Raw genomic sequence first — 1,109,900 nt, forward strand, 5'->3', positions numbered from 1 at the left:
AATGCTCATTTTGCATCTATGCATCTATTTGATTTACCAAACTCTATTTTATTTCCTACAGTAACATTTGACATGTGTGCTTGGGTTAGCATGGGCATCTAACGTAAGAGACTGACTTCTGAATTTTTGCTTTACTCATTACTGCCTTTTGTGTATGGTAAACTGTGCTCTGAGTACTATCTGCCAGTGTGCAATAGATGAGCGATGCATTTAATGCCTTGCTACCCAGTTTCCCCTCACTTTAAAATGAACGATTCTCTCATCAGACTGGCTCTCTGTGCTCCTTTATGAACCCAAATCCCAGATGATCAAATAACTGAAGAGCTAAATAAAGAAAAAAACATCGTGGTCTTTGGGAGGTAAGAAAAATATACCAATCAGCTTGCTAGTCTACCAGCTGATGATCTACTTGACAGCATAAAGGAAGGAAAACAAGGCACGTGAACATTTCCTTGAAACTCACTTTCAGTTATTTTCCATCTCAGAAATCTGCGTCAAAAAGGAGAATTAGCTGAGAAACAATGAGGTTGGGGAGGAACCCAGGTAACAGACATAAGCTATATGATAAAATTTCCTTTTATAGGAATTTTTCTTCTTGAAGCTAGTGAAGAACCACTATGAAGAAACTGATCTTCTCAGATCGAGTTATGAGGAAGAGGACATTCATAGTTTTTGAGTACAGGAGAATATGTGAAACAGTGTATAAATCTGTCTTAATCACAGCTGAAGACAGTCACCCTTGTGCTCTGCCTTGGGCTCAGCAATTTATTTTACTCAACGTATCAGAGAATTAGAATTCAGGCCCAGCTGAGACCTAAAATTAGCAAAGTAATATGCTCTTTTGGGATTTTCAGAATTAGTGTTTTCACAGGCAAGGGAAAGCTGAGGATGCTAAACACGTGAAAGGAATTGCAGTTATTGATAATTGTTTGGAGTTTTTTTAGTTTGTTTTTAATATATCTCCTTCAGAAATTGTGCAAATTTGCATGTGATGGATACCATCCTCTGTTAATCTTTTCATTTTCAAAAATAGAATGTCTGAATCAGATGCATTTAACTGAAGGGCAGTTTAGTTTAAGCAACTGAGCATGCTGAAGGACTGAGAGGTTTTCGGGTTGCTGTATATGTTGGGAGAAGAACAGAGAGAGAGCATCACTCTGAGATTAGGAAAGTTTTAGCAAAGAGCTGGAAGCGTGTATCTATCTCATGAGAACAGCATGGCTGGACAGACCCATAGCCATGGTATAGAAAGAAATCAGACCACAGGATACTGCTCAGTTTGCTGCAACTTGGCAAGCCACTGTGTAGCCTGGAAGCAGGGACCCAAGTGTCAGGGAGCAGCAAAGGCCAGCTGTTGCTTAAGAAACAGGGAGCCAAGTGTGATAGTAAGGAATAGTAGCCAGGTTCAGCCAAGGGTCTAGATCATCAGGCAAGTTTGTGCTGATGAGGCAGGTCTGTGGTCAAGCCAGGAAGCCAAGGTCAGGGTCTCGATCCATAAGGTCTACAGCTGGGCAGGGGAAGGGCAGGGCTGTGGCAAAGCTGGAGACTGGCGCTCCTAGAGTGTTGCTGAGGTAGGGACTGATGGCCCCAGGCTGATCTGAAAAGGGGTCCTGGGCCCAGAGACAGGTTCCAGGTGAGGCTGGTCAGGGCCATTAAGGCATAGCAATGCCCTTATGGCCCTGACCTGCAGAAGTACAGGAAAAGTTGTTGGGAGGAGAGAAACACTTGTTATGAAGACCTGTTTTTTTCCATACTTTCTTTCCTAGTTCTATTTTCAGCTTTTTTCTATGTAAGATGTGAGGTATTGTGGTTTTGTAGAATAATAAAAGTTGAGATTTTTTCTAGCTTAAGAACCTTACTGGTCTATTTAGGGTGCTTGCTGTGATGAAAATGTCTTGGCAGATGCATCTCAAATGTCTGGCTAGTTTGGGGTGTTGTCCTTAATTATGCACCAATTTAATTGACACCGCTTGTCAGCTTTTCTGCACCACAGGGGGTGAAATGGACTCCAGCAAGCCTCTGTTATCCAAAAACACCTATTCCAGACTGCACTGCACATTCAGCTGGGATCTGGAGATGACCTGTGTGATCTGAACTTCCTCTGCTAGGTTCAAGGATGATTTTCTTTTTTTCCGTCTCTCTTTCTTTCCCTCTCTCCTCCTTTCTTTCTTTTTCTTTTTTTCTGTCTGGACAAAAGGAAAGGAATTTGGACAATTATTTGTTGTGCAACAATAAAAATTGTTCTACAGTTCCTGGAATCCAACCTTGTCTGTTACTGTCAGATCAAAGAGTTTATATGCATTCAAAACTGATTAAAGTGTACAAGCCTGTGCAAATTGGAATTTTGTATCAACCAAAACCTGAGGATGATAGTGTGCAAGATCATTAAGAACTTATCACATAAGATGAGGAGAGGAGGATTAGGCAGTTTGAAATATATAGCTACTGCCCTAACTAATACATTAAAATAGTTTTCATGTGCCTTTTGGATAAACAATGAACACAAACCTTATGTACTTGTCAAAAGCAATTCATAGTATATGAAACATACGTTTGCTTTATAACCATGTATGCATGTCATTAGATGGGAGAGTGTCAGTATTAAAAAAATAATTCTGACTACTAAGCTGCCTGTCTGCAAGAGTTATTTTCTCTCTCTATATATATGCATCAAGTCTGCAGATACAAATATTTTCAAAAAGAATAGCTACAATTTGTCAGCTGAAGTGGTACCAATAGCTAACATTCTGACTTCAGCTCATTGACTATAACGACATCCAAACCTTGAGAGGCATTGTGCAGTATCTTGAAGACTGTAATGCTAAATATGCCTCTGAAAAGCTTTTTCACCCTCTCTCTTTGCTCTGTAACGCTCTCTTTATAAAATTATTTTTGTTGTAGTATACATTATGGACACTACATAAAAACACAATGTATTTTATTATTAGAAGATAAAAAAAACTGGCTGAGAAGTCTGTTCAATGAACTTCACTGAGCAAGGCAAAGAGTAGCGGGAACTGAAATACAAATACATGGATATTTTCAGCTCAGAATTTGAGAACATGAAAAGAAATTCTGATTTGACTCAATATTAACCTGAATAAGTATATTAAACATCCACTGTCAAACATATTATAGAGAGAGATAAGAACATTTGAACAAAATAAGGTGCTTTAAATACAGTGTTAATTTCTCATAGATAAAATAGTTAAGGATTCAATAATCCTGATCCAGACACTCATTTTTGTGGAATTGTATGTAATTTTATATTTGTGTACTGAAAAAAGAATTGGACCCCCGAGAGGGACTGAAGGAGAAAAGATGTATGTCGTCCTCTGACTCAAAAAAAACCCCCTCATATACTATAGAGAGTTTTTTTTTTCTTGCTAATTTCTTCAGCATGTCTATGGATATCTGTTTATAGGCAAAGTTTTAAATTTATAGTGGTAATTCATTTCGCTGTAAAAACAAAACATGATAGTTTGGAAAATTGTTTAGTTTACAACTCTTTCAGAGGTCAATAAATATAGATTTTGGGATTAATGCTTAAAGAATTATTTAAATACTCCATCTGAAAGCATGTTCCTTAGGGAACTATTCTGAGAAGTATGTAAGGATGGATGCTCAAGCCAGAACTGGAATAAGAATGTGAGTTTAAAGGACGAGGTTTCTGGAATGAAAGCATATCCGTCTAGTACCAAGGGAACTGTTTTTAACAGAACCAAAGCACAAAATGCTTAAGGTGTTCTTAAAATGTCCAGATGGAAAAGTATAGGAAGTCTTTAGGCTACGATGGCTGCCTTTTCCAAGAACTCATGACTCCAGTCATGATGCAAATATTTTAGGGTTTATAGATATATATGTCCTCCAGTTAATGAAGATAAAAAGTGTAACTTATAAAATGCCACGAGTCTGTAGGCAACGAGAGGACAGCTATGCCTTGTTTGTCTTGTTTTTGTGCTGAGGCCAAGCTGTTTTGACTACAGCACCTCAGTGTGAGGGAGTCTGCGCAGTATCAGGACTTTCTTTAACGCTATCATTAATTAACTAAGTTATTTTCTCAGTACCAGGCACTTGGACGAAGATATATTAAAATATTAAACAAGTGCAACAGAACACAATATGCACAGAAGAACCTTTAAAATATTTTCATTTGAGTAAGGATGATTAATAGGCATAAATTTGAGGATTAGTAGTATGCCTGGAATAAAGTTATTTTGAATTTAGGGTTTAAAAATTTAGTTTGGTTTGTTTTCTCTTTGTCAACCACTGCCCCCGCCCCAGCCCCAAACACCTAAAATCATATTTCTAAGATTTTTCTTTAATTGTCATAAATCTCTATTTTTCCTAGTGGGGAGTTTTTCATAATTTATTTTGTTGAACCAGCTCTGGCAATCCTGAAGTCAATAACTGAGGTATTATGGAAGATAGATAGTTCTGGGTAGCTGACGGCCAGTTGCCATTCTAGCCAGCTGTGCTACAGTGCCAAAAAGCAGAGACAGGAACTGTGTGTCTGCCCAAGGGATAAAAAATGTAATTCTCTTTATTGCACAAGAACCTCAACAGTGCAGTTTTATGACTTGAGAAGGGTATAGATCTACTGGTGAAGTTTCTTGTTGGTTGCAACATTGATAAAATATCTCCAGAGGCAGACCTTTACATCTGAATGATGCATGAAATATAACATTCTCAAACTACTTTTGGGTATTTTTTCTTGTGCTTTGGTTGAATTATTTCTTTGTGATATTTTTCTTCTTAATTTCCCTGCTAGGTCAATACCTCAGTAGTCTCATTCTGTCAATGACCAGAGTCAGAAAAACATGTATGAATCAGCATCCTGTTCAGAAAAAGCTGTTTTTAATACCAGTTGGTTGATTTAGTGCTTGATTGTTACAATCCTGTCTGAAATGTTATTATTTAAAACAAGATACTAAGTCATGTCTAAACCTGGTTTTTTTTTTTTTTTGGAACTTACTGGTAAATAGGTGACCAGTATATCTCTTCTAATGTAGAATATTTGTGCCTGGAAGTTTCTGAAAAGTGGCTATTTTGAGAGGCGGCTGCTGAAGGAAACTAAAATGGTGTTAATCTGTTTGACTCTATGAATTCATCTTATTCAGCTAGTCTGTTCAGGCTTCTTCTAGATGCAAAAACAGGAAGGTTCTCAGAAGGTCATTTACAGGAGGACCACAACTTCCATTTTTCTGAACTACCTTTTAGAGGAACCCATCTCTCTTCCTGGTTTTAAAAGCAGCTGGCTGGACTGGTAGCAAAAATACACCTTTGAATGGAGTGGTGAGAGTACCTGTGAGAATCACCCACACAGCAGAAGAACTTGGATTTAAATCCAGCCACAGCGAAAAATGACAATAATGGAGACAGGCAGTGTAATAAGATTGCTATTTTGTAGTTTTCAGTTGGAAACCATAGATAAAGAATTAAATTTATGACAGTGAGTAGGTATGTTTGGGAAGCGACTTATAACAGAAGATTGAACCTTTTTTTTTTTTTTTCCAAAAAAATCTTTGACTTTCTGTAACTGAAATCAAAGTGAATTGTTTTGATTTGTGCCAGTTTTGGCCCAAATAAAAATACTTCATTAGACATACATACTTGTGAGCTCTTATTTTAATTGGGAAAATGTGGTTTTAAAACCACAGTCTCCGTAAGAGTTGGTGGAGACTACATTTTGCAATGATATTTGCTGTTTTTCCTGCAGTCTGTACCTCCTTTAAAAGAAGGAAACTGCTTTTCTCAGGGCAACTGTCCTGTTCCTTTTAATACCTACAAGAGAAGTGGCCTGCTGGGTACCAGAGAGGAGATCCATAACTTTCTCCACAAAGCAACAGATTATGGAGAAAGTGATGTTTTGATTTTGGGAGATTCAAATCAAAACATTTCATATATGTTCACTGGGTGAAATATTTGAATATTCCCACAGTCTTGAATCCTCAAAGTTAAAATGAAATATCCTTACTGGGATTTTCCCTCATGTAAAAAATCCTCAAAATTTGTTCTCATTTTGCACTCCAAATCAGAATTAAGAAAAGGTATTTTTTAAATGTTAGGAATTTCAGTGATTCACAAAATCCAAATATTTCTCAGTTATAATCCAAAACCAAGGCCTAAGGTCACCTATGGTGAATGCTTTTGGCCTGAAGGTCGCTGTAATTTCTCAGCTCCTGCTGTTTAAAGGGCAACAGGAATATGTGTAGGCAGGGAAAATAACAGTCCTTCCAGTTTCATGTATCTTAGTCCCTTAAAATGTTTTCCTTAACTTATTTTCCTTGCAGCTGTCTTTTACAGTGCAGCTTAGTTTCTTGATTAGTTTTTAATATTCACAACTTCTCTTTATTTTCCTTTAAATCCTTTTCTTTTCTTGGTGTTTTAAATATTGTCAAAACCTGAGGTATGGCCAAGATGACCAAACAAATCTTTTTGATTTCTAATTTCAGAGAGGCTCCAACTGTTGTGCTCTTTCTTACTCTATGGGTTTTTTTCCTCCTGCCTTTGCTCCTTTGACCATATTTGCTTTTTAAACTCCTCACTTTATTGCTATATGTTATGTATTCCATATCCTTTGGGCACACTTTTATCTCATTATACAAGTTTCAGTTTCTCTCTGCTGTTTTCTCTCTGCTATTTCATTACACTTGATTGCACTCAACCTGTTGAATTTTTTTCCTAAACCCTGTTATTCTGAAACCCAATATCTTCATTTCCCCCGTTTGGCTTTGCTTTAGATGTAACTTGATACTGAACTACATGAAAATTACAGTGCAAAGCAGATTTGGTTACTTTACTCATTCTATAAACTTTATTTCAAATACTATATATAACGAAAAATCAGTACAGTAAGAAAAGCACAGAAAACAAGAACATAAAAATGGTAACATGACGAATGCATTAAACCATTCAAGCAGATCTAGAAGTGAGGGAGGGTGAAATTAAGAAGTGCTTGGAGCAGCTAGAAGTATGCTTAACAGTCTGGAAACTAAAGCACAGGATGACAGTAGTAATGTAAAAATAACACAAAGGATACTGAACACTGCACAGATAAATAATATTAACAGGTAGGTGGTGACTTGAAAAGACAACCCAGAGAGCTATGATGTGAGAATTATGAACAAGAACAGAGAAATAAACAAGCTAGGATTGAATGATCACAAATATAAAAGAAAAATGTCTGTTGGCCCTGTTAACTGTCAATAGTACTCTCTACTTCCTTCTCCCTTGCTTGCCAAAATTCTCATATCTTATAAATAGACTTATCTGCCTGAAAGATGGCCAAATGGAAATTAAAATTTCCGGAGAGTAAAGGTATTTGGAATTGAAATGAACTTTTCCTTCTATGCAATAGTCAGAGGTGGAGAAGATGCCCTCTTCATATGCCACATAAACATGATCTTGAACGTTCAAGTGTGACGTATCTCTGGACCGTTTCTCCTGAGTCTAGTCACATAATCTTTCATGGTACAACGGACATTATGTAGTATGTTGGTTTGCTTGCACACTCAGTAACATTATTACTAATTACACTTACATTGGCTGTCCTGTTTCCATGTATGTGTTTTCCTTCTGTTGTAAAGAAACACTCTTTGACTGGAGCAGAATTAAAATTTAGTAGTATATAGGCTGACCATCACCAAGCTCAATGCAAATGGAGCCATTTGGATCGCTAGAATTTCCAGAGGAAGAAATCATGCTATTTTTTTGAAACATCAGAAAAATTATGAAAGGAATTGCAACTTACAAAAAAAATTGGCTTGATCTTCCACTTGAATATTCTATGAAGATTTTTCTCTGTTAGTACAAGAAATCAGTTACAATAAAAATTATATTGCTTTGCAAAAATATTAACTTGATTTTGATTCTATTTAGAATAGTCCTTCATATTAAAGTTATTCCTCATGGCTATACTGTTGTGTGCTCTTAGCTTTCTAGCTTTCATCTTGCCACTTTGATTCCTACTTTTTCTTTCATTCAGACTCCTTCTAAGAAAAACCCCATTAGATGTCTCTAATATACCATTATCCCTTCATACCAAATTAAGAAATATGCTGACCTGCCTTTTTTATTGGATGACCCCTCAGCTTTTTTGAGAATTACTGACACAGATGTGAGAAAGTGTGAGCAAACGATGATCAAGTTTTTCATTCTCTTGTAACTGTCCAAGGAATGGAGTGACACTGTCTCTGGTGGTGTTTGCTTTTCTGTTAGGAATCTGCCAGTATCTTTTATTTGCAGTCTTGGCTTCTCCTAGCCCCCTTGGGCTAAAACCCAGTCTGTTCATAAGGATCTTCGGGAGGGAATGTTAAATAGGTTTACAGACAATTACTCGTCTACCTCAGGGTTTGGTAAAGGAAACTGTATTTACTTTTCCTGTACATTAGAAAGGTGAGCCTGCCTTCTTTATTTACCACTATGTTATCAATTTTTACTATAACATGCAGCTACATCCTGATTTATATAGAAACAATTTGCTTGAACAATTAGACTTTAAGTTTGCAAGAATTTTCATATTGGTCGGCTTTGAGCATCTTCCCAAACCAATCAGTGTCAATTTTTTGTACTCTATCAATAGAAAAAAAAAAAAATTTAAGTTATGCAAAGAGAAAATTAACACTATTCTGTATACAAAAGCCTTACTCCTATATAATGAAATACTTCCAGAAAAGTCTTAGCTAGTAGTATATCATTCCTATCTGTGCCTAGAAGAATTTCTATAAAGTCTAGAATCAGAAAAGTGTGTAGCTAGAGATCTTTTGTACTCCCAAAATCTCCAGCTGGCAAATTAATTTTTAAGGAGCTCCTCCAGACACTAAGTGCCTCTTGTTAGACTTCACAGATTTAGTGATAGAACTGAAACTTGAGACATAGCTAGGACTTGAGGAAAAAAAAAAGCTCATGTTTTAGGAATAGTTCCCCCCCTCCCCCCCCAACTATTCCTTGCAGGGAAATTCATGTTATATGTTGTTGTTTTGACAAGAATGAGAATTCTGGTTCCAAGTCCTTTTTCAATTTGTTCTTCTTCAGCAAAAACTTGTGCCTAACCCAAGTGGCTGCAGAGCTAGAAGATCCTCAGAAGTGGGAGCTGTCTTTTATTACCCTTGGTCACTATTTGGTGTGATTTGGATTAGGCTCTGAGCGGAATAGTAGAGGTCGTCTTGACCTTCCATGCAAAGCCAAAGAACATTAAATGAAATAGTAGGAAGGACTTCATTCCGATCTGTGAAAGAAAAACAATTTTTTTTTTAAGCACTCAGATATGTCTGTCTTGGAAAATAAATGAGCCCTCAATAAGAGGGTAGTTTTGGCGACTTTGGGGATTTTTAGCACTGCAATGCTCTTTCCTCTAAATATACAGACCAGGTCAAATTATTCAGTTTAATTTCATTGAATGATTTTAGAAACATAATGATTGCTCAGACACTGTACCCTTGCAAACTATGATTTGGATAGGATGTCCTGCTGAGAAAGTCCATTTAAGTTAGAGGGAAATTTTGATGATCAGTTGTCATTAACTTAAAAGCATGAAATCAAGTGCAACGCCCTTCAATGAAGTTTGGTTTGGTTAAGATATAATGGCACTATCATAGGAAATGTAGAAAAAGAACTTTGAAATTGTGTCCCCTCTAAATGCAGTGTAACACAGATTGATATTTAGACTTAACTCTGACTGTCAGATGCCACCATCTGAAAGGATAGCTAAGTTTCAAACATATATGTGGTTATGTGAATCTTACTTCTTGTTTTACTCCCACTGCTGAAATGTCTTCTTCCAGCTACTGATTTAAAAAGACTGAAGAATTTAAGGACATTTAGGAACTTAGGCATAAAATTAGTATCAGGAAAGAAACAGACGCACAGAACTAGAAATGGTATGCTGTTAGGATGAAGAACCAGAGTGGTGTGCTCATATATCATAGTAAACATAACATTGACTTGTTCTTTTTTTCCTACCCTCTTTTCAGGAATCAAAATACTCTTAAATGAATAACATGATAAAAATGTTGATACTCTGAAGGAACTTACTAATTTTTCATGGATCATTCCTCTTGTCAAGTTTCTGGTAATTAAGAAAAAGCAATGATCTAAGAAAACACACTGTGAAATGGGCAATTTTTTTCTTTTCTGCTATAATTTGCTCAATTAGAAAGTACCTGTAAGCCTGCTAGTCAGCAAAGAAAGCAAAGGTATTTGAAATATTGTTTTAGAACAGTAATAACACTTAATTCCATGATGGATTTGCCATGTGTAGTACTACAAAAAGTTGTATCAGATTGTATTTTCCATACATGTACAAATTTAATTAAAAAAGGGACTAAGGGATTTTCTTAGTACAGAAAATATTTGTGGTCATCAGCAGTAAAACACAAACTAATTTAGTGTTCCCTTGATTTTTGTACTTGTTTATTGCTACATTTGCTGCAAGTAATTATTTGAAGAACTTGTTTGTGCTTATACTATTACTGCAGGTTTCTCAGTTTTTTCCTCTCTGAAGCTGCACTGTTCTTTTTTTTCTTGCACTGATGTTGTACTGAATTTTTTGGATGACTGTCCTATGTACAGCAAAGGGGTTTCATGTTTTGCCACTTGACACAAGATGACCTAACAGCAGGAGCATAAAGATATGACAACTGAGAAGCTCAGTAGTAAGTTGTTTTGAGTATCAAATACTATCTATCTAAAGTATAGCCCTGTGTGAATTGTGTATTATGTTAAATGAGATATAATTCATTTAACAATTATACAATGCCATTGTTTACCCCATCGCTGTCCCTGCGAACATTTGGAATGTTTTCAGTAGTTTTCATATACTAGCTCCATAAAATATTAAGAGATAAAACATCAGACCATGAAATCAGATGATAACCTCAGTTTAGGGGATGCTGACATCTGTAGCAGTATGGATAATCACATGTGAAATGCCTATGACCCTTGTTCATCTGAAGATCAGACATACTTAATAGTAGAGAATCCAGTCCAATTCATTAAGTTTACCTCATAACTTCAAAGACTGAACGTCTTCCTCCGAAAGAAAGATGTGGCCGCCCTCTGATCTTTGCCTTGCACAAGTGTGCAGTGTGTCAGAAACTTCTTTTTTCTTTCTGTAGAATAACATAGAAAATCTGAAGGACTTTATGCAGCAAAGGCTGTTGTTGTTTTTTCAACTATTATAAATGAATATATATAATCTAAGCTAGTTTTATGCATGTTTTAGATAGCACTGTGTTCACACTGCAGGGAAACCATTTTTGAGATTCAGAAGTTGTGATGACCATCACTCCCTTATTTTCTGTTGTTCAGAGTCTGTAGTTTTCGACATTAATTGGTACTGTCAGTGCTGACAAATTAGAGGGAAAGATGTTTGGACACTGAATTTTTCCTACTGAAGAATTTTTTTCAGTGGGATCTGTGTGCTTACATGCACATCTATGACTATGCTTTTTGGAGGGAAGGGAAAACCTTTAACATTCTTACCTAGTTTTGCAAAGCTAAGGGGTTTGTAAAGGTTAAGACATTCAGCTTCTGATCTTCTCTCTAGGCAGACTAGGTGAACCTAGGTGAATCACTAATTCCAGTTAAATAATGCTTGGGAGAAGACCAAAGAGCAATAGAAGTCTTAGTCTTAGTTTAACAAAAACATACATAATAATATTCCTGCTATTGGTTATTTGGCTTCTAACATGTAATCAAGTACAGTCACCTTGATTTTTCTTTCGGTACATATTCAGTTAAAAGATCAAAGCAATAAAGAACTTATTTTCTCCAAGGAAGTTGTAGGTTATTGAATCAGGCTGACCTTAATAAAAGACCCATGGAACAGTTCACTTACTGGCAATGAAAATGAAAGCTCTACTTAGGAATTCTGGCAGCTGTCAGCTTGCTGTGTGCTGTAACACACTTGTGATATGTAAGTGACCCAGGTGTGCGTAGAGAGTTGATGAGGGTAAGACAAAAAAGAAAAAAACCCTAAACTTCAGAAGTATATTGAAGTGTATTTACTTCATTGTCAGGCAAAGGCAGGAAATAAGAAAGTGCAGCTCAGCCTGTAAGAAACAGATAAGCTAAAAAATGTATGCAGGAGTACTTCCAGTCTTTAGTCTTATAGTAAGATGCAATCAGAGGACCAAAGTTGGAAGCCAAAGTGAAACTGAAATTCTGTTTCAGTCTCTAATTTACTTCTGGCTGCCCTCTTTTCTCAAGACCCATCAGATGATGGGGCAAAATGGGAACTGCTGTGTAGGAACAATATATTTGGCAATTTGCTATGTTTCCTTTGCATATCCACATGTATTATATTTAAAGACCGAGAAAGGGAAGGTAGGGCTCATTCCCCGCTGGAATCTGTCTCATTATTAGTAGGTCAATGATTGCAACCCTTTCTAGAAGGTATAAAATCTTAATTTAGGTTGGAAGGAACATTCAGGGCTCATCCCCCTGACCACCTTGGTGGTCTTCCGCTGGACTCCCTCTGGTACATCAGTATCTTTTTTGTACTGGGAAGCCCAAAACTGGACATAGTATTCCAGATGCAATCCTACAAGAGATGAATGGAAGGGAAGGATCACTTTTCCTGGGCCCCTGCTGGCTACACTCTCACTAACACAAACCAGGATGTGGTTGGCTTTCTTTCCTGCAAAAGCACACTGCTGACTCACGTTCAACTTGTTGTACACCAGGTGACATGAGGTGTAGCTGACCAGTCTGTAGGACTGTGGATCCTCCTTCTTGCCCTTCATGAAGATGGGTGTGATATCTGCCTTTTTCCAGTCAGCAGGAACTGATGCGATGGAAATGGAAGTGGAACCAGCATCTTTGTATTTCTCCCACATAGCCTGTTCCTGCTTCCATCTTCTGTGTACTTTCTTTCTGTGTTTAAGCTCAATCAGAAGCTCCATATTCATCCATGCTGGCCTTCTTCCATGTTTGCTTAGCTTTCTGCACATCTAAATCTGCTCTTCTGAAGTCCAGTGTTGTAATTCCATTGTTCATCTTGCTCACTCTTCTCAGGATCTTAAACTCCACGGTCTCATGGTCACTGCAGCCAAGGCTGTCCTTGACCTTTACATCATCCAGCAGTTCTTCCTTGTCTGTGAGTAGTAGGTCCAACAGAACATCTCCCCCCGTCAGTTCATTGTTCACCTGCATCAAGAAATTGTCTGCAACATGTTCTTGAACATAGCCAAGTGTTGACTCCCTTCTGCTTGAGTTTTTCCCCTTCACTGGTGGGATTAAAGAGGCACCACTTAGGCTCTGTACCCTTCACCCTCTTTTCCAGAGCTCTGCATTCGCTCTTGATAGACGCCAGGTTACTTCTGGCAGTATCACTGATGCTCATGTGGAATAGCTGCAAGAGGTCCGAGGGCCACAGAAGCGCTGACAGTCCCTCTGCGACATCCCAGATCCTGGCTCCTAGCAAGCAACAGATCTCCTGAGACATCAGGTCCAGTCAGCAGACTGGTACCTCCGTCCCCTGCCGGAAGAATCCCCTGTAATTATCACTCACCTTTTCCCCTTCATGCGGACACCAGACCTGGGCTCAACTGGCCCTGATGAGTCCTGACAGCTCTTGCTTGTCCCCACCAGTGCCCCACCCCTAGGGCACGATATACCTGAACTTGTAGATCTGCTGGTGAGGCAGGATCCTTCATGCTGCTGCCAGCCATCCTAAGCTTCCAGCCTTCCCTACCACGACAGCCTCCCTCCGCTACCTGTTTGAGCGCGGCCTCCAGCTGCCGCTCCTTCCTTGCTTTGCGTGGCTCAGGCTCTCGTCTCTGCAGAGCCCCAGTCTGCCTCCTCCCCGACGCTGAATACCTCCTTCCCCAGCCCACCTCTCGCAGGAGCCGCCCCACTGCCCCAGCCCGGGGCCGGGCCCAGGCCGCTGCGCAGCCGCACCTCCGCAGGTGCCGCCCCCGAGCAGCCCTGGGCAGCGGCAGCGGCCGCCCCTCGAGCGCGGCTCCCTGCGCGCCCGGCCCTCCCCGGCCGGCGGGCGGCCGCCTTCCCCGGCGGCAGCTCCCCTCCCGCGCCGCCAGAAGGACGGGCCGCCGCGCCAACGGCCGCGCCAACGGCCCCGCCGCGCCAACGGCCCGGGCCGCGCCGCCCGCCCGCCCGCACCACCTTGCAGTGAGTGTCGTAACGGGAGGTGGCTCGTGGTAGGGGACCGAAGGCCGCTGGCTCTGGGCTGCCTTCGCGGCTCTCTGACTCGTACCGGTGTCCCTCTGCTGCTCAGGCCTCCCTTTCGGCGCGGTACGGTCTCATGGTTTGGGATGGTCTCCTCAGACGGGGCGGTTGAACAGGTGAGGCTCACGTACGTGTAATTGTTCCGTGATAAATTCATCAGGAAAGGTATTTTAATACCAGGATTGCGGTATCACTTCGGAGTCACCCGTCACCACCACGGGTGGTGGTGTTATTTGATACTGTTATATATTTTGAACAAGGAACTGTAAGATTTTCAGAGGCTTTGTGCTGGGGGCTCGTTCCACCGTCCCCTTACCGGGTTCCCACTCCTAGGCTTACTCGATCTCCCTGGGGAAACTTTTTCTAGCGAGCGTCGCAGTCTGTGGCTTGCTGCTGGCCCCGCTCTCCTACAGTCGTGGAGTTTTTTCCCTGGGCGCAACATTGCCAGACGAGGCTGCACGTGGGGGTGAGGGAAGGGTGCAAGACTTGTGTGGTGGGCAGCAGTCCTGGTGCGTGCCAGTGATGTTTCTTATTTGGTATGATATTTAGAACTGCAGGGTTCTCCTGGTTGGTGGGTCACCAGGGATCTCAGCACAGGCCCCTCATCCTTTTGGGTTAGCTCCCTGAGCTAGTACTCTAATCAGCAGAGCTAGGTGAAGAGTAAATAGCACATGCAGCACCAGCCAGGGCAGTGATTTAAAAGGGACTGACAATGTATTTTGTGCAAGCCTAGCACAGTACCTAATTAATAGATACTGTCTGGCTTAGGATTTTGTTGAGGTTTTCTTTGTATTGTGGTTTTAGATTTAGGCAGATGTAGCATTTAGTACAATGTTACGTTAATGTTTTAGTTGGAATTAGGGATGCACTTTGAAACAATGCTTCTAATTCTCCCCATTTACCAGTCTTTAGCCGGTGCTGCAAAGCAGTCTCACAGTGCACAAGCTAGACTTCTTTGAGACGAAACTAGATGGAAGATAGACTGCAGGAGTTTGCCTACTATGTGCCAGCTGCAAACGGTAATTCAGTCCACAGGCACAGGCTAGAGGTGGTCTGAGGTTAACACTCCTGGAAGGCCTAGAGTGTGGAGGTTGCATTCTCTACACCAGCCCTTCTGCTCAACAGAGCTGCTCCCTGTGGGTTTCACCTAACATAGGCTTGGCCTGAGAAGCTTATGCCTTTGGAGAAAGGGCAATAAGGACATTATTAGATAGAGTCGTCGTGGCGTTGGCCTGTGAACTGTAGCAGAATTTTTGATGCTTGCGCTTTCTCCCTTCAACAGTGGTTGATAGCAGATGTTTGAGGAAAACAATGTGAAGTCCAGCCCCTGGTTGAAGACGGGGATTCCATTGAGCAGAGGATTAATACTCCATAGCCTTTTTTTCTGCTCATAGTATAATTATAGCTTATCTGTATAATGAAATGCTTTTGGCATCCGACTGAGCCCTTGGCTTTAGCAATAAAATTCATGTATTGAAGTTCCATGGATTAATTATGCAGTATATAACAAAGTATTTCCTTTTATCAGTTTCATGTTTTGATTTTTCCTTGGATGTTCTGTTACTCTTCCCTTATGATAATAACTGCTATTGACTAACATCTTTTCTACTATTTATTATTTCTTACACCTCTGTGTGGTCACCTCCTATTCATCTTGTCTTAGAACTAAATAATTACCATCTTTTAAATTTCTCTTCATGTGAAAATTTGCCCATGCTCTAATCACTCACTGACCTTCTTTGAAGCTGTTCTATTTCTGCTTCTACCGTTTAGAGGTTGGGTGACCAAGCTGAACAGAATTTTCAGAGAGTTTCAATTTCATTAATTTATATAATGACTTTTAAATGTGTTTAGTATTATTCTAATCTTTTACACCACCTGACACCTTCTTTGCTTTCTGACTGTTGAGCAGTAAAGTGACCTTTCATGAGCTATCCAGTTACACTTGCATCTAAGTTGCTTCTGTTCATTTTTGAGTCTGTCAATATGTACAGATGTATTAGATGTATAGATGTATTATTTCTCAAAATCCTTCTTAGTTGAGACTGACTTAAGTAAATGTGTCATGTGCAGATTTTATCTCATTTTATCCTCCTTTTCTCAGGTCACTCTAAATGCACTCTATGTAAAAGACATGCTAAAATGTCAAGGATATATATAAATACATGCTGTTGGCAGAAAATTGCACTTCAGCCTCATGGCGTTTTTGTGATAGAGTTTGGAGTATCATGATTGTTTAGAAATGGAAGCAAGCAAAGAAGTGACAGGCAGAAAATAATTTGGTCAACAAAGCATGAATTTTTTGTACCTATGTCAATTTCTGAAAGGCTTTGTTAACATTTTGCTTTATTGGCGAGTGTCCTACTTTGCTATACTCCTGATAGTTTTCTTCTCTTGTGTATGAAAGATGTACTTTTTTAATAGAAACAAAGCTATACAAACCACTGTGCATGCTTTAAAAAACAGGCAACTGAAGAACACGTCAAAAGCAAGGAAGTAACCCAAGGAACTAATGTATGTGAAAAATATATGCCAAATAAGAACTTTCTCCTCTCTTAGTCTCTTCCTCTCCCCTTCCCCTTCGTCATATGCTTAACAATGCCTGGCAGTTTCACATCTTGTGTTCTCTCATTTTGGTGCTGCTTTTCTGTCCCTCTGCTTCCCCTTAGTTTTCTCTCATGCAGACTGCCTTTTTTGCGAGTATTTTTTAGTTAAGTGATGCTACATGTTTTCAAATGCGGCTGTGGTTCTTGTATGGCAGGTACTGTTTCAAATACAGGTTTAGAGATTCTTATTGCCCGAAAAGCTTACTCGCTTTAAAATGGTAAGAGACAGCGTGTGAAGAAAAGTGTCTTGTAATTCCCTTAGCTGACTTGCTGGTTGCCTTCAGAACTCGCACTGTGCATGATATGAACGTGTTCAGCAGGTATTTGCATGAGCTAGTCAGGTTTCTGGTATTTCAAGAAGTTGCGGTTCCAACCATTCCTAAATATACTTGTGTAGGATATGAGGATATTTAGGATATGAGGAGATAATAGATCTTCTTCTGTTTTCTAAAGTCACACCTTAGACAAGGTCTAAAAGACAGCATGTGTTTTTTTTCTTTATAGTGTACAAAATACTGTGTCTGTTTCTCTCTTGAAATCAGTTGTTTAAACATGAAGGTTTTCTTCTGGAAGGGTTGTTACAGGCTCCATACTCACTTAAGCAAAGAGGTAATGGACCAGTTTTCAGATTAATGATCTGTATTTGTAAAGTTAAAAAGGTTTTTTTTTTTTTTTTTCCTTCCGTTTCTGAGAAAAGGGAACACTGCCTTTAAAGCTCTTTAGGTCAGTGGATATTACAGGTTGCTAATGCTGTCTGAATACTTTAAAATGTCTGTCAGCGTCTATGTTAATATTCTACCGAATGATAAAAAAAAAAATTGTCTTCAGTACATGAGCGTACCTTTTTGAAGGAGAAGAATGCAAGTGAAATATATGCAAAGGGGAATATATGTAAAAGGACTATAATGCTAATACCAGTTTCCAAACTTATCCATTGTTTTCATGAACTTTTCCACGTTATCATCTTTTCCTCTGTTATTAAAAAGGTAAAGGAAATATTCACAATGTCTAATCAAGCAATAGCAGGATAGCACCGGGTTTGAGTAAGAAATTCAAATGCTCGAATGTGAAAGAAACTGGATAATATTCTTCACATCACTGAATATTATGAAATTTCATGGTGGTGTTCTGATAAATTCGTGTGCTCAGCGTGTGAGTGTCATGCTGATCTGAAAGATGTACTTGTTTCTATTTAATGGATAACGGTAAAAGTGTCATGGAGAATTAAAAAGTTGTTAAGATAAATCTATGAACCTCAGAAAAGAAACTGAGTAATGTTAAGGAACAATAGTTTAGAACATAAAGTTTACATAGAATGATGTGTCCTTCCCTAGTGAGATAATCAGTTGTGACCTGACTGGTATTGGGCAGTTTCTAAATTCTGTGTTGCCCAGACTGAAATGTCAGTCATCAGTTCAATGGTGATCACTGGAGAATATCTTGGTAATTTATTGTTAGATACTGATCTTCTTCCTCAGAGATAGTTTGCAATAAAAATAATCCAGTGTATGTAAAAGTAATGATGTGCAAATACATAATGTTTGGACACTCACTGAAAAGACTGAGATATATTAAGATAGAGTGATTAATGCGATAGATGGTATTTCCTTGTATTGTATGCAGCCAGACATCTGGCATGAAATTCACTGGTGATATGTTAAAAATCAGTTAATAATGAATTTGGGGGGGGGGGGGAATACATACTAGTACATACAAAAAAGACTAAGAGGGAAAGAAAATTTAAGTGAGCAGGTTGGGGGCAACTCTGACTTACATAGATAATTAATTTCCATTTTTAATAGACCTTGTGAAGTTGGTCTCCAGACTTGGCATAATTCTTTTACAGTGCTTAAGGTTAATTAAAAAAAAAAAAAAGTCAGTGGAGAGTGCAGCATGAAATCTAACCAGTCTAAGTTCAAAATGTCAGCAATAACATCAACACCAAAAAAGCTGAAAAATTTTTACAATATATTCTCTTCTCTATGGTTTTTAATACTCTCTGTTGATATTCTGAGAAACATATTGGAAAGGATTGATATTTTCTTTAGAAAAATAAGAATGAAAAATACAGAGCTTTACAAGAAGAACAATAGTGCTGAGAAGTATAATTTTGTGTGTGACAAAATAATAGAGACCTGGCATTCTAAAGATTCCACCACAGCATAAATGCTAATCAGAGTAGATCCCTATTCAAATAGGGAAAAAAAATTATACCTTCAAAAATACATTTTTAGAAATCTGATTTTTGAGAGAAAAGCAGGTCTTTCAAGTTGAAATCAATGTCATGTATTGTACCTCAGGCAAAATTCTGATTCCATTATATACAGGCACAAGTACAGAATAATTATTAACCGGAAAAATGTAAGAAGTCAGAGTTTGGCCTAATTCTTTTAGGATAACTAGCTTTAAAAACAATGACAGTGAACCTTGATGTTTTTATTACAGTCTTCATTGCATCTAAAGTAAAGGGAGGTGAGTCTACCCATGTGGATAGATCATAAGCACTATATTGATGCCAAATTAAACCTTCCAGCTGACTCTTTTTTTTACTTGCCATTGCAATTAGGGGGGAAAAGGAGGGAGGAGGACATACACAGAGGAGAAATGACTTACTTTCTATTTCTCCCAACAGTCAGCGTTCCTCCTTTATGCCTTTCTTCTTTCATCAGGTGGCAATTGTCTTACAGTCTCATACTGAAGAGCCACATCATTAATGAAGTATTGCATTTTCTGACCTATTGCATAGTTTCTACCTTATACTTATATGTGTACGTGAGCCCTATTACTGTGCTGGTTTTCTAGGGAACCTTTTTTATCCTGGGGAACCTGGTTCCACATTTGAGTTCTCTGTTAGCCTTGATGAGACCAAAAGTGCAGAAACAATGACCTTATGAAGTAATGCTAGATAGCTACTGAGTTAGGGAGGTAGGCTACCTCCTTACATACAGACCTCTTGATAAAAACAGTAGCATTCTACACCTTAAGTGGAATGTGTGAAAAAAAATTTGAAAGAAATGTAAGACAAGCTGTCTGTCATAGCAAACTTTCTGGTAGTTAGCATGTGCTCTTAGGAAAGAGAGCATTCTTCAGGAATTCTTTATCTGAACTGTGCATTAAGTACTCACCGGGCTTAATAGGCAAATTTTCTTTGTCACAGATACGTCAGACCTCTCCTCCTCTCATGTATGTCTGATGAATCAACAGGAAAGATGGCCAGCTTTTTGTAGTCTTTCCTACTTGCTCTGATGTAGATAATCCTCAGGTCTTCCATAGAGATCTGAGCAATGTCAACAGAAAGGACTGAGCGTGTTACTGACTGCAGATAGTAGTAATTAAGTTAACTGTAGTTAAGGAACCTTCCAGGAGTGAGGAGCTGTGGAAATCAGTACAGAGGAAGGAATTAACCCACACTCTGGGTGTTTGAACCCCTGAGTTATAGGACAAGAATGGGAGGATTGGCAGCGTCTCCCCTACCAGGCTTTGAAATGAACACTTTTGAGAAATGAATTAACTTAAACAGGGCAGATCAGTCTTTAGTTTTGGTGATTTTTTTTTTTTTTTTTTAAACCGTAAACTGTTCCCTTGAGGGCAGAAATGGTTGCTCTTCTTTCGTATGCTGAGAGCTGTTGGAAGGTTGAACATGCTCTTGATTTTATGTAAATAAATAGTAATACAAAATTCTGTTGAGCTGAGTGATTTCCTTTGTATGTTCTTCATTTGTATAACCAACTGATAGCAATAATGTAAAATTGTTATATGCTAACCTTGTGGTTGGTAATGTGGGCTGAAAGAGTTAAATTCCTTTAGAACGTTATCATTGTAAAGTACTGTCTTTCTTGCTATTTTGAACCCTTTCAAAACCAAGACAGTGCAGAACACGTGAAGAGTTTTTTGCTAATTGAGCCAAGATACAGAAAGTAATAAAAAAGAGAAGTCATATTGCATATAAACCTGAGGAAAAGAATTTTTAAAAAATTGTTCAGTATTTGAGCCATGAGTCTATGTATAAATTATATTGCTATCAGACAAATATTTGTTGTAAACACAGATCTTTTAAAGCTAGCCAAATCACTGCATAACTTTATCTGCATGCTGACATTTTATATCTCCTTTTTTTGCTGACTGATTCTGTGTGATTCAGAACTTGTCTACGGATGCATCTGATCTAAATCAGGGGACACAGGGAGGACTGAAACATGACTGTCCTCAGTGTTCCATTCCAGAAGATAATCATCCTTGCTATGACAAATATCTGCCTAACTTCCTTTTAGATTTTCCTGACTTTCAACATCCAGCCATGGGTTGCTGTTGTTTACTATGCTTTTTTGTAAGAATTCTTGATTCTTCACTAATTTTTTTCCCTGTGAGGCTTTATAAATAAGGTAACCAAAGTCATCTCTCAGTCATCTTTCTGAGAGTTCAACAAGCTCGTTTAAATACAACAGAAAACAGTTTGTAGCTGTCTTTTGCATACTCAACTTTTTTCATATCATTGTACACAGATGTTGACTGTAATTGTACATTATCTGCTAGTATTCATCCCACCATTGTAGTATGCAGCTACAATATCTATCTTCTCCATACTCCAACTCACTAGTTAGCCATTTTCCCAGATCGCTTCATGAAGTGCTCTTATTGAGCCCTCATCTAGTCATGTTTCACCAATGCTCTGTTTTGAAAAAAGTGTGAGGTTACATTTCTCTAGGTGGAGTTCAGAGAGCAATTGCTATTCCTTTGTGAACTCCCTAGTCTATAGGCTCCATAACTCTTAGCACCAGTTTAGCATTTTCGTCCTTATATATGTTATTATTTCTGTGCATGAATAATTTTCTTCTTGGAAGACCTAGCTGTGCATCAGAAAACAAATTTCTGATAGTGTGCTGGAATGTAGATGAAACGTGGCAACACAGTGCCTTCTTCCCTTCTATTTGTAAGTTCTTTAAGGTAATGTGGAGTCTAGAGATTGCTCCACGCCTGAGCTGCTGTAGCTTTCTTTACCCATAGCATGCATAGGAATGGAAAGACAGACAGCAGTAAGCCCAAACTAGTAAAATATTTCTAAGCTCCGCTTCTTTGGAAATCCATCTTTGCAGTCCGTCTCTTATCTGTTCCGATAAGAAACTCTCATTTAACCAGACTTTTAGCTTTTAAATTCTTTGAAGATAAACATATTGTACAACACACAGTCATCAGTGTATCAGCTCAGCAGATGTATACCAGCCTTGAGAGTAAAAAATAAAAATTCTAAAAATATAATGTGGCAATAGTTTTGTTATAAAGAGTTCAACTGTATCGTGCTGCTCTACTGCATTTTGCCCAGTACCCTTTGGAGAGGCATCTCTTTCTCAGAACTCGAGAGGGCAGCTCAGGTAGATTTGAATATGATGTCAAAATGCTTAGATTTTCTTAAAGTAACATTGACAGAAGCATAATCGCTTATTCAGAGCATAACTGTGGATACTATCTGTTTCATATCAAACCTTACAGTAAGATTGTGGAAACTTGAAAGCAAAATATGCTATGTCACAGCTGTTTTTGCATATTGCACCTGACTGTAGGCATGTTACTACTGAGATACTGCTAAAACTGTGTCTTTGACATTCATTATTGCTTAGAGAAATAACTTTGAAGTCTTTAGAGGCAATTGCTAGGAAACAATGCATTTCAAATGTTGCTCCCTTAAATTCTGAAACTGTTGCCAGCTAACAATAATATTGCAATACCAGATCTGAGGACAACCTATTGCAAGTTGAGCTGGGGCAAGGATGCCTGAGATGGTGTTTTTGGAAGCCAGATAGAGCTACCAGCGTGCTCTGATTTTACATAGCAACACCTACTTTAATTATATAAATACATTTTATGCTAAGGTAGGACTAAGGAATGGCAAATACATGGGGTCAGCCTTGACAGCCCATCTGTTGAGTTGACTTAGGCATTTTCATTTCTGCTATTTCTTTTAGTCTACTTCTGTCATATGGCTGTTGGTTTCAGAGAATCTAATTTGATTCATACAGTGATTAACTGGAACATTTTGAAAGAAGGCCAGTAAGTTGCTGAGTGCATGCTGTTAGGAGCTAAGCAGCACTTCTGTCCTCAGTACAAGCAGAAATTTTAAGAAGGGAAGATGTATATGTTTTTGTGGGTCAGGGTGTAGCGTGCCAGTGCTTAGCTCTCTGCTCAGGCAGGCTTTCTGACCAGGAGAGCTCAGTGTTCTTACTTAACTGCTTTTATTACAATTACTATATCCAGGGATGAAATGTTGGTGGCACAGTATTATGGTAAAGAGGCAGAGTTCTGCAATTATAGGATGTAATAGGGACTGGCAGGACGATGCAGTATTGCTATAGAAGTCAAAACCGATTGTACAAATAAAGCTATATTAAATCTAGCAGTTGTCCTGAGTCTGTCATAGTGATTGCCTCCTACGCTTCAATTTGCTTTTAAAAGATACAGAAACTCTTAGGGTTGGAAAAGAATTTTTAAGAAGGCTTTCTGGACAACATCTTCTGTAGCCATATTTGCACTGAAATTTACTTATGCTTTTCATTTTTAAAAAAGCAAAACACATTCAATAAGTGCAATCCTGAAGTCCATTCTTGAACTTTATTCAGGTAAACTCAAGTGATTTTCAAAAAGCTGGATAAAGAACTGAGTTTGTATTGCCTTAATGCTACAGGCTTTGGCTCATAATTTTGAAGAATAATAAGGAATCCAGAATCAGAAACACCAATTCTAGCGAACTGCTTGTGTTAATAGTAACCTTTGGTGTAAGAAAGCACAGTTCTGGGTTGGTTCTTCATGATTAGAAATCACAGAAGGAATTGGCAGGGAGAATATATATTTTTAACTAACTGGAACTATTTCTTATTTTTTCTTTCCCTTTGGGACTCTTATGCTCCGATTTAAAACATATGTGGCTTCATTGAGTTACGCTTCCATTATGCCAGTTTCATATCAGAGATCTGATCTCTAGAACAACTAGTGTACAGCATAATTGACGCATATGTTCCTTTCCTTGATCCATGAGTTGTACTTACTATATTAGCTTTTGCCCAGATGATTTCACTTGCATGTTGATACCAAACGCCTTTCCAAAGCCACTGTCAAGAGAAATAAATACTTTCAAAGTGATTGACTTGGGGGAGAAAATGTTCAGGTAATAAGCAAGTCAGCAACATGCAATTTAATAGATAAATGGCCTAAAATCTGTGACTTACCCCTTCCCTGGGAGATCAAAGAGGATCATAAGAGTTAGTGAGCTGGAAATTTAGAGTGCTTTTTTGCTTCAAGTGATGTTGGAGCTTCTGGGGTCTTTGGGGTAATAAAGTGGGCACAGTGATCCTTGTATTTGTTCCTCAGCAAGAACTCACAATATCCCATTTCCTGAGACCTGAAACACTTTATTGGAAGCTTCTTATCCAAAATCTAGTCCTGGGGTTTCTGAAAGTTACAGTATTTGAAACATTGACAAAGGCTGATGAGGTTAGTGTAAGATGAGGGCCTAAGAGATCTAGGTTACTAGAAGATCAGAGATTGCAGAAAACTTGTCATGAATTACAATTTACAAAGATTTCTCTTTCATTTCACCTCAGTGAAGCATTAAGAGTAAAGCAATGCTCCAAAGGGCTTTTTTTCACATGAAGTTAAGTGAGCACCTTTAGTCTATACATAATACCCTTTAAAATGTACCACCTGGCAAGCACTTTGAGAGTCCTCTTTCATCTACATTATTGAATTTCATATATAGTGAGTAAAAAGAACTAAACTGATGGCTGTATCTCTAGCCTTTGTGAATAGCTTTACTTCCTTCTGTAGAACAACATAAAGGGAATCTGGTAACTCCTGTAAGTGTAATGAAAAATTACTTTGATTCTGTTGCTCATATATGTTATTGTGAATCGAGCTGTGGTAGTTTTTTGGCAATCTTTTTTTCTGTTTCTGTCTTCCAAAGTATATCTCAGAGGACAATTACTTCTACTTTTTTTGTTTTCACGAGAAGCCTAAGGTGTCTCTAAGTGTTCTTGTTGTAGTAAGAAAGATAACCAAGCAGAGGTTTCCCATATTGTTACGATGTTGCCAAAGTGTCTTTGATGGAGAGCAGCCTCAACCTGCAATGATGGTAGCCCTTAAGTGGGATCTCTGCGTTAGACTGCTGAATATTCAGTGATATGTGTAGTATATTTGTTTGCAAATTGTTGTCGTGTAAGCTAGCCTAAGATAAAAAATACAGTTAGCACTAAACTACAAGGGCCAGATTTTGTCATCTTTACTAAATCATCTTGCATATTTATTATAAAGATGAATAATTGATTTGAGTAGTGGTACATGGTTTGTAGAATCTAGCCTTTAACTTACTCTGGAAACAAATGTGTTTCCTAAATGTTTTATGGAAAAATCTGAATGCCATCATAGTTCTCAAAATACCACTTAGTAAGAATAAATACTTGCTTCAGTAAATAATGAGGAAATGGTTATAAATTTTCTGCTTTCCAAATTCCGTTCTGTGTTTTTCACATCAAATTGGAAAATGCATTCAAATTCATTAAGTTTTTAACTCCACTAGGGTACATAAATCACAGAAACATAGAATAGGTGAGGTTGGAAGGGACCTCTGGCGATCATCTAGTCCAACCTTCCTGCTCAGGCAGGGTCACCTGGAGCACATTACCCAGGATTGTGTCCAGATGGCTTTTGAATATCTCCAGGGAAGGAGACTCCACTACCTCTCTGGGCAACCTGTTCCAATGCTCAGTCACCCTCACAGTAAAGAAGTTTTTCCTCATGTTCAGACAAAACTTCCTGTGGTTCAGTTTGTGCTCGTTGCCTCTCGTCCTATTGCTGGGCACCACGGAGAAGAGCCTGGCCCCATCCTCGCGACGTGCTCCCTTCAGGTACTTATACGCATTGATCAGATCCCCCTTCAGTCTTCTCTTGTCCAGGCTAAACAGGCCCAGCTCTCTCAGTCTTTCCTCATAGGAAAGATGCTCCAGTCCCCTCATCATCTTTGTAGCCGTCTGCTGGACTCTCTGCAGTAGTGCCATGTCTCTCTTGTCCTGGGGAGCCCAGAACTGGACACAGTACTCCAGGTGAGGCCTCCCCAGGGCTGAGTAGAGGGGCAGGATCACCTCCCTCGACCTGCTGGCAACACTCTGCCTAATGCACCCCAGGATTCCATTGGCCTTCTTGGCCACAAGGGCACATGGCTGGCTCATGCTCAACTTGCTGAGGTCAAGTCCACCAACATCCACTGCTCTCCCCTCATCTACCCAGCCACTCATCCCATCATAGAAGGCTATCAGATTGGTCAAGCATGATTTCCCTTTGGTGAATCCATGCTGACTGCTCCTGATCACCTTCTTGTCCTCCACATGCTTAGAGATGGCATCCTGGATGAGCTGTTCCATCACCTTTCCAGGGATGGAGGTGAGGCTGACAGGCCTGTAGTTTCCTGCCTCCTCCTCCTTGCTCTTTTGGAAGAGTGGAGTGACATTGGCTTTCTTCCAGTCCTCAGGCACCTCTCCTGTTCTCTATGACCTTTCAAAGATGATGGAGAGTGGCCTAGCAGTGATGTCCACCAGCTCCCTCAGCACTCGTAGATGCATCCCATCAGGGCCCATGGACTTGTGGGCATCAGGTTTGCCTAAATGATCTCTAACCCACTCCTTCTCGACCAAGGGAAAGTCTTCCTTTCTCCAGACTTTCTCCCTGGTCTCCAGGGTCTGGGATTCCTGAGGGCTGGCCTTAGCGGTGAAGACTGAAGCAAAGAAGGCATTCAGTATCTCTGCCTTCTTTGTCTCCTTCATCAGCGTGGCCCCCGCGCCATTCAGTAGCGGGCCCACGTTTTCCCTAGTCTTCCTTTTGTTACTGATGTATTTGAAGAAGCCTTTCTTGCTGTCCTTGACATCCCTTGCCAGATGTAATTTCAAAGGGGCCTCAGCCTTCCTCGTGGCATCCCTGCATACTCTGACAACCTTCCTATATTCCTCCCAAGCGGTCTGTCCCTGCTTCCACCTCCTGGGTACTTCCTGCTTATGTTTTTCAGGAGGTCCTTGTTCATCCATGCAGGTCTCCTGCCCCCTTTGCTCGACTTCCTGCTCACAGGGATGCACTGTTCTTGAGCCTGGAGAGGTGGTGCTTGAATATTAACCAGCTCTCTTGCACCCCTCTTCCTGTTAGGGCTCGATCCCATGGGATTCTTCCAAGAAGGTCCCTGAAGAGGCCAAAGTTAGCTCTCCTGAAGTCCAGGGTTGCAATCCTACTCGTTGCCCTGCTTCCTCCTCGCAGGATCCTGAACTCCGCGGTCTCGTGGTCACTGCCGCCAAGGCTGCCCCCAACCTTCACATCTCCAACTAGTCCTTCCTTCCTTGTTTGTTAGTACAAGGTCCAGCAGCACACCTCTCCTCGTTGGCTGCTCCATCACCTGTGTCAGAAAGTTATCATCAGTGCTCTCCAGGAACCTCCTGGATTGCTTGTGCCTTGCTGCGTTGCTCCTCCAGCAGATGTCAGCGTGGTTAAAGTCCCCCATGAGAACCAGGGCCTGTGATCATGAGGCTACTTCCAGCTGTGTGTAAAAAGCCTCATCTACTTCCTCCTTCTGATCAGGTGGCCTGTAGCAAACACCCACCACAGTGTCACCCATGGTAGTGTGCCCTTTAATCTTTACCCATAAGCTCTCGACCTGCTCATCCTCCACCCCTCGGCAGACCTCCATACGTTCCAGGTGTTCTCTCACATAAAGGGCAACTCCGTCACCTCACCTTCCGGGCCTGTCATGAATGGCTACGCGCTTTTTAGGAAGGACAACATTCTAGTCGTGCAAGCTATCCCACCATGTCTCTGTAATTGCAATGAAGTCGTAGCCCTGCGACCGCACACAGACCTCTGATTCTTGCTGTTTATTCCCCATGCTGTGTGCGTTGGTGTACGGGCACTGCAGAGAGGTATTTGAACATGCCAGTTTCCCAGGAGGAGAGCAAGAGGATTCCCCATAGTCTTGTCTTGTAGGTACTGCCTTAGCTGCATGCAGTTGCTGGAGGTATCCCCACTGGAGCCTTGTTTTTCTGACTGCGTGGTCTCTATAACTCTCCCCTTCCCCCATCTTTCCCAGTTTAAAGCCCTCCTTACCCGGTTGGCCAGCCTGCTGGTAAAGACATATATGCCCCGCTTAGTGAGGTGGATCCTTACAGAGACCCCATCTCTCCCAATCAGTTGTCGGTCTTCAAACAGGCTCCCACGGTCATAGAAACCAAAACCCTGTTGCCGACACCCGTGGCACAGACAGTTGTTTACTTGGAGCATCCGTCTACTCCTCCTCCCTTCTTTCCCCCTAACTGGCAGGACTGAGGAGAAAACGATGTGGGCTCCCACACCCCTGGCCCCAGAGCTCTGAAATCCCATTTGATGCTTTCCGAGTTGCCCTTGGTATCATTGGTGCCCACGTGGAAGAGCAGCAGGGGGTAACAGTCAGACAGGTGGGCACGCCTCAGCCGTCTTTCCATGACAGTTTGTATTCGAGCCCCCAGCAGGCAACAAACCTCTCTAGACAAGAGGTCAGGTTGGCAGCCGGGTGCCTCTGTCCCCTGCAGCAGGGAGTCACCCACAGCAATCACTCACTGCTTCTTCCAGGTGTCCCTGCGAGGCACGGGGTCCTTCAGCTCAGTTGCTTCACTTGAAGCCACCCGCAGCTCCCCCTCAGTTTGGAGCGCACTAACGCTGTTCGTCAACTGCAAGGCTTCAGGAGGAGCAAGAGTCTTTCTCTTCATACGAGGACTGACCAGTTTCTAGCCTTCATCTTCTACAGTCTTATGACGTCCACATAGCACAGAGCCCGCCTGCATCTCCACTGCTGTGGAGGCTTGAGACTCCTGAAGCTGTAGGGTCTCTGAGAATATCCTATTTATCTCTCCCTCATCTTCTCGGATGCTACCCAGCCTGCTCACTTCCTCCCGTAACTGCTTTATCTGGCAAGACAACTCATCAACCACAGCACATCTTGTGCAGAAAAGCTGACTGTCAGCCTCAGCTTCCGGGAGAGGCCCCAGACACTCTCTGCAGCCTGAGACCTGCAGAGCTGCATCCCCTGTCAGGAGGCCTGTCCGTGTGGAAGCTTTTGACATGGCTGAAGCAGTGACTCCAACAGCTACTGGAGAATGCACTCTGTGGTGGGTCATATCCATATCTGAGGAAGTGTACACTGCTATGACTGGAAATGAAGGGGCCTTCTTGTGCAAACTGCTGTGTCTGTTCACTGCCTTTGTTAGCTGCACTAATAAAGTTGCTTTACAGTTCCAGATGTTGCCTTCCAGCATTTAGGGCCTTTACCATGTATAAGCACCTGCATTTAAAACTCAGCCTGTTGATGGTGAATGAGAATGCAACACAACTGCAGCATAACTAGGAAACTAGTGTTTCAAATACCATAACTTTCAGAAACCCTAGGACTAGATTTCGGATAAATTCATTGCTTACGCTCTTGAAGCTGATATTAGTGGGTGATGCATGCACCCTCCCATCCCTCCCACTCCAGTGCTTGAAGTGCTTAGGTTTAATCTTATTTCAGTTCTTCTTTTACACAGCTTTGGCAGGAACTCAAGATCGAAAATGTCGTAAGTATTCTTTTTGTTCTCTTTGAAAAACTGCATTAAGAAAAGTACAGGCAAGATTGTTTACATCAGAAATCATCAGGAAAAGATGAGGTAAGCTTCAGAAGCAGACACTTGCAGGCAGTAATCATTCAGCAAAACTCTACTGGAATAAACTGGTACCAAGCCATGCACTTTGACTGGAGAAAAAAGCTATTTTATGGCTTCTGAAAATCTCTCTAGTTATCTAAATGTTCTGGCTATGGTAAATAACTGATGACTCTATCAGCTATCCGGCTTTAGATTGATGATCCTTTGCTGGTTAGCAGTGATGTTTCTTTACCATATCTTAAGGATAACTAATTGCGCAATGGTGAGGATGCCTCCAATAGTGTGTTTTGGAACTTAGTTACAGTTGCCACTGTGCTGTGATAATGCAAAGCAATATTTACTTGAAGTACCTTCTTTGTGTGCTGTTTCGTAACATGATGTACAATCTTTCCTTGCACATCCATGCAACCTACGGCAGTATTTAGCCTAAGGTCCATTAATCTCCTGACAAAATTAAGGCACCAAGAAAGGAAATGGATGGTTTCAGCAGTCATAGATTGCTGCAGCCTCACTGCTTCCGTGATAAACTTGAAATTGACTGCATCTCTTTTGGTTACCATTTGCTTCCTTGTTTGCTGACAGTTCTGCATGAATGGGAAAGTACTGAGTGTTATTTCTTCTCTATCACAAATTCTCAGGGGCATGTGATTAGTACTTCCCCAGTCCCAAAATGAATGCCTTCCTTGTCCTTGTGGGCAAAAGGATTTATATGTGATAATCTTCAACAGTTTGGATGATGTAGCAGTTACTTGTAACTCAGAATGATTCATTTACAATTTTGTATGATTTATTGTTTGTAACTTGTCTGTGAGCAATTTTTTATGTGTATCCATTAGTTAAAATCTGACAGATGCATCCTATCATGTATCTTTTTTCTGATTGGCGAAAGATAATATTTTAGAAATAGAAATGGCATTAAGAATACAAGCTTATATAAATTTGAAATTCTCTTTTTCATGTCATCATTTGATAAAGGTGGTGAATTTGCTTTGCATGGCTTCTGCCACAGCTCCATCAGTCTGGTAACCTGGGACAGAGAGAGAATGTACAACTTGTGCCACTGCAGCCTCACCTGTGCCTGGCCACAGCTCAAGGCTGAGGGAAAAGTTGGAGAAACTCCTATTGAGAATATTCTTGGAAGGATATTCTCACCTTCTGCGGTTCTCTCTATAGCTTTCCCTGGGGTGAATGATCTTTGTAGGGGTAGATTTCCTTCTCCATTCTGTTTTAACGGCCTATGTGTATTAATAAAATTTTGAAAAAGCTGACTGGAGATAGTCTATTAAAATAATAATAAAAAGTCCTATAACTTCAAATAGGAATATTTTCCTTTGAGAAATGAGAGGTTTTTACTTAAGTAGATGGCTAGTATATTAAGCTGGAAACAACCCAGATGTAGATTGACTGCTCAAAATAATTGTAGTCCGGTAGAGAATTTTTAATTAAGTTTTTCAGAAGAATTTTGGATTGAGTAAAAGCTTTCGAACTTTATCTCCCTCTCCTTTTATCACTTCCAAGACAACAGTCAGATTTTTCCGAGATGCAGTTACCATGGTTGAAGAAGTTGGTGCTAGTATTATGTTCTGATCATCTAGCACCCTCACCCTCCTCCCTCCTGTCCTAAAACTGCAAACACTCCGATGTAAATTATCAGTGGGTGTACTGATGGATTCGAAATCTAGAAAGAGAAAACATGCTCCTTAAAAGGCATGGATGCAGCTCTTCTGTTGGACTTGATGTTCCATCGCGTTATTGCACTGAACCCCTCCACTACTTACTTTTCCCTTGAGCAGTGCATTTGCAAAGAGAAGATCATTTCTCCCAGCAGTGAAAATCAAGCTGACAGTTTTATGCTAGTTACTTCTCATGAAGACAGCAAGTTTATGCCACTGTATTCCACAGATGTGAGTGGAACCATTCCTGATTTGTAGTAAGGTCGCTTAGGTCAGAATGGATGGTCTTATTTATGAAGAACCAGACAAAGACTCAGTAGGTCTGTGTGCACCGCTGGTGCTTTCCAGGGTAACTAGCTTAATTTTTCCATGTTTCATTTTCAGATTTGCAAAATTATTCTTCAGCCTTCTTATCTGCTGGGAGTCAAGTTGGAGATGACCGTCACAATCTGACCTTAAATTTTTTGCTAGCCCTCTTCCTTTGACTGGGATTTGGGTTTGGGATCCTTTGGTCTTTTACTGTCATCTGATATTTTTTTTCCTTTGCAGTGAGGTTTAAATTCTTTTTCCCTGTTGCAAAGGTATATGATGAGTGATCTTATATGAAAGCAAAACATTTTCCAACCAAGTAGTACTTCAGATAACATGCATAAAATCTAACTATTGTCAATACTACAGTGAGCAAAGATTAAGAATGTTGACTGTTCTTGAATATGTCACAGAGCCGTTGTCTGGTACAGAACATTCCTTTGTGAATGATCTGAATGACTATGTTATTCTGTCTTTGAAGGAAGCAGCCATCTTCTGTACTATTACTTCTTAAGGGAGGGAAAATCAATGAAGGTTGTATAATTAATTTATGAACTATATCTAGTTATATAGTTATATATAGTTTATATAGTTATGTATCTAGTTAGATATTTTTCTTGGGTTAAATTTTACCTTAATGTTGCCTGAGCGTTTAAGATATAGATCATTTGTCATCTGATTGTACTGACTTTTCCAGAGCAACGGACTCTGTGTCATCAAACACAATATTCCTTTTCCTTTTTCAGAGAATGTGCATGTTCATGATAAAGATATTGGAAAAATATTTATTAGAATTGTGATGAACAGAGGCTGTGAGTTTCGGCAAAGGGAGATGGTTTATTTACAAGGCCTGCTGTGGGTCACCTACAGTCTGTGTAGCCAGGCTGTAGAGCTTCACAGAGATTTTATCTCATATAAGGTAGCCCTGGCAATACTGAGAGCAGTTGATCTGGAATTCTTTGCAAATCGCTGCGAGAGACTGGTATGGTCTCCCACACAAGAATACAGTAGAATTCTGAGACTTTCAGTACAGAAGGAAAAATGATATAATGCACAAATTTGGTTGTTGGTAATGTCTTTTATTTTTACTTATTCCTTTTGGTGCATGGTAGCAATTGCACGCAGTAGCTTCTACTTTGAAAATTAGTGAGTCCCCCCAACTGTCTCCCACAGTACATGCATTGAATGTTACAACAGTGGCCCTTTCCTTTGTCAGTCACAGTGTGATTTTAACAAAGAAAATATTTGGATTGTTTTCATATTTGTTCAGGAGGGCATTTTATTCACCTTTGGAAAACATGTAAATTATTAAAGGTACCTCTGAAACTCTGCAATTGAATGGGACTTCTAATCCTTGTTTGAAAATATAAATTATTCATTATAGGATTTAATTTAAAAGTTAGCTGTGTGGTTCCTATGGTTGTTTACATTGCGTTCTGGAGAAATTGAAAGCACAAATGAATTCCACTAGGTTTTGTCAGAGACCTCCTAACTTAGTACATCTGAAGGTTGCCTTTCTATTTCTTTAAATATATAATCTCTTTGTTTTTGCTTTCTGTATCAAAGTAAAATATAGATAAAAAGAAAAAGTTGTTAAATGCCTTCAGCAACAGCACTCTGTGGAATGCTCTCATCCAGTCAGACTGGCCATAGTTGGCACTTGGAAGAGAGCTATCCAAAGGAAAATTGATGTCAGAAGCGGTGGTGTATAGTCCAGTGTATTATGTGTTTCATCCTGAGCAGGAAATTAACTGATGTGTTTAGATACTAGGCTTTTTTGAAACAGGAATAATGGCATTTGTGGCCTAGCTGAATTTTGTTTGCATAATTTTGTCCTGTAAAAATCCCCCCTCCCCACTCCAATTCCCATTCCATTCTGAAGTCTTTGTTAGGAACATTATTATTATAGCTTAATGTTAAATTTACTGAAACAAGAGGGCAGTGTAGCTGCTTTTTCATGCCGAAATGTTAAATGCTCTTGTGTTTAACAGATGGAACTGTAGATCAGTACCTAATGCCCACTCCCCAGTGTGCAACAACTTCCTAGTGACTGATATATCAAAGGAAAGAGGTTTTGAGACTGTCTGGTCAAAGTCTTTATTTCTTTGTCTATATCTTTAAGGAAAAAGCATTAGGGAAGAATGAGCAGAAAAGTCAAGGACAGAGTCAAGATAAATAGTATGAAGGGATGGCCTCTAAAGCTAAGCAGATACCTTTATGCTAACCTCATAGCAAGTGATTGTAAAGGACAAATAAATGAAGGAGAACCGGTTATATGAAATCTGGAGAATGTTTCTCCATTTTTATTCATCATTTTCATGAATTGTTATTGATGTGGATTATTTCTCTCGCTGTAAGAGTATTATAAGTATTCAGGGCTGTATTACACCACTTAAAAAGTTTTTTGTAAATTGTGTTTATCCCCCTCATTGCTATGAAAAATATATTACTCTGTGTAATTTATTCAAAAGCGTTACACACCCATGTGCTATTTTGCGCAGTCAGAATATTTTCATATTGCTTGCTTGTACTCTTTTAAGTCTCAGTAGAAGGCTGAATTCCAAAACATGGAAGTAGGTGGCAGTCATGACTGCTTGGTGTTTTCAATAAAGTATAAATGCTTTAAACTGTAAGATGGTAATAAAAGGTAAAACTTGGAATGGCAGCCATGTACAATTGCATCAGAAAATGCATGTATTCACACCAGTCAAAGATAAATGTACCCTGCAGACCTTTCACACGGCCGGTCAGAATTCTGCGTAAGCATATTCCTTTACATTTTGTTAAAATAAATGATAAAAGGAAGCTTTAATAACATGGAGCAATCTTTTTTTTTTTTTCTTTAGAATTTTAGTCTACTAAGCTGTGCATCATCATAGATTTATAGCATTTAGTTACATAGCTTCTTCATTGGGGAGGAAAAATAAACTTATTGCTTGTCAGGAGTATACCTGGAAATGCTGTTCTGAGGTATGTATTGAAGAACATACTGAAGAACACGTTTTGAGCTATAGATTGAGGTCTTGTTACACCTGTGAAGAGTTGTTTCTTTCCAAGTATAGAGTGGTAGGTAGTTTCATAACTTCATGCCACCCACTAAAATGGCTCTGAGCCTTTTGCTCTGCAGGTTTCCATTCCAGTTCTACATGAGTTGTACTAGTAGCTTACAGCACAGTACCTAAGCAGTACGTAGACATCGTTTTCTATAAGGGGATTCATATTCCTTCACCCCTGAGGTTAAAGTACGTTATGCAGGAATCACTGTAATTCAACTAAAATGTTCATTATCTTGTGTTGTCAATTCCAGAAAAGTTTTTAAAAGTAGCTAACTCAGGCCCTTACAATATCTGACCTTACTGCAGCAGAAGTAAGTTTTAGCCACGCTAGCGTATTATGAGACTCAACAATGTTCTGAGGATTTTTTGAACAATGTGTAGGCCCACTGTGATGGCCTGTGACGAGGGGGAAGAACAGATTAAGTCACGTGACAGGGCCATGAGACAGATGCATTCCTGAATTTGGATTATGTGATGGGAAAGTCGTAACACGTATAAGCTATGTATATCTTAGCACAGGGCTGTTTCAGTGCAGCTCACTACTGAGATTTTGCAGCCCTACACTTTGGAAACAGCTGATCTAGAAAACAGACTGCCTGTGTATGTTAAGCGTGCAGAGTTGTGAAGCAGAGCGAGGCTCCATATACGTAAGGCTACAAGTGAGAATAACACATGGAACGACTGAATGAATGTAATGCAGAGTGACCAAGACGTGATAGTCTTGAGTGTAAATCTAGAAGAAAATTGACCAAAGCAGCAGTTATTCCATATTTAACTTGGTTCAACTGAGATCAGAAATGTGGCACACTGCTGGTTGAGTATGTTTCTTCACAGTTTTCGCTGCTGTTGTGTTCTGCCTCAAACTCACTGCTGTTGTGTTTCTGTCCGAGTTTCAACATGTAACGCTTCTGTAGTGTGGTGTTACGGTACAATTTTGCTGTAAATGTTTGACTTCAAATTGGTGATTCCTTTTAACACTCCGTATTCAAGCACCTTTGTGTTTGTCCAAAAAGTGTAATGTTCCAGCTGGCTGTCATGCTGCTTTTAAACAGATTTACATGCTGCAATCCGATGTAGTGCCTCTGCTACAGGTAAGAGCCGCCCAGTGCTACTGTATAGCAATACTGACTTTTGCTGGACCTGAGCAAGAGTGTCAGTTTTGTGGAAACTGGACTAGAGCAACCACATGCAGCCAGTTGTATGCCTCTGTGGCATTTAAAAATTACATCAGCAAGTTTACCTTTCCCCCTTTTTAAAAAGGAGCACTTCGGAAGAAAGTTTATTCAAAACGCTGGACAAAATGATCAAAATCTGCTGCTGAGGTATTAGTGGAGGGATTGCCATGAAACTGTTAGACATGTCAGGGAATCTGAGTACTAACTGAGCTTGTGGAGTTTCCGTTTTAATGCTTTAGCAGAACAGGACATCAGTGAACGTTTGTCAGAAACTTTCAGGAACTTTGTGCATTTCTTGTCTCCTTTTATTAATAAGCATGACATTCAGTTTCATTTCTCTAAGATATACTTTCACTGTGTGTAGCCTTTTCTTCTACAGTCTTACTAATGATATTTAACTTTTTGCAGTATTCAAGAACTGAGAGAGAATGTCATTTGCTCCCTCATAGGGTTTCTGTCAGTTCTGGTGAAATGCGCTCAAGTAGCTTTGCATGGGGAAAAAAGAAGGAAAAAAAGAATTTTAATGTCCTCAAAAAATAAGTACTGAAAGGAGATGATGGAAAATCATGAAATACAGCATGTTCCTCTGCTCAGTGTCTGAAAATATTAATACAGAGCATTAATCATCAGAGCTTTAATATCAGAACAGGAAGTGAACACCTGGGTTTTTTTGTTTTCTTTTTCTTTTTATTAAAATTGACCCCTTTGGAACTGAGTGCTTGGTTGCATCAGATATCGTGGAAGACTTCTGCGTATGTGGGGAAATGATTCTTTTCCTCTGTTTTATTAGTGGCTTTTTCTGACTGCCTTTACCACACTACCAATATCCCATCATCTCTGGGGACCTGTCATCTTCTGACTATAGAAGGGTATTTACTATAGTCTTTCTAACCTCAAATGAGTAATCCTTTTATATTTTGTTAGGGTTGGGGAGGGGATTTTTTTTTTTTGTTTGCGAGATATAAATGGTGATCCAACTTCTTCCTGACTACCTGTGATTCCAGCGTATGGAACATACATTTACTGAAAACAAAGCCAGATTTTTCTACCATCTCTCTAGACCCTAGTGATTCCTTCAGTATATTCTCCTAGTTGCTCCTTACAGCTGATTTTTCCAAGCTTAGAGGATCTAGCTGGAATCTCTCAAATATGCAGCTTTGTCCTCTCCAAGGAACTGAGAGGAGCCTGGTGATTCATATGACTCCTCTCAAAATTATTTACATAGACCAGAGAATAAGGAATGTTCTCCTTTTCTGTAGCTGTAACCACAAGTGACCTTTCCACTCAGTCACTGAATAATTTGCACATCTTCCAAGCATAGCCACAACTATGGCCTGGGCAGGTATAGCATTTCCAATCTTAAAGCACTGTCTAAAGTTTAGTATTAATACCTATGGGTTCAAAAAGAATTCTATACTGAACACATGCTGTGGAGAGCCATGTAATGGTTTAAATTCTGAAAATGTGGAAATTTATGTGGATTTTCTGGCTTTCAGACTAGACTTTCTGGAATAGTTCCATTCATAGAACATCATACAGAGTGTCTGAGGAGCTGGTTTATGGCTGAGCTTTTAGGAAGCAAACTTCAAGTTTTAGAAAATGAGAACGTAAGATCAACTGTTCCAAGTCAGATCAATCATTCTCCAGCCACTCCTTTGGCTAATAGCAGATGCCTAGGGAAATGTATAAGATCAGAACAAGTAAATGAAGTTACTGGCCTAGAGTACTCTCCCAGCATCTAGTTATTTGTAGCTCAACTGTTGCTTGAACCAAAGGTAGTGTCTTTTTTTTTTTTTTTTTTTTAAGAAATTGTCTTTCATCTGTCTGTCCAATTGATTTTTGAGCCTCTGTAAATTTTTAGCAGTTGTAATATCCTGGGGTTAGGGCTGTAAATATAGAAAGTGAATGTTAGGTGCTAAGCTCAAGCATATGTTGAGTTGTATGAGAAACTTCTTAAGTTTCTTGAAACCTCTGCCTTCTTGCGTGGCAGCACATCCATCTGTCAGTGAAACTCGTTTACGCACGTCTTCTTTCTGATTTACTGTAAATGCAACAACTGTGGTGCTACTAATGATTCTACACTTCCCTGGATAAATATCTTTGAACTTTCTTGCTTAACTGGCAGGAACACTTTGAGCACAACTACACAAACATTTTTGGCAACACCTTTTAGGGAAAAAAAGGGAAAAATTTTATCAAAGCTGAAATAGTAACATTTCAGTTTTGACAAAGTTCCCATCAAAAGGCCTTTTGAGGCCCATGCTGAACTTTTCAAAGAAAGAGAAAGGCTCATTGGGAGATAGTTTTTGATATAAATGTGGATGAACAGTGTGGAATATTTAAATGTGTATATATGTGTGTGTGTGTGTATGGAATATAGTTCCAGTCTGCTATGAAAAAAAGCTGATTTTGAATCTCTCATAGCTGCTGCAAGACTAGTTGTTGTTAGGTAACCACATGGTTCAATACATTTGTCTATGTGGTTATGCTTACTTCACTACATACTGCTTACAAGGCATGTTTTGAAAAGCTTGCTTTGTCCTCAGAATGATGTTTGTTTCCATGCTTTGCAGAACTAGTACACGTGGGAAAGGCCCTATACAATTTTTTTTGTTTCCTCTCTTGATACCAAAATAGCCAAATAAGACTAAAAGACTTAAAGCGCATGAAGAAGGGTCATCCTTCTTTGACTAATGTACACCTGATACATACTATTGGTTTCCTCAATTTATTTTTATTTTTATTTTTATAATACATCTGGTAGGATTTCTCTCGATTTTCTGGAGTTCTTTCAGTGATAATAGGTTTATGGGAACAGAGCAGATTAAACTGACATCTTTTCTCTGAGTCTTTCTCTCTGGGAGCAAGAAGCCATACGACAATAAAGAAATGGTAGATGTTGCCTTTGTGAAACAGGAACCCTGGAGTATAAAAGGGAAGCAAAGGATTAATCAGATCCTGAAAACTGGGGCAAAGGTCAATTTCAGGTGAGCCTGGGTAGCTAGGGAGTGATTATGATTGAGTTACTACTCCAGAGAAAGCCCATATGTTTGTTAGGAACAGCCAAAAAACATAACAAATGAACAAGGAGAGTGCCTTGATTCACGATGCAAACAAGAAGCTACGGTTATCATGAGTCAAAAACAAAGCCAGGAGTCTACTTCTGATCCCGCCAAAATATAAGTAAAAATGAAAAGTAGATTTCTAGAATGCCTCTAAAAGTAGCTAATATTTTTATAGTGGATAGGCATCACGTCATTGTATTTGCACTTTGATTTCAGAGTTACTGTTTAATCCCCGGTGCTCTTCTCACAGACGTCCTCAATATCTGGGAACTAGATCAAGTGTTACTTACTCATACGCTCTGTTGTGAGAGCGTGGGTATATTCATGACTTTTGGATGGTATAACTGCTACCTTTGACATCAAACTCCTGTTAGGGTTTAAGACATTCCCAGATGATACTCTCTCTCAGTGTTGTGTGCGTTAGTACCTTTCCTTTGGTTTAATGGCAGAACTCATGTTGCAGAACTCTTAACTGCTTTGAATCTTGTGTTAAACTGGAGAAGGTGGCATTGATATGACCATTTCAAAATCAATGGCAGCACGTGAGGTTGTGTCCAGTGGATGCAGTACATTCAGGCTTCTGGTATTTATACTTCTTGGTGTGGGAAGGAAGTCTGAGCCAGTGTAAAAGAGGCTTCACCCAAGAGAGATCTCTGAAGTCTGATAATGAAGTCTGAAGGATTTGCATTAACTTGTGCTTTACACGTTAGTATACTTAGTGTATAAAATCTGTGGTATAAGTTTGCTTACATATTAGCAGAGAAATCACATATATGAAATCTAACTCAGTAAAAATAAGCTTCTAAATTAATTTTACTGTTTTTCATGTCAGCTGTGGACTTGTCTTGAATTCTGTGCTTGCTTGCATTAGCATCATTTTCTGATTTTCCTCTGTGAAGAGTTTCTGTTTCAGTGGTGTGTGGGAAAACTGAATAATGCTATTACAATTTTTTTTTCAGATTTCAGATCTGTAGTGTTTTTTCTCACTAATCTTTTTTCTTCAAATTCAGCAAGGCTCTGAGGCTAATGCTGAATCATAATTGCATCTGTCATCGTTGCTGAGGATAAAAGGTTCTGCAATCAGAACTTGCTTGACAATTCTGTTGATGATATGGTAGGGATAAAAGATTCTGCATTGCTAACTGTAGTTATAGCTAATTTTCTGTCAGTAAGAGAAGCGGCTACACCTCCAAATCTCATGGAATACAGACACAGCATATCAAGATACCATTCTATGAACATTTGAAAGTCACTGTAACCCAGCTGACATGTATTTGATAAAATGTTTTACTGTGAAGGTATGATTTTTGGTAAGGTGGAAATGTATCGTGAGCATACGATTTCAATACTTCCCTGCAATAATGTTTCCAAAATCCATTGCGGACACCCTAGTCAGGAAATAAAGAAAAAGAGTATGGTAAGCTCAAATATAAAGTCTTTAATGTAGAGTGGATACTATGACACAGTTGCGTTTCTCAAAGCAGTCTTAAAATTCTGGGCTTTGTCCTGAAGTGAAATGAAAGCAAATTTTGAAATTACGTACATGCAAAATATTTTTTTTTGCTTTAGTATTTAAAAGCATAGAATTTGATGACCCCAATTGTAGATTGCTTTTTAAGTCCAAAAGACTTATTCTGTAATGTATTTTTCATAGTTATGATAAAATGATTTTTTAAGAATTAAGGGCATTTAAAATAAATTTTAGTTTTTCTTTCCCTAACCTTTGTAAATTAAATCTTGAAGATGTTATATTTTTTAAAACTTCTCCTTTTGCATTGATTTTTTTTTTTATTAGATAGCATAAAGTAGAGAAATTCAGTGGTCACAGTGTAAGAATTTGTATGTAATGTTTTGAATATCAGCTCATGACTTTATGGCCAATGACTCTGCATTTGCAGACCTGAAGGTGCAGGCTTATCTGCAGATTTTAAAGCTAATTTTGATTTTTCCCTAGATAATGTAAATTATTACATGTTTTATCCTATGTGGTATATGAGACCCCCTTACACCAAAGAAACTACCGACACTCATACTTAGTGTGTATTCCTTATGTATTGCCTGGTATTTAATATGATCTATGTCAAAGTATGTTACCACATCCGACACTGTGGCTTATTCCAAAAAGATATAATGTTGCATGATTGATTCATGTATTGGGAAAACAAATTCAGAAATATCAGTTTAAATGTGTAAGCAGTCAGCATAAATGAAACAGACCTGATCTCCTGCTATATGCGCTGCACTCTACATACCAGAAAGGAAAATATATTTTATTGTTTCTAAAGTTTAGGAAGCATGGAAAAGATGCAGATATAAGATGCCCTGGAAAATCTTATTTTAAAGCAGTGACAAGTTTGAGCCAAAAAGATTGATTTAGAGTTTACTAAAATCATGAAAAAGCAGATCATGCCACTTTACATACTGAATGAATTTGATTGATTCCAGTTAAGAATTGTTCCATATCTTGAGTAAGAATGAATAGAATTTGGGCTTAATGAGGTGAATATTGATTTCCTAGAAAAAAAAGTGTCAGTGTCATGGATTTATATAGAGGTAAGCAGATAGCATTAGCAATAAAGATATAAAAGGTTGCATGTTTGGAGATTGTGATGAGATTAACTGTCGTTAGAAGATTCCTGGTGCAATATACAGTCTCCTAATTAGATTACTTTCCTGCATCATTATCTAGAAAGTTTATGAGTAGCATCGTTTGTATGATATCACTTTTGTGGTAAACTCATTATTTACAGGAGACATAAGTTGCATGTTTGTAGGGACTACACATGTTTGTTGTGTATTTTATTCCTGTGCACTTTGCACTCATGGATGTAATAGGACATTTCATCCTTTTATGCCATATATTAAATTCTTTGAAATGATAAAAGAGATTCTTCAAATCTCTTCATATAGATATAAGAAAATGTAACTGCTCTGTTGATACATTAACTTCTGTTACATTAATAATATTGATAACTTAAAAGCTTTATTATAGAATTTTTTTGACAAGAGGTTTTTACTGAAAAATATAAAATTATTGAAATGGAGTTTTTCTCTAAGATGTTGACAGGTTTTTTTTTTTTTTGGAAAATGAATCTTAATTTTTCAGGATAAAATGACTCTTCTTTGATTATTTTACATTACAATGATTTGAAATATAGTTTCTTAAATCCACAAGTACTGCTATTGTGTAGAATTGCAACTTATTAACATTTTTAGTGTAGTTTTTTTTTCCCCAATTGCAATGGGAAAAACCCTTAACTGTTAGTCTTCCTTTTTCCTATTCAATGGGAAATTAGTTTCTTAATGATTAAAAGGTCTGGCTGAAGCCCTGCAATTTTTGACTCTGACTGCCTCTTTGATCCTCAAATGTTCTAAATCTAGTTAATGAAGCAACTGTATGAAGATTAGGTTTGGTAAAACTCATTATACAGTCTAACAGATAAAGTTTTTTTTAGGAAATGTAAAAGTTATATTGACACTTGCCAATACAGCATCTGATCATATTTTATTTAAATTATTTTGTAACTTTCATATAACACTATATTCAAGAATGGCTGTTTGAGTAAGCTTCTATAGTGAAGGTAATGTCTTACAGCCTCTTTTACCTGCAATTTTTTTCGGAATTCTTATTTCTAAAAAACACTTTTGCTATGAACAGTGCTGTGTATTTTCCTATATTAAAAAACAGTTATCCTTCCCTATTATTACTGTGTAAAGTAATTGTGTATTTTCCATCTAAACCAATGGCAGTATAGTCAGCTACGCTGCAGTTCTTCGTTGTGAAACAATGCTGTCAAGTATGAAAGACTGCTGTTGTCTCCCATACCATGACAGTTATTTGTCCTTTGGTACTCTGTGAAGCATTTAGAGCATAATATCAACTGTAGAGTGAGGCTTACAGTGTAGGGAATCGGTTAAAGAAGTTCATATTCATGAAAATACAGAGCATCAGTGTAAGGCAATCCAAGATGATGAAAGGACAGCATGAAAGATTTCTCCTTCCTATACTGATTTTTACTGAAAATGTATTTGTGACATTTCTGCCATCAAGTTTGTTTATTTAAGGTATCTCAAGGTATTTGTTTAATTGTTAAACATAGCATCTTGGGAGTTAAATGAGTCGTCTTAGGAGAATGTGGCTCTGATCCAGGGTCTTTAAAATGTAGGCTACGTCAACAAGAGGAAATTAAACCGTGCAAGTGTTCTAGGCACTGGATCTTGATCACTGTCTTGATAAATTGATGGGACAACTTTGCTTCATTTTGACTGACCAACTTTTTCAAATAATTTACAAGTGCCATTTGGTCAGGGACCCCTTCCAAAAAGCAGTTTGGATGCAGTTACTTCCTCTTAGAGGAGTCGCCTCTTGTTAGAGAGTAGGAGAGTTTAGTAGTATGCAGAAAATGTATTAGTATAAAAGTAGCTTTGCAATCTGTCACCTGTACAGCGCAAAAGGGGGGAAGGCAATATATATAAAGCTTCTTGTGTTTACAAGGTATCATGATGCTGCAGGAATTTATTTTCTTCAATTAATCTTTTATTAGGTTAGGTGACTGTTGGTTATTGCTGGAGACCTTCAAATTAATTTTGTTTTCATCAGAAAATGCATTTCTTTCTATCAGTCTTATCTGATTGGGAATCAGCTGTATTAACAGCCATCCCTTAAGGACGAGTCCTGATGATTGCACTTGGTTGAATTTCAACCTAAATCCATCATGGCACAGATGGAAGGAAATAATATCATAAAATGGCAGATGTGCTCCTCTAGCAGCAGAAAGAGGAAGATGGGAGCTTCACAGCAGACTTGCTCTCTTGATAAATGTACTAAAAGCTTATTTCTAACCTCATATGACTGGGTGTGCAAGAGGAATGACAAGCCTGAAGAAAATCAGAGGTGTAGAATGACCATTTTGCAGGATATGCGTTTTCTAGGACCAACGGAATTTATGGTAGATTTGAGAGGAAACTAGTGGTTTTCCTATTTTCTATTGAAGCTATAAATCCTTCTACATTAAGGTGAGCTGGAAAAATTCTGAAGGGGGGTTAGTATAAATAATGTATTGTTGACACTGGTCTGTATCGTATTCTGTTTAAACTAGGCTAAACTAAACAGTTTGTTCTTTGTCTCTGTGTACTCCTATTGCAGCAAACTCCACCTCTCACAAACCTTCTCTGCTTGTCCCATAACATAACTTCTCTGGCTCCTTTCAGGTATCTTAAATATTGTCATAATGCTCTCAGTTCCTTTACATGTCCCTTAAGTACTGTTAAGGTAAATGGCAGTGAGTGCTGTGGCTAGTTTCAAAATATGTATATACTAATTATGTATTTTATGACTGGCTAATGAAAAGGTCAGTGAAATAGATAATGTTGAGCTTACATCATACTCTGTCCTTCTGGGTAACACAAAATTAGGCCTCTACTCTATGATCAAATATGTAAGCTGTTTGTGTGTGTGTTTTTTGTCTTTTTTTTTTTTTTTTTTTTTTAAGTCTCTCTCTCTCTCCACCCCCTTCAGAATTGATTGAAATTGGCCAAAAGTCACAAATTATGAATTGAAGGCTAGGGAATGGATGGACAGACAGAAACAGTCCCATAAACACTTTAAGGGTTTAAATAGTTTTGAGTTTGAAAGCTGGATGCTATTTATTTCATTAAGAAATCGATCTGTAAATACCCACTTGTCATTTTTGTGTTCCAGGTACAGTATACCAAGTAGAGTCAATGTGATTGAAATGTGTCTATCCACTGGTGTGGAGTTAAAAATATGTTATAAAATTATTAATCCTTTCCTCTCCTTTCTTCTCCTCTCCTTTCTCCTTCTCATAAAACCACCTTTAACTTTCAGGCTGGTTAGATTACCAAATTTGCATCAACTATCTACATTCCAATCTAAGATACATACTTGCCTAAAAGACAAAATAAAGCAAGCTGATTAGATTAGAAAATTATGAATAGAATCATGGGCTGTAATTTATTGTTCATTCAGTTTATGATAGACTCAGCAGAGACAGGGGGTTGGTAAGAGACTAGTTAGGGTTCCCCAAGTCTCTGGTCTTCCCTGGCTGCAAGCCTTTTATAAACTGTTTGCTCATTTTGTTCTGTCTGCCACATGATGTAGATTGACGTGGTACTTCCGCTGCCCTTTTCAACTTCCAAAAGTGGAAATTTTTCAGCAGCTCTATCTTCTCCCATTCTGTCCTTCTACTGAAAAAGCAGTAAAATCAGAGTAGAGCTGATATGTGTATAATGAATCAATACCTGCAGCAAACATTGTTTTTTAACTAGCTGCCTGTTGGCCGTTTGATATCATAATCTAGTTATGCCACTGTTTATAATATGATTTTTCTGCTCTGTACCATTTTATTTTGGAAGAACTAGATATGCTGTTCAGTGCTTTGATATACTCATTAAGCCCTTTATTATAAATGACTGAAAAAGACTCCCATTGTGTACATATTGTAACAAGATAATGTTGCAAGTGTTTCTTAGAGCATACTTATGAATCTAAGTCATGCAAGAGGACAGTTATGGATAATCAGTAAACTATAATTAGCCCGAAATGTAATTTTTCCAATTTTGAAGCTAAATTAATCTTAATTAAAAATAATTGCACATGCTTTCTCTTTAAATTAAAATCTCTTCTTTAACCTTTTAAAACCACTTTTAAAAGTGGTTTTAATATCAGCAGGCAGGTTTCCCTGCTTCCAAAATACAGCATTTTAAATAGTAATTCATATTTTTAACATGTTTGACCACAGTTAAAATGGCAGGTTAGCAGCTATGAATCTAGGCCACACTGTCTTCCTCAAGTTCCACTCATTCAGCACCTTCAGTTCCCTGTCTATGGAAAGGAACCTAGTATTCTACTACCTAGAATAGTATTTACAAAAAACTAAAAGCTCGAAGTATAAAAAACTTAAAAACCTGAAGCTTCATGTGCAGAAAGTATTGTTACCAGAGAAACTGAGGGTCGAAAAGTGTAAGTGCTTGTGCTGTAGCTCAATGTGTCATTCTCCATCTCTTTCTTTTTGTAGACCAGTTTGGAAGAAAAAGATCTCTCCAGGTATCCATATCCTCTTGCATCTCTTCCTGTAGATTGACGGACTGTGAAGATTTCAGTCTTCAGGCTTGACTTGGGGAGGGGATATGAGCTGTAACGTTTGGCAGTCAGACTTTTAGCCCTGGTTCTCTTGCTGTTCCACTGGGCTCATCCAAGTAATGGGTTTAATTAGGAGAGCAAGCCAGGCCCATCCTAATGTCCTTCCTGGGGGAAACACAACATTCAGTGAAACAAATAGCTAAAAAAGCAAAATATACTAAAATTGCTCAGTATATATTAGCTTTTTTTAGAGGTCAAAAGTTGATTACCCCACAAAACCCAAACATTCCAGATAATCTGATACAGAAATGTTTTTTCAGATATATTTTAATAACAAGGATTAGCTGGTTCACTGTTCATTTTGGAAGAAAACACATTTAAAGTTTCCCAAAACGTGTACAAAAGCTTAAAAATATTATCATGCGCCTTCATAACACTAAATAATCTTTCTCAAAAAGTGTGACAATAATTGCATTTTTATCATCTGCTGATATTTTATTGCTTCTTTGTTAGTACATTACATTTCACAATAATGTCTGTCGCTCCAATTAGATATTTCCAGGGTCTCTTATTGTAATAATTATTTATATAATAGCTTTCTGCTATGTTTTCAAGATAGATTTTTATATAGTTTTTTTAAACTTTGATTCCAGTTTTTGCGGAATTGCATATCAAATGTACTTCCAGATGCATTCTCCTTATTTTTCATCCTCAGAAGTTCCCAGTTTTCTTTAATCAGAGAAATTGCTGCCTTTTTATGTCTTGATCATTACTGTGAATTATGGGAAGCCCTCAAGCAAGTGGAAGACCCTAAAGAACTCCACTGTAGTGCCCAGATCTTTGTGTCTGGTGAAACTGCCATAGTGCCACTGTGTAGCTGGAGTTCAGTCAGAATTGCTGCACGCCCTATTATATTTCCTGATCTCTGTGCCTAGATCTATTCCCTGTAACAGCCTTGGTCTGCAGTTGCCATGTACCCTCAGGGGATTGTGGTATTGCAGTCATCTCTGAAACACTTCCAAGGTAAAGTTTTGAGAACCTGCATAGATCTGCTTGGGCTAGCAGCGATGCTAGCTAGTGCGAGTCTGGTAAAAATTGGCGATAGTCTTGCTAAAAGTTGCTGTTTTCCAGGTACTGAAATGATTCTGTACAAAAAGCTTAGCATTCAGTTGTATATTAAATGAGCCCTCAGCTGACATGTTGCAGATAAAAGATTAAAAACGTGAAGGAATACTGGACTAAAGGCAGTGAGGACGTTTTTTGGAGTCCAGGAACAGGCTAAGCTGTAGCACAAATAGCTTTCAAAGCTCAAAACCTAGCAGTTAAAAACAAACAAAAAAGACACACGCAAAAACAGCAGTTAATTTATTTTCATCTGTTCGCTTGTTTGATTTTGTAGGAGCGGAGTCATGAGTTTTAGTCCTTGGGACTGACAGTTCCAAGCTGGCTGCACACCACTGAGTATTTCCGTTTTACAGAAAGGTAAGTGCCTGTGAAGCCCCACCAGGGTTTCTGTACAGCACTTTTGAATTGCTTAAACAGAAGCTCAGGCAATGACCTGAGCACAGTTATTTTAAGTTTCAATCACTGGATGCTTCATTATCTTTCCTACACAATAAACAATTGCTCTCAGCACTTACACAGGATGTCTAATTAGGACAGCATTGGAAAGCTGTGAGCGAGCATTGTGGAAAGCATTGTGAGCAACTCCAATGTTACTTTTGATACAAGAACAGTGTGGGGAAGGATTAATGGCTTTGTTGAAGGCTGGTGAATAAGAGGCAGAGCTTGAGACAGGGTTAGAATTTACTGCTCCGTATGGCTCACTTCTGCGTCTTGAAAAATGCAGGAAAAAATACTGAGGTGGAGTTAGGTAAAGGAAATTCAAGAAGGAAATGAAAACGTAAGCTATGGTTTTATTCAGAAAGAACATGATGTGCAAGCCTGATTGCTCTCTCTTTTAACAGGGGATTATAATGTTAGTGGATATTGCACATAATGGTGATGAACTTTAAATTTTGAAATTTCAACAGTGAAAAGCTAGATTTTCACTTCTAGTTTCTGATCACTGTGGAATTTTTGTGATTTTTTTGTGTTTATGTGTTTGCATATGCACAGATGCATAAATAGATACTTACATGGACAGACATGCGTTAAAGGTATTAGGCTACTTTTATTTTCCGTTCAGCAAAGAGATCGGAAAAGCCCCTAGGAGTTGCTAGGGCTCCATGATCTTTCCACTACTCTCCTAATCCAGCAGTTCTGTTTCATCGCCAGCCATAAACATTCTACCTGTCACAAAAAGTAGAGTTGCATCACTGAGAGTGTTTGCGTCATATATTGCCACTTACCAGTCTCTACCTTGTAAAGCAAAGTTTAGGTGTTCTTATTTTAGAGTTGCTTTGTTTTAGCAGAGCACTACAGAGTACTCAGAGACAGGAGAGAAATTTGATTCATTTGTCCAGGTTATTATCTCGGCAGTGTTACTACTGAGGATAATGGACTAGCCAGTAATTCAATGGGTGCAAATTTAGCTGCAGGATAAAGTAAATGTAAAGGAGGTGAGGACTTGAAAATATGTCTGATAAACTTTTGTTTTTAGATATAGTGATTTGAATTGCCATTGGCTGTTACTGCATAATGGTTTGTTTGTTTCACATGAAAATTGCTTAGCTTTTACCTCTTTAGGTTCTTCATCAGCCCCTACCCAGACAATAAACCACATATAAAGATTCCATAATACTGACGAGGTATATCTCATTATAGACTAACATGTGGTCTGTGACGCCTTCAACATTGAAAGATCTAAAATGTGGCTATATTTCAAAATTTATGGAGACCACAGAGTAATTATAAAGCACATAACTTGTAAACTCTTTTAATTACCATTTCCCATAGCAATAGTGGCATTTATCTACTATAGAAGTTAAACTCCTGTCACATAACTGAGCACCAAGTATACCTTTCCCATGACAAATCCAACTTCTGCCATCTTCCTAAAGTCCTAGGAAACTGAGTTATACCTACAGCCTCATTTCCTCAATCTAATGTGATGAGATAAAATTAAACTACTTGACTGGCTTCAAGTAAATATTTTTTTTTTAAATTTAGAGTAGTTGATTTTAATTTACTACTACTGCATTTAGTTAAATTCTGAATGAGGTTTTTCATTTGACACAATAACCTTTAAGAATCATAATAGAAAGCTGGCGATGTGTGTTTTAATACACGAGTCAAATAAGCATGCCAAAAATGGCAATTTATTTAAATACATAATGAAAGGCCCGAAAATGCCTGTGTAGTTTCCTTGGTGCAGTTACTTCAGAAGACTTTTTGAGGACTTTGCCCTGATAGAACTTTTTTAGTTTTGCTGACATGATTTCCATGTTACAACCCATAATTCTGTGAATTTGGGTTTGCCTCATAAATAAGTAACAAAATATGACCTCTTTTCACCACTTTCATTTGACTGATTTTCTTCCAGTTAGTAGCAGTGTAATTTCTGTCAGTACTGAGGATTCTTACGTATATTAAAAAAATACCTCCCCCACCCCTTATGTATAACCACAGAGAAAAAGCCACAAGTAAGTACAATGTAGACCTTTATCCAGGATATGTGTAGTTCTCTGAGTGTTGCTTTTTTCGTTCTGCACTGAATAAAAGGCCCAGGAAATACTAATCCCTGTGTTAATTTTCTAGTCCTATAAAACGATCATTCATATCTCTCTTCCAGCCTTTAAGTAATGGTGGTTGCTGTCTTTTCTTTCTAAAGCTGTCAAATAGCAGCTGCTGCAATGGGAGGTGGTAGTTTCACTACTGTGTCTGCAAAGTCCAAATGAAAGCAAAAAAATTTAAAACGTAAAGGAATGTGATTTAGAAACAGGCCTTTGCTGCTCTCAAATTCATACTCTGCTGGCTTTACAGCAATGTCTGTGCTAGGAGTAATGGGAAATAGTAATGACTGCTACTTCTTGTAATTGCTAAAGTGATCATTACTGTGATTGACTTCTGTTGTCTCTGTTAGCTCAAAACAGAGCTATCATTTCTGGAAATGAGGGGCCAAATTCAAGTACATACTAAGAACTTGTAAATGTAATTCCAGACATGTGCATCACTCAGAGGCACTATTGGAAAGAAAAGAGGCTATCTTAGGGCTGACATAGGTAATTAGGCTTTGCTTCCCATTGTAGCCCCAGGTCAGGAATATACTGCAAATCATAGAGAAAATGGGGAGCTCTAGGCTCTGTTACTGGCACGTTGAGAGAAGGCCAGAGGCCAACATTTAAGACAAGCTTGTGCTTGTTCCAACGTGTGTCGCTCCACAGCTTGATTTTGATCTGTTGTTGAACTCTATATTTCTTTCAGCTTTAGCTCTGCTTTTGTGTTTGCATTTTCGGTAGTGTCTGTGGTACCAAAGCACTGCTTTTATAAGCTTTGCTTAGGCCTAGAGCTTTTCTTTTCTGGTCAGATTCTAAATGCCTTGTCCAGGGTAATTGTGCATCTGCCAGTAGGCTGTCTGTCTACATTTCTTGTTTTGCATGTAATCACAATCTGAGCTGCTACTAATTAGTCTTCCGCAAATCCAAGCCTGTTGCTTTCCTTTTACTTTATTTATTTATGCAACTTATGGGGTTTGTTGTTGTTGTTGTTTTTTCTTTGTTTTTTTTTTGTACTACTTCAATTTTTGTACCTGCACCTTCATGGTGCAGGTTGGTTTCGAGTTCTGAGTTTATTATCAAATGTTAAAACCCATTGAGGGCACCCAAACATTCTGTTAGAAATACAGCTACTTTTTGATTGTCATCGTTCTGTTGATATCTGCTGCTTACAGATAAACAGTGTTGGGCTAATTGTCTCATTTTCCTTTTCATTAAGAGTTTTAACCTTTGTGGAAGTTTACTTGCTTCAGTCTGCCTCTCAGCTTATTTTATTACTAACTCGGGGAATCAGTCAGGCTTTTTGGGGAGCTCTTCGATGGTATGTTACCAGTTACTGCTGTCCCTATAGCAAATGCTTTTCTGACATGCTCCTCCTTATTTCCTGAGTTTGGGATAATAAGCTACTTAAAGGAACAGTACTCCAGAGGATATATTATGTACATGCTGCAGTCGTCACTGAACTGATTTCAACCTCTCTTCGTGTAGTCAGGAAGGGCTTTGTTCCATGCACTGAGTTTGCTAGCTCACTGGGCAGGGTGGATGCACCACAGTATAAACTGGTTTCTGGAATGAAGGCAAAAATATCATTTAATAATTTGAAAAGAAAAGATTAATTTTGCCTTGCCTGTTTAATATGTAACTGATGTTCTGAAAATGTTCATGTATAAAGAAAGCTGTTGTTTGTCATTGTTCTGAAAAAGGATCTATCAACTGATTATCTAAAAACTCTTTTGTCAATACAGGACTCACAGATCCTAAAGTTAGAGACAGGTCATTCATAAATTCAAAATGGAGCAGATGAAAGAGAGAACTGTCTAAAAAGAAATGCAATGTGGTCTCTTCCAATATGACCTCACTTCCTGCTTATTTCAATATAGGGAGCATTGTACTCTAGAGAATGGGCCTATAGGAATGTAGAAGAAATTCACGGAAATGTTCATTTTACCAGAATAGTTCTAGGACGGGTCAAATTCTGATCTTCGTCTTGAAGAATTCGGCTCATTTAAATTAGTAATGCATATTTGGGAAAGGCTGTCAGTTTTAAGGGACTTTGTATGTTACTGAGGACAAAAGTAACTTTGCAATCTATTGTGATTTGTCTTTGAATGGTTTGAGCAAAGGTAAGAAACTGTAGCTACATTTGCTTTCAGTAATAGTTGCTTTGTTTCTTTCCCTTTTTAATAGGACTAAATTGCAGCTATAGATTCATTCTTGATCGATGTTCCCTCTGTGAACTGTGCAGCTATGCTAAGAACCGTGGTTTTAAGTAGCATTATATCTGACAGTCAGTATCTTGATTAAGATAAACTGTAATTAAGATAAATGATGGCTGCTTAGTCATCTGTTTGGCATGGTGAGAGTTGCATTGTCAGACTAATGCTAGAAGCAATGAAAGTTTTTCATTTTTGTAATGAAAGCACAAATTAGATTTGTGCAGGGTTGTTGCCCACCTGTCCTGAACAGTGTACACCTGTTAGAGAGCAACGGTGAGCAGTTTTATTATACAGATTTTTCTCTAGAATGGAGTTCTGCTGTCTTCCCAGTGTCATGTAAGGATGCGAGTCAGCATAACTTATTCCAGGAATAATATTATTTAATCAAGATTAGCCTTAATTGCTACTCATGCAAATAGTCTTCGTTTCTTAATTCATAAAACAGTTCGGGGTGGTGCTTTTAGATTTCTTTGAGGAGATGATTAATTCAGAAATGAAAATAAATTGTTCAGTAGAGAAAACTGCTGAATGTATACATTATTTGGATTTGACATTTCATCTTTATTACCTGTATTGAGCACATCAGCTTGAGTAACAATCCATAAAAATACCATTTTGTCTGTATATTCAGAGATAGGTTTGAATCTTGTGCAGTGAGGAATTGGAAAATAGCCAATTCCTTAACATAAGGTTTAAACTGAATAACCTGTTTTCCTTCTGGGAGTAATTTAAAATACCACTCTGTTATTGATTTTTTTTGTTTTTTTTTGGTGGTTTTTTTTTTTTTTTTGGACCAAAGCATTTTCAAAGTTCTGCTTAAAGAAATCAAGCAAAAGATTTTCTATATATATACATGTATACACACACACATATACACATATATATACATACATATATACATATACATCCACACACACACAAATATATATATAACCCAAATCTGCCATAGCAGAGTTATGCATGTATTAAATTAAATCTTTACCCAAAATGGTAACTCTTACAGTTGCCAGGGTCATGGAGAAAGTCCCACCCTTTTTGTAGTGCCTGGGTTGTTCACTTGAATTCCCTCTTTCCACCTGCTTTCCCTCTTTCCAGCAGACTTTTTCAAGGATTTGTACGTGAAGAATGTAACTTCAAATGAGTAATGGAAAATAAGGTTTACTATCATAATAGAGGAAGTAATATGAAGATGCCACTTTCCTAGCTTTTCTGCACTTTCATAGGAATAGTGTTTGCTTTATGATTTTGGCTGATACCATGAATTTGTGGTTACCCGTATAGATATGAATGGTTGTATCAGAATATAGTAGCATTACTAAATGAACGAATAGCTTTTCTCCTACTACTGGCTTACAATGCCGTCCTTACAAAGGATTTTAATTCCCCCTTTTGTGGGCAATTATCTTACATTCTATAACATGTCTATAACTTAGACACAGCACTTAGACAGTTATCTTAATGAAAATTGTATACAGGCTCCTCAGGATCCTACACTCTTCAAGATTACTGTTAATAAAGCAGATATAGTAGTAAATGCCCTGTAAAAACACAGCATGATCCAGCCTAAACTCGGGTCTGATTTATCATCTGTTCAAAGGTAGGTTATGACAGTTCTGAACTTGTGTGTGCGTGCTTCTTTAATCAGAAAACCAAAACAGACTATCAAGCGTTGAAAATAAAACACCACCTCAAAAAGGTGTATTTCATATTACTGTAAGCACATGGTTCCCTTTTTTCACTGTGCTAGCTTAATTTGGATAATTCAGTGACGTAGGAAGTTTTCATAAATCTAAAAGCTTGTTACTGTACTCATAGTATTAAATTTTAATGGTGGTTTATGCCTCAGGTGACTGCTCATATAAAGAATTTATTAGGAGTGAAGAAATAACACAGTTCTTCTTTTGCTTTGGATTTGATTTAAGAATGGCATATTTCCCTCAACTTTTGTTAATGAGTATTGAAAGGAAAACAAACTCCTATGTTTTATAATTTATCTTATATATAACCTTTGACTAGATAGGATTTTCAAAGGATGCTTTCGTACCACAGGTTTGAGTTAATAGAGCAATTACTAATGATGTTACCAAACTCATGTAGAATACTCTCAATAGTTTTTGAAGCATTTTGTGGAAAAATTAGTCAAACAACAATTTATAATAAAAAATTTTCAGTTCATTGTTGATTTCTGAAAGCATTTTACTGATTTAAACAAAAAGGTAAACAAAGGCCAGAATTTCATTAAGCTGCACATGTTATGAAATTGCACAACTGTATAATTCATGATTGACTTTCATTATTTACGATTTACTACTAGTTATTGTTCTGCTAAAAGTAATTTTGGTATCCAGAGAGAAGGGTAAGGGGAAGAAACCATATAACTTGAAAAATAAGAAACATTACTATTTTGAAGTACTAGTAGCAAAGTAGAAACGATTTACGAAAGTTGAACATAGAAAAAATGTAAATTTGACCTCTTTTTCTTAGAAAATATAAACAATATTTTCCCAGACTGCTGTATTCATTTGGAGTATTTATTAAACATTTACAATCCGTGATTCAGTAGCAAAATGAGATTGTGCTGCAAAAGGCTCACAAAACCAAATAACTTCCCAATATGTATAAATATTTATAGGACTTTGTGATAAATGACAAAGAGCACAGCTTTAGAAATTTGTAGGACTTGGCATATTTTTCTCTAGTTTCAGTGAAAGACAGGAAGACTAGATACAGTTTATGCAGTGTAAGCCAGGTAGGGTGGTACAATGTCCTGTCATTTTTTGTATGATTTCTAGGCCTGCTGTTTATATCTCCTCCGTAAACAACAGAAAGTATTCCATTCTAAAGGCAGAACGTTTTGCGAAGGTGTAGGGCTGTGTGAGATGGAGAATCAGACAGATCTCAGAGGCAAGATATCCTGCACTTCCAAAAATATGTGAAAACCTCTTTCTGCTTCTTGACCTCTAGTAAACATCTGCAACCTTCATCTTTCTTGCAAGGGCTTTCTAATCTTTAGTGCTGAGGAGCGTTTGGTATTTGATTGTAGCCTTAAGCACCAGAGTCACTATTTCAGTGAGGTAAAGTTTAATCTCTTCCTAGCAAAGAATCTATTTCTGGAAGGATATGGTTTGAAAGAAGGTTCAGAACAGCTGCATTTTCTAGTTCTATCAAGGCCTCAGAATAAATGGCTCATTTTCCATCCTGTTTCTCTGACCGCTCGAGCATGCGATATGTTATCAGTTCTTCAATGTTTTCTCTTTTTTTCTACCTAGAAATGTCCTAAAGTACTAAGAGGATTTTAATTTATCTGGGACTTTTGTACAGCTGGTAGCCTTAATAAACTTGATGTCACCGGACATGCAGCTACTTCCTGGGAAAAGCTAAATTATGGCAATGCATAGTAAAGCTGTCTTCAATAAAGTGTATTATTTTAAGAAGCATCAGATGAGCTATTTGTGCATATAGTTAGACAAAACTTGAACCCATGAAGTTCATCCATACGTCCTAGTAGTGTCAGAGTTACCGCATATACTGAGCAACCATCCAGCACATGCGAAACACTGTGTTTCCTTGCAGTACTGCTACTGCATACTCTATACAGACTGTGCGCACATAATTTTCTGATGGAAATTTGGTGGGCGCTAAACTTTGTAGTCCCTGCTCAGTGTACATGATACGTATTGTTGTTTATACGTTATCAGCCAAACATAGGTTACTGTCTACTTAGTATCTTGGACAAATGCATAACGATCTTGTATGGGTATTTCTCTCGTATATCCCAAATTATAAAACTGTATTTATATCATGCCACAGGTATAAATCCAAAGCAGAAAAAAAATATAGTCGTGATCCCCTGACAGTGCTGTAGGTCTCCTGAAACCAGTCATGATTTCTATTGCTGTTCATCTAGAGATGAACTGGTTCTATGAAACACTATCTAAATGCAAGTAAAGATTATATTTTGATGCATAGAACTCATGGTATGTATTCCACCCAAAATTCTTCCTGAATGATTACTGAGTGAAGGTTGAGATTTCTATACATACGTGTCCTTGGAGACACGTTTTAAGAGTAGTAGTGTTAAGACATCCTTTCATAAGGAGTATTAAGGGGATTGACACATAACTGGTTCACCAAGACTACTTCTAACTTTGTATTACACCAGTGCTCTTTCAGAGATGACTGGGAAGAAGGGTCAAGGCTATAGCTCTTTCTTCTTGTTCCCTTTTAGGTGAACTGTTTTGGTGGAGGAATGGGGCAAGACTGAGCGCTTGGGGCTTTCCTAGATTTCTAGGGCTAGGTTTGGTTGCACACGCATAGGTATCTGGTGCCCTTTGGGATGCCCTAGTTATCTGAAACATCTGGATGGGGCTGGAATATATGGTGCTGCAGTTATGAGTGACCCATGACTGTCTTGAGAGGACAGTGAGAAAAAAGGCAGGATACCCTTGGACATCTCAGATGACTCTAGGTTCAGGTGTGAGCACCTGCACTGAGCCTTGGGCTAACAAGACCTCATACAGGCACATGCTGATTCCTGAAATTCTGCTGGAGCTTCCCTTTCTGTTAGCCACAGAACAATATATATCCTCATGCCTGGATACATAATATGTGTTTTGCACACAGTCAGACTGCGCAACACTGACATCCTGCAGTTTTGATTTTTTTTTTATTATAATCTAGTATCTATTAGTTGAGGCATATGAGTAAAAGGAAGTATTTACTGAAAATTGCTTTGTCCTTAAATATTTCATTTTGGAAACGTAATGATGAAAAATCATTTTATACACTTCAAGTATTCTCATGAGATAATGAAAATTTATTGTTCTTACTAAGCAGAACAAAGGATTATACACATATTACTGAAAACAACCTGATTTACTGGCTCAGCTTTAGAAAAAGAAAAGAAATGTAATAGTATAAAAAGTTTTAGGGTTTGAAGCAACAGTTGCACATCTGTAGGTTTCCAAGGCTGGAGCTTATTTCTAGTCATATTTACTCATTTACTGTTTTCATATCCCAGCTGATTAATGCTATCCTCAGATTCTTCTTGGTAATGGGAGGGCATACTGTGCAGAGCATTGGCTGGAAATTTTTACTTTGGTTAAAAGAAAGATATCTTTTTCATCACAAGGTACAGGCTGTGTATTTGCATACAGAAGAAGTGTTACAAAAAGTGTCCTGTTAAGGATGCTAATAAGGAGAACATGGCTGGAGTTTTGCAGTTTACACGGCCAAACAAGATGATTCTAGAGGTCCTTGCTTGCCTGTGCAAAAAGCACTAAATTAAAGAAGTCAAGACACTGCACAGATGCAAGCAAGAAGTATCAGGATTTTCCTAAACAAAAATTTTTTGTGTAAAGTGAAAGGTTTTAAAAATATTTTTCACTACTTAAAGGCAGTTGACTAGAATTAAGACAAAGAGCCTGAAAATCTAATATTTTTCTTGAGGTCCACTAACCTGGGTGATTTGAAGGAGAGGAGAAAGACAGAAAGATCAAAAAAAAAAAAAAAGGGAAAGACAAGGGGAAAGGCTCTAGCAAATATTTGGAAAATGTAATCAAATGCAAAATATTTGAGGAAAATTTTCAAGTACTTCTAGGCCTTTTTTTTTTGTTTTTTAATTGCCAATCACTCCTTTCGTTCCTCTGGCATACATCTAGACATTTGACTTTCCTGTCTGCTACTGTTTCATGGACATGAGGTTTAACAGTCCGGTTTTTCTAAGCTATCAGTAATGAGTTCTTAATACATCCATTCACACAAGAATTTATATACTGCATATGCATAAGCTTTTTCCCAGATCTCTGGGTACAAGTACTTTGGTTTTCAGATCATCTTTTCAGTGGCACATTGTCTGCAGTATGTAACATGCGGAGTTTGCAGAAGGCTTAAAATCAAGTACACTTGAATTTAGGTAGCATAGGAAATACGGAGCTGTAGGCAAAGCCATGCATCCAGGTAGCCTTCTTTGCAGTTTAGGTCAGTTGCTTTAAGAATTTCAAATGTCCACTACTGTTCCTCCTGTGAAAAGGGGAGTTCAGTAGCAGTTCACAGTGAAAAAAAATCTCCAGTAGTCTGTACCCTTGTCATTTTAATCTCTCATGTTTAATATTTGCATCGTCCAGTTTTTCTGTCTGGCTGACTGGTGCTGGAATTTGTTGCTGTTGTGACAGACATTCACATCTGAAATACATGTTTTGTAGTATTTCTAGCCTTGTTCTAAGCTTATGCTCGGAGTAATTTTCACTGTCTACTCCAAATTTGTCTGATTGTCTCAGTAAGTCTAATAGAACAGCAGCTGACATCTGTGGGTGCTCTACAATTGCCTCTGAGAACCAATCAGCTAAAATCAACTCATAAAAGCATCCATCACTGTCACAGCACAGATTTAGTAGGGGAGTTCTGGGTCACAGGTTTGTTTAAATGAGTGAGAAAAGGATGGGAAGAAATAAGTCAAGAAAGCATACTGGGCTCTTTGTTGGGGTAGGGGAATAGCTATGTTATTTAAACCTAATAAAACTGTGAAGTCATTGCTTAACAAATATAAAAATGGAAATTATTTGTCATTCCAAGTAATCCACAGTGTTGTGGCTTTTTGCTTGAATGGGAGGATTGGGAAGGGGGAGGTGATAAATCAGTTGCTTTCTGGATGGGAGCAGTGTTTTAGGGTATTAGTTAGACTCTTAGCCGGAAGAAAATGAGTAGAAAGAAACAATAACAAACACACTAAAAAAATCGTGGAAGGTGCTACCATAGACAAGGAAAGTAAAACTAGCCAGAATGCTGTTATGTTGTTTCTCCTGACCTTCTAAATGGGCATCTCTACCTAATCGTTTCAAAGCAGAATGTGGCTTTCTACATTTATTAGTCAAGTAACATTTATACATTTGATCTTGGATAGTCTTTGTTCTACTAGATAGTTCTGGCTAACACCAGAGGAATTGAAGGTGGCAAATAAATACATCCATAAGCAAGAGAACCCAGTGTCTCTTTTGTCAGATTAGCAAGAAGACAGCGACTCAAATATGTGTGCTTAACGGTTTAGCTCTTTGGGTTTCATATAAAGTTTTCATACAGGTTGAAATAAAATCAGGACAGCATAGTGGTTCTTTAGTCTCTTCCACAATCATATATTGAATTGTCACAATCACAGCATTTGCGCTGGATAAAAAGGTATCTCGTGTCTCCTTTGTAAATACACAGTACGTGTAATTGGGAGCAAATATAAGCTGGATCTGCATAAAGAGTGAACAGTATTGTTATTGTTACAAGTCAAATTCCTATTCTTCAACTAATTTTCTATAAAACTTCGCACAAGACACCAGGGATACACTTTGTTTGTTTGTTTCTTTTTAACTGCTATCTACATTGTAGCTTTTTTTGGGAAAGATGTTGACTTTTATGGCAAATAAGGTTTTGCTTTTCTTGGATGTTCAAACATGCCATAGTGTGGATAAGAGTTATGAGAGGTGGGATAGTAGGGAGTTGCTTATAGCTTTATTTTAGGGGAATGTTGTTTCTGCAGCCAAATTATTAGTCTGTGTTGTCCTCATCTAGGCCTATGAGACAGAATCAATGCAGTAATGCAGCTGTTATTTAAAAGCAGTAAATAGAGCATCTACCATTTTAGAAGTCAAATCAAACCTGTTGGCTTTTGAATAGTACTACTATTGGATCTGCTCAGTGTACACTTGCCCCAGAAGCCTTTGCAGACTCTCCAGGTACAGAGGGACTGTTCATGGGAATCCAATTACAACACTGAGGCCACAATAAGTTAAATCACCAGATTTTATAAATTTATAAGAAATGCATTCTGGACCAGCTAAAACTGAAATACATCCCTTTTGAATAGGTTTAATGTGCTCCCTTTATCTTCTTTGCATCTATGTTGGTGTTTTTATTCTAATCTTTTATGTGAGGTATGTGTGATTAGTAAATAATTCACTCCCTTATTATTCTTGTTGACTGTATAATTGTCCTCTTAAGTTTAGCTGTTACACACTGACTGAGTCAGAAGCAAAATTTTAGGAATGTAAAAAATTTAGCCTTTGGAAATAAATTTCTAAAAGGCACATAGGTTTTACAGCGTTTCAGATCACTTACATAGTGCTTTTTATATGGCCAGTTTCCCATGAGCCAGGACTTCCGTATAAAATTTCTTCCAGCCAACAAAAGGGATTTTTTTTCCCCCTTGGCAATTGGTTGGAACAATAGCTCCAAATATCCTGGATAAAGGAACCTCTGTTTCTGCAACTGAGCTTATGTGTCCATATGTGATAGTTCCTAATGCATCCTGCTTACCTCAGTTCACTGTGTACTTTTGTAACATGCTCAAGAATCTTCAAAGCTTGCACCTGGTTGTTCCCACATTCAGGAAATGTTCTTTCTTCCCTCCTATAATCTCGATTGCTATTTAAAAAGACTCATGTTATTATTTAACTTCTCCTTGCCTTTTCTGGATGTGACAGTTCTCACTTACGCAGTACTTAGCAAGGAATTTAGAATTTGTTTGGCATATATACAGGAGAGATGGACCATGCGGTGTTTTTACTTCTTTCCTTTTCCATTTTTTGAAAACCAACCTGCCTTTCTTAGTCCTTACACTTCCCCACCCAAACAGATCCAAACATTAAAAATGTTTCAGTGGAAGCGCTCTCAATTAATGGTATATTGCCATGGGACCACATTTCTCTCTCTTCCTTCATCCAGCTAAGTGTCTCACCAGAGATGTGTTGAATGGAGGACAAATGAATGCCTGTAGCTAACACAGGTTTCCTCATAAGGCTCCCTTGCTTAATGAGGCTTTCTGGGGTTAATCAAGATTTCTGTGTTCTGATCCTGGGACTTTTGCTTATCTAAACAGCTCTGCTGAGGCAGCTGGACTATTCAGATGAGAAAGGGATAAATGATGGGATCTTACTTCTTCTGTGTTATCTGCCTAATTTGAAATGCATCACAATAGGAGAAAAAACATATACATTTTCAAGACAAATGCTTAAATTGAAGCTAAATAAATGGAAGGTATTATGGAAAATGTAGAGCTAACAAACACTTACTGTGCAGGCCAGGCATAAGAGCTTTTCTGGAACCTAAAGCAGTGGCCATAGTCAGAGGAGTAAAATAGCAGTTTGAGTCAGGTTTGGAAGCAGTTAACACAGGTGAACGGATTCCTGACTCCTTCCACAGGTTAATATGTTCCTTGTTTTATTTCGTAATGTCTGTTTGTAGGGATTTCAATGAATATCTCTCAGAAAACACCAATGTAGTCAGACATCAATATGATTAAAGTATGCAATGATTTATATATTACTCACCATTTGAATTATAGCATGTTGTTTAATTATTCATAGTGTTAGAATTCTGGGCACCTCAGCACTTCCCCCCCCCCCCCCATAAACACACAGCTGAAAATTCTCAATCAGTATCACCAGAAATTCATCTTCTCCATGATGAAAGGCCCTAGGAAGAGTCTAGTGAAGTCGTAATTATAAGCTGTATGTACAGCTAATCTATAAAGGATGCAATTTATGTTACTACTTTCTCACTTACAGTTATCTCTTGAATGGAAGACTTACTTTCAAATTAATATATATAGTGCCTCATACTAAAGTTATTTGACCTCTATGAGATGTCCTGTGAGTGGACTCAGTAGAAGTATTAGAGATTTTGGCTATAAATTTTGATGAACGCAGTGCAACCTTTTCCTGGTTGCTGTGGGTGATAAAGCAGTATAAATACAATGTTCTTTAGTAACAACATAAATGATGCTATAGTATGATAACTCGGTAAATATTGATTTTTAATTAACTCTTGTAAATTAATGTGTGATAATACATGTAGGGAACACTTGAAAATATAATGCTCTGCAAGTTATGGTGTGACATTACGTTTTCATTTCATCACAGAGGTATTTAGGTTTGGGAGAAGATAGCCACGGACAGTTGGTGCATGAAATTTTCAAGGTAGAAAGGGCATAGGTAAATAATGAAATTTGTAGTACAGAATATTTTAACCCTTCCAATTCAGTAGTACCTATCTCCTTCCTTGCAGCAGTGTCTATAGCTGCATTTAGTTTTTCACTAAATTTAGACTGGCAGCAAACATTTATGTGAATTACTGAGTCTGACATCTAATTAACACAGTCTTTACAGGTTTAATGAGCAGTGATAAATTTCTATCCTTTCTTTGGCACATTTTAATTAGTTGTAATTACTAGTGGAGTGACCTGAAAAAATTGTTGCCCCATGAATTCATCATAAATTTGTAGAATTTATATATGTAGAGACAGAATGAATGTTTATGGAATTGAAAAACCAAAGGTTATTTAAACCATTTGCTTCAGTCTTATAATATCCTTCTGTAAAGCTCAGGTAACCAAAACACTGGAAATAAATATTTGACTATCTTGCAGGTGATGCTTCGTAAATTATATGTATTCTGTTTTTTTTGTCTGAAGAATAAGTAAGCATTGCAATCTACTTCATCCGTTGCTCATGACTGAAATATTGACTGCCACCATTCATCTTTACTGGCATTCTGACTTTCAGGAAAAGAGAGGAGGAGTATGTGTTTAAAGTACTGTAATTTGAAAGATTTTTAGCACTGGCTAGTTACTTAAGTGAAATGCAAACAAATGAAAATATAGCTTTAATTAAGATGGCAACGTGATTCTAAAGTCACCATACTAAAGTCACCTTGAAAAAGTAGAGAGGAAGGACTTTCTAGCAGTCATGACTGTTCTTCCTTCACAGGGAGTTCTGTGAAGTCTCTGGGGGAAAAAAAAAAAAAAAAAAAGAGAGAGAGAGAGATGAAGAGGTGTCTGTGAAATTGATGCAAACTTACATTACCTGGCACAGCATATGAAAGCAGTGGAATGATTCAGTCATTAAAATAAATGTATATTTCATAAAAACTATAAAAGTGAGACATGCTAACGTTTTATAAAGCTGTCAGTTATGAACTATGCTTTGATTTAAAGGAGAAGATTTTATGCAATGGTACTCTGTGTAGCATTTTTCTCCTGTAAGGCTGATAATCCCATTTCTCTATGTCTGGTAAGGCTCGTTAATGGGGGATATGCTGAGACGGGATTGAAATCATTTTAGGCCCAAAGCTGTGACATGCTATACTCTCTGGGAGCTGATGGGAGTTGAAGGCATACAGTATCCTCCTAGGGTCACTCTTCTCCATGCTGTGATGCGTAATGTCCTTGTCACAAAGAGGCAGGTCTCCAGGCAGTGCTAGTTTTTTGTCATCCTTTATCCCAACTCTCCAGGTCAGACAGCTACCACAGCATCATGCAAAATGTCTAAAGTTAAGAAAGAGAAGAGAAAGCATGTGGTTATTTGACAAAACTGTGAAAAAGAAAGTAAAAAAACCACCTCAGATGTTACAGTAGTGAGAGGAAAAATTAATGATCGCTATTAACAGTTACTAAAATTTTCATATTCTGAAGTCAAAACAAAGCCTTAGCGTATCTGTTTCCATGATTTGGGGTCAAGTTCCATTTCCTACGATTACCAGACAAGCCACTGAATGGATTCATAGCTTTTGCATTAGCAGGGCATTCCTTTACTGCCTCCTCTTATTTTCGTTTGGGACAGCACAGCTTTGAGCTGCTTCTATTAAAGACCATATTTTATGGTAAGACTCATGAATGAAATCTTCTGTTGAACTCTTCTGAGTCTCCTAGATGGAAGCCTGTGAATGGTAGGGGTAGAAGGGGAAGACTAGAATTTATGATTGCTCTTTCTTCCTGACCTGTATCCCTTTGACTATGGTTCTTGGTGGTTTGAAATTGTTCTGTAGTCTTGTAGCCTTAGTCAGTCCAGAGATTATCGGTGGATTAACTGGAGGCGAAATATATGAGAACACAACTCGAAAAGGAACAGCCACGGTTAACAGAATATAGCACTAGAAGTTGAAAACAGTACATGGATTAGGAAGTTTAACATTCTTTGAAAGCCTGTTCTCCTCAGAAGACAACTTGAAGATAACAGTAATTGGAAGTGTAAACAACTTTTTCTATTTCATGAAAATGTTGCATTAGGTTGTGTGTAACTGCAAGTCTGTTTCCTGGAGAATATTTACTATTGCTGTATTAGGCTAGTTTTAAACAGGAGAATAAAATAAAGTTTCTTCCAGTTTCCTTGGAAGCGTAGGCCTTAACCGATCAGGAATATGTTTTCCTTCTAACAAGCGTCCTAAATTTTCTTTTTGGGGTATGGTTTGTGCATTCTTAGAAAATGAACTGAAACCAACATTTTGGTCCAAAATGCACAGGTAAAATTTCAGGATATCTTATTCTGAAATCAGTTTGTTAATATCAGAATACCTCTTTGCCATGGACCTTTAGAAGTCATGAGAGGTGTGACCTCTTATTATTTTACCAGTTTGTTTCTTTGCAGTCTCATTACATTTTATTTATTTATTTATTTATTTATTTTTACAGGATCTGATCTGTTTTACCATTAATATAATGTCATTCCAAGATTTTTTTGCTCTCCTGTTAAATTTGCTCAGCTGTAACTTAAAATTAGCAGAAAGACAGTATTCAGGTGAAACTTGAGGAACTTATCATTTTTTGTGTTTGGTGTTTCAAAAAATTCAGCTTTTGCTTTATTAATTTAGTTTTACTTTAATTAATTTAATTTAAAGTCAGATTTTCCTTTTCAGCAGCCCCATTCTATAACACGAGCAATTCATGGCGAGTCTGAGCAAAAAAATTTTTTTTGATGTAGCATTTTGAAATTGAAGATGTAAAAGAGACGATGTTCAGCAATTGAACATCAGACGCGAATGCTGTTTCTGAGACTGAACGTTAGGTTCTCTTTGGTAACACTCTTGAATGTAAGGGAATCAGAGTGCAGTGTGTGGGGCTGTTGGGCTGGCTTTACTTTGTTCCTGCTAGATTCATCAGGAGGAAAAAAATGAAATAAAATACGATGAGAATCAAAAGGAAAATGATCCAGCTTATCAGCCTGAGACAGATCCTGGAATAGTTATCTTTTCTTAAGTACTACTGCTCATATCTTTTCCATTACCATTGCTACTATACTATCATCAAGGAGGAAAATAGTTGAGTCCTAAATCTTTTCCATTTTCCGTATGAAAACTCCATGGACTCCATTTGGGGACATAATTTGACCTTTCTTGTAAAGTCTGTCAAAACTGTTCTGTAAATGGGGAAGGAACAATGACAGAAGATACACATCATTGTCCTTACTAAATCTGCAGCGACTGCTTAGGAAAGATAATGATGACATACATTAACTGCGATGGGCATCGCTTCCAAACACTGGAGCTTCCTTTTGGGGAAGAGTCTAGCACATTTCTAGTGCCAGGCATTGTGTGAGGGGCCTCGCCATGCTATTTTGGATTATGTATGCCATCATATATTTACCATGGAAGCAAATACTTTCCCATGCACGTTACCATGCAAAGGGAAGATGTAATTGAAATGGTACACGGATGGAATTAGACTGGGATGTGTAATAAAGAGCTCAAATAAGTTAATCTGCAGCATTTCAAATAAATAAATAGAAACACTATTTAGGCTATACCCCACTCACGCAACCCCACGCCCACCCTTGCACTGTTTTTCTGGTTTTGGTTAGGTTTTTTAAATAAGCCTATGTTGATGAAAGGATGAGTGATTAAAATAAAGCTTGCCACTTAAAACCGGTCAGACCCAGCCGGACCACTAAAGCCAGTGAAAAGGTGAGAGGATGGCAATATATTTTTTATTAGAAGAGGAGCACTGTATATACACCATCTCTACTGCATATTTATTGCTTATTAAAAAGCTGCATAGACTCTTATTCTTAAGGGTATTTATTCACCTCTGCAAAGTTTGACTGACTTAATCTAAATTTTATTGGCAACAGATGAGACTGAAAGCTAGATCTAGTAAAGGATTTAGGTCCTTTAGTTATTCTTGAGGTCTGTTTTAGGCAGACTCTGTTTGAGTCCAAAACTGTTAATCAGAAATCCCAAACTCATAGTTGCCTGGGCTCAGGAGAATTTTAAAGTTTTCAGCTGCCTTGCTGTTTAAAGATCTCTCTCTGGCGGTATTGATAATAGTTCCAGCATTTACTTAGGCTCTAACAGAATCCAGCAACCAGATGAATCTCCTGAATTCTCTGCAGGGCCAACTGTTATACCTCATAAACATAGACAAGATCTGCTCCTCACAAAATATAGCTCTGGCCATTTTGTTTCAGGGTATGCTCTGCGATGAAATGTTTTGTGAAGTAATCTATTGTGTAGACCGTTTGCCCGGAAAATAGGAGAACCAATGATAGTTTGGAAGAGAAATAGACCTGAGCGCACTGGCTGATAGGTAAGTGTCATGCCTTTCTCTTAGGTTTTCTGTGTGTTTTCTCTCATTATTATTAAATTCTTTCTGAGAAGAAATTTACTCAAATAAGAGTTATTCTTTACTATGCTTAAGATCACTACCTGGTCCAAGGAGAATTTGCATCTTCTTTCTTGGCTGTGTGTTTTTAATCTGTCATAACCATGAAAAGGAAGTGGAAGCTTGCCAGGTATGGTGTCAACTTATGTACAACTTGTTTTTGTTATTTGTATTAATGCTTAGAATTGAAAGCAAATTTATTGGTCAAAAAATGGAAATTATGGTTAATAGGACATTTCAGAGAATCGTTACAAAAGAAATTTTGGTTCTTGAGTTTTTCACAAAGCATTTTCCAAATGGAACAAGCAAAATATCAGTTGTGCAATATGTTAAAGGAGCACTGTCCCATGATGCAGGAAAACAATGGAATGATAATCCACTGCTGAACTTCATTGATTTAAAAAAGAAAAAAAAAAGGTCTGTGTAGAACTCCAAAAAAATCTATTAATTATTTCCTACATGAAGGATTATTTTTATTCTGATAAATCAGTTCTTGCTCTTGTGGTGCTCATTGACTTCAGCAGAAGCCATGCTAGTGTAGCTAAATGTGAGAGTATATAATTTTATTGTTTTCTGTTACAGTAAATGAGAGGAAAGAAAGCTTTAAGTACCATTTGATAGAATATTTTATATACTGTGGTAGACCTTTTTTATAACAACAAATTTGAAGATCTTCCTCCTCTCTTCCGTCTGCCTCCAAACGAACAAAACTGAGAGAACTAGATTTTGGTTTAGAAATGCACATAAAGTCTTTGACTGCTTTAATCAGTATTTTTGATTTTGCTTTTGTGTCATATATGCAACAAAGCCCTTGAGAATAATTTAAAAAGCAACCAAGAGCCAAAGAACAAACACTAAATTTGTAGGTGTTTCTACACCTGAGGTTTATAATTCTTTCACCCCTATACCCAGTAGTCACAGTTTTGCTACTCCCAGATTTGATTAGCTTCCTTTTAAAGTTCTTTATGATCCTACCATGGCTTGATGAAGCAGGATGATCTCCAAGATTGACAGATTTTGTAGAAATTGTGATTTATTTATTTTTTTTTTTAGGCAGCTATATTTTTCTTTAGCTTCCAAGTGACTTCAACACGTAGCTGTGGGTAGATTATATTATAGTTGCTGTCAAAAAGACAAAGGTATGGCTGATCGTAACAGGGGCACACTAAAAAAAAAAAAAAAAAAAAAAGTGGCTCCTGTCTCTGTAAGCTGAAATAGAAGGCAGAGAACTCTCTTGGTCACAGTTACCTAAATGTATTGGGCAGCTAACAGCAATGTAATATTATGCATTTATGTAGTGTTTAGGATAGACTAAATAAACATAGCCCCATTCCAAATTACATATTAGTATTTAATTCAAGTAAATAAAGGGAGCTGCTGATTTAAAAAAAAAAAAAAGACAAACAAAAAAAACCCCGAAGGGGCGAGGGGATCTGTATTCTAAGCAGTTTTATTTCTGCAGCAATTGGAAATGATTCTTCTTTACTCTGTCTTCAAATATGTTTTTGTGGGAAATGTATGCTTGTGTTGTATATGCACCACAGAATCTGGCCCTACATTTTTTTTTCCAGTCTTCCCCTTTGCTGGCTCTGTGCACTTATTGTCAAGGTGTAGAGTTAGGATTAGCACAGCTGTGATGGTTGCGGTGTTAGCCTTCCTGCCTGTACAGTGTTGTTCTGTGTCCTCTCCAGTGCTTCTTTGTCCTCTCACAGTTGAGCTTTTCTGCTCCTGCTCTCTCAGTCCTTTACACAGAAAAGAAATAGGCCTGGATTTGGAGGTTTAAAGTAATATGGTGGGACATTTTAGTGTCATGGCAGGTGTGGAGTTGAATCCACTCTGCTAGCATTCTTTTCCTGCAGTAGATAAATAAGTAAAACATCCCTGCAAAAAAATGAAAAGCAATTCCCTTTGTTATTCCATTAAGATAGGTAGCATGTTAGCTGGGTCCAGAAGAGTGGAAAAGGAAGGCTAAAAGAAGGCTAGAGTAGAGAACAGACTCTGTACTGAAGAAGAGAATTGAGGTAGCCTGAGGGGAAATGGCTTGAGCAACCTTTTTGCTGTGTTCGGAAGTGAGCTCACATACTATGCAATACTATTTGAGTAATATTTAAACATTAATAAGGAGACAGATAAAACACCCTCGCGATGACCTGTTGAGAATGTGGTTAGAGCTGTGACTTCCACGTTCCTATCAAACGTCTGTATTCTCCCACAAAAAGTCACTAAATATAAAAACAAAAATGAGTCTTTGTGATGTAAAGTTTTATTCTTCTGAATGTCGCTTAGTGCTCTGCAAATGAGCTAAGATAAAAAGCGTACTGCAGTACATTCAGTACAATGAAAAATATAAAGAGCCTGATTCCAGAATTACTATCAACAAAGTCTTTGAATTACCCATCCACATGGGACAATCTTAATACAGCTTGTAGAAAATTAAGTGTTCAGCTAGATTTGGAACAACCAGAGTGATACAACAATTAATATAACATCTTTTTCCCAAAACAGGTATTCTTTCTTGCATATAAGTATTTCTTATCTTTAATTATGTTTAATTTAGATTTAATTTAGGCTTAAATCAGTACATTGGAGCATTGTTTGAAATCTACTCTGAAATACATTGCAATGGAAGTAATTTTTCTAAAGTTTTTTTTAATACTATATACTAAGGGCACCTAAATGAACCATAGTCATTTAAGATAATTGAGCTATGGACTCTCTATTTTTTTGTTTTGTTTTTTTTTAATCTCCCACTTTAACCATTGGGTCTGGTTCTCTTCCTGCCAAATTTTTGACAGCTAATCAAAGCAGAATGAGTTAATTTAGTGTATTTAGTAACAGAATGCATTATCATTCAGAAGGCTTTGTCATCAAGAAGGTGGAGAAAAGATCATTTGAGAGATCCATGTGCTTTCCAAAATACAGGAAGGTAAAAGAAGACTTATGCAAGGAGAAGAAATGAACAAATATTCTGCTGAGGTAGTAAATGAAGAGGGAATGCAGATGCATGATTTGTCAGTGCCATAGAAAAGGTTTGCTCATACCTGAACGCGGCTGAAAGATGAGCAGCAAACCCAAAGCACAAGGCTCGAACTCATTTGTGTACAGGAGCTGAATGTGGGTAATGCTCGTTTCTTTAGCAGTTTGAGCAGCCTTCTGCTGTTTACTGTGTCAAGCACAGCTAAAAATGAGTGCAGTGAAAGGAAGAGTAATGATGTAGATATCTTAATGCTTAAAGACCATCTAAAGAATGGAAAGAGCCTTCAGTTTTAGAACGTTACTTACTTTGGCTGATTGGATTATGCACTTTATAAGTGTGTGAAAGAGCTGCCTGTTTGAAGTGAGGACTGATGGGTAGGGGAGGAGCTGGGGGAATCTCTAATAGGAGTTGTTCCAGATTTTCTTGCTATAGCTCTCACAGGCAGCAGTGGTATGTAAGGACACTGCAGCAAGAGAACTGTATTCAGCAGAGGCAGGAGGAAACTGTAGGAGATGGGAAAGTGCCATAAGATCTGAGGAGACTTGCATGCGTGATTGGGGAACAGAGGAGTGGCAAGGCCAGGTAAAGGAATTGGGGGCGGGATGTTAAGATGGGACCTCAGGACCTGATGAACAGTAGTTCATTTATGCTTTAGGATCCTGTGGAGAAAATGATATCAGTTAACATCACTAAGGTTTGTACTACCAATTGTATGCGTAAGGAGGGCTACCTGAATTCTGCCTTTTCCTTGGCTCAAATAAGAGAGTGGAGTTTTTTTTTTTTTTAATGCATTGTGATAGCTACTACTGAATTTTAATAAGGTGTGATTTGGAATCATGTAAAAAAATCCACTTTTCTATCAAAATACATTAGATATCTAAGGACATAACCTTTACAGTAAAATTGAAGAAATTCTTTTAAAATCATACCTACCATAATACAGAGTCATAAAATTTTTGAAGTATCAAACTGATGCCATATACTGTACAGGAAGTAATAAAACATGACTGCAGAACGGCACAGTGCAGTAAGTAAAGTGTGAGCCCTTTAAACAGGTGATTTAAAAGAACGCTTTAATGAACTTTGCAATTGATGAGAACTGAGCATCTTTCAGTGATTATTTTTTCAGACATAACTTCTTCAGGTTTCTCAGGGTTGTACCTGCTAAAGAAAAGTAAATTCAAATGATTAATGACAGCATGTACCTTTCTTGTCGTCCCCCCCCCCCCCCCCCCCGCAAAAAAAAAAAAAAATCTAATTAGAAACACTCAAGGATACCTAGGGGAAAGAAATCTTCGTTTATATATGAGTGCAAAATGAAAAATTTGTGTTTAAAAAAAAAAAGTCCCTGCATTCTGAGCATGATGTGCTATGAAGTGATGTTCAATGAATAAATGCCATGCACTGAAATCTTGTCAGTTTTTTTTTATGCAAAAATCAGCATTTCTCAAATAATAATGAGATGTGGGTGGCAGATAAGACTAGCTAAGCATGTTATCAGAGAAAATGGCAATTAGTATACTGGCAATATGTATACTACGTGGTACTTGATTGGAAATCACTAAACACCTAGGGGAAAAGAGCTCTATAAGCACAGCAAACCTGAGGTCTTACCAGTTTTGCAAGATTTTCCACCATTTATATTGTGTAATTAGAGGCTTTTCTCTTTGCAGAAATTGGATTTAGGACGTAGAGTATGACCTAGTAATGAATGAGCTGCCAGACCACACAGCCACAAGGGTGATCTTCCCACACTCATTTTTCTGCGCTATTTAATTTGATTTGAATTCCTGTTCAAGTTACGTAGGTGCCAACAGTGTTAACTACTTTAACAAGTAGTTAACTGCTTGTGCTGTTAACTACTTCCCCTGGATTTTGGTTATATGGGCCTAAACAAAGTATACATTACAAAGTTATTTTCCTAGATGCTGTATAATTAAATGCTTATTTGAGAACGGAAGGAGCCAAAAGGACTAGGTCATACTCAGTTTTAACTCACAGAAAAAGAATCTTTTTCAACTTTTATTATCTAGTCTCTTCTTTTCAATGCAGGATTTATCCCTGTGTATACTTAATTTTTGTGTCTATATGCCTTTCATCTGTCCCAAGTAATGTGATAACTTCTGCAGGATAGTTTTTCAGGCTAATGAATTTTACTAGCTAAAAGCTTCTGAGATACCACAGGTCATCCCTTTTATTTCCTCATATGCCATTCTCCTCTCTAAGTATAAGGTGGAGATAAATTTGCTCTTATATTTTATACCATATATTTTTTTCCTCACAGAAAGCCCTTCTTGATCTGCTACAACAGATTTTATATTCCCAGCATGCTCCCATTTATTTTCTGGCAAGAAGGAGCTGAAAAGAAAAAGCATATTCCTAGTGCAGTTTCACCAGTGTCATATGGTGCAGGCATTATGTGCTTGTTTGATAACACTGTAGATCTGTTCTGATCGTCTGTCTTCGTTTCTGTACCTCCTCTGGCAATCTGCATCTGATTTTCCCTTCATTATCAACATAGCATGTCTGCTATTCTAGTTTCCGCTCTTCTGTAAAAATTGTATTCAGGATGCTTTTATATCTTTATCAGTTTCTGTGTTTCCTCAGCTTAATATTGATTTGTTATGTTTTATCCATATTTCTAATGCATCCAATAATGCCTTTGTAGATTTCTATATTCTGACTTGCTAGTATCACTCATGGATTTCGTTTGTGCGTATGTTAGTCATTAATAGGAAATTTAATTACAGTTACACTATATTCTGTTATCTTGCAATAACATTGAGAAATTTGGCAGAGGATTAATTTGAAAAAAAATCCAGTTGGCTATCTGAAATCTGCTTTGGAAAGTTATGGGATCATCTACACATTTGAGTGTATTTTCCTCTCATTTTTCTTGTCCAGCTTTTTTATTTATAGAAGGTTTGCCTTGATTTGATAGTGGAGAAAATCACTGGTTACAGTTTCATTCCTGGAAATCTGACAGTAGAGAAGAGTGCTTGATCCTGGCCAAGTTCCACAGTAGTGGTAATGCAGACTCTCTGACAGTAGTTTGGAGGTCACTTCTGAAATGTATTGATTGTAAATATCTAGTTGACTTGTGTCAGCATTGCAGATGTCAGCAACATATTTACTGATTAGCACCTTTGTGCCAGTCACACTGTATAAAACAAGAATTTGTGGAATTAGAAATTGAATCTTTCTTTTGTGATTACAGCTTCTGCCCAAGTGCTGTTGAACTGTTTATTCCAAAGGCAATTGTATTGCTTTTTGTTTTTTGTTTTAAAAATCAAAGGGAGAAAAGAAACAGAATAAAAAGAACAGAAGAAGAGACTAAGGTGTATACAGTGCAGAGCAGTTCAGTGTGCTAACATGAACCCAGGAAATGCTTTCCCTTAATGTCATTTACTACATAGTTTTATAGAACTACTTGTGAAGGCTTTCAAGACATTTGAGTTTCAGGTGCTGTCCACCTCAAATCTTTTAGTGTACGTAAATTTTCTAGTAGGATCATGGGACAATTCACATTGGAAGGGACCTCTGGAGGTCTCCAGTCCAACCTTCTGCTAAAAGCAGGATCTGTGAGGTCTGATCAGGTTGCTCAGGGCTTATCCAGTCAGCTCTTCAAGGACAGAGACTGCATGACCTCTCTGGTTGATCTGTTCAGCTACTTGACTGTCCATGTGGTAAAGTTTTCCCTTGTATCCACTCCAAACCTCTCTGGTTTCTACTTATGCCCACTGATGTCATGTCTTTCTGGTACTGGAGGGATCAAAACTGTATGCATATTCGACATGTGGTCTAACAAGCGCTGTGCATTTTTTTAGAATTCTTTTCAACCCCCTTTTCAACCTCGTTGTTAAAGAAGCTCTCAGTGCTTTGGTTGCTTAGACTAACTTTAGGACGCTGCACTTCTTTCTTAACCCTCAGTATCTTTCAGTTCTTCTTTCCTGGAGAAAAGAATCTTACTTCTAATTGCTCCCAAAAGACAGTAGTGTAAGCCATTGGAGGAGAAGGGTAAGGAGCGCTCTTTCGATTAAATTTGCTGCATTTAGCAACAACATACTGTGCATGGGATTCTCCTCCTTTAGAACAGCTCTTTTCCTTGAGGATGTCACCCAGAATCATCTAAAATAATCACTGCACTCATTATTGATTATGGTGCAGCTCTACTTGAGGGAACTCAGACATTAATTTATGAGGCAAAACATCATGCTCACAGAGTCTCAGACCATAACAGAAATCTTCATCTGGCAGATGGCTGAATGTATTAACAGAATGGTTAGTGTTATTACTGAGGAAAAAGAACTGCCTTTTTCAGGGTGGTTTAACCTCAGCCACCATGAAAAGTTATTCTAGGTTTTGGGATGTCCCATAGGACATTTGCATTCTTCCCCCCTTTACACATCCCCTGCCCCCAGCAGCAGCAGTCCCCTTCTCCCTAAGAAAACACCCTCCTTTGCAAGTGCAGATTTTCATTTTGCCTCCCTAAGCAGCAGCCTGCCAGTACCCCACAGGTAACTGTCTCCTCTTAGCATTCTCCATATGCAAGTTACCTCCTTCATCAAAAAGCCACTGGTGTACCCAGATTACTCCTTTTGCCCTTTTCCCCGCAAAACAGTGGCATTAGCACGCCTGTCTCTCCACACTGGGATGTGGTACATATAGCAAGAGCTGCTGGAACAGCCCATTTCAACTGGGAGCAGAAAGGTGATTGCATGGAAACATCCTGTGGGATTCCTGGTGGAAGGCTGATTTCTATCAGCGATGATCATCTTAAAATGTGCAGCTGTTTTATGATGAACAGCTAGCAACGTTAAGGTCTGAATGAACTTCATTCAACCCAAAGGAAGTGTCTCTGTACAACTGATACCGAACAGATGTTGGGTCTGGCAGGGATCTTTTCTACCTAAAATATAAATCACAGCAGCTTCAGGGCTGTTCAGAACTGTACTAGCTGTTAACCTTCTCCACTGGACATAACATATGGGCTGGCTGCGTTGACTCTGTAAAATGAAGATTTTTTTTTTTTCTATCTGAAAAATATCCCAGCTATTACAGCCTTTTCAGCACTGAGTAAATAGGTAAGGACAAGGGAAGAAGAGAGAGAAAGGAGGATGGGGTTCATATGAAGGGAGATAGAGGCTAGTAACATGTCTGTAGCCACAGATAATGAAAATTTCTGCTTTCCATGAAGCATTTCTGTCCTACTGAATTTACTTAGTCAGAAATGATGTTCTTTCACTCAAAAAATTCCAGTTCATTTATTAAATAGTAAAATTATAAAATCAGTTCTAGATATCGTGCCATTCTATTTCATTTTCAGGTTTATGTATTCAACCTGGAGGATATAGCTCTAAAATATGCAGTAAAAATGCACCAAATCTTAGGACAGCTTGTAACACTCAGTGCTTTTAATGCTTTAATATTTTTAGGCATGTCTAGTTTTTCTTAGTGTAACCAATTAAGTGAGAGTATCTCAGAATAGATCTGGAAACCTTGATTCTTACCTCTATCTTATGCTAAGCAACTAAATCTGCAGCATTTGATCAGAAGTCTCCTAAGACCCGGTGCTGAAAGATTATTCAGGATTGTTAAAACAGCATGTCTCTGCCTCTCCCCCCCCCCCCCCCCCGCCTTCTCATTTAACTATGAATAATAAGCTTTGATTTTACCAGGTGGAGTTAACATGGCTTTTATAACTCAAATTTGTCAGTAGTTTTTCCAGTCAATGTTTCTGTCATTTTACTAATAACTGACTTCTTAAACAGTCATAAAGCCCAACAGGTTTTTAAATTTATAGGTAATGTAGTGGAAGGTCAAGCAACGTTCTCTTCCCTCAATCAATTGGCAAGTACAGCGTATAGTAAAGCTTAAATTTCACAAACAGGGGAAATAAGACCCCCAAAACAGGGTGTGCAACATATTAAAAGCTCACTGGAATGATGAAAGGCAAAAATTTCTGAAGTAAAATGAGCAGAATACTATATCCCAAACTCCAGTCAGAATAAGGCCTCCTTGTGCTGCATGCCATTCAAATATCTAAGATAATAACTACTCACATTCAGTATTCAGAAGTACTTTATATTTGTGCTATTTCCTTTTATAAAGAAAAGGAAGGAGAAAGTTGCTTGCAGTTAAAGTTGCCTGCAAGCATAGCTTTGTACTATAGTTGTTTTGAACAGTTTCAACATTTGGAGGTTTTAGACTGATATTCTAGGAAATTCTCTAGGAAGTGTTCAACCGCAAATACCGTAATTTCTTGCAGCAATGAAGTTGTCACATCAGTGGATTCTCTTTTGGTCCTACTGCTTTTCTCTTGCCCAGTTGCCCTAAGGTGCTCCTGCAATGATCTGCTGCTGTTGTGAATTTCAGGAATAGCATATAATTTTTCAGGTGATTCTTAAGAATAATTAGGACAGCTATAGCTGTGTCTACCTTTTGCGTTTTACATTACATCAGGAGTCTCTTCAGAACTGTGCTTTGGTTCACCTCAGAGTTTTATCAGAGTGCTCAAACTCAGTTCCTTTCAGATGAAACTGAACTGATAAGAGCTGCTGTGCTGCAGGAGTACCACTAATGAGCTCTAACCACTAATGGGCATTTAGCTCACAGGACCGAACTGGAGCTAGTCAGCTATAACCTTCCCTCTCATTCATATATATAAAACATGGATATCTCTGCACCGAATGATTCAGTCTACAAATTCACTTCTCTTGTGCCACACTGCTTACTAAAGCAGACACAGTCTATGTTTATCCTTCTTCGATTGTTTTATTTTCTGTTGTTTCAGCAACAATGGAAATCTAGTACTATTTTCCTTAGCTCATATGATTAGGAAAGGCTCTTTAATGAGACACATCTCTCAAAGGAAAAAAAAAAATCAGTTAGATTCAGTGATCTCAGCTGCAATGAGCTTCAGATGTATCAAGGATCACGTAAGACAGAGATAAAAATGGAGTGGATACGTAAGACCTGATGCTGCTATTTTAATACCAATATCTGATAAGAATTCTGTGTCTGAAATGATTTCTATACCTGGTAGTAAAGGCACATCTAGATGATTTCATCAGAGATTGTATGGCTTCATCCAAAAGTCTTTTCTGCTGTGAATTGAAGGTTTCATACCAAGAAAACAAGCATGTTTTAGTTTTTTTCAACCTCCCAGTTTTACAAATTGGAATTTCCAACTAGTACATATTTGTCAACCATGCCAAGGTGTGAGAAATTCGCTAGAGAAGAACAAAAGTGTAATTTATTGACTGCAGTATTTTTCAAATTATTTAAATCTTATCCCTCCCTCTGAACTTAGTACTCTACAGCGTACTGTCTGAGGGCTAAAAATCAAGGTTATAACAAACACCTCTATGTAAATTACTAAGTTTGTTTTATTATTCAGAAGAATGAAAGGCACTAGAAGGTTTTGGTATTCCCAGAAATATACCTGCATGTGGTTTGATGTGAAGTCCTGTATCTCTGATGATGGCTGAGAAAGCACTAAACCAGTTATGCTTGAAAGAGACGCCAGTTTGAGCCCTGTAGGAGAGCTGTCAATGCATTCGATGTCTAATGGCAGAACAGTTTAGCAGGGCTTCCGAAGCTGGTGATATCTGCCTGTTACCCGTGTGCCCTTACAGAGATCCATCTTTTTCATGATTCTTTTTGTACTAACATACTGTGGCACTCCCAACAAATCATGGGAAGTAACAGTTTACCGTTTTGAGTTCCTTGACTCGGTGATCTTCCAGTGCTTTCAAGGCTTTGCATCATACTGCTTGCATTCCTCAGTAACCAGGACATGACCCCTTATTATCTCCCAGTTTATTCCTTCATTTTGAATTCTACTCAGGAGGTTTTGGTTTCACATATGGGAACATTTTTAAGATTCCTTCATCCCTTTGATCTACTGCCCAAGTTCTCTAAATTTTCTGGGGTTCTGTCACACTTATTCCCTAATTGTGGGTTGACCATAACAACTTCTTTCCTCTCCTGTACATTCATTCCATTCGCTTAAGCCTGGTAGCTTTCCTAACAACTTTCCTTCTTTTGACCTCTATTCACAGACCTGCTGCTAGCCTTCAGCCTGACAGTACATTCCTGTTCTCGTTAGCGAATAGTGTTCCTACTGGTTCATCTTGTTTCTCCGCATTCTCCTTATCTCTCTGTCAAGTTGCTTTTTTGCCTTGGGCTCTCCTTTTGTCCACTTCTACGTGATGTATTTTCTTTTCTCTCATCAGAATTGCCAGTACCTGTGGGATGGCTTCTGTAAGACTGGACTACAAATCCAGTAGGATGGTGTGGTCTGACCCAGGCCACAAGCTCTGGCACTCTGTTCACTTCTGTGATACTTACACACCATTGTAGATACTGTCAATCCTTTCTTGTTTATTTATTCTTATCCTTTTATATTTTGATTCCATGGAGTTACTCCACAAACACTAGAGAAAGATGGAAGCAGAGGAAGGTGTGGGATCCAAACAGGGTATTTCAAGAAATATTTACCCATTCCATATCCTAAGCTAAGTTTCATATTAGCTTATTCTAGTGAAAAGTACTCCTCGAAAAAATACTCCTCAAAAAATATCCTTTAAGCACTTTGTGCTGATGTTTGCGGAATTGTTCAGAGATATATGCTCTTCTTTTTTGGCTTGTTTAATATTTCTTTTAGCTGTAACTTGCTTTCAGAGTTGTTACTGCTACGATCAAAAAATATGTTTGGTTTAGAATGTGGAAAATGGCTGCTATTAAGGGAGGGGAAAAAAAAACACTGCTCTTCTGCTGAACAGCTCTGCAGCTAGTGACAGAAAACAATTGGCATTGCTGTCTTTTGCCCCTTTTTATTTTTATTTCTGGGAACCCAGTAAGATGTCATAACCTTATAAAATACCCACTTATACAAGCTTTCAAAGATAACACAAAGAGCATGCTCATCTTCTATGAAGCAAACGTTGAAGGAAACTGGATGACCACCCTGTTCACTGTGTGCTCTGCCAACTGTGTTGCAAATTGATGTGCTGGAGATTGCGGGGTAAAATAGTTTGCAGATTTTCATAGAAGTGTGAACTGTTGCCATAAATACAGGTTTATAGATCGAGCACTTGGCAGGGCTGAGAACATTGAGAATGATGGCAGGTCTCCACAGAAGCAAATGGTACTGTTGTGTGACCTTTTAGGCATCTTCTATGTGGATTAGCACAGATGCAGTCTCTGGATTGATGATAGCAGCCACAAGCTCAGTAAGCAAAGAATGTGTGTTTATTACTAGAGGGTAAAGGGGCATCTTTGCATCTTCACTGTAGGTTGCTCCCTCTCTCCAAAATGCTGTCATTTCCTTTCCTCCATCTCCAATCTTGGAAACCACCCTGGGAAAAACAGACTAGCACAGTAGCCATTGCAGCAGAATAAAAAGGCGTGTGTAAGCAGGCGCAGGAGCTGTGATGTTGATAAGGAAATCACTTTTGAATTTGGGTGTAATTCTTCAGTTTGTTAAGGACATTCAGTTTCATGGATCACTAATAGGATCTGAGGACTCTCAGCATTTTTTGCAGGGATTTCAACACCTTGCAGAATTTAGTCTCTAGCTGAATTCAAATCAAATATACCGAGTAGGTAATGATGATGAACAAGTATTAAAAAAATCTCTGACACTTCAAGTTACAATAGAAGAGGTGTTGTTACGGCTAGTCCCATTTTAAAAATTTACCTTCTGTTTTTTTTTGTTTGTTTTTGATTGTTTTAAATACTGAAGATCACATTTTTGGACTCTTCAACAAGTAATTCCTGTCGATTTCTAAAGTAGACTGGAAATTCTCAGCCCTGATGTTAGATTACAAATTACACTCTCCCCTAAACAGTGCAATTAATTAAAAAAAGCAGAAGCCAAATCTAGAAATTCTTAAACGTTGATCTTGCTGTAGGAGATGAGACTTTAGAGTAAATTGTGATGGAAACATTGGATAAGGTGAAACAGCATCCTTTGTCTCAGAGTGTTCTGTGTGGAATAACAGCCTCCCCCACCCTGTGCTTAGTTGTCAATACATGGGCTGTAGTGACTTTACAAAAGTGCAACAATGATTTGTTTTCAAGGCTGATTAATAAGTCAGATAACACTTCTCTTACTTAAGGCAATATTCAATTTTTTAAAACCATGTTAATGGAAAACTAAATAATTATGTTTTAATTCTTGCAACTAAAATTAGTGCTGTTAAACAAAGCATAGCATTTTACTGCATAATATGCTATAAAAATAAAAATGGATGCCATTTAGAATATTATCTTTTTGCTTTAGAAGATCACTTTTTTGTGGTAGGCAGTTATAGCATTATGGGATTCACAGCAAATGCATGCAGATTCATTTTTATAGCCACTTTCTTTCACACTCAATGTAGGTATGGAGCACTGAAGACTTTATAACCATCAGATACTGCTGGAATTTGTGAAAAAACAGAGTTCTTTGATTCTATTTCATGTTTATTAATGAACCTGAGAACTGCAATGGCAGTATATGGAAGTATATGGAGGGACCATTGTAGCACATAAAACAGAGAGATGAAAAATTTCCAACAATTGTTTGAATTAAAGTCAAATCTGTTCACCTCAGAGATGACTGAAGTAACTTAGTTCGTGATACCTGAAGGACAAATTCTGATATGGTTGCCTTCCATTATTCCAGTCGTAAGTCCTTAGAATTACAGAAGTATTACCAAAGGTTGTGAATGGGTAGTTGATGTACTTAATGATATTAGATGGAGGCAATCATTAAAACTTTTTGCTTTTTTGGAACAAGTTGAATGAATGTCTGACTGCCACATAACAGTTGATGTTTGGAGGTATACAGGAAGAAGAAGCTAAGAAATAATTTTTTACCTCAAAGTCTATGTGAAATTGCAGTTCATTGTTAGCGTTGTTGAGAAAGCGCTAATGAAACACAGTGTATTAGTCTAATAGTAAATCTTGACAAATGGCAGTTATTATTTGTCACCGTGATATTCTGCATTTTTCTCAGGCTCTTTGGGCATGTTTATATAGTGATTTAAGCTCCAGATAGAACCTTAGATTGAAACCTTTTCCTGCCTTTTTTACGTTAGTGAACTCTCTCCTTTAGCCCGGACCCTTGTCACTGCCACTGCACAGAATGAGGCCTAGTCCTACATTGACTCTGTATCCAATGTACTTGAATTGGGCTAGCTCCAGCATCTGTTTTAAATATTCTCGTTTGCAGGTCCTTTCAGGCTGTTTTTCCTGTGAATTTTCTTACTTTCCTCTTGAGTGAGCATGTTTACAAGTTACAAGCTTCATTAGTAGTGACCTACTGTCAGATATAGACTCAAGAACTAATAACATGCACTGTAACATAATTAAGTTAAATTCACTTTGAACTGACGTGTTGAGTGCCAAGATAACTAACTGTTCATAGGGTTGTGAGTCAAAAATGAGAACATCCTCCTACTCGGTAGGAACTCACCTTTTAAACTGTTGAGACATACATTTGGCATGTTGTTTTATTCTTGCTGGTGGACAATTACATATTACAAGAATGATCCAAAAGTAAGCTGAAGAAAATGTTATATAAGTATTTTTAAAAGAATCTAGAAGAAGAATGAATTACATAGAACAGATGTTGGTTTACAGCAATATATGAACCTGAAGAAATTTAGTGTTACCTAATTTTATGTTAAACCACTTAATGTTAAACCACTTAAACAGAATTCATATTCTGACTTTCCTATTTGGATGTTGATGCTTCAGGGTTATTTCTCAGGTCTTTCATGACTGTGGAATAACGCAGGATTGTCTGCTGGTTAATCCAGTCAAGGTATTATGCTCTTCCCATTGCTACTGTAGCATACCTGATTCAGATCTGCATTTCTTCTCTTAAGAGGAGTTAAGTGGTGTTTATACATGAAAGCTTTTAGCATCTGTAATTTATTCATAGCTTTGTATTGAGCTCTTTGTGGATGTGAGTGATTATATGTGAAAAGAAATGTGAGAGGAAATGTTTATTGTTTTTTGTGGGTTTTTTGACTGGAAATGCCATGTGTTTACTTACATGTGCATGGGTTGGAGAGAGGAGGAAACAGTTTAATTACTTGACCTTTTATTCGTTTTGAGCAGTGGAATAGTGGCATAGGTGACATATGGTAATTTATTTTTAAACATAGGTACTTAGAATATGATTATGTTAGCTGATTTTTCTTCTGTGACTGTTCAAAGCTACTCAGGACACCAAATACTTAATTTACTGCCATATGTTGTTCTGTTAACCCAGCTTGCTACATTTTGTGCAGTAGCAAGAAGAGCAGATTCCTCATTTTATAGCAGATGTTCTCTGAAATATGATCATCAAAATGTTTTCATTAATTGTTGTGATTGCATCTTATGCTAGGATGTCACAGATTCTCCTTTAAAGAATAGCAAAAGTTGGTAGGATATTATGTATGATATTAAGCTCCAATAACATTGAAATACCTGTTAACAGAAAAAATATAAAATATAATGAGACAAAGACATATCTCCTTGCCTTTCCTGTTCTATTTGTGTGATTGTATTTTAATGTTTCCAAATACATTTTATTAAAACATACAGTGACTCCAAATGATAGTCTTTATAATAGTACTTTTATTACTATTGTAATAGTAAGTGGTACTATTTATGATAAATTTATGATAAATGAAAATTCTGAATCTTTGTAGTTATTTTGACTTTCTAATATCAAGTGTTTTATGGGTGTGAAGCACAGGATTCCTTAGAAGCAAGAAGCAGTGTGATAGTAGTGATGATGTTATTACCCTTCTATTTCCAGTACACCAATAGAGTAAATACAGAATGCTCACCTATCAGTGACTACAACCAAGAACTCAAATTAATATTTATGAACTAACTTTCCCACAGGGATTAAACTTGTTTCTGGTCATCTTTGGAGGTGCTGACTGTTCTGTGAGGCTAACAATCAAAAGCACACTGCTTCAGTAATGTATTACAAACCGATTACAGTGATGGTTGAGGAACATCCACACAGACCAAAGACTATGCAACTGTCTTCCACCACCATTGCCCAAGGTAGAAGGGAGTAGAGAAAGTCAGATTTTATCAGTCCACTCAGTTTGAGAAGAAGGCCTGTGCAAGGACAGAAACATCCTGGATGTGGTTGACTGCAGGCTGTTGCCAGGAGGCTTTTGGTTTCTTTGGCCAGGGTATTCCAAGAACAAGGACTACTTAGGAGAAAGACAGTCTGTCCCTCAAAGAGAATGAACAACTTTTTGGCACACAGGCTTGGTCACTCACTAACGATAAAATCTTTAAACGAGGATCAAAAGAATCCGATGACAAATGTTCACCGATAGGTATAAACAATAATGACTACAAAAAGGACCTAAAAACTGTTCAGTTTAGGGCTAATTTTAAGAAGGACAAGTAGAATGGTAGTACGTCAATCCACAGAATAATTGTTTCTATACAAATTTGAGAAGTATCGGAAATAAATGGGAAGATGTGAAGTCTTAATTAATGATCACAACAGTTACTCAGTTGGCATATGAGAGACTCAGTGGGATAATTCACATGATTGGAATATTAGTGTGTATAATTTGCTCCAGAAACATCTGTAAAGGGGAAAATGAGAGACTGCATTGCTTTGCATGGCAAGTAAGTCCGAAAGAGAGAAGTTCCAAATTTTCTGGATAAGGATAAAATGGGAAAATCAGTTATAGATCACCAATTAAGATTAGGATTTTTGGGAAAGAAAAGACTTTTTCTGGAAGAGGGGAAAAAAAGCAAAAGTTTCTAGTGTACAGACAGTGATTGTAAAAAATTTATTAGAAAAAAGACACAGCAAGGCTCAGTATATCCTTTATACAGAAAAAGGAGGAGGAAGAAGGCAAACTAGAAAGAGCATTAGATATGTAATTCTAAACATCAGGGAGGAATGCCTGAAAATGTAAAAGTAGGAAAAAGCCTGGTTGAGAGTGATGATGAGAAGAGAAAGTTTTCAATCCTTAGAAAAGAAAAAGATCTGTAAGGTGAAGAAATAGAGCTCAAGAAAGGAGGCTTAAACGAATTCAGAGAATTGGTAGGAAAATGTGATGGGAAGCAAGTGCAAGTATAAAAGGAGTTCATAGCAGTTTCATCTCCTTAAACAGGCTAAGTTAAAGACAGGCATGCAATTATCCTAGAGTAGAGAGAGTCTAGAAACTATAAGTAGGGATGAATTTGATTAAGTAGTGAAATCATCAATGATCTCAAACAGGAGGGAATGTACAGAATGTTGAAAATGTATCAAACTATCAAGGGCATAAAAATAGCTTAAAAACTTAGGCACAAAATCAGAAATGTCAAGGTAGAAAATGAGATACTTCTGGCAAAAGTTTGTGAAGGGGAAGAAAGAATTTTAATGGAGCAGTCACCACAAAAATGTTTAAGTCAGCTACAGCTATAGTTTTTTCAATAAGTTTTGCTGCCTGTTCATTGGTAACTCAAATTTTTCCTTAGTCTTTCTCTCAGTACTAAGAAGAGGAACTCTCAGTACTAAGAAGAGGAATTTCATTTACAGAATATTTTCAGAATTAGTCTTTGGCTCTCAAAGGATTGGCTCAGACAACCTCAGAATCTTGAGTGGTTATTTCTGAGAATATAAAAAATGAGAAGATTTTAGAAAAATGAAAAAGGACTGTCCTTAAAAAGATAAACAAGGATGACATGACAGCCAGTTCACCTTCCTAGAAAACTACTGTAAGAATAATCAACTATCAAACTATCTTCGTATCTGAAAGTCATCTAACATGGATTCATGGAGAGCAAATCCTGTGACACAAACCTATATTTTTTCTGCATTAAGAAGACCTTGTAAATAGGAAAGATACAGTAGAGGTTTTGTGCCTTGACTTCAGTAAGTCTTCACTGCTATCTGATAACATTCCTATATGTGAGCTAATTGAAACGTAGAATGCATTAAACTACTGTTGGGTATCAGGAGAGGAAAAACATGCTCACTATACCAGGATTATTCAGCCCGAAAAAAGAGAATGCTATGTTCGGAGCTAAAATGTGAATAAGAAAAGCAATTAAGAAAATTAATGAATTAAGGAAAGACTTAAATAAAAACAAGTTCAATTTTAGTTTTAACATCAAGAAAAGAAAACCTTCTGTTGCTGTGGACAATGAAGCATTGCATAAATTGTATAGGAAAGCTGGAAGTTTGTAAACCGTGTAGCTGCAAGAAATGAGTTAGCTGTCACTGATTCTGCTCTGGGCAGGGAAGTTAAGTAAATAATCTTCCCAAATCCTCTACAGCCCTATTTTGTATTTATTTTCCATAATATTTACCTCCTTAAATCAACCATGATTGGTTGCTAACTTCCACTGTGTTAAACTTATTAGAACTCCTTGTACATACTTTTCTGGTTAACTTGTAAAGGAGAGGATGATTCTGCTAGCCTTATGCAAGTTCTACTGAAAAATCTTACGTTTTAGATAGTGGTTTGTATTATTTTCTTAATTCTACAGGGAGAAAACTGAAAAATCTGTGTTTAAATTGTTTGCAGTATTAAATCCAACAGGGCCCATACCTATGACTAAGAAGTCAAAAGTTACTAAGTAATACCAATAATAATAAAATAGTATTGTCACAGCTGCTTTTTTTTTCCTATTGGGTGCAACACTTGGAGAACAAAATATTCAAGGAACTTTTGTACCCTCCTTAAAAAAAAAGGTTAAGTGTCCACAAATACACTTTTGTCCTCTTTCCTGAATGTCTAATATTTTATTCAACCAAATTTTTCAGTCTTCTTGTCTTGACACCCTTTTTATTGGGGAAGGGGTGTAGATCTGAGAAGTGTGTGTTATCCTAAGGCCTCCCAAAATGAGTTTGTTCTTCACACGGAGGGCCTGTAAAGCTCCTTGCCTTAATTTGCTGAGGATGCTAAAGGCTCACATGGGCTCAAAGGAAGACTGGATAAGTTGTGGAAGAGTAATCCATGGATGGTTGTTACATACAGTAAAGGATGCATCTGGCTCAGGAAGTCCCTAAATTGTTTGGAGCCTAGGAGGCTATTAAGAGGAAGTATCAGATAGGCATGCCCTCTTCTTTGCCCTTCCATCATGGATACTTACGGCCGCTGTTGAGAACAGGATACTGGACTAGATGGATCATAGGTGCAATCAAATCTAGCCATACCTGTGAATCTGGAGCCCCAACCAGAGGATATTCCCACCCATTGCAGTACAGCATCATAATGTCTCTCCTGCACCATGAAAGAAGCAATGGATCAGGATAACACAGAGCTGGGGAAGCTGTGTTTTGCCTGGAGGGGGGGCATGGCAGCACAAAAGACAAGGGATGATGCTGAATGAAAGAGAATTCTGCCTGTAAAGAGGTTTTAGATGAGAGTCTGCTGTGTGAGTCTTCTTTTTTCTTTTTTTTATTTTTTCCTTCCTCCTAGTGTATGAAACTTGACAGGACACTTTCTTGAAAGATGTCGTAAATGTGTGTCTCTTGCCTACAGTACATGGGGTTATGCATTAGTCTTTTAATCCTATAACAGACGATCCTTTTATTCCTATTCAGTATTTTGAGTTCCTTATGGATAGATTAAAAAAAAAAGATAAGCATTTTTGTATTTAAATTTGTATTGGATTGTATTATGTAAAGTTTAAATGTAGCTGTTTCTTATTCAGTGTGTGGAGATTACTGTTTGTACATAGCTGGTTGTTGACGATTGTGCTGGGAACATTTGGAATAAATAGTTGTTGTGGAGCAAATATCAACAGCATTGACTCATCTCCATTAGCATGTACTTCATGAGCTCTTACCCTTGAGAACTTTCTTTATTTAGTTTTACTATTCTCAGATTATTCTTCGTTATTTAGTCTCCTGGGTAGCTTCTAAATATACAATATTTTTAAAAAATTTACTTCAGTTCCATGTGACAAATTGAAGAGTAGAGCTTTATTTTCATCAGAGTATTACTACCAGTTTTCCTGTCATGTAATAACTTGCTACTGCTCCAACATCAACTCCTCATCCTCAACTCCAGTTGCCTCGAGAAACATTGTCTTGAATATTGCTGATAATCACTGATTCAGAAGGAAAGGAATAGAAGGCACCATGTTTACTGTAGGAATGAACAAAAATCCTAGCTCTAACGCTGCCTTTAAAATCTCAGGTCTATTGTCTTTTTGTGGTCCAACATGTAATGTGACACTCTCATATGCTAAGTATGGGGTTCCTAATTCAAAACGAACAGGAACGATAAGGCATATCCTTTAAGACTTTTGTCTTAAAGTCTGTTATTTCTAGTTTTGGTGAAAACCAAAACTCAATTTCATAACAAAGCTTCACTTTGTCCTTTTAGTCCCGACTTTCCCTTGCTGAGGAATTTGGTTTTGGACTAGTTACCAAAATAGTGGCAGAGATGCCTCTGTTTCTCTGGCTAGCATTTATTCCGTCCTTTGATTTGGAAGGTTATCAAGGAGATGCTTTGAGGTGCTGATGGGGAAGAGTGTCACTAACTACTTGTCAGGAAAGAAGGAAGGAGGAATTGGCCGTTGGCCTAGTCCTTGTAGCAGCTTTTTTTTGAAGGAAGCAGGCTGTCAAAAATGGTGCAAGGAACAGGAATCAGAGAAAAGGGATACAGAAAAGCTTACATGTAGTTTGCAGATAAGGTGCTAGAGATAACATCTAGAAATGTGCAATAACTGTTTATTTGATTTGTAGGGAGTTCATGCATTGTGACTGATTTCTTGGTTGTGTCTGTGTTGCAGGTCTGATGATGGTGACCACGGTCAGACATAGCCCAGGGATTGCAGAGCAGGGCTGTAGCGATAGAGCAAGTGCAGGGTCTGGGTCAGGGAGGTATGTGGCCAGGCACAGGCATAGCTATGGGGTAGCAGAAGCAAGGACCAAGAAAGAGTGAGGCCTGAGCTTAGAAGCAGCTCCTGAACAAAGCAGGAGGCAGGTCTCTGCCAAGTCTTCTTGAGGTTGGACACCTCTTTCCTGAACAGCTCTGCCTTCACAATGGTCAGCTTCACAACAACTGCCAATCAGAGCTGGCCTTGAGCATGGCAGCTAAACTCCTTTGGGGCAGGAGCGCTCTCTGGGCCCTGACAGTATGCAAAACCGGTGCTGGTATGCACAACATTAGTGAAAAGAGGAATTTTAGAGAAATAGTAATAAGCATAATGAATTGTTTAGAAAATTCGTAATTGCAGGAAACAAAGGGTTGCTGCTGTGGACCTTAATGCTTCAAAATAACCTGACTTCTTGTGAAGTAGCATTAATTCATGCAAATTAACACATTGTAATCTGTCTGTATAATTTTTCAGTTTGGAATTAACTGGTAGAAACAAGTGTATGATTCAGCTTTTAGGCATCCTTTTAAAAGTATTTAAACAATACTTGGTTGCTTCACCAGAAACAAGAACACTTTCCCTCACGTGTGGAAATTTTAAATTAAACACGTTTGTTTGCTACTATGTTATCATGCTTAAATAGTTATTATTCTACTGCAAAGCTTGATAGGTCTCACCAGAGCTGGTTGATTTTGTTTTTTCTGGGCCATTTCTCACTGCAGCCCTTGTTTTGTTTCAGTTATTTTGTGAAGAGTGCCATAACATGCAAATTTAGTTTTCCATTTGAAATACTTGTCACAAAAGAGAATGCACTAATGCATTGTGAGGCCTTGTATTAATTTCCAGAACCCTCAGCATTTGTGTTTCTTCTGCTCCTTGGTTTATTCTAGATATTTACCCTACAGTGGATTTTGGCAGAATATTTACCTCCTAATATATGATCTCTTTAACTTCTCATCTCCTGTTCCTTGCTATGTTGCCTTATACTTTCAACCTTGTGACATTTGCTTGCTGTTCCTTCATCATCATCTCACCTTTCTCCATGTCCTTGGGGATGTTTGGGGTGCAGGAGGGGAGATAGCCTTCTGGAATAATCTTTCCACCTTTGCTAAATCACACTGTGAGACTGATTTCTTATATGTTGCTTACAAATAGTTAGTGACCTAATTACAGGTGATTTGTTACATTTACTTACAGAAAAGAACATTAACACTTTTGGAATGCTCCTGCTCATGTCGTACAGGAAATCAGCTTATATTCAAGTAGTGCTGGCACTTTGTAAGTGGGCTATATATTTATTTCTTCTCTTTCCTCGTTATTCTGTACGTTGCTTGTCATATGCTGCTAATAATATTGGTCAGATAATATAACTTAGTATCTTTCTAGGATATATATATCCTTTATAATAATTTATTCATTAATTATTATAATTGGTTTAAGAATACTCTTTTAAATACAGCTCCTGAGAATGAGAGGCTCCCATCTACGAAGTAGTTTCACATTATGATGGGGAAAGCATAGTTGCAAATAAAACCTCTAGGCGATCTTTTGACACTGACTGATGAGTAGCAGCCAAAATGACAGAAAATCACACATAAATATTTCCCAAACCTTTAATGTAAATTAGGAATGATTACAAGGAATACAAGCCACCTCGGTGTTACTGGAAGGGTAGGCTGTACAACTTACTATTACTATTAATTTCCTGTAATAAGGCTGCATTTTTAGTTTCTTGAAAGTTTGCCAAAGGCTAAACATATGGGCTGATATTTTCCATGTCATGTGCCTGCCCTAAGGTTCAATTATTTTAGAAACATTTAGCCCCACATGGTTGACCTATATATGAGAAGAAGACTAGATTGCAAATGTCTGTCTTGTAGTGATAAGGAAAAAAACCCTGAAGCTCTGTTAATTACTTTATATTTCATATACACTGTAAGTTTTTAGTACTACCTCACTTCATATTGTTATATACAGTATAATTTTAGCATCCATATTCTGTAGCAAGAATTTCAAACTTGACAGAGAAGTGATTTCCGTAAGCAAGCACCTTTTGGGTTGTGAGGAATCTACTCAAATGTGTCTAAGCTAGAAAGTTTTGAAAAAGCCTGTGTGTTTAGTTTAGCAGCTAAAAGCTTTGAGGTACTCTATTACTGGTAGGGAGTGACTACTCTTAGTTTTCTTGCAGCTCCTACTGCAGGCAAAACAATGCTCGGTTACTACAGAGTAGCCAGACATAAGCCTGGCTGGAAGGAGGACAGAAGTCTGTTTCTCCTCTGCTAATAACTAAGGCAGCTGAAAATCATAGACCTCACATGACTTTCAGTTAGAGAAAAAGGAGCAGATTGTGGCTTTGTAAGCCTGGGGAGCTTACAAAGCCACAATTTGTGGCTCCCCAGGCTTTTTAAGCCTGGGGAGACTAAAGCTGAATCAGAGGGGAATAAAAACTTGGAGGAGGAAAAAGGGAATGGAGAATGGGAAGATGAAGAAAAAACAGAACTAGCTAGACAAGGGATTGGAAACGAGTGAGTCGGAGGGAGGGGGTGGCAATCTTAATCTCCGATTTGGATACTTGATTTTGCAACATCCATAATGTTTACTTTAAGTTTGTGTATGTGCATCTGTCATTTTCAGTGTTTCTGTTCCAGTCTCTCCCAGATGGCCACGTAGGTGTATAAGTAGATCTGTTGTTTCGTTTCGTTTTGTTTTTTTGTTTTGGTCTGCCTAAAAAAGATTGTATTTTGCTTCTCCAGAAGCATGATATAGCTTGGATAAGATCTCACTGACACTATTATTTATTAATTCCAGGAGGTTTGTGAGAAATTGCTCCTGAGATATGCTGCCATTAGATCCGCATTTAAGCCCAGAAAATATAAACAGTATTTTGTGACTACAAGTATTCAGACGTTTACATTGGAGTGCTAGCCAAGTGGCCGCTTTTAAAGTGTTTAAATAACGATGACATGGTATTCTCAGGATAGGTTACAGCCTTGTGCTGCTATGGGGTTTAAAGTTTTACTGAATATTTTTACTGAATATTTTACTGAAGCTTTATTATACTCTCACCATGTACTCATTTTGTGCTAGCAGGTGTTGAGAATTAGGCCCGTGTACAACAACACTGGGAAATGTTGGAAATGCAAGATGACAGAATCATTTCTGCTTACAATGTTACGTTTAGCTCATACCTCTCACATGTAAACCTGTGGGTGATGGTTAGTGAGTGGATAGTTAACAGTGAGATTAGAGCTGAAATAGATTTACTAGTCCAGCTGAGCTGGGCACTTTGGGAAGGAAGTGAAAATTCATGAGTCCCCTGCTGTTTAGCTGAGTGGCTTAGGGTGCATCATGCTGACTGAACTGGCATGTCTGAGCTGTTCGCACAGTAGTCAGCATGTTTTTTATTCTGCAGACACAAGTCGATTTTGTCAGGCAGCAAAATCTCTTATTGTGATGTTTTCCTCTCTCTCTCTCTCTCGTCTGACCCTAATGCAAATTAAGCCTTTATATTTTTTGTTTGATATATCTTTCCTTAGAGAAGAAGATTGCCTACTAAAAAGTTCAGATGAAGCAAGCAACTTCACCTTTTGCTTTTACTGCGTTTATGCCTGTATATAATCAGGCCAGAGTTTGTGAGGCAGAAGAATAATAAATACATGTTCTTGCTCTAAACAGAATATTCTGCCTTCCGTTCAGTCTCCAATACAACTCTCAGGGGATCCTAATGTTTGTCCCAAATGTTTAATATGGACATCTATTTCCTTAATCAGCTAGAGGTATTTCCTGTGTTAAACCAGGAAAGCAAGTAGCTGGAACCTGGAAACTAGCAGAGTAGAATACTGTGTGTGTTTTTAATTGAAAGGGAACTGAACAGAATCTTTCACTTGGATGAATACGGCTCAGCAACATCTGAAATCATTTGAAGGCAATCTTAATATTCACTACCTTGGGTTCTTGCCTACATCTTTAGTATGTGTGAAAGAAGGTAAAGAGGACTACAAAATCTGCAGTTGGGACACATGGGTAATCATTGCAAATATTATGTGATGTGATACTTTCACCTACACAAGTACTGTCACTAGTCTTTACCAGGAAAGCACATAGAACTGCAGATGGAAAATATTGCCTGCTTCACAGAGAGTTTTTGACAGTCCATTGCTTTCTGAGCCCAAGGCAGGATCATAAGTTGACAGGATACCTTTTTTTGATGTCAGCTGCCACTCAAACAGCAATTTTCATATCTCTTTGTGCAATCAAGATGAAACTTCCTGAAAACGGCCTTATTTTGGATACTATAATTAGTTAGCCTTGAGTTTTCCCGGAGCTGCCATCCCCAAATCGTCTGTTGCTTTATTCCACTTGACAAAAAATGCTTATTAGACCAAAAAACACCTTGTGTATCTTTGAGCAGTCATTTTTTAGAAATCTGCAAATGAGTTACCTGTATGAGTATGATTGACTAGGTGGCAAAATTCCTCTACTTCTTGGGTTCAGAAGGAGGGTAACTGGTTAAAAAGGACATCTGCAATTGTGTTCTACTCATCATTTCCTTAGGTTTAAAACAACAAGTTAGCTAGCACTATTTTTGATGGGCGCGTAAAGTTAGATCTAAAGTGCATATAAATTAAATATATATAAAATGACAATGCAAAAAGCGTTACTTCTGGTCACCCAAGTGCTGCACGGGCAGCTTCCCGATGTCTGTTCATATTTACTGTGCTCATATAGTGTTCAAGTTCCCAAGCTGACATGGAAGAGAGGCTCCTACACCAGTTTAGATGTCACAGAGATTAGTCTAGTGAGATGCCACACAGTAAGTCTATATTGCTGGGCTAGCTCCTTCACTTAGAACAATAGCTGGAGAACTCCCTAAAAGTCTGTTTATAGACCCAATTTTCTGTTTATAGACCCAATTTTAGAGATCTGACAGTTTCTAGAAAAACAAAATTATCTTTGAAGAATGGCTATTCACCAGTTTTTTTCATATTATTATTATTATCATTATTATTTTTTCATATTATTCATATTATTATTTCAAGGCCACATGGCCTTGAAATGAAGATGCATTTTTTCCCCACCTAAAATCTATCTCAGTGTCAGTGCTACCACTTAATTTAACGTATGCCAACACAAATCAAACCTTTTCACAGTTTGAGCTATGGTAGTGCCACAAATGCATATGGCGCTGGTATAGTGTCAAGGCCTTGTGTACACTAGTAGATCTTAACTGCCCTGACCAGCCCCACCTGAGGCATCCATTTACATGCTCCCGAGGAGATGCATTTAAGCTCCTGGTCACATGAGCCTTGTCTTAGCTGTATCAGCTGTCTGGGCTTCCTGACTGGTTTTCCTAGATAGACCATGGACGTCTGTCATAGGTAGTTTTGTCTCCAGTGCTGTTTTTGGCCCTGTCTCCTTCCGTTCCTGACTGAACTCCCTGGATAGACGCTGTATCTGATTCATCGTCTCAGCTTGTCTGGGCCCCTGGAAGGATCCTATTGCTATCACCAACCCATCCCTGTTCAGATACAATAGGGCTGTGGCCTGCTTCGTGAGGTCCCCTTTGGCTCCTGGCTGGTCCCCTCTCTTGGAACCACTGTCTTGCTGCTCCTTGACACACAGCTCAAAACATGAAGCGTCCAGTTACTGCAAAGGGAGGCATAGTTGGATATCAGGAAGATGGAGCAAGGAAAGGTCATGAAGGACACTAAATGCTATCCCTGTAATTACTCGGAGTTGATGCTTTGCAGACAGGCTGAGTATCTTATACTAGTATCAGAACTCTGCTTTTCAGCTTTACTGATGTTTATGTTTAAAAAATACATAATGTGAAATGATAAACATTTTATTGGTTGTCATAGTACATACAACGTATGCAGGCGTCCTATAAATAGTAAGCACAATTTAAAAAGAGAGAGATGGAGAATGTCAGCATCCTCAGAAAGCTAAACATCTTTATTAAACCTTTGTGACACTTTCTGTTTTATCCTCACCAAAACAAAATCACACTGATATAAAGGGGAACGCCTCCTCCCTCCAGACAATTACTGCTACAGTCTGCTATACAATGTTGCTATATCACTACTATTGTATGTGTCATAGTGAAACTTACTTTCTCTTGGTGCTATTCCCAAGATATCTGAAACAAACTTATATGTCATTTCAGTATTCGCAATTAATCAAAAGAAAGCATCCACCAAAAATATTGATGCCATATAGAAAAATGCATATATACATTCTAGTCCTTTCTTTTCCCCTACAGAGAAACATCATTTGTCAGGTAAAGGAGATTTGAGGCTGCAGTTTGGCAGAAAGAAAAGGGATAGCACTATATACAACAAGAAGAAAGCATTTCCTGCTACTTGAAAGTGTGAAAATGTTTTTTCCATGGGAAGAAATTACAAAACAAATAGAACTAATAGACCTCTAACCAAAACCTAATCTGGCAAAAATGATTGTGCTCTTATTTCGTTACTAATTCTGGTTGGTTCAACAATATTGATTTTTATAAGGATATACTTTTTATAAATATTTCCTTTGAGAAATAGAAATCAAGTATTCAATAGAGAGTCTACAGAAGCCATCCACTCACAAACTTAAAATTAGTTGTATTATTTTGCATTAGAATTTTTGCCTGGTTGAATAATGGCTGTCTTTCATAAATACAAATCATGAGGCAAAATGGTGTTACCTCACTCAGACTGGAATTCAATTAGGATAAATTTAGCAATGTTCATTTAATCCAGAGATATATGAGTGAAATTCAGCACAATAAAAGAGCTTGTCAATGGGACTCTATTAATCCAAAGCAAAGGGAGAGAAGCCAAATGATCAAAAACAGGCTGAAGCAAAAGGAAGGAATGAATATATGACAGAAATGAATGATTATTATTAACGTGTGGTAGAAAATACCCTAATTTGGGGAAAATAGGAAATGAAGAAATGATAAAGCAAGTACAATTTTTCATATCTCATCAGTGAAACTCATTTGATGTAACATAAAACTTTAAAAATAAATTCTACAAAAGGAAAAGGAAACCACAGTTTATTTTGAGCTAATATGTGTATCAAAAAGGCTTTTTATGTTTTCAAAGGGCCAGACTTCAGGTTCTCAGGTATCCGTTGCTTCTTGGTGTTTGTGATGTGTTTGCATCTCTTCTTGAACCTCTAGCATAGCTAGACACAGGGAAAGCTATTGTCGCTTAGGCCATCCTGGATTTTGCCACACTGTTTTTATACAATCTTTTTTTTTACCTCCTCCATAACAGTTTTTGTCTCTGCAGCTCCACTAGGCTTTTCACCTGCCTTATGAAGGGTAATGCCTGTAAGTGAAGAGCTCTCAGCCTTGTGCTAGATAGGGGAAACCAAAATACTGTTTCTTTTCAGGGAGAGATGTTTCAAATTAAAGATGTTTTCAAACTCAATTCAGAGGGAATAGCTCTGGGAGGAAAAATATCAGATCAAGTTTTATGCTTCCTTGGTGAGACTTAAAATATGCAAAGTGATTCTTCAAGAATCTGTTAATCTTTCAAACAATTTCAGTTTTGCAAATGTTTTGCTAGAACTATTTTAGGCTCAGAGATGCATTTTGAGATGTGGTGGATGCAGTTCTCTTACTCCTTAACATTCATTATTCCTGCCATATGCTTCAAAAGTTTATTAAGCTTTATTGCTAGCAAGTTGACTGTGGAATAGCATTAATTTTTGGGTCAAGGGCAGAAGAGACACCAGTTATTACTTTAGGGCAAAGCCCTTTAATTACTAAGTCAGAAATTCATCTTACTCTTTCTTCTTACTGGAAATCAGCCACAATGTTTTCTCCCAAGCTGATCTTTTGAGCTTTGAATAGCAGCATTAGATATTTCCTCACATCCTCAGCAAATATCTTAAGTCTTTCTTGTATATTCCTAATTTCTTATTACTAAGAATATAAAAATAGTTAAAATATGAGAGGGATATTACATATTATTTTAGGTGGCTTCATTCAACAAGGTTGTATCAGAGTTTCCTCCTATTGAATGAAACTGTACAATTAAATACCGTCTCTCTACTGTGAACATATGATTTGAGATTTCTTGTGGTATGTTATTTGTTACTTGTTAAGGTTCTTAGAGTTTCTAGCAAAATAAACTATGTCATCTGAAGAGTAATGCCTCTTGGATAATGGGAGATTGAAATAGATGCCTAAAAAAAATTAAATAATTCTGCTCCCTTGGTCTGCTACTGCTAGAGTCAGTTATTTATCTATAATTAGAATTAATGCAGCTCAGTTCTACTACTTTTACTTGTGCTTAAATCAATAAAGCCTTTTCTGTCTAGGAGATTACAAAAGCTGGAGTTACAAACTATGTATAAGTTTTCTTTTATAGCAAGAATCAGTGTAATGTGAAGACAAGTGACAGAGCACGGTCCAAAAAAATGTTATATGAAAACTCCTGGTAAAATAATGATCTTCCAGTATTTAGAATTGCTTCGTGAATATTACTCAGTATATCAGGCTACTGTGAAAAGAGCTGAATTCAGGCAGATAGAATGATCCTAAACGATTTAGGAATGCTTACATGGCATTTAAATATGTGACGTACCCCAAACCTAGCTTTAAAATACTTGGCTTACATACAGTTTATGTGCGTGAGACTCTTTGTAGGCTGCAAAATCTTGCTAGGACATTGATAATAAATACTGAGCTCTAGGCTGCTATGGTAACAATGGTAGCAGTACATGACCTGGCTAATTTTAGACTAGCTTGTGTATGTCTACAAAGATTGCAGTTATAGTATTGCCTATAGTAAAATCATCTTAAATCACTTCAAGGTCTTAAAATATGAAGCAAATCCTTAATACCTAAAAGTGATGTTTAGAAGTATGTGATGTGTAACTGGATGTTCCTGCAACTTTAGCCTTTTTTTTTTTCTTTTTGCTGTGTATTCTAAGATGTATTGCAGTAATCAAATGCGAGGCATAAAAAAGGTTGATCTCCATGACTAGGAACACATACGTGAGATAAAACCAATCTATTTGAGATTTCTTCCACTGTTTAGTAGATTGAAAATCCAATAATCTCATTGACAAGAATGTTAATGTCCATAATTCCCCTTGGAGAATCAATGAAAATGTTAACATTGGTATAATATTCACAGACAATGCTTATGACATGGAGATGGGAACTGAGCTTCTAATTTTTACACCAATGGGGTGTATATAGCATAGTGAAGTGAAGGAGGTCACCTTGAATTACAACAGATACATGCCACACAGTGAGTTCTTAGGGCTGGGCAGAATGACAAAATACCTTTTGCAGGTAAGCCGAAGATAGCTTAAAGCCTTCAGCAGCCAGCTTTGATTTTCCCTGCCTTGCTGATGGCACATTGAAATTATAGTTTGTAGTTCTAAACTAATGTTAATAAAACTATTGTACTGCCAATGAAAGAAATTATCGGGATGCTTGAGAAAATGAATGAGTTGAGCTGAACAGTATGAGCTGCTGCTGAAGACATAGTCTGACCCAGTTAAGAAAAATGGGTTATTGAATTGTATATTAAGGAGTGATTTAACAAAATATACTTGCCAATCTGAGTGATCCTAATGGTTTCAGTGAGCTATTTGTGCTTCCCATTTTGGAAGGTGCTTGAGAAACTTGTAGATTCGAGGGCCTAAGAGAATTATGCTTATTTTATTTACCTAACACTGCTCCCACTATTTTAATTTAAATAGCGATTAGCCTTTATCTCACTGCTGAAAATAATTACAATTCACTTGCCAACAAATTAGCTAAATATCCTCATTTTGCACCCCTTATTAATGTTCCATCCTGGCTCTGCTAAGTAACATTGTCGTTGCCTAAGCTACCTTGTACACAGTGAGGTGCCTTTTAAGGAGGACTTCCTGTTATATTTTCTAACACAGCGCAAGAAATCCAGCACTAACTGACTTTTACAAAGACAAGAAAGACACAACTTGATTTATAAAAGGCTTAAATTAAAGCATTGTGTAAGTACATACATGCATTTCCGCATGAGTTCCAGAGCCTGCACAAGACTGTCCATTTCAGCAGGGATGGATCCTAAATGGCTCAAGTGACAGTTGCCGATAAACAGCACGTGATTAGAGCAGAGAATACAATAGTATCCACACTTAAGGTACAAATACAGGAAGAATTTGTTGAACACTGGAGGTATGATGGAGTTACTCCTCCGTATAGTAACAGCACTGGTATTGCCCGATTATAATTTAGGGGATTTTTTTTTCCTTTTTGGTGTTTTGTATAAGAGAGCTCTTTTAGTGGGTTGGCATGCATTTTATTGCTTCTGGGGTAGATGCTGACTTGATGCTTTCAGAAGTATAACTGTAATGCAGTTCTGGGGAATTTGATCCAATAACACAGGTGCTTTCTTTCAGGATTGCTGTTTGTTCCTGATTTACCTGCAGTGGGGAGATATTAGGAGGAATAGGAAAGCGGTTCTGTAGGTAAGAAACAAGGAAAAGTTTTGTTGCTCAGATAAGAGCAGCAAGTATAATTTCTTTTTCATTTTTTTACAATGTGTTTGTTCTCTGCTAAGAGTGAACCTCACACTTTTGGGTTTTAGCAGCTATTTTGTTTATTGACTTTGTCTGTCGGTAATGTAGTTTTTGCATTAATATTTTCATGAGCATGCTCTTGACGTTTTTATTAAACGATAATGCAGTAAGACAGTGTTTATAGATCTCTGAACTTTATTTTGTATTTTTAGTTTATGAAAAGTGGTTAAATATTTCCAAAAGAGTATCTTAATATACAAATATACATACGTTTGTGAATTGTTAGTAAAATCAGTACATCACGACAACTTTTCTAAGGCCTTCAAAATTTTGATCTGCCTAATAGTCACAGGAATAACATTATTTTACAGGAACATAGCTCCTTTAAGGAGCTATGTCAAGTACAGAAAGAATATATTTTAATTTTTTAAAACAGCAGGAAGCAAGAACAACAGACAGAACCCTAAATTTTTCAAAGCAATATCATTCCATTAGTGACGGGAATATTGTGCAAGGCATGAGGCCAAGCTAAGCCTAGTTTAACTGGTGGTAAGTCTGATGGTGGTAGCAAGATGACTGATGTTCACATTTCCTTTGTCATGTGATGATTTTTTATCCATTTATGTATTTTTGTGATTAGAAGTTTTCCGTTAATACCCTTTTCTTCTGTTGATTTCAGCACAAGTTAATAATGCTCATCTTTTTATTTCAAATATTTTTGAATCAAGATCTTAGAAAAGTGATGTTCATAAAAGTCCACAGACTTTAACAAAAATCCACATCACTCTGCAGAGTGCTATCACAGTAGTTTTTACTTGCAAAAAATTAAAAATTCATTTTTTAAAAAAGTTATGCAACAACTTTTTTTTAATCACTCTCCACCATTTTCTTTACTTATTTACAGGTATACAGCACCAGATGGACATATGCGCATGTGTGCATAAGTAGTTGTTCCCATCCTGCATACCTTCTTCTCTAGTCTACAGATCACTGGTATACATACCACAGACTGCAGTTGAGAAATACTGCATATAGCCTGTAACATGCGTGCTTTCCATATGTTGTTATTATATTTGTACACTACTAGTTTACACTTTGTTTTACTCTTTTGGCTGCAGCAGCAACCTACTGTAATGGTGAAACACTGCTAGGACTAGTTCTGCCTAGAGGCTAATATCTATGCCATAGGCTCATTGCTGCAAGGGCATTGAAGACATAGGTTATGGTGTTACAGTAAGGATAGGTAAATAATTTGTTTAGTAGCCATTGTTTCCTCTCACATTGACTTGTAATACATAGTTTTTCTCAGAGTCTTTTCCAAAACTTTTTATGTTTGAAAAACATAAGTTTATTAATTGAGAATATATTTTTGGAATATCTTCACTGCTGAATAAAAGTGATAACTGGACAGGGAAAGGAAGTGATATTAATACCTTATTTTTCCCTTATACCCTATACCATCTACTTTAGTACTTAAGAATTAACAAAGGTTGTAAGATATCTATGTTCAGATCTTCTCTAATGGAATGTTAACAGTGAGATCGAACATCAGCCTTCCAACTCATAAAATGCTGCCCAGCTGTTCTTAAAGGACTCTGCCAAACTGTCTTCTTGTTGCATTTACATACTCGCTGTGGACAGGAGGCAGCCCTGGCTCTGGTCTAACAGGCTAGCAGTGGTGTCACCTTGCTTTCACTAAGCAGTCTTCTCATGGGTTTGAGGATGAGCCTAAAGTTTTTTCACTGATTATTTTTTGTAACTAAAATATCTCTCAGGTTATGATGAAATTTATTTAGCAATAATATTTTCTACTTATGCCATTTGATATTCTTACCTCTCAGTTGTTCAGAAAGAGGGATAAACATAAAAACATGGAGAGACAGAAGGCAAGGTGGACGAGTGGCACAAAAGATTATGTAATTCTGAGGAGTGTGCCTATTACCTAAATAGTATGACAGAATCACAAAATGATTGAGGTTGGAAGGGACCTCTGGCAATCATCTAGTCCAACCCTCCTGCTCAGGCAGGGTCACCTGGAGCACATTACCCAGGATTGTGTCCAGATGGCTTTTGAATATCTCCAGGGAAGGAGACTCCACTACCTCTCTGGGCAACCTGTTCCAATGCTCAGTCACCCTCACAGTAAGGAAGTTTTTCCTCATGTTCAGACAAAACTTCCTGTGGTTCAGTTTGTGCTCGTTGCCTCTCGTCCTATTGCTGGGCACCACGGAGAAGAGCCTGGCCCCATCCTCGCGACATGCTCCCTTCAGGTACTTATACACATTGATCAGATCCCCCTTCAGTCTTCTCTTGTCCAGGCTAAACAGGCCCAGATGCTCCAGTCCCCTCATCATCTTTGTAGCCGTCTGCTGGACTCTCTGCAGTAGTGCCATGTCTCTCTTGTCCTGGGGAGCCCAGAACTGGACACAGTACTCCAGGTGAGGCCTCCCCAGGGCTGAGTAGAGGGGCAGGATCGCCTCCCTCGACCTGCTGGCAACACTCTGCCTAATGCACCCCAGGATTCCATTGGCCTTCTTGGCCACAAGGGCACATAGCTGGCTCATGCTCAACTTGTCCACCAGCACTCCCAGGTCCTTCTCTGCAGAGCTACTTTCCAGCAGGTCAGCCCCCAGCCTGTACTGCTGCATGGGATTATTCCTGCCTAGGTGCAGGACCCTGCACTTGCCTTTGTTGACCTTCAGGAGGTTCCTCTCTGCCCAGCTCTCCAGCCTGTCCAGGTCCCTCTGAATGGCAGCACAGCCCTCTGCTGTGTCAGCCACTCCTCTCAGTTAGTATCATCAGCAAACTTGCTGAGGGTGCACTCTGTCCCTTCCTCCAGGTCACTGATGAACAAAACTGGACCCAGGACTGACCCCTGGGGGACATGGCTAGCTACAGGCCTCCAACTTGACTCTGCGCCATTCACCACAACCCTCTGAGCTCGGCCATCCAGCCAGTTCTCAGTCCACCTCACCTTCCACTCATCTAGCCCACGCTTCCTGAGTTTACCTACAAGGATGTGATGGGAGACAGTGTCAGAAGCCTTGCAAGTAAGTGCCCAACAGACCGTTACATTAGAAGGGGAAATGTATTCTTGCCTCAAAATTAGCTTAAAAGCTTACGGACATGTTTGTGGAGCTTTCACTTTGGAATTAAAAATCATAACTGAACTTGTGTCAGCAAGATAACATTTTAGGCATATTGGAACAATTCCTGAACTCATTCAGAAAGCAGCCTGCACAAACGGGTTGCATGAGCAAGCAGTTAGCACAGCAAAATCCCTTCTGCATTTAAGGAAAATAGGAGGTTGTACTTTCTGCTAACACACATACTCAGAGGATCTAAAGAAGCTATTAGGAAAAGAGGTATTTACCTCATCGGAGGGATAAGATCCAAATACCAGCTGACCAGCTTTTACTGCGTATACAGTAGTTAGGTCTTTGTGTGCTCCCCCGTGAAGTTTGTAGGAATTTTGAAAATAGGTAAGCACAGGCAGCTATTGAATTTGTAAGAACATAAGCAAGAAATGAAATGATGAAGCTGGACTAGTAGGCTGCACAAGAAAGCCCTGAGCTGTAAACCTGGCTTCTGTTCAGATTTTTTTCTATACAGGCTTGTCCAAGGTCACTTCTCTGTAAGCCATCTTTCTCATTTGCAAAATAAGAATACCTGCATGTCTTGGGTTATTTATGCTGAAGTTTAATTAAAGTTCATAAAGCACTTTTGGAACTTAACATTGTAAAAATGCTAGAGGAAGATTTTTAACATTGATAAGGAAAGAAGAGACCCATGATGCACAGGAAGAGGAACCTTCACATACTAGACAGTTAATGTAGTTAGAAGAATTGACAAACTTTTGGTCAGTCTTTTTGGTGGACTGTTTTCCTGAATCTTGTACATTTTTTCCTGAACAATGAAAGTTTTCAGAATTTTTACACTAAAGTTTTTCTTAAAACACAGCTGTACAACAAAAAATGCACGCTGTGAAGATTTTCACAAGAGGCTTACTGATTTCCCACATTGCATATGTCTAACTATGGCTCTAAATCATGTGTCAGGTTAAACAATCTGAACAAATTACAGTATGGAAAACTGACCATCAATTACAGTGGAAAAGGAGAACCCATTTTTATTAAGTACTCTAACTTAAAAGGATGACTCCTTTGCAGAAGCGTGACTGGCTCTAATCAGGCAATGAGAAGAGGAGATGGACTTCATACGTTTCTTTCCATGTGTCATTCTCTGTCATAGGTGCCAGTCACAGTCTGGGTTTAAATTTTTGCTCACAAAAGGAAAGCATATGTAGTGCCTGGAATAATTCATATTGTTGGCTGGGATTTTTTCCTTGCACTTGCTGCAAATATTATTGTACTGTATGGGTAAGAGTCTCTTCACCTCCTCTGATGCCTTGTGACATGACCTGGTAGAATTACATAGATGCTTGAAATGAGTTCTTTTGAAGTCACTCATAAAACAGTGTCGAGGACTTTTGGTGAAAATGAGAATAAGATTCATTGAATATATCTAGGAATATTCAAACATTATCACTGTCTGCCAGATTCTTGTGGTCACCTCGATATTAAACGCTGCAGACGTAAAGCTCAGTGAGGGAGGTAGTGGCTCTATTCATAAGTGCAGTACATTCAGAAATGAAGTCAGCTGCGATGGTTCTCAGTGCACATCTGTTAAATTCTAGTTTATTTTAAAATAGAATATCTGATGACAATATTGAAAGAATTTTTAAACAGCATTAAAATTTCTTGAAGACAAATCATTTGATTGATTTGATGTTATTGCATAGCACTATGTATATATACTGCCAAAAAAGTCTGGTTTTTTTAAATGAAAGACTGAAGAACCCGGTCAGATTTTACATGTGATCTAGTCTGTAGTGTTTTTATTTATAATGAAATTAATTTTAAAAATTGTATTAGTTCTTCCTTTTGAACAAAATCAGTACTTTATAATAGCGTTTCTGCTTACTGCCTTGCTGCATTTTGTTCTTATTTCTCCATGTAACTGGAGTTTAATGTAGATGTAATATAATGTACTGAAATAAAATTGGACAAGTAAAAAATTCTAGTTGAAAGTCAGGAATATTTTTCAGCAGTAAAAATGTTCTCTTTTGGTTCCGTTCAAAGACCAAGTGATAGCACTACTCTTTCACTTGGGAGGTAAGTTAGTGGAAAGAATGTGTGAGTTCATCATATCTGAAATCCTAAATGTACTATCAATAAATTTTAAATTCCATTAAACTATCAATAGATTTTCAAATTAAATTTAATACTAGTAATCTTTTAATCGAAATGAAGGTTTTGTTCATTTGTTTTGCTACTTATTCTTTTTTTCTTATAGGAGTATCATCATTGCATTCAAACATAATAAAAATATATACATCCAAATAAAGTACTTGGGTCACTGAAATATGAAGAAAAAGCATTTTATTAAGGTTTCTAATGAATAGTCAATAGTTACCATCAGCCACACTTTTAATTTCCGTATTAATCTTAACTTATTTCCTTTTCTTCCAGTGAGGAATAGTCATACCTGTGGGTATTTTTTTTAACATGAGTTCAGCAGTAAAATAAACATTGATTTCCAAAGTCTTCTTTCCTCCTTCACAAGTGATGTTTTTATTTCTTTGCTTTTCATTCCTGTTGGCCTTAAAGTTCTTTGTAACATTTTTGCTTTAGTGCTTTAAAGAAATACTAAATTTTTGAATACATTACTACTTGTTTGGGTAAGCTTGTAAAATAACCTAGCAGTGTAACTGATAATCTGTATTTCACGCTTATTTAAATATGCATCCATCAGTTATTTCTAAGTATACTGCAAGTTCAGAAATAGCTGAAGGGAAAATGTGCATGACGTGGCTGAGCGAGTTTTGGACAGTCTTTCCACTCTCCATAGCATTCATGCTTTGTAGTCATACCACTTACACATGAGAACTGTTAATAGACAGATTTTGTGTTATGGAAGACTGAGACTGACAAACCAAGAGTCTGTCAGATCCAAGAGGAAACGAATTCCAGAAGTCCTTTCTCAAGAAACATCCTGCCGTTCCATATTTTGAAAAAACACCCCAGAGATTACTGCGAGAGGTGTCCTTGCTGATTTCAGATAGATGGATATGCATCATACATATGTGTGCTTGATCTCCAAGATAGTGAATAGCTAGAATCCAAAGGTTCTGTTTTTTTAGATGGAAGTTATTAAGTGAAAGTCAACACTTTGCTTGATCCCAGCAGCTGAAACGGAAAACAGAGCAGTCTTGTGGATCACAGAGTTCGTGTATGCAAAATGCCAAATTTCTTCTGTAAATTATTTATAATTATTTCATTGCAATTATTTAATATGCATTTGCCTGTGTAATTTGACTTAATGACATTAATTATTATTACAGAATAGAACTGACCTCTATATGAACATAGACCAAAAAATGATCCATGTTTTTTTTAATGAATAGTCTTTCATTAAAGCTTGAAATTTCTGTGAAGTCTCCTTTGAATCTATTAATTAGTTTCTGGCTTCCAGGCAATTAATATTGGCCTGAAATAGTTCATATTTGGAGTCTCATGTTGTTTTGGCCTCTGTAATATGAGAGTTAGACCGTACAGAAGGTCAAAAAGTACAAAACAAACATTAGTTAGTCTCTTTGGGTTACATAATTATTTAGTTCCTCACCAAAAGGGGAGGAATGCTCACCAGGAGAGAAACAGATTTACACCAGCTGTGTGGTATAGTAAAAATTCAATCACTGTAATAATAGTAAGAACAGCATATAGGTGATTTTCTTAAGATGGAAAAGGCTCTAGAAATATTTTTAAATGTAAATACTAGTGCATATATTGTATCTGTGCAAATATACTCTAATGTATTTTTGGAATTTACTATGTCTGCAATTTTCCCGTAATACAAGGCATGACATTCATTTTACTGAGCTGATATCAATTTAACATTGGTGTAATCAATTGTATTGATTACAGTACATTAACTGATATATTTGTAGATGAGATGAGATGCAGATTATCTAAATAACAGAATGTGTGGATTTTACTCTGTTCATGTATTATATTCTTAGATACTATCTGTAGTTTATTAACTCCAGACATAAAATTGTGGTTAAGAAAGTAATGTCAGTCCAGTCCATTGGAATCTTTCTAGAAAATTACTCTAGCTGACTGTGGTGAAAACAGCTTTCTAATTGCAATCAGTTTACTGGTTTTGATATCTACCCAGCTTGCCTGCTACTAACACAGAATATATTCAAAAACTCAAGCAAATTCAAAGCTTATTTTTAGAAAGAGTAATACAGTTTGACTCTCTTAGGAAAATCAGGCCTTTACCTGACAATACTGTAACCTCAATGGATAAAGTACCAACCCATCAGTGTCTTAAATAAAAGCTCAGAGCGCAGATGTTTTCCAGAAGTGCTATTATGTAGTGTTCATACTGACAGCAGCACATAAATTAGTTTAAAAGTACTAATTCTAGAAATCACCCTGGTATTTGCTGTGTCTGGGGGCTGTTCAGGAAAGCAGAATCCATCTTCACTCATTGAATTCTGAGCTGTAGTGTGCAAATCAGCTGTGGTATTTCAGACACCTGGATAAATGGAAGGATGTAAAAATCACATTATAATTTATTCAAGGAAAGAGGAAGACAATCTGAAGACAGACAAACAGCTTCTTATTTTATTTTGCTGTTGTTGAACTGTGATTTTACAGCTGAAAATATGAACAAAATCATTGGTAGTTCTTTTGTTGGCCCTGTGCAAATTATAATGAAAACTCACTGATTTGACTTTTTTTGTTATTTTCATTTTTGCTGTATGTCTGTGTTTGAAAGATGTCAGTATTATCATCCAGTATCATTTTTGCCTACTATAATTACTGCTATTATCATTACCATGTTTTTATAAAAAAGTGAATTAGCTGCACAGTACATTTTGCAAATATGATCCTCATCTCACTTTTATTAGTAAAAGCCAGGAAAAACTAAACTGAAGAGAATGTAGTTACTTTGATGAATGGTACCTGGCAGGAAATTCAGCCTGTGAAAGTTTGCCCATTTTTTATTGAATATCACACTTCTACATTCATGTTAGAAAAGGAATAATTTCTCTCTCCACTTCACTCTGTGAATTTCTTGCCTGTAATGCTGAATATGCAATCCAGATCAAAACCGAGGAGTTACAAATCACTCGATCCAAACAAAGCCTTACAATCAAATAATACATTCAAATTTAAAACACTAAAAACATGAGGAGGACTGTAAAAATCAACTTAGTTAACAATATGCAGTGATTAAAAAGAGCTAGTGCTTTTCTAACTGTGGCAAGGAAGATGTTTCGAGGTAGTGTTTTGCCTTCTACCTCTTCTTTTGTTTCTTTGAGGCTTTGGTAGAGCAGTCTTAAGCATACTGAACTCAAACAAAGTGAGTTGTTTCAGGATTTAACGTTATGGTGAATGCCTATACATGAAGTGACTACTTCTCTGTATCATAGAGTGTAGGTTTATTTATGTATTTATTTAAATCCTTCTTCTGCCTAGTTTATGGGCAAGATTAGGATACCAGCTTAGAAACTGCGATAGCTGAAAAGCTGCTGTCTGAGCAGCAGAGCTAATGACTTCTGGTTTCCTACAGTTCTGTGTCCTTTTTCCTTCCATCACCGCTGCAGTACCTCTAGCTCCCCCTCACCCTGCACAGCACCATTCTCTTTCTCCTAGCACCTGCTGGTCTACAGGCAGCATGGGCTGTAATTCATTCCAGGCCAAGTCAGTTCTGACGGCCATCTGTTAGGTTTAGCAGAGCAAGTAAGTCTTGAAGTGTTTAATTGAATGTAATGGGAATTAAAGTCACTACCAGAAATTAATGTGACTTGCAAAACTCAAACACTAGTAGAAGGGAACCTGAAAAAGCTGTTGGTTACAAGATGCAGTGAGGGTCCAGCTCAGAAACGGACTTTTGGATTCAGCCCCATTTTAAAAATAAATTTAGGTCTATGCAACAAAGTCAGGAGACACGCAGCTTGAGAAGTTTGGTTTTGCAGACATATTTCATGAATGCATTTATTAGAAATTGAATATACCTGTACTGTAGTTACTATTCAAATCTCAGCAATGTTAGTTTACTCTTTAATCTTGCTAAAGTTAATAGCTGTGTTTTTCAAATTTCGTTTGAAAAGTTAGCAGATTCTCTGCTCATACGAAACACGTAAAACCCTTCAGCTGCTATTTTCTTTACGTCTTACAAAATACGAAAAGCCAACCAGAGCTGTTTTGATGTTTTGTATATTCTTTTGCTTACAAAACAAGTGTCCCTTATTTTTGGCTTGTCTTTTTTATAAATTAGTTAAAACTGTCTGATGGTAGTATAGCCTGGTAAACTGCTACGAAGAATTACAAATCAAATGTTGTAAGTATTGCAGTTGTCTTTCACATGCTTCTTAGGCAGAGCCTGCAGGCTTATACTTTACATTGTTTTGTTCCTGTTGTGATTATTTAATTTTTTTTGCTCTCCGTTTCACTTGCTGTGCTACAGTGGTTCTTCCACCTGTAGTATTTAAATGCTCTTATCAGAGTGCTAACAATTATTTAGGAAAATATCTTGTCTAAACAAAAGTTAAGTTAATCATATTCATTGTTGATTTTATGTTGATGATTTTTGGTATACTAGGTATTTGGGATAATCTTATGACAATAAAAGAGTACTGAATAAGGATCCTGGCCATGTGGGCCGAATTCTGTAAATTTGTGCATTTAAGTTTAGGATCGGGAGTAAAGAAACTACCGTAAGTAGACTGCTATATTCTCGTCTTTATCTTCTGAGAATAAGTCAGCTATTACATACCTAAGGGAAGCTTAGCTTAGCTGGTAGGACTGCATTACGGTGTTGAGCTTTAGGATCCTTGCAGCAGGTCAGTGGAACCAGGCTGGAAGAGATTTCTTTAGACTGAGGTAGGCTATTCCCCTCTGAAGAGCTGATAAGCACCCATGCTTATTGTAAGGAGCTTTGTTTATCAGATGAGCGCTTATTTCAGCATTGGTTCTCATATGCAAGACTGAGTCTGTCTTTTTTAGTTAGCCCTTAATACTGGGTTTTTTAGGAAAATGAAGAAAATTACTTAGGTTAAAGCACCAGTAACGATTTTAACAAAAAGCTTTGAAATAATGAGAACTGGATTCTGGGGATTTAGGGTAAATGATGCTCACAGGAGCTGGGTGAAACTGAGTAGCTAGTCTAGCAGATTTTTATGTGACTTGAGCATGAGCCATTTACATTTATTTGTTTTGCCAACTTAAAGGCAGAGAGGGACAGTTTGGTTAATAGGCTGAATAGCTGCCTACCATATATAGTTGACAAGAAAATCCTATTACTAGATGCAAAAAAAAATCCTAGCCACATAGTTGAAATATTTGAATAGTCAAGAAAAATGTTTCCCACTCTTTAAAATGGAATTGTATATTTAAACGCATTTTAGATTGTGTCCATTACTACTACATGTGCACTTTTTGGTGTTCTATTGCTGCAATTTAGCGTTCGAATATTGAATTTATATACCATCTAGAGTGGATAGCTTAAGAGATTAATATATTCAGTCGGATACTAAGCTTCTCCATGTTTGGAAGCAATTCTGGAAGCTCACTGTCACTCACATTGTGATAGCCTTACCTTTTGTTATCTCTTAGATACTAAAACTGTGAGGGTTTTATTTCACCAATTCTTTTAAAGCTGTTACTGTAATTGAAGAGAGATTGCTTACGTATTTCACAGAGAGCACACACTCTGGAAGGAAACGGGGAGGCTGAAGTTTAAAAATGAGCAGGCAAAGAAAAAAACTGCAAAGGAGTTATACTGACGATGTTTTTAAATATTGTTAGATTATCCGCATGGCTGGTGTGCGTAGAATTTACTATTTACAATAAAAACATGAAGGCAACTGTCTGTTGCAATTTTACCCTTACTGATTTTATTTAGATGACTTTAGTATTAGGCATTTTTCACTGATGATTTAAATGGGATGTTCTTATTGACTGGGTATGTGTTTTAGTTCTCAGTACTTATTCAGGCTGATCTTCCATGTCAGGAGCTGTGTCAGTACTGAATTACATGATCATGCTATCTCCTGCTAAGTTGGATACTTTCTGGAGTTAACGGAGGACCCTAATGAATTTAGTGGGTTCTAGATTAAGTTTTGTTGAGGGCAAAGCATGGCTTTGTGTACTTTTCCTGCAATTGTAGGCAATTTTTTTACAAATAATTTATATTTTTAAACATTGTGATATAAAATAAGTATTTATAGACAGTATAAATAAATCATGTAAGTTTCTTTCTCAAGAAACTCAATTCAAGATTCTTCATTGATCCATCAAATGAGCAGTATTAGAATCTTTGTGGAATATGTGGTCACAGTGTTTTGTCCCTTTGATCAGAAGGACAAAGTAAGCTCTCTTAAAAAAAAAAAAAAAAAAAGACGGGTTAGGCTCAGATTCATCTAACCACTAATCTAAATGACATCCAAAGAAAAATTAAACTTGGACTAATAAGAAAGGCAGGTAAAAATCTACTGGTTCCACTGTTATCTGTGGCAGTCTAGGTCTTTGATTGATGGAGTCAGGGTTTCATCAAAGGTAAGAGTTCTCTTTTGAGGAGGATGTAAATTTAATATGCTCATAAATTTTGGATAGAAATTGCTGTTGTACAGTTATGTATTTTCAGATACAGAGTAAAAGCAATCAGTTACCTAAAAATGATTCTTCCTGACAAGTTGATATAATTTCTTGTTGATTAGATTTAAGTTTCAAGGAGAACACAGCCCAAGACCTACATAGCTTGTTTTGTATGATAATATGCTGTGATTGTCTAGACTTTAGAACAAAATGCTGAGAGAACGAGAACAGTGAAACTCTTTTTCTGCTGTCCCATTTCTGTCTACCATAGGTCATAATCTACAACAAGGAAGAAAGTCACAGACAAGAAGTAAAAGTGAGTACTGTTTTATCACTTTATTTATTTAGGCTATGAATTACTGTGTAACTGAAGAAAGTGCTGCATATCATACTGTCTCATGATTTTAATAAGGATATCTGGACACCTCATTTTTTATAGTGTTTTCAGGCCATCCAATTTCCCTTTTAGTGGTAATACATAAAATCCATGACAAGAACTTCAGCTGAAATGTAGAACGTAACCGACTTTGTGTCTTTGTCACGTAAGCATTTTCTGTGAACACAGAGGACATTTGAAAGATTGAGGAGAAACATCATTAATGATTTTAAACATGAACCTATCTAGTTAACTTGGGAAATGGAAGCCTGACAATACTGTTTGGTTTCTTGATTTATGGATAGCCAAGATATTTTTAAAAAATTGAACTTGATTTTGACATGAAGATGGCTAACCTTAGCTATGACTTTTTATGAATCTGTACTATTGCATAACACAATTATTAACCATTTCTGCTTGAATTCACTTCTGACTTTAATTTTATCCCTTGCATTTGATGGCTTAGGCCTTTTTCTTTTTTGATAGGTTTGAATATGCAGTATTGAAGATATGGAAATACATAACATTTTTTATTGCTTGTTTTCTGTAATTAAATAGTCTTCCTTTTGTATCCACATTCTGTGCAAGAATTACTCTGATTATTTATTCTAAATAATTATTTGTACCTCAGTTATTGAACAAAACAAACAAGGCTGCCAACAATGTGTTTTACAGGATGTGGACATCGAATTATTTAAAATGCTTTGCAACATAAATTGGAATGCACTGTGCTATGATTTAAGTGTGCTTCTGTGTGGTTACTCAGGAAGCTGTTAATAAAAAAAAGAAAGGAAAAAAAAGTAATTTTACTGATACCTGCGGGAAAATCTAGAATAGTGGTCATTCATATTAAATTTATATCAACTTTATGAGGTTTTTGTCATCTTGACACATTTATGGAGCTGTTAAATTTTAGCTGCCTAGGGGATATAATGTACTTGATGTGACCCCACATATTAAATCGGGACCATACAAGTAACTCTGATGACATGTCATTCAAGAATAAAACAGAGCCAAGTCTTTCTTTCTAGAGGAAGGACATATCTGAAAGAGAAATAGGTAGAAAACCAGATATTATGATCTATATCAGAAAGAGACTTGAAAAGGGAAAGAATGAAAATTATATGGACATGTAATCTGATACCTTAGCAAACTTCTGCTACAATTGCTCATGGGTGATAAAACAGATATATAACTCATTCTACAGTAGCCTAAGATACCTTCCATGTCCCTGACATACAACCTGAGTGGGCAGATACACAGGATTCGTTTCACGTTTCAACATTATGTACTTTATAGAAGCTATGTTTTAGGTATGGATGTGCAAACGAACATAAATAAGCTCTATTGAGGCATTATTATTATCACTGTGTTGCCATTACTTTGCTTCAGAATTCCCATGATCATTAAGTTGGATCAGATCCAGTTTAACAATAATTTGGGTGGACTGAACACAAAACTTTTTTGAAGTTTAATTTATTTACTTTGAAATACTATCCAATAGCCAGAGAGTGTCAGTGTACGTTGTAGCTCACAGAGATCAAATTTAGAATTATTCCATACAGAACAAAATTATTACAGTTCTGTATCACTGATCAGAAAGTTTTCAGGCTCACCAGCAATTAGTTCGTCATCAAGAAAGTAGATATGTTTGTTTCTACATCTCTGAGCTTTGTACTTTATTCTTAACAATCAATGACAGAAAAAAAGTGGAAATTCTGTACCGTTTTCAAAAAAATGACTTTATACTTAACACTATCATATTCTCTAGAACATACGAACTTTTTGCCTAAGATTTTAGATCAAAAGGAAACTCTTCATCTCTAAATATTTCTTTAAAAAGTTGTTTAACACAGAATTCTTATTTAGATTCCAAGTAATATGGACAGTAGTACAAATAATTTTCTTGTCACTTTCAGTTTTTTCTAATGTATTGTAACAACCTAAAATGGCTGTATATGTGAAATATCAGGGTTAATTTACTGGCTTTATTCTTACCAGACCTTTTATTTTCTCTGTGGTAGGGCACATTCCCTCTTGTGTCAGCAAATGCATTCTCTGTGCCACAGCCAAACTCCTCCTGTTCTTCCTAGGTACTGTCCACATGGTCATGCACATAGCATACAAGGTCTCAGTAGGAAACATGGATTATATAGCTTTATTTCATTTACAGAAATGTAAAGCTGAGCATTCACATTTCTAAACATGATACTTGTTCAGTATTTGTTGAATCGAATCATAACCATGCAGTGATTCATAGCTCATGCTTTACAATGTCCAAACTCCCTTTACATGTTGTTTTATGTAAAGCTGCCAACACCCTGATGGTTCTCTGACTGTAAGTGTTCTGAACCTATCTACCTTGCCAAACTGGTATAAAGAAATTTTTTCTGAAGATGTATGCTTGCTCTGGTGAGCGTTCATTGCAAATTGTTTCTGCCCAGGTAAGAAGTACCGTGAGTATAGCCTCTTCTTGAGTATTTTAATACCTTGGTTTTCTAACTGAAGCAATTCAAAGACACGTGAAAACATAAACGAGAGTTAGTCAGTTTCCATACGTTGGGGGTAGAGAATCTAGCTCTTTGAATTCCTACACCTTTTTTCATGATCATTACTGTTCTTAATGAATGGAAATACTCACAAATTATGGAGGCCACTTGAGGGCTTTTTCCAAAAAGGAGTGCTGCATTGTGTAGGAAACAGGAGTTCTTTTATTCGTATAAGTTCTGGAGTGCTTGTGTAGGTCATGGGCTTTAAAAGGTTATTCAAACAGTAGAAAATAAATGCAGTAGACATTTCAGAGCTCAATATGTCTTTGCTATTTCAATTAGTTGTATTTAAAACATTCTAAATGTAGTCCCAACATCCTGTAACATAATATCTTTTCTGTGTCCAGAGAATGCTGCAGATAACAAGCTATGACTAATGGTAAAAGTAGCCACGAGGTTTTCTTATTAGAGTAAATTTCTTATGCTAAACAGGCAAGAGACAGACAAGTTCCACAAATCTAGTTTAGTCCACGAGTCTTCTTGGCAGGTTGTAAATTAAAGCATCCAGAATTTTTCATCTCACTGATGAATGAAATGGGAAACAAAGGTATTAATATTATCATGTCAAAGATATATGTGCACTCTTGTGCCATATATTACATATATAGCACTGAATTTTAAGTAAGCTTCTCTCATTTATGTAGCCATGTTAAAAACTTAGAAGATTACCAGAGAAGAGCAGTGGATATCATTTTTATACTAATAAAAGCCCTTTTTACTATGTCTTCAATGCCTGTGTTATCTATGAACATAATGTCAGCAATTTTATTCAGCTACTTTTATTTTTATTGTGTTAGTGGGGTTTTTTTGGCTGTTCTTTCCAAAGATGCATTGCAAATTCAGTTACAACAAAATTTCCCTATGTAACTTTGTGCTTAGTTTGTGAGGACAAAATAAGAATTTTTAAAGAAAATTGAATAATCTGTGTATTGTTTACAATTAAAAATAGAATATGTGTCAAAACTGAACTTTTCTACAAATGCATCCTTGGATCTAGGAAAAGAACACCTGCATTACAGAGACTTCTCTATTGTTTTTTCCAGTAAATGATAGACTATCCATAATCATTCTGCTCTGGGCCACATCTGTCCCATTCAAGTCAGTAACAAAGCTAAAGCTGGCACAGATCAGTGCAAAATGATTTTGAAAACCATGCCAGAACCATATTCAGATTATGCAGTTATGGTATAATGCATATTATATATGCATTGTATAGAGACAGAGCACTGTTACTTTGCACTTATGACTTGCCCTAATAAAAAATGTAAATAAGTTTACCATATTTTGTATTCTATTTCTGACAAGGTGTCTAGATGTTGGTATCAAATATTTTAGAAAATGAGGTTAAAGATTTCAATTTTTACCTACTTAGTCATAGGTCTTTGGAAAACAAGTCCTCCATGTTTCCGGCTAGTGGTGGAACAATTCAGTCAACAGTCAATTCAGATGACAGTGTTGTCATCGGAACTGGGGCTTGGAATGTGTGTATATGAGATGACTCTGTTACCATGACAAGAAAATCTTAATGAAATATTGAAAAATGACTGTTCTGAGCAAAAGTAAAGCAGAGCAAGTTTATCTATGATCTGATCTTTTGACAATTATATTAATAAGAGCTTCTGGTTCCAAGATTCGTACAGGGTTCAAGCTATGCTGAAATTTATCCATTAGTTATCTTATTTTTTTCCTGTCCATGATCCAGCTGTTTATCAACAGCCAATCTGACAAGATGGGTCTTCTCACTCAAGTAGATGATAGTATTTCATTACAATTTCCATTATCATAGAAATAGAAAAAAAAAATCTGATCTGAAAACTGTGTCAAAATATTTAAATCTAAATTACATGAGTTGAAATATTTAGCTCATGCGTCTGATTTGGGTCTATTTTTAAAGTTGATGCTTTGAAATCATCTTGTGTTTTTTAAAAAAGCTGTTCTGTCAGAGTCTTCTTTATTTGCAGGATGTTTTTTTTCAGCTACTAACCTGTTGTCTTAGCCCTTTTTAATGGCTTCTGGTACTCCGAGTATCTCATAGTCAAGCTTTTTTTGTTGCACAGTATCATTAAAAAACGCTTAGGAGTCTCATATTTATTATGTACAATAAGGAGCATTTTATCTGTAAATGTCATTAAGAATGTAGATAAAATGAAGTTCATGGACAAAAAATGTCAGAGGCAAATATTCTGAGCTATGCAGCTTACCAAAGAAGTGGGAAGATGTAAATACTTTATTTTTTTTTTCCCAGACCAAATTCTGTTTGCCTTTCTTTCCCGCATGAATTGTCCCCAGGAAGAAGGTAGAGTTCCTTTACTGATTCAGTCTTGAACTGCTCTCTGTGCAGTTCTTTCATCCATATTTACAGACAAGAGACTTTCAGAGTGCCAGTGTTTCTCCTGTGACTATAGTACTGATCCAAGAGTAATAAATATAAGCCATAAGATTTCCAAAATAATGCACCTTACAGCTAGTGAAAGCTATACCGAAACAATAGAGAAGATTTTGGAAATGAGATTTCTAACAAGTGTGTTTTGGAAAATGACCAGTGTGGTTTTATTTTTAGAAATTGTCCATTATGCATATTTTCATGTTTTGAGCACTTCTCCTGTTTTATTTCAGAAACTAGCAGGAGAACTACTTAATAAAACCATTTTTGAATAATTGTCATTAAATAATGGACAGTTGTTAAATCTGCCAGCATTAACTCTTTAGAGAATTTCAGTCTGATTTCATACTTACTTCATAATTCACAGATTAAATTATTTAAATTATTAAATTAAAAAATAAATTATTTAAAATTATTTCAAAATGTTGGCTGCATTTCAGTTAACCTGAATTACAGTAAAGTTTACTTTCTAGAAATTGTGGTGGAGGTAGCTGAATTGGAAAAAAACTCATCTTGGAAACTGGTATAAAGAAATGAACAACAAGACTTCCACTCTTTCTTCAGTATACTGTATATTTATACAGATTATGATAAGAAACTTTGGGCTGAAGCCAGTCCCTGGTGAAACTGAAGCGTTTTAACTCACTGTAGAGCGAAGAAAATTTACACAACGTTTGGCATACTCACAACATCACTTGATTATAAGATGCTGTGGAGGTAATGCATTTTGGTAACGCAACTCACTGATTGATTTTATTGGCTCAAGCAATATTATGGTGAAAAAATGATGGTGAACATCCCCCTCTACATTCAAACAATAATTCTGTTATGTCACTATTGGATTCAAGTATAAAGATAATGTTAGGAAAACTTGAGCCTGTTATTGAATATTGAGACTACTCATGTTCATCCACTAATGTTGATAAAGCTACCTAATTGGTTCTTTTGCACATTGAATTAAAACACATTCCCGGTGTGGTATCGGAGACTCAAAATAGAAAGGAATGAACTATTAGTAACTACCCTACCACCTTTGCTGATGGTCTGGGCTGAGATAATTAACTTCAGTATTTCCAGTGTGAAAAGTATGTTGGATAACATGATGGAGGTAGATGTGTATTGTGATTTTGGTTTGTTTTTTAACTCTGTTGGTGTCCAGAAGGAAGAAAATTTGTTACAAAGGAAAAGGTCTTGATTTATCTGGGGCGGGGCGGGGAAGAGAATGACCCCTTCAGGAAAAAGAAGGAAAGCTACAAATACTTCAGCTTTTACAACGGCGTCTTGATATCAGTGACAAATACCATGATAAATGAGTTATTGTAGTGGACTTTCCAACTGCTAAGCAAAGGAGGGTCACTAGTATGTTGCAGAATTAACAATAAAGATTAACAGAAAAGAAGAGACCGTATGATGGTTTGCTGTATGAATGTCACCCTGAGAATACAGATCAGTTTAAGAAAACTCAGAAAATATCTGCCTCTGAGTTGCTCTCTGCATTATTTTAAACTATTCCTGATTAGAAAACAAATTTGTGTTTGTTTTTTAATGGTAATGTGGAGTGGTAATTTGTGAGAGTTAATATCCTGTCATAACTAACTTTTAGTGGAGGGTGTGAGTCAACAGCTGACAGAATTTTGTGAAATGCAGGAGCTCATCATGAGTCTTAATTTTGTTAATTTGAAGGTGTGTTTGAGGACTGTGCCAAAAAAAAATCACTACAGCAAATCATTTTATTTTCAACATTCCTCTCAACAATATAGCAAAACCTTGTTTTTATCTGCAAACAGTCAAACGCTTTTGTCTACAAACTGCTCAAAACATGCTTAAGGAGCAGTGTCAAAATAGAGCCAGTATTTGACACCCTAAGCAGGAAAAGTGCTGTACTGATTTGAGGTTGAAGTGTATGCAGTCATTTTCCTTCCCTTATACTTGGTTTTAAGAAAAAAGCACGTATTTTAGAATGGCATTGACCTCCTGGTAAATGAAGGAAAAGTACAGTCACAAAATTCAATTTCAGAATTGCTACAGTCCATTACAGGTCATTCACTCTGGTGAATAAACCACAAAAACTAAAGTTCCATAACTGGTGTTTTTTCACTTTTGCAGAATTAATGCTAAGGAAGGTAATTTTACTGGGTGCTTGCTGTACCCAGTAACTAGTTGCAAGCCTTTGAACCTTCACTGTCAGTTTTGGATGCTCAGCACCTTGGTGAATGTCTTTGCGGTTTAATTCTCTCTCTAATTCTGGAACTTTGTCATTATCTTGTTTTTAAATTAGATTGGTACGATTCTGGAGCACCTGGGCAAATCAATGTACTGAGCATACATCAGGTGTAGGTCTTAATCTGGTTCTCAAGCAAGTAAAAGGGGAACTGCCATGGAACTCGATCATCCAAGATTAGACTCAGTGTCTCAGTGGAGAATGAAATTCAATCCCAGAGGTGTTCTTTGTCATCTAGTCAGAATACCTTCATACTTTTAGTTGGAGAAATGTTGGTAAACAGGTTAGTCCATAATGTGTCTGTGAATCTGTAGACAGATGAATTCTTTTACCATTTTATTTTTGAAAACAGAAGAAAAAAGATCACCAGTAGGGACTTGTATTTTTTCCCAGGCAATGGTAATATTTTGCAAGAAATGACGTTAGTTTCAGACTGTTTTATCACATTTGAAATACTTCCAATTTCCCTTCGTCCAGGTCTTTGATGAACAAGACTGGACCTAGGACTGACCCCTGGGGGACACGGCTAGCTACAGGCCTCCAACTTGACTCTGTGCCACTCACCACAACCCTCTGAGCTCGGCCATCCAGCCAGTTCTCAATCCACCTCACTCTCCACTCATCCAGCCTGCACTTTTTCAGCTTGCCTAGGAGGATGTGATGGGAGACAGCATCGAAAGCCTTGCTGAAGTCCAGGCAGACAACATCCACTGCTCTCCCCTCATCTACCCCGCCACTCATCCCATCATAGAAGGCTATCAGATTGGTCAAGCATGATTTCCCTTTGGTGAATCCATGCCGACTGCTCCTGATCACCTTCTTGTCCTCCACATGCTTAGAGGTGGCATCCTGGATGAGCTGTTCCATCACCTTTCCAGGGATGGAGGTGAGGCTGACAGGCCTGTAGTTTCCTGCCTCCTCCTCCTTGCTCTTTTGGAAGAGTGGAGTGACATTGGCTTTCTTCCAGTCCTCAGGCACCTCTCCTGTTCTCTATGACCTTTCAAAGATGATGGAGAGTGGCCTAGCAGTGATGTCCACCAGCTCCCTCAGCACTCGTAGATGCATCCCATCAGGGCCCATGGACTTGTGGGCATCAGGTTTGCCTAAATGATCTCTAACCCACTCCTTCTCGACCAAGGGAAAGTCTTCCTTTCTCCAGACTTTCTCCCTGGTCTCCAGGGTCTGGGATTCCTGAGGGCTGGCCTTAGCGGTGAAGACTGAAGCAAAGAAGGCATTCAGTATCTCTGCCTTCTTTGTCTCCTTCATCAGCGTGGCCCCCGCGCCATTCAGTAGCGGGCCCACGTTTTCCCTAGTCTTCCTTTTGTTACTGATGTATTTGAAGAAGCCTTTCTTGCTGTCCTTGACATCCCTTGCCAGATGTAATTTCAAAGGGGCCTCAGCCTTCCTTGTGGCATCCCTGCATACTCTGACAACCTTCCTATATTCCTCCTAAAATCTAGACTTGGAGGATGCAGAATGAGGAGCTTTGAGACATGACAGCTTTTCTCCTGCTCGGTAATGTCATGAAAAAACTTATTTTGAAGGAACACTGGCAAAAAAAAAAAAAAAAAAACACCCTCATCGCATTTTAACATGCTTTTCCCTCACAAAAAATTGTAACTGCAGTCTGAATCGATAAAGATTAATGACATATGTAAATGGGAATTCCCTTTTCCAGGACATTTTCTAGTTAATGTTTTAGTTGAGTGAGTTTCAAATAACAAGTCTATCAGATACAAAACTTTTTAAGAATTGATTTTCTACACTTCTGAAGTTAAGCTGAAGTTTTCTAATTGTTAAAAAGTTGTTTGTTGTATTGTAATAAATAGTTAACCAATGGCGTATGCTATCCCTAACATTGAACAATTACTGATTCTTTTTCCTGAAAGAAGGAAAGAGCTATCTGTTACCTTCATCCAGGATGGAAGGAAGATACATTATAGACTGAGAATTGGCTTTGGGTGAATATGAACTTGGGGCTTGTTTCTGTCATGCCAACTGAATTATTACTCTGCTTCCAATTAGTGAGGCAGAACCTGAATTTTATGTCTCCCATGCAATCCCAGGCCCCAGTTTACAGGCATGATGCTGCCTACAGCCTCCTCTGGGACTACAGTATGGGAAGCACAAATACCTGCTGTTTGGTTTTGTTTGCTGTTCGGTTCGGTTTTGGCTTGGCATTGTACCTTAGGAGACCATGGAGGCTGGTGGCCACTGGCCCTTGTGAATTCTGAATGCATGAGCTTGGTACAAGAGCACTGTAGAGGGGAAGATTCCTGTCAAAAGCCTGGATCTGGGAAATCTGTGGGATTGACAGTATTTAGAAGTTTCATAGCAGCCTGCAGAGACATCCAATGACATATGGGAAAATGTTAGATCCTCTCGGATCATTTCCTAGCCTCATTGACTGCTGGCAGTCAAATGTTTTATAGAAGCCATGGCTCATTATATGAGATTTCACTGTGGCTATAACCAGTGAGTTTTGTGCTTTGTGAAACAGTGCATTCAGTCCCTCCACAGAGCACACTCTGCTTTTTCCCTTCCTTCACCTGAATTGTCTAGTGTGGCTGGTTAAACAATGGTACAATTATTTAAATCCCGGCAGCAACAATACAGAATATGTTGAAAAGAAAACAAATGAGCAAGCAAATGAATATCCTGATTGTATATATCTCAAAATATTTAATTACTGGTTACAGATCTAGATCATAGTGTGCTGAGGTAGGAGGCTTGAGTATGACTTACTCTGCTTGTGCAGGTAACATTGTCTGGCCAGGTTTGGGCTTTCTGTACTCTCAAAAATGCGCAGAACACTGGCACTCCGTCTGCTGTGGCAGAAGATGACTAATGCATGCTTGATGGAGCAGACAAATTGTTAAGAACCGAGGAGTGGCTGTATGAGGTCAGCCCAATATAGACTCTCTAGCCAAGCATCGCACCTCTGGCAGATATAAGAAAGGGATGCCTGGGCAAAGGGACTCTGCTGACCTCCCAACCATGCATATTCCAGCCTGCAACAATTTATGCCTCGGTAAGTCCTTAAGTCAGTCTGTTTTCTCAGTTTTTTTTAAAGTTCTTACATTGTTCGGTTGTTTTTTGAACTCACCTAAAATCTTAGTATCCACTGCATGCTACAGCAAGAAGTTCAGCAGCTTAATTAAACTTGTGAAGATTCAGTTAAACGGTAGAAAAAATCCTTTTTGCTTCTTATCTGTATCCTTGTTCAATGTGATCCTCCATACTTCTTGGAAAAGACTGAATTATTGTTCCTGTTTTTTTTAATGTACATATAATTTATGGACATTCATCTTTCTTTCCTCTCAGCTGCCTCTTTTCTGAACTGAAGAATCCCAGTGTTCTTAAGTCATGCCTATTGCCTTTCTCTGTAATTTTCTCAGTTCTTTTGTATACTTTCTAGGATGCAGTCGGAGTGCATGCAATATTCAAGACACTTGTGTATCATACATTTCCATAACAGCATAACAATGTTTTTTGTTTTGTTCTTTTCCTGATTTTTCCTTACATTTGACTAGCTTTTTTCACTGCTTCTCCGTTTCGAGCTGATGTAGTGTAAACCCCAAAATACCATTCCTGAGAAAGCAGAGTCAAACATGGCGTTTATTGTTTTATACATAAAATTCATTCTTTTTTTATTTGCATCGCCTTGTGTCTGTCTCTCTACATGTAATTTCACCTGCCATTTTACTGCACAATCACTCAGCCTTTTAAATTCTTTCTGAAATTATATGCAGTTTGTCCTGTCATTACTATCCTGAATAACTTTATATTTTCAGTAAACTTTCTTGCTTGCCTTTTTCAGACAGTTTGTGAATATATTAAACAGTGTACTAGTATACATCGTGAAGAATTCACTGGTGAATTTTTTCTGTTGATCATTTAGTCCTCCTTGAAGAACCTTCCATCTTAATCTAGGGCCTGGAGAGGAACCTTTTTAAATACCTCTCAGATAGACAGTAGGGTCTTCCTTTTCCTTATACTACTTCATAATCAGGAGACCTGGAAGCACTGTTTTCCTAACTAACCCCAAGTAAAGCCTGATCTGTAGCCTGTGTTGGAACCAATAAAGGAGAAAACTGTCTTCTTCTGTGATCATGACTGCTGCCAATGAAAAGTGACTAGTTGTAGTAAAATTAATGTAGATTTATTTGCTCTTAAAATAACATAATGTATTTCTGAGATATTCAGTTATTTGCAAAACATATGGTTGTAGAGTTGTTTGCACAATCCTCCTCCTTTACTTAGGATTCCATCTAGGAAGTAGCAGCTGGAAGACATTTGTCCCTGGACATTATATATCGTGAGATATGCCAGAATGCTGACCAAAATGATACACACTCTACTTAATGCATTACTTCTGTGCTTAAAAGCAAAAAGATTGATTGATCAAATGAAGTGACCTTGCCAGTTTTTAAAGTTGAACTGCTTGTCATTTATTCATTCATTCTGCTCTTTGTGGAGTGTTACTATCTGCAACTCAAAAGATGGGCCCAAATTCTACCCTCTGCAGTGGAGTCAACAAGTATTGGACTGAATCCAGCATGAGAAAGACAAGAATAATATTATATTAAAAAAAATGATTACCTGTGATAAATACTACTCTGCTTATGAGTGGCTGGGGAAATATAATCTAAACAATAGTAACCAAATAAGATACTTTTTCTTCATCAAATTTGAAGAGGGACAACTTTTTTGCAAGGCTGATTTACCATATTTTGAAGACCATTATCTTTATCCCACTGGTAATTACTTTTAGCTACTATGTGTATGCATGTTTTAATAAGAGTTATGTTTTGAAATCAGCTCCTCCTTAGACCTAATCTAGGCATAAAGCACTAATGCCAAGTTTATGATATCTTACTGTGTTGCTATGGAAGTGATATTAGCAATATTAGAAATTCAGCACAGTGGGCTGAGCAACATTAGAGTGTGATAGAAACTGAAAGTGGGGATGTGATAGAGGAAGCTTTAATTTCAGCACAAATATCTTTGGTTCTTTGTTGGAAAAGCATTGGAGAAATGAGGACAGTATGTCAAAGGAAAGTAAGTATATTCAGTTGTTACAGTTTGTCTTGATGAGGACGTGTAGCATGTAAAAGTATAACGTTCTTAATTGTCAGTATTTTTAAAAAATACATTTAAAGGTTAAAATCACTGCACATTAATCTTATCAGAAAAAACGAAGGTGTTACTGTTTGCTGTACTGATCATATTTTTCTTTTTCTTTTCATATTTTCTTAAGTTTTCCTTTTCTGTCTTTTAATTTGGGTTCTGCAATGGGAAACAGAACGTACAGAAAGTATGAGCCTGGTTTTACTCCTTTTTAGCTGTGATTATTTCCAGCAACAGTTAAAGATGACTGGTTCTGTCCTGGGCCTTCATATAGTAAGTCTGTTGATACCGAGTGATCATTGAATAGCTCGACAGTATATATTTATGTGGAATTTAAGGTATAAACTGATCAGCTGAAATTTGTTACAATAGGCTTAGATGCATGAAAAGATGAAAGACTGAAGAATGGATCAATAAACTCATTACTAGATTGAAAATGCAATGAAGACATATTGGTGATGTACGATTAAACTAAAGAACAAAAATTATATACAATCGCTAGTTCCAGCTTGTGGCAGGAAACATGAGCCTTTAGGCATAAATGACTGTGAAAGGCAAAATGCAGCTGCTGTCTTCATTTGAATAGCCTAAGGAAGACAGGAGAGCAATCAAAACGTGCCCTAGCAATAAGCAATCATTTCAGTGCTTTAGCTGACTTAAAAAGCAATAACAAGTTAGACCCTGAAGAGTGCTAGACAGGATCCTGTGATGTGGCACTGCCAACCCCTTTGGAGGAGATACAGTGAATAAAAGAATATTCATGAGAAAAAGAAAGTTTCGTAGGGAATTCAGCAGCTGCAGAACCTGCAGTCTCTGCAAAAACTATCATATACATTCCAGTTTCTGCAGCTGCCCTTCAGCCTCTTTCCAGCTGCTGAAACACCCATCTTTGCCTACCTCTTTCTAATCCTAATGAATGCTCCACAAAAGCAGCTAAGAACTGTTTGAATGTTCTGCAGCAATCTTATGCAGTGCTAATAAAATCCATTCTCAAGTGCACAACATTTTACATTTACTGCAGCTTTTTTTCTTTTTTGGCCAAGGACTTAAAAAGCGAGAACATACTGATTTCCCTAAAAATATGCTGGCCAGCTGTATAGCTCTGCATAGTAAATAACACAAATAAATTTCTGTTCTGAGTATAGCTTGAGTCATTTCAGGAGGAGAGAGATTCCTGAGTAGGTGTGAACTGGAGGTGGCATATCATCACAGCCTAGTGCAGTACCATTTTTTGAAGAGCTCTGGAGGTAGTAACAGTACAGGCCTAGAAACAATATGAGCACCACACTGTCCCAGCTAAAAGTCTTTTTTTCAAGTTCTAGTTTCAACACAGACTTGATCAGCGAGAGGTTGAAGGTCTGCACTGTGCTGCCCAGTGTATTTTGCAGGCATTCCTGCAGCTATCATTAATCTTACTGACTTTGAATGAAGCATTTTGGGGAAAGGTAAGAAGACAGAGTAAAACATAAAAAAAAAAAAAATCTACATCATCAGAGGAGCATTATTTAATTGACCTGTCTCCAGCTTTTCCTGCTTTACATAGCTCCATTTCTCTTCATTCACCATTCTCTTTATTGCATTCCGTAACTGCCAGAAACAAAATAAAATCCAAAAATTCTGTAGGGAAAAACAAGTTAAGCACCCCCAGCTGTTCCCAGCAACATGAGCTGCTGCTCCATTAATTCCAATATGTATGTGCACAGGCCTCAAGCACAGCTTTGCCCAGCAACTGCTAGGAATGCAGAATTATTGCTTATCATAAATCATTATGAGCCAATCAGAGCTCTGGATACCCTGGTGCTTTGACACATGCTTTGTTTGTGAAAATGGCATTTCCAAACGTTGGAAAACTACGGGGTAACTTCACTTTGTTATTGTCTTTCTTAAACTTACTTTTGACTGCTATGATTTTAAAATAGTTCTTAAATGCTCCTAAGAAAGACCCCAAAATTTTGGTTAATATACAGAAAAAGAGTTGAAAACTTGAAAGAGCTCTACTAACTTGTGAAAGTGTAAAACATGCCGGTGTCACCATTCAGAAGTGTGACTGGTTTTGTTATTGCCTGCCTTTCTACTAAGGTGAAACAAGAAATAGCTGCATGTAGCAAAAACTGCTAGACTACCACCAAAGATATTGCAAGTATTTGTGTTATCCAACCAGAATAAATAAAAAAGTACTTTCAAGTCCTCTTGAAAGTCATCAGTCATAGGGCACCATTTTTTTTCCTTAAGAGGTCATTTCTTCAAGATCAATGGAGTGCTCCGCTTAACAGCTCTTGAGACAATATGGCCAATCGTTTTTGCGGTAGTGTGTCACACACAGAGGTCATTATGGAGTTTTTCAGAACCTCAAGGAATACCTTAAGAGCATCTAGGACCTTATATAAATATAGGAAAGGCACCAATTTAAATTATTATTAATTGACCTAAGGTGAATGAAGTCTGGTTAATGAAATAAGCCTGATTTTTAGTTAAATAAATGTCCTTGCAATCTTTTGTGCTCTTTATCTATGTCAATTTAAAATGACACCTTAAATTAATCAATTTTTTGAATGCAAGTTAGGACATGAAGGTGTGAAAAAGTTGTTTTATTTGCTTTTAAAAGAAAGACAAAAACATACTTCTGTTCATTGATCTTGCTCTGCTCTTTGCCATCTGTCAGTATCTTAAGTTAGAACAGCTTCTATTTTTTAGCTGTAGTGAGAAAAATTCAGCAAGTGTTTGGGAGTGGTTTTGAAATTAATATTTGTACTTAGTGGCATGTTTTCACTGCAGTTGACTGGGCTCTTTCCTTGAGTTATAACTCACCGCCAACCCTATCATCCCCCCAAAGGAGCCAGGTTTTAGTTGACTCAATTGTTTAACGAGGAGTACAGGAGAGTGCCCAAGCACTCCCTTCAGGGTGACACCCACCAGTGAGGATTCAGACGATGTCATTAAGCAATGGATAGTCATCTGATACTAGTACAGGTGCTCAGACTTGGCTGTCAGTCACATGGATTAACTCTACGGTGAAGACCTAATGATGTGAATCACACAAGTAGACATTTCTGTGTAACAAAATATTGGAGCGTATTCATCCACTTGGTCTACTAATAAAGTGAGGCTGAGAGATAATGAAAATAGAAGTGTTTTAGGACTAAATAAGCCTGCCCATGTGGGGTTATCACTAAGTAGCTTTCACAGCTGTGAAAGAGCCTTATAAAACTTCCTTACAAACTTAAAACCTTACAAAGCTTCCATATAAAATCTAATTCTGAGTTTTACTCAGTGCAGGAACAGTTTCTGTGCAGTTGAGGAGTCTGCATTGTTAATATGTGCTTGGAGATACAAGCCTTAGTAAATGTACCCTGCTAAATAAACAGATAACATATATAGCTTGGGAAGAAATGGAAAATAATATCTGAGAACTGGGATTGCTAGTATCTCCTAATAAAAACAATTTTTGAGTAAAATATCTAAACTAGTTAAGTGACTTGAAGTCAATGATAGAAATGCCTTCAGAATTTGAACGTACATAAAAAAAAATACGTATACACTTTCCAGGTGAAGATAGAACGCATCTCGGCTTAGATAATGTCTTCCTTTATGAACGGTGTATCTTAGAATGTAAACATAATGTCTAAAAAAAAGAACTAACAAAACTGAAACCACAGAATAGCAGCAGTAAGATCAGGAAGCAGTAAATATGCAGTTTATTTGACAGTTGACTGTGTTGTAGAGAAAGTCAAGACAAGGTATCTACTAATAAACCACCAGCTTTGGGAAAAATTGGTCTGAGTAAGAAAGAAAACTTGAAAAAAAATATAGCATTTATCTGCATCGCTTCCATTAAGTGTATGCATGGTGGTAAACTTCTGGAAAAGATATTGAAGAGGAGATAACCTATGGGTGCTTAGAGAGAATCTTTATCAGAATACATATATTAGAATAATTAGAATAATTTTCACTGTATATCCATCTGGATATTCATAGAGGAAAAAAATACGTATAGATTTACAATGCCTATTTTAAGCACAAGGAAAATTTAAAGCCCTCCCCCCCGCCTTTCCATCCTGACTTGATCTTTCTTTCTTTACTCGTTGTAGACTAGCTAATATAAGGGCAAATGAGGGAGATATTTACAGAGTGCATGCGTAATAGAAGTGTGCAAATCAGTGAATTTCTTAGTTGGATGAAAAAGACTTATAAAAGACCTAATTTAATGAGCTCAGATATATTTAAAACATTTGTTTCATTCAGACTAGTCCTTTGAGCCTCGAATAGAAAAAAATAATACGAGTGAAAGTTCTCTGCCTTACATAGTCTTATTCTAACTAGTTTACACAGTGGAAAAAACACAGAATAAGTCTAGGTGTGAGGCAGATGAAATATAGTGAAATAAATCTCCAAACTGCAATGGATGCAGTTGTCAGAGCAACCACAGTGCGGAATTCCTCTGATTGGAATCAGAGCAGTTTAGTTTAACCTCTGTGATGCTAATTTTCTCTCTTAATTCCTGTACAGTTGCTGGTTTATTTCTCAAGCTGAGCAGTGAAAATATTTTATAAAGTTAGTTGTCAGCCAACAGTCCATGTGAAAAACACAGCATTTAGTTGAAAAACATTGTAGCTAGAATTTAATGCCCAGCATTGTGTCTGAAGAATGTGACACTGAATCTGGAGACTGAAGCAAAATTTGGCTCGTGTCAGTGTGAAGTGAGTTTTATTGTTGCTGAAGATTCATCTTGAATTCAATTGCAGTTCTACAGCTGACTTCCTGTATGACCTGATACGACTCATCAAGTTCTCTGTCTATACACTAGATGTGATATTTCAGCTTAAAATCGATGCTGTGAGACTTAATTCGTTGGTATTTTATCATTATATGGAGCATGGTGGTCTTGTAACAACAAGGCCTGTGAAAGCAGATGATAACATCTTCTTTAGTATTGCAAGGGAGACATCATAGGCCAGATTCTCTAGTTAAATTTTGGATGTGCTCTAAATTGCAAATCGTGCCTTACCAGATTTATTCTGACACTCTTAAAAGAATTTCTTCTTGAAGAGTAATAGTGAAAATATAGGGAATCATTGTCTGTGTCTGTTTTGGAAAGCTTTCTTCTTCTTGATAAGGTTTTCTGTTAGTGTTATAAGGGGGCAGGAGAGGATAATAAATTCCTCCTGAGGACTATTCAATGCTGATACTGCCCAATTATAGGATACTAATTTAGTCTTGTTGTTATCTTCAGTTTAGCTCTGATGCTTTTCATAATCCCTTTTTGATCTTTTTTTAATAAGTGAGAGAACCTTACATTTTATTTACTCAGTTTATATAGTTGTGACCACAGTTTTTATAATTACAATTTTTTTAGCTATTTGGTAGTTGCTTGTAAAGATAAATTATTGATTGCCTGTGCAATGTGCAGAACATTTTTCCTGATATAACTGAACAGGTCAGATTTATTCTGTCATATCCTAGGTGAGCAGATACTGAGTGTGAGTTAGCACATCATATTTGCATCAAAATGTAGGTGTTAATTTTACATGCTCTTTTAAAACTTTAAAGACAAAAGGATCTGCTATTGAATTTTCTTATGTGAATTGGATTTTTTCTGCATCATGTTCCTGTTCTGACAGATTAAAATCTCCACTACATTCATGGATTTTAAAAGTTAAGGTGCAGTGTTAACTCTAGAGGTTGTCACAGGACAAAGCAAAAAAAGTACCTTGTACTTTTTAATGAAATTTCCTCTTGAAAGAAAGCATAGATTTCTACAGTGTTTTGAAAATATTTCAACATAAGCACATCAACCCATAATGCAACACCACTTCAAGTTTCCATATATATGTTCTATAATGCATTCAGCCTATAAGGGCACAACCTTTTATAATAGTTGTACTGAAAGAGAGCTGGATTTTAGCCTCAGTATTGGCTAAATAAATATGATCTCAAAATACTGATCTACATTGACTTTTGTCCCACTTAGGAGCAAAGCTTCCTCTTCCGCTGGCCTTCCTCTGAAATTCCTTTTTGTTACTCTCCTGTCTTCTAGCAGTACTGATAAAGTCTGTACAACACTTAGTTCGCCAGGATACTTGTATTTGAGATGCACATCAAATAGCAAGCAAGATATTGTAGGCTATACATTGCATCATACATCTCCTGTTAACTGCATGTCCAGCATACATCCTCCAATTATTACGCTAGTCAGGCTCTCTGGCACCCCACAGTTGACCATATCTTCAGTCCACTCAGAAACTACCTCCTTTCTTCAGCTCTCTCTGTTTTTCTGACATGCCACTTCATGTTAGCCTTGACTGATGTTACTCAGACAATGATTGCTTGTCATCATCCTGCTGGGGAAGGAGGGTTGTTTCCTGTGCTGAAACATTGTGCTCAGGTACATGATGCATCTGTGCGAAAATAATATCTTGGCATATTTCTTCTCCCTCTCTTTGATTCCCAAACTACAACACGTTTATGAGCTCCCCTGTGATAGCTGTTGTGATCTTCAGGATCCCAGAAGCCAATATGGGAATAATTCTATAGTTTTTAGCCTTTTTATAAAGTATTCTGTGTTTTTAAGAAGTTAAATAATGCATATTCTCCAGTTCCCAGATGATCTTTCTTTGTCTGGATGACATTTAAAAAAAAAGAAAAAGCCTTCGGAGAGAATCTTGGTAGCTGTTGGTAGGTTTTCCGTGGGTTTCTGTTCTTTTGAAGTCACTGAGATGGCTGACTGTATTCAGGGTTGAATCCCTGAATTCTCCCATTCTTGGTGGACCTGCTCTGGAATCCTGCTGGCCTTCAGTCTTTTGCAGATAAGACTGAGTTTAAGTTCTGACATTCCGCTTTTTGGGAGCTTTGACTAACATACAAATAGCAAGACACAAAAGTATGCAAGAATTTTTTAGCATAATGAAGAGTTTCCCTGTTCAGTTTAAGGAAATCTGTTCAAAGACTTTGTATATCTTCACTGTGGACTGACTGCTTGGAATTTTTTTCAACTTTTTTCTGGTTTTCAGGCTGATTTTTTTTTTTCCGTTTTCCAACTACATGATCTCTCTGTTTAAGGTTACAGTCTAAGATGCTTCCCCACAGGAAGAATTGAGATCTCCCTGTATGACCATTTGATCTCAGAGAGTTCAAGATAAACTTCAGCTTGCCTATTTGCCGAATATATCAAACAGCGTAGTAGCAATCAAAAACTACATGAACCACACAAAATCTAAAAATGCTGATACATTTTTGTGAGATAATCAAGAAAGGAGGCTCCTGTCTTTAAATCAGGAACATCTCCAGGTCATGGCTGAAGTTGTTCCTGAGTCAGAAATAAGCTGGCCTATTTGTCAGCTGGTGTAATTCAACATAAATTTATGGATTTTAATAGAGAAGGAGCAATTTATAGCAGCAAGACTTGCTTTTTTCCAACAACTTCTCCAAGCTTCAAGGCTATATTTCATGAATAGTTCAAAACCTAGAGCTGTGCATTCTGTAATGCTTCATCTTTATTACATGTTCATAAAATTGCAGAACACTTGAGGTTGAAATGGACCTCTAGAGATCATCTAGTCCAACCTGTCTCTTCAAAGCAGAGTCAGCTAGATCAAGGGTGGAGACTACACAACCTCTTTGGGCAGCCTGTTGGAGTGTTTGATCTCCCATACAATGAAGAAGTTTTTTCACATGTTTAAACGCAATTTCCTCTGTTTCAATTTGTGCCTATTGCCTCCTGGCCTTTCAGTTGGGCACCACTGAGAAGGGTCTGATACAGTCTTCTTTACACCCTCTCCCCCAATCAGGTATTTATACACATTGATCAGATCCCCCTGAGCCTTTTCTTCTCCAGGCTGGCCAGTCCCACCTCTCACAGCCTCTCACCTTGTGTGAGAGATGCTCAGAACTCTTAATCATATTCGTGGCCCTTCGCTGGACTCACTCCAGTATCGCCATGTCTCTCTTGTACTGGGAGGCACAGAACTGGACACAGCACTCCAGATGTGGCCTCACCAGTGCTGAGGAAAGGGGAAGGATCACCCTTGACCAGCTGGTGACTCTCTCTCTTAGTAGGATGTAGTAGTAAGATACACTCTGATACAGTAATTAAGCTATTCTGCCTAAAATAGTTACAGCCATAAAAACATTTGAATGTAAAATTCATGAGTTAAGAGAAAGTTTATCCAGGTAACAAGGTAAGGATTTTGATATGCAATATATCAACATCAGAGAAGCAAAAGTCCGCATAATGTAAGGTACATGTTATCTTGGTATGAGATGCAGGAATTGCAACTGAACATGAAGTACTTATTTTACTGGTGTTTTAATGAGAAGGGTTACATTGTTCCTATTAGTAATAATATTTGAAAGTTACACCTATTTATTACATTGTAATTAGGTTAATAATGCCCAACTTAGGACTGGATAACAGAGAGAAATAGTGGTGGAGTGTTAGTCTTTTCCTGTAGTGAAGAACAAATTCTTTCCTATCCAGCCAATGTTTTTAAATAGAAATGCTATACAAAGGTAGTAGCAACTTCATATTGTTAAAACTTCTCTTGCTTTGTTAGGTTAAACATGGCCAAAAAAGTTACTAGGTGGAAATAGGCAGAAGGATGTACACTATAATTACATTTGAAAATCTTGTTAAATTTGCCATTTCTCTTTTTCCCAGTGATTTTGCCATTTCTGCATATGTCACATACTCAAAAGGCTACGGTTCCTGCAGAACTGTAAAAATATAACTAGAAGTAGAAAAAATATCACTTTTTGCTGGCTAACGGAAATTCCCTCCTAATCCTAGTGATTATAACACTCACCAGGGATATTAGGGAGACTTGAAACCATTGTCTTTGATCCCTGATTGATAGCAGTTTAGAAGGAGAGGTTTCCAGCATGACTGGGAAGTTATCTGAGAACACAGTCTGCTCATTGTATGAAATTCTTAAATACTTCAAAAAAATGACTTCACTACTTCTGGTGTTGTCCTTAGTACTGGTCCATATAATATTTTACTTATAGTCTTACTTTTTCTCAGTATTTTTTTCTCAGAGTATTTTATGTGAAAGATTTATTCTTCGTCATGTTCCTAACAGTAAGTTTCCTTCACAAAAATGTCTGTTTTGAAGTAGATGACAGTACAGCAGTACAGGTAAAACAAAGTCTTGTGTTTAACATGCTCTTTAAAAAGAAGAACTGTGTAACTCAAAGGCATATTATGAAGAAAAAAAATGTTATGCCATAGTGTTAATTTAGTATAACTACATAGAAGTAAAAAAAAAAAATGTCAGCTTATGTGTGTGTCAACTCTTCACTTTCAGAAGTGAATAATCACTCTAAGCACTTCTTGGAGAGCAAACACGGAATGCATGACATTCAGAGTGTTATTTTTGTTATGTACGCATACTATAAGGAAAATCAGTATTTTCTTAAGGTATCTTTTTATGGTAGCGCTTGGTGAGTAGTGTCCTTTTTTCAGTGATTGTCGTATATATTTTATGAATGCCTTTACTTTTCATAGCATAACTTTTAGAAATAGTGTTGTATGTCCAAAAATATGTGTTGTTTACTCTTTACTGTTTTCCTGTAGCCATGCTTAAAAAAACAATAGTGTAGCAGGGCTTAAGGTGAAAAAACAATCTCTGTTTAAAACAGGCATATGTGATCTTTTGTTTTTCTATCAGATAGTCATCTACATTGAGACCAATATCGAATACTGTTTATTTAACTTATTCCTAGGGAAAAATGTATTGGTTCTGAAAACCGTTATTGTAAGAAGTTCATTAGACAGTGACGCATTGAGAGTAACAGATTGCTGTATGCTTAAACGCTATTATAACAAAGCAACATCAAGGTCAACGTTAGTTAAGGCTAACATTTTTATATTAATTTAAGGCAGTCAATATAGAAGTTATACAGGAGGTTCTGTTTGAAAACGTGCTTCTCTCTTTTCTTCCACCAAGAATATCAGTTAGTAAACTTATGATATGACCCCCTAACTTGAGTACCCTTCAGTTCAAGTTGTATTTATATTATTTATTTCTGATTGCATAGGACTCTCTTCATTTTTATAGAAATGTTGGCAGTTAATTGATGATTAAACATCAATTTAATCAATTAAAATCAACATAAAATTGATTTTTCCTGTTTGATTGGTTGTCGTTTCTTCTCTGCTGCCTACAATACTGCTATGAACAGTCTAATTTATTGTATTAACTTAAGTGAAGTTTTAATAGGGTTTTAAAGTTGATTGATATTTTCTTGTCGTAGTAATCTCTAAGTGAGCTGCTAAATGCTATACTGTTACTATGGGTTCACTTAGAAAGGTGTAGTAGTTGAAAGTAGTTGAATGTTGTAGATTCTAACCATTTCTGTCAGTATTTCCAATTCTCTCTATATATCTTTCAAATTTGTAACTTTTTCAAATCAAGCAGAAGTGGTTTATGTCATGAACAGATGTCTTTTTATCAATCTGGAGGAAAATATGAAACTAGTTAGGCTAATTTGTGGGGTTTTGACCTTGGCCTTAAATGGGAAATTCATATTCATTATATTTAGGAAAGGCAGCAAATTGATCTCAGGGCTTAGACTCTATCATATATCTTACATCATGACTTTAACAGTTAGGCTGTGATTCTCATCAAAAAATGTCACTTTGGATTTTAAATCTATTTTTATCACTCAGAAGATCTCGTCTGTCAATATTTGATTAGGGGTCCTTGCTGCTTGAGACAGCTTTTCTCAGTCTGATAGATAATCTGAAGCTCTGAGACTATCAATTGAAGGTTCATCTCAGGGAGGAAAAAAAAGCTAGGAGATAATTTTTGATTACATTTCAACCTGTGACTTCTGCCTTGAGCCCAATAGAAAGACTGAATCTTCCTGTCTTATCACTGCAAAGGCAGAGTACTCCTGTATTGATTTAGACAGAGAAGTTCAAGTAAGTTCCAACTTGATGATTAATTTAACATCTCATCTAAGGTTAAGGCAAACTATCCTGTTTTTTTCTTTTCAACCTTACTTTTTCTTTTGGTTTTCCATGCAGTGGAATATAAGTCACAGTTCTAAAACATGTATTTGGTGTGCTTATCCATGGTACTATACACACTCTAAGATGCGTTCTAAGGTATATGTAAAATCAGAAACAGAAAAATTAATTATTTCTAGAGACCCTGAAAGGTCCTTTAGGCCTACCTGCCATAGTGGTAAAATGGAAGGCAGAGGCTTATTTATTCCTAATAAGCAGATGCTTATTTATTCCTAAATATTTCTTTTGTGAAGGAGATTGAAGGTTATTTCTGCATACCTGTAGGAAAAAAAAAGTGTGGTGAATGTGTTCAAACATTCAGTTTAGTTCGCAAATCTGTATGCGATACAAGTGTATGTGATGGTGGGTTGCACCAGCATATTCTCCCCACCTAGCAATTCTGAGTCCATTTCCTACTGAAAATCTGCCACTTATTTAGATATGTATCATAAATACAGGTGTAGATTGCTACCTACCATGTAGATTTTTTACCTGAATACCTGCTTACATATATTGCTTACTCTTCCTAGAAGACTTATGGGTTCTTCTTTCTTCTGAGATACTTGGATTCTGGAAAGCGTAAACTCAGAGCCTAGCAAGGGGAAATATATTCGTTGATTTTACAGAAGCTATTGTGTATCTTTTATATTTTTGTAATTTTTATATTTTTATATTCATTTCATATTCATTCAATTTGGTACATGCCATATTGAAATTTGACAGTATTTTTCTAAGTTTGAAGTTAGATTTTATATCAGACAGATAAGTGTTAGTGAAAAGCTAAATGGAGAGTGAAATTTCACCGTACCTGGGGAGAAAATGTATAGACACAGAAAAAGATTCAAGCTTTTGGTCTTCTGCCGGAATGAAAAGGCAATGATATTGGCCAAAGTAATCAGGCACAGGAGTGAGCACCTGAGAACAGGACATCTAAAGGCATAGGGTCAAACTGTTCAACTCAAATGTATTGTAAGACACGAATTGCAACTCCTGTAAGTTGGCCAGCTAATGTTGACAAAGAACATAGCTCTGCAGGCATTCACGTTAACAGCTAAGCGTTCAAATGTAGTCTGAGAATGGCTGGAACCCAACATGGAACTCAAATGGGATGTATTTTTTTGTGTTCCTGAAGTTAGCTGTAAGATTAGAACAATGATAAGGACTCGTAGTAATGGATGTCTAAACAAATGTACATCAGAGATACTAGTAATTAGTAGATAATTCATATCTAATTAAGCTCTCCTTTGGGTTTCTGAACTAATGACCCGATTAGTTTTGACTTGTGGATCTGTCAGCTCTGTATTTTAGTGTTATATATCAGTTTTTGAAGCAAGTTCACAGTATGAGTAGTGTTGTGGTTGGCACACATCACAGAAATGCTATGATCTGTCTTGATGGAATGCTTCTTAATCTTTCCTGTGAAATGCAAAATTGTATCTACTTCAAGCAATTTGTGGTTTCCTTGATGATTTATATTTATTTTCATCTTCTCTCTCAAAAGTTCTGGAAAATAGTTGATGACTTAGATTTACTAACAAGAATGGGCAAACATGGGCAGCGCTGAGAAAACTTTGTGTTGAATCTGAAGATTCTTTAACTTGAAGCTCAAAGCAGTGAACAAGAGGGATGAGTCCAGGGAAATCTACTCATATTACTGCAGTTCCAAAAGTGGCCAGCTAAAGGGTAGCAGGTAACTTTACTGCTATCTCAATAATATTGAATCATGCAATAATGTTTAATGTCAGTCTGCATTTCCCACCTCCTTTGAGAAAGGGATCTTTGGGTATCAGGATGGCAATTATGAGCAACATGAGAAATAAACCTAAGACAACCTGTCTTCCTTTTGAAGACAAGCAAAGCTGTTTGTAGTGACAGGTGTACAAACTTTCTTTGAGCTGAGATTTAAATGATAAGCAGTATTACTACAAAGAAACAAATATATTTAGTTCACTTTCATTACTGCAGGAATGAAAATGTCATTTTAAGGGACATATTGCATCTGTTGAATATTTAACTTCTAACAACCATAACCATAAGCAATATTAGCTTAACAAACAGACAAATTTCCCATATTTAGTTAATGCATCAGTCATTTATGCTATGTTAAAATATGGATGACTAAGCAGCATTTGAAGTCACGAGAAGTCAAAGGTCTTTCAGCTGTTACGCTCTGGAGAGCAGCTAGAAGAATGAAATTAAGTTCTCCTGTGTTCTAGGAAATGCTGTTCTGGAAGAGATGCTTGGACTGGGCGGCTTGCTTCTTTTCTTTTGTTCATTTATGTGTCAAGTATATCAGTTATGAACTTTGTGCTAAATGCAAAGAAATGATATCCAGATTATTAACAATTCAAGCCAGCTTCACATTATCAAAAGTTTTTTTTTAGCTTTTTCTTAAGAAGTGCAAAAATTTATAATAGGGTTGAATCCAACAGGTGAGCTTGTGAATGCCTTTTTGCTTTTCTCTAGTTTTCCATGTACATGTCTGTTGTGAATGTTAATATGTAGTATTGTCTGCATATCAGGGTTATAGGTATGACTAACGATCACTAATTGTGTGTTCTTACTTAAGTCATCCATGAAAAGTCGATTTTAAATGTCTTGCCCATTGGCACAGAGAAATTGAATAGCTAAAGAGGAAATATGATTTAGTTCTTTGGGCTGTCATTCAGCTGCTCTAATTATGAGACTGTTTTTTTGTTGTGGCTGTAATCCCCAGCTTCCTTCTAGGGAAGCTGGGGTTGGGGGAGGAAGGAAGAAGGAAGAACGGAAACTGAGAAGGAGACAGGCTCCTGTTATCAGTGTCAGTGAGCAGACTGGGATCTTGCATGGTCCTCAGATGCTGCCAAAAAAATCCTTGCTGGCCCCAGTCTGGAGCATGGTCAGCACAAATGAAATTTGTTATTTATTGTAAAGTTGTCTTTTCTAAGCATAGGATGACTGTATTTTTAAATGCAGATAATTTGGGCAGACTTCCACAGGCAGGACTGTAGCACGTGCTTCCTGGAAGAACATCCCTTGCTATATTTCAGTTGCCTGCTTGAAAGCACAGAATTTCTATAGTTTTTCAGTTAATAGTTGGTAAGAATTTCTTTTAATATTAAAGAACAACACACTTTCTCTAAGCTATTTTTGCTAAAATCAAGACAAAATAAATCAAGATCATCTAACATGGAAAATTTCAGCCTGAGTGTTTCTGTTTTGTCAAAATTATAGATAATGAAAAACGTTTCCTTAAAATAAATAAATATTAGGAAACACCGAAGGTGCCACTCACATTCTCACTTCTAATATTTAATGACAGTTAGGCTTTTGTATCTGTCCCCTTTCAGCAAATGCATTGTGCTCTGAATTGAACTGAAATCCTATCACTGGTTGTAAATGAGCTTCGAGCAGAGCCTGTAATGAAGCCACAAAGTACATTTTACAAAATTTCTCATCAGAACAGATATCTTTCATTCTCTATAGGACAGAGTCAGAAAGAGCTCTGCTGAAATGATATTTTGTAATTGTTTCTTTATATTCCAGACCGTCTTGTCCCTCAGTTCAGTTCTTTGATGCCATTTCTGTAATACTGTTAGGGCAGTTGGCCAATCAAGCTTTCCTTAAACCTGTCTCACCAGATGGTTGTTGGGGGCCCCACCTGGCAAATGCTGAACTCTTTTATGTATTTATTTGGAACTTTGATTTGTTCGGTTAAGTTCTCTACTGGTCCTTTGAGTGAAGATGTGTGTGCGCATGTGTGTTTGTACATGTATATAGGTATGTATGTATATATACATACATCAGTGCATGCATGCATGCACTTCTATATATGGATATACACCAAAATGAACACAAATGTTTCTGATTTTGATTTCAGACTTCAGGAAGACAACTCTCACTAGTAGCTGCCTGTAGCTAACCAGACAGGAAAATTCTTCATTTCATTATTCTTGCATGCAAAGACATGGTGAAAAAAGTTAGGAGGCTTTCATAGCACCAAATACAGCTGTTTTAATTTAAAGCTAAAGAGGTATATTACAGACTGATAGGCCACACTGTTACGGAAATACCTAGTAAATGATCAGGTATGCTTATAAGTTTAGCTTCCAGGAAGAAGATGCAGCTAGGAATATACATAAAACTTTGATGACAATTTTAAGGCAGTCTTTAAGAATTGGTATTTTGAAGGTTTAAAACCTGCTTTTGGAAGACTCTTTCATAATCTGATGCTATTTTTTCATATCCTGATAGATAAATCTCTTAGCACTTAATAATTAAGAAGGGTAGATTTTCCTTTTTATTTAGTCTCCGAAATTTAATAAGTATTTAAATTCTTTTATAAAATGTTCAGAATAGTCCAAGGAGAGTTTATTATTCATTATTAAGTTGTACTTAATACTGTACTTAATAATGTATCATTATCTATTTAACACATATTTTCTTTTGCACAGTAAATAGCCATGGAGACTAGTCAGGCTCCTGTAGTTTGGAGTCTGGCATTGCTCATAATACTGTCTTCCTTTGCTGTTTGTAGGAAAATGCCAAGCAAACTCACCGGCTTCCTTTCTTACTTGCTTAAAGCTAAATGATAGAAATTTACCTGATATCCTATCATCTGCATATGAGAACAGACTGTTTTGGAAAACTGGGAAACTTAGATCTTTTGAGAAAGATCCTGCTATGCTTATTTAAAGCAGTGCTCTAAAGTGCTATAGGAGTCCTCAGGACTTTCCTTGGACAACCAAAAACTAGAAAATGTGAAATGATATTAAACAGTGAAGAACTGAAACATGAATACAGAAGCAAAGAGAATACTTATAGCACTTCACTTCTACCTCTTCATGTTCATTTAGAATGAGAATTATCTCCTCATTTTTTAAAACTGGTGAAATCACAAATGCTGCGTGATATACTGATGGAAACTGTGGTCTCTCAAGAAAGCATGTTCATTCTCTTTTTTGTTTGCATGCTTGAAGATGTGACAGAATGTGAGTAAATAGTAAAGAAGGTAAAACAGGCTAGCCGGGTTTTGGTCGTTCTCTACTCGGTGGTGTGTATACACTGTATTTTGCATGGGTTCACGGTCAGTTTCCACACGTGCGAATGAGAGAATCCCATTTCAGACACCTTATAAAGAAGTGATCTTAACATATTAGTTCAGAAGGGGAAACTTGGGCTGAAATTGATTACCGTATGCAGTACACTGTAGGAGTATATCTGTCGCTTCAATCTTGTCTCAGTGTTCAAAGTTAATTGTATTTGTTTTCTGCTGAATCTTGTACAGAACTTAATGTCATGAGTAGTCATGCATCTCTTCAGAGAACTGGGATGCTTCAATGGAAATGGAAATGAAAGCTGTTTGGAAAATGCAGTGTTAATATATTTATCTTACTTGAAGGAAAAGCACAATTTAGTGACAAATTAATCCAGCCAAATTCCACTAATTGGATGTTAGGAATTCTCTCTACTTTTATGTCTTTCTTAATGATTAGTTACTAAAGGAAGTACATGAATTTCATAATTTAACAACAAAAAAATGGAAAAGTATACAGTGAAAACTACTCGGGGAAAAAAGCAGGCTTTTAGTCAGAAACACTCCTAAATCTCCAAAATGTGTCAATGATTTTACCAAGTAAATGGGCTAATAGTTATAATACAAAAGAAATTTGGTAATTATTTTAATGAAATCATTTCTCCTTTTTTTGATATCTACTAAAGCTACTTCTACATTTGACTGAATTTTCATTACAGTGTGTAGCAGCCAGCTATAAACAAATAAGATTTTATTGTCTGTTTGTTTTAATCACTATCTCGAACAATCTCCCTTTGAGTTTAGATATTTGACCTTGAGGAAGGGATGGCATTTTCCTGCCATTCTGTATTAGGTTTAAGATGGGGTAACAGTTACCAAGCAAAATCAGTGCATCACAGGGAGAGATATGAGACAAGACTGCTGAAGAAATATTTATGTATGGCTCTGAGGTTTGTAGATACATATTCCATAAGTCTGGAGAAATAAATATATCTCTATTTAGTAACTTTTTTGTGCTAGTGAAATGGAGATCATTCCATTGCAGACATCAGTCCTTCGTTGCTATTATTGAAAATGTTACGTTTGTTTTCTAAACTGCTTTAGCGGCACTGTGAGGAGTACTTTTTTCAATACATGTTGGTGCAAATGCAAGAAATCAAAGGTAGCGTTTTTGCTGAGTTTGTAAGTAACACAACTGCAGTTCTGATTTCGTGTATGAAAGGTGACAAAAGGCGTAGAGTAGGAATATAGCAATGACTAGCATTTTTTATGCATGTGCTTCTGCGTTTTCCTCTCTGGCTAATCTACTCGGCGTCTTTCTTGACTTCTCTCTTTCTTTTCTTTTATGCAGCTAATCACTCAGTAAGCCCTCTTTCCATTTGATCCTAAAAATTCATCCTTTCCTTCTCTCTATTTATATCCTTGTGGATATTGTGTCCCTTCTTCCTTTTTAGCTAAAATTTGAACACATGAAACGCCTTCTTCTCCTACGCTTTATCCTATGTAATTGTTTTCTTTGCCTTCATATCTCATGCTGCAGCAAGTTCAAGCCCTTTGCCACATTTTCAAATAAAGGATCTTGCCTCACACGTCTAAACTATCTACTGCTTGTGCTTTTTCTCCTTTCTTTCCATTACTAGTTTGTTTTCCATAGCTACCCTTACTGTTCCCTGTGACCTGAGTAGTGACTCTATTATGTCTTCTTCCTACAAAGTCATCCTAAAAATACTTACTTCAAGACAATACCTTACTCCTCCTATTCACAAAACTTCCAGTTCTTACATTTCTTCAGCCAAAAGTCTCTGAAAGCATGTAGAGGATGATGTTATATTTTATTAGCAGTGTACTGATGAAATAGCACACCAAACCGAAGAGTAAGTGAAGTGACACAAGACTGCCTAAACTGGTGACACAGGTTCAGATTGTCTGACCCTGTTTTGGTTGTTTTCCCTGACCTGCTACATTAGTTTTATAGCTTCAGCTATTTCAGATGTAATGATTTACAAAACATAAGCACATCAGCTGCCAAAAAAATGACAAAGAAATTAATAATATCCTTTTTTAGTAGTGAGGTTTTCTTTTTCTTTGTTTTACTTCTACTTCAATCTTTCAGGCATCAGTTACTCTATAGTATATTAAATGAATATGGTGTTGGCCCTTAGATTTTCATCAGTAGTGAAGACTTAAGGGCAAAAAGCCCTGATCTGAAAGAAACCATAAATGATGCTTCCTACCAAAACAGGTATTAAAGGAAAGAGGAGTGATCTAATAAATTAACTCTCTCCCATCTTCTTTGGACCTACTAATCTTAGATGTGGTGTGCTCTCCACAGCTTCAATATTCAGGCCAGGGTAAACCGAATTGTGTTGAGATATGAATCATTCCATTTTCATAGCATGGGTTTTGTTTTCTTCTACAGCGGTCTATTTAAAAGAGAAAATGAAAAGTCAAGAACTTTCTGCTATAAATTATTTTCTTCTTTACAGTATTTAACTTTAGTAGGCAGTCACTGTGCATATGGATTCATCCCTGATGGATAAAATGTACTTGCAGCAGCTGTACAACAATGTAATTAAACATGCTTCCTAATTTTGGTGGGTAAATTACTGAAAACCTTTATGTGGTAGAACAATTGAATTAGCCATCAGTTCTTTGTCTGGTATACTGCACTAGAGAGCCTCACTGCTCTGTAATAGTTTATGCATACTGTAAGGTAGAATTGTGTGGAGGGAAATTACAATCAGAATGAAATAGCTGATACAAGTCTTTTTAGTTTTACCAGTGGAGGTTTCAGTGATCTTGGAGAGTGGTGCTAAAAAGTTTAGAAAGTGGAAAGTCTTTTTTTTGCAATGTGATAGAAAGGAAGTTAATCCATTAACTGTTAAATTTGCAGAAGTGTATCAAAATTTGAAGTTTTTCTTTCTCAGGAAGTTCTAAATACTGCTGTTAGATTTAATCTTGAAAATTCAGTTATCCAAATCAATTGTTATATAAACACCTGCTAGAACTTCCAGTTAAAACATTTGTAGGGTTTGCCTCACGGTCAATCTGTTACTCTGCATTATTTAGAAATTTTACTTCATCCCTTTCAATAGGATCACTCAGTCCCAGCTAGGCTGTGTCTTTCTTCATGCTCCATGATGATGTGACTTATATGAGGCACAGCAATAGTTCAATCAGTGAGGAGACTGAGGTACAGGATCAGACTTCTTACTTTCCAAAACCTTAGAGACAAAGAGGGAGCATCGGCACTCAGGTCACATTTCCCAAGAGGTACCTCACCAGCTCAAGGGAACGCACATATTAATATCCCGTGGCTAGTGTATCCAGGACAGAGCCTGAGCTTATGAATTTCTTGCATTTACACTAGTTTTATATGTATGCTTTGTTTACATTTCACTTCTTTTCTCCCTTGGATGTCAAATTCCTCTTATGAGCCGAACCACTTTTTGATCACTTTCTGTTAGGGATACCGCTGTGCAGGTGGGTAGGAAGAGGAGTGCAAGACCCTCCTGCTAGCTTTGTGCATCAGCGTTACCTGGTACCTCTGCTACAATGCACAGCTGTGGAAGATTCCTACTTCTGTATTACTCTGTATTTAGCTATTAGTAGTTAGAACTGCTGTGCTGTGCTACAGATCAGACACCGAGACAGTATGGCATTGCACAATTAACACAGAATATTTCAGTTAGGAATTCAGCATTTACTGTAAAGAGGAAACAAAACGGCAGTAACAGCCTCTTGGAAAAGGGGTGATCTGAGTGCTATTCATAAAAGCTTGAGTGAGGAAAGGATTTCTCTTCCAGCTCCATAGATATTCAGTATTGCCACTTCAGCTGCTTGCTCATTTAAATTAGGAGAAGTCGTTCGTGTTTTTTGCTGTTCTCATTTCCTTCTCTTTTTGGGTGATAGTTCTAAACATAAGGCTGCCTGAGTCCTGTCCTGAAACTCCTTCAGCTTTCCAGATACAGAAACATTAACCACAAGGACAGGTAAGTCCTGTGAAAACTGGCACCAGTGTGATTTTAGGCAGAAAAAATGTTACCTTTTTTCATTTATATAGGACAAATCCTGCATGTCCCACTCCTGTCTGTGTTCCACAAAACAGTCAGGTTTCAAGATCCAGAAATATTTACTTCATCTAACACTAGAAACCCCTTTTGAAGGAAACATCTTCTCCACTGAGACTGCTTTTCTAAGCTGAGCATCCAAAGTATATGCAGGTGTTTCCATAGTCTTCAAAGAACTGAACGCTTGAACAGAGCACTTGAACCAACTGGGAGATTTTTATTGCTATTTTGAGTTTTTATGATATTGAAAAATCCTTCTTACGGGTTGGTTAGCAGTGGCAAAAATGCATCTTACTGGAGTCTCAGTTTGGAACTCTGCGTTTATAGGAGACAAACAACAAGAACTGTAAGAGAAAAGGAAAGGAAATGGCAGAAGGGAATACGAGGGAAATGAATGGGAGAGTCTTATGATATCAGTTCCTGCATTAATAACAACTGAAGCATCCGCACTGGAACCCAGTAAAGTCCACAGCAGAGTTGCTGTTGTTTTCAGTGAGTTTCAAGTATTATTTTGATTTCTTCTGTAGGTTATACAAATCTGCTTTTACTGGCTCAAACAAATATTCCTAAAAAAAAAAAGAAATTTGAGATGTTCAGAACTCATTCATGATGTTTAATCATAGTAAATATGACTAAGACTGTTCTGCAGTAGTAGTAATATCTGTGTCCTAATATCAGTATGTTCCCGCAAATGAAGAGATGCTGTCTTCCTTGGGAATTTCTCAGAAGAGGGAGGAACATACACCCTGAAGTGTTAGAGCAGGCTTGCCTCCAAGTGAGCAGCCCCATCGGCTAGTCTGTGCAGTGGCTGTGCTCTTCCATCCAGATATCTTGCACTGAACAACCTGAAGTGCATTTCTGAGGCTTCATTCAGTATATGACTGACAACTGTGTTTCATTGTTCCCATCTCCGCCTCAATATTCTCAATATCTAGAAAAAGTAGTATGGCTGTAGATACTCATAAAGTTGCTATACTAAAACTAGAGACAGAAAGCTGTGTGTAAAGGAGATTATCTACATACCATCATGGCATATGTAAAGTGGGACTAACACTGAGCAAATATGCAACTGAACTGTGAATAAATAGGCTTGGAAAATTCACAATTTGGAGACCGAGTGCATCAGAAAGAGTGAGATGCCTGCAGGTGGATGTGTCTGTATACTCCACTGCTATCTTCCAAAACACTGTTAATATAAATTTCATAAATTAAGGAATTTTAGTCAGTTTGTGGTGTAACCTTGAGTCAAACAGTAACTGTGTTTTGAGCCAAAGTATGACCCCTGTGAACAGAAGTGTACATGCAGAATAACAGTTGAATGTAAGTTTGACCTCAGCAAATTTAGTTTCCATTCAAATATCCATATTTTCACTTGACTGTGGTAGAGTGGGGAGCACCAACAGGTGCAAATAAGAAAACCAAGTATTTGTACGTTGTTGGAGAGTTATATTGCATATTATTTTTCATGAACAATAGTGAAATTGAAATACTGTTCATGGAACTGGTAATTAAGAATTGATGCTATAAGTGAGAAAATTTGGCCATAAGTTATGGGAAGGTACTAGTACAGATTACTTCATTCTGCACTGTGTCTTCAAACATACATTTTTACAGCCCTCTATATCTGCAGATACTCTTATTCTCTCTTTGCCTCAAAAGAAGATTGATCGTTTGTATTGTTTGGCGGTGTATCTAAATGGTTAAACGAAAACGCTTTACCAAATCTTTGGCCTGTATAAAGAGTTTGAGTAATATTCCGATTACTTTGTTTATCCTGTGTATAAAGACAACCAAAACTGACAAGAGTGAAAAAGTTACATCTTAGCTGCAAGTGCCTGAATATGTTTGAACCAGAAATATTGTCCAACAATTAAAGTATTTTGATTTAGTGATGAACATCTCTCTAACTACTTTCACTTCACTGATTATGCTCTTAAAATTTTTGAGGATACTTTTAAGAAATGCAGGTGTTTTTACTTTTGCATGTCCCTTTTTCAAAAGCTGATTCTGTTTTTTTTTTTGTGTGTGTAAAAATGTTAGTCCAAGAGAAAAAAATTTTGGAAGGTTATGAGTGATATCAAGGATTGAATGGAAAAAATTACACTACGTCTACTCTAGCTGTCAGTATCGTGCAAGGCATCCGTATAAAGAAGAAAGGTATTTTGATCATTGGTTCTTGGATTTATAAATGGTGAACTTCCTTTACATTTCTGAGAGCTTGATTTATATAGGATTGCCACGTAAAATTTTATGTTAAGTAGGACACTAGGACTTATACCTTTGTCAGCTTGTCATTTTAAGGTTCACCTTATAATTTAGTCTTTATTTGAAAACTGTATAAATATACACCGTATAGAATGACCACTGTAAGACATTTTCTTTTTATTAAAAATGCAGTTCAGCAGCTTTATGATAAATGATGACATTATGTATATGCCAATCCCTTCTGGAAAATTGGAGTGATTCTAGGCTTAGCCAAGAATTTGACATGCCACCCTAAATGTTTAATCAGGGATGCTGTGACATTCAATACTCCTTGTATAAATGTATCAGTGTAATTTTTATTAAACTTCAAAATGAAACAGAATCTGCTCCTGGAAAAAAAAATCACATTACTGAACCAAGCTGGTGCTATTTCTCAATGGATATGATATAAATAATCTAAAATTAACTATGATCCTCACTTCACTGAGCCTAAACTTCCCTAGTAAAAGTTTTGAATTGGAATAGAACTCAGAGGAGTGCTGTGTAAAATTAACGATCCTGAAGCAAGGCTCACAGAGCATTAGTAGTCAGCTTCTGCCTCGGGTGAGACCAGGGAATAGATGCCATTCAGTCATCTGAACAGAATTTCTGTGATAAAATCCGTCCTTCCAAAAAATGTAAGAACCTAAGGGGACTTTCCAGTGACTTCTTCATCAATTGATTCTGTTCTGGCCATCAAAATACTTGCTGGATTTTAGATGAGGGCCAGAGAAGCCAACTAGAAATCACGGTTATTCATCTGTTGGTGCTGATGCTGCAGATTAAAGGGGCTATACGGTTCAACAAAGTTAGTAGTTCCAATCCTAAAAAGCTTTATTTATATATTTTATATTTTTATTTATCCCTTTATGTATAGTCTCACTTAGTTTAGTGAGACTAGCTACATAATTTAGGATTAAGTATATGAGTTAAACTTCACAGCATTGCAAGTAACATTTGTACAAATATTTCTAGTTCATAATGATGCTCTCACTGATGTTTCTTCAGATTCTTTTTTATATACAGAACATTTTATCTGCTCTTTATTCATCCTCCAGTGTTAAAAGAAGGAAGTAATTAAGTTCCCTGCTGTCATCAACAAGAAGCAAATGTTCTACTAATGCCAGCTCACTCAAGATATTATCCTCAGTGCTGTGAAAAAGTCTGTGGGCCCCCCTGTAGTTTCCATATTCTTGTTTATTTGTACTGGCATAGCATATTGGAACACGTCTGGGTACAGTATAAACACTGAATAGAAACACATTCCAGAGAACTGACGACGTAAGAGAAGATGTATGCTCAGAGGAGAGGGAAGATGGAGACAATACTTGGTCAATATGATTTGCAGTGGTTTCTTGTTACAGTCCAACTCTTCTGAAGTTTTACAGAAAGTTTGAAGCTGGATAACAAGGTAGTTTGATGCATGCTTAAGGTGTTAAAGGAAGAAAGGAAGATGGGCTGTTTTTTACAGCCAAAGCTTTCATCCAAGGTGAAAGTTTTTCTTACAGCTGTTCTGCTCCTGACTTTTTAAATAAAAAATATTCATTTTTTGACCACTGTATATGTTGGTGGTCAGTTTTTTCCATCAGATTCATTTATAAGTTACTACACTGAGCCTTCTGTGAGTTTACGTAATAACCTGTGTATCTGAAGTGAAAATAGGGGTTTAGCTTAAAGGGAAAAGGAAGGCTTTTAAAGATATTTGAAAGCAGAAAGTCTGATATTTCCATTTTTATTTAAAAACAATGCTGAAAGTTGTTCAAAGCCCAGTATTTAAACCTGGCCTGCTTGGAGACTCTTCAGGAGAAGTTAGTGAATATTGCTAACAGCTGGATCCGAATTATGAAAAGGTCAGAGAAAATGATCAAGAGGAAAAGATATCTCCAGACAGAACAATCAAATTGTTGACAAAATTATAAAATAAGGCTGTAGTTCCTCCACCATCTCTAAATTGTAAAGCTTTGGAAATGACATGTTCTTACTTAAATCAACCCAAATTTACTTAATTGCTGTATTTGCCAGCATTCTTTCCTAATAGGGGTTAGCGTGTATAGTCACTACCCCCAGGAGCCTTTCTAGTTACTGATTGACTATAGGTATCTAGTGGCAGCAAACTGTGTGGTTCTATATTCTCTTTTGGTGTAATGTTCTGCCCACTGTTTTGTACTGCCGCACTTCAACCTAGACATGGTATCCATCTGTGCTCTTGTGGGGTGAATGGGGTAAGACCCCAGAATTATCTTCAGAAGTGTATGTTATTCTTCAAAAGAGACATCATGTGCTCTGGAGCCTTTATAAGAGTCGTATATATCCAAGGTTCTTTTGAGAAGTTGTGCTCTTACTCCAGAGACCCTACAGTTTAAGGTTAAAAAAAAGTCTATTTATTTCATTCACTGTATTCCTCGTTCAGCAAGAATTATGTGACAGGCATATATCTGCTCAGGATTTTTTTTGTAAATATAATCAATATAAATAGTATAATTTTGTAATATATTTGTAAAATAAAATATAATGGAATGACTGGAAAATTAGAAACACAAAGTATTTCCATTGTTACAGCGAGCAAGTTATTCTACAGAAAGGAAGATTTGGGCTTTCCAAAAGAAAGAAAACTGAACTGCTCATAGCTTACCCTGGATAAGGTCTCATGTGTTACTAACTTTCTTGTCATTGAGCACTGGGAACTTTAATCTTCTGTACCCAGTCATCATTCTGGGAATGATGCATCCTCGGGAAGTAGATGATACATCCAGCAATCATCTGCTGAAATGTTGGATTAACGCAAAGAGGGAGCAATTCAAAATGGAAAAAAAAAATTATCTTAAAGTTTTATCCTTAAGGCTCTACTTTTGTCATGAGACTGAAGCCCTAAAATTAAGCAGAAGTGTGTTCATTTTCTCTTCACTGGAAGAAAGATTTCCAGAAATTTTACTATGTTGATTCTAGAAAAAAGCAGCCTGCCTGTTTGTTCATTCTTTTTTTGTCTGAAGTTTTCTACCTTCCTTTCTTCTGTGACTGCCTTTTTGCCAACATGTTATCATATAAATTACCCTGTATATAGTTAAACCCTGTATAATATAGTTAAACAATGGCCTTTCATTCATGATACAAATTACTGGTATTTAATGAAAGCCCCAACTAGATGAAGGATGAGAAAGCCTTCAGTGTAGAGGGCATTATGCTCTTAAGGGTTTCTGAGACCTTTTGGAAGAAGGTATTGTTCATGGACATAGTGTTTTTTCCCTTCAGCACTTCTAATTTTCTGTTTTTCTCTGTATATCTGCAAATGTCAGGTTCTGGAGGTTGTAAGTATTTCCAGTCAAAACTGAAGAGGCAGTCATGCGGGCAGCACAGTTCTTGATATAGTCTCTCTTGGGATCCGTGGAGAAGCTTGACTTTGTAAAGGGGCAAAACAGTATTGGCTTAGCATGCAAATCTGTCTTGTTTACTCCACTTGAAATATTTAGGTTGCATTAACAGTAATATTCCGTTAGGGCATTGTTTGGTCTTTGATGACCAGTCAGGAGGAAGGGGGGAAATATGTAGGTTAGGATGAAACCATCTGCTCACTAGCTGAAAGCAGCTAACTCCCGGGCCTTTTAGCACAGGAAGAAAAGGATTCTGTATAGAAAAATCTTCCCACTAAAAATGTGAGGAATAAGAGCTGTACAAAGGGGTTTCTGGAAAAACAGCAGTGAGAGACTAGATAGAAATATACAGAGAAATGTGTTTGATTGTAAAACTCCCAGTCCTTTGATCAGTATGTTTAGCAACTCGGAAAAAGTAGCACTTACGTTTTATATACTATGCAACAGAAGGAACAACAGGAGCATAAAAATACAGAAATGAGTGGGAAAAATGGTCTATCTAGGATGAGATAGCAAACAATTGGATAGCCCTGTTAATCATACTAAAGACTGCATGGTGATGTACCAAGCGACAGTGTTCCCCAGTTACTGCAGCAGCGTGGTATTCGTTTCCCAGCAGTAAAAGCAAGGACTTGGTTTTTGCAATGGCAAGTCTTCCATAGCCTCACTGTGTGGAAAGGAAGACTAGATAACAAAAGCTGTGGAGTCTTCTGAGATGGCTAAGGTACTCTTTAGGCTAATGTTCTCTAGCCTCAAAGTAAAATAATTATTACGTGATTCATGTATCACAGAGTACTTTATTGTGTGATTTTATTGAGCCTTCTTTAGTTCATAATTTGGTTTTGAAATGTTTTATTCTACAGCATAACCATAAGAGTAACTTTCATAACTTTAATGATGTCTTAATATCATGTGATCTCATTATAACAGTCAGCTCTTCAGTTTTTGCTGATTAGTGAAAGTAAGAATGCCAGCTGTTCCGGTGGAATGTCTGGGTCCATGGATTAGTAAAAAGAAGATTAATATAGATGTTATTCCTTTTTTTGTACTTTGTAACATTTAGAGGCTCCAGTCAGGATTAGCACCTGATTACAGTAGGCACTGTATAAATACTAAATAAATATGGCCTTACGTGGTAAATACAGTATGCTGTTGTTTTACTTTAATATTGAAACAAATTGAGTTTTGCTTAAAGTTTCAGGAAGAGAGGTCATGTTTAAATAATATTGTTAATATTTAACTGGTACAATTAATTTAGTCATCCACATTACCAAAAAGTTTATCTGTAAATTTGAGATTACACTGGAAACAACCTAAAACATACTTCCCTGATTTTGGACTGACAAGCTGAATATTGTATTGCATACTGATCTGGGAGTAGAGAAATAGAAGTAAAAGGAGTTGTTTTCTTGCACAAAACAACAATGAATATAGTAGCACTATTTTATTTACAGCATACATGCTGATTTAATCAATTTATTGGTAGCAACTTGGAGAAAATTGAACTAAGTTGAAATAGTATAGCATTTCATCACATGCTGGAAAAAAAGAATGCATACAGATATGTTGCAATTTATTGAAATTTACTGCACTTTGAAATGTATTGTACACTGCAGGAAAGATAATTTATCTTTATATCTTATGTTATTATCATATTTGTCAAATAGAGTTTTAGTTTGCCATATGTCTAAAAAATATAGGCTCATTTCAGGAAAGCATTCATCACTATGGGTATTTGTTTGTCACATTTATTTTAAAGTCTTAACCATCGCCACACCTTGATTTCCTTGGAGTACTGGAAATAAATGAGCATCTTTTTCACTGTTTAAAAGAGCAAACTCCTCAGTAAACGGGAAAAAACTGCAAAGCTGATTGTAGCAGTAGTTGATGTGGGCCGTGAAGTAAAGTAAAACGGATGCAGAGCCTTTTAGTCACAATGTGCTAGTCAACACTTGGAATGAGTCTGTGCTTGGAATCAGAAACCTTCTCAGGTTAAGGAGCTGTGACAAAAGTGTTGCCAATAATTAATAGATGGCCTTTTGACTTCCTGCTATGACTGTGTTAGCAAGTTTCACATTGGGCAGCAAGCACTGTTTGTCTGTAGCCTCTGTCTGATGCTGCTGGCAGGTTTCTAAAAAGATAAAAGAAGAAAAAAAAACCCATCAACCGCTGCATAGCCTGGAAGTAATAATACACAGACAGTGTTGTGTCACGCTGACATCATAATGTTACGTCCTCTAATAGGTGAGATATGAACGGTATGTATTCCATACATGAAAAGGCAGTGGTGTTTTTGAATTTTGTAGTAACCAAGCACATAGTTCAGCACATAACAGGTTACCTTAATTGGATGAAGTAGTAGGTACAAGTATAAAATACTGCTATCCATTGGAGGTTCATAGTAGCAGTTTGTAATGTCAGTAGAGGTTAGTAGATAAGATACAGACTGTGTGGAAAATTAATGTGTATTAGATGCACAATCTGCTGACTTCAGTTTTCAGTGGACTGGCAGCCCTTCAGTTCACAGATGTTCGTCTCCCTGTCTGTGGAGCGGGCGAAAGAGGAACCACGTTATCTGTCTATATCTGGATCCACATGTATATGTAGTCAAGACATGTTCCGCTTATTAATATCTGCTGGCAACATGCACACTGAATGTTGCAAGTGTTACAACAAGGCCTATGTAATCTTTTCACTTTATGAGAGATGATTATTTTTTTCTAACAGGCAGATCGGTGAAACTAATACTGGATATCTGTAAGAAACCTCGAATACCATGAAGGCTTTTAAAATATTGTTGAGGCTAGAAAGGAGCAATAAGAATTATCTGTGGATATTTTTGACATATAATTTTTAAACTTAAACTCTGTGACAAATATAAATGATTCTTCTGTTGTTCCAATGACAAGAGAGAGAAGTGAGGAGTGTTCATTAAAAAAACTGACTATAGTCAGTCAGAAATTTACAAGGGAAACTTTCTGCCAATAAAAAAAAGTTGCTTTCCAGAATACGATTTTTAAATCAAAAACCTTATGTATTTGCTTTTCCTATTGCCATGTCTGTATACATATTTCTGATTGTTACAAAAAGTTACATTATGTGTCATCATTTTCTTTATGATTTTTGTATAGCAAAACAAACTTCTCAATCACCAAATGAAATATTGAAATAATATTGAAATATTTAAAAACATTTTAGTTCGTTTTTTAAACGATCCTTTCCAAATCAGTAATCATGCAAATGTTGGTAAACGTGTATAGATTCAGAATTCTTTGGGAAGAGGAAGCTTCAGAATTTTGCCTGAATTTCACTTCTTATGAACAAATGCAGTACTATTCATGCAATATCATTCAAGTGTAACAATGACAACCTTAAAGAGCAAATAACTCACTTGGATAATAAATACAAAAAACAAGCAGCTCCTTTCTTTTTCATTTACTGGCCACAAGGAGAGAAACTTCAGATTTGTTGGGCTGGGGTTGGAAAGGTCTTTGAGGATCTAGTAACAAGTCACATAAGTGGATAATTTTCGGCAGGGGTTAAGAAACCTTGCATTTGCAAGAAAAAGTACTGTTCGAGATTATGTTATCTTATTACATTCTTTAATGAACAAAATGTTTAAAAAGGAAGAGAAGATGAGAAAAAAATTGTACTTTTTTTCATTTTGCGTTCAATTGCATATTTTCACATAACTATGTTTTTTGCAAAAGCTATAACCTTTGAAATGATATTAGTGCAAACACAGAGCATTGTATCATACAGGAGCAGCAGCAAGCAATGATCCATTGGACAAAAATGCCAGTTATTTATATGAAGCCCAGAGGAACCCAAGAACCGTGTAAAATAGCCTAACATTGCAGAAGATCAACTCAGCTTCTGCAGAAGCCACTTCCGGAGCTTAATTAGAAGTGGTTATTTTTGAGAGGAATCTTGTGATTTGAATTAACGAACATAATAAAATATTCAGACTAAGATTAAAGATAGATTCTCCTTTATCCTTTGGGACAGGATTTAAATGAAAATGGAATACCTACATGGATTTATTTTTAATTTATATTCAGCATTATGTTAATAAAATGTTGTAGTCAAAACAGAATCTCTGGTGTACCAATCTTTTCATATTGCCATAATGTCATTTATGGTTTTATGTTATATTTACAACACAAATACCTAGCATGTTTGTTTACTGTAACATTTCCCAGCCCCACTTCATCACAGTACATACTCAATATTAGTTTTAGCAAAAAGTCTGTGATTACTACAGCCACATGTGGCCAGTATGGACCGCAACAAATATTTTCTCTTTTCAGTTTTTTTTTGACGTTATGACATTTAAAAAAAAAAATCTTATCAGCAAAACACTCCAGTTATTATTGTTATATAACCTATGAGAAATAAAAATAGTTCAGTGACAGATTATTTTTTCATATCCAAACAAATTAGAGATTTAATTTAGTAATGTCAAAAACTGTAGTTCAGCATAGCAGGGAAAATCTAAGAAAGTATATTTGCCATTGGACATGTCAATCAATCTTACTAGTTTTTGTTACATTTCGCTCTTCTTCGTTTTGCTGAAGGATATACATGCCAGAATGTTTGTGTGTGTACCTTGCAGCCTTCATATTTGTGACACAAACAGTGAAAACCTGTCTTACATGTCTGAACACTGGTAACTCTTAGCAATAGTGCACTGTGACATTGGGAGTTTTGGGGGTTTTGCAGAGATTAATTTTATGCAAAGCAGAGTTCAAGCTGTGAATGAAGTAAACCCATGTTGCACCTTTTAGTTCAATGTGACTGCTGAGCTAACACAAGGTGACTTCAGCAAGAAGATAAAAGCCGCCGTACTCAGCCACCATATTTCTGTAAATACTTTATTTTCCCCCCTTATTTACTTACAGTTGATCTGCTTACTCTTTACCTCTGCCATGATTCCTAATCACAGGGATTGTCTGGTACTTGGCACTTCCAATAGTGAGTTTTCCAGATACCTGATCTTGACCTTACCCAGCCAAACAGTTTCTAGCTCTTCCTTCCTAGTATTGCATGACTGTGAGCTTTAGTTGTTTCTTTTTTTTTTTGAGGGAATAAGAATAGGAGGAAGAAAGGGGAACAGAATCAGTTGGACTACTAACTATTTTTGTGTTGATTCATATATCTAAATTCCATCCAGGTCTTTCTAGTTTTGTTAATATACCTGGTCCTTCTAGGTCACCTAAATGATCAGAAATACTAAGTTAAAAAAATAAGATGAAATTTACAGTATTGATATCTGGACCCTAAGGTATTCATTTTCTGCATTGCTCAGCTGATTCAAACTCCAACTGATGGTTGTATTATAAAAAGTTATGTCACATTAACTATATCATATTTCAACAGGCAAACTCAAGACACTGTGTAATAGCTTCAGCTGCTCACTGGTGTAGTGATGATATCCTCTGTCTTATTGTGGCTGCTTCAATGCTCAGAAGAAAAATTACTTTAAAGCTTTCTAAAACCATGTCTTTTATAGCAGACAGGTAAAGGGAAGTGCAAATCAAAGGGCTGCTGTCATTTCTGGCTGAAGGCCAAAGATCTCGGAACAATTCAGCAGAGAATTTGAGTTGCTCGGTCTATCATGTATAGTGGAATAAGACTAATAGTCAAGAGTTTTTTTTAACTGATCAGAAATTTACACTATGTCAGGCTCAAAGTGTTAGAGATGCATCTAATATATTAAGAGTTAAAATACCAGATTTGGGTACTTCTGGCAAAGTCTTTGTCTGATGTTGCTGTAATTTCGGGAGCACCTAACAGCTGTAATAGAGATCAGTGAGTTATTGTAAGCAAATCACTTATCCTCTAGCTTTGCAGTAGAAGAATATTTCGTGAAGTTACTGTCAGTGTTAGAGACAGTAATACCCTCTAGCAAATAAAAAAATTAAGTAAAAAATGTGTGCATCTCACTCTCCTTGTCCCTGTAATATATAAACCTGAGGACTCTCATATCTCGTAAGGGTAAATTTCCCATCTAATCTACAATAAATTTTTAACAATTAATAGCAGGCGCGCTAATATCTATTTTGAAAACCTGATAGCACGAGTTACCATTTTCAGGTAAAACTTAGATGCATGTAGCTTTTACCAGTGTTTATTTCCTGTTGTTTCTAAATGGCTTACCATTACACAATGCAAAGTCAAAAATGTCTTCCATGTTTATTAAAGTTGATCTGTCTGCATTTCCTTCAGAAGTTAAAGAATGGTTTTGCTCTATGTGAAGAAAATTACTGCCTCTGTTGGTTGCAGTTGGAGGGGTCCTGGCCGAGGAAAGGAAGACTAGAAATTTTGAGAGGTACGTGCCAAAAGAAGGGATGAGGGGGGAAAGGGCTGACTTACTGAACTCACACTACACAAGTAGAGGGATAGTCTACACTAGATTGCACTCACCAGGAGGTTGCTGCTGTCTTTGCCTCCTTCTTCCATAGTAAATCTGTGCCTAACGTGTGTGCTATCTGCTTGGCACATCAGCATGCAGAGGAATGAACTGTCTGATAAACTTCGAGGATTTTCCTGCTCTCAGCTCGTGGCAAGAATTGTATAATTCCCTGTCCATTGCATTATAGCATCCTCCATTGCTTGCCCAGGCAAGGGAAAGAAAATTCCTTTTACTTGTGCTTTTGCACATATCTGTCCACTGTTCTGTCTGATTTGTATCACATCAGGACAAATTTAGACTCTAAATTACTGTAAAATTTAGTATCAAGTTTTTGGATTTTTTTTTATTTTTAATGTATTACAAAGTGACTTAAATAAAGCTTGATTATACTGATGTCAGACATACGTACACTATCCAACCTCCTCGTTTTCAGAATATCTTGAATACTGATAAAAATAACATTCTAGCAAAAGTTTAGTAGATTATAAATCCTGTGTGGCTTCTTCTGTATTTGAAACCTAAACGTTACAAGCAATTGCCTTTTAGCGTTCATATTCATTCTGTGTTTATTTATAATCTGCTGAGAACAAATAAACAAAAAAAATCTCAGTGTGATTTGCCTTATCTTAAATAATGGACAAAAGAGCCAACATGTTAAACTATATATTAGCACGTCAGTCAAAGTGTTTTTGTACTGCCTCAAAATAGCAGATCTACTTTGAAAAGACTGTGATTTACTACACCAGTAAAGAAGACATCTGGGAGAGAAGAGCTAAGCCTATTCAAAGCTCAGAGAGTTTACAATTTATAAATTTAAATTATCTGCTTTCAGCATTAAAATGATGTTTCAGAATGACAAAAGGAAGTGATCACTGGTGTACATCAGGCTGACTTAACCACAGGCTTCACTGGCAGCGTGCAAAAGAGGTTTTGTAAATGTAACGTTAAGAATAAATGGCGGTTATTCTCCATTCATCTGTTTGCTGCGAGCAAGACAGGTAAATAAATCCAGGTAAATATAAATCATAGTTCTCAGCTGCAGTTGCATATACATTTATGTCTAATACTAATAAGTACATTTCTGAGAAAATTAAGGAACCGCCGTAAAGGCTATTGATTTCAGATTTTAGATAAAGCTCTAAGAACCTTGTTTTTTGTCACATGCAGAATAAGCAAAAGCAACAGAAGGATCACCAGACGCCGAAAGCCGATGTGGTTGAAACTGAACCTGCAGAAGCCAGAGCAGAAATGCAGATCACAACTGTCTAGTGTTCATGAAGTCATCAGATTCTGGTATGAAATCAAGTCTCATTCAGTTAGCTTTGTAGATAATTTGCTTACTGAATCCAACTGCTTACACAACAGTGCTAGGAAGCTTCAAACATGACCTCCTCTGCGGGAGGAGAAAAAGTGCCACACAGAAATTGCTAGTTCTGCACTCACTGAAATCTACTAGTGGCTTCAATAAAGGCAGGATTTTTCTCATGAACAGGCATTTCCAATAGTGACAAATGATGTAAAGGATTTGTTATGTGAGCAAATGGACACTTAGTGTACATAATTGTATTTCCTTAGTATCATTTATCTAAGTTCAAGATGTGTAATACATTTAGTGTTTTATAAATAGTTATTTTGAGGTTGTGCCAGAAATTAGAACAAAAATTGAAATGACCATGGGATTATTTTTTAATATAGGGTGCGCATATAAATGGAAGAACAAAATCAAGATATAATTCAAACTTATAAATAGCAGTTTCGCACTGAAATGTGCTGATGTGAACAAAAATCAGTAAATGATTAATCATACAGAAAAATACATTGAACACATGCAATAAAGTAATTAAATGCAAACTAGTTCAGAGAAGAAGTTTGTTTACTCTATCTGGAGACAGAGTTAAGTTCTATTGATGATCAGAAAATCCTACTAATAGTAATACAGAGCATTAAGATTCCTATAAAATATTTTATCAAATGATAGGATTTGAAATACAGGAAACTGCGTGTACTTTTCCTTCCTTCTATGTGCTTCAGCAGTTTTTAGACAGACTGCCTTCTAGAAAGCTGTAGCTTCTGAGTGGCACTGACCTTGTAGGATTTGTCTCTACTCTAGTTCTCCTGTATTTGCTGTTGAAACTCTTCCGGGTTATTTGGAGAATTTAAACCTCTTGCAACAAACAAATTAACTTGATAGATTATCAAAATTCACCAGAATAACAAATAACGTATTTACGCCCTTATTTTCCATCTTTGAAGACTTTCGCTGTATGGTTTATGGGAAGTACTACCTTTAACTGAGTAAGAAGAAATCTAGGGTTAAACCAGTGGTTGCATGTTAAGTAGGGCACATCCAGTAAGACGGCTTGTTATTGGACTAGCAGAGAAAATACCCTAAGGTCAATGAAGTGTTTAGAATATAACTTTTGAAAAGGCAGGTGGGTGTAGCCTTTCCTCTTAGACTTGGGTTTGTTTTAGCTCACTATTGTAATTTGTTGCAACCTGGGGGTGCTCTGATCACTTCAGCTGTGTGTGCAATGCATTTGGATGACACATCTCTTTTTTCCTGTTTGATGCATTCAGTACGTCAGGACACCTGTGAGAAGTGGTCAATCATTTTGTGTGTCTCTACCAACATGCAGAAAGGTTTCCAGACTAGTTTAGCTAACTTTTTTGTTGCTCTTTATATTTTCAATTTTCAATAACATTTATTGCATACTGTAGGTAGAGCTTGGCCATTAGAATTGTCAAAAAGCATATATTTTTAAAGCTGATTTTAATTAAAATTATGTTCATCTTTAATATATATATTTATGCAAATTGGTGGCTAAAATAGAGACAGCCCTGAACTGAAATGTTGATTCTAAATGCTCTTAAGCTTTTCACAAGGTTAAAGTATTGATTCAAATTTTATGTTTCTAATTTAAAATGAGATTCAAATTAAAAGGTCATTATCTCTGTAGTAATTACTGTGCACCCCACACTTCTACGTATGATTCACTCCTGAAGTCTCCTCAACGTAAAGATGTGCTGTCATACTGAAGTTAGTATTCATGAAAGTAGTGGTTCAGAAGCAATAAAAAAACTTTATTAGCCAAACTTACCACTCCAGACACTTCTTGCCAACATTGCCCAAGCACTGATCTAATTCTCAGCCTAACATTCACCATAAAGGACACAGTAGTTTGTGCCAGCTAGGCACCGCTCTAAGTTGGAACGCTCAGGTACTACAAAGCATTAAATAGGGGATGAATGAGGGCCATGGCCATCTCTCTAATCTCCTGTTTGAGCAGAACTTCCTGAACTTCTTTGTTTCAAAGAATGATGGATACAATTTTTGTAATTTTGTTTATCTGTGTACTCTGTATACCCAGACAATCAGTGTACCTTTAAGATATCTTTTCTTTCTCAGGAAAATATGAAAACTTTGTGAAATGAAACAAGTTCTTTTTTTTTCTTCCTTGTTATATTTTATACCTAAGACCTCTTTTCTTTTTGCTTATTATGCCTTTCTTGCTTTTTACATGGTATTTCCTAAGTTCAGACCTAAGCCGAAACCCACTGATTAACAGGGGTGTTTTTGCTGGTTTCAGAGAAACTCAAGTTTTTTAACTCCTTCAGACAGTACCACTTACAGAAGGTGTTCTGGGCTCTTTATGATATTACATTATGGTGAATTTTATAATTGTTTACTACCACATAGGGTGCAAATAAATGCCTCTGTAATAGATGAATACTTTTATTCCTAAAATGTCAATTACTTTAAGTGATTTAGAAATATTAATGAATAGTTATGTCTAAGGAAGTAGTTTTAAAGATGAATGTTTGGTGTGTGAAAACACAAAGAAAAGCAGCTTAATTAGGAGGTGCTGACAAGAGCAAACAAGTCCAGCTGAAAGTGCAGCTCTTGGACTTGACAGGAATAAATCTGTTAAGTATGAGCAGATGTGACTCTCGAAAAGAGTAAGCATCCAAATAAGAGGCATTTAATCTTACAATAAAACAGGACTTGGAGCATTTGCAAACATTCATCTAATTATTTCAGTATGGACTAGGAGTATTTTAGGCTAGTTTGTGACTGTCCTTTGTGTCAGAATGCAAGTTATGCATACGAATGGCTTCCAACTGGACGGCTAATAGTAGCAGGTTAGAGCATGCCCTAAGATCAGTACTGAGGCTGTATGTCTTTGCATCTACACCTGGCTTGTGGAGTGTTTCTATATATGATAAACCTCATGACACTGGTTAAATTAATCAGTTTGGCTGATAGAATTTCCTGGTTGATATACCACAGCTCAGCTCCTCATTCTTATTCATTTCTTCCCTGGGTTCATTTCTTGTCTGAGCTCAGTCCTAAAATATCCTTTTCCTCTCAAACTTTCAGTAAGCCTCCTATTTCACTTATCCTTTAAATAAAAACTTCCTTCAATATTTCAGGAGTCCTACAGTGTTTCCACTGTCCTGTTAAACTTCAGGTGCTGAAGATGATTCTTTTTTTAGGGAAAATGTAAGCCTTTTCTCTCTGTCAGATTTTTTGAAGTTTTCCCCAGAGTGTCTAAGAAAAGTCTTCCAAATAGCTTCTGGCTTCTTACTCTTCTTTTTCAGCTCTGTACTCGGGGCACACAGAAGTTTCCTTCTCAAAGCTCAGATCTTTTTTTCCTCTCAGTATCAAGAAAACCTTCAGACAAATAGGGCTTCCTTTCCCTTGGCTCGCTATTTATTTGTCTGAAACACTCTTATTTGAAATATTCAAGTAGTGCACAGTGAAATGTATTTACTTGTTCATGTACTTCCAGGTAAAACTGGATTATCTCATGCCTTGCATTAACATTTGAGCTCTAAATGGTGATGCTCCCTATGTGCTCAGCTCCCTCTGTGGAGCTGCCTAATGTGCAGCCCCTTCTGAGAGTGCAGACCCTTCTGAGATCCTCCTTCACATATAGCATACCCTCTTCTGTCCTCAATTCAGACAGTATCCTAGGAAGCTGCATGTAGTGTGAATGTCAGCAATTCCACAGCATTTTGTTCAGACTGTGGGTCACGTATTGGTAAAAGTAATCTTTTAATTGCTGATCTGAACCCAGAGATTAGCACAGAGAAGAATTATACCAAGTGGTTAAACTTGGTATAACGACAGGAGCACTGGAACTGCCAGTTTCTAAAATACATAAGATTCACTATTATGTCAGTAGGTTTACTGAAAAGGGCATGCAATGACTTTTCACAGTAACACTTCAGTGCTGACTGCTGGGTGCATATGCATTGACTTACCCTTGTTTCAAATATCAGCAAGGTGGATGAGAATCAATGCATATGCTCAGATTATATATCTTCCACTGAAGAACAGATTCTTGCAGATGGGTACAGCTAAAAATGCTTGGTGGTAAATATTTAGTTTGTGAAAGACAATTTGTTCCATGAAGTTTAACTAGTCAACATTAGTCTTTTTATTTGTTAATCTTAAAGGATGCTCTTTAACAGGCTGGCACATAGAAAATCAAGGAGATGTAACTGGCATTACTTGAAAACCAAGTTGTTGCTTAGTTATCAGCCACCAAAGATTAAATTGAGGAACTTCAGGAACTTAAAAGGCATTAGTTTTGATGGAGTAGACCTTGTGCTTTTTTCTTTTATTTAGGATCAAAAAAACCAATGGCTACAGTGCACAGTCTCAGGAATTGTTTCTGAGAGTCCAGTAACCATTATCCGTGGTAAACACAGTGAGGGTGTGTGTTCTTATGGAAGTGCCTGCAGGAGAATCCAAGGTCAGGCAGCTCCTGAGGAAGAAGGAACTCCAGAGCTTGACCAGTTCACTAACTGCGCAGGGACTTGGAAGTTGTTTTTATGTACGCTTTTACCCCTGGGTGACCTGCCTCTGTGCTCTGAGAACTAATAACTTGAGTAGTATTTAACCTTCCTTCTCTGATTCTTCCTAACCTGCATTTGCTTCTACTTTTGTTCCTGGGTCTTTACTATCACATATTCTGTCACATATTACACCACACTTTTCACAGTGATTTTAAGGCATCCAAATTCATGGTACCTGGGTAGGCACAGCTTCACCTCACCGCTACAGTACCTCAGTATTGTACTGTGATCCCTATCATTGGTAAAGCCTCATATGCATTTTGTGTTCTGAAAATGGTGAAGAAAAAGTAATGATTTTGGTACTGAGGAAGGAGGATGAGGTTTCCGGAAGGAGAGGAAGACCCCAGAGTTTTCATACAACTATTCAGCATATTTTAGATTCTAAATTATAGCTGATAGTCAAATTACTTATTTGTATTCAATTTTGGTAAAATTGATCAGATACGGTAATATTTCTAAAATAATAAGCTAGTAAAGAATAGTCTTCAGGCATCAGATTTTATTTTTTGAGAAAGGAAAAGAAATTATTCAGTGCAGATACATCATGTAATATGGTAAAAAAAAAAAAACTAAATCACATTAACAGTGGAAGAGGAAAGCAAACCCAAAAAGAACATTTAATCTTTAAAACAAGGAAAGAACCCGTATTACTTTAATCCAGGGTTGTATTGCTTTCAGTTTGCTCTAGTGATGGATAAGGATGTGGTTATTTGTGACAAATATGTATTTCTTTTAATATAGAAACACAGAGAAGTGACAAGAAACCAAACAGGCATTCAGTCCACTGGGGAAGTTTCTTCTGGCTTTGAACCATGTTTAGTTCAGTACTGTACTCATTCCTGAATGAGATTTTGTTATTTGGTGCACAGATTATGATATCACCACAATAGGCATGACAAACGCTCCAATTTGAGCAGGAATCAGATCTGAATGTTAAGGATTCTTTCGCATGCATTGCCTCTGAATTTCTAATATCCTTACCCTGCTTATTATGAAAAATATATGAGACATAGGCATGTGCTTATTTTAATAAAGAGATGAAAGGAAAGAAGCAAAAGCATCCAGTTAAAATTCCACTGGGAAAAGACTCCTTCCTCGCACACATCCCCCCCCCCACACACACACCTACCCCTTTTCACCAGTGCAGAGTTCTTAATCGTTTTGGGGCTCTCCCTGGTACAAACTCTTCCTGGGGAATCTGACCAATATTATGTTTTATCAGGTGCTCCTGAAAAGTGTTTAGAGTGCAGTCTCTGTAGGTTGGCTCAAGCAGGTGCAGTCAGAAAACCCTGAGCTCAGTGTGGGAAAGTTGAAAATGAAATATTGCTGGCAACAAAAATTTTCTCATGGGGAACCACAGGTGAAAAACGAAAAGTTGTTAATCTGCTCTCAAGTGCATCTAGCCCAGTCTTTTCTTCCACCAAAAGAATGGTGATCAGCTGTAAAGCTTAAAGCTTTCCAGAGAAATGAGAAGAGGAGGTAATGTAAAAAGAATGAAATTACCTTTCAAGCTTTGATTAAGATACTTGTGAGGGGTAATTTATGACATTAACAGGTTAAAAATTTCAAATTTGGTAAGGCATTCCTAAGCCTTATGATTAGTGATTGATGCCTTAAAATGTCCTTGGATTGGAAAATGTCCTTGGAACACACATCTGCTGTTTGTTCGAATATGTGTGTAAGATTTGGGCATACCCACCTTACTGAGACTTTCCATTAGAATTTTTGTTGTTTTTACATTAGTATATTTTGCAAAACTATCCATTGGCCTTAGTTAGAAGTAGAGCTCCTATTTTGAACCTCTGTTGTTTGTTCACTGTAATTTTAATTTATTTTTGACTTCTTCCATGTATATGATAGGTTGTCTTGAAACAATAGCTGTCTGTAACCAGTAGGTTCTACTGAACTTGGAAAATTTGAATGAGAATTTGAACAGTGAAACACAGAGTGGCTGGTGGTTTGGAGTGTCAGGCTATGGTTGTTATCACATGGGTTATAAGAACAAATTTTTGTTAACAAATTGCCATTAAAAATTTTTCAAAATTTCTTTAGGAGTAGTTTCATAAGCCTGCTTGTCCAGGGTAAAATTCAGCCCAGTCATCCAAACTCCTGTTTATCTTTTTGGGTAAATTCATATAGTATACACAAAATAATGCCTTTATATACCCACCTTGTAACTTCTATTTCCACATTTTAGTGAGAGATGCTGCTACTTGAATGCAAGATAATGCTAATAGTTAGAAAATTTTAACTGTAGTGTGTATTCAGTAATAAAGGTAAACTTATTTATTAACAAAAATAAGACTTTTATAATTTGAAGTAATCCATGTACTTCATGTAATCTGGCAGTAAATGATTGTGCACCCACAGGGCTACTTAAGTTCAAAATCAATTTGGTAATCTTCCAACTGGAAATTACAATAAATTAAGGTCATTTCTCCAAGGAATGACGTAAACACTTAAGTAATGGAGCTCCTCTCTTTATATTGAATCACGTAAGTAAAATTAGAGCCCGCTTAATTACATCTATTGTTGAATGTTTCGATTGGGCATTTAAATACCTGCAGTGAAGCTCACAATCACGTTTCTCCTTGCTAAGCTGGAAACGTTAAACCCCCCAAGCAATCATTGCAGGCATATCTGTTCTGTACAAAAGGTAGTAGCAGAAAGCAGGCTAAGAAAGCTTTAAGGAAAAAAAAAAAAACAGGGCCTCACAGATTGTTTTTTTTTCCTTTTCATAATAACATATGTATTGCTTTCTTTTACATTTTTATACCAACCCATTCAAAAACCAATTATCAGTAGTTCATAGCGGCATGTAGTTTCAGCATTACTATTTCTGATGTTGTATTTTTTTAAAGCTGTAGGGCAAGCAGGCATTTTCCCTCCTTGTTCCTTCACATCCCCATGTAATTTTGGAAAATACACCATATCTTTCAAAGGAGAGACAGATAAGTATACAGTACTCTGTGGGACTGCAAAGCTAGATTGTCTTTAGGCCCTGTGAACTCCTAAAATGTTCGTATGTAAGCGCTGTCATTTTATACTGTGACTACATGGAAAAATTCCTTTGGTTACTTAGAATATGTTTCTTGGCACTTTTTATTAATTTCTTTTTTAATTAAACAGTGCACTTATATAATGATATAAACACAGGTTTTTGGAGGTAAATGTTTAAGCAGGTAGAGTGCGTTAATGCCCCTTCTATGCTCCAGTCCTGGCAGCCTGGCTCCCCCTTCTGGGACTCGCACTAGCTCTCTGATAAAGGTACTGCACTGAGAAAGGTGATCCAGCTTGAAGTCACTAGGTGTCTTCTAAGAGAATGAGACATGCGACTTTTGGACTTTGCTGATTAGTTTACCCCATTAGCCCAGGCAGTCGCCACTCCACCATCTCTCATTGTCTTTCCTTATTTAAGACAGTAAGACCAGAAAATGCTGGAGGGGGCTGGAGAGGCAGAGAGAAAAGAAAGGGCTGCAGTGAGCAGATCGGAATATGCAGATACAAAGGGAATTAATTCAGGCCATTAGATCTATAAGCAACAGACACCAAATTTTCAAACACCTGTGAATTTCAGGTTTATCATATTTAAACTTCTTGGCCTATTCAGATAAACTGATATGCAGTAAGTTGACTCAAGAAATGCAAAAGACTTCCTTCAGGTGAATTAGCTGAAGAAGCCTGTGCAAACCGTACTTGATGCTGACAAGCGAACCGTGGAGTCTGTGTTTTATCGAATTTTATTTAGTTCAAAAATGTATGGAAATGACAGGAGGAAATATATCAGACTTATACATATGGATGTGACAGTCATGCATGAACATTCTGGACATAAAAAAATACTTAATCATCTTACTCAGACAGTAGTGTCTTATGTTGTTCTCAAAGTACTTTAAATATAAGCAGACAGTATGAAAAAAGTAATAGCATCTAATTCTAATGGCTTTTAATTTAAGTTCATGAATATGCATCCAGGTGTCTTCTGCTTCTGGACAGAATATCAGTGATTTCTACTGTATGACCATATTCCTAGGTAATCAATTCAAGAAGCTATTATTCATAACATATGACTAAGCCAAGAACTCCTACATGGCTACATGGCTATTTTGTTATATGTAACATCTGATTTGATGTAGAAAAAAACCCTGAGGTTTCTGAACGGTCATTATGCTTTTGTAATACATTATAATTGGATGAATAACGTTGAAACTGTTCTCCTTTTTTATTTTGTGGAACAGTGGTGTTTGAGAGCTATTAAAAACAGATGAAGCTAGTTTTTCTTGCTTATTTTCACATGGCATTTTGTGTTTCATTATATATTTATAATTAGAGTTTGTGAGTATGTAAATGATACTAACAATGTGTGACAAAAGGTTCCTTTTTTTAAGTGACTTTCTCACTATAGTAAGTTTTAATACTGAGTTAATATAATTGTTTATACATTATTTTGCTCTGTACAATAATGAAAAAAAATGAGAAAAGATGCATCTTGACTTTGCTCGGCAGGTAAGACTTTAAAAAATATTTATGCTTCTACTCTGTGTCATTGCAGTGCATGAGGCGTGAGGTTTTCAGAAAATGGAGGAAAAAAGGTTAAATCCGTCCATTGTGCAAAGGTGATAAACACTTTTAAATTTACTTTATCCTTGCTTAAAGGCTTTGTGAAGCCAATCTTTATTTTATCTCAGTGGTGAGATATTTGCTTTGTTGAAATAAAAAATGATGTGCCATTAGCTTCACCAGAAGCCAAAATTTCACCCTTGTAATGCAGAGTTATGTAGGGGTTTCGTTTATTTGCTTAATAGGGAGATCTTATTGGAGAGAATGTATTAGAGAAGTTTTTCCAGGTCTTTACTCAAATAAATTTCACCTAGTCAGTATTAAACATTGTGATGTCATTCTTGGTTTTAGTAACTAAATTCTGCTTTTACAAGGTTTCAATGAAAATATTCAAATAACAGGAATTTAAAATTGCCGTGACTGTGTGTCAGAGTCCATTTTAAGTAAGGATGGACTCGCTGCTCTTTCCAGCTCCAGCCTAACTTTCCTTACCAGGCAGTCAACCTGCCCAGGCAATGTTATTGTTCTCTGTCAAGATCTTCTAGATTGTCGTTGGTAGATCTTTCTGTGAAACAGTCTAGAGACTGCAACCCTTTTTTTTTAAGGTCGCGTGCAAATAAATTACTAACTGAGGTTGTTTGTACAAAATACCTTCACAGCCTTCTTGCTTTCTTCTACTGTTCTCTCTAGAATATTTCCACCTTCTCATGGATCCCTGCCTTTTCTCTTATCACGTGATTTTTATGTCAGAGGTGCTGGTTGGCATGAGTCTCAGCAGTATCCCTGGCCTGGCACTTGAGTAAAAATGCAAACAAACCCCAAAATGGATATGTAAAATAAAGTTTGGTTTTAGGTTCACATAAGTTAGTAACACCTTTTAATTGAAAACTGTATGTTCTTCTTCTTTAAAATTAAAGAAGAAGAGGTTATGGTTTTGGTTCACATGCAGCCAAACCAAGCAACAGTCTCTTCTGTTAGGCTAATTTGGTTAGCCTGAAGGCAAATAGGGTTAGACCGTTGGCTTCTTAATAGTGACTAATGCTTTACTGTGAGAGGAGTCCCTTTGCTAGCCAGAGATTAAGACATTCATGAACATAAGGAGATGCTTTATAACATGGCCAGTAATTAAGGCCTGATTCATCTCACTTTGATCTTAGTGAGGGTTGGAAAGGCGTCTCTACTGATTATATGGATTTTGTGCAAGTGCTGGAGTATAAACAAATTATTGAAAAGAGTATTTGCTTATTACGTATGGGTTGGCTGGGATCCAGTAGCACCTGCCTAAATTGTAGGTTTAACTTCAAAATTGCAGATCTATCAGATCATTTAAAAATTCTACCCATAAACTAAAGGAAAGGTTAGAATGTTTATTCTGCTTTTTCAATACACTATGAGATTGTTCCTGCCAGAAGCAGCTTGTCCCGTAGGCTCCAGTGGATAGTTCCCCTTTAGAGGGACAGATTTTTCAATTTGAAGAGTATACGAGGAAAAGCAGGTGACGGAAACCCTAGGGGAAGATCTCCGAAAGGTTTTTATACTCCCACGTACGTTGGATGTCATAGAGTGTAAAATGGACGCCTCACTTTAAATATCTGTTAGTATTTCTACTACAACAGCACTTATAGAGCTCATTCTGACGGGCCTTCCTGGTAGGCAATTCACCCTGTAGTACAATACAGTCCTACTGCCAAGAACTTATGATCTTAAGTCCCATTCTTGCAACAGATCCCAGTGGCCGTATGGAGCCCAGAAAAGCCTAAAGAAAAGGCCCTAATATCCACATTTATGGATGTTTGAGTGTAAGATTGTGACCTGATTTAAAGTAGATGCAACAAGCAGCTGTAGCAGCAGTAAGGAAGAAAACTTTCAAGCTCCTTTTGTTGGTTTATAACAAGGATCCATTCAGCAGTGTCTAGCGTGCCAGCTAGCACACTACAGTTGGAGTACTTTAAGCAATTCCATTATAAACGCTGCTATTGAGAAATTTATAAGTCTGCTATAAAACTTCACTGAAGGCTGATCAGTGCCAAAGAACATTTCTTTTCCACTTAAAAATAACATGTCGCTGCCGTTTATAAATGATAGGGTTGTGAAAGTGGAGAGAGAGAGATTTTCAATGGCATAAATTGGGACTGGACAGCCATTCTCTGCGTCTTGGAATATCTGTCATTAACAGCTAAACAGGAAAGGTGAGGAAGAAGACTTTTACACAAGGTATGTATAGCAAAGCCTAAATTTAATGAGTAGGAGGAAGAAAGAATGAAAATTTGCCCGTTTTAGATTGTTTTCCCCCAAGAGGCTGTTTTTTCCAACTCTGTCTTTTAAAATTGTAATTAACTTTTGGCTTATGTTCTTTTGGTGGTAGAAACTTTAAGAGGACAAGTTGCTAGTGTTTGAAAATTATCTTCTATAACTACTTCTTCAGAGAATTGTATACCTGCCCATATTGTCATTTTAACAGCTTCCCGCTGTGAAAAATTGTAATGACCATCTGCCCATGATCACCTGTCAGCTATAAGATATTGCAGTATACATTTTGAAATTGGACAAATTAATCTTTGTATTATACACTTTGCCACTGTCTTTTTTTAACATACCTCTGTAATATTTCTTCTTCTAAATTCAGCTTCCTTCTAATTAATGAAATTGAATAAGAAAACTAAGACAAAGGAAATTAAATTCCAGGTTGCCAAAGGACAAAGTATCTGAATAATATACAGAAAAGGTATGACAAATCAGGGCTCCAATTGCACTGCTGTACTTTAAGGATTTACAAATGTTACAAGATATAACATCCCTAATTTTTCTCAAAGGAACACCCTTTTTGTAGCAGATTTTGTTCTTTTGAGGTGCACTGTTTATTTTCTAACATGGATAAATGAATCTAAATAGAGAATTAGATGTACACTAATATATCTGTTCTTTGAAATAAAAAAAGAGAGAGACCGTCAAAGTGATCAAGCTCAATCACAGCGCTTTCCAATGTACACTGGAGAGAAAGGGGTTGTTCATGTGATGTACTGCAAAAAGTATATGGTACTTGCCACTCTGTCCCACAGAACAAAAGCTTTCCAGGAGGAGATAGCAGAGTGGTGTTGCAAAAAGCCATTGTATTTATCTCAATGCTGAGAGAGATACTGTGTTTCTGAAACGTAGCATCATTCCTAGAGTTATCCCTAAGAAATGTAGTGTAGACAAGACCAGAAGTTATACAGCCTGTCGCAACGTGAGATCATCTCTTTTATGGAAAGGAAAAAAATTTATGAATGTTCTTATTATATATTTAGCATTTGTTCTGAGTGAGAAGAGTCCCATTTATGTCGGTGTACATTTACATAGCACTGGCTAAGTGAAATAGTAAAAAAGAGTGAGCTAGAATAACATCTCTTCTTTCCCTGATAGTCCTAGAATCTACATGAAAGGCAAAACAGCAGCAGTTCAGGTGTGTATAGAAATAACCCCCTTTTCATCTTTTCTATGTCTGTTTTGCTAACAGCCAAAAAGCAAGCAAGACTAACATAGCTCTTGGGATCTTTATGTTGATGTAACCTTCAGTTTAATAGAAGTTATAAATATTGCACAGGGAGCAAATTACTTTGGATTTATCTCAAAGTAGCTAAGATCAGAATCTGACCTACTGTTCTTAGCAGTGGGAACTGCAGCCATGTTACTGAGCAAAACTGAGCCATGGATGAGACCAGGCCCCTGTAGGATATTATCAGTCTTAGATGTGAAAGAAAGACGGAGGTGAATCAGTGAGGTGGAGTAGTCCTCTGTGCCACAAAAAGGTGTATATTTTTTAAGAACACTCGTCTTCACCTGTTAGGTGTTACTGCATTACTCTTCCTTCTGTGTGAAAGGACGCTGAAGAGGTAAAATATCTTATTAGGATCAGAAATAATGAGGTGGAGGTAACTGAAATTTTAGCCTTTTTCTTTTTTGAAAAAAGAAAAAAAAGTTTTTAATGGCTGGATGCAGGAATTCTTTTTCATTTGATTTCATATTGCTATCTTTCCTCATCACCCAAAATAATTTCATAAGCATGCTTAAGTAAAACAACAAGGAGAGGTTTTTATTAAAAATTAGTTCATCAGGGAACTAATCAAAGCACTAATGACTGTGCTTTCTGTCTTCCTTTAGCATCTGTGACACTTCACCCCGTACTTTGTCCTGAGATTCGTGTTGGATATTGGAAAGTGTTTCACAGCCTGCAGTATGTAACAGTATATGGAAGAGCTGTTCTGTGGATTCTTCTTGATTAGACATCCAGGATGGCTGCCGGTGACTGCAAGGAACTACATGCAGTGATCTATATGCTCCATTTCAGTGCTTATTTCTATAAGTATGTGTATACTTTTTTCTTTTAGTATGTAAAGCAAGTCATTATTAATGCTATATATTTGCTGGGTGAAGTTTCTCCTTTCAGTCAATAAGACTCTTTAATTTCTAGTAAGGTGCAATTGGTTCTCATCGAGCTACATAACAAAAATCTCCCTTACGAATACCTCTCCTCCTCTCAGAACAAATTTGCCGTGTGCTTTTGTAGCACGTTCTCAACATAAACACAAAAAGGGAATGTTAGCTCCATACGTCAGCAAAAGGAAAAGTTAATTTTCAGAGAAATGGGATTCTGACCATTACTCTAAAACAAACAAGTTAAAAATAATGCTTCTAAAGACTATACAGTTTCTAACTCCGTGATCTTTTCTCTGGTGCTTCCTGCCGTGCATGGCAGAGTTTCAAAAGAGTGCCTGTGATGGAAGATCAGCTAGGAAGAAGAAATAAATGCAGCCACATTGCTAGTAAAGTGAGGACAGTAATCCAAGTCCCAGTGATACAACTGTAGCACAGAATTGTTCTGCAAATTACCTCCAGTGTCCTAGGTCCATAGAATTTGTAGGAACAGACTAATCTCTGCTCAGTGGGTACAGAGCATCTATCTTCTCCCTCTAAAAGTCTTCTCAGACAATGAAAGGGAAAATCCCATAGAGCCATCTCTTCAGAGAAGATACAAATTATGTCTGGATGAGTAAAATTTCTCAAAACATCTTTTAGTTCTAGTTAAACCATTAGCCAAATCAAACTCAGAATTAAAGACAGCCTTGTGCCTCAAGTTGCTGTTATTCCATCTCTTGGCCTTTGACTCAGAAATCCTGAGCAGTTTTAGAAAGGAGGAAAGGACACATTGCAAATGTGAGGTAAGGTAATAGTTTTACCTGATCTATCATTGTGTCATTATTTCCCTATATCCAGATAGATATTGCTATGCTCACGTAAGGAATAAAAGAGAAATTATATCGTTGGATTTTATTATAGAGGTGGCTTATTATTTTATATGCATACATATATAAATATATGTACATATGTATGCATTTATATATATATATATATACACACACACACACACCTGTATACATATATGTATACTTTTATATTATGTGTAATGTTGTTTTGTTGTGACATGGAAAACCTACTTTTCGTGTTAGTGCAAGATGGCTGGATATTTTTCCCCATATATGACATGACACTGAAATATGAGGTGTATGGTTTTGCAGGAGAATAACAGTTTTAACTATATTACATGTTTAAAATCCCAACTGAACATAATATAACTTTACTAGCTCATTTCTCCTGAGGCATCAACACCATTTATCACTACTGCTGCCATCTGGCATTTCTGAACTATCATGATCAGCATTTTATGTGGAAATGAAAGCATTCAATATGGTCTCTCTTCTCTAATGCTCTGAGGTCAGATACAGTATTGCTAGAGGCAGTGAAGATGCTTTTTTATCACACACTTGAGAGACATCCATTTGACATATTTTATAGTTTTCTAGGTTAAGACCAGCCAAGCTTTTCCTTATTTGCACTGACCTGACTTGGGGTCATTTGCTGTAATAACAATCTAAGATTCATACAGATGAGTTTTGTTATACTGTAGTGTTCAAAAGGCCACATACAGCCAAATACTTTGGGGCTGAAAACCACTTTCTAGTACCTTTTTTTTTGCTGCATAGCATTAGAGCTTAGAACGGCTATGGAATCATTCGCACAAGTGGTTTCTCCCCCCAAAAAATCAGAATATGGTTTGCCTTGCTTAGGTCTTTGTGAAGAGGTGTTAGTTGCTCTCGTTTTTTCACAGAGGGGTTCATGGAATGTGGTCTGATGACTTAGTTAAGAGTATCTTGTAGTTTAGGTTTAAAACTTAAATTCCAGTGTGTAAAAATGTATGGCCATTCCTTTTTACACCACAAATTCATGAGTCACTGTCAGTTTCCAAGCCTCAGTAATCCATCATGTGCGAAGCAGTAGTACCACTAGTGTCTTTTAACATCAGCTCCTTCACGGCCGTTTGCAATTGCTCTAAGATAGAGGAGGCCTATATTTATTTAATATATTCCTCTATATATTTTAAAATATATTTATTCTATAATAAAATATTGAGTTGGTAACTCCCTGTAGATCACTCCATGCTGTTTAATTGCTTTAGAATTCATGCTGGTATATGCTCATATAATTTCAAACCTCAATTTTCAGTGTGATACTAAAATAAACATATTGTTTTACTGAGGATATACGGGTCTTGAAAAGTATAAGTAAGTTTAGTATAGCCAGGATGCTGTGGGTACATGGGAGGTTTCGGGACATGTCTGAAAATTTGTTCTGAACAATGCCTCTTATTGGCCAATAGCGGCTGAGTGACATTGCTCTTTTTGTATGGCTGGGTAATACTATTTTCAGGCAAAGTATCTTTCAAAAATTAAGTCATTCACTAAGATAGAGAACCGGCACTTTGTTGAAAACCCTGCAAGTCAGTCATGGGAGAACAAGTTCTCTCTGTAGAGTATTAGAGTAGTGCTTTTTTGCCATACGCAATACTCATTATCACTCACAGTGGTTACAAACACACAAAAAATGATTCTCCATGTGTGCTGATTATCAGTAATTCTACTGCCTACTAAGGGGCAGACAGAGGGTCAAATTCTTGTACAGTAGCTAATGTTTTACTCTGCCATTGATCCCATTGATTAGTGCAAAAAAGCTGCAGAGTGTGATAATAGACTACGCCAGTAAGACTAAAATCTTCCTCCGCATGATCTATTCTAAAACCATAATCTAGCAATAGATTCAGAAGGCTAAGAATTACTTGATAGAAAATGTAACTTAAAAAAATACATGCACCCTATTATTTGTTATTACATTTGTAAATTCCATGTGCTAGATAGATAGATTTTGTCGTTTTGAACAACAGCCGTTCGGTTTTTGTGGCAAGATGTTTGTTCAGATGTTTCCCAAATGAGAACCATCCGCAGTTCTCCGCAATTGATAGCGTAATTACAACTCAACAGTGTCTACCATTTGTACTTTTACAATGAGCATTTAAAAATAAACTTACTAAAAATAAAATGAAAAGCCATGCTTAAAACGTTGGAGATAAATAGAAACTGAATGTTCATTCTGTCTTGTCTACCATACTTAGAAGACATGGAATTAATACTAGCCCCTTCTTAAAATATAGTGATGTGACACTACCCAAGAGTTCTCATAGTGCTAGTGCTTTTTTATAGCCATATTTCAGGGTAGACCTTCAATTTGGAAACCAGTGAACATTCCAGCAGATATTTCATTATGACAAGAGCCTACATATAATAAAAACTAGGAAGAATTCCTAAGTAACTTTCCTAAATTCAAAACATAATTTCTAATTCTCAAATGCATTGAAAGCCTTGGGGAGAAGACTACATAGAAAACTGGTGTTTTCCTTTGATATCAAATACAGCAAGAGGAAGGCTCAAAAGATAAAAGAAAACCAATGTAAGCAATCTAGTGCAATTAACAAAGGTAGTACCTCAGTTTTCAAATATCTGAGCTTGATATCTTTCCAATGGTGTCTGGGTGAATTGAATGATGTCTCTAATGTACAGAAAATAGCTCTGCACAGCAGTGGCAATATATTATTTTTTCTTATTATTAGTTTGTACCCAACTTTCTGCAGTCCTAATCCTGAAAATGCAAACTATTTCTTTTCCCCTTTCTTTGCTTCTCTGGTGTTGTGAATATTGTGAATACATTTTTTAAGCTTTAAACTGCCAAAATCCCTTATTTGGACTTGTAGTTGTCTATCTGCTTCCATACGACAGCTCAAAAATTTGAAATTCACTGTCCACTAAAATAATCAGGATTGAACAGCCCAGAATTGAATGAAAGAATCATATGTAAGATGTCACAGATATCATTAGGGTGCTGGGAGATGGAAATCCTCGGGGAGAAAACGTGAATAACTCATGTGGTCACCCTAATCGCTCAGATTTCTCTTTTTCCCTCATTTGTACGGTGTCACGTAGCCTTGATCTCAAGCAGATAAACTGAGGAAGACCTACTGAAAGTGATTAGCACCAGTGCCAAAACCAACTTCTGCTTTGCTGGAGTAATAGGTCAGGTAAACTGTAAACTTAATATTCAGGCATAAGGCAAGTTATGTGAATTTATCCATGCTGTAATGATAGTAGAAGGGCTCTATCTATCTTCAGCAGTTTTGGCTCATTCAGAAACTCAATAAACATCTACAAAATGAGAGTCTACTTACACATCATTTATAAAAGACTTCCAAAAACTGAAATACAGTGAATACATTATTTCTGATTTCTCACTAAGCTGATTCTGATGATTACATAGTTATTGTTGGTCCTTTTGCTGTCTTTCTAGTTATAGTCCTTGGTATGAACGTTGTAGGTTAATAACGCTTCCAAGTCATTAATTTTGCTTTTAAAATGGTGACTTTTTCTATATTTTAAGATTAATTTTAAATAAATGTTATTTTAAAAGAATAAGGAAAGATATTCAAAGAAAATAGATCAAGTATTCATTTAAAATTAGGTCAGTATAATTAGCATTCTTTGATAGCTGAGGACTAAATTTGGGTAATCATTGACTGGGTCATGAAGACAAAGTACTAATATTGTTCACTTGACTCAATAGTCCTCACTGAGAATGAGACTGTTCTGCTAGTGCTGTCTTAATATTGTCTCTGTCTTGGGATTTCATTTAGAAACATACACATCCATGTAGTTCTGTTATATAATATAGCGTTGGATGAAAGCTAATGTCTGCTTTGAGGAAGCATCTTGTGCTTATACTATAAAATAAATAGCTGAAAAAATCATCAAATTCTCTCTAGAATTTGGAGCATTTTTTCTCAAATAATTACATTTTGCTCTCAAATGATGTTTTCCTGACAAATCCTCCCTCATTCATAGAGTAAGCGAAGCATATAACTGGCCTCATGAAATAAAAATCAAACTTTCTTTATATTCTTCATTCATTTCTGTTTGTGATTTTCAGAGATAATACAGATATCTTGCCAAGCAATTCTTTGTTAGTAGATATCAGCTAATGAGGGAAGAAACATCTAAGGGGGACATACTACAATAACTGTTTTGCCACTCTCTAATTCCGGTAAGTAAAAAATCATGTTCAGGTTCCTGATATAATGTAATAAATAATTTCTGGGAAAGCACTTATTTTTATAATGGTCTTCATACTGGTTATTTGTGTCTTTAAATCAGATTGTGAGGTCTCTTGCTTTTATGTTTTGCCTGAATTGCTCTAGAAAAGTCATTTTTATTACTGTTCTAGCAGATTTTACTGTAGCTGAAGAGCATAAAACCTGCATTCCCTTCTCTCACTTGTGCTTTTAATATACCACTCTATTCTATTTATTGAATCAAATTATGGGGTATGTCCTATACAGGGATTTTCAAAATGTTGTCTATAGACTTCTTCTATGAATGCTGTGAAAAAATAATTTAGGCAAGCCAGCCCATTGTCATTAGGTCGATAGGCATTATTCAGGAGTCTGCAACTTCACGGAATATAACAGAGATCTTCTGTTTGAAAAATCACAACTTTTCTATGAAGTATTAATTGTGTAAAAATGAAGTGTCCACTACAAACTAGAACTAAGGCAAACAATTCTGTGGGAGACCTAAGACCAGTTTTCTGAGTAAGATGTACATCTTAGTAGATACATTTGTGTCTACTTCAGACAGAAAGAGGAAATGGAATAAAATGTCATTTAGATAAAAAAACAGGTTTCCCAGTTAGATTTTAACAACTGTCCCAGACAGTAACACAAGTAGCACTTTGGAAAGTAACACTGAAGGGTGCAACATCACAGTAAGTGAAAAGTTAGATGATCAGTTCCGCTATGGAAATCACAGCTGACCAGAACCTAGGCAGAGTTCAAAGAGATCATAAGAATACTTCTGTTGAAATTACTAGCTTCAAGAGCAATTCCCAAATCATCTACCCTATCTAGAATAAAGCAATCAGCAGAAAAGAAGATGAATTCCCTGCTATTGAAACCTTTGCAACAAGCAGTCTGATTCCCTACCAAACAGTCTCTTAGCAGCTGACAGACTACCTGTTCCGCAGAGCTCATGTCACCACAAACTGCAGAACCATTAGAAACACAGAAGGCTGCAGATGTCAGTAACTGCTTCAAGGCAAAGACAACATTAAGTTTAAGCAAGGATACAGAAGACTTTTAATGCTTTTCTGGAAGAAATTGAGGAGCAGCCACTGAGAGTACTGAAAACTGAACTACTTTCCATCTACCTACTTTTGTCATCTGCTGTAATATTACTAGTCAGTATGTCTTGTAAAGGATTGTGTCTTTATTTCTTTTACATACATAGATGCATTAGAAAGATTTCACTTAAAGACAACCCTTTTGTTAGCCTGTAGCGAATGCCAGTTTAGGGCCTGAGCTGAACAAGCCCCAGCCCCAGATTTCCATGCTGATCTGCCAGCAAAGTTTGCTCCCTTTCATGGGCATACCAAATATATGTGTTTCTGTGTGTGTGTGTGTGTGTGTGTGTATTTATATGTCTTCACCATCCTGGAATATCTTTTTAGTGAGACCACTCTCAGAATGAGAAAGCTGTAAGCTTCATTCATAAAGGCTCTTGGTTTTTGGCATGTGAGTGATTTTCTAAGTTTCTAAGCTAACACTGAAATCTGACTTGAGCATCTTCAGGATTTTGAGCAGAAGAGGAACCTATCTCTGCACAAGTTAGCCGCTGGCTACCTATAAGCAGGAGGATGGAAACCATCCCATCCCCAAGCTATGAGCTCTTTGGCGCAGGTGCATGCTGCAGCTGTGTCCCGCTCCTCCTTGTGGTGGCACATGAGCAACTCCATCTCTGCCTAATCGTATTCTGCTTGCTGTGAGAAAGCGGTCTAAAAGTGTGACCCATTATCCATGGGGAAACCTACAGGACTAGTAGCGCGGAACAAGCCACTGCACGTACTGCGTATACAGTCTAGATAGTCCTGATGGTGCCTAAGGTTGATCCTTTCCTCTGTATTCAACTTCCAGGTAGTTTAGGTACCAAATCACTAAGGCTGAAATTCTCCACGTATGTTTTAAGGGGGGCTGCTCACTTAGGCTAGGATCAAAAGCTCTATTAGGAAGACTTCAATCTGCCAGTTAAAGGTTAGAGATGCCTTTGAAAAATCTTATATGTTAACCTGGAGCTTAGTGTTGTGCTCAGTCATACACAGGTACCTTGTATAACGATGAGGGGAATTAGAAGGTAAAAGTCATGATGCATTGAAATCTGTTATGAAACACAAATTCAGCTACCTTAGTTGTCTAAGATGGACATTTAGTTTACTATTGTAAAGTGGATAATTTCAGAACTGGGGACAAGCTAAAAAGACCTTTAGTGTTGTTAAAATTCCTGTTAATAGAAATTACTTCTGATATGTCAGAATAATAATACTAAATACAAAGATATTTATATTACGACAACTATCTTAATACTGAATAGCTGAATTGTTTTTAAGATTTCTTTCTTAATTCATTACCTAGCCACTAATACTTCCAGATAGCTTTTCTTATTCTCTGAAAACATATATTTCAATATTCATTGAAGGAATTAAAATTAGCACAAATTTGGAGAATTAAACATGACTGACTGTAGGATAGCAAGGAGTCCTGGGGAATGATTCTTCTCAGTTTTGCAAAACACTGTTGGAAGCCTGTGGGAAATAACTAATCACCCAGGTTTTTTTTTTTCTAGCTTCAAATATCCTTTCATCCTCTTCCCAGAGAGAAATGTACTTTATATGTTCTCTAAAGGGATGAAGAAATAACTTGATTTGTTTATGTTTGTTTTTTGAAATCTCAGACTTTGAATCCTTTGAGCAATCAAAACGAAAATGGAAACTCCAAAATTCAGAACTCATGAATTATTACTGTCCCAAACAAAAACGGGGATCTGTGTGATAGCCAGTGCACTGACAAGGTCCTGAAAGGCTCTATATAGCCAGATCAAGTGCAGCCATTCATTGTACTGGAAAGAAAAAAAAAAAACACAGTTCATCACCAAAATTTGGTTTGATTTTTTAGATATCAGGATTCAGGTAATACTATGTACCAAGCTATTTCTCATCAAAAGAATTGTTAGAGTTTATGCATTGATTTGTAATTTTTTTAAGATGGTTTCAGAGTGATATAGATGCAAGATTTTTGTAGCTGGGAATGATGGTTTGATGCTTTAATCTCCCTGGTGACTTTGAAAGTTTTACTTGGTCTGTCTTCAAACATACTTATTAAATACTCTTTTTGTGTGTGTGTGTGTGTGTGTGTGTGTGTGTGTAAAGTTACAAATAAGTAATATCATGGAGAAAACTACGAAAACTACCTTGAAAGAACACATATATCTGAGCGAAAAGTAAGTGTCAGTATCTTAGAATGTTTATGTTTAAGTTGAGTCTAGTATGCTACCTTCCTAACACTCAAGATGTTAGACAGTTTGATTTATGACCATTTCTATAATTCCCCTGCAGTTTTATCATGACAAAATTAAATACCTAGGTAGAACTAAAATGTCAGATGATGACTAGTGTGTTATTACACCTTCTCATTATGTGGTAATGGCAAGAGTGTATAAAATCTACCATTTAAGGAGTCAGTACAAATTACACCAGGAGTTGACTTGGGTCCTTGTTATTCTTGGATTTATGATTACACATGTCATGTTAAAGATTTTTTATTAAGTCAAATTTTAAATACCTGTCAAAAGGGATGCTTTTCTGCAAAGCAGCCACAAAAGCTTATTTTTCATTACTTTATGGTGGTCCAGCTGACACCAGTTTATTGCAGAAACCTTACATCACAAGTGGGCTGAGACAAGCTGAACAAACCCCTCAAAATTCAAGATGTGACATTCACTTTCCGTGTGTGCATGATCATTTGTAAAACCCTGAATGAATCCATTATGTCATCTATGTTCAATGAGCCTAGAGAAAACAGAAACGTTAGCTTCACTGAACTGTCAAAAAGCAGACATATTTGCAAGTGTAGAGTTGGAAGCACAGAAGGGAATGTTCGGCACAGAATCATCAGCTCTGCCTAACTGAGCCACGCTTGAAATGTAGGCCAAACAGGTCTCAGGCATCACAGGACATATGTCACAGCATGTTAACAACTCAACTTTTTCTGGGTTTTTATCAAGTTTCAGATCACTGTACGGAGGAGAGGTGTTATGGGAGAAGAACTGTCTGAATTCAGCGGAAGTGGATCTGGGCCTGTTGTATCACTTTGAAAAGCATTTGTCTCAATTACTGGCAGTGTCTTGAAAAGAAAATACAATTTTTTATTCCAATTTTTGAAAAGATACTGCAGCGTCCAATACACAGTATTATCAAAGTTTCAGGAGCCAGTCATTGCGTACTTACATCCCAAGATCTTTTCCCTGGGCTTCTGCTCACTGACTATGAAGCTAATAGCTTATGAAAAGAGTGAGATGGCCAATTCACTTTTAAAAGAAGTTTTGAAATGGCTGTGCAGCTGAAGCATGACATACTCTGAACAATTCCTTTGTAATTGTCTGTTTTTTCTATCAGACTATGCTACATCTGCTTCATAATGCTTGGTCCCTCTTTATTTGGAAAAACAGACAGAAACACAAAAAGGACAAGTAGAGATGAAAGGTTCTTTTTAATTAATGCACTGGGACCAATATGTGGTCTGTTCTCATACCAAGGTACTAAAACTCTCCCACTTACTTAAAATATCATGATATCATGAAATATCATTTATTGGGAAAGGCTTTGACCTAATACAGGATAAATATTTGGGGGACTTGAACGTAGATTGTACTTCAGTGGTCTTCCCCGCAAAATGGGGTTATTACTTCTTTCTTTCTTCCATTCTTTGTTTGCCTTGTGTAGAAATACAAATACAAATTGTATATAGATACAGACAGAGATTATATGTTTGAAGCTTTTGAGTTTAGACACCTGAACTGGAACTTACTCACACAAATGACCTCATTTTAAGAAATGTGAAATCCTTTGTTTTCAGAGGGGAATTGGGGTCTGCAGCACAGAAAACGTTGCAAAAGAAACCTCCAAAAGAACGTGAGTCTCTGTGTGAATATAGAAAATGTGAGCGAACCATTATGACGTTCAGAATTTATTTAGATCTCATGATGTTCACGTTGCTTTAGTGAACAGTGAGTAAGAAATTGGCTCGATAATATGTTAATTGCTATCTTTCTTTCTTCCTGCCAACTATAAACACAATTTTAAAGACCATTGTAAAAGGCATTGAAAAACTGATTTGAAAGACCATTGTAAGATTTTCAGTCTAATTTTTCCGCTCAGCTGAACAGCGGTGATATCAGTTTTCCCTAGCTTTTCTTCACCTGCTCTCTTTTCTTGCAAAGTGCTCCGCTTCAGATAAATTTATCCTATTTTCTTTAGTTAATATGTGTCTCCTGAGGTTGAATGTAGATTCAGCTACCCCCCTTGACTTCATAAAGTCTACAATTAAGGCTATATCTCATTTTTAAAACTCTTCTATTCTTTGGAAGAATTCTGAGCCTCTACTAATCAGTAAATGTACTAAAAAAATTGGTACAGCAGTTATTATAGAGAAGAGAATGTCAGCTAGATACAACAGCTTGGACCAATTTTCTTTCACCTGGGATCTTTTACAAAATGCCATTCCGTGATTGCTTCCACTTATTTCTGCTCTCATATGACCTCTTCTCTGTCCTTCATAGTCTTTCCTTTCTGCCGCTGCTTCTCACCTCATTTCACCTTTCTTCTGCTGCTTTTTTGCTGGGTTTCTTTTGAAATATTTGGATAATCATTTGGATTAATAAATGATACACTGTCTCTTGCTGTATGAGTAGTTATCATGCATATGGCGTAATTAACATTTGTCAATATTAATGGATCAGAATGCAGTCACAATGCTGGCTTTTTTGGGGCATAGTATACATAAAACAATTGTTCTTTATGTAGTGTAATTAACTGAGTGTTACTCAATTGATAGAACTTGGAGGCTTTACTTCCAAATCCATATATTGTCTATATCATCAACAATGAAGATACTGAAAACTCAAAATTAAGCTAACAAGCAATATCATGTAGTTAGATAGGCAAATCTAAAAACTGTGTAAAGGAAAACATTAAGTAGTGACTTACTATTTATTTGAACGCGGTTACTCATATAACAATGGGTCTGTGAGTAATCTGTGAATAATCAGTGGATTTAATTTTTACTGGAGATGCTAAACTAACAGTCCCAAAGGCGAATTCTTTGTTTTTTATTCTGGAGAAATTATGAGCATGGGCTGGAAAGTGAGACATAAAATTTAAACAGTTAATTGAAGTTAAAACTCATCAAGTTCAAAATGGAAGGATAATTCAGTCCTTAATCCTACTGCTGAGTTTACCAGTTAATACATTTGTGTAGGGAAGTTACAGTACGAACAATTTTTTTTAAAATCAAGAATGCAAATTTACACCACATCAGTCTAGTAACAAAAATGACTTTATTCTAGTTGTCCTATGCAGATGTAGAACAATGACTTTAGGGTTACTCATGGTCATAGCAAACTGAATCTGTGATAGGCTTAGCTTCAAAGATATGATATCTGAACGGAGCTCTGTGTAAATCCACGTTAAGTTTTAACAGAGGCATTGGAGCGACGTCACTGACTAAAGAAGATAAAACAGTGATTCCTGAGCATGACACAGAAGTAGAAGTATGGAGAATCTAAAGAAAACCACATCAGAGAAGGAAAATATTAGAAGACAACTCCACCAGAGCTAAAATTCAGGAAATACAGAAGAAAAAACCCCCCTAAACTACAGCATATCTTCAAAAATTGTGCACCAATGAAGAGTATGATACTTAACTCAAAAAAAACCTATTTTTTGGTTCACAAGGTGTACTTAACACTTGTCTTCAAGTCAAACGGAAGATACCAACTATAAAACTATGCTACGAAAGTTTGAGAAGTATGGCCTTTCACATAAAATGAAACATTTTAGAAATTTGTTTTACAGGTGAGGCCTCATTCTGACAGATTCAGACTTGTGCTGAGACTACCCAGTTCTGCCCTAGTTTTAGGTTCATAAGTGAAGTTTAGGGTGGAGTAATAAACTGATAATGTAGTTTAGTGGGCATGCATTTAAGTGGTTTGCAGATAAGCATGAAGTTAATCATCTAATTCTACTATCACAACGCAACAGTGAAAAAAGGATTCAGGGTAACAAAGCAGTGATTAGACAAAGCTGTAGAATCAAACTGAGATGAAGTGAATTTTGTTAAATTATAGGGTAACGGCAGGGAAACGTGTTTTGATGCTTACAGAGATTTTTATGGGAAGCTAGGAACCTGAATGTCTGTGATAGACGCTGATGTCAGAGGAACCAAGAAATTATAGAAGTATAGAGTCAAAGTTACATTGGAGGAGAAAAAAATCCCCAAACTGCTACTGCGTTATCATAATGACACAATGCATATCTATGATGCAATACTTGGGCAAAATTTTCTGTAGGGATGTGACACAAAGTTGGCACTTTCAGATTGATAACCCAAGTCACTTCTATAATAGGAGAAAACAGTGTGGTGGATCTCAAATCACTCACAGGGGAGACTGGCAAGAAAAGGAACAGCAAACTGGGATGAATTATCAGAAATGAAAACCAAGCATAGTATGATGTTAGAGAAAGGATTTTAATATGCAACTTCAGTTTCCCCTCTCTATTTCAGAAGAGGTCAGTGATTCTGACGAGAGGTATAAGATACTGTTTAAAACAGCTAGTACCCTTATAACACTGCTGAAAGTGACCGTGTATCTCTTGACAGCAGTAAATATGAGTGACAGTGCAATGCATTTCAGAGATTAGGTGGTGTTAATAAAATCAGGCAGTGAATGGATTGCAAGTATTTGAAATAGCGTGTTACATAGTGGAATTCTGCAAATTGTTGTTGCCTTTCTTGCCTGGAAAAGAAAGATGTGAATTTAAAAATTATGGGCGCACCAAAGCCCTAAAAACCTTAATTCCATGTAAGTCTCACTTTTGGTGTTGGTTGTATCTGTACTTGTATATTGCTTGGTTTAGGGAATACAGCTGTGAGACTGCAGAAGCTCATGGATAAAGGCAGATGTAGGTCAAACTGATCATTGGTAAAAGGTGCTTTTCTTAAAAGTACTTTGGGTACAAACTGATTTTGTACACAGAGGGGAACGTCACGATAGATGAGCTATGGTATGTCCTTACTAAAAAATAATAAAAGTAGCAGTAACATAAGGTAGAGCTCTGTGATACCAGCAATAGCAGCCATCTCTGTGGGTGTAACTAATTTCATTTCTTTAAGAATAATAACTTTCCTACATTTCTGTCCACTATAAGAGGCAGTCCAGGAGGGCTTCAAGTAGCATTTTGTTCTACGTGAACCGTTGAGGTCTTTTGCTCCGTACAGGTCAGGAAAGGACCAGACTCACTCAGGTTTGTAGAAACCTAGGCAAACTCCTCACTAATTTGGCATGGCTTGTATTCACAGGAAGGAGATGAATGGCTGAGCTAATTCATTCAGTTTACTAGAGATTTAGCTGTTGACAGGGTGCATTGCACACAGCTGTAGTGTCTCATCAAAGCTAGTCCCTCACTCTCTCTGCTACATAAACCAATCTCTACTATACCTCACTCAATTCCCCAGTCGTCTTCCTCCTCCTTTCTACCTGCTACAGAGAAGCGTGATGTGTTAATTACATAATTAACACATCTTCTTTGTAATTAACCCAGCTTTCTCTTTATGCCAACTATCCACACTAGGAAGAAGGATGTTAGGTGGATCAATTTACAGCAATCTGAAACTGTTTACAAGCATATAGACAGTTTAAAACAAATAGTATGTTAAAAAGGTCTCAACAGGGAAACAAGTTTTATTATCAGCTACTGAGGTAATAAAAATGACATTTTCATTAGAATAATATCTATGCTCTATTCTCTAATGCCCAGTTTGGGAGAAGATGAAGAGAGTTTGCTGGAAAAAAATTGGAAAGCATGCCCCACTGGGCAGAAAAGGAAAGAGAAAGATTAGTCAGAAACAATCACCTGCTGGAAGGAGTACAGCATCTGAGAGAATGGTTCCTGACAGCAGCCTTCGGATGAAGAATTGGTTATTTTCTCTTGCTTGGAGTATGCTGCTTTGCATAGGTTGCTTTCCTAAGGAAAACCCTGGTAAAGGAGCAAGGAGTTTTCAGGGATAGAGTACGGCTGTGTTCAATTTGGTTTAGGAGGATATTATAGAGGGATTTCATTTTTAGTTGAGAACGTGACCAAACATTTTTAAACACCTAAGGCTAATTCAAAAAAGAGTCTTAGGAGCCACAGTCTGCAATATTGGCAGTGTTTTGCTTTTAAGTGATGATCTCCAGAGTAGAATCCAAAACCTGATAGAAACTGCTCAATATAGCAATATGTTTTAAGCTTCTTCCCTCTCCAGAGCATAGGTAACCTGCCAGAGGCTGTAAGTATTAATTTTGCCTACTCAGGAAATCTCAAGTGAAAAAATTTGTTGGCAGCTGTTCTTCCAAAAGAAAAAGAAGAAGAAAGACAGGAGCTGCACTCTTGTAATGTCAATGGTAGCTGATTATTGAAGTTGTGAGTTCTAGTCTGTAGCGTTTTGTATGTTTTACTCAGTTAATGGATTATGAAAATATGTAATTAGCCTTGGAAACTGGTGCTTCCCTTTGCAGATAAGTTACGCGTTTTTCTTTTTAAATGAGCCACAGTCTCCTATATGTGAGGAGACATAATAATCTGTATTACAACTGAGTTATTACATAAAAAGAGTTGATATTTTCCCATACAATGCTTAAAAGAGTTAAGAGGCTGCTAGTGTGATTTGTGCATAGCTTCATTCCTGAAGTGTTCTGTGAAAACTTGCAAGTGTAAGACTCACAGAAGAATAGGAAAAGGAGTATCAGTTTCTTATATGATCTTAGGTTAAGGAAACAGACAGTATGATCTGTCCGCTCCACTCTGGCGTTACTGAGGTGTTTGTGGAAATACACTGAAGCAAAACTTCAAACTTCCTGCACCTGAGAAACTATTAAGCTAAAGAAATGGAGCAGTGATGCTTTGAAGTGTTTTGAGATGTCCTAAGGAAGCTGAGCAGAATTTTCCAGAACTATAAATTTGGACTTAAGTGGCGTTCTTTTGTCTAACTCCTGATTCCAGTGTCTAAAGCATACATAGTAATTAGGCTGCTAACGCTTAGCTAGGAGTGGTATAAACCCAAAAGAGTAATGATGCAGAGACCAGCGGAACCGCACTGTTTTCATTCACTGTTCTTACACAGTCTCACAGTCTTACTCAGTCCTTGCCTTAAGGAAAGGTGAGAGTTGGGTTTGAAAGCTTCCAGAAAGCCTTTGCAGCTTGTCTCTGCAATTTGGCCAGTGTTAAAATTTACTGTAGTAATTAATGCATCCCCAAATAAGGTGATTTTTCAAATTTTTCTGAAACCAAAATTCTTCATGTTGTAAGTGGAAATTGAGGACTGCCCTCCTGAGTGCAGTGCAAGTTGTTCAGTAATGCGTGGCATGAAGAGTGCAGTCCCCATGCCACTGCCAGGATCACAAGGGAGAATGAATGTCCTCAGTGCAAGGGGATGCTGTCAGCTCATCCTGCTCTTTAATTTGAGTTTAGTTTACTTGCTGGAGGGTCTTCCTGGAAACATGATCAATTTAAAAAAGTAGCGCGCCAGACACCTGTAACAGATTTGCTACTTAGCTGAAAGAAAACAAAGCCGTATGTCATTTTTCTCTTTGCTCTGATGCAGTCATTTGTCAAAACCAGAGTTGAAGACTGGATTTAGCGTATTGCCTTATTAGTATGGGAAGTTAGAATGGGAGTGCAGTCTGGCAGAATTTAGTTCACATTATTCCAGATATTTCCTAGTTTAACTCCGGAACAAATTTGAAACACCTTTTGCACGATATCTCAAGGAACTGGTAATGAGTCCAGACACTCAGTGTTCTGCAGGACCTACCTACCACTTGATATAACCGTAGGGAATGAGCTTGTCCCCATTCTGTGTGTGATCTTTGTAAATGTATCTGTATGATTGCGAACTGCAGTGTTTGGAGATGCTGGAGACGTTCAGCAGCTTTTGATATCAACTTCTCTCTTTGTTGGGAAGGATCTGTTATGCTGAATTCTAGCTAAAAGTTGGCTGCCTCCAGACAGGAAGATGCTGGTTTCCCCATGTACCTCTAGGGATGCTGCTTGCCTTACAGCTCTTCTTGCATGACCTTCAATCCACTTCAGAGCAGTATTAGGAATTTTCATTCATACTAGCACAAACATATGCCCGTTGATGCCAGTGGGTGCTCTGCACCTGTGCTACTACATCCTGCTGCCTTTAAAGTCAGCATCACAAAGTAACCACGCAACAGTCAAGAATGAGGTTCTGTGGAAATCTTAAATTTATTCTTTATCAAGCACGTTACCGTTCCAAAAGAACTGGGAGAGATGATGAGAGTGGACAGTAGTATATTTCTAAATTAGAAAATCTGATGAATAAAGAGTGAAACAAACTACACGTTATAACTTGAGCAACAGCCAGCTAAATCACCCCTGATTATTCCTGACATCAGCCTCTGGGATTCCCTCTTTCCTAGTGAACTGTGTGCTATAAGAAGAATTTACAGTAAATAAAAAAAATTGCCAACTGCTATTCAAATGATAAGTGGTGCATGCTAATTACATTTTGTATGGTGATTAATTAAAAATAACCATGCAAATGTCTAATTTAAGAGTCACTCAATCCACTAAGTCTTCAGACACTGCCTAGCTGCCCTAGGCATTTGGTGGTTAGGCAATTTATTCAAGCTTTCAAAATATTCTCAAAATGTCTAAGATAATGAAGGTTCTTGAAAAAGTTCCAGTTAGCTTGGAATATATAAACAGAGGTTTCAGAACAGAAAAATAGCACTGCATATATTTGCATTTTTGAACTGAAGTACTCTGTGTATACATAAAAATAGACCAGTAAGTGAATAATAGTCTAAATAATCTGAATATTTAGCTATTTAGCAGGCTGCAGAGCATAGCAGACTCCTTCACGGATTATTGCATTGGCTGAAGAAAACTAAATATATTCTTTCTTAGATCCAACTTTTTTTTTTTCTTGAAATAGGAAGCTTTTGATCCACATATGGACATGGGGTTTACCTTATCCACAAGTAAATATAATTGTATCTGTAGAACTATGCCATAACTGTAACCTAATTCAAATATAGTGAATTTTAATCAGTGGAAGATGCAACGAACAGAACAGATTACTGTGGTCCAATGGATGAGAAATTAAAATATATGAAAACCATCCTCAAAAAGTAATAAAGAAAAACTTAGAGAATTAGAATTTTTCCTTTTTACTACTAGGAAAAGAATGTCATTATTTTACTTGCTATTTTGTCATGTCATTCCGTATGCCTTTTTTTGGTAGAATTTTTACTTAATTTGGTGAATATTTAACCAAAAAAGAATGAATATGAGTCCAAGGAAACTCTTGTGTTTTATTTTCATGTTTCTGTTTATGTAGGAAACAGTTCTATAATGACTATTGCCACAGTTTTTCCTAGTAGAAATACATATGTTGTCTCTATATCATACAAGAGAATATATGCTATTCCTCAGCAACGTAGCATCTCATAACTTAACTATTTTTTTTAAGTCTCTTTACCAGATATCCCAAAGTTTCCCAAAGCCCAGTGAGGTTTGGGTGGATAATGACAAATGGTCTTAAGAGCATCTTTTGCACTTAGGTGAGCTTCACCCCAGGAAAGGAATAAGCAATATAGCCATCTGGGAAAGAGAACGATATTGTAAGGGCATTAACCATGCCATTCTGAGCCACTTGAGATTTGTTTCATCTCTGAAACTGTTACAGTGTATACTACATATACAGAGAATTTCTCAGAAGGAATATTAGAGAAAATTTAGATCAATACATGTAGAATGCAGTTATTTTTTAATTTATCTATGATGCTTTTACTGTTCTCCAAATATTCTACACATTTTTTTCAGAAATTAATTCAGTTATATCAGATATTTGTTTTCTGGGACTATTCTAGTTTATGCAAGTTTATTTATAGAGTACAAAGCTTCTATGTCTGCAGACATTCCTACCTGCAAACACTTTACAAGCACAGAAGTAAGATTGATTAGTTGTAGTATTAATTATGAATTACTTGTCCAGCTTTTATGAATAGCAGTATTTTTGCCATGTGCAGCGAAAACAGAGTTTTTGAGATTATATGATGCTTTCCCCTGTTCTCTAGAATTCATTTAACACACAGAATAATTATTTTACTGTTTAATGTTTAAATACAGTTTAATATTTAAACAGTTACGTTGGCAGCTGCATGAAATCATGAATAGTAGAGATGGAAAAGAAATACAATGGTAGCTGTTCATGCAAAATGAAAATGTCCGTACAAAATTTGTACTTCATTTTTAAAAAAATGTGCAATATGCTATCTATTATTTTACTCAGTATACTATCTATGATTTTACTCAGTTCTTAATGATTCAAATAAGTGTTTCAAGTGATAGAGTTTAGATTACTTTCTGCTAGCAACATGAGTTTTAGGCGCATCAACACTGAAATGTCCTGTCTGCTAAGAAACCTCTCTTTATGTGCCCAGATGTTGTTTGGTGTCCACTATTCTGATATTTTCCCCAAATTACAAGAGCTTTTTCTGTTTAGTAATGACCTGCCAGTGGGGCTGTCTAATGTAGTTTGAGGCACATTTGGTAGACTTTTACTAGGTGATAAATCCACTTTGAAAAATGTACTCATTACAGAGAAATATCTAATAAGCTCTGTCAGCTCACAGTATTTGCTCAGAAAGACACGTGCGAGTAGAAAGTTCCTCCGTTTTCCAGCACTTAATGAGAGTTTGCTTTTGTAGCCCCAGGTTTACCTGCAACAGCTATCCACACTGAACACTGGGTTCTGAGGGTGATGAATGATTGTGCAGCTACCAAGAAATCCTCCCCCTCCCACCTTTAATCAACCTGTTAACTAATCCTTGCTTAGCTAAAGGCTAATTAACTCCAAATGGAGCTGTTTTCCTCATTGAGCTAAGGTACTGGGTTTTCATAAGGAGTGCATTTAATCCGTAATTGCTTTATTTTTTGATAAGATGACAGGATATATGTCTATAACTGCCTCCAAATTTGCAAATACAGCTCAGCACCACTTTTTGGACTCTTAATTATCAAGAATTCTGTTTTCAGAAGTAGTTGTGTACTCCATAAAAATAGTCATATAAAAATATCGTAGATTGCCTATAGCCTAACAATTAAAAGTACTTCTTTATTTCTCCAGGGAATTTGAATTAGAAATGGTATTATAAAACTAAAATTTTAAAAAACATCACTAGAAAGGGAAAATAAGAGAGAAAGGTATGATAGATGTTTTACTTTAGCAAAATATTCCATTCTGCTTTCATCTTTTGATTAACTTCTCCTCTGAAAATCCTCTAAATTGGTTTCATCATCATATTAGTCAGATTTAGATATGATCTGTGGTCCGAATTAGTGTCCATCAGTTGAATACCTCCGGTATGTAAAACAGGAGTATACTCTTTTAGGTATTTCTACTATTTTTTCCTTTTCTCATGTTTGTTGGACCCTGGCAGCATTTTCTATTGCTGCAGTTTTGTAAGCATGTTTTATTACTGCCTGATACTTTGCAAGTTGGCTCTCAGCATGGAAATCATTTCCCGGGAAGCTTCAAAAATCAACCCAGTCATTGCTGAGAACCAACAGAGAAAGGAGTAAAGTTGCTGTTTTTGTTAGAGCCATTTTTACATTGGGTGTCACCTCAAAGTGGAGATCTGACTAGTATCAGGAAGCAAACAGTGACTCAGAAATACCTTCCAGCCACACACTCTTGGTTAAGAGAATGCCGAAGGACACGGCTGCTTGGGAAGATGTATTACTACTCTATGCTTCCTTGATGGGCATGAAGTTGGCAACCTGCCGCTCTCATGCTTCAAGAACCCGCAAGCACCAAATTCCGCAGCTGAGCGTACCCTGTGACAGGGTGTGTATGGCTCCACCACCAGCCACTATACAGGCGAACACAGGCAGCTAGTCCCTGAAACAACAGTTGCCTTAGGGAGACTTTGACTCCGTTGTCCAAGACATCGACATTTTTCTGCTGTGTGTATGGAACAGTTATGTTTAGCTTGTAGAATAGTATGATTCAACGAAGTTGCTAATTCTGAAGAACTCTAAATAACTTGATTAATCAAATCGCTGTTCGTCTTTCCTGAATGTATGTGATTGATCAATTTGTTTTGGCAAGTTTTAACATTTGAATGATATGGAAAAGCGGCTGATATGGTGTCTCACTGACTTTGTTCTCTCTTTTCTTCAGAGTATATGTTACATATCCAATAACATATAAAGGATACAAAAATCCTACTTGTTTATATTTCAGAACAACACCGATAACTCTGTCTAAATCTTTTTAGTTCTTTTGTTCCATGCTTTATCCTCTGAGTTATTTCTAAAGAATTTTAATAGAAAGTCTTCATATAAAAAGTCTACAGGGAAAAGTACCTAAGCACTTTCTAAATTCATTTAGTCTTTTAAAGATCCAGTTACCATAACAACTTGAATTGTCACTGTAGTAATATTCTTTTATTGCAAAACACAGTGTTTTTTTATACAGCTATTATTTTCATAAAGATATTGACCTTCAACATTAAAGATCTTTAAAAATATTTTCTAGAATGTATTTTGCAGTTTCACAGGAAAAAATTTACAAAGGATAATTAAAACAATAAAATGTACCTTGCTTTTAATAAAAATAAAAAATCCTTCCTTCAGTAATAATTGAAATTTTACATACTTATATTAGGAGGCTCTTTAATATCCCCATCCAAGGTCTTTTGTTTTTAAAGCTAATTGATTGGGTAAGGAAAAGTAGGAAAGGTAAAAAAAATTTTTAAAAGCATATTTGCATTAATTACTTGAAGACTGATCATTTCTATTTATGCATAAATAAGAACCTGAGGAGCCAGAAAAGACATAAATCCAGATTTTACAAAACCCTACACAAAAATCAGAGAAAAAATAAATTTAGCCTTTCTTATACAGCCTGGTATCTTTTACGATAGGAATGCCTACAGTGTTTCTGAAAAATGAGTCTTTTCTTCTATCCCTGCCCACTGTATTGTCAAGGTATTGTGTTATGTTAGCACTATGTACAGTATTTCTAAAAAATGAATCTTTTTTTCTGCTTCCACCCACTGTATTATAAGGATATTATGTTTTTCTACAAGCTTCTGTTGATTCCTGCCTTTGGAAAAAAGTTTCCTTTTTTTTCTGCTTTGTGAAGTTTTGTCTTACTTTTGGTGCATAATGCAAAACTCTTGTTACTGTTGTTCTGTTTCAAAAAAAAAAAAAAAAAACAGAACTGAAGTTTTCAGAAAGATGCTGTTCCAGAACAAGATATTTTTTAAAACCCTATATGTAACGTTGGTGTCTGATCAGAATTGTAATGTTTGTTGAAAGGAAAATTGGATTTGGCAATTAATAATGCAAGTTAGCTTTTTTCATTTCACCAGGATGGCTTGTACTTCTGAGGCCTATTGTTAGAACCAGCTTTCTGCTGCCAGTGTGTCCTGCTTGAGAGCCACCTGCTTTTGGAGCACTGTCCTGGGAGCTGAGAGATGTGCAGCAGAGAACTGAACCTTTTCCCGCTTTTGTGAGTGGTGCTTTAGCAGGTAGGCTCTGTGCAAGAGGATTTAGCAATAGCATCACTACTGTTCTGAACACAAGTGATGGCTACCAATACTTTTTGTTGTTAGCCTAATAAGCACATACAAGGCAAACTTTGAGAACATCAGATTGAGACCTTCTAGGAACTTAGTGGGAGAATGAGTTTTTTGTGGATCTTAAGCAGGCTTAAGTATTACTTAGGTGCTGGACTGTCAAATCAGATTTTTCAGAAATACAGCTATTTTTCCAATACGACAAGATATCTAGGAAACTTTAAGATCAGAACCTTCTGCAGAAGCTAGTTTAATTAAACGGCATTGTAAGGTGGAATTTGGGTGGATTTTCATGCTTGCCATTTTGGACTTGAATTGTTGGAAAATCTCATCAGAGTCCTGGTAGAGATGTCTTCCTTTTGTTGAATATAGTCTTGAATTTCAGTACCATCAGTAGATTCTTCAGGTATCTGTTGCCCTCAGTCTAATTCCTACTGAATAAACTTTATATCCTCAAATCTGCTAGTTGCAGGAATCATCAAGCAGTAAATATTTCTCAAGCTACAGATAAGAGTACAGTGCCTGTGCAATGTTTTTGGAACTCCACAGTGTGTACTATATTTGTTGTATGTATTAAAAGATGAACTCCATCTCCAGAGCAATCGATATTATTTTCCACAAGTTTATACATGAGTAATCCAGAGTATACAGTTTTTGTGCTTTTCTTTTTATAAAGACTTAGGTAACAAAATATCTGAGTGTGTTCCTTGTTGCATTTTCAATACCTGGTCCATCTCAAGAACTTTGTCCAGTAGTTTCAATATGTTAGTATATTTTCTGAAGTATTACTAGTTATTACATTTGTAATTTATATTTTAAAATACTAAGGACTTTTATTATAACTACAGAAATGGTATCACTAATACTAACTGTTAGTAAAGAGTTTCTCTGAAACATCTCATACAGACTGCAGAGTATCTTTGTCCTGATAAACAAATGTTTAACAAGTTCATTATCTCAGTATTGAAGTTTTCTAGTAACAAACATTTACTTGGATCACAGCTGCTACTTGAGAGTAGCCAAAGCTGGTCTTCATAGTCAAGCCACTAAGTTAGTTCACTTATCTCTTGTTTATGCAACTTTTTTTGTATTGCATTTTGTATAGAAGGCTATAATCACTAATCAGACTGTCTTCTTTCCAACAATTTTAAACTTCTATAATTATGAATATATTGACCTATGCACGCGTAAAAGTTCTAAGAATGCTGGAGGTCATCTTTGAATGCATTTGAATGTCATAAATGGAAGAAAAATTGCCAAATAGTGTTTACATCTAGAAAGAAGGCCCACAAGGTATATATTTTATAAAGAGTTTTCAAATGATATTTCATTCATTTATGTTCTGTTCACACATTTGGCATTTTGTGGGTTTGTTTTGTACAGCTTGTTACAAATATTCACACTTTAAGCAATTAAATTGAAGTTACACTGAAAAAACACCAAAATGGCTTTTTAGTGCAATCGTTAACTATTTTCATTTTCATCTTATTTCTCAGATTGTATTTACTGTGTAGTGTAGGAGATCTTCAGGAGAAAGGCTGATGGTTTTCAAACAGATATGAGACCATTTTTATTTCTAATATTTTATTTATATATGTATAAGAGTATAGTGTGTGGAGACTGATAGTACGTGTGCATAACAAGTTATTTTATCTATCTATCTATATATATCTCTCTAACAATTCACAGTGTGCACATACTATCGATGTGTATGCAGTGTTGATATGCCATAGATAAACTGCAGGAGCAGCACTGTAGCTGCAAATTTATGATCATAACACAGAGGCTTTGAAGTGATTACACTGGTGGGCCTTTGTTTTAATAATGTGGAAACTTATCTTCTATGGACTGAGAGTAAAAGTTCAATAGTAGTTATTTCTATATGAAAGATGTCTTTGGTTTAACGTTTCTGTTAGAGGGTACGCTAAATTCAGCAGCGGTCTAAATAGTGTATATCAGCGAAATATTTTGTGCCTTGAAAGTGCCAAGGTCATATGGAGTGACAGTCACTCTTCTCTGGAAATATTTTATTTTTGTTATTAGAACTAATGAGGAAGTTCTTACAAAACAAAAATTAATTTGGATTTAACCCTGATCTCCTTTTATCCTAGTATGTAACATATTCCAGGAAAAATCAAATAAAAACGTACCAGCTCTGTGAGATCAAAATCTGATACAAAGAATAAGTCTATATAGAACTGTGCTTTGCTCCCAGTCATGTCTTGTGCTCAAGCCGTTGGAATACCAGCTTGTGCTTACAGTGCTGTAGGAGAAAATATGGGTGCTGGAGCCAAATGGCACTCCTATTTGCAGAAGCTAGGCAGAACGTACCCAGTCCAAGTCTGCCACTGTCTTTCTTCTCTTTTTGAAGCAACATCAAATGAACAATGTCAAGCAGAAAATTTGAGACCCTGGAAGGATTCCAGTATTGTATTTACAGAGGCTGGTAAGATCCATAAAGCAGCTGGTACTCACGTTAGAGCAGTGGGGTGCACTGCATTGAACTATATGTCATTCAGCTTCTGACACAGGTACCAAGAGCATGAGTTAGGGGGAATGGTCTGTTGTAACCCACTCCCACTCCTTAACAGACATTCCTAAATTTTAATGTTAAAGGGTTTCAGGGAACGTGAGCACTGAGGATTCAATAGATGAAGAGAACATGCATGACAGAAGGTAGATTGACTTGATTTTCTTGTATTGTCTTCTGTTTCTTTTCTTAGCAGTACTATAAGATGCTAATTACTGAGCTTTCCTTCCAGCCCCCCCGCCCCACACACACTCTTTCCATCTGTGGGCATTCTGTGAGCCTGACAGAATAACTGTATAGTGTTTGAAAAATAGGTATATTAAGAATGAGCTTGTATTTTCACAGCCAGTTTTGGGGGATTTTTTTTGTTTACGTTACTCACTTTCTAAATCCAGTCAGGGAATTTTCTGGGGCCTGTTTTGCTCTCTTATCATGCACATTCACAAGGCTTTAATGAAAAACCTACTTATCAGGGAGGCTGCATGATTAACTGTTGACTATGTTCTTCTAACTGTGAAGGGAAAGACATAGAGCCCTGTGGGGCTTTATAGTTAATTATGGAATTTTTCAAAATTATGAGTATCCCTAAATAAAAGCAAGTGGTTACACCTAAATGAGTTCTAAATTATCAAGTTACAAAAAGGATATTCTGCCTTTCAGTGATACTGGAACTAAGCAGAGACTCTGGGCACTGAATTTAGACCCATAAAGCTTTACCAAGACTTCTGAATTTAAAAACATGGACCATTACTATTTGAACCTCAGCATCAGCATCGGTAGCTTGAAGGCAATAGATGATTCCAAACGCTATACAAAGACCCACTACTGGTCTAAGTGATCTGTAGAAGAGCACGAAATGCCCTTTCACATTACGAGTCGGTTGCAAAGCTACGTACAATTAAGTCACATTAATATTGTGTTAACTTCTCCTCCAGGTCTTAGTGTTTTCTGTTGTAGGGTACTGATATCTCTGCTTTTAACAGCATGGAAAACAATGTTTTACGTGCTGAAGCTGTAATAGTACAATTCTGTTCAACTGAAATCTAGTTAAGCAGAGTATATGCTATTTTTCATGAAAAACTTAACAATTCCTAGGACTGTCTTTTTCAGGATTTTCTTTAATGTTAGCCCAGGTAAGGCTAACTGGAAATTCAGAACATTGTATGTCTGCTCTCCCCGTGGGTATTTTGCTGCCAGGTGACAGAACTGTACTTTTACTGCCTTTCTTTTTTACCAGTTAGCAATAAGCCACATGGAGCTATAATAACAGCATATATAGCTTTTGTCGCCCAGAAGGTCAGATGGTAAAATATCTACCAGTGCCTTCCCCAGTAAGAGATGCTCCTGCAGTTTAGGTAAATTAACAAGTTTTACAAATTTAGCCAGCATGGATTTTTTAATAGGCTCCAAAATAACTGGAAGTATTTACAGAAGTCTGCGCACATTCTGCTGTAGTCCTTTCAAAAGCTGATTTCTCATGTTAAACTATTTTTCATAGTTTAAGTACTTGCACATTGAAATGTTCCCATCACCGAGGGCAAGTGAGAGGTAGTAGGTAGACCATAGTTAACATTAATGATGTTTTACAAATAAAAACATAACTTAATCCTTTTATTACAGGACTGAGGAGTTATACAATTTCTGTACAGTTACAATGTGTGATACCTGTCCTTTGACTCTCTTTACAATGTTTTCCATATTTTACAGCATTTTTGGTTGTGATAATGGTTTCCTGCATTTTCTTCCTAATACATGTCCACTTTTAATAAAGAAAGGAGGAAATGTGGGCGTCACTCAGAAGTACCGAATGTGGAGTTGGGATAAACTGCATAATTGATTGTAGAGATACTCTCTCTAGGTACCTTTCCTTGGTAGAGTGTATTTAGTCAGACTGAGATATAATTTCTAATGTAATGGATATTATATGACAAGATAGCCTATTAATTCCTATTTCAGTAGGCTTAACATCTGAGAAAAATGAAATAATCAAAGTCACAACTTTTCAGTGCACTGGTCCCAACTTTTACTGTAAGGTGAAGATATACTGTATAGCTTGTATATAGTACGTAGTGAAGAAATTCTATAGCTAAGAATTGGGACAGCTGTTTTAAATATAAAACAAATAAAATGAAATATTTTTCATGTTATTAATGGGAATTCTGGGACTTAACATAGAATTTATTAACTGCTTGTTAGAAATGTTATTACAATGACTCAATCAAAATATCAATCTTCAATGCTAGATTAAATTAAACTGTAATCTTGCTTTCTTATATATATCCCCATAAATCCAAATAACTTTAGTAAGTCAGTGAAGTTAAATCTTTACTTACACTAATATTAATTAGTGTACATGTGGTCAAGTTGATTCTTTTGCACAATAAAACAGAGTATCTACAAATCTACATTATGTGATATTTTGTTAACTTACTAAAGAAATTACTGTTTGTAGTCAAAGATGCCTTTCCAGGCTTAGACACCTTCAAACTTTGTTGCTAACACTGTAAAATAAACATTTCAAGAATCACTTTGCTGACTTTAATATATTCTTTTTTCCGTGTGACAGTGTCTGTTTTAGGTGATTAAATAAAGATTATCTGGGGCCATAATTAGGGAGGAAAACTACTGAATCCTGAATGGGTGTATAAGAGATCTTTAGTCATCCAAAGTGGCCCCTTAAAGGGCCAATCTGAAATAACCTGAAGTTGCCGTTCATTTCTCAAGCTGGAGGATATTGAGGAAAAGGTGGGTTGTCCTAAAATGCATGTTAAGTACCAGAGATAAATTAGTTGGTTGTTTTTAAGGGATGCCTTAGAAGTGAGATCATTATGGGGAGGAGATAGGATGGGAATTATCTTTGTGGTGTCAGCACATCAGGAGGATTTCATAATAATGAAACATTCTTGGGCAAATTTGGAAGAAATTAGAACAGTCCCAAATTGGAAAGAGAAGCATAATAGTAAGAAACTGATACAAATAGAACTCCCCATTTCTCATGACTCTCAGATCCTGGTTTCCTAACACAATATAATGAGTAAGTAATAACAGCTCAATTTCATGGTCTTCACTAGTAGCAGTTGAGTCTTGCTCACAAAGGAGAAAGTTTGAAACCCAAATCATTCCCCCACAACAATGGCTGTGCGTTAGCGTTTTACTACTCATGTTTACTGTTTAAATTATAGCAGAGCCAACAGTCAGTGCTGTCTGAAGCACTATGCTATTTTTAAGAGATGAATGGTTCTGCAAGGCAGTAACATACCTAATTAAGGAACCTATACTCCTACATTTAACTCGATTCAGTAGCCCCCACGCTTAAAATCTAAACTTTGGCGTTCTGGTTGAGTTCTGTCACAATATGAACCAAAAGCATTTTAGTCATAGGTCCTATGAAGGAGGGTAGTGAAAGCACACCTGAAATTAGCTTGATCTAGTTAGAATCAAAGGGACCTTTTCATCAAGTAGGGTGGAGGGAAAATTATGGAGAACAATGATATAATTGCAGGATCTGAAAGAATTGGGAATAGTATCAGAGAAGGAAGCCTATGGCTAAGTGGCAGCATTAATGATGAGTACTTAAAAGGTAATGGAGCCTGCAGTGATTTGCGTGGCAATAAGCTAGAGCTAAACCATTACATTCAAAATACTATGTTAACTGTAACTGTCAGATAGCCATAAATTCTAAGAATATTGCACAAGATATTCAGAGCTAGCTGCTTCTCATTAAGTTGTAACCAATACAACACAACACACCAAAGAACATCAGGGAAAACCGTAACTTTGCCTTAACTTTGTGTTTTGTTTGGCTGGTGAGGGAGATGGGTTTTATTTCCCCATTAATGATTTATTACTTCCCATGAGCACTAGGAATAGATGTAAATTTGTAAATTGGCCTTTATTATTTCTGAAGCCAGAAAGTGTTAACAGATGCACAATTATGGTATATTACCATACACAGACGTTTAGCATGTCTCATCAAAGGAAAGTTGTTGCAATGTTGGTTATAACAACTAGTTATAAAACTTGCATTAATCTTTGGTTTTGTTACTCATTTCTGTGACAATTTTAGTGATTAACTAAGTGCTAATTATAAATTGTCGAAAATATTTGTTTTATAAAATAGATTTCAGAGTAGCATGCGTGTGGAAGAAAGGAGGAGGGAAGTGTCACATGCAAAAACAGGATGCAACAAGTGAAGCACACAGATAGCATGGGAGAGAAAGTAAGCAAATTGTGAAGTGACTAGAAATTTGGGATTGGTATACATGCAGAGAGAATTTTTAACTAGTTTCAGAAATTCAAAGGGAAACTAACCTCTTTGTAAGTAATTGTTCTCTAATAATGTACTTTGAGTAAACTACCAGAAAATACAAAATGGTATGTTATGCACTGATATAAAGATATCAGAAAGAGGAACAAAATTAACTTTCTTTTTAAAAAGGTTTTTTACTTTTTATGGGTAAAATGATCATCTCAAAAACATAAGGGAGACATTTTTTCCCCTCTGCTCAGTACTGATGAGGCCAAATCTGGAAAGTTGAGTCTAGTTCTGGGCTTCTAAGTAGAAGAGAGACATGGCCATGCTGAAGTGAGTCCAGCAAAGGGCCGCAAAGAAAATTAAGGGTTTGGAGCATCTGTCGTGCAAGGAGAGGCAAGAGAGGTGGGACTGGTTAGCCTGGAGAAGAGAAGGCCCAGGGCGATCTGAGCAATGTGTATAAATATCTGATGGGGGGAGTAAAGGAGACAGAGCCAGACTCTTCTCAGTGGTTCCCCGTGACAGGCCAAGAGGCAATGAGCACAAACTGAAATACAGGAAATTCCAAGTAAACATCAGAAAAAAACTTTTTGTACTATAGAACAGGCCACTCAGGCAGGTTGTGGAGACTCCATCCTTGGAGATTATTCAGAACCTGAGCGGACAGTGTCCTGGGCAACGTGCTCCAGGTGACCCTGCTTTGAGCAGAGGGGTTGGATTAGAAAATCTCCAGAAGTCCCTTCCAACCTTTAAACTTTCTCTCCTCCCTCTCTACCCTGATATTTTTCATCCTGGCAATATCAATGATGTGTTTATACTTCCTCAGTGTCTCATCTCCTTCCTTCAGCTAACATTATTATCAGTTTAATTCAATTTCCGAAGACTTGTGTTTTCAGCTGAACAATACAGAGACTAGACTTTGTTGCAGTACAGGACATAGCAATTGGTGTTTATTATTGCTCTGTGTTTATGAGCGCCCCTAACTGATGCCACGAAAATAAAGGAGGTATTTTGGTAACCACAAGTAGCTCCAGTTAAATAACCACTAGAGTAAAGACTATTAGCTCTGATTAGACTAAGAATAAGAGAAAATACTACTATGGCTGGCTTAATCAAAGTGAAAAGGCAGAGTTCTTCTGCAGAATTCTTCTTCGTAGGAAATGTGCCATGATAAAGGAGTGCGTTTTGAAAGTTCTCTTCTGCTCCTGAAATGACAGATTAGAGTGGACATAGGCAAGTTTCATGAACTGAATTCTTGTTGATACCCAGCATCTCCAAGGAAAACACTCCGGTAAGGCACAGGAGGTGGAAAGGAGGAAAGCTGACAAGTAGTAATAATATTTGTGAAAACTTCATAAGGACTTCCTAATGATAAGTTTGGTATTAATGCCTACAGAAGCTGAAATCTCTGCAGACCTCTTATAATAAATATAATTAGTAAGGATTCCAGAAGAAGTGTTGCATGGTAGTTACTCCCTGGGGAATGTATATTCTATCTGTGACTCACTGCCTGATTATAGTTTCTCTCTGGAAACAGGAGACCATTTTTAATGGACATTGACTGTCATCTGTGACTTACAAGGCTTTATTGGTTTCTTTCTTTTTTTAAAAAACAACTATGTTTCCCACTTGTACTTTTCGCATGAGTAACTCACAGATGTCAGGTTTGGGGTATTTCCGGAATTCAAAGTGTAGCTTCTTGACCTAGCAACTACAACAATTTGATTGCATTATATTACACAGCACAAGGCTTTATTGTGTTACCACTTGTTATGTGACATTAATTTCAGTTATCAGCAAGCTATAATATTAGAAAAGTAAGCCTCTCCCTATTTTTCAGTATGAAACAGCACCCCATAGTAAATTGTGTTGTTGTTTTCTTTAAACTCTAGATGTGAAAAGCAATTCCTGATTTGTGGAACCGATTTGCAGCTGAAATGAACCGTCCTAAGGAGGAATGGCGTAGGGATGCTTTTGTATTTCCAGGTATCTGACTAGGATAGTGCTATTATTATTAGTCTTTGCTGACAGAAGGGTGACAGTTTTTATCAGTTTAGAAGTTTAAAAGAAAGAACTGCAGCAAAGCAATTCTGAAGCAGATTCACGTAACATTGTCTCAGTTATAGAAGCTTTTCTACTAAGTGATGGTCTTCCTTAAAGATATGATAACCTCCCGGTACCTTTAGGGGAATATAGAAGTAATGAATCTTTGGAGGTCCATGAAAATATCTGTAGGATGAGATAAAAATCTTTCAGTTTACTAGTTGAGGAGAATCATACATTAAGGTTAACTTGGTGACGTGCTGACAAGTTGAAAGACTAGACTGGAATGGTGCTGCAGTCTCTAAGAATCTGATTTACAGCAGGATTAGAATTTCATAATTTGTACTATGATATTTAGTGATTGCTATACCTTTCAATATTTACTTATCACGTAACACAGAACTTCTTTTACCATACCCAAAGGGAAAATATTTGAATGTGACTTGCTAAAATTGACCTTTGCCTACACATTGTGACTTTTACATGGCAGTATTATGATAAACTGACTCCGGCTTCAGATTTATTACTCAACCCTGACCTTTGGTTATATTAGAATATTGCTTTCAACCAGACTAAATAATAATGTCACTGTGAATGTTAGGAACTGGCAGATCCGAGATGTCAATTGCCAGCTCAATTTTCCTTTCACCTGGGAGTACAACGTGTCACAGTGCTTTATTGATCTAAGAGCCATTACAGTCCAGTGTTATAACTCTTCAGATTTCCACACAGTGCTGCATAGTGCACTGTAAAAGAAATGAAGGTGAGCGTGACTTCAGTTAAGATTGGTGAAAATTTCATTAGAATTGTACTTAGTTTAAAATTATTTTTCTTCCTAACTTGGAATATGCAGTCAAAATTTCCTGGAAAAGAAAGCTATTAAAAAGACCTTTCCAAAAGTGGTATTGTTTATTATTTTTAGTATAGTCTGGAAACAAACTGTTTTTGAGATTGAAGTGCTTCATTTTGATGTGATTGAAAAGCTTCACAGAATTGCATTGTTGCAGCTACATTACATTATTGTTAAGTACAGTATATTAAAATATTTTGATTTCATGAAAGAATGTGATAGTTTAAATGAAGGACTACACCTTCCTGGGAAGAATCATCTTGAGATTTTTTTTCTAAGTATCAGTGACTTTGATCCACTTTGGTGATATGTTTTGATTTAATCAAATCAGTGTGCTCTGATAGAAACTGTCTAAGCAGTTGGAAAATTTTCCTTCTGCTGTAAATTACAGAGTAATATTGAATAAAATATCTCCTTGTCACTTCTGCTCATCACACTTCAGAAGAATGACTGTATTTCTGTGTAAGAATGTCTTTGAAGGGTTACAGTAGCTTCATGTGCATTTTCTTCTCAGATAGTGACTGAAGTCAGTGGAATTTTTACTTCAGAAAGGACTAAGATTATAATCCTGCAAAAACTTAAATTCCTAAATTAATAATTCATTTATTTAGCATCTACATAAAGATTAAACAGTTTGGCTTTACTGTTTTTACACAATTGGTAGCAGGATTCATCTGAATATTTAAGTTCATGTGTACTAGCTTTTAGTCTGTGGCATGTTCATAAGCATGTTAGTTGCTATAAGTCTTAAACTAAGTAAATATGCCATATGCTTCAGTCTACTTTGCTTCTGAGCAGAGCAGAGCAGAGCAGCTTATTTTTCCTTTTTATGAGACTCTAAATTTTCTGTTAATGTTTTAATATTTAATGTGAAGATTAAGCTATGTTGTCTCCTTCCAAATTATTTTTTAATGTGTTTTAATGTCGACTGAAACTATAGTTAATAGGTAGGTAGGTAGCCATAATACAGAGGTGTTTTAACAAGGTATTTTTTGGAAAACACATTGTTGATTTCTTTTATTCTTACCATGACATTGAATTAGCAGTGGAAGAAAAAAGACTAATTACTCAATGGATTACCTCTGTATAGTTTTGTGATTTAATATTTCATTCAACCAAAATATATATTAGTGTTTATTTTTTTAGCATGTTTAGGCAGCTTTGCATGCTGATTTTGAGTGCACGTTTTTCCTTTCTTACTAATGATGAATAGGAACACTCTTCAGAACCTATAAGAGCAATTTAATAATGGAGGTGATAAGTGACACAAAAATCATTGAGATTGTCTTAAAAATAGCAATGACTGTAAAATTCCCATTTGTACAAACTAGCTTTGTGATTGTTATACTTAAGTACTGTAAGTAGTGTTTTATGCTTGTAAACATCATCTTTAAACTCACTAGTAATCTTTCCAACATCACTAAGAGGTCACTTTAGTTGTCTGTCTTTAAAATCAGGCCCGTTTACAACAGGTACAGGATTTCATTCGTTTGTTGGAGGGAACAAGTTAGCTATAAAATGTTCATGTTAAAGCAGAGGTGCTTTCTGGGAAAAAAATTCAATATGTGATGCCATGAAAGCAGCCATCAATCAGCAAAAATGGTTGTAGAAAAAGATTCCATCAGCTATTGCTTATTTCCTTCTACTGATTGATCTGATGAAGCCAGTGCAGCAGAAACATTTTGTTACTCCAAGCACTCAAAACTTAATCTCATTAAAAAAAAAAAAAAGGATGGGGGCAATCAACTGTCATTTTCAGCTTTTTAGAAGACTCTGCCTCTTATTTTACAAAACAAATACTTGTTCATATTATGATAGGAGGAAATAAAAATGCAACTTCTGTCTAGAAATTACTGCTTAGCTTATTGCTGCTTTATGAGCATTTCTTCCCCCTGACTGAGAACATAGTTTAATTGCTCAATAAACTCTTAAGGATTTAAGACAAAAAAATCTACAATAAAATTAAATGAGATTTAAAAAAAAGTAGGCTAAACAGTGTGTCAGTTCATTACACTAGTTTTGGCTTTTTGGAAACTGAGAACTATAGGGACAGATTCATTAAAACTATATTGATGTTGAATGAAGTTGAGGCAGCGTTTTGTCCTAAGTTTACCTGGTATTCAAACTGAGCCAAGCTCTGCAAAAAATGCTGTGGAACTGATCACTCCTGGGGATATGAGTTCTGTAGTCAGGAATAACCCCGTCTTCCCAAAGAAAGGAAGAGAGGCAGAGGTTATAACACCCACTTGTTTGGGAGGCGGTGGGGGGTGACTGTGAAACTTTCTCTGTCAGCTTCTTTTACTGGGCGATGACAAGGTGGACAAACAGATTTCTCTGTCCCTGCTCAGATATTCAAAAATTAATGAAAAAAGACAGTAAAGCTGAGATCTTAAAGCTCCTGAGAAGGAGGTGTTGGAGACGCACCACAGGGAAAGAATCTTTGCCTATGGCATTCTTGCAGATTCACAGGATTCATGAATAAAGCCTGTGCCTAACAGTTTGAGGTGATGGCACTCCATGAAAACTCCCAGCAGCCATTTCTTTCCTCTGCAGGATATGCATTTTATTTCTGTCCCAGAAGAATGCTCCAGTTTCTTTAACCTTCGGACCAGGGCATGTTTTCAGACCAACTTTAGCATCCTGTCAAAACAAAACGTAGTTTTTTCAGGGCCTGATGCCAGAGGAAGACCAGAGGGGTGGGCCTGGGGCTGGCGTTTAGCCGGGGTCTTCCCCCTTGTCCTCCTCACATGGGAAATGGGCACTTCTGCTTCTGAGTAGGACGTAAGTGGGGCAGCAGGAGCTGTTCCCCTGGGCTGGAGGACAGTAAGTAGCAGGCAGCAATGGTGCAGAGAAGAGACTGCTAGAAACAGTGGTATTATTAGTCAGCCTGATATCAGACTGACAGCTTCAAGCTCCATCATGTAGCATTTCGGTACAAAATAAAATCAGAATGATATTTTGCCTCTTTTTTTTTTTTTTTTAAGAATGACATATTCAAAGCAAAGCGTAGGTGCTTTATTAGAAAGTGTGATGCTAAATTTAAATCATGATTCCTTTTTTGGGATCCTGGCTGAGGTTAAAACATATTGACAAGAGAAATATGACCATTTTTACATATGCTTTCAGTTTTTAATAAATTTCACTTTATTCATTCTAGAAGTTGGAGAAGAAAGAATTCCATAATAATAAGCCTAACCTGAGTAACCAAGATAAGCTCACTGTTCCTACCATCATCTTCAAACATGATTAAATCAAGGTTTGGATCTGGATCAGAACTCCAGAGTGAGGAAGTAGAATTTTTTCTTGAAGGTTGAACTAGAGTGCCAGGATATACCACTGAGTCTTAGACATACTTTATGTTAGGGAAGTTTAAATCTTCATTTGAATATGCAAGACAAAATTGTTGAATTTATTGCAATTCTAATGATTATTAAATTTAGATTCCATTTTGTAATTTTTTTTATAATTATATTTAATGCTCTTGTACATTTCCTCCTTGGTGAGTGGTTGCATCATAACAAAACAGAAAATGGTTTACGACTGTTAAGCAAAAGGTGGGGCAGATTTTGAGTCACTGACCATGTTAGGGTGACCTAACCTACCAACAGGCAACACTGTTCTGGCCTTTGGCTACTCCTTTTGACACCTATAGCTTTCTGAAATGTATCATCGGATGTCCTCTGAATATTTATATTAATTTAAATACATGAATGAAGTATATGGAAAAAATATCTTTTATAGAAATTGAAAATGAAAGAAAGACCCAACTGAGAAAAGCACTGGAAAAATGACATATATTACTGTTTCTCCCCAGAAGAGAAATATTAAATAATATTTTACCTATGGCAATCCTATAGTATGCAGTTAGGGGTAAGTAAGTTGACGTTGCAATCAGTGTTCGTGGTTGTAATTCCACTAACACACCTTTTGTACTTGAGAGAAAGGAAAGAATATCTATTTTAATTTACACTTTGTAGAAGCAGTGGCTTCAAAACCATCCATTAGCATAGGGCAGGCTCAAGGCTTAGAAGAAAATGAAGAAAGTAATGGAAATTAATGGCCTAATGTTGCAGCTGCCAGATTGCAGAAATCCTGTTGACTTGAATGGGAGTTCTCAGATTACAGCTGAAAAATAAAGATTTTATTTGTGGATTGGTCTCTGATGCCGTTTCTCCTTGTAAATATTTTATGTTATGTGTAAAGAAGTTGGTGATATTCATTTGTCTAGCTACTTGAGGGGCCTTCAGAAAAAAATACCGTCTTCCTTATTTTGTTCTAGAATGTGGTACCTTTCATTAAAAAAGGAAGTCCTTATATATGTACACTGAACATTATCAAGAACATTATGTGAAATTTTTAAAAAAATATATCAAGATGTTGTTGTCTCTTAGATCCAAGGTAAGTTATTAATGTACGAACACAAACAGATCCTCAACAATACTGAGTCCAGGCTGGACTATCATACACTTTAGAGAGACCCCATAGAGGAGTTGTTGCTGTCAACAGTTTGTATGGTCTGTCATGCATTGTTGAATATGCCTTTCTCACCCTACCTTTCAAACAAGATGTTTATTATTAACTCTTTACTGATTTTCTGGGACTCCAACCCTTTACTGCTGTCCTCTCCTACTCTTTATATCTGTCAGGCAAGTTCTCTCCAACTAGCTTTCCAATGAAATTTGGTTAGGCCAAGGTAAAGCAATTCCCAAGCCAGGCACACTGAAAACTTTCTTCTCTCCTCTTTCTCCTCAAGACTGTCAGTGGTAATTGATTGACTTCCTGCAGACAGCATGAGATGTTATGAAATGTCATTGCCTTCTTTTCATAAAATTAGTAAAATTGAATTAGTGTGAAAAGTTTTAATTTGCAATTTGCTGAAATTTGGAGGTATGATCAGGCAATGTAGATCACGCCTAGAGGGATCTGGTATGAAAAGGTGACCAGATGTCTTTAAAAGGCAAAGATCTTGTGGCAGACTTGTAAACCATGAGTCATGGCTAAAGGCCTGTCTGACAGTGATGGAGGGCTGGAGAGTTTTTTGTTTTGAAGAAATGGAAGAGACCTTCGGATACATGTGTACAAAATCGCTTCCCTCTCTATCCAACGCAGTCCGTAGTTGGACCATAGGATTTTAATAGTTCCTAATCATTGGTTATACAAGAAGACACAGTTTATGACTGACACTAAGATGGCAGCCAGCTGTTTATTCTCTCTTCATTTCCTGTGTTATTTTGACTTGTTTGTGAGGCAAATGGATCAAGTATCTGTTAATGCAATAGATACAGATGTGCTTGTAATACTTGTGTGTTTGTACAGTAGGTGCGTGAGTAGAGATATGCCTTCCTGCATAGAACTTGTTTTAACAAATGCTCTATGACTTTCTGAATACATTTGTATTATATTTCATTAATGGGAATTTGTATTTCAAGTATTTTCTAAATAATGTCTGAGCAATATAATGTTCTGATAAAGACACTCTCTCATGCACTTCTGTATTTCCAAGCCTTTTAATTGCTGAACACACCTGGAAAGCTTCACCTCCAATGGCCAAGTTGTGAGTGAGAATTAACATTTTCCATTCCAATAGTATTATGCAATCAACAATGCACTCATTCATTTTGAACGAGCGTTACAAATTTTGAAATTAACTAACTTTGATTCTCCTACTTAGTCATTTTCTGGAGCAGCCTCAGGGCTCAGTCTGAAGAATTTTTTCGTGTTTTTTAATATGTAACTTCTAATATGAGGTAGTACTTTTATATTGCGTTGCATTTTAGGAAACCAGGGCTACCAAACTGGCAGAGACTCTACTGTTCTTCAAGAGATATTGGACTTAGACAGAAGCGAAAGGACCTTTTTCTTTTCCTCTGACAGGACAACTGGATCGGTGAATGAAGGTGGCAAAGTACTGAAGAACAGGTACCTATATAATTCATTGTTCATGGTTGTTCTGATTTCTGTAATTGGAATATATTTTTCAATTTATTTACATTCAAGGTGTAAGTGGCTCAGGATACGTACAGCAAATTATCATATAGGTGGTTTATATTGGAAGCTTTATGAGCTGTTATATATCTTGATTTGTTAAAGGAAAATAAAAGAGCTTAAAAGTTGGGCTGAAAGGTGCAAAAAGCAATGCTGCTTCATTTCTCTTATTTGTGAAGCACTGAACTGTAGGGTACCCTAATGATAGCTTGTATTAATTTTAACAAACTTGAAAATCTTGCTGACTAGCGTAATATTTAGGTGCTTTTTCATTCTCAATTTCTTATCAGCCTTTAGCTTTCTGCTGGAAGCACCACATTTGTTCTGTTAGTGTAAACAACTGATTACAAGCAGTGCTGAAATGAAATACTACCACTAATAAAGCTAAGAGGCTTTTGAAAGCTTCATCCCACTCAGTAGAAAAAAATAACAATTAATTCAAATTAAAGTATATGGATTGTGAACATACTGGGTTTATTAATACAAAACGCATTTTTGTGCTGCTTGCTAAATAGCTCCAATTTTGTTAGATACTACTCTACTTCCTAAAACTGGCATTTTCTGGTTCTTGCCTTCTGCTTACACACGAACAGTGGATTTTGTCTTCAGAATCTACCCAAGGGATTTGAAAAAAAATAATGCCTCTTCTCACAGATTGGTCTTTAACTAAAGGTTAACCTGCATAGCAGCTGAAACACTGGTGATCCTGAGTTGTCTCTTGGAAGTGATCTTTAGCCTTTTGTAAGCTGAGCTTTATTTTGCAAAGGCACAGGGGACATATTGTAGAGGAGATGCAGTATAATGCCTGACGTCTTGTATTGGAGAGCTGAAGAACAGAATACAAAAGAGGGAATAATAAGCATTGGGAGAATAGCATGGGGCACAGCAAGTCTCTCCTCTTCACTTAAGCTTAGGAAATAGAAAACCACTGGTGGCTCATTTGAATCCTTAACCCATAGCCAGCATCAGTTGATGTTGCTCCAACATTTGTTTGTTACTCAAGCAGAATATATGCTTCATACATGTGCTGTGAACACTACAGATCTTAACGCTTCCTTTGGCCGTTGTTTTATATTCTGTTATCTTGGATGAAATTCATCCTGGGAGCAGATGGTGGGTACAGGATGGCATGAAAGCCAATGAAGTTGTCAAAGTAAAACCTAAATGGGACATGAACTGTATTCTGGCCCTCTTTCAAGAGTGAATGTTACCTTTTTCTGCATGAATTTCTGACTCTCTTATTTCTTTGTGAGAGAGCTTCTATTTCCATTAAAAAGTCCTTGAGCTTTGTAGAAATGGATATATATTTTAGTCCTTTATTAGAGAATGTGACAAGAATGCTGACACAGATGTAACGTCTTTCCCTTTTTAGTCTTACATCTTAGTGAGATTGCTTAGGGAAAAAGAAGAAAAAGGAACTACAAAGAGACTAGCACTTCATAATACCTATTTGTAAATAATATCCTTAAAATGGTTTTCCCTTTTTTTGCTGTCCTGTTTCAATATCAGCATATTCCCTAGAGGGACATTCCTCTATCTATATATAATTACCATTTTTTCATTTCCATCCTATGCAAAAGAGTAATCAATATTAACTCTCCATAACTTTTTATTAAAAATAAAGAGTGCATATTACATCCACAGTTATTTGCTACTAACATTGTCTTCATGTGATTTGATCAAAATATAGATAATATCCTGTCTCAAATTTGCAGAAGTTAATATATTCAGCAATAATGATTTTATAAACCTCAAGTTATATAGCTTTTTAAAAAAATATTTAGCACTGAACAATCAATACTTATGTTTTATAATAAAATTCATTTGCTTTTCATTAACTAATGTGGTAGTTTTTACAGAATTTTACTTTTGCACAGCAGATTTTAACACATATGGCAATTCAGTTTTCTGTATACTTCATGAGGGCCACTTTTTCTAAGGGAGCGTAGAGAGTTCAGGAACAAAATTCCGACATACGTATACACAGGCATACACACAAGCACACAGCCTATCTTTATCACATGGTTTGTTTTGACAAAAGCAGAAAGCAAGTATATTGGAGATGAGGGAAACTGCTAGGCTAAACTAAAAATAGTTCTTGTCACTGTGTGAAGAGAGAAACAGGAACCATAGTCACTTTTCCAGGGACATTAAAATGGTCAAGTATTAGAACTGTGTAAGCAAATGTGTACTGCAAGATGGGAATTATTAGAGGCATCTAGCAAAGCTATTGAATATCTTATTGTAAGAGTTTTATACTGATTTCAATTTAGGTCAGTTGCTGAAATTCCCCAGAACTCAAACCAAAACATTATCCTCAACAGTCCTTCTTCAGCAATATTCTGTTATAGGCCCAATGTAACGTTTTAAAAAAATATTTTTAAAATGAAAGAATGGTCTTGCATTTTTTAAAGTACCTTTTAGAGGCACAAATTCAAAGGAAGTGCTTTGTACCAGGATAAATAACTGAAAAGAGAACAGAGTTATTTTGTAACATCCTTTTTATGCTACAGCTTCGATGTGTGATTAGGTATACAGTACACTGTATTATAAATATGCTTCAGCTGAAGGGATGTTCAGTTGGCTGGTAGCACTTTAAATTAGTCACTGTGAACCTCACAGTCAGATAAAACTCATTTTTGTGACTGTAAAGTGCCACCTTCATCTTCTTCTAGCACAACATATATACATGATTTTCTCCACAATATCTTTATGATGGCTCTAAAGTGATCTCCAGGGAGTACACTTGTCCTGAGATAATTACTGGCCTGTACTATATGCAACTCTTGGCTGCTCTTCATGCTTTAGGATATCCCAAGAGAATAATCACCATATTATAATATCGTTTCTATTGTGATTTAATATCTTCTTACACTGATTGACAAGGCAGTCAAAATTAAAGTAATTTATCTGGTACCCATAGTTTTCTAGCACAGTTTAAAGAGAGGAGTAATTGGGTAATACTGCTCAGAATAGTAGTTACCCTTCTTTCTGACAGACTGTCTTAGCGATCTACATTTAAAAAGCTATGATGAAGTATATGACATCTGGCAAACTCATTTTTCTCAAACTCTTCTTATAATCAGCGGTAAGGTCTCATAGAGTGTTCTCTACCTAAAGATACACAAAGCATTTCTACTCTTACAGTCTTCAGATCTTAACACAGAGAGTGTCTGGCACTTGAGCAGTTCAGACAGGGGTCTTGTTAAGGTTAGATCTCCACTGCCAGGATGGGGCTTTTGTGCAAAGCTAATCCCTGTCCCCAAATGTAGGAGTAAGTCAACTAGGAGGAATTGCACAAGCTGACATCACTGACCGGTGAAGGGAGTAGGTAATTGCTGAGGAAGCCTGTGTGGTTATATCTTTCCTGGGAGATTCACCCAACTATCCTCCTAGACTTACCAAGGAATGCGATGTACATCTTGGTCATACAAAAATGTGGGTGTGCAGCTTCTGGGGCTACAGGCGTTGGCTGTTCCTGACCACGTGGGACCTTCACTGAGCTTCAGGGTTGTATACCAAAGTTACATGGTAACTTCTCTCCTTACTCTGCTCCTAACCTCCATGGCACTTACCTGCTAGAACAGCCCCATTTGCTCAGGGGCACAGCCTACATAATTTTTGAAGATGATGTGATTTATGTCAGAAAGAAGACCATTTCATGGACAGTTGTATTTTGAAAGAAAAAGTGGAAACAGGTCAGAGACAACTTGGAAAACTTAGAAATAAACAAGGTATTTGCAAATTCAAATGGTACACGTCTAATTGTCAAACATAGGATGACTGCCTCTTAAAGACAGGAGTCTGCTTTTGTGAATTTAGTGATTGCACATGGTTTTGAAATATATGCACCTGCTTTCACAGAAAGAAAAGCCTTAATTTCACAGTGCATATGGAAAGCAGCAAGGAAGCATATGGAAAGAAGTCTACAAACTGTTTAAATAATTACATGATTTATTCTGCGAGGTAAAGTAAAGGTATATGAGATTTTCTGATTCTCTTGCTCCAAAAGAAAGGATAGGGAGGAGGAACAATATGTTCATGATTCTTGATGCAAATTATGATTTGTTCTTTAGATATTTATGAAACTATTATCTTTATTTCCTCTCATATAAATTGATTTGCAGGAAAATTAATAAAAGAAATTACATACACAAAAACTTTGCCCATAACTGCTGCATACTCAAATTGATAAATGTGAACCATACTCAGTGTGATATTTAACAGAAATGAAAATATGATGGTGCTAAAGTTAAATCTCTTTTTTTCTCTTCATTGCTTCTGCTATTAAATGAAAGGAAATCTGAATATTATGCATCATGACAATGGACCCTTACATAGTGAAATAGCATTTAGCGTTATTAAAATGTGAGTTATTCTTGTAATTGCAACTTTTTTCAACAATAAAACAGTGATTGATATACATAATATTTCGCTTATAAGTCACAGAAAATACAGTCGCAGTAAATTTCTTGAAGCAATTAAGTTGTCTTTTGTTAACATCGAAATTACAGCCAAAGAATATTTATTAGCTTAATAAGTGTATTTGTTGCATATATAATTGAGATTAAAGTGGAAACTAATCCAAACTGAATCAAAATGCGTTTTTACACATAATATGCTTCTAATAATATGTCTGTTTGCTTGGACGGATAGATAACCACAAACTTAATCAATGTTACCTTGAAGCAAAAGTGGAAAAATACTGCCAGAAAACTCAACACAGGATGGAAGCTTTAAAAACAGTGAAAAGCCAGTCCAGTGCTAGTTAAGGATGGAGAACCAATGACTGGAGTCCATGCTCTACAACACTTTTTTCTTTCGTGCTGTAGTAGTGGGATTTCTCTGTTTTCTATGTAGAAAATAAGAATGAGAGCTTTCCCCTACTTCGTGGGTATGTTCATCACCTCATAGGTACGTTTGTCTCCACATGTTGTAAGATCATAAAGAAAGGTCTCAGATGCTGTGGTAACAGTTGCTTATGGGCCTGAGAGAGACTGAATCATTCAAAATTTAAATAAATCAAACACTTCCTTCAGAAGTGTTCTCTAATCCTTAGCTAAAAGCATAGTTTCCTGTTCCAGTAATAGTTCTCATAACACCAGCTGCAGCCTTTTCAGGTCTATATGGTCCGATATGTGACCAATATAGATTTATATGACCAATATGGACAAAAAGACAGTGCCTTACAGATAAGTATGGTGCCCATACACAAAAACAAAAAATGTAGATATTATCAGGAGCTTACCCTGCCTGTAAAATTATCTCCACTGAATAAAATTTACCCATGTGCAGAAGGACAATGTGATTGCTGCCCATAATGCAGACGCATTTCCCAAAATATAGAAGAGGAATTCGTTTTGGTCAACATTGCTATCAGCCCCAGGTTGATAGAATAATTTTATATTTTTAGTTTAGGTCCAGAAGCCATGTTGAGAAATGTTAATTTATGTCTGTCAAATATTTTTCTCACTGTCGGCATTATGTCAGAAAAACATTATAGTGAAATCAGAAAAAAAGAAAGTTAGTCAACTGGTTTCATTATGTCCTTGCCATGAGTGACGCCGTTTTGTGTGTGCATTGCAGACCATTATGCACAGTTATCACCTCAGAGTCATGTGGGCTCCCATCCGAACTGTGGAGCTGCATCTCTGAACAAAACCTCGTAGACTCTACAAGGGCACTGAGGCTGCCAAATACCAATCCAAACGCTAGTTCCTAGGAGGACTCCAGGAAGACATTTTCTACCTTTTGTTCTTTTAGACTTGCGGAAGTTCAGGGCAGAGTAAAAGTGGATGAAATTAGGCTACTTATTCCTTTTTTTTTTGTTTTTTATCTAATCACATGAAAGAAACATACTAGGGAGAAATGAAAAAGACATTTGTTTGTAAAGCCTAAGAAAATCAAAAGAACAAAGAAAAGCCTGTAAGAACAATTCATGTAAAATAAAATACAGCATGCAGGCAAAATAATGCCATGGTAACATGCAATAAAAGCTTTCATAGCTCAAACAAGGGTGATTTCCAAAGTCACTTTTGAAACAGGCTATTATATAGATTGTACAGGTTCTTCCTATTGGGGTCAACAACCCATTTGCTATACTTTGCCAATGTATTTTCTATAGTTGTTACATTTTTTAAAAAAAAACAATGTTTGGAAGAGATTTTCTTTTTAATTATTTTTGCTACCACATTTGTTTGTGACCATTAAGACAGACTCTTTTTGCATGAAGACTGAGTACTCACTATGTAGGCAAAATACCTATTTTAGAAATTTACAAAAATTTTTTATCTAAAAAAGCTTCCTTAATAAGTGTTACTGTCATAATGCAAAGTTTCAGTATCTTTTTATCAGTTATAAAATAGAGGCCTATTGTGCTTTTGGGAAGTCACACTTCTTGGATTCCTATCTTTGAAGGTTAAGTGAAGTATCACGTGCTAAATATTTCTCTAATTCAAAGTTAAATGTTGCTGTTTCAGGACCAAACCTTGGAAGAAAAATTCCATGTGAAAAATTCCACAAGGAAAAGCATATTGTTTTCTTTTAAATACTGTAGCTGTTTGAAGCTAAATTCAGAGATTTGGCTGAAGTGTTGTAAACTTTCTATTTCTAAGCAAAGGATGAGTCTATTTTGTGCATATGCACATGTTTGTTCTAGGTATATAGTAAGAGTGGCACTGAAGTCCTGCCATGATTTCTTCTGGGTCTCCAAATAACGTATCTGAAGTAGTGTTTAGTCTTTGTATTGACTTTTGGCATCAGGAGAAACAGAAATAAAGGGAAGGAAAGGCTCTGTTCCTCTGGGTTTCTAGATCTCGATGATTTATTCTAGAAAGCTCCAAATGAATTGCCCTGGATGAAGTGAAGCAACTCCTGGCAACAGGAGTTTTGCCATTGTTCAATGGGATCAAGACCTCACGCCAAACTGCTGCATGTAATTCCACTGCATGGTGTCAGAAGTAGAAAAACAGCCTTTTCCTCACAAATTATTTGCCTGCATCTTTGCTTTCCGGTGGTTTGTAAAATAAGTGAAATATGCACGCCTGAGCATCCAGCTGTTACTTTTGGCAGCCCTCCAGCATTGTAGGTTATAGCATCCCAGGGTTACAAATTAACACCATCATGCTGGGGAAGTGTTCTTTCATTCCAAGCTTCTGTTAAGTAGAGCACAGCATAAAGTTATACGTATTTGTTCTCCTCTGGATGACAGGATTGACCTTCAACCAAATATTTAAGAATATATGCAGACCGTGATGTGCTCCAAGCTGCATGATTCAATGGGAAGGAAGCACACCACTATAGGAGGTCATCAAGAAAGTAAGATAAAACAGCACTCTGAAAGGAACAGCAGCAGGACATCACTGAAAATATTATCAAAGAAAGAAAACGGTTTTCTTAAAGGGCAGCACTCTCCATGGCAGAGGTAATATATTTGTATTGCAACACTTCTAGGACATACATGATTTTCGATAGAATATCATGGCATTCAGATAAAATACCACGCACAAAAGGAATTTCTGCAAGCTACTGTCTGTTTCCAGAAATTGTCTGAATTCTGTGTCTGCCACAATAGAAGACTTGTGCAGTCTAAAATGAAAAAATTCTCCAGCATCCTCACCTAATAAAAATATTTCTGGAAACATCTCTGTGAAATGGACACAGATTAAGTATTGGGAAAAGTTGTATACTTTTATACCACACAGTTTTATAATTTAGGTAGGTGGAAACATGTTAAAACTTACGTGATTGTTACAAACATTTTTTTGTAACATTAACTGTAGATGTGATATAGAGCAGATGTGGTAAGAGCGCATTATAGAAAATATGTCTTTGCAGTCTCAATTTTTTTCTTCATAATGTATTTCTTAAGGGAGAATTTGTGATCTTACATATATAGGTCAAAAACAATATTTTTAAAGAAAGATACGAGACCAATATTCTTCTGGGTGTTCTGTTAGCTCCAGCTAACAGCTGACAAGTTCCAGCTGATCTCCCTAGACTCCACAAGTCCCACTTGAGCGGTTAAATAGTGTTTCTCTTAGCAAACCTCTAATATTCAGTCGTCTTCCTTTTGTGCTTTTTAATGCAATTATACACAATCTGAGACACCTGCAGTCTCTCCATGCTGTGTTGGACTGTCTCATATGCGCACATACTGTAATATAATAATGCATTATGTTTTAAATAAGGTTTGAATGTACGATGATTATAATGCTCAAATATGTAACATTAAAGACTATCTGGAGGCAAAGGAATGTCAGAACAAATATAGGATGAGAATAACAGTTACATAAAACTAGACTTCTAAGTAAGTAAGTAACAGTCAGGCATGGCACCTGCAGATGTCAACACAAATAATGATTATGAAGTGTAAATTCGTATCTGAATAATAGTGTAGTGTAACCATGCCATGAACCCTGTACTTTGGCTGAACGTTATAGAATCTCTCCTTCCATAAAACTTGCCCAATTTTTTTGCACTACTGTAGTTTTTAATGTTTAATATGCTAAAATAAATTCAAACAAACACCTACATTCAAATGGTATGCATAGTAGTTGGCTTGTTTTAAAAAAAAGCTTCCCACCTTTTAAAAATCATAGCTACGGCTATGTTTATTAAAAATGCTAATTGATTTAATTTCAGGCATTGGACAAACACCTCACAACTTCAAAATGTGTTTAAAATTGTATGATATGAACAGTTAATCGTACTGGTTTATCTGGACATAATTTGATTACCTTAATTCTGTCAGAGCTCTACAGCATTAGAAATGTAACAATAGTGGTTTACATTAGAACGATCCTACGGATCAGAATAATAATCCAACTGGTACCATATCCTATCTCTGACAGTGGCCAGTTAGAGATGTATATACCAAGTAAAGCAAAAATAGATAATCCTTGAATATTTCCTCCAAGTTTTAAAAATCAATAGTTTATGGATTATTATGTTAGATTGTCCCTCATTGTGTGCACTAGCTTTTGATGGATCTTCTTCGACTGATTTATTTAATTATTTTTAACCTATTTTGGCTACTGCTAAATCCTATGGCAAAGTTATATAATTTTATAATTGCTATTTCCGTTCATTTCGTTTAAACCAGCTGCTTTTAAGTGTGTGCCACCTAGTTAAGATGTTTTTGTAGGAAAAAGTGAAGAGATTTTATGAGCCATCCCTTTTTCAAGCTGAGTAATATCTTCGTATGTGGAAGCCACTCTGGTTAGCTTCAGCATGCTTTTCTATATCTCTTCTAGCGCTTTTGGAAAGTATTATCTCTATTTTCTATTACAGTATTTATTAATTTTCTTTGTACATGTTCCAGGACCACCTAGATTTCTCTAGGAAGCTGGAATTGCACAAGCAATTTTCCTTTCCTCTGGCAATAAAGCTGATCTAAAAGATAACTAATATACTTACTGTACTGGCAATTTCGTATTGAATTATTGAGAAAATATCTCTTGATCTGTGTAATTTATTAATATTCATTTTACTGATCTATTTTTGAAAATGATCTATTAGCCTGTCTAACTGAAACAATTCTTCAGACTTACCTCCTGCAGAGAAAGGCTGCAGTATGAGCTTTCCTTAAGTTTCTCTACTATGAAGTTCAAAGCATGGAGTTGTTCAGATTTTCTGCTGCAGCTTTCTCTTCTTGGCATATACTTTTTGTACCTAGAGTATCTATTGAATGTAAAATTGTTGATCTTTAGCACAGGACTGTAAGGCCATTCAGCTATGAGGCAGGTGTCATGCTTCTGAAAAGTTTGTGAAATTACTAATAGTTGTGGTGTCTTTACTAAGATATTCTTCAAAAATCTTGTGTTTTCTCTAGCATTATTGATGGTTTCATATTTATATTGTGAGAACTAATGCTTTTCCTCTTCTGATTTACTCCTAAGTATCATATCTTCAATGTATTTTTGCTGTAAGAGCTTCCTTTTTCATTTTCATAATAAGGCCAATTTTTCAGAGAGGTTGCCTTTTAGACCTACTATTGGTATGATGTTATTTTTATTCTGATTGGCTAGTGTGATATCTTTAGATGATTTACATACTGTATTTTACCCTTTCAGCTGCTCCTTTTCATTTGCTTTTTTACAAGCTTCACATATCTGTGTACCTCTGGTAATTGAAGGTAAGCAGTAGTATTATGGATAATTAATGCTGTTGTTCTTTTCTTCTATAAGGATATAGGTCACTGTTACAAAGCCACTATGTGACTGAGGTATTTTGAACCAAATCCTGCCCTTCTTCAGAACTAAATCAGTGTCTTTTTTCTGTTTTTGTGGATTCTGCTTCAAGAAGCAGTATGATTGCAGAAATCTGTGTTATATACCATCTAGCATTTATCCACTGTGGATTCTGTTTTTGTAATGGGTTTACTGACCACTCTTGGAGGAAAATATCCATGATTCAGTTTAATTGAACCTTTCTTCTGACTTGAAAATAAATCAAACAAACTGCTAATCTTACTTACTCATACACAGTGGATTGTATTTGCTATTAAAAAGGGTCCCAGAATTATTTCAGGAACCTTAATTTCAAAAGGATCCTGGGAAATGTAGTTCACATAGCAAGAAATGGAAGAAAAGCGATATTTGAACAGAGAAGGAAGCAAAGTCTTCCAAAAGCTGAAGAAGGTGATATGAAGAGAAGTTTAAAGATAAAAGCAAATTTCTCCAGAGGCTGGCTGTAGGGGTAGCCTATAGAGAAACTGTGGAATTTTACAAGAGCGAAATAAAAGAGCCTACAGAGAAGAATGGAGACTAACTCCTCTGTTGAACTTAATGTTTACTAAAGTACACAGCACTCAAACAGTAACTCTCAAAAAAACCCCAAAACCCCATAAGAGTAAATTGCGTCTACATGGAGAAAGAAAAACTGGAAAATGTGCTTTAATGTAGACTTTTGTTGTTTGGATCAGGTGGATTTTGGGTTCTGATGAGACAACAATGAAGGTTCCAAGAGAAAATAAAGAAATAACTGTTTTCCCATATTAATAAGATGTGTTTTTATTGTACTGAGTCTTTAAACTCACTACGTACTAGTTTTGTACTTTGTACTAGTACTCTGTCTCTGACATAGCAAACATACTAATGGCACTTCATATAAATGCCATTATAAATGAAATGCTGAATTGGAAGTCTAGCTACAAATTGCCAATCTGCATAACCCATAAATGACTTTTAATAATCCATAAAAGGAAAAAGGCTGTATTATTTTAAAGATAATGTGTTGTTGGGTGTATTGTTGCTGTATCCCTCAAGGAGTTCACTTCTGCAGAAGTCAGCTGAGTTCTACAGTTGTATTCTTTCACTTAGGGAAATCTCCTAATACCTCAGGTGGAGTAAGGTCTGCAGAATCTAATCCTTGCAGCCCAACTCTCCAAGGATATGTAAGATGTTATATCTGTAGATATAGGTAAGATGTTTTTGTAGCTGTTCAGATAATGTATCCTTCCTTTCTGGCCTGCTATCCTAGAATGAATAGCTGAAATTTGGGAATTAGAGCTAAAACTAAACAGGCAAGAAATGTGAATTGCATCATGTCATTGTACTATGCAGTGTAAGTATGTGCTTTATGTGAAAAATTTAACATTGGCTCTGTGAAAACTCTACAGAAGTACAGCGATTACTTTGAGGGTTTTTTTTATGTTAATGTGCTTCTACCTTAGAACACTATTGAGGCCTCACTAAAGGGCATCGTTACCTAACGTATGCATGCTGTAATCCTGTCTAGAGCATATAACCAGACTGGGTCCATTTAGTGAAATGATGTCTTATAAAGCTAGGATCAGCTCTTAGAGTTCCTGTATTTACTAGTCAGCCTTAGTCACTGATGACTACTCAAGTGTTGATGGTGAATTACAAAGAATCACTGCTTTATGGTGAATTACAAAGAATCACTGCGAGAGAGAAAAACAGTTTTTCTTTTTGGAAAAGCTGATTATCTGGTAATGTAGAAATGCCAGTGTAGGTGCTTTATAATCCATGCCAAAGAAAGATTCCTGTGTTGCTGATATTTTAGTACATTACACAAAATAGTCAGAAGGATAAAACTGCGTGGCTGAGATTCAAACATGCTGGTAAAGCACAGTGTTTGGATGCTTGATGATCTTTGTAGCCCCTATAGCTCCCATTTGTGTTACAGCAGAACCCTTAGGCTCTTTGTCCTGGGACGGCATCTTGTTAGCAAGCAGCAGACCCCCCAGCAGCAGCAAAAGCTTAGGGCATTGCTGCGTAACTGCCCGCGAAGGGTAGTTTCCTTAGAATTCTGCCTAAGAGACGTGATTGCTAATTTGATTTGTGGAAGAGCAAAACCTTGGCAAATTAAAAGCAGGAAATACTCCCAAGTGATTTGCTGCAAAGCAGAATAAATGAATTACTGTTTTTAATGAATGATATTCCATTAATTTCCTGTAATAGCAGAAGTAGGGTATTTTTTCTATTTTAAGAGTGACATTATCTTCTTTGAAAACACCCATTATTGGAATCAAAAAGAGAAAATTTGGTTCATAGACAAAATTTGATTATATCAGTTCTTGAATCAAAAGTTGTCATTTAAACAGTGCTGTAGATTTCAGGAGACAGTCAAGTCATTATTGACTTACTCAAAAATTGCTTCAGAGTTCACAGGTGAAATGAATGCAGAAAACAATAGTAAGATGGTAGTTTTCTATGCTTATTTTAACATCTTTGCCACACAGTTATGAGAAATTGAGGAGAAATATTTATCAAATGTCATGGTGTGCTTTGCTGTCTGGTGAAATAATTTCCCAATCACATAGGTTCAAGACCACGCAAGCTGGACATACTCAAAGTATATGTATATGATTTTATTTCCGCTAAACGTGCTACAGGAAATTGTTGTAGCAAGACCTGACTGCAGTAGAATTTGAACAGGTGAAAAACTGGGGCAGATGGGTCTATTCTGGGTTTTGACATAGCAAAGGATTAGAGAATCCAAAATGTCTTGACCTACTTTCTAGGATCAGAGTAAGGCGAAGATGCTCAGTAATTCTAGAAATAGCAACCTTCCCTACAAATATAAAAATATAGAAGAAATGAGTACTTCTAGCTATAATGCGAGGTAGAAAGAAACTTTTCTGTTAGCATCAGCATACTGTGCTCTTACTCATTCACCATGCATTCATTCTCCAGCGTTTTACCATTTTTATCCATGATTTCTGTCACTCTTCTATGGGCAAAATAAAACAGATGCATCAATTTTCACATAGAAATCTCTGCTTCTGGTACCCAGTATCATTCATTGTTTTCTTTCCTCTTTTACAAAACATTCCTTTAAAACTAAGCTAAAGCTTATGTTGTAGATATGATTCCTTTCCTGATTTTAGAAACAGTTTGTGTTTTAATCTTTACTCATCGTAGCAGTGCTGCTGAATATATAAGCATATTTAAGTATGTCTGATGAGCCCATTCGGTATTCAGTCCTGCAGAAGGAACGAGATGAAGGTACTGGGACTATTAATATAAGTTAAACATGTATATGTTTTCTGGACTAATGGAGAATTGCACTTAACTATAGCTCACAGTGGAGATAAGAATTGTGATTATTACATAATTTCTAACAATCAAGGAAGCAAAACACAAGTTTTCAACAATTTACAGAGATATGTGCTGTGAGTAATACTTTAAAAGTATAACTTGCTGATAGTTGCATGAAAAATCTGGAGAAATATAATGAATTTCCCTTGTCACGGAGGACATTTAACTGCTGTAAACACTGAAGTTATTTCTGTGTTCTTAATTATTAAAATATGCTTCTACTAGCTAGAAACAAATGGTGGGTTTTCTGTGGAAGGAGGTCAACAGTGGAGTCCCACAGGAATCTCTGTCTGAGCCTGTGCTGTTTAACATAGTCTTAAATAACCTGGAAAGGAGGTTGAATAAGTGAGAGGATGAAGTTTGCTGATAAACCAAAATCACTGAGGGTAGTAAAGAGAAAGACTAAACGTGAATAATTATAGAGGACAAAAAACAGAGTGATGGGTGATAAAAACGACTGATGAAATTAGTGGTAGATAATGCAAAACAACAGAAGGAAAATATATGCAATGATGAGCTCTGACCTAACTGTTATTATTCAGATATGAGATTATGAGATTGTAGTTGATAAAGCTATCTAGATACAATAAATGAGTTCTAAGAAAGCAGTAGTTCAATGATGTATGATGTTCTGAAAAAGCAAACTGAATGTTAAGAAAAGTGGAGGACCAACCAAAAAAAAAAAAATTCGGCCACTCTCCAAAATTATGATATACCCTTCTTTGGAAAACACAGTGCTCTGGTCCATCTTCTCAAGAAGAAATAGAGTAGGTCTGCCTGGCTAAGGGTGACAAGGATGCAGCAGGATTTGGGACTTAATTGGGTCTTTGATCTACCATATTACGGCTGCTCTGATGCACTAGCAAGCTTCTATCAGCAAAGTGAATGTCTGGGAGAGAGGGTCTTCAGTGTGACCAAAATGTGCAATCCACTTGTAAGGGACAGAGAAGCTACTGTGTAAGGAAAAAACGACCCTCTGTTACTCCAGTCCCTCAGTTGAGACATCAGAATGCAAATGAGTTCTGGTGCTTATTTTTCATTTTCTCTCTCAGTTCTACTATGACTCTTCAAGGACAATTCAGTTTGTTGGTGAAAATTTTCTGATGCCCTGGAGATAGGCAATCGCAACATGAAAAAGGAAAACAGTCCTTATGAATGACATAGATTTCGCAGTGTTAAGTCAGTGATGCATCTTTAATCTATCTTTTTCCAGATATATTTTCTGTGCTTGCAAGTGCTACCCTGGATGACAGTGGAACTAGTCTGACAATTGCTCAGCAGCAGTTAACAACAGGCTTAAAACACTTTTATAACAATGTTTATATCTAGCTGCAACAGCATTCAAGTTTTTCATGTAAATTGGAATTCTTTTTCCTTCTTCTGAAACTTGTATTCGCATAGTTAAGCAGAATAATATTTCATTCGTGATGTAGAAATAATTTTGAGGTCTGGAAGGGTCAAACAGCTCATGGTCTGTACTACTTTTACAGATTAATTGGCACAAAAAATAATCATAAAGCTTGGAAATTCACAACAGGAAAATCCTCAGACCATGAAGAACCTGCCTGTGGGAAGAAGCTAGGCAGGGGACAAAGGAGAAATACATTTCCTGTCCTCAGCCTTTTGTGCCTCTCCTAAACAAGAAAGGGGGACAGAAAGTATTTCTCAGAATTTAGAAGCTGTGTGTAATCTAGACTGTTGGAGCAATAAAAAACCACAGTGAAAATCCTTAGGGCAAGAGTAGACAATCAAAGAAACTAAGTTACTAAGGCCCAGCAAGGTATCAGCTAGTAACTGACAGTGAAGGTCCCTTTGCCGCCTTCTGTGGTGAAATGCGCTGGTTTAATCAAACATGCTTTAGTTTTTAAAATTCTAGATTTTGATCATCTTCTCAGTCGGAAGTTGATAGGAGAATTATATTGTTACTTGCAAACAAAGAAGCATTACTCTAAGCTATCATGAAATGCGTTGCACTCTGTCAATTTGGGAGAGGAAGAGCATGGGCATGCAGTTAAGGCCTTCGAGTAGTAGCACCTGTAAGACTCTAGGCATTACTATTACAGGGCTGAATAGCTATGGGGTTGGGAGCAGTCACCTGCTTGCCAGATTTTCAGATGTGAATAATCCTGATTACTGTGATCATGGAAGTACAAGAGCAGAGCAGTAACAGTTGATGGAATCCGATCCTTGACATAGACTTCCTGACAATCATCAGCAAACCTTATTGATTGTCCACCAGAGGGAGCTGCTCTAGGGATAATAGAAAACTTTTTATTGTGAATTTTGGCTTCAAGATCTACGCTGTTCCTTCACCTTCGGCCTAAAGGAATAAGGATGGGAAGCCTATGTTTTAGAAGCATGTGTACTGAAGTAAAAGACCAATCTTAATGCATGCAGTATGCCTTTTTATAACTGTGTGTCATGCTTTTGCCCTTTTTATAAACAACTTTAAATCGTAGGGTTCATGAGAAAAGCTAATGTGCAAGGCTCTGTGCCAGTCTGAGAGCATAGTTATTAAGATACAATATTAATGGAAGTGACCTCTGTCGGTAAGATGGACTAAGCTTGCTGCTGCAGCCAATCTGGTCTTTATCAGTTTTATATTTTGGATGCTCCCTTAGGCACATCAGTCCACTGGCACATGAAGTTACAGAATTAAAGTAATGTAAATTCCAGCACTAAAAGTATCCCTATAAATAACGTAAGTAAAAAGTTCAAATGTCTTCAAAATTTGTTGAACAAGTGACTTTGGAATACTAAGTATTTTCTTTTCCAAATGCTAGCATGATTGGAGTGTGTAAAAGTGGTTTAATCTTCTAGTACTGGACTAATTTGATCTCTTGTTGTACTGGTATGGTATCTTTCTTTCTTTTATTTTTCTTTGTTTCCCAACACTCAAAAAGAAACAGTCTAGGTTATAGATAAATTTTATCATAATCAGTTATAATTACAACTTGCATATAGAGATAATCCTGTCAGTCCTGAATATTAGGTATGTGCATAATTGTACATTGTAGCTGTTCACATCTTCACCAAATATTCCCCAAATCAATATTCTTAACAGCAAATTCTATAGCAATTTAGGACAAGTCTGCAGTTTATAAATTCCAATTATTTGTCTTTCAAATCCTTGGGTGTATTTTTCCAAAAATATATAAACAAATACCTGGTTTTAAGAATTAGTGGAAGAGAGTGTTTGTTTTTGCTTATTGTTCATTAAGAATAAACACAACTGTGGTTAAGGTAGTTTAAGAGAAATTTTCATTCATAATTGCAGTGGACTGAGTACAGGGCAAACAGGAATGTCCTTCAGAAAATATGCCTGTGCCTGTGTTTTAAATGTTCACATATGTAAAACAAAAAGAGAATAACTGGATGCGTTAGAGAGTATCTAGTTTAGCCCTTTAAAACAACACCCTCACAAATAGTTACCCATCTTTATAGCACACTGAGAAAGGACAAAAATCAAAACACTTGGAGAGAAACACCGTAACAGCCAGATATTACATGGATTTCTTTGCTAGAATGTGGAAACAGTAGTAACCTTATTGTTTTCTAAGGTTATATAAAATGGTAAAATACCTTAAGTGATTAGATACTTCCTTATTTAGAGAAAATAAGTATTTTTTGCAAGCAGCTGCTGAGTCTGATCAGTCATTCTTCCATATTCTCCTCCAAAGTCTGGGGATGTATTTTTAACAAAGCTCTTTTGTATCATCTGGACAGTAGCCAGATTAAATGCAATTTGTTGCGACTAAGTTTTAGCCAGATTTTTGGATTGACTTACCAGTTGCATCTTTTTGAAAAGCTACAGGTAGCTGCAGCGTGAGATGCATTTACAACTTTCAGTAAGTTTAAATCTAAATGATCAGCAGCATGCCTGAGGCTGCGGTGAAAACTAGGGCAGATTCACTGCCTTAGAAGCCAATAAAGGCAAGTTTGCTACATGCTGAAGCTATTGGCAAGAGAGAACATGCATTCAGCACCTGCTGTATTTCAAGCTCTGTTGATCTTCTGGGCAGTTCACCTGATAGCCCTGAAGGAGAGTTTAAATTCGAGTGAAGACCTGCGAAAAAATCAAACAAATGTTTTCAGCCTCTAAGCATTACAAAGAAAGGAATTTTATATGTTGCATAAAGCAGTAACTAACGCACGTTTGTGTATGTATGTCGTACATAATTTTATAGACTAGTCTTTTGTTTAGCTTCTGAAAGGAACGCCAGTAAGCCTGGGATCACAACTTTTTTTTACAATTCTTAAAGTAGGAATCAGCACTTTGGATACATTTTCATGCGATGTTTTCTGTGAGTGTCCTTCAGTTTCCCAGCTCCCAGAAGCCCCAGTCAGTTCTGGATGCCATTGCTAATAACATGTTCATAATATGGTGAGGGGTAAGGAAGGGTTATTAATATTTGTAATATTGTTGTAATTTCCACTTTAATTTCACTACCCCTTAATTCATTTGTATAAATTCTTAGTACAGGCCAGCTTCCACATTTAGAAGGAGCATCAAAGCATGTGCCTTGAAGTTCAAAATATATTGGAGTACTTTAATACAGGCAACCCATTAGATGGAGGGCATCATCATGCCTTTCTTAAATTGGGACTGATTGTCACAGTTTCACACCAGATTATCAGCAAAGTTGTTCATTCAGGCTTTTTAACAAGAATTTTCCTTTAATTTAGTTTTGGTGCTATCAGCTCATGAAACTGTACTTTTACAGACAGAAATTTCGTATTTTAAGCACTAACTGTGATGTTTTCATATTATTTGGTTTCCTGCCTTTTTCTGTATTCAACAGCATAGTCAAAACTTCATAAAAATGAATAAAAACATTTTTTCACTGTGCCTGAACAAACTAGAGTGACAGCTGAGGTACTTAGTGTGAGAAGATCTGTAAGGAAAAGGAAACTTCATTTTTCAATAATTTATTTTTCATACAGATAACTTTTTCTGAAATGTGATTAGTGCTGAAGACACAAAAAGAGTCGCAAGAAACTAAAAATTTCTGCAAAGAAGCTTCCCAAATGCTATGTAGGACAGAATATAAAAGCCTTCCACAAGTTTGGAGTTCCTCTCCTGATCCTTGTGCCAGTTCAGGTTTAAGAAGATGAAGAGACCCCATGAATCCTGACATATTAAAAGAAGTAAAATTATTTTTTTTTAGCACAGAAAAAGCCGTAGGTGCTTAGCAGAGGTATAAAGGCTTGAAGAAAAAGGAACATTCTGACACTGAAACTATTCAGTCGATATATTTTCTAAGCGAAATTGCAAATAGATTAACAACGTGAAGCAGACCCAGGGATTTATCTCTTTGAGTAAGCAGAACAGGAGAAGAGGCTATTGCAATAGTATTCGAAGTTTCACTGAATGTAGGTATTATTGGCTCATTTAGCCTGACATGTATAGTTACAGGTCATTATGTTTTGCCAAGATACCCTGTACTGAATCCAGTAATATTCTCAGATAAAGCATGTCTTCCAGAGAAGCATCTGGTGAGTCCACCTGTCCTGTTAATAGTATATTGCAACAGCCGATCATATTCATTGTTGAAAACGTATGCATTTTCTCATTAGAGTTTGTGACTTTTAACTTTCAGTGCCTGTTTCTTAATCCTTTCTTTTCTAGGTAACATACATGGTGTTTTCTCCCTGTGAAAGTACTTAGAAACTACTTGAATGACCACTACTGGTGACTGTGGTAGGGAAAAAAAGCAGCTTGGCCTCTCACCATCAGGAGTTATTTTGCTGTATTCACCACAAAACGGACCTAATTGCCACCAATGTATTTGATCTGGTAATGTTTAAATCTTCTAGCTTTCTCTAAGCCCATTCAGCCAAGCATTTCCCCTGAGGTCTTTAACTTCCTTTATCCAATGTCTATATCCTGTAAATTTGACCTTGATAGTGATTTATCACCTATTTCCTTCTTGCTATTATTTTATTATTATTAAGTACTGGTCTTTGCTTTGTCTTGAATCAGGATGCTCTGTCAGCTGTAGTTCTCGTCTTGATAACGGAATTGTTATCTGATGGTTCTTACTCTTTAACAACTGTATTATTTTTAAAGAATGTCAGATTTGGGGGAGCATCTTTCTCTTTAAACTTTATGTTCTAACATATTTTGCTTGTGATTGTCTTCAGTTTGGGGAAATTCAGTCTTTTGGAAATTTATGTGCTAATACACTTAGTGGTTGGGACGGGGTTTTATTTGTTTGTTTGTTTGTTTGTTTGTTTTTACCCTTGGAGAAATACCCTTGGAGCTGCATCATTGCTATTGGTTTCCAGGTTCTGAAAAAATGTTCAATTCCATTACTGATTAACCTTTATTCAAAATAATGAGGTTGAAAGTAAATTGGACCTGAAATTAAATGCAGTATCCTTTGAGGCAGGTAGTTATCTGCTTCATTTAGAATTGCTACTGTTTTGCTATTTGGTATCCTATATACATTGATGAGACTGTTTTTCCCAAAATACAGTTTTTCTTTATGCATGCTAGAAAGATACTTAAAAATTATCTTGTCCTGTTAATACTTTTTTAAAACAAGTCTTTTATGAGCTTCCTTAATTACCACAGTTTCTTAGACATGGACTTTTTTATTTATTACAGTGATCCATATACCTTACGGTTCTGAATTATGAGTACTTGATTCAGTTACAGATTTGTCTAGTGTAGACTGCCTGCCTGACATTTTTTTAACCTTTTCTATCTTTGTTAACAGCTTTTCAGTGACTTTTAACATTACAATAATCTGACTTGTTCTGCCAGGTTTCAGGCAATGCCTATGTTCTTCTCATGAGTCATAACAGTTCTTGTCCTTAATGAAATAACTGTCCTGGGTTATATAAGCAGTACAGTGGAACTGTTCTGCCTTCCTTGTCAGCTCAGTTGAACTTGTTTGCAGTATGCTGAGAAGGAGTTTGTGTGACAGTTGTCATCCCAGCACCCTTTCTCCCTGTTGCTAACGTAACAACCTTCTTGATGTCCAGCCGGTCTCTGAGATCCTTGGCTCGTTATCATCATCATTGGAGACGCAGCCTGCCTCCATGGCTAGCCTCCTCTGTTAGGGGAATGTCGTGCGCTATTTTGCAAAAACAAGTCTTTTACTTTGCATCGGCTATTCAAATAGCTGTACGTCTGCAGCGCTCTCACCGTAACAGAGCGCTGCGAGAAGAACTGCAGAGCGTTGTTCCGATATCCTGAAATCTTCTGTAATTGAAGTAGGTCTCTGTGACCTTTATCACTAATGGCAATGTATGTAATTAAAGGCAGCTTGCAATTTTATAATTCTATTCAATTTACAGTTGCATCTTTACTTTTCTCCAGGCGGTTGGCATAGTATCTTGTACTTAGTGCTGAGAGCCTTCACTCTCACCTTAGTTGTAGTATACTTCCAGCTCTTTCTCTCCAGTCTATGAATAACTGTGTAAGCAGATACATCTCTTAACCGAAGAGCTTACAAATTAGAATGTATATTTTAGTTCAAACAGTACTCCTCAGGACTGACTCTTATTTCAGAGCTTACTTAACCTCTAACACTAAGACAAGTGGAAATTTGCTGCTAGCTCTCAATGTACATTTCAATAGCTAGTTTTCCTTCATGTTTAAATGAATGGAGGTGGATTTAGTATTAGAGACCAACAGCTATGTATGAAAATTTACTCTGTTAATATTATATATCCACCTCTGAACAGGGAGTAGTCCTTCAAAAGTGAGTACAGCATGTGCATGCCAGTTGCAAATACAATCTAAAATTTGTTAAACTCCTAATTGCTAACATAGTGAATGACTCTCATACATAAAAATGAACATTTAACACATTTTTGTAGCTCATTTGCCTTTATAAGTATCTTTTCAGGGCACAGCCCAGAAAATTATACTTCCAGAATTTTGCAGAAGTGACATCCTGCTGCTGCTTTTAAATGAGGAAGAAATTTGTTACTAGTTTGTGTTCCTCGTTCCTATCAGTGAAGACACTTTGGAACCTGGGAGGAAGCTGTTAGTTCTTTGCATCAGCCATGCAAAACTCGAGCAACATCCAAAGAATCTTCTCCAGCTGTAATTAGGAATTGAAACCTGGACTCTTCACCTCCAAGTGCTCTTTGCTTCCCCTAGGAAAAAAAAAACCCGACAACAAACGAAAGAAAGAAAAAAGAAAAAAACCCACCTTAATTAGGCATAAGCAAGTTCTTTTGACAGTATGATTTTTAGAAGATTTCAAAGTTAAGGTTCACAAACTCATAAAATTGCACAGTCAGAAGCTGAACATGCAATAAAACAAGCCCTGTCCCTCGAGCACTTATCTGTTAGTTGGTTTAAGCAATTGTCATCCTAAACCTGTATTGAGCGGGCTGGTGTCAGCTGTCTGTAACAGTCTTGCGGTGTTTCGCGTAGAGTAGTAACTTGGCATCTGAACTCTTGTTTCCTTGAATTCATAACCAAAGCAGTGAACTGGTATTGGGTAGTTCCTTCATGACAAGAAGAGATGCTTTAGGAAGTACTCATTCTCCTTCTGAGACTAACCTAGCTTGACAGGACACGAAGAGTGGCATTGAGCTTCACACATGACCTCAGTTTTATACTTTTTTTTCTTAATGGAAGAGCAATACATAGCTACTACACAATATCCTAGAATTGTTCTTATTCTGCATCATTATTTTTAGTCATATTATTTTCATGTGTGTCTGAGCATTAGTATTTATAATCCTTATACTAAATATAATTTTAAAGAGGAGAATAGCTTTAGATTATGGAAATGAATGTAAGCCTTCACTAAAACCTGATATATGTAGTGCTTTGTATATTAAAATATATCTGTGAACAGGGAATAGTAGTCCTTGCTTTATGAAGCTAATTTTTGGTGATCCTTTAAAAAGAGATTGATTTGTACACTTAATCTAAATCATTATATATCACTTCAGTATTAAAAAAAAAATCCATATGCCATTACTTTTTCCCTAAGACCTTAGTTAAGATGCTTTATATTGAATCATATTTTTCATTGCTATCTAAAAGTATTTTTCTAAAATCAGAGATGCTGCTGTACCCAGCACACTTGATTGCAGTCTAAAATCTGTATGGAAAGGATTTGTTTGTATGATTTCCTTTCTGAAAAAGGAGTTTTTCACTTGCTGCAGTATACCTGAGATATAATCTGCATTCAGCAGCAATGAGATTGGCATTCTGCATAAGCAATAAACTACTTCAGTTAATGAAACAGATTTTTTGAAACACGTCTTCAATTGCAGATTGGGCTAAGAAATCACTGCTACATAGGGTATGGCAGAACAAACTGGTCCTGTAGGAAGCTGGATCCTCTCACAGTGGCATAAAAGTTTCTGATCATCTCGCAGCAGCAAATGTAAAGCTCATGCTTTTGGCTCCACCATGGAGCTACCAAGTGTAACTGCAAGTGCACAGTTGCCACTTACCATGTAACATGAATCCTATTTAGAACTTAAACCTCTTCATATTACTCTTTGCAGTACGACTATGGATACTCATAAGACATTTTCAAAGCATAATGTTTTGTCAAGAGACAGATAGGAACAGTATGAAGATTACAAGCTATTATAAGTAATAATTGTAATGTGAAAGTTAATGCACTTTGAAGACTTTATTTGGAAATACAGACAGGCTGAAAAATTTTCTTTTAAATTCTCAGTTAAGGAGCTAGTTTGTTAACAAATGCTTACTCTTTAACTTTCTGAAATTCTTTAATGTCTTCATTTTTTTTTCTTTTTGTGAACTTTGCATCGTCATTAAAATGTGCTTTCTTATTGGAACTATCTTGATACATATCTCAAAACTGCCGAGCTTTGGTCTGCTTTGGTCAAGCAGCTTTGGTCTGCTTTGGTCTGCCAAGCAGCTTTGGTCTGCTTTGGTTGTCGTTCCCATCTTGAAAACTATTAGGTAGCGTATATTTCATGTTTAATCCCCTGCTGTTTCCACATTAACCTCTGTTTTTACATTGTCTTGCTCTTTTCCACAAAGAGGATAACTTCTTTTCTTCGTCACATGCTTGCAAGAAAAAAATCTTTAAAAAAAATAAGCTCAGTGCAGTTTGAAATATAACAAAATAATCACACATACAGGCATGTCTACATAATACTCATCACTCTTCCATCACATAAGGACATAGCACAGTTCACATTGTTAGATTTATTGTGTTTTAGACACAAGCAGTTGAAATGATTATTTATCTAGTTTTAGGGCATACTGTGTGTGTGTTGGAAAAATTAATCAGTCCTTCTATCTGATATAGCTCTCTGCATGTGAAATAATCAGGGAGAACATCTGACCAAACCTGCCCAGGATCACCACATTTTGATGTGGATTCTTATGTTCCAAAATATTGGCAGCTTATTTCTGAGTCAGTTTATGAGTTTTCAGTTTTCAAAATTTAAAACATTCTGTGACTATAGCTCCCATATTAATAAATAATATAGTTGTGTGTGGAGTCTGATTCCACCTTACTTCAGGCATCCTCTTTATATAACAGGATCTCTGATGCATAATTTTCTGAAACTTACTGGCATGTAAGATTCTAGTAGTCTTGTTTGGAAGCTGTGCAAAATGCCTGGTATTCCAGGCAGAAGGACAGCACCTGAGAGCTTATTAGGTCTGGGAGTTTCTGAAGTGGATTCACCCCCAAGAGTAGAATTTTCGTGTATTTGAATTTATCATGATATATACTGAGGAGCTGTGACGTTTTTCAGCCTACCATCAATGTCCTTATAGGGTCACGCTGACCAAAACTGTTCAGGCATGTAAATAATATTGGAAATTGTCTTCTGGGGTTACACAGCTTACTCCCTACAAACACAAAAGCAAACAAAGAAAATCTTTAGCTCTCTCGTGTCTTCCTTTTTTGGACCTTTGCTCTGAGTCAGCTAAAGAAGAAATAGTAGTCTTGAGTGATTTGATACATAGTGTATGACCCAATACATAGAAGCAGCGGTATTGTTTCCCTTAAAAGGAACCCTGATCCAATTCCAGCTTGGTTTCAATAAGGTTTCAATCAGGCAGAAAGACTATTTCTCTTTCTGTATTTTGCCTGCTTCATTTTCTGTTCTTTTCCTGTAGGAGCTGACTTGTCAAACAGACTAAGCCATCAGCAGTTTGAATTGTAAGTATTTTCAGAAGGATCCAGTTTTGAATTAGTAATTCTTGACAGCACTAGACAATTGAAAAACTAGGTAACACAATGCTTCTGGCCATTGAGTAGGAAGGGAATACACAATTTAGAGAATTTCAGACTAGTTCTAGCACTCATAAAGTGAGGAGGGAGGAGCAGCATTAATCAACAGCATTAATCAAATCAATCAAACCACTCAGGCTTGAAAGGACCCCTGGATCTCTCAAGTCAAGGCCTCTGCTACTGCAGATAACAACAATGCATTTTCCTAATCATAAACTTATCAAAATGCTTTTGAAACTAATTAAGTAGCTTTCTCCCAATACTTCAGGTGATTTTAGTCTATTATTTCAAATTTCCCTCCCAATTTTCAGGATTGATTTTTTTTCTGGACATTTTTTATATGATCTTGTTCTGAACTGTACTAAACTCAGTTTCACTTCTATTATTCTAGCCTTCAAGGTCATCTAGCTCTTCCTATATAACTTTCTAATCTTATTTATTGCTGATAACTCTCAAAATGTCATTAGCCTGCACTTACTTTTGCCAGGATCACTAACATAATATTCAATAACATTTTTCCCAAGACTAGTCCCTGACCAGTTCAGCCTCTACAAGAGATCAGTCTTTGTACGGTAAGGATAGACTTACAAGATTTATTTTAGAACGTATATCTAGATAATAACCTGGAATACTGCATATCCCCTAAAACATAAAGTATATTTCTCAGTCAATTTTATTGAGTACAGTCAAAAGTTCAAGAATGTAGCTGAAGGAAAACGAGTAAAAAAATAAATAAATAACTCATATCAATAATGGAATGTGCTCCCAATACAGGTCTACATGCAAATCTCATCTCTTTTCTTTCATAATATTTAATAACAGGATATGGGTTGACTTTTTTTCTCTTTACATAGGACCTCAAGAGACGAGAGAAACTTTTGCAGATTGAAGTTTGAATTAGCTTGTACTAGGCATAACACTTTGAGTGACACGAGGCTGGCCAAAGACTAAGGTAGGTCTGTGTTATTAATCACTGAGACACAGTAAGCTTGGATGAGGCCCTTTCTTTTCTTGAGAATTTATTCCCATTCTCTTTTCCACTGAAAAAATAAACTCTTTACCAAACAGGTTGCTCTAGTCTTTCTGGAAAGCAGGTAGTAGAGATTAGCCTCTATAACTATACCTATGCAATTATGTTTGCTAAACCTTCCATGAAAAGCATGCGCAGCAGTAAAAGCAGTTTTTCTGTAAGCTGCTTGTGGGCATGTCCTGCAAAACATACTTCCATGCTATGATTTATAGGATAGTTTTCCAGAAAGTGTTCCAACAAATATGCTTAAGAAGCTTTGCAAGTGCAGATGCATAAACATGGTCAGTAATTTTGTACTAAAAGCTGTTGGAACCCCAACTAAACAAGGGCTCATGTAAAATACAAAAGCATCTTTCTTGTAAAAGAATCAATTGGTAACAAAATAATCTTATCTTTTGTTGGTATCAAAAGAGATTTGTGTTCGTAGAGAAGACAGGACCTTACTTACAGTGACCTAAGTCAGCAATTACATTATAACTAAGTAAGCAGGCTGGTTGACTCATGCACAATGGCAGTTCCGTCTTTGCTCAAACCCAGACATAAGCAGTGCTCAGAAAACTACTTAAACTCTGTGGGTTTTTTCCCTTTTTGATCAATAAAATTTGCACCTTTTTGTGAGATACAAGAGTATGTGTCATTGTTATTCATGGAAACTGTGAGGCTTTTTAGCTCCTTTAAGAAACATGAAGGGTGAATGACGGATGGGTACTGTTATCTTGGCAAGGAAGTTCTCTGCTAGCAGAAAGTCATGATATGAGACCTGAAAGAAAGAAGAGGTGATATTTTAACTTGTTCTTATACCTAAAAGGTATCTAAAAGAATGCACTTCATTGCAGAGTAGCCTGAGATGCCATGATATTTTAAGTCCTTCATATCTTGTATCTGCAGCCTTACCCTTAGGTGCCAGTCTTGAAAAGCTTAAAATATATATCACCAGTTCCTACTACTCTGGTGAGTTACCAAAGGCTTGAAATCATTTAACTCAGGTGTGATAATTTGGTAACATGAATTTTAAGATTTTATAAGAAACTTCTAACTTTGTATGACATGCTTTCACGTGTCCGTTGTATGGTCTTTGGATCAGGGGCCTGTATCAGTTTTGTACAGTATTTAGTTAGTGCCAAAGTAGATAAACATTATTGATGGTGCTGAGGATAATAGGGTTAACCTTTTTCCTACAGATTTTTGAAGAGCAGATGAAACAGATGATGTTGCAGTGAGACATTCCCTAGTCTTCTGAATGATTGTAGTCTTCCTACAGTTGTCACTGAGAGCAGGATTAGGTTAGTTTAGCTCTAATATTATCTATGTAAATTCATGTCGGTGCCGTTCATTTAAAACACAGGAAGTGTTTTTACTTCAGTGCTGAAAATTTTTGGAAAACCCATCTGGCTCTATTCTTAGTTATTTATATCCTTGAATATGGAATGTTCCTTCTGATATTGTACTAATTGATTAAAATTTTCTCCTTGAAGTGTGGAGGGTCCTCTATATCCTAGTTATAAAAAATATTTCCTCTAAATAATGAGGGGGAAAACGTCTAAACTACATTTCCTAAGATTAGACATTACCATGGTAGAACAGATCTACTGCAGAATGCTGTTTTTTCAAAAAGTTTGTCAAGCCGCACAGAAGAATTCTCTTCTAATACCTGTAGCCTGATTCACCTCTCATTTATACCAGTTTGCTATAGCTAAAATGAAGCTGTTCTTGTTCTCACTTTAAGGGAAAACTTCAAGCCAGATATATGTGTTCAAGAGCTCTAACTCTGCAGTGAAAGAAGAGGACAGAGTGCTTATTGATTCGTGTTACAGAAGCGCAGGATGTTATTGGCTTACCCCATGTTCAGTGTTATCTAAGGACAATCAACTCTCAAGTTAAGTTACAGCAGCCTCCAGTGCCTGATGCTGTTTCTAACCATTGGAGGCAAAACAAGGTATAGAATATGCAGTAATCTGCGTATTTCAAAAAGTTGGATTTGTGGATATTTTAATACCAGAAGTTGCCAGCTCTCATGAAGATTCATGAAAGGGATGAGCACGTGCTCATGAAAACACTGGCATATTTGTTGAAATATGCCTGCGTCCAGTTTCTTGATAGTTACTGTTTTGTCTCTTATTCAGGGTAGAAGGGGAAAAAAATCTTGGGCTGCTTTACGCTTAGTGCCATTCAGATCGATGTAGTGTTTTTTTACAGTCTAATAGCCATTAATCCCCTAGTTGCTCACCTTAGTCCATATGTAAAAGTAATTGAAATCAGTGGTTTTAATTCAAAAACTTCAATAAGCTTTTAATCAAGCTCTTTGGTTAGTTCTTTCATAATGGTCAATGATGTGTGTATTTTTTTATATTTGACCCTTTAATGTCTTCTGACTTCTACTATTGTTGAAGCTTCTGTGAGCCTGAATGAAGTCTGAGACTGAAAAGACAGTCGGCGGTATCTGAATTGTAATAGTCAAAAAAAATCTTCCAGATCTCTTAATAGCTCTTTTGAAATGTGGAGAACAACTCCCATGGAAGATTCTACACATCTGGTTAGTAAGATCAATCTGACAGTAACTACTAGTTATGAAAACGCTAGTAAGCATTTCTATGAGTACCATTCTAGTCCTTTCTGTTTTATCTTCGATTGGCTTGTCTCTGCTCTTTCACATTTGTATGTAAAATGTCAAGCATGGTATCATTAAAAAGTAGAAAAAACTCTCACAAATACCTCTTAGAAAAATACTTTCTGATATAAACTATCTTGATCTTGATTTCTTTCAGCGTTTATTTCCTAACTTGAATATAGTGGAGTAAGTATTGCAAATTCGATTCACACAGTTCATCGAAAATCACTGGATTTGGTGAGGATAATATTAAATCCAATGACATTCTTCTCCTTAATGATAGAGCAATACATAGTCATTAAAATCCAGGTTATGTAATTGTTGGGTTGCAGCCAGAACGTATGAAGCCATCACCTTGCCATCTATGGCATCTGTGATGCTTTGCTACTGTTCATGATGGAATTCAGTGTATTGCTGTCTTCTAGTAATGTGGTATAAATACACTCCTCACTTGCGCTGTGGTTTTGAATAGGTATATACTAGAAAGTTGCATTGATGGAACCAGAGCCATCTGTATTATAATCTTCATTTGACAGTTTCTTCATCTTCTAGTTGGAGGAAGTATTATATAGCATTTGTTGTCCTAGGTATCCTTCACAGAAATGAATAGTTAAACTATGAGTTAAGGAAATATTACACCTTATTAGCATTGTACTGTTAGTAGTGAACCAACATTTTAGTTTGTTCCCTTGTTTAAGCTGACTTCTTGATCTCTTGACACAACTGGGAGGGGAAAAGGTACAGGCCACTAAAGAACATTTCATAAACTCAACACCCACAAAACACAACTGGCATATATCAGTATTATTTCCATGCTTTAAGACTTACAGCAAGCTGGGCAGGGAGGACAGTGGAAGCAAGTGGTTTAGCTGACTGACCACAGTAGGAAATTTCAGAGGGCCATAGCGATCCCAGAACGGTACCTGTTCTTCAGAAACACAGCAAATGCTCACAGAATGCTCACTGCAAATTAAAGTAGAACATCTTTGGCCCAAGGTGTCTTGACTGATTTAATTTCTGTATCTTTTATAGCTTACATTATAATACGTTAATTTTATAATATTTATAATATAATAAAGGTTAATTTCATATCTTTTCACTAGGTTAGAGGGCTGCCAGGAATTCTGTAAAGCTTCATTCCACCATTCAGATAGATTTTTCTTGTGAAAAGGAGAATCCCAATCATATTTCTACTTGTGCCAGTTGCAGCCAGCATAGATTGCTATTATCATTATTAGCTTGCAAGACTCCTGAGCACAGGGCATGGAGGTGCCCATTAAATGCATGACAGAATCAAAGAACTGGCCTTGACCTTACAAAACTGAGGCGATTGAGAAACTTAGTCTAATACAAAACTCACTCAATTGCCCAGTTTCCTAACAAATCAAACTCTGTAAGTGCTTGTATAGCTTTAAAGTGTTGGGAAATGGGAAAAACATATTTTGGGTGGCCCCTTTCCCTCAGCCTTAATTGACTCAGCTTCTGAAGTCCTTTCTGTACAAAGAAATAGCATAGTGTTCTTCTGTCCACACAACTTGGAGCCAATCCACCCTAGAGTATATGGGCCGTGTCCTCACTAAAGCGTATGCAGACCTATGTCTCCTCTGATCACCATGTGATGCACCGGCAGCTCTAAAACATAATCGCAATGGTTTATACTTTTTCTGTTCAAAGTATTTGAAATAATGTGAGGGCCCTGTACGAATCATCAGAGTGACATTTTTATAGCAGGAAACTGTGAGGGTATGTAGTGTATCCTCGAGAACGGCAGGAAGCATGGGGAGGCATTTTGGACATTGAGAGAGCACTGAAAGATGATGGAGAAGCTAAGACCTGGTGCAGTCTCATCCATTCTGTCTTGTTCTGTCCTTTAATATAGGTAACTGAAACGAATGATTCCCAGTGCCAGACCTGGGCCTTGTCTTGCAGAGAAATGTTTGGAGCAGTTCAAAACAGCCCTGGGAGCAGGTGGACAACTAAGCAGTGTGAAGCCCCCTCTTGCCCATTCCCTTCTCTTAAGTTTATTGGCAATGTCTTGAGGCAGAAATCAGAACTAAAGGTGACAGCTGCTACTCTTTGAAGTAGCCTGCGCATTTAACAAATTTAGTGAGACTTTCAGTCTTGTTAGGGAAGCTTTGCAGAATGTATTGCTTTATTTCCAATAATAAAAGGCTATTTTAGATCTAACCTGGATCAGGTCGTGTGATGAGAGTGCAAAAGCCCTGCATATTATCAGACAAAGGAAACTCTTTTGGGTATAAAAAGAGTAATGTTGATCTGAGGCCTTACTAGATTTTTGGAAAGTGTATAGCAGGCTCTCTGAAATCAGCCAGAGAGAAGACCTAAAAGAGGGTTTAATTTTCGAAAAAGATGAATGCTTTTCCTAGCTAACACAGAGCTGAGTTTATTCTGTTCTTGTACAGCTAATATATTGCTTTTGTTTGTTGAAAAAGATGATCTAAAAGAAGCTAACTTTTTTTCATCCAGCTTCCTGCAATGCCATTTTCCTGCACCATATTTAGGTCCAGATTACTGTGGATTTTTGTGAAAGGAAGAATGAGGAACCGTTTTTCCTGACACCAGTATTTTATGATTACTGAACTGAGCTATTTAAACATATTTGACATCGTACAAATATTCTCTCTCAAAATAAACTTTTCTGATTACCCTTACATTTTAGTGATTTCTTTTGTGCAGTAGGGAATCTGCAGCTTGTGAGGTAACTGGCAAGAAGTCTGACCTATCAGCATTTTTGTTTGCTTTCTTGAGTTTATAGTGGCGCAGCAACAATGAAACGGCAACCATCAATCATCCTGCTAGTCAAACAGAATAAAGATTTGAAAGTGGAAATAATTCATGGCTTTAGCATTACTCATTTGAGTTCTATAGGACTTCTACTGGAGCAATAGTTTTTCTTTGGGATTTACACCAAACTTTAGAATTCTGGAATAGGAGTGACATTGTTTTCTAAATGCCAAAGGTTTTGGGGAGGAATCATCTCCTCTTTACCCCTCCCCCAAAACCCTTTGATATAATTTAGTTGTTTTCACTGCTATTAAACTTCTGATTTAAGGTGATGGACCTTTAACTGTACTATAACTGGAAAATCTCTTCAGGCTGAAAAAAAAGCTCTTCGAATTTATAATAACTAGATTTTAATAAATGTTTGGAGTGTACTTCCCAAGAAAATGTTATTGGCTCCATGCAATATTGCCAAACCCAATAACTGAAGAAATAGAAGTAAATATTCAAAAATCTTGCTAAAAGAAACTTCTCTAGAATTTTTTTTTCTCTGAGGCTTGTATTTCTGTATTTCGTATGTGAGTAGGAGGGCTCTTAGCTTTCCTTTTTAGCTGAAATTTTCATTTAATTCTGAGAGCAAGAGTTTGATTGTAAGAAAAAAACAACTAAGTATTTCCACAGTTAGCAACAGTACAAATATGTGATGATGATTTTGAAACTTGGTGACAAAACTGGAGACAGAGGAGGCCAAAATGACTTAGAAACAGAAGGTCAAAAAAAAAAAAGTTGCTATATGTATTGTTATTTATAGCCAGAGTCTATATATAAATGAGCATTTCAGTTTTTGAGGTAAAGGGGTTGACACTTTTCTGTGCAGGATACACTGAAAATACATTATTTGTAGGAGCCTGGAGGATCCTCGATTTTGAACTTTTGTAAAAGAGTTCTTTACTATCATATTGAAATCTCATTTTTAGCAATATGATAGCAATATCATGTATTGGAACGTTCAGTAATATAATGGAATATTTCGCAATATCTCTTTTTTATTTCTAGCATGCCACCAGCGTCACGCGTTTCCCTTGAGGTGTTGGTCTATTTTAAGACAAGTGATGCAGAGAGAGGGTGTGATACTCAGTGAGGGACACAAGGAGGTCTAAGGATGAAAAACAACCATGATAAAAACATGTCCCTCCCCTAAATATCAAAAACACTGACTGTTAGCAACTCTCTTTCAGATCTGGGTTATACTAGTAGAAGAACTCCTTCTCCTCCTCCCCCCCTTCCCCCCCCCCCCGAAAGTGTTTTTTAAAAGTGTACTACATTTTGTCTCTAGCTAAGCAGATTGAAACAAAACATGGGAACAGACCTGGTCATTTCACATCCTAACTTACCTGGACCTACATACGGTAATCAAAGAAAATTCCCATTCCATTACCTTTATTCACTCTTTTATATATCAAAATTACAGACTATTAATCATCATTTCACTAGATTCATTCTTTGTTTGGAGCACTTCAACCTCTGCTGCTTGTAACAGCAAACATGAAGTTGGATACTTTATCTTTCATGTGACTGCAAAATTCGGCCCCTGTAATAGCTTATGCACTGGAGAGTGGCTTTTTGTATAAAGAGTATTGACTAGCCGTGAGCAGGGGTATCTTTTGAGTAATTCCATATGTAGAGCTTTGATCTTTAAAAATTTACCATGCAAGCTGTCTTGAGTTCAGCTTCTAGGTTTCAAATGCACAGTTGAACAGCTTCTTGTACTGGTCTCGCTAGATAGGTCTCATCCCTACTAGGATGTTTTACACACAGGTCTGATTTTTTGTCCTAAGCTGTCTCAGAAGTCTTTGCGGAATTTGTAACTCAGAAAAAGGGGAGGTGAAAATATGTCCCCAATACGTTTAATTATGATGCCAAAGTGTGCATAGTTTCGTAAGACACCTCTTTCATTCTTTTTCATATGTGGCTTGAGATTTCAAATAGCAAATACTTCAAGGGTTGAAGTTATTCCCACTGAAGAAACTGGATATTCTGCAGCTTTCCTACTGGTTCCTCTAGGGCAAGCAAACGTTGCTGCTTGCCTTGATATTGGGTTCAAGCTTTTAATGCACAGAACAGTGAGGCTTTTTTTTTATTTCTTCTTTCCTTTAAGCAAGCTTAGCTTCTTAAAATTCAGCAATTCTTATTAGGGCTGGGTGGCTTATGATTGTATGAAAAATGTACTTGACTTTACAGACCAGTCCTGAATTTGCCAGTGTGGACTATGGCCCTTACTACAGAATCACTGTCAGGATTCAGGAAACTAAACTGAATTTCATCTCCTGAGACTGAATGCAAACTTCTACCTCCAGAGAGGGACTTAAATCAGCACACTGTGGAATTCCAAAATGCAACGTCTCCTAAATCTTTCCTGCCAGCAGTGCTACTCTTTCCATACAGTTATTATTATATGACCTCATAACAGTCAGTTCTGTACTTAGTCTGGTTCAAGCTATCACTGAGTGGAAGAACTTCCAGGTTGAATCGCTTCAGACAAAAAGGCAACTGACTCAACATCTTTACATACAAGGTAAGTTTCCTTACCTTGGATGACTAGCTAAAAAAAGTAAATGAAATTTCTGGCAAAAAGAACAATGCCCTTTGAGTTAGTAAATACTTCTAATCCTTTGGCGGATTCACCTCATGAATACCAAACCATAATTTTTAGTTGTGGTTGAAGTGAATACCTTCTTGGTTAGCTGCTACACTCAAAAAGTATCAGTGCTTGCTCAGGCCTCCTGTTGGTTCCTATGGCCTGGTAGGGGTGAAAAGAAAATAACGAAACATCTCCTTTGTCACTAAGACAACAGATAGAGCAAAGCCTTGCACATGATATTCTTCTAAGCAAGATTAGGTTGTGTAGGTCTTAAAACTATTGGGGGTGAGTGCAAAATTGCTTGGAAACCTACACAGAGAATAAAGTCTCAATGGCTCACTGTCAAATGTGGGAGGATACATTCTGCAGAGCTCGCAAGGATCTGTCCTGGATCTGAATCTGCCAAAGTTCTTGCTAACAATCTGGATTACAGAATAGAAAGTGTGTTTATTCAATTTGAGTATGGTAGTGGAAGATAGATAGGTTTAAATTCAAAGTGATTTTGACAAACTGGAGAAATATTCTGGAAAAGAATATGACATTCAATACAGACAAAGTGCAGCAGAGATATAATCAGCTATAGGAATACAGATAAGAACAATGAATGAGGTGGTACTTTGTTCAAAGAAAACAAAAAACAACTCAGAGTTTGAAGTGTATCACAATCTACTCTTTAATTTAATAACATAATGCTGTTACAACCAAAGGATACATTACAGGTGGAAACATAAACAAGGGGATACACTATGAAACATACACAGTTATCCTTTTCTTTCTTACAAACGTTTATCAAGGTTCCAGGTGGCGTACTACATCCAGCTTTGGACATCACACTTGGAGAAAGACACGAATCAGAGACAGTCCTGATGTAAAAAGAAGTAAGAACCATTAGCTGTTGAGCTGTCTGGGAGTTGTTATGGAACAGTGTATGAAAGCAGGCCTTTGGTATGTAAAGACTGAGGGGAATACTCGCTTTTCTGTGTCTTTGGTGGATAATGTAATTGCCTGAAATCGCAGCAAAGAAGCTTCAGGTTAAACATTACGAAAAAGTTTCTAACTGCAAGTCAGAACAGATTGCTTGAGGAGGCTGTAGAGCTGCTGTCGCTGGAGGACTTCCGAGCAGGTCAGACAAACACTTGTCAAGAATGACATAGGTACTGCTGACACAGGTCCCGCCGATGGTGCCTGGGGGCAGGGCCACCGAGGAGCTGGCCTTTGGAGCCCCTGGCAGTCCTACCTTTCCCTGAGGAAAGGTTGCCTCCCACCCCACCTGCAGCATTAAGGATTCTTCTGTTCCTCCCACAAGCTTTCCTTTATCTCTAGCTAGTTTCCTAAAAATAACCCTAAACTGCCTATTTTACGATTTTATGCATGTGTAGGAAATGCTTTCTCTACAAGACCATTATCACCCATGAGAAGGAAAGCACTACTTTCTCACCATTTGTAGAGATGCACTTTGATTACAGAAAGAGGGTTCTCACTGCAGGATTTAGACCTTGACATTCAGGAATATTTTAGCCATTAATAGAAATAAGAACTGTACCTCAGTTTTTGGTTTTTCCCATACACAACCATTAAAAAAAAAAAAGGAAGTGAGGTATATCTTTATTTTGCAGTATGCATTCTAGACACATTCACACTAGAAGCGTGAAGTGCCTTTTCCCACAGCTTGATGTGATGAAGTTGAAAGGGCACTAGTTCCTCCTAAACTTAACCTAAGTATCCTCCGTTTATGCTTAGAGGAGTTGGAGAAGATTGCACTACGGACCAGGGAGTCCAAGTGAGCAGCTCAGCTCCGACCAGACCCACAACGCGTCTGACCCAGCAAGCAGGACAGGGCAGAAAACCGGAGGGTAAAGCGACATCGCAAGTGCCGTCTCCGTCCCTCGGCGCCTCTCCCGAAGCAGAGGGCGGCTTCGCCGCGCCGGGTGGGCTGAGGGCTCCGGCGGGGGCTGCTGGCCAGCAGCGCCTGGACACGGCGCACCGGAGCCGGCGGCCGCGGGGGCAGGCAGGGACCCGGCGGGCCGGAGGGGGGGCTGGGGGGGGCCGCCGGCCGGGCCGCGGCGGAAGGCGCCGCCCGCGGGTGTCGGCGCGGTTCCGCCGCCTTTCGCGGCGCGCCGAGGCGGACGGGCCGGAGCGGGCAGCGCCAGCCGCGTCCCCCGCCGCCGCCCGGAGCCGCGGGCGCGGAGCCGGCGATGAGCGAGCACCGGGAGGCGCGGAGCGGGCGCGGGCGCGCACGTGCCGGGCCCGGGGGCCGGCGAGGGGGCGGCGCCGCCCCCCCGCGCGCGCTCCTGCCCGCGGCGTCCCCCTTTCCCCTTTTTCACTCTTATTTAGCAAACTGCGCGTGATGAGCTCATTATGCCGCGCCCCCGCCCGGGCAGCATGGTGACATGAGGCGGGCGCGGGCGGGCTCCGCGCAGCGCTAGCGCTCCGCGGCCGCTCGGCGGGGGCGGCGGGGGGTGCGCGCCGCCCCTGGAGCCTCGGGGCGGGCGGGGGAAGAAGGGGGGGGGGCTCTGTGCAGCCGGTCCTGTTTACTGGGCGCTTTTTTTTTCTCTTTCCTCCTTTTTTTTTTTTTTTTTTTGGTTGTCTTTTCGCCCCCCCGGTTCGTCGCCCTGTGCGCAGGTGGGTCGATGAGCGGAGCCGCCGCCGCGCAGCGCAGCGCAGCGCCGGGGCGGGCGGGGTGGAGGGGGGGACGGGCAGCAGCAGCTCCGCCGCGGCGGTGAGGGGCGGCCCCGCCCGGGCGCGGGGCGGGCGAAGTTTGTGCGCGGCGCCGGGCCCCCGCCGGGCACAGCGGGGAGGCGAGCAGCCGGCCGCGGCGCGCCGGGGGAGCTGCCCGCCGCCGCCAGGGCACAGGGGCAGCCCGCCTTTGGCCATGAAGAGGAAACAGAAGAGGTTTCTGCAAATGACGCTGCTCTTCACCGCGGCGCTGATATTCCTGCCCGACATCGGCCTCTGGTCCCTGTACAAGGATAAGCACCTGGAGAAGTCCGCGGAGCTCGGCGAGCAGCAGGTACGCGCGGCCCGGCCCGGCTCGGCTCGGCTCGGCTCGGGGCTGGCGCGGGCCGCGGCGCAGGTGCGGCTCGTCCGCGCCGGAGGGAGGGAGCCGGGGGCGGCCGCGGTCACCCGCCGGGCTGCCCGGGGCGGGCTGCTGGTGCCTGGTCAGGGCGGCGGGCTCTGAAATTAGGGAGATGCGGGGTGCCGCGTGCCTCGGTGGCTCGCCAAGGGTGCTGCTGCTCTCGGGAGCCCGCAGTCCCCCCCCAGGAGAAGTGGAGTTATTGCTGCAACTTTTATCTGTCTGCCTATCTGTCTGTTGTACAAGCTGCAGTACTTCAGGAAATGATGCGTGACTGTATATCCACTAAAATTGCTCGTAATCCATCCAGTTAACTAACTGCCTTCATTTTTTTTTTCGCTGCCTGTCTGTTGAAAACTCAAGAGAAGTGACTGACAGTCTTTTTTTTTTTTTTTCTTCTGAATGTTACTAATGTGACCTGATACAGCTACGCTGTGTGTAACTGCTTGTCAGGTTGATGTCACAAGGAACTTTTCAATGTTTCCAGTTTACAGTCTCCTCAATCACTGTTACTAATAATAGCAGTTGACATAAGCTGTTTTTTTCTTAAGTTATTCTTCAACTCCCTGGGTTTGCATGTGGCTCATAAATCACAATAAGAACTACATTACATGAAGTTTAGTTTTAGGGAGTTGTTATAATGCAGTGGTTTAAAACTCTGCCTATAATTTTCAAAAGCTTTTTATTTTTGTTCAACGGTGCTATGCTCCTACACTGTAATTGTCAGTGCAATTTAAATATAACATAAATATTTTACAGGTATTAGTAATAAATTATGAGATTGCTTGATTTTTTTTTTGTTTTTGTTTAAGCGTGTTTGCTAATTGCACAGCCTTGATGTGGGAGTTTGAGACAGCATCATGTGTCATTTTAGTAGCCTTAACTTTAAGGGTCATCACCTATATATGTAATGTGCCTTCCGTATACTGAAAGAATTCATGTCAGCCACTTCAATGAAACACTGACATATTTGATTCTTTACTAATATAGCTTTTCCATTACAAAAGTTAGTTCTTAATTATTGTAAGTTTCATTTATGAAATATGCTGAAATGTGCTATGATATGAACATTTATGAATGTGCTGGTATGGAAGATACCTTGTTACTGTAGGAGGAAGTTAAGGGCAGCGTCTTAACTTGAAGCTTGCTCTGTCTCTCCAAGGGTTTTAAAATGCAGTGGGTGTTAGGCGTTAGATTTTTAGTTGGAAGTAATTTCTACCTAAAGAAAATTAAATGTGATCATAAATGTCTGTCATTAGTTTACAAGATGCACACGTTAGTCTTTGAGCTTCTAATTTCCTTCATGATTTAGGAAAGCTAAGGTGTTCAGTGCAAATAATGATTTCCATGTTTGCTGCATGAGAACAGTTTCTAGCTTTTAAAAAGACATATGGCTCAAGATAAGATAGGGTGCAGTCTTGAACACAAAAAGTTTTAAGTAGAGCATGAGTGGTTAGCAATCAAAGGGAAATAAAGTGAAACAAATGCTCTGGAGAAAATGATGAGAGAAAAGACTCTCAGCCTCAGAGATCAGCAGCTGAACATACGTGAAGGGCTAGTGAGACTTGCGAGTGAGAGGTCAGCAAATTTTAAATTCAGAAGTTTTCTGAAAGAGGCTTTTTGCTAGTTTCCTTTTTTTTTCTCTCTCCTGAGCACTAATTGAAAAGTAATGCAACTGTTTAATGGAGAAACAATAAAATTGGGCAAGAAACTTTGAACCTTACAGCTGACTCTAATGTAATTCCGGCATCACTCTCAGACTTGAAGTCCTGATGGAAATGTCATACTCAATGAGGATAACCAGTTGGAGTAGGAGTGAGTAATATAATTACAAGACCTGTATCTTTTGTTGTGTGCAGTATAGCCCGAAGGGCATACAAGGAATAGGAGTTGAAATGCAAGTTTTTAGTCTCATAGGTCAACTGTTTTAAATAAATTAAAAAAAAAAAAGTAAGATATGGTCAATATATTCCTTTAAGATTACACTAGAAATGAGGCAATATTTTCATTAGAAATAATAAAATAACTGTTTTTTCCCCATTCAGTTAGGAGGAGACGAATGACTGCATTTAGTGTTGAAATTCTTGCTTTATCTTTGAGGTGTTAAATTAGCCAATAATTAGTGTGACTTAATGCAAATTTAAAGGTGAAGCCTACTTAAGAATACATGACAAAAGTCTATTGGAATTTAAGTTGCGTTACGGTACGGAAGTGTGTACGTGAAGCTACAACATGACAGTGACATGCAGTCAAGGTTGTTATGATATGCTGTGATCATGGCGGCACGATAGAGCTGTCTTGACTTGAATATGATAGCCATAGGCTGAATTGGTTTTGCTCTCATGGGTAAAAAGTGTCCAGTGGCATTCTAACATTGGCACTAATACTTATTAACACGCTGTCTCCTTTTAATAACACTTAAACTAGCATTTTTAATTGCTGGCCGCGTTTTGAGGAGGCGACATCGTGACATTCTGATATTTTTGACTAGTAGAAAAAGTTAACTTTCAAATGCATTGCTAAAGCAGACATCCCCGAACTTGCCTGCTGAATAAGGGTTTGTCAGCCCCTCGGGCCGCCTGAGCGGCTGGCTAGGGCGCAGGAGGGGAGGGAGCGACAGCAAGCTGACGGAGGCTTTGATATCCTGACAGCAATAAGCAGAGCAGCGATTTAAAAGCAGTCCGCGTGGCCAAAGCGGTCTGTTTGTATCAGTGTGTAGAGCAGTGTCCCCTGGGTATCGTGCGGTTCCCAGAGCCTAGAAGAAGGCAGTTGTGCTCTTTAACATTATCTAGAAATTCTAATATAGCAAAATAAGTTGACATTTTTTCTTTGAAATAAGCGCTGCAATAAGTTACATAAGGGTATTTTTTGTTATCGCGCAAGTTCTGCTTGTTGGTTTCAGAGCGCAGAAGCTCTTCCTTTCTTCCTTGGGAAAGATTAAAAGATAGGAAAATGGTTTTAGCAATACTGATTTCAGACAGCATTGATGATTTTGGTCATTGTACATTAAATCTCTCTGCGCTGTTAGGTTACCTCTGTTTTGTGTGAACTTACTTTTCTTAGCTGCCATATTTTTCTAAGGTAGCCACCTTACTTACTCACTTCATAACAGCTTGATGTTTATATTTTGCAGATTGTTATTTGCTTCTGGTTTATCACAGCATTTAAACTGGGCTTTCAAAGGTGAAGTTAGAGATTCAGATTTTGAGTTGCATGTAGCAACAAACTCCCTTTAAAATACAGTTTGACAGTAAAGCAGTAGGTGTGAAATACTGTGAGCTGTGGCGGGGTGGGGAAGCCAATTTCTGTTCTCTCTAAATCAGTCTTCCTTGCTATAGTATTGAATAAGATAAATTGAATAGGGCATTTTTTTTTTACTTTGTCTTTTTTCATCATTGGTAATCTATATTATTACGGAAATATTTATGTATATGACCTTAAGCATCATGTCTGATCTCTTCTTTTGATACCATCCCAAGGCAGGGAGTTTGGGTATTAAGTTAACACTGATACAACTGTTAATTTTGGTTCTATTTGCTGTAGGAACAAGCAACAATGCACTGCGACCAGTAGGATGTAGCCCTAGCTCCTAGCCTGAAGCTGGTTACTCTGACGCTATCGAATGCTATCAGATAGCCCTACTTGGCTATAGTAAGGTTTGTCTGTTGTCCTTGTCTCTTTATACGGTTTTAATATATGAAAAATGATTCCTTGTAATGGAATCAAATTTCCTGCTACGGCTTTCCTATTCGGTGTGAATAGGGGGAAAAAAAAAAAAAGAGTGAAAAGTATTTTGAGACATTTCTTCCTGCTTTTGTGGGATGCCAGCGTCACTGGCTGAAAGAGGAGGGCAGTCTAGTGAAGTAACCCCGATATGTTTCTATTTCATTAGGTACTTTTTTCGTTCAGTTTTTGATGTCAAAACTCCTCACTTAGTGTTAGATTGGAACAGCAACATCTCTTAGTTGCAGATGCTCTTTATCTTTTCTGTAATATTTACTCATAGGTGCATTAGTGAAGTGATTTTTTCATGAGTAAATTAAGGAGAGAAGGTAGATTTCTTATTTCTTTTTGCTTATGCTTTGGTGTAAGTAAAAATAATTCCTTTCTTGGAAGGAATAATCCAAGATAATCCATGCTACTTTAACATGGTGATTTAGGCACTCCTCAGGGAGGAGCTCTGAGCTGCCGTTCCCTCTCTCAATGGTGTTTGCACTTTTTATTCCACTGCCATGCGTGGTGCCTGAAGCAAAGACCAAAGTGCAGGCATCCTGCCAGGGGAAAGCTTTCTTCAGTGGAGTAGAGAGTCAGTCGCGTTCTCTTTCCCTCATCCTGTGAATCCTGTATTTCTGTCTGGTTAGTGTGTTAATTATGTCTTTCTCTTGGGGTATGAGAGAGAGGGATGTAAATAAACTCCTCGGTATATAGAAGTAGTAGAACTTGCTTCTTGCAGATCCTGGGCATGTGTTGCAATCAACAAACTGGCAGAAAATGCATCTTCCAAGTCTGGTAGTTGTAAAACTGCTAACTTTGGCTTCTGTGTCATGGAAGCAGTTGCAGACTGAAATCCCTCTTGCATAGGCTCATTAGTTTCTCACATCCATGAAAAGGGGTAAAATTTCAAACTGACAATGAAGTTCAGCGTTTCCTATTTTTTATCATACAGGTTCTGATAACCAAAACTATTGCAGGATGGTGAAATCCAGTTATTTATTGAAGAAGTTATGCATGTAGCTTGGATCTGTGATTTCTGTTTGTGAAGCTGCGTGTATAAAACCTGCATTTTAAGAATGAGCTTTTTCTAGATCTCTTAGCTCCTGCTTTTTTATTCAGTTAGTTAGCTGTGTTTTCCTTGTTACACCAGTTGATTTCAACAGCTGCGAAAAGTTGTACTGCATAGGGTTTGGTTAGGACACAAATAGATGCATACCTCCTATGAGTACACTGCTTGAGCATGGTCAGCTACTCATGTACTTATTTACACTTTCTCAGTTACTTATATATTTATTTTCACAGCAAACGTACGAGATAGGAAAGTTTTATTTCCTTTTGTTAACAGGGGAGTAAGTAAATAAAGTATAGTGATAAATAGCCTCAAGTCTACAAAGGTAGCTGCCTGACTTTTGCTGACTTTAATTTTTCCTATTCTGGGAGAGAGCCACAAAACACACTGATAAAGTGAAACCTGTAGGCTCAGGCTTCTATGCATATGTGCTGTTCGGAGCAAGTGCTTGTCTCTTTGCCTCGAGTGGTAGCTAGGTCCTGGGGTGTGTTCAGTCCTGTTTTATCCTGCAGCCCTCCTAACTGCTGTGCCGGTGTGTGTGAGCGCCTGCGGCTCCGGCGACCCCTGCGCACGGCGTCGCGCCTGGGAACGCAGCGCGTTGGCCCTCGGTGTTTGCCATGTGAAGTAGTTAACAGTCATATAGTTAACGCTTAACGTAATTCACTTCTTTGTCTGAGATGTTCGTGTATAATTTTCTTCCCCTGTATATATTGAAGCCTACTGAGGAAAATATCATTTGAAGTCTGAAACCTTTGTGGCTTTTAAGATACGATATTATTTTGGGCAATTAACAGTATGTTTCTGTTGTATTCAGTATACCAGAGGGAGCCCTCCTGTGGTTAATTTAATACCTATCAATTTTCATGAATTTTACAGAACAGTATATCTTGCAGGATAAAATGGACTGTTTTCTATATTTGGTTTTTTCATCTAACTCTGGGTTTGTTATGCATTTCTGCTAATATTGTTGTATGCAGTTACTTTTTTTTTTTTTTAAAGCAGTCATTTCAGATTAATCCAATTCAAAACACAAGACCCAAAGATCCAAAGCATCTCCAGTCAAACACCTGAAGCCGTAGAAAAAACACTGACATCAGTGGGACTCTGAGACCTTAGCTAAACAGGGGGATGCCGGAGTGCTCTCTGATTAGACCTAAGCCTTATTTCATGCCTTCCCTGGGACATGATGTAAGCATATTCCCCCCGCTCTCCCTTATATCCTAAAGTTCCTCATCTCCCTGCCATGGGAGCGAAGCTCTTGCGTTTGGGTGGGACCGCAGCGTGCCCCGGGCTCGTTCCTGCTGGGGGGTGGCCTGCGCTGTGCTGCTGTGCGTGCCGTTCAGCGCGTATGTGGCCTGTGTGTTTAGGTAGGGGGCTGTTCACATAAAGAAAAAAGAATAGTTTCTCTCTCTCTCTCTCTCTCTCTCTCTTTTTATTGTTATTGTTTTTGGAAGGCTCAAACAGGTAACTTATGGCCTTCATCTAGCAAAATATTGATGCGTGCATTTATAGCAATTGACTTCAGCAAAATTGAATGTATACTGTTTTAGTGGATCAGGGCCAGGAGCAGATAATGTTCAGTTGCTTTAAATAAGGCAGAGTTTCGGGGGGGGGGGGGGGATTACTTTGGAGGTTGACAAGTTAAACGCAGTGCAGCTCAGGAATTCCCAAATCCCCAGCTGAAAATCCTGCCTCTGTCATAGATGTTCCTCACACTCAAGAGATCAAATTAGGCTGAGTGAAAGAAATGGCAATTCCAACTTTGTCATGTCTCTTCAAAACGTGGAGAGGCCTCCCATGAGGAGATGTAAACCTGCTGTACCAAATGCTCTCTGCGAATTTCAGTGTTGAGTGATTAGTAAAGCTAAAACCTATTGTGATTCATTGCTTTCAAACTGTTTTGGTTCCAGGGTTGCCACGTTTGGAGGAGGTTTAGTGGGTGATGGGCTGGGCTGGGCTGGGGAATCTTCCTCCAGGTACGCCTCTGGTAGAGAAATCCCTTCCCTCTGCTGTACAAAAAACCCTACAGAAGAGAGCTCTCTGCGGAGGTTTGCTCACAAAGTGAAGCTTGTATCGTGGAAGAAAGAGAGGAATAAAAACTGCTACAGGAATTTAATGGGATTTCCTGCTTCTCTCTTTCAAATTCATTTCCATACACTTCAAATAAAATCTTACGTGGCTTTCTCTGTAGGGGAGAAGGCATATGCCTTAAGATCTATGCAAACAGCTGATGATTCAAGTCACCTATTTAATCAGTAAACCAATAGCGATATATCAAGAGAACTACAAGAAAACACATGCCGAGGTGTGTATGCCGCTAACTGGGAACTATAGCGGCCACCATGTCCCGCTCTTCTCTGGAGGTGTTTGTACCTTCCTGCGTCAGAGCTGCTGTGTTCCTGGTTAATGTACAATGGGGTCTTAGGCTGCCATTTTATGATTTCTTAGCAGGTCTCCTTGAGGGAATTTCCTGTCTCCTCTTTTTCCTGGTCAGAGCCTATGTACAGAACCCCTCTGCCCTCGCTTTGGGGGAGCAGTGGTTAGCTGAAGCCTGAGGGCTTTCATCCAGCCACCCATGGATTTAACAGATAACCACAGCATCCCTCGTCCCCCCTCACCTCCAGCTGTTGATCACCATCCAGTGTCTGAAATTTTCAGCCAAATTTCTGATGATTGGGACAGAACAGCATTTGACAGATGCTTCATCGGATCATCTGAAACCACCTCCACAACAGTTGAGGCTTATCTGTGAGATTTCTCCCTGAAGTAGCTGAGGAATATTCACAAGTCTTTTTCAGAGACTTCAGAGACAGTGTGAACAGTAACCCCTGTGAGAGCTGGAGCAACAAGCCCTTTGGAGAGGGCGGTAGCGTCTGGAACTGTAGCAAGCGTGTAGCGCCCTGAAACTTCTGTCAGATTTATGCCACCTAAGAGCTGTTACACACACTGCATTTTCCTACACTTGCCAGTTGCTTTTATTTTATTTTTAAATGCCAAATTTACAGTGCAAGTTCTATGTAGTAGACCAGAAAATCTGACCTATATAGCTTAAGCATTTCGTTGATCACGGACAAGCACTGATTCCATGCTAAAATACAATGGCAGTTTAACCACTTACTTCTGTACTATACAGCAGTTTAGGACAGGATGTGATATTGCTAAGAGACTTAGCTAGGCAGAGTAATTATTTGAACTAGAATTTGGTCAGGACAGCAGTGTTAATATAGGATGCTTTAGAAATTGGATTGCTCACTGAAGTGTGTAAGTGTAGATTTATCAGACTAACTTAAGATGCTCATTTGCTTAAAGAAGCATAATTTTTCACACTTGTAGTTAAAATAGAAGTAGAATAACAAATGAGTTTGTTTAGAAAATTTTAACCTGTTTACTTCTCATTTCTCTCAGAAAACAGAGTTCTATAAATTAAGTACTAGGAACATGTAAACAAATGTTTAGAGCAAGCCAGAGCATATTATAGCCAAACTAGGACTAACTCTCGTATATCGATGAAGAGGGGAGAAGAGCAAGGGCTCCCTGTGTCTCTGTTCAGAGCCTAATGGGTATGTCTGCGAAATATGAGCATTGCCAAATTTGTATCCTTACCATAGTGTGAGATGAGTATTTTATTCCGTATGTTTTTGCCTCGTTGTGATAAAGCTTCCCGGTTTTGCATTAGATAACATAATTGTCTGTCACAGGCAGTTTGTCTTTCTGTTCTGTCATCCCATCCCTGCGCTAAAAGCTGTATGTGTAATGTGATATTTGGTTAATGCAGCTGTAGCTTTATGTGGCTGTATCAGAGAAGGTAAGGTCAAAGAAGTGCGTATGTATTTGAAAGGCTTATGATGTTCCTTCCTACAAGGATTAGTTCCAACAGATATTGGCAATGGAAATCTCTCTTCTGCACAGATTAACTGTGCCCTTGGCAAAATTTTGCCAGTCCCTGGCAAGGCCTGCACAGATGCTGCGGTAATTAGCCAGAGCTAGAAAACTTGAGAAGAAACTGTAAGTTGTACCTAATTTTGTGCTGAACCAGTATTCTTCCGTGGCTCACCTGCTCGGAATCGTCTGTTCGACACAGACTGTAACCGGTGGTTTAACGCAATAGTTTACTTTCAGAATCTCTCTATATGAGAGAGGCAAAATGCCTCCTGTGGCCCTTTAATGGGGAAAGGCCTCTTATTTCGAACGTAGTGGCACACCTCTGTCTCTTGCTTTCTCCTTTCTTTTTGTTTGTGGGGAAGAAACACATTTCAATTTTTTGTAATGTTTTTGATATCTCATTTGATTGCTGGGTAAATTATTATACTGGATTCCTTGAATCTTGGAATAGACTTAGATTGCTTTTCTACAGAGTGGTAGTTTCACATTAGCATGGAGAATTCATGAACAAGACACATTAATGCCATCCTACAAGAAATATATTGCTATTTTTCAGGCTCTGATAAATGACTACACTTTAAGTTGCCTTTGATATGGATACAAAATGAATGACAGGCTTGAACGGATGTTGTTTTTCCAGAATGACTCAATATAAACTAAAGTGACAGTCAAATTGCCGATCAAATTTTGCAATTATAACACCAATGTAAAAATGTAAAATCCAGAACTTTTATGACATTAAGAATGCTACACTAAAATTAAAAAATGGTTTGAGATGCAGAGTAAATGGACATAAAAGGTACTAGGAATGGCTGCAATAATGATCCGAAACTTCAAAAAATGGTATGCAAAAGCCTCATAGCAAAATATTTCAGCAGCATTTCTTTAATCTGTTTCACATCAGATTAAATATCTTTCATATGGATATCCTTGATGTAATTGCTGGTGATAGTGAAGTGGTGAGGATTTCTCCAAGTATATAGATACGCTCTGACTGATGGACAGATTTTATGTTGAACTATATTGCTTCTTGATCCATACAGCAGTATAAGAGAAGAGTGGTTTTTATCTCCCCCCGTTCCCTCTAGTAATCCATTTAAGAGATAGAAGCCCAATAAAATTACAGCCCAAACACACACGTTAGCCTTTGCTTTGCTAGCATGAAAGTGTACTTGTGATCATCTCCGCCAACTGCCTATACTAAAGAAATTTAAAAACAAAAATAAAATTGAAAGCTGGAATATGATATACTGCAAACAAACATGCCATGTGTGCAGCAATGGCTGCAGAGACGAACAGGGAGCTTCTGGAGCTACTCCAGGCAAAGCTGCAGAGGGTTGGGAAATGAATCTGAATGAAAGCTGCCTCCACTCACGTGTATGAGCTTTCCGCATCCTGGATGCACCTAAACACTTCATGAGGAAAGGAAGCAGTTGAAATCAAGAGCTTTAAAAAATGCCAAGCTAATGTCTAAACCATCAATACAGAAAGCGTGAAGAGAGAAACTGGTTTACAAGGAGTTGTTATTAATGTGAGACTAAGTCCTTTAAAGAGCCGAGGTGGTATCTCAGCGAACTAGTACTTAGAAGTTCAAGCCGCCACAATGCGTATTCTGACCCCACACGGACTAACAGTGCAGTCACTAAAGACAAGAGTGATTTTATTGAAACAGGCTTCAAGAAATGAGATAGACATTTTTCTTCAAACGCTCAAGACACACAACAGATGTCTCTTTCAAAAGCAATAAGGAAAAACTGTGTTTGGTATTGGGAGAAGAGAAATGGAGATGGCATCATGCTAAGCAGCAGCCTGGTTCAGCATCTGTAATGGATGCATATGACAAATTAACACAGGAAATCAAGCTCATGATGTGTACTTGCCGTCTGTGTATGTTGTAACCCTGTCAGACAGAGGAGATCTTAAACTTTTTTTTCTTGTGCTTTAGTAATACTTGTTTGGTGATCTTACTGAATGTAGTTTCAAATCTAACCAACTAACACTGAGCTGAGGTTCTTCCTGAATGTATTTTATGGGAATTACTAGTAGAATAGACTGTACAGAAAGGATTGTTAATATGGGCTTTGGTGACTTTATATATATAAAATATAAAAAGTGTTTGTATATATGGATGTATGTTTGCTTATGGGCAGAAGGAGGTGAGAATACTATCTTTGTTTAGTAGAGGGAGAGGGAGTTTATTTTTCCTAATGTAGCATAGCCTAACGATCTTAAGAGGAATTGAACGATTTTGTGAAAGACTGTGCAAATACATAGGAAAGTGTATATTTATTATTTTAGTACAGTCTACAGTGCCTTTGGGTTTCTTTTTTTAATAAATGTAGATTTTTAGTTTGTCTCCCCTCCCTTCTTATGCACAGATTGTATGTGGGCTGCCTTTATATATGGTTTTTGAACAGTGATTAGAGGTTCTACCGAACTTTTTTCCCCCCTCTGCTTCTAAGTCTTGTAGTATGCAGGCAATAAAAATGTTGGCTCATTTCATTTATACTCTTGATTTGATTCTTTCTAGTCTTCCCTACTAGTTTTTTTTTCCTCCTTAGACAATGGACTCTCATATACTTTATGGTAGGAGACCATACACAAGCTTGATCACAAATCACTTGCCCCAAACTGCTGTCTTGGTAAGACGCTTTGACCTACTTTTCTCGTGATGTATGGGATTTTAAAAAAAAATCAAATGACTGACCTTCTCTTCCAGTTAGTAACTTTTTTCATATTACAGATAAACCTCCAATTTACTGAACTGGTCATTAGAGAGACCAGCTACTCTCTACTGGAGAAAGAGAAGCTACCAGAGTTTTAGGATGGAAGTGAAAGGAAGAAAACGTGGAAGAAAGGAAAATATACAGTCATGTGAATAATAAGGGAAACGTATCCCATAGAATATATTTGTGGTGCTTTTAAGTCATGTTGCTATAAGGTTTTCAAAGACTTCTCTTTCATGTTCTCTAATTTGTATCTCCAATGTATCTTGTTATCATATTATGACTTTTTAAAAAATGCACGCTAACTGCAATCTTGCTTCTCTCTTGTAATTTATTACAGCACATTAGTAAAGTTGCTTTGGAATAACCTGGATTAATGATGCATTTAAACGGTCTTGAAATGACCCCAGGCTAGGTCAATTATTGAAGTAGTGCCAGTGAGGAATATTTTATTTTGATTGCACTAAGCTCTTAGTTTTATGTTAACTGCATCATACAAACATGACCTGTGGGCTTTTAATGTTGTAGCGAATTGAAAATGTGAGAATAAAGCATATTTCATATTTTTATGTAACAAACCAAAGCCTCTGCTCAAGAGAGGACTCTACAACTTTGTTTTCCTCTGTTTTATGCGTGGTCATCCTTTTGTACTAATGCTCTGAGAAGGCAGGCTTACTTTTCTGAAATAAAGGGAAAACTTACTGAGATGCAGCTTACGGTGTGATAGGTATCATTGCACTCTCCCCTTCTGTATCCTGCCCAGCTCAATGGATTCGTGCTGCTACAGCCATACTTAGAAATAACAGTCTTTCTCTTCCTTTGCAGCCTGGTGGTTTGAAGGTTTGAGTAGTTCAAGATGTTTTGGTGTAAAAACTGTAGCTTCATGCTCCTTGAGCCCCTAGACAAAACCAAGCAGAGATTCTGAGTGGGATGTCCTTATTTCACTTCTTGACCTTTCTTGACGATTTTAATGTGAGTAGCTAGGCATAGGTTTTGCAGAGGATGTCAAAGGGGAAGGAGTTGCAGTGGATGTAGGGATGCAGTTTTTCGCATCCCAATTGTGTCTGCATGTTTCAATTTAGTTGGATTTTCAATACTGTAGTTCTTGTACCAGATTCTAACGTTATTCGGCAGCTTATGCTGGAAAAACAAAATCGGTTCAATAAGAAAACATACTCATGTAATCTTGTCTGAGTAATACGGGTATTGCCTGTGCTTTAGAGACATTGGACTTCACAAGTGCGACAGTGCTTTGAAAGCTCGAATAACTCATTAAGTTCCACCAGTCACTGCAGGTTATGGTTGTGTCTTTTGTTAAATTCCTCTTCAGGAAGAGGGGCTTGCTCCTGTCACGGCTGCAGAAATGCTCCTATACTGAACTAGCAGAGCTTTGCTTAACAAACAGAATATGCACCTCACTAGAACAGTATTTAGAGGTGCCTTAGCTGTGAAAGAGGGATGAAACAGGTGGTTAAAAGTAAAACTCCTTCCTTTTGTAGGAGGACAGTAATTTGACAGTGATCGAGATGCACAAGAGATCAGCAGAGATCTTGGGCGTCCAGACACTTAACAGGGGAAACAATGCAAAATAAAACTGGAAACCATTCATCATAATCGCTTTAGAAGAGCGATAGGAAGGAAAATAGTTATGTTTTATGTTTGGGGTTGTTATTAGTCTGAGGTACATCCAAGGTGCTTGGAAACTAAAATGGTGTGTGCTGTGGAAACAGGTGGATAAACAAATGATAAGTGGGATCAATAGCCAGTGTTTGGAAGATTCGTTATAGTGGATGTAACTTATATAATGTGGAAGAGAGAGAAAATAAAACTGGAAATTTTGAGTAGGATACAGACATAATTTTACTACTGTAGCTAACCATCTCTCCACGTAATCTGTCTGTCTTCATCTAGCACTCTGAAGTAAAATGTAGATAAAGTAATGTATATGGGGAAGTAAATAATCCTAGCTTTGCAGACACTGTGATAACTTTTGAGATAGTAATTGCTACTCCTGAAGGAGCTCTTTATGCTTATATTATTTTTATGAAAGTGTTAGTTTTCATTTCAAAGAGGATAACATTGTTATGACTACTGTGTAAATTCATTTCACACTCTCAAATACTGTATGCAATTCTGGTGCAATCATAATCATCAAAGATGGAGTGGGAAAGATACCTACCAAGGGTGACTAAATTATGTAAAAGCTTCATTGTTAAGACTGACTGATGAGAAGAGAGGACTGAGAAGAAATAGCATAGAGGTATCTTGAAACGGAGTGGCACGCAGAAGATATGCAGGGATCCCTTTATTCACTCTCAGTAGCTATAATGGCATCAAATTAAATGCTGTGCCAGGTTCAAAACAAACAACAGGTACTGGTCTTCATACAACAGGTTATTAAGCTGCGGAGCTTTTTTAAACCAGGGACTATAGATGTTAAAAGCTTATATGGCTTCAGGAAGTGATTGAATACATTCATGGAAGAAATATTCATTAGGGCTAAAGCCACCGCCCCTGGCTTGCAAGGTCTTTGGACCGCAACATGCTGGAGGCTGGAAGGGTAATGTAAGAAGGGATGTGTTTTGTTTGCAGTGTGTTTATCTTTCCTTAGGATTTTCTGTTGATCACTGTCAGGAGCAGATAGTTGGCTTGATGAACCTTTCTGTGTGACTCTGTAAAAGCCATTCTTAAACTAGCAAACATGTAGGTTAGTCATCCATAGCTACTGATAGAAAATCAAGTTGTGGGACATGAGGAGATTTTAAATGAATTACCGAATGCTTGAGAATAATCTGGGAAGCCAGAAAGTATGACAAATGTCAGACAGATCCAGTGTTGCAGCCCCACAGTGAATCTGAGGTGTGGCATACCCAAAAAAAGCATGTGCATTAGACTGAGTGCAACTGTAACAGTGTTCATTGTCCTATTATAAATGCATGTCTTGGTGCATGAATTGATATTTGAGGGAGATTTGGAAAGACACATTTTAAAGCTTCACAACTTTAATCAGCCCTTTAAAGAGCACTGATCCCCCTCATCCCCTTCCTTTGAGTGCTAATAGTAGCTTCCCAGAATTTTCTGCATACTTAGTTTGCTTTTACTTTTCCTGCCACTTTTTCTCTTTCCTAAATGGTGTTAAACTTTTCTGCTCCAGAACAAAGCAGAGACATATTGAATAAGGTGGATTGCCGAAAGGATCATCATAAATCAGAGACTGTGTTGTTGTGCTGTATCAGAAAAGTACATTTGAAACAGATGGGGAGGGTTGGGCTTTGTTCTGTGTGAACGTGTGAGTGTGTGTGTGTGTGCACGCATGTGTGCTTTACTGCAGGGAAGTGCTTGTCTACATCAACAGATGGCATTTAAAGGTGAGATTATAGTATGAATATGTTTAAATTATTCTGTAGGATATCTGTGGAACTGTACATTTATTTCTCTATAATATGGACTCTTGAGTGAGTACAGATAAGAATGAATATGGTGTTTTGCTATTTCCACATTGTTCACGTTTTCCTGGTATTGAACTCTGTTTGATACCAAGGTTATGTTTTGAATTTCATTATGAACAGAGCCTACCACTGGAACGTGTAGATTACCTGGCTAAGAATAAAGAAAAAAGTCTTTCCTTTTTTTCCTTAAGTAGCAGTTACTTACAGGAAACCTCATTCATTAGAATTCTATTGGTTTTTCTACTCCGGGGTTTGCCAGGTGCTTACCAGAATACCACTTAAGAGTTTGCTGACAGTAACTGGTGAAGATAAAAGCTGATTTTTTTTTTTTAAATTATTTTTTGTGAATAGCATAATATGAAGTTGCTAATGCAAAGCAGTACATCTAAGATGGAAAAGGTGTTTTCAAAGAACTCTCTTGGAGTTTAGTTTTGAATGCTCATTTGCTAATAATCTGGTCCCGCATTTGAACAGTGCAGCTTTACATATGATGTAAAAATTGTTGCATTTCTCCTTTCTAAATACCTATACGCTCATAGTACTTGCTCATATATATGAGTTGCAACGTGATATTGTCAACTATACTGTAGACCAAGTGTCAGGGCTTGACTTTTACAATTGCACAAGTGCTTTTAAGTATTTCTTAGCAAGAAAAGACAATAGGATTTTAAAAATAGTCTTCAATGCCATCATTCTTTTTACTGGAGTAAAGCTCCTGTTGCCCTCAATGGGAACTGAGTTTTGTAATCAGCACTGTCAGTCACCATCTGGATCGACTTTCTCTTTCATATCTGAGTCTTACCGTGGAGTTTTTCCTTTCTGGGATACCATCTGTCAGGCACTTTCTTTTGACTTGTTTCCAGCGTTAACCTTTGTACCTCCTTTCACGTCGTCTTTTGTGCTCCAAGCAACCTCTCAAATCTTCATTCTCCCTGCTGTTTTCCAAATACATTTTGATAACTGATGTACACAGTGAAGTACCGTAGCAATAATAGCTATTACCAAACCCCAGGCACCATCACAGTCATCTGAAGAAAATCTGTCAGGAGGCCAAGGCTTGGAAAGGGTCAACCTAAACCCTTTTCTTATCCCTGCAAGTGATATTTCAAAGCAGTGGCTGAGGGAGAAGTTTGAACCACTGTTGATTTTGTATCTTTTCCTGTGGCTTAAAAAATATCGGTTAGCATGGCAGTTAACCTAAGAGCTTACTAATGTGTTAACTCTTACAGGTTTAAAAATAAGATCAAGTAGCAGTAATCTAACAGAGTACAACTATTTTTAAAAGCTTGTTACCCAGTAAAGATATATTTATGAAGACTTAAAAGAAAAAAAAGGCAATTTTCAGCTGATAATAGTTCTACATATGCCATTTTCCCCGATATAGTTAATGTTAAATGCCAGCAATTTATTTAGCACTTCATAAGCAAATATAATGGAAAGTGTGAACCTAGAACCTTGGAGTTTCACAGAGAAAATAAACCGTAATAATTTATTAGAAATAATATATATGTAGCTTTGAAATGGAGAAAAAAATAAAAATGCATTTGATTGTAAATCTAAGTTAGTTTTAAAAATGTAATTTTTTGATTAAATAAAGATCTATAGTTAACGTGTGGTTTACCTCATGAGTTGTATTCCTAAATTTAATTCAGATATGATATTTAGTATAACTCACATGTGGAGAAAATTTGTATGTATCAAAAGTGGAGACTTTCTTCTAAGTGGTTACAAGGATGGGATTTTTTTTAAAGAAAATTTCAATGAACTCTTGCTGGTTTATGAATTTGATTTGAACTCTTAACAAGGATGTTTTGGAGTTTCAAATAGATAGAAAAACTAATTTTTATAGCATTACAATTTTTTTTAGTTTTAAAAAAGAAAAAAAAAACCCTCCCTCATAATGTGACAAGATGGCCTATAGGTAGAAAAAACACTACTACTGTGTTCGTGTTGTATTCATTCTTAAAGAAAAATATTACGTACTATGAAAAGCCCTGCTTATTTCGAAGGTTAGAAAATGTGGCAACCACCAACTGCGCAACAGAACATTGAAACAGAGATTGTATGGGATCAAGACTTCCCAATGCATCCTAGCATGCTATATTTCCTCATAGTTATTTTGCCTAAAAGTTAACAATAGATGCATAGATGGTGTGTTGGAAAAGTATAACTTCACTGCTAAATGACTGAAAACAGACACACAATAACTCTAAATCCTTTACTTTGTTTAAATGTGTTGAAATGAAAATAAGAAATATTCTTTCTAAGAAGCTAAGTCAGCACGGGACACAGGCATTTTCCTGAATATCTGATTTGTGTCGTGCTACTTGGTTTGGTGAGTGGTCAGGCAGTGGCTTGTTCCTTGGTGCCGGGGGCTGTATTCACGCAGTGGTTCTGTTTGTGGTGGCTGGTGTATTGCTTCATCTCTCTCTGATTAGCTTCCCTTATTTGTAAGATGTGGCTAGGAAAACTTCCTTCATAAAGTAATTTTCAGTTGCAGAAGAAAAGAATGATATGTATGAACCAGATTACTATTATTTATTTTGTGACTGATGCTACTACTGTGCTTTGTCTTATAATGGCTTCTTGCAGATTTCCTGCTTTCTGGTAGATGCTGCAGGGAACTGGCTACTTGTTAGTCCATTTTCCTAGAATAAGGTAGTTGTGATTATCTTACACCAACTGTATGTTTTCATTTTTATGCTCTTCCTCCCTCCTCGAGAAGCAAATGAAAAAATTTGTCTGCCAGAACGGTCCAAGAGATATTTTCCACCCAAATTAGTGACATAGCAAAATATTTTGCACTCTTACATTAAATCTTCCAGGTTCCCCAGGCAAACAATCTCGGCTATTTCTATTATGGAAAACTGTTCCTTTCCCCCATTTTCCTCGTCCTTCTAAAGCAACCAAATACATGTGAAATGAAGATATCATATTTGAGCTTCACAACCAAATTTGCTGTGGAGTCTTCCTGCAGAGTAATAGTTTCTCGTTTACCAGATTTGTATTTTTCAAGGCCAAGGTTTCGCAGTTCCTAATTTGCCTGCTTTTCTGTTTATCTCGGAATAATTTCCCTCATTCAATGGAGGGGAAAAAAAAAAAAAGTCTGGGAAATGACTAATATTGACCTAAATGCCTCCTTTGTGCCCACATTCTGTAGGATTATGTCATTCTTCGAACCAGTGGCCGGTGAGCTTGTGATATCATAGCCCATAAAGAAAGATCTATCCATGATTTGTTTTTTCTTTCCAGACAGTGAATTGTAAACAACTAAGATGTTGCTTAAAACCATGATAGAGTAACGTATGTGAGAATGGAAGACTGGAAACTCTGGTTTTCCAGTTTTTCACATGCACCAGAAGAACTTGGTGTCACTACATACTTAGATGGATGTATCTGCAGTAGGTCATCTATGCAAGTGTATCTTGTCAGTGTTGGGGCTTTTGCTTTTACTTATCCTGCGGCACAGTTCCATCGTTTTATAACTTTTTTTAGTCTGGGACCTAGTCTGTTATAAGCTGTGAGTCATTCTTATTTCAGCAAAAGCAACTGATTTAAAACACTTTTTAGGACGTTGTAGTAAATTATACATGCAGTCAGCAGGGAGTTGTCATAAGAAGACAAGGCTGTTATTAAATAGTGGGGAATAGGATCTAGAGTAAATGAATTTGGCAGTTAAAAAGGTTCTTTATTGGGTCTGCTGTACCTCTATTTGTTATCTGAGTCCTCTGATAGTACCTCATCTGATTAAGCTTCTTCAGATAGCTTCATTATGTTCCTGTGTCCTAGAATTCTTCTGAAGCAACAGCTTCCCAAGCAAGTTTTTATTAAAAAAAAAAAAAAAAAAGTCATTTTAATAATCTGGGCATTATTCAGAGTAAGGCAAAAATCATTATTACCTAGTATTACCACTTAATCTTTTTTTAACATTGTTTACCTTTTGTTTTTAAAATTGTAACTATTTATGATTTTCACTTTATCCACAAGAAATAATCACTGCGCTAAAATACGAGGTTGGCTGAATCCAGTTTCATCTTCTCTCCCATACTGGCTAATAAGAGGTGCTCTATAGGTGTTTGGGGAAGGAAAAAAAAAGAATTTTTTTTTAACAGTTCCTGTGATGAATGATTATGGAATAACATGCCCATGGGGAAAATTATTTCTTCCAAATCCTTGTCAGTTAGTGGTTGGCTTATGTCCTGTAGTCTGAAGACTTATATCCCATATACTTTACAGCTAGGTTCATACGGTACTTCATTTTAGCTGACTTCAAACTTTGTTCATTACTGACTCCCAGCTTGAGAATATTATTATTCCTTATTGTTCTGCACTTCGACAAAATCAGTCAAGAGGCCATCATTCTAACAGAAAGCTGTGACCAATTGCTTTAAAAATAAATGATACTTGCACTGACACAAGAGAGAAAAAAGGTTCATTAAAACTCATATTGGAGAACTCTCATCACTCTTTTTCCATTGCATTTGACATTGCCTGAGAGACTGTTATGTATTATGTTTATTTTTAGAGACTATTGTTCTCTTTAAACCTGCTCGGAAACTAGAAGAAAGCAGTAATGCTTTCAAATAGAACTTAAATTTACAGCAGCAAGACATTGCATATTTCTGTTATAATTAGGGGTTATCTCATGAAAGATCTCTTAAAAAGTCAGTTTGACTTTGGCAGGGAGGAAAATACATAATGAGAATCACAGGCTGCTTTAGGGCAGGTGGGTTGAAAACCTGTGCATCTTTTATTAAGCGTGTAGTGACATTTATGAGCCAGACCTACTGCCCTACTCAATCTGATTTTAATAATTTCTTTTGTAGTGCTGAAGAAGCAAGCTAGTTCCATTTAGTTTACTTTTTTCCCCAAGATTCACCTGTTCTGATCATGTACAGAGCACTGAGGAAACTAACGTGTTGCCTAATTGTAAGCATGAAAAGGCAAAAGTATCCTTTCAGAGCTAAATGCTTGGAATACACTAACGAGTATGTTTCAATTCCTTTTTTAATAAAAGGAACAGAAACCAATAAGAAAGTGACACTTTTTTGTTGTTTTTAACATAGATCACAGCTAAAATATAACCAGTTTCAATTAGCACTTATTTAAACACACAGGAAGGAGTGGATGATGTATCCAGACAAATCAGAAAACAAAACCGATGATATGTTCTTATATTTTCCTGTATTTTGGAAATCGGTAAGCAGATTCAGGAAAAGACACATTTTCTGTTTGCATGTCTTGTTTTCTTTGTCCTCCTCCACGTTTCAATCACTTTACAGAGGTAAAACACCAATTTAAAAGAATTATGCTCATATTGCAGGGGCCTTTTTTTTTTTTTCCTTGCAGGTATCTTGTGGGTTTATGTTACGTATATAGTTAACATTAAATGAATACAGAATCGAGTGCAATCTAGTTCCCTTACAGATTGTGTGTATTTGGTATCTTTTATATGCTAGCAATCTTATTTACTTGCAAAACTTGAATGGCCGTTTGGTTCTGGAATTCATGCTTCTGCAACCATATTTTGTCACTATTTATATTGGTAGCATTTGATTATGTGCTGTGGAAGATCTCTCCAGTATAGCTGGCAGAGAAAGTAAAGCCAATCTATATAGACATGTATTAGTAGAAATAGAAAAAAGATGAGGTGCAAAAAGCTGCACGAACCCTGTTTCTGCAAGGGTATAATTTTGAAATATGTAAGCAAAACAAAGTCCTAAATTCTAGTCTAAAGCTGTTGATATTAAGCATCACGAGTTATGAATAAGGTCTGTGTTGGCAATTCAGTGTCATCCCTCCCTATCTTGGTCAGGTGTTGAGGAAGTATAGGAAGGGATCAAAAAGTTAATACCTACCCCAGCATTTACTAGGTTCCTGGGATCCATAAGTAAGTGCTTATAATGTAGAATATCCCAAATAACGTTCTAAATGTTGTTGAGTGTCTGGAGTAACCGGACTGATCATCCTGGGTTCCAGGGGCTGTGATTCCAAACCACCTGTGCAAACTGTGCATTTCAACCTGACGGCTGACTTCTGGTCAGAAGACCCTGACTACATCATCCTGTTTACTTATAAAACATGCCATGCTTCTCTTCTTTCCCATTAATACAGAGAGTTGATTTCATGACTTGATTTCACCTGAATTGAATGTTTGTAAGGAGAAAAGAGATCCGTGACTAAATAAAAATTCAGAAAGTAAAGCTGTCATTGTATATTCTACATTGCTGAAGCAGCTAACACATTATAACAACTGCCAAATTACCTGTAATCAGCATCCACACAATAGAAAGCACTCCGCATACTGATGAGGTTGTGATTAACACCTATTAACAACATGGAATTTATCAATGGAAAAGTAAAGATGATTTAGTGCAATATTCAAAAAATTGCTGGCTGTGAAGTTTCCTGACTCTGGACATAGTAATTTTAGATTGTTGTCAGAAATTTGCTAACAATTTTAAAAACATGCTTTGAAAAAGCATGTTTAATAACTACTGAGAAAAGGAAACAGGTTTGTGAAATGAAGGTTTAATGGAAAAAGTAGTGGGTCTGTTCCTCTGGCTTTTTATGTTTTTGTAATTCTGGCTATATTAAACCATCAATTTTTTAGGCATGTCAGGTTGCTTGTTTCCTTGGAATTGTTTTGTGTGGTGGTTTTTTTTTTTTTTTTTTTTTTGCATGCTTTCTCTCTCTCTCTCTCAGCTTATTTTATTCTGCATGTAAGCTTTATAAAACTTGCTGTAGTAACCTGTGAGGAAGACAGTAATTACTGTAATACTACCCTTGTTAATTCCCCCCCCCCCCCCCGAAATAGTATATGTGACAAAATGGACTTCTCTGCAGAAAAGTTCTTAGAAGAAGGATGTCAGGACAACCTGGTTTTACATAGGACCTTCTTTTCTAAACTCCTAAAGAATCCCAGCATGATAGTAGGGACACTGAACAGGTGAATAAAGTATCCTAACTCTCAAGATTTGAAATTCCGGATTTGGAATTCCAGAAATGCGAGGACTTATCTTGGACTTCATGGTATGAAAGTCGGCTTAGAGACCTGTTTATCGGTTCTGGCCAGTTTGGAGCCCTAGGCTCTGGTTAACTCACAGAAATGCACCTTCAGAAGTTGTGAATTCCTGCTGTGACTTGATTGCTTAAGGCTAGATCCGAAAAGTGGTGTGTTAGATATTGAAGTGCTCAGCATTTCTAATACTTAGGGTAACTGAAGAATAATCTAGAAGCCTGTTTGATATTGCGAATTCAGTGTCTCGATCATATGCTTGCTAGGGACCTGCTTAAGATAAGAACAGAGAGAGTGGACTTGCATGGACGTAGCCAGAAAAAATATGCTGGTGAAAAGTGTGCTTTTTTCAGTGCATCCTTCTTAGGAAGCCATGCTGAAGGCAGATGTAGACAGCTTTTGTTGATAATGACCTTCGGGGTGTATTTTATTTTAACATGCTTTCTGTAAAGGAGATGTGGTGGTAATAGTAATTTCTCTCAGACGTTAACATAGTGATTAAAGGATGTGTAGACTTGGGTTCAGTGCTATTCTTTGCCTGAAGGGTAAGTGTAAGTGTAAGGGTAAGTTAAAAAGTAGCAGTTTTCATCTCTCTGAAGAATGAAACTGCACTCTTTTTTAGGCTAGTCTAAGGCAGGAATACTCTACACCCACAAAGAATGCAGTGTGGATTGGTTACTATCTAGGGATAATAATGTTATTTAAGTGTTTCTTCCCCCAGGTAGCCTAACTTCCAGATAGGCTCTGTATCCACAACACCTAATTGACTGAAGAAAAGAGGGTTGCCCAGCAATTTCCCTAGTGTGCCTTGAGTAAAAGGTTTAATGCAACTGGATTAGCTGCCGAGCAGTCAAGTGGTAGGTGTTATTTCTGAACTGGGTAAGCCTACAGGTGAGGTCAGCCTTTGAGACACAGCTTACTATTGATCATGAGTTCTGAAAAAATGGTATAAAATCTTTAGCTTCCTTTGGCAACAAAACAATCACCTTCTCTGCGGGGGTTTGTGAAAGAGTATGTATCAACAAAGTCTGTGCCGTAAATAACCTTACTGCATTCTACTGAAAAATCTCATTGTGTCAACGTTCTTGGCTTGTTTTCTTCCTACAGCGTATTTTGTCAGATTTTTTTACACAGTGCACCTTTAACAAAGTGCATCATGGTTTAGAAAAGAAATACATTTAGTAATTGTTAAATTATTTGAAGATTAGTCAATGTCTGTGGCAGTTTAGCATGTTCTGCCAACAAAGTACCGTCTTCAGCCAAACTTAGGGTCCGCGTTTGCATCTGTGCAATTCCCACTAATGCTAAGGGAGGGACACAGCTGTAGCTAAGAATACCCTAAGCAAGCCAGAATATATAAAGAAACAAATTCTTATATAGAGAATTCTCATGGTAATTGTTTCCTGTCATTAAAGAATATGCTGATTTTTTTAAGTAGTTGTGGGGTTTTCAGTTGGTTTAAGGACTGGACAGTTGAGATGGAAAATCTGCAATGCTGTGCCTTTTTGCTGCTGATGTGACAACTGTCAGAACTCATATGCTGCTCTGATAAGTCTTACTGGGGATAATTAACTTAGCTTTTGGATTTTTTTTTTTGGTATATACATCTGTCACTCATTTTGAAGCTCAGGAACTGGAAAAGGGTTTATTAGGTTATAAATAAAGGTGATTATAAGGGATGAAAAAGAGCTGAATTCTGGTGTCAAATTATTTGTTAGACACATTTGAACAAATATAGGACTTCTATTTTTTTAATAGACAGTCATTTCAAAGGTGTAAAGAAAAAATATTCCCTAAAGCCAATAGGTACCCATGTTAAAGGAAAACAAGCTGAACTATTTGTCCAGAGTCATTCTGCAAGAATGAAAGCTGATACTACCGGGACTAGAAGTGCTCTCTAAAACTTGGAGGTCTGCACTTTATGTGTATTAAACCTCTTAAAAAGGAAAAGAGCATGACGCTGTAAGGCACTTAATGAGTGTCTAGCCCTGTAACTCAGCTATTTTCAGTGCTGTTGGGGAATGACGCTAGATTCTCTAGGATGAGATATTGTCGGAAGTATGCGCCGTTTACTGCCTCATGTTTGTGTGGGTTTGCCCCACCTTGGAGCTGGTGTGAGGTCCTCTCACTTGCCCTTGAAGGCCTGGAGTGACTCGAACCCCAGTAAGATCTGCTGAGGCAGCAGCGAGGCTGGAAGCGCGCAGGAGCGAGAGCGAGGCCAGCTGGGCTCTGCAGTGTGAGCGGTCCTGTGCCGCCACGCGTGAAGTGCCAGCTGCTCCCAGCTCTAAGAAAATCTTTAAAGAAATTCTCTAAAGAAAATCGAGGCAAACCCAGGCCTGTGACAGAGGGGAAAACGCTATATAAAAGGCTGAAATTTCAACTGTAGTTTTGCCCGGCAGGTCAAAGAGTCATCAGTCAAGTATCACATCCGTGAAGTACCAAGAATCATCCATAGCCATAAGAACACTGGTCTTGAACATCTCTGGCTGTGTCGGGGGGTGGGGGGGAATGAGTCACTTTATCTACTTATTATTAATGGACTCACCATGATGCTTCCTGTTTTCTGAGGTTTCTTAAAAGTAGGAGGAAGAGCAATAATAAGAGTTCATAAATTTTTTTTGTAAAGAGAAACTCAAACCCTAGATTGTTAAATAATTAATTTGCCATGCATATTTTGATTCAAGAAATATAACTGGTTCTGAAACATAGGGTCCTTTTCCCTAAGAAGCTTGGAAATGCAGCGATTGGGAAAATTTGCCATCAAAATCCCGAGTGTATGTCGCTTCCATTCCTAGGTGAGGAAATGAGCAGGAAAGGCTCCTTCATGGGCTTGGTGACCACCCGCCAAGTTACAAGGCTTGACTGTAGCCAAGGCTGGCTGCTCCTATCGGAAGCAGAGTAATTTCTAGGAAGCGCTTTGTGCTTCAATCGCTATGCTTCCACCATTAACTTACAACGTGAATATTTTAGGGACTGGAATAGTATGATCCCTATCTCTTACATAATTATTGTGGTAGTTACAGTACTTGAAAGAGCAACCTTACAATGTCATAATTTCTACAAATATATAAACTGACGTGTAGTAAAGTTTCAGACCTAGCTTTGAAAAACTGTCTCCTCAAGGTTACTGTTTAAGTATATATTTTTCTGGTTAGCATCAGAATAACATGCAATAAAGCAATGCAGTTATTTGGAAAATAATGCAAAATAATGAAATATGAGATTCATCCAGCAAATGGAGGTAAGTATATTGGAGAGAGATTTCATGTTTTTAATGCTTCCAAGCTCTGTTTTCAAGGTGATCTTATATTATTGAAAGTTCTCTACTTATTTCTCAAGGACTTCAGTGTTGTGTTTTGGGATACCTTTTTTCTTTCTGTTTTTACTTGCCCTTTTAAACATCGGGGACGAATTTTCCCATGTATGCAGTTTGGGTTTTGTTTTAGTTTGTTTTTTAAACGTTGTGTTATCATCTGTGTGTGTTTTTAAAGTGGAAATAAAATGCTGTCAGAGCAGAACAGCAGTATTTCGTGTCTGCTTTGCACTGGTTTCAAAAGGTATAAATGCTAACAAAAAATGAAAATCAGGCTCATATTCTTCATATTTGGACCAGATTTTTTTTCTTTATGGAAAACAAAGCAGCTTAATATTTCTGGTTTTTGTTGCTCTTGGGGGAGGTCATCAGATATATCTATACTTGTTTATAGCTACAGGGATAAACCTTTTTAAGATAGGTCTTTGTTAGTATGAGAGTTTATACATTTAAAGTAAATAACATCCAGTGTCATCTAACTGTAGTTTTTTTTCCTCATATTGGTTTTTGTAACAAAATGAACATGACACTGAAGTACACACAATCTTAAATTGTGCTATATGCTGTATTCTGTAACCTAAGAATGACAGAATGATTGCACAGTACGCTAACAAAACTAGAGCTAATAAAGATAAGTACTTCTTTCATAGAAATCATACGAATGTTTAGACTGAACACCCCTGAATACTATCCAAGATGGTAATTTGTACAGTTTTAGTTTGGATTCAGATTGCAGTAGCGTTACTTTCATTAATGCATTTTGCCCTCTTGTAAGGGTAATATGAGAGGATCGTAATCGTAATTTTTTTTTTATAGTATCCTGACCATCTAGATAGACTAATCCTGAAATGTTACTCACAACATTGCCTTTTAGAAGATAGCAGCTGGTATTTTCTTCTCTCCTACAGGCTATGACAGTCTCTTGCCAGATTGGGGTATTGTGTCTCTTGCTTTCCGTCAGATTTGGCTAGTTCATGAATCTTCAGTTTTGGTGTCTGTCACCCTTTCGTGGCTGTAATCCATCTACACCCATCTGTGCAGAAGTAAGAGGTGATTCAGGTATTGAAGTGGAAAGGAAACAAAATAGCAAGTTAGATTAAATGGAATCTGCACACTAATGTTAAATAAAAAAACCTATCTGATACAGAAGCCTTTCTAGGGGGTGGGAGGAAGGTACCATCTCTGTTTCTACAGTCAGGTATATTCTTTGCTGAGGGGTGGGAGGAAATATAATCTGATAGACCTTCTGGTCTTAAACGCATAGAACTATACCAAAATAAATATTCCATTTTGTGCTGGAGGGCAGCTGTGGAACCATGTGGAAGTCCATGTCTTGTAGGGACAGCAAACAAAATCTGCATATTTCAGCAAACCTAAATAAGTTCACCATGTAGTTATTGTTGATTGACTGGAAGTAGTACGAAGGATAGAGAAACCTCATTATTTTAGGCTTTTCATATCACCATGCAATGCAAGATAATAAATTAATCAAAATAATCTGGAGGAAAGTCCAAGACCTACATTTACTTTTTTGGAATGCATTTTCTCAAGTAATTCAGCATTTCCAAAGCAGCTTATTACTCTGGATTGTCATATAAAATAAGTCAGTGTTTGTTGAGATGGATGTGACGTTAAATAAAAAAGAATACCTCAATTTCACTTATGTTTAACTACATGTTTGGATTTAAAGATGCAATTCACACAACTAGAGTTGGTAACCACTGTTCTGCTCATTGTTACTGATATTTTCTACTTACTTATTTCCACTTCGAATTTTTTTGTGAACTATGTTGTGGTACCTTGAAAGAAAGATATACTATTATTTAGCATTCAAGACTCAAATGCTTTTTGTATCTTTTAAAAGAAATTCCTGTAACCTATTAGCGTTGTTGTTACTGTGTAGTACTGAAGAATTTAGTGTCCTGTATCTAGGCAACTGTAGGTTAATTGAGAGACTAAAAATATTTTGTCTTGTATATCTTCTGTTGATTTAAAAGATTAGTTTCGACTTTTGAGAGTGTTTCAGTGTATTCCATATCTTCCTCTCACGGAATTACAAAGAGAGTTCACAAATAAAATTTTTTTTTAATACAGTGATATATTACAGTATGAGAAAGAGTGGTCAGCATCATAGCTTAGTCTTCTTGTCCTTTGAGTTTGCTCTAAGAAATATATGCATCAGTTCCTATTGAAAATGAGAATTCAGTGAGTTTAGTGAGCTCTGTACAAACATGTAAATAACTTTCCTTATGTTTAATCTCAGAAGCCGTTTTATGCTGTGATTTGTGGGTGGGTGGGGGGGAGTATGAATTTCAGCAGTACTAAAGACATGTAGACTCCTAAGTCTCACCGAAAGTCAATTCCATCACAGCTCTTCAGAGCCGTTTTGTTTCACGTTTCCACAGTTTGTTTGTTTGATTTTTTTTTTTAAAAAGACAATTTAAAAAATGATGTTTCTCTCTTCCTTGATCTAGCTGAAATTTCTCAACTCGAGGTCTGTTTGCTGAGCTCAGTTTACTGTCATTAAAGCTCCGTGAAACATGGAAAACATTTAGGAAAGGTCTCAGTAGAGCAATCTGAAATCAACCTAGTACAGTTTGCCTATCCTGTATTGTACATTTTGGGATTTTTTTTTTACTGATAATATTTGTGAAGTTGCATACTTCTTGTTACGTTTACGTTTATTATTAATGTTTATTAATTTATTATTAATTTATTATTAATTTATTAATGTTACGTTTACAGTTATATTACGTTTTGGGGTAATATCTAGTTTGGAAAATAACTGGAGTTAAAATAAGGTGGTGACATAATATGCCATTGGTATAAATTTATCATTGCTTTAGCATTGATTTTTTTTTTCTTTCTTTGTTGCTCATATTTTAATATGTTCAGCTTCTGTTGAAGTAAATAAAGATCACTTCCTGTTGCATGCATATTGGGAGAGGGAAAACTTTCTTTTTAGTTGTTCAGAGTACTTCTCAATCGCTGTTAGGAATAAATCTCCTAAAATACTCTAATTTCCACTGATGGTGTTCTGCTGAGTTTGTGAGAACAGAAATGACTTTTGTATAATCCGCAGAAGTGGTTCCCTGCACTGTTTTGACAAAGTGGCTCACCAACTATGAGTGCCAGCTCTAATAGACTGGGCTTGCAGTGTTAAGATTGGAATGAATTAATCTGATTGGTATCTGACAACTCTTGTAATCGCTGAGATTTTTGATAATTGGGCATCTTTTTTTTTCTTCTTATTTAAACTTTATACTCCAAAAGAGAAACAATTTGAGATGTATATGGTTTTATAAAGGAGTGCTAGTTAACGAGATTTTGGCTTAGTTCACAAGTGAAAACAGTAATGTTCACAAGCTGTGGAAAACTAGGGGTTGTCTGCACAACAGCGCTCTTGCTGCTGTAGCCGTGCCGCTCAGGCACGGTGACAGCCCTTCGGTGGAAACGCAGCATATGCCGACACACTTTCTTTTGGCAGGTTTCAGTTCTCCTGAATAACTTCAGCCAAATCCACCAAAGCTCCCTTTGGTCAGTCTGCACGAGGGAGTGTGCTGGCACACCAATATTAGCTTCAAGGGCGTGGGAAAGGGATGGTATATTTATGTGTATATATATATTTTTTCCTATACTGTCCTGGTTGAAATAATTGTGCTGACAATGTTTTAATGGAAGCCCAAGTCAGCCCTATTATTATGGGCTGCACTGAAGATGGAAAGAGTGTTTCACAAGTGGAAAGTCTGCTGGCAACAGCACTGCTTTAGTTAGAAGATGCTGTCGGAGGCCACTGAGCAGCTCCTGGAGGAGCGTGCAGGAGCACGTGTTTTGTGCCCGTTGTGTGACACTGCGTTGACAGTTTGAGAGTGACATGGAAGAGAGGTGTTAAGCGGTACTAGTCAGCAGTGTGCCACCATACCTACAAAATAGGTAGAAAGCAGCATCTGTACGTGATGTTACCCGTGAAGCTGTTTGTCTGTGTGCGATGGTGTGCCAGGAAAGGGACGCTTCTGAGGTTACACACGCACATACTGGCTAAGGTCATTTAAATCAACTTTGAATAGCCCGAACAACTCGAATAATCCGTGAGTTATGGATTGCTTTTCTGCAGCTATTTGGCAATACATAAAACCTATTTCAAATAATGCAGACTGTCTTTCTAAAAGGCAAGAGCTTGAGATGGTCCGTAAGTGCACTTCTGTTGAAAGGCAGTAATTATTTGTATAGAAGTATTTCATTAAATGTACACTGTATTGAGTAGGTTAAATTTGCAGTCATTCTTCATACTATTTACAGGTCTCTCCTATTTTAAGTATGACAGCAAGGAGTGTATTTCGTATAGCTATTGATGCTGCCACTGCACACATACATTTTAAACATTTACATTTTACATTTACATTTTTCTCTGAAATTATGCACATTGCGGAGTAAGTCTTTAGCTCTGCTCTATTGCTTGAAATCATCCTGGCACCGCAAAGTAATTTTTAAATTGTCCTAACTGCACCCTTGAGACTTGCCTTGCTTTGAGTCTGCCTCACTGTTCCGTCACTGATGCGGCCCTTACCTGCTGGAGAGAGGGAATTTGATCACTGACAATAGAATAATCCACTTTAATTTGGAGATGGAAATGCAGTTAGGGTAGAATAATGAGTCAGTTCCTCGGTCGTGTAGATGGTAGCAGCACCATTGACTTCAACAGACCTGTGCTAATATACGTCGAGTGAGAATTTGACTCAAAGCCTGACTGATGAACTCATTTAACTCCTGTGACTCAGAAATATGACTTTTTTCTTACTGTAGAGGACAGGGTGAGATGTATTAAACAGAGTTTAATTAACCTGTCTAAATTCGGTCATCTGACTAATAAGTGCTCCTGTTCATTTAGAGAAGAAGCAGAATCATTGTGTTTTCCAATTAAGAACTAAACTTAAAGCTGTGTGTGTGCATATATGAATCATGTAATGTTTGGACTGGAAGGGGAGATCTGGAAAGAAAAGGAAAGCCAGCTGAACATTTATTAGAAAGTAATTTGGCTAGGAATGAAATGTACACGTTGCTGGTTGTTACTCCAAGATGATAACAAATAGATTAGAGACTATGTTTTTATTTAATATGTTCTGCAGTGATCCTGTGAGAGGATTTGCACACTTCTGTGTTTTACTTCTCCTTCAAATTTACTTCTTTTGCTATTCTCCCCACCCCGAGTTTTCATTGTGAGAACGGAAGCTGCAAGAAGGCTGTGTTTTAAGGTTATTTCTTCCAAGAGAGCTCTGATTCATCCACCTCCCCCCCCCCCCCCCCCCCGGCCACCTCTAGCTTAAATAAAACATTTACAGTATAATTGTGACTTCTCCCCTCCTGCCCCCCAGTCCTCCGTACCTGTCAGCTCGGGGTCTGCTTGTCTCTTTATTGAGCTTACACCTGCTTCTGTGCCCTTGCCATGCGCTCGTACCCATTTCAGTGCTTCCATGGCATTTTTCTGAATCCCTGGGAAATTCTCTGTCTGCTTCCCTTGGGCTACTTTGTTTTTTTCCCCTCTGGCTCCATCCGAACTGCTGAGGTTCCTCTTGTCCCCAGACCATCATCTCCTTCCCTGTGAGCTGAAATGACATTGCAGATGCTGTCTCGGTGTCGTTCATGGTTCTTCTGGGGTAATTTCTTTGCTTCTCGTTCCCTCTGTGCACTTTGGCCTTTCTACAGCTACTGTTTTTCTTTCTGTTATGTCGCCTTCTCGCCAGGACACTTTCTGGAACAGATTTGCAGTCGTTTGAACTGGTGTAAGGTGGGACCCGTGTATTTAGGGGAGCACGAAGCTGGCACGTTAGCAGATCTTGATGATACTGTTCCACTCTAAGCTGACTGTGACCGTCCTGATCAGAAAAACGCACTTTCTCTGGTGACTTCTGCCATTGTGCCTTGTGCCCATGCCTTTTGTTGCACAAGACTAATCTTAATTTGTGCTTTTTAGAGTCACTTTTGTTTTGAATCCTTATTTGCCATCCAAGAGTGAGGTGACTCTTTGGTTCCCTTTGTCTCTCTGTTGGTGAGATTTATCTTACTTAACTGATGTTTGCTGTATTGAAGGCTTTGTGGAGAATGGATTTTTTTCTCAGTTTTCTATTAACTGAAAAACTAGGAATTGAAATGAGCTGTAAAAAATACAGTAATCACTCAGTATTCCCTTTCTCCACATTATTAATGATTTTTAGAGATTGTCAGACATCAGTCCTGTTTTCTTCCCAGTCATCGCTTTCCCAAGCTGGAGAATCCCAGTGTATTTAATCTTACCTTGTAAGAAAAGAAGGATGAGCACAAGTACAGAACTGCTGTCTTTGTACATTCCCAGTGCTGCTGAAGCTTTTTAAATCGGAAAGACCAAAACTTTATGCAGCCCTCAAAATGCAGCTACATCTTGATTTATACAGCAACACAGGTTTAAGCACTGGTTTAAGTACTTAGCTTTCTAAAGATTCTTAGCACTCTGACTGTTTTTTTTGGCTATCAGCTGAGCACTGTCCCTAGTATTTTACTAGCACGTAATTTAGGCCAGTAAGTGAACAGAACATGTCAATGCGCTGACAATTTTAGGCAGGCAAAATGCAAACCGTGGAATTTGGGTAAAATAGCATGGTTAATAGACTGCTGTAACTGAGTGTATATAAGTGTATATATAACAGGGAGTCAGAGGTCCCTGTAATGGGTGTGTTTAGAAGACTGATGAATCAGGCCGGTTCTAAACTTTAAACTTTACTACACTAGAAAATAATTAACAATGCACTTCCTGCTAATAGTTAGTTTTTATGCATTATTAATCAGTGTCACTGTGTATTCCAAGCAGTCAGTCCTTAACTCTTAGATCCTATGTTATTTGTGAGCATATAATATACCACAGAGCTGATGCCGTAGGAGAGGGCAAATACAGTAACACTCGCCGTTCGCATGCGTCAGTGCAGCTTGAGGTTTCCCACCTTTCCATTCAACTCGTAGACTTTTCACAGTGGGTCTGGAGGAGTTTTCCTTTTCTTGCTGTGAATCATAACCAGGTGCTTGTCAGAGGAAAATGCGAAGAGGAGCTGGATGGCTCAGGGAGGTGCTCAGGAATTCGGATGTAGATAACCCTTGGATTCCCGCAACCTGACCCTACTCTCAGCAGCAAGGAGAAAAGGACTCCCCTCTCTTCAGGTGGGTCCTGACAGAGCTTGCCTGTCCTTAGGAGCCCTTCCAGTTTATGGTATTTAACAATGTAAATCGGGGGGATGGGAGGGGAAGTTGAACTACCACTGTGTCACTAATGTCACGCATTTTGGCTGCGGTTCAGAAACACAATGCAAAGAAGGTACACCTGGCAGATCTTCAGCTACTGTAACTTGCTGTAGTTTCATAATTTCAAGCCAATGGAGCTATAAAAATTGATGTGGGCTGAGAGACCCCTTATTTTTAAAAGTAGGTCAATACAATTAGGTTCTGTAAATACGGCATTTCAGCAGCAAGCAGTAAGAACAGCATAAGTAGATTTCTCTGTACTAATCACAGATCAAAACAAGTGAAGCATTTTTTGATGGTAACTCTGGATATGATGAGCACTTCAGGAAAAAAAAAAAAGCCATATGTTTAGGTACTTCGCTTTAGGCATCAAATTCAACTACTTCGACCGTGTTTCTTAATTAAATCTACCATTTCTGTTTTGAATCCCTTCTTCCTTAGGAAGCAGAAATAGATGTCTCCAAGTAAAGAAGGAAAGTTCTGTAAGAAATTCTTACTAGAACTAGAATTACTGTACTCGCAGATTTACACACACCCCTGGGAAATGAAGCTCTTTACAGACAGAAAAAGAATTGTGGGGGGTGGGGGGGGGTGTGGAAGAATGGCAGCAGCTTGTCAACAATACATAACAAAATACTTAACAAAACTTTCAGTTTTTTTGTAGCAAAGAATGATACTTTTTTTAGATCCAAAAAATGGGAAGAATTCAAAAAAGTGAGTTTAAAGGATTACCTAATGGAATATGGCATCTGTTCATTCTGCCTGACTGACAAGGAAGAGATTAAAGTTGCTGTGGCTTCAGATGAAGTGTTTCAAGTTGTTTGGTGTTGCAAAATACTTGGGTTCAAATCAAAGCAACTCTAAGAAAAAAAATTTTATTTTAAATTTTCTGCTGTCCACAGCATCTACCTGGAATTTTCCCTGAGGGGGAAAAAAAATCAGTTACTTGGAAGTAGATTTTTCCATTAAAAGAAAAATCACATTTTTGGAGAGTTCCTGATCCAATTCAAATACTGTACTTTTAAAATTAAATCTTATCTTTCTTTTTGCCATTATAAAGGGCTGTGATGGGTTATGCAGCCATTTTCCCAACTCCTTCATACCGTTAGGATGGTATTAAGAGGTCCAAATTAGATTTAGAAGCCATGCTATATCATATTCAGATTATACTTTGAAATCTGTTGCTTGGCCTCAGGATTTGTGTGTGTGGTTTGTTTTTTTGTTTTTCCTGTAGTCACGTAGCACAAGCTCCATAGGTTTGTAGCATTTGTACCTTACAGGTCATAAATATTCACAAAGTCAGTCATGTAGAAATGCATACAAAAATTACATGGCTAAATATGTTACACATAATGCTGATAAGCCACTAAAGCTGAGCCATGCTAATAAAAATTGCACTGCAAAATTGGGACAATTTGTCAGGATGAAGAACTGAATTTTCTGGAGAAGCAAGGAGCTAAGAATTGAAATGAAATGGTATGATACAAAAGCATGTAAGATGTTGTATCCAGAGCTTAATAGGAATTTTTTCTTTAAAAAGGGAGCTCATCAGCTGGAACTGACAGATGAATAAAAGCATCTAGTCACACCAGATCATTAAATAATTGCAATCTATTAATCTGATTCAGTAAGAAAAAGACAAGTATGACTGTAATTTTTAGAGGAAAGAGAAAAGCAAGTGCTAACACAGCTATACTAGGAGTGCTGTGTCCTGGTTCCTGAATGGTGAGTTCAAACGAATGTGCGGAGGGGGCTCCTGTGTAACTCTAGGAAGGGAGGTCTAGCATGCAGAAGAAGATTAAAAGAACCTCTTTTGTTATGCCAAACAGAAGAAGAAGGAAAAGACCGCTATCCTTAAGCATCTAGCACAAATACAGGAAAGGAAAAAAGCCAAAAAAATTATGAACGGGTCAGGACTAATATGAACTTTTAAATGTGAAGGAGGTCCGTGGAAAAAAAACTCTCAGAGGAGTAGAGAAGGGACAAAAAAACTTCTGAAAATAGTGTTTGACCAGTTTATGAAGTAGCTTAAACAGGTTTTGTAATAGTGGGGAACTGGAATTGGTAATTTGAGGGGTTCCCTAGCAGTCTCTGCCCTATGAAATTGTAAATACTGTTGAAGGCACACTCAACACGCTCCAAAAAATAGAGAGGTCATAGAAATGCTCATTAGCTAATGTAATTTGTAATTCAATAGACAAGGTTTTATCTGAACAACCTAATTTTAGAAATACCAGCAAGAGTTGTGTATTTAAAAGCAAAACTATTTAAATTTTTGGAGCTTGATACAAGATACCTGTTTTTAAAAGTACAACTGTTCAGATCAGTATTTTGGAGCTTCGTGTTGTAACATGCCAGATGCTTCTAACCACAATTTCATGAAAGTTTAGGGTGTCAGCCTCTCGCACCGTTGTACTTTCTTTCATTTTTGATTTGCTTGATTTAATTATGTTAGGCTTATTTGAAACTGCCAAGTTACTCTGTGATAATACAGGTCTCTTATGCACAGGGGATTGTAAACTTTCCATAAATATTCACAAAGGGAATTTTAATAAGCAGAGTTACTGTGCCAGGCACAATAATTTACAACCTAATACCAACCAACTGTGTATCAGGGAACAAATAGAGAATTAGGTGCTCAGCACTTACATACTTCAGTGATGGTTAAGATGAAAAAAATCTTCTAAGCACCTATGTGTGTATTTAGGCACCTTATTCCTTTAGGAAATCTGCCTTGTGATTTTTTTCATATCTGTTCAATAACTTTTAAAAAATTAGAAGAGAAAAGGAGGGCAGCTTGCTAACAGTATAAATCACAGAAATTAATTTATAAGGAATAGTCTAATTTGCCTTTACAATAAAAGATTTAGCACAAGATCTTTGTATATTTTCTGAAGCTTGTGATGCCATTCTGACAGGAACTTCTCATTAAAATATTCCCATCTGTATTATGAAAGGAAACGTATTACAAGTTTTAGGTCTTTTATATAGTGCCAGAAAGTCTCCAAAACAGAATGTGTCAAGAGAGGGACCAATTACAACTGCTGTGTGATCGCTTCAGTAGAAGCCACTAAAACGCCATTATTGCATACTCTACCAGTACATTATCATTTGGATGAGATTCAGCCTCTTCAGGAGCGTTAAATAAATTCCAAGATACTTCTTGCAATAGCAACATATACAGCTCAGTAACTAAAACAGTGGCCTGTAGTACCCATAAAAGTAGAAGCACGCTAGGTGTAGTTTGATACCGGCTTGCTCTGATCCTAAACGTAAGTATACTATTTTAATTGTATAAGCATTTTTGTACCCAGTGGCCCAGTAAAAATAATATTGCCATATCTTATGCTGTCTTATGTGAGCTGGCCTAACTGTGCAGTCCTGGCCTGTGTGGCTTGTTGTCAACGAATTATGAGAAACTTGCTGTGTAAACCAGATCTTGATATCAAGTGCTGTTGTTATGCAGTATGGTTTAAGCATGGGATAACTGCAGAAGCCTTGGAAACAGAGGCACATGATGCAAGCACAGGCCCCAGACCTGAAATAACTCACAAATGGGTGATTACTGGTCATTGAAAAAGTGCAACCTTTGTTAGCTGGGGAAAGTCGTTTTCTTGGGTTTTTTTTTGTTTTTTCTTTTTTTTAGAAGAAAAGAAAAAAGCAAAGCAATAGGCTAAGGCAGCTACTGTGGCCAAGGGCTCCGATTTATATGCAAGCTCGAATGTCTTGCAGGATGACAAGATCTGAAATGGGAGAAGGATAGGGAAGAACCCCATCTTATTTCTGGCTCCTCTCTTTGAAGAGCTCTTCTTTGAGTCTGGTCACCTCAGCCTTGACAATTAAGCCCCTCAAGATTGAGGTGGCTGTCTGCTAAATGGAATCAGAAGTTCAAAAGCCAAAAAAAGAAAAAAAAGCATGATGTTTTCTTCTGTAATGTTAAAATAGACATACATTTTCATATCTGATTATTGATAGTACAGCCTTTGCATATCCCCTGTAATCCATTCATATTGTGCCTCAATGAAAGAATATCTTTAGCTCATATTTTGTGAGTTGTGGCTGGCAGATTCCTGTGTTTGCGTCGAGCCCCTGGATTGCAGAGCAGTAGATTATATGGGGCATAGCTCCATCTGCTACAGCAACCCGTTCTAGTAGTGTGGTGAGCTATGTGAAATGAATAAGGAGTCGTATTTATGAAATGCAATATGCATATGAGCCGTAGGATTGACTTCTGAATTCTGCGAAGTAGTTTGTTCTGGTCTTGTATTAATAATTGCGATATGGAGCCTTTCACTTGCAGGGCCCGAGCTCGGATCAGGAACGGGTCGCTGCTTGCTGGTTACTAAACAACAGCTACAGGAGCTGCTGGTTTGAGTACGGCTTCCAAAAGATAGACGTGTTTGTGGAGAGAGAATTGTAATCCCAGAGGTGCGGACATTCAAAATGACTAAAAATTACTTAATGTTTTTTCCTTTTTTTTTTTTCTTTAAACATAGTTTTTCTACCTTAAATCACTTTCCCATCGCAGATTATAGAAGAGAGTGAGGTTTATTTTTCAGCATGACTGAGAACCACTTCATGTTACGTTAGGGAGTCTGACTAATAATTCGCGAGTGAGAAGCTGGAGTGATCTGAAAGGCTCAAGAAAAGAGGGTACTTTTTCTTTATGAGTTACTGAATATAAAAGACTGATTATGTCTTTTGTTTTTGTGGGGGATAGAACTCATCATCACAACACCAGCACTACCATCAATCTGGTCAAAGAGACAATTTAAAAATATTCTGTCATAGCTTGCGGCAGTGGTTGTTCAGCTTCTTTCTCCAGAGTGAAATAATCTGATATAGTATTGAAACTGCCACTAAGAATTGTTAATGTATAATTTATCCGTGCAATTAAAAAGCATTTTTAACCAAGTGTCACAACACAGTGACAAGTAAATTAGACTGTGATTTACATTACAGTGCTTTGCAACTTGATTTAGTGTCACTTTGGAGGAACTGACAAACAGCCCCAGTGGAGTTAGACAGTGCTTTCAGTAAAGAATAAATTCATTTCCCATGCGTTAGCGGGATTGAAAGATAGTTGCTGCATGGTACTGAAACAATGATTCATATTTTTTGTTTGTTTTCTAAAATGTAGAGCAATAAAATAGCAAAACTTTCTAGACATAGAAAGAATACTCAAGTCAGACACAGTGATTGATAACTCAGTGTTTTTTATAAGATAAAAGTTAGTTTAGTACCTGAGATTTTTTTGTTGTTGCGTTAAGAAAGGAAGATGAACTCAGTTGTTTGGTATTTTCGGTGGTTGTTGTTTAAAATTGAGAGTTTAGGAATATCAGAATATGGAAAAACAAGGTGATATCCAGTTAATTGTTGCTAAATGAAATTCACCAAAGAGGAGTTAGATGAACCACCATTATCCATTGGAGTTAGAAGGAAATGCAGTTCCTTAATGCCATGAGTGATAGCAAATATTCACGACATTAGTATTTTGGGATAACATTCACCATTGTTTTTAGAATGTTTTCAATTTTTCTTGTATTCTGTTCCTTTTAATAAGGACAATAACATTATAGAAAATAAAAGTATAATGCGGGGGAAACTTTCCTTATAAGAAAAATTTTCCTCCTTTTCTCCTACAATGACCTAAATGAGTCATTTATTCTCCTCTTTAGTTGTAGTTAGTTGTTTCTAGAGGAACTATTACTAACAGCTCTGTGGTAAGATTTACCAATTTGTTCTGTTTTTTTTTCTTGCTCCAATAAAGTAACTGAATAAACTTCTAAGTGACCTAATGATTTGAAAATATTCTTTCTGTCCATTCATCAGACTTGATAGTTGCAATCACTACAGGCGATTAAGCAAAGACCATTCTAGGACTGGGAAGGAACAGCTGTTCTCACAGGATGTTCATAACAAGACATCCTTTCACCCGAAATTCTGCCTTCTCCTCATGTAAATGATTTGCTGATAGACAAAGAAGGGGTTAAATAGGACTCTTTGATACAGTCGTTGACTATCCATATTTTGTGGATGTATTGTTCATCAGTTGCTGGTGATGAGAGATGTTTGTGAAAACATCTGTGCAAGTGGATGGGATTCTGTAGTTCACTGACTATCAAACAGCTCACTTTGCTGCTGCTCTTGTTCAGCTGCCTGTAGCCAAGGGACGAAGCAAGGAGGAAAAATACCTTAAAAATTTAGAGCCCTGCTGTAATTGTTTTATTAAAGCACAAGTTTTTATGGTCCTGAAAATCAGGAAAACATTTATTTTACAAGTTAAACAAGTTTTTTTTTTTTTTTTTTTTTAACTTACATTGCAGGAAAATTTTGAGTTGAAAAGAGCTGGTTTTATAGGGAGGAAGAATTGCTTATCTCATGTATATAGGTAGCATGTCGTGTATATTGAGGGCCTTGAAGTACGTTTAACAGTGCACAGAGTCACAGAACGGTTGAGGTGGGAAGGGACCTCTGGAGATCATCTAGTCCAACCCCCCTGCTCAAGCAGGGTCCTCGAGAGCACATTGCGTAGGATCGCGTCCAGGCGGGTTGTCTACACAAACGAGTATATCTTGGTGTAGAAAATAATAGCATAATTATGATTACATATAAACAGTGTTTAAGTAAGCTGTTATGGCCCGTGCATGTTTTATGGTTTGCCAGCTAATAGAACAACCATAGACTTCATAAAACGTATATAGTGTTAGAGAATTGGCAGTTTGTTTTCTTAGTGTAACCAAAATGTTGCATAACAAAATTTAAAACAGTTTGTAAGGCCACAATTCCTGATTGGCACTACTGGCCTAGCTTGCCCTTCTGAAAACCCTGTGGGCAGAAACTCCCTTAAGATGGAAGAAAACAAAGTTCAGGCCGTTGTTTTAATTTGGCTTATGTCTGCTACATCAGTTAGTTTCTGCCATATTCAGGTGAGTTTCCAGAAAATGAGGCAGATAGATAGGTATTTTCATCACTTGCTCACTTTTCTGCAGGCGATTTTTGGTTCCATGTCATGAAAAGTGGGAGAATATTTGGAATCTCGGAAAGATTTTTGTGAGATAGGAAAATTTTCACAAAAGAGTTTTGTGAGATAGGAAAATTTTTTTCACCTCTGCTCCCTTTAGTACTTCTTCAAGAAAGACAGTGAAAAACTGACAACAAGCAAATCTAATATTAATGATAGTAAACAAGTTAAAGAAGATAACGCTAATTCCTTGTTCTAAGCATATTAACTTACTTTCACAGTAAAATATCACAACGGGTATTTATAAACAAATACACAACATCATCTGTAAAGCAGTTGATAAGAGCTCTGCAGGACATGCTGTGACCTGCTTACTGTAAGGTCCCAATCTTTCAAGAGCCTCTAAGAAAAGATGTGAGTTTAGTAAAGCTGATTCAGGGCAAGAGGCAATGGGCAGAAACTGAACCACAGGAAGTTCCACCTGAACCTGAGAAAAAACTTCTTCACTGTGAGGGTGACAGAGCATTGGAACAGGTTGCCCAGAGAGGTAGTGGAGTCTCCTTCCCTGGAGATATTCAAAACCCGTCTGGATGTGATCCTGGGAAATATGCTCTAGAGGTCCCTGCTTGAGCAGGGAGGTTGGACTAGATGATCTCCAGAGGTCCCTTCCAACCTAAACGATTCTGTGATTCTGTGATTTTCCCACCATTTTCCAGATCAGAGTTTGAGCAATCACTGATGTCACTGTTGGCAATAAAAGTAATCCTTTATGTCATACAGTGATTTGGCATCTCCAAGACTTGGTTTCAAGTGGCAGCTAATGTTCTACAGGTTATAGATAATAAACAGCCAGGTCTAGTGCCTAATGGCATCTGCAAGAACTTTTTCTTTATGAGGGGTTCCTCCTGTTGTTTTCATTCATCCACTGTACTGAATTAATTTAATAAAATGCCCTCCAAGAGCTTGATACAAATTGACTAAAGTTGGAAGAAATTGGATGGCTTTTCTTCCAGGGAATATTAGCTCAGCATTACATACTAATACTTGGCTGGGACTTAATATACGAGATCTTGGTAGACAAATGTCTTATACACCAGAAAAGTAAGGCAACAGGGATGCAAGATGATTCAAAATCACAGTAATGCTGGCTTTTGGAGCTCTTTGCTGCAAACCCTTAGGTACTAGAATGGTCCTGATATAATTACTAGCATTATTTACATAATGATACAGTACAGGGCTTTGCAGTTACTCTCTTCTCTCTTCATTTTTTTTTTTCTTTTCACGTTTGTGCAGAATGATCTATTCTTATATATCCATGTAGTTTATTTTTCTGAAAGAGTTATGCTGAATGTTCTCTGCTGGTATGTTTCTGCTAGCTAAAAATCTATACTGCTAGAGTAGGTTGCAAAGATAACGAGGGCTGAGGAGAGCGAGGATTTCCCTTCCAGCTTCTGAATTCCCTTGCAGCTGCTTCCTTCTGAATCCTGAGCTTTGCTCAGTCAGAGCAGGGAATTTAGCACAGTGAGAGTTGTTCAGAAATTCAGAAATGTAGAAAACCAGAAATGTGTTTTTAAAAAAAAAAAAAAAAAAAAGTGAGAGATTTGGGGTAAAGAATGTGATAATTACAGGAATTCTTCTCCTCCCGCCCCCCCATCCATACGGTGTTTTAGTAAGCTGTTTGTCTATATTTTTCTTCATATTTAATTTCGGTGTAATGGGAGATGGTGAAGGAAGAAAATCATAATGGCATATGGGAGGTCAGATCAAATGGACTGTCACAAACACCAGGAGGCAAAGAGCATCCCTGCCTTTATGCAGGGCCTGGGAATATCAGTGAATGGTGAGGTGGTAGCAGTTTAGTGAGCATGCTGGAAGAAAAGAAGAGCTAGGACACAGACCTTTTCATCTCTAGATGGATCCACTGAGGAAGTGCTTTCAGTTTGTTCTAATGTCGTTAACCTTCAGCCCTGAGGGAATATTTGTATGTAATGAAGTGGAAACAATTACATTATCATCTTAGTAAATGTATTCCTTCAAATGAAAGAGAAGTTATAACAGGATACAAAATCAGTTGTAATGTAATTGTTAATTATGTAAATTTGCTCCATTTTTTGTAGGTTGCTTGTGTAGAATAAATTCTTCTTAATAATATTGGATTCTTGATTATTTAAGTGCCCTCTATCCCCTCACTCCAAAATATTCAGCTCCCTTCATAAAGCTCAAGCGTAGTAGCAAGGTTTCATGAATTCTCACGCTGTTGGCTTGGATATTTTTTATTCATAAGGTACAGCGTGCCTCACGGTAGTCTGTTTCAGCAGACTGTAAGCCACAAATGAAAACATAGTCAAGGGACTTTGCGCCAGTTTTCCTTCTTGTGATGATCTTACTTCTGTTCCCAGTGAAGTCAGTAACAGGACTGACTTCAGAGTTATAAGTTCAGGCTGCTTTTGATCCTGTCTTTGCAAAAGTCGGGGAGCCAAGCAGTGGTAAGACTGGAGCAAGAGGTGGTTCTTATATACCAATGTGTCTTTATCTGGCCCTATTAAGAAAGCAAAGCTCTCAGTAGTCACAGTTAAGCAGGAAAACACATCTGTGACCCGCTCAAGAATAATTTTCTGCACACTTTTTAACTCTTGGGTCGTAGATCCTAAGGGACATAACCTGAATGTATATCCTTTTCTCAGGATACCTGATGATATCTTTATGATGCTAATAGTAGAACATGTGAAAAAGCAGGCTATGGATAGCAGCAAACAGAGAAAAAAGGAAAATCTTGTAGTGCATCTTCATCTTAGGTGTTTAATAAAGAAGTTGCTGGCAAACTATGCTGAGAAGAGGGACTGGTTTGTTTCTCTTTTCTATGTGTGACACATACTGGTGGACCTTGCGTTTAATACTGTACTTACCAAAAAAAAAAAAAAAAGTTATAAGAGAATCAAGTTTTATCCAGCTAGTTAGTGGTGGAAGCTGACATTTTCATCCCTTTATTCCTGCTTTTTCTCTAAACATCTGAGAAGACTGTGTGGTATTTAGTAAGAACTAACTGCTTGAACTTGGACTTCATATTTTCCATTAAGACTGTCTGTGGCTTACACATTTAGATACAAAATGACCTATTTACCTACTGTGATTTCTTTTTTGTGTTTAAATCCGTTTTCTAGTGCAGTAAGGTTGCCACTAGTAGGGTAGATTAGAAACAGAACAGAGGCAGTGGGAAGGGATGAAAAGTGAAAGTCAGATGGCAGAAGACTTCCTGCTATTTACCACATCACCTTCCTGCTGAAGTAATAGTTCCTAAGCAAAGAAATATGTTTCTTTCCAGTGTAAAATGCAAGGTGCCTGGAGCTGATAAAGGATGCAAAAAAACTAAAATCATAGTTGCATTGAATATTCTGGTACAAAGGAGGTTACAGGACCTTCATCACCAGACATGAATAAATGGAGGAAGAAGCAAAAGGAAGGTGAAGCTCAGGATTGCTTGGCTTGTTTTTATTTAGGGTATGTTTAAAAATATTTATTTATGAATTTGTGCATTGTTACCAATGGCACCTCATACTGTTATAAACAACAGAAATCAAGAGAAAAGTTTTTTTTCTTGTATGCCAACAAATTGGCAAGTCAGTAGATGAAACAGAAGCATTTCAGAGTAAACAAACATAATTTTTTACCTACTTCAGTATATTTTGTATAATCCCCAAAGCTGGTTTAACTCTATTTTTAATTGCATTTATTGCATGTTGATAACTTTTGTTTAACCTTAGCTCACGCAAACCAGTGTGCACATTCTTTTCTAAATAACCTTGTTAGGTTATTTTTAAGTTATAGGAACATGTACAAATGAGCAGTTTGCTTAATGTTTATGCATTATCAGAACTTTACTTACAGAAGGCATACTGTGAATACCTTGTTACTTTACATAATTACTTATCCTTAAAGCTCTTTCATGGGTGGTTAATGATAGGGAGAGGGAAGGCATTTAAGGTGATCAGTACGATGCAAAGACAGACAAAAGGCAAAAAGGGTTCACATTATTAATATTTATTTTTTGGTAGATCTTGGAAGCAGGAGAATAGTGGAGGGAATAAAAACTTGATAAATGCCGGTATAAATTCTTTAACTAAGAAATGGATATTAAGTGGGGTGAAACAGTGCGAGCGCTTCTGCGCTCTCAGATGCGTTAACTTACCTGCATGTTCTGCGTCCTGATCTTCCAAACTTACCCAGCTATGCCACTTTTCCCTCAGACGCCTCCATATACCTTATGGCATGCAGCAGAAATTGTCAGCATCGTGACATAAATACATTGACAAGTGGTACCACAGCCTTCACGTTTTTTTCAAGCGCATCAAATTGGAAATACGCAAAATTGGGCTGAAGAGGGTCTCTAGTTAAGGTGGAGAATTGCTCTCACAGGCAACAGATGATCTTCATTGTTGAGGTGGAAGCTCACAGCCCAGCACAGAGCCAGTGAAGGGTCTGCTGCCTCTCAGCTGGTATCAGTGCCCGACTGGATGGGCATTTTTCATCTGCTTCCTTCCAGCTCCAAAAAGCCCTGCAGATAGGGCAAGTTAAGGCAATTTGACGTTTTGCAGAGCAGAAGAGAAGCACTCAAACAGTCAGACACTGGTCTCTGCTGGGTGGCCACGTGCCAGCAGCACGGCCTGGCTCGGCTGCTTGTCGCCAGCGTTTCTCCACAGCTCACCTCCGCGCCTCACGCAGGAGGTTACGTGCTCGGTCCAAAGTTAGGGGAGCATCGGAGGAAGCTTCCTCGTCCACAAAACAGGGATCAGGCTGGGTATGACTGGGGGCCTGAATAACCGTTGAAAACGTGACCTGTGCCCTTGATATTCTACCACAAGGAGGTAACTCCTAGGTTTATGTAGAGGGGGGAAAAACTCACTTTCACAGCAAAATAGAAACGTATACAAACATGCTTTCAGGGCGCCCTCATACTGAGAAAGTAACTCCAAGTAATAATATATACAAAAACGTTGTTTGTGTGTGGGAAGAAGCAGTATTGTTTATTTTCAAGATTTAAGCATGTAATTACATTTGTTACACAATTAAAATCCTGCTTTCCTACTGGCATTTTTTTCTAAATTATAGAAAATTTATTTTTCTGTTAGATTCTAATATTGTATCTAAAATGTCAGAATCGTATTCTAAGCATTTACCAGTGCAGGTTAAGAGCAGTAACTGCAATCTTTCCTGTGTAGCTCATTCCCCTTTTCTCCATTTGTCTTTCCAGGGGATAATCCTGATAACTTTTATATTTCTGTGCTGTCTAGTATTATTCAGCACTGAACGTAGCTTCCCACCAAGAGCCAGAAATGTTTAGTGCCAGAGATGGGGAGTGAGTCACGACGGATGGATCTAGTTGCTGTGGAACTGAAAACCAAAGGACAGAAACATTAAATGTATGGGAGGTCTATGAGAGATACAAATGTTTGGTATCTCAGAGACTAGAAACTGTTTCATTTGTAAATGTATTTCATGTTAGCTGAGAAAGAGAAAAAAGTGGTATAGAAAACATACCATAAATTATCTGATCTTGAATTCTTAGTTTTTTGAACTTAGTCTCGTTGCAATTTTGTTAAAAGTTCCCAGCATGTATTTAAAAAAAAAAAAAAAAGGATGGCTTTACAATTTAATGTGATTCACTCTCAGTTAAAAAAAATTATGAAAAGTATATTCCAAAGACACACAATATTGCAGGTAAACACTTTAAACATCTATACCAGCTCTTAAGTGGTAAAAAGTGCTGTAATTTTACTGACTTTAGAAATAATTCTAATGTGTTGAGAAATTGTCTCTTGACTTTGAATCTTCAGTAATTTATCACAGTAGCTTAGCTCAGGGCAGATCACTGTTAAATTCACCAAACCTTGGGGAGAATGCAAAAGCTGTTGGAACAAAAAGCAAAACAATACAAAAAACCCACAAAACTTTCAAATAACAGCCTAATATAATTTGATTGACACCCTATTTGTGAACAAAATTTATTAGCACTGTTTATACAATGGGAAGAACATCTCTTTGAAAACTTAGTGCTGGAGAAACTGCTTAAGGAAATGATAACGTTGCTCATAGTGAATCTTCTCATGAAAAGAACCACTAAATTCTTCAATATTTGGTCTTTTGGTAACAGCTGCTTCAAGGATTTATCTGTTGTTGCAATATACGTTTTTAATACAGCCATACCTTTTTTGTAGGGGATAAGTCCTATCTATAGATGAAGCAAATAATTTACCATGAACAGCAATATAAAACTTATCTTTTCTTTTGTGTTCTCTGAAGTCTACGTGAGTGAAATGTGTGATGCTGATTACTGCATGACAAATGCTGTAGAGTCACTAGATGTAGAGCGCGCGTATTTTCGGTGCTGGAATTTTTTGTTTGAACGATGAACTTATATACCCCAAATTATTCAAAACATGCTTAGAAGGAATTGTGTTTTGCTTTTTCAGGAGAGATGGATGAATAGATACATTCAGAAGTCTGTTGGCTGCGCTTAAAGAAACTGAAAGTCTTAAACAACAGCTCGCTTTTCTCCTACTGTAAGGATTTTGCTCACAAAACACCTAGCAGAGATTCTCACACAAACAGCTGTCATAGATCATCTTATTAAAGCCTTTTGCTTTTTCACTCTCCTTTTCTTTCCTCCTTCCAAACTTCCAAATAAGGAGAGAAAGGGAAAAAAAAACGTTACCAGTAAAACCAAGTGGAGACAAGATGAGACTGTGACCCTGTATATTCTGTAACGGTACTTGCACTTTCATGTGATTTCACTGAGCTGAATTAATGTTTGTTTGTTTGTTTTTTTGTTTTCCAAGTAAGGTTTGTAGGACAAAGGACTCAGGGATTACCTTTCCCAAGTTATTGTTTTCTGGAAGAGCTAAGAGACTAGAAGTCATATACTTTTACCAATGTAAAAAAGTGGGCATCCATGTGTATGCTAAAGGTATATACATCTGTAGTCACTGGAGAGCATAGGCTATGTTGTTTTGTGTTTCAAAATATTGTGGAAAAGGACAGCTGAAGAAGAGGAACTCTAGTGGCCTTGCAGTTGATCTTGCAACTGATTGTATTTGAAAAATATTAATTTCCTTGAAAATAAAATATGGCTGAGATTGGAGGTTAATTAAGGTTAATTAGAGAAAAAAAAAAAGAGATCAACTGGGGAGAACAGAGGCAGGGATCAGAAACTGCAGTTTCTTCTACTTCTGTTTGACAAGGCAGGATGAATCCTGAGTAAGCTGTTGCCTGAACATAGCATTGAAACTACCTGGGATCTGTGTGTATCCTTCTACACTGAAAGTGGAGCCAAAAGGATATTTTCTCACATTCACCAGCAATGCTATACAGTAGAAGGTGCTGTGTGTAGAAGACGCAATGAAGTCATATAAAGGACAGTAAGATATGCAGAGCTTTCAGGTTGGAGAGAGGACAACTTCAAGAAGAACAGAAAAAGAAAAACCTAGATGAACTTAGAGGGGAGAGGAAGGCATGAGGACACTCTAGTAGAGGGTGGGATTCAGATCCAGCCTAAGCACCTAATTTTACGTGTCTACAGGAACAGCGTTCTGTGGAGTTTTGTCATTTTTGTAGCCAGTGGCTAAACAATGTAGTCATTGAAACCTGTAGAGTGATTTTTATCATAGCCTAAAGAGGATTAGGTCTCACTGGTCAACAAAGGGAGCTGGGGGGAAGAAACAGGCAGATCAATGGATTGGTAATTTCTAATCTGGACTATGTAGAAACTCCAGAGAGTGCGTAGATGTTCTTTATAGAAACTTAAAATGGAATAGTGTAGATTTACCTCTAATAGTAAAATATTGTACTCTGTAGGAATATGTCCAAAATTGTCAAAAAGGAAAAAAAAGACTGCAGGTAGGGCAGTTATTTTGGATGCTGCGATAATAAAAGATCTGCAGGAGAGGAGCAATGGCAGTGCTTTAATGAGAAATCTGAAGGGGAGAGAATGGCAAAAAGAAGTGTCACCTTAAGATTGTCATAGGTGTAGGACTTCTAATTAGGGCTACAATTCACTGCTCTTAAGGACAATGAGTATGGGTTTAGTTCTGGGTTTTATTCAGACATCAACTGGGATACTTCAACAGTTTTTTTTTTTCTGTAGTGAAATTTTTAACTTTATGTTTTTCTCTCTTGATCTTTCCCGTGATCATGTCACTTCTTTCAGAGAGGGGAAGAAAGCCTGAGGGAGATTATCATTATAATGATGCAAACATTAAAATACTATAGGCAGACATTTACATAATATTTAGGCATTTTTGCCATGGCATCTCAAAATGCCTGTAGTGGAAGTATTTAACTGAAGCCTATTCGGTAAGTAAAATTTGCCTCACTTTTTTAAGTGAAAATAAATTTTTCAGTGTTCATTCACACATGCGTACGCACACATATGCAGGCATGCGTATACACACACGTTTTCTTCTGCCTACTAGCATTTATGCATGGGAGAATATAAACTCTACATAGTTTGAATAAGAGATACCTTTAATGCTGTTTTTTTTTTTTTAATTGCATGAATTGCAAAAAATCTGGCTATAGTCTAAATAATTATAGGGATAGAATTCTGAAACTGTAAACCACATATTTGACCAATTTATTGCAAAAATGCCCTGAAATTTCCAACTGCTTAGACTTGAGGGTCAGTGAGGGTTCTGGCTTTGGGTTCAATGACAAATTTTTATTTCCAGTGGCTAATATTTTATGGTTTTTTAGAGAGAACCAACAGAAAGAATTCCACAGTGTGTTCAGTAAAATAAGAGATATAACTTTCATGTTTGTGGAGGGGGGAAAAAATAAAATCTCTGTAAACTGTAATCTGTATCCCAGAGGAGTATATGGGCTTTGCATGCTGTGAATACATTAACTATGTGCATTAATGCAGTGCTGTCAGTATAGAGATCTTCAACAGTATTGAAGTACATTCCACATTTTAAGCTTATCTAAATTTGTTAATTAAATACTGCATTTTATATTTGAAAAAGTACGTTTTCTATGCATTATGGACTAAGTGTGACACACTAAATATCTTCTAGTCATGAGCAATTTTTCTTCAACTAAATTGTAATGGAAGCCTCTGTTCTTTCCTGAATAGTTCAAAGGGAGGCTGAAAAAAAAAAAAAAAAGCTATAGCTAAAGCAGTAGTTACATGCAATGATGCAATGAGGAACACCTGAAGAAGAATCAAATTTTATTAAATGTAGTGTTTTAAAGCAGTTCATATTTGTAGGCATAATTATGAATGCTAGATCTTTATCTTAATATTAATAACTGTAGGCACTTGGACTAGTAACAGTACATTTTTCTTCCATAATAGTCTTCTGTAGATGGACCTGATGCATACTTTTTTACTTGAACAAAATCCCAGTAAACATGCGTTAATTAAAACTGGTACCTATGCATGTCATTTGGAAGCTGTAGCTCTTTGAGATTCTTGTCTAAGCATTAAAAAACTACTTAATGTTGAACATAGGACTGTGACCAGGTGACTTCAATGTTAGCCTGTGTATTAGGGTTTTGAGAAAATGAGGCCGGAGAAATTTTAAGTTAAAAGAAAAAAACCAAAAAACAGTTTATTGTGTTCAAACTTAACTGGCAGTGGTTTAAATTAGATCTGAGATTTGGCTGTATAAATGGCAAAATCTTTGCTGGACAGACGAAGCCATGAAGGGTATTCTGTTCAGATGTGTGTGTCTCTTGTGAAGTTTTCTTGATTTTCAGTCATAATAATTTTTGCATGAGAAAAAGTTATTTGTATGTAATGTAGATATACTTCAATAGTTGTGTATAAAATATGTGATATGATTATGTGTGTTTGGTGTAGCTATAACATATATTCATATATGCAGGTTTAAATTCTTTGCTTCTTGATCTCTGTCACCCCTCTGTGTGACCCACACAGAGGATGGTTGAGAGTTTGTTTTCTTAAAAAGATAATCACATATATCAGATATACCACAAAAAGTCTGGTGATCACAGCAATATAGTTTTGGCTCCTGAAATAATCTAAATGCTGATCTGGCACTGGCAATAAGTTGCTCCTTGCTGTTGGCTGTTACACCTACGGTTGTTACCTGACCTATTTCATGGTAGGGAGAAGAACAAATAAAAATAATGGGAACAAAAGAGTCTCAGGCCCAGTTTTGCGTGTTTAAACTGTAGTTCCAGTGAAGTCAAAGAGAATAACATTGCTGTTTGACAGCCTAATAGTAACATGGATATAGCTTAGCGGATACTACAGAAACAAAGGAATCCAACGATTTGAAGTGCTAGATTACCTCGCAGATGGTGTAGCAAAGGGTCAGAAACCTTTTGCTTAAAGCTATCTGTGACTGATGAGTTTGAGTGTCAGTGTAGGAGAAAGTGTGATACTTCTCATTATTTGAGCTGAATACAACGAGGTATGGTGAATGTTTTCTGTTAACGGGACTACAGTATTGGATACTGTCAGTTTTCAAGCGAGGATACCATTATAAGGGGTTGTAACTAGTGAATGGACTCAGGATTTCTATGTAAAGAATTCGTGTTTTTTACTGTTTTGAGGTATATTTATATAGCTTTTGGTTTTCAGAAGGGATATATTGTCTCTCATCATAGACTGTCTGACTAAATGCCTTCTAGTAATTTCTGTGGTCTGTGAGAGTGTACGAGATTATATTTTTAAGAATGCATATAAATTTGGGGAGTCCTGATAAAGAGTCTTCATATTGTCTCGCTGATTTCCATAGGGCAATTGCCAGTCAGTCTTCTGGGTTAAAAGTGGATCCTGCAGATATTTATACTTTGTGCTCAATGTAAGACTGTTCAAAAACATGAGATACAGACAAAATACTGTGACATGAAAATTGGGGAGCAAGCAGGCATGGAGCGTGTACAGTTGTTGAACTGTTTGAAAGCAGGGTGAGAATTTTCTCTAGCAAACTGTGAGACTGTTTAATCCATACTGTGTGCCATTGGCTTTTATGTCTTTATTGATATGCAGTAGGATTCTCAGATTTCCATTTGGTGCAGGACATGCACAGTCAATCTTATGATTCTGGTTTATTTGTGAGCGGTGGCACATAGGCATTAATTCTGGGTGTTCTGGGTTTGCAAGTTGAGTCTAGCAAGTCTAGCGAGGTCTGATGGCGCTGAATTCAGTACGCAGGTGTAGGTTTGCTGTGCAGTAAAGTCACCTGGAATATTTTGGACTCACTAAGAGTACACAGCTGATCTCTACTTATGCTTCTGTAAGTTGGGGTTTCCTCTTTTTTTCATCTGGACAAACCTGTGAGAGGAAAAAAAGAGGACTACGTATGGTGGTTCTAAATTCAAACCTTTTAATAGCTGCCTATGTTTTTGTATTGTGAGCAAAACAATCCTTTGTTGCAGAAATGAGCTAGAGACTGAGATTATCAAAGGAAAGTTGAGATGACTTATTTCTAAAGTTTCCCTTCAAAACAAAACATTGCACTTTTTCAGTCTCTACTCCTGCATCAAAACATAGTTGAGTGGGTGGCTTTGTGACTCCAAGGATTAGTTGGAAATCAATGCATCTGAGTATTTCTAGTAAGTAAAATTATACTTTGCCCATAAGAGGAAAATTAGTTTGTGATGCTGTCCCTAAATTTGCAAGTTACTTTATTTCCAGGTGGATTACAAATTATTACAAAACACCCTTTTGTAAGATTTATGCTTTTTTTTTTTCTTTCTGCTAAGCATTAAGGCATCAAGAGTTGCTAGGCAAAAATATCTGAATTTTCTAGAACCAGTAATACTTTGAAAAGAAATGATCATTAGAGTGATAGAGCTTAGTGGCATCAGCATAACAGTAAGTGTGGAGGAAATAACTAAGCATAATCTTGCCTGAGGGCTGACATGTAAAAAGGAAGGGAGAAAAAAAGGACCTAATTTAATTCTTTGGGACAATCCAGATGACAAAGAAAAGAAAAAGAAACAGATAGGCAATAATTTTTTTTCCTTTTTTTAAATCTCCTCTTAGTAAGTTCAATGGGACTGATTGCAGAACTGATAAATCTGGATAGGAATTTCTTGTATTACTTAATAGATTGGGTTTTTAAATCATTTTAGGCTCTTTAGTTAATTTTACTTAAATTGTGCATATGACATACTTTCATTCATCTGATAACTCTGATAAGCATCAATCTACTATACAGGAAAACATATTTCCGTAGAAAAAAAAGATGTCCTAGTCAGTTGACAGTTACTGGAAGGTTTTTTGAATTATACAGGCTTTTAAATTTAAATTTCGTCTGGGATGGGTACTGAGCAGTGGAATAGCTTGTGCTTAATTTCACATATTTGTGATTGTGCTGTGTCTCCTCAGATGATATTCCCTGGAGCTGAACAGCTATATCGCTCTGTTCCTGGAAAGGGTAGACATTGTGGCCGTTTCTGGCTTCAGAAGTAGTTCTTCCTCTTAGTTTTAAAGCTCATCTTTCTAATTCTCAGATAGAAAATACAAGGGAACTTAGGGTCAAAACATAAAGATCTCTTCCTGGCTCTGATAATGCCTTGCTGAACAGAACTCTAACTTGATCAAGTTACGCTGCTACGTCTGTGGAAAAATGTGACCAAAAAAAAAAAAAAACCAGAATTTTAGGTATTTCAGGATTACTTTAGATAGTTTCTTCCATTTGATGGGGAGGGGCCAAATAGGAATTAAAGACCTCCCTTCTAGCTTTTCAAGTGCCTGGGGGGGGATTCAGAGGAATGTCATGCTGACCCAGTTCTGTTAAGGTGATTTGTAGCTTCAAAGGAGATGTGCCTCATCACTTTTCCTTTTGAAGCACAGCTCAGCCGAGGTCACCTCTCATCTCTTTTGAAGCCTCACAGTTACCAAAAGAACCCAAATTGGTGTCTTTCTTGTCTAGCCTTTTCTGACCACTGTCAGGCTTTCTTGCAGATCTATATGGATATGCATCTGCGAGTCGTCCTTGTCTGTGTCTGTGCTGATTAAATTCAGGCAATGTATTGCACTGTCAGGTAATAAATTCATTTTTCTTTGGCCTCCTTCCTTAGCTTGTGTTTGAAGAATTATTTCCATCAGGACCATACTAGTATCCTGACCAATGAAATCAATGGGAGAATTGCCATCATGGTCGTGATTTCATTCATATTTGAGAAATGCTGGATAGCTACTCTGATCAAAAATAAATCTATAACTGACTCTCCCAAGGAATGTTTTCTTTCTTAAATAGGAATTTATTTCCCTAAAAATACGTTTTGATTTAGAATTAGAAGTCTTTGTTCCAGGATTAGTAATTGCTTTAGATAGTATGTTGAAAAAGAGAGATTTGCCATTGAGATAAGAGGCGTATGAAATTCACGGGGGGAAAAGGATTGATTTTAATTCTACAGACTTGTATTTTTTCATAGGTCATTTAAATGGAATGAGTTTATGTTCATAGAATTTTTTAGCTATGAAATATTCTGGGAGTTAATCTCCCTCCCCCCCACTCCCCCCCCAGCTTTTGAAACATGTTTTAGTATAGGAAAAATATTATGGGGTAAATCTTAGATATTTTAAATTTTCGTCATAGTTTTTAATAATTTGACTTGTATTGTGCAATAAAAAAGGAATCCAATAAGGTCTATGAAGCATTGCGGTACAGTCCCTGCCCTGAAAAGCATATTGTATAAATTATAATCAAATTGGAAATTTTAAAAAATTGTTTTCTTTCAGAACGGTATATAATAGCATGGCAGGGTTATTTTTTGTTTTTTGTTTTTAGATACTGTATGACCATGCTATTGAGTAATTTTAAAGAGTAATTAGCAGTGAAGATAGACCAGTAGTGTGTTGGAAGTACCTTTTACTACTCATTCAAGTGTTTCTCTCTACAGCGAATAATGTGAAATATTTCATTAGGGAAAATTTAATTGCTGTGGTGGTTCACTAGTCTATATATTGCTGAAAAGGCCATGTAATCCCATTCAGTCAGAGCTCTCAAAGTCATTATGGTGGCTTGCAGCAGTCTGCAAAGCTGGGATTTTAAGTTTAAATTAAGATGAACTAAATTCCACCCAAGCTCTCACTTAGTCTGTTTTTCTTTATTGACTGCCTGTAAGCCTCCAAAACCTAAGATATTAGGACATAAGTAGAATTTAGGCTATCTGGATCTGAACTTTCATTTTCAAGATAATATGAGATTCATAGCATGTATAAATTGGTGTCTATATATATTTTATAAAATATATATATTTATGAAATATACATGTATATTTTTTAACTGACGTTCCATGTGAAAAGGAATTTCACCCTTAAAAATACATTAGTGTCTAAGGTTCTATTAAGAGAGATTTTCATGGTAATGTTTTGGGTTTTCTTAATATAGCTTAATGCTCAACTTCAACTAAGTAGAGAGAATTCTGCTTTTATCAAGTCTCATGTGACTTTTTTTGGTAAATAAGCTGACAGCACTAAGAGAATAAAGAAGCTGTGCCCAAAACAGATGGAAACATTTAATAGGGAAACTTGGGATCCCATCTAGTCAATCTACATATGACTTTCATAAATTCCTTTACGTAACTTTTGAATACAAGTTTGTCTGTGATGGCCTGTGTGAGAAGTGTATTCATTTTGAGTTGTTGTGCCTGTGAATTCCCTCCTGAAAATAATGGGAAAGAAGGATTGTTATTCTTTTTTTTTTTTTTCCTTTTTTTAACTTCTAAGGATCTTTTGAAAGGAGTTGTGTAGTCTTTCACTTTTCTGCCAGGAGAAAACTACTTAGGGGGGAAAAACACTTTCAAAAACTATTCTGTAGAAAACAATTCTGTCATCTCTCATCAGACGATTGAAAAAAGACTTCAGCCTTGATGGATAAAGTAATGAAGAATAAAGTCTGATACAATACTAGTTGCAAATTTCTTTAAAATTTAATATTTAATTGCAATTGGGTCCTTTTTTTCTTGTGAGAATTTTTATGATAAAAAATGAAAAGTATAGAATGGATGCACTTCTGTCCATCTCTTTTACATAGTCAAGTACACCAATTTCATTTAAATTAGTAATGCTTTTTAATAGCTTTATGTACTAGGCTATTTGTCATGAAAATGGCTTAGTATTTAACTATCTAGTCTAGGTGTTTTTTTCCCTTAAGATACTAAAATAGCTACTGCTTTTGTTATCTTGCTAACTTTCATAAAATGCTTTGGAAAAGTCCAGACTGTTTCCAGTCTCACTTTACCTTGTTCCTGCTGTGTAAAGTGAGATTAGTTTAGCTGCAAAAGTAGCATCTTTCTTCCCTTTCTTTGTCTGAAAACCAAGAGGCCACTGCTTGGGTTCCAAATTGTGCACCAGATAAGTTTAGAGACTGAATTGACTAGAAAGAAGAAATGATTGGGCCAACTCAGCTGAAGGTCTAGAGCTCTAAAGTTTAGAGTTCTAAAAGCAGTAGTAATAAAATTAGAAAACCATTGTATTCCTCCTTCCATCTCATAGACTTAAGAACATTTCTTAAGAATTTTGCTAAGGTAGGAAAATAAAAAATGATTTACTCTATTTCACATAGGCAAGAGTGTGTAGTGGATATTACAGAGAGGCTACACAGAGGTTCAGAGAGGGCTAGCAGGGAAACATGCCTCACCATCCAAGGATGTGTGAGAGTCTTCTCCTGAAAATCCCGGTAAAGGTCTGTGTCCCTAAAATAGAAATAAAAGGGAGTTTTCTGGGTGATCTGTGCTATAAGATCAGAGAAGGACAAGAGTACAGAAATTATAGGATGGCTAATAACCAAAGAGAAGCAGAATGATTTGACCTCAAGGAACCAAAGATACATAATGTGAATAAACCTGGATTGTTTTAAAACATATCCTCAAAACTCTCTATTACTCAGAAAATGTTTACTGTCTCTTTTTTGGACCTAACTTCTTCAAACTGAGAATCCCATTCTGCTTACACTCTAAAACTAATGATGTACATACGTGGAAGTTTAAAATTTGTGTATACAGTTGGATGGTTAATTACAAATGAAAACTGAATGATGATAGCTGTACGTCATTAATTTCCAGTTGCCTTTTCTACTATTATAATGTATTGTCTTTGCCTTGCGGTATGCCTAGTGATAATGGAACATTAATATATCCTCAATGAATAGAATTAAAAAAAAATCAATCATATACTTTTATTGTGCTATTGAGTATTTGTTTCCAAACTAATCTGCTGTAGAGAGACAGTCTCTATGAATCAGCAGCTGCTTTTATTACTAAATAGTCAGTTGCTCTGAAAGTGGAGTTTTCTAGTCTTAAAAAGACTTACATGAGTGCTTTTCTGAACAGAATAAATAGTTTTAATCTACACATTTACTATTTTTCATTTGGATCTCCCAGTTGCTTTCTGTTCTGCTAGAGCTATCATAATGCCAAGCACTTGGAAATACATGCATGTAGTCAAATCGGAATAAGTTTTTGTTATCCAGTGTTTTGCATATTAGATCTCATATTTCTAGCATCAAGTCACTGACTAATTTTAAAGTAAAAAAACAAAAACAAATTTTAAGTTCATGTCTTTTTTTTTTTTTAAATGAGTTATACTTCACAATAAGATGCATGCCCCGTACTCTCAGCTTGTGACAGCATTCATAAAGCCGCTCTGGATAGGAATCACATAATTGGAATTTTTACAAGAGGATTTGCATTTCTCTCTGTGCGGCAACCCCACAATAACTAGTAGCAGGTTCAGAGAGCGCTGGGAAGGTTCATTATCAATGGTGAGCAGCTGAACAAGGCAGCCCAAAGCCAGCAGGCTTGCTAGCACCTTTCAAAGATGAAATCTGTCCTGGATGGGAAACAGCTGGTAGATGAGATGTCTTGTTTGTGTGAAGATCTCCTGCTGTACTGCTCTTCAAAGAAAGGAAAATGCTTTGGAGACAGAACAGCCTTGGAGAAGTCTTCGGCACTCTCTGTAAGTTGATACTCATGAAAGTCAGGCTATGGAAAAGGCGATGATTGTTAAAAAGAAGAAAGACTTAAGAAATATTTAAAATAATTTAAATATTAAAAGGTAACATGCAATATGGCTTAACATTTCTTAAGTAAAGTCTAAACTGTAATAAAATATAGATATTTTAAAATAATGATATTCATCATGTACAGTAATACTTAAGTATTAGTGGAGTACGTGGCTCTATAGTCCTGATCCCCCCCATAATTATAATCACAATAATATATACAGGGAGAGACAGGAATATAGGGTATATAATGCACAATAAATTTGATGGTTGCACATTTCAGGATTAAGAGCTCCCCAGGGAGACCAGAAAAGCTCATTATAAAATGTCACATAGAGATTTTTAGGATAAGAGGCTGTGATCCACTGGTGATGGGGAAGCAAAATAACTATTCTCCTGTCTTCAAAGTACTCCCATGACAGATGCCAGCAATAGAGATGATTAATACATCATTTCAAAGGGAAAATAGAGTACTAAATAAATGATGGTACAACTCAATCTATATTATGATTGTATTTTGAATAAAATTCTTTGATATTTTCAATATTATTCTCAATTTTAGCTTGTCCTCTGTTGGTCAGCCAAGTCATGATACTAATTTTGTTCCTTGAAAAAATGTGTTCATGAGCAGTTCAGGAAGGATTAATGACATTCACGTTATCATTTGCTCTCTGGGAAATTTGGGCTGCTACATTTTGATTGTCTAGTCACCGAGACCTAAAGATATCCTTTTGAAATGGGAAATTAATACATATATAAATTATTTTCCCCGAAATCCTTGAATGTCCAGCTGCAGTGTTTTCTCTGCTTACTTCACTGATGTTTTTGCAGAGCTGAGCCTATGGTTCTGGTAAACGCTAGTATAAACTAAGGCATAGCTGGTTTTGTTTTTTGTTTTTTTTTTGTTAATGTGGAAGTGCTGCAGAAAAAAAATGACTGGTAGGGTTTTTTTTCTTTCTTCTCTGCCATATATTTTTTTCTTTCTCCTTTTCCTTTTGCCAACCACATCATTCTCTGCCTGTTACTTGCAGAATCAAGGGTTGAGTTAGTAGTTAGTTGACTGGAAATAGTCTATTTCCTCAGAAAATAAGAACAAATTATTTTTTGCCTTTTTTTTCCATTCAGACTTTCAGTAGTATTCAGATAAGTCAACACTTCATACAGTCATGATGTTCCTAAACTCAGAGGAAGTTATTTCAGCAAGCCTGTTTTCACAAAAGCAATGAAATAAAAATATAAAATATATACAGCATTATCTGGCATTTCCTGACTTTTGAGTACATGACTTTACAAGTTTTATCTTTTCGGACGTTGTTTCTTTTTTATGTGCATGCACATATAATTGCAAATGTGATGCATATAAGCACTGCATACATACTGTGAAAAAATATAGTATTATGGATGTAGGAATTTAAATCTTTATTCTGAGAAAAACAGGGAAAAATTAGTTATCTCAGTTTAGCTTAATGTTCCCAGACTTTCTATCACTATTCTATGTAACCAAACATTTAACCAAACACTTGTGACAAGCTGAAATAGATGGTGCTCTTCCAGTACCTCAAAACTTTTACCTAACCAGGTGAGAAACTTCAGTCATTTTCAAGTGATTATCACTGTGATTTCTCCATAGGATAAACTTTCTGTATAGTTGGTGAGAATTGGAACAAAGAACAGCCGTAGGACCCACCTCTCTATGTAGCAGGATTTTGCATCATTGGCACCAGATAACCCAGGGGCGTGGTGCATAGCGATTTAGAGATTCTTGTTTTATCACCAGTAGACTGCTTAATGTAAAATGAATGTGCCGAATTTAGTAATAATAAAACATTACCAGCATGGACTCTAACAGAATAGAGACTGTGCAAAACACTTCAGTCTAAGAACCTTTTTATTCTTTTTAGCTGCATATGCAAGTATATTTCTTCTCAATATGTTTCTCTTCCTGCAGCTGCCTGTTTTTGTTTGTTTGTTTGTTTGTTTTTAAATCTACAGTCATTCTCCAAGCAAATATCAAACTCCTGGGAAGGAAGGCTTGTGTGGAGGGAAAACAACAACAAAAAACCTGTGTATTATAAGCATGTCTATTAATTTGGCTCATATATCTTAACTGGGGGAAATTTTCTTCAGATTTTTGTAGAAATAGCTTTCAAGCAATCTTATTTACTTACAGCAGTAAATCAATAAATGTATTACATCTATGAATAGACTTTGAGGTATCCTCCTGAACATACCAAAAAACCCATTGGTATTAAAAGCCACTATGTTCTTAAACTGTAGCATGCCTGGAGCTTCTTACATAGAAAGTTCTTAATATAATCAGAAGTGTTCATAAATGCTAAAAATATTCTTGATATCAAGGTGGGACTTGAATTTTGTTCATGGAATATCTAATAGATGATTGAGGTTGCATCTGTAATTGTATAAAGTTATTGGAAGGAAGTTTATTATTTCTGTAACTTTGGCCGAGTTTTGTGCGTGTTTAAGTGTACTCTTTAAAACATCAAGTTATGCTCTGTATTTTATGAATAGTTAATACTCTTTTTGCTTTTTCTTTCCACTTGTATTTGTTTCTGTGCTGTTCATTGCTGATTACAAATGAAATACGACACGTATTGCAGTGTAACCAGTATAAAGAGGGAAGCCAGTGTTAAGTAAGAGCTGCCGTAACTCCGTAGTCAGCCGTGCCATCAAATAATTACTGGTAATATTCTTCAAATCTATTACTGAAGACTAATGATGACAGATATGGGGGAAAAAAGTATCTCTTCTTCCATTTAAGAATGAAAAAATTAACTTTTAAAATGGAACAAAGCTAGAACTCCCTCTTAATTCTCTATGATTCTCTCTTAATACTCTATGAATTAAGACATCCTGTTTCTGATTAGTTGTGATTGGTCAGTTTGGCTTCCCAGTAGGCAAGGGCTGTGGAGGAGACAGCTTTCTGGTGGAGGTTTTGCGTGCACTCTCACACACGCACACACATCTGTGCACATATGCATGCTTCAGTGCACTAATTCAGCTTTCTTACTTTGGGAATAATTTGTCTAGATTACTGTACTCAATGCATTGCTCGAATATGGTATCTTACTTCATTCTCAGACTATTTCCAAGAACGCCTCAGAGGTGGATATGGGGTTACTTATCAGCCAGCTCTGTGAAACTGGACTTCCATTCTCTTAGATATAGTCTGACTTTAAGCATTGAACCTGCATAGCAAGTTGTCTTATTTGTGTTGAATATCTGTAACTAACTGGTAGTATTTTTATATGGTAGGTTGGAAAAATATTTTAATTTACAGTTCATTAACAAACAATGGTTGTAAGAGGGAAAAAAACATCTCATCTATTGTTATTTCTGGTGAAATGAGTAAGGATTGTTGATAAGGTATCTTAGATTTTTGTGAGGCATTTAAATCATTATCAGTGTGATTTAACCCAGCTTTCATTCTGATTTAAAAAACAGCTTAGCACTGTTCAAAATCTAGAATGATCTGGGTTACAAGGCAAGGTAGCTTTTTCAAATAGGTATTTTAACACAGCCAAGCAAAACTTTATGCCTTTAACAAAGAGCATAATATTAGAGGAGCCAGCTTATTCTTCTCTTCTCTTTTCCATAAGATCTTGTAGTGTTCTGTTTCCAAATCACAGACGATGCTGTCTTTTCACCAGTAGTGTTAGTTCTCTTTTGTAAAGCAGGTTTCACGAGCTGAAGCAGAGCCATATTGGAAATTCGAAGTCCCGCTGTAGTAACAGTATCTACTTTTATCTGGGTTATGGTCTAATCTGACAGGCACAATAGAGTAAGGACTACAAGCCCTGTGGGATGACAACTTGTATTAACAAATCCCAGCTTGGAGTTAAAACAAAGGATAAGTGTACTTATTCATAAATCACTTACGTATACTTCTGACAGTGATTTAGGAACAAGTAACCCCCAAAATATAATGCCATCTGCACGTTTCCACAAACTAATATTAAAGTGAAGAATCTGGTAAGCCTTTTATAAATCACATCATGCAAGATTTCAACTGGTATTTAAGCTGCACTTACAGATTTGCCAATTAAAAAAGCCCCTGCACAACTTCAAAAAGTAGCAAGCTGGTCACTAATCCTTCTACTCCAGTTAGCGAACTCAAAAAATGCAACGTTTTGTTTTAAATGTTTTTTTTTCTTGTGTAGTCTGGCAATTTTCCACAAGAACAATTTTCTAGTGTCACATGAATATAAGTAGGTGGGTGTATTTTACCTTCTCTTTAATCATTCTGTAAAGAGTCTGCGCTCTGAAGCGTTGTGCAGAACGCTGGGTAAAAACATTGGGGAACTGATTACAAAAATATCCATAACAGGAAAAAATACCATTCTGGTAATTTTGTATTGACTGCATAAACATTAGTGACTGTTGCACACCTGCTTTCATGAAATCCCTGGATGTGAAGTATGAATACTCTTTAAAAATTTCATTGATTTCAATCTGACAGTTTTATTCTCAGACATTAGTAAATTGTCTCAAGAGTGCTGCCTTTTTAATGTGGCACGTCTAGAAACTCAGTTATAATTAACAGAACAAAGGCTACGTTGCAGGCGTAATCTTCAGATCATCTAAGAAAAAGTTAACTCTTGAGCTCCTAAAATTGAGGAGGGCTCCTTGTACCTGGCTTCTCAATAACCAAAAATGCTTTCCCCTTAATCCTTTTTAGTGTTCTAATGAATGTGAATTTTTGACTTATAAAGCTAGTGATGTTATGGCAGGAATTAGAGGATAAAGAACCTTTAAGGTCATATTCTCCGTTCTATTGCACTGATTTAACATAGATAGGCCCATATTGACTTTAAGAGCATGATTGATTGCTTTTTCTTCTCCTTGTTTACAAGGGTAGGTGAAATCCAGGTCCCCTTATTTCTTTTGCCTATGATCCTGTGATTTCTGCTTTCCAAATCATAAATGAGTATGTTTTTCGTTGTTAGCATTAGTTTGCTATGGCAAAACAGGTTCCTTCACGAAGGATGGGCCGTGTGAACCCACTTATGGGGGGGAAGAAAGACCATGGAAAGGTCTCCTTCCAACATACTACTCGTGTTTTTTCCCTTCTCTCCCCTTTTTGTGGGTGCCGCTCTCTCCTCCTAGCTGAAGGTAGAACACCACCCACGCTGTTGCTATTGGAGAAGGCAGAGCTTTAACCACACGGCTTCCTGCTGTTTCCCAAAAGCTTTGTGTTTCACTGTGGAGATGAGACTTAACTCCTTTGTAGAGCAGAGAAAGGACCAAGTGAAATTTATGTTTTGTTTTTTTTTTTTAATTGGCAGTGGCTGTTGTTATAACATTGCTCAACAGGATTGTAATGCAATTCCTTTTATACTAAATCAAAAACTACAATCCAGCTGTTCTTGATGTTTGCAGCAGTTTTGAACAAACCATTGCCATTACACACGCAGAAACTAGTGAACTGAAAGAATTAAAAACCAACATCTCTGAAATGTGAAACTACAGAGCCAGATTTGAACTTTGTCTTTTGGATCAATTTTTAAGCAGTATTGTTTATTTTGGTTTTGTGTATGCTTTTGGGGGGGAGAGCTGGAGGGAAGGGTTTTTTTTTGTTTATTTATTTATTGAATAGCTTGAGAGAAATTTCTCTACAGGCAAGAAATAATACAAGAGTATTTCCTTTCTCTATTCTTGTTTGTTAAGACATTACAATGAATGTAAGGTTAAGAATAAAATATAATATCCTGTGGAAGTGACAGTGAAAGGACAGATCTGTTGCTTATTTCTTTTGAACCACTAGGAGAGACAAAGAAAAAATATAAATGCTGCTTTGAGTTAGCCCATGGTACTTGTCTTGTAAAATAAAAAGACTTTTTAGAAAAGTTTTATTTGCTCTGACATTACAGAATCCTTCAATTTGAAACTCTAATGAGTAGCATATATAGTAATTTGTGTATGCCAGTGGCTTCAGTGTTGAAAGAAAATTTATGACTGAGATCAGAAAAAGTATGGTATATTTGACATATGCTCGGGGTTTTTGAAACATATCCGGTTTCTACATGTACTCACCTCAGTGTAATAGTGGCAAGTGTTCTAAAACATGCAGAAGACAGAGAGGGATGTGTGTGCGTGTGTGTGTGTGCACACGCTCCTTTGCATCTGGGGATCAGTTATCCAATTTGTGGGAACAGCCAGTTTCAAAATGTGTCCCTAGAGCAGGCACAGTCATCTTCCTTTGCACTTGTAGAAGGAACTTGTTTGACCTCTCTGTAAACTGGAGCTCTACTTTTCACTGAAAAGAGATTGTTTGTTTTTAAAACTGAGCTTCTGGGTTGCCTCTACTGCCAGGACTCCTGTGCAGAAGCAATGATCCTTCTTCAAGTGCCTGAATTCTTCCAAATGTTTGCTTTTCAAGGGAAATCTTCCACTTCAGTGGCACATAATACGGTCTCAGGTTCAGCGGGGTTTAGAACGCATGTTTTTATATGAAAACAAGGCACATGCTTTATTTTCAAATACAGATTTAGGAATGATTCTGTGCTTAAATAAAATTAAGGGGTTGCTTACATCCTTTGCGAAACTGGTCACTGTGGTAGGTGACAAAAGGAAGCAAGAATCAGGGCCTGCAGTGCACAGTTAGTTCGTAGGAGTTAGGGGTCCTTAGTGCCTCTGGAAACCTTTGAGTGTTATACATGATTAATCCTTGGAGTTCTCTGCTCACTGTAGCTGTGAGAGGACAAAGAGTTTCATGAAATTAAGATTTGCTCAGAAGATTTATTTTGTCAGTGATTTTTATTTCTTGCTGTGGACTGTAATTCCCCCGTGGATACTTTAAAGTTGTATCTGTTTCCTACAGAAATGTGTTTTGTTCGAAGATAAGAACGCTCTTCCTTAATATCACAGGCATGTTGTAGAGAGAAGTCATCTTTTTAAAAATTTTAGTTTACCATTATTTATATTACATGGAAAGCCATTCTGTATATAAAAAGTCATAATTTTTTAAATCCATATAATGAAAAGAACGCAGATGAAACAAATTTTTGATCACTGCCCTTTCAAGAATAGATTTGCTTGTGATCTCTGAATCAAGTCTTTAAGGCTTACTCATATTACCTTAAAGTATTTTTCTTTCTTACTGGCATTCATAAATCCTATAACTGCATGCCATATATCATATCCTAAATTGTAGAACTAGTGTACTATGACTTGGTATTGCAAAATGAAGGATACTCTGCCAATTTGAGGGTATTTTAACTCTCTCGTTTTTATCTGATAGAATAGATATCATTAAGAATGGACCGATTTCCTGGACGTATTTGTGAGAGTCTTTACAGAGAATTAATCATTTTCCTTCTTGTTTTGTAAAGACAGCAGCCCTAAAGCTTTTGTCACTACTGTGTTTTCGCTGGCAGAGGGACAGCACAGCAGATGTCTCTACAACAATGTCAAGTCCTGCTGTAGTGACCATACTGCAGATTTATTTTGCTAATGGAAGTATGCAAGGCTGTGCGTCAAAATTTTCTTCTTCAGTGTCAGCGTATTTAATGCTATCGTTGTAGTTAAAATCTACCATTACTTCAAATTATTGTCAACAGTAGTAGTCACTCGCTAGCTTGAATTAATCCTTCTTCAAAGCAATGTTCAGATCAGAGATGGAAATTTTAAAGTTTTTCAGTAACTTCTTCATCCTTGCCCATGTCCTTGTTTTGTAATTTTCTCAAGCTCTGAACTGCTGCAGAGGAAGAATTTCAGTTATTGTCCTAACTAAAGTATGCAATACAATATGCCATTGCTGTTGTGCAGTTGGCCCCTTGTTTACAAAATGCAGATTTTTCCTGCCCTAAAAGTGAGGAATTACTAACATGAAGGGATAAATTCACTTCCTTTATAGGACTTTTACTGTTTTTTTGTAAAGAATCTTTTTATTGCCAAATTAAGGTTATGGTTTCTCAGAATTCACTTCTGCACACTTTACTGCTTTATGTGGATCTTTCCTTAAAACACTAAGGTGTCCTTAATAAAAATAGGTAAAATTTTTATGGGAACTCAAAATTTTTACTATGAGATAAGCTATTCTTAAATCGTTAACAAAATTATTGTTCTTCATTGAAAAAATTCGGTAGAAAACCCTTGGATGTAGAAGGTATAGCCTAATTTCTTGATTAGGAATGTTACATTTAGAGGGAATTGGTAGCCCTAGAGTTACCTTGTATAACCTGAGAGCTTTCCTTTGTTCCTTAGAATGTGTAGAGAAACAGAAACTTCAAAATATGCAATATCTTCTTTCTGATCTATTTATGGGACTTTCTTGTTTTTGACAGGGAGTGTTTAATAATGTAAAGGTAGAACAAAAAATTCCCACTATTGTATACCTTCTATTTTCCAATAGTCAATAGGTTTGAGAGTGCATTCTGACTACTGTGTTTAATAATCACTGCAGCACTATCTCCTTATATCTCTTTTGGAACCCATTAATACCTCTAGCTTCCATGGCATCTTACGTTGGCTGTTTGGAATGTAAACTCCTTTTGATTTATGGCACATCTTGGAAGAATGTATTTTTGGGAATCCTTCCCCCCAAATAAACTTTTTAAGAACAGGTACAGTCCTGTTCGTTAGCTCAGGGAACAAAATTAAATTATATTCACCTTTTATACTAAGAAGTCCCTTGACTGTAATGTTTGTTGATTAATGTGTGTTTGGTCCTTCGGCTGAGACTTCCAGAAACACTTTGAATCTACAAAGTATAATGGATTTCACAGTTCATGGGCTGTGTAAGGAAGTGTTTGTTTTGTTTACTCTAAAGCTGACATGCAGTAATTCGTTTGGTGTCCCATCCTGCTTGCATTATGAGAAACAGTAAATAATCCTTCCTTATTCAACTTCTTTATACCGTTCATGATTTTTATAGCCCACTAAGCTGAAGAATCCTGAAGCTGCTCTTGAAAGCTACTTGCGCCTTTGATCATCTTTGTTGCCTTTCTTTGTACGATATATCTAGTTTAGTTTTAGTTTAATTGTTATATATTTCTGAGACAGTGTGAACATAGTGTAATACTCAAGATGTTCAACTACCAGAGAGTTATATGGTGGGTAGCCTAATAACTTGTTCTCTCTTCCTTTCCAGCAATTCTAAAAATTCTATTTTCCTTTCAGCTGCTACTGAGTAGGGATTCCATTTTTTTTTTTTCCTGATGAGATGGTAACAATTTAGAAGTTGTCATAACGAGTGACTGTTATCAACATTTAGCTTTATTTCTCATTTTATCAAGCTGCACAGCTTTTACATTTAGCTTTACTTTTCACTATCCCGAATAACTTTATATCATCGTTAAACTTTAATGCATCGTTAATCATTGCCTCTTCTGTATAGTTTCATGACCATGTTGAACAATATAGGGCTCAACACCAGATACTGTAAAACGTTTAAACACTGCTCATTGTAAAAATGGCCATATGTTCTTCTTTTTGGTTTCCTGTCTTTTAATACATAATCTTCCGCAAGAGTGCTTTCCATTTTGTTCTGTGATCCTCCTGAAACGAGAAAGTATTTTCTATGCCTCTACTTTATTAGTAAACAGTGATACAGTCACTTCCTAAAATCTGTTAAACGCTCACCACTTAGTGCTCAGCGTAGTTCTCTTCTGTCTCTGTACTATATTTTTACTTCAATGGATAAATAGAAGCTGTACACTGATGTCGCTAGGGCCATAACTCTAAGCTTACAATTTCTGTATCTCATTATTATTCTTTAGCAGCAAGCATATGCATATAATGTAAACCAGGTGTATTTCCTGTTGCATTGCCTCTTTGCTTTATCTGGTGCTCTACTACTAAGGACAGCTTCATAGAAAAGACCACTTAGGGGCTATATTTGGAAATACATCTTTCAAATTATTATTTTAGATAACATGAATATGTAAATCAGAAGATAATTTTTCTGTATGACGTGTTTGTGAGAATATTTTACATACAGATGGTCTGATATCTTAATCACTTTAGGGCCACGTTCAGCCAAAAACAGACTCTGTGCCGTAAGCTGGAAAGCAGATTAAGGCAGGCTTGTCTAAGTCATTCAGGTGGTTATTGCAATAGAGAGAATAAAGCATTGTAACTCGCATAGAAAACAAAGCAAAGAAGTTTTCTGTTTGCCAGAATTTCTGAGAACCTTCTTATTTTATCTTTTGATTTATCTTTATCTACTAACGTTATTAGTAATTGCATGTAGAGCCATTGTACATAGAACTGTTACAGGTTAGTTTGCGGAAATGTCATACACACACTGAATTTTCAACTTTCTGTAGTTAAAGTCATGTAGTGCTATTGAAATCACAAGCTCTTTTTAGTGATATTGTCACACTTGATTGTTTCAGTTCAGCATTTCCACTGCTTAGAGAATTTGCTCTTTCCATAACTTTGTCTTTTTGGCTTGCTTGAACAAGCAGCCTATCAGTCTCAGCAAACTCCATAGCAAATGCATAAATCATTACTGGCTGGAAATCCTCTAACTTAATTAACTTCCGTGCATCGTACGCCAGGCTTCACATAGAGCTTTCCACTTTTTGTTACTTAGCATAGGAGACAGCATGCACTGGGTCAGCTGATACCAGGTAATGGTGCACAGAGGGATACAGTAAAGTTTTAACCCAGAAGGAGCTTCGAGCCCACACTGTATGCATGCCTTACCTATTGCCTGGCCATGAGGTGATCGCCTTTGGTGATCCTGGAGATCTCCAGGTACGCATCACTAGGACCACAGAAGTTCAGGCACTGCAGCAGAAAACTTGAGGTCTTGGATGTTCACCCTGTTCTCATACTTCCTAGATTACAGCTAAAATCTTGAGGGAAGCAAGGAAAACTTTTTTTTTTTTTGTGTATCTGGATAACATGTGATATCATATGAGAAATGAAGTTCTGCACTACGGATATCTTGGCATTACAGGATGTCAGGACATACTAAATACATGTGCTTTAAATGCTAATGTAGAAGTAGTAGATGTTCTTTTTTTTTCTTTTTTTTTTCTGTTCAAAAGAAACTACAGTAGTATTCATTGTACTTACTATTTGAAGAGGCTTCAAAGAAGGGCTGAAGGGAAATCAGTAGTGTTGCTACTAATAATTAGCAATAAATAAAATAATGTAAAAGAATAAAATATGTGAAGGAAGTAAGACAAGAGGGTTAGCATGGGATACAGTGTACTTGCAGTTCATGTCAGCACTCACTGTACAAAACCGAAATCCTGATGCTCACCATTGCTGAGTGAGCTAGGTCTTCCATATGTAAAGGAGGCAGAGAACCAACAATCATCTAAAATAATCCTCTATCTTGCTAAAAATGTAATGATTCTTGAAATAGTAACCCAGAAAAAAGGCAGTGAAGTGAACACTGAGGGAACAGATGTTATAGCAATAATCTGTTGGGAGTTCAGAAACTCTACGACTATGAGCAAGAATCCTTTGGTAGCTGTTCAGAAAACATCTAAAAGTATTACAGCAGTTACCATGTAACTACTCATTGATTTTTTTCCACTCTTTCAAGTGTTATTAAAATCTAGTTGTATGGTACCTTTTGATGTAAGATGTTTTTCAGTTTGATAATTAGCTACTAGTTTATCTAAAACATACCTGAGGAGAGAAAGCTGTGCTGAATGTCGGTAGGTGCACCAGTTTCACAATTTGGCATAGCAATGTGTGCTATGCTAGATCACAGCTGTAAATAAGAAAAAAACCATACAGATAGTGTGTGTGTATGTATGCTTTTATTCATATATTTTATTTTGAAGTTTATTTTATTTTGAAGTTACAGTTTTTCAGTTGAATCTTTGAGCTTTTGGTCTTAGGTAACTACCGATTAACCTCAGGGAGAGCTACGTTGCCTCGAGTATTGCCTTTCTGCAGAAATGTCTCATTCTTTTCAAAACTGTCCCACAAAGAGCAATATAACGAGCTAAATGTTGTCATCTGTCATGTATGGCATCCTTTAACTTCTGATTTTTAAATATCTTTTCTGTGGTTTTGTGCCTTATTTTGTTGGAAACCTTTAAGAAGCCCTAAGAGAACACTTACTACGTTCAACTTGATTCATACTCAGTATTTTGCTTTTCACAACCACCAACCAAAACAAAAGACTCTTGAAATTTGTAATATTAAACATGTTAAAGCACAGGGATAGTTATTCTTTATTTTTTCTTTCCTTAAAAAACAAACATTTTCAATCTTTTTTTTTTTAAAAAGCATTAGTAAAAGCTAATTAGCTATATGAAAAATATATCCCAAGAGTAGTAAAGATATGGACATGATCACACAAGCACTGCTCTGGAAAGATACAAAAGCCAAATATAGCTTTTAGAAAAAGTAAAATCTTATTTCTGTGTTATCCACTGATGCACTGGAATCAAAACTGAATAGTTTTCTCAGTAGTGATTACTAAAAGATGTCTAACTTACTTATTTTTACCTTAGTTTTCAAGAACTGCTTATAGCAACATCTTAAAGGAATTTTGAAAACATTTGGTATTTTTATTTTTTTCATTGTAAGCTTTATGTAATTCTTTCTAGGATATTTATTTATATTATTTTACTTTCTAATTAGCTGATTCAATAACTTTTGAAGTCACACAAAATGCATATATCTATCTATCTTCGCATGGCCTATAGCACAGAACTAATTATATTTAAAATATATAAACATACACATATGGTATAAAGAAGAGAATTTCGTGCAAAACTAGGAAGTGAAGTTCTTAGGTTCAGTTATGTAGTTTAATTTATGCAGTTCTTTCATCTCTAAAAAGGGTTAAATTTAGCCATGCTCTTGGTATTTTTTGAAACTAAACTTTTTTTACACTAGAAGTGCAGAGAGCTCTGATTCTAAAATTATCTTTGTATACCTTAGCAATGACAATAACAACTGTATTTTTTTTGTGATACATATTTAAGGTTTTTGTTTTAGTCCTCATCTCAAATTGTTCTCAAGAAAATATAAAATTAGCTTGACTTCATAATCTTTCAGGAGTTAGGCACTGGAGATTTAAAGCATCAAACAATACCACATTGATAAGTAGTGCAGTAGAATGCAAGAGGAATATCAAAATAGGGATCTGCAGGAAACTTGATCCTCTAAAACAAAGCTGCTAGCATTGCTGCAATTGCTGCATACCAAGTGGCAAAATGGCATTATTCAGCAGTTTCATTTCACAAAGGTTCATGATAATTATTTTGTTAACTATATGTGCCTAATCCACTCTGCTTTACATTAATACTGTTGATTACTTTTATTTGATTTAAAGCTGTTTTGAAAATCTAACCACATGCAAATTATATTTTAGGTTATACAGTCTACTGTCTCTGTGTTTTGGCCAAAGTACATTTAATTTCAGGGCAAGGGTGATGGATTAAGTTAAGATAGAGATCAGGTAGCAAGAAATCCAGAGTGTTAAACAACGTTAGAAAATCTTAAATTTTTGCTTTGAAATTATTCCATTAGTCTATCGGGACCAGACCTTGACTTCAAGGTGATCAGGTTGCTGACCCTAAAACTGAACCCAAGTTTGCTTTCATCTGCTTCTGCTGAACTACTGTTTAGCAGTAATAATAACTAAAAAGATCTTTCTTCATGAGATGGCATAATCCAAAATAATTGTTGCTCAGTTATTCATGAATTCTGATCAGTTACTCAATGCAAGTGTGTGGGTTTTTTTTGTTTTGTTTTGTTTTTATGATGTGCATTAATTACTCAGAGCCAAGAACAGAAGCCCAGTGTCTGCAGCAGATGAACTGACCTGCACTATGTGGAACAAGCCTCTGTGTTCTTGGCAGAAACAGTCCTCCATGTCTTCTTTTCCCAGATAGATAGAGTTATGATTAATAATGATCCGTATTTGTATGTCACATAGTTTTCAAACACTTACAAGGCTAAGTAGTAACGTCCAATTAGGTTGCGCAGCGCCTGCAACACTGCCTAAGCTTTCAGGTCTCCTGAGGTGAGGACCACATGTCTGTGGCACCTGTGCCATTTACAGCCATGGTAATTGATGGGGACAGAGCCATTTTTTAGTACTTGGTAGCAAGTGCTGGCCCCTTAATTCATATTTGAGGGTAGGTGGAGGGGCCCTTGTATATACTTTTTTGTTAATTTCCAAGCTTACAGGAAAAAAGCTTCTAATTCTCCCTCTGCTGTGGTCAGCACCTCGATAAGATGACAGAAATAACATGGGTATGAATCCAGTAAAGGCAGTTACTTTTCCTTTCTTTTAAAAACTTGCCTTTTTCCATTTTTATAAATGTGTCTTTTGTTTGAAGTCAATGCTACATTAAGATTAAATCACTATTACCAGCTCTTAACAGCTCACCTTGCCCATTCACTCACTGCTAATACTGCTGTTGCTGGCACCACATAGGATTTTGTGTCACTGTCAAACGTGAAACAAATAAACACCTCATATACATTCACACCCATAATCTGTTTATTTTCTGTTGCAGTATTTATCCAGTCTTCCTATGAAAAACTTCTTTGAACTAATGTTACTTTTCTTATCCTTTTTGACAGTGATGCTCTTGCTTTACTGTCTTTTCACATTTACTTTTTGATCCTTGCAAAAACTTGCAAAGTGGTGTAGTGTAACTGTTTTTGCAACTTCTTCCAAGTTTTGGTGCTGCCTAGACTCATATTGCTTGCTAAGCTGGGTTTCTTGGGGTTTGTTCATTTGTTTGTTTTTTTGTCGAGCCGGATTTTATTCCCACTTGCTTTTCTTTCTCGGGAGTGTTTCTCATAGACCTTTGCATTATCTGTCCTATTGACAGTATCATTGCATTGGCCCTAATGCAGTGGTGGTACTGTTAACATCTTCATGCACCGTATGCAAGCACTAGCGGTCGTAAACTGTTACAGACCAATGTATAATATGGATTGCAGTTTTGTGTCGTTTTCCAGACACAATTTTAGCTTTTGCCTGCTTCGAAAAATACTGCTTCAGCACAATTTTTTCAGCTGTCTCAATAATGTCTTTGTCTATAGTCCCTTTTCTTGAAGGATGTTAGGTTGCTTATAAAAGTTGAAAGAGTCAGCGCAGCCTGCTTGCACGTTCTGGCGCCTTTTCCAAGATTTATTTTGAGAAACAATTCCAGCAGTATCTCTCTGAGTGTTCCGGAAGAATCCCATCACATTTCAGGTAATAAATTGTTTATCCAGCCTGGAAGCCTTGTATGTATATTGCAGTATTTCTCAAATTCCTCACATTTTTAACTGCCTAAGAATCAGCCATCTTTCAATGAGAAAAAGCGATACTCAATAAGTTGACGCACTGCTTTTTTTTTTTTTGGTCCTACAAATTTCGCAGATGTTTTATTTCTTCTTAAGATTTTATTTCCTATTCTTCCTCTCACTGAACGTTATTTCAGCTTGCTTCCTATTTTCAGAAATCACACAAGAATCATGCAGCTCTACTTAACAGTGCCTGTAATCTAATCTGCATAATTTAATTTCTGTATGAGACAGGAACAAGTTCCAACAACTAGTTTAAATGGCCCACATCTTTTAATGGAGCACTTCTTGACAGGTATTTTGAATATGAATGATCACAGGGTCAAAAGAGAAATAAATCTATTATCTGTTTGGAGAGAGCTTGATGCTTAGACACATGCCAGTTTTTACGTGGTAATAACATATTTTGTTATTATATGTTAATTTGTTATTTTTTGATTTTAAAAGTATAACTGAAAATATATTTACATACTGTGGTTCAGGTTCATGGATCTTCTCTGACTTTTTGTGTTTGCATCAAGATATAAAAGTATTCTAATTGAAAGAGGTTTTTAATTCTATAGTGCAAACTTTGTGCAATATGGCATTAGAAGAATGTGACTGTGAAATATGTCATGAGAAACGGAACTGGAAGAGAAAAAGTTAGTGTTTTCTCTGAAAGAGATTTCCAAAAAAAGCTTTCTTATCAGATACATGATACTTATACTACTTGCATGATTTATTCTTTGACTCAATGCACACTCTATTGAAGTACCCTTGGGAAAAAGATCAGAAAGGGAGAAACCTATTGGGTAGAAGTTTTATTCGTTTATGATGCAAGAGAGGGAAGGTGTGTACACTACTTTAGTCAATAAGACAAAGAGAGTTTTGCTGGCTTATAAGTAAATAAATAAGTAAAAGGGTCTAGGCATAGTTCTGAGCGGCAGCACACAATTCTCCATACTGCACTACCGTCAGCATGCGAAAAGCACAGTATTGCCTCGTGCCAGCTACCCCTCTTTCAGACAAAGGCATCACCGTAATTCAGGGCTTAGGATGACCGGTCATCACTCACAGAGTGCCCCACTGTTTTGAGGGCTTAGAGAGTTTGGCACATGCTGCAGCAGTTAATTTCAGGGGCAGAGACTGATGTCTGACCCATTTTATTTACCAGTGTAGATGCAGGCTAAATGAGTGACTGCAAATAGAGTAATCAACTAGTTTTTGTTTATCTTTGTTAGCTAATAATGAATTTCTGTACTGCTTATTCTAATTTCGTACACAATTTGTAAATACTGATTTCTTTGAACTGAACTTAGGACTTGGACCTGTTTGTGAATTTAGCTCTTAATTTCTGAAAGTTGTTGCACATAGCATGGAATACTTATACAGCCAATTGTAACAGATGTAATAAGGAAACCTCTGTCCTAGCTGGTACAGGCTGCAACGAATGTGAACTTTCATCTGAGTTCTTTTTACGGAAATGTTGTGAGCACTCGTGACATGAACTCATGCGCTCATGCATGGGCACATGCCTACCTGTAAAGATTTGCTTGCATCTGGCATGCACTCAAGCTAGCAGATTGTATGAAGATGACACAGACTGTAGTTCCCATTAACTGTCCAAGCTGCTGAGCATACAAATGTCGTTAGACTGTGATTATAAAAGTAGCCAATGTTCTTTCCTCCAAAATGGTGTTTCTCGTTTGTGTTGAGATCTGTTGAAGCTTTCTCAGCGCTGGGGAACAGCCAGGAGTTGCAGGAGTTAAAAGTTCCCGTTCTGAGTTTCACAGTACCTTAATAATTTGTTGCTTCTCCTTTTCCCTATCGTTTCTTACAGGGCATAATTTCATTGAATTGCTCTCTTGGATTTCAGCTTCATCTACGCTTTCCCTTACTTTCTGCCTAAGGCCTGTACTTGGGGAATCCTTTAAGGGATGGCAGGTTGGTTGGTTGGTTTGCTCTAAGAATCTCTTCTTAAAGCCACATCACAGAAGTATGCCCCAAAACTTGTTTGGTCAACAAGATGAAGCTTTAATCTGTTTTTATACTGTGTTTCAGTCAAAAAAAAAATCAAAAAAGTCAGGGATTTACATTGTTTTTCAAAGCAATTCCATGACCCTGTGAAGAAAAAGAATCTGCTGGTTAAGTGACAAGAGCATGCAATTGCCTAAAAGTGTAAAAATATCTTTTATTCAGCTTTAGTTTAATGAGATGCAGCACATGAATATTCACTCAGGTAAAATGTAAAACTGTATTGTGTGAAAAAGAAAAACAATCAAGGCCAGTCTTTTTAAGTCTCAGCAGATCCTCTGAAGAGGAAGTCATAATGTGAGATGCAAAGCCATGGAGAAAGAGGCCTACTTGCCTTACCCTTGAAAGTTTATACTGAAGCATTTTATCTAGCTCTATGTATATCTATATTAGCTAGATAAGCACATATCCTTTATATACTTAAAACTAGACAAGGAATTCAGATATTAGAATGTAAGAAATTACAGGCAAAGCAGTTCCACCCGGTGCAAGGTAAGTTAAATCAATTCCATTAAGGAATTCAATTTAGGACTCTTAGATGTGTTTGTATGTGTGTATATGTGTAGGCACGTACGCATATTTTGATGGTTAGACGACTGGCTATAAACTGTCTTGAATTTCAGTGACATTATAAAACCGGAAATATAGCCTACAGACCTTCTAGAAATGCTGTACTCCAGCTAAACATAGACGGCAGTATTCCCATTGTACATATTACTGTGTTACTTAGTGTCAGTTATCCTCTATTAATTATAATAGTATGTTTTATTTCTCAGGTGAAATGAACTCAGTGCAGGGCACATTGCTATTGTTGTGCTTATGGGGAAAGCTGCCTAATGGAACCGCTTTATTCCATTTAAAATTTCAAGCTTGGACTTGTTCTCTTTTCTCAGGGGTACGGAGGCAAGGATGGATATCTGAGGTTGTAGCTACCTGTTTTCCTTCATATGAACACAACAAGACCATATTTGTTTTGCACATTCACTTCTGACAACAGCTACTTAAAGGATTTTCAAAAAATAACCTTATTTATTCACTCAAAAGTACATAGCAAGCATAGCAGTAGATTAAAATGCAAGCACTTAAGCTCATCCGGTGAAAGACTGGGAGTGTCCCTGCAAGTTTTTTTTTTGTTTGTTTGTTAACAGAATCACAGGTTGCCCAGAAGAGATTTTAAATGTTACTTGAAAACTTTGTATTGAATACCTAGGCTAGCTTAATTTTACTTCACATCTTTACATTTAAATAGCAACCACAGGCATACAGAGTGAACGTACTCTGCGTTTAAGTAGGTACATGCTCCTCTGAACGTGTATTAAAACTCATGTATGGCTGTGATGATGAAAGAAATTTGTGCTTGTATTACATGAAAAATGACCATGCTAAAGGTATGGAATATTTCTAAAATGATGATCATTAGCACAAAAAAAAATCTGTTATAAAAGAATTATGTGATTATAAAACATGAATCAAATCCTTAATTTCATAAATCCTGATAAAACAGTAATTTCTTTTAAGAATAGATAGTCTGAAAGATAACATCATATATAACTACTGAATAGTAGCAGGAAACTTGAGTTACTGGACAATTTTCCAGAAGCTCTCCTGAACAAAGAACTGCTGAAGCTGTACTATCTTCTCCTCGCAATGTTGCCTGGCTCGCCAGCACAGCTAAAAGAGTACATTTATCTCCCTACACCTCATTTGAGTCTCATATTAATGCTGACATCTGTTCAAACCTTAATTACCACATTACCACAAATAGTCCCTTGTCAAATCTAACCTAATTTAAAAATAGCTCAAAAACAGAAGTGCAAAATGCATGTCTGTGTAATACAATGATGTTTTATTAATAAAGTAAATGGATAAATCATTTGCATAATACAAATAACATCAAGGGTATAAGGCTTTTTACTCAGCTTTTGGATATTTTTGACATTAGAATCTGGATTGTTGATTAGATTTATATACATAAAAACTGACTTGAATGTACCATGTTTGGAAGGATGATCTAGTATCTTACAAAAAAAACATTCTTGATGTGATATGCAGTAGTCTCCTATTTATAAATCCCTTAGTGGTACCTTTTACAGAAGAATTGCAAGCTGTACTATTTTTAAAAAAAAAAAAAAAAGACTGAAACATTTTTGTCCCACTCTTTTGTTACCTAAATATTGAGCACAGTGTCAAGTGTTTGGAACGAGTTATTTGAGTAACAGAACCAGAATGTTAGAATACTTCCTATCTTCCAAAAAAAATCAAAAGTCAGTTAATAGTCATTCTCCTATCAAGTTGAATGAAACTGTCTCAGAGCAGAAAATAAAGTTTGGGGTTTTTTTGTTTCTGAAATCATGGGAGAGTTTTGTGGTATTAAAGGAACACAGAAGGTCATGTCTGAAACGCGGTATCATCAAGCAATTCTGGTCAGTGCACTGAGAGAGTACTTAATAAGGGACACATGTTGAAACAGTCCTAAAATTGTCTGACCCAGCCAGAAGCTGATTTGTTGTTCATAAGCCGCCAGATTTAGAGAGACGAAGATGTTGTAAAGCATTTCCTGCTTCCCTGTCCAGAAGATCTCTATAATACAGAATACTAATGGTCATATATAAAACTGGTATTATTACTACTACTATTTATCATCTTGTCATTTTGTGCTTCTCTTGTTTATCTAGGTGGTAGATTTTTGTGATGATTTAGAGGGGATTCTCCAGTCTCATCTAGATGGTAGATTTCTGTGATGATCCAGATCAGCTGAGATTCAGAGCCTCAGAATGACTAACGTGCAGATCTAAATGTTTGGAAGGTGGGAGATTTCACTCTCTTGTCCTTGTTCTTTGATTTCCTTTTAATCTCTAAATGTAATTAGCATTTATAGGCTTTCTGTTATGGTTTTTGATGAATTATTTGATTTTGGGTAGTTAAGAGCAATGGAGTTGAAAGTATGGTAGCAATATCAGTCATATAGATTCTGTAATCTGTGAGAATTGTTCGCTTAATGGCTGTGGTGTTTTAAGGCCTTAAGACCTCAGCCCACCAAACTCTTTAAACATAGGTTTAATTTTAAGTTCATAAGCATTCTTATTGACTCTTCTGATGATTTAATCTTTCCTGACAAATGTAAATACATTCAATTTCTCTATCTTGCTATTGAATAGATTTCTTAAAGCATACTTACATGATACAGTTACCTTGGTTGTTCTTTTTGTGAAAATGGTGTATGTAAATAACATGGGGCTAAGAGACTACAGATAGGTAGTCCTACAAATATAACATGCTGTACCGATCATGACCTGTGATTGTATAAACTTCAAGAATCTACTTTTCTTAATCTCCGTTGTGGACAGGAATTCTTAAAAAACACAAGCTTTAATCATTATGCCTTAATTTAAGTGAAAAGCACAAATAGTGTGTTATATTGCTTTCCATGTTTATGCATATACTTCTACTTACTTTGCAAGATGAAAATTCTTATATGTTCACATGAAGGTTTAAGAGAGAAGTATTTTCCGGCAACCTTGTGAAGAAAAGGAAAATATAAACTTAGGTCTTATGTTTTGCAATTCTCTAATACCATTCAGCTTCATCAACTACCTGCATTTTAGAAGACTCAGGTGATGTTATTTTCTTTGAAGTTTTTTAAATATGAGATCATGCATTTCAGGAGGTCTGATAAATGTTGGTACTTGGATATTCTACTGTGTGTTCATAATGAGTTTGTCTGCTGGCTTGTCATACATCGAGAGAACTGAATTGTTTTGGATCACATCTTTTGCAAATAAAAAACTGTAACAATCTTTAGAAATTTTGAATGAGAAAAATGATTAGCTGAAAATCAAATAATGCATTTCCCCTAAGAATTACATTCTTTTGAGGTGTTAGGAATATGAAATTATGACTGAAGCACGCAGCTGAACTTACTCTTTTCTCATCTCTGTACCGCTCGAAAGAAAGAGCATGTGCTATTCATTTTCCCAAATTCTGAGTGCATTGGGCGTCAATGTTTAAAGAGCTTAAGCAGTGGGAATCTGCTGAGCATAAAGTGGTATGTCTCAAATAGCTATTCCATGCAAAAAGAACAACATACAGTTGTTTGCCTTTATATTTGTGTGTATTTTTGTTATGCCAAAACTAACTTATGGCCAGATCTGATACTTGCTAGGTTCCTCCCTCCAAAAGCAATAAAAGCCTGCTCCCAAGGGTTGTTATTACCCTTGTGTAGCTTGATCCAAGCTCAATTAAAAGACAGTGTTCTTTGAATCAAAATCACTCTCTTCTATTTGTGTAAAAATGGCACCAGAATGTTGAGCAATTTCTAGTTTTGCCCAGGTGATGATTTCTACTTTATTGTTTGTTTATTCTCGGGCAAGTTAACACCATAATAGAGCATCAGCTGAGTTAGCTGAATCCTCTTCCAGTGCAGACTGGCTTACCAACAAATAATGAGTTGCATCTGTGAAGCCCCAAATGAAAGCACCTGGTGCTGAGAGTCCATTTTGGATTACTGAACCTGTATTACGTATAGTAGCATGATAGAAAAAAAATCCACTGACCTCTCTAGCCCACAGCTGGCTGCTGGGAGAAATAATCTGTTTTCACATTTAAACTCAGTGGATTTTTGATAGCCTGTGGAAACTGAGTGTTCAGTGATGCATGGTTTAAGAGTTCAAGTTTTCAGATGCATATCTAGGTAATTGCATGCTTTTGTCTGTTAGGAGCCAGTGAATAAGGCAAGAATCAGGGAATGTTGTTCAAAATTGCTTTCTAATTATTGAGCTGACTACCTCAAAATATACAGACAACTCTCAATCCCTTCTAATTTCTGTCACCTTGCATCTGCTTTCTTGGTACCCTCAAGAACATTTAAGAACAAGGCTTTTTATCAGTCACAGTTTGCTGCCTCTATCAGGGCTGCTAAGATCAATAGCATGTACTCCACCTCCAGAGGAGATCAGTGCATTTGGTGCTTAAAACTTAGTGTGTCATCAGTACTTCTGTTTAGAAATGGTAATATAAGCCTGCAGCACTAAGGGCCTTGCTGAAGGCTTACACACTTGAAAACAGCAGCAAGTCTGTCGCTGTAATTGTAGTGTGCTATTGCTGATTGTTATGCCGGTTGGATGAGTTGCTTTAAATGTGTGCTTCCTTTCCATCTTTGCATGTGTCAGTCTCTCAGAAGTTTGGAGGGGCTTTAAAAACGGTGAGATTCACTACAGGCGTAGGTGACATTCAATGACTTTAAAAAGGAAGTGAAGTTCTGAAATAGAAAATGGAGCATTAACTTTTCTTCCCCAGCAGTGAAATATTTCAGTCTTGAATACCATATAAATACCATTAAATACCATATCATTATACCATGAAATATAGTCTGTATCTCTCAACAATTAATTGATTAATTATCTTTTCATCTGTGATGATTCAAATGCCTAAATTGAGGACGCGTCAAGTCAGGTCCTGGACTTCTCTCTTTTTCAGGATTGGCTGCTCGAATATTTATCCAAATGGATAGACCTGATCTTGGCAATTCCTTGTACAAGGAGCAGGCTTACAGTGACTGTGCTTTCCTGAGGGGCAAACGCTTTCTCAGGAGCTTGTCTTGCATTCATCTCATTTCTTCCTAGTTCTTAAGAATTCGAGTGCCTGTGTGGTAAATAGTAAAATTTGTTATTCTGCTAACAAAGCAGCAGAGTAGTTGTATGGTCTGCACGCATTGCAGTGAGATAAATTCATTGTATTTGCAAATATAATGGGTCTGGTTGGTCATAACTATCCTATAGAGGCATCCTTATTCGGTAGAAGTGCCTATGTGACTCAGTTTATTGATTTCTGAGACACTTTCAGTTCTGTGGCATCAAATGGATCTTGCTCCTTCTCCTCTGGTGATGTTAACCTCTATACAGCATATTGAAAAGGCTCTCTGATGTTAGTCCTGGCAATGCCCTTTTTCCTGTAACTTTATGTTCCACGTTGCTATCTCACGTAATGTGGCAGCACCTACATTCCCATCTCGGTCTTCAGCCCTGGAACTTGTGCTACCGGAATTACATTTCCGGAAGGGCTGCTCACTCAGTATTGTGTACTGCAAAAAGAATAATTCACTTTAATTCTTTTCTGTTGTTTAACTGTTATTTTGATTTGCAGTCACCTGCCCCTATTAATCATTCCTCTATGCAGGGCGTTTTTTCTAGACAACATTTGTCACCCTTCCTTCCAGTTCAGAGCTTAGGTAGCACCAGTGAAGTCAGGTATCCAGTCCCTTCATTCTGCTCTAACTTGTGTCCCTTGTTGAAGGCAAACACTGCACGTATGACATGTGTGTACACGCGTAATCTGGTAGCGTGCGTTTCATCACAGAAACGCGGTCCTCTTTGGCCTCTCCAGTGAGTGTTCCTTTCCTTTCAGTACATAGACGTGTACATTCTTAATTATTGCCCACTGATGGGATCATATTTTCTGTTTGAATATGTTGATTTGACCCCAACTGCCGTGTTTCAGATTTTTCTGAGCAGCTACCTACCATCTGTGTGCATGCATAATTGTAGTTTATATATGTACATATACAAATATACAGCTATGCACGTTTTTTTCCCTATGGAAAGCCATGTCCCAAGAATCATATCTTTGCTCTGTCACTGTGTTTTCTTTAACTGTCTCTGATCTTGCCACTCTTTTGCACTTCTTTTTAGCCTGTAATCATCTTTGCTGCCCGCCCATAAGTAAGGACAAAGATCTTCCGTGAATTCAGATTGTATTTGTCTAATGGAACACCTGTTTATTACTGCTGTTCTCGAGTTCTTTGTCTGCCCTTAAAAGCAGGACTGTCTTTTCTCCTGCCTCTGAAAGATGCACATCTTTGACATTACAATGAACAAATAACCTAATCTTCGAAACCAGCATGAGATTCATATTCCAAGAAAAAACCTCGTACCCTGTTAACCATCGGATTCCTGTTAGCTATTCCTATTCATGCAGTTGTGAAAACTTCAAGCATATGTATTTCTTGAAATAGAAGAAAAGTTTGTATTTTCTTCAATATTCTTAGTAATATAATGGTAATGTCATTCGACCTGTTCGGCAATTAAATGAATTTTTACTGTCTTTTGGAGCTGAGAAAGATAAAATTATCAAAGGAAAAAGAAAGGATACCTGATTTTCAGTTTTGATTGAATGCATCTTCTTTTTCTTTTCTTCCACCTTTAAGAAAAAAAATCTTACATTACATAACCAAGATGTAAAGTGATCTAGCTCTTTATTCTGTTTCAATAGGTAGAACAACAATTTTAAGTCATTATTATTAACACTAATCACCAAATGTTTAAGTATTACTGTTTTTAAATAAGTGTAAAAGCATTAAACAAAACTTGAGACAAGTAGCTTAGATAAATATAGGCATATGGAAGCATTTTTATATGCAGGTTTTTTTACCTCTCATCCATCAAATATAGGTATCATTTTTTATTTCATTCCACATGACGCACAGTGGAATTATTGCTAAGGAAACACTTGTTAGCTCATTCTGACTACTGCTTAAAAATCTATAGTTTTCAATATGTATGCCAGCCAACCAATGTTCTTTTCATTTCATTAGGAAAATCAGGAAACATTGTTTACATCAAAATGAATAATAATTTGATAAAACAGCATTGCTATACGAATAGAATAAGCTTCTTAATTATCTGCAATCATTTTTGATTTTCAGGCTTTTTTGACTGCTAGGAAGTCTTACAGTTTTGTATTTTTTCACATATCCAAGTGGTAGAGCTTTTATTCTGTGTCTCTATTCAGTTTGCCCATTATCAAGCAGTCCTGCATCCTGTGTAGCTGCTACTGATCATTTATGTGCTAAAAGCCGTGCCTGGTACTACTCCTTGGTGATTATATTGATCCATGATGCTTGGTACTACACCTGCTGAAGGTGGCAAGAAAGTTTCTATAGTCTTCTCCATTGCATAAGCAAGTTCAAATTGTGCATCTTCCTCCTCCTGTGTCCGAAGTGTTCCATCTCTTGGGAAGTCAAAAAATAATGTTCAGCAGTTTAAAATGGATGAAGAGAGGTTTTCTTTCCAGCCTCCAGGTGATATTTTCTCCTTTCAGGATAACTGTGATGTTTATCTGTGCCCCTGAGCATGTGGCCACTCTTACCTCCGCTTCATTTCAAAAACTGTCCATCATAGCAAAAATTTCTCTCTCCTGAGAGTGACTCTGCTAGGCATACTCCTCAGAGCTTAGATATAATAAACAAACCACAAACAAGCATTAGAAGCCTTTTGTTCTGATCTTTGACTTCCCCTAATCTGTTTTCCTGGTGCACAGAACACTCTTTCTTCACAGTGGTTTATCCTTCACTGGTAGAAATTCTCAGTTCGGGATGAGAACTCATGTTTATGAGTTCAGGATATTGAAACTCCTAATTTCTGTAGAAATTTGTATTTATGGAAAATTTAGTTGTCCATGACACAGTCAAGTGTAGGGCCCATCTCAGTATATGGTCACAGCTGTGTGACAGTTGTGGTACAGCTTCCCTTTTAGATTTGCATTGCATCTCTGCTTTACCGTAAGCACATTTAATTCAGGTGAACTCTATCATCTCGTAGTTCTAAGTGCTGAAATAATACTCAAGATAAATTTTCTCAGGAAGGACTGTAGTATTTTAGTTTTTAAGCAAAATTCTCTCTTCTGTATTTGTCTGGTTTTGGTTTTTATCATACTTCAAAAATGAAAAAACTTTTTTGTATACTTAAATGCATTGAATGCTTCTTTTAGAGTATTCAGATTGCATCCTTACTACATCTTAGTCAGTTAACTGAGGCATTCCACAGAAATAATATCTTAAGGGTTGGGCAAAAAAGCCTATGATAATACTAACCAGTTCAGCGGCCTTCAGGGTGCGTGTGTGTGCACGCACGCACACACGCGCACACACACACACACACACATTTCTTTTTCCTTAGAGCCTTGAATTGAAGGTACCCTACAAAGAAGTTTTAATGTCTCTTAAAAGAACATCCTCCTTTAAGAAGTATATTTTTGAGCTTTCGGGGAGTCTGATTACCTGCCAATTGAATTCATGCCTCGATACAATCCCTAGTTTGCTTTCCTACAAAGGGTTTTGGCAGCTCTTGTTGGGTTTTTCTTTTTAAGTCTTTGAGATTTATGAATGGGCACAACAGTCATACTGTAAGTGTATAAGTGTATATAGAAGGAAATGGCAGAAGGAAGGAAAACTAGGATTCTTTTCTTACTTTGATAAATAACCACTTCATTGGCATTGGAGAGAAAAAAACGTCAATAAAAAATCCATTAACCTATTTGACTATAAGTGCACCTCTTAAGTAGTTGAAAATTGTGACTAACCAAAGAATATGACAAAGTATTCCTCTCCTGAAATAAGGCATTTTGTGCGTAACTTTTCTTGTTACAGCTTTTTGCATAGGATACTCTTAATCTGAAAGCAAATCTTTATTACAATTCATGTTGCAGATAGCTATCTAATAGAAGGCCATTAGCTGGCTGCCAAGTAAGGGCGTACGATTTTGGTTCATAAGCTAGCTCTTAGAATAATTCTAATAAGCCTCAGTTTTAGGTAAGCTGATAATTTGCCGAAGAAAAATGATTTCTAGTGGTTTCTTCTCCTTGTATTGATATAACAGTTTTGCTATGCCATCCTTGGCCAGCTTTTTCATGGAGGTGTTATCCCAAGGAATCTTCCCCATGTCAATCATCCCAGATTTTAAAATCTGCAGTTGTTGATTAAGGCCATCTTCAGTATTAACAAATATGTCTGTCCCAGTTCTGATCATCTCAAATTGTGGATTTCTAATATCTCAATTGATATAAGTAGATTTAGATCTGTGACAAGCATAGAAGATGGCTGTGGAATTGGAAATTCTTGACTGCCTGTACTAAAAAAAAAGGGGAGAGGGGTGTATGCTTCAGTATTCTCTCCTTTTTATGACAGCCACTGATTTTGACATTATTATTGGTTTGCCTAAAGAAAAAAGAACCATTTCTGTTATGCTTTGCTTTTATTATTTGAGATTTTTTTAAAGGATAAAGGATAATAAATGCAAATTGTGGTTCTGATGTTGAAGAGTGCCACAGTTGACAGTGCTTAATTCTGTTCTCCTGGTTTTTCTCAGCATAAGCAGTACCTGAATTGTTTTGTTGACGTTTTCTTTATATCACGTTTGTTTAAAATCAATAATGAAGCCGTATTAAATAAATATTTTTAAAACTGTTTGCTCTATTGTTTCCTTAACTTTGTCTATGTTAACATCTTTCCTAGAAAAACAAACAATGCAAAAGTGCTGTAAGTCTGTTGTTACTTTGCAGTAACGTTGGCTAGGGAGTTTATTCAGGAGTTTGCTAGGAAGGCTTTTACATAGATTATAGAATTGCTTATGCAATAGAAGTCAGTTAACACTAAAGTCTTGCAACTTGGAAGAACAACTCATTTTGAACCTTTACTTAAGCTATGCTCACAACTGTCCTCTAGTACCCTTCTGGAACTATATTGGGAAGCTGTGAGTTATTTGTTTTTAAGCTCTGAAACCTGATTACAATCTGTAGCTAGCCACAGTATACTGTCAAAAGAAGATTGTTCTTTTCGTAACAGTGCCCTTATAATATATGTTTTACTTACACTTTTTCCTAAGGTAATTTTCTTTTACAGAATGGCATTAAAATATAAGGACAAATTCTGTTTTCACTTGCACCATTTGGATTCCATTAGCTGGCAACAGAATGTGGTCGCTGAGATTTCAAAAACATATATCACAATTAAATACTTTCTTAGGGCAATGTGCTTCCAGGAAATTGATTTTTGAGTTAAACACTGAATATGGTAAATCTGGGAAGTCTTTATATGCTGCTAACACTATTTTTTATCTGTCAGATGGAGAATACACTTCCGTGTTTTGGAAGGAAGTCATCCTTTGCTCCCTGACTTGCAGAAACCTGGGCACAGTGATACAAAAGAGGAGTAGTGGTAACACTTGGTTAAATCTTTCAAACTGATGGTAATGCTAGTATATGACTGAGAAACTGCAGATGAAAATTGCTTTTTAGCCCTTCTTGATCAATAACAATGGCCAAAAGAAGGACCACTAAACCATCATTTCCATTATATGTAGGAAACAGCACAGAACAGTACTATATGTTTGAGCAGCAGTTTTCTGTCTTTATGTTTACAAGGGCTACAAATACCTACTTAATCCCCCCCCTCACTTCCCCCCAAAAAATTCTAAAGAATTTTATGCCATCTTGGAATTGGCATTTTCCTGGGCTCATTTTACTCTGTTTATTCTACCTGATGTGTCACACCAAATTAATAAATGAGGATAGAAAGAAGATAAAGTGTGCTTCGGTTGAATTAACTGCACAGTGTTATTTGGTTACACCTTTAACTACCAGGAACAGAACTGAAATCTTCCAATTTGAAAATATTTTTAGTTTAGTGGACAGACAGTCTAGTGAGCACAATCTAGGCCCCCACAGAGCACGACATCAGTGTGCTTTAACTATCTTATTTTAAGCAAGGCTGTGGGAAGGAAGGGTAACATGGTAACTGGGATTCTCAAACAGGAATTTTGGGTGTTAGTCTGGACGTGACCAGGTGGAGGAAGGACCCTGAAGATGCAGAGATAGCCTAGTGAGTGAGCAGGGTCAGCATGCACTGAAGCCTGTGTCCTGAGCTGATTTCTCAGTAGGTGGTATCCAGAATGTTAAAGCTCTGTATATTAATTGTCTTACATTATTTCCCTTTAAATACTGATACAGCGAAGAATACCAGCAGAGAAACTAACCTAGATGAAGCTCAACTGCAGTTTGAAAGAGTTTAAATCTTGCCACTTTTCTGGTTTAAAGTTATTGATTGCTTTTTGTCTGTTCATACGTCTTGTTCCTAATTACAGCCTGTTATTAAGATTAATGCTTACCTTGGGCGAGCAGTGTTTGCCAGGTTTACCTTTTGTTTTGTCTGCCTGATGGATGCGCTGAAAGGAGAAGGTTTACAGGAGTCCCCTCAGAAACAGGGAAAATTGATCCACTCTAACGATAAGAACAACAGCATCACTTCGGCTTTACCATGGGGTAAAAGCATATCAAAATGATATAGTCTAACGAAAGTGAAAATCAATTAGTCAGTGACTGTTGTTTTCCTGTAGGGATTTTGTTAATCTTTTATCACCTGATTAACTTTCTATTTAATACAGCTAGAGAAAATGGAAAAATATGTACTCATTTTTTTGCTTGGCTTAACTAAAAAAGGTACTATTTTCTTTTAGCGTTAACTTTTTAGTTTATGCCATTAACAGACTGCCAATTCTATTCCTAAAGCTACATCATTAACCCTATCGCCTATAAATTTTGTCTAAGGTAGGTGCTGTTGTTGTGCTGGTGCATGTGGATAGCGCTCCAACGACAACGGTAGATTAGGGTTTGGGTGTCCGCGTTGCTCTTTGGGAGTATGAGGAGGGAGGATGTTGCGTTCCCTGTCTGATGGAGGTGAGCAGCCCCCTCGGACATGGGCATGCTGATACCGCTGTGTAGAGATGGTCGTACTGGAAAATCAGAGGATTGGGGCTGATGCCTCTGCTGTGGGGTTGCGAAGAGGATTGCTGTCTGTAGGAGTGTAATCGCGATGGTGTGCTGCATGTCAGCCTGGAAGGAGCTCAAGATGCTCCAGGCAAAGATATGTCATAAGGTGGCCCTTGTAGGAAGCAGTAAAGGTCAGTTGCTTTCAGTGCTTCATATTATATCTGCTCGCATCTCAGTTCAGCAGCTTTTAGCTCTCAAAAAGAAATACTGGTTCATGTTGTCCGCAGTGTAGCGTGAGAGGTAACCCCCTGCTGCCAAGGTAATCCTTCACCCATCTTGGTTTTTGACCAGTGGATTCTCTCAAAGTCTTACACCAGTCCTTGCAGATCTAAAATCCCATCTAAATTATTTCCTTGATTTGTTAAAAACATTTGGTATCCTCATGTTGGATCCCAAAGTGTTTGTTCCCCTAAAAGCTGACACTGCCTGCAAATTTAGCGAATCTTAAATGAAAGTATTAAGTAACATTGCGTCCTACTTGATAGGGAACCAAGGAGCTTTCAGGTATATTTCCCACAGTTCACATGTGGAAAAGTTTATTAATTGTTTCTCCACCTTTCTTTTTTTAAAAACAGTCCCCAAGATATCTCAAGACCTTGTTAGACCACTGTTTTCAGCTGTCTCTCTTATCAAATTTGTATCTGTGTAACTGAAGTTTCCCATTCATACTAAATCTAGTATTTTGGATGCTTCTGTTTACTCATTTCAGAAGCAACTCTCACCCATCCTATCCCATTTGGTGATTCATAATATATTTTATTATGAATTTTGCATACATACTTGTATATCATTAAGTAAATAGCCTTAATAGGAAGAACAAACATGTAGCATATCTGTAGAACAAGCAAACAATAAGAAATAAGTCTTATACTGTAAATTATTCCTGAATAGTACTTTTATCTAACCTGAACACTTATATTTTTCCTTGCAATACTTCATATGAAAAGTTTTATCTTTGTATTTTACTAAGGGTGCTCAAGTAACACAGTTTGATTCTCAGAAGAATTGCAAGTCCTCTCTTAGTATAAACTGTTAAATGGACAGCTATATGATTGTTGATTATCCAAGCCCATAAGCCCATGTTTCATGAGTTAATTCCCCATCTATAAATATTATAATATATAGGTATATACATATGTTAAAATTGTAAATGCAGAGACAACAAGTTATGTAAAATACTACTAAAATACAGACTTCAGAACAGAATCATGCTTTTGAGAATTTATTGCAGCTACTGTCCTTTCAACAAATGTTATTAATAAAAACCTAATTTGCATTGTTCCTTTTGCTCTCCCAAAGACAAATGTGCCGGACATCGTAAGGAGTTCATTACACATAGATGTCAGAACTGGCTGTGGCTTTTCACATTTGCTAATAGGTAATGAACTAGAACAATTGACAGTGTATGCGGATTTCTTACTGTGAAGGCAGTTTCTTTAATTTGAACAGATGACCTGAGTACAGGGTACATTAGCACAACCATAGATGGTATGCGAGGGGTTATTTAGCAAGGGGAATTTCTTAATATTTTTCCTTTTTCTTCTTTTGACAGAAATAGACGGCATTTGATTTTGTAGTTACTTTGACCCACGAATACTTTTGTCAAGGACAGAGTTTCACTTAACAGAAACACCTGAATGTTCTTGATGCCAGACCCCAGAAGTATGAATATTTCATGTGGAATATCTTAACTGGTATGTTCCATAATGATCATGCCACAGAATAATCCAAATAAATTGTGCACTGAATGAAAACAGCAAAGAGAAGTTAGAGAGCATAGGAATCGGATCCTGGAGCACGACACTGGCACTGCCTTTCGGATTTAGTTCCATAGGCAAATTAGACTAATTTATTTGTATCCTTCTCAAGCATTACTTCCCTCAACTTTCACCTCCAGTAATCTTCAGAATTTTCTATTTCCTTTTGACTGTTATGAAAGCATCACAATTTTTTATCTCATAATTCTATCTTCTGCATTTTCATTTGAGCCTATTGAGATTGAATACAGTTTTATAAATAGCAGTTAAAATGTCTGGAACCATATTCTGCACTTTGAGGGCGTGAAATGATGTGTGTCTAAATTGCAAACTTCAGTGTTGAGGCACGTGGCTATTACAATTATTTGTTGAGTGCTGACAACATGGTTCAAAACAGGAAGACGTGGCCCATGCTGTAAAGCAGCTTGTAAGGGTTAATTATTGCCTGAAGACATCTCGATAAAGCCTACCTTTTTCCGGCCTCATTTTCCCTAAGGCAAAGCTAGAGAAGATCCAAAAAAGCCTGACATCTTGGCTACTTATCCAACCCTTTCCTTTCACCAGTAGATAATCTATGCAGTCACTTATATACAGAGTGCCTCTGCAAAGGAATAATGATCGTCCGCTTCATCTGCAGACATATTTGAAGATGGATGAAATATGTGTTGAACTAGAAGTGAAAAAATTCTATAAAGTCACAAATTTAAATCTAGTGAACGGCCAGCCAAACTAAATCTCCTTTACCTATTGAACTACTTATCATATTTCTTTAACCTGTAATCATGAGGCTTTTTTTTTTTTTCCTCAGATAAAATTTCAAATGGTATACACTCTCCCTGCTGGCTCCTGAAGGTTTATTTTTTACCCAGCAACTAATTCACAAGTTTCTAATTCTTTCCCTTTCTTACTCATATGAAGTAATAAAGCTTTATATCCTTGTTCACGTCAAATTTCAAAAGGAAGAAACATTGTGATTCTGTCACAAGAAAATTTTACTGCCCCAAATTTCCTCATCTTGTTGCTCTTCGTAACTTTTTCTTCATCTTTTTTTTTTCCTGATTTCCAAATTTCTTGGCTAATCTGAACAAGAAGAAGCATTTCTATTAAATTCTATTTCTTTATTAAAGTTCTGTTCCTTTATTAAAAGAAACCTAAAATTACCTGTGCTCCAGGGAACACCTGGTTTATTCAGGCAGTTTGGTTCAGCAGGCTGTAATACACAAAAGTCCAAACGAAGTAGAGAAGAGTTCTCACTATCAGTCTGCTGAAACACTGGAGACGAACTGAGAAAATGTACTAGGTTATAATGGTGTGTTTTTCTGTTCTTTACTCTGCCTTCTGCTGCTGAACAAATTGGGACTTAAGTAAAATACTGGACTTCATCAGAGTGTTAATAATCAGTAGGAGAGAGAACTGAAATTTTTTTGCATGTCAGTAAAAAACACCAAAGAAATCACTAAGAAAGTAAATGTGGTCAAAATTAAGTCTCCAGAAAACAAGCTTCTTAGGCATTTGTCTATTTTTAAAGCTATGTCTCCATAGTATTTTTTCAGATCTAAATTTATCTCAATTTTATTTTTTTGGAAATTGTAGCATAACAGACACATTTCTTCTGACAGCATAGTGTTTCCTGCAGTATGGAGAGATGGAAAGATTCATCCCTGGCATATTAACTGCAAAATAATAAAAGGGATCCTGTCATTTTTATTAGGCTCTTGAATATACAATTTATTACTAATACATTCCAGTAAATTACTAACATATTACAATATCATATTGTGAATAAACTGGTAGTTTAGATGTACTGTTCTCCATACATCCTTAACAAATATCGTATTACTACTGTTCGAAAATACTGCATGGAATGCTCTGTGTTCTCTAATGGTGATGAGATGGTAAAACAATGTTCTTTTTACTGAGATCTGCTGAGTCTGCTGCTTCATTTTCAAATCTAAACCTTAGACTAGTCATTTGTTTTTGCAGTAATTTACTTTTAATAATGCAAAAAAGATGAGTGCTGATAAGTTGTTTGATATGCATGTAGAAGGGCTTCATAGAAGGTCAGCTCTTGCTAGCAATATCCTCAGGAATGTAGAATCCATGGGGAAAAAAAAAAGCCTTGAAGGGATCTTGAATTTTTTTGTCCTTTAAAAAAAAAAAAAAAAAGCACATTAAGAACTGTAATAATTGCTTATCTTAACCCAGAGTAAAAATTTTAAATGTAGAGCTTATGTTCACAGATGAAGCAGTTACACTGCTTTTGCACTGCTGGTGTTATAGGAATTATGCTGTCAATAAACTAAGGACAGATAGCAGTAGTTAAGCGTGAAACCAGGCTGTCATTTCTCCAGGTCTTTATTCTGTGCATAATCACAGAAGGTCTGTTGTCAGGAGATTACACAACTCTGTAAATGAAGCTAGAGAACATGCCAAAAAAATTGCCATCTCTGTACCAACTGTTAAAGCAAGTTTAAAGTAGCTTGTCTTGCATATTTTTCAAAAATGAAATGAACATTCCTTCTGACAATCATAAGAAAAAGATATTAAACCAACTGGAGCAAGATTTTTCTAAAAGTATGTTTGCGTTTACTGATTTTTTAGCAGATTAATTTGTAAACTACATCCAATGGAAAAGATTGATCTACCTTAACAAATTTTAAAAAGTGAACTATATCATGAAGCACGCAAAAGAAATGCTAAGCAGTGTAGCAAAACTATGAAAATTTTTGTTTTTTTAATAATGAGATACTGGAGCAGCCATACTCTGGTCCACTGCATGGAACTGACTCATGATAGCAATGAACGAATTCAGCAGCTAAGTATGCTGCCATCAGTCATTCTAAAGAATTAAAGAAAATCAATTAACAATTTAATTAAAAGTCATTTGATGACCTCAGTTATTCTGTTTAAATAAGATCATCATTTCTGTTCCCGGTTTAAAATTTAGACCAATTATTTAATAAAAATGCCAATGAAACATTGACCTAATGAAACCCTTATTCAGGTATTTTAAATATAGATTATCAGATTATCTTGATGACTACATATCCCATGAGATAAGAAGAGCAGTGTTCCTTTAATTTTATGAAAGACATTTTTCCTGCTGCTGTTATCCTTATGCTTTAATATAGAGGTGTTTTCTGGGAGACGAGCATTCAAGCTATTTTTATCTGCTCCTTCTCAATTTTTTACTGTTATCTGATGGATATTTTTTCTTTTACTCACCTACAATCCTTGTTGCCCCTTTTGTTTCACTTTCCTCTGATAAGAAAGCATACAGCAAGCTGGTTCTCAGATTTTCTTAATTCTTTTCCAAATGGCTTTGCTATTCTAGTTTGTCACGTCTGACTGTCTTTATATATGAGAGCTGTCTTAGTCCTTGACTGAGTTCTGCCTCTTGTATGTGGGAACTACTGTTCCTACGGAAGAATATTCTGGCTTTGCAAGATACTGCTAACGCTCAGTTCAGTCATCTTGATTTTACTTTTTTTTTTAATTAAAATTAATAAAAGTTAGAAAATTGTACTCTTTAAGTAACATACGTTTGTCAGTTGCTGTGTTTTGTTTAATTGGTTTTTAATTTTAAATAAGATATATTTAAAAAAAATTTCACATATATTGGTAAAGCTTCCTTTTGCACTTCTATGTGCCTGTATTTCTGCCAGCAAAGGTAAAATCTAATTGAATGTAAAAGGAAACAGTGAGACTTAATATTGCTTAAATGCTTTCATGACAACAGTAAAAGAAGGAAAGGAGATAAATACAGAATACAGAATAGAAAATCTTAGACAGTATATCCACAGTGCTGTCTTGCTGCAGATGTAGCTATTATAGTGGGGCACCTAATAAGAAAATAGTAATGCCACTACTTTTTAAACAAAAGATCTACGCTAATAAAAATATATTTTGCCATTTGTACTTTTGCTGAAGTACAAGAAGAACAGGCTAATAGCAGGTAGGTAGTGTGGATATTCGCCATAATGAAATTACAGAATTTTGAGCAATTCGTATGCATCTTCCTTGAGTAAATTTTAAGAAATCTTCCTTCATTTGAGCATGTGAGTGTCCCTAGGAACCTGCTGCTCAATGTTCATGTGGGAAGAGAGAAGCGTTCAGTAAACTAAAGATCATGTTTTTTTTTTATACCAATGAAACTTGCATGAAGTTTCTGCTTTGATCAGCGATAGGACTGTGCTAGATGAACACAGCATAACAGTTCTTAAATTATTTGGAAACATCATTAAATCAGTAATACAAGTAAACAATCTGAAGTTTGGCACTTCATCTTTCTCTCTATACGTAGAAGGTAACAAAAGTGTGCACTTTTCTTATACAGCTCCTGGAGGCAAGGATGCCCTTCCCATCACTCCACATATAGCATATTTTATTAAGTAGGAAGAATGCAGTTTACGCAGTGTCAGTTTTACAGCTCCCTTTGCAGACCAACGTAGCACTAGGATCTTTCAGATATTCATTACAACACCAGCCCAGCCCATGCTATTTTACAAAGCACCAAAAGTACCAACTGCTATCTGTGAGTACTTGTGCTAGAAAATGCATAATTTGAAGTTAGTTTTTTTCTTTTTATTTGAAAGTTATTCCTTAAACTGACTTTTTAGTTTATACTGTTAATACTGTGAAAGATACATATGTGAGATCTTAGTAACTAAAGATTTGAAGGTCACATAAAATATTTATTCTGAACAACTTGAAATATTATTGAATGAGTCTTTTGAGGCTAGGGGCCTCCATCTTTCAATACGTAAAAGCAAGCTTAACGTTTAAAGCTCTCCTCTTTTATGTTGCGTTGTCCTATACAGTAGAGTAGACGTCAGAGTATACAACCATAGAGCTAATGTTTGGTTTTTTTTTTCAAAAATCAACAGAAGTGTGAAATTTATTTAAAGAGCTGAATTATAAACAGTCAAAGTCTGTACATGTACTTCTGGAGTATGTAATGTAATTCTGCCATGGTAGATTTGGTACTTTAGTTCACTTGATATTAAAATTTGATCTCCTGACTTAATCTTGCCCATAGTATATGTACTTCATAATATGCTAAAATACACTTTAAATGTGATTAAATTAATTATCTTGTGATTTGAAACATTTCACATCCTCTTGTCTATCAGTATGTCTTCTGGATATATTCACCCTCTAACACTTTTAAACATCTTGTTTCTCTTTACTTCTTTAAGCAATGATAATCAACTGTTATATGGCCATCTTCATTTCATGTGAAGAGCTTTATATTGCACCCTGTCATTATATGTCACTTCACAATTTATGTTGTAGTGCTCAACTATAAGGCAAGGACTGTATCTTGCAGTTTTCTGCCTTAATCCAGAATGATGCATGGTTTTATAGACCAGGTCGTGAGCCAAACTTGGTTCTACTAACTGGAGTTTATATTGCTTTAAAATGAGCATTTATTCCCCCTCCCCCCTTTTTTCTCCTGCCTCCTAAGTGGAAGGATTTTATGTTTTCACATTTTATCTTGAATGAAATCTTAACTTAAAATCGAATCTTATTGTTAGAGTACAGAATCAGTCTTTCTTTTAATACCTTTAACTTTAAACCTGTTCTAATTTTGGATGATGGAAATACAAATGTTATTTCTGTCTAAACCTTATATCTCTAAATTTCTCAGACAAAAATCTAACTATGTTAAGCTGCTAAAAATGTATTCTTACAGTGTCGCATGTGATTTTATAATAGTGTTGTGTGGATTTTTTTTTTGGTCCTAAATATCTTTGTGTCAGGTCGTCTCTTTTTATATGCACCACTTCAGATGGGTTTTACTTGCTGTTTTTGTTAGTTTTGTATTAAATGTTGTACACTGAATTTCCGCAAAAATGGAAATCAGGCTAGGTTCTCCTGGTGAAGACATCAATAGCACTAAAGCCTCTGCAGTTTACTTAGCAGTTCTGTCAAGGATGTATGATCTTGACTAGCTTTTCTCTCATCTAGACCCATAAGGGTATTGCAATCAAAATACAGCAATAATTTATTTTTATCTTTGAAGGTAAGAAATTGGATTATGATACACATAAAACACACACATCTATTGACAAGAATATTGCTGATGTCATAATATTTTTTCCAAGCAGAGCTTTATGTAGCTTTCTTTAGTTACCATAAATTAAAGAAACAAAGATTTATTTGGGTAAACTAGCCTAATGCAGTCCCTCCATAAGTACCAGCTAGTGCAGTATTTACACTATGGTGACATGCAGGCTTGTCTCACTCCATTTCCTACCCCACCTACTCCTACTCTGAGGCAGTTTGTAGGTACATACGCCCACTCTAAAAGTCATTTGTAAATCCTCTCTTTGCCTGAACTTCCTTAAATTTCCATAGTTTGTTGCTGTAGGTAAATTTGTTGTTATTTCTGCCTCTGAGCGTTCTTTCCAGAGCTTCTGAAAGCAATGCATTGTCCTTAAAGTGTCCAAATACACAGTTGGTTTTAAAAACTTCATATTTCCGCACGTCACAGTTTTGTTCTTCTTTGTGTTTCTTAAGAACCTATAGGTCTACAGAGTTAAGTGAAAGCTGAGGTTTTGGTTAAATTAGATGGTTCTAGGAGCCACAGATTTCTGAAGAACATATCAGAGTGGTGTTGTTTATAAGACTTGTTAAGGCTTTAGCAATTTTCTATTCATTTCCTAAGTCATTAAAATTTTTCATCGCTTCTAAAGGAGTCTGCATGAAGCCCCTATTATTCTGAACAGCTTTCATTCCATTTAAAGCTTAAATTTTTAGCTATCTATGCATATTCATATTTTTCTCCATCATCTTCTTATAGGACAGAAGGCTTTAATGTATTTGCTGCATGTTGTTCAACTGTATTTTATATTCCTTTTACTAGTGCTATAATCCTTGATTTTGTAGCATATACCTTCTGTGAATGATATAACGTTGTATGAAATACTATTGTCCACTTTAATACTATGAAAACCTCCTGATAAATGTAGTAAAGTGTTTTAATGTATAATAATGACTATTACAATACTATAGGAACATAAAGCAACAGGAACATACATTTATAGAGGAAAGTTTGGTGATAATTATCTTTCACACTGGATGATGAATGTTTTTCACTGTGTAAGTGGTGGCAATTTCTCAGTGATAAATCTCCCAGGTATTATAAAGGCTAAGAGCAAAAATTTTGCATCAGAAGTTGTCAGTCTCTTCTGTTAAAGCTATTTGTAAAGCCAGCCTAGAAAATAAGGCATTCTTTATAATGACTGCTGGAGTTTCACAGTATAATTTTTATCAGTATTTCATTCTTTTAACAGACCATGGGAAAGCTAGTTTAATACAGCTTCTGCGTTATATGGATGTCGTTAGTGTAGTGAAACAATGACAACGTGGCGAAGGCTTTTCTTAAAATTTCTGACTTGTGGTTTATACTTCCAACATATGAGAGAGGAGAGACAAAAGCTTTACCTTCTGACTGCACTTTTCTTTGAAGTGCATTTGAATTGTATTAATCTGGAGCTTCATGGTATGCTTTTTTATATCATGCTTTATGCAAGTTGCTAAACACATTACTTAACATAAAAATCTGATCATATTTAATGAATATTTAACATAAAGTAGAACTTTTTGGGAAGAAATAGTGACCTTGAAAACTTATAGAATCAGTACAGCATTGTTACACAAAGGCCATTGTTTCAGTCATCAATCATAATAGACTGTGCCTACAGCTATTGTTGGGTTTTCAAAGTGAATTATTAAAGATAAAAGAACATGAGAAGTATTTATTGCAGATCATTTTGTCAAGTCAAAACGCAGGAGTTATTTTGTACAGACTACAGAAAAAGGGTTGTTTTTCCCGTCTGCATTTACAGTAGAACCGTAACTTACTACCCGTAGAATATGTCAGCTTAAAATGAAAGTACTGTTTAAGAAATAAGGATTTTATAAACCAACTGCAAAATATTAGTGTGTTTATTCACAAAGATATCTTTCTTTGGCCTCTTTTATTCCAGTGCATGAAAGGGGTAAGGCCATCTGAAAATCTGAAATCTCTCTGCCTATCTAAGCAGCTTTCTAGTCTTGTATTTCTAGATATTTTTGGAAACATGCAGGATGACATCACAGTCTCCTAAGGGCTATTTATTAGATAAAGAAACAAATACTTAACTGCCTGTTTAATCTTAATTAAATCCTCATTGATTAGATGATGTATTGATTTATATCTCACAGATATGCCAGAAGTGTGAAGTTTCAGCCTCAAAGGAAAATACTAAAAATAATTTTTTAAAAGAAAGTGAAAAATGAATAGTAGTATTGCTTTCAAAAGAAAGCAAAACCCAAAACATCATTCTGTTTCTTTCTATTTCTGTTGGGTTTAATTAGTTGAACCAAGGCCAAAAAAAGTATAATTGACAGTCATAAGGAACATATCCTTTAAGTGACAGATAAATATAGGTGGCCAAGACCTGAGACAATTTAGTATCTCCTCTTAAAGAGAAAGGGAATGAATAGCAGGCACAGGTTGCTCAAGAGGTGGATATGAGTTGCCCATATAACACAGGCATGTGAAAGTCAGGTGCTGTACTGGGATGATGTACCAGGATAGGGATTTCCAGTAAAGACAGGGAAGTACTGGGCGTCACTAAGTTCCTAAGACCTTCTTTTTTAGTACTGGCCATCCAGACTCAGGACACGATGAGCTCAAATTCTAGCAGAAGGGGGTTTGCTGAAGAACATGTAAGTAGAAACTACAGCTATGTAGCTTGTTTAGTCTAGTAAAGTAAAAAGGATGAATGGAATATGATCTCTAAACACAGTAGAAAGAACAGTGAGAGAAGAGCTATTTAAATGAATGGACATTGTTGACGTAAGAATGAATCAGTATTAACTGTTCATGAATAAATTTATGATGGAAATTGGGTAGTTTCTAACAATTAGTGCAGTGAACAGCTTATGTGCAGGAATGATAAAAGGTGAAAATTAACCTGTTTGAAGCAAAACTTTGATCAGGTTATGAAGGCGATGATATAATGTAGGAACATACTCTTATGATGGTGATCATGCTCTTACGGTAAACTGCTCATAGGAAAGTTGCACGGTAATGTGCAGCCATGCAGAAAGGAGCACTGCTATACAGGATTGGCTAGCATGGTTTCCCATGAAATGATGGCTTGTCTTATATAGGATTGGAGATGCGTATTTACTTATTAAGTGTCATGTACTTCAGAGTTGGGTTCAGTGCAAGCGCTTAGCTGGGCAAAGAGAAAGCAGGTTCCTCCGGCAGGCTCCTGAATGGAGTGGTGCTATAGATACGAGCTGGTTCCCACTAATGAGAAATGAGAAATGCTGAAAGCTACCCTGATGGTGTTGCAAATGATCATCTGTTTATTTTTTGTTCAAAGAGAACAGAGGTAAGTGAGTGCACGTGTTAGCTGCATCAGTCCTTTGTGCATTCATTGAGTATGCTTGGATGGCCTGTGGCTGACTCTGGTATTATATTCTATTTCCCCCCAAATCATTTTCTTTCTTTCTTTTTAAATCAGATTTTAATATCTAATCCTTACTCTATGTTGATTAGATGCCATCGGCTCCATATTGGTATTTTTATCAGTCAGTGCTTATTATCAAGGTGCAAATATTCCCCAAAGCATATTTACAATGCGTTTTTTTTTTTGCAAACGTCAAATCAGAAAAGTTTTAAACTCATCCTGTGTGCTAAATACAAGCAGTTGCATACCTACTCACAGGTGGTGTGCATACAACGATATGAAATGACCAAGGTGGACTCTCACAGCATTACAAATTAAGTTTAGAGAATTTTTGTTTCGTAATGATCAACCTTATTCAGTTATCTGAATTTGGTCACTACTCAGCCCTGCACTCAGACTTCCAGTGATAATGTGTTCTCTTATGTTTGTGTTTTTGAAAGAGAGCATTACAGTACTGAGTGGTACAAAAGCTAATGATGCACCGTTTCATGCTGTTTTCTTTGCAACAGAACAGAACTCTGATTTCCGGAATTTGTTGTATGCATTACTTATACAAGTTTAGTTGCCTTTACTTATGGATATCCTCACTGTCAAATATTTGGCTAGCTTATGAAGTTTCCTTTCACTCAGTCAGTATGAAACTGAATCTCATTTCTTTGGAATACAGTTACTAAGGAATTTCAAGGATATGAGGGTTTTTTTGTGTGAGTTGAAATCTTAATTTCCTTTTTTTTCATAACTTATACATAAGGTGGTATAATATATTTAGGTTGGACATAATAACTAGTGGGCTTTTCTTTACTTGAAAACCCGATTAAGGATTGGTCAGATAAGCTGCTAAACCCTCTTATGGATAAACATGATTTAAATTATTCCATTATTCCTTCCTCTGAGACAGAAAAATCAGGAACGTTTATTTGCACCTAGAAAGAGAACTAAAACTAGGCAGTACAGCCCCTGAAAGGAGATAGTGATGCTTCTAAAGATGTATGGCACTTTAAAATGGATTTTAGGAATTGTTCGATATTTTAAGTTTTACTGTTGTTACAGGCTTCCTGGGAATCCTGTTATTTAATGAGGACAGTACACAGTGTTGGATGAAAACTGAAAATGCTAGTTTTCTGAGGGGAAAAGACAAAGGAACATTAGAGAACCTTAATTTCTCATAGAGCCCCTGTTCCTAGGGAGTTTAAACACACTAAGTTTCACTGCTTAATTACTGAGCGTACGACAGTCTGTAGTCTATTCCAGAGCTTCCTTTCGAGTATTTTTCTCACTATCTAACCATGCGTCTTGCTGCAGTTTAAGGCCATTACTTCTTGACCTGTTCATCAAAGATGGGTCTCCGCTTCCCATGTTTTAAGGTTGCTATCAAATCCGCAGCTCACATTTAATTTGTGTATGAGAACAGTAGTTTAGAGGAGAGATGAGAACTTCATCAGTGATGAAGTTATCCAAAATAATGAATAGTAGTACAAAGATTGTGATGATGATTAGAGACTTGGTATTTTGAAGCCTGCTGTCAGATGCTCAGTGGGCAAAGCCTTAGATCTCTTTGAAGGATCAGTGTTTTCCAGGGCACTTTCAGGCCTATGTCAAACTTTAGGTTTAAGCAGGTAAATCAGAATGTGTAAGCTGAATTTGATGCGCCGCTTTCCTTGGCATCACTGTGCAAAATTTGTTGAAAGGTTCCTTCATTAGGGAATTTTTGATTTCTGCTTCTAATGATTCTTGATGATCCTATCTGGACTGTGAGGAAAGAATTATCTTTCTGCAGCGTTGCCTTCCTGAAGGCCAGGTATCCCTTGTAAGTTCAGTGAAAGTTTAATAAGAAGGTACCAACTTAGATTATAGACACTGGGATATTATTATTATTATTCACTACGTATAATGATAATCACAATCAAATAGACTTAACCATAGTTTTTTGTTCCGTGGGGGTAGGTATCAAACACTACAGTGAAAGGTGTTTAAAAACCCATTTAAGAGTCCTGCTGGGGCCAGGGCACAGCAGGGAAAGGGCTGTGGCTGCACCCCTGCTGGGGGGGTCTCACGCATGTACCACAGAGGAAACCTTGTGAAGCAGATGAAGGCAGCCTAGTTCTACACAGATAGAAGAGCCATACCTATGTATCCCCTTTCATTTCAATGCTTTTTTAATTGGAACTCTTCACTTCATTAACGGTATCCGTTGATAAATGATTTTCATCTATATGGGGTATGAATTCCGCAGCATACTAAACCCTTAAAATGTTTGTAGATGGTTACAAATCTGAACAGATTAAATAGGTTTTTAAACACCTTTCACAATCTATTATTATTCTATTAAAAGTGTGAGTGATAAAACAGACATCTAGATTGTTAGTAAACTGCTTGTTAGTAAACAGTGTAAGATCAGATAGCTGTATTAAAGGTCCTATTACTATGCTTAACTCATATTATAAATTGAGTGGCAGATTGAGTTACATATCCCAGGCAAACTCAATTCTTAACAGTATGCTTAAAATTGGAGAGAAAAGTATTTCTGAAAGACTTTGCCAGATGAAGGACAGCAAGTATATTGTGTTATGATTATTTAAATTTCCTGAGAATCTTGCCCATCACGAATGGGGGAACAGAAACATAGCAAAATTAATGCTGAAATTTAATATGTTAACTAAGAAAGTCCCCTCTTATCCTTGTATTCTCCAATGGATTTTAATCATAAAAGCTGCAGTGTTTTTTAGAACTAACTTAATGACTTTGTGTAGCTGTTAGTAAATATGAAAAGAGCAGCATTAGAACACTCTAAGCAAAGAATTTCATTATTCTCTAAGTAAAATTATGCACTTGTTTTAGATAAGTATATATATCAATATTAACACATATTTAAAATTTTGACTATAATGTGTTTCATAAAGATCTTTCAGCCAAATATAGTAGTACGTCAGCCAGTAGTAATGCTTTTGAAGCAAAGTAATACAGAAAATATAGTATAGCACTCCCAGAAGATGAAGGTGTGAATTTTCCCATACATCATCTTAATGGCAATATTTTCTACAAAATGACATGGGGCGCTCCTTTCATATTTCATGAGTTCTTTTTGCCCAGCTTCAAAATGCCAAATGTGCCAGTGAACAGCACTTTAATATTCATGGGTTTCTGAGATGGCTTTGACAGTTGTCAGCCAGAAAAATGACTTAATCAGAAGGAATCTGACTTGAGATTTTTTTCATACTCAGCCACATACACAAACATGCAACATATATCTCCACATTTGTCTTTTGCAGAAATATAATTCATGAGTGAGAGTATTCTTTGCCATTACATTTGACTGTGTTGATTTTAAATGCATTTTCATTTATTCAAATTACTGAAGTCCTACTTTAAGTTTTTTGGTAGAAAGCAGACAGGAAAAAATGCGGGAAAAAATATTCTGATAGCACTGGAACTAATGTTTTCATATCGTAAATGTGATTAAAATAGTATGAATATTAATGCTGTCACAGAGAGAAAGATAAAACTAAACTACAGGCAACAATTTTCCAGACAGCTGAGCTATTTGTGTAGAGAATGGATTTTGAAGAGATTCAGGAGGAAGTCAGATTGTTTTGAAACCACAAAGATTCAGGTGGAGATCACGTTCATACTGAATAATTGTCAACAGGAAGGGATAAAGCTAGCACAAAGACTTCAGAAATTGATTGGATCAGTCTGTAAGGAAATCCAAGGCAGTGTCAGAATGTGCTTTTTAGCCAATTTTGAGAGAAGGAGAACAGAATGGAATATAAGAGCTCTCCTCATATATGCAGGTGTGTAGGTAGAGTGACAGAGTGTAGGGCCTCACACGGAGCTCCACTAAAGGCAAATGTGAAACAATGCAGTCTCATTATTTAGTTATCTTTCTGTGAAGGGAAAACTCCATATTTGAATTCTATATAGATTTTTATTGCAATTCAAATTCTGGTTCTATCAATACATAACGCAAATAGAAAAAGCAATTCTTGATCTAAGATTCAAACATGAACAGGGTTTAGAATTATATTACTAGGCGTTCATGAATTCCACTGTACTTCCAATTTAAAGCAATAACTAGCTACTTTAAACTGTTGCAGTCTCTGGAATTTCTTCTCTGTATCTGAAACATAACTGAAAAGGGGCTTTTTACAGAGTTAGGTCTGAACGAGAGAAACAACCGCAAGGCCGAGTGCAGATTTCATGATCCAAATCCCTTATTTTAAAAATAAATAAATAAATAAAAAATAAAATTTTAAGTTGATTGGAATCCAGGTTATGAGTCTGTTTCACCAGTAGCTCTGATCGTGTATTGTGTCTGTGCAGAGGCTTTTCTTTGTGTTTTATTCAGTGTTTGATTTGGTCCTCCTATCAGTTGTGGTGTAATTCATAGGGAATTCTGTGAAATCATATTATCTGTAAAATGCAGGTGTACTCTACACTGCAGGCACATTGCAAAATGAGACATTCTTATCACTTCTTGACCAAAATTATTTTGCCTACTGAATGCATAACGCAAGTCCAATTGCCAGATATCAGTTATTATATCATCATAACAGTCTAGTAGTAGCAGAGCGGTATCGTTTTAGGTTCTGAAATCTGAAGGTAATATATTATAGCGTTCTTCATCATTTCTTGTCCTTTCCTGTTGTGTGCAAGTATTGCTATATGATGTTAGCTTCTGAGCAGTGGAGATACTGATGTTGTTAAAGATGAGGAAATGCTTTGCTGCGCTGAGTAATCACAAAACCGGGAGAGTAGCTCTGTAGTGCAAACTTCATGCAAGATCCATTTCAGAAAATGCATAAGCATTTTTTTCAATCCATCTCCAATCTGGGAAGACTTGGACGCTTGCTTGAAACATGCACCTACTTTCCTTGGAATTCAATGGAGAAGAATGGATTCTGAATCAAGGTCATCTGAATTAAGTCTTGAACTTTGTGAACACGAGGTCTAGACCTGATATGAAGAAGGATCAGTCCTAAACTTTCTCTTGCAAAATCTTCAAAAGGGTCTAATCTCTGACTATATCTGCTGTGAAACCTGTAGCACTGGTCTTCATCTGCCCTTACAGTAATTCCAGCTTGTCTGAGTTATTTCACAGCAATTTATTTGGATTTTAGTTTCTTAAAGATTCTAATACCTGCTTTTATACTTTTTATAAATGTTTGCTTTTTAAAAACATGTTTATTCCACTTAACAATTATTTTAAAGAAGGAATAAATTTGACTTGTTTTAGGCAGATGTTTTACCAAGAGAGGTTACTACTACTGAATATATTCATGATGGTCAAACTCGCAGATAGTTAAGCCTTGAGAGAGAAAGATGGCACAGAATTAATTGTTTTTATTAAGAAATGAACATGAAGATTCATAAATAACAATGAAAGTAGCCACAAAATATTACTATACTGGCTTATTGTTTCTATTCATCAATAATTATTGTTACTTCTGGAATTAGATAGTGATCCTCTGAACACTTACGTGCATGTGTATATAAATTCAAATGAACTTTCATTAACTACAAGAAGAGTTCTCATAAAATCATATATGCATAAGCTTTGCAGAAGTGGCATTTCAGGTTATTAATATTCTAGGTAGAAACCACAGGATTAACTTCCACCTGGCATTAACTGAAATAAAGCCATATAGCTTCCACTGAAGCAGAAGTGATTTATACCAGCTGATTTTTTCCTGAAAAGTTTTTAGATTTGATGATTATTGAAATTTGCATTTAGTCAATCAGTATTAGCTGTAGCCAAGAACACATATGGGTAGTCAAGCGGATACGAAAGACATTGAAGTAACCATACTTATCTTGGGATCTCTTGCAGATGAGTGTTTCCCTGTCTTTCAGAGGTCACACGGTATTATGTTACACAAGTAATGTATTATATTCCAGAGTTACGCTTCCAAAAACAAAACAAAACAAAACACACCCAGAAGTTTGGAGTCCTGTAGTTGCTGTTATGTGATGTAAAACGATCAAGATATTTTTTCAGTGCTATGGCACTTTAAATAAGGAATACTAATCAGACTCTTTCATCCTTTGGATGAGGAATAGGTCACTAGAGAATATAACATTCTCTGGTGACATGCCATTATACAGCGGGGACATCTCTGAGAAATTTTTTGACATAGCAGAATTCTTAACATGATTTGCCCAGAGCTGAAGTTAGATTTATTGTACATCTGCAGAGCTAGTAAATCTGCCATCAACCTGTCAGTTACATCAGTAAAACTACCTTTCCCTAGATGTCAGTCAGTAAATCCTTTATTGTGTTTACGGATTGAGCCACAGTTTATTTCACCTCTGGCCTTCAGTTTCTGATAAAAGAACCTGAAGAGTTTGTCTCTTCCTCAGCAGAAGGATGTTAAATTTAAATTATTGATAAAGTAGGACAAAAAATCGGCATATTGTTAACATGAATTGTCCTTGATATAACTCATCTACAGACTTCCTATATGTGTACAGTTTAGTAAAACCTAGGTGTTCATCATCAATTTACAAATGATTTTGTTGAAATATATAGCAGACTTCTGTTGGAAGTGTTGACATTTAAAGTATAATGCAACATGTTCCATTTAGAGCATGTAGTACTTACTGACTGTTCAGGAAACAGCACGAAAGTGAGAGGAGGAAAGATTGCACTTGCTCTTGTGATGTGACATACACGCTAAAAAGAAATGAAAGTTAAATTGAAATATACTGGCCTTTTGCTCATTTTCGATTAACTGTAAGCTAACTTCATTGTGTCTAGAATCAGTTATGGCAATCATGAATAGGGTAAAATAATCTACAACAGGTAGCTATGAAACAAAAATATAGAAAAACTACTTTCAGAGCACTTACAACAGTAAAATTTTCTGAGTAATGTACATTTCCCAAGTCACTATGTTATTTCCAATCAAACTTCTGTAGCTCTTCATACAGTACTTCATTATAGACATGCTAAAGATTGATATTCTTGCATTTTTAACAGATCCTAAATTTTAGCTTATTTTCCAGCGAAGAAGCTCATGAAAAGAGGCAATTTAATTTTTTTCAATGACAGGCAGTTAAATTAGTTGGAAGATATTTTGGGGTCATTCTGATGTTGTTTTGTACGGGCAAGGATATGATATTATCCTAATTTTAGGAGGAATAATATAATAAAACATTTCAGGTAACGTAAAAAGATTAGGAAGAAGTTCTATATGACAGGTCCTTTTAATCTGTTAGGTGGTTTTCCACATTAAGAAGAAAAAGGCATTTGTTTAAATGTATTGCGTTTGAATATTAATAAGCAATGATAGATAATTAGTCATGCTAGTTAATGAAGTACTAAGTTTAAAATAAGATAAGTCAGCAGGTGGAGTTCACTCTTTGCCATTGGCAGTTTTTGACCTTTGGTGTAATGCTGAAGATGTTAAAACCGGATGGACGTGAGAATGTGAACTGAGAAGAGACTATTGCGTTTTGCAGGTCCTTACTCCATGTGCCTTGGCAGCAGTAGGAAAAGTTCTTAGAAAGTACCTAAAATGTTGGGAGCTCAGAAGTTGATGAGAATGAGAAGACAGATTTGGCAAATGGTGAAGGTGTAAATCTAAGCCAACCTCTTTTAACCTGGAATTTTTTAAGTCAGCAGAATAGTATGAAAATAATGATAGTCTAATGTTTGAGAAGGCTGGGCTGAACACACAGCAGAGAATTCTGGTTTCTGAATTTGTTTTTTTAAATAATAGTGTTTGTTCCATGTACGATATATTTTACTTACGTGATTTCCCCGCTTCTAAAATACATGCTTATCCCTTTCGGAAAGATACAGCTGTGTGTTGTGAGTCAGGAAGGTAAATGACACTATACAGTTTTTATCTTATATGATTATAATAAGGTCCTCAAACTTGATGGGCTCCTCAAAGTCACATTTCATGGCACTTACCGCGCCAACCCTATAGTCGTTCTCTCCAGTTCACCTTTCTCGGGTCCCCATTGCCAGTCCCCTGTGTCCCCTCTCCATTGTGGACCTCCCAGGCTCGCCTGAACCTTCTTTACCTCAGGCCTTTCAGAAGTGTGCTGACCCCTGCTTATTTCTGGCACCACCATCCAAACCAGCGTACCAACTCTTCCCTCTTTTCCCCTCTCCTACCCGTGACCACAGCACTATTGTCCTTGTGGCAAGGACATTCAATATTGCCTACATGCTGCTCTGTTTTGAGGTGGCTGTGACCAAATTAAACTCTCAGCCATCCGCAAGTAGGGAATAAATAACGCTTAGAAAAAAATCTAATATGCTGTTATCTCTTCTTTCTTGTCAGACTGGCATGACCTATCTAATGAATTCCTTCAGTATGTAAAGATTTCTAGCACGTTCTTCATTTCCTTTCTGTCTTTCAAGTTGTACCCTAACACTGTAGATAGTTTTGTAATAATGATACAAGATAATCCCTGAGAACAACTGTACTTAAAAATAACTTTATGCATCTCAGTACTTCCAATGAATTCAGCTAGTCTATTCATGAATATTAAGTGGCTGTACTTGTTAGCAGGGGAGACTTTAGCCATTAAGTAATAAACAAAGAGATATGCAAAGACGAAATTGGGTGTAGAAGTGTAATTTAGAAATTTATCATAAAGGCCAGATACTGTCTTTATGCTGAAGATTTAAAGGAAAGGTCAAGCCTTTAAGATTCTCTTTGGCTAATCAGAAATGCTGTTAAATGTCAGGGCTTTACTAAGGTGCATACTAAATTTGACTCCCAAGATTTTGGTGTCTTAATCTGTCTGATCCTGTTGTTTTTCCCAAAGTTACAGAAGACAGGCCATCATTTTTAGGCTTCCAATAGTATATTCTGGGAGTTTTGGAGGGGAGATGAGTCATAGGAAAGTTGATGAAGTAGTCTTACCCATCTGCTCAATGTATCAGGTGTCTCTGATGTCTATATGAATGTGAAAATTATCTATTTTGGTAGAACAAGCCAGTAATGATTTGCCATACATTTTATGCAAAAGTGAGTAGAAATTTATTTAAACTATTTACCTCAGTTTATGTACATTAATACAGATTTATTGGTTCTTAGTAGTTTAGTTCCATGCAGATTATTACAATTTGTAAAATTCATGCAGAGGTATCTGCACCTTTAGAGGAAAGCAAAAAGATCAGGAGTAGGCATCCTTGATCTGCTAATGCCACATAAACCTTATATTTGTAGGAAAAACCATATTTAAAATCTGCTCCCATTCATATTAACCCCTTGTATAGGTTATATCTCCTGGTTATTTGCCTAGTCTCTGTTTCCATAAGCTCAGTTGTTAAATTTGACTTTTCATCAATATTGACACAGATAAATGTTTAAAATCTTGAATTAATTAAGGAAGAAGGAGTACATGGCAGGGTCAGGGATGTACAGCGAGGAGTATGTTGAAGAGTATAATTGGAGCTGAGTGTAGATGGAAACAGTCCTTTAAAATAAAAGGTTTAGCAGCAACTGAGACTGTGATATGGGAGAGGAGCTTAGCAAGGGAGTGTAGCAGAGACTGCAGTTATGTGAGCGCTAGAAGTTTCCTGTGCAGGCGAAACACAACAGAGGAAAAAATATGTCTAACCATACAAATAACTTATCCAGTGATCTCTATATTTCTCAAACCTGAAAAGTACTCTCAGCAAAAAAGTGTTGGATGATAAAATTCCTTATAGGTTAAAAAAAGAAAAAAAACCCTACCAGTAAAATTGTTTTGAAAAATTAGAAGATCCCACAAAATATGTAATCTTTCTTTCCTTTTATTTTTACTTTTATTGTCATTATTTTTGTCTTATTTTTATGTTGCTGGGATTTGTATGTGTAACATGCAAGCTTATTGTCAGGCTAAAATAATCTGTGTGGAACATTATAGGAGACCGCTAATTGTTTCCTGTACCTGCACAGAGCATACTTAGCTCTGGTTTGTATCTCCGTGTAACATTGGCACAGTGCAAGACAGAGCACCCACGCAGGAATGGGGTGAGTCATTCTTCGCCTATAGACCCCATTGGCTTTGGAGGAAGCTAAAGCAACTAAAAACAGTCTACTTCTGGAGGTCATGCGAGATGAACCCCATCATGAATTTTCTGTTTGCTTATTTTTTGTTCTAACCAGTTCTGAATAAAATGTTTATGGATTTTTTTTCCTTAGTAGGTGAAGTGGAAAGTCATCTTAGAGCAACACCTAAAACAAATTACATTTCCATTATGTTTAACATCAGTAAAACAGTTTTGGTCTGATTGTAGAATCCTTACTAGAGCCAGGGCTTCTCAGCGACGTCACACTGAGCTTAGCTCAGGAAAAGGGTGCCTGCCTTCTTTTCTCTCTGTCACTGCTTAATTGACTGACCCATCAACTGCTATTCTTCCATTTCTGCATCCCCTGCAGCTCTCTATTGATTTTCTGGTAAAAAAGTTCACTGAGACAGCTGCACTTGGAGCTAGTTTTTTCTGTTGCACTTGGCTTTCTATTAGTTTAAACAGACTAGTCTGTGGTGTTCTTTCACAATGGATATATGGTGTAGAGGTATATTAAGCAATTATGGTAGCCTAGAGCACTGATTAAACTTGAAATACAGTAAACATTTATTATCAGCAATAGGGAACTGCACACCACTGGCTAAATAACAAGTGCGTCAGAAAGATGCATTAGTGGGATATTATATAACTTTTTTTCTTATCCTTTTACCCTGGGGGGAAAAAAAAAAAAAGAGGTTAGGCAAGTAGATGAAATGGAGACTGAATTGCTGAATGAATTATGTGGAAAGCTCAATTCAGTTTCCTTAAAAATAAATTGTTAGAGACCTTTGTTTTTTCATCAATAAATTTGTTTTAATTGATAGGTTTTATAACCAAAAATGAAACTATATTTTTGTATAGAGAGTGAGGTAATAAATTTTAAGGGAAGTTTTTACTCTGTGACTTCAGAAGCAGATTTTCATTAATTTCCAAATTCCTTGGTAGAGGAAGTTCTACACAGTATTTCTTTTCATTTCATTAGAATGAATAATACATTTTCAGAAATTAATAAAAAAAATTAAACAGTTATTTTTTTAGTTTTATTAACGAAATGATTCCGTGCCCTTCAGCTCTGTGAGGAGGGGAAACGCATAGGTGTCTACCTCTGCAAGTATTTCCCTCTTGCACATGCCTAGCACCACTGCCTCTCTAAATCAAGAAGGCGTTCGGATTTCGACACATCCAGCTTTGCACAAGTGAAAGGCTTTTTTCTTCACCGAGCCAGGTGTCCAGTTTTTCCAAATTCTTAGCCTTCATCTGACTCTCTCCAGGGCCACAGAAAACCTCCCTCTACCGTCTCATGAACGCTTTAATCGGGACAGGAGCACGTCATCTCCCCGGTCGAGTGCTGCAGCTCAGCTCCCAGCGTAACATCGCCGGTAGCTCCAGGCCTTTAGATCAGTGCGAGCAGGGGCTGGAAAGTTACTGACAGGGGGCAACTCGGTTTAAATTAAGTCAAGACACGTTCAGTTAGGTTTAGCTGAGAGAGTAGAGGGAACACAGCATGAACTTAACTCGAACTATCTGGCGTGGAGAATAATTACAACGTTGCTGAGCATCAGCGTCAGAAGACGCAAATGCCGCGGCCGGTTTTAAGCCCCGTAATGCCCAGAGCTGTAGCAGCCCCCTCAGGGAGGGGTGGTCAGCTCGTTCTCCCTGACCGTACAGCAGGTGGGTTCCCGTCATGCTCTTCTACACCTTCGCTGCTTCCCAGGTTGTGTAGTAAAGAGACCTCGCTGCCCGTGCCACACTCCAGGACGTCTGCTGGTCATGGCTTAGGATAATGATGCTGCAATTAATGTTTTAAAGTTCAGTATTGATGAATTTCAGCCTCATCTGTTTTTCCTCGAGAGTGTATTACTGAGTATGTTGCAGGTAAGAATGAAAATCCCAAAGTACGAGGATCACAGAAAGTAATCTTCTTTCATCCTCTGTGCTGCTGGAGGAGGTAGTTCTAATCCTTCCCTCCAGCTGGTGCATAGCCTACTGCTATCAGCTGGGAACTCAGATAAAATCTATATTTTATATAGTAGCATGGTATATGTAACTGTCAACTCTTGGACTGTTGCTAAGACTCTCCTGAGCCTCTTGTTTCTCTGTCAGGATTACATGTGCTTGTCTTTTAAGCAACCTCTTGGAAAACAATTAATACAGAGCAGCATTAAACTACTTCTGTAAACTGTACAGGCAGTAAGAGCAGGAACTTTAATGGATCTAGTACTTTGGCTCTTGTTTTTGGAATTTATCTTCTGCAAATAATTGTCCTTTTCAAAGTTCTTGGTTTGGTTTTCTTTTGTACAGGGTAATTTTTAGGCAATTCTTAAGAGATTGAACTTTTCAGGGTAAGCATTCATAAGATTCTTCTTCACCTACTGAATTTTTTAATGCCAGAAACACCAGTTTGTTTAATGTCTGAATTGTTATGCAATGTGGAAAATGTAGCAAGATTGGCTAGACATTTTTTAAGTTACTGGTTCAACAAAGGAAAAAAAGCATTTTCAGATGTCTCAAGTGTATACTGCTCACGGGTAGAAAGCAATTCAGTGTGATAAGTGATTTTAAGTGTGAAGTGAATGTAAAAAAAGTGAGGAAAATAATGGAAAAGTTTTGGAGCAGGTTGACTTTAAAGTTGTTCTGGGTGCAAGAAGTGTAGTTGTAAATATTATACTGTTTTGCTGTAATTCTGCCCTTAAAAAAAGAGGATAATTAGAGCTGAGGAGGATTCCCTTATTTTCATTTCTTACTACATACTTTTTACGTTATTCTCAAGTGATATGACTTAGGGAAATAGTGCTTCTAAAACATGTTAATCCTTCATACTCTAACCCCAATATTTTTCTTGAACTGAAAACGAGGCAGGACATTCTTCCCACCTTTAAAGCCTCAAATGGTGAAAGTATCCAAGTTCATCATGATCTCATGGCGCTTGGACTATGTGTTATCTCTTGAACATCAACTTCTTTTTGAGTCTGAGTATGCGATTCTGTGTTGGCTTCAAGGTAAGGAATTGTAGAAGCTCTGAGATGCAGTCAGGGCCCCTTGAGTCCTGCTCACTTAGCACATTTCCTACAAGGAAAGCAGCAGCAAAGTTCATTCAAAGTTCATTCTTCATTGAACTTCAAAACTGAAAGCGTCTTACTGTCTAGCCATAGCCTGAAATAGAAAACTTCCCCATAGGCCAATTCTAAACGAGTAGGTTATTAATCATAACTGAGTTTTCTTCTGAAGACATAGGGTATTTAGACCCAGATCCCCCAAAGCACTCGAAGCTTAATTGCTAATGACATCAGGGGCAACTTCTTTTGAAAATGTTCCAGACTGGATGTTATGACATTAAATACTTTAAAGTGTTTTTATACGGATTTAGACCTCCTAACTTTTAAATTGCACAGTCAAATTACTTAATGCATGAGTTTGAATTAGTTTGTATTGTATTAATATAATGTAATTAGTACAAAGGAGTTAATAAAGATGACATGTCTTTTTATAGAAGAGAAAAGGTAAGCAGGCTGATTTAAACATCAAGCAGGGCCATGTCTCTTGAGGAAAAAATGTGTTGTGTTTGTCACTGATCAGAACAAATCCACCTAGTGGAAGAATACCATCTCTGAATTCAGAGACTAATATGCTTAATTTACTTTCTATCCTGCATGATGGTTTAGAAATTTATGTACCTATAACATTTGTCAGTACAATTGTAAATAATTCCCTTTATGGCTGTCATCCTTCCTGCCCCCCTTCCCCTCCTTTTTTTTAAGTTAGAACACAGCTTGAATTTATGCTCTGCTCTTTCACTATTTCCTGCGCATCTCTGGCAGCTGAGCTATTTGCTTGACCGCAAGATTTAGAAGTCTGAGGAATAAAGAAGACAGTTCAACTCTCCACCCCAAATTAAAGTCTTTCCCACATTTTGATCTATTACTCTACCCCACACTAAGTGAGTGTTGAGTGGAGGCACTGACATCTGACACTACAGAAACTAAAACATTTACGCATATTATAAATACAGAACTTAAGAAATAGTGCACTCTATCCACGTTCATTGCTAGGAGTTAATGCCAATGCGAATATATTAATCATGTCCTTGATCTTCCTCTCCATACCTTCATTCACATTCCTAGAACCAAAGATAAGACTTGCAGCTTTTGAGCAAGTTTTGGTCTTTCATTGTTTTGAATGCTGGTTGGTTGTGTTGTGGCAATAAGAGGGCAGAAAATCTCCAGTTAAAATTTGCAGAATTCATCAGACATAAAGCCCTCTTCAAAATAATATTTTAAAAGAAGGAAAGGAAATTCAAAATCAAGTATATGTGCTTTATTTTAATAAAGTAATTATTACAATTGCTTTTCCTTCTTACTCTATATACCTCAGCAAATCAGAAACTGTTGTTTCTTGTTTAAATGTCTCTAAATAATCTAAAATCTCACATTCTGGAATGATTAGATAGAGCTATTCAGCTTGTCATGGGCTTATCTACTACTCAAAAAAGGAATAAAAAGACAAATTTTGTCAGTCTGTGGAAGGCCTAATTTCTTCCAAAAGTTGGCTGTCATACACAGGAAAAAGTATTCTTTCTGTTCTGTTCAATTCTATTCTAATATTTCTCTGCACCTTTCCATCTTTGGAAGTAAGGAGCCAGAATTTGTTGTGTTTTGGTTTTTTTCTTTACTTTTGAACAGGCATCGGGGCAAGCAAGCCGATGTACAGTACAAACTATGCTGGAGCTATGATTTTTGCTAACCACTGTCCCACGGTTCCAATATAAATCTGCTTTTGTCAGTATTTCCCCAGTGTGATAACACTTGTTGTTCTGGCAGCTCTTGTAATGCTGTCAAAATGTTTTACTATTTTGTGTGCTTGGAGAAAGGAACTCGGGTAAAGTGGAAGGGAAGGAAAGACGTTTTCTTATACTCGCTTGTTTTTTGCCAGGAAAGTATGTTTTTAGCTTAATGGTGGAGAGGAACAGGCAAAGCTTATGATCCACAAAACCTACAAAATAGTTTTAAATGCAAAAATACTCCATATGTAATGTTTTTGTGTTTAAGAAGTTATGTTTCTTGATCAAACCTATGATGGAAAAGAGAGGGGGAGATAATTACGTTCTGATTTGTAGGGTCAGCAATAGTGCTTTTGATAAGACTGATACGTTGTCATTTCTGATTTGTGAACTCAGTTATCTGATGGGTTTGTGCAGATGTCAGGTTTCAGAATGAATTATATGTGAGTGACTCTCACCGAAGAAATGCATGACTTCAGCTGTATTCAGCGTTTCTCACCTGCTGCTTAAACTCAATCACTGCCATAAGCTAAAATTTTATCAAAAAAGTTTTCCTTTATAAACATACACTGTACAATATCATTCTTTATCATAATATATACATTTAAACCATATAAAAAAGGAAACAGAAGAATATAAACTCAGTTTGGAGAAGTGTATTTTCCACTTATAACTGACTCGCAGCAGATTTAAGGAGATACTCCTTTTTACTGGGGTCTGTGCAGAATCAGAGATGCTGAGCTCATCAACATGATAAATCTATTGCTACCCTTACTTTGAAGAGTCTTTGAAAGCTGGGGGGAAAATGTAGTGTTGTTGATATTAAGTTAGACTTAATCTCAATTAAATGAGATAGGTTAATTGTTTATAATTTTGAAAATGGAGAGAACGTTTACAGGGAACTGAACTCTGAAGAGCTAAATACAAACCTTATGTGAACGTTAACTCCTTATACATAAGATCCTATTTTTGTTAGAAAACTATAACATTCATTCATGTGATAATAGTAATAGAGCTCATTGGAGCTCTAACTACATGACCCTAATTATCAAAAGAACCTGACAGATATTCAGTGGGTTCAAAAATAAGTGTCAATCAATAAGCATCCAAAAGGATAATATTTAATAGCGCTCAAGGTATGCACTAAGGTGGTAAGATGGTAAGATCAGTGTACTCAAATACAGGCTGGACGACAGCTGGGCAAGCAGTTCTGCACAGAGATATTTTGGGTATTCTAACAAATCACAGGCTGGACGTGAGTAGTATATCACACTGGCGCAGAAAAAGGAAGACCTTGTAGGTGGAGAATATCCTCCAAGGCACCCTCTGGACGCTTTCCTCTCTCAATACCATTTCTAACGATTCAGCTAGAGTACTCTGTCCAGTGCATTGCACTTCAAGAAAGAAACAGGGAAAAAAAATCTCCACGATCTTTAAGGCAAAAGTCATTAGCTGGAATTTTTTGGCCTAAATAAAGGAAGGAGGAGCTAGAGGCATGGTTTTGATCTTTGCATATATAAAAGGATGTTTCAAGGAGGAAATCATTCTGCAAACAGAACAATCCTAGTCATACATAGTAGATAAAGCAAGAAAGAATAGGCTTAAATTGTAATATGAGCCTCAGGTTAAACATCAGCTACAATTATTAATAACAAGGATAGTGAAGTGCTAGCATTGGTACAGGCCCATGGGGAATGGGAATGGCAAGAGGTGTCATTGTTCTAGCACAAATAAATTTTAAAAAAATATTTAATTGCCAGTTTTTTCAGTGAGAATGTCAATAGAATTATACAAGTATAGAAACTGACTTGTAAGATACCAGAGCATCCGTTAATATTCTCATGTATTTTCTAGGACTTTAGCCCGGATGCACGAGGAAACAATAGAACATCATCAGGAACATTTTCTTCTAAATTCTTCATGAATTTGTGGGATTTTCCTTTCCTATTCCAAATGTTTCTTTTTTACTGTTCTGTAATGTTCTAATTATCCATTTATAACTAATTCTCCTAGATTAAGCTTTTTGTAACTACATTCCACTTCAACTTGAATTAGATTTTGATTCAGAATTATGTATCAGAATATTAGTAAAAAATGAAGAAGCTCATACAGTTATTTCAAATTCCATCTCTTCTTCAGCTTTGCAAAGACTAAAGCCCAGAAATATGCTTATCAGCGTTAGAGTTAGATTTTTTTTTGGCGCTGTTTGTTGTTTTTGCATTGGATTTCTATCCCATAGCATACAAAGATTTTTTTTAAATCTTAAGGAATTTCTGATATTTAGTGACTACCAAAGAAGTTTTAGAAGGGGACTAGGAATGGTGGCCAAACCTAAATTACTGTAAGGCAATATTTATAAATGTGAGACCTGTAAGGCAATGTAAATGGGACATTTTTCAAAATGCATTCTAAAGATACCACCTGACATTACGAAGACTGTTGAAAAATAACACTTTTCAACCTCTGATACTTAAGGATGGTAAAATATTTACTTTTAGTATACATGATTTTTGCCCAGGAATTCTGTAGTGTTCTTATCCTATTGCAAATTGGCTTGCCCAAGGAAGGGTGAATTTTAGTTTGTATGGCTCTCCGTTTAAAAGTTAAATCAATACTTGAGAATTAAAAGACAATTACTACTAAGAACCTTACCTTTATAATTAAGTAGTTATATTTCCACCGGTGCTTGAGATGTCTTCAGAATGTAATTACAATCTCTCTATTTGTTGTATTGTTCCATACTGTCTCTTATTAAAATGGGCTGAAGTTCTAGAGGCTGGGTGTGATACAAACTTAATAATCATAGCTACCATACTTCACCACAAAGTGATTACCTCTCTGAAATCTGACTTAGTATTATATAAAATACTTTTACTGTACATGGATAATGAAAGTATTTTTTGTAAAACCCGATTGTCTTACTTCCACCAGTGTGGCAGTTATTAAAAACTATAAATTTGCTAAGCTAGAGAAATACTCAAAAAGCAGCTCAAAAGAGAATATTCTGTAATAACTTTTCTAAGAGTGGGATATGCGGTGTCGTTGTGATTCCAGCATTATCAGTATAATCATTTCATGTTCTTTTTCCTCTCCAAAAACACTTGTCTTGATTGGCAAACTGATTTGTTATTGCTGATTCAAGATGCAGCTTTGTGACCGTTGTTAACTATAACCAGAAGAAAAGCACTAAATATTACCTACCTAGAACATTGCTTTGAAGGCCGTGGCAGCTTTTCAACATTAGTAAATTTGTAGAGGTTTTGTTTTGTTAGTTGTTTAAACTCTGGGGAGTCATTTTTTGTTGTTGCTGTTTCATTGCTTGTCTTGGCCAGCAAAAGAAAACATTTTCACATTTTATGAGTGGTTTTCTGGTTCTTTTTATCATTCTTCAACCTCGTGTTCTTGACAGAGTTCATAATTTGATCATCGGTTTCTTGTTTTAATGAAATCAAGCGTTACGTCAGAGGATATATGAAACATCTCATATGATGTCAATTCATTGACAAGAATTGACATCAGTATTTACATTCATTCATAAATAGAACTCGTTAGCTTATTTCCTGATAGCAAGAGCAGTTCCACAATTACTGTTGCTATACTCTTCTCCATGTGCTGTCTATTGTTTTGCCATATTGCTGTACTCAATAGAACCAGGAGTGATTTTCTCTCCATTTCTGACAACTTCATGCATCTTTGGAGAGCCCTTTCTTCTTAATTGTAGCATCCTTTATAATTCCTGTATTTGTGAATGAGGAGATTGGATAGAGAGTCTGGTTCAAAGACTCCATGCCAAAGGCTTCAGAGTTATTTATGATATTCTGGAAAAAAATCATTAGACTCCCTCCCTGCCTCTGTCTAGTTCTTTTATGAACACTTTCCAAGGTGGTGATCCTCTTGCCTTTTTTAGCAAAAGTCACTGTCAGTTAGCCTCACTAAAAATGCTTGCTTTCATTGAGACTTATTTTTCTTTTCATACTTCTAAGGGCATTTCTTCATATTTCTATGGTAACCACCTTATATATGCCTTTCCATCATTTTCATTAACACTCCATATGGATTTATAAAGAGTTATTATACTCTTTCAACAGTATTCTTTTTCTCTAGTGTATACTAGTGTACTCATTTTTCCTACCTTTTTCTTATATGGCATTCCTTCAATTTTTTTTTTTTTATTACTTTTATTGCTCTTGCAATATAGAAGAGCTCTGTATTCTTGCTCTGACTATTCTGACTGTACAGATTAGCAGCATAATTTTTACAGTATCTGCGTTTAGCTCTATCAGTACCTCAGAAAGACATAATTGCCCCACTGGTGCTGTCTGTACAACCTTTCTTTGTACAGTCTCTAGCATACAGTGATTATTTTGTAATTCTGTTCATGTTCAGTATGCTGTATTCTAGTCCTCATTTCTCTTCCTGCAGTATCGTTCCCTATTCAGTACTTTATACAGTTCATATTTGTCCCTTACAGCTTTTCCTCTCCAAATGTACCTTGATAAAATCTCTCCCAAATGATTTTCACAAATTTATGCAGTAATATTAAATCTTTAATCAACATATTAGCACTTTTATCTTTGAGTACAAATAAATGTTTAGAGTATGTTTTCTGCTTCTAATTTTTGAAAATATTATGGTTTCACCTTGTCCTTGCTTATCCCACCTCTTTCCTATTTGACAGAGCACTGGTTCAAAAATAATCTTGCTTTATCACCTAGTTAATGCTGATGCATCTTTCAGGCATTCCTTTGTATTGTTTTTGAAAATCAGGGAATATCTCCTATGCTTGCCTGACGTTTCTTGCATTCTGGGCTACAGTGTATCACTGTAAACGCGGCAATGGTTGTTAATCTCCATGCCTGTTTCTGATTAGATGAGCAGCTTAGTAAGACATACGGTACGGGTTGTGGATTTGCGGATGTTATAGACATCTGATACTAGCAAAAGGATTCTTATGGCCCGCAGGTGGACATAGCATCTAGATAGATATCCTGCCTCTTCACTGGAGAGGTGATGCTAGTTTTCCTTTACTAGACACTGATGATTTCCCCTCCCTTTTCAGGAGAGTACATATTCAGCATGCTGCAATGCATTAAGTCGACATCAGCTGTATTTAGGCTAGTGCTTACGGTTAAGCTTAATGCTATAGCGTGCTTCTTAGTAAAGGGTTACCTACTGAGGTCAAGTTATGTACTGAAATGAAATACGCACTGAAGTGTTTTTTCTCAGGTGAGGCCATAAAGAACAACGCCAGGGAGTTAGCGCTGTGACATTTTCCGTATTCCCAATAATGGAATATTTCAGTAAGTTAAATAGTTAAAACATATTTACCTCTTTCTCTCACATCCTCAGCTTTTTGCAGGAGGTATTCATAGAGTGCTTCTTGCACTGTAGACAGTCTGGTAAAGATTCTCAGGTAGCATAAATCTATCTTTAGCCTTGCAGATGACAGTTAAGCTTCACCAGTTTTATATGAGATGTTTACCTCTCTTTTTCTACGGCAATGCCTTTCAATATCTTTCTATTAATAGAAGTGCTTGTATAGAAGGGGAAGGAAATAACACAGATACCGACGTAGTGAAGCAGGGAGTCAGGCTAGGGTAAGTGTGTCAGTAGCCCACAGAGGTAGAGACGTTCCAGGCAGCAGTAATTTTGTAGGCTGAACATTTAAATTAGAGCTCCTGCTCCTACTCTCCTTTGACACTTGATACTGAATCAGCATTACCTTCTGTGTGTTCTTCCCTTCAGCTGCACTGTGAATTTGGGCCGGATTTAGATGCATAGAGGTGTTGCCACCTGTTTCACATTACTCAATTTGTTCTTTAGCAACTCTTCAGTTGTGTGTAAGAGAGCTCTTGAATGTGTTGAAGAGTATCATTGGGGCTCTCTTACTAGTAATCAGTGGCTTATTTCAATTGTAAATAGAGTAGAAACAGAAACAGTTTTTTAACTTCTTATAGAAGAAATGGCAGACTATTAATATAACCAGGAGGTTATTTAACATCTGCAGCTATAGTATCCTCACTAAACATGACTCACGGGGGAAAGTACTAGGCAAGTACATGTGTTCAGCTCATGATCTTTTTTTCAGCGTTGTCAAGACATGCACTGGGAGTATTACAACAGCTGGTTAAGTAACTAGGAAGAGCCCAGTATTTCCAATCTGAAATCAGCTGCACAGAAAACTAGTGCATGAGGCACAGAAAACTGAATATGGCATAAGATTATGCTTGGAGAGTTCTGTTGCAAAACCCCATGAAGAGGTATGTAGAGGGCACAGCTGCCATCTCCTGTATGTTTTGATATATTGGATATTTTTTCTTGTACTATTAATTTATGGTTGTGATATTGCAAAATGAAGTATGATCTTGAAGAAGAAATGGTACTTTAGAATACTTTAGAATGTTTAGTTTATTTTCTGAATGAAAATAAACAGTATATTGTTATATTGCATTATCAGTGCATAATCACTTTCTATTTGACCATTTTATTGACTAGGACCTTTCCTCTTGATGTAATTTTTTTCCTTTTTCGAAAGTAAGTTCCCCACAGAAGGGACTCCTTTAATGCTTATATAGTATCTCACATGTTATATGAGAGAGAAGGTAAATATCATAAAAGTACATCTTTGCCTATGTCTTCATGCTACTTATCTTCATTGGCTTCCAATTGCATTTTAATTCTGTAGTTCGCTACATATAAAGAATATAGATTAGGAATCCCAATATTCACATTTCACACGGAGCTGATGTTTAGGATTCAGTTATGCCTGTTATTTTCAGTGGAATAATATAAGAAAGAGTATTTAGTCTTCAGAAAGTAATGAATTATATTACTACTGTAACTACTTAATTTAATGTGACTTGTATTACGGTAGGGTAGTAAATCACATGCATCCTTGGATTGGCTTTGAAACATTTTTATGGCCAAGATCAGGTTGTAAATTGAAAAACTGACATTCCATTTTACAAATAATGATACCGCTGCAGCGGGGATGGAGGTGGCCAAGGATAAAGAGGCTATCTCATTTTCTGAGGGAATTGCACCTGTGCTCCCCCCATGATTTTTGACATTACAGGAGTAAGGCCTTAGGAAGTGACTTCAGTTGATTGCCAATAGCGGTGTTTTATCCAGGGCAATGAAAACGTAGTCCTGTGATCACTATTTTTGTGAAGTAAATTTTATATCACTTGCTCTCTCTTTTACCCTACCGCTTTGAGGTTAGGTAAACACAAATGACGTTAGGGTTATTGTTGTTATATGCCATATACGATTCTGAACCAGAGCGACCAAAGTTTGTGCTTTAAGAAAAACTTGTAACTTGTATATTTTCACTACTGGAGAATAGCCTTACCTCTCCTTAATTCTGTAGCTGTAATATCCTCACTAGCCATGAATCTGTGAAATAAGTATCAAATAAGAACATTTATTCAGTTCTTGATCTTTTTTTTAGTTCTAAGAAAACTTGAATCACTGAGCATGTCACCAAACATGACACATGAGAATTTTACGGAGCTACAAGACATTTAAAAAGTCCCTGTATTGCCGATATCTTGTAAGAGATATTAATGTTAATCATTATTATGTGTAACAAGGTGTCCATGTACAAGTTATGTGTGTAAAATTTTATTTGCCTTGGAGAATAGTTTAAACGCAGATGAGCAAAACAATAAACTTGCACTTGCAATATGCAAGTGAAATTGCACTATATTCAAACTTCAGAGGCGATATTAATACCACCCAACTGTTAGTATCTAATTTAGCAAGCTAAATTACCTGACTAATCTCCCTAGGATCTCTTTGAAGTAAATGAGAGAACATGGTTTCTCCAGAGAGTAATTCAGAGCAGAAGCCTAATTTAAGGCTCTGAACTGTCCTCTGGAAAAGCTTATTGCTCTGCTTTGAATAAGCCTCCTGACCTGATTTAGATCTCTTAATAATTATTAATTTTTTATCATCATGCTAAGGTAGGTATCTGAAAAGGAAATCCAAATGTCTATGAAATGTGACCTAGTTATGGTAATTTGGAAGATTTTGTAATTTTAGGCTACCTTGCCCATTTTGGTCCCTTATTTCTATAGTTCCAGACTTTTTGTTGAGGAACAGCAGAAAAAGGCTTTCCCAATGTTAAAAGGCCACTTACCAAAATTAAAGATATTAAAACAGACGTTACATCAGGAAATTAGAACCGAAGTTCACATAGACTGGAAGGAAGATCAGAAATAGATTGAAAGAACTTGTCAATCCACAAATTCCCTGCTTGTGCTAAGATCAGGTATCTATAAAGCATTATAGCTATTCCATCCTGAAATGTCTTTCAAAGACAGTCTCTGCAAGAGATCCAGAGGTAGCAACACAGCTATAAATATTACTTTCCTGAACTATAAATGGAGTATCTTTCCTGAGACCCCATCAATAGCAACTGTCAAGTTACAGCAGCAAAAGTCTGCTCAGGGGTTTCACAGCTACTGCCTTGTAACCAGGGGAAGCTGCAGTGTTGGTTTGGAGATTCTGGTGCTTTATTTTGAAATCGCATGATGATTAAATTAATTGAAATTAAATATTTGCCAGAAAGTGTTTAAACTGATGTCATAACTAAAGGCCATTTTCTGCTTGGCAGGTGTTTGTGTGTTGAACATACATGAATGTGTGGATGAGAATATATGGCCTAGCTGTGGATGATAAAACATGAAAAGATAGAATTCCATTAGAGGAAGGAAAAATAATGATTTTTTTAATATTAGATCTTTTAGAAATGTTGCTAATATCATCCAGTTGAACTTCTTTATAACCATCCTCCAGAGATTTGGGAAAATTATAGGTGAAAACCCTTCACAGAAAGAAGCTGATGAAGCTTTGGATACCTGCAAAGTGAGCTCAGTTTTCAGGCTATGAAAAGCTTTTGAGCAGTACTGAGCTTCCAACCTGGAATAGGTGTTTTGAGATTGAGCAGGTTTACAGCCTTGTAGGACCCCCCTAAGGCAGAGTCAGATTGAGCTAGCTCAAACTTCTGCTTGGACTGTTTCCTAAATTGGAGTAATTGCATTAGAACTGCAAAGAGATTTATTATCTCTTTAATTCTTGTATCTAATGAATTCTGGCCTAATGGTATCCACCTAACTAAAAAAAAAAAATTGTCAGGAGAAAATAAATGGAATAGAAATAATACACTAGAAAAAGTCTATTTTTTGTGTGTGTGTTTTTGTTTGTTTATTTTCTTGTCAGTTGTCATAGCTTTATGAAAAATTGAAAATATCACGTAGGCTTTCCTGACTGCTCTGTCTGTACTGCAATCAGAATATATGCTCGGCAGACTGGTAGGCATACCTATTCTACTTTTAATCTAGGTGACCTGGGTAGCATTTTCAGTGAGTCATGGTGACACAGATTCCTGCATGGATTATAGTATTTTTACTAGACCTTGCATATTAATTTGTGGGAGTTTACTGCTCATATGATATCACAGTCGTGTATCAGTGAAGTAATTAGATAAAACTCTCGCTGATAAAATATTGGTATGCCAATTTAATGTAGAGATTTCTAACAGATGTCTAATGTGTTGAAAATATGACCTGAGAAATGAGAAACTCTTTGAATAACCTTTGTTTAGGCCTGCATAACACAACAGGGAAGAGATACTCAAGCTAGCTCAACCTGGTAGGGCAGTATTTTCAGATGGCAAAGGTGATTGCATACAGCTGCATGTTAGCAGCTAGCACACTACTCCACCTGGATTTATATTGCTCTGCTTCTCAGTCTAGGTAATTAAACAAAGCAGAAAAGATTAAGTAAAATTTCTTTATTTTATATCTATAGGCTAACATAAGCTCTTAATGTCCTGTTAACTAAATGAGTTTAAAGTTTAAGTGTTAAGAGCAATGAAACAAGAAACTGTTTAATAATAATATGTCTGTATTGCTATCCTTCATGGTTTTATGATGAGAAAGTGCTCCTGATGCAGATGGATCATTTTGACACATCTTGTCACAAGTAGTCAGCTATTTTCTGTAATACAGAAGATTTTATTTTCTTAATTAATCAAATATCATAAGCTTCCTTGTCTCTAACAGTTATAACTTAACTTACTAAGCTCCCATCCCAATAAAGATCCTATAATTTACAGGGCTAACATGACCAATGCCAGTAAAATGTTCTAGTATATCATCTGGCAGTAAATAAAAGCTGTCAAAAAAAAATCAATAAAAAGAACAGTGCTCAACAAAAGACATATGCCTCATAAATAATATGTCATGACAACTAGCAGCCATAGTAACATACTTGAATGAAAAGACTGAAAAAAGTAACGAACCAGAAGGGGCTAATGGGTTATTTTTGCTAGAGATCTGCCGCAGTCTTTTTCTGTCAGAATATCATTGCAGTTGAGGAGAAACAAAAGGACTTATGTTGTGATTTTTCCAGCAAACCGTAGGATTTTTGGGTAGCAAAGATTAGCATAGATCAATTTCTACAAAGAGCAAGTGTGTCAGCCTACCACTGATCCCTTTATAGGAGTATTTACTCCCTTGTCTTAAATGATTCAGGTCTGGGGTTTGTGAACATACCTGATGCACATACGCAAAAGGGACATTTCATTACTTATGAGTCATTTATTCAAATGATAAAACAAACATTTTGGAAGAATTCTGGAAGAATTCCTAGTAGTTTGGAAATGACAAAATGGTTTGGAAATGACAAATAGGTTGAAGTTTTTGAGTTAAATCCATATGTGTCGCTTAAATTGGCAAGCTAAGTAACTTTCAGATCTCTCGAGCTAATGTAGTGTTTGTGTTTGTTGTTTTTTTCTTAACTAGTCCAAATGAGTGCGCTGAAAATATTTGTGGTGGAAAGGGATATTTGTTTTAAGGAAGTATACGATGGTGAAGAGTAAACTGACTGTGATATCTATAACGATTAGCATGTAAGGACCATTTCCCTTCCTTCCCTCCCCAAAAGCCTATCTCCCCAAAAGAAAGTGTTAAGGTGTCTTGAAAAAGTAAGCTTTTGGGGAGATTTTGCGTCAAGTGTGCATCAAGGACTTTAAGGAGGCCAGGTTTGATGTCATATAAAAACTTTGAATGTGAAGGCCAAAATGTTTTTATACAAAAGATGGTGGAGACATGGTGAAGGCAGATGAGGTATAATGAAGTAGTAAATTAGAGTAAAATAGTAATAAAATAGCATAATAAAGGAGTTGGCATCTTGAATTGACCAGAAATTATAAGTCCAATTAGGAAGGCCAGGAGGAGGAAACAAAACAGGAGAAAGACATGGCATATAGCTTTAGCAGCAGAGAAAAATGAATGGATTATGGCAGTAGAGATTTAAAAGAATTTTTGAACCTAAGTTTTCATTTTTATTTTTCTATCAGCTTTACATTTAGCTGGTAAATTAAAATTTAAGTCTTTCATATGTTCTCTAATGCAAAGAAGGAAAGCTGTAACTATGCATGGTAGTTTTTTGAGTAGTTTTATGGGCTGGTTGGTAAGAAGTTCAGTATTTGTCCAGTTTGTCTGCGTTTACTCTGTGGGTGGCAGACCAGTTATTGTGATTGTTTTCAAGTATGAACATTTTTAGATGACATTTAAGTTAAATATGAGGCTTCACTAATCTTAATACGTTCATAGCTTTCCTTTGTTTCAGTTGTGATTTTTACTGTACAAAGAATTCCGTGCGCTTCTTGCCATTACTGAATTGAAAGTACCTTATTGTCGTATCAGTGTTAAAAAATTTGGGATGTGAAATGGTGGCAGGAGCATAACATCACTACCCTCCTGATGTGTGAAGTGCAGAAGTCATGGTATTTGCTAATTATGTAGCTTATGTTGTGTGAACAGAGATATTGAATAAGAGCAGAAGTGATGAAGCAGCTTTGACTGCCTGTGGTATGTTTTCTGGAGAGCAGTGAGTCATAAGTCAAGCAACAAGAGAGATCTCTTCTTGGAATTTTTAAATAAAAATTTCTCCTTTTGGAACAAGAAACATTCTTTGTCAGCTCAGAGGGGAAGCAAAATGAATCAGTAGTTTCGTAAGTCATTCTGGATGCTTTTCAAAGATATCTGCTCAAAAGCATTGTTTAAAAAAAATTAAATTCATTTTTTGATGTATACTTCCCTTGCTTCTGTTTCTCAGGATAATTTTTCGTTGTTTGTCTAGAGTTTTTTAGTAACTAAACACTGTGTGGTGGTAGATACGCTGGTACTGAATATGATTCCAGTGTTTGTATATATAAATTTATATACATATATAAAGACTTGAAATAAGAAAATATTTATTTTGGAAGCATCTCGAGGAGAAATACAAATTGGGAGAATATTTTTGGTCACATAAATACTATAAATAGGATCTACTCAGCACTCAAGAAATCTGGCCCTCTGTGCTGGTTTGGAACAACACCACGTAGACAGCAGCTTGGAAGGTTTTTAATATATTTCTGCTTTAGCTCCACAATGATGAAGAAAAATTAAATGGCAAGAAAAATGTTAAATGGCAAAATACTTTTCTGTGTAATGTTACAAAGTTTTTTTTTTTTTTTTTTCCTAGGGTTAGTAGATCTGTAGATGAATGGCATGGTTCTCCTCAGGATTTTCAGATGTTATGGTCAGAGTACAGAAATCTGTCCCACTCAAAACCCTACTGCTCATAGATCAGATGGAGGTGTTCATTACTCCCTATTAAAAAAAAAAAAGTCCCTTTTGGAATGGGATAGAGATTATTATCTTCATTTTGACTTGTGCTAGCCCTGGATGTGTCTGATGTAACATCTCTTATTGGCACCTTCCGCTACTGTGAAGGCAGGCAGCTTTGCCCACTTCTGCATGCCAGTATTTGAAATTTAGATTCCGATATGCTCTCAGAAAGTAACGCTGTAAAAGGTCAATATGAGGAAGCATATTCTGTCTGTTATTTAGGCAGCATATATGGTAGCCGAAGAAACCAGCTGTTCTTTGGCAAAGAAAATACAAGCAAATATTAAAAATTACAAAACAATGTTTTAAAACTTAAAGCCACAGAATGGAACCCCAGAAAGGAACTGATGATTCATCATTTTTAATTGTAATTTGCGGTCTGTTATCGTGATATGATCTGTGGTTCTCTTTGGAAAACAGCAAACAGCCTCTGGTGGCCCTTTGGATTCCCTCCAAACTGCTTTGAAAAGGTTGAGAATATAGTAAAGTCATTTGAAGGATAGGCAGCTGGTGAGCATATCAGAATGACGAGAAATTCTTATTTTACAAGATATTCTGTGCTTCTTTACATTCCAGTAAAGTTTATTGTTGTGAATGCTAAGTTTAAAATAAAACTAAGAGTAAGCTTTTTATTTAGAGTGCTATAGCATTGCTTTACAGTGTGAATATTTTCACAGCCTTCATTGCAGATATCTGTTTGTAGCACAACAGAGATGCACAAACTAGCAAAGCTTCTCAGTCAGTCTTGAGCACTGCACTGAAGTGACTGAACTGCTTTGAGGCTGTGTTTGCTTTAGGTCCCCTGTCTCTGTGAAGCACCATGTCATTCCATAGCATCACACCTGGAGAAGTTTGCCCTGAGGTAAAGCAGCAACACTGGGAAGGACTGCTGCTGTGACTGACCAACTTCTGCAGCTCCAGCAGCCTTTAAACTCCACAACTGCTCAAACCCGACTGACAGCAAATCCACATAACCTTTTGCAGATTGATGTGAAGTGACTCTGTCAGTAGTTTAGGCTGATGCAAGTGCATTTTCTCTTGGAAGTAAATGGAAACTATTTGGCTATGTTAGCACAGCACAGTATGCCATTTTTTAGTTTTGTCTTTGACGGGAAGCCATCTGTGGCTACGTTTACGTAAAGAAGAGTGGATTTGTAGAGTAAAATAGTTGGTGCTGAGGACCCGATGTTTATTTTATGGGTGTTTCAAAAGGGTTTACTTCAGGCTAGCTCTAGTCTCATCCCAGGGACTGAATGTTGCCAAGCTGAGAAGCACAGGTGTGCTCCTGCAGCACAGCCTCCTGTTTCGTTTCATCTGAAAGGGATCTGATTTGTGCAGTCTGAGACCTCTCCGTGATGCGAACCAGAGCACAGTAAGTGGGGACAACCACACTTTTTTTTTTTTTTTTGGAGGTTTACTCTTGACAACACTAATAAAATTACAACGCTATTAAAGGCACATCATAAACAGCTTCCCATCTACTACTAGATGTGGAAAACCTCCCTTCTATCAGCCTAGGCAGAGCAGGGTTCCTGTCTTTCCACAGAAGACTATGTCAGTGTAGCCCAGAAATCCAAGCAGAGGAAGACTACTATGTAGATACACACATGTATCACATTTTTCTTCCTTTCCTCCTTTATAGTTTATTGAAATATATCGCATAACTGTAATACTTTTTGATGCATCTTTTTAAGGAATTCAAACAAAACTGCATTCAGTAATGAATGAAGCAGACTTAGTGAATTATTTGCATGAGCATAGCTATGGATGGTCTGGAGGCAGGTGCATGGTGAATGGCTAGCCAAACCAGCAAAGTCATGGGCCATGTGCTGGGCAGGTCTTACCTTTCTCCTTGGGATTTAAAGCAAGGTCTACCTGTGCAGCTGACACTTGCATGCTAAAATGTTGCTACGTGTGCAAACAGCTTACTGGGCAAGGAGAAACAGAAACTGTGACTTGTTTTACTTGCAAATTCGTATCAAACAATAGAAAGAAAGACCAAAGGTAAATTTCAAATCCTCCTCCAGGCCTGTACAATTTATTTCATCATAGGCATGATATATTCTTCTGATTCTGAATGCAATTTCATATCTTGTCCAAACAACTATCATTTATAAAGCCTATCATTTCCTTAATGCAAACTTTTTTGAGCCTTCACTCTAATAATTCTGATGATAAGATGCCTATCACTTCCTTTGGAAAACTATGTTATGAGTTAATTAACCTCACTGTTACAAAATGCCTGTCAGTGTCCAGTCCAATTTTCTTTAAATTGTATCACATTATAAATTATTTTGTGTAATAATCCTCATACAAATTATCTGCTTCCCTTAAGGTGATTGTACTTAAACACACATATATACATATAGATTTATTTTCTGCCCCACATGTCATTATTTTTCCCTTTATAATTATTTACTTTTAAAATTTTAATAGTGAATAACTGACAAACATATGTAAGAAAAGTAATTATATGGGATATATAGGTAAATTGAGTGAAGACAAAATTCCTCCCTATACACTTCACAAATAGATTATTATATTTTGTAATAAAGAAAATCTTGTCTCATGCTTACAGAAATTTTTCTTTTTAATAATTTATTAATTATAAGCATACTAGTATTGGCTAAGCTATTATATGCATAAGTTATAAAATCTTACGTACAAGAAATGTAACTTAGAGAGGTGATTATTTAATTATATAAACTGTTAAATAATTTAAATACTGAAAGATGTCAAGAAAAATCTTTATTCTTAATGCTGCAGTCAGTTGTCTCACAAATTTATAAAGAATTTCCCCATCAGTAGCATTGTTTGATTAGTTTTTTGTAACAAGCTGGAATTTGAAAGTATGGAGGATTTTGTGAAGTTGGGCTTTCTTTGTAATGCAAGTAATAGTAACATAATTAACATTGCAAAACACAGGGTTTTTTATTCCTCATCAGACTCTTAAGATATTCTTAAACTAGGAAAGATTTTCTATTTTTATGATACAATTTGCTTACTCAGAAATAAATCTTTTATTCTTTTTACTTTCTATTCCAGGACAATTCATCTATTAAATGTAAAGTCAAACCATTAAGAATAGCAGTTTGTTAGCCTTTGTGATTTGGACTATAGTGAACAAGATAATTGCTTCATTATTTCTAAAAGTAAAAAAGCATGCAATAATTGAGAATGTTTACCTGTTTTTCTTCATAATATAAAGTCTAAAATGCAACAAAACAAAGCATAGATTTCTATTTATTTGAAGCGAAGGGATACATGTCAGGGCCGGGATGCATGAGAATGTGTATGTAGCACTCCCTACACAGAGGAAAAGAGAGTAAGCTCTTGAATATTTTAAACATCTACATATATTAGGAAAAATCCTACTAAACCGTTAGCAAGGTCAAAAGGTTGGACCTCATGAAGTAGAAAGAGTGCTATTTGTTGCCTCTTATTAGGGAAAGCAATACATAAAAATGACTGAATCGCAGCTTGTGGTTACCGCAGTGCTGTTGTAGGAGCTAGAAGTTTTTAGTTACATTATCACTCTTAAAACCCACCCACCCATATCAGGCGGAAAAGCAGATTACTTCACTTTACTGTAGTGGGAGCTTATTTGTTCCTAAAAATCTATGAAGTATATAATGGAGGTCATTAGTAAAGCAATTCCATTACAACTCGGCATGCAAAGCTTTAGTAGTAAGCATTAGAAACTGCTGGATCAGTACCTTTGCAGCTCGCCCACTGACTGCAGCAGAAATTGTCCGGAACTGTGTCAGAACACCTCAGGTGCTATTTTGTTGTGTTCTTTTTCTTCTTTGAAGCTTTTTAATTTTTCCATAGATAAATCATACCTGCTTACGGTGTGCTATTACATTAAAAATTATGTAATAGCAAGTCAAAAATGAAAGCTACTAGATCTTGTGTGTGACATAATAAACAATTATCAATGCTTTGTACAATTGTGTTTGTGTATTGTACATCAGCAGTATAAGATGTGATGACTGTGGCTACATATTTTTTCTTTCAAGTACTGCATTTTTCTGAATGCAGGAACGGTCATGTCTCTTAGCAATCTTTACCAGATTTTTAAATGAAATTTTTTTTCGATGCTGGTAATTGAAAATCCTCCATCTTTGAGAGTTAGTAGCAAAGTTTTAATTCAGGTTAGCAGAAGGAATTCAGATAACTTAAACAGATTACTTGATGACATTATTATTAAACTTTCCAAATTCATTATTACAAGTATTGTTTGGCTATAAATCTCAAAGTGTTTAAAAGGCAAGTTTACAAAAGGGATGCTGGTCCATAAATGTCCCTGCTGGCATCTAAATCAAGCATTTAAATGTCAGTGTATTCATACCTCGCCTGTCAAGTCCCGAGAAGAAAACTCCCTTGGATTGTTAGTTTCAAATTCCGTAGCTGTATAAGCTCATAACTTTCTGCTTCTCGGCACTGGAGCAGCTTACTAAAATAGACCAGTGAGCTGAACTGCAAAGAACCTACTTGAATCATTGAAAACAATGTATATGCCACATAGATGCCATATCCCCTATTACGAGGCAGTATGCAGTGGATGTCCTTCAGTGAGCTGATGAGAAAAGAGCTGCCGGAGGAGATGGTGTAAAATACTTTCGCTTAAAATTTTTTGCTAAAATATTAGAGACTAGGGTCAAAACTTCTTCCTTTCCAGAGGATTTACATTCAGTTTTCTATGCTAACCACTTGGCTAGTCCTTTCTGAGACCTTCATGATGGAGCTGCACTGTTTAGAATTAAGTACTTACATGTCTTTTAAGCCAGAGAGGAAAAACTCTATAACCTAGTAATTAAGGCAGTCCTTTGGGATGGGGAATCTGGCTTTCAGATTCCACGACGATGAACACTTAAGTATTCCAAATTAAGCATTCATTAGAGTAGGAACTTGAACTTGGTTCTCCTGCCTCCCAAGTGAATACTGTAATCGTGGCGCTCTGGTAATTCTTGCACATTCTCTATGATCCAGGGAATATCTAAGCGTTTCCATGTAATGTTGGAGAGATTCATTAGAAGGGTATAAGGGGTGAGCACAGAATACGTTATCACTAGCTGGTTGTCACAGTCTCCCGAAAGTGGAATGCTGGTATTCAGAGGTCCTTTAGCTGAAGGAGTTTTAAAGCTGTGATTTCTGTATCTTGTATGTATGTTGCAACCAGTGAGCTACCAGGTAAAACAGCAACCTTGTCAAATATGTTTTGAAGGAATCGATGTAGCTTTGTTTTCAGAAGAGAAAAGCTCAAGCCCCTTTTCTGGGAAGTTTCAGGGTTACAGATTTGGGGTAAATGCCTTCCACAGACAGATGTGAGCGGCCTGAGCTTGTGCGAGGGAAAGGACCATGCGTTTTTGTCAGCATTTCTTAATGACTAGTATCCGTGGCCCTCTGCTCAGTATGCTGACTGTAGCAAACGCTTTCCGGAGACATCTGGTTCTCCTTATACATTTTGAAAGGGAGTTCAGGCCCCCTTTTTTGATGAGTGAACTCTGATTGCTGCGTGTCTACGTGTTATGCTGAAGAATACACAAAGGGGTCGTTGAGCCCTGGCCTGAATTTCCTGGCACTACTAGTAAATTTGCATTAACAAACTCTTAGATTGAACATGGAACAAACTAGGACTCTATGATTTATTGTTTGAGAGGCCAAGTGTTATGATCATTCATATATATATATATATGTGTGTGTGTGTACGTAAATTTGTAGCCTTACCTAAAACTATGGGTACCTTCTGCTATAGCTTTGATTTAAAGAAAAATAATTCGTTATTTTATATAAACTTCAAGTTTTGAAATACTACATAACAAAAGATATATATATATGTATATTATCTTCCCTATCATTAGAACTGGCAAACCAGTTAAGTGCGAAAATGTATAACTGTACGTGATTTGAATGGCATAAGTGTGTGCTGCTTTGTAAAACAATGCAGTTCTAGTGCCAAATAATTTTAAATCTCTAATTGATTTTTAATATTTTTGACAAGAGGCTCCTTTTGTGAGCTTTAACAATTAATATTGTAATAGAGCAGTCTAGGGATTTCTGTGATTTAGCTCAGTTTATGCTCTAATATTTCGGCAATACATTGTGGAATTTTGCACTCAATTACTGTAAGTAGAACTGATGAGATATCTATTAAGTTTGTTCAATATTTCTCAATATAATTTTCAATTGTAAGTGGTTTATGGCATTATTAAACATAAAGCATGAGGGCTGTCATTTTTAATGTCAGATATCTGCATCAGGTTGAACCTTTGGAGGGAAATTTTCAGGCAAAGTGATTTCATATTTCAGAAATCTGAAGCAAGGAAAGTAGTGTTCTGCTCATTTGTAAGTATTATTTTACTTTAAATAGTCTCAGTGTGTTCCTGCTTTGAAGCAAAGGAGGGTAAAATCATGCAGAGAATGGAGTTTTATCCAGCTTATGCTTACTGTCATTTTCACTGGCCCAAATTTAGACTAGTCTTAAGACTTTTAATAATAGCACATTTTACATTGCCAGTGGAAATGTCTTCCTTAGTAGTTAACTCTTCAAAGATTTTTGTTCTCTAGTATAGTTAGTGCTGACAGTCCCATTGAACAGTAGAGCAGTCTCCTATGAACTTGGAGGTGAGAAAGGTGCAAAGCTGTAATTGTGTCTGCTGGGGGAAGCTTACAACTGACAACACATGAGTCTGTGTTGTAAGCGATGTGGGCAAAGAAAGGAATAAAAATGAGCATAAAACCTGGTAAGACTAAGATAGGGATATGAGGGGAAGAAGCTAGGACTGGATTTGCAAAGCAAGGACACCAGGAAAAAAGAGAAGTTAAGAGTGGGAAAAATGGACAACTAAAAATGTGACTCCATCCCATATTATTGCGTGACGGTAGCAGTGGGTGAGGTATTTTGGAAACAGTGGAAGTGGGGTAAAGACAGACAAGAACAGAGGCAGTTGACTTTCAGGGGAGTCTTGATTTCACCTGCATTGCAGAGGATTAGATCGGGGAGGTGTTTTGAATGAATCTCCTTTTCTCTATGCTACAAGATCCAATTGAAAAAAGTCATTAAGCACTGAAGATCATTTACATTCTGGACAGTACCAAAGAACGTGTTTAAGTTTCACAATAAAGTTGCTCCCTAAGCAGGGCCACAGTGGACATGGAAAGAAAAAGATAGAAGAGAAATTATTTTAACTTGATGAAATTTATCATCAGTTCCACTGGTCCTGCCCTTGTCTCTGGAGCTGTTAGGAACCATTAATATCAGATATATATTCAAATGCATGGATGGTGCCTTATCTAGCTGGTGGCTTATTTGATTGCAGACTAGGCTGTAAATTTATTTGTATGACAGAGATACGGCTACAAGGTGTAGCTCTTCCCGCATGAATTTTAATTTGGTACAGATGAGATGTCTGTTTTCTCATTTGACTTAGGAGAAGAGAGATACACTTGAAATTGATTATTTTGAATGTTAATGTTGTGTGTCTGTATTTGTGATTTCCCACCTGATGAGACAACTGTCTCGTTCTCTTGCCTAATTTCAAGGATAAATAAATATACAGTTCTAGCAAATTTCAATGTCCATCAGATAATAATTACTCATTGTGTTAAAATTTATTGAGTGCTTTGACTACCATCCAACTAGTCCACAGATGTCAAACTCAATAAATGCAGGTGCCTTAAGATTTCCTTACAATATATGATGCAGAGGGTACGTTGACAATTGCTGTAGTGTGAACTGTCCTGCGGCGTGAAACGGGTTAATGACTGTGGATGACTTCATTTTCTTCTTCATTTGGAACTGCTCACTCCCATGAGTTTTATCTGGAAGAATATAAGCAATAGCTTCATAAATCCATACTGCCACCATCTGGGATCAAACTACATGTTTCTTTGCTATCCAGAGGGTTGTGGGATTTTGGGCACTTACCTCCTCTATCCTGCCCCTCTCCCCCCCATTTTTAGGGATGAAATTGTTAATCTTGATTCATTTTGTATCTAAATCTATACTTAATAAGATGTGTACATTTCAAATGTTTATTTTTCTGAAGTCATAGAGCCCTTTTTTATAAAAAGAAAGATATACTTACTTTTTTTCCTAAAAGCTTAATAGCTAATGAGGAGGCTTTAACCACGTACATGGTAATGGCTAATATTATTATTTGCTTCAATACCCTGAATTACTCTTTACTGCCTACACATGGCAATCACAAAGGTTATCTTCTTCTTCAAAGGTATAGTATATGGGCTTGTTTCTTAGTTGAGAAATGTTGAAACGTATATCAGTCGGCATGAACTCAGAAACTGGAAGGCAATTTAAGGAAAATTATAATAAGGAAGAAAAAAGAATACAAAAACCAAACTATACCACTGTTCCAAAATAACCAGATGTTAAGCCTATGTTGCTTATAGGCTAGATATTGTGCTGGATAATAACCTTGGTAATCAAGAAGATACTTGAAAATACATATATTAAAAGAAACACGTTTGAATTTTTTAATAATCCAGCTTAACTAGTGTTCATGGCTTTTATTTTCCTTTGCAAGAATTCAGAACACAGGCGAATCTAATTCAGTGCAAGAAATTCATCTTTCTAGTCTGATTAGTCTTGGTTTTCTCAGTGGCTTCAAAAAGAGGAGAATATAACTGAACTTAGCTCTTGACATAGTTTAGAAAAAGATTCAGTTTACTTTAAAATTTATTTATTTGAGGAAATTGTGCAGCTGAAGAGAATGATAATGGGATATATACTCTATCACTTTGAAAAGCCAATTTCAACATGGCTAGCGATCAAAGCTTTTTTGATTTTCCAATGGATCACTGAATACCTAAGTGAAATGAGATTGCTCTCAGTCCAGTTCACAGACCTTAATGGCTTTTTTACCTCAGGAAACACCAGCTTTTTCTGGCAGCTTCCACAGACAGATGAAGAACTTAATGATCGACTTTTGCGATCAGTCTGTTTGAGAGAAGAGCCACAGCTGTATTTAGGTATATTTCGACACTGCCCAATGCTAGATCTATATAAAGCAAGCTGTTTCATCTTCAGGGTTATCAAGATAGATAATGACTCTGATTTTTGTTTGTTAAAGGTGTGAAAGTTATTTTTACTGACATCTCATCTTAAAATTTTTCTATTAAACCAATTCATTTTGAATCAATTAAAACTTTATTGTTAACACTATTTGATTGCATACACAAAACTGATTTGGAGTCTTAAGTTTCTCTCCTCCTTTTTCTTCTCTTTTTCTAAAGACTTTTACTGATTTGTTTTAATAGTTAGATCCTGTCAAAAATCTAGATAACGCTTGAGTTAGTACGAATGGCAAAACGGGTATCCTCATTAGAGAGTGTGAATATGCATGATTTGCCTGGGAATCTTATCTGGAGATTTGTAGGGAAAAAAAATCCCCCTCCAAGTATGCTACAAGGCTGATAAAGAAACACACATGAGGCATAACTGTGGCAACCTTTTCTCCTCGAACCAGCCTCTAACTTGTCCAGCGCATCCATTGATTCTTCTTACGTCTCCCATCAATACAAAAGGTACAAGGTTAATTTCTGCATGCCAGGGCCAGAGGTACCAATTCATACTGCCTTCCTGCCGCCAACCATTTCACACAATTAAATGATGGCGTTTTAAACATGTTTACAGCAATAAAACGGTCTTATTGACAAGTCATGTAAAAATAATTTTTATTTTAGATAGTAACATAAGCATTTGAAGAATTTTTTTTTTTAACTAAATATTCATGAAAAATTAAACTTGTCTTGCATTCAGTTTGTTCATTCTAGGTAAGAGATTAAAAAACTAGGAGTCTATTAACTTGAAAAATGAGCTTTAAAACCTGATGCAAAAATACTGAATAATTCCCTCGCTCCACTCCCCCCACTCCGTAGTATGTATAGCTTTGTCTTTCTGTGTAATTTTATACACAAACATACTCACTGTTACCTATCACTTCATTAATTTTAACTAATTCAGTGGTCTGGTACTTCTCTCTATTCAGAAAAGTATGTTTTGAGGTTTTTACCTCTGGAGTAATTAATCCTTTATCCTCCTTGATCATTTATGCTTTTCCTCATTCTTTCATTGGGAGGGATATGGATTATACATCTGCTATTTTTACGGTGCAGATCTGTTTGTTGTGATTAAATTTGGCTTTCCCTCTTCCTGCCTCCCTTCCGCCCCCTACCAGCGCTTGAAGACAGGTAAAAATCATTTGAAAACCAAGAAACCAGCCCACAAGAAGAGCCCTTGTCTATGTTCCTCAGCTTCTTCTCAAGCCTTGGCATGCTCTTCTGTTCCTTGGACAGGAAATTTGATTGTCCTGTTGAGGGCCATTTATTTGCTTTTACATTTAGCTTTAATGAAGAGTAGCTCGAATTCCCATAAGAATGAAGGTGGTCTGTGGTTTCCCGTAAATCTAAAACATATATCTGCAGTAGCACATATCTTTTATTGCAATAATAGGGAGGAGATGAGAGTAACTTTCAAGTAAGGAAATCCTCTGTCTGACTTCCCACTGAAGAGAGCCCTAAGTACAACAGGTCTCAAAGAGAGCTCAGAAAACCAGGGTCTGAAGCATCCTATTTTGGAGTAGCTACTTTTATAAATGTGAGAAGAGGAGGGAGAAGATAGCAGAAGGAATAACATCCTTGAAACAATTGCATACTGCAGCAAAGGCAGTCAAATCCGCCATGATACAGCTGTCATTTATTAAATAATGCAAATACGCAAAATAGCAGTGCAAAAAGATTTTTGCTAATATTATGCCATTCCAGTATACGTATCAGTACATGACAGTATGTGTAAGTAATTGATATCCAATTCATTATAAATGCTGATACACAAAGTGATACTAGTGGAAATATGTGCAACAATGTATAATTAATAAATAATAATGATTCAAAAAATTCACTACTTCTTTGATGAATATTATTATTCATGGTTAAAATGATAAGAAAGCAAAGGAAAAAGATATTTAAAATAAAATGTTTGAAGCTTTTTTCTAATTCCTACCATGGATAACTTAAAAGTGCTTTAAGTGCTTTCAGGAAAATCCTCACTTTGAATTTCAGAATCCGTATTTATTCCCTGTTTACAACAACATTATTCTTTCCTCCAAAGATAATGGCTGTAAAGTTTTATAAGTAGTACCCATTGTGGAAATATATTTAGATACGTTGCATAGATGTTTTGGAAGGATCATGACTTTGATGTATTTCCTTATTTGTGTGTTTCGCACTAGAAATTGCTATTGGGGTAAGTAATTTCAAATATATGTAAATACATATATAAAAATATATATGCACTAATATGTATTAAGTGGCCATGCTGTATCACTGTAATTTTGAGTAGGCTCAGATAAGAAATTATTTGGACTGTTATGAGTGATATGAAGTGCTGGTTTGATAATACTCTAAGGAGAACTTTTAAAAAGAAAATAAGTTTCCTAAACTGGACATTCACAACCTGTGTCTGTTAAAACGCTTCAAAACACTGCATGAAAACAACTTACATTTGTTATTTGTAAGCTAATTTCTTAGACCTCAGAATCTGAAAGCAAATCTTTTTAAATTCAATACAATGTGACTGCTTTTTAATTGGTACAAACCTTTCACAACAAACACTCAGGTTCATTCCATAATGTGAACTACTGAATCTCTCCAGGAAAAAATGGATACCCCTCCCCAAGACACACCACAGCTGGAAAGAAGGTCTTTCAAACAGCCATTCCATTCCAGGCTACTTATATACTAAGTGAGTGGCTGCAAAGGGGTATTGCTTTCTGAGCTATTCTAGTGTTCACAGTAGCTAATGCTGTGCTAAAATTGCTTTGTATGACATTGTTTCTTAAACCTATTTCTTTGTTCAGATACAGAAACAATCAGCACATCACAGAGAAGTTTTTGTAGCTAGCAGTGAGGAGATGGCACCTAAATGGTGCCCTTGCAAAATTCTGCAAAAATTGTGTTACTTTGATTTTGTGTCATTTCAGCCAAACGATTTCAATTATCTGAGTGCTCTTAGGCTCTTATTCCCTGGGGAGTACTCTTTTGGATCTTGAGTTATGGGAAAGGACAAGCGTGTAGCAAAAAATAACAAAAAGGATGTTCTATATCTGGAGTATATATTTGTACAATGGTTTGTATGTAGAATATATATTTATATAAATAACCTCCAAACCTGCTATATAATGCCATTTCAATAGTTATGTTTTCCTGATACCAGAATGTTGCAGTCGATAGCTTTTGCAAATCTGTGGTGTTTTATTGATGTGCCTTCAGAACTGTGTGGCTAAATGGTACATCAATATCAATATCACCTTAATGCAGATGAGCTAGCTTCGCTGCATTCAATCTAGGGCCTACTCACAATGTAACTGGATACCAGCAGCAAAGCCATGTACACACTAAATTCATAACATGACAAATTCCTACCAAAATCAGGTCAGCAGTGCAAATTGAATAGGTTTCAATAATTAATTTATTTATCAACTATAACATAAGTGAAGTTTACATTGCAACTAGATGCAATAGAATTGAGAAATAATATTAGCTCTTAACCAATTTTTTTTTTAATTAAGTGCCTTTGAAATGTCACGTCATCCTCCCATTTTGTATGGGGAGATAAACATTTTCTTGAAAATGGGCAAAAAAGTGTTACCTTAAACTATCTATTGTTTTTTCCAAAAACACATCTGAAAATACTTAATTACTTCATTTGCGAAGTAGCACTGTTCTCATAGGAAGGAGCTTGTTAATAGAAGGAAGTTATTAGGAAGGTAGTTATTCATAGAAACATATTACCTACAGTGAACACCAGACAAACTCAAAAAAATCTGTAGTATCAGGCATTGGCAGGAAGATGACACCTGTCATAGCAATGCATTGTAAAGTTTGTTTTTGCTTTGAGCATAACTGAGTCAATAATGAACTAATATAGGCGTTATATTCTCATGGTAAGAATGGCTGAAATTCCAACCTTTAGGTCAGTCATCTCAGCTGCACTTGATTATGTTTCTTCCAAAAAGTGAAAGTAAAGATTATAAACACTGCAAAATTATGAAGCTATAACTGCAGCCAAAACAAAATCCCCCTTTCCCCTAATTAACCTCCTTTTCTTGGAGATGAAAGAAGAAAAGGACAGAAAATACATTGTGAGTGTCAGTTTGTTTTATAGCCCTCCAAACTGAGAAACTGCTTTTGACCTTTTCCTTTTTCACTGAAAATAATAATGCAGATATATAATATAATCATGGTAATACAAATGTTTATTTATCACAATCTATATTTGTAGCACCTAAGCTTCTGCGTCAGCTTAAGCTCGGCTGATGATTAATTTTGGTGCTGCTTTTCTTATTGTTCCCCTCCCTCCCAGTGACACAAGCCAAGATTTGTTGCAGTGTTTGACAAGGAAAAAAAGAGAAATGATTGGCAAACAGTTTCTTTTTAATACATGAAACTTTCTCCATGGAAATCTAGGGCGTGAATCATCAATGGCTCCTTAATTCCTAGAAGACAGTTTCCTGTTGAGGGCTTTTAAGACATAAGACTTCTTAATATAGTTTTAAAATAATTGAAGGTGCCTGCATAGGGTGTTGGTGGGAAAGCGAATAAGCAGAAGATAAGCTATTTTTTCTCAATATGAATGGCTAATTTAAATATAAATTGCACTACATCACAGCAATGTTCCGATATTAAAACAGCAATAATCAGAGACTGATTTGCCACTGAAGTCATTTTAGTTTTGGCATTAAAAATGAAGACATGAACTAGGAACAGTTGCTCAGATTTGTAACACGGACACGTAGAAAAGAGAGCAACGGGAAGCATAAACTCTATGATAAAACAGTGGAGTATTTTTGTTATAAATAGTTTTTAAAATATATTTTGAAAATCATACTACACAAGTCATTTTGTACGTACTGTGTTTATGATCTGAAGGGTATCTCATGTGGCAGCAGATTTATCTCAGGCAATGGTTCACTTATCACTAATAAACAGCTATAGTTGTTTGTGTGAATCTGAAGAAATACGTTTTTTTCCATTGAAGTTGTAGGCTGTATACCCATATTTTTAAGACTATTGAGATAATGGACACTGAAAGCCTACTATTCTTCAGGAGTTAAGGTAACTTTACACTCTTCAGTGATCATCTAGAAGCTTCTAAGTACTAATAGGATCATATAGCTCTGTGGGGTTTGCAAAGCCATCTGATTTTTTTCCCCTCATTTGAAGTGTTTCATGCACAACTGCATTCAGTTGACTTGCCCATTTTCCATGATGAACTTTATAAAATAAATTTTATAGTATTTAAAAGAAAAAAGAGTCAGGAACAAAAGTACAATTCTTTGGTTCTTTACAGGGTAATGCAAAGAACATCTGACAAGAATGGAGAGACCATAACATTTACTGATGAAGAATAATACATTTATTCACTTAAAATAACCAATAATACAGTAGTAAAATACTTGAATTTCACAATTTGCCATTTGAGATTTCAGGATTTAAATTTTTGTCACCATTTCGTCTTTGTCTCTTTTCCCTAATGCAACACAACATAAAATTTGATTACCTATTAAAATCTATTTGCTCAGTGGCAGGGATAACATTTTATGAGATTAGAGCTAGTAGAAATAAATGCTGCTCATCTTTGCTGGTGCAGAGCCTATTTTACGTGGCCGCGTGATGGTAAGAAGTTTATCGATGTAGTTAAAAAAGCATAACCTGTTTATGTTTGGTTTTACAAATCACATTTGAATCTTGCAGAGACATCAAAATGGTATATTTATCATCTCTTTGTCGCTAAAAATATATTATTTCTTGAAGCCTAAGAGAAAAAATCTGTTTCTATAATTTAAGTCCAATGGGCTGTTGCTTTCTGAGTCATATAAATGTCCTCGTAATCTTAATATATGTACAAAGATACCTCTTAACACCTGTAAAATAGAAGTCAAGAATCCACCTGAACTTATTTATTTGTGCTTAAACTGCCAATAACTTCCTATTCAGCATTTCTGTACGTTTTTGGAAACATAATGAACAACACTTATGTAGTTCTTTGGTGAAAGTTGTAAGAACTCTGTGATCTTGCCATATGCATTCCTGCTGCTAATCTCTCTGTGAACAGTGCTCTGCATTAGTACTGTACCAGTAAACTTGGACATTGCACACTTGATCTGGCTGACCCGTAGTATGAAGAACTGAGAAAGAGCTTCTTGTATAGGGAGCTTAGTTCCTGGCGTTTCATCCCTTCACTGCTTGCCTGTCCTTAGGCTATGTCAAAGGGGTAAACAAAATGCAGCTAAGAAAAGCAAGTTGTTGTATGCTGTTTATTGTTGTTATAAGCTGGTTATGTCTGTGCAATTTCTGAGAAGGTTTACACTTTTTTTTAGGGATTTACTAGTGGAAAAGGTTGTCACTCTTGGCAGTTTCAGCTGACACTTGGATTACTACCTCTGCAATACAAATGAACTTAAAGGATCCTCTCTCCTCTTGCCACATTTCAAGCCTTTGTTATGTTCTTTAGATAGTCCATTCATCCTAGTTTAGACAATTGTTTCGTTTACTGTGGCATTTATGTGTCTTGTCTTTATATCTTAAGAAACAATTATACAAACTCTTCATTAGCAGTTATCGGCTTCTTCCAGCATTTTGCAGAGACCGCTTCCAGCATTTTATAGAGACCAAACAATACATGCAGACATAGTAAATACTTGATTTGATGGAGGGGACTCCATTATAAAGTATTATACATCAAAGCCGTTGCTAATTACAAGTTACCCTGAGAGTTTTCAGAATATTGTTGAGTAACAGAAAAACAAGCAAGGTCATTCTCCCCGAAAATGCACCAGATATCTTTAAACTGTATACTGCTGATTCCACAAACATGTGCTGTCCAAACAAGATAACTGTTAGCATTGTTTTGGACTGTGCGAAAGGAGAGTTTGGGGTCAGTGGAAGCTCCTCCATTAAATCATTCTCCTAATCCTCAGTGTCAACAAATGTGCCTCACACACTGGTCTATGCCTTCTGTTTTCCCATTCTTGACCCTCAAATGTCTCAGATAGACCTTAATTATCCCCACTAAAAAGTTCTAAAATGATTGAAAGAAAATATCTGATAACAAGATTAGACAGAATGTGTGCTTTGAATGTTACTTGTTTTCTTTGGCTTAGTTTGTATTAGAAACTTATATTAAGATTTTTCTGACGTTTCCATCTTATAAGTGTGCTCAAAGAGAAAAAACAAATAATAGAGTTTCTATAATTTTTCTGCAGTGATTTTTATGATGTAAAGTTGAATGTTCGACTCCCTATGCTTTTCTTTCCTGTGTGATATCTATAGTCCTATACTGAAAGCAGTCTTGCAGTGCTCATCAGTTGCACTTCTTTGCTTCTTTCCTGTTTTTCATTCACCTTCTGTAGACTAGTGTGGTAACAGATATCAGCTGTGAACCTATAAACTTTCTCCCTCAGGTAGATTCAGATCTATGTAAAAACAGTTAAAAAAACACTGCTTTGGCCACTCCTTTTAAAAATAAAATTGTCATTAAATTATATATGTATAATTACATATATACATATGTATATATGTATATGCAGGGCTAATTATTTTACATGAACTACCATATAACATCCAGGGCAGTGATTTGATTTTCCAAAGCCGTCATGCCATTCCAGTTTGTGCCAATACAAAATTACTCACAAACCTATAACAAATTTGCTAACTATGATGTGTAAAAGGGGTTGGCAGTGAAGGGGGAAATTATACACACCTGCCAAAATATATAAGCCTTTGTCTGCAGAGTTCAAATAAATTACTGCATTCAGTGTCTGTAATAACAAGTAGGAAAAATTAAACCACTTCTCCATGTAGTAGTCTGTCTCCTAGCTGCTGTTATCCACCTATGTGTTTATGCAGATTTCCAACATAGTGTGTAGGAGTGAAATAAGGAGATCTTATGTCTTATAACTGTGTAAGGATAAGGAATGAATTAAGAATTAACATTACGTAGACCAACAAGACACACTACCCAGAAAGGTCAGATCTTTATTTTGAGTTATGTTGTAGCTCGTGCTTGTGATGCTACAGAACAGAATTCGTTCAGTGTGTGTGGATCTAAAAGAAGATTTCTCCCTTTTCCTCAAGAGGTTGTTGCATGGCTGTTCAGTTTGTTGCAAAGATAAGGCTTTTCTTTCAGGCCCTTAATGTGTGGCAGACATGCAATTGTTGAGCTTTGGCGGGAACTTGAGAGTCAAATCCATCCTGAATGAAAAGCCAAAAGGTCCTTGAGAAGAACTGTTGTGCTTTGGCCTCTTATGGCTAACTAGTAAGACATCATTGCTTTTTGACATGTTCCTTCTTTTTTAATGTGTATAATTTTAAGCAATTCCTCTGTTGCAGCAGTAACTAGGAGTACGTAATTAAGATAAAAGTGGTTACCATACTTTAGACATGTAACTCACACTTCAGTAAGCCTACACATTCAGACAGCCTTCTCATAATCAGTGTTAGAAGTGGGGATAGGGGATGAAAAGCAAGAGATGTTTTGTCGTAGTGGAAATAGGGTGAGGGTAAAGATGACTATTGAGAGAGGATAGAATATGCTATGGGGGATCAGGCTGTGGGAGACAGAAGAAGCCCTGAAGCAAACGTCTCCATATTAATCTCATGAATATGCAACCACACTGCTGTTGATTCACAGGTTTTCTGTGTATAACCCCCATGCTGTAAATGTCAAAACAGTGCAATGTGAAAAGCAAATCTGAATAGTAAAATTACCTTTTACATAAGTTTTAGTCTAGTTGTATATAGCTCCTTCATCAATACAATGGTTTAATTATCTAATTTAAAATGGATACTAGAATAAAGCAGTAAAACATCTGTATCAAAATTATGACGACTGCTTCTGCTCTTAAACAGTTACCGGACTAACGTGAATTCAGTTCAGCTACCAAGTGCTTTGTGTCTTTTTTGTGCTTTCCTCCTAACTATTTCTCGTCTTTCAAGCTGACCCCTTTGTGGAGTCACGTATTTGATGGACTTCTTGGGCAGTGGGATTTCACAGCTGAATTGCTTTGCCACTGGAATCAGTGCTACTGTTCTCTTGATATCTGTATTTTTATCCTGTATCTTCATGGCTCTGAACTGCTTACATTCTCCAAAGTCACCATGTTAATAAAGGAAAGCACATAGACTTAGCAATGAAGTTTTCTGCTAATGTGCACTTTGTGGTGTTGGGAACTATATTTTTATATTGAAAGAGAAATGCTAAACAGAAGCTGCAGTTCTGCTTCTTAGAGGTGCTTGGGACTGTCATTGTCCACAGCTGTTGTCTTTCAAGCACCTTGAAATCCAGTTTGCGTATTGGACATCATGGACTTTGCCATTACAGAAAGCTGATCTCACTACACCTCAGAGTTTTCGTTTGCACTCAGTCAATTGGCCAAGACTCTTCTGGTTTTCTTGGTCTAGTTTTGCTTTTGGTGGTGGAATGACTCCATTCTGTAGAGAAACACATCATTTAAAAAACAAAATGGGATCTGTCCCTGTTGTTGCTCTGCTGATGAATTTCTTTAGTTCTCTGTCATCAGCTCCTGAGTAAATGGACCTTCAGAATTAATGGCCATGCTGGTAGAAAATGTGCTATTCCAGTACAGAAGAGTTGTTAAATGCTGAAAGCCTTCAATTCTTCTGTCATAGTTTCCCAGACACAGTATGTCCATTGCCTGTCAAGCTTCTGATACAAGATGGATACTGTAATTCATAGAGAGGGTTATGAACATATATAGCATTCATGGATCAAAATCAAATTCATAACCTGAGATGTGTTATCTTGAAAATTCTCATAAAAATAATGTTTCTTTCTTTTGATACAGGAAATTAAGATTCTGATACTCAATTAAATTATTGCTATGCCAAACTATTCCTGTCATATTCCTTGTTTTTAGTTTTTTATTTTAGGATGACCATAGAGCCCCGAGGAGTCCCAGTCTTGAAGCATTTTCCTCTGTCTTAGGGAGAATAATAAAGGTAACCCTGAAAACAGAAATATTATTCTTAATTTGCCTGAATGAATGAAACCAATAGCGCTGTATTAGTTTCAAGAACTTATTGTTATGCAGGAACTGGATTTATGAAAAGATCAGTTGAATCTCATCATGCTGATAGACTGAATACATAGAAAGCTAATAATGTATAGTAATATATAACATATAGAAAGGACTAGTAATATTTCCCATAGCAGAATGCCAAAACAAAAACTATAAAGATTATCTTTAGACCTCCATTAGACCTTTGCTGGTCTTCTGCTGGCTTTCTGCACTGTGCAAATTTCACATTTCCTGAAACAAGTGAAGATGATTTCATGAGATTGTTTTATGTTGTTACTTTTTGAAACAATAATTAACTATTTAACTGAAAAGGCTAAAAACTTATAAAAAGGACTAGCGCAATGGTAACCAGCCTATATCATATTAATTGTGCTTGCTTTGTTTATTTCATTACCCTGAAAGCTGTAAAAATGTAGTTCCAAAATAGTTGGAAAACCTATTATTAAATAATTAATTTTTTTCTTTTATATCTTGTTCTGTGAACAAATATCCTCTTGTTTATGATTTGCTAAGTAGCATCTTGGTGATTTTTAGTTTATATATGTTTGCAAGGTAACTATCTGAAACAGTCTGTATTGATTTCTATACAAAATATTAACAGCTGCAAGTGAAGAAAGAATAATGTTTTGTTAAGACTGCATATTCAGTTTAGACTCCAAGAACAGCTTACTTCTTTTTGTATCATCTTCACTAAAAGCACTTCAACCTTTGTAACATCAATGGTATCCTATTGTCTTCACACTGTCTGCAGTGGTGAAATGTTTATAGCTGTTCTCAATTGTTGATCAAGCCATTAATAACTGATTTTAAGTAATTTTGTTACTAGTATAGAAAAAGTAGTATAATTTAATGTACTTCCTTACCTGTAAGACCCTGCAAATAGTATTCTTAATAAAACCTGGTAATTATAATTATCATCATTGAAGTAAATGAGCACAGCTCTAATTATGATTCAAAAGCTATAATTTGTTGTAAAAAGCTGTCATTTTAACACAGAAAATTTCTAGAGTTGAGCCTCGCTCTGAAAGATCTAAATGTAATTGCAACAGTAGTCCCTATCATAGGTTTCTGATTAAGAAAATGTTTGAAACCTGTGCCCCACAGAAGATCCAGTCAAACATCCATTTTCAGTAGTTTTATGGTACCACATTCTTGCGTTTTAAACCACAGAAAATCCCATAAGATTATTGATACTGGTTTGATATTGGTTTTTGAATGGTCAAAATGGTGGTTCATTTTGCTATCTCTGACCTCAAATGTTTTTATTTTATGATTTTTTTCATTTCAGGCAATCTGAAACTTGTGTTGTTTTGGGGAATAGGAAAAAAAAAAAGGATAATTATTCACACATCTGTAATCACCATGTCTGCATTCACAGTCGTCTGCTGTTTCACACCAGATGAATCTGAATATTCCTAGCAGTGGTGGCAGGAGCAAAGAAAACAGTTTCTAGGTCAATGATAGAAAAATCACGACTGGAAATTGCATTTCTATGTGTTCTCTTTTTGTCGGTGCTTTCAGCATGGGGCAGATAGGGTGTGTTCTTTGCTCTTCTTTTTTCCCCCTTGCTTGGCCAGGGCATCTGCTGCCCTCGGACTCTGCTCTGGAACCTCATCAGCTCACTCCTCTTCCTGCTGCGCTGCAGGTGTGAATAATGCTTGTGAGCCACTGGGGCATTGCCAAAGGTGTCCCCTCACTGTCTGTCCCACCATTAGTTGGTAGATCCTGGCAAGGCTAAGAGCTAGACCGAGCGTCAGTTCTGAGCTTGTCCAGCTAATTGCATGCTTCTGCCTGGGTTTCTTTCACCTTTTGTACAACATACAGGAAGTGTCTGTGAGTAGTCTTATTTTTACCATGCTCTTAATAATCATTCACTGTGCCTTGTTTACACTGTATCAAGTTAAACTTACAAATCTAAGATATAGTAATGAAGGAATATATTATTTAGTCTGTATGTTTAAACAAAAGCATACACAGAAATGAAATATGGGTATGTAATGCAAACGATTTAACTGGTAGTGGATTTAATATGAATTACATTCAAATGAGTATTTTTATGCTTACTTGCTATCACAGTACTCTGCATTATTATCATCATCAACGTTCATACTTCATTATTTTAAAGAGGTCACGTGCATCAGGTCAAAATGCGTGAGAAGACTTTTAATAATCAACACAAGACAACGCTTCCTGGAAAGTGTTGTAGCTGAATGCAGTTGGAACTTCTCAATTACAATTTTATAAATACAGTGGTGCATGAGCTATTCTAGCAGAACTACAGTGTGCATTTTGCAGTTGCAGCTGTGAACATTGGTCATGCATAGGTTTTTATTAGTTTACAATATAAAAGATACCCTTTGAACAAAATCTACCAAGATTTGACAAATTATTCTATGACAACAGATAAAAAGAAGCCAGGCATAATTCCAAATATAATATGTATTGCATATACGTATTACATCTGTGTGATATAGATATATATAAAAAAATAGGAAAAAAAATTATTACATCAGGGTCATGCAGGTCTATTATATAGTTAATACAATTTTTTCAAATACCAGATGTTAGAAGAAAAAAATAAAGTGGTCATGTCAAATCCTGTTTTGGACCATAACCATCATGCTTCAGTGTACGTCCTCTGAAATCTGTCATTGGTCTTTGTGTAGTGCCTCATCCTGTGCAAGTGAGAGCAAAGTTTCAGTTGCTCTGTTATCTCCACGGGGAATTGGTGCTGCTATAAGCCTTAGGCACTCACTAGTGTTCAAGAGAAAATTTGGAGGAAGAGTGGATGGAAAGGATTAGGTCTGTTAATGCTTCACAGCCCAAAGTGGTGTAACAGCAGCTAAGCTGTGCTGTTTACACTGCTCCTGTTTGAAAGCTCCAAACCCTCTCTATTCCTTACTTTCTTGCCTAACACGTCTAAAAGGTAAATATAAACAAACTCTTTCAACTCTACTTTAGCACAAGGAGAAAGAGCAGATTTTGAAATACGATTTGAGGTAGTGTTGCACAATTCTAACTGGAAGAGAAATTTACTTTTGTAACCAGAAGTTAACCTATCTTGAGGAGGAAAAAGAAGTGATAAAAATCAGACTGTCTTTGACCAAAGCTCCAAAGGCTATGTGGGGGAAGCAGTACTAACGTCTTTGGCAATTAGAAACCTGTCTGTGAACACACACAGCTTCAGTCCCTCCCTGCTGTTGCTTGGGCTACAACCATTCCTGGTGATCACAGGGTCTGAAGTGCTCTACAACCTCAGTCCAAAGAGACAAACTTTAGTTGTTTCTGTTCTGGCTTTCTGGCCGCTTGTGTCATCTTGGGACTCAGGTCCAGCATCGTTCCGTGAAACTCTCCAGTCAGCTTGTTCAAACTCAAACATGGGTGTCTCGGGTCTCCCAAGCACCTACCCAAGGCTCACTCAGGCGTGCATTCCTTCAGCAGCTGATGATACTTGGGTATCAAGTTTAACCCATGTGTAGATAACCTAGCTAGGAAGCAATATAGCTGTAGCAGAGGAATTTTATGTAGCCATAGCCATTTGTAAAAGCACTAAAAAGAAGACTTTAAAAATACTTTGTAATTCAAATGGCAGCGTTTTGATTAGGCAGAGAGATTGTCTTTCCCTTTGTTCTCCAACATATGACGTATGGTGTCAGTAAAAACCCTCCTCTTCCCTTAAAAATACTCTCTCTCTTTATTTCCACAAATTCAGCTGGGAAGTTCAACTCTCTTTCCTTAGTCCCACTCATCCCATCTGTGCCAAGAAAAGCTATTGCTTCAGGGAACAGATGGAGTCAGTGGCTGTACTTTGTTTTACAGTGGTCTCCCGTCTTGGAATAAGCATGTTTCTGTATCACGGTACTTTGCTGTAGTGTAATATAGTAAGCATTGTTGTGTGAGTTTAGTTTGTTTTCAACGTGTAATAAAAAACAGAGTTCAGAGTGTTCAACTCTATTTTGCCCCACCAGAATTTCTATTTCAGGATGGATTTGAATTTTAATAATATCTGCATAACACTGTAATAGGTGCTGTTAGTTTTGTTTAGTTTTGCCTTTTAATCATATATCCACTGTGGAAAATATAATACCTCTTCTTCTAAAAAGAAATTGAGTCCTGTAATTTGCCTTTAGAAATGTTTGCAGTTTCTCAGAAAGTACAGTATTCACCATGCACAAATTAGTTTCAGTGGAAAGTTATGATCAAAAGAATTCTCTTCAGCTTGTTAAACTAGGATAGATTAAAAAAATGTAAATATAAATATATCAGGATATTATATGGAAGGTATCAGAGATATAACATTCATCCCTTGGGTAATGTCAGAGTTTTTGTGAGAGTTTGCTATGAGGCTTGACTGAGGTTTGCTATATGTAGAGCAGCCACAAAGGAAGCATGAAAATATCTTTCAAGAGTGTATGAGCCATCACTAGCTATGTTCCAGTATTACACCTGTCTTGAGAGGGCTACAGGTTTCCTATTACAACTGTGAAGTTATTTTAAGATAAACGTCTACGTCTTCTGGCTTTAGGTTAAGTATTATATTAATCTTTCTCTCTCTCTCTCTCTTTTTTCTTTTTTTTTAGATCAAATGCATTTATCTTAGCAGTGGTTCAGGGTATAAAGTGTCTTTCTTTTTTCTTTTGGTTCAGGTGGTTATAATTTTCTTCTGAAGGAGAACAGTGACAATAACGTATTGCATGTGTTTGTGAAACTGAAATCTGTGATAATGAATTTTCAAATAGCAAATTTGCAACAGTAAATTCAGAATATATAAATATAATGCAATGTAAATAAAATAGGCCATTATATTCATTATTCCAAAGTTTAAGCTGTTTAATTTTCCTATGATGGGAATGAGCTAAAGGACAAAACAACAGGTAGAACACAGATGTTTTTCTGTCATATACAGATAAGATACACAGGATGACCTTGTGTAGAAGCGATATGCCTTTGCATACAACTCTGCCAGAAAATATTCAGTCTAGCAAATGGCAATACAGAAAGGTTTCTGCATTATCCTCAGGGAAGCTGAGACTTAGGGCCTTACAAAACCTGTACCAACTGATGCATCTTTACTCTGTCATCCGCATAACTTGCAAGCTGGAAAGGTTAGAAGTTTTGGATGAGACATACTTTTGCATAATTATGACCAGCTTCTTTTTTTTTTTTCCTTTAAAAATGCATACTTGTTATTCTCTTGAATCACTGTCTTTTGATACCTGAAGGTTTTGATACCTTTTTTTAATGGTACTTATCTTCCATAATAGCTGGAGAAACAGAGATTTCTACAGTATGCCAGCATTTCTTGAGAATAGCACGTTGTTACCCATGAACTGTATGTAGGTGAGGAACTCAAAAGAGCTGATGAAAATTCTAGGTGGAAGCTTTGTAGGAAAGCTGACACAAGAGAAGAATAATTGTAAAGATAATACTGCTTTCAGTCTATCCGATTAAATTTAATGATTTTGTTCAGTGTAAAGCAGGAGATACTTTCTATGCTGCTTTATAAAGTTGTATGAGAACATTTTTCTTCTTTGATGACACTGTTGGAATTAAGCTCCAGGGCACCCTCCATGGTTAATTGTCTCTAGAAACCACGTTTAAGGATGATATGCTCTGGTCCTATAGTCTGGGCTATATTTGCAATTTTCACTTTGCAAGAATGGATGTTCTGCCTGTATGGGCCTCTCCTGGGCCTCCTCCATACACAGATCCTGTGCCATAGAGGCGTTATTTCATTCCATTTCCTAAGGGGATACTCACTGTAGTACTCTAGCTCTTCTCACGTGTTCTAGCTCTTCTCTGCAAAACAGGATCCACTTTTTAATGTTCATGACTGAAAAAGTCAAACTAAGTGGTATCATTTCAGGCATCCGAACTGTTAGAGAAATAGATTAGGAGAGTACTGATAGAGAAAGTAGAAAAATCTTTTCTTGACTACCTATTACAGATATATTTAGTATACTGAAGATACATCTTCCTTTGCAGAAGTTTCTCACACCTGTGAGTTCCTTCATGGCATTCCTGCTAAAATACTGACTTTTTATTCATGTTTGATCAATTAGGCCATAGTAAACCTTTTACCAAAGTTCCAGTTAGATAATGTACATTACATAAAGAATTAGTAAATATCTGCAGAGAGACAGTGGTTTCTTATACAGTCTTTTCAGCTCAAATATAGATAATAATTTACAGTAAGCTGTTTAATTATGAAAAAGACCTTTATCTAAGTGAAATGCAAGTTGTTTTTGCCGAACCATTTGCAGAGTCCATTTAAGCCCCCTACATTCTTGATTGTTTTTTCTTGAACTGTAGTTTAATTTCCTTCCAGTTGTGCTAATGCAGATGTTTGTGCTATTGGATGTATTGTGATATTGAGACTATCCAGGTTGAAAAAATAGAGCTTTCAAAAATGTTTGTTTCTTTAGCGTGAATTACTTCAGTGCTGTGATTTATACCACAGCCCCAGAAAAGACTGCATAAGCACTGCTGGTGGGGTAGTGAATAAGGACAAGAACTCAGCAGTGAAGGGTAGGTATGTTTTAAGGTAACTTAGCTGAAGAAGAAAATATTCATGGAACTATGCATTCTGCCACTGGTGATGGAGCTATTCCTTCCTGCCTTTTAGCTCTTAATTACTGCAACCCAGCAGACTTAGAACAACTTCAACCAGTTGGATGTTTTTTGGTAACAACTCCTGCCTGTTCCTCTTAGGTGTGCTGTTTTACGGCGTATAGCTCCAACCGTGGTGCACCCTAGAGTGATGTGTTCTTGCAAGGTATTGCAGGTCACTAGTGCAGGCTCAGTATTCAGTTAAGCTGTTTGCATAGACATAAGTTGTTCTCAAAAGCAGATAAACTTAATTTACAGGGAAAATAGTGGTTAGATATGTCCAATATCACATTAATAATTGAGCTAATATAGCTACGTGTAAAATATCTGTTAATACCATGATTGCCTCTTCTCCGGTTTCTGATTGGATTGCCTCTTCTCCGGTTTCTGATTGTTTATTATACACTTAAGGCCAAATTATGTCCATATAGTGTTGTACAGATTTAGTTGCAGTAATTAATATCCTCACAATGAGTCATAGATGTAGAATATGTATTACCAATCTGGCAGAGTCTCCCTAATGAACAATGCTATAATTCCTGCCAACTTTTAGATTCCATATGCATCTAAGTCAGCTAATTATGGACAGTATATGGATTATGTTCCCAGCTATGGGCTGACGAAATCCCTTTCTGGCCCAGTACTTCGGGATGCTACAGCACATAGGTTCTTAAACAAACGTCGCCCTCGTCAGTTTGATATGCACGAGCAGAACACAATGCCCATGAGCAGTTCTTCTGCAGTGTAATTAATCCCTTATGGACACATGAAGTGAACTAAGGAACGCAGGTTTTGCACAGGATTTTCTTGGTTATGGTAACTTTCATCCTGAAAGCATATAAAAGATTTAGATCTTCAGAAAAAGCAACAAAACACAGCAAGCTCTCCTGTCTGTATCTATCCTGACTCCTTAGTCCAGCTATTCTTTCAGGCAGGCCCCTACAGGCTCCCTATCTGGTAAGAGTTGTTAACTGAGAGGAAGAGAAAATAAAGGAGAACTTCTGTTAAGTAAAGTTTCTCTCTGTTCTTCTGTTACCCACTGCTCAGCTTCCCTTCAGCTGTGCTCTCTAGCAAAAGCCTTATATTGAGAAGAGAGGTGCAGGTAAGGACATTTGTTTACAAATAAATGACAGGCATTTCAGTAACTTGTCAGCAGCTTGCCATTGACATCTTTTCACTCTAGAAATACATACTTAAAACAGAGGTTACACTTTTCCAGAGGCAGATGTGTACAGACACATGGTTTATACTAAACCACGAGGAGTAAGTAGAAAACAACTTGCTGGCATTCTGACCATGAAGATTTTCTTCTTTCTGTGTATATTTTTGAATATATTAGTAGCTGTAATAATTTTGTGTTTGTGATTAAATTATTGTCATTCACCATTTGGAAGCCATTAGTCTATCATTGCAGTGCTTATATTTTATATGATATGTATTAGGAACATATAGGAAACACCTTTAGTATTTTAATAATTCTATTTCAATGAGTAAATATGAGAATTATAACAGTTATCATTACATGGTAATAATATAAATGCCAATTTTATTTCTATGTCTGTAAAGATTATTTTATAGATTGTGATTTTTTTAATAATCTTAAATAATATTAGCTGTGTTTCTCATATGTATTTACCATACTTGAATTTTGAGATGTAGCAAATGATGATGAAAATCTTGTGAATTAACTGAAGTAATCACATTGTGTATATGTGCTGCTGAGTGTACTATACCCTCCCAGTAGTGTCTATAGTCTTTTCAGCAGGCATTTTGAGGAATAGATATTACTGAGCTTAAAAATGAGTTTTAGGAGTATAATAGGTCATATGTTTATAATTTTTTTGTCTTGGAGCTAGTTAATTGTATTTTGCAGGTATCAGAGAGTTTGCTAATGTTTTTCGTGTTTGTAAAATCTGAATGTTAGAACAGAAAAAATGGGTTATATTAATTACTATTGCTTAAATCAATTAAAAACAGCGTAAAGGTGTATATCTGTTCATCCATTTCTTTACAATGTTTTATATCTCGGGACAGAAAACTTTGGTCTAAGAACAAAGACCAAGATCACTAACTAAGATCAACCTGTTTTGGCGCATGAACTACTTTTAACATGCAACTGTAATTCCTTGTAGACTGATTTGTGTGCCTCAGCTATTCACATGAATTGTTAACACGAATTACCCAGTATTTGTAGCTGTTGTCAACATTTGTGAATTACTGCATTAAAAGCATCGCATGGTTGCAAGTTGGTCGTGAAAAGGTTGCTGTCAAGAGCACAGAAAAATCTCTAGGTGATGTGCATATTATATATTTCATATAAATGTGTGTCTGAATAAGCACACATGCAAAAAAGCTGCTCTGTGAGCCACGCTCTCTCAGAAAACCAAGGGATAAAGGGCCAAGTCACTGACAACTGGAACTCACCACTTGCCCTTACTTGCTCGTGGGCGAGACCAGATTGCTTTTGTTCTGGCAGCCTTCCCTAAAACACTCAGTCTCAGCAGTTTCTCTCACCTACAGGCAACCTTTGGCATTTTCCATTATAAAACGGTCTTACAACCATATATACACCATGTGGAAGCTAGTATTTGACTGAAAAGCCAGTGCTTTGTCAAAGTAACTTTTCTTGTTCGTAATAGCCCAAATTTTTAACTTTCCTAGGAATGGAGGTCAGCTGTTACAAAGTGGCACAGCTCCTAGCCTCCAAAGCAGGATATCTTGATGAAAAACACTTGATGGGGAATGCTCCTTAGAATATCATCGTTGCTGAGATGTACCTAGGTCAGTTAACAAGGGATAAAAGCATGACAGATCACAGTTGTAAAGAGCCTTTCTCCATTGCCCAGGATTACTCCCAGGCACTTTTAAATGTATTAGTATAGATACAGCTTGTTGCCCTTAATAGGGTGCATTCCACCTTGTCAGAATGTTATTTTAAAGCTATTGCATCCGTTGTCTTAGCTTTCATGTAGTGCCTTGTTTAGTAATATCTCTATTATCTAGACATTTTTGATAGCTAACATTTATTTCAATAGTGATTTGACTTACCAAGAGTGCAAATGATTTTTCTTCATGATTTTTCCTACCCTTGTTAGTTTGATTTTAACTTATATTCACTTTCTTATTACTGAGATGTGTTGTGGAAAGTATATTTTGCAATGTGTGATCTTCCTTTTTCTTTTTAATAAATAGTACTGCAGGGCAGTAGCATTGTATTTTCTGCAAAGATAGGATGATGTTTATAGCATTTGTTTTCAGGTACGTTAATTTAATTGAGTGCGTTATGGCCTTAGCAGTATGATGGGGTTTTTTTGTAAATGATTTGTATTGAGTCCAGAAGTCAATTCATTGTGCAGCTTCACCAGAGGCAGTCTGAAGAAGGCTCCAGGCCGCTCACAGTAAGCTCAGGTTCACCAGGAAGAGTTTGGAGATCACAGAAAATTGACCTCCATCTGCTGTTCCCCAGATTTAATTCACCCTAGGCTTACCGTATTTCTTAGATAATGTTTAACAAATAACTTGAGCAGATGGACGTATATGGATATTTTTTTAGGTATTCCAAATCATCCTTTGGATGACTCTCAGGCCTCAAGAACGCTCTCCGGAGAAAACAGTGTGATTAAATCACAGTCTTCCTTAGTTTCCTGTTCACAAGGCTGAATTCTAGATAAATGATTGTGTGAAAGTTGTTGACTTGCTAGTTGTCTTTATATAATTCTTACTTCACATTATATAATGATTATTTAGATTATTATTATATGAAGTATTAATTAACATCATATAATAATTTTGTCCTTATTCTATCCACTTATTAATTCATATTTTTGTAGATAATGTATCTCCAGTTTTCTTCTAAGTTATATATTTTTCAAGAATACTTAAACCTAGCTTGCAAACCTTTTGAACTAGGAGAACCTTAGCATATTTTCAGTATAGGATTTGTGAGGGAGCATCAAGGGCTGAGCAGGGGGTCAGGCTGTCCCTGGGGATCCTAGTGAGGGGCTGGCCTGTGGCCTGCCTGAGCCATCGGTTGGTGGATTGGGGCCCAGCACAGTGGACCCAAGCACAGCAGGGGCAGTGCCTTGGGCCAGTGCTATGGTGCGAGGACATCTTTGAGGCCCTGACTGTATTATTATTATATGATAATAATAATGTATAATGTATTTTTTTACTATACAGATTCATTCTAAAAACAGCCAACCATTAAAAGAATGACCAAAAAGTGATTATTTGCCATCAAATTACACTTTAATGAGACATGATATTTGTGAGAAATACTTTAGTATAGCAGTCCTAGCAATTATATTGTGGCAATCTAAATTCTCTTTTGAGAATTACAACTTTTTCAGCTAATTTATTGACTAAAAGGAAAATATTATGCTCTATTAATTCAAATAAAACTCTTTTAAAAGTTTTTTCTGCAACGAGCTTTCCCTTTCAACACGTGTGTTAGCCACAGAAACCTGGTGATTAATCAAGCACACAGTCTTTTCTATGCGGATGATCCCATCCTTTAAAGAGATGTAGAAAATGTTAATGGATGAAAAATAAGTTACAGACAGTTGCCACAGAAATTGGATGAAACTTGAGTTGAATGAATTAAGTTGAAATACTTATTGAATGGATTCCTTAAGTTTCCCTTGCTACAGATATTGATATTAGGTATAGATTAGTTATAAAATGGTGATACTCTTCATCTCAGAAGAGTCTATTAACAATAACTGAAGTTTTTTTTCCCCCTCTGTTGTGAGATGGACTCCTGTGTTCTAGATTGCAACTTCTTTTGAAGTTATTTCCTTTTTAGTTCAGCTTGAAGCTAAGCTATTCCAACTCATAGTGAGAACTGTACATTGGAATAAAACTGCGTGGCAGACACATTAGAAGAAACCATCTGCTTATAGCATGGTGCTGAATACAGACTGACAGCTGAATACCTGAACATAGATGAATGATAGGTACTTAATACAGACTTAAGTTGGTGCTGACTCTGTAATGAGTGAAGGCATGAGAGTCCTGCTAAATGTACAAAGGAATATATGAAGAAAATTATATCTTACAATGTTTGCAGACCAGTTATTAAAAAAACATATTGAGAAGCAGAGCAGCAAGGGTCAAGCAGGGATGCCAGCCTCTACTGAGGAGCCTGCTGATGGGGCTGGCCTGAGGCCCAGCCAGGCAGTCACTGGTTACTTTTGGTTTCAGGTTATTGTGCAATATCTTGTTTGAAGATAAATGGAAAGTCAGGATTTTTTCTCCTTATTTTCAGAGAGAGGCAGCCTTTCCTATTCACAGAGCTGAATATTTACTTGGGCTTGAACACCTCAATTAGTGTTGTGTCTCTCTCCCTGGACTTGACAACAGAAAAGGAGAAGCCTACTGCTTCAAGGCTACTGCTTTGATAATGCCACCCTGTTGTGATGGCCCACTAGTTACTTTATGTAATGAAAGACATCAGACATTCCCTGCTTGAGTTTAATTCTGAAGTGGTCACAGATTACCACTTTCATTTGGTCTTGAAACACTGACTCCTATCAGCCAGTGTAAGTCAGTCTAAACTCCAGTCTCACTTTTGTGTAGGTGCTTGTGAAGAGCACAAGGTAAACTGGTAAACTAATAATGCAATTATTCTTTAATTAAAAAAATAATTCATTTGCTGTGATGACTGTATCTTAAACATAGTAGTAGTTAGGCTGCTATATTTTTCATGCTGAATGATACTGTTCATTGTTTGTTTGTATTTCTCTGCTCATCTATTTAGATTTAGATTGTAAACACATTTGGGCAAAGGCTAGGTTTTGCTGCTGAGCACAGTGGGCTTATGATTCTTAGCTAGGGCTCTTAGACACTCTCTTAATGAAAAATCTGTGATGAATATATAATTACAACTGTTCCAGATATTGTTGCTGAAAATATGTCCATGGGAAAAGCTTAATAAAATTTGTTTGTACTGTGAAAGTTTCTCTGCAAAAATCAAAATCTTCCTATTCAATAGATTTGCACTTTTGTGAGAATGCAGAGGTGCGGATCTTCAATGCAGTAAAAAAAAAAATGCTGCTTTTTTTTTTCTTGCTTCTATTAACATTCACACCGAGCATAGCTAGAAGTATAACTTCAGTTTATTCCTTCTCTTTCACCTTGACTGGATTTGCTTATTAAGCTGCAATCAGAGGATTAACAGGCTTCACCTGTGTAAACTCAGAGAGCCACATGAATATGCACAGGTGCTTCTGGGGGCTCTGACTGCACTGCTTAGAAAAGACTGGGCATAAAAGTTTGGTAGAGGTATGCTTTATTTAGAGTTTGTGGAGATCTGATCAGCTTTACCTAAGTGAAGGGCTTCTTCAGATGGCCTTATGCAGGATCTAAAGGTACAGATATTAACATTTTTCCTTTGAATTTGTATTGGGCTTGGTTACTGTTGATATTTATTGACTGTTAATGTTGCTATGGTGATAAATGTATTAGAATATTTATATATGCTACATATGTTTATAGAATGGATAAATCTAATAAAAGAAGCTTATTGTATTTCTGTCTTTAAATGTTTTTGGAAATATTGTAGAAATTATTATTTGGATGTTAATACATCATTGTATAGCATGTGTGCTATACTATTGACCAGTGTGATAGTATAAAATTTTTCTGTTGAATTGATAATATGCAATATGAATATGTTGTGCTAGCCATCCTATGCTGATAACTCTGATTTTGTAGAATTTCATATTTAAAAAATACTCTGGATACATAGTTCCACCTATTGCATAAAATTAGGGAGGCCTTTGACTTTGAGTTTTGTTTTCTATCTGTGTGGTGGATTGTATTGGATTGGATTTTGCCTCACTATATTTCTGTCCAGTGCTTTAGATTGCACTTCCAAATGCTGCCTGTCTCTCAGGTTGGTTTTCATTTTGCCACTATGAATCCTCATCTTGGGAGGGAGGGAGGTGAGGGGAAGAAACCTCTATTTCTATAGCTGGGGGAAAGGCTGGTGTATATGAATAAAATGGTGGAGCAAGAAACATAAATCATAGATGGTTGAAAGATCAGCTGTCACTTGCTTGACCTGCCTTTTTTTTTTTTTTTTTTCCTTTTCCTATTCATCCTTAGATATTTTTCCCCCCCTTATATTTTGGGCATGATGAGATGCAAATAGTGCATATTACCTTATTAACTCATTTACACATTCACATAATCACTATTTTGTCTTTTAATTATGTTCATAGCTATAGGTATTGGAGAACCGGGAGGGAAAAGGGACACCAAAATATAGCTATTATCATGTTTTAGTTTGCATTTACAAATCCTTCCTTTAAGGATTGTCATCTTTCTTTACAAGTTCTTCTCAAGTCATCCAATGCAAGAGATGTTTATGGGCTCTCAGTCCATATATAAGTATGTTAGGAATACATACATGAATAGGACTACATACTGTGATGTAATTGCTTTTCATTTCTTTGTATTTTATATGAAAATTTTTCTTGTGGAAGTGTGTATACAGAGACTTTTTAAAATCTGTTATTGCAATTACTTGTAGCCTTCTTAAAATAAGGTTTTCTCTCATCTCTCTCTTCCATCTATTGTATGTTTTGGTTTTATGGTAGTTCTGTGGTTGTGACCTTTATTAGCTTCCCTAGACAACTTTCTTTCTCTGTGTATGAGCTAAGTCATAGCTCTCTGATGTTTCACTTTAAAGTCTTTGTACGTGAGAGTTCATTAGTGTTTAATATTCATAGAATGAAAAGTGAAATTTAATGAGTCCGTGTATTCTAATATATATTGTACTGACAATTTAATGTGTTTCCCTTTTGACTCCTCCCCAGACCCGAGACATTTTAAAGTTCAGTTTTGTTGAGTATTGAAATATCTAGCTAGGAGAAAAAAGGGACTAATAATATTAATCCCTTGTAATTGTAACGGTCATCAGTAAAAAGTCAGTTTTCAAAGAACAGCTAATTCATAGTGCTAGCAGAGATAATATCATTTTCCTCTGTGTCTACATGGTAGTAATTGTCCTGGTTCTGGAGAGAATAGGCTGTTAAGGGAGCCCTGGAGTTTGCCTTAGAGCCACTGAAGCATAGCTGTTGGGGAACATAAGGATATTAAGTTCAACCAAGGTAGTGAGAAGGGAATAGGAGCGTTGCATGTTTATGCATAGAGGCTTTGCAGAGGCAGAGCAGAGAGTCTCCTGAGCTCTCAGCCAGAAGGGCTGGTGAGCACCAGCCTGACGGAAGAGGCAAGCCCACTGGGAAGAAAGCCTCTGCGAGGACCAGGGCTAACTGGCCCTGCAGCTGTGGCCCAGCAGGAGGCTGGCAGCAAGCTCTGCTGTCTGGAGTTTGTAATAAAACCTGCCCTTGGAGGAGAGGGTTATGGAAACGCTCCGCAGGACCACTGCTCTGTCTGCTGTGTTTTTTGCAGAATTTATGCGGCTCTTGAGCACAGTCAAAATCTTTGCGTGACTTCATCAGTGCAACACTGCAAGAATAACTCAAGTCCAAGACACTTAGGTATGGTAACGAAGACTAGCGTTGTCAGACTTAAGCGCTGACGTCAGTAGGAGCTGTGGGTGCCTGCAAAAATTAGACTATATAAATAAGTAAACATGAAATTAAATACTTAGCTTTAGATATGGAGTGAGGGGAAGCTTTGCTCAAATTTGTCAAAGCAGTTTATAGCAAAGGTGGATATAGCTTCTTCTGTCACAAAAACCGTGATTATTATTTGTAATGTCACTCCTGTCTTTCAAATAAGGATTTTATGTTTAAAAACGGCTCACATAAGGCGTAGTTCCAGACATAGTTCCATCAACTTAGTATTTATATATAAGAGGGGAAAAATGTCAGGAAAGAAAACTGAAGGTCAAATCTTTAAAGCTATCTTTGAGTTACAGTGGCTTACTCTGTTCAATGATGTGTAACCTTCAATTCCCACAAAAAGAGTGGGAGACAAGAAATGAGAAATTAAAACTCAGTGTATCAATCAAAGCTGTTCTTTCACCCTATTTTAATATGCTATTCACATTCTGGCTGTTGATAAAATTAGATTTAATTAATCACCAGGCTCCATTTAGTGAAATATACTGTGATTGGTTCTGTAATTGAAAACTATTGGCATAAAATGGAAAGGTCAGCTTAAATGGCATTAGACAGAGAAGGTAATCTGTTTGTCCAATTTCAAAGTTTTTGGTTCAGAGGGAAAAAAATGAGGTCATTGTTTGAATTTGAAATAGTTCATTAAAACCTCTCATAAGTCTTCCCTCCTTCCACTCTCGTTCCCAGTCTACCATCGTGGGAAGAGTTTCTGTGCATGTCTGAATTATTTAAATATGCTTTCACCACTAGAGGAAAAATCTCAGAGTTCATTCAAGCAAAACCAGGAGAAGAACAAGACCTATTAGTTCATAAATTCATCATTCCTAATAGTTTGTCTGGTCGTTTTAACTATACCAATCACATTGAACTTTAATATTTTTTAGGTTTATGACTTAAGTTTATCTTGATTGACTTAGTTATTTCAGTTATTTGTCCACTTATAATTAAAGTGAGTCATTGCTGCTTCATTAAAATACTGTATGTAAGATTGTTGAAAGTATAATACATGAATGTGTAACATAAGTATTTTGGGTTATTTTGTTGTTAGTCAGAGAAGGGGAAAGCTATTTCATCTTCCTTATTTTGAGGAAATGATTGCCTCCAGATATGTGTTTTAGTTCTTTGTCCAGTTACTGTTAATGTGTGGGTTTTTTTTCTTTTTTAATAAGCACTTTATACTTCCCATCCTTAGTCTTCTCCAATTACTACCAAAGTAATTGCTGTTCTAGTTACAGGCTCATATACTGCAAGGGTTGGCAACAAAAGCAGAGAAGAAGTTGAAGGAATGAGAGCATTTGTTCTGGAGAAGAGAGAATAATTCTCATGTCCGTGAAATGTAGCTACTGGAAAGCAAATAAGTTCTTCCTGTCCATGGTAGAAAGAACAAAGAAATTGGAGGCTTAAATTACAGTAAGTAAAGTAGGTTAGATGTGGGAGGAAGTTTTTTAATTACAAAAATAATGGAGTGTTAAAGTGAATGGCCTTGAGAGACTCTGTAATCTCTGCTATTGGAGGTTTATAAGGGCAGATTAAATAGATACCTCAAGGAAGGGATGTAGGCATACCCAGTCCTGCACTGGGACAGGCCAAGATTAAATTGCAAAGGACCTTCCAGATCTATTTTTATGATTCTGTGACTGATGGTTAAATTTCACATTTTAAAACATGACTTGAAATTTGCTGTAGTAGTAATTTTATTTTTGGTGCTTCAGCAAAAGTAAGCATGACAATTCAACACAACAGCCAATCTCCTCTTCCTTTAGCTTTTGGGAGAACCCAATTTTGGTAGAGTATGGAGGAGTTCCATAGTGACAGGATTATGTTTTGATATTAGTTTGTTTTATCATGATTTTGTTTGAGCCTATATAAAATCATACGGCAAGTGGCTGTATAGTCCAGTAGTTTCTTCAAAATTTGAAATATAAATTTTCCTTTCCTGCTAATTTTAGTGTAGAACTAAGTGCAAGTTACTCTCCCCGTTTTTATCTCTTCACAGTTGTGGGACGAGTCATCTTTAGATCTTGCTTTTTCAAAAATATTCAGTTTTATCATTAATACAGCAAATTGCAGAGAGAAGTTTCACCTAAAAACTGCTGAGAGCCATCTTCTGTTCAGAAAGTAGTATCACATCAAAAAATTGTATCCGTTACTGCTCTATTATATATATGGGATGTCAGTTAAAAAGAAAAGAGTTTGTAAGACACAGAGTAAAAAGAACTATATTAAGAGCTATTAATAATAAGAAGCGAGTTAGTAGCTTACCAGGGGAGTTGCTAAAACACTTTTGCTTTCTATTCCTCTGTGAAAAATACAGTATTAACAAATTCTAACCATATAAAATAGCTTGAATCTAGTAGCTGTATAAAATTCCTTTGCTTCATATCTCTTCCTTGGACTCATCAGTTTCTGAGCTCACAACAGATGTCTTCAGCTGGACTGTGTGAGGATTCAGCTTTTCAAGAAAAGATGCATCATCACTTACTGCTACAGGTATCAGAAGTTAGTTGAATAATTTGGTGAAGTTTTGTATGACATACAGGCGTATACTTTTTAAAAATTCTTGCTTAGCTTAAAAAAAGCAGTAGCAGCTGCCCTAGTATCTTTAGTATTAAGATTCCTCAAACCTCCAGTGCTAATGACCCTGGTCTTGAAATTAACATGACTCAGTAAAAAGAGCAAAATCTACTCTCTCATGGTATGTTTGGATATTCATTATTATCTAGTGTTGTTCAGTTAGTAGAAGGCAAGAGATTAATAACCTTTTTCTTATGTGAACGAAGTATGCTAAACAATGTTAATCTGCCACATCTCTCAATTTACATTTTTAGAGTTACCTGTAACAGTAAGTATCTGCATGGAAATATCATGACATAAAAGCTCTTCGAAGAAAGGAAAGGGAATGAATGTGACAGTGAGAATGGAGTAAGGGCAGAGTTCAGTCAGATTCAAAAAGCACAGTGAGAAGAAAATGAATGAAAACCATTCTACTAACTCAAGGAAGAAGGGTCATAATTCAGGCTGGATGACTTTGCCTGGGGAAATAGTTGAAATGGAGGCTGTAGCTCCTAGCTTAGGATTTTTATCTTTTAAAAAAGTTAATATACTGCTAGACTTTTTCCACGATCATCCATGAACATATACAACCACCTAAAATTGCTTTAGTTCCAAGCTTTATCATGCTGAGTTCAGCAGCAAGACTGCTGTTGGCCTCAGTAAACCAGGATCAAGTTCACACAAAATGCAGAAATTGTTATACTTCCAAAAGTCTTGGAAAAGGTCTGCTTATTGGCATTATATTCTGCCTTAAGAAGGCTGAACAAGAATGTAGACCTTTGTTATGTTTAATTAGCTTTCTTTTTGCAGTAGTCTATGGCATTTGAATGAAAATCTATTATACAATGGAAATTATTGCCTGATGCCAACATAAGGAAGAATTCCTTGAGAGATCTAGTAATGACATATGAACTGGAGCATGAGCAGCCTACTGATAAGAGTAGACGTTTGCATTTGAGCAGATTAGTTTGAATCAAGGTCTGCTTTAAAAAACAGGATAATATTAATTTTTTTCCAGTGTGGGATTTTAACTTTAGTTTATTAAACAATGCTGTTGTGTTTTTTTTTCTTTAGTATAGTGTAACCTAAACTACAAAATCCAAAATCAGATATTAATGACACATTTATTTGGTATTTTTAAATGCATTCTTGGCCTGATGGTTGTTCTTGCAGGAATAAAGACATTCCTGACAGAACAGTGTGTGTTCTTTTTCATACAAATTTACTTTTTATAAAGTAAATTTGTATATGTATTTTATAAATTACATTATATAAAAACAGAAAGCACTATTTGACACTCAGCATGACATTAAAATATTTTCCTCCTCTATGAAAATAACAGATTCTGTATGGGCATTGCAAAAAGCTTGAGTACTCTGCAAATCAACATCCATGGAATATGAAATCTTTTGTGGCATGGGTCAGCAAACAGCTTAAAATATTGATTTCTTTGAAAAGTATTTTGATTTTGCTCGCTTTTTGTAACATGTTCAGGCAATATGTAAAAACAAAAAAACAAAAAAAAAACCCACCATACTATGAAATGGCGTCTGCATACAGGTGAAATACAGTAACCTTATCTCTAAAGATAAGAATTTAAAACTCAAGAAAACTCTCATTTAAAAAACTGTTACTTTTTTATTGTAACAATTGAAAACTGTATGCACAGAAGGCTATTAGCTTTATAAATACTCTGAGAGGCCAAATTAAGTTTAAGCATATTCCATATTTTTAACTGCAGTATAGGTATCTCTGTTGCTGCAGAAACCCATTTTGTGTAGCATCATTTCTTTTTAATGGCAAAACATGCAAGGTAGCAAGTTTGGCTAAAATATATTTCCGCATCTGACCTTTCTATTAGACCAGAACAGAATATGCCAAAAAAATTCCGTCCTATTGGAAAATATTGATGAGTTTGGGGTTATTTAAAAGAAATAGTATTCATAAGTGGTAGCTTCCTCCTCTGCCCCCCAGTATTGCTGGTTAGACTTCTGCAAAACCGTTAAGAGGCTGCACCAAAGACATTTGAAGAATGTTACGCTTATGAAGGAAACTAAACTTTTGAAGAGTACAAGATTCACCAGGGGAAAAAAAAAAATTAGGAAATGCTTCTGAAATAATTGAAATAATTGTTGTATGGGACAACAATAAAATTGAAGTTTTTTTCTTCTTTTTCCCCATTGATGATTACCTCACAAGGCTTAGAGTGCTATTCTGTACAGTTTCTAGAATGCTTTCAGTACTGTGTGAAAAGCAGTATGATTCTGTCCATTGTGAAAACCTGAAGAAGATATTCCGGACAAAGGAAGAATCTTTTCTTTGAAAAGTCTAAATACGCAATACCTTATCTCTATTATTCCTCCTTGTAGTACTGTAAACTTCAAGAAGTCAAAAAATGAATTAGTGCCAAAATGGAATTTTTTTTAACTGAAATTAAAAAAAAAATTAGCAAAATTACTAACAACCTGATTCTTTGCCATGGATGGGGATGGGTGTGGGGGTGTTTTTGTTTGTTTGTGTGTTTTTCTTTTCTTTTTTTTTTTTGGAGAAGGAAAATGGTGTGGCATGTGTGTAATGCCTATCAAATAATTCTTTTGAGAGTTGCTCAAAATTATCAATACATTTTTATGTTGTTTATCAGCAATCTAAATAAAAAATAGCTTCCTTCTCTAAAAAGGACTTTATTTCCCAAAATTTTAAATGGAGACTTTGTTTCAAAAACTAACCATCAGCCATGCTGGCAGAAATCCTGCTGAGTGTCTTAAAACCCTTTTCATGATTTCTGATGTAAAAATAATTTCTGAAAGAGGCACTCATTAAAAATATGTAGTATTAACATAGCATTGGGTTCTTGATTTTTAAAAATTTCAAAAATGAGTAATTAAGTATGGATATAGATTTTTCTGTAAGCTTATCCTGTTTTGTTGGCATAGATTGAAGGAAAAGCATTGAGGCAGCAGTATGAAAACCATCAACATGTGATCTAGTTCTTTTGGATCTGTCATAGAAGCTTAGGTTATTTGAGTTTGGTTTCTTTCACCAAGTTGGAAATTGAGAAAAGTGGAATTAGAACAGTAAGAAAAGATTTAGGTTTAGGTGTTGCTTTATGTACTGAGCAAGCAGTTACCCGCTCTGATGTATTTTTCTTCATTATCCCCTTAGTGTAGCTTCTACCTCGTATCCTACAGATAGGTTGAAATTGTCATTCAGGAATCCAAGGTTTGCTACCAGGCCTCTTAAGTTACCTTTGTCAATGCATGGTGGTTCGGGTTTACAGATACGAAGGAGAATTCCAAACTCATACAGCGTTTTTATCCTTTACCTGTGGAACTGATATTACCCTGTCCTAAGGGACTGGAGCCTCTGTCATTTGAGGAGAGGCTGAGGGAGCTGAGATTGTTTAGCTAGGGGAGGAGAAGGCTGTCATCAATATGTATAAATAGCTGATGGCAGGGAGTAAAGAATACAGAGCCAGACTCTTCTCAGTGGTGCCCCATGACAGGCCGAGAGGCAAAGGGCGCAAACTGAAATAGAGGAAATTTTCCTTAAATATAAGAAAAACCTTTTAGTCCAACACTGGAATAGGTTGCCCAGAAAGGTTGTGGAGACTCTGTCCTTGGAGATTCTCAAAACCTGACTGAACACCGCCGTGAGCAACTTGCTCTAGATGACCCTACTTTGAGCAGGGGGATTGGACTGGACAATCTCCACAGGTCCTTTCTAGTCTCAATGGTTCTGTGATCTAATGAGACTATTCTGGGTATGCATTTGTTAAGCTTGAGGTGTTGACAATCAGTGTCCAAATAACTGTCAGATATTGGTCCATCATGATGTTTTCCTTCTCATTCACTCCATTTTTCCTTGATATTTCTTAGGCTTGCCACTGCCTGTCTGTCACACCTGCCTCTCCCAAAGCTGTAGGAATGTTTCCTTCATCCATTCCTGTGTTCTCCCAGCAAAAGTGGCTCTGGCAAGGAGTTCAAGTTAGTAAGTCCAGCTGATTTCATTAGCTTGTGTTCTACTTTGTTCCACATATCAGCTTTTCCGTTTTAATTCTCACCTGTTGAGAACGAATGACTTAGCTGTATCTTAATGCTTACGGTGCATTGCTCGTTTTGAGTACTACTCTGACGTGCTCAGGATGACTACCTGACGCTGGTCTGTCCTACTCGACCTTATTCTTCCGGAGATTTAAAACACTTTTGCCTGCCTTACCAAATAATTCTCAGCAGTCAGGAAATACAAATTTCAACTTGCTGGTTGCTTTTCTCTTAGCCTAATAAGAGATGCCAGCATGTAACTCATTATTCACACGACGTAACTGAAACTGTCGTGGTCCTTTCACTAAGGTGATAATGGATGTTTCGGAAGTATTAGATGTTACCAGGAATGAGAAACACTGAGAATAATCTCAATGTTTATCGGAGCGGTGAAACTCAACACTTTTATTTATATCACTTGATGTATTCAACATGGAGTGAAAGCTGGAATCTGTGAACCCGTTTTCTGATAACTTGTAAAATATATATTTGTTTAAAATTTTACATCCTGAATGTCACTGCATACTGCAAGCTCTTAATGCATGAATGATGTATGCAAGACAGTATCTGTGCTAAAAAAGCTGCTAGTCTTATATCAGTGCACATTATAATACACTTCTGTAGTTTGACATGATAAATCGTAACTTTCTGGCAGGCAAATGCCTCTTTACTGAATTCTCATTCACCCGTTGCTCAAGCATTCATCCACTGGGTTAACAGGAAGTAGTAATGTTTTTAAAACTCAGCCAGTACATGCATGCTCTCCTTACACATTTTAATGCTTTTTCAGAACAAACGAAGAAGGGAATTGGAGTTCTTGTATTCTTCCTGTGCTGTTCCTTCATCTGTGAAATGGAGAACACTTTTTTCATAGAAGTACATAGACAAATATTTTTACAAATAAGTGTTTTTATTTTCTCCCTCTCTCTCTGCTATTTCTTTTCCTGGGTCAAATCCTACAATGAGTGGACTAAATGTTGAAAACGGATAACAAAATTTCATGTTTTGCCTTAATTAGCATTCTGTGGTAGTTTCTTTCCCTGAAGCAAAATGAGAAGCGGATTGAATATCTTCACTGCAGCACCGGAAACTGTTTACTCGTGAAAGAACCAGTAGACTCTAGTAACTTATGTTCTTTCCTTCTACAAACCAAACCTCAAGACTACTTCCAAACTGAGCTTTCAGTGCTTTGGGAAGACTTGGATAGCTATGAAAAATATGTTATCTGGCATCATAATGCCTTATCGCAGAGCGGCCAGTATTCCAAGTGGTAAGGAAAAAACTGAGAGAGTGTTTAAGGAAACTTCATAGCCTGGAATTTCAAGAAGAGACAGAGGCCACTACTTTGAAAGGCAAGAACTGTATGGGTTGCCTTAAGGCATCCTATCACGGTGGGGCTGTTTGGTATTACACAGGAGATGCACACTATTTTGGAATTGGAGCTGGAGGCTAAGCAGGACATCCAATGGCATCTCAAATTGTAGTGAAAGTCTGGACAACTGAATGGACCCCTGCGTTTCTAAAATGTAGCAGTCTAAATTTGCTCTAGTTGTCTACGCTCCTGTTGCACTTGATGAAGATCTAGCCAGTGAAGTTTGCAGTACAGTTCTGAGCAAATGTAGACTTGTAGAATGAGATGAATTATGCTGCAAGTTACATTGATTACATCTCCCCTGAGTGTATATAGACGCTAAACTGTCTTGCACAGATGTAGAAGTTTCTCTGTAAGGATTCAGAAAAGGAAGAAAAAAGTCTCTTAATGCATGGTTAAGTTATGGAGTTGACTGCAGAAGGGTAGTAGAAGCACCAAGAATTCTGGAAAATTCAAATACACCCACAGACTTGGCTTATAAAACTAGGGGAAGGTTATGGTTCAGTTCATGGTTCAAAATTAATTGATAACAGTTAAGAATCAAGCTGGTCATATAGGTGAATCTTTCTATCCCCTATCTATTTCAGGCTTTAAGTATATGACTTTGACTAATGGGTGGTAGTCCTGGACTAGAGGACCTCTTGTTCTGACCTAGGACTTCTGATCCATTCCCTATGTACAGCAATTAAAGAGGCAGGCTAAGGCTCTGCTAAAGCTGCAGACATCTTCCTCTTATGGAACTTTGATTTCTTGGGTTACTAAGCTATAATGTGAAGGTTACTATTTCTGATACTGGAAGTATTTTCAAAAATTTTCAGAATCCTACAACAACCAGGATCCCAACCTGTTCGTCATCCTGTTCTTTTATGGCCCTTTGCCTTATTCCAGAGACATAAAGGGAAAGGGAGAAGCAGAATGTGGATGGAGGGGGAATTGGTTTTTCAGTCCTTTGGACCTTCAAGCTCTAATAGAGGTATCCTGTGATGTTTTCAAACTCAACTTTTGGAAACTTTATTTTGTGCCTTCAGCTAGTGCTGAGGGTGGGGGTGGCAGGGGGAATATAACTTAGTTTCCTGGTGGGATATTTCAGACAAAATTAAAATCTCTGCCATGTTCAAGACTGTAGTGCTTAGTTGTTCTCAACAGATAACTGAAAACTCTTCTTTCGTTAAGTTTATTAAAGGTACGGGCCCCAGACAGTAAAAGAGATTCAGAAGAGGGTGCAGAGTGAAGTTTAAAGAGCCAAGAGAGAAGGTGAGGAAGATGGGGAAGATGTCTGAGGGGATGAAATAGGGATAGAAATAGCCTTAAGTCCTTAAGTTTCTGTTCCCTCAGTGGCCAGCCTGCCTGCCAGATGTTGGAGATGAATAATCAAAATAGCTTCTTTAAGTATTTAAAAAAAAAAAAAAACACTAGAGAATGCATTTTAAGCTGTCAATTTGGGCTATTTTCAGTAGACTTCATTAATACTGCCTTTGAACATGATCAATATTATTGACGTGGCAGTGATTACAACGCTTGTTTAAACACTACAGTTAAGGTTACAAAGCAATTCCTGTGGCAGCTCTTTGTCTGTACCATCGTGAGTTGGAAATGGAACAAGTTAAGGTTCCCTCAGCATCGCTGGCTTAACTTGACCAATGTGGCATAAATTCCTGTGCCCTATTCCAGGCCTTTCATTGTTAACTGTGTAAGTCCATACATGACTGGGATAAGAAAATATCCTCATTATGAAAAATAGAGAATGTACAGCATGGACAAGTGAACATGGTATTTGCATCAAAACTTTTGGGTTCTTTTTCTGCCCTTTAGTGCCTTTAACGGTGTAACCATAGTGCAGCAGTAATGGCTTTAATATCCATCTATAAAAATTTTTCAGTAACAAAATGTGTGGGGAGTTTGCCATTTTCTAAATAACATTATTGACAGCTTTGATTGGAATTGATGGTATGATATTGCTGGATTGTCCATGATATTCTAGAACTAAAACCCTGCAAAGCCTGAATCAAATATTTCAAAAATGACATAAAGGGCCTTGAGTCATTCAGATGTCACAGGGTAAATCAAGTGTCGCCTTTTTTTTTTTTTTTTAATGTGCTGGGCTAATTATTTCTAGTAAGGTAAATGTCACTGCAATGAACATTTATTTACCATGGCATAATAAGTAAATGGCTCAGGAAATCTGAGAATATGGAGAAATTCATCATGTCCTCAACTCTGTGTTACACTGTCTTTAAAAAGTCAGCCAGCTGTAGGGGTTTAGGCAGCAATTCAGACTTATAATTTAAAAAATGTAAGACTTAAATGAAGTTTAAAAAAAAAATAAAAAATACATGCATATAACTACTGCCTTTTTTCTGTGGGGATTTTTTGGTAAGAGTCTGAAGCCTCTGCCCAGCCAGTGTCCCGCAGCCCCCTCGGAGCGGCTGCCCTCGCGCCGGGTGGGTGCCGTGGTGTTCGCCTGGGTGTCGCAGCCGGCCGGGACCAGCTGGGACCGGCTCGGGGCGGTTGGTGCAGGCGGTTGGGCCTCCTCCGCAGCCCCGGCCCTGCTGGTGCAGCCTGGTCCAACGACCGCTCCCCTCCGCGATGGAAAGCATCCACGCAGAGGAGTGGCCCCAAAACTGAGATCTCACAAACGGATAATACCTTGTACACGGATTTCTGTTATCTTCGACAGTTGATGTTTTTAGACTTTCCATTCGTTAGTCCAACATGGAGGATGGATAGGAAAGGAGAGCCGTGCAGGCAGCAGTCCGACGTTAGGTGTAAAGGCGCGGAGACTGAAGCAGCGTGATAGTTTGGGATTTTAAACCTTTTCTATAGACCAGGCTGTCTTATGTCACACAATTTCTCGAGAGGAAAAGACATTTTGGTTTTTCTTCCCTAATTCCCTCAGCCAGTCGCTCTGCACCACAAAGCACGCTGCTTGCGTTTGGGACTGGAACAGCCCTTGGCTTCAAATCTGGATGTTGTAGCGCTAATATTTCACTTCATTGCGCTAAATTTTTAACGTGAGACCAGATAGCAAAAAGAGAAATCTTCTGAAATTAATAACTTCCATGACCATTCCACCTTCCTGAGAAAGACTGTCTTCATAGGAACAGAAATTTGGGAAGTAGACCCTGTGAGTTCAGAGCAGGCTTAAAATAAATGTATGGCAGGATATCCAGCCATCCAGAATTTTAAAAAGTGATTCTTAACTTTATTCTGATCATGAATGAATCAAATTGCTCTGTGGATTCAGCCTATATGTATATATACACACGCATACATATGTGTATGTGTGTATATATATTTATATATGTAAAAAATGTAGTTTTTTTTTTTTTTTAAGTCTTGTTGGTGGCAGCTTAGAGTCCTGAGTGTTATTTGTGTTAGGAGCTGGGGTGGAGGAAGTGAATTATCTTTTTGACAGAACACTGTTTACAAACAGTATATAGAGTCTTTATTTTAAGAACAAAGAGAAATCAAACTGGTTGTTTCTATGCTTCTCTTGAAATATCCCTGAAAGTGTCTAATCTCAGTACTTTATGCTGCAACAATCCTTTCCCATGTGTATCTTCTCCAGGGCAAGAACAAGTGCCTATGTTCTAGGTAAGATTTGTTATTTCCTAAAACTAATTAAACAGTTGGAAATGATTATGCTGATCAACTTTAATGATGTTTTGTTAATGTGTTGGTATTCAGTAAAACAATTCTAGAATTTGACAGTAAATTCTCAGGCTTAAAGTAAATCTATAATTACCTCTTCTTTTTCATAAATTCTCTTTTTTTCCATTGACATGTCATCATCTTTTGCCTCAGTCCCTCTAAGTATCTATGTCCACAGAGTGAAATTAAAAATAAATGAGTCATTCAGTGAAGGCACTTGTTCCTGATTTTTGAGCTCTCAAATGTCACAGTAGAGAAGCTTCCTCCCCCTACCTCCTCGAGGAATCTAATAGTCTGAGAGTGATGTTTTTTGATAATTGTGCTGCTTTATGTGCTCATCATATTCTCTGTAGTTGAACCAGATGTTGAATCTTCTCTAGAGGAGTAGGATCTTCTGAGTCTATGTCGTACTCTATCAGTCTTGCATCCCAAAAGGTTTGAGGTTAATGTAAAAATCAAATAGTACAGCAGATGCTGTGTGTAATGTTGCTGTAGGTGGGTAATCCCTCTTGGACTGAAACACTTGAAAATGTGCAACTCACAGCTGCACACTAGGTGTAACAAATGGTTGGATATTAAATTATTGTAGGATTTTTTTGACAGCCAGTCAAAATCCAGCTCTTCATAGGCAGAGTTACACTTGCTATTAACAGTGCTGCATTGATTTAAAAAGTAGTTCTAAAGTTCAACAGGCTAAGGGTTATAGACACAGACTGCTCTGTTTGTGAGTAAATTTTAGAAACGTTTTGGAGGGGAAATAACCTGACCATGTTTCAGCTAATTGGCTGTACTGATCTTTCATTCCTATATAATGACATATGACTAAAGAATATGTATAGAATTAAAACTTTACTTAGATGAGAAATGTTTCATTAGCTGGTAAATAACTAGCCACTAATCTGAAGAAGGCAATAGTGATAAACAAAATGACTAAGTTAGTATGTGTTAAAATGATTTTAAATTATATTAAACTTTCAGTTTCCCAAAATCAAAATATGGGATGCACACTAATGGAAACCAGTGAAAATCAAGCCTGTTTTGCTCTTCTGTACTACTATGAACTTATGGCCTGACTTTTCAGGTGGAGGAACTTCCGGTTGATTTCATCGAATATGGTCTCAAAAGTCTCTTAAATGTGCAGGAACACAGTCAGCATTGATCAATTGCCCTTAAATGCAGTTGCGTTTGCATTACTGCCCCTAAATACAATTGCAAATGCATTGTCCCTAAAATGAATTCCTTTTGTTGCCGCTCTTTAGCGTTTTCACTTATACTGTGTGATTTAATCTTATTTCAATTTAGCCCGTCAGCTTATGGTTAAATATGTGTTCAGCCAAAAAATCAGACTCAAAATCATTTAGCAGATTCTGTATTGTGAAGTGACTTCATATTCAAGTGCTCAGAACTGATCTGTCTGAGATGGACCATGGAGGTTGGGATTTGGTTCCTGTGTTGCCTTGTGCATACCCGAAAGTAGCAACGGTACCTAGATACTGTAATCAGGCCGTTACACCAGGTGGCTGTAGCCTGTGTGTAACAAAGGCAGAGTTCATTCTAGTTTGACGCAAGATAGCATAGAAGATCAAATTTTCCAGGAAGATGGAGCAATGGAAGAGGAAAGGAGAGAATACATAGGAGGAAGACAAGGCCAGAATGATGATACTATTAAATATTAGAATTATGTCCTCCTTCCCACCCAAGCTTTGTTTATTTGCTTATTTGCCAGCTAGAGGTGCTTTAGAAACAGGGGCTTTTCCAGTCATCATTATCTGGAACAAGCAGATATGTGAGCATACTTCCATCTCAGTATAAGTAGTCTTTTTAGTAATTTTAAAACATGCTCCAGTAATTGTGTTTAAAGGTCTTTTAAAATGTAATTTGTTTACCCATAGGCATAAGTAAAGGGAACAGTTTTCTCAAGTGCTTTTGTGTCTTTTTAGGCAATAAAACAACATCAAAAAAGAAAAAAAATTCTTTAGTTCCTGACAAGGGAGATATTTAGTTGAGAGACTAAGGGTGGCTGTGACTTCTTCAGAACCGCAGAATTTTCACTACAGAACTCTTACTCTTTGTTTCACAGAGTTTGGCTGTAAAGTGCTGCACCCCCTCTTGTTTCATGCTCACTGCAGGAGTAGAAGTCTACTGTGTACCCAGAGTAAATGTCATCAAGTCTAATCCTTCTGAGGGCCACAATGTTCAGTCCCCTCAGTTCTCCTTGGGGGAATTATGCTGTCTGAATGCCACTCTTAGGAAGCAATCTGCAAGGTCATTGTACCTAATTCTTGCTCCCCAGTGAAAGGGTGTTAGACTTGAGAAATCACTATGGTATTGATTTATCTTAACAGTATATATTTTGATGGAAGAGAGTTGAGGGATTTACTTTAAAAAATAAAAAAAAAAACCCAAAATCCCAGCCCTTTAGGAGGGACTTACAATGCCATCAATACTATATTTAAGTATTTGTTTCCTTTTTTGCTCTTAGGGCAATGTAACTCTTCCAAAATGAGAACTGCAGCAAGACTTCAGTTTACTTTTTGTATATTGCATAATACTTGGATTTACGTTTATCCTTTTGCTAGATTAATTTCAATTTTTTAGTGATTTTTATTTTTTTAACTTTAGTGAATGTGTTTAATAAACTACTTACAAGAAGGCCTCTGGTATATTAGACTTGTAAATGTTGTCAGGTAGAGTAACTACAAGTAATTAATATATGTTTTTAAGAGTATTGGCATCAAAATGCAAATAGTTGATAGTAAACCAGCTGTGAACTATACTGCTCAGCCCTATCTCAGTGTGCTGCAACTTGCCATTTAAATCCCTGTTTTTAGGGACAGAATTTTAGCATGCTGTAAGTCAGCAGAGGAATAAATAGTCACAAAATCAAGTTTATCCTGCTTTTGATAGTTTCAAAGGTTCACACCTGCTGCACACAAGTTGGTAAGGGGTAGAAGCTTAGTTGAAGCCAGCCTCTTTGTGCCTGACTTTTGAGAGAGTAGGTTGGCTTGTTTCAGAGTGGATGATTAGGAATTTAGGCTCAGGAATAACATTTAATTCTGTTGCAGCCTATGTTGTAGATAATGCTTCTGAGTTTAAGAAAGAAGATGTTTAACATTTTTAGAATATTAACATTATTGGAACACAAAAATTATTAAAATTAATGTTAGAGTTCATCTCAAGACCATGAGAAGTTAAATATTTTGATAACATTTTTTGTCTCATCTTCAATTCCAGTTGTTAACTTATGACATATATTAAATACAAACTAAACACTTTACTTGAAATATCTCTGCAAAAGTTGTGAAAATAGGTTTTTAGAGCTCTTTCGGCTAGCTCTTGGTTTCTTCAAGAAACATCAGATGTGATGGAGCAAATGACTTCTATGAAAGAGAAATACTTATTTACAACTCATACTTTCCATACATCTGTTCTCACTTTCTTTAAGAATAGTTATGAAAATCAGTATGTCATTTTCCTTTTACGCTTACTAAGTTTACATGCTACCTGTAGCTCCTTAAAATTTCTAAGGATACATAAATAAATTAGTGAAATATGATAAAGAGGAATTAATACGGACTGGATTGTTTTTCAGTGATATGTAACAAGTTACTCACCCTTAATATTAAAACTAAGATATCAGTCAGGCTAGCAGAGTGAGTTGGTTATTTTTCAGTAACCCAGAGATTAAATGGGCATCACTGAGCACACAGTATCTTGGCCTGAACATCTGAGGTCCACAGAAATATCAGTGGACCCAAGGCAGAGTTTTTCTGCTTGTATTGTTATGAGCTAGAATTTGTGGCTTCCTTTGCTCTAAGGCAGCCAGCCATGCCAGGCATTCCTGACTCACTACCCGCAGCTCTGAAAGCCTCAGGATCCCAGCTCTGAAGACAGCTTGGCTACCAGATCCGTATCCCCTAGCTTGGCAAACACCTGTCTGTCCTAAACGTCCAGATTCCATCTGAAAATGCTTGGACAACCTCACTGGGACCACTGAGCATCATCCAGTTTTGTGCTGCCAGTAGTGTAAAATCAGGAAGAGAACATGGACAAGTCCAATATTTGTATGGATCACATACTTCAAATGTGAAGTTCAGAGAACCACTTTCACATGCATAAGATTTTTGTAGCACTTTCAATACTTTGCAGAAGGGCGATCAAATATTGCTTCCCCAGAACTGCTTTTGAAGTACGTTTTCACACACCCTTTGAACACACTTAATGATACTTATAATGTATGTTATACGTAATCTTTGTTTTGCACAGCTTCTGTTAATTGTAGCTTTAAAACAGTAACTAGAGTTTTCATGCTACTCCTAAGTGGCAATGAATCACTTCTTCACTTTCTTTGTGGTATGGCACAGTCAATCATCTTGTTTGCTAATCAACGTTTTCTCTGCCCCCCCCCCTTTTTTTTTGATTAGGCATTTGGAAAAAAGACTAATGTTATTTGAAACAATTACTTCTGCAGTCTAGTACTATTTCTTTCAGCTCTAGCTCTTGTTTACTTTTAATGTTTTGGTACTTTATTTTTGAGGAAATACTAGGGTTCAGCAGAAAAAAACAGGAACAAGAAAAAGTTTGCATGCTCTAGAAACATGAATTTGTTGTAGTAACCAATGCAAGGATGTAACTCTGATGCTAACACTGTTTACCAAAACTGCTTCCCTCTTGTGACAGAGATTTTGCAAAAGGACTTGAGAGACTTGCTTGAAGTGGCTTTTGTTTGTGATCTACTCTGATGTTAAGGGATGTTGGGGTGTTCTCTGGTCTAGCATATAGTTGGAGAGCATAAAAAATGTTAGTCATTGTGCAAAAGATGGAGTTCTGGATAAGCACATAGGGATATAGGAGTAGCCAAGTTTTCGTGGGAGCAGGAAAAATGGATCTCACTGAACTTTAGCTCCAGCCTATTAGAAAGAGCACTTCGCAGTTCAGAATGTGTGATATAGCATAATGGCAGTGGCTTAAATAAAAATATTAAATAAAGTAGTGATCCCATATGAAATTTTAAAATAGGCATAATGGGATTTGGGGAGAGCGCACTGTTTATTCTCAGCTGGTCTGTCAATGTGCCTTTCACAAATTGGACTTTGGTAGAAATACTTGCATCTTTTTTCAAAAAATTTTGAAGCATTTCTTGTCACTTGTCACGTTTGCTCATCATGATTCATCTGATGTTGCTCTTAATGCTTTGCAAGCATTTGATATGGTACTGGGAGCAAAGTAGGCTTTCTGTCATGCTTCTTGCTGCACTGCTCTGGAGTTTGCCAGCTAAACCTCAAAATAAACTGGAGATAGTTCCAGAATACTTTAGTTTCCTGCTTCCAGAAGTCCTCTGATGGAAACTTCAATATTTTAGCTGTTCTTAGCTTTCTCCAAGAAATTGGAGTCTGGAATGGGGAAATCAACTTACCAGCTGCGTGTTGGCCCTCTCCCTGGCCCTCTCCCCTTACCTCAAAGACAAATCTACAGGATTTGAAAGTGCTTTGAGGGACTCCTACAATGTATTTGCTCTTTCCCTCTGATGCAAAGAGCCAGGCCTTATGTGAGTACCAATAATTTATCACTGGCTATTACAAAAATACAAAACAAAAAAGAAACAAACAAAATCCTGAAGGAGATCATTCAAACACCCTAAATAACTGGAACTCTAATTTTGCACAAATGACGGTTTAAAAAAAAATTTGAGTTACTTCATGAGTTGAAGGATGAGATATTTTTGATAACCTGTTCTGTTTTAGTGGTCCATTTAACTTCCATAAGCTCTTTGCCAAGCAGTCATAGCAAGACATTACTGTAAAGAGAAGCGTTAAGCATGAGGTATTTGACATATTTGTATTATTTGGTCAAGAAACAAATGCATGGTTTTCTCACAGTGTTTGGAACAATAGCTTCACTTACCACAAACTAGTTTCAATATTTGCATTGGAGTTTTGATTGCTTGTGCCATATTATAAATGTTCTTCTGTAATAATACAAACTATACATACATTTTTATTATATATGTGTGTGTTTTTTGTTTTTGTTTTTTCCCTCCACAGACACTTCCATTGGGGATGGGAGATGGACAACTCTTCACCTGGACAGATGGCTTGAAAAGGAAGGACTGGCATGATTATGAAAGCATTCAAAAAGATGCTATGCGTTCAGGTATAGTTCACTTACCTTTGGAGCAAATTTACCTATTTTATTCACTCTTTTTCCACGTGGATCTTTTTTTTCTTTGAAGTCAGCTAAAAAGCATTTGTGACAATCTCTCTCTCTCTCTCTCTCTCTCTCTCTTTTTTTTTTTTTATTGCAGTGGTTCTGAACTGAGGGGGGGTCAGACTGAACACAAATACCTTATCTTTGAAAATAGCCGCTTGAGAATAAAAATATGTTTAATAATAATAGCTATATATTGATTGTACCAGGAAATGGGCAAAAATACTTAAGAAAATATTTTTCATTTTGAAATCAGTTCTTGTAACCAAATATAAACAGAAGTGCTGGCTTTCAAACAAAGGGATGTATGTTAATGCTGAAGTTGTGCTGTCCTTAAATTAATGGATAAAATCCAATTCTAGTACCTGTAAGTTTTAAAAACATCCAAGGTTATACGAGGGACACATTTTGACCCTATTACCATTTGTCTAACTCCTGTCCTTTAATCTTGCTTACCCTAAAGCTACTTTACTTCATTCTGACAGTCCAAAATGATTTGGAAATGGAAGCAAACTGTATTTACAGATATATTGAAGGATGCTTTGCTGAAGTGAGTAATGGAATTTTCATTTGCCTGAGGGTTAGTTACTTAAATCATGCAGATACCTAACAGCAAAAAAGTTTTCTTTGTGAGCTATGTGTCATATGTGGAAAGAAATGTTTGTGGTCTTCCCTTTGTTATGGAGCACGTTCAGATTTGAGTCTTTCCCTTCTAATTTACAACGTAAGAATTCAATATAAGAATTAAATTTAAAGGAAGGGAAACAGCAGTCAAATTGCACCTTAATCAGTGTCTGAAAGTCATTATTTTACAAAGGCCAATCTACTGTTATAAAATAAATTATGCTGTCTCGATTCAAATGTCAGAAGATGGTCAATACCTCCCCCCAAGTACTTCTGTAGCTGAATTCAGTTGACAGATTCATAATACTTGGTAAGTACTTAATTTTGCAAGGTTCTGAATCAGTAAAATGTATCAAGTGCAGGTTAATTTTATAAATCTCTTTCTCTTCTGAATTTATCCCTTTCTCTTCTGATCAGTGATCAAAAGGTTTCAGAGAAGCCTTTCCTTCCCTTGTATGTGTTCTTAGGGGGAAGCAAAAAGGGTGATGGTAAATGAAATTATTCTAAGAGGTTTAGGATTTCCCAGGTCAATGTTAATTTTGTTCCAAATTGCTGAGTGTAGAATGCCAGATGTGTAAGAAAGAATGCACAAAGCAGAAGTGGCGTATGTAGAAACATGCACATGTGTAGGGAATATCACAGGCTTTCTGGTTAGAATGGCCCTTTTAGGGGGATGTACAGTGATATATTAGCAGTGCACTTGTAATTGCTTAATATGTAATATAGACCACCTAGGTTTTGGGAAATAAACAGTAATACCTAATATTATCTCATGGATTGCTATAGCTATGTAATAGTACTGCATTCTGAACTATGGAGTGCCCTGAGAAGTTAGCAAGCAAAACTATGTGGCTGTATATTTCCTAGGCCTACTATTGATATTATAACTGCAGTGGTATGCCCTAGTATGTATACAATTTTTTCAGTGTACTTCCTTTCTTATAAATAATAATAAATTAAAGCATACCGACTTATTTATATTTTTATTAGTTTACTTGTGATAGTGCCTGCTGAATTTGACTAAGAAATCTTTTTAATGATTTCTGTCTAAGTAGTAGTCGTTATTATTCATTAGCCTAAATTAACTTTTAATGATTCCCCTCCCCCCCTGTGAAAATCACAATACAGTAATGCAAAGCTACAATGGGCTCAGTTTCTCAGTGCACTCTTTTGGGATATACGATATTATTTCTGTCCCTAATAATAGAGCAAAATTTAGCTGAAATCAGCTTTTGGTTAAACATTACCTAGAGAGTAAGCTCTACCATCCAAAGGCATGGAAATAATGGGAATGAAAGGGCTTTACGAGAGATCACAGAAAAGGCAGAATTCAGTTTGCCTGTATATCAGTAGATCTTAAAATTTCCTGAGTACTGGGAATGTGAATTTTATAAACCTATGAGGGGGAGGTGCTTGTTTCTCTATAGCTAGTTTTCTTTAACAAGGCCAAATTTTTTGACCCTCATTTAGCTTCACCAAACCAAAACCAACGTTCCCGAGTTTGAGTATGAGTGGTCTTTCCTCCAGGAAAACATTTGATCCTCTAGTGCTAATCAGACAAGCAATTTGCAAGAAATAGTAGAAAGATGTTATTACTATTTCTGTTTATTTCAAGTATTCTAGATCATCTGCATCTTAGCTCTGAACTTTCAAGTGGTCTGACATAAAAATGCTGACATGAGCTCATGTTATTTTGTCAATAGACTGCTTTGTTGGGCTCAGAATCAAATGTGTGTTTATGCTGTTTCTGCTGTTAATTCACATTCTGTGTATAAGCTCCTGATGTAGCAGAAAACATAATTAATATTCAAGGACTCTTGCTGAGGCTGTCTTCAATAACTAATGCTAGTTTTTCAAATTCTCAACTGTATGGAATTTGGTGGTAGCACACACCTTTCAAAGGTTAGTTTCTTTTAGCTGGAATTATTTGCTGAAGCTTTGTTTGGGTTGAAAACATCCATGTCTGCTTTCCACCTGAGAAAACAGAGGGGACATCTCTAATATGACACCATGACATAGATTCACGATGGATTTTTCTTGGGATGAGATGTTTCCTTTTGGAAAATACATATATTTTGTGCTAAGAATAAGAGAGGCACAGCTGAAGGTGTTTCATGTAGCAAAATCAAGGCAAGCCTCTTCAGATATGCATAACCTGGACATTAGATAATCTTTTTTTTTTTGGTCCATGCCCTTGTGAATTGTTACTCCATTCCCAATCCAAGAGTGATATACTCCTACTGGTTGTGTATGTATTCTACTCCACTGCCAGTGACATTACAGGAAGAAAGGTATGCTAATCTAAGATATTGTAGGTAGTGATAATAGTACTTTTTATCTGTTCACCTCCCAATATTTTCCCCATTTTATATATGAAGAAATGGAGATCTTAGTCACATGTCATAGTCCTTAGGAAAAATCTTCGATGCAGATGGAATTGACTCTTGGTCAAAGGCCCTCCCTAAATGATCCTACTTTTCCAGCTGTGTCTGAATAATTTGCAAGGTACTAGAAGAAAGTGGCACGACCTGTAATTATGGCAGAGGTCTGAGAGTCTAAAGCTAAGTTTGGTTTCTCTTCTTCTCACAGGTATTTTATTTTTCTCTGTGACTCAATTTCTTGTCTTGAAAAGAGATAATACTCTGTGGTGCAATTAATGTTGTAGGATATTGTATCTTACTGCTGAGGAAAACGCAAAGCAGTCTTTAGAATCCTAACTGGTTAAAAGCTAATCTGTCCAGCAAACATTTTTTTTCTGTTCCCTAGTAAAAATTTGTAAATCAGCACGTGACATGGGACTGCACTGCCCTCGATTTTGTCCATCACAACAAAGTGCAGTGGGTTACACACAGGTTTCTCTGAGATATTGCCGTGATCTTACTGAAACTGTTGCACAGAATCACAAAACAGTGATCAGCTCTTAAGGCCGATGCCCAGCTCTGTTGTATATTGCAGAAAGCTCACTGCAGAGCCTCAGCTGAAGAGAAATTATTATCCAATCTGCTCGGATTTCCTATCTGACTTCAAGCCATGTGACATTTTGATTATTACCCCCTGCCCTGCCCAGAATCAACAATTTACATTTTCTGAAATCAACTGGATATACAGCTTGGGTTAAAAATTCCCCACTGACAGATCTTCAAATAAAGTTACTATATGAGTGATTACTTCATCCCTGGAAGTGATGATGCAATATGGCTGCAAATGGTCACAATAAATAATTTCTTGGTAGTCAAATGCAAGGTCAGTGAAACTGAAAATTCAGGCCATCCCAGATCGATCATTTTCTTACAAAAATGAAATGTCTTGTGGGACCGCAGGTGGCTTAGCTTTTTTATTCATGGCAGAAAATAGACGCTTAATGTGATCTTGGACTGAAAGGAAAAGAAGTTAATTTACACTATATTGGTAAAAGTATTATTAAATAAGTTGATGTAGTTCATATGTCTATGCGTTTTAAAAAACATGAGTCTTTGTTAAACTTGTTCTTTTTAATGTAAGACGTTTTTCCATTATGTTGAAAGCATCACAATGTTTAGTGTTGCTGTTTTCCAAATGACGTCTCAATTTTTTTTGTTTCAAAATGGTACTTTATTTTAGAACTTGCTTATATTACATTCATAAAGTTAAAAATCCCCAAAATGAAATTTTTTTTAATCTCCTTTTACAAGCAAACAGAAAATCAATTATTAACATGTGCCTGTTGCTGACCTTGCACGTACAGAGCTGTTGAAACTCACAAGACAGCCAAGCAACACAGGAATGATGTTGGTCCAGTTGACTGAGAGATGAGTCTGCTGTGCTGGAGAAGTTTTCCTCCTAGTTTTCTTTATTGCTGAAGATTGTAAAAGGGGGGAAAAAAATAACCTCAGATCTGAGACACAAGATTTAAAAATAATGGTGCTGGATTGGGTGTCTTGGTTTAAGTTCTTTTTAAAAAAGTAACCAAGGACCACCTCTATTCTAACTGCATGCATAAACCAACTGACTAGTGGCTGTTCCCTCTCTTTCTGGAAGAAAAGGCGACACCTGGATGCACTATCCATATAGGAAATTCATTTCTTGCGTGTTTTTTTTTTTTCAGGTAGTCAGATAAATAACCTTTCTTATAGATAGATTCTCATCTTGTGCCCATTGTCATTGTAGGTATTCTGTATTTTAAAACTTCTAATTCTGTCTGGCAGCTTGATAATTTTTTTACCACTGATTTCCTGCAGAATGATTTTGACAGTTAATTGTCTGTATTGTGTATGTTACAATGTTTCATGTTTAGCCTTGCTTTTGTATGATGTGGTAGTAAAAGCATTTGAATTTCTTCTCTAACACCAATTATTTTGTTGTTTTGCTTGCACCTTATTTCTCTTCTCTTTCTTCTTATGCAGTTTCAATATTTTCAATTTCTTTAATGAAAATAAAACTTCCAGAGCAATTCTAAGAATTTTAGCTGGTTAATTTTCATATATGAATGCAAGGAGCCAAAGAGGGAATGTGCTGGTGCATTGCAGAGGTAGATAATTACTGTGCTGTTGGTAGAGTGTGAAAGGTAGCCAATTATTTACCAGTTATCCAAGCCTTAATCTACTCAAATTTGGAAAGGAACATTTAATGATTTGTATTAAATAGTACAGAATAGACCTAGCGATATCGAAATTATTACATTCAGGCATCCCAATCACTTGAATTTTTCTCTGAATATTATTTTTTCATTGTATGAAAACCAGTGATTGAAATATAAGAGAGAGGAATGTGAAAGATGACCTTTTTTTAAAAAAAAAAAAAAAAAAAAAGTTATTCCTGACTAAACAGTTTTGATAGACACTTTAGGAGGGGGAAAAATAGAAATGTAATTGTTTCCATTTTCTGAAATAATTCAGTAAGTCAATCGGATATCACAACAGAGGGAGAGTGAACAGAATAAGTTAATCGGAAAAACTGACTTTATTGCAGCTGATATGTCCTGGCATCTTTTTGACAAGAAATCAGCATTTAAACTAAGAGCAGTTCCTATTAATTTGTTTTCCTGTGAGGATCCAACTGAGAAGCAGATGACATGTCTTGATGAAGAATATGTGTAATTTACATTTTTAAAAAAATATGCAAACTGTATACAAATGCAAATCTTACATCTATCAGCATTTTGTTTAGGCAAGTAGTGAACATTCTTATGTATATTTTAAGGGAGCATTATTGCCCTGCGGTTTAGAAGAGTGCACCCTATATAAACACAGCTTATATATTAATAACCTAGCTAGCTACGGGTATGTGTACAGTCTGCTACAATACTGAGTATGTGAGGGTGGTGTAAATGTGCCTATTTCTCTGGATAGAGATCCTGGAAAGATCATCTGCCCAGATGTTGAAGCTCTGATATTGTCATTTATCAGTTACTGACTTGACAAGTTTCCTCACTTCATCAGAGTGAAGCTTTCCGAGTTCCCTTTCTTCCTTCTCGAAAGGATTTTGAGCCGAAAAGCCTAGCAAGATCTTTGCTTCAGGAGCATGATAGTTGCTATGGTGCCAATGACCACTGAATTTCCAGGCTTTCAGTACAGAACTGGGAATCTGAGATCCCTGAATTTTCTCATGAGATATAAGATTTACAGGAGAGAGCCAAGAAGGCCCTACTTCAAAAGCATCTGTGAGAAGACATTCTATTGATTCTTTAAATCCTGAGTAGTGAGATTAAGAGCCCTAGAGAGTCAAACAATTCCATTGTTACTCTGCTTCTGAAAGTTATTATATCTCTTTCCATCAAAAAATCTCAACCATGTGTGTTCATCAATTACAAGTAATAATATTAATGATGAATTACAGTCCCTCTCAAATAGGAGGACTTATATGGGCTTGTAAAGAAGCACAGATTGAACATTTATACTTGAATGTGGTGCTATTTCTGATCATGAAAAGCTATTTCTAACTACAAGTGATAGGTTTTTCCATTGTAAAATACTGCTAAGGGGGAACTGGAGAAACAGAAAAATGGAAACTTTCCATCTGAGCAGAACTAATGGGGAAAACAAAAAAAAAAAAGATGTAATTTAAGAATAGTTTTGGACCAGTTCTGCCCATAAAATTAAAAGTCTATGAAATTATGTAGAAAGATCCCATGCTACAAGTTCCATAGTTGTGTTTTGTTGTTTTTAATTTGGGTTTCATGTTGTTATGGAAAGGGAACATTTCAAAGGACTGTTCTTTAAACAAGGTCTTTTTTCCTCTATAATGTTTTGGAGATGTTTAGTAGTGCTTTTGACTGCTTGCCTCTGTGCCAAATGATTATGTTCTATGAGAGTCACAGAAAATTCATTCGAATTGAAAGCTAATTTCTGAGAGAATGATGACTGCTAAACAGCTGTGTTTATAGCACTAAACATAAATTAAAAAAAAATCTTTGTTTTCAAATGAAATTGGTCAAGTATTGGTCAAGTCTAGTATTGTTTAACTTATCAACGACTTGGATGAAGGGATAGAGTATCTCCTCAGCAAGTTTGCTGATGATACAAAACTGGGAGGAGTGGCTGATACCCCAGAGAGCTGTGCTATCATTCAGAAGAACATCAACAGGCTAGAGAGACCGGCGGAGAGGAACCTCATGAAGTTCAACAAAGGCAAGTGCAAGGTCCTGCACCTTCGCAGGAATAAGCTCATGCACCAGTACAAGCTGGTGGCTGACCTGCTGGAAAGTAGTTCTGCAGAGAAGGACCTGGGGGGGTCCTAGTGGACAACAAGTTAACCATGAGCCAGCAGTGTGCCCTTGTGGCCAAGAAGGCCAATGGTATTCTGAGTTGCTTTAGGCAGAGTGTTGCCAGCAGGTCGAGGGAGGTAATCCTCCCTCTCTACTCAGCCCTGGTGATGCCTTCCCTGGACTTCTGGGCTCCTCAGTACAAGAGAAACATGGAGCTATTGGAGTGAGTCCAGCGAAGGGCTACTAAGATAATTAAGGGACTGGAGCATCTCTCCTCTGAGGAAAGGTTGAGAGAGCTGGAACTGTTTAGCCTGGAGAAGAGAAGGCTCGGGGGGATCTGATCAATGTGTGTAAGTACCTGAAGGGAGGGTATCAAGAGGGTGGGGCCAGTCTCTTCTCCGTGGTGCCCAGCAACAGGATGGGAGGCAACGGGCACAAACTGCAACACAGGAAGTTCTGTCTGAACCTGAGGAAAAACTTATTTACTGAGAGGGTAACAGAGCCACTGGTCACTTATTTACTGAGAGGGTAACAGAGCCACTGGTCACTGGACCAGGTTGCACAGAGAGTTTGTGGAGTTTCCTTCCCTGAAGATGTTCAAAAGCTGTCTGGACACCATCCTGGGCAATGTGCTCTAGAGGACCCTGCTTGAGCAGGAGGGTTGGACTGGATGATCTCCAGAGGTCCCTTCCAACCTCAACCATTCTGTGATTCTGTGAAGTGACTTTTAAAAAGTGCATGTCAATATTTTTATGTTTTGTTCCAGTCTGCAAATAAGAATCCATAGGAAAAACCTCTTAGAATAAACTTTATCACCTGGTTAGCCTTACAGTTATTGTGCCATTTGCACAGTCTTTGCTCCTTTTTATTTATTTAAATAGCATATAGAAAGCTTATGTGGAGGGAAACTGTTAAAGTTATAATTCTTTGCTATATACTCTTTACCTTTCTGCTCCTTCAAAGTGTTACTCTTGACCAGGAGAAAGGCAGTTTAACTATATTAGACCTTTACTTGCCACAGTGCACTCATTTCATGCAGATTAGTTTTATCAGAGATGAATCATTAAAACAGTCTAATAAGATGTTGCTCATCCAGAACCAGAGAGGCAACACAGGCAGATAGCATCTGTTCTTACATGCATATATGCACCTCTGAGTCTTCGTAGACCCACAGATCTCAGGCTGAAGGTTCTTGGGTATTTGCATATATTCAGAAGTTGGAGCTAAAAAACAAATTAAACAAAGACACTGAAAATGAAATGAACTGTATATGTTTGTGATAAATATGGTAGCAGTATGAAACTCCATATTCTTCAGGTTGCATGTTAGGCTGCATGAGTCGAAAGTGTTTTTGTATAGCCATGTGTTGGAGTCCAGTACTCTCCGACCAGGCTCTTTTAGATGCTCCTTTCATGGAGGTTGTAATGTTTAATATCCGATTTACTTATTTGAAGATATGTGATGTTACACAGGTGTTTTGATTTAGCACACTAATACAGTAATATACTGAAATCACAATACAAGTGTAAGTTACACTTAACGAAACAGAGCAATTGCAATGTACAATTCAATTGCAATAGCAACGCAATTCCCATTACCAGTCTCTATAATGTGCTCCCTGTCAGGATGCTGGGTGTCCCCAGTCGCCAGGGGTAGGTGGGTTCAAACCAACTCAAGCCTATTGCTCTCTTCGAAATTCTTTTGTTAGTTGTTCAGTTTTTACACTCTGTATTAGGCTGAACCACATATATAACCCCCATGCTGATCTGGCTGACTCAAGGTGATGCTCACACTCTTTGGAACTCCAGGAGAAACGTTTACACCACCAGCTGATCTGCTCAACTGGGATGTATTCAGTTGATCCACTCAACTGACATAGCTGTTTATCTAAAACAAAGATATTTATTCCACCATCCATTTGTGACCACCCTCTGGTTCCCTTTGTATTGAGAGAAAGTCAACTTTGTGTGCCACAGCTGTGCTCAGTCACACTCTACAGTATTCCTTGAGCTTCCTGGGCACGTGGCCCTTGCCTGTCTCCTCTGAGCCTTCTTCCAAAGCAACGTGCCAGGGTGCCTCTAGGGCTGACTGCTGGGCAGCAACATACAGCTAGCAGCACTAAATGTAATTCTGTATTGATTATGAAAAAATAGTTCTATCTTATATGGATAAATATAATTTAAATTGTGGGAAAAAATTGTACACTAAAATATGGCTTACTTGAACCATGTGTCAGATTGGACTGTACACTGTTAATTCTGTCAACATCATGTATTAAACAAATTGAAGTTAACTTAGGCATCTGAAATTACAGTTCCTTTAGAAAGAATTTGAAAACTTGGCATATAGTTTGAACTCTATTGGTAGCTACACAGGAAATTAAAGGGGAAAAAAAAGGAAAGGGACTGTCACCCTCTCTTTTTTCGTATCACTTATTATGGCAATCATAACATAAGGTGAGGTTGAAATGTGGACAGAGACTTGCCTGCAAGTTGAATGGAAAAACAAAGTAACAACTCTGATTATCAGATGTAAATTAGAAAAAAAAAATCAAGGCATGTTTTTAAATTACATTGTCAGTATTTTTAAAACTATACTGGCAGTCTTGCATCAGATATTTGTCACCTCATTTCCTGTTAGAATATATTTATATTTTTAGATGATAGCTGAAGTAATTTCAGTTTACCTATTCTCTTGCTTCTATTTTATGTGCTGATTATTTGCATTGCTTGTATGAGTTTTGGGAATTTTGGTCAATGTATACAAAGCTACTAATACTTCCAGTTGCTCTTTGCACTGCTGTTGGGGAGCAGCCTGCCAAAGGTGAGATTGATCCTGAAGCACCGTTTGTACTGGTGTGTAAGTCGGGGAAGCAGTCTCCAGGGGACAAGTTATCACACAGTGAAAGGGTGTCGGTTCCATCATCCTACTGGATCTGATTTCACACTCTGTCAAAATTTCATCAAAGGTAAAAGTGTATTCTGGATATTCTGAGCTTCTGAGTTGCTCTCTAAGAATTCTTTAGTTGAGGAACTAATTTAATTTTAATATTGTCACACAAAAATTAATCCTCCAAACAGATAGTATCTTACTTCATTGATTTTTCTTTATTTTGTTCTAGCTTTTACTAAAGCAGTTATACTGGGCAAAAATCCAAACTTCAGATGCTTCAGAAAGAAGAGTGAAAGCTGTGAGCTGTTAAGGTTCCAGAGGGCAGGCATTTTAATTAGCTGTCATTAGCCAATAACTTAAACTAGCTACTAACATACTGCCACTTCGGTTTGGCATTTAAATGACTTTTTCCCCTCTCTTTGTACAATCATAAACTTTTCTAATGTTTATGGTAAAGTGTGATAGAGAGAAATTTTTCATCTTCTATTTTCTGAGTATTCTGAAGTTTTACATGGAAGTCAGGAAGCCCTGACAGGTTTTTGCCAATGTCATATACTCAAATAACATTTTTTGGTTTTATATATATTTTTTTATTTAGTGGATAATAATTACACATCTGAAAAATGCTAATGCGGATACAGAAAAAAAAGGATGCAATTTTAGTCCACTGGAATAGTTCACTTTAGACCTATCATTTGAGGGAAGCTTAGTCCTGTAGTTGTAAGAACAGAATTCATGAGCTTAAACTTAACCCTGTTTTGAGAAGGTCCTTTAATGGGAATCCTTGAGGGTAGCTGTCTCACTAATGCCTTCATGAAAAAACAGTTCATGTTTAAAAACTTTTTTTTGTTGGTCAACTGACACAAAGAAAAGGGAGAAGGGGAAGGAAAGAGCCAGATTGGAAGATTTCTCAGCACTTACGCAAAACTTGAATGTAACAAGTAGAAATTTATTTATCCATTTACTTGTTTTAGTAAAAACTCTTAAAGACATGTTGAAGGATAGATAAGCTGAAATAAGCTGAAGTGTATTTCATGCAGTTTCACACACCATCAAGCTGATGAATCTATTGTAAAGGAAGTGAGCTCATTACTAGTGATTTCTGTCAGCGTCAAGTCTGATTTTAGGGAAAGCATCATGAATTTTGGAAAATATATTCTGAGCATATGACTCAAACAGAAGACTCAAGAGTCAGTAATTAGAATGAATTTATCTAGATATATCAAAACTTGTAAATATTTCAAAATGCCAAAATTAATTTTATACAGAAAGTCTTCCTTGATTTGGAGCATCAAGTCTTATTCCAGTTCAAATCCTCTATCACAATTTCAACTGTAGCTATAGTTTCTCAGTATAGCTGATTTTCTTTTTAAATGCAGATGCTTTCCTTTCTGCAACTGCTAGTTGCAAAGCAGCCAGTGTATGGATTTTTTTTCATTTATAGGAAAGTTGTTAACACTGACAAATGTTATTGCTATTTGGTATGCTGTGGTAGCACATAGTCATTTTTCTAAAGCATGTCCTGTGGTACAGATAATAGTCTGTTATTGGTTCAGCTTATTTTGTTCATCCAGTATTTTTTCCCCTTTTAGTTTTAGTATATTAAAAAAAGAGCTCATGGATCAAAATTGTGTATAGGGATATATAAACGTTTTTGCTAACTCTTCTCAGATACAAAATCATTGCCTTTTATGTCGTTCAAAACTCTTTCAAAAGGAGAAGTGAAGCATTTGTAATACAACTGAAGTAGCCTGCTGATGACAAAAATTCTATTTGGCCAGTTATGAAATCAAGGGGCAGATCTAAGATAATTTGACATTTGTTACTGTTACCCTATCCAGAATTAACATTCAAAGAATGGTTCATTGCAGGAGTCTGAGTTCAGGGTGGTTTAGTGTTTTTAACTCGGAAATTTTCTAGTCACCTAATGCTCTGGACAGTCCAAGAACTGATTCACCTGAGCGACTAAGAATCTGTCTTATGTGAGGCCTGATAGTGAGCCAGAAATTTTATGCTGCTGCACAGTAATTCCCGTGAGAGATCTCGGAATTGCCTGAACAATGTTAATACTTGAAGCATTACAATTTTTGTAATTTTATTCTTAGATTACAGATGTTGGAGGAAGGAGATGGCAGCTGTCGCATTGTTATTATTTATTGTTTAATTGATTTAGTAAAGCAGTTGCCAAACTATTAAGTGTACATGTGTGGTAGAAAAGGTGCTTATTGGTGAGGAAGAAACTGTATCATATAGAACTAGAAATGATATTGCTGCACATGTTGAACTGTATGATACAATAGGTTGCACATTATAATTCTTTTGATAGGGTACTTGAGTTAAAATGTGCACTTCCCCAGGAAGCAGGAAAGCCAGATTCAATTCCTTCCTCAGCTGGATGGCGTTTCAACCCACCATGTTCACCAAGAAACTGAAGTTATGAAAAGGAGACTGCGAGGAGGAGCTTCAAGAGGAAGTATGGATGCTTGTCCTAGGAGGTTTCCGTCCCCCCCCCCCCCCCCCACACCTCCCTGCCCCGAGGTTCATGGGGCAGTAGTGAGAATGCAGGAGGGATCGTGAATTTACAGCTCCTTATGCCATCCTACTCATCACTCTCAGTGGCGACCTGAGCTCTCTTCTTTCATTAAGAGGATTCGTTAAAGGAGTACTCCTTTAAAATAATTTCCGATGATAGTTTAACATAAATAAATAATCTATTAATCCTCCTTCCAGTAGAATGATATTATTACCAGGAAGAAATACTATTAATTTTTGTCTTTTTGCTCAGAAGACTCTCCTATTCCATTCTGTGTTACATGTGTCATCTGCTAAATGTCTGATTGCATATCCAATGTGGATATGGAATTTTGGAATATTGGATAACGACTGTTAGTACCTAGATGTTGAAAATAAACTTGGGACTTGAAGACTTGAATTGGTTTTAAGTAGTGAATATATTCATTGTTATTAATCAAAGATAGGATGTCAAACATTAATCAAGAATAATTTTCTGTTTAATTATCTGCTAAGCTTTAACAGACTAGAAGACACAATAGCAGCAAGTGTCAGAAATTGTGAATTGTGTTAGTTTAATATTTTTGTGCTTAGTAGCGGTGAAGCTGTCAGATGTGGACTTTAGTATACACTAGCAATGAAAATCTGTATCTAGCATCTTTGAAATCTGCATTTGGGAGCAAGCTTGCTGGGGAATAAAATGTCTTTATGTCTAGAAATTAAATCTTAAATTATAGGGCATGTAACTATTATCTAGCATACAAAAGCAAACTTGTTTATTCACTGTTTTAATGTTTTAAACTTGTTGAGCGATGGCATTGCTTTTCGTCTTCCTCTGTGCTCATAAGGAAAAAATATGTGATTGACCATGGCAATGAGTAAAATCAATCTGATTGTATTTGTCATTGGTAGTTAAATTCTAAATAGGTACATTGCCTTATAAGCTATAATAGAATAGTGCCAAGTGCTATGTGTAAGTCCATTTTTTCCAAATGAATGGAATGTTCCTAAAAGTGCATTTTCTTTTCGCTTATAATTCTGTTTGCTCAGAAAAGTTCTCGGAGTTTCTTGATTTCCTCGGTATACTGATCCGCTTCTGGGATCAGGACAGCCAGGGCTATAGAGAGTTATAATAAAGTCTGTAAAGGGTTATAATAAACTCTAATTTTTAATTCACATGATGAATTACGGGTTTAAGTTTTGTTAGTTTGCTTCTGCACCCTCTTAGCATTACTCTGGAACTGCTTCACAGACTTACAAGATCTATGGAAGTAGATTGTTAAATGTCCAAAACCATTCAGAGACCCCTTTAATTTATTAAGTGGTTCTGATCTGCCAGTTAATGACCTTCCAAACCAGGGCTGGCAATTGTTTAAGCAAATGTATCACAAAATTCATTTCTACATAGCACTGACACATTTTCAAAACATTAAATTCACATTTCTCTTAGAGCTCTGAATAAGATTATTAATCCTTTCCCTTTTCATTGAAACTGAAGTCTGAACACTTCAGTGCTCCGATAGGAGTCTTGAAAATAAGCTGGTGGTGGAATACAGACATAGTTCCAAAGCTGCAGTAGGAAACAAACTATGTTAAGTGCGTAATCTAAGCCATTTGTTTAGTTCTCCTTACCGCAGGGCATCTTACATTGTTGAATTAGTAAATTTACTGCCTACCAGTCATAAGGATCTTTTCAAATAAAGAATGTGTTTTGTCTTGTTCATTTTGTGATTTATTGTTAATGATTGCTGTGTTAGTAGTAAGAAGAGGGAAAGGGGGTTATGGAGGAGTCAGATGTTGCTGATTATATGCAGCAATAATAGTATGGATATAGTTTTTAGAAGAGGAATGTGATTGATTTGCCAAAATAAAACTGAAGAGGAGAAAAGCGCACTGGATCTGGCAGGGGAAAAATTAGTGTATTTTAAGGGAAGGATAAAGACTTGGGTAGACCTGTCCCATAACTTGCGTTTCAGTTGTTTATCTGCCTTTACTGTATCTTGCTATGCTGTAACAGGTTAACTCAGTGTCCTGGGCTTATATTGCTTTGTTTTGAGGATAATTATAGTATCTCTGAATTGTTGGAGGGTTTGTCTATTTATTTAACTAGATACTTAAGTGGATACTCAGCTTCAATTTCATAGGTTCATATTAAACTAATTACTATCTGGGAACTATAGTACTGTATTTTATAATGCTATGGATCCCCATGGTCCTGAATAAGCAGTAAAATACATATGTACTACCTGAGGAATTTCTTGAATTTAGAAACTCTGCTGGCTTATGAATACTCTCCTTGACTTTACAAAAGCAAGAAGGAAGGCCTTGTTATTGAGTCACTGTATTAGGAATAAGCTGTTCCTGGATCTGCCTCGAACTGTGAACTTTTAGCATTTCCATATATAAGAATGGATATAGATTTTTTTTCCCCCCCTCATGGTTGAGATCTTGAAGGCTAAATCTGAATTTGCTGTAAGCTATGAGAGCTCATGCATTGTTTCTCTATAGCATACACACCATAGAGTAGCGCTCTTAGTGCAACAGTGACTGCACTGTTGCACGCTGTGGAGTCAGGGAGAGCTAAATTGCTTTGTAAAGACTTCAGTCTTTTTCGTGCAGCAGCCGCTAAACCAGCTTCTAGAGCTAGTTTGGGCTGAATTCATTAAAAACAGAAAATACAAAAGCCAAAGATCTTATAGTAATAGATTTGTTCCACTGCAGACGCTGATTAATTTCCTGTGATAGTATGTATTAAATAACACACACTGAGAACACATCTTAGAAGAAAAAGTGGGGGAGGGAAGGTGTCATGTTAATTACAGCTGTTAGAAGCCTATCATTTCATATTTCTGGGCTTCTTAAAACTGTTCCTATGCAACTGTAATTTTGCATTAAGTTAGTGGAGCTGTTTGGTTCCTGTGTGTACCATGTCATTAACAGTTCGGTTCGAACTTTTGCAAGAGATCAACTTAGACGTATATATTAACCATAGTAGACCCACTGGTACTAGGGTCTTTTAGAAAGCTATTCTTGAGACAGTTTGTGAGAATTCATTTATTTAAACACTGAAACAAATGCCTTATCACTGTTAGAATTTCTTGAGATTATCTGGTTACGTGGTGGATCCTTTTCTTTTCCTTGCAGGTCATTCAGTTACTAAACCAGATTGTGAAGCCTTTTTTATGGTTGAGACGAGTTCTGTTTCCCACATGCTTGCTCATTCAGTGTTTACAGAGGCTGGCTCTGATTAATGGTCCACTGCCAATCTGTTCTAATGTTAAATGAAAAAAACATTCCAGTGGCTGTGGCATTTGCTGATAAGTAGTTAGACTAAATAGGAGATGTACTGTGCATCCCTTGGCTACCGTTATGATTAGATTCAGGTCAGCCTGTGGAGTGCTACTGAGGATATTGCTGCTCTGCTGTAGTGATAGAGCAACTCATATCAAAACAGCATGTTTTGCTGCTTATCTTGCTTTGTACACTGCGGCGTTCTAAATACACTGTATATACCAAATAGCACTTTTTTTTAAATCTAGAGTTATTAAAGTGGGAAAATGGCTAGAATTGGTCTTTTACCTTTTCAAGTCATTGTAGTACTAGCAGGAAGCATTCCAAGCCAGAGATTAAAAAAATATGTTCTTATTATTTTTGTGAAGTTTGTTCAAGCCTTCAGACAGCATACTTTTCACCGTTCATATGCTGTCATCCTTGTGCTGAACTACAACAGTGGAACTGCTTTAGAATACATCATGAGGTTAACCATTCTCTACACACACACGCACACACTACTTTTACACTACAGTGCCTACTCTGGAAATTCAGAAGCTACATTTTTAATGCTTCAAATGAACAAGTATGCTTGTTGGCAACTGAGCTATAATGAAAGTTTCTTTCAGCTCAACTGTTTGTTCTAAATAATCATCTTGAAGCCAACAAGAACAACCTGGTTCCAAAGGGATGAGAATCTTTAATTGTTGCCTGCATACTGGATGTACTCGAGTACATCCTATGTACATCAATTGATTGATAGATTAAAAAGGCAAAACTCTGATCTGACCTTCTAAAAGCATAAGCTGTAAGACTTGGGAATTAATTATTGATTGAGGAAGTGTACATGTTCAAGATAAAGTACACTGTCTTGATTTGAAAGAATAATAAAATGAGTGATACAAAAACTATCATAAACGGAGATGGATTATTCCAGTTGTTAGCTGTACCGTATACCTTTATGGCTAGACACAACTGCCAGCAACAAGGGCCAGGCTGAAATTTAAAGTGGTTGCTAGTAAAATGCAGAGATACCTGGGAGAATTAAGCTTACGAGCATTGAGCTAATTTTTTCTTCTTGCAAAATAATTCACTCAGCAAACAATGAACTAGCTGTTACTGGTGACTTTGTTTAACAAAATGTTAAGTATAACAATAATTATTTTGCAGTCCTCTTCGGCAAGGCAACAGCTAGGCCAGCTGATTGTTCTCCATTCTTGCAGTAAAACCTCACTTACTGTTTGGAGTTGTTGAATCTTGCTATGTAGTAAGACCCAATACAAGTAACCAGTGCTTTTGTGTTGTGAGCTGGAGCTTCTCCTACTCTGCTGGTCATTGCTGTTGCTGGCTCCACTACCTACTCAGCCTCATTGTTCTGTGTGCCAGCATTACCGCTTTCCTCATCTGGTAGCTCCCTACCTAACCACTGTAGTTTTTGGTAGCAGTTTCTGTTATTTCAGCTCTTAGAAAGCGTACTTGAAGCATTAAGCACTAACATGTCCTCAGTGTATAGAGGAGACTTTTAATCAGATATTCCCATTTCATGGACTCTTTACAATCTCATGCCTTTCTCGTGTTTTGAGGCAGAAATTACGATCTTAGATTAGCATGACCACTTACCCCAGGCCTATTTAGCATATGGAAATCTGGAAGTTTTGTCCAATACAATTATAAAGCTGTGGTTTTTTATTTTATTTTCCACCTGAATTTGCATTTCTTTGAACAGAAATGCTTCTCAAACATACCGTATATGCAAACTAAGCTCATTTCAGAAGTTCCCATTTATTCCTCTCATAAATCTCCTCTTCTCCCCCTAAAATACTTCCTTTTTCTAGTTCCTATTCAATATGGTATTTACATTTAGGAATGTATCACTACCAGAAGTATATTTATCTCATTTCTGTGTTATCAAAATGTTCCTTTCATTCTTTATCTCAAGGGAATGACAATCAGACAGTAATGCTCTGAAGATGCAAGTATAGTGGGGTGTGAATGAACCCTTTTGAAATTAAGAAGCTTATTCATCTCTCTGCTTTTATGTTGTTTGTTTTGAGGATTTTTTGTTGTTGTTGTTCTGGATGTGAGAGGGCAATCTAATAAAGAAATTTAAGCATGATATCTTTTACTCCCTCCTTCTCCCAAACTATGCCGTTTGTAGAAGGCCGTTCCTGAAGAGAGAGGCAATTTAGTTCATATTTCTCCTGCTGACCATCAGGTACTGTAGCAGCAACCCGGAAAGGACAGAGCCTCACATTTTGACTCCCAATAGCTTTTTTATATCACTATCAAAAGCACTTGTGTGATCCCTACTGAGGACTCTACGCAGTACTTGAAAAGAAATTTTGTGTACGCTACTGGTATCTGAAGAACAATCAAATAGTGGGAATTTGAATGCTTTTTCCAGAAAACTGGAGAGAATTTTATATTGCTTGCGTTTTCTGCAGTGGTTTGATACTGAAATAGTAATAATTTTTTATTGTGTATTTATGAACTATTCTCATTTAACAATGTATTGTTCAGGGTTTACTTGACAGGGTTTTTATTTTTCTCAGTTACCTAAGTAAGATTTGATTCCAGCTGTGTCTACGATGCTAAGGGAGAACTGTTTATATTCCCCCAGACCTTGACAATTATGTAATAGATAATTAAAAAATATTGTAAATCTTCCTGCTATGGCTTTCCAAGCTATTTCTAGATAGAGTAGCAAAAAGTAAAAACAATAGGCCTTTTTGATCTCCGTTTCATTTATCTAAAATCAGTGAAACTGCTTGCCTGTAAATCAGGCTCATGAGATTGTGTAACTAGTAGGATACTCTCAGAACTGTGGGAAAAGTAGAAGAGAATTGTCATAAATATATTTCAGTTTCTACTGAAGTCAATGTATTTGAGTTTCTGTTGAGTCTTGCTGATTTTGAGGAAAACATAATTCTAGCAGTTTATCCCCAATCCTCCTCCTGTTTGTCTTAGAGATCATAGAAATTTAAGACTAGTCAACCTCACTAGATAAGCAAAGTTGCATAGATCATAGCTGTGTAGACACATTATGGTAGGAGGCCACGTGTGTCCCTGTCTTCACTGTTCGTGGCTTCCACAGCTCCCTGGATAACCTCTTCCATTGTTTCACTACTTTTAGAGCTAGAAAAATTTTCTTATTTTCTAATGGAAAAGCCATAACATACATACACATATATGTATGTATGCATGTGTGTATACATTTATACATGCACACACACACACACACATATATATGCCTGTGGGGGGGGGGGGGGTTCCTCCTGGGTAGTCCTATCTGAGATAAAGGCAATTCTATGTGCAGGTTTAAGTTTGTCACTATATAGCAAGTCAGTAAAGTACCCTCCATTATGCATTTCTTGACCTAAAATCTACACACTCTTTTTAGTGAAAATGAATATAAATACGCAAAACCACAAACGGCATTTGTTCAAAGCAACCAGTACCTTCCCTAGCATGAAAAGACAAAGTGATTTGAAAAAAATAACTTGCTTCCTCCCACGTCTGTAGTAGTCCATGTCTTGACTCTTGAACTAATTTTATGTAGATAAAAAATATTCATTCCCATGTCTTCTAAAGGTTTCAAAATGTATCAGGGTTCTGTTTGTTTTCCTAATTGCTATTTTGTGCAAAATAAGTGAGTACTAGGTATTTTACAAATAAAATCTATGGAATGCATACATACAAATGTCAGTTAAATTAAATAAGAGTACTATTAACCCCATATCCTGAAGAGCTGTATAGGGAGACGAGAGCCCATAAATCTTATTCATCTTAATTTCTTTCCTGATATCTATATTTTAAAGTATTTTGCTGAGTTTTTTTTTTTTTTGGGGGGGGTGGTGAGGGGAGAGAGACATACCACTGTTTAGCATTTTCAACCTTTCTCAAGAAGCAGAGTGTGCCATTTCTCTTAGTAGAAAACTTGACTTTTAACTGTGTATGTTGCCTCTTCTGGAAACTACCCATTAAGATACGATTTGAATTTGAGATGCTGAGAAGCAATTTGATTCTGTAAGTGCAGCAACAGACTAGAACAATTATTTTCTGGACTCTTTCTTTCCTAGCTGTAACCGGAAAGCTTCTTTCTCCTGATATTTTTAGTGTAGAGGAATAAAGCAAAGAAGGTGCTGCACGTTTTCATGGCGTAATGCAGAATATGGTTGAAATCTTAGTGAATTGCATGAAGTAGCTGTGGATGACTAGGACCTGAATCTGCTTGAGAAGCTTGGAACAAGGGCCCATTACCAGTTATGAACACTGAAGAAGTGGTAAACTAAAATAAATGATTCTGCCTGGATAGTTGTTAGTAGTATATATCCAGGGAGTTTATATCCTTCCATGCTTTCTGAGGCTGTAGTAGTACTCCTAGCGATCTCTAGTTTGGAGAAGTAGTAGAATAAAACTTAAGAGGGTTAAGCTTTTGGTGATTTCTCCCCTCCCGAACCTCTCCATTTTCACAGTTCTCCTTTGATTCCTCTATCATTTTATTTTTCCCAAGTTCCATGTCAGCAATATTCAGGCAATTCACTCTTTGTGTTATACAGTCCATTCAGTCTCTTTTCCTGGAGAATATCCTTTAGCTAGTTAGAATACTCATTCTTTAGTTTACCTTCTGTAGAGACAAATCTGTTAGTCCCAGCTTCTGAACAGAACTGATTATGTGACACGTAGTGGAAAGATGCTATTGTGGAAGCATAGTTCTTTTTGAAGAAGTTACTGTAGCAGTTTTGTAAAATCTGAGGTCTCTCATTGCCTTAATTCTCTGATTTGAAATAATCTCTCACTTGACTGATTGATACAGTTGGAAAAAGTCACACTGCACACAAACTTTTCTTCAAGTCTAAAACATCAAGTTAGGCTCTAAAGTGAGTCAGGCTTTGGTATGGAATTACCCATTGAGAACACTTTGAATTAGGATCCTGAAGAAATAGATTACCTGAATTGAGATTTTTGAACATCCTCATTCAAGATATGCTGTCTAGTATGTAGAAGTTATGCTTAGAAAATAGTAGATTTTATATGTCCCCTTCCATGCTGTACAATGAATGTCCAGTGCCCCTAAATTGGTCAGGAAGGCGCAAAGAATAATCATTTACTCTCATTCAGCTTTTTCCTGATTGTTTTTCACAATATTCTACTGTTGCAAACTCCTGTCCCCAGGCAGGATTAGAACTCTGTTGGGTAGGGATACTCCAGGGAGAGCTGATCCCTTTACCATCAGTAAAGAAGAAAACAAAACCTCGTTGAATTCACATTATTGAGTATTCTCAGCGTTCTTTGACTCTGTGACAGTACAAAAATTCATTCTGTAGTTAATCATATAGGGCTCCTCAATTTCAAATTACGCAGGCATGATGTAGGTTGTGCCATCACATCATTTTAAAAGGCAACAACAATCACATTTGTAGCTACAGACATTCTGTGTAGGTTATCCTTTCATGGTTTTCAGCTTGCTTCCTCCATTCTGTCTTAGACTTATTTAGCTTTCTCTTTAGAACACAGCTGTCAGCAGTAGTGTATCCCCTATTGTTGTATGTGTGGCACAATTTAAGTACAGAGGGTAATCCAAATGTATCTCACTGATGAGATCTTACTTGCCTTATGATAGCCCAAATTATTTCCTTCATTCTTATATCCCAGATAGTAATGTTTATTTTCACTGGATATGTTTTACTCAGATTAATTATAAATAATTTCAGTTAACAGTGCTATGTAATTTATTTAATTTTTATGTTTGTGTATAGCATTATAAATTTGCCAGGTCCCTCATGTCTGAGACAGTTATGAAATCTACTGTCTACTTAAGGCAACAGTAAAAAATGTCATGTTCCTTTCAGAATTTTTGTAGTAATTCCATGTGCCCTATTTACTGTATGATCTTCTTATTTTTAACTAAAACCAGTTGAAGGCAGAGGTCAAAAAAAACCAAACCAAACCAAACCAAAACGTTTTACCCTTACACTTATTGTATTATGGTTTATTCATTAATATTCTCACCCTGGTACAGTGATTGTACATGATTAATATATCTTTGTAAGCCTCACATTGCATAGATTTCCATGTCACTGACATAATAACCAGATACAATGGACTCAAATGCAGGGATTAAAAAAGTGGAAAGGACAGAACAGAGCTTGGTTTTCAAGGGGAAGCTAACAAGGAACAAGTATGATTTGGAGACAGAAGGCCATGTGAACTGAACAAGGCTAGTAGGTATTTGCCCTAACAGCCTGAGACTTAATTTGTGAACAGGATGAGAACACCACTAAGTGGAGATACTGTAGGAGAAGCTGAGACATTTATTGTCAATAAAAAAAATCCTACTTTGTGCATTTATCAAATCACTTCTCTATTCAAACTAATCTAACCACTCTATTAGCAGATGTTCCCCTGCCCCTGAAGATGGTGAGAATGAATAATATAGAAAAGCCTTTGAATTAAGGAAGAAAGTTATTTTGTTAGCCCTCAAATAGGACTCTGCTTTTCAAAAAGGAAGAATATGGTGGCAGTCTGAACTGATAACGGACAATCTGTTATACTCATTAATCAAAATAATATGAAATACATCTCCATAGCACAAAATGGCAAACTTGTGTACAGCTGTACTGTTGAAGTGCATACTTAAATGGAATGTTCACTTTTTTTTAATGCAGATTCCTTTTTAAAGTCAAAATAAAGAAGATGCATTAGGGAAGTTCAGAAAATATACTTTGAACACAAAGATTGCTTTGAAAACAGTTTTTGCACTCCGATTTCCCTAGGCCAGTCGCACACTGATTTCTATATCAGGGAGCATAAAAGACGACTGTGTAGAACTTTATCTGTTAAGAAGTTGGAGGATTATGTCTAATTCAGAGGGTGTCTTTATTCGACCTATGATCTTTATTTCCCTTTTTACTCCCTACTTTTGAGGGCCTAGGGGAAGTTACTTGAAATCTTGTATGTGGCTGCATTCATTTTGGATTTGTGTTCCTTGGTCTACACTTGCTAAGAAATACAATCACTGTCCCCCACAGGACTTCAGCTTTATATTGAAATACTGCTTTAGTATAAAATTACTGAGTTGTTCTCCCCATGAGAACAACTTTCGTAGGACAAAATGGGATCCTGAGTTTGTGTGATGTGTGTAAACAGCATTGTACTAGACTCTGAATAAAATCTTTTGGGAGTACTGAACACATGCAATGCTAGACAGATTTTTAAAAATGGAAGAATTATCTCATCCTAAATAGTAGGATACTCTGTAAGTAAGAGTAAAATAGGGTAAAATAAAACCACTTTATTTAGTAAAGCATTTAGCACATGGAGAATTCCTATTCCCTATTACCATTATGTTAGGTCATGCTTAAATTAAGTAGTGTGCTGAAATATTTTCACAGAGTATAGCCTTGGCTTGGTGTGACTGTGAAGTCTTACCTGAGTGAACAACTGACAACAGTCAGTATAAACGGTAAAGTCGTCGGAGTTGTACACAGTTCTTCCCTATAGAAAGTGACTGCGTTATGTTCGTTAGCCATTTAGTTTCCACTACCCTAGGCGTAGAGAAGTCAAGCAATTGCTTAGCTTCTGTTAAAGCCAACGTTTTCTACCAGGTTTGAAATATAAATTATGTCCAGGGAGGGAGAGGGAAAAAGCTGTAGTAATGTGTTTTTTGTTCTTTATAATTTTATCAAGCAGAGTCCCCTATCCATTACGTGCAGAAGTAGCACAGAACTCTTCTATTGCATATTCAATTTGATTTACAGCTGATATATTCTGCCAACACTAGCCCTATTCTCTTTATAATTGTCATACCTGGCAACTGTACCAACCTGGCTGATCCAGAACTGTTTTTCTGCTGTTATGTATTTGTCCTGAGTGTACAGAATCTTTTTTCCCTTGTCTCACCCTAATCCTCTTCCTTTCATGTCACTGCTGAACAAGAATGCCTGTTCTCCTCCTGCTGTATCTGTAGTCATTGTAAGCAGAAGATGCTTTAATTCAGGTGTTCCTCATCTATCGGTATCACAAGCTATCATGCATAAGAGTTAAATCCTTTAGCATATGTATGGTTTCCTAGAGGACAGTAACGCCCTTGAATGGGGCTAAAAAAGCCTTGTAAAGTGCTTGATATTCTGGTCAAACCAGTACTTTCTCTGATTTTCTGTAATATGTCTGTCTTTGCCATTTTTTTTTAATCTTAAAGCCTGTTGAGAAACACTTTGAGATGGTATCTTAAAGTGCTTGAAATAACATAATACTAGCTACGGCAGAGATGTCAATTCCAAAACTAGCATTTTAAGGGGGGGAAAAAATAGCATTTTCAAAATGTTGCTTACAAAGGGTACTGAGTTAAAAATCAAAATGTAAGTGTAATAACTCTATGGTCACAAAGGTTAAACAGCACTGTATGAATTAAATGGTGCTGTTAGAGGGATTTTATTTTATTTTATTTTATTTTATTTTATATCCCACGCAATGGAGCATTCTGATGAGGTTGGGGGAGGAGCGGTTTGAATATATATGTTGTTCTGTTCCGGGGGCATTCTCCGCTCCTCCGCCACCCTGCCCTAAAATATCAGATTCCATATAACCGAATGAAAAGTTCTGACTGCCCTTAGTTTCTGGGGTTATTTATGTCACAGTTGTAAAACAGCTTCAGAGAAAGTTAGTATCAAGTCTTAGTGCTGGGTTGGTCTTACCTGTTGCATTTGGGTCAATCCCTGCTTTTAAACCCACCCAGGCAAAAAGTCCCCGTCAGGCTTTTTTTACCCTGTCAGTTGCCCACAATGCAAACGGTAGTTTTGCCTCCAGACAGACCAACCAGCATAGAAGGGCTTATACCTCTCTGCTAACAGGGTTAAAGTAAGCCTTTTGTAGTTGGTATAGGGCCAGTAAACCTCTTTGTGCTCTTTTTCAGCAGCGTGTTGCTCTTGCAGAGAGATCTGTTGGGGAGTTTCTATTTGTCACTCTGGGGCTGCAGGAAGACTTTTGAATATTCCAGCTTCAAAGCAGTGTGCACTGAAGGCAATTTTCGTTAATAATCTAGGAAGGCAAGTCAGTGATAGGAGGAGAGACTTAATGTGCTCGTGATAATTTATAAAGCTGAGGAGACTCAAACATGGCAATTTTCTGTACAAAAAGAACCCTTCAGGCCTACAGATTCTCAAAAAGCTGTACTTCACTTTCTTAATACTCAGTTTCTAAGCTCTCTACTTCTCTCCCTCTGAGGCTGCTCACAAAAAAATGCCTGTTTTTACTGGAGCTCTTGTAGAGAAGTCAGCCAACTCCTTTCCAGCTGGATCTGACAGGTGAGGACCTCATCCCTAGCTAATCAGGAGCAGCTACAGGGCGAGAGAGTAAGCAAGCAACAGGGGAGAAAGACCTAGTGGATTCTTAGAAGCCCACAAGCATATGTTAAAGTTGTAAGCGTGTATTTTACTACACTGCCAGGAGATGAGCTTCATAACTTCTAGCGCACCTCATGAACCAAGTTACTGTATATGTGCAAAAGCAATTTACATATTGCAATTTGTCAAACACTTCTGGGCATTGATACGAGAAAGTTCTGCCTGTTCCTGAGTTGCTCTAGGAAAAAACAGTGATATCCAAATCATTCTTTTGGGTTATGTACAGTAATAGTGTTCCATATTAATAAGGAAGAGTGGATTCTAACTCTGCAAGTGTTTATTCTACTCTGAAGTGTTTATTCTGTACTTGTCTTCAACTTTTTTTAGTAGGGGAGAACATGAAGAAAGTGATGTACTCTGAAAAATATTCATCTCCTGAACAGAATAATAGACTCCTTCAGTAAAAACAACAAAAAAGCCCTTTTCTGAAACAGGGTGAAAGGCAGGAATATACAGAGAATTATTATCATAAAAAGCTTGTATGAGCAATAGCCTGACTTACCATACAGGTCATTTATTCTGTAATTTCCATTATACTAGTAACTACCTGGATAAATCTCTTATTATAAGCAAATTAAGGTGGTTACTTTTGGTCTACTTGGCTAGAAGATGTGCTGAAAGAGAGGGGCTGAAACTTCTGTAAGGTCTTGGGGGCTGAGTTTATTAGCTTATAGTGAATGCAGTTTTGTATTTTGAATAGTACTCTGAATCATTAGCTGCATTATCTTTTATGATTTTAGTTCCTCTCCATATTTAGTACAAAATTCATAAAGATTCATATAGAATCGGAGAATCAGATTTCATATTATGTTAGCTTTAGAATCTGGTCAATGCATTTCAGGCATATTTTAAAACAAAATGACAGGATACTTGTTAGTAATGGAATAGTGTAAGTAAATAATATTTCATAATACAAATAATTTATTCCCATGTAAGTAGCATTAAATATTTTCATTAAGAATTAAAACAAAGTTGTAATTATATGTACAAAATTTTGGCTTAAAAATGAATGTTTTATCTGATAAAGCTTCTAAAGCTGAGTGACTACAGCATCTTAAATTGCATAGTCTATGTTTTGACTGTATTTATGTGCGCAACGTGACCTACTTAGAACATTAACAGAGGCTTGTGGGCTTTTGTGAGTACCACTGAATTTCTCTCCCAGCTTTCTTCCTCCTTCCCTCTTGCAGCTGCTCCTGATTAGCTGGGGATCAGGTGGCTGTTGTTACTTGTTAGATCTAGGTGGGAAGTTGTCTTTTTCTAAAAGAGCTTACGTAAAAGGAGGCATTTTCTTATGACTGGTCCTAGACTGAGAGGAACAGAGTTTAAAAGTTGATCATGTAGCTGTAGAGGAAGGTGTAACCTCTTGAGAACTTGAGTAGGCATAGAGGGCTTAGAAACTCTCGAAAGTTCATCTCCTGCAAGAACAAGGAGGAGAAATATAATTGAGCAGAAGTGGAGATTTTTATGCTTTGACTTTCTTTGGAGTGTTCTCGTTTGTTCTCTGCTCCCTGACTGGAAGAGATAGAGGTACAGTTGCTGGAGGTAGGTATTAAGCAAGTGAAGTGACTGATGATGAGAACTAGCTCAGGACTGGAAAGCTGGAATGAAAAGACTGTGCTTTGCCAGGGAACAAAACAGGTGATTTCTTTAGGGAACTGGAGTGACTGGTTTCTGAAACCAAATCAGCAGTCAGAAGTGCCAAGTGCATCAGGCTAGGCCCCTGGAGCGTGAGAGTATTTAAGGAGCCCAGAGCAAAACATTTGGTTTCATTATGATTCGTTCTGGAAAGCTGGGCGCCCTAAACTTCAACACTGCAGTTGCTTTCAGAAATAGTGCATGTTGGAGAGTGCTCTGCCTGCTAAAATGCAGAGTAACTGAGTAATCAGGTCCCTTATATCAGCCAAAAGAGGTATTGCTGAGACTAATTCTTTAGTTTGTGATTTTGCTACTAAAGTTTGATTCTGACACAAAAGGTCTTTTTAGCTTAATTTACAGTTTGAAATGTTAATGTATAACAAGGCTTTGAGCTGGATGTGTCTCTGGAAAGAATGAAAGCTAGGTGAGTTGGGTCAATTCAGAGGGACTTCTGTGGCCTGTTTTTTTTTTTTTTTTTTTAAATCTGCTTCCTATTTTTGCCTTGGAAGCAATAGGAACGCTGCTTTGCTGATGAGATACTTCACTGTAGACTTATTGACGAGGTAGAACACAAACAACAGCAGACAGTGTTTTTGTTCTCCCCTTCCATGCCTAATAGTAATTTATTTAAAGCAATATAATAATAGAGTAGCACTGTACTGCGCATACAAAAAACTGCTCATAATTAATGGTTGAAGTCTTTATCCTGAAATGTTGAGATGTGTGCCTAAGTACAAGGGGATTAGGGTTCAAGCCTAGTATTCCTTGAAATTGCTTTTGAAGAGTTATTAAAGAGAAGTTTAATGTCATTGTTGTCGCTATATTTAAGAGTCCAGAAACGTAACCTCAGTATTGTTAGTAAATCTAGCTCTTTCATATCAAAGCTTTATTTTCTTGTAGAATTGTGGGTATGGAATTGAAAATTCCATAAAACTAATAGAGGAATTCATATATTGACAGGACTTTGAGGCTTTTGAAATAAAAATATCTTGTTTTTCTTTTTTTAATCCTTCTATTATTTAAACAAGTATCCTTTGTTATATTTCTGAAAGAAACAAATGGAAAAAAAAAAGGTTAGTGGCACAACTGTGAAAAAGGAGTTTATAATGAAGAATCTGAAACCGATCAAAAGCTGTTTTGCGTTATTTGCAGGAGATAATTTTACCTACCTGCCAAGTCTTACCTGAGGAAATATGACCAAAGAAAATAACTTTTTTCTGGTTGTTCCCAAAGCAGAGATGGCATTAAGTTTTGTTCTCCCCTCAATCTGGGATAAGGAGTCTACCACATTGTGCCACTCCTGCATACTGGAGAAAGAATGCACCCTCCCATGAAAGACTTTCAAGAGAAGCACTATGCTCCTTTTACTGATATTTTTGCAGCCCCTTTTCTAAAGTGATAATGTATCCTAAGAACATCTGAGCAGATCTTATTCTTTCTGTCATGCATTCCTGGCTAAAAACAATGCAAGAAACTTCCTAAGGGTATTGCAGATCCAGTATACCAATTCAAGTTCAGACTGACTTTGTCATTTTTGACTCTGTTTTCTATTCTATACTGTCAATTTGAGACTGACTTTGTTATTTTTGTCTCTGTTTTCTGTTCTATACTGTTAATTTGAGGCAAAGAATTGTTTTGTTTCACAGGGAAAGGTGAACATGGAAAGCCATACCCACTTACAGAGGAAGACCATGATGACTCTGCTTACAGGGAAAATGGCTTCAACATATTTGTTAGCAACAATATAGCACTGGAGCGCTCCCTGCCAGATATCCGACATCCAAAGTACGTAAGTTGTCTCATGGACATGTTTCATTGCAAGTGTTTATTTTTGTGTATCTCTAAATAACCTATTTTTCTAGAAAGTCAAGCAGGAACCCTCAGCCAACGAGAAGTGACCGTATCATTAAATGAGAAAAAACAAATTTGTCACCACTGTTAAATCACTTGGCTGGTCTTTTAACATGTGTTATTGATAAGATGAGAGTCCAGTTTAAGACCACAGAATGCCTTTTTTAATTACAGAAGGATTTTCATTACACTTCTGGATGGAGATTTGTTAGGCAGGGATTAACGTGTCGCGCAGGCTCTCATTTGATAGTAGCTGCAGACCTTTAGACCGAAAGGCAGAATGGCAAGTTACATAATGCCATTGGCTAAACTTTTGGACCGGTATCTCTGAAGTGTTTCTTGATTTTTATTACAGAAACAGTAAATCTAATCTAATAACTGATAACAAATGGTAGTTTAGTGTTTATATGAAACAGAAAGAGTGGTCATGAGATGCACGTGCTGAAGAGAAATTAGAAATAGTTGAATGCGCTATAAATTGCTAAGAAAGTCCTGTTCCTTAACAGTAGTAGTATTCTAAAGGAAACGGGGCAAAGAAAGATTGTCTCAGGAAATAACCAGTGAATTAAATACGATCATGCGGTTTTTATTAAGCGTAAAACTTCCTTTCATGTTGTGTAATTTTTTGGCTCAGTCATACAAAGAGTAAACCTTTCTATCTGAAACAAGAAAGGGCATGTATGCCTTCCAGCTTTCAAGGTTGTTATTCATCTTCTGAGCTCTAAAGAGAGGGATGATTCTGTTTCTCTTCCTATATGATGTCTTTCCCTCTTTTGTGGAGACCTACAGACCCCACTTTCTCATTATACTGTATTCGCGGTAAAATGCAAGCTTACAATCTCTGTGTTTAACCTTCTCCTAAGTCCATTTATTTGCATGAGATCACTGATATGCCTCATGAGGAAGTAAATTTAAATAAAAATCTTCCTAGCATTTCCTGTGCTGCTCTCATGCAATAAGCTTTTGGGGGAACCTCTAAGGAGAAAAGGGAATTCACTTCAGGTTAGTGACAAAACTAATTGTCTCCATAACTAGCTTTGAATTTTCCTTGGAGCACAATTCCCCTTCTTAAATTGAAGCAGCATATAATAAATCTACTCATTCCTTCACCTGTATAACTTTGTCACGTGAATTAACCATTTGCTTGAAAAGACTTCAGGGAACTGAACAGAACTTGAGAGCCTGATAAAAGTTATTGATTGGGGTGAGGGGGGAGGAGAAGTAACATGGAAACTAACCCTTTTTGTTCCATCATATGTGAGACTTATGAAATGGTGGTCTTTTCAAGGAATGAACAGTATATAAGTGTTAGGATAATCAGGTTTTTCAAAAAAAATTCCACAGAGGAGTAATTAATCCAAAAAGGTTTTTAAAAAATAATTCTTTTGTTGGAGTTATTTCCTATTTGATCTAAATACCATATTGCATTTTTTGGAGAAAATAGTTTATATATTTATTTGCATATCTTAGTACATATCTTATTTTGCATAGGATTAATTCAAAAGAACTATATATTTTTTTTCACCTGAACCATATCTTTTTGGTTTGCCTTTTGATTGGCCAAGTTTTACCTAGATTGCCTGAAACTATTTATAGTAATTTACACTGGCCAAGAGTGCTTCCAGGAAGTTTGAGTTCTAATATGTGTTCAGTTATTTATTATGCCAACCACAGAATTTAACATATGCTTATCAAGCATTCTTCTCTATTGGTAAGAGCGCCAAAAACAATCGCTAAATACAAAAGGAAGCTGATGTGTCTATCTTCCCTTGGTGTTTTTGCCAGTATATCTGGCAATTTGTTTCTCGCTTGTTGTTGTCTGCAGAATCCGTGATGTTTCCCTGCACGTCCCCAGAAACAGTCGGTTGTCTAAGTGACATATTGGGAACAAATCAGTACTGCAGCAGCTCCTGCCCCTCCTGCCCCCACCTTTAGTGACTTGCACCTAAGCTCTTGTTTGGAAAACTAGAATCCTTGGGTATCTGCATCGCTCTCACGTTCTGATTCAGCTAGATTGCTGTTGATGTTCAGTGAAGTCTTGTACGACTGATGTTTCACTGAAGTCCTGCGTGAATTGATTTGTGTCAGGTTCTTTTAGCCTTACTTGTGTTAAACGGAGTACTTTCTTGTGCAAGCAGTTAGCTGACTGCTCACATTCTTAATGTAAAGGTAAAACATGTTCCCGTATAATTAATTTGCATAATAAGAAATGTACTGATTAAAGTAACAAAAATCAGGCTTTATACTTCTAATGGTTATACTTTGAAACAACTCCTTATACTTGATGTCTTGAATTTTAAAGATGCACAGGGGTCTGAAAATACTTTTTGACCTGTTGTCAGAAATAAACCCGTCTCTCAGCTGCGGTATCTTTAATGTGATCTAGGGTAGTTCTGACTCAGAAATTTTAACTGCATTTCATCTTTAGGAATGTGTCCTCTTCTCTGCTTCATATTCCGCACGTGTGTCTCATGCATCATAAGGTTATTTTCGAAGAAAGTTGTTGAAAAATTACTTAATTTCTATGCCAGAAAAAGAATATTCCCATTACTAAATGATAAAATTAGAGTAGGTAATTCAAGTGAGATATTGCAGACAAGATCTAGTTTGGTCAGCTTTTGAATAGTAGCAGAGGACTTTTACTTTGTAAAACTACAGATTATAGCTGCCCTTCAGCATGTATGTGAGGATACTATTGTTTTTAAACGAAGACTTTGCTTTTGTTCTACCTCCGTTTAGTGTATGTCACTTGAATAGGAGCCTGTGTGTGCTATGGTGCTGAAGACTAATTTCCTGAAAACGTTGTCTAACGTTTGGGTTAAAGAATCAAGTAGAATAATTATCTTGCCTTTGGTAGAGAAACTTCACAAAATAAACCTTCAAACTCAGTAAGAACTGAGTGGTGAACCCTGTAATTCAGGTCAAAAGATACCAAAGCTGAAAGAGGAGCTGTAATAGCTCCTACGTTTCTCTAGCAAAAATATTTTATTCCTGTGTCTTGGACCAATGGGATTTATCTATCACCTCTAAGTGGCTGGCTTTCTGGGAAGTATGCAAAGATAGCAGATAACCATAATTTATTCTTTTTTAATCCAATGAATGTTCTCCTTCTTAGTCTCCTTAGAATTTGGGCTCAGGACTTGCAAAATACATGGCGGGCGTGGGGGGGGGGGGGGGGAAGGCAAGGAGAGGAAAACCGAGCAAATGCTTTGATGTTTGAGTTCTGCGAAGCTCAGGTTTCTAATTTTTTGTAATATTTTTGCCACTTTCCTTTAAGTGTAATATATTGAAAATTCTTTAGAAAGATGTAATCAGACTAGTACTACTTTCCTTTTCGAGACTCTAGAATGTGCAGTAAAAATCCCTAGAGGAATGAAGCAGTTAACTTCCATTTTAAGACTGACTAAGCAGTTTCCTGGTGTCTTTAATATGTTTCTCTTGCATCCATCTAATATCTCCAGTGTTTTTTTTGTCTCCCACAGCTACTCTTGATGAAAATTTTTCCATTTGTGTGTGCTCTTTGGTGTATTGCTTCTGTACCAGTTTCATGCAAAAGTCTTCTCGCAGTGGATATTCCCTCCAAGTTATATTAGACTGTTCACCCTTCTGCCTCCCTACTCCCTCCTCCCAGCTTTAAGTAGAGAGAGTTTACTGGACATGCAAAAATAAGGTCAATGCAAAGTGTATTTAGATAAGGACTGGTTTCAGTTGGTTCTCCTAAATGGCCTTTGGTTTTGAATTGAAATTCTAACACAGCAGACTTATTTGACAGGTTGTGTCGATTTTCTACCCTCGTTTACAGCAGTAGATTAGGGAGATTTTTTTAGACTTTGATGCTAAAGGAGCAATTTAGCAAAGGCATCTCTAATAAGAAATATTCCTCTTGCCTCAGAATGCCTGATGACTTACAGGAGATGATTAGTGTCTTTATCCTGCCATAGCGTTTAGAACAATAGTTCTAGGGCCGTTGTTGAGAGTGCAAGCAAATGGGACAGTTCTCTTTATCCAGATGAAAATCTGGAACAGAAATATCATCTCAGTTCATTGGAATTTCAGGACTGAATTTGCAAAAAGTAAGAGATATGATCACCTAAAGTTGTAAGCAACATTGACTTGTGGGTAATATTTAGAGTTGGCAATGGAATTACTATCTAAAAGTTAAAACTTCTATGCAAATATTAAAAATACTTTAGAACCCATTAGAATGAGGGTGGGGATTTTTTTGTTTTGTTTTTTTTGTTCTTTTTTCTCCTTTTCCCACCAAAGGCTATTTTCTCCAGTTTGGAGAGCAAATAACCTCCTAGAGCTAGGAAGTAGCATGGAACACCAGCCTTGTTTCCTATACGGAAGGAAGAAATGTTATTTACTCGGTTATAAGCATTTAATGTAACAGTTACCATTAATTCTTAACTTCTCAATGTTCTTAAATGTTCTACCATTTAATACGAATTTTATTCAAATAAACAAAAGCTGAATCTCATTCACATACTGAATAATGTTCAAAATGTGGTTTTTCTAAGGCTCAGGAGAGCAATTGCAATCATCCAGTCTGAACTGTTAATATACATTTTGTGGCATTTCCCATTTCAAATCCCTAATCCCTTGTAAACTAGAACATTCAATTTTTTTAGCTATTCATCCAGAAATCAAAGGATTCGAGCTAATTTTTGACAGTATACAAGTGTTATTCAAAACCTTCCCTTTTTTTGGTTTATCTGTGTAGCTTGATTTCCAGGACAGGCCTCCTTCTATGTACGGTTTGCTTATTTTTGAGGTTATCTGTTAGCACAGATGCCCAAATCTTTTATTACTAGAAATCCTATCCCTTTTTAGGTTCCCACAGATATAGCATCTTGTACTGAGAATCTTAATGTTTGTACATTAAGGATGCTCAACTCGATTTTTGTGACAACTGTTTTTAGTGCATATGGTCTGATGTCAATGTTTCTGAATGTTGACTGCTGGTCTTGCTTTTGCTGTATGAAGTGGTGGTACTTCACTATGATTCCCAGCAGTGTTCCTTTTCAGAAGTCTGAGCTATTCATTTTTCATAATGTTAAGTATTTCACAGGGCTATGAAGAAATGTGTTTTTGTATTCAAAGAAATACAGGTGTTTAGCTGAAGAGTCTGAAGTCTTCTATGTACTAAACACAAATGAGATTTTAAGACAGAAAGGCAGATTTCATTCTACCTGTTCTGCATAACTGAAACTTCCCGTCCTTATCTGTAGTAGAAATTAAGAGAATGCCTAAAGAGTTCTCTTCCAAAATATTAGAATGTGGTGTGGGTTGCTGTCCCTTGTGTTTTTAATAGATATCCTAAATAGCTGCTATATTTGCTGTTTGCAGGCCTTCACTGGAAGGTAGGAGGTAGTAGTGAATTTAAGAGGAATCGAAACCTGTATTCTTTCACAGCTAACAGTAGGAAATAGCTGCCATTTTACAAAAACAGTTATAGGAAGAAGACATAACGTTCTGACCTCTGCTGATAGGCTGTCTTTTTATTATATCAAAAACTATATCTCTTGTAGAATAACGGAAGGAGGGAGGAAAAGTTTTGTGGGACGAACATATGGATGGAGAATGGTATTAGAGGAAGAAGAAATAAGCATCCTTGAGAAAAGGGGAAAATGTAAGTGGGAGGAGAAAGCTGGAGCACAAGATGAAGAACAGTAAAATGTGTGTATATATGTATACTAGCTATTTTCTGCTTTCTTGAAAAACTTAAATAACTGTGATCAGAGTTTAAATAAGCTGGCATACAATGACTCTGTCCAAAGTAGCGAAAATACAAAAAATTTTTCGTATTTTTTTTGTTATTGAAAATGTTGCCACTTACAAAGTGGCATACATAAGTATGCCACTGGCCTTTGTAAAGGTTTGCGTTACTCTTGGGAGCTCTCTGCTAGGATGTGCTCTGTCAAAAGAAGGCATGGCTTTACTGGGGGGCGTGGGGGCAAAATTACAGATGCCGTTCTTCCCCAAATAGTGTTGGCCCAAATGGTGCACATTGGCTCTCTGTCATAGTCTCCGCCCTAGTAGGTGAAGGTGTCTAACTATGGATGTACAAGTAGTTTGATAGCCTAAAGCAAACATTGAGAGTCCAAGAATTATGACTTTTAACTCCCTAAACCTGGAAGATAAGTAGGAAGAAGGGCTAAAGAACTGGTCAGATGTTCCCTAGACTGAGAAAATAATTCCTTTTGGTTTTGCTTTTTGTTTTCTAGTCCCCATCAAGAAGGGGTACTGACCGTATATGCAGTTTTCTGTGAAACTGTTTCTCTCTAATACTTCTAGTATTTATGTGAAATAATCAGATTCACTAACTTCAGGGATCGGCTTTCCAGCATGGTTTCTGAAGTTACTGAATCGCTAAGAGAGCGAGGAAGGACCAGTCTTCAAGTTCTGCAACTTGATGCTGTGCTTTTTTTACTCTACAGAAGGGTATTTATCTGAGAGAGGACTGAAGCTGAATACTTCATAGGATCAATCCAATAATAGAGAACAAATGCCATTCTGCGTGTATGTTGTACGTGAGAAGGACAAAGGGCCTTGCTGAAGTGAATGCTGATGTCTGGTGGGTTTGGTTTTAAAAAAAAAAAAAAAGTGGCAAAACAAGATAGTAAGATGTAAACAGGAAACCCCCCAATTAGATGACAGATATAGGGCAGATTATTCTGTGAGCTGTTGATTCAAAGTTGACATTCCTGTGTGTCTTTGGAAGTGTGGTTTCAAGTGTTGTAGTTCATGAAATGGCAAGTGTGTGTTTGTTTTATAGTTTTAATGATTAATTTCTAGTTGAGCAGAAGGGAGGGGGGATTCCCCCCTCCCCCCCATAAAATTCTGTGACAGGGTAAAGAGGAAAAGAATAGATTACTTTAGGTTTTCTTAGTGGGTATTTGTTTCAGATAAACTAGGCTAAGAGCTGGCTGAGTGATTAGTGAATAATCCACTTGATGAACTTGGGCTTTCTTTTCTTAACTGTTCTGCCTACCAATATGTCATGCTTTTTCTACAAAGTAATTTGAATACTCGGTAGCTGATCTTGCTGCCAAATATTTGCTGTTCCTGATTTTTTTAGTTTGATGTGTGCCATGTACAGTAAAGTCAATTAATTGAAGCTGGTAACATCCAGTCAGGGGACCATTTTACTAAACTAGCAAAATTAAAAAGAAAGAGAGAGAGGAAAACCCACCACTTTGAAAAATGGCCACCAGCAGTACTACATAAGCATTTATTTTCACTGTTTATTTAAGTTTACACTGTTATATGTTTCACTATTTATCGCCCCCTCCCCAATACTTCCAGGTTTTATATGGAAAAAAAATCTGATGATAAGTTTCATCCCTTTGTCGTTACATGTTTTGCAAAATAAAAGTTGGCTCACCTTTATTTAAAAAAATATTTGGGAGCAACTTAACTGTGTGTTCAGCCAGCTCTACTTAAACATACGATGCTCTAGTATCATCTGCATAGGTTTAATCTTGGGGCATGGAAATAAAAAATGACTTTTACTTTTTGTAAAACATGTGGTGATAAATGTTGCTTTAATGATGTGATGGCTGGAAATCCTCTCTGTGGTGTTGAAGCTCCTGCCGCATCTGAAAGGATTTCCTCCTCCTTTAAAGGGAAGGAACTCATTAACTTTTTTGCCCTGAGGTGAGGTTGCGCTTTAAAGAGCTTTTATATGTGGGTCTGAAAAAAGTAAGTTTAATCATAACACTTGTGTGAGTGACTTCAGTAACTAAGCAGTAAGGCAAGGCTGTTAGCTGGCTTCCGTGCTCCAGCCTCAGAATTATCCTTTTGCAGCTTCTTTCCTTCCAGATGAGAAGCTTCGTTGTTTTCTATTCTTTCTCTTTGCCTAATGATGGAAAGCTCCCTGAAAAGCTCTGAATGTTAGCTCAAAGGCAGGGAAGTAGCCTCTACCCTTGTCAGAGGGCAGTTAACTCCAGTACCATCTCGTTATTCAGAGGGCTGATGTCACTGATACCAAGGGATGCTAAAGAAGCACCCTGTGCTTGTTTACTTGGCCTAGCACAATTATTAGCTAGCTGGTGTAACTTATTTTTAACTTGTTGCTGCACTTTATCTGACTCTGATATCGCAAGCCATAAAGCCAGCTAGCTAGTCCATCTCCAGTACTTCCAGCAAGTGTTGGCTCAGGTTTCTCTAGAGTTGCCTTGCTTCATACCCATGTTATACTAGTATTACCTTAACTTCATCCAGGGGCAGAGCAAGTGATTAAACTCGAATTGTCCTTTTAGTGAAGCAGTGAGAAAGCTGGAGGTTATTACTCTGCCTGCTCTTCTGAGTTCTATGCGGTTACTGAGTAACGTAGTGAAGGTGGAGTGTTGCACATTCCAAAATATTATAGGCGATGTCCTCATTTCCAAGCCTCACCAGATTGTTCGCTGACATTGCTTCAGGGCATCTGCATTCGAAGTGCAGCCCCTCAAAAACGGGATCAGGAATATTCTATATTCAAAAGAAAACTTGTGACCTTCTGTCTCTGTCACGCCTGCCGTCAGTTCTTTCTCTGCAGGATCTGTATTAATAGTAACAAATAAAGTGAGACAAAAAGCACCTAGAAATGATTTCATTTTATGCCAACAACAGCTAAAATGTTACTGAAAATAGATTTCCTGTTTGGTGAAGAAACAGGCTGCAGTGTTCTAATAGGCCAGTGAGGAGAGTCCATGCCTCTTGTTACTGTCATAGTTTTGGGTTTATTTACTGAAAAGAATTTGCTAGAACAAATAAGACTATTTATAGAAGTGGAAAAAAATAGTTTTTGTGGCTTTCAATGCGTTATGTATTACCTAGATTGCAGTAATGCCTCCCACACTGCTGAGAAAATAGCAAGCTGCAATAAATGTAACTGTGAAATCTAAATATAATGAGGAAAGGAATGTTTAAGGATATTTATCCCTCAGCCAGTTCTCTGCATATGGGGCAGACCAGGCTATTAGCATCTGGTTGTGGTTAAAGCCAGAAATTTTAACTCTCAAATACAATATTGCATTCAGAAAGCACTGATGAGACCTCACTAAGGTGGATGAGAAGTATGGAACGTCCTGGGGATCCGTACCCTTGCACTTCATAGGTGAACGTGATGATGTTTGCATGCTGTTAATTTGATGTGAGCAAAAGATAATTGAATAGCTTTATGAAAAGCATTGGTATTCTTAATAGCCATTCTTGTTTTCTTTCCAAGCATTTTTGTCATGCCATAGTACTAGTACAGTCAGATGTGTAGCTGATGTGAACTTTCATGAAACTGCACGCTTCTAAGCATTTGAAATTTCAGGACTAACAATACACAGCGAATGCCAGCAGTATGCTCTTGCTGGTAACAGAATTAGATGTTACACGTCATGTAATAAGGACTGCAACTGCACAGCAAGGCTACAAATGAAAAAGCAACACCTTTCTATTTTGCCTGGTTAGATTATGAATAACCTTATCAAGCACTGATTTTCTAAAGGCTGCACTGGCCACAGGAGCAGATAGCAGGCATAAGGACTTACTGGTAACTCTGGCAGCTGTGATCCAGAAGGTTTGTCTGCAACACTTCTGTACCTTTTCCTCCCACATCTTCTGGCTATATTTTGGTGTTATCCTATTACAACATAAGAAATATGCTATTGGGTCTGACTGTTTAGCTGTTATTTTATTCTGGGAGATGCTGAGAGAGATGCGTGAGCCTGGCACTTCCTCTGGTTTGTTCCCTTTGTGCTTTTTCAGTGTCCATAGTAATTAGATTTCGGATGATATTTCCCTGCCTATATCTATTAGTATCCACATAAAGACCTGTTGTGCATATTCTTGTTTAGTTTCTTACAGAAACTATCCGCCCTGTCATTCCTTGCAGCCTCCTGCATCTGAAGATAACCTGTTGTGTAACAACAGTATTTTTTAAAATTTCATTGAACGCCCCCTAGTTGTGGTATTGATGGGTTTGGTAAACAACAATTTTTTTCATTCAGCCTATCCACCAGCTTTTGGAGGCCCTTTGGTAAACTTTAGTCATGTTCCTCAGGGCAGGAAAAGCTTCCAAGTGCTCAGAAAATGTAATGTGAGCATGGCAACTGCAAAAGCCACTACTTAACAGTAGTGGACCTCAGATACTGCAGAGAAACTGCATTTAATTCAAACATTCAAAATTAGGGGTAGCAAGAGCAGGGGCAATCAGATTGTGATTGTTTTCCAAGATTGTGATTGTTTTCCAAGAGTGCTTCTGACATTCTGTGAATTCAAAGAAGCTTTATATATGAATTTAACTCATAGGTAGAGCAATAGATAACATTGGGAGGGGTTGGGGGGAGAAGTAGGAGGGGGTTTTCAGTGGTAGAGCTAAATAAAGGACAACCTATATAAATGGTGGAATTTCATCTTCCTGAACCCCAGGCATTTATGTGATACCGGCAAATTGGTTTCACTTTTCATTCCACCAGAATGAAAGCTTAAAGAGAAGCATTTTTAGGGAATGATACATATCGTTCAAAAGTGGATGCTTGAAATATATCAGGCAAAATGTCCTTAGAAGTGTGTCTATCTCTCTACTAATTGATCTAAAGTCTCCTTTCAGATGCTTCATGTGGTGAATAGTGAGCAGCGTGTCAAAGAATGATTGTAATTTGCAAATTTGGTTCCAGGAGGTTGGTCCCAGCCAGAAATCTTACCAGTAACATTGTCCTCGTTACAGCAAACTCTCAAATAAAAGTAGCAGGGAGTGGTGAGCATCTGTGGGCATACAGAATGATGACGCACAGGCTTGCCAGTAGCAGAACTGGCATGTTCTTTCTGTGATGTGTGCCAGGGATCAAAAATGATAGATATTCATATTAATGAAGACTGCAAGGCCAACTGCAAAGCCTGAGCTTAGACTATAATTTGCTGAATGTTCAGTGTAGCTAATGTTAGCACAACCATATCAAAATGTCCAGTACATTGAATGTTTGGTAAACTTGTGGCATATATAATTTTAACACTAAATCTTGAATTTTCTATTGGCTTGCTTATCAAGAAAGAAGAGATAAGAGCTTGAAATGCTCAGTAAACCACAAAAATGTTAATAAAAATGAATGCTGTTCTCACCAGGTATCTAGGAAATTTCCTGTCCTGATGTTTGGAGGGACAAGGAAGAAATAAGAAAAGCTTTAGACAAAAAGATTTAGCATTTACTTCATGTTGTAATTGAAGGTTTGCTCTTAGAGTTGTTCAATGAATTCTCAAGAAGAAAGAAATATAATAATTAAAGTATGTTAAATTTCCTGCCATTTGAAAAGGGAGTAGTCAGTAAAAGAAGGGATCAAGTACAATTTATGTATTGAGATAGTGCTGAAAAGGACCAGCAAGAGTTTGAAATAAAGTGAGTCTGAAGACACTTCCTGTGCCCTGGCTATCTTGCCTTGTTGAAGCGTTCCAAATTTAAGATGGTTTGTATTATTGGATGGTTTGTATTATCAGTTGATTAAAATACGGATAATGGAGTCACCACTATATTCTTTCTATAGTCAGGGACTATAGAAAAGTCTGTTACTTAGCAATGGCTTGTTTTAGCCTAAATGTCACAGGAGACTTGTAAGCTGCCTGGAATGATATCCTCATCCTCACAACTTTATCACTCTTAGCAGCCTGCTGGGATTCCAAAGAGGGACTTCTGTCCAACGTTCATTCAGGTTTGCCAGTTATTCTAACTAATCTACTAAGAGATCTTACTGTCCTTTGCTTATAAGATCTTGAGTCTGAAAGCTATCCAATTGCATGTAAAAATATGTATACAACAATAACTTCATATTCAATAACTTTTTCCATTTATGCTGCAATTTCCTCCTCACTGTATTAACAAAGGATAAATCTATGGGCCCACGACTAATGGGTCTCTAGCACTACTGTTACGGCTCGCATGCCTCAGGACTCTTTGCACTTTAAGAGGTAGCAGTGCAATAGGAGCAGACCTGTAGAGATGGATAGCTGATGCTGAGAAGTCAGTGTCCAGACTAGATGTCCTTCAGGGATTTAATTGCAAACCCATTCTAGTCCAATACTGTGGACTGAATGCCCATTAGATCTGTATGAACACATCTGGTTTAGTTTTGTTCAGAGGGAATCCAGTTCTTTTGCTCTGAAACTGTGCACTGAATAGGAACCACTGAGAAACTTGCCTCAGAAGTGAGCTCTTGGTCCCACTTAAAATGCTAAGGCATGCGTACTCTTTAGTGAAAAGCAACATGTTCAGAGTTGTTGAGAGGAATTGATATTAAGTGTCTTCTAACCAAGCAGCAACTCCCAAACATGTGAGCACTTTCCTGTTATCTTCAGACATTTACGTCAGAGCAACTTATTCCACTGGGGTAGGGAAAACTTGAACTTTTTGCAAAAACACAGCAGTGAGTGAGGTTTTTACACTCAGGAAGCATTTCCCTTGTCTTTCTATGATTTGGTGTTCTAACTAATGCTCAGAATTTTACCCTGTAACATTGTAGGTAATTCTGTGCCTCCTGCCTAAACAGATGCTGCTCCTGTAGTTCTCTGCTCTAATACAGTTGCAGCTGAGGAGGGAATTATTGGATAAAATGTGTTCCAGGATTTATTTTGTACCTTCAATTCTACATATGCTAGATAAATTGTGTTCTATCACCTGTCATCTTTAATTGGTTTAATGGAATTTTTAGATGATTGACGGTATTCTATTCTATTCCCAAGGGTGTGGGTTGGTTGGTTGGTTTGTTTCTCTTTTGGTAAGAGCTTTCCATGAGTGATGGTGATTTTTGCACCTTGCTATCAGCTTAAAGAGAGCTCTGCAAGCATAATCATGCTTTGTGTGGTAAAGCTTGTCTGCCTCTTGATGTTCTTCCCCTCATTAGAGAAACCATTTTGATTTAAATCACTCTTTTCGAGCTCTCTGAAGACATGCAGTGCTTTTGGAGTGACTGTCCACCACAGGCCGAAGTGACACATTAGGCATAAAATAATAAGTGCCTAATACGGCTCCATCAGATCTGATGCAGTTAGCACTGAGAGTAAACCTAGATAAAGAGCACAGGACATTCCCTGTTTGGTTTCCAATGCCTGGTGCTGGTTGATAGTGCTTTAACAGCAATAATGTAAACTATTTCTACTGTACAACTTGATATTTTTTCTGAAAATGATAATAAAGCCTTGGAGCAGGTTTAAATGTTCTAGTAGGGAGGAGGAAGTGTTCTGAAATTTATTGGGGTCCATATGCAGTAGTGCAGGTTTGCTTCCTTTCATCAGCTCACACCCAAGCTAATTCTACAAAGATTGGTCAAATGGCAATAGGCGTTACTAGTTATCAGTGCTTTATCAGCTCCGGCTGACAAGGCTAGATTAGAAGGGAAACTGTGACTGAAGCTTGTTGCTGTGAATTGAATACTTTGACATGCTAAGACGATTACTATGCAAGTCTTCCCTAGAAAATGCTTTCTACTGATAGCTTTACAGCAGGTTTGTGCGTAGATGTGTGCCAGAACTTACTTCCCCATGAAAAAGGGAAATAAAGTCCTGTCTGAAAAGTAGCTCAAATGAGAAAGTGTGTCCTGACAAAACCAGTGAAAAAAGTTGAAAATCTCTGTTTCTATTTTGCCCTGACTTTCTCTGGCACTTTGTATAAGAAGAAAAAATTAGAGTAGGTCTACTTTTATGATCCAGTAACGGCTGTAGTAGGCAATCTTGCTTCCTAAATGCAGCAAAGGGATATCTGCAAGACATTCAGCTTCTCATGTGCTATTATGCATCAGCAAGGGCAGTTTACGAGGCTGCTGACGTGTCTGGAAGGCACAGGACCTGGTAGCTGGCCAAGGCAGTGCCACTGGTGTCCCTTAATGTGCGTAAAGTACTGTTGGTGTTATAAGCACAGGGTCAAACAAAGCGCTCCTTTTATGAATTGGCTTTTGCTGTAAAGTGGCTGAAATGGTGCCAGCATTGCTCTCCTTTCTCACTTTTTAGCAGCTCATTTTCTTTCTGTTGCTCTTGTAGGGAGCTTGTTGATTTCTGTAGCCTGATGTTTTTCTGTTTACAGATATGCTGTAAAGGTCAGAGTTTTGCAGTCTGATTTCTCCCCCCCCCCCCCCCCCCCACCTTATCGAGATGTTTTAGGAATTACTTTTCTAACTGTGTTCCACATCAGGGAATTGAACAGAATCATCACTATACCTTGAAGTAAAAAGACACTATTTGTTTATTTCTGCCCAATGGACAAAAGGCATAAATGACCCCCCTTTTCTGAGACAAAAATGAAATCATGATAGCCCTACAGTTCTCAGTACTGAAAAACAACTAGAATTTTAAGTCCTTTTCGGTGTATCTCCTCTTACAGAGTGGTCCTTGTTTAAGTTGTATTATATTGGTGTCTGCTGCAAATAGATTTTAGATGTTTTTTGTAATAGATCTACTTGTTTTTTCTTCCTCTGACAGGTTATTTCAGAAGTAGTGCAACCTCACACTGTTCTTCTAACCTTCTAAAAAGTCTCCCTGAAGCATCATAATTGACTCTGAAAGGTTGTTTTGTTTTGTTTTCTGTGGAAACTCTCAGTTTTGGTCCTTGATTCCACCTAAGATAACCCTGTATCTCAAAGGACTAGTTAAATTGCTGTTAGATATTTTAGAGTGAGGATGACTCTATATCCTTTGTGTAAATTAGCCTTGAATTCCTGGCACCAAATGCTCAGCCACAATAACAAAGCATAGGAACAGCTTTCCAGAAGAATAGCTAGTAAGAAGTTCCACATTCAATTGTGTATTTTTAACATTTTTCACTATATAAATTATTTACAAATTAATTCTACCTTGCCTTTTGTGTAAAGAACTTTGCTTTCATAGTAGCTGTTTTCTTGTGACTCTGTGATAGCTGTGTATAATAGAGTAGCGTGCAGCTTTCCAAATTCAGTTTCTCAACGTGCTAATAAACTGCAGTAGTCTTGGGGTTACTGAAATGCAGCCATATTTGAAATGGCACATGATTAGTGCACAGTAAGGGGTCTAATAACAGAAGAGAGAGAGGAAGAGGATGTTTTGGCCAGGGGTAGCAGAGAGGTACTTACTGCTTTAAAAACTAACTTAGAAACAACTCATGCTCCTGTATCGAGGCCCTCAGTTTTTAAAATCTCCTCTGACAGTCTCTAGTGGAACCATTAATGATATAGTACTGTTTTCTGGTAAGAAATTTCAGATATCAAATTCCCAAATAGCTTATCATGGAAAGAAAGCGAAATTAATCAATTATGACAATAAATGAAAGCTTAATTCAATCATGAAAATGCCATTGCAACTAATTCATAAGTAAGTCATGGAACTGTTCTGCTTCAGTGAAACTCTACTGCTTTATGCCAGGTTATTTTTGTTCTGTACTTACATATGTGTTTGTGGATGTGCAGTATTTTTTTTCTGAAAAAGTTAAATTGCTAATGGTACTTCATAATTCTGAGGATCTGTGCAAGGGAAATGCGTAATACCCCCTCCACAGTTCCGTTTTTCTAAACTCCCTTTTTCCTAAATGCTAACTTAATACCTTCAGTAAGAAAATACAAGTAGGAACAATTTAACGGGGAGGATGACTTACTTATGATTTTCTTTTTAGATATTTCTGCTAAGGCATTTTAGATCCCAGTTTCAGAATTAACACAGCTTTATTAAATACACTTGTTAGTCTCAAAATAAGTAAAAAGTTTGCAGAAACTAATTGGCATTTATGCTAAGAAATTGTCTTTCTCTTTACCTTAGCTGCTGAACCTATTTTTCAGCGTTATTCAACAGACAAGTGGTGGTGTGCTGCACTGAGATATGTAATATGTTTAAATACAAGACAGGGCACTTCTGCAGTACTACAGATGCCTTTCTAAAGATACTAATGTTAAATAGAAGATGCTCCTGTTGAGTAGGACTAGTACTGTCCTAGATTCAGATGTCAGGTTCTTCTCACCCTCAGAATTGTATTCATGCCATGAGTTCTGGGTATGTATGTTCCTCCCTGCTACCCCTAAACCTGTTAATTCAGAGATTTGATTACTATACTTTTTAAAGACACTTCCTTGCTTTTCAAGGCCTTAAAATAATCTCTTTTGATGGCAACCATGTTTAAGTGCAAACAGAAGACTACTTGTTATTTCACTGAACGCAATCTGAAAAAATTCTGCAGTTTAAAATGTATAGGGTAGGTGCGTAGTTTATATAGTTCAATTTTTTTATATATTTTCTCTCCTCCCCCTACCCCGAACCAACCTAGAGAACACGATAGTTTTTCGTTTCTCAGTTTACCTTATAGTAGTACCAGAATGCCCTAGGATCATACTGTTGAAGGCAAATGATACTGGTTTAATGGCTAACATACCAAATGGACTAATAGTAAGCTAGGGCTCCACTTGTTGTGTGTGAGCTGTTTTGGCTGTGTACAAGCTGTTACTGTGCATCCCAGTCTTTTCTGTGTCTGGCTTGTGGGGGGATCCTAAAGAGTAACTCAGGTGTTAGCTATAATACATCTTCAGACTTCTTAGGAGTAAAGAAAATACCAGGGCAAGATGCATACTTTATATAAATACTCCTACTTCAATTACATAGTACCTGGAAACCACAGCCAAGATCAAAACAATGTTCTTCCTGTCACTGTGGAAGCTCATAGTAAGATAGAGTCCCAGTCTCCAAGAAGGGAAGTGATAGGAAGAGGTTTCATGAGATTAACTGAAGAACAGCAATAGTAGAGGCAGAATAGTCCCAATGACTGAATACCACTCTTTAAAAGCTCTTAAAAGGAGAGTCTCCAATAGTACCTGCGTATAATGAGACTATATGCTATGAAAGAGAACATTCCATAGTCAGGACTGAAACTCAGCAATATATGAGAATGGGCAAGTTGGTTGAATTCACCTCCTTAGTTCTGCAAACCAGCTGGAATGTGCCACAGGATGGGCAGATGCCGACTCTTCCACTGCAATGTGCTGGTGTTGGCAGCATAGCATACATCTGTAGATAGGAGCATGCATGGGAGCTAAGAAGGCTAATAAGGATGGTTCAAAATGCTTTTGGGGAAGCTGCATCAAACATTAAAAAAAATTAAGCTTCTAGTTCTAGAAGCGGTTGCTTAGCAACCATTGATGATGAGGAGGTTGCGTAAGTTAAGTAACTGAGTAAGGGAAATCCAGGAAGAGGTAGCCTGAGATTTCTAACTCCAGCAATTTCATTTGTAGGCATCTGTACTTCAAGTACATCTTGGTGGTTTTTCCAGTCAACATGAATAAATACTACCCCAAAATGATATTGAGGGTTAGCGGAGTGTCAGTTATGAATCACTAAGGGGAAGTCTGATTAACAAATAATCATAAAATATGAGGACCAATGAGAGTTATTAAAGATATGTGTGGATTAAACATGAAGAAGTCAATAAACTTAATTATATGAGGAAACAAAAATATTGAGGTAAGGGTGAAAGTAATGAAAAGTGTAATGAAAATGATGGAAGAACAATCAAAGAACATACCCTTAACATCCTTGAATATTTATCCTTCCTTTATGAGTAAGGGCAATGATGTTGAGTGTACGTGCATAGCCAAGACTGATTACTGGGAACACTTTCACAGAAATTATTGCAATCAAAAGCTGAAGCAAAAATCAGTTTGGTGTACTAATTTCAGGCAGATTGATTTAGTTCTCTTTAGTTCTCTAGAACTTTTATCTCATAGGTAAAATTATCAAATTTCATGGGAGCTTTTCCTTCCAGGACTTTGTGTATGTTTATACTAAAATACTTTTCTTTCAAATGAGTCGTTTTGCAACACATGCAGAACTGAGTTAGAATTAGAGTTGAATCTAAGTCAAATGGCCTGTCTTCATCATCGTTTACCATTCAAATGAATCTTCTCATGACAAATTTCCCTAGATGAAAATAGCAGTAGGCCAAAAACTGATCCTCGTGAAGACAAACTAAAAATAACAAATACCACCTTCCTATTAAAATTATTTTGAAATATGTAGCAGATGAACAGTTGCAAGCTGGTGTTTTTTTTTTTCAATTCCCCCTGATTTTGTCATTTTAATTCCTTAATTGGAGTATTGTATGATACTAAAGCTCTACATTGATACAGTTGCCTTTATCAGAAAACTGTGTTTCCTTCATGAAAAGGATAGCTATAAAGTAATGTTGATTGACATCAATTATATTACCATCTTTTCTACGTTCCTTTAAGTCCTGGAGAAAACTCTTCTTTTATTTGACTGAGACTGAAGTCAGACTGAACTGCCTGTTTTTTCTGGTTTTAAGCCTACTAACCTTTCTTAAATACTGATCTTACAATTTATTTCCAGTCCTTCAGAGATTTTTCTAGTATTCCGAGACTTAATAAAAGTCAACATGTTGGTTCTTTCAACACTTTCTCTTAGACATAATGGAAGCTCTTAATATCCTTATGGTTTAAAAAAAAATTTCTTTTATTCCATATTTAACATTTGTTAATTTATAAGATGTTGTTTTCATTTAATGTCTTGCTCCCAAAACAGTGTTACTAAACACTTTTATGCTTTCTAAATAGACTTTCAAATGCATTCTAGCTACCCAAATGTCATAAAAATACCAGAATAAAAAAGATCATTTGACTAAAATATGAAACCACATGTAGTAAATTATCTTAAAGTAACCTTTTGGATGTCATATTATTAAGGCTGGAGGTACAATAAACAGCACAAGCAATAAAATCAATATTGGCTTTGAAAGTACAATTACATTTTGTATGCACATGTTAAAATCACTTTTCAATAACCCAATCAAATATATTTTTCTTATTTCTTAATTTCAAAATGTGTTTTTTCCAGTGAAACATGAAGCAAATGCTGTAGGAAATTTGGAGAGAGAGGCTAATAGGGAAGAAGCTGTTTCAGAAGTTGGTTGCTACTTCTGATGATGTTGAATCTGCATTAGAATGATGATGTATTAGAATCTGCATGAAAATAAAGAGAGCTTCAAGATTTACCTTCTCTCAAATACTTAATTCTAAACGCAGTTTTAATAATAACTTGAATAATGAATGATTAGGAAAGATTTTTTTATCACTGTTACCATTGAGTTCTCTATCTTAGTATATTTAAAATATACCACAGTATGAATTTTTTCTTATTATTAATGAGGAATGGGGCTTTGTGACTGGCATTGAATTTACCCCCCCCCTTTTTTTCTTTCCCTAGTTAGAAATCTAGATAGTGAAAATCTAGACAATGAATCTAGACAGTGTTCAGAAACACTGCTTGGTAACAACTTTGTGCCACTTTTAATGGAAGGTCTTGAGGAAACAAAAAAAAAAAAATTCATATGTGTTTAAGGACACTATCTCACTGTTAGCAAAGTCAGGCTTCCTTTCTCTCCCCCCTAACCTGCCCATCCTAGTATAATTTGAATATTGTAGTCCTATCATAATATATAGCATTTATTTTTAATGGCGGGAAATCTTTAATTTTATTGAATTTTTTTTCAAATTTAGATTAATATGATCAACGGGTTTGAAGTGTTGCAAAAAGAATTAAAGGTGTGGCACTGTCTTGATTCAAACCACATTTCTCAGGATCTTGTTTCTATGTAGAGCTTCAGCAAAAGCAAGCCAAAATATCACCTGGCTTACATATGGCAGTGTTTCACAGACCTTATGTTTATAAACTCAATGCACATGTATGAATTCAGTTTATACTGAATTATATTGAGTTTATATTCCGGTTTTTATTTTGTAGCCTGTGTTTGTAAATCAAGGATTTTATAATACATAACAGACTGAGGCACAACTGGGATGCCAAATTTTATTCTTCAGTAGGTCCAGATGCAGGATTCTGTTTTCACTAATGTGCTGAAACTCTACTAACTACTGCTCTAGTACCGTTTACTTGGTGTAATAGCACTACCTTGATATGACAGCCCTATTCAGAAAATTTTTTAACAATACATCTAACATAAATGGATTTCAGACAATCCTTCAAGTGTTAGCTTAAAAGAAGCCAAGTATGCAGACATTAAATCAGAATAGTAGTATTTGTATTGCTTGTATTGGGATTTCAGCAAGTAAGCAAGTTCAGCTATTGTGTTTGCTCTTAAATTTTGATTGTCCCTTTTATTGTGTTTGTCTGTGTCTCTTTTGTTTTTCTTTTCTTTTCCCCAGTTGTGCCTTTGGAGGCTACAATTTACATATAGCAATATATAATACAAATAAATGGCTGTAACCTGTTATTATGTAGTATTTTGATGCACTGTATTTCTTATTTTGATATGTTTTTGATATGTTACTTTTTGTATGTGTATTTACAAGATTTCCATGGATGATCCTGATGTTACCTACAGAGAATTTCTGATCTATTTTTTATTTTTTTTTTGCAAAGCAGAAGCTGAGAGGAAAAAGCAAGTTATAGTCTGAGTTCTATGGGCTCATGACACCAAATAAAACTTGGGTTTATTTCATCTCAGTTTTGATTTTCTATGTTTTAAAAATACATAAGAAAAATAACTCCACTGATATTAAAAAGGTGGATAACAGTTGATTTTACAGGAAATCAGTAAAATAAGGCATGCTTTCCTCCCATTTCTCTCTAGTTCAATTTTTCATGCAACGCTGTTTCTTAAGGGTTTCAGAAATTTATTACTCGCATTAAGTTCTTTGCGGGAAATGGTAGAATATAAAGAACTGAATTGAGCAAACCTTTTCATCTAATGTATTTCCCTCCAAAATATTCTGCCTTTTGGTGATAATCTGTTTGAATGGCATACACTGTCTGCACAGTGCCAGCCTTAATTATTTAAAGTGTGTGAATAAGTTGCAGTGTGCTCAGGTTGAGGCTGACAAGTTGTCACATCAGAGTTCACATGTGCAAATGCTATCATTTTCTAAATAGATATGGAAATTTGACAAAAACTTTTGCACCGAAATTGTCAATCTTTAGGAAATCAAGAGTAGTGTTTGAAATATCTCTGTGGAAATTCAGTTAAATTTCATAGAGCAAATATACCATAATTTGGCAACTTTTAACTGATAAATATTAGTGTTCATTAAAACACTGTTAAAATGGGATAGTAAGAGATGAAAGCTATCTTCTACAGGGTAGTTAAGCTATACCTGACTTTAAGGAAGTAAGCAATCCTGCTGATTTTTGTGGAGCAGACACATTTAAATCAGAGTCTGTAGTCTGCTTGGTGAATGCTTGAAATACCTTAATCATGACAGTATTGTTTTGATGGGAGGAAAACATATACATTTGAAAGCATGACATTGTTGACTGAAAAATAGAACAGTTACTTATGAAGAAGTATGCCAGAACTTTTGAGACCACTCTAAATAATAGAGCAGGGTTAGTTTGAAGTTATGATAAAACTTTATGACAGTACCTCTTCCCATTGTGCCCTGTAGAAATCTTGATAATGAGCTAGAGTTGAAATACCATTTCTAAAAATCTTTACTGAGAAAAAAATTGGTACAGTTGAAAGTAAATTTGCATTTCTAGTAGCTTATCTAATAATTTTGCTAGCGCTTCTTGGTTTTAAGCATAGTTCCCATGAGTTAGATGCAGATACCATGAAATAATAGCAAAACTAAATCTGTGCATTTCAAGACCTGTGGATTTAAGTCAACATTAGTGTTGCGTATAAAAGCTGTTATCCTTTCTGGTGTTTTTGACATGTGAATCATACATCTACCTAGACTGTTTATTCCATGTCCTTAGCACCATTAATAAATTGTAATATAAATTCTGCAGATCAGGCTGCATAAGCTTACTCTGATCTAGTGATAAGTAATACTTTGTAGGCGGAAAGACCTGATTATTATTTGAAAAACTAGCAAGGACTGAAAAGAAGCAATGGGAGTGCTTGTAAGCAGTCTTGTTCCAGGGTAATCAACATAGACCTTAAACAAAGGTGTGGTGAAAATTTTTCAAAGGAGTTCTAGCTAATGGGCACATTTTAAAGATTTATCAAAATAAGTATCAACAGATTTAGAAAAACAAATACAAAAAGAAAACATTATTTTACTTCTGCTCCTTGCTATGCTTAGTAGGAGCAGTATTTTGAAAAAGAAAAACATTGTGATGTGTTTAGGCTTTGTGTGTTGTATTTTCTCTTACCCTGCAAAAGATGTACTTTGACATATATGTATTTTTTTAAATGGGATGAAGAACTTGATAATTTTAAAATTATATTGATGGGAGTTAAATTCTGAAGAAACTTTTGCTTTTGAGAGTAGCACAAGAATTACATGTCGATGTAGCAGTTGTGTGCGTTCTAGTGCAGGACACATCATTGTAGGCAAACAGTCAACAGCAGTAGGCGGTACCTGATTTTCTTCATTTGCCAGTGGAAACAGCCACATGTTAATAGTGGCCTTCCTTTGTTGTACTTCTTCCTATAGATAAGCACAAGTGAAAATTTTTATTTAATTCTCTTGCCACAGTGGATTTTTTCCTCCCAGAATGTTAGAATGTATAGTTATGCCTCTTTCTTTTTTTAATGCTGGCAACTGCATAACAGTTAATATTTTCCTAATATGCAAGTGTAGTAGCTAGCGTAAGTTTCTTATTTCTTTAGAACATTACATCAATATGATAGCTATGCATAAATTGGTAAATATTGATTTCTATATGGCATTTATAAATGGAAATGTAAACTAAGCTGCAAATATATGTAAATCAACACTATAACCTACAGCAGTATTTGATATGCATAGTTATTCTTTCTGTAAGTAAGAACTGACACTTCAGAAAAGATGTAAGCAGCAAACATCTATAGTTTCTGTAGGTTTTTTCCATGCTTAGAAAATGCAAGTCTCTTGCCTTCCCCCCCTCCCCCCCGCTTTAAACTTTATCTCAAAGCAGTCATGGCATTCTGCTTGTACATATACCTTTATCAGGGTGCAAATTTCTCTTGGGGAAAGAGAATTCGTATAACGCCTTTGTCCACAGAGCTGAAAATGCCATGTTAACAATGGAGAAAACTCTCTCTTCTCTTTTGGTCAAAAAGTGGAAAAGATGAGATCCTACTGGTTTCAATAAACCAATTTATTCATTTATTTATTCATGAAATGTTCTCAGCTATTAGGAGAGACTGAATTACAAGACCATTACTTATTTTTAAAGGGTATGTTTACTGAACAGATATATAAATAAGTCAGTATTAAAAATGGTGAGTTTCAGCACTCGCCTTACAGAGATGCAGTTTAATTAAGGTGCTGAAGTGCACTGCTTTCATTTAGGAAATAAAATGTTGTTTACATTTGCTTGCTTATCTGCATCTTCAGAGTCATATGTTGTAGTATCTCTATTTAATAGTGGCAATTATTTTTGTTATTTATATGTGGAGTTGGGGTTGTACTTGTGAATGTTATTTGCGTACTATGGATGTATGTCAGCCAGGATAACGCTCACTTATTTTGTACAGTTTGTCTCTTGGTGTAGTAAACGGTTTTCTTTCCTTTGGATCAAAAGAAGGATAACTTCAGATTCTCTCTTTTTTTTTTCGTATGGTGTTCCGAAAATGTTCCTAATGAAAGGATTTGTCTTCTGGAAATAATGTAAAAAATTGTCATTACTCAAGAAAAAAGACCCTACTGAATGAAAGAGTCTAATTCCAGTCTGTTCAATTTTTTTGTTCTTGTTGTTTAGTTCTTGCTATTGCTTACCATATGCAATAATTCTACAAATATTTAAAATGAGCTAGTTATTACTGATGAGTTTGTTCCTGGTCGCAGGAAAGTCCTGCCTGATTGTACTGTTGGATTTGATGCCAGAAAACAACACTTGGGCAAGATGGCCCAAGTGGATGGCAGTTTATGCTAGTTCGGGCTCCTCTGTATTCTTATACGCATGTTTTCCTCTCTTTTCAGCTGTAAGCACAAGGTCTACTTGGAAAAGCTACCAAATACTAGCATAATTATCCCATTTCATAATGAAGGCTGGACTTCACTCTTACGAACAATACACAGTATTATCAACCGCACTCCAGACAGCCTGATAGCAGAAATCATTCTTGTGGATGACTTCAGTGACAGAGGTAAGGCCTGACAGTTTTTGTTTTAACTTGAAATGTACAATGCAACGTGGTCTCCGTAAATTAAACAGTGGCAAAAGGTGAGGAGCCCTCAGCTGTTGGATTGCTTTCCTTGAGAAGTATGGCCTGATTGTTAACTGAATTTAACTTGTATGAATAAGTGATTGGCTTTTGTGTTACTTTGCACGAATACTGGAATTCATGTCAAAGGGAAGAAAAGATGAACAGTTTGTTGGCCTTTTATTAATATAGTATTTTGAATATATTCTTTCTGAAATACTGCAACTTCTTAGTTTCAACATCTCTTCCTTAGGCTTCACTTTTCCTCAGGAAACCTATGTATTTTGACCTTTTGGGATGCAACTCATAGGATTTTAATACTGGGATTTTATTGAATTAGGCAGCTTCATATACTGGTACAAAATAACAATATAGAGAAATGAGACTATTTTACTTGTTTAGGTACTAATCTTTTGAATGGAAAGTGAAAAACTGCTTCAGAATAGTTGATTAAAGTTTACAGCATCTACATATAGTAAAATTAAGAAAACTGAAATCAGGAATTGAAGTTTCTTGGGTAAGAATCAATGATACAGATCTTGGCAATACTTGATTGCTTTCGAGCTTCTGTTCGTGTTTTAGGACTTTTTTTTTTTTTTGGCTGAGGCATCAGTTGTTGGTATTTATGAGTGTATTCTGGGTAGACTGATAGACAGCAAAAGAGAGAATTGTGCTGTTTGCTAGTCTTTTTAGGTATTGCCTTTGTCTCAGCTAAGAACTTCCTGGAGTGAATTTCTAACTTACTGGGAGGCAGGACAGGAATATCAGTGTGTGTGCATGTGTACGAGATTTTAATTTGATTTTGCGGAAGTTAGAAAGATTAATGGTACATGTATATATCTTACCCCTTCATCTCTACCATTTTAGTTGCAGTATGTCCTTTGGACTGTCCATCTGTAATGTAATTTATGTGAGATCATAAAACATGTACAATTCTGGCTATTCTGTGGATAGAGTCTAGTGCATAGATGACAGTTTTCAAAACAAGAAGTGAAAAGGAGACAACATCCCTCCCCCTTGCAGGCTAACCATTTCCTCATAGTAAACAACCTGCAGGGAAGCCTATAAGTTGGTTTTATGAGATATCTGACAAACAAAAAAGCATCTCATTCTGAGATAGCAGTTACTGAGGCTGTTTGCTCAATGCTAATCGTGCTTTTCTGTATATGGTGATACTGTAGGGTGGTGGTGTTCTATTGCTGACAATATCTTGCTGACTATTGTTGATGCACTGTTAAATGTCTTACTGTTCTAGAAGGCTTGTCTACTCATCCCAGTTATTTGGAAAAAGGATTATTGCTATTAAACAGGAAATAGTGTAATTGTTGATACTATTGATGCTACTTCTTGCCTGGTGGTCCCCCAGCTTAGGTTCTGCTGCTTGCTGAAAGTATTTTAGGAGTAAATATTAATGCCTCTTTTTCTTCTGATATCTCTCAAATCTTTCTCATTTCCTACTATAGACACCTATATGACTTTTCAGTGGAACAGTTTTCAACTGGAAAAGATGGTTTATATAGCATGAAAATGCTTAGCATAAAATATTTGTTTTGAAAATCTGGAAGAAACCTGTCATCTTATTAAGAAGACTTGAGCTGAGCTGGGACTAGAAGCGTTGCATCCGTTAGAGAGTCGTGCTTACCTGCTTTTTAATATCAATAAACTGAAAAGTAGAAGTGCATTTTTGAATGGTTCTCAGTTTTGAACTTGTGCATGTTTGGTACCGTATGTTTTGAGAAGAGCTATTCTAACATATAAGAAAAATATGCAAGCATCTGTACTCTGGATTAAATAATATTGAGTTTCAAGTCAGGTAAATCATTTTGGTAGATCTGAAGTGTCTTTAATTATTGTATTGGTGATGCTTTAAACTGTGTTTACCTGAGGCCACGTCTTGTTTTCTTGTGGATGTGGTGGTGCTGCTGTTGTGTGTGTTTGTGGTTGGGTTTTTATTTTTATTTTTTTCTTTTTTCATGGAGCGAGCCACATGTAGTACAGATAAGTTATTTTATGTTGAAAAACGTTGACTGATTTATCAACCCCCAGTTCATAAAATAATCTAAAAAGAGTTACTGAAGTAGTGCCTTAGTTTAGTGCTATTAATTCTTCATCCTATACTTGCTGTTTTCTAGACCTATGAGGGCAGGAGACTTACCGAAGACAGTTTAAGCCAAATATTGAATATAATTGGGTAGGACCATTGTCAAATCTAATAGAATCTTTGCAAGCAAAGTTTACTACAATGCTGAAGATGTTATCACATAGTAGTGATAAATTCGTTGCTGTTTTTTCATTGTATATCTTCTCCATGTCCATGAAGTTTTATGTGACACATAGCTGACAAATGGCTATTACTTTCTCTTGTGAAATCAGTTATATAGTATTCAAGCAATATTGTGTATGTTATACAGATTCTTAGGATACATATTGAAAGAGAGAACTCTCTACGAGGAACCTAAACGGCATTTGTAGATAACTGAAAGTGAGAATATAGCATTTAAACAGCACTGAATTTATTTTAAAACTAGTCATTAAATGCCTAGTGTTTCCCTATTGGGTGTTCTGATCATTACCCCCTGGCCAAAGTCTAAGAAGCAGTTGTTACTGAGAGATAGTACTTGTTACAAATAAAGTATGTTAGGGAAAGGAGAAACCTGAAAGGGCTGTAGAAGACGGGTTAAAATGTTGGAGCTTTTTCTGTTTTGTTTTCTTCGCTGAGGCAAGTAGAAATACTGAAATGCACATAAAGAGCTTCTGATAACAAATGACGATAAAAATATTTCAGTGCATAGCAAATTGTTGGGTGCTTGGCTAGTTTGTCTGCAGAACTATTTGTGTGACTTCATCTTGTTCACATTCACTCCTTCAGCTTTGTGACCAGAACCAAAACTTTTGATAGTTTATATATAACATCTAAATGTCATAATTTATGGTTAATATTAAAAAGATTGAAAGGATGGATGTATTAAGAGGAGGAGGTAAACAAGTGTTTATGAAATATAGGTATGCAATGCTTGGTCATGAAAAAATTCAATGTCAAAAACTGCATGGATTAAATTTAAAAAAAACAAACAAAACTCTGACAATCAGAAAGGGGAAACCTACATTTCAATATAGGGTACCCAAGGCTGGAAAATCTCTGTATGTGTATCATGTATATAGAATTTGTATACTTAAAGATGATGAAGGAATACGAGCAAAAATATTGATGGAATTAGTTGAATTATTTCCAATGTTTGTTTCAACAAAAGCAAACTTTGATTTACATAGCTATAAACTGAAACGCCAAATGCTAATGTATTGGCAAGATGAAAGGGAACTGAATCTATAGTTCACAGAAGCTGTTCAACACATAAAACGAGAAATACATTGTCACTTAACAAGCCCTATAAGAGGCAGGTGTTTGACTTCTGCTTGGTTTACCCTGGAGGGTTATTGTCGAGCTATTCTGTGTTCTGCTGAGGTCTAGAATTAAGAAGGTTTCACGCTCTCTTGCAGCTGATTTCGAAGTGTGGTTTTTTGGGTTTTTTTTGGTTGGTTAGTTTTTTTTTTTTCCCCCAGCTTTCACTGACATCTATAGCTCAGGTTTAAGTACCACAGTCTTCCCACAAAAGGTCAATAATATACATAACTTTGCATACTAAAGTGTACAAAATATTTTTGATCCTTTTTTGGAAGAAGTTTGATTAATTTGGGGGTGGAAATTACTCTGATACCTGGTTCATGAAAGCCCTATATTCAAAAGTACTTGTACATTAAAGAGCTTCAAGAAGTTTAGGAGGTGTTGCCTGATACGGAAAAAGAGACATCTCACACAGAATACACTCAAAAATAAAGATGTGTCGTGATAGTTTTTTTGTGCACCTCTGGTGTTAGCCTAGTTTCTGGGGAAATGAGACTGGTGGAATGTGTGTGTGGTTTTTGTTTTTTTGTTTTTTTCCCTGAGAGTTTTAGAGTTTTGCTTCAATATTTATTTATTTATTTTTGGAAGTAATAGGTCAGTTTCGACCAAAGCTGAAGAAGGCAAGTGTTTCAGATAACTTTTCCTAGAAAAATCTGTGGAAACAAGAGTTTGTAGGACAGAATTATGAAAACTAAGGTCACGAGTGCAATCATTCTACAATGTTATTCAGGCACCCTGACCAGCCAATGTAGCGCAACGTTGTGGTTAAAGTTGTAGGGTCTGTTGGCAAATAGATAGGTCTCTGAAAACATGGCAAGAGGCAGAGTGTGGGTAACTAACAGCATCAGAGCAAAGGATACAGAACTAAATAGGAAGCCAAATGTCATAGGTTCCGTTACAGAACAGCTTGTTTTTAAAAACTCTAATTTATATTTAAAAAATTTGGGGCAATGTAGGTTTGCTTAATGAGTTCAACAAATAGGTTGCAAACACCTTTGCTGATAGGTTTGCAATCAACCTTTATTTCTTTTGTGTTTTAATGACTTTGTTTGCATAGTCAGTCCTGTGAACTGTCGGTAACCCAGCTTCTGTCCATGCATGTGAAACTTAAAAATAAATACCAAAAAAAGGGGGGCGGGAGTCGAGAATGACTTAACAGTCAACAGATTCTTGCAGGGTGAAACCAATTTCTGTCTGTGACAATGAACTGGTGTTTTCCGGTGGAAAAAATTGTCTCCTGGGAAACTTTCATTCATGCTGATCAGCTAGTCCCTTCTTATTCTGTTTCCTCTAATGTTCTCCTATCTCTGTCCTCTTGCTTAGCTCTATTTTCTGCACCACTACTCATTTTGTGCTCCGAGTATTGCACTGTCCCGTATCAGATACCATGTGCTTTGCACCAGACTGCCATTCTGTCAATAGCCCGAATTAATAACATGCAGGTCAGTTTGCAAAGGCAACCTGTGATTGATCAGGGCTTGGTTTAGCTGGTCAGGACACTTCAATGCCAATGATGCTCTTTATTTTGTATGAATGTGGAGAGACCTGATCTACAGGCCAAGAGAATTGCAATTACCTTAAAAAAAAAAAAAAAAAAAAAAACACCTGCTGAAGCCTCTTTGGCCTTTTACTGGATATCTGATTTTATCTGTGCTCCTGCAAATGGTATTAGTGACTTCATACAATGGTGGTAAGGGATGGTAAGTGATTTGGCTGTAAAAGCAAAGTAGGTCTCTCTGAGTATCAGATAGCATGCATTCCTTGAGCAGGAAGCTGTTCAATTTGTTGCAAGGAAGATGAGATTCCATTTATTTTACTTGCAGACAGCTAGTTTATGTAACGTGTCACTTGTGATTCTGATTTATGGATGCTTGGCTTCAGATCACAGGTGAATATAAGTTTTTTTGATGAAATGGAAGTGAAGGTTATAGTCATTACTACAATATCTTGTCATGGGAAAACTCTGCTACAGAAGATTCTCTGATATGGTGAATGCTTACTACTCCAAGAATGACCATTGGTGACAAAATATGCAACATTTTGAAAAAGAAAACTGGGAAAGGGTGTTGTAATAATATTGTGAAAGTCAACCTGTACCTAAAAGTCTATTCCTTTCCTCAATTTTGGGAACCCTTTTTTCTAAGTGGTATGTAATTCTCAAAGACTTTTCTTTAAGCTGGTGCTGTTTAAGGTTGCACAAGAGATTTATATATACATGCAGGAACTGTGACACCAAGCAGAGCATTTCCAACGTCAACACTGAAGGTATCCAAAGGAGTAGATGTGCACAGTTTGTTATTGCTCTTCTTGGCAACATAGTAAGACAAAGAATGGGAAATTATTAACGGGAAGGTGTCTGGGATCTCCTCTTGTTGCTGTATATGGTCAAAGTGGCTACAGGCAAGTAAATGTCTATAATCTGCCCCCCTTTCGGATAGGGAGGGTGTAACTAAAAAGAGGTTTCAGAGGAACTGAAGCCAGAACCTGGGCAAGTCATACTGGAAGAGGGACTGCGGCTCAGTGCAGTCAGTGTGTGCACGTGGCAGGATCTCATCCCTGATATGGACTAGGGAGTCTTGCCAAATGTGCGGGTGTGAATCGGAGATCCCACAAGCATGCTCTCCATGCCATGCAACATTTTCATATGTATGTTGAAATTAGGTCAGAGCGTAAGCTGCCCTGCTGGGATTCCTTTTGTTCTGCATGTGTTAAGAGAGCCCACTATTTTATGCCTGGTCTGAACACTTGGGTAAGCAATGGAGCAAGTGGAGGACTAGCGCATTGAGGTGTTTTGGGACGAGGCTGAGCGTTTCACTGCAGTGCTGGGAAGGTTTGTGGGTCGAAGGATCCAAAGAGAAGCCTGTGAGCTCAGGAATAATGGTTGGCTGGGGAAACCCTTCCTGCTAGGCTTGCTTGAGATAGGAGAGAATTGTAGGATTTAAAGTTAACCTGCAACCCCATGAGCAATTTCTCCACCACCTAGTGACCTCTGATTCCAGGAAGATTGCCATCTTTTGGGTACATGCTGGAGGCCTGCACCACAGCTGAGGGACACTATCTCTACCAATACCTGCATATTTATTTTGACATGGGACAAACTAGCAACCAAGACACAGCGGATGCCACACTTCCCAGTCAGGTTGGGAGGGGGATCCCAGCTATGTATAGAGGCAGCAGTGGCGGCAAATAGAGGGGCTGAGGACAAAAGCTGATCCTGATTTCAAGTTCAGAGCGGCTTGGCAGCACATTCTGGGAATGGTAGCTGGAAGGGCTGGCGTGTATGCACCAGCAGCCAGAGAGGTCATTCTGCTGCCATTTGCACACCCTTCCCATGCAGCCAGAGAAAGCAGGTGTGATTTGTTCCCCCTGCCTCCATCCACTATTGGAAATGGACATGGAGGATTTGATCCACATGTTCCTTTTTATGACGTGTCTAGTGGGTAAATCCACTAGAGATCCATGCAGGGTCTTTCTTGACCTTTTAAGGTATTTGAGCATCTTCTTTAAAACAAAGAAACCTGCTTGAAACTGATCAGTGCTTGATGCAGTTTTTGGTTTTTCCAGGTAGCTGAGAAACAAACTTTTTTATATTAAAAAAACTGTGTAACTAACTTTCTGGCAATATTTGGTGGCAACTTACTCTTTTTGTATTTGGTTAGGTGTCGTTCCCCCCCCCCCCCCATGCTGTAATGGTATGGGATATTGAGTCAACGAGCATTATTTTTGTGATGAGCATACATACCCCCTGGAGGCAAGAAAAGGGCAAGGAGCAGTGGGAGGAAAGAGGAGAAGCAGGAAATTCTGTGTTGCTACAATGTTACTCTGCTACAAATGGAGGTTCCAGGTCAAGTTATTGGATACAGGACAAACACCTGACTGCTGCTGAATAAGGTTAATGAGCTGGGGAGAAATACCATGCTAATGAGACTAGGCTGCTTTTGGAACTGATCCTAGTTTAACTGAGGATGCTTGGAAAGGACAAAGAAATATGTCACATCTTGATGTCCTAGATCAAGTATGTTAATGAAGTCACTAGTTCATCTTACAATGACCATTACTGCTGAGTACATCTCATTCCTGTAGAAACTGCTTTAAACAGTATGGGAGGCATAGGGAGCAATTACAGTAACTCCAAAACAATGTAGTGTTAGCTAATATAGAACTTGTAGTGCTGATGCAACCTTCTGCTACCTAAATGAAGTCTGTGGTTGGAAGCTTATATGGTAGGAAAAAACTTCAGAAATTGTCTGCTGTACGGTAGGATAGACTTGTGACAGTTGTTGAGAACGAGAAAGGAACGAGACGAATGAGTGCTGAATTCTGTCACCTTGACTAGCTGAATAATCAAGTGAAATAATTCAATTGAACAGTTTAATTCTTTTTTTATGATTACAGATGAAAATAATTTTAGTCCTGCACATCATTTGTTAGTAGATGTACAGCAGTACTTATAAACCGTGCACTTAATAGTCAAGCCTGTTTCAATATATAATAGTCTTCTGGAGAACACTGGTTGTTTGATACGGACCAAAGACATCTGCTTCATTTAGAATAGTTGAAGAAGAAAGGGCTAAACATTGAACGCTGAATTGTTATGATAGAAGACTGGAGTCATATTGTCTTTTTCAGTAGTTCATTTTGTATCTCTAATTTGCAAGAAAATTGAGATATGGCCAATATTACTTCTATACAAACACCAAAATCCAAGTGCATGTTGTAACTCTTTCCTGAAGCAAGCTGCGGGGTGTTGTCAATGCAAAGAAAAGCCAGGTAATAAGAAAATAAATGCTAATACAAGTTAGTGGATAAAGGTTTCTGCTTGATTTAATTCTGAAATATTTGAAATGGCTATTTTCTTTTTACTGAGGTACAAACAGTAAGGGTCTGTGTGGAACTGTAATGAAAACTAGCAGTTAAGCAAGTGTATGCTTTTTAAGATGGAATTCAATTCCTTTCTCCTCCTTCCTCCCCATACCCAAGTTTATCCAAAATACAGCTGTGCTGGTACGGTTGCAGTTTGAAAGGCGTATTATCAATAAGGAGCAGTTTACTGAAGTAAATTTCCAATCAGCACAAAGTGCTAGGCCAGAACCTGCCATCTTTAAAGTAACCGGCGACTGAAGAACCTGCAAGTGACTTGCACACAGCAACCTCTGCCTGCAGTGTAAAATGGGCCTTCTGCCAAGTATTAAGTTTGCAGACGCATCTTGCCACAGAAGGGTACTCTGTGTTTATCACCTTTGTCACCTTGAAATATCCCTGGGGTATGTTGTGGGCAGAAGGGAGATTGCTGAGGAGAGGCAGTACAGCTTCTGGTAGACCAACATAATATTTGCCTCTAAACCTGGGAAGGATTAATGAGCGGTTACTAGTAAGGCTGCTGGGTGACCCAATCAATTAAAGTATGATTCGTGCAGGAGGCTTCATATCTGTAAAGGGGATATGCAGATGAATCTGTATAGTACAAAAGTCATCCAAAGATAGATGCTAACACCTTAGATATTTGAAAGCAATACATTTAAGTGCACTAACATTGGTAACTGGTATCTTGCAAACTTCTGTCAAGTTAAGTATTCTCATTAACCATAGTGTTGATGGATATTTGCAATACTAGACCTAAGTCATGTAGAGATTATGTGCAAGAAAGTAGGTGTGAATCCAAATGCCTATTAGTTGAATAGCTATGCCTGAAAAGCTTAGCATTACCAGCTGGGAAACCTATTATGCAAGTCATGTAACTGTATAAAGGCAAAGATACTATGGTTTCTACTTCCTAAGGAATTTGCAGTGGTCTCACCTCTGCTTAATGTCACACAATAGTCTCGGGAAACAAGAGTGATTCCAGCAATTTCAGTTGGAATGCTCATATCGCTGAGAGGGTAAGCAAGCCCTTTTGCAGATTAATGCTGCAAAATTTTGAAGTAACGTTAATCTCAACATGGGCATTTTACTGCTTTGTGTGCACTACGTCAGAAGTATTATTGATTGCTGTATAGAATTTATAATTATAGGTTATCCTAATTCATTTTTGTTATTCTGCTGTTGAGATCTAGAAGAAGCATATTGTTCCATTAGACGTTTGTGTTTTGGGACCTTAGATCATAAGGATGGCAAGAAACACTACCTGTAAGAAATGAGAAATGCTTCTGGGAAAAGGAGAGCCTGATACCATTTTCTGGCAGGGGGACCTATCCAAGAGTTGATGTTGACTGACCCTTGTATAAGCTAAATGCTCTTTGCTAAATGCTCTTTTTATCCAAAGCTGATAAACCAATGTTTCATCACTATAGTTTTAAAAAAAAAAAAAAAAAGTAAAAGGACAAATAGACGATGAGACAAACTCAATTTAAAGATTTCTAAGTTGACCAGATTTCTAACTAAACCAAGGATTCACATCTCTGTACTTGGGGTAGTGAACTATAGAGTGCCTCTGTCATTTCCTAATATACTCGTACAGATGTTACTTGGATTTTTGTTAGATGTGACTGCCACTTGGACTTCCTTCTAGTCAAAATACCGTGGGCTTGCATGTTGAGTGTAACAAGTACTACATAAAGGGTATCTGAGCATGAGCTGAAATAAACTGATTTTTCTTCATAATACTAAACTTTCTGTTCTTCACTGTCCTTCCTCAATTTTGATTATTTAATTTTATGAATTCTGTTATGTTTTGTTTTTTTCTGGAACAAAGGCTACAGGCTCTTATCTTCAGCTATTGGATGAACTTTGCAATAGCAATTTCATAACCCAGAAGGCATTGTGACTTGACATATTGTCTTTACCTATGGGAAAAGAAACCCTTGGCCTGAGGATGAGAGTTTAACTCAGAAAAGTAATGGTCATCTTGAAAGCACCTATGGCCTATCTCAAAATGCTTTTCATTTGCTGTAGTGAAAGAACGTTGTCATATTGTGAAAAAGGGGAAAGTGGGAACAGTTTCAAATAGTTGAAATTGCATACTTCACCTGCACTAAATCGGTCACAACTGTGGCTGCTGTGGGAGAAATTCAGGAGTAATGCCCCTGCCAATGTTGCCTTCACTCAGGCAACTGAAATACAACTGGATTGTAAAATGAAGACTCCAGTCATGCAATATTAATATGAAAATGAGTTTTCAGTCTTAGTACAGTTCGTCAAATTGGTCTCAGTAGATAAGTGGTTTCACTTGTGCAGTCGGAATATTGGAGGCTGTGTTTCAACAAGGTCTGTAGTGCTGAGTCTTTCTTGACTTGCTGCTCCAGTCTGAAATGTTTACTGAATGTAGCTCATGCTGCTGACTGCAGGCTACATTCATTTCAAGTCTGAACATACAAAAGATTTTTAAGATGTGAACCATATGGTACTAATGAGCGGCCTCCTTTTAGCAATTATATCCTCTTTGTATTGACTTCTAAAAATGTTTATGCCATACTTGTGGAGTGTTGTTCATCAGATATCTGCTAAAGACTTGGAAGGGGATTCTGAAAGAAATCAGTATATTCACTTTGGGTCATCCTGAAATACTGGAAGCATAATTTTCATGTAATAAACTACCTTTTAGTTATTTTTAATTATTCTATTATGCAACTTGGCTTTGAATTACACTTCTGTATGGCTAAAATAAATTATGGCTGAAATTATTTTTAAATTCCTCATATGAAATACTGTAGATTCTATCTTACAAATAGCAAAGCAAATTTCTAAACCTGAGTGAACATTGGTTTCTACATCAGCTTCTTTCTGAAGCATCAGCTGTTTGCTTTCCACTCCAAAAAGCATGACTATATTACAGTGATACATTAAGCAACTTGAAGGTTGAGCAATTTGCTCATGGTTACTTTCTTCAACTATCATAATTAATGAACTATGGAGAAGATGCACATTAGTTGCTGAAAAATTGGAAAATTTATGATCCTGTGGCATTTTTCTACATTCCTTCCTTTAACAGTTATAAGCATGAAGAAAATGCTCGTTTAATTATAAAAATAATGTAGAGGTTGAGGTTATGAATAGGTAATCTTGGGAACTTTAGTGGCATTTAGAAATACTTGCTTAAGACTCCAAATTTATTAGCTTAAACAGCTTTGAGGAGTGGTATAATAGACATGTCAAGTAACTTTTACATCTCTGGCTGATATTGTTCCCCAGAATAAAGCGGCATTGAGCACGAAAACTTTTAGTCAGGTGATGTGGAGTAGTAATTCAGATCCTTTGTTTTGGAGCAGTTAGATACATTTTGTCGTAACTTTTACTCAAATTTTACTTCTAGGGTGGTTCTTGGTTATTAGATGTCTGGAATACAGGTCTGAGATCTGGACTTTTGCAATTATATAGTACTATTTTCATAAACTATGAAAACAGGTTTTACCCTACTATCTACCTAAAAGTTTATTTCAGAATATCAGTCCTCTAGTAGTTAGAAGCTTTCTTTTGATTTAAATATAAATTTATTCATGATTATTTCATATCCTAATTGTTGTTGTTATGTGTTGTTCTTGGTTTAAGTAACCCATTTATCTTACCGCATTCAGAAAGGGCTAGCAGCTTTCAGTTTGCAAAATAAAATGCAGTCTGGTGTGATGTAACAGACTTTTGAATTAACATCTTATCAGTCTTTCCAAAGATGGTAGTTTATTATAGTCTTAGTTATCTTAATTGTGACATTTGAGTTCACCTAAGTAGACTTTCTAAATTTCTTTTCCCTTTCCTGAATGCAGACTTTCAAGCAGACTTATAATCACCAGGTAAAATAGTAACTCCTTTAAAGAACAGCCATAATCTTGCATGTTATGCGTTACATTTTATACATCTTAAAGGAAATCACTTTAGAAAACATATTACGTTATTTTACCTTATTATGGTTTTTTTGTTTGAAAATAATGTTGGATCTTGGATTCTACTAACATTCCAAATATATTAGCGATAGTATAAATGAGCAGTTATCTTTCCAGCAGCACACTGAGAGTATAAAAGTGGGCAGTTATGTTTATTCACTGGTACCAAATTTGATGCACAAGAAAGAAATAAAAAGCAAAAGGAAAGTAAAAGAAAAACTATGAGATGAGACCAAAGCATGAAATTATGATTGTCACTTGTTAAGAGGAGTTTCGATAACAAAACACTGTATATTAGCCTTGTCCTGCAAAAGCATTAGCCTTATCTTGTAAAAGCAGTTAAGGTCAGACACTGAGTGTAGATAATAACTTTTCTGGGAGACACCTGGGAGAAAGTTGAGTTAGTTGCTAACTATATGCAGTTTTCAGAACTAAATCTTGAAGTCTTTTGAAGACTGCTTCTCGTTATGTATGACTGCTAGGAAGTGTTTAATTTCAAATATAACACAACCTAAAAAAGGAGAAGGGGAAAAAAAGAAACCAATTAGTGAGTGTAGCAAATGCATGCCTTCAAAGCTGTATGAGGAATAAAGGCTTGTCCTGTCCTATTAACTTGGTAACCCTGACAATCAGAAATTTTTAGAGCTTTAATAGCTATCCTATCGTTGCTTCGGACATAAAATAAAACAGAAAATATTTTCAGTTCCATTAATGAACTGATGTTAGTTCTGTCAAAAAAAAAAAAAAAATCCTACTTGCAGAATATTCTCTATCTGAATACTAAAAGAGCTGTAATTTATTTGTTTTCATTTAATTTCGATGCTTTTTTGTTGGTATAACACAGTACATAATATAACAGCATTTTGTTTTCTGATGATTCTTTACTGGCTAATGGCAAGCAGTTCCACCATCATCTATACTTAAATTATTTATCTTGTGTAAATGAAAGCCCTATTGCCAAAAGCATCTATTTTGTTTAGTATCATATGTGTTTATGTAGATTTTTATTTTATGCAGTCAAAAATCAAAAGTGTACTTATGCATGCTTGTTTATTGCTCTGTGCGTCTTGGATATATCACAGGAGACATTAATGATGTATGGAATTGTCTAGTTACAAATCTTCCTGTACAACAATGCTATTATCATTTTGATTAGCTAGAAAAGGAATAGTTTGTTGCTCTTGGAAATCTCTATCCAGACATTTCAGTCAACTCTGGGGGCTTTTCTGTGTATGCTCTTTTCCTGAATTTAGCTCATGCATCTTTGAGGCAGATGGGCAATTTTATGAAATTTATAAATGGCTGAATGCTTTAATAGATCTGTCATGCACAGTTTGGTTTTTTTAATATTGCTGATTTGTGAACAAAACATAAATAACTTGTATCTAGCATTTATAAATCTTCTATTTTAAGAGAACTGAATCAAATTTGGCTCTCCAAATTAGAGCAAGTTCCACAAATACTGTGGAAGGTTTTGATGGAGAGTGGAGGATCAGAAGGAAGATGATCATTTGTGTATACGCTGGAAGTCTTGTAACACCTCCCCCCCCACCACAGTTGCAGAGTATTTTTACCTGGGATAGTGATTCTTCCCACCCCCCCCTTTTTTTATCCTATTGTAGGCTTGTGCCTTCTTAGATTACATGTTTCAGCTTCACAGTGCTGCTGCATAATTTCACAGAGACAGGACACAGAGACAGGACAGCATTCAGAGGCATGCAAATCCGTTAATTTCATTTATGGTCAATGAATTATCAACCTTTGTTCCCTTGCTGTGAGAATCCCTATCTCCTCCTTCCCCCCTCCCCCACAAATTCAGTAATCAAGAAATAACCATTGTATGTACATTGTAACATTGTATGTAGGGAAGGCAACCTGTACACTGCCTGGGTGAGAAGGATTTATTTTAATGAGGGTGGAGAACTTTTTCAGATATCATCCATATCCAGTAATCTTTTGCCAAAATGCAGTTAAAATTTTCTTTCTGAAGAAAGAAATGACATTGAAATTATATGTATTTCCCTATTTTAAAAGTTTTACATAAGGCATTATCCTTCCCTGCAAAAAGGGAGACTAGTAGGAAAATAAACCAAAAGTATAGTTCTGATGCCATTGTTTTGAGACTTCGAAATATGTTTAAGGTTGCATTTTAAGGGTGAATTGCATGAGGCTGCATTTTAAGATGAATCGCCAATGTTTTTTCCTTAATTTCTCAGCAAAGAGTACTAATTGGATATCTAAAGGGTGTTAATCATATGTATAAAAGCTGGTTCCCATTTCATATAGAGGTCAAAGCAGGTTTGCTGATGATGTTTATATACGAATACAACACGTAGCTGCAATTCTTCCTGTGTGTTTTAGGTATTTGGACAGATCCTTGGAGTGTTCAGTTGCGCTCATGTTTCTGATTAGCATGTGGTATGGAAATCTCTGTGGTACAATGTCTGTCTTTAACAGATTTGAGAGTGTAAATGGAAGCATTAGATATAAATTTAGTGTTCCTGATCAGAGGAATATTTCAAATAGCCAAGTCAATTATTAGCAATTTTGGATGTTTGCCAGTGGCGTTCTCATTTATGTAACTGACTTTTATTCAAAACCATATTGTAAAGCCTATTATATGACACTTTAAGTCATTTAAAGAGTATTTATCTTTTATAGGATTCTCATCGAGTGGTCAAATGCAACTTTTTTGCACTTGAAAATAATAGCTTTATAGAAATTCTGTTCTTCAATTATTCTTTTACTCTTTATCCATGTATAAAATAAGAAAGATGTTTAGGATATATATTTTTATGAAAGAATAAGCTGTTCTAAATTTCCAAAAAATGATCATGCCTTCTCTTTGGTGTCCCAGTTTTCACCTTTAATTTGGTTACAGAGATGCACGGTGTGAAGAGTTATATTAAGGCCTTTGCAAACAACAAACTTGCTTTTCACTCAGCTTTATAAGGAATATTGCTGAAATGGACATTTTGTAATTTCTTTCATTTTTAAATAAAACGAAGTTGTTTCAGGACTGAGGTCAATTCCTCTTAACAGGAGCCAACAGCTCTTTCACCATTTCTCATGAAAGCAATAATCTGCTGGCTAGTATGCAAAACTGGCCAAACACAGGGAATCTAATACTTTCATGACTATTGCAAATGTTCAAATATATAGAAGGAAATGAATTAACATGACTAATAATAATGATGACCTGCAAATCTGATTTTCATTCTTTGTAAAACTCAAAGTGCAGGGGCTAATTAAAATACTTAGATTAAGCCATGGCAAATCAGAGAGATGCAGAATGGTTCGTTTTTAGGTCTCTGATGAAGTAGTTTGGGAAGATATCAAAAGACATTCATTGCTTTTTTCTGGCATGGCTTTAGGGGACTAGTAGTTGTCAAGGAGACTTGAAGTGCTGATTAATGTGTTAAGGTAAAAAGTCAGTGACATAACCTTTGTCCCAGAAGGCGTGTTGTTCCATGGTATATTGGCTGCTTTACAAAGAAGGGCTTAGAAAAGAGTAATTATGTATAAGGAAGGGTAACCTAGAAGAATTAACCAAGAGAATATAGTAGTCATTTAGACAGATTCCCTTTATAAACTGAACCAAAAAATCTGTACAAGTTATAATAAATAGCAAACAAGCTTAGGGTAAAGCATAAGTAAAAAATGTATTATGTGTAAGTGATGAGAAATAAGCTATCTTTGTGTTTGTTTATTGCAACAGAAATATGGGTTTCCAACTGTACGTGGATCTATGTTAATGCTTGTCACTTAGTGTTGTAGTCTTTGTAGCGCACGTGATTGGATTTGATGGTGCATATAGAGCAGGTCGTCAAAAAGCCATAAAATTTCATGCTATTTATCTACTTCTAACAAAAATTATCATGTTGATTCTAATTTCACAATTCCCCCTCTACTTAGCCCTAGTGAGGCTGCCTCTGGAGTGCTGGGTCCAGTTCTGGGCTCCCCAGTACAAGAGAAACATGGAGCTCCTGGAGCGAGTCCAGTGACGGGCTACAAAGATAATTAAGGGACTGGAGCATCTCTCCTGTGAGCAAAGGCCGAGGGAGCTGGGACTCTTCAGCCTGGAGAAGAGAAGGCTCAGGGGGGATCTGATCAATATGTATAGGTACCTGAAGGGAGGGTGTCAAGAGGATGGGGCCAGACTCTTCTCAGTGTCAGCAGGCAAGAGCAATGCGCGCAAACTGAAACAAGGGCAGCTCTGTCTGAACATGAGGAAAAACCGCTTTACTGTGAGGGTAACAGAGCACTGGACCAGGTTGCACAGAGAGTTTGTGGAGTTTCCTTCCCTGAAGATGTTCAAAAGCTGTCTGGACACCATCCTGGGCAATGTGCTCTAGAGGACCCTGCTTGAGCAGGAGGGTTGGACTGGATGATCTCCAGAGGTCCCTTCCAACCTCAACCGTTCTGTGATTCAAGTGAACTATATTCTGTGGATATGCGAAGTTAGGTAATGCAGCTGCACCTCTTTCGCTCTACACTGTTTGAGGTTTTTAGAACTATGTGGCTCTCTTGGGAGAGTATTTGAAAAAACTTTATTTTTTATTTAGAGAAAAAATAGGGACTAATACATTTTATTAACTCTTTTTTTAATACTTACATGATTTCTTTCTGCTCGCATTAGTGGGAGCTATGTTTTTTAAAGCTGTCTAATTTTATTCTGCAAGCTGGAGAGGTATAGGTGCTTTCAATAAATTGTTATTCCTATCTGAAGAATACAACTAGGCACTTCGACCTTTGCTGATTTAGGAAAGGTAAGCAGAATTTGAGTCTGTGCATAGCCTTCTGTACTGAGCAAAATGTAAAGGAAAATACAAAGTTAAGTGTAATTAACTTCTGGGAAACAGCTATTCAGAATTTTTCAGATGTTTCAAGTTATCTCTTTTCAGGTGAGTAGTCTGGTACAAGAACTTTTAATTGAAGCGTGTCTTAACCATAGTTTTGTTTCATTTTTATAAGCTGTCTTTAAGGTCTGTTTTAATTTTTGTTTTCCCTTTTTTTTACTATTGAATATCTGCAAGCCTATTAAACTCTGAAGTTTTTTCTTGCCTGCCTCATATTTTGATATTTTGCAGTAAACTTCCTTTGCCAGAGTCATCTATTTTATTTTGTCTTTTTTCCAATGATTTTTTGACAGGGAAACAAATATCATTTTATCTAATTGAGCAGGATGAAATTAGCTTCCTTAACATTCCTGTTGTTTATTGTAATGTTTTTATACTAGGGAAAGCATATCATTTACTACTTTGCCCCGAAGTATCTCTAGCCAGCTGGAATGCTAAACTAGCAGATAAGATTATGCATTTGGGCAACTTCATGCTGAATGGAAATTGCTGTTGGTATCCAGTGATACTCCACAGGCACAGAACATCTTCTGTTAACATCTTATTGTTAGCATAATATGAGCAGAAACGCAAAGATTTGCTGTGAGAACGTTCTCAGGTGGGCTTCAAGATTTGCATTTTCTCAACATTTATATTTGTTCCAAGTTTTAAACGTATGCACTATTTCCTAACGCTCTGATCAGATCTCTTGCCTTGCCAGCAGATTATAACTCAGCAGTTGACAATAGTTTGTGGTGCCTCAAAGCACATGTTAATGACTGCAACGTTTGAAGAGTAAGACAAATGTCTGTTGGCTGTGAGATGCAGTGAAAACAAGATGTGTGCAAAGTGCAGTGTACTCTAGTGATGCTGAACAAATAATGAATAAAAAGCAAAGCTTATAATGTTTTGCACAATTTTTTGGAAAAGTTTTTTTTTTTTTTCTGTTAAGTATATCTGTCTACCCACTGCCTTGGGAATTGCCTGTTACTTCTGTATATTTCTCTATTCCTTGTGTTTTAGTGGCCACTACATTTGTAACTTCTGTTAAAGTAATCTGAGTTCTGTAGATGTCTACAGCATTTAAGAAAGGTGTTTTGAGTAGGCAGGCCTCAAGTAGGTCACTACAGCAATAAGGTAGGGCATGTATTTTTCTAAAGCCTGCATTCAGCATTTAAGTTTATAATACCTTGAGTACAGTTGTACGTTATGAAAGAATCATATATTGGAAAAAAAGTTACCAATAGAAATACTTTTATATTGCTCTCAATGAAGTAGTAAATTGTTTCTAAAGGGATTTGCTTAAATGTTTATTGCAGCATAAGCACTGAGCCAAGTCATGTTAGGCTAGTGAACCTTACAGTTTACCAACTAGGTCTGGTTAACCCACTAAAGTGGGAGGTGAGTAAATTTGGAAGCAAGTTTCTTCTATAATTTGGCAGACTTAAGTGGTATTATATCCCCAGTTTGCAATTTTAGATCATGTCTAGCCTCAGCTTATAAAATCAGACTTGGAAAGTATCTGATAATTCATTAAAGTTGTGGATTATGAACAAAGGGTTAAAATGGTAAAAATTAATTTGATCCTAGAACTGTAGTGGAGCACTACAATTTGTTTTAATGGAATAAGTTATTAAAATACCAGTTTATTTTGTCCATAAAGTAAATGTTATGAAAGAGACACTTCACCATGTTTGTGAATACACCAGTATAGCAGAACAGCAAGCTATATTATAAAGTAAATAAACGAGAGTTGATGCAGATAGTCCTTAAAAACACTATTAATGTTTCCTCACTCATTATGGAAGTTTAACTCTGCTGAGGTTATTCTGAAGAATTGTGTCTTACAGACAGAATGTAAAAGGGGGATGGTGGAGCTGGACAAGAGTGGAATAAATTGTTTGCGTTAGAGAGAAGAGAAAGAGGGACCGATTACTTTGAATATTCCCCTTTCTCCTAATGTCTCAACATGTGCCTCTGCAGTCTCAGCTGAATTCCCCTCACCCCCAGCACTTTCTTGGTCTTTCTTTTTTGATGTTGAAAGACTGCTTGGTCTGGGACTGTCTTGTGATTATGGACTCTCACATTTTTTAGTAACAGACACAGATTGCTCCCAGGGCGACCATAAATTATTAGGGTGTTTTCAGTGTTCCAATTTGCTGCTTTTATAGCTTTTCTGCCGGGTTGTCAGGTGTGATTTAAACTGACTGTAGGTCGTGACTGGAACAAGAAAAGCCGATGAAAAACTAAAGGACAAAAAGGCATGACAAATTATTGATATTTTCAGTGGTTGACTTTCCTGTCAAAACATTACAGTTACTTAAAATACCTTTTTAACCTTTAAAAGTCATACTTTCATAGTAATTATATTTAGAATATAGTGCTGTATGAAATATACTTGGATGTATAATTTATTGCTATTTAAAACATTGAACAAGAAGCTATACGTACACTGCTTATCCATCAGGCAACTACTGGATTTGTGGATTGCAAATCAAGTGTTAATTTCTTCATTAAATGTGGTCCCGTGTCTGGTGTGTGCTGCTAGATAGATCGTCAGTGAACAATCCATTTGCCTTGTGAGGCCAGTGTTGATTTGAGCTGTTCAGACACAGGAATCTTTTGCTGTTAAACTTTTGAGAAAAGAAGTGGAAATAGGTGTTACTACTTTTGCAGTTTCTAAAGTTTTGCCCTTTTATCCAAGGTTCTCTTCATGTTGCTTTTAAAAAAAAAAAAAAAAAAAAAGTAATGATACTAGGACGTTGCAAGCTGTGAAAATGAAATTCTAGGGGCTTCTGACCTGCCCAAATTGTGTAGGAGAAGAAAGTAGACTTTGGAATAAAACACAAATTCTGTTCCTTTCCTCTCGTATCTGTTCCTTACCACTTTTGCAATAACGTTACCACCTATTGCAATAATCTCTATTTAAGAGAGAGCCTTCAGTTCCTATGTATTTGCATAGATGTTGTGATAGCTAAGCAGAGGATATAGGAGAAATTAAAGCAGACAATCTACTTCAGATTCTGAATTCAGGAAGTATATGGGCACGCTTGTCTCAACTGCCTTCTGACTTAGCTGAGCTTAATTGCGCTCACCTTTCAGAAGTGATTATTATTCTAGGCATTACCTCAGACTTGGCTTTTAATGTTTCTTAAGACAGTATGTACTTGGTAAAACCGAAAGCACAGCATCTACATTCACTTCATACTTAGAAGCATTCTTTGCCATAGATGATTCCTAATTGACCGTTAATAACAACAGCAAAATTCTTTCAATCAAGCCAGAAATTCTGGCATAATCCAAATTTCAAATTTTTTAGAAACAAATATCTCTTAGAGACAACATTTTTAAATACCTTCCAAAAAGTCATCTTAGATACCTACTAGTGTCTTGCAAGTAAACAGAGAGAAGTACTGCAACAGTAAGATATTAGTAGTAAAGGAAATAAATGCCAATAGCTCCTGTAGGATACTGTTTCTTAAGTTATCTTTTTATTCTGTTGCATCTAACTGCAGGATCTTACAAGCTCTCTGAAGCAAGAACTTTTTTTCATTGCATGTATCTACAGTGACAAGCATGGCATGATCCTGATCTCAACTGATACCTGTAGGAATTACTATAACGCACATAAAAATACAGAGAAATGGGTTCCTTCACATACAGTTAACACTGTGTCTTTTAAAGATAACCAGTAGAGATAGTCTGAACATTAAAAAATACTTTGGTCTGAATCAGGCTTGTCCTTATATGAGGCAGTTACTGATTATCTGTTCATGACTCCCCCCCCCCCCCCCCCCCCCCACAATTTATGTGAGAAGTGGTACCTTCTTGGAAGTGCATATAGTTTTCCACAGAACTAGCTTGCAAAATTTTCTAACACTGTATATTCTGAAAATTATGGTATTCTAAGCACTAAAATGGTTAACAGTTCCTGTTTTATGCTAGTGTGCACTATTAACCCTGTGTTATTAGCTCTCTTCATAAAACTTTCCATGGAGAGTCTGAATGTCAATGAGTACAGCGTTCAGTCTTAGTATTTCTTAAAGCACTTTTTCAGATCATGATTTCGAAACACCATTTAATTTCAATTAATTCCCCCTTTACCTTTCTAAAACTTCAAATTTTGGACTCTTTAGAACAGTGAACGTTGCTCATTTTATCTTGTCTCTTTGTAGAATAATCACACAATGTAAGCAACCAAAGTTATTCCAGTTATGAAACAAGAGTCAAACTTAATTTTTGGAGGTGAAAGCCAGTAGTGTATGTTAAACTTAGCTCCCTAATTAATGGTTTTGTTGGCACTGTTAAGGTGACAGACAAAGGGTTAATGTGAATAGTTTTGTTTATGACAAGACACTGGGAGAGATAGAAATATAGTAGCAAATGGGTGACATTTTGCCAAAATACTCAGAGGTGTTCCTGTATGTTTGAAAAATAAAACCAACTTCTTTTACCTGTTGGCAAACTTAATAACATATAATAAACAGAAAAAAGCAGGCAGTATTACCCTGCAAAACAGAAAAGCAGCTACATAAAGAAAAAAGGGTGCTGTGAAATTCAATTATAACTCATTATCCCTGTTATTTGACAAAGAATATAGTGGAATGTGAAAGCAGAATTTATTTTAAGGCTTTGTGTGTGTGCATGCACACTCATCACTGTATATATTTTTGTCTGGTGTTTCTACAGCTAGTTATAAACTTGCATAGATAACAATGACAGAGAACGTAAGATGCATGAATGAAACTGTAGCTGGCAACTAAAATAACATTTAGGCTCCTGTTTTTTCTAATACATAACTCCTATTTTTGTTATCTGGATGAATCAAGGGGAAATAAGCTCTAACGTTTGTCTCTAACGTTTTCCCTTGATCAGGTCCACTTTGCAGCATTGTTCAGGCTTTGTGCTGCAAGGCCCTGTACTGCAAGTGTATTTCTTTCATGTGAGCCTGCGTTATTTAGTTTGTCTAGCAGTTTGCTGTGTGGAATTCTTTCACAGTATTTGGATTTTTTGAATGCTTATTTAAAATATAATCTTAAATTCATGCAATCCTACAGTGTGGCTGCTTCTGGCGGCCTGTGGTTATTGGGGGGAAAAAAATGCTGAACGAATATAGATCAGAAAGATAATATTATGTGGTTTCGGTGTGTCTATCATAAGATTAAAACTTAATATGCAACATCAGGATGACCTAATGCAACAAATTTTACAATATTCAGGATGTAACTACAGAAAATGGTGGGTATCCTGGACCGCATTAAGAAGTGAATACATAAATTATATTGTTGTTCTTGTAAAGTAGACTTTCAAATCAGTTTGCCCTATTTCTATTTGCTTTCATATTTATTGAGGCACAAACAAACAAAATGAGAAGCAAAGGAGGTGATATGTTTCTGAAATATTGATATTTCTGTGGGCAGCAAACTATAGTCTGTAACTATGTGAGGATTGCATCCCTGCAAATCTATATTCTATTTTAAAAAGGTAGTGTTTTGGTAGTGAAAGTAATGTCTTTATTGACTTTTAAAATTATTTATTCATGTAAGTATATGTATCTATACATATATTAAACAAGCCTAACAGCTCAGTTAATTTAATGTAATCATTTCATCATTGCAGTTAACGTGGGTACTTGCTTTGATTCTAGGTTAAAGTAAAATAGTAATAATAATTAAAAAACCCCTAGGTTAAAATCTGCTGTATGTTTAGTCAGACTGGAATACACAAATTCAGCACATACCAGGTTTGGCTGCGTCATCTAATTACAGCTGAATGTTTCCCACTGCTAATATTCTTCTGGAGTATTACTAAACAACTTTCTAAAGTTTGCTTGCTAAAGGCTTCTGCATAACTTCCTTATTAGCCTACTGCTTATATGAAACATTTGAGAAATTTTTAAGGCCTGTTTCTTTTGGGGGAATCAATATTATTACAGTTAGACTTTAAAGAAGCATATTCTCAAAGAACTATTAGGTTGATTCTTTTTCAGATTGAGTTTTTAAGACTTTTCTAAAATATTTGCTCTCTGTGTGGGGAATGCAATGGCAACTTCATTGTGATGAAATGGCTTTATCAAAAGCTTCGTATGTCTTATAAAGTTAGAAAAAGAGCAAATACAAATACTGATTTTTTTTAAACGGTGTAAAAATTCCAGTGGTTTAATATGAATATCCTTAAAACTAGTTTAAAATAAAATGTCTAAATGCTAAATAGATCAAAGGAATAGCACAATTCTCGATCACCACTGCATAATAATAATCATGAGCCAGTGTAATATAAAAATATAAGCTCATGTAATCATAATAGTATGCTTCTCAACTGTTGCAAATTAATTTTGTCTCAAAATATTGCTTTCTTAGCAAGCTGTCAAGGTCATTTCAGATGTTTTACACCAAGCTGGAGAGTATACTAGGAACTTGAGTTTTTCACAAAGCAGAAGTCAGAAATCTGAGACCTTAATTTAACACTGTAAAACAATTGCTAATTTCCTACTTGTTGGCATTCTTCACTGTGAAAAAAATCCCCAAACTGCTACTACGAATGAAGCTCTCTCCAGTGCTGTTCCCATTGATTTTATTGTGATAATCTAATGTTGATAAAGGCAGATGTAAAGTTTGCTACCAGCCAATTCTGTAGTTAGCCAAAAGTAGTGTTACTCATTCCTTCAGGTGTTCTGAAGGATCTGAAAACCCAAGAAGAGCTCTGTTTTGTCCTGGTAATGATCCACAGAAAATCAGCAGGCTTCATACAATTTCTTGTTCTGTTTTCCATATTGAGTTAACTGAGTGCCATTAACGAAAAATGATAGTTATCTACCATTAAAGTTATCTACCATTTAATCTACAATTCAATTCTTAATTCCAGTAGAATATAAGAACTGATGTACAGAGTTGGAGAAATACCCTATCATATACCCTGTGCCATATGGCTGATGTCATATACTTATACGAAGGAGTAGAGGAATAGGTCAAAAAATGGTGCTTACATGAAATACCTTTTCAACAGTCTTGGCGCAGGGACTTTTTGGGGCAGAAGTAGTAACTTTTAATTTTTTTTAATAACCTTGATGGCTTGTTCTTCCATGAATTTGTTTAACCTTTTAAAATCCATATATGATGATTTGTGGCAATGAGTTCCATCTTTGCATGTAGTGTAGAGCGAGTACTTGTTTAGTTCATTTTGATAGTTTACTTTGATACTAGTCCATTCTCATATTAAAAGAATCATTAAAGGAGTGGGGCATCAGCTCTCTAACCTCTCCTCTCTCATTCACGACTTCACACAGATGGTTTGTATCACTCTTCAGTTACCTCTTTTCTAGACTAAAAACTCTTGGTCTATATGCCATTCCCATCATCCCTTGTTCAGAAATGGTGGGGGGGGGGGGTTGCCATCACTCTTGTTCTTTCTTTCACAATTTCTAGCTATCCTGTATCTTAGGTTATGGGAGAGAGAGCTTAAGATAGTACTTAAGATAGAGGTATGCAATGGATTTATACAGTGGCATAAGGAGATTTTCCATTTTCTTTACCTTCTAGTCCCTGTTTTGATTACTAGTCAACACTGAGCTGTCAGTTGATGTCTAGTATCAATATTTTTTTCCTTACTAGTAGAAGATGTCAGCTTGAAGTCCATTGTGTATTTGAAGTTAACCTTTTCTTTCCCCTGTGAATTACTTTACGTTTACCTATGTTGAATTTTATCTGCCGTCCAGTTATTGATCGATTGATGGAACTATTTGCAGAGTCTTTTTTACTAGCTCAAAAAGTGTATATTGTCAGCAAAAAAGTTGTCCTTTCACTATTCACTTTGTACTGAGTCATATGCGCGTATATTGAAAAGCACAGGCGTTATACAGGACTTCAGGGAATTCCAACATTGCCTTTCCTCTGATGTGAAACCTAATAATTTTCCCACCCTTAATCTTGTGATTAGAGATGTTAATTCATACATGAAGGTAATTTCCCCTTCCTACCATTCTATTTTTTTATTATATTTGGTAAAAACAATGCAAAGATTTGGTAGCGTGTCATATGTGCATAAATGTTTCTGTTTCTTACAGATTCGATCAGTTTTATTGATGATTGATCGGTGTCAGTTTTAAGAAGCACTAGCTTCACAGATCCTTCTGTGAGCTTCACCTTCTGTTTCTCTATCAAAATGCTAAATGATGGTTTATATGCTGCAGTTGCAATTTGGTCACTTCACGGTAGGGCTCTTCAAAGGGAAGAGCCCCTGGTTCTGGCCTTTTATAGTGGTCGTTTTATAAACTTACTGTACAACTTCTTCTAGTAATGATTCATTTTTAAGACAGAGCCTTTCACCTTATGTGTGATAAGGAAAAGTCACCTTATGTGTGATAAGGAAAAGTTCCACTGAGAAAACCTCCACAAACTTCTTTGCAGTGAATACTTGCAAGTTGGTTGGCTTTCTGCTAGTGTCTCCTCTGATTTATACATGAATCTTACTCTTTAGCAAGTGTCCCTTCTTCTGTGTTTGGAAAAGAGTTTATTATTAATTTGTATACATTTAATGGGCGGGTCCTCAACATCTCTTTTGTCCTACCTTCTTGAGGTATTTTTACCCTCAGTTTTCCAGCCCTAGGGTTTTTTTAGTCTTTTAGATTGGACTTCTAGAGAATAGCCTTATTTTTAGCACACTTTGACTTGCTTTTTGACCAGGCTTCATTCTCCCTGCCTCTCCCTGCCTCTTTGGATGGGTTGTATATTCATTCCTCTCAGCCTCAGTGTAGTTTGTTTCAAATAAAACACAGAGACTACCCAAACAAAACTCTCGGCGCTTCTGGTGCGCCTTTTACCCTTTCAGATGCTTCTCTTAACGTTCCTCTACTGAGCTTTCTTATTTTGATGTACCTCCCCTTTGACTATCTTCCTTCTTTTCTTCTGCAGAAGTGTAGAATATAGGTAATTTTAAATTTCTGTGAAAGTTACATTAAATTATTCAAATCTTATCTTGAGTACTGCTCAGGAGCAAGTAAAAAGATGCTTCTCTTCTTGTAAGGTTCCTCACTGTGTACTTCCCAAAAGAACTTATGATATCAAAAAAGAGAAGCTTTGAAATTGTGTCCTGACATGAAATTTACATAAATTACACGAGTAATGAAGTCATTGTCATTGTTGCTGGGTTTGTTTCGCTTCCTACCCCCAAACCTTTAATGTTTCTTAGCATGTCGCAGTCGTTGATACAAGCCTGGTAATCATTTAATTTGTAGTGCAATACTATTTTGCCCCAATTAAACCTAAAGTATTAGTCCATTTTATTCTGTGTACCATGTGATGCAATTATCTGATTGAACTGTCTTTTCTTTAACATATAGAACTTCCTTCATCAGGAACTATGGTTTGGAGACTTTCTTCCACCAGCCAGGATATTCCTAATATGTCTGTATCTCTCTCTAAAGCCAACAATATCAGTTACTTTTCATCAACTTTGTTTAGTATTTCTGTAGAAGCACCGAAATGTTTAATCCCATTTTTGTGTCCAGAAAACAAGAACTTCTGTCAGCCATCACTACCAAAAAGCACAAGTGCCTTCCCCGCTTAAAAAAGGGATAATCTAGTATTGTACCTATGGACCTCACTTCTTTATTCTTGGCAAAAAAAAAAAAAAAAAGTATAACGAAGTTTCTCTGCATTGTTTAACAGTAGATTGCCAAATATTGAAAAATTGGAGATGTCCAAATTCATTGATAGTTTTGTTCCTGTGGTCTTTTCTTTAATCTTAACTAAAAAAGAATGTTTCAGTGCTGCTCAGCAACTCAAACGACTATCAGTCTTTACAGATTTGTTCTGGGATTTTTTTTCCAAGTAGAATCTGTATGCGCAGGGTCTTTAAACTTTTAGCCTCTTGACATCTCTTTTGACAACCCAAAAGACTCCCAAACCTACAGAGTTTAGAACCCTGTTATGCACAGGACGCTAACTAGCAAAATCTTGCCTAAACAGAGTGGAACAGTTGATTATCACACATAGCTGTTGTGAACTTGCCAGGCTCACTCATAAAAGCAAATATTGGACTTGCTACTATGTGTTTGCCTCTTCAGTGTCAGCCGACATAATATCTTCAAGATATTCAGTTTTCGATCTAATGCATTAAAGTAACATTATGTAAAGAATTACACGTGAGTGGCCCTCCTAGGTAGATTATAATAGTGTCTTATGCTGAATATATGCAAGTTTTTTCATATATGCTCATCTATTTCTTCTTCCTGTCATTTGTTGTATATTTTTCCCCTCTTGATACTATTGTTTTTATAATCAGAAGTTTATTAACACCACAGCACTGAATTTTATTGTTTTCTGTTGCAGCCTTGCCCAAGTGATCATGTAAGCGAGGAATGTTCAATTGCTGTTGATTAACCACTTCCACTTAAACTACTTTGCAATACTCAAACAGTTGAACTAGTCCTCTTTGGTCTTGAGGCTGACATAAAACTGTTTACCTGGAAAAGGGAAATATTTCAGATTTTTTTTTCATAAAATGTTAGTAGTAGTGTGTCACACTAACTTTGAGGACATGTGGAAACAAAAGCAGAGATAATAGCTTCCTACTCTACTCCTCTTGATCTAAATCTGCTCGAGGCTTTAGTACTAGCAGCAAAATAAATTGTCACTGCAAATAATTTCCCTTTTGACTGTTTCCTCACTGTTGCTTGTGGTTTTGTTTTGTTTTGTTTTTTTTTTTTTAGCTGATTCCTATATGTATCATTTGGTGTTACCATCACTGAGACAAAAACTTATGGAGAATTTGCAGAGCGTAAATCCTGGCTTCTTTTCTAATTGCAAAAAGCTGTGAATATTATGTAGCTGATCTTGCAAATTCAAAAATATTCAGCACTTTAATTATGCTCACTTTATTTAAGTGCTAAAGGCCGCAACAGGCCTGCAATTGCTGGAATGCTAGAGCACATAATATGGCCAATTGCAAACAGCAGTCTAATTTGTTGATTTCAAGTGAGGTGTAATTATATTGCTTCATTTGCTGAGCAAATCATATGAGAGCTTCTCTAAATCAGCCTGATTGTGTAATGAAGAGCTAATTACAAACAGCAGCGTTCTTGCAGTAAATTTATGGTAACTGCTAATGCCAGGTTGGCACCGGTATGACAATGGCTCATTAGTACATTTATAAAAGCAACAATGGAACTCTGCCCAAAGCACAGTAACTATTCTCTATTTTAGTTCTCTCTTTCAGGAGACCAGAGTGACTACCTCTCTTCCTCCATTGTAATACTTTAAATAAATAAATACATACATCTCTTGTCACTATTTCTTGGAAGGACTTAAATGGTACTTTTAGAAGAGCCTGCAGTAAGACTGCGTGATTTGAGAAGCATTCTTGGCAGCCTTTAAGGCAGGTGAACCTTGAGAATGTTGTTTAACCAGAAGCTTTAGCCATTAGTAACAGCTTTGGTAATTCTCTTTCTCTTTCCTTGCATGGGATCTCAGAAATCTCAAGGTTAGCAGTGAATTTCTGACGGTACCATGTTTGAGTCAGCCCGGTGCTAATTAAAAGATTTTAGGCTTTTACATGTTAATATTTTCTTCTTTTTTAAGTTGGAAGTGGTGGTGACCTTCCTACAGCTTCCATTATTTAATTCTAAATTATGTTTATTCTATCTGATCAGCTAACCCCGTTGGAAGGATGATCATTGTATGAATTCACAGCACAAGATATACTCTCTAGTTTTTCTGAAGTTTCCATTAATCTCTTGGTTTTTATTAATTTCTTTAAGTTCCATGAGGCATACTTTCTTATAGGTACTCTCAAGCAATCAGAATAATTTATTTCCGAATGGATGTGTGTAATTGCCTGTTCGATTTTAAGCCTGACACCGACAGTAGATTGAATGCTATTTTACACAAAGGCTTCTAATTTATTAAATGGTGCACTGGGACTGATTTCCAAAGAAATTGCCTGATACTTTTTCTCTCTTGGCACAATAGCTCAGAATAAATTTCTTCCTGTGTATCTCAATCCTGCTTTCTTTTTTCTGTAACACAGAATAATGAATCTGTGACCCCTTATTATTTCCTCCCTAATCTTGCTTAGTGACAGGTGGCCCTTGATGAATGGTCTGATTTGGACAACCATCCCAAATACAGAAATGCATACGTATTCATTAGGTCTACAGTGATGGACTTGAACTCATATGAAGCAGACTTCTTTGAAAGATGTTTGACATTTAACTCAAACAAAGAGGGTCCCCCGCCCAAGCTTCAAGGTGGCTCCTTGCTCTATCTTTGGGTTTTGACCATTTTCTAAACTTGTATGTTGCGTGAAAACCAGACCAAATTTCTAGATCAGCATCTTGTGGTCAGTAATGAGTTCTTGCAGAAAGAGTATTAAGAAGTTAGTAGGAAGGATATGGTAGTCAATGACAAGAGACTTCTTAGCTGCATGTGGGCTGTCATTTTAAATAGCCACCAACAAATGATATGCATGTGCAATGTTACTTTGAAATTCCAGAGATGCACACATGCAATTTTCATCTAATTATGCGTTTGTTAGGGTGAGGCAGCGCTATTTTTGAAAAGTTGCTATATACAAAGGGTTCAGCCTCAATCTTCTAACAACAGGGACTGTAGATGCTTTTGACTTTAGCACCCTATTCTAACATAAGTTCTGTTTAGCAAGAGCCACTATTTAGATCCTCTGCTCCAAGACTCATGTGTTAATAGATGCTAGTAACCTTATCAAGGGAACCAAAGTTTTACATTTTATTGAGTACAACCGGAAGATTACAATAGAGATCTTCATAGTTATTTTTATATTTCTTTAACTTGTTTCTTCGCTCTCCAGAGCATGGGGAAAGGAGGGCTTGCAAAGGCAGAGTAAGATTTCTCTACCAAAGTTATTCTCCCAACTTCACGTAGACATCAGACAGAAGGGGAAGATACTATGGTTGTATATTAATCCAACATGCATATTAGCTGTCCTGCTCTAGCGAGAATCCGTGGACAACTGCATGTTCTTCTCCTCTCCCTTTCCACAGAAAAATAGCATGCTAAATGGTTATTGTACTATGCTAAAGTATTTCCTTCTAGTTAGAGGTCATATTTCAGTTAATCTGTAGAGTTCATTAATTTCAGTTGACTCCAAAAGAATTTAATAGACCATGTCATATTCAGATAAGTTAGTTCTTTGGAGGAAGACTCACTCCTGACTTAAAGGAGGCTCTCGGCTTTCTGTTCTGATCTTGAATTAGTAGACTAGTCCCCCTATCCGCACTTTCAAGGGTCACATGTTCATCTACTTCCTCCCTTGATCTACCCACTGAATATTTGTATTAGGGATAGACCTTTTACAATTTATTCTCTCACTTTGATTCCTCCTTATTCTGATATTTAAAGCTGTGTTTAAAACAAATTATTCTTTTGCATGGGATGGGAGAATGCGATAGAGGAACCAAACCATCCCAAAATGGGCTGATGTTTGAGGTACCTGCAAGATTTTTTGTCTTGTTTCTCATGTGCGCAAGCACCTCCACTTTATTCCTTTTTGATATTGGCATGTATATTACCTTCTGTTATTGTTCTCTATGAGATTTAGACAATGATTTCTCTGAGGAAATGACCTAATTTTTTGGTGGCTCTGGATAATTAAATATACAATCTCTTATATTAAAAAAAAAATGTACAAATTAAAGTTTAGGATGCCCTATAAAGTTAGTGCAGTACTGTTTTTAGCTAGAGCAAATGTAAAACAAATTCATACATAAGCCTTAGCTGTATAAGCTGTGTGAAAATCAATGCATAGGATGAGATGGCATTATATGGAGGGGGGGAAAAAAAAAACTTTTTCTGTGAAATCTTCATGAGAGCAGCCCAGGTCATCTTGAGCTGGCAGAATTTTGCATGAAAATACTATTCAAAGTCGTAAAGTATCGTAGTACGTAGTTTCCATAGGCTACATCTCTACCATATCTTCTTTTGCTATTGTAAATTGCTTACCTTTTGCAAATCTCTTAATTTCTCTGCTGTGATCACGTCTGATGTGAGCTTTACAGAGTCATTGTCTTAGGGTTTGGTTTGCTGAAGAGGAAATAAGGGAATGGCATGGCAAGATTGATCAATGATTTGGCCTACAAGGTAGGCTTCATTTATTTCAAAGTCGTAGTGACTTGGTTGGAGGTGATAAAACAGATGTGGGAAGTTGTAGGATTTTTCATGTTCTGCAACAACAGTACAATAGAAAGGTGTTAGTGTAAATTATGTGTAAATGTGTCATTTTTTTTATTAACATGACTACTATTTTTTATGCTGCAGCCCTTCACTACTTTGTTTGCTGTCCACTGTGAGAGAATTTTTTTTTTTCTCTGTTGGACAGAACTATGTGAGAAATAGTTTCAAAAGTGAGATTGAAGTGAAGATGTGGCATAAGCGGAAGAGATACGACTTTCCACATTGAATGCAAAGTTTTACATGTGGGACTAAGGTTTGTGTGAGTACCATGTGCATATGCATACACGGTACTCAGGTATGTGTACTTCACAAACACTGTATTATATGATACTACTAATTCAAAACTAACTTTATAAAGTAGATATATAGCTTAGTACTTCCACTTGGACATCAGTTTTTACTGGTAGGAAGTTGTGTCCTTTTGATTAACAGATTGCTGATCATTTTGACTGAAACCTCCTCACTTTCTTGATCTGTGGAACTGTTTGGTTTGAGGCCTCTTGAAGCCAGCTGTACTTCAGTAATACCTCCTTGTGTTCAAGTATATGTCTATCCTTTAAATGTGCATTTGACAACTTGTATTTTAAAAGGATAAGGGCTAGCAATTGATTTCTATTTATCACTTCATTAAACACCACTTAACGTTATCTAAAATCATCCCACTTGCACTGATTTCGTGCTAATAGTGTCCTGTTTCACTAACACTTACTGCTATTCTGTATCATTAACTAAATCTGTTTCCTGGGAGTTCTTAATAAAATGCCAGTCCCAGTTCAGCATATCCCCATTAAGTGAAGTATTTTGTAGCAGTATTTTATACTTACACAGTCGTTCTCCTCATGAAGCACTTTACAACTACATATATGGACCCGTTAGACTACAGCTGCCTAAGTGGTAGAGGGCAGTGGTTAACAGCTGTTTAAGACATTGCAGATTAATGACAAGAGGAAAAAGTTCAAACGATTAAGGCAAACGTGTGTTGTTACAACATGCAGTGCAAGCTCTTTAGTGTAACTCAATTCAGTCAGTGCTGAAGTTTTAAGAACTTACCTGAAAACCCTTAGAATAAATAATATATCATTTTGTCCGTTTGAAAAAAAAAACAACAAAAAAAACAAAAAAAACCAAAAACAACCTGCTCATCTTCCTATTCTGTTCTCCACACACTGTCCTGGTCTCCTTTGAAGAAGAGTAAATCTCAGTTTATGGAAGAGGTTGCTTTGCTTTGAGACTTTTTTGTAATATTGCAAATATACCATTAGCACATGTTCTGTGGCTACTGAAGTACTGAAAATGCCACTGAAATACTAAAAGCTTGTTGTTCTGTTGAAGTGGCCGTCTTCACAAGGAGCACTGATTGGACTCTCTCCTTTCCCTGTTTTTACAAATACTAACATCAGCCTGACAAATGGTGTTATTTCTTTCACAAGAGGGCTCACACGTTTCATCTTATGATCATCTAGAATAAACTATAGGTTTAATAATAATTGTGAATAAGAATACTAATTGTAATTGTGGTACTAAGAACTGTAAATGGAAATATGATCATACAGCTTCTTGGAAAATAAAATGTTTTACTTTCATGCCAATTTCTAGCTGAACACGGTAAAAACTTAAATCACCAAGGCTTTTCTGCTGCCTGAAGTCTATATAAAAATATATATATATATTTTTTCCTTAAGGTGGAAAAAGAAGTTTATGAGATGATTTAAGGATAAAGATCTTTACTTGCTGTAAAGAGCTAGCCTTTTGCAGAAGCTTTGGTATCCTGATCATCATTTGGTGTTATTTTTCCTGGGTAGTGAATATCACTAGCTGTATTAAAGCTTTGTTGCTGTTCCAGAAATGGTAATTGATCACTCTCAGGAGAATGTCACAGCTGAAAACCATCACTGAAGGAAGAATTTGAGATGAGCAATCTGCAAGTGTCCAATCTGCCTAGTTTAAGAATCTAGGATTTTCAGTTGTGATGTTAGTATTGGGAAAATTATGCTAGCAGCAGTGTTATGGTTACAGGTAAGGAGATGCTAGCTGCAAAAAAAAAAAAAAAAAAAAAAAAACCACTTGCAGCAGCAGGGAAAGGGATTGCACTGAAGAAGAGTATCTTTTCCTTGGAAAGAGAGGATAGATGAGACAAGAGGAGGAAATTAGATTTTTCAGTATCACTTTGCATTGCAGCTGCAATTAGAGGAAATCCTCCAAGGAAATCAAATAACAGGAAGCAGCATGCAAGAACCAGGATGCAAAGAGGAGATACAGACTCCTTCCCCTCTTCTGTAGTGTCACCCCCAATTTTTGTGGTATTATGAAAAGCTATCATGTTATCAATATCATGACGGGGCAAGAGGGACCAAAACTTTTTGGTCCGACTGTCAGTTTTTCCCTTCAGGAAGGAAAGCTGAAAATCATGTGCTAGCGAAATAAAGCAGATAAGAGTACAAAAAATTCTGAAGTCACTAAGCAGGCAGTTCTGTACATGAATTTCAGGTAAACCTTAAAAAATCTAGTTAGAGCAGTGACATATATGTTATTTTTCTGAAATGAGAATAAATAAATGTAGTCAAGTCCACATCTGATGTGTATCAGATTCTCCTCTTAATATCTGAGGAAGAGAAGACAAAAGTTTTTGTCAAATTATCACTTTCTCTAAGGATATAAAAATTATAACATAATTTATGGTAACTTGTAGGAAAATATTAAGCAGAAAGTGGTGGTGTGTGCTTTCCTAAATTGAATGGCAATTTAATAATGGATTTGGATCAAAGTTCTGTACTTGATGTGACAAACAATACAGTGAGTTTCAAGTGGTGAAGAGATTATACTCACTTAAGCACATAGAAATAGCAACTTCTGTGAAGCGTTTTTTGTCATTATGATATTTTCACTGCTAACTCTGGAGTAATATTAAAACAGGAAAACTTATATAAGAACTTGTCTGAATTCCATTCATATATATTTTGAGCATGCTTTTCATGAATTTTCTAGTAAATGAGTTCACTGGAGAGCATAGCTATAAAAATGGTGAGTCTTCAAAAACATTGATTATTTTGTTGCTGCTGTTCTTAAAAGCTAGCACCTTATACTGGAAGTCTGAGGAATCTGAAAGGCGTGATCATATCATTACAGCTCTGAAGTTGTTATTTCTGTGTAGCTTAAGGTTTGACCTTGAATATTTCAATCAAGACATTACAAACCAGGAATTACTTGCATGAGTTATTTGCACTGTTCACAAATGTTGTATGAACAGGCTGGGAAGATGACAGTCAGTCAGTTATGACCTTACTCTGATTTTATCTTAAACTTTATTAACATTTGTAAAAATGGGAAGTGATATCTGTTGCCATACGTAGTATCCCACCCCTTAACTTTGGGAAACCAGTGTCCAATGTTGCAAAATCAAACATGATTGATATTTTTGAATCATATTAGTCCTCTTCTAGTATCTTCCAGTCCTCCAATATAGCACTGAAATCTGACTTCATAGTGTCCCAGGGAAGTATTTAATTTTTAATCAAACATCATGAGAATCAAAGTTGTTAATCTGTTGTAACTTTCCATTTTAAGTGTATGAATCAGACCATGGGCAAAGTCCTTTTTCCTGAGCGAGACGTCTTCTAAATTGACAAACATGAATTCTGTTTGCCAGGAATTCAGCGCAGTGCTATATAAATGTTTATTTTAAAGACGCTAGGATGGCACAGGCTGCTGGAATGGAAACCGATTTTTCTGTTGTTCTCTTATTTGACAGCAGTGTTGGTCAAAGAGGTTTCCAGTAGTGTTTTACATGTCCATACCCATTTGTTGTAATATGTTTGTAATACTTGACAGTGCATTTCAAACTACTGATGCGCAGTATTTCATTGGGGAGGTCAACATCCCTGTAGCAATTGTGCAGAGAGGGGCAGGGAGGCAAAAAAACAGTAGTAGTTTCTCAAAGATCACCAAACAAAAAGGAATAGAATTTTGGTCTCTCCCATTTGTTTTTGCTTTTTGTTTTTTTTAAGACAATTCTTGAAACAAAAAATGCTCTTTGCTATTTAGGAAATTGTGTTATATGTAATCACCTTATGCCAAATAATTGGATCAAAAGCTTTTATACCCAATTTTAAAACCTCTACCTACAAATAATACATCTTGATTTATTAGAGGAAATAAAAGGATTATATAAAATAAACTTTAAAAATCTCTGATTTCATATTTTGTCATTAAATTAGACCTTAGATGTTTATAAATACAATTTCTGAAATAATTTTGTAGTCTTAGGAATTAAATTAGCTTTTATATATGGATAAACTCAAATGCTACATTCTGTTAATATAACTAAACTAGGTACATGATTTTTCTTTGTTTTGTCATTCCTACAATTCCTGGCAGTGCCTGTCAGCCTGCAGCTCTGCCCTCAGGAGGCTTAGGCAAATCACACTGAAAAAGTCTCAGGTATAACAGTAATGCATATTGTTTTCTGTAAGTGAGCTTGATTTGGCAATCAGCTGTTGGTAACATGAAAAGTCCACATTTTTTGCATCATCCAACTCATATGCCAGTCCTCTGGAGACTCAGATAAATCTTTTCCTGTAGAATGGGAGGAAAACATTTAGTATAGTGTATCAATGTCTTGAATTCTGGCTGCAAGGTTCTCCTTGGATTGCATTACCTGTTTTGAAATATCATTTCACTTCACAGAATCGCAGAATGGTTTAGGTTGGAAGGGACCTCTGGAGATCGTCTAGTCCAACCTTGTTTTCTTCATCTGTAGAATAGGAGAGTTTTTACCTTTGGAGGGCAAATATATGCAGAAGATGCTCAAGGCAGTTGAATTCTTGTTCTTTCCTCCTATGTCACTCTAACTCTGATATGTTAAGTATTCCTTTACCTGTTTGCAAAATTTACAGTTCACACTTTGAAGATTAATTTAGCTCACAGCAGAATTTACGATGGCAGATGACTTTAAATGTGACAACATGTGAATGTGAATGTTCTGACATGAGAAATCTTGCCCTTGATTCTCACATTTCTTGACTTACACTATAGTTTAGTGGTGAGCACTTATAACCATCTGTGAAGATGGCATGTAGCCCATCTCTAATAGGTGCCAAACAAACATGTTTTTTGATGGGGATCTTGTGCAAAACTGCAGATGTAATGTCTGCTACAAAAAAGGTCATGCATTGTGACAGCTTTGCCAAGCATCTCTTTACACTTCATGATACTTGTTGACATTAACATGCCAGAAAAAGAGGATTTTTCGGAGCGGTGAAAGCAGGCACCTGTGTCTGCCCACAAGGCAAAGAGAAATTGTACAAGTGACCTTGCATAACAGAATTTGTCAGGTAAATTAACATCCGGAAGTGCTGTAGCAATCCCCCTATTATTAATCTAATTCCAAAGTGCTTTAGCAAATTGAAGAACAGAGCACAGATTTCAAACTTTTCAAAGAAGTTTGGTAACCGGTTATGAAAACTTTAGTGTGCCCTCAAACTGTCATCTTCGAGTTTTGACATTGTTTTTAGATGAAAAGGGATACTGTTACAGATTTGTCACAAAGGTTAGTCATCCTTATTGCAAACAATTTAATTAGACTCTATAATTTTTCTGAGCTGAATTAAAACTTTGAAAAATATCTCCCTGATAAAGTTGGTCAACTTTCTGAATTGCATTTTGTTATCACTTTTTTTTCTTTAAGTTTGTGCCTGCCTTTCTTTTAGTATTTCTCTTATTTACCTATAAACTGCTATCTGCTGTAATCATCAGTATAGTTCAGTATACCAGCTGGGTAATAGGGAATATTTAAAAATAGTATTGTGTCACATAAAGCCTCTGAAAAAAATCTATATCTCAAAAAAACCAAAAAAAATTTGCTTCAGAGAAGACTGGTGACCAGCATCAGAGGTCAGAATGCTTCCATTTGAAGCTGGAAGCATTAAAAAAAGTATAAACCCTGAAGTTGGTGTGGAAAATCTCTTCTAGCAGAATTCAGCGTCTGAGGAGGGTAGTTCATGCAAGTGGCACTGAACTTCAGTTCAGGAATCTTTGGGCAGTTCTGGCCTTTGCCTCTGGCTAGCTATGTATAGTTTGGTAAATTAATTTAGTAGCCAATGTATAAGAGTATATTCTCTCGCATGTATTTATCCATCTTGTTTGATGAAAGCATAGTTTAGCAGGGACTGTTTACTATTCTGTTCAGTGTCTGGTTTGACATAGTCGCAAAATTGATAAGCTCCATTTTATGTGCTACCATAATAAAACTTAAAAAAAAAAAAAAAAAAAACTAAAAAAAAAGTTTTGCAAGTCTAATTGATTTTTGTCTTAGTCGGCTTTGATTACTCTCCACTTGTCATACCACATCATTCAAGGATTTACATTTTACTAAATTTTTAGTACAGCCTCAACTCACATACTGGTCATTCTTTACATCTTTCTGTTGTTAATGTTGTTGTTTCTAATAAATTTTCCCTTCACCTTAGCACGGACCTTGATAAATACTTTTAAAGGTATCAGGAGTAATCTTCTGTTTAGATCAACTCTAGAGTTGTATCCTTTTCAGACTTCCTCTTAATCTAGTTTGTGGCAAGACCTGCCTTTTTGCGTCTCTATAGTGTCAGTACCATTAAGTTTGAGGTCTGTGTGGAGACTGAGTACCTAGATGCTACTAGAAATGTAATAAGTGAAATGTGATAGCAACTGTCGTTGTAACTAGATTTTTTTTTTTAGTAGTTATTATTTGATGTATTTTTTCACTACTGTGATTATTCTTTAATTATGAGCCTGTGATGTAATCCGTATGCTATTTAGCAAAGCCTTCAATATAGGACTTTGAAGAAAAAGAGGAAAGTTTGTCCTTCCAAAAGAGGACTAGTCATTCATCAGATGGAGGCTTAGACTTCGAGAGTCTCTTATGTATGTGCATGATCAGAATTAAAGCCAAATTTCACTTAATGTTGCTGCTGTTTGTCTTCACTTTAATTAATTTCACCACCATTCCATCATGGTCAGGAGCTCTGGATCATAATTTTCTTCAATCTCTAACACATTTTTTTTTCCCAAGGAGATGCTACATTTAGAAGTTAATTAGTTTCTTCACAAATGAATAAGTCAATAAAATTGAATTATGATTATTAAAATCATAAAAATGACATCAGTCACAGATCTGGAATATTTCTGTTCATGTATTCATCACATGCAAATTTGACGGGGATACAGATCATCAGCACTTCATATTCTGACAGGACAATATGCTTAGCTAGGGATGAGCTCACAAAAAAAAAAGACAAGGTCATGTTTTTTAAAAATAAAAAAAAAAAAAAAAAAGAAATGCTGACTGACGCCAGCCTGCAGAGCTCTTTTGCTGTCTGACCTCCCTCCCTCCCTCTCTCTCTCTCTCTCTCTAATGCTTATATATTTCATTTGAATAATTTTAGAACAGCGATTAAGTTGCTAGCCTGTACAAATGTGCTGGTAAGAACAGGAAGCTAACGGTTTGAACTGACAAGTTAGTAGCTTAGCTACAAGTAGAATAGCTGAAGGACGAAAAACAACAGCAGGAAGCAAATATCAAGCTACTGAAAAGTTGTGTGCCGAATACATCGCAGCTTTATTGCTATTAGTGTCCCAAAAGCAGAGGGAGCCCAGGGGTGCCGCGGAAGAACGTCACTCAGTGTAGAAGGGCCCTAGGACGTTAATAGCCAGAGTTAGTTACGTGCCAGGTTGCAGAGTTATTGTTCTTTGCTCTGGATGTCAATACTTGGGTCTAACAAATGAGTTTAGACATGGGAAGATAATGCACTTTTTTCTTATTTTAAATGAGATGAATGTTGAGAGTTTTTTCTGTTTGCTACTTTCCTTTCCATGGAATTAAGCTATTTACTCCTGGTCTAAATATTTCTGAATCTGTCGCTGCTATGGTTTGTATTTGTATTATTATAGTTTTATAGAGGTCTAGTCGTGGATCATATCTGCTGGGCTTTGTGCTAAACAAACATGAAACCAAAGTGAATTTTTGTTGCCATAACTATATGGCTAAGATACAGAATTCATCACAGTGTGAAAGTGGTGGCCATAATAAGCTCTAATATGATTAAAGCTATTTGTTGCAATTAAAAGACACTTTCAGAAACCTCCCAACTTTGTAATTGTGGACTCATTTGGAAGAGGCAGTATGTTGCTGTGTATGTGTGTCAAAGTAACCTAGGCCTCAAGAACATTGAATTCTATTTCAGTTTTTTCATTAACTTGCTGCATAACCTTAGGTAAACTGATTCTCTCTGAAGCTCGCTCTTAATTAGTTTCTGGAGGAATTGTTTTTCATTATCTGAGTGTTCAGTGATTCATTAAGTTCAATCTCAACTGCAGACCAAGACCGCGAAAGGTAAGATGGTGGTGCTTAAGTCCCCTTGCGTCTTCTCAATTCTGGGCAGTTTGTCAGTTGTTGAACAGTTACGATGTCCCTCAACAGAAGGTGTCTGCAACTTTGTAGCTTTGTTATAGCCCACCAGACTTGTTTCTGTGACGTTGACAGGTACAGTGATTAGAGGAGAAATGGAAATTTTTGAGATAGGATTTTGAATTTAAAGCTCACACATGATATTCTCATAAGTGAGTCACTCATGGTATAGGTGAAACTGCAATGGAACGCGCAGCTGTGCTCACAGTGATGATTAGTGGTTCATAGCCTAAATAACAAGGGGTGTGTGGGTGTGAATATTGATAGGGTTGTACTCTGGGTCTGATATTACTACATGATTTTTACTGTTAGAAGATTGAATAGAGTGTGTACTTATTAAATTAACCAAAAAAAATGATGATAAGCTGGTTAAAAGCTCAGGTGGACCCTAAGCAGCTTTAATCTCCCAATTGTAGTTTTAAAAGAGTTTGTTAATTTGGAGTAATGGCCTGGAAAAGAATAATTCCTTTTTTTACAAAGAGGCAATTAACGAGGATGAACATGGTGTTGTACCTTTAAAGAAAAATATTCAACTTTTTAAGTACAGAGTGAGGAAAACATGGCTATAAGCTGGCTTGAGAAAATGTATCTTCTAAATATGTATATAACTATCATCCATCTATATGAATTTATAAAAGTGAGTTATAGTGGAATTAAAGCTGACAATGAGTCGAAAACCCCATGGCTCAACAAAAACCACAAAACTTATAGAGCACTGTATAAACAAAAGTACAGCCTGGGAGATGATGAAAAATACTGTTTTTCCTGTACTCAGTTGTAGTCTTCACAGACCTTCATAGAAAGAGGGAGCCTAGTTTTATGCTATTTTTTTTCTTTCTCAACTGAATGTAAAATGCCTCCATTTCACAACTGTAGCCCTTTCCTTTATCATGAAAGCATAAGACTGAAAGGGTCTGTAGTGGTCTGCAAGTACAAGATACGTTACATTTTCCCTAATGTACTTATAGTGCAGACTTTAAAAAAGTTAACATTAAGAATGTGCCAACTCTCCTTCTGTAATTTTAAGATGAAATATTTCAATATAATTACTGCACATATTCTGTTCTGAACTAGGTAGTCACTTATACCTATGCAAAGCTCACTTCCCTCCCTTTATTTTCTTTTGTTGAAATTATGATCTTCTCTTTCTATGCAAGCAGTTGAAATGATTCTGAGAAAATAGTTTTGTAAGAAAACAGATAAAAAAAAAGTTTGTAATAGTTCAAGTTTTCTGAAGAAACAGGCTTTGTTTTCATGAAAGAGCTTTATTTTTCCCAAAAATGCAGTTTATTGTATGTTATAATAGTACTCAAAAACCTCTCTGAGATACTAGCATCTGTACTAAAAGTGATAAAGGTCAAAGAAGAGACAGGAACAAAATCTGTTGAGTCAGCATAGTTTCCACATGCTTTTCAGGCTTTCCCAAGAAACAGTCTTGTAACTAGTGACAATGAGTCCTGATAGGATTTTTGTGAGTTATTACTTAATGTCATTTTCCCTTAAAATACAGTGTGTAATTTTGACTTCAGTTTGAAAGGGATTTTTCATAATGGAAATCTTTTTCTTTCAAATAAATTGCATTTTATGAACTTTCCATCAGAATGGATCTTAAGAAATTATATGCTCGGCAGTAGAAGTCATCAGCAATAGGACGTTTCATATACCTTGTTTTAAAAAAAAAAAAAAGTCAATTTCCTTTCAAAGAACAAAATGCAGTACATCCTCCAGAAGTTGATAGCATCCCCTGGACTTTCAGTTCTAAGTTGTCGCAGTCTAGGTATAATGAAAGCGTATTTCTCTCGGCACAACAGATCAGTATACCTGAAAGTGTTATAAAATCTGCCAGTCACGTTTTAGTGTACTTATGTATTGCAGCACTAGCATTTTCCAAAAGGAAAATGATATAGAGGATATATATATATATATTTTTTTTTAATCTCACTGATTTTTTGGCATAAGGGAAACTTTTTTTGCAAATATTAAAATTGTATGTATAATTTATGAAATGACTTGCATTTTTTTTTTAAACTGCAGCTGCCAAATACCTATAGTATAGAGTTTAAAGAGTGCAGTTAGGCAGTAGGTTATGTTGTTGCTCTTTATTTTTAAAGAGAGGGTAACTGCATGTTACAATGTTTTTCCCAGTACTTTTGCTGAAGATGCTGAAGTCCTTTATTTCTGCCTCCATTTCCTCTGATGACAAACTTCACACCAAGTTCAGTATCTTCTCTCTTTTGGATGGTGGAACTGGCCAGATTTCCTTTTTTAATGGCAAACTAATTGGTGACGCTGCTGTGTGCATTTCACACTTTTCAGCTGTAGTGTCGCTAATCCTGAAGCAAGTAGCGGTCAGGCCACTGGTAGTACTAAGGTTTATTTCCTAGACAGCAATTCTCCCTCAGCAATTAATGCAAATGAGAAATTAAACTCTCCAAGTATTTAAATAGCCTGTTTACCAAGCTTTTTAAAAAATCAGCGTTACATACTTAAATTAGGCCATGTGGTCTCCCGTTTCTGGGAGGGAGGTGTTTCTGAATACAAAAATAGGAGGAAAAATAGAGGAAAAAACCTTGCAAAGTTGCACCCAGCTGGAGGTGCAGCATGCTGTCTGTGGGCACTCAAAAACCTCTCTGTCAAAACAACGACGTGTTGCCGAAGGAATTTGGTTTCTAGTTTCTCCAAACTAGTTTAGAATGTGTGTGCTTTGATTGCAAGTAACTAAATCTAAATTTAAAACTGAGGTAGGACTACCTCAAAAGTTATGGTGAGTAAGAACATGAAATGACAGATTTTTTTGGCAAGGAGTTTGCACTTGTCTGGTCTGTAAGCGTTCCATTGGCAAGAACATTTGTCAGCAGCCTCACGTTCTTTTGTTACTAATGCAGCTTGCTTTTCTGCAGGACTCCTGTGTAAGAATAGAAAATATTTCAGAAGAGGGGAACTGAATAAAATTACTATTAAATTTACTCTTCTTGTTGCGGTTACTGAATCAATACTGTCACTGAAATAAATTCTGAACAAAGAAAATTGGGGAGAGGGGAGGGAACAACAATCTATCCCTTTCTGCTCTTCTTTTTACATTAAACTGTGCTGGATAGCCTATGGAGGATACAACTGTATAAATGCAAAGTGGTGATTTAGCACGCAGATACCCATTTTTAAAATATAATTTAATATCCATTGCAAGCAAGATAAACATATGTTGTTGCCCCTATGCACATTCTTTTAAATGCTTTAAGAGTGTCTGTTCACATTATCAATGTCAGCATATATATTTCTGGATGTTGGAAACATTTTAGGAAATGTCTGCACAAGGAATGGATAGACACCCACCCTGGTTCTGCTACACACTAGCCTAGAGAATCAAGATCAGAAGGTAGCAGCAAGTAAGGAGTAAGTCCAGAGATGCTTAAAAGCAATTAACAGTAGTCAAGCAGGGATTTTAAACTTTTAGATTTTAGTGAAGCCTATGCTCAAGTGGGCTCTTTTTTAGTTGCTTTTCCATTGCTCGTCTTATTCTCAATACTAAAAACTGCCAGAAGTCTTAAAAGTACCTACAGTGAAGCCTGTAAAAGAAGGGGATCAGATGCAAGCTGACAGTATTCCAGGTGTGAAGAAGCAGCAATGGTCTTAGCCTACTTCCTCAATATTATATGAGGTTATTTTGATTATTTATAACTTGCCTCATTTTCCATTTTGTTTTACAAAATGCTACATAAACTTTTAAAAAGTGTTAAAAAGGAAAAATGAGAATAAGGATATAGTGTGGTTATTCTTCATATGTGGTAGTGTTGTGTAATTATTTAATCTAAGAAATCTAATTGTGTGTTTCTTAGCAATAAGCTAGATAATTCCGTAACAATTGTGGGTGCTGAGAGAAACTAGAGGCAAATTATACCTGCATGTTATGGAAATAGATCATGTAATGGTATCAACTCACAGCTGTGCAAGTTAAATTAATGTGAAAGGGAAATCAAACCCAGTACTTCTAGTATGAGCTTATTATTTATAGTTATATAAACTTAAACACACTTTAGTATAAAATGAATTACTGAGATTCATTCTTTACATTTCCTCTTGCTCTGTAAAGTTTTAATCCTCAGATTTCAAGTTTATTGATCAAATAAGCAGCATATGCAACAGGATAACCAGCTGATGTGCTAAATCTATAATCACAGGTTTATGATACTGAGTAACCTCATAGAATTGTCTTCCTGCAACTCTTTTTACAGAAACAATGAGATATTTTTCAACACCAACAAAAGTTTTTAATTTTATGTTAATAATATGTTCAGTATCATATCAATTAGTCTTACTATTTATCTTAACTATTCAAATCACTTTAAATTTCTCAGTATATGCTGCATTTCAAGATGACCTGTTTGCATAGATTCCTAAAGATCTTTCGATCATATTGCAAGCAAATGCTTTTTCAGGTATTTCTTCTATAACTCAGTTAATATATTATCCTTTATTCTAACTAAATTTCTTTAATTTCTTATGAGTTATTTTCACGATATACTACAATCTTGGCAGTCTTGTTTTTCAAATATATTTTTACAAATGTATCTTGATGGTAAATAGAGATCACAGAGTTCAATTTTTTTCTGCTGTTAATTAAGCATACTTGCACATCCTCAGATAAACATGATAGGAACATTGTTAACATCAGATACTTAATAAATATTTATATTGTGCAACAGCTAGAGACTATCAGCCACGTCTGGTAGGAATCAGGTTCAAAGCAAACAAAAGGAAGGGCACTTCTTCATGAGTCACAGGTATGATTCTGTATCACAGAATCACAGAATCGATGAGGTTGGAAGGGACCTCTGGAGATCGTCTAGTCCAACCCCCCTGCTGAAGCAGGGTCACTGAGAGCAGGTTGCTGAGGGCATTGTCCAGTCGAGTTTTGAATATCTCCAAGGATGGAGACTCAGCAACCGCTCTGTGCAACCTGATTTATTGCTCAGTCACCCTCACAGTAAAGAATGGTTTTCTTCTGCTCAAATAGAATTTTCTGTGTTTTGGTTTGTGCCCGTTGCCTCTTGTCCTGTACTTGGGCACCACTGAGAAGAGTCTGGCCCTGTCCTCTTGACACCCTCCCGTGAGGTATTTATACACATTGATAAGATCCTCCCCTGGCCTTCTCTTCAGCTGATCAGTCTCAGCTATTGCAGCTCTCCTCGCATGAGAAATGCTCCTGTTCCTTAATCATCTTAATCATGTGGCTGTAGAACTGCTCACGCAATTCTGTGTGTGCTAATAGTTTGCACAGGTTCTCAAGGTGAGACGGGAAAAATTCACAAGAGAAATCCAGTGAGGGTTCAGAAGTACATAGAGATAATGTGGCTCAGAAAGCGCCTTTAATGAAAATGATTAGTGTCTAGAAGAGCACGAGAAGTATTGTGCGTATTTGTCCTATTTTTTTACTTCTACATGGGCATCCTATTCGGCTTTTGGAGACAGGCTAGATGGATGCAGTTTTTGCTTAGTCTAATCCTGTATACTTGTTCTTATGTGGCACCAAGAGCCATAGTTGCATTTGTTTCCTGAAGAAAAAACCGCTGTTGCCTTCCTTCTGCTTCTCAGGCTTATTCATAGTCTAAAGTATTTACATAAGGATCGTGGTGCCAAAAACACTTTCGAATGTTCAATATTTGATTTTGATCTGAGTGGAATTGTATTAAAAGGAAATTGATTAGAAGATCAAAGTTCTTGTTATGCCTGTTGAGGAAACAACAATAAATTTACGATTTAAATTTATAATTTATATATACAGTATACTCCAGTCCTACTGCGTATTGCATATCTTCATGCCTAATTTTATCCAGCTAAACTTTCACTTAAGTCCATAAGGTTATCCCTGAGTTTCTACTGAAGCATCATGTCATGATGTGAGATCAGATACTATAAAGAGAACAATTAAAAGCAATTGAAGTTAAATTTGTTTAGGTAGAGGAGGAGAGAAAATAGCAGTTCATTTCAGTCCATCAAAAGAATAATAAGTTTTCTTTGCCTTTTGGAACTCATCTGAAAAAGTGGAAAATGAGGTTTTTATGCACCTATATTTTGCTTTTTCTTGTCCATGAGTTTCCAAAGTCATGCATCTTCACCTTTCCATTGTGATTGTAGTCTTAAAGCATGTAGGCTCAATCAGTCCAGTAAGTCATATGGAAGTATTAATGTAGCTAGCTATACGAAAAGAAAGCACCCTTCTAAGTAATACAACTTTGAATTAATTTAAAGAAAATTTTTAATCCTGCTTGAATGCTTGCTGGGAGAATGAGACATTCTTCTTGAAGCTATGGTGAAAGGAATTATTTAGTCATTTTGTGCCCTTTTGAAAGCTATGGTAATAGTTTCTTGGAGGATAAAACAGATAATGAATACATACAATTAAGTGCTGTATTTGTCATTTTAAAGGAGATTCAACATCAAAATCAAGTGCATTAGGTTTCAATGAGGAAGACTTTTATCTTGTAGTATCTGGTTGTTGCCTTATTGAGTCCTGACAATATCCTGCTGCAAGATTTTAGAGAAGTGCTTCAGGCAAATGTTCCATGGTACATTACTTAAACGTATATCATTTAGGATCTGATGGCCTCCGTTACTGGAGAACCACTGGATTCAAAGTCAGTAATATTGCCAATTTATCAAAAGACAAAAGGCCTTTTTACTATTTGTTTTTTAAACAAGTCGTGGAATTATTTTAGACTGCTGAATAATTGAGTCACGGTAAAAAGGAAACCTTCTGTAGCAGTTGCTGGTGCTTTCAGTCATGCATATGCATATATTTGCATGCAGCACTGGCTAAACATAGACTTGAACCCAAAGACAACTCGCTTATAGCTAAATCCAATTTCTAGGAGGGACAACAATTTCTGTGTGACTGTTACTAACTAGTCACTTTATTTAATTTGTTTTTTATTTAAGTCTTACAATTTCAGTTCTATTGAAAGTATTCTTATAGTGAGTAAAGCTGAAAAGTTGAATTTGATAACTGATTTCTGACTAAATCATGGAATGGGAAAGCCAACCTGCAACCATTTCTGCTTTCTTGATAACATGAGTAAAACATGAAGTAAAATTCATGCCTTTAAGTAAAATACTTAATTTGGTTGTAAGGACAATATGAATTTTTAATCTTAAAATAACGAGAGGAAACCTCATATCTAGGTAATTGTTACAGATGAAACATTTCAAATGCAAATTATGACTTTAATTTTTTTATGATCAGAACAATTTACTAGATTTAACATGCACTTACAGACAGCTAGTTGTCCCCAAAACAGTGGTTCGGCAAATAAACTATTTTGAAAATCTCGTCCAGATCTAATGTTGAGTCTGATTCGTTGCGAGTGCTGAAGTGTTAGCAGCTACCATCTGCTATATATAAACGGAAAAAGGGAAATGCAAAATGAATTATATATGGCAAATCATGTTTGCTTGTCATACACCAGGCTATGCCTTTATTCTTCTAGTCCACAGTTTTGGTTAAGTTGAAGTTTCCCCAAAAATGAAAGTTACAGTTCAGACAAACAAAAATCGTCCATGTTTCTCACATCCCAAGTTAAGCATACCATAAGCCATTACTGTCTCCTGAGTCACGGTAAATAATTGAGTCACGTCAGTTGCTATACTGATAAGACTCGCTTCTCAGAGAATGTTTTTAGCTTTATATCTGTAGTTATAGTAGCAAATTGAGGATTTACCTGCTTAGCTAATTAATTCTTTTTAGATTCTATTATTTGTACCTTCAATTGATTGTGATGCAAATAAAGTTAGGGGCAAAGACTGTCCCTGATGAATTAGAAATCGGGATAAAAAAACTCTTTAAAAAAGTATTGACTGTATCCCTCCCATGTGAAGAGTTGCTGTTCATATTATGCCATTTAAGTTAATAATGGACTACACTTAAAAATAAGACTATAAGGATGTGCAGGCTGTGGAGATGACAAACAGCTGCTCGTGTCTGGTAGATGTGAATCTGTATGTGTCAGACCTGCACATGCTCTGCAACTCATTTGTGTGTGGATTTACTGAGCACATAAGAGTATAAATCAAAAGTGCAGAAACTAATGTGCTTGGGATTTTGTATCCTATTTTTCAGCATATATACTTAAATCTAATATATTAGACTGGCAGATTATATGTACATGCAGACTTCTGGCCTTCCACCTTCTAGAGGTGGTCCTGGCAATAAACTGTTCTGTTACGATGTGAGTGACATAACTGGAATTGCTAGATGTTGCTAATTCCCTCTGCTCTCTGTTTACACATATACTGCATCTTATTAGCTATTTCCTCTGCTGACACATCATCACAAGACTCTGCAAAGGAAAGAACTTGCCACTGATCCTAGAAGCAAGGTACACAGTGTGGACTGGGATCTGAGGCCCTGTGGAAACCCCTTTCAAAATCAGGACCTTTGCTTATCACTTTCCAAAGACCAAACATAATTTCACAGTTGTGGAGTGAATTGTAATACAAAATACATTTCAAGCAAGAAAAGATATATAGAGATTAAATTGTGTTAATATGCAGGTCGTGTGATGTTTTTATAGCTTGCCATGGCTATTTAATCATTTTTCAGCAGGAGGTTCAAAACATTTTCTTTATATTGTCCTGACTGAGTCTGAACTTCAGTATAGACTAATAACCATTTTTTCTGGTTTTGTTTTTTAAAGTTAATCAATTAGCTATAGCAAAAAAGCTGTGCAGCATCTGTTCTCACTGTAAGTAGTATAGCAAGATTGTCCTAAGCAAGATTGTTCTAAGATTGTCCTATAGCAAGGTTGTTCTAAGTAGTATAGCAAGATTGTCTCCAAACCTAGGTGCTTATTTTTATCACTTCTCAGCTAATCAAATTCTGTCGTGTTAGCTCATAGTAGTTGTTATATATAGCTATTTTACTGAGGCTTTTTTCTTCCTTCCTATGCTTGCCTGTAACTTTTATGTTTTGTGACAAACTTTCTTTGTTGAACCCAGTGGAACTATTCAGATAGATGCTGGAAGAAAGCTGGTTTTCAGGTTTCTATAGTGCTTTTGGTTGCTATAAACAAATTCATATACAATTATGCTTCTATAGACATTTCTTCCCCACTCTTAAACATGAACTGAAAACATTACATGGAAAACAGAGCTGCAGATCATACTATGCAAGCCTTTTCTTTGTAGTTGTATTAAATGCTCTCAGACTCACACCACAGGTTTAAGCTTTGCTAAAATAACACTACTCAAATCTCACTTGAACAATTATGTGAGTTATAATTATATCAGTGACTAATGAACAGCCATTATTTATAAAGCATTCCAATCAGAAATGTTGCTAATGCTAAATGAAAAGTAATGAAAGGGTTTCTAGATTTTCAAATTGAAGCCACTTAGTACTTGAATTAGTCAAAATAATTGTCTCATTTGAACAATGGGTTCTTATTTTTGATGACAGTACTGCTGATAAGTATCTTCACTGGTAGACAGAGGATAGAGATTTCTACTTATTACTTGTTATAAATGTTATTTTGACACGTCTATTGAATATCAGTGGATTAAAGCTAATTAAATTTTGATTGCCTAGCATATTTGTAATAGATTCCATAGCAGGATTCATTGGCTTATATTTACAGCTATTAATATACTTCTTTAAATCTGGCCTCCTCATAAACAATTGAATTTAATGATTCTGTTTGTCATATTAGTCTTGCAATGAATTACATACTTTTATAGTACAAGGAAAAAATATTTTTCTGTAGTGGGGAGAACAAAAATATCTAATTTACTTATGATAAGACTTCTTTCCTGCAGTTAAATAAGAAATGTCATATTGGGAAAAAATGACAAGACCAGAGGAGCAAGAATTTAATTTGTCTTTTCATGACATTACGCTGCGTGATAAACTCCGTGAAGTGCTCTCCCCTTGATTTAGATTAACTTTTGATCTACATTATAGTAGTCTGTTTCCAACAAAAACCTATTGGCAGCCTTTCAGTTAGCACAAAATTTCATAGCCTTATTGACCTTAGACCAAATATACAGTGCAAGCGTTGCTAGTAAATCTTGCAGTGATCATTCTCCAGTGGCTAAAGACACATCAGAAGAGTTTATTCTAGGGACTTCTAAGAGCATTTGTGTTTGTGCAGGAGAGGTAGGACAACTATGGCATCACAGAAAAGGAGAGGAGTCTTTCTGCAGCATCAGACCTAAAGTGAGACGACCATATCTAACACCAATCCAGGGAGGAGAGAGAGAGCGAGAAAGCGCATAACCTCATGTCTTGGTAGCCAGAATGCCCTGTTACAGATCTGCCTTTGTTCTTATTTATATATAGGTATTGCTAATCTCCCCTGGGGTTTTTTGTTAGAGTTGATACTGAAAAGTGAAAGCATCATGTCATGATTCCAAGCATCATGTCATGATTCCAGGGTCACTGTTATCAAGCTTTGATATAAAATGTCATTGTCAAGAGCTGTTACTTTTAACAGGAAATAGTCAACATGGTATTTTGATGGAGTTCTAGTTCGTATGCCACCTTTCTGCGGTCCAGTTTGAAGAAGGAATTTTGCAGCACAGTTCTCTCTCAGGAATACCAAATTCTTTTGTTGTTGATACATGTATTATGATTTTTCAACTGCAAAGTAAGTAGCTACAGCAGGATATCCGTTAACCTTGAAAGCCAAACTCCTAATTTTTGCTATATCTGGATATGTTCTTTAGAAAAAAACTCATGTTCTGTAGGAGGAGCTTGAATAATTAATTTCTATGAGTATTCAAGGATGCTGAGGAATACTGTTGAATATAGAAGGTCCATGTTAGAAGGCAAACGTTGGATCTGCCTAGTTATCTCTCAGAAAAGACTTTATATTCTCAGGAAAAAAAAATTACTTAGTTTAACGTTTTGACAAGTGTTTTTATCATTAGCGTTGGGTTGATACTTTTTTTTTATATAACCTACTTCAAACCGTCTCTTATCACTCATGTTTCTATTGCATCTTATAATGTCCCTAGTGCTTATGCTGAGCTTGAGTTTTTTGTTAAGGACATTATTCTGTTACAGATGTTTGGGCTTAGAAAGAAACAAATAACCACGGGTCATCTGAAAATACTTCCTGGGAGCCAGGAGGAAGGAGGCTATAGCTTCATCTCTTGGTCATTTGCTGTGGCCCTGGCATTTCTTTCCAGTGGGCTGTGGCAGCTTCTCAGTGAGTCCACGCACCTCAAGTGAATGGCTTGTGAAGAAGGGGAGGGTGTTATTCCTCTTCTCAAGACTGTGATGGACTTAGGGCTGTCTCTGCTAACTACTTCAGCTCACTGCCTGAGTGAACTTTTGCTTGCCTTGTACTGTTATGGTAGAAAAAGGTTTGAGCTTTGGGAATGTTGGCCTCTCTAGATCTGGACTAGAGAATAAGACAAAGAGCAGGGCAAAAATAGAGTTAAAATCTAAGTCTTTTTCTGCCTTAGGGATTTTGCTGGATCTAGCATGTCTGGGAAGAGAAAGCAACAAAAGTTGCTGGAGTGTGACAATTTTGGGGGGAGGCAAAGGAACATTCCATAGAGAAAACAGTATAATCGTTATTCCTTGTAGTCAATTTGTGAAGGTGAGTGTTTGCTTGACCCTTTATTATGTCAGTCAACTGTATAATGATTTTCAGAAAAGGTCTAGTGGTTAGGAGGCCTCTGCTATTACTGCTGTTCCACTGTTGGAGAAAAATTGCAACCAGAAGCTGTTAAGTTGCCTCTCCAAATGTGTAAATATGAGATCTACATGACAGCCTCTCGGTGATTCATCTAAAGAGAGTTGTCAGCCTTGGAAAGCTTAAAAGTTTGGCAGGAAGTGCTTCCTACAATTAATATGTCTTAATTTTAAAAAAAATTGCATTTCTTTTTTATCTTGAATTGCTTCGTTTTTCTCCTTTGCCAGGCTTTGCGACCCAAACAACTGGTGCAGCACAGCATGTGATATCTCCATATGCCTGCTTGTATTGGTTGATTCTTTATATGAATTGATATTATAAGAAGGTTTCATTCTGCATACTGGTAATTTTGCAGTCCATGATCAAATGGAGAAAGGATTACAGGAAGCCTCACTCTATGACCCTAAGAGTACATTTGCACTGAAGAAGCAGCAGGACAAATAGCATAACAGTTAAAACATCAAAATTCTTTCAGGAATCTCTGTTTTTTGCTATATAGATGAATCTCTATATATTAGGTTTAAAGTTCTAATGGATATCTGAAAATATAGAATGACTACATTTGTGCACGTGGTAGGCATTACAGTTAATGATAACCAAAAATGCAATTTGGAGATGTGGTTTGAAAACTGACCCTTACCTGATTTATATTGATATTTTTCTAAACTTGATTCCAAAAGCAATCAGAATGTCCAGACTACTTGACTAGAGAATAGTAGTCATCGTCTTCAGAAACAGTGGGGATTTCTTTTTTTTTTTTTTTATAAGAATTTGTACAGCAGGAGTAATTCTTAATTAAAACACAAATAGTATGTACTGGTGTTTTTTTTCTTCCATGCTGGTAGGTTCTTTAATGGAGCAGAAAGCAGTACTAATTAGAGTGATTTAATTAATACTATATTGGATATGCTGTGGTTTTTTTGCTACTTATTAATCAGCCATTTAGATAGAGTATAGGTTTACAGCACTGTCTTCATGTGCTAGCTGAGCGCTGTATTTACTAAATCGTCTTTAATCGGTTCGGCAGCAGGGGACCAGATTCTGAACTGAAAATGTGATGCATCTTAGTTACAACGTGTTGACCTCTGTGCCCTTGTTTTTGAATATGCTTATTTGTGAACAATTAAGTGATCCGCTTTAATCAAATTTCCTGAGTGCTAAATTCTGACAGTTCTTTCCAGGTTTCATTTACTTCCCTGGGGAACAAAGAAGACCACGTAGTTGTTCTACTGGATCTTTCCCTCTCAGTTTCTTTTGAATAGCATTCCAGTAAATACAACTCTGTTAAATACACTTATTCCCCCCTAAAACTTCTGTGACAGTGATTTGTGTCAAACAGAACTAGAAATGTACCAAACTCTTAATTTGAGGTCTAGGGGTAGCACGAGAATTATCCTTTCACATGTGTAATAGAAGGTTCCCTGCTGGCCTAACGGAGTCATTAGCTCAAGAGCTGAGCGCTTGGCCACAATGCTCAAGCTGGGAGTATCTTCCTAGCAATAATTCCTCCCCATGCCTGTTCATCTGAGCACATATGACAGAGGCAGCCCGTGGTGGGCCTAGTGCAAATGTGCACGCAATTCTTCAGACATGTACACAAAAAGCTACAGTTTAAAATTCAACAGGATCTTTTCCCTTTACAGTGAATATTTATGCTCAGAGGTCTGAAGCATTTACAAAAATCTGTTTGAGAAAGATGCAACAATGAGCAAAAAAGACTAATTAGTGTTGTTATTTGTGAGTATCATAAAATTCTTGAGTTGTCAACAGTAACGACAGCTGAGAGCTGGTATGCGGAAAAATGTTTTGTGTTAAGTGCATTAGTAACATCAACGTGAAAGAGCAATAGGTACGTTGCTCAATACTGCAATTATATATTTAATGAATCAAGAAAGATTCTATTTTTTTACAGTAATGGAATTACATCAGAATAACAGATTTTCCAGTGTGCCTGTTTCCTCTGTGAAACTTTAGGTGATAAGTTGCCAACACTTCTCAGTTCAATCGGTTTTCTTTCCATATATGATCTAAATCAGAAAACTCGCATACAGCTGGGAAGGCTAACCTCTCACAAAGAAAACACTTTGCCAGCCCAGATATTACTACAGCAAAGAAATACTTTCAAAGCATTGTGCAGAAAATGATTTTTCCTCATATTCTGGTACTTTCACTGACATTTTCATGGATTGTTATAGACACTGATATTCTGTTTGGAACAATTTAGTACATATCTATTTTATTTTTAGATGGAAGTGTTCTGTGCTCCCACCGTCTTATTTCTTCCTGCCCCAGATTTTGTAGCTGCCCAGCTAGACAGTAGAATGATGTCTGGCAGCACTGCATCCAGACAAAATAAGCTTCAGCTACATACACTGAATTTCTACCCTATCACAAACGCTATAAAAACCCAAAACATTTTTATGTAAACAAAATCACGACACTTATTTTCAATTCAGTCTTTCCCAGTATCTTAAGCTTGAAGCATGATCCAAATGTCATTTAAAAGAAAATCTGATTTTTAAAATCAGAATGATAAAAAAATACTAATATGGAGAAGAGTTCAAGGCCTGGAAACAAGCATACAAGAATGGTATTATAAGAGATCTCATAACCTTTCAAGGCTTCGTAGATAAAGTTAGTATAATTTGCTTGGCCTAAAATTGCATGAGAATCTAATGCAAATTGCAATTCATTAATTGTACAGCACCAGTTGTGACAGTGTTTTTGTCAGAGCATTTCTGAAAATGGCATCTTGTGCAGAATAAATTCTGTGCTTCTGAACCAAAGTAGATAAGTTTAAAGTTTTTTTGTGGGATTTCTAATTTTTTTTGGAAATTGAAAATCCATCGAATAAGGTAGATGAAAAATATATAACGCTATTTTCTGATAGTCACAACTCAGTGTTTCAGGAAGATCATTACAAGGTATTTTTCCATTAAATTTTAATTTCATGTTTTTATATTTTGAAAACATCTGCTGATATTTACTAAAATGATGCAATAGGCTGTAGCAAGTAATGTTTCCCAGAATGAAAGTAACATAAATATACTGTACCCCAAGAACATTTTCTGAACTTTTAGGAACAGTGGCACTTGGCTGGACATTGTAATTTTCATTTAGACATCCCATGTTTAGAAAAAAGCCATTCTGCTGCAGATAACTTGGCAGATGTAGAAGTAAATGTAGAAGGACATAGAAATGTAGTATACTCATTGCCCCGTATGAAGATGCGTAGTATTGTAAATTTTAACTTGCAACAACCAAGAAAAAAATTACTCTAAAAAACACCATGAAGAATATTTTATTTTTATAGATATTATATAAAATATGTATGTTGAATATCATATAATATTACATAATATTGTGTTACATTTATATTATTTTATTACATTAAAAATTCCCTCCTTTGGTGGATTTTTGGTCCTCTATAAATTGTACCTTTTTTATAGGTTGGGAAGTTCACTTTCTTTCTGTCCTCTGTCTCTTACTGCACACTGAAATGGAAGTGAAATCATTTTCTTCTGTACTCACACTAATACTATCCCTCTTCCTCCAGTGTTTAATCTAAGATATGTGGTTTAGGCTATTTAAAATTCTATGATTTTGACTTGTAGCTGGTGACATTTGTTTTTTCAACAGTGACTTTTGTGCCGTTCCTTTGAAGTACGTCGTTCTGTTTGCCGCAAAGTCAAAGTAGAAACAAAGACTACAGTATTTGTTTACATTCAGATTTTCTGCATTCAAATAATAGTTAAAAAGGCTTTAAGAAAATATAAGCTACTATTTTATACAGTAACTTGCAATGCTTTGTAGCTGGAAGAGTATCTCTTTTTCTAAAAATTCTATCACTGTAAAAGACGTTCGTGTCTTTCATGCAAATAGCTAAAGTAGCACAACACAATTGGATCAAAGATAAGGTTTTGATAAGTTTTAACTAAAGTTATGGCTTATTATTTGTTTGGCATTATTAAATAAAATCTAAGAGTATGTTCACATGCTGTGAACATAATATTTTTATGGCCAAAATATTCTGTACAGCACAGTTCTGCTAAGTGTGAGGAATTCATTAATTAGAGAATTGGCCTAAGAGTAAAGAATCAGGGTCTGATTCAAGTTTTAATGACTGTCTAAAGAAACAGGTGGCTCTGTGTAATTGTTAAAATGCGTTAAAAGGTTTTTATTTTATTTTTTCCAAGAGGAAGATATTAAAAGAGGGTCAAAACATAAGAATTAACTTTGCCATCATCCTTCTTCTTTAAGAGATTAACAGTATAATGAGCATACAGGCTACAATCGAAACTATTGTTGTGATTTAAATATATTAGAGCTGATATACCAGTAATTATGATGATTATATTCTATTAAAGCTAATAAATGTAAATGATGGTCTTGTGAAGTCATTGGAAGTATACAAAACGCTTTTAAAATTAACAGATTACAAGAATAAAGATTCTATGCAGGGCAAGTTCGTGAGTCCAGGAGGTTGTACTGTAAGTAACTATTTAAATTTTTCATAATTAAAAGTAAAGAAAGTATACATTGCTTAATGTGAGTCAGTGCATACTCACCATATGAACTAGCTTTCAATTTAACATTTAATGACCAGAATTTGAAGAATTATTAGAGTCCATTAACGTTTCAAAGCATTTATTCATTGCTCTAATGTTGTTTTATTGGGACAACAGTGAATGGTGAATTAATTTTAAAATACAGGTGAGTTCTCAAGATGTGTAACAGAATTTGAAAAATGGAATGTTTCATTTTACTTAATGCAGCAATTTTCTATCTTAAACTTTATTACTTAAAATATATTAGAGCCTAAAATCTCTCTTGGCCTGTCTTCATGTATATGCTGTTGTAAGCCATGTTAACCATTCCTTGGAAGATTTGCACTGAATGAAGGACTTAAGTCAAATAGACTTTGCCATACTATACCCAATGGGTAGGAGGGAAGTAAAAGGGAGGTTGGTCAGAGGTTGATCACCTTGTATATATGTCCAGTCAGCTTTTTCATTTTCAAAGCAAGTTATAAACACTAACGCCAGTAACCTAACAGCTTTATGACCGTTAGTTCCACTCCAAATAAGCAAAAAGTTTTAGGTTTTTTTCTTTATTTTTTTAACTGAATTTAGTCTTAGACCACACACAAATTGATGTCTTATTTACTTACACCCAATTGGATGTTTAAATCCCCAGCTGGTATAAAGCTTTGTGGCATTAAGCATTTTAAGTCAGACTCTCCAGTTCTCAGTGAAAGTTAAGAGCTCCAGAATTCCTCAACACTAAGCTTTCATTAACCAGAAACATATTTATGTTCATTAAAATAGTGTACGAGAAAGAAATGAGGACTTCTTTATACTAATAGTTGTATAAAGTGCGAAATCTGTACTTACTATCTACTTAGTTCTTCGAATTTTTGGTCTTTATACAGGAAAAAGCCCTTACACTCTTACACTTACAAGAGTAATTTCCATTGGAGTCATTAGTGCTATTCGTGTGCCTGAAATTAAACCTGTGCTTAAAGGATTTCTGGGTCAAGGAAATAATCAAAGGTATGAACAGTTGGCTCTTTGTTATTTTGTTTTATCCTTTTCCCCTCTGTTCACCAGAACTTTGTGTAAATCATTTTTCTGAAACTAATTATGGAGCCGTTAGTGTTCAGATCATGAAAAGTTGTATATTCCTGCTTTGACAAGAAGCTTAGAGTGTAATTAGAAATACTTGTCTGTGTCCGTCAAGTTCTGCTTCTAAAAAAAACCTTCAACTTCACTGAAGTTTTAATAACTTCAACTTTGAAAAACTTCTTTCTGAAAATTCCAGATTACTGATTGCACAAGAGTTAGCAAAAATGACTTGAACTTACCCATTCATTAATTCTGAAATATGAATTTTAAATTGTCTAAAATGCAAGTGACCTGAACGTTCATAGTATCTATTCTAGTATTTTTGTTAAGTTGCTGCACTATACAAACATATTGTTTGAGGGGGGAAGGAGAGGAGATCTTAATGTTCTGTTACATATGCATATTATGAAAGAGGAGTTGCTATTGAGGATCATTGTTTTATAAGAAGATAACAGAAGCTATTTTCTGGCTAGTTGCTCTGGATTTCAGTAGCAAATATTCCTTTAAAGAATGAGAGAAGCTGGTCTTCTCTAGTCCTTCTGCCGTTCACTGGAGGAGTGACAGCTCTGTTAGCATCTCCATTACCAGCTCCGGTTGAGGATTACTCTGGGAAGGTCCATACGCAGGGCTCAGCCTGGATCTGGAGAGAAACGTCAGGCCCAGAGGCAGTCCAGTTCAGTAGACGAATAGCAGCTTGTGCCCAGTGGTACCTGGGGTCTCCCACTGGGGAAGGGAGATCTGCAGGATTGGGTAAATGGTTGGGATTTATGTCTGTGTGCACCCGTGATCATTTCTGTGCGTTGACATTATTGTGCTTTTATTCTTTCCCTTCTCCATGATGGAAGAATGGGTAGATCAGTGCTTCTGTGGGACTACAGTGTGAGTTTCATTGTTAAAAAAAACTTGGAAATGTACAATATCTGAATGGGAGTTTGAGCTGTTTTTGAAATGAGCAATAATCTCTCAGATAGCTTTTGCTTTCCTTTGAAACCTGAGTATGACTCCTTTCTACTCTGAAGTACACATAATCATTCTATATTTGAATATAGTTACCAAAACACCATTTAAAACTTCAATGTCAACAGCTTTATACATGTATGTAAATATCCTAGGCTGCGCTTAAAATATGCATGTGTGTACGGATGCAGGTTCCTTTTCTATATTTGCCTAAATTCTAAAGTTTTGGTGTGTGTTAGATAAACACCATTGTTCTCTTACGGCGTAGGGTTGTAATGGAAAAGAGTGAAACACTAATGTTGAAAACAATGTTGAAAAAGTTGGTAACGTTGAAAAAAGTTTTCTTTTAGAAAGTCTGTCAGCTCCCTTTGTTGTAAATATGGATATAGGATCTTGAACCATAATCAGTACTTTTATCAGCTTTTTTGGTTTCTTCACAAGAGACTAATAAGACAGAGGGATGTTTGAAGTGAGGAGAAATGTTCGTTTATTACTTCTCTATGGGTTTTATGTTGTCTTTTCATTGCTCAGTTGAATAGTCTTAACAACGAAATTTGTAACAATAGGCTAGAATGACTGAATGGTTAGCTGGCCAGCCTGTAGACTCTAAATTTCTGTTATTCAGAGCGAGCAGAATTTTCCAAATCTGTTTGTCTTTGCTTGCGGTGCTTATATAAAGACACCCTTTCCATTAACACAATGATGGTTTCATAAAGGTAATTTGGAAACTAAATTTTTTAGAAAAGCATACTTAAAATGCAATATTTCTATCTTCACTGTCTTTTGAATTTCCTTTTCATTTTAGTAATTTATTTCTGCATCTTAAATGTGCATTTGGGAGTTTCGCAGGGTTTTTTGTTTGTTTTTTGTTGTTCTTCAAGACTGCAGTTTCACGTCGAAGAGTCTGGCAGACATCCACAGGCCTTTTTGAGTAATTTAGTCTTCCAGTTAAGTGCAGCCCTTTTTCTTCTCCTTGGGAAGCATATTTTCTTCCTTAAAGCACCAAAATGGTTAAACTGTGCTGCACGGGAGAATACGAGACCATTGCACAGGGAAGCATTCAGCAATTCAACATCTTGAAAGATTTCTTCTTTTTCCTCCTAAAGTTCTAAACTGAAGCTCTTGTGCATCCTGAATAATTGGAGCTATTTTCACCTGATAGTAAGAATGGTTCACTGGTCACAAGTGTGACAGTTTTGTACTCTGAACATTAATCTATTGTTAACTGAATTTGTAATATGCAGACTTCACAGTGACCAAAACAACAATTCCATTCTTCTCAGTGTAACAATGCAGAAAGAAACAGGATCATGTCGTTCCTAGTCATGGCAATACTTCTGTGGCTGTTAGAAATATTACTTCATTAAGCTAACATCCAGGAGTGACAAAAACTTCATTTAGTAAGGTCCTCTACCTTGCAAGTAAAGGTGAGGAAAGGCAGCTCACTGTTCAAACAGTTGTTCCTAGTGTGAAAATGCTAAAAGAATAACAGATGAACTGCCTTGTGCAAACCTGCTACATAGTTCTTAACAAAGGTATCAGAATAGGTAATTCCACTGGTAAACACTTTCAGCTTAGACTTAATTGTGTGGGGGGAAAAAACTTCTCCTTCCAAAGGCAGTGTTTTTCATTTGCTTCCTGTCTTTCACTATTCATTCTTCCTTAACAGCTGGGATTTCATTTCACTCTTTTTTTTTTTTTTTTTTAACTAGAGTAACAGTGCTGCCTGTGTATCACAGAAAACCAGACCAGTATCAATGGCCTTTTAGCTTCTAATGTAATTAATAATACAATTAACGTAATTAATATAAATCCAAATAATTTGAGTGAGTTCTTAGATTTTAACACAAAAAAGTTTCCAATTAAATGAGGAATATACTAAATTAATAAAAGCAACAACCCTTTCTTTGTTTATGTTTGACATCTATAATTTCATAGCGCTTAAACAACAAAGTGATGATTATCCTAGTAGCCTTGACAATGTGAAGAGTAGTCCCCTTTAAATCTCTTCTTTCTTAACACTTTGGCTTATTTACCACTTGTAAGTGTCAGTCCATGGTTAGCGCTGGGGTGCAGCCAGCCAGGATGTGGCCTGGTCGTCCAGTCTAGTGATTTGAATCCTCTAGGGGAGGTATAGTCGCTTGGCAATACTCGGCAAGTTTTTCAGAGACTTTATCATGATAAGTCTGTTTGGTACCTTTTTGCATCAGGCTTCTGGGAGCAATGTTGAGTCTGAGGTGTGAATCAAAAAGAACACATAGGAAGAACTTTTTAGCACAGTAGTGACTAAATTCTTGATTTTTCAGCTTTCCTTTGCTTCAGGCCCCACTGAAGGACCTGTAAATGTAACAGGCAAAACTACTAGGTCCGTATCATGGATCAAATGATGTATGCTAACAATATTGTCAAACAGAAGATAACCTCAGTGAAGTATTTTTATTCCTAGTGAACAGCTGTATAAGTGCCAATTAAATTTGGTGTAGAGACTACACAGATAGAGAGAAGGTAACTTGTGATCGAGGAACCTGACTGGTTCTTCTGTGTCTTATCAGACAAACTGGAATTGTTACCTGACGCATCTTGCACTAAACTAGGGTTGTTCTGCTTCTATGAGAGAATGATCCTTTAGCATGTTCATAATATCAGAGAGTTTATCTGCCCAGACTGCAGTGCAGTATTCATCCCTGACTTTATGCTGAATAAGCTAGATATGGCGCCAATAGTTAAGTACGTGGAAGGAAAGGATTGAAAGGATTAAAATGATGAAATTTCAACAGGGAAATGGGCCGTAGTAAATGCCTTTTGACAATTTCAGATATTTTGTCCGTGTGATCTTCTACATAGTAAAGGCAGAAGATGGGAATTACTTTCAAATATACTCTGTCATTTAACTCGATTTATACTGAAGTATTTGGACATTGCCCGTGCATATTTGCAGCAAACTTGAGACCTCCTCAGTGCAGTTTGAGCATGACAATTTAGAGAAAGGGATGGAAGTAGAAATACTTGTTAAGGGGGTAGTACTGGAAGGCACTCTGATTTCTTCTCCTGTATTAATTGATTAGATTATTTAATTCTGAACTCTCTGCTGAGAAGTCTAGTGACACTCTGGAGAAGAGGTAGAAGCTGCCTGGAAGGGTAAGACAGGATAAGAAAGTAATGCAGAGAAAATGTTTTTCTGCTTGCACTCTCAATTACGTTGCTTGCAGAAGGCTCAGTACTTGTATGTCTGTGTGGGCTAAGGTGGGGATAAAGAAGGGAAAGATAGTGGAAGGGGACAAATAAATGTTTCTGCAAATTCCCTGCTTTTGACTTGTTCCTCCTCTGTTGGTGCTACTGCTGATATGCAGAATTTGAGGAAAGTAGGTACAGTTCAGATAAGCTTAGGCAGTAAAATCAGGAGTAATAGAATGCGAGGGGAAAAAAAATGCAGCCTCCACTGAGCAGGGAGAGCAGAGTGGTGCAAGACAGACTGTATTTCCAGCTGTTCAAGAAGGCAATCTAACCTTAATTAAGATATTAGCGTGCAGAAATCCATATGCAATTCATGTTGCCTAACAGAATGTAGGATGCAGAGTCCTTTCTCCTGTTGTATTTCAATACAAATTGTAAATGATAATGAACCTAATGAATACATGTTTTGGCTTTGAATGTAAGAATATAAAATACATTCTTATACAGCAAAAAGACAAGAAAATAAAAAAGTCTCAAACATCAAGAATGATCCATGTTTTTAGGTTGTATTTTAAGATGAACTTTCCTCAAACAATGAAATGAGTATGAAATGTCACACTTGCAAAAAAACCCAGAAGAAACTATAACTAACTTCTGACCATATCTTGTCCATGCATTATTGGAAGATAATTAGGCAAGTAATCAGGCTTTGTATTTCTGTAAATGATATGCCTGTATTCCAAGATTGTGAAATGTTTTGTGAACATTAAATAATTTTTCCATATTGATACTTTGTTCTCATGTCATTGTGCTGTTGCTTAAAAGAAATTGTTTAGCGTTGTCTGAGATTTGGGGCATGAAGAACACTCCTGAGAAGAGTAAGGAAGCTTTCTGTAGTTGGACTGTGGTCAAAATAACTCAAATTTGTCTAGCATTTTGCCATTTATTTCCCTACTTTTCTGAAGAGTTTCCAAGAGCCCCCATTGGCCACCAGTCATTAGCTTTGTATCTGAGCTAACTGACAGTGCTTCGGGAAGAATTAGCTAAAAGTCTCATCAAAGTCTTCCAAACACTAGCGTCTCCAGTTACTGTTACTCAATTTTTTGCAATTGCAATGTATCTTAAGTGCTATATAGGGCAGATTCATTCTATAGTGACTCAAAGGAAATAGGGTAAGATGAAATATCTGCAAGTGTTGGATAGCCCTTACTGTTCCTGAAATACAGTAAGGATTACTTTTGTTGATCAGGAAGGTTAAATTTACTAATTTTTCATTATTTCAGCATCCTTTATGAACCACTGGCTTCTTAGGCTTTTGAAACATTTCTAATGTATTTCTCTTGCATGTTTGTACAGTTAGAAAATGCTTAAAAATGTATAAAAGGGAAGTCAGTAAAAGAGGCAGAGACTCTTGAATACATATTATATTTAATTTGTTCGTACAGAAGTAAACTACTTTAGAAAGACACATTATTCATTGCATTGCCTCTGTATTTGCCTTAGTATTTGTAGAGAGAGAGAGAGAGAGAGAGAGAGATAGGTCCAAAAATGCCATTTGTGGGGAGAGTAGATGGAAACAAATCAGGCTTACGCTCCATAAAGGTGAATTATTAACACTTATGACAAATGTGCTTTTTTCCCCCCAAGTTCTGGAAATGACAGTCTTTGCTGTCCTGTGTCTGTGCTGTGCTTGCCTTGCTGCCTGTCCTGGCGGGCTGCTCCCCAGCTGGAGTTGCACAGAGACTTCGCACAGAAAGCCCCAGCACAGCAGCCCGGCATGGAAAGTAACCACTGCTAATGCTTATCGCAGGAAAAATTGCAAGTTATGTATTTTTCCCTCTATGCGTATGTTCTCCCTCTGTAAGTAAGTGCAAAAAAGACGCTGTACTACTGATAATCTACACAAGAAAATCCCATGACAGCAGAATCCACCTGCTGCTTTTTGGGATAGGAAGTTTGGAAATGATTAATCTAGAGACCCGCCCCTGCTGTGGAAGGATGTTTTTCAAAGGAACTAGAAAAAATTCCTAGTTCCAAAAAAACAGTAGCAACAAATCTTATTTAAAATATTCCAAATAAGCATAGAAGCTTAAAAAATCCAAACTGGCATGTTGCTGTGCTTGTACCAAGCAAAATCATAAACAGTAATGAAAAACACTAGTAGCTACTTACAGATGAAAATAAAAACTAGAAAAACTAAAATTTTCTGTCTAAAATAAGAATATGTGTTTGCTCCTACCTTTCACTCAAAAGATTCGCTGTTATGCATGCTGCTACACTGCACTGTCCCAGGTCCGAGGCCTTTTGCTGCTTACCTTTCACTGAAAGCAAGGCTTGCACATCTAAAGAAATACAGAGAGAAACTAGAAAGCCGCCAATAAACATACATGTCATATTGCATATAGTTTGCATTTTCCCCAAGGCTTTCAAGGGTAGGCTATTTTCAGCTTCTGTTGCAGAAAACGAGAAGGTACTATACGTTCTCTGAAGCAAAATATCCTTCTGTGACCCACTGTAGTCGCAGCTGACAGCCCGTCCTGCTGTTTGCCTGTGTTGCCGCCTCTCGAGAGCGAGCGTGCGTGTCCTTCTAAAGTGGAACAGACACGTGGCTCTCCCGCCGGGAGTCTATTACCATATTGCCCTATATTGTCTTTGTTTCAGCTGATGTTCTCTCAAGACGCACACTGCCTCCTGTGAAAGCAGGTGCTCTCTTCTCAGCAGCACCTTTCCCAAGGGATTCCCATCTTCACAAGCAGAATGCCCTAGGAGGTGACGTGCCACTGTTTTAGTTAAGGGGATGTGGGTCTCGTTTCTGGGTGCCTGTAGCTCATTATTGCTTCATCTTGTGCGCGTGAGACTGAGAGACTGATCAGATCAGAGAACAGCCTTACCTCTTTTTTGTTTTTCCACCAAACTTCAAGCTGTTCTTTATTGAAACGGTATGTAAATCCTGCTAAGTTAGTCACGAGAGCAGGAAAGCCCTTTGCTTTATTTAATACCCCCTTGTAGTACCTTCACTATTTTTCTCAGAGGATAGGTTTATACATGTCCTACTAGACTTGTGGTAAAATCTGGGGGGACAGGGACCAGCACTTTTCTTCTCCCTTCCTTCTGTGCCGTTTTTTTTTTGATCTTTTATCTGACTTCATGGATTCTTCTTCCATCTGCTCTGATAACCTAAGCTGCTTCTATAATCAAGGACTTACGTTCATTAGAAGTAGGAGCATATACTAGTTTTTTTTTTCTCTATATATTGAGTATTCCAGCCTTCACCATAACTGTTTTGTTTCATGAAACTGAAGGAGAAATGAAATAGTTTTCAGTGTCTAGCAGAGTTTGCATGCCATTTGCTCTTGTGAGTTCTAACATTTATGAAAACAAAAGCCAGTAATATATCTACTACAAGATCCATAAGCATCAATATGAGTAAGGAATGTGTTCTTTTTTTTTTTTCCATTTTTTCCTACATCTGCTTGCAAATATGTAGCAGTCATTTTGGTAGGTATCACATCATAATTACCAAGGCTGTGTTCAGAAGTGTGACCTCTGATCCAGATTGTGTACATCTATTTAGAAGGGCCTGTGAAATCGCTTAGAAATCCTGACATATGAAATGGGGTACTGACGTATGAAATGGGCACGCAGTGTGTTTTTCATGCAGTTATGTCTTTATTTCATATTTTTGTTTCTTCCTTTTCTCATTCCAAACACAAGCCTCGCTCTAGGCTGTTTCCTCTGTTTTCGCATTCAGAATTTATTCTGTCTAGTTCCTTATTGCAGAATCTCCGTACCTTTCAGGCTGACCTGGGATCTCCAGCTTTGTCTTTCAGGGCTGTCATGGGATCTTTCCTTGATAACTGTGAATCTTATGGTGCCTCCCCTGTGCAGCTGTAGACTAAATGCCCTGTCTTCCTTGGTTGTGAATGAATCCCGATCCCTAAATTCTGAATCTTGGTAAATCTGTGCATTTGATTTTGAGTTTAAAAATTTTATCTGTCTGTATCTCCTTATATACAGCAAAACTTAAGTGATTTGCACATCATGAGGCTCTAATGTTCTGAAATACTTGTGGGCAAATTTGTGAAGATAGATTAAAAAAATAATAATAATAGAAACTGAATAGGGTTAGAGGCAAAAATGGAGTTTGAAAATTTAACAGAAGGAAATGCCTGAAAAAATATTCCTATGGAAGCTCTGTGGCTGGACTTAGTGATTTTTCTATCAGGATTTAAAATTGCTGGCTCATGTGCTTCCAGTTGCCTCAGGAACAGAAAGGAAAGCTTTCAGTCCTACAGATGTAGTATCTAAAATGTGCAGCTGCTGTTGCTTAAGGAAATGTGGCAACAGGGTGAAGGTGTAGGAAGAACTGGATAAATAGGCATTAGAACTCCAACTGCTGGTATAGAAAAGTACTTTTTTGTAATGAGAACTGTCCTAAAAAAAATTGAGACAATTGCAAGCAAGCTGTCATGGAACTAACGCATATATATATATTTTTTTTTTATCAGAAAGCACGTATCAACATACCTTTATTGACCATTAATATGTTTGTCTGTATATATCCATATAAATATATATAATAGTTTAAGTAATGAGATCATCCTCTAGAACAGCATTTTCTCTGTGATTCTGATTTGCATGGGGATTGGAGTATTAATAATTGATGAATTTACAGGAGTGTAAGTATGTCATATAATTATTCCAGCTTTCTCATATACTATTTGAAAATAGCACTCAGGGTGGGGTCTAAGTTTTGAAAATGGATATTTAAGTAGACACACAAATCCATAGTTAGAGACTTTGAATGGTTCAATACTTGTAAACATCATTGGCTCCAACAATGCATGTTTTTCACTTCATACTTCATCTCTGGTAACTGTGAATGGCAAAATCAAATCTCCTCAGTGGAAGAACAGGTAAATATTTGTCATTTCCAAGTCTATTCCATTCTGTTTCCAAGAATGTGGTCAAAATTTAGTCTGCATAGTGTAATTCTTCACAATGAAGTTTTAGCTCTGAAAATTATTCAGTGTCAGTCACTGTTTCCTGTTTGACAGAGTGGATTTGATGTGTTTCCATTAAAGCAAAAAAGTCCGCAGGGAGAAATACTGCAGTTTGATAAACTTTACATGATTCCCTACTCTTTTTGCCTCCTCTTTTATCTTTCTGAGATTCACCTGTTTTGTGCTGATGTGCAGTCTTCAGCAGTTCAGCTAGTAACAAGGGCACTCTGAAGTGTGCAAAGATAGATGCTTTGTATCTCATACCTAAGATAAATTTTGATTAAACCATAAGGCTCAAAATCTCCAGATGGCAGCAGTACCTGCCAACCCTGTTATAGCAGGCACCTGGCTGAAAAGCGGAGCCTCACCTTGGAAATTTTGCTAGCGTAGCTACACTAAGAGTGTAGAAGAATTCACTCGCCGGCCAATGAATGCTCAAGGTAGCTGAAGTAAAGCCAGTAAGAGCTATATATGTGATAATATGCAAGCATGATATATGCAAGCATGTGTATGTGGTGTGGCTAAGTATAAAATATGTTAGCAAATAAATACACAACTTGGAACATTCCATATAAATTATTCCAGTGTTCTCTTATTTACCTGCTGCAGATAAGAACCATATATAGAATTAATCTGCACTCTTGATTCATGGGAATAAAGGCCATCTGAATACTTTCGCGATTAAGGAGGAAAATGACATTCTGTCAGCGAAAGTTTGTTGTGAGTCTGAAAGTATGACATTCTGTGAAACTATAAAGGCAGGAAAGTATCAGCTAGCCAGGTTTTCTGCGTTGCAGTAGGATCAAGAATAAATGGAGCTTCCCAAAGAAGACTCATCCTGAGTCAGTCGCATTTTCTGTATCTAAGATAATTCTCATTTCTCTCATTCAGGTTATCTTCAGTTTTCTATAACTTTCTCCAAATGTGCTACCCAAAACTGAAAACTGTTCTTCAGCATAGGCATTTATAAAGTGGAGAGTACAGCAGAAAATTTCCTTTCCACAGTTTCATCTTTTTGTAGAATCATATTCTTCACTAATAGTCTTCATCAGGATTGTTTGATTTCTGTTATCCAAAGTACATGCCAAATTTCAAAGATTGGTATCGTGCACATTTTTCATTTACTACGTGTTCTATAATGCTCTGTTTCCTGTTGATAAAACTTTGAAAAACTGGACAGGTCAATGAATAACAACGTTCAGTTTCTTTAAAGTGAACTTTTGATAAGTCTGTCCTAGGACATGATGTCAAAAAGCCTTGCTAAAAGCCAAGGCCAAGATACGCTACATCTACAGCGTCCTCCTCGCTGAGGTAGGCAGTTAACCTGTTTAAGAAGTAAACTGAATTTGTCTGTGATACTTTATTACTGGCAAACTTGTGGTTTCTCATCTTGTTCTTTTGTAAGTGAATTTTATTATTTCTGCTCTAATATTTTTATGAGGATTGAACTATACTGACTAGTCTATAACTTTGCAGATCCTCCCTTTTTCTTCCCTTCTATAAGATTAGGTACCATGTTGACCCTTTTCGGATCCTCTGGGAGAGTCATCCTCCATGAGGTCATGAAGGTGGTTTAGAGATTGCTTCAGATGGTTCCTTAATTATTCTGGGGTGAATTTCATCAAACCCTACAGATTTGGACATATCTAATCTAAATGTCCTTTAACCTCATAGTTCTGTGTTCTGGGCTGTGCTTCTATCCTTTAGTTAAAACTAATGTTGAGTAGCCATACCTAAGTTACTGTTCTTATGAATACGCGAGCAAAACAGGCATTGAATACTTCGGGCTTCCCCCCTGCCCCCCCCTTTTTTTTCCTTAATGGATACAGGACCCATACTGCCCTTCACATTTTTCGTTCTTAAGGAATTTATTTGTTCTTTGTGCCTTGCAGTTTGCTTTGAATCTTAGTCTTGCTACTTTTATTCTATATTATTTCAGCATTCCCTGTTACCGCTCTCACAGCACATGCATCAGGGATACTTTTTTTGTTTTCTTTTCTGATTCAAGTCTCCTTGAGTCATGATCTCCTTGATGCAGTCATATATGTGCCTTATGTCCTTATGTCACTGTGTCTTTCCACCCCATCAGGCTAATATGCAGAAATGCATTTAATGTAGTCCTTTTGGTAACTTCAAGCCTCACTCAGAGCCCTTCTCACTGGATGGATGATCTTTCTTCTGTTAATCAAATGGTGTTTGTCTCATGCTCTTTTCCCCACAACCCTATTTTGTGAAACACTGGGCCATGATTTAAAGAGTTAAAATCTCCCTTGATGCTGTCTCGAATGCTATGCATTTGCCTCTAGTGATGTTTGAATCAAATGCATGCACCACATGGAGATGGGACCTGAGTCGGTAGGAAGTAGCGCAGGGAAGCAGAGCATGTTTTGGCGAGGGAAACAGTAGGTGCTGAGGAGCCAATATCTGCACTAGAGTTACTAAATGGCTTTATTACTTTGGACTAGCTCTGCTGTCATCCCGCTGCCTGGACATCCATTAGCAATAGAAGGATATTAGATGTGCTTTTGGATTGCATCTTCTGGTTTAATATTGAATGAGAGTAATCCAGTTTGTATGCCCTGAGTCTGGGCCACACAGTATACCAAAATATAATAAATGGAGACTATTGGGAGAATAATTTCAGAAATGCACTCCTGCCTTTGACTACTTCTACAGTAAAATTTATTTAATGTCTTACAGTTTGGCTTCTACCAAATAACTCATTTCTACAGATAATGGATCTGAGCAACAGATGAATGCCTTTGTTCCAGTCCTCCTACCAATAACATGTTTATAATCAGCTATTTTAGGGAGTAGAATGGTCATCCAAAGTGTCATAGGTTTCCTCTTTGTGACAGTGATGTGATCTGCAGCTTTTACTTAATTAGAAGGCTTTACTAATCATCAAACTATGGACTATCCGAAGTTCTGTCCTCTGCCGTTCCTTTCCCGATGCCGTTCATTTCCTGTACGATGTTTTCAAAAAGTAAATCAGTGAGGCAGAGTATGACTGTGATCTACTGCTGGTGGGTTTCATTCTACTGCTAGTTTCTGAAAAAGGCCTTTCTTATTCATTACACTTCTTTATATACCTTGATAAAGCATTTCATGCGTTTTGGACTTTATCTGGGAGGGAAACTTAAAAATGTCAAATGCGAACCAAAATATTTTGTTTCATTCCTTGGTTTCCGCCCCCCCCCCCAAATCAGTTATTTGCAGAGCCCAAAATCATACATTGGCATCACTGAAATCTGATCAGTGGAATGCTATTTGATTAAGGGATGCTATTTTGGACTTTGAACAGAAGAGAAATTTGCACCTTTTCATAAAATCAAAACCAACAACAAAAAACGTTACAGGCAAAGTTCGCTAATAAGATAGATACTTGTTCTGAGTTTTCCTACTTTTGATTATATAGTTTTATCTGGTTTCTGAAACACAAACTGTTTTATCTGTCAATTTATGAAACAAAATTACTCTAAGATTTTTTTTAACAATGAATTAAACAGTAGAAGTGATATATTAAGTGTTAGATGTTTTTAAATTATGAGTCTATGTTGATTTTCCTTCATTGTAGCATGTGTAAACTTTAGTTTTAGTTTTTGTATTATTTAAAGTAAAACAATGAGCTCTAGCTGCAATAATTTTGTTTTGTCAAAAAAACAGGGAATACAGTCTCATATTTCAGTGTTATGGCTAGGCATAGAACGATAGGGCAAAGAAAAATGACAGTAAATACTAAGTGTAGTTCAGTAGATTAAATAACTTTACGATACTGGACATAGTGAAAGATTCACTGTAGTGAAAATACCTAACTAGTCCTGATCTGCACAGCTATGTGGAGAAAAAAAGATGCTAAGGAAAATTTTGATGTTATGCCCTACTGTCTAAAAGTAACAAGAGGGGATATTTAAGATGAAATTATTAGATTGAAAAATGTAAAACCAAAAGAAATGTTTGTTCTTTATCCTATGAAGCATAGTTATAGTGTAGAACTCGTTCTTACAAGATACTGTGGATGCTGAAAGTATAAATTGGGGTAAGAAAGTATCAGGTGAAGTCATATAGACCAGATTTCATAACTAATGATATAAATGATGCTCCAGATGTAGCCTGTTACTCTGTATTTCCCCAAATTGCCTGCTAGAGAAGTACTACTGCGGGACGATCACTCCATACCTAGCCTGTTAGTGGCAGATTCTCTGCCACTGTAAGAAGCCGGGCAGTGCAACACTGTGCTTTCGTCAGGTCCACCTGTGTAGTCGATTTTTGAATTCCAGAACAGGATGGACGTGGCCCTGGGCAGGCAGCCCCATCCCTCTGAGTTTATAAGAGCAGCCTTTCAGCACTGCTGTGAAGGCCCTGTTTGGCTTTTGGGCCAGAGTGGCTTGGAATCACCCAAGTATAAAGTCAATTTTGTAATCTCTGTTCCTGCCCAAGTAGATGCATTTACTGTAGAAGAGAAACAACTCCAGTTTTATTAACAGGACCCTTTTTTATGATAGGTTTCTGTCTGCTGTGATAGCACCAGGCTTATCTTATGTGACCTATGGGAATTCTAAGTTGAGTAGAGATGAGAATTCCTGGTACAAGAATTACATTTTAGTAATACATTTGGTGCTTAGGGAGGGTGAGCATGTAGGTGAATATATATTTTTGTCATTAAATGATTCCATACTGCTTTTAAGTGCTATTGTATGGATATTAAGGTAATAATTTCCAGCTTATGCTTTGTTTATGTCTCCAGTGAATCTTTGCAAAAGCAGCTTTGATGTGCGTGTGGTGGAAACATAAAATACATTATTTTCTCGATCCTTTTTATCTATAGGACAGAAATGCTCTTACAAGCTCTAAATGTGTCCTAATAGGGCTTTTGAATGTTTTTACTGCCTTTCTCCCACTAAATGCATCTACAGGTGTTTTTGGTGAAATTATATATATTTTGGTATATACTGCAACGTAGAAAACTGTCTGCTCATAGTAGGAGAAAAAACATAATCTGTTTCTGGTTTAAATGAAACAGGAGGGCCCCAAACAGAGGACAAAAGCGTGTTGACGCCTATGTTATACTACCTTCAAGACATTAGCGTCATCTTCATAAGTTAAAGGAATGAACTCCTTAGCTCTAAAAGTAATTCCTACAAATCATAAATAAGGCACTTTAGTGCAGTCTTGCTACTACTTTTCTTTGGCTCTCTTTTTAGGAAGAGCTTCAATTCCCATTGTAATTCTACTAGCATCTTTCATAGGTACTTTCCCCAATTGGGGGTGGTGGTGGAGGGGGGGGGGGGGAGAGGGGCATAAATATTGTATAACTATAGTTACCTTCCATGATCAATAGTATCATTAAACTATATAAACTTATTTTCTATTACCTATAATACTATTACAGTGATTTCTTGCAGTCTTTTATATCAGGCAAAGCAACAATAAACTGCAAAATACATTCTTGAATCTGAATTCAAAGTAATGTAGCAACTAATAGTTAATTTTTACCCTTTAAATAACTCAGAAAAGCTGTGAAGAGTTACAAATGTTATCCTATGTTATTTAACAGATTAATGCAGTTATTGTTATTTTAGTGTGTTGTTGCTTTCCAGATATATTTTTGCTTCTGGAAAGGTATGTTGTAGTGTTGCCTTCCAAATGCATATTAAGTCTGTATTAAAATCTAACACAGATTACTATGATATTTAACCAACTTTATGTAAAAAATGCAATATGCTATATATTTATTTCGTATACTCTGATGTTGTTTGTTTGGCTTTATCTTTCCCCCGGCAAATATATTCAGAAATGGAGCTTGTTCACAGGGATTTGGGACATAACTACTGTAAAACAAATCCATAATGTTGCCTTTTACAGTAATTGTTTCATGTTCCCCATCCTCCCAGGATTCTTTTGCTTGTACATTTCTCTTAGTCATAAATCTGATTATTGCACTACAGTGATTTACTCTAAGAAAATTAATATAATTTCTTCAAAATCAGTTGCTGTGAGCCATAATTCTCTAAACAGTGGTTTAACTTTCCAAGTGTTACAGGGGAAACGCATCTCTATAGCTGCTCCATGTAGAAGTCACATCATAGCTGTGTCATTTTCCCTGTGGACTAATAGCATGCAGTAAGAGTAAATGCTTATTATTTTAAGACTTTCAGTACAATGATCACAGAATGCTGCTCCATTTAAGAAACATTCAAATAGCAACTTCCATGTTTTAAACTTAAAATGCTATCCTGAATTTGATATGTGATATTTCAAACTACTTTGTAGCTGCATAGCCTGCTGATGTAACCTAAATCTCATGAATATAGTTTGGAGAGCCCAGAAACGTTGTGGATAATTTTGAGGACCATAAAAAAACATGCAGGAAAAGTTACATACAAAAGAGATCTGAAACATCAAAGAATATTCAGGGGAAAAAATCTAATGAATAATAAAGTATAATGCTGTGTTGCAGACCTTTAAGTGTACAAGATAAAATCAGTGAGCAGACAAAAAGATATAAAAGTTCTGCCATATATATAGATCATCAGCTACTCAACGGAATTCCATTAAAATGCTGAAAATACTAGTTGCTTCAAATATTAATTTCTAATTTATTCAAATACTGCATTTCTGAGCATTATACTGCTTATCTCAATTGTTCCATTGCAGTATTTACAATTTATATATAGTTGGTGGTTTTTTTGTTTTTTTTACCATGCTGATGGGGAAGATTCTCTGCTTAACTCTCAATAAAAGCTCCAAATCATGTTTCCCAGAATGGCAAAAACTATGTGAAGGAAGGGAGTGCAGAAGTGTCAACAAATAGCAAATGCATGTGCACATACATGCTTTTCGTGTATAAAATCCACCTGTTTTTTCTGAATACTTATTCTATGGGAAATTGTATCATTTTTACTCGTCTTGGATGGAGTTTAAGCATCTTTAAATGAATTTAATCTCCATTACTAAGAAAAAGAGGAGAATTAGCATGTGTCGATTTCCCATTAGAGATTTCTTGTTCTGTCTTCCCTGTGACCATACACATTTTGAAGATGGTTAAAGTAATGAATCTATATGGGATTGCATGGTGCCAAATCCTGCAAAAGAAACCTTCACTTTTCCCCTCAGAGTGAAAGTGAATTCACTATACAAATGTGTTAAAATTCGTGTTTGGTCCTACAATCTTGCTATATAAAGCCAGTCAACATTATAAAAAGTTGCTATTGTGTCGACATGGGTTATGTTGCATCAATATTATTGCAACTATAAGTATCAATAGTCAATAAAAGATTATCATCGTTTCTATATGATAGGCAAATCTGTAACTAGAATAATAGAAGCTATTAAAATCTAAATATGACTGGAGCTTTTTAAATAAAAGCGTCTCTTACTCTCTGAAAAATAAGACTGCAAACTGGGCAATGGTAATCACTGATCTTGAAGTAAGAAAGAGCACAGCCATCTGTTGTTTAGCAGCAGTATGCTCGCCTCTCTGGGAATCAACAGTCAATGTTTCTCTGTTGGTTTCCATCAGGAATGACCAGCAAAAGCTTGGTGCAGGCAACAGAATGAGATTCTTATCGCTGAATATGAGTGGACAAAAAATGTACATCTTAGCTAGAATAGCAATGTATTTGTTTTCTCCAGATCTGAAATGGACAGTTTCACAGGAGTGTGTGCTGTCTTGGAAGGGTTCTTTCCTTTTTTTGTATTCTGTAAAAAATAAGTATCAATTACAGTTGAAGATTTTAATGGCTGTAGAGAGGCTATGTTCCTGGATCTCACGTCAGGACTGTGTGTGACAGCAAGGACTGTGGCCCACAATGTTCCTTTCAAATCAATGATGTTAAGAACAAGGAATGGTTTGCATGTATGTTGATCTAAGAAAACTTTTGAGAAGAAGCGAGATTCACAAGTGTTCTGCAACGCTTTGCAAGGTGGGTTTGTTTCTCCCCATTGTATATGAGAGGTTGTCGGAGTCCAGTAGTCTCTGACCAGGTTCTTTTTTCCTTCTATATGTGGAAGGTTTAATGTTTAATGCCAGATTTACTTAGTTATTTGACATTGCACAAGATTTTTATTCAGCGGAGTGATACAACAATATACTTAAATCACCCTGCAGATAAAATTACACTTAGCAGAGTACAGCAATTGCAAAATATAGTTGAATCACAATACAAATATGAGTTTCATTACCCATCTCTGTAATAGGCTCACCATCACAAGGCTGTGCATCCCCAGTTGCCAGGAAGGCATATGTGGGTTTAAAGCAGATCAAGCCCATTGATTTCTCAAAGTTCTTTTTGTTGATTTGTTTTCTATACTCTGTGTTGGGTTGAGCCACGCGTACACATCCTCCATGCTGGTCTGCCTAACTCTGGAGTACATTTCCACTTTTTGATCGACTTAAACCCTTTGATGAACTCAAGGACAAACATTTACAAAACTAGTTGAACCACTCAGCTGATATAGCTGTTTTATCTAAAACAAGGGCCACCCTTTGGTCCCCTTTGTCTTAAGGTCAACTTTCTTTGCAACAACTATTGTTGGTCACTCCCTGCAGTCTTCCCTGGGCTTATTGAGCACATCACCCTTGCCCATCGCCTCTGAGCCTTCTACCATTGTAGGGATTTATTGCTCGGTCACAGTGGTTCTGCTAGGAAAGGGATGCAGGTTGGCGGGAGGAATTATAAAAAAAGCAATACAGGTATTTCTTCTTGCATGTTCTCACTTGCATTGTCTCCATCTCTCTCTTTCTCCTTCTTCCTCCCCACTGCATTTCATTTACTTGCTTGAAAGGTAGGGAGCGGTGGCTCAAGGAACCTGTCGTTCTCCTTTGTTCCTGCATGGCTGGTATAAGCTGGTGGGAATCTGCCATTCATTAGGGCTCTGTAATGTTTTATAGTCTCTCCTAGTCTGTTCTTCACTTCGTGGTAGTGATTCTTGTGTGCAGTTACAGTAGAAGTACAATCAAAGAAAGCATAATGAGAAACTATTGATTGTAGAAGCTAATTGAATATGTATTTTTCTTTTTGTAGTTCTTTATTAAGAAATTATTTTGCTAAATCACTGAACAACTGATGCTGTTGAGAGACTAGACTGCTGAATTACGATGCATTGCATTTCATGGAAAGTCCACCTTGCTGTGCCTCTTTTATGGCACTAGGGTACAAATGCATCAGTTGTTTCTAACTGACCTTGCTAGCAAACAGCAGTGCTAGGCTAACTGAACTTCATTAGTTTGTCGGCCTTGAACTCCTGCCTTTCAAGTCTCCCTACAATGTGGGAGTTGAGGGAAAGAAGAGGCATTGAGGGAGGCATAGAAACAAGAATGGTGATATTGTACAAACTGTAGCTGGAAACCCTGGAGATAGGTCGAAATGAGACAGAAAGGAGAAAGAGATGATTCATTTGTTGTCCTCCTTTGCTGATCTAGATTGATTTATTATTAACAACTTTCATGTTTAGCATTTAAACAACGCTTAGGAAAACATAAATATATTTTATATTGTTCTTTCATATGGGACAAACATGCATAAGATACTCATGGAAACATCTTGGAAAAGGAAATATTAAAATGCTTATTTTTACAGATTTGTTTTTGTGAAATACGGAGACTGATCATCCAAGTGTGGGACAAACTAGTTTTAGTCTTGCTTGAAGGCCCAGTTTCACTGAATTGCATAAATGCCCATATTGAAGTCATAGTGAAATAAGATTTAAAAATTCTTATTGTTTTACTGTTTCGGGGTATAAATACAAATTTCAGATTAACCTTAACTCTAGTGCTGTGTAGAGCTGCATCTTGTCAGGATGCCTTAGTATGCTCAGCTTTTCACTTAGCCTCCTGCTGATGTGTATTCTGGAAACATTAAAGCAGTCGATTTGTAGCAATTTTTCTACAAATATATACTGCTTTTGTGGATGAATTGTGCAGCTATGCCACACCTTTATTAAATAATACAGTAATTATATAGTTTGTAATTTCTTAGGCTGTTGTGATAGCCACATAAATTGCAGCTCTATGCATATTATTTCCTGAATAATTAGATACTGTAGGAGCTATGTGAAAATGTGGATGAGCAGTCTGTGTTGTTCCTTTAAACATAAGCAGCTTGAAAAGCAGATGGAATTGTGTTCTCATGATGTTTAAGGACTTTTAGAGCACTGCATATCACCAGCATCTGGAGACCAATTACTGAAGAGGCTCCATAGGGGTTCTGCCTCAGGGTTTTTAGTTGGATGAATAATATATAAACTCTAGTGTTTCCCACTGAGCAGCATCAGAAGGAAATAAGCCTTTTAGGACTTGATCTGAAAATGAAATAAGCACAGGATTCAAAATGAACCGGTTTGGGTTTACTTGCATATTGAATGCGCCATATTAGTTACATGAATTCAGATTTTTTTGTCTTTATCATTTCAGAAATCTTGCTTTTCCTAATGTTGGAACACATCTATTTGAAAGCCTTAGCAAAAATAAGGCTTATTCAATTACTCCAGGAACCTCCATACTAAATTCCCCTTTACAGAGGTGAATTTTGTGACTAATACATAGGAATGACCTTTAATATGTTCACCATTCATTTTATAGTACAAGTTCAGTATTATAGTACAGAAACAATAATCATTTTTCATCTCACCTTGTCATTGTGTCTGGCTCAGAGTTTACTCAATGCACTTGAAACAGATTGCAAAATGACAAATCCTATACTATTCAAAGCCCTGTTTCAAGTCATGATATCCCTTCAAATTTCTAATCGTTGTCTTCTGCTTCAGTTTACTTGAAAGCAAAATACATTCTAAAAAGGAAATGAAATACCTGAATGGACATATTTGGATCTGAAAAGAAAGTTATGTCTTTTATTCAATTAAAGCAGAAATTCTTCTCTAATGGTTCATTGCAATACAGATGTAAATGGAAATTCACTGAATGGGCACTTTGGACCTGAAGAATACATTAACTGAAGAATGCTGTCAAGATGCATAAAGCAGAAACCGTATGGGAATGTAGCTTTTATAAAATGAACTGTGTAATGAGGGTTCACAAGGGGCCAAAAAAAAATTCATTTAAAAAATGCAAAATAGAAATGATAAAGATATGAGCGTTGAGGGAGGGGTGTTTTTCTTTTTTCTTTTTTTTTTCCCTAGTGTTGTCAGTGGTGCTATGCTTGTTTTAATTTTCATCATCTTGCCAAATATTTCAGGTAAATCTGAAAACTGAATCTCTTGAATTTTTAATTGGGGTAGTAATCATGATGAGGCTAGTATTCCTACTAGCGTCATTGCAGCTACTCATCTGAATATGTTGCTGAAGCGTTATGGATTATATCAGGACACTAAAATCACCTAAAATGATTTCAAAATTGAAGGTAAAAAATAGCACAGGAGTGGCCTTCCTGGGAGAAACAGATCAGTGTAGGTAGAAGCTATGTAATAGTGTAACAAATTTTATTAATTTAGTATTCAGTGCTTTGGTGAAACAAATGCAGCTTATCCTCCAAGAGGACAGAGGAAAGTGCTATATTGTTATTAATTACCTATCGGCATACAGTGAAACATTAAAGCCACACAGAAAGTCAGTCTAGTTGTACTGGATCACACACCCAGCTGAAGATGTGTAAAATTTCCTGCTTTCTGGCATGAGAAACTACCTAGGAAGGAAGGGGAAAGAAAATTAACTACCGAGACTAGTTATCAGGCTAAATTGAACCTGGCTAACAGTACAGCAGAGTTCAAGTTGCCCTTGAATGAAATTCAAGTAGTCCCTTGTTTTTGAATACTCACTGTTCCAAAATCTGTATCCTTGTTTGAATTGTCTTGAATTGTTTGTGTGCATCACTGCTGTCTAGGGCTGGTAGTCTGTTTCTGATGTTGTTTGAAAAAGGGATTCCCAATGATTCTTCATTTCCCCTTCCTCCCTCGTGTGTGTGGGTTGGTTTGTTTTTTTTTCCCCCCCCTCAGCCTCTGTTCATACAGAAATACTGTATCTAGCGTGAGTGACCGGTACCTAATCATCCCTCATCTGGTCTCAGCCAGTGTGTTGTGCCACTGCTTCTTTGTGAAAACAGTATCAGGGTTGTTACTGACCTTGAAGTTTACTGGTGGCTCATGGTAAACTCTGCGCCTCCAAGTTTACCAAGGAAATTTAAAAGGCAAGTAAAACCTTTGGTTGGACAAAGTAGTAGGAATGATAAAGGATTCGGAGTGCATATAGAGAGTTAAAGTAGCAAGGAAAAACAGTGAGTGCTGGAGCAATACACTGCAAAATGCTTAAAAAATGAAGAAGTCTTCTGGTTGTCTCCTCACAAATCTCTTAATTTATGCCTTTTGTTACGAAAATATGCTAATGGATCAGTGTCTGAATTTTGGCTGTATGTGGTCCCCAGCCCTAAGTCCTGAGTGTGCTGAGCTAAGGAGAAGATTGTGAACTGGCCAAGATGTCTGAGATGATTCAGGAAAAATGAAAGGACCAAGAAAGTCATTGCAAAGTTGATTATGATAACCGTTACCATGAGAAAAAACAATGGGAGGAGGAAGTTTGGGATGTATACATGTTATATTGTGTTTGGGTTTTTTTAATGAATAAAGGCTTCAGTCAACATTTATTTTATATGGAATTAAAATCTCTTGGTAACTCCTAGTACCCTCCCAAAACATGTAGGTGAGCGAAGTCTAAACATCTGAAAGCACAGAAATTCACAATTGTCAATCATTGCGCTGTTGCTATAACACAACTTTTTTAACTGCAGTCTGAAGTGATGCTCTTACGTAGCCCTAATGCAGCTTAAAAGCATTTCTGCTTTTACTGTACTGCTAGAAAAGAAGGTAGAAACAGTCCACCAGATCCCTAAAAGCCAAACCTTACCTCTTTTCTGTGCAGAACTCTGGCTTGTGTCAGGCAGGGAGGAGGGGAACTGCTTGTATCTGTCTACCTGCACACAGGTGATCCTGGACTTAGCTGTTATCGTCCACAGAGGTTTTTTCTCTAACTCATTTCCTTTCCTTATCCACTGGTAGCCCTCTGAGGTTGTAGTCAAATATGCCACCTTTCTTCTGAGTATCTTCATGGCAAGATGAAAGCTCTGTGGGCTCAGCATAGTAAGTCCATAAAATAAGAAGTCTGTAAAAACAGAGTCAGTAATAAGGTATACTTGATCCCTCCAGGCACAAAGACACGTCTCATCCTATCACAGTCACAACCCTCCTAAGCTGCTTGAATGAAGCCTTCCACTCTTTCATATAATACAGCTACATCTCTTGCAAGAAGGACTGTTGGACTGTATTCAGCTATATTTGGGAACAGAAATACATGCACTGAAATGAACATAAAAAGATAATAGCACATTCATTTAAAATGCCTTATGACAGACCTTTTACTATACCATTACAATTTCTGGGGATGGGAGACAAAATAACATCCACTTTAGCATGACATATTAGTAGATGTTTCTGCTATGTCCCCTTCTATCTATGAGAGTTATTTAACTTTATACTACTGCTGAATATAAAAGATACAAGCTTTGCCTTCATCCAATTTTAATCCAGTTTTTATCCATCTAGCAGCTTCAAGCACCATTTTAAATTAGATAGACTTGAGAATTTAATAATTAATTAAACATGATCAATTCTTATCATAATTTAGTCTAATATGGTTCTTCTGTTGTCTCTCTGCACAGTCAAAACACATTTTGCAGAAAATCATAGGTTATAAACTCTCTTTTGTGTAAAGTGATGCTTGACTCTCAGCTAACAATGCTGCTAGTTGAGTTACAACAGCAGAACGTTTTCTAGCAATGCTTTAAAAAAAAGAACAAATATAAATTGATTTCAGATCTGGACTTTATAGCATTGCAAATGAAAAAAGGCACTACTTCATTTGTAAATTGAACAGCTTTTGTATTGGAGGCAATTGGGGAGAGTACGTATCGATCCAGTAAGAATTCATCTTTAGGAATTGTTTTTTGGGGGGAGATGCCTTTCAGTGCATCCCAGTAAGTTGACAGGTAAGGGATGCTTGCAAGGTGTCCTAGGCCTCCGCCTCTGGACAGCTGTGTTTCTCAGTAGCCTGTAGTGATAAGCGCGCTGTCAAGACTCTTGATTTTATCTCCTTACCACTTCAGTGCTGGACACTTCCTTTTAAAGTTTCATGAAATATTAACAAATTGTTTCCTGTGGTATTTCTCAGTTAATTCAGCACATCTGTGTGCGTTACGAACAGATCATTTTTTCAAGGCGCTCTCTGAACTTATTGGGTCCTTTAGGAGCAATTTTGAGCAATCTCATATCATAAAAGTCTAAAACCCAAAGGCAATCTGTAAGTACTAATCAAAATATTACTGCTTTTTTCCTTTCTTTTTTACAAATAAATGGCATTTTCCAAATAAATGGTTAATATACATACTGGAAGAATTTTTGTGTAAAGATAATGCATATGCGTGTGTATACGTATATATTTCAGTCTTTTTATAATAGGTATATGATAGCATTTAGAAAGTTATTATTCTTTACTTGTCATAGCATTATCGGCTACTTTAAATGAAGAGTTGCTTGAAAAATATGTTCAGCACCTTGTTAAAGAAAAATGAATTATTGTTATTCCAAAACATGCTGCAGTTTTATATTTTTAAGGGTTGTTTAATCATTTTAAGCTGGTTTAACTTTTGTCCTAGAGAAGAAACAACTGTTTCAGCTTCTTGGCTAGTATACATATCGTTGTACTCCATACTCTTGCAGTGTTTACAAAATTTTATTTAAATATCTATTAAATTACCATATTCCCTTTTTATTGTTACTGATTTTTCTACCAAGAAGTGTATAGTCAGAAACTGTTTTCTCTCCAACAGCTAGCTCCTTTGTCCGATTCATCCCTCTCTTGTATCAACCTGGCATTGTGGCTGCTTAGCCATTTCCAAGGTGGTGAATTGTGAGGTTGCAAACAGTAGCAAATTTGCTCTCAGTTACTTTGCCATTACATTACAGCACACTAGTCACTAAGAAAAAGTTTATTCTTTAACGAAAAATTTCCCTCAGGCTACTTTTATGCGGACAGGAATTATCTTTTTTACAGTTTACCACAGTGTGGCAGTAGTTCTTTTTGACTCCAGTGAGCTGATCCTGGCTTGTGTTGGAAAGCTTAGGCATTTGCCACTTAGCATCCCTCTGTCGCCTTTCAACAACTTCCAGCTCTTGTCCTACTGATAGCAGCTGGGTTCTGATAGCATGAACTATTTGAGCTATAGTATGACTTTTCGGCATCTAGGGTCTTTTTCTCCTTCATCTTTTCATGGGCATTCAAAGCTGACTTTTCTTATTTTATTAGAGGAGTGACTGGTGTATCTATGTCAGGATTTACCTACATCACGCATCCCTCCATTTCTACTGGAAGGCACTGCTTTCAGTTTTGAGCTGCCCCCCTCTAAATACTTTCTTCAAACTGTTTACTGCTGCTTCTTCCTTTTCATCTTTCCTGTGCTAAAAGGAAGATCATCTTCCTAGGTGGCAGTGGCAGTGGTCACGCTATACCTCCCTGTGCACAAACTTGCAGCTTTCATTTCTGGTTTGCTTGTTATTCTGTCATTTTACAGGTATGAATTCTAGATATAGCATTACTGTATTAAGGCATGCATTTGTGACTGAGTTCTATATAGTGCAATATCAGTCTGGCCTAAGTCTATAGACTAGAAAGAAAACTGAGTGTATGAGGTAGCTATGTGTGTATGGACTGTGGTTACAGCTATAATTGAAGAATTTAAATCACTGTAGTGTGCCACCTTCCTTTCAATAAACTGAATCAGTAGAAATTTGCTTATTCGTAGACCTTTTAAAAATGAATTCCATCTGCTTATGAGATGCAATAACACCAGATACTATGCTCTCTTAAAAAGGCCAATGTGGAGATAGCATGAAAAACAGTCTGGTAGCAGCTTCCTGCAAGTAGCTGAACATATGTGACCGCTCAGCTTTTGTTGCATGGGGCATATGCAAGAGATATGTTTTATGCTGGATGTTACTAGGAGTTTTCTTTTGCATTCAGAACAACCAGACAAAGGCCAACCAGTCTGTTTTATAGTTCAAAATGAACAGAGTGTTATGAACTAGACCTTTAGAACAAATGCTGAGCATTTAAAAAAAAAAAAAAAAGTATTTTCTTTTGAGTGAAATTTCAGACTCCTGTGTAAATACTCACCTACCTACAAGATTAGCCTTAAGGAAATTCATGGCCTGTTGATGGGAAGTGAGAGTATCTTAACTTGTATTGTAACTTGTTTGCAAGCTTTAAAATATAGAATTTGAAATTATTGTTATTTTTTTAATTCCAGCTATGGTGAATTTTTTAGGCATGATGCACAACTATAAGAAAATATTGCTGCTACATGAAAGTAATTAGACTGTTTTGCAAGCGGTCTTACAGAGAATGATACTGCTTTGTCTTTAGAGTAGCCACAGAGTATGTTACCTGCAATATGAAAAGATGTTTTTTCCTGTCATGTTTTAATTTGGAGGACTGATATATGTATGCACCTGATGAATGAGCTTGTCCCTGTATTATTGTTTAAAAAGGAGAGCTTATCGAGAGGAGGCAGGGTTTTCTTTGTTTTGTTTTTTGTTTTTTTACAATAAGTGCCTTAAGCATCTGAATCCTGGGAGTTGATACAGGTTCATGTGCAAAATTCATTAACAGAAAAAGCAGCTGGAGATCAGTATATCCTGGAGTTTTATGATACTTTCTCAAGCTGCGTGGTAGCTTAACCACTGGAGAATGAAAGGATGAGACAATTGCTGATGGTGTTAATGGTGCTGCAGTATGGCACCTCAAGCTGTATCAGCAGTGATCAAGGGAAATAATTTCAACGACAGCCATTGTCTGAGATCTGCTGACAATTCCAGAAATCCAAGGCTTTGTTAAGGGAGAGTAAGAGTAAGTTGGCTCACATTTCTACACAGCTTTGAAAAGTTTCATAACCGTTTTTCAAAGGGGGGAGGGAGAGAAGGAGGGGCTGAGAATTGGTATCTGAAAAAACAGCACTGTACAATAGTCTAAGGTATGATGTGCCCTCTTTGTCATCTCTCATATTGGTAACTTCTTCAGAGAACGGGAGAGAATGGTTATTTGTTAAATATTAAAAAGGAACTGGAAGCAGAAAATAGGTAGCAATTTAAAAATGCCCTCTGATGTTTTGTTGACTAGAAGTTGATGCTGTGCTGTCTAAAACGAATTCTGCGCACAGTGCCTTGCAGTTTTGGGGCATATATAAAATTTTGATCTAGCCCTTCATCTCACATAGTATTTATCGTACAGATTGTGTTTCCTGTGATTCAAACTTGTATTTTATTCCTTAAGTTTTATATCCTTGTAGTTTTGGGAGTTTTAAGAATTTTCTTTCTTCTCAATGTGGTTTAAACTCACTGATACCAGCTTAAAGGTATATTTAAAAAAAAAAAAAAGCAGATAATGTTTTCTGAAATATGGACAGCTGGTATCACTGGGGGTTCTGTTTCCACTCTTTCATGTAAGGTCATCACTCTTTTATCTGGCTAATTAGTTAGAAATGTCTGCTGGCTTTTTATTGGCCTACTTTGAAACTATGGTTACTTACTATAATAATTAGAGCTAAACAGTGACTCTGAAGCAGTGGCCGAAAAAGCAAATTAGGAAAGAAGTTGAGGGAAGAACACAGAAACTTTGTTACGCCACTAAGCGTACCCTTGATCCACCCACATGTTAAATCCTGTGTGCAGCTCCAGTCCTCTCATCTAGAAAATGGTGCAGATGAACTGAGAAAGATTCATAGAGGAGTAACATGAACACTCAAAGGTATGAAATGTCCTGCTACAGGTGTTATGGGTGCTAAATATCTATATGGAGTGTGAGAGAGAGAGACAGGAAACATTTAAGTGAAATCCACTGAGGGTTAATACATAGGTAGGCATGCCCTTTACCTCATGACATTTCTGAGATGCAAATTTTTAGAAAGAGAGGTATGCGAAGGTATAAAGGTGAACTCATTCTGTTCTCATATGCTTTCAAAATTACCAGCTATTGATCAGTGAAACAGAGGATGCTAGACTAACTGAACCCACAAAAAGCGTCTTCTACTCCAAACTTACTCAAAGTAAAAGTGAAAGTGAGGAATGATATATGTTAAAAATTCCTTTAAAAATAAAAACTGAAAGGAAAATCGGAACAATATACCCTAAAATCCCACTTTCGAAACAACTCTTTCAGACAGGTGTGTTTAAACTGGGAATGTAACCCTGTGTTAGAGCACTTCCATGCGTGTAAATCTCTCTAAAGTGAATGAAATTTTCCCTGCTTTATAACTACAGATTTTACTCTTATTTTCCCACAGAAAATCATTTCTGAATGTATAGTCTGAATGCAGGAAATATGGATCGCTGAGTAATTATTTAATGGAAGAGGAATATTTATGGGAAGAGAGATGCTATTGTTTTAAGAAAATGAAAGGGACTGAGTTTAATCGAAAACCATTTTCTGGTTTTCCTACTGTTATTGAGGTATCATGATGAAAATTTACTGTTAAATGACCAGCGTGTTAATTATTATGAAAACTCTTAAATTTAGTGATTTAAGGCTGCATTGTGCTGTTCACAAGTAGAAATCTGGAGACCTGTCTTGAATTTATTGTAGGCTAATCAAGGTCCAGTTCTGAACTTCTTCTTGTCACATCCTTTGTGACAAGAGATGAATTAAATAATCCAAAATAGCATTTCTTTACAAGCATTAGCAAAAGTAGCAAAATATGGTGTATTTTTGCAGTCTATCACTGCCTTCTTCTCCTCTTCTTTGTCATAGTAAGTAAGAATCATACACAACTTAATCTTCAAAATTCTGATCCCTTTCCATTTCCATGAAATGTGGGATGTTTTTTCACTTCTGTGAAACAAAGGTGTTGTTTTTTCCTGTTATTTTTCCGTTTGGTCTGGGACCTACTGTAAAGGAATAACATTTGACAACGCTGCTGCTGGAGATGTAGGCTTAAGCAATATTCAGCAAATACAAACCAGAATGATCTGCAAGGGAGTAGAGTTAAACTAGACATAAAAGGATGCCAAGTTCATGGTCTGTTAAAAACACAGGAAGGATTAGTAGAAAAATTAGGAGGAAACATTAGATAAAACTTCATAATCACTTTCTAAGTATTGACTATAAATTGTTACATCAAGGTTTTCTCTGATTTTGTTCTCCCTTTACGGTCTTAATTTGTACGTGTGATAGTATGTATGGGAGGAAATTACTGTGAAGAATTTTGAACTTCAAATTAAAGAACCTCACATTATTTACAAAATGCCAAGGTTAAATGTCAAAGAATTAATCTCCTATTAGAAAATATGTATTCTGAGATCAAATTATCATTTATTTATTGCTATTTTTCATTCATACTGCAGTTGTATACAGAACATGTTAATCACTATAATAAACACAGGAAGAAACATTGTACTTGCTTCAAAAGTTTACTGGCTTTTCCTATCATATTCTTGACTGCCGTTTACAGGTTCTATAGCAAAGCTGTTAATTTTGACTTTTGTCAGCCAAAGGAGCAAAATGATTTCTACTGTGAAAATAATGTAGAAAGCTTTTCATAGTTTTTTTTATCTCAATGTTTCCCCTTTGGAGAATAGGCTTTCCTGAAAATCAGTTGCTCTTTTCTGCTGTGGAGAACGAGCAGTTTCACCGAAGCACTTCAACAGTGTGTTGACATGCAATGGAGAGGAGAAGTGATTTAAGAAAACATTCATCTTACCTTGCATCATAGTTTGCTCTTGGAAGTGAAAACAATTCTGACCCATTTTCAGATTTTAGGATCACATATCTGTTTTAACTTTTTAGCTTTGCTAAACAGTTTTGAAGCTGTTCAAAGAAGTCAGTGTGTAATTATCCCTACATCTTCCTTTTATTTTTTGTTGTTGTTGTTTTTGCTTAGCCTTGCTGAACAGGCAAATAAAAATAAGAAACAGCAATAAATTTGAAGCATCTGAATACAAACTCATACACAACACAATGCCTCAAAAGCTTTGTAACAAAGAAATATTAAAGAGTAGCTCCATTGTTCTATTTTAAGAATTTAAATATCTGTTTTTCAAACAATATATTAGTGGTAACAAGATTTCCAGCTGTTTACTGAAGACTAGTTTTGATAATGAATGTAGGAAAATGTAATAATAGGCCGTTTTGTCCCAGTTTTCCTTCTTGTTATATGCTATGTCCATACTGTGACAGTACATGCTATTGTGAATTAGTTGGCAGAACATGGGCTTTTATATTTTATACCTACAGCTTTCAAAAAGCTTTCTTTTGATTTTGCCAGTTCTGCATATCTTTAAAAAACATGAGCATTGCAATCTAGTGCCCAGGCTAAAAAATTACTCTCCCCTCAGCTGCAATTCCTTGTTTCCTTTGTACTTTCAATGTGCTGTTTGTAGCACCTTCTATCTGTATATGCATTTTTGCTTCAGCTGTTACTTTCTAATTGTTCGTTTTATACAATTAACAGATATAAAAATGTTGTGTGATTAATAATACAAATAGTACTTGATGAAGAATGCGGTAGTTGTCCTAAGAGTGCCTCCTGGAAAGACTGAAGAGCATCAAGGTCTAGAAGGTCCCTGTGGGTTGGATTGCAGCTAGCCTCCCTGGTATCCAGCCCAGCTTATCCAAGCCCTTACTTATTACAGCTTGCACAAACAGGATGAAGTCTGGATTTTATCCAGAGAATTTATAGTTTATAAGTGTATCAGGCTGTCAGGTATAAACTGACTTGTCTTTTTCAATTTAAAACTTCCTATTGGGGATTGAACAGCCTTTGTAATGTAGGAATTTTATTTTTAAACTGCTCTGAGACATTGCACGTTCTTATGACTATGGGTTAACCTGGTAGAAGTACTGACTGGAGCAGGCACCACGATAAACTTTGCAAGATTTATATACACATGTATGCCCATATGTGTATATGCATAATATTTTGTATATTTGTGCATATTTATGTACTTCCTCTTCTAATTTTTTTTTGACTCCTTCTTTTGGAATAGGACAAATAAATTTAGAAAACTGTACTAATGATAAACAATTACTTTTTATATAGATTCTTGCTGATACTTTTCAGGTAGTTCAATTAGGTGTCATTCAAAAAAATTTGATAAAATTCCTTGAAACCAAATTACTTCCATGTAAAACCATAGTACGTAGAACCAAAACATTCTAGAGGAAGAAAGGGAATCGCTGTTTTATTATATTTACACATGTTGTAGGTATTACGTAGAGTTCAAAAAGTGTATCACATTTAATGAAATGCATTGTTAGCGAAGATATTTAGCTATGAAATGCGTCAGCTTTGTGTTTTATTTCATACATAACCTGAACAAAAAGTAGAAGTTTAAAAAATTTCTGAGAATCTTTTTCTTTTCAATGACACTTGCCTTCTCATAAATTATACTTTTTCCTGTTGTGCCTTCCTTTGCAAATGCTCTTTCTAAGCTTTTGGAGGATTGGAGAACTCTCTAAATTTAGAATTTGGAATAAAACCTTTTAGCACAAACAGACCTTTGGCAGGTTTAACGCATCTGTAACAGCTGTTATAATTTGCCATAATTTTTTACGCGACATCATAAAGAAAAGGCCATAACTCCCTTCTCTAAACGCAACTGGCATATTTCTTACTGCTTCTCCCGCTGTGGACTGCCAATTATAAAGAGTGAGTAATGAAAGAGTGAACCCTTTGGAGCAGCCAATTCTCAGACCCATTAGTTTTCTTTTATACTCCAGCCTAATTCTAGGAATGTGCTAGATGAGAAATAAGACATATCATGTCATTTCAGGATAATATCATGTAATTTGGGGGTAATAAAGAATTCATTTCTGGAGAGGAGTGATCTGATATGGAAAAGTTCAATTTCTTTCTCTCCAGAGAGCTTTATCTCTTCAGATGTGACCTTGTATAATTAAATATATTTCAAATATCAAGAGAAATGGCAGCAGAGCAGACAATAGAATTCTCTATTTTACGTAGAAATGAAATGAAATTAGATGAAGCAGTCAGTGTAGTATAAGATGAAATAGATTGCTACTATTCATTGTTTCCACTGGAATTCTCTGTTTGATTTTATTCATTACAGTTTCATAAGGAGGGCAATTGTATTGGGTCTCTGTGACTAGATTTTTAGACTGACGCTTAATTGCATTAATTCAGAAAGCACAAGTGGCAAGAATCAGTACTTAATTGCTGTTATTACTTGAACAGAAAAGAGGAAAAGGATGTTGTTCGCTATCCAAAGTTAGGAATTTCACACATGAAATATCAGGTACTTGGAAGCTACAGTTCTTATTCTTAAAGGAGGATGTGTTTAATAAAAGAGGGTCTAAATCCCTTTTTACACCAACAATAAACAAAATTAAAAACATTTACAAAATCATTTTCTCTAAAAAAAAAAAAAAAAAAACCAAACTTTTTCCTAAAAAAACAAAACAAAAAACTAATCTAAGTCACACAGTCCTGTCTGTTGGTTTGTTTTATGATTCACACAGATTCACACAGAAGAAAAACTCCTTTGATTCTGTCATTTGAATCCTACTCTGTTACGTAGCTAATAATATGATGACGAGCTGGATTATTTCAGTGCGGTTTTAAATCCAGTTTCGTAAGAGTCCATCCTTATTACAGTCCTTACACTGAAGGAAGTGACAAAAAATGATGCTTGGTTACATGTTAACTGCTAGAAAATAATGGCAATGGCTAAAAATATTCTTTTCCTGAAACCAGTATGCATCCTCCGTTGCATTTTCACAGTCAGTCTTTTTGAGTCAGTACTTAATTGTATCGGTCAGCAGTGCTGAGCAGCTAATAGTAGGTCTTTATTGTACCGTGTTAGTCGTCGGGTTACTTCCCGAGTAGGAGCCCACCTCATTCTCAGGCTCGAACTCGCCTCTAAATTGGATGAACCCTAGAGCGCCTCAAGGGCGGGAGCACGCGTTGCCAGCTGACGTCGCCCCGTCATTCCCCTGCGTGCAGGGCAGCTGGGCTGGCGGCGGCACGTCCTGCCCGGGTCCGCCGGAGAGCCCTCTGCAGAGCCGCCCAGCGCCTGAGCCCTGTCGGCGTGCTGCTGCTGACTTATACGTGGCTGCGCGTGCACGTGGAATTGCACAGCGCGGCTGCCCGGCGCCTGAGCCCAGAAAGCCCTGCCCTTGAGTCTGCGCCCTGCCATGCTCTCCGTAAGGCACTGCAAGCATAACCTTTGCGAGCATTTTCTTTGGTCTTGGTATTACAGCTTGGGCACCGAGTGATACGGTAATGTCAGGTATTATCTAGAAAATACATAATAGCCCAGACACTCACAGTGGATTGTTCCTAGACCTTTTCTTTATGAACGGTGTCACTTTTAAAGCAATAATGTAACTTAATGTAACATGGTAAATTTTATTCAATAAATGGAGTCTGCTAGAAAATTAGATTTAGATTTCCATTCACTTAGGGTACTTGATGCTTAATGTCATTTCAGTACCAACTGAAAAGGCAGTTTCATGAACTTGTGGTCTGAGGTAGATTAGTAATACACCAAGGGGACTCTTGGTATTGAGACCGTGACTTTTTGTTTCCTTCATGTCATATAAAATGTTAAAGAGTGTAGGAGCATAAGCATTTGTTACTACTTTCCTATATGCTTTGCCAGAAAGAGAAGTGTGCCGAGTTCAGCATGAAGTGTGGGGTGGGGGTGTTGTTGTTGTTGTTTTCCACAATATAGATTATATATCCATTTCAGGTTGGGGGACATTATATTGAAGCAAGTTTTTCTCAGAAAAGTAATTTACATTTTGGCATAAAAACCAGGCGATGTGAGTTAGACCTTATGGAACTACAAGAAGCTGCATTCCCTAACAATAAGGAGGTTGACCATTAAAATTTCTCTCCACAGAAGTGCTTTTGCTAGTTCTTGACCCTTGTAGCCTATTCTTCTGCAAAGAATATTGAATTTTCCATGATATTCTTTCTTTTGAGGAAGATGAATGGTGGTTAGAATGGGATGCAAGAGAGAGGCATTTAGAGCTGATTTACATTGTTAGCATCCCAGCTCTGGGGTTTGGCTGATGCATCTGCATTCAAAAGAAAGTTTCTCCTGTCTTCTTTTACATCTCTCCTTCTGTGGGCATGACCTAACCAAGAGTTAGAATAGGAAAGCATTTCATTGTACGGATCCAAATATATGCCAGCTAGCTGAATTCTCTATTATAATTTGAGTATCATAGTGTCTTACAAAGTTAGCATGAGGTAGGATTTTGAAATAAATAAAAGTTTTCAGTGTGACCTCTAGATTAATGTCGCATTCGTTTCTTTTTGAATCCACATGCAATGTTCTTTGTGGAAATTGTGCTTTGCTGAGAGTTTAAATCTCTTCAAATGTATAATGTTGCCGGGCTTTTGTAACCCTACTGTGCAGCTCAATAACTATTCAGTTCATAAAGGTTTGCTTTCTTTTTAAATTTAGTCAAAACAAATTTTACTGAAGTTGCCAATGCAATATTTTTGTATTGCTAGGATATTCACTTTTATTCTGCAAACTGCAGTTTTACATTTCAGTTGATTCTAAAATGCTATGATTAATTTACTGTTTAGTATTTTTTCAAAGTGCAAATTGCAAGAGCATCTGAACGTGAATTATGCAAATTCACATTCAGCATCATATAAAGAGTCCTACTTTGAGCTTATTAATTTCACTAATTTAATTTGGTATCAGCTGCACATATGAATTCATTTGAAAACTTAGGAGTTACTCGTATTAAAAAGGTCCTAGGCATTTAAATAGTATTTTCTGTACCCCTAAAGTATTATATGTAGAATAAAAATATGTGTAAGGAGTCCATGAAATCAGCATTATTATGGTGTTTGTAGTCAAATAGCCAGGACCTGGAGACCAAGAGTTAGTTTCATACAGATGCGAACCTAATTTCTGATTGTATATTCTTTCTCGCAAAGAAAATGCTGTTGATGATGCAACCCCAGGCTTCTGCAGAAGATAAATGCCAACTAGAATGATTTTTCAATGATGGCTTAAACGGGTGCCTGCCGCCAGCAGAATAGAGATCTGATAATGTCTATCATATGTTTTCCCATCTGTTCTTGTCTGTTGCCACAAACTGACATGATGACAACAAAGAATTTGACAAGAGGATGACTCATATATTGTTTATTCTTTACATAATAACAGTGCAACTATTTACATGAAATTATATTAGTCTTTAGCAGGACAATCGCAGTAACTGACCTTCTCTAGCTGTCCACCCTTACCACTGTGTGAGCCTAGTTTGCTCTCAGTTATGATGGCATCTAGAAAAATTGCAATAATTAGGAAGGATTTACACTTTTCCACTGGTAGTGCTCAGAATCTACTCCTGCACTGTACTTGCATGGTATGTTAGGTACATGTGATAAAATAGAAAGAAAGGAAAGTATTTCTTCAGAAGAGTTTTAAATTTAATTTTAAGTTTAATTTAAGTGCTATTATTTTTAGAGGAATGTTGGGGGGGAAGAAAAAAACCCTAAGTCTAATGTTAATTTCTACATTGCCAGTGTCTGAAGTAAAGGTAGATGCAGATCTTCAATTCAAGTGTTAGTCAGCTGTACTTCAAGCTTAGTTATTTTAATCAAAATTATTTTTCAACTACTTACAATTATAAAGGCCATATTATTTAGTTTTATTCCCCCTTTTCCTTCTGCTCATTGCATGTTCTTTATGTAATATGTGTTTATTTAGAAAACGTGGTTGTTTGCAGTTGGACAATTAATCTGTAGGCACGTATGTGTAGCTCTTCCTAACTTCCTTTTGAAGTGACAGTCTGCGAATGAAAGGCCGTGTATACTTTTATGCATGTCAGCCAAGTGCAGCATTTTCTGCGTGACCTCCTGAAAACTCCCTGATCCAGCTGTGTCCTACTATTTTGTCTTTTCACTTTGGAAGTTCTCAAGGGAGTCAGAACAACTGACACTGGCAGTGCCTTTTTGTGACACTCTATTTAAGTTAATACAAATATTATTTGTTGTTTTAGTAACTACATAATGACACAGTGTAGCTCAGATAAAGACTGAATTTGTAAAATGCTTGTTTTGGGAAAGGTTTTCCTGAATCTTCATGAGAGCCACAATTGCAAGGGACACCCAGGAACAGGTGTGAGTGGAAGCCCCAAAGCGTTTAGCTGCTAAAAGTTCCATCTCTGGAGAACATATGCAAAGGCCCTTGAGAAGACTCTCATAGGAACGGCAAAAAGAAACCTCCGAGACAAGCCTCACCCACATCTGTCACGTTTCGGTTCTGTGTTCTGAAGCAAAGGTTCTCAAGAAGGTTTTTTCCTTTTTCTTTTTTCCAAAGGAAAGATTCCAAGAATTGTTTTTCCTTAAAGAAATAATGTATTTTTTCTCGTTAGTCATAGACTGTCAAACCATCTGTGCTGAAATCATTCTGCTGATAAGAAAACTAAAAATAAATCTTCATTAAACCCATGCCACAGAAAATTTCAGTCACTGATCATTAAAATTCAGAACAGTTGACATACTGAAAACAGAGTCTATGTTGTTTTAATAAAATAATTAGCAAACATTTTCAGTATATACTAACCACTTCATAGCAGTAAAGTATTAGGCCCACAAAGGAGTAGTACGATACCATTTTCTTCAAGTTAGATAACCTGTGAAAAACAGAATTTGATGAATTACCAACAGAGGGATTTTGCAAAACAGCCACGAGCAGGATCCAAATTTTTTGATTCCCTGTCCTCCAAACTATTTGTACACTCATGATGATACAATGGGCAAAGAATAAAGTTTCACGAACATTCCAGTTTTCTGTGGCACTACATATATTGGCACTTATTGCTTTACAAATATTATATCCTATTATTTAATATTCTAATTAGAAAGCTAGTAGTCAGCACTAATGTCATGGGGGGGTAAAAAAAAGAGTTGAGGATAAGTGAATGAAGTCACGAGCTAGCTTAACCTTCAAGAAAAATACCTAACAAACTGAAGCCCTAGACTCAGGTAGCCCTGGATCATGCTACTTATAGGAGAGCAGAAAAATCTTTTCATATTTTCCTTTAATCTTCCTTCTGTGAAAGGCAAATGAAATTTTAGTGAAGATATTATTGTTCCTTTTACCCAAAGTTCTTCTCTAGTGACTCTTTTCTCTTGGGCTCCTGAAAGAAAGGCTTTGGTATGGATCTCATAGGTTTGCAGATTAGCAGAGTAAAAATTAGTAAAGTTCTAATCATTCTGTGAAATACTGTGTTTTGAAGTGCCTTTTGTTTGGTCTTTATCTTACAATGTTAAACCTGTATGGAGTTCCAGTTAGAATATGTTTCAGAATTTAACAGTAATGAGACTCCTCCACATATGCAGTGCTGAATCACACCATATTAAAGTTTTTACTCAATTATTTTCCAGCATTTACTTAATGAGTAGAATAGGTAATAGAGAAGAACACTGTAATCATAAATAATGCACAAAATAAGCCAAGTGTGCCAAAACTATTTTATTTTCATACTAAACACTTAAATACCATCTCCAGAAGTCTAGGTATGACATGTTCCTGAAAATACGATTGTAAGGATCAACAAGATTAATGAATGTCAAGGTCTTACAAGTCCCCGACCCAATATAAGCAAAGATTCTTTTACCTCTGTGCACTGCACGTGTCCCCCATATCCAATGTTTGAATAGATATAAGAAGGTAGAGCTGACCATATTGATTTTTTCAACAAAGAGAAGCAAACCAATCAGAGAAAGATTTTGGACAGCAATAAAGCTGATGCTTTCACAGAGCTTATTATTTGCTTTTTACAGTGTTTTTATGTAATTCTTTAAAAAAAGGGGGGGGGGAAGGAGATAAATCTCTGACTGTTTACTCTGATCAAGAAAGTTAATGTCTAACACAAATGTACCCCGCTCGCTCTGAAGATTTAAGCATGAAAGGGCCTTTTCCAGTTTGTAGCGCAAGCTGAACTGGACTATATTCAGGTGTCAGTAGTAGCACTCAAAGTTATCAGTCCTCTAGAGATTTGACAAGCTGCAAGATCTTGATAGGTTTTTAGAAAGCCTATTATATTTCAGTCAGAGTTTTAAATTTTTCATAGCAAAGCTACTTATTGTTATCATCTGTGTCTAACGCATTCTTCATACTAGCAAAGAGTTACAGGACTTGGTGAAAGTGGTCATGCCAGGTTAAAGTCAATCTATATGGGCTCTCTCAAAAAAAACCTGAGAGAAACCTGCTAGAAATTCTAAACTTGTGCTCACTTCTGGCTTTCATTAATTGTATTTAGACCAAAACATCACATTACCTCTTTATTTAGATGACTGTGGGATCAGGAGATATTACCAAGTTCTCCGTTTAGTTCAAACGGTCACCAGATACTTACTTTCTCCAGAGGATATTTGAAAAAGTTAGAGCCAAGCCGCCTCTTTTTTTCTGTTGGCATGATCAGTGATTTATTCAGCTCAAGGTGGCTTTATGCATATTCCAGAAGACAGCAGGATAGGGATAGTCACAACTTGTGCTGGATGAAATCAACATTGCAAACTTTTGTTCATAAATGTTTTTGGTGAGGAAAGCAATAACGATGACAGTTCCATCCTAAATATTTACACCTACTTGGAATTTTAGAGAGTTCACCAGTACTAGGTTTTGGGGGTTTTTTAAATACAATTTTGTTTCTTGCCATGTGAGATTTCACAGCCATAGGGATAGCTATGCTTTTGTCCCCTTCTACATGTCTCTGAACCCATCTGTTGGGGTTTTTCAACATAAAACTTAATCTGTCGTATAATATTTACTGCTGTAGACCATATAATGATCTGGCAACTCTTCTTATTTAGGAGGTCCAACTGACTTGAGAACCTGTATCTCTTTCTATGGCTGTGGCCACTGACATATGTAGAAATCAGACAAGCCTGTTGAAAGAGTGGTGTTCTTTATATTAACAATAGAAGTAAAGCTTTTTGATCCCAGAACATTTTAAAATTCTCTATGCATTTATTTTTCTAAAGGCCCGACTGCTCTGCAGTTGTAAGCTGAACAGGCTTGCCTTCTTCAGTTAACCACAGCAAAGTATATGTCTTTAGTTTCCCTAAATAGTTCCCTACTCTGTTTAGAGGGGATTACTTTTTAAACCTTTCACAGTTCTTTTGATATTTATCATCCTTCAAATGTCACCTAAAAGCAGTTTCTTCGTTATAGAATTATCTCTTAAAACTCCTTGAGCATCTGTAGAGAGCTGACTTATCTTGAACAGTTCTTCATTGTTATTTTTCTCTTTAGTTTCTTAAGTGAAACTAAAATATGTATTTAGTAACCTTCGCAGCAATATAACATCACCTGGTCTATGTAAGCCTTTTTATAGTTTTTAATTATTGTTAAATATTTTCAGATAAAAATTAATTTATCAACTGCCATCTCTGAAATTTTGAGCTCATTCTGCCTCTTGCAGGGTAATTTGGGTTAAAATTGTTTCAGTTTCTAAGGTGAGCTGAAGTACTAGTATGCAGGACCTGCCAAGATATAAACAATTTTCTTTTGTGTACTGATATCACAGAATCACAGAATCACAGAACAGTTGAGGTTGGAAAGGACCTCTGAAGATCATCTAGTCCAACCTCCCTGTTCAAGCAGGGTCACCTAGAGCATATTGCCCAGGATCACATCCAGACGGGTTTTGAATATCTCCAGCGAAGGAGACTCCACCACCTCTCTGGGCAACCTGTTCCAATGCTCTGTCACCCTCACAGTGAAGAAGTTTTTTCTCAGGTTCAGATGGAACTTCCTGTGGTTCAGTTTCTGCCCATTGCCTCTTGTCCTGTTGCTGGGCACCACGGAGAAGAGACTGGCCTCATCCTCTTGACACTCCCCCTTCAGATACTTGTACACGTTGATGAGATCCCCTCTCAATCTTCTCTTCTCCAGGCTGAACAGGCCCAGCTCTCGCAGCCTTTCTTCATAGGAGAGGTGCTCCAGCCCTCTAATCATCTTGGTAGCCCTCCGCTGGACTCTCTCCAGGAGTGCCATGTCTCTCTTGTCCTGGGGAGCCCAGAACTGGACACAGTACTCCAGGTGAGGCCTCACCAGGGCTGAATAGAGGGGCAGGATCACCTCCCTAGCCTGCATTAAATCATAGATTGAATTCTCGCTTGATACAAGTAAGTATTATTCTGTTTAAACCAATGTAGCCATACTGATTAACTCCAGTTGTGGTTCTGGTTCAGTAAATTCCTTTTCAGGATACAAGCTTTGACCACTGTATATACACAGTGGCTGTATGTTGTTCCAGACAAATAGACTCTTTAGAGTGATGAAAGAGGAAGTTAAGTTTGCTGTTTTCTGAATATTCCAGAAAAACAGGTACTTTGGTAAATGCAAAGCATTGCAGTATCCGGGATTTACAAATTGCCACTGCTACGGAACGTCCTGATGTTAGCCAATATCCCTGAAATTATTCTTAAATAAAGGTAGGACAACAGATCTCTATTCATGTACAAAATCCAAAATAAACTATTACATTATTTAATGAAAAAGGAGGAAGGAAAGGAAAACATGCTGAATTCACTTATTCCTAAACCGGAAGCAAAAGACCTGCTTTCCCCTTGCTCCTTGCTTCATGCAGCTGACAACCAGTGTGATGAGGAAGTCAATCCTAGTATATTTTTGTTGCAGAAGATTATTAACTCTCAGTTTTTTGTAGAGAACATTCAAATTCGAATTTTCCTCCTCAAAAGGCTGTTGATCCTTCAACTCTCTCCTCAAGTGAAAATGTTGCCTAAAATCTAGTGGCAAATTAAACTAGAATTCCCAATTTTCCATGGTAATAATTTACTGCCAAGAATTGATTTAGCTGAGTTGGAAGAAATAACCAGAATGCTTTTTATGATTTTCCTCTCTTATACCACTCTCTGATCTTTTGGTTAGATATATGGGATCAAGTGAGCAAAAGCAATCCTACCTTCTACCTTCACTTGCATCCCTTTAGTTATACTTGGCGGTATGTTCCCTGTTGGAAATCCTTAGGCTCTGTGAGGATCAGTCAGCTCTCTCTTCCCTTCCACACTGCCTGACATCTAGCACCTGCCAATTAAAACAAAGGCTTTAAAGCCACGAGTTTAAAATTATTTTGGGTTCTCCTCTTCATCAGAAGATACTTTTAGAAATTGCTAATTGGCAAGCATTTCAAAGGCTCTTAGGATTTCTTCAGATAGGAGCCAAGGGCAATCACACAAGTCTGTTCAGGCTTCTACTATTACATGGGATCTATTATTTGCCTCCCTGCTGGATTTCAGATCTCTTGCCTACAAATGCTGTTATCGCCATAGATGGGGAATATTCCATCAATGTAGTCTATAGATTATGGTTATTACCAGCAAATTCTCAGGAATGCATGCATTTGAGAATTCTAAAGGTTGGGAATGTGATGTTTTGTTTTTGTCTAAGGAAAAATATTGTAATATGCGCACTGTAAATGAAAAGATTTTGAAAACAGTCTAATATCCAGACCTTCTTGCATGCAATGCATATATCAGACTAGTATAATTTAACATCTTGGTTTTAAGTGTATCTCGCCAATGAAAAGATGTCACTAATCTTTTCAGACAAAAGCATCTATTGTTATGAAGACAGGGTATCATATATCAAAATAAAAATCATTTTAATGAGCCAAACTTGAAAGCAGATGTGAAATAAACTATTTTTTGTAGTTTTGTTATTCTAAAATTGATACTAAATGACTGCTGTAGCACACGTACAGGAAAAAAATGAAAACTAAACACATTCTTTGCCCTAATTATTCCTACATTTTCATCTTCATTATTGTCAGAAACAAAGAACTGCAGGTTTCCAGTATTTTAATTGCTGCTTATTAACTAGTAGTTATAGCAGGAAGATTATAGGATGATGGAAGATCATAACTATAAATCTACAGTTGTGAAGTCAAATGGTGTAGCCATTCTTGCTAATAATCCCAAGGGACCTTTCAGTGACCAGCTTTAACATTTAATGGCAAGGTGGCAATGGCATTGCAAGAAAGGTTCTAAAAACTAATTCTGTAATACTTGATACTATAAAACTTTAACAGCTGCAAAAGATTTCATTCAGATCATCTTTTTTGCAGGTCACTTATTTTCCTTATTCCCTATTTTTGTTTTAAGGGTCAGAATATCATAATATTACAATATGTTGCTCTCTGTCTCATGTAAAAGGTTCCTTGATAAAACAAGGAATTTAAAGATATTGATAAAGGTCTTTAACATTATTCCTTTTTACCTTATATAGGGATTTTGTGGGTTTGACACATTTTTATTAGCTATTGTTTAAAATGCTGAAACAGCTGTTTACTTATTAGGCTGAAATACTCCTTAGTCTACAAATACATTATACAGGTGCTTTAAAAGTGTTTAAAAACCTACTTACCAGATAAACTAGTCTGACTCATTAATAAGTATTGCAATAATCTCAAGACAGAAATAAAATCTGAATGAAATAGCAAGATAACAAGAAGCAAAGGATGTTTTTATGGAGGGAGAATAGCATACAACAGAAAAAGGATGTCTTGTAGTCCTTCCTATGCAAAATTGTAGCATTTGTCCATGTGTGTGGCATATTTCCTTGTATCTAAGCTCACACCAAACAGTCACGTTTTTGGTGCCATAATTTTCATATGACAGAATAAAGATGTTAAAACTGAGAATACAGAAAAATGAGAGAAATAGTTGTTAGGGGAGCTAATTTTTAGGGGAGCCTCTAGTGATCTGCATACAGCACTAAGAGAAAATAATCTTATTTGCAAGGGAGGCTTTGGAAATATCAGCAAGTTTCTCATCTTCTGTTTCACCACATGGGGCAAATTGTATTTATCTTTCCCAGAGGAAGATTGTGAATATTAAATTGTTAATAGATTTAATGAGCTTTGAAGGTGAATAGTGATTTAGCAGTACTGTGTTTTAATAACATCTTTTAAGATACTTAATAAAGTTACTTGGTGTCTAACAATATTCTGTAAAATAAGGAAAAGCATAGTACATGGTTGGAGTATCTCAGTATTATCTGTTTATTAGTAATGCTTAACTCCTGTTGATCCTGGAAATTTGTACTTGCTTCAGTAATACTGGGCCTATGTTTATACTCTTTGGGTAATACTATTGATCTGAACGTGATATTTGAAGAACGTGGGCAAGTAACCCCTTCAATAAACTATCTTCAGAGATCCACGTAAGTGGTTCTGCATTCCTTAAAAATAGTATTTCTAATGGTATCTGAACAATGTACAAGATGTATTTTATTTAGATTAGTATATAGCTACCCCCATTTTATATATTGTTCGAGTAAAACTGGCCTTTTCTGTAACTTCAGTCCCTATTTCATTTGTTCTGTTGTGTGTCTATAGATTTTTTTGGATTATTTCCCAGAGGGCTAGCTAGAACTTGCATTTATTTCATAAAATTTGGTACAATGTGATATTACTACCACAGTGAACTCAAAGCAGAGGGAAACAACTGCTTTAGAACAACAGGCTATCAGAAATGCCGGCTGATTGAAGAAAAGGTCAGAGCATGTGAGGGTGTTAGACTTATCTCATCATGCAGTTTGCAGGATAAAGGGTACCTGTTATGGAAGTATGAGCAAAGCCGGCTGTCTAAGCTCTCTCTCCAGCCCTCTTCTATTCCTCTGCGCCGTTTTTATCAGTGAGAAATGTCTACGCCTTATCCCTGTGACAGAAAATTATTTTTGCATGTTGAAATGAGAGGCCTTGAACTAGTTCTGCTAGCTACTATGAGGGTCATGTAAGGATCCAGATTTCAGGTTACTTTGTGGCACTCAGAATGAAAGCTAGTATAAGAAATGTACCAACTGCATCCGGTTGGCTAGCACTGTGCTATGTTTTTTTTTTTTCTTTTAAATACTTGAGGCCCACTAGTGTAGTGTTTTTGAAGTCTTTGATTTGAAACATGGATTAGTCGTTTTGGTAATAAATGTGTTTAAAAAGCAAGCAAGCAAAGTATGCTGCGCTTGGAGGAGGGAGGAAAGTGAGCTTGTGACTTGTTTACCTGAAATATTTTTATTTTCTTCTAAACTGGAAGAATATGTCTATTATGATATGTCATTTAGGACTAAATGGCTTGATCAGTCAAAGTTTCTTGTGGACTGTAGAAATGAAAGCTATAAAAAAGCTAATAATCAAATTATTAACTCCTCGTGTTATCCAGATTGCTGTGAAGTCCCTCATTACAATAGTTTTCTTCTGTCTTTTCTTCCAAAGTTTTCTAATCTTCATGGCAAACCTTTGACGTTTGCTAAAAAGAATCCATTCTGAAGTGGGAAATCTGTGCTCTTGGTTGCTATTGAGCAGCTAATGAGAGAATTAATAACATGTCTAAAGAATGTCTACTTTTCATGTGATATTGGACAGACATGTTTAGGTACTTTTTTTTTTTTTGGTAATATACAGTCTACTTATGAGTCTTAGCAGCATCTTCTTTTCAAAAAGCTCTCTGTGAGGTTATGTTTGTCACTGGAAAAATGGTATCTCTGTTTTTCAGGACATTTTTATCAGGACCTATTTGGCTACAATACTAGCAGTTTGTGGTCACTGCTGGTTGACGCAGTCTTTTCATACGTAAGGCTTATTTTCATATAAAAGTACATTTTTCCTGCTGATGCAGTAAGGTCAAAGCCAAAGATTCTATTTGAGTATGATGAATATGATACAAGCAAAAATCATTTAAGGTGTATTACTCTCTAAGACGTACAAACCCTGCATTTTTCTGTACAATTTTAGAATATTTTTGCCAGGTATCTGTGATAACTTCCATTTGGGTACAGACTACCACAGAAGCTTTAATTCTTCCTATTTCCTAAAAATATTTACCCCTTTTCAGTGGGTTTTCTTTGTTTATTAGACAGTTCTCAGGTTGCTTGTACAGAAAGCTAAATTAAAGACAAATTTCTATATCTGCAAGGAAGCTGGATCCCATCATCATTTTGGGGTGCAGACCATATTGTATCAAGTTTATTGATGTGTACTGGCACTGCTTCATGTTTGATGAATTCTTTTGAATAGAAATAATATATTTAGGAGAGACATTACAATTTTTCCCTATTCCGGTTTAGTTAAGTATTTCTGACGCTTCCTAGAATCATTCAGCATCTGTAATCATGTTCTTCTACAGATCATAATCTCCTGAATATCTTACAGCATATTGAAGGCAATCATGTGAAACACTCCAGGCACTGAACACCATCCGATGACATTACTGACTCTTACAGTGAAAAATGAACTCTTTAATTTGGTTATAGCACCTGAAAGAATCTTGCTGACATCTGAGATCTTTAACATTCATCAACTTTCCCATAATTTCTCCTCATGGATGTGTTGATGGTGCAAAATGTTCCATCCTTACTCTTTAATTTTAAATGCAGAAGCCCATCTACTCTCTTATTGTGGTGGATTAGTCCTTTAACTCAGCCACTCAGCAAAAGCCACCTGCATATATCATTGTTACTCCCACCAATTATCTCTACTGGTTTTAGCCTTAGTTAGCAAAGTTTAAAAATGGTATTTGATGCAATGTTACCTCACTTGGCTCCTAAGATACTTAGTTATAAACGAGGTGTAGGCACCTCGAAAGGCTAGAGAAGTCATAAATACTAAAAAAAAAGTTGTCTTCTCTTTGTCTTTCTGGATTTGTAGCACCGGGTTTGTGTTAATATTTTGCACATTTTAAAATGCACAAGTCAGGCTTTAGGCAGCAAATTACGATGAATGTATCTGATTTTCAGACAAATACGGAAGAAATCTATTTTTTAAATGGCACCTCGGGAATAATATCTTGATTTGAAAACTGATGCATCAGCACCAAGGTATTTCCCGGCAAACAATAAAGCAAAACATTTTCCGGAGAGGGTCAGAGTGAAAGACAATTGTTCTCATGGTTAGGTCTTTGAATGAACTGTATGTTGCAGCAGTGGGTGGGGAGAGGGAAGCTATCATGGATTTAGTAAATAGGTCAAATGTAATGAAATTGTAAGAAATAAAATGCAGTGATGAATAAGGACTGGAGCTCTTTATCCCTCAAAATAAAAGCAACATAATTAAATCTAGTTATTTATATTACAAGGGGGGGAGCTAGGATTAAATTTCTGATCAGTATTAAAAATGCAAAAGCATAGTAATTAGACTCATGTTCTTACTGTTACAGTCTGTTTGTTATTCTCTGATAATATTAGCATTCTCTTATGCTTAACTGTGCTTCATTAAGCTTTATTTTCCACCATTAGACTACCCTATGCATCAATTCTCCAAGGTTTTAAGAGATTAATTATATTTTACTTGTGCAGTAGTCCACACTTGTATGGGCTAATTAAACACATCTTCACTGCTAATCCAGACAGGTAATTAATAATAATATTGACATATAAAATAAACTGTTCTCTGAGCTGTACATACCGAAGGGGTGCGGCTGAGTGCTGAGGGTGATGGTGGCAACCACCTGTTTTACAAGCAGCTCCTGATGATTTACCAGGGGCAGTGCTGGTGCCTCTCTCGGGGGAAGCTTAAGGTCCATGAAGCGAGGGCAAATCTGCCTCCCTCCAGGTTTTGGAATACGAAACTCCAGGTTCAGCAATATGAAGGAAAATGGAAAGAAGGGGTCCCCAGAGTGCATACAAAAGCAACTGATTTGTCAGCTGCTTGACACTAAATATTAAGAGTCTTTTAGTTCATGGAGAGTTAGTGGTGTGTTTGTAGAGCAGTATATATGATGATGAGTCTTGGCTGGAGCTGAAAAATTACTTTCTGTGGGGATCTTTGCAGATAGATTGTATCTGACTCTTGAGCTGATCTTCCTGTAAATCTCTTCCGAAATAATAACCTCTGGTGGGATGCTTGCAAAATACCTGTCTTTGCTCTCCTGGCGATGCCCATCGTTTAAGTAGTCAGATGAGTTGCACTGTTACCTCGATTATTCTCTTGTTGCCGTTTTGTCTTATTCCTAAACTGCAGAGCTTTATATTATGTGTGATTAGATGGTATTTGATAGGGTGAGGACTAAGACACTTGACGGTGCATCTCACCCTCTGCCGTTCTGAGCCTGGGACAGGCCCTGCTTGTAGTTTCCCTTTTCTTTCACATACATTTCACTTCTTTTCTGTACCTTGTCAATATATTTAAGGACAGAGCTGTGGTGGGGTTTGTTACCTAAAAAAGTAAATGTAACCTCTGCTTCACTTAGTACAGCTCTTGAATGTGGTGCAGTTTCGTGGACTAAATGGTCCAGTTCTGTTCTTCACTAACTAGGGATAGAGGGCTACGTACCCTGATAAACGTTCTTTCTTTGCAGTGCCGCATAACTGGCAGTGTTATGTATGGGGCTATAAGCTATGCAAAATAAAGGAAGCAAAGTGTTTTTGTTTTAAGAATTAATTGAATTATTAAGGTTTGATTTGCTAGGTAGGATTTACAGTCCTCCATGCCTACTAGGTCTCTGAATCATCTTAATGGTCAGATAATGAAAATATTTCTCTTTTCTCTGCGTTTTCTCGGTATGAGTTTCAGAAGAACAAAAAGCTGGAGGACAAGAATCTTGTAAATTAATGTGCCTTCTCATCAATGACTCATTCTCCAGGGTATTAATATTTTCTTTCGTGGTCACAAAGGTACTTTTTCTGTTACTGTTCATTTGTTAAAGCAATTATTTTTGTTTCTGAACTCATAGGTTATTAGTCTCCTTGCAAGATTCATTTTATGGTTTTATTTTCTACATTTTTCTTTGTGTGCTTTCTGCATTGTACTTAAAGCTTCTGAAGTAAATAGTTACCATTTTGTCGTCTTTCTAAATATTTTCAAAGCTTTCTCTTCTGAGGTGGAATTCAGTGGCAGGACTTCCTTCAGGACTTTATACTTTGCATAGTCAGTGCATGACAGTACTCCCGGTGGCCCCTCTTAGAGTTGGTGTGATATGAGAGACTGTGTCAAGTAGTACTCTGTTGGGACAGAGCTATTACACTTTGGATGCTGGATGATTAATGAGTTTTACATTTAGAAAGAAATATTGCCATAATTTAATCTGACCTCTCTTGGATACTGTATACATTCCAGCTAATTTTCCTGAATAGTTTATAAAGGAATTACAGTATGTCTTTTAGTCTCTAGTCTCAACATCATTTTCCCAGAAAAGGCAAATGAATGAGATGAGTCCATTCTGCCTTGGCTGAGGACATGCTGTTTGTGCCGGTATCGGCCTCGGGATGTGGGAGGGGGTTCTTTATGGCTGCGGCTGACCCAGCTGCCTGAGTTGCCAAAGCTGGTACCTGTGGTTTTCGGAGGACGTATTCCCAGCAGTGCCAGCGGAGATAGAATGAATTTCCTCTCTCCCTGCCCACAAATGTCAATTGTTTCAGAATTAAAGACACTCAGTGTAACAGACCTCTATGGAAGATGACAAAATTCATCTGAAGAGTTAATGTCTGGCTGCTGGTGTGTCCTTATTTTCATCCTGAGCAATGATTGATTTTCTAACAGAGCCTGAAGGAAGGATAATGCCTGTATGATTTCCAGCAGTTGTATAAATAAGAGGCTTGCATATAATATTTTGTGACTGCACAACCTGGTATGCTCTAGTTTAAAGTTTTTATGTGGGTGGCACTTTACCTACATGTTTAATTAATTTGAATCTATTGATTTCCCTAAGTAAGGAAAGTTTTTTCTTTTTGAAACGCAGGAAAGGGACCGTGTTTATCTTCCTGTGCTAAACCTAGGTTGCATAGATTTTGATATCTGGCTTCCCTGGCTTTCATGACGCTGTGATCTCTATGGGGTTTCTAAAGTTCATCTCTTCTCCCTTTTTTCCTCCCCTTTTTAAAGCTACAAAGAGATGGAAACAGAGGATAATTGCTGCCATAATTACTGAAATTGTTTACACAGCGATGTTATTTGTCAAATTTCATTCTGCTTAAAAATGGTTCTTTATAGATCCAATTCACCAAGCATCAATAAAGAATAAGGACAATTAAAAATTGAATTTCAATGCAAATGTGGCCTTTTCCCTCTTCTGCTTCAATGCACGTTCATCAGCCTCACAAATCCTGCTGTTGACAGCATGCCATTGAAGCAACCAAGAAACAGCCATACTGTTATTGTTTCATGAGTCTTTGATATCAAGATTCATTTCCCTCCAGAAAAACATTGCAAAAAAGGTCAGTAGTATGTCATAGAAATTTGTACAAAAATGGCTAAGAAATATATTTGCCTAAACTAGCAAAGAGTCTGTAACACTGATGGACCTGGTCGCTGCACAGTGCCTTTTTTGAACAAGCGCTTGATTTGACCTTTCATTCATATTTTCCGTTATTATTGACAAGTACTGATCTTTAGCAATATCCTACCTCATGAAGAATGTCAAGTATGGAGTTTTTTGGAGAAATATATGGATGGACTTCCTTGGATATAATGCAGAAGTATTAGGATTATGTTGACAATGCAGCTTTTAATGCGCCATAATAGGTACATAGTCTTCATGCCTGGAGCAGATGAATGAATATGCTGATGGCTCAGTGCCGTCCAGTCCCTCATTATATTTTAGGTGGGTTTCACCGTTTACTTGGATATGATTCTATATACCTTATTCACTGCGCTTAGTTACGATTTTAACAGGCAGTCATTTCACTGATGCACAGGTAATATATATGAAAAAATCCACAGTTAATCCACAACTAAGAGAAGCCTTTCATATACATAGATAAGTAATTGTATTCAGAATATGTTTTTCTGTGTTGTTTGAGAAATGGGACTATGGAGGAATCTTCAGAATATTTACAGCACATGATGCTTAAAGAATTAAATGAACACAAAATTCTACTTTTGAAATGTTGTACTACCAAGATCGGAAAATTAAGAAAGATGGGACAAATGGTGGAAAATCCATAATTCAGATATGTGTAGGATAAAAGCAATTAGCAGAAAGTATTTTTGGATGGGAAATTTAGAACATCCTTTCTGTTAATTTCTTAGTGTGAATTTACTCAACATCCAAAATTATTCGAGGAATATGTTATACCAGCATATTTTGTCAGTGCAGTTATTCACAGCATCTCACTATATGTATTTAAGCACTGAATATTCAAAATTTGAATTAAAGTTGTATAGCATGGAGCATCTATTATTTGATCTCTTTTGTATTCTCTGATTAATGGAGACATAACTTTTAAGATCCCAATATTGTGTGCGGAAGGATAAGATTTGAATGTGAACTTTGTTTTCCATAATATGTTACAGAAATTGATAAAATTTCACTACTTTGGCAGAATTTATATCAGCGAATTTGCTAAAATATTTACTGAAAAGGAATGCATAAAGAAAAGCAAACATAATCAAAGAAAAGACCTTTTAAAAATTGAGAGAAATTATGACCATGAAGATATGCATTAACTCAAAAAGAAAATTTATTGCAACCTAAATTTAAGATATAAAATCATATTTTTATGCTGTCATTCATAAAATAATATCTGTAATCTCTAGGGCGTTGTTTATATATCACAGTCTTCAACATAGAGTGTTCTAACTTTATCAAATATATCTGTGAGATAGAGTCCTAATAGAATGGATCCCACTTGTCATATTGGTTTATATTCAGAATTTACTTCCAAGTGAAGTAAATCTGGTTCTTAGCACTATGTAAATATAGAAGAAGAGGTGATAGAGTCCTTTAGGGTGGATCTGTCCCGGTATAAAAACCTGGCAAAGTTCCAGATCAGCAAATACTGCTGCTTTTTTTCTTCTTTAATTTTTGTATTATTTTTTAATTAATGAAATACATACTTCACTTCTGGGCTTCCCTATACCAGAGAGACATGGATATACCAGAGCAAATCCAGCGAAGGGCTGCGAAGATTTTATTAAGGGACTGGAACATCTCTCATTCAAGAAGAGGCTGAGGGCGCTGGGACTGCTGAGCCTGGAGAAGAGAAGGCTTAGGGGGATCTGAACAAGGTGTATAAAGACTTGACAGGCCGAGAGGCAATGGGCACAAGCTGAACTACAGGAAAATGCAGTTAAACATTAGAAAAAAACTTCTTCCCTGTGAGAGTGATCAAGCACTGGAACAGGTTGCCTAGAGAGGTTGTGGAGTCCTTCCTTGGAGATATTCAAAACCCATTTGGACGCGGTCCTGGGCAGCCTGCTGTAGATGACCCTGCTTGAGCAAGGGTGTTGGCCTAGACCATCTCCAGAGGTCCCTTCCAGGCTCAGCCGCTCTGTGATTCTGTAATATCAATCATTCAAACAATGATAGGCAGTGGAAATTTAGTTTTCTGTTTCTTTGTAGGACTATGCTTTTAAATAAGATTCTTTGCAATCTAAGACAATGTTGGATAAACTTCATTGACTGAGATATTAAAATTTACTTTTCAATTTCACAGTCAAAGATTCTGTAATGGGGAAATGTAGACATTTAAGTTTTGAGCCACACTAAATGGACTTTTTATATTTAAAATCTATCTGTTTACTTATGTACAGTTGATGCCCTGAAATGAGGCTTCTGAAATGCAAATGAAGAGTTACAAGACTCATTTCTGCTTGGGAAAATTCAGTAGTATTCTCACAACGAGAAGTAGTAATAGCTTGTGTAGGATCTAGTAAAATCATAAATGATGTTTAATACATTGGTGCATGGTATACATAGTGAAAAGTATACAGTATCTGTCTTGTTGAGACTGCACGATCAAGCAATTCATTAATCTACAGGGAGGCTGGAGATCAGAATGAGCACAACAGCTTGTGACTAACCAGCTATTGAATTCTCAGAATAAGTGTACTGCTGTAAATCAGATATATATTCTCTGTAAGTTAGACAGAACTGATATGAAATTGAGTGGTGCTTTCACCTTCTAAAGTATGGATTTTTTTTTATTTTATTTCTTAATAGAAGACATGAAAATGCTCTTGCTCTTTATCCCTCTCTTTTCTCCATTATCAGGTAGGGGCCAGCTGTGATTGCTAGTATTTCTTATTATTCTAGCACCCTCACACTCTTGAGCCCAGTATTAAAAACACAACAACATAGAACTGATTTCAGAGATTTCATGGTCAGGAGCCTGGATTGTTTTTCAGCCAGCAGCCAAATTTGGAATAGAACTCCATGTTCCATACTCACTGCTAAATCTGCCCACATAAAACAATTTGGGGTTTGGACTTTAAAAATTGTTGTTAAACTTTGTGACAAAAAAAAGCATGGCATTAAAAGCATTTTATTACACTTAAAGATGAGTTTTATATTGTACTATTTTTATACAGCTAAGTGTAGGCATGTTTGTGTTAGCAGAGCACAATCTGAGAGTGCCATGTATAGACACGATGTGTGATCCTTCTAGTAATAATAAAGAAAAAAATGCCAGTCTTGTTCTGGTAATTAAACTGTATTTAATATATTTCCATGGCAGAGGTATTTACCTTGCTAATTGCCTAGGAAAGGAACAGTAGAGCATTTTTCCATGGTCCTCCCAGCTGTTTAGAAAGAATGTAGAAACACCATAAAAATGTGAGGTACCAACTTTGGCCCTGATACAGAATGAAAAGTGCTCCTGCAGTTTGAACGATCAGAAGGCATGCAGCCATGCAAAGTAAAGTGTGTTAACTAAGAGTCAACAGCTACAAGTGGCTGCCTGGCTTCCTGTTACTTCCCCAGAATGCAAGCTGTGCTCAGGTATGTCTGATAACGTGACACAAAATAACACAAAAGAAAGGAAAGAACAGTGTTAAAATGGTGATCTTCCTATTGTGGATGTTGTTATCTGAAAGTGCTGTTATCAGGAGTTCCATTTAAAAATCAAAATTCCTCCCCACTTTTCTGAAAGATAAAGTTCGGAAATATGAATCATTATTATCATAATATTATTGTTATAGAAAATAGTGGACCATTGTCACAGTACCCTAGGCTTGCCCACAAGAGCTGGGTGCTCAGCAGTGATGGCAGCTGTGTAGTTGATTTTTGCCAGGGCAGAGGGCGTTCAATCCTGCTCGCATAGTGGCACCAGACTTTGCTGAGCACACAGCATAGCGTGGCTCAGCACATGTGGGAAGTCCAGCCTATGTGAATTGCTTGGCATGCAGAGGAGTGTGTTCAAAAGCAACATGTCCTAAAGCCTGCAAGTAAAACCTCTCTGTGTTGACTGAAACCAGAGGTAGATCAAGCAAGTCTGTTCGAACGAAAACTTATGATCTTTTGCAGCATGTTATTCTTCATTGTTTGAGAGTAATATTCAACAATGTGCTTGCTATCAGCTACATGCTGAAAGCTTTCATATGGAATCTAACAGAACAGGCAGAAATTCCATAAGCTGGATGATCTAGAAAATTTTCGATAGTTTATTAAAAGGTACGAGTATGCAGCAATATCTTCAGTGGCTATCATTGAGGCTGTACTAAACAAAACCTTTTCAAGGAGTTTGAATAGAGAGAACCTGTTTCATCTGGGTACAGTATCGAGGTGGGGATTATTATAGTCTTTTGTGTTCATGATAATCTACAGCATGAAAGATATCTACGTGGCCTAATGTGAGGTACCCCTGAAAGGCAGAGTATTTCAGTTAATATGCTGTGTAATATTTATATAACTTTACCTCTTCTAGCTACCCATGTATTATTTCCACGAGGCGTTTCACTGTGCTGTATAGGTATTCCCTTAGTGGAAGCTGCAAGCAGTATTTCTCAGGAGAGTGGATCTCCCAGCAAGGAGAGTATAGCCTATTCTCTGATCATTTCAGAAAAAAATATTTCTAATATGATGATACTTTCTTTCTCCTCTCCCATAGACACATTCACTTGATTCTGTTCCCAGTAATACTTTAATTAGGTCTAACAATTCACATGTGGAGCCTTTTTTAAAATAAGCAAAGATTTCTTCCCTATGGAAGGTGTTATGCTTAAATATACCTTCAAATCCTCTCACTGTCATCCCTTACTTCTGTAAATAGGGAGAAGTCTATGGGCAGATCCATGCTGCTCCTGTCATTTCTCTGACACTTTGTTGTAGAAACTTATTTTATGAGGATTAACTTTGGAAATTCTCTAAGATAAACCTGAACTGACTGTTTTCTGTCATGTTTCTCTTTTTATACAAACTCAGTACCTTAGCTGTATGGGGAAAATGGCTACCAGTATGGAAGAGAAAGTCTGAATGTGAATCCATTTCCTTGGATGGTTTTCTTGGGGTCAATGTGCTTGTCTAGGCAGGAAGCCCAAACTACTGCTCATTTCAACATAAGGATTCTAAATAAATTGCAAATTTTTGCAGTTCCCACACAAAGGAGAAGGGAGCCCTTGTTGTGTTTGTAAGATATATAAAAACAGGTAGAGTACTTTGGATGCATTCAATGTCTCACTTGAGAAAGGCTGAAATCTAACAATTTATAGAAAAGGAATGCTTGGGTGTATTTGATTTTTAGTTATATTCAGAGTGCTTTTGAAAATGGTTCTAGTAAAGAAAACATTTCGTATCATCCCTTCCAGCATCGCTCATATATAAAATGCTATCTTGATATAGTTAATGCAAAAGGTGGTCTTCTAAACTGCTTACAGGCTTCTAATTATATCTCATGGCATTGCAGTAGATTTATCATTCAGATATAATATAGATGTCAGTAGATATATCCTAAGATTTCTCATAGTTAATATTAAAACAGGCTGTTTACATAGAATAGCCCTCTGAATTGGTAGGCCATACACATTGTTTTTAATGTTAGTGTTTCTTTATATCATTAACTGACATGAACTGTTATCATTCCCCAACATTTGTTCTCATTTACAGTTTGCCATCAGCATGCCACAGTACGTCTCTTTGGAAGGAGGGAAAGCAGGTGTCTATGTGACCCATGGGATGAAGCTCTTTTCAAAATCCTGAGTAATATCAGTTAATAAAGAGCGAGGGATTCTCTTTAGAGCTTGGATAGGGTATTTATATACACTGGAACTGTAGAAGGAAAAAAGAAAACTGTGTGTCCCCTTAATTTTACCTATTAAAATAAAAGCACCTTTTTTCAGTTATATCACAAAGATTGACGGGTTTTTGCTGGAGGATAATGAGAATGCATTTGGGAAATAACCACAGTCACAAGACCATTTAATTTTTTCTATACGTAAAAACAAAAAAACTAAACGAATTCATCTCCCTACTTTTAGAGGAAATGTGACAGTTTCCATTCACATTTGACAGTTGTTCCATTTCTAATGGTAGTTTCTTAGATCTGCTTCCTATTTTCTCTTCTTTTGCTTTGTAAAACCTTTGCAGAAACAACATACAGTTCTCCTGAAAAGTAAACATGATAGACGATTTCCCCTTACAGGATAAAATGCATTCATGGCTCTAATTTTATTGAATGTTTGGAATATCAAAATACCTACTTCACAAAGCTCTATTTTTGCTTTGTAAAGAGAGACAAGATTTGAAATTGTTCTTTCAGGACATATAAATTAGCCTAATGGGAAGAAAAATCTATAATTTTATTACATAACTGTTGGAGCAGCTGCTGTTTTTGGATAGATACCTTTCCATGTGAAGATTGATTGAAATCCAAAGTGATAATTATTAAACTCTTAGTAGTCTTGATGATCACTTATGCAACCAGTTCCTGTGAATTTCAATGGGATTATTGTGAATAATTGCTCGTCAGCATGAGTGATGGTTACAGAATAGAGCCCTTAGGCTTCATGTCAGACAGATTTTACTGTTTGCATATACAACCCAACACCTCTTTCCCTTCTCACTCCACCTGCCCAAGAAAAACCGCACGCAACCCAAAAACATAAGGATACAAAAGCAAAGTGATATAGGAAGAATTTTTTTTGTCATCAGCAGTGATACAGAAAATGCAAATATGTGAGACTGTTTAAAACCAACTTCCTTCTAAAGAAGAGCATCCACACAAATGATCCCTTTCAATTAACTTGTGTGGAGAAGTTCAGAATTTGAGCTGGTGCCGGTAATACAGCTGGTGCTGTATTTGCTACTTTAGTCGAGATAAGGTCGTCATTACCAGGAGATTACAAGAAATCCCAAAGGCAGCCTGTGGTGTTGAGGACAAGTAAGCTCTTTGTGTTATTTTCATGATATTTGAAATGAGCGTGTGAGTAATATAAATATTGTCACATGTAATTAATGTCCCCAGTGCCCTATTTGTATGCATCCTTCTGGGACCTAGTCACAAAACTAATAGATTTGCTACCAGGGGCATTAATTGGGTGTGACACTGCTTTAGTTCTGTGCACGTTCCTATTCAATTGTTTTTATTGTAGCTTGATTACTTTTCATTCGATTCTAAAAATTGCATTATATCAAATTACTATAGCACAGCTTCTGATATGATTTTCTTACTAATTAGAATTCTTGTTACTGCTATACTTGGGTTAATTTAAATTGTTAATCATACTGTATTCTGTTCCCTGGAGGGAATGTTTTGGGAATCACCAACAGCCCAGTACTACTTTAGTATCATTAAATACTAGTTATTTATGCTGTGAGTAATATATAAAAGACTATGTTATCTTGTTTGAGAAACTGGATCTCGGTACTTAAAAAACTGGAAAATATATTTCAATGCACAATTTTTTTTAGGTAGCAAGTTTTCACTTCCCAGGTTACATGACACTGAGATATCAATAATTCCAGTTTTGATGAATCATATGCCTTAATTAGATCAACTCTGAATTTGCTGCAGGACTGATTTATTTTACTGATAACAGAGGTATATGCATGTAGCACTTTCTATTCAAGGTGCTCAGTATCTCTTACAGTCATGAAGCCTTAGAAGACCTTTAGTAGATAGTATTCTACCTGGGGCCCAGTGACTGTTACTTCAACACTAACACATGCTTTACAGACCAGCCCAGAGTACACACTGCTTCAGCAGCTCTACTTATTTAGCTCTCCCTGTGCTATTACACCACATCAGCAAATGGGACCTTGTTGGACTCCCCATTTCATTTTGTGAGGTCTCTCTCTCTGCCAGTTGGGTAGTTGCGGTGCCCAAGCAGCTCAGCAATTGCTGTGACCTTGCAAGGCAGCGGCTGTTGTGTGCGCCAAGCTCTGCTCGCCAGGCCAAGGTCGGAGCATGTGACAGCTGGAGATAAAGCGTTCTTGGTTGAGGTGTATTGGCGGTAGAAAAAGCCTTCTATGGAGACTGATCTGTCTTTTCTAAATTCTGATCACACATAGGATGTTTTGCGGAGCCTTTCTTTGATAAAGCTTTTGCACTGTAACAAGAATAATGTGCTTTCATACTGGTGGAGGGAGAAGAGGACACTCTTCAACCAAGTCCAATTAGAACACTTGGAAGTGAATTTGAAATATGGTGTTTGGTTCTACACATAGATTATCCTATAAATAACTTGATAGCTAGGTCATTTTCTGTAAGGATTTGAAATATATTCCCATCTATTTGAGGTGTTTATTTGGCTCATAATCTAAATCATCTTTGATGTGTTCTTCTTCACTGTGCCCGTGAGACAGGCAAGTACCCTAGCCCTTGACAAACGTGGTGAACTTAGTTATAAAAGACGGTGAACGCGAGCATAGCTCCAGTATTAGATTTACAGATTACAATGTTTAATTTTACCTGCTCTGGCTCTCAAAATCTAATCCTATATAGGCTACAAGGTTCTCTGTTCAGTGCAGGAAGAGAAATAGGTGGTCCACAGAGTAATACAAAATGCCATATCCTTCAGGAGTTCACTCAAGAAAGATGAGCCTTGACTGACAGGGGTGGCTCTGGACCTCTGCCTGGTTTCTGTATCTTAGACACTGTGGGTGCCACTACAATATTGTTTAAGTCAGGAGTGTGCTTTTAAAACAAAGTGCCCTGTCATCCTACTTGACTGTGCTTTGGCTCACATCATGAAGTGTTCTTGGACTAAATCAGCTTAACTTCCTTTGCAGCCTGGTTGTGCTGCAAGCTAATCTAATTAGCTGATCTTTGTGGGAAAAGCTGGAGAACAAAGGCAATGAAATAAATGTATATGAAGCAAAAAGTATCAATAAAATAACCTAATTCTATGGCAAAAATAGTATCCTATATATGAAATAAAAATATATCCTAAAAATATATCTGTGGGTTTGAAGCCCTTGTGCAACACTAGACTTTACCTGCTAATACTAACATTCTTTCAGTCTTATTTTCTGAATGTCAAAATCAACAATTTTTAGTTTCTTGGAGGTGTGGGAGCAAGTGGCAAAGTAGTCTGTCCCTCCAAAAAACCTGTCTCTCTCCTTGTTCTTCCATCATACAGATAGAACAGAATAAAATGGGTAATCTTCAGGATGAGCAGGATGCTCCTTCAAATCATAGTCATTTATATCAGATAATTTGATAAACTGTTATCTATTATTTCAACAAGTTTTTCTGCCACTGTAGTTTTCAAATGTTTTCTTAGTGCTGTTATAATTAGAGGAATTGTGGGGTTTTTTCTTTCAGCAACATCATGACTAATTCATATCCATCATCTCCCGCTGCTGTGAATTCTGGTAACTTCAATGGGCTTGATCTATTTTGTTCAAACTTTCTTGTCATGTAGCACTTCTGTGCTTAAAAACTAAACCAGTTGGTGGGGGAGCAGTTCAGTGGTTTTAAAGTGAGCATTTCTAATTGACAAATGCATCTGTGAGGCAGCCATTAAAGAAGACAAAGTGAAATATGGGTAGGAATATCCTCTAATACTCCAGTTCCAGTTCCAAGTTAGGGAGAAGGATGAGAGAAAGTACAACTGTAACTCTACCTGTTAAGCATTTAGCAAAACAGCTTTTCATCTCAAATATAGAAGTATGCACTATACTAGAGATATACTTAGGGGATTAAATCCCTTCCCTAGAGCAAGGGAACTAAGAAGATTCTGACCATGTCATCAGAAGCTTTTCATTTAATGAGGCTCTTAATCAAGCTCCTGTCTTGTATATGTTTCTTTACTTTTCTCTATATCTGGATACATACAACATCAGTTTTTGTTAAAAAATGTTTCTAAGGATGCATGGCAGTTCATTTTCAACTTAATAACAGCAATGCTATAGAAAGAATGCTGCAAAAATGGGTATAGTGTGATTGAATGAGAGCCGACGTTATTGAAAAACAAAGGGAAATATATGAAAAATATCGTGAAAATTATGTCAAGGTTGACACTGATAAAAAGTCATGTAAATGGAGAACCATGTGTCTTGTGTAATATAAATAAATGATCAATAAATGATATCGCAGATTGCTATTGGCCTTTCTGGGATGGATATTTATGTGCAAGCTAAGGAACAATGGAATGACTTGAGCTGCTTTGTCATTTTAATTCATTATTTCCTTGTTTAAATTAAGCTTTGTTCCAGTCATAATCTTCTCAAGGATTTCTTTCATATTTCTTTTTATATCTCCATTTTAAATAAAGTCATCATTTCAATGCAATTTTTTTAAAGTAATATTATTTTCACTCCTTTTTCATGTTTTCCTCTTTGTACGTTTCTGTGCTCTGTTAATCATTTCTTTCCACATAACCGTTAATGTAAAGAATGGAGTAAATCTCTAGCTGTCCTGTTATCTGTTTCTCTTCCTTCCTTACAAACTGTTAATATTTTCTGGTTTATTGTCTTTCTCTTCTTTTTACTATTTAATACATGAACAACGGATTTTTCACTACATTAGTTTTTCAGCACCTGTTGACTTGAATCCTTCATTTTTCTATGTTCATGCCATCCTCTTTCTATCTGGCCCCAAGCATGACACAGTTCATAACAGAAGATATGTACATAGGTTTCTGAATCAGAAAATTTTGTTTTATATATCAGCAATGTGTTGTTCAGTATAAAAACAAATTTAATCTCTATATATTCTAATAGCAGATCATCTCCTATTTCTCCTCTGAATGCTAGCTAACTTTTCCTCCAATATATGTTTGTGTTCAGGGGAAAAAAGTAGTCTGCGGTGACTAATAATGCAGTTAATCTCTCACTCATTAATTAATCTCTATGATAACATAGGTGTTCATCCCTTGACAGTGAAAGGCGATATTTCTCTTCTTTCTGTAAGTTTCTGCTGTGGGAGAGCAGTATATTCTTTAAAGGTCAAAAGCAGCAATGCCTCGAGCTGAAACTTCCATCTCCCTTCCCAGTTTGTGTCAGGTAGGAACTGAGATTGTGAGTTCCAGTTTTTGCTCATCTGTTGCAATGAAAGATGTCCCAATCCTCTTAATTACAGAAATGGGAAAAGTGGAATAAAACTCATCCTTTCTCTCATATGAATAACTGTTGTTGCAATGGATATCAGATATAGTTGTGGCTGAGATTTTGTGTGTAAAGGCAGCAGTGGGTGTATTTTTTCTGATATTTGTCTTTGGAAAAAAACTTGCATCAGGAGGCTCTTTTGTAAGGTCTGTGAATGACAAAAGGCCTGTGTGCAGCTGTGTCTTGTTTTGTATTTTTTAGCGTGTTCTCAACAGGTTAGTTATATGAGCACAAAATTCTGCTAGACATTTGAAGAATGCAAATTCATTTAATGATGATAATGATATCATTTAATAATTAAGTTCTAATGGCACCAAAACTTTATATGGAAATGTTGATAAACACTTTATAAAAAAGCGATTTCCATAAAATATGTTCAGATATCAAAATTACAGTCAGCAACAGCCATTTGATGTGACGGTGGCTACGTGTTTTAGGGAGGTTTATAAGAGAGACTTTGGCTGCCCCATTAACTTTATATCTGAAGGAAAAAAACCTACAACATAGATTTTAAGGGACATATTGTACTGGGATGAAATCTGTTACCTAGTCCTTTGGGAGTTAGTATGTCAAACTGTTTTTAATTCTTAAACAGTAGTCTTACAATAACCAGATGGGCTGCAAATCTGAGTAAAACTAGGGAAGCATTGTCAGATTGGAAACTTAATAAGGTAGGTGATGTGCCTCAGTTTGTGCTGTCCTTGACTTTCTGCTGCTATTAGAATTCTGAAAGATCATTAGCCACCTCTGGGATACATTTGATTAATAGGCTTGGTTAAAAAAAAAAAAAAAAAAAGGTGAGGTCAAGCGTGATCTGAAATTATGAAAAATGTGTATTCCAAGGGGAATTTCCTCTTTCTAAATTTCAAGTGAGTGCTAAGTTCATTCTCTTTTGGTTCTAATTAATTTGACTGTGTTTTATCTTAGTGATGACCTGTAAGAACTTTGTTTTGCCAATAAAGAAAGCTTAATGCTGAAAGCCAAAGTATGTTCTACTCAAATAAGTCTTGTATGCATGTTAAGGAATAGTGCATTTAAAAGAAAGTTTTATGGAACTGGCGTATTAACCAAGTTTGTCAGTGGACAGTACACATTCTTCTACTTTAAACTTAGACAGGGAAGTGCACATCTTTATGATTATATCACTTTTTTTCTCTGAAGATGATGGTAGAGACTGTTTATGTTAGTGTCTGCTTAATTTCATACAGAAGACCACTCGGCATCACATTCTGTGCACACATACTTAACTGTGCCAGAGACTGGGCTATTGGTTGATTGTTACAGACGATGATGTTACGGTGATGTAAAAGGAGTGAAAATGAAAATATATTTTAGCCATCAGCAATCTCCATAGTTTTATACCACCCTTCTTCCTCAGTCCCTACGTCTTCCAAAAGTTATCAAACAGATCCTTTTTTTCAGACAATAAAGAAAAGCTGAAATTACATAGACGCATGAGTAAAACTATGGTTTGCTTACCAGAGACTGTTTTTTTCTGTTGCTCTCATTTTCTTCCTGAAATCCATTGCTTTGTGCAGATTAAGCATGCTCTATAGCCTAAAGATGCTATTTTTGTCTGCTTAGTTCCTCATGAGATGAAAGCAGTAAGTTTCATTGTATTTATTTCTGTGCTATTCACAATTAGTTTTATGATCTATAGCAAGAACTTCTGTGTCGTATAAATCCAATCTATAACTCTCCTTTCTCTGATGATGGCGTCGAGTCCCTTGAGATACATTATGACTTAATTTTCTTGTTACAACATGCTATTCAGTTTCTAAATTACTACTATCCTAAAAAACACTGTCAAGAAAGGTAGCAGGCTTGCACTTCCTGGATCTTAATGTGGATCCTTGGTATCACTCTCTTAATTAATCATATGAGTCATTTTTGGTTTATTAGCCCCCATGGGCACAGATTTGTTTTTCCTGAATAGGTAGTTTTGCCATTCATTTGCAATTTTTATTTACACAGTTTTGATATTTATGTCAACTGGTTTACCGACAGAGTAGAACTCACTGGGTCTTCAGCTTTTCAAAGCCAGTCAACACGTGCTTGCTCATAGCTTCTGAAGATCTGCAGCTGTTTCTTTAGTAAGAAGAATTTGCCACTGATATACCATCTTCCTATAACTGTGTTGATTACTCTCTTAACAAATGAGTTCTATTTTCACTAGGTAAGAATGAAATTCTGTATAATTGTATGTATTTATCACAACTGTTTCATTTATTGACAGACTTCACAAAATCTTCTATTTTTAATTTCATCCACTATTTCTGCCATAAAAAACAGCAAAATAATCTCTCTTAAACACAGTCAAATCTGTAAAGGAATATATGCCAGAAACTATATGAAGCCTAATAGGGATTTTTTTCAACTGATACTGGCTTTCAAACTAAGTTGCTCAGCTATTATGGTCGTATGTTACATTATAAAATTATAATCTGATTAGCTACTGGGTGATCATTCTACAAACAGATTTACAAAATCAGAATATAGATTCTGAGTGCCACCACAGGAAAAAAAGCACTGAATGTAATTAGTGGCCATAAGGCCTTAGTCTGATACATGTTGAAAGATTTCCCTTTGTATTTCAGCCGCGAGTTGTATAACTGGCTTGCATTTTGCATAATGCCTAAGTTGTTATGAAGTTAAGTGACCGTTAATTTTATTTTTTCCCACCTTTATACCTGGAGAATCACATGGAATGAAATTCTAATGAAGGAAAATTTCCCATTACCATTTACTAAAGCCAAAAGGACTATTTTCCAACTGACACCTCAATGAAAATAGCATTTAAATTTAGTTAAGTGAAAGTAGTGCTACATAAGAAAAAAAATGGCACCTTTCATATGCAAGCTCTTTAAGAATAAAAGCAGTCTGCTTCAAATGCATTATGTAACAGTAGTTTTCAGGCTTCTACTGCAGCAGAAAGGTGCTGGATCAGTATGGCCGAGTATTGCCCGGTCTCCCCCTGTATGTTCTTCTGTGATTCTCTACAGCTGGCCTTATTGCATAGAAAAACTTCATATCATCAGTAGACCTACGGTTAACCGCCTTTTTCCAGGTAATTTTTGAATATCGTGAATGGTATAGGCCATAGTGTAGGCTACAGCAAAACTCCACTGGTGATCTCCTGTGAGAACTAGCCAGTTATTTTTACCCTCGACACCTTATCCTTCAGTCACGTATTTATCCGAGTCAGGTTTTTCATCGAATGCTCTGGCTTGCTAAAAAACTCATGAAAATCCAATTGGGCTGTAGAGGCTGGGCCACCTTTATCTCTGTGCAAAAAACTCTGAAAGGTTTGTGGGGCAGGATTCCCTTTTTACAGGAGCTGTGCTGGCTTTTTCTCTATTTACCCAGGTGTCCTTCAGTTACACCTTCTCATGATTTGTTACTGAAACCTGTAATTTGCAAGATATTTTTTGAAACGTTTGATAAAGATAGGCACCTGAGTAAGAGAGTGTGCAGCCTGGCAAAATTTTAAAGCGTTTCTGTTCCACTTACATATAAAGCATGCAGCTTTCGTAATCTTTATTACAAGCAGAAGTAAGTAGTGTTGTAGCTATGCTGGTGTGAGGGTACTAGTGGAGCAAGGTGTATAGAACAGGTCTTTTCAGTAGACCAGCTGCACAGCTGAAAAAATAAACAAGCTTTTGTATCCATCACTCCTGGAACTGGACCAAGTCTAACCAGTAGCACCTTTTTGTCAGTAACTGCTTTGCGCATCCACCCAGTTTTTTGAGGATAGTTCAACCATTGTTCGAGCAATCAAAATGTCAAGATATATGACTTTTACTAGTACCTTTCAGCTAAGAAGAGTCCCTGTCATGTTAGAGAAGGAATCACATTGGTTTGATAGGATTTGTTCTGAGTGGATCTATGCTGCCTGTTACTTGCCACCTTCTTATTTTCTCTGTGATTACAAGTAAATTTAATCTTTGATCCAGTATATGCGTTAGGCTGATTGAACTATAAATCCTTTAGCCCTTCTTTTTATGGTTATGAACATATAAACATTTACTAGTCATACTGCAGACTTCATGTGTAATTATATATATATATATTTTAAAAGGTTGTATTTGTGGCTATGCATCTACATTTTGGTGTGCCTTTTTATTTAAACTTCCATCTGAGTTGTTCTAACATGGAGGAAGATGTTGCTATCTGTGTTTTTATACATGCACAGATAGGGCCAGTTTTTATTGTGCTGGGTTCTGGCATGCTGACTCATGCAAAATATACAGGCTAAATCCGAGAGCCTTTAAGAGTCTGCAAATTATATGCCACAGTAAAAACATCTGCTACACCAGAGAGAGCCAAGTTCAGTTTAGGGTCTTGTTCATGCTTTTCCTGCTGCTGCATCTTTTTCTCTTACTGCTCAAGTGGAATGTGTGCTTCTAAATGTTAATATTTTGTCATTACTTTAGCTGCAAATGAAGGTCAAGTCACAGCCAGAGGGTTACAATAATACCTCTTCATTGTGCCTAATTATGAAGCACATCACTCCTGTTAACCACCGATTTATCATCTGCTCCATGCAAACTCCTTAATAGTATTCTTTATCACATTTTTGGTTGTTATATGATAATAATGTCATGCTAAGGTTGTAAAAATATGCAAACACTGTCTATAATGTGTATTACTTCTAAAGTCTGTAAACGCACCTTAAATATGACAGTATTGCAGCTTCTATTTTGTTTGCCTGAATCCTTATCTACTAATTACAGGAAGATTTTTATGAATTATAAAGCACACTTACTTATTTATTTATTTATTTTTAAGGGCATGATAGAGAGTAACTGCTTTTGCAAGTTCTATTGAAATTAAGCTAATAAAATATGAATGAAACTGTTTAAAAATAAATTGGGAAAAACATAGTCATTGTCTAATGATTCTTTTTCTTTTTCACTGAGGCAATGATAATAGGTTTAGCGAGTATTAAAATGTATTTTCCACATTACTAGAGCTGCTGACCTCATGTTTCAGACAAGTTGTATTCTCTAAAAATGAAGATCTTTCATAATGTCGGCAATTGAAAAGAAAATAGGGAAGCTCCCTATAAGACTTTTGTCCACATCATTTCTCTTTTCCAGAAAGCACTGGTATATCTGTTTGAAATGCCAGTGTGATGCATTCTATATTAGACAGTTTCATTTGCATATTGCAGGTAAAATATTTGAAGTGCTATTTCTGTTCATCTATACTTTTATGAATTTTTTTTTAGTGTTTTTTTTTTTAATATGAGATGTCTCTTCGTAATATTCTTTGCTCCTTGGTTGGAAAGAAGCATGTTATAATACCTGCTTACTCGGGAGACCTGCTTCTTGTATTTTTGCAGACAGCAGCAAGCTCGGAGGGCTTGCAAACACATTGCATGGCAAGATTAGTATTAAAAATTATTTTGACAAGTAAATGAAACTAAAAAGGAGATCTGTTCAGTAATGGCAGGTGCAATGTTTTTGCACTTGAGTAGAAATAATTAGCAAGCTAGAGGATGGAGAAGCTTGCACACAGCAGTTCTTTAGACCAGGAACTGAAGGCTGTGGTGCCTCACAAGCTGAGATGGACTTAACAGTGTTTCCTTTTGCCAAAGAAAAGGTTAGAATGTCTTGCAGAAAATATTCCTATAGATGCATCCCCCTTTTCACAGCATTGGCAATGCCTCTGTTGGAGTCCTCTTGTTCAGGTTTTGGGGACTGCATTTCAAAAAGCTGTGGAGTTAACATTTCAGAAAAGACGTGGTACAGCTGGGAAAATGCGATCTATAAGCCGACACCGTGCTCATTTGTTCCTTTTATTAACAACACTATCTCTTATCATCTGGTAACACTGCAAAAACATGAGGCAAATATATTAATATGGTTTCCATGCACAAGATTTGAAGTAACAGGCTTAATCAAAAGGCACTGTAAGGCTACATGGTTACTCTTTGTGGAGGATTTTTGATGGTGTTTTCTTTATCGACAAAAACCATGGCAGAGAGGCAGCATGAATCAGGTGCTGCACATTGTGCAGGAAACTGCAAGAGGTATCTTTTATGGCACCCTCTCCCTATACTTTTACTTGTTCCTGCCATTTCTTAGATTTCCCTCTACTTGATGCTTCGATATTTCAGCTGAAGAGGTAGCTGGCAGCATATTGCTTTGAACCATGCACACCTCCCATGTTCCTAGAAGCTTTCCTGGCAGCCCCTCTTTTGGTTCCTTCACTCTTGTGCACTGTCTAGACCCTTCTTTGACACATGTAGTGAGAACTACAACATTCAGAGAAGTTTGTTGTGAAGAATCCATATCTATTTAGTTATGTATACATTCACACCCACCCCCACGCTGAAATAAACCACTATAAACCATACGTTTCATACGTTTTGTTTCAGACTTCATCAGGCTGATTAGGCAAGGCTGCGTCAAACCTTTCTGGAAAAGTAGTGTGCAAGGTAACGCTAACTAGTCAGTAGCATTGATAGGTTCCATGTTTGTGCATTTTCTCTTATTCTTATTTTTTTAATGGAAATTATTTCTTGGGTGATTTTCTTTTCTCTGTTATCTGGAGACTCCAAGTGTCCTACATCATTATTTTGCTGGCATAACAATCTGAGGGTCTGTGGCAGAAAATTGGAACTTGTTCTCAGCTGCCTTACCATGGCAGTATTTATTATTTCCTTGTGTTTGCCAACCTGCTTCTCCACTAATAGCAATGGCAGAGGAATCTGGAACCCACTGTCCTGATTTCTGCTGTTCCTTTGTCTGTGAAAAAGGATAATGAGCAAAATTAATGGATGGCTGGAACTATTGAAAGAGAAAAGAAAGGATCTGTAATCAGCTGTAACCTCATTACAGCTTATAATGACTCTGGCAAAAAGATTTCAGAATGTTTTTGGTGCCAGGATGCCGGGGGAAAAGGAGAAGCAACAAATGGTTCATGGTGGTTCTGTAAGAAGTTGCAGCCTCTTGGATATGCTTTCCAGATGGGCTTTGGAAGGTTGCTCCATGTGATTTAAAATACAGAATATGAATAAATGTAACCATATTAAAATCGGCCCCTGTCCTTGTGTGCTTTCCGTCTTGTAATAGAAGACCAAGGGCTGTTACACAGCAGCTTCATGATTTTGCCAATCAGGTGAAAATTTTAGCAGCACAGCAGAGGCCAGCAGAGAGCGTACAGCACCAGTTTTTTCTTTCATTTCTCCTTCCGGTGAGAAAGAAATTATGGCATGCACTATATATACAAGAAGTCCTTGGAAGGTGAAGGCTTTAGATGTGGCTTTCTTTATCTGACAGTGCTAAAAATACAAGATGGCAACGTAGTGTAGATACTCTACAACTCTGAGGAAAGTGCGCTCTCTCTCCCACAGAAGTAATGCATGCTCTGAGACCATGAGAAAACTTAGCACTCAAGAAATAAAAAGAGCTGCTCCGATAACCAGTAGTTCAAAACAAATTCTCTTTTCAGTTTAAAGTTGTAAGTGATGTCTCATATGATCTTGCTGCGCTAGTATCAAAATACCTTCCCCTCTTCTCCCCCCTCTTCCACACCGTCCAGTGCTCTTTTACTGATTGCTTCATCCAGCTTTTGGGGATTGCACTTATGTGGAGCAATATCTTTGGTGGTAATTTATAGTGCTATTACTTTGCTCGTATTTGGCAATGATGCATTGTCCTTGTTCCTATTCAATCAGTTTCCAGTAATTTTATCTGCTAGCATCCCTCCCTCTCTTTTGATTAGAGGGTCCTGGGTATTCTTCTCTGAAGTGTTCCAGCTTGGAGGTGGGATAAGCTGGAACTCTGCTGCTGACAGATAGTGATCATTAGACGAATCTAACGTAATAAAAATGCAAAACAGGATTTATTTTTTCTTCTTGATGAGAATTCTTTAGCTTTTGCAGTTGAGAGTGGTTTGCTTTGATTTCTTAGGTTTTTTAATTTTCATTTAGAATATTGCTTGCCACCATTTCAATGTACTAAGGACAGGGATGGATAAAGTTAGGAGATATTGTGTATGATTGTAACTGTGTTATGTTTCTACTTATATCAGTGTTTTAATTGGGGGAAGGGGGAAAGAGAGGACCCTTGCAATTACCGCCAACAATTGCCTTTGAAGAATCTTTTTTAGTTACTAGGAAAATAATTTGTATTTTATAAATTCTTCTAATACTTGAAAGATGATGCTGCCTTCTGAACTATAAAGTTGTTGTTCTGGCATGGGTAAGGTTGACTGTTTTGTGGACAGAGGAATCTTTATTCTCGGTGACTCCTGTCAATCTAATATCTCCACACAAAGACATTTATTTCAGATGTTATAATCCGCAGAGTGATTTTGGAGAAGAAAAATCGAATAAGCAAAATTAAAAGAAAAAAAAAGCTTAGCACAAATTGCCTGTGTACTTCAGAAATATCTGATACTTCTAGTTTTAAGATGTTAATCAGAAAACTCTCTGCGATACCAAACTAGTAATTAGTTGGACTAAATTCAGACATCTTATAGTGTGCAGCTCTAACATATAAGCTAAAAGAGTTGGCAAACTAAGCCACAGATTTTCATCCCTAGCTATGCTGCAAATGCAGACTCGTAGGATTTACTATTCTGAGCAAATCTACATTATCTAACATATTTTAAACAAACAATTAACCATTAAAAAAAAGTAGACATTGTGAAATGATAGAGAAGAAATACTCCAACCTGAGCCCTACAGCGCTTCCCTTTACTGTACAACTACAAATGTCATCAGCAGATATGACTGAGAGGGGAATTATTTCTGACCATCAGGTAATCATTTTACATGCCGAAGTACAAGATTTGATTACTGTTGTTATCGTAGTTTGCACAGCTAAAAGCGTGGTTGGAAGCTGTAAAACTAGCTGACTTTTCCAATGCGAATGTTAGGATTGTCCCTGCTCTTTGAGCACAGGCGTGCCCAGCCTCCTGCGGCGTTCTCCTCTGGCCTCCTTCTTCCCGTCGTCAACTGGCCGCTGCCTTAAAAACTTGTTTAGTCTGGGCTGTCCATCTTGAGGTGCTTTGTTCCTCATTCAGCTCTTGCCTAGGCTTACACGGAAAAGTGTTTCCAGGTGTTTGCAGGGATAGATGCTTTCCTTAATAACATATAAGAGAAATGGAGCTAATGGGTTGCATGTTTCTCTTTTGAACTTGTCTGAAGGCAATATGGAAACTGACCAAAGCTGCTTTTTGGTAACCTACCTGTCAACTTTGCATTCAATGCGGGGGAAGGAGATGGTCAGCAACCATGCTTTCTGTCTATGAACCATGCTGTTTGTAAAATAAGGCACTAAATCTGATTTTGCTCAAAGCCTCAGCATGTTTGCTGTATTGGTTTGCTTAAAGAAGAATTCATTTGTGGATTGTCATGGAATGAAAAAAAGAGTTATGACTAACTGCAATTAAATACTTTAAAACAAAATTTTGCTAACATCAGAAATTCCCTTGTCAGAGGCAATAGGAACTCTGAGGCCACAGCAGGCGGCGGCACCTCCTGTCCCTCCAAGAGCAGTAAGGAAAATGTCACTGCTGTGCAGTTCTACGAGAGCGGGCCTTGCTTTCCCATCCCCTCTCTCTCTACAAAAGGTCACCTATTCTGTCTGGAAGTGATAGAGAAAAAAGTTATTTCTTGCATAGCTAAACAGAAAAATGGAATTAATCCTAACTCTTGGTGAAGCCTAGCTGCCCACATTAGTTATGAGGAGACTTTCGAGGAGAAAAGAAAGGCCTCTTTTCAGCCTTTCCAACTTACTGCCTTGCTAACAAACTGTATTTCTTGTGCACTGCAGACATCTAAATTCTAGAAATAAATTTGAACTTGAAGATGAGAAATTCTTGAGGAGCTTTATCAAATACTGAGATTCTAGGACAACTGTGGATCTGAATTTTCCTTAGAGACAATTACACTTTGTTTGTTTGAAGTTCTTTGTTTTTTGATTGCTGCAGTCCATGTAGCTATAAAGAAATGTTATGGCACAAGCAGTGCTTGTAATGTAAGAGTAATGCTATTACTTGGTTTGTGAGCTAAAAATTTATCTTAAAATTGTGCGACTCAGTACTGTATGCGTATACTTTCTTTGTAGAAAGTCATAATACTTCAGGCAAAGGCTCTAGATTATAGCCACTCAATATGTAATTTCAAACTGATAATGTAGGCACTATAGTTTAGAATTTATAATTTACACAATGATTGCCAAAAAATTAAATATTGCACTTCAAGTGGATTAAGGCATAATTTTAGTAAGAATAGATTTTAAAATAAGGTAATTTTACATTTCTGCTCCCTACAATGATGTGATCATATAAGTGATAAAAGAACTGATTTGGGACTTCTCCCAGAATATTTTTTTCTTTAATTTGGGCCAAAGTCTGAGAGTTTTTAACAATAAGTAGGCACACCTCTTAAGCAAAGGAGTTATCTCTGAGTGGTTTTCTCCTGGTATTTTTTTCTTTTTCTAGAAATATCATTCAGAAGTTTTTCTCTCATAGTGCTAGGTACAGAATTAATGGGAAATTATATGTGTGGATTTCTTTGTTTTGTGTTACATGACCATTTTGTTAAGAGATTTATAGAATATTTCGCACACGCAGAAAAGATGCATAATAATTTTACCCATTTCCAAAAAAAGACTTGAAACTTGAAAACAAAAGGCCATCAACATAAGTATATAGTCTTCCTCTGTATGTCATTGTTAAATATAAGAATGAGAACCTTTGGTATTCCTGTTCATCTGTATAGTTAGAAGTTTTGTACTACAGAATACCACAAATAATAATAACTCTTCTTAACCTCCAGAAAGATCTGCAGTTTGACATCACCCGACAATTTCCCTTCAAAGTCATGGTTGTTTTCTAAAATATCTGGCCATATCAGGTTCATAAATGTTATTAAAGTAGTAACTCAAACAACTGTAATTGAAATATTTCAGCATTTGAATGTGATGATTCTTCGTGAATTTGTTACCCTGAGATGTTTCTAAGCTTTAAAAAAAAAAGTCTCCCCCCGCCCCGAAAATTATGGCCATGTTTTATAAAAGCTAAATTACTTCCTTTCTAAAATACACTGGCATTGTGTGACGTATTTTAGCAATAATAAATAACAAAGTATGCCGTATTTCTGGTACTGTTATATCTTGGATGCACATTGTATAGCATGCCAAACACCTGTAGCCATACAATGCCAGGATTTTATTAACAGCATATACACAATGTTGACTATAGAAGAGTGATAAGTGGAATAACACGCCCTTGTCTCATGCTCATGAAGGATTTTTCCAATATGAAAGAAGAATATGGGCAGGATATCTATCTGAGAATATGTTTCTAGGATATCTCAATCTGCAGGGCTGTGGATTGCTTGAATTTCTGTTAAAACACACACACACAACCTACTCCCTTCTCCAACACGTTTTCATATTTCCCTGGGACTTGTCCTCCAATGCCTGACAAAAACATTGAACTCGAACCCATTATTTTGGAGCAGAAAAGGTACATAGGTCTCAGTCCCTCTCCAGACATTAAAGGTCCCCGTAGTAAAAACCATGTACAATTACATATGCAAGAGGAATTTTAACAAAAAAGTATTAAAAACACAGAGAAATTTCAAATCAGAGAAGAAAGGTTTATTTAATTATTGAGATTTGCCATTTCTTATAAGGTAAACTGTGATTCGTATTTAGAGACCTTGTTCCACAGGTTCCTTGTTCCACAGAAATACTAGTGTGTTTCTTGTCAGAGCATAGGCGTCTTAAAACATGCACAAGATATTACTGCTCTAAAATATGTTTTATATGCATATATGGAAGTCACAATGCTTCCTAACACAAAGAGGTTCAATAAAAATACCATAGTGGAATAAGGGAATATGTATTCCCTTATACAGTGGCATGAGTATGGAAGGTGTTCCCATACATAATTGTATATTTGTTGGCTAATCCTGGCCAATATTTAATAAACATGTGATATTTGAGATAATCATAGATTTCTCATTTTCGTATATAGTCTAAGATTTCATGCATAAACTTTACCTAAAGTTTGGGCTCTTTTCTATGGGCTGGTTCCTGTCACGTTGTGTTACAGTGTTTGACAAGTCTTAACCCTAGATTGTTGGTCCCTTCTATAATGAGGTAGACAATAAATAAATCATCTAATGTGTTAATACAGAAATTCCATTTCATTTTTTCCTGGCTGACTACATGCCTTCTGTATAGGTATTGATGAACGTATGATAGGGATTTCTTAGTAAAATTCCTTAATATTGTCTTATTAAAATTGAATCAGATGTATGCTTTTTGCAGTTCAGTACTTGGAACAAAATGGGCAATTGCAAACTGCTAGTGTCTTCATGCTGCAGCCTTACCATGCTGATTAACCAACCATGGCAGATAGTGCTGTCATTTATTTTATAAAAATGGAAAACCTTTCTCTAATACAGCCCTAGTTTTAAAAATAGCAGCAGCAATAGAAAACCTCTTTTTGTTTACTATTTACCTGATTAATTCGCAAATAAATCACTTAGCAGAGATTGTGCAAATTCTTGTATCTGTAATCTCATTTTGTAATTGTGCATCTGCAGTTTTTAGTGAAAAATGGCAAGAATATATTATAGCTACTAAAGATATTGCTGGTGATGTGCTAAGTAGGCAGCTCTTACAGTTCTTAATCCTGATTGACCCGGTTGTGAGAGCAGTTGAATGGCAGGTCCACTTTGCAACCAAGTGCAAGTCAATCTTCATGCTACAAGAAAAGTACCTGAAGGTGTTCCACTTTTATTTCCTTAACATCTTTCTCATTTTAGCCTGCCACTCACATGCAGTTACGTTTCAAGGTAGGATTCTGTGGCAAACAGCCAATATATGTTTGACATGGCCTATCATCATATTTCACAAAATAACATGCATACACAGCTTTCCCTGCAGCGGGATTTATTTTTGTTCTCTATTCCCACCATTCTTTTTTCACCCTAATTAAGAGCTCCACTCAAAAGTTACATGTCTGTGTAAAAATTTCACACCAAGATGACAGCAGAATAAAAGGCTACACTTTGGAGGGCCAGTTCATTAGAAGAAAAAGAATATACCTATCTTTGTTTTCTGGTGGTAGTTGATTTTAAATGAGTTGCTTTTACTCATGTTCCTGTCCCTTGTGGGTTCATTTTCTGAACAGCCAAATGTTTTTTTCTTGAAATGCCTTTTGCCTCCACCTACTATTCTTGACATAGGAAGGACTGTAAAGGAAGAAGTAGGCCCAGAAGACAACAAAATCTCCTCAGTTTCTTAGAAGAGGCCATTAAAGGCAAGTAAAAAGGGCAGACACAAGTCTGACTATAGCCTTTACAGGTGGGACTTGTGAGCAGCCCACCTCATGTGAAGAATTTACCAGATTGTAGACTCTTGAAGATAAGGGAGAAATAATAGGTAGTGTCTAACCCCATCAAATAAGAGTCTTTCTGTTGACCCACTGATGTGAGTTTAAACATCTAGGAATGAAGCTTCAACTGAAATATTTAGTAAAGCTCAGAAGCTTTTCAGTTTATCAGAGTTCACAATCCAATTTATTTTCCTTGTCTTCTTAAAAAGAAATCCATGATCACTCTAAAAGCTTCAAAGCCCTGTCGGTTTTTCAAGTCTTTTTTGACTATAATCATGGTTCATCCAGTCAAGGATCAGAAACTGTAATGTGGCTTTTATAAGCAGTTAAGCAACACACTCACATTCTAAGTGTTGGTTCTATAGCCTCCAGGGGAAAAACTCTTCCAAAAATATCTGGTATATCGATAGCTAACAACAGTTGCAGAAACCATAGCTTTATCATGTGGCATTCTGTGATCTGAAAAAGAGGTTGCAATTCCTAAATGATTTGCTGTGCATTATTCTTGTTGCTGTCAGCTGTTTGTTGATCCCAGTAGCTAAGGGGCTGTGATAACTGCTGTGGTAGGTCTTGCTTTTTCTAATTGGCGCTCTTTACCCTGTCATCATATGAAGTATTTTCTTTCACCACTCCATCCTGCTGGTTGGTTGCTGCAGTAACAAGGACTGTCAATGACTATAGCTAGTAATTATGCTGATGCCTGTAGACAATCCATCATGCTGGATTTTGGATGTGGTGGCTGATAATTAATCATGGGATCATGGTGCAGAAACTACACAGCAGAGAGGAAATTTGTCTTCTAAAGGCCAGTGCAGGGTTGCAGCATAAAGAATAATGAGCCCATAGCTGGTCGCCCTTGTTTACTAATCAATCTTCCTATCTTGCCATTTAACCTGTTCTGTAGAGTTTGATGAAGTCATCCATGGAAGTAATGATAACAGCTCAGTGGTAAAATAAATAAATAAATAAATAAATAAAGTGCACATTTGAAGATTTCACTTTGATACTGTTGATTTATTTTATATGTTTGCATCTGGTACATAGTAAGAGGAATTAGATAGTGGAAAAATTGGACAAATTAGAAACTGGATATATTAGTCCATTTTGGCATGGTGGGGGCAGTCTGTGCAAGAGCTGAACATCTTGTTGCTATACTCATGAGGTACCTAAAGTATCCCCATAAGATCAATATAAGATGCCTGAAAGCAACGTAGATACTTGCTATCATGCTTTGCAGTATAACCAGAAGTAGCTGATGCTCCACCAAGTCATCTCCACTGAGATGCATTAAAAATACTCTTCTTTCTAAGGATTCGGTATCCTTGGAGTGGCTGTATTTTGTGGGAAATCTATTAGAAAGCATGAAGTTCTTCATAGTTCTGTCAGTGAACTCGCCCAGCATTGTCTATTCCCACAGGCACTGTGGTCCTGTGCGTCTACAATGAGGGGGTCCACCTGCCCCACTGGGTGGAGTCAGAGAAGAACAGGCCACGCTTAGCTATCATAAGAGAGGTTTATGGTGATTCAGAGGAAAAAAGAACGGAATAAACCACGATTCATTTTTGTCATTTGAAAGTAGCCTCTCACAGGTACTGTTTGAAAGCCCTTATTTGTCAGATAATCTTACAAGAAGTGATTTCTCACCAATAACTGCCAGTTTCAAAGGTACTCAGTTTTATCTATTGAGTCCAGGATCCATGCGAGCGCATCATTGCATCTGAGTTCTATAACATAGGATACAGAGATGTCAAGCATGTGCAGAGCAATTGCTAACTTAGCAGACACATCAGAGGGAAATTTAGCTTGGTAACAAATAAAGAAAAGCAGGTAACAATAATTTCAATATTACAGCCTGTGGTTGTTTCTACTAGAACAATTTTTTTCACAGGATGAAGATGAGAGAGGATTCTACTACTTTTTCCTTCTTAATGAACTCTCACTTGAAGCTAGTCTGGCAGAAAGCCAGCCCCAAAGATCAATCTTTATGTTTTATATTTCTTTCTTTCTTTCTTTCTTTCTTTCTTTTTTCTTTTTTTAAAAAGGTCTATAAAAATCAGTACTTCAGAAGGTCATTAAACTGAGTGTAGTTTTCGTGGTGTTTTAAAAGGCAGTCTGACTGCCTGACAGCAATAGGATATTGAACAAGATGTATCTTTAGTCTGACTCAGTACAGCATCTTATCGATAAGAACATGGTCCAAGCTCCTTTGAAAGCCCCATTGCAACTTATGTTCTTTAGATCGAAAGTTAGAGTGCATCCAGTATCTCCAGTGAACCTTGAACTAGCCCTCAAACATTCCTCAGTTCCTTGTGCGGCCGTAAATTGCTCTTGAAGCAAAAGTTTGTGCCAAATCCTTGATTACTGCTGGAAATGAAAATAAGGCCTTGTGTCTTTCATTTATTACACCCCAGTAATTGGCCAATATTTGGGGGAATTGTTGCTTTAAGACAGTATTGCTCTATTTCTTTTGCTTTTTTTTTTTTTTTTTTGCTTACGTTCAACCTCTCTCTCAACAACGCAGCTAAGTGAATTCTTTGCTTCTGTATATACAGTCACAGCCCAGGAAGTCTGGGCTTAATGAGCGTTGCCTTATAGCACATTGGCTTGAGCAGGGGACTTCTCAGTGTGTCATGTACAATAGCTATTTAATGACTCCATCCTTTTTTCCTGAAATGACAGGTGATTATTTCATCCAGTGACAGATTAGATTATTTTCCCATCCCTACACATAAAAATGACACAGATAAGTAAGAAAATAAAACTGTTATATGTATTGCCTTTACTCTTATTTATATCATGAAAATAGGGTTAAATAGAATATATTCAAATTATAAAAATTAAAATGCAAAAGTAAAAAGATCACTGGAAAGCACTCAATGAAATCACAAGCAGTTATGCTATAAGGATAGTTTGAAAAGTTGCAAGAGCAAGATGCATTTTAATTTAATGCAAAACTATCTGTAAAAAGGTAGAATTGCAAAGAAACCTGAAATAGGCTGTACAAATATTATGTGAAACATTAACATCTTACAGGACTTGCAGCTACTGCAGCCTGTGTTCACTCCTTCATTTTGCACTTCTATTTCCTTCACTTCTAGCACCCATTCACCTCCCTACCCAGTCAGTCTCTTCCATTGTATTTTTTCACAAACCTGTAGCTATCTAAAAAGGACCCATCTCCTTTTTACTCGTCTGTGCTTCACATTTGCTTATTTGCTTATTGAGGTCAGGAGGCCCACCATGAGACAAAGAATATTGCTTTTTAATTATTTTTAAAAAATGAAAGAAAAATTTTTTAAATCCCATTTGTCTTATTTTTTAATAAGAAGACAGTAAGAGCTGGGTGCATATCACAACATGAAGTGCAGGAAATACATTTAGAAACAGCAGAACTTGTCACAAATGTCAGAAGTTGGCTGGTTTATGTTGGAGTCTTACAGAGAAAGTCAAAGGACGTTTCAATAATGTGTGTGCCATTTCCATGCTCTAAACCTACCTGCAGTCAACTCTATCTCCTAGTAAGGAGTTAGATTTTTCATTCTGTTCCTAATTAGTACTGCTACAAACTACCTTTGAAATCTCTTATTCACCATTATACCATGAAAGCCCTTCTTGCCCTTTTCCATTGTGTCCTTGCTTGTTGGACAAAAAAGTTGCAACACTTGCCAGAGCTGGAGGAGTAAAAAGAGCTACTTCTTGAAGATTATTTCCTGACCCTTCGACTGATGATCACATTCTTAAGTTATCATCACGTACTTCAGTACTTGAATAGATGTCAAGAGGTGACTCTATTAAAAGCACCAGTGTAGCAGCAGAATTCAAAATGCATAAGACTGACCTGTATAAAGCTGCATTAACTGAAGTTGGTACACTATAAAGTGGCAAGCAGAGTGGCACTTATGAAATGTTGAAGTTAAAAATGTGTGAATCGGCATAGCAGTATCATTAAACTGTAGTAGAAAAAGAAGCTTCAAAATGTTTTGAGATTACAAAACCCCTGATTTGACTATGCTGACCACACAAATAAGATTTGTGAAGTAAATTAATGGAGTATGACTTGTTGAAGACTAAGATCCAGCAAAATTCCACAGTGTTAAGTTTTTTAGGAGTTAAAATTTGTATGGTGGCACCAAGCATAAAAATTATAGATTAGGTTAGTAATGCCTCATAATACCAGGCTAAATGTTTATTGCCTACTGATATATATCCTATTTGAAACATGACAAAATTGGTTTTCTTATTTGTATTACTAAAAAAAACCTTATTATTATTTCTTTTAAGTCACTCAAGTGCTGCCTAGCACTGCCCTAAAAGGTACTGGAGAATATGTTCTGCACAAGTGAGAAATCAGTCCAAAACAATAAATAAGAACAAAACTCTCAACTGCATTAAGACTGTTTGCTGTAGCAAAGTGTTTGCTGCAAGAAAGTGTTTGCCATTTGGGTGTAGGGGAAAGGTCTAAAACCTGTTGCCCCCTCCTGCTTAACATTTATCACTAATTATGTACTTAGTGTCATCTTTAAAAGGTACGCTGTATTACTTATCTGTTTTTTTTTTTTCTGACTGTATACACTGTAAATCAGCACTATCCTATCCGTGATCCACAGGCCTCTTAACTATGGCAACTCTGTTTACAGTATGGTTTCTATTAATAGATTTTTCCATGTTTTTTCCCCTGGTGAAAGGTGTGATATTGGGATTATAGATGTATAAAAAGAGGATGAGGTAATAAGAGAGAAGGGGCTTGGAACCAGGGAGTTGTCACAAGAAGGAGGGCAGAAGGGGACTAGCAAGCTGATGCAGCAATGAGAGCTCAAGAAACTTTGGTTACATGTATCCAGTAAAAGAGGCAATACTGTCAACATGTAGTTTGAAGGGTGAGGTTCGATTCCTAAGAATTTAGGATGAGGGAGGTAGAAAGCAAAGGGCAGAAATGGCCATTTTAACTGCTTCCTGCCTCCTGTGTATGCCAATGTACTTCTTCCAGACGGAATATACTGCACGTTGTTTCTGAAGAGTTTAAGTAGTAACAGCACTGCAAAACTATTCAGCGCAGTCCAACTCAGGAGATAAATTGGGAGGATGTTCATTTTCATTGTTTTTGTAAAGGACAGGGCAACAAATATTTTTGCAAGAAACTTGGAAAGGATATTGCCTGGATAATGAAAATGAAGTACTTTAGGGAAGAAGGAACTGCTGTAATTTTCCACTCCCTCTATTACTACATCTCCATTTTTGGACTGTTTCTGACAGAGGTATTCACATTTATACAAGATTTGGTTCACATTTATTGAATTTTTACATAAATTTACAATCTTCTGTTGTTGCTCTGGGAACAATGGATGTATATTCCTTATCCACTTGGGTGTGTGCTAGTTTCTTAGGAAATAATTTGGAGAAGGCGCCATGGATGTGTGTGATGGCCACAGCTGGAGAACTCAAGGGAAGATTACTGGCTTTGTGCGTGCTCTGTGGTAGACATGGTAAAATGTACGTCTGTAGTTGGAAGAGTACTTTTTGCTTAGGCAGAAAATGCTTTTCTAAAAGATGCCAATAAACAAAACCACAGTGCCAAATATAATTTCAGATGTAGCTTTGTTCCTACACTTCCCACTAAAATTTATGAAAGAAAGCAAACAAACTGCAGAGAAAATCAAAAGAGATATAAAGTAATACTGCAAGAAATTTCCTTTGTAATATCTATAAAATAGGAAAAAAAAGGAAAATGTATCCATTCTTCAAATTGTATTGGGACAAAATTCCAGTTATATAACCCTAAACAGATTTCTCCATAAATACATTTATCTCCACCTTTCCATATCAGCAATGTTTGGCCGCAGAAAAAAAGGCATAGAAGATCCTTTTGAAACTTTAGCAACTATTTTGGAAGCATCAGACCTGATTGCTCTATAGCATTTCTCCAAGTATTCAAGTATAGCATTTTCTTCAAATTTATTATTATATTGAAATTTGCTGTTTTGCATTTAATTAAACATTTTAATCAAAATGAGACATTTTGATTATGAAATTTTGTTTAAATATTTTTTCAGACTTTCTTCTTGTGAAATTGTGGTGTGAAATTGAAATGAATAATTAAATCAACAAGTTAAAATGTTTCATTTTAAAAATGGCTTAACTATATGTTTGGGTGTGGGAGCGTGCTTGTTTTTTCTCCATTTGACGGGAATGGCCTGATGACTAAAAATAAAAGTTTGCTGTTGCTAATTCTGCATTTTTATAGGAAAAATATTTGAGCTAGCTTTAGTTTTTCAGAATTGTTTGTTACCATATATTTTTAATCTACTGTGGAGACTTTGTTTCCTTTGTTTGTGGGGGTAGAAGGGAAGAAGAGGAAGTATGAGGAGATGCTTCAATTCTGAAAGGGATCTGTTGAAACCAGCAGGAGAACAATGAAAATGGAGATAGCATGTTCAAATCTGCATGTTCCTGGGCCTTGTTTCATCCTTTATACCTTTGCAAAATCAATCTGAAACATAAGAATGCTAATTTTTGCAGCATGCCAACTTTTCACTCACTTTTCACAGAGTGAATGAGAATGAAGCGTCAGGCCAGTTATTTTTGACCTTTTACTCTGAGGAAAAAGAAGGACCCTCCTTTGGCAACCAGAGCACAGAACACTTTAAGTCTCTCCTGATAAATAGTATTCCTGTGCATGTAATTTCTTCCACAGCCTATAAGAACATGTGTTAGACTGTTTGCCATTTGAAGTCGTTTTTAAGTGGTAATGTGTATGTTGTGACCCAGAAGTTAGTTTAATTAGCCTTAGTGCAGAAGGTTCATTTTAAACTAAGATTATGGCATGGTCCAATGCACTTAAATTAAACTATGTAAGTCTGTAGAAATGGCTTTATAATCAGATAATTAATTAAAGACTCAAAGGGGCATTTATTAAGTGGGTAGGTGCACAAAGAGCACAAGGAAATGCCAATGAGGAAACTGTAATCAGTGCTCCAAATGTGTTTCTCTGAGCTTTCCATCAACTCAAAGTAAACTTGATGATTATCTGGGGAAGCATTTATTTCTAAGTCATACACTGCTGGAGGAAAGCCCACCAAATGAACTGGGCTTGCATTCGTCTATAGAAGCAACCAGCAAAAAGCTTTCGAGAGTTCATAACGATGCAAAGATCTGTAACTGCTGTCCTCAGTGTACAGAAACATGTTTTTTATATGAACATATCTGCAGTCACATATGTAAATCATTTGGAGGTACTAGGTCTAATTGTGATTTTTGCTACCAAGGATGAACTAAGTATTGAATATAAGGCTGCACAGTGATGAAGACACTGTGGAAGTCTTTAATTTTTTTTTTTCCACTGTAAAAAGTCTGGAAGCTTAGCTCATGACTACACTCTCTAGATTCAAGTCACTAGGCAGAGAAAAACTTAATAGATTATGGTATCCCAACCATCAAATATAGGGATTCAGTCTTCATGTTACAGATACTGTGTTTATATGTTTCTTGGGGCACTTTTAATTGTAGATTGCATAGAAATTAGTTTTATGCGGAAGGCAAAAATAGGTGAAACCTGCAAAAGTCTTCTCAAATGCTGTAGAACTCTAAGAAAAAAAATTTTTTTTCAAAAGAAAGTAGTGAAGATGGTGAAAGTGTTGTCTGTGCTCACTGAAAACAGTATACATCACGGATCTATTTACTATATATAATCAGTTTCTTACCACTGTCAGGTAGGCTTTACTGCATCCAGTTTAAAATATCAACCTAGATCAATCTTATTATGCATTGCCTCTCAGGCTTGACTCAATATTTGCAAAGAGAGAGAGAAAAAAAACCCTGACCTGTGCTTGAAGAAAAAAATTGCATTCATTTTTAATTATTGAGACAGAATAAAGCAATTAATTTTTGTTTGGAGGTATTAATATTTAATACACGCTTCTGGAAATTGTTCAGTACAATTTAATAAAATATAATACTCCTTAAGAAGAAAACCTTGCAGGTTATGTAAATAAAGTAATTACATTGATGGGTAACTGAATTAATTACATTCAATTGTAAAGAAAATACTGCTAAAAAAAAAAGAAATTTTCAACATCTTAGTTGAATTCTTGACTCTCTAACAAATGTCTTCTGGAGTTTTGGCACTTTCCTTATTCTCTGTACATTCACTTCCCTCATCAAAAAAATAGTACACTTCTCTACTCTTCAAGGATACTGTCAGGAGTAATTCACTAATGCTTATAAAAGCAAAATAGCCTAAAATAAATAAACAAACAAAATAGTTTTGACCTGGATTGATTCCCTGCTCTGACTTACTACACAGCTGTGTAAATGCTTACGCAAACATAAGAGGAACAAGAGCAAGTGGCAGAGTCAAGGGGTGGGCAAATTGCTTCTTTTAGAAGTGCCCCCTCATTACATCAGCTTAAAATATACATGAGCCAATATCTTTAATGAAGATGAGGGTTTTGGAGTGCACAAAGCAGAGGTCTAGCGTGTTTTGATCATACGGGATCATGCAGTTCATGCTGAAATCGTGAGAAAAGCTTACCATGACTTCAAAACAAGCAAGGTTTTAACTTACTGGGAAGAATATTACCTAAGTCGTTCTCCATCAGGACTATATACCTCAAACTTAAAAATGCTTAAGAGTATGCAAACTCTGTAGAAGTACCAATTACTTTCCACATATGCAGGCTTTTCTTTTCTTTTGATAGAATCAAAAACATCGTAGAATCAAGAAATAATTGACTTCTGGAAGTCAACTGGTTCAACTCTAAGCTTGAAGCAAGGCCAACTTAATCCAATTTAAGAGTTAAAGCAGGTTGCTCAGGACCTTGTCCAGTTCAATTTTGAATATTTCCAATAATGGAGATTCTGCAAGTTATCTGGTCCAGTGTTTGACCCATGAAAAAAAGTTATTATTTTTCCTAGAATTCTTCCTTTTCTTTTCCTCTTCTACTCTGCCTCTCTTTGCTGTATGAGGACCCCTGAACCTGGCACTCTGCAGTTAACAGTCCCAAGGAACAAGTCAGACAACTAGGAATAACAACTGTGCTTTTGGACTGTTGTGGCTCACAGACCAATCAGCGGTCCTGGGGAAAGCTGACAGTATCCCACCTGCACAGCTGTTTTCTGTAGGAGCCAGCTCTGAACCAGTTGAAGATTTCCAGCTTGCCTAGGGAATTCCTCAGAAGCCCTTTAAACAAACAGTTTCATTGCCTCTTCATTGCAACTCTTAAATAAAAAGGCTGAAAGTGAATTAAGCACTCCGCTTCTATTCTTATAATGTTAGCTAATTGCCCTGTTTTTCCCATACAACAAGCCTGGTTCTCAAAGTAATAAACAGTGATGCTGTTGCAAAGGACTGTTTTCTGCAGAATCTCTGTCTTTCCAATAAATGGAAAGGTCTTCTCAGGTCTCCTTTTTCCTGACTTTTACTGCTTCTGCTTATTAATATGTCTAACTAGTGCCAGCTTCTGCACCAGTGCTCAATCTGAAAATAATTGTTGAATAACATAGCACCTCGTAATTCAACAGAATCGAGGATAACAAAACAAAACTGAGTTGATAGAATGGTTCTTTGAAATAAATTAACAGATATCCTGTGTTCCAAAATTACAACACATGACTACTAATCATTTCTTTAAAAAAAAAAAAAAACAGTAACATAACAGAGTAAGCGCTTGTTACTTGCTTTTTCATGACAGGTAGATACTCATGTTCCTGCTTCAACTCACTGGGGTTCCCATAATGGTTGAAGAAACCCTGTGGTGGCCTTTTCCCAATCCTTATAAACAGACTTAAAGCTCACTGCTGATGTTTTTGGAACCAATTCTACAGAAACAATACTAGTAGTGAAGCCTAACTAATGAGATGCATATATCTGATAAATAATAGGATAAATCTTTCCTGTTTTATCATATCATTAATGTCAGAGGAGAAGTGCTGATACTTAAAATCATTTATTGAAAATATGCTTTTCTGTTTTTCAAATCCTTTGACTTGTTCACATTCCTCTTTCTTTTTGCATGTAACACTGTTTCCAGAATTGTTAGCTTTGCCTGCAGGTTGTCAGCTATGGGGATATAGTTCAGTAGTTCTTGTTCAGAAGAGCTAGGGTTAGTTTCATGCCATTCATTCTGTAACTGTGTTGCTTAACTGATAGCATATGATACCTTTAAAAACACTAGTGTAACAACAATCCATTCACTAGAAAAAACACCTAACTATTCACTACAGCAAAGTTATTGTAGTAGAACATGCAGGAATTTAAAAGAGGCAAACAGTATAGCAGGCATTTAGTTAAAACCAAATTTAAAGTTTAAGGTAACCCATGATTTTGCATCATGGATTGCTTCTGTTAACATGCAGATTCGTCTATCTCTTTCGGCTGTATCAAAATGAAATGGAGGTCTACCTTTGCTTCTCAGATATTCCAGGTTAAATCCCACTAGTACAGTATCTGGTTTTCAAAAGTATCTGGATATGAAGAGCTGTCTTTTAACTTAAGTGCCACTCTCCTATGCCTTAAGATGTGGTAAGATGAGTGTTTCCAAAAGTTTGTTCCAGGAGCTGCAGTTGTTGTTGCTATTGAAGACAGCTAGAGTGTGTTGTTCATGCTGTAGTTAAGGGTTAAGGAAACGTGTTGGACTGGGATCTACTTGTCCAAGCTTAACAGCTGCATTGGAAGGCTGGATATAAGCTCAGGCCCTTTCCCCTTATCTCCCTTTGGATTCTGCAGCGGACGTGAATATGGTGCGACTAAGGCATTAGTACTTAGCATTGTAATATTTGCACACTGTCATGTGTGACCAAAGCACTCTTAAATATTCTCTACTTCTACGGGCTGAAATGGAAGTTATGAAGATGCATAGTAGCTGTTGGCTCTGCTTCCAAACTATATTAAGATATATTACCTTTTCTATACAATTTTATATAGAATATATGCAGTACTGTCTTTTATATGAAGGATAAAGACTAATCTCAATTTTATGACAGTCTTGGAAGGAGTGTTTGTGTCTGTTTTTGTAGGTAGTTCTTGAAAAAGTAATTATACTCTTCCTTAATAGAAAAAGTATCAATTAATTGTTTTCCCATTTGTCATAGCTAAAGAAGCTGTAACTAGTCTCAACCTAAGATACCAGGATTTTGAAAGTGAAAGGAAATAAATGTAACAGATTATGTTTCCTATTTTTGTTGATGTGTACGTATATTCAGAAGATGTCAAGAAGGAATGTGGGTCATTATGCACGATCATGTGTAGCCAATAATGTTTTGCATTGACTAATTCTAAGTTTGAGTACATGTAGGAAATCTGATTTTTCACTTATAAAGTGTGGATGTGACACAACTTTGTAGTGAGCAGGGAAAGTCCACTCTCATTGGGAAGAATGGCAGAAGTTTTACTGGTGTAGAAGGCTATTTTTATTAATCTTACAAATAGTCCTTGAAGTATTTTTGGCTGTGTATACAGTAGTAAGCTAAGCAGTACCAGGCACAGGTTTGAATACTTGAACTCAGTAATTTAGATGGATAACCATTTAAAATTTTTAGAAGGCTCCCTTGCAGTTTTAGCCCAAGCCTACTGACCTTTCCAAACAGTCCCCAGGAATGGTTTGGGAGTCAGCATAGACCAGGACTATTCCTATTATGCAGTTTGAGTTTTGGTTATTTTGGATGTTCAAAGCTTAGCATAGTTTGGACGCCTAGCATAGGTGTAACTAAACCACTAGCTGGCCTAGGGCCAACCTTGGCATTGCTGGCATGGATTCAGCTCGTGAGCTGTATGTCACCTTGACCCACATTTGACAGGCCCCTGGTTATGCTTACCTGCTGATTAAGCTCCTGTAGACTACAGCAGTGGTGTACTAAACCAACAGACATCCTCAGATATCTGAAGTTCTACCTAAGGCCACGCTTTCAACTTTGAAATGAGAGTAGATGTGATTCTGTTCTATGCAATTCTGTGGGGCCAGCTTTACCTTCCACATTTCTACAGTGTGAGACTCTGAATTACTCTGGTACTAGCAAATGTGCAGACAAGATCAAGGGAGAAACCTTCACAGGAGCTATGCCACTCGTAGTCTGTGTGTTAGTGGGGAAATACGAATAAACTTGCATGGCTGCAAGTTTACTCCACCTTGTGGAGCTCATTTTTGTGAGCCCTGACAGTCCATCACAGTGGACTCAAATACTCTGCTGAATAAAAAACATAGCGTAATAGTGAAAGCCAAAGAAATCAGTAAGATTGCCTACGTTCTACATCCTGATATCCAAGTTTAGTTTGTCCTGGAAGTGGGATATTCCTAGCGTTTTTAGATGTCAGAGAGGAAATTGCCAAAAAATGCTGTGGTTTATAACAAGAGGTCTTGTTAAATGATAGGAAACATCTCCTCTCTCCTAAAGTTTTATGTAGCTGGATGGGAGCTTTATTATTTCAGGTTTCAAGAGCAGAAATTAAGAAGCAGAGATCACGTGATTTACTACAAGAGAAAGAGCCTGCTGCAAAGCCAAAAGCAGAGCCCAGCACACACTACTGTGAGATGCAGTAAACAGATATAAACAGATATAAACTGATGCACACATACTATAAACCAAGTTTCTAGTCCAGCAGAATTGCTAATAATCACTCCTGGATTGCTGCCGTTACACTGTTAGCTGAAGGGTGTTAACTGAACTCTTTGTAGCAGTAGCAAATACGTATCTTTGTTCCTTCGTGTTATATATGTAGCGTGAGGTAATTTGCAGTCAAATAAAGTGGCGTATCTGTGCCCTCAGAAACTCAAAGGTATAAGCCCATAGCCAGTCATGGATAGCAGGTCTGGAAGAAGCCTCATGAGACCATCTTGTCCATCTGCTAGTGCAAGACAGGATCTCTATGCGCTTGTCCCTGCTGACAGATATTTGTCTAACTCCCTGCTGTGGTGCTCCTACAGTCATCTAGGCTTCCTGCGCTTAACTTCCCTTTTCTTTAATAATTGTTCTAGACTGAATCTCCATTACTTCTTTTCTTGCATGCTATGGGTAAAAGGAAAGATTATTCCCTTCTAATTTCAGTTCCAATTTCTTCAATCTTTCCTCAAATTTTGTAGGCCTCTGATCATGCTCACTGATCTCATCTGGATCCACTCTAGTTAACCGAAATATGTCTTGATGATTAGTACCCAAAACTGGACACAGCATTTCCCCTCAGGCTGTGTTAATGCTGAAGAGAGATGATGGATTTCTTTTGACTGTTTTGGAGGGCTGTACTCATGTTTATACTCATTTTTCCCAGTATCATGATTGCCTTTTCCATAACAACTTGATCTTACTGACTCATACTCAGCTTCAGATCTGCCATATACGAGAGATCCTTTTTCTGAAGAGCTACTAGATCAGGGAAATATTTTCCCATCCTGTATTTGTACCATTGATTATATCTCCCTGAATGCTGAATGTTTTGCTTTACTGAATGAAATCTATTTTCTTCAATTCGTCTCTCCAATTTGACCAGAACATTTTGAATTTTAATCCCATAACCCTAGAGCTTTTGGCACTTTTCAGCTTCCTGTTATTTGGAAATGTAACAGATAAGCTATTTTTTAACTGAGATACTCTTTTCCAGGTCATTAATGGAAAAAATAGGGCATATTCAGGACAGATTGCCTGCAACTCACACATGATACATCCTTCTGTTTTGAAAATTGATATTTGACAATCAAGGAAGGTAATTGAAACTATACTACATTTAATTTTCAGTGGATGAGAAAAAGAAGATAGTATGCATAATGAGACACATATCAGTGAAAGCTACATGTTTTGTGTCATTTAACCTCCTTTAATTTAAAGAAAATGTTCTGTTTTGGTTTGAAAGGTGTGATAGGAATGACAGACACTCATCTCTAAAATTCAGGTATTGTTAGTTAAATGTTCATGCATGTTCCAAACTTGCCAGCCTTCCCTGATAGAAGGACAATTTCACTTGTTAACTCTTCATCCTGTTACCTTTCTGAGGCCCAGTTTTAGGTTCTCAAAGGAGTATATTGAAAGCTAGGAGAAAATAGGGAGGTAATACGACATCTTCCCGAACTCTAGTATCAAGAACCACATACAGATCACTAAGTTGTCTGAAAATGTTAAAGCTAGGCAGAGAAACTTGAATAAGATAATAGTACAGTTCTGTTAATCAGCCTAAGTCACAATCTGTTGTCTTAGTTAATCTGTTTTTCTCTTGCTACCTTTACTATATTCCAATATTGTCCTGGAATCATTTATGGTAGAAGCCTTTCATGAATTTCTCCTATTAGATACAAGCAACTACCAGTTGGGACAAGAGAAAAATAACCTCCTTGCAGGTTTTAACATGACAAGGAAGCAAATAAACTCCCAAGTTATCTTTTCCTTTTGTCCAAGACACTCTTAACACTGAAGGTTGATTATGTGCTATGCTATGTGTTAGAGCTGTGACAGGCACAGAACAGTTCAGTCAGACCTCTGATAGACTTGTTGAGTTTGTAGTTCTGTGGTTCCTCCTTCAGGCTATACAAACTGCTTGAGAGGGTAGGGGTGCAAAGATAGCAGGTTTTCTTTTGCTCAGTAGTTGCCAGATACCATGGGATATCAGATTCATTCCTTTCCTTAGGCTGTGTGGAAGCACTTGAGGACAACAAACTCTGTCATATATTCACAGCCTCATAAATATTGAGATCCCTGATTTTCTCTGTAAAGACAGCAACTGAATATTTTCAAATCCATAAATAGAGCTGTGAGTACACTCAGCAGGAACTTTGTCTGTTTGTCTTCTTTAGCATAGATCTGCAAAAAAAGCACCATGAGGATCCAGCATCAAAAGGTAGTAGTTATTTGCCTTCTGATATTTATACTTCGGGAGGATTATGAAATGCTGCTCTTAGGAACAGAATATCCTGCTACTATTTTCTGTACATCTAATATTTTCACTTTCATTCTGTTGGATGTAGAGAGTTCCCATTTAAATTTTGAGCCGTGATAGGAAAACAAGCATGCCAGAGGAAGTCTGTGTGCGTTCCCTAGCTGCAGAGCAGCCAGGAGTGCCGCAGTTGGAACTCATGTGTGTCCCAGTGTCAGGACATGCCATACAGGAGATCTCTGTTCTGTTCTCCATCTTTCAAATTAGAGTTTTCTAACTCAGAAACTTGCCCAATGACAAGTCTGCTGGAAAGATCAGGTGATTACAGCCGAAGGTGTTTATTCCACCCTACTGCGCACTTAAGAAAGGAGCATAGAGCAGTTCCTGAATCACCGTTTGCCGCCTGCTTTATTTTACTACTGTAACCTGAAAGCAGCCACAGCTGGTTTTTCTCCACTGATTTAGAAAGGTTAGCATTTTGTGTTCAGCCAGATCAGATTAAAGCAATTGTGAAATCTCTCATTCAATCTTCTGGGAAGATAAGCAGCTTTAAATCTTAAATCTGTAAATCTTTACATATTTTTTGAGCTGACTGAACACAAAGAAAACCACTGATGTGTGAGATGCTGTCCATTGGTTACCAACAACAAGCTGCTGAAAGCAAGATTAGAAATCCCTCCAGAATTTGGCACAGCTGCAGACATGTGAGGAAAACCATGAGATGTCTTGTACATGTGCACTGAAGGAAGACATGATAATTCATCATGTACATAAAAAGCTGCTTCCTAGAGGAAAAGACTATCTCACATTCATAGTGGATAGGATATGACAAAGTGGGCCTAACTGCCTGCAGCAAGGTAGATTAACATTAGAGACTCCATGAAAAACTTTCTCATTGTAAGGTGTTGATGCCTGGGGAAAGTGAGGACATCTTTATTACTGGTGGTTTGTAAAACCAGATTAGACAAATATATCAGGAATCATGTCCATATAGGGATCCTGCCTGGGATGTGAGGACTGGAGAGAGAGACTTGGTGAACTTCTAGCGGTATGATTGTCTCAAGTGATATAAACAAGGGTAATCTTGAAAATAATATTATATTACTTAAATATTTGGCACTAGGCACAGCTGCTGAAGTAAAGTGTCTGGTTCTGGAGTTTGTAATTCACAAAAGATAATAAAAATGGAAGGTATTTAGAGGAAAACCGTAAAAACATGCCATATGCAGAAGCACAACCTATATAAATTAACAATGAGAATTTTAGTTATCTATATCTGTTCACACAAATCTAAAACTGATACTAGATCCTAGAACAAAGATATAACGAATCCAATATCTGGAAACTGAACATACCAAGAACTGTGTAAGAATCACCTTATAGGCAATATTTAAATCAAGATTGGATATTCTTCTTTAAAACAAAAAAAAAAAATCCCCCATAGGAATTAACTGGTGTTGTACAGTTTATTAGCAGATTATACCAGATGATAGCTCTGGATTTGTGCTGGAAGATCTGGCACGTAAGCATTGAGAATCCTGCCTTTTATAGGTTTAAAAAAAAAAAGGAGAGACAGATGACATTTGAGGCTCTCGTGAGGCCTTACCTGGAGTACTGTGTCCAGTTCTGGGCTCCTCAGTACAAGAGAGACATGGAGCTATTGGAGCGAGTCCAGCGAAGGGCTACAAAGATGATTATGAAGGGAGGGTATCCAGAGGATGGGGCCAGACTCTTCTCAGTGGTGCCCAATGATAGGATGAGAGGCAACGGGCACCACCTGAACCACGGGAAGTTCCATCTGAACATGAGGAAAAGCTTCTTTACTGTGAGGGTAACAGAGCACTGGACCAGGTTGCCCAATGAGGTTGTGGAGTCTCCTTCGCTGGAGATATTCAAAAGCTATTTGGACAGGTTCCTGGGCAAACATGCTCTAGAGGACCCTGCTTGAGCAGGGGGGTTGGACTAGACGATCTCCAGAGGTCCCTTCCAACCTCAACCATTCTGTGATTGGGCAAAAAGTTTCTTTGCAGGGATGCTTTGGAACAGTTGCTGAGGAAGAAAGTTATTTTCTTTTTCTTTTTAAATCTAGCATCTGTTCTAATACACACAGTATAACCTAACTGGTTCTAACAAAACAAATGATTATAAAACAGAGAAAACTCTGAAGAGACAGAGACAAAAGAGAGAGGCTTCCCCCCGCCCCCACCAAAATGCAGAAAGGTTCAAGGGCAACTGAGCCATAAAATTTTATGAAACTTTTTATAAAGGAAGCCAGTTCACCAATTCCTTCTCCATTGAGTGGGACTTTCTCTTTTATGAGCCTAGGAACGCAAGGTGTGGAAAATAATACATACATACAATCATTATATAATATATATAATTGATATAATGTATATTATTATATATAAATATCAGTTTAAGTGGTAAATGATTTCATAATATAATAGAGATAGTTTTTAATATTATGTCTTGATCTTTTTTTTTTCTTTAAAGTATCCTATAGTGTAAGAACACAGCATAGGGTGAAGTTAAAAATCATTGTCTTTCTAGACTTCAAACTGGCAATTTTTCCACATTCTTTCTAAGCCTATTCTTTTACGTCAGTTTCTTCTGGAGAAGTATTTCATAAATTTATTGTTTATTTGGGAGAGGAGGGAGTCTATCTGGTATTTCTGCTGAAAACTTTATAACATCAAGCTGCAATTCTCAAAAGCTCAGCAGATGGCTTGTTCTTCAGAATGTAACAGTTGTGTATATTGAGCAACAAATTAAATAGAATATTTGCTCTGGATGACAGCAGTTGGTTTACCAACTTTCTAGGGTCTTTTGTTTGCTTTTCTAATGCAACAGTTTATTTAAAATCTTATAATACGCAAGTTTTGGACAGAGCTTAAAAAATGGAAAAATTATTTATAAATACAGAATTTATTAAAGTGACTTGATAAGGTTTGCTATTTGTCTTTATAAAGTAGATTATATTTTATGTGTTAAAGGAAATTACTTTGGATGTGATATACTAACATAATGACTTCACAGAGTTGAGGATATCCATGTCTAAGCTAGCTATTTAGAAAGATATAGTGGCCAAATAAGTTTTGGTCCACTTAGAGTAATGTTTCTGCATAAGTTTAGTAGCTCTGCAGTGTAATAAAAATTTAAAATCTAAGCGTTCTCTCACTGATTGCAACTGGGAGCTCTAAGAACTAATCCATAAATATCTGGAGATCAGAAGCATACTGTATATGTTGTTGTAGAAGGGTACCCACCATAAAATGAATTGTTTGTTATAAACGCTAAAGCAGTTGGGGTAGGCTAATGTACTAGCCATTATGTCAAGCTTGGAGTGCATATGTATTTGAAAAATACGTAATCTCCTGCCAAGACAGAATACAGATCTTGAACAAACAAATATCATGTATTTTTTTTGTAAGCGATTGTAAGCTATGCAAGGTCAATTTTCAGGCTTACAGAGCTGCTACAGTTTTATACATATTTATCATACCTGAAGTTGCTTATTTGTATTGCTGAGTTTTAGGCACAAACTGTACACGCTATAAGAATGATCATGAAATCATCTGGAAAGTCTTCCACTTTACACTAGAATTTAAACTTCTGAACTATGACTGGCTGTAAATAGGGGTCAACTAAGTAACACTGTGTGATATGGGTTCAGTTTCCTTGGCTGGCTGAGCCCCCAGAGTCCAGAACTGTCAAAAGAGGCCATGCAGACTGTTTGAAAATTGGCGTGTTTGTACTGCTCAGAATTGGAGTGGGACTGCTGATGTTCAACTATGCCTGGAAATTGTAGTTCCCTCTGTCAGCTCCTTGCAGTGATTCAAGGTAACTCTCCTTACCCAAGATCTGGCTTCTCTGATACGTACGACACTATGATACTGATAATATCCTGAATTAAAGTGTATGTTTTGAGAGCATGCAAATTAATATCCAACAATATATTAGCTATACAGATATGTAATCCAATAGACAGTCCCTTTAAAGCACACTGCTCTGCTTTAGAAGCCCCTTTTTTTCCTTGGCTAAACAACACTATCAAGAAGCAGATAGTTTTTCTCTCACTTGTAATGTACAAAGAGAGACGACCGATAGGCCTACTATTTAAAAGAATCACAAACTGTAGATTTTCCTCGGGTTTTTTTTTTTTTGAAATTTCCTTGTCAAGCTGTTTTGAAGCGAACAGACAGTATAGTAACAATTAGACATATTGACTGACATGATTTTTATGATTGGTGTGGCCTCTTGCCAGTGCTTCACTTTGCCCACACACTACCGGGAGGTACCTACAGGTGATAAAACCTCTCCATTCAGATAGCCTTTGCATTGCTTCTTTTATGATCTATCTATTGGGTTATAAAAGGACTCACACATATTAGGTGCTGAGTCTTGATATTTTCTAGGAGCAAGGATGCTCTTCTATCCCAGCCCAATATGTTCCCAATATGTTTTGGGAAGGTGATTTTCAATTTTAGCATCTATGGAGTTACCAACCCTTCTCCTAAAAGAATTCATCTGGGAAAATGGGGGTGTGAAGTATTAAATTTTAAGGAGGATAAAATATTTTAAAACACTGTCAATGGAAAATTTCCTAGATCAGTATATTTCTTTCCCAGCTAGAGGTACAGTTCATTTCTCTTCTGATGTATGAGGTTTAACAAGATCGCTCTTGATTTTCATCCAATAGTGCTGAAGTTCTGAATGATAAATCCAGCTTATTGGAGTACTGAAGGACTTTCGGTGTTAAATTACTCTGAAGAGTCCTTGCCTATATTTGAACCTCTCCTCATGATCTAATGAGCAGAAAGAACTAAAAACAAGTGTGCTGCAGAGACCGTGGCGGTAATTTCTTTGTTTCATTTGAGCACATATCAGAACAAATATGCCTTTATGTTCTGTGAAAATAGAAAATGCTGCAAAACATTTCCCCCTTAATATTGCACTGCAGTTAAGGCTTTCTTTATGTGTTTTTGCAAGACTGCAAAAATACAGGTGCAAACCTTCAGTTCACTGCAGCAACAATGAAAAGTCCTTGCTCTTTTAGGAACAAGGAATTGTTATGAGAGGCTCCAGAAACTAAAGAAAAATAGCTGTACAAATGGTAGAACTAGCAGGGATGGAGCTGACAGTGGCCTTTGAGCCAACGCTTTCATCCTCACGCAACCACAACTTGTAAGCTAAAGATAATAAAGATGCTAAAAAAAAAAAAAGAGAGAAAGAGAAAGAAATGGGGAGAGAAAAGAAAAATGGATTGAAAAATAGCCTGTGGATCACACAGCAATGCTGGCACGCTGAACGCTTCCCCTTCCCTGTTGGCTTAACGAGCGTGTCTTTGGAGACTTTCTCTGGGTCAGGCTGCTGGAAAATTGGCTAGACTGCTTTGCATTCATTTTTTGCTTTGATTTTGAGAAATGCTTGTGTTGTCATATGCCTTAGGGGAAAGTGAGCGGTATTAAAATGACATTAAATTTGTAATTTGTACCAGCAAAAAGAACAAAATTCAAAGTGCTGCCAGTCCACCGTGGCTTCAGCTAGTCTGCCTAGGGATCAGGTACCTATGGGAGAGGATACTTCCAAAGACTTTGGTTGCACTTACTGGGGGTATGGTGGCATCCAAGAAGCAGTTTCCAGGGTCACCTTAGTATGAAATATTGTTTATGCTTTGCAGATGGAAAAAAAATCACTGAACTGTGATTTTGGACAGATTTTAGCATCCACTTTCTACTTTGATGCTACCATTTGATACAAAGTCTACTTGGAAAACAGAGAATTCTTGGAAACAAGTCCTACAAAAAAAGACACACAAAAAGAAATAGAAGTAAAGCCAGCAGTATTCTGAATCTAATAATGGTGCAGTGTGTGTTATGGTACTTAGTGCTGGCATTTTTCAATAATTTTTCTCACTACGGATCCCCTGGAACATCCCTTTTGTCCCCACTCCTACCTACCACGCACTGGTATAATTTGGAAGTTAACTAAATCTTGATTCAATTCTGTTTCAGTAATTACTTACGTAAGTATGACAATTAGTTTCAACTGCTTGCGTCTCTGGGAGCTTTTTGGTGCTTTCTATGTTCCGTTGCTATGATATGTTGTTTGTTTTACTACTCATGTCATAAAAAAGTTTTGTTTATCAACGAGATGATAGATTTTGAAATGAGATTAGAGATTAGTCAACTTAAAATGCTATCTATTTGCTCAGTGATACTTAAAAGCTCATTGGCAAAACTGCACGGAGAAGAAACAAGAGATGGCTTCTTAAACATGACTGGAATATTTTAAAAAAGAGGGTATCAATTTTGCTACAAAATTTTGCTTACAAAAATATAAGGGAAAATGCAACTTCAGGGACTAAAAAAAGAGAAGAAAATAAGGTGAAACCTGCACAGACAAAAAGGGAAAAGAAAAAAATAAAGGTCCTATTACATACTGAATTTATTTTGGGTTTAATTAGGCCTACGAGAAAGGTACTCTGCGAATATGAAACAATATGTCATTATAAAGTTTATAAAAACATTCATATCCAAATAATTATGCGTAGGGCATATTTAAGTAAAAGGTCATCTACTGCCACTCATGCTAAAGGTGGTACACCTATTGCAGCAAGACATTTCTAATACAACTGTATATAGACAAATATCTTGTAACATGTCAAGTTCAACCTTCAGCAGTATCACATTGGAAGGTCCTCTGTATCTAAATCGTAATGTCAACATACCTCTTTTTGTAGGTTGTGTTAACGACACTATGATATGGGTCATCAGTTTTTGAAATCAAAAAGAATTGTTTTCATAGTGTAAATCTTGTGGCATGTAAAAGTTCTACAAAAAGCCATAAAATTTAAAGTATTTGCTATTTCTTGGGCAATCAAGTAACCTGAGCCTGGTATATACTAATATATTAGAAGAAAATTGTAGAGTAAATAATCAGTCTTTCTAGTTTAAATATATATTTGGATTATTACAATCTTGAGAGGGATGTAAAGCACTTTGGATAAAAGTTAAGTCTGATATTGTTCCCAACCCAACCACCAACATTGGATAAAACCTTATTTGCGGGCAACAGCTGCCTTTGGAGCAGGTCTCAAATCTTTTAGGGGGACAGCAGACAGGTTGAAACACTTTCATACCTTCAAACTCTCCTGTGACTGCAGTGTGGATGGACTGTTGGCAGAACCAGCATAAACTGGGTTGAGAGTGTGTGGCGTAAGGAACAGCATCTAAAACTCCCCTTCCCCCCATCTAAAACTGCCCCTCACCTGTAACTGGTGCCTCTCTCATTCCTCTTGGCTGTGCAGTCAGTACATTATCTTCACCCATGCAGTGTAAATTAATCTTTCTGACTTCATGACACAGTGGAAGTGCTTAGAGGAGGAGCACTGGTGCAGTTAGGTATCAGTTTCACCTGAGAGACATGGTTAACAGCTAGGATGTAATTTAAGAAGGTATTCTTCGCCACTGGCCACTGTGGCGCTCTCGTCTCTGAGATGTACGCCTGAATCTGTACCCCTCTGATAATTTGCTGATAAAATTAAAGACCATAGCTGAAGGAACAGTTTGAACCACTTGCCTCTTTTGTGGGTGCTAAATTAACTTAACCCATTAAGAGGATCTAAACTCTTAGCCATCCTTGCAAATCCAGGGTGGATGTGCCAAATGCAGGATGCAGGCAGAATAGCTGAATGATGTGGCGAGGAATGGCTAGAGAGTGTTATTTGTACTCCATACTGACAACTGTTGTGAAAGTCATGACTAAATATGAGGTCAAGACAAAGAGCTTAACAGAACACAAAATAAGATTAAAGTCATGTAAAGGTTAAATAAATATGGGATGAAAAATATCAGTCTCCTAAGCTAAGAGATCATTCTTGCTCAGAGAAATCATCTAGATGCTATCAACTCTTTGAGACTATTAACTAATTAATAATATGTGAAATTAGTAAGTAAATTCCTTCTATGGTAATGCTTTTCCTTCATGCTTAGGTTCTTATGCATTATTCTAAATCATCTATACTGGGTGGTCAGAGACTAGGATAACAGAGTAGATGAGCCAGTGGTCTGAGCCCATTAGAGCTGAAGGGGAGGATCTTCAATTTTTTAAAAATGTTGATTGTGTCAAATTCTTTGGGCAATGAAGATTTGCTATAAACAGTAGGAATCTACTTTTTTCATTGCTGCATTTTCTAAGTAAAACATGACATTTTAAATTTCAGAAATTTGCAATGTACTTCAGATAAGTGAAAAAAGCTTTTAAAAAACTAAACATGCAATATTTTGCTTCCAGCAGGATTACTTTCACTTTTTCTGACACAAAATTTTAGCTTTTTTTTCTGACAAGCTGGAAAATCAGTATGCCCCTATTACAGTAAGTCTAAGTGATGTTTGAAGTGTTATATTTGCAAGTTAGAAATGCAGATATGGCTCTGGATTAATTGTAGGAGCTTCCCTGTACTAAGATTGCAGTTTGTAAGATTGATTTAAGAATGAGGTTAGACTATTTTAATTGCTACTTTTTAATATTTTGAATAGCTATTTTTGATATTTAGTTCAATTTCCTCATGCAGGCAACTAACTACATATATGTAGTGACAGCTATAAATGTTAACTCCAAATATTGCAGGGCCAGTTTCTCAGCTCAGAGTGAATAATTTTTTATCCACACTTTTCTTGCCGCAAGCCTTTGGATCTGGTTCCTATGGCTGTGTTTGAATAGGAGGGGTATTAGGAACGCTTTTCTAGGTTGCACATCTGCTTTTAACCTTTAGCCACATTGCAGCTCCATCCTGCGACAAAAATGAAGGCCCGCCATCCCTGTTGTCTCTGCTCATATCCCTGAGAAATAAATGTCCCTGTGTGGGAAAAGCCCCCCACATGCTTGGACTGGACCATCAGGGTACAAGGACAGCAGGGCGTATCCCAAATATAGGCTGTATGAACTGAAAGTCAAATCTGAATGGGGGGGAAGAAGTCTATATGTTGCTTATCCTTCCCCCAGATAGGAACATATTTTTAAGTGCATATGTAATTCTCATGTGGAACATGAAATCCCCTTCAGGCTTCCCCCTGCTTAGAACCCCCATCATGTTTTTAAGTCAGTTAGTTTTATACATTTATTCAGATTCACGGTGCCTTCCACAAACCTCATGCCCCGAACAGAAAAACCTCAGAAAACATTTTTTCATATTTGTATGAGTTCCTTTAACAAACTGTGACTTCTTTTCTTCTTACAGTACTATATAGAGTGCTGCTTTTTCCTTTAATGAGGTGCACAACAAAGCATGTAGAAGATGAAAATGGACAGGGCATAGCCCAATTGTGGCAAAGTGAACAGCTCAGAAGTGAAAGTCGCGTGAGCTGAGCTTTGATGTATCAGTTTTCCCTGGATTTGTGATGTCAGCTGACAGTACTCACAGATCACAGCCCCAGAGGCAGTAGTTAAAACAGCCAGCTCTTGAGAAAGTGAAAGATTGTATGAAGCTCATGGTAAATATACCTGACAGTCCTCTTCTAAATCAAAATAACTTGTAATGTCTATTGTCCTACCAATACAGAAATTTGTCAGATATAGCCTTGAAGAGCAACTGAAGGTAAAAATATCTGATATTTGGATGACTTGAGGAAATAATTAGGGTTTGTGTATTATATTGTGCCATCACCTATCTCATCACCTGTGTGTCCTTTACCTCAGAATTTCAGATTATTACAGGCAGCACAAGCAAATATTTATGTTTTAGCAAAGTGACTTTTCATTTAGCGATTTCAGATATCTCTAGCTGAAATTGAATATCTGCTTTTCATTAAGTTAAAGTAGTGCTGTGTTGTAGTCTGAAAAGAGGAATTTATTCTTCTTGTAGTTATGGGAAACTTTCTCATAGATTATTTTTCATTTTAGTCTTTCAGGCCCTATGGATATAAGTTTTTGAGGCTACAGGGAGAGGATGAACAATCAAACTGAAAGATACCAAGTTTCATGTATTTGTCATGTTTATATGAGCCATATTGATCCATTAGTGGGCTTCAGTAAACTTTGTTTAGAGATTTAAAATAACAGTTATAACTCAAAGCAGATGACTTTCACTTACGTTTGCACTTATTTCTATACACTTCACAGTTTCAGGTCATGGTGTCTGTGCTACTAGTTTTTGTAGGAACTTCCATAACCAGTTGCTTTAGTAGGAACTTCAAGATGGTTCCAAGTCCGTACGTGATGCAAAGGAAGATAAAAATCAGCAAGACTATTTTAATCGAACGATATCCAGGAAATGGGTTTGCTTTAGCTTCATAAAGTAGCATGTAACTGTCTATCCTTTCTTTTGTTATTTCTTTTTGTTCTAAATGACTAGCCTTGGGGCAAGGGCACAGACTACTTTCTTGTTTTCAGGGTGCTCTATTATAAATAAAAAGGATGAGCCAAAGTGAATGTCAAACGATAAAAAGCATTATATAAACCCTGAGCTGACTCAGTACTCACTACTGTTTTTATGCTGAACTCCTGGGCTGCTGCCATTCAGTAGTCTCCTTAGCGTTTATCTTGCCTTGCAAAGTTATGAGGAGAGCACCAACTTTACTGTTACAGAAAAGCAAAAAGTTGAGAGGGCAGCTATACAATAAGCAGTAGAACAGGAAGAAGATGTAAAACGAAATACATTTTTCGTGGGAGGGGCCCCCAAGACTTCTAATTGTGTGGGGGGGGTGGCATTTTTTGATTTTATTTAAGCTTTTTAAAGACACTAAATGGCTGAATTATCTCTCCTGAAGGGAAAGCCCTGGAAGAGAGTTGGAGACACGGAAATGCTGTCAGCATCTGTGTTAGATGCCTAGAGAGTGCTTCCTCTTCCCTGACTGAGGCATTTAATGCGTGTAATATAGATGCATATAACATGTATATAGATGCATATATGAGTATACATAGATATGTATAGCATGTAAAGCACTGTTAGGGATCACTGGTGCTAAGTGGAATTCAAAAGAACCAGCATACTGCTTGTTGCCTCTGGTAGGAAACTTTGATTTGAGGGATTTGTGTAACATCCATTCCTTATCTTGAGCTGTAACCTTGGCTACAAGTACTTTTTTACATGCCTTTGGCAAGAACTGCTCTGATCTGTCTCCTGGAGATAGATACCTTTCTTCCAAATAATGGGGAAGGCTGAGACCGTTCTTTTAAAGTATGGTGAGTGTGGGAGTGAAAAGAGGTGACGTCATATTTTCCTATATAGTTTAGCGATCAAAGCACATCACCCGAGATGCCTGGGTTCCAGGTTCAATTCCCTCTTTTTTTTAACACAGCATATGTTTCTATATGTACATTTGAGTGAGGCACAGAAAGCTACATCAGAAGCTGAGACCCATCTTCTTTTAAACTATATATATATTTGCTAAAGGAAGGGAAAGTTAGTGAATTATCAATATGTAGCGTAGTGATCAGGGTGTCCCCCTCAAAAAGGGAAAGCTTTTATTCCAGAGACCATTTATGTATTTTATCCAAAGGATATCTTATGTAAAATAGGCAGCAAGGTGTGAAATAGCTGTCCCGTTTCGGACAAACTGGATATTTCAGCACGTCTGGATATAAAGCATGTGCATACATACACAGAAGTGTGCACATACAGACACACAATATTTGGGGTCGAGAAAAAAGTATTATTAACTACTTAGGTGCCTCAAAGATTAGCTGGGTTATTCTGAGGTTTGCAGACTGACACCTGTATTTTACAGAGGTTTTTTTGTGGCTTTCTCCTTACCATTTGTAAATGTCCATTTGTAGAATGGAGATTTTCTATATGTCTGTTGCTTAACAGTGATAGTAATTCATTTGATGAGCCATATATATGTTATTTACGGGAATATTTGAGTAGCACGTGTATCTTCAGTGTTTCTGAACTCCATAGTGATTTGAGAGGTATGCTTAAGACATTTGTGCTGTGAAACATTTCTTCAGCTTGAAGATTGAGAAAGCGCCAGTTCTTAGTCCTGAAGAGCAATTCTTCCGCAGTTTGAGAGCAAAATGCAACGCCCTGTTACACTAGCATAAATCCAGGTTAACTCCACTAGTGTAATTTGCCTGTGTTTGCAGTGGCATAATTGAAACAAAATTTCACCTTATATACAAATTTATTTTGAAAGTCAATTTTTAACCTTTCTCAGAACACTTCTATATATACAGTTGTGGTGCATAAATCAATAATAATACAAAATTCGGAGTGGGACTTCTCAGGTTTTCCCTAGCTTGCACCTCATGTTATTTCCCAGTATTGTAACATATACGTGATTCGTACTGCGAAACATCTTGAGAACCCCTGCATCCCACAGAAGGGTGTATGTGTTGGAAGGGCGCCTTGCCTCATTTTCTCCTTTCCATCCCACCTCAAACAATAGAACTAAATTAAAGCTGCTCTGATAGTTTTGTTTCACCCTTCACACATTTTCCACATTGCTTAATTGCATTTAATAACCATGAATGGTACACAGTGTCATAAAGGCTGAACATCATGTGCTCAGCCAGAACCCAAAACACACTTAACAATGGCTTAGATTGAACTCATGTCAATTCAAATGTTTAGGAGCTACGCGTATTAAATGGCTGTTAGTAGAATCATCAAAATCAATACTTTGTTTGTTTTTCAGGATGTGACTGCACTGCAGTTGCATTCATTCCTTGTCTAATTATCCCTAATCTGCAACTCCACATGCTCAATAGGTAGAGCAACTGAGATAATAAAGTTGTGTTAAGCATTAATACAAGGCTACCCTGCCAATAATAGAAGAATTTTGTTGCTTAGAAACAAAAATGTTGCAAATACCTTGTGTAGAAAATATATTTAATTTTTAGTGAGAGATACGCTCTGCATACTTATAGGCTATGATTAATGTTACTGCACAATTTTGACAACATACTGTGTTTAGGTTTTGAATCTGCAGTAAATCAGTGAATGGAAAAGCCTACTGTTGCATCACCTGCCTTGAAATGGTATTTATGTATTCATTCATTAAGTCCCACAGAAAGTGGCAAATATTAATTTGTTTCCCTGGAGGGCAAAATCATTTTTTTACCTGCATCCACATGTGACTTTATATATATATATACATGTATGTGTACACACACACACACACACACACATATTTGGAATTATTTTCTTCCCTGTAGAGAACACCAAATAAGGTTTTAGAAAATTTAACAGATATTTTGTTAGGCTCGGTAGAAGACTGTCTAATTGGCGTGAATAATGACAACAGCAAAAAACAGAGCCTGATATAGCAAGTATGTATGCACATACTTAGCTTTCTGTATCATGAGAACATCTAAATTAATCATTGGGTCCCTCACACTGTGTATAAAATAGGCAGATGAGTTTGTAGCTTTAGATCAGTGGATTCTACTGCTTCTTTGTTTATATGATGGGATAATTTTGTTAATGTAGGCCCAGTGAGAAACCCAGAAATATACCACTGGATCTCAGCAGCAGTTTCAGTGAGAAGAGCCCACCCAGCACAGTGTATGGCTGCATGTGTTTCAGTAACAGAGTAAAGCTGATGGTAGTAATTTCTTAATGATAAAAACAGTTGTATACATAAGCATAATGTTTCTTGGCTTAGTATACTAGTATCCTATTTTGCATATAAGCTCATGCATGTATTTTTCTTGGCCTAAAGAGGTAAAATCTGTCTCTGAACTGCGGGTTTGTAGAAGTGCATTGTGCCTGTTAGGGAGCTCTGCGCATAGTGGGATGGCTATGAGCACCACAGAACATAGATCGCCTTATCCCTTACAAATCAGTGCAGGGTGTTACTACCTTTTGTGCATCCATGTCAGAGATCTTAACTGTAAGTACTGAGATTAAAATCTTGGTCTTGATGCACTAGGAGTTTTGCTTTTGACTTTGGTGAGGTGACTTCACCTGAGACGTTGAGAGTTCCAAGAGATTCCCACACAAACAGAGTCGTGAGGCATTTGTAGTGGCTGTTTGGGTAAGAAGAAAGCAAAGTGACTCCCCAAAGCCTTGTGATTATTTGGTTTTCAAATGTATTTGCATTTCAAGTGCATTTGATAGAAATCCAATTACTATAGGCTCTGAGGCAAACTTTTTAAATGATCGTTTAAAATTATGCTATTTAGTACTGTTTTGTCTTGTTATTTTGAAATATGCTATGAGGACTGGATTGCAGTGGTGATTTCAGTAACTTACAGAAGGTGTGTAAATGTTCACATGTCACATGTGGATTGTGTTGCTTTGCAAGAGGCTGAATTTTTTTGTTTCAGTTAGTTGGGAGATGAAGTAACCAAAAATGCTGTTATAATGGCAAATACAAAGGAAGCTAAAATGTGCTGTTTCAAAGATGTGGAGGAACTTGGTAAAACTTGCTTTTAGCTCCTTGGGAGTGCTCTACTCTTATTATATTAGAAATTAAATCCTATCTCTGCTCTTTTGGAGTAGCATTACTAGTTCATGGCATTGTGTGTATGCTACATATTTTAAATTACCAGTCTTGTATAGACGTACTGGAGGAGCTTCTCAGAATTGATTTCTCATGATGTTCAATCGATATCCGACTCAACTGCCTGTCACCCAATTCTCTAATCACTGGCCTGAGCAGTAGAGTATGAAATTCTATAGCTAACCTGAGTAAAGATATTTTAAGGACATCTCTGAAGGCTTTACATTGGAAGTTTGATTTGCCTACCTGTTTTCTTGCTCTTAGCACTGATTGCACAACCTCATTAAAAACATTTTAACTTTAAATATGCAAGTCCCATTTACCTGAATGAAAGTATCCAGGTTCTTAAAGTGAAAATTGTACATAAATATCTTCAGCATTAAGGCATTGTCTCTTCATTGTTGTCTCAAAATAGATGAGCCTACAAGAGTAGACTTGTATCTATAAACTTACTCAAGCTATAAGGAGACCTATGCCAAACATTTCAAATCCTTGTTTTGACTAACATTTTCTCTAATGTTTCCAGATCCTGTATTTTGATGCAGGTCCATACTTTGACTCCTGCAAGATCAAGTCACATTTTCCAAGTATTGTGTTTATGAAAAATGTTTAATGAAACCTTATTTTTTTCCAGAAATTAACATGTTTTTCGTCCCTGATTTTGAGTAAGTCATTGTTGCATGTGGCTTGACGTCATTTGTAGTATTTTAGCACAAATATGAGTGTGTATATACAGATACAAAGATATCTATAGTATTTAAAACTTACAGTGCAGAATGCAAGTATGATGATATGGTAAAGTGTAAAGGTTTTACTTAGCAAGACAAAACAGACTTTCTGCAAGTCCTGTGTTAATGTATTATTAAAGCCTCTATTTCACACCATCACGTATTTTGGATATGCCACAAAAATCACGGGCAAAGTACTTAAGAAATTTTTCAGATTTTGAAGAATGTATGTTTTAAACCTCTTGGCTTATAATACAAAGATTGCTACTAGGATAAAAATAAAATCCTCCAAGATGATTAATATCTTTTACTGTAATTGTTGAGAATGTAAGGGCTTTAGTTCATAATTCTCATCATTTTCATTGTCATCTTTATCATCCTACAAATTCTTCATTAGCATCATTTTCTTTTCCTAAATATTCATTTCAAACATCATGGATCTCTCTTCTCTAGTGTCTACATCTTCCGTTTCCCGTCTCACACTATGACTTAAGTGATCAACTCCACTCAATCTGTGCAGAAGTCAGGCTAATTTTGCAGGTGTGGAAAAGGAAACATTTCTCTGTGGAGCTAAGTTTACACACACACAAAAAAAAGTAGTGGGTCTCTGTAGCCGTGGTGCTAGTATGCTGGAATAAGCTCCAAGTCATTTCCCAAATGAAGTGCCTTAGCAAAGAAAACATTGCACAATCAAATGTGTAGCTAAATCAATCTTTCAGCTCACCACAAGTACATACAACCATATCAATATTTAAGTAACTATATCATAATTGCGTTTTTGATGCCTCTATTAACAGTTTTAAGTCTTCCTATTACATATGTTCATACTGCAAAAATCATTCTTATTGCACAGTCTTTCTCCTTTTCTGACCTCTGGGTAATGGATTTTCTAATATGGAAGGTGTAATTAATTAGATGATTGAGTTTGTGCCAAAAATCCTAAAATAGACTAACAAGATTTCTTCAATGCACATCTTTTAATTTGGGAATGGATCTAAACTGCAAAACAGGGATCCAGGTTCAGGCACTACATTTCTTAAGCTTAGGCTGATTCAGATCCAGAATGCTAATTTGGTTGTTTGCTTGTTTTTCTAAGTAGAATCAAGAATGCAAAATGTAAATAGATATTGATATTTGGAATCCTTCATGGGCCAAAGTTCAGAGTTAATGACAGGCCAGAATTTGTGTTTCTGGGCTGTATTTATAGCTGTTCCCTTTTTTCCATAGTCCAAATTATCTCAGGCTCGTCCCTTACAAAAAGGCAGAGTCAGCTAACCTGTGAGCAGACTGCAGAGTCCCAAGGCATCCCTGGACTTGGAGGTATGAGCGCATGACTGGCTGCATCTTGGACATGTACCTGCCGCTCCCTGGACTCTAGTTTCCACTGGAAAGGGACCTACCCAGATAGGGACCACTGTAGGCTGGCTGAAATGAGGAGGGGAGTAGGAGGGACCAGAAATATAAGCATCCTCTGAACGATCTGACCTTCAGTAATCTAAACACCAGTGAGCTTCAAGGGTCTGAATATCATGGGAATTAACAAAGCCTAAATTTGCCAAAAGACCTTTAGGTTTCTGCAAGTCTTATAATGTCTAGTCACCAAAAGTGATTTTGCTACTTAAATTGCCTTGCACTACATTAGGTACATCAATAGGAATTTTGTCAGAGTTAAAACTGTTGAATCAAAATGGTAATTTGTGCAGTTTACTATTGAGCCATCTTTGCTTACAGTGCACTAACCTGTAACTAAAGAGCTTCTTCAATATGTACATTTAATTTTGGTGTAATAATAGAATGGGTCAAAGTAAAAAGTGTAGTCCTGCACTTTAAATATCAGAGACTATAGAAACATCCTTTCTGTAGCTTTATCCCATTTTCATGGGCTCATTTGTTTCAAAGCACTGCTGAATAGTTTTTGATCATCACAACTTGGTTATGTTAAGTTAGAGAAACAGGAAATACTTCTGCTCCCTTTCCACCTTTCCCCTCTGTTTTTAATGCTAACTAAATGCCACAAAATGTATTTGAATGGTATCTTAATAATTTGTAAACATTTCTGGAGAAGCATTACTGCTGCTAAAACAGACCGATAATAACCAAGCTAATACATGCAGTTAGCTTTAAGCTGATGATAAATTCTGAATGTCATGAGTCATGGAGCGGTAATTATTCCTTCTAATGTTGAGCATCTTCTAAGAACTTGTTTTAGATGTATAGATTAACATTCTCCTTTTTGAGGAGATTGGTCAAGATCATGGAAATTAGTCTTGTTCTGTATTGTATGTCAGTGACGGAAATGCTTGCGTTTCATTAGTATTTACTGGATTCCATTAAACAGTAACATTTGCAATTTTGAAAAATTGCAGAAACCTTTCTGAAAGTGCTGAAGTACGTAGCAACGATGCTTCCTCATTGTCTTAATCTGCGTGAAGTCATCAGCGTATAAGCTTTATTTCTACTTGCTATCTACTATTCTGTCAATCTGCATTGTCTGGCCTCTGTGTCCTGGTGAGTATTGTCACCTGCACTAGTAAAGGCACTTCATTTTTTCCCGCATTTAGGCCATTTAAAACCAGCTAAATCTTAATGCCTGCCAATCCTACCAGCATTGCGAACATATATTCCAACAGGCAGGAGTCTGGATGGCTGTTCTTCAGCGTGGGCTTCCCACTTCAGTTTGGTACCTCCCGCTGCTAGACTTTGCTTCACTCTCTTTTTGATCCTGTGTTGATCCTCAACACCACTGCCTATAGCAAAACAGATGGACTGTGGAAGGAACAAGATATTTTTAGTAACTACTGATGACCAAAGCTTTTTTTCATAAGGAAGATAGTTTTAAAGCATAGATAATGGGTAATGTATCAGTTATCTTAATAGCAGTACTCAGTTCTATTTTTGCTCATGATTCTCATCCTCATCTGAATTATGGTGCTTGGATTAGTAAGTGCTCGTGCACTGCTTTTAAGTCATTGTACCATGACAAATATTGCTTATTAGCTTTTAAATTTCCTTTTTCAGGTAGCTTTCATAAATAAACTTGCTAAAGAAAAATAACAGAATGTGAGGGCAGAATGTTTAAAGTATTTAAATATGAAGGGTTTTTTTGTTATTAATGAGAGTTTTAAAAGTCTTTAAATATTCACTTCTCATTAATATCAAAGGACATTCAGCACTTAAAGACCTTTAGCGTTCTGGCTATTTCTTAGTGATTAGCTTATCCGGCATGGCGGTTGCTTGCCTGTTAAAGGATATGCAGTTCTTTTCTCTGCTTATTTTAGCCAGATCTTGTAATGAGAACTTACAATTAAGGCAAGGTGACATTTTTAAAAACACCTAACTGACGGACATTAATTCCTGTCACTTCAGATGAAACAGCAAAGGGAAGTGATCTTGAGAAATAAAGAAAAGGTGTATCTTTTTCTAATGCTCTGCTACGTGTGGCTGAACTGTGAAAGAAAATTCTGTATTATGCTGAAAAACCTTTCTGCCTAGTGTGCAATTCATAATTGTCTGAAGTTGTTAATATGAGGAATTACTGCTAAACCATACATTCATAAGTTATCTTTGCAGGGATGAATTGTTCAAAGTAAAAAGAACATGAATCTTTCAGGAAGGTCTTTTTGAAAATAGTCCTTGCCGTTTCATTTCAATGAGAACATTTATAGGATCTAGATTCACTTGGGGAGAAATTTTCTGTTCTTTAAGACAGTAATTTAATTGCTGCCACAGGATGTATTGTTCCATACTTCCCTTAAGCAATGATCTGTGATGACAGCAGTTGGAGTTTTCAACTCTCTATTATCCAGTGGACAGTTCTGTTTCAAGAGCAGGTGTTAATGTGGCTATTTAAGGGAAAATGCAGCAACCTGGTAAAAGGCAAGTCATTTAGATGACATGAAAAATAAGAAAATACAGAATGCAGTGATTTAGAAAAAATAAAATTCAGCAAAGCCTGGATCCAAGGATTTCTGATGGTTCAAATGCTGCCCAGTTTGAAACTATGAAAAGTATAATAGAGAAGGAAAATAAAGAAACCAAGAAACAAATTGCTCTTTATATATGGCTTTCATGAGTGATGACAGAAAAATCTGGGTGAAATGATACCCTGCATCAGATGACTATATGCAACTATTTCCGCTTTGCTATATTAGCCAAAATTTTCAAGGAGCAATTTAGTCCAAGGTCACCTTTTTAAAAGCATGTGAGTACATCTTGGTTTTGCTTTCAGAAAAATTCAAAACACAGGTAAAAGCTTATTGGGTTTTTCAAAAGTGCATGTGTGAGCACCATAATTTTTTAAAAATTTGACACTGCAAATTTAGTGAGACTTTTGCAAATCTTGCACAATCTCAAATACATGATGAAATTCCATAGATATCAAAGATACCAGTAGTAACCATTCTGCATTTTTACTTAGGCCATCACCTTTTCTTTTTCACTTAGAAGTATAAAAAGGGGATTAAGAATAGCCTTTAATAATGAAAAATCACATGTAATGTCTTTCTTTTTTTCCTAAAACACTGCCCAAACTCTAGTCTCAATTAAATACTCTTCTAATGGCAATAACGTAGCGTATGTGAAAATTCATGAATGCATAATTGACTGACTTTTGAAAGTTCTCTTCATTCTTTTTTACAAATATCTACTGTTGTCCAGACAGAATTTAAGTTTTGACAGAGACTATGTAGAAATGTGCAGGGAGAGGACATGAACCTATGGAAAATTAAAATGAAATGAATTGCAAGCAGTAGAACAATAGATTCAAAGTTGTAGCTATTCTAGATATGTATGTTTAGAACATAGATGAAGTTTAATAAAAGAAAACGAAACAGGCTTTATTGAAAGAAAGAAATGAAATTTTCTGCACCTTCCAATTAACTTAATGAAAACACCAATGTCTCGCAGAACTAGGACATAGAAAAGTTCAGTCACAGCATTGGCTCCTGCTATTTCATCAGATCTTACTTATATTAACGTCTGATTTAGTCTTAGAAAAATTAACTGATGTTTTCAGTGATTGTGACTATTCAGAAGAGTCACAAAACTGATAGCAAATTATTTTCTCAGGGAATGTAATTTCTTTTTCAGTGTTTAATGTCCTGAAGAGTTTGTTGTTTTTATGTATCTGTTTCTTCTGTAATATTACCTACTAGACTACTTTTGTGAAAACATTTTGGTGCATATGTGGTTTCTCCCTGTCTGTATGGGTAAATTCCTGGCAAATAGCCAGCGTTGGATAAGCTACCTAATTTACTTCAGCAGGTGGTATGGTTTACATTCAGTGATTCCAGGGATGTGGCTTGGAACATGGGCCTCTCCTGCATACGTTTTGCTGTTATTGATTTCTGCCGATAACTTTAGTTAGAAGACTTTTTGTGAAATGAATAGCCCTAATTTTGACTGGAATTATTCCTCTTCAGCTTTAGCCAGCTGACTGAGATAGTAATTTGTTCCCCTTTGTTTCCTAAGCATTCACTGGAGTGAGACAGGAGCTTCACAGGGAGCAAGTTTCCCATCTGCTCTCATTTCCCATCCTTGTGTGTACATACAGATAAAGCGTTTTAGCTGATTATTAGGGGGCATTGTATTACATACTTGGTGCTATCTTCTGCAGTCCATAGACCTCACTGGCTCATTGGAGACAGAAATCTCCTGTGTTCCTCAACAGATGTTAAAGCTTTTCTGAGCAGTGGCACTTGAGCCCTTCACATTCCCCTGAAATGGGTCCCCGAGAAAAGATGAAGTGAGACAGGAGCTGAATTAGGGTCCTGCAGCACCTTAGCAGCTCTGGTGAATAGCAGCTCTAGGATAGAGTGTACCTCACTGAGGTTTAGTGAAGTTAATGCCTGTCTGAGCAAAGTCAAATACTAAGGCAGCATTAAAAATTCCACCTTCTGTTCCTCTCTATATGCTTAGGTCTTCCCAACATAGCGTGCAAATTATCTGCATTGTATGAAATTCCTTTTAGAAGATCTTAGTTTAAATCAAAGTACATTTTCATAAACTCACTGGATATATAAAGCCATTGCTTGTGTTTGTCAAGGTACCTCAATCTTATGGCAGATACTGGGTTGTTACACTAATAAGCCCTGAGTCCTGTGGAGAACCACAGTGTGATGAAACAGGTAGCTCTGGTGGTCTGAGGCCACAGAGGTCCTTACAAATAAAAACAATATTGGCACTGGTGGAAGAGATGAAATACTGCCTTGCTTTGTTGCTTTCATAGTGTTCTGCAGAGTTTTGCTACAATAGTCCATACTTTAAAGAAAAACACACGGTAGGACTATTAGAATAAGAAATTATGAAAAATCGCTACACAGGTTCAAAGAAAACTGAAATATCTCTGATTTTTTCACATTTGGTGAGCTCCTTCCAAAAAGATCATATAAGTATATTGTTACATATACAATTTAGTTATAGGAAACCAAAGAATGTATGTTGATCCAAAAATTAGAATTTATTGTTAGTCTAATGTTTTAATTGCCTAATCAAAATACCACAATCAGTTAATACACTGCAATTAAAATGATATTTACACTCATGCAAATTATCTAATTAGTGCTAGTTGTTATTAGTAATACAATTAAAATAGTTATAAAGCAGCTTCCAAGTACATGCCCTCTTCTGTGGTGTTACGTTCACCCTCCCTGTGTGTTGTTGCGGTGAGTCATGTGCTGAGTTCCTGGTGGGTAGGAGTATGATGTTGAGGGTGGGGGTTTACTCCTTTTCAGGGTTAGTTATGTAGATTTGTTAATCCTACTCCATATATGGTATGATTTCTTTTTAGGGGGAGAAACATAGTTACATAAAGCTAAGCAAAATGCAAGGTAGAACAATTTAGATACTACAACAAATGCTCAGAAACATGGATATGCAGCAGACAATTTACCAGTGGTAATGGTGGTGTTACGACTGGAATCAGCTAGACAATAATCATCAGATATTTGAGCAAGTTGCAGGCACGATCAAAATGCCTTATATAAATTTTACAGACACTGCAAAGCAACCTCCGATAAGTTCAAGACGTGCCTAACAAGTCCTAAGGCCTAATGTATTTAATTTTTTTATAAAATTTGAGGTCTATTGCTAGCAATTGGCAATGCCAGATTGAATGGGCCACAAAGCTACAATATAAATGAGTAATTGAATCCTTAATTCCCTTGAAGGTGAAATTTACACTTGTGCGAAGCTTTTGCCCTAAAGAGTTTTCTAGTAATCTTAATACATGGAGCGGAAATTCCCCGCTAAGGGAATCCTAAGCGTCCTTTGGGAAAAGTGAAGTGTGTATCAGTGAAAGAAACCAGATAACATGTTACGTCATTGTTCGAACATCTCCAGCATTTTTTTTGAAAACACATTCATTTTTGTGTATGTTTTAACTGTTTTCCCTTTCACTTCCAGCCCCAAAGCAAACCAAATCAAGAGATGTTAAAGAGAGCCTAAAATGCAATCTGCTGTTTGCAGCAGAACTGAAAGCCCAGCGTTTTCCTTAGCAGAATGATAGTCTGGCATGAATAGAAGTAATATTCATTTCACAATATCATAGTGATTTTTATTTCACTTTTCATGTAGGTACTATCAACTCCTTTTTTAGTTTTGCTGTAATCAGCTTTAACTAACTTTCATTTATTCATCTGTTATTATTCTGTTGCTCTTACTCGCTTTCAGCTGCTTCCAAGAAAATACAAACACAAAAACATAACTCTAAAAAGCATTTAGAGCTCCTGTTCTTAGGTAGCTTTAAAATTAAGCTAAGTATGTTCCTTGGTCTATAAGCATGCTCAGGGTTTCCTTTCCAGAACTGCTGAGCACTTTACCACTCCAACTAATAATAACTGAATCTAGGAATGACTCAGCAAATAAGAAAATTGAGTCAAATTTCAGTTTTTTGGCAATTTTTTGTCTGCTTCTGAAAGTAAATCTATCAAATCAAAGCAGTTATGAAACTGTAGTATGTGGGTCATTGGTGGCTCTGTTCCTCTATTTGATTGTACCTGCTTTTATCTATAGCTGTTCTATGTGCCTTCTGCCTGTTTTACCTAGGCCTAAGCAATGCCCTTACAAGAGAAGGACACACAACGTTGGGGAATAAGGTATGCAAAAGCACAAAACCTAGGAGAAGTGATTAACTTTTCCCCAAGAGACAACACTTGTCAAAATGCAAAAGGCGAGGTAAACACCACAATACTTGCATTTTTTCCTGCCGTGGAGATTAGTGAGTCGGCTGTTGGAAAGGGAAGGCTGCCCATGTGATTCTGAACAGTAAGGGGAGGACGGCTGTAAGCCAGTACACCCTGTCACATGCGACTCATGCTGTGAAAAGTCTTCACAGGGAGAATATTTTCTGCTTTACTTTTTTTGAATTGCAGTTATGTGCTTACCACAATAGATACTTACTTTTACTCTCATGAACAGTAGGTATTCAGTTCAGAGCGCAGAAGAGAACATCGTTTTACTGCTTTTGCTCATTGATGAAAAGCGTTAAATATTTGCAGTGAACTGCAAGTCTTTCCTACCCCTTTTATTAAATCTTTTTTAAAAGTGTTTCTCTGTTGCATGGTCCCTGTGACAGGCGAGAAACCTCACATCAGCACAAAGCTGGGAAGAAGTGTAAGAGATGATATACTATAAATGGACCACAGTGCTTATATTCTGGAAAGCCTCGAGTTCAGAGAGAACGTGGTGAGGGAAACCTGTAGGCAGATGTATAATCCTGGTCAGGACCGGTGGGGTTTCCTGGATCAGCCAAGGCATTGACAGTCTACTGAATACTTTAAATAAAATGTATTTTAAAATGGAAGTGAAAAAATCTTTGGTTTTTATGCTCAAGTTCCTATATTTCCCTTATAGCTCCTTTAAGTGCAGTTTTGGCCAAGGATATTTTTCATATGTTAAGAATATCTAAAATACAAATGTTACTTACTAGTCCTTAATTTAATCAATTTAATCTACCATCTGTAGTCTTAACAGTAGTAGAGGTGTAAGAATTGTGTTCAGAATCAAAGTACTTTATCTATTTCTGAGGATCAGTAAGATGCTGTAAAGCAGATATAACCGGTCCAGTTTTGAAGTGTCTTTCCACCCTCCAAGAGCAGTAAGACATTTTTGTGGCAATGCTTTATTTTTCACTTGATATCTGCTAATCCATTAAACCGTTACTTAGGGAAGATTTGAAAAGGTCACTAAGAGGCAGCTACATTTATTTAAGTGAAGGTCAGATCTGGCAAATACTTTTGGCGTTTGGATTTGGCCTCACATGGCCTTCCATAGGGAGATGGAGCAAACCCGGGCTCCTAAGGGTCACCTCTCTAAAGCTGAAGAAGAGCAGTCCGTGCCAGTCTTATTCTTGGCATCTCAAGCTGGCCATTTCAGTGTAAACCTTTGTGACATATTAAATAAAAGCTACTGGATTATTTCTATGTCACATCCTCTTTCTTTTGACGTTTCGAGACAGACAGCAGTTTAGATGGCGCAAGTGGTAGAGGAGTGTTAAAAATAAGCTGCACAGAAATGTGTGAGGGCAGCCTAAGCCTAATCCCATCGTTATCATCTGAAAGTTGCTAGGAGGAAAATTAGATCTGCTAGTTAATATTCAATATGTAATTTATTATTTTTTCATTTTGTATCTTAGCTATTCAGCTAATATTCAATATGTCTTTCTGTTTCTTGAATTCACATCCTTAATGAGGAAACCTGCCAGATTAAAGGGGATTTGGAGAACATCAGTGATACTGCAGAACAGTTGTGACAGCTGAGAGATAGGAAAGGACATTTTGATTCAGTGTGTAAAACAAAGCGGGAAAAGAGATAACAGAGAAGAAAGACAGAAAGAACTTGATGTCTCCTTTTCCAAAGCTTGATTTATCCAGCAGCTCATTTATTTGCTCTTTTTCTTGTAGTAAATAAAAAGTGAAAAGCCAATCATCTATCCATGAAAAAAAACCCATGGAATTATTATTTGATTAATAGCTCGTACTGATGTTAGCAGATGCCCAATTATGCATCAGTGTTTGCCTCATTATGTAGAGAAGTATCATCATAGCAGATTAGTCTGTGAACAGAGAATGGTTTCCTTTTTTGATAATTAATTTTCATGCTTCAAAACATGTAACCCAAACAGCAGTCTAGTTCTTTCACTATAAGATTTCTGTACACCTACTTTTGGAAGCAAACTGTTTGCTGCAAATGATTAAAAAACAAAAAAAGAAGATTGCCTGACCTAATCGCAAAAACATTGCTCAAGCAGGCTGATTTCTTTGCTGGTAGGTTGTCAGAGAATTCCCAGGAACTGCAGCTTTCTGAAAACCTCTTTTCTGCAATTTTAAGTCTATCATTCTTTCACCGTACATGGGAATGACCCAAAAGTTTATGCTAAACATGTAGGTAACTTCTGCAAATGAACAAGTGAGTGAAGCACACTCAGTTCTGAGAACCACAGTGCTACGTTAGTAAAGTCAGAGTCTTATTAGTATCACGTCAAAGTATCAGAAGAAGGGATGTGTTTCTACAGTAGACAATATTAAAGGAGAAAAAACTCTTGGAATAGTAACTAAGAAAAAAAAATGTTTGGGTGATGGAATGCAGCAATCAAGAGAAGTAACTAGGTACCTGGTTCAACAAATAGAAGAAAGAAGTTTAACTTCTTGAACTTATAATTGCCTACACTGCAGCCATTAAGATATTTCCTCTAGTGGTGGGTGCTATGTTGTAGGAAATAAAGTTAAGGAGATACAAAGGGTATTTAAAAGTTTATAGCACCTAAAGATTTGACCTTTAGTGATTATTACGTAGTCTGGACAAGAATAACAGAAGCATAGCACTGTCAGGGGCGATGCTTACCAGAAGAGGATTAGGAGCAGCAACGAAGTATTTTCTCAGTGCCAGAAGCCCTGGGAAAGTGCGCATAATATGAAGACTTGTGTCAGCGCCAAGACGGGCAGGTGCCCGTGAGCTATCCGAGTGCAGATATTGAAACTAGGGCAAGGACGTGAGAGAGGGAAGATGATCTTAATGCAGAACGCGGCTTGTAGTAACGTAGCAAAGCAACTTTAATCTGTAAACACAGCTGTATTCTCACATAATAAGGGTCCGGTATATAAGAGAGGACGAAATGTGAAATAAATAATCTTGCTTCACTACACGCAAGGTTTGTGCTTCAATCCCCACATAGCACCTTAAGTTAGGCTGAAGGTTGTTGAAATATTCTGTTAGGAGAGAGCCATATTCCAATATTCTTAGGTAAGTAGAACCTTATTTCGTGACTAGTTGTAATATTCGGTAGAATTACTCTGGGAAGTAAAACAGTGTTCAGTGTAGGAAACTGTACCAGAATCTGATGGTATTTTAAAAGGAAATTACATGTGCTGTGTGACTTCTAGTGACCCCTTCCCAAGGGCTAGTATTACTGTGCTTTACAAATATAAGGTCAATGCAATAGTGTTTCACGGGTTCTGCACTGTGGTCTGTCCTTGGCATTTGAGAGGTTAAAAAGCACAGTGCAAGAGAAAACAATTCTCTGAGGGCAGCACCTACTGTAGAAGTCAGTGATATATTTTGGAGGAAGAACTAAAAATATGTCAAAGACAGTTTCAGGCAAAGCAGAGAAAATGTCAGTCTAATGACAGGTCTCAAAATCTGCAAGTCTGTTTGCAGAGTTATAAATATGTTAAAAAAAAATAGTCTTACGTGATAGGTTATTGTCAAGTATCACTTACAATTTTTTGCAATTAGTGTTGCCAGGATGCAGTAGTGTTACCCTGAAAACAAGAGGTTGGCATTTCTGAGTAATTTATTGATCTTGAGGAAAATTATACTTTCCTGGATTGACTTCAAAAATAACATTCTTCTAATTGGCCTTGCAACCTGGAGGAATCCTTGCAATGTGCTTTCCTTGGGGACAAGTTATTGTATAAATACCTATGTAATAAACAGACCTGTTAAAAATAATCAAAGTTTAATGCAACAAGGTCATCCTCTTGACAGGTTTGTACTGCATAATTGTGCCCAGAGAATGATCCGTATGGCAGCTATACATTTCTTTGCTATCTTATGATACACTTATCGTAGTTTCTCTAATAACTTACACTACTTCGCCTTATTCTTTTCTGAGCTGTAGCCGAAGTTATGCTTGTTGCATACAGTGGTATAAGAAAGCCTTAAAGCAAGGGCAGCCATTCCGGGGGAAAATCCTTCTTAAAAAAAAAACAGTTGTCTGCAAAAAAAGCTTATGTAACCTCTTCAGCCTTCCTCCACCTGGCCAGAGAGGGAAGAGCATCTCTGAGCAAAGGAAAAAGGCCACGTTTTAGCCCAAGAAACATAGTGTTATTTTAAGCCCTTCACAGGTGATGTGAATCACATTAGATTTCAGACAAGCTAAACATGTGCTCAGACTGAACTGGGATCAAATTATTCCAGGTTCAGTTGAACTTTACTGCCTGAGCAGCGCTGCTGACACCAGTGAAGTTATTCCAGGGAGTAAAATGTTCTGCAATGTGCCATTCAATGTGGAGAATTATAACAGCCTGTAGCAACATGAGTTGTATGATTTCTTTTCACCCTTAATTTTGGGTGAAAGTCCATATAGTTAAAAGGAGGCGAAGCAGAGAGGAATTTAGCTCTCATTTCCTCTTCTCTCCTTTTCAATCCTGTGTATTGTTAATTAGACTCAGTTTCTTGCTCAGCAAAAATAATTTTCTCCTAATTTATTTTTCACTTCCCATTTAAGATCATTTTGCTATGTATTTTTAACCAACTTCCTTATCCAGCTTATCGTGGTTGCATTTTATATGTAATTCTTCTAGTGACCAAAATTATTCCTCTGCATACTGTAACTAGCAAACCATTTTGGATACAGCCAGAGGAACATACCTATACAAATAATGTATTTCCTCACTCTCTTTTTTTTTTCCTGAAGTTTTTTTTACATAGGAGTACAGTATTGGGGAAACATTCAGAAATAGGTACATGCACATGTATAAAGAAGGTCATAGGCTTTCCTCAGGCAGTTTGAAGACCCTTTGCTGAACAAGGACACTAAAGGGATGTGAACAGCCATAATATGTGAAAGACAATTGCTTTAAAAGGAGATACAAAGAAATAGTAATATTCTAGATGTCTCAGTTAAAAAAGGTCTTTCTTTTGAGGGATATATTTAACTGTCAGTCACGGCTACAAAAGACATAATACTGCCAATCAGGCTAAGAAGCAGAAGTGGATACAAATTTTTAAAAAATATTTATTTGTTATATTAAGCAGATAACATTAATTAATAAGGTGTAAGTGCTTAAGTAGTTTCAGGGTATAAAGGACTTTGGGCATTGATTAATTCCTAGAAGTGTTTAACTGGATATGCAGAATACGATTTTGATAATTTTAGCATTTTGAAGGCTTTCAGGCCATAAACAACCATTTGATTATTTAGTCTTTGGGTGGAAGGTAGCAGTACTTTGCCCTGGTGCTGAAGGGGGTAACGAATGCTCTTATGACCCCAGGTCTTGCCAGCCAGCTTGGTGGCAAACAATGAAAACCCCTTTCTCAGGGCTAGGCTGATGGCAAATGCAGTAAATGAAGGAGTTTATTCTCAGCTGTGGAAAAGATGTGAGTTGTCATACTAGTACATCACTGAAGGTATCTTAATTAACAGAACACTGTATTGGCAAAGAGGTCCTAGAAACTTGTGTTCTTGCTGCAGAACCATTTTGATAACAGTCACAAATATATGAACTGAGGAAAGTGGAACAGAAATACCAGAATCTCTATGTTTCTCTACTGATTTAACTAAGACATTTGGAATTCTTACTTGTCTGCGAACATCTCAGCAAATCTGGCTAGTCTCACGGATTCTGCAGTCTCAGTCACTGCTTTCATGACTTTTGAAAGTCCATACACTACAAAACAGATCTGCTCAGAGAAGTTTATCTTAAGTCTATCATGAATGAAATCAAGCTAGGCTATGTATTCATCTACTCTGTTCAGCCTCCTGCTCTCAGTAATGCTGACCTTTTGAGGCTGTGACAAAGGAATACATATCTACCGTGGAGTTCAACAGACTGAGGCTCTTTAACAGACTATAGCTGAAATTCAACATCAAAATGAAGGTGCTGTCTGGAAGTGTATATTCATATTCATTGATGTGCAGCTGATGAATAGAACTATTGTGCATTCAGGATCTTCTCAACAGGGTATATCATCCAATGACTTTGGCTCATTATTAATATCAAAAAAGAGGCTGCAGTTTAGCTTGCCCCGAGCCAGCTAACCCAAACATCACCACTAACAGGACAAGTTTCCAAGTGATTAGCACTAGTGTCTGTCTAAATAGCACTACTTCTAGATCAGCAGTAACTACATAGCATTTCCCAAGTGACCTTATTCTTAGGTCATCTGAAAAACTGTATTTGGAAAGAATGGATTATTCAGTGCTGAAATGAGACTGCCAAATGCCAAGCAGTTGTAATTTTGCAGTCATTTGTCAGTCTAAGTCAGATTTACTGTATCCAACAGTTTTCACAATATCTGACTGCTTCCTGTCACTTGTTTCATAGTCTCGCATGGCTGTGGATCAGAAGCTGAAGTCAGTCTGGCAGAAACCTTCCCATTCTCCCTCAAGGGTTATTCAGTTAGGACTAATTAGGAGTAAAAACTTTGGATCTGGATATCTAAAGAAAGGATGCTATCATAGTCTTCTAGGTGAAAAGTAAAGCTTTGGAAGATAACCAAAACACTGGGCAACTAAAGACTGGGAAACCATAGGAAATGTCAGCCAGCTAGAATAGGTAGCTAACTAGAAGAAGGTGCTACTTCCGTCTTTGAGAAAGAGAATAGGATGATCCAGTAACTGTAGACTGGCCAGCCTCAGCTTACTGTCTGAAAGGACCATGAAGCACATCCTCTTGTTGGATGAGGCTTGGCTATTTCCAAGTATATGAAGGTTAAGAACATAATATGAAATGGTCAACACACATTTATGAACTGCAAATCATGTTTGTACAGCCTGATTGCCTTTTATGATGAAATGACCAACTATATGGTCAAGGGAAAAGCAATGGGTGAAATTTGCCTTGACTGTATTAAGATGCAATCCCTACAGCATTCACATTTGTAGCTTGAGGAAATACAGGCTGCACAAAGAGACTTATAGATGGATCAGACTGATGGACTCAAAGGGCAGTAAATCAATGGCTTGATGTCTGTTTGGCAGATGATAACAAGCAGAGTATTTCAGGCAAATACTGGAGCCAATGTTGGTCGATATCTTCATCAGTGACCTGGATGATCAGACAGTGCACCGTCAGCAAATCTGTGGATGATACCAAAATAAAGTGGCTGATGCACCAAATAGCAGAGCTTCAGTTCATTTGGACCTTTAAGAAGCTCTAGGATTGGGCAAAATGAACCTCATGAATTCAACAAGGAGAAACGCTAATTCTGCATCTGAGTGAATAACCCCATGTACCAGTAAGGTTGGGAACTGGTTGGCAAGTGTGTTGCAAAGCACCTGCAAATGTCATAGTGGACTCCAGGTGAACAGGAGTGAGCGGTGAAAAAATGACTTTTTATCACTGGTAAGGCAGACAGTGTACTGGGTACATTAAAGGTGACGTAGTGAGCATTTTAAGTGAAATTACTATCCCTTTAATGATGTTGGTGCTACGTGCACCTGGAATTCTGCATCCAGTTTTTGGCTCCACAGTTCAAGGATGACAAAAAACAGGAGTCAGTCTGGCAGAGGGTTAGCAAAATTGTCGGAAACCTAAAGCATGTGACTTTTGAGAAGCAGCTGAGAGACGTGGGCTTGCTTAGTCTGGCAAAGAAGCTAAGTGGTGATCTAATAGCTTCTTAGAGCAACTTGAATTGGAATTATGTAGATGGCAGAAACAAACTCTTCTTGGTACTGACATGGTAAAATAAGAGGCAGCAGCCCCAAGATACAGCTTGGGAGATTCAGTTTGGAGTTTAGGAAATAGTTGTTCATTGGAAGCATAGTGTAGCAATGGAGCAGGTCACCCAGAGAGGTAGCCAGCGAAATCTCCATTCCTGGAGTTCTGAAACTTGGCTAGAAAAAGCGGCAGCTGACTTGATACAGTGTTGGCAATGATTCTGCATCCAACCAGCACTTCCGAGCAGTGTTCTGCAAATAAGAAACTCAAGGGGAAACTGGGAAAATGAAAGACTGGGCACCCAAATTCATACGCTCCCCTCATAATCTTACTCTGTCCTCAGACTGATTTGTTATTATGCCAGCTTATAAATGGACAGAGAAAGTAAAAATAGTAACAACGCATTGGAGAAGGCTGTATTGTCCATTGCAGCAGAAAACAAATAACAGTAAAATAATCATGGGCCAGTAAGTTTCCTTTATATATTTTCTGTCAAGCTCAAGTCTTACACCAGACAAAAGCATTAGCGCCATCAAAAAATTCAGCTGAGGTGTTCCGTAGGCAATGAATAAGAAAACTGTGTCTTCAAGGCCTCAGGAAAAGAGTGGAGGGTATCCTTTCTAATTTCATCTGGGAAGATACTCCCATCCGGCAGAAAGACACAAAGTGATGCAGGTCCTTCTCACAGTGGGAGCTAGGTATATTACATAAATGTCCTTGCAGGTCTTCTGCTCATATTGGGCACAAAACTCTGAGCCTATACTCTCTGCAGTGGCTGGAGGGAAAAAAGATTGAGAAAAAACTTCTGGAGCTCACTGGAGCTATACTCATTATCATTGTGTATCAAACTCGGCCATTAGACTACCTGAATTTTCACCAACAGAAATAGTCACCTGGAGATTATTCTGATGACCTAAGATCAGAGACCACTATATTTTTATGTAATAAATTGGCCTCCTTCTATATTCCTGTGCTCAGGTAACAGGAGAGGCCAGCACAGGTTTTTTACCACTGTAGGTTTCTCTTAAAGTATACTTATATGGCCCGTGTTGGGAATGGCAGGACAGATCAAATTGTGTACTCTTCAGTAAATTAATGTTTAACAAGAAAAAGATTTATTTAAGATTATATATCAGAGCAATTAGCAGTTCTCTAGGCTCTGTTGCAGTCCTTAGTGGAGCAACACAATTACTTGATAACTTGCTCATCAATGATACTGTAGCAGAAACCAATTGTACTTTTGGGCAGAAACTGGAGGTGCTGCAGAAGTGAGGAGGGTAAGCTCAGTCACAGGCTCAGGAGAGATGCTTAATAAAAGGCTTTTTTTCTTTCAAATTTGCCTTCCTCTTTCATGGTCCACACTGCTGTCAAGCAAGTCATGAAGATCAGCAATAGCTTTCACATAATCTTTTAAATCTTTCTTAATACCTCCTCAATAACCTAGGAACACTGCTTGTCATATAGCCCATAGCACCTGTGGTGCCAGGGGGTACCAGTATGATGAAGCATTCTCTGTATGCACCCAAGCAGGAGAGAATTACAATTCTATTTTTTATTACTGCTGTTTTTCCTGTCAAAGGCAGAGCCTTGCTTTCAAATTTACTTCCGGGCACCCAATTAAATAATGGGGTAATCTGCTTGAGCAGCTCTTTAATTACTAACACCAGGCAATTGTGTCTCTACTTTCTTTAATAAGAACTTCTCCAGACTTTATACAGGGAGACCCACAAAAAGGAATTACAATGGAAATTTGTTTATAGACTATCACTAGAGGAGACATAATGCTGCTCTTTATTATCACTTGTCATACCAGTGACAGCCTATAAACTTCCTGCCCCTGCATGACTCTTTATTTGTCACCACCTGTGCCAACACTTGCCCTGGCAGATGCCTGGCATGTATCCAACATATGATTTATAAGTTAATTTGATCAACACTGTGAAGAAAATAGTGATATATTTTCTTTTTAAATTACAAATTAGACATCTACTCCCCACAACTAGTGACAAGAGCTTTGGCTTCTTTACATCCAAAGTGCACCATTTATAGGTCACTGTAGAATTTAAATACGGGCTTCTCTCTCATGCCTAACTCTGAAAGTGAAATTTATGTAATATTACAGCATATAAATGAAACCATCCTACCTTCTTGTTTTATTGTCATGGCAGGATTGCTTGAACTGATTCCTTTGGTAATAAATGGACTGAATGTATTGTCTCCCTGAGATTTAAAGGCCGTTTTACTTCACTTTGCTTTCTATTTTGCACAGCACGTTATAATTTCTTTTAGAGAATTTCTTCAGAATTATAGTTTGCTCTAACATTGATTGATGCATGTTTACTTAATACTTGAGTTTACTTGCTTCTAAATGTGTATGTATAATATACAGGTTATCTTTGTGAGATGCTTCCTCTGGAGATAATATTAGCAACATAATAATTAGGAACTGTAATAAAATATAATTGTACTCTAGGAAGCAAAAAGTAGATTTGTTTTTTTTTCTATGAAGGATATTTATGGAGTTCTAGGTAAAGCAGCAGTTCATTTTGGTATTTTGGAAAAAGGCAAGGTTAAAAAGTCAAAATTTGTTATTAATGACAAACACCTTCTAGATCTTGTGTTAACCAAAATTATTCCCACACTGACAGTTCTCAGTTCTTGTCCAGTCTGTTTTAAGCAGTACTTGATCTGTGAAACTTCTAGGTATCATCTTTGTCAGACTATCCATACCTTTATGACCACTGGCTCTAGCATCTACAAAGTAGCTAGTCTTTAAAGCTGACCACTGACTGCAGCTCCTGTAGGAATGCTGTTATTAGATGTTACTATTTCCTTTAAAGAGTCTCACCCACGGTAATGCCAGTATATTCAGTACTGTGAGTGGCTTTAATGAGCAGCTCAACATGAAGGATGTTTTTAATACTTTTATAAATAGTAAAAAATACTACAGTTTTCTTTTATAGCTACTACTGTTCTGCTCCCTCTGGCTGTTGCTCTGTGTTTCTTTATGCTATTAGAGATTGGTAAGAGTAGAACCAGACAGTGTCCCAAGACATTGGAAGAGAAAATGCAGTATCAGAACATTTTTATATTGATTTAAGTTAACAAAAGATTATTATTTATGAATCCAAAAGTTTTTTTCTTCAATTTTAAGATATTTTCAGTCTCAAAACCACATTGTAGTTTGCTGTTGAGGTTAACTACTATATGATGCTTTTATAATTACTGAGAATTTTTCCCAAATAATTTTCCAATCTTTCTTCTTGGCCAAATCCCAAAACTAAAGACGTGATAGATATTGTGTGACTACGTGATAACTTGTTATTAGACTATTACTAACATGTGACTGTCTTAACAAATCTAGATAGTTTACGTATCTCTAGTAATCCATATACTTCCGTTGTATATAGATCTGTTGTTTTTATGCTAGCTGTCTAACTAAGCTCTATAAAAGTTAACTCTTATTACTTTTGTTTTCTTCCTAATTACTTCCAGATACAAATCTAAATGAAGGTGTACTTAAAATTCAGCGTGAACAAGACACATGTAATTTTTTTGCGCATACTTCTGCTTTTCTGTGAGTTGTTCTTTGAACCACAAGGAGTTGAAATGATTCAGTAATGGGACTAATTGAGTAGGTGAAAATGATTTTGGGAGATGTGATTTTGGCATCAAAAGATATGCTGGAAGTTTTAATGTAGTTCTTCATGAATCAAACAACATGCAGTCTGAAATGTGTAAAGAGCTATCTGAGAGGGAAGACAACAGCAGTAGAGAGCTGTTGTTTGTTCTACGGAATCGCAGCTATTACTCAGAGCAAAAAATTAAAAATATCTAAAATTTGAGATAGCCTGGGTTTGCAAGGAACCTGAAGCAATGGAGGAACAGAAGGAACTATCATTCTTTTCATGGAATTCAAGCTCATATACAACTGGTGACAATCAAATGATGTTATTCAGGTCTTTTGTTATTTAACAGTTGATATAAGTACAGAAGGGAACATACTGTAATATGGCAGCATGCATTGTTTCTCTCTAAAGTGTTTTCATGAAGAGATGAGCACTCAGCTTTCAGAATTTGAGTGGATGTTATCTTGTTGATACATGTGAAAGGAATGAAATGAAGTCCTTTGTATGAGGCTAAATTTCACTGAATTTTTTTAGTCCAAGACCAGTGATAACAGGCAGACTGCATGAAATGGCATTTGCATTTGTTCTATTAAACATCAGTGGCCATATTCAAACTGTATACTACAAGTGCCTTTACCTGGCCATTGTGACACCTAAGTAATAAAAGCCTGGTTCAGCCATGTCTTGAGTTTCTGCAGAGGCAGCAGAGAGCCTGCCCTCACGATGAACAACTTAGAAGGTCTCAGTGAGGCTCCCATCGGAGAGATTAGGAATTTCCTTGGTAGCTGTCTTCTCTCACATTAAAGAGGGAAACTGCATAAAGCCAACTAACAGGGAATTGTAAAGCAATCGTATCAGTAGGTTTCCCAAATTCAGAGCTGCATCATAGGGTCCTCTGATCAGCCACAGAGTCTCACCGGTGAAGTCGTGTCTGAGGGTAGGCAAGTGTCTGAGTTCACTGCTCCTGCTGTCCCATAGGAAGGGAATATCTTTTTATTAGTTGTCTGTACAGGATGCATCAGTGTGGTCTTGGCTCTTAACTAGGGATTTATGTACTGTACCAGTGCAAACAAACTTAAGGCTTGTGGGTGGAAGAGATCAGATGGGAAAGGGTTAGATGACCTCAGAGTGCTGCAGGAAATTTCCACGGAGTATCAAGACTACAGAAGCCATTACAGCAACCAAATTTGATATGATTTACTTTGGAAATGTGTAAATAACCCATCACTTTGAAACTGCTTCATTTTTCATAGTCATAAGATGATACAGTTTAGAGCATGGGAAAAAAAAAAAAACCAGACTGACAGTGCTAACAGACTTTTTTATATTGGCTGCAAGGCACATTTATATCTTTGTTTTTAAGGTCTAATTCCCTTCTCCTATGTTCCTGTGCTGTGGGAATAGCCTCAATAGAGCTCATGAAAACAGAAAAGCAGTTCAATAAATATATATTTTAGACAGTCTTGCATGTGGGTACAAAGTGATCTAAGACTTGATTTAGCCTCAATTCAGTCATGATACTGAATTGTAGCCCTACCTAAAATGAGTCAGGGTGGCACACAGCCCTTTTCCTATAAGTATGGTTGATCATACAAAAATCATTGTTGAAAGACACAGTACACCTACTGTCATTGTGACTGTTGGGGGATTGTATTTTTTTTTATTGGGTATAGAGCAGACAAAGTGGCAAATGGATGAAAAAAGGGATACCTCTTTTTCTTTATTTCCGAATGAAAATCTGGGTGTTCTACCGTGTCAGCATACGTCAGGATTCTTTAGTTCTGAGAAGTACCCCACGCAGTAGTCTCCCAATAAGTCCACGCAATTTGTTCCTACCCAGGTATGTTTGCCAACAACATGCCAACAATTCAGTGTTTCTTCTACTTCCTAATCCACAGATAGATTTGGAAAGTATTATGTATTGATCAGTTAGGAAGGAAAGGAGCAGAGACAAGAGAGAGCATGTGCAGGAAGCTCTATTTCAGTGGAGCTTCATTTTATTTTAACATGAAATCCTGTATCTTCTTTTCTTGCCAAATAAAGGTACCAAATTTTTCGATCTGACAAGCTGATGTGTTATATCCGGGGCAAAAGATTAGTATTTCTGTTGTAGACATATTCAGGAAGAGGTGAAACTGTAGGGGATTTTATTTGCATTCTTATTGTTTGTTTTTAGTTAGAGAAAAGTGGTTCCCAAATGTGCTCTTTTTTGATACAAACAGAGCCAGGTAATGCAGATAAGAGAATCTATCAACTGCTCTACGTTTGCAGCTTAATTTTATTAGGAAGTGAGCTGTCCATTTGCTTCAAGCTGGAATCAACTGTTAAGATCTCGTTTCATGTCTATTTCCCTTTCCTTACCTAAAAACAATCTAATCATGTTAATGTAATGGTTACTTTTTAAGAATTGTTTTCCCTGCATTTTTTTTCGTAATTAGTTGATAAAGGAAGCCCACTTGGAAAGGACACTGTTTATAAAACCATATGCCAGAATGTTCATCTGGCCTTGGGCTATGAGAAGCAGAGGATGGATGAGTATCCTGCAGTTGTTTTGGCCATGATTATATCATGGATGGCTGATTGCCAGTAGTAACTGCAGTGAAAGATCTAGAGTGTCAGTGTCTTCCTCTATATGTTAAAACAGAACATTCACACTTTATGAACCATCTCAGACAGGGTTTATGGCAGATATTGGAGGACCTGAATTGACAAGAGATAAAAGTGGGTTAGGTGCTTGCAGGTTATGCAGCAACCTGTCCTGATGTTGGCTCCTCCAGGCTTGGCACCACTGACACTTTTTTCCCCTTCTTTCTAGAACATTTAAAAGAGAAGCTGGAGGAATACATGCTCCGTTTTGCCAAAGTGAGGATTGTGCGTACCAAGAAACGAGAAGGTCTCATTCGGACCAGACTGCTAGGAGCCTCGCTGGCTAGAGGAGAAGTCTTGACATTTCTGGATTCCCATTGCGAAGTCAACGTGAATTGGCTGCCTCCCTTGCTTAGTAAGTGTATGAGCATTTATCAGCCATTCAAATTAAAGCATACGGCATAGCTTCAGCCATCAAAGCCATGTGCTGCGACAAGCAGGACACACGCTGCACACAGTGGGGCTGGGATAACTTTGTGATCCCAAGCACAGGGATGTGCAGACCTTCATAGACACTGCTGAATATCACTGACATAATTTCGCTCTTATATATGCTGGTTTCTTAGTAACTGAAGAGTCAGTATGGAGAGAACACAGAGGAACCTGAGCGTCTTAATTTTGTGGTCTTGTGACTAAAGTACTAGTAAAATTTTGAAGTATCACTTTGGCCTATCTTAGGTTTTGGAGTTCAGTTTATTTTATTACAACATGCCACTAAATCTAGGATTATGTAATGACCATACTAAACACCCGAAAGCTGTTGTTATGCAGATATTGTACTCCTTCCTACTCTTCTGCATTCCATTAAATCAGCTTTTGCTGTAAATGTATCCAAGACCTCTGAGTCAAATCCAATAACAACTGCATTCACAATAGGAAGCTCAGAAAGAATGATTTGCTATTGACTGCTTTGCTGGATTCCAGCTACAGCCGGCAAAGTTCCATTAGTCAACAGAATGGAAAGAATCAATTGTTGTAGTCTAAGATTTCAGTCAAGAAACAGTATCTCCTTTTCTACGCACCTGACTACATGGAAAGTGTATGTGCTTTGTAAAGCGAGTGCTTTTTTGGTAGCAAAAACAACATTTCAGAAGTAGCTATTAAAGAAATTTGTATTAATTAAAAGAATACTTTGTAAGTACGTGACAGGGTAGAGTCCCCCTTGTTAACAGTCATCATTTCTTGAATTTTGTTGCTAGGACATTTTCAGCAGCACAATATGCTGATAGGTCATCTGCAGCCAAGAAAAAGTGCTGTTCTTCTGAACCGTGCACCTTGAGATAGAAGAACAGTAACTGTTCTTCATTCAGATCAGTAACAAGATGGTTCCAAAATTCCAAACTTGCATCCTTCCTACCTTCCAAATAAATTACACGTACAGTTTATTCCCTTGTTACCATTTTCCCCTTAACCACAACATTAGAATTTTTAAAAATAACCTCACTGTCTTTACGTAAAGCCCAAATGGCAGATGGCATAACGGGACAGAGGGAAATGGGAGTTTCAGCAAGACTTTCACGAGCAGCTCTGACAAGTAGCAGTTGAACACTCTGGATGTACTCTGTCTATACAGCCCCCTTTTCCTGTGCCCTCTGATTTTGTCCTAAGGTACCAAATACATCTCTCACTATATACACCACTAGTGTAAAAAATTTAAGAAGGTTCTCGGTCTTGGCCTCTGATATCTTCCGCTAAGTTACTGCAGATGAGAGATGTAACCCTTCTATTTTGCTGATTTACACACGATAGGAAAATTACAAGCTTTTTTCTTTTTCTTCCCTTCTCTTTCTGAAGCAAAGATGCATCTAACTGGGTTTGACCCTATAAAGACTAAGAAATACATAGAATAGGCAGATAAGAATTTGTAATTGCACTTAGGTTGCAGTTGGGTATTAAACTGATGATCACAGCCCTCAGCCTCAGGCCACACAATTGTCGAGATTAGACATGCTTAATGAGGGAACAAGACCCAGTTCTCCCCGGTTCTCAAGTGCAATGTAATCTTTCTCATTCCATATGTAGTAGAAATACCCTTAGCTAACCAGCCAGAGGATCTAGAAGTTAATCATGAGGAACACTGGAGCCTGAGATCAATAGGCTTTATTTTGAAAGAAAAAATAAAGCATGACATGAAGAAGGACAAATAGAGGATGAACACGCAACTAATATATTTCAGAATGCCTTATGCCTTGTTTTCGTAAAGGGAAGAGAGAACATTTTCAGAACCATTAAATGGAAAATATTTGTTATATTGAAATCTAGCTACTAATAATAGTGAAGTTAATATGTTTTTATCTTTTAGTGTTTATCTCACGATCTATCTTGTGATTCATTCAAGCCTCTGTTTAACTGAATGACATTAGCAGAAACAAAAACAGAAGCTATATTGGATATTTATTGCTGTGAAGATGCCCTACTTTATCTCTAATGTATCATCCACACGTAGTGAAAAGTCCTCAGCAAGAGCCCAGTTGAGCTCTGCTCTAGACTGAAGACTTGATCTTCACTGAGCAGGGAGGTGTTTTTCACTGTTTCAAAATTCATTTTCAGAAATGAGACCTCACAAGTTTGAGGATGTAAAAAAAAGCAGAATGACTTAGAGCCAATTCTCAGTCACTTAGGAATCTAACTCGTATTTTCAGAATTTACTATCATTTTTAGACCAAAAAAAGTCTCTGTGAGTTCAGTACTCATTAGGTATGCAAATAGCTTTGAGGAGCTGAGCCATAGGTGTTTTCTGTGGAAAAAAATATACTCATTTCTATTAAAGTCCTTTGTTTTGTTTTATTAAAAACAGGTACAAAATAGCTTTTCTGTATTTTCTTTAAGCTTTCTATATTTGCTTTGTTTAGCTTAAGTGGATTTCTAAACTGAGATAAGCCACTCTTAAACTGAGATCTTGGAGAACTTTGCCTAAAGTTCACTGAGCAGGCAGCAGTAGTCATGTAGAAATGTTGGCAAACACAGGTGTTTCTTATCACTTCTCAGTAATATAATGTCAGCAAAAGGAACAATGTGGCATGAGTGCTAGATGGTGTAGTTGGGAACCCAGCACAGTACCAATTCGCAATCATCGTAAGTTTAAGGTAAGAAAATGAAAAGTGAATGAGCTGAAAGATCCAGGCACATCTTTCCCTCTGCTGATGGTGCTGCAGGAGCATTAAGACAGGAGAGATGGACCATAGGTCAGTAGTGCCTTCGGGTTACCAGAGGTAGGTGTACCAAAACAGTTTTTTTTCCCCTGACCCAGACTTAAAAGTTACATCATGGTTAGATTATACTAATCTAATCAAATTATCAGCTACCTGCTAGCTATAGCTGTCCATTTCCACAAGCATTATATGAGTACATTACTTGCCAGTAGGGAAGGCTGAGGGCACAAGCACAAATACTGATGACAAATTGGATAACAAAAGATAACATGCTGAGTGACTCAGACGTTGTCATCATCTTTGATCAAGTTTTATGTGTAGGGAAATAAGAATATTTGCAAGGTGGCATCGTTGCTTTAACCAGGCCAATTTGAAACAAGCAACTGAAATTAAAAGGATGCAACTTTCTCAGGAAAACAAAGCCCACATTCTTGAGGTAGTGGCTCAAGAGGCAATATTGAGAACTTGTGTTTATTGCCACATATATGCACATGGCTTAATCTTAAAAGTGCTGAATTCAAAAAAAGAATATATTTTGCTAGACACTTCTGAAAGAGCGGTTGTTAGGGCTAGTTGTTGGCTTCCCCCAACTCTGCAAGTTTTGTGCATATATGATAATGCCTGTCTGTTCTTCCTTGTATCCACAGGATATATACATGAAAATAACGTATGGAAATTTTCAGAGCAGTAGGAATTTGTGTGAGGATGATGAGAAAAGCTAATGGAAAAGATATTGTAAAGCGTTTCAGCTGTGGCTTGCAGTCTCTTCCATTAAGAGCAGGTGGGATAAAGATTGGTGGGTGGCAAAGGCAGCAGTATTTCTGTGTCTGCTAAGCTAGGATGTCAGTGCTCTTGTGAAATGCAAGTTGGCCCTACAGCCCTTTTATCTGTTTCCTAAGTTCATACTGAGGTGATACTTAAACCAAAAAAAGTATGTATGCAAAATTCATTATTTCAAGCATACTGAAAGAAGCACCAAGGATCAGAGTTTGATTACTTTGTCTTTTGGTGTGTACGAGTATGTAAAGTAATACCCTGGTTCCTTCAAAAGTTGAGATCTTCTTATGGTTCCCCATCAACTGCAAAATATCTTTGGGGCTTGAGAAATAAGTTCTGCAGATGCATGGAAGAACAGACAGGTAAACCCCATCTTACATGTAAAAATCTTGTAGTATTGTGGGAAGGGTGCCTGGCATGGAGTTTGAGCATTGCTCTAACACAGTAGTCTCCCTAACTGTCTCTGCGTGTGACTCAGATTTCCAGTCCTGCAGGCTATTTAAAGACAGGGCTTTTGAAAGATCAAGAGAAGGATGCTAATGTGCAATCTACTTTGACCTACTCCAGCCAAATCAATCCCATTTAGCTTCTCTCCTCCAATCAATTTAGAGTGAAGTATCAGAGCCAGCTTGTTATAAGCTCTATAACTATTAGGAGGACCATCACAGGAAAGAGATTATGTAAAAATGACTTTATGTAAAGATTACAGATAACACTACATAGTGTACCAGTGAATGTAATTATATCGGGTAATGCTAACACTAATGCAGCTATTAGGTCTTAGATGAGGTTCCTAGAATTCTGTGAGAGCCTGTGCTTTAAATTTATTTCACTACTAAAGGATTAGAATATAAAAAAACTGCTGAACTTCCAGGTAGAGTAATTTCTCACTAGTCATCTTTGTTCCCCCATTTGGACAGTCTCTGAAGAGCAACTAAAAATAAACATGAAAACTAGATGTTTTGTTTAAAATCATTTTTAAATTGTATTCCTTCAGAAGCAAGGGAGCAGAATGTGTTATTAATAATCACATTGCTGCCTAACTAAGTTTTATTCTACACTCAACCCTCTGATTTTTAGGCTATTGTCAGGCACCAGTGAAATCAAATCCTTAAAAAAACTGATGTTCTCCACGTAGGCCCTAAAATGTGTTAAATTTTGTGAAGAACTGAGACTACAGTTTGAGGAAAAGTTTTATTTTACTTGGAATTTTGAGAATTCTAAATATAAACAGTTTTTAATAGTGTCCTTTCATGCTACTTTTGCCAAAGCAGCTACAAAGTTTTCTTCTACCTCCTCATTTCAAAACATTATTCTTCTACTTAATTCTTGCAGTTGGAATATCTTCTTTACTGTTATTTCCTCTCTGAGGAACTCTGCAGGTTTGACCAATAGGATTTACCAAAGGCAGTTACAGGGTCACCCTGCTCTTACACCAGGGATGGGGATTTCTAATTTTTTTAAAAAAGTTCTTTTGAAAAGCAAGAGTAAAAATAATACGGTAGGAACTTCTTTATACCTTAAAGCAAGAAACAAAAAAGGTCACAAAGCCTATTTTGCTCCCAGTGTTGGAGTTCGTCTTCAATTTGTAGCATTTGACCCCAAAGCTGGTACACCGTGGTGCTAAAAGAACACAAATCTCTCTTGCAGAATCTTGCCATATACACTCCACACTGCTGAAGGAGTATTTTTATATTTTACTTGCTGACTTGTTCCGTAGCTGACAGATTGGGGACATCTCAGAGTAGCAAAGTGACAGATATAGATGACTGGACTCCTGTGGGTCTCACAGGTTTATGCCTCCCCTTTAAAGAACTATAATTGCTTCTAATCGTTGCCCAGCTGCATTAAGTCCACTTTAGATAAAGGTTTGATACAGATTTGAAAAATGAAATGATTTGGGGACCACAGGAATGAAGCAAACAATCTTCAAACGTCAAAAAACCTGTGGGATTCGCTTTGCAGTAATGTGATAGATGGTTTGACTAGACATGCTATGACTAGACATCCTATTTTCTACTTTCATTTTTCAGACCAGATTGCACTAAACCACAAAACCATCGTGTGTCCTATGATCGATGTCATTGACCACAATCACTTTGGCTACGAGGCACAGGCGGGGGATGCCATGCGAGGAGCTTTTGACTGGGAGATGTACTACAAAAGAATACCGATTCCACCAGAGCTCCAGAGAGCTGATCCCAGCGACCCCTTCGAGTAAGTTGCAATAAAGGAGAGAGTGAGAATAGGAAGCAGAACATGCAAACGTAGCAGAACGCAAGCCCAAGAATTTCCTTGTAGGCCAATTAGTACTAATTAAAGGTAATAGAAGCAAACAGCTATAAACCTCAAAACCAGGAAAAAGATCAGGGCAGCAAGTTGCAGAATTCACAAGCTATGCTTGGAAATGCAAAAATCCTGATCTCTTCTGCCCAAGTGGTTGTGCATAAAAGAAACGGACACATACTTGTAGTTCAGAGGAAGTGTTAGCATTGGACAAGGTATAAATATGACTACAGTTATTCTCTTTGTTCCACAGAGCATTTTCTGAACAGACTTTAGTTTTGGGGAATTTTTTACTGGAGATATATGTAATACATGTGTCAACAGCTGAGTCCACATACTGCTAGCAAAAGCAGTATATTATTTATAACTGGTAATATTGCTACTGTATATGTATTGCAATAATTTAAACACAGGGGTATCAAGCCCAAAGAGTAGCAAGCTGATTTGTAAATAATAATTTACATGCCAGCCTCTGATTATATAGATCAGCTCCTTCACAGAAATGATCTTCAGGTCTTCACAAAGTTAGATCATTTTTGGTTCATTTCCTTTTTTCTTTTTTATTTTTTTTATTCTTCTTGTCATGTAAGCGCCAGGTGGGTTTAATCCTTAACAGCAGAGAGAGGGGGGAGAGAGACATGTTTCAGTGTGGTAAAGTCTCCAGATCTTTCATGCAGATGCATCCCAGCAGGGCTGGCAGTGACACTTGCTTTGATGCTGTCATTATCACTGGCTGAAACGGCACACTGAAGATATTTGCGGTTTAAAAACTCAACAATCTTCCCCTCACAAAACAAGACCTGGAAACAATAGCAAAGGAAAAACGGTGTCTCTGGCCCAGACTCTGCAGTAGTTTGAAGTAGTGGGTCTGATTCATGCAGGATGCTTCCCTTGTATGCAAGGAACAAGCTGTATACTTGGAGGAAAAAGTTGGTAGTTGGCATTCTGTGGGTTTATCTTCGTTATTCTGCTTATTCTTCTTTACTTATCCCCATCTAGACACATCAAGTTTCATCTTACATAGGTATTACTGCTGATGAAATACTTTTCATCAGCTGCAAATGCGACCACTCCACAGTGTGGATGCAGTTAATGTAATTGAATAACTCTCCAGAGCTGCTAGACCCTCCATTGCTCTTCCACACATCTCCCTGGTCCTCTGAGCAGCTGCATACTTGCACCTACTGAAAGTCACCTCGTGCATCAGATACTTTGGTTCAGCATTCATTACCTAGAATGAGAAGGGTAGAAGTGTTTTTAAAAATCACTTATTTTTTAAATAAGTTTTAAAAATTGCTTAGGTGAGGACTTATTTTCTCATTCAAATACAGCATTATTTTTCTTCTAGGGCCGCCTTCTCTCTTGACTACTTCCAGCTTAAAAATATCTCAAGCTTTCAATACCTTGATCATGACAAATATGGTAAAAATTGCAAACATCGTGTTTAGATATCAGTAAGTTAATTGACCAAGACAGCTTCTATAGCAGTAAAGAGACAGAACAATTTTCCTTTAGGTGCATATGTACTAAAACTAGAAATGGCTTCTGCCAAAACCATAATTATTATTACTGTAAGCAGTACAGTACAATAATTATTATTATTGTAAGCAGTAGGGATTTTTTTAGTTAAGTTAAATATTTTGCTATTGGTATTCTAATAGCTTATTTCTTGCCAGCAGCATCAGATCTGAGCTAATCCTTAATGAACTGGAAAATTGCCAGTATTTTTAGTAAGACACCACCAAATAATGGGGTATGTGATCCAAAAATAGTGCTGATGAGGTTCCCCCCCACCCCCATTTAAAATGCCAGCACAGTACGTGTGTTAAGCAGAAAAGGTCACATCAGCCTAAGAAGTAATGTACATTAAAAAAAATAGATCAAACTACAGAAGACCTTAGAGCAGTCATTACATTATCTGAATGATGTATTTGCTTTCCATATGCGCATGATCAAAATACTGCTGCAGCGGACGTTGGCAGAGAAAATTGTAAAGTGTTATCAGGTGGGTTTTTGGTGTGACAGTAGCATGCAGCTTACGGAACTCCAATGCCAGCAGAGTTACTATCTCTTAAATGACTTTTCTACTTTATTTATTTAGCTGTACTCCACCACCATAGTTGTTGACAGGCATTCTGTTACTGGACACAGTCTTTCAGTATAAGGCTCACTTATTTGTGAAGAATCTGAATGTTCTGATCCATCAGCAATAGGAGCAAGGACATGTCTTATTGCTCATATACCTACAGTGCTACACAGACAGTGTGGAGCTTCACTGCATACATCTTATCCCAGGTTTTCCTGATGTACATCCACACCCATTTTCAATCCCTTTGCAATTGTTCACAACAAGTAACTTTACCCCAAGATATGAATTGATGTTTATAACTTTAGGAAAGTATAACTGTCACAGAAGGTTCTGGCTCTGCCCACTGTTCAAATTAGGTACAGATGGTGCACTAGCACCAACTGGTGGGTCACATGGTGGACCTGTAACTGCCTTTGAATCAGGCTGCATTCATCTCTGATATTTATTATTTTGGTTCACGTACAGTTTGTCATTGGCAATGCCAAACTTCCTAGAGGCTTCACTGAACCAAAGTATAGCTATGTAAAATATCGAAAGTATAACTATGTAAAATATATTTTTCAGTCAAAGCTCCTATGTGAATTCTCGGAGATTTGCCCTTATACCATCCTAGGAGAAATGGATCTCGTTTAGTCTTTAAAGTTAGCTATGTTTCTGAAAGATGTGTGTTGCTGCTATTCAAGGTATGCTAAATCCACCTCCATGTGTCTATGGCAAGTGTGCAAGACAGATCTCCCTTTGTGAGTAGGATCACCTTGGCTGTATCTCTCTTGACTTGTTTCCCTGCCATGGCAGAGGTCTGGGGCATTGCTAGCATGCTCTCATGTTACTGTTTCTCTTTCTGTGGTGCTAAACACTCTAGTCTCTGGAAGAGTTAGCCTAACCCAAGCAATTGCCACTTAAACTAATAGGGTAACCTCGTTACTATAATGGGCTGTGATATATAGCATGTCAGATTATATGATTTAATAGCCTGTCTGTGCTAAAAGCTCTGTGGAAGTTTAAAGCAGAAGTTTGATATGCCCAAGCCTGCTGGGGATGACTTTCTATTTCCTGGCAGCCCTTACATAACATCAATTCATGTTATCAAATGTCTTATCAGAAAAGAGGCATCAGTGTCCATTGTGTCCACAGCAACATTTTTTCAACCAGACAGGAAAACATCCAACAGGTCACCTCAAAAAATTATTTGGAAAGTGCATACTAGTAGGATTAATACAACACAGATTGATTAGCAGAGGGAAGGACTGCACAGTCCTCAGAACAGCTTTGTATGTGTAAGTATAACATTACGATAAGAGGAAGTGAAAGATGGGGGAAGGCCTAACAACACTGAGTTGCAACACTGAATAGCAGCTCAAGCTTGAAACCTGAATCAAGGAGGAGTGTTCCGCTACTTGCTAGACACCAAAATTTCCAACAGCTCTCTGGGAAAGTTAGTAGTTTTCTAGTTTCTTGTTCTCTGAGTGTTCTTTCCTGTAATGGTCTGTTTGCCTTCTGAGGTAGGTGCGTCATCTTCAGACCTCCTTAAAGGGAAAGGAAGCTAGAGAACCATATAGGAGAGGGCCAGAATGATAATTTGGCAAATACTGCATTAGCTTAGAAATGAGAGGCATCCCTGTAACCTTCCTCTGTAACCTTTGAGGAGATATTTTCATTTTCTGTACTCAATTTCTCATTTATAAAGTAGGAAATAGATTCACTTCACCATCACAAGGCTACTTTGGATGTGAGTATGACAAAGGTTGTAGGGCTGAGGCCTCACAGTGAGAGGGGCCATTCGTGTGTTATGGATGTACATTTACAAATATTTTGCATGTTCTCAAGGAAGAAAATTAGGTGGTCAGTATGTTATTCTGTTCCCTTGCACTGCAGATTCTCAAGCCTGGTATGGCGTATGACCTTAATGCGGTCAGTCACATGTTAGCCTGGAAGATTGCCTGGCACTTGGAGTTGATTTGCATATCTAAAAATCATATTATTGTTACGCAAGCTGTTGTCAGGTTGCTATTTTATTTGAATTTGACATAATTTGGTTTAGAAATACACTTTTTTCCGCAGTGCCTTACTTTCACTATTCATACATCCTTTTAACAGCATGTTGATGCAAATAAACTCTTTGCTGAGATTGTATTTCAAATCTGACAAGTACTTTTACAATTTTGTGATCATTTTCTGAAGTTTAGAAAGTGCTTTGGACAATGATTTCTGTTCTATAGCTCCCAGTGTTTTATAGTCTGTGTCTTTTATGGCTGATTTCTGCCTATAAACATATTCATAAAACTTCTCACAACCAGAAACAATTGTCTATATATATTTTTTAAAGCTTGAGTATAATATACTGTTTTTATCTGTGCTACAGAAATGTTTGATGCAAAAGCATTATTCCGCAGAAATCAGTCTCCAACCAGTGTGAGTTTGTGTAATTTAAGGGCTTTATTTATTGTTTTGCTGAGGTATGGTCTGTAGAAGACTGTTAGTGGAGGTGACAACAGTTTTTACAAACCTCAGTCCATCTATGGCCCCATTAAAATCTCTGGATTTTTCCAGGGAAAAATGTTAACACTGACACGCTATTTATGAGTGCCAATACAAATTCTAGTACTTTCTCCTGCCTTTAGTGGGTGCTCAGTGTAGAGGTTCTGTACATCTGGTAGATTTTCTATAAAGGCCAGCTCAGAGGAGATAACTGTATATTGAGTTTAACATATCAGAATAAAATAAGTAAAACATCAAAGATTAAACCTACTGCTGGCATATTTTTCATGACCTCACAAGAATCAACACCAATTGAGTCCTAGACACCAGATAAATTAGGTAGATTCAGGTTTTGATACAGAACTCTTCCCTTGTGTGTTACTAGTGGCTCATGCCTTCCAGAAGAGACCAAACTTTGCTCGTCATGACTCGAGGCTGCACTGCCCAGGTAGGCTTTTTGTGACTCTGTGGAAGCTCATATTTCCAATTTGCTTTTACACTTGTAGCTTCATGTTTAGCATACAAACTTATATCCATATGCTGGAACAGAAGTACAAAGTAGGTCACCAAAATTATCAGTAGTTAGAGAACTAAGTAAGTAATTTCTGGACATGACTTTAATATTTCTTTACTTAAAAACACTGGGGTGGGGGCCAAAAAGAAGACAGAGATATGTTACTTAATGCATCCAGGTGAACTTACTGTAAGCTATCAATGTGGTATTGGTATTAGTGATTGGGCTTTCAAAATTATAAGATGTCTGAACAATTTCCGGTGAGGAAAAAACTTCATATTTTTAAAATAAATTATTTCTAATTTTAATTTTTTAATTGCGTATTTTGAGGCTATTTTCTCTAGAACTTTTATCTAGAATTTGACATCACCTATACGTACTAAGAGCCAGAAAACAAACTCCCATCTTTTGCATTTCATCATGTTTACCAGCATAACGTTGAGAATGGCTTTGCATCAGTCCATGCAATTTCTGCTGGTAATGGGTCATTCTTTAAAGAGCAGCAATCTAAAGACTCAATTTAATCCATATCTGTGGTACAGGTGCTTCCAAAAGAAGAGGAAACAATAATTAAAACCAATGATTAATTCTGTCAGAACCCACACTGTGCCAAACAGCATCCAAACCTGTACATGAATGCAAGTTCCATATGTATTCATTGGCCCAAGTTTAGTAACACTCCTTACAGTCTGTCCAGTATGTGCAGTGAAGGAGGGTCCATTTTCCTGTTACTCTACAGCATTGTGATCCTTCTCTTCCTCTTCCTTCTCCTTGCCTGCAATGCCCATCATTCTTTTTTCACAGCCAGGGACTGACCAGCTATAGCACAGCAGCATCTTCACTTGCCCATGTATGCCTTCTGAGCTTCTGATGTCTTGTCTATCCAGAATAATTCTGACTGTCCAGCTGTCTTGGCATAAGCACCTCTTAGCACCTCTTAGCCCTGGGAAGGAAGAATTTTTTTCTGGCTTCCACTCTAAAGAAATTGAGCTGCCAGCGTACTACATGCTGGAAGGGGAAAATGGGCTAGGAAGAAATGTCAGGGAGTCTTCTGCTTTGTCCTCTTAACCTTTATAGCATTCCTAATAGACTAGCCTAGTTCTAAAAACCTGCAGTGATGCAGAGTCTATAAGCTCCCCAGAGGATTTATTCCACTGTTTCAGGACTCTCCTTTTTCACAGTATCTAACCTGAAACTTTCTTGTCATAGTTTTAACCCCTTTCCATTTTGTACCGAATACCATACACTGGAAGAACAGATAAATGCTTTTAAATACCTCAGGACTATTGTCAGATCAGTTCAGTGTTCAGTTTCAAGTACATTATATTTCAGTATATCTTTATAAGTCATGTTTTCTAGATCTCTGGTTATTATCTTTCCAATTAATGCATAGTAGTGAGAGAGAGATACTACACCAACCAAAGCCTTATCATTGCTTAGTAGAATAGGTGGGTGACTTAACCTGTCTCAGAGGGTGTGTTCCTATTTATACATCCCAATACAGCATGTGTTTCTTTCAAAGTAACTTGAAGTTGTTGATTCACACCAGGCTTGGTGTTCTGGTATAATCTCCAGATTCTCCTCTGTAGAGCTGGTATCTAGCCAAGGGTTCATCATCCTCTTCTTGTAATTCAGATTCTACCTATTTGAAGGCAAGGCATTTGTCTTCATATCTATTTTAAGTGCCATGCACAATCAGGTGATGTATCTTCATTATGCCTACTTTAGTGCAATACTTTGTACTTGAACTTTTTGAATTTTATGGGTTTTGCTTTTTTTCTTTGTCTCTCCAATTTGCCAAGATTTTGAAATCTGATTAAACCTTCAATTAATTTGCAGCCCTTTCCAATGTTGTTATATGCACACTGAATAGGCACTCTCTATCTGAGGTTTGTGCAACTCTACTCTAAAGCCTCAGTATGAGAACGTCTGGCCCATGCCAGGCTTCAAGATGTGCGATGTCTCCCATTTTCCAGAACTACCTCCAGTGTTTCCTCTATTTTCTGTCAGCATATACCACTTCTGTGATCCTGAAAATTTTGTCTGATACAGGAACTCTGCTTCCTGCAGAGCAAACCTAGATAAAATTACTTCAAGATCTCAGTAAAAATTAGCCAGCCTTGTGAAACTATCTTAAAACTCTGAGAGGCCCCAAACACCAGATGTTTCAAGCAGAGCAAGCTCTGGGCGCAAGGCTTCCTCCTTGTGCTCTAGAAGGCATCAGGTATACAGCACAAGGGTAGCTGGCTGTTGAAGTCCCTTTTCAGACTCAAGACCAGGATCTAGGACCTCGTGGGCACATGTTCTAAACAGGCATAGTTATACAAAAACCCCACTAAATACTGAGTACACTTGCTATATTGCATACTGCAGGTTATTAATGAAACACCGAGCTGAATCAGGTGCAGGACAATCTCTGCAGATCCCCTCTCAACAATTTCATTTTGATGTTGGATCATAGCTTATCACTTTTTGGTTACGGTTGTCCAGCAGGACAGTCGTTATGTCTAGTCCATGTTTTTGTAGTTTTTAACCCTGGCAGTTATCTCTGATTTAGTTCTTTTATCTGAGACTTGAATAAGAAAATTAATGCAAATTTTGTTTAAAATACCAGAAAAAATCAATATAGATATTGACTTGATGAAGAATTTAGAAATAAGACCAGCAGGATCACATTCTGAATTATCCCTAGACATTACAGCATCTGTTTCCTATAAGGATAAGTAGCAAAAATATGGTTATTTTTGCTACAAGATAAGTTTTGCAAGAGGCAAAGGCAAATGCCTCTAGTGACCTGTGAAGTGATAATTATGATAAGTACCCCAGATTTTGCTGTGTTAGTTTATTTATAAAATGCTATAATTGTCTTTTGACAGACCAGGAAAATATGAGGCTCAAAAGAGTTGACATTTGTTGTTTTGTAAGCTGCCAAGGCAGTGCCCTTTATCAGGCAATAAGATTTCTGTTTCAGCTCTGTTCATTTCTGAAAATACCTATGTTCATTGTAGGAAAATAGCATACAACTATCTCTTCAAGTGAATAATTTTGAAAATCAGCAACTTTGATGTTTTCTGTTGTCAAATTGGTGTCAGTGATATTTTCAGTGTTAGAAAGGAACTGTAGGTATTAAATTGTACAAGTCAATTTACCCCCTACAGAGAATAAGGTCTCTGCAAGAAAAGAGGAGACCCAGCTCCCTCCTCTTCCCTGGTTCTACAGCAGAAAGTTTAGCTGATTCTGCAGAATTTTCCTGGCTTTTTTGTGCTAGGGCAAATAACTGCTCTGTTTTCCCCTGAGTACAAACGATCTGTGGACGTGCAGTGAATTAGGAGTTGAAGAGATGGTGATAAGCCAGCATCACAGTGGGAGAACAGTAACAACATTTTTCCCCTTTGGATCATTATGAGCATGCAAAGGAAAAGGTAAACAGCAGGGAAGAAGGTGGTTTGGAGCAGTATTTTCAACTCATTGTCTGGGGATCTCAGAGTAGGGCTTTCTAAGAGACTCAGGCAAGGCACCAAAGGGAAGCAAATTAAGCCCTTACCCACAGGAAGTGCTCGAGGCCCCAAATTGCCTCTTTGGAATAATGTTTTAATGCTTAGTCCATTTTGTAATGATTGTTTTCCACAGAATGACAGAGTTTAAATATCAGAAGTGCTCAAAGAGGAACTTTTGTTTGCTTCTGACTTGGTAAAAGGGCATTCAGGGAAGAACAGTCATTTGTCATAAGTTTCCTGTCTACACAGTTACATTTACAGTACCTATAATTAATTACAGAATTATAATTAAGTTGATACACTTGAACGAGATGGGCCCTATCATTCCAGTGTTGTTCTCACTTGACCTTAAATCAAGCAGCGTAAGCAAAACAAATGGTTATAAAAGTTGAATTATATAGGCTTAAATTTACACTTTATCTCATAGGACTGTTGTACGATAGTAGTAGTACGTTAGTAGTTCCATTTCTGCTAAATAGGGATATTATTATCATTCTACAGCAGAGGGATGTTAGGAGACATGATTCAATTTTTTTTAAAACACAGTGTATCCTCCCTATTGCAACTGATTTCAGTATTATTTTCTTCAATAGTAATTTACTCGATTCATAGATTTTTAATGCCAAAACAGAGTATTATGACTGTCTTGACGGAACTGGCAATGCTTTAAGAACATTCATGTATCTCTACTGGAAGGTAATAAACAGACTTAACATTTCTGTAGGTATAATAGGAGTCAGACCTTGTCAAAATATGGATATCGGGATGACTAAGACTATACACTTTTTATGCTGTTATGTTTATTTTATGTTGTATAATAGACTACAGATCAAGCTTTTAAGATATTTGATAACACATGATCTAGTTTTAGAAAATATGTGCTTTTGATCATCTATTTAGCTTTCTACCTTTTTGCTCTTGTTAGTGTTTTGCTGAATAGGAAAATTTCCTAAGCACAGTGGGCATGTTTGACCATAAACTGTAAGAATGTCTGCTGCAAGGAAGGCTGATAGATGGGCCTTAACTGCAGACAGATTTTATCTGTCTCATCTAATGCTTATTAAGAAATCTAACCTCAGTTAAATTGTATTATACAAACCTTGGATTATGTCAAGGACCACCAAAGAGCTGGTTTCTGGAGTAATTATTGGACTTATATCTCCACCTACTGGCTGACGGGGCAAAGTCCCATTCAAATATTAGTTTAACTGAAATCCAAGCAGTGTTTTTTTAACACTATGAAAAGCTTTTTCAGGCAATCGTTTACAACCACAATTTTCGAGGGACGTTTGTTCAGAGTGATGTGGCTACTGATTAATGATTAAGCCGCTTACTGAAAACGCATTGTCATATACAAACGCATTAGCCTCGATCTTAATAAAGAAGATGTGACAAGATTTTAATTCAGAAATGTGACAAATATACTTAACCCCATCTCAGGTCCATTTCCTGGGAATGCACTACGTCCAAGAGCCAAGCACAGCGTCGACCTCTAGAATGTTCTTTCTATATAACTTAATGAGGCTTAATAGCATAATAAGGATGATAAAACTAGTATCTAAGAGAAATGATAACAAAAATAAATAAACTTGCTATAAGAAAGGACTTGGCCAGCTTCACCCACAGAGTGACTATCAGTGTTGGTATCTGACAGAAAAAAAAATACAGAAAACATCTTAATTGCAGTGTAGGTATTAGCAAAGAGAGGAGGCTGAAATTTAGTAATAAAAAATGCAAAGTCAAAATGGACAGATAATGCGAATTTCTTTCCGAATAGATTCCATTCATTGGAAACAGCAGAGGAAGAGAAATACTGTTTGTAGAAGCTGACCATAAACAACGGTGACCTTCCAGTGTGATAACAGCTGTGAAAAGGGCAAATGCGATCCTAGCCAGAGCTTGTTTTGTCATAGCCCTTGGCTCTCTGTGGTTACAGAATATTTCAAAATCTCAACGAGCACCGACTTCTTTTTCTCACAAGTTAGGCTATCATCTACTCTCAGCCTCAAATAGCATCCATCTTGCTTCTGTGTTGTCTTTTAGTGACTGCCACTGTCTTTTAGTGACTGCCACCTCTTCCTCATTCCCCAGAGAGAAGGGAAGAATATAGAATAGATAGGCACAAAATGACAGCCTAGGGTGTTCTTTTATACCTTAAGTTTTCTCCGAAGATTTTGCTTTCTCTTTCTTTGTGATGGGTTGTTCATATGTGAGACCTAATGTCACTTCCTCCCTCAAAATCCTTTGACTAGCGTTTCTACTGAATCCTTAATAAGCACGTTCCTGGCCTCAGGATGCTTCCTACTAAAGATACGTTGATAAAATCTTAACTCTCATGAGGAAAATTATGTACCCAATCTCCGTAGTAGTTCTAGAGTAAATTTGGTACAACACATAGTGCAATTGGAAATGTGATATTTGGACTAACACTTCCACACAGACAGACAGTTTTGCAGACTTCCTTTTTGGGGACCACACCACATGCATCTACCAAAAAAAGAAAAAAAGTTCTATAAGCCATTTAGAAGTAAGCATTCAGTTCTACAGAAGCTCAAGTTAAACAGTGCTAAACATGGAGAATTGAGATGCTAAATGGAATATGTTTCCTTTAGGTTGTCTTGCTCTGGACAATTTTTTCACAATAGTTATAGAAATAAAACAAAGTAGGACCATGCAGTGAATGGAAAACCAGAGCTGCTCCGCAGAGCTGGAGAACAAGTTTTCCAGAAATGTGGAAGATAATTGAAAGAACCTTAAAAGGCATTTTGCTCTGTATCTGTGAATAAATAATAGGCATCAGCAGAAATATTAAGTACCTAGTAAGAAGACAGCTGATTTTTGAATGGTTTTCATTTGACCCAGATAGAAAAAAGTTAATTTTGAAACTTGGTTAAATGCATTTGCAGATTTCTGCATTTTGTGACATTGTGGGCAGAAGAGAGAATACAAGATACCTCAAGAGTAGAACTGAAGCAGAAAGATGTGGAGTTCAACCCAGAATCTATGCAACACATGAGGTGATTTAGCACAAAGGCACAAAGCCAGCAGGACTAATGGGCTTCTTGCAACTTGACAACAGCAGAGCTGATGCCTCATAAACCTCTGAAAATGCAAGTCTTTCTGGAAATGAATTGTACACGCTTAAGCAGCCAGGTTGTTTAAACATATTTGATCTGTCAGATACCTCCTGGTCTGCTTCTAAAGGGAAATCACATCCTATTTCAGCCTTCATTTTGATGGGCTTCTTCAACTTCTTCTCATAAAATCCCAGGCTCATCATTCCTCTCGTTATGAGGAGCTGGTACAGCTCTGTGTTCAGTTTCATTTCTCCCGTTTTAAAAATAACAGGCTAGATTTTTACCTGGTATCGTGCTACATGTAATTTTTAGCAATGCTATTGATCTAAATCTGCTGGAAAGATCTCCAGTGATCTATATCTGCTGGAAAGATCTCCACTGATGCATCTTAAAGTTGCATTTACGCCTTCTAAAGCCTTAATACTTACCTGTTTCTTATTTCATCTGTTTCTAAGCCACCTAGCTTTGCTTTTCCCAGCAGTTTGGAAGAGCCGTTCTTGCAAAATTTCAGATAGTCCGGTTTTGGTTCTGATGAGGTAAGTGGTATAAAGCACACAGCGGAGCATCAAGAGAAAATGCATTTGAAATATTCCCTCAGAACTTTGATATTTCTTTTCCAATAATTGAGTCCATTTTCATTCAATAGGCATTGATGTTTTTTTCACTTCTACTTCTAATGAAGCTTGAAATTAACATAGCTTTTTGTTTACTTTCTTATTTGCAACAACCTCATTGATAGTGATAGCATGGCATTGCGAATAGTTCTTGTAAAGCTGGAGAAGAGAAGTAATAAGGCCATGTATGTTGGGAGGAGGAGCATTCTGAGTTATTTGTACCTTTCTGATATACCAAATATTTAGTATCCCTACATATAAAAAATATTTATTTGGGGAGAGACGTGTCCATATGAACTTAAGAGAAAACCTATTTTGAATCTAAACTGGTAGCCTCACTTTTAACTTAACAAAGATGCTGTTCTATAAAAAGCTCAAGTATATATAAATCTTTAATTGTTTATTGTAATTTGTTTATGTAGTAACATGGAAAAACAATACTTTTTATTGGAAAAATTATAGCAGCTTATCATTCTGAATCTTCTGAAGACCATAGATGAGCATATAGTGGCGGGGGGGGCAAGATTTTAGTGAGTAAATTTTGCCAGCTGGAAGAGATGACCAGGATTTTGTTATTGAAAATACACCCCGAGACTTTAGTGCCTTTGTGTATTAGGTATGTGTTGAAATAAACTTGGTGTTAGCCAGAAGTTCAGAGTCTGTTACTATTTACTTTGAAGAATTCTATTTTCCTGAACTTATTATGTATTTTTGTTTCTCTCTTTTTTCCCCTGTAAAAGTGATGCTAAGAGTATATACATACTAACAGAGGTATGATAGTAATGGAAAAAGTGGGCTTGTAGGTGTCCTTAATCCATTTTTCAAAGTTAGATGTTTCAATCCTAAAATATACTGTTCTAGAGATTCTCTTGTTGTGACTTTAAAAAGAGACCAAACATCTGTAGATGAAAACAGTAGCTAGAGCAGTGGTAGCCCATCACTATGTCAGAGGCAGGACTGGTAACTGAAGTGCTGTTAGATTTGTTGTCTAGAATAGACTACTAGGGATTTTCATGACAGCTTTCCTTTCTGCTCATTTGATATTCCATATTTTTGAATTATTCAGCGTTGCTGCTGCTGAGTCAGATAGTGTCTTGAGAGCATAATTAGCTAAGCAACAGTTCAAAACAGGAAAAAAAGAAATGTCCCAATTGTATATTCATTGTTTTGTGAATACTTGGAACTAAAATACTAACTGTAGTGAATTCATAGAGACCTTCAGAGCAGGTCTGGTAAGTTCTGGTAAAGATATTCTGGACTCAATGAAATTAATAACAAAACTCCCATTGTCTAAAATGGTGCAAAAATGAAACCTCCCAAGATATGTAAAATCAAATAGACCTAAACTAATGCTGAAATGTGATCTATTCTGCATCTCATACTTAAGAGAAACATAAATACAATCCCTTTCTCCATGTGCTAAATGTATTGGTTGTTATTTGCATACATTACCTTTTTTGAAAACTAAATTAATTCAGTTCTCAACAAGAAAAAAAAATGAGAATATCGAACTAGTCTTTGATCTGTTCTTTTATTGCTGGAGCTATATTTGGATAAAAAAAAGGACTGACAATTCAGGACTGGGAACTTAGCAAGCATTTGAGTATTTATTAAGTATCTAGGTGCTTTAGTATTCGTCTCATGGTAAGTCAGAGTATTCCCAGTTGCTTTCCTTTCAATTCCAGTAGGTTAGTTTAGGGAAAAAAGCATTGTTCTTGGCAATCATAGTGCATTTCTAATCTTTGACAAAATGTACTGTCAGGTTTGTAGGCTATATAAACTGTATCTTTGCCACAGCTGGGACATGTATGGAAGAAATAAGCTTTGCTGCTGGTACCTTGAACTGGTGCAAGTAAACCCACTTTATTTTTTCCTTTTTGTCAGATGGTTACAATGAACATTTGAGTCTGTCTCTGAAGGACCATAGACACACTTCAGTAACTTTTTGTCTCTGAATTTAAACAAAGTTTTAAGAAAAGAAATGAGAATTTTTTTTAATTCCATGAACACTTGATGAAAAATAATTACTTTTTGTTTGTTTGAGCTTTCACTTTTAAGGAATATATTCCTTCTTGAAAGCTTTTCTTTATATCACCAGCTTTGGTGAATGTATTGTCAAAGCATCCCTCTGAAGCAGGAAGATATTAATATTGAATTTAACAGATGAAGCACAGAACAAGTGACTTAGCAGAGAACCATGTGGTGAAGCTAGGAACAAAGCAAAGTTCAGCTTAATTATCACAGATGTCTCCTCCCTGTCTAGACAAAAGACTTGGACATTTTGGATTTAAGTCATTTTGATGCTTTGAACCACTATGATACCTAGAGTCTGGAGTGAAGAAAGAGTGCTTTCCCTCTGCCTTATGGGACTTAAAGGGCTGTGCTCCTTATTCTTGGATTATCTTGTGTCCCTGGTAGTGCATACACTTTTTGCAGCTGTCTGCATTTGAATTTGTCATGCTACCATCCAATTCTCTATAAGCTATCTCAGGCTAAGCTTAATACTATGTGGTGCTCGAGTGTTAAATTGAAACAGAAGCGTCGATAGAGAGAGACCAAATTTCACTCCTACATCTTAGGCTTCTTTTCCCCATTTTCTCCAGCTGTTATGTTTCTTTTTAAATTAACTAATTTAAATTAACCCTGTTAGTTAGCTCTTTGGCATGAAAATACTGAGCATTTTCTAAAACATTTTTCGTCATCTAGTTGTCTTGTATATAGATTTAAGTAAATAATACAAAAATAAATTCCACCAATGTTTAATGTCAGCCATGCCACTCCTCCTTTGTATTTGTTTTCAGTTGATGTGTACACAGCTTTATTATCTCAAAATGTATGGAAGTTATATTTCAGTTTTCTGTGCACGGGCCTTATTAGAAAGCAGGTAAGCAGCTGTATATTCACCCTGAGGCAAGGAGAGCCAGCAGTGTTGTTGTGACTGGTCAACTGAGTCACAAGGTACAAATACTGCTCAGAATTTGGAACTTCTCATTCCATGAAGATAAATTCCAAAATAATATTAACTAATTAATTTCAGTTTACAGAGATACTCAGAAAATATGCTTGCAGGTACTCTATAAGTCTAAAAGAAAAAAAGCTAATTTCAACAAACAAAATGTTTTGAGTTTGATATTTCTGAATACAAATGCCAATATTATGGAAAATAAATGAGAAGTATCAGAAATTTTTTATACTAATAGTTTTACAGTAATGAAACCTAGTTTTACTAGAATTGTTGTATCTTATAACTGGTATCAGAAGTAAGTTTGATTACTGAGGAGAGCATCCTGGAGGAGAGGCTTCAAGCCAAATTAGCCATCTGTCTATATGAGATACCTGCAGGAGTGATGTCAGAGTTGGCTCCGGGACACTGCAGCTGGTATTCTCAGAGGGAAATATTGGATGTCATCAGTGCTGAGAGCACTTTTCTTCCCTGAAGATGGGGTCAACACTCTGATGATAACAACAAGGAGAGGCAAGAGTAAGACAAGCCAGGAAACAGATCTTTGGGAGGGAGGCTGGACCTCCCAGCTCACACCTGGAGGTCCCTTCCGAAACCTGAGCGATGCTCCGATTCCCATTCCAGGCACGCACAACCCTGCAGAGCTGGAGCATTGCTTACTGCAGGTGCAAATGATATTCCTAGGTGCAGCAAAGAACTAACTAGAAAGGGTGGGCATACTGTTCTGGGTCTTGGAAGCGACCTAAAATTCAGAATGCTCCCAGGAGCGCTCTAGCAGGTATGGCAGTCGTGGTGATATGCCAGGTGATCTGCAGATGGTCCAGAGAGCAAGAAAGAGAAGGATTTGCATGATGTATACTTGCTAGGAAATTTAGAGGCAGGTTTATTAAATGACTCTGGATGAGGGGGAAAAGGGGAAAGGGGATGATGGCGGATATTATAGAACACCTGACTGGCGTTTGGTGGATATCATATAACACCCAACTAATCAAAAAGAAAAGGTGAATGAGGTTTTCTCTGAGCATGGATCCAGAATTATAGAAGAAATACTAAATAATCCATTTGCAGGTATCTAAAAGATAATAAAAGTATAAATATGGCCTTATCAAGAGCTGATCCTGTCTTAGAAGTTTAATTTCCTTCTTTGACAGAAGGGTGTGGTGCCATGAAACGCAGAGAGACGAGTCCCTGCCACCAGGCTGGGGAGGCGAGAGCACGTCACACTGCTGACTTAGTGCTACCTCTGCACTTTACAGCATCCCCCTCCAGGAGCCGGATAAACTCACTGGCATGGCAAAAAGCAAACTCAGGAAAAGCTGACTAGTTTTCTAGCGTGTTGGTGAATTAAACAGCTTGAGGAGGGCCAGAGCTATTGCGTGAGGAGGAGAGACACACGCCTACAAGCTACGGGGGGCAGGCGGGGAGTGAGTCTCCCCCTTCAGTAGCAGCAAGTCATCAGATTAGTTAAGCAGGATTAGGAGCTTTCTTAGCTACTTAGTGAAGAGGAGGGAAACAGTAGATGTGATCTTCCTTCACTTTATTAAGACTTTTGGCAATGCCAGTGTTACTTTCTGATAAACCAGATAAAGAGTGTGGATACATCTTTAATTTTCATCAGATGATTATGCAACAGTCTGGGAAGAAAATCACCGTCAAGGAGTAGCTGTTGATGGTTTGATATTAAACTGTGAGATCATTTCAAATGCTCTCAGAGATGCAGGTCCCTGAGGCAACCCGTCTCTGCAGTACCCAACAGCCTAATTCTATTCAGTGTCTTCATTAATTAACTAACCATTAAATAGCTAATACATTATTTTAAAACTTATGGACTAGGACAGTTTTTCAAATAGTTATACTGTGTTTAGCCTAAGACAAAGGCATTGCAGAAGTGGTTAAGGAGAGGGCAATCCAGTTCTAAGCTGCTGGTTGTAACATTAATTGCATCAGCCCTTAATATTTTAAGGTATGGTATATAATATTTCGGTTGTGCTAGTTTAAGGGATAGGAATTACTTGAATAATATTTGATATGTTTATTTATACATTAATATCTATTACAACCTTGCCTGTAGAATTTTTAAATATTACCCAGAGACACTGATTTATTCAACATTGAGAAATGTTCTTGTGCCCAACTATTTGTTTTGCTAAGAAAGCTGTATTTCCACTTAGTACTACTAAGAGCAGTACCTAGTGATTTGCTAAACTCTAGCTCAATCAGGAAGCTTAATTTAGTAAACGAGACATGGGGAGGAGCGTTCTTAATTCACTAAAGTTCTTCATTTGTTTGTTTCCTATGAAGAAAAAGGTAACATCATAATTAGACCTTTTGTGTTACAGTTGAAGTCAGTTTGCAAAGCTTTTAATAACAGGAAATGTTATTAAAAAGCATTGTTTTAAAACTTAAGCATTATTTTAAAGCTTAAGAATTACATGTAATTGTAATGTAATTGTAGCAAAAATTCAAACAAAATATTCAAAGCCAACAGTAATGGCATGTGTGAAATCATATTTCAGAGGATTTTTTGAATGTGGTTTCCTGCAGAGTAGCCCTGAAAAAAATTTGTTTGGTATTCTAGGCCAGTATTTTAATTCTTAGTACTAAAAATAATACTTCTTAAAATAAAACGTTTGCAGCAACGAACTTGTCTGGCCAGAACCAGTCCAAGATGTCTAATTGCACTGATGCTGTAGGAGACAGGCCCATCTAGGACAGTTTAGTGATTGAGGAAAGCCCTATTCATGTCTCAATTTCTAAACAAATACCTTTTCACCAAGAACCGTTATTTCAAAGGATTATTTACACTAACAGATGAGCCATGTACTTTCTGAAAAGGTATTGTTTTTCTGTTTCGTTGCTGCTGCAATAGATTGCATGATAACTTTCTATTAGAAAATGCATTTAAAAGATCTTACATTAATCTCCATCTAGAGAACAAATTAGTTATGCTTCACCAATCAAACTCTAATTAGAAAACTAAACTCAAAATCTTTCATGCAGAAAGGAAAATGTTCTTGACTATATTCCTTTCTGTGAAACAGAAGCTTTTTTTTTACTTATACTATTTGTCAAACATATGATACATATTTGTTGCTGAGTACTTGGCTACTGTCTTTTGTCTTGGTAATGAAATACATACGCACATGCTGTGAACGTATCTTGACAGTGCAGTGAACTTCATTATTCCACAGAGTTCTGAAGATCTATGGTGGGAATATTGGCTCAGTTACGTAGCGTTCATCATGTGGACACCATTGCTCATGGCAACAGGAGTTTGTGGATGATAATATTATTTATTTGGAGTTTTGCCTAGCACCAATCTTTATTATTATTGCACTGCAAACAATACACTGATCTTGTACACTAAGCTACCAGGATTGCATATATGGGTCTTTTGCTGGCACTTACTGTATACTTTCAGTGTTCCTCAAGTTACAGAAGCAAAAATAGAGTGACATTTTTTGCTGCTTCTTAACTTTATTCTTAGTCATTACTTCAGATAGCACCTGTGCTATTGGTAATGAGATTCTGTGTGCTACAGCAGTCTTCTCACAAGAACTGAACCCAGGCAGAAGGTGCATCCTGTGCTTCACTGTTTTCTGATGTGATAAATCTGATAGGAAGTGAAATCAAGTCTCAAGATGAATTTCTCCACCTTGATATGGGGAGAGTAACGTTACTTCATATGTTGCTTCTACACAGAGAGTTGGACTATGTTGAGCTGTCTCCTTGGGAAATGCAGTTATGAACCACCCTCAGATTAATAGAAGGGTATCTAAAGGGCATCAGCACAGACAAGGTGATGTATGAGGGAAGAAAGCCACTAATACAGAGCATGCGGTGTCAGATTTGCTTGAAGCTGCTGTCTCTGTTCTGGAAAGAGAAGTAACAGAGACAGAATGCTGACCTCTGTGAAGCTCATTCCTTTTCTAAGAAAATGTACTCAGTCTTTCTTTCTTGCTATTACTCATTGTTGAGAAATTGTATCTTCCAGCTAGAACAGGTTTTGCTCCCAGGAATAGTTGCATCCACGAGTGACTGAAAGATAGTGTCAGGAATCCAGTTCACCTGACCCCGAAACACAGCTGAGTTTTGGCTTGTTTGCTTTTCCACCTACATTGAGAGATTAAGCCTCATCACTAAGACAGCAAACGTAATTATGAATGAGGTTCATTTAACAATACCTGAGAGCAAATTTTTTCCCTTTGGCTTGTTTGCTTTCCTGCCTCCTCCTAACATTAGTTTTTAATGGAATAGCATCTTCTGTAATTACAGTGGAACGTGAATGCTGGCAGTGTTCTGTTTCGGTTTTGTCTTATTTATTGAATAGCATCCCATGTATAAGTTCACAAGAAAGCTACGAGAGAGATTTTGTCAGTGCTAATAATTTCAATGACTGACCTGCAATTCCATGTTTTATAATGTATTTAACTCTTGGTGTTTTGCAGTTTCTATTTAGCTGTGTATCTGGGAAGGTTGTGTATAACATTTTCCCTTTAAATCTTTCATCAGGTTTATTTTCTTGTCAGCGGAATATGGCTGAATGCTATGGCAACTGCTTTGCAGCTGTAGCTGTTCTCTCTTATTAGCGATAATGACAGCCAACAATTTATCATGCATATTATGTTTGGTTAGGTGTTGTTGTATAACTGAAGTTTTCAGAAAAATATTTTCACAAAAGTGGGACAATAAATGTCAGACCAACCCAATTGTTCTTTCCTATAGTTTTTATGGGCTCTCTTTTCTTCTGCTAGCTGCAGATGAATTGTTTGAAAGGTATTAATTAGCAAAGTCCTGTTCTTTATGGGATCATACTTCCCATTTCTGTTTAGTTACTCAGTTAATGTTTTACTAATGAAAGTACTATCTGTCTTTTTTTTGAAAGAACTGCCCTGAGTTTGGGGAATCAAGCCTAATATTCAGATCCTTGCTGACTGAAGAGAGAAGCATTGCTTTTTAGGGAGGAACTCTCCCCTTTTAGAGGAGCTTATTGTGGGCAGTTCCAGTGCAGTTTCCCAGAAGGGAGTTTGGGAACAAGCTAGCATGAGTTTGGAGCAGGTGGTTAGAGGACTTGGGTCGAGAGCTCAGGAAGAAAGTAAGTTGCAGTAACAGGGTAGGCACAAGCAATCTTCTCATCGGAGGACTTCTGTCCTTCAGCAACACACAGCTTTTGTTCAGTTAACATAAACCTGATCCTGATGCTGTATTGACCCTGGCCATTATCACTAAATAACTAAGTCTAGTTTTCAAAGGTTAGAGATAGATTACTGAGAGGTGCAAACAGAGGTGATATATGTATCTGCAGGGCTAAACTGATGTTCCATGACAATAGGTTTTGGGCAGCTTGAGCAGTTTGTCTCCCTAGGGAAAACATGATTTGAGGTATGAAGCCCATCTATATATCAATACTGAGTGTGAGTTTCAGTAGCGTCTTGGTCTCTTACTAAGGTTCAGGTTCAGCCTCAATGTTAGAGGCCCAGAAGCTGGGGGAACATGGAAGCAGCCCAGAAGGTGCACTCAGGGTCTTAAAGCAGCCATTAACAATCTCTTTGAATTTACGCTTGAAAGACTTCCATGCAGTGCCATGAAACCTGTTGGGTCAGGAGCACAGAGCACTCTTTGTATAGTCTGTCCGATAGTAATAGGATTGCCAACTGCTTCCCATGAATATCTTTGATTTACTGAGACTATCTGTCAGTAACCACCTAGACAACAGAGACCCCATTTGTTTGTGGTAATGAGTGTGACCATGATAAAGGAGATCAGATGAAGCTACAGTTTCATTGGTGCTGCTAACCGCCATTTCTAACAATAGGTACTTCTGATTGTTTTGCTAAAGATTTGCTTTTAAAGGGTGTAGGGTTTTCTGTTTTTTAGGTTTTTTTGGTAAACTCTTGATGAAAGAGCCTGTACAGATCAGCTGCAAGTGTCCTTATTACTGTCCAGCTCATGAAATCCTGAAATGGCAGGAAGATATGCCTTTCTAGTTTCTAATTTAATTCTGAAATGACAGGGTTTTCACTAGTAGATTTGACTAGACTGAGTCAGCATGAGCACTCACAATTTTTCCAGCTCTTCAGACATTTCTTAAAATAACTGTATTATTTACCTATATACTTTAGTCTAAATACAGAAGAGTAATATTTCCTGGAAGTGGTGTTAAATACGTATTTCTTTCTGTTGGACTTGCAGTGTATTACTGTCGACTGGAGTACTGGGATATGAGTTAATGGTGTAGCAGTGCTTACAGGCTGTTGTTTTCAGTTCTCAAGTTTTCCTTGCAGTGTTTTCATTATAGATACATGTAGGTTAGGGTGAGCCGTCCTGATCCTTGCGCTGCCACAGGACAGGCATTGGGACCATGCTGGCACGAGGGCAGCTGGATACTGTGAACCTGCTGGAGGTATCCTTCTACGTGTGGGCAGTTCCAGTGCAGCACAGACGAATTCTCCTTTCCAGTTCTGAGAGCAGTATGCTTTATTCAGAGTAGTTTGCACTACAGCCTGTACAAATTAAGAGACCTCTATGGCAAAGTTATTATCCTTATTTGTCTTCAAGGTCAGGTCCAGAGTTCACGTACAACAGCATAATTCCACTGGCCCTGTATTCTGCATGCGCTTAAACCATCTAAAGACGCAGCTGCAAGAGTACAAGACATATTGCTTGGAAGCAGAACCATATTTTCAGTAAAAGTGGTTCACCTCTAGATGTGAACATTTGTTAGTAAATAGTGTAATTAGTTTACTTGTGACACTTACGTAAGTATACATTTATATTTAGATTAAAAGAAAAATATGGTATTTCATTTGGGATAGACCATTTTCCTTTCAGCTGCATATCAAAATATTCACCTGGCTGAAAAAGTTTCCAACAGAAGTGAGCATTTATAACAGCAATGAGCAGCTCTTGCCTCAGAACATTTTACTAATAGGTAATGAAAACTGTCCACACTCTAACATTATTTTTGAGAACGTTCACATCCAAATTCTGAGAGCAGAACGTTAGATATCACTCTTTATGAAGAAATAAAATAAGCTGTTGGATATCTTCTACAATTCCTGACAGCCTTGCTGTTGAAAATCTCAAAGATATTAATCTACCATAGATCACAGTGTAGATTCTCTCTCTCTAGCTCGTTATTGCTAAGGCACGTTTCCCTGCACTTTTAGTACAGAGTGAATGAGCTTATGCAAATGTGGAGAGCTATCCCTAGACCAGGGTTTCATTTTGTTTTTATTATCAAATGGAGATTTTTTTTTCATGTGATTTACAATGATGATAAAAGAGGAAGGTTCATTTCCCTTGGTTTCCACAGCCCTGCCTGCCCATCTTTACAACATCAGATTAAAAGCAGACACTGTTGGGGGACAATGAAGCGCTCAACCTCATCAGCTTTCAGCTACTTCATCCTTTACTGTGAAGTGGATTCCAGTGTTTTTCTGTCAGTTCCATTTTTGAAAAACTGCTTTCACTGCTTTTACAAGAAAACGTTGTTGTGCTTCTAGTGCAGGCAAGGAGAAATCTAATTTCATTATAGTTAAGTGTCTGCCTCCCCATTACCCTCCATAACAGTGTAACCTAGTAAATTATAGAGCTTTAATAAATAGCAAGAATGGTTCTAGGAGCACATTTCCGGGATCCCAAAATACCTTTAGCTACATATTCTGCCTCTTCAGCCATCATTTTTTGTTGCCTTCGCATAACCTGATGATAATGTTCTTTAAATTATTGACCAGTGGCAAATGGTGACCTGCTTTTTGTAGCAATGTCATGAAGCTACACAGGATCCAGTCTTCCTGCTTATCAGTATGTAATCGTTTCAGGCTTCTGCATTAATCCCCAGAGACAGAAATAAATGAAATATTAAAAGTACCTTTTGTCCGTATTTCCTTGCTGCTCGGGTTTGGAGCACTGTGCGTATATAAGGGTAGAGTGGGGGCTGTTGCTGGCAGTCCTACTCAAGGACTGATCAAAGAGATGATATTCATCCACATCCTCTGCTCCAAGGCAGATCACAGGCCATATCATTAACTGCGTGTCTCTGCGTGTCTCAGCCACTTAGCAAAGTGTGAGGGCTCTGTCTGCTTGAATCAGAATCACTGTGTGTGTGTTCACGGGAGCCTGAAGAAAAGGCTGATCCCATTGCTAGGTAGCAGCATTGTAAAAAAATTGTGCTGAAGAAGCAGGAGCAGGTTATTGTAACTGTGCCTCCACTTATTTAAATCTTTGCAACAGAAATGTTCTGGAAATGGCCTTCGCTAATCATTCAGACTGATTTGACATGGGCATAGTGGGGCGAACAAGGAGTAAGACCCATCAAAACTCCTGTTACTGTTTACTTGCAGTGCTTTAGTATTAGCTTTTCACATTTGCCAACCTAAATTATTTAGTGTCACGCAAATAAAGATTTGGCCTGAAATACCACAGGACAGCCAGAAAGGGAAGCTTCTGTTTTGTTTGGAATTTATGATGGTGATGGTAATTCAGCTGCCTTTTGTGTCTTTTTCAAAGTTTTCCAGTTGTCACAAATATGCATACGGTGCTATGTAGGGATATGTAGTATAGTTAATAGGATAACCTCATTTTCTCACTGGCAACCATAAAAAGCGGCTGTTTTATGAGCCCCTATAGAGTGCATATGGCACAGGAGACAACGTAGGCCTGACAGGCACAGACCTGCTGGTCCTGCCTGTGGAGAGGACGCTGTGGTGAGCCGTGCTGCCAGAGCACTAAATGTTCCCGCTGTTTTGGTCTGCTTGTGAAGTTCACTGGAAGATGTGAGCAGTGAAAACAAAGAAACAAGGAAACAAACAGAACGCTGTTTCTGGAGCAGTTTGTAATCTCCAGGTGTGAAGTCATTTATACACACAGCACAAAGCTAGTTTTTTGGGCTGTGGTGCCTTTAAGTCTATTTTTATTTGGAATAAGTTCGTGATGTTTTAGAGTTATAGTAGTCAGAATAACTTGTGAGTATATGACCATTTAACAGCTGAGTGCTAACCAAATTGATGTTCTTATAGTTTATTTAGGAATCTCTATTGGGAAGAAAAGATCTGAATTTGAGGAATGTTTTGGAAATTAAAAAAATCTGTGGTTGGAGCAATAGCTCTGTCTTAAGCTGCATCATATAATATCTTTAATAATGTTGAAAATTTTTTCATTAAGTCTAAACTTAGCTTATGATGCTATACTGGGCATATGTAAATAGCTAAATTAAAAGTAAGTCCTGGAAGAGGCAGTTGGTTCTCTACTGTATACATCTACATCTAAAGGGGGGAAGATAGCATTGTAATTGCATAGTAGCTCTGTTGAACTACTGCCCTGGTATATCCTGAGAGAACATCCTTGAGAGCAGCGATGGAATTTAGTGAATTATTGTTACTCCCTAACGCTTGGGAGACAGTGACAGAGTTATTGTGCAATCAGGAGAGATAGCCTATAGGTATACTGCTGGTCACGTTTTTATTTGAAAATAGAAGTTTAATCTTAAATGAGATGTCAATTTAGCAAAGTCTTGCTTGTGATAGACGTAGATTTTCTTGTTATCTTGAACAGATTTTTCCTGTTTAAAAATAAGATGTGCACTGAGTGTAGAATATTGACGTAGCCTTAAAATTCCAGCCTCATGTTTCATAATATACTGGGGAAAAGAGAAGATAGCCGGAGGTGCGTTGTGCCTCCAGCCAAATAGTCCAGTCCTTCTTCATAATCAAAATAATGGGATTTTCGCAAGAACCAGAAACAACGGTTACTTCTAAGACTTCCGAAATTATTTGTCTATGCAAAACACTGCTTATCTGTTTGAATTTTGACCTTACGTTAATTTAAAATGCAGAATCTAACCTAATTTTTTATCCTAACAAGTTGAGAAAGGTTGTATCTTTTCTTTAAAGGAAATGCATTTTCTTTTCTGTGTAGTTTCAGACATGCTTCATACTGAATCTTTCCAAAAACTGAGAGGGCTAATGTAAGTTCCTGTTTTAGGGACAGCTGGTAATATTTTGCCTCAGATGGCTTTTTATTCTTACACTAAATTTTCAAAGATGGTATTTTCACAAGGGACAACCCTGAATACAAATGATAACCATTGCTATAAAAAGGTACTGTAAATTGGCAAAGTCATGTCAAATTTTACTTAGAGGAATTTTTTTTTTCTTGTGGTTTTTACTCACTTCTTGCTAATAGGCTGAAGATTTTCTTTTTCAGTCAAACTGTACATCTCTAAGATCCCTGCCTCTTGTGACATGAACATGGCTCAGTAGATGTAGCGCTCTTAGTTTCCCGTTTTTGCCATTACAGCACTGAATCTTCTAAGACTGCTTATGTATTGGACTCATCTCTTTAGTAAGACTTGCAGCATGATATTCTAGCTTTTCTTTTGCACCTCAACTTTATCCTTTTGAACATCTGTGCCTGTAGGACACTTCCAGTAGCTTGCAATTTCTTTTTGGTTCAGGATGATCATTTCAATCAGTCTACTTCCTTAGTTTGAGTCTTATAGATCTCCTCTAACAATAATTCAGATAGATTTCCCTTGGATTATGAAAGGTCATGGAAAGGGAAGCCTTCTCTTTTGAGTCTTCCAGCTCTTCCCAGCTGACCCACCCCTCACAGTTTCATTAATTTTCTGAATATGGGAGGGAAGGCTGAATGGCAGCATCATTACTCATTTAAAGGCTCATCACTCTTTGACAGTGTGATTCTTCAATGAAGTTTAAGCCTCCAAATGAGTGGCAGTAGGCAATATGCTAAGAAAAATAGGCAGAGAAACCATGTAATGAAATCACAGTGAAAATTTTTACAAATTGAACCTCAAGCCCTTTTAGATCTTTCTTTATGGTTGACTCTGGTTGTGCATTGAAGAATGGAGTTTTATTTCCCCCCAGAATGTTAGAATAAAATGTAAAATGTGATTATATAGGGTCTTGTGTGTTATCTCTAAGTAATGCAACTTGGCTGCTGCACATTGCAGCACAATGATCTATTTGAATAGAATTTGAAGTGATGGGTTATGTAAAAATAAGGTTGATGCCTGTTTTTTCTTTTTCATACTTCTAAAAACATTTGCTTAAATGCCAGAACAACATTTATATTTATAAGCTTAAAGAAAGTGAGATGAATGTAATGCCACCTTGTAAAGGTTTCATGAAATTAAGCTAACTGATGATTCTGTGGTGCTTTCATAATCTCCAGTAAAAGTCACTACATGAGAACACAAATTTTTATCAAATTTTTTTCAGTTCTGTTGGTCATGGGAAAACTTTTGCCACACCTGGCATCAGTGAGACCTTGTTGCAATCTTAGTAGAGAGACTGTTGATTATGAGGGGGATGCAGGCTATGAAAGTATGAGTCAAAGTAATTTAGCCGTGATCTCCATCCTGTATAATGTGCTGTCTAGGGTAAAAAGTGGCAGAGAGTCAGGGAAAGCTTATGCAACTGTGGTCTGTCACAACTACTAGCACTAGTGGATTCTGTTCTTCAGGGCTGTCACATTGGCGTCTTCTACAAGTTTGAGTTGCCCAAGTAGGATGCTATTTTAAGCAAAGACATAATGAACTCTGCTAATTTTCATTGTAACTCTACTATGGAAAATTTCATCATCCACAGTGAAAAGGAAGACTGAATTTTAATAGAACTGCTAAAAAAGCAAGATATTTATCATTGCAAAGTTAGTCATTTTGTGCTAGCCTGTGGAGAAGTGCTCTTTTAGACTGAACATTTCAGAGATTCTTTTGAAAGAACTCAAGAGAGTGTTTCACACAGAAATAAATGTGAGGTGAAATTTTAGTGCTATGCCTCTTAAAGGACAAATATTTCACAAATAAGTTATCATCTATAAAACACTATTTGAGATGCCAGTGAGTAGAAATGTATAAACAATGCATACATGTATGCATGTATATTTTGTAGGCAAGATAGAGACAGCATGCACCTATATTAAAATATAATGGATATTTCAAACAACTCATCAGAAAGGTATAGGGGAGGGAAAATTAGCATGAAAATATCCCAGCTGCTTAATAGTGATGGTAAGATTACTTAACAGTTTAATTAGCGAATGCAGATTACTGAAACCAACTAGAAAATTCAGAAGGAGTCTGTGCAGTAGAATACAGCTATACAGATTGGAATTTGCCTGGGAATAGCTTCAGTTTGCTTTGTGCAAGTTGTTTGGTATCTTATCATAAATGAGCAGGACTTCAGGGTTACACACATAAGAGGAGAAAAATGAGTTGGTAATTTACAATGAACTGTGACGACCACTTTGAATGTACATTGAATGAACTGGCAAGATGATGTGCAAGGGGAGGGATCTCCTGGCAAATCAACTTTAGGATAGACCCTTATCTTGCACAGTTGATCTGCCACGTGACAGCCCATTGATTTGTACAGGTTTTAGGATACTGTTTCTAGACGTTCTAGGGAGATACTATATGGACATCATGGATACAGTTGTTTTCAAAACATATTTGATTATTTGTTACAATCAGAGCCTAAAATTCATGAGATAAGGGGAAAAGTTCTTCAAAGGTCTATATTTTTGTTATAGGGAGAAAAGATTAAATCTCATAATTTAATGTCACAGATAAAAGTTTAACTTTTTAAATTTTGATAATTTCATAAACAGGGCAATTACTCTTGTTATGATAACAGAGATTAAAATGATAAGAGTAAATGATGTATTACAGAAATATCTAATGTAAAAAATCACATTTAAAAATAGAATTTTTAAATTTCTCTGGTTAAAAAATTCAGTATATAAGAGGTTTCTGTTTAATTTACTTCTTCAAAAATTCATTAAGGGATGTCACAGTCTGATCCACATTCACTCAGATTTTGACTACATCAGCATCTTTTTTCCCTTTGCAATGCATTACTCTTCTGCTTGATGATCTTTCTCCAGCTGTCTTTGCAAGACCCACATGACCAATATGATTCACAGATCTTTGCAAAATGACAATGCTAATTTAGCCTACTGTCCATCACTTTATCTTCAGTTGAAGCAACCTATGATAAATTCATATTTTTGTCAGTTATTTTAATCTCAATCACTTTCTAGCTATTTCATCAATTCTTCATCTTCATTTCTTTCATTTCCACACCCACTTCATTGCATGTGAGTAACCAAGTCTTTATCTCTTACATTACACATACATAGATTTTAATTTTCAATTTTGTTAGAACCTTTTATTATATAGGATTAGCATCAGCTCCTGCCATTTACATTAAGCAGCTTTAGAGCAGTATCTGGAATCACTGCAGAAGGCACCAGCAGCAGTTACGCTGAAACAAGGAACTTGATTTTTTGCTCTTCTAAGCTGCCTTCCTATGGTGTCGCTAGGGTAGAAGGGGCACTTTCCTTGCTTAGCAGGACGTTGCTATTCAACTCTGAAAGGAGCACAAGAATATAGCCCACTTCAAAGCTGAGCTCAGTAGGTCGCCAGTTGTTTCTGTGCACATCACTGCCAGCAGCAAAGTGGCCCCCCTCCTTCCCTTCTGTCACATCCATGACTCCACTAGGTCAACAGGACCCAATACTGACTCCTGATGCAGGCTAATATTTACCCCAGTTTTTGTACTGTATCCCCGTTGGTTGTGCAATGTGTCTTTAACATATTCTGCATAAGATGGAGGGATCTTTCTGGCGCTTTTGTTCAGTAGTTCAGCATAAAGTCTTTAATAGGTCTGGCTTATTCAAAGCAATGTGTAGTGAAATATGTCATTGACTGGAAGCTCATTTCAGATTTGCAATTACAGTGGGGAAATTTCAAGAGTTCTGTTCAGGCAGTTTTCATCAGTCCTTTCCCAGAGTGTCCTAGTACACAATATCGTCTCTATTCAATGATGATCAATGCACGGTGTAGTATCTGCACAGTGCAAACCTACGTTCATCTAGTGACCATAAATAAATGTGTCATGTTGGGCAACAACTCAGTAACTGCAGTGTACTTACTGCGTCCTTCGTCTGACACAGTTGTTTTCCCCTTTTCACTTCCTAAAGTGTCTTTCTATAAGTTGTCAATGCTCCTCTTTCCTTTTCACGTGTTCATAAGTAATTTAGGTCTACTGCATATAAATACATATATCTTACTCTTGCACTGTAATGATTACAAACCCTGTTAAGCAGTTCACCAACATGTTACATTTGTTTCTAATGCAAGTAACTTCATATTCTTTTTAATATGCTGTCATTCTTTCTCTTACCTTGAAAATGTGTAAGTGATCTCTTCTCTTCCTCAGCCTGTACACTGGGAGCAGTTCTAAAATTCTTCACTGGCTGCATTTAAGCTATTGCCACAGTTCTTTTAGTACTCCATATAAATTTCTTTGTAAGCTATCTTTTCACATTAAGCATTTGCCTGCCATTTCCTCAGTCTATCTTTTTTCACAAAAAAATAATTTTGTTTTTTAGCTCCCTAACTAAATCAAATTCCTTTTCCATCTCAGCACAGGAATCTGTGACCTCTTGCGCTATTTTTGTATCAGCTGACTTTAACTTATTATTCCAAGTGTACTCAGTGAGTCTGTATAGTACTTCTCAAGTGGAAGTTTTTTATACGTACTTTTAAGTTTAGTAACCTTAGCCTTTCCAGGCTGGTGTTTTGGGAGACTTTTTCCTTTGAAGTCTATGTCTAGAAGTCTTTTACAGCTTTCTACCGTAGTTACTCACCTAATATTATGCTACAGTAACTCAAGTCTGATTATTTAAGTGTTTGAGTAGGATATTTCATGAACAATGACTCCTACAGACATAGCTTTGTACTTGACATTTCTATATGGAAGCCATGAAACAAGAGATTAATTCTCCTCCTTTGGGCTCAGTGCAGTTCTTACCTGTGTGAGTGATCCTATTGACTACAAAAGAACTTTTCATATCAGTAATGATTGTGGAGTTAGACTCTTGCCTTCATGTTTTGGAGACAATCTCAGGCCTGTTCTGTAGTAACTGCTTGTGGAATGGAATGGAATACATATTCTGTGCCAAATGGTCAGGTTCATGCAACATATTGCTCTTCCCACTCCAATAAAAACCAGAAAGCCATTCTTTTTTGTGCCCTCCATCTCTCTTCCTGCAGAGCACCAAGTGTGAGAGAGAATGTGTTGTGGAGTAGGAATGAACAGAGCAAGATTACATGAAAAATCAATTTTTTAAAAAAGTAGATGTGAAAAATTTGTATCTGCTGCTGTTCCAGTCAATTGTTTAGTAGTTTTGCTAATTGTAATACATATTCTGAACTCTCGTGAACTAGCATCTAAATAACAAGGAGTGTCATTACTCAGTGTTATAACTGGAGAAATCTATAGATTAATTATCATTTGTAAGTATCTGCCAATTATTTCTCAATGTGAAGTCTCTGTTTTTTTTCATCTTGCCTCTGACTCACCTGCTGAGGGGACTGCCTTTTTCATAGTCTGTTCACTGTGGCAAGAGGAATGCGTATGAAATACATGAACCGAATAGAATTAGCAAAAACCTGCGTTTCTCCAGTGATTTCTGGGGCTTCATTTCTTCATTTCTCCATTCAAAAATTTAGTTATAAGCATTCTTCATGCAAGTCTGTCTTTATAAATGGAAATTGTGTTTTGATTATTTAGAACCTGAAGTCACAAGGGACATGCTGTAATTAGATTTACTTTGGTAGGAACTGAAAATATATTGTAGTAGTCAGAATCCTAAGGGGAAGCTTTCTAATAAAAACTCCATTTAATTTATTCATATGTGGAGAGAACAGTCAATATCTAAGGTATGAAATGTCAATAAAAGTAAAAATATATTAGCATTCAGTGTATGTTATACAGCATAGCCTTGCCAGTTAAGAGTACTGCAGCTTTGTTTCACAAAGCCACTACGTGCTTTTAAAAATGTAAGCTCTAAAAGAAAATAGAATCACAGAATCACAGAATGGTTGAAGTTGGAAGGAACCTCTGGAGATCATCTAGTCCAACCTCCCTGCTCAAGCAGGGTCCTCTAGAGCATATTTCCCAGGATTGCGTCCAGGCGGGTTTTGAATATCTCCAGGGAAGGAGATTCCACAACTTCTCTGGGCAACCTGTTCCAGTGCTCAGTTACCCTCTTGGTAAAGTTTTTCCTCATGTTCAGATGGAACTTCCTATGTTTCAGTTTCTGCCCATTGCCTCTTGTCCTGAGAGGACATTAATTAGTCTGTTAGAGCTTCCTAGTTGAGAAAATGGATAGTTTAATATAAGATGTAATATAAACTTAAAAAATTAAATACGTACAAAGCAAACTTGTCTAATAGAGGTGAAAGGAAAAATATCTATAATATTTTTCATTATCATGAATATGGATGAGAGAATCATTTTCTAACATTCCTGTGTAACATTCAAATGGTGGCAGAGGCCACCATTGGCTTGCTATGTTATTTTCTCCCCTGTCATGACGGAAAGATAACTTTATCAAAACTGGCAACACAGCGAAAATAGGGCAGGATATTGTTCCATTAACTTGATATCCTGCTTAATAAACTTCTAACTTACGTGTGGATTCCTGCGATATCAGTCCTCAGTTCACTACCAAATCCTCAATCAGTGGCAAAGGATGAAGTTTTTATTTGCCAGCGAGTTCTTCACGAATGGTAGCATCTGCTTCCATAGCCGCAAACAAATCATCAATAGTAATTCAAATAAAAAATGCCCCTAGGTCAGATAATTTTCCCTCAGGGGTTGCGATGTTACAAAGCACGTCACATAGGACCTCGTTTCATGTTTATTCTCCCGCAAGGAAGTACTGACAGAAAGACAACCAGATCTCTTTTATCTAGTGAAAATTGCTTATCTTTCCTATTGCTGATCAGCCATCAACAGAAATGTCTCTTAGCCCCTTGCTCCAAAACTCACAGGGCAAATGTTGAGCTGAATTGAGTGGACTGGACTTTCTTCAGCCTAAATCCTCCCTCCTGTTCAATGTTAGTCCCATCATATCTCTCTTCCACTGCAACTTCAAGGAATCAGTGAGCAGCATTTAAATCTTGAGAGCTGCCAATGTACTTACAGCATTAGAGACATGATCTTCCTGGTAGTGAACATAACTCGTACTTTCTACTACAAAAATTACTCTTTATACATTTAAAATGCACTTTTTGGGAACGTTCTCCAATATTAATTTTAAATATTAAATTTGTTTGCTATATTGTCTATGAAAAGAGGTGAGTTAAAGCAATTCAAGTAAATTCCATATGTTTTTATGTGATTTTTTTACCAAGGAGCATAGTGAACTATTTGCCTGTGAGGTAAATTATCAGTATGAGACAAAGTTTAAGAGTAATGCCACTGTAGAAGAGCAGATGTTTAACTCTCAACAACTGTCACTTCTCTGTAGCCATCCACTGTCACCTTTCTGCCCTCCTCTAACCAGCACCTATGGGACTGAAATGAATTGACAAGTTTTGCTCACTTTCAAAATTCATTTTCAAAAGTGGGTTACTTTATGTAGAATACAGGAATTGCATTCAGTACTTCTGCATGTTTCCAGAGTCCTTTTCTTTTGCCTCCCACAGCCAATTCTTCTTCAGTCAGAGTCCATCTGGGGTGAATAAGGGTAGATATTGCTTGTTTGCAACACTTTGTCTGCTCCTTCCATAGTTTTGGGATTGTGGGAGCCAGACAGCTACGTTCACACACACACACATGCAGACACATGCATGCACATGCTCTTGGTAGCATCTTCATTGCTGTTAGTCCATGAGCATTGTCAATCTTTTCACTTTTTCAAGCGTGGCATGAGGGTGCCTGTCATTCATAGTTTGCTTTATGCCTTCTTCAGGTCTCCTGTTATGGCTGGAGGACTATTTGCTGTTAACCGAAAATGGTTTTGGGAGCTGGGAGGCTATGATCCAGGATTAGAAATATGGGGAGGAGAGCAGTATGAAATCTCCTTTAAGGTAAGTCACTTTATGCAATAATTCCTTACTTGTGTGCTACAAGATTCTGCTTTACCTCTCTGGATTTTCACTTCTAATACGTTTTGTGATCATGAGGCTTTTATTCACGTTTAAATAAAACTAATTCAGTACAACACTATTTTGCTTCTTAAATGAATTTCTGCTAGTTTCTGAGAGCATTTACATATGCTCCAGAGGCCATAGAAAAATCACTCTGAGTCAATTTTCTCTGACAATCTGGTAGCTTGCTGCCATCAAGAGAATGGAGTTTTACCTCGTTCCTTGCTTCAAGCCTTGTCCTCTTCCTCAACTTACCTTGTATTAGCCTTTGCATTTATTTATTATTATATTTTACGCTACATTTATGGAGCAGATTCAACTCAGTAAACCAACAAAAAAACTAATACGGGGGGAAAAAAAGTAATTTTTTACTCAGGTCAACACATTTAATCATCTCTGGGAAGAGGATCTCCTAGAGCTGGTTCGGGGAAATAGGTGGGAATGAAAGGGGAAAGTTATTGAAAGGAGTCCTTCTTCCAATAGTGGTGAATCACTAGATCTGCTCAGTTGCTATGAGCTATATTCTACAGGCCAGATTTTCAAAATGAGATGATTTTTTAATGGCATTTGGATAATTGCAATGACAAAATATGTGTTTTTTAAGTGCTCAGGTTATGTACAACCAGCCATGGTATACACGGTCTATATATTCTGTGTGTGGGTGTGTGTATCCAAATCAGTTATTTGGCTTTTACATGCTGAGGTGACAGTCTTGTTGCTTTCCACATATATAACAGGTATGTATATTAGTTTGATAAGGACTAATATGCCTAACTTTGAAAATTCAGTTTATTATTATGTTCTAGTATACCCAAAGAATTAAGAACTTTATCTGATGGTCTCTACATGCAAAAACTTTCAATTAGTTGATAGAATTTCAGGAAATAGATGCATTGAGTCAAACATGTTTTGATAAAACTGGATATGAAATTAGAAATCACATTTAGCTTCAGGATCTTTTCAACCTACTTCTAAGTTCCTGCAGTGTAAACCTCAGTAAATAAATTTAATATGTCAGACATGAATAATATTATACATCTGGCTGCATCCGAGTTTCAACACTGATTAATCAACAGAGTTGAGGCCATACTGTTGAATGAAATGTACAACATGATCCTGCACTGGACTGCCAGGCTGTCTTTATGAGAGTTATCAAGAATAGCAACGTGATTTGTATTAACTGTGCAACTCATGTTTCTTTGAATCATTTCTATACCACCACAAAATAAAGGCAGGGGAAACCCAATAGACAGACAGCAAGTTTCGAATATATCGATTTACATTCTATAAATTTAAGTAGTTTCTATCACTTGTAACTGTCACAGCTGTTTCTGACAGGTCACCTAAGATGTTATTATCCTAGTTCCTGTGTTCCTTTATTTGTCATCACAAAGAGTGTAATGGGAATGCAGTCCAGTTCTCTTTTGTAGAGAAACCATGGTAACAGCACTGGAAGTTGAGATACTAGATTGCCCCAGCCTGCTTTGCTCAAGCGATAGATTTTTTCGGAGGCAGCTGGGTCACCCTGACTCTCATTTCAGTCATAGATCCTGATTCATCTCATTAGTATATATTGACCTTGGAGTCCCTGACTTTTTTTATTAGTATTAAAGGAAAAAAAAATTTTTAAAAAGATATTCTATCATTTGCCCAATAGGAATAACAACTTTCTTTTGGAAGAACTTCAACATCTGTAAGTTTTATAAAGAAGGCTGCTGTTTTCTTTGGAATGATGAACAAATAGGGGAAAAAATGGTAGCAGAGAGAGAGGGTAACAGAAAGGGCATTTTATTATATCGGAATCACTAATTCCGCTATAAAAGGTTCAGGAAAGGTTTCTGGTTCAACGGTTTCTGCTTCAAGAGATATAGTTTCAGTCATCTTAAAACTTCTGTCAGATGAACCAAACAGGTTAATTTACAGGCTTTATTCAAAAAGCTTGGGAAGATGTTGGACTTGCCATCTCTCTGTTATTCACCAAGTCTATGAAAAAGCCAGATGATCAACTTGTGTGAGACCCAAGTTCAGTTTGCTCTTCGGCTTGAGTGAGTTTGAAACTATGTCTTACTGTCTTACTTTTCCTTAGAGCGTCCACATCTATAGCCTGTGGGAATGTCGTAGGATGGGTGCCCTATGTTGATGCCATATCTCTCATAAATGTTTTTTTTTTTTGGCAAATAATTATGTATTGTTTGGAGTGTCATGCATCAAGAACATTTCTAACCAGCAGCCAGCTACTTAGCCATTTTCACTTGTTTCTTCTTTGACTCAATTAATTCTTAAATATTTTGTAAAAGCATGACTGGTTTTTATTAAGAAGGTGCAAAAGGAAGCTGATTTGAAATGTCCAATCCTTGTGGCAAGTTCATATTTAGAGGACTGTTTTAGGCTGACCTTTAAATTTAGGGACAGATACAGTGTTCCTTCTATGTTCTTCATATATCATTTTGTTTTTAACTTTAGGATCTGTTTGTGTGAAAGCAGCTGTATAAATGTAAGTAAGTAAATGATCTAGCTGCTATAAGTGGAGATCATGCTGATGACATGACCTTCCCAGTGTTGGACGTGTGATTCTTGTGGTTAATTCAAATATAGTGATGCAATTACGAGGAAACATATGCCAGAGTGAGAGCTGTCATGTACCCACTGAAATGAGGTAGTGTCTGGTTCATCTTGAACCGACTGCCCTGCTCTGTGAGCTGGAGTGAGGAGTGTTCACATATCATTTTTGGGCCTCTTCACTCAGTGGTGAGTTTTAAGCGCCACTTCCTGGATCGCTGAGCTACTGTTCCCTGTACTGATCCCTCTGCTTAACATGATAACAGTAGGCCCAGGTTCCTTAGAATAGACAAGCTGTGACATATGTCTTTAATTATTGCTGCTGTTTGCTTGACCCTAAAGTTTTGAGTGCAAAGATAACCTTGCAGATACATTAAAGAACAACTTTGACAAATGTATATGTCAAATATTTTGGCTGTATATTCCAATTCACTCGTGGCAAACATGAAACCATGCTAAAGAAACAGTGTAGGTCATGTTTGGTGTTCTCTGGCCTAATTTTATTTGGAGGAGGATTTTCTTGATTTTGGAATGAAACTTTGCTCCACAGAAATGCTTACACACCGAAAGGAAAAGATCACTTGCCAGTCAAGATCCTATTAAGAAAAAGCATCTTCTCAAGCCAAAGTCTTTGCACTATTGTATGAGGGATATCCACAGTCATCCCCACAACTCAAGATTTGCTACAAAGCAGGTGGAATGCCGTGAGTGCAGTGTGGGTTTAGAGAAAGAGGGAAATAGGATCTTTTTTAAAAAATAGTCTTGATATTGATAAAATAGCCTGCCTGAAGTCCTCTGATCATCAGCTGCTTCATCATGAACTTGGTATCAACCTCTCTGCTCTGCTCACTCTAGTCCTTGACTGCACTTTGCATACCCCAGAAACACAACACAGAGGTTGGTGCTTACTCATGAAGTCACCACGCATGCTCAAAGGAGTGACTAGCAATAACAAAGCAATGCTGCTTTATGAGTTCAAGATGATATGACAGAGTTCAAGGACTGATTAAAAAAGTAAGATCAGTGATTGAGAGAAAGAAAAAAAGTGTAGGAAGGATGTGCCTGAATTTTTAGAATGATATGGTGGGAACAGAAAACCTCATGCAGGCACAGAGGTGCCATGCTGGACATGCTGGTTCATTAGGTGCCTGGGCGCTTAACTGGGGCAGGTACAGATGTGCGAGGTGGTTGATCCAAACCACAGGGCAAGTGGTTGCCTGGGGAGTCAGGCAACAGTTGCTGACAGGAAGAGGTTGAACCAGATTTAGCCTAGGAAGCTTGGAGGGGAAAGTGTCAATCTCTCTTTCTCACTAGGAGCAACAGAAGCCAGGCCTGAACGTAGAGCACTGTCCTAACCCAACGTCTTTTTCCATGATAGGAGTTGCATTATCTTATTACAGAGGGCCAGAAGGCGGATGGTGTGAGAAAAAGCATATTTGGAGGAGGTGGAGAAGAGGCAATTATAGGGGGGGAAAAAAAAAAAAGATACTGCAGGGAGTGAATCTGCAGTGAAACTGCAGCGTAATTCAGTAAGCTTCCCTAAAATCCAGTAGGCTTTTCTGTGAAAATTCTGTTTGGAATTGTGTCAATGCATGACGGGAAGATTCAGTATGACCTAGTTATTCATGAAAGCACTCCTCAAACTTGTATTCCAGGTGCTGACTTGTTAGGAACACAGAGGGTTAAAAAAAAAAGACACATTTTTAAAATTTGCTTGACCTTTATTTCCTCAGCTGCAAAACATAACGCTTGTTGTTGTTGTTCATTTTGTGCTTGGTAACATTGCTGCAAAGGATGGCAGCGAGCACAGCGCTGGGTGCCATGTTGATTAACTGCTGTTTCCAAGTCAGAGCGCTTGCATGCACGTTCTTTGGATGGCAAGGCAGCCGCAGTCTGCGACTCCAAACATGAACTCTTCATAAAATAGTTTCTTAGATTCATTTTTACATGAGAAATAATATACAGTATTTTATTTTTCTGGCAGCATAAACCTCAGGATCAATTTTTTAATTAAAAAGATATATGATATCTTGCTGATACTGTTCAGCATGCACTAAACTTGTGAAAGCGAGCAAAATGCTAGAAGTGACCTGATGAATAGCTTCTCTTCTCAATAACCGGGGAAGCCACTATTTAGGAAGTCCTAAATTTATACCTGCTAGAAAGACACTGTTAATGTAGTAAACTCCAAAAGATAGAGAGGTGAAAGGTAAGAAATGCATTTCCTGTGTTTGCTGAACACTCTTTACACTGGACATTCTTTAGGAATGGACATCTTAAACCATACCTTGATGAAAATACTAGAGGTGATATCCTAGCCTCTTTGAAGTTACTCTCCTATATCTAGGACTGTTTTATCCTTACACACATTGACACATCTTCCAGATTCTCCTCATCCCTGCCTTCCAGTGCACACCTCCGAGTCCCTTTCTTTACCACCATAGTCATCATTATTATTAATTCCCACCACTGTTGGCAATCTTGGTGGGAGATAGAGAGTAGGGCAACATGAGGGAGTTGTTAGTGCAGTTTTAATCTACACCAAAGTATTGACAAGCAGGGAATATTACCACCTTCCGCAGTGTTTTAGAGGTGCCAGTCAGTGTTGCTGAAATATCCACAGTCATCAGTTTTCATCAGTTTATGTGGTTCTTTTATAATATCACTCTCATGAAATCCCACTGCATCACAAGTAAATGTTTTACTGGTTGTGACCGCACTGACTACAGATTTTGCAGTAATTGTTTCTTTGTTTAATTTTTTTTTTTTGCATTTAGCTGAACTTTATCACTACATGGAAAAGTTCACAGTGAAGTATTCTTCCTTCTCCTTTTCTACAACTGCCAAGTCTGGTCTTTTGGCTTATATTTTAGGAAGTGTGACTGAAAAACCCCATAATAATTTTAAATTCTTATTTTCTGCGGGTTTTTTAGCCCCATTGTGGTAATGCATCTCTCTTGTGGGTAGTCTTCTGGCAGAATGCTCAGTGCACCATGTTGACAACTTTACATGACGTACCTTATAATCCTCTGCCGGCAGTTTACTCTTTGTCTTTTTCTATTCATTTTAGTGTCTCTTGCTGTTGTCTATCTTGTTACTGACTCTCAGCAGTAGTATATTTTTCAATTAGTTTTGAAGCCTGATTCAAGATCCATTCAGTTCCTCCTCAATCTTTTATGTAATTTGCTATAAGTTCCTGTTCCTGTTCCACAGCAACATATCCTCCACTGCTCAGAAATTGGGTCTCTTACTGCAGCAATTAGGATTACGATGTAGCATATGGATTGCAGTCTCACTCTAGCATGCACTGTATTTACATTTTACAGACAGTCCCAGGGCTGGATTACTCACAAACTAAATAGATGAAGCAGAAAAAAAAAAAAACAGGAGAAAGTAGCATTCAATTTTAAAGACAACATGAAGCGCAAAGAAGGTGATTTGCCAAAAACCACACAAGAGCTGTAGAGCAGAGCCAGAAAATGCATCTGTGACATCAAAGCTCCAGTCGAGAACAAAATCTACTTAACTCTTTTAAAAGTTTGCCTTAGTGCTTGCCATTTGCTCTCAACCGTCTCTATAAAGTGTTTTGCAACATTCTGTTGGAAGGAGCTATATGAGAATAAATTGTGGTACAGTACGTAGTCAACACAGAAACTACTACTCTTCTGATAATTGCAAACTGAAGTTTTGTTGTTTTGGTTTTGGTTTTGTTTTTTATACCCTGGCTACAGAGCAAATTCCTTGCTTTTGTAAGAGGGAGGCATTAGCAATCTTGAGTTTTATTGCTTGCTCGTTAGATTAACAGAGGTATCAGTGTTGTGATATCAGTTCACCACATGTCCCACACCACCTAAATTCCTTTCATTGTACATTGGAGATCTGTAATATTTAACACAGAAGTCATTCTCCAGTTTCTTGCATTTAGCGCAGGTGAAATGAAAATGCACAGGGTTGCCAGAATTGATCTTCCCAGGAAAATGTAAAAATGCCTTTAAAATCATTCTGAAGCTGAAAGATAAACAGGAACAGCTGCTAAACGTCCTTCAAGGCAGCCCAGGACTCATTTCAGTTACCCTACACGGCGCACCTCAGGTGCAGCACAGCATTTTCAAGTTTTATATCTATCAAATATAAGCCCAACACAAAGTGGTGTTTCCTCCCGCTTGTTATTGCCTCAGCGTGTCTGAGAGTTTTTTTTTCCTAATTCCTTTTCTCCTTTTATTTTTTTTATTCACATCCTACTGCATTAGAGGAAATGCAATATATGTCTACTTCAGCACCCGTTGTCTGGGTTAAAGTAATACTGCGCTATGTATATGTTTCTGCTTTCTTGTCTTTTAAGCGTGTTCTGTAGCTGACCTTCCTCTGAGTCAAACTGCTGTGCTGTCCACTCTTCAAGGGCTGAGAAACCTTGCGTAATCACTTCAATATCTTCTGTAGCCTTTGAAATAACACCTTCATTTAAAAAATAGTAATGAATACTAAATATATATCTGCACTTTCATCGGTGCCCTGGGCTATTTGCAGACAGCAACACAGAAGAGATTTCCACTAAAAAGAGGTACAAAATGATGCAACACACAAAGCATTGGCAGAAAGGGGAATGAATTTCTTTTTTAAATGACGGCTTTCCTTGCCTTATATTAACATTATCATTTTCATAAATTTTAATATGTTTATGAGTGTGTTTTCCAGTGAATCAATTGACGTGAGATTAAACAGATGAGGATTTCAAGGTTTTCTTTAAGAAGTAAATTTTACAAATGTTTTTGGAAAGAAAAATCATGTCTACATGTTACAGCAAGACTGCTCTAGGCTGTAATGAGCTGTTTTGGCGTGGAGGCAGAGCATTCACTTGGGCCTCCATTTCAAACCCACTGGTAAATTTGTTCCTGAGAAGGACTGTGTTCACTAAGATAGCAGATAGGATATCCTCACAACGGAAACATTTATTAAAATACTCTTGATTCTCTCCACACATATGCTTCCATTTGGCAGAGTGATGCCCAGGACAGGTACCTTTTGCCCCTGGGCTGCTGAAATGCAAAATTTGTCTCCTCATCTGACATGTTAGCATGCACCAAAAGCATCCAGATAGAGGTCCTAAGCCTTAGTCAGGAGATAACTAACCCTGCGTTGGGAGGTAATAAGTAGCAGGTTTCCAGAGCAGCACCCGACCCAGCTGCACCTGACTGTGCAAGTGTTTCTGTGAAACTGCAGGACAAGGTCAAACACATGAATTTACTAAATCTTCCATGGTTTCAAACCTTCTTGGAAAGTTTACACTACTATACTTAGTTTTGCCCTGTAGTGCAGTATAGATTCTCAGTCAATTACCAGCTCTCACTTGGATGCTATGGCTAACAACTATAAGGACTTGCACCTAAAGGACTTGTAAGAAGCAACTTCCTAAATTGCTTTCCAGTTCAAAACTTCACTCTGAAAACCCCTGTTTTCTCAATTCATAGTATGAATAGTGCAGTAAGTCTCAGGGGCTTATGTGTTGTCTTCAGCAACTGCTTTGAGTCACGCACTGAGGTATCCCATTATACAATATTCAGTATCTGCATATTCTGATTACTGAAGTTTACTCATCAGCTCACAGCCGTACTGCCATGACCAGGCAGAAATACCCTGTATCACAAACAAGAAAGCTCATATTGGCACAATGAAAGTGTCTTGTCCATTTTCACTATTGCTTAATCATACCCTACCATAAGAATTGCATTCTTTTGTGGTTTCGGAAATCAGCAGCTATAGCTAGCTGGCAGGCAGGACAAAAGAGAATGAGAAGTGTCTTGGAGATGGACACTGTTCTCCAGAGGCTTCACAGAGAATGTCAAGTATTTATGATCATATTTTCTGATACCTTTTGCTGAGGATCTGGTTTCTGTTGTTTTTACTGGGAGCATTTCAATTTTTAGGTGAATTAGCTTCTGTAAATTGTTGGTACAACTTTCAGTTTCCTATAAACTGTTCTGCTGTAGCCTCAGTCCCAAACTTATTTCACCATCACTCATATATATGAAATGAAAATCCCTTTGTATAAGAAATAGGTATACCTAAGTTCTCTTCCAAATTCATGAAGATGTTTCATGTATGCCTCTTTACCTCTGATGCAATATGTATTTAAATGCATCTTTTACTCTTTATTTGTACGTTTGTTATTATCTCAAGAACAATCACAGATGATGTTTGAGGTATGCTACTGAAACATCTATTCAGTATCACAATATTTGGGGTGGGGTCATGACATTGATGACTTGAGAGGGCTCTTAGATACATATTCTTTCCTATTAGAGATTGCAAACACTGCTCACTACAACTGGGCAATAAAAGAACCCTTCAGTGCTTCTGTTATCCTGTCTTTTCCACAGAAAGATTATCACCAGATCACTCTCCAGTTGCCTTAACAAAAATTGCGCATGATACAGTGTGGCTTTCTAGTGTAGGTAGTAATACAAATATTTCAACCACAGTTTTTTGCGAGATTTGGAAGAATCAATAATGCAACTCTTAGCTATGGGTAAACAATCTTTTCTCTGTTGCTAATCTTGTCCTCTCTTTTTCTCAGCTTGGGTGTGATTTTGTTTTTGCTGACTTCACAGCCTGAAGGCTGAAAGTACTGCAATGTCCCTTATATAGAATAACAGCCGTTCTGTTCTAATACTTGCAAAGAACAAAAAAAAAAATTGTTTTCCCAGGATTAGGAAATAACCTTTGTAATACCTGTATTTTCACTCTAAGCAAATTTGAAACTCTTGATGTGTGACTAGTTTTAGAGTACGTAGAAAGTTCTGCTTGGGGTTTTCTTTGTTGCTGTTGTTGTTGTTGTTTTCCATTTCCATGATGCTTTCAGTGGTATGTTATTGCAAAGTTGAATCTCTCTGTTTGAAATCAGGAAGTTTTGCATATTATTAGTACACTACATAAGCATCTAATTTCCATGTTAGGCTTCAGCGGCTTTGTATTGCCAAAACATGCAAAATGAAGCCTGTGGTGTTACTGGCATGATTTCTGTAGTTCCCTTGATGTAACATGCAATCTTGCTCTCACATATACTTGTTAAGACTAGTCACACTAAAAGGTGTGAAGAATTCCTTACTTGCTCCCCGTCATCGTACAGCCTAATTTTTAGAGCTGCCAAGTCCTTGCAGCTCCCATAAATTTTGGGTAGAGTTTTGGTTGTTCAGACCTCAAGCATCAAACAAAAATACTCCTGATGATTCCATTTGTTTAAATATGAAAAGTATTAATGATGAAACCTAGTGGCCTGCCCTTCTTTTTCTGTCTGCATGAAGCTGATCAACAGGAAATTGATTTCTTTTATTCCTTTTTTCTTTAGAAAAATGAAGAACATCTTAATATTTGAGCTCTGTATTCACTATTCAGTACAATTTATAAGCCAGGTGGTTTAGAATATCTCAGTTTTTACTTCTGATTTACTCCTCTGTGTTTAGAACACTCTTTCCATATATTTTGTGCAGCTTTTTGTCTGTGACATAAATATAGCTTGCTTGTGATGCAGGAGGGCTGTTGGTTAACCTACTAAATAGGTTTTATGTTTTTATTTTGAATGTCCACTGCTTCTGCGAAATGAGGTCCCAGGTAACAAAGAACAGTCTGCCGCATTACCTAATCCTAGCTATTGAACATGCACAGAAAGCCACCACTATGGCTATGAGGAGGCAATACACTAGGTGCGTGTATTGAGGGTGCGTGGTTTTCACATATCCCATTATTTAGAATGCCTTTTTGCCCCATCTCTTTCCATGAATCATTCTTTTATTTGTTTTCTGTTTCCTTTTCAGGTGTGGATGTGTGGAGGTGGCATGTTTGATGTTCCATGTTCTAGAGTTGGGCATATCTACAGGAAGTATGTCCCTTATAAAGTTCCCTCTGGAACCAGCCTAGCACGAGTGAGTAATTGGGCCTTCCTAGTTTGCATTTTCATTCATCCTCAGTCCGTTCATTCCCTGTGAACTAGTTTCTGCATCTAACAGTAAAACATTAATAAGTAAAATGAATGTTTCCGTGTTTTTCAGAAACAAGATGTGCAATTGCTGCAGTTACGCTGCCTTCCAGAGATAACATTTCTAAGAATAAAATGACAGCTTAAAAATACAGGGTTAGAGATTTCAGCACAGAAGTGTACTGATTCAGAAGAACATACGAATAACCTTAGGCTTATGGTTCTTGAACTGCAGTGTTGTCAGTCATAGTTTTTACAAGCAAGACCAATCTGAATGCTCATTTTCTGATCAGTCAGCAAAATAGGCAGAATCTTGCAAAAATAATGTTTTTTGAGACAAAAGAACTAAGTAACAGTGCTCTGAGTGACTGTCTAATTACTATATAAGACCTGGTTATGAAATACAGCCAACTTGGTACTGTGACTGAGAAACTGTGAGACCTCCGTCTAGACATTTCTCAAAGCCTGCTGAACGCATTCATATCCATGAGGGCTTTTTGCTCAAAAGAGAATGTACTGTGCCTTTCTGGAGATGTTCATGGGATGGGAAAAGATAGGAAACAAAGGGCACAGATGTAGCTTCCAGGCACCTACTAGTATTTTTCATTCTTGATTCTAATCCTTTCTATTCTAGATGATTTTTTTTAAATAAAATGACATTAATATTAAAGTCTGCATACTGCCATAGGGTAATATTTTATGAATCATATTTTTCTTAATAATGAAAATGTGGTATCAATAAAAGAATAAATTTCTTGCTTTAAGGGATAGATATTCTTAGTTTCATCACTGTGGGACAAGGCTTGCTGTAATAATTCTACAGCACAAGAAAGAGGAAAGAGGTGTTCTGTGCTGCCTGCCTGACAACGGGCTAGAGAGAGAAAAAGTTTTGCCTTAAAAGAAAGTCCATACAGACAGTGAGACAGAAGATACAGTAATGGGATTCGTGTTGTTGTATGATAGTGACAGGAAGTGTTTTGACTAAACTGTGAAATCAAAATCTTCACCTAATATAGTTATATATAGTCTCTTAAAATTCCCCATCCGGCCTCCTGTGTTGGTTGAAATAACCTGCTTCACTCATGGAACTCCCCCAGCAGAAAGCACATTTAACTTGAAATAAGAAATCCAAACCTCAGTCTCTGTTTTTCCCCATTACAGAACAAAGTATCTTATTAGAGAATGTGCTGTCTTGTGTATTAGCAGTGGGAGCAAAATACAATCATTTTTATTCAGACTATTAGCATCTCGTACAGTTCAACACTGAACTAGCTTTCACGGAAGCACTATGAGAACCTACAGCCATCAGTTACCTCCCAGCCTCCACGTACTTTATTTATTTTAGCTTGCTTTCAAAAAAATCACTTGTGAAGTATTACAATAAAAATTTTCCCTTTTCCCTTTCCTTTTTCAAAAGGAAAAGCAAGGACATATTCATCTTCAATTAATAGACAACCCCTTTGATAGAGACCACTTCTGGTTCTGAATAAACTGACCTAAATGGAGCTGTTAGCCAAAGCAATACTATGGCGGTATACACATAAGTGGCCTGGATTTTGCAGCTGTCTTTGGGTTATCCTCGAAATATTGTGTTGTATCCTCCAAAAATTATATTCTAGCCCTTATGTGAACTTTATCTAAAACCTTCTTACAGCTCAGCAATATAATGAATAACATACTTGAGAATATCTGAGAGTAGTATTCGTGTTTGTTGAAAGCAATAATTCCCATACAATTTCAGTTCCACAAAACTTTTTCCTAAATCTTTTTGCATCTTCTGCTATACGAAGGAGGATGCTGGAGATGCGGTGTGCAAAGGAATGGGCCCCAGGAAGCCCAGCTGTGGCTGTAGGATTGCAGTAGCCTCTTTTTTAGTCAAGGGAGAATTTCCCCTAGTACATCAGATACTGCATTAGAGAGTCACAGATTTCCTCATCCTGTCCCTCAGAACATAAGCGCGAGGGGTGTGGAGACTGGAGCTAGGAAGAAGAAGGAGCTTCTAGACAATCTGAGGTGTAGCCCAGTTGAGATAGTGGCATGGATGTCTTTCAAACTGTTTCAACCACTGAAATGGTTTAGGCAATTCGTGGGATTGCCTGTAACAAATACTGCTTACAGCGATCATTTTACCTTCCCTTCCCTTGGGATTTCACCTATTTACATCTTACATTGGCAAGGTGCAGCACACAATTTCAGCTAGCTACGTAATACTTGACCAATCTAGATAACTTTTTGAAGAGCTGTGGCCTGGCACAAGGATTGCATAGGCTTTATAAAGCAAGAGACTTCAAGCCTGCTTAGCCTCCCGTATCACGAAACAAAAATTGCTGTACCACACACATTAACATGTATCATGACTTCGATTTTCTATGTCCTTATTATCATATTTCTTACCTTCTCATCTGCCACTCATGATCTGCAAGGCCCAGACATATTTTTTGCTTACACACATCCCATAAATTGAATAACATCCAGGTATGAAGTGCTCTGCCAATAAAACTGTTCAGTCGTACAGAATAAAAGGAAAGCAAACTGAAAAATGCTGAAGTAGATTTATAAAACAGACCATGAAAAACAGAAGAAGATAGAACTGAAAAATTTTCTGGAGAAGTCTCAGGATGTTGCTGCTTGCCAAATGCAGTCAATGCCCAATTTACAGGTAATTGCACATAAAGCAAGATTAATGGGCATAGAGATGTCAGCAGTCATTCTACATGGTAATATGGAAGCACCACATAATTATCACTCATTCCCAACCTGTCAACCTCTGCACAGAACTGCAGCTACTAATAACTATTTTTATCTGTTTGCTTTTGGTAGAACATACATATAAAGAGTGAGTCCCCAAATCTTAACATCCTGTGCAAGATGCTGCCCCATTAAGGGGTTCTGAATTGTTTTACTGGGTTATTTTAGTAGCTTTGGTATTCTCGAAAGATGCTTCGTTGTTTAGAATTCTAGCTATGCCATTTTGTCTTAGTTATCTAATAAAATAGACTTTAAAATATGACTAGCAATTTTTGCAGGTATATCCCAGTTTATTATTTAGTTAGTTCCCTATTTTTTTTTTTGGGGGGGGGGGGGGTTCTATTCATGATTCCGTAAACACCCTAAGAAGTCTAACAATAAAAGCCCACTGTTCCATAGGTTATGCAGAGATAAAGTCAGAATTTCAATATATGTCTACAAAAATTTCTTTCATTTACAGGTATTTTGCACAGATTTTTAGCATTCACTACAGAACATTTGAGTGTTAGCCCTTCCTGAAGACAGGGAAGGGCAAACCCAGTGAAGTTCAAGTTTGGATGCTAACCCAGCAGCATGGTAAATCCTAATCTTAACTTGAATTCCTCCCTGCACTCCAGGACTTGGGATCCCAGAGCACAGTGATCCTCTGACCCAGCAGGCACAAGCATGATGACACTTGCCTCATTTCACTGTGTCGCTGAATTGGAACTTGCAAGAATTTGGGTTCAGGAATTCAGCTGATAAAGGTGGGTTCAGATTCCCACCTGAACCATATTCTCAGCCTTTTCCTGTGGCTTCAAAAGGGATCTTTAAAGGAAATTACTGGAGCTGCAGCATCTGGTGCTGTGACCATTTTTGCATTTTTGACAGAGTGTCCTTCAACATTAAGAGTGCTTTTTTTTTTTCTCCCAGCTGCAAATGGTGTTTGGGTTTTCTTAAAACAGCACTTGAACATTTCGCTTTTCAGTTTCCAGCCATGTTACAGAACCAAGGATAATCAGTTAGGTAAAGTAAGTTCCTAAGACTCTCTTTTCTAGTGACCGCAATGCAAACTGATTGACATGGCATGCTGTTAAAGGGGCAGTGCTACTACTTTTGCAATCTCCCTTTTAGCACAAAAGACTGTAGCACAGATTGAGTTATGATTCAGCAGTCAACTGAATGATGAGCAACTGAAACATCACCTTGGGATAAGCAAATTATTTATGAATCAAGCAAGAATTACCTTCTTGCAACAGCATAGTTATAATGTATTATAATGGTAGTTATACAATGCAATTTTAAATTTACATTTCACATATTTTTAATTGAGTAGATTTATTAATTCATCATTAAATTAAGGTCTCAAATGGAGCACTTGCAAAAAAAAGCTTTGAGTAATATCTACTAATCCTCCAACACAAGAAGGTAAAGTAACTTAAAAAAATGCTAGTTTATTGTTTTCTTCAATTTGGATAAATATTTTGCTTTTAAGAAAATAAATGCAATAGGACAAGCAGCTTAACTGTTAGCTATCTGAAAGGAATACAAAGAAGACAGAGAATTCGATGTTCCTGGATAACAACAGCATCAAAATGATGTTAAGTACTTTCCAGGATTCATTCAACAGACTAGATCTGGAACCCAAGTTAAGTAGCTTAATAAATACATTTGAAGTCAGATCCCTGAAATCTCTTTGAGAGAGAGTGGGTGTCTAAAGGCACCCACAGTATATGAGTCCGTAAAGTGAGCATCACGCTGTTCAACAAATTTGCAGAGATGTTGTTACACTGTCACTCTGCTTTCTGCTGAAGAGTAGTGGGTAGTAAATAAATTCTTTTCCTACCTGGATCTATTGGGTGGACTGTAAAATGCAAATATGCTTCTTATTTGCAAGAGGAGTGAATAATGTTAGGCACGTGTAAGTAAATACAAATCTTAACCAATAATTGGCAGTTCCATATACAAATAATAAAGCTATGAGATAAAGCGATTTTCCTTTACAAGGAACTTCTGTGGCTATATATATCCCCCTCTAAAACAGTAATCTCCGGAGCGGCCATGAGCACAGCATGCTGTACTCCTTCCTCTCTCCCTGTGGCTACCCTACAAGCAGCCTGCAGGAGCCTGCAGCCATGTAGTCAGCTTGGGGCAGGAAGCATCCTCACAGTGCACCGTGCCAATCCCTGCATCTGCACTGGGAATTCAAAGCCCCAGAGCCTGGCCTCAAGTCATGGCCTTAGTCCTATCCCCAGTGAGCACTGCAGGTGTATCCTGTAATGAGCAGTTTTTTAACTTTTTTGCAATTTGTAGATCTTTAAAACTTTGCAGTGGAGATACGAGCCCCTATATAGAAAGTTGAAGTCTTGGCTGTTTTTAGATAACATCTGTGGAATTTCAGTTCTAGGTATTTGCAGATTACAGGCTGAAAACAAACAGACTCTTTCTTCTCTGCCAGCTGTTCTATGCTAACTTTCACAAGAGCTATTTATATACACCACCCGCCTTGTCACCTAGTTAGCATACTGTGAGAAGCATGTCTTTTATACCTGCAGGCATCTCTTTATTTAGTTGCCTTTTCACACAAATACAACCATTGCTGGAATGAAATCTGAGAAGGTTTAATCCCTGTTAAGTGAAAAGAACCAAGACAAGAAACCCAAGGAGGGGGGAAGATTGGCAAACAGCAGCGCTGCCTAATCCCAAAGATAAAAGGAAGTTAGGCAAGAAGGGAAAAGGAGGAGAATCCCCATTTAGACTTACCTGATGTGAACAGTTTAAATATTCAGACCTGCCTGTCACAAATCTATAATTAGCATCCAGGAGAAGACTCCAGTGCTTTCACTTTCATAGAGACGTACATGGAAATGAGAAATGGTTGTGTTTTGACACCAAAGGAAGGACGTTTGCATGGAATCTAAGGTATTTTCTTTCTCCCTGTTGTGGAGTTTTGTATATTGCTGCCTCTGACATAGTAATCCATACTCGTTGGATGGGCTCCTCCAGTCATACTCTGCTCCCCTCCTCTGTGATGATTTATTGTGACATTATACTACCTGTTTTCCAGGGGAGCATAAAGTGTAGTTGTCTTGGCTGGATGGATCCCAATGCACTTCTTAAGTACTTTTTACGCAGGGCTGTATATTATTCATTCCAGCCAAATGAAATACAGCTGCTTCCAGAAGGAAACAGGGCACCCATTTTGTAGCAGCAACAATTCTGTGCTCAGTCAGACCCTCTCTTTTATTTCAGAACTGAAATACCTTTGCAAAGACCTGCAAAGAATCGCTTAGACGTGCTATGGTGACCCATATTTGGTTGGTGTGATTGAATGTAATTTTAGATATCTTGGCCAATGGAAGAAAAAACTATTGTGACAAATAAGATTACACCGGCTAGGTGTGTGTCTGCTGATGGCATCCAGCTTCCTGGAGAATATTCAGATTGAATATCTGGCAACAGGAACTTGTTGCAGGATCCAAATGTTCCTCTAGTAGTTTAATGTTGACCAAATCTGTGAATTTGGGTTAGGGTTTTCTTGATGCAAAGAGTGAGATAGGTACAAAAGGGGAAAGAACAGGTCATGCAGATTAAGTGAAACAAATAATAAAGCTGTTGAACCGCTTTAGTGCCACTGGGTTAAAAAAAATTATAGCATTTGGAGAAACTGAAAATAGACATTACATTTTTATGGTAATTTAACTACTGCATCTGGAATAACAGTTGGAAATGATGGAAGGGATGGAATTATGCAAGTTTACAATGTGCAATAGTATATAGCTAGGTATCTCTCCTATACATGTTATCATTCCTAGCTAGTGCACCAGCTACATTTCTAAAACAGGGAACTACTCTCTTCCTGTTAGGGACCAGTCTAGTTAAACCTTGCGTAGAGGGAATATTTATGAATCTGTCCTTTTACATGTCGCTGTCTTAGTCCATTTTTCCATTCCCGTGGCCTTCCTCTCAATGGGCTTGTTTGAATAATAGCATGTCTCCCGAAAATGGCAGATGATCTCACTAAACACACTTTAAAAAGAGGGACAGTTACTTGATCAAAGAGATGAATCTTCCCTACTCACTGAAGAAAGTGAAAGGGACAAAATGGTCTGTGAAAAAATAGCAAGTGAAGAAGTCCTCATTTATCTCTCTTTTTCTCCAGCTGAGAAAAAGTTGAGTGGATTTTAACTCTTTTATTGAAGTCCAGATATTTCTAGGGAAGATGTTTGTGGCATTTTAATTGCATGTCTTGCTAGGAATGTTGCTGAATGAAGCACAAAACAAAATGATAGTCTTAACTGTGTGAGTTCAAACAAACTTAAAGCAAACTCATCCAAAAGGATTTCCAGAGATCCTCTTAAAGTTGTAACAGTGTCACAAAACTTAATTAAATTGAGAATGCATACACAAGGCAGTTGATACAGCTGGTGAGTCAATCTTACTCGGGTTGCCATCACTTTTGCATGCATCTCACAGCTTCTTGATGACAGCAGTCACAGCCTTACATACAAAAATATGAATATACTGAAACATCATTGGATTTTGTTCTTCCTCATCCAGAAATTGTCATTGAATATGGCAAGAAGAGAGAACGAGTTATCATTGGTCTGTCATGGATAGGTCCTGAGAAACTCCTCGGATGTCCTTCTAATATCCCTATGACTTACTTGCATTGTATGTCAATTCATGTATATGAGTTCATTCAACTCATTAATATTGAATTGTTCTTCATTTAATATCTCCTATTTAGTTTTTCTTTCTATTTTTCCTTTTTCTAGTAAAAGTCTAGCTTTATGTTGTGGATATCTGTAACTTTGCAATGAGGATTAGTCTGACAACTGAGCCAAGTTACAGCAGCTTTTCACCTACAGTGCAAAGACATGTATTTCATTTTGACTTTTTGTATGCATTTAGATGAGGCGCTCAGACTGAAGTAAAAGAGTTTGAGCCAGTGTGATCTACCCTAAAGGCACCCCAAAACTGATTTATTCTCATTGATAAGGATATTTGGTGCCATTTGAGAAACTGGCACTTAAAGGAGTCTACTTTGGAAGATTATACAGAGAGCAATAGAGACAGAAATCCAAAAAATTGAAATACGACTCTTATTTTGTTTATTCTAAATTCTTTGTAGATTAGCTTCAGTGGGAGACTGGAGTGCTTAAATGAGGCTGCAAGACATTCACAAAATGCCACATAATCTCATAAACTCCTTTGATCTCTGAGTGTCTGCAGCAGTATATGCACATACATGGCAAAGTCCTAACAGAGTCAGACTTCTTAGAACCTATTTTACCATTTGACCCTGCTGGTAGATGTTCATTCTCATGCGTATCTCACTTACGGGGCTTAACAAGTTGACCTGCTCAGATTTTATCTAACCTCGGGTAAGGCTCAGGCAGAGAGGAAATGGCAGTCCTCCGTTCTCCACAACATAGAACATTCACCCAGACTGTGGGAAGGGCAGTTCCAGGAGACCTGTAAAGGGCTTGCAATTACATTTCTTACATTACCGTAAGTGACCCAGTTAGTAGGCCTTAAAGTGTTCAGAGATGAGTTCTTTCATTTACATTGTGTCCCTCTTATTGCTGGTGATAAGGTGAGTAAAAGACCAGAATCTCACTGACATAGATGGCAGAGAAGAGTTACATTTCTAGGAGGTTCTTCACATAATGCCAAGCTACTTTTCATGATAAACAGCCACAGAACTGAGATCTGCAACTTACTGGAGCTCATTGCTCTTGGAAAGCATGCACTTTTGCTCCAGGAACATGCTAAGTAAGCATATTCTAAATAGTAATGTATGAGATGTTTGCAGTTTTTTTACTGTGCAAGGTTGCAACTGATTAGCTTTCCGGAAAGCAACTCTATCTGACTGTAGTCAATTCAAGTGTAAGGATTAATTGCAATTTGAAGTTTTTCGCTATTGGTCTGAACATGATTATGCTAAAAGGAAGTGTGCTAATTATTAAGGCAATGTATCAGCCTGTGTAGCGATAATAAGGATAATAAAACCACAATAACTTAGGTCAACAAACCTCATTTAGATTAAAATGCGTGGAAGCTGAGTGCTCACTTGTAACAGACAACTTCAGAAGGAGCTTCCTGCTAATCTGTGATAGAGTTTCTTACGGTCACGTTCATAAACAGGTTGGAGGTTTAGAGCTAGCCAGTCAAGAGTCTGTATTTTTAAAAGGGAAACTGTTAAAATCCAAAGGGCTGCATCACATAGGTTTGGCTTACGGTGGCAATATAAACATATACTAAACATATATAGGCTCTTTAAGAGATGTAACAAGGCTTTGGAAGATTTTTAGCATATGATGGAGAGAATGGTTTTGAAAGAACTGGGGAACAAAGTTTTAAATAAATTTGGTTAACGCTTTTTGGCTGGTACTTGGGGAATGGTGGGGGAGGATTGTACTTTTTTTTGTAAATGCAATGTTTTGAAGGGTTTCCACAGGAAAACGGTGATAGAGGACTCATTGGAAAACAAAGAGCTTTTGACTGACGAATGAGAATTTTGAACTAATGACCACATGGAACAATATGAAGTATTTATATTGGATTTCTATTTTATTCAGTTGTAATAATCTAAGGAGGAATGCATTTTTTTTTAGATAGCCAGATAACTAAAGGGAAAACTCTAGCAGAGTCTAATCTTAATATTGATGAGGGAAGTCTTTGCTGGAGTTACTTATAATTTTTTTTCCTGAGGAAATTATTTTAATCTGCTTCTACTGTGCGATTTCTTTTTACTGTGTGATTTCTTAGTGTGAAAATAGCAGTGTTAGATAAAGTGATTACTATTAGATAAACTGTATTTTCATTATAATAGATGAGATGTACAATATATATGAGTGGAAAATATGCCAGAAAGATTACACCTGTGTTCATGATTTTGGCTTCCTGATTTAATGCACTTAAATCATATTTTGGCCTCACATACAAAGTCTCATCACATAATATTTTCACTTGTCAGGGTATTTTTGCATTAAAGGGTAAGGAGAGATTACCATGTGGATGTTGTTCCTGAATCTGGTCTGGTTTTCTTTGTCCTACCCTGTTCCCTTTTTCTTGAATTCAAATTTCAAATGAGGTAAAGTAATTTAGGTTTTCATGGAATTACAACAAAGGTCAACCTTATGTGAGGCGTAAGTCATTTTGGAATGGAGACATAAGTGTTGTGTTTTTATTGTGCTTGCTTTGTCCTTGCAGATTTTAATGTATTTGCTTCACAGAGACAAAGTGCGTAGTAATATATCTTGCAGTGTCGGCTGAATGTATTTCATTTGTTCTGTATCTTGCTGTCTTTGTTTTCAGATAAGCCTTATTAGTTCAGAGACATTTAGTTTGTGCAGATTAATAAAAGTCAGGAAAGGAATTTTCAAATGAATCTTGAAAGCAAATCAGAGTAAGAATCATGCTTACTTATATGCAGAGAATGTTTTAAGAAGAAACATTACCTTATGTTGCTGATAATCAGATGGATATTGTCCTCTAGCTTATTACAGAGCAAATCTCAACGTTTTGCAGTTAGTGTTCTATAAAAAGAATATTACAAAACTTGATGACCTTGTTTTTACAAACCAAACAATAAGAATCCTCTAGTGTCTCAATGTCATCCACTGAGATGTTGCCTTTTTGGTGGGATAAGAGGTTATTGGGCAGCTGGAGAAGTGCATAATAGACTAAGCCTGAACTCAACTACAACATCTGCATATAAATTTGTGTGAATCAAGTTGCAGGAGGAATTTTAAAAGCAAAGAAAAATACAGAAAAGCTTGCCTTCTATTTATTTAGACTGCACGACTATAAACAACAATAAAATACATCTCTTGGCTCTCATCCATCTAGGATTCTTACTTAAACATCTTTTTACTTTATAATTTTGTAAATTAAGTTAATTAATTGTAATTTGAGTAAATTCTTACATAGGCAAATTAATAATTCTGTTTCTCATTAAATGACAACAAAATAAATTTTATGTGAGATATAAGCCAGAACGGGGATTCATGGATCAGAAATAGTCTTAGATATGTGTTTAGGATGAATGCAGAAAGCAACAAGTTGCCATGCCTGTCCTATGAATTGCTCTGCCTCAGGTCAGCTCCACTTCAGAATTGTATAGCCATACTATGCTTTGGTTAGCACAGACTTGCTACCACACTAAGCTTCCAGTCCAAACCTAGTGCAAAACCAGCCATGGAATGGGGCAGAGCAAGCTCATGACTGCTTGCCCCCTTACATGTATTTATAATCTCTTACCCAAAACTTTGGGTGTGAATTGTCTGATGTTATCATGTGAGAGGGCTAGCCTCAAGAAAACCAGACCTCTCTTCTAGCACAGGTGTCTAAGATATTCCTAGAGAAAACTGAGAAGGGAACAAGGAATGAACTTGAAGAAGGCAGGATAGCCAGGACTGGAGAAGGTTCAGAAATGTAAAAAGCTAGGTGAATGAGCAGTGTGATGGCAGCTGAAATTCAGATGCCTTTCAAATGCAAAATGAAACACATCAGAAGGAATAATTTGAACTGCTCTTGCACGTTAGTAAGTTCTGAAATAGCAGGAAAGGACATAGGTATCACTGTGAGCAGCTGAAAGAAAATTTCTATTCAACATCCAGCGTTAGTCAAAAAGTCATGTAAAGATGCATAAAGAACAGGAAGGAAAATAAGATGTTCAGCAGACAGAAGACTGTCTTACAGTATCTGCAGGAAAGCAGATTACTTAATATGCTGTAGTGTTTATTCAGCACTGTAACGGTGGTAGTGTATACTTACCAGTGTTTTTCTATAGTTTACAATTGAAAAACTACAGCATAGGCATCGACAGCATTTAGTCATAATAGTCTTTTATTTTAGATGCAATAAACTATAATACAACAGTACAATCTATTATTATCTAAAGGTATCTAGATCTAACGATCTCTTGAATTTATAGAAAGAAGAGTAATAATAAGGTCAATCTTCTTCTTGTTGTTATAAATCAATAAAAATATTAAAAGTTTCAAATAAATCCATACAAGTTTGGGAAAGAGAGCAAGACTATAGCACAGAATCATTTCTGAGGAACTCTAAGTAGTGATTTTGAATGCTGCAAGTCTATGAACACTCAAGGTCCTTACTCTAAATTCTTGATTTTGAGAGTTTATAAAGAAATAGTTTTATAGTTCTTTTTGTGCAACGTAGAAGAAAGCTCACCCAGAAAGACAATGAGATTCTAGCTTTAGAAATGTATGCATAAATCTCTAGTATCCCATGGACAGTTCTTGCTAAACTCTCTGTCTGCTGTATTAGCATAGCTGGAGAGGCTGAACTGGGTATAGCAAACCTAGAAAAGAGAGGCTGGGGCCAAGGGAGAATGAAATGTGAAAGCGTCTAGAAAAGGTCACAAGACTTTGATTTTAGTAATTTTTATTTTAGCAGAATTCTCATATGGTCAAGTTTTCATCACTGGAGAACAAGAGACAAGTTCACCCTCTTCTGACCACCTTTATATTTTCTGATTTGACAGCCTTGGGAAGAAACATAATGGCTTGGTTGCGCAGTTTATAAGCTTTAGTTTATCATGCTGTGCAAGTTTTTCACAGTATTATTAGTTGCCGGCATCTGCAGTGCGTATACATGGTGATATGTCAGAATTCCTCTCGTGTGCTGAATATGTTAATAATGTCTGGTTAGTTGTGGTTAGCTACAGGGGAAAAATCAAAAACTTCTACCAAGACAGTCTTTGTGGATGTGGCTGCTGAAAGATCAAGGACATCTTGGGAGCCCCAAAAAAGTACATGTTAAGAAAGTGAGGTTGTGTACAGCGTTTGAAGGTTAAAAGCCAAACCCAAACCTCCAACCTCAAAATTCAAATGAATCAAAAACATGTGGAAAATACTAGTCTAACAACTAATTAAAAACAAGCCAACAAAGAAACCTGGTAACATCACAGTAATATTTTAGCTGAAATAATTATCCAAAACTGTATTGTATCTGATTAATTAAACGTCCACTTACCAAATGCATCAAAGTACTAAAACCTAAGCTAAAACTAAAAACACCACAAACTGCACAAAATCATTGGTCTAATTCTGTCATGCTCCTGACTCGACAGCAAAAGGGTTTACGTTTAATTCAAGTACCAGAGTCCCCAGTCAGCTAAGCTGACAAGTTGTGTGGACTACTGAGATTTTTTTTGGTTCCCCATATTAGAAATATCATTCAGTCAAAGCATGAAAAAATTAATGATTGCTTTTTTCTGCTGCACAGAACCTGAAGCGCGTGGCAGAGACGTGGATGGATGAGTTTGCAGAATACATTTACCAGCGACGGCCCGAGTACAGGCATCTCTCAACTGGTGATATCTCTGCCCAGAAGGAACTTCGCAAGCACCTTAAATGCAAAGATTTCAAGTGGTTCATGGCTGCAGTGGCTTGGGATGTCCCCAAATATTACCCTCCTGTGGAGCCTCCACCTGCTGCCTGGGGGGAGGTGAGGAATATACAAATTTGATCAAGTGTAAATGGGTCTAACATTTTACATTACAGGAAATTAAAATTACGAAATTAGATTTGGATCCTCTGGCAAATAGTGTTATTAAGGGAGTTCATAGTGATTGGAACAATCCCAGGAACAGCCATTAAAATAAGAAACTGCCTTGTCTTAGGATTAATGCTGTCCCTCTTATAATTCATTACAATTTTGTGTGTACAGGCCATACGATGCAGGCACAAATGAGGATAAGAACACAGAGAAGAGTATATATCAGCAATTTTTGCATGTTACAAGATGATTTTAAATACTGAGACTCTCATTAACAAAAAGGAGACCTAAAGTCAACACATCTTTTTTGGATATCAAATTATATAATCTCCTTCTGTTCTTACAAGTACAATTCAGGAATGCTACTAGCTAGCGCATGGGTAAGTGGTGTTAGGTTGGGTCAGTTTTGCTCAGACATGCAAGTATGGCAAGCAGAATCTGGCTACTTTTCTTTAAAAAAGTGTTTGGTAGTCTGTGTTTGGTAGGTGCTGTCATGGCTGAGTACCATCAGCAGTCGAATGTAATTTCTCTTTTGGGGGACAGGGGAGAGAAGGGCAGGGAAAGGGAAGCATATCTTGGAGTCTAATTTAAGAGCTTGGGGTCAGCACATAGCCTGCTGGAAAACTCCTCAGGTGGTGGAGGGCTTTTTCCTCTATATTCATTAAGATGTATAAAGAAATCTTTACTTTATCGGTGTATTATGCTGCTTTTAAAAAAACCCTAGGAATAGCTGTACTGCCAGTTCTGCCCTTCTCTAATTTTGTGGAAGACGTTCTTGGAGCTCTCAGACAATTAGCTTTCATGTCTGAAAACAAAGAATGAAGTTGAAACTTTAACCAAAACTTTTGGTAAGACCCCTCAGACCTCTGCATATCCCTAGTAGTTATGGATGGTCCATGCAGGGGATCTCTAGACACTGTGTGATACCTTTACTGTTCTCCAGAACTTCTTAGAAAAAGCAAATTACCTCTTTGCCAGATTTTAAAAGTAACCTCCTGGTGTAGCAGTCCTTGATTTCTCTTTGCAAGCTACCAGCTATAGAAGTTCAAAGGAACTTCAACATATATGTGCCTTGCTGTACGCTACTCCTTGGCAATGGTGAATTTCCTTTGCTGTTAATGTTTCTTATACCTTTAATGCTGCTGCCTATGCTTTATGGGAATTAATTTATGCTAGCAGGTAACACAAATTTATCAGCAGAAGTCAGGCTGGGTCAGGGCTGTGTGACTGCTGCTGTGATCCTCCTTTCATCATCTCCTGCACACATTCATGTCCATCCTTGCAGGGCTCTGATCATGAGATACGTAACTTCTCTGGCCAACTGGACAATCCTTACCAAGGTTTAAGTGAATAAGATTGAGATTCAGATATTAATTATTTTCATAATTTTTATTTTCATAAAAATGTTAATACACTCTCTGCATAAAAGTAAGACTTTTTAAAAGTAAATCATAGGTCATAGTAGCGGCATCTAATTTGTACATTAAAAGGACCTATTGAGTCCTTAGGAAGGAAGCGAATACCACTGGCTTTCCGTTTCCTTTAAAATTTATTCTCTCTGAAATAATGAGACATTTCAGTCTTCCTGCTCTATTTTTTCCTGAGACTCTCACATTCCTGTGAAGCTTTAATTAATTTGTTGGCACTTGCAAAGAACTTGATCAAACTTGAAGGTCAATGGCTGTCATAATTAGAAGCTGAAAGAGGAAAACAGACTGTGTGTTATTGCTTTATAAGAATCGAGCAGCCCTAGAAACCTTGCTGACTATACCCATCAAGTCTGTGCCAAAACTGGGTGTCATTTAGTACCTTCTCTGCTTACACTTGGAAAGCCTTTGCGTCTGCTTGCCCATGCCAGTCTGAGAAAGAATAAACAATGAGGGTGCTCAGAAAATCTTTGGCTGCAGTATCTTGATACCTAGAGCTAGGAAAAGTGTGTGGTGTAAGAGCAGGCATCTCATAAACAGTCTATTCAAAACTCCTTTCTTTTTGCAAACACATTTACTTGAAAACTGTCTTTTAAATTTCCTGACAAAGTCTATTCCTGGTGGAGAGGAAGCAAATCTGAAAAACAAAACCCAATCTTCTTCAGTATAGTAGACATGGCCTTATCTCCTGTGCTTGTTTGTGCCTTTTGTCCTTTGTAGCTGGCAAGCAGTACATTTCCTTAGTATTCTGCTCTGCCTTTTAACGTCTGAAATAGGTGCAGTGAGACAATGTAATGCTGAATGCAGACAGATAAAGGTTAGTGAAGCTGTAATTTCTGTGTCTGAGTGAGATTGCTGTACAGTTTCCTCTCCCAACATGGGAAACATGGAAAATTTCAGTTAGTTTTTGTTCTTATCCCCCCACATATGTTGGAAAGTATGTTACCAGTTGAAAAAGAATAACAACTATCTCTTTTAAAGACACAGTAATGTATTTGTAATACGTATTTGAAATCCTGTTGAAGGAAGTTAAAACGGCTGGATTAGGTGAGATTTGGACAGAGGATGTTTTCTTAGGAAGTACTTGTGAATCTGCAAGTTGCGGTCCAATGTGTTTAGGTAGCACTGATATCACAGCCTCCAGCAATATCTGTGAAAACACATTTTACAAGAAATCAGTCATATCATGCCAGCTATTGTAATTTATTTTAGGCTTCATCAGTCCTATAGTCAAGGTCATATGAAAAAATAATTTATTTTCCTGAGTCAAAAGGGAAATATTTAGAGTTTAGCTTACTTTCTTGTTACAGGAACTTTTTCTTTGATTAGTTACTGTTCAGCAAGCCTCTCTGTCACTGCAGCCATGCTAAGTGATTGGACCTGAAAATACTCCTTCCTCAGTCCAGAACCCAGAACTCATGGATTGTATTGAAGCGTTTTAGAGCAGTGACATGCAAATGTCACACATGAAATATTCTGAAGTTAAATCAAATGGCACGTTTGAAAAAGGATCAAAACATAAGAACTCACTAACTTCTCTTTTGATTACTTTCTTAAGTGTCACCCTCATACCCTTAATGAATCAATCTGAGCACACCAAATGTTGCATGTATATTGTACAAAAGCGATATAACCAGCTATTCCCCAGCCTGTGCAAACTGAGTGCTGCCCTACTTCTGTGCTATCCCAATTCTTTCATCAGCATCAATATGATGCTTAATAGCAGTCCCTTGTTTCTTCAGTGTCTGGTATCTGGCAGCGCTTGACTTAACTTCCACTTTTTATGGTTCACACAAAGAATGAATGCTTTAAAAATTAGTATGTAGCAGTTGATAGGAAAGGTGGCTCATTTTTCCATATTTGATCCATAGACTTTGATGGCTTGATGGTTATCTAAGAATATATTGTTTTACGAAGCAGCATAGTAAAACTCGCTTTAACTGCTGCTCAAATAACAGAAGAAAACATAAGCAAATGTTGCTAATGTCCTCTAAAAGCTACAGCCACCTTCTTATTTGGGGCGCTAAATCACAGTGTGTGGAGAGCATTATATAAATTGGTAGACCTCAGGTGCCTCTCAGGTTGCTGTCTTGCGCTGGGCACCATAAGGAGAGTCACGGCACCATCTTTGCGTGCATCATTGGAACAGACAACTATATTGAACATAAGGTTATCTTTAGATTGCCACACTTCCCTATTTTTAATTTTGGCCCAGATGATTTTGTGCAGAGATATGCATGCAGTACAGCTCCCAGGACCCCAGGAGTCCTCTCCCTCTCCAGCTCACCAGGACAGCGTAAGTTAGTGTGGCTGAGTGACCTCACAGCTCCCCTGCAGGCAGGGCAGGGCAGGGCAGGCGCTGCTGGAGTCAGGACACCACCTGTTCATCTTGTGAATATTGCAAGAACTAGAAGCAGAGCCTCATTTCCGCAGAGCCTGTGAGGGATGTTAGTTTAGGAATAGAATTATTGAAGACCCAAATTGTTCAGTATAGCCACTGGAGCCAGGGAAGTTTTGATTTCCCTCCATCATTTCTTTTTCAGGCTAAAATAGATTCCCTTAAAAGATGGGAGAAAATTCACTTGGCTTTTAAGAGAGTGGAGTTGGGGGGTTATTTTATTTATCTTTTCCTTCCAATATGGAGCATATATGTGTGTCATTACACAGTTCTGTCAAAATGGTCCTAAAATTCATCCTGGCAGGTTGTATCAGTGGCCACTAACCCTTTTTTATTCAAAAGACTTTTGTTTTTTCTGACAAGAAGATTACAGTGGTAATCAATATATCCATTGCTTTCCAATTTGCCTAGGTACTAATGACAAATACTGAGTTTTTAAGGGAATAAGGAGCAAACTGTTCATACCTGTGTCTCCCACGGGGAGCAGATTCAATCATGTTACTGGTAGCTTTTTACAAAACTCCAGCATTAATTTAGCCTAAGGTCAAGTTATCTGGAAGACAATCTATTCTGCAGTGTGTAAACACTGGTTGGGAACCGCTGTTTGTTTGTTTCTTTGTTTGTTTGTTTTTAGTAGATTAGTCTGTAAGTACAGCTCCACTTTCCTATTTTACTTCCTTCTGGCAATACGTACATCAACAGGCTTGGTTGATGCTTAGAATGTACTGCAAGGTTTATCTTCAGATTTCCTCTGAAGCTATGGAGACTATGGAACTCGTTGAGTTATGCCTCAGCTGGGTTGCTGATGAATGCAGTATGTCTATTTAGCTCTAGAAGGCTTTTAACATCAACCTAGTGTGGAAGGACAAGCCAAAAAAATGGATACTGGAACCAAAGTGTATGCCTGAGGGCTGTGGAAGTTGGGGAGAAGCTCAGACATAAGTGAAAGAGGAAGGAAGTGGTGAATGAGGAGAGGAGCTGGCAGAGGTACCTTGATGTAGTGAAGAGAAATATCCATATCAGGATGGGGTGGAAAGGTGGGAGATAGCAGAAGGAAGAAAGAGAGAGGAGTTAAGAAACCCCTAATACGTCATAATGTCTAAAGCTCTGGTATGTTTCCTTGCAAAACAAAACTCAACAAGTACGACCCCCCCCAAATATCAACAGATATAAATATTTTTCTATCTGTATTGTGTTTTTCTGGAGCAGTGGTTGAAAATGATGCTGTCCTCCACTAGGTGTTGCATTCCTCATTTGCAGAGTCAGCCAGCTCCACTCAGTAGTGTTAGCGGTAGTTTAAGGAGAGCGCTTGCATGGCAGAGCACTTACATGAACTGAGCTCCCTCTTTCCTAAGGCCTCACCTACTCTACCAAAAAGTCTTTTTAACACTGGCTGACTAAAATTAGAGAAAGTAATTTGTAGTTTTAACATGTGTTAACTGGTTTTGGTAAAACCCAAAGATTACTGTATTTAAGCTTGCTCAATGATTTTTTTCTTATGGTTTGCTGCCTTGTTTAAAGCACAGAAGTCGGATATTACAACAGCAGAAATCTCACTGAGTTAACTTTCCTTTTTCCTAGGTTTAGGTGCAGCACTGAAAAGAGCCTAAATGTCCTTGCTCTAACATCTCCAGTATAGAAGAGCAAGAAAATAAACCTTGCATCTATATTCTCTGTGCTTTTACACCTCATCAGCTCTCTATAGGGATTATAGGGCCCATAGTCTTAGTATCTGCGTCCCAGGTGCATTAGGTTGGCATTTTAGGAACTGAATGTGCATAATGACATGCATATAGAGTGTCCCATGCTTTTCTCAGGGTATGTTTACTTCTAAAACAGCCTTTCAGATCACCTTTAATCATCCCTGTTAGTCCACACAAACTCCTTAAATACATGCTTTTCCCACACACTTATCTGTGTGTACACATGATAACATTTCAGTATGAATAAACAAGCTCTGTGTTTAGCAGCTCTATGCCCTACCTGCATATATGATAAAATCTTTCTCCTGCTTGTCTCCAATCTCCACAATTGCACAAATACAAATGTTGGAAATGTGGGTGTATTAGAAGTTCTAGCTTTTTCTTTGCTAGCTGTAACTCATAACCTAAAAATTAGAAATCCATTGTGCCATTTGATTGGAGACAAAGAAGTTCAAATGCGTGTTGATGGAAGACAAAATAAACCCTCTCCTTGCTGTGCTCCTGCTTTCCTTCCTTCTTGCATGAAAGGATCTTAGGGAATTTAGAGGCAATGTGGTGCTGGTGTTCAGCAGAACATTCCCTGTGGTTCTGGCAACAGCTTGATGGCTCAGTTCAATTTCTAGTGACTGCCAAGGCCACACAGAAATGCCAGAGAACAAAAGCACAAACTTGACTGAAATGCCTGTATGACAAAAAAGAAAAAAAAAAAAAAAAGAGAAAGCGAAAAACCACAACCCTTCTGCAGCTGAAATGAAGAATGAAGACAAAAAAAGGATGAGCTAACACCTAAGCTGCAACAAACCAGAGAAAAAATGAACTTGAGGAAACCTTTCAGGAGCAGAGAGAAGAGCAGAGGAAATAAAGAATACAGGAGACAGATTTCAGCAATGAAGAAACTAAGCATAACTTCAGTTAAAATCTTTTCCAGCTGTGCATAGGATAAATATACTGCATAGCCCAAAAGAGTAAGAACAGGATACAGCAATGCCATCTAGACAAAATTTTGAAAGCCCCTTAATGTCATAAAGCATTCAGTGGAAGTGTATTCATGGTCACTTTACAATTATAGGTCATATAAATATACCCCAAATATTAATGGTAATTATTAGCATCTCTGTTTTAGTTCATACGCTCTGAGAACAGAACTAAAGAGACTGATAATGAAGTAGCATTTAATTTTGCATTAGGTCAGTAATCTTCGTACATGAAAATTTAAGTGCACTGAGAAGTGATTGAACACTCTTTAAACGAATGCTACTTGGAGTAGATTTTTAACATAAGACTTCAAAAATATAAAATTAAAATCTATTCCCCTCATTTTTTCCTGTCTTTTTGCTGGATGATATAAAAACGAAGGCAGGGTTGTTGAGAACTGATTACCTGTTATCCCTTTTTCAGTTAACATGACTCCTTGTCCTCAGTGCTGGGTTTCTGCATCTGGTTATGCATATGAAATACTATGTTTTAGTAGATGTTTTAGAAGAACACTCCTCTGAGCCGTAATGAAGGCTCAAAGGTTCTTGGAGCCAATTGCTCAAATTCGTAATCACACCATTTGCCCAATCTGCTCTTTTGCAGGCTAAAAAAATACACTTCCTAACACCTTTCCTGGAGGTGATTTTTTTTTTAATTTTATCCAGTTCCTGTTGCTCTCCCATCTGTCTCTTTCTTAGAGCATGATGTATAGACTTGATTCCTATCCTCCAGCTTCAAAAAAGAGCACAGTAGCTCTCCCAAGTGCTTTACAAACATGAGGATTGCCCCCTTTTTGCATGTTTTGTGCTATACTGAGAAGTCTTTCATCCTTTTTTTTTTTTGGTGAGGTATACAGTGTTTAAGTGTGGCAGTGTTTACATTTGTCTAATCTGGCAACCATGGTGACTTCTAGAAAATTTTCCATGGAGAATTACAAATGCCACTTTGACTGTAGCTCCATTCAGCATTTGGCCTTTATTTTTTGTTTAAATAAAGATCAAAATAGTTGCCAGAACGTCAAAATGTCTCCCCGTTTTGTATATATTTCACATATAGAATTTGTGCACGTCTCCATGCAGGTACCTGTGCTTTGATTGCTCAGTTTGTGTGTATCTTGCTGACAGAAAATTTTAAGGAATCCTCTTCATTCTACAGGCGTCTAAAGGATTTGTAAACAGCTCAATTAAGGTATTCAAGGAGACGCATAGAATAGCAAAATAAATTTGGCATTTTCCTCTTTTTACCAGCACTTGCCACACCACTCCTTTTCAGTCCATTCTTCCAAAAATATATAGAGAGCAGCGTATGCAGTGGTGGTACATAAATGGTATGACTGATAGTCACAGATTAATTATGACTCAGTTGCTTCAGTCTCAAACATGAGACTTCCCTTTTGAGAAGGGGCTCCAGTGCAGGTTGCTCAGAAGGCATACAGACAGCATACAGAACCTCCGTGGGTGAGCACAGTTTCAGTACTAACGTGTTAAGAACTTTTTAAATTTTTTTCCATGCATGAAACACTGGTCTGTGACCTTATCTGCAACAGTATTTTCATGTTGAATTAGAAACAAGTATTAGAAGAGGGTGTGCCTGCCTTTTGATAAATATTGCTCTCAGGTCTGAGAGGAACTCAAACAGAAATCATTTCCTCGTAATACACTTGATCTCACGTTTTCTGATAGGAGAAAATAAGCAATCAAACTAAAATGTGAACTTTTCAGATTTTCTTCTCTTAGTTTCTTTGCATGAAAGTATTTCTTATGGAGCTACACTCCATTTGTTAAGCAGAATATTTCAAACTTTGCTGCTTCTATAGCTGGTTCAAAAAAAAAAAGCTCACTCCGGGACATGGCTGTCTGCCATGTAAAAAGTCCCACCAGTTTTAAAAAACTTATGGTGAGTCTCAAGACCTTCAGTTTCTGTCTAAAATAAGAGAGAGCAAAATTCCTAACTCCTTAATGTCAGAAGCTGTATTCTGCAGCCTGGTTTAATGTGAAATGTTGCTGCTTGGTTTTGCAGATTCGAAACGTGGCAGCCAATCTCTGTGTGGACAGTAAACATGGAGCCACAGGGACTGAGCTGAGGCTAGACATTTGTGTGAAGGATGGCTCAGAACGGACATGGTCACATGAACAGGTATTTTAACAATGAAAAGAGAAAAGCAGTGTAAAATTGTTGCTTCTCTTTTCAAATTTCTAAACCCTTCCCTGAGGTTTCCTCCTTTTCTTAAGGCTAAGCAAGAAGTTGTATTTGAACTGTTGCTGACCTTAAGAGCTTTTACCAAGTGATCTGCAACATAACCTCAGAAATTCCAGCTATTGCCTGTGCTGTATGTTCTTTTTAATTTCCAAAAGGAATTGCAAAACTGGAAGAGGTTTTGGGTGTCCCATTTTCCCCTACTTTGTTAATAAAAACGTATTGATTTCAGTCCTGTTATTCTCAAAAGTATTTTAAATATACTACCTATGCATGTAAAGCTCTAGTGGTTGCCTCCTTTTATCCTTTCATCTCAATAAGCTCAATGAGTGAAGATGAGCAGGGAGGGCTCAAAAATAGAGGCCTGATAAAGGGCTGAAACCAATAGGTGAGAAGGATGATCTGAGTGGTTGTATTTTAAATGAGTATGCAAGATAAATAGGGTGAAAGCCAGAAAGAGAGGATTTCACAAAGACAAGGGATGATAAAGGCTCAAACAGAGCTTTTATCTAAGTTAGTTTGTTAGACGAATATTCCATACTCTCAGGAATATGGAAGAAAAGAGCTCTGATTTGTACTCAGTGTGGTTGTGAGTGCCATAGGAAAGAGATTGTGATTCACAGGCCAACATGTGGCAAAGAGAATCAGGGAGAAAAAGCACCACCTCATCGTTTATTAGCAATCTTAGTGAACGTGCCTTCCACAGGACAAGGCCCCAGATCAGAAGAAATCCACAACGTTGAGGAGAAAAATTCACCTGGCGGTCATACGTGGCACATAAAGAGCTTAAAAGCTGAGGAAAGAGGAGTGCTGAGGGATATTTGAAGTGTTGAGGTCAAGAAGCCATTCTCTGAGGATACTGGGAAATGCAAGGGGAAGTATGCAAGTGAAGTTCTCTAAGAAGCAGAAGGGCAGTCACAGTTTACTTTAGTGCCTACACACGGAAAAGTTGCTGGAAGAAGGCTTCTTCTTCGCCTAGCTAAGATACAACACAGTGGCAGGATGCTGAGATTAGATCAACATAATCAAGTTTTGTTTGTTAAAGATACCAATGATTCAAGCAATTCATTCAAGGAAGTCCTATGGTGCAGACTCAGTCATCACAGTAGTCTCTGGCTTTAAAATCTACAAACCCTAAACAGGAAAGGAGGGAATCCTGAGACTGAGAGAGATGAGGAAAGAGAAAGGAGTGAAGAAAATAGGATAAAAAGGTGAGAGAAGAAAAATTTTGGGAGGGAAAACAGAAAAAAATGAGGCCTGAAATATCCTTTGAAGAAAGAAGTTCTTGTGAGGAAGGGGAAGGGATAAAAAAGGAGAAGAATTTTAGGAAGGGGTCTGTGGTTTAGCGTATTCCAGTACATTAATATGTTTGGAATCAAATTCAGTGCAAAGGTGACGTTCTGCACTAATGACAAAAAGGGTTAAAACTAATACAAAAGGAGTTTAACCAACTAGCTCCTCAGGAGGAGAATCAGAGCTATGATGCTTTCTAAACTGCTCGATTTGGGCTTCACAGGCAACATGAATTATTTCTGCGTAGCTAGTGTGGAACAGCATGTACGTTCGCACTACAGAAGATTATTCAAAACACTGAAAGGGAACATTTCTCGGAACAGAGTGGTACAGTTGCCCTGGGAAAGGACTGCCGAGACCCAAGCCAAGCCACTTAATTCAATTTACTGAACAGACCGGTGCCTTCTCTGGGCTGCTGCAGAGGGGCGGGGTACAAACCCTCCGCAGGATCACACAGCTGATGGTCCACTTCCATACACATTTCTCTCCTTTTCAATAGAGTTGCTTTTTTAAATGTGTAGTTCAGAAAATAATCAGCAGAGGGCAGCTCCGGACAAGCGGAAGACAAATAGGCAGCAAAGGAAGGTGAATGACTTATTGACTCCGGGAGCTTTTCTGTCGCGAGAACTAGAAAGAAACGGAGCTTTACAGATATGACAGAGGTGGGAGAAAATCAGTCGTTTTTAAAATGCCTTCCCCCCCCCCCCCGCCCCCGACTACATTCCACTATTTAACCTCAAAACTGCTTGCTTTTGCCAAAATGAAATGGAGTTTGATTCTGTTCAGTTTATTGTGACAGGTGCTTACGCTGCTTTCAAAAGTTGTTCTTTCCACTGATAGGAGCAGAGTTATTAGTTTATCCCCCTGTCAATGTAAATCTTCGAAATCATGTGAGATATATTGAAGAATCTTGAGAAGAAATCTAGGGTAACATAATGTAATTTCATTTTCTCAAAAAAAAAAAAGAACTTTGTTTTCCAAACCTACAGCATATAAGTTTTAGAGGAACGATGACTTTGTTTAAGGATCTGGTATAATGTCCATCACTGCACTGCTGAGCAACTTTTTATTTGCATAGTCCTAGTAGTTTTAATATCCTCTTGGTTTTTGGATTGGTTTAGAAACAAAATGTACCTTAATTTACTCAAGTATTCAGACCCCGATATGAGACACATTCATCTGGCTGATAGATTTGAAGGGTGCGTTTGTGCAAGGTTCAGGTTTTAAAGACGCCAGGTGAGATGGCATAAGTTCCAACCTGGCAAGCAAAATCTGCCTGTATGTTGGTGACAGTTGATCAAAGTGTCAAGAGGTGGTTTAGGCTGGCATATTTTGATAGAAATTTCACTAGCTCTCCTTACTTGATTCCCAGGGCTGCCAGGTCAGGAGCATTACCTGCAGTGCACTGTAGAATTGCAGTCAAATGAAATAGCTCCCAAAGAAAAAGTATGTGATCTACTTGCACCACAGTCAGCCATGAAAATTAGCTTTGTTAGGGAGTGTTTGAGAAGAACTGCAAAACACCTGACCCTCAGGTAGCTCCTCTTTATCGCTTATATCTTCTTGAATTTGATGTTTGTTTCTATATATGCTGGGAGAAACTGGCACTGTTAATGAAAATGTTGGGCATTTTAGTATCATTTTTTAAATTGTGTGGATTGTCATTGAGCTGGTCTTGTGACTTCTGGTATAAATTTACAGGAATTGTGTGGAATAATATAGTGGCTGGATATAAACCACGTAGCAAGTGTTAGTGCTGATCCTAGCACTAGACAGAGATACAACCCTTTGTTCCACTTTATTGCGTCAAGTTACCAGGGTAGAAAATAAATGCAGACTGAAGATGACCTTCCACCCAAGGGTTTTAAAAGCAGGTGCTTTTAAAGCAGACAAAAGGTTACTGCACCAGTTTTGCAATTTCTGATGAATGGAGGGAGGATCAGAACTGAGGATGAATGTTGCTGTAGCTTCTGGAAACTTCCCCACAATTAAAAACGAGAAAAAAAAGGGGTCAGGAAGGCAGCACAGCCCAGTCTTCTTTCCATATCTGTCTTTCAAGAGCTAAATTCTGACTTTAGAGAAAACTAAGGCTCCACTGGGCTGTTCAGACAGCAGCAGAGTAAAATGACAGGCATGAACTTTGTCCTCTCCAGTCCCTCAACTTGATCGGGGGGTAAGTGGACATGTGTCATCTCTAACGTGGCCCAGCAATAACCAAGCAACCTGCCCAGCTTTCTTCTTTGCTTGGAAATATAATTCAAGCCAGAGTCTAGTTTTGAAATGTGTTGTTTCCTCTTAGTACAGGGCATATTTTGTCTGCTTAAATCTAATGCTGTAGTCCAAGCACAACAGCAGCTGACAGACCCCAGCCGGAAAGCTAGTAACTGAATAACGTTGTCAAGCTGGAAAGTATTAATGGTATCAAAAAGGTCTTTGTCCTATCGACAGTTCCAAACCAATAGCTATTTCAAGTAATCATTTTTCAGACCCAGTGCCAATTACAGATTAAGCTCTTTTTAAAAAATGAGGCAACTGGAAAGCTGTATTTTTCCAAGTTTCTTTGTGACAGGGCTAGGCCTCATCAAAAGCTAACACATGAAGGTTGAGGGGTTACTTGGTTGCAAATGCAGAGGATGGGGCCTTAGGGCCATGCGATGTGATATGAGAGAAGATGGAGGTGGAGAAGCGAGTGCCTCTTGAGCAAGAAGGATGGAGAGTGTTACTTGGACTCAGCGCCAAGTAGAGTGAATAGCAGCCCTGGAGATTACAAGTGAAAGAAATAGCCTGCTATTTGTTGCTAACGTGTTTGGAAACTTATGTGCAGGCTTGTTTCAAATCAACAAACAGACAGTTGTGAATGAAGGAGTGCACAGGGGTTTTCATCCATTTCTCAGTCTCATAAAATCAGACTCAGGTGGCTCCTAACAGCTTCAGCTAAAGGAGCAAAAACATCCAAAGTGAAAGGCAGGTGAGAAAGTGGAGCATTATGTACTTAGGACTACAACTAATAACATGTAGTATTGTAACAAGTTATGCAGAGGAAAGATGATTGTTTTATTGGTCAGATTTAGTGGTAAACTTGGCAGAATTTACTGTATAACGGACAATGGCACAGAATGATGAGATTGGAAGGACCATAAGGCCTTAGAATTTTATCTATAAGATTTTAATATTAGTTGGGGTGTAGAGAAGTATCACCCTTTTCCCAGTCTTGTATTTTCTCTTCTCCTTAGTCTTAAAACTGAGTTTCTGCCCCAGCAGTAGTAGTATCACCAGGGAGAAGATGGACTTGTTACTTTAAAAACAAGATACCACTTTACAAAACAGCAGGCTAAGAAGGAGGAGAAAAAAATCTCTGCTAGTCTAAGAGTTGAGATCTGGTGTTAGACAGACTCCTTCTCTTCTCTGTTTTCCCATGGAAGGGAATATAAAAATCTTACCGTTACCAAGTCAAGATTCTTGACTTTCACAGAACATAGCCCTAGCGGTCGACAGAAACCATACAGGAGTGGAAACGGGAAGGACACACTGGATCGGTATGGTCTGCTTTAAAAGTTGGCTTGACCTCTTTTAGGTGTACTGATGTGGTGCGGTCAGTGCAGTGGTAATCCTCAAGCCAAGGTCTAGTGAACGACAAGAATGGCCTCTCAGATCACCGATCATGCACAGAGTGAAGAATTTGGAGAGACTCACACTGGGAAAGACTAGAAAGTGTCCTGCAAGAGGATCTCTCTCTTGCAAAGTAGGCATGAGAGTGAGAACATCATAGAACCACACCACTGGAAAGTTTGGATACCTAAATTTCTCTTGATATTTGTTATTCACTGTTTTGAGCCCTAAGTTTATTACTTGTTCTGTAGAATAGTAAAGGGTAAGAGAAAGGCAGTGTCTTTTCCTGTTCCTTCCCTTAAAGGAAAATCATCTCAGGATTCTCTTTTTTTCTAAAGAAGCAGCATTGTTGCTTTTTGCCGTATCAAATCTTGTTTCTCACTTTGCTTGTGACATGATAAAGTATCTTTGCATAGAGTCCATGACGCTGCTTCTGCAAAGCACAAAGAAAAGTGGAGAAAGACTTAGCCTGTTAAAAAGCAGGAATTGATTTGAAAATGAAGTTAAAATCATCCACTGCATTTTACTGCAGATGAGTGTAAAATGCCTTCTGGAGGAAAGAGGAAATAAGCAGGACATAGGGGCAGACCAGAAAAATACAGGCTAGAAAACCTATAATATAAAAGTAAATAGGGAATGACAGCAGCTAACAGAGTACAAGAGCTTTCAATGAGGCACACAACACAAAAGACAAATGTTTGGATATATGCTTATATTATGTGCCTGCAGGCAAAGAGAAACAATAGTGCTTCTCAAATGCAGCATTTGGAGGGTGCTACAGCGTTGAGGATGCGTCATTTTTAAAAGGTGTATATTTTAGGAAGACCACAAAAAGAAGACAGGTATCAGAATGAAAGGATTAAAGTCTGGGAACCATAACAGAAGTACTCAGGATCAGAGCCACATCACATTGAGCTCAACAGTTAGTTTAGTTTGGATTTGTATATATTGGCTCTATCAGGAAATATATACATTACTGGGCGCAGAGTGGTATATAAACACTGAAGCTACCTTTAAGTGAGATAGCTGAGGTGCTGGATGCAATTGAAACGCAGTATGTGGGGCTTCTTTTCAGGATAATAAGCCTGCATGGAGTTCCACCTGACCTGTCATGGCTAAACAATCTCCACTAGCAAAGTTTGCTCATTTAACAGGGCTTGACTCCCTCGATGTTATGCTTCAGTTTGTACTGTGGGAAATCAAAAGTCACTCAGAAAGAAAGACTGAGCACAGAAGAGCACTGACGCAAAAGAGAAAAAGGGAAAAACCCTCCCAGCTCTCAGCAGAGCTTCTAGGTAGCAATTTATAATCTGCAGCCTGTTTTCTGCACTGATTGGTCCATAGGAAAGGAAAATGCATGCTGCATCTTTAAATTTGATGCTGTCAGACCTGTCACCTTCATCTTATGATTGAAAGACTGCAATGTCATGGCATAATTTCAGACAGCTGGTGCCTGATTGAGAAGGATTCTTCTATTAACTGTAAGCCTCCAGGAAAAAAAAGAAGGGCTTTAACAAGCTGCATGTAGATCACAGGCTTCACAATAGAAAGATGAAGATCATTTAGTGTGTGTCATTTTGGAAGAGAGAGAGCAGAGAGAAGGCATGCTAAAAGTGTCCCATAGAAACAGAGGAAACTGTTGATTAAACATGGAAAAAATACTGTAATGGAGAGCTCTCTCCAGGTAACTTCTTGAGACCCAAATGAGAGTTAGGGGAATGTCACTAGCATGAGGCCAAGACAGAGACTTTCTGAATGCGAAGTAGTCATAGTTCTAGTATATGTGAATGCTTCTTTAATTGTGGTAACTTAAAGTTTTAATTCTACAGCATATTCCCTCTCCTCTTCCTAGAACTGTGTCACCAGAGATTTTTTTCTTCCCTGCCATAAACTGGTGAATGTGTCTTCTAGGGGTATATTCCACATTACTGTTGATGCACTTCTTTAATTCAGGCAGTTGGAATCACTGAATCATATGCATGTGTGTGATTAAATGCGTATCTCATTTAATCAACAGCTGTGATGTATGGAGTAGGAAAACATGAATCAAGCTATGTGTATGTTTCTAAATGTCTTTCATTACTAATATATTGTTATCTTGCCTGATCATTCTCCTAGCTCTTCACCTTTGGTTGGAGAGAGGACATCCGCCCCGGGGAACCACTTCACACCAGGAAGTTCTGCTTTGATGCCATTTCGCACAGTAGTCCTGTCACACTGTATGACTGTCACGGGATGAAGGGAAACCAGCACTGGAGCTATAGGAAGGTTGGAGCCACTCTAGGTCGTTCCCAGAAATTCAGTCTATCTTAAGCCTGTATTCAACTCAGCATAGGCTTGTGTTTTCCCCGTTAGAGAAGTTTTGTTTTAAAATCCACTCTATCCTACTCCAGTTTAGTTTTGTTTTAATCTCTAATGTTCCTTTTGAACATTCAACTATGTAGGTCAAAGTTAGATGAATATGGATCTGATGCAGCACAGAGGGTGTCTGTGCTGGATCTATTCCCTGAAAGACATTTTACCATTCTGGCACTTCAAGACACGTGTCATTTTAACAGAAGCACTATTGGAAATATTTTCATCCAATGTGACAGCAGCAAGAAATGCTGCTCATGAGTTAAATATTATTATTTTACTACGTTTTAAAGATTACAAGTGATACAAAAATATGTCCAAAAAAACCCCAAACCAACATTAAAAGCACTGCTGTAAGCCCACAGAAGGAGGGAGTTTATAAATTAAAGATAAGCACTACTTTGCTAAGACGCTAAAGTAAGACACTACATTACTTTGATCTGCTAAGTTTCAGCCCTTTTTATAAATCACTGAAAACATGAGGTTAAGCTAAAAACTGTCAGCACCTCGTTTAGGCAAACAAGTCCTGGTAATGCTAGCCAGATTGGGGAGAAAAAAAAAAAGGCTAACCAGCGAGTTGTTTTGATTAACTATTCCACTAATAAGCCCTGTATTGCATAAATACTGTAAAAAGGCACAGGCTAGTAACTGGGCCCTCAAGAAAAGTGTCAGGCAAAACTATTTTTAATGATTATAAATTGGTTCGCTACTATGTATCATTTAAAACTGTGACTTTGCCATATAAACCTCAACAGTGTTTTCTAGTTTTGTATGGTAAACTTTTTTGGAGTGCCCAGTTACTAGCCTGTGCCTTTTCACAGGATTTATGTTGCAACTGGAGATGCACAACAAGATTTTCCAGAAATGTAATCCCTTTGAAGCTGAAGTATTACCTGTAATACAACTAGAACGTATGGGACAGATATTTATAGGACATAAACTGTCATGGCTCTGTTGCCACATATCTGGCTTTATAATGCCATAATAATGCTTTCTTGCTTCAGAACCTTTCCGATTTATCTTTGTGCCTACCCGAGCTGCAAGAAAGGAGCTTTCATACCTTTAGCACTTCATTGGTGCCTAATGTAGCAGGTTCATATGACAAAATGCAGGTCTTGCACTGCCCTCTGTTTGGCTCATCACCTCTGATGTGGACAGAACGCAGACAGCCAAAGAAATAATGACATTTGAAAAAAATACGCAGTGTGAGTTCTGTTAAATCCTCTGCACAGCTTCAGTTTTCATTACCCAGAAGGCTTAGAGGGCTCATATAAAGATTCTCAGTGCAAGGCAGGTGTTTACATCTCAGCAAGAAAGCCCTCAACGTTTTTTTTTGAGATGGAAGTACTGACAGTCTTAACTGTAATATAAACCTGACAGCAACCTGATTAGTTTGCATAAGCACTTACTGTTTGGCTATAAAATGTCAAACTAAGAAACAGTATTGGAATGATAAAATTATGGATACTTTTTTTAGGCATAGTTTTAGTTTGGCTACACATTAAGTAGTTTTTGAGTGTTTAACACAGTTGACTTGCTCTGATATAAGGCAGGTTTGTATTAGAGATATTTGGTGGTACAGCTATACCAACAATCCTTATCTAATTTTGAGAGCATCTTGCCAATAGGATTTATACTGTTTCCCAAATCGAAGTAAACTATGTAAGCAAAAGGTTTAACTGCATCTGTACTAGAGCCCTTTCTAGCATGGTATGCCACTAAAACTGCACCCTAAATAAATAAGAGTAACAGCCTGTTTAGTAAAAAAAAAAGAGCAGGTCAGCAAGTCTGTTCTCTTCTCTGCACTACTTACAGAAGCCATACCTTCCTAATCGCATATCCATCTCACCAATAATTTTCTCCGTGTTTTATGAAGAATGATTTTGTTTGTCAGTAATCTTATAAGATGCTTAATATAAAGCAATTTTTACTATGCTGTCATACCATTCCTATAAAACTAGAAGATAAGAGCATTTGATCTTACGGATCAGTCTCTTTTCATGAACATTTGCATTCTTAAGCTACTAGTAAAAAGAAATTAGGCCTATGTGCCTATTTATTACACAGTAAAAGAAATTAGGCCTATTACAAAGTGTTGCAAATACAGTTTTAAGTCAGACACTGCTTTAAAGTTCCATATTTTTATAGTATATGAACATTAGTATTTGGATACTGGCAAATAAAAATATTTAAAATATTTTCCTAGCAAGTAAAATACGTTAATGTTTTACTCTGGGTGAGAAGTGCTCCTCTGAAAAACGTTTCCAGCTCATCCCCACTTCCTGTACTTTATTTCTCATTGAAGTGCAGTCTCAAAGCATGTAAATGGGATTCTTTTCAAATGAACTAATCCAAAACAATTTCTCCCACTGCTAATAAACATGCAGACTCGGCACTAGACTTTTAGTCCAAAGCTGTGGACGTCAGGTTGCCAGTACTTGCTGTTTCACTCAACACATGCACTTTTATTGTGCCACACTACTTGCTGATGTACATACGGCAAGTGTGTCAAAAAAACACTTATCCTTATTACCATACTGCTAATCAAATATATGGCTGAGTCTTAAACTACATCTGAGTAACTATTTAACTATTTGAAAGTCTAGTAAGTTTGTGACATTAAGAAACCAACCTAAAGAAATCCCTGGAAGAACTGAGGAAGTAGAATGAATCCAAGTGATATCATAAGTACTACTGGGGGTAGGAAAGAGAAGAAAGTGAGTTTAATACTGAGGAAAAAAATGTTGACACCGTAATGGTCCTCTGACATAAGCAGTCTGGGAGATTAGATAGATAAATGTAAATAAATTGAAATTATTAGAGATTTTGGAGAATAATGGCTTCCCAAACTAAAGGCATTTCCTTAACTGTATATGATTCCTAAGCACGCCAGAGCCAAAGATCAACAGTGTCTGCAGTTTTCCATTCCTCCCAGGGCAGGAATATGCCTCCAGTTTTCAATTTAGCATCACTCTCAGTTGATAGGTAATACACAGATTCTGATAAAGTATGATTCAATTTATGTGCCCTAGTCCCTTTAGTGCTATTTGTAGGGCCTCTACAAGTATCCAAGAGAGAGCTGATTTAGTAGGTCTTAAAAAAAAATTGTGCAAAATCGATTTCATTATACTATAATTCTACCCTGCGCGTAGCGATTATGATGGATGCTAGACTGACAACGTCAAAAACTAAAGTTCCCTGTGCACAGAACAGCGTGGTTTGTTCATAGTCTCCTGACAGCTTCAGGGACAAACTGTAAGAATAAGTTCACTCTTCACACGGTAGGTTCGTAGATTTTTTCCTCAGACGACCAAAGACACGTCATTGTGATAGTGGCTTTTTTCATATGGACATCTGTCCTGCAGAAACTGTGCTGGGGCTACCAGCTAATTTCAGATAAACTACTGCAGCCACCAGCTGATAATGACTTCCAGTTGCTGTTGACCTTGGCCGTAGTTATAGCAGTGACCTAACGTAAATGAAAGGCTCAGTGCCTCATTACCAACCCCTGAACTGTCGAGGCCCATTATCTTATGGAGAAGTTTCTCCTTCTACAAATAATATTCAGACTTGCCTTCATGTAGAATAAAAAAAAAAAATCACTCTGCTGTTTTTAGATGTTACAAAAGTCTCTGAAAGACTTCTTGTGGCTTTTTAATATTGATATAAAGAGGAATTTATATATTTCTCTTGGAAAGTTCTTCTCTGAGATGCGTACAACTGAGCAAGTCCTGGGCCTGTTTCCCTTGAACTCTGTGAGAACAGCAGGCTTTGACCTTAGGTCAGTGCAAGCTTGAGATGATAAATTAATACGCCTTTATATATAGCTAAGTCATCCAGAAGTTTTTTCCGGAGTAGTAACTCCGTCCCTCTTCTTAAAAGACGCTTGTGTCTCCTAATGGCTGTGCTTTCTGAAAGAAAGCTCCAACAGTGCTTCATTCAAAAATCACATCCCCTGGATATTTCTGGGAGTACAAAGAACGCCAGCTTTCTTTGGAAAGGCTGGAGTGTTTTTCATAACACTCCTTTTGAACTGAAGCAGTTTCCTTTCCTCTTGTACCAACCACCATACTAAAGCTTCTAGTGTTCCAACTTCAGCTTCTTAATAGCAAAAATACTTAAGCCTAGCCAAGCCTTATCCCCATCTGTGATAGAAAGAAATGCAGTAGATGTTTTCTTCCAAGGCCTCACAGCAGAGGGGTCAGCTGTGGCGCGATCACTGCAAGCTCCTGATTTTGGCCAGTGCCCCTCAGTTTCTCACAGAGTGACAGGGAGAGGTGGCTCGCTGCAAAAATGGCTGCATATCCTTTTTTCATACCACCCACTAGATGGTATGCAGTTCTTGCTGGACCACAAAAGCCTTTTGTGCAAGGTACAGTTAGCCCATCCTGCAAGTTTAAACCTCCTGTCTGCTCACATCATAGAACAGAGAGGCAAAACTCGGAGCATGAAGCAAAAGTCTATACCCTCCTGATCCAAACAAAGCCCATAGGTTTGGTTTAGTCCTATCATCCTTGACGGTCCCTCAGACTTACTGTCTTGTGTGTGTCTTGAGCTGCTGACTTGGGGAAGAGCAGATGTTGGAGGTGAGAGCGAGTGTTTTCGAAAGGCAGAGGTAACGCTATCACCCGTGGCCAGAGCACAATGATATGCTTTTGATTTTGCTCACTGTTGCATATGCTAAAAATAAAAAAGGATATGATAAATTACCAATATTTTGCACTCCCCAAATCATTTAATTTCATCTTTCGCAATATAAAGAAAGAAAAAAAATCCAAGCTTTCTTTTTCAAAGGTGTTTTTAAATTGCTACTATTTGTTGTTAGCTTATTCTGTTATATTCAGGTTTGTCCTCATACTTCTTTTCTGAATGTGGATGTTTTTAGCTAAGGAGGAGTTTCTGTATAATTGTTGCTCAGAGTTTTTAATTAATCATGATTTGACACGTAGCATTCTTTCTTCACTCACAAACTCTGATTAGGCAAGCAGGCATATCCTGGATTAGTATTAAAATACTAGCAGGGCATGCTTGGCACAGAGGAGAAAAGCCTGGATGTGCTTACTGAAGGTAATCTGAAATGTTATTTCAACAGATACAGTAAATGCATTGCATAGTCCCTGGAAACTTTCAAACCACCTAATCACTCCCACATCTGTCTCTCTCAGCCACTTGCCCACATGAACTAAATACATTGAAACTATCAGATCCACAAATACCAGTTGTCCATCTGGGTAGTTTCTGCTGCACCAAAAATTCACAGTGAGACTATTTACAATGCACTCCAATTTTGTGATATACAATTAATAAAACGAATCATAATAAATATCCTTTCATAAAGCAACTTAATAAATACTGATCTTGCAGAATCTCCATAAGGAGATAAAAGTGTTACGATTTACTTCTTATGAGTGGTGATAGAGCATTTCAGTGGCTTGTCTTATCAAGGTCATAGACAAAGTCTACGTCTTATGAGGTGGGAACAGAGATCACCAGTGCTGTGTCTGACCACCCATCACAGCACTTCAGTTAATATCCATTTTTAACATCTTCATCAAGTTGTAGTGTATCCCTCTTCCAAACAAAGTATTGCAGATCCTCCTGCACAGAAACACAGTAGAAAATGTCAAAAAACAAATCCAAACGACATTCTGACATTTAAATGGGAGAGTTAGCATGATATACAAAGATTTTCCTCACTTTCTTGTATCCCCAGTTTTCTGAGGGATAATAATCCAAGAACAATCATTCCATTCTCTGCAGCTCCCTAATATCTGTTTGTTACAGAAGGTTAGCACACAGAGAATACAAAATCATTTCAGCTAGTGCTGTGTTAATCCATGTTCCGTAAAATGAGAACACTTCCAATTACTTGGTATTTACTATCTAATTCTATTTTTTTCTCATTCCTGTAGGACAAAACTTTGTTCCATCCGGTAAGCAACAGCTGCATAGATTGCAACCCAGCTGAGAAGAAGATTTTCATGAACAGATGTGATCCTTTATCTGAAACTCAACAGTGGATGTTTGAACATATTAATATGACTGTTTTAGAAAAATTTAACAGCAAGGCCAGTTCCTAGGAAAAAAACAAACAAAACAAAAAAAGCCAATTACGTACAGACTGCAGACTACTTTTTTGCCAGCATCTGGGTCAAAGGAGTCAGGAATTACATTTCCTAGATCCAGGAAATCTATTCTGAGGCTTAAGAAAATGCCACAGCAAAAGCCAACAGGCTGTCCTTGTGGATGTACAGTATCTGAAGAACTTGGTTGGGAGCCTCACCGGATGCTGCTGAGAACTTCAGGCTGAAAATTCCCTTGCTGGTCGAGGGGAAACTTTGTTTAAAAATTATTTAAAAGTACTCCAAGTTAATAAAGTAAAACAAAACTCTAGAGTTTCTCAGGTCAAATCCTGCTGTAGTGAGTAGCTCAGAACAGATACTATAATTTGGGATGGGTATATGGTGTGCATGACCGCTGCAGGAACCTGAAGAAATCCCAGGTTTTAGAATTAAACATGCTGGTGGAAGAATAATGATGTCCCAGCACTCCCCAGACAAAATATATGCTCTGCTGACATTCTCTTAATAAAAGGTTGGGTTAAGCGGGTTTAACCCTCAGAACTGCTGCAATTAATTTTAAATACCTCCCTTTTACATTCCATTCATTACCTAAATAGGAATGGTAGAAATCTTAGGGTCTAGAATTACACTGTAGTGAAGCATGACATAAACTGTAAAGTTTTGACCTCCCATTTCTCCTCTTCAGTCAGGAAAAAAAGTAAAGCAATCAAGCTGCTGTACATGATGCGTTTATCAAAAGTGATTCAAATCCCACCGTCACACAAGCTGAGATTTTTTCAGTGACAAATATAACGTCAGCAACTTCAGCATAATGAAAGGTTTGTGGACTAGCTATCTTCTCTAAATGTAGGATTGTTACCAAAATTTAAATTGACTTGAACATAGTCTGGAAAAAAAAAACCATAAGACTAAAAAAATAATTCTATACTGCATGTTGAATTAAGTTAGTCAAATTAACATTGGTACACTGCCATCAGCTAAAAAAGTGTTGACTCCCTGCAGTGCAGTTTAAAAGATCTTGCAGAGATCATATGGCGTTTTTGACACCCATGAGGGAAAATTTACGTGAAACTAGTTGGGGCTTCTCAGAGCTCTTGATGAAATCTGTGGTAGAAATCACATGAACTTCCAGAGTTATCAAGTTAATGGCATTATAAATTCCATGCTACAGGAAAAGAGAAGTGCAAACAAGTTAAATGTTACAGTATTTTGGCCCTTTAGGCACATTGACAATGCAGGGTAAGACAGAACTCGGTCACACAGAAGGTTGTTATAGCACATGGAGTCCCTCAGATCCATCATGTTGCTGGCATGAGAGGAAGGAAGTTAATGTGTGGTCAAAAACTTGTTTGAGAGGCCTGTGGTTCTGTCTCATCAGAACTTATTTAATACTGATGTGTGGAACATAATTGGCAGGTTTGAGATTTTTCAAGCTGAGAGTACATACAAATTTTTATGTGGCCTGCTTTTGCTTGAAACATGAACTTACAGATGAAAGTACCATAAATGCAGATAGATCACATCCTGTAAGAGATGGCTGTAACAATGCTTTCAGGTTGTAAAAATATTGTAGGTAATTAACTCGTTTATTCTGATCACTGTGGAGGTGGCTGACTAATCAAAACACCCATGTGTAAACTACCCTGTTTTGAGAGAGTAGGGTGACTGTTTTGTTTATTGCTCCTTAGGCTGCATTTATGTGCAAAGAGCATCTATTGCCTCCAGAGGATGGTTCTAGTAGCAATAACCATGTGCTGTTTTATGGCAGCACCTTGTAGTTGCAGATTAAGACCCTAAATTGTACGTCATAGGAACTTTTTAGGAGGGGAATGATATCTTGAAGGATTCAGGATGCATGCAGTTGGAAAACTGTGAAACGCATCCATACATTGAGCAGTTGCTGCAAGTTAGTGAAGAGATATTTCAAATAATCAAAAAGAAATATGTCTATAGAGTTAGACTGCTTATTTTTTGTTTTTAAAAGAAACCAATTTGTTTAGGTATTGTTTGAATTTAAATGAAGATATGATGCACTGAAGAATGGAAGTAGTACGGCAGTAGCCTGTATAGGGATATTTCAGATTTATTTAGCTATCAGTATACAGAACCAGACTGGGTACTGCAGACAGTCAGCCTTCCCAGGTGCGGTGCTTGTAGCATCATTTATGTGCAGCCTGAATATGAGGAAAGAGGATTTGGAAAAATGGGTGCCTGAAATGTAAATGAAATCCTCAAGCTGCAAATTGAAACTGGCCCCAAACTGTCAAAGTCCTGGAAGCAGCCTTGTATGTCTGAAATTTGCTGAGAGGCAAGAACTGCTAAACCAGCTAAGTAATTTATATTATGCACAGATTGGTAGGGTTGTATCATCCAGTGTCTGACTGCATCTCAATGATTTGATTTTGCATTGTCTAACGGGAATTAGATGCTGTTGGGGCAAAGATATTCTAAGCCTTTTACAACCCTTTTTGAGTAATATTGCACAAAATCTTGCACTGCCAAAGGAAACCTTCCCATTACTCATAGTTGGATGCTAATTGTAAGCTCTAGCAGCCTTTGTAAATTCTGTAATTTATCACAAAACAGTCCACATTACTGATATTCAGGTCTTTTGAAAACATGTGTTCTGAATAATGTTGTTTTCCGTTTTTACAGCCAAAATATAGGGAAAATATATTAAAGCCTGTTGTGTGTCAACAGTGAGCAACTTTTGATCAGTAGGGAAATATAAAGCTCGAGTCAAGGGCCAGATCTTGAGAAAAATTTAATGAGAACTTGCCATAGTAGAAACACACACACATATACACACACACACGTGCGCACGCATGCGCGTGTGTGTGTGTGTGTGTGTGTATGTATATGTAACCAGTGGAAGAAGATAGATGTGGAAGAGAGGCTTGTTTTCACTTCATGGGCTGATATTCCAAGTATTTAGTATCACCACAACTGCACAGAAAAAATAGCATTCTCCAGATAGGACTCAGCCTGAAAATGAGCACCATTATCTTACTATTTTCAGCTTAAATAAATTTATCTTTTTTAAAACATGAGACAGAAATTCTAGCATGGAGCTTCACCACGGACAATTATAATCATCCTACTGTAGGTAGAATGTAACCTAGGGACAAAGATCTCAAAATGGTTATGACTTACTAAGCCCAGGACTCCTTCAACAGAAAGTTTTATTAAGAATATATGATCATCCCTACCTCTAAATTAAATTCTGTCTTGGGTATTCTCCAAAGCTTCCCACTGATATCAGCATTTCATGACTAATTTAACATTCAGAATTTCTATAAGGCTTCCTTCAACCACAACTTTCTCACCCAGAAAACATCTGCACAACTCAAAAGGTAGGATAGACCGATAAATTTTCCTCTCATATTTAACGAGGAGGATTTAGCTTCAACATGCATTTTTCTAAAATGGCAGACTATATATTCACAGACAATGTTTCAAAATACCAGATAGTTCTGAATATACGTTGAATCTAGTCCTCAGGTAGCATAAACTGATGAAGGGCTGTAATTTCAGTGGAGCTATAACAATCTGTCCCAGCTGATGACTTGCCTCAGTCTTTCATTACATTATTTTATGGCTAAGAGGGCTTTAATCTATGTACCTGTAAACAAGATCTTTATATCTTAATTAAGAGTTCATCAGCATCTACCCGTAACTTTTTTTGATGTAAGGTTATCTGACTCTTTTTGTGGTCTGCGAATACTATGGGATATAACAACTGCAAAACCCGAAATAAACACCAAGTACAACTAAAACTGTAAAGTCAAATATATTTCCCTGCAAATATTGCAAAAACTAGAAGCCTTAGGGCTGGGGGTTTGTAGGAGAGAGGACGAGTTGGGAAAAAAGGCATTTCACAGAGACAGGTTGGAGAGCAGTTGTGTTGCAGCCTTGACAAGAATTCACTTTTCATTAACCATGATCTTATTTCAGAAAAATGAGATTGTTTTAGAGCAAATGTTTCAGCAACGTCATGGATATTCTAATGATATAATGCATACTTCTTATCTGAGTATTATCAGTTTATGGATAAATGGTCTGTAGCTGCTGAACTAGGTCTTCTTCATGATAGAGATAGACTAAGCTTGCAAGGAAGCTGACAAGCACTTAAAAACCTTTGATTACTGGCAATTTACCAGTCATCAGTCTCAAGTGACCTCAGTGAAATTGGATGCCACAGAGGACCATAAAAGAAAGATATATAAATAGCTTAACCAAATTTATTTGATAGGTTGAACCTCTTTAAGAGTAGCCAGCTGTCACCTTTATAAAAAAGAAAAAACAAATCATTGTAATCAGGATTACGTTGCGTTTTTACTGATAACTTTTGCAAGGGACTGACAGAGTGATGCCCTTTCAATCTGTCCAAACAAATCTCGAATGAAGCACTTTAGGAAGGCAATGCAGGGAGGCTTTCAGCGTGGCTGCTGCAAAGACCATATCCATTTTCTATGTGAAGAACATCAATCTTTGATGCTATGAGCCTGGCATTTTTCAAGAGAACAGAGGACACACATTGAAAACAAATATGAAGATGGAAATATTTTCTGACTCCCTCAAGGTGATTAGACAAACTGTTTCAAACCTTGAAAACAAAAGGCTGATCACAAGTAACCCCAAACCTCCTCTGCTGTTAGGCATATAAAGTTCATAAATTTGTTTAATTCCCTTCCAAATCTGTTCCATATATCCTCTTACAAAGAGCACAAGGATCCCAAAATGCTTTTTCATAACATTTTGAGGATCTTACCCTATCTGAAAGGAAATTTTGAAAGAACTTTTAAAGATTATATGAGGTGTAAGCAAAAAGATATCAGGAGACATACCTGGTTATTATGTTCTGTGTGCTAACAGACTTTCCTAAACTTCTTGTTCAAAAATAGTAGCCATTGCCTGGAAAAATTTAGATACTTAAGTAATATAGCTTAGACAATCTATAGCCTGTAATGCTTTCTATTTCTAGTCTAAAACAAATTCAGTTTTTAGTGACTCTGTAGTTAGTTGCTGACAGATTTTTTTTAACCATGTATAATACATAAATATGCCATGAGGTCTACTGTAATCTGACATTTCCGTGTTATAATTCTCAGTGCACTGGACTGAAGACAATCTAAGCAGAGAAAAAGCTCATAAAACAGTCTAACAAGTGCATAAAAAAACAAGCAAACAGTGACAAAGTTTAGCTAGAGGTGAACTGAAAAATATTTCACATTTCCAAAACTTCTTAAGTATCATTGAGAAGATTATATGTGTCCTGTGTTTATAAGGTTCCCATCCTCTCAGCATTTTTACCCATTTCACAGGACCTGATAGTATGAGAAGTGCTTCATTGGCCTTTGTGAAAACAATGCAGACAATAGGGGAATAAAGATGACATGGCTTAAAACAATAAGAATATGTGGTTACCTACTGATGCCATGTCCACAGCATGGTCAAACAGGTTAAGAATACATGAAGATCTGTTTCTTGTGTGTGGCTATTGTGGCATAAGCACAGCCAGAAGTGGTGTGTGGAAAAAAAAGGAGCCTCATGGACTGGCCGAGCAGGAAAGGCCTTATCTCAGAGAAGAGCCAGAAAAAGTCACAATGACCCTTTCTTGAGAGGCAGATGAACAGGGTATTGAGACTGACATCGTGAACAGCGTAGGTGATGTGAAGGGAGCTGCAACAAGACAAGTCTCGTAACTCCTACTATCTAAAAGACATTAGTAATGGGAAAGAAAAACTTGGTCCTCATTCATTAACCTTCATCCTCCTTAACCTCAGCACAATTCCTAACCCTTTGCCAAAGCATTAGTTGATTTAATTAAGTTAATCCTTCACCTCTCCCAATAATTGACTTCAAGCTTGAAGGAGTCACAGCCCAAGCAAATTTCTGCTCCTCAGCTTGGAGCATCTAGCTGGCTCTACTAGGCAGAGTTTAGCCAAAAACCCCAAATGGCACCAAAGCTAGAACAATATTATCGACCTGAAAGATCTGTAGGTGCCTTACTATCCATCTGTGAAAAAAGGTCTCACTAGCCTAAAGGAGTGGTTGATAGTAATGATCCTAGATTAAGAGGATCAGGAGTCATGAGCCTGCAGTAAGGTGAAAGGCCAAATGGCAAGATTATGACATGGAAGCTTAGTTGCGAAAGGAAGGAGGAAATAGGTGATAAGCAGGAAGAAGCAGGAGTCAGGCTTTTTACTGGATATGAAGGAAGCATGACCTACAAAGGCCGGTCACTGATAATTTTGGATACCTCTCCACATCAGTGCTTCCATGTTCATTCCCTCACAAACGTGCAGGAGTTGAGAAGCAATCACCCCCCCCTCCCACCCACCCACATACCAAGGACTTAAATTTAGAGTAAAGAGAAATACATGATCTGAAATGTACTGCTGGTGAGATATGGGAGAGCAGCTAGAGCAAAACTTTGTTGGACACTAAGCCAGAGCTGAGTTCCCCACCTTAGGTAGGTATGTTACTGAAGGTACTCTGCATAGAAGCCTTTCATCAGATAAGCCTGGTGTTTCTGCTGTTGCAGATCCCTTCCCCAAGATAACAGTGACTAAAGCTACTTTAGTCTGGAGCTGGCAGACCCAGGAGTCCTTCTGCCTCAGGGGCTCGTCTTGCTGCAGCTGGCACTGCACTGCTCTAGCACAGGGAGTGGTGGAGGAGAATGGCGTGTAAGGAGAAGGGAGAGGGCCCATCCACAGAGGTCAGTCTCACTGCAGATTTTGCCCGTGGTAGAGATACAGTTCGTAGCACAGACAGACAGACATTCAATGACTTCCTTCCAGGAGAAAAATTCCATTGTTCATCTAATTTGCCACCCAGCTTCAAAATTCTGTTCTACCCAGAAAGGGGATTATGTAAGAACAGAAGCTTCTTATTCTGTAGATATACTTCTTATGTATGTTTAGAAGCAGCTGAACTTAAGCTTGATAAACAGGTTTTAACTGCTTTTATTCTTATCAAATTAACGTAGATACAAGAACCTGAGTTAGAATAATGTTAAATTAAAATGTAGTTGTATAAGCCACCAAAAGGTTATAACATTTCTGATTGAAGGCTTTATTTCAAATCTAAATTTGATATGTATTCTCTAATGAATGCATGATATAGGTTCCCCTCTGGTCAAGCTGCAGAGAGTATGAGGGGCTATTTGTTAACAGAATCCCCAAAAGAGAGTTATCATTGAACATGCAGCAGCTTTTGCTTTTAGCTGTAGAGGTCCTCAGTTTACTCCCAGGTGTATCAGCAAAGATAATATATATAAAAAGAACTCCCCGAGATTCTTGTTATCAAAGCTGCATTTGCAGAGACAGCGGTAAAACATGATCTTTTTTTCCTTATGAGACCAGAATACTTTCATTTGTTTCCTATTTGTTTTTATGCATCTCCAGTAACATTTATTTCTAACTGGAACCCATGAATAGAAACTGTACCTTGTCCCTCCACTAAACAAGAAGTCAGAGTTGCTAAGAAGTTAGGGTACCAGTATGAAGTCTATATAAACGCATTGTTAAAAGAACTGTCAGCCAAGGAAGGAGGATTCCTTATAGGAGCAAAAGAAGCCGCTCTAAAATTCAGTTTCCTTTATTCCTGTTATATCAGCCTCCAAATCACAGCCACTGCTCTACAACTAAATATATCATGGTAGTTTTTACACCTGGAAGGATAATGATGTTTAGTTAGGGCTCTGCTGGCATTTTTCTGTATGATTCTCTGCATATTGTCTATATAAAACATTCTTTGTTTCAGGGAGTCTTCATCCACGGTTGCTGTCCCTGCAAGGGGACATTTTCCTTTCAACTTTGGCCTCGCTTGTTGTTCTCCATCTGACCCTCTATAGGCCAAAGCAGCTCGATACTGACCAACTGTCCAGATGATCTGGTCCACTGTACAACTTTCTCTCAACTCACTCTTCACAGCAGTCCAGCCCACAAAAACTCACGCAGAGTTACCAGGCGTTAGGTAACCAAACAGAAATGTGCAGTCCGTTCTGAGCCTCTGAGATGTTTCTATTTACCAAGTAGCCTTTCTGATGGTCAGAGTGATTTCCAGGCATCTCTGTGAACAAACACCTTTTCCTGCAGGTATCCTGCAAAATATCCATTCCTCTCATTTTTCTGAGAGTCTGGAATACAGCCTTCACTTGCTGTTAAACAACATTCAGGACAAAACAGTCTCTGGAGATTCAACCAGTGTTTTTTAAAGGGCCAAGAAGGATGGCTGGGGACAACTTTGTGTAATCCCAAACAAGTATGCTTGGTAGGCAGTGCAGCCAGTGATGATCTGGGCTGTTAGGTGGGTGATAGAGTTCAATCAACAGGTAAGACAGAGTTGTCTAATTTTCTGGGAATTAGGATAAAATTCTTTGGTTAGATGTTATTTAGGAACTATAGCTCTCTGAAAAAATGGGAAAATATTTTCAGGTGTGTGCATTTGAAGTATTATACAATAGGCTATAATTAGTAACATATACATTGTAATAAGTAAAACAAAAACATACACTTTTGTGCTAACTGGTCTAAGATAGTTGGCTTAGGTGTTAATAAACAACAGCTGTAGAAGTCTTGACCAACTTACTGATGCATTAAAGTAATGTTTTAGTGACATGCTTAAAGGATTTACAGAGAGCACATGCCTGTAAATTACTAGACTGTAATTAAGGACCTGAATTATGGAATAAACATTGTACACCTGTCCTATTTTATATTTGGATGTATTAAGTTATGGAATACAAAGTAAAAGATTGTTAAAGTACAGTTTCAAAAATTACAGTGATCTGAATGAATAAATACCTCTCAGAAGTTACAATATTAATGTTTGCAATTTGTTGTGCCTCTGTTGAAGCCAAAAGAGCCTGCTGGGTCGAGTGGGTGAAGAACCCAACAGCCTTGGGCTGAGTACACTACTGTGTGGCTGCTCCACAGCTCCGGCTCAAGCAGCTGAGTTGTATCGATAGGAGAGAACCCCAAATCTTCTCCTCCAACAAATGCCTGCCTCACCAGCGCCAGGTGAAAGAGCCATTGTTAGCTCTGACAATATCAGAACTATATCTTGAATGGTTACTTAAACAAGAGCCAAAAACAGAAATGAGTACATACACACCCTTACTTAGTACGCAATTGTACGGACATATAATAGTGGTCAAATGACAAGCAAAGAAACATTGAAAGTGTCAATGAGGACTTGATTCTATTAAAAAGTTATGTAAGTAGAGACTTATTTGTCCCCATCCCGTACCAAAAAAACCCCACAAACACACAGAAATTCCCAATACAACCGACTCTTGCTTTTGTGTACAACTGATAAGATATAAAATACATTATCTTCCTAGTTATTACCTTCCTTGCTTGCTTATTGAAAGTGAGCACCTGCACTGCAGAAATTTTAAAGCTATATCCAGGAAGAGTGAGAGTCAGTCATCTACAAAGACTACACAGGGAGGGGTTTCTCATTACCTGTTATTTATCCTTCAGGGAACGCTGCTTCTTTTTTATTTGCATTTGTTTGCACTCTGTAACTTAATTTTATGCATACCCATACACTTCACTTCTTCAGTGCTATACTTCTATCCTAAAATTTTGTGAATGACATTGGTTGGTTAAATTCATTCCTTACTGCCGCTATGTTTGGCAGAGTTATGGTAGGATTTAACTGGACACAATCTATTGTTTTTATTTCTTCAAGCAGCTTTCTGAGGCTGCCGTTAAGGCTAACATCATTGGTTTTGAAGACCTCTGAATGTCATAAGTAGCAAAAATAGGACAACTGTAAGCATGCATTATAAATAAGTGACTGTTCTTTGTCTAGCTAGCTTAAAAGGGTGCTGTAGTCCAACGCAAAGCTGAAAACCTCCCCAGCTGCAGAAGAGAGACAGCAGTATTCCACTTTCCACGTAAGTTATGTGAGACGAGTTCCACTGAGTAAACCTTAGGAAATATCCCCCAGGAACTACCATAAACTCAAATAACAGCAAAAACAACATCAACAACAACAAAATATGAGTGAGGGGGATTTTCTGACTAACAAAACAGCTACAAAAAAACTCATACCAGATCCCAAGGAGACTGAAGTCGTTAACGTTATAGGCACTACCCTTTGGCAAAGGAACAACTACGAACAAAGAAAAAATATTATTAAAAGAACAATAAAGTGCTTTAGATACATAAAAAACAATTAGCCATCAGTTTTAACATAGCCTAAAGTTAAGCACAGTAAAACAACAGATGATTCTCCCGTTTATATAATTTAAAGTTCACAGCCTGGGGAAGGTACTATGTTTAAAAGACTAGAGAGCCTTGTGTGAATTTTGTATCAATTATCTAATTAACTTTGATAACATCAGATGCAAACCTTCAAGGGAAAAGAGCTTTAAAGGATTTTTTTGCAGGTCAGGACATTTCAAGAAAGTAACAAGACTTGAAGCAGGGAGAAGTGGAAAGAGGAAGGACTGTATTTCATTCTGAAACGAGTGGCTTGTCCCTCATCGCGGTGTTCGTGGTTTTAGGAGGAAGAAAGTTCAGTAAAAGTTCCTGCTGCAAATTTATCAGCACAAACCTAACTGCAGGTTATGTGGTGATCCAAGCCAAGGCCAGGTGAAATCAGTGAGAACCTTTCCATTTATTTCAATCAAACTAAGCCTTTAACTTAATAGAACTCTTCTCTTTTGAAAGCTTTAACTCAGTAAAACTCAGCCTGTTCTCTGCGTAGCTATTCTGACTGGTTATAGAGCTAGATGGCTCGTAACCTGCAGTGTGTTAAAAGTAATATATAGGAAATACAGAAGATTAAACTGTTAGCCAAGAAACATGCACATAAATGGTACAAATTTAAAATAAAGGCTTAATCTGGGGCAAAAATTTTAAGGGTAACCTCTATGTAAGCATCATCAGTGAGTACTAAGTACATTAATACAACCAAGTGGAGCTGACAGTTTTGTCTCACATATTTCTTTACTTATTTTAAAAAGGAGAGTTTTGTACTACTTCCATACTTTCTGTTCTTCTTCTTTTTCAAGCGACCTGAATGTTAATTGAAAGGTATATATTCTCCAAGGGAAATTCTGACTTTATAAAGCAAAGACATTATCAGTTCCTCCACTGTGCCCAAGATGAGATTGGTGTGATTGTTATTGCCCCCCTCCTCCTCATTTTTTAGTATGAAGTGCTCGTTCTCTAAGATCACTCAGGAGCCTTTCCTATTCTTTAGTTCTGATATCCTATTTGCTGCCCTTCTCCTTCCTATCACTTCAAAATGCAAAATTTCAGTGCAGGAAGAGCACATTAAGGAGGCTTCTACTTCAGCTCTTCTTTTAATTCAGGGTGGCAGTCAATGCTGTGCATTTGACCGCTGGTCTGGAAACGGGAGTAATCCAAGCCAGGCTTCACCACCAGTTCATGCACCAGCTCTGTACACGAGCTGCTCATTAGCTCAACGGTAGCATTTACACGGTTGCTTTGCTGACCTGTAATTCCCTACGGAGGTCTGTGAAATCTCACCCATGCGCACCATTGCTATTGCTATAGCTGTGGTCAACAAACATCCAGCTGGGCGTGGAGTCGTCTTGCACACTTGGTCCACGGCAGCCTCTTCTCCTCAACCTGAAAAGGGAATCGCTGTGACTTTTTAGGCTGAAAGCTTTGGGGAGCTGGAACAGAAGAGAGCATCTGCTCAGATGGTTGTGTTTCTGTGGTTGTACAATTTGCAGGCTTAATGAGGAAAAAAAGTCTTTTTTTTTTTTTTAACCACAGTCTTTTATGAGACTTTCGCTACTATGCTTTTTGAGCATGTTTCCCAGTTGGGAACAAGTAAGCTTACACTTTAAGGACTTGCAGGGTAAACTTTTATTCTAGTTGGGATGGGCGACAAAACTGACATGCAGAAGGAAAGTGACAGACAGACCGACAGACAGACAAGCAGGAAGAACAGAGAAAGCGCAGCCAACGGCACTACCCCAGGAGTGGTACCTACAAGCGAACGGCTCGTTGCCCTCTGTGGCAGGAACGGGCTTAGCAGCTGCTGCCAGACCTAGACCAGGAGACCAACACTGTATCCCAACTCCTGGGTTATCCCAACCTCCTTGGAACTTGCCAGAGCCTGCATTGAGCCTGGCTGATGCATTGTAGGTGCATCTCTTCCCTGACACCCTTGCTTCGGCTCACCGGCACCCCAGCTCGTGTGGGTGTCCCTGCCAGCACCAGCAGGACCACGGGGACGGCAGCACAGGAGCCGGGAGGGGATGGCTGCCACCTGTCTACTCCAGAGCAACCCCAGTGCTAGCTCCTCACCTGTCCTGCGCAGCCACTGCCTGTCCCACGGGGCACACGTGCACCTCACAGGCTTGCGCGCAATTTCTTGAGCCGCTCTGATTCAGGGGCTCCTGTTTGCACTGCCGAACTAGGGACCAGCTGCGGCTCCACCTCTTCGATGCCAAGAAACCTGCGTTGACAGCCCTCTGGGAGGACGCGTCGCTGACTCTCCATGCACTGGGACATGCAACCAAAGGGAAGCTGTGCCAACCCAAAACCAGACTGCCGGACTGTAATGCTACAGGTCAGTGACTAAACTATTTGACGGTGGCCAGTTGTAAGGGAGCTTCTGATGTCATTTGCTTCGGCCTGAGAGCAAGAACCATGCATTTAACTGTTCCCGAAATAACTGCTAAGTTGGGGAAGGAAAGGTGGGGAGATAGGGGAGGGTGGGAAGACAAAATTGCCATGTGATTCACTGAGGAGTCAAATGTTTCAGCTTCCAAGAGCTCGTGAATGTATCACCAACAAGGGACACCAGCTGACTGCTATGCAGGTCTTGATCAGCCATCGAGAGAGGACTATAAAAATGCATGGCAAGCTGCATGACCTTTTGCTGCTGCATTTACTGGCTACAATTTATTTCCTCCAGATTGCGTGCTACTAAATAAAGGTCGGTGCCCCTGCCATACTAGGAGAATCTGACCTGCTTTCCAGGTTTCCAGGTCAGATTTCTTGAGCTCAAGAATCACCAGCCCGCCATATCTGCATGCTGACCACTTGGTAAAGAGAGAGGTGTGATGTGTGCTTTGCTGAGTAGAAGCAAAATGGCACGGCTTCCACTTCCACCTGCATATCAGCGTACGCAATGCTGCTATTTGTGTCGCTGCTATGTCCTTTGCGATGTCTGCCAAGGTAAGAAGACACTTTCCTTGCAGTATAGGCAGTACCAGTAGTCTCTTAGGCTGATGGGCAACAAGGGTGAGCCACAGGAGAAAAAAAAATTAGTAGCTCCATGTGTGTTGGCTGATAGCATGTCTGGAAAAATATGATGTTGCATGGTGGTTTGGCATATATTTCTCACAAAACATTTTTGGTGTAATTGCAAGAGAGTTTAGTACTTTGTTATAAGCTTTGAGCACAACTTCTTGCCTCTTCTATCTTTCTGACATACCTTTTACATTAAGAAATACAAAGCACTAGAAGAGCAAATATTGTATTAGGAGCTACCACGTTTTGGTAATCTTCCACTAAGTGCAGAGCGAAAAATAGAAATTTCAAGTCATTCATGTTTTTTACATAGAGGAATCATACTGCTTGGTTGTTACCTCTGATAATTTTGTATGCAAATTGGAGATTTACAGGGTACACTTTCTCCTTGCTTCGTGCTAGAGTGGCTCTGCTCTGGTTAAGCCCTAACCAGTAGCAGCTGAAGGAGAGATTCCCCCTTCCCCCTGCCCCAGGCTTTCTGCTATTGGTAAGAGTGAGTGGTGCTGAGCCTTTGTTCCCTGCAAGAACTCTTCCTTCTTCATCAGCTTTTCATCTAACCATTTATTGAGATGCTCTGCAGTTAGATTAGCCTTAAAAGATTGATGCTGCATTGGTTCTCAGGACAGAATTGTTGAAAAGTGTGTGAAGAAATTAAAGAAAGTCTGGCTGTGACTGAGGCGTATGATGTTTGCAGTTCCCTTGAGAGAGCTTCCGTCAAGATACACCTAGAGTAACGTTTTTCTCTTAAAAGCGTATGTTGACACAATGTGAACTAAACATTTTCTCTTATTTGTCTTCCATAATATTCTTGGTATTTGAGCACAGTGCTTGGTATATGCAAATATAGTAGCCCACTGGAAAAAAATGCATAGAAAAGAGTTTGCATTTCAAAAGAAGAGGAAACAATATATTACAAAATACGTGTTTTCCCAAAAGAGCAGCAATTTATAGACAGCTTAACAGCAATTTAAGGTGACTTTTGGCTGCATATGAATATATTTAAAGTTTATAGCTTGATTTTTAGCTAAAGTTTTCATATATGTGTTAAGTTTTCAGAGGTTTTGGTAAAATGACTAGTTTTTGGCCATGTCATATCTTCAAACTTATATTCTTCCAGAAGCAGATGTACAGTTGAGTTTTTATAGCGTATGTCATGTAAGATGTGCAGAGTTTTTTTGTGTTTTTTTGGCGGAGGAATTTTTTTTAAACCGATCAGAGGCTTTATTCACTTCTCTGGTGAGGGCTAACAGCAGAGGTCCATAAGCATTCTGTTTGTAAGCAAGGTAGAAAACTGCACCTCTTTCTGTTTGTTATTATTAGTGGTCTTTGACCATTTACCAAACAAGAATATTTTCACTGAGAGTACACCTTATCCCTTTACTTCTCTCTATCTCTCCCCCTCTCCCTCCAGAAAAATTCATCAGCTCCTTAATCAATCAGTCAAGGAAAAAACTCCCAACGCCTTTCACTGACTGCGTTTTTCCAAAGAGCTGATGATCACATGCAGGTAGTGAGAGCGTGAGGGGAGAATGCAACAGGATGTAAGAAAGGCTAGGAAAAGTCTGATTAAGAAACAGCCTTTGGGCAAAGCAGGCATGCAGTCACTTGATCTGTCTATGTTGCATGAGCAGAGTGAATTTTCATAAGGGAGTTTTGTACGGCCAATGTTAGAGTGCATTGAGTACCAGAGCTATATTGCAATGAACCCTGCAGACCTTTCTTAAAGCTTTATTAATTGTGGAAGCAACAGCTGTGTGCAAGGACTAACTGTTAGCTTACTTGCATGGAGACTTTCCCATAAGTGAAGCCAAGCCCCAGGGAAGGCTCTTGGGCTCTGCTGTGCGTGGACAGTTTGTGAATCTGGCTGTGAGCTGCAGCTGCTCGTGTGGTGGGGACAAGGAATCAGCTATTTCTTAATAAAATATAATTTAACGGGAGAATACCTGTTCAGGCTTGGCTTCTATCCAAGAAGATGGAGCTTGCAGAGAAAGAGAATAGGAAATTGTTGCGCTATTTAATGTTATACACGCAAAAATGTGACAGTAATGTTTACTTTGCATAAACAACAGAACGCGCTTTTGTCTAAACAGCTGAGGAACTGCGGGGTCTCACTACTTACACAGTCAATTTTTCTATTATAAAAAGGAGGCTTAAGTAATTAGGTGTTTTTGCCCTATCTATAATGAAGCAAAAGATACTGAATTCACAGGTACCCTATTAATAATCTCTTGCTATGCACAAATGTTTGGTTTACTGGCACAGAGAGGTATTTGAAGAGCACTCTTTAAACAAGCACGCCAAAGCACATACTTTAACATTACAGTGAAGTTAATTGAATATAGAAGAGCTCCTAAGATGGACCTTAGCAGGTGAGCTTTCAATGGAGGGCTGGCAATAGTTTAGGTTCCTATATCTAGGCAGGAGACAGCAGTATGACTGGAGCCAAAAAGTGTGCTGCTTGGAGGTGCAGGCTTTGAAAAATCTCTTTCTCTACCCACTTTTTTCCAACTGAATTTGTCTTGTTAGATATTAATTTTGCTAAAGCCAACAGACCCTGTCTTGTAACTGACTTTATTTCATGCAGAGATAACAATGCTTTGGCTAGTTATTTTCTAACTTGAAATTCATACTCCAAGGCAGAACATGAACCCTAGGGAAAATATTCATATTCATGTTTTTTAATGTAAAAAATGAAAATATATGAAAAAAATTATAAAAGCTTAACTTTCCTTTTGAGCTGTGGGATATTTTTTGCATAATAGGCAAAACAGCCTTAAATTGCATTTGAGCTCTTCAGAAGAGTGATATTAGTTTTTTTGTGGGCAAAATTTGCTCCTACTTTCTTGAGAGCAAAGCAAAGGGTATACATTATGCAAGTGGTATCTGATACCCTGAACAAGAACTAATATGACCTGAGGAATTCAGTGAGAAAATGTCACAAGCAGCAGCACGTCCAATGCAGTGCAGCTTGGTGGTCACCATCGCCGAGACTGAGCCGCGCCACTGTTTGGAGCGGGGCTGCCACGGCTCCTGGTGGCCCCCACCTCCCTCTTTTTCCTTTTTTTTTTGCTTCTCCCTGTTAGAGATCTAGGATTCAGCATCTTTACCCAGAAAATGTATGCGATGACATAATGAGCTGTGAAATTTAAGCAGAAGCATTTGTTGTTTTAATCTCTGTGTCCTCCTGATGCACTTGCATAGATAAATTGCGATACAACCTCTCCCTTTCTGGCCACCTGCACAGGTCCCGCTCACCTGCGCTACCTCCCGAGCGGGCCGGGGCAGAGCTTGTCGCGCATCTCGGGCCCAAGCATGGACAAGCTCCGGCGGGCTGTGACTCAGCAATGCAGTAAATCCTGCCGCTGAGCGCCTAATGCTGCACGAGAAACACCGCGGCCTCACGAGGCAGAGCGCTGATCTGCAGCACAATCTGCAGATTTAAAAAAAAAAAAAAAAAAAAAGGCTGTCTGTATGCAATTATGAGGAAGCAGGTATAATCCTTTTCCCAAAAGGTATATAAATATAAGGCCTGAATAACCGTCACATTGTGCATGCTGCTTAACTGAACAGAAGTACAATGATATGCCCACATCTGACCCAGATCAAATTATACTACTGAGTAGTTGGGCAGGGCACATAACCAGTATTAACCACCATGTAGTGACCTGCCTCTCCACCATGGTCTCTTTGGGTTTTTAGATTTTTTTATCTGTGGCAGAGGAGAGGGGACTGGAGGAAGAAAAGTGTTTGCTTTTCTGTATTTTGAAAGAAACCGGACCCTTTTAAACAGGGTAGCTGGATAAATGAGAGATCAAAAATGAAGTGTTCCTCAACCAGGCAAAAGGTAGCACCTTGCAGTCCCTGTCAAACCCCTGCTGGGACACAGAGTTAATTCAGCTGCCCTATCTCTTCTCAGTCTATAAGCAGGGACCTGGATTAGGAGTTAAACCGTCTGGATCTCTCCAGTCAAAACGGCCAAACAGTACAGATATCTGCAGATAAATTACATGATACTCAGCAACAACAACGGAAATATTTTCTCCCCATTAGACAAACCAAACCTTGCACCAACAAAATCCTTGAAAACAAATGAACTCCTACAGTATTGGTACATCACTATTGGCAGCATGAGATTTTGAGCAGCAACCAAATAATACTCTAGTCTGGGAATAGACAAATAACTGTGCCTGAGCTGCGCATTTAAGTCCTCCTTATTTAACTGTTGCTGTTTCTGTTTATTGCCACGTTAAGGTCTGAAGAAACCAAATACATACCTGATTTATCAATACAAAAGCTCCAGGACGAGTTAATACAAGACTAACCAAATAGGTCAAGCAGCATTTGGATGATGACAGCAAGGACACCTCTGAAACCGAATGCAAAAGCCAAGTTCGTACACGGAAGAAACTAGCAGTGAAGCTCAAGTGAATGTACAGATATCTTTTAAAGTCTGAAGCTGCAAGATCTCGTATTAGGATGGGAAAGCAAGCCATTCAGTGTAGTTACCCCTTTTGGCATGTGGCTAGCTAAAACTTCAGGACCCCATAAGTTCTTGCATGTAGAAGTGCTGGAACAAGATGTTTCTCGAACACAAACAAAAGGGAGGACAAAGGCTATCAAGAATGGTTTCACTGCATACAGTAGGAACCTAATGAGTCCTTTGTTCTCAACTGGAGCTCTTTTATCCAAGGCCCAGTCTGATATTCGCTCCAGGCTTCTTTCAGGGTCCCAACGTCAGAGCTCCTGCTCTGGTGCTCGCTTTGCTGTTTCTTTGATCTCTTCCTATACTGCTTTGCTTCTCAAATACATCCAGCAGCGCTCCCTCACTTCAGATTTCTGAGTGACTTCACCTGGGTTTGTTTTGGAGCCCACCACGGTTCAAGGAAGTAGACAGAATAACTTCCTTGGTAAATATGAAGTTTTGCTCAGACATTTGACTAAGGAACATCTGCTAGAGATGATCACAGCTGTGGCCTGGATATGGTGCAAAATATAATTTTATGCAGCACCTTGGCAATAAAAAAGCAATCAAAGAACAAAGATATAGGTACTGAGAGGAAAGTAATAGCACCAAGAAGGCTGCACGAAGCTGTCAATATTCTGAAGTCTATTTTGAGCTCTGAAGACTCCCTCCACAAGCATTCTTTATTACCATCGAGCAGAGGCAAAGTGAGCAAACTGTAAAACTTTATTGCTAGTGAACAAATTACTTATTTGACTTTCCATATCAAAGGAAATTAAAGTGCAAATGAATACCATCATAGCACACATTGATTTTTCTTTTAAAATATGTTGCTTTATTGGCAAACAGGAGACAGAGATCGGTTTTTCCAACTACATCAAAAACATGAAGACGTAAAGTAGAAAAAAGCCTAGTCCCCTAAGATTGAAAGGTATAAAAACATTCTCCTTCACTGATGATCTTTTCCCTCTCTCAGTTCTTGGGTGCAAATAATCGATACCAGTCTGTTGGAGCTGCCAAGACAGATCAAGTGCAGCCCCCCCCTCCTTTTTCTTCTCCATTAGTTAAACGGAGATTTCCTGTTTACTCCTTTCCATCTATAACGTGTGTACTGGATGGGCGCGCTGCCATGGCGAGGTACACTAGCCATGTAGGATGAGAAACACCCCTAGGAAGGACCAGGTGGCAGAAGCACTGTAGAGGGAGAATAAAGGAAGAGAGAACTACATTTGGCTGCTAGTTGAGTCACCACGCTAACAAACGAGTAACTTGCTCCATAAACTATTTACATGTCTATCATCTGCAACAGGGGATGCTGCCTCAGATAACCCAGGCAGAACATATGTCCTTGTGAGACCTGGAGGCTTCGTGCAATTGCAGTCATGACTTTGATAGTGATGCCCGAGAAGAAATCCCCCCCACCCCGACCTGGGCAGACTGGAAGAGTGGCTTTGGGTCTCACTGCCATGGCAAAGTGCTCCCTGCTGACAAAGCCAGCCACGTCCAGCAAAGCTCACCAGATACCTTTCGAAAGGGTCAGGAGCTTCATTCTCTCCAAGGGGAGGAAGAAATAAAGAGGAAGAGGCATAATTCTAAAGCTGGAAAGAAAAAAAGGTTTGCCAGTGGCAAGCATCCAAAATTCACAAGTTTGCCTCATGAAGTGTAGTCTTAACGTTTTTTATGCTGGTTTTATGGCTATTTGAACTCCCAGCAGGTTTGGGGGAGTGGAGATAGGGTTTTGGGAGTGAGGATGGGAGGATTTTGTTTTTCTTCGCTTGTCATGGCTAGAAGTTATTATTTAGGTAGCTGCGAGAACCTCAGCCTTAAGGAAAAGGCCCCAAAGTTGCAAGAGCTGGCAGCAAAAAGAAAAACGGCTTTCCTTCAGGTTGTTTTCCGCATGCTCCCGTTCTAGCGGTTAACAGAGTGGCTCTAAAACACAGGAAGCTGCCTGCAGGGACTCTGCTTAAAATGCCAGATCTGAGATGGTGAAAGCCAACCTAGCCCTCCGACTACCTCTTACGACAGGCGGCACGAGTTTGCCTCCGACTGAGGGGTCGAACTGGAGGGGAGCGTTTCAAAGAGCTCCGGAGTCACTTATTTACTCAGAGCCTGAATGTTGCCAGAGGATTGGGCACCCCTTCGCGCCCTCGCCATCTGCTCCAGCTCTGCGGTCCGTCCCCTTCCCCTGGTTTAGGGCACAACCTGTGCAAGAAAGGCGACCGCCGCACGGCAGACATGGAGATTGAACCCAGCATAGCCCGTTTTCAGCAGTTTTCATTTGCATGGCTTTAACCCCTCCTGGCTAATTTGACTGAAGCCGTTTACAGTATGCCTGAGCATTGAGCCAGCTTCTGGTTTTTTGGGGGGAAAAAGGGGTATTTTTTTTCTTTGCCTCCTCATTCTTCACGATGGAAAACTTTCCCCTAACAGTTCCCACTGTGAAACTTGAACAGACGAGGAGCTGGGACTACGCGTGGCAGGGCAGCCAGTGTTTGCTGCTGCAGATACCATATCATAAACTGGCTTAACGCGGTGGAAGCTCTGTTTTTTTTTTTTCAGTTTGAGTTAAATACAATTTTTTATTAATTCAGCTGGTTTTTAAGAGTGAGGTGGCACCGTGCCAGAGGTCAGTTAAGGAACGATTCAGAATGGCGAAGACATTCAGTGGTGCTGGCTTTCAAACAGAGCGGAAATAAGAGCATTTTAAAAACAAATTCAATTTTTTTTCTCATTTGGGTCCGTTTGCCCGATCTGGGCAGGATCATCCTGTGGTTGGATGGCTTTTCAAAGCAAAATTTTTGACGCGCCCTGCCATGCTTACGGTCAGATATGATTACAGGAGCTCGTTCTTGTGTTTAAAGCATTTGTGTAATTCTTTCCTAATCCCGTATAAACTACAGCTGAACCTGATGATACCTGTTTTCCCCGAGCGTGTATATGGGGTTAAGACAAGGCAGAGGCTGAACGCGCAGTGAGTACACACGCCCTGGCTTACTGAGCCGTAACGTTTTGCTGTCCAAAGGACAAAAGCCTGGTTCTAGGTCTCCCGTCCTTCGTTGCTCTTAAAGAGGCTACGCCAAGCAGCACCGCTGCGCTGGGAGATGAAGCGCAGCCCGCCTGCCGTATTGCACAGAAGGTGCTGGATGGGGACGCGTGCTGCTCAGGATGCAGCCACAGCCTCAGCACCATGCGGAGTCGTCCACTCTTGGAGCGCGCCAAGGAAGTATCCAGAACCATTCAGATGGGTCTGAATACAGGAAACTTCAACTTTCAAATGCCTACAAAGTAAGTATGGGAGTTAAAGTCATCCTACCGATAGCTTAAGGATTTTAAAATAATTAGAAAAGCATAGTTGTTACAAGGAAGAAACTGAACATGGTTGAAAATAACGATGTTTAAGCACCTTAAAATGCAGACACACTCAACAATCTTATTTTTTCTTTATGCTTTATCTTTCTATCTCTCTGTCTTTCAGCTTTTCTTATCTATCTGTAATACATGTTATTCTTGCAACCATAGTATTTCCAGAGGCTTTAAGAAGTCTGCAGCTAAAAGGCTGATATTTTTTCTTCAGGGACCAGTTACAGCCAATCAGCAGTTATTGCCCTCTTAATTATGGAGAAGCGAATACATTTATACAGCTTCAGGCAATGTGAAAACATGTGAAGCACAGACCAAGCACAAGCCTTAGTACTGTGGTTCTCAAATGATGGCTTAGGCTTGTGTATAACTTTATGATGACAGGGTAGTTCCTGGGAGAGAGGGGGAGCGATTGAGGCCAAGCAGGAAAACCTACACATATGCTGTATATCCTTTTCCTGCATTTCATGTCCTCTTTCTACCTTCCTTCCACATGGGGGGGGGGGGGGGGAAAGACTTACTTAGAATTCCTCTTCTCCAATTATTTGTAATGATGTTTCATGTAGTTATTGCGCTAGTGAACATAAGAGCTGCCCCTGGGGCAGAAGCTTGGACTGCTGACTACAGCGTGGTGTATGCAGGGAGCAGCGGGATAATATGCTTTATGTGGGTGCAGAAGGCTTCAGCACGTGCTTTGACTAGCTCTGAAGAAAATACCAGAAAGAGCTAAAAAGGTGCTTTAGTTGCGCTGTGAGGAATGAAAGTAAAGGAGAAACAAAGCAACAATAAAGGAATAATTTCTGATTGATATCAGGGAGCTGCCAACTTTGGACTGAAGACTAATGGGCGGCCTACAGTAACCGGCAAGAGCACATGGCAGCTGCGGGCGCGGGCGAAGGAGTGCCGGAGTTATTTAAGACAATGCAAATACTCCTGAACCAACTAGCGCAATAAACAAAACCGACGCACCTTGTTTGGCACAGTCAATCAGCCACGTGTCACAGGTAAATAGCTGTGCCAAAGCATAAATGGAAAAGTGAACCAAGTTACCCAAGCACGGGCTCAGCAAACTAAACCCAAATTACTACATCAAGCATGCTGCATGCAGTAATTAGTTTCCAGGTAGATTTACTTGTCACGAGATTTGAAATAGTTGATATGCACTAATGGAACAAGATATAACAAACTATAAAATGCCAGGAACATTGTGACAACCAAGCCAGCCTGCACAAATGAGGCATTTTAGACGAATGCTTTTAGGCTTTGCTAACTTAGAAAACTATGCAGTGCATGCGTACACCATTTCGGATAGGACTGACCCTTTATGTAAGAAGTCTACAAGTTACCGCCACTTATCAGTGGGAAATGCTGGTCACGTAGAGAAACAGAATAAGACTTTTGTTAAATGAATGTGCAGTGCAAATATTCCACGTGTACAAATGCTAAGTGCCAACTGGAGGCAAACTGGAGAAAAACTGCAGAGTACATCAGCTACTGTTAAGGATGGCACGCCCTTAAGTTAAAAAATTACATGGTAAGGGTATAGAGTCACAAGCTCTTCGGCACAACAAATACCTTGGAGGGGAAAAGACTGACTGTACCGTAAAGGATGCATACTCTGAGGAGAGTGTTTACAAGTGAATACCACAAAGAAACTGATTTTTGAAAAATCTTTTAACTCTGAAGAGTAAATCTTCAAAGCAGTGCAAGGGAGTCATGCACACAAATCTCATTATTCTGAAAGCTGCTTAGAAACTTTAGCTCTTGGAGTCAACATACCACAATACATTCAGAAGAACAATTTCAAAGAGCTACAAATGCTTCTAACAATTAGCTAATTTAAAAAAAAATGAAGAAGAAAAAATAAGATTTAAAAGGATTTAAAAGGAAAGAATTACTGAGGGGTTATATGTTAAGAAGGAGGTAATTGAAAGGGATTGAGAGGGGTACAGTAGGAAGTGGATGTGGTTAAGGCATTTGCAGGATTAGTTGAAGAAAAGTCTGGTAAAACTGGAAGTAAAAAGCCAAATCCTGGGACAAATGAATACAGTTTCTTTGATGTATTCGGAGCTGCATAATTTATACATATTCAGCATCTGGCCTGCGGTTCTTAAGAACGATTGGATAAAAATTGTGATGAAAGCCAATTAAAATGTAGCTAGAAAAAAGTACCGTATATAATGTTTGATGCACAAAAGGTACTTATTTTCAGAGATGAACTACCAAATCAACGGTACTGAACAGCTGCAGGTATTTCAGCCTAAGGGGTCTTAGAATTAACCAGCTTAACAGTAATAGGAGCTGTAAGTGATTTGCAATGAAAGCTGGCTCATTGAAAACAAAAATTGTCACAGGATTTATTAGCCCTTTAGAGATGGATAGCAAGTTTCAAACTCATTTTCCAATGTGCTTTCAAAGAAACAGGATGATGTCAATGCTAAAACTGGGAGGGGGGGGATTGTAGGTAATGAGGAAAGCTCTGGAATATCAAAAGATACTGGCTCTAATTAGTGCAGAGACGCCTTTTGAAGTTGCTGCTGGGTTTTTGTATCTATAGAAAGTGTTTTTGAACTCCTGGGTAAGCAACGTGTGCATCCACCTGCATGTGCGTGTCCCCGACATCTCGATTACTTCCAAGATAAGCCCTCCTGAGTAAGCATGCAGGGTCCCGTAGGAGCTCTAGTGACAGCCTAGCCTAGCGTGTGCTAGGCAAAGACACACAACAGGCAGTGTAGGAGGCAAAAAAGAAAGCAAGGAAAGACAAATAATGGGCTGAAACAGGTCATCTTGATAGCATCCAGACTTTGTACCCCCTTGCCATGCTGCAGGGTTCCTCAGATCTTTTTGCATTTTGCACAACGGAATTTCAAAACGGGAAGGCGAGGGCATCTAGGTCCTGACATTAAGCAGACTAATTTCTAAGATTACTCGTACTTTGTTTTCCTTGCTTTGGTGCGCCCGTGCCATGTTCAGCGCACAGTCAGCGTAGAGGAAGAGCGGACAAGCCCTGAGAGTTTCATGGTCACTGACAGCAGGATACATAAAGTAATGCATTGAATTTGAAACATGATACCACAGGAGAATGAAGAAAACCGGATGTTTCTGCCGTGTTTGTTTGGACAGATTCATTTAAGTAATGCTATTCTTTAGCTATGTAACTCTTATTTACCGGCAGGATAGGACAGTGTTGCAGGCCTGAGATAACGAGCAGTAGACAGCCAGTAGACAGATCTTTGTTATGTCAAAACAAACAAAAAAGCACCATCTCCCACCTCAGCACAAAGCTCAACAGGGTGATCATCAGCAGATTGAACCCTCAGGTTCAATTCTGTCGTGAGATGAGTGGGTTCATATAATCGTTTGAAAACTTGCCAGCTTGATATCTGCCACTTATTTAGAGTACGGGTGTTGGTACCTTTAATATCAGGACTGTTGTAATGAAGATACGTGCTGTTGTCCAGAGGTAAGCTACCCCCAGATCATGAGCTCTGGTAGTGGGCAGGTACTTGTTAGGGATTTAGCCTACCAGGAGTTATTGAGAGCCACTTATTGAATGTATATGCCTATTATTTGGCTTTTGTACCAGGCCTCAGGATTCATTGTCAACAGGACAGTATCATTATACAGAGCTAGAAAGCTCATTTGATCAGCAGAGAAAGTTCTCCAGCACCTCTAAGTAGCATGGAGACGGCCACGATGCCAAAATAAATCTTTAAAAAGGTCTGGATTTTTCTCTGCAAACAACTTAGTTTACATAGGCAGTATAGACATTACTGTTATTGCTATAGCTATTCCTCTTCATGGCACTGTGGAGGAAAGAAACCATTTGCCTTCATAATGAAGACTATTGTGGATAGTTGAAAAGAAAGAATTGTTTAATTGTATCCAAATAATTGACCAGGAAACTGAAAGGGAGATGGAAAATCCTGATATTAAGTTTGGAACCTGAGGAGGAACTTAAATTGTATAAAACAATTAGTTTTTGAGAGAGCAAAAGGAATAACGGACTAAAAAAGAGAAGGAGTAGGAGAGGAGGCTTTCGGTGGAAGCTCTGAGTGATCACAGAGGACATCATTACCGGATGAAGCAATTTCTGGGAGGCACACAATGAAGTATTTTAATATTTCAAGTTGAACAGCAGCTCATAAGAAAAATGTAAAAGTTTATATAAAGGTAATTGTGTACATTTTGTGTACTATAAAGACTTAATCTTTCAGAGAATACAAGTTACTGATCACTCTTGTGCCCAAATTAATTGCACATCTCTGTGTGGATTGTAAAGCACTAATTACATATTTAATTAACTTCTGTATGTACTACAATGAAAATCACGCCTAAGAGAGGCCAAATTCCAGATTTTTTTCAGCTACCTCTGACTAGTATACTTTTTGAGAATCAAATTTGTGCTGTTTTGCTGTATACAGAGCAATAACACTCTGCCCTCGGAGCTTGTATAAGCCACACAGATAACTCCTCTCCCTAGTGTCGATCTACCTCTGCCTCATCAAGCCGACATCATGAAGACCACAGTTTACTCCAATAACAGTAACTTTCACTAACAGTCGTCTGCCTGCTCAGCTACTGGATGCTGCTGAATTGAGAGGCTGATCAGACAAAGTGGGGAAAAATTAAGAGGCATCCTGGTAGGTACCGTACGTGATGGGGAATGGCAAGGTTATAGTTTTTTCATACTGCTCGTACATCCGTGTTTTCCCTATTGCTCAGCCCCACTGATCAAACCAGAGCTTGTGCAGTGCTCAAACAGCGCAGTGAAACACAAGAAAAGGTAAAAGCCCTACAGCAAAAAGACGAACACGCTGTATTTTTTCGGTAACTGTACTCAGTCCCACACCATGAAGCTTATTTCAGTACCTTCCTCAGCGCACAAGGTCGGAGAGCCCATCAGGCTGCCCATCTGCCTTGGGGGACAGCGGTGCGACACGCGCCGGTACGGCTCTGACTTACAGCTCGGCAGGCAGGACGCGATGAAAAAGATTAGCTGTCATCTCCCAGGGTGAGGTCCAGTATCCCAGTAGGGGACCTCAGAGGAGCAATGTGAATTTTAACTTGTAACACTCACTTGGAATAATATTACTATCACATCACCGGCCTGTGTGCATTTTTACCTGTCAAAACCACATTACTTTGTGGCCTGTCTGTCTATGGGGTCATTCTAAAACAGTAAGTTCAGGACATCAGGGCTTGGCATTTCCACAGCCTTTGCTGTGATCTGTGATACGTCCATTTGTACTTTGCTGCAGGTAAATTCGCCCCACATCTAAGAAAATCTACTTTCGTGGTTTTCATGTGAGCTAAAACATAAGAGGACTTGTAAATACAGTAGGTAGTTGTGGGGCATGTTAATGCAGGTATCATCTGACCTACCAGTCCGCGTTTGAAGGGCAGACAAATATTAACTCGGGCAAAAAATCGTGATTGGCACTGATTTGACTATTTCGAAAAAAAGGAAAAAGGTTTCAGTATGGATTATTTTCATATGTATATTCTCTCCACATGGGAGAGAAAAACAAGTATGTGAAAATCTGCATCGTATTTACGTCTATAATATTATGTCATTCATCAGTAGAAGTATCTAAAGGAGGATTTTGACAACAGAATGTTGCATAAAATGCAATAAAAAACTTTTTGCTGCTTAAACAAGGAAGATTGTGCAGACATAAGTCAAAAAACTGAGGATGGGGTTAAAAAACATACCTCACCCATCACAAAAATGTCTGTGCTGTTGTTCTTGGCCTATATTTTAAGGGTGTATTAATTGATACTCAAGAACAGGTAACAAGTAATAAGGTATCTTGTCTTTCAGCAATTCCTCGTCAGATATAAAAAAAAGCATCTGACTGTATACATACTAGATGAATACATGCTTATAGAGCATTGATTTAAAAAATCACAATTTTTTGCGATGTCCTCAGGATGCGATCTAAATATAGATATGCTGGGTGGAGATGTGGTATCGCTTAAGACAGCACCTCGCATAATTGCTTATAAATTATGCATTGCTAATTAAAGCCTATTTTTAGCACTATGATTTTTATGGACAGATACACAGAATGTGGAAATGACGTGTTCTTAGTTCAATCAATGTGCTGGGTTATTTTTCACTTACCAGCATTTGTGCATCCACCACTTCACAGCGACAGCCCGTCTCGATTTAAGTACCTGGCTAAGCTGACTAGCATATTTCCAGACTGCTTACATAATTCTAGCAATGACCAGAGAGGACTCTGGAGTACAGTTAAAGTGCACAAATTGAGCTCGGCCCCTTAATTTCTCCTGATCCGCAGTAGGTTTTTGGTGACATTTTGACTTTTTCCTTATTTTACTTTGCAAATCTCACGTATTTTCTGGCCTTTGTACACACATTTGACTTAGAAATATAAAAAATAAGAGCATCAAATTTAGAACTGAGAAGGCCACAATTTGTAGATTTTTATCCTAAACATAACTGGGGTGAAATCTCAGCTCTCCTACAATCAGTGGCAATATCCCACTAATTTCAGCTGAAGATATTCACCCCTACTAAATACTTCCTATCCTAAGGGCTCTGTAAATTGTTGCATAAACATTACATAGTTAGACTACAAAAGCTCTTCCATTTGCCTTTAGAAAAGGGGAAATTCCTCCCCTAAGGTAAAAAACCTTTGCTGCCAGGTTTCTGTAGGTGACGTTGCCAGAGGTAATCCAGCAGCGATGTAATATTCTGGGACGAGTTAGACGTGGCCTAGATACACACGGCGGAGAGTACCAGCGCTGACCTAAATGCTGCAAGGAGCAGCGCCTCTATCTCTTCCCTCGTGCTAATCAGCTCTGACACCAAAGGCTTAGCAGGGCAAGTCTGAAGGGAGCTTTTGGATACAAGCCTGAAGGAGAGGCAACTTGTTAATTTTTATTTATATTATAATCCTGCTTGTTTAAATCTAAAGTGTATTGGAAGTATGTTTCATCTTCCTGTGTCTTGTTAGCTAATAGGAAGTCAGACAGGTTTTTCCCTGGGCTTGGTAATGAGTTAACCAATGGTTTACCAAAGCCCTGCTGTGGATGACCATGCTTTAACCAGATATGCCATTTTCCTATAGCTTCTACTTTGTCCCAAGGCATCATCTCAGAAAAGGGTCAATTAATTACACAGTTGTTGTGTTCATTTTTATATATATTCCAATAAATCAAAGTTGTTGATAGAAAATGAAAAACGGGATCAACTTTAGCCTAAGTTTTATAAGAGCAGGTTCCATTACTCACAGGGTCAGTGAACGGGAGTAAAAATAAATCATTAATTGCTACAATCTAATGTGAAATAACGCTAACTGGAATAACCGTCCTCTACACAAGCATTCTTCTCAAGTCACAACTGAATGTGTTTTAAGAGCAAATCTCTTATGGAATAAGTGGGAAAAGATTCATTAAGCTCCAGTTAACTTCTAAATGCCCTTGTTCTAAAGGATGTCCCTGTGTTGGTCAAACTACTCAAAGCAAAGCCAATGATAAAATGTAAGTACAAACTACAAATCTGCCTCTAGCTATCTGCAGGCACCTGGGAATTTTAGAAAATTTTTTGCTTTGTTGGACTACTCGCATAAATAGTTTTTAAGTCCTTGCAGTTATACATTAGAAAAAGGGGTTGCATAGCAGCAGATCAAAAGATCTGGAAAACTTGAAGATGGATGAGATCCTGCTGTTGTCACTGTTACTAATCATAGGCGACTAAGGAGCAATGGAGTTAAGCTTGCCCGGAGGATGACTTTATTACAGTTCTCCACCTTTGTTTCAAAGTCTTTTAGAAAAGTCTAGGAATTATTCCTCTAAAGGTTTTTAGTTTTAGTCCTGAATTCTGGGAAAAGGTCTGAAAACATACTTGAAATAAAAATGAGCTGAAACAAGTATGCATGTGTGCATGTAGCTATACTGATCCCTTAGCTAAAACTGTACAAGTTAGAAATTGTTTAATTCGTATCTGCTAAGAATATCTTTAAGTAACTTTGGAACTGATAAAAGGCAGAAACTTCCACAAAATTATGCATCTCCATGCTCTACCAAAAATCTCATAAAACCTATTTCATTATGATTATATTTAGCAGAAGTCTTGAATATGTACAGTGTGATGATCCAACAGCTGTTACTGCCTGCATTCCACAAAATATACCTTTTATAACTGAATAATTTCATTGAATTAATAATCAATACAGTTCAGTGTCAGATTATACATAACAGAAAAAAAACTTTCCCTTAAGACTTCTCTCCAAATAGCAACTCAGTAAGAATAGAGGCTACTCAGCCCCCTAGCATTGGTTCTCGACCACTTGTAATATCAAATTTAGTTTATAAAATCTGCAAAGAAGTAATAAAGCTTGGAGCTGTCTAGTAACATTTTTATGATTTATTGCTACTAAGACTCTCAATGTCCAAGAACAGATTTGTGATGGAGGCACAGGGCTCTGTACTGCAACCCTTAAAGCTTACCGGCCACAGGCTTTATTTCCCTTGTGTCTCGCAGGCACTTTACAACAGGCCACACACCTCCTTTGTTCCCAAGGCATTCGAGGACCCCCATCTGGAAATCACAGTCTAACCTCTGTGCTGTTATGCAGCTTTGCTACTTTCGTGAACATTTATAAACCTGTTTACTGGGCTGGATTTTTACAGTAATGCTTTACAATAGAATGTTTTATTCAACGGTTATGCTTTGTTTAATTTCAAAAAACATAACAGAATGTATTTTAAAGAAAAAGCCTGTCAAACTGTCATTGGAGGTCTAGAGCCAATATAGCAGGTATGATACTGAATTGATAATGCTTAAGCTGACAGATACTTGTTAGACTATCAATAGTCTGATAATACTTAAATACTAACATCTGCCTCAAAATACAAATGAGAGTTTCTAAAAAGCTGTCATTTAAAATATATATTTTGCTTTTGCTTTTAAAATGGCTAAACCACGCTTAGAATCATTCCAATTCTCTCCTAACTTAAATGAAACGCCCACGTAACAGACCGTTTGATCTACTAGCTTGATGAGATCTACGTCTTTCAAGGCCTGTCAGCAAGCCTCATAACGTGGATTTTTTGGAGGACTTGAAAAGCTGAAAAAGGTGAAATTTCTTTCGACAAAAGCAGTAGTAATAATACGATATCATTCACATACCCTGTGTCATTAGTGGTACTCAGCAGCAGACAGTGCATCTGAAAGAAGTGTACAGATTTCATACAATCCGGTCTTCAGGACCCAGGCAGAATACAGACCAGTGCAAAATAATGATCTCACTCTTGCAGTGCGGTAAAACATAGGATGAGCTAGTGGTGATGCTGCAGGAGGAGAACTAAGTAGACACAACAGGAGTATAGGGGCTAAATTTAATGACAGGAATGTCATAACATGTTCTTCGTAAAAGTGACAGACAGAAAAGCAAAGGAGGCACACTACACTATGCCAAAAGTATTCATTCAAATACGAAACACTGAAGAATGATTTTTGGTAGGACATGCGCTGCTAAACGTCTGCCTTGAAAAAAGACAAATAAGAATAAATAGCAAGAACCTTACTAAAGACTACAAATCATGAACACAAAACAGTAAAGATGAAGCCTGAGTCCAACTGGCAAAAGCAGGTATTAGGTATTACTGATAGCCATTTATTTGAATAAAGTACATTTAAAACAAATACACTAATTAAGAATTTTAAAAGCTAGAATTCAGTTCCTTTTTACCAACCCTGAAGTTAAATATACATAAATCTTAAATATTTAAAGATACATATCTTCATCTCCATCAGAGTGTATGCCAAATTCTGTCCTCCTGAATACTCCAGTCTGTGAATGCCTCATTAATCCAGAGTCTCTCTGCAAAGCTCTCAGTGCCAGTGACGGTGTCACACGGGAGTACGAGCCTGTTTAACAGACAGTCACGTAGATCTGGCCAGACTTCTCCAACCACACTTTCCGTTTCTGCGTTCTCAAACCTAAGCAGCTGAAAAACCTCAGATTGCCCAGAAAAGCCCTTGGGTTTCAGTACTAGCAGCACTAATAATCTGCTCTAGCACTAATGCTCTGTGCAAGTATTCCGTAACTTTCAATAGCGAGTTTGCCTTCAATCCAAAATAGCAATATGTAAATTTGAAGCTTTGCTTGCAGATGACAATTTAAACGCAAATAGCCTTAACGACCTGAGGGGAGTTGGAAGAATGGAAGGGATGGTGAAAGGGATTGAAAGGGGCTGAAAATTTTCACCGGAGCAGAGGTAGGAGGAGACACAAAAATATAGTTTGAGGACTAGTTGTCTTGCTGACAGAGCATGTCTCATGCATGACCATGGGCAGTACTACAGACTCACTGCTGCTGCTTTTGCTTTTGTTGCTGCTTTTGTTTCCTAACAACACACGACATAAGGATAGCTAGAACGGCAGCAGGCTGACCAGAACGCAGGGCCTGTCATCAAACTGTGCAAATCGTCTGCCCGATTACCAGATTTCTCCTCCCACGCAACATTTCTTTCCGTCTATTCTTTTTGACCTGTAATGAGGCTACGAAAGCTCCCTTCCACATCTGAGCTTGGGATCCTGTGTTGGAACCCACTTTAAGGTATATATCATAACGCCAACAAATGTATTATGGTAATTTATAATATACAATTCGTAAGAATAACATACCAGTACCCTTTAAAAGGTGTGTTAAAATGAAACCAGATAAACTGCCCACTTGTACGCAGGGTACACAGTTTAGGAAAGCAAACTATTGTTTATTAGCTCACATGTTCCAGCATTTTATTATTATTATTATTATTATTATTAAAGCATGACTAAGTTTGCTGTTACATACAAAACCTAGAGTATTCTATGTAATGAAATATTGCACTAAATGAAATTTTTGGCAATTAATTCCAGAAAACTCTAAGAAAGGTGAAATTGTTTGAGGTCTGCCATCCATTGCTAATTTCAAAGAATGTGTTTTAAAAGTTCATGAAGAAACTTGTGTTTTGTGCTCTCAGCACTCAGAAGGGGAACTTGGTCTCATAGTGGCAGATTTTACAAAGGAGAACTGAGTTGTCTGGAAAAAAAAGTGCATACTGGCAAAATGGGCTTTTTTTACGTACAGTGAAGCCTTTACAGGAGCTTGTGGTAGTGCAACTTCGTAATAGACAATTTTTGTTTTGATAGGCATTAAAGTTTATGGGAATTTGGCTTTAAACAATGCATTAATGTGCTGCTGGAATGCTTTATCATGGGCAAACATTCAGGACTATAGTTAGGAGGCCTGTCCAAATATTGATGCTTCTCCAATGCAAGCAACTGTGCAAGATTTTGGCATTTGCCAGCAACCCTGCTCCAGATACCATCCCCCAAATCCTTAGCAATAAGGCAGTTGAATGGCTTAGGGGATTGGTAATCGGATACTTCACCTCCAGGTCATAATAGGTCACTAGTTCAAGAGCAGCAATGGTTTGTAATGACTTAAATACCATCTGAAATTTATTTAGAGACATATGTGGAAGTGAACATATGATTTCAATGCAGCAAGCAGTAGATATGTCCACATATGGATACAAACATTTTGACAGTTGCCCGTCTGTTAGAGACATTGGAATGACAGAATATCAGCCTAACAGAAGTTGATTAATTCCCTAATAACATTCAGAATTGTTTCTTGTTTTAGTGATGGTTGGGGAGTTAAAGCGTTTTGGCTTATATAGTATTTTTCAATTGAGAGACTCAAAATTTCCAGTTTAATTCTTTCTCTCCAGGCTGCAAAAGACTTTAGAAAGTGTTTTTGGATGTCATTGGCGCCAACCCAAAGCCCACTTCATTTGAATTTTTTTTCTTAGCCAGTATGAATTCAGCAAGAGCCAAAATATGTTCTACACATATTTTTAGACACTTTACTGTGTAGGAGAAACCAAGAGTTCAGAATCTGAAACCTCAGTTAGTCCTTAATGAGGATAAATACCTTCAACAGAACAGAACTGTAAGCAAGTAAAAAAAATTACTGCCAAGGTCTCTTACTTCTAGACTAAGACTATACTGCCTGTATACAGGAAAAAAGTGGGTGATGTGCCCTGTCTTGGAGGGCTTGGAGTAGAGGACAAGCACGTTTAATAGTAAAACTGAAACACGATTTCTTGTGCAGTCTTCAATGGCACCTCCAGAAAAGGCAGGTTGGCTGCTGTTACCATCTTCTCTGTTGGCCCGCACTGCCTCCCAGTGGGCATCAGCTTTCCAGCCAACTACTTTTCTTTGGGGGAGGGGGGGGGGAGGCAGTTTTTTTAAGCTGCCAGGTGCAGACACTACTGTCTTAGCACAGTTAATAGGGGAATTCATTGATGGGGAGATTTTTGGTTTCCAAAAGCAAAACACAGCAAAACTTGTGCTCACTGTCAAGTGCGAAGCTTTCTGCGGTAAGTGTGGATGAACCATCCAGCAATTTCCGCAAAAGGTAAGTCTCTATTAAAATAAAAAAAAAAATGAAAATTTGCATCCTTTTCGGTTGTGGAGCGTCTCAGTTTGTGACTCCAACCTGCCTTCTTCTCCTGGGTTCAGCGAGCCAAGAGCTCCAGTCAGGCCTGGGCACCTCGGCAGTATTGCCTCTCCTGGCTAAAACCAAGCAAGCCCTCAATCCTGTGCAGATAGCGCTACCGGACTGCAAAGGGGCACGTAAAACTTTCTAATGAGAAGCTTCTGCCGTTACTGCAATCGCAAGCAGGGAGGGGGCTCTGGGGAACGCACCGCTCCTTCGGGCCTGGAGAAGTCACAGGGTTGGGCAAGCGCCTGCAAGGTTCACGGCTTTTGCCTGCACTTGAAACGCTGCATTTGCCCATGTCTTGTACCGTGATCTTGGAGAATGGGGAAAAATCACATGGTGCTACAGGACTTGTACAAGTTATATGAATAAACAAAGACCTCTGTGTCTAGGTGTGTCAACTGCAAAGGTCACAGTTTTTTTCTTTCTTTTTTTTTTCCCAAAGCGATCCTGCTCATGCTGTAATATCCTGTTCTGTTTCTATAGGGTTTATCATTGAATGTTCATGCTCAGGATTGTTGGATCTGATAGTCTCAGAGCGCATAAAGGAAAAGGAACTGAAAAATGTCAGAGCAAGTGGATATTGCTGCTCAGAAAAGGAAGAACTATTACACTGGAAGTATTATTTCTACATTGTTGCTTTGTGGGGTGTTCAAATAATCAGTTTTTTTTCAAAAACCTGTCCACATTCAGATGAAGAAGTAGGATGCCTGGCTTTTAGTGCAGAAAACTAGTAACAAAGCACATGCAAAGCTAAGGGCTGATAACATCTCTCTAGTCTCCTACTTAATCTGCTCTCCTCAAGAAAAACCCACTGACTTCATGGGCTCTTTTGGATATGCGCCAGCGCTGCTGTGCCCAGGTTGCATGCAATACCTGTCCATAGGCTGGCAGTGTCATCGGTGTATCACAACCATAAATATTTTGCACCGAAATCGTTCCCGGCCGGTGAGCTCCAGGTGTGTTGCACAGCCAGGTGAGCAAAGCGCCAAGCTCTCCGAGCTGTCCCTTCCTTGCCCCTTAGCTCCCCAGGGAGCGAGGGGCGCTCAGCTAACACCCGCCCAATCTTGGCCCACAACAGGTGCACAGGGAATCCAAAAATCAAGCGTTTTAGGGGTGGGACAGGCAGAACACCCCTCCACCCCCCCCCCTCCGGCCTGCGGGGCCAGGCACGCGCCAAGGGGCTTGGCCACGGGAGCGCGCGCGGCCGGACCCACGCGGGACCGGACCCGCGCCCGTGTCTCCCCCCCCCCTCCGCTATAAGGCGGCCACGTGGAAGCGCGGCTCCCGCGGCGGCTACTTCCTGCTCCGCATCGCCCCGGCGCGCAGCCGGGAAGCGGGGGGCCAGCGAGCCCGGGCGGCGGCGGCGGGGGAGTTTGGCAAGGCGGGGAGGGCAGGGCGGGAGGAGGGACAGAGCGGAGGGGGAGGGAGGGGGAAAAAGAAAGAGGGAAAAAAAAAAAAGTTTGTACGTGCAGCGGGGGACGGGGCGCGGCGGGCGGGCGGGCAGCGGCGGCGGAAGCCCCGGCGGAGCGCGGGGCCGGGCGCTGCGTGCGCGGCCGGGGCCGGGGTTGGGGCCGGGGCGGGAGGATGCGGCTGAAACTGGGCTTCCTGCTGCGCGCCGTGCTGCTGGCGGGCAGCTTCTTGGGGCTGCTGCTGCTCTGGTCCTCGCTGTCGCCCCGCGCCGAGGAGCCGGCTGCCCTGGGCAGGGTGCGGGTGAGTGCGCGGCGCCGCGGCCGGACCCGGAGGGGCGGAGGGAGCCGCTGCCCGGCGCAGAGGGCGGCTGCTGCCGGGGGGGGGGGGGGGTGGCGGCCGGCCGGGCTGCGGCCTGCGGCGCCTGCAGGCCCGAGAGGGGAGCGGCGGGGCCCCGGCGCCCTCTGCGGAGCGGACGGGTCGGGCCGGGCCGGGTGGCGGCGGGGCCCCGGGCGCGCCCCGCTCGGCCGCGCCGCTCGGTGCCGGTGCCGCCGCAGGCCCTGGGCCCGGCGGGCCCGCAGGTGCCGCAGCCGGTGCCCCGGAGGCGGCGGCGGGCGCGCCCGGTGTCGGTGGAGGCGACCCGCCGAGCCCCGGTGCCCCCCGGCTCTCGCCGCTCCGGCCGCCGCCGGCCGAGCCCCGGGGCGACGGGTTAGTTCAGGTCTGTGTTTTGTTTGGCTTTTTTTTTTTTTTTTAAATCCTCCCCCCCCCCCCCCCCCCCCCCGCCGCTAAGATGATCACAGCGATGTCAGCTTTGCAAGTATCCTGCCAAGCGATTGCTTTCTGTGTACCCAAACGGGTCCAAATACTCTTCCCCCTCCTCCCACTCACCTCGCAGCAGCAGGTCGGCTTCGTGCCATTTTGCTAACCAAATAGCAGCTCTCTCTAAGGAGAGGCAGCAGCAGCTCGGGTAGTTTAAGAATAGCACATGGGAAGGCAAAAGGCATCGGGCTGGTTGCGCTAGTGCCGTGAAGGGGCGACAGATTTCCCGTGCTGAAGTGGTGGGATGATCCGTGGGATGCAGCATCACCGAGTCTTTGGCTGAGATGTTTTGTAGACGTAGGTTGAGAATAGTAACTTCTAAAATTGCTTCGAGGGGTTGGGGAAACAAAATTGCAGAGTGAGGGGTACAGTGGCCTTGTGTCACATCCAGCAAGAATCATCTGGCCTTTTGACACCAGAGTCTAGGAAGGAGTGGACGCGCGTTCCTGTTTAGACCAGGCATTTTAGAGCTACTCATGAAAACTGAGGTTAAGGAGATCTTCTTAAAATAAGATTTGCTCAAGATTGAAAGTTCATGACGTTTCCTGAGATTAAAACATAGTAATTATTGAAAAACTGGTCTTTTATGATGTGTTCAGTAATGATGTTGGTAGCGGGCTGCTTTGAATGATTGTCAAGGCAAATTAGCTGACGTGTTTCTGAGTTCTGGAAACTGAAAATGACTTCGGACTCCTTCAGGACGTGCTCTGTCTTCTGAAGCTGTTACAGTTTGCAGTATCTTGGCAGTTCCTGCTGAGATAATAGGCCACGGTGGATCTTTTGGAGATCTACGGTTTACTCTCTTCTGGACACAACGTGGGCTCTTGTGTGTGCAGAAAATTCTTTAGGAATTTTATTTGCATATCTCCTGAGAAAATGTCCAAAAATAAACATTTCAAGTCCAAAACAGTTGAATTATTTTTCATGCTTAGGAAGAATAACAGGCCTGGAAGCTGACATCCTCTGAAGAAAAAATAGGTAAAGTGGCATTGCTCAGTAGAGCAATAACCATCGTTAGATGGTTACTCTGGGGTCACAATCGAAATGAGAAATATTGCAGACTTGCAGTGTGCATATGCTGTAACAGTTTAATTTATGTAAGTGCCATAATGAATCCTTCCTCAGAAGCCCTGAGGTTATTACTTCTGAGCTCAAACCTTATATTGACATCCGTTCATGTATGAGTTCTAGTTGGGAAATCATTTCTAGCTGATGTGTGTGGCTATAAACAAGTAGGAAGACTTTTAAAGGTGATAAAGAAGCATTCTGTCTTTATTACCTTTGTCTTGCCTGGAAGTGGAAATCTCCATGATAGTCATTTAAACAAATAACTCGGCCTTGATTAGGAACAAATATAATGTAAGTATAGAAGTATATACTTATACGCAGGTAAACACTGTCAGAGATTAGATCTAAGCAGAGTAACCTGTCACTAACCAGATCAGCTGTTCACACATCATTGTGAACTACACCAGAGTAACAAATGCTGCTTTTTTTTTTTCTTCTTGAAAGGTATTATTAATTCTAAAATCACATTTTGATTCAGGATACTTAACTCGGTAGAAGCTTTTCAAATGATGAATATGAATTAAACAGCTGTATATAACCAGTGAGCGTGCTCCCTACTGGCAGTATTCAGACACGTTCCTGGAGAGCTGGTGACATCCAGGATACAGGAGAGCGCGTATTTAGGGCTGCGTGTGCTACTAAGTAAAAACCCACTGACCACCTAATGCAGGCTTGTATCTCAGGGTATGCTCCAGGTAACACCTGGAAACAGATGGTGTGTTAATAGACTATCTGTTGATACAGTTTGTGATTATTGTAACTAAGAGTTTAGTAATGATTGCTTCTCTGAAATGCACTCCCATATATATGCTGGCTGCTAAAAGGTTATTTAAACTAAGGATACAGAATAATTCTGCTTCCTGTACAACACCCTTCCTCCTTCACTGAAAGATCTAGTCAACAAATGTAAATTTTTTTTCTCGGATAGCGCCAGTTTAAAATAGAATTTAACTTTTTATAGCCAACCTTAAGCAGTACACTTGCCCACTTTGCACTGCAGCCCTGGGCACAGTTGAGAGTAGAATTTTAATAACACTCAAGTGTTTAAAAAAAAATTCACTTTTTTTCATCTTTAGAAGCTTGAATCTTTCCTTACTTACAGCCGCAGACAAGAGTGGGATAGAGATAATGGTACGGAAGAGATGTTGTTATATATAACTGCTTTTAAAAGAAGGTACATTCTTTCTTCAAATAGTGTATTAAATTCTTTCTGCTGAAATCTTTTAAGATGCAGAGATCTTTTGGAGAAGCAAGATGATTAAGGTGCAGAGAGTTTCCAAAGAAAAAGTGCAAGTGGAGGAGTGCTTGTTTAGGAAGGAACAAAGAGAACATAAAGGTAATAAATAGAACAGTAATAAAGAAGGATGGAGATAAGCCACTTCTTGTTCCTTTCTGATAAAAAGATGCATTCATTGTTACTGAAAGTACGGTCAGAACTTGGGAGACAATACATTTTTCCAGGTAACTAGCCTTGCAGAACTTTGTTTCTGCAAGATACTGTTTGAGGTAAAAAATACTAGCGGGATTCAGCAGAGGTTAGTATTTATTTCATTGCAGGAGCAGAAATATCCAAAAAGAATAAGATAATCCATATCCTGTAAAGCTCTTGGTTAGGCTCTTGATGTATTTTTATTTCTATTTGTTTTAGGTTGGAAACCAAGTCCTCTGAGTCTTTAAAAAAACATATTTGCTTTTGTGTAAGTAAGGACCTCTGCTGTCTGATAGTAAAGGTTTAGGTGGGGTATACAACCACACTTGTGTCTCTAAGAAAAGATTAGAAATAATGTTTGGTTAGATTATTTTTATGAGTATATTGCAGGGTCTTTTGCATGCTTACTGAAAGCTCATGTTCTTGTTCAATGGATCATAGTTTTGGAGGAAATGGTTGCGGCTGTTCATTGTAAGATGATTGCTGTGGGCATCCTAGCTATAGTACTTGTGGGAGTGAGACAGCTCAAGTAAGCGTTGTCATTAATGCTCAGCTTAAAAACCGATATTGTCAAGGAGTGGATAAAAATGAGAGTACACCGGGCAGAACCAATGGATTGAAAAGGTAAAGGATGCGGAGATTTGCTGCTGAAAAGGTGAAAACGGCAAAACAGCAGCATGTCTGGAAGGAGTTCCTTATAAATGTAGTATAGGTCAACTTTAAATCTGCAATTCTGACCTGTTACAGAGTTAGTGTTTACGTTAGTGTTCAGAAGCTTTTAATTAAGTTATGTGTAGTGGAGGTATGGGGGGTTGTTTTTTCCAATCTATTTAGCCTGCTCGAGGCAAAGCTTGAAGTACAAAGCTGCATGCTCACAGAGCAATGTGACAGTAGTATAACCGGTGCTCTTGTACTTTCTCTGTTTTTTTGACTAGAGCACTACAAGAAGCTAGGAGAAACGACCCTGTTCATTTTTCCGTATGAAGGAAAGTAAGAAAGAATGTCGAGCACGTTATATATCATCTCCTGCTGATCAGGAAGCTAGTAAAGATTTGATGGAAGTTTGTGGCTAACTTTGTGTAAGTCAGAAATGTGATGAGACTGCCAAAACCTGGGAATGAATTCCACATTCTCAACTTTTGTCATGTGCAGTCGGGGAAAACCTCCTGAAATCTCAGCATGTGCTATATTTGGGAAACTAACGTTATAGATTTAAAGTATTACAATACTTCTGATATTTCTCAACTTGTGCTAGCCCATAGCTACCCCATCCGAGCCTCTGATGGGCTACTGTTTTACTCATAAAAATACCTTGGCGTGTATTTAAAGCTTTCAGTTTCCTATGATTATAAGCCATGTCTTCTTACCGGGCTCTTGTTTAGGGAATTATCTGTTTCTCAGCAGGTCTCAAATTTTTATTTGTTATTCATTTATTTAGTTTTTAGCCTGGGTTTGCAACTGTGAGGTGGGGGTGAGGGGTTGAGGTTTTGCATGTGTGAATAATTTGACTAGTATCCCCTTCTCACTACCTCTAAAAGTGCACACCTCTCCTACACGTACCACATGTGCTCCCCGTGCCTTGTAACCTACAGGAGCTTTTGAGCTTGTACCTGTCCACCTGTGTTCATCTATACCTCCGACACCCAGCAGGACGGTTGCCTCTCCTTGCTGCCTGATTTGACAGTAAACGAAGCCTCGTGCCCCTAAGGAGAGGAGGGGAAGCCCTGCTGGGGTCCCGGTGCAGGTGGCAATTTGGGCACATCCCTCTGGTTCAGGAAACGGCCATAGCCCGCTGTGCTCCTGGTGGAGGCTGCAGGCCATCACCAACAGCTAAGCCTAAATGTTACAGTTCTCCTGTGGCCACTAGAAAGCAGAGAATTTATGATGTGGAGAAGGAGGAGGGAGAAAAGTTAGGAAAAGAGAAACAAAAGCTGAATGAGATTTTTCTGACTTTTCTCATGACACCCCTTTCCCCCCCCAGTCTGAGGACTGCTAATATCCTGTATGCCTTGGCTGGATTGTCACTGGGAACTTAACGACGAGTTGCAGACTGAACTTGAAGTGTTATTGTGGCTTAAATTAGATTCTTTGCAATGGAAGTCCCAGCAGAAATTCTCCACTTCCCCTTGAGGAGTAACAGCAAATGTGCTTGTGAGAGCAATTGAGAATCAGGAGCTTAAAGCTGATAGTGTATTTGGGGGAAAGGCAGGGACTGGCCCTGGAATAAGACAGTAGAAGGGATTTAAGCACAAGGATAATAAGTCTGAGTTTGGTGTGAGAGGGGAGAATCGAGAAAACATGACATATCGGGTGAGTGGGTAGCAAAATAGTCTCTCTCTTCAATTGCTTAATATACTTACCTGTATTGCGGTTGCTTTCTTGTGTAGTGGTTTGCCTGTCTGCAGTTGGGTGGGAGCAGGTGCAACGAGCAGCAAACCAGCTCCGTCACTATTCTGCTCGCCGAAAGCTCGGCGCAGTTGCTCCGTTTCTGGGCGTGATGAGCTCTGTGCGTGCACAGGGCTAGGCTTTGGCACACCTTGCTTTATTACTTGTTGCGTGACACTCGGCAGAAATGAGAAACCCCAACAAATTTTTAGAAGTGTTCACTGAGTTCTGTTTGAAACTTGTGCACGGGGAGGCAGCGAGCTTGGTATAGCCAAAGTATTGCTGTCATAGGAAGTAAACATTGCTTTTTTTCCCCCTTCCGTTTACCGCAGTAATCTTTAGTGTTGCTAGTGACAGTAATACGTGAAATTTTTTGAATCATTAAGTGTTAATTTTTTAATGTTTACTTTCATCTAAATTGACTTTGAAAAAGCTTGTACATACCTGTCACCCTTTGGAGAATATAGAAGACTTATCTTTTTAATATGTCAAGATTTTTTGACAGATGCTTCCAGTTATGCTACAGAGTAAATGACCACCAAGTGGTTTTCTTAAAAAGTGTGAAGAAGTGAAAATATCTGCATAATTCTAAAATTTATGTATATAGACATATATATATATATGTTTACAGTTTATGTATATACATATAAATGTTAGTAAAAATTTCTGGAACTTCTGTTTTACGGATCTATGAGAAGCTAGGTAAATAACTCATTTAATAGTATCTCAAAGCTATTAATTACATACATTTCTACTGTTGCCTTTTCTGCAGAGAGGTTTCACACTGTTTTATATGCATATAAAAGATTATATTTATCCTGTTCTAGTCCTTGGAATTGCCGTTTGTGAGTAATGTGGAAGAACTGAACAGCTGAAAAACTGAAGGTCTTTAAGGCTGGTGTTTGCTTTTTAAGATTTCCATTGCTGGAGATCATCCTGGATCATGCAAGGAACCTTTAGTATGATCTGCAGCATAGGGTAAAAGATGTCTCTGTTCTTAGTTAAGTTTATGCAACAAAAAACTTAGTTATTTTGTGGGGAAACATAAATCCGCACAAGTAATACTAGTGTGCTATTGAAACACCAAATAAAGAAACTATGGATAAGAGGACAGAAATCAGAAGGAATCTACATGACAGGTTTGTTGGGTAATCCTTTGCTTAAAAAAAATAACAGAAATGGTTTGTGCTGCGTGGTGGGCAAACAGTGGGTGTTAAAAGGAGCATCCAATTAAAGTCAGTATTTAAAAAAAAAAAAAAAGTGAAAATCTAATAGTTGCCTCATTTTTAAAGATTATAAATTATGGTATGTTGGCTCTGCTGGAGTAGTAGAAATTCTGATGCTAGTAAATTTTATCATCTGAAAAGGCCAAGCAGGTCAATATCACGATGGCAGCCTTGGGAGAGGTGCGGTGCTCTTCCACAGGAGGTTTCACCGCATGGCCAAGCAGCATGTGCCCTCCCTAACGGGAACTCTGTTGTTAAAATTGCTTGTGTTGAGCTGACGTTCCCTAACAAAAAATGACAGTACCTCTGTCCTATTTTTGTCAGATATTAAATCAGCATTACAGGAGACGGCCAAGTGGAAATAGGGCAGGAGAAGCTGTTACGTTAATAGGTTTGACTTCTACTTTGCAAGGGGGGAAAAAGATGCTTTTTTCAGAACGTGGGCCATATAATTGGAAAGAAGGATTCCTATAATTGGAAAGAAGGATTCCAAGTCTGGTAACAGTTGCATTTAATTACTAGACTTCCTCCGTAAGTATGGAAAACAAACGTCTAGTGTGAACGATTAGTTTAAAAATAGAAACATGCTGCTTAAAAGGCTGCCTCCTCCACTAGTTTTCTTTAATCTTTTCATGAATTAAAGAGAATTTGTCTTGCTTGAATCTGCCTTTAGAACACTGTGGAGAGAAGGTGGGCTGGAGGTAGGTGCTGTTTCGGTGAGTGAATTTTTTAATATTTTTTTCCTCCCTGTGACTAGTAGGAATGCCAAGGTAGTGTATTCAGAAAGTAAGATGTTGCCAAAATGGTCAGACAAATGAGAGCGACAAGCAGCCAGCAGTGTGCATGTCTCTGCAACCTGTGGTTTTGTTTAGGCTTCAGTTTTTCGGTTGTTGTTTTTCTAATTTTTTTTGACTGATGTTAGTTTGAGGAAAGAGTCGTGATAAAGATTTACGTAAACTTAAACCAAAAGTTAAGCTTGTGCTTTATAGCAGGTTTCTTGATTGGGATTTATCAGTAAATTGTAGTCTCCTTCTCTTTGAAGGAGCTTGCTGAGAAAGTATGTGCTTTTGTGGAACAGGGTTATTTTTTGTTGTTAATAATTGGACAAAGTGTAAAAGAAAAGCAGTGTGTGTTCTACCATTGTTTTTAAGTAGACTTGCATATTGTCTTCCTTCTGTTTGGGTTTAAGCAGTTCTAAAATGTTTGCTAATTCATTACGTATTTCATTAGATTTGGCAAGTTGGAAATTTGGAAAAACCAAATTCCTTGTTTAATGTGAGCTGTTCTTGAAACAGGTTCATGCTTTTCTACGGGTGCGTTTTATAGCATACAATTCCTATTTCCAGAAAATCCATTCATTTCCCATATGGGAATGAAAATACTGTTCCCACCTGGCTATGTATATACTTTATATGTATAAAACAAAAAAGGCTACTTTTTGCAGTGACGCGATTATGTCTGAAAAAGGATCCTGTAAAGCAGGAATACCTGAGGAAGAAGCTGAGGTTTTTTGCTTCTGCTGCTGAGATAGGGAAGGTGTTAGAATCCCTCTCCAGCTGCTGTTTTCATTTCTTTCATTTTCCAACCTCTGCTGCCTCTGGCTGGAAGGCTTCTCTTACCGTTTTGAAGGCATCCTCCTTCTCCGTGCGTGAGTATGCTTTCCTGCAACTTGCAGCGCAAACGGTTCCTTTTTCATTATAATGTACTAATTGTGGAGGCTGCAAGATGGTCTGTATTTCATCTTTCTCTCACACTACCTCTTCTTGAATCTCCCGTGCTAGTCACTGATTCCGAAGTTTAGCGTTGCCTTTTCTTTCCTAAGCTGCAACTTATTTTCCTTTGATTTAGTTGTACAACAGTGTTGCAGGTCCCAGCAGTCAGCGCTGACACTCGAGCGCCAGGAGAAACGTAAGAGTTGTAAGGAGGTAAAAATAAAGGTAAAAGCAGTATGCCAGTTTACATCCTGTTTACATTTGGAAAACTTTCTTTACAGTTGAAGGTCTCGAAGTATAACTGTTGATGAAAGTAAAGCATAAGCAGATGGTACTCTGCCCACAAAGTTTCGTTCCTATTTTGCTAAGCTGTTTTCATTGCCAATTTTTTTTTTTTAAGGCAACAAGAACTGTTCTGATCTGAATTAATATAGTTGATTTTTACTAAAGCAGGAAGTATTATGTTAAATAATATGCTTTAGAATAAATGCAACATTTCAAATGAAATTTTATGCACTTTCTTGTATTTGAGCATTTTGTTGAAATTTAGGGGTTAAATCCATTTTGGCTTTAACTTATAACAAAAGGTATTCCAGATTTTCACTTTTTAGGAAGCCTAAAAAGGTGAATAGCATTTCAGTAGGGGGTGAAGTGTAGAAGGATTCCACTTTACTTCTCAATTCCTGCTTTTATGTATTTCAGATATTTAAATAATTTTTTTAAATTTTAAGGTAGTTAATAAAGACTCTGCTTAAGTCAAAAAAAAAATCAGGCTATTCATTTTGTTTTATTATGTCAATTGACTGTAGAAAATGCACTGACCGTAATAACATTTTAAAATAAAAGAAGTGAACAACCAAACATAAGTGTCTCGGATGATAATGTCATGAGTTTTTCTATTCATCCTGTTGGTGAAGTAATTGCAAGAAAGACAGTACCGAGATGAGATTTTCTTCAGAGAAAATAAATGCAGCTCTGTATGCTTTAGTCTGGAAACGCGATTTGCTGGACTTTTGCTTAAATGAGGCCTTGAAGTCAGCTTTTCAGGGCAGCGTATGTGTGTCTATTATATAAGCCATGCATGCGTCAGTGGTACATTTATCACATACTTTAGACTGCTTCACTTCCCCAGTTTCTGCTAATCCATCTCCCACAGTATTGCTCTAACACTCCATATCTCTGAGAAGACTTAAGCAGGAACTGTGAAGTGCCTTTTTTCTTCCTCCCCTCTTCTACGCTTCCCCTTCTTTTCTTCCTCTCCCCCCCCCCCTCCGCCCGCCATTGTGGGATGCTATGAAGCATCTTCCTGTTGAACAGGACTGAGAGCTTCACTTGTGATTAGCTTGAAAATAACAATATCTCATTAATCTGCACAGGTGGAAAAGGGTAGGAGGGTTTTTTGTTGGCTTCTTTTATGAAGTAGCTCCTTTAGTGATTGTCTGTCAGTGTATTCCAGGCTTGGGTATGGAGGTAGTCACCTGCTTGTGATTGGAGAGGTTTTAGTCAGAAGTCCTGAGGTCCAGAAGGACGATCCGTGGATTTCCTGCGCCTCAGCTCCTTTTGATGAGGGAGAATCTCCTACTGCATCTTTTATCATTTCTTGGAGATTATGACAGAAACAGTAGCATTTAGGGTCCAATGTGTGGCCTGAGATTTACTCAAGGTATAAAGTGATCTTGAGTACTCTCTGTGGAAGTATTCTAGCCCTGGGCCTCTGAAGTAAGACTGCAGATTAATTTCTGGAATACATATGTGTGATATAAGTATCTAAGAGCAGAAGACACCCTCTCTGTTTTCCAAACCGATATTTGTATTGAGGACTTGTTTAGTTTTTAGTTAGATAAGTATCACAGGAAAGATTGGGCTAAGGAAGGCTGAGAAGTGTTCACTTGACACGGAGGCCATAAAGGTCTTTGAGCGGCTCCAGCCATGAGCTCCTCCTTCAGCCTTCACCTCATAAAACATCCTCAGGAAGCGTAGGTATCCATGTCCCTGTCAAAATTGGGTCAAAAAGTTTAGTGCAGTCTGGCTTTGGGACATCTCAGGTGCACAGCAGGCACATTTCCCGTAGGAGGATTTGAAGTGTATATTCAACCTGCTCTGACAACTGAAAGTTTTTCTGTCCATTGTGGTGAAGACCTGTTTATCTGTACTCAGTTGCATGGCTTACATACTTGTATGGCTTTGAGCAGCAGCTTACCAAGCATGGCGTGCATCTCGCTTCTGCACAAGTTCTAGGCATTTGCAAGGAAGTTGCTGTTAACCTGCTCAAACCTCACAAATTTATCTTGAGGGATACCTTGTTGTCTGGAGAGTGTGCATAGGGGACCTTTGCATTCAAGGCATCTATGTGAGGGGAAAACCCCACAAAACCGTATTGGCATTTTGGATGTCAAGGTAATTCATGAGACCCTTGAGTCCTTACATAATGTATCTTGGAGCAGTAGGTGGGAATGTGAACTACTGCCACAGTCATTCTTTTATGTAGAGGAACAAAGGGGAGAAATTTCTGTAAGAGATGGAGTCACTGTGTTAGAGAGCAGACTTGCCTTTTCCATGAATAGTCATTCAGACCTCTCAGGTAATTTCCAAATTTTGCTCCCATTATTATCTTCCACCAAGACTTGTGATGACAGGGGAGTTGTCAAGCTGTTTTGATAAAAGGGAGCAGACTGCCAGAATAGTTCATGTAGCTTTTAATCTTTGTGTATGCCTGAGGGGTCTTGGGAAAAGAGGATGGCAGGGAGCAGACTGGATTAATTTTTCTGGATGAAATGGATATGTCCTGGGGGTTGGCCTACTTTATAATAATTAGAATTCTTTGAAATTTGCTGTCCTTGAGCACGTTTTATCTGTCCTACGTCCCTTCTCTCCGATTCCCTTATGCCTCGATCTTGTGGTTGAGATGCAAGAGATATGCATAGTGCCTCCTTGGGAGGTGGTTGTTTTGGCAGTATTTCCCAGTACTGCACAGCGTCTAAACCCAAGCTGAATTGAATGTGTGTGGTGAAATGTGCATAGCGACTGTTTATATCAAAGGTACTTAATTACTGTAAGTTAAGCAGTTTCTCTGTTCTCAGCTTAACTGTAAAACATGCAAGTCACAGATTTTTTTCAGATTTTTAACATAATGTTATATTTACAGAAAGCTATAATTTTTTAAAAAAAAAGCTATTTTATCAGCCCGGTATGTTCATATCAGTGGCAACTAAGGTATGATCGGATCCTCACTGGAAAGCTTGATATTGATCACTGACTGCAGCCAACACAAGTCTGTGTTTGCGTAGTGGAGAATATTGATCTTTACCATTCTGTGTTCTTATTCCAGTCTCATCCTCAGCTGAAAGATGAATACCTTATTTAGGCTCCCCCCCCCCGCCCCCGCTCCTTAGTGAATTTTTTCTTGTTGTTGATTTCTTTGTGGGAATTTGGGGAGTTAACTAGGCTTATTCTCATAGCCTGCTGTTCAACAACTGAAGGGTTTTCTTGCATTGCGGTAAGATAAGATATTAGGCAATATGAATCTCAAAGTAAGGAAGAAAGACAAATGATCGGACTACTTGTCTTGAGTTTATTTTCTGTAATAGCTTGGGCAATCTATCTGTCAGTACTCTGACAAACCTGTTAAGGTTTTTATGGTATTTAGGAAAAAGAACCATTTCTTTTTCAACTCTACAGTTCAAGTTTAAGGTTAAGGAAGTCTTTACAGCTTCAAATGCCAAGCACCAAGCTCTCACTGATAGACTTAGCCAGTTAGCTTGGCTGCGAAGGAGAGGTGACTTTTCAGGTTTTTTGGATGCTCGGGATATTGGCAAGAATTTAGTCTGTACTGATAGTTTCTCAAAATACAATTTGCAGTTCAATCCTAGAAATACTAATCTTAAAGTATGGCTCACAGCTGCCAATTTCAAAGAAGCTGACAGAATTGTTTTATCTGTTAATTTGGTTTATCTAACAACCTTAACGTACTTTTTATATTACCAAAGGCATAACGTTACAAGCAGAATTTATTATGCTTATTAGATCTATGCTTTCAAAACATGAAAAAAATCATGTATTAACTGACTCTACAGCTCTAAAATGCTTATGAGTAAGAGTACTTTAAAGTCTTTGAAGGAATTGTATTTTATCTTTCTTTCTTTTCCTAACCTGAGATTTGCTAACTCTGGAGAAAGACTTTTATATATTTACTAAAAAGTATGGGTATTTTTAAACCTCAATTTTCCTAATGAGAAAGCTAAAGTTTCAGTTACAGAATCGATGTCTTACAGCCAAACTGGTTAAATATTTATATGCATAGTTGACTTTCTGTAAGTCACTTTGCTTTTACAATTGGCAGTCTTTATAGATAGATCTCTTACAGTATATACAGTTTAATACCAACCCCCCAACAACTTTCTTATAGGAAGTCCATTTTCCCCCCTCCCCTCCACATTCACTTGTTAATTTTGCCATAAGTTCATTTTGCTTAACTGTTTTTGTACTATATTGACCACAGAACCCAAAGAAACTTTAAGGTGTTATGAAAAATGACCAACTATGGTAACCTGAATGGTGCAAAACAACACAGGTTAAAACAATGTATGTTACTCTCTATGGCCCTTTCACTTCATACGTTTCACAAACCAACTTCAGCCATGTGCTAGTTGATGGAGTGTATGAAGACAGTGGGAAATTTTATGTCAAAATGACCATAACACTTTGTTCATCCCAGGTAATGTTTATATTGTTAAAATCAATGTATGCAATATTGCCAAAGATTCTTCTTTTTTGAAGTGTGGGGTATTTTAAGTGAAAGATGGTTTTTGTAATATTTATATCTTTGCTTTTAAAGTTTTAGCTTGTTTATTTTGATTTTGTTTGTAGGCTGAGGAAATGTGGTCAGCACTAGATTGGCATATTTCTCAATACCCTTTCTTATCTAGGGATAATGGCGTAAAAGATGTCTAGAGACAAGAGCAATAAAATACCTGCTAATTTTGCTTCAATTCTTTATCCTAGGTGGAAGGGAGTTCTAAGGGTGTCCTTTGGGTGCATTTGGGAAAGAAAGCATAGTATGGGAGATTTGGAAATAAGTATTCAAATCAAGTGTTGTGAAAAGAGTTTTTAAATTCTTTTAATGAGCTCCATTGACACCTGGAGCTCTCCTGAAAAGAGAGAAACGCCTTCGCATAGCGTAGGGTAACTGCAGATTATACGCGTCTTCCTTTCCTGCCAGAACTTAAGAACACTCAGCAATCTCATTAAATCTGTACTAAGACAAAAATAATCACTTTTTTATAGTACTGTTTTATTACAGAAGTACAACAATAGAATGAAGATTCGTACTGCTAAGAATACTTAGAGAAGTGTCCTTTTGTTTAGAGTGTGATGGTATTCCTGGGTTACCATTGACTTTTACCATAACAAACACTTGAACAGTCCTGGATGTCTTGGAAAGTTAAATGCAAGGACTACCCAAAACAAAATCTTTCTTTTATGGGTTTACCACCCATTAAGTAATCCAAGCATTTTGCTTCTATGACTTAGATATGATCTGGATGTGGGGACTCAGGAAACCACACAACTGGGCAGGCCTGCATTTTTTTCTAACGTCCTTAGTGTGCCATGGGCATCTGGCTCTAAATTCAGCGGGGACATAAATGTGCTGCCTTTATGCTTCTGGTTGCTAAGCACAGTATGCGAGCCTCCTCCAGGAGAGAAGAAAAGTTCAGAGGAGGCAAGCACTCCTGTGCCTAAAAACCTCTCTGTAGAGCCAAGCGGCTGCTGTCAGGCCGGGCTGGGGCCATTTGTTCTCCTTGGTCCCCTCAGAGATCCTGAGGAGGACTCTGATGGCCAGAAGTAGCTCAGGTGGGCAGGCCTGCAGGGCCCTTTTTTCCTCGTGTGTATGACGTGCCTGAGAAGCGAGCTGTGCTCTGTGTTTTGCTGACAGGGGCACTCATCTGTTTTTCAGCTGCCCCTTGTTTCCAGCAGCTTTTTTATCTTGCTCCTTTTTCAAGCTAGCTCAGTACAGATGTTCCCCCTGCTTATGGGTGCCAAATTCCTTTGGCTTCCCTGCACGGCTTGTGCTGGGAAGTCCTTGGTGCAGCTCAGCGTGCAGGTGTAAAGGTGCTAGTGTTGGCACACCAAAAGGACAAGAATGGGTAGTGAGAGAGTAAACTGACTGTGGAAATATAGCCATCTTAGTCTGGAATAGGGGCTGGAAAAATTACCAGGCTTCTAGTGTCTATCAGACAGGGGCTTAAATCCACAAGTGAGAGGAAAATCGATGCAGAGACAGCTCATCTGCATCAGCTAATAAAGCTTTCTTTAACTCATTCGTCTACAGCTGGGTATATCTTATTCTTGGTACAGCTAGGTATAGCTTGCTGTTCGTACCTCTATTACTCCATAGCTCACCTTACAGAAGAGTTGAAAAATATCACCTTCAGGTTTTACTGCATCTGTATATCTGCAATCTTGGGAAGATAAATGTCAATGTAATGCATCACTGCATTGACATTCAGAAATCGTCCAAACTTTACTTTTCAGATAAAGCAGGGAAGTCAAGTTTGAGTACCTTTACTCAGTAGGAAAGGTAGACAAGTGATTTTTTTTCCATTTTATATAAATCTGACTTCTTTTACAAAACTATAACTGTGTTATACTGTGAAGAATTATAGCACTGGAAGTGCTACCCTAAACAAAAGGAAACCATCCTGTTTCCAGGCAAAATCTTATGTCTGAAATGACTTTTACTGCTTGTGGCTTTTACCTGCTCTTTACTAAAGAAATAGTTTCTGCTCTTCATGTTCTGTTGAAGTTATTAAGAATGGAAAGCTTAGCAGTAGAAGTAAGAGCTTAAAAAATAAGCTAAACTAGACTGAATTTTAAAAGTGAAAAAAATCTAGCCTTAATAAAGTCAGGTTATTCCAGTTTTGTCATAGGATCACAGGATAATTCAAACTGGAGGATACCTCAGAAGGTCCAACCCCCTGCTTAAAGCAGGGTCGGCTCTGAGGTCAGACCAGGCTGCTCGGAGTTTGCTCCAGTCAGATCTTGCATACCTACCCTTGTAGGTAGGATAGAAACTATACAACCTCTCTGAGCTACTTGTTCTGCTGGTTGACTGTTCTCTTGGTGAAAGCTTTTCCTTATATCCAATCTGATGTTTCCTCACCAGGGCGTATGCATGTAGAAGAAACCGAGTCGTATCTACGCTACAGAGTTGTAGTTCCAAGAGTTGTAGAGAAGACAGAGCCAAACTCTTCTCAGAGGTGCAAAGCTAAAGTGCAGCGGTCCTGGAGGCCACGATCTTGCAAGCTGTAGCAAGAGAAATAAAGTTGGGATACAAGGAAAAGATCTTTACCATGAGAACAGTAAAGAACAGGAAAAGCTTGTCCAGGAACACTGTAGGCTCTCCACCCATTGAGATATTCGGAGGACAACTGGGCAAGGCCTGGAGCAACCTGCTGTAATCACGAAGTTGCCCCTACTTTGAGCAGGAGGTTGAATAGAATGAAGCAACTTAGATTATCTCAGATTCACACAGTAATTTAATAGCTATTACTGGTCTCATTTCACCACAGAATGCATTGAAACCTCTTCATCTGTGTTTCTGACACTTTTCATTTGGCTTCAGACTTAAAGCTGTACAATTCTTTAATTGCAATTTAAGGAAGAGGTATGATTTTTTTTTTTTTTTTGTTTTTTAATCTAGAGAAACTGTTTAGTGGGTTAGTTGCTTAATCTCTTTATTTTTATCTTAATTACTTTAGACAATTTGTCCAAATCTACATTGGTATGATCAAGAAATGTACTGGGAAACTGTTGATTCCGGGAGCTAGCATAAGACACTTTTAGGTAAAAGATTTTATTTAAAAATAAATTCTATACTGTGCTGTTGTCAGTTGTGTGCAAGAACTTTTTAAAAGAGAACACCCTTTTCCCAAAGGGTGGTTAATTAATGACAGCAGTAATACTGATTTGGTTGATGACTGTATGAATATAGTGTCTTTTACAGAAAAAGCTGTCATTCTATATTGTTTTTCCTTACCATCTTCAATATATAGTTTTGCAAGTAATAGCAGTATTAGAAAAACTCTGTGGATTGTATTTCCTTTTTTTCTTGTGTTTTGGAGTTGGAATATTTTCCTTGAGTTGTTTTTGGTTTTGTTTTGCTGATTCTATTCTGAAGCACAGTAAACAAGTATATATTGTTTACTGTCTTGTTGAGGTACTCCTTTCAGTTTCTCCTCTGGTATTTGATGCCTTACGTATCTAGTTTGCCTTTCACGCTAAAGATCCCAATAATGACGTCTGTCGTCTTTTGCAATTCTTCCCCTTGGGAGGCACTGTCTGTTCCAGGCCAGGCATGGGTATGAAAGGTCTTACTGACTCTTCTGTTTCTAGTTGCTGGCCAGATTTTGCTCCATTAGGGAGGACAGGATGCATCGTAAGGACTGCAAATAGCTTATGAAATGAGTTTTCTGACAGCTTTTAACAAAATAGTCTTTGTTAGAAACTTAAGTGCAAGACTGGCTTGTAAACATTTTGATTAAGGTCAAATTGTGCTCTCCTATAAACACCTATTTAATGAGCTGGATGTATCATACCGTGCTTCACTAACCTCTTTTGTATATTAGAGGTAATAGGTGAAGGCCACAGTTTTCGTAAATGCAACTGCTAGTATCTCCATTTGAGGCTTGTTTGGAGCCTGCGTGCCTAGTTGTCACAGCTTTATTGAGGTGAGATCTGAGGAAAGGTTCACTGTCATTTGGAGGACTGTATTTTGACCAAAATTTCATTTTAGTTACTTGCATGGAGAGTTTAAGGGGCAAAGACTTCTGAGGTCGTAACAAAAATGTTTCCCTGGAGTAAACTTTCAAAAGATTACTGTACTTAGTACAAATATCTCTTGCTACTGTTGCAAAATGGTTGCGTGTCATCAGGCAGTTAGACCACCTGTTGAGAGCACTGGCCTCTGTTCACGGCGATCCTCTGCTATATGCAAAATGATTTAACCACTAGGATGTTACTGTAATCCATTTATTGATTTGAACACAAGAGATTCTAACATGCAGTATTAACAGTTACTTTTATATTAAATTCCTCTTAAAAAAAAAAAAAAAAGGAAAAGCTTATCTCACTGGTTTAAATTCTCACCACTTAACAAAACAGTATACTTTTAACTACTAAATGTCTGTCACTTTATACTAATGTCTTTTAAATGAGGAGCAGCTCGTTTGGGAGCAGCTGTTGGAGTGCGACACTTCCCCCCTCCTTGTGTGGTTGTTCCCTTGCAAGGGAGGCCAGAGCACGCAGGGTGATGATGGTCATTCGCTGGCAGAGGCCGACAGACTTAACATGGCTCATTTGGAAGATGTTCCCTTTTGGGGGCTGATCCTTGGTGCTACATAAAAAGAAAGCTAGAAGGATGCCAGTTTCAGAAGTCTGCTTCAACAAGAGTGGTGTTTTGAATAGTGATCTCGGGCAGCCTCAAGTTCAGGTTGCTTGCACCATCGTGGGTCATTAGTACTCATGAAGTAAATATCAAGGCAGTCAGTTTCTTCCAGTTCAGCTGCAGCATGTATGGATCTCCATTAGAGCTTGTCTAAAAAGGAACATGGTGACTTCTCTAGTCAAAAGAAAAATATTGCATGCAGTGCACGGAGGTGCATGCAAGGCCATAAGGACAGAGAGCAGTGGAGAACACAGTTGGACTCAAGGGCATAACTTCTAAATTAACATGGTCTTTGAAGAAGTGTGTGGATTGGATTGTAGTATTCTTGTTGGCTGTCCAAAAGATGCAATGAGTCAGATTGTGCCCACACATGATAGCAGTCTGGTAGCTGCTAAAGCAAAGATAGCAAATGGGTTTTAACATTCTTGTACTTCACAGCAAAAGAAATAATGTCACTGGTTGTGTTTATCGCGGGAGGAGGAGTCAAGTCGCTAAGATCTGTTTCTCTGTTTACTAAATTTGTAAGAACCAATTTACTGTTGTTGCAGATCCCATTTTTTCCCTTCTTATGCTTGAAATGCATGTGGTGTTGGTTTTTTTTGAAAACTAGTAAGGACAGATAAAAACTTACTTCATCAACTCAATAGAATATATCTGTAATTTATTGACAAATATAATGCAGATTTTCTTTAATATCCTATGCAGAAAAGATGCAAGAATTAAGGGTCAGGGAAAGATGAGACAGAGCACAACTGAACATAACAAGCAACTTCCCCTCACTTTCATAGTCAATCAGTATACAAGGTAATTATGTAAATACTCCCGTGAATTTCTCATATCTGTTAGGAGTTCAGAATTAAATTTTCAGAAGTGGTTTTTAGGCTGTATGTATGATTGTCATGCAAAGAAGCAGATTTTGGTTTTGGCTGGTTATCTCTTTGAAAAAGCTTTCAAAATGGTAAGGTTTATCAAATTGTGAAATGCAGTTTTAGAAATGCAGTTTAAAAAGAAAAATGCACAGGAATAGGCTGAGCCTGAGAATGGTGGTAATATTTCAAGATAAATGAAAATCTAATCATGCCATTTGTTTCTTAATAGCAAGAAGTATGAAACAAAATTGACATACGTGGTTTAAAGAAATTGAAGCAGAAGATACAGCAGAAACCTACATCCCTTGATCAACCATGTCCATCAGCAGTGGTTTTATTATACTGTAAATGCCATTTACTTGCTGAGGTATATAAAACGGATGCATGATTTTTAAATATCCATCTGTCTCAGATGGTTGAGAAATAAGGAGGAAGTTCCACAGTTGTTTTTTCTACTGGCTTTAAGTAGTGCAATGCTCGTAACTGATGCCTGGAGGGCCAGAAAAGCTGTCTGCAGCGGCTTAGATTGTTAGGATTGATAGCAGTTTTTGTTTCTTTCTGAGGCTTTTTTCCTCTGGATGGAAAAATAATAAAGTTGGGTATCTTCAATAGCAAAGTTACAGGTTATAAACTGTAACTCTCTTTGGTCTCCTATTTTTAAATTCAAAGCATCTCCTTGTTTTTACTTGTTTATCAGTCAAGCTTAAAATTTAATAATTTAAATTTTGGTTAGTAAAGCCTAAAAGAAATAGGTGCATCTATTTCTTCAGTCTACAGAGAGCATCCCTGGGAGGGGCTTGGCCTTAGGGAAATGAAAAACCTTACCCCCTCATAGAGCACTATGTAACACTGCTACATAGGAGAAGGATGAGAGCGACCCCTGTGAAACTGAGGAAGTAAATGAAGCTGGGCGAAGGACATCTTAGAAGTCCTCAAAAATCTTAATGTCCATGTGAATAAATGAGTTCTATTTTTAAAATCGTGCTCAAACGCAGGCATATAATGAAGGAGTTTCCTCAAGGCAGAATGTGGAAGGAGCAATGACTCTAGTGGAAAGGTCACAAGCTTCATTTAATGTTGAAATATAGTGGCAAGAACAAATCTTATACCGAATGTCTTCAATAATGTTATGTTGCAAGTCTCTTAACTTGGAGGGCAGACTTTCCAGAAGAAAGATGAAACCCCTTTTTGGGATGGGAAGGGGACAGCTAGGTATTGCTGAACAGTTAAGAACCGTGAAAGAAAGTTCTTACCAGTTGCGGTAATGCCATGAGCGTAGGTGTAGGACTGGACTAGGCCAGGTGCTGTGTGAGAGGGCACAAACAAGGTTACAAAGCTGAAGATCAGAGTGCAGCAGTATAATGAGAAAATATCCAAGAAATGGTATTAGTAGTAGAAATGGTGATGTTATAAATTTTGGCAATATTGCACAGTGAAAGAAAAAATTCATCCTCGTGGTTGTTTCCTATTTTTATTGTCCATCAGACAGCAAAAATAACTAGCTTTCTTTACCAAGCACTGAAAGCATATCTGTGTGAATGTGTGCGGCAGTAGTGGAATACTACCACAGAAACAGATAAACTGCGTGGATCAGCATATACTAAATTTGCAAAACATCAAGGTGACATCACTGTTTTGGGTTTTGCAGGATCACTTTCACAAAATCACAGAATGGTTTAGGTTGAAAGGGACCTGAGGAGATCATCTAGTCCAACCCCCTCCCCCCAAACTCAAGCAGGGTCACCTAGAGCAGTTACTCAGGACCGTGTCCAGATTGTGGAGCCTCTATTCTTGGAGGCAGAGGCAACCTCTGTGGGCAAGCTGTTCCAGTGCTCAGTCACCCTCACAGTAAAAAAAATGTTTTTCTTATGTTCAGTGAGAACTGCCTGTGTTGCAGTTTGTGCCCATTGCCTCCCATCCTGTCACTGGGCACCCCTGAGAGGAGTCTGGTTCCATCATCTCTACGCACTCCCTTCGCATATTTATACACACTGATAAGATCCCCCTGAGCCGCCTTTTCTTTAGGTTCTTTATCTTAATTTTTGGTAGTTGTTAAAGCTGAATAGTCTTAGATCTGCAAAGGAAGGAGGTGGTTCTAGCTAGGCAATAGGACCAGCTTTACTGTGTGAATACTATTTTACCTTGCTAAAAGGATATCTGCTATTCTGATATCATTTAATTAGCAGTACAGAGGAATTTAATAAAGCTCAGATGAAAACAGGTGCAGTTTTTCTGAATAAAGCAGAACATGAAGCCATGGTCCAAGCGTCATAGATGAAGGCCTGGTATATGGAGGTCCTTTTGCATCTTACAAACCATTCTGATGGAGATATTGTCTTAAGCAAATGTCTGTCTTGTTATTAATATTAAAATTTTTTTTCCACTCAAGCATTTATAAAATCCTTAGAGAAGATTGTGGACAGTTGTTTAATTATGGTATAGGAATGATGGCTGGCTCAGAACAGTGCGGACATTGCAACATGAGGGATATGGATTCCTGACTTCAGCTTATTTTTCTCTAGTCAAGTATGTCCTCTTTTCCCTTATATCCTGGAAAAAACTTCTTGTAGGTCAGCAAGGGGTTCGTTATTCAGCCTATGATGAAAAAATTTATTATAGCACAAGTATGCTTCTGGTTAGTTGTATTGCAAGGATGGGATGATAAATGCCTTAATCTTCACTCTGATTTTGTGGCCTTGACTTCACAGTCCATTTTCCTATTAACAAAAATGGATTTTGGTTTATCAGGCTGCATTGGGAAAACTATTATGGTTGTGAGATGCCCTATATTACAGAACAAACTCCATGTCCTGTAGGAAAAGTCTATGGGAAGATTGCAAAAAGCATCTAATTCTTGACTCTGAAACCCTTGTACGCAAGTTGTTGAAGGGTGGAGTTGACATTTTCTGTCGTAGAAAATTTTATTGTTTTCTAGACGTGTGATGTGAGCTACTCAGCACTGTTTTAAAAATGGGATCAAATATTTAGGCCTGCTCCAAACTAGATAGCTGTGTGCAAATGTAGAACTCCTGATTTCTTGGAGGAAGGAGAGAGGGGGGGAAAAAAAACTTGCACCTGCTGCAATAAGCATAATCCTTTTTTAAAATGGGATTTGCTAGCATTCAGCTTTTATCTAGAAAAATGAATTGGAAAAAGATTTTCCCCCCACCTTCTACTCTTTAAAAATATGAATAAGCAATGGCACCATCTTAATCAAAATATTGTTAATAAAACTGGAAATGTTACCTACATTTTAAGAGTGATTAAAAGAAGAACAGAAGGTTGCACTTGAACAAAATACATAACATATTTTACAAAAATAAACAATGATAATATTGATTAGAACTAGCCAGAATTCTGAGCACTTGATGACTTCCCACAGCTTTCATCTGCTCAAACAATTTTCTAGGGTTGGCTATGTCCACAGAAGCCAGTTTTGTTTCACTTTGCTGTTTAGAAATGCATCCCTTTACTGCTTTGCTGCCCTTGCGATACCTGCTACACTGATTTACCATCAGCTGGCACATTGGATTAAGGAGCTAAAGTAACCTTGTTGAACCTCTTGCTCAGCAAGATAACCCATGCGTTGCCTCCAGGCTGATAACTTGAAAAAAAAAATTCTCATAAAAGTTTCTTCACAGCAAACAAGGTTTAACCTAACTTTAACCTTTAATTAAGCAATAAATATTGTCCTTTACTGGGGGTAGATGCAACTTAACTTCTCCTAAGACTTCAAATAGAGAGTTGTTTCAGGAATAGAAGGAAAATTGAAAGAGATTGGGTCCTTGGGAGTCTTGAGATTAGACAAGAAAGTGCGTTTTGTTCTGGAAGAATGGGTTCAGTTTCTGGTGGACTTTACTTGCATAGGACAGTCTTTCTCCCTGCTGCTGTGATAGAATGAAGACGGTGCCCCAGAGGTAGGTTGCCTTTCTTGCTCACTGGGCTTTTCATGGGACTTGGCTGTTATGTTACAGTGCTTCTGTCCTGAACAACTGAATAACAATAAAATCTTAAAAATAGCTGAATTTAAAGAGTGAGTCAGCTGACTTAAATTTTTTTTTTGATTTATATATGGAGTCTCATCTGTGGTATAGCAACCCGCATGGTGCATTCAAGGATAAATATTGAACAGGTGCTTCTTTGCTAGCTTTGAGATCTGAGTCACTGCAATCTCTGTTTGAGAATGAATTACTGTGCTTGATGCTCTACAGAAGAGTTTGCAGTTTAAATCCCGTGCTAAATGCATGCTAATAGGAATAAAATGTAGGCTGCAGGATTTAGAAATCCTTCTGTCATGCAGGAAAGGAAGGAAGGTTATGGGCATTTAAAATAGCATGGTTCCTGGGTCAGCTGGTGGCTGATTAGACCGGAGTCTTAAGTACTTAACCTAAAATGACTTATGTCGTGTGATGCAGAGTATTTGTCTCTTCTCAATCTGTGTCACGTTCCATTAGTAAGAGTGGGCCAGTATCAGGGGAGATGGGCTGCCTTCAAGAAAAGAAGTTTTTAGACTGCAAGTGTGTGGTGAGCTTAGAGCACAGCAGACAGCTGAGAAGAGGAGGGAGCAGATCCACAGCTAAGCCACCATGCTGGTGGTAAGAGATGTCCTGGAGACCAGGGAAATGGTTTGCTGCAACACAGAAAGTCACTGAACTAACAGGGATGCAGTTCAGAAGCAAAACACGCCTGATGCAGTGGATAGGAAGATATTTGTTTATACACTTTTATTTATGTTCTGCCCCAATTGGGTCACTTTGTTTCCTCTATTAAAAATGTTAATTATTCTAGTTGTAATAAAATTGTAATAAAATCTCACTTTTCTGAGTTTAAGAGCCCTCCTGTCATCTTTGAGGAGCTATCTACAAGGAGAAGATGTAGGAAGCTCCAGATCATCCTTCTTCCTGGCCCAAGGTTCTGTGACAACTTGTATCTTCTACAGCAAGCAGTTGCAAATATTTTTTTTTTTATTGTACACACTACAAGGAGATGTGCACAAAGCTCTTGGGAATCTCTTAAATTGAGGCATCTAGTGAAGCAGATCTCTGACAAGACTTCTCACTGCGGAATGATTATTAAACTACAGATAGTACAAGGGATAGCATAAACTATGAAAATACCAGAAATTGAAGGGTGGGATATGTGAAAGCACAGTAAAATCGTGTAACAAAGAAGACAGTTGGAGAATTTAACAGTTTCTTCAATATGCTCAAACAATGAGTACCAGTAAAAATGAAGACAATCAAAAGGTTGCTGTTTTTGACAGTAATTCTTCCTAAAGCATTTAATGTTTTTATTTTTAGTTGTTTTCAGTCAGGCAGAGGAGTTTAATTATGATGCTGACTACATCACAGGAATTTGACAAGTACTGTCGTTCTCATAAAAACGTAGATAACGTAAGATAGCTCAGTTGCAGGCTATGTTTTCAGTGTCCTTTGTGTACTCAGTAAACTCACAGAAGGTGAGAAAGTTGGCAAGTTTTGGATGTTCAGTGGTGTCCCTGATAAAAGACTGGACTATAATTGGGGTCTAGTGGAAAACACTCAAATTCCAGGTGTCCTAATAGTCTCCCTATTTGAAGTAATTGAGTGTAACTAAATAAAAGAAGTTGCTTAATCCAGATCAGAAGCATATGAGTGTAATTGCTGCTGTGACTCTGGAGATGTTTATAGAAAATTCAGAATCCTCCAGGAAGAGAAGCATGGAGCTCAGCAGCAGGAGTTCATGAAGGAGGAGGGACATCAGAGGAGGCAGTGTGGGATCAAGGCAGGGGGTGAAGTAGTACAAGCCAAAACAGCGCTCAGTGTTTGAGGCAGGATTGCATTGCTCTGCAGGAGTTTGTGGTGTGTGTGCACAGCAAGGCCAAAGCAGATGACAGCAGCATCATTAGCTCAGAAGAATTCCCTTTATGAGTGGAAGGATAATTTTGCAGCAGAACCATTTAATTCAGATGGAATGCTTACATGGGTGTCTCACTGACGTATCAAAATTTGGATACATATATTTAAACAGTATCCTCTCTACTAGTTAAATATCGAGTTTCAGCCTTCAGGTCAAGAAGCATTTCATAAAAGTTTGTATTTTAAAGGAGTAACCAATTGATTGAGAGGAATTCCAAAGCTGGATATTGTTAACTGACTATAACATTGAGCTCTGTGATATCTCAAGCTATATAAAGTCATAGAAGGTAGGGAGGGTAGAAGAGTCTGAAAGTAAGTCATATTCATGGATTCCACAGGTATTCTGCAGGTAGATGGGCAAAACTTAGGATTTATGTTGATCTGATCCTCTCTGCTAGGCAAATAGCTGAGCAATCAAGTTGCTTCTACTGAAAATAAGGATTCTTTCATTGTTAGAAGTTCATAGCAGAATCCTTTATGTTTGCAGATATACTACAAGAAAGGGAAGGGTAAGAAGTGATCTCCATACAGTTTGGTTTCTGAGGGCTCCCATAGCTTAATACAACCTTGTGTTCAGCACCACTGTGAAATGGTGGCTGAAAACCGTGGCAGTATGCAAGCAGTGGCCCGTAGTCTTTGTCCTAGATGAATCTCTCTACCGTAAAGAAGTAGAGAATACCTTTACAAAAAACTGAGAAGAGAGGAAGAGCTAGTTGATCTTTTTGCCCAGGAAGCTCTTGGAGCAACTACAACAGTAAGAAAGTTGAGAAAATGAGCCTTACTCTCCTCAAGGGCTTGCTGCCGCTCTCAGCTTCTAACAACAGCACAGATGACCTCGAATGCTAATGGAATATTGCTAGCTTTTAGATTCATTGCTAGGTAACAAGAAGCTGTTTTTGCAATTTTCTTAGAATGAGTGATGCAAAGATTCTCAAACTAATGCGAGTCACTTAAAGTTTGGACACTAAATTCTGACAAACTCTTTGATAATTATGGAACATCGAGCTCTTGCCAAATTAGCATTTTGACAAGTGCTTCCTCTTCCCTATTGTGTGACCACTATTTGGGGATACTGCTTTCTTTTCCTTGAGTAATGCTCTCAAACCTCAGGAATATCAACCCTAGGACTGAAGAAAACTGTTAGTCTTACTTCCAATGTTGTCTTACCTCAACTAGTTCTGGTAATCTAGGGATTCAAAGTTATTACTACTTTATTTTTTAATGTGCTGAACAGATACTAATGACTGCAGTCCACTGGCATCTGTTGAAAACTTAAGTAACTTCTCTCTGAATGCTGAGCGGAAGTGTAAATACTAGTGATTCTCCTGCACTGCCTTATTGGATAGAACATAAAGAATGAATGGAAAAATTCTCCTGAATTCTCCTAAATGTTATTGTTTAACAATGTTATTACAGGTCTCTGTCACTGGCAAAACAGTTCCTTCTTGAGGACCTCCTTGGGAATGGAGGGGAAAGGGGCAGGGGAAGGCAGGCTAAATGTAGGACACTGCAGAGTAAGAGAAATGCATCAGGTATCTATCAGTTTGATAGACACTGTGAGAGGTAAGAAGCAGGAGGTGGGGTAGATGATCTACTTTAAGAAAAATAATTTTGTCATTTCATTTTTCATTCCTTGGATGTAGCTGGGATCAAAACTATGGCGGAACACGAGATTTTACAAGGCTGCTTGTCATCCTTGCACCTCAGTTACACTTCAGAGTCGTATAACGTTTTTAGTGAACAGAATATTTGTGTGTGTGTGTATATATATGTACATATGTATATATTTAATATTTTCCTGGTTATATCCTTAAACCAGGAAGGTAAGCTTAAGGTTCTTCTTAAATTTTTTGGATTTCTTAATGTGACTTATAAGTGGCTTCTGTACAACTCCTGTGTGGAACTCTGCAAAAAGTAAACTAATGGGGTTGCTGCCTTGTAGGGACAAGTTGCTCTTTGGAGGCTCCATTGCAATAATGTGTTTGTGCTAAAAAAAACTGTGGTCAAATTAGTTCTGTCTGCCAAAACTTATTCCAGGTCACACAACTAATGCAGCTTTAGCACTAAGATGTGTGATTTAGGGCATGTTGTAAGTACCTCTTGTTTTCCCGTAGAAAATTTAACAGGACAAAAATCTACTGTGAATGGACAGCATTAGTTTTATAAGGGCTTGCATGTTGTCAATATATCCATCAAAATTGAAGGTAATGGGATATAAGAACATAACTTATGGACCTGTTTTCCTGGGAGTGTTGGTGACAAGCACCTTTAACAATAAGTTTTTTTTTTGGCTTGGATAATTGCAAAGCATGAAAATGCAGTGTTTTAGCTATCTGTTATTTTTATATGTAGTTTTAAACTTCAAAAATTACCTATAATATAGTAAGTAGAAACTTGTAAAATTGTATTTCTCTCACTTAAGTTTATACATTTTTCATAATTGTTCAATTCTAAGGCTTTGCAAGTTTTAAAATTTACTGTAGAAGCCACCGAGCACATGTGTGCACTCCGTGGTTCTGAAATATCCTAAGTGGAGAAGACAAAGCAAAAGAGACAGATATTGTGACAGCACATTCCCCTGTCCAGTCAGATAGCTTGAATGTCACTACTCGTAGCCAGAAAAGAATTCTCATGGTCCAAATTCTGCCCTGCTTTGAGTCGACATGGTTGCATTGTAATGAAATTGTTTGATGGAAGGTTTTGCAAAGTTTGGCTTGTAGGCAGTGCTGCTTAAGGAGCTGAAAATAGACCTTTTTGTTCTGGAACACTGGCTATGTTGGTAATTACTGCAAATTCTTGTACAAAGGACTTTGATTTTTCTGAAGTGATGGCAGTTGTGCCATAAGTCTATGTCTTTGTTTGAGAAGCTGTGTTTTTCAATTTGTGTGTGTTTTTGTTCTCTCCTCTGCACACTGTCCTGCAGTAGCTGGACCTTTTATTTACTAAGATAGAGGCTACCGTGAGTGTTGTAACTAGAAGAAATGCAATCTAGTAGTGTCTTTGGGAATCAGCCAGCTGTGTTGTGGGAACTGGTGCTTACTTTATTTATTCCAAAGTCAGTGGGTATCTACAGTGAAATCCGTTCCCAAATATAGTTAGATATGTTGATTCTCAGCTTTGTATTTGATCCTATATCTTGAGCAATTTCCCATTTCTTTGGTCATAAGAGCGTTAGAATTTGGGTTTTTTTCATCATGTGGCACAAAAATAGTTGCAGGATTTAGTAGCTGGGTGTAATTCCCCCCTCCCTTCTCCCATCTATGCCCTGAACTGTAGAACACTGAATAAGACCCACACATAATGAAAGTATACTACATGACTTTTTAATTTCTCCTTTATTAGCTGGTAGAGCAGTATCCTACTAGAAGCATGTTTAAGAACTGGCACTCTTTTAATATCTTTCAGTACAATTCTAGTCATCCAGGAGATATCTTCCTCGTGGATCCAGCACATGGTCTTTCTCTTTTTCTTTTTGCAACAGGGTAACTGAATAAATTAAATTGATGTAAAACTCTTCACATTTACTCAAATAATTGAATATGTTAGGCTCTGGTATGTTTTATCATGATGTCTCTCAAGTGGCCTTTTCCTTTTCCAATAAATAGAATGCACCTGCATTAAGCTGGGGCAAGCAAAACCAAATACTACTTTAAATATGCTGAAATCTTTTCAGATGTACCAAACAATAAATTGATAACCTGTGGTCTCTGTCCCAATACCTGTGACAGTCTCTGTTCACAATTCTTGATATTTTTTTTCTTTGTTTACCTTGAAAACCAATCACATAGAAGAGAGCTAGACCTGGGGAACTTTGAGAACTATTGATTCATCCTCAGTTAAAAAGTCCTTGAACTTTTTCTCATGGTGTAAGAATATGCACTGTCTGTATTTGCCTTTCGTGGTAAGAGGAGTGGTGTAGATACAGCCAAGAGTTAATAAAGGCAGCAGCTGGACTGAAGAAAATGGAACTACATCAGGGTTAGCTTCCTCAGTTACTAAAATATTAAATGCATCAGGTTTTTCCAGTTTTCCACCAGGAATATATAGTGGATGTAGTGCTTGGCATCTGTCTTTAATCAGCTGTACATGAATACTTATATTCTAAGAGTGGAAGATTTTTTTAATAAAATTTTCATTTTGCATCCTTGGATAATGAATGTACTACTGGATACTGTTTAATTATTCCTCTTTCAATTTTTTATGCATCACTGATTTTTGTCTAGATAAGCAACTTGCTTTTATAGGCATCCCTTTGAATTAGCAAACTTCTTTTCAGTATGATAATCTATCTTATAAATTAAACAAACGCCCATTTTTTAACATCAATTTGTGCTTCAGACATTATTTCATAGGTTTTTAGGGAGTTGCCGGTCTTGAACTAGTTTACTTGAGAAAAGCAGATTACGTAACCTTAAAATGTTCAGTTCTATTGCCAGCTACAATTCAAGCCCTCATGTTAGTTTACCAATGTTGCAGCCTTTTGAAGGCAACTCCCTTTTTCTTTTCTTTCACTTTGTATAATTTAGAAATATTTTTCCAAAGGGAAACAGGTTCCTAATCCCATAAACCCATATCCCAATTCCATCCCTTCCTTTCTTTGCAAGAAGAACCTAATCTGCAAAAAATGACACCAAATAGCCCCTTTTTACAAAAGTGAGGGGTTGACGGAATTTACGTCATCTCCATTTCTGAAACACTCATTGCGATGACTCATATATAATCCTTCTAAGGAGAAAAAGAATATCTAAAAGGTAATGAAACGTACCCTGAGCTGGCACTAGAAAACGTGGCAGGAAATCCTAGATTTGGCCCTCTAGAAACCAAACCATGTGAATAACTAGTGTTCTGTGAAAAAAACATCTTTCTGTGTTGCTGTATGTAAACAGCTTATCGCTGTTGTGTCTGTTGCAAAGATTTAATGAGATTTTGTTCTTGTCAAACTTCTAAACAGGGAGGCGCACTGATTAAAAATTATTTCAATTTTTTTTTGATATATCATTAAATCTCTGTTTTTAATTATGAATAGTCATCATTCAAAAAAGAGAAGAAGTTCCAGAAGTTTCTAACTAAGGCACTGTGATTTATGTAATGGCCAGAGTTGTTACTTGCGTGTGGCTTGCCCCTGCATTTTCTCTGGCCGGTCTTGGGGAATCCTGTGCCTCAGTTAGCTCAGGACAAAGGCGTGACTTCCAGGATATGGGGACTGCCTTATGCCCTTGAGCACTGTTAGTTCATTTCTTGTAAAATGTCCATAAAAATGCTTTCGGTCATATTTTTCATAGATACATAGAAATTGGAGGGAAGAGGTGACCGTGTGTGTATGTTTGGGTGTGTGTATAATTTTTTTGTGTTCTGCACAGCACTTTCCCAGGTCTACAAAAATGAAATATGTTTGGTGTCTTGGAGGGAACAGTAAGTAAAGGTATTGCAATGCAAATTGTACCTAACAGTTACAATGAGGCTAGATGTAATACAAGATAAGTCATAGTTCTGATGAGAGCAAAGCAAACAGGAAATTACTTTGAGCAGCGTTATGTTTCAGCCAGAGAACTGGCCAAGTGGAAGCCCATAACTACTGTTTTACAGGTGATGGAAGTGGAACGAAAGGACGTTTAATCTTATACAGGCTAAGGGCGTAAGAAATTCCTGCCCGAGTCAGACCACTGACCCACATAGCCCTCTGGCAGAGGCACTAAGTTGCAGATGCAAGTCTGCTGCTGTCTGTGGCCCCTTCCTTTTGTACTCTTCCAGCATCCACAGCTGTTGAATAGGAGTTGTTAAGAACGTACATCCTTGCCCAGTCATTTTACAGCCCACCTATGAACCTGTCACCCGTGACTTGAGTCTCATCCCTTGTTCAGCTGTTGGTGCTATCTCTCTCTTTGGCCTCCTGTGCAGCACGTTCCAGGAGATCGCTGCCCGTGCAAAGGAGTTTTTGTGGTATTTCTTTCTTCTGTTTTGAAACAATCTGCTATCCGTTTTATTAAGTGCCTCTAGATCTTGTGTTTAGGGTAAACAGTGGTTTTGCGTTTGATTTGTCCACCTCCTTCATGGTTTGGTGAACTTCAGTCATTGGCCCCCTCAGCTTTCACCTCTCCAAATTGGAGTCCTAGCTTTTCTGGTCTTTTGTCCATCATTTGGCACCTGTCCATCTCCTCCTTCATTCTGGTTGCCCTTCTCCGTACCTTCCCTAACCTCAGTGCATCCTCTTGAGATGTGGAGAGCAGAGCTGAACCACTACCAAAGATGCGAATGCATCAAAGTTTTATGCAGTCAAAATGACACTCTGCTTTCAGCATCCTTCCTGATGATGCCCAACATTTTGTTGGCTTTTTTAGCTGCCCCGGCACTTTGAGCTAGGAATTATATGGGAGTGTGTAAGCAGCTCAGTGTTCAGTAATATAAGCAATGTTCAGACCCTTGAGCGCTGAAGCCTTCCTTTTGATTTCTCGTGGCAAATGTGAGATGGTACTCCTTTTAGAAGTCCTCTTGGGGCTTTGTTCAGATACTTGGCATCCTCTTACCTCCCTGAAAAGTGTGCCATTTTTTGTGCTCAGGTCTGTCCCTTTCTTGTGTTGGCTTTTCAGAGTTCCTTAAAAAATAGTGATGGAAGAACAGCAGAATAATTTAATAGCTTTGCATTTTGTATATCTGTCCTGTTTGAACTGCAACAAGCAGAGAGGTCAGAATGTTTCTTGAATAAAGTGTATTATCTTTGCATTGAAGCCACTCTGACTCCAGTTGTTTTCATGTTGATCTAGGTATATTTTATAATGGATTTTTTTTCAGAAATTTATTATATGGAATATAATATGTTATATTATTATATGTTATATTATATTATATGTAATATGTTATATTATATATGTATGTGGGCAAAATCCTGTGATGTAGTAGTGTCATGTGATGTATTTGAACATGGACCTAAGTCAGCAACGTGCCTCTGCGGCAGTAAAGGGAAACTGTGTAATGGTCTACATTAGCAAGAGCTTATCCTTCAAGTCAAGGGAAGTGATCTGGTTCCCTCTATGTAACATTAATGAGCCCACATCCAGAGTATTGTGTCCTGTTTCTTCTCCTGCTCTGCCCAGTACAAGAGAGATGTTAACAAATGGAGAGGGTCTAGCAAAGACCTGCTCAAATGTTTTGGGGCTGGAGCACATGGCATTCCTGGAAAGGCCAGGGAAGCGAGGCTTATTTTGCTTGGAGAAGAAGAGTTTAATGGAGCATCCAATTACAGTTTTCCACTATCAAAGGGAAGTTACAGAGAAAATGGAATGAACTCTTCTCAGAGGTGCACAGTGAAAGGACAGGAGGCAGTCATCGCAAGACGTGACAGGGAAACTTCTGATTGGGTATAAGGAAAAATATTTTCACTGTGAGACTGGTAAAACATTGGAACAGGTTATCCAGAGAACTTGGGAGACTTCCAGAATTTGGCTGGACAAGACTCTGCAACCTGATCTAACTTTGAAGCTAGCCCTGCTTTAAGCAGGTTGGAATAGATGACTTCGTCCTATCTAATTTATTTTTTTCTTTGATTCTATATTTGAAAATGGATGGTGAGGCATTGCTAAAATGTCTGCATTGTTAGATCACTGGAATCTGTAGAGAACATCTATCCTATTTACAAATGGATAATTTTAGCTGGAAATCTGAACTTTCAGCAATGTTTCCCAGGTGTCCTAGGATCTTGGCGTTCTTCGTGACAAATATTAGCCTAATAAGCTACATTTCAAAACAGTGAGCAAGAGACAGTTATAATTCAGTAATAACTACCTGGTGATCTAGGTAGTTCTTTCATAACTTCGCAAGCTTTACAATATCCAAACATAAAATATCTTTCTAGTTTCTTCGCAAGAAGTAAATCAGGCTTACATGTGCTCATACGTACCAGGGAAAAAAATTACATTATTTTTTCCTAAATATTCGTGGGTGTGGGAGTTGTATTCTGAAGACGTTTATGCTCAGACTTCAGAGCCTCTAGATCAAATTTTTTCAAAATCACCCAGCCTTATTGAAGTCCTAGTAACTTCATTGATCATTGAGGTGAGACCAAGAAGTTTTGCAAATACTACGCTTTGTTCTCAAGGTGAACTTCAAATGTCTTTGAGAAGATAGTGTCAAATTTTAAAAATCTTTTAAACGAGGGTGCAGTAGGTATCGGCGACGGTGCCGTTCTAATGTCTGTGGTTGCTTGTTTCTGCCTAGTGCTGCTTCTGCTGTCCTGCCAGCTGCTCTGTTTACGTGGCCGTGCGGGAAAACAGATCAGGACTGCGTCTCATCTTCTGGCTGTCCTTGGTGCCTTGCAGCTCTAAAAACAGCTGTGGTCATGCAACAGAGGAATAACACTTGGTGGGAACAAGTGGGAGGGATGAAGGGGGGGGATTTAGCAGCTCAGGCTGCTACTAAAGACATGCATTTCAGATTACACTCTGTCCTGACACGCTTTCCTAGTGCAGGGGATTGTGAAGGCCATATCTGCCAACCACTAAAATGTTGTGGGGGTCAGCATGGAGCGTACCAGCTGGTACACGTAGTCTCAGGAAAGTCCTGTGTCGTGGTATGGTCTCTAGGGCACAGTGTGGTCAGGCCATGGTGCTCCATGCGGCACTGCTGGCCTCCATATCATCCTCTCCTTCCTAAAAAGCCCTGTCAGTGCTTCCTGCCAGGACAGATTGGTTTGGTGTGCAGCCTGAACTGTGTTTAAGTTAGCATATCCTAAGTGGATATTTGGCCTTTGGGAATGCTATGGGCTTTAGGCCGTTTCCAGGACCCACCCACTCAGGTAAGTGTAGATACTAGCAGTGATGCTCTCAGGCAAGTGGTAGCTGGTTTTAGTAAAAAGTTTGGCACTTTGGCAGGGATGACTTCTTCTTGATTAACATGTACTTAGCACTGATTGACTGCCTAAGATACTGGATTTATAAAATAAAGGGTCATAAATTTATGTGATCTCCTGCTGTTTCTCTGTGTGTGTATATATAGGATGACAAAGAAGCCAACAAACCTTTGCCAAACAAGGGAGACCACGGACTAGGAAACGAGAAGTTCAAACCTGTGGTACCTTGGCCTCATGTTGAAGGTGTGGAAGTGGACTTGGAATCCATTCGAAGAAAAAATAAGGCCAAAAATGAACTAGAACATCATGCTGGTGGTGATAACAATCAGCAAAACATCATCCAGAGGCAGTATCTCACATTTAAGCCTCAGACATTTGTATACCGAGATCCTGTTTTACGACCTGGAGTCCTTGGTAATTTTGAACCCAAAGAGCCTGAGCCTCATGGAGTTGTTGGTGGCCCTGGAGAGGAAGCAAAGCCATATGTTTTAGGACCAGATTACAAAGAATCCATTCAAGCCAGCATTAAAGAGTTTGGGTTTAATATGGTGGCAAGTGATATGATCTCACTAGATCGGAGCGTTAATGACTTGCGTCAAGAAGAGTAAGCAGACATCTTGTTTTATTTTAGTTCTATTTTTATGGGATTTGATTATTTTCTTTCCATAGATCTTAACTGATGCTTAAAATAATATTATTAACTAGACCAAAATACTTACGGCCTCTTGTCTTGGCAGGCAAGAGTGCTGTACTATACCAAATGTTTCCATATATTATTCTTACTGCTGTTCCAGCTAATCCTTTCATAAATACTTAATCTATATTGATTTACCTCTGAAGTCATCCATTTTAGTGTCTAACTGCACATATTCAGATGTTCCATGTCCAGCCACAGTCTTCATTGTCTTATCTTCTTTTTAATCTATAACTTCTTCAGTTTTGTTTTTAAGTAAGAATGCCTTTTCTTTGCTATTTCATGCAGAAGTTCATATACTACAGCTAATTTGTTAAGTTTTACTCAGCACTTAAAAAAGAAAACAACAGCAAAAAAAATCCTAAAACGCCAAAATCCTCAGAAAAGAAAAAAGAGAGAACTGAAATGAAAGAATATTATTCCCTCCGAGTAGCTCTGCCTAACTGCCTACATTAACAGAAGAATAGATCTGCCATAGTGGCAGAATGTGGAGCTGATGGCAGAGTGGGCTCCTAGTGGTTTCACGCTGTATTTGTCATAAACAAGAAAGCGATCTTAGAAAATTAATTCTTTTACTTGACTTTGGAGGAGGGATCTACTTTTGAGTGTGGGACTTCTGGGAAGATATCTGTATTTACTCCGTGAGTATGATTACTAAGAAGTTTACACAGTCTTTATTAGTCTTTAAGTTACATGCTAGAGTCAAATTTGCTCTCAGGCTAGTCTGCATTTGATAGAATTGTCCGTGTTGAATCTCAAGGAAAGGTCTCTGAGCAAACTGTTTGATTGGTTTTGGTGTTGGTATTGTTTTGCGTTGTGTGTGGGGAGGGGGAGGACGATATGAATTTAAATATGAAATGAGGTACTTGCCTGCTTTCACTCCTCTCCCCCCTAGCTATGGAGCTGTGCCAATCCCAGGATTTGGTGCCAAGCTCTGGATTGCACGTTTCCAGCTGTGCAGTTGATCTGTTTGGTTGGCCAGTGGTTGGTTACTGTGGCTCCGCGGTGACCTTCTCTAACGAATGTTTTTCCATTTCATGAGGTAGGGCAGGACTGGCCAGCTGTTAGCCTGACTCGTGCTTCTGTGTGTACTGTTGTTGGTATTTACTACCTGTTGTGTACTTGTTGAAATTGAGTGAAATGCAGAGTACAGCATTTCCCTTTCTTCATGCCATGTTCCTCAGGTGATTTACGAAAGGTGTTTCCGTCTGCTTGCAGTTTGAGGACAGAACCAAGTCAATCAGCCACGAGTAGCCAGGAGGTGTTCTGTGTCCTGAAATTCAGTTTTTTTCTTCGGTGAGGCCAGCAGTTGGAGCTCTGTGCTGGAGAGGTTTTCTGAAGAGGAAAAAATAATCTCAGTAATCTGCCCTGGATTTCCTTTAGGAGGTTATTCCCTAGATACTGCTTCCTCTACTGCGGTATTTGCAGCCACTGCAGCCCCTTTTTAAGAGATAACTGGACTAAGAAAATTCACAGAGGAAAGCTATTTCCTTTTGAGGTGCTATGATTTACTGAGCAGGGTGAAGCTGACATCAGAGTTAAGGTTAGCAGAGTTCATTTTGGGCCTGCCTTCCCTAGAGAGAAGAGGAGGGAAGTGGAAGCACGGTCCCTTCCTAGTTGTCCTCTCTGCAAGGACAGCCAGCCTGAAATGGAAACATGGTTTATGAAGATGGAACCAGACTGCCTCTGTCTCAGCTATTAACTGTCTCTTTGGCAGCAAAACTCAACCATTTCCTCCCTTCCCTTTTTTCCCAAGGTGCAGATGGAGGGGATCAGAGAGCTGCCAGATAGTTCCAGACCCATAATTTCCTGAAATATTTTTGGCATAATCTCTGAGTTTATCTTTACTTCTGATCTAAAGGAGAGTTATAGAGAGAAATTCCCCCAAAAGAGCTGAGGAATAGGAGGGACAGCTATGTGACTAAGCAGAGTGGAAAAATGAGCGGGAAGAATCCCTCTTTCCTCCCAAAGAACATTTGCAGATGGGTCTTCCATGGGGATTAAAGCCAGTAGCTCAAATAAAATTTAGGCTTTATTATTTAATACTCTTCTTTAAACAAGCAAACAAAACAACACCAGAAACAGCATTAACAAAACAATCTCTCAGGCAACATTATATCAAATGTTTTGTGTGTTGACTATGTGGGATGTTTGCAATTGCCCTAAATAGGTTAAAGCTTTATGGCTTTCACAGGCCTCCTGGGAAAGGCAGAAGAGGAAAAGCAAACTATAATTGGCTGATATTGCTATAGGCTTCCAGGCACCAGCATATTCACTGTCTTGCTCCTCTGCTTGATACTGGGGAGAAACGCAGCAGGCTGTGTTTGACAGAACCAGAAGATAGCAGATTGGACCCACCGTTCATTTTTCCCCTCCCTTTTCCTCCCCTTGATTTCTGTTTAGTAAGTCCAGAAGCCTTTTACTTGGTAAGACTGGTCAGCATTCAGTTTAATCCTACCAAAGAAAAGTATAATCATCTTTTTTGGTTGCCGGAATCTTGGCGTTGCTAATTGAGGGAGATCTTTCAGGCAGAGGCTGGGTTACTCGTTCGGAGGCATTCAAAGCCGGGTATACATCACCTCAGCCTTCTCCCTCAGGCATAAAAATTCTTAAACATCATCGGTCTCGGCAATCAGATTTGTTCAGTGAAGTATGCCAAATGCTTTCCCAGGCGGTATAGTATGAGTGAAATAGCACTGCAAGAGTGCTCTCTCTCAGCTTAAAAGTCATGTAGCCGTAGGGCTTGTCCCTGCTGGAAGGGGAAGAAGGAAGAAATACCAATAAAGGGGGGACTCAATCCTGTTACGTTTAGATTTGTATCTTTGAATCAGACACGTTGCCAAGATGAATTGCCAACTGCATTTATTGATTCAGTAGGAACATTACCGGTGGTTCTGAGCAGACTCAGCTGCCATAAAAAGCCTTAACTCTTACTGTGCCCTGTAGAGGGGAGCTGTTGGGTGGCGTGTTGAAGCAGTTTTTCAGGTACATCAGAATACATTGCTTTTGCCAGTACTGCATACTCTTGCCTTAGAGCTATCTACATGTATTTTAACCAGTCTGTTTTGAAATAGAAGCCAAGCACTTCCATTGGCATACAATGAATTTGATTTGGTTAAATAAAGTTAAGAACACACGGAGACACTTAAAAGTCTGTATACAAAATTTCGGAGATGCCATCATCTCATTTCAGCCTTTCAGCACTCTGCAGGGGGGACAAGGGAACCTTAAACTAGTTCAGATCAGAGCGTTACTGGTTTCCCACTTTATTTCTAGTTGCAGAGAAGTTGGAGCAAGTTTATCAGGCCCTATCCAAAACCTCTGGACAGTTTCTGAAAGAAAACTTTTTCTTAATACATGGTAATTTTGTCCAGTTTTGGACTTTTTTTTTTTTTAATATGCAGGTAGATGGCAGCCTTTTACTTGCAAGAGCAGTCATATGAATTGCATTTTACCTAGTGTCCCATGTTTTTTTGTGATCAGGGTCTGTGTAGAGATGTAGCTGATGTAAAAACAGAGTGGTAAAGTTTCTGGATGATCTTAAATTCAAGATAAACGCCCCATGCTAGGGAAACAAAAAATAGACCTGGGCTGGCCATGAATGCTGCCAGGTGCAAGGTGTGTCCTCTTGGAAAAATCTTAACTGAATAGAATTGCTTCTAGAGAGAACAAAAACTGGGTTTTGGTTTCAGGCCCTCTGAGCCTCTTCTCTGTAGTTTAAGTATAAAGCTGTACTGAGTCTGACCAGAGATCCATTTTCTCCAAAACCCTATCTCTAGCTGTGGCCAGCAAATGCTTGGAAGAAAACATATAGGAATGGAGTAAGTATTCCTCCCTGGCAACCAGTGGACTTGGGTTTCTTGAGCCAGAAATTGCAACAGGATCGTCATGCTTCGTAGACCTTTCCCTGTGCACTGACTTGTCTTTTAAGTGCATAGATCCTTTTGGAATTAATGGCATCCTGAGTCAATGACTTCTCTTTTTCCAGGCTGGAGAATGTGGTGTTTGTTTAATCTCTCCTCCTGTATATTGTCATGTAGCTCTGTTACTTTGCCACCTTCCCTCATAGTTTTGCTATTTCTACTGAAATCTCTGAGGAGGAGTGACTGGATGCAGTATTCCAGCTGAGAGAATATCATAGATATCTACACAAAGCCATTGTATAAATGTTCTGTATTCCTCTCCTCATTATTCCTACCATTCTATTTACCCTTTGATCAGATCAAAGCTAAAATGTTCAAAGAACTGTTCACTTAAGACTCCAAGATTTTTTGAGTGATAACAACATATTTAGGTTCTATCCCTGAATGTATACAGTAAGTTTGTTCTAACACTTCTTATACATTAAATTTGCACTCGTGATAACTCTCCTGCCAGTTGATTGCCTGGTTAGTATCCTTGAATTCTTCTGCAGCTTTTTACAGTCGTTTTAAGCACAGCTACCAAGAATATTTTTGTATTGTTCAGGACTGACCTGGAAGAGGGGGTGGACAGCTTGAATCCCAGCACAGATACTTATGCTGCTACAGTCACACACTCCCTTCAGTGTAAAAATTGTGTTCTTATTCCTATTTCTTAAGTGGTTATTAATATAAGAGAAGGTCTTCCATCTTATCCTATCATACTTTGATTTCTTCACAAAGTTCTTTGGGAAAGAACCTTGTCAAAGGCTTTTCAGAAATTCAGTTACTCTATTAATACGCTCCATATCCTTTTTGATTCCTTCAAAAGATTGTAATAGGTTTCTGTGGCATGGCTTTCTTCCACAATGGCTATTTCTGTGGTTTACTAATTCTGTTCTTTGTTATAGCTTCTATTCAGCACAGACATCAGACTTAGTAGTCTGCAATTTTTTGGGTCCCCAGGGCCCTTTTATAAAAATTGATGTCATATTTTTCCTCCTTACATTCTTTCGATAACAAGGCTGGTGTCAGCAGTAGTTATATGCCACAACAGTTTGTCAATTTGTGTTGCATTCTTCTAGAAATAAGAAAAGAAAAAAGCAATTAGACTGTTCATGGCAGAAAAATCCAATAAAAGCTATCATACAGATATCGTCTGCTGTCTCTGTATTACAAAGTCCCTAAGCTTTAGATAGCTGTAGATAGAAGCATATACTGGGGAAGTATTGCTGTATGCTTGCCCTGTTCTTATACTCTTCCCTAGGTACGTGGTATTGGTCATTGTTAAGAGTTCAATGGAAATAACTAATTTAAGTTTCTTACTGTAACTTTACCTTCTGAAGTGGTCTTTTTTCATTTGGATCATCTGTCAGCCCAGCAGACTTTCTGGCAGGTGTCCTACTTCTGATGTTTGAAAAATATTTCAATAGCAGCTTTTATACTTCAGTACGTTATTTCTCAAGTTCTCTTTTTATCTACCTTATTATTTATGTTCAGTTTGCCTGAATTAGTGCTCATTTCTATTTTCCTTTTTTGGACATCACTCAGCGTTTTTGAAGAATGTCTTTCTTGCTGCTAACAGCATCTGGTTTTTGATCATGCTGGCTTTCCTAGTTCCTTTTCAGTTTTTTTTTATTATTATTATTAATGGTAAACACTTACTCTCAGTTTCTAATATGATGTCTTTGAAAAAGCTCTGTGCTACGCGAAAGCATTTTATCCTTACTTTTTATTTGTAATAAGCCTGCTCACTTCTATATAGTTGGCCTTTTCAAAAGGAGGTGTTACTAGGACACCTTTTTGGTGTTAGAACTTGATTAAATAGTTACATCTTTAACTGAGTTCCACATAGTGCTGGAGGACTAAAAACTTATTTCTTCTCTTGTGGGTTCTCTGGCTTGCTGCTCCCTGGAAACACTAACTAAAGGTGCCTAAAACATTTGTCTCTGGAGTACAGTTCATATTTACTATGTCTCCCGAGATAACAGAAGTTTCTTGATTATATTTCTATGCTCTCCGGTGCTTTGATTCCTCCGTACATATCATGGCTGCTGTCACAGCCCTGGCTGGATGGTCGATGCTTCTGCTTAGTTGTATCGGTGGCTCCTCCTTGTCTGCAGGCTAAAGGGTCCCAGTAGGATTTTAGCTCCAGTAATCTGATTCTGATTTATTTTAGAGAAGACAATCCTTCCCAAATACAGTTAGTTAATTCCAAAAATTTCCCCAGGTACTAATGAATTTAAAGCACGCTGTTCTACACCATTTTCTCAATCAGGTGCTGAAGCTCTTCTTTTTTCACCATTGCCTAATAATTTGGTAAATCCAGATATTCTCTCTCTCTTTCCATCTGGAAACAATAAATAAGTTGTCCATGCTCTCGCAGTCTCATGACTCAGGATGTGAGATGCTGAGCAAGTCCTTGGGCCAGGCCCTCTGTTTTTCTTCCATTCTGTTTTATTACTTTCCATGATAAATCTAAAGAAAGGAATGACAAAACAGGCACAATACTGGCCAAAGAGGCTAAGACATTTGGAGCTGGGTGCAAAAGCACAACTGAAGAGTCCAGTTGTTGTGAGATCAGCCCTTCCGTTCAACAGGTTTAAAATACATACTTATGTGAAGTGATTATTGTTCTTAGAAGCCCAGTTTCTGCTTGCTTGCATGAAGACTGTAGTTAACTGTCATGTCAAATCAGTGAAATGTATTCTTTCTTAAGTACTCATGGAAAGCATTAGTTCTGCTATATGATTAGCTAAGCAGAAACCACTGTATAATATTCTCACTATATTTGAAAGAATTTAGTACAAATCCTGGTGTTAAATGCTCTCATTGTGTGTCAGCCTCATTCTGACTAGGATGAGTCAAACCGCATTTTCCCTGTTACATCGTTACCTTAAATGAATCCTTGCAGGAGGTAGCCTTATGCTTTTTATTCCCAGGGGCTATCGTTAGTAGCTGGATTGCTGGGGGAGAAGGTCCTCTTTGGAGTTAGAAGCTTCATCATGGTCAGGCATGATGTGCTCTTCATAAAACCACACAGGCTATTCCCTCTCACCTTCTTATCCTTCATGTGCTTGGGAATGGCTTCCAGCAGGATATGTTCCATGATCTTTCCAGGGACTGAGGTTAGGCTGGCTGTCCTCTGTTTCCCTGGATCCTTCCTCTTGGCCTTCCTGAAGGATGGCATGGTATTTGCTTTTCCCAGTCCTCAGGAACCTCCCTCAAGCACCAGAACCTTTCAAAAATGATAGTGACTTCACAGTGACATCAGCAAGCTCCCTCAGCACCCTTCTGTGCAGCCCATCTCATCCCCATGGACTTGTACATATCCAGCTTGCTGTGTATGTCCAGTTAGAGTGGTCCCTAACACAGTCTTCCTCTACAGTGGATATTGCTTTGCTTCTGCAGACTTTGTCACTGGACACAGGACTTCTGAGGTGTGACAGCAGACCATGCCGATAAAGACCAAGGGCAGTAAGCTGTTGAGTGTTATTAGTCGCTTCTGCATCCTTTGACAATAGGTCCCACCTCATTCAGAAGCGAAGTCGTATTTTCATTGTTTTTCCTTTTGTCTGTGAACTTTCTTGTTGCTCTTTGTCTCTCACCAATGTCAGCTCTACCTGAGCTTTACCTTCCTGAGTTCTATCTGCATTTGCTCAAGCAATATTTCTGTATTGCTTCTAGGTAGCCTATCCCCGCTTCTCCCTTTCCTATTCTTCCTTTTTGCATTTGAACTTAGTCAGGAGTTCCCCTTTCAGCCAGCCTGGCTGTCTGCCATGCCTGTGTGACTTCCTGCACATGGCAATGGGCTGCTCCTGTGTTTGGAGGAGGTTATTTTAGAAGATCCAGCCTTTCCTTGGGCTCATTTGGCAAAGGTGTAGCACCTGAAATCATGAGCTAGTCATGACAGGTGTTGGGAAACATTTTAATAATGGGTTTCTCTATTTAAAAAAAAAAGGGGGATGATCAAAAAGGGAGATAAAACTGCCTGATGGACTGGTGAATACTTTATATGTACTCTGAGAAGAGGCAGTGTGGTATGTGGTCCATTTCAAGAGCTGCACCTGGTTACAGAAGACCAAAGCAATGTGACTTGCTCCAGAGCATCTGTATTTCTTTAAAAAAAAAAAAAATACAGTGCATTAGTTGCAATAGTTTCTTTGCACTTTTTTTTTTTTTTTAAATCTCCAAACCATTAGGAGAAAGTACATGCTTTCTTTTTGAAATTTTGTTGCTTTAGAACAGCCCCCCTCCACATCTACTCTTTCCATGTGTATGTTTTGCTGGGCTTAGATCATTCGTTTGTTTCACATTGCACTTAGGGCTGAAATTTAAGTCAAGAAGCATTCTCTTAAAATATATTGTAAGTGATGTTCTGTGAAACTCCCTGTCTGTCCTGTTAACTAATTTACATTATTTTAGAGCCCTTAAGCCAGGGATGTTCATACCGTTGATCAAATTTTATTCCGGGATAATTAACTGTGTTGGCTGTAAGAAAGGATCAGCACTCAGCATGTTTTGCTAAAACTTGATATGCTGTTGTTATTCAACCAATAGAAGACTTGCTTACAAGTTACTTTTATTGACCTGGAGGGTTTTAGTATTATGATTCTGTTTGTGCTAGATTTTTTGACAGCCTCTTTTGACGAACGTCGCAAGAATTTTATCCTGACTAGTTTGACTGGGAGAGGAAACATCCTGACTCTTTATGAATGTTTATGACATGAGACAAGTTAATCTGTAACTGAATTTTTTTCAATGTCTGTATTGTTGGCTGTATTGTGCATAAACCAAGTACCTCAGGCTGCAGGCAGATTAGAAGGTTCTGCAGCAGTCTGACCGCAGCATTTCTAGCGTGGTTTACTGACAAGGGCTACATTTCATAAGCTACTATTTAAAAGCTGTGAATTGAGACCAGCTATTTTGCTGCTCTTCTGTAGCATAACCTACTAGCTGCTTTCTTGTCATGGCAAGACGTGGTGTGCATTTTCTGGCAGTGATTTGTGGTGTTCTGGTGGAAGTACACTGGAGAGTAATTTTATATTAGATAACTGCTGTCTTTACACCAGCGTGTTCCAGAATTTTAACTGCATCACCCACACACATCTGTCAGTCTGATCATGGCAAAACAAATATTTTTAAATGTTTTTTTCCTTTTGTGGATTGTCCTCTTCCAGCTTTCCCTTTTAATGGCATTGTTGCTGTTACAGGGCATGTCCTCTGGACCGTACACATTCGTACTTGAATTATTGGATCTGTTATCATAGATCACCTTTTCATTTTAAACAGAACAACTGGTGATAAGCTTTTTTTGAAAAGCCTGAAGAAATAACTCTTCCTTGCTTGAGTACAATGTTCCTTGTATACAGAAATGTATTTTTGGACAACTGTTCTTTTAATCTTGTTTACATTTTACAGGTTTTGCTTTTCAAGTGTTAGTTGCTTATCATAGTAAAATTGTATGACTCTCTAAAAATAAGGCAGCATTTTATTTTTAAATACCAGGCTGCACCTAATCCTACTGTTGCTGGAGAAATTATAGATACGTTTTTTACACCTAGTCTGAATCAGAAGCAATAATTCATTACAGGGCTTCTGAAAGCCTTGTAATCGCTCCCAAGGTTTTTATAGAGCAGTATTTTGGATAGTCAAATCGGCAGTCAGTCAGAATGGGCTTGTTCTTAAAATTATAAATGTAGTTTTGAAGGGTGATTTCCCCCCCTCCTCTTTACTACAAGCAGAGGAGGGAATTCTTGCCAAAAATAAAGAATTCTGAGTTTACTTAAATATAGACACACATACAGACCTATGTGTTAGTATAAGTTTTTTTTTTCTGTTGTAGTTTGGTGAAGACCTGCCCTTTCGTTGGTGCAAGTACTATTAAAGATGTCAAACTGCTGTATCAAATTTTTAGTGCTGGGCTTGAAGAGGGAGACAAAAAGTCTTTAGTTATAAACAGTTACTCAAGATACTAAATAAGGCAGATTAATCTTGGCTGCTTATTAGAAAGGGATGATCTTTTTACGCTAGGTGAATAACATGAATTTAATATGTTCCCTACAGCAGTTAGTAGTCCAGTCAATCACGTCATCACTAAGGAGATTCCATAGAAAAGCTCTGGAGTGGAGCGTGCTTTCTCTAGGAATGTGATTAATTGCTTAATTATAGCACTGTGCAAATTACATATTTGATACTGTTACATGAAATAAGCTTTCAGTAATTACTGTTGGTATCTGTGTCCTTGGAAATAGAGCATTAGGGACTTGGTTTCATTTCACAGGGTTCCTTGGGGAAAATATTTTATTCAGGTGTTACAGTACCCTGTAACAGTTCTGTAACTAACACAACTAATTTTTGTAGTAATAAATCTTGGTGTGCTTTACTGAGACCTAGGACTGAGACCAGATGAATTATGGTGGTCAAACTAAATCAAGAAGGCTAGGATTTTGACTGGAAGTTATCAGCTGCCTTACTGTTGGCAAGATTCCTGGAGGAAAAATATGCATTTAAAATGCAATTAGCAATTTATTTGTCAGCGCATCTCCTACTGGTCAGGAAGGCGTAGAAATCCTGGCATTGTCCTTAGAGGGAAAACAAGCATTTTCTGTTAACTCTTCAGCTCCCAGTAGTGAAAACTGTCGTGAAGATAGATCCCATGTGTGTTTAACGTTGGCTGCTAGCATTTTGAGTTTTAAATTTCAACAGATAAATAATTTGCCCTGAGAGTAGAAAGCAGTTGACGCAGGCACTGGATTAAGGTATCTGTAATTGGATTTACTTACCTGTATGTGTGCTTTCTGAAAGGAGAGCACTGAGCTCTGAACAGAACTCTCTGTTCAAAAACATGTGTAGCGCAGCACGCGGAGTTCTCCAGGTGGAGTATATTCGAGCCCTACCTTAAACCTTGACTTTGCAGGAAGGGTGAGGGGGAAGAAGTACGAGGCGTTTCCTGTAGCTGCTAATGTGACCTTTCAAATGCAGTCCTCCTTTGTATAAATTGTGGGGCAAGTGGAGGAAGCAGTCTGTCAAATGCATTGTAATCTGAACGCGTTCAAAACCAAAAAATTAAAATAACTTATGCTCGGTCATGTTTCTGTTACCAAAACTTACTGTGTTAAAGCATTTAAATGAACTTACATGGTATAAATTGTAATTCAGTACTGAGCATGGACAGGAACTTCAGGGTTTAATATCTGATGAGTGAGGCATGGTAGAAATATTAGATATTTCCTGGGGACTGAACCCACTGCCCCAAGAGGTTCTCTCCAGCCTTTTGTTTCTTGTATTAGGGAAAACCTGTCAGTGTTTGATAAATCCCCATCTTGGATTCTTTTGAGCGGTATGTAGGCAAATGCATTGAGTAGTAACTTCCTAAACAGTGCATACCTAGTAGGAGAAATGGCAAGAACTGCCATATGCATCGAGTTTTTAGCATCTCATCAGTATTTTCCAACAATTTTTTAAGCTCTGTTAGTGTTAGAGCAGCTCAAAGTGTGAGGAAAAATACAAGCACTGAAAAACAGTTATCAGCAGGTGACATATAATCTCAAACCACTATAAACATGAAATGCAACTTAAAATACAATTTAAAATTGTGGTAAGCTCTCCTTTGCATTAATATAAAACTGTTTGTTTTAATGTCTTAATTACACATTCAGGAAGCCTTGATAATATAAATGCTAAATAGAGACCTTCAGCTTTTTACTGATTCAGGGCTCGGCTTGAAACGGAACTGATTAGCGCTTCTTAGGATTTGTCTCCTGGAGCACTTACAGGAATTCAATGGCAATGACGGCAACCTGCTGCCTCAGAGAAATCTCTGCTGCTGCATTTTGGTCTGAGCATGCAAGTGTAGTGCTTTAATATTAGGGATAAAATCCAGAGAGGGACCTGATGCAGCTTTGGTAAATGCAATGCTAGTTTTGTGTCTGACCCAAGGAAGATAGTCTCAAGAAGGAAGGTTGGTTGTGGCTGCATGCTGTTACTCTTCTCTAGTATTTAGGTGCTTGTATACGAGGGAATTTATAAATTCAAGATTATATGATAAACACTTCAGCTCAAGATCTCAATTTGCCCTCTGAGTACAAGTATCTATCTGATTAGGGCTCACTTATTTGAATGGCTGTCATTGGTGCTGTCAGTACTTACATTTTTGCTTGATGGCTGGAGTACTCTTGTAGGAGCAGCAGCCCATAGGTTGGGCTTTTTTTAGCCTGAGGAAATTTGAGCCTGCATCTGCTGCAGAGGTGATCGCTAACAGGGAGGCTGTGCAATCATGCAGTCCTTGGACCGTGCACCCGTGATCAGATGTGTGGGGCCAGAAGGAGGTCAGCAGGAGCAAGCCAAAGTTGAGGGCCTTGTGCCTGGGGTACATAGCTGGAAGAGCAGAAATTTACTTGGGCAAGGAGAGCGCCAATCCAGATCTTTGGCTTCTTGTGCAGAGGCTTAAGGGGTCTCTCCCGCAGTGACCGGTGCACAATTTCAGCTGTGATCCAGGGAAAGGGACCCTAGTGTGGCACAGTCCCTGCGAGTCCCGCTCTCTTGCAGGCTGGAGAGGGAGTAGGAGTAACTTACATGCAAACTGAGAGTCCAAAGTAGTGTCACTTAGTTTATCTACTGCATTGCTACTGTTCCCTTGAAAGGTCTCTTCTCATTCCAGTGATGTGTCGATCTGTGTTTTTGCTCAGTAATGCCAGGGTTTTTTTGAGGATTGATCTGAAACTATTGATTCATTTAACTTAGGATCCCTCCCCTAGAGGGAGGAAGGCTAACAGAGCTCTGTGCTTCCCTGCAATGTTGCTTAGGGCGAATGCTGCTGTTCTTTCACAGATGCATACGCTTCAGCTTCTTCTTGTCCCATACCTTAAGTGGTTACAGGGTCGGGAAATGTGATAGAAAGTGTCTAGCGGCAGCAGCAGCTTAAGAATGCTGCTCTTTCCTGTGTCTCTCTTGCAACATGCTGTCCTCTCAGTTACACTGATAATAATTATATATATATATATATATATATATATATATATATATATATATATATATATATATATATGTGTGTGTGTGTGTGTGTATGTATGTATTTGTTTTGGTTTTGGGGGTTTTTTTAAAGCTTATTTTCACTAATTTGTTTCTCATGTCATCACAATTGTCGTCCTGCAGGCTACGTTTGAAATGGTGCCGCAATACAGTGTGTGGGCAGGACAGGGCATCCAGAGGATGAAGGCAGAGGTTGAAAAGTCATTAAATCCTCTTTGTCACAGTCTCCTTTGTACTTTGAAGCTATTGCCCCGTGCCAGATTTCAGTAGCTGCAGCTTATGGCAGTGCAGTGACTGTCCAGGCAAATCTGCTTGATCCTATCTTTCAGAAATCGAAACGCGAGAGGCTGCAAGCTTAGGCTTTTTATGTTCCTTTCAGGACTCTCAAATTTGTAGGTAAACTAGTAGTGTAAAATTCGGCTTCAAATACAAGGAAAACGTACTCGTGGTTACCTGGTGTTTATTTTACCAACCACTGGATGTCACTGCTGCTCCACAGAAAGGTTCTTCCCAACCTCCTCTCTGTGGATTTGAAGGAAGAGTGGAGGCTCTTGATTTTGGCACCCAAATAATTGAATAAAGTTGACATTTATTGGAAAAATTGCCACAGCGCTTAAAATATGTGTTAACTGTGTATATTTACAACTACCACTATGTTTAAAACCTCTAATCCTCAATGCAAGCTAAGAGATGAGACTGTATGTACAAGTTACTGCAGTCTGTTACAGCTTATGGGCTTGATGATGAGGCACCGTGTTGACTGTCCAAGAAGTGAAGTCAAGTTTCTGGAAAAGGCTAAAATTATGATCTTACTAGCAGTATAAATGTAGTGTTTTTATGGCTTGCAAGTGGCACATTTAGCCAGATATGATTTTTCAAGTTTAAAAAGTAAAATGTGCTGACAAGTCTGCAGGGATTAAGTTGGATGTGTAGCAAGAAACCCATCTAGACCTCTATTTTTATGTTTTAAACAGTATATTAAATACAGAGCAAAAATGCTTTCAGATTGCTTTTAAATTGCAAACAGATGTTTTGTACTATTCAAGCTTTTGTAATCAGTTGGAGTTTTTTTAATTATGTTAAGCTACTTAGTATCTTTTTGCTCTTATGCTGTTAACCGTTTTATTCCTAAATATTATTTACCTGTAGTAAGAGGAAAAAATAAGCCAGCAAAATGCTTTGGTTTTTTTGTAATGTTGCTTTGTTTCTTTTGTCTGTTGAAATGAAAAAAAAGTTGGCAATTTGAAATGTAATCATTATCTTTTTAGTTGGAGAGCAAAAAAAAATCTTATGTAACCTTCTCGTGATGGAGGTGAGCAGCACAATGGAACCTATGTCAGATACTGCCTTCTCCCATGAGGCAAATGTACTGTTACTTTCTGCTGTCTTTCCATGGAGTTTTTGTCTGGCCTTCAGCTGGCCTTCCAGTTGGGCATACGAAACACCCCTTTATGTCATGCGCTCTCATATAAGTAAATCACAAAACTTAACTCACAAGAATATTGATGTAAAACAGAACACAGTTCTGTTTTTAATCTGTTACTAAACACACAATGCAAAAAATTTCCTCCAGCACCTGGCTTGATGTGCACCTAGATGGCCTACCCATTTTATCTCTGCAAAGAGCTGATAGTTGTCAACTGCTTAAATGCTTGTGCGACGAACCAAAGTATTACAATTTGAAATCTGTTGAAATCTTTTGAGAAGGATTTGTAAAAGGAATGCATTAGAGGCCTGAATCATGCAGTTTAAAAAGTCAGTCTAGCACTTGTATGTTCACAGTTTATAAGTATGATTAGCTGCAGCGAGTTCAGGCATAAAAACAGTTGAGATGTAGGATCCTGGAGTCAATAAACCGTGCTTTTAGAGAGCATGCTGTTTCAGAGGTTGCTCACATCAAGCCTGATTAAGAAAGAAAAGGCCTTATCATTAGTTAGGTCTTAACTGTAGTGCTTTTTGATTCTGTCGTTTTCATTTCCTACAGGAACAAAATTAATAGTATATATCTACCGATTTTAATTTCTTTTTCCTGGTAGGTGGAGAATTGTTGCTATTTCCTTATAAGTGAAATTCGTCCTTCTTGACCAAAGAGGTGCTGTTTAAATACCTATAGCTGTGTTGCATCACTGTGTTTTTTGTTTGCTTGTTTGTTTTGAGGTTTGAGTTTATTTACTTTAAGAACATCCTTTCAAACACAGGAATGATTCTTTGCACTTCAGCTCTTTGTTGTACAGAGAGAAATATAAGTGTGGAAGCTTGAGCATCTGTAAACTTCAATGTCTGCATTTGTCAAGAATAATACGCCAAGATAGATATATCTGAAAAGCTGGATTCTGTCTAGTGGAGACTTTACTTGCTGGAAGATGAAGGAAAGGAATAAACTCCTTAATCTTTTGCCCATTGAAATTAAAAGCAGTATGTCCCTCTGCTCTGTAATAGGAATTGTATTGTTATATTTGGAAAAGGGGGCTGGTGATCAGATAAAAAAAAATTTCCAGATAGCAGACTACCTGGACTGGTTGTAATTGGGGGAGACTGTCTGCAGTCTTATTTAGGTACACAGGTGGGTAAATGGGCATTACAACTGCAAATGAAATGTGTTGTTGATAAACATGATTTAATGAATATTGGAAAGCATGGATTACACATTCATGTTGCTTGTTTCTAAATCATCTGTAATTGTTCAGGAAAAAAAGATCTGGGTCTTTCTGGACATTTTATGCGAAAAACTCTTGTAGTATGCATCAGTGGATGAAAAAACAAGCCAAATACGAGGGTATGTAAGGAGTGAAAAACAAAAGAAGGAAATGATTATGCCGTTATGTGCATTTAATGACATGTCCTTGTGTAGAGTATTTGGCTCTTGCAATATAGAGCGCTGTCTGCATAACATCTTGTTTAGAGAACACACAGAGAAAGGGAAGGACAAGGTGGATTCTATATTCCCTTAATGAAAAAAAGAGAGCACAGTGGAACTGAAAAGCAAAATGTGTTAAATGGATATGAAAGTGCTTTTCCATGGCATGCAAAGTTAGAACTTACCAGTACAGCTGTTTAAATTGAAAGCTCGATAGGAATGAACAGAGGAAATAGTCACATTTGCAGTGTCTCTGTCTTTCCGATGCTAGTCAGTATGGTACAGCTGGTTGATGGCAACTGTGATATGTCATACTAGCTAAGAAATAAGATAGAAGATTTATATTATAACCGACACATGCTTGACTCAGCCTATTACTTGGATGTCCATTCTATGCTTTTGTAAGGGAAAAGGAACTTTATTTTGATTGAATGCGTTATTACTGTGATAGCATTTATTAGCAAATTTTAAATAGGCATTAGAATTTCAAATGAGCTCTAAATTCTTAGCCTTTTCTTAAAATTACGTGTCCTTTCAGTGTGAAATTTGTGACTTACCTTTTATCCTTTTGAGTTTTCTGCACCATTTTTGTTCGAGGTCTCTCTCTGCCTTCCCTTTCCCCTCCCCCCCCCCAAAGAAGATACCCTTTGATATTGGGCCGGGGTTGAAACTGGTCCATTTTTTAATGTTAATTTAAAAAATGCATATAGTTGCACTAATTTGGCCAAAGCTGTTACCTTGTTAGATCTGGTGAAACATGTGACCCTGCATTTTTAGTAGGAGAATGGAAGACTGGATGAGTTTGCTGATGTTTTTTTCATCTGTCATTGGTTATACCTGAAAGCTTAAACTTGAATAGTAACTTTTAAAGATCATTTCTGGGCTGCCACAAGATTACGTTTTCTCCCTAAGCAGCTATGATTTGCTGTCAGATTTTACAAATGCAGATGGTTTTATGCAGTGCAGCTGAAGAGCATTTCACTTGCTGCTGCCGCCCTTCGAGCAAAACTACTACGTTTGAGTATGTTTTGTTGCGAGAGGGCAGAAATTAACCACATTTGATTGTCTCACCACAACTGTGTTTGTAATGTTGCTAATTATGCACATCCAGCATGTGGACGGTATAAAACAAATAGAAACCTTTTACAGACAGTCCTTCTACTGGGTTCTTTCAATCCTACTACCTTACTAAAAGGGGCTTTAAAAACCCCAGCTCTATCCTATTGTGTGTTACGTAGTAGGTGAGACAGCTTACTGTGTCAGTCCATCCTAACTGTGAAATCTCATATTTCGAAGGGGAACCGCGTCTTGAAAGCCACCATTTTGGAGTTTTCTCCCACTTTTCTCTACCAGCTGCCAAAGCAGCAGGGTGGTGGTGGTAGCACTGTCTCTCGGGGTCTGTGCGATGCCATATGAGTACACAGGAGGAAGCAGGTAGCGGTTTGGGCAGCATTCATTGCTCACCAGCTACATCCTGCACCTCTTTTGGGAGGAAAAAAGGTTCACTAGCTGGAAGCAGGCTGCTATTTGGGCCTTGTACATCTGTGATGCACATAAGGTATATTAAGGTGTATACATTTCATATCCTGTTTCATCTGAAGTGAAGGTTTCACTTGTGCAAACGTGTTATTGAACAGTTCCATGAATCCTTTTGTCAAAACTAATCTAATAAAATCTTTTTACAGATGCAAATACTGGCATTATGATGATAACCTGCTCACCTCCAGTGTTGTCATTGTCTTCCATAATGAAGGATGGTCCACGCTCATGAGGACAGTTCACAGTGTCATTAAGAGAACACCAAGGAAATACTTGGCAGAAATTGTGCTGATTGATGATTTTAGCAACAAAGGTATATTTGGAATATTAACACACTATTTGTAGAAAAGCAAATATCAGTTAAAAAAAATAGTTTTCTTTCAATTTATTACCTGCCATGGATTAGAAAAGTAAGTTGATTCTTCATAGCCATTTCAGTTGTCAGTGAAGTGAAAGCTCTTTTCCAATGAATTGCTTACACAAAGGATTGCCACCTTTATGAATTCAACTATTTGAAATACAGAATTTGTGGTGGGTTCTCTTCGACAATTAGAGTGTTATATAGTAGAAAGCTGGGTTAGTTTCACTCTTAACTCTTGTCAAAATGCACATTTTGAAGGAGTTTGTCCTAAGCCTGTTAGGAATAATTTCTTTCATTTTATTCCACAGAGAAATCCTCATTTCAGTTTTTTACTATAATACAAGTGTATCTAAGGCTGTTTAATTATTCCCATTCATTTTCACTATCTCTTATTTTTAACATCCTCTTTTAAACATCAGGTTGAAGTTGTTATTGTTTCTTACTGGGAAAAGGGGACACTTTTAATAATTTAAGCACCTTTTAATTTCTTCCTTTCTTTGAGTCTTATGTATTCCAATCAAAGTTTTCAGAAGTCCAAAGATTTTCCTCTTTGCTTATAATATACATCCTGGTTTTGGCTTTTATTTACAATGTATGTACTTATGATTCTTTTAAATACAAACATACACTGACTTTAATAGTGGTGGTATCTGCAGAATTAACGCACATTGAGGATGATCACGGAGAAGAATAGAAAGTGGTATGTTAGAGACGCCAGTTTAAGGTGATTGATACAGTGGATATTGGCCTGATACGTGTTTTTAAAACTTTAAACAAATTTCAAAATAGTGTATCAACAAGCACAGGGTCAATTTTTTACAAGGTTTTATTGCTGCATAGTTCTTTAGTAGATATCAGCAGAGAAAAGGAGTAGATGCATAAATAAAAACCTTTGTAGGCACATGAAGTGCATTCTTGTCACTGAGACACCATTCAGACATCAGTTACTACTTCTGACTTTTTCTCTCACTCATATTATCTAATTTCTTTGTCCCTTGCCTTGTATGGCAATAACAGTATTTCTGCTTCATCCACAGGTTTGTGGGAATAAATCCATAAAACTTGGGAGGCATTCAGGTATCAAGAAATAGTGATCTAAAAAAGTACTTAGAAAGGCTTTTGATAGGATAAAGATTTGTAGGAAATGCGAATCGGAGAATGAAATGTCTTCAGTAGCTCTATTGCTCTGTAAATTGTAGTTTCAAATCTTTGCCCTTTGCATGTCATTTGATGCTGTAAGACTGAAATTGCAGGGTAGTTCCTCTGCAGAGCTAATGTTCTGTTTTGACATAACGACATACGTACTGACAGTCTTTCAGTTGATGTTGACGATCAAGGGTAGGTTTTTAGGAGCCCCAGCAAGTCTGAGCTGGTCAAGGAGCGTAGGATATATACACTCCCTTTACCCTCCTCTTTGTTTTTTTAATAGCTGAGTTGGGTAGTGGCACAGAAAGCAGATGAGTCTATTCTGAAACTCTCAATTTTATCAAGTGATCTGAGCTTCTCCCAGTTCCAGCCTCCCAGGAGGAGTAGTTTTCAGTTGGTATAACCAGCTATCAGTTTGAAAATTGAACTCATCCCACAGTCAGGATTGTCTTTTTTTTTTTTTTTTATGTAAATCACTATTAAAAATACTTAATATATGTGATAATTTTTATGTCATACCGTAGGTAGGTAGGTAGGTATCATTTTCTGTTTGTTTTTACAGGAGAGGAAAAGTTACCTGTATTATACACTTCACTACATCTGGTTTAGTGTAATAAAGACACTGGATACTGCATAATGGTCTCCTGTATCCTTTTACAGCCTTTGAGAATTTGGCTTGGATATACGCACACGCTATAAAACAAAAATATCTTCTCTCCTAAGGGATATAATTTTAATAATTCAGTCAGCAGACTTGTACTGTATTTTTCCTTTTCGGCTGGGATCACAGCTTTTCTTCAGGGCTGTTCAAGGACTGACTGAGTTAGCAATATAAAATAACTATGACACTGACGGCCTCTAGAAATATAACTAGATTTTTACTAATGATTAGACTGAGTTTTACATGAGTAAATACATATGTGTGACTCATGGGATGAGTCTGCCTGGCATAACAGTCGGTATTTGTATTTTCCAAAATACAAATATTGTTACAAAAGCATACTATTTTTCAAGAAATTTGTTTTGAGCTACAGAACTTTATTTATGCTCTCTGCTCATATATGAATAGTTAGCAGATACAACTGGCCTGGAACTAACATCCGGCAAACCTTTATGTTTATTTTTCCCACACTTAGTTTTCCCAAATAACTTTCCTAAGTCACAAAATTTAGTGAAGCAAGCACAGGATGAAACTTTCTCCTATGTATGAGCAGCTGGCAAACAGGCATGGACTGGAACGGCTCTGAACACCTTGCTGCAACTGTTCTCTTTCACTTAGAGTAATTCTGTAAAATGCTTTAGGCTGTTACTTGGTAAACATAATTAAGTTAATTTCTATAGTTCCAGTTGCATTCTAGACCAAAAACAAATGTGAGAGTAGAATCATGCACCGCTTCTTTCTCCCTCGAGAAAAGACAGAACGAGTAAGGTCTGAGAAGTGTGCCAAGCTGCCTGAAGAGATCTCCAGTCGTTAAGAGGGAGCTGCAAAACACACGCTCTTAATCATAGCACAGCTGCTGGTGGCTTTTTGCTTTTTCAGACAGAATAACAGCAGTACTGATAGAACAGATTCAGACTTCAGATTTTTCTCCTTCCCCGCCTGCTTTTGGACTGCGTGCTTCATATCTGACTTCAAAGTCATCAAAGGCTTATCTCAGGGAAGCTTTCCCTGGAGCTCATGAAATGCAGCAGCGAAGCAAAGCTGGCAAAGCAATGCCAGTGCAGCCAGGGCCTGAACGTGCCAGCTCTGCAGTGAGGAGCGGACCTCTGATATCGGTGATGAAGACGCATACAGGGGCTTCCCAGAGAGCACTGGCTCACGAGCTCCTGCCGTCGCTGTTTTGGTGATGGCAGAGGAGGGTATATGAGGAGGAAGAGTACCTGTAGCTGCTGTGGCTGTTGCGCTGTGAGACCGATGCTTAGGGAGACGGGTGCTGAGCCAGACAGACGCTTGGTCTCCCTTAGCGTGGCAGTTCTTGTTTCTTAGTCTCCCACTTCTCTAGTGACCTGAAATTAAAAATGAAGCGTAGCTGTTGCAAATGCTCCTAAATGCTGGATTAAAAATAAAAGGTCATAGAGAGCATTGTGTGTCCTTCTTTATGAGAATTCCTGTTTTGTTGGAAGGGAGTTACAGCTATATATAACTGCATATATCAAGGCTGTGTGTTGTAACTTATGGGGAGAAACAGTTAAAATGTAGTGTTTGGGAAATGTTATTTTCATTGTAATTCTTTGTATAAAGTCTGGGAGCAGGTTTTTTTGCACCATGGCACTCTTCTCCCTTCCTTCCTTCATCTCAGCGGTGCATTTTTAGTGTAGACAACTATGTAGAGAGATGTGCTGAATTCTCCTGAGGCCTTTTTTTTTTGTGACAAAACACAGAGAATGGTAACAAGGTGATGATGCCAAGCTAATTGAATTTGACGGTTCTGATATCTGAGAGCAAAATTCTGTATTAATGTATGTTAGAATCCAAAAAGCAGAAGCTTCTGCCGCAGTATCTGTGGCCACACTAATGCATATGGACTTTCTTTTTCTACTTTGCCATGAGTGTTAGCTGTCTGGAGGTTACAGCTGGAACAGTAATAAGGATTCTTAACGCTGTCTTTTCTGAAGCTCTCTAGCTACTTGTTACCTATATAAGTATCACCTTTATTGCTTTCTGAAGATTCAGGGTCAAAATCTCAAGTGGTGCAGCTCACTTTTGTAGCCCAAGCACCTGCAAAAAGTGGGGTAAATGCTCTTTATCAGTGTTTGTAGTAGCTTTCAAAGATTTTGTCTACCTTTTGTATTAACTTATTTTTGAATTATCACTACCTATATTCCCACTGATGCAGTATCCCATTAGATAGCAGAATGAGAAGAAATTAGCACAGACTGATGACAGTACTTTTATTAACTTGTTTAATAGCATTTGCTGTGAGGAAACAGTAGCATTAACCGGTACTTGCATTACAACTAAGAGCTCGACATTAGTAGTGCTGCGGTACTGGGAACTCAGACGCAGCTGCTTTAGGGAGGACTTGGGATTCCGTCTATATAGTTCTCAAACTGACATCAGTAAAGAGTCAAGGAAGAAAATCAGCTGTGTGCCCTCATCCCCCAGTTGTAATCTTCCATGCCTAAGATGTTTTGGAGAAAGGAAATGTCTTTTTAAAAAATACTGATTCATACTTGAATTCATGCACTAAGGCATGAGCGAAGAGCCAAAATAAGGGAAGATCAGATTGGTGGTTGTAATATTTTGAAGGGTAGTAGATGCAGTTTTAAACAGAAAATAAAATACTTGGAGGCTGCTGGCAGATATCATAAAGTACCCAAATACACATTTTAGGCGGACAAAACTTATTACTGGCCAAACAGTATTTCTAACCATAGAAATATTGGGCTTTTATACACTACTGTCACACAACCTTGCAAAGCCAAGTCTTTATTATATGGGAAAGGGGTAAATTCACAGTTTTCCTGTGGGAAATAGCACTTGCTCCTAGCCCTGGCAGGGTTTCAGATAATGGACTGCAAAGTCCTGAGACTTGTACTGTAGAAAAGCTTTGCACAATCAGTATTACAGGATTTTACAGCTCCCTGTGAGCCTTGCGTTGTTTAACGTTTGATAACTAAAACATTTGGCTTCGTAGGCAGGAGGGCTGGAAATAACTTTAGGATTTAAAAATTCTAAAACTTTCCTGACAGTCTTTCAGTAACACTTGGAATTTACAGAATAAATAATGGGGTGGTGTAAGGATTCTATTAGCACTTCTTTGGGATGACCTCATAACTCTCTTGAATTTATTCTTTAAAAATTATATCACTGCTATCATATCATATATTCTATATAAATTGTGTGGTGTGTTATTTTATGTAGCGTATGTGATAAAAATTTTTCTTTCTCTACTCTGATATTTGAATACCCATGAAATTTTTCTAATGCACGAGGATTTACAAAAAGCTACAAATGTGCATAAGGGGGAAGGAGAAGAGGCTACATAAAACTTCTGCTTGAGAAAACTGTTGTTTTAGTAGAGTTGAAGAGAAGGGATAACAGTATTAAAAGGTAGCGTTTTCAAAAGATTGTCTGTTCTTCATCAGAATTGCTGAACTCAAGTTTGGAAACTTAAAAAATCAGTTTCTATTTCAATTATTTATATGTAGCCTTTGTTTAAACTAGCATTTTTTTGAATACTTTCATCAATAATATAAAATATAGCAATTGCACTAAAATATAAGGCCACAGCAAACTCCAGGCTTATATCATTTTAATTTCGGCTGCAGAAAGTGTTATAGCTGAATTAACTTGATGGCTTATTGCTGCCGAAAGGGACGGACAGCCTTCTCCTCCCACCTCTACCTGTCCTCTCTCCTGGCCATGCTGCCTTGTCTCTCCTCTGACGTGGTCTCTGGTGTTTGTTTGACCAAACAGAAAACAGAGTCAACTCCCCCAGTGTAAAACCACTTACTTCCCTTGTCAGGTAGATTTCTGCTAAATTAGTGAATTGTGTAGTCTGGCCACGCGATAAGACAAATTTCGGAACTGATGTGAGGTGTAGGGCAGGATCACAGACCCAGGAGCAAAGCAGTAGGAGCCCCAGTTCTTGTTGTCAGCATGTTGTTAAATCGGCTCATAGAGGTCATCTTACTGCTCCTCAAAGTTGGTGCAAACCAGTGCACAGACGCCTTAGTTTTGGCTTAGGTGGCTTATTTTGGTTCCTGACTGAGAGAAACTGAAGCTGTAAGCAGTTCTTTCAAACCTCTCAGTACAAAAACAGATTTTTAAATGAACACCAGCAGTTAAATCAGTATAGCCTCATAGTGCAAGTGCCTGACTGCCAGCTCTTCTGCCTTTTTGAATCTTTTCAACTGAGTCATCTGTGCAAAAATATTATGCAAGACTAAGATATTTTTTTTTTAATTGTGTGGTAGGAATGCGGTTTCCAGATTAGTTTGGCAAAGATCAATGTACAAATACAAATCTGAAACTATTTAAGCGTAGCTCATTCTGACTCAGTGCACTAGCTCATCTTTTTACTGACTGAGTCCCTTCAGCTGAAGGTTTCCTAACTTTTTCTGTTATGCAAGACTTTCATATGATCATCAGTGTGATGAACTGCAGCTCAGCCATTGCAATCCTTGCCCTCCAACTTCTTTTTATTAATTTCATAAGAAGATTCAGCTACCAAGGATCCCCCTCTCCCCAGGTAAGGACAGGTCTAGATGAGGGAAGCGAAGAGTCCAAGTATGGTTGTTTTTTGTCTCAGGTTTCCAGATCTAAGAGACTTGGCGCACAGCTTGGTAAGGCAAAATGAAAAATAAAGTTAGTAAAGAGTAAGTCTTTAACCGAAAAGTGATTCAGAGTTCACTGCACAGCTCTGCCTTCAACAGTCCATGTGACGTTAACTGATGAGGAAAGATCATATGCTAAGGTAAAGAAAGGTTTCTCCTCGTTACTTCTCTGGTAGTCTGGTTGGCTGAAATACAGGTCAAGCCCTGAAAGTCACTATGTGGTATACTGAAGTGACTGGGAATTTTTCACTTAACTTCAACTACTTCAGCTGGCTTTTTCTTTAAACGTGCTAAAGAAGAACTTGCGCCATGCAGATAGAGAACCCCAAGTCTCCCTGTCTTTACATTTAGCAAACGCTTGTGAGCAGTAGTACAAGCAGTTGAATTAAAAACTTTCTTAATCCTGAATGTCCATAGACAGATATTTTTAAGTAGAGTTGAATGTGAGTATGTATAAAACTGATTATTGTTAAACTTTACCAAAATACTTTTTTTTTTTCATTATTTGATAGCACACTTAAAAGAGAGACTAGATGAGTATATTAAGCAGTGGAACGGCCTTGTAAAGGTATTTCGAAATGAGAGAAGAGAAGGTTTAATTCAAGCTAGAAGCATTGGAGCCCAGAAGGCTAAACTTGGAAAGGTAGGAACCTGTTTACACACAAAACTATTATTTTGGGTTTTTTTTTTCCCTGTGTTTAAATAGATGTGTAAAAATTCTTAGTATTGTATTATGTTGTTTAAAAAAAGAGATTAACTTTGCTCATTTAAGCTTCACTATTTGTTTTTAATGTAAAAACATGTCAATGTAGAAAAAGCTAAATTAAATCATAGTGATACTGTGTTCAGAGATAGTAATGTTTTTACATCTTTTTCCCTGTTTTTTTGAAGGTTTTGATTTACCTTGATGCCCATTGTGAGGTGGGAATTAATTGGTATGCACCACTTGTAGCTCCTATATCTAAGGACAGGTAATGTTCCCCTGTTGTTTGCAGCACTTGGCCTCTTTGGAAGAAAAAGTCACAGTAAAAATTTTCACTTTTTGAACTATAATCAATATGTTATTTGTTTTACAATGACTTTTTTAATCTCCTAGAATAAAAGCTATTTAAGGAAAAAGCAAAATAGGCAAATGAATGTCCAGCTAGTATGCTTTAATGGCCATACTGAATATTTTGCTTACTATAGGTTAAAACATACAAGAAGACTCTTGTCTTTTGCAATGGTCTGAGGGATTGTTCCACTCGAGGTGAATAAGGAGTCTGATTAAACAATTTTTTTTTTGGCTACTGTACAAAAACATGATTTTTGATAGAGGAGAAGTAGCAGCAAGAGAGAAAGGTTTTGATTTAATGGGGTTTAAAAACTCCTGTGATCTGAAGAGTTTTATAACTTCAACGTTTGGACTTATAATACAGTCTTATTTGTTTCATCTGAAGTGCTCTGCAGTATTGACTGTAACAAACCGAGGCCTGGGGTTGAGCCTATCTGGGCTTCTGCAAGCCCAGATATTTGCTAGGAGTTGAGTGGTGGAGCTGCCTTTGCTGTGGGCACAGGATCCACGTGAGGTGATAAAGGAGACAGATCCCAGGGGGCTTCATTTCTTCCGGCTGTCCAGATGCTGCCGTTGCTCTGGGCTTCTGTGCTCTAAGTTTGTGCAGTCTAGGGTATATGTGTTTCGGAAATCATGTATTTGCTTAAACTGTTGAAAACTCCTTGAAAAGTTTTTTTGTGTTCTTTTTAAAGGCAGTAACTTAGCTTCAAGACCGTTTTGGGGCCAGGATGCTAGATGGAAGGTAGAAACGTTCTGTGTGCTTCTGTTGAGTTCGTTACCCTTTTACACGAGGAAGGAGGAGAGAAAAAGGCAGCTGTAGACTCCTCCCTGAACGCTCCTTGCAAAGGCAGACCTGTGGGAGGTTTTGGTGCTGAGGAGCGCGGTGCCCAGAAGGTAACCTTCTGGCCACCTTGTTCCAAACCCCGTTCCACTGGGTGCAACGTGCAGATTTTTCTGCCTCAACACAGTGGTATCATTTCTTCCCTCTCATTTGGCTTTCTGTCTCATATAACATTCGTCTGAAAAAGGTGGAAGTGGCCTAAGACCAAAAAAAAAAAAAAAAAAAAGATTGTGGTTTGGCCAGTTTACTGGGAAACTTATTTTGAAAATTTTGAGAGAATAACCAGATAATGTCTTTTCTTTGAATGTTGTATATGAACGATCACAACAATGAGTGTATTGCAAATCAGGAAAGAAAAATTCTGTGAAGCCTGCTGCTAAGAGAGCACCAGTAACAGTTTTTTCTGAGAGATTGGATTTGCAAGGCAGTTGAATAGGCTAGAATAGTGAAAATCTTTATTTGCAATAGTAAAAGCTAGGACTTTTTCTTACTTATTGACAGCTAAGATCTAATATAAATAGAAATTATGGGAAATAATAATGCTGTGAGAAAGCCTAGCCTCTGAAGGCTATTTTGTTGCCTCTAGCAATGCTTTATTAGAAGACCAATGTCAAGAGCATGCATAAAAGAAAAAGTATAAATGTGTTAATGTATTAGCATTTCGGACCAAACCTTTCTGCTTTTAGTGTGTGTATTAAACTCTTTGAACCTCTTAGAACAACATATAGAAAGGCCTTTCTATTTTTTCTAGTGAGGTTTTGTTTTTAAACAATAATACATTTACAAATGACTTTGCATGTAAATTGCTCTATAAGAATGATTAAAAATTAATGGTGTAAGTTTTAGACTAAACAGATGACTCTTCTTAAATTGTATTTTGCTCTTTCTTTCCCTTCTATAAATGTTTCAGAACTACATGTACTGTACCTCTAATAGATTACGTAGATGGGAATGATTATTCCATTGAGCCTCAACAAGGTGGGGATGAAGATGGTTTTGCCAGAGGGGCCTGGGACTGGAGTTTGCTATGGAAACGAATTCCATTAAGCCACAAGGAAAAGTCCAAAAGAAAACATAAAACTGAGCCTTATCGGTAAAGAGTGCTGGTTACATACTGTGAATTGTCATGAATAACTACTTACACCCTTTCGTTTTTCCCTCCCCGCTCTTTTCCCCATGAACTACGGTTGGTGTAAATGTACCACGCGGGTCCTTGTGCATAATCGCATCTTCCCTGTCACCGTCCACAACCCTGCAGAACCACATGCACTGTGCCGCTTATAGATGTCATAGATGGCAACACTTATAAGATTATACCGCAAGGGGGTGGTGACGAAGATGGGTTTGCTAGAGGAGCGTGGGATTGGAGTATGCTATGGAAGAGGGTTCCTTTGACCAAGCGAGAGAAGGAAATCAGAGAGACAAAAACTGAACCGTATCGGTAATCACTAAATCACTTACCCGTTTCTTTTTTCTTAAGTTGATATTGATCCGCTAAAACCTGCATGTACTTTCAGCTTGAAAATCGTATATTCCTAACCACACCAGCTGCTTTGTTTAATCAGACATTTCACTACAGCTGATTGTTTGCTCAAAAAAGCTTCACTGTCTTTCTTCTCCTGCCTCTCCATTCCTGCTCTTATGTGGTTAATAAGGTGTACATTAGAATAATGGCTTTTTATTTGGCAATGTAAAATACTGTATGACTTTTTTCCAGGGAAAGCTCTGTTCAGCTCCTTAAAAATGTATAGGATTTTTTAAAAATAATGTTGGGAACAAAAGTGCTTAGTTAACCATTTGATTTGAAATAATGAGCATGCTGTGAGGATTCATAATGGCTGGTAATGCATAAAATCTATAGGCTGCTGTAATGACTTGATGCATGCATAGAGCTCATGGATTATGCATGTACATCCAAAAAAATCCTTTTTGTCTTATGTCTCCCACTTGCTTCACATCTGACAAAGAAGCATGCTATTTAAAATAACAGCTAGAACATTTCTAAGTTCTAGATATGTTTGGAGGTTTTTGTTTAATGTATATAACTTAAACAAGTTATTTTGTGGGAGAACTCTAATAATTTTCATACCAGTCCAGCCTTTTTCTTTTACTTTGTAGGGGAGGTATGTTTTCTTTTACAACACATACGTGTTTGAAGTTTTGCTCAGAAACTAGGGTTTCTGGATTGCTTTTCAAGACTGGGAGGCTGTGGTTCTGCTCTGTTTTTTATTGCTATCCTCTTCACACTTAACTAATCGTGTTACTACATTTGAAAGCAATCTTTACGTCTTCAGAACCTGATGTCTTCTATTTCTTGTATACATGATTTAAGCATTGTAAGAACTTACGTTGGTAATTCTCTGTCCTCACCTATGATTGTTCTTTGCTAAAATGGCAACACATGCAAGAAAGTTATGAAGCTTTGATCTATTCAGTTTTGTATACAATATAAATAATACCGTTTTCTGACAAGGCTGTCCACGTTGGAACTGTAGTACTCGCTTAGAGGGGGATAAACTGTTTTAAATGTTGCTGTTGCATTCCATGTTCACCGTCCAAACAGGTCTTAAAATCCTTTAGACTGTTCCCAGAAACACAGAACACATGTTCTCAGAACAGTTTAAAAGATGACCTTATGTTTAATAATACTTTGATAGTTACAATGCTTTGTCTAAAAAGAGACATTCCTTACATCTGTTATGCACAGGCCGTATGCGTTTTGTTGCAGCAATACCAAGGCAAGTAAGACCGATTAATGGTTTTGCTGAAATCGTAGCCAGGATTACCTAGTCTAGAAACAAAACAGAAAACTCCACAGCTTGAAGCACAGAAACAAACTTTTTGTAGCATGAGAATTGCCTCAGGGCTGAGTTCTTCTTCCAAAAATAAAACATACCTCTTCATATCTTGTAAAATAAACTACTGAGCTCATGTGGGTTTTACTGTGTTCTTTAGCACGCTTAACAGCGTATTAGGGGCCAAGACTGAAACTTCGGCATTTGAGGCCAATGCACTTGCCCGGCCTTTATGGCGTGCAGGAAAAGCAAAAATACAGAAAAGCCACAGGGCAGCATGCTGTGCAGCATGCTTCTCCCTGCTGCGTTCACTGGCTTCCTAATCTTTGAAGCCCTCTGATGCAGCAGCAGTGTCAGAAGAAAATACAGTAAGCAGACAAGTAGAAAAAGGCATTTAGAAAAAGCTCTTAGCGTCTGATCAGGGATTTAGAGAGCAGCTAAACAGATACCAGTTGCACTTAACTGGGTTGGTAGATGCATCAGCTTTATTACTTTTGTTATTCTTCTACGCCAGCCATGCTGATTTCACAGGGAATACATGCTAACCCTGCAGGTTACTTTTTATTTGAAACAATTCTCCTCAATACATTTATGTTCAGAAGGAAAACGCATGATCCTTACTATTAAAAGGAGCACCACTAAGTTAAAAGTCTAATGAACTCAAAAGAATAAGTAGTATTAGAAGCGACCTGTCTCTCGGTAATCTGGCCATGAGTTAATGTTTCACTTGTGTTTTACTTAGAGTGATCTGGACACTTGGATCCTCTTCCTTTCAGTGCTGCAGATCATCTCAAGGGCCAAAGAGAATTCACTTTTTCCTTACAAACTTTTTAAAATTGACCACTCAGTGGGGAATCCAGTTTTTATCCATTAGGGGTTTTTATATACTTGTTGCTCCTCAGGTGGAAAATGCTTGCTACATGCGCTGAAAATGGCTCAATGTATTCTGTGCTCTGTTTCAGCATAAGCAAACTGCCCAAGAAGTCTGGTCAGAACCATTCCAGAAGAAATGTTCTAATCCAAACCGCAGCTTTTTTTTGACACGTTAAAACTTGTTCGTTGAACCTTGGCATACATAGGAGGGCTTCACAGAGCCATTTTTTTAAAAAAACTGAACTAAATTTAAACTGTGTGCAACTTGATCCAGGCCCTCTTAAAAATTTCACTGAGGATAATACAAAGCATCTCATATGACAGTGGTAGAGAAGGAGCCAGAAGGGAAAGACAGAAGGGTATCTTTTAGCTGGGAACGCTCCACTGGCATAATAGGCAATGAGTGTCAATGTGGCAGCTGTTCAGAACCCAAACTTAATTCTGCTCTGCACTCTCGTCTCTTACCTCGGCAACTTGAATGTGCGTCAAGTGACAAAAGTCTTGCCACACCGATTCTTACATTTTTTTTTTTTTTAAATAGAAGTGTAGTTATAGATGCAGGTTGGGTGGCTGACTGGCTGAATGGATAATTCAGACCAAGATTTTGTATAATTTAAAATAAATATAATAAAAATTTGATTCCCCCTAAAATAATACAAATGTGATCTCAGAAAATCACTGGAAGCTTATGACAAAGCTTTATGATTTTTAAATGTATTGCTATTCTTCTAATCTTTATTATATGTTAACAGTGAGCTGCTCCCTTAATGCTTTTTTTCTGAGTGTTGTTATATCCTTTTGGCAAGAGGTATTACATTGTGTTCTTCTTTCAGGTCCCCTGCAATGGCTGGTGGCTTGTTTGCCATTGAACGCGATTTCTTCTTTGAACTGGGTCTCTATGACCCAGGTCTTCAGATTTGGGGTGGTGAAAATTTTGAAATTTCTTACAAGGTAACACAGAAAATTAAAAGCTTATTGGGTTTAGTAGATCTTCTGTAAATATTTCTGTTTGGAATCCAGGTGGACTTATCTCTGATTTGCACTACCTTTGCCTCAAGAAGCCCAATGGGTTTGGTTGCGTGGAGTGTGGCAGACATATTTCCTAAGTGTTTCCTTGTGGATTTTTTGCCAGAAGTATTCGGAGAGCTAGCCTAGGGCTGTGGGAGCTGAATGCTGAGAAGCCTAGATTTTTTACCATTTAGGGTTACACTCGCACCTAAATATCTCATCTGAAACTGTACTGAAAATTTTACAGAAAATCTGTTTTATTTACTGAAAAAAAAACCCCAAGTTCTCTTATGGTGTTGATAGGAAAATGTTGTTTCTAATGAAAGTGATTCTAGAGAAAAACAAGCACGCAGTTCGTGCACAGATACATGTAAAGTATATAGAAATGCAATGATGTATCTAATTTCTTCCTCCTCAGCATTTTAGGGGTGAAAAATGATCTCATAGACTCTTCCAAATTGAGAATTTCTTTACAAAAATTAAGATCTTCAAAATTGAAACATTGTAACTGCATGATCCATAATCACTGTAGAAGGTTATATTTTCAATCCTAGACATGGTCTTCAGTTAGCAGGAAATACAAGATAATAAGCATCAGCCTCTTGCAACTCAGCAGTGCAACTGCATCCTCAGCAGTGATCTATGAAATCATAGCTGAATTTTACCGAAAGTACATTCGGAGCTCCCCAGCCAACCTTGCTGTTAATGATTTTGAGGAAAGATCTGAGGGTACTTCCTCAGCTGTAAATTCACATATAGAAGGCAGTTATTGAGGATGTTGTACATACAGGGTCCTTATTCCCCTAATTCTCCATCTTGCTTCAATTTAAACCATGACTAAAGTTGCACAGGGTAGTTCATAACTCAAGTAGGCTTTAGTTGTTGATTGTATAGAGACTCCAGATTGGTTTAACATAGATCAAAATGAGTCTTCAAAACTAAATAACGCTTCTATCGGTGTTGCGTGCTGGCTCCTGGATAGCTAGTAAAATGGCTTTGTATATTAGAATTTCTTAGTGGTTTATTTTGATGAAACTGTGTAAGAAAAGTAATACGATAATAAAACACATGACATGAAGGAAGTAAAATATTCTAGCTATCTTTCCCAATAATGATAAATCATATACTTCTAATTTGGAATTCAGTCTAATATGGAATATCCCCGAAGCGATCTTGAATTTGGATTTGATACCATGTTCAAACTCATCAAAACTATGAACAACTAAATTACAAATTATTTAAGATACCTTTTCCCCATTAATAGATGGATTATCCAAAGACGTGTGGAGAGTGGGCCTTTCAGGATGGCAATTTACCTGTTCTTTGTTTTCAGTTTCGCAGATAATGTTGATGAGTAAATGGATTTTGTGTTATTAACCAAATCCCCAGTTAAGGCAGCCAAAGCGTTTGGGGCAGCTTTTGATTCTCTGGCCCAAAATAGCATTTGAAACTGTTTTTCCGTAGGCTTCTTCCTTAACTAATATCATTAATCTATTTGTACTTAGGTGGAGCGCTGAGTTACCAAAGATATCATTGTCCCCTCCTAGTCTTTATTAGGAAAAACTTAGCATGTGGTAGGCATCTAACTAAAACCCACCTTTATGATGGTATATGAATAGCTTAATAAAATTAAATATTAATAAAATAAAAATATTATTAATCTTGTAGTTATCAAATGAGCCAATTCTGGATTTTGTGCACTCATTTGTTACTGTCATGTTAAAATGGCAATGGAAGGAGATTGCAAACTTGTTTTAAAAGTAATACTTTAGTTAAGTAATCTCATGGTAGATTTGAAGATGTAGTGAATGCAGCCTTTCATTTCAGGCCCGTATTATGTTCATGTTCACACCAAAGGAAAAATACTTCAGTGTATCACACAGTGTAATAAGAAAGGTAGTTCACACCACTTTCATAGTTTATTAGGTATTTGTCCTTAAATTCCTATGCATGCCTATTAATATCTGCATCTTTGTTTGAACATGTAGATCTGGCAGTGTGGAGGGAAACTGTTGTTTGTTCCTTGTTCTCGTGTTGGACACATCTATCGTCTCCAAGGTTGGCAAGGAAATCCACCCCCTGTGTACGTTGGCTCCTCTCCTACGTTAAAGGTACTGCTTTGCTGCAACCTTGAAAGTGTTTTGATTTTAAACAACAGGTTTAATTTTAACTAATTAAATTGTCAGTAGCATTTTAAAAAAACATTTCATCTAAGGCTAATTAGTGTAAAAAGCTAAGATGCTCATCCACATGGCAGGGATTTCTTGGTGCTGATCCCACCATTAATAAGAGCAGAGACTCCTGGAACCCTTCTTCCTTCTCCAGCCCTCCCCACCTTTGAGGTACAAATCATATTTCCTCTTACTTATTCTCTCATCCCCCCAGTCTTTCCTGCACTGTGCCCATCTGAAGTGCCTAACTACAACACGCTCCTGGAAGATGGTGACCAGGGGGTTTAAAAGCTGCCTTTGACTAAGTAGAACATGATCCCAAGATCTCCCTGACCGAGTGAATGCAGTAAGCTAGTGTCTCTCAGACCTTTACTGCTGCATTTGTTTCAGTTAATTAAGAAGCAGTGAAGGGCACTTTGGAAAATAGGGTACTCTGCATTTTGTTGTAAAGGTTTGTAACCCCTCAGGCACCTTGCAAGTTGAGAAATATTGCTCAAGCTATGAGACTAAAAGTAGACATCGTCACCTTGAGTGAGCCGGCTGTCCATATCTGAAGAGATAAATTGAATTGAGGAAACCCACTGCAGCTTGTGAACCCCATTCTCGTATAGGTTTCCACCCAGAGGCAGGGAGACAACCGTCCTTTTGAGGTTGCCTATTGTCTAGTTTAAGTCTCCTCTAGTGCAGTGTTTTGGCAATCACAAATCTCATTTCTACAGACCTAGTTCTATATAAATTCCAGTCCCAGAGCTGTCTTCCTAAAAGTTACCTGTGATGATGACTACTGGTACAGTTACAGATAACGGCTTAAGCCAAGCTAACAGCTCAGTTTTGTTGAAAGGGGAATGCCCCAGCCAAGCTCACTACAATGGCAGAAAACTAACCTGGCACAAAAAAAAAAAAGCAGAAAAAAACCCAACAAACAACACAAAACATTTGTCCTAAATTAGTGAGGTGAATTGATTTACGTTTTGAGCAAACAAGCACTAGGACCAGTGTAAGAGAGGGGAAGAGATGCATAGGTGGGAACAGAGACAGAGAAAAGAGCAATGGGAGGCAAGATAAATAAATGTTAGCTTCAATTTTTTGCTGCTGGCAAGCAACAGCCGTTTATCTTATGTGAAACTGTAAAACCATTTCACTAATCTGAAAAATCTAATCAAAGGTATTTGCTGCATATCCAAACGCCTTACATGAGTCTGCTCATCTCCTTGTTGCATAGAACAAACCCTGCTGATCATTCCTAAATTTTAAGGAGCTTCTCTGTACAAGGCAGTACCCAGGGATAGCTTTCACCCTATTTGATCGCACTCCTATTCACATTGTAGATGTGCTTTTCTTATAGCTTTGTTCAATTTGTGCTGGGAGTGGTTTAAAGTAAATCACATAATAATTTGTGCCATTAGTCAGATCTGTTAAAGCTTTGTTTTAACGCCACGTCATTAATGCTGGAAGAACTGTATGAAACACAATATGCATCTGGCATGTGTACAGGTAATGTAGAGATAAGGGCCATCAAAGAATCTGAGTGGAAAGATATGATGGAGAGGCTTGTTCACCAAATGAGCGATTCCGTTTTTTCCTTCCTTCAAGCAGCAATAAAGTACTTCAAGATATATAAGGAGATAAAATCTCCTTGATGTTTCATTAGCTGACCGGTTTAAGACTTAAATCTTTCACTCTTTGTGGACTAATGTGTGTCATTCTCTGTGTTAGTATTACAGATGAATACAAACTCTCAATTACACCTCTGCTATATAGCCAATGACTGCACCCATAACTGAAGAATCTTTTTTTTTTTCCTTTTCCAGAGATTCTCTAAGCTTAGAAAAATGCTTCATACTCTCATTAAGACAATTTATTTTGCTGGCTTCAACTCCAGACTGTCATCTGAGAATAGTATTTCTGTGTCTTGCATACTCAGCTGACGATGGCAAATTATTATTGCTATGAAATAATTTCACGCTAGCATTTTTAGAAGAAAAATCCTTATATTTGTAGAATTAACGTGCTGTTATTATCTAACCTGTTGTGTGAGCTTTGAGGTAGCAACAATGTTGTTGTTCTTCACAGAACTATGTCAGAGTTGTAGAAGTGTGGTGGGATGAATATAAAGATTATTTTTATGCCAGTCGGCCGGAGACAAAAGCACTTCCGTACGGAGATATCTCTGAGCTGAAAAAATTCCGTGAGGATCACAACTGCAAAAGTTTTAAGTGGTTCATGGAAGAAATAGCGTATGATATAACATCACATTATCCCTTACCGCCTAAAAATGTGGAATGGGGAGAGGTATGTAAAGCATATAACCTATATTTATTTTAGGAGTGTTTATTTTAAAGTTGGGAATTCAAAAAGAAGCAATTGTTATTTGATTGGAATCTGCAAACAGGCTCTTTGACTAATGCTATATGAACGTGAGTGATACGAGGCAGAGAGATGTAGAGCTGTAACCAGTATTCATACAGAACAAAAAATGGTATTTTAAGGTGATTTTTTTTTTTAAAATTAGCTACATATTTCCTTGAAGTTTTTTTATCTGTGTACCCATCTTCAGTGATGTCTAGAGCTCTTTTTTCAAAATTATTTTTGGGGTTTTTTTGTTTGTTTGTTTGTTTTGAAAAGTGAGAATCCTAGGTGGATAGGAATGCTAGCAGAGATTAATAGGTGATAATCTTTTTCTTTGAAAACTTAAGAGAATAGATCATCGAAAACAGATGGAGTTTTTGTATCTTCAAAGGAGCACTAGAAAGTACAGACCCTTGCATATTTATGTATATTCCTATAACTCTGAATGCCATTTTTAACTTCTCTGAGGAGTCAGTGATATAGAGTAGGTGCCTGGTGGAAGGGGATACAAATAGTCTTGTATCTGAGGGACCAGGTGAACAATGCCACCTTTATTTCTTATCTAAAAGCTAGCACAAAGCATCAGGTTAGTACATTAACCTTAGACCTGCTGTTAAATCCACGTAAGGGTTAGAAAGGTGTATTACATATTTCTCTTCCGTAAGCTGATAGTTTCTGAAGAGAAGAAAATAATAGCGGACACCTTATGGGAAATCATTCCTGAGAAAAGTGAACAGCTCTGGGGGCTCTGGTGAAGCAACGTGAAGAATGAAGTTCAGGGACTTCTCTAAAGTTTTCTTCAGCTCCTCCTGGGCTGCCAGTTATTGTACTCTGAAAATGATTATTTTTTCCATATATTGGTAACACTGCACTAATTGCATTTCTAAACTGCCAGGCATGAAAGTGTGCAGTTCATCTCCCCTAACCCTCTGTCTGAAAGTCAGGTCTCTAATCTAAGCGTGGTCCTCTAGATTTCCTTCTATAGTCAGGAAGGAGAAAGAAGCTCCTGCAAGGAAAATAGGTTTGGCAAGAATATTATATGTATCATAAAGTCTTTTTATAGCTTTTTGTTGATCATTATAAGGGGAGAGTGGGCTAATCAGCAGTTAAGGCATTCCTTCTGGCAGGATTTTTATTCTTTATCCTTAGAAGAATGTATTTCTGAGCAACTGGTCAGTGGATTGTGACTTGTTGCAGTTTCATCAGTAACTGCTGTTTGTAACAGCTTCATATTGATGATAAATGCTGGGGAAGTGGGTTTTCAGTGACATAAGGTTGAAGTTTCCATATTATATATAATATAGACTTTTAGATCTAGTTCTATATCAGGTTTATCTCCTCACATCTTCCACAAGACAAGAACAACCTAACAGAGCTCCTACTTCATCTCATTTATGAAGGTCTGGGAGACTTGAACACACTTCAGTAGGAGATTGAATAAATTAAAATACTTGAAAGTGCTGCTCTTTGACGTCATTAGTTTGGAACTGAGCTTTTAAACTGCAGCTCTATCAGTGTGCTTATTAACTTATAAGAGCCCTCAAATTAGTACGGGTAGCTCTGTCTCCCAGAAAAGTGAGCATCTTTATTTAAATTTCTTATACAGTCTTGCCTCAGATATCCATCTGGCAGATGCATGTTTCTGGTTTGGATAAGTGGAAATTTCTAAATTTCTTTGCCCTTGTTTTTCCTAGAGACCAACTTAAAATGAAAACCCTTTTTTTCCAGATTAGAGGCTTTGAAACATCTTACTGTATCGATAGCATGGGGCACACCAATGGCGGCTTTGTTGAACTTGGGCCATGTCACAGAATGGGAGGAAATCAGGTAAGTAGCTCTGAGGAAAGTTTGAAAGAGAGTTGTTTACAGTGAAAGGCAATGAAGGCATTTCTCTGTTAAAGTTGTGCATAAAATAAATTATGTGCCACCTGCAAAAGTGTCAGGATTTAAGGATTTTCCTTAAGCATACTGGCGTTCCTAAAATACAGGAATCTGAAAGTATCGTTTCAAACACAAACTGTACAAACTTGAAGAAATAAATTCCTAATCTTTTTTTCAGAGAGGTGAGTATGTGAGGAAGCAAGAACTGTTTTTTAAATCAACCATATCACTGCTTTAGTGTAACTGCAGCTCTTACCATCACTGATGATTCATCATTTATCCTCACTTAATAATTAATCCTTCAGGAAATAGCCCACTTACTGTGGCTCAGTTATTTCCCAGAGTTATTTTGCTGTAATGGAAGTGTAAAATACTGTTGTCCAGTAACTCACCTTCTACCAGAGGAGATGAGAAATGGAATATAAATTTGTCTTTGCTTCATTTACAAATTAATTGGCAAAACTTAATTACTAGTAGATAGTTGCAATCTACTATTTGCTGTCCTGTTTGTCCTAAATCTTCACAACCCTGTCCACACTACCATGTGTGTAGGCAAACAGGCTCTTCTGTATTTATGTCTCCTTTTTGAGTTGGATAACTCTTCAGCATTTAAAGTCCTTACTCATGCTGATGTAGACTTGAACCAAAATAAAAATTGCTTAATAAGGAAATTGTCCTCATGCAGGCAGATCTCGCCATGACAGTCCTGAAACCACATACAGGGTGATGCTGTGGAAAAAATCCTGTTTAGTTAATTCTTAGTTGGATAGCCTCTGGAAATGCCTCTTTGATTTTAAGCAAACATCCACTAAAATATATTTTCTGTGTATGTTACCTCAAAAAAAACTGTGACAATTATTTCATAAGAAGTAGCTAAATAATCTGTTTGTATTTGCATGTATTAGTTTGAATTCCTCCATGTATAAAGCATCAAAGTTTTACTGTCTTCAGATGAAAATACTGGCCAGGGCAAAAGACTTGTTGCTACCAGAGCTTTAGAAAGGCAGTGGGTTATTTAGCTGTCAAATCATACAAAGACTTTTCATCAAACGCTTCTGGAAGTCTCCCAAATAGGGATCTCTCTAACTTTACCATTTTTGTCTTGCTTGGTAAGTTGTTTAGCTTTCTAAATCCAAATGGAAAGTCATCCATAAAATTGAGAGTCTGATGGTAAGAATATAATGCCTTGTATTATCTAAAATAAGGAGTCTCCCTTAAAGCTAGATGTAATAGCACCAGAGGATATTCTGAATGATGGAATTTCTCTGATATTTTCAGTGTTTCTAAAATCTGTTACTGTATGAAGTCAACTGTTAAAAAGATGTCGTCATCTCTCTGTTAGCTTTTCCGAATCAACGAAGCTAATCAACTCATGCAGTATGATCAGTGCTTAACTAAAGGACCAGATGGATCCAAAATTATGATTACTCACTGTAACCTGAATGAATACAAGGATTGGCAATACTTCAAGGTATGTAACAGATACATAGGGAAAAAAAATTTCTATTTGCATCCTGTTTTGTTGCACTTTTTTTAGTATTATTGTTCTACACGCATCTGACAATAGAGATCTATGACAAGGGTATGTCAGTAGGACTGAACTAAATAGAGTAGACTGTTAATGGCACGTTCTTGGAAATCCCTGCTTGCTGGAAAAGCTTCCACTAGGGAAGGATGCTTTTATTGGTGCTTCTGATATTCTGTAGCAAAAATTTTCAAAGAAAATTTTGTGAGGCTACACGTGCAGCCACAGGTATGACAGGAGTTGCCACTTGTCTCAGAGGAAGCAAAGAGGATGTCCACTTCCAGTGACGGAGTTTGTAAAAGCTTTTTGTGCCATTAACCTCTCTGCTGGTACGCTTGCTATCGAGAAAGTTCTCTGTAAAATGGGTGCTGTGAGAAGATAACTTAAAAGCTAATGTGCTTTTAGCAGTTAGGAACAGCATTACGTCTAATTTTGGGATGTCTAGATTGAAGTGCTACTCTTTTTTTAAAGATGGAAGATAAAGTTTTAAGTCTTACATAGGAATAGGAAAGCAGAGCGTTACTTTTCGTTTGCCTTTCTGTGTTGTCTTTGCCTTATTTGATTTTTTTTTTTCCTGTTCATTAGCCATTCGCTAAGAAAATATGCTCTGTTGTGAATTATGGGTGTGGGGCCATTATAATGCTATTGCAAGATCTATGAATTTGTAATAAGGACTTGGAGTGTTGGCTGATATACGTGTAAGGTTGTTACAGTCTGTTTAGTAAGAACTAGACTTAATGTCTCTATTTTTGATTCTCCCTAAAAAGTAGGATAGTCTAAGGATGATGTTATGCTTGGATACATCCACCTATAACTTGGTCTTGTGTCTAAGAAGATCTCTTCTCTGTTGGGGATTTTTTCCTTCATTCTCTCTAGGATATGTTATTAGTTCATTAGCTGGTTACCTGAGCTGTCTTTCTCTAAAGGACGCAGGCATTGTTGAGTGCAGGGAAACCCATTTGTTTCCCCCCCACCTTTTGTGATACTTGCATACAGCTGTGATATTTCGACCAGCAGGATGTTGTTTCCACTCAGCTTTCTTGTGCTGCTCAGACAGACAAAAATCTTTAAATACAAAATTTAAAAGTCAGTAAGCAGTGTTTCAGTGTCTGCTGACTCCTCCTTTAATATCAGAATAATATATAGCACTTGTTTTTTCTGCAGCCATTCTAGTTTGTCACAGCATGTTACTTGGCTCTTCTCTGAGCATTTCTTTTGTGCAAGAAGATCCGTTTCCTCTGCAGTGGTACCATGTTGTGTAATTGTTTGCTTATTGCCACAAGTTATAAGGAAACCCAGTAGGCACAGCCTAGGCTGTAGAATAAAGCAGTGATTGGTTTCCAAAAAGAAAAAAAAGGAGGAGAGTGAGAGCAAAAGGACCACCGAGGGTGTGTTGTAACCAAGCAGATAGAAATTTGGCACTCTGTACAGCGCAGTGCAGAGGGTACGACCGTTTCTTTTAATGAAAGGGTGTAAGGAATGAAAATGCTTATGAACTGCTGAAAAATGTTGTGGCCTAGCGTAAACGAAAGCTGCCAGGAGATTTTATCGGGATGGTTAGTTGTTTATGGAGCAAGCATTCGTAAGCCGATCTGGTGAGCGTTAACATCTGAGCTCCTGCCGTGGCGTGTAGTAGTAGGGCTTCAGTGACAGCACACAAACAGCCGGAGCGCGGCCGGTCTTGCCAGGTTATTGCCTTTGGCCAGACATCTGTTTACCTCTCCAAAACATGCCCGGCCACGTGGTGGGGGTGTGTTTCGAGCCGAACCAGAGTTTGGACGTGCACGTGCATGTGGGGGCAATGGGGAGGCCGCACGGCGCTCAGCGGTGATCTGGGGAGCGCCCGTCTTCTACGGGAGCACGGGGCCACGGGACCATGCTGCAGCCTTGCCTCTGCCCTGCTGCTCTCCCGCGAGACGCCGCTGGGCAGCCAACTTGGGCTGCGTCCGCGCGTGGGATCACCAGGCAGAGGAGAAGTCACAGGCTGCTCTGCAAACGTGGGAGATGCCGGCGCTGCAGCGAGGGGTGTGTGGCAGGAGCCAAATCTGCGAGTCCCAGCCTGAATGTGCTAGACACAATAGGTCTGCAAGTTCTCAGGCGGTCTCCTCCTGTTCTGCAGGCCAGGCTTGCTCTCCTACCCTTTTTTTTTTTTAGCTTCTTCTTCCTGCTACCAGTGAAACAAAGCGAAATTACTGCTTTTTCCAGTGCAGCTAATGTTGTTGCTGATACTTTATGTGAGGGCTAACCAAAGGAGGACCTGCGCAATAAAGGCAGTTCTCACAGAGCTGTCCTCCAGAGTAAATTTTCTTTTTTTGTTACAGGATGGATGACACTGCTGGAAGCATTTCAGACAGTTTGGCTTATTTTCTTAGCAGTGTGTTTTCCGTAGAGAAATGTGAGACATTTCAAGTGAATAAATATATCAAACATTTTGTAATATGAAGGATGTGAAAATCTAGGTTTAACAAGTAATATAATGAGTACAGAACTGACCTTTCCACAGGGACCCTGAAAACTGTTTCTGTAACAGTAAATAGGTATATTAAAGTTGTGAAGAAGATATATATATATATATGTATGTTCCTGGTGGTTTTGTTTTCCAGAATCTGCACAGATTTACTCATGTTCCATCAGGGAAGTGCTTGGATCGTTCAGAGGTCCTACATCAAGTCTTTATTTCAGAGTGTGACTCCAGTAAAGCAACGCAAAAATGGGAAATGAACAACATTCTTAGTGTGTAGACAAACAAAAACCTACCTACTGACACATTAATTTGTACAGGACTGAAAATAGCCTGAAAACTGCTGCAACTATTAACTTTGTAAAGCTGCGAGCCTCCTGACTTGGATGAAGGACATAGATGAACTGTGATTATTACAATAACATTATCATCTGCAGTTAATGTTTACAAAACTGCTTTACCTTAAACTCTGTAGATGTTTACATCTTTTTGTTTTAAGACGTTGGTAAATTAATGTGCTGTTAGCTATGTTTCATAGGAACATAGTTAAAAGCATTGCCGTCTTCTTTGGGATTACACTCAGGGGTCTGAAGGCAGTTTTTTTACACACACTTGAAAAGGTTGGAGTAACCAGACTTTCATAGAACTTGGTGATTATCAACCTATTGTATACTTTTATTTAATTTTACATCTTTCTAAGCACTGCCACAGGTTATTAGCCAGGGTGGCCTTCTCTCACAGTCATGCTGCTTTTCTGGAAGGTGAATTTCAACATATTTAGTGCCTCTTTCATTTCTCTATTTTACAAGAATGGCATTTGTTGGAAATTAGACAGTGGATTTTTCTGAGCTATGACCATGGTAGGGATCAGCTGTACAATAGTTACCGAAGAGCAATTTCTGTTGGCAGATTGGCTACGGTACTTACTGCATATTGGTGAGTCAAAGTGCAGACTACAGAAAAATGTGCTGTGAGATCTCCCAGAAATTCTCGATGTGCCCCTTGGCTGCAGATGCTCCAACTTCATTAGAAACCAAAATTAGGGATGTTGTCCCACAATCTGTTCCTTGTATTTGGTATATTTAACAATGCTGAAGCAATTACATGCTTTCTATAGAGTGCAAGGAAGAGCCTAGTGTAAAGTGTAGCACAATGTGATACATTTTGATGAAATTAAGCACCCTCACAATTCCAGTTAAAAATTTACAAGCACTAACTTACTTGTTTATATCATGCCTTACATATTTAAAAAAAAAAAAAAGCTGCAGAATTATATGAAACTTAGAAAGAATCCAATTCTTCATTTATGGAGTTGTTTTAAATGGAATTCACTTAGAGGTGAACTGAAACTTTTAATTGGAAAAAAAAGAAAACACAGCTCATTAACACATGTGCATACTTCTTTAAAAGGTCATCTGTAAATTAGTTTGGATTCCAGATTTAGACTTGATATGAGGGAATCCTGAAACCACATCTGTTCGTGTTTTTTTTTTTTTTCACTGAAAACTTTTCCTGAAGGATTATAAACACAAAATACAACCTCTTGGTGCTATAGTGTGCAAAGCAGAATGTGAAGCAGTTGCTAAAAATGTTTTGAATGGGAGTTTGTAGTGGGAACTCCTGTAAGGGTATAAATATTTACTCTGAATGAACAGAGGTGGAGGAGAAATGACGTATCCTCACTTTCTTATTCAAGATTTTGTGACTGTTAAATATTGATGACATCAGAGTGTACTGATTTAATGAGTTATGTCTATAACATGTCACACTATTAAATATGACTGAATATTCCCCTGAAATCTAGAATAGCATTGCATGCAGCTTTCATTGACTTTAACAAAGGGTTATGTATCATATCTGGTGACAGAGTTTGATCTCTATAGGGCTGTCTGCACTGATATATTGATTTGGGATCTTTCCTAGTTTCTTTAAACTTCTCATCTATCCTTTACGAGGTATGGAAAATAGAAAATAAAGGAGGAAGAAACTGGAAAAAGGAAAATAAGGGTGTGTGTTGGTACTTGTTCCTTGTGTGTATGAAAACTGACTCCATTTTTGTGTTGGGTAGATTAATTTAATCATATTACTATGCATAAGAGAAAGGTGGCACATAAATTGTGCGGGTGTGCATTTTAAATGGGTATTTTGTGCAATTCATTAAAAGCTGATGCTGTATGTGAATATGAATCTGTATGTGTGACTGAAAACCTTACAAGACATGAGATCATAAGAAGCTGTTGCTATGACTTTTTCCTACTATAGCCTGCTTGGAAAAAATAATTCCCATATTCTTGCTTTGTAAGTTGATGATAATATCACTATGCATTTCTACATATTTTATAAATTTGATTTATGCAGATTTTGATACACTGTATGTTTCTGTAGAAATTGTATAAATCTTTAAAAAAATTTATTAGGGACAAATCTGAGAAGCCTATGTATATCTTACTTATGGGTTGCTTGTTTTTTAGGTGAAGTAAATAAAATATTTGAATTTTTGGGTTTACTATGCTTTTACAGAATAAACATGGATCTTTATAGGCCCCCCTTATCTCTAAACTTAGACAACTTCAATGTTATATACTTACAAACATTAAAAATGTTTTATTTTACTTTTTATTTAGGTACACTTGATCATATCTGTAGGGGTTGAGGGTTTTTTCAGTGATAGCACAAACAGAATTCCCACTGAGAGGTGCCATGTGGACGCATTTGGTTTCTGTATTACCTGCCCTGATCTAATTGGATAAACTTCAGTATGTTCAAAGGAAATGAACCTGACAATGATTTCTAAAGTAGAACCAAAGGACAGTTGGTAGTGTTTTAACTTATAGTTTACCTTAGTCAATATGTGTGCATAAACAAATTCATGTTTCCCCAAACATATTTTGCCTGGGCTGGTTTCTTAGCAAAAGATTATGCAATTCAACTGAACTATGGAAGACGCAAGTTCTGACCTAGGAGCAAAGGTAAATCTGAAACTTACAACACTTAACGCTTTAGGAATGAAATGCTTGTTTTCCAGCCATGTCTATCAGTGCACTTGTGTGTGTTTTGATTTCAAAAGGCTCTTTTGCCAAATCAGTGGGATTATAGCACCAGCCAGTTTATGTATGGAATACCCTTTTATGTACTGAGACAGTGGCTGATGGGAAGGAGGGAGGAGGAGACCTCTACACTAACCTGTCTGAAGACAGGTTTCTTCATTAGCCAAGCTCCTGGCACCAGGAGTGCAAACAGTGCACTTCTGATGGTACCAAAACCCCTGTAAACGTTGATGACATCCTAGAATCAATTCCTTTTCTTTCCCTTCTGTCCAAGTCCTTTACTGCTCTTCGCTTCTTGCATATCATCTTCCTCCCAATGGCAGTCCCTAAAGCCAAAAATCAGGATCAATTTATTGCTCTTGAAACTAGACTAAAGAGGCCTAATACCCATATTACAACATGGCAGGGATGCAAGAATTTTGTACTCATCTGTGATCTACAAGAGACGTTTTACAAAGGGAGGGAAAAAAAAAAAAAGCTGTCTATAAAAACATGGAGGATGTTCTCGGTTAGATTTTGCAATATATGAAGCACAGTTCTCCCTTTAGGTTAAAGAAGGTTGAATTGTGCAAGACCCACAGAGGCATAATAAGAAGGGGAACTTCTGGACGTGCAGAAAAGTTATTTACACCATTAAACACAGACTTTTTTTTTTTGTAAAAGTACTTACTGTTTGTTCCTTGCTTGTGAACTTCCACTGATTGTAATAGGTGAAGAGAAACAGATTAGGAAAAACAAATTAGCAGTATTTCTGTTTCTGGTAGTTTCTCTCCTTGCTATGAAAAGATAGGGAATATTAGTTCTTGCTCTGTTCTGAAAAGTTAGCTAATACTACATTTATGAGAGTAATCCCTGAGCAGTGTCAGTGGTTATCTTCCAGGCTAATAGTTACTGAACTGGTTGCCAGTTTTCAGTCCCTTGGCTGTTGACTTTACTTACCTTACAGGTCTCCTCTGAAGTCCTATAGTCTGGGAATGGTAAGTTCTGTAGCTTGGCTTTGTATGGAATGACTCCTTAAAGTCTAGATAAAGTGATAAACTATCAAGAACTTGAGGTGAGTTTGCTTCGCTTAGGTTAAAAAAAAGTACGTAAACTGTAAGTGACCCCCCCCCCCCCCGAGCCTGGAGCCACTTTGTCCCCACGTTCTCGGGGGGAGCCTCTGGTTTGAGTGCCCCCATGCACGGCTGCTGCAGCTGCGTGCATCAGAGCATGCTGCCTCGTGCTTGGTTCCCGTGGCCCGTGGGCTCGTTAACTGAAGTACAGGGCACAGCGAAAGCGGGAAGAGCTGTTTGTGTGGATTACACATCTCATTAACCCAGTTAATGGTTAGTAACCTTTTGGTTTTTAATCTTCAAAATGTAGTCCATGGCCTTGTGACAAGAAACAAATTAAGTATTCTCAATTGCAATACAGCATGGGTCCTGTGTTTGAAAAAAAAAAAAAAAAGCTGTCTGCATAGCCTTCTTCAGGTTTTTCACAATGTCACACATTTCTGTGGCCTTTCTGAATAATACTGTGGATGGAGACAGTCTTTGGCAAGGCAGTGACATAGCTCATGGTCTGATGGATCTTAACGGACTGATGAAAAATGTAAATTCCTTCAGTTAACAGGTACACCAAGATGACAAGGATCAAAGCCTGCAAGAGGGAGTTAGAGCTATCCAAACACCCAAGATGAAAAGGTATGCATGCTTATTAGATCCCTTCTGTTGCTTACCAAGAAGGTACTTCACTGAACAGAAATATGATTTCTTTAGTGACAAGAACCATGCCACTTCTGAACTGGAGCGCAGGTAAGGCACGGTTAAGGCTAGGTAGGTCCTGCAGGTGTCATGAATACAATCATTCAGTCTGAAAGCAGAGCTTCCTCATGTGGGCTCCCAAGTGAAATGACTTAGTGTGGAATTAGCCCTGTTATTTGTACAACAGAAATCGTATCTCTAGAGAAAGAGGCTGAAAGGAGCAGAAAGGTGGGAGAGGCAGCATAGCGCTAACCTATATTAAGTAGCCCCGACCTGTATTAAATAGCTCCAAACTCTAGCGCCCAAGATGCATGTGGTGGCAACAGCAGCCCTCCTGCTGAGACTCTGAGAGGTCCTGGATGGGGAAGGGAGAAATACATGGAGAAATGACATTTCACATTCCTTGAAAGGGCTGCTGGGAACAGTGTGTGTTAATCAAGGAGGCAGCATGCCCCGGCAGTTGTTAAAATAGTCTTTGGATGAAAATGAAAATGAAAATGTCCTGTTTGGAGTAGGCCTTCTATATCTGGAGTGGAAATAGTCTAAATACAGCCTTCTCTCTTGAAATCTATGGAGAGATTTCCCCAAGAGAATACAGTTGTAGACCAGTGTCTTTGAACAAGTCCTAACATTAAACAGTGATAGATCTTTGAACATAAAGTCCTCTGGATCTTCTGTGTGTAGCTGCATATTCTGGGTTAGGCCTGTGACAGAGATACAGCAATAGCACTTCGGGATAAAAGCTGTGGCCAGAGCCATGAAGACTAGTATCTGCATTTTCAAGGGCCCTTGGGGGAAATGTGCCCCTTGCAAGCTCTACTTCCAGAAAATTGGCAATCTTATCCCTAAGCCCACTGGGGAGGAGCCACATCCTTCTGTGGTACATTCAGGAGACTTGGAGATGTACCTGGCAATGAGCGTCCTTAAGGCAATCATCAGGCTTATCCTATGGAGAGCTACAATTACAGTTTTCATATTTTCATTTCTGAGGCAGCAGAAACAATGAGTGAAAGTAGAACTGAAAGGAGGTGGAGGCCTTCTAGAAGGATGCTGGTAGGTTGATAAAAAGGGAGATTTGGGAAGAGCTGACCAGGGTAAAAAATACACAAAGCTGTGGAAGTGCTTCTGCTTATATTGCTCTTTTAATTACACTGAGAAATGCCCTGAAGTCCTAAGTGTCCTGAAGGCGGAGAGGAATCTCTGAAGACAGAGAATTGACCTGACAATGGAAGGGGAAGCTGTCTGTCGTGTGGTCTGGGGAAAAAAAGGTAAGATAGTATGCGATGTTGTTGCGGAAAACAATTCTGTAACCCAGTTGCAGAATGTGATCTGGTTGCTACTGATAGTAAAGAATTTGGGGTAAGATTGTATTGAATGGAGCCATTCCTCATTAGAGGTAGAAACAACCCCTTGTGCTTTTTTTGCCTGTAACTACCATAATTTTTTTTTAATGATGTTTATGAGAGATGACGTCTGCCCTCCTGAACTGTTGGGACCCTTAGTCTCTACTGGACAAAGCAGAAGAGTATTCTTACTTTGGATACTGAGCTTAAGATAAGATTTTTAAAGTATACAAAGATCAGACCAAAGGTCCAGCTAGCACAGTATCCTGTCTCCCTCAGTGGTCAATAGGATCAATAGGGTCAAGGAGCACAGGACAGAGTAAAAGGACAGGGCAAGGATGTAACACTACTTCTCTAACACTATACCTGATTTTGGCAATTAACAATTGAAGGACTTTCTGAGCTAGAGATGGTATTTTCTGTTTAGTAGTGCAGAATTTGTCTAAGCACTTTCTGAATCTAGGCAGAATTTGGGCATTCCTAACATCTGGGTGTGCAAAAAGTTTTTCATGCTTCCTGAAGCGGCACACTGGCTCCACAGTTTGTTCCTCTACTGAGACAGAGCAGTGAGATCTAGGAAATCCACAAAGGCTTGTTAAAGACTTAACACCCAAAGGTGCAGTTAGTGCTAGGTTAGTGTCGGGTCCAGATACTGCACAGGAGCTAGTTTCAGGTGGCAGCACTGGAAATACTATCATTACAACGCATTTTTAGAAGGACCTTTCAGAAGTACGTGGTCCTTTTCTATGAGAAGTCACTTGACTCTCTCTTTAAGCTTGTCCACACAGATGTCATCCCTTCAGCTCTACTGAAGGACGGACATTACAGGCACGAACTTTACCAATAGATACTTGAGCCAGGAAATACTGAGGACAGCCATACAACATTTAGATAAGGCATCACATGTGCTGGCTAAAAGATTTTTTTGTGAGGGCTGACTCCATATTCAGTCCTGGAAGAACATCAAGAGCCTCGCCAACACTGAGGCTAGGGCTGGTTATGTTGGGATATTATCTTGCAGTTGGAGCAGTGTACAGGTCTGTGCACTAATTGGTGTTGGCATTTGACAACTCCTCGATTGCTTTTAGGAAAATAAATTTGTGTAGGCAAATAAATCAACTTTTTTACTGGGGAGGTTTGAATCTCCTGCACATCCCACAGTTAGCAAGGTTATGAGCCCTCTAGGGCTGTGTGCACTGGAGAATGCAGAGATGTTCTACATCTGGGCTCTGTTATGGGATTCTTCACTCCAGATTCAAGAGGAATCGTGAAAAAGCAGACTGGGCTATGATGCAGCTCATACTAAAGCTCCAACAATTCCAGAAATGCAGGGACTGCAGGCAAAACATTTACTTATTTCAAGATGTGGAAAGAAATACAAGCCAGAATGAGAGATGAACAGAAGAGTAAATGTAGGGTAAGGCAAGTGAAGCTGGATCAGTGACAGACACCACTACAGCACATGCTCCATCACTGAGTGAGCGAGAGTAGGTTTATAGGCCAATATGATATACAAAATGCTTGCGATACAGCTATCAAACAGTTGAACAGACCTTTAGGTAATCAAAGATAAAATTCACATTCCATTTTTTTCTGATGTTCTATTTAGATGCATTTGTAGTTTCTTTTTTGTTATTTGAGTTTCAAAGCCCGTGTATACTGGGTTCAGTTCATAGGTCTGTAGCTGTTCTGATCAAGGTTTTCCTTTTGAAAACACATGAAAAAGGAAGAGATCTATTGACTGTTCTCCAGACTTTAGATTTCTTTTGAGAAAAATAAGACCAACTTTGTAAATAGATTTTTTTCAGCAAGTTGATCTAAGAAAAAGTAGACCTTTTACATATCTTTAGGAAGAAGGTAATAAAGTCATAAATTTTGCTTTTATTCTTAATTCTTTACCTGGAACATGCCTTATGTTCTATTTGCTTTGCTAACTAGTAAACATCTATTACATCTTTGTGGAAATATCTATTATAATTCCAGCATTTCCTCCTGACCAATATAAAGTAGCTTATTGTCCATCCTCCTCACTGACAAAAAATGTTAGGGCTGTTCTTTCCCCTTCACATGTGTTGCTTTGAATTAACACCAAATTTTGTCTGCTATTTTTATTATCCAGTCATGTCAGGCTGTAAGCTGGCTTTGCAGTTCTTTGCTGTTAGCCTTCGTCTTCATTGCAGCACTGTTCACCACTTTCTTCCGGATCGCTTATGAATATATTCAATAGTCTAACTAGCCCTAAATCCTCTAAATCCTATGTCTTTTTAGTAGGTGGTTTTCCTCCACTGCTAAAACTGATGACTAATTCTTATTTTATTCCTTTATTTTTAACCAGCTACTTACCTATATAAGGCCTTCCCTCTTATTCCATGATAGTTTTGTTTCTTTTACAAAGAGCATTTCAGAAATTAAAACAGACCAGATCAACCTCATCGCCCATATCTTCATGTTCACCGATTTTTTTCAAAGAATTCTTACAGGTCTGTGGGACAGAACTGCCTCTTAGGAAATAGAAGGACCAATTTAGTCATTTGTCCAGAAAGTCTCATCTGTATTATGGTTTCTACCAACTTGCTATATGGACTTTGCTGGTCTGAAGTTCCCTGTATCTCCAAGGAATGCTGTCTGAAAGCTGATGTCATATTTACCGCCTTTCGTTCCTCTAGTACTAGGACAGTTTTAAGTGAAAAATTATAAACTACAGTTAATAGTTCAGCCATTTCATCCTTGAGTTTCTTTAGAACTCTGGGATGAATACCATCTGTCCTGTCAGTTTGTTTCAAAGCATTTCATACTTGGATTTGAGACAGATGCTCCACCATTCATTCCCCCCTTCTTCCCCCCCGCAAAAGTTCTGTCAGAACTTCCTGAAGTTCCTCAACAAAGTTTAAAAAGAAACACACGCACACATACGCATATACACACATACACACACACCTTCCCCCCCTCCCCCTCGGTATCCTCTCGGAGCATTGTTTTACATGTTGATCATATATTGTCCCAAGGGGCTGTTTGGCAGGCTTCCTGGTCTTGATGTGTTTGAACTTAGTTATTAATCTGTTCTCACAAGATGCTCCGATCCTACTTTTCCCTGCCACACATTTCTGCATCTAGCCTGTCACAGTGTTGATTTACTGGTTTAGAAATAACTCCAATGTTTTAAGGAATGCTTTCCTACATTTGTTACTCTCTGATACCTGCTTTTTATCCTTATCAACCTAATTTTGGTTGTCGTCTTAGTCTGCTGTACTGGGTGGCACGCATTTATGCTGAACCTCCAATGCAAGGTTTGTGAGCAGAGCCCCCGATGCCTTTAACTGTTTTTGATGCCTCTTTCAGATCTTTGAGACCAGCCTCCCAATTCATCTCCAGTAAAAGGCTTCCAGTGGCTGCAGTTTCCTCAGATCCTCCATGTTGAACACGGATGTGAAAAGCTAATTTAGCTTTTCTGCTATGGCCTTATCTTTTCTGCACATTCCTTTTATACTTCAATTACTTACTAGTGCTTTCTAGTGCTAGTTCTTTCAGTAGTCACAGATGGACAGTATCTGAACCTCCTGATCTGAGCGTACCATGCTTTTTAAAGCTTAATTTGAAAGTAGTAATTTCCACTTCCTCATTTCCATTTGTCTTTAATCTGTATTCAATATTCTTTTTGAGAGAGTAAATTACTATTAAAAAAAAAAAACACTAATTATCTTTAGTCACTACATCACTTTCAGTTGTTAGATCAATTCGATGCAGAAGTTTGCTGTGGATTGCTGCAGCTCATGTTGATATTGTGTGCTGTTGCACACAAAATGATCTGTGTAACTATGTGGGTCAGGCAAGTAGAGCAGTACAATAGGCTATTTTTTGCAATAAAGATCTGCAGCAGTCAGGAAATATTTATAAATGAGCTCATAAATAAGAGCAAACCACAGAGGGCTTTTCATAGAGTATCTTTAGGACAAGGGACAACAGTGGCAATATTAAGCAGTTCTGCTCTGGTTTGTGCAGAAGTTGTGTTGTAGCTAAATTAGCCAATTAATGCTACATGAAATTGGACCCAGAAGTCATTTTTAATCTCACCAAGGAAAATATTAGAGGAGCTCCTTGATTTATTCTGAATTACCTCAAGGTAAGCTCTTATTCTGGCACAATATTTAAAATAATCTTGTAACTTAGGGGGCTTTTTAGGACACCTGAAGGATTGTATTTTGTTTCAAAGCACTAGAGCAGAAGGATAAAAGCATTTCAGATAATGAGACTAGTTCAGTTACGCCGATGACCCTGCTCCATTGCAAAAGATGATTATTTAAATGAAATCAGAAAGACTTCTTGAAGCATCACTATTCTACTCAGGGTGTCTGAGAAGTCAATGGAAGTGATGGTAACTTTCTACAGAAAAATCTGAACAGACTGTGGTGTTGAAAATAAGCGAGACCAACATAATCTCAGTTGCATGTTATGAAAAGTAATTGTCTCTACGCAGAAGAATTTTTGAGGTAAGCATAAAGTAGTCTCTAGGACTGCGAAGTCTCTGCCGGAGGAATGCTCTCAGGCACTCGATGTTCTGCACACAGAGCTGCCTCTTATTTCCACTTTATGTCTGAAGCGTCCCCAGATCTGAGCCTGTGCAAATGGAGATGTTTATCCTGCATACACTTGAGCATCTCTGGTAGGTCCAATATGTTTAACAGCAATAATCCCAATCCTTCTGATACTGAAAGTATCTCATGGCCGGGAGGGGGGGCGGAGGGGGGAACAACTTTGGGCTTTGTAAGGCCTTCAAGGATTAATTTTATGACTAGAAGAACTGGTATCCTACTTCAGTAGAAAAAATTTTGTTACAGTTACCTTACTTTCATACTTTTAGGAAAACACAAAATGTTTTAGTCAAGACTCATTTCTTTCAAAAAAGTATTACATTATTAGATCTAGCTTGCAGTTACCTCTACTAACATTACACTTGCAGTGCTGAAATTATATTTTCTCTTAGGTGTATATATAGTGACTGCACTCAAACTTTTTTAAGAACTTAACAGACAATACAGAGACTTTTAAGTTGGAAGCTTGACATTTATAGCACTTAACCTTAAGGATTAATGTTTTTCAGCATTGTGTTTTCAAGGGCTATTAAAAGCTGCTACCTAGCATTTACCTCAATTAAAAACTGAAGCTATGACTTAAGCATTTACCTCAATTAAAAACTGAAGCTATGACTTAAGCTGTAGAAGCTACAATTTCCCGCTTGCCAGTACTGTATCTAGATTTATACTCTCAAATATGCATACTAATGTTGAACAAAACCAAAAAGCTTCTAAAGACCAGGAAATAATCGTGACCAGTGATACTCTGCACCAACAGTAATGTATCAGCAGCACGTTCTTCAAAAATCCCTGCAAAAAACAGATGAGGTATCTAACTGTTGGTATGTAAGGAGATAACATTCCAGCACTTTTTACACTGTTCTTCTCAAGCTGTGTGTTTTAAAAGAAATCACTAACACTGGGGGCCAGGGGAGAAGGAAGGAGAGCAGGGAACATCTGGAAAGACATGCTTCTAACCATGTCTGTCTTATTGCCAACTTTCCTATCCTGATATGGATAACAGAAAGGCCAGTGAACCTGAGCTCCATTGTCAACTAATACATTTTTTATATAAGGCAGAACATTTGAGACCTTTGTTTTCCTTCAAAACTACTGAAGCAGTCAAGAAGTAGCACAATCTAGAAATAAGTATCAACAACCTACTTCACTCAAAAGGTGAGGTAAGCAAATGCTAGTGTAAGAAAAACCTCAACTGCAACTAAATGTAATTATATATATGTAGCAGCTCAAATCATGGCCATGTATCAATTCCAGGATTTAAGATGTTAAAAGATTTACCAATTTTGTCATAATTGCAATAGCCCAGTTCAGGGCACCATATACCTGTTAAGGATAGAAACTGTACAGGTTCAGACTTCTAAGAATACAAAGCCCCTTAGAAACATTAAGAATACAACAAGAATCATGTACATCATTTTATTACAAAATTGTTAAAAAAGTAATACAATGCAAATATACTACAAAATATAAGATCAGCTATTAAGCTACCTCCTTTGTTTTACTTTGCTAAAAAGAAACACCTGGCTATCAGTCACTGAATTTCAACAAAACCATTAAATATGCAGAAACATTCCACAACTTTTTCTTCTTTTTTTTTTTTTTTTTTTAAACAGAACTGTAGCAGCCCTCGGCCACTACTTACATTAAAAATATAGGTCTCCCTACAAAGAACCACATTACCTATACACAATTCTGTACAGATTTTTATACTGAAGCTAACAATGAGCTGCACTTGAGTTCACATTCTTAGCAAAATATTGGATTTTGAGCATAAATCTTTACAGTAGGACATTCATTTATTCCTCATCCTCATCTTCCTCCTCTTCTTCATCATCATCTTCCTCTTCTTCCTCCTCTTCTGGTTCTGCTTTCTTCTTGGATCCTGCAGGCCTACCTGGGCCCTTTTTTCCTGCGTCACTCTTGCTCTTGGCACGATATGCTGCAATATCCTGCAAAACAGAGGCTGTTTAGTGGCTGGTAATATCACTCTGAAGAAAAACTTGTACAATTCCAGTAATTAATATTTTGTGTGTATTCTAAGTGGAGGAGGGGGAGATGAGAGGGGCTTTTGGCAATATAAGACCTAGACAGTTTTAAGAAATTTGTAACCACAATGCTTTGGAGCACGGCTGTATATTTTTCCAACTAGGTAACCCGTTTTCTGGAAATGAAGTCCCTCACCGGTGAAATCTCTAGACATGTAAAAATTACAACCAGGTAAGGGTTCCAAGTACCTTTTGTGCGACATCTTCTCAGGATTCCAATGCCTGACATAAAGTCTACTTAGAATTATGAACCATATACAGCTTAGATGCAAAACAAAATCAGCACGTTAACAGTAAGCTCTGCAAGGTTAAGCAGTATTTTATTACTTTCACTGTACCTTTTCATATTTCTCCTTTAGTTTTGCAGCCTTCTGTTCATATGGCTGTTTATCTTTGGCTGACTGTTCAGACCACATTTCACCTAGTTTCTTAGCTGTATCTCCAATAGACAAGCCAGGATGATCGCTTTTGATCTTCGGACGGTGTTCAGAACAGAAAAGGAAGAATGCAGATCTAAAATGGGAATAAGGGATTAAGTAAGCAAGTGCCAGGCTATTAGAGCAAAGTTGTGCGTTTGTTTGTTTGTTTGTTTTTTGTAATAACACTCACGGTGGTCGTTTAGGAGCATTAGGGTCCTTTTTCTTTCCTTTCTTCTCGCCTTTTGGAGGAACATAATTTTTCATTTCTCGGTCATAACGAGCTTTATCTCCTTTTGCCATTTCTTCAAACTTTCCTTTTTCCTTGCTCGACATTGTCTGCAGACACACGGAGGGGAAAGGAGGAGAAGGAGTCTGGATCAGATAAAGCGCTTGGTGACCCATTAACGTCTCAGCAGCAGCAGCTGCTGCCGCCGCTACCAAGGCCGTTCTCCCAGCAGCCCGCGGCGGGGGTGGGGGCAGGAGCTAGAGCTGGGCCCGGGCCCGGGCCCAGGCCCGGCGGCAGCGGCCCAGGGGGCTCCGCGGCAGCAGGTGGCCCCAGTCGGGCCGGGCCGGGCCCGGCCCGGCCCGCGCTCACCTTCCACCGCTCCGAGCATTTCCGCGAGAACTCGGCGAAGTTGACGGACGAGTCCGGGTGCTTCTTCTTGTGCTCCTCGCGGCAGGTCTGCACGAAGTAGGCGTACGAGGACATCTTGCCCCGCGGCTTGTTAGGGTCGCCCTTGCCCATAGCGCGGTCGGCGGCGGGTCCCTGCGGAGGGGCGGGAGAGAGGGAGGGAGGGAGGCGGCGTGAGGGCGGCGCCGCGCCTCAGGCCGTTCCCGCCTCTCGCCCACCGGCGGCGGCCGCTTCCCGCCCAAACACACCCTCCCGCCCGCCCGCCAGCCCCTCCCCCCGCCGCCGCCTCGGCCTTCCCCTCCCCGCCTGCCCCGCCGCGCCGCGGCCGCGCACGCCCAACACCTCCCGCCGCCCGGGAAGCGCCTCCGCCCGCCCCCCGCTCGGCCGGCGGCGACCCGCCCGCGGCGCTCTCTGCCTCCCCGCGCAGGGCAGCTCGCCGCCCGCCGCGGCCTGGTGCCCGCCCGCCGCGGCAGCGCCGCCAGCCCCAACTCGCGGCTCTGCCCGGCCAGCACGACGAGCCCGGCCGCCCCTCCGCGCCCCGCAGCCGGCGGCGTCCCCTCCCCCGCGCTGGCCGCTGCCCTCCCGCTCCCTTCGGAGGCGCGGGGCGCGTGGGGCCCTTGCCTGGCTCGGTGGGAAGCGGCAGCGGCGGTGCGGGCTCGGGCTCTGCTCCCTCCGCTGCTCCCGCTAAATGGTTTCTCTCCGGCGCACTTACAGCCTCTTGTTTTCCACAGTCCTACTCGCCACAGCAACTTGACCCGCGGCGCCTTCGGGCCCGCCCCCCGTGGCAGCGGATTGGCTGCCGCGCCGGTTCAAACTGCTTGCGGCCCCGCCCCCCCGGGTCGGGACCGCCGCGGATTCGCTCCTCCTGCCTCTGACGTCAGCGCCGGAGCAGCTCTTTAGTTAGGTCGAGCGTGAGGGGGTCGTTGGTTCTCATACTCGTTGGAACCGGTTGGGGTGAGGATAGTGGAGGGGGCGGAACTAAAAGCGCCAGCAGCAATTGGAGGAGAGCGACGGTTTAAAAAACCGCGGGGACGCCCACCATTGGCTGCCGAGGACTGTGAGCGTTTTCATTGGGCGGAGCGGGATGCAGTAGCGTGGTTTAAAAATACAAAGGGAGTGGGAGGGCGGCGGAGTGCGCAAACAAGAGGAGACTCGGAAGGGGACGGGTGGGTGGGCAGGAGCCCGGCGCTGAGCGCCGCGAGTGAGCGAGCTCCTCGGGCTGGGACAAGCTTCTGGCTGCAGCCTCGGCCCTTCTCCCCTCCCCCCCCGCCTCCCTTTCAGGGCAGCTGCGGCCCTCGCCCAGCGGGAAGCGGGACGGCGGCCAGCTGCCCCGGCCGCGGCCGGGAGGCTGCGGGGGTCGCGCCGCTCCGCCCGGCATGCCGGGAGTTGTAGGCGGGGTGCGCGGCCTCCCCCCATCCCACCCCCGGGGAGCGCCCCTCGTCCTCCCGCGGGGCCTCCGCCCGCCCCTTTGATGCTCCCCTCGCTGTCTTTTGTCTTTTGTCCCCGAGCAGCGCGGCGTGAGAGAGACCTCTCTCAGCGGGCCGCCCCTCCTGCCGCGCCGCTCCCGGCGTTTCGCGCAGGGGGAATGAGGGACGGGTTGTTTGTGGTGAACGTGCTCGTTCCTCCCTCGTGGGGTGGGGGAATCTCGGAGGGTCGCTCGGCAGGGCTGGAGCGGGCAGGCGGAAAGCCCACGCTCCGTGGGTTTGCCGGGACCTCGAGGCTGGCCGACTGGACTCGGGGAAAACTTCCAGCAATGCGTCCGCCTCGTTGAGACGCAGGCGGCGGGCGTGCCCGCCCCGCCGCCAGGCCGCTGTAAACAGCGCCTTAAAAAGCGTTTCGGGAGCAGCCGTCGGCTCTCCCCGGGTGCGCGTGAGAACTGGCAGCCGGGCCGCGGGCCTGCTGACGTTTCGCCGACCCGTTTAACGACGATTAGCGGTAAACGGTCAAACCGGGCTTTAAACTCTCGTTTCTCTACCTGCTTCCCCCGAGCCGTGGAAGCCAGCCCGCTCCCCCTCTCTCGGGGTCTTTGTCGTCCCGCGGAGGGGCGAGCGCCGCGGCGGGCCGTGCCCTAACGGCCCTCTGCCCCCGGCGTGACCCGCCGCGCCCGCCGTAACTGCGGCGCTCGCGCCGCAACGGCCGCGCCGTAACGGCCTCCCCCTCCCGCCCCTCGGCTGCCCCGGCGCCCCGGGCTCCTTGGCGTTAAACCGACAGGGCCGGGGAAGAGTTCGCGTGGGGTGTTTAGGGATTTCTGAGCTACCGGATCACTTTCCTCGGGAGCGAGGCTCCTCTGCTTGGAAGGCAGCGCTTCATTTTCCTCAGGTTGGATAGACAGGCTTGGGGCTATTAATAGCGTGTGTCGCAGAAGTGTCGCTTCTGAGGGAAGCTGCTAAGGGAAGGCGTTACCTGCTTTTGTATTTTCTCCCTCCTTCCTGAAAAGGAGTTAAAAGCAGGAGTTAAAAGCCTGGAAGCAAAATTCAGATGAAACTAGATGTTCCACTGCTACGAATTGCAGTTGATGCTTTTAAGAGAAATACTAAAGGTAAATCTAGTCCTTGCAGTTTGGGGATAAAGCCTAAATTTCGATATGGTGAGTTAGGCTATTTCGTTGTCACTTTGTCCTACTCTGCACAAAGTGGATCTTGTTGATGTTGGGTTTTTTCTGTTTATTTTCATCAAATTGTCCAGTTAATGTTGACAGTTTAGATAAATATTACTACTAATCTAAGTAGTTTCTAACACTATTAACTCACTTTTTCAAGTCTAATTGTACTAGCAAAAGAGAGACTATAACCTTGCTTGAAGATACCATGTTTAATCACATTAATGGCAAAAAATAATGGCTTTTAAAAGCCAGCAGCAATAAGGCCTAAGCTATCTGAGAGTACTGACTGGTCACAGGTTTGAGATTGGTCAACATATCTCAGTTCTTGATGTCCCCTTGTGTTTTTCCCCTTCCAGACCTATTCAGACCTATTGAATAAGAAGCATTTATCAGGCCAGGCCTTCAAGTTCATTTTTTTCCTTATGACAACAACTTGCTCACACAAAACAGTTCACTAATATGGTAATAAATGCCTCCTTCACCCCTCTTTCATATTAAGCTTTATGTGTTCACTTAAACTGCAGCACTGAAGGAATTAATAAAAACTGAAAAAAGTTACTCAAAGTCCTCTTCAAAGAGGATGTAATTGGAAGTTATACTGGCAGAGCTGTACAGAAGTATGCGTTTCCTCTGCAGATGAGACAAAAAGCCTACCAGAATCAGTTATCAGAACTCTTGTATCACCCAACTTCTGTGGCTGTTCCTGTTGATGGTGTTTAACCTACAAACAAAGCGTACGTTTATCTTTCAAAATAAACATTTACACGGGGGATATTCTGTGTTCTATCTAGTATTGCCTTTTTATTACTGTGAACTGTCAGTAGTACCTGTCAGTAGAAAATCAATGCTCTAAACTTGTAGCAGTGAATTCTGCAGAGTGAATTCTAGCCGCTTGTGGACAGTGTTTTTGGTTCGTTTTTAAAATGTCCTTTATTTATTACTTTGAAAGCACCCTTGTTTTGTTTGGTGGGTTGAGCTGCCAGATGGGTTACTCATTCCCTTTCTTTGTGCTAAAGCACGTGCATATGCCTGTTTCTTCACAGTGTTTTCTAGCTAATAAAGTAGGATTGTAAGTGATCATAGAATCCTAGAATACTAATAGCCTACTGAATGACTCGTAATATGGCTATTGGTATGTCTGGTGTAAAATCACTGACCACCAAACTTATCCAGAGCTTTGCATATCACAATACTCAAACTAGAACAAATTCATGCTTTTACCTTCTGCATTGTTTATAACTGTACAAATGTAGGTTAAATCTATCCTGTTCAGTTTTACTCTGGAATCCTCACTGATGCAGTTGAAAGTACAATGACACTTAAGTGATATACCAGTTTTCAGGAAATACAGTTCTCTGTGTCATTCCTTCTAAAATAGCAAGTCATGACCTGTGGGAGTTCATGCCACTGAAGAGTAATCAGGATGGTTATAGGCACCAGAAATGATTTTTTAACAGTTGAAAGCAGAGAAGAACTTGGCTCTGTCCATGCTGATACCTTTACCCGTCTGAGTCACTTATTCTCTGTCACTTCTTAAACAAAAGACATTATATAAGTTGATTGTTAATATATTTTTACTTGTGCTTTTGAAATTAATATAGGCAGTTCGTGGAAAGAATTGCTTTGGATCAGTCTAGGGGAATGATGGGGTGTAACTACAGGGAGACTGTGCATCTTTTTTCATATCTCCTGTAAGAATATAAAGAAAACGTTCCTGGAAAAGCAGGTAAGGTGGGAAAGTGTAATTACTGTTATGGGAAGAATGAGCCCTGCCTTTCAAATAGTTCAGTTAAATGGTTTAAGAAAGTTATCCAAAATTAGGTTCTTCATTCTTTTAAAAGTATTCTTTTCCTAGAATCTCTTCTCTGAAAAAGAAAGGTTGTACGATGAATGTAGGTAGATGATTATATCATACTCTGTCATGCAACATAGGACAGCATAAGAAAGCAAACAGCTGTAGTCTCTAACATCTGTCTATCTTCCAACAAGGAAGGCAGTATTAAAAATTTTCCATGGTTGAATATGACACTGGAAGCTTTCCACAGCAGTGCTGATGCTGAAAGTTCCATGCAAGAATGCTGATTTTTAGAAGCTTCCCTGTTCCAAAACTGTAAGCATCTTCCTACCAGAATCTTCATTCATGGACATGTTTTTCTCTGTGTGCCTAGTTCCACAATAAGCTGTCACTGTTTTTTCATTATACTATGCTGTTCTTTTTCAGACAAAACCACACATTCTGTCTCAAGAGATTCAATCACTGTTACTCTTTTAAAGCAGTGATCTACACAGTATTGACTTCGGTCAGTCCATGTGGTTAATTTATAAACCACATGGGGATGACAGTTGTGGGGGAAGAAGCGTAAACTCTAGGACTTTAAGCTTACTTCTACCTGAAAAATATAGCTCATAAAATGACTGTTAAATTGTATACCTCCCTAGTTTCAAGCCCTTTTGTGTTTCTAATCTGCTACACAATTAAAATTTGGAGCACTATTGTCAACTTCACCTAATCATTGGTAAATGAAGAAAGATGAGCAATGCAGCGACTAGAAACACTGGACACAAGGAAGAGAAAAGAGCAAGAGGCAAGAGCGGGTTATAGAGCTGGGAAACTAATTTTAAAAGTTGGTTGTGGGCTACAAAAACAAGTGGCTAAGTGATTAAAAAAAATCCTTCTAAAGCATACTGTATCTGTTCACTTCTGTGGCCAATTTCTCAATTTTTGTCCTAGATAGTATTATTTATTAATAGTATTTAGACACAGCAAGCAGATTAGCGGATATAGCAAGGGAAGAAATTAAGCAAGACCTTCCATTTGAACCTAAATTAACATTTCAGTCAACAGATTCGCTGCATTTGCTACAGATAACACTGCAGGTGAGGAAATTACAAACTGAGGTTGCATGACCTTAACTCTGGTATAAGTTCTAGTGTAAGTACATTAAATGGTGACAGCGTTAGTTTTAATTCATTCAGTTGGATGAAGAGGTTCTATCTCTCCCCAGAGACTCTACTATTACCTGCATGTCTGTATGGAGTACATCATGGTGTGGGAATAATGGCAGTAAAATTCTGCTTTGAAAAGTAATTGTTTTTGATTGACTGCAGTCTGCAGCTGAAAGGTTATGAACCTGAGAAATTGGTGTTTATCTATCTGATTGATAATGAAGGTGAATTACAACTGTTCTAGATTTTAATGTCACCTAACTTCACTAATAATAACTTGGTTGAAAGAGAAAGCAGATGTAGCTCTAGATTATTAACATTTTTGTTACAGAAAAAGATTAAGATCTAGGTTACAGAAAGCATTTAAAGAGGTCACTGCTTTAAACCCCCTTTTTTAATGTGACTTACAAAGTCTACGCATAGGAGACAACTATATACGACAAGATTTCCTATCAGCAACTCTTAATATGTGGCAGGAGCTTCAGGATTAAAAGAAAAAAACAGATCTCAATTAGCTAAATTAAAACAAAACTTAGTTTACCATACTGTTCAAGTTATAACAGTGGAACTGACCAAAATTTCTCAAAATCCCTACTTCTGTCAACCTCCTAAAGACTAATGTTATAAATAATAACTTCCCCGTTCTTCATTGGAAATAATACATATTTTGTAAAAATGGCATACGTTTACCCTCTAAACCCATCGTGGTTTTATGTGTGCTATTGCAAAGCTTGCATAACCAGTTAAGCAGCTCCTAGGCAAACAGAAGCCTTGTTACAGTAGGCTGTTTTAGTCTGAAAGTACAGTAACTTGTTTTGACTTTGTGCTGTATACTAAATATCTAAAACAAAGGCAGCCTACATTAGACAGTACTAGGGACAGCTGCAGAGCTGAGAGTGAAACTGAAGTGGTCATATGATAGGAAATAAATACAACAAATCTCTCCTGGTACTAATGCAGATAATGTGAGGAACACCAGCTGTTCCTGGTCACAATAATTGCTATCCTTAACCAAACTTTTTTGACCTTAATCTGACAAGAACTTTTTTGCCACTTGCATTGTGGGGTGTGTCCCCTCCCCCTGCCCTCTCCTGTTCCTGGACCTCACTTTCTCATTTACATTCAAAGTAACTCTGAACTCATCTTCATGTGTAGGTCTTAACAGACCTCCTTTTCACGTTGGTTTGTTGCTAATCTCCTTTTGCAGGTATGAGAAGAGGGCAGTAATTTGCCCTTGTTTGTCCACTAGATAATTTTACAGGTAGTGTAGAGGGGCTTTAAAATGTGGGTAGTTGTAATGTACACTTCTAGATTGGTTTACATGGGGGGAAAAAATGTACATCTCTTCTTCTGGCCTGTCTCCCCCACTCCTTATCTCCTCCAGCCTTGGTAAACATCAGTGCTTTTACACAAGACTTACTCTCAGTAAATAAAATGTTGCAATTATTAGTACAAATGTTGCACGTATGGGAGCTGGAAAGCATAGTTCCAGGGGATTTTTTTCTTACTAAACAGTACAAAAAAGGGGCTGGATTGTGTCTGGCACTGGAGGTGTGACATCCAGGAAACAGATTCAAAGAGGCTGTAATGACAGTCTAGCTCCTGAATAGTCTCCACACCTGTGTGAGGCTAGCCACTGGGGCTCATTGCTGCCACAATGACACATGTGTCAACTGATGAGGATTTACAAAGGTTGAGCCTTCTATAAAGCAAATCAGAACATTTTGCTTGCACCTCTTTCATTTTGAAGGACTATTTCCCTCTGCAGTTGTGAGGGCTAGAAATTTTAAAACAAAACCTGACAGCAAAAGCTTTTGTAAAAGTTCTAAGATCTTTTAGAAAAGAAAAATAGTATAGAGCTGTGTGCTGCAGGAGGAAGGAGGAATCTATACCCTTCTATCTCGCACAGCCAAAAGAGAGAAGCAGATTTGGTTGGTAGCATCCTGATTCCTTCCAAGTAGTGCAGTACTATATGTGTTGACCTTGTGTCCAGGTAGTGAAAAAACCTTAAACAAATGGGTTTCATCCCTCCAAGTTTTGGTCACCTGGTATGAAAATTATGTCGGGGATCATTTTTGACCAAGGATGTATGACTCAGTATTCACATTGATGCGTTAATTAGTTCAGGTCAGGAGTGCACTTTTAAAGGGAATCTCCTGGTTGGATGTACTTAACTGTACTTTGGTCCATGCTGCTGGGCAGTCTCAGCACACAGAAATGTGGTATGTTTTGAGTGAAACCAAACTGAAAAATGCATTACAGGAGCACACATAATGGGAATCCTGTCTATGGGAACAGACAGTGCTAGTCTGAAGTAAAGCCTCCAAAATGTATTTAGTGTGACAGTTTCACTCCTTAGATCTGATGTTATTACGGTATTTGCTAATGCTATTGAATGAATGAAAACAGTAGGCCCTGTACAAATTTAGGAAGAAAAAAATACCCTGTGGATTTTACAGTGAAAATAATACGTTCTGCCTATTGGTCAACTTTTGTGAAATTTTTCTTAAAGCATTTTATCAGATCCTTTTCCCATAAGCCTTTCTCAGTTATTGTCACGTTTAATGATACTTTTGAACTGAAACTGTCTTTGCTGGTGTTACTCATACATTAGAATGCTACAAATAATACTTTCTAAAAATTTTTTTTTAATTTCCTTTTGGCTGTGAAAATAATGTTGGCGTTTAAACCTATATATTTCACCACAGAATGAGCTCTGCAACAAATCAGGAAAACATTTAAACTTCAAACCCACACATGATTCTACTTATTTTTATAAAAATATTTATATTAGCACCAGACTCTAGTTTTTACTGACAGTAAAAACAGTGCAAATAATCACCTCATAAAGAATTTGTAAACTATACCCCCTAGATTTAGGTAGACAAAGTGCTCACCTGTTCCCAAGGGGCCCTTAGTAGCTACTTCTAACTTCAACAAGCAAAGTCAGACCTAGGGATGCTAGGTCTGCATGTAGGTAACTATGCTGCCAAGACAAGGATGCTGAAAAAGACTTGCAGGCTATACAAGTTCCCTGTTTTCCTTTCTGTAAAAAGAATCCATGTCAGAAGAAGACATGATGTTATAAAGGAGCAGTGTATTTTCTAGGACCTTATGATAAAATTGCAAAGACGGTGTAATACATTATTCTAAGAAAAAAAGTGATTAAAGACAGTGTCAAATCTGAATTTCGATAACCAGTGTTTCACAGAAAGTAAGATTGTAGGAAACAGTGTACAGTAGGTTTTTGGTATTAAGGATGCATCTGAGACCAGCTAAATTTGCTGAAAAGTTGTAGCAGTGTTTCTGTTATGGGTATATTTCTTTTATATATAAATATATATAATTATATATATATATTTATATTTCTTTTCAAGGGATTAAAAATAACTCTTAAGCAGTATACTACAAGCATTGGTCTATTATTCATAGCTAAATTTACATCGCAGTACAAAACAAAACCTCTGGGAGTTTTGTTAAATGTTTCGCTCTACATTCCAAATTGAAACAGTGACTCTGAACCCTTCACTGTTAAAAACAGTGGATGTGCACTGTTAACTTGGGTGAATGGGAGCTTGTAAGGAAAAAGATAACTGAAATCTAGTGCAGAGCTCATGGTAGGCTGCTATGGTTGCTTGTGTGCAGCTGAATTTGAAAACATCCTTTAAGCTGCATTTACTATTGCTTAATGAAGCAAAAGTATTTGTCACAGTTCATTGTTGAAGTCCCCCAACAAATAGTTGCTGGCATGTACATTCAATAAAGAACATTAATATTTCTGTATCAACATTTCTGTATTTTTTCCACACAAAAGTGAAGCCTTTTGTTAGAACACCGTTGAAGGCTGTTGTAACTAATGTAACGGCTTATTGCAGAACTGAATTGGAACAGTGAAGGGGCATGTATTACAAATCTTCCAAGGTTTTAACAGTACACGGGCTTATCAGTTTTAATCCTGTAACACCTAGATTACTCTTAAAATACGATGTTTATTTTTGGACCCTGTTTACTGCTTTAAATCTTTTAATAAAAGCATGTGTTACATAAACTCTTTCATACTGTCTTAATTTCCATACTGCAGGGTAGAACACTAAAAAGGAATAGCAGATTCAACTGCATTATACAGAAGGACCAGGAAATACCAGTTGTGCACCAATTTAACCATTTTGGTTAATGGCATGATTTTCTCTCTTACTGTATTACCTGAATCATATACATCCAACACAGGATGTGTTGGAATGTGCAGAATTGTTAAACCATTTTAAGGATTTTATTTTAAAACATTTGCCAACAGGATAATTTGAGGTGCAGCACAACACTCAGTAAAGTATACCTGGACTCCTAGTGAATGGTCCCTAAAGGGTACCTAAAGGGAAGAGTCACCTCTAATTGAACCCTTATCGTATTAAGATATATATATAGCTACAAAACACATTTCCTTTCCACGATTACTCATAATACATTTACAGCGTGCCAGCAATCTATCCAAAGTGATGTGTCTGCTTATCATTTTTTGTTCTCAAATTACAAGTTAAGCACAAAAGCTAACAGGAGCTGGGACAGACGGCAGTCAAAGAGGCATAAGCTGCTCACTTTCCCACCGGTGCCTGGCTCCCCTCTGTGCCAGCAAGGGCCACTGAGTCCTGCTGCATGCACTTGGAGCCTGGGAGCTGCTGCTTTGAACAGATGCCCTTTTCAAGATACTGTAGCTCCTGTTCCTTCTGCATGCCACTTAAGTTATCTATAATGCATTTTTGGCATCTATGACATAGATTATTACTGCCTTAATTTTCAACTCTGCGTGTGAATATGGCACATAAATGCTAGTGAAGTCTTACACAAAAATTTACTAGTTTGGAGCTGCCATTTCCATGCGATCAGCTTAGTTTTTCAAACTTTTGCTCTAAATACATATTGTTCCAATAATGCATACTTTGATAGGGATATTTGTTTACAATCTCCCAGTACATATATATATAATATAGTTATATCTAAATACTTCTATTAAACACTGCCAGAGCTTAATTTTATAAAATCATACTTTTGCACAAAATGCAATCTAGCAGAATCCATCTATGACATTGTTTTATTCCAAAGGGCCTAACTATGCAATTTGGAAAATCTATCCTGTAGATGGAATTTTTACTCTGCCTGATAAGCCCACCTATCTGCAGCTCTTTGTTAACCTTGTACAGTATGTGGGATAAAAAAATGCAATGACGTGATTTCTGAATTATTTTAAGCTGGCATTGATACCAAAGAAGGTGGCCCTTCCCTGTTCTGGTGCTAGTCAGGCAGTCCTGCCCTTCTGTTGGATCGTCCTTTGTGCTAAGACATCACGCAATTGAGCAGTAAAGGAGATCAGGCTTAAACTTAACTGATTTTCTTTCTGCTGGGCTAGTTTTAACCCAATCCAGTTTGCTCTGCAGCTGTATAAATGCTTTTACAGGCACAAGGAAGGGCATGGAGGGCTTGGGTGTGAAAATGAGCGGCTTATGGCAGAAGGAGGACTGTCTTTCTCAGCCCTACTACTGCCTTATCATGATAATGAAACTATGACACTACTCATTTTGAAATTCAGCTTATAATTTAACATACTGGCCAGCATAGCTGATTAATGTAATAAGGTCTTTAACTGTTCACAGATGATACCAAGATAATTGGGAATACAGATTTAAAATGCGCTACTGATCGTTCCATCTTATGAAACTGCACCAACCAAACCTACTATGCCAAATCTCAACCACTCTTTACCTAGCCTGGTGTGCTTTGTGCTCACAGTAAGGTGAAAACAATCTAAAGAAAGATGGGTCTCAAAAGACATAGTGTAAAATTGCAGGTTTTGCTATTCATGACACAGATTTCCACTGAAGAATTCCTGGAACTCACCCTTGCTCCAGCTTTCCTAGCCTGTACTTTCCTTAGGTAAGCCCTGCTACCATTCTTTTAATATTTTATTATTGCAACTGTTAAAAGGGTCAAATCATAGGAAACTTAAAAAGTGAATTAGATGTCTGTTGTCTGAGATTATACAGATTATACCCAGATACTTCATTTAGACTTCTGTTCAGTTGATAACAAAACAGAGCTTTGGATTTTTTTTGAACTCTAATCTCTCTGAATCTTTGAAATGTGCCTTCTCTATTGTCTGTGACTCTATGCTCAATTTTTTACTTACTGTATCATTCATTCAATTACACTGTTCGAAGTGTAAGTGGGAACCTACCCACATTCTATAATACCAGGTTATGTAATCAGATTAAAAAGCCATCTGCAGCACAAACTGAAGCTGCGTTCTAATCGTGTTCCCCGGCTCACTTAGAACTTTGGCTTACACGGGATCTGTGTCTTGTCAAATCATTCACTGACTTCTCCATTACTCTTCTGATTCTGCAAACTGAAAATGCATGGTAACTGATATGGTTGAATATTTGAGTGATTAAATCATCATGCTTTGAGTACAGTCAGTTCAGATACCATTTCTTAGATTTAAGGGAATATTCATGGCAGTTTGAAAGGAAAGCAAAACGAAACTCAATATTCATTCAGTGCCTATACTTTGAAAGCACATGAAGAAAAATGCATCAAAAGTTTGCATCTTCTGTCACTCCGCAGCCAACAGCAGCACTAGCAATTGGTTTAATGCTAATGCATCTCTCATGTGGTTTTGCAAATTCCTGAAACTAAAAATACTTGCTTTTAACAAGTATTTTCACAATATCTATTTTAGCTGGTCTTATACACAGCAAAGTCCCAGTTCATCACTAGCAAAAGATAACGCAGTGTTAGTTTGTTGTTGCTAAAGTCATCTTTATTCACCAAAAGCCCGTTTAAATAGTAAAATTGGAAGCTTGCGCTGTACATTGGCTTAAGAGATCTTTATGAAGTTATCGCAAGGCTAGGCTCCCCTTGCAGCCGTTTTAAAAACGGCTTTAACATAAAGGACTACTGTCAGTTATTCTCAGTCAACAGACTCAAAGCCACAGGCTGTACAGAGGCTCTCAAAGAGCTCCCAGTTGCAAGGCAACACCGCACATGACAGAAAGCACTCTGCATTCAGTCCAGGGCAACGGGATCTGTTCTCCGACCGTTACTGGAAAAAGGCTGAAAAAGAAAAGAGGCAACGAGATATGCACAGACGTACGGCAGAAAGAAAACAAAACAAACTAGAAAAACCAAGCAAGAAAACCATCCAAGGAAATGCGAGTTAGGCTGAAATGTTACAGCCAGAGAAAGTAAAAGAAAGGCGAGGCACCGCTGAAGAGAGCGAAGAAGTAAGGCGCTGCAGAAACACAGACGTTAGCGAATAGGAAGCAAGGGTGTCTTAACCTTTTGAGGTTGAAGTACGTTTACGCACTCGGCTCAGCAAGTGAAAGTGGCGATCTCTGCCCCTCAGAGAGAAACGCCACCCTCCTCCGCCCCAGCCGGGGAAACGCCGCAGCGGCCGGCCCGGCCGCCCGCTCCCGCCGCCGCACCGCCCCGCACATTTCAAATCTCAACGGCCGCACGCGGCCTCGGCGGAGGAAAGGAGGGAGGCGAACAAGGGCCTTTTAAAAGCAGATCTGGGCCGCTGCCGCCGGGCCGGGCCGGGCCGGGCCGGGCGCGGCCACCTGGCGGCGGGGGAAAAGGAGCGCAGCGGCGAGCGGGCGCCCACCGCCAGCGCGGAGAACAGCCAACAACCACCCCCAACCCCCCTCTCCCGCGTCCGCAGCGCCGTAAAATGGCACTCCGGCTCCCCCGCGGGGCATGTCGGGAACTGTAGTTTTCCCTCGCCGCCGGCCGCGGAGGGGGAGGCGGCGAGCGAGACTACAGTTCCCGCCGCGCCCCACCCACCACCACACAAACATACACATACACCGGCGGGGGAGCGCGCATGCGCAGGGGAGGGGGCGGAGCCGCGGGCAGGTTGCTGTTGTTACATAGGAAACAGCTGAAAAGTCTCCACATGACAGAGGGGGAAGGAGGAAGCGGCGCGACCCGCGGGGCGCCGGGGCCGCGGTAGCTCGGCGGAGAGCGGCAGGCGGGGGCTGCCGGCGGCGAGGTGCGTGCCCGCAGCGCGCGGGCTCGCCGCCCGTGAAGGGGGGGGCCGGAGGGGTCGCGCCCCGGTGCCGCGGCCGAGGGCGGCAGCGCTCCCGCTCCCGCCGCGGCAGTTTGGTGCGGGCCGGGGTCCCCCCGCCGCGGAGTTGGCGCCGGGCATGAACGGGTTCGCCCCGGAGGAGGCGGCGCAGCGAGGGGCAGACCCCGCCGCCCTGGTCGCCGCCGTCGTGGGCAATGCGGGCGCCGCCGTGGAGGTGCCGCCGCCGCCGCTGCCGCCGCCGGGGCTGGGTCCGGCCGCCGCGGGTGCCGGTGCCGGTGCCGGGGCGGGTGGCGGCGGCGGGGCGGGCGGCCCCGGGGCCGGGCAGCTGTGCTGCCTGCGCGAGGAGGGGGAGCGGTGCGGCCGGGCCGCCGGCAACGCCAGCTTCAGCAAGCGGATCCAGAAGAGCATCTCGCAGAAGAAAGTGAAGATCGAGCTGGACAAGAGCGTAAGTCGGGCGGCGGGGGAGGGGGGAGCGGGCCCCTGCCCCGGGCCAGCGCAGCCCTTCTGCCGCCCGGCCCGGCTGGAGGGGCGCGGGGCTCGCCCGTCCTTTCCACGGCTCCGTTTCTTTTTGTTTTCTCCCTTTTTGTTTTTTTTCCCCCCTTTTTTCCGGAGCGGTGCGGTCCGTCCCTCTCCTTCCTCGGCACGCCGTGGAGTTTGGCTGGCGCCGCACGAGTTCAGCCTTCAAGCGCCCTTGGCGGGCTGCGCGGCGGGGCGGGGGGGGGGGGGTTGCGCGCCCTGCCCCGCTCCCTCCGCGCTTCCCGCGGTGTCCGTCCGCGCCTGCTTCTGGCGAGGGCAGCGCTTGGCTGCTCCGCCTCGTGCCGTCGCGTTGCACGTCTGCCCTCTCGCCGCTGCGTCTTCCGCTCGGCAGCCATCAGGCGCCGCCGCGCAGCGCTGCGCGGGGCAGCGCGGGGCTGGGGGCGCCCGGCCCGGCCCGGGGTAGGGGCGGCCGAGGTGTTTCCCGGCGCCCCGAGGCAAAACGGCTGAAAACGCACCGCCGCGTGTTTTGCTGCCGGCGAGGCTGCGCAGCGGCGCGGAGCGCTGCGCCCGCGGCCCCCCCCCCCCTCCTCACGGCCGCGCTGCGCTGTCACCCTGTAAACCTAGCCCCGCTCAGGTCCTTAATTCCGGTTAAAGTCGGCGCTCACCGCTCTGGAAAAAAACGGTTTTTGCACATAAGTAAGAACTCTGCTTTCGAAATGAACGGGTCCTTCCAGAAGGAAACTTTATCCAAAAAAAAAAAAAGAAAAAAAGAAAGCGTATGTGCCGCTTGACCTTGCGTAGGCAGTGGAAGTGAAACAAAGGAGTACAGATGGGAAACGAGAGCTGAAGTCCTCCCGCTTTGGGGCGTTCAGAAGAACGACTGAATCACTCTTGTTGCCTGATGCCTGAGCGCTGACGAGCGGCCGTGGAGATTCATGTGCCTCTGCAGTCCGGTACTACTGAATCAGTCTGCTGCGGCACTTCCCCGCTCTCTAGGCTAAGCGGGTGGCAGTCGTCCGTAGCGTAACACATACCTTATTTAGTGAAATCGAGCAGAAAAGCTTCCTGAACTCAGTTAACGTGACTGTGATTGCTGAAGGGTTGGTTCTGTATGTGCATTTATATCTTAAGTTGAGCAGATACGTGTGTGTATTTGATTGAAAGATGCAGCATTACTCTTTCAGGCAAGACATCTTTATATTTGTGACTTCCACAAAAACTTAATTCAGAGTGTGAGAAATAGAAGGAAGAGGAAAGGCAGTGATGATGATGGTGACTCACCGGTGCAAGACATCGACACTCCAGAGGTAGCTAAATAGCTGTTTTCTAATTGTTATGTTAAGCTTTTTCTTAATGACTACCAGGTCTGCACTAATGCTGCTTTTCCACTGTTACAGCTTTCCTTATTTTGGGGGATGGGGAAAACAGAAGACTCCTGACTCATTAAGTCCTTAGTATAACAGGAGCTGACTGAGTTTTATGAAGTATCTTCTGTATTAATCATGTAGATTAGAATGAACAAAACTCTTGGCTTATTTCTCATTATCTGCTAGTTTTCTCAAAAAAACTGTTTTCAACTTTTTCTTTCCGATGCTTCCTCTCCAGACTTCTACTAGAAGTGATGCTTTGCCACATAGTAGCAAAATCTATCTTCTGCAGGAGCTGACAATTTTAAGGGAATTGCACGTAGGACTTGGGATATAAATGCTTCACTACTCCTGTCCCTCCAATCATTTCTTTCTGGGTGTGAAAACGTGTTGCAGAATAGTTCTTGCAGCTACTCTGTTGCTCTAGTCTAACTCTAATGAGGATAGCTCTATGGTTTTTGTCCCCTGTTCAGGGAGGAGACACTCAGAGTCAGGCAGGAAAGGAGAGGAGGAGGATAGCCCTCTCCCTGTTTGTGTTCTCCACTGGAGGTTTGTGAAACATTGTCACTTATTTTGAAAGTGAACTGCAGCTTTTGAACCTTTTTCGTAGTGTTGGGGGAAGAAAGCACTAGGTTTGTAAGAAGCATGCCATGACCTAAAGCCCTCTTCCTACGTGTGTACTGGATTATTTCTGCTGGAGCCTGGTTTAGCGGGTGCTCTTCAGTGTGATGATTCTGAGCAGAGGCTGTGATTCCAACCTAGTTCCTCTAAGGGATTTTCAAGATGTTTTGGATGTTGCTCATTGAATGTAACTTTGATGGCATCCTCATAGCCCAAATCTGCATACATCAGCCACATAAGTAATACAACTTTGCAAGAGTCGCTGCCTGAAGACATGCAGCTCCAGCTTGAAGGCTCTGACTGGGAGGATCTTGGGGGATTGGGAATGATTTGATGCTAGCCTGTGTTTTTGGCTGTTAAATACGTTGGATCACTTTTCTGAAAGTTCTGTCTAAACTTAATGTGCCATGTGACTTAAGGTAGCTGCCTGGCACAGTGGAAACTGCCACTCTTCAGCAAGCCTGTTTTGCTTTTCAGTACAAGAATTCTAAAACATGTCACAACTTATGAGCATTTCTGGAACAAAAAAAGCAAACTTTTTTAGTGGTACTGCTGCAGACAAGAAAACTGGCTGGGAAGTGCATTTGAGGAGTTTCAGCTGGCTGTTTGGGTGATAGTAATATGTCCTCCCCGTTGATCACTGTATGCCTTAGATCACAGAATCGCAGAGTAGCTGGGATTCAAAGGGACCTCTGAAGATCATCTGATCCGAGCGCCCTGCTCAAGCAGGTTCAAGTAGAGCAGGTTACTCGAGGCCCTGTCCAGTTGGGTTTTGATTGTCTCCAAGGACGGAGACTGAACAGCCTCTCTTATAACCTGTTTCAGTGTTCAACCACCCTCACAGGTGTTGTTTTTTTTTTTTTTTTTTTAAAAAAGAGGGGGATTCCTTATGTTCAGACAGGACTTCCTGTGTTTCAGTTTGTGCCCATTACCTCTTGTAGCACTGTTCTTAACCTATAGCTGAGGTTACTAAATGAATTTAGAGTGAAAGTGAATTCCTTAATCTTCAGTGCTGTGATTTTTGGAGAATACTACTGTAATTGCAAGTGATCTAGCAGAAGTTTTCATTCAGCCTACTTTCTTAGCCTTTTTTTTCTTTTTCTTTTTTTTTTTTTTGTTTTCCTCTCCCCCTACTTGGCCTTTTGATTAAGCTCTCTGTCAAGGAAGGTGGGAGGGTAAGGTGTTGCTGGGAGAAGTGACTGTTGGTCAGAGTTTATGGGATTCAGAAGTGAGGGAGTACTGGGTTAGGGTTATGTATTTATATCCTTAAGAGGAGCTTGTGCAATTCTCTCAACTGTCAACTCGTGCTGAAAAATAGTTCTGGGCAACTATGCCTATGCACATAACTCCTACGCTGTGCTTATGTAGCAGCAATATGTTTGCAGACCAAGAGCAGCTGTTTTCTTCTCTCACCTCAAGCCAAAAAAACTTTGTACTCTAGACTTTTTCTTGGTTCTAATGCATGCCGTCTTATGCTGTATTTGTGTGCTACGTCCATAAAATTTAATGGCTGAAATCACAATATAGGGGCTTCCTGTGAACTAGCTCTTCATAGACATAATATGAAAGTAATAATGGGGTTTTGTTGTTCATGTTCAAAATGAGGAACAAACAAAAACCCAGAACTGAGTAAAGTACAGTAACTAGTTCCAAATATTATCACTGTAAAAGGGAGGAAAGGCCGTGACTGGTAAAATAGTCTTAAACTGAACTGGGTTTTTTTGCTTTCTTCCTGGAGGTGTGGGGTAGAGGTTGTTTTTCTCAAAATGATATCTACTGAGCTGACAGTTCACATTTGTGCATCTACTTTGTGATATTCCCAGGTGTTCTTCAGAGGCAAACTATGAATTCTGGTCAGTCATGTTAGATGACTTTCTTCTTTTCCCCCATCTTTTCTAGGTCGATTTATATCAGTTACAAGTAAACACACTTCGAAGGTACAAAAGACACTTCAAACTACAGACCAGACCAGGACTTAACAAAGCACAGCTTGTTGAAGTACGTATGAGTGTTTGTTCCGTAATAGAAAATGCAACTTGCTATGGCATGTGGTTTTCTGTATAATGTGATTTTTGCATGAAGAGCATGTGTAATCTGGGTTTTATGAGAACAAAAGGGAGCTGCTTATCTAGTTTCCTTCATTCGTCACCACTTCTCAGCCAAATAAATCAAAAATAAAAGTTTTTTCCAGGGAAGGGACTCTTAACTTCTAGAAGGAGTGTGTACTGCTTAAAAACAAGAAGTGTGGAGTTGAAACAGTAAGATGATCTGTTGCGTGACTCTGAATATCACAGAAATGTGGATGTGTCTGTACATCAGTCACATTTTCACCCTAGGTGTTCTACTGAAAATAATTAGAATCTGTGAGGTAGCAGTGAAATTCTAGTAGGACAGAGACTTGGCTTGGCTTTAAAAGCTCATTAATACAGACATAGATCTTTCTGTATAGAAAGCATGGAAAACTAAAACAGATTTCTGTATTACACTAGTATTTAATTGATAAAAGTGAAATCTCTCATCAGAAAGTGGAACTTCATTAAATGAGGTCTTATCAATATATTTTTTTGAAGTAACAAAGCACTTTCTTTACTATGTGTGAGTGTAATCTTTAAAGGATCCTGTCACACAGTGCAGATGCAGTTTACAGAATGCTGATGCAAATACATGGAAGAACTGGTGGTCCTCCATTAAAGTAATAGCCGTTCTCAGTTTTGGGTAGTGATACACTCACTAGTTTTCCCCATTCTCAGTTTTGGGTAGTGATACACTCAGCTGTACTTCTATGCAGACATTCTGTTGGTCTCTCCACTAATCAGTGTGGACTAAAGCCAAGGTTCTTAAATGTGTGAGCGATCTCAAGGCCGAGCTGTAAAAAAGCAGTGTACTGCCCGTGCTTCTGCTGCTACAAGGAAGAATTTAAAATCAGTCTTCTGAGAGTTGCAGTGTGGCTGGTTCTTAAGTTAACAGAACTGATTTGAAAGAGTACAAGCAGCTTATGTTTTCTAAAATGGACACTCCCAAGGGTCTGCTTCAGGTACATCTTATACAATGCGTGCACTGGTTTATACTCCTTATGCTTTTTGATGTAAGTAGGTTAACAGGCAAAGCTTCTTTTGTCATGTGCTTTGACTAATCTACAGGTTTTTGTGAGCTATAGCAGCAGAGCTTTCTTAGTTTAGACAGTGCATATGGTTCCTCGTAACTGGTCCTAATGCACAGCATACACTCCTCTACTGTTAGTACGCTAGCTTTGAGTGAATATGCTAACTGAGAGAAGGACTGTTTTTTAGGTGGGTGTGAATTTTTCTAGTTGCTGGGTTTAAAAAGCCCTCTAACTCCCTAATTATGCTAAATGCTTATACCGTATGCCAGTTAAATGAACAGCCCCATTTCCTTACTTCTTCCTGCTAATAATCTTAATCTACCAAAGAATTCTGCTGCTTTCCTAAAGCTGGCAGTCCATTCTGATGAAGGCAAAAACTTCCAGAATCACAGAAACGACTCAAGAACTGTTTAGAGACTGTCATGTTTTAGTTGTTCCATCACACAGAATTATCATTGACAGCTCTGATCTGAAGAGCTGAATGTTTGATGATCATTTTTGAAAATTCTTGCATTGGGTCATACTGGTTTCTAAGCACAACTTCACACAGATCCCCTCAACCTGAGTAATGAGGTCCCCTTTCTATACTGTAGTTCTGCTTGTATTCTGTAGTGGCTACTTGTTTTATATTTGAGCTTTACCTACACATGTGTAATGATACTCCTACATTTGCTTTGAAATCTAAACTTCTATGAAAATGTCCAGGGCTTTTTAGTTGGGAAATTTGAGTACAATTGGGTATATTTGGTCCTAGGGGTCAAAATGGTTTCTGTCCTAGCTTATGTATGACAATTAAAAATTATTGGAAGGAGACAGTATTTTTTTTTCACTGCCTGATCAACCTTTTAAACTTCCTTTAATGTAGCTGATTTAAATCTGAAGCTTCAGTTTCAGCATATAAAAGTGGTTATTTAATTTCCTTGCATTCTTCCTTTATAGATAATTGGCTGCCATTTTAGGACAATTCCAGTGAATGAAAAGGACACCTTAACGTATTTCATCTACTCGGTGAAGAATGACAAGAACAAACCAGATCTAAAGATGGATAGTGGGGTTCATTAGACAGAGAAGGTTGGGACTGAGACTCAGGCTCCAGATCAAAAGACTGAGGGTTTTTGTTGATATACAAAAGCTTTCTTTGTAACTTTTCTCCCAGAGAACTTGTTGCTTTTATTTTTCATAATCTTGATGATTTATTTGAAAACCACCTCTCTGAAACAAATTTCCTCAGCAAAAGTATTTTAAATAAATATCACTGATATTGTTGCTCAACTGGGTGTGTCTGTAACTTATTTGGTGAGTTACTTGTAAATAATACTTAAGCTTTGACTACTTATGTAATAATATTAAAATATTTTTCAATTGAAGTGTGCCAAGGACATATTTATGAATGTACTTAGAAGTCTTGTGATGCAATACTGTTTTAAAAAGAAAACAAAAGAAGCTGTAGCAGGATTAGCAATAGATTTGCCCCTCCCCAAGGTAAAAGGCTGTAAATGACAGTTCCACTGGTTGGCTGAGGAGAAATGGCTGAATAATGTTTTGTTTTTAACTCTTTGGAAGCAAGAGTTGATGGGATCTCTTCTGATTTGTTTGTTCATCTTGTTGGTGTGATCTGTGCTTCCAAGCCTTAAGGCCCTCCCGCTCCTGTATTAGAAAGAAAATATTGCAGCTCTTGAATTTCAAAGATATAAGTACAGATTGAAAGACTGCTGTAGTATACTTACTGCACAGATTCTTGCACTTGGGAAGAAATACTCTAACTGCTGACTCTCCTTCCTCCATCTACATAGGCTGTTGCCAAGAACGTAATTGGAGAATGAAAGATGGAGCTGATGCTGGTCTGATATGGTTTCCTGTAGTATTTTTTCTTCCTATTGAAGATGTTACCATATGTTATCTGTTTTTTTTTTTTAAGGAGTTAAGCACTCTTGCTTCTAGTTGAATATCTTAGTGAAATCTGCAATGTTGAAGAATATACATGATTTCTTGTATTTTTACTGATAACTATTGTTCCTATCTAAATCTGTGATGTATGAAATTTAATTCTTGGCTTTTTTCTGCTTTGTTTTAAGCTGTGCATATAGGTTGATGGGGGAAAAAGAGTTATCTCAAAAGAGAGAAAGACCACAGCTTCAGCTTGTTCAGTTAGCATATGTTACAGCTCCAAGTCTTATCAGAAGATGTTTAAGAAGTTTTTTCTTAATGTGGGAAAACCATGAAAGCAGTAGTCTTATAATCTAATCTGCTGGATGCTAATCTTGTAACTTTTTTGAAAATTGCTTTGAAGTCACTAAGACTGAGATGCTGTCCTATTTTGCTTTTTTGACCCATTGCACTCTTGCTCAGGACTGAATAATGATAAACCCTAAATTCAAACTGGCTGTCTTCCCAGTAGCTATCACTGGCCTAATTTCTCTCACTTGCAGTGTCTCACATATTTCCAGATTAAAGTTCTGCACTGTTGGCCTAAGTTCAAGCTAGTTAATGATACCTAGCTAGTGGTAGCTAAAATTGATATTCCTTTGGTGAGGAAATGTTTTAATATACATTTCACTGTAGTGATTGTAAAGTTGTCTGAAGATGACAAACTGAATTTGTGCAAAGGATGTATAGCAAAGTACTAATTAGAGAAAAACAGTGAGGGAACCTGGCAGTGAATATGATGTCTAAAAGGTAAAGGTGTTTTTCTCTAGCACAGAATGCATGATGGGGATGAACGCGCTCATGTGGGCCTGGCAGGACCTGTATAAGCCTTCTTGGGAGGGAAGGAGTGTTGGGGGGAAGAAACAAAGGCAAAAGCTTCTACAGGAAGTAAGTCTTAAAATAGCAGCCTAAGTGATCCTATCCTGCACATGAAAAACTGGCAAAACTTTTCTGCTGTGGATTATGGATTTCCCCTAGTCAGTAGCGATAGAAGGGAAGTAATTGAAAACTGCCTTCTAACTTTGCTACCCAGTTGTGCCTCTGCCTTAGAATTTTTGCTACTGCCACTCTGGAAAGCCGTGAATGACAGAGGCATACAGTGTGATTCATGTAGAAACCAGATAGCAGGACCCACAAATGCTACATGCCCTTATTACTGCTAGAAGCTTAGAGGAGACTTTCCACAAGAGTGGCTACTGTATGTTTTCTTAGAGTGCTGGCTTTGGATATTTTGACTGTTGGTTGCTACATTTCCACCCTCCAGCCTGCCAGCTAATTATTTGGTAGGAAGCCTGAATGACTCAGGAATAATTACGCAAACCAGGCTTAAAAAGCCTAGAGACAGCAACTGTTTGTTTAACAGACAGTAGCCTAAAAATTGCTTGATTAAAAATAGTATGCACAGATTCACTTGAAGCATTTATTATTAGTTATGTATAATGATAATAAAAGAAAACTACCATCAAACTCTCTTTTACCAAAAGATGAAGAACACAGTCATTGTGATGTTTCATACTCTTTGTGAAGTAAAACTCTGGTAAACTGGTAGTAGCAGTTTTCATGGGGTAAGGTTATAAGATTTAGATGCATGGTACTTTGTTTTGAGGGAGAAAGACTAAAGATAGTCACATCAGTGTTACATGTTTTCCATGTGACTGACTTGACAGCTAAAGAGTTTTTGTATATTAGGCAATAAGGTACCTTGCTACCTGTAAGTCTAGCTTGTTCAAGTAGCTTTTGTTAAACTTGCGTACATTAAACTATTGGCTATTTTTTTCTTGTATTGTAATCAGCATTAGCAAATGTTGAGAGAGAACTGTACATCTGCAGGCTAGACCATGATAATTCTTAAACTTTAAGATGATTCTTTAATATTTCTAGTTACCTCTTTGTCTTCTCATTGCTACCTACTTCCCTACAAGGCTACCCTAAATACAAAGTCAACGTTTAATTTAATTTTGAGGTACTATATTTCAAACAAGGCTTGATCCAAAAGCTGCTTAAGTGAGGATTTTTAATGTTACCTTAACGGACCTTGCATCAGTCCTATCCTCTTTAGATGCCTTTCTGAGTGTACATGCTCTAGCAGCTCTTCTGATAGAAGTGCAATGTTAAATTTAAACAACTTGACTAATGTTTTACACATTTTATTGTTATGCAGGTGACCAGTTAGACATAATTATGACCTGAGTATGCTTTAGTTGCTAATGTGAGCTTTGACAATTTTTCCAGTGGAATTTTCAAATACAAATGGTGCAAATTTGCTTTTTTCCCCTCTCCCCTCTTCCTTAAAGCTGCTTAAATAGAACATGGTAACCTATCTACACAAGTGCCAGGTATCCAGTAGCTTCAGGGTAAAACAACATTAACCGTGTAACAACAATAAAGCAATAGGAAGCTGTACTGTGGAAGAGTGCTACAAGGAGTCACATTCTTAACCACCTTATGCAGTAGGTTGCTACAAGGGTCACCTTCTTAACCACGTTTAATGTTAAGCTTGAAGTTCCTATATCAACTCCTTTGGGAATGTTGTCCTCCTTTAAAAAGAGAGAGATTTTTTGCTAGGAGAAGCATATTAGGACAATGATTAGCCTTCTATCAAGTTTCAAAGTGTTACGAAAATTCAGGCAGCTAACAAGTTTGAAGGGAAAACCTTATGGTTTTAAGATTCCAAAAAGATATAGAAATTTTCCTACAGTGTAAGGAGAGGCACTCTAATGTGGTTAGAAAGGAAGGGTTTGTTGTTTCTTTTTTTTTTCTTCTCTTAAAGCACTGTTACGTAATTGTAGGTGCTGTGCCTGTAGTCCTCGCTGGTAGACTTGATGTTGGTCACTGACTGCTGCAGGGAATCACAAAAGAGATCTTTGGTCCAAAGAAAGTATCTCTGAAAAACATTACCAGATATTTAAGTAGTTGGTTATTGCTTCATCAGAGCTTTAACAAAATAAGCATTTCCAATTGTGTGGGGTTTTTTGTTTTTGGTTGTTTGTTGTTTTTTGGTGGGGTGTATGTGGGATTATTATGTTTGTAGATGTTCTTCTGGTAGTGCAAATGCAACTCCTGGTCTATTTGAAGATAGTATATTTCTACCTCCGCTTTGGAAGTGATAGCGGAACTCTCATTGACTGTGTGTGCCTGAACCTTACTGCTGGTATTTTTGCTTTGAGAAAGTAAACTTACCATATATATGATATTAAAAAAAATAAAGAACTTGGGCATGTGCACACATACTGTTTACTGCAATTTGTCCTGAGAGCAGACCTGCAAAGTAAGTCTTCTGTGTCTGGAGATAGATGAAGGTAGGCTTCTTGTGTATTTGTGTCAAAACAAGAGCCTTTCATGGATGGTTTAAAGCTCAGAGATTGAAGCTGTAAGCCAAAGTGTGCTGCAAGGTGAAGACACCATATGTAGCTTGGAGGAGAATGAAATAGGAAAAATGTATTTTAAACCTTATTCTCTGTTTAAATGTGGTCTGCCAGAAGGGTAATCAAAGAGAATTTTTAACTTTAGAATTCATTCCTGTTTGGTTCAAGATCTCGTGTCCTGACCTATTAATCCTGTGCGAGTACTGAAAAGTTACCCTTTATTGTATTCTGGGGGACTTGAGAAGCTTTGGTGGTAAGAAGAGCATTAATGTTTCCTGGCCGCTATCACTTAGTGGCATTATATAAGTAAGCAAAAATGACTACTTCTACTTTTGAGGTGTTGATGTTTTAATTTAAATTTCCTGAATAAAATATTTAGCTGTTAAGCTGAATGAGATAATACCTCTTAACGCATTTAATTCTTTCAGGCCAATAAATCGCAGGCTGGTGGTGTTCATTAACTCAACATTAGATTTGTTGAAATGTACATTCTTTTTCTAAAACAATAACATTCACATCCCATCAGAATTTCTCTGTTTAGCTCTGTCAGCACAATGTCAGCAAGCCAGGCAAGTGTCAGTGTTTCCTGGGCTAAATCTTCCCTCCCTTGCGGGCATTTGTGGACTTACTTCTGCCCCCGCCCCCCCCTTAACTCTCCTACCTAAAGCAGCTACCTTCACAGAATCACTTATTCAGCTGACATACCTGCATATGCCTTGCAATAGCCACATAGCTCTTTACTGTGTATCAGGAATCTAAAGGCTTTGATGGTCCTGAAAACAACTTCATTGCAAAGTGCTGTTGATAAGGAATTATCATAGTGCTAACAGCTGGTGTAGATCAAACAGTTGCTGGCAAAAGAGTCAAAAGCTGGGTGATCTGAATGCTTGATTTTCCTATAATAGGATGTGTAGGTTTAAAGTGTGCTAAGCAAATCGCAGGTGAGCACTGAAAAACAAATTTAAAAACTGGCTGTATCTTGATATAATTTCAAACCACCTGAAGTTGTTATGCATTTCTTTACAATGGTAGCTTATTCCTCAGGTGGTAACTGTGAAGTAATGGAAATATAATAAATGGTTACATAGAACTTATTTCGTATAAACATGTAAAAGAAAACAGTCTTACTTTGGGCAGCAGAGTAATTCAGTAAAGTTGCAGTAACAGATGATCTCACAGCCCCTCCCTTCCCAAAAGTGATCTTGCAGACTCTGATCGATTTGTCGCAGATTAGCCAGACCTTCAGGGATGCTGTGACAGTTGTGGTCTCTTAGGGCCCTCTTGTAACAAGAGAGCCGAGGGGAAGGCACTGTGTGGGTACCCAGGAGCATGCTCAGCAGCAACAGAGCTGAGACCGTCTTCATTTTTGCGAAGCTTCCTGTTGTAGTAGTGCTAAAGAGAAATGAGGTATGTGAAACAGATATACCTGTTGAACAGATCAGTTTTCCCAATTTACTTTCAAGCTTGCATTTCTTCTTTCCCGTGAACTTTTGGAGGTTTGTGTTTCCTCCTCGGAGGTGAACAGTGCCATGGAGCTGACATTCATTGCTCTCTATACAGCCTGTTTCTTTTCTTGGGAATTGAGGCTTCTGTTGCTGGCAATTTTGTGGTTTCTTTGGCCTCTCACCTTGAGAAAATTGCTTTGAGCTGGACATGTTCTCCCAATGGTGTAAATGAATGTATTAAATGCTACTAAAGCAGGGAAAAGGTTCAGATGTATTTCATTGTTTTCCTGGTGATCTTGGCTCTTTGAGGGCTGTTGGAACAAGAGTGGCTCACATAATTAGTAATATGTTTCCCCTTAAAACTTGTGAAAAACTGTCTGCTGATTGAACCTGTCGTGACTGACTGACTGGTCAAGAAACCAACACAGCAAAGGAAGCTGAAGCTCTTAGCGGTGCTTTGAGAAGTTGCTGTCCTGGACTGTGGTCTTGGTGATTTTTACACTGCAGGCTGCAATATGCTAGAGTTACTGACAAATTATCATCTTTTTTTTGGTGCTGAAAACTACTTAGCTGAGTCATGCTACAGGAGGTCATTGTGGTTTAATGGACACCACTTTTTAAAAGACAGCATAAATTATTCCTTGCAACTATATTTTCCATCATCTGAGTGAGCTTCTTTAACACTAGCTGGACTATTTTGTGCTGCTTTTGCACAGAGGCTGACTATGCCACAAAGCTTTGGGTAAGACCGTTGAACTTGCATTCACTTTCAAATTAGTCCTGCATTTTGAACAATGCTTCAACCTAGATCTTACTGGTATTAGGAGGAGGGAGACTGGTTTGTTTGTTTTTTTGTTTTTTGCCTTTCCTCATGCTTGAACAGAGAGGGCTCTATCTGTCTGAGTTTAAATAGCAGTTCTACTCTGAAAACCAGTCCAGAGCAATGGTCAACTCCGTTCAACAGCTCCATGTATATTCCGAAGAGTCTGTTTTACTGCCAAGAAAAGAGAAGAGCAAAAATGTGGTTCTTCATCCTGTCGGCACTATGGAGTTGATCCAGCTGGTTCCTGCCTGGTCTTTCCTGTGAGGCTGCAGAATGGACTATTCTAGACTAACCTGAAAATAATCAGGAATAAAGCAGTGTTTGATCAAAGACTGTCAGATGCCAAGTTAAGATGGTAGGGCTGCTATCTAGAACAAAAAAACTTAAGCATCCTCGATCTAGAAATCACTATGACGGTATACAGAGTCTCACTTGTCTTATTTTGTAAAACTCCCGAGGTAACCCATGAAAAACAAACAAGAAGCTATTAGATGTATGACTTTACCTAGGAAAAAATTACTGTAGATTATAGTAATTATATCACCAGCATACTTATCTTGCTGATCTTCCACTTCTTCAGCCAATGAATGAAAAAACAAAGCTTAAAACTAAGGAAGCCTGGACATTTGGATTCATATAATGGATAAAATACTACACCTGGATGCATTTTGATTATATTTTCATAAGTTTTTGCAGACTTATGTTTTTGAACACTGATAGCCAAGTATAATATTAAAGTATCTAATGTATTAAGGAATATGATTAAAATGAAAATAAGCTCTTGTGTCTTTTCTAGCTTCTGTCATAGAAGCAAAATTCACTGAATGATTTCTTTTAGTTCCCGTGAACTTGTGTATGAACTTTTGAGTAGGAGAGTCCTATAAGCTACTACTAATGGGGCCTTGGGGATCTATTTTTTAATTACCTTAGAGTGCAATATTAAATAACATACTGTCTTTATTAGTTTTAGACCTCAAAACTACTTCTTGAATAAAGTAAACATTGTTCTAACTTGGCCCGATGTTGTTTTTTAGACTCAAGTAAAGGATCTGTATCTGTATTATAATAATGGTTTTATTTTGTAGGATTATAAACACTGCACAGTTATGAGAGTTCTGCTCCAGAAAGTCTAATGTCCAAAGAGAGCAGATTTGTATATGCTATGCCTTGATGAATGCCAATGCCAAGCATATTTTTCTGTTCAGATAATTGAATTTAATTATTTAATATTTCATGGAAGAAGAGTTCCATGAAACTGAAATCTATGGTGTGAGCTTCTTGTGCCTTTGTAGGATGGGGTATTCATAATATCTTGCTCTTCTGTGTGTTTCATATTCCTAATAATTTGGATGAGCTTTCCCTAGCTTGAGTGAGTTAGGTAGATGGCAACAGATTCAAATTAGCATCCCATCTTCTTAAAGTGATCCTAGGAACACGTCCTATCATGAGAAGGGTCAGATTTTGTGTGTAGGCTGTCAAATTTGCAGGATAAAAAAATTCATGATCGACATAATTCTGAAAGTAATTCACTGTTTGCCTTGGAATGTAACAGGATATTACTGCAGCGCATCATCAAGAGGTTTGATGTGAATAATAGACAACATCAGCATTAATAAAGCAAGGTCCTGTGCGGGTGAGCTATGGGACAGATAGCTGTACTAACAGGTCAGTTATGCGTCTTGTTTAGTGTTGCTGTAATTCAGAAAATTGTGTATTGTTTTGTTTCTACTTAAATATTTCTTCTGTGTTTTTTTTTTTTGCAGATACTAACTTAAAAGAAACTCAGTCAACGATCTTTTTGAAATGTTCTCTTTAGTGTAAGAAAATGAAGCCTATTCGCAGATGAAAGATTCCCAAGGAACTGAAGTGTTTTATGAACTGCCTGCACAGGATCAATGGTGATAAACTCAGCAGACCTTCCGGACATGGCATACTACTTCTGACAAAATACTATGACTTCTTTTCCTGAATAAGGCTTCACAGATGATGGACCGTTACCGAATGCATGGGTAAATAACAGACCTAGTAAGTACATGTTTGTTTAAAAATGTATGTAGAAGATATTATCTGCTTTCACATAACACAGAAAAACCCTTTTCTTGCGGAGCAAGCCAGATAAATATGATGAGCAAATTGCCAAGGTGACTCAAAGAAGCATTGCCAGCAAATACAGTCTGACGTTTGTGTTTTAAACTTTCTGAAGAGGTTACAATCCAGTTACGCTAGGCCTAACCAGGCGACTTTACTCCTGTTAGAATTTGAAACAGCATAGTCTTCATAAAGCGATCTTAAAAATATTTAAAACGAGCTTCCAGCATTTTCATAAGTCCTTTTTTATGAATTGCTTCATTGGTTACTTTGAAGTGGTGTGAGTGAAGTTCAGCTAGGAGAACAAGTGCTTTGAAACCAGTCAGAGTTTCATCTAAAGGAAAATAGGTAGTTTTGGAATATGCACTGCTGTGTCAGGGATCATTGCCATCCCTGTTCATTCAGCTGAGAGTTTTTGAATTGTCCTGCCAGGCAATTTGGCACCATATAGTCTGGATCTGCTAGCTGCAAAGGGAGTCTGAAAAGGACCAAAAAGAAAGCAGGAAAAAAAAACAAGTTTCGGCCTCCATGGCCAAGAATAACAGGGCAATGTTTGCTGAGTGTGGTAACACACTTTAGAGGTCAAATGATATCACTAGGAGTTCAGGTGTTAGAAGCTGGATACAGAAATGGGGAAATGTGTGAGAAATGGCAGTGTGTATTTCAGCATCTCTAGAGATTCTGCTTGTTTAGGGGGGAAAAGATAAAGTTTACAATTCAGTTTATCAATCATTAAACGTGCAGTCTAGTATTATCAAGCAGTCTGTGTATTTCCAGTTGCCTGAGGTTGAAAACAGAATACTTTGCTCTAATTGATATCTTTTTGGTGTGTGGTCTTTTCCAATCAGTCCAGTGGAAAGTGCTGGCTAAACAAGCTGGCTAATTGCACTTAGCGAAGTGAAGCAAACTTTATATAAACTTGTTTTCTAAATGTGCATTGAGCTAAAAATGCCTGTTCAACATAAAATGCTTTTTATCATTCATTATGCATTTGTTAAGCTTCCATTTCAGGAACACCTGTAAAAAGCTGAGCTAAACACTTAAATATTTAGGTGTAGTAGTGCATTATAACACATTTAGGTTTATTAATGTATTCATAAGAAATGATTACACAAGAGCTGCATAACTGTGATATTGTGAAGAAGGTTTTTTCCATTAAAAAAAAAATCCTTCAGATCTGTTTTGCCTGAACAGTTGGTGCATTGTAAGGACAGCAGCTATTCCACCGAGGATGAATTTAGTGAATTACTGCTTTGTAATTACCATCAATACTATGATTCTTTCCAGGATTTGGGTTCTCATCAAAACCCATTTAATTTTTTTAAAGACAGCAATTAATTGTGAACACACTTCTCCCCACGTTCACCAATTCTGCAGTAACGTTGAGTACAGGAAAGTAATATAGTATGTTTAATAACTTCATAGTAACAACTGTAACATCCAACTTTGTGAAGAAGAGTGAGACAGCGAAAGACTTTAGCCGGATTGTATCCATGCGTCTATCTTGTATAACATCTTTTGCCTACAATGCATCTGCTTCTCCCAAATATTTTCCTACATATGTTCCCATATGTATTTCTAATTCTATATCCTGTAACTATCATCAGAAGAACAAGTGCACAAGGATAATTTCAGGAGCAAGACATACCTTTCTCTTCTGCTTCTCTCCCTTTCACTTTCTTGGCAGCTGTATCTTTTTAGAGGTACCCAGAGAGAGCTAGGGCTAGAGGAGATGAGAAGAGGGAGGGCTCAGGGGGAGATGCTGCACAAACACCCCTTTGTTTGCTCTGACTTCTGCCTGTGACTGACACACTCCCTCCTCCAGCGAGGGGCCAGAGGATGGGTTTCAAGAACTACCTCTTTCAGTCACTGCCAACCTAGAGGAGAAAAAAATATGAACTGATCCTTTCTAGCAGGAAATGATGAGTCCATCCAGGACTCACGAGAAGGTGTCTCCTTGGAGTAAAGCATAAAACCCAGAAAGGGGGGAAAAGAAAACACCCCGTGGAATAACTTCTTGCTGTGGACTGGAGAACGGATTTAGGGGGAGAGCGAGCTGGTGGGGTGGCAGCAAGGAGTCAGGCTACCAGAAGGATGTAGTTGTTGGACGGATGCGTTATTTTGCGTTGAGCAAGAGGAACAGACCCAACGAGCAACCTCATGCAATAGTTTAATCCTTGACTTTGGGCTTCTATTTCTTTTTTTCTTTTTTTTTTTTCTTTGAACCCGAAATAATCAAGAAAAATAACTATTTAAGCAGACTTCTGGTACAGCATACTATGCTAAGCCATGTATTGAGTTCATTACTGACAAAAGAGTTAAAAGGTAAAATAGTATGTTGAATAGTATTTCAAAGTTGTTTTTTTAGATTAGTATAGCGAATCAAATACTTTGTATCCAAAAAATACCTGATTGGATGTGCTTAAATGGAACTGAAGTACTATGTAGTAATGAGGAAAATAGTCTTGGAGGTAACGTGTGGGACTTGGTCAACGTCATTATGTTACTGTTCCAACTTGGCTCTGGCTCTATTATGGCCATTCTGGATCTATTTTGTTTCTTCATCAGATCCAGACAATGGTTTTTGCTCTCATCTCTCTCGTAATCGATAAGTAATAATTTTCAAGGTGGTTAGATGGAAATATGGATAGGGAAGTATGATTGCACCTTAGCTAGTGAGCTATAATCTTTACATTTTCTAGTCTGCATCATTTTGACTCTGCTGCTTTGTAAGTGTTACAGTTTCTCTCCATCTATTGGGCCGCTCCCTAGTACAGAGTTTTGTTAGGAGCACAAAAAGCTACCTCTGCTCAGCTGCCTCAGTTCACAATTGGATGTCTTTGTGCTTACCTGCTTTGATTATTGTTTAGGCCAATATACCGGATGTGAACTAAGGCCTCTGCGAGGTACATATCTCATATTCTGCTGCCTCAGCTAGGGAAGTAGAGAAGTGGCACAAATGCTTAGGAGTAAGCCTCTTTAAAACTGGATGCACCTATTCATGGTGATCACATGCAGCAGACTTTTCCACCTCTCGGCCAGAGGTGGGTGGCTGGGACAGCAGAGCAGTATATATGACTGCAGCTCAGCCTCTAGCTCAGCTCTGCGGTGCGTTCTTCGCTGCTGCTGTTATAGGGATGGCAGCTTAAAGGAAAGGGAAAAGGTAGCAGTGGGCAGTTACTGTCAGAAGAAGACATTTTTGCCTTTTCAGGATGACAAAATACCTTGCACCAGCTCTGCTTTTCTACAGAATTTTTTTTCTGATGTGGATCCTAGCCATGATGATCCAGGCTTTAAACAAGATTAGTATAATGCTTTGGTGAGTACAGAATGTCCCAGGGCAGCACGCTGTAATGCCGTAAGGAGTTATGAGCCTGGTACTGATGTAAATCAGCAGGACACTGGATATTTGTGGGGATAAAACTCCAGTGAGGGAATAAGAGCATATTGTGCTGATGCTCTGAATTTGAATGCCTTTTCACTTGTCTGCAAATAAGTTTTGGTATGAGTACTTTGAAGCTGGTTTGAAAATAGATTGTTGCAGGATATAATAAAAATGTGTTAAGTAATTTTTCCTGAGATTCTCCCTCCACTACCCAATTTCAGTTCTCTTGTGTCTTCCAGGGAGGATCTGTGCTTCTAGAACAGATTTTGTCGGCTGGGAGAGACCCATGGGGACAGGAGAGCAGCGGTTTGAGAGGCTGGGATAGCTTCGTCTGTACAGTGGGGGGGTGGGAGGAGGTGTTTTTCTTAAGAAAATATCCTGCTCCGTTTTGAGAGAAGATCAGTTCTAACAAAGCTATTATTTTGTTAGTGTGTTTGGTTTGTTTTTGTTTATTTTGTTTTCCCTAGCTCCATATATGAAGTTTCCAGTCAATGAAAACACTCCAGGGGCAGGAAATTCTCCTTGAAATAGAGACTGGAAGGCAAATTAGCCTTTGGAGAAGGCAAAGGTTTTAGGAAATCTTGGGGGCAGAACGCAACCAAGCAGGGATGGGGGGGAAAAGGCTATTACAGAAACAGATTTTTCAAGTGTGGCAAAGTGAGGTAGTTTATAGGAAAATAAGTTGAAGGGTAGGAGAGCCTGCAATGCTGATGGCTTGGGAGTGAGCAAAGCGCAGAGCAGTGTTTCGAGATCTTTCCTCCTTTCCCCACGTTATCACTAGTCCATTGCACCTGAATATCTGTTTCTGTATTAACTTTACCAGCTTCTTCAGATCCAGTCCTGGTAGCCTTTTCTTTGTTTTTATTTCCTTCTGTTTTTTATTCCACCTACTGAGTCACTAGTGGAATTGGCAGCAGTTTTTTTGTGCGGTCTGGCTGGGTGCCAGCAGGGCCAGAGAAGTATTGAAAATTGGAGAGGCTTTTTGTTCTCTGTGATGGCATCTGGTAGCGGCAGGATAACTGTAAGGCAATCCTGCTTTTTCACCCTGCTTGATCTATGTGCCTACACACAATGGAAGAGGTAATTATGAACTGTATGTAACCCATGATATTTGCGGACCCCTCTTTCAGATGTGTACGTAGACCCCTGTACCCGTATAAAGAGGTATGTCAGTATTAGAGGTAAGGTGCAAAGTAGAATACTTTTTTCAGACTGGTGCTGTTGGAGCCAGGAAGAATAGGAAGTGGTAACGCACGAGGAGGCAGTGGCAGATGGACACAGGAGGGAGTAGTGACAAGGTAGTCACAGTAATCCATAGAAGAGTAGTTTTTCAGAGCAGAAGGGCTCCTGGTAGGGTGAGGAGGGAAGAAAGAAAAGGCAGAACAGAAATTCAGCTGCAGAAGAGTGGCTGCCTCTGACATATAACATCACTCTAGAACCAATTTTTGCAACATGCCCTGGGAAAGTAATCTTAGATTTTGATGATTATTATTTTTATTTTTTAGGTACTCAGCATTCTAGATGGGTTTTGCATTTTTAACATAAGCCATACAGGCTTAGCTTCTTCTGAAAACAACTCTATTTGCATCTTATTGTATCCTCATGTCAATGTTCAGCTCTTTGCAGGCTGACAGTGAGAAATACTGATGTTTCTGCGCTCTGATTAAATCTCCTTGAAAGATACCATTAAACCTCTACCTATGACTCAGGCTCATTCGTATGTAGAGTTTATATAAGGAATTCTATAAGAAAATCTCAGAACCTGATTTTGGCAGATGATACACTCTAAAACCTATTACTTGAAATTTCTATAGAAATGTAAATATTATAGTGATGCATAAACACCTTTGAGACATAATGCTAGTGGTAATAAGAGTGCCAACTTAGCAAAGATATTAACTTCTGTCATTTATTAAAGGATGGCAGTAGGTAGGATGCCTTCAAGTCAACTTGCAGCACTTTTGTGTCTTATGGATTTTTAAGCACAGATCATCTTATGTGCTCATTTTGCAAATACTCACACATGTGACAAATGCTATAACTTGCATTATTCCTGTCCCATCACCCCTCTCACCACTCAAGATCTGTAATATTACTCAAAGCATTTGAAAACACACTTGTGCTTTTATTTAATGTTACATTGTGTTCTTTGTTCTGCTGGTGACTGTTTTTTGGAAAATTTCTGAGCTAGTGTATATTGTAGTATTGTCTTTACAATTCCTGCATCCAGTAATTTGCTTTATATCTTATACATGTGTTAGCATGGGAGATTCATTTGAATCTTCTGGACAAATGTCCATTACTTGCTCTTAAGAAATCAGGTGGTACAGTAGTTCTTATCCATGCAATATTACTTCTGTCTCTTGCCTGTATTTTTAGGTGTTTACTTCTAGGGGCTATTGTTTTTGGAGTCCCCGAATCCCTCTGCTTCCTCTCAGGAATTTCTGACTTCCTGTTGTTGCTGTTAGTTTTCTCACCTTCTTCTAAAGGCTGCAGTCATGTTGGGCAGAATATGAAACACAAAGTTTTTGGGCTAATTAAAGGCATCTTTTAGTATATATCCTCAGATCGATTGTACTACCGTGGATCCAATATTTAAGAGTCTATTGGCATTCTTCACAGCTGCTGCTGCTTTTCCATTAATGCAGGGAGAATGTGATATATTCGGAACCTGCTGATGCTATGAAATGTCAATTCTAGACAGGCCAAATGAGCTGATGTTGTATGTGAATAGATATGAAGTCTGATTTTTCACACTGGCAAAAAGAAACTGAATATACTATGAAAATGCTACCGTAATTTGGGAAACTATTTCCCAGTTACCAATGTCACAGGTGTTTGCAGTCTGATATACAGAAGTCCATGCTTGGTTGGTTGTTTCCCTTAAATCAGAATATTATGTATTTTTTTACTTGCCAGGGGCTGAGGATTGGGATGCTGCAGTGAGACTACCAAGACTTGTCTGGCCCTTGAACTATTACCCCCTGCTGCTCTTCCACGTGGGCGCCGATAATACTGCAGGGGAAACCTGTAGCATATCAACAGTGACTAGGTGGCTCTGGGGTGAGGATGAAGGGCATGGTGGTGTCTCCTTGATCCTGCTGGTGAGGGGGAAGGGCTAGAGGAGGAGTGGAGGGATCCTGTGGGTCAACAGCTGGTTGTGCAGCATGTTGATGATGGGGAATTGGCTTTTATGACCATGGGATCCTCTCTGAGGATCAAGAACTGCTTAGAAGAGACAGGATCCACCTGACCAAGTAGGGCAAAAGCATCCCTGCCAGCAGGCTGGCCTTACGTGGCAAGAAAGTCTTGAAAGTAGGTATGCCAGAGAAGGGAGATGGCCACCCACAATCAAATAGAGTGGTGGACCAGGATGGCAAGTAGGATGGTAGGGTGATGTGGGAAGGAGAGACCTCAAAAACAAAACATGGCAGAAGAGGGCCCACTCGAAGGCTAAGCATGCAAATAAGGAGGTGTTGAGAAGGTAGCATTATGAGGAAGCTCTCATAACTTTTCTGGGAAATCGGCACAACTGGGTGCCTCTCCGAAGTGCCTGTACACAGCACAGGGAAGAAATAGGAGAAGTTAGAAGTTTGCATGCAATGCAAGGCTACAATCTCATGGGGGTCACACAGCTGTGGTGGGATTGCTCACACAACTGGAACGCTGCTACAGATACAGGCTCTTGTGGAAGGACAGGCTGGGAAGGTGAGGAGAGGAAGTCACCCTGTATGCGAGCAAGATAGGTGTGGGGCTCTGCCTGGGGATAGATGGTGAGCCAGCTGAGAGCTTATGGGTCAGGACTAGAGGCCAGACCAAGGTAGGTGGTGATGTGGTAGGTGTCTGCTACCAACAGGCTGATCAGGAGGAGGATTGTCTTTTTCAGATAGCTGGAAGAAGTCTCATGTTAGCAGGCCATGGTCTTCATGGGGGACTTTAACCATCCTGCTACCTGCTGGGAGGGACAACACAACAGGACACAAGCAATCTAGGAGGTTTCTGGGTTGCATTGACAATGACTTCCTGACACAGGTGATCAAAGAGCTGATGAGGAGAGATGGTCTGCTGGGCCTGACAGTTACAAACAAGAGAGAACTGGTTGGGGATATAGACTGAGGGGCAGCGCTGGCTGCAGTGACCATGATGAGGTGGAGGAGTTCTGGATTCTGAGAGAAGGGAACAAAGGAAATAGCAGGGTTTGTTTGTTTTTTTCAGATCTCCTCCTCCAGGCTCAAGAATGGTCCATCCTGATGAGCAGGAAATAATTGAACAAAGGTGGCAGGAGGCCTGCATGGATGAACAAAGAGCTCTTGACTAAATTCAAAAACATAAAAGACAGGAGGAACAGAAAAGGAGGTGGAAGCAGGGACAGAGGACTCAACCTGGGAGGACTATAGAGACACTGTCCAAGCATGCAGTGATAGGATTAGGAAAGCCAAAGGCTCCTGGAGTTGAATCTGGCAAGGGGTATGAAGGGCAACAAGAAAGGTTTCTACAGATATATCAGCAACTAAAGGAAGAATAGGGAGAGTGCAGGCCTGCTGCTGAATAGGGACCATGGTGACTGTTTTCTGCTGTTTTCAGCACTTGATTTGGATTGTGGAAGTGCTCTTTGGAGAAAAACAAGGTGACATTTACAGCAATTTGGTTGGTCAGTTTTCTTTGTAGGATTTCAGTGTTTGTCTGCTGACAAGAGCATTCCACAGATCAAATCACAGTGGTTTTCTTCCTCATGCTTTACCTGCTAGAAATAGTTTCTGGCATATGAAAACTGAAAGGTCTTTTGCAATCAAATCTTACCAGAACATCTTCATTTCTTGGTAGATAATGAGGTTATTTTAGATATGTATGGAGAGGGAAGGGATTCATTTTTCTACTAACATAGACTAACAGTTACAGTTCTTGTATCCTGTTTTCCCAAAATTGTCCATCCAGGTTCTGTGATTAAAGGAACTGTCACCCTCAGCATCTATTACACAGCCCTTTGATAACTTCAGGTTAATTTAAAAATAAACCTGTAAAGGTTTTACATCTGTAAGAAATTGTAGCTCTTGTGTAGAGCTGCTACAGTAGTAGTCTACACAGGGTCTTTATAATTGCTACTTTTGTTGAAAGCAGATGGTACCAGCTTTGGGAACGATAGGAAATGGCTAGCTAATTCACTAGTGTTAATGGAGCTATGGAGTTGTTCATAGTTGTGCGCTTACAATGTCTCAAATAGTGTGAAATACAGACTTTGGAGGCTTGTTAGCTGCACTCATTTATCTACCCCACTGACGCCCCATGCAGTGCATAATTGTAGTAGATGTTTACCCAAACATTACTGCCAGCAGCAGATACAGTATTCTGCAGATGGGAGAGAGAAGTAACACGGAGAATCCCTCTGAAATAACCTTAAGATCCATGGCTGTAAGGGTGAGCATGGCTCTAATCAGAGCATGGCAATGGGGAGAGGAAGAACTCCCCAGTCCCATTGGGGCCACATGAAGAAAAATGTGGTGCTTTGCTGCTGGAAGGGCTGTCTTAATTATCCTGAATGTTCACTGGGCTTCTCTACTACACTGAATAAAGAGGAATTTTAGTAAAATCATTTTTGAATCCAAAATCTCATTTAAAGTCAAAAAATCAGGGTCTTACATGAATATGATATAGGCTGTGGTCATATAGCTGACACACTTAGAAAGATTGCTTCCCAGACTTTTGGGTAACAAAAATGCAAGTCACAGCTGAACATTTTCACTCTTGGTTTCCTCGGACAGTTCCAATAACTTCTTCAAAGGTACTTAGACGAGTACTTCAGTGTTGCACATGTTTATTGTCATTCCTGTAAACAGCTTCCAGAGCTTTTAACTTTGCATTTAAATTGAAGAGGTCAAGTCTCACATTATAACTCTAATTTCAAAGATTTACTGAAGATAAAGCAATATAACTTTCCTCCACTTCTTCCTGTGCCATCTTCCTAGGTTTAGTATGGATGACTGAGAACTTCATCCAAGGAATAGTCAAAAATACTTTTCAGACTCTCCGTGTTTTAACTGAATCTAAAAGCTTCATGTCCAGAATATCCAGAGCTAATTTATCACTTTATAAGCTTTGCATAGACCCTTAATGGTGTCAGCAAGACCTAACACTTGAATATCAGTTAAATATTTTGCAGCTTTTTGATTTTGACCTAGCAAAGAATTCAACATGTTCTGACAATATGCAGACAAAAAAAAAGTATAATTTTGCACAGGGCAAAAAATATGAAGCAATTTACTGCAGTGTTCAGCAGACTCGTCATTCATTAAGCTTGAGGTACGCCCAACATGAAAAACGCACAACGTGCTCATGTCAAATTATTTTTGCATGTTTATCTAAATGTTTTTGTAAAATTTAATAGTTTTAATGTATTGTCCTAGGATTGTCACCACCAAACTAATTAGGATGCATCTTTCTCCTTCTTATCACCATATTTGCAAGACAACCAGCTCTACAGGAAAAAACTGTAGAAACATTTCCATCTGGGCTTTTTGTTTATATGTCACAGCAAAAAATGTGATTGTCTGTATGGCATACGTTTGGAGCGGAATTCCCACCAAATGATTAATATTTTGTGGGTTTTGGTTTGTATTTTTTATAGTTCACAAACAATTGCAGGCCAGACTTCCTCTCTGGTAGGATGACAACAGAATACTAGCAGATATATGTGAGTGTTTTTCACATTTTGGAGGGGGGGCCAGAGGTGCTCTTTAAGGAAAGAGCTGGTTAATCAGTTCAAAAGGTTAACCAGTTCCCTATTCCCAATATATTTTTCTCTGTTCTGTTATCCTGTAATGGAATTGTCTCCCTGGGATTCACAGCTGAGGTGATAACTGCAGTAATTACTATTAACCCCTCTTGCCGGTACTGTTCTTCACTGTTCAACTGCTATGTTGGTTCTGAGTCAATTTGCCCAGCTTCCTTTTGTCAATACTAGTACATTAACGTACACAATCCAGGGACCCCTTTTATGCTCTGAAATGTGATTAGCTGTCTGAGCCCACTCACTAAAACCAATTGTACAGCTTAAAAAAAAAATCTGTGCATGAAAATAACTGGCATGCAAAGCAGTAAATTGACTTTTGGATGGTGCATATTCACCATTTGCAAACTCATCATGATGACTTCATGCTGGAAAGCTGTTTGCATTAAATATCTTGGGTTTATTTTTTCACCAACTGAATAAATATGGGAAGGCTTACTTAAATCCTAGTCCTCATTCTGCTGGTTTTTAAGGGCTTTTAGCTATCCAATAGGAATGTAATTCATTGTTAATCATATACTATAAAGCTGTATTTGCTGAAAAGCATGAAGATTGTTTAGAATACTCCTACAGTGTTTATTGTAATGTCATTTTCTTTGCTTGCCTTCTCCGTTGTACATCTTACATAATTAATGACTTGGTAAGCTCTCCTTTTTGGATGAGGATTCATTTGTGCTCTGGTTTTACTTGATTTCTGTGTCTGATGTGGCTTATTTTAATGTTAACAGATAGAAACGTAGGTGATTTGCTCCCTTTTCTTAGACACTTTTTTCACTATTCCGTTTCCCTCACTGTGGCTTATCATGTGTAAAGCTCAAACTGTTAAAAAAGAAAAAAACATTAAAATAGTACGGTGTAAAAATATATCTGCTGTTGACAACATGCAATGTCAGCGTACTGAGGGTGGATTTTGAAGTGAAATAAATCAGCTTTGCAATGACCACAATTGATCCCTAACCAGTCGCATTCAATCACCAGGTAGATACTGTTATAAAAGAGTCCCTGTGATAGCTGTCGCATATTGTTTCAGGCATTGATTCTCCCAGTTTGTGCCTTGAAGAAGGCAGATGCCACTCATAGATTATTTTGGCACTGGCTGACTGGTAGCTGGGAGTCCCTTTAAACTTCATACCCTCAGACTTAGTCCCACTCTGGGTGGCTAATGGATGAAGGCAAAGTCTTCCAGTCCCAGCTCCCTGGTAAATCTACCCTTGATCTATTATCATTGTTAAAAAATATGCAAGATATGTGGGAGGAAGAGGGTAGGAATGTTGAGGAGCTTCTTTGCTTGAGGACTTCAAGAAAAAAGATTTTTAACACAAAGGTTTCTACCCAGAAAGATAAACTTGTAAAGAATAAAATTGTTGCCAGCTGGATGCAGAAGACTCCCCGGTACAAGATAAGGAGGTAGACAAAGAAGATGAGCTGATGAGGACAGCACAATTCAGGCAAATGTCCTCAAGTCTGTGTCTATACCTATCATGGGAGGCCTTAGAGGTTAAAGGTACAAAGGGTTTTGGGAGCCAAAGCAATTTGTGTTACTGCTTCCAGCTCAAAGTTTCCCAATCCTGGTGGAGATCCCACTCCTTGTACAAAGCTTGGGAAGAGCTAAATACTGGGAGCAGCTAGGAGCCAGGTGCGTGTAAAAGAGCATGGGCCTTCCCATACATCTCTGGTAGCATGGAGCTGGGGACTGGGACTCGGGCCCTTGTCTCCACTTGCGATTCATAGTCCAGCATTTTCTGGAGGCAGATGGAGGGGGAAAAAAAAAAAAGCCAGAATCTGCTCTTTTTCCTGAACTAGAAAGGAACCATGCAGTAGTTCAGTGGTTAGCCAGCTTTACCAAGATAACAGAAGCGATTCCTTTCTCTGCAATTTAAGACAGTGCTCTAAGCAGTAGGCTATCATTTGCCTGGGATAATTAGCAGCTGTTGTGTTTTGTGTAATTACTTTTATGTTTATGGAAGAGCATATAACTTGTCCCCTTTATAGGTAAGACTAGCTGGCAATTACGTGTTGGACATCTCACTCCTGGACAGCTATACAACAACAATGTTAATTCCACGCAAGTTGATCTTTGTGGTCATTGTGGGTGAACTGTTGCATGAAATGGAGCATTTCCATTGCTACTGCCAGCGTTTTGTTTGGAGCTCTGGGGGGTGCCTTATAGGTGGGATCCTCAGGGTGTATGTTCAGAGGAGCCTTCACTTGTCCTGAAGGAAACAGGGCAGAGGGCTGCCCGTACGCAGGCAGTGCTGAGCTCTCACTGAAACAGTGCTTCAGGCGCCTGGGAGACTTCAATGCTGAAAACTGAAGTGTCTCTGGGGATAGGCTTCAGGTAAGTAAAGTTCTGGGTCATGGTTTTAGATTAAAGTAATCTAGCCCTTTGGTAAAAATGGCCAGTTATTACTCAAATTTGTAACTTGTATTCTAATGATATAATGATGGCACAAAAGCATTGACTTTTTAAGGTGTGTGGCAATCTGCCTTTTTAATGCATATAATCATGCAATTGTTAGCTCTTTTGGAAAGTAGGTTGGATTCTGAGTTTTAAGAAAATTGATAGTTATAGTAGAATTCTGCAGAATGTAAAGTAATCTTTTAAAAATAATTCTTAACCCTAGCAGGTAAAAACTGTATCGTTGTTATAGTTTTCCTATAACTTTGAAAATATCAACATTTATCTAATATGCAAGAATCTGATCTTGTCACTCACTGATGTGAGTAGCTCTTTGAGAAAAGTTCTTTCTCAGACTTGTTTGAATGTAAAATGTTTTGTAGGAATATGCCTTTGGCCTTTTATCGATCCCCATTTGCTTGTGTTGTGTGGTTGGGTTCAATCCTTCAACTTTTCACTCATAAGTAAAATTTGTTTACTTGAATTTGTCTTTATGGCACTGTGTGGAAGTAAGAAGAGCAGAATTTGACTGTTGGTGAGATAGGCTATTTTAGAGCAGATAAGAGAGAGATTTGGCTAACAAGGAATTCTTAAAAAGGGATCTTAATGTTTTGGTTTTTTAACTCTATCAAAAACAAAACAATAACCTAAATCATGATTTGCTTTAGGTATGAGTGGCCAATGGCGGACAACACATCTACTACAGGAGAAATCGATCTCCCAGCATGGCCTGCGCTCTGGATTGTGCCCTAGGAGTGTAAGTTGGATGGGAAAGAGGCAGCGCCACAAGAAACACATTGCATGGAAATTCTGCCTTGGGACTGTATCGGAAAGCAGTGAGATCTGCCTAATTAACCCGGACTGTGGACAATTGCAGCTGCAGAATGCAGTGGTGAGTATTAAAGCACAGAACTGGCTTCCGTTAGTGGTGTTTCTTGAACAGATTTTTTTTTTTTCCAGAGTGAATTCTCCCTTAGTAATTACTTTTATTAGTTAAGGCCTGGCTTGTGCACAGCTTTTCTCACTGATCAAGTGGGTGGGGTAGGTTTGCGGTTGTGAGCTCGTTTGTTTGCTTGTTCTGACTATACTAACCATGCTTCCAAACATGCCTTTGCCTGAAGAAACTACATCATTGTAATTGTGAACCTGTCCTTACAGTTAGTTTTCTAGTATAACGATCATATAGCATGTATCTATGATTTTTTTCATGATATATTATGGGAAAGGAGCAGAGCTACCATTGTAGAGGATAATTAAAGCAAGAACAGAGTTGGTGTTAGCATATGACTCTTCATTCTTTGTACATTATGATGTCTTTAACCTTTCTGTGAAAGCCTACCTGATGAGAAGAGTGGTTCTACTTTAATTTTACAGTATTAAACAGTCATGATTATGGATACAAGCATGGGCAAATATGTTATAGTCTGCATGCCATTGTGCAACCAGGAAGAACATCTAGCTAGACCTTTTTGTCCTGTTATTTTAAAGCTATGCTTTGGGGAACACAGGGAAACACAGGCAGTTCTCATACGGCATGAGAGCAGGGAAACGGCCACATCACTTTTTTTTCCTCCTAGGAAAATGTAGTTTTCCTCATTCTGTCATTCACTGGGATATCCATGCTCCCTCTGGTGGACAATTTATAATAATGGCTTGAACTTTTTACAGTTAAAAACTGAAGAAGCATCAGGGATCAGTTTCTACATGTGCATTTAAGAAAAATTTCTCTGTGTTGGCAAGATGTGAGTATATGCATTCTGATCACTCTCCTACACTTCCCACAAAGGAAATAAAGCTAAATAATTGGCATTTGGTTGAACATCTGTGGCATGTAAAAGAGAATTATTTAAATAGCTAAATTAACTAGGCTAAATTAACTAAGTGCTATCAGGATTCCCTTTCCCTGAATTCAGAAACTCACCTACAGCACTACTGTGGCTTTGCAACCACTTACATGGTGGTCTTCAAGAGTGCTCTTTAAAAAAAAAAAAAAAAAAAAAAAAACAACGAAGAACTTTGTAGGTTGTATTAGTGAAAATTTGAAGTAACTTCACTGTAATCAGTTGACAGGTTTAAGTCTACCAAAGAGGTAACAGTTTCTGTATCTGTCTTGGTGTCCAATTCTTTCTGATTTTGTCAAGCACGAAAGATTTTTTTTGAGGGCACTGTCAGTCTAGTGGAGGGCTGAGCTGCTGTTCAGAGGACCTGGGCTATCAGCCCCCTTGCAAAGTTTGTTGAAGACTAATACGCAGGCCTGGGGAGGGAGTGACCAGCTCCATGTGGGTGGCAGAGGCTGGGGCTGGCCAGCGGTTGGCGGTTTAGTAGCAAAGACATGGGGCGCTAGTTGAACATGTTGAACGCTAGCCAGCAGTGTGCCCCAGCCCTGGTGAAGGCCAGACGCCTCCAGAGCTGTGGGAGCAGGAGCAGAGCTGGCAGCTTGGAGAAGGGCTGATTCCCTTGTGCTGGCACTTGTGGAAGCTATGTCCAGTTTGGAGCTCCCCAGTCCAAGAGGGATGCAGTAAACTGGGGACAGTCTAGTGGAGAGCAGCAAGGTTGGTTTGGAAACTGGAGCATGCGATGCATGAGGAGAGGCAGGGTTTGCTCAGCCTTGGGGGGAGAAAGCTTCGGAGGGACCTAATGACCATCTTCCAGCGCCCACACGTGGCAAGAAGCGTTGGGTGGGTAGAGCCAGGTTTTTCCCAGGGTGCTTGGTAAAAGGTGCACGGCAAGTTGCCACAGGGGAAACTCTCCTTACATATAAGGAAAACATGCTTCTTTATGGGAGTGGTTGAGTGTTGGAACAGAGAGGCTATGGGATCCCCACCTTAGAGGTGTCTAAAACGTCCCTGAGTTACCTCGTCTTGCTTAAAGGTTCGCTGTGCCTTGAGCCAGAGGACTGCAGCCTGTGACCTCCACAAATCCTTTCCAATAATTTTGCGATTCTGTGGAACGCTACAGTGGCTAGCTAATATGGCTAACAGGTACAGCAATAAGGTTTCTAAAGTTTCTATTCTTAATTACAATTTTACAACAGCAGCCATGATAGAAGTAAACTAGCCAGTTATTATTCCTTTGTATTGGTACGTTATTTGATCTTATGCTATTCATTTTCTGAGCCAACTCAATATTTTGCAGGGACACCCCTCCCACCTTCCCCATGTTTACCGCATCTCAGCACAGTAACACAAGACCTAATTTTATATTTTATTGAGCATACAAAATTTGGCAATTAGATCATTGTGAAGAGCGACTGTCAAGGTGACCTCGTGTCATGCTAGAAATCATGTCTATCGGTTGCTCAGCATGTCTGATCTGTGCTCACATATTCTAAAAGCATGATTTTTTTCCCCTCCAAAGCATACCCTTGCTTTTGTTGAAATGTTACTAATAGATCGATAGGAATGGCATTAGCTGATATTTGTGACCCACTCAGAAACCTGATGACCTTGTATCCGTTAATTGAAAGGGCCAGTGATTGATTTATTGTAGCTGCACAAATCTGTGCTTTTTGCATATGCGTTTGTTACAAGCTGCTAAGAGTTATGACTTTTAGGTCTTGGCTGAGTAGCAACCCATGCAGGTGCAACCTGGAGTGTAATGTTATCCTTCTCTCTCTCTCTCTCTCTCTCTCTCTCTATACGTGTGCATGTGTAAACAGAGACTTTGCATTTGGTGAACTCTTCACAAACTCATTTGGAGTTTTTATACTGTAATTAAGCATTTCTTTGAGACCTTCTTGCCACCTTAAAAAAAAAAAAAAAAAATAGCTCTATTGAAACTTGTTATTTGGTGCCACCTGGTGTTTAAATGATCAGCCTAAGGAGGTGAATGTGCCTGCAGAGGGATGGTCTCGTATTTATGGGTTCAGGCAGTAATCATTGTGCGATGTAGTAAACTTGTCCAGCAGCTTTGCTGCGTCTTGCAGGTGGGAAAGTGCACAAAAAGCAAAGAACTCTTAATAATGCAAGACGGCTTCTGAGCTAGTGCTCCTGGTAGGAAAGAGTGTAGCATTCACTGAAATTCACCAAGACAGACAGCAGAGGGCATTAATGATTTCCTTAATCAGATTTTTGTTTGGAAGCAAAACCCAGTGAATTTCAGTGATAGTATAAAAGTACCATTTTCTTTCAAATGATTTCTTAAGCTACATGATGGCTATGTTTCTCTTTAAATCATGCATACTTTGCTTTCCATTCAGCATTTTTCCTACATATTTCTGGTATACAAATAAAGGAAAGTATTGCTTAACAAGTCTGGCTGAAGTGATGGGGAATGCGTTGAGCAGAAAAATACTAAGATGTTGGGCATATTAATGAACAAGCCTAAGCTTCATGAAGAGTCATGAAACAGCTCAAAGCAGTTTTTTCCCTCTTTACCATTCAGTTATGGCATAAAAAGCCAGCGGAGACATCCTTTTGATGGGAGTTTTGCTTATTTTACCAGACCCAGTGGACTACCTTTTTAAAGCTATAAGACTGATCAAAAGACATTGCTCAGCTACTCTAATACTTTATAGGCATGTTTCACTCTTGTACTATTTAATTTCTGATAGGCAAGTCAGGACTGGACTAATTTACTCCTGGCATGAAGCCTGCGATGTAACATGTCAAAGTGCAATATATAGTAACTACAATTGGACAGAGGAGTGTAGGTCAGCACGCATTTCACACCCTTCTTTTTACTACTGGAGTCATGGGGTAAAATCTATGCTTTTGCCAACTTTGGTGAAGGTGTAAATGCATATGCACAGTGTAATGGCTTTAAATCTTGGATTCCTGCTTGTATGTGCCAGATGGATCTTGTATAAATGTTCCACTTTACAGCATGTTAGCATTTGCTAGTAGTTAGCTGAAAGTTATAGCTGCCAGACTCTTCTGTGGCAGTTTCCAGGCAAAAAACAACAACAACAACAAATGAAAACATGAAACAATCCCCCACACAAGATGGAACATCATGATAATAGACAAAACTAATTTTAAGAATTGTGCATACCTTTATTTGTTCTTGAACCATATTTGATTTATCTGGTCTTGATTTGTACTACATCAGGTATATGAATTTAAGAATTATTGAGGAAAACTATCTCTATTTATCAGTAATGATTTTAAAAGTCTTATAAATGGTAGTGTATTGTACACAGGATTATGGTTATCTTAGGAAATGTATACACAGCTGTATATGTGTGTGTATTTTTGTTTAAAATAAGCCTGGAACCCATATAGATTAACAGAACTTCTAATTCAACAACATAGGGCAAAAGCATTTTTCAGCATAGGTACTACCATATATGAACTGTATATGCTAAATGGTTTCTGTCTTTACTTACTAGAAGTAAAATTGTTACAGACTATAACTTTAAGACAGAACAATATGCATTTTAGTAGGCCATTAATTCTTGTCTCAAGGTCAACTTTGCTCCTTTATATACCTGAGGTGTATATTAATGGCCTAGTAAGATACATTTTGGAATGCCTACATTTCATGTTTCTTCTTTCTTTTTTTTTTTGCCAAAAGAAAAAATTGTAACTGGTGAAAAAAGACAAAAGGAGGTTCCAAAAATGCAGAGGAAAAAACTGCATCAGTTTTATGACTCACGTATTGAAAGCCTATAATATTGGCTGGGCAAATTTTTAAAAATGAGGAGAAGCAAGCCTTTTTTTAGCTCTCTTCTTTCTCTTGCTTTCCTTCTACTGCCTCTTTGCTTCTCCATCTCACACCTGCCTCCTACCCCAACCAACCAGCACGTTTTGTCATTATAAAAAGTATAGCAACACTTAATTCAAGTGTAGGTTGTAGGCGTATAATAAGAGGCATGTGAGGCCACTCCAGTGGCTCACAGGAAGATTTGAACATGATTATACAGAAAAGTGAAGTGTCTGTGGCCCTTCCCTGAGCCCCACCTAGAGCAAGGGCAGGTGTATTCCTGCTTAGGTGACGTGGTAGCGTCTGCACCATCCCCACTGTCTCACTGAGATCCTTTCTGAGCCCTCTTCTGAGAATACTGACCGCAAAAAGGCTTGATGGACTTGGAGAGCGATGCTGACCAACCCACATCTCTAGAAACGCTGAGAGGAATATTCAGGTTTATTTGATGCTACCTAACACCGCACCCATGAAAGTCAGTGGCTGCAAAATTCCTCCTGACTTGAGTCAGAGCAGCTTTCGATAGCGCATAACATTATGGAAATCCCACTCTTGGAGTGCAAGTCAGCAAAGGACTGCACACATGCCCAATTTTATGTACTGTGAATAGTCCCACTGAAACCACTTGTCTGAAATTAAGCAGGTACTTATATACTTTGCTGGATTAGGCTGGCAAAATCTATTTCTACCCTCTGATAAACTTGGGCAGTACCACTGAAGGCAATGGACCCTCAAGAGATGATACTAGTCCATAGCGTTGTGGGTTTTTTTCTCTGCAAAGGCAAGCTCAAAGTCTTTTGTTTCAAGATGAAATTTACAGTATTTCTTTCTTTAAGTTCCTCCTGTATGTCAAGAAGAAAACACTCATGGTTGAGACACTTGGCTACAGTCACAATTTCCTCTACTGCCTTTTCTTTTTCAAGATTTTGCCACTGCTACTGGATTTAACATCAAATATGGATTTGTGCAGTACTTACAGTTGATAGTGCTTCATTTTTTAAAACGTACTGAAAAACGTCTGGAAGTTTAACAGTTGTGCTTCCCACTATGAAAAGCACATTTCCAGAAAAATGAATTGTTACCAATAGCTCTAATTGCCAGTTTGATCATTAAGCTTTGCCTTGGGTCAGCCTTTCACTCTGCCAAAAGATTATTAAGTACAGATTAAGAAGTTGTTGCTAGCATTAACTTTGGATTCATAAGGCATTGCTGTTCACAAATACTGTGTGTTTTGTTTGAGCTAGATTCAACAGCAGGGCATTTTCTAAAAACATTAATTAGCAACTGACTTTCAAAGACATTTGAACTATAATTGGATTATCCACTTCCCATTGAATTTAGAGGATACAGGCTTCTGCTTGTCTCACATTTCCATTGGATCTCTTCCTACTTCCTTTAATAGAGAGTTATTGTTGGACTACTGTAGTCCAAGGGCCATGTCCTTTTGTGCTGCGAGGTCTCGCATTCTCTCATACTCCCGGACTTAGTCTCATTATTGGAATGCTTAGTGGAACATTTTAATAGTTGGAAGTATTCACTTCTGAGCTCACCGTGTATTTTATTTCTGCACTATTGTCCAAGATTGATATATACCAAGAAGAGAGCTTTAAAAGGCCTTTGGATATGGTCTGCTAAAAGCTTATTTACCATGTAAATGGTAAAACTAAAATGTGTGCATCATGCTGTGCTGTGCACAGCTTCTAGGCATATTTACTGATTTTAAAAAAAGCATCTTCCCTGCCTGTTGAATTTATGGCTGAGATAGCCAGATTACTAGAATATGTAAATGTGTTTAATCTTTTCATAGTCTTTTCATATTTTGAACTAGAAATGGTAGGGCAAGAGTGTTGCCCAAGTAAAATGCAATCAAATTGCTTTTTATTCTGTGGACATTGTAAATTCTGTCATAGAAAATGTAATAAAGAAGAAGCTTAAACAAAAAGAGTGGCTGTGTGAAATTGCAAAATTTCCTTTGGGTGAAAAACAAATCCTAACTTTATGTACATTTCCCTGGAGAGATGTAATGTGAATGCTTACAGCTGTTTTTAGTTTCTTATTCCCTGATTAGGTTTAAATTAAAGGAAGGATGTCATATTGAATTATGAAGAAATACTTATTTTACATATTTTGGTTTATACATACCTTCTATCACAATCTCTCTGTGGCACTTGCAAGGACATATTTAACATGTTCTCACAAAACATTAAAAGTAGATTGACTGATGGTTCTGGCAGAAGAATCCATATGACTCCTGTATCTCCCTCCCTAGTACCTTGATCTTCCCCAAGCGAAGGAGAAACTAACCCACTGCACTTAAACTTTCTCTTCAAGATGGGTCATTTGCAGTGTCAGGAAGATGGACTATTGTTGGCTGTGTCTCTGGGAAATCTGCCCTCCAAGACCTTCTGCTCCAAGTGCCCTTGTTTAGGGACTGATAACTCAAGGGACTCCACTGATTTCCATTATAAGGGCCAAGGTCCTCAAGAAAGACAAGGTTTCTTGGTTTGAGGGAAACCTGGAGCTAATGGCAGTGGAGGAAATTCCATGGCTGCTCATGACATCTTTAAATGTAGGCTCTTTAGTTATGAATTCTTTCACCAAACATCCAGGCGATCCAGCAGCCCTGAGTTTTGAAATTCACTGTCCAAGGAGATCTATGTTAGTATTCCAAAGAGAAGTGCTTTCTTGCTAGGAAAAACGATATTGTATGGCTTATTCAAGTAATCGTGGCAATGCAGCATGGCTCAGACTGGATATATGTTTGGTCCTGCTACAGATTAAAAGATTAGAAAATATCCACTTGAGCAACTGGCACACTCAAATTTACGAATCAATTTTTAAATATTCCATGGGATGCTTTGACTGAGTACTTTTTTTGTGAATTATCAGCTCTACAGAGTCACAAGGCCTAAAGGGTTCATTGACGGAAATTACTCTGGTAAATACATACTTTTACAAAATATAGTAGGAAAAAAACAGAATAAAATTAATGATTTCAGCAGGAAAAGTGTTAATTTGAGTAAGGGGCTTATAGAGCTGTGCAATCTAATGCAGCATACTATTTGGGCCTGGGAGCAAAGGCAAAGAGCTCTTCCAGGAGATCCATGCCTAGCGATGGTCTAAGTTTTGCAGGTGAATGGCCTTCTAGTGCTGCCTCAGTAGTGTCTATTGCAGTAATATAATCTAGAGATGCAAAGAACATACTGTCATGTTGCAGCTGGGAATCATGTTTCTCTTAAGCGTGCAGAGTTACTCCCATGCACATAGGCAATCCCATACGTATCTTTGTGCTTTTGCAATCATTTCTCCTCTTTTCCCTTCTCCGTAAGAGGTTGATTGCAACCTACAATGTGTTTGAGTGGTGGACAAGAAGTTTGCTGCTGCTCTGCAGTGTAATCACCTTGGAAGGGAAGGATGACTATGAAAAACATTGATTCACAAAGCTGGCAGGCTAGGAAAAAGCTCAGAAATGTGGGTAGGTGGGAAGTGGCCTTTATAGTGAGCCTCTGGGCATCCTGGTGAGCAGCACCTCTTACATGTGCTTGCCTCAGTCTTCACCACGGTTTCCCCAAATGCTCAGCTCCCCTGTCCCAAACAGCAACAGGTCCCTGTCATAGAGGCAGCGTCCATCATTTTTGGAAACAGGGTGACCTAGCAGCTCAAACACTAGCTCAGATACTCAGAGATGTAGGTTCCTCTTACTCTGTCATTGCACATATCCCGTCTGCTGTCGGGGACATCTTTGAATTCTTCCACACCCGTTTTCCTACTGTAGAAGCAAGGCAAAAGGATGGTGGCTTCTCAAAGGTATGCTGAAAGATTAGATAACTTACTATTTTGAAGTACTTGTATACAATAGGCACAAGTCTCATAAAAGTATGCTAGACTGAGATGGAGTATCTTTTATAGCTTAGGTAGTGTAGAGGTTTTGGAAAAAAGCCTCTGCAGAAGAAGCAATAGATAATTCATCAATTTCTTTGCCTTCCTCTTTAAATCAGGTTTTTAAACTTGTAGCTGGAATTCATTGATGCTTTCTTCCCTTTTCTTTCATTCTATATGCATATTTATGGCTTGTTGCAGCTTCCGTGTCTTCTTTCAGCCAGAATATTTTTTCATATCTGTGGTGTTCTTCTGAGCAAATAAGATATCCTTGAACAATACTGCTTTTTAAGTCAGTCTTCCCACTGATTTATTTTGGCTCTGGAAAATTGGCCCTTTTCAAGTTCCGAATATACATATTAAAACTGGTTGTCATGTTTTGTCTGTGCAGCGCAAATGTAACCAGATCATGGTCACTGGTACCAAAGCAACTCCTATTTGTGTAGGTTAGTAAGTAGGTCTCCTGCCTTTCTCATTCATAGGCTTTATGGAAAATAGGTCAATAGACAAGAGTCATTAATCGGTGTACAGATAATTACCCTACGCAAAAAATGCTCCTCCGCTTTGGAGAGCTGAGATTTTTCCCTGCATGTCCCTGCATGAGATAGTGAGCAAGAAGGACTTTTCTCCTGTCCATAGGTCCCTGCAATCCCTGGTCACAAAAAAGAGAAAACAGAAACAAATTTTCCAACCAACCACTCAGTCCTACCCTTAGCGGTCAGGCTAGGTGTTCAATGAAATGGGCTGGTGCATTTCAGACACGCTAATGAGCGATGCATTTAACCAAGAACACTTCACAGTCATGATACTTTTCCCTTTCCTTTCCTTTTTTTCCTCTTTTTCCTTCCCTTCCTGACCCTACCCTACCCTATTCTCTTCTTTCTTCTATTTCTTGACTTTTTCTTTCTTTCTCCCCCCCACAATTCTTTACGTAACCGCTAAATCTATTGACAAGTAACACCCCCCGCAACACTTCAGTTACTCTAATGCACTTTCATACCACGTTTGCTCTACTTTATTTCTCAGCTTTGTTATTTCCACTCCCTAGTAAAATCTATCACCTTTGAGTGAGTTATTTGCTTTTCTGGACTGCAGCAAATACCACCCACTCTGTTAAGGTCAGGCTCCAGTTTCTTGACTTAGCTATTGTTCGATCCCTTCCTTACCCACTCTGTCATTGCAGCACGACAGCTCCAGCTGGGAGGGCAGGGAAATCACTCCCTCAAGAGCAGTTTATCATGGCAATAAATGTTATGTGTTTTACTAGGATACCATCAAAGTTCACCATCATGCTGAAGTGAAACAATTGTTCCTTTTATTCATCTATTATACATACTGTACTTTGTAGGTGTCTGTATCCAGCAGACATCAGTATCCTGAAGGTGCAAGAAGTTACTTCTAAGTTCTGCTGTGGTACACAAAATTACAGATTTTGCAGAGAGAAACATCATAATTTTTTTAAATTAATTACTGCTTCTCAGTCTCCCTACCGCCTAGGTTTTAATTACTTTGCTCGCATAGGCATCTACAAAGCTGTGTTAGTTAAACAGTATACACAGCTTTTACATTTTTTTTCTGATTGTTTTCTTCTTTTTATGGCATTGTGCATGCACAGCTTTGTTGACTGCAAAGCATTAGAGGCCTGAAATTTTTGTCACTGCAACCGGTACCCGGCAGAATCAGGCCAGTCAGTTAAATGGGCCTGTCATTAATGAAATTAGGTTTCTTTGTCGGAGACTAGAGGTACAAGAGAAATCTTCTTTGTGCTAGCATTTTTCCTCCCCCATGTTCTTATGGAATATTGATCTTTCATCAACCTAGAGAGCATAATACAAACTGAAAATATACCTTACGGCATTAATTTCATCCAGCAGAACTGCATGTAGCAAAATTAAAATAAGTTGCTGAATGTGTCACAGGGTAATTCACTGAGCACTAAAGGAAATTGCTTAAAACAAAAAGAAATTTGTTATCCTCTAAGCTCTCAGTGACATATGAGAGCTCCCAGTGTTCTGGGGGGAAAAATGGTCAGCAGTCTTGCACTGAGCACATATACTAGGTATCTCATTTGCCTAAAGTGCAGGTTTGGATTGACTAAGACTATCTGGAAATTTAGGTCAAATCCTCCGGAACAGGTTCAGCTAACAACTCGGAGGGAAAGTTTGAAAAGTCAGATTATTTCATTTCAACATTTTTCTACGGAAAATACTTTCATTCTTTTTTTCAGAGCAGTATGTTTCTAAATCTGGCTCAGCTTAGTAGAGGAAAGAGAAAGCAGCACTCAAAGCCAGCATTTGTAGCATCCCCTCTTATCTCCCCCTTTCTCCTCAGGAAGAGAGGACTGGAGAGAAGCACTTTGCTTCTACTGTTCCTGCTGGCATCCTGTGGCTCCCATTGCTCCGGACCACCTCTCTGTTTTGCTACAAAATAAAGGTTGACCTCAAAGCAAACCAAACAAAACCAGAGCTGCCATTCTTTAAATCACCTCAGAGGTCAATTGAGGACATTCGAGCTAAAGACAAATGATCAGTGCTTCATGGGTATCCAAAGACAGACTAGGTACGCTCGAGAAAACTGTGTTCACTGCTGGGATCTTAGTTTTGGGACTGCTGTATGATTTATTTCATTTTGTGTTAGGCAGGAATGCCAATTGCACACAAATGGCTCCACAATGGGAGAAGGCTTTGCTTTGACCATTGGAAAATTATAATATAAATTGCACCTGAAAGAGGAAGAAAGGAAGATACCTGATACAACTATTGGATGGGACTTGACTTTAGGGAGGTAAGAATCAAGTGCAAAAATCAAGGGTCATTAAATGAGCTACAGCAGGACTGTTGCTATTGGCGTCAACAGCAGCTTTCTTTCTCCTGATATGATTTGTGACCATTGCTGGCGCTCAGCTGAACTGGATTTAAATATTTTGATCAAAAGGCAAAGAAGGACATATTTTTCTGATGGAGATGGATATTTGACCACAAATACTGTAAAAAGGTCATGTTCTTGTGTCTACTAGCTTTCACAAAAGAACACTAACTATGGGTTTTTTGCAAGGTTACGTAAAGCAAGTGCAAACCTATGGGTCTACAGGTAGTATCTTCTAACTGCTTCCCTATTCAGATGTAGTCTGCCTTTTGACTGTCTCAGCTGTCTTGCACTGACATTTAATTCAGAAACCATGTCAGGTTTTGAGGTTGTTTTCGGACTGGCAGTTTAGGGGCCTGAGGTTAGAGCAATAACATGAGATGAATGAGGGCTTTCAAAAGGGGTTAATTCAACATTTGTGTAATACTGAGTTAGGTGATTTCATGGTTTCCTTGGACTTAGTCAGCTGTTAGCACAGATTTTGTCTTGCACTGGACTCTTGAAACGGTGTTTTGAGTTAGAGCTAGAAATAGGAGATCTGGAAAGCCCGACCCCCTTCTGACCTCCTTAGTTTTAAGCCCAGTCATTGCCTTCATGTTGGGATATGCGTTTTTCTCAGATGCCCCCTTATAGCTTCTGGAGCCACGCTACTGCCAGCCAAGGGAGAACGAGATTCTTATGTTTTTCTGTGGTTTTATGTAAAGTTGAGATGCTTCTGGTCATTATTAAAGTGCTTTCCTTCATTTTTATCTCTTGGCTCATCTTCGGTTCTAACCTACCAGAAAAGCAAAAGTTAGTAACATATACTAATTCTGATGGTGAAAGAATGATTGTTTTTAAATATCACTAAAGGTTTCTTAGGGCTTTGAGCAACTACACAGTTAGTGAAGTTTTGTATAAATCAAAAAAATAAGTAAAAGGATGAATATATATTTTTTTGGCCAGACTGAGGCTGAAGTTGAAAAGATGGCCTGTTACCCATCTCAGTCAGCTACAAAATGGGAGATTATTTAAATTCAGCATATCAGCAAAGCTTTTCAATAAAGGCATAAATGGTTGGGGGATAGCTCTAACGCTTTCCAAAGTAGTCAAGAATTATTTGACTTATGTTTTGGATCAGATGATCAAGTCCCAGGGACCAATAGCCAAACAATCTTGGGAATATGCAGGTGCTCTTCTAGTCACCTGACTTCTGTTTAATTTGGTTTAAAGTGTTGCCTCTGGTCAAGGGAGTGAGTATGGCTTCCTGTGTTGAAAAGGCTTTTCACATCCCTTCCCTGTGTAACCTGAGCTGTTCAATAAAATTGTGGTCTTTTTGCTATTACCTCTTAGAACTGTGCTGCATCACAGCCAAGATAGCCTAGTATTTTGTCCCTCAAAATTAAAAACAAAAAGTAACAAAGTAAAACCTTACCAAGTCATTAGTCGTTTTACGTGGATATGCCATCTGTAACCCAAACCTGTGACAATACAGTATGAACATGTTTGGTTAAAATAGTGGGATCCAAATGACAGATGGAATGGCTGCATCATATCTTGAGAAAACATTTAAAAAGGGTGTTTTGTTTCTGTGAGCACGCTTGGGATTTGATATAATAGTGCTTGCAAGAGTTGATACAGAGGAAATTATTGCTTCCCAATAAAATTCTCCATTTTTATTGGCTCCTATACAGAGAATGGCAGCCAGCTGATAAAATACTCAGTGGAATTTTCCTTCCATTTAGCCATGTACTCTACAGCTATGAAGTACATATACATGTATATTTCTGAGTAGGCAAACCATGATTGTTTGAAAGCATTTTATGTTTATTGTACTACTCTTTAGGTGGGAGTCTTTAGATACTCCATTGCTTTATCTGAAAGTTCAGCTTTTAAGCCTGCTGGATGTGATAGTAAAGAATATTTTGTATATCATAAAAATCTCTTACCTCTGTCAGATATTTACAATTAGAGTAAGATGCATATTCTGTAAAGGCATTTTTAATTTTTCATGTTGTTTGGATTCCTCTTAGACTGTCTTAGACTGTCTTATTAAGAATAGTTTGTGTGTGTGTGCGTGCGCACATATATATCATATGGCTTTGTAAGAGTGAAACTGTAAACAACATTTGCAAAATATTACTTAATCAGAGGCATGAAAATCTAGAAAACAGATCAGCCCTACTATCTTCCCTAAAATAAACACAGACTTCCTCAGAAATTTAAACTCTGCAGCATTACTTTCATTTATTTTTAACAATTCATTAACTTTCCAGAATGGAAAATCTTCGATTTCCTGCTAATTTAGTTACTGGAAAGCATAAAACATTTCGTCACACTAAACTCGATTTTCTTTGTTCACAAGGAGGAATTTGATTCCTACGTGTTAGGGCCAGAAGAGGACTTAGCTAGTGCATTTTTAGGTGCCTGTTCTCGGGAACAGACTCCAAGATCTCAGCGAGGCATTTAGACTTCCCAGATAGCGCGTAGAGAAAGCCAGGTTGCCCCACGAGGGTAACCCGTGCAAACAAAACTGCACAGAGCTAACCTATTCAAAACGTGGCGTACAGGCCCTGGGTATCTTAAATCTGTTCCGCTACTCAGGGCTACAAGGAGACAACTTGTCTGGACAATCTGTTCAGTCCTTTCTTCATGCGAGCCACAGATGGTATGAGGCACATCTTCAACAAGGAGGCTAAAGAGTGTCTTTTCCACCCAAACTGACACCTAAGAGTGCTCTCCTAGCAGGTAGCTGTGAAACCCTTGGGCGTGAACAAATTGAAAATGGGTCTGCCTAGATGAGTTAGCGTAGAAAAAGTCTTTATGGCTGTTTCCCCCCCAAAACGCATGATCTTGCTGTTAGCAAGGAATTGAAGCCTAGTGGTGTGTGGGAGGTGTTTTTTGGGGCATGTCTCCTCCAGCACCTCCTCTGGGCACAGAGGTGAGGGATGTCGCTCTCTGTGTTTGGCCAGGTTAATAGCTAAGCTGAGCACTTCTACAATTCTGGCAGCTACAGCTGCTAGGGAAGCATTAAAATAAAAAAGCAAGGAGCCAGTTGAGCTCGGTGCCTGCAGATCATCTGAAAAAGGATTGCAGGACCACAGTTTTGGACTTAGACAGGAAAGTATTACTTAAATCCCACTTTACGAGACATTTTCAGATCTGGCCTCCTTTCTTCAGAAATATGGGCAGAACTCAGCAGGGCTGAGGTGAGCTTTGCAGTAACCTGCTTATTCCTGTCAAAGCCAAGCAGTTCAGTGCATGCCCAGACCTGGCCTAGTAAATTCTAGAGGAACAAGTGGACGTGCCAATGTATTATACCTGCCTTCCTGGCAAGTAGAGACTGACAAGGGTATCCAACAGCGGGGACTGAGGTGTCTAAGTCTATTTTTTGCCTAACCCACTCCGGTATTTCTGCACTAGTAAGATGCTCAATTAACCTGCTATTCTGCCACTAGGAATACATGAACCGTTTTAGTTTTCTCCTCACTAGCCAGTTTTGTCTGTTGGACACAGGAGGCAACCTCATGTGCATGCTCCCTGCGGAAAACAGCTCACATCTGCTAATTAACTCCAGAGCAGGGGAAAAAACACAAGCAAAGTTGATGGCAATGATTTTCTTATCGGTTATCGGGTCTGATATAGCTGTGGAAGAGTGAGGTCCCTTGGCTGCTCCAGCAGAGGCTAGCAAAGAGGACAGCAATGGGTAAAAAAGATATTCATACAATACTTTTTCCTTTAATGTGCAGCATCCTCAAAACAGAAGGTCTCCAGGACATGCATTAGTCCATAGCTAGAGTCTGTTTCAGCAGGCCAGTGTGATTCAGCTGACCAGCTCCATGCTGCGTGTCCACATAGAGCCTGCTTACCAGCACATTGTATACCTAAATCAGCTTTCACCTTTCATCTCTATTGTAAAATGAGTGTGAGCTGTGAAGAACCCGTAAAGTGCATTAGAGCATTGCAGAATCTCTGACAGCCCTCCAGAAGGGTTACGCTGCTGGTTAGAAATGTTTCCTTGTTCAATTTCTGGAGTTCCCCAGGCCTAAACTGTCCCTGTTTGAGCTGTTAAACAGATCATTGTCACCAGAGATGGCTGGCATGGGAAATGAACCCATTCAAGAACCAAGTGATTTGTCACTTTTTGAAAACATTTTACAGATCTGCGTTAAAGCCAGACTTTTATTTCTAATGAAAATCACATCACAGCATGCTGAAACCTTTATGCACTAGTGAAAAGTTATAGCTAAATGATGTTATGAACTTGTTATGTCACAAAGCAGCAGCACTGACCCAGACTGTTTCCCAGTCCCCCAACTCTTATCCATTCCACGCTTGGTTTACCACAGAAATGGCCTGGATTACTATAAGCTTAAAACAAGAGGGCATGCTTTAACACAGCTTCACTGAAGCTGTAACACAGCTTCACTGATTCAGTGACTGTCTAACTAACAAGAAGCAGATTCACGCATGCTATAGACACTCTGGTAATTATGCATGTATCAGTCCTCCGTTCTGTCAGAGCACAGACTGAAAGGAGATGTCCTTCCTCTGGAGCGTGCATGACCAGTGCTGGATTTTAGGATGGATCTAAATGGAAGTAGCAGGTTTTGAGTAAATGAATGATAATAATGAAATTCCTTTCTTTGCTGCCCAGTCCTGGGAATCACCACCTCATGGGAAAGTGTAGAGAAGACAGAGCCACCTTCTCACATGTGCGTAGCAGGAGGACGAGAGGCAACTGACACGTGTTGGGGAACAGGAAATTCCAGCTCGATATCAGGAAAAAGTTTTTCACTTTGTGGGTCACCAGACCCTGGAACAGATTGTCCAGACAGGCTGTGTAATCCCATCTTTGGAGATATTCAAAACTAAACCAAACAAGGTCTTGTCTACCTGCTGTAATGACCTATTTTGAGCAGGAAGAGGCATAAGGTGATGTCCTGAGGTCTCTCCAACCTACCTGTTTCTGTGATTTTTACATATGCAAGCACTGTGCGTCCTGTGGCCGCAGAGAGGTGGGAAGCTAATTGCTGGCACCATTCAGTGAAGGTATTGGAGGGGAGCAGAGCTGCACTGGATGGACCTTTCCCTGGGCATGCTTGAGAAATCTGTTGGCAAGCGAAGGGCTCTGACTGGATCACATAGGTGTTGTTTCATGTTACAAAATTGTTGGTTTTATTTTATATATATACATATATACATATACATACATACATACATACATATATATATATATATATATATATATATAACATTTTTAAATATTTTTAATGCCCTTGTCCTTCCTTCTGCCTCCCTCAGTAAGATCTAAAATGAGAAAAATATGTGTTTTTATTCATGTATTCATGGGGGACAAACAGACTGCATCAAATGTGTTTGGGATGAGGACCCGCCTACAGCAAGAAAGTAGCCCTACTTTGAAAAGGTGGAGGAAACTTGAGCTTGGTTAGAAGGGAAGAAATAGCAGGAGAGAAGATGCACAAACAGAAGGGGATGGCAGTAGTTGATAACGATTTCTGTGGTAAAGACACAGAGTGACTCCTGTATCCCTTTCCCTGTATTTCCTGCAGTGTGTGCTACAGCAGAGCGTAATAGCCAACGGCACATGATCATTAGCAGTGATGTGGTGCTTTTATTGCTAGTGAATTGGCAGAAAGGTTTTAATAGTGGAAATACACAATGTGGTTCTTGAAAGCAGTAGTCAGTATAGTGATTCCTTTCAGACTAAGTTCTAAAAGATGATCTGTGACTGTCCATACAAAATATACATCTCACTTTACCGTTAGTGGAGAGAGCCATATTTCAGAGACTTGGTAAGTTACCTTTTTTATTTTGGTTGATGAGTCTCTCTCATTTCTTCGGTAGATTTGGATTAACTGGCTGGTCTCAGGCAAGTCTGTTTATAACAATACTTTGGACAATATGTGAAACATTTAAAACGTGGGCATTTTAAAATGACTGTAATCCTAATAGTATAAGGAGCATCGCTTTACTTTTTTTTTTAATTTACATTCACAAGAGTATAGAGATGTCATTTATGTCCTAGACAGGTTAATTTCTGATTTTTTTCCCTTTAACTCTCTTAATTGGAAGAAAGTATGTTACTGCTGATTTATGAACTCTTCAGAAGTGCCAGGGATCATTTTAAATGTACACAGCTGCTCTGCAGTAGTTTAACTTGGCAGATAGTATTAAACCATTGAATTGTGTCATTTATTTGTGTATGCACACAATAAGTTCCTTGTGCAGGTTCTTCAGAAATAGTCTCAATGTTGATTCGGAAATGTGGCCTAAAAATAACCTAGCCACATGATTTATTGTTTTGGTGCTTGTCTCCAAACAGTACATCGAAAATGAAGAATGGGATACCATGGTATACCCCAGATAAGGCAAAGGAATGGAAACCATCCATAAGAGGAGCTGTAGACCAAGGTCTAAAATGGAAAAGTTCCCAGGGTGAGAGTAAGACACATAATGGGAATCGACCTGTGTTGCTGGTATTTGAGAACTCTGCAGCTTATTTCATTGCTAGGCAAGGGAGTATATGATGTTGAATACTGAGAAAGAGCAGCAGTCGTGGCGGCAGTATCACTGGTTCTAATGGAGTATAAATCAGGGTAATTTACTCTGTCATTCCATTCAGGGCATCATAAAAATAACGCCTGTCGTCTGGAAAAAATCTGAACTCAGAGAATAACATAATGTATTTCGCACACACCCTATTGAATGTATGAAATCTCTACAGCACCAGAGCATAAAACACTTAGAAATCAAGTCTCTTCATACTGAGGAGTGACATCTGCAAATGTGACTTGATTTATGTCTTGAACAATTCCATGAAAAAAAAGTAGTATAGGTTCTACAATAGCTCTGAAAAATAACTTTTTAGGGCCATGATAGTAATCCCTTTGATCCATGCCACTTAGTGTATTGGAAAGCAAAAGAACTTCCTTACTTCTCCTTTGGCTGCAAAAAAGAATAAAAATAGCCTTCAGGGAATTGTAGTTTCAGTTACATCCTCAAAAAGATATCCTAACGGGCGATGTTTAAAGACTGATTGATAGGCATCATCTCTTGATGATCATAGCAGAACTTTCTATGCTGCTGATTGCAAGCACAGACATTCTGGAAAGCCAAATTTATTCCTGACAGGCTTTCTGCAGTACTTTATCTCCTCTTTTTTTCCCTTCCTGTCAAACCAGATTTCAGCAGTCTGACATGGAAATCAAGAACAATGGCCAAACGAACCTGAGCCAAAGACTAATATCAGACCCATAAGTTTCAAATATTTTTCTTTGGTAAATGATATAAAAGAGAGAAATTAAAAACTAAATTGAGGGTAAGTTTGCTGTAATCCTCTAGAAAATTACTGGAAATTTACAGCTTTAGCAGCTAAGTGTAGCATCATGTGTTCTCAATGATTCACTTCTTTCATTCCTCACTGTCACAAAATTTCCATATGCTCTGGGCAGGTACAACATGGAGAATGAGTTGCTTTCTGGAAATCATGAAATTTCTGTTACCTTATTACAAAAGACAGTGAAGCATGGATTGACTTCTTATCTAGGACCAGTGCTGGCAATAGCTGATGAAACTGAAGTATCAGTGGGATTTCCCTTTCTTCTCCTTGGCTATTCTGATGGTGGTTTGGTGCTCTCTCTGATGCAGTGCTGGAAGCACTCAGCTCTCTTACCCAAAGTGGCTGTCCAAACAAGTTCAGACCAAGGTGCGAAACCTGGAGCTCCTTAAATCTTGTGCTTTAAATAAACTGAGCTAGCACGCTCACACTCAGAGAGTTTAAGCAGGAAGTAGTACTGTCAATGATCTGAGTGAGGAACCCGTTGGACAGCGTTGCTTTCTTGTCTTACACAACCTTGGCCCTTGATGCAGAAAAATAAAGTGGCCCAGATTCCAGTGCTGGTATGCACTGCATGTGTTGCAGCTGTTGGTTTGGGTATTTATTGAGATGTGGGCAATATGCAGAAGGAGTCTCTTGGGCCCCCTGATTTAACTGTACTTTTATACAGGGCTTCTTGATCCTGTTCATCATTTCCAGTACAGTGGTACAAATTGCAAATCCAGTCTGTTCTGTTGTTCTAACTTCTACTCCTCCATTACAGTAACAGGGGTTTTTATGAGGCACACAATGTACTTCGGAGAGTAGAATGGGCTTTTGCTCAAGTCTATAGAGAGGGAAATAAATATTAATGTAAATAACAGAAGATTCAACAATTGCCGTCGTAGATTGTTCTTCTATTGTCAAATCCTATGTTTCTGTTTGGGCAATCATTGCATATGAGATTTTATTCAACACTTTTTTTTTTGCTTGTATAATGAATACCTTTCTGTATTGACACTGTTCTCAATGATGTAATTTCAACTTTAAGCTACAGAGGGAATTATTGGAAGTGGGCGTCCTCATACATCACATCCCTGTTACGTAGACTGAGTACAATGGACAGAACAATAATCAGTTTACTGGGGCTGCAGCTATAGCCCTATTTCTTCCTCTAGCTGATGAAATCTTTATGACTAATCCAGAACATAATGTTTTTAAGCAGACTTATTACTAGGCCAACAGTGCAGATGCTCCATAGATGACATCTTTCTTTTCATGAGTAAAAGTCATGTACAGCAGACTCTGGAACTAGTCAACAAACAAGTCACAGAAATCACCTTTAGAACTGAACAAAGCTAAAGTTTCTGTTTCTGGGATGCCAGGTTTACCGCATCCCATTATGGATGGATAACTCATTGGTAGCGAAATAATGCTGTTATTCATAACTAAATTGTCCATAACCTAGGAAGAAAAAACACAAGTAGAATGAGTTTAGTATTTCAGCCTTTTAATGGCGGGACACTGTAATTTATGGTACCTGTGATACAAAGAGCAGGAGGAAATAAAAGTGTTTTAAGCAGAGCCTGCGGAGCTTTAGCAGGTATCTATCTGACACTGCATTCTGTGGGTCATTGTGACATATGTATGTATATATATAGGAGTCAGCTAAGGCACTTCTATATTCAAATCACTAAGTCAGCATTAAAAAGTGTTTGGAAGCTTGGACTCATTAGGAAAGGAGCAAATGTGAGGACAAGCATTTAGCATAATGGAGCTGTTTCAAGGATGGGATGCTTGTTTAGGATTTTTTCAGGACAACCTTAAACAATAAATGATAAATATGGAAATATATGTGCAGAAAGGCTAGTGATTTTCTCTCCTTCTCTCTTACAAAGTAAATGCCAGTGTTGCTTCCTTGGCCAAAGATACATTCCTTTTTTGTAGCAGCACTAGGGCACACTCACAGGCATAAGATGGATTGAGAACTCCGTTTTTCATCTCCTTTATGGAGGACTGTATGAGGGCACATGGTAATAAGGTGCAAGATGCAGCCTTAGTCTTTATAGGTGGCGCTGTTTCTTCAGTGGTTTGGTACAAACATCTTTTGATGTATTTGAAACCCATAGCCAAATTTTGCTACTCTATCTTACTTCTAACTGTAAATGGAAAAAAAACTATCTTTAGACTGTGATTCCAAAACTCATCAGATAATTGACTTTGGTTTCAACACCTTTCCCTAATCTAAATGAATTAGATTAATTGTATAAAATGTGTGTCTTAACCTCCTAAAATAATGGAAAAATCTCCTTCTTTGGCCTTTCCAAGAAAAGACAATATGATTTGAACACAAATCAGCACAATAGAAATGTTAATTCTTGTGCAAAAGTGAGAAAAATCAAACTATCATGACTCAGAAGGGTGTTAACATTCTAATTTGTGCTGGAGTAGATTTCTGGCGATTTTCATTGAGAAAAATCTGAGGGCACTGAAGGCAAATGGCAACATCCTGACTCTGAGAGAATTTGAGAAATGCAGTGATTGCTACAGAGACATTGTCATGCCCAGCCAGAGGTGCCAAATATAGGTCTGTGAAGACAGGCACTCAAACATCCTGCCTATCAACTGGATATGTGATCTAGAAAGTGAAGGAGAAAACCTGTAGGCAAAGTATCAACTTAGAAGAGGCCACATCATCCAATGCTAGGGCCAGAAAAAGCTAAATGTTTAAGAATTATTATTACTTGTCTTAAATTTTTTAAGATAAAATAATTTCAGGAAGGAAATAAAATAGTGCACTCATAATTTTCTGCTGAGCAGTACCGCACTTCCTCAACCACTAGAAAAAGTCTTACCCTCTAATGGCTGGTTCACCAAGTACTTCTGAGTAAAGGTGTGCAAAGCTTTTATAATGAAACGTAAAACCAGGCAAAAACTCACCTGGTCTCAGCTCTTTTTAATGATCCTGAAATTCAGATTCAGGCTGATGAAGGATTGTAGATTATGAGAGAGAAATTTGCGGTTCAAGTTTGAAACGTATTTCTCTGCTCACCAAAGTTCAAATGCATGATAGATATAAAATAAGAGTCATAAAAAAACCTGCCACGCCTGCTTTGGGATTTGTTCTAGGAGAAATACCTCCATAACCTCCATTTCACAATTCTTTATTTTCTATATACATATATGTGAGGACACCAAATTTCTATGGAATGCTGGTAACTAGGTAATTTATTTATATGCCTTTCCTCTGCAAGCCCTCTGCCAGGTACGTTTGAAAGGTTGGGGTAGAAGCTTCCTAGCTTTGCATACCCTAAATTAGTCCTCAATAGGAACCCTACATTAATCACAACAAATTAAAATTTTCCTTCAGCTCCAGTGGCAGAAGCCTGTGGTTTGGGAGCAGAAAGTTGTGATTACTGTTCCTCCCACTATGTCCAGATCAAATTCTGCTCTGTTACGCTGATGTAAATCAGCAATTGTCAGTTAACTATTGGGATTTATAACAACATATTGGAAAACTGGAAAATAAAAATTGGAAAGCGGAAGCTGATCGCCCTGCAAATCACCCTTGTATAGTAATTCTTTTCGAATTTGGATGCCTATTTTGTAGGTGCCCTGGACAAACATTCATTGATACATATAGGGCACTGGAGGGCAGAGGGCTTATGCTAACTCTTAAATGCCATGTCTGGACCGCTTTAGGCATGCTCCAAGCTCCAGAAGAGCGACCTCTAATGATAGTCCCGCTGCTCCTTCTCCTACTGCAGCCCATTTTTCCGTGCCTATAAAGTTAGTTCTTCTAGACCTGCTTTCCAGAATGGTGAGGTGACTCACATACGAAGGCTGTGGCAGAAAAACATCAATTGATACCTAAGATGCAGCTCCAGGCTCCAGCACTGCATCCCCAAAGCCACAGAAAACTTGATGGATAGGGTAATGGTAACTGGTAGTGTGTTATGACCCTAATCAGTTGGGTAGCAGTCAAATGTTGCATTAACAGAATAATTTTATTTATCTGCACTGTGTTAAAGATGACCAATAAGTATTTTGAAAATTAAGGCTCACCTTACCATCTGACCTGGTTATGTTAGATGTACATGCTTGATCACTGGCAGGGCACAGCTGAAAGCGGTCTTGTATTACACTTTGGAAAAAAAAGACCGTCTTTGGAGAGGTGCTATGTTAGGATCAGTTCTGCAGTAGGTGCCACAGAGATGCGGTAGGTTCCCTCCAGCAGGCTCCTCGAAAGCACAGACCTTCAGCCACATGGAGTTTGTCACAACTCTCCAAAGCCTGAGACCTGTTATCACCAGAAAAGTTTGCATTTACTCATTTCAGGGTAAATGTCAGAACCTCCTTCCCTGTCTTGAACCCTCACTTTTTTCCCCGAATACTTGGATTCCTCAGTGGAGGGAATTGCCCCAGGTCTTCCTCCCCCTTCAGGGGTGCTGTTGTTCAGAGAGGGCTAGCTCCCACCTCTGTAGGAACGAGGGAAAACACACATCGAGAGCACGCGCGCGGCTGGGGGTCTCAAACTACTCTGTCACTCTGCTGGAGCTGCTATTGAAGATTAGCAGTAGCTACACCAGAGAAAGCAAAATCAAATTAAGACAAATTTTGTTTTTTGTTAGTTCATTGTGTCTTGAGGACAATACATGTGAGCCAGGGAAGCAGAATACGTTTTACAGGAAGACGTTCATGTGAGATTGGCATAGTTATTGAACATGGCCTTTAGTAACAATTAATAAATCATATATAAGAAGGATGTTTAAGGAATATAACATAATTCTTTTCTTAAATGTCACTATAAAATATTTTGACATTGCTATAGACAAACTATACATATTATATAGATATAGATATAAACAAACAGAATGTTGCCATTCAACAAAATCTACCTTTTGAACTTTCCTTCTTCTGTGTATTTGACATTGTTAGAAGCCAAGAGCCCTGACATTCCTTTCCATTTATTTCTGTGAAAGCTTGTAAAAATTGAGATCAGTAATCCAGCAATAGCTTTTAACTTCCTGCTTAAGCAGATAGCTTTTTTAATCTTATAATAAAAAATAGCTAAGATAAAAGAATTGCAAATAGCAGCAATATTATTCAAGTGTTGCCACTTGTTATTCTCTCTTATGATACCAGATGCTTTTCAAAAGGACTCCAGTATCCTGCTCATGTGTTTAGGGTTCATCTCAGCCTTAGATTTGGAGTTCCTTTTTTCCCAAGTTAGATTGGCAGGGATCACTGACGTTAGTGTGGGTTATGGATCACTTCCTAGGTTGCTCTTCGAGGGTTTACCTGCTGGTGAACAGATTAACAGTATAAAGAGTACTCTTTCTGTAGTACCTGATAGTTGTGGGTATTGGTCTTTTACTGCAGGTGTTATGGCTGTTATAGAGGGAAGGGAAAGAGTTTTGCAAAAGTATGAGAAGTAAATGTTTATGACTCCTGTACAAGTGTGTGGTTGGACACAATAACCCAGTTGCCTCCCTGCCGCACCCCAGTATGATGTTGCTCTGACTATGGAGCTTCTTTTGTCTTCTGGGTAGCTGGTTTCCTTCTCCCACTATCCAGTAATCTTTTTTCTCATGGATAGCTCTAAACTTTGCTCTACGTTCCACAAAATAATCTCCATCTTCCGGACACGTCAACAACTTTCCATTCTCCATCCTTCTTGCTTCATTGTGGCCAAGTGCCTTGCAATAGATGAATAATGGGTTTATTCTTCCTTTGAATATGTACCTTTATGTTATCTCTTGGAATACTTTCGCTTCGCAGGCTGGCACCCAAGCAAAATGAAAAACATTAATGGAACTTCAAAATAAGCCACCTACTCTTGGAAACCTTACTAGTAACTTTGTCTGCTTTATTTTGATCACAATGTATTTTAAGATGTTTATCTTGGAAATGCGGATGGTGGCTGATTCCAGCTTTCATGCCTTTCATTAGTTTATTGCATCTAAAAATGACTGCGGAAACTCAAATGCATTTCTAAGTACAATATTATGGTTCTAAATATCTGTTTTGAATGAGGTCAGAGGCATGACTTCCAAATGCGCTGACTCTTTGATTTGGTCCTTACACAGTCATTTACACCAGTGGAAATGATGCATACTACAAAACTCTGGCTGGGGTTTTGCACCCACTCTGCTCGGGTCTGAGGGAACACTCAGAGGAGGTGGTGCAGGGAGGGCACAGTGGTCAACTTCAGTTGACCAGGCTCTGACTTTAAAGTCACACTTTCCTGATACATTCCTGCAGGTTACCTACTGCACTGCTCAGGTGGTTGTTGTGGTGTAACTTTGGGCAGAATATGGCCCTTACCTGTATCTCTGAATGGGGTCAAGTTTACATGCTATTTGAAAGAGAAGAGGAAACGCTGCAGATATGATCAGAGCTGGCTTTGGGGTAAGAGCTGGCCCAGCCACACTCAGGAATACAAAAGGTGGGAGGGTAAGTCCCTCAGGACGACCTCCTTTCTACAAAAGCAACTGCTAAGCAGCTTACCCCTCCACAAAAGCAGCATTTGAGGGAGTCAGCAGATATTACTGGTGCCTTACAGTAATGGCACCGAACTTGCCATTACTCGTCTCCGAAAGGAGACGAACTTGCAATCCTGTCTCCAGCGACAGGAATGAGCTGGGCATGAGCTCCCGGCCTGTGCTGCCACAGGGGCTGGCTGCCTAGGCAGCGCAGCCTCGGCCAGGACAAGGTGGGTTTGTTTTGCACTAGCAAAATATCCTCCCGGAAAAATTTTCTGTCATTGGCATCTGGGTCCTGAGTCCTAAAGAAAAGGAAGCTGGATCTTGTCCATGAGGTTTTATGTTGTCCCCACTGTTACTATGATAGTTTTCATATTTTGAATACATTCCAAGAACATTTTGCATCTTCCTTTTTACTACAGATACTAACAGCTGTTTTAAAAGAAACTGATAAATAGATGAAATCTTGTGCATTTTCCAAGTATTCGCTTAACTAGAATTACTGCATTGGGAAAAAGCATTTTCTGGACTCAGGCTTGATTTGTAAATAGCCAAATTATGCAAACATTTGATTTATGATCCAGTGGGTTGCAATTTATTCAGTATCATGGGACCAGACTGCTAGTCTCTAATTCTCATATTCATTAGTGATAGGCATAGTTATGTGCAAATTAAGAGAATTCTCTTAAGAAAATTCTGTGCTCAAAGCGAAACTTGAGACTTTATACCACTAATAATTTAGAATTCCCTCTGGAAAATGTAATTTTACCATGAATAAATTCCGAGCCCTTTGACAACGGCAGATGAAATCCCCATTGATCTCTGCAGGGACAAAATTACGTCCATGTAATTATATTATTGTTGATATACTATATATACTATAATCATATACATATTAATATAACAGGCATATTATATAATATGATCATCTGGTTATAGCTGGATTTGAGACCATAGGTATAGAAGAAATCTATTTCACTCCTTACTGAGAACTGAGAGTTCTTTTCTGTTTGTTGCCAGAAAGGTTGTTTCTCCTTTGCTTTGTACAACAGCTTGTCCAGAATGATGTATTCTTTAAATAAAGATTCCAGGAGAGGCATTCATGTCTGGAGTTATTTGTCCAATTAATCTCGGTACTTGTTTGTAAGTAAAAACAACTGGAAAACTTCATGTTACATGCTAGATGGAAAATAAGCTAAATAATTCTTGAGCAAATGTTCAGATGTCAGGCAGGAAATCCTGTTCGTATGGGACCGAATCATTTTGCTCACCTTTTTGGGGGCATCTTTATTGAGAAAGAATTTCTATTTCCTTTAAAACTGAGTTATAGTAGAGAGGTGAAAAGTGCTTTCAAATGCTGAGAAAGAGCGAGTGTCCACTGGGAGCAAATTCAGGTAAGGCTCAAATTCCCTAGCACAGCAGGATCTGGAAAGTGATAGCAATAGGTGGATTTTGGGAAGCGGTTTGTCACCACTGAAAGCGAACCATCAACCAAGGCCACCTCCGGAGCGAGCAGGGGAGGGGATGCCCAAGGCAGGAATTCGGCAGACTGTCTGTAAGCACTGCCAGGAGATTGGAGATTTTACTCAGGGCCGGTAGATTTTCAGTACCTATGGGACAAGATGGCAGAGGAGAAAGGGTGTGATGCATAAAAGCACCTGTGCACGTGCCAGGCGGCGGGCTGGATGGGGTGGGTGCATGGGGGTTGGCAAGAACTGCCCGGGGGGCTTCTGCGGCCCAGGGTCAGCTGAAGAGCAGCTTGCGGCCGTCGGCTCTGCGCTACCTCTGCAGAGTTCAAAGGCTGCAGGGGTGTCTGGCTTTGAGCACAAGAAAGTTCATTGTGTATGAAAATACACATCACAGGGATTGTTTTTGTTTGTTTGTTTTTTGCTTAGATACCGGCCCAGGCTGGGGCTCTGGAGTATCCTACTGCTGTAGAAACTACCGTGAAGCAAGGATTCAGCATCTGAAGCCGCTCACTTTAGTGACGGGCTTAGCACGTGCTGGGGCTCAGGGCAAGGGAAGAGGGAGCTGTCCCAGACAGCTGTCGATCGGTGTCCGAAACCGCATCCTGCCTTTAGGCGAGCAGCTTGAGGCACAGGGAGGTGGTGCAGCCAGGCATGTCAAATGCATTGGATGAGGGGAGAAAAGACAAATTTGAGCTCAATGTTGTAGCCCAGCTGTGGGTTGAGGAAGCTTGGGAACCTATCCCTTCCCCCTGTGACAGTGTATATGATTTTCTTTTTACATTAGCTAGGCATCTGACTAAAAAAGCAGGACTCCTCCATCCCCCCTTTTTTTACCACTAGACCACTAGGGCCGGCCGGCTCTCTCTTGGGAGCTCCCCTTTTGGCACACGATTTTTATGTTCCTAACAGCAGAAAAGCCCAGTCTGAGCTGAAAGCCTGGTGGCTGTTCTCCTCTTGACCCAATGGCCTGGATATCCCTGTGAGAGGGCCGATCCTCTTTGGGCTGCAGGCCCACCACCCTCTGCATCGCCCATTTCCAAAGCAAGTGCACTCACTGTGATGTTGTTATAAAAGCAAACCATCTTTTGGTGGTGTTTTGGAGCAGAACTCACTGCTGGCGGTGGGTGACAAGCATGCTAGGGGTAAGCTCAGGCAGCCAGGACCTTTAAGCCTCTAACATTTCCTCAACTTACTCAAGAAAGAGTATTAACAGCACAACTGTTGTTACTGGTGTTAGGGTTGGGATTCAGCTGTAGACATCTATGATGAAAATTTCTAAATCTGATTTTTCATTTTGAGTATCTTTATAGGTAAATAGGATATAGGAAAGAAGTAAGCACTTTCAGAGAGTGATTGATTTCATCTGAAAGCAGCCATATGAAATGGGTCACATGAACTGTACCGAAAGAGGTTCAGTAAGTTTACAGGGACCCTGAACTGAATAGCCTCTATAGATACCTACAGTACAGATAAGTGACAGCAGTCTTGTTCCAGCATAGGCGCCTGTGGTAAGTCAAGTGTTTGCATAGAGCCCCTGCTGTGATTTTTTTTTCCTGGCTCACTGTGCTGAACATAAATGCGTACGCTAGCACTGAGCGGCACAGATTCCTTGGGGGAATTTAAGCCTGAACTGGCTGCTCAGACTGGACAGGCATGCCTTAACTGAAGACTTCTCCTAATGTAGTAAAACTCCATATGAACATCTGTGATCATCTATAAAGCAACACGGTTATTCAATGGAAAACTGAATATGGACTAAAAATACAAGACTAAACACCTTTCAAAGGTACGTATCCTATAAATCCTTTTTCTCAGCCTTTTCATTTCAAGTGTAGCCTCCTTAGAACCCATTTACATAGACATATGCAGCTTGTTGCACACCTGCTCAGCCCAAGCTTTGAGCTGCCAGACAAGGGTCATTTCTGGAAGCCATTTAGCTCAGTGGCAAACACACATTCCTTAGGTGTCTTTAGATCTCCGCTGCAGTGCCTAAAAACCCAGTCCTTTGATCAGGCTTAGGGGGCTAACCTTTGACTATTCCCTCCTTCTCTCCTTCCCTTCCTTCTTCCCTCCCTCTTTCCTTCCTTCCTTCCTCCCTCCCTCCCTTCCTGCCTGCCTGCCTCTACGCAGCCCCAGTAATTTAAACAATATCTCTGTCTTTCATTGCCAATAAATAGAGAGTGGTTCTGGTTCTTTTTGCTTTGCTCCTATGCAGTATCTATGATGTCCTTCATCCCTTCTGTGCAACTCCTGGCTTTTTCTCAGCCAAGCAGGATGTCTACGCTCTGTGTTTATGCAGCAACGTTGAGTGCAATCTAATCTTTATAGGCACTTTTTAGTGAAATAAAACAAGTGTTAGTATAGTAGTTAATGAAACTACCTTAGAACAACAGTATGTTAAGCAGAGGAACACGTGAATAGAATATTCTCACTTTTAAACACTGGTACCATGAAAGAAAACAGAGAAAAGGCATACCTAATCTCCGAGAGGATATTTAGATGATCAATATACCAGTAGGGATGTGGCCACAAATACAGTGTAGAAGGGAATGGAGGCAAAGGAAGAATAAATACAATATTTTGATTGAATCACATTCAGTATTATTACAGTGCCATTTTTCTCTTTTGAAGAAGTCCATATTGGGCTGTTATTTCTTCCCCATTGCAGAGGATGTGTTGGCTAAAATAATGTACTGAATTTCCGAAGTCTCTCCCTGCCCTGCCATTCGTCCAGTGTGTGACCACTTGACTCTGTGCTGCATTTTCCCCACCTGCAGAGTGAGGATAATGAATTTGCCTTGTTTTTAAAAACCTGATAAGAAGCACTATAAAAGCATTATACAGCCTTTCAGATCATAACACCTAATAGAGGTGTATTGTTTCTAGAAGCAAAATGCATAGCATCTTAGTGAGATTGAGCAATAAACATTTATAGCTTTTTTGAAAGCGGCAAGTTAGCACGTGGATGGTGCTTGAGCTTTGCCTTTTCACTATAAAACACGCTAGCTTCATTCAATAATTCAGGAAGTGAAACAAGTACAAAGGTGTTAGAGCATAAATTTCATAGAGTAAGTGAAACTAAGGTCATCGTTACCCATATTAAAAATAATAAGCCAAAATCCTTGAGACCAAGATTTTTTCCTATATAGAAGTACAGACAAGATAATGTACAAGGAAAGATTCTTTACTCACAGTTTTTTTCTCTTCCCAGAAGTTGCACTGACTCAATGAAAATGAAAAGCTGAGTCTTAATTTCGAGCTGATGTCATGCAGATAAATACGGAAATAGGCTGATATGTTCTTACAGCTCCATTATGGAGCGTCAAAAGCAGTCCGACCTACAGCCACAAAACAGAGGTTTCACCTGTTCTGAAAATATATCCGAGGATAGTTAACATAACAGTGGTTAGCAATTACTTCACTCTTCTTCAAAGCACTTCTCAAACCTCCACTTTTAGTTCACTTACTTTTGTGGATTTTTTTCTTTAGGCAAAATCAGTGCCCTTCAGTTAATTTGTGTCACTCCTGTAGCGCAAAGCAACCACAAGCCTCATTTAACTGGCCTCTGCGAGTTGGGTTTACAGCTAGTTTGTGCTGCCAGAAAAATATAAAGCATCCAGTGCACATTGGCAAACCTAGACGTTGAAGGGCCTACTCTGTAGCTTAGGGAGCTTTCATTTATTCAAACGAACCCTGTGCAAGACTCACCTGAATTTAAATCTCTGCGTAAATGTACAGAGTAAAAGTGCCGCTCTGTAAATTGCCACAAATTATTTGTTCAGCAGGGTGCATAACTTTGTAGCCTCTGCTGACTGGAGACCACTGCCAGGGCTGAAAGTACTTAAGCAATTGTACTCTTAGTTTAATGTTTATGCTGTGTATTGAATGCATCTGTCTGGCTCCCACCTGCCCTCAGCACGAAGGAGCTGCATGTGTCCGGGTTATTGGGCCCGGCCAAGCGAAGGAAGCAGCTTGAACTGGAAGTTGGTGGGGTGGAGTACGCTGCAAGCTGCTTAAAGAGAAAATGGTTTTTAATGGGGAAAGTGTAATTTTTCCAAGTAATTTGACCCGAGTGGAAACAAAGCTTGTCAGAGACTGTATTACGTGAAAATGTTTGTAGAATGATGTCAGTGTGTTAGCACTATTAGTAGACAGTTGAGGCTTTATTCACAAAAAGGGCACATTTTCACTGCGTACAGTAGATTCATAAATGAGACTCTCTGTGTGCAAGTGAGATCTGTGAAAATATAGCCCCTCTGTTTTTAGGAAAAATACATTTTTGTGCGGTTGGGCCAAACGGGTTCAGTGAATTTTGCAGCTCTCTGAACACAGGTTACCAAAGGGCCTGCAATTTTTGTAAGCGGGTGTGAGTCCGTGCAAGGAAAGGGTGGCGGGGGAAGGAGGCTCTGGGGCATGAAGGAGCTTCCCAGGAATCTGCTTTGGCCTCCTGCTCTCTCAGAAGCAGAAAACCTGCCGCTGCGGTTCAGGTCAAAGATCCACCTATCTCTGCATCCCCTCTCCGCTGGCGGGTGTTTAGGGAAGCGGGTAAGAAACGAGGAATGTATAAAGTGATCCATTCTCAGATATACTGCCTCGCTTGTGACAGTCTCCATGGCAACCACATCACACAATCCTCTCCGGAAGACAATGGGAAAAATATGGTTTGTTTGGGTGTTAACAGGCCTTCCAGTTCAGTGACATTTTCTGCTGGAGATAAACTAGCAGATAGTGCAGACGAGCAGTAAACGCGGGCCGGGGGAATTTGAGGGATGTTTTGCAGGACCTGGGAAGCCTGGAGTCAGCCTCGAGGTCGGAGGCAGGCAGCCAATTTTCAGCTGTATTTTGGTGGTGCTCAGCCACCCGTTTCCATGTGAGTGGGACCGTGTGAGCGCTAACCGCAGGACTGGACTCACGGCGCGGGGCAAGGGGAGGCACAGGCTACTCGGTCAGCTACTGTATGGGTCATTTTCGTCCGTGCTCCTTCTGGCTTTTACCTGGAAATGAGCACGAAAGCATCCGTGAAGGGGTTTGGCCAAGAAAGCCTTCAGCGCAGCCTGCTAAATTTCTGTACCTGGCCCTTGCTTCTCTCTTTGGGAGCGAGGGATGTATATTGCCTGTATCATTTACAGCTTGCTGCTATCACTTTCTGTGGAATAAAACAAACCCCCTTTCCCCTCTGCTCCGGCCTTTCTGAAATGAAATGATATATAACCTGCAGGTGGTCTGTGGGATGGTCCCTCGCCAGTGACTTCATTTTCACTGTGTTGTGATATTTTGGTGTTGTTGTTTGCACATCTTCAATAGTAACGTGTTGGGGAAATACACTTTTATTAGACCAGTCTGAAGCATCTTAGCTTTTGGGAATGATTTGGCTTTACAGTACTTACTGTGCTGAGGGGTCATTGTACACTTGTTCAAGAGCATCCATAAAAGAAAGTAAAACTTACGTCTTCAACGTCATTTTCTAGACCTTCCCCTGTGGGTTCCTACACTGTACTTCTCACTAGCACCCAAACCCTAGTGCAGAAGTACATTAAGTGATGTGACTAACATCTGTCATGTGCTGTGCTCTGAAGGAAAGTGTGCACAGCAGATTTAAATCCCTCTTTAGGCCTAATGCACATGTATTTCATTTAAAAGTCTGACAAAAGAAGAGAAATAAATCAACGTGTTCTTACCCTCACTGTTTAATTAGTTCTTATTGTATTCATAGCCCATTTTCACTTCATCATTCATAACTGTCAGTTCACTTTTTTCCCCCCCTTGTTTAATTAAAATTATTTAAGACAAATCAGATCTAGGCGAGGGAGCCTGACTTCCAGGCTTGGGGACCAAATGCTTTCTTTTTCCATAGGTCGAGTACAGTAGAGGCAGCTGCAATGAAAGCTGATCTCTGCAAATCTGCCACCAGACTTGATTAAGGGAAAAGACAAGGTAAAGCCATCTCCTCATTTATTTATTGCTTCATTTCTCCCTTCCTTAGTCTCCCTGTGTCTTGTTGATACCTAATTTGAATGCAGCAGGGATACAAAGGTGAGCCTCGAGCCTTCAGCTCTCTGTTATCCTCAGTTCTCCCTGAAAGAGGATGCAAGGTGAGGCTGAAGTCAGAGACCTTTACAGCAACTTCTGGGCAGAAACAATAAGCCTATTGGAGGCCACTAACAAAAGCCAAATTGCTATGTTTGTTTCTCTGGGAATACTGACCCCGCGGCTCAGCGGTCATGAAGGCTGGAGGTTTTCCCAAGAGACCCGCGCTTCCCTGGAAGGAGGACCCTGAAGATGGTAGTGATGATTGCTCCTTAGCCCCAGGAGCCAGCATGACTTTGCTTGTTTGCTTTGCACGTCAGGCATTTTGGGAGACGATGTCAACAATACCCAGATGAGACTTCTGCCTCTTTCATTAAAAGCAGCTGGCGCAGACGCCTGGCTCGCGCTGTGCCATGGGGAGCTCGTGCCTAGGAGCTTAGGGTGGCAACGGGGCCCCAATGGGGCAGCTGGTGACAAGCTAGCAGTAACGCTGGCAGCCGCTCCTTGTGCTGGGGCAGCTCACCTGCCTTCTGCTCACCCTGGGGCACTAGCAAATGCATCCAGGTAGAGCAGCCCTGCAGAGGGTTTTTAGGTACTGATGACGAGAGGAGAAGCCGTGACCGCACGCAGCTGCGGACGGGGAGGGCAGCCTGGCTGGCGTGGGTGCGCAGCTCGCTGTCCCCTTCCCTTCCCCCTGCTCTCCCTCTCTGCAGGGGCACGACACAGGACTTGCTGCACGTAGGGTAAGGGCAAGGGGAGGGCAAGGCCTTGTGTGGGCACCGGGAGGAGGAGAGGGTGAGGAAACAAAACACAAAACCCAACATGTGAGATACAAAGCCGTTCCAAAGGCAACACTGGCATTGCGTGCAGCTCACTTGCTTCTCGCAGGGAGCAGCTTACTCTGCTGGTTTCCAGACACAGCTGACTGATCAGCAAAACTGCCTATGTTATACCACATTTCTCTGTGGTATTGCAGCAGCTGAGGAAAACATTTAATCTCAGCCTCTGGTGGAAACCATTCTTAGTGAGGAATCCTTAACTGCTTCAATTTTCTCCTTGCTAAAATCTAAATGTGACTGGGCAGGTAAATCTAAAATCTAAATGTGACTGTCAGCATTTGTCCTGGGGGATAAGGGCTTTAGGGATATATTGACAGAGGAAGAGTTTGGAGGATGCTGGGGCCACCAAAACTTAGTTATTTGCTATTAATTTTAACTGCACTGATCTTAAAGACAGGTTAGCGTAAGCACGTTTCTTTGACTTTAAAAATCAATGAAACTGTGATCACTCTAAAGAGCTAGACTTGGGCATAAGTTGCCATGTGCATTTTACAGCGAACCTTTTTGTGCCTCCTGCACTGGCATTAATTGGGCCGCTGTTCAGGTGCATATTCCTCTTCAGGAAGGACACATAAGCATGTGTTTAAGACCTATGAAATCACCAGCCTTTTTTGCCTTCCCTAAATCAACAGGACTTAAGCATGTGCTTAAAGTGCTTTTTCCGAACCAGGGCCTTAAAGAGCTGAGTTAGCTTATCCACCTTCCTCTTTAAAAGATGGATGTGGAAAATTTCCCAGCTTATACATCTGCTCTTCCAATTTGCATTGCGGAGGGTAAGACTGAGTACAGAGGGAGCAAAAAAGGGGGAAAGAAAAGTAAAAACAATCCTCTGAGCTGGCAGCCTGGCAAAAAGAAAGCGGAACAGCTGCGTGCCAGATTCGGAGGGCTGCTCTCTGTGTGCACCACTGCGGGGCCATCTGCACGCCAGGCTTGCACCAGGTGCTTTCTTCAGAATAGAAGGAGACAGTGAGCCTGTAGAGAGAGAGAAAACCCACTTACAGTCAAGAAGCATCTGATTTTTCAGTCTCCTCTTGCCATTTTGTTTCCATCTGAAAGCGCTCCTTGCTTCTTTTCTGCAGATCGTGCCAGTGGGGAAAGAAATGATGGTTTTAAGGAGTCTTCTGGCTTGATTTTGGCTTTTTTTATCCAGCATGGCCTGTTACCAGAGCAGGAAAACACAAAGGAGAGGTGCCAGTTCCAGCAAATGGAAGATGTGGCACTTCGAGTGCCCCACAGGCCAGGGCAAAAAAAAAAAAAAAAAAAAAAAGAATTATTCTGCTGCAAAAACAGTGTTTTTGGAAGAGTGACACTACAGACAGCACCTGTCTGAGTTTCCCGGTGTGTGGTAGCGCAGTTTGGTCATCAGGAGGATTAGCTACAGGCAGTTCAGTCCCTGTGGTTGCACATGGACTGCCCATGGGCTGCACTTCAGGCCCCCAGGCCAAGAGGTTTCAGCCAGTGGCACCCGTGCCACCGCCACGGGCAGGCGAACCAGTCTCTGCAGCAGGAGGGAAAGTTACTTTGCTCCAGCTGGGACCAGCATCCAAACCAATGCATGGCTCACCAGCAAGCTTGGCTCCAGCTTCTGCAGAACAAGGTAGCTTAAAGACAGCATTTGATCCTCCGGCTTTTATCCCGATATGCTTCTTCTCCTAGACAGTTTTAGCTTTTCTGTTTTACTTTCTCTCTATGGCCCAGCTCCATTCCTGAAGTGATTTCTGTCATTGCAATGAGCACTTGGTTACTCCTTCCCTGAGGGTCTGATATAATAAAGCAGTGGGCAAGATCTCTCTGAAATACCAGTTATATTGTGGTCAGTCTGGGTTCACTGCAGGCCTCCTGGGGTGAAATTCAGTGGTATGTGCAGTTTTGACAGTCTATGACTCCTCTGGCCTTAAACCTGAAGCGGGTTTAGGAGCCTTATCTTGGCTGTTAGACCATCCTTCTCTTCTTTTGCTTGTTCTTTACTTCCTGTCTTACAGTTTTAAAACTTTATCTGAACCTAGGCTGTTCTTCATATCACATACTCTCTCTTTGATTTCAAATATGGAAGGGAAGTTATTTAAAAATAGACTCCGTTATAGACAGTGTTCTGGTAATTAGGCACGGAGCTAGACCTCGTAAGTACATCTGTGGCTCTGAGGGAGGTCAGTATGGTTTAGTTTTTGAGGAAGAGAAGAAAATCAAACTGCTTCACCGTTTGACTGGTGAGAGCCAGATATCTTTTATATGAATTTCTTTATATTGTCGTGTTGCTCTGTTATTGTATTCAGCTTTTCGTTCACTTTGAGAACATCATAGGTAAAAAATGAACTCGGCGTAGCAGCACTGGGTGCCAATGGGGTTCGTGGCAGGCCGGCGTGCTCTGACGGCCATGTGCGGCACCCGAAGAGTGACAGGAGCATCACTCTGAAGAGAGTTGTTGATCTGAAGCTGGGCTCAAACTACCAAACTGACCTCTTGTTAAATACCAGTTAGATGATAACCTCTCGTTGCCATTTTTACTCAAGCTGATGATGTTCTGGGGCTGACTTCTCAGTGAGGTATAAATCACTGAAATCAACAGACATGTTCCCTGATCTTTGCGTCAGCGGTAGCAATGGGCTGCAAAGGAGGCAGCAATTTCAGATTATAGCCTTTTACACCTAGCACAGGTCACCTGGGAGGATACTGGTCTGCGACAAGCTTTGCCACTAATCTGCATTGTGACTGGGCTAAATCAACTCATCTCCTATGCCTCCGTTTGCATCCGTAACATAAACCTCAGTGCTTTGCAATCCAGGACTAAAAAGCTCCATAAGAGACATAGCTTAGTATGACTTTGCACATGGCACAAACAGTGAAGAATCAGTCCCAGGGAAAACAACAGAGGTGAGAGGAACATATGGCTATCTGTATGTCATTAGCAATCCCCAGAGCCTTTTGTCCTCCCAAAGCTCATAAACAGTGATATGAAAGTTTTAAAAGTGACTTTAAAAAAAATGTAAAAGGCTACTTTAATTAAACGAACATATCTTTTCTCTTAGATCATAGTGTTGGATCCCAATAGCTATGCTGTGAATTCAGAAGCATTCAAATAATTAAAAAGAAAAAAAAAAGTGATATTCTTTTATAGTTGGCAATTTTCCAGGCTTCACATATTCTTCTAGCTTCTGCTTTTTTAAAAAAAGCAAACTGAAAAGCTTTTGTAATAAGATATTAAAAACTGTTTGGCATCCTGGATCATTAACGGAAATGCTTGACTGGAGACCTTAAGACTTAAAAAGGGCAATGCAAATCTATATATATAATCCACTCACTTATTTTTTTTTTTAGTTTGTTCTACTGAATAGAATCTTAAAAAAAAAAAAAGTATTATGTGCTAAAGTGTGAGTAATAAACAGCACAAATAATCTTACGTTTTCATTGTTTAATCTACGGCCATCGCCAGTGTAAAGAAAACGAGAGCCTGGGGTTATGGTCTGGACTCGGTCTGAGGCAAGACAGTAGCTTGTGGGAAGTGAGGGAGAGTGAAAGGGTTGTGCAGAGCCATGGCCCAGCGCAAAGGGGTTTGCAGGCGGCTGGGGAACGGCATCGACCAGGACCCAGCAGTGGCATTCTCCTAGGGGTGACTGCTGTGACCAGGGTGCCAGAGTGACCTCCTGGCACAGGGCAGAACCTGCTGGTGGCCTTGCTTGGGTATGGCATTCAGCATGGAAAATTACCTTGGGAATCAGAGAAATCCCCCCACCCCCCCTTTGCTGTGTTTGAACCATGGTAGCCTATGTCTTTGTGTTTCATATGCAAAAGAGCTGGTGGGGCAGTTTACAGGATCTACAGACGGCCAAGGGTCCTCACGCTGTCCCAGGGCACAGGATTTACGCGAAGCTGTGGAACAAAAAGAGCAATACAGGCAAGGTCTTCCTGCAGCACAGAGGTTCCCAAGAAAAGGGCCAATGCCCCTGGCTCCTCTTAGCCTACAAAGTGCCAGGACCAGCCGGGCAGAACTGCAGGGCAGAGATACAGAAGGAGGGCCACACACTGAAATCATTTGAACTACTTCCACATGAGATCTCTCCAATTTTGCTTTAAGGCAGGAAAAGATGGGTCAGAACTGGGAAGCTCAAAGCCCCGCAGCTCACCCTTCCCTTTAACATTCTCAGCAGCTGCTCTCCCAGCTCCACGTTTCTCGTAAATGAACTAAAGCATTCAAGGTGATAGCTGTTCCTAATACAAGAGAGTTTGGGGGCATCTCAGACATGGTTGAAAAATCTCACCAAAAGCCATTGTGAAGCTCACAAGCCTAGCTCATACAGCTAGTGAGAGAGCTAATCAGATAACGTAGTGACAAATATCTAACACACTTGTTCACAGATTCTCTGTATTTATGGCAGTCAGTTTCTGTTTTGTTCAATGGTCCTGAAGGTATTTGTTTTCCTTTCTCCCCTTGGGCACATTTCTTTCCTTCAGGAGCGTTGAATAATGACATGAGAGACAGATTCCCGTATTCCAGGCAGTAAGACAGAGGACTGTCATTTGCATAATCATCCCTGTTTTTGATTTTTTAGTTTAAATTTGTCAAAACATAGCATCTGCTGTGGGGACCTGCGAAATGTGTGCGGATGCTGGATACCTAATTTCTATGTGCTTCCTCAACCCGTCAGAGCCTTCTGTCTTGATTTTGCAACATATGGTCAGGAAAATGACATGCAAATATTTTGTTAATATTTCTCGAATGACTAGTAAAAGTAAGAGGAAGAGTCTCATTTCTAGGTTAATTTTGGTGTAGCGCTCTTCCGGTGTATTCATGTTGTTCTTATTTGTGTGTGAAAGTCCGGTAACTTCTTTTGCATTGTTTTAATGCCTGTCTTGGCCTGGCAAGGATTTTTAAGTTATGCTACCTAGTTTTTAATGGCTTTATTTAATAACGATTTGTCTAAGAGGGCCAGAGATCACTGATCAAAGACACTAAGAAATTAAAAATGCATGCCTTTCTGTAGTGTGCTGCAATGAACTGGAGTCTGAGGCGTGGATTTGTTCATTCCCGGCCGCTTACTTTAAAGGAGACGCTAAGGAACGAAATGACAGTGTCTGGATCCCTAGAGTAGCTAATAACCAGTGTATCCCTCTATCCCAGTGTAAATTGGAAGGGCATAGTAACTGCATTACGCGCAGTATCCGTGCTGAACTGTCCTGCAGGCCTGCGGTCTCCCGGGCCGCAGAAGGCACCACCGAGGTACCTTCCTCATCTGGTATGTCTCCTCCTTAATGAAGAAAGGCTTACTAAAAGCGTGACGCTCGGGGCCTGTTTGAAGCTCGGAGAGCAGCTTGCATGGGGGTTTGTACCTCTCCGTAGTTGGAAATCTGCCGGTCAGAGGGCAGACCTGTAACCCTCATCGCTCACTGCCCGTCTCGCAGCCACTGTGGCCGCTCAGTTTAACAGCACAGTGACACTGCCTGGACGGAAATACATCTGCGTTATGTGTCTGCTGAACAGCTCTGAAGGAACTCATTTATAAAAATCAGTGTGCTGGTAAATGGTAGCTACTTCACAAACAATAACAACAAAAAGTCGGATCTACAAGTCACTACCAGTTATTTACTATGTCCAGATTTATTTGCAACAATAGGCTTAGGTGCAAGAAAATCTTGGACTTCAGCCAGAAATCCCTTCTCGTATTGTTAGCAGTTACATCTGCTGCTTCTTTCTTCTAGAGCTACGCAAATCTCTCTAATCCCGAGAATGTGTTCCCAATTTGATTGTATTTACATACATGTCTGTAGCCTCACTGAAAATACAAGTCATACTCTTCATCACATTTCCATGCCTTCTTAAGGTTTGGTTTGGATAATGTCACTTTTTTTGTCACTGGAGAATCTGGCTTCCTGTGAGCTTTTGGAATTTGACTTCTTCCTTTATATATCCAAAGGTTTTTTTTCTTTCTTTCTCTCCCTTTTTTTTCTTTGTAGTTCTCTTTTCAGTCTACTAAGGGAACCAAGGATGTGTACTGCATGCCCTCCAGCCTGCCACATTTAATTTAGATGAGCATTCAGTAAGAAAAATATAAATGAGCCTTTGCATTACATTTGAAGTGGGTGCAAGCCATGTTGTGTAGCTGATGCTCTTGAAGGAACTATTGTGGAGGTTCAGGAAGCGGAAATGAGTCATGTCTGAAGCAAATCCAATTGAACCGAACAAAATGAAAACAAAAGAAACTGAAAAGCGTTATGGCTGCCTTAATAGATTTTAGAGCTTGACTTCTGTAATCAGAGCTAATGTCGCTTCATGCGGACTTCTGGCCAATACAACCCCTAAAATAAGTGCTGCTGGTTGCGATCTAGTGCTTGAGAAATGTGATGATTCAGTGTCCCCCAAGGACAGCCTGTGCCTCATTAAGAGATAGCGTCCAGAAGCCCAGCGTTCATGTTAAATCCTGAGCTGTGAGCTGAGATCTGACACGGTTGGAGCAGAGCAGTCTTTGCCCCAGCTTCGGGGCTGCGGCGGCCTCCGCCAGCAACCCCCCGCGTGTCCGAGACCCCGGGGGGGCAGCTCCCCGCGTCCCCCTCCTGGGCAGCCCGTCAGCGCTCTGCTCCTAGTTTCTCCAGGAAGAAGGATGCTGAGGGTGCTGTTATGTTCTAGACCAAACATTTATGTCACTGCAAGCCTTTTTTTTTACATCATGCGCTGTGCATTTGTACTGCTGGGAGTGGGATTTTGAAAAGTCTGAAGTCTCCAAGAAGACCAATGCATGCAGCTTTTTTAAAGTTGGAGCTAGGTACTCAGGTTTATAAGACTGGAATATATCTTAATGTGTATTTTTCCTATTTGTACAAAAACGGAAAATATTTTTGTCCTTATATTCTTAAAATAAAGCACTTAAAAGAACTTTGTTTCCAGAACAGACACCCTGCTCATCACTACAGTAAAAGCTTGGCTAGTCGTGTCTGGTGGGGAAAAAGAATAATACGAAGTTAACTTTATGAAAAACTATTAACACAACAGTTATGGTGCAGATATATGTAACTGTATCTAATTGATAGAATTTTCCCCATGTTTTATTACTGAGCTCATGACAAAAAGGTAGGATAATAAAAAATATATTAACCGTCTTTGACATTAAAAATTAACATATTAAACTGCATCCCTGTTTCGTGAGGTTTAAGCAGAAATTCAGTTTTCCCAGCTCAGACGAAGCCATCCTACTTCTCTGGTTGAACAGTTCTGTTGCATTAATTTACCAAGAACCTCCACTTGCTTTAGTTGAAATAACACTTATAAAGCAATAAATGTTTAGTTTAAAAGGAGGTTAATGAGCAAAGTTTATTACTGGAAAAATCATTGAAATTCAAAGCCACATATATTTACATAAAGTATGTGGCATCTGAAATAAATCCAAAGAATTTTGTTATTAATTTCCTGTGTTGTTTACATGTGTTAGAGCTATGTTTATTCCAGAAGAATCACTCACCAGGAATGATAAAAATCAAAGTGCAAAATGGTTTATTTTTCTCAGTAAATTATTAATAACAGCATCTTTTTTTAGTGTTAGATAGATGATATACAACAGGCATTTTTCTTCAAGTATATACACAATAAGAGAGAAAATAAAGCAAAGGAGTAGGCAGTGCAGTAAAATTTTTGATTAAATAAAACAAAGTAAAAAGTAATGCTATTTTTTCAATCTTGTAATTTTTTCTATTAATTCCAAAAGATATTGAGTAAGTTGCAACAGATTGCACAGTGCAATATTTATTGAATGTTTCATTAACCAAATACTTATAGAATGAAGTGATAATTGAGATCATAAAAATATCAAAGGTTCCAGTATGTTTTCTCACAAACTTCTGAATTAAAAAAACAAATTAAAAGTTGCCTTAACAAATCAAAGACCACTGAGTTTATAAAGACGCCTTTTAAAGTTGAAAGGGAATATGCATCACGTTTTTATGGCAAGTTACTATATGTTAAAGCAATTTCTCATTTTTCACATTTGGTATGAAAATTATGCCTCATGTTTCTTAACCTCAGACCATCTCCTCTTAGTTTTGGCAAGACCACAGAAAACAGTTGGCTTTTTCTAAACCAGCTATGAAGTGAATTATTAATGTTCTTTCCTTCACTCCTAGGCCTGACTCTAAACTCCTTACGCAGGCAAAATTCTTCTTGAAGCCAACAGGAGTTTTACTATTGAGTAAATGCAACAGCGTACGACTCATTACCTCCAACCGTACCCACAGCACTGTTTTATTAACAGGTTTGTTTAGGAACGCTGCTCGTAGGTACAGGGGGCTCACGCAAGAAGGCGCCTGGGAAGCGCTCAGCACATAAAGCCGGGCGATCAGGAGGGTGCGCAGCCCACGCGGCAGCAGCCGGGGCGTCCCTCAGCCCCGGGCCCTTTTACTGTTGATTCGTAGCTGTTCAGTCGACTTGTGGGCTCAGAAAAAGAAAGAGGGTAAGGAGTGTGCGGCCTCCTCAGGAGGGCATAACAGAGCCCTAGGAACAGCCCCCATTTATTTCAGCAAAGACAGAGACAGGCCAGTATCGAGCCCCTTGAGAACCTTCTCCCAGCGCCAAATCAGCAGGTTATGTTTGTGTTTTACTGTGAGATGCGTGGAAACAGCCCGCCTTCGTTTTCTGCCAGTTGTATCTTTCTGCTTTTGAAGTTTGTCTTGCAACAGCCAAGAGGCCGTAACAAGTCCTTAAACTATTAGTGCATGAGCTTACTTTCAAAGGCAGGTAACCCTGCAGCTCTCAGGGGACTGGCCAAATGCTTCAGCTTCTGCATGTGCCAGTGAGAGAGCGGGCGGCTAAGACTCACTGCAGAGGGCTTGTGAACACAGTGCTTTGCTTCCAGTGACTTCAGCCACTCCAGTGTAAAATGGGGATTTTGATTCCTCTGGAAGAGCGTATGTCAGAGCAACCTTAGCACGGGAGGCGCGAGGGCTCCAGATTCCCACCGAGGAGCGCCTGCTCGCAGCAGCCTCTGCGGTACCCGTCTGTGAGGGGAGCACAGCTCCAGTTTCCAGCCCGCCTGCCTTCTGAGCCTAACTCTACTGTGGGAGGTTTAACACTTACTTAATGAGGACTATGTGTGTGCATACATATGGATGTGTGTATATCTGTCTACACATACACACAGTATAAATTAACTAAACACGTTACTAGGATACATCAGGAAAACCACATCCAAACAAAGAGTCCAATATGGAAAAAGCTATTAAAAGATCTCAGCATTTGAGCTTATTATGCATAGGAATAAATACGATTATGGGACACCCATCTTATATTTTGGTCTTTTCCTGCTGGTATTTATGACAGGTTCTGTCCTTCTAGGGGTAAAGAAATGATTTCAAACAGGAAAGCAAATCAGATCATCACAAATGATGCTCATAGTTTAGTTGTGCACCACAAGAAAACTTGGGAACAGACTTCACAGCCAAAACAGAATTTAGGACCCTCTCCCACTATTGTTTAAAGTTACAGAAGGTTCAAGATGCCTGACCAGGCCCTGAGCTCTGCCACTAGAGCTTCTAAAAGAAATGCAATCCCAAAAGTCTTTCCTGTTTTGGACAGCAAGAAGAATAGAGATCTGGGCAAATAAAATAAATAAATATATGTCTCAAAAGTAGACTCTCAGGGGGATATAATTCAGGCCTGTAGCTCCCCTAGGAGTGGCACGTGGTCCGTCTCACATGCATCAAATGATACGAGGGTGTAGGAGGTGCACAGCTGCCTCCTTGCTTCTCCGCCATGCTCAAACTAATAGTGCACAACTTCTCTGGGCAAAATCAAATGTCCCAGACCCAGATGCTTTCTGAAGTATCAGGTTGTGAAAGGACGTGATAATTTACATGGCACTAGTCATGTGACTAAATCTTTTTTTATCTAGCAATGATTTTCCAAACTGGAACTTTTCTTGATTTGCTTTGAAGTCAGGGACAAACCTCCCATCGGGTTTAATGTGAATAGAATCAGCCCTTACTGAAGATTTTAGTGAAGCAGAGAAAAACATTTTTCCTTTTAAGAGATTTTCCTATTAGTACAGACACATAAAAGCCTTTTCAAAGCTATAATGTTAAATATTTTAATGCCCTGCCAAACCTCATCAATTCTCATTGTTTAACAAAAATGGTACAGTCATTATGAGTTGCTAGCTATGGTATTTTCTGCGTATTAAGATCAATAATATGCTTTACAAGAAAAAAAGGGTTGTTTAATGAGAAAAGTCTTTTAAAAGTCAAGACAATTCCAACTGCTATGAATGATTACAAATTATGTGGTTAATTTTATGGGGGATGGGGCTGGGGGGAGATTAAGGCCTTGGGCACTAAATGCATTAACCATACTTCCACGTTTCCTCTTCTTTTCTTTACCAGAAATTACACCTCCCAAAAAACCTCCTCTGTTGATCAGCTATATGAATGCTAGGAAACACCAGCGTGACTGCCAGCATAAGGAACTAGGATTTCTATTTCAGCATCCTCTTTGGACTTTTAAAATATTTATTAGAATACATTTCTTTGATAAGTTATACTGAAATGTACAGAAGGAAGTTTTGGTTCAAATCGCTTTAAAGTTATGCTTTTTGAGCCGTATGCACTACTCCTTATTTGAACAGAAGTCCTAACATCCTCAGAGATTCATGGGCATACAAAGTTGAGATTTTTTTACATTAGGCAATGCAGATATGTGTTCAGAAGCCTCTCAGCCTGTAATCAGTTTGGACTAGCTCAACTAAGGCTGTATCTGAGGTCAGGCTGGGCTTCAAGTACTTAATTTTTCAGGTGCAGTGTGAGCACTAAATGAGGAACCTCAGGAGGTCCAGCAGCACCAGCGAGGGAATTGCCACGGTTGGTGGCCAAGGAGGAGGAGGCTGAAGGCGACCTGCAGGACTTGCCCTCAAGAGCGGCGTGCTCCCTGCATGCTGGGGCCTTCAGCAGGGTTTGGCTCATGCCATTGATGCCCCACACAGGCACCATCACGTGCCGGTGTCTTTAAGGAAACGTGTCTCTCTCTCACTTTCCAGCTATGCAGGCACAGCTGCTCACCGTCGTTACCTGGTTTCTAAAGGTCCTTCTCAACAAATGCCACCTCGTTCAACTGTACCGGGGCAATCCAGTCTGGACCTTTCCCAAAGCCTCTTCTCTGGCTGCTGGAGAACAGACCTACATGTTGGAGACTCAGAATTCTTCCCCTCCCTTTTCCCCAAGGGAATAAAAACTCTAGTCGCTTCCCTGTAAGAAAATCAGTGCTATCCAGGTCGGTCACCCAGGTGGCTGACTTCTAGACTATGCCTGCATTGTGGCAGTAGAGAATAAACCTTTTCTATGAAAAGCTGAGGAAAATTGTTCTATTTGTTTATTTATTTATTTGTTTGTTTGTTTATTAAGGCCTAATAGCTAATAGGAAGTTTCTGGGGGGTCAGGAGACCTCATTTCAGTTCCTTGGGGATAAGGGGTAAATTACTGCTTCCAACCCTCTGCAAGAGTACCTTGATGTCTAGACAGAAGCTGGCACAGAAGGGGGAAAGGATGAGGCACCAAATCATTAATTATGCCATAGATTAAAGTGACTCCAAAGAAAAGACATGAGATCATTGTCTTCTTCCTGTCCTTTGGGCCCCCTAGATTCATTCTGGCTACTACAGTCCCTGGTGATGGGAGATGTGGTTGTGAATTCCCTAAAGCAGACGAAGGAGTTGGACCTATCTAGCTCCCCTGTGTCCTGGATAACTACCAGGCTCCTCCATAAAATGGGGCTGACAGCAATATCACTGCTGGCATTTCCCTGCCGTGCTGTGGTGCCACCAAGTTTTCTGCAGGCCTCACTTCTAAGAGCATATATTACATGTGCACTGCCAGAGCAGGGTCCTCCAGGGAGGAGGAATGCTTTGTCTGTGGATCCGGATGGGATTAGGTGCGAGATATGCACTTAGCTCTGTCAAGACCAGAAGGTTTCAGTGCATGTGCAGAACAGAGCTGCAGGCGTCTCAGAGGCTTCCCTGGTGCCTGGCGGGTTACTTGGTAGAAACATGACAGTATGAAATGATAGTTTGCCTTTAAACACCAGATTTCCACCTAATCCCCTGCATTGGTATGTTTGTGAGCTGGACTTCTGTCCCAGATACGGAACAGGGGTTTTCTAGGCATGGGTCAGAGGCTTATACCAAAGATGGTATGAGGTACTGCAGTGACTCATTCTAAAAGCTGTGTCTTGGAAGCATAGTGAAATGTAGCTTTTTCACTAGATTCACCGTAACAATAGAAAAGGAGTACACACATATAAATACGTAGCATATACTGCATGTAAAATATGTTTATATAGAGACAGCACTACTATCAATGCTTTTTAAATAAAAACTACAGAGTGCATTATTATATGCTTATTAATAGGTGCACACATACCTCTTGCTATACTTTTATAATCTCCCAGAACAGCACGGTGTGAATGAATGAAAAAATGTGTATGGATATGTAAGAGCAAATTTTCATTCCTAGTTCCATCCTTAGCTGGAATTTTCTGCAATTTGTGACCTATGTTTATAAGACTCCGTTCTTGAGCACTCATTCAGAACTGAAGTAGGTCTTAATTTCATTTCTTTGTTCCCACTTCCCCACCTCGCATCATTTGCCCAGAGCCTTAAAATCTTCATTTTCCCATTACAACTCATTTCAATCCTCCTGGGCCTTTAGACTCTGGCAAATCATGGGGGGCCACATACAGTTGCTAAGCAGGGGAGCCCGCTGGAGAGTAGTTAAGGAATCGATACCAGTCGAGTACCTGGACTTGAGGTGGCAAGGGCCGCTGGATGTGGCTGAGCTACAAGTTGTCCAGCGGGCTGTATGTGGGCAGGTGAGATCCTGCTTGCAAGGGCAGAGTGTGTGAGTGGAGGCTGGACTGGTGCCCGGCTTGTACAGCAAAGTGGCAGAAGACGAGTTAAATCTGAAGAGGCCCAAGAAGGTAATTGAAAACACCCCTGGATGACAATAACTACTAAGTTGCAGCAAGTCGCTGCATCCCACGGAGGAAGAAGGGAACCGAGCAGCTGCCCGGGCTGCCTCTGGGGAGCTGTGTGTGTGTGTGCGCGCAGCGCTCCGGAGGGGCCCAGGCGTCCCGGCCGCTCCCGCACCGTCCCGCCGGGGTCCCGGGGGCAGGTCTGACGGGGCGGGGCGGCAGGGCAGCAAAACACCAGGAAACACGTTTTGACAGGAAAGGCTTCCCATGTGCGCTCCACATTGCCTGTGGCGTGCCCTTTGATGTCGGCTTTGCTCTTGGGGAGGCGCGGGCCGCATCCTCACCCCGGCCGCCCCGCGGCCAGCACCGCGCACCGCGCACCGCGGCCCCGCCACACCGCCCGCCCGCCCGCCCGCTGCCGGCAGCGGCCGCGCAGCCGGCGCCCGCGCCGCTTCTTTCCTGTCTTTCTCTTTTTTCTCACCCTTCTCCTCCCCCGCTTTATTTTCCTTTTTGTCCTTTTTTTTTTCCTGCCCCGGTGTGAATTAAGGAAGAGCTTTCCGTCTTCACTGCTGCGAGCTCGGCTGTTTTCTCCCTGGCTGAAACGCCTTCCGAAATTCGGGCTCACGGCTCCGCGGCCTGTCCCGGGGGCTGCCCGGGGGGGAGCTCGCCTGGCTGCCGGCTCCGCCGCCTACCTGCCCCGAAATGCAATCCCCACCTCTCCCCCCCCCCCGAAAGGGCTCTTTAAACCTCTCGGACCCCTTGCAGCTCCCCGGCTTCTGGCGCTCGGCAGCTCCCTCTGCCTTGCTTTGTGCCCGCTTTCGGCGACTCATTTAAGAAATTGTTGGGAAAACGATAAAAAACAAGCAAATCCTATTGCTTCCCCCCGCCCCCGTTAACTAAGTGGCCGATTGAGGGCTGGAACCGCAGATCTGGGATGTTACACGGGGATGTTAGAGGAGGTTTTTAAAAGAGGGATGGATGTATACATTTATACATACATACGTATGCGGTCTTTTGCCCGCAGCCGGCAGTTATAGAGGCAAAAAGAAGCTGAGGAAATGCCTGTTCTTTCTTACTTCTTACGGCGTTTGAAAGACGTGGTCTGTGCCACGTGCTACTGATCTTTCTGCAAACGGCAAAAACTGGGATCAGGCGACTGGAAGCACGGGAAAGCTTTGCAAAAAGAAGTGCGAATAGCAACCAGCTTTCGCATCCAGGCCGTGCACCGAGAAGGGACTTCATTCCGGGGATCGTTTGCTTATGTCCAGCTGCGGTTTATCTTTTTTTTTCTTTTCTTCTTCTTCTTTTTCTTTTGGGTCAAACTCTGCTAATAATCCCTCCCCCTCCCCCTTGCTGCATCTAATAAACAGGGTTTATTTCTGCCGGGGGGGTTGGGGGGGTGGAGCAGGTTTAGCACTCCTGTCAGTCAAGGCAAGGGGCTCAGTCTGTGCCCAGCAAAACTCCCCGTCCTCCTGGCGTGCAGAAACTCCGCAGGCTCGGAGGAAGCATCTGGGTTTCTAAGTCACCCCTTTCGTAGCTCCCCACCTCGCCCGAGCACGGGGCAGCAGCGCTGCCCACCCCGCCGCAGCGGCGGCCAAATCACGTCCCCTCCCTCGCGGGTGGGATCCGGCCGGGACCGGGACCAGGTCGGCGGCGAGCCCGGCCCGCGCGAATCGGGGCGAAGCTCCTAGCCGCCAGCCCTGGGGAGGGGCGCTGGGCAGACCAGACCCGACCTCAGCTGCAAATGCAAAGGCACATTGTGTCATACCATATTATACATATCATACCATATCATATCATATCTATCATATGATCAGAGTATTTAATAGAATCCGTATGTGCACTCATGCATAAATGTTGATATGCGTTTGCATACATATAATGTATGTGTGTGTGACTGTTTATATATATGTAAAATATATATGTGTGTGTGTATTCCCTATTCGTGTTTGTTACAGAAGTTCAAGCGCACGAAGCAAATGAAGAGAAAACGCAGGACTGACTAATTCACTATTATTTAATAAGTAATAATTATTTAATGAGGCAACTCTCTCTATATATGACTGCATTAAATTAGCTTATATTAATCGTATATGTACATATTTCTTCACACATCTGCATACATGTATATATATTTATATAGAGAGGCACGCACACTCACAGATACAGGCACACAGACACACACACACACACGCACGCACACGTGTGAATTTTACCATGCCGACCCTCGCCGGCGGCTCTGTAGCCCGGCTCGGGGCCACCCGCCGCGGCGCTGTGCGCTGCGCTCCCGCGGGACCTGCCGCGCCGCTCCGCCGCCCGCGGAAGCACCTAGGGGAAAGGGGCGGGGGGGAGGGGGCGCTGCCTTTTGCCGCTCGCAGAGCTGTGAGTAGCGCACGGTTTTCGGGTTTCATACCGGACAGCATCCTCGGGCATCGCCGTTCAAACCCTGCATACCACCGCCTGCACTGAAGAATTATCAAATCCATGAGTTAATGTCCGAGGGGAAAAAAAAGAATCCAAAACCCAAACAAAAAACCTCCCAAAGACAAAAAAAAACCCAAAACTTGTACACGCCATCAGTTTAGTATGTTTCTCCCTGTGAGTTTTGCGGAGCTCGCAGGGCAGACAGCTCCGCTCCGCTCCGCTCGGCCGCTGCGGGAAGAGCAGAGCGGCGTCGGGCTGCCGGGGGGGGAGCGGAGGGGGGCGGCTGGAGGGGCCTGCGCGGCTGCGGAGCGGCTGCCGCCGCCGCGGGCCGGGGGCAGTGCGCGGCCGAGCGCGGCTCCTCGGAGGATCGGGCGGGTCGGCACCGGCCGCTCCCCGGTGCCGCCTTTTACCTGTCCCCGCGGGAAGCGGCGCGGCTGTGACTTTGGGCAAAAAGCGGCGAAATCTCCGCGCGGCTTGCATCTGTCCGGGGGTCCGCCCGCGCGTCCAGCTGCGGTAGCCGCTGCAGCGGTTGCTTCCCATGTCCGGCTCGCTGTTTCCACATGCTCGCTTACCATGTGATGAGAGCATCCTTTTTATTAAGATCCTCCTAGCTCTTGACTTTACAGTGCTTCAACCAGCTGAGGAGCCTGCACTCTACTTGAACAGAGGATACCGTGGAGTTGAAATGCGCTCAGTGTTGGGCAGGGTACGTCTTACACCTATTCTCAGGGCTCAAGCCTGCGGCGGAGTGAGAGCGGTGGCCCGCAGTAGTTACACCTGAGCAGTGAGGAGCCTGCTCTTTTTCCTCCCGCTAAACCGCGGGTCCGTCACGTGGACCGCGGTTAGGGTTAGGGTTGGGGTCCTGCTGGGGCCTGAGCAGGGTGCGGGAGGAGGTGACCCTCTCCTCACGGACATCAATCCTCCAGGTGGGGCGGGAGCCCTGAGCGTGGGCTTGCCAGCAGGGTTTTTTTTTGGGGGGAGGGGGGGATGAAGAGAAGGGGGGGCCAGGGAAGGAGCTAGTGAGGCTTGTGGCTGCTGCAGCCCGGGGGGCCGGCAGCGAGCAAAGGGGGAGCCTTGCGGGTAGCGAGCGCTGTTTTGCTGCGGGCGCCGCGGTGCAGGCGGGACTGTCCCGGCAGGTGGGGCGGGTGCCCGCCGCTCGGTCCGGGAGGGAAAGCGAGGGGGGGAAGTGTTCGGCCACTATGGGACCGGACCCCTAGGGCGAAACCCTCTGCTGCGGTGGGTTTTTCCCAGCCGGTGGGTAGGGAGAGCACCTTCTTTTCTATTTGGTTTGATGCTCCGGCTTTATAAAAGTAACTTGAGGGCTTGCAAATTAAATGAAAAGCTATCGATGTGGGTATGTTCCTTCTTTTGCACCTGGACGCAGCTGAAGTGTCCTCCTCCCCGGTCACGCAGAGAAGGACCCAGGCCCGGGGCTGTCGCACTACGAGACGGCAGCACAAGCCCCTGGGACCTACCCCGAGCCGGGCCGGGTGGGCGCCGTGCGGCTTTGCCCAGCTGGGCCCGCCGCCGGGGCTGGCTGCGTCCCGGGGCATCTCTGCGCTGCCTGGGTGCCCGCCTGGAAATGAGCCTCTCTCGGAGGTATCTGCAACCTAATCCTCGGAGAGCTGCCTATGCTTGTGCTGGCACCGTATCCACGGCTTGTCTGCGTTCAGAAAACACCATAGCGAGGCCGCGGTTTATTTCCTGAAGGAGATGGGAAAAGCCAAAGCCAAATCACGGCAATAAAGTGTTTCGCCAAGTGCCTATTACTGACGAATTTCCTTTCCCGGCCGCAAGGTTTTAAAGGGTTTTGAACAGAGAGCAAACGCGGAGCTAAGGGATATTTTAACTTTTTGAATGCCCATTAGCCTGCTCCTGGCTCAGCCTGCTCTGAGCAGAGCTAGGAGTGCTGGTCTCCCTCCTCCTGGGGGCCTGTCGCCCCCCCCCGCCCCGCGCACACTGCCACTCTGCTGCAGATCCCCGGGGGCTGAGGGGGTCAGCGCTTGTCACGGAGTCGCTGAAATGTGAGCATATAGGTACATCCCGCTTAGTGCCTAAAGATCTGATATTTCGGCCCTCCTCGGGCCCGCAAAGTTACTGGCAAGCGGAAGAGCTCTTCCGAGGAGTTAAAAGGCAGGAAACACTCCTGCGTCTTAACTCAAGTGCACGGCTGAGGGGACTGTGATCGCACCACGGCAGAGCTGGGCAGACAGGGGTCTTTCTAAAAAAACTTAGTTTCTAGGTTTGAACTCGCATTTGAAGACTAGCTATCCCAGGAAACTGTTTAGAGCAGTGCCCGCAGTCCCGGGCGCTCGCTTTGCCGTGGGACAAGTCACGCAGCGCTCAAGCCCGTTGCCTGGCTTGAGGTCCGGAGCTCAGCCAGGGATGAAAGGAGGCCAGCAGTCCCCACTCATGCCCGGCTTTCCGGTGGTCGGTGCAGATCACCTCTCCCGCAGCTTGGCCGTCCACCTTTGACTTTCGGAGTGACACGGGAAGGTGGCTCAGATCTGGCACTTCTGTGCACCCCTGTCCCCTGCAGACCCCGCTGTGCGCAGTCTGCCACACATGACGTGGCCGGACCCGTCGAGTAAAAGTCTCAAGGCTCTGAATGGCAACCTACAAATCCCACTTACTTCAAGGTACAGCCTGACCTGTAGACACCGCAGGATCAGGCCTTCTGGCTGATTTTTGTGCTTTTCCCAAGGAGTGCTATTGCTGGGAATTAGAGGAGGTTTTCCCTGGAGGGAGGAGGGAGTGCAGCCCCCGACCGGAGTGGCTCAGAAACCAGGTGAATCAGAGCAGCCCCAGAAATCTGTTGGTTTTACTGGAGACGGTGTTGGTAGGCTTGGAAAGAACCGGCAAGAAGTATTATCCGGAATTTCATACCACCAGCTGCAGTAGGAAAATGGACAGCAAATGCTCCGATCGGCTCTTTCCTGTGGCGAGGGTTCATTTATTTCATCGCTGACCCTTTTTGTTACTCTGAGATTAGGGTAAGAACTTTTTTCTCCCTGTCAATACACCCCAAAAGGTGGCTTCTGAAACGGGAATCCACCAGCTACAGGCAGGATCTAGTCTGCTTTTTGTTCAGCTTAATGGCAAATTCCACATTGACCTCACCGGAACAGTGCCAGGTTCCTGGAACAGCTTCGCACCCACGGATGAGAGAAAATCCTAATAAACCCGAGGCGTGAGAAAGCAGAGCCTGCCCTGGTTTCCAGCGCGGCTCTGCCACCGCCCCGGCTGCTTTGCGCTGGAGGGGGTCTCCGGGCCCCCCTTGCCAGCACCCCCGGGACCCCCGCCCTTGCTGCTGGCACTGAGGGGTGACTGCACAGCCTGTACCGTGTAGCTGACCCCGACCCACCTCTTCACATCGAGGGACTGGCACCTGAAATATTACCCAGGGAACTGGCGCGGCTCTGGCAGCACCCCCCTCAACTCTTCCCGAAAAGGTATCCCGGGAATCCTTCCCCTCCCTTGCCCCACAAAGCCCTTGTAACAAAAGCAGGCCCGATGTGTTAGCCTATGCACCAAGCATGCGAGGAATTTCCACCCTTTCCCGGGGCTGGCCGCCCTTCCCAGCGCTCAGCGCTCAGCGCTCAGCGCCCAGCGCCGGCTGCGCCGGGAGCTGGGGCCCGGGCCGAGCGGCGCAGCCCCGGGCGGGAGGTACCTTTCGGCATGGAAGCGGTTAGCGGTTTCGGCGGCATTAATTCCTAACAGGGTGTGAAAAGTACTGGGGATTGAAAAGCTGTGGGAAAGTGGAGGCTTTCCAAGGCAGGCAGGCTGCAGCTTTCCTCCCCCCTCGCAGGCGGACCCCTTGCGCTGCTCCTGCCGCCGGGCCGGTGATGGGGAGGGGTGGAGGAGCCCGCAGCGCGTCCCCAAAAACGAGCAGCACCTCCCAGGAGCCTAGCAAATGCGATGCCCGCTGCTTGCTGCACCCTTTTATATCTGGAAAACATGCCATCACGTTTTGCCGCCAGCCTGTTCCTCCTTGTCGCCGTGGCAGGGACAGGCCACCAGGCGGGGGCGGCGGCCGCACAGGGCAGTAACCTGCAGAGGGAGCGGTGCCGGTCCAGAGGGATCCCGACCCCTTTCCTGCCGGCTCTGTCCCGCTCCGCGGCCGCCCCAGCCGCCCGTGGCAGCCCACGGGTGTCCATCATCCTGGGGCCCCCCCCGGCCCCGCCACCCGCAGCCGGCCCGGCGGCGCAGGAGGGCCGCTGCTGCCAGGGACGCCCAGCCAAAGGCGGGTCCCTGGGATCTCTTCTCCTCTTCTCCTAGCATCATCTTACTCCCCCTCCCCTTTTTTTGGGTCCCAGAACACCAGTTATTTTTTTAAAGTGTGAACGGTCTGAAAGATAAATATGAGATAAATATTTCAGATCTGATCAAATTTAATTAGCCATTAACACTTGTTCTAAGTAAAGCAGAGGTTCACACCACTGATACGGCCTCCCCGAGTGGTTATTATAATCCGTAACTTGTAGTAACATCCAAACTTTCTCTTCTCCCAGGGCCCCGGGGGCGATCAACGAGATTTGCAGAGCCCTCTAGGGTGTAGTCTCAAAATCCGTTGCCACGAAAAGAAAAGAAAGGAAAAGAAAGGAAAAGAAAGGAAAAGAAAAGAAAGGAAAGGAAAGGAAAGGAAAGGAAAGGAAAGGAAAGGAAAGGAAAGGAAAGGAAAGGAAAGGAAAGGAAAGGAAAGGAAAGGAAAGGAAAGGAAAGGAAAAGAAAAGAAAAGAAAAGAAAAGAAAAGAAAAGAAAAGAAAAGAAAAGGGAAAAGAAAAGAGAAGAAAAGAGAAGAAAAGGAAAAGGGAAAGGAAAGGGAAAGGGAAAGGGAAAGGGAAAGGGAAAGGGAAAGGGAAAGGGAAAGGGAAAGGGAAAGGGAAAGGGAAGGGAAGGGAAGGGAAGGGAAGGGAAGGGAAGGGAAGGGAAGGGAAGGGAAGGGAAGGGGAAGAGAAAGAAAAGAAATAAAGGAAAAAAGTTTAGTTGTGTTTCTGTCTGCCGGAGAAGACAGCGGATGGCGCAAGAGAGAGCTCCCGTCACCCTGCAGCCCCCAGCCCGGGTCCTGGCACAGAGCGGCTCGCAGAGCGGCCTCCCCCGCCCTCGCAGCCCGCAGAGCTCCCCAAAAGACTGCGGGGGCCACAAGGGTGCTCGGCTTAGTGGGTCATTCCGGGGCTAAGATGCAAGGTGGGGGGGGGGGGGCACCGATGCCCAGCAGCACGTGAAAATGACCCCCCCCCCCCGTCTCCCCCAAGGGCTTTCTGGGGCGCACCGGCGAAAGGCGGGGCGGTGCAAGCAGTTAGAGAGGGGATCAAGCATTGCTTACCTGTCTTGAGTAAAGAGAATAGGGAGAGAAATGCACTGCGCTGGGAAAATAAGTCCTCCCGAAATCCGCCCCAAGGGCTCAGGGAGCCTTCCCGAGGGCGCCCGCGGAGCGCGGAGGAGCCTCTCCGTTTGGCTCGCTCAGCAGCTCCGAGGACCCCAGAGATAAAAAGACAGGCTCCTCCTGTAAATAAACCCATTTCTGTGCATCCGAGACTGATTTTAAACAGAAAAAGAAGCTGCCACCACCGCCCCCCGCGACCTGTGATTGAGGGACAGTTAAAAATAATTGCCCGTGTTAAGAGGCAGAAGACCATGTTGCAAGGAAAACTACCTTCTTTCAAAACCCGCTAATGGCCATACGATTCATTAGGTTACTTAATCCTAATAACCTCGCTAGCATCAGTCCTAGTGACCCAGGCCATTAAGCACCACCAGTGAAACCCTATAAAACAGGCAAGGGGAATGTCCAACATATGAGCACATTTATTAGCATTATGTTCCTGAGATAACATGCCTCTGGCTCCCCTGCGCACCGCTGCAGGCAGGCTGGGGAAGGAGGGAGCTCTGTTTTGGGAAGGGCTGAGCGCAGAATCGGGCTCTGCGAGAGGGAGGGCTGGTCCCACAGTCACTGTCACCCCAGCCGGTAGCTCTGCTCTCCAGTCCTCTCTGCTTTTCTCCTAGGGACCCTGCTTCTCCAGCCAAACAATAGCTACATTTGTGGATAGCATTTCCCCCCCCCCCCCCACTGATTAAACCCAGGCCAACCAATGGCTGCCAAAACCAAACAAAATGCACAGAGTAACATTTCGATCATAAACGGGAGTTAACAGCTTAAAAAGAAAAAGGAGGGGAAAGAAAAAAGAAAAAAAAAGCAAGGTAAAAAAGCTCCCTTCCACCGAAACGTGTTAATGAGTCATTGCAAAATTAGCCTCCGTGGAAGAAGCGGCTGAGGGAGAGAAAGGGAAAAGGAAGAACCGAGAAGCAGCAAGCCCGGTTTCTCTCGTGCCTTCAGCCGCAGACAAACCAGACGCCTCCGCGGTATCTCGCTGCCAGGCCCAGGTGGCCGCCCCCCAGCGCGGACCGGCGGGGCCAGGCCCCGGTCCCGACCCCTACCCTTCCCCGGGGCCGTGTCGCCCTCCTCCGGCCGAGCATCGCCCCCCCAGGGCCGGAGCTAAACGTGCCGCAGTCTGCAGATCCCTTCCAGGAGCTGCAAGCACGGCCGTCCTCAACCTTTGACAGGCGACAATTCCCCCCCCCCCCACACACACACTGCCCCCCCTCTTTTTTTTTTTTGCCTATATTTCTGGAGAAAAATCCGCCTAGGGAGAGGAGGTCTGCTGCCAACCTAAAATCCCTAGGAAGTGGCTGAAGGAGCTGCCCACGACCAGTGCGGCTTGGTGCAACCGCCTTTGTTTTGCCTTTGTTTTGCTCCGGGGCGATGCTGCAAATTTTCGTTTCTCAGAGCGGTGCCCACCTCCCGGAGCTGAGCACGGCCGTTTCCTCGGGGGGGGGGGAGGAGAGGGGGGGGCCGGGGCACGCACGGTCAGCCCGGCGCAGCCCCGGCACTGCTCGGCAGGGAAACCCGGACCGGTCAAGCCCCGTAATCCGGCAGCTCAGCCGCGCTGGGGCTTGGGGAGAGGTGGTGCGGCCGCGGTGGGAAACGCCTGCCCTGTGCCGGTCCTACACACCTAAGAAACTGACAGCGTTTCTGTTATTAAATCCTTTTTTCTCTTTTCCCTCAAGGGCTTTTTTAACTCGTAAAATGTTGCTCTGGCTTGGAACTTGTCATAACAGGAGCCTGCTTTATTTATTGGGTTATTTATTTCTTTTACGTACGACAACAATATCCCGAATTTAGTGCATCTGAAAGAAGGGTTTTCCAGGGCGAGAGAAAGAGAAAGAGAAACAGAGAGAAGCGAAGTAAAGAGAAGGAACGAAAGAAAGAAAGAACCCACCCATGCCAACCCTTGCAAATTAAAACAAGAAGCCTTGAAGTATTCTTTTTGGTATTAATATTATTTAACATTTAAAAATCCAGGAACTTCAAACAAATTTTTTGCAGGGAAAATAAAGAGAAAAAAAAAGAGCTATTCTCTGGAAACCATTTGTTCACAACTCAAACCGTGCCATTTTGGCTTAGAAACAAAACGCGAGGCTCCCAACCCTGTCCCCCCTCCCCCTCGGCATATATCTTTTCAGCACACATTTTAAAATAAATATTCTTACGAGTCTTTCCAGAATGCCTCCTCGTTATGAATTGATAGGATACAACATACCCCAGCTGTGCCTGGAAGTTGGGATTTAGTCCTTTAAATACCAGGACAACATCTGCAGGGAAAACAATTAAGGCGGCTTCGGCCCCCTCCATCGCGCTCGCCTCACTAATGGCTCGGGAGGGCCAGTCGTGATCCCTGCGCTTGGGAAAACGTGTAAGGGCTCATAGAGACACTGGATATTAACGACCTGGATCCATTCCTTGCTGTCAGGTCAGCCCTGCTGCAAAGCAGACAGTCACTTTGCGAGGTGAATTCAGATAGCCTTTACCTCGGGGGGGGGGGGGGAGGGAGGGGAGCGCGAAGGCACCAAATACTCTACAATTGCGCGAAATATTGAAACGGTTTTTTTCTCACTCTCCGTACACGCTCCTTTAATTCTATTGCACTTTTTTTCCAGGTCTTTCCGTTCTGCTACTCAGTAAGTAAAAATAAACTCAAGCACACTGACTTAACAAACCTCTACAGGATTTAAGAAAAGACAGAAAAAATGAGAGATATGTTCAAACATATCCCACTTGGGAACACGGGGCGAATCATACTTTTTTTTCCTTTTGTCCCAGCAGAAGATGAATTCATCTTCAGTGATATTTTCGTAGCAAAATGTCACTTTTACTATGTAAATCTTTCCTGCAGCTATTTTGTTTGGGAACAGTGTTTACCGTTAACATGCAGAAAGCATTCACATTGCGATCTCCTCTGTTGGAGCTTACAACAGGTGTCAGAGCTCTCTTCGGAGGAAACTATATATATGTCTGTACATATACATACAATTAAATAAAATAACCACTTTGTCTATTTTAAACCATATGAGTGCAAAAGAAATAACAGAGAAATGTGTAGGTTTTAAACACCTCCTGTGCTTATACAGCTTAAACTCCACTCGAATATATTATATGACCTTATCATGTTTCAGTCTGTAAATTCTTGTTCTTTTTAATTAGATGCTGCAGTGGGAACTATCGCTACCCTGCTTAAATAGGCTGTACTCATTTAATTTCAGGCTAGTGTGTCTTCTTAGGTTGGACAAGACAAAAATACCTTTGTTTCCAAAAACTAGTAGGAGGCGCGAGTAACATCACTGTAATTGATGTAATAAATATAACAATATTGACAACTATTACCTTAGTTTGCCATCAAAAATAAAAAGTATGATTAAGCACATGCCTGAGGTGATTTACCTCTAGAAAATTAGCTACAGGCAGCTTAAGCGTCTTCCCACTCGTATATGTCCAGCGTGATATTCCCTTCTCCAGCGCAGGAAGAAAAAAAAAGAAAAAAGGAAAAAAAAGTCCCAGCTCATTTTACGAAGGAGAATTATGTATTTCTAACAGTTGCTACCCCGGATGGGAGCAAGCACCCTAAAAGAGCTGAAGATTGAGCCTTTTAACCCAAGGGGATGCAGGTCTTACATTTGCCCCTCTGTACTCCTGCATTTGTCCAACGTATTCCCAGGGCTAGCGCCTAACCCTCCAGCAGCGTGTCACTCTGGGTCAAGGGGTGGGGGGAGGTGTTACAAACCTTCCTACTCTAGGGGTTCCGCTGTTTCTATGAAAGCTCCAGAAACAAATTTACCTCCCTTTGTTTTTTCTGTTTTAGTACCCTTCCGCCTGCGGTGCGCACTCCTCCCGCGGGCAGGCACCGAGTGGGCAGAGTTAAGGTGAGCGGGAGGCGGCAGGGGCAGCACTGAGGCTTCCCAGCGCCTCCGCACCCTGTGTTTTGGCGGAAGGCACGGCAACCGCGCCTCCGACCTGCCCGGGGAGGCTGCCCCCGGGTGTGAGGGGGGTAATCTTTAGGCATCGATTCCGGGCTATAAGCCTCTCCCCCGACCGGGGTCTGGGTGATATTTGGGAGGGCTGCCCGTGCCGGCCTGAGGCCGCCGGCCCTGGGGAAAGCTGCGCTTCAGACCAAGTCACGGCCAAATCGTCTCGGCTCTCCCCTGCCCTGCGCAAAGCCCGCCGCGGCCACGGCGAGGGTCGGGCTGCCCCTCCCGGCAGCGCTCCGCTTCCTCCGAGCCCCGCGTAGCTGCGCTCTGCGGGGTCTGGGAAACAACGCAGCTTCCCAAGGGATATCGGTGCCTGCGTTCGGCCTGGGGAGCCTGGAAGATAGCGGCTTTTAAAACCGTACCACAGCCGTGCCCACGGCGGGAGGAGGAAAAAAAACGCTCTGCAGCTCTTCGATGTGTTTTTCGATGTGTTTTTCTCGGAGGCTCCCAGCCTCGCGCAATTTAGTCTATGGCTACACGGGCAAAAACATACAAGTGTGCAGCGCAACGGCTTTTCTTAGCGCTCTTTAAAGCCCAGCGTGGCCCGGTGACACAGCGCACACGAGGATGCTGCGCGGCTGCGGGAAGGATGCCAAGGTAGCTGGGCGGGGTGGGGGATTTAAGAGTAGTGAGCGCTGAAATACTCCAAAGTTTTGGGAGACTGAAGCGTAGAGGAGTGTCCATGGCAACGGCGGTATCCGGGACACGGTCCGCGCCCCGCCCGCGCCGCCCCGCAGAGCTCCGCACCCGCTGCGCACCCTTGGCCAGCGCGGCCGCAGAGCACCGGCCCCGCAGCCCGCACCTTTTTTTTTCCTCCCCCCGGAAGAGCCAAATTCCCGCTCAGAAGTTGGCAGCAGGGGGTGGGGAGCAATGCGCGCCCGCCGCCCGCCGCGGGGCTCCCGGCCCCGGGGGTGCGGGGAGCCTCATGGCCCGACAGCGCACGGAAACCCCGGCGAGCGCGCAGACGACACGTTGCCTCAATAAAGATAAAATGTGCTATACATCACGGGCTTCCCCGGTTGTTCTCAATGACTCGTAGATTCCCCCCTACCCCCGGCACACGTGCAATGATAGAAAATGGTTCTAAATGACGAGGGGTCACGCAGAGCCATCCCGATCGTTTAGTAAAAATAACAGAGCTATTATAGAACTGGAGGAAGGAGCCTGGGAGTCCGTCCACGCATGCTTAAATGTTGTGCCTCGATGAACCACGCGCACAAACCCACAGATGCGGAGCTGTGCCCGGTCCCTGCCACGCGAGCCCCCTCCCGGGCCGTCTTTTCATTAGGCCGTAAATGCGTGCGCAGCTGATGCGGGTGCGCGCCCATGTGTGTCGGGGGGGACGTCAGGGACTGCTCCTATCTTCGGGATGGAAATGCACATAAAGCCCTTTATGAGAGCTCGAGAGACAATATTTGCTCACTAACCTACATTTTTTTCGTCTGTGTGCCCGAAAACTGGAAATAATTAAATTCTTTAAAGGTTTACTTTTGAAATCGTGACTGGAGTAAACTATGATTCAGGTGTAAATAATTACTAAAGTCATGAAAGCAGCAACTGCTACATGTGGTTTATTCATTGCTTTTTTTTTAATCGTTTGATCATTTTAATCCTTAACTGTTTGCCAAATTCACATATTTGTAATTTACTAAGCTTCATCGTCTCTACCAGGATAGGGATGTTGTACATTAGTTTCCAGACCCGTCCTACCCTGCCGCAGGAGTCCTCCCTGGCAGAGAAGCGTGGCTGCAGCAAACTGGATGTGCCTCAAGAACGTGCCACTATTACCCTCGGTCTTTGGAAAAGCTTTCTATCTCCGATTAGCGAAATTAGAACTGAATAAATGATGTTTCCCTTTCATAAATGCTAACAGACCTACTCGATTTTAGACTCCGGAGAAAAAAATGAATTATTGCATAAAAGAAATTGTTTAAACACAATAGATCCATGATCAGATGAAAGCAGTTCTCGGGGCAAGCAGGATTTGTCCCGAAAGCACGAAAATAAAAGTATCCATTTAGCGAAAGCCTTAGAGAAACAGGAGAAATGTGGATATATAATATACACCATATAAACAAAAGCCCAGGATTGATTTCATCCACTTTTGCTTCAGCCTGAGTCTACTTTTTTTGCCTGTGTTGCAACTCCAACCCATTCATCTCCTCAGAAAGCCGTGGTCGAAAAAGGCAAAGAAAAGAACTTTTTATTGTGTGTGTCCTCTTTTAAAATCTCTTTGCCTAGTAAGACACTACTTGAACATGTTCTGCTGTTGTAAAAGTGTTTTTATCACACTGTAAATTACTGCCACTCTGACAGAGCAGCCGGAAATGTAAATCACACTTTAGAGCTAAAGTTATGAAAAAGTTTGTTACATTTCTGCATCCTAGGAAGATTACGAGGCTGCTGGCTTGGGAAGAGAGGGGAGAGGCTTGTTTACTATTTTCCTGCTCCACCAAACTGTTGGCTCCACGGTGCCTGGGACTTTGATGAGAAAGAATGGACAATGTGCAGAGTCCCTTCCTATGACACCCAGGCCACCGCCACTTGGGAGGTCCTTTGGCCTAATGCAACCACAGCTAACTGCTCCCAACAGGAGGCTCTGTGGATCAGGCAGGGTCACAATTATACTTCTGCTAAAGGCAAGAGCTTAAAAAGAGAGAGAGAAAGAGAGAAAGAGAGAGAGAGGAGGGGGCTGGGCGAGCGGTTGAATTAAAGCCTTTCAATTCGTCTGGAGAAGGAAAGCCTGAAAGTGAGGTTAGTAGGAATCTTTTACAAGAGGTCTGTGTACGAGTAAAATCAGGTTGCTTCCATCCCGTGGAAAGTGAGGGAGGAGGAGGAGGAGGTGGCGGTGCTCCGCACGGAGGGCTATCCCCAGCCGGAGGGCTGTCATGCCTAAAGGCACGTGAGGAGCAGAAGGCCTCTCCCCGCCACCGCGCTGAAGGTTTTCGGAGCTGATTTGCAGGCATGAACCTCTGCTTATGCCGAATGGATTAAAAATGCGCTTGCACTTGCGTGACTTCTTTAAGGTCGAGGAGAAAGGGGACAACAACCGCAACCCACAACGAGCCCTTACGCAACAAATATTGCAGGGAAGGAGAAGCGGGGGTGCTAGAGAAAGCAGCCTTAGCGGCTAACTTCTGCACTGGGAGCAAGCCGATAATCTCAGGGCGGCGGGTGGGGGGGAATAGGAAGGATAATACAATTTTGATGCGTCGGAGAAGGAGATCGGGCCGCAGGGATGAGCTTCCCGGGAGGCGCAGCCCGCCCAGCCCTCCTGAGCCCCGCGCCTCTCGCCGCCGCGCGGTTCCTCCGCGTGGAAGCGCGGGGAGCCAGCGGGGGGGGGGGGGGGTTGGCGGGCCCGGCCCGGCGCCGCCGCCGCCGCCCGCCCGCCTGCCGCGCCGCTCCGGGAGGCCAGGCCGCGGCGCGGGGTCCCCCCTGCCCCCTCCGGGCCGCGGGGCCGGACCCCCCCCGGGCTGCCGAACCGCACGCCCGGGGCGCCTTGCCCCTGCCCGCCGCGCTCACCCCGCGAAGAGGCAGCGCCGGCCGCGATTTTCCTTCCAGCTCCTGTGTGGCGACCGCTCCGCTTTCTTTCTTCTCTCCTCTGCCTTCCTTCTCTCTTTTTCCCTTTCCTCCGTTTAAAGCTTCCCTCCCTCTCTCCCTCCCTTTCCTGTCCCGTCCCGTCCCGTCCCGAGAGCCCAAACGCGGGCGGTCCCGGCGGCGCAGGCGGGGGTTGCCGAGCGCCGTGCCGGCCCCGGGCTGTGCTCCCCCTCCCCCTGCAAGGCGCCGCGGGGTCACCCCGCGGCCCGCTCCGCGGCCCGGGTCCCCACCGGTTCACCCTCTCCTCGCGGGAGGGAGCCCCTCACCGTCCCGCCGGGGCGGCCCCGCCAGGCAGCGAGCCCGGGGCGCGGCAGGGCTGCGGAGCCCTCGGCCCGGCCTGCGCTGGCCTCCGCTTACCTGGCTGCGGCTTCCCGGGCTCGGCGGCGCGCTCGCAGCGGCGGAGGGCGAGAGGGGAGGCCTGGGGCACCCCGGGGTGGGAAAGGGCCAGGCAACCCCCTCCCCTCCCCGAGAGATCCGGCGAGAGAAAGAGAAAGGGAGGGGGAGAGAGAAAGCCTTTTTTCCCCCTTTCTCTCCCCGTTTGAGCCGAAGTGACCCGCAGTATCTGGAGAAGGTTTTTGAAAACGTTTGGGAGGGAGGGAGGGAGAGAGTTTTCTGCTGAGAAACTCAATCTGCCATACAGTAGCGGCTGCATCTGGGATCTGTCACTGCTGACAGCACCACAGGGCACAGACATGATCTTCCGCACAACACTGCAACTCCCCAAAATACCCTCCTCGCTCCCAGGGTGTCTGCCGGGTTGCATCGCGCTCTTTCGCCAAAAGGGGGAAAGCAACCTGAGTCCCGAACAAACAAACGCACCGAGAGAAAGGCAAGAAAGAGAAAAATCCCCCCCCTGCCCCTTCTTTGCCACAATTTTAAGCGCGCCGCCGCAAAGGGAAGAGGGCGAAAGGCGATGTCATACTCTGATGGTGCAAAGGCCATAAATGTAAGCACTAGCGCCGTGAGATTCCCGAGAATGACTTTAATGAATAATTTCGGAGACAGTTATGGCTTTAGGTAATTACTGCGCGGCTCTATGAAAACCAGATTTGGGAGAGAGGCAGTCAAGGCCGGGCCGTGCGCCTCGGCTCACCCTGCTCGGCGCCGGGGCGCGCTGCGAGCCCGGGCCGGCCCCCTCCCCTCCCGGACCCCCGGCCGCTGCCTCCCCCGGCGCCGCTGCTGGGGTCTCCCTGCGGGTAGGGCTCCCAGTAAGCCTGCGAGGTCTTGAGGTTTGGCTGGGGCGGGGGCTTAATATTATTATTACTTTTAACGTCTTCCGCCTCCTGTATTTGCTGGCAGAACACTTCATTGTCTTCTAGGCCAGTTTTAGAAAACTTCTACGGGTTTGCATGCGTAGTTAGCTTTTAAAAAGTTCATTATACACAGCTGTTTTAGCCTATAGCCACATATGGCATGCAAATAGAGACCCCTATAGGAGAATCGTCCTCTATTATCCCCACATGTTTGTTCAATATACATGGCCGGGAAAAGGCTCTACTGCTACACATTAAAATATAATTTTACATTTTTCTCCCGAATACTTTGGGCAACACGGGGGCTTGTTTCTCCTTTGAACAGCACTCATGATTAGCAAATAAATGGCTTCGAAATGCAGGCGCAGTGATCTCCGTTGTTTCGCTAATACGTTACTGCTGTTTCCCAAACCGTGCTGCCGACTGTGTCAGTACCTGGCTCCGAAAGCGGCGGCGACTGCAGGCTCCTGCTGCCCCGCGGCCTGCCCCGGCGGCCGCAGGGCCGGCCCTGGGCTGCGCTGCGCAGGATGCGGCCCTCGCAGGAGCCCCCCAGCCTGCTCCCGCCGGGGGACACCTTCTGCCTCAAAGCCTGAGGCTCCCCAAGGAGACGTGTCCAGGACGACAGCCTCAGCCTTGAGGAGTAGCTGCCACAAGTTCCGGCTCTCTCATAAAGCCCTGGGATGGGATTTATTGGGAGGATTTCGTTCGGGTTTGTTTCGTGGGCTTTTTTTTTCTCCTTTACTTTTACTTTCTTTTTTCTCTACTGTTTTTCCCTCCCTTGCCCGAGCCCCTAGTATTATGGATGTGGTGGGGAGCCAAGCGCACAGCATACCGTTTTTACTCATTTAGAAAGGAAATGTTCCTTTTCCTTTCGAGATTACAGATAGACACACACTGGAGCATTGCGGTATCTTAGGGGTTTCATTTTATTTTATTTTGCTGCAACAAAGAAGTGGAAGCTTTTATTTTTTTTCTTTTTTAGAGTCACACAGGACTTTTTTTCCTCCTGGCAAGAGTATTTTACTTCGAGAATTTAATCCTTCAGACAAATACTCTAACATTATCTCTTTTCTCTGGAGACAAGATCAACCGCTTTCTCATCCGCACCCCCCCCCCCCCCCGCACTTCCCTTCCTGGTAGTAGCAGTGATTGCAATATACAGCTGGACAAGTGTCAGCCATCCAAGACTTTGCGAGCAGACGGCAGAGGCTCAAGTTTATTTATTGAATTACTATTTTTTAATCTCCTTGGGAAACACGGGTGTTATGAAATATACCAAATAATAAAGTAAAAATATATAAAAATAAACATGACAGACATGAACTTGGATCCCGCTGAGCCAGGGCTAATATGCAGGGCAGGCTGCTCAGCATTACTATTAGCCAGCCTCAGCTCTCAATTAGATGCGATTCATTAGGATTTAATAGCAGGTGCAAAGCCATCTCTCCGCCAGCAGCACTGCCGTTTGGGTAAGGAATCATCTTGCTTTACAACAGTCTCCAGCTCTCCCGGCTCATTGTAAAACTGACTACCACTTTGGATAGCGGGGTGTGAGCGCGCAGGGAAGGCAGCCTGCAACTGCCCGCACGTAAGCGTTGCACTTTGCTTCGCTAATTTCTCCCTGCCAAGACACAAGGTGGAAATCTGCCTGGCTTGATATTTATTTTGGAAGACAGAACGAACGCACCGGGAGAAATATTGCCTAGATAAAGCTAGCGCTGGGCTGGGAAGGAGGGAGGGGAGCGCCGTCTGCGGAATGCACCGCTTTTATTTCTGAAGCTGCAAACAAACAATCAGACAAACAACCTTGGCGGCAAACTCCAAAGAAGCCAAAGCCTCCGGAGGCTAAAAATATAGATTTACAGAGGAGCCAAGCACAGCCCCGACCGCTGCACCCGCATTCCAGCTGGCGGACGGGCTGGGGCTGGGGCTGGAGCTTGGAAAGCGCTGCCGTGATTACACCCAACTCGAGAGCAGGATGGCTCCTAGCCGTCTGATCTGACGTCAACATGTCTCTAGCTCCTCGCTGCAAGATAGAGGGAGCAGAGCCGGGGGAGGGAGGGCTCTAATCATTCCCAGATGTCTCTAATAGCAGATATAAAGACTTATATAGTGTCTGAGAATAAATTTGTAATCAATGCTCTACAATCGGATCATCAAAGCAACAACATTTCTAGAGGAAAATGAGAGGGTTGGGGAAGAGGGAGACACACACCACGCTGCTTTAGAAGGGGAAGAGAGGGCCACAGGGACTTCCCAGAGAGGCGCTGGCCCCGCGAATCGCCCGGCTTTGCTAGAATTTATGTGAATATATAATTCAGATAACAACTCTGCTTTAATCTTCATTGTACGGGGCGAACTGAAACAGCTGAACAGTAATTGGCCAATTAGAAATGGAAAAGGCTGGAGCTGGTTTGCAGGGGCATATATTTCATGGCCCTCAAAAAAAAAAAATCCCCAAACCCAAAATTAAAAATATATAAAACATTGATAAGCCCCTCGTTACAGCAGAGGGGATTATGTTCGCAGGAAAGCGGAATGGGTTTCCTTCCCATCGCTACATGGATGTTTCTTCGGGGTATATTTGTGAGTCGCTGGGTGAGTACGTGTGAAAAAAGGAGGATTAAGGTTAGGTTTCTGAGCACAAGAGGAGGATATTTTGCTTAGGGGTTTTATTGTTAACCCTCTTCCCCTCTTCCTCCCCGCCCACCTTTCAAGACCACGTTGTCTCAATGGCATCTCCTGGCCGTGTTTATATCCTTATAGTTGCCCGCGGATGTCTCGGCGCTTGTTCTAGGGGTGTCTGCGGCTTGGCCCGAAAGGCCCCGTTACACCTCTCTGACAACGACAGCAAAGTAGCTCTAATTATTACAATAATCTCTTCACGGAGAGAAGAGCTCCTGGGATTGAGCGAGTAAAAAAGAAAAAAAAATCAGTTATTCAGCTTATCTTCCTCGCCCGCAGGAATGCAGGCATGCCGTGCACGTCCGATAGCGCGGCGGGCTCGTAAAACAGCCCCTCATGACGGGCAGGGCCCGGTCCCACCGGGGCGCCCCAGCGCTCCCAGCTCCGCCAGTAAAGCCAGCGGCCGCCTTTGCCCTTTCCCGGCGCCCGAGGAGCGGGGCTGGCCCAGCGCAGCCTTACGCGCCTCCCCGCGGAGGTGTCAGGGCCTTGGTCTTCGCCTCCGCCACTGCCAAAAGTGTGAGGAGCCTGGAAAAACCAGGCTGCTTTCTGCCTCAACCGGGAGCCCTCGAAGACCCCCGGGGCAGGGTGCGAGGTCCCGGCCCCGCTCCGCGCCCCGCGCAGCTCGCACTGCACAGGCAGGGGAACGCGGTGCGCCCCGGGGAGGCGAGGAAACGCACCTCGGGAGCAGAGGGGAGGCGGCCAGGCTGGGGGGCACACAACCCGAGGGAGTTATGTTGCTGTTTCTTTTCAAAGAAAGAAAGAAAGAAAGAGAAAGAAAAAGGGTTACTTTCTTTTGAGGTAGAGCATAGACTCTCCTTCCCCGAGCGATGAATCAAGGCGATCGGCTAAAGTTACGGGTAAATACGGGGACTGAGCCCCTTTGCAAGGACACAGCTTGAACTGCATTCACTCCGCCGGGCCCCTGTGCCTGCCTCGCTTCCTCATTCCCCCCTCCCGCACAACACAGAGAAACGTTGCGGCAGGGACACGCTGCTATTCCTGAGCCCCGTTTGCTCGTACGTGCCTTTCACCACGGAGAAAGCTCCCCCAAACCCGTCGGTGCCGAGGGCTTAGCGGGCAGGGCCGTTGGGGCGCCGATGCCCCGCCGCAGGGCTGCGGCAGGGTCGGGCGCAGCGCTCCCCTGTTATCAGCCCCTCGGCTCCACTCGCAGAGAGCTGGGGCCAGGGCACTGACATCCCGATCTACCATCAATTTACCTTCCACCGCCCTGCTTCCCCATTTAGCTTTTAACGTCAAAACCTACATTTTTGTCGGCTCCGGCCTGTCTAGGGCTCTTGTGATTTAGCTCCAGGAATGACTGCTCCCGAGAAAATGGCAACATCCTCATTACCGAGCAATTAAAAGAGATCCTTCTTAGCGGGTCCAGAGATGCTCCCAGTTCTGAGAAATTAACGTTTCGAAAAGGGAGAGTTATTGATCGGCCCGACGGGGAAGGGATCCCGGCAGAAGCGAGCGAGCGAGCCGCTCTGCACCCGAGCGCGGCCCCGCGCCGCAGCGCGGCCACCCCGGCCCCGCAGCCACCCGGGCCGGGCCCTGGACGCCGCCCGGCCCCGCAGCCGCCCGTCCAGCCCCTCGGCTGGCCAAGCGCGCTGGCGGCGGAGCGGAGGGGTCGGGGCGCGCCGCGCTCAGCTCTCGCACCCGTCCCCAGCGCCGGCCCGTTTGCAAACGAAAGCGGAGCTTGGGTAACGGGGGAGGACGGACAAGGCCCTCCAGTTTATCAGCTGGGCTAGCTAAACAGGCAAGGAAAAGAAAACAAGAGGGGGATTCTTCTCTCCAAGTGTTATAAACAAAGGCAAGTGTCTGTAAACACAGACCCGCGGCGGAGCGCAGACCCGCGCCGCCTGACCCGACGGCAGAGGGGCACATCACTTGTGGCTGCTTGCTCCAACCCCGCAGCCTCCCTCCTGCCAGCAGGGCGGCCGCCGGCGCGGGGGCTCCCTTATCTGTTCACGGGCAATTGCACATCTACCTACGCTTACTGTCGGGTCGCGTCAGCAGCCACTTCCTTCGGCGCGGCGGCAGAGGAAGGCAGGCAGGTACCCAGCCCTGGACCTGGAGAGAGAGCCAGCTAGGTTTAAGCGGAGCTGATTTAAGTAAGGCCCGAGGCCGCAAAAACATGATCCCGATCTTTATTATGGAAAAGGTGGGAAGCCTTGTGCTCAATCGTGCATAGCCAGGTGTACCTAGAACAGGTTCTTTAAGGTAAAGAGCTTTAACTTTTTTCCTCGTCTGCCTCCGATACCGAGGGAAGTTTTGCACTTCCCAGCACCGAGCGTGCAGGCGGACTGCTGCAGCTGGTCCCGGCACGGGGAGCAGAGAAGCCACTGAGCCACCACCGGGAGCCTGGCAACGGAGGGGGCAGATAGGGCAGCAGCTAACCACCCAGATAAAGGGGACGGGAGATGATATTGGGGAAAGCAGATGAACATACTAAAAAAGAGTCGGAGCACAAGCTGCTGCTAGTTTGGAGAAAAGAGTTTAAAAAAAAAACCACAACTGCTCTCTGTGGCAGACTGGAAACGTGCAACCCAGGAGAGTTTTGGGAACCACAAAGTTAATATTAAGTTCACCGTAGCTCATTGTAAATCTTACAGCCCCCCTCCCTCCCCAAATCCCTTGCCTTGTTCGCTCTTTCTTACTTGACGTAAAATTACCTGTTACATAATCACTCCTAGCAAAGCCCTAAAGCCTCCCTCGCCGGCCCTCAGCCCTCGCCGGGCCCTCAGACCCCCCTCGGTGGCCGCCCCCGCGGGGCGAACGCGGCCCGGGCAGGAGCGGGCCCCCGCCTCGCGCCCCGCGCACCGGCCGCGGCCGCGCACCGCCAGCGCCGGCGCCGCGCAGCTCGGCTCCCGCCAGCGCCGGGCACGGCCGGGGCACGGCCGCGGCGAGGAGGAAACCCCGCAGCCCTGCGCTCTCTCCCCCGAGCAGGGTTTGCAGCCTTGTGCATTTCCCGTTAGCAGTAGGTGTTCTGCATGGAGAACACCACCACAAGGAATTTCTCTTCAGCTCGACTGCCGTTTTATGTTCAACACTCACAGGGCTGTCGAGATCCCTCCCTCTACCCCTCCTTTCACTCAGTCACTTGTTTAAAAATAAACTTAGGAGCCATCTTCATAATTTAGTTTACTTCCGAATATTTTAAATATTATGAAAAAAAGCCATAAACAACGCTGTTATTCAAAACATTTTGAGGTATAAAACATAAAAAGATTTGGGTTTTCTTTTTTTCCTTTTTCTCTTTTTTTTTTTTGTAAAAAACACACACAGTGGTTTATTGAGTACTTACAACGTTTACACCTTCAATATTAATTAGATTCCACTTTTTCCCTTACGGACGGAAGTGCACATAACCAATAACTGTTGAAAACATCTTCAAATACTGAACGACCACAACAAAATCACAACACTAAATACCGAGTCAACCGAAACATTGGTGCAACTGCTTCTGTTGAAATATAACTTTATAATCCCATGAATATTTATATCCAAAAGGCCAAGTATTAAAGATACACTTCACATACACACTAATGCCAGGGAGGGTTTTTTTTTTCCTTTTCTATGGTTCTTTTTTTTCCCCGTGTGTTTTATACAGAGCAAATAACATTCACGAAACTATTAGAGACGACATTACCCCTTACCAAGCTGGAGTTTCCTCTTCATATTCAAATATGGAATGCTTTTTTCCCTCTCCTTCAAATATCCACATTTTGGGGGGTTGGGGGAGAAATTGCACATAAATAAACTGGATGATTCCAAATACAAAGAGTCCTCACAGGAGAGCTCACTACCGAGACTAAGAGGACGGCTCCTCCAGTCCTGCCGTGCTCACTGCTTGAGCTCCAAAGCCCAGACATGCTGCGGCCAGCCAGTCCTCCCTTTGGTTTTCTTATCGTTGCTGCTAACTGTGCTTTTCAAGATTTCATTCTGGGGAGACAGGATGCGGAGGGAGAGAGAGAGAAAGAGAGAAACAAGGTGGGCAAAGAAGAAAAAAAGGTTAGAGATATTTCCCTGCTTTCTACGTCTCCTCTCCCGGGCCCAAAAGGGGACCCGAAGGGGAGGCGCAGGCTCCTGCGGGGGCCTCCCTGCGGGTGCGGGCACAAAGCGGTGCCCGGCAGGCGGCCCCGCGCAGCTCGCTGCGCGCCGAGCCGCGGCGGCGCCCCGCGCACTGGCCCCGCGTGTGCGCGGCGCCCTGCGCTTCCCGGCGGAAAAAGGGAGCCCTGCGGGCCCGGCCTGCTTGCTGCTTGCTTTCCCCGGCCGGCTCGGCTCGGGAGGGCTGAGGTCCGAAGCGGCTCCGAGCTGCGGCGCCTGCAGGCTACGCGCAGGGCGACCCGCGGGCTCGCACCGGGAACCGGCCGCGAGTTTAGCGGCAGATCGGTCCATGAGACCCGAATTACAGCAAGGTCCGCGCTAAACCTTCTCCTTGAAGGCTCGGGGCTTAGGAAATGTGCACAGGCACGCTGGGCAAAACATGTTAGGTCAGGCCTGTAGCGGAAAAGCAGTCACTGAAGTTTGTGGGAATATTGCCCGAGTGTGCCATAAGGCCTACAAGAAGCGGGTTACGCTTCCTCGTCAAAGCAGATGCTTAATCTCTCGTTAAAAATTGCTCGACAAGAGCGAATTCAAACGCACAGCGCACGGGCAATAAAGCCCTGCATTGCGAACCAATTATTTGCCAGCCATCTCAAAAGCAGGCTGCTTTTAAATTCAGGTAAATGCGCCTCCAGCCTGTTACTGAGGAGAGCAGAGCGTTGTTTCAGGGCTGCGCAGGAGGCTGCGAGTTACACTTCTCTGCCCTCGCCGGCGGGATCGCGGCTCGGGACCCGGAACAAGCCCGAGCCCAGGCAAGGAAACCCACCCGGGGGGCTGGCGGGCCCTAAAGGCTCCGCGCTTCCCGCGGCGGCTCCGCATCTCGTCCCGGGCAGCCGCGGGAGCGGATCCGGCCACTCCTCGAGAGCCGCCGGCAGCGGCCCGCGCCCGCCGCCCGCGCCCTGCTCCGCCGCCCCGGGCGCGGCGCAGCTGGGCCGTGGCCGGGCAGGGATGCCCGCGGCCGGGGCGCGACGGGGCATCCAGGACGTGCATCCCGGAGGCCGTCCGGCCCGCCGCCGCGGCCCGGTCTGCCGTGCGCGGACGTGCCGCGCCGCCCCGGCGCTTCCCCCCCCCCCCCCCCCGCCCTGTCCCGTCGCGTCCCAGCGCACTGACCAGCTCTTTCTTCCTCTTCTCCTCCTTCACGTCTGTTTTCTTGATCTCTGCCTTGAAGGCCTCCGCCTCCCCGTTCTGGTCGTCTTTCGCTAGCAGGTCCATGAGGTAGGCGATGTAGCTCGTGGCCAGGCGGAGGGTTTTGATCTTGGAGAGCTTGGTGTCGGCGGGCACGTTGGGGATGCACTCCCGCAGCTCCGCGAAGGCGCTGTTGATGCTCTGAGTCCTGCGCCGCTCCTTGCGGTTCGCCGTGCCCCTGCGCTTCACCGGCCGGGGCCCCCCGAGCCCGGGCGGGCCGTTCCCGGGCGGCACCCCCCCGTAATGGGAGTGGTCCATGCCCGGCGCCCCGTTGGCGTACTCGGGGCTGTAGGACAGAGCCATGCTGTAGTCGGGGGGGGACATCTCCGGGTGGCTGCTGATGAGCCAGCCGTGGAAGTAGGGGTTCTCCTCGTGGCCGCAGCGGGTGGCGGCGGCGGCAGCGGCGGCGGCGGCGGCGGCGAAGGGGTAGCCCTCATGGTGCACCACCGGGTGGTGGGGGAAGCCGCCCACTAAACTCATCCCTAGCGCACCCCACCCCGCCCCCTGGGGCCCCAAAACAAAGGCTTCCCCTTCCCGCCCGCCCCCGCCGCACCGGCGGGAGACGCTCCCGGCCGCTCACCCCTCAGCACTGCCCCGCCGCCCGCCGCCTCTCCATAGGGCGCTGCTGCAGAGTCCCCGCGGGTGCCCGAGCGATCCCCCCTCCCCAGGCGCCGCCGCCGCCGCTCATGCGTTGTGCCTCCACCTCCTCCTCCTCCTCGCCCGGGGCTGGGTCTTCGAGGAAGCGCGCAAAAAAAAAAAAAAAAAAAAAAGAGCTATGGAGAAAAGTCGACCAAACAAAATGGCTTGGCTTCCCAGCCCGGGATCTTCCTCGCCTCTTGCTTCCCTCCGCTCTCGCCAAGTCCGCCGCGGCCCGGCCGGGTGGTACTTACACGCGGCCCCCCTCCATCCGCCCCCGGCTCACGGGTGCTCGGACCGGGCTGGTGGGCAGGCGGCGGGCGGGCGGCGGCGGCGCTCCCCTCAGCCCTGCGCGGCGGCGGCGCCCGTCAGTGCCCGGCGGGCGCATGCATCCCTGCCCGCCGCGCCGCGGGGGACCGAGCCCCGGTTCTCCTCTGGGGCATCAGCGCCGCTGGGCCGGGCGGCGGGCGGCGGCGGCGGGGCGGGCGGGCGGGCGGCGGCGGGGCGGCGGCTGCCGCGGCTGGGCTCGGCGCGGCGCGGGGCACTGGCAGGGCTCCCCGGCACGATCTCCATGTACAGCTACATGTTTAGGGCCGCTCGGGTTAATATATGTCGTCAGAGGCGGTGCCGGCCAATAGCCGGCGGCCGGGGCGGAGCCGGCGGCCCTCCGCAATAAAACTTTTTGATGTTCGCCCTGCTAATTGCCCAGCTCCTCTTTTAGGATTGGCTGCCCCCTCCGTATCCATAATGTAATTAAAACAAGGGGGGAAAAATTATCATGGAGGCAGAGGTTAATGCAAGTGTTTAGCAGATGCCTTACTGTAAAATCTTCATTAAAAAAAAAGGCCAACAAACTCATTAAAACTTAAATATCGGAAAATCTCAAGCCAGGTACGGTATGGCTGCAAGGATTGTGATGGCAAAAGTCTATGTAACAGCTTGATAAGCTCCGCGAGCGCTTTTACAAAGCGCTTTGTGCCGATCCGGTCGAGGAACAAATAAAAACAACTTCAGAGGGCACTTTATCGATTGACCGGTTGTGATAGGCATGCCCCAGAACCACTCTGGCTTATGCTTTTATTGCTGGTTAATGTACACAAAGAGATCACTAGTACCAAGTTTCCGTGAGGAGGGAGACGAAGTTATTCTGCATTGTCACTGAGCCTACATTTCAAGTTTAAAAAGGCTGGCTCTGGCTTTACCGCCGCTGACTTACCAAATGAGCAGAGATCGCAGGGTTTGGCCAGGGGCGTTATTTTCTTTCAAAATGAATTGCTTTGAAATAATAACAATAAAACCAACTCTAAATGATTCTCTTCCAGCTTGCTGACTGCATGTACGCATCTCGACAAGTACTCATCCGAACCAGTAAAGTTCCTGAAATCAGTTTCATGCTTGTTTAACTAGACTGATTGGTAAGTAACCGAATATTTTTTACGGCATGTTCAGAGCTTATTTTCTAGCTTTTATTGACAAATATATAAATATTTCTCTGCATTCCTAATTCTGCAATAAAAAAAAAGACCAGCATCTGTGGAAAGCAAGTTTAGTTATCGAAAGGGAATAGTTAAATGTTTGTTTAACAGTTAGGCCAGGAGGAAATCTCCCGTAGATATTTAGGTGTTTTGGTCTGGTAATCTTGAAGACATTACAACAGGAAAAAATGAATCTCAAGCTGTAATTCACGGATAACTTGGAGGCGAGGCGAATTGTTGTCATCTTCAAATGGAGCCGAGTATCACTAAATAGCTGTGAAATATCAAATACCCATCCTATGTGTGTTGGCTGACGGCTAGGCTGATTCGGCGTATATTACAATGCAATCCTACAATATAGGCAGTGTGGAAAACTGTGTCAACAGGAGCTGAGAGGTCATAAATTAAAGAAAGAGAAAGATAGAGATGGAGGAGTCTGCAAAGGAGGCAGCAAGAACCGCAAGTCCCGTCCTTGCAAGAGCTCAGTGCGCTCTCCGGATCCACTGCAGAGCCGGTGGGGATGCCTCTGGGGGAAGGACTGGGCAAAAAGACAGCCAAAAGGCTCCTCTGTGAGGGAGCAAATCCACGCCTGGGGACAGAGACGAGCCGAATTGGAGAGGTCCGGCGCGGAGCAGGGCTGCACCCCGCGCGCTCGCCACCGCGGGCGCCTCGCCAGCAGCGCGGAGCTTGCGCGGCTCCCGGGGCGGCGCCGCGCAGTCCCCTGCGGGAGCCGCTATCGCTGCAGATGCGGGCGCAGCAAAGGAGCAGCCTGCCGGGAACAAATTTTCGCTTCGGCGTGGAAATACCGAAGCCAAAGCTGGGCGCCGACCCCGCACCTCGGCCGGGCGCGGACGGCAGAGTCGAACCCACCGAGGGGTGGAGAGGGAGATTTGTGTGCGCAGAGAGGAGCAATGCAGGCATACATACGTACGCACGTACGTACTTATGTGTAGGATATATGCTATATAGTGTAAATATGCTATATACACTGTGTGTGTGTGTGTGTGTGTGTGTGTGTCTGGGTGTAAAACAGGGTATGAAAATGAAAAAATAGTCCAGACGTAGAACTCATTTATGTACGCCTCTATATATACACGCTTGTACTAAAATGACTGTTATTTGTCTATCTTTCTTTTTTTCTTTTGATTTTTCTTTCGGTGTATGTGTGTTTGTTATAGTGAGGAAATAATGTATCTCCAGTGAGGATTTTTAGATTTAAAAAAGGCTATGTGCATACCGTATAGGCAGCTAGCCTATACCCTGGAGCAGCTAGCCAGTGTATCCCTGCCTCTCAGGATGCAATGTCTGCAACGAGTAGCTTGCAAATCCACTGACTTTCTGTTGTGGTTCGCCAATTTTGTTTTGTTGCAGTATTTTACTTGATGCTAAGAAGAAAATGGCATTGGCAAGGCCGGAAAGGTACATTTGCTTGCAAAGAGAGCTGTGTTTCTTTGCACTCTCCTTATTTGTGTAGGAGCTTTCCAATATACTGCAGCCTGGACTGGAATTGTGACAGTCTCTGTGGAAAGCCACTACAGTGACTCCGATAACATCTCCAGTGATGAAGGAAACGGAAAACATGAGACAGAGAAAAAGTAATAAAAGGTACAGGAGATATCGATCAGAACACCAGTCTCCAAAGCAAGCATCATTATTGCTTAATTACCTTTAGAGAAAGAGGGTCTCTAGATAAAGCACCCAGCAGGACCTTATATATAATTTTTCCTCGTATCCCCCAGCGCTTGTTTATCCAGTTTATCAAGTGAATTTTAGAGCAAATGCAGCTCTGGTGTCCTCCCTCAGCTTGTAACTGCTCGGGCTGCCCGATCAGGGATAACAGCCTTTTTTTGTTTGATCAACGCGTTTGAAACCGCTGCAGCTCAAAGTAACTTTTTCAAGATCAGACACACAGGCTGCTAAAAAGCACGAAGGTTTTGCCGATATCATATTCATTGATTTGATTTGTTTTTTTTTTTTTCTTCTGCGCACAAATGATTCGCTAAAAAAAAAAAAGGCTCTCCCCTTGTGTCACTTATTTCCCTGCCAAAATGGTTGCAAGCTAGGCGGGGATTTATATGCACTCGGCTGCCAGACAGGACTTTCCTAGTTCTCTGTAATTAAGAAATTTTGGTGGCGACTGAGCCGAGTCTAGTTTTCCTTTTTTCTTTCTTTTTTTTTCTTCTTCCTTGGCTTTTTTTGGGGTGGACTGCCGGACCGTCCCTCTGCTTTTGCCCCGAGGTTGTTGCATTTCCAGGACGAAAGCTCTACACGGTGCCGGGCGGGAGGAGTGGACTGCTGCGCCCCCGGGCGCGGAGGCGGGAGCCGAGGAGCAGGGCCGAGGAGCACGGAGCCGCGAAGGCTGCGCGCAGGGCGCCCCGCGGCGGAGCCGCAGCCGCGGCCCTGCCGGCCGCCCCCCGCCCTGCGCGCCCGCTCCGCGGGCGGGCCGCGCGGAGCTGGGTCCCCTCTCGCTTTCTGTCCCGTGGCAAAGTGTGTGATGGAGAATGGGGACAACAAAGCAATAGAGTTTTGTGGCCCCCCCCTCTCTGCTCCCTTCCCCCCGCCCCGGCCTGGTCTTGTGTGAATTAGGCTAAATTGCAAATTAAACTAATTTCTCAAAATCAGACGAAAGCGTATGGAAAGGGGAAGCGGCCCCGACGCTGGGTGGTCGGAAACGCGCGACTGCTCGGGACCTTTGGGCCGGCTGGCTGGGAGCTACGGACACGCTGGCCCGGGCGTTTGGGGGAACGGGCCAGGGGCATAAAAGTGCCTGGCCGGTGTCCGGGCAGGGATGCTCGCTCATTCGCCTGCACCTTCGCAGCACCGCGGGCCGGTTTGGGCAGCCCGAAGCAGGCGCCGGGGCGCGGGCAGGGCAGCGCCCGCCCGACGCCCGGCCCCGGGCCGCCTCCCGAGCAGCCGCCCCCGCCCGATTCCTCCCTTCGCCTTAAAGTTTTCCTTAACCAAGGCGACCCCCACACCTCCGAGCCCACCCGCCGCGCTGCGGCCGCGGGTGCCCGCGCAGCGCCCGCACCGCGCCGCAGGCGGCGGCTGCCTCCTTTCCCTCGGATTTTGGGCGCAGCCTTAGCCAGCAGCCACCTCGATGGGCTCTGTCCTCAGCAGCGCCCACAGTTTCGGGGAGAGGCGCCCGGGAGCAGGCCGGAGCCCCGGTTTGACCCGCGGGCCTCCGGGAGGGAGCCCGCGCTCGCCTTCCTCCCCTTGGTTTTCTGCCTACCACATCGCTCACCCGCCCGCTGCCTAGCTCGGAAAGTTTAGACGCGTTTGAATTTATAGAGTGCATGATGTCATTGACCCTAGACCAAATGTATTAGAAAAGGATATAATTCTCAGATGAATTTAAGAACGTCTAAGCACCCGCTGTCCTAGGGATGCGATGCTGCGTATCCCTAGGCCACCACTCAGGAGCTCACAGAGGAGCGTCAGCCTGCAAGAATATGCTTTTTTTTTTCTTTTTTCTTTTAAGAGGCACCGGAGAAATATCATTTGAAGGTCAACCTGTCAGTGTGGGTTAATGAAAAGGACTTCTGCCTAATGGGCCTGCTTATACCCTCAGTTACACTCACACAACCTTGATTTCAACGTCGAGGGCAGAGGGCAGAATTGGGCCCACCAGCCCCGAATTAATTGCTGCCATTGGAGGTGGAGGAACCCTGGTTTACGTTACTATTATCGGTAATGAACGCCCACATATTTCAGGCATGATAATCTCGCAGCCGTTGTGTATACAAAAAAGAGCAGGGACGAGAAAAACCCAAGACACTGACCGTTTTGTAAGTTGCAACGATGGGCGGTAAGCGCGGGACCGTACACACTTGACCACTGCATGTGTAAGCAATTATTCGAGGATTGCTTATATTTGTGACCGAGGATCCAGATTTGTATTCAAACCTTAGAAAGGAATAACGGAAAGAGAGGAAGAACAGGACAAACGCAAATCAAAACCTTTTCTTTGTCAGGAGAGAAATAATAAAGTCCTTATAAAGTTCTGCAATGAACGCACCGTGTTTCTCTATTTATTGAATTTGTTATATTTTTATATATATATATATATTTATCCATATACAAATATATACACATACTCATGTATGTGTACATACGCACACTTTTTTTCACCCATATAATATGGTTCACATTCCGAGGAAAGAGCACCGCGAAGTTGCTCTTGAGCTCGGGGCTGGGGAAATATCTCGGCGAGAGTAACTGCTTTTATTAATAAATATTTTTCCTCGAGCATGTGAAGTTCACGCGTTGGAGGAAGCAGAGGTTAGGCTGGCATCGTTTTGGGTTTAGGCTAACAAAAATCAACACTTCTATTGTCAATATTAATGGAAATTCTCCATTTAACAGGCTGGGCTTTAAGCAGTGTTCCTAGATCAAAGGCAACCTCGCTTGACTTACGAAAGATCCCTCCGGAGCGCAGACAATTAACTGCAATTTCGCCCTAACTGCACGCCCCGAAATGTTGGTGCCTTCCTTTCGGTGCCCCCCGCCCCGTGTACCTGCCGCAACCCAACCCAGCCCGCTCCGCCTTGCCCGGGAGCTGCAGCAGCACGCGGAGCGGCGCTTAAAACTAAGCAGCTGACTCTTGCAAATGTCGCCTGCACACTTGCTGGAAGCATCCGTGTGTGTAGCCGCCTGTACCGCAGTTCCTATATGCGTATCTCAGTGTAACTGATCTGGCTGAGTGAGGTCTTTTTGGTAATTTGGATACACCAAGTCTCCAGTTAATGACATATAATCAGCCTTTAGGTCACTTGGTCATTCTCTTATTACAAACCCCTCCTGCTCTCTCTGATCTCCTTTCAAACTAAATTTCACACAAACAAATAAAGTAAGACAGGGACAAGTCCTTAAAATACAAGGGAGAAATATTGGAGAACTCCTCATGGGGAACTATAAACATTTTAAAAAGAAAAACCGAAAAGATAGGAAAGAACATCTTATCGAGAAAGAGAGCATTGTGTACAAGACAAGGAGGGGAAAACGGTCTGGCTTGTGTTAAAAATGACATAAAATTAAAATAAAAATAATTACAAACAGAAATGGCATAACATAAACAGAAAGCAGGAGGCTTTACTGGAAACGCGCGGCCGTACTGTATTTTGTTCTTACAGATGATACAACCGATCCGTGGATACGCAAAATGTTTATTTGCTTCTCTCTAGCTGGCAAAAAAATTGTCTTTTCTCTTCAGGAAAGTAACTGAAGAAGCCGAGAAACGGAGAAGTGAATGCCATTTACCTTCTCAGATCTGCAGGGAAACGGAGCCGTGGCCAAAACATTGGGTGTAAATGCGACAACAAAAAATAAATATTTTACATCCCCGCGCAGAACATATTTTACTTAGTCAACACTTTGTTTTTCTGCTTTTCTTTTTTCTTCTCCCTAGGAAGAGACATTGTCCCCTTTTTACTAAGTATTCCTTAAAAGATCATTTTGCTCTCTTTCCAGATACGTATCTATATTTGTGTTGTTGTTATTATTATTATCATTATTTTTTCCAGCAGAAATACTGACTGTGTTGTGTGTAGAACATGGAGTGGTGGCCGCAGAGAGGAGCGAGCAGACGTGCCTTAGGTGGCATTTGAAGGCCTTGCAGGCTGCAGGCAGCTCATTTCGAAAGCGATCCCCGTGTTTCGGAACTCAAGTTGATTTATAAAATCGAGAGCGGGCAGATTTCAGTGTCGCTCAAGTGTTAGCACTTGAGGAAGAAACCTGAAAGAGGACTGAAATCCACACTCCCTTACAGGCATTAGCACCTTTCAAAATATTATCAACATGCGTTTTACCAAAGATCTCATTTGTGTTTAATACAGGATTCAGACAGGCGCTAATTGAGCATGTAAGTGAATGTGAGGCTGCGAGAATTAGTGCCGGGGCAGGCTTACACAGCGAGAGAAAACGGAGCCATGAATATATTGAAAAGAGTGTCACAAGGCCCCAGCGCGGGGCATATTAATGTGACAAATCTTGTTACTGGCTCACTACATTCCCGGTCTTTTCAGCGTTTCTCAGGGCCCCTTTCCTCCCCCCCCCCCCAGCCCCCGCCACCCCACCGCCCGTGAGTGGCCGGGTTAAAGCATTAGCCCTCGGCCCCGCGCTGATCCGACCCAGTAAATCACGGGGCGACGGGGGCAGTAGCGCCCCGACGGCCGCCGGGCCGCGCTGGCGGGCAGCGGCCGCCCCGGCCGGCCGGGCGCGGGGTCCCCAGCCCCGGGCCGGCCTGCCCACCGCCCCCGGCCCCCGGCTGGAGGCCGAGGCGGGGGAGCCGGAGGCGAGCAGAGGGGCGGCGGGCTGCCCCCCGGCCCCGGTCCCGGCCCCGGCCCTGGCCCTGGCCCTGGCGGTGCCCCGCGGGCGGGCGACGGTGCCGGGAGCAGCCCCGCCGGGCCGGGGGCGGCTGGAAAGGGTTAAGCGCTTCCCCTCCTCCTCGAGCCCCCTGAATGCCACTGCTTTCCTCTAGAGGTCTCATTAGGGAAACCCTAACTGCTATTTTCAACATTTCCTCAATCAAGCGCCTTTAAATAGAGCTGCACAAACAAATTGGCGGCAAAAAGCGCAGATCTTGTCACGGGCGAGGCCGATCCAATATTTCACCCTTGTTTGCTTTGTAATTACGGCCTGGCTGGTGGCTACCTGCCCGCTGGGGCGAGCGGCCCGTACACCCCCCACCCCCCCGCCCCCCGGCCTCCGCCGCGGCCCGCAGCCCCGCGGGCACCTCTCCCGGGGTTGGGAGGGGGAGCACCGCCCGGAGGAGCCACTTGGCAAGTGGTCTTAAGGGGGGAAAAATCAAGAGAATCATCCAGTTCACAATGCTGCCTGAGGTCCTTGCAAAGCTGCTCTCAAGCCATGAGCTTTCGGGCTCTTGAGATTTCCCCCAACACCCCCCCCCCCCCCCCCCGTCTTCTTCAGGGAGAGGTCAGGGATCACGCAGGCGTCCTGTCCGTCCCCACGCAGGGCTGGGCAAGTGGTTAGTTTTGCTTTGCGGGAATCGCTCCCCCTCTCTCTGTTAAACTGCTATTATGATTTGTTATATTTTCCACAGCTGCTTATTCTTGTTTGACTGTTGTACAAAGCCGCTTTAAATCTGCTGCAGGAAGAATAAAACTTAAAACTGCTTGGACGAGTTCCTACAGACTTGCGGGCTAGTTCGGGTCCATTTCGGTCCCTGTGTAACAACCCCTCTGCACAAATCAGGTCTTGATAAGCCTCGTTACTGCAGCTCGGGGCAACAGTCCGCTCACTAGTATCAACAAAAATAGGAGCTAATTCAATTATGTCTGAAAGCCAGGGTGTAATAGAGGGAAACTCTGGCGCTTATGAACTAAGCTGCTATATTTGCTTTGCTATAAACTGACGAGAATATTTTATGATGGAGGGGAACAGTACAACACAAAAGGGAAATATGACAATAAATCTCTTTTTATGGATTCTCTCTAGCAGAAAAATACAAGGATTCAACGGTTTTACGAGTCAACTATTTTGCAGGTACATCTAAAGTTAGCTAAATGGAAAAGAATGTGGATAATTTCCCCCTACACATGCACAGGCACACACACATGCCCACGCACACTCTGGCCGAAGGGAAACCCAACTTTGTCGCCTCCATGTTCAGTGACAAAACTCCCTGTGACTTCCACGGAAACAGGACTGGCACGAGAGTTCACATCTGACCGCTGCAGAGATATGCTCTGATCATTTAAGGTGCCCCTGGCAATACCCTTTCATAATTTACTGATATGCAAAACGTTAAGTCAGAAGTAATGCTCCACCATCCATCTCATAATGAACACATTAGGATATTTTCTTTCTAGTTACTCCAAAACTATTAACATTTGAGATCATTTATCCAACCTTGGAGCTAAAATACAGCTTTGGTTTCACAGGGCCAGGTCTTTAAAGAGATTCACATGCTAAAATGAGGATAGGTACTTCAGGAGGGATTTCAAAGTGGCAAGGGGTCTAACTCTCCTTGAAATATGTGCAGGTTCAGCATACAAATCCCTTTGAGGATTTAAACCCTGGATACTTTTGGAAATCAAAATAGGCAGCTGTCTGCATCTCAATAGCTTTAAAAATCTGTCCCACGTACAATGTGCATGTTCAGAGTCATGTTCCACTGTAAAACAGCATTTATATGTCCTAAAACTATTTTATTCAACTCTAGCATGTTTGCGTTTAAGGCGCTAGGATAGTTTTGTTACCTGTTTCCACGTCCTGTTTTGGTTCTTTCTTGCTATCAAGTCCTGATCTTGCTTACCCTGAACACTCAAGTCTGAACTTAAAGTTGCTAAGCGAGCAAGGGATGCTGGTAGGTCCAGCTGTTTGCTGGTGGACTGAGAAATGCAGAGCTTGAAACAACTGTTTCCCGTATAATCTCACAGTCCAGGTCCTTTCCCAGCTCACCACGCACACATGCACACGGCGTGCCTCTGTAAGTGACCAGTCACTATGAAGTCTAGCAGCTAGAAAAGCAGAAAGCAGAGGCAGTGTACGCAAAAGTATTCTTCCAAAAATAAGTCTCTTTAGTAAAAAAAGTGTTCTTATATATCGCTAAATGAAAGTCATGCTGCCATTTTCTTGGCTTTTTGTTTTTTTTTTTTTAGTAGAATAGGAAAATGATTGCAGAGCCCTAGTTTTATTAAGGAAGGTTGGAAAATGATTTACAGTTCAGGTATGTCAGTCCTAATCGTGTGTTGAACAACACCTACAAAATGTACCCTTGGCAAAAGAGAGCTTTTGAAAACTCACAGACACAGTCCTCATCAGTACAAGTTGTCCTGCTCAACTCAACCAGACTGCTCATCATAGTGGCTCCTACTCATACGAACTCAAGGTTGCATTTTGCAAATGTTTTGCGTATGTCTACTGTTAATGGCACTGTTTTATACTGGCTTTGCAGATATACTTGAGCTAGCTTGTATACCATTAGCAGGCTTGCACAGGAATGCAGAGCATAGTGCAGGCTGATTTTACTCAGTTTCTCACTGAGCAAACTAGCCTGGGCTATGCTCTATGCTATTGCAGGTAAAGTACTGCAAGCACTGTTTTATAGCTACTTCAAGTAACCTTACACTGGACTACAGTCAGCAGTATAGACAGAGCAGTGGGAAAATTGAGTACTTGATATACACACATCTTTGCTTAGCTGGAGGCCAATAGCTCTATCCCACCTGAACTGGAGCCCGTGACACAGTTTCTCCTGACTCCATTGGTGTAGTATTCATAAAGATATGTCCTAACTTGTAAAAAGAGCACATGCCCATTTTGTATGATATGTGCATGCACACATCTGGGCTGCATGTGTGGAAAAGTAAAGGCACACACCGCAAATAATTTTACATGTGCAATTTTCAAAGTATGGATCTGTGGGGCTGCAATGTGGCATATCTACAGTGCAGCAAATGACATTCTTCTGCATAGGAGGGCATTTTAAGTGATTTTAAAAGAAAAAAATGCAGCATTATTCCTGGTAGCACAGTTAGTTGCAGGTCATTTCTCCTGGTGGCTCCTGAATTTCTCTGCAAACCTATCAAGATTGAGTGTTACTCCTAAACAGCAACATGTACACAGCAATCAGAATATTTCAGATATTCATTTCTCTAGGCTGATGTTATTAAAATCAAAAACATCTGCTTTAAGGAATGCAGATTTTGATGTAAATGCTTCTCTCCTCCCACAGTAAATTCAGCTACTCATGAAACAAACTGTGATTCTAAACAGTCATTGCATTGTTTTACACAGTAGCAAATGGAACAATGCTGCCCTGAATGTTTTAGTTGTTCAAACAACAATTGGAATTGGATAAATGCTTTCAGCTGGGAACACTTTCCTAATACCTTTGTAGGTAATAAGCTTCCTATTGTGTGCAACTATGTGACCACTAGGCCCTGCATACTGGCCAGAGGTGCACCCTCACATCACCAAGCCAGCCCCCAAAGAGGCGAGTCTGTGTTTGTGATAGACTTTCTAGTATTTATCTGCCAACAGCTCACCCACACAACTTTGCCGCGGCTGGGGGTGGGGGGGGGGAATGGCAAATGGAGCCCAGTTGCCTGCATTTCAATACTCTCATCTAATCCTGATTAGAGGAGAGGCAGAGGACTAGAAACATAACTTTGCAAAGAGTGGAGAAACCTCCTCCCCATCACGTTTCCCTTAAGAATGTTGGGAAAAACTTACATACCTGCATTAGCTTCTCTTGTATTGAAGCGAAACCCTATGCGCTTGTTTAAGAATGAGTAATAATGTGTACTTACTTCCAGTAACACACTGATTGATGTACTAATGACATAAGTATACCTCTTTGCTTTTGACTACACTGAATATCAATGGTGGAGTTACACTAAACACTGTGATATGCCCACGAGACATTCTGTTGTTTTTGCCTGTTGGCCTGTCTCTAAATAGAAAAAAATGTTGCAAATGGGAAGCATCAATCCCTCTGACGTGGAAAATAAGAAAAAAGGGAAGATAATCCGTGGAAGGATATTGCCCTAATCTATACAGAGATGTTTCATGATTGAGAAAGCATTATTCAGCACTGGAATCTGTATGGTGCTATTCAAAAATAATGGAAATCAGAGCTCTTTTCTTACTTTAACTTCTCATAAATCTGCCAATGGCTAAATTTGGAGGATTCAGAAACAGTGCATAAATGGAAACTTAGAAGGAAGACAGCATTAGCATAAACTAAGTAAAAAACCCGGATGCCTGCCTATGTTTTAGAAAAAAGAATTTAACACGTTCAAATACTTCTCTGTATTGGGAAGAATCGGTCCCTCCTTTGGATCACAGGTCAAAGAGTTTGGAGACAGGTTCTATTCCGGTAGCCCTGAAGATCTCAAGGCATTTTCAGTGACTATTTTCCCTCCTTGTGACAATAACTTCTACCCTTCAACTGACAGCACAAAGTAAGAATCATCAGACGTAGCCTAGCAATAAGTGGTAAGAAAAGGCCCCTGTACACTCTTCTGGCTTCTGATAAAATCAATGGCATCTTCAATTGAGTGAGGACTGTAATAATACATTACATAGCTCCATGAACATGGGAATAATAGTTGTTTAGTATTAGAAGCGGTCAAACGAGTGATATAATTTGAAATTCTAAAATAAGTTGTTTCTGAAAAGCAAAGAAGTCCAGCAATTGTAATGATTAAAATTTTACTCCAGAGTTATGTCACTACCTATTTTGAAAGAAATATTTTATAGAAGATTCTATTTTCCTGATTTCCTTCCAAAATTCCAATGTTTTTATGCCAGACATTGGAAAAAGCCTGACCTTTCTTTGTTCCCCTGTCTTCTCCCACAAAAACATTGGGGTGTTTTCAATTCGCCCAGACTAAAGGTCTGGACTCCAGCTGTTTTAAATACTGATTGCTACTATATGTTCTCATGGCTGCTGTCAACAGGAAATCCGCTATTTGTAGGACAGATGCTGTGAAGTTATAAATAAGATCAAAACTGGACTTTAAATTCTAATATTGTTTATATCCTAAGTTTTGATTATAGGAATTAAAAAGTGTTATGCAAGTTGATACACACACACACACACACACACACACACACACATATACATAGAAATACATACATATATGAGAATTTGAGATGACATAGGATTTAATCATTCCTTTCAGTATTTACTTCTTAACCACGTTAACTGTGGTTCTAGTTCAAGCAAACATTGGGAACTGGCAAGATTAGTAATATTTGAGCTCTATCCAGCTATAAGGTCTGGTTCTGCTTTCTTTGGGATACTCATGGATCACAGTCCTTGTGGAGGCAGGTGTCTTCATTTCAGCTGGCCGCATGAAGCATCACTGAGTAATGTTTGCAGACAGTGCTTTGGGTGTCTGTCCTTGTAGAAATGTGAAGTATTTGTGCCTTTGAAATTGGGGAGTAAAGATAATAACAATAAAAAAAGAAATTCTGTTTATTGTTTATTTTGCAGTTATTATACTTCATAGAAACTAATCAAGAGAATATTTCTTTTTTATGACAAAAAGTGGATGTTGAATTGCTCAAGTTGCTTTTATACAACATTCTTGGGTTTCTTGGGTTTGCGATAGTGTGATATTTAATAAAGTGTTTATAAAGGCAGATATAATAGTTTATCAGATCTCAGGCAGTCATAATAACAAAAAAAAAGTCCATTCATTATATCTGACTTGAGTGAAATGCTTTAAGTAAAGAAAGGGAACATTTAAGTTGATTGTGAGACAAATCTGTATTCCCTATGGTTATGACTATGAAATATTGCTTGCTTTTCTTTAGAAGTGTGAAGGAGACAAAAAGGAAGAAGGAGGAAATGTCTAGATGACTGTGAGGAAAGATATTTCTGAGCAGTATTTTCGGGCTGGCTAGTATAAGCAGTCAGGCTGTGTGGACATGCTAGTCAGTGAGGCTGCAAAAGCCTGTGAAGCTGAGTCAAGGATCCTGTGGCCAGCAAGGTAGGCGTGACATTAAAATTCTGGCTTTGTAAGCACAGAAAACCAGTTGTGTGTGATTCGTTCATTTGAGGTTAGCATATTAATTTGTTTTCCATTGCTTTCCTTTTTTTCTGCTACTACTGTGATTCAGAGAAGAGGATTAAAAAGGATTTGGAGTACAAATTTAGGAATGGTCTGTAACCTAATACTAATAGGTCCTGCTTCCACTGAAGTCAGGATAACTTTGACCGTTGAGGTCAGGAATAGCAGGGTCAGAGCATAATAACAATGAAAAGCTGAACTCAAAGTTTGGGGAACATTGTTTTCATCCATGTTGTAAGGCACTATCTTCAGTGCCTTGCAGCATGTGCCAAAGTCTTCAACTTTCAGCAGCTAGCTAAGCTTGGCAAACCACCCAGTGTGGGTTACATCACATTTTGCTCTGGCTAGCAGCCTTGCTGGTAACTGTTGTATCTCCTGTAGCTTGAGCCAATATGCAAGGAGTGTTGCCAGAGAACCTTAGGTCAGACACTATTCCTCCGAGGGCAGGCAAGTCCAGTTTCGTTTCCTTGATGCAAGAAGAACAGACCAATAGTCACCAGGCAGAACTCCGCAGTGGAAATCTTGAGACAGATCTGAAGGGCCACATGAGCACAAAGATTCATTGCAGGCCAGGGGATGCTCCCTAGAAAGATAGATGCTATAAAACAAAAACTTAGAAAAGCTTTTTTTGGTGACTTAAATATACTGCAATTAAAACTATTATTAAACTAGATTAAATGAAGCGGAAATTTGCTTTCAAGTTTTAGAGCCAAGAATGTTCTTTGTGCCTCTATCCATTTCTGTGCTCCACGTACCCTGTGCTGTTTACACAAGGATTATCTTGTTTATTTTACAGTTATTATACTTCATAGAAACTAATCAAGAGAATATTTCTTTTTTTATGACAAAAAGTGGATGTTGAATTGCTCAAGTTGCTTTTATACAACATTCTTGGGTTTGCGATAGTGTGATATTTAATAAAGTGTTTATAAAGGCAGATATAATAGTTTATCAGATCTCAGGCAGTCATAATAACAAAACTGCCCTTAGCCTGAGTGCTATGTACTGTACTTTGTAATTTACAACACAGCGCTTTTGAAATTACTTCATAAACTAAGAAAGTTGCCTACCAAAGAATCAATCTTATAGGAACTAAGAACTCTTTTCCTAAATATTTTTTCTATTGCTTACTCTCCATACAAATCATTATTAATAGCTTGGACTCAGACACAAACTGCACTCCCTTATAACGCACAATAACACAATGCATGCTGTACGATATTTCCATGCAATCCAAACTATTTAAATTTCCAGTAGAAGAGACCTTTCAGCTTAAAAATCTACGTGTCTAAAATGGTATCCTGCACAATCAATGGGATAAAGTGATGAAATAACACTGAAAGGAAAGCTGAAGACCCTAGAATGAGAATCAAATGAAGCAATTCAAGTGGGATTTAATAGTCTATGAGGTCATGAATAGAGAATGGAGTCTTTCATTTCTATGCTGCCAGTCCAAGTCCATACCAGCTTATTATTTGAAGTCTGTTTGGTGGATTCGAGGTAATGGCATAAGCTTCTACAGTAGGAAGAAAACCCTGTGCCTTTGGGTCCAGTCTTCCTCTCTGCTGAAGGACCTGGCCAGAAATCCTGCCTGTGAATAACAGGAGACCATGCATACAACCCAAGCTAGTCAGAGCCTCTCCCCATGCTTCCCCAAATGTTACAGGATTTTGGTATCCCCTATGCACAATCTGTCTCGTATTGCATGGAAATGAAAGAGAAGTAGAAACTTAAAAGTGGAGAACAGTTATTTATTCTATATAGCAGAGGAAGAAAAGCATCAATGATGTGTGCTTGCATTGCTCATCTTCACATTTTTAGGCTGCATAAATAAATTTTACCTTCACAACCCTCTGTAAGCAAGTATATTGACTAGCTGGGGCAAGCTCCTCCTTGTGTTTTTAACAAGCAGCCTGAGTGCACAGAATTGCCATCATTCTTTGCAAAAAGGGCTGTGGATTTTTGTTCTCTTTCAGGCTTTGACTTGAGGGAAGTACAGAGATTATACTCCGCTGGAGCACTCTCTCACAGAAGATCATGTAGTTACTCTAATATGTCTTTTTAAGGAGGAGAGGCTTATCTTTATGTCTAAGAATTGCTTGACAGATTGCAAGTGTAGGAAAGAAGACTAATTTGTATTCTTATTTCTAGTTTTAGGAGAGATGTATGAAGATCCAAAGTTCTTGATATCAGAAGAGAAACAGTGTAGAAAGGGAAAACTTTTGTGTTTGAAAGTGATGTGGGTAGACAAATACTTTTCACCTACAAGACATAGTAAAATACATTCTTTCAGGATCTTGAGGGAGATCATCAAATACACCTGGTCTACTTATTAATGTTTTACTGAAAGTATGGACTGCAATGAGGAATCTATCAAGATAGTGGCAAGCTATTTGGATTATTACAGCATTTGCATTGATTCATGCCCCATTATCAGCAATAGATAGACTGAAGAACAAGAATCAACGCTTTACACACCTTCTTTGAGAGATGGGCTCTAAAACACTGGGTGAATGAATAGATATCCTTCTTATCCTCAATGGATATAGGCAGTTGAAGAGATGCCTTAAAGAGGAGAGTTGGCATATGTTCATAGATCACCTAATCTAAGCAGATTTGTTCTCCAAAACTCTATTTTCCCAAGTTTATATAATCTGGTCAGAACGATATTGATATTTACTAGTTTGTATCTCAAGTTACAATTTATACTTTTGGTACTGCAATGGCACAATTACTCCAGAATGAGAAATTTATAGTGAAGAATGCCTGAGATAAATCAATTAGCCTTCTGCTGTAGATAGAGAATGCATAGGACCTCTAATGAGTTCCAAGAACCACAACTGTCTTCGCCTTAGTCCCCCTTGAGGAATCTGAATTCTTGTCTACCAGCTGGTGAGAAGATGTATGCAGCAGATAAATTTTTCTTGATGAGGTGGGTTAAGAAGAAAACTGAAGAGGATTGGGGAGCAACTTTGAAGTTTTGTATGGAGATTTATCATGGTTTGCCATTTCCTTTACTTTAAGAGCTGAGGGGATGGAGAGGCAGAACAGGCTGTGAATGAGACAGCACCAAATGGATTAATATTATGAGAGTAGAGAAGGTTACGCTTGGAACTGAGCAGAGTGTAACGATTCAGATTTTAAAGGAATGAGAGTTAAAGATGTAAAAGTGGGCAATTTAGGATGTTGGGGAGAAAGAAACTTAGGATAAAAGGATTAAGCTAAAAAGAGCATAAGAAAAAGAGATTTATTGAGTGGGAGTGAGATTACAGACTTTGAAGAAAGAGTAGGAGAAAGAAGCTAAAAGTCAAAGATTGGACTGGAAAATAAGAATAGGGAGTGAGAAGAGCAAAGAAAGAAGAGCAACAAACTGAAAAAAGTGAAGTGGAAAATACTCTAGGAAAAGGACAAAATAAAATGAAAAGATCTGCAGCATGAGAGGAGGACACTGTAAAAACTGGAAGAAAAACAGACTCAAAGTGTACAACTGAGATGAAAATCATTAGAAGGAGGAGAAGTGACTGAAGAACTGAACAGTAAGGCCCAAACATCTCTTGTCACCGTAGGTGCTTAGTGTGAGTATGCAGTGCATGTCTGCTCTAGTCTGTGCCTGCCACAGGGCAGTGAGACCCTAGTCTTTCTATATATACTATATAATTATCCGTGTTCCAGCTAGGTGGCAGATACTTTGAGGCATTTCCTATTCTGGCTGCTTTAATATGGTCATCCATGTCCCAGTGTGGTCACCAAAGAGCGTTCCCAACTTGGAAGTCACATGTGCATAGTCTGGCTTCTGGTTTTTGATCATGCCCTGAAACTGGGATGAGTGATGAAGTTAGCAAGGTCCTCACTGGTCCTCCTTTTGTGCTGTCCCTATGCAATCCTGATGGCATGGTTCCCAAGTGCCTGGGTTAACTAACAGCGTGGCTGCTGCTACTGGCTCGAAGGGGTGTCACAGTAGTAAAGAGCAAGTCCACACATAAGGTGTCTCCTTACTTAGGATGTTCAATGAAAAATCTGTCATAAAAAACTGAATGACACTCGCTGGAAGCTTACCAGCACCTTGTAAACTATCACTCGTCAGAAAGCTCTGTTTTAACGCATCACGTTTTGCCCTCGTGTCCCATTCTTAAATCCCACCAAAGTCAAAGGGAGCTGGAGAGTATCTGAGAACAGAATCTGCCCTCAAGTTAACCCACTTCTTCTGACCTTTGTTGGTAATTTTATAAAAAGGTGGAGTATGCATAGTTACATTGTGCTCACAGGAAAATATGTCAAAGGCACACACATAGCACAACATTTATAGTTCTGTGATAAAATTAGAAACTACACATCTCTAGAAGATGTTGTTAAAAGAATTGAGATAAAAATACTCTGATCACCACAGGTCACCAACATGATCAAACCAAATATAGGTCACCAACGCGATCAAACAGTATGCAGGTAGAAGAAAACATTTTTAAAGGTTTTGCAATTGTGGTGCAGTCTCGTTTAAAGACATACTCTTGCAATTGGTCTCTAGCAATGGTCATATCTTCTCCTTGACACTGAACTTTCACATAGCAGCATCAGTATGTAACAGCATTTCCTGCAGCTGCCTCATTTTGATGGACAGTGGCTGTGCATCTATTATACCCATCCTTGTTATCCCCTATATGGACTGAAACAATACACCACAGCTAAGCAGGAAGACCCAAGTGTGCGATGAGCTTCAGACTGGTGACGAAAAGTGGTAGCTGGTCTCCCCACCAAGCACTAGTGCTTCCACAGGCTTTGCTGGCTTCCTCTGGAGAGGTGCAAGATCTTGCCAGGATGTTCAAAAGCCTCAGGACAGTGCAAATAAAACACCACTGTAAGCCTAGAAAAGCGAGTCTGGCTGGCAAGTCCATCCTTCAGCTGGAATGTTAATTTCTGTCACGAGGAGAAAGTTCTTCTGTGGAAGAGATAGAGCTTTCCTGAGGCCAGTTGGGGGGTATGGAGTGACATCCCACGGTTACTGGCATCCGTGGTAAAGGTGGACCCACCATCTCCACACATACGGTTTGCTCCCTGTTTTTCTCCAGATCTAATCACCTAATATGTGTACATTTAGAAACAAAAACAGCATTAAAAATTATCCTAGCAGCCAAATGAGTTAATGCGTATAGCAGACAAGATGTGAAAGACGCCAAATCACTCACTGTATCCTTTTGCTAATACTGCATGCTGTGTAGGTGCTGAGGGCTATGTTTTTATGAAGATCGGAGAAGGCTGGAAGGCAGAGCACTTTTGAGAACATCTTCCCTTGCCTGCCTATGTTAATAGTTTTGCCTAATAAACAATGCGTTACCAGACGCATCCATAATGGGACAACAAAATTATTAGCCTGGAACACTTCAGTTCTGCTCTGGACTTTCTTTGTCATTTTGGGCAAGCTATGTAAACAGCAGCAGTACAATGCAGTCCCAATACAGGTGCTTGCTTACTTAGGCCAGGTATTCCCCTTGCCTATCAACCTGGAAACGATTCTTAGATTATAAATATTTAGAGCTGCGGAGAAGGGCAGTGGATGGGCTTTGAATGTAGTGGTTGCAAACCCTTCCACCCACTTTACCAAAGCACCTATTTTTTAGAAAGCTTACCTTGCCTGTGAAAGAAATGGGCTGCTTCACTACCTGAGATGGGGTGTGGACTATGCAGAGAGAAGTAGAGGGACACTGACCCCAGGGTGAGGGAAGAGGGGCAGGTGCCAATATTCAAGAGAAGACCGTGAGCTGCTTCATGGGCACCTTCATGAACCACTGACTTACAGCTGGTTTTCCTGAACACATTCTCCTTTTCAGCCCAGAGCATTGTTTGGGCAGCTGTTGAATAATTTATACATTTGTTAGCATTTCAAGCTGTTTGGGAGCTGTGGCATGTCAGATGCTCTGCCCAGGCTGCTACACAAGCAGGTTGTATACAGCCTGGTGGTAACCACAAGACTGCATGAACTCTCACAGTGAGCCCAACACTTCTAGAGAGCATCAGATTTATTATACACATGTGACAAAGTCACTGCATGCCTGCACAGTACGTCTGACACTTCTGGGGATTGTCTAATGGACCTACTGCCCATATGCTGCCCAGTCACTGGGAACATGCACAGCAAAGGCTCTGTAAGTCAGATTTACTGTGAGTACTCAGAGCAATGAAATGCTGCATGTGCAGCAGGACGTGTTGCTTCCTGAAGTGTGGGGTGGAGTGCACATACGCTGCACAGATTTCCCAAGCTGAAATATGGGAGCTCTGTACTGGCCAAACACTTAAGTCCTGAGGAGGGGCAGTATTTTACGATGTGTTCGGTATGACAGCCATAAGGAGTTTGCTGCTCAGCACGGTGATTCTGCCGATCTCGTTGTAAGGTGCCTCGTATACACTGAGAAAAAGATCCTCAGTGCCCAACTCATGCTTCTGAGTTCCACTAACAGGCAAGCACTGAAACTCTGGTGATGCAGTTGTGTTGCCTTGCGGCATTAGCCTGCCTGTGCCTTTGTTTCCTGTTTGAATGGGAATATATGAGTTCATAGTAATAAGGATATCTAATAAGGATGCTATTAACATAAATAACGGTTATGAGTTACTCTGATTCTCTAGTAAGTAGAGATTATACAAATAACTTTTATTCCGAGAACAGCAACGACCCCCTAAAAAGCTGAGAACACCTTTACAGTAATCCTCAACCCCTTGTAAGCAGGGGCATTTGGTTACAATTAAAGACAAAGGCTCAAACTACTTATCCAAACCTCCCTGAACTTCAGACAAAAGGAGATCCTGATCTGAGCCACCTCTGGATATTGGCTTTGCAAAGGAAAAACAAAATCCCGTGAAGTTTTGCTAAACCCAAACCATCCCAACTTTTGGTTGCTTTCAGTTTCAATGCAATTCACTATTTTTATTTTATTCTTTCTGTCCCCACTCAAGAAAAATATGAACAAAATAGAAGTTAAGTTGATTTTGTGAGGTTGATCTGAGGTCAGTGAAAAATTGATAGCAACTTTTGAGATGAAAAAAATCATCAAAGCTAAAGGAAGCTTCTCAAAGTGGGATTTAATAGCGGCTATCATATTGCCTTCAATGGCTTGACCATTTCTTGTGCAGCTGTTTTATTTTAAAAGATTTCACCCCCATCCCACATGTATAGGCCTATACACTGACCTAAGTACACACATCCAAGTACTTTGGTCACTCATGATAACTATAAACCCTTCAGTGAACTAACAGAAAGGTAGTTCAAATGGAAATGGTGAAATTCAATATAGCGTTTAACTAAGTCACTGTCTAAGGTTAAACTCAAGGAACAATCAGTAACATTGGAAGGAAAGGCAAATATATTAATTGGTACGTGGACACCAGATACATGTAGCTTTCTTGAAAGCTGTCAAATAACAACAGTGGTATTTCAATGTGAGGCAAAAAAAATGCATCTATTCAAATATATACTTTATTTTTAATTATCATATGTATCATATTTAAAAAAATAGATACAGATTTAGGTACAAAGGTAAAATTAAAAGACATAAAGAGAATTTCCATTGGTGGTCCTATTGTCTTCCTATAAGTCTAATCAAGGACAGAGTGCATTTTTCAGATCTTAAGTGAGATAGGCACCAAAGCTTCAATGACTAGGTTTCTAACCTCCTATAGGCTTTTTGCAAATTCTACTTTTATGTGTTATGCAAGCCATAACTAAAAGCCTAATCTGCATCTCATACCAACATATTACCATTTATCACAATAAGCATAGATTGACACAGGGAGATAGTCAGGATAATCAGAAAATGATGAAAAAACTTTCCTTTGGAAGTGTGTGTGTGTGTGTGTGTGTGTGTGTGTGTGTGTGTGTGTGTGTATGCATCTGAACAATAAAGTCTCTATATATGTGATATATAATATAACTCCATGTATGTGTTTATTCTGGCACATTTATACTGTCATCTGTTGTTATTTTTTGTTTTAAGTGAGCTTCCTTAAAAAAATGGTCAAGCAGCATTCCTTAATTTCACTGGAGGTTGAGTGTAATTTAAAATCCACGTTTGGTTAACTGAATAAATATTTCTGTTTCCTAATTTTTCCCCATTGCTATTAAAAACGTACCAGTAATTTTAATGCCATCTTGTATATGGAAATAATATGACACAATGCCAATCCAAAAGCTGAGGATGAAAGAAGAACTGAGAAATAGCCACCTAGCTACAGACTGACAGATGCAAGCAATTTTATTTTCTTTGAGAGCATTTTAATCATGAGAATAACAAAACACTTGTACCACTTTTTATTACCAAGCACTTATCAATAGCAACAATAGAAACAAATTGTAAACCAGTCTTTTCTCATCCCTTGCTTATTCTTCACTGAAAAGACAAGCAGCACTCCTGTGAATCCAGTCACATGAAGTTTTGAGTTTAAAATTGGAACGTCAGTGTCTTACCATGGTGAAAAAGGTAAACAGATTATAGGGCTAAGAATCATAGTAAGCCTCAAGACAGACAGACAGACAGATAGATGCTTCGAAGGCCAATTTTTCTTTTCTTTTTATGAGAAAAACAAACACCTCTAGAGATTTCTAGTGTCTTCCTGCACATACAAATGATCTGTTGGCAGGAGAAAAAATTTGAGAGAGCTGAACTGTCTCACAGATTTCCATTCAAGTGAATGGTTAAGACCCTTAATTTCATAATTTTCTGAAACAACTTGAAAGTTATTGGTGATGACTATAAATGTGAGATGCCACTGATTACTACTATCTGCAGTCATACAATCACTGAATAGTTCAGGCTGAAGTGACCTCGGGAGGTCTCTAGTCCAAGCTCCTGCTCAAAGCAGGGCCAGCTTCGAGGTCAGACCAGGTTGCTCAGGGCTTTTTTCATTTGGGTCATGAAAATTCCCTAGAATAGACTTCACAGTCTGTCTGGGTAACCTATTCCAATACTTATATCCTCATATGACATTTTTGTCCTCATGTTCAGTCAGAACCTTCCATTTTTCAGTTTAAGATCATAGTCTCTTGTTCTCTTGCCGTGGCTAGCCTCCTGCAGTCGTGCAGGCTGGGACAGGTTTGTGCAGGCTGGGACTGGTTTGTTCAGTCTGGAGAAGAGAAGGCTTTGCGGGAGACCTAATAGCAGCCTACCAGGACCTACAAGGATGATACCCAGAGGACAGAGCCAGGCTGTTCATGAAACAAACCAAGCTCCCTCATCCTCTCCTCATAGGTCCAGCTCCCCTTGACCATCTTGGTGGCCTTCTCCTGGACTCACGTAAGTTTGCCAGGTGTGCTCCCCAGCCTGTCACTCCTCAGCCTGTGCTGGGGAGGGAGTTAGTCTGGTCCAGGTGCAGGACTTTGCCTTTACCTTTGCTGAATCTCATGACGCTCCTCTCAGCCTCCTCCTCTTGCCTGCCCAGGTCCTTCTGGGCAGTAGCCCTGCTCTCCAGTGTAGTGACCCTGCATCCTCCCAGTCTGATGTTGCCCATGAACTTTATGAGGGTGCATCCCATCTCCTCCTTCAGATCACTGATAAAGATACTGGTAGAGAGATGCTAAAGATATACATCATCTTCTTTACCCATCTAGCTATGAATTCCAGTTTTCTCCTGTTAATTTCTGAATGATAACTGGTAAGCTTTGCTAGTTGAACTTGAACACATTGATCAGGCTAGGCTAATTTGAGAGACATTTTTTTTCCCTCTCTCTTTCACTTGCCTTGTATTTCTGCTAATTTTCCCACTGCTTGTCTACGTAAATCTACTTTCATGTAGAACCTGTTACACCTGCAGTGTAACACCTCAGAGAGTACCAGAAAACATGATTATTCAATTCATCAAACAAAGACTGGAACTGAGGTAGTTACAGGTCTTCGTCTTCACTGTCCCAGCTCTTCAATCTTTACAACATAAGAAAATGAGGAATTAACAGAGTTGGGAGTGTCATGTATATATACATTTTATCCTACCTTACTGCTTGTGGAAACGCAATTTACTGCAGCAGAACGAACATTCCCTTCACTGTAAAAGGAAGCAGTGGATTATTCCTAGCTCAACCTGCTGGTTGTTACTCTGCGGAGGATGAAATACTATGGAAGACACTGCTGAGTCTTCACTAATACTGCCAGAGAGGATATCCAGTTAGGGTAGGCATCTCTCATATACTATAATCATAGCTTCATTTCATGCAGTAGATATACACCCCAAACTAGGCTGCCATGTGAGACAGTCTATATCAGAACTGATATACTTGCCTTCATTAAAGGAAGGAATTACTGAGAGAATTGGTCTCTAATATTCACATCCTATTTTTGATCACTTGCAACAGGAAGAATGATTAATGATTCTAGGGAAAGTATGAGCTTAATTACATTTAATTGAAACTGTGTGACCCAGTTTATTTACAGGAGCTATTTTGACAAGCTCAGAACAAAGAATTGATAAAATAATAACCTGAATCTGTGTACTAAGGAGAGTTTTTAAATATCTGGAAGAACATATTCAGTATGAATTTTTAATGTAAGGCATTTAATATATGGGAATTACATTCTGCAAAATCTTCCAAATTATAATTTGGCACCTAAGCTTTGATTAGGTTTTATTTTTGAATTCTTAGGCATACATTAAGTGAATTAATATCAGAAAGCCTTATGTAGTAAAGCCACCAAAACTTCCTCTCTATGTGAAATCCTACTCCCTAAGCAGCCCATGGTAACATGTCTAATGACGCTTCATCTTCACTCAGTATTTTACTTGTAACCTTTCTAACTTGGTTTCTATAACATTAAAGTAATAAAGTCTGCTAATACTTTATTATTTTAAAATTACTTCACTGTATAGTAGTTCTCCTACTCTGATTTTTGTTATTGTCTGTAAAGAGATTTACAAGTCTAAATGTTTTTGGAAGTAATAAGTGTAAATACTGGAGGAACCTAATTCATCACCAAAAGTCTGACTCATATAATCTGAGATTTGAATGCACAAGTAATTCAGAATTATTTGCGAGCTAAGACCTTATGAAGTAACCATATTTTCTTTGATATTTGTTTTTGAAATAGCAAAATATAAAAGGTAACTTGCATTAGTTTATACGCTTTCTTTACAATCTCAGTAATAGCCACTGGTATTATCCTTTAAGTGCTTTGAGCTATTTGCTGGGCTTTTATGAAGTTTTAAAAATAGTATCTTGTGGTTGTTCACAACTGAACAGCAAACTGCATGTTACTGGATGTGCGATAGTTATCTTTGTTACTAAAGATAAAACCGCGAAGTTATTAGGCTACATTTATCTAAACAGCCTAAGAAAGATGACATAGATTTAAAGGTACAGCCCAAGATCAAAGAACGCAATAAATGATGCAGGAAACAACAATTTAAAAAGGACAAACTCTGTAGAACAAAAACTCATTTGTTAAATTGAGGACTGTTATGAGGTGGGTAGAGACATCATTTGTAATAGGACATCTAGGACATATTTTTTTTTCTGTAAAGGATGTTCTAAATTAGACTTGTACTTTTGCAGAAGTAGGATTCTGCTTATCCAAAACATAAGCATACAAAGTATTACGGCTTTTCTGTTCAATTTCTTAGACATTGTGAGTCTGCTCCAAAAGCCATTGATATCCAGAAGATGATCTGCATTGAGCCATTTGAATGGGGCCCTTGGAAATTCTGGGCTGGCTTCCCCTTGCTTTTCTGAGAGCTGGAGAGTTGCTTTTCCGTTGTCCTGAGTCCTGGCTCCTCCAGAGGGGGATCCGGCAAGTGAGAGTGAGGGTAATCTGAAAGAAGGGTTGTGCCAAGATGCTGGGATTGGCATCTACTGGCTGGAGAAACAACAGCATTGAAGGAGCTGGGTAGGCATCCGGACCTATGGTGTGCAACAGGATCAGTAGTCTGCCCCTGGGTAAGCTAATGAGTCATCACTTAATTGAAAGAGAAATGAACACTGCTGAGATTGCAGAGGGCATAGCTTTCCTTTGATATACTTTAAGATCTTGGAAAACCTGCACTGTGTTTCTTATGGGGCTTGATGAAAGAGTCTTCTTTCCTTCAGCTTTTAGAAAAGTGGGGTATTTTCATCCATACGGATTTCTCACTTTTGCCAAATATATGTGTTAGGTATGGCATTTCAGGTGTGTGCTGAGTGCTGAATATATAGGGACATATGCAAATGCATATGTTTACTGCTCCAAGGCTAGCTATGGGCTTGACTGTACTCCTCTCTGCTTCTCCTCTTGTGCAGCTGGTGAAGATGATGCAATGCCAGTGAACCAACTAGAAATTCTAATTGTTTTCCTTTCCTGTGCTTTAGTCACTGTCTGAATTACCTTGGTTTTTGTAGGCACTAGTGAGTTCCTTGAGGTTTTAATTTTTCTTTAATGAATTCTATCCATAGCCTTTGACTCATAGCCTGACTCTTTTGCTCTTTATTATTTCTGGAATGTCTGTTGGATTCAAGTAGATGTTGAAATTCTTGCTATTTTTTTTTTTTTTAACCTCAGGTAGACTTCAGTTTTGGAATGTAGAAGGACAGAAGCTCTATTCCATGGTGCCAGATCATCTTCCTTCTTCTTATGTTCCCTGGGAGTCCCTTCCTCCCCATTCACTGCTCAAATGCATCTCTTCTTGGCCTGTTTTCAAGCAATAATCTTAATCCAGGGCCATCTGTTGCCATTTTTCTGCCTCCCATTACATCATCTGGATCTGGGTAAATTTCTTTTCTTCTATCCTAAGAAATGATATTTTTTGCCTTCTCTGTAACTTTACTTCAGATGCAGTTGGACTGGAACAGTTTTGGGACATTGAATATTTTTCTTCATATATCTGCTAGATGAGATGCAATATGAATTTGGTGCTGGCTGTAATAGATGTATGACAAGTGGCTCTGCCGGCAAGAGACCAGATTATTTTGCTGGAACGGCCATTCTCATATTCCAGGTCAAAGGTAATGGGGTTCTTCAATGTCTGAACTTGCTATTCTTATGGATGTCAGTACTAGCTGGGAACTCTTTATCTCTGTCAGAAACTGTTAAATATTTCATTGACTGAAACCTAAAGTGCTTTAATATTAAAAGACAGTAAAATGCTTACAGAAATAAGTGGGTAAATTCTGCCAGAATCTCAAGTATCCACCAGGCTAGTAGGATAAAGACATGACAATTTTCTAGGAAGAAGCACAGAAGTACTTGTCGTAGAGAGCAGTGTCCTTCAGTCTTTGACCGAAGGATAGAAATTAATGACAATCCTATAATGAGGTCCTATTCTGTTTATACTGAACTACTTCTATTCTTTCCTAGAGTGATCTTAATTCCCAGTCTAACGTAGATGTTATTTTCAGCTCATTTCCTCCAAAATGTTAAAATATAGCCTGAATTTCTATCATAAGTGCAAAAGCCCATTTTGAAATACAAGTATACAACTTCCCATCCGCAAAGTGTATCCTCTCTTTTGACTTCAATAGTTCCTTCCAACTGTTTTTCTTTAAAGCTCTTTTGCTTTATGTGTTTTGTAAGTAATCTGTAATTTATAGTTTTTAAAAGCTGTTTATAACAGCTCTAATTGCCTTAGCACATGGATATGCTATATCAGTTCAAGCTGAATATGTTTTCTCTCCCCCAAACTAGGGAAGTTAATAATGCATCCCCATTTTCTACTTCAAAATAATACCCTAATAAGGGTGAATAAAAGGCCTGATAAAGCAGGTGGTCTTGGATGAGGTCTTAAGTTTGTCAAATATGAGCTCTCATTGACTATCAGGAGTACAATGTACAATCAAGGAATTCACAGAGAGGGCTTAACTCCAGAAACAAGAGTTTTTGAATATTTAGTAACTCTAAGGACAAAAGTACTTGTGGATGGCAAATTTTTTTTTTTTTGATTGCAGTTGCTTCATGCATTATTTCAAAGGAACAATAAAGGATTTATGGAAGGTTTGATGGCAGTTTCTAAGGACTACAAGACGACTTTGGAGTATACTTGTGGGCAAAAGTAAAAAATCTACACTCAGAAGTTACATTTTTAGTGAAGACTCCTCATAGGTATAAATAAGGATAAATAGATGTAGCAATCAAAACAAAAGTGGTTACAGATTAAGAGGAAAAACTTTGTGAGCAATATTGAAGAGAATAACGTAGGAGCAAAAGAAATGAAGAAAACCAACAAGATATCCCTCCAAAGAAGAAAGTTTGTTTCCAGATAGGAAACAATGTCTGCTTTGTTTAGTTCAATGAAATACTGATCAATGTTTGGAAAAACCTTCAAATCTGTCACCACAGAATACATACTCTTTTGCTTAGAGTTTATTATGGCAGACTCAGGTTCCTGCAAGCTGTGCAGCTCCATTACACAGAAGTTTGAGATGTAGGTGACCATAGCTGGATTTTTTTTGTCCTCAAATTCTTACTATTAGCAATGTGAAATACAGTACACCTAAATAAACAATGTTAATATGTTTATGTGGTTAACTTTTACTGCATATGAGATATCTAATTTATTTGTTTGTTTTATATTTAACACAGCACAACCACATTCACCAGCAAATGGAAAGAAACTTTGTTGAAATAGATTTTGTAAGTAAAACAAAGTCTTTTCAATGCAAATATTGTTGCTGGACTAAGAAAACTGTAAGTGTTGGGGAGAAAGTTAATGGAGTAATACAGGAAAAGGTAATAACTGTAGCCCACAAAATTTTTCCCTCTAGCACCATTGTAAGCAGAAAATAAGACCAGCCTGACTCCCAAATAATGGGGTGGAGGGCTTGCTAAAGAGAAATGCATACGGAACCCAATTTTCCTAAAGATGTTCTAGCCAAAGTGTCTTTAAAACATCTGATTTTGTAACTCTTTGCATACAAAGGAAAGAGCTCAACTGAAGCTTACTTCCTGTGGGCAATTAAATAGATTCTGAGCACTATCCACTGTTACACTAAGCCAACCTATGAAGTTTTACTGTATTTAGTGACTTGCCAGTATATTTCTGCTGCTCTAATAATAATGAAAACATTTGTCTTTTCCCTTCAAAAACTGCTGTCTTTTTTTTCCCTTCACAACAAATCCTGAAGAGGTAGTTAAAGCATCAACACCTATTAGGGAAAATGGAAAAAATATATCGCTGGAAATCTTGGAGTCTTTTCAGCAGTATATTTGTTTCAAAATAAATGAAGGTCTCTGAACTAATCCTCAGATGAAAAGAGGTTCATATACGTCTTTAATTAGATCATACTATTGGAACACAATACTGTGATAAAGAAGATTTAATAAAGCATTTTGTCCTTTTATTACTTTCGTTTCATGCAACATATCTCCTTATCCAAGTAAGATGTTTGACTTCAAAGGAAGTGTTATCCACCCTCCCTTTGCTCAATAAATAACTCCCAGAGGAGTAAAAACAATATATGTTTGTAGCTTTGCCGACGCTGCTGAGTGGTGAGAAGATCAATCATTGTCATTCTTTTCTTTAGCTCTGGGTCTAAGATGAATCTCTTCCTTAAAGAAACTTCTGTATAACTCAGTGTGTATCATTAACTCTTCACTTTCAGGAGAGAGCAGCTTAATAATAAAAATGAAATCAAATAACTCACTTGCTGGAGAACATTTGTCAGAGCAGGAGCTCACCCTGTGCAGAGGACCTGGTTAAAATCCCTTCTAATAATTGGACTGGAAGGTAGCTGAGGAAGTGCATTGGATGCCTGGTGGCATGCTCAGAAAATGACCACTAATATATATTTTTCAACTTGAATACACTTACTAGGCTTTTGACAGGACAAAATGGCACTTTTCTCCTATTTTTGAAATAAGTGAAGCCGAAGTGTTTTCAGAAAGAATGATTAGACTACAAGACTGTTAATATTAACTTGTGTAGAAATCTCAATTTACAGTGTGAAGACTAAAATAAACCAGAGGAGAAAAAGGCGGGAGCGCATCTGAAGAGGTATGTATTTCACCTTTTGCTGCAAGGCATGAGCATCTGTCCAGAACAGCAAACCTGGCAGATGTTTGAATTCTCACAGGTTTCCAAAGGAGAAGATTCCATTCTTCTCCAGGTGATTTATTTCAGGTTACTTACTGAGAAAAGCTATTCCTGAAGTCTTGACTGAATGTTCTACTGCTGCTGAAGCTCTTTGTGTCTTCTGCCTTCTAGCCACTGTTAAAATGGAGAACAGAGTATTCCTTTCTTCTTTATAGCAGACTTCTACGTATTTAAAGACCATTAGTGTGTTCCTCTTCAGCATTCTCTTCCGTACAATAAACCATTGTGATTGCCTTAGTCTTTTTCTTTTTTGAATATTATGCTTTTAAATGTCTAATGTGTTTCACTCTTTAATTGATCCCTACTTTTCTTGAAAATGTGTAGCTAAGAGCGGATCCAGTAGGCCAGCTAGACCTTGCTGAGTGGACCCAAAGGCTTTCCTCACTTATTTTGCAGTCTGTACACCCATTAACACTTTCTACTATCTGTTCATGTTTTTTTCAGTAACTTAACATTGATGGCTTATGTTCAGCCTGTGTTCCTCAGTAGCCACTAAATCCCTCTCTAAAAAAAATATTCCAGGCTGATTGCTCTCTGTCTTGTTCTTACACAGTTAATTATTCCTGCCTCAATATAGTAACTTTTTATTTCCCCCGCACCACCACTTCTCTATTTTATCAAGATCATTTTGAATTCCATTCTTGTCCTTCAACTTGCAATTCTTGCTAGCTTGATGCCATCTGAAAATTTAGGTATTTTCTATATTTTATGATTCAGGTAAATTATGAAATACTGACTAGAACCAGACCCAGGACAGATCTCTTCAGAACTCCGCTTGATACATCCTCCTTTTCTCAAAATAAGCCATTGACAACCATTCTCTGGATACCATTATCCAAGCACTGGGAATCTGAAAATCAGAGACACATGGAAATGAGCATATTGTTTGCTATGTTGTGATTCATGAAATCTTCCAGACAAAGTGTTTTGAAATAACACCTCCCCTAAAAAGCTCAAATTGAAGATTTTTATATGTTCAGATTTTGTTGCTCAACACCTGCACTTCCCAGAGACTTGGGCAGAATTTGCAAATGTACAGCTTTAAAGATCTGGCTTATTATTTGTACATAGCATCGTACATGGAATGGAAAAAATTAGAGAAGGAATAAAACCATGGTTACCACTGAGGATTTTTCAGTCTAAATTGGGTACAACAGTGCATCTGAGAGAAGCATGATGTCAGACAAACAACAGTGAAGGAAGGTTATGAGCTAGTTGTTTTGAGATTGTGCTTTTCCATTCTTTCTCTTAAGGTTTACTTTCAAATCACGTAGAATTTGGCAGACTAAGGGAGTGTGTGATTTGGCAGTGGATTTGCAGAAGAAAACAGGATGGAAGAATGAAATTGCCATTTTTGATTTAACCAGAATTAAAGGAAGAAGGGATAAATTCTGCTTCCAATTGCACTGCAGAAATTTCAGACCCTTTATATTTATGCAACAAACCTATACATTTTAAACTACTGTGTCATTTCATGCTGCTTGCTTTAAACTCCCATTGAATTCGAATTTACCTGTAATCCTCAGAATTTATTGCAATAAGGTAAACTTTTTCAAAAGAAAATGTGTATGCTAGTTTTCCTCGTTTGTTTGGCTTGGTTTAATATTGTTTGCTTTTCACTTTGTATTTTAAAAGGCTTGCTCTTCAGTTGTAAAGTAATTTGTGATTGCCCCCAAATGGAAGTTTATTTTATTTTAGTGGCTCTTTCACAACTAATTTGAACTTACATCTGGCTTTAAAGAAATATTTACATAGAAATAACATGAAATTGCACGGTGTAAATGTAGTGCCATTCAACTATGTAAATAGCAGCAAAAATGTTTAATTGAATATAAAACACTGGTAAAATGTAAACATTGCTTGTTTTGTTCCAGTTGCTCTATGCTTGAGCTTTGATAATACAAATGAAGAGAATTAATTGATAGTGGAAGTTACCATTTGAAGTATGTTCTCATAACTTTGCTCTACACCTAGAAATCTTTTCTGTAAGTGCTTGTTCCCCTGGTACCACTCAGTGTGCCTTTAAAACAGCTCCACTCTCTTCAAGGTATTCAATCTTGGGTTAACAAACTACACTCACCACAGTCCCCAGGGCAAAGGCGGGCAGTACTGTACATGAAAATGAGCAGGTAGAGCCCCCTCCTGCCTTTCAAGGCCTTGAACTGAAATAACAAAAGTTGCAAGCTGCAAATGGACCTAGGACTACCTTTAATTTAATTACCCCTTATTTATATCTACCAAATTTAAAGAAAAAAAAACAGCATTCTGGCTGAACAGGTAACTGTCCAAATAAAAGCAATCATACCTAGTTTTGGGAGGGGGTGAAGGCAAAGCATCACCCTTTGCTGAAGTCATTCAGGCTCCTGATGCATAAAGGGCACCGAAGTTTAAAGTCCTGAAGGCTTGGGCCTAGTAATGTGGGAAATGATTACTCTGCTAAGCATCGTGGTTCAGGGGGCTATCTCTGCTTTTATTTTTGAAGAGTTCATCCATTAGTTTTACTTTGCTGAAAAGCATAGCCATTTCTTTGACCTAGGAGAGCCTTTCGATGCACGAGACTGATAGCCTTGACTTCTCCTTCTGTCTGTCTGCACTTGTGTCTCATCACTGCTGTGATTCATGGGTTGACTTTCACAGGTTCAAAGGAAAGTTTAGAGAAAACTGAAAGCAGCCAAGCAATGAGCTGTCAGGTCAGGCAGCTCCCTCAAGAGAAAAGAGGAAAAAAACTTGGGGAAGAAGGAGAGATAGAGGGGAAAGTGTCTTGCTCCACTCTCATTTCCCCCTGTCCCTCCTGTTCTCAGGCATCTGCTGCCACCTTCCTTCCCTGCCAGTGCTACCAGTGGTCCTGGCATGTATGTCATGCAGGTCAACTGCCTCCTTTTGATGCAAATGAAATATAAACAAGAATCAGCACTTGGAGCACAGAGCGCTCCTGGGGAAGGAGAGGGTACCTGAAGAGGTTTTACAGTGCACAAGGGCCTAAGCCCAGTCAGCTCCTGGTGAGGTGGATTATCCCAAGTGCAGGGTCCCTGCAGAGCCTGACCTCATTGAGGAGGCATTTATATATAATATTCCAATTTATGTTCTAGTTTCATGCCTAAAACCACTCACATACATACATTACAATCAACTTTTTTGGTATTAAACAGTATTTGTTGGTGAAAATCTCAGAAGAACCATTTCAGTTTTAAAATCTTTTCCATGATTGGTGGTTTCAATGCTTACATGAATGAATATCAAACCTTTTAATTCTCCTTCCATTAACTCTGAATGAAAGTGATGGCTGTATGGATACACGGACCTGAAATACAGCTTCTACACAGAACTGTACTTTTTCAGGGAATGTTCTAACAAAGAACATATGAATAGGTATTTGCTCAAAGACAAATTTGTAGGTGAGAATTATTGAATGCTCACAACATTTTGAATCTGAACGTCAAAATAAGGTCAGAATAAGCTAAACCTGAAAATTATAATCAGGTGATTATAATTCAAGGCATACTATTACTACTCAGCAAACAACACATAGTAATGCTAATGAGTGAAGCCTGAAGTGCAGCATGAAATATGGAACATTCAAGACTGTGCACCTCAAAATTTGTGCAAGACAAGAGTTGGATGGGAAAGAGGCAGACAGAGCAAAGACAAAGAGATGTCATTTTTATCAAATTACATAGCTCTGGTCATTAATAGATGGTTGGTGTCTCAGCACACTGGCTTCCAATTTTGCCTATTAAGTTGCATGCTGAAAACCTGCTTGGTAAGAGGTAAAGAGAGTTATGAATTTTAAGAAAATATTGATCATGTAATTGAGTAATGAATATTGGTTAAATCAATCATGTCTTGTTTGGCAGATAAGTTATGAACAGAAAATGAAATAGGACTGTGTCAAACTGTTTTAGAGATTATTTACTCATATCCAGTTAATGTTTACCAGCTATGACATTCTTTCAAGATAGATGTTATATAAACACTCAAAAAAATTTTTAAAGTTCTAAAAGTACTTGCAGATGCTTTGATTCAGAACCACAATACCTAGCCATTTCTATTAATACTTTTCCACCAGACTTATAATCTTTTTCCTCCTTTTTAACATTTTACACAGCTAGACACTTACATAGAATACATTTAGAGAAATAGAAATGCTATCATTATTGTAATTATTGAGATTATTGACTTTAGCCCTCTGAAGCAAGCACATTCAAAATTAAGACTGTAAATTGATGTTTAATCAATGCAGTTGTGCCTTAGTACAACAGGAACTATAAATAAGAGTCATTTTCCAAGCCATGCGGTTAGGGTTGTAGGGAACAGAATTCCAACTAGGTGAACTAAGGACAAAGTTACATATTTTTCTTCATTTCTTTCTGATTTTCCAATGTTTGTAAATCTTTGCATTAGTTGAATGAGAATTAGTTTGTAGTGATTGAATTTATAGATGATTTTGAACCATGTGTTTGCAAAACAGTACGTCTGGGGTGATGTTATCAGCTTCAGTAAATGCAGATAATTCTGCTTGTCAGGGACAATTAACACATATCCTGTGGTCTTGATTACCAGGTTCAAGGAAATTCTGTCCAGAAGAAATTCTCTTAGTAAAGCCTCATGCAAAGTTAAAGGCCCCTGCCCTACAATTAAAAGGGGAAAGTAATGAACCCTGCACTTTTTTTTGGTGATTGACTATAAACCTTGGCTCAAGGGACTCTTCTCAGAGGAGGAGGTTAAAGCAATCACGAATAAAAAGAGGTTGTTTTAGCTGTGAATGTGTCTACATTCCTGGGTTGCTTTTCTAAAAAAATAAAAACCTTAAAAATAAAAGTAAGTAATGCCACACTAAGTCTCACACAGGAAGAACAAGCAAAAGAGGCACCAAATATAGGTCAGGCCTGTTTGTACTTAGACTGTGTAAAAAGTCTTTTCTTTCTGTGTGTTCCATGTCACACAGAAAAGTCATTTCATACACATGTTCCAGAATAAGCAGTCCATTTCTCATAAGCCCTTGAAAAAATTAAATCATTAACTGACATCAAAAGAAAACAATTTAAAATACCTCTTCTGTGGCTAATATTTTTTTAGCGCATTGGCAATAATTAATCCTTAAGTATGCAGAGAAGTCTTAACAACCAAATCCTAACCTTTAAGTCAAGATCCAAGGTGGGCTGTTGGCAGGCTTTTTCTCTGTTGTCACAAAACCAAGCCCTAAGCCATGGCAAGATGCTGTCAAATAACAGAGTTCAGATCCCATCCAGCTCAATCCAATACGCTCTACATACTTTGTCTGATTTTAGAAACTTAACTGAGAAAATGTCATACAGATGACTCCAGCCTAAAAACTTAGAAGAGCTGATTATCAGAGCAGGCAATGTGCTATTTATTGTGATCAGTTTCATCATAATGTACTGTGTGGAGTGAAGGGCGAATGAAATTAGGAGAGTTGGAGATAGCTTCAGATGGTCTGAGGGAAAGATGGAGAGACTGCACCTGAATTTTAGACTATGACTTGCCCAAGAAAGTCATATAGGAGAAAGAACAACAGAGGAACATAAAGGAATTGTTAGCAAAAAACAACAAAGCAAAGAGGAGAAACTAGAGATGAAATATGTCTATCTTTGTGCACATTTAATCTCCAGAAGTAGGAAGAGGAGCACAGTAGCATGAGTGCAGACAGATGAGATGGAGGGACACAGGTCTGAGCTTCCAGTACAAAGGCAGTGTAAAGCCTTCAGGGTAGAGCTACCCCATGAGAGATGTTCAGCTCATCCTTCTGAGGGGAACTCAGACCCTGCAACACCTGTTTTTCAGAGATCCTGACACTGCACAGGGATCTTGGTCCCAAGCTGGCTATGCACGTGCTGCTGATAAAGCTGTTGGGGAGCAGTGAGGGCCAGTTGTTCCATTAGGAGGGATGAGCCATGAGCTAAGGTCACCCCAGCACAGAGCAGCACCTGCATTGAGAGGCACAGTCCTACAGGGCACAAGCAAGGCAGGCAGAGCTGTGGCTGTAACAGGGTTCATGCAATGACCAAGGTCCAGGGTCCACTGGGCAGCAACTGGAAATGAGACAGGACACAAGGCTGCAGTGTGGGTTTGAGACTCACCTCAGAGGCAGGACTGGCAGCAAGCATACCTTCAGCACAACTCAGGGAAGGGCTGAGGGGCCCAGACTTGAGGTTAAATGGAGCCCCTGACCACTGGGCAGTGGGCCCATGGGTGGGGACTGCAGGTGGGGCTGCTCAGGGCCATTACAGCCTATTAGTGCTCTGACAGCAGTGCTGAAAGGGCACTTCCCCTGTGCTGGAGCAAAGGGAAAATCTCCAGGAAAGATACCTTTCTTAATCAAGTACAAGCTCTTCAGAGCAGTTTGGTAGCTAATTTCCTTCTGTTTTTCCTGCCCACATCATCCCTGCTTGTCCCCTAGCATCCATATCAATCCTGTTCCCACACTTCAGTTCTGCCTGTGATTAGCTCCTGTTGCCTCTCCAGCAACCACCTAGCAGCCTCCATCAGGTCTGACTCTGTCATCGTTCCCCCCACCCCTACACACACGCACTTCATTCCCCTTTTTGGATGCACGCAGACTGTACCAACGGTGATGGCTTCTTGATGGCCTGACTCCTGAGTAGCCCTCACTGATTGCTATATCTAGAAGGCAAGGAAAAGGGCAACTGCTACTTTTGCTTAGGCTAGAGTATGTTCAGATGGGGAGCCCAAGCTGGAGGAGAAACTGTGGTCCACAGTGTAGTGCTGATGAATTTAGCAGACTTCAGAGTTAAACTGTGTTCTAGAACAGGATTTTTGAATCTCCTGTCTTAGATACAAGACAGCTGAAATCGTCCCAGCTCCTGTCTTGGGCACCAAAGACACTGTTGGTCTGAACGCACTCTGAATCTCATTGTGGATTTTTCTTTTTGCAGCAGGAAAGAAAAGAGGAGGAAGCAGTGAGAGACGGGTTATTTGGATAAGAGGGAGAAGAACAAAGGAATCAGAATTTAAAGTTCTAAGAAGAAGAGTTTGGTCCAACATGTTGAAGGTAGCAGGGATTTCATTAAAATTGAGTGGATAAGAGGCCACTGGATTTGATGAAGGAAAGGTAGTTAGTCAATTTAATGAGGGCAGTAGAAAAGACAGAAGCTAGATCAACATGCTATCAATGTTAATGCCTGGTGTAAGTTTAATGGCCCTCCAGGAATACATTTCTTCTCTGTACATTTTTTTTTTGGACACAGCCCAAAGGTGAGCTCAGCTCGTCATACCATAAAAGGATAACCCTTCACTGGATGATTAGTTTTATACCCACCCCCTCAAAAAATAAAAAAAAGAAAAGAAAAGAAGGAAAAGTCTGTGGTTTTAAGCGAATGAATTATATGCTTTAATAGTACTGGAAGTAGAGCAGCAGCCTTTCCATTATAGTTAAAATAAATGAGGAAATAAAGCAAAAAAAAGTATAGCAATGTGTACCTTCACTGACGAATAGTACTTGTTAGGTGTTTTCTACTCCTGGTTAATTTTTTTAAGTTAATTGCACTGAAAAATTTATAACTTGTACGGGAGCATTAGGTGCTTGCATTTCTCAGTTTGGCCCCACAGAACAGACAGTATGTACACAGTTGCCCAAGGCAAACTTTGAAAATCTATCCTGCTAGCTGCCAGGTAGCTCCTACAGTTTTTCTGTAATGTTAATGGCACATACAAGTATAAACTGTCAAGAGGAAAAAAAAGGATGCTATAGCCAACTAACTATACCGTCCCCTACAAAACTATGCCAGCAAACGTCACATGTGGAGGAGTGGGGATATATTTATGGTTTATTTCAGATAGACCCACTTTTTAAAAAATACATGTATATATTGCTGTAAAATCTCTGCGGGGAGGTGTTAAAGAGTGAACTGAAAGCGCAGTGAATAGGAAATCTGCTGGGCCGTGTAGACTCTCTTTCAAACACACTCTTTTTAAGAGCTCTGCTTGCACATACTTCATCATCAGGATTTGTGCTAAGGATGTGTACTCTTTAAAGACTGGTTGCTCATGAAGGCATAAAGTCTCTCTTAAAATCTATTAGTTCTGTTTGTGCTGAAGGCATATAGTTGCCATTCAGGTACAATGCTCCGTTTGTATAGCTTTCATCAAATGTGCTGTCACGTAGTTAGCATAATGATTAAGGGCACTTTGAGAAGCCTACCACCTTTGCTTGCAGAGAGACTGTACCTTGACCTGTGAAAACCCAAGTGGTACACTTAATAAATTTATCATTTTGCTAGATCTGTCCATGGATATTTTTTTTGTAAGTCATTGTTAGTAGAACATTTCTAAAGAGAACGCTTGAGGAAACTCTTAGCTCTCTGTTAACTCCATTTTGAATTATTCAGTGGTGAAATAACAGAGAGCACAGCCCAATAAACTCCTATTCCTATGAGAAGTCTTAAATTAGGGGAGAGGCTTTTGCACAGAGAGTGGAATTTTGAAGGACCAAAACGTTAATGTAGCTGATACAATATTACATAATCTCAGGTATTTTGCAAAACATTACCTAAGAAGAACTAAGAAATGAAATTCTTGCTCTGAACCCAGTTAGAGACCACAATAATTCCATGTAAACTATTCCCTATTTCCAATATTTAGTATGAACATTGGCATACTTATTTCCAAGTAGGCAGAAATATTCTGCAGATAACACCACACTGAAACCTTCGAAGCAATAATTTATGTACTCAGTGTTAGCTATGGAAAAATATTAAGTGTAAAAGAAAAAAGCAAGTGTGTCTTTCAAGCAGATCTGAAAGCTGTGATGCAATAAAGAACTGATGACCTTGAAATGGGTTGCCTTCATGAAGCAATAAGATTAGATCAAATATTAATCAAATACTAAGTTTGTTTTGTATTGATTGGAAAACCCTGTCCCTTGAGTATCTAAAGTTGTTACAGAAGCTCCTGGAATCCAGGCACTTTCCAAACTTAAAGGCTGATTTTCTTCCTTTTTTTTTTTAATATGTCAAACTTTCAAATAGAAGGCAACATGCTACACGTGTGATGACAACCAAACAACACGTTTTTCACAGAAATAGATGGTTGGTAGTCTCTGCGTATCTAAATATCAGTCAGAGCAAAGGCAGGTTAAGTAATAGTAGCACTGGTAATGACTGTGGGTGCCTTGTGCATATCTCAAATCAACAATGACAGAAGCAGTATAAAAACAATTTATGAACCAAAGTCCTCATGGGAACTACATTTCAAGTCATAATTTCATCTAAACTGTTTATCGGCTGCTCTTATTTAATGTATGAAGTGTCAAAAATTTTCTTCGACATTAGGCTTGTTATTGTCTTTTGATTTATGTATTAAAGCAGAGCATGGTAAATATAAAGATTGCTTAGTGGTTTTGTGTTTGAAAAAATATTGGAAACATTTGCTGTAGGGGTAAAATCATTCATCGAGTAGTTAAAAAACAAGAAATAAAAGTCATGAACTTTTTATACTTAAATAATTTAGGACGGAGAAGACATGAACTGCAAAAACTTTTACTATCCAAGGCCCATCTTGCAAATACAAATATTTACACTGTGAGGAGATACACAACCATATATGTGCAAACAAATAGCTGGGCATAGTTTTCACAACTGGGAATGCAAAACATTCCTTGGTAGACATGTACGAAGGCATAAATCCATGTATCAAGAAATGCCTGGGTGAACCTCTCTGTGTGTTTGGCATTTAGTTAACTTGACCAGTGGCTATCTGTATTCTCTTATCTTTAGGGTTTTGATTTTCATAACCACTGAAGTATTCTGGAAATCTTAAGCATACTTCTAACCTGAAAAAGTCTTGTAATGAAATTTCTTGAATCCATGCAGAGACGCCTTACTATGTCTCCAGCCTTTAGGCTCTTTCCTCTCCCTGCAAAGCCATTGGAGAAGTGCCTGAGATTTCTGGTCAGAAGCAAACCAGGTGAACGTGTTCCCCATGTTTCCTTCCCAACAGAAGGTAATCATGAGACATGTAAGAGAGGGCCAGAGTAGCAAAATATGATGGGACAGTGGCAGGTCTATGATAGCTGGGAAGGCTGAGTCCTGAACCAGCACAAAACCCTTCTGAATGGGTCTTTTAAACAGAATATGTAAAAGCAGCATCAAGTCCCAACTACAAGTCAGACCCCTTTGTACTAGATTTCCAGTATAGCTGCATTTTTCTGAGTGTGTGCTGGGATTTCTCATGAAGGCTGTTATACAATGAAGTATATAAAGAGCTTTAGAAATTATCCATTGAGCATCAGAAATAACAGGTACAAATGTGAAGGGGGAAACTCTCATTGCCCTCTATGTCCACAAACCTTAGCAGGAACATAGGCAATTTTCCTAAATCAGATGAATCACTGCAGAGGGTGGGGGGGACTCATCCTGAAGGCATGAAGGGAACACCCTGCTATAATCCTCTATAAACAGAAACAAAAGAAACTAGGACACTTCAGCTTAGGGGGCAGTGTGGAAGAAGTTAACGTTACATGTTTCTTGGGTTCACCAATAGCTTTACTAACACTGACTGGAAAACTGCCATGCACAGGAAGACTTGATGCACCATAATGGCCTCATATGATACATAAATGTAGGACTGAACTGGTGGAGGGGAATACAAGCACTCCGAAGCATGTGGTACTACATGTTCAACCCACCTTTATTTGAATATTCAAACAGACACCTGTTTTCTACGTTTCTTTGGCTCTGATTTTTTTTTTTTTTTACTTTGGCATGGTTTTCCTACAGATGTATAACCCAGAAATCATGTAAAAGAAAGGGAGTTTAAAGACCAGCCAAACAATGGACTTGGTTTTAGTGCCATCTGTAATCGTTATGAGTAAAGTTCATAAAACACCAGCAGGACTGATATTTAACACTTATATGAACTGGGATGTAAGTGGAAAATTATGGTCAGCTGTCTAATATTAGTGCAGTAACATGGAATTTACCTGTTTTTTATTTTCACTTGCTGGCCATGAAGTGTATCTTGCAGATATCAAGTGAAGGAAACCTGTGCTTAGCAGCATACTTTGATTGTCTTGGTTTTTGAACCCAGTGCCTGTGAAAAACCTCCAGTGTTGATCCATTGAGTTTATATAGTATACGCTTAACAAATATGTAAATGATCTTATTAACCTCAGAGATTATGATTGTGCTTAAAGGTAAGCATATGTTTTAACACTTCACACTGCGGTTTGACTGGTCTTGAGCCTGCTTGGAGTTACTCCTGAATATGTGCTCAATGACAACCTTCAAAACTAGAGTAAAATTAGATTCAGACCCCCTGTGCTTAAGTAAATACAATTGATCTATGGGAAGGTTAACAGATGGATGAACTGTTAATCGGTAAGATGGCTGCAATAGACTGTGAATATAAACATGTTTTAATTATAGTTTTTACTTGCTTGTGTGTCTCCAAATTTATCTCTGTTTTTTTATTTGGGAAGGGAGGCTCTCTGGGAACTGGGAGACATTCACTCGCACCCTGTGAATGAAACTGGACTGAAAACTCATAAAGTCTGATGGGTTTGTGCAGCTCCTAAAGCCCTCTACCCTGTAAAATCACGTTTTTAATGAATTTGCTGGATCCAGCAGGTTGTGTTCATTTAGAAGAGGAGAAATCCACTAAACCACTGTAACACCAACAATTCCATTTCATTTACTTAATAGGAAATGAGAGTTTTGACAAATAGGTGTTGAAAGTTTTTTTTTTTTTAAGATGCATAAAATTTACCTTTCCACATGGCTTTTAGGGTCTTTCTTAGTGATACGGTTCTCTTTTAGAAGTAGGGGCGAAATGCAGGAGGCTTACTTATTTATTTATAAACCAAAGAGGTTTAAACTGCAAATGATGGAGGTTGCAGTTCTCCTTAGTAAATTTCTCTTTTCCATATTTCACAGATTCTACAGCTTTATATTGCTCTTGAAAGGAGACTTCTCTTGCAGCATTTACGGCTGGTGTTCTCTTAATCTGAGCCTGTCACAAAAAGAAAAATCATTTGGAAGGAAGACAAATGACTTGCCAGCTGAAGGAACAGATTTCTTTTTCCTCTATGAAGAAAAAGATGTTTCGTACTAAACTTTATACTAAACTTTAACATATATAAACAGACATGAGTGTCCTTTACATAGCGCTCTAGCTGGATGCCTGCATTAAAGGGATGTAAATCTCTAGAATACGTATATTGAGCCCTAAATTAATAAACAGGACATTTTATTCAGCTTTACAGGAGAATTTCATCTAGCAGACACAGTAATGTTTCTAAATCCAGCTTCATAATGGTTATGCAACATATTCATGTTTGACATCACTGGAGGTACGTCCTCATCTTTGCCTGAGAAGGAGCAGAATCAACCTTCCATATTTTAAAAATTAATTTGTTAAAAATGATTACCCTAGGTAAAAACTGAGTAAGTACCTCTTGGCTTTACAGGTTTAGCAACTGCAGCTGTAAAGTGTTACTGATGGGCACACACATATAATTGTGTTTGATGCCTGTTATGAATGACAGAAGTGAGAAAAAACACCCCTTATTTTTCAGTTTTTAATGAGCTCTGATGTAATGTAGTTTTTTTTTTTTTCTTTTCCTAAAGATCTGTGAATATCGTCTTTGGCAAGCAAGCTGCTTCAGGAGGGAGCCAGCAGCACAAATGTGAAAAGTATGGCATCAGTTTTTCACCAGGGAATTAAAGGGACAGTATTAAGGGTCTAAGTCATGAGTATGTATTCTCCTTATTAGAAGATATACACATGGGATATCCTTCCAGTGCATTTGGAAAAAAATACTCTTTTCAGTCGGAGAAATGGCACTCTTAAAACAGAGCTTTAGAATATAATTTAAAACAGAAAGTACAGAATAGGTGAGCAAATGCTTTGGGGAAATTGATCAGGTCATCATTAAATACAAGTTCTAGATGATAATTGACTTAGAAGACAAGATTTTTATAGCTGAACAATTTTCCTTTGTCAAATGCTGATCTGACAGTTTGACATGTTTAATAGAAAAAAATAGATATTGTTGACTTTTTGTAAAAAAGTAGGAAAAAGTTTTATACTGTAAACAAACCCAAATTTTTACAGGCTATTTTATTTTATGAAAAAAATTTAAATTCCCCTTGTTTTTAATCCTTCTTCAGGTTTTCAAAATCATGCAGATCCATAAGATAGAAATTCAGACTGTAGCCAAGGTCAGAATTTATGAAATGGATCTGTTAGTCCCTTAATTTTGCTATAGGGTTTTTCCATTCACCTACTGCTTTTACTTAGGTAGTCTCTCAAGTCCATGTCTTTTCCCTTTTCCATCTTGTCATTATCAAAGAAGCAGAAGGACCAGAAAACTGAACTGCTGCAGCTCAGTGTGTGATCTTAATGTGCTTGCAAACAACAAGAAGAGAAACACAGTTTTCTCCAGAGTACTATATGGTGTTGAAATGATTTAGGTCTGGAAAATCAATCTGTTCATCCTTCTGGACAATTTCTGAAACAAATATTTAGCAAAATTTATAGTGTTGTACATGTGCAGGCCAAAGGATTCCACTGGAAGGCAGATTTTTGTAATGCCATGTAATCGTCTACTCAATAAGATATTTTATTCTTTGGGGCTTTTTTTTTTTTGGAGTAATAAATACAATTCGGCAACATGTTTTAGGGCCATATAAATATAACCAATTGTTCAACTTTTCATTTTTCCTGTAACTAGTTGGTTTTATACTATCCTGTTTATAGAATAGTTGCGAAAACGTTGGAGGCCTGTAGATGAAAGCAAACAAACAAAAAACAAAATGAAACACCTCCCCTGACATGCACTTTACTTACTAATTTTATTTTCAGCTTAGTCATTAGAACTCATTAAAGTTTAGAGTTTTCAGAAATGCCTAAATCACTTAAGAGCATGCATTCAAGTGAAATCTTAGCGCATAAAACTTGTGAGAAAATAGGGTTTAAGAACGAAAATCACTTATATTACTTCTAACATGCTGCCTATGTGTGCTGATTATCCCAATAAGGCTATTTGCTTGCTGTTCATCATAAATATAATCATAATTGTAACACTACCACAATCATACAGCTTAAGAACATTATTACATACCGTTATCCTCTGTGCACAACTCTGCTGCAAAAACACAGAACGAAAAATGAGTCTTAAAGCCTTAACACTTCTGCATGAGATGAGAGAAAAGAGATTAATATGGACATATGTAGACAGGAGAGTACAGATAAACAGCACTGGTTAGCCTGACTCGTATTAGGATGAGGGCATTTGTATCCTAAGGGGTGTCAAGTTTTTCAATTAGCATCTTGAAGAACAATAATGATGTAGCTGGAGATTTTTACAGGGAACTCCTTCCAAAAACAAGGAGCTGCACAAAGGCAGCTTCAAGGTGTTAGCTTTAAAACTTAAGAAGTGGTTAATGAAGGCACGCCTAACTCAGTGGTTCATGCAATTGGGAGCCACAAGGGTCAATTAGGCACAAAATTGCACAAATACATAAAAAAAGCTTAAAAGCGGAACAGTGTGTATGCCACTACTAAGGGCAATAGGAATTTTGACTCTTTTTATTTTGGCTTATATTAATCATTCGCTTCCTCACGTAAGTTTTTAAACTGTGATGAAGCGGACAGAAGACATGAGCAGAGCCGCGTACAAGCATGCTTGGCCACCACAGGACCATGCATGCTCCTAACCCTTGGATTGCAACCCAGTGACGGTGGCATCATCAGAAGCAGAAGCTGCAGCAAGTCTGTGTGTACAGTAAGGTGACCCTAGTTTCAAACTTTTGCGGCAGTCTCTTTTAGGGCTGTGAAATACCCAAGCACCACCGATGCAGGGGTGGAGCCAATGTTTAAGAGCGCTCCCTCTTCCCCCTCCAGCTGTCCCTGCTGCTCTGACCCCCTAGCCATCCCTTGCAGAGGTGAATGGCAGCATTGCACTGACAGGGCTAGATCACCACTGCCTCTGACTTCCGTGTTCAAGTCTTGTTGCCTCTAAAGAGATGACGAGCCTTACGCACAATCTCAGATTCGGCTGAAACGTGCTTATAATGTCTTGGAGCCTGATAAAGGGAGAAAGGAGAGCAAATACTTCATGTCTGGATGGTAATTTGGGCAAATATTTTACCGCTATGAGTAAGCTTTCTCTTAATTTATAGAAAACTTTTCACCTACATATGAACACAGTGTTTCCAAAATTTCAGAAGTAAAATATGTGACGTTATCATGATTAGAGGAGCTAGCTGTGCCAAATTAGGATGTACCTACACCTAGACATCAGACTTCTCTTCCATTCTTTGTCTTTTGATAATAGCCATGAGGCCAGGCAGGGGTTAGGACACCACTGATTTGGCAACACATGGATGGAGAACGAAAATCTCTACTCTAGTTATTGCAGGTCTAAAATTATTTTTGGAACTGGATCTGATCAACTTGCTAAACACGACTAGAACAAGCTGCCTAAAAAGCAGGTTTATCAGCCCTGCTCTGAGCCTCATGCTTTAGTTTTAAAAATTAAGCTTAAACTCAGAAACATGCGATGTAAAATTCTCTTGAAAAATCAGCAGGCATTCCATATCAAAATTCCTGATATTCTTGTTAACCACAGAACCATTTGCCAGCTTTCATTCCTTTGAACATCTTCTAGTTACTATCTCTTAAAAGACAACAATGTGTCTTTTTAGTTTGTCTTATCTATGTTTTTATCAGCATCATTCTATGCTCTTTCAAAGAGATAATCTTTCCATTTTCTCTTCCTATGAGAGTTTTCCTGCAAATATAGCAATAGTTTGGGTTTTTAATGAACCCATTCTAATTCTTTAATATCCTCTAAAAATGAGGTGAGTACTGCTCCACATATTAATCTACTTGATGAATACCATAGCCAAAATTGGTATCTTAGAAATATTCATATTCTCTTCTAATCCATTATGTATCCATCCAAACAGTTTGCTTACTCTTTCAACCACACTAACTCAGCTGAAACAGGTTTTTATGCACTATTACCCTCTCCTGCATTAATTATGATGAGTGAATAATCCTTACATGCGGAAGAATCCGTTGTATTTTCCTTTTCACAGTCAAGAGAAAAGTTTCTGTTATACATCTTCTCTTGCCAACTAATTGCAGAATTAACTATATGTAGTGAGAAGACCCTTCTCATTGCCTGTAAGTTAGTCAATCAATTTTTTCATGTCTGACCAGTAAACTTTTGGGAACTTTCTTTGGTCCATCTCTGTCTTTGAGCAGTCAACAGCTATTGGCCTGTAGCTGGTCATATCCTAAGCAAACATCCCATTGGTGTTTTTTTCTCAATTATAAAGATCAATCACAATTTTTTCTGTAATTATTTTATAAAGCGTACAATTCAAGCTGCATAAATTGAGTCTTGATTTCTGACCATGGGAGTTATTTTTCTCCAACGTTCATCCAAGATATAAATTTGTCTTTTTTTGTCACCAAGAGAAACTCTGGACTTTTGCTGGAGCCATTTCTCAAACCCTTCAATTACCTTCTTGTCAGCTGCATATGTTTCTCCTGATCTACACCTGCAAATTGCTCTGGGGAAAAATAAATTACTCACCATTTGAACCTTCCTACATTTTGAAATGCCATGTTTATCCTGGATTTTCATTAACTTAGATGACCTGAGGTGGTGCATAGAGATGGAAAAAGTTATTGTTAGTTTTCATATCAATTGTGCTATTAAATATCCTTGGGTTACCTGTCAATTTTTAAAGCAGATTTTCCCCTTTCCATGAGGGATAGCTATTTTTCTGTTGCACTGACCTCCGGGCAATGCTCTGCCTCTGTTTCTCTTTGAGCTAGTTTCTTTGAATCTATGCAGCTATTGAGTCCAGGTGTGAGATCCAGCCTACAGATTTTTCTTCACCATTCTGTTTCCCTCCATGAATAATCATTTGCCAGTTAATTTATGCTTTCAACATCTCTTATTTTCAGTTATTCACGTGTTGATAGGTCATGCCCTACTGATTAGATAGCTTAACACTGAATAATGCCACTTAGTACAGTGGAACCGTCATCCTTGGTCCACTGTCCACTGTCCACTGATACGGATGTGTGGGCGTAGAAGTGTTTATACAGCCTGGGTTTCACCAATAGCCATTCCGATACATTCTGAAGGAGGAAAGACAGACGTAAACTCAAGCTGTTTTTCAACAGAGTGCATAAGCAGGTGCTTAAGTGTAAGACAATGGGTTTTAAGTACATCTCCTCTAGGAGTACGAAGAACAGAGCAGTGTTTGTGAAGGAGTAATAGCTAATTTTCAAAGATGCTGAGCCTCCATTAAACTGACTGAAACCAGCAGAAGCTACATGATATCAGAGAGTATTAAGACAGAGCAACTAAGTCCTGCCAATTGGAGAAAAACATTGTGCTCCACTTGCCATTCCCAAGCAATGCCAGGATTTTGAGAAAATAAATAGATTTTTTAATGTAAAACATTCTTTTCTGAAAATAGTATAACTGATTCTTTCTGACAGCAGACAAATAACCTACCTTGCTGATGAGCTTCAGTTTCATTCGTACATACATATTGCTGTACTTATGAATTGTTTTTAAAATGGCTTATAGTAGCAAGGCTGAAAAGCAAAACCACGCATCTTGTCTGCAACAGTTTCTTTAGTCAGAAAGCAATCATGTGATTAGTAATTTTCCAGGGAGACCTGAAGGGGGCAAGTTGCATTTATGTGATCTAAATCCACTGGTTACATTCAGGAGGGATTAACATCTGCTAAAAGTATTATGTTTATCATGCAGGTGTTTCAATATTTGTATTTATTATGTGTTGCAGCAACAGTCTCTGAGAAAACATTCATATAACAATCTGGTGGTTTTATTGTCTGAATCTGTCAGGACAGTCATTTTGTTGCTCCAACATTGTGATCCCCTTGCAAGCTGTAAACTATTTAATGAAGTGAGTATATGGAGAAAGATGACAGACTTTCAAACTTTTGGAAGACAGTTTTACATCAGAGACATTAGGTTTTGCACTTGGGATTGTTCATAATACATGTAGGGCAAAAATGCTGAATTAGACTGAACATTTCCAGAATTCCAATGTATTCCCCCTGTGCAGTTCCATATTTGACACTGCTTTCATTTTGTCAATAAACAACACACTTAGGTTCCAATATTAGTGGAAATAAATATTCCATGAATTACCTCGTAGAAAGTGTAATTACATCTGACTTTGAAGAGCTTTGCTTCATGTATCTATAATGCTTTTATAGCCCAAAAAGTCACTCTGCAGATATAGTAACTTGCAGGAAAGGCTGTTGCCTGTTAAAAAAAAAGATAAAATTTAAAAGCTTGACATCTGCTGATTTGCATCATAGTGTAACATGACACTGCCAGTTCCTCAGACAAACAGCTATGTTAAAAATGTTAAGGTTGCAAAATCAAGTGCTCAAAAGCATAAGGAAATATCACAGTTTAGGTCACCTGTTTGATCTTAATTTGGCCCCCTTGAGTGATTACATTATGATGCAGTCTTTATTATAATATCATGGATGTTTTTGTTCATAGTACCTCTTGAATCTGATCCAGCTCATACTGGAGCTAATGGAAACATTTTCATTGACTTCAGTAAGTTTCAGGCCAGGTTCCAAACGGCAATTTTTTTCTTATTTAACCCATATTTCTTGAAATAACATAGGTGTATATAATGACAAAGTTTATCCGGTGAATAAGACATGATCCTTGTTCTGAACAATTTACAAGGCCCTGTTCATATAATGAACTGGAGGAGATTGGTTCCCTCTGCCTAAATAGATCACTATTTTGCTTTGATTAATCCACAGAAATGTAAGTTTATTTTTGTATAGAGTTCACTGCTGAATCAAAAAGAAACAAGATCAAAAAAAAAAAAAAAGCATTAAGCTCTCTTTTTTTGAGACAGCCAAGAATTTATATCACAGACAAAGACAACCCAACTCAGGTAAAGAATGGTGCTCAGTGGTGATCTGTTATGGAAAATAGGATGTAGAGCTGGAAGGAACAGATACTTTTTTCTTCTGGCATTTGGGTCCAATAGATTATACAAATTATAACGATTACTGTAGAAAGATAATTTTCAGTAATAAATATCTAGCCAAGAATGGTATTTAGGTGGTGAATGATCAATCATAAAAAGACAGAGTTACTGCCAAGCATTATTGCCAAGTAGATGGGATGAGATTTGTCCTTGACACTTCTGCTAGGTAAGATCTCCAGTGTACCATCTTGCATGGATTGAATATGAGTCAGCTTGTCCTAATTTTGGTTCTAATCTTGGCCAGACATTAGTTGTAATTAAATGATCTGTCTCAAATTATTAGAATCACATTCAACGTACAGCTTCCAGGAATAAGCGTCCATTTGTTTTCATGTAAACTGAGAACTAAAACAATATGCTATTTCACCATCTCATCATAACCCATTCTCACATATATTCTTTCAGGTGGCTTCCATCCCTTTCTATAGTAGCCTTCAGAAAAGCAGGATCGCATCCAATTTACTTTTTATTTTGCATTAGCAATTTAACTTATTTCATGTCCTTATTCAGTAGGACTTCTCTCTGACTATTGATGTCTTCCAACGATATCAATAGCAGCAGCATTCATTGTTTTAACTCCAGGATTTATTGATCTTATGGTCAAAAGAATATGACTGAAATGTTTATATGTATTATGTACATATAATTTTATTCTTTCTTTTGGCCTTCAGAATTAGTAACATCTGTTCCTGCTGATGGAAAATATCCTCTGGGCCACAGAGGAATCACAGTCACATGTTGCCGCTGGAACAGCCTGTGTGAATCAGCGGTAAGATAGACTCATCACTCTGCACCTAATAGATATAACACCAAAATGGAGCCAAGACATTCCTGTCCAAAGTGGGAGGTAATCGTCTATTCTCTAGCTTGAAAAGAGAAGCCTTAAACTATTTTCTGAGTCCTTTCAGCCTAACAGGCAGTGCCTGCTTCATTTGTTTCAATGCAAACTTCACATTTTCATCTGAGCTTTGTCTTGTCTTTTTAATGCAAGGAATTAAGCAGTACATAAGCTAACTGAAAAAAAAATCCAGGAGTATAGTGTGAACAGCATGGGAGACCTCTGAATCCTTCTGATTTTGAATCTGAAGACTGACTCTGGAGTACTTCTGAGCATTTTTGATTCATGTTATCCCCGAAATTTCAAAGTTCTATACAATGACACATACTACCAATATATTAGTCATTGTCTGGCTGCAGCAAGTAATTAGCAAGAAATTGCACTGCATGATGTAGATGGGGGAGAACCAAAAAGAAAATTTTGGTTTGCCAAGTGGCAAAACATTTTCACCTTTGGAAGAATGACCCAGAGTCTTTAATTTATGGTATCCAGAATTACTGTTTCAAATATCAAATAAGTGACACAGAAGGAGAGTCTCTTACTTGAAGTACTCACATTCTGAAGGTAGCATGCATTGATCTTGATGCATACAAAGTGATTAAGGTAGTAACCAGCTGTTTTGATTTATGTTCGTGCATTGTCACACACAACTGGAGCTTGCAACAGGTTCAGCCACTCAGGTAAGCTATACATACTCAAAGCCTCTTAGTTATATAATATAAGAATACATATTTATCATTTTAATTTCAATAGGTTTTTTGGAAAGACCCATAGTCTATTTTCCATGGTCAGTGAAAGGATGTGTCAGATCTGTGACAATCTGGATCTTTGAGTCTTGTATTTACAGTGAAGAGAACTTCCTGGGCAAACTAGTTCATATAGGTCACTGACGACTAATAAGAGGATATATATAAGACAGATTTCTTTTATAGGGAGTCTCTATTTCTATGCCAAGCTTTAGATGCCTTACACTACTTGAAAAAATCTAATTAAAATATTATGGCCTCCGGATAGGCTGATGAATGATTTATCTAATGTCTCTCAACACCATGCACCAACATCCAGTGCCATTTGTATGTATTTGTAAAAAAAGATTTATTCATTTCACTTGGTAAATATACTTATTTTTAGTTAACTCTGTAAATTGTCTTTTATATTCTTTTTCTACCTCTCTCTATTTCTTCCTTTCTTCCACATGTATCTCAAATGCAGCCATTCTGGGTGGAGCACACCTCCAGAATGCATACAACAAAACTTTAAAAAAATCTGAATTTGTTTAAGCCCAATCGATTCAGTAAATGCCATGAGGCACATTACATGACTTTTTCTAATACCTTTTAAATGGCAGAGAAGAAAAGGCTCCAAGAGTATAAAAATCGAATTCTCAGGTCTCTGAGTCAATGTAACGAAGCAAGGTTGTATCCACTAAACATTTGGCCCTGGTTCTTTACAGTCATACTTGTACTGATTTGCCCTTGCTATTATCTCTTGAGCCATATCATAGCAACATATTTTGCGTGGTAATAAATTATCATGAAAGAAGAGAGGTGATGTATTGCTAAAAATAATGCCCACATTTTGCATGGCTGTAGAGGTTTAACTGAGAAGCTTAAGAAGCTCTTCAGAAAGTAGCAACATCTGATCTGTAAGGTGCTATCTACCTTTGTTTTCAGGGGAAGTTGAGGATGTGCAGTCCTCCAGAAATGAGACCTATAAGGAATATTATAAAAGTCAAGTAACTGACATGTGATAGTGTGGTTCATCCAATAAGAAATGAGTTGTTTAAAACAGACAAAGTGGAGTGAGTAACTAGCTATCAGAGACAGTTTTGACATAGAGCCATAAAGTGGGAAGCAGCATACCATTTTAGCAGGCATTAGTGCAGCAGACAGACCTTCCTAATGATCTATAAATAAAACAGAAAAAATGTCTTCCTGGCTTAAGTGAATTATTGTTGCCATTAAAGATGATAGCACGACATGGGAGGAAAGGTAGTGCTACTTCTTTAAAATGGAGTGTTCCTCCCTCACACCCATTATTAACTTCAGCTAGAAACTGGAGTAACACAAACACAAAGTTCTTCTGTCCAGTTTTGACATTACAAAAGGAGAAGATTTTTTCAGCTTTTTTGCTGAAAAAATCCAGGCAGCCCTTGTAATACTTGCAGTGTTTTCTTCTCCCTGCCACCAGTAGTAAATAGGAAAACTTCCACGCAAATATCCATGCATATCCTTACCTGTTTTCTAACCAGGACTGGTATTCCAATGCATTGGGAACAGCACAGACAAGAATTTCTATTAATTTATTAATCAGTAACAACCAAATGACTGGCTGTTTCCTTCCTCGTTTTGGCTTAAGAATGTTTTTGAAGTTGTCTCATCTCAGCTGAAATAAGGGATTTAACCATAGGATCACAGGATAATTCAAGATGGAGGGGACCTCAGGAGGTCTCTAGTCCAACCTCTTGCTCCAAGCAAGGTCAGCTCTGAGGTCAGATCAGGCTGCTCAGGGCTTGGCCCAGTAGGGTCTTGAAAACCTCCAAGGATGGAGCCTGCACATCTTCTCCGGTCAACTTGTTCCAAAGCACATGAGTTAATTGACTGCTTACAGGCTGTGGGTTTTTCTTGTATTTTTTGCATATAAGATTAAAGTGATAGCATCTGGAGATAGGAATGATCTCTTTTCCTTCGCTGTTGCTAACCATTGTGATGAAGTTATCACGAATGAATGGGTCTATGAGACTGAGCATGATGATTTTTTTAAAGGCCTGGGCAATAACTTGGAATTTTCACCTGGAGCTGAACACATCCAGATATGGGGACACTTTTTATATCAACCTATTTTGAATCAGCCAAGAAAAACTGCTAAGATCTCTAGAGCACCTATGATAGCCATATACAACACTGCCTGTATCAATAGTGTTGAAGCAATCATGGCTTGATCATACATGGCTGAAAGAAGAGTGAGGTGAATTTGCTTTTGCAGACATTCCTTTCTTGATGTCGTCAGTAGCCCTCATCCAGCCACTGTGAAATCTATCAAAAAACACAATTTCTCTTTGCTCTCATCCTCTCTGCACTCTTCTGTTTCTTTTCTCCTTTGTCTTTTCTAGAGAGCGTATTTATCATATACAGAGAGAGAAGGAGGAGGTGTGCCTAGTAGCTTTGTGATATGTGTATCCGCTATCCAAAATCCCTCTCTCAGGCTTTGGATTCAGAAACTGGTTTTCAGATTGTCAGTTGTAGGCCAGAAACACAAACCAAGTAGGGAATATTTCTCTTCCATTTACTGCAGCAATATGCCATTCAGTGGTTGAGGTTTAAAAGTCCTAATAAACCTATCGCTCTCTCCAGAGATGTCCTGAAGATGCCACTCTATCACGTTCCAGGTGCCTGCACTTGCACCCCTAGGCACGAGCTCATCTCAGCTGCTGTTAAACCCTCCTACCTCTTCATGTCACTTGGCTGCTGAGTTTTCTACTTAGTATAGGACAGCCGTGTTTCTGGTCTTTGAAAAATCTATTCTCTAAGTATTTATGTGTATATATTACCCTTTTAAGTTATAATCAAATACAGAAATCTCAAAGTGCTGTATTTACATACATCAAAATTCAAGGTCTTGGATCTGGTCTTTAAAAAAGATTGTTAAAATACCTCAACCATTTTCATGTCTATGGCTCTAGAATTTAATTTTATAATTCAAAATGCTATGGAATTTCTTAATGTGAAAAATATGGATGAAAAAAAAATTCCTCTGTCTTTTAGGCATGCTTTCTTAACCTAGAGATCAGTTCAGTAAATCATACGAAGTGCCCCTCAGCACTTTTCCAGCATTTTACAGTGCTTCATTACTGCAGATAAATGCAGTTATAGTTCACATAATACGAACACAGAATTCTTGTGCAGGTACTTAATTGAAGCGGATAAACTTTTACGCAGCAGTACTTTGTTCCTCCTAAATCTTTAGTAGTCCATGGGTAATAATATAAATGGTAGTAGTGCTAGGTAACTTTTTTAATGAAAAGAAAAAATACTGCAGTTTGTTTTGTGTTTTCAGTCTATGACAAAGAATGAAATGAAGGAGGTTTATATTGCAAGGAATTGTAAAGGGTTAAAAAAACATAGATCTCCATAAAGAAACAACATTTGTAAGTTTTATGGTTAAATCAGCCATTGCTTTGCTGACCAATAAAATGGAAAATGTGTGCTTTTATAGGTTTATAAAAAAGGCAAACTTTAGTTGCATGAAAAATAACTTTCACCGATTGAGTACAGGTGGCGACTTGTTTAAACTCTGAAGATGTAAAGGCTTAGTATGTATGACTGAAAAAGGGAACATGGCACAATAAAAAGTCTTCCTTTCTTTACTCATCAATCCTTTGGGTATTCCATGTCAAATAAATGTTACAACAATTTACAGTAAAAGTATACAGTGGAAGTGCCAACGTTAACACTTCTTAGGATTGGACAGGGTCCAAATTTTTCACACCAATATTTAATGTGAAGTAAAATGTCTTTTCCATTGGAAGTGTCAGCTGTAACATGCTTTCCTATATTTGGCAACATGCTCATGTGAAGTATAAAGTCAAATGCACATGATGTTCTTTTTATTTCAACCATGATAAATTGTGTTCATTTGTTTAAGTGCAAGTGGCAGTTTTAGTGTTCCTACTATAAATTTTGGTTAGCTTCTATTGACATGCTGTATTAAACTTAAGAAAAACAAATTACACTTCACCCATTTTAATTGACTAAATGTGTCAAAAACACAATAAGTATAACACGAAGGGTCAGAGTCTCAGACTTCACCATAATGGGTGTCATGGCAAGGATCCAGCTTTTTGTACATTTCATTTTTCATAAAGTTTTAGTATGAGGCATACATTTAACATTCACTTCCACTTCAGATTTGTAGCTAAAAAAATTCTCTCATGTTCTGTTCCCATTGCACTCACTCTAATATTGTTAAAAGTTCCTCTTCTTTTTTTAAGGTGATAGTACTGATGAATATTGATGATCCGCTATAAACATAAGATTTCAAAATTGACTTTGGTATTTGAAGGAATGAATTCATGATTTATGTGGTACAAACGGATTTGTGCCAGATAAAACTTGGCATGCAACATTCCCATAGGATTTCAATGGAGCCCGTTATTTTTAATGCATGCATTTCATGTTAAAGAATTGATGTCTATTTTTATCTTTTGGAAATCTTTACCTGTTTTATGCATGTTAACAAGTGAAAATTAGGGAAAACTGCTAAAAGATGATAAGAATACTAGCAAAATGCTCCTAAGCGCTGAAATATTTTGATGGACTTCAAGCTGTTTGAATGTCTCAGTGTGGATGCGTTCTTATCAATGATCAGAACTTTTCACAAGTGCTGGCATCTCTTTTTGCTCTTGTTGCTGCATGGTCTTCCACCTACTGGAAGGGTTTTGCCCTCAGCCTGAACCTCTGCCTGGTAAGTTGTAGTAAAGGTAGGAGAGGTAGGTAGGAGGACAGCTAGACAAAGACTACATGTAGGACTCTGAGCAGTGTTTATTAGCATTAGGTGCCCAGCTCTCACTCGGTTCCAGTGAACACAGACTCCTTTAAGCTACTCTCATCTTTCAGTGGGTGTGATGAAGAGCCATGCGCTGTCGGCTATTAAGAGTGGGAAGGCAGAGCCCACACAAACAGCCTCCTCCGCTCAGTTTGTACATCTGCAGTTTGTGCCCTCCTGTGATGGCTAAGTAATGGCAGGCCAAGATTTTTCTTGCTTCTGCTTGCTTTAGTTTGCAGCACTGCTCTTGTTACAATGAAATTCCTCTGACCTGTGTAGCAGCAGACTGTGCCTGTATTGCCAGTGGTAAAGAAGATGGATCTAGACGTACATTGGCATGATCCAAATACCGAAAGCATCAGCTGCAACAGGCGGCCTTTCAGATAGAGGTGTTTGCACATGCAAGTCTATTCATACAAAATGCTCTGACACTGCCTCACCTTTGGGAAATATGATAAGATACATGAACTCCATACTTGTTAAGCAAGAATTAACAGGAGTCAAAAAACAGCCTTTAGGGGAGCATTCGGAGGCAGCTCAGGAGATTTCTAGTTCCCTTCAGGAGGAGTGGCACAGCTCAAGTTGGGAGGAGAAGCTGTGGGCAGCAGGGAGGGTTCTGGTCTCAGCCCCTCTGTGGGACAGAAACAAGGCAGGCGCTCTGCTCACCCAGTATGACTGCTGCGAGGAGGACAGGATGGCTGCACGCACCGGTGTGTTCAAAGATCAAGGGGCTTGAATGAGAGTCCGGGAGTGACCTGGTGCTTGAGCCTGTGGTGAACATTAGAGTCCAAACACTGCTGGGAGGATTCCAGTGAGGGGACTGAGCTTCATCACTGTGAAAGGAGACAGAGCTGAAGAGGAAGGAAAACGATGATTAACAACTGCCTAGGTAGCTGGAACTCTATTTTGCTTGGGAACACCAAGTAAATTGGATATCTAGGACACGTGGGACCATGTGCAAGTGACGTGGTGAGAGAGAGGAGTCACAAGAAATGGACTCCTGCTACAGAGGTGGAGCCTAAGGCAGGAGGAAGCAAGTGAAGGAAAATCTAGCTCAGTAATAAAACCAAGTCTGGAGTTGGGAATTACATTTTGATGCAAGACTCTTACTTCTCCCACTGTCAGACTTTCATCTTGATAATCTTCAAATGGAAGACAAGATGAAAATGAGATGAAAATATTACGTAACTTCAAATTAATGTGTTACCTCTGCAATGGTATTGTATATTCTGTATCGTGATACCACAGGAGTTAATTATCTTAAGGCAATAATTACAGCTTCCTTATCAACGAGCACAGTGAATAGTAAGAATCTCTATTTACTGTCATTCAAATTGGTGACAATTCACATATTATACTAAGATATATGTGTCAAAACACATATACTCTTTACTCTTATATTGTCTTCAGTATCTTTAATTTTATTTGAAGATAGATATTAACATTTAAGCATATGTAACCTTGTTCAGCTTGGGATATGCTCAATCTGTGTTATTTACTTATAGCAAAGGACTTAGTGAGCAACAAATCCGCACTTTTCAAAAACCTTCCTGACTTAAATCTGTAACATTTTGTTTTAAAAAATATGGATAATTGTATCCTCACCACTTTGTCTTTCCAGGGCCAAAAATGAGTTCCATGCTGTACCTCAAAGCTGTTAGAATCCTGTTATAGCAAGGCTGCTTAATTAGCATCCCTCAGGCTGATTCTGTATAGGATATGTAACTTAATGCTAATGTACATATGACTAAAAATAAAAAGGTATACTGGTACACTAATGATCACTAAAACTTCAGAAATCACTCACATGAAATAATTTTTGTTGTATCTTTACCAGAAGTTTTCCTAGAATTTCCATATTATATAAGAATTTAATCTATGTACTTCAATTTTAATATACTTTAGCATCTTGCTTTTTTCTTTTCACTGGACCTTGGTGGTTCCTGTTGTCCTTCCTGATTTGCCTTTCTCGTACCGCGCACAAGCTTGTTCATAGCTATGCCCCTCTTGCAACATCCTCCACTTCTGCTAAACAGTGTTCCTTCACTCAAAGGCTGTGTGGTTGTATTCTGTTGTAGGTACTTCCAATAAAAATTAGGTTAGCTCTTAGCATGCGGGGTTTGGAACATTTCTTTATTTCAGAATTTTTGATGCAAGAGACTGCTTTTTCATTCAGAAGCACCCTTATTTCAGCCATCTAACTAGAAAGCATTACTGTAGATGTCTTCTCTTTTGAGGTAAGTTTTATTTGCTTTGGGGGGGTTTTATGATCCTGTCACAACCTAAGAAACTAGTTTTGTACGGGTATTTGTAGCTACAGAAGGCTCTGTGTTCCTCACGATCAAAAATACATCAGCTGGGATCATATATATCCACCATCCCAAAGGGAACTTAAAACTTTCTTCATGGTAGACTAAACGACAAAAGCTCTCCACAAATTATATAGTTCAGTAGGCTGGAAACTTAGCTAACTCTGTGGATATTGTCAGCAAAACTGACTGTGCTGTCTGTAGCTCTACTTTCATGCCACTTTCAATATAGAATCATAGAATCATATAATATGCTGTTTTTCAATATAAATGTGCCAAACTAACTGTATAAATTCTTCTCTGTTGGCTGTTTGACTGTGGTAGATTATTTCCTAAAGTTCAACTAAAATGCCCAGCTGGTTCCTCAAACAAAGTTCAGGAATGAAAATTCATTCTATCAGAAAAAAGTGTTGCTGGGAATCTCTCCTGTACCCTGTGCATACTGCCTGGAAATTTGGAAGAGAAAACATTTCTATCTGCTGCTTGGAAAGCACCCTTTATTGGATCTCTAGCATTACATCTAAACTTGGCCGTGCTAAACACAGGGAACACTCTCCACCCCAACAAAAGCAACAAGGAAACACACCTGCTGAGAGCCTTCTTAGAGTTTAGCAGCTAATTTAGCTGACTATTTCCTTGATGCTGAGCCTACTCCAGCCCAGAGCCGGAAGGCTGACAGGTTTTCCTGGAACTGCGAATTCTGGCTGTTGTGGGACAATGTGATGCCAAGCATAGGGCCTGAAACACCTCACTAGTGTTACTTCTGTTCAGATTCAGGCAGTATAAGAAAGACGAGGCAATCCCACTGTAATGAAGAAGACAAATGACCTAGGAGTGTAAGTACAAGAGTTTGGAAAGGAGGAGGGACTAGGACTGAGAGCTGATACTGCAAAGGAAAAAAATTCGACTAGGTAGTTAAAGATTATTTAATAATGCATATGCAAAAAGGGCAAAATAAAGACTGTATAGGGCAACTGAATTCTGATGATTCCTATCTTCTGGTGATGGAACTTAAGTATTTTTTTAATCTTGCTTGGGTATATGTTTTATATGTTACTTTATAGGTTATATATAACTAAATTGTATCATTTATTGCCATAAGAATATATAATATTAATATTATGCTATTATACTATTGTAATAAATAATATGGTGGTTGAGCCTAAGATGGGTATAGAATGGGGGTCCAGGTCCATGTGGCTGCTGCAGTGTTTCATAATTTCTGTAACATTTCTTTTTTATAGGATGGAAAGATACAACTCCTTGAAAGACTATTCTTACCTTACAGTAGGAAAACAATTCAGGAAATGTCAGGAACAGCTATAGGAGCTAAATGAATCTGCTGACCTGTCAGCAGAGGACAGAGAGGAGAGATGACAATAACTGAAATCAGTTAAAATTTTTCAAGAACATCATTTGATCAAAACATATATGTGGGAAATGTCACTGCAGAAACTTTGCTTTATTTCTGCCACTCAACCCAATTTGTATTCAATTTTGATAGAAATTATTTTTTATCATATTGACTTTTGAAAGCCTAAGTCTAGAAGTATAAATAGGATACCTTAATAGTTTTAGAAATCTTTAAAAATCTGTTTCCTTTATTCACTGAATGGACAATTACTAGTTTTGGAAAAAACAGAAAATATGCAGATAACTATGTCCTGTGAAAAAGAATGCAGCGCTACCTTGCAGGTCTCTCTGCTTTAATAAAGCACAGTATTAACATGAATGTGTCATTCACTACAGCAAGCAAGTGTAAGGGGAATAAACTGATTTGCACAAACCAACTCTTACAGAGGAACATTGGTATCTGAAACTTTCAAAAAACTATTTTAACTAGTCACTGTGGAAGAAACATGAGAAAATTTTCAGTGTCGCTGGAGCTCTAAAAGCAATAATACAGGCTTCCATAACTCTCTTTCAGTTTAAGGTTAAAGGCAAAACCCAGCTGGATTTGACTGAAGTCAAAGTCCTGCCATTTTTAATAATCATGTGACTAACTCACTTCTTCCATTATAAAACTCTTGGGAATATCCGGTGTTGTATCTATGTGCTTCTGGGGGTCTCCTGAGTAGGTCTCTAAGAGATACTCTGAGATTCACTGTAGTTCATCACTACTTATCATGACTGTGAATCTGTATCACACACACCCCTTGTCGTTCTTCTGCATTGTCCATTACGACACAGTGTTTTTCACCACTGTCTATTATTTAACAAATAATGTCAATCAGCCTAGACATTCTTGGTGGTACTCCATTCCAATCCTCATTGCTAAGCCTTGTTCATCACAGTAAGCTGTTTGGCGGTTCCTCACATAATTATTCAGCTCATTTCAAAAGAGTCTTATTATTCTGTACCATCCTCTTAATTGTGTTTTTTTGCTACATCCAATATGAAGCACCTTCACCCCCATGTGCGTGTGTGCATGCACACACATGCACAACTTGCTCTTTCTTTAAATGAAAATCGACATCTTCATAAGCATTTCTGTGTGAATATACAGCTTACTTCTTCTCAGAACTATATGTTCTTGTTTGCATTCTGGATCTTGTTATTATGAGCCCAGAACTGATGCTGATATCAGCTATAAAAATGTGCAAGTATCTTTTCCTGCCAATAATAATAAATTATAAAATTTTAGTTCCAAGAAACTAAATAAAGCTTTCAATTTACTCATCTAGAAAATTTTCCTCCATGTCATTGTTAAAAAATTCAGTAGATTTCTTATAGTCAGCTGCAGTAATTCAAGATTTGTATACATATAACATTTTTCTGTTAGAACAAGTGTGCGCCTCTATTTTAATGTTGATTTTCTTTTGTCCTTTAATGCATGGAATCAGAACCTATGCTTACTTTTGATAGTAAAGCCAGTAATTGAACACCTGATAAAGCTGTACAAAATAATATATTTTTCCTTCTTTAGTAACTGCATAATACAATTTGAAAGTTCAAAAATAACTCACTCCTTCTCAGTAGACTGATCTGAAATTATGGCTGGTGTATCACGAGTATTTTTGTAATGCACCTGCACAGACTTGTCTGGGTATTTCTGAGGGTTAGCAGGGATTGGTAGACAGAAGTAGACTACCCCAAATCCATGAGCCTCTTCCACATTTGCCAGCAGACTCTTTTTTTCCCCATAAGCTTATACCGCTAAAAACCCAAACACAGATCAACAGTAATGAATGATCTTCATTCACTCAAATAGGTATCATACAGAAGAAGCCACTTCAAGATCTGTGAGGTACAAGAAGCTTTTAGAAGTATTTATATTAAATTATTGAGTGGCTTATTATAGGAAGGTGACAAATTTTTTCTTATCATGTGTATTATTATTAGCAATTTATAGAGTGCTGCTGTTGTTGGCAGTGCTGAATATCATGGATAAAGACAGTTCTTGCTCCAAAGAATTAATTAGAATGAGCTGAGAACATTTCCCCACTTGAAACATTTCTTACATCAGGGAAATTTATGAAGTTTGGAGGTATTCATTGCCAAAAGCAGACCAACATGAATTTAACAGGTTTGATAAGGTATGAATATGGGAGAACTATAGTACAGCTAGAGTGATATACAGACTTGCCTCATGGCAGTGTTCATAGCAGACAGCTCCCGTAAGAAAGCCGGAAAAGTGCGCCTCAGACCCTGTAGCATGGAAGCATTCACACTGATGTGGGACACTGAAGCTCGTGTCAGATGTGCATCCCACATCCAGGAGAGCACAGGATATATCGTCTCTTTATCAATCCAGCCTGTGTTGCTATACTCTGGGAAGAGTTCTGTAGCTTAACAGAGTGACATATAGAAATAACAAAGCTGGTTCATTTGGCTATGCCTACTAGGCATTGCCCTGGGGAACTGGAGATCCCAAATTTCTATGGGGAAACCCCAGTCAGAACAGGGGTTCACGTGCCTTGCAGTTGATCTGCTCTCACATAGTGGTCATTTGCTCACAGTTTCCAGATGTTCAACAGCCCAGCTGAGCTATTCTTTTTTGCAGGGTACCAGATGTCCAGAAAGCACAAACAAATAGCCAAACTCCCCTTCAACCAAATAAAATTTCCAGGTGGAAAAGCAGAACATGTCTACGGAATAAAAGATTTATGATAGCCCAGTTTACAGTACATATGTCTTTATATATAAATACATATTAGATGGGGTGGTGACTTGAGCTAGATATTCAGGACTGCAGGTTCTTTTTCTCGCTGAAAGCTATCAAAGATCTGAAACCTCTTCCATCACATCAAATCTGGCACAGGGCCAGATTTCAAGTTTTTCAAGTTTTGATAAACTGCCATCTTCCTAGTCAAACATGGTTTCATTGGAAAACTCCTGACGCACTAGATTCATCTAAACAGACGCTGACAACATGGTTCAAACATATGGGATACATAGGAAGACAGAGCAAATTTCAATTTGTATTTGGACTCCAATCCTACACAAAGAAATGTGTAGCCTCACTCCTGAGTATCAGTGAAGCTTGATGTGGGACTGGGGTCATGGTCATGGTCAGCTACTATTGAAATTCTTCCCAGAAGAAATTTGTAGAGGCCTCAGCATAATTCTGCCATCACATTCTCACCTCTGTGGTACTCGCAAAGGTATTCAGTGTGTGAATTTTACCATATCTACCTAGGCCGCAGGCATGACAGTGTAGCTGGCAAAGTTGCAGTCCAGATGCAGGGCTCTTCTGCTTTCCTTTCAGGATATTTGGCTGTGGTTCAGTGGTGTAACAACGTACTGTGCTCTAAACCTTGATGCACACGACAGCCCAAGACTAATGGTTTCCTTTAGATCTGGGGCTAAATACCACTGTTGGCTTTGAAAATTCCAAGAAATGTAATTTCACTTTAGATCACTGTAAATTTATAAGCTGTTGTACAATGAAGGAGTAATCTCCTGGGAAATGAGCATAAACCTATTATATTTTCATTAACAATCTGTTTTCACCATTGACTTAATCCACATCTACTGTTGTGGAATTTGATTATGCGTTATAAAGCACCATAAAACAATATTAGGTATGTATCAAAGTATCCATTTTCCTCATCATGTTGAATTACTCATTTCCTTGGTTTAAAACGTTGGGTCCTTTCTATCTAACTCAAACAGAGCTAGCCAGTATGTTTACCGTCATCTACCTGAAAAGCAATAGAGCAATTTCTTCCATTTTTTTCTTTTCATTAATTCTCTTCTTCTCCCAGAAAAGAAAAAAGAGAGAAAAGATAAGACAAGACAAGAAAAAGAGAAGAGAAGAAAAGAGAGGGAAAGGGAAGGAAAGGGAGAGAGAAGGAAACAGTTTTATAAATTTAGTATACTAATTTCATTTGAGAGTTTTGTTTATGCCTTGCACCTTACATTTTATTTAATTGCATTATAGCTATATACACAGAGTTCTCCCTGCAGTTCAAGCCTGCAAAATGTACCAGAAAGAATTGCTAAACCAAACAGTGTAACCCACATCCTTGGGCCTGTTCTAGAGGTGTGATCCGATCGGGGTAGGAGAGAAACCACCAGGAAGGCTTTAAAGTTGGCATGCATGTGGTTTTGGAACAAGCCAATATTTTAAGTGTGATGTGAATTTTTGTGTCACTGTTGTCTGGATGATTATTGTAAAATTTGGAATTCCCTTCTCTCACATAGATAGACAGCTACTTTTAGTGAACTGGATGAAACAGTCAATAGAAGTGTCCAGCTACTTATCATACACTTCATTGCCTGGTGGTCAGAAAGGCTTTTTGCATTTTTAAAATGGAATAAAATGATTACTTTAGTTTACCATTAAAGCTAGAAGTCGATTACTTGAAAAGAAATGCATTGGTCAGTGTCAAGTACATTAAATTTTTTGAATTGCATATAGCCCTCAAATAGTTGGCTGGTATTTTATAGCAGCTGCAATTACAAGAGACTGACTAGAGCTTCATGTCAGCATTACGGTTTTGCAAATATGCAATTCCATTGCTATTCAGAATGCTTTACTTCCAGCAGTAAAGCATTCTGGTGGAATGAGGAGAGAAATTAAAGAGAAGTGTACAATTGCAAGCGTGACCTTTAATGCATGGAAGGTGTTGTGCATCCTTTATTACTATTCAAAATTGATCTAAAAAAATCAAAAAAGAGGCAAAAGGCATTTCTCTTCATGTTCACAAGTTTTCTATTTAGCTACTTGCCTTTGCCTACTTTGATAATAATACTAGGTACAAGCACAGAGGAAAAAGGGGAAAGGTCTTGGAAGTTATATTGATAAACTATGTGTGGATCCCACAGCTGGCATAAAATATCTTGTTTGGGCTGTAAAAATATATTAGTATGTCATGTTATCTTCATAAATTCTTGCAACACATAAGGTGGGTAGTGTCCCCCTGAATCCCAAGACTCATTACCATTTCTGCTTGCTCTTACCATTCATCAGCCGCGTTGTCATACATAGCAGGCGCGCAGTTGGGGCCGAAGCATTATGATTCTGGAGGGGTAGATACTGAATGAGTTATTAGCTGTGGCAGACAGCCTTGTTCCCAAACACTCCTGAGAAGGTTCTTCACTTAGGAAAGCAACAATTACGATGGCATTTTCAACCTGTGGAATGCCAAAAGGTTCTGAACGTAGCCTGCAGGTTTTGTTTTTCCCTTTACAACTCCGATTAGACATTAATCATGATTTCCAGAGCTTTCCAGAGTTCACCAACAAAGTTCAAGCATTTAGGACATTCGCAAGTATTCATAGGACAAAGCCGCTAAAGCAGGCTACCTTGCGTATCTTGACTGCTATTCTTGTTTATAGGAAAGCTATAGGCTATATTTTTTGGAAGAAGTCAGATTCTGAGACTCCCAAGCACATGAGAATTTTGGGCACTGGCATAATGTGATAATGCTAAAACTAATTTAACATATGAATGATTTACTTTTTACTGCTATATAATTTTAGAAATATCAGGACACTTTCCATTCCATACATTATTTTTTCTTTTACACGTTTCTGAAATTTACATATTTTAAAATAACTACATTTAAGAGGATTCATTTTCTGCTTGTGCTAATGATGAACATCTGATTTATTTTGAAAAAAGTATTGCTTTTTTCTTCCTATTTGGAGGAAGGGAGAAGAGAATACTTTTCCAGATACCTACTATCAGATGAAAAATTAAAAATATTACTTTAAAATAATGTTGATTGATTTTGACAGATGAAACCTAAGAGATCTAAAGATTTACCTACTTTATTTTCAAGTGACTTAGGAACTAAATCACTTTTACAGTGGAATTAACTAACTTGGCCCATAATAACATTTAAGGTCTAAATCTTAAATATTTAAAAACAACCCTATTTGTTGTTCAGGATTTCACTGATCTTGTATGATGAAGTGACTTTTGCTTTTAGTCAAATCAGCTTTCAGTGTTTGTTTCACTACAGCAATAAATCTTGCAGAACTAAAACTCGTGATAACTTTCTGCTTGCTATTTAATCACTATGCATTGTCAACAGCAAGATTAAACTTGGAGTAGAAGCGCTCCATTGGGATTTTTAGTGAAAATGCTTTTGTTTTAACCTTTCCAGAATAATGTGTGAATTATATATTCGTTTTTATACTCTGTTCCTACAGCTGAAGTTTTTATTTAAACTACTTAATTCTGTCTGCTACTTAGACTATCATTATAGGATATATATAGATGGGAAAATACATAAGAAATGTTATGATAAAAATAAGAATAGCAGCCTGAAAAGAAAATATAAGTCAGATTTTGAAACTGTATCATAAAAACCATTCCCTCTGATAGTAAAGGAAATTTCTCTATCAACTGTGATGCATAACTCTCAGCTGAGTGTACAAAAATTTTAGTCATTTTTAGATTACATTATACATCACACAACTGCCATTTTCATATCCATTTTTAGATATTTCAGTTCTAATTTTGCTCTCCTTTCACTTCTAAACAAAGACAAGAGAAAATACCTACATTCAAAACTATTTCCCACATTTAAGTCCATCGAGTATGAAGTTTGAGAGGAGAAATGAGTTCAAATGCTCATGGAAAATATTTTCTATTGCCCAACCACTGAGAAAAAGTTCACACCGATGCTTTTACTTAACTATCGTGAACAACTTTTGTGCACAAGCATCATGTAATGATCTGCCTGGAAAAAAGCAATCACAGTTCTGCCTCAAAAGCCCAAGTAGGTCTTGCAATTGCATTCTTCCACTGGGTTTTCTTGCCTTCACCACTAAGTGTCACACCCAGTATGCTATACTTCACCCAACCTTGTGTAGCAACAGACACCTTGGGAGCAAGGACAAAGCATCTTGCACAATGCCATCCCCTCCTATTCCTATTCTGGCAGAGAGGACACGCAGAATCTCTATACCTGCCTTCCCTTTGATGCTGCACCCAGGTCACACGTAGTTCTCTTCACAGAATTTTACTCCACTCCTTAGATTAAGTGATGATCTAAGTCTTTAGTGATAACCAATTTCCTTAGACTCCTAACCCTGCAGAGAGAGGCTAATATGGCCTTTTGTTTCCTAGGAGCTAATTTTTCTGTTATACCATTGCTATTATCCATGGCAACTGCAACATGCTATTTAATTCTTGTGCACGGAGGTATTTTACTGTGACTTATAAGACGTTTGGAAAAGACTCTTTCAAAGCTAGACCCTGTAATCAGATCGGAAGGAAACAAATCTCTCTCACTCTCTTCATATTGGATTATGTCAAAGATTAGCTTCTATTTAAGCAATGTTGTACTAAGTTTTCCAAAGGATTTTCCTTTTAAACTACAACCATATGTTTTACTCCATTGAAACAGCTTACATATTGAGTATATGAGATTGATTGATGACATTTGCTCCAGTCATTTTAATAGTCATTTATTCATTTAAGGTTAGGTTGAGAATGTTTATTAAATGCCTGGCAAGGTAACTCATTGATCATCGTTTCATGTTTCTGGTTAGAAGTAACTGAAGAGCAAATACTTTAAACAAAAAATATTCCTGACTGTTATAACATGAGTACACAGGGATATACATTATTGTTCTGCTGCTTCTTTATTGTAACCTCTTATAAGACATACATTACAGTTTGCACTGAAAAAAAAAATTCCAAAGGCCACAGAATGAATAGTGACTGGTCCAACGGGCAGTCTACCCCTTTGCTTCCCTCTTTTTTCTGTCCCTCACTCACCAAAACAGATCATAGCACACATACCATCCTCATTTTCAGTTTTCTTCATTGGCTCACAACTAAACATTCAGTGTCTTCTTTACATTTAAGATCCTTGAGGAAATGGATCCAAGATGCTAAGGAGGCCACCTTATCTCTTAAAGCTGCAGCCTCCCTCTAGATGCTTTCCCTCTCAGTTTCTCAGCAATTGAGAAACTATCCTTCATAATGTTTTCATAGACTGGAGCTTGGTCTTTCCTGGCAGACTGCCTGAGAGAATGAAATTCCTTTTTCCAGGAAGGAAGAGCAACTTGAGGAGTTGTTAGTTTCAGGTCACATGTAAAAACTGATTTCTTTGATTTTGGCCTTCCACAAAGCTAAAGTAATCATTTTTAAAAAAAGAAACTTAAAAAGAAAGCGTAAATAACTCCTCAAAGGCGGCTGGAGACTTTATAACAGCTTCAACCATCTTACATGAGTGTTCTCTGAAAGGAGTATTGGGTGGTACTTGAGTAGGGCTGAGGAAGGTGAAAGGGGCAGGAAGCAGATATACACTGGCAGCATCTGCATGGCTGACTGGTGTGCCAGCAAGAGAGAAGGTAACACCCATCTGTTTTGGTTGCAGGACTGTATGGCTGCCTCAACTCTTTATGGGAAGTGAAGCTCACCTCTGTGGCTGGTGCTAGGTGCACATGTGCCCAGGACCAGCCACTGGAGGACTTTGCTTGTACCTGCATGGCACCCGAGAAGCTTCAGGCGGTGCCCTGCTGCATGATGTCAACCTTGGTTCCTCCAGGAGAGAAACTGCTTTGAATGCTCTGCTGGGGTATCTGAGCAAGTATTGAAAGGCTTTGTCTGCAGACACTGGGCAGATTCGCACTAAAAGTACCCCCCACTGCAGTATATCGCTACTGTAGACACCCCAGCTGGGCTCGCATGCTGCACTTTGGGGGCCAGGTTCTCCCACTCAAAACAGCACAGTTCTCAGGACTAGAGGCAAGGCCAGGGAACTTAGTTTGCTGTACTCATTCTTTAGCCACTTTGGGAAATTATTTTAATTGCTGATTCTGCTGAATCAGCCAAAATCAACTGGACCTCAGCCTCCGCACAGGTGTATAGGAGATGAAGGACACTACAAGTAGCAGGCATCTTATAAAAGCACAGGCAAGCATATGACACATAATTATATTTTTCAAGTATTGTATAGAGATATGAAAGGCAATGGCAACAGACCTATCTACTGAAAAGAACAAAAGAAAGAAGAACAAAGGTTGCAAAACAGCAACATAATTGAATATACGATAAGAGCAGTGGGAAGAAATGTTTACTTCAGTTTTTCACTTTCACATCTTCAAATGCAGGTGCCAATTTTGCGGATTCCCAGAAAGCACAAGTAGAAAGAGCTTCTTCAACAATTTGCAAAATAACTGGTTCATAAAAGACAGTGCTCTGTGTGAGGATTTCTTCAGATATCAAGCTGCAATAAATTAGAATATTTATAATTCAGTAATTCTGATAATCTTTGTTACTATATTTGAGAACTTATGGAAGGAAAAGGGCAAATTTTATGAATACTGGTCAGTGATAAACACAGAAACTATTTTTCAAAAAGGAGGTTTTATGGACTTATAGACCAATCAGCCTGACTTCCATTTCTTGAAAATATCAGAATAAATAACACCTGCAGGCAAAAAGAAAATCACAAGGTGCTAAGAAGCAGCTCAGGCGTATTTGTCAAGAATAAATAATGTCAAGCAATTTTCTTCAGATTCCTCCTGCTAATGGCTTTGTGAATAGGAAGAAGTAGCAGATATGGTATGCTTTGACTACAGTAAAGTTTCTGACACAGTCTCAAATGGCATTTTCAGAAGCAAGGCAGTGGAACATGGAACTGTTGCCAAGTGGGTGAACTTGTTCTATGAACAATGGAACTATACTTTAAGAGTAACTGTAGAGTCATTGTACAGCTGGGAGGACCTATCCCACAGGCTCCTGTGAGAATAGCTCCTGGGTCTAGGATTAGAGTTGCTGGAGATGATATAAATTCATACGGGCCTGAAAACAACTTGAAAAGTTCAGATTAGAATTCAAGGTGATCTTGACAAACTGGAGAAATGTTCTGATGTAAACAGGATTTAATTCACAAAGTAGCACTATAAAGTATTACACTGGAGCAAGAATAAATCAATCATACAACTACAGGAAAGGAAAAAAGAGGGTAAGCAGTTCTGCAGGAAAAAACATGAACAGTCAGTGGATCTTATGATGAATATAAACATGAATAAAAATGTGTAGAGTTGTGAAAAAAGCTATTGTCATACTGAGATATATACAAAGAAGAGTTGTGAAAAACCACAGCAGTGGTTTCTAATTGTATACAAAGCATTTGGACTTCACCGCAGTCTTCCTGCTCCAGTCTGCCTATATCCCACTTCTCCAACTTTCTCCTTACTCCTGTCTTCCCTGGATCACAGTTGCATTTTTCAAAGGAACATAACACTGTACAGCTCCAGAGAGAGCAGTTCCATGTCTGATCCAGGCTTTTCCTACCCAGCTAGCATGCCCACATGAGAAATATAAGTCAGAGTGATCTCAGGTGTGGATAACACTCTTGTGCTATAGGAACAGTCTCAAAACAGCAACAAAACACTGCACCCTCACCTTGCAGAATGCTCATGTTGGCGTAGCAATATTATGTCTCAGTCCATGCAACATCCATCCAAAAAAGACCAGAATATTTCCCTTGCATTCTGCTTTTATAAGACAGGCTTTTCAGTGGCAAGGTCCTGACATGGAGATCCCAAGGACCTGCCTGAATGAAGAGGGAAGAAATAGCACAGTAGTGGTCTCACCCTGAGCATCAATCCTTACCCACTCCTCAGTGACTGAAACATTTGGCAGCTAGTTTCCACAGTAACTGCCCTGACACTTGGTGCTACCCAAATGAGGTGTCTATTGCCTTCCTAGTATTTACCTAAACTGCTCTGCTTTGGCTTCTGACATCTTTGAGAATGCCATCCTGAAGAAGGAGAGAAAGATGCTCAACCATGTTTCACTCACTTGTATTTTCCACCAGATTTTTCTGAGGAGAAAATAACAGAACGGACTGCCATGCTGCAGGAGACTCTGGCAGATGCATCTTTTCTCCTAGGAACCAGCTGAGCTGATAATGATGCAGGGATTTCTTACGGTATTTAGCACAGGCATATGTACGAGAAAAAGATCTTATCAGACCTTTTTCTCCTGGACCATGTCCAAAGCCGGCAACTTCACAGACCTACTCCTGCTTTGGCTGAGGAGCTCTGGTGTTGCAAACGCTTGCTAAATAGGATTGAGAGCCAGAAACAGGGCTTGAAGTCTCCTTTGTCCAGTGCTTCAGGTGACTTTGAGATAATTATAGACTGACCTAGGGGAAGTTTGGAAACTACCAAGGTAACTGTTTGCTACAAGGTAATGCCAAATAATAACTTGAGACAGGCACTTCCCCTTATTACTGCAGGCTGTGCTTGCTAGGCCTGCCAAAAGGTATGCTGTTAACCGTGTTTCAAGGACTTGTTGAATAAACAGTGTCTTTATACAGTGCCCAGTTTCGGTATATTTGCGGAAGATCAAAGGTGCCATACAGGGCTGAGAGGTGAGGCCTGAGAGTACCTCAGCAGGAGAGGCATGCATTCGGGTAGCCCTTAACTGTGTACCTGTGGCCTAAAGCTCAAAGGCAGGCTACTAGTAAAATGCTTTTAGTAAAATGAGGCACAAATGTTAAGGGAATAAGGTTATAATGTGAATTATTCCATTAACTTCATGAGTGTCTTTTATTCCTATCGTAACAGCACTCATACAAGGTATTGTATAACGTGTATGTATAAAAGCCAGACATTCACACCAGAGGCATTTTGGCAGGATACATGGGATATATGGGATTTTCATGTAAATGATATTTTAACTCTAAATTAAGACACAAAGTGAAATTTGATGCATACAGGAGATCCACTAGCTAGAAAATAAATATGAAGGAAAAATTACTTTATACACGTTTATCCATGTTTCTCCAAGATGACTTCATACTTTTTTATCCATGTAGCAGTTATAGCTGACATAAATATCACACGTAAAAAATGTCGAAAATAACGAAAGAACTGTCCAGTAAAGGGCCACATAATATTTAGTCTATCTGCTCCAAAATAGATAATTATAGCTGCAAAATTTTGCATACATAGCAGATACTATGTACAGCTTAAATTTTTGAAAAACATATTTACTGTGTTTAGAAAACTTGTAATTTTGTCATCAGAACGAAAGTAAAGGTATAGCAGCTTCTAATGCCCTAAAAGGAGCGCACCAATTTTGCATTGTACGTTACTTCTAATAAGTAGTTTGTTTAGTTTATTGAGGAACATTTAAGGATAAAGGAAATGAATAAGCATGAAGTACAGCTGGTATATTAAAAGGGAACCGACATGACAACTGCCAAATACCCTGCAGCAAAGAGGTTTAATAAAACAAATAGAAAAAGCACCAGGATGCTTTCTTTATTGCAGCATTACCAAAGTGTAATAAAGCAAGCAAACATGCAACAAACAAAGTAAACTGAAATCCTGATCCTACGTTATTGGACTGATAGTAAATCATACTGATCGCCTGCTGTTAAATTCAAATAGATTAGAGAGCAGTAAGTAACAAATATGAAAACCCATCTAAAATAGCTGGTGTAGATCCTATTGAAGATAATGCCTTCCAGGAAGTAATCACTGTAAAATGATGGGAAAAAAATCAAACTAATTTGATGGCCTATTTGATGCAGCGGGTGGGGAACCTAAACAGCAGACCAGACTTGTGTTTACTACTCTGTGAGGACTTCACTGCCACCAATAAACTGAGTGTGAATTCTGGGTGATGGCTTCTAATCAGTCCAGTATTACTCCCTGCATCATTAAGGGCTTGACCCAGGTGAAAGTAGCCTCCCTGGCTGCCAGCCCACACTAAATTAAAAAAGAAAATAAACTTCATCAGCCACTTGGGACCTGCAGCTACAGAAGCTTCTTGTGGCTCCAAGAGCAATATTTCCCCTGGTGACCAGAGAATACTGGATCGAGAATGAGCAGTCACCATCTCAGCTGCAGAGACTGATTCTGCTTATTTGGCGGCTGAATTGTATCTGGAACACAGGCTTTTCAGAGTGCTACTATGGGACTGCACAGAGTACTTTCAGAGAAAGCAGAGACTTTCCAGCGTGGTTGTTACAAAATAAATGAGTAGCAGAGCTGAGAATAGAATTCTGTAAGTTCTACCTCCTAATCCCATTCTTCAATCAGTGAAGGAAAACAAAAAAAGAACTCTTTATAGGCACTGGCGAAATCCATTTGTGATAGTACTCCAAGGTCCCATGATGTCAGAAAATCTTATAATCCTTGGACACATGGTTAGTTTATAAATCTAAAATTTTGCTTGACATACAGTCCTTTCCAGGATTTTAAGTTAATTCAAACGCATTTCCACAAATGTCTCTGACTGAGACTTTTACACAACGCTCACAGCTACAGGTTCGGCTATTAAGGATACATTTCTTTGTTAAAAAAAGTTGTCCTCCCTATTAAAATTGACAGCCAGGTCCATATGTTCCATAAAATAATGGAAAGGGTTACTGTGAACAATGCTGCAATGGATCCCTAAGTTCTCATAACTATTTGGAGTGTGCTCTTGTAGTAAATTCACTGGAACCTTTTGAAGAGTATTCAGTTCACTATTACTTCTCACTTAGAGTGGAAAAAACAGCCAAAACCAAATTCTGGCCACATTTGCTTATGCAGAATTCTGAATACATTCCAATGATTGCTTGCCACTTAAAGAATAAAGAAAGCAATTTTTCTATCCAGACGGTTTAGGAAGTTATATTCAGTCTGCCTCCATGTTTCTTGAATTCAGAGGTGTGTTCCCATTCCCTTCACGTTCCAGCAATGCCCAGCAGTGCTGCCACAACTGCTCCTTTACCCTGCCAATGCCAGATCACCCACTGCCACCGTTTGACCATAACCAGTCTTTAAACAGTTGATATAACATGCCTCAAGTTGTGCCAGTCTGACAAGGTGAACAAGCACCCAGAGATTTAAGCTTCCTGAGGGCGTTGAGTAGACATCAACCACAAACTGACTGAATGGCTCCTCACAGTAAATAGTTGCAATGGCAGGAGAGTGATTAGGTTGATAGCCACCTTGAATATCAGCTGTCTGAAAAGGAAGACCCAAGCTGATGAGGCTGAGAAGATTCAAATATACTTTTTCCAACACGCTCTGAGAGTTTTCTCACTATGAGACTCAAAGCAAGATGGGTAGGAGCACTCTCCACCCTTGGAATTCATGAATGTCTTCCTCTACCATTGTAGAGAAAACAATGTAAAACTAATAGGTCTTGAGATGAAGCAATAGTGGGTCTATGAGTAAGCGCTCACTGGATCTCTCACCTGTGATTGGGAAGATCAATTCCAATATCTATCCTCCACTCTTGGGCAGTGCAAGTCCTACACAGACGTAACCACACACCTAAAGTCATTTAAGGGGTAAGACTCAGCCCATCATCAAACAGGTTTCTTTGTCTTCCTTCCCTGTTGTAACAGGGCCACACTCCGGGTTCTGAATCCCACTTTAGAGGCTGGAGATTCCAGAGGTCTATTGAATGTGGTCCAAAGTAAATTTAAAAAACATAATTTCATTTATTGTGTATTTCTATGCTAGCTCATTTGGTCACCTCTGCCTTCTACCTTACTATTTCCTCTTTTCTCAGCAGCTAAGCTTACTTTCTCCCTCACTCTGATCTAATGGTGAAGGTCTCCCTTAAGACAATAAGAAGTGCTAACACTACGTAATGATCTCCAGAGATGTGAAATTGCCACAATATACTGAGGCGTTTTGGGGAAAGGCTGCAGTACTTCTTATTTGTAAGTAACTACTCATTTGAAACTAACTGCTCTCAAACTTACCTATCAGTATGTGATTCCTAACACGTATTTTTCCTCGGCATTAGGTAAACATGGTAAGCTGGCTAGCCTCAGTGTCATCTGACTGGCTTTTGACATACTTAATTAACAGTGTTTAAGCTTTCACTCATGGATACAGTTTGTGTATTAGCTTGGAACTTATATTATTCCTTTCCATTTGAAGATCTAGGATTTATAATATGGGGCATCACTGCCACAACTTATGACAGAAATAGAAGGTGATACAAGAACAAAAATACTTAACTATCAGTGACTAGTCTCATGCATTTTTCCATAATCAAGCAACTGAACCTGCAGCCAACCTAAAGGTGAGAGTTCACTAGCTAATTTGAACATGCAGACACCTAATCTAAAAAAATCTCTTAGAATTTTAACACTTTGGGTTAGGATATTCTCAATACTCCTGTAGCCATGCTATTGTACACTGCACTCCTTGCTATCAGATCTTACAAGCAACGTGAAAGCAGGTCCCAGAAGTACTTGGAATGGCTGCTGATGAAGAAAGTTATGTCTCATCTAAGAGCTCGAGAACAATACTGAAGGTAGTATATTCCTGTAGAGGTACCATCCCTTAAGTAAAAAGATCTGGTACCTTTACAGGTGGAAACATGTTTTGTCTGAAACGTGAACAGGATTGTTTCCATGTTGTCACCTATACTTTACCTGGATTTTTTTCCTAAAAGTTCATGTAGTTCTTTGCTATGATTAATGGTACTATTTCACTCAGAATTTCTTGTTAGCCTACCACTCTCTTAAACCATTTTTTTTCAGTACAACTTTTCCCCAGCCTTGGCTATCAAGGGAGCTGATGATTTGTTGGGGATTCTTTTTTGTGTTTATTGCTATTGTAAGCAAAGGCAATCAGGTGCAGAATAAGCCACATTTTATATAAAAAGTGCCAGCTACTGTTTTCACCATGCTACCAGTTCTCTCCTTTATGGTCCTTTCATCACATTGAACCAGCTCTGCTGTAACCATCTGCTATTCCACCCTTTCAGGGAGCAAGGCACAGATAAATCTTTTTCTCCTCAACATAGAAGAATTCAACCTATGCTTCCCTTCACCATCCACTATTAAAGGCTAATAAGCCCAGAAATCCCTTCAGATTCTGTATCCCAGAACCACTCCTAAGCTCCTGTATTAACAGCTACCCAAAATCAAAATAAACTCAGTTGCCATAACCACTTATTTATTACTGCCATACATGACCTATCGTACTACTTAATTCACTCCTCTTGCTTTGTGTCATTGTTCTGTCATTGTTTTTAAAGCGGAATGTGTCTTTGCTGCTGATACAGAGACTTTTGGGACAATTCCATCTCCTCCACTGCCAGCAATTAGCTCTCTTCTCTATAACTTCTCAACTGAGCTTTCCAATATATTTACTTCCCCACAAAAATAGCTGCTAAATTCCCTATTCTCGTCTTTCAGTGGGGAATTATCCTCCACCGTCTTAGATAATCAAGAGTCTGTTGCAGTCCAGACATATTAAAACTTAGCAATTTATTGCAGCCAATGTTATGTGATTATAGTATTTTAGCAGCTAGTGCATTTCTTTTGTGTGTAAGCTGTTAAATATAACAAAGGCCTATTGTGTTCAATGTGGGAAAGCAAATCATTTTTAAAATGTGATTAATTGTGTAAGTATGGACCCTTTAAGTACATGTGGTAAGCCCTATGCTATGGGAATGGCACTTACTGCTCTCTCAGCATGAGTGTGACGAAGTAAACAAAAAGTTAAACACAGCCGATAGTCTCCCTGGCATTCATTAACATAGCATGGAAAGCAGAAACTAGCCACATCTTATATAAAAAGACTCTAAAAATCTGTGTCTACTTACATTAGCATTAGTCAATTGGTGGGTGCCAACTATGCACATAGTATGCTTTATTTATAGGTCTATATAGTAGTCAAAAACATTCTATCACAGAAATGTGTTATTCATTAATTCATATTTTGCTCAGCCTTACTTTACTTCTTGAACCCATCCAGGTGCTTTTTAAATGATGAAGGTAATTTAATACCAAACAGCATTCACATTCACCTTATTTTTCAATTCCATGTAACTAAATATGCCTCCTAATTTTGTCTATTTATTTACATTTAATTAGCTCATGTATATTGTAAACTAGAATTTGTCTGTAGTTTTCTAACAAACTTCCACACAATGACAAAAATAAAGGTGGAAAAAGATTATCAACTTACTAAATGGAGAACTTAACATTAACTTCTTCTCACACAGTGCTACAGATACGTGCTTCTGGTACTTAACTTGTTTTTAAAAATGTTCATTTTAGCACACCATTTCAAATCTCCATATGACATCTATTCACACATTAGAGAGCACAGATCATATCAAATGCTCTCGACAAATTCAGCAACATGTGATGTATACATGTTTTCACCAAAATAGCTTTATAGGTTTCCATGACTTAACGCCTATGAAGTTTAAGGGGGGTTTTTAGGAAAAAACAAAACCCTTTCCTTGTTGGTTCGTTTTACCTTATACATGAATCTGACATAACCTAATTTTAATCATGAGGAAAAATTAAAATAAAGTTAAAACATGAACAATATATCGGTGGTAAAATGTCATAAATTATTGCATATTACCTTATTTGTCACGTGGTCAGTCATATATGCCATTTATGAACAGCGCTAAAGCAACTTCTTCCATTTGCAAGGCATACAGTCTTTGCCGTTCAGTGATGCATGCAAATACTGTTGATAAAGTTGCTTCTAAAACACTACCACTGGGGAGAGAGGGGGGAGAGAGAGAGAGAGAGAGAGAGAGAGAGAGAGAGAGAGAGAGAGGTCTTATTGTCAGTTGTCATTGAGGTACACAAGCCTTCAACATCTGAATACAAACAGTGGTTAAGCCAGCAATGACTTTTTGTAATTGGAGTTGGTAAAAAAGAAAATATCAATATTTGAAACAATTTCAGCTGGTGTACAGAGTATTACAAATGGCATAGAAGGAGTTTGATGAAAATTGCAAAAATTAAAATTTTGCTAGCATCCTTGAGATACAAAAATGTTTTTCAGCCCTACTTGCAGGACAAGACAATTGTTCCTTTAAATATTTTTTCTTTAATTAGAAAAAAAAATGAAAAAATAAATTTATTTTTTGTAATTTAAAAAAATTGATGTCCAGATTGTCGCTTTTCTTCTGCATGCTTCAGTTCTCACATATAGCTAAACCGAAAAATTGCATTTTTCTCTTTTATGGAAACTATAAATTCTCAACTACTTATAGTATCCTGCCCAAGATTCACAGCTCCAGATATCTGTCCCCAATCCTGTTGAACAGTACAAAGGTTTAAGATAGAGTCAATATTTCTTAATCTTCTTTTTCCAGGGGGATTTTGGAGGCAGTAACTAGGCATTTGAAAGGATAACCAGAACAAGTTTAGATCTGCAAATTCCTGTTTAAAAATTTGGACACCTTGTTTCACAGTTTGCCTTTTAGAAGTCTCCAGTAAAGATATCACCTGTCTGCCCCATTTCCTGTATGATTCTGAAAGCAAAAAATAAATCAGGCTGAGCTTACCAGCTTCTATTTCTTCAGATTGTATGAGATTTACCTCATCTCTTCAGACTTATCCAGCTCTAGCATCATTTATGTTACAATGATTCTATGCCTTAGCCCAGAGAAAATAGTAAAATTGCAGCAGCTCATGCACTTGGAAGAGTAAATACAACATCAGAGCCACATTCTCCAAAACGAGTTTGGACTGAGTCCTAAGGATGTATTGATCAGACTGAGGGACAGAAAATCAGAGACTTCAGATAAAAACATTACCTTCAGGTGCAACTTTCTTATTAGAAACTTTACCCCTGCCTTTATCAGCTGCCTAAAGTCCAGAATGAAGGACTCTTTCTGCTACCCCAATGAGAAGCAGCTTTTCATTAATAATGTGTTGGTATAAATAATAGTGGTCATCATGGTCATTTGCCAAACACTGACTTTAAGAGTCCTATAAAGCATTTGGGTCTAGCATGCAATTTATGCAGAAATGATATACCCATGTCCAAAGGGAACAATCTTAATCATTGGATATCCTACATACTGCTGTTATTCATGCCTACCAGTATGCAGCAATTCAGCTAAGTAACCTTAGCTGAATTGCACCTCTCTCTAAAGTAGTTTAGGACTTCTGGAAGCTCCTTGAGGGGCCTGGTTGGCAGAGGAGTCCCAGCACATTTGGTAGCAAACATTTAGCACAAAGCGGAGCTCCACAGCCACTTTCACTAAATAAAATAAAATTGAAAAAGGAGTAACCCTCTACTGTTTGCATAACAGTTAGTGATTAAAGCACTTCCTCAGGAAGTGGGAGACTTGATTTCCACTCCATTGCACATCCCAAGAGATCCAAACTCCTCTCTCTCAGTAAAAAGCTGTGCAATTGCATACCCTGGTGCAGAAGCTGTACCAAGAGTCGCTGAATGAGGAGAAAACCAAGAGGGTATATGTTGCCCCTGATAGGGCAAATTACTGAAAAAGGAGCAGCCCCTTAACAGTGGTACTTGCCTTTAAACAGTATTAGTTCTTGGGACAGATTTTTGAAAGACAAAATATCTCTGCTTGCTGCTGTGGCTATTGCTGTTCAAAGACCATTGTGTTTAGTGCAGTCAACACACAACACTAGGGACATCCAGAATTTGCATCATTGATTCCTCTTCCAGTAGGAGCCAACCTGTCCTAGACAAAGTCTTCCTGTACAGAAAGAGCTGAGGAAAATATAATATTGTTCCTATCTTTGTTTACCTGATATACACCATTTTGAATCTCATGGGCCAAGGAAAATGAGAAAATTTCACCAAACTGCCTTGAGATATTCTCTTGTGAAGTGAGTAGTATAAAATAAAGATTATGATAAGGAAGTGCATGCCTCTTCTGGAAGGCAATCAAACCCTGTCTTCAACACAAGAATGATTAATGTACACAGAAAGCATTCATTCTGGCTGGCTACATTACACTATGTTTTCCTTTAATAATGTTTACTAGCAGTGCTGAATCATCCATAATATACGTGTAAACAGTTAAGTTGCAGGTGTTTTTCAGATTCTACCACACTGAGATGCTGAGGACTCCCCCAACTCAGTTTCTGATTGTTTACAATCTCCTGCTGTGCCTGCAATATGCTTGAATTGTACTTAAAACACATAAATCTGCCTTCAAAGGCAGCTTGGGAGGCAGAAGTGTGGCTAGGGAATTTTAAATGGAAGGGACAAGCAATGGCTACAAAGAGCTCAGTTTTTAGTAGTAGGTGTTGCAGTTTGTTCCAATTACTGCACACACTAGAGTGTGAAATGTTCATGCCAATCTAGTAAAAAGAAAAAGTACACGCAATGCTGAAATTAACACCTTTGTAATTACAGACGTGCTCCTTTACTACTACCCAGCAAGTGCAGCTGAGGTAGGTTTGGAGAAATGCAAGCATAATGGGTTGTACAATAAGAAATGTGACTTTTTTTCAATCTGACTTGATAAGTGGAGCCTTCTTTGGCAGCCATACGAATTTATTTGCATTTTTGAGCAAAGCAATTTAAAAAGTACAATACATCTATATTTGACTAACTGAAAACCATACAAAAAGTTTTTGCAATTAAATGACTTGCATTCCCCCTATTTCCCTCATGTATCATTAAAATTACAAAATTACACATTTGGCATTCTTCAACATAATTTATAGTTCTTTTTGCAAATCAAGCTAGTAACGGGCCATCATCGAGTCAAACATGCCTTTCGTTTGTATTGAGTAAGCTGTCTCAGACTTACGGCAAAATGAATAGCTGGATATCCCCCAATAATCCCAGTCCCTTACTATTCACACACATTCTTAGTGACTCATCCAGGAAAATATCACTGAGTGTGTCTTTTAATTTTATTCATGTTTCCACTATAACCCTGCAGAGGCTTCTTAGTGCTTGTAAGATTATTTTAGTTAGCTTCACTTGCCAAACAGATCTTTCCCCACTTTATTATATCGTCATTATTATTTCTACTATATAGGAAGTATATTGCCACATATCATATATCAAAACATTACTAATGCCATTAAGACAATGCCAAGACTAGTCACATGATATGCATGAAAAGGCAGCTCAGTTCTTCAGAGAGCCTTAAGCATTAGCTGACCAGTTTCTGTGAAACTAGTGTCATATGTGGATGCCAAAGCTAGAAACAGACATCCTGTCCAGTACAGAAGGAACCTCTCTCTTCTGAAATAAAAGGCTGAGAAACAGACACCACCTCGAATCGTCTGAGAGAGAACACATCTATGGTGATCTTTTGTGAAAATGATATGCTAACACTCAAACAGTTTTTGGACTTTTTTAATGTCAGAAGAAACGTTTTCATGGAAAATAATATGCTCTCATACAAATGTTTTTTAGATTTTTTTAAAAATGTCAGAATAGATGCTTCTAAGAGACCATTTGAAAAGATTTTTAAAGCTTGCACAGAAATTCAAAGAGCTACAGAAAACTTCAGACACAATGAAAACATTTTTTTCAAAGATATTTTTAGGTAATGGGGAGGAAAAAAGTATCACACAATTATAGCTCAAAGGACAGAATTAAGGTTACAGACAACCTTAATGCTGGCATTTCCTAACCTTTTAAACCTCCCCTCTGCAACCTCACCATTCATTTGACAAGGTTTCTTTCCACAATATGATGGTCTCTCCACAGCAGGTGAAGAGACCCTCTCTCTCCCAGTCTGGCTATTCCCGTTTGCTTCAGCAGTAAAAATGGCCCAGCACAGTTCCAGTTTCTACTACTGATTTTTTGATGCACTGAAAGTAAAATACTTTCTCAAACTGCTTCAGCTTTTACCTTTTCCCTTCTCTAGTTTAAAGTGCCTGTAATCATAATATTCTACACGTTAAACAAACAATGGACGTGAAGGATCTATCACAATTAACTGCAGCCTAGCTATAGTTAACCTAGGAGGAATTAATGTTTGGTCTTCTATTACTGCAGTCTGTGCTACTTTTCATTTGTATATCTTAGTAGAAAATATAGTATATCTAGTCACCATAGGAACACATTCCCCATCTGCTGTATTATCACATTTTTTCCCCTTGACTTCTGTAGATTGCAGTCCTCTCTACTATGTTGTCTAGATATGTAGGGGCCAATTTCCTCCCCATCTAAAAGGAGTTATGACAGACATAAAAGTGGTCCTGCTTTTTAACTCTTATAATTCCATGATTTTTCATGCACACAAAATTTTCAGCAATATACCTGCAAAGCAGTTCCTCCCTTTCTAGCCTTGCTAGCAATACTGCTTTTGACAAAAGCTGGCTGGGAACCCTGTCAAATGTTTTTCAAAGGAAAAATGCAGTTCTTCTTAGTAAAAGTATATGTCCCATTATGTACCATGAGCTCCCCTCTGACCAAACCATATGGCTCATCATTAGAGTCACATGCTGCGGTGCAATGGGAGAAAGGTTGCCAAGAAGCCTAGCCCATATGAAAGCATGGGAACCAGAGGGCACTACTTAAATTCCCATGAGGCACAATAGGCCAATGCAGATTAATGTTGAACTGACTTGAATCACAGCGTTTGGGTTCAGTTCAAGAACATAAAACACTTTGATTTAGTAAGTAAAACTAAACATAGACATTTCCAAATTGAATTATTTTGGAACATTTCATTCCATGAAAAAATTGTGATATTTCAGCTTTTTGTTCCTTTTCTGAAGGAAAATCATGTTGAAATACTGTTTTTTTCCTGTGGGATCTTTTCTGTTCCCAGTGAGGAAAAAATAACTTGTAGCTTCTACAAAACAACAAAATTATTCAAAGTCAATAGTATCTGTGCATTGTATTCAGTGCTTTTGCTGCCAATTTTTATTTCATCTAAAAATGTAATGAGAATTAGCATACATGCTTATGGAGAAGGAGATGAAAACATTTGCAATTTTTTATGAGTTACTGGAAAATAAAAAAGACTCATGCTCCATACAAAAGAGTCAATTAGTTCATTTGAATTAAAAAATGAAAAAAAAAAGCCTTAAATTTTTATATGGAAACATAGCTTAACCATAGGCCTAAGTTCACTTGTTTAGATTTCTATTTTTGATTTAAACAAGTTTTGGTCTGCTACTTCTATGTGAAGTGAAGACAGTTTTAATAGTTCATGCAGTGGATTAGGAATATTGAAACCTTGGCCTGGATTTTCTGTGATTTCAAATCATGTGTATTTTTCTTTTCATAAACTCATCAAAGCTGATCTTAAAATTAGTTGGATATTTGCTTCTCCTAATCCTAACCTGATACTAATCCTTTTCTGTTACAAAACTCTTAACAGTCACAATTCATTTGTATTACTGCAATTACACTCTTTCATAAAAATAATTTTCTTTCTCACCTTTCTGATGAATTAATAAATTGCAGTTTCCTGAATTTGAGTTCTTTGAGTTTTTTGCCCCTCTGGTATATGTTTAATTCTACCTTCATGTCCTTATTTCCATTCAGATATTCTGTTCTTCTATTCTTCGTGCCAGGCTCAACACTACTCTCCGCAGTGAAAGCTCAAAGAAGCAGTCAATCCATTTTGACCCAGGTCTTCATTCCATTTAATCTCTACTCCATCTTCCTTTCGCCTCTCTCCTTTCTTACCGATGAACATTTTGCTATATGTTAGCTGGGAGCAGGACTTCATCGCATAAGAGAGCATCCTTTCTGGGCTTACATTTCTTAAGTGTTCTTAAGCTGCCTTCCTAATTTGCTCAAACTCCAAGGCTACTCAGCTTTTTTTGAGGTTTGGCTCTATTGACAAGATTCACAATAACATAAATAGAATTCAGCTCCAGACTTTCCTCAGAACTGGCTACTTCTCAGGTTTATATCTCAGACAACTTTGACCACGTGCCAGATTCTCTCCTATCGATCTTACATTGAGGTGAGATAGATAAAGAGTTACTTTTCCTCAGAAGTCACCAAAATACCCTTAGTCTTTCATCAGTTTTAATCATTTTAGTATTATTAATCAGATTAACTCCTGGTAGACTTTCTTCCAAACACTGTACTGCTCTATGGAAACACAGGACTGCATGGAAACCTGCATATCGAACACACATAGTAAAAAAAGCATTTAAAATGCTATAGAGGCACATTTACTATTCTTACACAGAGAAGTTCTTCACTGGTAAATCCAATCATATAATTGACCATGCTAACACTTGCAAAACCACTCAAAAGACTTGGGTAGTCATGTCTTCCTAACTTTTAAAAGGATTTAGCTGTTTTTGGCATGTTTTTTCAAAGGTGCCTGTCACCTAGTTTGGATTAGGATTGCACTTTTAAAGCAAATTTCCCATTCATCCCTACTCAACAGGCTTCAGTTCGCACCATGGAGCAGTCTTGGAGTGCACAGTACTAGATTCCTCTTGAATGAAACGAAACTAGAAGACATGCTCTAGGAGTGTCCATTAATGTGCTTCAGTATCTAATGGGCATTCAGTCACCAGGGTCAGGCTGGTGGGGGCTACAAATTAGCCCAAAAGGACCCCCGAAAGGTATGTACTGGGCATGATAGGTCCTCATCACCAGCCATCTCTCTCCAGATCTGTTTCTACTGGGCCACACTAGCTGCTAATGAAGGCATAGCCTCACACTCTTATGTTGTGTGCTTTGCTATTAATTTTATATATTCGTGCATTTGCAAACTTAATTATAATCAAATAAAACTATAACACGAAGTATAACCACTTCTTTTCCATTTTGAAGCTCTGTGAGGAAATTATTTTCTCTTTTGGCCCAGTTTTTCCAACATAGAACAGATGTTGTTGACTATTTAAATTCCTTGGTATACAGCCCCAAAACTGTGGATAAAGCACTTTCAACCTCATGGATATTTAACTTGCTCATACATATTTGTTCCCTGCATTTGGTTCCAATCACAGCATCAAGCCTTTTTGTATTTTGCGTGCATATTCAAACCATAACATAGGGCATTAATGTCTAACTTGTTCTCAAATTTGGTAAGACTGAAACATGAAGAATGACCCTTCTTAAATGAGCAGGTGTGGGCCTGGACATGCCCTTTTTTGAGCAGGGGATTTTACAGAACTAAAGTGCATCATCTGTGACATAGCCCATGTTTTTTGAATTTTTCTGTTCCCTACAGAGTATTCATGTTGATCCTCAGCTCATTAGTAATGGAGGCTGGCAGTAATAAACTGTAATACCAAAACAGAAATTCTCTTCTTCATTATATAAACCTCACCGTAAGAAAACAAAAAATGCTGAGAAAAACAAACCAATAACCCTTACTTAGAGGACTGTCTTGGTCCTCAAATAAGAGTTATGGACCAGGCATAAGTTTCAGATTAGTTCCAGCCCTCCCCCGTAGCTCCTGTATTTTCTGCCGTGGTACAATCTAGCTTGCACTCAGAGAACAGCTTCTCTCCAGCTCCTTCAGAGACCTGCAGCACTATGCTGGGAGCACGTGTGATACTAGTGCTGATGCGTGGGACTAGGAAATGCAGGCTAGCTCCAGGGCACGGGGAGTTAAAGAGCCCTTCTGCTCCCGTGATTGCTTTGGGCAGGCTGGTGTTTTTTGGCTGGAGTAGCTCCACTGTGACCACAGAGTATATAACAAAGCCAGAGCAGTCAGACAGCGTTGCTCGGTGCTAGGTATAGACTTCACTTGGGTACCATGTGAATAAGTCAGAGTTCAGTCCCATCGAGAAGAAAAATCAGAGCAGAAGGCATACAAGGAAGCAGAACTCCTTGCCTGTCGAGTGTATCGGATCAGCTTGCCCGTCCATATTTTTGCCTGTTGAAAGGTTTATCCTAAAAGCTGCTGTTCAGTTTTGCTCTCTTTGAAGTCAATTATGAGCTGAAGTGTGTGGAGCTGAGGTCTGTGGGATCTTATTTTTTTTATGCTCAGGCCTTATTGTTGAGTAACTGATTCCCTACTGCCTATGTATATTCCAATTATCCCTGTTTCTATAATTACACCATGCAATCATCAGCTGTCCAGTACAAAATCCTTATTAGGTTAATAGCAGAACTTAAAGGGGTCAGCGTGCCCTTTTGGCATGTTTCACATACCCTGTGCTTTTGCGGAAAACAAAATCATTAAACAAGGTCATACATGAACGATAATTAAACTTACCACCAAAGCTTTCCATGTTCAGCTTACATTTGTAGTCAAGATATTACTTTTAATCTAGAACTGTACTACCACTTTTTTTCTGTGCTGCCTAGCAACAGACAGTAACGATGTCATTGGTTTCAATCATAATTAAAAGTAAGTTCGCAAACGTATACAACAAATGCAACTTCAGTGTAGAACGCTCCCAAGTAATGTCCACAGAAGCAGCTCAACCAGCCGCAGGCCTCTTGAACACTTTTATCTGTAAGTTTTAAAATAATTAAACTAAGTAAACGTTAGTTCAACTCCAACTGGTACTAGTGGTGAAAATAAACCATGTTTTATACTATGCAAAGAGGTAGCTGTTTCAATAACAAATCTTCACAGTACTTACACCAGGTATCTGAGACAAGAATTTCAGGATTTTTCCATTTTATAAGCTGAACATTTAAAATTTGAACACTGCTTTATAAAACAGAACAATCAGGAGTATGAGGGGCTGGTAAAGGAGGAGGTTGAAGAGTTTCAGTGAATTACATTATTTTCTCATTTCTTACTTTTTTATGATAAATGTCACAAAAATTGTCAAGTGAAGCTTTTCCTGGTGTTTATACAGCATTTTTCTATCAATACTATAAATACAAACTCAAAAAGGTAAATATTTGCATACAACATGTAATACAATAAAGGAAGTTATTTGGCTAGGTAATTTAATCAGTGGAAAAGCATACCATTGGCTATATTCTGCTCTTACCTGATTCTCACCGTTCTGTTGGGTTTATTTTTGTTTTTTCACACCGTTTCTCTTCTTTTCGTCATTATTCCACAGGCTCTAGATTGGCCTGCTTCAGTAAACTGTACTATCTGCAATTTCTTGAGCTTCCAACACTGCTACCTGGCCCCAGTCCTAGTCTTGTAATCGCTGGGAATTTTTACAGTTAGATTACAGTCCGGCCTGCTTTTTCTTCTGGATGCCCAGAGCATTAACTGTCCCAGCTACATCTGATACACCCACCACTGCAGTTCAGCCACTGCCAGGCCCTCTCCCTGCCATCATCACTCAGGAGCTCAAGATTGCGTTTGGCTTTTCCCAAACTGAATCGCATTATTCCCTTTCACATGCAAGCTCACTACTTTTCTATACGCAATGATTTATTGAATAGTTATTAGCTAAGGCCATGCCTGCACTACCAGCACTTCATTAGTATAGCAATGCTTGTAAACTATGTTGGCAAAGCATTGCTAATACAGACACAGATATGCTTATCCTGTTATATTAAACCTCCTTCTTCTTCCATTTCACTGCACTGAACATAACATTTTTTTTCACGTTGCTGTGGCATTCCAAAGCAAAATGTGCTGTTTAAAGATGCTGAAAGAGGAAAAGTATGACAAATAAAATCTAAAAATGTAATTATTTCTGACTGAGCATTACTTTCTCACTTTATTCATATGTATAAACTATGTATTTACCTATATATCACTACATTATAAGCAGGTATGCATGTGATATATAGGTATCTGTGGTTCATTATACTGATAGGTATACAAATGTTAAATTTTTTTGATGGAATAATGATCAAAAATCAATATAATGAACCACATGGGGAAATTATTCTCTTGTACACCTCCAAAATGTAACTAAAATGCGTTACATAATAAAGATGTTGGGCATAAATGGAAATTTTAGTGATGCAGAAAGAATAGGGTCAGCAAAAATAACTGAAATAGCTGGAGAAGTTCACACATTTTGTGAGAGTATAAATGCTCAGAAGACAGGAAAGCAATTAAAGAATTAAAGCAAGGTTCCAGACACTTAGTTTCAGCATGTAAGCAAAAAGAATTAAAAAGAAAAGACAGCATTCATCTGCGAATTTATAGATAGAAAGTTAACAGACTTCCAGTGGATGTCCATATAAAAGAATATTTACCTTTCGTTGCAACTGAACTTCCCCAAAACTTAATAGACAATATGTTTTTAAGCAGCCATGAACTCTTTGTCCTTTGTTACATGTAATGGTAGTAGGAATTTGAAAAACTTATTCTTCACTACAAACAATACATAAAATCCACTGTATTCAGGTCACTGCCAAAGAAAATAAAGATGATAATGACAAGAGATGAAAAGTCAAGATAGGGATGTACTTAAAAATATCCTGAGATATGGCCTGTGTTTTAAAAAGAAATGTACCAAGCTCATACGGAAAATATGAGATGCCAAACTGGTAGAAGGCAACGCTGAATTCATTTTTGTCAGTGTCCAAAGGTAAAGGAATAAACTTCTTACAATATAGTGAAGTAAGAAATAGCAGGCGAAAAAAAGTAAAGAACGAGGTCTGAAGAAGCTGTAGCCTTAAGGCACTGGTAAATATCTGTAACTTCTGTAACACACACAGCCCCCCTTTACACTGTAGGGAATTTGCTGTCAAAATAATTGGATAGAAAAAGGGACTTCCGCAAAATGAAAGTTTTTCTAAAGGAAATCCAGCGTGCCATCAGAAACATTCCTATTTGCAAAATCAAAATTAAATGTACCTTTTTAGATAGATTTCATTTGAAATGAAATGGTTTGGTTTGCTGGAAAAATCCCCCATTCCTTTTTAGAGTCAGTTCTGCATTAAACGTCATTTACACAAAACCTGTGATTCCCCACAAGAGTTGTAGAAATGGCAATGTAGGAGTTCCTGCTCCTTCACTGTGAAATAGATAGACCAGAAAAGTCACAGATTCCCAAAAGCTTCAAAGTCACAGATTCCCAAAAGCTTTGTCAAGCTTGCTGGATAGCAATCTTAAAAAAAAAAAATTAAAAAAATCTTAAAAAAAATAGCTTTTAGAAAAGCTAGCTTTGCTAGCTTTTAGAAAAGACTTTTGATGAGTATTCTGACACACTGCCCACTTCTATCATGATGGTTGTCTCACTTTTATATCAATATTTAACAAACGTGATGCACATCTATAGGCATTACTTCGACCATGTGAGCCCAGATGTATTGCAAGAGGATGTTAAGATATAAAATCCACTTTCTGGAGGGGCTACGTGCACTCTATTTCCAGTTCTGTCATATAAGACTCATGCATATATGAATGCTTATTCAAATTATATAAATATCTGTTTATATCTATTGGTTGATGAGGTTGAAATTCTAAAACTTTTTACTTTAGTCCAAAGCTAGGGAGGGAGCAGGAGTCCAAATACAATGGGAAAAGTTGCATATCTGCATATATAAATAAAGAAATGGAATGAACTCTTTCTTAGTTTTTTGAGGTTCCAGGTATATTCTAAAGGACACTGTCTTAAGTACACAAACCCATACCAACGACACATGAGCTATGCAAACCAGTTTTTAGTTACTATTGTTAAAGTCAACCAGTCACAAGAAGAATAAGCAACTGAAAATTTCAAATGAATTTTTTTCAAGATAGCTGGAATTAGCAAGGGCAGTGTGACTGCTTTTTCTGTTACAAAAGTTCCAAAGGCCAGGAAATCCCAAATAGCTGTAAATGGACCGCTGAGCACTGGTTTGACATCTTATCTAAAAACTGACATCATTTTTAGTTCACCATGAGAATGCTAATGGTCTTTGAAGTCCATGTGGAAAAAGTCTACCATCTGAAATATCAGCGTAATTTATATGTCCCTTTCCAATTTCCAACAGAAGAACTGAATCAACTGTTAGATTTGATACTGCTACCTACCAAAAAAAAGGATAATACTTCCATTAGTTTTGTAAAACATCAAAAAGTTGAAGTTGATTTCGGCTAAGTTTAGGTGCAAAATGGTTTGATGTTTTTGCACTGAAACTTCTTCACTTGTTCCAGAATGGTTTTCTGAACTGTATATCTTCAGCCTAGAGACAAAAAGAAAAATCAGAGTTCAGTCTGTCATTTTGTTGAACCTACTTAACATGAATGTATTAAATTAAGTTTCAAACCAGTGCAATTTCTTGGCACGAAAGATTAAGTTAGCATTAGCTTTGAATTCAGCTTTGAATGTCTTTGCCTTAGTTAAATTTGACTCTTAATGGCATATTTTAATTAGTACTCGAGAATCAGACTCTCTGCTACCATGAACAGTTCAAGAGTATCACATGTTCCACAATGAAATATGTATAGTACCATGAGAAGTCCAATGTTCAAAAATCTGACAAAATGTTTTCTAGTAGGCCATTATGTCATAATGTCTCATTTTCCAGCAACTATCAAAATATGCATTCAATGAGTTATTGAAGTTCACTGTCTGGTCAGCAACAGGATTATTACGAATTTCATTATTAATAATGCATTATAAATATTATGACTACTAGAAAGGATACACATATTGTTCTGTCAAATTTGTGAAAGAAGATGTACATGCCTCCTGAGGATATTTTCTGACTTGAAACCAGAAGTTACTCAGTCTATTCCCAGTTAGAACATGCTCTTTCTGGTGTCACATCTAAGTGAAGATTTCTTCCTAGGAAGTAAGTAAAAAAATCCTAAACAATCACTTGTACAGAAAATAATAAGTAGTACACTAACCTAGTGCACTAAATTAGTGCAAATATTCATTATCATTATCATATTCATTATCTGTTTCGGACCAGCCTGTTTAATGAAAGTTTTTATGATGAATTAAAAAAAAAAGACTTTAAAACCATATGTTGGATATAGGGACAGGAGGCTTGGAGTTGTAAGGAGATAAAAATAGGATACCATCTAGGTTCTCAAAGTTATCTAAAGAAGAAACTCAAGAGGAATATCTATCTGATACAGACACTTCTGCCCTCTACTCCAGCAGGTGAAGATTTTCCCTTACATTATCTGCTAATTAAAACCTGGTGATAGTTTTAACCTACATGGACCCAGAAATAGTTAAATTTGTATAACTACCATTTTCACAAGAGCAGTGCTCCATGAATCTCTCTGCTTTCAAGGAGTTTGGCATAGTCTGACTGTTTCAATATGTAGGAGTCATGACATGAGCCAGGAAGTTTATTAAAACATTCACAGTGTTTTGTTTCACATGGTATAATTCAGGGCATTATAGCAGTCTAAAAGATGTTGTTCTTTATGGGACTGCTGTGCTCACTGGATGTTAGGGGGATACATCCATGGTGTTTTTTTCCCCCGAGGTATGTTTGGAAAAGTATCGAGCAATTGCACCATTATTCCAGTAAAGGCACTGCTTCTGGTTACTGGAGTTTAAAATACAAATCACTGTTTAAAAAAAGTATTCTCTTTGGCTCTTAAACATCATTTGAAAAGATGTGAATTGTTGGAATGGCTCAGTGACAAACCCAGTCTTAGTCAGCAAGGTCTCTTCCTTGGGATTATTTGTGAAGGTTAGAAACTTCTGTTCACACCCAGAGAACAACATAGTTCAACACACGTAGAAAATAAACAGACCCTCCAGCTTCAGCCCTGTCCCATGACCCCTGCGTACAGAGCTTAACCTTCCAAAAGGCATTCAACTTCTTTTGGTCACGGGAGGAGGGGTGAAGATGTCTTGCTCACTGGAAAATGCCACTGTGCCAAGAAAGTCTTTTGTGAGACAATATCCTGATGCAAGCATTTACCTTTGTGAGATATACCTCTGTTATTTTATGCCAGAGATCAAAAAATAGCACTCCCTTTGGGGAAACTATTATTATTCATCAAGTGCTACTTGTTCAATCACTTTTGATGGCAAGCTGTAGCAGCATACTTCAGAGATTTAAAGTAGGATGAAGTGTTTCAAGAAGCATACTCTGTGATTTTGAAATATCTTATTACAAGCCTTACTCAGAAATTACAAAATTGTTTAAGTAAGTCAGGAACTGTAAGCAGTTTAAATTGGAATGCAAAAAGTATTTTTTGTTTAATATAGGACAGTTACACACACACACACACACACAAGATGCAGGGGAAAGGAAAACTGTTAAATATGAACATCATTTTTACCACTGGATACCTGGGCTGAAATTCCCACTAGGGGATGCCTTTATAGATCTCTCTTTGGTATATTGTAGTCATGCCATTATAAAACCATCAAATGCAATTTGGCACAGCATGATACTTAAACGGTGGCCTGAAATTAACAGACTGAATTACTCTCTACAGGCAGCCAAGGTTATTTATAAATTGGAATTCAGATAAGTACGTGAAGTGCCTTACTGAACTCCCTACTATTATATTCCCAATCTCTGTCTTCTTCCACGCTTTGAAATACTTCTTGCAGTCTCGTCCTTTATTTGAACTGCCAGAATATTTAGCCACTTAAAATGGGAGCAAAACTGAAAGCAGGATGCTGTATTAGGTACTTATGAGAGATAGTGCTTTCACATTTGGAAACTATCTTGTAAAAAGTTGTAATTAAAAGAGTTACATCTTGGCATCTGTGAGGTCTAGTGCAATTAGTTGCTTTAAACTCCATTTTCTGTTCCCGCTGCCAATTAAGCAAAACTTGTGTGCAAGAGTAATGGTTGCCTCAGTGACAAAATCAGAACATGCTAAATAATGTGATTAAACTTGTTAAAAGCCAAAATAAACACTTATAATTATCTCAAGAAAACCTGCATAGCACAAGTGAGAGCTCTATAAAGTAAAACTCTGCATCCATAATTTTAGACTTTCCTACACAATAGATCATAGTTAAAGATCTGTTAACAGACCTCTGACTGCTGGGCTGGGCAGCTTGTGGTTTTCTTCTAAACCTATTGGCATAATGTGGATTTATGCGAGAGGTGCAAATTGGAAGTTGTCTGCTATCGGAGCCATTGGCAGAACAGAAATCATACTGTAGGGTTAGCAGCATGAAGTACATTGCTTTGAAATTACACAGCAGGGTTTTTGCTTGTTGCTCCAGTTGCCTTTAAGACCAAGGTCTTATACTGTCTGGCTGTGATTAAAATCAAAGTGTAGGCCTCTTTGCTGGGTGCCAGTAAACGAAGGTGAAAAACAGAAACAATCTGGATTCTTAATTATTTTAAAATGCAACATAGGCAAAAAGCGAAGATGAAAGCATTTCTTACTAATCTATCCTAATTATTCCACATAAAATGATTTCCTAAAGAGACCTATATCTTGAGATAGTCACTTTCTATGCCTATGCAACATCTTTTTCCCATACAGTTCAATTTCTTTTACGCAAACCCACATACATACACACGTACAGAAAACAAGAACTGACAAGAGGTTTAAATGGTGGGTTCTTATTTAAATCCAGGTTCGAGTACTCATCAGAACTTGAAATAAACCAAGATACCATACTGAATTTACTGAAATTTAAATGAACATTAGCTTCTACAGTACTCTATTGGTAATAAAAGGTGCCCATTTGGAAATTCTCCATTTTATTGCCACAATATGGAGATACAGGTATGTATGTATGCATTTCATAGTATCATAGCCTTTTACACGTAACTGTACTACCTTAAAATAACTAGCCAACCTCTCCTCCATCCTTTGGCAAGTGAGATCAGAAAGATAAAGAGACTGCTGCATTAGAAAACAAAGATATAGTAGAGGGATAGGAGTCCTTAGTACAACTCCAAGGCCCTTCTACTCAGAGGCGCTCTTTCTGGGTTTAGTCACCATGGTCTCCTTTTAATTAAAATCATAGCAAAATAATGGTGTGTGACAGAACATCAATGCTGAAAGTGAGAGCTATCTACACACCTGTCAGTTTTACCGTAAGTGAACAAGGGGCTCTTTCTTGGCTTGTCAGCATATTCCAAAGTACTTGCTGTCAGGATATTTTTCCTAATCTGCTCTTGAAGGGCTTATTGATAGGCAGGCCTCTTAAGTGAAAATGGGTGTAGTGCAAGGATATCTGGAAATACCCAAGGACAATCATTGTAGTTAGCTGAAAACATTCATCCCAAAAGTAAAAACAATGCTCATGAACGCCCTAAAAAAGTGATGGAAATAGTCTTCTAGGGCTGAGAAGTCACCCTGCTCTTCCCAGAAATTTTACAGAAGTGTTCTGCTAAGCAGTTTAAACAGGTTGTAGTCAGATGATCTCCCCGTTGCAAGCACACTTCTACAGTGTTATGGGTGCGTTGTTCAAGATTTACCCGTATTAGACAACCAGAGCAGACTCAGCAGAAAACAGTTCAAGGATATTCTAAATCCCAGGCCTGTTGAAGACTTTCATAATTTATATATGTAATTTACATGCTTCACCATGATTTGAGTTTTTGCTGAGCAGTCATAAGCACTGGGCCACAGTAAGCATTTCTCTTCAGTGACAAATGGTACTATGGCACCAGAAAAAGAAAAATATTACCTATAAAGGAATAAAAGATTCAAGTAGTCACTTTGAAATGTATTTTCTTTGTATTGCATTTCACTTGTTCTTTCACTATATTATTGGTGCACGTTTACCTTAATAATTCACAAGCCATTCAATGTATCACTATTGATATGACTGATCAGCACGCATCAGCACATCAAGGATCAGTCAAACGAAGTCCTCTAGCAAACAAATGTCTAGAGTCAGTCGGATTTGTCCTGTCTTTTGAATTAGTCTGTAGTGAGATTTTATAAAAGCATTTGGATTCACAATTCACAATCCTGAATAATATGTCATGTAACCTAATGAGAAAAATAGACTGTTTCCATTTTGGAGCTGTTATTCCGATACACAGCTAGTTGTCATACATTTTTCCAAGAATAATTTAGTCAAAATATTTTGCACCAAAAATATGGTATTTGATTATAACAGACATGTTTGCTGGTGTTCCAATTTCAAAAGCAGAAGGTTCTCTACTCTCTATGGTAAATTATTTTATACTTTCTTCTTTCAGACCATTTTCTGTTCTGTCATTTTAAATGATCTTTTTACTAATCTCCTCTTTCCTGTGGAGTGAAGAATAGCCCTCTCTCCAGATCTGTGGCACAATTAATGTCCACTTTTCCTAGTGCCATTTTCTGCCTTTTTCCCCTTGTATTTTCCTCCATCTTTCACAGTGTCTCATGTCTTTGGTATGCCTTCTCTCCCTTTCTGTGATTCTGTTTTGAACACATTCTCCCTCCTACCTTTTCTTCTGGTATGTTTAGCTTAAGCTCTGGAGAGAATACAGAGACATGGCTAGCAGAAAAATTTCTAGGAGAAATCATATATAAACCTTCCTCCAAGTGTTCACGGCAGGACAAGGTTGGATTCAATAATATGGCTAGGATAAAATTTCTATGTTAATACAGGTTAAGACTCTGACTCTCATTCAAGACTTTCTTCTCTCCACCTTAGGTATTTTGTGTTTGTTTGAGCTTGGGCATTCTCCCATACTCGAGCTTTCAACAGTACTGATGGCTATGAAACCATAAACTCTCTTATTGGGAAAAAACGTAAAAATTCCAAGCAAGTGCTTGAAGAGTATGGCTGACCTGACCAAAAAGCATGAGGCCCAGACAATTACTTACAAACTAAGATCTCCATGCCTCTAAATCTACAGCAAAGAGAACGGTAGGTTTCTTTCATACATCAGTTCAGCAAAGTCTATGCTGCTAAATTAATTTCCAGCTCACAGCTACCTGTATGCAGCCTTCTAAGGCCCGTTCTATAAACTGGGTTTGTCTCTGGTCCCACTCGGGCAAGACAAAATCAACCACTGTCAGCCCAAACGGGAAAGGTTAGCTCCTTGCTGTCCACCTGGAGCTGGGAAGTCACCTGTACTGCTTGTTTACTTCCATAGTTGTCCTTTTTCCTACAAGAAAGACTGGCAGTTTTACCCTGTAAAAGTTCTACCTCTGTTGCTAATAGTGGAAAGCATAACAAAAGTAACACTGTCCACCACCACTGCCCGCAGTGCAAAGAGCTGGTGCAATGTTAGTATAAGCAGGTCACTGGCCAACCCAGGGTTTTAATGACTGCATGGTCTCAACCTCTTTGCTCTGCTTCTGCCATTAGAAGTAGTACATAGGTATAAGCAAAAGTGAGAAACTGCATCGGGGGGAAGATGGAAAAAGAGATCATGATGAAACCAAACAACTGTGAAAAGCACACAGACCTGTTTAGCGCAGGTTCTGTAAGAACAATATTAAATACTCCTTTTTGAATTCTTCTTCCATCCTTCTTTTTCTTGAAATCCCTTGTTGGATACCATTCTGCCCTAAAGTAAAGGGGAAGACTGAAAGTTAAAACTTAGAGGTTTCTACTACTGTGCCTTCTCTGCAAAACAGGTTTGCTCAAGCTATAACTCTCATTCTTCGCCCCATGCCTGGGCCAGACTCTGTGTGAGATAGGCACCTCTCTCTTGCTCCTCCCCTGCTATTGTTTCCCTAGCCTGCAGACTGCAGCCAGCATAACGGCTTGTACTTTGGTCATACATTATCCACTAGGGCCTGTTCTTGAAAAGGAACTCCTATGGGAAGAAGGGTATACCCTGCTGAGTCCTTGCAATGTTGACTGAACTGACGTATCAGGTATGAAAGCATTGCTTTGGTAGGCATACGTGTTTTAGACAAAAAGACTTCTTTTGGTCTGTGATCTGCTACTTCAGAAATGCACTTGGAACTTTGTAGTAAAATGGTGAGTAATAAGCCTAGCATTGCTTACCTTCATCCTTCCCGGTTTACGTGTAGTGTTTCAGTATGTATTACCTGACTGTCATGAGTATTGCATTCTCACTGGAATCGATAAACTTTCAATGAAATAGCCAGTTTTGGCTGGAAAAAAAGCCTTCCCAAAGCACAAAAAAGATCAAAAGCACAGAAAACTGTGGTATAATCTGTTAAAGAAGCAAACTTTCTCCTAAACCATGAATGGCTGTTTTATGTCTTCAATAACTGGACTATGTTATCTCTTCTAAAACTTTTACAATCTTATTTTTTTATAATTGTGGATGTTCTCACATATCTAGCAGAAATAGTGTGGGAAAATAGGTAGTTGTCCGAGGAAAGCAAGGGAATGACATAAAGGGATACGTATTATCAATATTAAAAAAAATGAAAGCTAGACTGGTTGATGGGTAGAGAAGACAAAATCTGGCAATAAATCTCAGCTCCAAGTTAAAAAATTAAACAGCTAAAAACATGGGAAAAAACAAGGGCACAAATAGTAAATTTGGCCTTATCACAGTAGTAGGAACCTCTGATTCCTGTTATCCTTTACATCACAGTCTTGGCATGTATCCTTAGGTCACTTAATCTCTCCTCAGCCATAAAACAGGGAAAAATACTCATCTTAATGTGATATGAAGAGTTTTTCATACTTTTTTACTTTTAAGTCATGATGGGAAAATAAAAAAAAAAAGATATTCCTGGAGCCATGTGGAATATGCGATATTGGGTGAATAAAAATAAATGTTGTCAACATAGTTTAAAGCTCCTTAGCAGAATACTTTCAGAATCAATGGAGTGGAATGGAATGGAATACGGTAGCTTAACATTCTTTTCTTAGTTCAAATCCTTAATAGAGTATCATGAAATATAATTTGAAAACCTAATTTTATGTAAACAGGGCCACAGAGATTTAAAAAAGGATAATGATAAATGGCAATATATCTGTCCAAGCCAATGAAAGGATCATTGTAAGAACTGCTTTTAATTAACATCTTAGTGGTTTGGAAGAAGGAATAAAGATCGTGTTAAATACATTTGCTGATGATGTTACACTGAAAGATCTTGCCAACGCTAAAGCCAGAAAAAATACAAACGGACAAGAGAGGTTAAAAAATACAGCAAAGAGAGTAAACTCTCAACCTGGAAAAAAAGACAAGCTTAAACAATTGGTAAAAATGATAAAATATACTTGGGAGAGAAAGCAGTAGTGGTGAACAGTTCCTCTGGATGATGCCAAAAATCAAGTTAGATGCATATTTCTAGCAAGATCAGACTTCAAAGGGATTTTTACACTTGGGCTTCCTCTACTGCTGCAGGTGCCAAGTGATTCTCACTCTGACCCTGGTCCTGCAGCATTAAAAATCAATAGAATATTTGTAATTAATTTCAGTGAATGCAAGATGAAACCCTAAAAGAAGCCTCTCTTCTCCTCCTCTTTCTTTATTGCAAGATTAAAAAGTGCCACATTTTAAAAGTAGGAAGTGCTGGGTTTCTTCTGCTTCTGAAAAGGCAGGGCTTGCATTTTAAGGTTTTCAGCAGTAGAAAAAAAATCACACCTTGGGTTTTTTGTTGTTATTTTCATTTCCAGAGAATTGAAGAAAATTTGCTCTTTTTATATAATTCCAGGAGCTAGTGCCTTAAAGCAAACAACAAGTAACTGTGAGATTCATGGTAAAATCATTAGATCTGGCAACAGTGCACAGCTGTAACATTCACTGCTAGGCACTGTAACTGAGGAATGGTGATTCACCTATGGGAGTTTCAAAGAAAGTAACTAAATTAAGATGAAGGGCAAACTTATTCTGACGGTCTCCTGGTAAAGTGGCTGTTGTTGAGTTGTTACTGGGTAAAGATATGGCAGATGCTGACAGAGGTCAGAAACAACATCTGTATCTGGCTGCTTTGTTGAAGAACTGCCTAGTGAAGCTGAGCTCTGCAGCTGAATCTAAGAGCAGACTTCTTTTTTTTTTGGATGTTAGTTATCCACAGAACACAGACTTTGTTTTCAGTATTAGCTTTAATGTGCTTGTATTTGCACCCGTAAGTAATCTGTGGTTAATGTTGTATAAAATACCATAAATAGCTCTAATGGTGAAAGTTGGAGGACTAGGAAAGTGGTGATAATTATGCACAAAACTCTGAGAGCATTTCTGCCATGCTGTCTCTAGTTGCAAAACCATTCCTCATTTGTACTTCGATCTACAGATTAGAATAGCTCAGGAACTGTGTTTGTTTGATCCACTAACTCTGGAGAATATTAAATGTTATTATCATCGTTTAATTTGATTGGAAAACTGAGGTGGACTGGTATGGATGTCATCAGTGGTTGTTTCAGAATTAGAATGTAAAATGTACCTAAAACTGAAATAATACCTCCAATATAATGCTTCTAGTTAAGGCTGAGCTTTGGCACTGCTGTTGGATATTTAGGGCTGTCTTGTTTTTCCTCAGTTCTCGCTTGCTGCACTACAATTCATGCAAATGAACACCTCCTCTTTGTTTCTAAATAGCCTAAATATCTGATCCCTGTGTCTCTCAACAGCCACTGCCACCAGTCAAAGCTGAACACATTTGTGCAAGTAGTTGGTTCTGTTCAGCTCTTGTTAAGTATTTCCAAGCCCTTGAGTTAATGCAACAAATTAAAAGCTTTTTTTAAACTGAAACAGTGCCTCTTGCTCCAGCCTGAGGGAGAACTGTTAAAAGATGTCACACACAAACCACTTTCACACACAAAAAAAACAAATTTAGAAACAAATTTAGTTTGTATAAATTAAAATCAAGCAATAAACCTAGACCTACTTATTGGTGATTAAATTTGCAAAATCTGTTCTGCCTGCTGTCTAATGAGATGATATTTAAGAGGTATGAGGACAAAGGATGGAGGCAAAGGTTAAGTTTAAACTCAAGTTATGTTGAGCTTAATAGACCTGGTGATGCATGTAACAAACTGATTCTTTATATAATTAAACAAAGTAGCAATGAATAAATTGTTCTTTATCTTTAATTTATTTAAAATTATCTAGGAAAAAATATTATAATGATTTTAACAGCACGGTAGTGGAAAAAGGCTATTCACCAAAAAATTATTTTTCTGAAGAAAATGTGGCAGCATTAAGTGGCCTAGTAAAAGACAAAAGCACTAAAAAGTATGTGGTTTAGAGAATTTTAAAGCAGAACCCAGAATCCTGTGTGAGGTACTAAACTGTGTAAAAATCTTGTACAGCAAGCAGGGAAAAGCTGAGGACTTACATATATTTTGAAACCTCAAGCAACTTCATTCAAGAAGCAGGGTGACTGCGTACCAAAGGCCTAAACTTGAAATGCTGAGTGAGTTTTGAGTACTCCAGCTCTGGATTTAGTCTCATTTAAGGTGTCTTTAACTTTTTTTTGAATAAGGTGCCAAAATACCTATACTTTAATTTCCAACACTTTTGACAGACCATGCAAGCATTAATTTTACCCCTTTCACTTCCCTGCCACCATCTTGTTATCGGATTAACTCACGCTTAATTGACACAAAACTCTGTTGTTCTGATATGTCGTATATTTAGTTTCCAAATCTTCATGTGCAGTATTGGGCTACAGTCTTTTTAAAGTAAAACCACAATCTTAAATGTAAAACCACATTTGGACAGGTCAAAAAGATGTTGAGCAATTGTCTAGAAGAGTAAATGTTTAGAATAAAAAATTCTTTCCACTAAATCAGAAGAAAAAGAGCCTTTCAGAGATTAGTTGGGAACAATGGATGATCTTGATATAAAAGGTCCTGTCAGGGAAAATTCAGACCATTATAAAAAAGCAAAATGAATTTCTTGCATAAATATTCATTACAGAAGAGACCATACACCAAAATCATGCTTTACTGGAGTCTGAAAAACTACTTTCAACTGAAACAGGAATAGAATTGATTTGTTCTGAAATGATAAATTAAGGAAGAACAATTTGCAGGACCTAAACCACGTTATTCAAGATTGCCAAAGGTACTCAAATAGGAAAATCCTGTACTAGTAATTGGGATGCGTTACGCAATGCTTAATTTGCCCATGGTACTATGGGAATAGGACATCAGTTTTTGCTATCCTGGTGGAAGCTACTAATCCAGAATTTTATTCCAAGATTCTCATTACCTAAGCCTAAATAAACTGATAGAGAGCATATCAGAATATACCACGTAGCTACGATGCTTTGAGGAAGAGTCAGTAAGTTTTGCAGGCTGTAGACAGGACTTGCAAACCCAATAAAAAGTTCTCTGAAAGAATGATTTACCCTGGGAATAAAGAAGCTGGTACAGCATAGCTGGACTTTCAGTCGCTCTTGCCAGATGTTCTTACAGAGTAATAGGGAAGGTCTTGTCAAGTAGTGACAACTAAGTGACAACTGCTTAAATGATAAGAAACAAAGGGTAGGCATAAGTGGTCAGATTTTCCTGGGAGGAGTGTTATGAATACACTTTCTCAAGGATCTGCATTGATCAACATATTGTTAAATATTCAGGAGGAAGGGCAGGTACAGGTGTGACAATCTGCAAGTCATATATAATTATTTTCAGACAGCAGGCTAGTAGGATTAGTAGTGGTAGGACTACCTTGTATTTGCCACAGTTAAAGTGAATATACACACAGATATTCTGTGGCTCAGGTAAGATGGCTTAATTCGTGAAGATGCAACAGTTTGATCATAAGTTTGGTCATAATTCTGAATCCTATATTTCCAACAGCTCTAGGACAATAGAATTATTGGAGGATGAGGATTATTTCAGTAGTGCTTCTGAATTGTTAGTGTACTACCCTACAAAACCAAGTAACTGGAGCAGTTTAGGTAGGAGTTCCAGAGATTTTTGTTTTTCTTAAAAAAGCAGGAGAGTTTCATTCTGTCACGGGCTGTATTCACTGCTACAGAGGCTACTGTAGGATTTATAAGGAGGAAGAAAAGATTATGAAACTAACAAAAATGTTTAAGTAGATCATTTTGTAAAATAAGGAATAAGTAAGGAATAAAGTGTTTTGTAAGGCATCTTATTTTCTTGAAAATGGGGATATATGAATGCAGAAAAATTTGATTTAAATACCTTGGGAATTAAGAAGGTGCACTCGAGTTTTCTGAAATATTTCCCTCACAGATGAAATCTCTGTTTTCAAGGCAGGTTTGATTAAAAATATGTTTTCTAACAAAACTGTTTGTAACTGCCTAATCATTCATGCAGAATCATAACTGTTATTTTTTTATATACATCTTTTCAGTTCTCCAGAAAAGTAAATAAGACAGGCTTATGATTAGTTTTCTTAAGGAGACAGTACCTGAAGAATTGCAGTGGAAAATTGGGGTAATTTATGAAGAACATATTAAGGGAAGAAAATACCCACTAACAGTTATTGAGACCAAATGCATGCAATGATATATTAGGTCCTATCCTATAGGCAGGAGGCCATAAAAATTCTGCACATTAAGAAGGAGAAGAATTTAATCTGGAAAGAAAAACAAAAATCTAACAAAAAATATCATGATGCCAGAGCTTTTCCGCTGCCTGTCTCATCCTCAGGACTGGCAATAGGCACTGCACCCCAAGAGCACTGTTTCTATTCCCTTTCTCCCAGCCTCTCACAGTGTGCAATCCTTTCAGTAGAAGAGGATAAGAACTATGACAACTATTCCCATAACCTTGCACTTTAAGTTCTAGCGAATTAATATTTAGGTCTTCCACAAAACATGACTAAGAGGAGAACCTTCTGTGGGTAATTAAATCTGGGTGTTGGGCAAATTTTATCTTCACATTTGGCATTCAAACAGAAGAGAAAATCATACATTTGAGCGTGATTCGTATTACATCAAATATTCATTATGCAGTATTGCAGCTTTTGGCCTCCCAGAAAATCTTTCTTCGTGTGGGTTATCATAGGGATAGGTCTATCTCAGTGATTTCTCAGTGATTCAGTCCTCGCTACACCAGTTTGAAGTAGACACTAGTCCAATTTCTTTCAGATATTAGCAAATAACCCTGTCTCTCAGCAAGGTTTTTTAGTTACATCTATGAGCAGTGGGTGAGCCCATGAGCATTATGTAGCTCCACAGTCTTCTGTACTTTCTTGCTGTCCTCAGTGTCACTTCTGGGTGACCCGGTGGCAAGCCGAGCCTACCTGGGCATACAGACTTGCCTGGTGTGCCACTAACTTTTTATCCCTTTTTGGCTTTATCTTTGCAAAACACTTTCATAGCCAAAAAACCCAGAAAGTATATTGTATACAGAGTAATGTGCTCATTTCTAGTTGGATTTATGTGAACTCAAGCAGATTGTTATGTTATGTCTACTGACACCATAGAAATAAGATAAAAATACACTCCAGCTGTCTGATAAATTCAGGGCCAAAGTCTGTCCTCCTATTCAGCTTCCACGGAGGTTAATGGACTAGGCAGCTTATACTACAGAGTCCCTAATTGTTTCTTGGCTGGCTAGTACTTGATATCAATACACATGCAGACAATATTAAAATAGATGTGTTATATCAGTGTGATCAGCTAGCTGATAAACAATACCCTGCAGTTAACTCTGACAGCAGAAATAATTTCAGTGTGTAATCAAGAAAAGCAATTGTTAGAAATGTAATAATTGCACGTAGCTCCTTGATAAATTATTGCACTTTAAGGATTGACATCATATGTTTTTAAGGGCTATAAGCCAACAGTCAGCCAGGTAGCAAGACTGAAAACCCTTGTGAAAACTCTAAATGGCTTCTGAAACTTTAAAATAAAGATGAAATATTTGTTGTGTTGTCTTCATGTATCTTTTTTGACAGCTTTCCGTTTTAGGTTCTGAAATTAACAATTCAACTGTAAGTGCCAACATGTAGCTAGTTAAGACTAACATATACCTTATCAGTAAGACAGCATTATGTTATAATTAACTGGACAATTTTTATGAGATGACTTCTGTAAAAGCTCCTACATCTTTAAAGGAAGATATCAGATAATACCACATTACTACAATAAACTGGAAAGGTTCTGTAATGCAATCAAAGAAAAAGTCAAACAAAAGGATCTGATGAAATACTGCAAGTGACTAATAATAAATACAAATAATACCAAGGTCAGCTTAGATTTTAGCTAAGCATGAGCTGTCTTCAGTTCATAATTAGGCATGTAAAGACTTCTGGAATTTGATATGGGTTCATATTTTATCTTTGAAATACAAAGTGTAAGTGTGGTTTGCTCAGTCCTTCTCATAACAGAAAAGAGAAATTTCAGGAAAAGCAACCACAGTATCCCTGAAAGAAAACAAACACCTATCTTATTTATTGCAATCATTTAATTATCTCCAGAAATCTCCAACACGTGGGAAAACTCTGAGTTTTTCACAAACAGCAAGATTGCTGTCTCATAGCTAGATTTTTCTTCTTGTTCTTTAACTTTTAAAAAATGTTTTCAGGGATTTCCTTGAAAGGCTGATGTAGAATACCTATATCAAGTTATTACAATATCCTTATAGAGGATCAGCCAAGTCTGCTTTTCCCTGTGGAAATACTAATTTTTGGCTAGATTTGGAATTATGATCAATCTGGAGTTTTATATTGTTTTTTTTTCCCCCCCAGTTCCAGGTTATGACCTCATTAGGGTATATCATGTGAAATCAGAAATATCTCAATGTTGAGCAATGGCTCTGGCATTCAAATCTATGAAAATCATCTGTTAGACTTCTGATATCCTCATGCAAATTGCTCAGGCTCTCTCACAGATGTCATTCTTTACGTCAGGGTATACACAGCAGTTTATATTTTGACTTTATTTTAAAGTCCAGATTTCTGAGATCTCTCATTACATCCTGTTCCAGTGAATGGAAATAGTCTGTCGGCTCAGTGGTCTCAGTTTCTTCCACTTCCTCACTCATGACCAAATGTGAGATGCTGAGCTGGCATCAAGTCTGTAATTCATGACTGTTCTGCAGCTGCTTCCTTCAATGTATGAGGGCTGCTGCTGCTCTGGTACTCTGAGAGACTGAATCCCTCCTCCTTCCCCGAATATAGTTTCAGGACATGCTTTCTTTTAGAGGGACTGATTAAGTGGGAAGGGGTTTGTGCCTGAACTCTTTAGATCTTGTGTGCTGCAGTTGGGCCATGAGGATTTTAGATTAGTCTCCTTGCTGTCCTGGCAGCCAGGAACTCGGTAAAGAGCAGCTGCACCGGCTACGCACAGTGCTGAATGCTGCCAGTGCAGTATGCATCCATCTCACTCGATGCCAGGGGAAGAACCATTTCTAAAATAATGCAGTTTTGTTTAATTGCTTTACAATTACCCAAGAACGTTCCTTCTTTTAACTTCTGTTAGGTTCTCACTCACAGACTCCACTCTACGGGAACAGAGGAAATGAATTCAATAGGATTATTCCAACGGGTCAGTGAGTTAGGGCCTTAAACCTACAGGAAATCAACCATTCCCTCTGAAGCTCTGCAAGGACTTCGGAGAAACGGATATTCACTCCTTCATCCTCCACTAACAGACAGGCTACTGCCTGGGCTATACTGTCTTCAGAATATGACATGGAAGGGCACAGATAAAAATCATGTGGCGGGAGAAAGCCTGCACAGTAAATACACTTTAATCTGGAAAGGAAACTACTGGGTCCAGTCCTACCGTTCTCAGGCAAACAAAACTTCCAGTGAAGTTACAAGGGAAAGCCTTGTTCTGTCGTGAATGGGCATGCTCCTTTGAATTAAACAGAATTTATTTACATCTGCGAAAATGTGTCACTGAACATACAGATTACGTGACCTACAGAGCACGATATACCTAACAGAAGCTTAACTAAGATGAATGAAGTATTTTAACAGAGATCTTTTTCACGATATGAAGATAGCTATGACTTTGTAAAAACAAGAGATCAGAACACTAGTGGAAAAATTTAATCTTTCCAAAGAGGAGATGTTAGTTAAACTTAACCTGAGTACTTGATGTTTGGCTTAGAGAATACATAAGGATAGGGAATTTCAATTAAGGTTCAAGCTGACTTTTAAAGTGTTACCGAAGTCTAATGACTGCTCTGTGTAAATTAATTCCAGATGCTGACCTGCACAAAAATGGTGGGATATTATTATCCTATGTTTTAATCAGCACCTGAAACAGGTGAGATACCTCAGAAATTAATGTTAAGAAATATAAATGTATCTAATGAAATAACTTTTGTTAGGGGGAAACAATGTAGTAAAGCCTAAATTTTCCTTGAATAATTTTCTTGAAATAATCTCCAGTAAGGGTATTTACATACCAGGAGCTATATTTGGTACAGTTTTTGTGGGAATACAAAGTGAAGTGAAAAAACCCACGAGTTTAACTCCTATATACCAATTTTAGGGCTGCTTTTTTCCATTTATAGAGATGAAGAATTACTGCAGTAACTAATAGGCAAATATTGTGGTTTTCCCTTTGTTTCACTTTTCAGATAGTTTCCTGCAATGAACAAAAGCAACGTAGCGCGTTTTCAGAACACAAATCTCACTGTGCCTAACTGATCTACAACATGGCTAATCTGGACGATCTCAACTGATTATAATGACGCTTCCGAAGAATGTGCTCCAAGTATACCGGACTGATTTCTTCAGAGATCAGAAATCAGATATGAGAAGTATATGATTAACAACAACAAAAACAAACAAAAAATCCAACCAAAAGTTGTCTATTGTAATCAAAAAATAAAATCACCGTTTGAAGGTCATATCTGCTCCAGCACAGGTTTTAGAGGCCAGCAATGCAGAGGTGCTAAGGATGCTAAGGAAAAAAGGTTCGTTACTTGTGAAGGGGCTTATTTCTCATTTTTCATTTCTGTTTGTAATCGCTGTCATCTTTGTTTCTTATGCTTTGGATGAAAAAGGTGACTTTTATATTTATTAGAACTGGGTTTCAATAAACATTATGCAATATGGTAGACCCGGGAATGATTTATTGATAATTTGTCACTTATATTTATGGAAGTGTAGACCCTAGAGCCCTAGAGCTGGTAAATCATATTATGCAGCTACAAATGTTTTTTTATTCTTTGCTGCCAAAAGTGCACCATGTAAACTGATTGCCTCACCAAACCCCTCGGGCCCGATAATGATGCACTTGCTAATACAAAGGGAGGAGGGGTGAGGAGAAGACAACTAATTATAAGTTTATTTTTGTTTCAATATGTTTGCCATTTAATCTAGAGTTCCATAAACAATAGATTGATGAAATATAATTAGAAGGAAGATTACAGTTTAATGAGGCAAAAGATTGGGAAAGAATGTAAATGGAGCAGTAGGCTCTGCAGAGTTTTTAGCTGTTTATTATTGTACAGCTGTAAGGCACTTTCACACAGTTCCCAGATGGAAGCAGCTGTTAGCTCTTCGCTATTAGGAAAAAAGAGGTTCATAGTTCATTTTTATCCACTTGTTCCAGACTAGTTATGTTCACTACAACACTTCACCAAGTCACAGCTCTCGGCTCTGTCTGAGACTGTCAGGATGGGCACCCTGTCTTCATTTGCCACTTTGCCATTTGCTTATCTCATCTGGCAACCTCTCAAACAACAAGCTGTTCCACTCCTTGTAATATGTTTATCTCCCATAGTGATGTCAGCAAAAGTCAGCAAATCTAATATTCATGCTCAAACAGATTTGTTGGTGCTCTTTGTTTATAAGAAAGGGCTCTATATCACTCCTGCAGCTGCTTCCTCTTCACCAAGCTTTGTTTTTGTATGGTACTCTTCAGATAGGCCTTGGGAGCTGTACAAAGCATGTGCCCATCTGACTTAACAGTGTTTTTGTTTTTTTTTATAAAAACAACAACTCAGATCTCTTTTTCCACAGCATGTTATGAAACCTACATTTTTCCCCCAGCTTGGCAAGATTTCCGTACACAAGACAGAATATAAAAGGCACGTAAGAGAAGGCGTTTCTTTAAAAAGCAATCACTGGGAAAGAAAAAAGTAGGCTGACTTTCAAGAGCGAATACTACAGTAACATTTATCTTGCAGCACTTAAACAATTCCATATTGTGGACCAAGATATCCACTGCCCTGCACCCTGTACAGGCATTTACATCAGTGCAAAGTGAGTGCAAATCCTTACTATTCCAGTTCGGCTGTGTGTTACATGTGGTGCCAGGGTATTCCACGTGCTACAGGGAATTAGAGCATCTGGTGCTATTTTTGTAATAATTTATACATTTCAAACTTCTCATTTCACAGTACTTAGGACTATCTCTGATGCTTTATAAGGTGCTTTCTGTGCGTGCTTGAGCTGAGTTATACTTCTAAGATAGTTTATCTATGATAATAACCAAGGTGAAGGCAGAGTGTTTCAATCTATTTATGTCTTGCATTACAAGTGATATTTCTGAACAGTTTCTCAATCTGAATGAAACATACTTTTTTCTTTTGTTTCTGTTCTGAGATTATATTTTCTATCACTTTTTTGGATTACTTTATAACACGTTCAAATGTTGGGCAAGAGTATAATTGAAATTCCACAATTTATTTTTCCAGTATACCACAAATTTGGAGAGCTGGGTTTAACTAGGTGGCAAGTGTGACGCTCATTAATTCCTTTCCTGCTAATATACAATACAATCTGCTTCTAAATCTCTTTTTTTTTTTTGATAAAAAGAGTATATTTTTTAAACATAGAATGAAATTCTGGCCTCTTGGAAATCAAAAGCTATTTTGCCGTTGGTTTCCAAAGAACAATTGATTTCATAGCTTCATGGACAAAGCACTTTTCAACATTAATATACAGTACATTCTTTTAATTCAACATTTATGAGAAACTCAGGAGTAGAATTCTGTCCTGATCTCTAAAAAAAGATACAACATAAAAAATTCCAGCAGTATAAAAAAATTTTTATTTTCCCCACTATCAGCAGGCCACCCACATGCCGAATCTGGTGGAACCACCTCTAGGCTATGAGAAAGGCTGTTCAGTCTCTGTGCCCCTACAAAACTTGGTTATTTTGCTGACAAGGATGTCGGTTAAAGCCAATTATGGTGGGGAGTTTTATGGTCCAAACAGCTGTCCAGTTGGAATTGGACTAAGACCACCAAGTTATTTCATGTGTCACAAACAGGCATCTGATTGGTTAAATAAAGCTGCATATATATTTTTATGAATAGAGGTGGAAGATTTAATTTGCCTTTGTTTGTGGGGTCTTATTTATTGCTTGAAAGTGTTTGGATGCCTGCTGGGTATTTGTGAAAAATGGGCTGCAAAGGCTGCACATATTTCATTTGCAATTCTGGAGCAGAAGTAGTGTTGCGGTTAGGCTAACCAAAGTAGAAAAATTGTATGATATTGCAGCAAGATATGAAAATTATTGCCAAGGCTGTAGGCTAAAACAAACGAAAAAAGAACCCCACCTCAATTATGAACCCCACCTGGTTTATTTATTAAGCAACCATTTAGGCTTAAAAATTTTACTTCCCATTTAGGTATGTAACTACTTCAAATGACAACACTTAAAAGGGCTTCCCTACCTGCTCTTTAATGCCTGTTTTCTCTAGTTTGATTAGGTCATGCACCTAGAGCACTTTCCTATAAGTAATTTTTACTGTTTCCCCTGTTTAGTCAGACTGTTTTTTCATCCTGTCTCTTAATGTGAAGGCTGTACACAGCAACATAAGAGAGACAAGTATTTAAAGGATGATTTGAAATTAGCATTCTTAACAAGAATTGAAGGTGGAACTGTAAAATTGGAAATACTAGCAAAAGAGCCCCAAGATAGCAACTGTTTCTAATTCCTAAGAAAAAAACCTGTTAGCTTTAAAATCACTGGCATGCTTTTAAGAACTAATACAAAAATTACTGTTGTCATGGATCACTTGCTGATTTCTTGTTACACTAATAATTTCATCAAACATTTATAATACATCTATAATACACATTTATTTGAGTTTTCATCTTCTTAAATATATCTATAAAGCAAATTACTTGCCCATGGTACAGAATTAAAGAGCCCACGAGCTGTGTTTACTATCTACTTCCGAGCTCCTTTGGACAAAGACAGAAAATTCTACTGCAGATGATTGCTTTTAGCATCAATACTTTCCTAACATGTGCTTCCTCTCAAAGGACATTTTCACTCAGCTTCTTTTGCTGCCCTCCAACTGCATCTTTTGCTTTATTTTTCCTTCAGATGGTTTTCTTTTTTTCTCTACCTTCTGCATCTTTCCTTTTTCCTGTAAATAACCCTTCTACTACCATCCGACTCACTCTTGCCGTGTCTGGCTGCATTTTTCGTATCCAGAAGTTTGTTCATCATTTCCAGATTGTATTATTTACCTCTTATTCCTTTTACATCCTTCCTTTCTTCCTCCATGTTTTTGCTTTTCTATTGCTTTCTACCTGCCTGCTGTTTACTCCATACACTCACAAAAATTTCCCGCTTTACTAATATTATTTCTCTCTTGTGTCAACAGGTTTTTTTCTACTGCTGGTTCTTCCCTTGATTTCCCCTTCCTCATCCACCCTAAATCTTGCTCCATTAGTTTTTCTTATACTTTTCCAGAGTCCCAAAACATCCCAGTCTTCTGTTTTGGTCCTCACTGAATCTGTTGCTTCCTTAACGTATTTTTAAATGTTAGACCCTCTCCCAGGAATTTCTTATTTTTCCTTTTAGGTCTTAATTGACTGTTAAAACCATCAAATAATTATCTGAAAACATAGTTTCTAGTTATGGCAGCACATTTTAGAATAAGGAACAGTGTTCCACAGTGCTGCTTGGACAATCAAATCTATCACAAACCCGGCCTTTTTTTTCCCTTGGAATAAAAATGACCTTCTATACAAAGGCACCCATATTTCAAGGGCTCGGAAAATTAAATTAATTTCTCTGCCTTAATTTCCTCAGCTGTATTTATTTTTCATTTTGCAGTGGCCCAGCATGCTAGGTAGGACATATTTTTTGCAAATGGGCTATAGGCAGTATCTAAATCAAATGCAGTATATCTAATAAATAATATCCTTATGTATTTGTAAAGGCTTCCTTCCCTTGTTATGTCTTATTATTGCTAACAATTGACATCTAAGACCAAGATTTCAGGGATTCTAAGCAAATATATTATATGAAACTAATAATTACAAAGTTGATTTATTCCATCATGTATGAAGAATTGTAATAGGAAGCACAGAAAAGGATTAAGTCTAAGAAGCTGTTTTTCTATCAATTAAATTACTGCAATATGGGAATGGTTGCATGGATCCGAGGGAAGAATTTCGTCTCCAAGATACCACTTGGCCAGAAATAACTTTTATGACCATCTAGCCTGTTCTTTAACATAACATAATAGAAAGAGCTTAACTCACTCATTAGGTTCCTTTCAAACCCATTAAATGCATTTGAGACCTTTGGAAGAGTACCTAACTGTAAAGACTACAACTAAGGGAGAAGCCATCACCCCACAGGTACTCTGGATTTGACGAGAAGGTAAGCCTCCTGGGCATGTAGTCCTAACCAGAGGAAGAAAGTGTGTGTGAAACGTGTAGGTTTACAGTGAAGCTGCAAGAGATTTCCCAAAACTAACAAGGAGGAAGTCTTCCTCTCTAAAAATTTCACTAGAGTTTTTGTAAGTTTTGTGGGCTTGAACCTATACTGACATATGGTATTTATCAACTCTAAGGCATGGGTTAGCCTGATATGCCTTTGATAAGAAAAGAATAAAAGAGAACACAGGGAAGAGTTTCAGGATTTCCTTCTTTGAAAACAAATCTCACCCCTCCCCCCCAAAAAAAAATTTAATAGTTTTTACTTTTTTAACAGTTTTAAAAGACTTGTATGGAAGCTTTTGTCTAAGCATTCCAGATGCACACCAAAACACTCTGGTTGTGTACTTCACCTGCTAATACATGCCATACTTTCATACTAAGGTAAACAAACCTAACAAACCTCTGTACCATGGCCATCAATAAGGACCTGCAGGTTTTAAAACTCACCCAAAGTGGAGCTTTCTGCATATCTGCCTGAATATCTGCCACTTGCCCTCAAGGCCATTTCAAGTCTCAAAGTAAGCTGATATTTACCACCTCGTAAAAAAGCTGTGTACACCTGAGTAGAGGAAAAAAGTGACATTTGTTGGTGGTTTATACTGCAGATCAGATTACCTTTCTTAAAAGTAAGAGAAAGAAAGATCTTCATTTCTGTGTTGGGAGGAGGAAGAGGAAGAGCGGTTTTGTAAAAATCTTTGTTTTGGAGAAGAGGCTATTACAAACTATAAAAAATGATTTTAAACGACAGCAAGTAAATATACTGATTTGTAAAACCCTCTCCTGAAAAAAAATTGCATAAAATTGCATTGCATTTATTTATAATTTATAATAATTTATATTATTATTTCCAGGGCGTTCTTAAGAAAAGTTATAGCTACTCTATATTACCCTCCAGGTAGCTGTGGGCTTTTTCAATCCTCTTGTGAGAAACATCTCAAAGCCCTCTGAATACCCCTGGATGCACCTAGTATGCATGCTGTATTTAAGGCCAAGCCAGGAGGCTATGTGCCACATAGTCTGCTCTGCTTTGTTTTCCCCAGTGAAATATGATTTTAAACCTAAACAATGAAATAGCACAAAATATTTAAAATATCTTATAGTTGGTGAGCTTTTCCACAGTACCGGTTTGTTTTCCATTCCCCCCATGACATCTCACAACTCTAAGTGCTCAATGACAGCCTGTAGAGGTTTCGCCATAATCCACCTTTATCCATTAACAGACACTCAATCACTAAAGTGCTTACTAGACTAAACATATTTATCCAACCAAATCACACTTTACAATGCAAAACTGCCAATCAGACCCCAGCTATTAACAAGGAACTGCTTTAAGGGGATTTTGGTGTTTGTGCTGTGAAGAGCATGCTTACCTCCAACAAACCACTAAACCAAATTAACATAGCTGTATCCTCATAAAAGAAACCAGATATCCTGTTGTGAAAATAGAAAGCTTGGTAGGACAGGGCTCCTTTGATGGCTAACAGTGTGGCAGACGAAGGCTTCAGACTACAAATCTGGTTACCACAGGCTCATTACAAAACTCTAGCATTAAGCTTTTGCTAACTTTAAAAGCAAAATAAAAATGTATCATTTGGGTAACTCAGTAAGTCATCAACTTACTAAATTACTATTATAATTGCAATAAGTGCTGTAATTGTTGGATAAGGCTCCTTAATTCTAATTGCTCCTTTGTCCAAGATCATGTTGTAAAAATGCTTGCATTAGCCAAAATAAAATCCAAGAGACACAAATGTGGTAGTAATAATAATTCTTTTTATTAGCCTGGCAAAGAGGAAGAGAACAAAGCTTTAAAAAGACTTCAAAGTTCTGACCAAGAGAAAAAAAATCTAGAATCGGAGAAACATGCATACACTCTGCCCTTTTATTAGTCTCATACAAACTAAGTGCCATCACCACAACTTAGAGCTTGACAGCATTTCTTTCCCAGGCAGCAGGAAAAGTTACACCATCCATGTTGCAGGGCTAATTTAAGTTCTCTGTCAAAAACTACATAAAACAGTCCTGTATATTCTCACTAGGAAGCCTTAATAGTTTTAGACTTATTGGTATTATACCTCCTTTAAATCCCAATATTTTAAAGCTGGGTTTGACATTTGCAGAGACTTGGTGTATTTTCCCTCCATTTAACCACAGTAAAAAGTAAGGTGAAGTTTTTAACTCTGAGGTAAGTAGCCAATGGAATAAATGGTTATTCAAATTTTTTTAAAAAATACTTATCAGTTTAAATTTATATAATATATATATTTCCTTCTTCTTTACTCCCAAACAGCTTTAGCTCTGTGATTTAAATATGCATTTCAAATCCTTCATTGCTTATCAAAAATAATGAGCACTTTCTTTTTTACTAGCTTTTATAAACACTTCTGGGGAAAATTTTATGAGCAGCTAGAACAAGTTTTACTTCTTGGAGAGAAAGCTTCGTGCTGGAATCATATCCAAAATGCGTAAACCACAACATGAACAGATTTTCCAAAAATCACTAGAGCAGACTTCGTAAGTTAGAGCTGGAAACATGTAAAGTACAAATTAAGTTGTCATGTAACAGAATAGTATAGTTTACTATGCTAGAGTCAGACACTATGTTCCATCATAATATATATCCACCACCACTGTGTCTTTAGCCTACATGTGTTTTGAACAGTTATGAATATTACAAAAAATTTAAAATTAAAGTTGTTCCAGGTTCATGCATATGAATGTCAACACATGCTTTTATATGAAGAAAACTGATGCAGGTTTTCAGTGCAGAAGTGTACCACTTACAGAAAGGGAAAAACAGCATCATGATACTTGAAGTACAATAAAAAAGAACAAATTACAATGCAAATTAAAAAGAGGAATTAGTGTAGACCACATTGAATCTTATTATTTAGGAAATATTTGCTGTGGTTAATACAAAATACATTCTTTCACGCCTTTACTATACTCGTGTTAATGTATTTTATATTCTGCATTGTATTGTATATGTGTTATACACTCAGGCGGTGAAAATATGCATGGAAAGTGCTAAGAAAATACTAATGCCAGAAACACGTCTCTTCTGATTAACTGAGAAAGCAATGCTAGTAAATATAATGCTGCCAATTTGGTTCTCTACCACTGATTTGAAACAATTTGTTGTTCCATGGAACATGAATTTCTCAATGTTCCACTTTGTTATTTTTAATTGGTATTTTGTTTTGAAAGGTAACACATGTAGCATATTGAAACTTTCCAGCTAGCAGAAAGTGAAGAAGAGTGCAAATGCTGGAACAAACCAAATATTTTTTTCTTTCATAACTTTGTTATGTGAGTAAAAAACACAACCACATCATTCAGGCATTTTACTCAAATCCTTACACTAGTGGGTTATGATGCTAAAGATGTTAATGTATTGTAAGCAAGCTTCATAAGCATAAGAAGGGAGGAAACAGATTATCGGTTGAATTACATGATGCAGCTCCATTGGTATCTCTAATGTGTACAATAGCAGAATACTGCCCGCAGCTCCCATTCCAAGTACCAGTTTCCATGCACAAGTACAGTATTAAGCCTTTTCACTTGTGACACATGAAAGTGTCAAACTTCCCATTTATTTTCCATTTGTGTCTTTAAATAGACACAATACAACCAGCCAGATTGCCTATATTTTCCACCACATGGCCAGCACCACTCAATTTGTCTTCTGTAAATGACATGATTCATTCTTTATACTTATTCCACTGAAAAAGGCTTTTCCACGTCAGCCAGTATTGATAATCTCTATAGAACTATATTTGTAAGAAATTCAAGAGATAAGTAAATGCAAAGTTTGTTAGCTGTCTCTAAGCATCTTTGATTGATTCATAAATAATAAATGCTTTCTGTAAAATATTTCAAAGTCAAACCAATTTCAGAACTTCAGAGCCTTTAAATCCCATGTTAATTTATTAGTTACATGACACATATTTACCCAAACAAGGATGACACTGTATCATCTTTTGGGAAATTTCTCTTCAGACTGAAGATAGAATTTGAAGATTTCAATTACCAAATGCATTATCAAGAACATGATCGATATTACCTATACCTTTTTTTTTTTTTACAGTTCCTGCTTTTTCCACATCTACAATATTGCTACAGCTGTCAGCATGGCATATCGTCCAATACCCCTGTAGCTCCCACGTAGGTGCTCCTGTTAAATTTGCTTACTGTGAAGCCTTTTTGGCCTATTTTAGCAAAGGTTTATACTCTACTGAAAATCTTCAAAGCTTTGTTGTACCTGTTCTTTGTGTCCTTAGCATCGGTCCTTGGGCCCTTTTTCTCCCAACCAGCTATTGGTAGTTGGTCTAATATAAGAGGATAATTGCACTATCAATTCTTCATTACCCAGACTAATATGGGAAAAAGGTAGATAATAGAGGCGATACCTGACATCACAGGGACTGCTATAATGTAGGGTCCGGTCCCTTGGGGTTATTAGCTCCTGCTCAGGACTAGTTCTACTGGACCACAACTCCCTCCCACAGAGCCACTCAGTTATGTCTCGTTTGTTCCCCATCTCTCCAATTACAGAAGGGCTCGTTAGCCGGGATGCAGCATAGCAAGCGCATGACGACACACGGGCAGCTCAGGACTGCCTTTCCATACAAGCTAACTACCCTGTCAGGCCTGCGCAAGCTCTGAACACACCAATTTCTGTTGTCCCTTACGGCACTTGCAGAAACTGTGCTCAGATAATTGAAAGTGCACCCTTGGCCTAAAAATACAGCCAATGACTCAAATGCTCATGCCTTCCAGCAAATACTTATACCTAAGCTGCATAATCCTTACAGCGTAATAAACAATTTGCTAGGCCAAAAAGGCAGGCCGAGAGGATATATACCCTAACTTGCTGAGTGGTCAGTCAGGACACCTTCCTCTTTCTTGGACCGTCCCATTCCTGTTCCTTCCTCTTTTCTCGGCCAAGCAAATTGTCCCACAAACCTTGTATTGTCCAGTCCTAGTTCAGGGCTCTTGAGGGATTAAATTATCCTGCTTGGTACATAGGTCCATGGGCCACCAGTAGGCCCTCTTTAGTCTGCATATTTGATAAAATTGTTTTTTTAAAAAAAGGTGTTTCATTAGTGAATACTAAAAAAAAAAGTTCATGCATCTTTATTATGTTAAATAACATAATAAATAAATAACATAATAAATATCTGGTAACTAAGTCAACAGCTCTAGACAAAATGTTTTGCTAATTACTTAGCCAACGTACTGCAGCTATCTCTCTGAAAAGAGGTTCCAGAAAGAAATGACTACTATAATGGACAGCTAACATCTGACCTGTTATGTAGTAGAAAGAATCATGTACGAAAGAAAACTTCACATTCTACTTTTCCTTGTGCTGAAACATTAAAAAAAGATCATATAATAAACACTTTAATATCACCTGCCTGTCTCAAGTCTACAACTGAATCTAAAGAAAGTACCATATTCCCTCCATCATTGAACAGCAAATGGATCTTAAAGTAAACACTACTTTACCTCAAGTGGATGTTACAGGCACATATGGATGGAGTACACTGTCCCTTTATGCTTTAGCTAATCTTTATAGTAAAGTACTTGAAGGGCAAATCCACAGCAAAATGAAATGTATGTTCCATCTAAAATACGCATAGATAGGGCATAAGATGTCAGTAGCCTGACTTGTCAAATTCTGACAGTATATAATGCTTTCAGGGTTTTATAAGCCCAATGATAAGTCAGTGTGATATCAAAAAGGGATAAAAATTGGAAACCACAGCTGTGCTATCTAAAAATAGTCTAATCTCAATTTAGTATAGTAACTGCAGGTTGCTGAGTGTTTTGATATTAACTGCATTTTTTTCTTTATATATACAAATATAGATAGTTTTGTTTCAGATATATTCTAATTCCGTGGTGTTAGAATTCTGTCTGGAGAACTGTTTATCCAGTTTGCATCGACAGAGGAGAGGAAGAAATGGTTGTGCGGCAATGCTATTGCGGCATGTGATTCAGAAGCATTTGCTGTACTAGCTGGTGTTCAGGAAGGGGCTGCTGCCATCTTATTGTCCCTGTAAGCTTGCGCCTGAAATTGTTACATGGACATTTACTTCATTTTAATAGACCCTATTAAGTTTTCATCAAAGCTGGATTAATTAGTTTTCCCCTGGGTCTGATTATCCACAATAGGCAGTTTGCTGGAACATTCTGCCTCAAAATCATTTTCACTCAAAAAGGTCAAACAAGGCAAATGATATCATATATCACTGGGCAGTTCAAATGGCAACTCGTGTCTGCTGCTTTCTCAGACATAAGCCGTGTTTTAGTCTTGGTGTCTCACTCTGTAGGAAAAGTTCTCCTTGTACTAAAAACAGTTCAGACACCTCTGCATTAAGAAAAAAAAAAGGATCAGTTGATCGACAGATATATCTCACTATTTCAGTCTGACTTCAGTCAGCCCCAGAAAGAAGCCCCAGAAAGATCTAGTTAGTTAGGCCAGTCTTTCTTGGCCTCACAAATTTTACTCAAATATCTGCTGGACAACACTATGCACCCATTAATTAAAAAAAGATTGACAAGCTATTATAGTTATCTCATAACTGTTCCTTAAGTGTCTTTGGGGTAAGAAAGTCAGGGAAAAAAACTGCCAATTAATTGCAATCACTACATGTTTCCACAGACCATTAGAGTCTGCACCCTTCCTACAGCAGTTGCATACAGAATACGTCCCATTATGTTCTCAGGACAATGTCCCTAGACCACTAACCTGCGCTTTGCATTTAGTAGCTATTGCATTTTTATGCAGTAGTGCACCAGTCTTTCCCCCAAAATGCTATTCCACAATATACATCTTCATCTAACTGCTCACTCCTTTCCTCCTCCATGTTTGTTTTAGAAGTTGACAGTATTATATATATTAAAAAAAGGCTTCCTTCCTCTTATAGACAACAAGTTGCTGATAAACTTGCATGAAATTATAAGCCTCATTTTTGCTGCTATGAAGCTATACCAACTTATAATTTAAGTATAGATTTAAATATGATCCTTTCTTCATTAATAATGAACCTCATTTCTGTTCAGTTTGTTTGTTATAGCAAAATGTTTGTCTGGTTGCTGGTTTCAAAATCCTCTACCAGAAGGTCAAAGATTAAAAACAGCCTCCTCCCATGCCCTCAAACTGAATTCAACAGACAGCCTCCGTTGTCTTGGTTTCCTGCTACTCAGTATTTGTCAGACACTGATTACGAATAACACCCTGAACAGTTATCTCTGTATGGTATGTTTCTTACTCAAATGTCATAGCCAATGAGTCACCATGACTAAGAGAAATAAGATTACCTTTTAAAATACGTTCCCAGTAATCCTTTTCTTAAATGTCATAGCTAACAACTCATTCTTTTGCAAGACATGCAACTTTGAAGTAAAACCCACTTGTGAATGTACAATGATTTGGTATTTCCATGATGAAGAGAAGGGTGGATTACTTTTTCCGTGCATCTTTATTTGTTGCATTATCATTTCAGACCTAAGATCTGTTTGCCATGCAGATTTATACTCATGATATCAGTATAAATACACTACCATTTCTTGCATACATTTCTTTTTTACAGTCACAGCACTTCATAGGCAGAAAGGAAATAAGTCAGACTACTGATAATTAGAGAGCTTTAAAATAAAATAATGAGCAAAGAATTTTCCAGTAGGTGGGGCAATGAAAACGAAAGGCGGATCTCCCAGGAGTCACAAACATGGAAGATTATAGAGGAGGAAACGGCCAAGATTGGATAAGCTGACTGACCAGAGAGAAACAATACTGGGGACATAAGCTAAATGGTTCCACGAAGGAGAATGGAAAGAGAATTCTGAATTGGAGATAAAGGCTCCATTATCTACGTTTCTTTAATTGACTGATGTTACAGTGGATGTCAAATAGAAAAAAAAAAAAAAGGAGGAATGGAGGAGTCCTGTGGAGCCACCAGCATTTACCTAAGTGGAGAAGAGAACAGCTCAGAGACGCAAAGAAATTCACTCCAAGCGATAAGAGCTTGGGCAGGAAATGGACCGAGTTGCAGCAACAGGAGGATTATTACAGGCACAGATTTGTCAGCGTTCAAGCCTACGTTTATTATTTCCACATAGCCCATTCGCTATAAAGGAGAATTTGTATTGCCACTGCATCCGCTGCTGCACCACAACCTTGAGCCGTGGGTTTGTTTGGGCACCCAGGACCAAGCGCAGCTGTGAACCCACAGCTGCGGTTAGTTTTTGTTCCACATCAGGTATCAGTGAGCACCTCTCTGGGCCTGGGGCCACGCTGGGGCTGCGGCAGAGCGAGGAAGGGGCTGCGGGAGATGGTGGCAGCTCCTGGGCAGGATCTTGGCCTCCTTGGACACCGAGGCATGGAAAGGGTTACGCTACTTGTGAACCTTCTGTTCCCTGTCTCGAAAACAGACACATCTGAAACTTAGAAGAGACTGAAATGTGTGTGTGCTATTTTCACCGCATGAATACGCTGGAAGAGCAAGCCAATTTTGCTCCCTGCAGCACTAAATGGTACATGCGGATTTGTGAGATGAACATGGATCCAAGAGCGAGGAAATCCTTCTGTCTAATCCCACCTACAGACAAGCTTTATCATTTCACAGTTAGATAGCTCTTTGAAAAGGTTACTTCAATGGACAAATATTCTTTCCATCTCTTGGACACTCCCAGGGAGTTTTCTGTGAATTACCAAACTTGCACGCTGAAACAGTGCCAGAGCCAGACCAAGAATAGAGATTTCCTGACTAACCATCAGCCCGTGCCATCAAATTGACAATCTGCCACCGCAGGATCACAAGGCAAAGCCCTTATTCAGGTCTCAAAAATGGGCCTCATTTCCAGGACATTGAGTACCACTGGCTATTTCAGAAAAAGGCTCATCCAGCAGCTGGAGCACTAATTGTGGATATAGGAGACAACCTAAAGAGTGCAACTTCTGTCAGTACAGGAGCTACAAATTATTAAGTCAAATTATTTAGCCTTGTTGCTTTGCAGCTGCCCCTCACTTCTGTCTATCAAGAAGTTCTTCTCTTGAGACTGCTAAAACATTATCTAGACAAATCTGTTTCCTTTTCCTGAAAGTTCAACCTGTTCTTTGAAGATGCATGCATCTAAAAATTATATATAATATCTTTGCAAGTAACCACATAATCTACCTGAAACAAACAAATATACAAAGGTTTACATAAAATATAAAAGCTAAATACTGAAATTCCTATACATTTAAGTTGGACATGCAAGAATGTTTGAGTGAATTAGAAGCATATGTTGGGGAGACGACTTCTACTTATATAGTCACTTTCGGAAGACAAAAGGTGTACCTATCTTTAAACCTTCACATGTTTAATCTCAGTTTTACCCTCTTCTTATACCTTATATTGCCCCATCAACCTATTAGTTTCAATTCAAATGAATACAGAGTCAAGCCCACAGTCTGTTTCCCAGTTTGTAAAGCGGGAAAATGCTCCCTTTGCTTGCAACTGTAGCTGTTATAAAGGTTGCATATTTTCATTGTTTGCCTTTGGTAATACATGTGCCTATATTCAACAGATATGGAAGCTGAGGCAGGCGGAAAGCAAAGTGAGATTTAATAAAGTGTGCTCATAGTCTCCAATTGCTTAGCAAGATGGAAAGCAAACTGAGGAACCTTAGTCACTTCCTCTGTGGAGCAGCACATTATTGTATAATTGTACAGAGAGTGATATTCAGAAAAATGGTTAGTTATGAATATCCTGTTTAAAACTTTTTAACTTTTTAAGATCTAGGCAAGACAAATAAAGCCTTGCATAAAGAGACATCCTATGTGTAAAGCATCATACCTTCCAGGCCAGATTCAGCACTGGAACACTGCTTTATTTTTCTGTGCACCAATTATTTGCAGAAACATAGAATTTTGCACACTATCCACAAAGTATTAATACAGCTAATATGAGATTCATTAACCAACAAAAGGTCTCATCTCTTATGCCTTATTACAAAACTAGTATATCCTCAGCAGTGCAATAATATTGACCTAAGTGCCAAAAACCATAAAATGTAGCTGTGGTGAGGGCAGGGGAGGAAACAAATGTATTGCCTAATGTGGAGAAAAAGTACAAAAAGAATGAGATAACTGATATAATTACCTGGAGGGTGTAATCACCAGTAAGAAGGGATGGTCAAGAACTGCATATAAAGATACAGCTAGGCTTACTGGATACCAAACTACATTTTCTGAAAATGAAGTTGAGAAGATAGTTGAAAAAACTCCCACAGGAAGTGGTGCAGCCCTCCTATTCCTCCCAACTGAGTCACAGCCACCAGGGCAAAGTAGAGCAGGAGCTAAGAGCGCTTAGCAGCTGGGAGGGCTGTAAACTGTAACCAGGAAGCATTTTGCAAAACGGCCACGTACAACAAGGGATTATTTAGTGTATAAGCTATGAAACTGCCAACTATAGCAGCTGTATGAGGGAGTCTCTATGTAAAAAGAGATTTCTGATCAAACATACATGCCTGGTAAGCACAACTTTCAGTCACTGCCTTTGGGTACATTCGTTTTGACATTCCCTTATTCCATCACCTTTATTCCCTTTATTTCTTGCAACTGACACAAGAAAATTGTTCGTTTTCAGATGGACTTCGATGCCTCATCAATGCTTCTCACAAGTCTCTTTTTGAAATAATCAGTGTTCAAAACAAAGAAACTTGTATTTTTTAGGATTTACCAAGGTTCTCTCTTAAGCACTAGATTTTTCCTAGTAGTCTCAAAAAGAGAAGATTTTCCCCCACATGCCCCGCATAGGAGCTTAGGTGCAATAGAAACTGATACTTTGCTAATGCAGCACAATTATCATGCTTTCTAGGGAAGAGATAAAAATTGCCTGATTCTCTTTTTAAAAAGTACAAAAAGAGGAAAGTAATCCCATCATGTGAAATTAAATATCATTTCTAAACACAAATATATTTGAAACTTAAAGCAAAACACTATAGTTAGTTGACATCTGGCACTGAAATGAGATATCATGATTACATACAGTATCTGTTTCAACAGTATGGAATTTTTCATTACCTAATAGCAGGTAAGATCCAATGTGCTGATTTTGAGCATATATCTTGCCTCACAAGAATACAGTATTGCCTCACAAAAATTTTCTGTGCCTAATCATTGATAGGAGGATAAACCATCCATTCCACCTACATTTCCTATATGGTCATCAGAAAGGTGTCTTTGCCTATGAAGATCAACACACGGAGGTCTAGTCTGCTCTGGTCAGGTTAAAAATCTGGCATTTTTCCATTTCACCAATAACATGTAAATGGTGGGTACAGACATTGTTAACACATACTCCTCTTTATCTAGCAATTTAAGTGAGTTTAGGTGCCTGTTTGTCTAAATTGGGATGACAAAAGAAATGCAGATAGGAAATACTACGCCTGATGGCCATTCTGAGAAGAAAAGTATATACATTTGATCCAAACTGGGTTAAACTCGGAAACATCCTGGAAGTAGAGATCAGAAACCCAAGTCTCTTCATATCTGTAACCCTAAATATTAGGCTAAAGTCAAGTTGCTGCTTTTCATCTGGCCCTGTGCACCTCTTTCATGCCCAGATGCATAATGGCTCTGTTTCAAAGGGAGAAAGTCCAATCCACCTGTAATAGCACCTCTCTGGAGGAGCCAGTTCCATTCGCCTTGGAGCAAACATGGTTTTGACTCTGGGTCTGCTTGTGTGAGTGCTCTAATGAATAGGCTATTTATTAGGCAGCTTGTGAATGTTGGTGTTACCACCATATGCATTCTCCTTCTCCTCTGAAGGTCTTAGGTAGGACTCAGGTGCTTATCCGTCTAAACACAGATCATGTCCTGAGACATGAGACAGGAACCCATCTCCCCAGAACAGGCACAGCTGAAGAGTAGGTGACAAGCTGGTCATCACAAGAAGCTCAAGGCTAGCTAGGGAAGTGGACACTGGGCAAGAAGTTCTGGAAAACAGGTTTACTGGCCTTCCTAGGAGCAAGGATTTTACCATTATTTATAGAGTCAGACGACTACTCTCTTACTGCCAACTATGTTTTAAAGTACTCATACCATTAGTTTTTCCCCTTCAGTTATACCTAAAAAACACTGAGCAGAAGAAGTGCCATACTGGGTTAGGCTAGTGGTCCATCTAGCCCTGTATTCTGTCAATGCGAGATATTCTTTAAGGAGAGAATGGAAGGCTGACCCCTTCATGCAGTCCCTTCCTTTCACGCTGTTCCAGCACCTGTGACTGCTGCATTAGGGATGTTAGAGGCTGTACTCTTCTCAGTTGTTTTAGAATCCACCTACAGGGCTGTTGTCCTCTAATGAATTTTTTGAACACGCTCATACACACTGCCTCTACAGCCTCCTTTGACAATATCAAAAAGAAATACTTTTTACCTATTTTAAACCAATATTCTGCTAGATTCATGGAGTGCTCTCATCCTTATCCTGAGAGATCTGGTGAACTGTTGTTCCATGCTTAACATATCCATGGACTTCACGACTTTGTAAACCACAGTCTTATTGCCCTTCAGCCATTTTTCTCTAAACTGGTGATTTTCAGCCTTTTGAAAATCTTGCTTCTAAAGGATCAATTTCCTCAGTCATTTTAGCTGCCCTTCTGTCTGCTGCCTTTAACTCAAATACACCCTTCTTGAGGTGTGAAGACCTGAAATCCAAACAGTACTGACTCTAATGGGAGTCTTTTTGTTGACTTTGATTCTGGGCGACCAGGATTGAGGATTTTGAAGATTCTGGTCTATGCTTGTCAGATCAGCTGGAGACATCACAAGAACGCGGAAGACCTCCTGCTCTTTCCCATCTGGTGCTTGGCAGTAGGACAGCAGGTTGGTGCACAGCAAATGTGAACCATCAGCACTTGAATTGGAAAAACTCCTCCAAAACAATCACAAAATTGCAATGGGTAAGGCCTCTCCATGGCCAGGGAAAAGATTTGTCTCTTATTTAGAAGGAAGTAATTTGATAAATTCTCTCTCTCTCTCTCTCTCTCTCTCTCTCTGTATGTTTAAAGAACTTACAATAACATAACCAGACAATTAAATTTCTCTAAAAGTTCTCTGAGGCAGTAAAACAACTCTGACTGGTTGTTGCATTGACACAATTAAGACCAGGCCCAATTATTTCAAACCTTAAACAAATGTAAAACACATTTAGAGTTGGGAAGCATATACTATCAATGAGCTCTGCAAAAATTATAGCTAAATGTTTTTGATTATATTAGCTTAGTATTTTAGTGAAGTCATTCAATGGGTGAGTCTACACACAGTATTTCCTTTTAGGAAGCTAACAGATTCTGTTTTTGATTCAAATCGGAAGGCTTCCAGCCTGTGCTTTTGCACTGATTCCTACCACCTCTGTAAAGACTATGTGTGCTTTGTCTTTGTGTGATTTATTGTATGACACTGTTCAACAGCTGACATGGAGACCCCAAACCCACAGGCCTCTCCTTGGAGTCACCTCTCTATATTTATGATTCAGAGAGTAAAACTGTCCCTAGGAAAGGAAGCTTTTGTAGATATGAGTTTAATGCAATCTAAAAGTCAGACGGGACCTTATAATTCAGTGTTAAGATCTGCTCCCAGATCTTTAGGGACCAAGAAGTTTAAGATGAAAGGCTACCACCCAAAATGTATCTCCTCATCCTAAAATCTGGGACCATGAGCTCATCCTCAGTTTGTACCAGAGCCTCTTAAAGTAGCAAGAGTTCAGTCTCTCCTCTAATTCTATTGTACCATTTACTGAAGGCAGTAATGGCCATCTATTCTCTCTTGCAGGAGAGACAATAAAAGTTGTTCCGTTTACTGATGAGTAGATTTATTCCAAGCCAGCACCCCAGTGCAAGCATCTCTCTGTTTCCTTTCTGAGTCAGAAACCTATAAGCTGCAACTTCGAAAGAGGAAGAAAAGATTATCTTAACCCAGACTAAGATAACCTATGCTGATTAACCCACATTAAAGTCCTACTGAAGATAAGATTGTTATAGTCTGAACCATGCCAGGTAGTCAAGTAAAAAGCCAAGATTTTTTATCTTTAAATCTAATCATATGAAACTAAGTGCAAGTACTTAAGATACCTGAAGTAAAGTAAGCTTACTGAGGAAAGCAAAGTTTTAATTTGCTCATTAAAGAGACCTAGTGAAAAAAATCAGTTGAATGAATGTAAGCCAATTCTATTATTTAGCCTATAAAAATATATTCTGATCACAGTATAGCACTGTAGGGAGGTTAAGTTTGTAAGAAAAATCTTGAATTTTGCATATCCTAATTTTATTAACATTGGAACTACAAGTGCAGTTTCCAAACTTAATTAAGGTCTATTTTTTTCCCCCCTATTTCCATACTACTTCATTTCCACAGTGGAAGTTTTCCCATACACTGTAATAGGAAACAGAGCTCAGGAAAGTTCCAAACCAGTAGAGCTGATGAGGAAAAAATATGCTAAAGCGTTCTTTCAGTAAGATTTTACTAATTGATTGAAAGAGAAGTATTTTGCCACAGTTTGCTTGAGTTGACAGGATTCTTATAAATCCTTACTGAGTTTTGAAACTTACTTGACTTCATTCTTGCTTATCTGCCTGAACCCTGGCCAGTCTGTGCAGTGCAGTGAGAGAAGCCTGGCAATCCAGCTGCCTATCTCGGAGCACTGCTGCAGCCTGTCGCTGGCCCTGAACTAGCCAGTGATCTGGATCCCTTAGACCTGATGATGCAAGATCCACCGGTACTCCTTGTACACCGGTACTATGGCAGCCCTCAGGGAAACTGGAATAAAGGTGCTCAATTTATGTTTGTGAAGTGAACAATAAGATCAGTAAGTATTGCAAAATGCAATAAGATCAGTGTTACGCAATTACATTTCTCCACCAAGCACTACAATAAAATGATAACTGTAGTGGATTAAAATCTTTATTTACTTGGTGCATCCGGACCATGTGAGTCCTCTTTCCGCTACCCAGCCAAATGGCTGACCTAAGTAGTGCTTAGAATAGCTCTGAGTGAACATTAGAGTACAGGGTCTTTCTTTTATCTTATTCATTATCTCTCTTGGCTGATCTTCAATATTGTCATCATCTTCATAGGGATTGTGTTTCCTCCCAGTGTTTTTCCCCATCCGTGGGGACTCTTAAACATTTATGTCTGCACTCACCAGGAGAAACTGAAGATATTGTACGTGACTTCAGGCTGAATCCTAGAGTAATGTATTACTAAGGAAATCATGACATTCTGGCAGATCTGCCTGTTTTATTTGCAGGGAAACCTATAGAAAACCTGTGCTTGCAGCAATCAACTGGCAGATGTGCACAAGAACATATATAAAGTATAAGGCAAGTATTTAACAAATCATGTAATTACTTGCACTTCTGGCTTCTGTAGATTCTTACTGGCATATCAGCACTGAAACCCTTGAATTAGAGAGGAGACTGGTAGTCTTAGCTCACAGATACCACACGTATTTCCCCTCCACCATTCTAGACTTTCAAGAGAGAAATGATAAGAGAAAAACAGAATTATCAGAGACACCTGATTTCTAGCAGGTAGGTATTCAACACTTTTTCAGGACTATCAGACTGTTTTGAGGGCAAGGATTTGGGTTATCCATTAGTTATGTTTCTAAAAATACTGGGCATTAAGTATTATCTTATCCATAACCTGCTCTACAGGAGGCAGATCAGCATTTACGATTTTTCTTAAGAAATGGCTTTAAAAATAGGTGGTTAAATTGGTTCGGTTACCAGCCTATTAAGAAACAGAATAAAGGATTTAATCACCAGTAATACAATTACTACCCAAATATAACATACTCTGCATCATGCTTATCCATTTATTTAAGACACTTCACACATCACAGTTAAACTCCAGACTGTAATTCCTTGTCTTATGTTAAGTGAATCTAGTGTTAAAATACTGAATGGCAAAAAGTTGACATTTTATTTCAGCCAAATCCTTTAAAAAACGGAGTAGCATAATTGATTCCCCTGTAACATCTCGTACTACTAGAAATTGCAAATAAAGCATCTGAAAATATGGTTTATTTTTATCTAGCAATGAGCAGTCTGTAAGCCCTGTAGTAATTGCCATATTAATTCAAATATTGAACTTGATTACAAATTAATATCAAGCAACTAAGCAAAATCATTTTGCTTTGTGTTTTGGCTACCCCCTATGCTTTAATGAGCAGAACTTTGTTCTGCTCACAGACAGCACTAGCTTCAGTCAAGCGCAGGACAGTCTGAGATTTGTGGGACCACAACCAGTGTCCACTCTTTTCTTCAATACTGAGCAATATATGACTCCAATCATCTATCCCTGATGCACTATATTCAGTGGAAATCATCTTAGCTTCACTGAGACCACATCAAGACAAATTAGAAAAAAGAAGTGCCATATCGTCATAGACAAATCATCATGTAATAAAAAATCATTTAAGTTCTAGTTCTATATCAAATGGAGAATATACAAAACTGAATGCAAGTTCATTTTTTCTAGTTTTTCAGCAGCATCTCTATCCCAGAAGAGGTACCATTTTTCCCCATAGTCTATCATCTAGTCATCATTAGTCCATCAATTTAGCAAGGATGCCCTGCTCCAGCCTTTTCTGGATGAAAAATGTCTTTTTAAAAGACTAAGTGTTTCAGACTAAGTGTTTCAGGAATACAAGTCCTATGAGGAGTTTAATAGGTACTTGAAATTCTTATTAGTGCTCATTCCATGGATATAATGTAGCAAAAAAATCATGTGCATGATATGGTCACCATAAGAGGGGAAAAAAGAGCAAATTTTAACTTTTATCAGATAACTTTGACACAGTATTTTAAACATAAATATGTGACTGACTAGGAATAAAACAAAATGTCTTTAATTAGGTTAGATTTTCAGGTAGTTAATTTAAATCTTTCCTAGGAAGCATTTTTTCAAGGAAGCCTGAAATACCTTCTACTTTTCCCTTTTAAACCTTTTTCTGGAGTCTTTTTAATAGCTATCCTGCAGAGGAATATTCAATTGATGTTTTAATTACCTTGCCTTTTCGAGAATCTTTAAATTTTATTTCTTCAGATTTTGTACTATTCCCCTCTATGTCCTCCTCCCCTCCCCCCTCAGAAGGTATATCACTTACATGGTTGTCAAAAGCTGTCAATTTATATTTTTGACCTCCTGGAAAAGACAATGACATGAAAAGTTTGCGTAGGTTTTATTAGTTGATTATTGCCATTTGAAATAAAATCGCCTGTGGTTCATGGTCATACATTTAGAAAGGTTATTATATAAGCTTTTGTTTTTGTTTCATGGCAACAAAATCTACTTCTATGGTGCGAGGTAAGTGACCTGCAGAATCAATTCTTGAGATTATTTCTGAAGATTACATTAATAGTTATTCAATCACACTTGGTCTCCTTGCATAGCTCATTCTTTGGCATGAGGCACCATGAAAATATTTACTTAAGTTTTTATGCCATTTACAGAAAATAATTTAGGAATGACTGTCTCAACAGAACACCTGTATTTAGACAAGACAAAAACCTTAAGTAAACTGCTAATCTCTTGTCTATTCCAAGCTTACACTGGATCCTTGTCATACCAGCAAGACTCTAGTTTTCCACAGACTTGTCTCACTACAGAAACAACACAAATTAGTACAATAAACTGTTTGTATTTTATGATAAGATAAAGACCTTTTCCTGAAGGTTTGTTTTGGGGAAAAATATCTTGCAGTAATGATAACTCAGTATGAGCCTTTCGGTTATTTTCCTTCATCTAAACCCAGCTGTAGGGATCTATTTAGATTTATTATACAACCTAATTAACTCTCAGCTTCTTTGAAATCAGAAACTTGTGCTCACACTCATATCAGTTTCACCAGGAAAACATAGGAAACTAGAACTTTTCCTGCTTTTAGCCTATGAACTGCCTTTTTACAAGCCAATCGACATTTGACATGGAGAATAGGGACAAAGTTAGATTATTTTCATAGCTGCTAATCCTGTGTATACGTCTGTGATCAATACTGGTACTGCTCTCAGCACAAAAGGCAAAGAACAAAATCTTAAAGTGCTATTTGTCTCATGCGTGAACCACATTTCTTCTGTTCTAACATCTATTAACCTAGACTTGAAAAGGCAAACATTATCTTTTTTGGTGGAAATTCTTTCCTTGGTTGGTGTACTTGCTTAAATGATTTGGGTACTGTTCTGGAATATTAATACACAAAGGCAAAGAATCTCTAACTTTGTGATGGATAGACGTAACTTCCATAAAGAAATACTGGCTATGGACATTTCATTTTTGAAACAACAGCAACAACAACAAAAAAAACTCAGAGACAGTTTCATGGTTTCTCAAGAACCAAAGCAACTAAATGTATATGATACATTTGTTTTACCATTCTCCTGTAATACTGTCTGCACTCAACATGTTTTTCTAGCCTGATACATTAGAAAAAAAAAGTCTTAACTGGTTATTTTCTCTGCAGATTGAAAAGCTGCTTAAACAAGATTAGCTCTGATTTCTTTCCAATTAAACTAGAATGCAAATAGCTGAAAGTTCCTAAATAATGTAAACAACAACAGTAAGGGTATTATTAAAAAGTATCTGGCTGTAATTTTAGCTTTTAAAACTCTGTTTTTAATTTTTCCTTACATTCCACTAGCAAACAGGAACATTTCTTTATAGGGGCAAATGAACAACAAAGTAATGGAAATACAAGAAGATACCACCTTTTTCTGTCTTCCATTTATTTTTTGCTTCATTCCTTACTTCATCAAGACAGCTGCCATCTAGAAATTCACCATGTCAGCCCTTCTTTCAGTTACTTCGTCTAACCACTCTCTTATTTTAGAAACAAGCTAGCAATGAAACTTTTGTAAGTTGCTTACCAGTTTAAATGACCACAATACTTTTCAGCCTTGTGGTCTCCCCGGATTTCCCTTGGAGAAAAAGGCTCTCCCCAGCTGACAGGACCTAGCAGTGGAATGCACGTAGGATGCCAGGACCCCGTAATGAAATCAGTGATTACTACATGTTATCTTTTCAATTTGCATTGCTCTATTTGTTAATGTCTGAAAAGATGGTCAGACATTTTTCACTTCGTAGGCCTTCACTTACTTCAGTTGGCCTAGATAAGAAAGAGGAGATTTGGGGAACGAGTGGTAGAAGGTGAGCACATGCTATTATTTATGCACTGACTTAATACTAATGAGTCCTTTCTTTCCTGGTGTAAAAAATAGTGTCATCACTCTCAGGGGTTATGCTAGGGTTTGTCCACGTGTCTAGAAGTAACTATAGAGTGGAAAGCCAGCTCCTGCCTATATTCAAGACTTTCATACTCTTTACTCCCTCTGGTAAAAGAAGAAAAATTCCCTAGTCCCATACTCTTAGCTCTGTCAAAAAATCTGTTACTCAGTATTCACAAATCAGTAAGAATTAAAGCTACTCGGGTCATTCTTGAGGGAGAGGAAAAGCTAAGACTACTAGTAGGACCACACAACCAGTTACAAGCAGTTTCACTCTTGACTGTCTGTAGAGGCCTACAGAAATGCTACATTTGATGAGATAGCATTTGGTCCTACTATTCTAATAGATTCCATAGGATCTTATATAGCTGCCTGTCAGCTCAGAAAGATCACTGTATTTTTTAACCTTAAACGTCCAGGTTTCCTCCCAGTAATTTCTGCAGCTAGTGGGAATGGGAATTTTCTTTTTTCTTTGTTTTTAATATTACTATTACTGTTCGTGTTCCGTAAACACAAGGAGAAACAACGTAGTTCAAACATCAGCCAACAACAACATAGGCATTAAGAAAATACAGTTAAAAACTGTAAAAAATTTGATCTGCTGTGGAGTTTTTATTTTTTGCTATCTAAAGCAGCAGCATTAGCAATGATTGTGAATTTGTGAAGCAGGAAAGAATAAACTTTGCAACTGTGGCTGAGAATACCACTTCCAGCACCAGTCTCTGCACCCGAGTTCTTATGGGGAAAGACATTCATATTTATTACTAGAGCTATTTTTTAACTGCAATGGGCAAATTGTTTTTATATACGCATGTGCCTGCACCTACTGGTTCCAGGCATGACAAAAGAGAGAGTTAGGCCCTTAACTGGTAAATATCTCATGGCTGTCATTTGCAATCACCAGCTGTGTACAGATACTGCCAAATGAGAGATAAGAATGTTTGTGGAAGAAGTGTTTTTCAATCCCTTAATGTTATATTTAGATTGTGAATATTACATACCTTGAAGGAAATCTTCACAGGATTGAGATTTATAAGAATTTAGTTGATACCATGATTTTTCATTTACAGTTTTCAAAAAGTGACTCAGATCACTCGTATTTTGAGCAACTACATGTAGTTATTTCTAAGTCTTTTTCCATGAGGACTTAGCAAGAGGGGAGAAGTTACCAAGTTCAGTCAGATTAGAGAAGCAATTTAAAAAAATATTTTGCAAGTGGAATTTCTGACATTTTATACTTTCTCTTTTGGATACACATAGTTATATTTGATCGCACCTATATTATATTGACAATATTTAAAGATAACTTAGAAAAAAATTTTCTAACAGTAAGAGTAGTTAAGCACTGCTTGAATCTTCCATTTTTGGCAGTCTATTCCAAGAGATCTCAAAAGGAATTGGATTTTTAAATACCTTCAAAAAAATTAGTCCCAAAGCACCCAAACTTATGATCTCTCCTGCACAGCTCTATAATGTATGCCATTGAAGTGCATATGATTGTCAATAAAAGCAATCAGCTGTTCAAAGAGTGTGTAACTGATCACAGACAAGATTAAATCTAAGCTGTAGGGATTTCTTTTAAGGGTCATTCCACTCTGTGATCCCTATTTCAACTAATTTCTAGATTCTCTCATCTTGGAAAGCAAGCTCCTTGCAGCAGAGACCCAAACTTTTTATTTTTATTCTGTTCAACAAAACACTTGGGATGTGCTTCAAATAACTAGTAATGCCATGTTACATTCTTCCTTCCCTGTTCTGGACTATAATCACACTCATTGGCCGCTTGCACCAATTTTGTAAATCCAGTATTAAACTTAAGTCCCAGTGAGATTACTCAAATTACTCAAGCATAAATCTTTTTAGGATTGGGGCCTAAAGC

At 38.4% G+C, this 1,109,900-nt stretch overlaps 6 protein-coding genes and 3 long non-coding RNA genes across 20 annotated transcripts; 4 read left to right on the top strand and 5 right to left on the bottom strand.

Annotated features, from left to right (window-relative positions):
- The first annotated feature begins 242,775 nt into the window (after window positions 1-242,775).
- On the top strand, window positions 242,776-749,111 carry GALNTL6 (polypeptide N-acetylgalactosaminyltransferase like 6). 10 transcript variants are annotated; one of them, XM_068942493.1, is made up of 15 exons: window positions 242,875-242,992; window positions 403,535-403,715; window positions 404,709-404,795; window positions 408,734-408,841; window positions 419,966-420,074; window positions 448,796-448,934; window positions 472,856-473,022; window positions 655,212-655,397; window positions 661,005-661,188; window positions 694,276-694,393; window positions 704,824-704,931; window positions 717,972-718,193; window positions 726,767-726,883; window positions 733,964-734,113; window positions 740,113-749,111. In XM_068942493.1, the coding sequence occupies exons 3-15, from the start codon at window positions 404,727-404,729 to the stop codon at window positions 740,278-740,280; spliced, it is 1,845 nt and encodes a 614-aa protein (XP_068798594.1). In that variant the 5' UTR covers window positions 242,875-242,992; window positions 403,535-403,715; window positions 404,709-404,726; the 3' UTR covers window positions 740,281-749,111. The 10 variants fall into 10 exon arrangements, with proteins under 10 accessions (XP_068798593.1, XP_068798595.1, XP_068798599.1 ...); XM_068942497.1 differs by lacking the exon at window positions 404,709-404,795; XM_068942492.1 differs by lacking the exons at window positions 403,535-403,715; window positions 404,709-404,795 and having other exon boundaries at window positions 242,776-242,992.
- A 2,748-nt stretch (window positions 749,112-751,859) lies between these two features.
- Window positions 751,860-776,252, bottom strand: LOC138067195 (uncharacterized). The gene is made up of 3 exons (XR_011141021.1): window positions 776,181-776,252; window positions 755,480-755,514; window positions 751,860-751,898 (listed from the first exon to the last, which is right to left on the bottom strand). It is a non-coding gene; the product is annotated as an uncharacterized lncRNA (long non-coding RNA).
- On the top strand, window positions 775,419-853,245 carry GALNT7 (polypeptide N-acetylgalactosaminyltransferase 7). 2 transcript variants are annotated; one of them, XM_068942502.1, is made up of 12 exons: window positions 775,419-775,595; window positions 809,128-809,585; window positions 827,150-827,316; window positions 834,303-834,433; window positions 834,682-834,761; window positions 836,944-837,126; window positions 840,187-840,304; window positions 842,350-842,472; window positions 844,606-844,824; window positions 846,610-846,708; window positions 848,105-848,233; window positions 850,891-853,245. In XM_068942502.1, the coding sequence occupies exons 1-12, from the start codon at window positions 775,470-775,472 to the stop codon at window positions 851,026-851,028; spliced, it is 1,971 nt and encodes a 656-aa protein (XP_068798603.1). In that variant the 5' UTR covers window positions 775,419-775,469; the 3' UTR covers window positions 851,029-853,245. The 2 variants fall into 2 exon arrangements, with proteins under 2 accessions (XP_068798603.1, XP_068798604.1); XM_068942503.1 differs by lacking the exon at window positions 836,944-837,126 and adding an exon at window positions 836,596-836,778 and having other exon boundaries at window positions 775,421-775,595.
- Window positions 853,246-862,874: 9,629 nt separating this feature from the next.
- Window positions 862,875-865,868, bottom strand: HMGB2 (high mobility group box 2). The gene is made up of 5 exons (XM_068942504.1): window positions 865,189-865,868; window positions 864,532-864,702; window positions 864,127-864,272; window positions 863,856-864,030; window positions 862,875-863,421 (listed from the first exon to the last, which is right to left on the bottom strand). The coding sequence occupies exons 2-5, from the start codon at window positions 864,679-864,681 to the stop codon at window positions 863,269-863,271; spliced, it is 624 nt and encodes a 207-aa protein (XP_068798605.1). The 5' UTR covers window positions 864,682-864,702; window positions 865,189-865,868; the 3' UTR covers window positions 862,875-863,268.
- A 12,330-nt stretch (window positions 865,869-878,198) lies between these two features.
- SAP30 (Sin3A associated protein 30) lies at window positions 878,199-885,032 on the top strand. The gene is made up of 4 exons (XM_068942505.1): window positions 878,199-878,637; window positions 879,854-879,976; window positions 882,557-882,655; window positions 884,700-885,032. Exons 1-4 carry the CDS (start codon window positions 878,311-878,313, stop codon window positions 884,820-884,822), a joined length of 672 nt encoding a protein of 223 aa, XP_068798606.1. The 5' UTR covers window positions 878,199-878,310; the 3' UTR covers window positions 884,823-885,032.
- Window positions 885,033-888,429: 3,397 nt separating this feature from the next.
- On the bottom strand, window positions 888,430-891,466 carry SCRG1 (stimulator of chondrogenesis 1). Its single transcript, XM_068941052.1, is given in 5 exon segments — window positions 888,430-888,570; window positions 890,180-890,419; window positions 890,668-890,755; window positions 890,758-890,807; window positions 891,360-891,466. Coding segments are annotated over 5 exon segments (540 nt in total). The 3' UTR covers window positions 888,430-888,515.
- An 84,753-nt stretch (window positions 891,467-976,219) lies between these two features.
- On the bottom strand, window positions 976,220-979,030 carry HAND2 (heart and neural crest derivatives expressed 2). The gene is made up of 2 exons (XM_068942506.1): window positions 977,976-979,030; window positions 976,220-976,700 (listed from the first exon to the last, which is right to left on the bottom strand). The coding sequence occupies exons 1-2, from the start codon at window positions 978,528-978,530 to the stop codon at window positions 976,602-976,604; spliced, it is 654 nt and encodes a 217-aa protein (XP_068798607.1). The 5' UTR covers window positions 978,531-979,030; the 3' UTR covers window positions 976,220-976,601.
- A 340-nt stretch (window positions 979,031-979,370) lies between these two features.
- Window positions 979,371-984,169, top strand: LOC104145197 (uncharacterized). Of its 2 annotated transcripts, XR_694276.2 has the most exons (4): window positions 979,371-979,577; window positions 980,009-980,101; window positions 981,533-981,766; window positions 983,640-984,169. It is a non-coding gene; the product is annotated as an uncharacterized lncRNA (long non-coding RNA). The 2 variants fall into 2 exon arrangements; XR_011141022.1 differs by lacking the exon at window positions 983,640-984,169 and having other exon boundaries at window positions 979,390-979,577; window positions 981,533-982,301.
- A 61,155-nt stretch (window positions 984,170-1,045,324) lies between these two features.
- On the bottom strand, window positions 1,045,325-1,055,377 carry LOC138067197 (uncharacterized). The gene is made up of 2 exons (XR_011141023.1): window positions 1,055,238-1,055,377; window positions 1,045,325-1,047,109 (listed from the first exon to the last, which is right to left on the bottom strand). It is a non-coding gene; the product is annotated as an uncharacterized lncRNA (long non-coding RNA).
- Window positions 1,055,378-1,109,900: the final 54,523 nt, after the last annotated feature.

Source organism: Struthio camelus, chromosome 4 (genome assembly GCF_040807025.1).
Source record: "Struthio camelus isolate bStrCam1 chromosome 4, bStrCam1.hap1, whole genome shotgun sequence".
Lineage (NCBI taxonomy): Eukaryota > Metazoa > Chordata > Aves > Struthioniformes > Struthionidae > Struthio > Struthio camelus.

Excerpts from the sequence above, each read along its gene's own strand:
- GALNTL6 (XM_068942492.1), top strand. The coding sequence starts at position 242,855 with ATGAAGAGGAAACAGAAGAGGTTTCTGCAAATGACGCTGCTCTTCACC. Across the intron at positions 420,075-448,795 it reads AAAAGATGCTATGCGTTCAG|GGAAAGGTGAACATGGAAAG; the intron begins GTATAGTTCACT and ends TTTGTTTCACAG. Across the intron at positions 655,398-661,004 it reads TTGGCTGCCTCCCTTGCTTA|ACCAGATTGCACTAAACCAC; the intron begins GTAAGTGTATGA and ends TTCATTTTTCAG.
- GALNT7 (XM_068942502.1), top strand. The coding sequence starts at position 775,470 with ATGCGGCTGAAACTGGGCTTCCTGCTGCGCGCCGTGCTGCTGGCGGGC. Across the intron at positions 775,596-809,127 it reads CTGCCCTGGGCAGGGTGCGG|GATGACAAAGAAGCCAACAA; the intron begins GTGAGTGCGCGG and ends GTGTATATATAG. Across the intron at positions 844,825-846,609 it reads AAAATGTGGAATGGGGAGAG|ATTAGAGGCTTTGAAACATC; the intron begins GTATGTAAAGCA and ends CTTTTTTTCCAG.
- HMGB2 (XM_068942504.1), bottom strand. The coding sequence starts at position 864,681 with ATGGGCAAGGGCGACCCTAACAAGCCGCGGGGCAAGATGTCCTCGTAC. Across the intron at positions 864,273-864,531 it reads AATGCTCGGAGCGGTGGAAG|ACAATGTCGAGCAAGGAAAA; the intron begins GTGAGCGCGGGC and ends GTGTGTCTGCAG. Across the intron at positions 863,422-863,855 it reads TAAAGGAGAAATATGAAAAG|GATATTGCAGCATATCGTGC; the intron begins GTACAGTGAAAG and ends TCTGTTTTGCAG.
- SAP30 (XM_068942505.1), top strand. The coding sequence starts at position 878,311 with ATGAACGGGTTCGCCCCGGAGGAGGCGGCGCAGCGAGGGGCAGACCCC. Across the intron at positions 878,638-879,853 it reads AGATCGAGCTGGACAAGAGC|GCAAGACATCTTTATATTTG; the intron begins GTAAGTCGGGCG and ends TTACTCTTTCAG. Across the intron at positions 879,977-882,556 it reads AAGACATCGACACTCCAGAG|GTCGATTTATATCAGTTACA; the intron begins GTAGCTAAATAG and ends CATCTTTTCTAG.
- HAND2 (XM_068942506.1), bottom strand. The coding sequence starts at position 978,530 with ATGAGTTTAGTGGGCGGCTTCCCCCACCACCCGGTGGTGCACCATGAG. Across the intron at positions 976,701-977,975 it reads AGAAGAGGAAGAAAGAGCTG|AATGAAATCTTGAAAAGCAC; the intron begins GTCAGTGCGCTG and ends CTGTCTCCCCAG.